The 1135748-nt window shown below is 38.1% G+C and overlaps 5 protein-coding genes, 5 long non-coding RNA genes and 1 pseudogene across 24 annotated transcripts; 5 read left to right on the top strand and 6 right to left on the bottom strand.

Annotated features, from left to right (window-relative positions):
• Positions 1-76932: 76932 nt before the first annotated feature.
• On the bottom strand, positions 76933-94971 carry LOC113603299 (uncharacterized). Its single transcript, XR_003424881.2, has 4 exons — positions 94916-94971; positions 93521-93679; positions 81349-81429; positions 76933-77248 (listed from the first exon to the last, which is right to left on the bottom strand). It is a non-coding gene; the product is annotated as an uncharacterized LOC113603299 (long non-coding RNA).
• A 37831-nt stretch (positions 94972-132802) lies between these two features.
• Positions 132803-149389, bottom strand: LOC128311210 (uncharacterized). Its single transcript, XR_008289350.1, has 3 exons — positions 149124-149389; positions 134251-134354; positions 132803-133788 (listed from the first exon to the last, which is right to left on the bottom strand). It is a non-coding gene; the product is annotated as an uncharacterized LOC128311210 (long non-coding RNA).
• A 6996-nt stretch (positions 149390-156385) lies between these two features.
• Positions 156386-169175, bottom strand: LOC106973460 (uncharacterized). 2 transcript variants are annotated; one of them, XR_001429993.3, is made up of 3 exons: positions 169100-169175; positions 160737-160833; positions 156386-159762 (listed from the first exon to the last, which is right to left on the bottom strand). It is a non-coding gene; the product is annotated as an uncharacterized LOC106973460 (long non-coding RNA). The 2 variants fall into 2 exon arrangements; XR_003424782.2 differs by having other exon boundaries at positions 156386-159759.
• A 26424-nt stretch (positions 169176-195599) lies between these two features.
• LOC106973457 (60S ribosomal protein L17-like) lies at positions 195600-196151 on the top strand (annotated as a pseudogene).
• Positions 196152-200028: 3877 nt separating this feature from the next.
• On the top strand, positions 200029-209765 carry LOC128311364 (uncharacterized). Its single transcript, XR_008289767.1, has 3 exons — positions 200029-200208; positions 203314-203441; positions 208952-209765. It is a non-coding gene; the product is annotated as an uncharacterized LOC128311364 (long non-coding RNA).
• Positions 209766-222661: 12896 nt separating this feature from the next.
• Positions 222662-254968, bottom strand: LOC128311209 (uncharacterized). 2 transcript variants are annotated; one of them, XR_008289349.1, is made up of 4 exons: positions 254718-254968; positions 242289-242371; positions 240630-240720; positions 222662-223104 (listed from the first exon to the last, which is right to left on the bottom strand). It is a non-coding gene; the product is annotated as an uncharacterized LOC128311209 (long non-coding RNA). The 2 variants fall into 2 exon arrangements; XR_008289348.1 differs by lacking the exon at positions 222662-223104 and having other exon boundaries at positions 239887-240720.
• Positions 254969-255208: 240 nt separating this feature from the next.
• PELI1 (pellino E3 ubiquitin protein ligase 1) lies at positions 255209-313980 on the top strand. Its single transcript, XM_027072350.2, has 7 exons — positions 255209-255348; positions 299868-300006; positions 302883-303012; positions 306009-306110; positions 310285-310482; positions 310579-310767; positions 311548-313980. The coding sequence occupies exons 2-7, from the start codon at positions 299936-299938 to the stop codon at positions 312112-312114; spliced, it is 1257 nt and encodes a 418-aa protein (XP_026928151.1). The 5' UTR covers positions 255209-255348; positions 299868-299935; the 3' UTR covers positions 312115-313980.
• Positions 313981-370206: 56226 nt separating this feature from the next.
• VPS54 (VPS54 subunit of GARP complex) lies at positions 370207-507147 on the top strand. 5 transcript variants are annotated; one of them, XM_015070546.3, is made up of 23 exons: positions 370207-370350; positions 388178-388333; positions 390073-390314; positions 398913-398991; positions 400930-400964; positions 403403-403534; positions 406827-407212; positions 417248-417374; positions 418264-418371; positions 420823-420878; positions 421868-421964; positions 425467-425807; positions 430961-431090; positions 432027-432208; positions 432901-433013; positions 436647-436710; positions 439264-439369; positions 440316-440403; positions 440954-441075; positions 441182-441262; positions 451067-451174; positions 453719-453813; positions 457675-459077. In XM_015070546.3, the coding sequence occupies exons 2-23, from the start codon at positions 388198-388200 to the stop codon at positions 457778-457780; spliced, it is 2934 nt and encodes a 977-aa protein (XP_014926032.1). In that variant the 5' UTR covers positions 370207-370350; positions 388178-388197; the 3' UTR covers positions 457781-459077. The 5 variants fall into 5 exon arrangements, 4 of the variants coding, with proteins under 4 accessions (XP_014926032.1, XP_026928153.1, XP_026928155.1 ...); XM_027072352.2 differs by lacking the exon at positions 370207-370350 and adding an exon at positions 371070-371209; XM_027072354.2 differs by lacking the exons at positions 370207-370350; positions 457675-459077 and adding an exon at positions 507108-507147 and having other exon boundaries at positions 386527-388333.
• Positions 459673-524199, bottom strand: UGP2 (UDP-glucose pyrophosphorylase 2). 3 transcript variants are annotated; one of them, XM_015070551.3, is made up of 11 exons: positions 523656-523774; positions 522690-522748; positions 507184-507311; positions 506257-506364; positions 471116-471301; positions 469820-469953; positions 467455-467752; positions 466107-466304; positions 465284-465526; positions 461636-461740; positions 459673-460123 (listed from the first exon to the last, which is right to left on the bottom strand). In XM_015070551.3, the coding sequence occupies exons 1-11, from the start codon at positions 523757-523759 to the stop codon at positions 460016-460018; spliced, it is 1671 nt and encodes a 556-aa protein (XP_014926037.2). In that variant the 5' UTR covers positions 523760-523774; the 3' UTR covers positions 459673-460015. The 3 variants fall into 3 exon arrangements, with proteins under 3 accessions (XP_014926037.2, XP_014926035.1, XP_014926034.1); XM_015070549.3 differs by lacking the exons at positions 522690-522748; positions 523656-523774 and adding an exon at positions 524032-524199; XM_015070548.3 differs by lacking the exons at positions 522690-522748; positions 523656-523774 and adding an exon at positions 523077-523421.
• A 69-nt stretch (positions 524200-524268) lies between these two features.
• Positions 524269-1131794, top strand: WDPCP (WD repeat containing planar cell polarity effector). 7 transcript variants are annotated; one of them, XM_053200664.1, is made up of 21 exons: positions 524269-525219; positions 625212-625377; positions 642613-642807; positions 651678-651739; positions 846523-846607; positions 850137-850184; positions 851030-851080; positions 852607-852677; positions 852974-853033; positions 880192-880306; positions 882554-882687; positions 886247-886438; positions 898052-898661; positions 910901-911089; positions 914324-914447; positions 952674-952737; positions 1000051-1000153; positions 1075623-1075782; positions 1099801-1099880; positions 1123106-1123134; positions 1131013-1131794. In XM_053200664.1, exons 3-21 carry the CDS (start codon positions 642783-642785, stop codon positions 1131061-1131063), a joined length of 2253 nt encoding a protein of 750 aa, XP_053056639.1. In that variant the 5' UTR covers positions 524269-525219; positions 625212-625377; positions 642613-642782; the 3' UTR covers positions 1131064-1131794. The 7 variants fall into 7 exon arrangements, with proteins under 7 accessions (XP_053056639.1, XP_053056642.1, XP_053056640.1 ...); XM_053200665.1 differs by lacking the exons at positions 524269-525219; positions 625212-625377 and adding an exon at positions 634454-636026; XM_053200667.1 differs by lacking the exons at positions 1099801-1099880; positions 1123106-1123134; positions 1131013-1131794 and adding an exon at positions 1089605-1092011.
• MDH1 (malate dehydrogenase 1) lies at positions 738839-759213 on the bottom strand. Its single transcript, XM_015070544.3, is given in 10 exon segments — positions 738839-739179; positions 739728-739817; positions 740362-740475; positions 740986-741162; positions 747276-747334; positions 747337-747397; positions 749545-749720; positions 752239-752335; positions 753176-753274; positions 759056-759213. Coding segments are annotated over 10 exon segments (1002 nt in total). The 5' UTR covers positions 759059-759213; the 3' UTR covers positions 738839-739053.
• Positions 1131795-1135748: the final 3954 nt, after the last annotated feature.

Below are 1135748 nucleotides of genomic sequence, written 5' to 3'. Positions count from 1 at the left end.
AAATAATGACACAATGCTAAAATAGAGCATCACCCAGGAACCTGGGAGAAGCCATATCTTTTAGTAAATTGTAACGCAGCTTCCTTCTTCACTGCTGAGCTTGTGTTTAGTCAGCATGGTCTTTTAGAAAATAAGTTGTGTGACGTCAACACTCCTTAAGATCACTTGCTGGGGTCTCATCGTATTTAGAATGAAACCCTAATTCCTTTCTGTGACTTTTAAGGCCTATAGGATCAAGCCCCATGTTCCCAACTTCACCTGGAGGCCAACATTCTCCCTCAGCTGCTCTTCAGCCCAAACTGGCCTCCTGGTGTTATCCCCCCGACAGCCAAGGACACTTATTCCTCAGGGTCTTTTCATTTGCTGTTCGTCTTCCGGGAATGTGCTTCCCTAGAAACTTTTCTGGCTTCTCATCCTGAAATTCTTAAATGTCACCTTCCATGAGAGGCCCTTCCTAATTTAGGCCCTTACCAGGGCTCCTTACGGTCTCCTCATCTTCTCCACGGTATTTACCTCCGTCTTTGGTTGTCCTGTTTATTACTTGGTGTGGCCTTTCCACACCAGAGGGTAAGGGCCTTGAGAGCAGGGTCCTTTCTTTCTTCTTCACGAAGTGAAGTGAATCTGGGTACAGCCACAATTCGCAGATGAAATACAACCTCAGAGCTGTTGAGGACTCCAGGGTCCCCAGGCCAGAGTCCACTCATTTCCCTCCTGTTACACAGCCTGAGAAGGATCTGCCCTGGGTTGTAAAGACGGCACTGAGCATTCTTCCCACCGCTGAGAAATCTTGATTCTAGAAGCCATATAGGGGCTATATATAAAGTCATGTTAGACATTGGGAAACGTTACTGAACCTAACTTTAAAACGTCAGAAAATACCCTTGTGAGCAATAACAAGTTGAGTTGGTAAGATCAAGCACAGAAAAGATAGTAGTGAAAAAAATATCCTAAAGCGTAAACATAGCAATACAATAGTTATACTAGCATCATTGTTTCCTCATCCCGAGTAGGGAGATTCTGTGGCTCTTTAAAATAACCTGATCGTGAACATTAATTGTAACATCTTCTCTAAGAGGGAGGAGCAGTGAAGGTACTGCCTTTCCAGATTCCTTATTTAATTTTATTCAACAAGCACTTACAGAGTGTTCACTGTGCTCCAGGTACCTGTGTAAATCCTTGGCAAATGCTGTCTCGGGTTGAGGTCTTTCGAAGCAATCGCTGAAACAGAGTTTAGGATGTGAGATGCTTATTAGGGATGGACACCTTTGAAGAGAAGGGGAGAACGCAGGAAGATGTCAAATTGCAATGCAGGCTCAACAAAGCCTCAGCTGGCCAACCTGGCAGGGAGCCTGAGGCAAGCGTTTCCTGTCAGTGTCCTGTGCCGGACTAGAAGGGGTGGCCTTTATATCCACCCCCTCCCCCCCTGCCCCTCAAATGTGGGCTCCCCTTGGAAGGGCATGGCCTCTGGCATGTCTGCCAGCTCAGACGAACTGAAGTCGTTGAGAGCTGGAATCTTCTTACCATCCTTTCTGTACCTGAACAGCAGGTCCTCCCTGGAAGGGGGATCTGGGCAGTGAGTGCACTTCTGTGTCTGTTCAAAGATGAACTCATTTAACCCACAGGACAACCCTATGGGGTAGGTCTTTTCATTATTCCCATTTAGCAGATGAGAATACTGAGGCATGGAGAGATTAGCTCACTTGCCAAATTAGGTCAGGTAGCAGAGCTGAGATTTGACCCAGGCAGTGTGGCCCTAGAATCAGAGCTCTTATCTACTCAGCTATGTTGTTTTAGCTACTCAGGGAGGGTTGAAGAGAGCCTAAAAATAGTAACAGCAGCAATATTGTTTGTTATTGGTCCTCTCTAAGGTCCTGGGTGCCTGCTCGTGTGTGTGTGTGTGTGTGTGTCTGTGTGTGTGTGCTGTGCGTGCGCGTAAGTACATGCCTGGTGCTGGTGAATTTATTAAAAACAACATCAAAAGGATGATAATTTTGTATTGCCTGCTACATTTGAATATTAAATCCTGCCTGTGAAAATCTAAGAATCAGGACTAGATGCTGAGGGGCAATGACTGGGCTTGAATTCCAGAACAAGACGACACGGGCTAGGCTTCTTAACGTTGGCCTGGAAGAAGGAAGGGCTTCTTTGGAGTTTAGGGCAAGAGAGTGAGTAGGTGGAAGAAAGGCTATAAAATGCAGGGCGAGGCCAGTCCTGTGCTTTGCCGGTCACGGGAGCGAGGTGTTAGCTAAAAGCGCCCGAAGGAAAAGCAGGTGGCACCACGGGAAGAGGGTAAAGGAAGGAGAGTGAGGTTCAGCAGCTGTGAGTGAGTGGGCCCTGGGCCCTTCGGAGGGTGTGTAAGGTAGTACGACACTGCCAAGGACCAGGAGGGCACCAGAGGAGGTAAGAGCCGGGGGCCTGGGCTGCTCCGCAGAGGGGAAGTGTGTGGACTTAACCAGAAGAGGAGAGAAAAGAGGAAATTCAGCAGAACATCTTTTCCATCACCATTTTTGACATTATACATACACATACCCTTTTAAAGATATTTTTAATTTTTTCATGTTTATTTATTTTGAGAGAGAGAAAAAGAGAGAGAGAGAGAGCACAAGCAGGGGAGCAGCAGAGAGAAAGAATCCCAAGCAGGCTCCACGCTGTCAGTGCAGAGCCCAATGTGGGGCTCACCCCCATGAACCGTGGGATCATGCCCTGAGCTGAAATCAAGGGTCGGGCACTCAACCTACTGTCCCCTCTTTTAAAGATACTTTTAAATCATTTCCAATATTATGGAATTAGACTTCTTACTTCTAAAGACCAGGCTTAGGCAAGGGAGATATCCAAAGATGATAAGTTTTATTTTGGATGAGGCAGAATACACACTTCCCCTCCCCGCCACGTGCAATTCTATTTCTGTCATTATCCTTAAGACTTTGGCTCCAGAAGATTCACTGGCTTCACATTCTTTTTACAGGAATTTGGTAAAATCCCCTCTTTGAGCCTAATAGTGAAATGCTGTTTGAAACCTCTCTACCTTTATTTGCGTATGAAATCCTGGTCCAAAAGGCTGGAACAAAATTTGGTAGTAAGTGCTCGTTGCATAACTAGTCAGCAGGAATAACATTCAACAATATGCCGTGTAAACTTCCCAGCAAACCAAATGTGTCCTCTGAGCCAGAGGGATTAAGGATTCTACTTGAGATCTGAATAAAGATCATTCTTGCTACTGAACTGTGTCACCATCATCGATCCTTATGTTAATGTGTTCTTTCCCTTCACACCTGCTCTGTCACCTTCTCTTATGGATATTTCAACAAGATTTACCCATTTCACAACACATGAAGCTATCTTAGAAACTTACCCTGTAGCTCACAGCATAACAATACTCTAAAGAATTCACACACTTGTGAATAAGGCAGGAATAAGTCTGGAGGGCCAGGAACCATTTGGGAATTTTTCATGCCCTCCATTTCTCTTGGATGATCCTGAACTGCCTTTCTGCAGTCACTTCTAGCTGGGTATAGTACATGGGACCCAGTGAAAATAAGCCCTCAACCAGGTAGTGCTCAAAAGGCGAGCTGTTTCAGGATTTGAGATGCCTATATTTTAATCCTTAGACACTACACTTGCAAGCTGCTTCTGCTTCTAGAACATTTGTCCCTTCCAAGAGCTGGATTTAGTATCAAAAAGTGAACTGTTTCATAGAATGCGACTCTTACAAGCAAAATTGGGATACGTTCTTATGAAAAATCTAAGCATTGGCTCACTTGGAGCTGAAATTGCTGGATCATAGGGTGTGCACATCTAACAGTTTTGTGGTTTCTGCTGGGTTTCTGTCCAACAATGGTTGCACCAACTGCATACGTTTTCGACTCCCCTGTGTGATGCGTCCCCATGCAGCTTCACCACCCTTAGGACAAATTCATTTCCCCTTCTGAAAAACAAAGACAAACGCAACATCCAGGTCACCAAAATTCAGTCTCCCAAAGATCTTGGCTAACAGATTTAAAATGAATTTGATGGAATCCGATACGGACCCTCGGCCCTGTGCTCCTCCCCGAGATGCAGGCCCCACACATACTCTTCAGCCTGGTGTTATCCTAGAGTTAACTGTACACTTCTTTCATGGGATGACATTCCAGCTGCAAAAAGACAGCAAGGTCAGTGAGGCCTGGAAGGGAAAGTGAGTGTGGCTCATAAAACTGAGAGGCACTTAAGATTTAACAAGATTAACAAGGACCTACTCGCCTGCGTCACGGTGGGGGGGTGGGGGGGGTGGGGGGGGGGAGGATGCCAGTTCAATTCTCTTGGCTTTGCTGTCACACGAGTGGAAAGCTCCTGAAAGCCTTCGTGAAACAGCAGTAAAGCTCTTGGGAAAATGTCTGTGTTTTTAATGGTATTTCTCTTGGACTTTTACGGAAGGAATGAGTCGTTCTTTTTCACTGTCCCAGTTATCTGCTGTTAACACTCTGTTGTCTGCCTTGCTGGGATGGTTATGTCCGAAGTTTGCTCAGGTTCTGACATTCAAGTCATTGAATACACAGTAAACTCACACTGGACTCTTCGGGAACAATTTCTAAAAAAAAAAAAAAAAAGCCTACAGTGGATTCAGCAACAGCAAGTTGTAGAAGACAATCCATCCCTTTTTCAGGCTGTGTGTAAATACATGGATTAGTGGAATTCACTAAAAAACTTGTCGCTCAAATGCCTACCAACCTTTTTTGTCACTGGGCAAAAGCAGTTTTTAGCTTTGATGACAATTGCAATTTTTCAGGACACATCATGGCTTCTGTTTTCTATTTTGAATGCCTTTTAGGCGCTTAAATTTCAGGTTGTGTCCATACAGAATCTTCAGTGCTCTCTGCCTGACGGTGCAGGCGGCCCGGTGCCTCCACTGAGTCAGACACTTCTGGCTGATTACTTAATTTCCAATCACCTCTTCTTCTTTGCAAGCAGAACCCATTTGGAGGTGACTGGCTCTTTGTCAGCTAAAAAGCTCAATTTCCCAGACTTCCTTGCTGTTTATGGTAGTCGTGTAATATAGTTCTTGCCAATGGGATTTAAATAAAAGCCTGATTGATGGGGCTTTCATAAATGCCCCTGTTTCCCCCTGTAAAGAGCTGGCCTGTGTCTTTTGTTCTTTCTTCTTCATCCTTGTTTCTTACTGGAACACGGACGTAACAAAGGTAGGAGCTACGTGCTAATGATGGCACAGCAGGAAGGTAGGAGAAATCAGTCCTTGATGGTGTCAAAACCTTTGGATGGCTAACCTTGGAGTGCTGCCTCCACAATTCTTATCCTAGAGAAATAAGCCATTTGTCTCAGCCACCGCAGTCAGGTTTCTGTTTCATGCATCTGAAGCACTGATACATGTTGCCTCATTTCCTTAGAGCAGGGTACTTACCTAAGGAGACCTGGCACTGAACAAGAGTGGCTCAAAGGGTCCCAGGACGTCCGTACATTTAGGGTTTAAGAAAGATCCGTTTTCAAACATCCTGAGGATTTGATCTGACAAAGAAAAAGAAAGAAAACTCTGAAATTCCCCTCCTAATGCTTGAGTTGTTTTCAGGGGTCGCTGTGACCCAAAAGGCAAGGAGATATTTGTCTGATGGTCTCAACTTTGCAGAGATTTAGTGGAAGAAGATAACTTCATGGAACCTGTCTGTGCAGCCCTGGGCATGCTTTCGTCTTAGGTTCTCCCTCCCAATAATGCAACAAGCTTCTCTAGTAAAGAAGAACAGCAAGAACAAAAGTTGGTTTCATACCCCGCAGCACCAGATTATCAAAACTTCCTTGGTGGGGGTGCCTGGGTGGCTCAGTTGGTTAAGAGGCCAACTCTTGATTTCGGCTCGGATCACGATCTCACGGTCGTGAGTTCAAGCCCCACATTGGGCTCTGCATTGTCTGCTTCAGATCCTCTCTCTCTCTCTCCCCCTCACCCCCCCCCCCCCACACACACTCTCTCTCTCCTCTCTCGAAAAATAAATAAATACGGGCGCCTGGGTGGCTCAGTTGGTTAAGTGTCTGACTTCAGCTCAGGTCATGATCTTGTGGTCCATGAGTTCAAGTCCTGCTTCAGGCTCTGTGTTGACAGCCCAGAGCCTGGAGATTGCTTTGGAATCTGTGTCTCCCTCCCCCACTTGTGCTCTGTCTCTCAGAAATAAATACATGTTAAAAAAAAAATTAAATAAATAAATAAATAACGTTAAAAAAAAACCTTCCTTGGTGTGCGTGCATCTGTGAATGTGCACGTGAACCCGTGAGCATGCGCATCATTGATACCATTCTTTAGCATCGATGAGGAACCTAGACTTCCTTTTCCTTCAGCTGAAGATCTAGTTTACGTTGTGTAAATGTACACTTTAGTTTGGTAAATCTAAATGAGCCTGTGGATTGACAGGACAAGAATCAGAGTGGTTGACTCCTGTTTGACTCTCAGAATAAAGCTCTTTCCACCTCAAGAGAGAAAGAACAAGAAGTGTTGGTGGAGTGGTGACTCGTTTGGTCTGAGTGGGTATTTCAGGCCGGTGTGTGACAAGGCTGGAAAGGCAGACCCGAAATCTGACTATGGGCTGCCTTGGGGCCAGGTTCTGGAGTTTGGAATTATTTAGGCTGGCCTTTCCCAGAGGCTTCCTTAGAACTCTAGAAAAATGAGATGTTTCATCAAAGGAGGATTCCACGGTCAGATAAATTTGGAAACTACACATTACATCACTCTGTCTTGAAAATTCACACTCTATAGCTGCGTATTATAATGCTGAGAAGCTTTGCATTTAAGGAGCTGGTTAAAATCAACCCTGGGTTCCTCTCTCCCCTCCTCCCCTCATAAATACTTGTCAGCAGGTGTCCACACTGGAAGGTGCTGCAGGGGCAGTGGGGGAGCCAATGGAAGTCTTTGAAAAGAGTAATGTAAGTAGCTGCTTTAGAAAGATTTCTGAAAGCAATGTACAGCCTGGATTAAAATTTGGAGAAGAGGGTGCTTGAAGAAAACACGAGAGGCAAGGAATCATTAGGTCAGGGGCTCCTCAACTTGGAATTATTTGGGGATTTAAAAAATTCTCAGACTCCATTGCACTTCTAGAGGTTCTGATCCGTAGGTGTGGGTTTTGGCATGGGTGTGTGCGTTGTGTGTGTGTGAGCGTGAGCATGTGTGATTCGGAAGCAAAAACTAGTATTGGAATTTATGAGTCCATATTAATTGTGAGGATTATGATAGTCCAGTTGAAAGTTAATGAGACTAGTATGTGGATAGAGGAAGGTGCAAAGGACACAATAAACAAAGCAAGGCAAGAATCTACATGTTTTGGCAAGTGATTGAATGTGCGAATGGTATATAACAGGATGGAAGTCAAAGATTTTCAGCCTGGATTATTGGGAAAGGTGATGCTATCACTAACAGCAGATAAAGGTTAGGGGGCCAGGTGGTATTCTGAGAAAAGAGGATGCTTGGACATGTTTAGGTTGAGATGCCTGACACATAGGAAGGTCTACCAGGCAGCTGGAAATGCAGGTTTCACATACAAGGGAATGAAGGGGTCTAGATCCGCAGACAGATCATAGTTACAACTCTGGGGGCAGCTCAGTGTTCCAAGGGATGAAGTGTAAAGAGGGGGAAAGTCAAGAATAGAGCCATGGGAATGCCTCCATTCCAGGCTTCTGCTCTCAGGATTCAGTAGGGATGGCTGGAGGAGCTGAACCAGGAACTGCATTAGAGATGTCAGAGAGGGGAAGCCTCTAGAAGGGTGCCTTGGTTCAGGGTCCTCTCCGTCCAGCCAGATCTTCTAGCAGACAGTGGTAGGCTATGGTGGTGGCTCCCAGCTCTACTTCTTATTTGCATCGTGTTCTTGAGCAAGTTTACATAACCTCTCAGCTCCCTGCTTCCTTGTGTGTAAAATGGAGACTATATTACTTTCATGTTTTGTGTTAAGTGCCTACTGTAGTATCACGTGGTATGGCATAAATGGTATACAATGCAGTGTATTACTGTATACATACTCTATTATATATATTTATTTCAGTGAAATATCCTTTGATGCCATTAAAAAATTAGTTGTATAGACAAAGTAAGTGAAAAAGAGCAATAACCAAACAGAATTCTAGATCATCTTAAAAATAAATTCTTTTTAGGGGCACCTGGGTGGCTCGGTCAGTTAAGCGTCTGACTTCTGCTCAGGTCACGATCTTGCGGTCCGTGAGTTGGAGCCCCGCGTCGGGCTCTGTGCTGACAGCTCAGAGCCTGGAGCCTGCTTCAGATTCTGTGTCTCCTCTGTCTGTGCCTCTGCCCTGCTCGTGCTCGGTCTCTCTCTGTCTCAAAAATAAATAAACGTTAAAAAAAATTTAAAAAAATAAATTCTTTTTATTTTAATCGTTGTATTTTAGTCTTTGTCGCATGCATAGGTAATTTTTACATAGCTACAATTTTGAACCATACTTTTGAACTTAGCATTATACCCTGGGATTTCCTCTCATGGTTACTTAATTTTTTTAATTATCATTTTATTTACTCAATCTTCCAATCAGTAGAATTTATTTCTAATGTTTTTTTTTTTAAATTTAAGCATTGATCTAATTAACCTAAGCATTAATATAGCCCTCTAATTTTCATAAATTATTTCCTTTTGGATGAACTATCAGCAGAAAAATTACTGCATTAAAGGGTTTGAACATTTTTTTTTGAAACATATTGCTGAACGGCATTCCAAGAGTTGTATTAATTAACACGGTTTCCAAAAGTTATACCTGTTAACAAAGGCTCACCATATCCTTGCCAGAACCGGTAATATCATTATTTTTTATGTTTTTGCCAGCATAGTGGGAACTGACCGGCAGAAAACAAAGTTCACTGTTGCTTAATTTGTGTTTTGATAATAGTTGAGGCTAAATATTGGATATTTCCCCTTATGCTTATTTTACTAATTTTATCTCCTGTGGCTGAGGAGTCCAGTTGATGCCAGTACAAAGGTAAACTTGTTGGTGACACATTTACTCACTTGTAAAAATGAAAGTCTTATGGAAGTCGCCCTCGGAGTTTTGAAAGAAAAGAAAGAATTGGGTAGGACATTTGTGTCAGTCAAGGTCTTAGCCTTGAATGCGGTGAGGAGTGTTTAATAAAGAGGATATTTACGAAGGTGTGGTAATGTTAAGGGAAGCTAACAAGGGTAGTCCAGTGCCCAGGGCTAGAAATAGTGGTACCATTTCTAAGCCCAAAGTGGTGAAGGGAGGGCCCAGGTAATGGATCCCAGAGAGATAGTTGTAGGAAAGGGCTGCCTGATAGAAGCTGGACTTTAGAGAGACACAGTCAATCCCTGGTGACCCAGCAGGGAGGGTACAGGTAATGAATATCCTGACCTAGATGATTTCTACTTACCCTCTGGTCTCCTGGGGTGCCTCTCATTGACCCAGCCCAAATGCCAGAGGGTGGTTAATGCAATCCATAAAGGTCAGTCTCCTGAAGCCCTAAGCAGGATGGAAAAGAGAGTTGAGTGGGTTTAGAAGGACAATGGAAAATATTCAGCACAGATATTCTGGCATTAAGATATTTTAGGGTCACCTGGATGGCTTAGTCAGTTATGCATCCAACTTCGGCTCAGGTCATGTTTGTGGGTTCAAGCCCTGCATTGGGCTCTGTGCTTGATAGCTCAGAGCCTGGAGCCCCCTTTGGATTCTGTGTCTCCCTCTCACTCTGCCCCTCCCCCACTCATGCTGTCTATCTCTTATAAATAAATAAACTTAAAAAAAATTAAAACAAGATATTTTTGAACGGCTGGTAATCTGAGCCTTCACAAATAAACGCAAGACTATGGATCTGAGGTCTCACTTAATTCAACTTGTAAATGTTGTTAAAAGCTACTTAATTTCCATAATTTAGCTATTAAATAAAAGAAACATAATGTTAATGCCATTACTGCATCTTTTTAAAAAAATATGGATAAGAGCATTTTTTTCCTCGCTTGAAGGAAGTCTTACTATGCCAGAATTTTAGAAGCAGGCAAGAAGGAAGAATTCCAAATCTCAAAGTCAGTAAGAAAGCAAAAAACAAGCAAAGGGGAAACTGTCTAGGAATGTTAAGAATGAAAGGGATTGTAGTGAGTCTATCGCAAACTTTCTGATCCAGAAGGTTGGCTGGGTCCTGGGCATTTGTATTTGTAACAAGGGGTCCGAATCATTCTGATATGGCCAGTGGACTGTCGCTTGGTACAACCCGACAACACAAGTTTTAGAAAGAGGATTCAAAATCTACCACCTCACAGACATTACTGGAATCAGTTGGAATGCAAATGGCAGGCTTGAAAATGATAAAGACAAGTCACTGGGAACAGGGACCCCCTTGCCTTAAAAGCCAGTGTTTGGAGCCATGGTTGCACATGACGGCCAATAACAATGGTGGTTCTGACACAAAGCACTTCCTACAGGCCAAGCCCGTGACAAGTGTTTAACACTCCTTGTCTCACTGAATCCTCTCAACAACCTCATGAGGTACTTCTAGTTTCTGCATTTTATAGATGGGGAAATTTAAGTTTATGAAAATTAACCATAAACCAGGACACTCACCACTGTCACTCCTTAGGCCCTGAGGTTCCTGACCTGTCCACCTTCTTCTCTCTACCTTTCAGAGTTTCAGTGTTTGTCTTATATTTAATATCCAGAGTTTTTAGGAGCACCAGTGGGAGGAATGGAGACAAGTATGTCTACTCCATCATCCTAGAGGCAAACGTACTTTAAAGAATATATTTTTAAATCAAAGTTTCATCATATTTCACTCAGGCACAATGACTATTCTCATGCCTCTTTGGTCATATACAAAAATATTTGTATGAAGTTATAATCACGGTTCATAGCATTATGATGGAGCGGTTGAGGACTTGGGCTTTGGAGGCCAACATACTGGGGCCTGAGTGTCAATTCCACAACTTACTAACTATGGGTTCTTGGATGAAGACCACACGGGGAGCCTGGACTTCTGCCTCCACCCAGCAGTAATGAGGAACCCATTGTCCTCCTTGCTGGGATGGTGTCACAGGAGGCCCAGTGAGGAGTCGGGACTTTTACTACCACCCAGGAGTCATGAAGCCACCCGCCAGTGTCAACAATGACCGTGTGAGGAGCTGGAACTCCCGCCCCCGCCCAGCAGTAATAAAGAATCCCCCCTCCATCTTCCTTGGCTGAGTGGGGCAACCTGGGCTTCTATCCCCACCTAGGAATAATGAGGTAGCATTTCTCTTTTTTACCTGCCAGAGCTGTGCCAGAAAAAGTCAGCTAACACAGGTATAAAAAAGATCCAGAGTCTCATAGCATAATTCAAACGTGTCTAAAGTTCAACGAAGAAAAAACCCTCATCATACCAAGAACCCGGAAGATTTCAAACCGAATGAAAAACGGCAGTCCATAGATGCCAACACTGAGAGGACAGTGATGCTAGAATTATCTGACAAAGATTTCAAGTAGGCCTGATGAAATCTTCAGGATCTTGGTCTACGCAGAAAGTTTTTAAACTTGTCACCAAAAGCACAGTTCGTAAGAGGAAACATTAATAAACGGGATTTCATCAAAGTTAAACATTTTTGTTCTGCGAAAGACGATGGTAAAGGATGAAAGGACAAATTACAGAGAGGGAGAAAATATTTGTAAAGCACATTATCTGAGAAAGGAATAGCGTCTAGAATATAGAAAGGACTCTTGAAACTCAACCATGAAAAACAGAGAATCCAATTAGAAAATGGGTAAAAGATGTGAAGATAGGGGCACCTGGGTAGCTCAGTCGGTTAAGCGTCCAACTTCAGCTCAGGCCATAATCTCATGATTTGTGGGTTCAAGCCCCATGTCAGGCTCTGTGCTGACAGCACAGAGCCTGGTGCCTGTCTCAGATTCTGTGTCTCCCTCTCTCTCTTCCCCTCCCTCATTCTCTCTCTCTCTCTCAAAAATAAATAAAACATTAAAAAAAAAAAAGACATGAAGATATATTTCACTGAAGAAGATATACAGACAGAAAATAAACACCTGAAAATCTGTTCAACATCACTAGCCATTAGGGAAAGGCAAATTACAACCACAGTGAGAAATCACAACATACCTATCAGAATGGCTAAAATAAAAAAAAATAGTGATACCACCAATGGCTGGCAAAGATGGGAACAAACAGGATCTTTCACACATTGTCAGTGGGAATGTCAAGGGGCACAGCCACTCTGGAGAACGACGTGATGGTTTCTTTAAAAAATAAAACATGCAACTATCATACAACCCAGCAACTGTACTCTTGGGCATTTATCCCAGAGAAATCAAGCCTTATGGTCACACAAAAACCTGTGCATGAATGCATAAAGCAGCTACCTTTTATGTAAATGCATCTTGAAGTCTCCTGAACTAATTTTTAAAAATCCAATTTATACCTTCTAGATAGAAATTCTGGAGTCACTACGTCTGCCTTTGTAGACTGAAAGAGAAAAAAATATATAGAAAACAAAACCAAGTGCTTGATTTGAAAACTCGATACGAAGCCTTCCAGGAATCATTGACCAGAACCTGGACACTACTGGACATAATTCAGAGTCCTGAAAAAATAAAATGTTTTAAAAGTTTAATGAATATTTATTGAGCATGTACTATATGTGAAGCATGAGATTTCTGCATTAAAATAACCTGTGTACCTAATAATTATCCACATCTCACACGTGAGCAAATGGAAGTGCGGAGAGGTTGAGATTAGATTCTACTAGAGATTCAGTTGTTATCTGATTTAATTCTTCCTGTTGGTCTTGGTAGAACTTTCCTTCAGACTGTGAGTTCGAGCCCCGCATCAGGCTCTGTGCTGACAGCTCAGGGCCTGGAGCCTGCTTCGGATTCTATGTCTCCCTCTCTCTCTGCCCCTCCCCTGCTCATGCTCTGTCTCTCTCTGTCTCAAAAATAAATGAAAAACATTAAAAAACGTGCAAAGAAAGGAGGTCTTGAAATATCAATCTTGGCGCTCTTCCTTCTCCCCCTGCATTCTGGGTCCTTTCTTTAATGGGCTTGTTATAGCCAGAATGCAAAGAGAATACCAATATTGAGGTTATCGTAAGCTTCCAAAATCAGGTTCTTGCAAATTAAAAGACAAGGCTCTGAGGGCCCTGGGGCACAGAGTTTGTGCCCTGGCAAAGACAGGAAAGAGGTGAGAGAGGAAAAGCCAGCTACACTGCAGGGAGCCTACTCAGGGGTCTCCTGTACTAGATGGGGAGAGAGCTGGGGGAACTTGCCAGAGGGCCCTCCTGCACAATTTGAGAATATCACTTGTCTGCTAGGCAGCGGAGCCATGCGACAGCTTATCTCTTGCTATTATAGGCTGAATTGTGTCCTCCTCAATTCACAGGCTGAAGCCCAGTACCTCAGAATGTGACTGTTTTTGGAGACAGGGCCTTTAGAGGTGATTAAGTGGGTGGGCCTGGATCCAATCTGACTGGTGTCCTTATAAGAAGAGGAAGTTTGGAGACACAAAAAGAGACACCAGGGATATGTGCACACAGAGGAAGGACCACGTGAGGACAGTGGGAAGGCAGCCACGTGCAAGCCCAGGAGAGAGGCCCCAGGAGAAACCATACCTGCTGGTACCTTCATCTTGGGCTTCTAGCCTCCAGAACTGTGAGACAATACATTTCTGTTGCTTAAGCCATCAAGTCTGTGGTATTTTGTCAGGCCAGCCCTAGCAGACTAAGGCACTTGCCATCTGGGGAGAATCTCCCATCAGCTATGGGAAAGACACTGTCCCACACACAGTAACTTTGCTGAGCTCCATTCATGCCACCTTGGCAGGCTCGCTCGACAACATCCCAGGGGACTGGTAAACCCCTTCACAACGGAGGGTCCTTGGCCTAGCAGGGGGGAGGATGGTGTGGGACGAAGACCCAGCCCAGGATCTTGGGTGAAGCTGGACTGTGGGGAAAACCCTCCTGGCACCAAGCGCAGAAGTTCCTCATGGTGTATCCCTGTAGATAACGATTAACCTGATTATGTAGCAGCCAGAGGCCCTGGGAGACAAGGGTGAGGGGAAATCGGTTTCTTTCTTTTATGGGCCCCAGGATCCAAAAGTTCTCTCGGTTGACTCGGTGAGGACGTGTCTTGTCTTCCGCAGAATCAGGGTGGCCTAGAGGGCCAGTTATGAAATGGTCAGTGTCCAGCATGGCTCCCGGACAGCAGCCATCCGCAGTGTGACCCATGGAGTCGCATTCCTGAGGAGTCCCAGAAAGTCTCGGGTAGAGGATCCAGTGGAAGGCTGGCCTCCTGGGGTCATTGGTTCAGGGGCTCAGGTGGTGTCTGTGGGGCACCGAAGGGAAGGGTGAATTCTGAGTGTGGGGAAGTGAGGGACATCTGGGTGACAAGAGGCTCTACTTGTGGCCTGCATTTTTCTCACTTTGCTCTGAGCCTCTGCTACCACAGCAATTTTATCCTTGCAGTTTTCTGATCTGGGTTTGGTGCACAAACTGAAAAACAAATGATGAGATTATAGATGTTGGAAAGAAAGGAAGCCCAGGGTTTTATGCATGGGTAACAAAAGGAAGCAACAAATTCCTTTTTTTTTTCCTTTTAAACTTAAGTCAAAACAACAGTTGCACAGACGAGGGTATGTGTGTGTGGGTGTGTGGGTGTGTGTGGGTGTGTGTGTGTACGTGTGCACGCACGCACCCGCGGCTAGGGCCAAAGTCTTCACCACCATGGATATTTTTAGAACTTGAGAAGAGGCACAGCGAGGGCTTCCCTAGCAAGATCTGACAGAAAGCTCCAGCCTGGGAATGAGAAGGGACTCTCCTACTTTCAGCTACACCCCAGCTTCTTTGCCTCACAAGTGGTGACATTGGATTAAGTGATTACAGAATATTGTAATGCTAGGATTTGTAATTTTACACATTTAGATTCGTGCAAGTATTTGAGTCAAACCCTCCCTATCGCCAGGTCCCTCTTCCTGAAGATTAGATGGCTGTATGTATGTGTGTGCATGTGTGTTATGCGTGTGGTGTGTGGGTGCCATGTGCATTGTTGTGTGTGGTGTGTGTGTTGCATGTATAGTCTGCATGGGTTTGGTGTGTCACGCATGATTTGCTCTCGCCTTCCAGAACAGCCTCCCACATTGCCCCCTTCATGCTGGATGTCTGGATCCTTCAGAAACCCCCTGTCCCACACCAGCCAAGCAAGCAAGAACACATGTGAGAAGCCCTTCGCACTGCAGTGCCTCTTGAGATAACAGCCAAACGGCTGGAATGACATGCTCTGTAGAGAACCGGGGACGTGGCAGGGCGATGGGGATTCACTCTGTATTTGGAAGCCAGATTCCTGATCCCAGACCTGAGAGGGCAAGACAGGATGGAGGCTGGACTATGTGTATGTCTTGCTGGCAGCTTGGTGTGTGTGTGTGTGTGTGTGTGTGTGTGTGTGTGTGTGTGTGTAGGACGTATCTTTTATAAAAATCTGTCTTCTCCAGCATCCCCCCATTTACATGTGCATTTGCAATTCGGACCCTGATTTTGAAAGCCGCCTCTTTCCTCTGCGTCTCTTCCTCTAGTTCTGTCTCGCATTCATTTCTCCCGCCCGCTCGCTTCCTCTTTTGCCCTCAGAGCAGTGCGTCAAGCTCTTTGTGGATAGTAGTTCAGACTTCTTAATCGGCTGCGCGGAGGGGGCCCCAGATGAAAGCGGGGAAGGTTAGAAGCTCCACAGCAGCCAGGCTACAGGGCCTCGGAGTCTTTGACCCTTTCGGCTTCCTGGTAACGGGAGGGCTTCCTCTTGATTCTGGGGGTGCCCAGAGCTGCCAGGGTCCAGCTTGCCTTCGTTCCAGTCACCTATCGCTGCTTAACAAATCACCCCAAATTAAGTGGCTTTAAACAACAGTCATTTGTTTCACTCAGGAATCTGTGATTTGGGCAGGGTCCCACTGCTCCCACTGCTCCCACATGGCACTTGCTGGGGCGGCTCAGAGGTGAAGGGTGACTCTGCAGTGGGGGGTTGGAGTCATCCGAAGCTCACTCACTCACATGTCTGGTGTTTCTTGCTGGCTGTTGGCTGGGACCTTAGCCGGACCGTCTACTGGAACACCTATATGTGGCTTTTCTATGTGACTGGGGTTCTCAGCATGGTGGCTGGGTTCCAAGAGTGAATGTCTGAGGCGACAAGACTGAGGTGCCTATTAGTTTTATGACTTAGTCTCAGAAGTCATTTAGCATCATTTCTGCCATAGTCTATTGACCGAGACCGTTACAAAGTCAAAGTCCAAGAGGGGGTGACATAGACCCCACTACTCAATGGAAGGAGGTTTCAATGTCCATTGTAAGAGCAGCGTGGGTACTGTGTATGTGTGTTCATGTGTGTATAGTGGACTCAGCACTATATTGTAGTAATGTTGTGTACATGTATTAAGTGTAATGAACACGCACTGTATCAGGGAAGCTGTGCTTGAAAATACAACCTGCCACATCTCTTTTCACTATCCCTTTCGTTGCCTCATACAGTCGTATTGGTTTAAATTCGTGGACAGAGGGGCACCTAGGTGACTTGGTCAGCACCTAGGTGACTGAAGCATCTGACTTCAGCTCAGGTCATGATCTCACGGTTCGTGGGTTCGAGCTCCGCGTCGAGCTCTGTGCTGACAGCCCAGAGCCCGGGGCCTGCTTCGGATTCTGTGTCTCCCTCTCTCTCTGCCCCTCCCCTATTCGCACTCTGTCTCTCTTTCTCTCGAAAATAAACAGACATTAAACTTTTTATAAAAAAATAAAATAATGTTTAAATTTGTGGGCGGAAATAGAATTTGCATTGAGAAGTGTGTTATCACATGGTTGCTAAAGATTACACTTTTGCTTGAATTGTGTGGGATGCAGAGTGTCCTCAAAATGGACCCCAGGGTTTCTGCTCCCTGGTGTACATGCCCTGAATAATCCCCTTGAGTGTGGGGGCCTGTGAATATGATGGGATTTTACTGGGATGATTAGGTTACGTGAGATGGCGAAGAGGAGGGGATTTTTCAGAGGCTATTAAGGTCCCTCAATAAAGCAAAAGGGAGATTACCCTGGATGGGCCTGGCACAATCAGGTGAATCCTTTAAAGGAAGATTTAAGCCTTCCCTAAAGAGATTCTCCTGCTGGCTTTGAAGAAGCAAGCTGCCATGTTTTGAGAAGGCTGCCTAGCTCCAATATGAGAGTGGCTGTTAGGAGCTAAAAGCAACCCTCAAACAACAGTCAGCAAGAAAACAGAGACCTCGATGCTACAACTGCAAGAAAATTCTGCCAACAACCTGAATGAACTTGGAAGAACTCCAGATGAAAACATGGCCCAGCTGATTTCAGCTTTGTGAGACCCTGAGCAGAGAACCTCACTACTCTGCACCTGGGTTCCTGACCAACAGAAACTGTGAGGTGATAAATGTGCGTTGTTGTAAGCTATCCAATTTGTGGAAATGGGTTATACAGCAATAGAAAATGAACACAAGTCATAACCAGGAGCTCCACTGGCAAGAAAACTTTGTTGAGTGGGTAACTGGAGAAATGCACGGCGGATCCTGTAGCGAGACTATGCCCGTGTTGAAGGCCCAGCTCAAATGTCACCTCCTTTAAGACCTTCATGGATTTCCTTCAGCCAGAAGTAATCTCTTGCATCTGAAATTCTATAGCTTTGTTTGTATCTCTTTTGTGGTACTTCTCATATTCTACTTGTATTTACCAGTGTGTATGTTTTGTCTCCCTGACTGGATTGTGAGGTCCTCTCTGGAAATGATGTCCTAGTCATTTTTGTGGCACCAAGGTACTTAGCATAATTCTATGCAACTAATGTTTATTGAGAGTTTATTAGGTAATTTACTCAATGATAGAACTTCAACTTTTATTTGTTGAGAGAGTTTGAGACTATATTTTGATACAAGGAATATCAGGAGATGGTCTTTGCTATTATTTTGTGGGCGTTAGTTTCAAATATCAAAACTAGCCAAGCATTCTCGTCCTCATTTGCAGTCAGTGGGAATGGGTCCGTCATTTGAGATTCTGAAATTAAGCCTATGAATGTTCATCCAATAGATTCTGGATTTCAGACTCGGAAACTGTCTGCCAAGACAGAATCACAGATCTACCCAAGTAATCTTTATTTGGATCCTACCAATGGAGAAAAGAATTTCCTGAGCCAGTAGGACAAGCTGCTGTTTAGCTTTCTACCTCTAGAATCAGGACTATTATGTTTATGAAGGCAGGCATGAAATGTCTTCTTGGAGCACTAAATACACATCTACTTAGAGAAACAAGTAGCCTACTCTTTTGAATTTAGTTTTGGGACACGGGACACGGAGGAAGCAGGAAGGCCAAAGAACATAAAATAGTCATAAAATGCTTTTAGGATGGCAAAAGTAGCCAGCAGCTCCAGCGGCTGGTTCGTCTGAACCCCAGGAGGCCCCTTGTGTCTCAGGGAACCCCACACAGGTTGTGCTTGAGGACCTGCACACTAGAGGAAATTGTTTTTGGCAAGCTTAATTATTAATAACAAAAAGAATTGCCATTAATAATCTTCCTTGTAGCTTTTATAAAAATAGAACTGTGGTGCCATGAGGGATTCTTCTGGGGCCAAGTTGTTAGTCAGGTCTGTGCTTATGATGTGCTTTAGGGGGTGCCGACTGATTAATCTGGGCTCAACAGCATCTTTCTAGGACTTCCAGATCTGGGCTTATAATAACTGTGAGTAGAAACACTACATTTATATTTCTCCTGAGAATTTGCAGAGTTTCATATACATTACCTCACTATACCTGGGAATAGGCAAAAGTTGTCCTCTTGTAATTTGGGCTCCTAGGAGCAGGTGAAGTTCAGGGACCATGATTGCTAAGGCCTCAGATGGCATCCACTTTGGAAATGAACAGTGTGTGTCCTGTTCTGGCTGCTAATTTCACGAGGCCCCAGACATCTGGAGCCAGCAGATCAGATCACTGCTAGTTAGCATCAAAGTGGTGTTGAAGGCCTGAGTCAGAAATTAATCACACTAGCTATTCTCTGGTTCACCCTGTGGTTATCCCCATGGTCAGTAATGAAACTGGATATGACAGCTCCAGATTTTACAGTTCATGTGGAGGAGGAATAAGCATTATTTTCCAAAAATCCTGGTATGGGATCTGGGATCTTTTTGCTGTTTGGATAATCTTTGGAGCTCACTGGGTATTTATCCTTGAAAATGGCTTGCAAGCCAAATGTGTTAGGGAAAAGGGCTGTAGTAGTAGTGTGTGTGTGTGTGTGTGTGTGTGTGTGTGTGTGTATCTACCACTTCCTTCTCCACTGTATTGGGAGAGGGAGTGGCTAAGAGGAAGGAGACAGTGTAGGGTTTGAGGAGTAAGGAGGTTGGGATAAGTAAGCTACGTCCATCCATCTCTGCCTTAGCTTTTCTTGGAGTGGTTTTTAAAAACTCAGATTTCTAGGGGCGCCTGGGTGGTTCGGTCCGTTAAGTGTCTGCCTTCAGCTCAGGTCGTGATCTCACAGTTCGTGAGTTACAGCTCTACGTCGGGCTCTGTGCTGAGGGCTCAGAGCCTGGAGCCTGCTTCAGATTCTGCGTCTCCCTCTTTCGCTGCCCCTCCCCCACTGACGCTCTGTCTCTCTGTCTCTGTCTCTCTCAAAAATAAACATTGAAAAAAAAATAAATAAAAATAAAAAAATTGTTTAAAAAAAACCCTCAGATTTCTAGATCCAGCTTTAATGAATCACAGTCGCTGAGGCCCAGAAACCTGCATTTCAACCAACCAGGTAATTTGGATGCACTGGGTAGTTTGCAAACTGCTGGGTTAACAAATAACAGACTGCAAGCAGCACGGTCAAAAGCACTGGACTGGAATCAGGGTCCTGAGTTTCCGTTCCACCTCTAGCTTACTGTGTGACCTGTAACAGTTGCTTTGTCTCTCTGCGTTCATTTCCTCACCTGTAAAATGGGTAGTAGACCCAAGTGCTAACATTCCATCCACATTATAATTCAAAGACTGTCCATGACACGATGTCTGGAGCCACTGGGGGATTCTGTGAAGATCTCTATGCAGGTGCGGGGAGGAAAGGCAGTGAGAGAGAGAGGCAGAGGTGTGAGAGGCAATTAGGGAGAGTTTCAGGCACATGGGCTCTTCAGGGCGGATCCTGGTTTTGTGATACTTATATGATGGGAAGTGTCCTCTTTAAGAAAAAGGATACAATTAGAATAAAAATTTAAGTACGGGGGTGCCTGGCTGGCTCCGTTGGTGGAGCATGTGACTCTTGATCTCAGGGTTGTAGGTTCCAGCCCGATGTTGGGTGTGGAGATTACTTAAAAGATAAAATCTTTAAAAAAATTAAGTATAAAAGTGAATTTTTATTCAGGGTAATAAAAGAAATCACTGTAAACTGCATATTTTATGAAAAAATACCATAAACATAGAATCCAGAAAAATAACAATACTTGTATTAGTTTGTGGCCTAATATACCCTTATCATATTTTTTTCCCTATACCTCTGGTCTGCATACACTTCGCTATTCTCTTCATGTGACAAAAAAAATTTTTGTATTCTCACTCTCTCTGGAGAGAATAGAAAGACAAGTTGGCCTTATCTCTAACGTGTTTGAAATTTGTTTTTCTCAGCTATTGAAGGCTTAGTAAAGTTTCTTCCAGTTTCACAACTCATTGGTAACATTGTGTGCGTTTTTTAGGACGGTACCAAGTCTGGGAAAACCTTAACTGAGTTTCTTTCATCTCAGAACTTTAAGGATTATAAGAATTTTTCTGTATACTAGCTTGGGCTTATACATTTTAATCCTTGTGTGTTTTCTCCCATTGCCTGATAGTTCTGGTGCTGGGTGTCACAGGTCCCATTCATGGCACAGCATCCCCCTGTATAATGGATCCATCTCTGCTCTGATGCTAAGACAGTGACCAGAGTTGATCATGGGAATCACAGGGCTGAGGTTCTTCCCCTGAGGGTTCTGAGTATTTCGAAAGGCTTGGGCACATACCTCTAGGGTGCAGTGCTGTGACCACGGCAGTGGTGAGGGTGGGGGGTTCATCTGTGTTTCTTCCCTCTCCTCTCAACTCCCACCTGGGAGTCAGGGAGGTTAGAGTCCTAACCATCCAGGTAGGATGCTGCTTTTCCCCAATTAGTTATCTTCACTGCCCCTGCCCCATGAAAATGGAAGCGTTCATCTTTAAGAGAAGTGGGGAGGGAAATCCTAAGATAAATCAGTACCTTGAAGAAAGGCTGAGAAACAGCAGCACTTCCTTGGCACCCACTTGGAGAGCACAGGCAAAACTAGACTATCAGCAGAAGACCCAGCAGAAAATAAGGCTGACACGTCATGTTAGGGGCAGAGCAGGCAGAAGACTCCAGCAAAGAAGAGAGGAAACTCTGCTTGATATCAGGGGGTGGGGTGGGACTGGGCAGTGAAGGTACCTGTCTAGGTGATTGACTTCAAGAGGCAGAAGGCAACTGGAAACCTTCCAGAATCCCCAAATATGTGAATAGTCAAGTATGGACTATACCCAGTGGAATGTGGACACAAAGACAGCAGAGAACAGTAAATTCCCCTTGTGAGTGGTTACTGCACAGTTGGCCAAGTTTGCTCGCACTAGCTAAGTGACATTCCGGAGCATCAAACTTCTAGAGGGAGATAGTCACAAGTGAGCCTCATCCAGAGGTCACCTGCATCATAGGCATTCTGGGTCATGAGGACTAGTCAAATACTCATCATTAAATTAATACCATGGGACTACTTTAAAATTATTAGTTCTTCCCAGAATTTTGCAAGTGGCTTCATTTTGTAACTAGAAAAGGAGCGTGTGTGTCGCGGGGAAGTTCCCATCAGCCAAGGGAAGGCTGAAGGAAGGTACTAGAATCCAAATTCTGGGAACCTCCACACACTCTCTGCTGGAGATTCAACTGGATGCAAGACTGGTAAAGAGATGGACAAGGGATCCTCCTTCAGAATTCCCTCTTTCCCTTGGTTTTCTTCTTCTTATTTTCTAAAATTTTCAAATCAAGAACATGACATATACAGTATAGTGTTTAAAGCACATTTGTCTGATGCATACAGCTGAATGAATTTTTGCATATATATACATCCAGGTAGCCAGAACAATACACAGAACATTTTCAGCATTCTAGAAAGTAACCCTTGCTCCTTCCTAGTTCATAATCCCTCCTTCACTGTAGAGGTAACCACTATTATGACTTCTATCACCATTGATTAATTTTTCTTATTGTTGAACTTGGAATCATTCAATATATTTTCTGTGTTAGTTTTCCATTGTGGCATAACAAATTACAATAAACTTATGGTTTAAAACAACACACGTTTATCATCTCACTTTATCTATGGTCAGGGGTCAGGGCACAGCTTAGCTGGATCCTACACTCGGGATCTGACAAGGCTGCAGTCAAGGTGTTGGCTGGGCTATGTTCTCATCTGGTGGCTTTGCTGGGGAAGGATCTATTTGCAGGCTCATCCAGGTTGTTGGCAGAATTCCCTTCTTTGTGATTGTATGACTGTTGGCGAAAAGCCACTCTCAGCTTTTAGAGAATATCTGTAGTTCCTTGCCACGTGGTCCTCTCACAGTTTCTCTCACAACATGACAGCTTACTTCATGAAAGTAAGGAGGAATATCTCTCTCTACAAAGACAGAGTCTCATGTGAAGTAACAAACCTACTGAAAAAAATTAAAGTAACAAATCATGGGAGTGATGTCTCATTACTGTGACATATACCATAACCTAAGCAAGGAAACAACTTCCCATCACTTTTGGCATATTCTTTTTGTTGAAAACAAGTCACAGTCTCTGTTTGCAATCAAAAGGAGGGGATTATATAAGGGTGTGACTTGTTGGGGGTCACTGTAGAATATGTCTGCCATATTCTATTTTGTGCCTGACTTCTTTGGTTCAACCTGATACCTATGAAATTCATCAATGTTGATGAGTGTATCCATTGTTCATTCTTTTTCATTTTGTGTAGTATTCCTTTATGTAAATAGACCAGAATTTACTTACCCATTCTCCTACTGATAGATATTTGGGATGTTTCTACTTTTAGGTTATTATGAATAATACTGTTTTAAATATTCTTGTACATGTTTCTAGGTGAACATATACATTTGTTTCTCTGGAGTATATAATTAAGCACACTTTGGTTTTTTTCCTGTAGTTTAATTCATTCAACATGTATTTACATGAAGCCCTCTTGCTGCAATTTTAAAGGTCATGACTTGGGCCTGAGCTGGACGATAAAAGACAGGTTGACTCTCATTGTGACAATTATGTTCACCTCCTCTCCCCACTTTGCCAGGGGTGGTGGTGATTGGATCCCTATTTTATGAATGCTTTCCTGATGATTCCTCTCCCCTCCACCTTTTCTTTCAGCAACCAATAAAACATAAAACAGCAACCACCCACCCTAAACTTAAGAGACTGCCTTGTGATTGCTAATCTGGTTTCAGTAGGATACAGGTTTCCACTTCTCAGGAACACCACTTTCTCAGTGCATGCTTTCAATATGCACCTCTCTGAGAGTCCTGGATAACCAGAGTAGCACGTGGAGCTCTCCAGGGCACTGGAGCCTGAGTCTGTAACCTTGGGAGGACTGCCAGAGGACCCTTTCCCCTTAAAGTGCAAAAGAAATGGAAAGATCCAGTCACATATGAAAGGCAAAGCCACATGATAAATAAAACTTAGAAGGACACAAAAAGAAAAACACTCCCGCTTTTCTTTATCGCTTCAGATTTCTTCCTCCCACTGGCCAGGAACAAGTAAACTCCATTTTACAGGTATCCAGAGCTAAAAATTGAACAGTATGTATCTGAATTCAAAATGATTCGAGGACTTATTCTACACAGCAGCTTTTGCATGGAAATGTTTGCATGGCATGACTGCACATCTAATCTTCCGGCTAGGAATTTCAAGTTCCGTTCAATTAATGTTGCTTCATCTCTCACACTCAATCCAAATAATTACAGATTTTATCGGGGCAATCCCACAATCATGTGTTGAGTTTATCTCTTGTTCTTTGCCTCCGTGACTCTGCTCCAAAGTCCTGCATCATTGCTTCCTGGATCCATAACAATGACTACCGATCAGTAACATTCATGATGTGTGGGGCTTTATTATGTCATTTATTTCATTTAATTTTATCTATTACATTGTTTAACTTCAGAACATTCCTGAGAAGTAGGTACTTTTCTCTCTAGTCCACCTATAAGGACAGGGAGGCTCAGGGAATTACACCTTGCCAGACCATGCAGCTTATAATAGCAGAGACAAGATTCAAACTGTTTGGAAATGTCAATGCCAAAGTCTGTGCCACTGTAATGGCTCTGGACAATTAAAGGGGTGTGCTCTGCTCCACTGATGAGATGGTTTAATGGTGGAGACCTGGAAGCAGTTTCAACAGGAAATTGCTCCTGCTTTTCCACCACTGCCAGAAAGGAAGGCTCAAGAACAATTATTCTAAAAACACAGCAGTCATTTTGGCAGAAGCCTTTGAAATTTAATGAACGCGTACCCAACAATATTGTGCAACAGATCAAATCGTTCAGTTCCTTATGGGTCCATTTTCCACATAATTTATTCTGGCATGATCACCATTCAGTTAGTGTTTACAGAGTACCTAGAATATGCCAGGCTCTCTTCCAGGTGCTAGAGAGAAAGCCATGAAAAGAAGACAAAGTCCCTGCCCTCACGAATCTTACATTCTAGTAGAAGAAATAAAAAACAGGCAGTAAGTAGATAACCTGGCAAAGGGGTGATGGTTAGACATGAGTGCCGTGAAGGGCGTTGATAGGTTGCTGTTGGCAAGAATAGTGGGAGGGAGGGACATTTAACCCGAGACATGAAGTATACGGAGGGGACAGACATGCTGCACGTAGCAGGAAGGAACTTTCAGGCAAGCACATCAGGTGTAGAAAGCTTCTGAGCTGTGACAAGGCTTGGATTGCCCCAGAAACAGAAAGAAGCTGGGTGTGATGGCAGTGTGGTGGCTGATGGGGAGAGGGACAGGAGACTGACGTGGTAGACTGGAGCCAGATCATGCAAGGCCAGGAGTTTGGGTTTTGTTCTAAGTGCAGTTGGAAGGCACTAAAGAGTTTGAGACAGAGGAGTCAAATGGTAAGATGTATGTTTTTAAAAATCCACTTAGGATTCTGTGTGGAAAACGAATTGGAGGGGGGCAAAGAGGGAAGTGGGGAGAGCAGTTATAAGACATCTGCATCTGCCCTTAGTCTTGTAGTGGTCCAAGTGTTATGGGCTGAATTCTGTTCCCCTGAAATTCATATGCTGAAATCTGAGTGCCCAGTACTTCAGAAGGGGCCTGTATTTGGAGACCGAGCCTTGAAAGAGGCAATTAAGGCTGAACGAGGTCATTAAGGTGAGTCCTAATCCAGTTTGACTGGTCTCCTTACAAGAAGAGGTTAGGACACAGACAAGCACACAGGTAAAGACCACGTGAAGACACAGGGAGAAGGTGGAATCTCCATGTCCAGTAGAGAGGCCTTTGAAGACACCAACCCTACTGACACGTTGATCTCAGACTTTTAACCCCCAGAACTGCCAGAACATCAATTTCTGTAAAGCGCTCAGGCCGTGGTCCTTTGTTACCGCAGCCCTAGCAAACGAACTCGTGAAATGAGAGCCGATGGGGCTCGGACCGGGAGGGGACAGTGGAGATGAAGAGGTGCAGTTGGGCTTACCGTATGCTTCTGAGGAAGAGCTGACGGATGAGTTAAACATGAAGAGTGAGAAGGAGGGAGGAATTAAGGGTAACCCCTATATCCCTGACTTACTGTAAGTCACCTCAAAAATTTTTTTGATGGTATGTAGAATATGTATGACTTTCCCTTCCTCACCACTCCTTTCCCCCTCTTGTGTGGGGTGTCGGGGACTATACTTCTGGGGTACTTTGGAGTGAGGGGAGCAAGGGCTGTCCTAGAGTCTCAGCTCAGCCTGTTTGGATTGAGCTCAGCAATGTCAGGACCCAGGCACGCCCCCCTCTGCAGTGTGACTACCAGAAGCCCTCAGCAACTGTTGATGGATAACTTGGCCCCACAGAGGTATCCACAGTTTCTGCCCGGGTGTGGAGATCTTCTCATGGGAAAGAGGAGGAAGGGGCCACAGGGGTAGGCATCATTTCTGCACAGCCTTCTAGTCGTCAAATCCAAGGGGCTGACAGCCTCTCACTGGACCCCCTCATCCCCAGCGTCTCCAGCCACCCTCTGTGCCATCCCTCACCCCAGGGGTGGAGGAGGAGGACATCTCCATGGGAGAGGTGTCACAAGCCCACCCCTGTCTCCTGTTCCCTTCTGAATTATCCTCCCTATAGCCTTGCCTACTGATGTTCAAAAGCATCATTTGGAAGAAAGGGGAAAAAGAATCTCAGCTGAATATTAACTGAGTTTTTCTCCTTATATTTCTACTAAGAAAACTGGAATTCTCCTGGGCAACGTTTGAGTTTCTGACTGGCTAGGAGAGAGGGAATAGAAGAAGAAAAGCACAGTAACTGATGTATCTAGGTTTATATGGGTGAAATATAAATACACATATGTATTTAAAGCGTGTACTTATTTAGATTATTTAGATAATTTCTTTTTTTAATGTTTATTTATTTATTTTGAGAGAGAGAAAGAGAGCAAGAAAGTGCATAGGGGAGGGGCAGAGAGAGAGAGAAAGAGAGAGAATCCCAAGCGGGCTTCGCACTGTTGATGCAAAGCATCACGAGGGGCTCAATCTCACAAACCGGGAGCTCATGGCCTGAGCCAAAATCAAGAGTTGGGTTCTTAACCGACTGAACCGCCCAGGCGCCCCTAGATTATTTAGTATTTTAACTGATTTCACTGTATATGCATCTATATGTTTTAACAATATGTATGTGTGTATATATAAATATATGTGTGGATATATGTGTGTGAGTATATCTCTCAGATCTGACCATGTCATGCCCAGCTTTTTAAAAACTTTCCATAGTTTCCTCTTGCTTAATTATAGGACAAAGTCCAAACTCTCCTTGGCACAGCCTCCATACCCTCTGGCCTCTCCACTCTCGGCCCCAGGCTCCCCTCCAATAGGCCACCTCCCTGCCCCCACACTCAGGCTTGACCCTGGGGACGTGCATTGGCCTTGCCATGAACCTTGCTCTTTCCTGCCTCTCAGCCTTTGCACACAGGCAGTTACTCTGACCACAGTACTCCTGGCGCATCAGGTGCCTGCCTTGAAATCTTCTATTCATTCATCTCCAGTGAGTTCCCCATCCCTTCTGAGCTGAGGCCTTTGAGATCCCAGTGCCAAGCACAGTGCATTGGATACTGAATGAGCTCTGGAGATCACACCACGGTACAGGAGTGCCTTTACTGAGCACTCAGCTCAGTGGTCCCCGCATGAAAGCATTTCTCAGGTGTGTGTTCCTCTCCCATCACAACCCTCAGAATGGGATGCCTGCCTTTCCTCCAAAAGTACATTTTCAGTGCCTTGCATGGGGCCTGGCAGACGGTTGCCAGCCAGTGTATTTTTGATGAATGAATGAAGGTGTATTTATAGGCCACTATTCGTGTGACAGATAAGCTGGAAGCAGAGAAACTGAAAGCAAAATGTTGGAGGCAATGCTCAAGAAACAGTAATCAGAAACAGTGATAAAGCCTCCCCACACAGATGACTAGTTCACTGTGGAACATGGAATTTGATCTGGAGACACACGGACACTACCACAGCTCTTGAGGAAGGCAGTGGTTGCATCTTTTTGGGTCCTCCCCTTCTGTCATCATGGGTGACCAGGGGGTATAATGGTGTCACAGCTCCTACAACAACCAGCACCAGGAAAGGAAGTCCGAGCCCTTCCCCCAGCCTGAGGTAGACCCTCTGACTGCCAGCTGCTCCCCAGACGTGAGCAGAGACATCTGCTGCTGCTGGGTCCAGCCCCCTCCCTGAAGCTTCAGACGGCCCACCTCCTTCCACACTTGTGTTGGGGAAAATCCAAAGCCATGTTTCCAATTTCCCACTCCCATTAGCTGTTATGCTCCTGGCTGGGTTTCTGGCCTTCCTGATTGCCAGATCTGGGCTTCAGGCCCGGTGAGCCCTGCATGCAACAGGGTCAGAGGATAGTGTCGTTCTTTGGCACTCAGCAGCCTTCTAATTACTCTTTTTATTGTCATATTTCCAATGACTTCCTATTCCTTCCTTTGCATTAAATTCCTAACGTGCATCAGTACATAAGATCCACAGGGGCACAGTACTGTGAACAGTAGCTGGTATGTAGCCGATACCTTGTTGAATAGCGAATGAATGAATCAAAGCATGAATGAACACCTTCTGCTCAAAGAGTAGTGTCCAAACTAAATGCCTGAAAGCTGTAGACACTCCTTTGGTTGTTTTTTCAACCGGCCATCTCCCTGTAATCTGCGCTGGTTTAAGTCTGGACTCAACTGAGGGACTGGGGCGAGATGAGCCTGTCTAATTCTCCTGGCCTCAGGATTCCTGGTCATAGAGGCAGGGGGAAGGTAATGAGAGGGGCTGAGGGAAGACGTGGCTGGAAGGCATTTGGGAGCCTCATTGCCCAGTCAAGTTTCCTCTGGCAGCTTCCCCCCACTGGCCTGGAGCCTGCGCCCGCCGGCCCTGCAGAAGGAGGTTGGCTTCGGTTACACTGCAGACTACAAAGCCAAGAATGGTGAATGGAGGGGGCTTGCTCCATGGGGGCCAGTGTGTGGGGGGCAGACGGGGGAAGGGCAAGGAGCCCAGGCTCCATGTGGCATCCGGTTTGAAACAACTCTGCTTAGAAACTGAGAGAACCTCTCCGGAAAATGGGAGGGCTCTGGCCAGCCTCCCGGGGCAGAGGAACAGCGAGTTCCTGTCAGCTTGGGACGGAAGTAGGAGATTTGTGGGAAGGGAGGAGGGACGAGGGCACTGAGGGAGTGGACACAACCCTGTGGCGTTTTTCCTGGTAAAAATCCTGCTCTCAAGTAAACACGTTTCTGAAAATCAGGAGAGTTTTTATTCTTGTGGCCGATGTGCACACAGCTGGCCTACTTCCCAAGTGCAGTTATTCCCAGGTGTGTGTGTGTGTGTGTGTGTGTGTGTGTTTTAAAGAAAGAACATTATATGCTATTCATGGTTCCTGCCTGGAAATGAATTAGAATAACAGAATGCGAAAATCAGCTCAATCTCTTGGTGTTTCTGAGGCAGGAACAGGCCTTCTAGGCTCTCTCTTCTAGGGCAGTGCTGGGAAACTCGTTTTTTCTCTTGGGAAGCTCCTTTCCAGCCCAGTAGAGCCCGAAGGCCAATAATGGCCTCCTCAGGGCTTTTTTCAGGCTGGAGTGGGTAAAGAATCTGGATGTGCAGAAAATCTGCCCTCGCTATTTCAGCAAGGTGAACTCAGGGAAGGAAGGCCCTGGGGCCGGGGGAGGGGGGGTGGACAGACCAAGGGGCCTTAAGGAGGAGGGGGAAGATAGTGACCATTTTTAATTGCAAAAAGATCTGAAATCAACATGATTTCTCCAAGACCCAAAATGGATAAACAAACCACAAGCCCGCACTAATCCATTCTCCTTTCCGGAAACTCAACCCACAGCTGTCCTGCCTCGGTGGGTCCCACAATAGCGTTGACTTCAAATCTAATCCACCTGGAAAACTGGGTCAGGGAGGGGGAGACAGAGGGAAGAAATGGATGCTTTTGAAACCCACCCCCTTCACAAGGCTCTCTGAGATAGTCTATGCGGTACAGGAACCCCGGATATTGCTCGGGGGAGGGTGAATTGGTACAACCACTTGGGAAGACTCTTGTTACATTGTACAGGGAAGTCCAAGAGGTACAAAAGCTACAACCCAGCACTTCCATTTCTAGTTACATGTCCTGGAGCAGCAGTTCTCAACCCTTTTGGTCTCAGGACCCCTTTACACTCTGAAATATTATTGAGGACGCCAAGGAACTTTGCTTAGCTGGGTTATACTGACCAATATTTACCATATTAGACATTCAACCTAAGAATTAAAAACAGCATTAACTCATTTAAAAGTAACAATAATAGACCCATGGCGCACCGACATAAAAAATATGTTTATGAAAAATAACTAGATTTTCCAAAACCAGACAACTTAGAGGGAAGAGTGGCATTGTTAAATAGTCTTGTAAATCTGATGCACTAGAAGGCAGTGGGATTCCCAGCTGTTTCTGCATCGGTGTGTTGCCGTATTGTTTGTCATGCAGCTGCTGGGAAATGCCACTATTCTCTTGTGTGAAAATGAGGCTAAAAAAGGCAAATTGCATCTTATTATCATGAAACCAGTGTTGACTTCACAGCCGCCCCTGCAAGCAGGTCTCAGAGGCTCTAGGCAGTAGTCTCCAGGCCACACTTTGAGAACTCATACTCCAGAGAAAATTCCATATTTCTATCCCCGCAGATGTGTACAAGCATATTCAGAGTGGCTATATTTCTTTTTTTTTTAATTATTTTTTAACGTTTATTTATTTTTGAGAAACAGAGAGGCAGAGCATGAGCAGGGGAGAGGCAGAGAGAGAGGGAGACACAGAATCCAAAGCAGGCTCCAGGTTCTGAGCTGTCAGCACAGAGCCTGATGTGGGTCTCGAACCACGAACTGTGAGATCATGACCTTAGCCAAAGTCAGGCACTTAACCAACTGAGCCACCCAGGTGCCCCTGAGTGGCAATGTTTCTAACAGCAAAGAAACCCAACTTAACCATTTATAAATAGCAGAATGGATAAGTTGTGGTATATTCATGGTACTGATAAATCTCACAAATCACACTTAAAAAAAAACCAAAATATGATTTCGTATTTATAGAGTTCAAAAACACATAAAAATATATCATTTAGGGGTATAAGTACGTGGCAAAACCTTAAAGAGCAAGGATGGTGGATGTCTCTGGATACCCTTGCCGAGGGACATGCGTGAAGTTTCAGAGATAGCGCTATTTCAGTCATGATGGGCTAGTTACGCTGCAGTAACACATAAGCTCTGAAATCTCACTGGTGTAAGTACAGGAAAGGTTCATGACGGGCCAGCTAAGGAGGCCTCCATTAATCCGTGGTCTCTGGTGAGTGTGGTCGGGGTAGGGGCCATGACAAATCATGCTCTTAAAGCCCATCCCAGAGTGCCACTTGTTGCTTCTTCTTACATTCTATTAGCCAGAGCAAGTCACATGGCCATGGGTAACCTGAAGAGCGTGGAGGAGGTACCATGTGATCATGTACCCAGGAGGGAAACTGAGACATTAGGGTCATTTGGTATTGTTCCATTTTGTAAGTTGAGTGGTGGGTTAATTATTATATACTACATATATTTATAGGTAAATAAATGCTTCTTATTAGATACTATATCTTATTCAAATAAATATGTAAGTGTATCATTTTTAGGCATAAAATATTGGAAAGAAAGAAAGAAAAGGGAGAAAAAAAGAATAGGCCCGTAATTGTGCTGAACAAATTTATGTATTTGGATTTAAAAAAACAAAAGAAAACAACGCGGGTGGGGGGCGCCTGGGTGGCTCAGCCGGTTAAGCATCCGACTTCAGTTCAGGTCATGATCTCACGGTTTGTGAGTTCAAGCCCTCCTCCCCCCCCCCCCCCCCCCCCAATCAGGCTCTGTGCTGACAGCTCAGAGCCTGGAGCCTGCTTCCCATTCTGTGTCTCCCTCTATCTCTGTCCCTGCCCTGCTCGCACTCTGTCTCTCTCTCTCAAAAATGAATAAACGTTAAAAAAAAAAACTTAAAAAAATGTGGGGGCTAAGAGAGGGGAGAGCAGAATGAAGAGCTTTTGAGATTCCTGGAGCAGTGGGGACTGTAAACTGGGAACCACAAAGACATTCTAAGGGGTTGCAGTGCAGATAATATTAAAGACATCCATTTCCAGGTGCTCACTTTCAGGTGTCCTCTTTACTAAAGCTGGTCTCCCTGTGAATGCTCCTGTATTTGGGCGGCTCTCCCTTCACCTTTCCTCTTTCGGAAGGTCTTCTTTTCCCATGTTTTGCAGAAAGAAGGACGTGGCCTGTCTCGTCATCTTGTCATTTGTAAAAATCTTGACTCTGATCAAAGAGACAAGTCAAAGTATTGGTTAAGGCTGAGTAAGTGAACTACTTTAATGACTGGACCACAAATCCTTTGGCAAATCAGGCATTATCCCATCATTTTAATAAAGGTGAAGGAGAAATTAATGAACATTTAATATATCAGATGATAAACCACTAACAACAATCTTGTCGTTATGTATGATTTTTGGCACACTCCTTAGAAAGAGTTCAGACAATCAAATAATACCACTACAATAAAACACCTCCAGTCTGAGCACATTTTCTTGGCATTTATATTTTTAAAAGTGAAAATTAAGGATAAGAATTGATGTGGAAACTGTTCTCATTCCAGAGAAAGTAGCATTCATTCATGGATACATAGGGGGAAAAAAAGCACTAACCATTTCATTAAGAAAGGTATTTCTAGGGGCACCTTGGTGGCTCAGTAGGTTCAGCGTCTGACTTCAGCTCCGGTCATGATCTCATAGTTCATGAGTTTGAGCCCCACGCTGGACTTTGTGCTGACAGCTCAGAGCCTGGAGCTTGCTTTATATTCTGTGTCTTCCTCTCTCTCTATCCCTCCCTCACTTGTGCTTGCTCTCTCTTTCTCTAAGGAATGGATAAATGAACTTACAAAAAAAAAAAAAAAAAGGCCTTTCTGGGATGCCTGGGTGGCTCAGTCGGTTAAGCACCTGACTTTGGCTTAGGTCATGATTTCATGGTTTGTGAGTTCAAGCCCTAGGCTGGGCTCTGTGCTGACAGCTTGGAGCCTGTTTCAGATTCTGTGTCTCTATCTCTCTCTGCCCCTCCCCTACTCACCTTTCTCTCTCTCTCAAAAATAAATAAACATTAAAAAAAGGGGGGGGATTTCCAATAAAAATTTACCTTTTTGGATAATAGTTATCTTACCTAAATGTTCAATAAACGGGCGATACACTTATGCTATTTTGATGAATTGTGTGTTACTACTAATTATAATGATGACTAACTCTGGGAGACAATCTTTTCACGTTATAGACCAGCATTGTTCAAGAGAACTTTCTGCAAAGATGGAAATGTTTTCTATTTGCTCTGTCCAGTGCAGTCCCATAAGTCACACATGGCTATTGAGCACCTGAAAAATGACTAGTGTGAATGACGAACTGAATTTTAAATTTTATTTAATTAAAAAACTTAAATAGTCACATGTGGCTAGTGGCCAAAGTATTAGATAGCATAGCGTTAGAGCTTTATGACTTCAGGAAAAGAAAAAATTTAATTTGCATTTATATATATTTTTAAGAGAAATGTGATAAGGTGGTTAATAAAAGCTTTCAATCATAAATGTATATTATATCAAGATAAAGTTCTATAGGGGAAGAGAAACGGAAATATAAATGCAAGGAGAAAAAGAAATAATGTAAAATTTCTGACCTAATGAAGAGCTCATTGGTGGTATTTTAAAAAGGATAATGGAGGATGTCAATTGCTGTAACATCTAAATTCTACTTAGGTACATTTAAATGAGTGACAATAGTTATTTCAAAATGTTTAAGCCGTTAACATGTTAAAATATTTCACATTTATAGTGGAATTTAATCTTTTGCAGATATTTAAACTAAAGATGAATATTTTTAGATACCAACACACAAATGTTTAAGGGGAGTGCATAAGGTTTCAAAATTCTGTAGAGGTATATGTAAGCAAAACACTTGAAGACCCCTGAACTAGAAGGCATTCATTGTTCCTTTCAACTCTTTGCCTTTCACAGATATGATCTAAGGGGTCACTCTTACGAGTGGGCACTGTAAACAGCATGGGAAAACATCTGAAGTTCACTTAGAAACAAGCGTTCTAACAGAAAACAAAAGCCGAACAAACAAGCCAAAATACACACTTCTCCCCATCTCTTTTACACACACACACACACGCACACACACACACACACACATTATCCCCACAGGAGACCCCTGCTCCTACACTGGTGATTCAGGTACGGGTGGTTCATGAACCCCTCTTGAGAAACATGAGTTCAGTTAGCAATGTGGGGTGGTCTGGCCCGAGTGACATCCCCAGAGGTGAGGGTGGCCTTCAAGAGGATTATTATTAAATGTCAAAAATTCTGTTTGAAGTGGTTTGCATTCCTGCAGCAGCCCTCGACAGAGTCTACCACACACACAAAGGTCTTGCATGAGTGTTTAGTTTGGTTTTGGTAGAAATCAAGGGAAGGGCCTGTGAGTTCCACATCCAAGTGCAGACCCAGGACAGCAGACACACAGATGGCAAAGTGACTCAGACGGAAGCAGAAAGAAAGCGGGAGCCAGAAGTGATGCTGGAAACGTGAATCCACTCTCGCCCTTCCCGCCACGAGAATACAAGCCTCTGGGGGCATTAGCCTTTCTATGGAAGTGGGCCTGAGGTTGGGGTTCAGGCTTCTGAGCCCAGCTTGGTTACCCTCATTCCAGCCAGGCCTCTCTGCAGTGGTGCTCAACCCCGGGTGTCAGGGATAGTTGAGCCCAGGGCCACCAAGAGGTCAGGCAGGTCTCCGAATGACCTCAAGTCACCACAGCCAGCAACCAACCTGATGCCAAAGGGAATGGCAAACTATTCCCGCACCCCCAGGGAGTGCTTCCCACAAAGGTGAGCACTGACAGACGGAGAGGGGTGCGTCATCCTGGCAAGCGGGTGGGGAGGGCAGGGTTAGTCATGTTGTGAGAACTGGGGTTCCAGACTGGCAGCTCTGAGTCACCCTCTGATTGGCGAGGGACAGGCCTCCCTTTCCTAAGGGTCTCTCCTCTCCGCAGGGCCCGGCCCAGGTCTGGCAGGTGGGCGGGGCCTGAGCTCAGCATGGGCCCTGGGACCGCCTCCCGGGAAGCAGTAAAAGACCCAGGCGGCCTTGGCACCATTTCAAAGGCTGGCTTCAGATGTTTATCAGCTGGATTTTGTTCATGGCCCGGGCGGAGGTTGTACAAGAATTTGGAAAATGCCAGGGAAGCTAAAACGGCTTGCTTTGAACAGGGCTCAGACCAGAGGCAGGGTACTTGCACACCACTTTGGCCTTAGTGAAAGAAAATGCAAACATTAGCCGGGAGCTGAAGAAAAACAAAAACAAAAAAACAGACACCACCTTGTAGGAAGATGGGGGAATGACTCCAAGAGACTCCAAGAGACAGGAGATGCAAAGAAAAGGCAGCCTCAGCACTTCATGTTTTCTTTGGGTGTTGAGGCATCTCTGAATGTCTCAGAGTCGGCTGGCACGTCATGTGGTGAATGCCCGGGGCAAGGGAGGTAAGCGCCAACAGAGGTGTTGAAGGCCACTGCAGGAGAGTCCTGGAGATCTTAACCTGGAATAAGGGAGAGGGGGGCACTCATGCATTTAGCAAACATTGAATCCCTGGGGGGAAAAAATCTATAAAAACCAATCATTCTCAGTTTTTATTTTAACGCAACTCACATGACCTTTTCCGGCATGACTCACCCCTGTGGCCAGTGCTCGATTTTGACACAACTGTCCGATTTGTGTGCAATCCCTGGCTCCCTGGCCCTCGTTCCATCTCTGCTTCTCCAGCTTAGGACCACAGGAAGAATGCGTGTAGAGTATTGTCATTATTGGGTAACCTTGAATTGCTCCAATTCATTAAAACAGTAAACTTTTGCAAAATTGATAATGAAATGAGGTTGCTTCTTTTTATTGGCTCCTTAGCTCGGCTTCAGCTTCATGCCCTCTATTGTAGGCATGACCTTCTCTCTTTCCCAGGGTCACTGTCCTGTGACAAGCCTAAGAAGTCCAGGTCCTGGATGATGATCTGAAACCCAAGTCAGTCTTGGTCTTTTGGGCCCCTTGAGCCCCCTGGGATGCATGTCTTCTGGCTGGGTGTCTCCTCCGTCATCGCCAGGGCTCCTGGTTGGCCACCAAAGCCAGAGGGGCCAGAGTCTAGACAACCAGCCAGCATGGTTGCTGCGGTTGCTGCCAGTTCATAATTCCACGACCCCATTTAAGCCCCAGAGCCTGTCCTGGTTGCTCCCACCCCCTCTACATTACTGAGGCTGGGACTCTTGTTGCCGATCCCAGAGCCAGCAGCCCCGGTGCAGGACCCACTTTAGAGTACAAGACAGACGATCCCCGGCCCCTTCAATGCTATGCTCAGTGAACACGGCTGCCCATCTGGAACCACAAGGAGCCTAGGACAGCATGTGGGGACAGGTTCCCATGTCCGCCTCAGCTGACCGAGGACCACAGCTCCCTTCTCCCTTTGCATTCCTATACCCTAAGCTCATACCCAGTTCCTAGCACTGAGTGAGTGATGTGTCTTTCAAGGGGGCAAACTTCTCTGGGCTTCCTCAGTAGCAAAGTCCTTGGAATCCATCTTGCAGCCACGAGGTTGTGACTCAGTTTTGGAGAACTGCTGAACTTGAAGGTGGGCCCTGAGCACACGTGTCTCCTCACACAGCCCCAAACCGAGCCAAGCTCTGAAACTACCCCCCCCCCCACCCATTCTTGTTCTTAGGGAACTGTGACATCACATGTTAGAATTTCCTTCCTTTGGCACGCCGAATAATATTCCATCATAAGGGGCACCTGGGTGGCTCAGTTGTTTAAGGGAGGACTGTTGGTTTCAACTCAGGTGATGATTTCATGGTTCATGGGTTCGAGCCCTATGTTGGGCTCTGTGCTGGCAGTGTGGAGCCTGCTCGGGACCCTCTCCCTCTCTCTGCTCCTCCCCCACTCACGCTGTCTCTGTTTCTCTCAAAATAAATAAAGAAACTTAAAAAAATAAGTATACACGCTTTATCCATTCTTCATTAAGGGACACTTTGGTTGTTTTTACCTTTTGGCTTTTCACACCCTCTTCATAACCATCTTGACCTACAAGTGACACGCGTCATTTCTAATTGCATTCCATAGGAGAACCCATCGCATAGCCCCACCTACATGCGAGCCTGGCCAGGAAATGTAATTCCTGGCTGGGCAGCCACTTCCCAGAAATAAGTCAGCCTATGGAAGGTAAGGCACAATTTGTTGGTGTCCCTGCTGCCCCCTTACCTTTGTACTTCCTGTAATAGCTTCTTACCATGGATCAGGGAAACCATGTCTTTTCTTTTTTTTTTTTTTCCCCAGTTTCAGTTCCTTACAGGACGAAGATTTTGAAGTCTAAATGCACTTTCAGTAGATAGTGATCGCCACCATTTGTGTCATTTTTTTTGTAGTTTTCCTTGTCCTTTTGGTATGGTGTAGTGCTTCGAGTTCTGACTCTGTCTTTGTCGCTTTCTCACTGGGTAATGTTTGTAAAGCCCTTAGCACTACAGTAGATTCAGTAAATAGTAATTATTAGTCTTCACAACAACAGGATGTTTATGCATTATCTCCCCATATGTATAGATGAGGGTATTGAGCCCCAGAGAGATTAAGTAACTTGTTCAAAGCTACCCAGATCAGAAATGAGGACCCCATCTCTCTGTCTACCCTCCTTTCCTGGGGAGCCATCATCAGGGGTTTGAAAAGCAACCTTGATGTCCTTCAAAGGATGCTTTGATCCCCCAACCAACACTCTGCTCCCCCGCACACCCTCCTTGCACTAGAGCTGCTGGATGATCTTCTCTAGGACCCAAGCCGAGTCCCACTGCAGAATGTGGTGAGAGAGGGAGAAGAGGTCTCATTGCTCAGGAGGCTGTCCCGTGCTCCTGGCCCCAAGGAGCTTTCCAGGACACATGCAGCACACACACAAAAATATCTTCCACTGCTGCTGCTGTGGCCTCTCTCCAACGACATTCACGGAGCCCCTCCTGTGTTCTAGGAGGTGTATGTAGAAATAAGAAATGACCCCTCCCCTCCAAAGAGTGCATCGTCCGACCAGCGAGACAGATATGAATACTCTCATGTTATGTGACGAGTGATGTAAAGTGATGTACAGAGTGCTATGGAAATTCGGAGGAGGAGTAATTAATTTTGCCTGACGTGTTGTGGCAATCTATAGCTAGGAGGTGACATCTGAGCTGGGTGTAGACAGGTAAGGGAGGATTGGGGGAATGTTATTTTAAATTGAAGGGACAACAAAGTCTCAATGGTGTGAAAGAGCATAGTGTGTTGAAGGATAAGGAGTAGGTAGAGTGAGGGCAAAGTGTGGGTAGAGACAGGGCAGAGAGAGGCTTGAGTAGGCTGGGTGGGGCCAGGGGTGAAGGGCCATGACTCCGCAGATGAGGCAAGGCGATTATTATTAACTGGGGGCTAATACAACCACAGCTATCTTATCCAAAGCTTCCTCTGGCTGCGGTAAACAATGGAAAACAAAACTGATTATCCATTGCATTCCAACCTCACTCATTCCCAGAGGGCAGGCTTACCCAAGCCATCCTGGGGTCATCCCCGATGCCGCATAACAGGGTCACCCTAGGCAAAGGCCGGAAAAGAGACCACTTGAGGATTTCCATGTTCCCGCAATGATACTTCTCCCCTAGGCTGTAGGTGATAAGGGACTCGTGACAGACTTTCTCTCTCCCTTTTGGATTATAGGGCCAGACTGAGCTGAACTCCAGGTTGGTTATCTGGAAGCCAGGGTCTCTATCTGACACCTGCAAAGGTAGAATTGAAGCCTGGGCCTGATGCCAGGACCACTGTGGCTTGTCCCATCTCCCACAGATAGTGTGAAGATTGAGGCAGAGGGAAACAGGGAAAGAAGTTGGGAGAGGTGATAGTGGAATGGTGTCAGAACCCAGTTTCCATCCACAACTGGTGGTCACTAGGAACCCAGTCATGCGAGAGCTGGCTTCCCAGGCCCCTGACATCAGAATGGGATTTCCAGACATGTTTTTCTAAGTCATTTACAAATGAGGCAGGAAGGAGGTGGGGGGGTGGTTCTAGGTTGACAGGGCATCATGGTGAGAAGTCAAAACCTGAAGGCAACACTGCCCTGCCCAGAAAGCCGAAGCCCCTTCTCTCACATAAGGCTGTGGGCCAGACGCACTTGCCCTCAGAAGGGTCTTGGAAGCTTGAGTCTTCGCCGTGTGCCCATGGGTAGGCCTGGGTTTGAGGCCCAGCTCCGCACTTCTGTGTGACTTTGGGAGGCATTACTCTTGCTAAGCTTCAGCTTTATTATCTGAAAAACGCCTCACAGGATGGCTGTTTCGAGTAAATAATAGCATTTATACTTTTTTTAATTTTAAAAAAACGTTTATTTATTTGTGAGACAGAAAAAGATAAGACAGAGTGCGAGTGGGGGAGGGGCAGAGAGAGAGGGAGACACAGCATCCGAGGCAGGCTCCAGGCTCTGAGCTGTCAGCACAGAGCCCGACGCGGGGCTTGTACCCACGAACCGCAGGATCATGACCTGAGCTGAAGTCGGATGCTCAACCGACTGAGCCACCCAGGTGCCCCTAAATAACAGCATTTAAATGTAGGTCTTCTTTTCTTAACTCTAGACACCTTTTGGATTTATAATATTGTGACTTATAAGTTCCAAAGGTCGGGAAGCCTGGGCCTTCATAGGCCACACTCTCTAAGCTTTGCCTGCCTAGAGCTCGGGGATGTGGAAAGGAGCTGACCTCCTGCTTTTCCGCCAGACCCTTTGATTTGATGAAGATGCCAGCAGAGGTGTGGAAAAGATCAAAACGGCGTTAAAGTTGATGCCTGAGTTTGGCAGAGCCGAACTCAAACATATCATTCAATATGTACTGATACATCTTTAGTAGCTACATGGGGTGTCATTCACTTGTGATACATGCTCCCGAGCAATGCTGAACAAAGTTTTGGAAATTGGATCATTTAAAAAGTTGTAAGGGAGTTTATGGTTTAGAAGGGCTATGCAGCAAATCCATTTTGTAAAGTAAGTAATTCTCTTGTACTATAAATTGCTTCCTGATCTAGATGTTGGGATTTCCGGTATACGACGTGTTCCCGGGTGTGCTGAGACGCACAGTGTGTGGTTGACATCAGAAGATGCCACCGATTAACTCCCCCAAACTGGCAAACCAGTCAGGAATGAGAACCTTTTATGGATCAGTTTATCCAGTAAATAAATATTTGCTGAGAAGCCGGCTGTGCCAATCCTGAAGGCACGGTGACGAAGGAGACATTTCCTGCCTCCAAGGACCTCCCAGTCTAGTGGCAAAGGCAGGCATATAGCTCATTATCATACTGTATACCAGGTGCCATGCATTGTGGAAACTGTGATTGATTCTGATCTCTTCATGTTGAACATCTAATCAAAATACTGGGTTGTCTGGTTTTCCCTCCTGCAAGCTGGCACTCAGTGGGAACCATGTCTAATATTATTAAAATTGCATAATACTATTTATGAACTAATCATAAATGACCCTGTCAGTTTGACACCAAAACCTGTTGGGGAAAAAATTCAGATTCTCTTATCAACAGATATCCCTATATTGGCATAGACTCGAATTTTTTATTTCATTTTCCTCTCTAATTTTGTGCTAGTCTTTGGAATGACTTTGTACAACAATATGCTGGATTCCTGAATTCCTCTGAGCCCTGCCAGGTCTGAGCTGTGGTGGTGTTCAGAGGGGAGGCAGCTGAAACACTCAAAAGTCAAGGCAGAGCTCATGATTGGGTTTTGTAAGCAACCGTGAGTCCAAGCTGCTGTCAACATATCTCAGCAGAACAGGATCCAGAATTTATTTTGAAGGAGTGAAGATGAGTAAGTGAAGAAATGACATTGGGAAGCCAAGGGTAGAAGGATCTTTGGATGAAAGTTATAGGGAAGTGGGTTTGGGATCATAGCAAGGAAGAGTTTATCACAGTTGGAGCCATCCAAGACCTGTGGAGACAGGGGGCTTCCTGCTGTTGACAGAAGCCAAGCAGAGGTGTGATGACAATCAGGGATTCCCAAACTGTGTAGGAAGTTGGATCAGATGAACTCAACAGCCCTTTGTGCTGAACTTAAGTCCTTGCTCACTTTCAGCTGATAGAATAACTCTGGGCCAGCAATACCATCTTTCCTGGGCTCCATTTTATCGTTGCTGAGTTGAAAAGAGGGAGCAGTTGTCAGATCCCTTGATGGCCACTGTCAGGAAATCCCAGACCTATAACCCTGAACCTCAAAGGTGAGTGAGCACAGTCTTGGGAGTTGAACCTCCAGATCCATCAACTCCATCTGATGACTTGGAAGTTCTTTCCATCCTCAACATCAGAGACCAGCAAGGCTGGTTTGTCTTGTTCTAATTATTATTTAGATGACTATTTGGCTCATTCCTGAGCAAGGCTTGAATCAAGTCAGACCTGTTAATTGAATCAGGGTTATATAATCACATCTGGGCATTTAAATGCAAACCAATTATTTCAGAGCCCAAGCATCTTACACAAAAGGAAGGAGCTCTAGTGTGTGGCAGGAATGTATGCTAATGCACAAAGCCTAACCCTTAAAGTGGAAGGTGGAGCATTCGTGGGCACTCCTGTTTCGATGAGGTTGTTGTAATAGTTATTGCTCTGGGCATATTCTGGGAAGATGCTGGAAACATCTCAAACAAGCATGACATTGATGTTACCCCAGTTCATCGAACCCACTACATTTGGGACATGTCTGCCTGTAGCATTTGGCTTGGTTTATAAATATATTATCGGAATCTGTAGGAAGCATTTGCAAGGAGGCGTCTCTTGGCCTTTCTGGTTATCAGCATTCCCTTGTCCTTTCCCTCGACAAAGATCTGCCCAATTAGTCATTTAGATTTTTCACTCTTTCTAGTTTCTAGTCTCAGCCCCAATGCCTCCATATCTTGCACTCCTCAAATATTTTTTTAAAAAAATTTTAATGTTTATTTATTCTTTAGAGAGAGAAAGGCAGAGCACGAGTTGGGGAGGGGCAGAGAGAGAAGGAGACACAGAATCTGAAGCAGGCTCCAGGCTCTGAGTTGTCAGCACAGAGCCTGATGCCGGGCTAGAACCCACCAACCGTGAGATGACCTGAGCCGAAGTCGGACACTTAACCGACTGAGCCACCCAGGCGCCCCATTGCACTCCTCAAATATTGACCCCTTCTACAAAGAAAGAGGAAAGCAAGGAGGAAGCAGTGGAAAAGTCATTGATGAGTTGTATGAGGACAAGCAACATAAAGCAATGCATCAAGAAAGAAGGTGTAAGACTCGAGTTTGAAGTGTTTGTCCCTAAACTTTCTAAGACTCACCCAGGCTAAATAGCCCCAGGGGATCCTCTAGCCCATAGGCTCCTCATATATTCTACCCTCCTCACTTGGAGAGTGATGGACCAAATGCCTAGTCTCTGTCCAGTGTTAAGAAGTGACCTGGCAAGCTTTGTTGAGATCACCCAGCCTTGAAACACAACCAGATGCTATCTCTGGAGATGACGTGCTCCTAGAGGAAGCACTTTCTGCTCTCGCACCTTGTCTTAGTCTCGGACACAAAATTGTCAGGCATGTCTGAAGACGGACATTCCAGAGAGAGCTTCATCTTCACCACCATCCTGGCTAGGAAACCCTCACAGACCTGGAGTTGCAAAAGTCAAGGAGGGATGAATCACTGGAGGTGGGGTCCTTGGGATAGTTTTCACTGCAAACACACGGCTGAAATGTGTCACAAGTGGACAGGCATGCCAGTGTGCCCTGTATATAGCCTCTGGCCAGAGGGCACTGTCTTCAACACGGCCAGAGGAAACAGCAAGTTGATTTTTTTCAAATAGGCTTCATTAGACCCACAGAGGACTAACCCTAGGCCTGACTTTGGATTACCCTTTTCTTGCCAGGAATTATATTAAATGATTTTATCTGGAACCGAAAGTCATGATGGATGTTGGCTTCTCAGTCTTGAGAGTTAGCTATCAAAAGCTCATTTTTATTCCAGGTCAGCCCTTCACCCCCTTCCTTCTGGGGCACCTGTGATACAGATAAGACCATGACATCTGGCAGGGCTGGTAGGAATGTTAAGTTGAGGCGGGAATGTGGGTGTTAGCATATCAAAGTAGATCTGAGAAAACATTCCAAACCAACTCTTCCACACTAGGAACTCAACCCCTAAGAAACAATCACGATAAGGGCAACTGTCCCACCTCACAGAGGGAAGTGCAAGGTAAAGGCCAGGCCTGCTGTGTGCCAGTACTCAGGGAAGAGGGTCCCACTCATTCACTTGGTGGACTTCCACAAATGCTACTCTGGAGACTAGAGCATGTGAAGGGGGGAAATAAAACACCATCCCTGTCCTGAGTTCTGGGATGGTGATTGTAAGGCCCCAAGATGCCTGTGGAGCTGAATGGTGGCCTACAAGGGCTTGACTGAAGGATAATGGTTTCAAGCCTAAGTTCATTTGCATTACTCACCCAGGGGACTCTGATTAGGAGCTATTTCCAGATGACATAGATCCCCAAGGGACACTTACCTCCTGCCTGTGACACCTCTAAGAGTGACTCTTGCCACACGACTATAGTGACATGTGAAGCTTTTCTCTGATGATGTCATTAAGAATTCTGAATGTCCCAGAAGGGAGAGACTATGATTGGGAATACACTTCCCAGTGTATACCACTTGTGATATCCCAGATCTGTGGGCAGAAAGAGAAACCTTTGACAGTTGAGTATACTAAAAAGAAAACGAAAAATGCTTTTCAAGTTATGGAATCTGGCTACTTTAAAGAATGTGGTGCTGTCAGTGTCTAAAACAGGAGGTGGCCAGACCCAGAGTCCAAAATGTCTAAGTGGCTGTTTGGCAGCAGATGTTTCAAGGCAGCTTAGAAGAGAATATTGGGACCAGGAGTCTGTAGTCACTTCCCCAGAAGTGCCCTCAGGTCTTGGGTTTCAGAAAAGATAATCACAATTCCTCCTTTTAGGGAAATTTAGTCTAGTTGCTTTTTCTGCCTGAGGCACTGTCCTCTGTCTCCTTATTTCCCAATTCTTTTTTTTTTTTTTAATGTCTATTTACTTTTGAGAGAGAGAGAGAATAAGCCATACAGAGAACGACAGATACCATATGTTTTCACTCTTATGTGGATCCTGAGAAACTTAACAGAAACCCATGGGGGAGGGGAAGGGAAAAAAAGAAAAAAAAAGAGGTTAGAGTGGGAGAGAGCCAAAGCATAAGAGACTCTTAAAAACTGAGAACAAACTGAGGGTTGATGGGGGGTGGGAGGGAGGGGAGGGTGGGTGATGGGTAATGAAGAGGGCATCTTTTGGGATGAGCACTGGGTGTTGTATGGAAACCAATTTGACAATTAATTTCATATATTAAAAAAAAAAGAGAGAGAGAGAGACAGAGCACGAATTGAGGAGGGGCAGAGACAGAGAGGGAGACACAGAATCCAAAGCAGGCTCCAGGCTCTGAGCTGTCAGCACGTAGCCTGATACCAGGCTTGAACTCACAAACCCCAAGATCATGATCTGAGCTGAAGTCAGACACTTAACCGACTGAGCCACCCAGGCGCCCCTTTATTTCCCAATTGTTTCCATCCTTCAAGACCCAGTTCAAATGCCACCTCCTTTCATAAGTCTTCCATGATTGACCTCGGTTGGAATTTACCTCTCCCTTCTCTCACTCCCACTGAACTTTATCTACACTTCTCTGATGTCCACTTTCCACTTTTTGTAAGGTAAATTACACCATTGGTTTTTTTTTATCAGTAAGTTTCAAAAGATTGCATTCCTACAGAGTATGTTCTTTGACCACAATGGAATTAAACTGAAAATTAATAAACTACTTAGATGATCCTAAATACTTGAAAGTTAAATAATACACTTCTAAATGACCAGGGGGATCCAATAAGAAATCTTAAGAGAAATCAGAAAATAGTCAAATTGAGGGGTGCCTGGGGGCTCAGTCAGGTAAGTGCCTGACTGTTGTTTTCTGGCCAGGTCATGATCTCACAGTCATGAGATTGAGCCCCTCATTGGGCTCCACACTGGGTGTGTGGAGCCTGTTTAAGATTCTCTCTCTCTCCCTCTCCTTCTACCATTACCCCCCCCCCCCAAATAAAACTTAAAAAAAGGAAAATAGTTAAATTGAACAATAATGAAAATTGAATATTACATTTCAAAATTTGTAGGGTGCAGGTAAAGCAGTGCTTCAAGTGAAGTTAATACCATTAATGTGATCATATTAGAAAAGAAGGAAGTTTTAACATTAATTATCCAAACTTCCACTTTAAGAAGGAGGAAAAAAAGAAAGTAAGGAAATTAAACCCAAAAAAAGTAAAAGGAAATAATAGCTATAATAATAATAACTAAAAACAGAAATCAATCAATACATTGGAAAACAAACTGGAGGGATTTTTAACAAAGTTGGCAATTGGTACTTTAAAAATTTTTCATAAAATTTATAACCCCTAGCAAGATTGCTCAATTAAAAAAAAAAAAAGAAAATGCAAATGCTCAATATATGGGATGGAAGAAGGGATATCACTAATAATCTTACAGGCATTATAATGACAATAGGGGAATGCTATGAACAACTTAATGCTAATAAAGTTGGTAACTTAGATGAATAAACAAATTCCTTGAAAAATACAATTTACTAAAATTGACTTGGGAATAAATAAAACATCTAAATCGCTTATATTTTATCAAGAAACTGAATTCACTATCAAAACTTTCTCACAAAGAAAGCTCTATACATAGATGATTTCATTGTGAATTTGATTCATTTAAGGGAAAAAAATAATACAAATCTTACATAAACTCTTTCAAAAAGGGAGAAGAAGGGAAAATTTCCCAGTTTCTTTTATGACATTAGCATAACCCTGATATCAAACTTGACAAAGATGTTTACAGAAACAAAAATGACAGGTCAATATATCTGTGAATATAGACACAAAAATCCTTACAAAATATTAGCAAATAGAGTTCAGCAATACATAAAAATCATACATTGTGACCAAGTGGAGTTAGAGTTTATTCTAAAAATATAAAGTTGGTTTAACATTTGAAAACAAATACATTTAATTCACAACGGTAATAGAATAAAGGAGAAAAACTATATAATCATTTCAGTAGAGGTAGAAAAAGCATATGACAAAATATGACACACATTCATGATTAAAAAAACAACACAGAAATTTAAAAATAGAAGGGAACTTTCTCAGTCTGATAAAGTGCATCTATGAAAAATCTATAGTTAACATCTTACACAATGCTGAAATATTAAATATTTCCCTCCTAAAATCAGGAAAAATGAAAGGTTGTCCATTTCTAGCACTTCTATTCAACTTATAAGTGGAGGTCTTAGCTGGTACAATAAGACAAGAACATAAATAAAATAATTGGAGTTTGGAAATAAAGAATAAACTGTAGTTGCAGATGACAGGATTGCTTATGTAGCTAAGCATAAAAGGTCAATATACAGAAATAAATTATATTTCTATATAATAGCAACCAACAGTTGGAAAATAATATTTAAAAATGTAAAATGAGAACTAATTTAATAAAAGATGTATAATAAGTTTATGTTAAAAGCTCTAAGAGAGTATTGACAGAAATTAGAGAGCTGCAAATTGAAAGATACATGTCATCGATTGGAAGGTGCAATATAGTTATAATTTAAAATTTACTCAAAATGACCTAAAAATTCAGTACGATTTCAATTACAATCCTAAGAGGCTTTTGTAGAAATTTACAGGTTGATCCTATAATTTATATGGAAATACAAAGGGCGTAGAATAGACAAAACAATTCTGGGAAGAAAAAAACCCCAAGCTGAAGCACTCACACTCCTTGATATCAGTACTTCTTTTTTTTAATTTTTTTTTCAACATTTATTTATTTTTTGGGACAGAGAGAGACAGAGCATGAACGGGGGAGGGGCAGAGAGAGAGGGAGACACAGAATCGGAAACAGGCTCCAGGCTCTGAGCCATCGCGGGGCTCGAACTCCCGGACCGCGAGATCGTGACCTGGCTGAAGTCGGACGCTTAACCCACTGCGCCACCCAGGCGCCCCTTGATATCAGTACTTCTGATGAAGCTGCTGTAATTGGGATAAGGTACTATTTGGGTAAGGATACACAAATACACATATCAATTGAACAGAATGGAGAGCACAAAAATACACCCATAAATCTATCGTTTATTGATTTGTGACAAAGGCATCATGAGCTTTCAATGGAGAAAGAATAATCTTTTTAACAAATGGTTCTGGAATAACTGGATAAACTAAACTAGATAAAACAAATCTCAATACTTACTCCATCATATCATACATAAAGTTTAATACAGGATAGAACATAGACCTGTTTGCAAAAGCTAAAATTCTAGAGCTTGAAAAGAAAACATAGAATATCTTCCTCAGATTAGGCAAAACTTTTTCTTCTTTTTTAAATGTTTCATTTATTTTTGAGAGAGAGAGAGAGAGAGAGAGAGAGAGAGAGAGAGAGAGAGACAGAGCATGAGTGGGGAGGGGGAAGAGAGACAGGGAGACAGAATCCAAAGCAGGCTCCAGGCTCCGAGCTGGAGCCCAAACTGAGACTCAAAATCACAAACCATGAGATCATGACCTGAGCTGAAGTGGGACACTTAACCGACTGAGACACCCAGGCTCCCCTATGCAAGACTTCTTAAGTCAGATATGGAAAGCAACAGTCAAAAAAGAAAAAATAAAGGTAAATTAGATTTCCACAAAGTTAAGTTCTCCTACTCATTGAAAGAAACTTGAGAAAATAAATAGGCAAGCTACGGAGTAGGAAAAATATTCACAATGCATGTATCTGACAAAAGACTTATATCCAGAATATAGAAAGAACTCTTACAAATAAAAACCAAGAAGATAACCTAATTTTTAAATGATGGGCAGAAGATTTGAACAGGCAACTCATGAAAGAAGATACACGAATGACAAATAAACATATGAAAAAGTGTTCAACATCATTAACCATCCTTAAAATCAAAATGTGGTACCATTTCAAACTTACTCAAATGACTCAAATTAAAAGCCCCAAATGTTGGTGAAGATGTGAAGCAACAGGATCTCTCTTATCTTGCTGGTTTAATACAGGATAGAACATAAGAATGTTACGTGGGAAGACCGTTAGATGATTTCTTATAAAATTAAATATAGGCCTACTGCTAGAGACGGTTTAAACCACATATTTATGGGTGTATTTCTGTATAGACCTTCCCCCTCCCCAGGGTCTTATGTTGGTTTTGGGAGATGGGGCATTTGGGGAGGTGATTAGATCAGGAAGGTGGAGTCCTTATGAATGGAATTGGTGCTCTTATGAAAGAGACCCCAGAGAGCTCCCTCACCCCTTTTGCCGTGTGAGCACACAGTGAGAAGACAGCCATCTTTGAACCAGGAACCAGGACCTTCCCAGACACCGAATCTGCTGATGCCTTGATTTTGGATTTCCCAGCCTCTAGAAATGTGAGAAATAAATTTCTGTTGCTTATAAGCCACTCAGTGTATGATACTCTGTTATAGCAGCCTAAACGGACTAGGACTCCTACCCTATGACCCAACAATTCCACTTGTGGGTATTTACCCAAAAGAAATGAAAACATATACCTTCCCAAAAGAATTCTATAAAGATGTCACAGAAACTTTATTCTTACAGCTCCCAAGCTGGAAGTAATCTTAATGCCTATCAACAGAATGGGTAAACAACTACGGGATATTCATACAATGAAATACTACTTGGCAGTTTCTCCCTCTTTACACGTATATACACACATTTACATTTACTTTGATTCCTAATTCTGTACATATGGAAAACTACGAGTTCACATTGATGCCTACAATTACAACCCAGCCACTGCAAAGTTCACTTTGCTCTCTTTCCGTATCTGTAACCCTCTTCTCTGACAGTGACGTCTACTATCCTTAATATAGATATAAACTGATCAGTCTTCCTGTATGTAATCTGTCTCTGGCTCTTCATCTGGATGCTCTCTTCACCACATACAGGCTCCGACACTGCATGTTACGCTGTCCCTCCATGTGGATGCCCTCCTTCCCCAACCAGGGCTTGAATGCACTGCTCTGGGCCACCAAGGACCCCCCCCCCCCCCCACACAAGGTGGACACCTACTTTGTCTTGCCCTCTCATGGCTTTAGACCAAATGGTTCAGGAAGGAAAAGGAAGCAACAAGTACAGAGGAAAAGGAAGAGTTGAATTTCATTCTTGCTTATTATTATTATTATTATTTTATAATTTAAGTTCATTTTTTTCGCATCTAAACTGTGTCCTGGGGAGCCTCAACTTTTGCAACTACGTGGGGGAGGGGAGGAAAACTACAGAATTTTCTTAGATAAAAGGGCAGTTCTCTCTAAGAGAAATTTGCTTATTCTGCTAAGGGCATTTATTAAAACAACTGCTAATTTTTATTTTTATTTTTATTTTTATTTTTATTTATTTATTTTTTTTAATTAAAAAATTTTTTTTTCAACGTTTATTTATTTTTGGGACAGAGAGAGACAGAGCATGAACGGGGGAGGGGCAGAGAGAGAGGGAGACACAGAATCGGAAACAGGCTCCAGGCTCTGGGCCATCAGCCCAGAGCCCGACGCGGGGCTCGAACTCCCGGACCGCGAGATCGTGACCTGGCTGAAGTTGGACGCTTAACCGACTGTGCCACCCAGGCGCCCCACAACTGCTAATTTTTAAAATAAGAATCATTTTTAAATTCTTCTCCGTGTCAGTAATATCAACAGTCTTTTCTGTGCCAAATGACAGGCACATATTTTCCCTGTTTTAGCAACTCTGAGCTAAGGTTGTCCTCATTTTACAAATGAGAAGTTTGAGTCTCTGAGGGATTAATGGAGCAGCTGGGACTTGAAAATACAATTTTTCTTTTCTAAAACTTGTATTTCCCACCATCCTGAATGCCTTTCCTACAATCCACCAAGCAAGCAAGGCACACAATTCACTATAACATGGTTGGGAAGAATTATTCTGGTAGTCTGAGGAACCCAGATGAGGGGGTTCTGTAGAAAGATCTAGCCGAGGCTTCCTGGAGAAAGGATCACCTGGTCACGCTCAGAACAGTCTAGCCAGACCAAAGAAGCAGGAACAGGGAATTCACACAGACCCAGAGGTGTGTAGGGCTCCTTTTGTAAAATAATAGGTTTCTATATGCCCGCTTTCCATGATTCCACTACATCATTATTAGATTTAATTATTTGCTTTCAACTTATTAGACACTTGATGTTTAATTTTTAAAACCTAGTGAACTGTTGAATTGTTAGGCTCACACCAGCCCTGGGGGAAGTGGGAGATAGTGGGCACTGAATTAGGAAAAACTTCACTATCAAGTTTATTATATAAGAGGCATAAAACCCCTCCTCAAACTTTCAAATGTTATGGACATATTTTATGATATGATTTTCTAGCATCTGTTAACAAGTCTCGGGGGGTACACAGAAGCTCCTTTACTGTTTTTACAATTTCCTGTGTCTAAAATTATTTCAAAATACAGAGTAACAAACAAAACACAACCAAGGTCAAGAACACTATAACAAATGTTTATTGTAGAACTGTACTTGAGTTCAGTATTACATTTCTTGCTAAAATCAACTCTATTACAAATATAGAAACCATTTAAATATTGGACTTAAAATACTTGTATATTGAGCTATATATCTATGAAATAACATTATTTTCTCCAAACGTGTTCTCTTTATTTCCCAGATTGAATCCTAGCTTTAAATGCTTCTTTTTCCCCAAACTGCTCTATCTGTAGAAGATAAAACCTGAAAATTTACCAATTTTATTTCTTATTTTTATTTCTTCTTGAAGCTAAGAAGGCAGGTCCAGTTGCAAGAGGCTCCAGCAGCATCCCACGTTTCCTTCTGAACTGGCCCCCCGAAGAGGCGAGTATAGTTTATTAGGGAATCACTATGATATGGTGTCAGCAGGCTCAAGGTTTCTGTGGTGTTGGGGGAGAGTGTCCAAGGATGAGAATAGGTCATGCATTTGTAGCTAAGGAGTTGGACTTCATACTCCAAGCAAAAGAGAGTCGCTAAGGTCTTTAACAGGGAGAAACACACTTTCTTTGCATTTAGGAAGGTACCACATTTTATCTAATCCTAGGTACCTGATCGTGAGACCCACCATTATTAGATGTGCCTCCTAGAAAGAAAACACACCCCAGATGGGGAAGGACACAGAGTAGGACACCAAAGGGCTCCCCTCTCAGTGGAAGGGTAAACAAGAAGTACATTGCAGGAAGGGCTACCCGGGAAGCCTGAATGCCTCAACCTTGGCACCAAGTGGAAGTCACAACAACAGTCTCCCCCGGGAGCTTGCACTGAGAATGGCACTCACGCAAGTTCTGAGGTCCGAAGTCATGCCACCAATGTGGCTAAGAAACGTGAAGCAGAAAATGTAAATGGATCTCAGCTGTGAGGGTGGAAGCAAGCACACCAGGACTTGTCAGGGGTGAGAAAATTGGCTTTGACTTGAGTCAAGGAAATAAGGTAACCAGCAGCAGTTTGGAGAGACAGCAGAAAGTGGGACTTCTTCCTTAGGGCCATTCTCATGCTGGGGACCCCAAGTCTGTATCTTGAGACTGGCTGCCGGACCCCTCGGTGCCTCCGATACTTCACAGCAAAGGAGCTCCCCTTCCCTGGATCGGCCCCACCTCCTGTAGTGAAACCAAGAGTTGTTCTAGATGCTTCCTTCTCCCTCACTCCTGGTCGTGGATTGGGAGGCTTGTGGCAGGGCCCCTAGTTTACTGGTACCTCACTCAGACACCCTTTGTAGCCCCAGAAATCTGACCTTGTTTGTACCTTCAAATGATAAGACCTCAGGACCTGACTCTCACCTCATCCCTAAGCAGCCCTGTGAGGCACGGTGTTATCAGCGCCATGGTGCGGCTGAGGGAAGTGAAGCTCAGAGAGATTAAGACACTTGCCCAAGCTCACACAGGTAGAAGCTGGGATTTGGACTCAGGTAGTTGTCTCTTGAGCCAGCACTCTGTACTGCTACACTCTACTCCTCACGCTCACAAAAGGAGAAGGAGGCTCCAAACATCGTAGGATGTCAAATAAGATTAGGTCATTCAGGAATGTCACAGGAACAGTGTGTAAAAAGGAGGGGTGCGGCAGGCACAAAGCAGATTGCAGTGGGCTGAGGAGGGACTGGCTTTGGGGAAGTAGAAAACCCTGCTGTAGACCTCCCTCATAAAGCATGGCAATTAAAAGGAGCTGGTGGTTGGATTTTTTTTTTTTTTTTTTTTTTTAGGTTGGGAGGGACTTGGGCCAGGTCTGGAAAAATCTGCAGAGGGAGAGAGGAATAGGATCAGGAGTGAGGGGGACAGCCTGGATGAGACAAGGGACACATCCTCTTAGTCTGAACGCAGGAACCCAGGACTGTTTGGAGATACCGCTAAATTTATGGGAGCAGGAGGTTGAGGGGCTCGTACCCTCTTTCCTTGGTGGAACAGGTAGTAAAGGCCATTAGCTGAGGGTGAAGGAAGTGGGTCCCTGAGGACAAGGGCACTTTGGTATGGCCACTGTGAGAAATGAGAAGGAAAGGGACAAAGAAAGGGATTCTTGAGCGATAGCCAGACCCCATATCCCCCAGGAATGTCCTCTAAGACTTTATCCCTATTGTGTATTTCCAACTGGTTCTGCAAAGCAGCCTCTGGACCCAACATGCTTGTCTACTTTGAACCCCTCTCATCCTCAGAGGAATGGTCCACAACTCACCTTTGGGACTAGCTTAGGGACATGCTTAGCTGGTGCCATGGCATTAGTGGAAAGCGGGTTTTGTCCCTTTCTCTGGGAGGGGCAATTAGAAGAGAGCATAGACCCTAGATTCCCCAATTGAATCCTGGCTCTAATATGCACTAGCTGTATGACTTTGAGTAAGTGACTCAACCATTCTGTGTTTTAGCTTCCTCATCTGTATAGTAGAGATAATAATAGTGCCTATTTTATAGGATCTTGGTGAGGATTCAGTGAATTTATATATATGAAACAGAACCATGTCAGGCACTTAATCAGTGCTCAAAAATATTAGCTATGATTGTGAGTGCTTATTCTGAACATACAATAAACTGCACAAATAAGGGATGAACTGTGTGATGTAGTTTTATACGGTAAACCCACCTGTGTAACCACCTCATAGATTGAGATGTAGGACGTTAGCTGAACCCCAGAAGCTGCCTTTATCCCCCCTCCCAGTCATCTCCCCCAAAGGTAACCACTATTCTAACATTCCATAGACTAGTTTTGCCTATAAGGGGATCTAACACCTTCCACCCGACTTTATGAAACTGAGCTACGCCCGTGTTGTTGGGTGTGGCAATGGCTTGTTCTTTCTTATTGCTGTCTAGTACTTCATCAAACAACTTTACCATTATTGGTTTACACACCCAAACCTCCATTCAAGTTATCCCTTTACTGGTCTGATGTGAAGAGATGAAAAGTACGAGCATAGAGGCAGAAAGAAGCGAGGACATTCATTGTTAGGAATTCACAGAGTTGTGCGGGGTGTTTGGAATATTCAGGGCCTTGAATTGGAGTTTGGGGAAAACTTCAACTCTCTGGGGTGCCCCTCGAAACCTCTTTTCTTCAATTAATCTTTATAGCAACTCCTCTAGGTGTGATTAGCCCCATTTTAAAGACGAGGAAACTGAGGCTGTGTGAATTAAGTGACTCTCCCAACAACTGCAAACAGTATGTAGAGATATGGCAACGTGTAATTTGAAGTGAAAAAAGTTGAATAAATTTGTAGATAAGCTTGATAATTATGGGTACAAAGACTAGATGGGATGGATATATAAAATATTATTTTAAATTCAGTTAAAGATGGTTGACTATAGAAACTTTAAAAATTCTTTCATTATTATATTGAGTTTTCAGTGAAACGGTGATTTGTTTTTTTTGGTTTTTTTTTTTTTGTTTTTTTTTTCAATATATGAAGTTTATTGTCAAATTGGTTTCCATACAACACCCAGTGCTCATCCCCAAAGGTGCTCTCCTCAATACCCATCACTCACCCTCCCCTCCCTCCCACCCCCAGCAACCCTCAGTTTGTTCTCAGTTTTTAAGGGTCTCTTATGCTTTGGCTCTCTCCCACTCTAACCTCTTTTTTTTTCTTTTTTTCCCTTCCCCTCCCCCATGGGTTTCTGTTAAGTTTCTCAGGATCCACATAAGAGTGAAAACATATGGTATCTGTCTTTCTCTGTAGTGAAACGGTGATTTGAAAAAACACTTTGTCTCCTTCTTTGTGCCTCCCAAACCACCATGCTCAAAACTTTCAGTCTGGCCTCCTTCACCTCACTCTCCTCGTCTCTTTCCCAGACTTCAAATCAGATTAGATTGCCTATCTAGTTTCTCCTGTGATCTTACATTCTTCAAATAAACACACACCCTGTTTTGTGAGATGAGACTCTTTTTGGAGTGTCAGCTTTTTACTTAGGAAGCCTCGCTCCAGTTTGGTAATTTTCTGCTTTACGCTCATAAAAACTACTGGGGCATTTATGGCTCTACATAAATAAAAACATCACCACTTTGTTGTCGTGGAGATGGGCCGCTCCCCACCTCCAACCCTGTGAGTCTGGTTTGTGCAGCCTGGTATACAGTCTTCAGAAAGCTCCGACCTTACACAGAGACAGAATGGGCCCCTTGGCATATCATAGCTGCGAGGCAGTAGCTTCTGAGGTGTGGACAGGCGGCTCGGCTGCTGGCAAACCTCTGTATCGCTACAGATATTGCCATTAAGACCTGAAATAATAGAGGCTTAACCAAGCAGAAGGTGATTTCTTTCTCCCCTAAGCAGTGCAGGACTGGTGGAGGGGCTCCATCCTAACAGGGGACCTAGGTTCCTTCTATTTTGTAGCCTTGCTAAATTTCAGTTATCGCTTTCATCTGCTTTCTCCACGATGGCTCCCCACCACACCCGCATCCTGCTTGGAAAGATGGGGGAAAGGGGTCCGGAGGGCATGCCCCTCCCTTCAACATCCTGACCAGGTGGCGCGTCCATCAACCCTGGCCCAGGAGGTACAGATGCATTGCAGGAATGTGGCCGCAGGGGCGCTCCAGGGCCAGACCACCCGGGTTTGAATCTTGGCTCTACCAGTCACTAGCTAGTTAGCCTTGAGCAATTTATTCATCCGCTCTACACCTCAGTTTTCTTATCTGTCAAATGGGGGTGACGGTGATACTAATACAACCCTCCCTCCAGCATTGTTAAAGCTTAAATGGACTATCACATGAAAATGTGGGCTTTACCGTTGTATCTAAGTTAAACGTACATAAATTATAGATACACTGATGTATTAATTGGGAAGCTTAAATGAGCCACTATGTGGAAAGTGCTGAGAATAGTGTCTGCCACACAATAGGTGCCATATATACGTATATATGTTATTTTATATATAATAGTATATATACTATGTCATAGTATAATTATTGTGGAAACTTTGATGTAACCTGAAGCGGTGGTGGTGGTGGTGATGGGGATGATATTACTACGGTAAGAGCTCACGAAGACAAGATCATAGCACACTGGGAAGTCCTCTATCGCTGATATGTGACCTTGCACTCCAGGGTTGAGCTCATTTGGAGGACCCAGGGCATCCTGGAGATGCCTACCAGTAATGGGTCCCACTTTGACTGCTGTAGATCCTGGCACAGAGCCAAACTGGGCTGATCGTGTCAATTCCCGGGCAATGTGACCTCCATCTGAGCCAAATGAAATCACTTCTGGGTAAGGAAGATGTCACCTACTCACTTTCCGGTGAGAGGCCAAAGACTCCTTAAAGCAGGAACAGTGGTCAGCCATCTCCACCTCAGTCACAAACGCAGATGAACGGGACCGGGGATTTCCGTCAAACTCTACGAGAGCTTCCATCCTGAAAAAAAAAAAAAAAAAAGGTTTTCTGTGTCTAGAGAGGGAAGGAGACAGGGTTGGAATGAAGCATTGTAATCCCTTCTCATAATAACAAGTGAATCAGCTCTGAAAGGCCTCCTGCCTCCAGAAGTTTTAACAGACAAAACGGTAAAATCCAGTTGCCCTTGACTAATTGTCTCATTTTACACTGCATTTCTATGTCCCATGTATCCCGAGGCCCTCGTGGACGCATGCCCTCGAACACTGACTTGGATTTACAACAGGGTTCAAGGCGACCGTGGCGGGTACTTCATATCCCATCTCAGATCTCTTGGCCCGTTCTTTGCTCTGGCTGCTGGGGCAACAAGCTGCGTGCAAATGTGCTGTGGCAGCACCCCGCTTCACCTACTCTTGCGTGTGTTTCTTCTACCCTAGGACTTCCTGCCACTGCTAAGGCAGGTGCCAGTGAGGGCGGCCTACCCTTGCTGACACACGCACACACCTGGGACTTGGAGGGGCTTAACGGTCCCGGGGCAATGCTGCCCAGTGAGAGATGGGACAGAGTGGATGAATTATCCCCTCTCCTGAGTCTCAGGTGGAAAACTCTCGGGGGCATTCACTATGGTTCCTCCGACGGTCCTCAGTGGGATCAAGCTGCCCACAGTGGTGACCGGCATCATCAAAGACCCTTGCATTGGCTTTCCCTCCTTCCTCATTTCGTCGCACAAGTTTCTGCACTCTGGCTCATTGGATTCACTCCCATAATAAACTACTTGCATAAAAGCCCTTGACTGGGGCTTTGTTTTTTTGGAGGAAACCCAAGTAGGACAGGCACACTGGAGGGCCCCTGGGAGAAGACTGGGGTGCAACATGACCTAAGATCTTCCCGCTCTTGCCCCCTGCTTTCCACAGCATGGTGGGACTGAGAGGGTCTCTGGGTGGGGTGCCAGAAAAGGGGAAGAGCAGACCCTGTTTTATGGCTATACATAGCATTCCAATGCTGAGGATTCCCAGATTTCTAAATCTGTCCCTTAGCTCTCCCAGGGTTCAGATTCATGTACCCAAGTTAAGTTGGCCAAGCCTGCCTCACCCCTCCACCTGTCTGTCTAATAGGTGGCTCAAATGTAGTATGACCCAACAACTAACTCCCCACCTCCCCTGCCCTTTCCCACTGCCCCTGCCTCCTTCCCATTGCTTGCTGATAGCACATCACTCACCTATTTGCTCCAAAAACCTAGGAATCACCCTTGGTTCCTCTTTTCTCCTCAACCTCTTTTCTACCTCCAATCTGTTAGCAAGGCTCTTGGGTTCTACTTTCTGAATATCATATTTCATCAATTTTAAGATGCACTCCCCCCCATTATGATAGCATCTATAAATGTGGAATGCACCTTGCAGTGGATGGCACACCACAGTTTAATTTATGGCATCTTCCTTCCTTAGTAAAATCTGGCCATGCTCATCGTCCTCCACTAACATTCTGGTCGAGCCCAGAGTCTCCTCCCTGAACACCTGCAGTGACCTCCAGACCAAGCCCCCTGCATCCACTCTGACTCCACTTCAGTCTGTTCGGCATGCAGCAACCAGAGAGATTTCTTAAAATCATAAATCAGTTCACCCACTCTCTTGTTCGAAAGGTTTCAACATCATAAGTATTATATGTGTATGAAACCCTCCATGACCAGGCTCCTTCCTCACCTGCCAGTGTTGCCTACCCTCTTACTTGCCACACGCCAGCCACTCCCTGGAACTTTGTTGCAGGTCCCAGAATGGATCTGGCGCTTTTCTCATCACAGGAGCTTTGCATGGCTGTTCCCTCTGCCTGGAAAACCCTTCTCACAGAACATTCTCTGGCTCACCTCCTCTTTATTCAAATGTCTTTGCTCAAATATCTCCCCCTCCCAGAGGCCTTTCCTATCCATCCTAGCTAAAACAGTAAATCACCCTACCCCACTTTCTTTGTTTGTAGCACTTATCTGAAATCATGTCGTTGGCTTTTTGCTTGCTCATCTCTGTCTCCCCTACTACGATGTAGACTCCGTAAGAGCAGGGAGCTTGCTTACTCCCGCCAGGTCCTGACATATATTAGGTGCCCGGGAGATACTTGTTGAATGAGTGGTGAGAAGTTTGGACAGCATCACCTGCAGAGGCAGCTAAACTGCTCACTGTTTCTGCAGCAAGAAGGAGCCATTGTGTTCGCCGCCCCTGCTGGGTGGGGGGGACACCAGAGATGCAGTCTGTTTCAGCTTAGCTCTGACTTATTTATTTATTCTTACCCTGCCTCATTCCACAAAGGATTAGGTATGGCTCATAGGAAATACACAGTGCATTAGTGAAACATAAATATAGAACAAAATTAGAGTGAGGGAGGGGTGCCTGTGGCTCAGTCGGTTAAGCGTTTGACTCTTGATTTCAGCTCAGGTTGTGATCTTGCGGTTTGCGAGTCCAAGCCCTGTGTCGGGCTCTGTACTGACAACACGAAGCCTACTTGGGATTCTCCCTCTCCCTCTCTCTCTGCCCCTTCCCCTTCCCTGCTCGCATGTGTGCTGTCTCTCTCTCTCTCTCTCTCAAATTAAATAAACTTAAAAAAATGGAGTGAGGGAAATCAGAACAGATGCTCCAGACAACAAGGCCTCCTACATGTCTGAGATATTTGAGTGGCAAATACAGCTGAGTTTCCTGGTGGCCAAGAGAAGAAGGTGCAGAACTTCCCAGGAAGCTAGGTGAGGACACAAAAGGAGAGAAGGACCATGGCTGATGGGAGAATGTAGGTGGCTTGCTGTGGCTCTCTTTAGAGGGGCTGGCTGGGTTCAGGGACCCTGTCTTATTTTCTCTTAGTTCAAATATTTAGGGGTGGAGAGGTAGACAGGGCCAGGAAGGAGGATTTGCTTAGAAACTCCAACTCTGAAGACAGCCTCATCTCCTACCTCTCTGGGCTGGGCCTCAGCAAACCCAGCTGATGGGCCAATTGAGAACCTCAGCCTTGTCCCTCCCCACCTCACCCTGCTCCCATGAGAGCTACATCACCCACATGCCACTTTCTGGATGAATGACAAGTTGGAGACACTCCAGACAGTTACATTTTGTCTTAACCCCTTTTATTTACAGGTCTGTCCTAAATTTGAGCTGAAGCTGAACTTCCCAGCTTGGCCTTCAGTTAGTTCACGGTTTTGGAATGTAGCAGACAGTCAGAGTCTAATTCATGTTGCAAACTTTATTACAGACGGGCCATTGTTCCAGGAGCAGAGTTACTCACCAGATGAGCTGAAGTGACATATCTGGACAGGTCTCTTTGTCAGCCAGTCGTCAGGCAGCTATGGCTACAGCTGTTTGCTGTTCCCACCTACCTTGGTTGGCTCTCCTTTAACATGAAGCTGAACCAAGGACAAGCAAGCCGAGGGAAGCCCAGCCCCTAAAAAGCTAAGCAACTCTTTCCTAGCAAGGTTAACACAGTGGTTTTGAACTCCACTTTAGCAGCTAATCCTAAGTGGACCCCTAGGGTGACCCCACGATGGCTCGGAACGCGGTTTGAAATCATAGGTGATAGGAACAACCCAAAGTTCATCCACAGGAGAATAAACTGTGCTCATCTATACAATGGATTAATAAAAGAATAAAAAGACTAAACTCAGCAATAAAAAAAATTAGCTATTAATAGACCTTGTACCATGGATGAATCTCAGAAACATAGTCAGTGAAAGAACTGGCCATAGAAGAGTAAAGAAAGTATGATTCCATTTATATGAAGTTCTAGAACATAAAAAGTCAATCCATGGTGATAGAAATCAGAACAGTGGTTGCCCATGGAGTTGGGTTTGACTGGCAGGGAATGAAAGAACTTTCTAGGGTAATGGAAGCAGTCTTGATCTTGATTGGAGTAGTGCTTACACAGCTGTACATATCTGATAAAACTTATCAGATGGTACGTTTGTGATCCATGCATGTCACCATGTGTAGGTTTTACCTCTAAAATTAAAATAATAATAAAATTAACAAGTGTTCATTGATCTTAGAAGTTAACCATGCCTTACTGTCAAATTAAAAGCAGGTTTGAAACATCTTCTGTGGTGTAATTACTTGTATATTTGAATATCCGTAGCAAGTAAGATTTTTTTTTAAACCACCTAACTGAACTTGTGGGTCCCCTAACTTGTGAGTGTGAAATGAGACCAAAATTTCAATCCCCCAGATGAGAGGCAATTGCTGGATGGCAGCTCTATGGCCCAATCACTTCTGCCCACTCCAAAGTGTCTTCTAAGGATTTCTGGAAGTCCTTACAAAGATACCACCCATGCACCTACAAACCAATCTGTCTGTGGCCACCACTGTGCAGAATCTATGGGATTTTTTTCTCTCTTCCAGCTACCTCTGGCTGTGGTCCCTACCCTCCCAGTCACGGTGCCCCCGGGCACAGAGCGCCTCCCGTCTCTTCCCAGAGGTGCTCTGTTTCGGGCAGACACAGGAAGAGTGTTTTCCTACCACCCTGAGATCCAGGCAAGTGGGGCCCCTGTCCCTCACACTCCCTCCACCCCTGCTTTGGACCACCTTTCTCAAAATTTGAGTTTCTGGGACCCTTGTCTAGCCTTGCTTCCGGGACAGAGGGCTGATGAGTGAATTGTAGGCGATTGCTCTGCAATACTACTAGGGTCTTTCCGACCAATGACATCGTGGTCTCCCAAGTGGGTCTTAAGTCTTGCGGGATAAGAGATGGACTGTTTTGCACTACTGGACCAATCTTCTGGCCCCATCCCTGGGTCTCTCGCTTATCCTCCTGCTGGTGGTGATGTTTGGAAGGCAGGGGCGCCTTCTTGTGAAAGAGATCACATTCTAGGAATCTGGTGGTTATGACCTAAGGAGTTTAAGAGAAGACAAAATCAGAAGATCTCCTCTGCTTTTGCTATAAAATTCCTATCAGTAAATTTAACATGACTAGAAAGCAAACTACTGTTCACATTTTCCTGCACACTCTGAGCAAGACTAATGTTTGTAGTCATTATCAAGGAAGCACAGAACCACCTTTGACAGAGTGACTGACAGTGGGTGATGTAGCCTCATGAGTAATGATATAGCCAGTATTAAATAACGGTATTAGGGAACTGCAGAGGTAGGAAGATCTATACTGTTTAAATACAGAGGGCTCCAAAGATCCATGGAACTGTAAAAACAACAACATTGCTACCTTTTTGGGTGCTTGGACTTTATGAAGAATCTTCAGGTGCACTGACGAAACAATAAACACATTCAGAAGTTCCTCTTTTCTACTCGTGATTCTAAATCTTTATGGATAAATGGCTACATCCAGTATAGACCTATGACTTTAGTAATATATTTAAAATTTTTTTTAATGTTTATTTATTTTCGACAGAGAAAGAGAGACAGAGCATGAGTGGGGCGGGGGGAAGGGGAGCAGAGAGAGAGGGAGACAGAATCCAAAGCAGGCTCCAGGCTCTGAGCTGTCAGCACAGAGCCTGATGTGGGGCTCGAACTCACAGGCCACGAGATCATGATCTGAGCCAAAGTTGGACGCTTAACCAACTGAGCCACCCAGGTGCCCCTTTAGTAATATATTTTAAAATCATACATGGGGTGCCTGGGTGGCTCAGTTGGTTAAGCATCCAACTTCTGCTCAGGTCATGATCTCACAGTTCATAGGTTCAAGACCTGTGTCAGGCTCTGTGCTGACAGCTCAGAGCCTGGAGCCTGCTTCGGATTCTGTGTCTCCCTCTCTTTATGCCCCTCCCTCACTCACGTTTTGTCTCTGTCTCTGTCTCTCTCTCTCAAAAAATAAACATTAAAAAATTTTTAAAAAATCAAATATAGACAGAGACTCCAAAAAATATTTGCCTGGGACCTCACACACCCTAATGGTGGCCCTGATATCTTCTCTTATTTGTGCCAACTTTGTTCCCTTGAGCTACTGACAGCCAGGTCACAAGTCTTTCATGAAACCATTCCCCTGAACTCCTGCAAGTGGTTCTCAGTACCAAAAAGCCCATTCTGGTGGTGATAGTCCCCAGACCAAGGAGTACTCATCCCCAAAGGTGAATAGAAGTGTCCACATCTAAAAGCTAAAAATTGCCTGGCATCTTTAAAATAATGGTCATTTTTTAGGCTCTCAGCTCCACTGCATACCCACCTTGCTTCTTTTCCTGTCATTCCAGTTTTAAAATCCTTAAGATCCAGGCTCAGCCTAGCCCTCTATGTATGACAGAGGGCTATGAAACAATTGTTTCAAACCTGATCACCATCTTGTAAGGTATGTCAACTCAGGCAAGCTTCTTCACGAAAGCTTTAATTCCCCCTTTAAATCATATGAGGATGCTTCTCTTTATTTTGTAGAAGCTGGTTTGAGAATGAAATGTGTTAACACTAAAGTACCTAACACAGTGCCTGACAGAGAATGCTGGATGTGCAATTCACATTAGTTCCCTTGTCTTTCTTCTCTTTAGCAACAGCAACTTGAATTGCTTCCCAGCAGCTGATGTTTCCCTATTTGGATCATGAAGAGCACACTTTTCCCTGGAGGTGTTTTTTATTTGCTGGGGCCTCTGGGTCAAGTTCTGAAACAGGTCCTGGGTGGCAGGATCAGGGGTGTAGCTAGGAGGGCCGAGGAGAACAAGCCCAGGCTGGTCACTTTTGCTGAAGCCTCCTGAGACAGAAGCAAAAAATTCACTGCTAATAAATATAGAAAGTGCAGGAGGCCCTGGGTGGCTCAGTCGGTGAAGCGTCTGACTCCTGGTTTCAGCTCAGGTCATGATCTCGTGGTTTCATGAGTTCCAGCCCCAGGTCAGGCTCTGTGCTGGCAGCTCGGATCCTGCTTGGGATTCTCCCTCTCTGCCCCCTCCTCCACTCATGCTTGCTCTCTCGCTGTCTCTCTTTCAAAATAAATAAATTAATTAATTAAAAAAATAAAGCAAAGCAAAGCTTATGAAACATTCAAACAACTACTAATGAAGGACCAAGGAAGAGAAAACCATTATGTTTGGGGGAGATAGACTTCTCTTGCAATATAGAGATTCTCTAGGCTCAATTTTCTCTCCATGATAGGACGGGACAGAAGGCAGAATGATTAGACTATTGTAATAATGACTGTCATTAGTTCAGCCCTTGAAGGTCTACAAAGCATTGTAACTGCACTTGTCCTGCAACTATGTGAATCAAGCACATCATGTATTATCTTCAGCCCCAAGGAAAACTCGAGCCCCGGTGTCAAAATGCCACTTTTTCTGCTGTACCTGGCATAAGTTCTTATTCCTTGGTTAGGAAGAATTGTTCCTTCCTCAGTTGTATGCCAAGTGCAAGAGGGTAAATAGATAAAACATCCCTGGAGCTATAAGCAAGAGAGAAGAGGCCCAGTAGGATAGGTCTAAAGAGACAAATGAGCGCTTTGACTTCTTCAGAAGCAAGCTGCTCTCATTCACCAAATAGCTATTGAAAACAAAGTTACAACTGTGGTGATGACAAAACACAGTGAGAAATCAGCTCTTTTTTTTTTTTTTTTTTTTTTTTTTTTTTTTTTTGTGGGCTGCTTCTAACTGGGTCACAGGAAAACCAGTGACTCTGCATTGCAAGGGGCCCTAGTGGTTCGTCACTCCAATCCCCCATATGATGGAGGATATCCCACATCACAATGGTCTAGCCACTGCTGGCTACTCCTGGACAAGGGGCCCTCGCTTGCCCATAAAACAGTCCTTCCCCGAGGGCCAGCTCCAGGCAAAGGCAGGGCCAGCCTAAGGTGTGGGGTACCGCTTTTAATTTTCCACCTGTTTTCTTACTCTTGTCCTTGATAGTAATGCAGAGGAAGTAAATTTTCCTTCCATGTGACAATTCCATAAGGTGACCATCATATTCATCTAATTTGTTTCTGTTTCTGTCCAAACATCTTCAATTTCTTCCACCATTCCTAATATGACATGATATTCACACTCCTCTGGATATGTTTTGGTTTGTCAGCATCCATCTATGGCAGACATTTTTCATTGGCTAACCTGGCAATTGTTTGTGATCCTTTCTCTTTGGCCCCCTCCAATGTAAAAGATGGAGAAACTAAGTGCTCACTTTCCCAAGCTTTCCTGTGACCAGGGATATTCATGTGACCCAGTTCCAGCCAATGACACAAAGCAGAAACCCAATGGAGGGCTAATGGGAAAGGTTTTGCTTTTTTAATTGATGTGATAGATGCTGGCACAGTCTCTTTATCCCTTCTTGCTCCCTTGAAAGTGGATGTGATGCCTGGAGTTAGGTTAGTCATCTTATGACCATGAGGGAGAGGTAAAACATATCTTAGAGACTCCAGGAATGAAATGTTTTTAAAGTTTATTTATTTATTTTGAGAGAGAGAGAGAGAGAGAGAGAGAGCAATTGGGGTAAGGCCAGAGAGAGAAGGAGAGAAAGAAACCCAAGCAGGCTCCGCACCATCAGCGCAGAGCCCGGCTCGGGGCTCAAACTCACGAACTGTGAGATCATGACTTGAGCTGAAACCGAGAGTCAGAGGCCTAACCGACTCTGCCACCCAGGTGCCCCAGGAATGAAATTTTCAAAGTATAGAATTCATGCCACCAACTGCCAACATCCAGGCATTCAGCTTCATGAGAAAAGTAAATCCTCATTTGTTTCGGACATTGTAAATCAAGTTTTACGTTATTTACAACTGAAAGCAATTATATCTGATACTCCTTAAAGTGTTGCATTCAGAACTAAGATGTTCCAGATTGGGTGACTGTAACAGTGTGTGTCTGAGCGACTGTCTACCTTGTACCACCTGAAGAGCAACATTTTGGCAGCCTCATATGGTTGGCTTGCATTCTTACTCGTAACAATAATAATTGGAACTACCATTTGTTGAGGAATTATTATTTGCCACATGTTATTCATTTGTTTAACAAATATTTATAAATGTGAGACACTGTACTTAGAATATAGTAGTAAATAAAACAGATAAATTCCTGCCCTTGCAGCCTAGTGGAATTATTCTTCATCTTAGCAACATTCAAGCTATATATATAGCCACTTTTGTACATATTGGGCTTGTGTCCAAATAAAACCCCCAACTGCTTTACATCTGAACTTCTGAGAAAATATTTGTCTCCGTCCTGAAGTTTATTAGAGGTGCAGTTTCATGGAATTAAACTTTTTTTTTTTAACTTTGGAAGTAATCTCAAATTTACAGAATAGTTGCAAGAACAGTATTGTTTTACCCTGAAACAATTGAGAATATATTCATAACACGCTACCCCACCACCCCCTGAATACTTTATTGTGTATATCCTGAAAACAAGGTTATTCTTTTCCATAACCACAACTGTTGAAATCAGTAAATGAAGACTGATATATTATTGCCATCTAATCATTACACAATGTTTGAGTTCTGCTGTGTCCCAGATAAGTTTTTTTTAATTTTTTTAATGTTTATTTTATTTGTTTTTGGCAGACAGAAAGAGAGACAGAGTGCAAGCAGGGGAGAGACAGAGAGAGAGGGAGACAGAATCAGAAGCAGGCTCCAGGCTCTGAGCTGTCAGCACAGAGCCTGACGTGGGGATCAAACCTACAAACCGTGAGATCATGACCTGAGCTGAAGTTGGATGCTTAACTGACTGAGCTACCCAGCCTCCCACCCCAGATATGTTCTCTACGGTGAAATGATTCAGGTAAAGATCACACATTGCACTTAATGGTCAAGTTTCTTGAGTCTCCTTCATTCTGGGATAATTCTTATAACTTTCCTTGATTTTCATGCCTTTGACACTTTTGAAGAACAGGCCATTTATTTTGTAGAATTTAACTTTGTCTCATGCTTCCACACAAACACACTCATGTTATGTCTCTTGAGTAGTCATGACAAAGCACCGACGCTGTGCTCTTGGCTTTGCATTTTATCAGGTGGCACACAATTTCAAGTTGGCCCCTTAGCTGGCGATGTTAACTCAGATCAATCGGGTAAAGTGAGGTCTGCCAGTTTCTCCGCTGCAAATTGTTATTTTTCCCTTTGTAATGAATACATATTTTATAGGAAAGTGCTTCCAGCATTTATTGTGCAAATACGCTGTTTTTCATCAGTTTATTCATTCACTTATTTATATCCCTGTGGACCCAAAGATCCCAATCTTTGGATAAGATTCCAATCTTATCAAATGGATTATAACTCATTACCATTATTATTATGGTGCTTAAATTATTCCAGACATGCCAAGTGGCAGCTTCCTAAAGCTGGCTTCTGTGTCTCTTTGACATTATTCGGCGAGCACTTCCTTGCTTTTTGATACAAGATGTTCCAGGCTTGTGTACTTTCTCCATTCTAGCCCTAGAATCAGCTATTTTTCCAAGAGTTAATTTCTCTTAGAGGAGAATGGTGTTTCCACACCAAGTCCTGAGTCTGTCTCAGCCTCCCCTTCCATCCCTCTAAGCTATGCTTAGGCCCCCAACATGACAGGAACAGGCACCCAGGGCACACGTACATTCAGTCACGCTGAACGAACGGGCCCGGGCCCTCCTGTGCACCTGGTGAAGCCTGGGTTTGCAGGGTGTGCCCCAACCTGTAGGATCAGACTAGCTCCAAATCCTCTATCCAGCCCCCATTCCCACCCCTTAGAGGGGCCCAAGGAGATCTGCCCAGTTGAGAGCTTCGGAGTTAATCTTGAGGGGCTCCGACAATGCAAGAACAAACTCTTACTTTGTGCTTCCTGTGAACAGCTGAGGAGAAAAGTTGCAGAGAGAACATTGGGAAGGACAGGTTCAGGGAGCGTCTGTGTGGGGTATACGTATGCCTCCACCACATCAGACAGACTGAAGTCGGCAAGGGCCGATGAGCACAGCAGGAGCTTTCCATGACCTCTGCTCAAGCTGCTCTCTGACTGGTCACCGCCTCCAGCCGGGGTGCTTAGTTCTAGCTCACAGCTCAGCAGAGAAAGACCCAACACAGGGAAATAAGTATCACACAGAAGAGCAAGGGGGAATTGGGGCCAAACCTGATCATCAGCTCCACCTGACATTTCTTAAGGCTGCAGCACAGGCAGGGGGCTCTTTTCAGGTTTGTCCCTGTTCACTTCCACAAGAGGAAGCCTCGTAAGAAGTGACCTTGCTGGACACTGTGGGAGGAAAAGAAGGAAGGCCAGGCTGAGTGGATGGGCCAACCGGCAGTGACACTTCCGTCCAGACTGACTGAGGCTGCTGTTCATTGCCAATGCAGAATTTATGAAGACACGTGGGTGTTACTTTCTCAATGGCAATGGTAGCCTGTAGGTCTCTGATTCCATTAGACCATCCCAGACAGAAGATGAAAAGCGAAAGACTGCCTTTGGGGACTGCAAAGATGAGAACACTTCTAGGCAGAAAAAGATCAGGGAAACAAGGTCGCCAGGTCAGAGGCTAGATGATAGGGAGTCTTTGCATGAATTAGGAAACTGTGCCCTTCGGGGTACATAGTCCAATGATCAAGGGGTGCTTTTGTGCAATGGAAAAAAGAAGGTATCTCGCACCAGAGTACACAGCGTGGCCGATAAAGTTCTGGTTGGGTTTCAGCCTCCACTCATCCCCTCACCAGGGCATATTTGTGCGGTATATGTAATCTACACAACCGTCCACAGTGGCCCTGAGGGCTGGTTGAGTTATTACTGAGAGAATCTGAATGTGCTGCCTTTCCTGAGTGGAGGCAAATATACCCCTAGGAACTCTGCCTTTGCTGCTGAAGATTTTCTCAGCCCACTTTGGCGCCTGGGGAGGCCGTGGGGAGAAGCATGGGTGTAAGTTCTGCCGAGGGAGGAGGAATTGTGTACTACCTCAGGACCTTCCCAGGCTGACAGAAGGAAGCACATTCCTGGTTCGTGATGGATAGACACCCGTGAGTGGGGAGTGAACTCCAGTGACGACCACGCCTGGCGCCACCCAGGGAGGAAGAACTGCCACAACTTCAGGAATGAGGAAGAAGGCAGGAGAGGGTATCCCTTTGGGGCCAGAAGAGAGACTCCTTTTCTGCAGAGGTGGAACAGCTGTTCCCCTGTGGCCAGGCTGCAGAGGGAGGGAGGCACCTGCATTCCCCAGGCGGCGCGTCACACTCTCTGAGCAGGTGTGGAGGGAGAGAGTTGAGATGACTCTTGGCGCATTGCTGTCAGGCAGGTCCCAAGGCCCTGCGGTGCTTCACTTTCTTTCTCTCAACCCCACCACTCTTCCTGTGACCTGAGCTGGTAGTTATCTTTGCTGCCAGGCTGCCAGCGAGGGCTTACTCAAGCAGGAAAAATCATGAGCCCTGGAGTCTGGCTTTACAGTGGGCCTCAAACCTGGTCACTTGCCTTGACCCAGCAGGCCCTGACTGAGGGCAACGCATGCATGAGGGAATAGAGGAGGGGTGTGTGTGTGTGTGTGTGTGTGTGTGTGTGTGTGTAGGAGGTAATGTCGAATCTCCTCCGAGGGTGTTCTATGCACTGTGTGTCTTCTCATTAGAGCATTCTTACATGAAACTCGGGGAACATGGCTCCTCGGGTGAGGTAACCCCTGTGGGAATCACCGCCTACTCTCACCTTAGTTCCGTCTCTGAAAGCAAGGGCCACTGTCAACCCAGACGTCACTGTGTACAACTGGGAATTCTGCAGGAGGGGTGAATGTCCCTGCCCTGCCCTCTACCTTTAGGGACTCTTTGACCCTAAATGTCCCCAGAGCCTCATGATTGGTGTGATGTCCAGTGAGCTCAAGTCAACTCAGTCTTCCCAGAGATGTTGGTGGACATCACAGTGACACTGTCTTCAGTCTGGCTCCCAAGAACAGAGCCTGATATGAGGTTTGTGCACACGCAATTATGAAGGCGTGAGAAATCCCAGGGAAGTGGGGAAGTACACAAGGCAGGGAAGGAGCCAAGCAAGGTGGTGACCTCCATGGACGTCTGGCACCAGCCTGGCTCCTGAGGAGCTCCAGAGTAGAAATTACACCTTAGCCTTTGTACACCTTGATGTGGGGCCGCTGAGCTTTCAGCCACCATCAGTCCTTGGCTACAGGTGACTTGGGGGGTTACACATTCCCAGGCTCTTCCTGCTCCTGGAGGGGAAGGTGGCTCCATCAGCACAAGGCCAGGCCTCTGAGGAAGCTGCAGGTGCAGGTTGTTCAGAGCCAAAGTACACACAGCCAGGAGCAGGGACCTGAGAGGATCTGGGTGGAACATCACCAGAGTATGTGGAGGCGAAGGGGTGACTAGCACCCAGTGGGGGCCAACACAGGCTGGGGTTCGGGTCAGAAGCCAAGGGCTCCCATGCTGTGGACATGGGTGGCCTATCAGAGTGGAGAGATGGGGTATGGTTTCTGGGATCACTGTAGATATCCCCTGAAAGTCCTTCAATGTTCCTTTTCGTGAAACCAATGGATTTTCACGGCAGAGTTCAAGGCTTTCTTTTCTAGAATTATCATATTTCTCCTTCCCACTCCACTCCCCCTTTCTCTTATTACCTGATTTTTTCATTCCTCCAAGTTCCTATATCATCTATAGTTGAATTCCTATATCACCTACTCTCTGAACTGCTCCGATTTTCTGACCATCCTTTAGGGGTAACTCAGGGTAGTGGTTATGAGCACAGGCTTTGGACTTGACTTGGATTTGATGCTCAGCTTAAACCTTTACCTACTTTGTGGCCTAGGGCAAGTTACTTAACTTCTCTGAGCTTCCTTTTCCTCTGTAAAATATCACAGTAGCAGTAGCTACTTCCGGTGCACTGTGAGGATTAAAATGGGTAATCCATGTGAAGTGCTTAGCAATGTATCTGGCACAGTCCATGCCCAATAAATGCCAGTTATTGTTTTGAAATGAATGTCATGATTCTTATATGCAGATGCAGTCTCCACACTATGCTGCAGTTCAGGACAGGCACCAGCTACAGTACCTATGGACTTAAGTAGGTGTTCATCTACGTGAGGGATTTATGCATAGAAAATTCTGGGCAAAAAGCATAAGAGACTCTTAAAAACTGAGAACAAACTGAGGGTTGATGGGGGGTGGGAGGGAGGGGAGGGTGGGTGATGGGTATTGAGGAGGGCACCTTTTGGGATGAGCACTGGGTGTTGTATGGAAACCAATTTGACAATAAATTTCATATATTGAAAAAAAAAAAGAAAATTCTGGGCAAGAAGACAATGGATTTGGGGCCCCATGATCAGTTTCACAGCAAAGCCCAGGATGTCCATGCTCCTCACACTGATGCTACTTCCCCAAATTCAGGGCAGATCACCTGCCAGGAAAGGTGTCTCCTGGCACTATCCCACCTTTTCCCTCCACCAGCACCGAGAGCCTGACGAAGGAGCCCCCTGCCAGCTCAGTAGGAAGAAACATGTACAAGACTACGTAGGAGAAAGTAGCGGAAATGAGGGCTGGAAATCACCCCACTGTGGGGAGTAGGAAGGGCAGTGACAGAAGCCCCCGCACATTCTGCTCTCCCCAGAACAGCCATGGACCTGAGTCCCCAGCTTGTAGAGAGCAGAGAGCAGGTGTGACCAGGTGTCTCCAGGCCAGGCTAGGCTGACTGGGATGTTACTCAGCCCTGGGTGTGGTCACTCCCCCTCCTCTGTGAGGCGGTCCTTTAGAGCCTTAGCAGTTCCTGCACTTGCTTCCCAGTTTCAATCCTTGCTTGGCCCTTTTTCCGTGGCCAAGGGGAATGGGGCTGCGCATGCACTGGGGGCGCTAGTCCACCAGCTGCTTCCTGTCCTGGGTGGGAAACAATGCTTCCCTTCATCCACAGCCACTTCCCAGGGAGGGATGGGTATTGCGTCTTGTTGGAAAGAAACAGAACCCAACCTGGAGAAAGGGATGATATAGGGGCTTATATACAAGGAGTTCAAGGTGGGCAGGGGGTGGAAATGTTGGTGGCGGGAGGCTGGTCTCCTTGAGGAGATTCCAGCCATTTTGAATAAGCATTACAGGGCCCGGGAAACTGGGATCTGCTGACAGGGGTAGGCACAGGAAAAATGAGACACGACTGCCTGTCAGATTGTTAAACTCAATGCTCAGTGTGAGGAGGTCTCTCTCTCTCTCTCCCTCTCTCTCTCTCTTTCTCTCTTTCTCTCTCTCTCACACACACACACAATCAGTGTTCAAGATGGAGGATGAAGGATGGCCACTAATGCATTCCTCTACCTTCCAAGTTCTCAGAAAACCAAATAACCCCCAGTCTCCTATGTCCACAGAGGCTAGCCTAACCTAGGCCACCTCATTCCAGATCTTTGTGCCAGAATAATGAAAAAACTCACCCTCTCAAGGCCTTCTAGGATCAGTAGGAAGTTAAAACTGTGGGGAAGACTGTGGGAGGTCGATGGGCCAGAACTTTTGCAGTTTCTCGGGCAACTTTAAATCTGAAGAAAACTAAGGGGCTCTCCCTTCAGAGAGATGTGCTTAAATCATGGTGATGCAATACTTTACGTACTATCTTATTTTATTTCTAAATTTATTTTTTTTACATTCTTTTAACGTTTATTCATTTTTGAGGGACAGAGCATGAGTGGGGGAGGGGCAGAGAGAGAGGGAGACACAGAATCTGAAGCAGGCTCCAGGCCCTGAGCTGTCAGCACAGAGCCCGATGCTGGGCCCGAACTCACGAACTGTGAGATCATGACCTCAGCTGAAGTTGGACATTTAACTGAGCCACCCAGGTGCCCCTATTTTTTTATTTGAGAGAGAGAGAGAGAGAGAGAGAGAGGGCATGAGTGTGAGCAGTGGAGGCGCAGAGGGAGGGAGAGAATCTTAGGCTCCACACTCAGCATGGAGCTGGACACGGGGCTCAATCCCATGGACCTGGGATCATGACCTGAGCTGAAATCAAGAGTTGGACACTCAGCTGACTGAGCCACCCAGGCACCCGTACTTTACATATAATGTTAGAAAGTCATGGATCACCCTCTCTAAGACCCTGGGTTAAGATACCCCATTTTGAAGGATTTAGTCACAAGGAATAGAGCTGCAAAAGAGCAGGGCATAAACAATGCTGGTACATCCAATACACCCGCAGTCCCAAGCTAAATGATGTCATCCTGAGACTCAGAGAATGACAGGTGACAGTGTCAAGTGAGTGTCACATCCCAAAGAGAAATCATCTGTCATGGAACACTTGCTTCCAAGGCCCTCAGGAGATTTCTCAGAACCACCCATTAGGTTCTAGACCTTCCAGCGCTTAGGGTACCACATTCCTGGGCCAGTGGGAGAGCAGGTTTGGAGTGGCTGGATGAAACATTCTGAGAAGACGGTCCCCAGCCATAGCAAATAGGAAGCAAACCTAGTGTGGTGTGTTTCCCCGCCCTGATGGAGGAGGCAGTAGAAGAACAATGAAAGCATGGAGAACAATGCCACAGAGAGTGCCATGCATGGGAACCTGGGAGACTCAAGTGTGGAATGTATTGTGATGCCAAGTGCACACCCAATGTGCACTGATGGTTCAGTCTCTGAAAGTGAATGCCAGGGCATGGGGACTGGCGGCAACCATCAACTTCACTCTCTTGGGATGTTCATCCATGCACTAAGTGAGCGTTTATTTATTGAGCTCCACTGTGCACTGGACATAGAGAAACAGATGCCATGACCCAGCCCCAGTCCTCCAAGAACCCACAGTTTATTGGGGAAAGAGATCATTACAGGAAGGGCCTTTCAATAAATATATACCTGCAGCTGTATAGAGCTGAAGTCCTGCTGGAAACCAGCTGTGGTGAAAAATTTTGTGAAGCTGGTGCCAGCGTCGCTGGCATTGACATTGAATGAGGAAATGCCACATAGGCAGGTAGTTCTATCTTAGGCTGGAGAGGTCTGGGTTGGTGAGAGAAATTTGGGAGTCAAAAGCAGAAAGAGGGCATTTCAACTCCTGGGCACTGGTGAGATGAGCCAGAGAGAGGGTGTAGACAGAAGAAAACAGAACCTGAGACCAAACCCTTGAGTAGAGCTCTCAACCTTGGCTGTGCATTAGAATCACCCGGGAAGCTTTGAAAACTATCAAGGACCAGGCCACACCCAGAACAAATAAATCAGAATCTCCAGGGAAAGTCTCAGTCATCAGCATTTTTTAAAGCTCCCCCAGTAAATCCAGTGTACAACAGTGTGAGCTATTGACCAGAGCTTCCCAGCCCATTATGTGTTCTTGCTCCAGAGAACTGTCCCCCAACCCTTGAGGGGAAGCTTCATGGTTGATAAGTTAGGACTTTAGGGGCCAGCCAGGATGGGAGATGGACTAGTGAGTACATGGACTTCAACAAAAAAGCTTTAAATGTTATTGTATGTTCATGTAACTCAGAGACATGCCCACAATGTCTCCAGACCTTGAACACAGGGAGGGATTATGGTTTCCCTTTTCTTCCATATAAGGTCTTGAACCAACTCTTCTGGGATTGATGGCACTGAGAATATCTTTCTTTCGCAGCAAACCCTCTCACCACCTGCATCAGAAAGGGTATGGCCTAGCCCTGTGGTCCCAGCAAGCTGATCACCACAGTTTATAGAACATTTCCCAACATTCTAGGAAATGTATGGGATATAGGCGTTTGTTGGTGTTGGACTCATAATTCAAAATAGCATAGAATCAATAGGGAAAGACAGACCACTAGAGATAATCCCAGGAAAAATGACACATAGCTGCCAATCAGGACACCATACACACTGCGAGTGGGAGTAGAATTCAAGGCGCCACACACACACACTCACACACACACACCTAAACCACACCTCATATATGCATGGATTTCATGAGTAGGCATCATCACCCAGGATGAAGACAAGGACAAATTACTTTAATTCTCAAATGCTCAGAAATGCATATTATCCCTTGTTTTGGATTGGTCAGACTTGGGACATCCAGGAGACATTGAATGAGGAAACGCCACATAGGCAGGTAGTTCTGTCTTAGGCTGGAGAGGTCTGGGTTGGTGAGAGAAATTTGGGAGTCAATAGCAGAAAGAGGGCATTTCAACTCCTGGGCACTGGTGAGATGAGCCAGAGAGAGGGTGTAGACAGAAGAAAACAGAATCTGAGACCAAACCCTTGAACTGCCCCAATGTTTAAAGTTGGATGGGGCAGACTAAGCAGATGTGGGCAGAGAGGAAGAAAACGATGAAAGAAGCTGACCCAGAAACCAAACTAGAGTCCAGGAGGAAGCAGTGGTCAGGTCGAAAGGATTAGGACAAAACCATGGCAGTCACTGGAGGTCTTGACAAGGGCCATTTCAGTGGCACCATGAAGACAGAGACCTTGGCAGTGGGCAGAGAAGTCATCCTACAAATTTGGGGGTGATGGGGACCGGAGATGTGGGGCTGTAGCTGGGGGACATGAAAGAAGGGGTTTTTCATGTTTATTTTTTATGCACATGGGAATGATTCAGAAGAGAAGGGAGGGATTAAGGCAGCAGAAAGGAGAAAGAGAGGTGATGCCAAGGATTGAAGTCCTTGGGAAGATGGGGAGATCATCCCACAGGAGAGAGGAACTGGCATTTGGCAAGACGAGAGATATCTAACATTTTACATGTGAAGCAAGGAAGTTAAAGTTTATTCAATTTAGCTGTGAGAGAAAATACTTCTTGCCTTCCTCCCCCCCCCGCCCCCCACTGCAACCGCCCCTGTGCAGGGGGTTTGTGTTAATGGGTGGGCCCTGGAGAAGTCCTCCTTTAACAGCAAGAATCCTGGCAGTGGAATGTAAGCCTGCCCGAGCTCATCAGAATTTCAAAAGGCTTATTTAGATGTACTGTATTATATCAGAACTGGCAGGGGTGAAGTGTGGGCTGTTTACTACTATCTAGGTCACATTTATTAAAATATAGAAATCTGAGCTGTCTTTAATCCATAAGATGAAAACAAATATTTCCAGACAGCAGCAAGAGTACAAAGGAACATTCCATCAGTGTGGCCTCAAAATCGTAGAGTTAAAAAAATACATACACAGCAAGTGTTGCAGTCAAATAGCCAAGGAAGCCAACGCAACACCACTCTGCTCTGTTTTTGTCTAACTTGATGACATAATGATCTAGTCTTTACCTACACTCACTACCAGAAGAACAGCCAGTCACCCTCTGGAATGTATGTGATGGGTATTGGTGAAAATTTGCTGTATAAAGTGTTCCTTGGACATAGTGCACATCTCCAGAAATGGACTACCAGTGGTGAAATTCATCTTCCAGAGAAAAAGTTATTTGGGATTTTAGAACCTTGTATCTCCTCTCAAAGACCGAGGAAGAGAAATCCAAGGCAACAGAAAAATATGCAGAGAAATATATCATTTGGTTGATTCTTGAGCGCCCTCAGTGAAGTAGGCGCAAGTACGTATTGCACGAATGAAGGGAGAGGCTTCCACGGGTTTGAGGAAAACACAGAAAGTGCTTGGGATCTTGCTTCATTTGTAGCCTTTCTTCAGAACCCAACCTGCAGCTTCCCCTTTCTTCCCATGATTTCCTTCAGCATTTTAGCATTTGATCCTTGCCCCCATTTCACAGGCTATCTTTCCAGAGCTCTCTAGACATTTCCAGTTCTCTGAACACTGGCTGCCACTCTTTTGCCGCTCCTCCGCACTGAAGGATCCTTATTCATTCTTAAATTTGCCCCCACAGCCATCATCACTTTCCAGAACGCATTCACACTAGTTGAACTGAACAACAAAAACAATGTGTCTTCTCTAGGTTAGGTAAGCAACCATGCTGCGCTAGGGTGGAACCACCAGCTCTGTTTGGTTTTTCTTTACTCTGTGGTCTCCATGCTCTCCCAGATTCAAGTGAGATAGAGGACCCAGGGGGAGCCATGGGGTCCAGTCTGCTTTCCTCGTCCACCTTGTAAGGACATCCTGGGGCACCTGGGAGATCATACACCACTCAAGTTTTCAACTAAGTTTCCAGGGCCTTGTGAAGGGCAGAAACGAGTAAGAAAGTCTGGGAGGGGCCCCTTGGCTGAACACCAGAAGGAGTGGGGAGCCTGCCAGCAAGCCCTAGAGGGGGAGTCAGTGGGAAACAACTTTATAGAGAAGAGTGATGAGTAGAGACGTGGCCAAGAGAGGCGTGAAGAGAAGACGCCTTTGACACATTATAAAATTAACGTGGCGCGGTGGTTCAGTCAGCAGTTCCCCCAGGTTGTACTGAGATCTCTCCTGGCCCAGCTTCTGCTCCTGCTCCAGCTCGGAACCCTGTGGGACCCTTGCTCCTAACAGGGCTCCTCCGTCCCCAGCCTCCAGTGAGCTCCTCAACCACAACCAAGAGAGCAAAGGAAATCAGTTGCCTTTGGAGCAACTGATACCGTAAGGGTACATGGCGACCACAGAAACAGAGCTGTGTTTGTGGTTTGGAATGTCGTTCCCATGGTGGGGACGCGTGTAATCCTGCGTACGCAGGAGTCTGCTTGTGGTTGAATGGGGGACAGATTATAAATTCTGGTATGTGTTTCGAAGAAACACCGATACCCTTTCCTTTGGGGATTATTATTAGACCGACGATGTCACAGGAGGAAAACCCCAACCATGCTGACAGCCTCAGAACTATTCCCCACTAGCTTGGCTCCGGGGTCTCCAGTAGCAGCAGCTCTAGGCGCTATGCCAGTCTGCAAGAGAGGCCCAGGTGCCCCTGCCTGTGGGCTCTGGCGTCACCCAAGTGCAACAATGGCTCCAAGTGGCCAGTGTCAACCACACGCAAGATAGGACAGCTCTGCCTAGCACTCTGCACCAGCTAGAGTCTCATCCAGAAAGAGTCAGGTGGGTCCCAGTCTAACCCATAAAACCCATTTTAACACTATTTTTTAAAAAGCCCTTAACTGCTAAGAAACTACTATATGTTATTGCCTGTTCACATGGAGGAAGGCAGAGAGTGTGGAACGAGGGTGGCAGACAGGCTTCTTAATGTTTACCTTTTTATATCCTTTTGAATTTTGGACCATGTGAGCATGTCATGTATTTTTTTTTTTAATAGTAACAAAAAGTGTCATTACCTCAGGAAGTTTCTTCTAGCCAAGAATTTCCAGTGGAGATTTTATCAGGCATGTGCTATGTGCCCTTGGCCTTTGATTCAAGGTGACCCCTTCCCAAAGGACAGGGACCCCTGCGTGACAAGCAATGAATGTGAGATAATGTCCTCCCCAGTTTCTGTAACTCATGGCCTCTGAGAAAGTTGTGAAATGAGAGAAGATGATTCCCTGCATCTCCAACCTCAAAGGGTGACCCAAGAGAGGTAGAAGGGTCTTTCCTAGACTGAGGGGAGGAGTAATCAGCAAAAACACCTGCCATGTGTGACACAGACATATCCCACTTTTAAGTGGAGACCATCTGATGTGGTTTATTTACCACCACAGCCATGCGGGGCCGTGTTGGAGTCTGAGGCAGAAGGAAAACTGTGGACCTCCATATGCATTTAAAAAAATTTTTTTAACATTTATTTATTTTTTAGAGAGAGAGAGACAGACCATAAGCAGGGGAGGGGCAGAGAGAGAGGGAGACACAGAATCCAAAGCAGATTCCAGGCTCCGAGCGGTGAGCACAGAGCCTGATGCGGGGGCTCGAACTCGCGAACTGAACCATGAGATCAGGACCTGAGCCGAAGTCAGCCGCTTAACCGACTGAGCCACCCAGGCGTCCCCTCCATATGCATTTTTAATGATGAATTTCTTCCTAGAACGTTAAAGTAGTTGAAAAACGATTGAAATATTGAAAGTGGGTGTATTAAAACTCACAATGTTATTTTAAGTTTAAATATCTGACTTATACCCAAGTGGAATTTACTATCATTGTAGTTCTCCTTAAATTAATTAAAAAGTATTTAAACTTGTCACTTAGTCAAGAGCAATCGTCAAACATGGCAATTCTCTCAAGTAAAAATGAGACAAGCAAAGAAGCATATTTGGAAAATACCCAAGTAGAGTTTGCCTCCACTAAAGCAGGGGCACACATTTTTCTTTTTGCCTCTTGCTCCAATATGACTCAACCTGTCATTTTTTATTTAAAATTTTTTTAAATTTAAAATTCCCATATTTTGTTCATCATGGATGTTTTGTGGTATTTTGAGAGCATAATTTTGGTTTTTAAAAAATATAGCATTAAAATATTATTTTCCTTGACTGCTGAATTTTTCAATGTCCCCTTAAATTTTATCCTGAAGGTCAGTACCTCACCCTAGCTCTCACCCAATTAACAACAGTGGCCCAAAGCTGACCTTTGCCCTATGGATTGCTTTCCAGATCACTGTTATCAGACTTGTATATTCATTCAGATCATACCCAACTCAACAGTCCTGTCCATGCCCATGGCTGAGGAGCCATTTTCCCTCAGAGAACTCGTTTCTGCATTACATCCTCATTATTCAAAGCCCTAAGCCCTGGAACCAGCTCCAGTAATTCTCTATTTTTCATGCATAAAGCTATTCAGAGAATCACCAGCAATTGCCCTTTAGCCTTTGGCTAGATGGAGTCTACAAATATAATTCTCTTAATCTCTTGCAAGGCCCTTAATCATTTGTAACACGTTCTGCCTGATCTAGTGTCCTGATGGAGCCACGTCCTGACGAAGTAGGGTAATAGGAAGGAACAGCGACCCAGTGATGCATGAACAACTAACACCCAACTCCTTCCAGTGGCTGGTCCCCATTCCTCTTCCGGACGCCACTGTGGGAGAAGGGGCATTCTAGTGACTCCTTTTCATTTCCCCAGCTGACACCCTGCCCCTGACCAGATGTCTGCCAGCTGGAAAGGAGGAGTGGGCAGTTGTTTCCTTTGTAAAGAGCTGCAGTATGAACACAATTTTCCACATGCTGACTCATAAGACTGTCAGTGCCCTGGACTCCAGTACACGGCTCCACTCCTTTGCTGGCTTAGGGGGTGGGGTGGGGAACTGACTTTGATCTAGCAATTTTAGTTACTCCTTGCCTTCTGTTTCCCACAAAAAGAGCACTTACTCCCTTCTGCAGGCAGAAGACAGACTCAGTGACCTCTCCCGGTCTCCTCCAACCACAGAATTCCATTAGGCTATTATTAGAATCATCTGGACAGAGCTGCAGTGTGACACGAGGCGTCTGGGTGGGCAGAACCAAATGAAAATGTTTACGGGTGTTCTGGCACACCAAACCACCTCTGGTTGTCTTTCTGGTGTCGCTCAACTTTATGAGGGCTATTTCTCTGAGCATTTCTTTCCGGTAAATGTTTCTGCTTATTTTCCTCAGTCTGTTCATTTCTTTCACCTTTCTCTCGTGTTTTCCATCTTAACTGGGCTCCACTTCCATGAAAGCAGGAAGCCTCATTCCTGCTGGTATCCACCACCATGCCTGGCATGTGGATTACAGCAGGAGGTGAGAATGTGGGATTTGCAATCAGGCAGACCCATTGGGATCTCAAGTCCTGTTCTACACTAGCTAGATGGGCAATTGGGCAGATTACCCAATTGGTCTTTGGGTAATTGATCTTTGGGGTCTTTGGGACCCCAGGGTCCTCTTCTATAAAATGGGATGATAATATGTGACTCGCAGAATGCTGTGAGGATTACAGCAGATCAAGGGTAGAGCACAGTGTTCAGGATTGAGCGAAGACAAAAATATTAGCTGTTGATCACACCAATGAGCCTTTGCATGATAAAAAAAATAGCTACACCAGAGACACATGAGTATGTTCCTACTGCACAAATTCAAAGAATACAGAAGTACACAGAGTGAAAAATAAAAGAGCCTTTTCAGTGACTGCCTCTCCCCCTCACCCTCCCTTCCTCTGTATTAATAATAGTTCTTTCTTTCTTTGTCTCTCTTCTTTTGGGGGAAGGAGGAGTTAACTATCTGATATGTAAATCTGTTCTTACTGTGAAGATCCAAATGTTCAGAAACATACAACCTCCCCAAATTTGAAGAAATTCCCCTTCATCACCTCTTTCACTCTTACTTCTGCCTCTGGAGGTAACCACTCTTGGTAGAGCTTTTTCTCATCTCTGTCCTGTAATTTATATATATGTAACACACACACACACACACACACACACACACACACACACACTTAGACTTTTTAAAAATATATACATCTTTCAAATATTTTTATATCACAGAATTCAACTATATTTGCTATCTTGAAACTGCTTTTTTCGTACTTACCCATATGTTCCCAACATCCTTCCATGTCAGCACACATAGATCCATTAAATTATTTTTAATGGAAATATAGTAGTCTGTAATAACATATTCACTCCAACTTACTTATTTCCTATTGATAGACATTTAGGTTATTTTAAATGTTTCATTGTCATATAAATAAATAAATACATTTAACCTCTGCAGGCTGAATACCAAGTAACATTTTCGCTGTCATCCATATTGGCAGCTGTCCCCAGTACAGCCTGGAGGAAGTCACCCCCTATGCTGTCAGGGAAGCACGGTCCTGGGTCTGGGCAAAGACCTCTACAAGACCCAAGGTCATTCAGATCCTCGCACCACCGCACCTAGAGCCATGCTGGTGGCTGCCGTCAAGGTCCAGTTCCTTGGGGGCCACATGAAAGGGCTGGAGCCCAGACAATCTAAGTGTCCCACAGTCAGAAATAGGAAAGGGCAAGATGCCTTAAGGAGGTTGCCTCCAACTGGGTTTGCCTCTTTGGAACACTGGCCAACGAATTATAAGTGATAGACAATTGGTACTTCTCCAGTATTTGAAGGTTTTAAATGTGAGCAAATGTAGATTTTAAGTATGAGTCATTGCCCAGGAGCCTACACACTACGAAACCAAAAAAGGAACATTACTTGAGTGAAATGCTGACATGACAGCAGATGGTAGAGCTGTGTGATCAGCATGTGCCTGCACGTCGCAGGTCTCCCATAAAGACCTGTTGAATGAATGGGGCTACGGGTGGAGGGAGGATGAGGCCATGAGAAGCCTTGAGTAAATAAAGATCTAGCCTGACCAAGAGGGCATTATGGGCACTAACATCTCAGGGTTCCCCCTCACCTCGGTTTCCTCGCCCCGAGAGTCCTGGGATCAGGGGACGACAGGCACAGGAGTTGTACTCAGAGTGATGTAGGTACTCCACATGCCAGGAGATGGCCGGGGCTCCTGGACGTAGCAGAGGTAGCCCAGGCTATTGGAGTTCTCCAGAATGCCAAGGATCATTAACATATTAAGAAAGCCATAAAGATGCGCCCAAAAAACCCCAGAGTACCAGTAGGAAGATGGCACACTTGAAAGGGTTTAACTAAAGAGACTTGAGTGAAGGGATCATTGATTGAAGTAGGTGAGGGTAAAAGAACCACGAAAGGTGATGAGGTACCCAGGGATTAACAACTGTGGGAAGCCAGTATTTGCCCTCAGCCTGAAGGAGGTGAGGGGAGGAAATGGTTTTACTGGAGCCGCCCTGCAGTAGAAGGGCAACCTCATGGGAACTATGGCCACAGAGGACCTCAGCCACTGTCAGGACCTCAGTCAATTAGTAGGAGGAAGGGGGTAATAAATATCTAAACACCCCTCTCTCTCCATCCCCAGATCCTCTGTAGACTGCACTGAATCCAAATGGCCAAACCTTCCTGGAAGCAGAGCGGGGCACAGAGGTTGGGAAATGGATCTGGGCAGGGGCTGAGGGTGAAGCAAACAGAAGAGATTCAACATGTCCAGTAAGTTTGGGTTTTCAGAGGCAGGAGCGAAAGGCAGGAGCCTGAGCTCAGGCGGGATCTGGCTAAGTCATCCTAAGCGAGTCCCATGAACCTGTGCCTACACGGCCAGCTCCCTTATGCCCGCTGGTTTGCATGGACTGACCTTGGCAAAGGAGCCAAACAAATCTCCAGGATCCAGGCACCAAAACCATCTCCAGGGATGGTTGACCACTTGCAATTCCATCTAGAAAAGTGAAAAAGTGCAGGTTACCTAAGAAGGTCTGGATTAATACCACTGGCACTTTCCTGCAAAGGGGTGAGGGTGATTTGGCAAAGTACCAAGGACCCAGAAACACGGTTGTAAAGAAATCAAAACCTCTGAATATAAACTTGGCCTTACTCTTTTGAAGTAGGGGCCCACGTTATTCTGACCATTGCAAATGATAGAGAGGGGTTTTGAGGTCATTAAAGAGAGAAGGAGGCCTTGCTTCTCCCCAAGATGAAAAGTTTGCCAAGCAGAGAGATGAAGCATGCCACCAACTCCAGGAAGACATTTTCTCAGGGAAATGGGGGGGGGCAAAATTTTATACATAACCCATCAAAGAGGATGGAATGATTGAGTATATCAAAGACTTATTATCAGCTAGCACACCAGCAATTCTCAAACTCACGCACTATCATGTCCATTCTTCATTGGTTGCCACCGAATTTTGATTAATACGTATGATTTGAGGTACCTGGGTGGCTCAGTTAGTTAAGCGTCCAACTGCAGCTCAGGTCATGATCTCACAGTTCGTGAGTTCAAGCCCCGCATCGGGCTCTGTGCTGACAGCTCAGAGCCTGGAGCCTGCTTTGGATTCTGTGTTTCCCTCTCTATCTCTCTGTCTCTCTACCCCTCCCCCCACTTGTGTTTTCTCTCTCAAAAATAAATAAATAAAACTTAAAAAATATGCGTACAATTCGTTTTTGCTAACATTTAGGATGTATCTTACTAAAGTGCTATCTGGAAGATAAAACATTTTGTCACAGAAACTTTCCAGTGTCGTGCTGAGTGCAATTCATTACAAGTAAGAGGAGTAAGGCATGACATAATAACAATGTAGCACCAAATGAAATTTGTGGATTTACTCAACCATGGGAGAACAACACAGGCCAGAATAACATAGTGGATAAAGGTTCAGGCTCTGGAGCCAGACTCCCTGGGTTCAAATTGTGGCTCTTACTAGTTCTGAGATCATAGGTGAATTTCCTCAGGTACAAAATAGGGGTAACACTACTCCCAGGTGCAGGATCCTGGAGGAGGCTCCCTAGCTCTTTGCAAGTCAGTCAGAGGCCCCCAAACACCATCATTCTCTCACAGACAGTCTGGCCGGTACCCAGGGTAATCATTTTCTTTCTCTCTCCTTGCTCCAAGGATCCCAGGGTTGAGGGACCTGAGAGAACCTGTCAGATTATGAGCCACTAGCCCAAGGGGGTACTGTTGCTTCCTGGAGGAGGCTCCCTAGCTCTTTGCAAGGATCCACCCCTGGAAAACCATCCTGCACTAGGTCTATGGTAGCCTCAGAGGCTTTTAAGCCAACCGCCAGCTGGGAAAAAATTTCAGGTAAGTACAAGTTTAGCAGATGAAATAACAGTAATAAGAGCCTATTGTGTATTGAATGTTTACTATGTATCAACGTAGCTCAAACACTTTACATTCTTACAGGAGGCTTCTCAGGTGGATACTCTTATTATCCCCATTTTACTAATGAGGAAACTGAGGCTTAAAGTGGTCAAGTGCTTCCTAAGTGGATAGAGTAGGAGTCTGACAACTGAGCTCATGCTGTCAACACTATTTATCCAGGTTTCCCAGAAACTCCTCAGGCTCTTTGGGTTTCCCCAGCTCTCCTCTTCCCATTCCGAAGCAGCCAAGCACATCTTGGTGGCTGGGGACTGAAGAGTATTTAAACAGGAGATCGCGTACGTCTGCTGCTGTGCTTGGCACATGGCAGGCACTTAACACGTGCAAGACTCTCACCAGCCCCTGCTGCTTGTCAACACCAGGGCTTCACTCTGGGTAACAGCTGAGATCCCATCCTTCACACATGTCTCTCTTCAACTGAACTCGTGGCTGTTGGTAAGAGGTGGGTGAAATAAATATTCACTTATCTTTTCATCCAACGATACTGACAGAACACTCACCCTGTGCCAGGCTCAGTACCAGACGCTGGAGCTAAAGACACGAACAAGACCCCTATCTTCTTGGAGCTGATGCCCTGGTCAGGGTGTGAGACTAACAAATGGTTCATTTTCATAGAGAATGATGGGGGTCAGCACCTGGGTTTGGGGGGTACAGGATAGAGCAGAGTCATCCAAGAAGGCTTCCTGGAGGCAGTGTGTGAGCTGAACTCTGATGGGGAAGTGAGGAAGAGGAGGAAATTCCAGGTAGAGGGAACAGCATGTGCAAGCGCAGTGATGAAATAAATAAGAATAAACAAGAAGGAAAAAGAATAAATAACAAGGAATAAATAAGAAGAATAAATAAGAAGAATAAACAACAAGGAAAAAAAAAAAAGCAACCATGAATGGCTAGACCAGTGGTTGTCAGCAGAGATGATTTTGCCCCCAGGGGACATTTGGCAACATCTGGAAACCTTTCTTTTTCTTTTTCTCCTTTCCTTTTTTTTTTTTTTTTTTCTTATCGTAACTGTGTATGTGTGTACTTCTGCTATTGGTATCTAATGGGTAGAGGCCAGGAATGCTGCTAACCATCTTACAAGGCAGGACAGCCCTCACAAAGAATAATATCTGGCAAATGTCAATAGTGCCAAGATTGAGAAACTCTGTACTAGATCAACAAATAAAAAAGCAGATTACAGCACTTGGTTGATTAGAAACTTCACAGTACTAGTGCATGAATAGACGGAGAGATCAGTGGAACAGTTTGGGAAGAATATAAATATGTATAGTATATGATAAAGGCAGCATCCCATATGCTATGACCTATATGCCATATGACTGTATGATAAATGGTGTTGATATTCCTGGACAGCCAGCCTGAAAAAGAATTAAGTTAGAGCCGTACCTCACACCATCTACTAGAATAAACTCCAACGTGTCAAACATTTACATGTAAACAAACAAAAAAACGTAGAAGTATCAAGAGAAAATGTGGGAGAATTCTTTTACAACCTTAGAGTGGGAAAATCCTTCCTAATTAAGACTCAAAACCCACAAGCTATAAAATAACAAACTGATACATTTAGCAAATAAAAGTAAAAAGCAATGTTTACAGCGTATGCATACCAAACAAACAAAGGAAACTTACATAAGCAAAGCGAAAAGCAAAGTGAAAACCAAACGAAAACCTGGAAAGAATGTGCGCAGTGCTGCAAAGGGCATATCCCCTTAAATTATAAAGATATGTAAACAAACCTCTAAAGAAAAGACCAATGAAAATGTGAGCAAAGGATATGAAAAGATAACTCACAGGAAAAAAAGAAATACAAACGGCTGTTAAACATATGCAAAGATATGCAACCTCTGTCATGGGGGGTGCACCCTCGGGCACCTGCTTGGCTCAGTTGGTTGAGCATCAGACTCTTGATGCTCAGGTCATGATCCCAGAGTTGTGGGATCCAGCCCTGTGTCAGACTCCATGCTGAGCGTGGAGCCTGCTTGGGATTCTCTCCTTCTCTCCCTCCGCCCCTCTCCCCAACTTATGCTCTCTTTCTCTAAAAAAAAGAAAGAAAGGAAGGAAGGAAGAAAGAAAAAAGAAAGGGAGAAAACTGCACATTAACAGTGCTGAGATGCCTTTTTTGGTTTTTATTAAACCCATTAGACTGGCAAAAACCTATGTGTGAAAATACACGGTTGGCTGTGAGGACAACATTGCCATACATTGCTGGTGGGAGTGTGAACTAGCACAGCCCCTGGAAGGGCAATTTAGCACAATTTACCGGAATAAGTGCATATGTCTTCTGACAAAGAAATCCCACTTTTCAGAGCTTTCCCTACAGGTAGATATATTTGCATGCATATGAAGTCACATGCAGACAATTATAAATCACAGCAAAAAATTTGAAATGATTTACATGCTCATAATAGAGAACCAGTTAAATAAATTAAGGGTCTACAAAAGGGCCTAAGTGGCTCTCGGACTGCTTTTGCAGGGCCTGCACCCAAGAACAGCTTTATTTTTAAATGGTTCAAAAAGCCGAAAGCAGGGGCGCCTGGGTGGCTCAGTCGGTTGGGCGTCCGACTTCGGCTCAGGTCATGATCTCACGGTTCGTGGGTTTGAGCCCCACGTCAGGCTCTGTGCTGACAGCTCAGAGCCTGGAGCCTGTTTCAGATTCTGTGTCTCCCTCTCTCTCTGACCCTCCCCCGGTCATGCTCTCTCTCTGTCTCAAAAATAAATAAACATTAAAAAAAAATTAAAAAAAAAAAAGCCGAAAGCAGAATTATTTTTTGTGACTCTTGAACACCACATAAAATTCTAATATCAGTGTTCTTTTGCTCTCCAAGAACTGAGTAGTATCCACAGAGACTGGACGGCCCACACAAGGTGGAAATGTTACTGTGTGGAATCTCCATGCAATCGAATACTGCAGAGATACAAAGACAATGGAGTATTGTTTTGGTCAAGTATTCCTATGGAGAGGTTGCTAGGATATTATTGTTGAATTTTTAAAAAGCAGATGTAGAAAGTGTGAATTGCCCGTTATCATTTGGGTAGAAAAGGAGAGGATGTAGTTGTATTTTATTGAATATGCAGAAAAACTATCTGATTGGAAATACAAGAAACGATTCAATAGTGCTTACCTGTGGGGGAGTGTGTGTGTGTGTGTGTGTGTGTGTGTGTGTGAACGTGTTGTCTAGTCAAAAAAGTAAATTAAAAATTATTTTAAAAACTACACTGCGCTAAAACACACCACTGTAAGTGGTCGGGCTTGGCTGGAACAGAGCTTGTGAGTGGCATCCGGAAGGCAGTGAGTCTGGAGACGTCTGTAAGGCCCGATGGAGTTTACGTTTTTGCAAACCTGGAGGAGAATGAGGAGCAACAGGATGTCTGTGCTCTTAAAAATACTATTCTGGAAACCAGAAAAGAGTGGGTGGAAGAAGCTTGGGCAGGTAGAGACAGAAGGGGTTGGAGAGTGGGGATCAGTGGTTGCCTCTGGGACAGGATCTGGGAGGCTAGAAGCAAGAGTGGAAGGGAGGCTTACCTATTGCTATGCATCCTTTTGTTGGATTTATGTGTGTTTTCACTTCCATTATTTCCTATAAAAGTACTACCATTTATTTTTAAAAGAAAAGACTTTCAGGGAAGGTGTGAGGAGGGCCTGAACTGTGGTAGTGGTTGGGGGGTGGGAGAAAGGACGTAAGTCAGGAGCCAGGTTTCCAGGACTCGGTGGCTCGGTGGAAGTGGGGGTGGTAGGCCTAGTACTTGGCTGCCACACCTGAGGGCCTGGGGAACAGAAGCGTGTGGGGAGGAAGACTGGAGTGTGAAAGATTCGCCTGCCCCTGGGTGACTTCTGACTTCCTGGGCCACAACACAAACCTCAGGTAGGCATAAACCATCACCTGGAAGCTCTGGGCCTTCAATTCCACTTTGACCCCAGCAAGACATCTCCAGCCCGGATGTGACCTACGGGAAAGCCCCTTCTTATGAAGATGATAAGATCCAGCCAAAGCCAGCAGGAGTGCTGACCCGGTCCCTTCCTCCCACCTCCTCCCAGTGCCTCCCTGACCCTCCCTCCTCATTGCTCCAAAGGGAAGTTCCACATAACCGAGCTCTGATATTGGGTTTCTGGACTCTTGCTAGGACTTCTCTGTGAGTACTTTACTTTCTATTTGTATATACCGTCCTTGCCCCAATGACATTGCACCATAAGCTCTTTGAGGCAAAGACTAAAGGTCTTTGTGACCTCGCAGAGGCACACCATTTCTTTTCTATATGGTAGGTGAGCACGAATGTTCTGATTGGCTGATGGATGGGGACTGCCCCATCATCTCAACAGCCCTGCCAATGCACCTGCCCTCTGACTCTGCAGAGCCCAGCTTCCCAGCGCAGGAAACTCTCCCAGGGCCAAGAGGTCAACTGTCTGCTCAGGCATTCATCTCTCTTCAGTGGTTCTCCACATTCAGCCCTTCTCTGCCCAGATAGTATCAGCCAAACGGAAACTCATCAGCCAAAGGCTGTATTTAAGCAAGTGTTCTGTTTGGACATCAAAGGAAACATAACAGTGAAAATGATAATAAACAATAATGATCATCATCATTTCCAAGAGACAACATCAGTGCCTACAGTTCCAATGAGGCTCTGGAGTGTCAGTCGCTTTATCTGCAAACCCAAAATGCACCTCACCTGCCTCTTCAGGTATAAAGAGAGCTCATAATGCTTAGAAAACTGGAAATCACTTTATAACTGCCACTTACCATTATTGTTCATAAGAGCTTTGGGATTGCAGCCATAAAAATTCCAATATGCTCTCAATATAAATGAGAGTTTATGCTCAGTACAATGGAATTAAACAGGTATTTAATGACAACCTCAGCCCAGATGTCTGGACAGAAAATAAACCACAGCTCAGCTCCTCTAGGCCACTGAGGCCTCAGGGAGTAGGGCCTGGAGTCAGGGTGAAAGTCGTTGGCTCTGCCCCTGGGGAAAGAGCAGAGGGGTGGCAGCTCTCACGAAGGAGCCTCAGGGATCTGCCTCTCCTCCACTCCCTTCTCCAAAGGGAGAAAACTCTTTTCTTTCCCACTTCTCTGGGCGGAGGGGAAGTTGAAAAGGGGTTACTTATTCCTAATGTTATTTATAGCTGAGCCAAAGACTGCTAGGTCTCCAGCATCAGGTCTGGGAACTGCCTTCTGCAGCCACACTGGGAGAGGGTCCCAGTTAGCAGCAAAGCCAGGGTCCATCTCCTGGTGGCGCTTTATGTTCGTAGTATAAACTGAAATAGCCCCCGGGTCTCTGGGAAGGAGAGGACCTCACTGCAGAAACATTTTGTCCGGAACGTGTGCGGTGTTAGAACTGCCTGGATAACGTGGGGTCCGGCGCCCTCTAGTGTTTGCTGCGGGGCGTGGAGGGCATCCTGCTCTTTTGATGAGGTTTTTGGGGGAAACTTTCTCTAAACAGGAGAGGGACTGAAATCAGGAAACACGTTCCCTGCGCACAGGGCTGTCCTCCTGCCCACGATGAGGGACTAGGGTTTCGGTAGGAGAAGCTGAAAAGCTACAATCCTAATGCGTCACAGTCGGGGGCGTTGAGTGAGGGCATGGGGGAGTCTTTCTGTTGGAAGGAAGCTGGGGTGACTCACAAGTAATATTTAGAGTCTTAGTCCCAAAAGATTGGCTTGGTTTTGTCTGCTTGAATATTTTTGCTCACACTAAGAAAAAAAACCACAAAAAACACTGGTGCTATTTTATGACTTTTATGCTTTTCAAACTAGTGTCTTAGCGCTTGCCCAGAGCTAGCATATGGACTATTTACAAAAGTGCTTGCAAGCTGTTTCATCACTGCATCCACTCCTGCTCCTTGCTATTGCCTTTGTGGACCAAGCAGTCCCCTTTTCTTATTGTCCTGTGTCCTAACTGCCTCAAACCCTCTGCTAATCAAAGTCACCATTCGCTAGTTGCTTTACACAGTTCATTTAAAATTCAGAGCAGCCCAGGGGCACCTGGATGGCTCAGACAGTTGAGTGTCTGACTCTTGATCTCAGCTTAGGTCAAGATCTCACAGTTCGTGGGTTTGAGCCCCGCGTCGGGCTCTGTGCTGACAGCATGGAGCCTGCTTGAGATTCTTTCTCCCTCTCTCTCTGCCCCTACCCCACTTGTGCTCTCACTCCCTCACTCTTCTGTCTCTCTCAAAAATAGATAAATAAACATTAAAAAAAAATTCAGAGCAGGCCACAGAGTGGATATTGGTATTCTCATTTTATACACGAGAAAACGGATTCATGGGGAGGTTCAGTGACATTTCGAGTGTTCCATCTGGGGGTACCCCACATTGCAGAGGAAGCTATATTATCCAGGAGGTCCTGGAGAAGATAAACATGCCTCTAGCTCAGAGGACACTTCCTACTCATGGACCAGTCCCTGTGACCCCAAGCCTTGGCCGGCCTGTTGGTGTAAACACCCTCCTTCCTCACAGCATCTGTCCTGCTCTCCCCACCCCAACACAAACACTTCCGCAGCCAATACTCCTCCACACTTGGAAACCACCCCAGAAGAATAATGAGAGCAAAGAGCAGGGATTTGGCAAATGTTCAGAATGCCAGGAGAATCATGGATTTGTCTCTCTCTGGGCTTTGGCCTCATCCAGTGGAAAACTGGGAAAATTCCCTGCTGGCTACTCCCTTCCCTTCCCTTCCCTTCCCTTCCCTTCCCTTCCCTTCCCTTCCCTTCCCTCTTGACCCCCTCCACCATTCTCCACCAAGTAGACATACCTCCAGAGCAAGGTTAAGTCAGGCCACTCTCTGGATTCCTCTGAAACAAAACTGTTGCTTAAATATACAGATTTAGAAATGAAGCTTAAATGGGGTAACACGCCGCAGTGGAATGCAGACCCCAAGCTCCACAAACAGAGTACACGTTCAAGGCTACTGGCAGCCCATGGGAAGTAGGTAATGGAAGGAGAACAGGATTAAGAGACCTGAATTTAAATCCTAGCTGAGTGACTTTGGGCAAGTCACTTAACCTCTCTGAGCTTCAGTCTCCTCATTTGCAGAATGAGCCCATTCTTCTCTGCGAGGCAATGGATGAGCACGTGCTTTGTAAAACCCTGCAGGGTAGAACGCACCACAGGAGGAGGGAAGAGCAGGCATTCGCAGGATTTAGGTAGGAGATTTTATTATTCACTTTCCCCTTTTCCTACCTTCCCCACTTAAAAAAAAAAAATGTCTGTTTCCTTCTACAAAATGGATATTCACTCACACACAGACACACATCCCCCCATGGTCCCTATGGGCTCCTCACTGTTTTAGAACTAAATGACCTTGGGAAAAAGCTTTTCCAATAAAGACCCAGGAGTCCCTGGGTCTTTCTTCAGGGGAGACGGGAAAAGCAGAACCCAGGAGGACCTGTGGCAGCATCCATTATTTGCAAGAGGGAGGCCTCAGAAGGCTATTTTCTCTGCTGCCCGCTAATAAAGATGGACGTGTGTGGCTGGTGCAGAGGGGAATCATCCACGACAAGCCAGAAGAGCCAGTGCATTCAAGGGGAGAGGGATACAACCGTCATAAGGAGCTGTTAGGGAGATGGAGGTTGAGTCTGGCGTTCTCTCCCTGGTGGCAAAGCCAGTTTGAAAACCTCTTGATTTCTTCACGGGCTCTATTTCTCATTTAAGATGCCTCCACCCGTTTGGCCAACTCTGTGCCTCTCCACCAGGGAGGAAATAGCTTCCTAAGAGAGGCTCAGGAGGAACAAAGGCCTCATTAGGATCAATCACTTATTCTGAGTGCCCATTCCCGAGAATCTCTATTGATGATCTCGGGTACAAATGAAGTGGTAATTAAGGATATAATGCAAATGATCTTCAGCTTAGTAACTCCCCTTGTAATTGAAATTTACTAAATTAAGTCTGAGGTTTTTGAAACTAGGTCTTAAAAAAAAAAATTCCCCAATTATCATTACCCCCCTCGCCTCCCTCCCACCCACCCCTCCATAATGTAATTAGTTTAAAATAAGATCCATGGTATGATGACGGTGTGCTGCCTACGGATATGTTAAAGCGGCGCTTGCTCTCTGAAATGCTGGTCTCCTACACGCACTCCCCGGGGAGCGAATGGGGCGAGGAGTCTTGCATCAGTCAGGCTCTGCTGTTGTCTAACATGGGACAGGGACACTGGACACAGGGCTGGTGGCACAGGCAATGCTACACAGGGAAAGATTCCCTGGTTTCTCTCTTCTGTTCCCTTCCTCTGCATTTCAGAGGGAGAAGTAAACAATTGTTCTGTGGGGGTAGGAGAGGAATTGGAATCTCTGGGATCCTGACAAGGCTCAGACAGTGGGAGACAGAAGGGTTAGGGGGCATCAGAAACCCATCTCTGTGTTCTTAAAGGTCAGGGAGCCAGAGTCAAACTAGAACAACACTGGGACTCCTCCGAATCCTGTTCTCTGCCACTTGATGCAACCATCACCAGCCTGAACTCATTTCTCCTGACCAGGTCCAGCAGGGGGCCAGGCCCACTAACCTCAGCCTGCCGGAAGGAACCCCCCCAGAAGCCAGGTGGTCAGAGACCGGGAACCCAGGAGGTGGTCCAGCGTCCCCATCCCATCCCCAGTTTGGTCCCTGGCCAAACCAGAAAGAGGGCTGAAGGTTGTCCTGAGGACATCTGGCCTTCCACAAGAGCACCTCGGCCGGTTTCACTTAATTCAGATGAAAAGATCTGTTTGTCTTTGAAATCATGCTCTAATTTCCTTGAGCAACGGCAGGACTGGTGTGCGAGATCAGGGGAGAAGCTGCCACAACCCCTCTTTCCTCTTCTCCCCTCCACCCCACCCTCCTGGCCCGCAGCCTTTGCAAACTGTGATGTACGCACAGAAACGCCTGGCGCTAACTGACCCTCACCCGGGGAAAGTCAAAGGCCGCACGGTCCATCTAAGAACTCGGAAAACAGCCGCTCTCAGCCCGGCAGCACAGACCTGAAAGAAAACGCCTTCTCCCCCTGACCCCACCCTTTCCATGTTGTGTGTGTGCCTGCTCTCCCTTCGTCAGTTCACATCACTCGTGTTGGAAACTTCAGGAAATGCCTAGCTAAACAACTTCTGATGGCAGAGACAAGTAGCAGAGTTGTATCTGGAGACCATGATAGGTGTACCTTCCATTAGTAAATCAGATTAAAAGGAAAAAAAAAAAGACAATAACAATCTTGTTTCCAGATAAGCTTGCACTTAAAACGCTGTTCTGAACTAATGTGGGTGTGTTTACTGTTCGATCCTGGTGCCCTGGGTGGGGCCTGGGACCTGGTAAGTGCTCAACTATTGGTTGAAGGAAGGAAGGAAGGAAGGGGGGTGAGGGAGGGAGGAAGGAATGGCTCTTGTTCAAAAACTTTCAGTAGCTTCTCAAAGGTACGGGAAAATGTCCTAACTCTAGAATCTGGTATATAGGATCCTGCAATCAGATGCCATGCCTGCTTTCAGAGGCTTTCTGCAGGCCTGCCTGCCCTCCACTAGTGATCGAAATCACCTGGAGAACTTGTTAACACACAGTCATCTGGGGCAGTCACTGCCAGAATTCCTGAATTAATAATAGGTCTGGGGCGGGGTGGAGAATTTGCCTTTCTAACAAGTTCCCAGGTGATATTGACTGCTGCCGGTTGAAAACCAGGCTTTGCCTGTTTCCACAAAGGGCATTGCTTACCCTGTACTCTACAGAGTCAAGGTCCAGCTCCAATGCTACCTTGCCAAAAAACTCAACATGCCAGCAAAACCGCACCTCCCCGCCCCCAGCCCTCATGCACCTCCGACTGGGGGCAGCTCCCTGTGGGTGCTTAGCTCTACCTCTCAGACCTTGTAGGTCTAAAGCTTCTGCTTACCTGGACCCACAGCTGCCTGATCTTCCATTGCACTCTTCCATGTTTTGGAATCCCACCCTGTAGGACCAGTGGAAACCCCACTCGGGTGGACATGGGACCATGTCTTCTACTCTATGCTCCCCAACTCAGCATTTACCCCCCCTCCCTCTCTGTGTGGAGCTCCTCAAAGGCAGGAGCTGGGCTGCTGTCTTTTCATGCACCTCGCAGGACCTTATCCAGTGCGGCCTTATGACCACAGTGAGCTGAAGATGAGCTGTTTGCCTGGTCACATTCAATTCCATTCACTGAGACCTTAATAGAAAACTTAAAGTACCTGGTGCTGCCCTGGGCCCTGGGGGGTTTGCCCTGGGATCAATGTCTATCTTCCAGTGCTCATCAGGCCCACTCCGCCTTCCTTGCAGCCACTAGCCTGGGTCGTGGCTGACCTACACAGACAGCTGGACGTCCTTCCTCGACTACACGACTGGAAAGTTCCTATCACTTGGAACATAGTTCCAAGTTTTCAACGTGGTGTCTTTGAGACTCGGAAGGGAAGTGTGACTTTCGGTGGTAAGCCACATGATGTAGCTCATCCTGGACACGTGAGAGGCAGATAAAAGGAAATGTTCTGCAGCCTGTTTAAATGTCGGTGACTAAGACACGGGGAATGCACTGAGAATATCCTCACTTCTCAGCTGTGGGCACCTGAAAGGGCAGTGCCCCACGCCACCGGCCTGTCATGTGACAGCTCCAGCTTCAGGTCCTCTCATCCTTGTGATTCCGGGCGTAAGTTACAGAAGCTCAACTCAGACTGCTTAAGCAAAAAGGGAACTTTGTGCTCACCTTTGCAGCGTGGCTCAGGGCAGCTCGTGGACCTGAAGAAGGAGCTCTAGGAACCCGGATGGAGAGACTGACGCTGGTCCCATAAGTGTCCCAGGACCCTCTCTTTGTCCGCCTGGCTCTCCTTTCTGCTCAGCTTCGCGTGTGGGCCCAAACCTCCTGCTGCAGGCGAGAGACAGGGTACTATGATCAGGCCAGTCTCCGTAACCACCAAGGCCATGTGGAATGGGAGGGAGACTGTTCCCTGAAGGAGATATAGGTGCCAGGCAGACCCAAACGAGACATCTGCTACAAACGGCTAGTAAATGTCAAGTCTTTATCATGTGCCAGGCGTCGTGCTAAGTGTTTTACATACATGAGCTCATTTGGTCCGTAAGCTGACTGTATGATGCAAGTCCAATATAAGATATTTGCCTGTCTTATAAATGAAAAGGCGTGACACAAATTATACTTAGGTCCTTTCTTCCCACTTCAGTGCTGGGTTTGGGGCACTCAGAAAATATTATTTGGATGCCAGAATACATTTTCTTTGGAAGTAAACATATGGCTTAGGAAGAAGGCCTGCAAACCATCAGTTAGCTCTGGTTGTCTCCCATATCAGTAACTATGAGGCTAAGATCATAAACGTTGTGTAGCCTCTTATAAATGTTGTTTTATGTTTCCAGTTGTTAATTTGGAATAATTAAGTTCTCTCTAGGAAGGTACCATCTCCCTGTGTGTCCACAGTGAAGGGAGCTAAGTCTCCTCAGGGGCTTCCTTCCCTGTTCCATTCAGCCAAGAATACACGTAGCTTTGGGATAGCATTTAAAAGGATAGACAATCCAATTAAGTCAGGATAAGTCATGGGGTTCTCCTTCCAGCCAGAGGATATCTGCCATCTGGAGATGTTTTCATGGGTCCTGGAGCTCCACCCAGAGAAGGACTCCCCGTCTCTGGCTTTATTTCTATGGCCAGCTCTTGCCTGTGTTTCCTCTAAGAAGAAACAGCTTTAAAAAACTTGCTCCCAACTTTGCCACTAAGAGAAAATGGATCATAACAGACCCTGATCACCCCCTGACTCAGTGGTCTCATGTCACCCCAGGGGTGTGGCTCCAGGCCTAAGGGAAGCCCCTCCAATGTTCCCCACAGACTGCACTTCATGCAGTCACAGACTCTACCTCCTCTGCTTACCATTATATCCCAACTCCCAGCATGGTGGGCAACACACGGTAGGTCTCCAATAAATGTATTTTGAATAAATGAATAATAATCTATTCTCAAGTGATGCCTCAGGTAACTACTGAAATCAGTTGGTGACGATGAGCCAGGGCCACTCTGCTGGGCACTGTAGTTATAAGCAGCAGAGACCATCATTTTTTAGGCCCCGAATAATGACCCAAGTTTGTCACAAACACCTACAATTTTTCTCCTTGCTCAGTCCTGAAGGTCCTACGTCTGGTTGTTATCGGTGTAAATCCAAACACTGTAAGAAAATGTTGTCATAATCCTTCTGTAATATTCCACAATGCATTCGTTCACTATAAGAGTTCTGACTAGAGACATCATATCTGAGGCAAAGAACATTCAACCGAAGTCAGGCAACCAGAGTTCACCAGCTCAATAGCCACTCGCAGAAGCCGGTCGTTCCTGAACACTTACTGTGTGTCTGGCACTTTGATGTATGATCTCATTTAATCTTCAAGAAAATCCTACGTAGATGGTGCTGTCACCATCTCCATTTCACTTATGAGGAAAGTAGGGTTTCTAGAGCATATGTCCCTCCTTCAGTGCCACATAGCCACGTGACAGCTAGTTACCTTAAAGCTCAAACCCATCTGTCTGACTTCAGTGCCAGTGCCCTGCTGCACTGTAAGTTACTTGACCTCCCAAGGCTCAGTTTTGTCTTCCTTCAAATGGTGATAAAAATCATCTCTTGGGGTGAACATTGCTATGTTGATGCATCCCAGAAACTGTAAAGCACCACTCACCCTTTAAATTAGCATTGCTATCGCTCCAATTCAAAGCAGAGTATTAGAAGCCAGCACTAGGCCGATAGATGCTTCCCCCCACCTCCCTTCGTCATCTTGCCAATGCTTCAGCCATCAGCAAACTTTCCCGAACACCTAATTTGTGCCACTCTCACGGAAATGAATAAGAGAGGGTCCTTGCCCTGGAGAGGTTCACAATCTTATGAGCATTTCCATGACTTAATGAGGCTCAAGGTTGGGTCTACACTTAGCCCAAGAGTCACCCTTGCCTGATGGTATCTTGTTCCTCTGGAAGTTCTTCTGTGAAGTTTGATCCTGATGGTCAGACCTGTGGGACGAGAGGTTAAGAAGTCAGGCAGGAAGTGGAAATAAAGACCACCCCAGCTTTGAGAGGCACACTCCAGGGAGGAAGGAAACTCTCCACTCTTGCAAAGGATGATCAAACAGAGTGGTTAATGGGCTCAAATAGCCCTTTACTTTCCTGGCCACATGACCTCTGGTAAATTACATAACCTGTATTTAAGGCTCAATTTTGTCACCTCCCTTCCTTAAAGGTGGGGGGGGGTAGGGATGATTTTTGATAACATGTGTAAAGAGTTGAGTTCAGGTCGTGGCACATAGCAAACATTAGCTCATGTACAGTCAAAGGTGGCAGGAGAGTCAATACTGGTCACAGTGTGAGGGGCACATGAGCAAATGTGAGGGGAAATGGTAGCCAGTGCCTGGAAGTAGGGAAGGAGGACAAGAGGAGCACCCACCCCACATCCCCCCCCCACCTCAGTGAATTAGAGGGGGCATTTGGAACCAAAGCCTCACTTATCCAAGTTAGCCAAGATTTAAAAGGACCAAAATACCAAATAATAAAAACTGAGTGCTTTTCCCAACACTGAAAACTATGTTTGCATGTAAAGGATATCAGCTTTTCGTTATGCTTTCAAATTCATCATCTCGTTAGATCCTCAAAACAACCCCATGAAGCATGCAAGAAGAAAATGCTCATGCCCTTTTTACAGATGGTGAAATTGAGACTCTGACGAAGTCTCTTGAGGTGAAGCCATTTGATTAAGGTCACACCCTTAGGAGTAGCGAAACGGAAATAGCACCTAGTGCTTGGTTCAGGGCTCAACATCATCTTTCCAGGGAAATCTTTGTGGAGAAAACGGAAAAAATACAGACGCCCATCTGGGTTACCTGGAGAAGCCTTAAAACTTCTAATTCTTGGGCACTCCTGAGACCTTGTAAGTAAGAATCGACGGGTGCAGGGTCGATTCCCAGGAAGCTCCCCTGGGGGGAGCCGAGGCAGTTAGGCTGGCATGGTGAACCGGCTTCTGGAAGCCAGTAGCAGAGACAGTAATGCTTGGCTTGTGGTTGGAAAAGGGTTTGAAGGCACGTGCCAGCCAGGACAAATGCCACAGCCCACCAGCTGGGGCTCCACCCATCAACCACACTGCCACTCCGCTTCCCCTACCTAACCCACCCTCCAACTGCAACCAGCCAGAGCTTGCTGCCACCCAACCTCATGTGGTCACAAGCCCACTTCGATCTTCCTGAACTTTCCCAGGCCATTAGCCTGGCCAACAGCATTATCTGCCATTCCCTGTTCCCTAGCCCCACATGCCTTCTTCAGAACTGCAGAGATTCTCTCTTACCACAGGGCTTTTGCACCTGTCCCTGCTGCCATCTGATGCCCGTGGCTCCCCATCCCACTGCCCCACCCCTTCCTCCACTGCCTCCTTCTGATCTCAGCATTATTTCTTCAGGGAAGTCTTTCTCAACTCCCAGTCGAGGGCAGAGTCCCTTTTTATATCTTCTCTTTCTTCGGTGGTCCTCATCACTGACTGTAATTGTGCACTGAAGGGTGTGGTTATTTTATTTAGGTCTATCTTCCCTCCACACCAGCACTGGGCTTCTGGAGACCGGGGGCCATGTCTCCATGTCTGCCCTGCTCATCAATATCTCCTCAGTACTTCGCGCTCCGTGAACATGTGTGGGATGATGTTGTAGGATATGTGTGACAGGAAAGGCCAGGAGCCTGCTGCCCCCATTCTAGATTCCCGGGAGGCAAGATGTTTTAAAAAGGCCAGTTTGAGGAAGCCATTTGAACATCAGTGCCCCTGTCAAAGTGCAAAGTCACTAGGTTTTATGGCCAAGTAACATGCACAGCTGACACTCTCTCTCAACTTTGTGCTGCTCATAACCCCGCCCCGACCGTGAGGGACCTCGCAGTCTTCTTGATCTCTGTTTTGTTTGAATTTTTATAAGGGGAATTATTTTTATAATCTGTAAAGGCCATAAAGAGAATATTTGAAGTCTGTAAGAACTGGGTAAGACTCTAAGGTGACATTAATTCTATCTCTAAAAATCATAATTTGGAAGGAAGTAGAATGTATTTAACATATGTTTTTTTATGGAAAGTATTTAAGGAAGCACTAGAAATTTAATTGAAGTTTTTCTGGGTATTCTGAAGTTAAGAAAAAGAGGTAATGTTATGATTCACATGTCCTCATTACCTTCACACACCTGATGACAGCAGTCAGGGTCGAAGGACCCTGTGGGTCCCACAGGACCAGCCAAGACGGTCTTTGGTTTCATTCAGGATGGAAATGTGAGCCAGCAGAAGGGGAAAGCAGAATTTATTGAAGATATATATAGATACAGATATAGATAGATATAGATATAGATAGATAGAGATAGAGATAGAGATAGAGGTAGAGATAGAGATAGAGATAGAGATAGAGATAGAGGAGATAACAGAGTGTCCCAGAGACTCAGAAAGGAAAGGAGGGAGTGGGGCACTCCTTTGCCTGGGATGTGGGGTTTTTATTGGCGATTGTGGTCTGGTGCACGTGTCCTCTCAGGCATCCAGGAACTGGTCAGAACAAGGACAGGGTCCTGGTGTCCTTCATAAGTCATCCCTTCCCTGAAGCCAGGGGTCTTGGTGTTGAGATATCTAGAACCAGTGGTCTGGATATCTAGCCAGGGGTCTGTCTGCCTGGCTAATTCCTTAGATATCATCTATTGTGCCAGAATCCTCAAAAGATATCATTACCTCTTTGTCCCTTACAAGGAGGACAGAAGCTGTTCTCATTACAAGGCATGCGTAGAGTGGGGCAGGAGTACTGGGTCCTGGCAAGAGTAGAAGCCAGAAAAGGAGCAAAGGAAAAAAATCAGCTTTTTTCCCGTGGGATCCTTTCAGTTTCCATGTCACCACAATGTGTTGTTAACTTTAAGGGGCCCAGCAGGGAATTTGTGAGGTGGACCACGAAGACACAAGTAAATTCTCAGAGAAAGGCAACTGCCTGCTGGTCTGATTGATGGCGCCTCCTGGGATAAGTAAATGGAGCCCAAATAGGAGGCTGGTCCTATGTGGTACCAGCTCTCTACCCCTCACCACTTCCTTCCCCGACTCCTGCTTCACCCTGGCCCCCCAGTACGGAAAGGAAGGCCAGTGATGGCGTAGGATTATTTGGCTTTTCACAGCACTGATGGCTTTTTAAAACCCAAAGACTTAGTGTGTATTTTGGTTTGGCTACTTCAGAGAACTGGTGTCTGAAATGACGGCACTAAGATTTCACTTACCTGAGACTGTGCCTCCCCTCCCCCTGCCAGCACCCTAGATTCTGGCTCACTTCTGGTTTCTCACTGGTGACAATCTCTTTGATTGCTTGGTTATTAGAAAAAGCATCAGAGAGCCGTTAAAGGATCTGTGCTTTCGGTTGGGCAGGAATAGAGCATTCACTAATAGCATAGGACTCACCGGTCCCAACTCAGTCAGGTGATTCTCAGCTCCTTCAGGCTGGGTGAATCCTGCCACATTCAGGTGATTTTTCTCCCTTTCCTTCTGATGGCCCATATCCAAAGGGATCCTACCTGTGAACCAGTAATTTGAGTAGTTTTAAGTGTTGGGGTGGGAGTGGGAGATGGAAGGAAAAAGTTGTAAGCACAACAAATTTTTGGAGAATCAGAGAAAACAGTACTTCCTGGATTCAAATAGGTGGCCTGGGAGACTGGCACGCAGATAACAAGAAATGAGGTGGGTCAGTTTATTCTTGGTTATACAAACACGGGCCCAACCCTTATTCTGAAGTGTATGTATCTATCACTTGATAAACATTCTGTTGGATGGATGGGTGGATGGGTGGATGGGTGGGTGGAAAAATGGATCATGAAGCTCTCCTGTCAGTGTTCATTCATTGTGGCAGACACTGTCAGTGCCTTGCCTGTATTCTTTCTGTTCTCACTTCCACATTCAAAGGGCTGCTTATTTCACATACCTGCCACTCTGTCTCTGTGAGCCTTTATCTGGCCGGGGGAGCATATGAGGCCAGTGAGCCAGAAAAGAAGAGTTAATGTCCTGGAAGCAGACCTCAGTCATGGTGGATGGGGACTTGGTGGGTAACTAGCTCATGTGCATATCACTGTGGGTGTGTCTACACAGTGGGATTAACCCCTAGTTGCCCTCGGTGATAACTGGTAACACACACTTTAGTGCCTTTCTTTGCCCTTCCACTGTTTCCTGGGATCATCTTCCAAATGAACTATTTGCCCTTGAGTCCGTGTTTTAGGTCATGCTTCTGGAGAACCAAACTAAGACACCCATCTCACTGACTGCTCTGTACGTGTGACCAAACTGTCCCCAGGTGTCACTTTTAACCGTCTGTGTCCTAAAAACAAGAATAAACTGGTTGTAAGAAAAGCACTCTTGAACCACACCTCGCTAGAATAGTATTGCAGCCTGTCCGAGTGCAAAATCACTAGGTCTGATTGCCCAGTACTGTGCACGGCTGATGGTCCCGGCCTTGGTGATGTCAGTAACCTTCAGCCTGAGCCAGAGGGCCTCCCACAGCCTTCTTTGTCAATGTTTGGTTTGAGTTTTTATGTGGTGCATTATTTAACCCACACCTAATTGGAATAGTAATAAACTCATTCTTGATTAATTCCCTCTGGAAAATCTTATCTTATTAAGTACTTAACAGAAGTTCAGCTTCATTACGGAAGCTGATCGGATCCTGTTATTTAATGACCAAAAGGAGAACGAATGTCAGACACACAGACCCGTTTTTCTGGTCAACCTCCTTTGACAACACAGTTTTCCTAACTTGAAGGCAGTCACGTTTGTTAAAAGAACAGCCCTTTTAGCTTTTCTCTGATAATGAAGTATCTAAATTCACTACAGATCCTCAGAATACCTACAACAGTGTCTAGCAACACTTTAAAATAATGGTTTCTCCACCCTAAGTGTGCATTGGAATCAGCCGGGAGCATTTATTTCCAAGGACCCCTGGGTGAAACAGGGTGCTGTCGAAAAAGGCCACCAGATGCTGAATAGAAGCGAGGCAAGATTTTATTCATGGCTGGGCCAAACCTGATCTCCTGATCTTAAGGAGAAAAGTGAAGAGAATGGCCCCGAACAAAGGTAGTAGTGAGCTTGTATGGATTTTAGCAAGTCAGAGTAGGTAACCAATTACAATTTACAGCATTTCATGGCAGCCAATTATATTGTGACCCACAGACGTTAGGTTTGATGGGAACCTATCAATTTAAAGGTCTTTGTCCTAAGAGGGTTTAAAATGACCAATCATAGTTAGACACCTAAGACTTTTTACATGTTGGTCTTGCCGAGGCTAGATCTTGGTAGAAGGGGTGGGGGAGCTTTTTGCAACCTAAGTTATCTATTTAGCAAGCAGGCGAGGTTACAGAAGCAAGATAGGGCGGTTAGTAATTTCCAATAACCCTAATAGGGGACTACATAAGCCTTTTATCTCAATTATTCATGAAAGGCGAGTTTAAGCCAAACTTATATACGATAAGCTTTCTGATATCTGATAAGTTGCCCTATTTCACTGGGTCCCACTCCAGACCAGTCAATGGCAGTGTCCAGGCAGCTGTAGTTTTAAAGTTCTCCAGCTGGTTCTAACGTGCAGCCAGGGGTGAGGATAAGGGCACTGACTTAAGGGCACAGAGCTTGTAAGAGGCCATGAACACCAGCTGCCCCAGGAGCTGCATTTCTGGACAAAGCAGGAAGAACTAAAAGTGTCATTGGTGGCAGCCCCAGGTGACCCAGCACATGCCATAATAATATGGTCACTGCACGTGTGGCCTGCTCCATGCTTTACTCCACCCTCCACTCACATGTCCCTCCTGCACTGGAGCCAAGAGGCCTCCAGAAACCCGTCACTAACCCATGCTCTAATGAGAAAACATCCACTACGAAATAACCTTTTGTTCCCAGAGCATAATAAAAAACTGTCTTCCCCAAGGAGATTTCAAATCAAGAATTTTATCTTCTTATTTGAAAGTTTGGGCAGTTGAGCCTCATGCATTTTCATTTCCCTCTCTTCCAATCTGAGTAATTTTTGTTCCTGGCTGAACCTCCAGATATTTTCTCAGCCTTGGTGGATGCGACTGCCTTTATCCCTGGGGTATAATTCTAGAGAAGGAGTTCCTAGAACTAAAAGGAGTCCCTTGTTTAGTTCCTAAGCAAGTCAAAATTGAAAAAGAAAAGAAAAGAAAGAAAATGGAACCCATAAGCTGTGACATCAGTTTATGACTGGCCTCTGTTAAGCCTGGCCCTTAACAACCTTGGGGCCCCAGAGGACTTTTGAAAGGCTGATAATGCTCTCTCATAAAGCTTTAAGAAACCACGTTGAGCATTTGGGACTCTAAGCCAAATGGTAACTTAATTAAGTAGGTCCATGAACTTTTAAGGATGTTTATATATTTTGGTGTGTACCTCCATTTTTCTGAAGTGACAGTCTCACATTCTCACGTGGGTATGTGACTCCACAAAGTTAGAATTAGCAACTTGGCGCCCAAACCCAGAGGTTTGACGTGAAAACTTATGTTGAAACTTCTACACACCCTGGGTCTCCTCCCTCACGCTGTTCTCTTACCTCTGACCTCTTCTTCTACCTCCAACCTTCACCATCTAGGGGCTCTGGAATGTCACCACATGCAAATTCCTGGTCTCAGGAGAGGGGATCTAAGACTACAGGGCTCCCAGATGCCAAGGGTCAAGGAGACCAAACTGTCCAATGCTCCGGGTCCAGCAGTTCTTCAGAATGATCTGGCACGAGCTTTCGGGTGGTCTACAGGGTCCCCAGGAATCACTGTCCAAGACTAACATACCTGCGGGCTAAGGACTGGGTCAGTGAGAGTGGATGACCTTGCTCTCTTCTGCAAGTTCATGTGATTATTTTCTTTCTGTGCATCCTTACAAAGGCATGACAAGGTGGTCATCTGTCACTCCAGGCTTCCCACTACATCGAAGCCGACACCAAATGAGCTGAGGGAGAAAGAATTGCAGCCTCCACCCTGGCATACATTTCGCTCCCCTCCCCCCCCTTGGAAAAGCCAAGCCTTCTCAGTAACTCTTCTGTGATGGGGGGGGGGTATTAATAATGTCTCCCCCCAAGGGAGGAAATACAGGTCTCTGTAACTAAGTTCCATAAAGGGGAGGAGGACTGTGAGTGTGCATGGAGGCTTGGAGGGGGCACAGGGAGAGGGAGCCAACCTCTACTGACTGCCTAGAATGTGCCAGGTGTGTGTTAGATCCCTCCCCCGTGATATTGCCTGCAGAGCATGCTCTAACAAGGGAGCACAGAGCCACACTGTAGGGTTGGAAAAGTCCCCAACCCCAAGGGACTTACTCCTGAAAGGGGCAGGCTAAATCTTTCTATTGCCTGTGACAATGACTGCCAATTGTGCCCCAGGATTTCACTCTTTCTTCTACAGCAGCACTGTCCAGTAGAATTTTCTGTGACAATGAAAATGTTCTGTATCCACACTGTCCAATACAGTCACCATGAGCCACATGTGGCTATTGAGCACTTGAAATGAGGCTTCATTGACTGAAGAACTGAATTTGGAATCTTATTTAGTTTTAATTCATTTAGATTTAAATAGCCACATGTGGCTAGTGGCTGCCAGTATTGAATAGTGAGTTCTAGAGTAGCCCCAAGTTTTAGCTGGGCATGTGGTCACTGAAATAAAGACTATGTTTCACAGCCTCTTTTGCAGGCATACGATTAAGTCTTGGGCAATAGATGTGGGGAAAGTGACACAGACAACGTCTAGGTTATGTCATAAAGGGAAGAGGCATGTCCCCTCACCCCCAGTGCCTTCTTGCTGGCCCAACAGGGATGTAGCTGTGCACCATCTGGAACCAAATGATGAAGACAACACCTCACGGGCAGCAGAGAAACAAGATAAAAGGGACCTGTGTCCCTGAGAATGACATCGGGTAGCAGTTCCCCAGTTCCAGCTCAGATATCTACATGTGAGAGCAACTAAAATTCTGTTTCATTTAAGTCACTGTCATTTTGGGTCTCAGACATGAAGCCACATATCCTATCCTAACCGGTATACTGCCCACCTCTCTCTCACAGAGACCATGGGGAACAAATGTCCTAGTTAGGCTTTTGATCATGTGGTTTCAAAGCTTCTGTCAGGTCTTTAAACAGCTTAAGGGCAGGCCCCCCAGAATAAGGGGCCTCTGCTTAGCAAAGCACTTTGGTGAGCTGGCAGGTCTGCAAAGGTAAGCCTATGTTTACCCAGGAGAAAGGGATAGAGAGTTAGAGGCCATGCATAAGAAAGAAGTTCGAGTTTGGAGGAAGACTGGCTTCTGGAGAGGGAGAGACGGCCCGGAGAGGGAACAAGGAGAGGCCTGAGAAAATCAAGAAGGGCCTATGGGATGACATGGCCAGCAGGGAATTTCCCAAGATGACGACAATTGATATCGTTCCTGTGCCGGGCTGTGACCTTCCAACTACCGCTGCACACCATGGCCTCCTGTTGACGGGGCTTTGGAGAAAATGAAGAAATTAGAACAGTGTCCAGCATGAGACAAGGCAGTGTGATCAGAGCAGTCCTAGGAGCCAAGAAGACACAGGGTTAGCTCGAGTGCGGTGGAAGCAAGAAATCTAAGAGGTGACCATGACCCAAATAAGCACCTTGAGCCTCCCCAGAGACGTTGTGAGAAGGAGCATGCTGGCTTCCAGCACTCTGCCGCTCTGCTTGAAAGTTAGAGAGAAGTGTCACCCCCATCAGTCTCTATAGCCTGCGACATCCAGGCAGCTGACACTTGGATTTGCACTTCCCTATGGCACCATCTTTCTCCTGGCCCACTCTCAAAGACCTGACAGCCAAGAGGGGAAGAGAAACAAATGTTTCCTTCATGCTTTCTCTGCGCTGGCCTGCATTAAAGGAGATCTGCTCCCCTTAAATCTAGAGTACACGGTCCTTAGGAGAAGTGAGAAAATCTGTCATTGATCAGAGGGCCAAGATGGAATAGTGAGCCAGGTGGTTGGAGACATAGGGAGCAGGAGCCTGGGAACTCTGGCTTTGAGATGGGCCAGGATCCATCTCTCAACTGGCTCCTGAGGCAGAGCGTGTAACACTTGCACAGAGGTGTTTGCCGTCATCACTGCTAATAGTAACACTTGTGTTCAACATCCGAGTATACTCTGTTTACACTTGCTTAAGTGGTGGAATTTTAGGAACTGCCCCTGGCACGATAGAAAGGGGTTGGCGTTTCTATGGAAACCCTCCTAAGTAGGATCCTACCACAGCTTTAGTCAGGTTAAGAAACACACTGAAGGTTGGGATCCAGTGAGGAAAGAACACTTGGGAGTAATAATCACTGATAACCGCTGAGTGCCTTCTATGTGCCAGTATTATGCTAGGCACACTCTGTTCATACATTCTTCACGGCAATTCTGCGATGCAGCTTTTTTTGCATGCTAGCAGATAGGGAAAGTGAGGCTAAGGAGATCAATAATTCGCACAAAGTCACAGAGCAAGTTAAGTGGTCTGGCAGGAATCTGAACCCAGGCCAGCTGCAGTTAGATCCACATCGCCACTGCCATGTTCTGTCTCTTTGTTCTGTAGGTGTTAACACTTGGGCCTTGGGTACACACAACCCTTCAGAACCATCCAGGGCCCTCCCATGAGCACAAAACCTCATGTAGAGGACTCTACCCTCGGGTGGTGAATATCCCAGCTTCAAGCTACACGGCTCTGAAGGTACCCCCTAGAAGTCTTTGTTTTTGCTAGTTACATACATCTCTTCATCCACTTAGTTACTAGTCACGTCATAAAAACCATGAAAGCAGAATGTTTCCGACGCCTTTCTGTTACTTGACACTTTTAGTAGCTTGGATTCCAGGCGAAGAATTTATTGTGGTTTGAACAATAAATGGTCATTTTCAACCCCAACTTTACTGAACAGTTAGCTCACTCATTTTGTTATTTATTGCCTGCCCAAATAAGGCAGATTTAGTTTCACTAAATCTTTGATTTAGTAGGAAAATTATATTTCATTTGAATACACATGTGTGGTAGTTCTACTGAGTTAAAACTTACTGAAGCTCATTTTGAAACATAGAGTATCTGAAGGTTGTATGCACAGTACATTTCTCTATGTCCTTTTTTATTTAGGTATAGTTGACTTAAATATTATATCAGCGTCAGGTATACAACATAATGATTTGATATTTGTGTATACAGTGAAATGATCACCGCAATAAATCTAGTCAACACCCATCACCACACACAGTTACAGTTTTTCTTCTTGTGATGAGACCTTTTCAGATCCACTCTCTTAGCAACTTTCAAGCAAAACAATATAGCTACGGTTGCCATGCTGTACATTACATAATTCCCATATTTTATAACTGGAAGTTTGTACTTTTTGACCCCCTTTACCTATTTTGCCCATCCCTCCCACCCGTGCCTCTGGCAACCACTTCTATGTCCTTTCTTCAGTTAATAAATACCTAGGGACCAGCTTAACTGCCAGCTTAACTCTTTTATTGCAAACCTATCCAAGTAAAATCGTATGTTCAATAATTCTGGAAGAAGACCAGTTCTTCCATTTTGAGGTAGTATCTTTTACCGTAGAGTTAAGAATTTGAAGTTTAGCTGATGTTGACTTGGCATGATCAGAAATACTTTTTTGTATTATGACGTTAGTGGGTTTTTTTTTAATGTTTTTATGTATTTTTGAGAGAGAGAGACAGAGGAGAGAGACAGCCCTAGTGGGGGAGGGGCAGAGAGACAGGTAGAGAGAGAATCCCAAGTAGGCTCCAGGCTCTGAGCCCAACATGGAGCTCGAACCCACAAGCCATGAGATCGTGACCTGAGCTGAAGTCAGACGCTTGACCAGCTGAGCCCCCCAGGTGCCCTGACATTAGTTCTTAAAGGGGAAGCTCCAGGATTATCATCCTGTTATATATAAAAAAAAAATCTGTATTTCAAATACAAAATGCATTTTCAGTTCTGTATTTTGGTATATATTGAACCCATATTACCCCATTGGTAGAAAGCAAGATGAGGGTTTTTAGATTTTCTGTTATATTAACAGTTACATCAAATGTGTAAAAGAGAAGATAGACTTGAGCAGCTTGTAACACCACTGAATCTGATTTTCATTTGGTCAGATTGACAGAGTGATTTGGGAGTTTAACCTCCTCCTAAAGAGGCTCATACATGAGAAGTGTGTCAGTTGTATTGAAAAGGGCCTCAAAAGAGCTTCTCCCTGCGGAATTCAGAACTTGAACAGCATTATCAGCTACTCTCAGCGCAGCTGGTGAAATCTGGCTTCTCAGATAAAACAGGATCCCAAGGAATGACATTTACAAAAGTGTGGGTCGAGCCAGTTTGGAGCAAGACTTCACACATTCACACTGTAGTCCTCACTGCTGGCAGAAACCAAATTGTGAACATTTTTAGCACGGAGAGCTGGCACTTGGCTCTGACCCCCGTGGTGAGGGCCCATAGAGAACGAGATAAAGGGTTGTACAGTTCGCTCCTCATAACCACGTCCTCTTGACATTGTGAATTTTTGCACGAAATTATCCAGAAGGCATTTCAAAATGCGCTTTACTTTGTAAATCATTCCTGTAAGTGAAAAATATATAGTGATCACTGGCGAGATTGGGGTTTCCTTTTCCAAAGTTCTTTGAGCCAACTTGTAGTTTCTTCCCACCCAGGGAAAAGCTGCTAGAACGCTTGGGGGGGGGGGGGAAGAAAAATTTGTTTGTTTTAAATGTGAGTCATGACAAACCTAGGGATTAGAAACTCAGAAAGAGGAAAACTTATCTGAGCAGGGAGAGTAGCCAAAGAATTCGGAGGAAAACTGGGGGTAAAAAAATCCTGTTGCTCCAAGACTTTTCAGACCAGTGTGCATCCGGTGGTGTTGAGACATCCCTTGCCCCCAACTACTCACCCCAATGGGCTACATGATGCCTCAAACACTCCCACCGGTCTTCTTTTAGGTGAAGGCACATCTCCACAAAGCAGAATAAAATGTTATCTGGAAGAGGGGATACATTAGTCCAGCGTGACTGATTTTCAAAGTGTCAGAGTCCCTAAGGGAGAGACGAAGGTTGGGTACGTTTGGAAACTGGGAACTGAGTGGAGAAGGGAAAGGGGATCAAAAGATAGGTTCAGAGTATAAGATGGGGCGGTGCCAAGCATGAAGGGGGCCCTGGTTTGCCAAGGGAACCATGGGGGCCTATGTTTTGGGAATAGGAGGTAGGAGAGAAGCAAAATAATAGCTGGCTGCCTGTCCAGTGAGCCCTCATCGACTATGACACGGGTACACATTTTTTTTTTTTAACCAGCTTTTCATAAACTGTAACGTGACACGGGCCTTCAGTCATCACAAAGCCTGCTAACCTAGCTGCACCACACAGCTGCATGACTCTTTCCACAAGTCTATGCACCTCTGGTTTCACTGGCTCGACCAATCTCAGCCGTTCTGGATTGTTCCCTCCCAAAGTGCTCTGCGTGCAGGAGCAGCATGGGTCCCTGAAATCCAGAGGCAGAGGTCTGATTACAGCCATCAGCCTGAACCTGCTCTCATGGACTTTTTCCCCATTGCTGCCCTTTAACAGCTAAATAAGCAGGTGGCATTTCCCCTTCTGCCCCACTCTGCCCTCTAAGAGGAGTAGTAGGAGGTGAAAGGGAAAAGGTCAGCATGTCTGAATATCCTCAGCCCACCCAGTAAGCCCTGGGATCATCAAGAACCACTGGGGTTCCCCTAGATAATTTTTCAGCATCCTTCCCTCATGCTCTGCTTTGCACATCACTCAACACGCCCTGCGTCATGGATAATTTACCAGCCTTTTTACCGGTTACATTACTTCACAGGGGGTGGAAGCTTCCAATTGGCCTGTAGCCCTCCAAAGCTTAAAAACAAGCCTATTTTCTACCATGTTGAGCTTTCAGGCTCTAGCCATCGCGTTAATATACCTGAGCCCCAAAGGACATCCTTAAAATAGGGGAGCTCCAGATAGCAGCCCTGACACATGGACCTGTTTCTCATCTAAATTAAAAATGTCCAAGTCTATTTTTTCCCCTCTTTCTGGGAAGCTGACCTAAACAAGTAAGGATGTGCTATAAATGTCTTTCAAGACTCAACTTGTAGGTTCTAATTATAATTAAGACAATAATAATATCACTTTGTATTTTCCCTGCGCCTTTCTTGCAAAGCGCCCGGAGCATTCCCAGCTACGTGAGGGCAGGTATTACAAGTTCGTTTGTGTCTACCTGCAGATTCTAATTATACCTTCTTTTGATTCTAGTTCCAAACTCCTCTTCCTTCCCAGAGCCCAAGGCGCAAGGGCGCATCACCCGGGCTAACTTTCCTGGGTGTCTGGCCTGCCCTCCACCCAGTGTTATCTGATGAAGCAGGCTTTCTCCTCTGATGTCTGACCTGGTGGCTGGGCCTGACCCTGGGGCGTTTTTAGAAGCGTGGCCGGCTCTTCCCAGTCCCTTCCTGCTGCTTGAGCCTCTCTCCATCACCGCCCTGGCTCCCCAGACTCCCCGGTGCCAGGGAGTGAGCTCGGCTTCCTGCCTCTGCCGCCAGGAAAGGGCCTTTCCTTTCATGGTGCAGGGATCCTAACCCTGCCCTGTGTGGGACTCGATGCCCTCGCTGGCCCAGCTTCAAGGCGGGAATGGGCTTGGGCTTGCTTATGTCCCCGCTACTTTGTGCCAGTGTGATTGGGGCCAGGTATCACACGGCAGCTTTGTTTTGTCTTCCGGGATCTCTTAGAACTTACAGTGTGGGCTTTTCCCCTGGCCGCGGAAGGAAACCCAGACAAAGCCGCTGACCTTTCTTGCCCCATTTAGCAAAACATAAAGAGTCCTATGGTCATTGAAGTCACAAAAGCAACCTCAGTTCAGAAATTAAAATGTCCAGTCTTATGTAATAATGAAAACTCTGAAGCAGGTTGAAAGCTGAGGCCTCTCCTGGCTCCAGGCTCAGGCCAACTATTGGGGGCGGGCAGTGGGGGGACCGATGTGATTGATTTTCTTTTCCCTCTTCTCCTCTCTTGATTCGTAGACTCCAGTTTCTGACACATTGTCTCCACCCTCACCCCCCACCGCAGGTCCCTCCCCCCCCACCACCACTGCTGGAGGAGAAGGGGGAACTGGGGAAGGGAACAGGAAAGTTCCAGGACTTGGCCAATATGACAGGACTTGGCCAATATGACAGCTCCGTTTTCTTCAGAGAACCCCCACCCCCTTACCAGAATCACTGGGTTCTCTCACCTGTGTGCCCTGGGACAGTGGTCAACCGGACAAGATCCCAGTGGTTGCTTATCCCTCCTTGGTTCCCTGAAATTCAGTGACGTCTCTGCTTCTCTAAGCTGAAGTCCTTTTACACCCTGCCCTCCAACCCTGCCATCAAGGTGGCTCCATGTTACTGCATTCTTTGTCCTGCACACACTCGCCCGGTCCTCTCCCCGGTTCTGCCAGCAAGGCCACCAGCCGGTCCATTTAGGTTTTCCAGGCTGATCTAAGCCACAGTGACCCCCAAACTGAAGGCAACGCACATTAAGTTCTCTATAAGCCCCTCTACTGTGAGGGGAAGGAGGCACATCCTGTTCATCCCACTTGTGTACAAGGATGTGGGGGCCCTCAGCTCAGCATACCATCAGCTTTCTCCAAGAATCCTTAATGAAAATCTTGCCTCTCAACTCTGTTTTTAGGTTGGATGTAGAGAGGGCATTATGAATAATCTCTTTGTACCTCATTTTGAACATGGTTTTTATTGTTCCTAGTTCTTTGGCTATAACCCAAAACTGTGGGAGAGGGACGCACAAGCAGAAATCCTAGCTGCTCTCCCTTTGGGACTTTAACATCACACGCTCCCAAGAGCCCTGATCGTTAGAATACAGATTTTCCCCCCACTTCCAAGTAGGAGCTTTTATGATGCCATAGTGTTGAGTCTCTGAAGAAAAATAGAATTAGGATTTCTCTGTGTGTGTGTTTCCCTGTGAAAATCTGAATAGCTATACCTTCCTGGCCTCCACCAAAATTAGACTTTTCCAACGAGGGCAAGAGAGCCATGGTATTTGAGTTCACATTATGAATGCATCTTGTGAGTACCTGGTACCCAGAAGGAGTTCATCCCACACAATCTCAATCTACTTCCCTAATTAAGACAACCACGGTACATTTTGGATTGCCTCCCCTTTCTATTAGTATCATCTGGGTGTCTAAAAGTACACTTTGAAGAAGCATCTAGACACTTTGGAAAATGATGGTCAGACAGAGTTTTACCTAATGTTTCACCTTATAAAGGCAACTGCTTGATAAAACACCTACTAAAATTCAGTACCAGAAAATATTTCTATCCACACTCAAACTTGTATGCTTTTTTAATTTGCCAATGAGAGCTACATAACTGGATGTATTTCTCACTCTGCTCTGCCTCCCAGGAAGCTCAGCACAAAAGTGAATGCTCCATTGCCCAAGCTAGTGTGTCTATCTTATTCCACTTTTAATTGTTTCCATTATTTCTCTCTCTCTTGAAAAGTTTTGCTATATTTTGGGGTATATTTTAACATCATAAACCACCTCCAATCCTTTTTTTTAAATGTCATCAGGATATAAATCCTAAATAAATATGAATAAAACTTGCATTTATTCATGCCTTCAAAAATATTTGTTGCTTACCTCCTACTTGCCCAGCCCTTTGCAAGTTTCTCCCCAAAGGTATCACTAGCTGCCTTCCCTCTCCTTGGGAGTTTAGTCACATTGTAGAGAGAGAAACAATGGTGAGCAAACCAATCTTCCCAGCCCCCCTCACAGAACTCACAGGGTACCAGGTTTACATGCAGGAAGAGGGGCACTAAGAACTCAGGGCACCGAAGAAGACCCTGAGAAGGAAAGTCAGGAGATGATGGGGTTATGGAAGCCAAGGGAAGTGAGCGTTACTGAAGAAAGAATCGTCCCCTGCTACAAGAAGACCAAGTAAGACAAGAAGTGAGGTGTGCTAATGACAAGAAGGTCATTAGCTACTCTTCCGAGAGCAGTTTCACTGGAATATTGGACGGGAGATGAAGAAGGAGAGACAGCAAGTGTAGACAACTCCTTCCAGAAGTTTGGCTGTGGCAGAGAGAAATGGGTTGCTGGAGGAGGATGTGATGGTTGTGCTAAGAGGGGACTCAAGGCTGCAAGGGGAGGCCACCTGGGTAACTTCAAATGATTATCTGAATTTCTGTTGAGTTCCAAATCTCCTTGTGCTTAGGGTGAATGCTAATCTCCCAGAAAAGAGAGGGGTCCCAGGATGGCTGGGCTACGAGACAAGGAGACAAGGAAGGATACAAGAACTTGAACTGATCAGTGATTGGTTTTCTTCTCTTAAATATCACTGTGGCTGTGGCTGCTATCTTCTCAGAGCACCCAGGATCCCAGGAGCACCTAAGGACTCTATTCTCGACTCCAATGTCTGGCGCACTTGGCTGCCAGTCCACAGCTGGCCTCCAGCCCAGCTTGACTTAAGAACACCAGAGTTTCCAAAATCTGCACGATCAATTCCTCCACATAGCAGAGGAAGAAGGTTGCCAACAAGCCCCACGAAGATGGGAAATACATTCACATTCTATTTTTCCAGCCCTGGGTTCAGGTCCTCTTTGGATCTCTGCTGGTTGCTTTTCTTGTTGACCCTGCATTAGCTTGATTCATCTTAAAGATGGTTTTAATGACTTATGAAAGCAATCTGCAGTGTTGTTTTAATGTTGGGCGTCTAAAAAAGGAGCCAGATAGCTTTAAGGCAAATAGAAGGGCCACATGAAGCTTTTCCAAATCTGCTTTCCCAATTGTTGAAGGAAAGTGGTAACTTTCTCCAAAACCATTGTGACTCAATATATAATTACACGATACTCTGCCTGCTCTTTCTTCTTTATCGTGCACTCAACTTGTATATCATGTAAACATTCAGTCAACTCTCTCCTATTTTATAATGAGATTTTTGTGTTGCCTGCATGTCTTTCTTTGTGTTGGCTTCTGGGAGGCTCACATTTGGGCTTTCTTTTCAGATACAGCAAACTTCTTGAACTTTTGGGTTGGCATATTTCTTTATCCACTTTCTTTGACTCTTTTTTTTTTTTTCAAATTTGCCCATATTTTATTTACTTCCTGTACATGAAGCATTTTTGGAAGCTGCTTCATATTTTTTTTTAAATGAGGTAGGGAATAAATAAGATCGATAACCAATTTTACAATCCTGTTTTATGAATCCAATCTGCTTTCAGCTTATTCTCATTTGTGGTGTAGGAGGGATTCTCCACCTATTTTCAAAGATAAACTCCTTGCCATCTCACCAAAGACTTCAGGTAGGGGTGTGTGTGTGTGTGTGTGTGTGTGTATGTGTGTATAACACGACACAGCTGAATGGTTGAGACTGTGAACTTTGGAGAAAGGCTGCCTGGGTTCAAATCCCAAATCCATTATTGACTAGCTGGGTGACTTAAGCAAGTTTTTTAATTCTGTGTGCTTCAGCTTTAATTATGAGAATAATGCTTACTTCCTTGTGTGATCGTAAGGATGAAATGCTAATACGATCATACACGGGAAGTGCTTAGAACAGGTGCTCAATTACCGTTAATGGTCATCGCTGTTGTGGGGCAGGCAGGTAATGCTGAAAATCGAGGCTCTCTACAGAGAGAGAAGAGGAGATGGTACCACTAGTTGTCCTCTCTCTTCTTGGGACATTATCCAGACTGTAGAGAAGAAAGACAGGGCTGGGCCTGCTGAGTGGCTTAGAAACACCCCCCCTGCCCAGCAGGCCCGTTTCCTGATGCAGACTCTCTCTTGACAAGGTCTCACCCTAATTTCCCTGCTTTATTGGTTGGACCAAAAAACTTCAGAGGGAGCTGTGTCTCTTCTTCAGTTTAATCCATCTCTCAAGCTTTTAATTCCAATGGCTTAGACTTTCAGTTTGGTTCTTTGTTATTATTAGTCAGGGAGTCCATTTTTATTTTTATAAAGCAACATGTGCTCATTGTTAAAGGAGACAAATATCCTATAAGGGAATCTTCTGTTCTCCTCCCCAGAGAAATCACTTTCAGCTCTATTAGTTGATTATTTGGGATTTACTGCTCTCTCTCTAAATAACATGATCGTATTGTTGTTTCTTGCCTGCTTATTAGTTTGGGCGACTGGCATTATATTGCAATCCTGCTATGGAAAATAAGGTCTGAGTTTGCTTCCAGTCATGCCTCCCCACATTCACCCAGTCTCCCCACATTCCATCCTTCCATAGGCTATTCTCTGATTTGATTAGATCACTACTCAGTGTTTAGATTGTTGTGATCACATAAACACCTTTGATTGCTGGGCCATGTAAGACTACTTTTCCTTTCCTGTAACAGTTTTGTTTCCCATGGAATCAATACTTGTTTTTCTCAACTGCTTATTTTTTTTATGAATTTATTGCTCATTTAATCCCAACCCTCTGATGGCTGTTTAAACCTTCTCTTAGCCTGTTCAAATATATCAGTATCTCATCAACCTTGTCTTTTTCTTATTAGGAAAATTAAGAGAGGTTCTTTATATATCCAAAATATTAATCTTTTGCTAGTTATGTTTGTTGCCATTATCTTCTCTCATTTTTTACTTTGTTTTTTCACTCTTTCAGTGGCATGTTATGATGAACCAAAGTTTTACTTTATTTTACATACTCAAGTTATAGTTTCTTTTATATTTTTGCACATTTCTTTGTGAAAATTTTCCTCATTCAGTGGTCATAAGAACATCCTACATTTTTTAATAAAATGTTTAAGTTTTGTCTTTTTAACACTTAAATATTTAATCTATATCGAATTGATTTCTGTGTGTGGTATGATGTAGGAGCTCAATTTCTCCACCCACCCCCCCCCATCTTTTTTTTAATGATTAACCAATTTTCCCAGCTCCATTAATTTTTTTTTTTTTTACTTTTTTAATGTTTATTCATTTTTGAGAGACAGAGAGAGACAGAGTGCAAGCAGGGGAGGGACAGAGAGAAAGGGAGACACAGTATCTTAAGCAGGCTCCAGGCTCTGCGCTATCAGCACAGAAGCTGACATGGGGCCTGAACCCATGAACTCTGAGATCATGACCTGAGACAAAGTCAGATGCTTAGCTGACTGAACCACCCAGGTGGCGACCACCAGCCCCCCACCCGCCGCCACCCCAGCTCCATTTTTGATTACCCCATTCCCTTCTTGGTTGATATATAATGCTTGCTGTATTATGAATCAAGTTTTTCTCATACAATGAATTCATTTCTAAGCTCTCTTCCATTCCATGGGAGTGGTCTCTTTGCCTACCACCCCCCACCCCCCCATCAAATCTCCCCTCCACCATGTCTTAATTGCTAGGATTTTACAGTAAACTCTGATATCTGGTAGGCAAGTTCTCTCCCTCCTTCTTCTACTTCTCCCTCTTCAGGATTTGGTCTCCTTTTTCTGGCCCTTTGCCTTTCCATATGCATTTTATAAGCAGTTGGGGTTTTTCTGCAGAATATCCACAAAATATTTCCAGTGATTGAAACTACAGATAAACTTGGGGCAAATTGATCTTCATGTTACTAGGTCTTCATACCCTTGAACATAACTTATTTTTCATTTGGAGGACTTTTATTTTATTTTTTTAAGATTATTTATTTTTGACAGAGAGAGAACACACATGTGCAAGCAGGGTAGGAACAGAGAGAGAGAGAGAGAGAGAGAGAGAGAGAGAGAGAGAGAGACAGAGGATCCAAAGGGGGTTCCGCCCTGACAGCGGAGAGCCCAATGTGGGGCTCAAACTCACAAACTATGAGATCATGACCCAAGCTGAAGTCCCATGCTTAACTGACTGAGCCACCCAGGCACCCCTCATTTGGGGGTCTTTTAAATCTCTTTCAATGAGCTCTTTTTCCTTTTTTACTATTTTTTTTAATCGAGGTATAGTGAACATACATTATAATAATTTCAAGTGTACAATATAGTGATTCAACAATTCTATACATGACTCAGGACTCATTATGGTAAGTATGCAACGAAATCATATTTTACATCAAGGCTGAGACAAGTTTTTTTTTCCTTAAGTTTATTTATTTTGAGAGAAAGAGGAGGGGGGAGGGGCAGAGATAGAGGAACAGAGAGAATCCCAAGTAGGCTTTTCACCGTCAGCGCAGAGACCAATGTGGTACTCAAACTCACAAACTGTGAGGTCATCATCTGAGCCGAAGTCAGACACTTAAACAAGTGAGCCACCCAGGCGCCCCAAGACCAAGACAAGTTTTTAACGTTAGGATCATAGCCTGGGTTTCTACATTCTGTAGATAATATGAGTTCAGATCTCACCTTATGCACAGTACAACTCCTATTCACCCCTGGCTTTGATTTTTCTTTTTGCTTCTGTAACTTGGCAATTTTCTTTTCTTGATTTATGCTAAGTCATATACTAAGAACATTTTGCTTATATTTTATCTAGAAGTTCTTAAGCGTTCAGAGTGAGTGAAGGACTTCCACTTGTGTGTTTATCATCTTTAGCTGAAGTCCTCCTGATAACCCTGTAAAACATCTCTCTTGGCTTCACAAATGAATCAGAGGTTGGAAAACCAGTGATAGAGAACACAGTGTAGCTTTCTGTCATCAGCCGTGTCTGTCTGGGCCCATTCCCATCCTTCTCCTTTTGGGCTTCCTAACTTATTTGGATTGTCAACAAAGGCACATCTACTTCCTCAACACTCTGATGACTTTTAAGAAGCACTCGATAATAGCAGAAATAAACCTATTAAGAGGTGACCACTAAGTTTGCAAATATTTATTAGTTATTTCTTTCATGGATGAAAAAATTAGAAACACATGTGGTAGCAGCCAATAACAAAGCTTTTCTGGACTGCAGACTACAGGTCTTCATCCTTTCCTCTCCTTTCCTCCTCGAAGTAAACAAAAACGCCCGTTAACCCCAGAGGCTATCAGACAAATGTCCATCGTGCTGACCTTGCTTGACGCCTTTCAGAAAAACTGCATACCCTTAGAAGTAATTTGCAGAGCCGTGATCTCTCAGCCAGCAACTACAACGTCAGTGTTCAGCAAGCTCCCGCTGAGTAAGAAAACAGAAGATTTAACCACACTAGTAGGAAAGTCAGATGTTTTACATATAGACCACGACATTGTGCTGCTGGCTGCCTTCTGCAGAAAGATCCCAGGCAAACATATTTCCTCTCTTGAGAGGATCAGACGCCTACAGAACCACTCTCTCCCCAGCACACAGTGTAGTCAAGCGAAAACAACTCACGGATGAGGTAGGAAATGTCTCTGACAGAGAAGGGTAAGTGGAGGGTATTTCACAGAGATTAGCAGTGAAGTTAAGCATGGTGCTGCCTTTTTTTTTTTTTTAACGTTTATTTATTTTTGAGAGAGAGAGAGAGAGAGAGAGAGAGAGACAGAGCATGAGCAGGGGAGGGGCAGAGAGAGAGGGAGACACAGAATCTGAAACAGGCTCCAGGCTCTGAGGCTGTCAGCACAGAGCCCGACACGGGGCCCGAGCTCTGGAACTGTGAGATCATAACCTGAGCTGAAGTCGGATGCTTATCCAACTGAGCCACCCCGGCACCCTTAGCATGGCGCTGTCTGGGAGGGAGCAGAAAACAAAGAGTAGACGGAGCTCTATTTCACAATGGGCCTGAGCTCATTTCTGCTCTGCGGCTGTAGGTCTCTGTTTGGCACCAGACTGAATGGGATTCTGAGTGTTCATGACTCTCAAAATGAAATATGACCAAAGAGTCCTAAATTCCTATGATAAGATGATATATACTGTTATTATTATTCAAAAATAATAATGATAATGCAGTAAAAGAGGAATTAAAAGAGAAATGGCCCCCCTTGGAAGATGATTACTTGGTGCCTGGAGAAGTAGAGGCTGAAGCAGCCCTGTCTGGCCCTCCTCCCTTCCAGGAAAAGAAGACGGTCCTTAAGCCTGACAACAGAATCATGGTTTGGACTCCAGGAGTCCAGGTAATGGAGTTTCCGCTTCTTTGCAGTCACCAGAGATACGTCTCGTTCTCAGAGGAAAATAGTGAGGTGGTAAACTGGAGGGCTGGGAAGGTGGGAGGACCTGGGTGCTAGGAACTGGGGTTCTAGCTCCTGTAAACACTGTGGACCTAAGCAAGGAGTGAAAGCAGTAGAGCGCCCCGCCCCCTGAGTGCTTGGACAATGAGCACATCAGCAACTGACCGGTGTGGGCCGGAGGCCAGAGAGCCTCCTTGAAAGTTCTGCTTTATGTAAGTTTCCTCAGACCTTCTCATATCTTGAGGGGAATATTTCCAGTAATGAATAAGATGTAGACGGTAAAGGCTCAGGGTAAGATGTCATCTGATTTAGAAAGTATTTGGGTAATTTTTTTTTTTTTTTTTGTACTCAAGTGTGGTGTTTACAAATACGTACCTGCCACAAAAGCCACTTTTTTCCTCAGCACTTGTATGCCAGGCATGGAGCTAAGGACTTACATGCTTAACTCTTATGAAAATCATTTCAATGTATGTATTACTGTTGCTGGAGACATAGCTTTGATGGGGACCAATGGCTGACATCCTATACCCTAGAGCAAGCATATTTTAAACCATCCAAACAGTGTTTGGATTTTGTTATGCAAGTAATGTAACATATGGAATGTAAGTCACATTTCTACTTGTTCCTTGAGTGTGCAAAAATTGCAAGCTTTCCATTGACATAAAACATAAAAATGAAAAACAATGCATACTGTCCTAACAGAGGCTGAAGAGGCATCAGCAGGGTCCTGGGTTTGGGAAAGACTGACTGACTCGAAGGAAGTGAACATTTAGAACCATAGGCAAAGGGCTGACCATGCAAGGGCAGCCCCCAACCAAAACAAAATACTTCAGGCCTGCTACCTCTAGGATTATCCCCACTTTACAGATGAGGAAAATGAGGCAAGAGTGTTTGAGCAGCTGCCTAAGGTCACACTCCTGATAATAAAAGAGACAGAAATTGAACTCAAAGTCATCTGATTTCAAAGTCTATGAAATTTTACAGTTTGAGTCAATCCTTCCCCTCTCTCCCCTTCCCTTGATGTTTTGAAGATTCTCCATCAGGGAAAGGACTGCATTTTTAAAAAAAATTATGTTTATTTATTTTTGGGGAGAGAGAGAGAGCGAGCGAGCCAGGGAGGGGCAGAGAGAGAGAGAGAGGGAGAGAGAAATCCCAAGCAGGCTCCCAGCCATCAGAACAGAGCCCGACTTGGGGCTTGAACTCACAAACTGTGAGATCATGACCTGAGCAGAAACCAAGAGTCACTCACTTAACTGACTGAGACACCCAGGTGCCCCAGGAGCGGCATTTGGACCTCCACAATGACATTCCAGATTTGAAGCAAGAGAAACAGCCCCAGAAGCGGCACTGATATCCCTAGTGTTTTCATTTCTTCTCTCTTTGGTCCTTTTTTAAGCACAGAGCACTCGAAGCAAGGTGGTGTTAGAGGCACACGGAGCCACATCGTTTCAGCTTATTGCTTCCAAAATGCATTTTCAGAGCCGCTTCCATTCCCCCTCGCCCCAACCAGCCAGACGTCCTCCCGCCCACCCACCATGTGCTGGCCATGTGCAGCCAAGCCGCCTGTCCCTAGCACCTCTGCGGGGTGGCAACAGCTCGGTCCTATCAGAGATTAGCTGCAGAAACCCCACTGTTCATCAGCACCCCTGCATCTAGAGCTAGAAATAGCCCAGCAGTTTCCATGTACCATAAAGAATAGAATAGGGATGGATGTGGGTAACTTTTTTTCAAGCCATTTGGTACTTGATTGTTTTTGTATTGGGCTGTGTACACGACTTCTTTCCAGAGTCAATAGAACCCATCCACATTTGGGGAAAGGAAGCCTTATACTGCCAGCCAATACAAAGACCTGGGCAGGCAGGTCAGCAGCCCCGTTTTCTGCTGTCCCTTCTCCCTTCATCTTCAGGGAAGCTGGGGGGCTTTTTCCTTTTTCTAACAGCTTTGGTCTTAAATGTCTTCTAAAAATCTCTTCTGCTGTTACTAGGAGACAGGCCTTATCACTCTGGGAACTGAATGTGCCAGGGCAGGATACAGGGATGTGGGCAGCTGAGGATGGCAATCAATGGTTTATAGAGTAAGGCCATCAGAGTGAGCAATACTCCTCCTCACTGACTTCTGATTGACTGCTAAGCGCAGGTTCCCTCCATCACTCCCTCTTTACTTCGTTGGTCTTCCTAAGAGCCTGAGGACTCCTCACTGGGAGAGAACCCCGGCTGCCTCTGGTCCTTAGGGCTCCTTTGGCACAGCCTTTTGCCCAGGTTCATATCCAGGGAAATGATCCTGGCTAGATTTCAGCCTCCATTTACTCCCTTAGTTGGATGCCCATGCACAGGGTACGACCTGCACAGCTGTGCATGGAGTCCCTTGTCCTTACTGCCCACCTCCTCCTGCCAGTGTAGAGATGGTCATTTCTCACATCCTCTTCTGCTTTTCAGAGTCAATTTGCTCAAGGTCAGTGAATCAGCTGCATTTTAGGTACTTTGTCCTGAGCAGTTTTAATCTGAGAGATACCAGGAAAGGAAGATTCCCTAGACTCCAAGGGTATATGTTATAGGGAGGATTCGTAGATACCAGGTTCTGTTAGCTTAGGCACCTGTCAGAATCTGCAATTTTCAAACACCGTGGGGCATTAGTCACCCAGCTTTCAAAATGTATTATTGCCTGGATCTTCTACAAAGAGATCCTTTTATGGGGCGGGATATAATAAGGGTTAAGTAAAAACAGAAGAAAGACAACTCTAAGCCTTGAACAAACTGAAAGCCCTTTGTTCATTATTTGTTCACCAAATATGTATTAAGTGCTTATTGTGTGCCAGGTGATGGGATATGAGAATGAACAAAAAGAGACACGAGACATTAAAAAATTGACATAGCAGGGGAGAGAGAGATTAAACAAAGAAACCCACAACAACATAATCACAAGCTGTAAAAGTTCTATGAATGAACAGTACTCACTGCCCTTTGAGGACATGGAGTATGTTTTATTTGTTCTGGTATCACCAATGCCTGTTACTCAGTAGGTGCTAAATAAATATTTGTAGAATCGATGGATGGATGGATGGATGGATGGATGAATAACTACATGAAAGAAAGAATAATTGCATAGCATAAGAACCACCTAAATGCACATCACTGAGATATTGTGAAGACGGAGAGCTGTTATTTCTGGGTGATTTTCTTACCTTGATTAAACTTGCATTGCAATCTCAGATTATCAAATCTCTCTGCAGATCAGCTAGCTATAAACTGGCATGGTCCAGAATCCCAGGCATGTAGCATCTCCTTACAGGAACTTGTTTGCTACTCCGAAATTCTTGGACTGAATGTGGGTTTCTGGAAACCAAGTAATGTAAATAGCCCTTCAGTAGGAAGAGGCAAAACCTGCAGGTACGGTGTGATTTCTACCACATTCTCTTTGTAGCTTTCTTTAGGTTTTCTTCCGGGTTTATGGCATTGTGGTCATCTCTGATGTTCTGATTTCCTACTTGCCTCAGTTGAGACTCTTTGGTTATAAGATACTGAAATACATTTAAAGAAACTAAAAAAGGGGGAATCATAAAGAAAGAGGGAAGAATCTCATAGGAACCAGTTTAGAAAGTAGAGCTAATCTCTCTATCCCTTTCCCTTTCCCTTCCTCTCCCTCTCTACCCCCTCCCATACCCCTCACCTAGAAACCATAATGCCCAACATCTCTTCTTTGCCCTGCTTATCTTCCCCATTTTCTCTGCAGACTGACTTTCTCTGCAAGGCTATTGTTAGGATTACACTGAATGTATGGATCAAGTTGGGAAGAAGTAACCTCTTGACAATATAATTTTCCTATCCATAAGTATGGAATATCTTCCCATTTATTTAGTTCTTTGATTTCATTTATCAGGTTTTGTATTCAGATCTTGTATGTATCTTGTTAGTATTTCATTGGGGGGGTGCTAATGTCAATGGCATTATGATTTTAATTTCAAATTCTACTTGTTTCTTGTGGGCATTTAGGAAGCAACTGGCTTTTGTACATAACCCTAATCCTTCAACATTGCCATAATCACTAATTCTGGGGACTTTTGGACAGTTCTTTTGTATTTTCTACATAGATGGTCATCCCAATCTGTATACCTTCTAATTAATTAATTAATTAATTAAGTCTTATTGTATTTGCAAGGCATTCCAGTACTATATTGAAAAGGAGACATGAGGTGTGCCTGGGTGGCTCAGTTGGTTAAACATCCAACTTCAGCTCAGGTCATGATCTCGTGGTCCATGGATTCAAGCCCCACATTGGGCTCTGTGCTGATGGCTCAGAGCCTGGAGCCTGCTTCGGATTCTGTGTCCCCCTCTCTCTGCCCCTCCCTTGGTCATGCTCTGTCTCTCTCTCAAAAATAAATAAACATTAATTTAAAAAAAAAAAAAGAAAAGGAGACGTGAGAGGGGACATCCTTGTACTTAATTTTAGTGGAGAATATTCGAGTTTCCTAGCATTAAGTATGATGTTAATTGTAAGTTTTTTATAGATAGTCTTTATCAAGTTTAAGAAGCTGTAGATTTTTTATGACACATCACTTTTTTTGTCCCTGTAATTGCAGTTGTTTCTTTCGGCATCTTTCCTTAGGCTGTTCTCCCTGGGTCAAGTGCAGAGAGGCCAGGTCTCATCAATTCTTGGCACTCAAAGGCCCACTGATGTGCTTTAGGAGCACACCCCACAGGTCAGAAGCTCTGGAGTTCCCTGCTGAGTCATGAAGTCCTTTGGGACCATCCCTTCTTCTTCACGGCTGCCAGTCACCTCCTCCCAGAACACCTTATTGTGAAGAGGGTCCATTGGGAAGGTCTCTTCTTGCTGTTGTCCTCTAGTGGCTGGACAAGATGGGGATGGCCTCCTGGAGCTAAGACAAAGGGAGACACTCCAACTGCTCAGGATGTGGGAGGCAACTGAATGGGGTTCGGGAGTTCCTCCCAGATCCCTAGACCCTGTGAAGAGCATATGGATTAGAAGATGCACAACTTGAATCTAAAGGATTTTTTTGAACAGTCTTCTGGATGTTGAGTCTGTGCCTGGTGAGCTAAAATAAACCATGCTACCTATGTCTTCCTCTAATAATCATAGATGTGCCCCCATTTCCCTAGGCAATGTTTGATCACTGTTTCCCACACCAGAATGTAAAGTTCCCCAAGGGTAGTGACTGTGTCTGTTTTGGTTCACATGGCAGTCTCTGCCCAGCCCAGTGCTTGGCACATTGGAGGCCCATGGTAAACACTTGGAAAAGGTCTATATACCTGACCAGGAAGATGGGAGGCTAAGTGGACAGCCAGCATTGGACGATGGGGGAAAGGCTGAAGATGAGAACGTGTGTAGAGCCAAAAGTCAAGTCAGGGCATGGGAGAATGTGGAATCGGGTCAGGACCAGAGAAGAGGGGCCAACACTTAGTAAAACATGGAGGAGACCCTAGGCAGTTCTGGGGAAGCAAAGAACAAATGCAGAGGGCCAGACAATGACAGCAATGAAAGTAGGACTAGCAGGCCGAGCGAGCAAGTTGGAGGGGTCAGCAACCCTGGGACTGCTGCCCAAAGCAGGTGTCTACTTGCCTGGGTGAGCAGGGCAGACTGCATTTAATGGTCAGAGGTTAAAGAGCAGGTAGAATGTGATTAAGCAGTGGTTTTCAATTCTGGCTGCACATTTGAATCACTGGGGGTAATTTTTTAAAATATAAAGGTACCAGGTTCCATGTCCAGAAATTCTGATTTTGTTTTCATCCTGAAGGCAAGGAGAGGCTACTGAAGGTTTTAAGGATATGTGTGTGTGGGTGTGTGTGTGTGTGTGCATGCACGCATGCATGTGTGTTGATGTTTATTTGGATAACAGATTGCAGAGACCGGTTAGCAGGGTATTGGGCATATGACTCAAGAATAGGTATTCTGCAAAAGTATCCCATGCATTTAAAATATGCAGTTGGGTTGGGGAACCACTGTTCTAAAACCATAGTCTTTAGTCTTGGCTGCACATTGTATTCATCTGGGGGGCTTTAAAAACTTTTGATGCCTAGACCTCACTCCCAGGGATTCTGATTTAATTCTGTGCAGAGAGATTTTTCAAAACGCCTTCAGATGTTTACAGTGTGTGACCAGGGTTGAAAACCACTGTGTCTCACTGTTGTGAGACTTGCCACTCAGTGTGGTCCAAAGACCAGCAGTATAGACATCATCTATGAACTTGTTGGAAATGCAGAATCTCAAGTTCTACCCCAGATCTACTGATTCAGAATCTGTACTGTAAACAGATTCTCTGAGTGATTAGCATGTATAGTAAAGTTTGAGAAGCATTGGTCTAGAGCAGTAATTCTCAAAGTGTGTTCCTTAGAGCAGCAACAGCATCACTTAGGAACTTATTAGAAATGCAAATTCATGGGCCACTGAATCAGAAACTCTGGGAGATGAAGTTTAGGATTTCGTTTTAACAGGCCATCCATTACGGTTTCAGAACAATAATTTTAAAGGGAGAAGGCAACAACTTCAGATTGCAAATCCACCAGGGAATCTGGCCAGCTGAGTATTTGAGAGATTTGGGGGTTAACTCACTTTTCTAACCTCTTTGTGCAGCTTTGGCTTTCAAAAGACTTGGAATAAATAAATAACAGTTTCTCCTCTGTGAGAGCCACCTTCCTCCCATCTTGGGACACATCCGGTTGGAGTGGTGGCTTGACATTTTTCTCACGATCTCTCTGATCCCCCTCTCAGGATCTCTGCCAGAGGCTACGCCGACTCCTGCCCAAAGGCTGACTTCCCAATGACTTTCATATTAAATTAAGAAAAGATGGGGCAGAGAAAGCAGCTGCGGGGCCTCAAAGGCACAACCCAAGAAGAACTAAGGAAACAAACACTATCTGCTCACAGGAAGTGAGTTTCCTCTTTATGGCCCAGGTGCACAGAGTGAGACCTGTGGCAGAGGGAGAGGTTACTGCAGTTGACCTAAGGAAGGAGAATTCTCCCTACAGGTGCATTTCTCTGGCTGCCCCCTCTGTGTAACAATGTGTAGCCATAGGTATGATTTGTCCCAAGGTATCCAGCTCTTCTCCTCCATCTTGTGACTAAGCCAGGCTTTGGTCAGGCAGCAAGCTGTAGAAAACATGCGTATTTTGGCACTGGAATAAGGAGCTAACATTTCACAATAATGGGATCAAGGGTGGGCCTTCCCTCTCTTTGTGGATTTTTAAGCAATGTGCAGAAGGTCTATAAATGTGCTTCAGGGACAGGCCAGAGGGCTGAGGCTTGAGTGTTCAATATAATACAAGAAGAAGTTTTGTGTCCTCATCATTTGCCTCCCCTAGTGGGAAGGGGAAGGGTCTTTTGGTGAGGCAAAGACATACTTTGCTAGTTTAAGAATGGGGTCAAATTGGGGCGCCTGGGTGGCTCAGTCATTTGGGTGTCTGACTTCAGCTCAGGTCATGAGCTTGCGGTTCATGAGTTTGTGCCCTGCATCGGTCTCTGTGCTGACAGCTCAGAGCCTGGAGCCTGCTTCGTACTCTATGTCTCCCTCTCTCTCTGTTCCACCCCGGCTGTCTCTCTCTCTTTCTCAAAAATAAAGATTAAGGGGCCCCTGGGTGGCTCAGTCGGTTAAGCATCTGACTTCGGCTCAGGTCATGATCTCGCGGTCTGTGAGTTCGAGCCCCGTGTCGGGCTCTGTGCTGACCGCTCAGAGCCTGGAGCCTGTTTCAGATTCTGTGTCTCCCTCTTTCTCTGACCCTCCCCCGTTCATGCTCTGTCTCTCTCTGTCTCAAAAATAAACAGACGTTAAAAAAAAATTTAAAAATAAAGATTAAAACTTTTTTTTTAAAGAATGGGGTCATATTAATAGGGGTTATATGTTTCTCTGATGGAAAGATTGAGATATTATTTTGAGGTTTAGTCTTGCTAGTTTTTTCCTCCCCTATTCCAAGAAGGTAGCTGGGCCCTTTGAGGTTCCTTCCAGGAGAAAAATTGTCCCAAACTTGGAAATAGGCAAGAGAGAGTAAGATTTAAGTGTTGTTTTAGGGCACTGCTGGACCTGTCTATTCACTAGGCCTATTTTACAACTCTGTAGGGATGAGGTGAACTTACAGATTTTTGTCGGGTAGAGATGCAAACAATTTCTGTCCCTCAGAACAGATAACCCTCAAAGTTATGGTGAATGGCCCTGCTGGACATTTTACCCCATTTTGTATGTGAACCAGCAATCTACGAAGCCGTGTATAAGATTCTCAAAAGCTGTTTGGAGCAGCTTCACATCCCGCCAGTTTCTTTGCAAAATGGGGCTGAATACAATCTTCTACATGTGCTCATTTTATATTTACACGAGAGGCACATTTCTTAACCTTTTGAGAATGTAACATTCTTTTAAGACTGGTTTATGTTACAGACACCTTCTCTTTCTGGCTTTTGTTTTTCAAAAGCCTAAGCTTCTTGGCAGGTTTATGCTAAGTGGGGAGGAAAAGAAGACAGAAACAGCAATACAGAGTCGGGGAGATTCCCCCCAAACTGGGCAGGTGATGGGCCCACAGGTTCTAAAGTTTATGTTGACCCCTGGCCTGCTCTCTCACAGAGTCCTGGGAAACTAGTAGGTTTCCCAGAGGGCGATGGTGACTAGGGCACCCAGGCATTGTGTTCTCAGCCTCTACAGTGATCAAGTACAGAGCATGGGCTCTGATTAAAGTTACTGGATCAAAGGGGCCACATGAGCTTCGTTAATGCTCTTGAAAAGGGACCGGTGTGAGTTAAAGGCCTGATGGTCTTTGAGGATCCTTATACCACCCTGGAGGGATTAAGATCTCCAATAATTACTGAGCTCAAATTTGGGAAATCTGAGACTTAGAATCAGATGTAAATAGAGCAAATTAATGTGACATTTGTCACATACCCTAGATAGTGGGATAAGATCCCTGCCTGCTACATTAGCAGGTGAAAGGTTTGTTTGTCTGACCTCTGTTCCAATTGGAGGTGCCTAAAAAGCCCCACACATCCTCCCACAATGGAGAGATGGGGCAGCTAAGTAAGGAGGTGTCCCTAGTTCCAGGGGAAGCTGATCAGCCTGTTGAAATCCATCACCAGTGCTCGAAAAATAATTCTCACCAACCTGGGGGGCAGTAGCTGGTCTGCTGTAAAGGTAGGATCAGTCCAACATGTGGTCAAAGTAATCACTCTAGGGTGATGTGAGAGAATATTTGGTAGAGTCCCCTGCCCCAAAATACCAACCTCAGCCCCTTAACTTTCTGAATCAAAGCTTCTTTCTGTCGAGCCTTCAGGTTTGCAGATCTCAATACACATATCCCTGGAAAAGATTTCTATTGAGTGTTTCTCAGGTGTGGTCAATGAAAATACCTAGGTCAGAATCAGCTGGGGGAACTTAATAAAAACGTGTATTCCCGCGTGCTGCTCGAGACCTGCTGAATCATGGGAAGGAGAAAGGGGGAAGCATACCTATATTTTCAACCAGTGTCCTAGGTGATTCTGATATCCTCTGAAATCTGACAACCTCTAGAACAGGGCTAAGAGGAAGGGCAACAACTTGGCAATAAGCGTGTGGGTCAGGGCTCACTATCTTGGGGTGTCAAGGGCAAAAGAAAGTGGCCTCCTGTGAATTATGGGACCCCTATGTGATATGAAGGGTTTGCGTTAGAAGCTTATGTATATTTTTCAGGAAAGAGTGGTCTTACCTCCTGTCAGGTCTCTCAAGCCTTGCTATTCAGAGTGTGGTCAGAGCAACAGAAGCAGAGCATCACCCTGGTGCTTTTAGAAATGCTGACTCCCGGGGCTCCTGGGTGGCTCAGTTGCTTAAGCGTCCCACTTTGGCCCAGGTCATGATCTTGCAGTTTGTGGGTTCAAGCCCCACGGTGGGCTCTGTGCTGACAGCTCAGAGCCTGGAGCCCTCTTCAGATTCTGTGTCTCCCTCTCTCTCTGCCCCTTCCCTGCTTGTGTTCTATCTCTCTCTCAAAAATAAAATAAACATTAAAAACAATTGTTTAAGGGGTGGCTGGGTGGCTCAGTCAGTTAAGCGACCAACTTTGGCTTAGTCATGATCTCACGGTCTGTGAGTTCGAGCCCTGTGTCAGACTCTGTGCTAACAGCTCGGAGCCTGGAGCCTGCTTCAGATTCTGTCTCCCTGTCTCTATGTCCTTCCCCCGCTCGTGCTCTGTCTCTGTCTCTCAAAAATAAACAAACACATTAAAAAAATTTTTTTTAGAAATGCTGACTCTCAGGCTCCACCCCAGATCCACCGACTCAGACTTTGCATTTTAACACAATCCCCTGGTAATTCTCTCCCACGTTAGGTTTGAAAAGCACTGCCCTAAGGCAGGTGGGGACGCTGGATTACTGTTCTTGTGTATTGTAGCAGACACCCTTTGGGGGCCTTGCGGCTCTGCTCCTGTGTGTGGTTCTGGGGCTGAGCCAGCCTGGGCCTCCCACCAAGCAGCCATCGCTGCCCCCTACCTCCTTGCTTCAGGCTCCCCACCACCAGGGTGAGGTCAGCAGGGGCGCTGCAGAGGCCCCCTGTGGCTTTCCTTCCCAGGCAGCTGGGAGCTGTGCCCATCTGCTCCTGCAGAAGGGCCAGGCGGCTGGAGGGACAGTCACCCTCAAGTGGCACAACTGAGAAGTAATAAGAGAAATGAGTTAAATCGCACCCCCCTCCGCCCCTTTGGCCATAGACTCTGTAGGTGAGGGAAACGAAGGGGGCTGGGTGATACCTCTCAGTCCCTTCCCTGCAGGCTCCCACTGAGCGTGCTCCTGACCTGGGTCTTGGCTGCCCTCCCGCTGCTCAGTGCTCACCCACACCGTCCTTCCTCTTCAACACCGCCTGCCAGGAGACTCGTTACTCCACTCCCAGCATGGAGCTGGCTGGCGGCCAGGGTCTGGCCGCCGACAGACTGCCTAACCACTTAGCCAGAACGACGGCCTCCTCTCCACGAGCAGCAGCTGCTATCTCCTCTCTGCCCTGCAGGCTGCAGAGGAGCCTCCCGGCTCGTCTGGATCCGGGCATGGCTGGGGGCCGCTCTGGCGGTGGGCTTCGGAGCCCCCTTGGCTCCATTCTCTGTGTGTCACCACTTCCCATATCTGCTCGTTCCCTTCCTCTGCCTTCCTTATTCCTCTCTAATTCCTTCTGATATTATTTCTCCCCACACCACCCCTCAGTCATGGTTGCCACCTACATTCAGACACGCTTCCCTACCTCACAGCTCTAACATCTCCTTTAACCCCAGGAGATGGGGCTACTGCCTTGCTTCTCTCTCCCCCAACAATACAACTCCTTGGAACAATTGTCTTCACATATTCTCTCCCATTCCTCCTTTCCATTTGTTCTCCTCACTGCAGCTTGCCTTCTACCCACACCGCTCCACCCAGACTGTTCTTACAAAGACCACACGCCCACCATGTTGTAAATCCAATAGTCATTGCAGGCTTTGCGTGCTTGACTTCTCAGCGGTCTTTGATACAGGGACACACCCTAGTTCCTGACACTCTTCCATCTTTCTTCTCTGTGGCAGCCCAGACTCTTTGTTTTCTTCCTATCTCCTTCTTGGCTGGTTTCGTCAGCTTCTTCCCTTCTGTGTGACCCGGAAATGTGGCAATTTATCTACACTCAGCTCTGGGCCCTCTTTTCTTTCCTACCTGCTTCTCTTCCTCAAATTTAGAGCCCAAAATGATTTCTTTATAGAAAAATAAAATCCTTTTTTTCTAGAGATTTTAATCATGGTCTGAGATTCATTCCTAAAGAACGAGCAAACATAAGTCTTTAATTTCAAACCATGATAAGAGCTTTAAAGAAAGCATTTAAATAGAGAGCGAGTCTAGTGGAGAGGCTGATTCACACTGATTTATACTGATTCGTGCCTCAGAGGAGGCACATCTGAGGAAGCGATGTTAAAGCTGAGAGCTGAAGGGTGAATGGGAGTTGGGCAGGTGTAGGATCAAGAGCAGACACAAAGGCAAACGAAACAAAACAAAAAGCAGCAAAGTCTAGCTGGTGACATTCATATTCCTATCTCCAACCCAGACGTGTTCTCTGTGCTCTGCACCATTCACACCTTCTGGAGATTTCCACTTGGTGGCCTCTCGAGTACCTCAAACTTATTATGTCCACAACAGAAGTTTGGATTCCTTTACATACACTTGTTTTCTCCCCAGATTTCCTTCCTTCAGTAAATGGCTTCATTTTCCACTCATTGCTCGAACAGAAACTTGAGAGTTCTATTGACCCCTCACTTTGCCTCACTCCCCAAATCCCCCCAATGGCCAGACCTGTTTATTCCACTACGAAAACATTTCAAGGATCCATCCACTCACTCTACTGCCCTCAGTCTGGTTTGAACCACCATCTTCTCTCACCTAGAAGACTGCAATAGGCTCTCAATTAGTCTGCCAACCTGCACACAGGCTATCCCTTCCCCATGCAGCAATGTGATCTTTAAAAATGGAGCAGTGCTTGCAATCCTTCAACACTTGCCAATTCACTTAAAATACGAATTCTCTGACATGCTCTGTGCAGTCCTACACAATCTGACCCCTGCCCATCTTAGCAACCTCATCTAGGGCTACCTTCCCCTCACTCACCATGCTCCACCCTCATAACCATCTTTCAATTCCCCAAAGCCATCCCATTCTTGTGTGTTGCTTGTCACAATCTAGATGACTAAGACATATTTTTCTCTAAACTATTGAGTTTCCATTCTATAAAGTGGTGGAAACTTATCTCAGCCAACTTGGAGTTTCTCTGGTGTTGTCTGACTTCCTAACATTTAGGTTGTGCCAGGTCGTTGTGTTGGTAAAGGCCCACTGGTCTTGAGCCACCTGTCTACAAGGGTGTCAACTGCTGAGACATCCTTTGTTCTCCTAATTGTAGGCCATGGAGACATGTAGGTCACTGCTGAAAGGAGTTCCTAGTCTTTTTGCCCCTTCACAGGTAGTAGTAGGCTCTCATTGTGACTTTCATGTCTCATTTGGGAGATAGGACTCTCTGCCTGGAGATAGTATAAGAACTCTCTTTGTGAAAGAACTATTTGTCCAGACTCATTGCATAGCCATTCTGTAGCCGGGGTCTTGCCTTCTCTTGACCCACACCCCCCCCCCACTGGATCTTCAGGACTGACAACATTTCTGGCCACTTCATGTCTCCTTCACCTACCCTTCCACATGCCTGGGGGATCTCTCCTAGTCCAGAGGAAACAGGCTTCCCTGAAACTCCACATCTCCCAAATATTTTAGTTCTAAATAAAGTCTTCTACAGTTCTCTAAGGGCTATTAGGTTTTTGGAAACCAAAGTCAGAAAGATTCATTTCTTTCTGTTAACATCTAAACTTAAAGCAATGGGCACTGAGTACCAAGCAGCTTGGCTTGAGGGATGGGAAAAAGGAGAAATAATAGGAAAATGAAACATTTATTAAAATTTCAGGCATATTATTTTACCCATTGTTTCCATGCCTACCTTTCCTGCTTTGTTAGGGCCCTCCAGAGAAACAGCACCATAGGAGAGAGATGGGGGGTGGAGGGTGTGGGAGAAAGAGAGAGAGAGGGGAGATTTTAAGGAATTGTCTCATACAATGGTGTGGTGGGAATTAGCATGAAATGAGCATGGCAGGATGAAGACCCAAGGGAGAGTTGATGTTATAGTCTTGAGTCCAAAGACAGAATTCCTTCCTTCCGGGGGTTCTCAGTCTTTTCACTCAAGACTTTCAACTGATTGGATGGGCAGGGTAGGGGAGAGATTGGCATTTGCTTTGCTAGTGGCTAAAACACATGCTTTTCTGCTCTGTGGGCAATTCTACAGCATCTTCACTCCATGGCGGGATAAGGGTATTGGAAAAGCCAGAAGCCCCCCAGCCCACCTGATTATGGTAGCCATTGTAGCTGTGGAATCCCCAGGAGGCCAGCCAGTCAGTTGTCCTGACCATGTTCCTAAAGCTCAGATGTCCAGTTGCACAGGGACACAGTTGTATCTTCCAGCTGTGTCTTTGGTGCCACAGTTTTATAAGTAAAACTCGCATCTTCAGATCCCTTCTATGTAAAGTGGAGTATTATTTGTATAGCAGTCAATATATAATCAAGAGATTAAGAGGTTGGTCAAGTAGGAGCTGAGGGCCAGTACTTTAACAATCTCTGGAAGCAAAAATGGGAATTAAAGAAGTAGTTAATAAGAGCTACTGGGATTCATTTACTAATCACATGAGTTTCTTCAAGGTCCACTCTGTTTTGAGTGCTTTAACTTAAATCCTAAGGAGCTACACTAATTCTGTTTATGTTATATGTTATGTACCCAAATAACAAGAATCAGTCAATTCTGATTTTAAATTTCACTCAGAGTCCCCCCTAACCTGCTTACCTGATAGTGAAATGTACTGATGAGACCAAACACCCTGATGTCTAGAACACAAGCAAGTATGGTAGGAATGAAAAGGTCATGAGTATTCCATGAGCTCTTAGAAAACAGAAGGTCTAGCCAGATGATGAGCAGCTTTATTACTCCTCCTCCAAGAAATGTTCAGCAGGCTACTACATTTTTTAAAGTATGTGTGTTGGGGGAGGGGATTGTTTGTTTGTTTTGTGTGTGTGTGTGTGTGTGTGTGTGTGTGTGTGTGTGTGTTCCTGAATGTTCCAGGGATTGGAAAAAATTGAACTAGACAGATTTTAAACATTCGCAGATTGATGGATTGATGTGGCTTCACTTTTGGCCACTTAGGAGCAGTGGGCTCATCTGTGTTCTGTCCCACTAAAAACTAAGCAAATTCCTTTCCCCCTCCACTTTCCCCTCCAGTATTTTGAAGACTATAGCTAGGTTCTGTGAGATAGTGTAGATCAGATATTGAGATCTGATAGTTATTTCCTAGATGTAGGTAGGTACTGAACTATTGAATTGTCCACTTTTTACGGTAAATGGCTCACACACTCTAAAGAACATTTTAATCATCAGTAGTATATTCCAAGTTACAAAAAACAACAGTAATAAATAACAAAAGACATAAAATCACTGCACATGTTCTGGGTAAGATAATTACAGAAATAGTCTGGAAAATAAAATATGACCAAAACGATATAATTTATATAAATGGTATTTTTCACATGTTCAAATGATGAGGCAAATAGCTGATAAATTAATTAGATCTTTAATATAGAATGGGGATTTTAATCTGTTTCCCTAAGTTTGTAGCAAGCACACTTATTCCTAGTTGATGTCTTCATATTCGCAAACAGAGAATGTATGATAATGTATCACATCACATTTATTCTGGCTCTGCTCTTAATAATGAGTATGATTAATTCTTTAACACCATTCTTTCTGGAAGTTCTAATATTGGAAAGAATGGTTTTCTGTCTCAAACCACTCAACAAGAGTTAATGAGGAAACTAAGAATGCTATGAGATGATATCTGTAATAACCAGTTTGGTGGTGACACCTACAAGGATCCCATTATCTGTAGGTAATAAATGCAGAACTGGGTAATAGTCTACTATTTGAACCTACTGGAAAATACTGTATTTTGGACATAAATGGCTTTCCCTACCCGCCTGCATCAATATATGAAAAATTGGGGAAAAGATTTTTTTTTCATGCCAGCAAATTGCATTTTCTAAAAACATCAGTTAAATTCCTGATTGTTAGAAAAGTACTGGCCCCAATTAAAATGCAATACCCATAGTTTTCAGTTTCCATCCACTTAGAGAAACAATGAATAATGAAAACCAATCTCAAAGGAACAAAGAAAACAATAATAAAGCCCCATTCAGCACTGAGCCGAGTCATCTGGAATTGGGTTGGGTTCGTTTTGGGTGGGCGGGTCTCTCAAATGTTGTCTCTCGTCTTTTTTTGGACTCCGTAACTCCACTGGAAACAGAGGAAAAGTGGTGATTCTCTGCACACAGGACAGATACCGGAAGGATCTGTAGCACCAAGTGTAGGTGAGCTACCGCTGCTGATCTTCCACCAAAACAGATGAAGTCTTATTTCCCAAGGCTCTTTCTTGAAAAAAAAAAAAAATTATGAAGTGTTGAGGTACAGAGAGCACCAACCAGATGCCAAATTCATGTAGCCAGTAAATCTGAGATTGGTAGAAAGTCCTGCTCTGTTCTCTCCCACATTTGCCCTGCCCCCATAAATGACTCACTCAGATCCACACTGGGCCCAGTCACAGAGGAGGCAGTCAGGGGCTAAAAGTGACTAAGCACTTTGGGAAATTAGCACTCTGGTTTGTCAAATGGTGGATCTGATTATATATTCACATCTTGGGACCCGCCTCATTGTGGCGCAGCCTCATCCAAAATCCCCCACACCCAGAGCTGGTGTAGAGCAGACACAAGAGCCTCCCCAGCTTGAAAAGGACTTTGAGAGACTAATTGTCTAAGGACATGAATGGTTACAGTCACAGGGCTCTCACACTGGAATGCAGTTTATGAAGAAGAGCATTATTATTCCAAAACCCACATTCTGCAGACGAAGTGGAACTTCTCCAACTGGTTGGTGAGCTCCTCCGTTGTTTACCTCTGGGCTTCGTTTCCAAGGGTAGCTTATTTCCCAGGCCTCACCGGCTACAGGAAGAGAAAGCAAGGGTCCCAAGTTACAAAGAGGTATTTGATTTCAGGCACCTCCTGGTTTCATAGGATGCCAATGTTCACCAGAGTTTAGGAGGCTACTTGGGTTGTTCCTGCCCAGGGTCTGAGCTTTCTGGCTCCATGGGGAGGCAAGTCTGCCCTGCAGGCCTCAGAAAGCATGGGTCTACCACTTTCAGATCTACTGCCCTGTCTGATGAACCAAGGACCAGTTTCAACCTAGACAAGGTGAGGTTTGATTCTCAAACCCTTTCTGGGACTCTGAACTCAACCCCTCCCACTCAGGGCAAGTTCTCCAACTCATAAAGGAGTTTGAGGGAAGTCTTTTCTTTTTCTTGCTCCTTTCCATGAGTGTCCTAATTCCAATATCCAGGACTTGGAGATAGGTCTTCTCCTTCAGATCCTCTTTGAAGTAAACCCTGGTGGTCTCTTAGATGTTTCAGATCCCTGAACCAGGCAGGCAGGTAGTTCTAGCTGCTGCCCTCACTGTAAACAGATATTTAGGTACCCTTTTCGTGACAATACAGTTAAATGCAGGCATCTTATTCAAACAGGAAATTTACGTTTTTCACATTCTTTAACAAGAGCTAAAGCAATAGAGCAGATTAGGAATTTGGACAATGTGAATGTTCTTCATACTTTTCCCAGTGTTGGCAACAATATTACTTTCTCCATCTTCTTCATCCCCAGGTTTGACAATAGCCTACCTTCCAGAGCCTGCCCTGGAGAGTAGTTGCTTCTTCACCTGGTAACAGCTCCGAAGGAACTAGAGCATGGCACAATGCTCACAGGATCAGCCTTTGGCATTAGAAACCCACTTTCTTTTTTTCTTTTCTTTTCTTTTTTTTTCTTTTCTTTTCTTTTTCCTTTCCTTTCCTTTCCTTTCCTTTCCTTTCCTTTCCTTTCCTTTCCTTTCCTTTCCTTTCCTTTCCTTTCCTTTCCTTTCTTTTCTCTTTTCCTTTCCTTTCCCTCTTTTTCCCTTTCCTTTTCTTCTCATTTTGAGAGAGGGAGAGAGGGAGAGAGAGAGAGCACATATGTGTGAACCAGGGAGAGGGGCAGAGGGAGAGTGAGGATCTTAAGCAGGCTCCACACTCAGCATGGAGCCCAATGGGGCTCAATCCCATGACCCTGGGATTGTGACCTGAGCCAAAATCAAGAGTTGGACGCTCAACCGACTGGGACACTCAGGAGGACTGAAATTCACTTTCAAATCTCCAGGCCATGCCATCATTTAAAGAGTAAGGCTTGAAGAAGACAAATCAAGGAGAAAAGAGAAGAACCAGGAAGGTCTGGGATCCAGAAAGCCAAGAACAGTGATTGGCTCTGTGTAAAGTGAATAGGTAAGACAGGTAGGTGGACAGGGTCATGAAGGAACGGGCTTTTTCCAGGAGTTTAGCTGTGAGGGAGCCGGACAGTGGCAGACTGGCAAGGGAGAGAGATTTTTTATTTTAAGAAGGGAGAAATATGACCACGTTTATAGGCTGTTGGGAAGGGTTCAGAAGAGGGGAGAAGAAAAAAAAAGGAGAGAATAAAAGGCCAAAAGAAATTGGATCCAGAGTCCCAGAAGAGGCTCTATGGAGGAGACAACCCAGCTTTTCCCTCGAAAGTGGAGGGGAGGGCTGGAAGGTGAATGTGATGGCAGAGGAGTCCGAAGTTCTGAGGGTAGGAGTTGAAGGAGTTCATAAAATAGAAGATGCTATGGGCTGAATGTTTGTGTTCTCTCAAAAGTCATATGTTGAAGCCTTAACCCCAAATGTGATGGTATTAGGAGGTAGGGCCTTTGGTGGGGGGGGTGGTAATTACATTCAGAGGAGTTCATGAAGGTGGAGCCCCTATGAGAGAATTAGTGTCCTCATAAGAACAGAGATCAGAACCGTCCCTCTCTCTACCATGGGAGGACGTGGCAAGAACACAGTTATTTGCGAACCAGGAAGAGGGCTCTCCCCAGACACTGAATTTGCAAACAATTGGTCTTAGACTTCCCAGTCTCCAGAACTGTGAGAAATAAATGTTTATTGTTTAAGCTACCTCATCTATAGTATTCTGTTATAGCAGCCTGAACTAAAACAGAAGATTTGGTCATTTTCTGAGAGAAGCATGGCCATGGTTGGGGAGAGGGCGTGGGGGCTGTGGTGGAGGTCCATACATATGTCATTACATATATCCATACACATATGCAATTAGATAGATACAGCAGAGGTAGAACAGGACTCTGTTGCTAAGGTGGAGTGGGGTTGAAGTTTTTTTGATAAGATGTTATCAAATAATGCTTCTAGAAGATTAATCTTCTTTTTCTGGAAGAAAATAGAAACACAACACTCAGAAGGCTGAGGTAATAGCCCAAATCAGGATGCATGTTGCAGTTTCCCTCCTGTGCCCATGATGGTCACTATTAATGGACAACCACTCTTTCCTGATAAACTCAAAATTCTTTTCAACATAGGACTCCAATAGCCTATACCAATTACTTGGAATTGGCCCAGGAGATGGAAACTGCTTTCGATTTAGGTCCAGATGAAAGGTAATAAGCCTGGGCTAGATTTTTAGCAGCAGGGATGAAGTGATGGTAAGTGAAGGAAGTGAAGTAAAGGATTAAGTGAGGCCCAGCCTCAATTCACTGGTTCACAGAGCCCAAAAGCAAAGGATGGCTCTAGGAATGACCCCAGAACTCAGAATCTCCTGGAAATACCCATAAGGCCAGTACCTACTGAAGTCCAGAGCTCACCAGGATGGGTTCTAGTCATCCCAGATGGAAATCCCAGGCCAGTTAGCCTTGGTTGGCTTCCAGAGGTGGAGAATGAGGCAAACCACAGATCTCATGACTGAGTGATGTTCTCCATGGGAATAGATGAGTGTTTCTGGCCCTGACCTGGTAGAAGCCTCATAGGAGGGTGTAGTTAATTCCCTCTAGTCATTCTGGGCCATAGTGTCCTAAAAGCTAGACCCAGCCTAGGCTAGAAGGAAACAGAAGCAGCCTTGGGTCCACCTCTGAGAAATACCTTTTCCTTATTCCTCTCTTCCTTTGGGTTGAGGGCTTCATCTGGCAGGAAGCCTCACTTCTTCCTCTCTGCTAGAAGTCCCTGGTTTTACACCTTTGTTTTCTTCAACTACTGCAAAACCTATCCTGGATTATACAATATGGGTAACGTGATGCCAGTGGCTGAGGCTACTGCCTCCCTTTCAAGCCCGTGGCAGTGATGGATCAGACATCCATGTTAAGAGGTAGTTGTATTAATCACTGACTTGCCACCACAACTTCCTTTCAACTGAAAGGAATTCATATCAAACAGAATAAGTCATCTATCTGCATCCCATCCTAGTCTCCACTTGTTTAGGGATTTGTGTTATTGTTACATAAAGAAATGGCTTTAATATGAAGGCCTTTGGGGTTAGTTTTTGCCATTTGTCTCTTGGTTCATGTTTGTTTCCCCTTAGGCACTTAACAGAAGAACCAAAAACTGGAGACAGGACAATCTCTGTGAGTTCAATGATCCAAAAGGGACTAGGATTTAACAGAAAGCTATAGATCTACGAAACCAAAGGCTTACTGAAAGAATTAACAAGGAAAGCATAACATTGAAATTGTGTGTGTGTGTGTGTGTGTGTGTGTGTGTGTGTGAAGGGTGACACCAGGGCAGAAGGAGAGAGGGTAAGAGAACAAAGTGTTCTTGCGTGGGCAGGTGGAGGTGTGACTTGAAATACCTATGACCAGACACACATGTGGCAGGTTTGAATCCTGAGAGTAACACATGCTCCCTGTCACCCATCACCCTGGCATTTCCTCAGGGCTGAGGTGTATTAGCATCTAGCCACCCACACTTTTTTTCCTGTGTTCTCTCCTAACATAATTAGTAAAAGATTAAGTTCTCCTGAGTAAGTGCCAGGACCTCTTTAGGTACCGTCTCTTTTGGCGAGGTCCACAAATAATGTTTCTGTCATTTCAGATAGCAGTAGGAATCTTGTAATTGATTTAAAAGCAAGACAACACTGAGGCACATGGGTGGCTCAGGCAGTTAAGCATCTGACTTCAGCTCAGGTCATGATCTCACGGTTTGTGAGTTCGAGCCCCCACGTTGGGCTCTGTGCTGATGGGCCATGAGCCTGGAGCCTGCTTTGGATTCTGTGTCTCCCTCTCTCTCTCTGTTCCTTCCCTGCTCATTCTCTCTCTCTCTCTCTCTCTCTCTCTCTCTCAAAAATGAATAAACGTTAAAAATTTTTTAAAAGAAACAAAAATAAAAAATAAAAAACAGGACAACACTCAAATTATATGTAAACATTACTAAAGCTGTAGGCCACATTCCAAATAAGGCTGTAATGGCTACTCTCATGGTTCCTGCCCTGCTCCCTCCTAGTTTAGCAGAGGGATCTTTCCTTAGCTAATAGGCATTAATTGAGCACCTACTGATGAATAGGAAGGATACATGGATTATGACAAGTTGACCTTAGTAAGTTTACAGACCATAGTTTACAGACTGGTTGGGGAGGCAACATTAACACACCCAGGGCAATAGGTACCTGCTCTCTATAGACTGAAGGTTTATGTCCCCCTAAAATTCATACGTTGAAACCTAATTCCTAATATGACAGCATTTGGAGGTGGGGCCTTTGGAAGGTGATTTGGTCATGAGGGTGGAACCCTCAAGAATAGGATTAGTGTCCTTATCAAGAGACCCCAGAGAGCTCCCCCACCCCTTCTACAATGTGAAGACACAGTGAGAAGATGGTCATCTAGGAAGTGGGCCCTGAGCAGACACTGGATCTGCCAACCCCTTGATCTTGGACTTCCAGCCTCCAGAACTATGAGAAATAAATTTCTGTTGTTTATAAGTCACCCAGTCTGTGGTATTGGTACAGCAGCCCAAATGTACTAAGACAGAAGTACACTACCTGTGACTCTGTGTGACCCTACCCACAACTCACAAGGGGCACACAAAACGTGCTAATAGGAAATCTGTGAGATCCAGAATAAGAAGAAACATTTTTCCAAGATGAGCTATGAATTGATTCTAAAAGCAAAGCAATGAATTGTTTTAGTTTTTAAAGTAACCTTGGAATTTTTAATCACAAAACGAGTAACTGTTTATTTTAGGATATAAGGCTTAAAAAAAATTTTCAACTCACCAACTATCCTGTGACTAAAATCCCATAACTGTTGGATTCACCCTGCACCCAAGGCCCCATCTTTTCCCCCTCCTCCCTTTCTATCACTCCAGTCTGATCTACTTCACACCTCTAAAGCATCTTCATTAGATTCTATTTCACAAAATGTTTCTACTGCTAAAGCAAGTTTAATGTTTATTTATTTTTGAGAGAGAGACAGAGAGAGAGACAGAGAGAACAAGTGAGGGAGGGGCAGAGAGAGAAGGAGATGCAGAATCTGAAGCAGGCTCTGGGCTCTGAGCTGTCAGCCCAGAGCCCGACAGGGGGCTCAAATCCACAAACTGCAAGATCATAACCTGAGCCGAAGTCGGACACTCAACTGACTTAGCCATCTAGGCTCCCCTGCTAAGGCAAGTTTAAAAAACTACTGCTAAACACCTGGGCCAAGTGACTCTCCCTGAGACCAGTTTTCTTTGCTTCACTCTTCTCATCAGCCACCAGTGGCGAGTCCTTGGCTTGACCATTCAGGGCCCTCTGCTTCTGGCTACAATCTATCTTTGCATCGTGTTTTCCCATCACCCCTTACAAGACCCTGTCTCTGGAATACAACATGTATGACACTATTCCCAAGTTTTTGCTCACATCTTTCCACAACACTGTGGGCCCAACTCTTCTGTTCAAATGTCTGAATTCAAATACCATGGCCTGAATTTGTCTAGCTTTATTGGCCTATGAATCACAGCAATAGTAGCTCCCTACATAGCTTGAGTGGTGCAAGACTCTGAGGTTCCTCAAAGTCACGCCTAGAAATTTCACTCCAGGCAGTGTGTGACTCACAACGTGCCACAGACAGGTTGTCCCTGCCATGTTCTTCCTTTTCTGCTCCAGCCACCCATATGCTCCACATTTATGCTTCCAGCTGAGACCACCACTCCTGTCCATGCCCTCCATGAATACCATAACGTCCTTTCTCCTGATGAACCCAAGGCTCAACACTCAAGGTGTCAGAACTATAGCCCCTGGAGTCCTCAAGTCACAGGTGCTAGGCCAGCCTCTATCTCCTGGACTCCAGGGGACACTGGTCTCAGCTGAGTGACTCGGATCCTTCCTGAAAGCAGCTCTTTGGGCATCTGCCCTCTTTCTACAAGCTCAGACCAGAGTCCTTCCCATTCTCCTGCCCCTGATCCTCCCCAGAAGCACTTTTGACAATTTACTCATGCAAATGGATGTCCAAAAGCTGTTTTCCCAGCTGGCTCATCAGAGGTGCTCAGAAATATTCTAATCTTGCTGGTGGAAAGAGTTTAGGTTCAAACCAGGAGTCTCACTGCATTTTCTTTAAGAACCTCAGACTCAGCACAAACCTTCATAAACTCCTTTCTATCTCAGCTAAATAAACTTACAGGCCTCTGTAACAACCATGGTTGTACAGTTAATTTGGTAATTAAATATCATGGATTTCCTTGTGACAACTCTCCTGTTCTTTCCTTAAGTTGGTGTTAAATATATTATTGTACTAGAAAAAAAATGTATTTTAAAGGAATACCTTGGGGCACGTGGGTGGCTCAGGTGGTTGAACTTCCGACTTCAGCTCAGGTCATGATCTCGTGGTTCATGGGTTTGAGCCCTGCATCGGGCTCTGTGCTGACAGATTCTGTGTCTCCATCTCTCTCTCTGCCCCTCCCCAACTCACTTTCTCTCTCAAAAGAAGTAAACCTTAAAAAAATTTTTTTAAAAAGGAATACCTTTGTGATTCTGAGGATACTGAGCAAAAAATGGAAAATCAAGAAAGATAGTCCCCTTGCCTATCAATTCTTAAGAACATAGGTATAGCTTAAATAATCAAAAAGTATCCGTGTTTCATGTTTATGTCTTACTTCATCATTGACATAAGGACCATGGTTTTGTATTTTGTAATCATGCTTTGTATTTGCAACCATGACTGATACTCAGTAGGCACTCAAATACTAGTTGGTTCTTTCATTTTAGAGAGGTTTAAGGTCATTATTTGTACCTTAAGAGAGCCGGGGGGCGGGGGGGAGACAAAGTAAGACAGGACAGAAGAAATTATACAAAATAAAAATTTCCAGAAGAGATAACCATGGAAGAAAGTTTACTTTAGCATTTTAATGATAGGTTAAAAGGTTCCTAAAGCAATCTCCCATCTTATAGGCATTGCTTTAAATGTACATATTGTGTATCTCATTCTCCCATTCCACAAGTATATTAAGGACCCACTGTGTATTAAACAGACTTGTAACAAGACAGACAACATCCCTGCCCTCCAGAAACCTCCAGTTTGGTGCAGAGAGGCAGAGACTGAAATAGATCATTTCAGTCTATGATAAGTACCATGAAAGTAATAGAATGGGGAGAAAAAGTATATCTCTGTTGGACTAAATGGTCAGGGAAGGCTTCTGAGGAAGTGATATTTGGGTTGAAGCCAACAGACACCAACTACATGCGGTCCCACAGGTTGTGCACTGCACATGAGCTCCATTTACATGGCCAGTAATGGTGCCCTTAGAGTTATGTGGTGCAGGAGTTCGGAACGTTCCAAGCATGTGTAAGTCAATTCACTTGTATAATTAATTTACTTTGCTCAAGTAGATTTGCATGTCCATCAACATGCACCTAGTCCATCTGGATACAGTGGCAATCGTGTGAACCATGTGGTGATTCAGACGAGTCAGGAAAATGACCGTCGGCAAATTGCAGGCTATAGTTGATCAGCTTATGACTATATGTTCTCCACTTCTGGAGACATGGGAGATGAGCCTAGAAACTGACAGACTTTAAGTGAGAAAAGCTTGAGATTATTTTTGGAACCAATCCACCGTCTACTCCTCTAGTCATAATGCCAGGAAAAGGAAACATGAGTAATTGCTGTCCAAGCCTAAAGCTGGTTTTCATGGTGAGAAATCCTCCTGCTTCAGAAATGATCAAATGTGGGGTTTTGAAAATAGCGTTTATAATTACAGACTATACTATTAAAGGCATGCCACTCAATTAACCATTTGCTGCATGGCATGGTGATATTCCATAATGATAAGTTAATGTATTCCATGCTTAATAAAAAACAAAAGAGACCGGCAGACTTCTAGTAAAGACAACTCTGTAACTCTGTGCTGGCCACAGATGTCCTGTTAAACTGTCCTGAAAAGCAAATGTATAAAAAGCCTTTAAGATCCCAAACTGGTTTAATGGGTTTCGCAGAAGGTGTTCAAAGGTAGCTTTCCCATCAATTTAGAAACGGAGGCTTAAATAGAGGTCATACATTGACCTCAGTTCATTCCAGAAGTGAGACATCCAGGAACTGACCCCTGTTCCCTGAATCTCTCAGCTGATTCTACTTCCTCTCTGAACTGTGCTAATCAGTGTTTGAATCTGTCCAAGTCAGTTCTGAAAAGGAAGTTCCAGTCACTCCTGCCCCCCCCCCCCCATAGTCTGGCATGTAGAGCCTGACAGGAGTCCAAGAGGGAGGGGAGCTGGCAGAAACACAGGGCAGGATGGGGCAGAAGTAGTGCTCCTGGGGAGGTGCTAAAAATAGAAAGTCCTGCCTAAACAGGGGAAGGAAAAATGCAGGCCAGGTTTCGCAGGTGGCATTATTCAGGGACTTCCAATTGTTGGGAGCAGGATGGAGGTACCCATCCACCAGTGCCAGGTGGAGCAAGGTTATTCTGGGATATCCGATTCAAAATAGGTGCAGAGATGGGTCAAGGTGCAAGACCTAAACAATGAGGGTTGAAGGACAGACCATAGGCTCCAGATAGCTACCTAGAGTGTGCTTTATGAATTCACTGTACATATGAATTGCCTGGAATCTGGCTAAAAATGCATATTCAGATTCAGTAGGTCTGGGGTTCTGCGTTTCTTTTTTTTTTTAAGTTTATTTATTTATTTTGAGAGAGAGAGAGAGAGAGAGAGAGTGTGTGAGCACAAATGGGGGAGGGGAAGAGAGAGAGGGAGAGAGAGAATCCCAAGCAGGCTCTGCACTGTCAGCACTGAGACCAACGTGGGACTTGAACTCAGGAACCATAAGATCACGACCTGAACTGAAATCAAGAGTAGGACACTCAACCAACTGAGTCATCCAGGTGCCCCAAAGGGTTCTGCATTTCTAATGACTCTCAGATGATACTGACGTAGCTGGTTCATGTACCACCTTTTAAATAGCGCGAGGCTAATGTGCTAGGCAAGATCCTTCCCCCTTCTTCCCTTAACTGTCATGAGGCCAAGAGAAATAGGGAAGCCTTGTACTCTAGATTAGGCAATAGCATCACTACTGCTCAGGAACAGTGCTGACATTAGCCCTTGGACTGGGAGCAGTCAAAGCCCTCTATTCATTTCAGGGGAGGGGCTAAGCAACTGGCTGCAGGATGAGGTTCAGAGCAGCAAGAAAGAACCTGAATCAGTGGATATAAGAAAACTAATTGGAAGCAAAGAGGGGTCATATCCGGCAAATCACAGGGAGAAGCTTAAATCTTTGTATTTTTTTTAACACCTCATTAAAGGGTCTCTCCTCACCCCCACTGCGGTCAGCGCTCTGACTCAAAGAGGTCCCTCTGCAGAGTGGAAGTTGGAGAACATCGAACAGACACTGACGCAGGCTGGAGGACGGGGTTTATGAGTTATTGCTCTCACACTAGCCTTCTAGGAAAATGCAAAGGGAAGATCTCCTCCTGGGACACTTTTCTGGGTTCTAAATTGGGCGCTGCAATGGTTAGTTTAATGTGTCGAGTTTGGCTGGACATTGCACCCAGCTGTTCAATTAAACTCTAGTGTAGGTGTTGCTGTATTTTGTAGGTGTGGTTAACATCTACAGTCAGCTGACTTTAAATAAAGGAAGTTATTCTTGATAATCTGGGTGGGCTTCATCCAATCACTTGAAAGGCCTTAAAAGCAAAACTGAAGTTTCCCCGAAGAAGCGGAGATTCCACCTGTTAAGTACAGTTCTGGCTTCTGCTAGAGAGTTTCCTGCCTGCTGGCCTGCCCTACAGATTCAGACTTGCCAGTCCCCACAGTCATGTACACCAATTCCTTGCAATAAATCTTGTTACATATACAGTCAGTCCTCATTATTCACAGATTCTATATTTGTGAATTTGCCTGTGTTGTAACCCCCAAATCAATACTGGCAGTGCTTCTGCAGTCATTCACAGATATGAGCAGAGTGACAAAAAATTTAAGTCGCCTAATGCATGTTCCTCAGCTGAGGTTGAATGAAGTGACTCTGCCTTCCTGTTTAGCTCCCGTACTGTAAACAAGTGTCCCTTCTGTGATCTATTCGGTGCCATGATTTTCACATTTTTGTGCTTCTTTTTGGTGATTTTGCTGTTGAAAATGGCCTCTAGCATAGTGTGAAAGTGCTGTCTAGTATTCTTAACACCAGAAGTCTGTGACGTGCCTTACAAGAATATGCACATATTAGATGAGCTTCATTTAGGTATGAGTTATAGCGTTGTTGGCTGCGAGTTCAGTGGTAATGAACTAACAATATGCATTGAATGAGATGCCTTTAAACTGAAACACAGATAAAACAAGGTTGTATCTTGATTGGTTGATGCAGTGCCGTGCCCAGGGGCTCACCGGGAACCTAACTCTGCATTTCCCCTGAGAGCAATGGCTCAGTATTTGCTAAATCAGTGTCTGTGGTGACTTACTGGAATATTACTGTGAATAACAAGAACAGACTGTTGGCAGAGGTGGGGGGGCAGGGGGTTCTGTCTCTGGAGGTATCTAATGGTGCAGATGTAGGACCGTCCTTTCCTGTGCTGGGCACAGATAGTGCGGATCTTCTGCCCTTTCTGCATTCAGATCCCTGACAAGATTCTGCAGAAGGAGGAGGAAAGAGGCCCACGTGTGAAACATCTAGTGAATGTTAACAGTCCCCTGTTAAAAGCAAAGTTTTTCTCTTACTCATTCATATTTAAGAACACAAAATATATGCAGGCCCTGTCATTTGGTATTACCCCGTCTCCCTGATACAGTAAGAAACAGGCTAGACTAGATGATAACTGGAATACAGTTCAGCATTTTTAATGTAATTTGGATGATGAGCCCCAAATTACTTTTCCAATGTAAACTAATCAAGTATATTCCAGTTTGATGTCTTTACCAAAAATAAACTTCTTCATGAATGTATAAAAAGATAATTAGACTGTCTCCAAGGCATTGGGTCAGTTCCCAAAGGCGGAGAGAAGCCAGTAAGTCTCAGGGTCAAATGAAGGCACCAATTCAGCAACCCCACTGCCCTTCCTCTCCCCACCTCAGTGGTCCATTTTAGTCTTCTCGGAGGCTGTGGTTATGATTCGATCTTGCCAGCTCCATGGCTGCAGGCTCTATTCCTAATTCTAAATTTGTCACCTTCCATGTTGTGCTGTCTGCCACAGGAGGGACTGGCAAAGAGGAGTCATGTCTTAGGTCCAATCCCACCTGGCTCCTGGAGCACCACCCAAGCTCACACCCTCTGTGACGTGGGTCAGCGTCTCCAGCTTTGCGGGTATCACGCACCTTCTCCTGTGTGCCCACCGGCACCTGAAAGAGGCTTACAAATGCTTACAAATCTCTTTTGACTTTAAGAACATGTCACAGCTAGGACTAAGCACCATTACATCAGCCACTATTGATCCTGAAATAAAATGCTCACTGGACAAAAAGAGTAAAAGTTTCTTTCATGCACAGCTCCAAGGAAATCAGAACACCATTCTCCTCTCAGACCATCCACAAATGCGTTTCAAGCATCAAAACGTGTTTAATGTAAACTGAAGAGGACAATGTAATGCAGTTAGAAATCTATTTGTATTCAGGGGCGCCTGGGTGGCGCAGTCGGTTAAGCGTCTGACTTCAGCGTCGGGCTCTGGGCTGATGGCTCAGAGCCTGGAGCCTGTTTCCGATTCTGTGTCTCCCTCTCTCTCTGCCCCTCCCCCGTTCATGCTCTGTCTCTCTCTGTCCCAAAAAATAAATAAATGTTTAAAAAAAAATTAAAAAAAAGAAAAGAAATCTATTTGTATTCAAAAGCATTACCCTTTTAATGTTTAGCAACCTCCATGACATGAATAGCATGCCCCGCCGTTAAATGGTAGAATGGGAGCTGCCTGGCCCTTTGCCTATTTAATTGATACACTAAATAAGAATGATATACTAACTAAAATTAAAATAACTGAAAAAATGTGTACCCCCCCATAAAAATTATAGAAATATATGTAGCAGACAAGCCGATTGAGTCAAATAATTTCAACTCAGAAAAAGAAAAAATGTCTAAATGTCTAAATAGGACTAACTCTTAGGACGTTTGGCTTATAAGATCCACCTCTCCGGTGGCTTTTTGTCCCACGTTTACACACCCTACTGGCCACCTCCCCCACATCAGGTGCCTGGTGCTCCCCTTGCTCTCTCAGCTGGTGGCCCCCTTTGAAAGGATTCAATTAAGTCAGGAGTCAGAAACTACAGCCCACAGGCCGAATGCAGCTCACTTCTTGTATTTGCAAATGAGATGTTATAGAAACCCAGCCATGCTCATTTTTTGTGCACCGTCTATGGCTGCGCTTACTCCGCAATGACAGGGGTGAGCAGTTGTGACACTTTATGGTGCACGGAGCCTAAAATATTTACTATCTGATCCTTTGTAGAAAAAGTTTGCTGGCTCCTGGATCAAGTCCTTCACATTAAGGTATAAGTAACTGTTTTATATGTTACTCTTCCGGTCGTGACTTGGATATTAGTAGGAGGTAACTTTTTAATCCAGAAGAACTGGTGGCTCATAATGGGATTTCAGTCATTAGCAACAAGATATTCCGGAGATGTTTGGGGGCGGACGAATTTCTTAAGCTCTGTTACTACCTGCTCCACCTACCCATCAACCCAGGTGTGGGTCCATCTAGTGACGATTTTGATGAAGTTGAGAGGGTTGTGATGGCACGGAGAAAGACCTGAAAGAGGGGTAGGTCCAAGAGGGGGTTGGGGATGCTGCCGATAGCATTCTGTGGAGTGGGAAACACACAGGCCAGGAGACCGACATTTGTCTCAGTCCGACTGAAATGTTTATCCTTACCATTTATAAATTAACAAAACAATTTTGAGATTCATTTAAAGGGAACCAGATTCCTGATGTTGCTTGTCCCCTGATCTTTTGTTTTCTTACTTTAACTTTACCAAAAAAAAAAAAAAAATGTTTCTGGCACATAGATTTTCTCTCTAAAGGTCCCATGAGCTGTGTCATTTATCGGTAGGGAAGTCTCCTCCAACAAAACAGCAACAGAAATCTCGTGGTACAGCCTTGCCCTCAGGACACAGGGGCTCAGCGCACACTAGCAATTATTAAGGAGACTTCACAAGACTTTGAAGTGGCCACTGCACAAGGTGCAAACAAGGACGTCTGGTTTCTCAACCTGAGGTGAATCAGAGACTAAGCGTGCATGGAGAGTACTGACCGTTCCTAATATTTGCATTTGTTCAGGATATTACAGGCCCCAAAATGTTCTCCAGAACATTCTCCTGTTTAATCCTCAGGACAATCCTTTAATGTAAAAAGTGTCATCCCCATTTTTACAGGTAAAGAAACGAAGGATCTGAAGGTTTAAATGATTCACCCTAGATCAAACAGCTTTCGGAAACGGTGTCAGACAAAATTTAGGACCAGAGGGTTGATTCTTTGAGCCCATGCAGGAGGGAGCCTGGGTCCTCATCAAATTCCGAGAGACCAGCACAGTTATTCATGGAACTCTTGAATGCCAAGGTTTTGTCTCTCTTTAGGTACGAGAGTAGTAAGCGGCCACCTAAAGATGCATAGGCTCCGTCAAGATGTGCCCATGAGCTACACACATTTAGTGCCAGAATGCCCCTGCTCATGGCTCCTGGACCCTCCTGGGATGGGACCACATACCGCTAACACTTTAAGGGGGCTTTTCACAGACTAGAAAAATGCAGACCAATTACACAAAGGTGTTCCTTCCCACAGCTGACCCAGCCCTGGCCCAGAGTTCAGCTTAGCAAGCTGAGCAGGCCAGATCCAGCCCCCGCTTCAGCCCTTCCCCCAGACAAGGCGTCATTGTCCAAGCACAGCTGGTACAACTGTCCTGTGCCTACCCTGTTCACAGACCTCTCTGCACTAGGAGGGGATCTTTCTCAAAAGAAAGAAAACCTTATTGAGAAGAACTGAATTCATACAGGACAATAGACACTACACAGTTTATCAAGAAGGTAACAGTCACAGTCTAAACTCGGTATGGTTTGGGTGGTGATGACAATCTTTCTGAGCTGGCAAATGGAGCTAGTCACCAGTCAGGTCAACCCCCTCTCATCTGATTCTCTCTTTTAGCCAAGCCTTTCTCTGTGTCCCACTCACACTCCTCTCCTCCATTAATTCAGGTGCTGCCACATCTAATGGGAACATCCATGAATTGGAGGAAACATACCTCTAGCAGGAGGGTGGAATTTTTCTTTGCAAGTGGGTGGGTGGCCATCCCCTTCAACATGTCTCTGTCACCCCATGACGGGCAATCCTGCTGAGATAGGTCACCTCCTTCAAGCCTACACATTACCAAGAAACCAAGCACCGTCAGAGCATGCTGGGTCTCTTCCCACTCCTCCTCTGTGTGTTTCAGGAGCCTGAATCCTCCCAATGGGCAAAGTCCATCTGAGCTCAGTCACCTTTTTTGCTCAAAGGTCAAAGGCAGCAAGAGCTCACAATCCTCTTTTGCATTGTGTTTTTATAGGATTTGAAGGAAAAAACGGACCCAAGATCAAAATGTTAGCTCCAACTAACCCTGGGAGAGAACAGTAAGGTCACCCCAGGATGCAGCTAGCAAGAAAGCAGGAGGAGAGTTGGCTGGGAGCATAGCTAATCCCAGCCGCTCCCTCTTCATGTGCCACAACCAAGTAGCATTAAGAGCAAGACTGTTAGACTCGTAGAAATGGACCCCCAACTGAAAGCTTCAGTTTACACTAAACACATTCCGTTTAAAGGGGCCCTGCCTTGCGTTTATTCAGTGTGCCAGAAGGGCACTGACAAGAAGGGACGTTGACATCATTTCCAGTCTTGTTTTGATAGTTACTGCCACCATGGTCCACATACAAAATTGTTGAGCAAGTGAGTTTGTTTCAACAACCTCCAGTCACATTTTCTACACCTTCCCTTTATTTGTATTTTTTAACTTTAGAAAAGTAAATCTTTATTATTTATTTATTTATTTATTTATTTATTAACGTTTATTTATTTTTTTGAGACAGGGAGAGACAGAGCATGAACGGGGGAGGGTCAGAGAGAGAGGGAGACACAGAATCTGAAGCAGGCTCCAGGCTCTGAGCTGTCAGCACAGAGCCCGACGCGGGGCTCGAACTCACAGAGTGCGAGATCGTGACCTGAGCCGAAGTCGGCCGCCCAACCGACTGAGCCACCCAGGCGCCCCTATTTATTTATTTTTAAAAATCTACATCCATGTTAGTTAGCATATAGTGCAACAATGATTTCAGGAGTAGATTCTTAATACCCCTTACACATTTAGCCCACCCCTCTCCCACAAACCCCCAGGAACCCTCTGTGTGTTCTCCATATTTAAGAGTCTCTTATGTTTTGTCCCCTTCCCTATTTTTATATGATTTTTGCTTCCCTTCCCTTATGTTCATCTCTTTTGTATCTTAAAGTCCTCCTATGAATGAAGTCATATATTTGTCTCTGACCGATTTCACTTAGCATAATATCCTCTAGTTCCATCCACATAGTTGCAAATGGAAAGATTTCATTCTTTTTTGATTGTCGAATAATACTCCATTGTATATATACACCACATCTTCTTTATCCATTCACCCATTGATGGACATTTGGGCTCCTTCCATACTTTGGCTATTGTTGATAGTGCTACTGTAAACATTGGGGTACATATTTCTCTTTGAAACAGCATACTTGGATAAATACCTAGTAGTACAATTGCTGGGTCATAAGGTAGTTCTATTTTTAATTTTTTGAGGAACCTCCATACTGTTTTCCAGAGTGGCTGCACCAGTTAGCATTCCCACCAGCAGGGCAAAAGAGATCCTCTTTCTCCACATCCTCGCCAACGTCTGTTTTGCCTGAGTTGTTAATGTTAGCCATTCTGACAGTGCACCTTCCTTTTAAAACTCTATTTTCTTCCATGTTCAGATTTGGGTTTGAGTCATTTTGTCATAGAGTTTGGGGTTTAATTACTATTTTCATCATGTAACACTATATGGTGCCTATAGTGGCCCTGGGTCCCTTACCGTCAACTTTTGACAAATAATGAGTTGTCTAAAGAACTTTGACCTTCTACTGTGTTTTCAGGAGAATATCCTGTTCTAAGTTAGATTGTGCTTTTGTATATACCTGTATCAAGTCAGCCAAAATTATATAGGTAATATGTAGGCAAAGTATGCTTTTTAGTGACATAAGAGTTTGTTCAAACAATTTATGAGAGCGTTGTGGTTTTTAAAAATGGTTATATAAAAAGCAGTATTTTGAAATTATGTACAAACAGAGTAGAGTCACCAACAGGAAAGAAAACTCTCTTCTGCTTCCTATGGTAAACAATACCAGCTGCCGTAATAGTTGTGCTAAGACTGTAGACCAGCCAGTAGTGTTCAAATAATCCAGCAGCGTACTGTGAATTGAAGATTATATTCGGAAACAACCATGACTAGAAAATAACTAACTGGCATGGAGTCGAAATGCAGAACAGAGAATGTTGACAGATTTGCTGCTTTATAAGAACCAAATTAAAACTGGAATTTATTGATAGGCTAGTGCACATCACAAAATATTAGGTAGGAAAAACAGATAAATGTGTGGTTCTGGAAAATAGTGACTCTAAGATGGTGTCTCGGTCAGTTTGGGCTGCTATCACAAAGTACATAGCCTGAGACACTTACAAACAATAGAATTTTGTTTCTCCTCGCAATTCTGAAGGTTGGAAGCCTGAGATCAAGGTGCTAGCATGGTCAAGTCCTGGTGAGGGTCCTCTCCTGGGTGGCAGACTGTCAACTTCCACTTGTATCCTGACACAGCCGTGAGCAGAGAGAGGAAACAAGCCTTCTCGTGACTCTTAGAGAAAGGCACTCATCTCATTCACGAGGGCTCCATCCAGATGACGTCATCGAATCCTAATTACCCCTAGAGGCCTCACTCCCTAATACCACCATTATGGTGGGAAGGGAGTAGAGTTTCCACATATGAATTATGGAAGGACACAAACATTCAGTCCATAGGAGGGGGACATCCAGGAATACGAAAATATGGCAAGGAAGTTTGGATCTCTTCATCCTTAGCATCTTGCTGTACGAACAGCAGATGCTCAGAAAATGTCTGTTAAGGTCAACCATGTTATTCTTTTCAGTAAGTTGTGTGGTTATACAACTACAAATTGAGTAATTTGTGTGATCTGGAGACATATCATATTTTGCTCTCAATTTCCTTCAAAGCGTGTTAAATATTCTTAGTCAATAGGCCTTTTCCAGAAAAATGGTTTTTTGCCACCAAAAGCCACCAATGGTACAACATTACTTAATTTTTACTATCACCAAGGAAGAGGTTTTTAATTTCCTACAATGGAAATACTAAGAAATAAAATGAAAAAATAAAAACCTCTTAAGACACTTTGTGGTATGGAGAGAGTTTCAAGAAATAGCCAAATAGGGTGAAGGTTGGGGGGAACCCTGCCCCAGCAATGACCCTAAGACTTACTTCCTGTAATTCATACACTTCACAGACTTTTCTCTTCTGCATGGACACCTGTAGGAGAGCCGCTTGTATGGGAGGCCTGCCGGGTTCCAGAAAAGTCTCGTGGCTGCTCCCCTACGGCTGGGTATCCGATGCTGACAGGTCTGTGTGCAAAACCTGTGAGCAAGCAATGGGGAGTCTGCTTTTCCGTTCACGCTGTCTGGGGGAAAAAGCTGACAGGTCTTGCTTCCTCTCTTCCTGTCTCTGTCTTCATGCTGATCTCTGTGTGCTTTTATAACCTCCTCAACTAAGGACTCATTCCACCTCCTCCCTAAAGAATAATGGAAAAGAATAACGAATTCAGACAATCTGTTAGTACCAATTCAGGTACTAATGAAGGCAGCCCCGGTAAATTGTGAGGTGATTACTCATGCCACAAAACCGTTTTAGAACCCAGAAAAATAAAACTGGAAAGGAGGCTTAGCAATCTTTTGCTGTGCTCATCCTCTACTTTTGTAGCGGGAGAAAACTGAGCCCACAGAGTGAAGATGACCAGGCCAATGACCTTCTCATTCCTAACTCATAATTTTCAGAAAGGAACGTTTGTTTGGCCACAGGAATTTCAAAGTTTTTGGACCAGTCAAAATAGATTTCATTTTAAAATATCTACCTCAGACACACATTCCTGGGAAAATACCTGTATCGAGTGAAAGACAATGGCTCGTGAAATGGAGTATAAATTTAAGTAGTACTACATTGATATATGCAGTCCTAAACCCTAGAATAATGGATCCCGTTCCCCATCCAGGTCACTTGGAATATGTCCGATTAACAACGTGTGCTCCGAATAAATACATATTATGAACAGAATCATCCAGACAGGCAGTTAATGAACATTCCTAGATTATGTAATGACACAAATACAATTTTAAAACCTAAGAGACAATGAACAAAGTCAAGGTCACCTCATTTTCTCTTGATAACCTTTGTAGACACACTCTCAGCTGCCTTCTTAATACTCTCCAGCATCATTTCTACAACTTGCCCTGGTGATTTTTCAATTAGCAGCCGTGTGAGCAACTGGTCGTGCACGCACACGCATATGCACACACAATGCTCCCAGGAACAAAAGCTGGCACAGGACATTAACTCAACTCAACAGGAAAGAAAATGCTTTTCTTTCCTTCCTTCTTTTTTTTTTTTTTTTTTTTTTTTTTAAACCTTGGTGCAGGCACCCTTCTTAGGGGCACGCTGTCAGTCTGGGCCTTTGTCTTGGCTGGCTCCTGATTTTTTAATGCATGCTGAAAACACCACTCCTACAAACTCCCTCCATGGAGGGCACTTTGGATGGCTGCCACTGGCTCTCACTGTATTAAGAAGCATGGATCCATTGCTATTATGGAACCTGAAGCAGAGCCAAGAAGAAGTCTCAAAGGGCCCTCTCCCGAGACAGATGTGAGCAGAATAAAAATGAGACACAAATGATAGCATGAAGCCTCCAGCACTCTTCGGGAGAAGCCAGCACTCTTCGGGGCTGTGGTGTAGGCCAGGAGGATGTTGTAGTTCTTGGGAGAGAAATGAAATTAAAACATGTTATTCTTTACATATTGAGTTCCTTCAGACCTATCATCAATAGGGTGGGTCTTTTTCTGTCTTTATTCCTCAGAGTGGGAATGGGAGTTCCTTAAGGCAAAGATACACATTCAAGACTGAGCAGGGCCGGGTTGAGAGATGGCTCCACCGCTTTCTAAGTGCCCATGGTCCCCATCCTGCTGATCAGATAACAGAGGAAGCAATTGAATATTCTTGTTTATACTAAAGTATTAGAGACTTAATGTGTTACTTCTCCCAGGGGTGTCTGCACACCAGAGGTCCTTGCTTCCCCGAGGCCCCAGGAGAGCAAACGATATTTAACCTAAAGGAATATACAGAACTAATGGTAGCATTCCAGGCACCAGAGCTTTTAAATTGCCCTACCCCGGAGACCATCTATTACTACAAGGATGGATCTAAATATCTGATGAGGTGACAAGAAGAAAAGGGAGTGTCATACAGAAATAAACCTGGAAGGGTAAGTCCTGATTCTGCTGTACTTTCTTTCTCCTTCCTCTACCAATCATTCTAGCCCTCATAACGATGGTTTCTGCAACCCATTGCCCTTGTGACTAAACTGGTTCCGAAGATTCAGCAAAGCATGTCACATGTTTTATTGGTAAAGATGAACTCAGTGCTGAGTGCAGTGCAAAATGAAATTAAGGGTCAAAAACAACGCTGCAGATCAAAAAGAATGAAATCTTGCCATTTGCAACTATGTGGATGGAACTAGAGGGTATTATGCTAAGAGAAGTTAGTCAGAGAAAGACAAGTATCATATGACTTCACTCATATGTGGAATTTAAGATACAAAACAGATGAACATAAAGGAAAGGAAGCATAAATAATATAAAAACAGGGAGGGGGACAAAATATAGGAGACTCTTAAATACAGAGAACAAACTGAGGGTTGCTGGAGGGGCTTTCGGTGGGGGGATGGGCTAAATGGGTCAGGGGCATTAAGGAAGACACTTGTTGGGATGAGACTGAGTATTATACATATGGGACGGATCACTGGAATCTACTCCTGAAATCATTATTGCACTACATGCCAACTAACTTGGATGTAAATTAAAAAATAAATTTAAAAAATCATACTAAAAACAAAATGAAACAAAGAACAATGCCTTGGAACTGAGTAAAATGGCAAAAAGTCAGGTGGAAATGTTACTCCACCCCAGAGCTGGCGCAAATAGCACCCAAAGCCTCAGGAATCACTAATGTTTTAATGGGAAAGGACACTTCGCTAATGATGCGTGATTGTGTTTGTTTGTTTGTTTTTTCCTTTTATTATGAGAGTAAGAAGAGAAGAAAACCCATTTGGTGGGCCAGGGCCAGAGGATTTGCCAGATATTTGCTGACCCACTGCATCTCAGTGTTTCTCCGTCATTCCTTCAAACTCTCGCATTATCGCCCTTTACTACACCCTCCAGCCACCAGCAAGACATAATCATACGGATTCTGCTTGAGCATCGGGCCAGGGGCAGGCAACCCAGGGCTTCATGGCCTAGAGGGGGACTTAAAAAACAATAATAAACCAACTAAAAAGCCAGTCTGCTTTCTATTATCACCATGGCAAGCAAATCTAAACAATGTCAGTAATACTCTGCTCTCCCCCAACCGAAAAAAGATCTTTTGTTGAGCTAGGTTCTAAACAATTGTAGCAGTTGCTGCTGGGTTTTAATAATATACATGTAAACTTCAATGTAGCACATTTTTTTATTGCTTCTCCTTTAGTAAACATCTTCTACATGGAACCTGATTCAGAGACCCAACTCCATGCATTTATTTTGAGGGTAAGTACATAATAGAGCTTGCTCTGGGCACAAGTCTCCCACCTCTCCTAGTACATATTCTGATGTTCAAACAATGGATTCAAGATAAATAACGATAGCATAGTAATTGTAAAGACAAACAGAACTTGAGTTATTTCAGTTGTCCTTCTATGTCACCGCTTGGAGTTTTTTACTGTTTAAATTTTCTGGGATTTATCGTGCATTGGGAGTTTTATGCATTTCTGCCAAACACCTCCTTATGTTTAAGACTTTTCCTATTGATTTAATATGTTGCTTCATATGAAAGAAGCCTTTCAAGATTAAAATTAAAATTAATAAAAAGCGTTCTTTGATCAAAGACAGATTGACACTTCATAAATATGGGAAGAAAAACAAGTTTGACAAAGTCGCTGACAAAGTTGCAGAAGTTACTGGCGAAAACAGAAACTACAAAATTACTATTCATCACTGTGAAAGACCAATAAATAGGTCTAAGTTTTCATCTCTTTCTTCAAAACAATACGTTAATGACATTGAAAGTATTACCCCCAGATTCTCTTCCTTTTATGGGATATTTATTTTTAATTTTTTAAATGACAGAATACATTTCATAAAAGAACATTTCTTTCCTGACCATTATTATTATTGGTTTCACTGTGCCATTACCGCTAAAAATAATTTTGTCCTATAGGAAGGGGGCTGTTAGAAATGATCTGCTCTGGGTGTCCAATATGAGCCCCACCACCCCAGTCTTTCACCTACTCTGTACTCGAGTACAGCCTCCTCCCCCACCCCACCCATCCCTCCAAACAGGACCTGTTAGTCAAGTATTAGAGAAAGGTAGATCTGATGCGCTTTATTTCTTTACTGTTTATTTATTTATTTAGAGAGGGGGGAGGGGCAGAGAGAGGGGGAGACAGAATCACAAGTAGGCTCCCCAGTGTCAGCGCAGTGCCGATTTGGGGCTCAGTCTCACGGATCATGACATCATGACCTGAGCTGAGATCAAGAGTCAGACCCTTAACTGACTGAGCTACCCAGGTGCCCCAGATCTGATGCACTTTAAATGGTTCATCCCTCCTCCCAAGTTCTTCTTCCATCTTTCTCCCACTTTTTCTTCTAGAGACTAGAGTTAGGTTACAAAATTAGAAGGGTTAAAACTAATTCTTCCACTCCCTTTTCCCATTAATTGAGGTTAGAGATGAGCAGAGGGCTGCCTCCCCGGGATCTGCCTACCCACCTGTGTGAGACAGGGGAGGGGGTGGGAGAGAGGAGGGCTCAGCTTCCACAAGCTTGCCTGGACTCTTGGAACCCTGTGTCAAGCCAGAAGTCAGTGGCTTTCCTCTCTAGAGGGAGTTTGATAACTCAAATCTTAGCACCCTCCTAACACCTCGAGAACACTTAGTCCTAAGATGCTGCATTTAATGAGCACGTTGCTCCCACCTTCCACCCCCAGACCACCAGCATCACCCCTAATCTCACAGAGAGAGGGCAGTTTACATTTCAGTCCATACACAACCGCCCCCCCCAACTCTGATGAGCCTGATGCCTCGAACTCTGAATAATCAACTCCAATCCAGAAGGAAAATATTTTCCACCCAAATTTAACACACAGGATCATCATCACCCTTCAATTCTCAGAAGGTCTCTACGTCTCCAACAGAGATTCATTATGTCTTTAAGTGTAGCGTTTCCTTCATGTTGGTAACAGGGAAAAGTTATGATATTTATTTTTCATTTTTCCTGACAGAATATAATGAATTCCACTGATGACCTATTTCTGAAATCCACCAATCAAAGGAAATTGTAAAGTTCACCATAGTAACAGCTCCGTGTCAGTCGCCTGAGTGAGAACCACACAGCATAGGAGGCCCCGGCCAATCACGGGGCAGAGTAATGTTACCATCTCATAGCAACCAAGAGATCTGCATGGCAACATCAGTTGCTATATGAAAGAAAAATTAGAAACAATATTCTGCTAGGGAGAAATAAAAGTATTAACTGTTAAGTCATACTTGAGTCACGGTTGGAGGACCTATCCTAAAATATCCATCTAAATATACTCCGATAATACCTGTCAGATCCAAGAGTCCATGTGCTAGGAACCCCTCGCCCACCACCGACTAGAGCCACTTGAGCATGAAAGAGAGGGGACTACCCATGGAACAGACCACTTCTGAATAGGAAGGGAAAGAGCACTTGAATACTAGCAGCAGTAGGCAGATTGGGAGGGTAAATCACACGTAAGTCATCACATTTAATCCATGAGAGAGGCAGGGCAGATACTAGTATTACCACTAAATTCTCCATTTCCTCCTCCCATCCCGAACCTGTTCCTCCCCCAGCCGCAACTATCTCAGCTAATGGCCACACAACTCTTCTAATTTCTCAGACCAAAAACCTCACAGGCCTCCTTGACTCTTCTCTTTTTCTCACACTCAATCCAGTTCATCAGCAAACCCTGTTAATGCCACTTTCAAGAAATGTCCAGAATCGAACCATCCTCCACCCCACGTCCACAGCCATACCCTGGTTCAAACCATCGTCTCTTCCTCCTAACCCATGTCCCTGCTTCCTGGCCTTGCCCACCTACATTCTGTTCTCAACGCAGCAGCCCGAACGACTCTTCCAAAACACAAGTCCTAGGCTGACAACCCTCTAGTGACTTCCCATCCTCTCTAAAGTAAAAACCCAGGGGCGCCTGGGTGGCTCAGTCAGCTAAGCGTCTGACTTCGGCTCAGGTCGTGATCTTGCAGTTCGTGGGTTCGAGCCCCTCATCGGGCTCTGTGCTGACAGCTCAGAGCCTGGAGCCTGCGTTGCCCCTCCCTGGCCCCCACTCTGTCTCTGTCACTCTCTCAAAAAGTAAATAAACATTAAAAAAAAAATACCTAAGTTCTCCCCACGGCCTACGAGGCTGAACACAGCTTAGCTCCCTCTTGTTCCCCTCTGCCCCCATCTGCTGCTATTGTCTGCTCTGCTCACCTGCTCCAGCCCTACTGGTCTCCTTGCTGTTCTTCCAGTGCACCAGGATCCCTCCTGCCTTAGGGCCTTTGAACTAGCGATTTCTTTATTTGGAACGTTCTCCCCACCCCAGATACCCTCATGGCTCACTGTCTCACTTCCTTCAAGTGTTCACCTCAGATGTCCCCTTCTCAGTGAATCCTTTTCTGACCTATTTTAAAATCTTTGTACCCACGCCATTAACCCCCAGCCCCTAACCCCCCCTTCCCTGGAAGTGGGCACTAGAACAGTGCCTGGCACTTAGTAAATACCTGATAAATGTCTGATTGTGAAGAAAAGAAGCACTGTTTTACGGATAAAGTAAACTCCGGAAACGAAATCAGTTCCTCAAAGCCTCACAGCCAGCACGTATTAAAGTTCAGACCTGAACTCAGATTTGCCAGAGACTCCCCAAACTGTGTTCTGCCTTCTCTACTGCGTTTTGATTTCCTTTTCCAGATCTGCTACCTCTTCTAATAAGTGCCGGGAGCCCATTAATTCCCTGGGACGGGAAGAGGGGCCACTCGGTTGATGGGGCATCTGTGGGCATGGCCGCAGCAGCGGTGGAGAGTGGGGGTAAGCTGGCCAAGAGCAAAAATGATGCACAAGGAACACTTCCCAGTGAATCAGGAAGTGTGGCTAAGGCCATGTCGACTGAACAATGATATGATACCCCACTGGCGATGACCTACCCCACCCCTTTACTTGGTACTCTTCAGCTATCCTATCTCTTTACCCACTCAGGTAAAAACAAGGATTTAAATGGAATTGTTAGTCTGTAAAATGTTTCAATTCTTGCTAGTTTGTACTCAAAGAGTCTCAGAGTTGTATTAAGTGTACATTGCATGACTGGTAGAAAAAACAAACAGAAAAATTCAATCACCAAATGATATGTGTTCTGGTCTACACAATAGTTTTAGGTTGTGTTTCTGTTTTTTTTTTTTGTTTGTTTGTTTGTTTTTTTGTTTTTTTTTTTAAAGAGAAGCCACCTAATTTAGTTATGGCATTATGTGGAATTTTGTGTTTTTGTTAAAACTATACTAAAAACTCATGGTCATGTGCCCACGTTTTCCACCCTGATTCTGATAGCAGGTGGTAAGTGGTGGAGGAGGAGATGGGAGAGACGATCCAGAAGCAGAGAAGGGAGAGAAATAAACCTAAGGCAGGAATATGTTGCTTCCAAGGCCGGGACTGGTGATCGAGAAATGCTGGTGTAGACACAGACATCGTCAACAATCTTGTTGGGCACCTGCTGAAGACAAAAAAAAAAAAAAAGTACAGCCCTTTCACCAGGAAACTAGAACATGAAAGACAAAATCAGGAATAATAGTAGCTATCCCTTCTTGAGCATGTGACAGCATGGCAGGCATTTTGCTACGTACTTTCATAAAGTTTTATATTTAAGCCTCTCAGCAGCTCTCAATAAGAGGAATTTCCCCTCCTCCCTCCTCCCACCATTATATAAAGTGACCTCAGAGAAACTAAATGATTTGCCCAAGGTCATACAACTAGAAAATGATAAGGCTGAACCATTTGCTTCCAAAATCTTCTTCTTTTTTTTTTTAAGTCTCCACACCCAGCATGGAGCCCAGCATGGTACTTGAACTCGCAACCCTGAGATCAAGACCCTGAAATCAAGACCTGAACTGAGATCAAGAATTGAACCCTTAACCAACTGAGCCACCGAGGCACTCCAACCAAAGTCTTTGTTCTTAACTATTACACTACACCTCCTCTCTTTAATAAGATTAGTTAATGTGATATAAATAAACATGGAAGACACAAGGCGACATAAGGAGGTGGACATAAGGAATCATTAAAAAAAAACAAAAACCAACCTTCCGTGAAACTACCCATCCTCCCAAGTATCTTTGTATGGAGAGCGAGGCAGGTGTGTGGATGTCCTGAGGGGGCCAGGCCTACAGTCCTGCTTCTCATCTCAAAGGCAATGCCATCCCTCCTCCATGTCATGCCATAAATTTATCTCAACATTGACAGAAAAGGAAATGCCAATGCTGTGCTCATAAAGGTTCATGTTGCTAAAGGTTGCAGAACACATATTGTTCTATAATCACTCCCTTGTTGACATAAAACTCACAAGTGAGATGTTTCATTACACTGAGAACCCAGGATGGTGAGCTCTCTCCACATAGTGAGGGCATCAAGGGTGGGCACCAAAAGCGAATGGAATTGGGGGCCCTGGAATGTTTCAGGGAGACTTCTGACCTGATGGGGAGGAAAGAGCAGGTGTGTGTTAAAGTGACGACCCCTCTTGGCTGCATTTTATTCCTTCCAGTATTTTTCCTTAGAAGCAAACTTCCACCTAAACAGAGAGAAATGAAAAACCCGTTACAGATTCCTGAATTTAAAAAATTTTTTAATGTTTATTTATTTCTGAGAGAGAGAAACAGAATGTGAGCAGGGGAGTGGCAGAGAGAGAGGGAGGCACAGAATCTGAAGCAGGCTCCAGCCTCCGAGCTGTCAGCACAGAGCCCAGTGTGGGCTCGAACCCACAAATGGTGAGATCATGACCTGAGCCAAAGTCAGACGCTTAACCAACTGAGCCACCCAGGCGCTCCCTGAATTTTTTTTTTTTTTTAAATCAAGCCTGACTTTACAGAAAACATGAAGCCAATATGCTATAGGGTCTGGCATTCTGCCATCGTCCTGGGAAATTTCTACCCAGACTAAACTTTCTGGCTATTTAGCCTGAGAAGTGGCTATTTCTCTGTATTTAAAGGTGGTTTAACTGCATTGCCTAATAATCAGGACCATCAGTTCATTTCTATATTTTTCAAGCAGTAACAGCTCTCACCTTTGCAGTGAAGCTACCCTTAACCATGGTAGACCTGAATGCCCTTAGCATTTATTATTTGGACCAAACATTAGGCACTGGCATATTTGCCATGGCATACTGTAGAAGATAGTATGATCTAGAGGAAAGGATCCTGGAATCGGCTCTGAGATTTGCTAATTGTGAGCTTTTCGGCAGATTATTTATCCTTTCCTCCCTTGAGTTCTGTCATCCGTAAAGTGAATTACAAGCATATTTAATTTATAGAAGTTTTGGGTGAGGAGTAAATATTGCGGCAGGGCCTAATATAGTGCCTGGACATAACAAGTTATTATTTTAAAAGTAAAATACATAAACAAATGGACCAAAAGATGCCCCAAATGGGAATGTTAACTTTCTAACTGGATCTCTTAATCCTTGCTGAACTATCCTAATTAATTATGCATGATTCTCTCCTGAGAACCAAAGTGCACACAATCCCATCTTCGAAAAGGAGACAACTTACCTCCCCAAATTTTGAGACAAGTCTGCTACATTTCCCTCAAAACCGAATGTCAGTTTTCTTGTCAACATACTCAAGGACAAAGCCTCTCAATCCACTGATATCAAATATTAGATTTAGGCTCAATGTTTCTCTTCTGACTGCTGCAACACTGACTGCCTCATTGCACCAAAACTATGGTTAAGGACAGCGTCATCTTTGACTCACTCATCTTTGACTCCACAGGTCTTCTGCTAACCTGTGAGTCCATAAAAACTACCTGTATAATGATGGTGTAGATTTCAGGCTATAAATCCTGTTTAAATGCAGATGGCCAAACTTGAAGTGGGTTGGAATAGTCTTTTGACAGATGAAACCCCAATTTCAAACGATATAAAACAGGCTGTATGCTAGCCCTTCTCCCTTCAGACCATCTGGGTAACGTATTTGGCACGGATATCAGGTGAGTTTGATGGATGCCCTCCAGCCTTCGGGAATAGGACAAGAGTCTTCCCTGGTGCTCATGGGAGTTTATTGTCAGGAACTTGGGATACAATGAAGCTGTTGGACCTGTCCTCTGACTATTGCTGGAAGGTACAGCTGAGCATAAACTGTGGCAATAGGGGTGAGGGCTGGGGCAGTGCTGACACAAAGGCCCAGCTCAGGCATTTGGCTATTTGGGTGGAGAGTGGAAGCCCTGTTGATTTGCTGGAGGAGTCAGTGAGCCCTGAGGGAAAAGAATGCAAAAGGGAACTTTGGAACTGAAGGGAGCCTGGGGATGGGAGTCAAAGCCCCAGATGCCTGAATTCTGCCCAGGGGCCCTGGCTGACTGGTGGTGTGGAAGGGTGCTTTCAGATAATACACAGGAGAATGCTAGCCAGATATCCTCTGAGCCAACTCAAGGGCTCCTGTCTCTTGTTCCCCAGAGGGAGGTCTCTTAGGAAATAGAATAAGTCTGTCTCTTCGGGATGCTAATGAAGGAATCGTGAGAAAGAACGCTCACCCTCAGAGCAGCAGATGAAGTCTGCAGACAGCAGAGCAGGAGTGGCCCCAGTGACCATGGCAAGAAAACTTGAATGGCTTCCAAGGAGAATCTACAAGACATACTACCGTCCTTCGGTGCAGGCAAAGGAGGACCATGCTTTGGAGGGCTCCACAGGACACAAACACAAAGAAGAAAATTTTAAAGAACACATGGCCGCTTTGTCGCTCAGGGTCTGGGTCTCCGCTGTGGTGCTCTGAGACCCTCCCCCTAAACATCTGCTTTCCTGACTGACTTTGTTCAGGCCCCAGGGACACATCTCCCCACATCTCTGGCCTGGCCTCCAAATGTCGTCGTTGATTGTGGCTTCTGCTGCTGTGGACTTCATAAAGGAGCACTGCTTCCAAGGGTGGGTGGGATTTGAGCAGCTAAAGCACTCAGCAGGCAAGAGAAGAGGACAATTGCCCCGTGTTTCTCCTCAGCACGAATGGGATAGATTATTGCCTAACAAGGTCCTGTTTTACAGTAGAGCCGCGAGACAATCGTCTCGCCTTTTTTTCGTGTTTCAATTTGTGGGTCAAAGAATGACACGTATTTTATAACTTGTTTTCTTGATTTAAAACATGTAAGTAACTCCATTGATGTTTTTGTCTGAGCCCCTTTAAATGTTAGGGGCCTGTTCTGTGAGTGAGCCAGGACCCCACCCCCAGAAGGAACAGGAGGGGAGTGCCCAAGGCAATGATTCTGCTGCACGGTGTGGGGGAGGGGGGTCATTACCTTTCCATCTACTACCCAGGGCTCCTGTGTCTTCTCCCAAAGGGTGTGGCCCCAAAAGGCCGGTGTTACCAAATACTGAAACCAAAATCATCCTATTTGGCAAACATTCTCCAATATTGACGTGGGTGCTGCCTCCACGGCTTGTGCAACAGATCAGCCAAGGCAGCACATTGAATAGCTGGCTTGTTTGACTAGCAGGAACATTTTTACATAGAACTTCCACTCTCCTCCCTTCCTAGGAATGAAGGAAAGAGAACCTCCAACTTCTGTCCCCGCCGACTTGCTGTTGCTATCCAGGGGAGGAATGGTGGATTTAGTTGGTCAGAGCCGGAATTTACTGAGCCACACTCTTATGGATGGTGGGGTGATTGGGTCTCATAATAGGAGAAACAGTCTCTGCCTCATAGAGTTCAGATTCTTCCTGCCTACCCCTGTGCTTCACTTCTCCATTTGGCAGGAAAACTAGAAAGGGGTTCTCGCAAAGGAAGGATAACCCTTTTCCTTCCCTCCCTGTTCAGCCCTGGCTGGGTGAGTGAGAGGAACTTTGACCTACGCAGCTGGCCCGGTTACTGGTTAGAATCTGTGCGGCAGGTCTAGTCCTGTGCTTGAAGGCACACGTGACTTCATGAGTCCCAAGGCAGAGATTCAGGGTCAGAGATGGGAGGTCACAGGTCCAAGTCATACTCCCTAACACATTTCTCCAGAACTCCTGTTTGTTGCAGGTGTATCAGACAAGGTAGGCGAAGTGGCTGTAACATCAGACCCACTACATGGGAGAGAATATGGAAGATCATCTCTCTGATGTTTCAGTCTAAGGTGACTGGGTCTCAGTTGGGAGACAGCTCTGCTCCACACAGTCTTCCCGGGCCCTGGGCTGACAGCATCTCTCCCATCTTCAACATGTGGCTTCCGAGGCTGCTCTGTTCTGGCCGTCCAGGAGGGGAAAGAGAGCAGTCCAGGGAGAGATTCCGCTTAAGCAAAGGAGGTGGAGGTTGCCCATATAGCTCGCTCGCATAGTCCATTGACGAGAGCTCAGTTGGAAAACCTGCCTATTCTACAGGAGGCCAACAAACGGGAGCACAGATGGAGGGAGACAGCTAGCATTCTCCACCTCAAAGGAGTTATTGAGCCTTGTAAAGAACATACAGGCTGCACTTTTACTTGGAGGGGGACACTCTTCAGGAACATGCTAAAATGTTAGTTTGTTGACTAGTCAACTAGTGGTTGACTGCTAAGTTACTCATAAAAATGTTCCAACCCAAACCATCTCTTACCTATAAACAGTTACAGAACTCTCATCATATATTTATTGAATTATTTGGGCAGATTCAAAGATTTGGGGATAAAAGTAAACACAGGTTCTTCTTATAGGCCTCATGTAGGCTGTCTTAGGATGAAAGACACCTTAAGACTCCCAAGTTAATACATCCTTATCAGTTTGATTGCCTATCTCTAAAAATAATCGATGATATTATGACCCATCCCTGGTAAAACATTGTGGCACCTTTTAATTAAGACACACGGCCTAAAGGATATATTGGCTCACTCAGGTTCTCCAAGCAATAATCCTAACTTCCAATATTGTTAACTTCTTTAGGTAAGATCATTAGAAAGTCATATACCTGGGACATAGAAGTTTAGTTGCTTCCCCACCCCCCCAAAAAAATTGCTGAATTTTTTTTAAGTTATGCACCTGAGATTTTTGAGGCACAATATTTTAAATGTCTACTTAGGATCATTTATTTTCTTTCATTAAACAGTAGTTGAATACTTTATCCTTTAAGTTACTCATTATTTCTTACATAAGCACTCATGCAGCAGACTCCTGAAATCCTGAGCTGGAAAATTTCATATCTTCAAATGAATATACTGCATCTTTTTTTTTTCTTAAAAGAACCATGCAATTTACCCCCTCCCCTGTTTTAGTTTCTAAGATTAACATTAAATTGAACAATCAGCTGTAATAGCTGGTTATATTCTGTTGCCTGAAATCTATGCCCTGGCTTGTTTTCTGCTTTCATAAACTTTTTTACTTTGGAATAATGGAATAATTTTAGATTTACAGAAAAGTTGTAAAATAGTGCAAATAGGTCCTATATACTCTTCATCCAGTTTCCCCTAATATTAACATCTTAATTAATCTTGGTACATTTGTCAAAACTAAGAAATTAACACTGGTGCAATATTATTAACTCAGCCACAGACTTTGTTTGGACATCACCAGTTCTTCCACTAATATCCTTTTTCTGCTGCAGGATACTCCACTGCATTTAGCCCAGCGTGCTTTAATTGAAAGATCGTGTCCTGGCTGAAAATCATTCCTAAGAAATGTAATGGCTAGGAACTAGAAAAACATTTTTTTATTTAAAATTTGCAAAAGATTTTTTTTTTCAAAAAAAAAAAGAGACATTAATTTATCCTTGGGGCAAACTATTCCTTTGTTTGGGGAAAAATACTCTGGGGTATTTAGTTACATAAGTATAAAACAAATACACTGTGTGTCTGTTGAAGCCTACGGAAAAGCCTTAACTTTACATATATTAGCTGGAGGTTTTCAACATAAACTAAGAGTTCTATTATGCAATTGAGTTGGGTTAAAGCTTTGTATGGGTATATGCTGGCTTTGTGCCTCTATGGGAGACAGCCATGAGTAGAGGATGGAGTTTTCCTAAAATGAGCAAACGTTCCCATTGCCAGTCATCCTGGGAGAAGACAGCCCTTGGGACAGAAAATGGGGACTTGGAAGGATGGCTTTATATCTCAGTTAGGAATGAGAAGGCTTCCTTCTCTCCTAGCCTTGGATTTTTTTTTTCAACGTTTATTTATTTTTGGGACAGAGAGAGACAGAGCATGAACGGGGCAGGGGCAGAGAGAGAGGGAGACACAGAATCGGAAACAGGCTCCAGGCTCTGAGCCATCAGCCCAGAGCCTGATGTGGGGCTCGAACTCACGGACTGCGATATCGTGACCTGGCTGAGGTCGGACGCTTAACCGACTGTGCCACCCAGGCGCCCCTCCTAGCCTTGGATTTCAAGTAGTGAAGACAAGCTCAAGGGATTCCCAGCGGCGGGGATGAGCCCGCCCTTGCCACATGGAGACAGGTTGAACACCACCAAGTCTCATGAGGCTGATTCGGGTCTGCTGGGCTCTAAGAGCAGCAATCATTGAGATATCCACCAATTTGTATCTCCCCTGTGCTACTCTTCTAAACAAGTCTTACCCCAAATTGTGGCTTAGTGCCAGCTGTGCTATGGGGAGTTAAAGGTCAGGCTGGGGATAGAGTGGCAAATAGGAAAACAGTAACCTCTCTCCCAATGCCTCAGGCAGCCTAGCTAGAGAAGAAGCTATAGGTTCCATATCTCTGAATACACATGAGTCCTCACCTTCAAGACCTCCAAGAAATACCTGGGCATATTTGATGAGCATATTTGATGGAAGTTAACTTCCTACAGTGTCAGGTAGAGGCTCAAAGTCATCATAAAGTGGGTATTAAATGTGACTTAATTTTATGGTTCTGGACTACTAAGGTCTATATGTATAGGTTATACTAGAGTTTCTGCTCTGGTTTACTTTAATTGCTTAAATTCATTCATTCATTCAATCATTCATACTTATAGAGTACCCACTGTGTGCCAGGCACAGTTCTAATCACTGAGAATGAAAGAGAAAAAAGAAAAAGATGAATCTGACTTCATGAAAAAGTCCCTACCCACATGGAGAAAAATACATTGCAAGGTACATTGTGTGCCTTCTAAATCCTAATGAGGATGTCAGAGAATTACAGATATTTTAATTTTTAAAGCTATGATTTAATTTAAATATGGTTTTGCTACATGATAAAGAACTCTGATTCAGTCTTAAAAACTTGAAGGATTTAGTAGATACGGTTCATCAGGAAGGTTTGGGGAGCACATCTCCATCCTAAAATAACTTTCTGAGAAGAGAAAGAACCCTCTTAAGACTTTTGGCTTCTCTGTACCCCAAGCCCAGTAGTAATCATTGAGATTTCCTCTTGGCTTATGGCCAAAATCTAAACACCATCTTGGCCACTAACATCTGAAAAAACAGAACAATAAAGTCTTTAGAAACAGAGAGTCTTTAGACATTTCTTTTGAAAACAGCGCTAGAATAGAGCTTCTAAATCTTCTAATTGCCCCTGCTGACGTAGTCTGTTATAAAAACACAATAGTGAATAGGCAAGGACCAGACGATTCCAAATTGTCAAACATCAGAGAGATACTACAAATCATCTCTCTTAAAAAATATGGCTGTCAAAGCCTATGATCCTGATTGCAAAGACATCTGTGACTAAATAATGCTGGTTATGGAAATTGCTGAAAAGTTATAAATAAAATGTTAAATAATACAGTACAGCTAATTCCCCAGGTGTTGTTTCTATTCTCAAGTAAGGATCTACATGAACCAAGTGACAGCATACAGCTTTCCTGTGGGTGTAAATCTCTAGAGATATTGTTCACTCACATTTGCTTATGTCCTTTTACTTGATCAGTTGCAATAACATTACTATTTCTTGCTTTGTTATTTCTTCTTTCCAATCCACATCAGTAGCTTGTTCTTATAAATAATTCAGCATCTATCTGGGCATTTGTTGGCAATATTCTCTTACATGATGTTATATAGGAAGAGGGAGAGCAGTAATGCTTAAATATGGGGAAATAATGTTTCTTTCAATCTTTCATGCTTACATGTTTCATTCTGTCACATCTTTTGCCTCTGAACTTACACTGAACTTTCTCTTCCAGCAAGTCTGGTTGCATGGATTCAAGGCTGCTGCAAAATTTGATATAACTGAAACTTGATAAGAAGTTTCAGTCCAATCAAGTGTACCTACAAAATAATCTACATACCTGTAATTCCTGGTGATCTTGCATCTACTTATATGTTCAAATAGGCTTTAAAGGAAGCACATCAGATTATCTGTCTGTATACACTAAGGGGCCAGCAGAACCTTTTATTGCCCCCCGTCCCAGCAAAACAACAGTGGTCAAATGTTACCCCAGTCTCAATTAATCCCACTTAATACCAAAATAATATATATGAAAGATTAAGAATATGGAGGAGCTTATGAACACAGAACTCTGAATTTAATTTAATTTTTTTCAAACAATTTGAGACAACACTGTTAAAATTTCCAGGACAAATTAGAGCCAGGTGTTCAAATTTGAGATTTGTAGTTGAAACCTTGCTGGCTTACTTCCCACAATACATCCTACATATCCCTGGAACTATTGGGAAGTTCACTATAATTGCAACAGACATTCATCTTCTGGTTTCTAAATAGAAGTAAAGAAGGCAAACTTTGAAAACAGAATGGAGTCCACTTTGGGGGAATTATATTTATACCTTTCTTGATTGACCAGGACTAAGAGCATACCTTTTGTAAATTATGAAAACCTATAGGAACCCGGGTCAAGTGTTGACTCCAGGCCCTCTGCACATGCTGTTCCCTCTACCCAGAACACTGTTTCCTTCCTGTCCACTCTAACTTCTAATCCAATTTCATTTCACCCTTAGCATCTTGGCTTCCCTGATACCTTAGAAGAAGTTGAGTGCCCCAGGACCGTCCTCTTCTTGTCTTCAGTGGCTGATTGATGTCTGCTTCTTTCAAAAAAACATAAAAAGTTGTAAGAAAGCAGAACCATATCTGCATTATTCTCCGCTGTCTAGCCATGTTCAAAGTAATTGTTCAAAATGTACTTGAATGGATATGTTAATGCATGTGAGTGAAAATAACAACTATCACTTCTATGTTTTTTACTAAGTGCCAGGCTCTGTGCTGAGTGTTTTATATGTGAGAATGAATAGATGGATGAATGACCATCAAAAATGAGCACTAATAACATTAGAATCATCTGAATGAATAGTCAATCCTGTCTTAAACAAGTTATGCATGAAACTTTTTGTTTACATAAAATGTAGAGGAAAGTTTCAAAGTCCAGTATTATATGATTTACATAACTTGCAAACCAGAGAGAAACCCAAGTTTTGTGGGTAAACTGTTAAGATCAAACCTTGGGGGAAAAAAAAAAACAGGATAAAACAAGAAGGTATTAACAGTAGCCAGAGAAAACAGGAGATAGGAGATAAGAAGCCTGGAGTAAAAGTACATTTACTCAGGTTCCCAGAGAGGTAGATTACCCAAAAAGGGTTGAAAACTAATGCTATATATTCTATTTGGTGAACTGTATTTTTCACTTAGTACATGTTGAGCATCTTATCATGTCATTAAATGCTCCTCTGCAATATTTTTTCAACTGGCTACAAGGATTCTATTAGGCATGTGCCATTATTTACTTATTCTCCTAATTCTGGACTACCTAAATGTTAGGTTACTTTGAGGTTTTTTTTCTTATCAACTCATAGCTAAATCTTTGCACATGTCCGAGTATTTGCTTAGAATAAATTTAATATATTGAATGGACAAAACTATAGATACCAGTATTTCCAATTCTATGGATTCACAGATATTTTACCCAGGCTGAGATCATATCCTTCCTTTAGTTCATAGAGCACAAAGCTGACAACTTCAAAAAAATTAACAACGTGTATAGCATTTTTATCTACTTGCATTGAGTTACTTTACCATTTCTTCATCTTGCCTCAATGAAAGCAGCAAAATGTTAATAACGTTAAATTGAAAGAAATTCTGAAGGTGCCATTTGGAGATGGCAGGACGTTGGTCCTATGGTGCATTCTTAACAGTGAATATTTAACATATTTGTCATGCTATTTCTTCTAATTCTGGGGAATTTTATTTTTTTAACAAAAAAATATCTTTAATGTTTATTCATTTTTGAGAGACAGAGAGAGACAGAGCGTAAGCAGGGGTGGGGCAGAGAGAGGGAGACAGAATCCGAAACAGGCTCCGGGCTCTGAGCTGTCAGCACAGAGCCCGACGCGGGGCTCAAACTCACGAACTGTGAGATCATGACCTGAACCGAAGTCAGATGCCTAACTGACTGAGCCACCCAGGCACCCCTAATTCTGGGAATTTGTAAATGTATGGATCTCTGTACTATGTTTTCAAGAAAAATCTCTAGTTTTCTAGATTAGTAAGATTTTTTAGAAATATTAACTGAATACTTTTGATTTCTTACCTTCTAAAGGCAAACCAGGCCATTGATGGCTTGTCTGGTCTGAAGAGTTTCTAAAATTAGTATGAAGCCAGTCCTACTGTGACATAATAATGAGTAGAATCACTGATTTCATAAATCATAAGGCTCAGGGTCTATGAGAAAGTCAGCTGGGCCGACATTCCTGGAAGAATGAAAGCTCCTCCAAAGTCAATGCTAGAAATAAAAGATGAGAAGCCATGATGTTTCTATTTAAAAGAAATCTTATTGTAGAGGCTATACTTCAGCAGTGGCCATTCTTCAAGTGCAACATCATCCTAGACAATAAAATGCTATAGGACACAATATAAAGCGGGGGAAAGTACAGCGCGGGAAAGAACTACTCGGTCTAGAATCGCTATTTGTGATATGGAGCCTTCTGTGATACCAGTTGTTACCTTGAAAAAACTTTTTTAAAAGAGTGATCCCAATCTCAGAAAACACTAATAGATCTTCAAACTGTAAAACCCTTCTTGCCGGCTTTAACCTTTCAAACCTACGTGTTGTCAGATGAGTAAATTTAGTGGATGAGATGTATTCGGATCCCTTATAATAGAGATCTGATAATTAAGATGAAGGAAAAGCCCAATAGATAAGAACTTGTCTCAAAAGTTTTATCCCATTTTCATATTTCTTATGAAATTTGGTTTCCAGAGATGATGCCCAAAGAAGTAGAACAGCACTTTCACGGGGTTTTTGTTGTTGTTGGTTGGTTGGTTTTGTGTTTTGTTTGCTTCGTTTTGCTTTTGCAAGTTCAGGTGTTTAACTGCTGTTTTTCTTCCAAAATGGTAGTTTTTTTCCCTTTAGTCCACTGCATCAAGTCACGGGATATCACATTTCTAACAACACGTTGCATAGGCCAAATGCTTTCTGAAATGGGCAGTACTCAAACGTCATGACATGAAGCATTAAGACCCATGCTGCCCTCTTCCTTGAAAGCTAAATTCCACTAATTATTTTCAGCAGTTTGCTCCTACCAACAAACATTCTTCTTAGCACACACTATTTATGCATCTTTAACTATGGTACAGATTCTTTGAAGACCTCTCCTTGTATCCCTAAGGTAACGAAGTATCTGAAACATTCACTGCATCAGTTAATGCCAAAATAGTAGAGAGTAAATCATCTCAGGTTTCCAACTAAAATAAAGACTCTTCCGTCTGGTAGGTCACCAAAAAAAAGTGAATGTACCCATCACCTCCAGAACTTCTCACAACAGAGTCCCAGAAAAGCGCCTTCCTACCAAAAGATCCAGTTGACAACATAAGATACCAGGTTCAATCGAATAAGGTAAAGTTTCAACCTTTGGATAGCTGGCTCCAGACGGGGTAAACTCCGTCCTACGTCTATTTATAGCATGCTGTTATCTCTTGGGTTGACGCAGAGACCAAGGAAAATCTGACCTGAGGATCTCATGAATGCTGTATCTCGGGCTCCTGGATACAACTGGCAGAGATCCCCAAAGACCGGAAAGTTCTATGGTTTACTATCATGACATCAATGTGGGTAGACCCAATGTTAGGTCAGATGCCATGTTTGAAATAAACAAGTGTGCTTTTCTGAAAGAAGAGTGCAGACTTGTATCAGTGATACCACACCCCGACTCAGAGAAATATGACCAGTTTAGTATAGCAGGAAGAGGTCATTTTCCAAACTGGTTGCATTCCAACAGAATCTCCTAAAGGTCAAGAAGGCACGCTATATTTCTCTGTAAACAAAACAGAGTGGGAAAGAATGATAAAACACTCAGGACGGAGTCTTGGCACACAGAGAAATTTTTTAAATATGTAGGTGGAGATCTAGGCATTCTTAGAGGTGAGGTAGAGTCTCACAGGGATGCAAAATGAAGGAAATGTTTAGAGCATCCACAGATCAGGAACACCATGCCTCCACCTGCTCTGCCCACTGCAGGCCCTCAATAAATGTTTATTGACTTGAATTAATAAGCTTCATAGTTCTAAAATGTAGGCCGAGGCCTAATTAGCTAGTCTATGCAAACCAGGAAAAAAACAAGTCATTCTTAATGTACCTCCATTCTATATTTGGAGAACAAGGGGCACGGAATGGTTAAGTTACATCCTCACATCACCTTATAAGTTAGAGGCAGAGCCAAGACAAGAGCCCAGATGCACAAACACCCACCAGCCACCCCTGAACTGGCCAAATACTAACAAGGCCAGTCGCTGAGGAGGCAGGAACTCCAAAACAAATGGACTTTGAGGTCTAGATTCAGAGAATTTTTAGCTCCCTCAACAGATGAAGGGACTTGAAATTAACTCATCAAACTCTCCCAGTGCCTGGCTCAGGAAATTGGGGCTTCCAAGTTCAGGTAAGAAGTTACGGAGGAAGAATTCTAAGATGGCCCGAGGAAGACTGACAAATAGTAAGGTCTCACCAAAAAGGTATGAGTTCTGGAGGCAGACAGTCCTGTTTGGCATCCAACTCTATCACTCACCAGCTGTGACCCGAAGCAATTTACTAACCTCTCCAAGACTCAGTTTCCTCTTCTATGAAACAAAAATTGTAATGGCCATCTTGGAGAGTTGATGTGGAAATTGGACGCTAGTACGAACACTAGTCCATTATAGGCACACAGAGACAAACCAACAAACAAAATGCCAGTTGAAAAGAACAATCCCACTAAGAACAGCAGAGCGTCGTACATTTAGAGGATGTGTGAAGGTTTCCACCAACCTGATGAAAGGAAATCTAAAATAGTTAATAAATACATGGACAGGGAGGCATTCAACCTGAAGATCACAAGGATAATTTTTTCCAGTATGAGAAAAATGCAACTCATTTGCTCCAGCAACTCATGAGCAGATGTCACTCTGGAATGATGCCCTTGACACAGGGCAGGCTGCCTTTCATTGTCTGTTCTCTCCCTTACTCTCCCAGTTATGGCTTTTAATATTTGATGTTCATCAGATACACCACATACTGCATGGTGGTATATCCATATACCATATAGATGTGTTTCTTTTTTAATTGAAATATAATTGACAGAATGTTACCTTATACATTGCCTTTTTAATACAGACTCACAAGATTGAGGGCAGATGTAAAACACACTTAAATTTGTTCAAAGACTTAAGAAAGAGTTTAATTACTTAACGTTGCATCCAATGGCAAGATCTGTGACAGAATTGGCTACTGAAAATGCATTTGGGGGGTTCTCACCTTCTAACCAAAACTTATATTAAATCAACATAGTGATATGCATTTGAAATTTTATTTGGCAATACAATGGTTTCTATTATCCATATCTCTGTATTAAAGGGAAACCATTCCTTTTTCACATGGAATTGATTTCAAAAGGAATTATATTTCTGAGAGAGAGATACTTACGAGATCTGTACCTGGGAGCCTCTGAGACTATAGATGTTAAATAGTATCAGTGTTGAAAGAACCTCAGTGGTCTGCTGAGAGCCTTGAAATATGTACCAATACACTTCTCTTGACCCAAGACTGCAGTCTAGGAGCCACTTAAAAATCTGTGGTAATGCAATGACCATTTAGAGTAACTTAAGAATCACCTCCAAAGGGCAATTACATTAAGAAAACAAAACAAAACAGGATGGTGAAGACAATTTGATTCCCATTAGAAAGTTAAAAATCCTGGCAACTTTCTTACTTCTTCAGGGTGATGTAAGTCAGAAAACTTCAGGTTAAGGAAAGCCAGGAATATACAATCCAGGGTAGGTTTTTAAATTAAATTTACCAATTTACTGTTTCCTTAAACACAATAGAAGCCAAAATTTTTATGGGGACATTACCCCAATAATAAAGCCAAGCAATTTCACCTTCTAAGACATCAAAACTCAACACTTTTGATTACACAGGACCCTATTTTCTTCAAAATTAAATTTCACATTAGTGAATTTTGATCAACAAACTAGTCTTAGTTTCCCAGATGTCCTGCTCCATTCCCAATGACCTGGAGGGGCACTGTGAAGTCAGGGAAGTTTATAAGGGCTCTGCTTTGTCTATCTCCCTCTAAATGTTGGGGTTTCATTAAGTTCCATCTTTCCATCTTCCACCATCTTCTCATCTTACTTTACAGACTCTCCTTGGGTGATCTTGTCCACTTCTCCCAACGTGCTGATGACTTTCAACTCTCTCCCTACCTCTAGCTCAGCTCTTTCTCCTGAGCTGCAGACTCATATCTCCAAACGCTTCCTGGACATCTCTGCCTGGATACCCCATTCTCAAATTCATCATGCACATCATGGAGCTCTTGTTCTCCATCAAATGTACCCCTCTTCCACCTTTCTCATTTTCCTTGCTGGTGCCAAGATCCGTCCAATCACATAGCCCAGAACCCCGAACACAGTGCTATATAAGCACAGGAGACACTTCAAGTATAGTAGCAAATTTACTACAGGGCAGGAAAGCAGGGAGGCATTCCAAGTGGCATATGTAATCATTGAGACACCAAAATGAGAAAGAGCATGGCATGTGTATTATTAGTCAGGATAGGATAGGCTCCGCTGAGATGGTAAATAAACACATAATCTGTGTGGCTTTTTGTTTTTCTCTTTAAAAAAAGATCTGATGGGGGCGCCTGGGTGGCTCAGTCAGTTAAGCGTCTGACTTCGGCTCAGGTCATGATTTCACCGTTCCTGCGTTCAAGCCCTGCATCGGGCTCTGTGTTGACAGCTCAGAGCCTGGAGCCTGCCTTGGATTCTATGTCTCCCTCTCTCTCTGTCCCTCCCCCACTTGCACTCTGTCTCTCTCTCAAAAATATATAAACATTAAACAAATTAAAAAAAAAAATACCTGATGCCAATTGGTAAGTTTTCTTGCAACATAAATCCAGGACTTAGTCTGCCTCCATCTTGCAACCCATTGTCTTAGATTTCTGCACTTTCTGGATTATAGACAGTAGAAAATGAGTATGAAGAGGTCAGACTCTCTCTTAGCTTCCTTGAACCAGAAGTGTCATATCCCTGCTGCTCACTTTTCTGTTGTCAAGTTTGATCATTGTCCCAATCCAACTACCAGAGAAACTGAGAAATATCTTCTCATCTGCCCAGGAAGATGAAATGAGGTAATGAACACCATTGTCTGCACGATAACGTGTTTAGGAATCTATAAAAAGAACAGTGGAGCACTTGGGTGGCTCAGTCGGCTAAGCCTCCGACTTTGTTTCAGGTCATAATCTCATAGTTTGTGGGTTCAAGCCCCACATTCGGCTCTGTGCTGACAGCTCAGAGCCTGGAGCCTGCTTCGGATTTTGTGTCTCTCTTTCTCTCTGCCCGCCCCCCCCCCCCGCCCCCCACTCGTGCTCTGTCTCTCTCTCTCCCTGTCTCAGAAATAAACATTAAAAAAAAAAAGAACAGCATATCTGGAAATCAATGGGGATGGCGAGGGGTGATATGTGTTGTGGGGAAAAGGTGGGTAGACAGTGCCAGCGAAGTCAACAAAACTATCTAGAAGGACTGAGTGTGGCCAAGAGTCTGAGTGCCATGCTGAGGATAATGGGATTTTGAAGGTGAGAACAGAGAATCCTGGAGCTCAAACTTCCCAAACTGAGGCACCTGAAGTAAAGGGCCAGCTTCTGCTCCCAGGCCAGCCTAACGTTCCTATTGCTTTAAGAATCAGTGGAGTCCAGACTAAGGTCTGGGATCCAGCCTGAAAACAAATAAATGAAAAAGCTCCTGGTGGTACTGTGACCACTTTCTCTGGATACTGTATGATTCTTCCTTAAGGGCTTGGTCCCCACACTTCCCCCTTGAGCATGCGGCACCCCAGCTCCCAAGCAGTTTCACCTCCCTGTTCTCCCTAGCCTGACTTTCTCTTTGACCTTGGTGGATGTGGATTCTTGCCCCCTTTGCTTCTGAGAAGGTTCCACCTCCAGCAGTATTTACCCCAGCTGACTTCCACTCTGTTTTAGACTCAGCTGTCTTCTGCCAGTTGAGAAGTCCAGTCAAAAGACAAAATAACAACAATAACACTTACTGTTTAATACATGCCTAGCACTGTTCAAGCATTTTATATACATAATCATATATATACACACGCACATACATGTAACCACCATACATTAATATATATTATATATGATTAATAAATTATATAATGTTATAACATATCATATATACATATGTCTGTAAATGCTATATGTATCTAGATAGATAGATCGATCGATAGATCATTGCATTCTCGAACCAAGGCCATGAGATAGGTGGTTTCACCTCTGTTATGCAGATGAAGAAACTGAGGCAAAAGAAGTTGACTTGCCACATTCACTGTAAGTTGGTCGAACTGGAATTTTAGTTCAGGATGCCAGGCTTTTAACCACTATGCTACACTACGAAGTAAAGGATGATGGAGAGGAAGGGAGATAGAAACAAGAGAGCTTGACGATCTTTAAAAAAAAAAAAAAAAAAAAAAAGTGAGGAGGAGTTGTGATTAGCCTGAGAAGCAGAAGAGTCTCGTGCCACCACAGGCTAGAAAGCCTACAACTAGTCACACAAGGGGTATTTGTCTGCTTGAAAAGGCACAAACTCCTGAAGAGGATAATGCCTGAATTTTTATCAATGGAATTTCACATGCGTGGCAGGTGGGAGGCAGGGAGAGTTGAGCCCCTCGAATTACAGCTCCTCGGCCCTGCCTCAGAGAAGTCCATTCGTCTTGGCAAAGCCCCTCCCACACACGCACAATGCGCGGTCTCTCGAGGCAGGACATCGTGTCAGCCCAGCGCACAAAATGAGAACTGTTTCCCTGAGTGCAGCTGGCGCGCCCTTTCAGCCGGTCCCAGCTGCCCGGAGCCGCGCCTGCAGCCGGGCCACGCCCCCAGATGAATATTCAAGACTGCCTTGTGCTCAGAGCCCGGGATTTCAAAGCCTCTAAAAGGATTAGAAGGACTGTGGGGGCTCCCTGATAGGGAGTTAGAAGGAAGGAGGGAGCTGGGCTTTGTCAGGACTTGCTTTTGAGAACTACAAAGAGCGCAAGGAAACTGAAGTCTTCGACTGCTAATCCAGGCGAGGTCAAATTTATAAAGGGAGCTTGGTGCTCCTCGTAGTTTATCAAATCTTTGAATGTCCCTCCACACCAACAACGCGCAACTACTGCTGTTTTGCAGACAAGCTCTGTTTCCAGCACTGGGAACCATGAAAACCAAGAGTAGAGTTTAGCTGTACTGAGCGCAATTTCAGAACTCTTATCCCGGTAAACTTCTCTGTTCACAGTATACCTCTCTCACAAAAGATCCTGGTGCGGTTATATTAATTTGTGCATTCTTATTATCTAATCTATGACTTCTAACTGGGTGTCAGTCTATGTCCTAGGCTAGAAACTTTTAATTAAACTTTTATGATATATATACTCTTAGATCTAGTTGGGACATAATTAGAGAATTAACCATACCTATTAATACTTATATTGGGCTCTATTATTTTTATTAATGGAGAAATTTCCCAGCACAGATCATCTGAGAGGGTGGATAGTACCCAAATGCATTTCATTGACTTATAATACAAGGTAGGCTTTGGGGGAAGTACATTCAGTCTTTTGTTGTTGTTGAGTCTTTAAGAGTTCACTTTAGAATTCACTTAACAGAAATCATTGGTAACTTTGTTGAGTGTGCATCTTTTCTATTAATCCCTCCATTAAGAGAGAGGTTCTGGAGCACCTGGGTGGCTCCGGTCATCATCTCAAGGCTGGTGGCTTCCAGCTCCACCTCCTGCTTTGTGCTGACAGTTCAGAGCCTGGAGCCTGCTTCAGATTCTGTGTCTCCCTCTCTCTCTGACCCTCCCCCACTCATGCTCTGTCTCTCTTTCCTTCAAAAATGAATAAACATTAAAGAAACAGTAAAAAAAGAGAGAGGTTCTGCTTCTTGCCTACAATTTGGAAATGGAAGAAATAACATTACCAAGAGAAAACAAAAGAATAAGAGGAAGGAATGTAGTGTGAAAGCATTCATTACTTTAAAGGAGGGCAGACTCCTCCTTCACCTCACTTCCATCCCAGAGAACTGAACACATGTGCAGGTGTAAGGGTACAACCACTGTGAGCAGCCATGAGACCTTACGAAAAGTAGGATAGGGAGCAGACAAAGGACACAAACAAACACTCCAGTAATCGTAGATTGTGAAAATTATAGACTGATAGACTTTCCATTAATCCCAGCAAAGTTCTAGATTGGAGACGTAAGCAGGCAGCTGGTGAGCACTTAAAAAGAAGACCGCTAGGGTCTACCAGGAACTGGTCAAGCCAAAGTTTATTTCCTTCTTATGTATTTTCTTAAAAGAAGTGCTCAACTAGTAGTACATCAAAATGCCAAAAACAAAGAACATCTTAAATTTTTTTTAATGTTTATTTATTTTTGACAGAAAGAGAGACAGAGCACAAGTGGGGGAGGGGCAGAGAGAGAGGGAGACACAGAATCCGAAGCAGGCTTCAGGCTCTGAGCTGTCAGCAGAGAGGCTGACGCGGGGCTCAAACTCACAGACTGCGAGGTCATGACCTGAGCCGAAGTCAGATGCTCAACCTACCAAGCCACCCACGTACCTCCAAAAACAATGAACACCTTGACCAAAGGACAGCCTATTTATCTCCCCCCACCTTTTTTTTTTTCAGGGTTCAAAATGATCAAACTGAGCATTTGGCAGCCAAAAGAGAATAAAGTCTAGAGCTGGAGAGAATTGGGTTTGATTCCAGGCTCTATAACTTACTAGTTGTGTGACATTGGGCGTCTCTGAGTCTCAGTTTTCACAACTGCAAAATGGGCATAGAATACTTACTTGACAGATATGAAAGAAAATACAAATAGAGTATGCAGCACAGGTACTCAGGAAAGGGCAGTTATAATTAAGATACAACTTAAAAATTCAAATATAAACTCAGGAAAGAGAAGGACTGAATTGAGTGATTCATATAAAAAGATTTTTTTAATTTACTGAAAGTTCAGAGTGAAATAACCAAGCAATGCGTTTCAAGTGCAGACAGAAGCTGATTAATACAAGTATCTGTAAACCCAAAAGAAGAGTCCCAATTAATTCCAGTTGGTCAGATCAGATCTTAAATTCTTTGTCCCTTTCCGAGTAGGATACTTAAAAGGTAGCAAGGAAACATTAAACAACATCTGGGATAGTGGGAGACCCAGAAACCACAATATCCGAAAAATAGTTGAAAGAAATGTGGTGTTTATCTAGGAGAAGCGATTGCATAATAGCTGTCTTCTGATATTTGAAGAGCTATGATGTGGAATAAGGTATAAACTTGGTCTGTACAACTCTAAATGGTGGAATTGAGACAGATGATTGGAAGTTGCAATGAACAGATTTTAGACTCAACATGTAAGCCGTTCAACAATGCAAGGAAGATTTTTGAAAAATAGCAAGGTCACAATTACTGAAAGTATTCCTGCATTGAGGAGAGGCCAGCTCTCAAAGACAGTGTAATAAGAGATTTTTGCACTGGAAAAGAGAATGGCCTGGTTTCAGATTGGAGTTAGTAATGCACTTTATATATGCCACCCCCCCCCCCCGCCCCCCCAGCCAAGGCAGACATGACTAATCAATGATAGCTCTTTTTCCTGCTGGACTAAACTCAGCCTGGTGATCCTTTTTGATGCACGCTCTAAGCCATCACCATCAACGGAGTTGACAGCCCATCCAACCCAGATGACCCCTTAGAGTCTCTAAGATCCAATAACTTAGAAACTCCCCCACATTATAACTATAAAATATGTCTGCAAATTAACCAGAAGGGGAGCCACAGTGAAGTACAAAAATATTTTCAGATATCTGTGTATGTATGTGTGTTTATGTCTGTCTATGTGCCTTTGTGTGTATATATATGTGGGATAGTACACAGATGACTACACAAAACAGGAATCATATGAAGTAAATGATTCATTATCCACAGGAGCCCTTAAATAGTGAATCAAAATTGAATCATGCCAACAGTTAACGACATTGCTTTATGAATACCCACCCATTTCTTGTACACAAAGTTTCAACCTTTTCTTACCCTATCCCACCTCCTCTGAAATTTCAAACTCATTTTGTAAGTTGTAACTTTTGGGACATTAAGGGCAAGTTGGTATAAAAAGGGAGAATTTGAAGGGTTGGCAGGATAGGGCTGGGGGTACTTAGTAAATCCTCAAGAAAAGGGGGGATTTTATGATTAAGCACATGTAACAGAAGAGGTCAATAAGAAACTAAATTAGAATGTCCAAAGTGATAGCGAACTCTGCCAATGGACAGTAGGGGCTAATGGGCAGCTGGAGCCTCTTGGAATGGGTAGTAGTAGAAGACAGGTGGGTGGTAGCTCATATTTTGGCTTCCCAGCTAGCAATTAAGAGGGACAAAGAACCCAGTCTAACTCCCAGGAGAGAGACAAAGGTGCAAAGACAATTCGTTAGAGAAAAGATTGTCTTTTCAACAGTGCTGGAATAATTGGGAATCTATACGCAAAAAATAAAATACCTTGGTCTAGACCTCTCACCCTATGCAAACATTCACCCGAAATGAATCACAGAACTAAATATAAAACTTCAAACTCTAAAATCCCATGAAGTTTTCTTTTTTAAAAACGACTAAGCTACTTAAATTTTAAAAGTGAGTCAGTTTAAAGAAAAATATAAGTAAATAAGAGTATATACAGATGAAATGCAGATACGCAAAAATCGCTAAGGTGGCCCTCTGGCCACTGCCCTTTGCCATTGCCTCCTAGGGCTGGGGCGGGAGTCATACTCCACCCAGGCGGGCTGGTGTTTGATACAGAACTCTAGTCTCTGTAGAAAAGGATGCATGCAACCAGGAAATTCTACTGGAAGCCCTGTCAGGTGGGCGTGGGAAAGTTATGTTGGAAGAGAGTGAGAGGAAGCTGCTGTCTGCAGCCCAGCGCCCCTCAACTCCCAGATCTCAAGTGTAGGAGACGGGAACGTGAATCCTAGATGCCACTAGTCAACACTTGTGTGGCTACTTTTCGGAACCCACTAGTTGAAGTGGGTTCAACTAGTCAAGCCAGACCGTGAAAAATAAAACTATCAGTACCTGCCACTAAGTGAGCTGAGGAAGGTAGGAGGAAGGTGTCTGATGTTCATCTCATGTGATAGATTCTTGGTCATTATTAAATTAAGACGCCAGTTACATCTTCACCAGGATCAAATTCCAGTATGTCAAGAACTATAAAACAGGTATGTAACAAATATTATAACACACCAACTGACTTTGTAAGAAAGTAACAAAATCTTCCCTTCTTCTTTACCCATACAATCCTTACAAAGGCGATGTATATTGTAAGGCTTAAAAGCATTAGCTGTGGTGTTAAGTTACCTGGGTTCGAATCCCAGCTCTGTCTTCTATTAGATGTGTGAGCTCAGCCTGATGTCTTAAGCTTTTGGAAACTTAGTTTCTTCTTCTGTAACATGGGATGATCAAAACCAAACCAAAGCAAAACAAAACAAAAAACACCTTCCCGGAGATCAGATGATAATGCATGCGAAGGTATTTATTTCACAGTACGCTTGGCACATAGTAAGCACACAGAGTTAGGGAGCTGAGAGGGAACTTAAAGATCATCTGAAACTCTTATCTGCTGTACCAGCAGCGCAAGGCCCAGAGACATGGGCAAACCTACCCAATATCCCACAGCTAAATTAGGGGTAGACCTGCTTTTCAAAAGTTGAAGTACTGTCAGTTTTTATTTCAGTTTCCTTTCTTCTCATGGTGACTAGGATCGTTTTCCTTATGCCTCTTTTTCTTATACCAGGCTTATAACAACTTGCACCATATTTTATTCTGATTTCCCATGGCTTCACTGTGACCCTACAGTCTTTTAGCACTCCTACATTGTGAAAACTGCACACCATCTGTCATCTGATGAGTGTGCAATGGTCCCTCAAGAGCTTAGTAAATGCCTTTTCTATGAAGCATCCTTCCGTTTTAAGCATAATGCAATGTTATAATTTAACTTTCAAGATCTACTCAGGATAGAAGGGATGATAAGACAGGTCCATACATAAACATTCTCCCTATGGGCAGCATGACTATAAATATACCAGGATGTGCCCTTCTTGAGCTAACAACAAATTACCTAATGATCTTCCACTTCCAGGCTTTTAAGAATCCTTCTCTCAGAAAGAAAAGATGCCGTGTTTGGTCTCTACGTCATCTCTTCGTATAATGGGCATAAGCTATTAACCCAAAAATATTTTCTAGTCACACAAACTAATGCAGGTGGAAATCTCCTTTGCCTTCCCATTTTCTCAAAGTCTATAGGGTAGAGTCATAAACTACTGCAGGTTTGACCAATAACAGCTCACCAGAAGGACAAGCTATTTGGAAATTAGGTCACATCTTAGGGCTTTCTGCCAGACTCACACACAGGAATAGTAACGTTATTGCCAGAAGTATCTTTGAACGCAAAGAACAATGACAGATAATGTTGTTCTGCTGGGAATTGCTGAATGGCTGGATTCTTACAGGGTCTCTTGGAGTAAAAGTTTCCTGACAAAATTAAAGGGGTTGTAGGGAATGCCTTCAACGTCCGCCTTTCCAAAATAGACTATTTCTCTACTCAATTTCTTACTATATTTTATATTCCCTGTGCCTAAAATGACTGGCATGGAGTAGGGGATTCAAATGCACAGAATGGAAGAATGATCTATTTTCTTTCTTTTTCTCTTTTACCTCCTTCCTGTATTGCTTCAGAGAAACACGTAAATAAAGATAAGCTTTACAAGTGAAGAGTTAAGCCTCTCCCTTTGGGTTCTGCTCATGGCATTTGTGGAACATTTGATCAGAGCTTCATATTATCAAGTGTCCTTGGAGTGCTCAGCACGTGACCCTTGTCACACCGCTTGCCCTTCCTACCTTGAAGAGGGATAAGTTTAAAGTCCTGCTTCAGGTCACCTGGGAGTGTGTTAGAACTGTAGAATCTCAGACCTCACCCCAGACTCCAACTCTGCATTTTAAGTGTCCCCAGGGAGACTTGTGCACACATTCAGGTTTGAAAAGCACTCATATGAAGCCTACCCGAATGATGGATCCTCCAAATACCAACTGCTTGCTAGTCTCTAGAAATGTATGGCCTCAGATTACATTTCAAGCAGATAATTGTTTCCAGAAAGGAAAAGGAGACAAGGATCCCATCAGACTTCCCGTACTTTGCAGACTGACAACAGTTCTCAGATGCATGGCAAGGGACAGAGCATCTGTTTCAGGGGACTGAAGCTCACAGTTGGCACAGGCAGACAAGTAACATTCACTTCTGTACATCTCAGCAAGACTTTGAAATTATCCAGGGCCTCTTGTCATTTTTCTTCTGTGTGTTACATAAAAACCGTTGCCAAAGCATTTCAAAACTTAAAGTTACAACTCATTGCTGAGTCGACTATTAAAAGAATAAAGATCTTGGGGTGGGGGGCACAAATTGCCATTCCAGAGGAAATCAATAGAAAATTTTAATCTGTCAGTGATTAATTATTGTATGTATCGATTTCCATGGCTTTTAGGGCTCTTAGCAGCAACAGGGGAGAGGCTAATCGTTCTGGAATGTGTGTGCACTTGGAGCATAGCCCTGGGGAATAGGGAGCTTGACCGTTAGCCGAGAGAGTGTTATAAACAAATTATAGGCAAAAATTCCTTTAATGTGACAGAATTCTCCATTTCAGCTACTCTTTAGCATTTGTAAGGCAGACAATACCAAGGACAGAACATTTAACAGCCATCTGCTTTGCATGCGGAATTGGACAGACCGATTCATATGCAGCATGGTACTTTAATCTTCATTTAAAACACTGCCAGCACTGTTGCTCCATGAAACCCTCTCCTTCGGTGCAAACTCCAAAAACATGCCTTGCCACTCTTCTGCTGTTAGGTTTTAAGAGACTGGCACATAACTGAGAAAGGATGAGAGAAAATACTGGAAACATCCATGATATGTGTTCTTTTGAAGATTGAATTTCACCTCCATATATTTGTTCATGAAGTTCCAACTGCCTACATGCTCCCCCCATCCATCTCCATTGGTTCAAGTCCTACGTGTATTCTTCACAGAGCTCCTCTGTGGAACTTTCTCAGAGCTTGCAAATCAGAGTTATCCTGCTTCCTCCATGTTCTCATGGCAAGTTATGTGATCTTCTAGTACACCATGGCACTCTTTCTGCCTTACGTTGTAGTTATTTGACATGCTTCATCTCTCCTAGCTTTGTCTCTCCTAGCTTTGTCTCTCCTAGCTTTCTCTCTGCCTAGTTCTTGAGAGCTACGTCTGATTAATCTCTGTGCCTTTTTATCCAGCACAGAGCTTGGCACATGGTATATGGTCCCTAAGTAGTTACTGACTTGAACAAATGAGGGTGTATTCAGTTCTCATTAGCCAGGATCCCATACATAGCCCAGTGAGACCACAGAGCAATCCATAAGGGAAGCAAATATTTGGGGCAAAGCAAAGAGACACCCCTAGAGCCTTAATTCTCTTTTGTCAACCAGTCAACAAATATTTAACTAGCACTTATTATGCACCTTGAAAGAGGAAATTATGAAACAAGGAAGAGGAGGTTACAATCAGGTTACAAAGACAAAATTTTCAGGACAAATAAAAGGCAAAAATATGAAGCAGGCCAAGTTTTGTCTATCATCTTTTCTAGACCTTCGGACCTCCTCCTTCTGATTTCCTACTGTCTTCAGCTTCTTGTCTCCTTTGCTGCATCCTTGTAAGCACATCTAGTGTAACCCTTATCACTCTATATTATAATTCAGTCGGGAAATTCGGGAAATTAAATTTGAACCCAGGCCATAGTTAGAGTTCAAATATGTCTATTTCCCAGCACGGACCCGAGAACAAGGCCTGAGTTCTTAGAAAACGGAGCTGAGAGAGCATTTGGAAAAGACTGTGATCACCTAGGACTTTGGAAGAGAAGGGGCTGAGATACCTCTGCATCAGCACCCAGAAAACAAATGTAGCACTCAGTGAAAGGGAGGGACATTCTCTCCATTTCTGCATGGATTGCAGACAACTGGACTGCAGTGAAACGTGGACTGGAGGACTCAGTGTATTTTGGCATTCATTCATTCAACGTTCACACATCGTAAGCTGCTAGTAAGTGTCTGGCTCTGTTCTAGGCCCAAAGACTACAACACTGAATAAAATGGACAAAGCCCTCTGCCCTCTTGGAGCTTATTCCTCTATGGCCACAGGGGTGTGTGGGTGGCTCAGTCAGTTAACCATCTGACTTCAGTTCAGGTCATGATCTCATGTTTCATGAGTTTAAGCCCCGCATTGGGCTCTGTGCTGACAGCTCAGAGCCTGGAGCCTGCTTCCGATTCTGTGTCTCCCTCTCTCTCTGCCCCTCCCCCACTCATATTCTGTCTCTCTCTGACTCTCAAAAAATGAACAAATGTTAAAAAAAAATTTTTTTTTAAACTACCACCACAAAGGAGGGGAAACTGGCTGAGCTTGAGAAGAAAATGTGGTCTTAGTCACTCTTCTGGCCCATTTTCCTCCTGTCCTTTAGTTCTACATTTGCTTACTGAGTTAAACTAGCCTCTTCCTTTCTGGAGCAGGTCAGTCTGGAAAACAATAAGAATTCTCTACTCTAAACTGTTCTAGAGACACTAGCTGCCAGTCAGGCTGCCTGCTACAGGGATTTATCCCCTGTTCAATTATTTTCTAGAATTTTTTAAAAATAATGTGAAAAACTTTAAACTAGTATAACAAGTACTATTGTTTTCCTCCACCATTAAATAAAAGTTTTGGGAAAGAAAAGAAAACAGGAAAGGGAAGGAAAGGAAAGGAAGGAAAACACCAGACACCTGGCATCCCTGAGGCTGGGAAGCGGTAGATATCGACAGGCAAGAGCTGAAATGGGAAACCATAAGTAGCCAGTGTGGGAGCCCATGTGAAAAGGTGGCAGGAGGCTAAGTTCCCACAAATGTAAGCGGGGCAAAGCCTGTAAAATCTGGGTTACTTCTCTTAGGAGAACCATATTTGTATTCATGGACTGATGAAGCCTGGACAACTTTGGGTTACATTATGACTTATTTACTTATTTCCTCCCCTTTTAAACTATAAGCAGATTGATAATAGGGACTCTATGTCACCAGCACCTAGAAGAGTGATGGGTGTGTATATTAGGCATAGCTCAGTGCGTAAGAATTATGTGAGAAAGGAAAGGGAAAAAGCAAATACTTAATGACTGCAAATATTTAAGAGGAATCTTTCTTTTTTTTCCCCCCCCCAAATGGCAGGAATCCAGAGCCAAGCCTGGTGACAATGTGATAAATCTCCATCAATATCAGATATTATAATAAGTGGAGAGATTGGAGGAATTCCAAAGATACTTTGAGAAATGGAGGCATTGTTGGAATATAACTTCCAGTTGCAACAGCATTTAACAAAATACTTTGGATGTCTGAGTAGTGGTATGTGTGCTAAAGTCTTTCTGATACTTTATAGTCACACTCATGTGTCAGGTGTTAGATTATGTGGCCTGCAGGAATTTAAAAAAGAGCTCATTATCACAGGAGGTTTTCATCCACTGAATTAAAAAAAATTTTTTAATGTTTATCTATTTTTGAGAGAGAGAGAGAGAGAGAGAGAGACAGAGCATGAGCGGGGTAGGTGCAGAGAGAGGGAGACACAGAATCTGAAGCAGCTGTCAGCACAGACCCTGACATTGGCCTCGAACCCTGGAGCAATGAGATCATGGCCTGAGCTGAAGTCGGGTGCTTAATCGACTGAGCCACCCAGGTACCCCCATCCACTCAATTTTTAAAAGAATCAGTATTACAATCTTGGCACTGACATACCGAACTTAAGAAATGGAGAAAGGAAGGAAGGAAGGAAGGAAGGAAGGAAGGAAGGAAGGAAGGAAGGAAGGAAGGAAAGAAAACTGATCAGCATCTCAACCAAAAGTGAGGTAAATGATTAAAGAAGTACCCCAAATGAAAATCTAAAAACAATGTGAGGTTGCTGTTGTTTACAAATAACAGAAATAAACTCTGGCTGGTTTAAGTAATAAAGAGGACTTGATAGAACAATAATGATGGAATGATATTCCAGCCAATTCACCCTAAGACAGCCATCTTATGTTTTTGTGATTGGTTGGTGTTCATGCTGCACTTTTTGTTAAATATTTTGGCCACCATCTCTGGACACTGGAGCTCCTCATAGACTCCAAGAGCAAGACACAGCCAGACCTCAGAAATGGACCAGAGCCTGTGTATCATAGATGGTAATTTTGGCAACAAGCAACAGAAAAGTCTGACTCAAACTGGCTTATAACAGTGGTTGGCAAATGACAACCTATATGTAGGTTGGACACCTGTCTTACTGGAACACACTCATGGCCATTCATATCTGTATTGTGTAGGGATGCTTTAGAGCTACAATGGCAAAGTGGATTAGTTGCAACAAAGACCTCATAGCCTGCAAATCTTAAAGTATTTACTATCTGGCCCTTTAAGAAAAAGTTTGGTGACCCATGGCTTCTATAATAAGTCATTTATTATCTAATATAATTGATTCAGTCCAAGTTGGGCTCAAAAACTCCATCAAAGTCTCCAGCTTTTTAGAATTCTTTTTACAGTCATCTTCAATATTGCCCTCATCCCAGGATGGTCACACTCATGGTGGCAAGAGAGCTGACAATATAATTGGGACTATGTACTTCCTTGTTCCTCTCAGCAGGAGAAAGAGTAACTTCCTCCTCGATATGGAATATAAATTTTTAATCAGATTGGGCCAATTCAGGATGCATGCCCATCACCGGATCAATACAAGTGCCAGGGGATTGCCATGCACATCTTATTTTAGACTAGTTTGTATCCCCCTCTAAGAAGGGATGAATCCAGAACAAGATCAGCATTGCTTAGAAAAGAGAAAATGGAGAGTGGATATTGGTAAGAAAGCAACAGTGCTGAAACCACGAAGCATTGACCAACTATGGGAAGCCTGGGAATCCTCTATCCTCTCCATCTCTAAATCTCTGCTTCCCTCTTTGACTCTGATTCATTGTTCTTTCTCATTAAGCCTGTTTTGTCTACTTCCCCCAACACATGATGGAAAGTCAAGCTGTTAACAGCTCAGATATTTATTATTATGGTCTTACAACTAACTGAAAGAGACTAATCTGTTTTTCTCTACCTTATTTTTTAATTCCTGGAGAAGGATTTTGATTGGCTCAAACTGGATCGGGGGAGCATCCTTCAATCAAAGGTGAGGTCATGTTCTAGAATTTGGAAATTCACTACTGCCATGTGGATGGTGGTAGAGAGAAGGTCAGTTCTGGAAAACAGTGTTGCAGTGATGAGGTGTCTGCATGTTCATTTTTGGGGGTCAGATTAAATAATACAATATTTTGTATTATAGGTGACTATGTACATGAGGATTGTTTTTCATTTTGAGAAAAGCAGACCCAAAAGAGCATTCATTTAAACAAGATAGTTTCTCTTTCTTTCATATCAAGCAAAGTAGGCAAATTGGTATGGCACTTCTGTCTACTCATCTTCTGTGTTGCCCTTGTCTTCAGTGTCCAGGATGGCATTTGGGACTTCTGTTAGTGTGTCCACTGTTGTAGCAGCAGGATGGAAGAAGGGACAGGGAAGGGGCAAGAGGTACACAACTATCATTTAAGGAAAGTTCCAGAAGTTGCTATATAATACTTTCACCTAGTCCTTTGCAACAGAAACTGGGAAACAGCACCCCCCCCCCATTTGCCTTTTTGTCTGGACAGCTAAACGCCCAGCCTAAAAATCAGGGGTTCTGTTACAACAGAAGAAAGGAGAACAGTGTCTGCAAAACAATCATTCATTTTTAGAATACACAGGTCTTTTAAGCTAAAGGGTTTACTTTTAACTCAGAAAGAAAAAAAAAAGTTATCATTAAGGAACATAAAGGAGAACCTAATAATACAACTCATGTCTTGTATTCCCATAATTGAAATTTAAATGCATTAAAGTAACACAGAAACACACAAAACACAGCCATTGTTTGCTTATGCCATGTTGGGCCTTCGAATAAAGATAGTGCTGTGTCCTAGTGAAGAACTATCTCCCAGACTATGACAACCTGTTCATGTCATTTTAGACAAAATTCTGTGGAATTATATAGCTGCTGTGGTATAAAATGAGACAGACTAGCATTCCTTAAATTCAGATTCAGACTTAGAAACATGAAATGTTGAAAAGCTATTATTTAAGCCCAAGAACTTCTCCTACTGGCTATCAAAATGGAAATGTGCAAAATGACCAGGTGTATTTACTCAACTAAAAAAAACCTGATCCCTGTTCTACTTGCTGCAGTGATGGCTTGGAAAGTTCCATCAAAGGATTTGTAACTTGCCTTTCAAATTATGATTGATGGGCTTAGCCTTTTCATAGCCAGTTCCCTATGGAAAGAAGATTCAAACAATATTCCCCATGCTACTGTGGTCAGTCCTTAATGGTGACTGCACGAGCTTGACTCCATCCATTTAGATTTAGAAAAAAATAGTAAATCTCAGGCCTCCTGCCTGTGAATGAATGGAAAGGAGAGAAAAGTATTTTTTAGCATCTGAAATGTTCCAACAAAACCGAGCCCTGCTACAGAGGGTGGGACAGTGTTTAGGGCAACACCCTTCCTGCAGTCATGGAGTACAAGGGCATGTATTCAAGTATTACTTGGTGACAAGAATAGAACATTATTCTGAGCAATAAAGTGTTATTCAAATTCTACCCAAGTACACAGATGCTGGAACACGGTAATTATTGTAAGAAAAAGTGTTTAATTTAGAAACTACCTAACCTTTTTGGTTTCTATTTTTTATGACATCTGTAATCTAAAGTAGCAGCAAACCTGTGTCTCTCAAGCTTTTACATCAAATTCTAAACCTGATTTGCAATTTTATTTTCGGACCAGCGATCCATTTATTAGCGCTCAGTCTGTTTCAGAGATTTAAAACCAGTCTGGGCCCAGGTAATCTGCAAAGGGTAGAGAAGGAAAACGAATGAGTGCTATTGTTTTCCAACAAGGCAGAAGAGTAACCATACCACCATTGGACTGTCGCATTCCCCCTGTGCTGCTCCTAGAGATCTGGACAGAAGAGAGAGTCGTAGAATAGCTGATGCTTGCCAAGTGTTGGAACTTTGGCCTCTCAATGTGAATCAACAAAATAATCCAGCCAGTGTTGGTTATATTTAATTAAGTCTTAGATCCTCTGCAAATCCACTTATTAATAAATTCATTGTTTTGGCAATAATTTTTCAAGCAGCTGTCTATACCCAACCCTGTGCTACACTATGGGTATACATGCAATGGTCAGAAAAGGTCTTCGTCTCAGAGGGCTCCCATCACCATCCAGTGACAGTGATGTTCATTTCAGTTATAGGAATAATCAGCATGTTTATGGGAAATGATTACAGAAAAAATTTACAAATGATTATAGCAATTAGATGGAATTACAAAGACATTTTAAATTGTCCAAACTTCCTATAATGTTATCCTAATCCTATAATTGTATTGTACTCTTCTAATGCTTTTAATAAAAAATACAACAGAAATTTCAAATGCTAGTGTTAAAAATTGAGTGATGAATTTTGATCTATGCAAACAAAGTTACCGTAAGTAATAGAACTGCCACTGTAAACCAGTTGCTTTTTTAAAACAAAAGTCAATTATGTAATCATCATAATAGATTCTATCATATGCATAACACAGTTATTACAGCAAATCCACTTAAGGCTTCCCTGGAGTAGGGAAAAGGGAATGAGTGAAAACCAGAGAATAAAATAGCTTATACTATTTTTGGCCCTCTGATGAAAAGGACAGTGAGATGAATGACCCTTTTTAACCTTTTTACCGAGCATGTTGCCATTTATTAAGCACCCATGATGTCATGGTTAAGGTTACCAGAAAACATTCTTGAGCAGCTTCATAAATTTTGTCATTAGCACATGCAGTCCACCCTATATTACCGAGAAAAGTACTTCTTGAAATACCTCAAAGAGGGAAGTATTCACATAAATACGTAACAGCTATGGTGGTCATCAGACCTGGACCAATGGTGTCAATAGTTTACCTACAAACCAACTTGCTGCCAGAATCCTACCCACTTTCAGCTGAGGATACAGGTTCCGTGAATTTGAGGGTCCTAACAGCACTACAAATACCATGAGGACTACCCAGACAGGACTATGAGTATTTCCTTCAAAGACAATACAAAATAAATATTGAGGAGTTGTTTTGACCAGGAAGCCTGACAAATTCCACCTTTCAACTAAATGCCCTTCTGATGTCTTCAGAGCAGAAAGACCTAGGTTACCTGAATATTTAAAAGGAGGCTTTACCACAAAAGAAGGGATGGAAGGACAAATGCTTATCAAGTTCTTCAAAAGCAACAGTTGAAGTGAACAAACTGCTGCGGATGCTTTTAATATGTGAGTTTACAAAGTCGTGTGCTCATTTCTGTCACCAGGAAGTAAGAGATAAAAGTCCCTTTCAAAATCATTGAATCAACACAGATGTGATCTTTATAGACTTTTCTCATTTCTGTCATTCCTGTTTCTGAAGATTTGAACTTTTATCCATTCAAAAATATTTATTGATTTCCTACCACGTGGCAGACAATGATCTGGTGCTTAGAAGAAATACATCAGAGAATGGGACAAACAGGGATCCCTGTCCTTATGAGGATTACATTCTAAGTAGGAAGCTGAAAATAAACCACAAACATGATAAGTAATTTCCAGAGACATTCGAAAGGATAAATGTTATGGACAAAAGGAAATATCAGACTAGGGTAAGAAGCTCAGGAGTGCTAGAGATGGAGAAGAAAGCCAAGTCCAATTTAAATAGGTGGCACAGTAGGTCCCACTGAGAACAGGACAACTGAGAAAACATGTGAAGGTGAGGAGTGGGCCATGTAGCTGTCTGGGGAAAGCATTTCAGGCTGAGGGAACAAACATGTCTGGGGGCTTGAGTAAGAGCAAGGAGATAAGTATGACTGGAGTAGAATGAGTGAAGGTGACATTAGCAGGAGTTGAGGTGGGAGCGGTGATGGGACAGCAGGCCATTGGGGGCACGTAGGCCTTTGTAAGGACTTCTGACTCCTCTGAATGAAACAGGACATCATTGTGAAGGCTTGAGCAGAGGAGGGACATGATCTGACTTGCATTTTTTAATATCTCTCTGACTTAATTCTTGCAGTGAGACTGTCATCTAGGGTCAAGGGTAGAAGGAGGGAGGCTGCTTAAGGAAGTGATTGCAATCATCCAAGAGAGAGGCGACAGTGGCTCAGACCAGGCAAGTAGCAGAGGAGGTGGTGAAAAGTGGTTGGGTTCCAGATATATTGTGAAGTAGGAGCCAACATGATTTGTAGTAATCAAGGATGACTCTGAAGTTTTTGGTTTGAACTAGTTGGGGATAGGGTTGCCATCATCTGAGGGGGTGGGGCAGGCTTTGAAAGCAAGAACAGAGTTCGAGTTTGGACTTACTAAGTTTTATACATCGAGGAAGCAATTGGATAAAGGTCTGGAGTTTAGGAGAGAAGTCAGAGCTGGGAATACACATTTGGCTGCTTTTGGATAATATTTAAGGCAATGAAACTGGGTGAGATCACCAAGCGAGAGAGCAAGGAAGAGAAGAGCCCAAGGAGAAAGCCCTGGGACCCTCCAAGATTATGAAGTTAGAAGAGGGACTAGCCAAGGAGACTGAGAAGAATGCCCAGTGAGGATGAGGAAAACCAAGAAAGGGTGTGTGCGGGAAGCCAAGTGAAGACACTGTTTCAGAGAAGAGGGAGTAGTCAGCTCTGTCAAATGCTCCTGACACACACCCAAGCTGTGGACAAGAACTAACCTATGGGAAATATAGGTCACTGGTATATTTGGAGAGAGCAGTTTCAATGGAGTATTCGTGGGAGAAACGCCTGTTTGGAGCGATTTAAGAGGTGATCAGAAGAGAAAAATTAGAGGCAGCAAATATAAATAACCCTTTAGAAAAATTGTGCTTAGAAGAGAACAAAGAAATGGGGCTATAGCCCCGGGTTTTCTTAATGTTTTCTTTGTGTGCTAATATGAAAAACTACACAAAAAACAAAAATTGTTGGCAAGGATGTGGAGAAAAAGGAACTCTTGCGCACTGTTAGTAGGAATGCAAACTGGTGCAGCCACTGTGGAAAACAGTGTGGAGGTTCCTCAAAAAATTAAAAAGAGGATTACCATATGATCCAGAAATTTACTACTGGGCATTTACCCAAAGAATGCGAAAACACTAATTCAAAATATGCACCCCTATGTTTATTATGGCATTATTTACAATAGCCAAGTTATGGAAGCAGCCCAAGTGTCCATCAATAGATGAATGGATAAAAAAAGAGGTGATATATATACATATATATACATATATATATATATACATATATATATATATACATATATATATACATATATATATACATATATATATATATATATATATATATATATATAATGGACTATTGCTTACCATAAAACAGAATGAAATCTTGACATTTGTAACACCATAGATGGATCTAGAGAGTATAATGCATATGTGGAATATAAGAAATGAAAAAATAACATGCAAAATTAAAAAAAGACAAACCAGAAGAACACTCTTTACTACAGAAAACAAACTGATGGTTACCAGCGGGAGTGGGTAAAATAGGTGAGCACCGAGTAATGCATAGAATTGTTGAATTGTTATATTGTACATCTGAAACTACTATAACACCGTGCATTAACACTGGAATTATCATTTTAAACACAAATAAATAACAATTAAAGACATGAAAAATTAATCATTGCCAAATGAAAGTCCTGATTTTTTTTTTTTTTTAAGCAGACAAATGTGTCCTAAACACAATTATTTCCTATGGAGTTATTTAACAAACTGTTAATACTGTGTTCTGTACAAGGTCATTTCAGAGATGAGAAAATCACCTCCACTATAAAAGATTCTTTATGCTAACTGATACATGTTTTGGTGTTTCTCACTCCCATCCTTCTCAAAATGCTACCATTCATCTCAGATGGAATACTGCAGTGAGGCGGGAGGACAGTTTCCTTTGCTACTTATACTTAGGACCCTGGGAAGGTCTCCTTGCAATGTGCCTTATTTCCAACAGTACCAGGGAAGGGGGAGTGAGTTGGTGTGAGGGCACCGTGGGTGTTGGGACGATGGGGGGGAGGGGAGAAATAGTATCTCTGAAGTCAGCTTTAACTCTGGTAACCAATTTTCACTGTAATATTGGTGTTTTGTTTTAATAACAAAGGCTAACTTCAAACCCAAAAAGCTCTGTATGTGCACACACATGTGTGCATGTGTGTGTGTGTGTGTGTGTGTGTGTGTGTTTTAAAGGTTTCCTTTCCTTTGGAGGGATGGAAACAGCAGGAATTCCTTGCTGTTCTGGTCTTTACCACATTCCAACGTTTGTCATTGTCTAAACCATATCATGATACCTAAGACACAGCCAATATTCTGAAACTCATTTTTATTATTCTTTTAAGATTAAAAAAAAAGTTTTAAGCTTATGTATTTATTTTAAGAGAGAGAGAGAAAGAGTACAAGTGGGGTAGGGGCAAAGAGAGAAGGAGAGAGAATTCCAAGCAGGCTCCGTGCTGTCAGCACAGAGCCTGACATGGGGCTTGAACTCCGAAACTGTGAGATCATGACCTGAGCCAAGATCAAGAGTCGGACACTTAACCAACTGAGCCACCCAGGCACTCCTGAAACTCATTTTTAAAAGCCTGATTTAATGTAAGGAGCTTTGAAAACATCTTCAAAAAGAGAAGATAATAGTGAATATTGCATCCATGATCATAGGTAAAGATCATCTCTGAGTAAAAGGAATATTTTTATCTTATATCTTTTCGCTAATGTGAATCATTTCAACTGAGCTAACTACATAAGTAGTTTCATTTTATAAGAATAAATGTTGGCTCTTCCCGTAAGCAGCCTGAGGTGATCTCTGAAAATGGTTTGCTATTCACTTGACCCGGAAACCCAACAAAATCATGCAAATCAAGAGGTTCAAATCCTCGTGTTCACTTTAAGAACACACGTGAAACTGCCCAGACCATCAAAGGTATGCATATCTGAAAAGCCACCAAGTATCTGAAAGATATCACTTTGCAGAAGCAGTGTGTGCCATTCCATTGCTACAATGGTGGGTTGGTAGATGTGCCCAGGCCAAACAGTGGCACTGGACACAGGGTCGGTGGCCCAAAAGAGTGCTGAATTTTCACTGCACATGCTTAAGAATGCAGAGAGTAATGCTGAACTTAAGGGTTTAGGTGTAGCTTCTCTGGTCATTGAGCACATCCAGGTGGACAAAACCCCCAAGATGTGGCATAGAACATACGGGGCTCATGGTGAGATTAACCCATACGTGAGCTCTCCCTGCCACATTGAGATGATCCTTACTGAAAAAGAGCAGATTGTTCCTAAACTGGAAGAGGAAGTTGCACAGAAGAAAAAGATGTTCCAGAAGAAACTGAAGCAACAAAAATGTATGGCCTGGGAGTAAATTCTGCATAAAATAAATGCAAATGAAAGTAAAAACAGACAAAAAAAAGAATAGATGTTGGAATAATATTTACTATATTAAGAGAAGACTTTCTAACGAATGGTAATTTTTCAAACTACCAATAACTACTAAGTTTCAGAATTACAGGTATCCTAAAATACTATGAGGATAGTGTTGCTATCATTGCTGTGCTAGCAACTCTCCAGTTGCACTACTGAGGGTGATGGAGAGCTCTAGCACCGGGGCCCACAGTGACTTTGATGACCTGTGAAGGGGCGACAAAGGAGTGGGCTCACCCTCATGAGACCACCAGTGCACTGCAGAGGCAGGCACAGCACAGGGTTTTATCTAGGAGACAGTGGCTCCCATGGTGCAGGGTTTGGAAGACAGAACAACGCAGCTGCTGTAAGGCAAGGAGGGCTCCATGCAGCAGAAGCTCCATGCATAAAGTGCTGCTGTGCTCAGGCCATGGTGACCTGTAAGCTGGAGAAGTTCCAGGACCAGCCAGCCTGGTGAACCCACATTACAACAACTAAGCCAGAGACTCATTGGATGTAGGGAGCAAGTATATGGACAGGCACATAAACCACATTACTTCCATGATCAAAAATGTAAAGGGATTTCCCCCTCTCATTCACTGAGGAATGAGAAATTTCACCTACAGGGCCACCAGAGATGGGAGCAGGAATCTATTGAAAAGAATGGAATGTTTTCTCTTTTAAGCAAAACTAAGAAATGATGAAATCAAGAATTGCAGCAAGTTTGAATCATATGTTATTTGCTACTGGATGCTTTGCTCCATTATGCATTTTAATCCATAGAATTGGAAACAGAAGAAAGTGGTGCTAAATTTTAGGGGAGGGCTAACACAAGATTTTTCCAGAGCCCAGATTTCATGCAATGAGAGCTTGTTTTGACACTATGGATCTCTCTTGTTACAGCAAGCCAGAGCCCTCTAGGTACCAGATTGCTCTTGATAGACAGGTAGCAATAGACTGGCAGCATCCTCTATCCTGCCTGTGGTCTGGTGCAGTTTGAAGAGGGGTAATTGTGTTTGTTGCCAACCTCTCATACACCAGCAGTACTACCGCCTCATTTCCCACTGGCCATGAAGCAACAGCCATGCGGTTATATCCAATATGAAGAGAAAAAATACTTGGGTGGTATTTTTCTTTTGCTTCGTTTTGTATTAATGTTCAAGGGCCTGGAATTGATTAAGATGTGGAAGTAAGAGAGGACTGGTCAAGAGGAGAGTTGGAGAGGCTCCTGATGGATGTGCCTTTCTTGCTACCAATGCACGGCTGTGCTTTTCTTGAGGTTCCTGCACATCGCATCTTCCAGCCTTGACCTCACATGATACCTGAGAGGTACGTGTCACACTGCTTTGAGAAGCAGAACTTCCCTCTCACCAGCTGCCATGATGGCCCCCTGAGCCTGTCTTCCTCCGCTATTCCACAGGAGAACGGTGGGAAGAACAGTGACACTTTGCCTTTGAAAGAAAAGGGGGATTTGAATTATAATATGTACCAGTGTCCAGGAATGTACAATGAAAGATGGATTCTTGGCTGCTTAATTAGGAAGAGTTGTAAAGTACTGGGTTTGGGAAGACCTGTTTTTTTTTCTCAAGCAAATAGAATTAAGGTCTAAACCTAAGTAAGCAGGCATTGCTTACTTAGCCCCCTGAAATTGCAGAGCCCCTGAAAAGGTGCTCTGGCAACAATAACGATAAGGAAGCTATGGATCCCTCAGTTCAAGGGAGGGGTAGCATCCCCTTTACCAAATACCACTTCCTGTCAGGCCAGGGGCCTCTGGGCCATGCCATCTTCCCTCTTCAGCACTGGCATCATGCTGATTAGGATCTTGTTCCCTTTCTACTACTTATTACTTACAGTAATAACATAGCCTGTATGTTTGACGTTTCAAGGCTATGCTATATTTGCCTAGTGATTAAAAAATAAATAAGGTTTACTACCTCCTCCCCTAATAAAGCCCCAACTAGGAATCAGTCCAGTATTTGAATCCCAGCCCCTCAGTTTACTAGCTAGGTGGTTTGGGCCAATTATTAACCAGCCAGGGCCATGGTTTTCTCACTGGTAAAATACATGGGAATCATTTTGCCTAACTTCATGGGTAAGGATCAAATCATTTAATGTAGATAAATCGCTCGGTAACTAGTAAACCCTCAACTGTTGGGGACTGTGAGAGTTCACTATTTGGATGAAGAGGATATGATTAGGAATCCTCCTCGAAAGATCTAGGAGAGGAGGGTCTGCAGCAAAGTGTGCAGTGGGTAAGGGGAGTCAATGCAGCAGGTGCATCTCCTGTCCTTGGGAACTCCTAGGAACGGCCACATCGGTCCCCATACTGCTCCCAACACCCTCACCTGTGCTAATAACTGCTCTGGTGGAACTGAAAGTACATGGGGAACTTTGCAAAGGTCAACTGTGGCTAACTGTGGCTAATTATCCATTCCTCTGAGAATCCCATACCACAAAAAGACACACACACACACACACACACACACACGTACCCATGCACGCATAGACACTGCTCTGGCTTCAGAGCAACAAAAATCAAGAAGGTAGGGCAGCTCTAGAACATTATTTCCCCTGGGCTAGAGCAAGGTCAGAGATACTCTGGGACCTATCTTCAGGGCAATTATTTCTAAGAACCTTGATAAATTGTACAAAGCTAGACTAGGAAGTAGCAACGTGAAAGCAGTGGTTAGAGAGAAGGGTTCTCTAAGAGAAAGAACTAATTAATTGGTTTGAGTGGAGCTTCTTTTATATATTGATTCCTACTACCTCCCTGATCAGCACCTCTTTCCAGATGATGAAAAAATGGTGAACATACAGCAAGAGGGCCTGGCAGATGCACAGAGCTAAGCTGACAACCATCAATACTGCCCCCTAAAATACGTGCACCCCTCGTTTTAGGGGAATTGCTTCTTCTTAGGGTCCTTCCCACTACTTTCCTGGTAATAGCACCTAAAAGGCTATGAAACAAATCCCAAATTTGGGTCAAATTTATAGCTGCAAGACTACAGCACGGGCTTTGGAGTCATACAAAACTGGAGATCTCTTAATAACAGCCCGAAAACTTGGCTAACTTACTTAACCTCGTAGAGCCTTGGTTTGCTCATCTGTTAAATGAGTTTTTTTTTTTAAATTTTTTAATGTTCATTTTATTTTTGAGAGACAGAGCACGAGCAGGGGAGGGGCAGAGACAGAGGGAGACACAAACTCTGAAACAGGCTCCAGGCTCTGAGATGTTGGCACAGAGCCCAACACAGGGCTTGAACTCATGAACTGTGAGATCCTGACCTGAGCCGAAGTCAGACGCTTAACCAACTGAGCCATCCAGGCGCCCCTAGATGAGTCTTAATAAGGTCTACTTCTCTGGGTTGTTGCCAGGATCAAATGAGAAGTGTATGTAAAGCCCCTAATAGGGTACATGATACACAGAAAGCATTGGAAAAGTGGAAGAGCATCATCATTAAGTAAAAGGTGTATTGATTCTTTAATGGTTTCTTTTAACATGGGAGTTTCTATCCATCCCAAATACAGGAGAGCTATTCTAATATTCTATTCTAACCAGTCATTAATGGAGTTTGTGATTATGCGGTCCAACCCCAGTGTTCCTGGAATGTTGAATGTAATCAGTCTGAAGCCCCCAGCAAGTTCCCTGGGCCTGGATCTTTAAATCCAATGTCACTGTGGCAAAGAGCTGGAGGAGGGGAGAACAACACCACTGTATCAGATACACGCTCCTTCCCTTTTTCCTAAAGCCTGTTTGTCCCTGTCTCTTGGTAACTCTTCAGTTCCCAGAGAGCAGAGACTCTTGGGAAACAGGAAGTAGCAAAAAGCCTGTGAGAAAATCCCCAGATGAAGATCAGCAATAATCTCTCCAGACAACAGTTTGGTCAGATGAGGGAAATTCCCCACCAGCCCTCAAAAACAGTCCCTCAAGAAAGCTTAGAGAAGGTTAATTTGGGAAATCCCCTCAGAGGCAACAGAACAGCAACGGAAATATACTTCTTCAGAGGAATCTAAACAGAGTAAGACAATTAGTTGGTGCCTGGGGAGCTCTCTGTGTAAAGCCACTCCGCTGCTCCTGCCCACCTTCCTCCTTTTCATCCTGATCCTTGAGGGTAGCCCCGAAGGTTCCCAGTTGCCAGGGCCGCTTGACGCCCACTCTTCCCCACACTGCCAAGCCAGGGGAACTAATACCACAATTCTTAGCCTCTTGACTTGAGCTGCTGCTAAGCCAGATTGACTTCCAGTTAGGACCTCCTGTACACCCTCCTTCTCTCTTTCCTCCTCCCCATGGTAGACTATCAAGCCACAGTTGTTATACTGCAAGTTTCCCATCAGGTTTTACTGACTTCTAATCTGAATGTGACCTTGAGGGTCATATTTTTTAGCTGCTGCTAAGCTCCAGCAGGCAGGGAAAAATCCTTCCCATAGGGAAGGGGGAAAAAAATCACATAAATCTTGTTCTATGAAGAGCCTAGAAGGGACTATCCACTGGTGAACTGTAGCACAGAAAGTGTATAAAGACTGTAGGAAAGGGGCCTGGGGAGTGGAGGTGGGGGAGACTGTTGGCTCTGTGGTTCTCTGATCTCCACATGCGACTGAGGCTCAAGTCAACCAGCTCTCCACAAATCATTCCCTTCTGATAGGGCTTCTATGTGGGTTTTTTTTTTGGGGGGGGGGGGAATGGGTGACTTGAAATGACCATTTTAGGAAGATGACAAAAATGAGATTTTAGTAAAAGAGAGAGGAAAGTAGTTTCCTTCGTGAAAGCTAAAATTTCCTTTACTGTATACTTATCCAAAATAGGTATCAAATTTTGGTAAAGAGGAGTTTTTAAAGGCAAAGTACTCTGAGTTTAACATCCTGTAACATATTGTGCTCTAACAGGATGTGTGCCCTTTTACAGAGTCAGGACCTATCACTGTGTGATTCACAATTACAGATTCCACTTTCAAATATTTTCTGACTCCTAGAAAACAACAAATCATTTTCCTGGTACCTTCGAGCAAACATGGTTCTTACTCACTTCAATTCATGAGGCTTTGTTAAGATTCTCTTTCCAAAAGTTATAAACATTCTCAGCCACCTACTTTTCCCCATGCTTGGAATAAGCCAGAAAACTCCTGGCTTTGGGTTTGCATGTTTCTATGCAATTTGAATAGTCTTTAAATTCATCCGGTATACACAAATAATTACAATAGTTACATTTAAATCACTATCAAAGTCTCCTACGCTGGCAAATTCTAGATAGATTATCCACAAACCCTCAATAGGTATTGTTCCATTTTTTTCATTTGGGAGCCTAGGAGATAGTCAACCCACAGTTCCTAACAAGACCAAGGAATATTTCTGATTTCAGGGGAAATTTCTCATCTGCTCTCAGCTCTACTGTAGTTATGAATGTGAAATCAATTAAATGATAATGCACATCAGCAAAAAAACAGTCCTTTCATGCAGGCACAGATGAAACAGAGTCCAACATGGGTCTGAGAGTAATAAATAAACTAATAAAAAAAAAAGGAAAGCAGGGAGAAACTTTGATGGAAATAAGCTGTTTGCCTTTGCCCTGGAAAGTTTATAGTGTTTTAAACAATTGTAAACATGTCAGTATACATGGATACCGTTTCCATAGCAGCATAGCAACAGTTAAGAGTTTCTCCAAACATACCCAAAAGGAAACTAAAAATAGCTTGTCTTCAATATCAAAATACATACATATACATATTCAGACAACAGTACACAAAATGATGTGTAATTAGATGTTCTGCAGATACCGACCTTTCACAAAAGCACATTGCAGGTAGCTTTGAAAAACAATGAGTTCAGTACCTTTAGAAGTGGGGTAGAGACCAAAGTGTCCAATGGAGGGAAAGGCAGATGCCAACTTGAATTCTAAGATCAGAGGCTCTTGACCCTAAATGCCTCCAACCATGGCTTTGCCTGCTCCACCTGACACATTCCTGGCTGCCAAGGGCCCTCGCATCCTATTCACCTCAAGTTCCTACCAAAATTGGAGTTGAGTGTACGATACATAGTATTACCTCTGTTTACCTCAGTGTTCTCTCTCTTCTTGAGTTTTCTAACTGGTTTTCTGTCCTCCTGCTGGAGATTGAACAGTACTTGCATTTTTTAAAAATAATGTAAAACCGAATGCCACACTTTCCCAGTGAACTTACTTCACCTGACACATGGTGACAGAAATAGTGATTCCAAAATGAAGACAGAGTGTCAGTACATTTTGGGAGCCTTCACTGTTATTGTTTTTATTTATATCCAAAAATTACAAGTATTTCAAAAACATCATGGGAAATAGTGGGAAATATTATTATAGGGTATATGTAATCTATCACCCAAACTTGGACACTTTTTAGAGCGAAAGGGGGTGCTATTTATAATTATTGGGGAAATAGGTGTAAACCAGGACTGACCAGGCCAGTCAAGATGAATAGTCACAGAAGCGTCTTTAGGGCAGGGATGATGTTCTGTTTACTTTTATATCTTCAGCACCTACTACAGTGCTTTATACCTAGAAAGAATTCAATAAATGCTTGTTAAATTAAGAAATTTTATGGGGTGCCTGGGTGGCTCAGTTGGTTAAGCATCTGACTTCAGTTCGGGTCGTGATCTCACAGTGGGTTCGAGCCCACGTCTGGCTCAGCAATAACAGCTTGGAGCCTGGATCCTGCTTCAGATTCTGTCTCCCTCGGTCTCTGCCCCTCCCCCGCTTATGTGTTTTCTCTCTCTCTCTTAAAATATACAAAGATACTTAAAAATGAAATTTTATAATTAGGTTATGTTTTTGTAAAACTTTTGGAAGTATTTACATGTAATACTGTAAAATATGAGCATATTTCTTTTTTTCAGTCCACAGTCCATGTGTTGGGGTTAAATAAAATCCCACAGAGCTCTACAGGGTGAATCTTACTTCATCATCTAATCTTCTCCTTGAAAGTAAAATGGATAAAAATGGAGAAGCAAAATATATCTATGAGTCATAAAGAAAATAATTCTATCAGTCTGGGGTGGTTTATGAAAGCACTAAAAATGGGTTGGAGTATGAATTCAGATAAGAAGCAATTTCATAATCTCTACAATGGTTATTATCCTGGTTTCATTTTCTCTGCCAGGAATGTTGGTCCCTGGGGAGAAATGCAGCTATTGGATGAGTGCACTCCAGCTGGGAAGAACGCTATTTATCTTTCATGATGAGGAGCTGAGAAGGGTACTAGCCATTGGCGAACTCCCAGGAGCGAAGGTGAGAGCCTCTTTACTTTCTGCCCAGATCTCCCAGGAGCACAGGGAATGTCTTACGCAAGTCACTTTCCCATTTGATGGACCGCCAGTTCTTGGTTTATAAGCTGCATCAAAGGATTACATTCAAGAGAAGCGCTTAGCAGTCCTCCTATGAAAAGCACTATAAATCTCCCTACCCCTCCGTGGAGAGGCAGCAGAGTTTGGGAGGTGGTGTGGCCTGTTTTTGGGATCTCAGGATCTAACTCTGCAGTCAGACCGTTTGTTTGGGTTTACAAGACAGATCACCCTACAGCATTTTGGGTAAACTTTCCAGGCCCCCATTTCTTCATCTCTTAAAGAAGGAAATAATAATTGTACCTACTTAAAGGGTTGTTTGTGAGGGTTAAATGATACTCATGTGAAACACCTAGACCATGAATATGAGTTATTACTCTTATCCAGCTCTATATTTCTTTGGGTGTCAGGCAAGAAAACTATTGGAAATAAATTTTTAATTAAAGGAAAAAATTATGCTTTCATGTTTCCAATCCAAATCAACCCAAATATGTACACCTAATGCCAGGAGGAAGCTGTTAGGCTGAGGCCACTGTAAACTAGGTCCACACCTTTCTCTCATCAACCTCCTCAGAATTTAATTGCTTGTCACTCTAACATCAAGGGAGCATTGCACTTATTATTATTACTCATTAAATTTCATTAAATCTGAGCCAGTTTGTAGGCTGGACTGTAACTAGCCCCTCCATTTCAGGGAGAGCTGAAAGCCTGTACCAAAAGAATAATATCTCTTTTTAAATATCTAACTTAGAGGCTAGGAAAGCTCTAGAGAAGTAAGGGGGTTTTTTGCAGAATTATGTAAGTCTTTATATTTAATGAATTTCTGGTGTCTGAACTGGGGGGAGGGGGTGGGAAATGGGCCCTTTATAAATATCAAATCATGTTGTTATCTACAGAAAGTGTGCCAGTTGGTTACATAGAGCCAAATTCTGTTCAGTTTGATAATTACTGAATTTGACATTCATAGAGGTTCTTATTTAATTCTGGGAATAAGAAATCTAAAAACTCATTAAATTATGAAATGTTCCAACCCCATTATCCTAAAATAATTACCCCATGGACTACACTGCCACAGGAAGTCATCGGGACCACTCCTGGAGTTTAGGAAGACCCAACAACAGGGATTCAATTCATATAAAAGTCACCACAGTGTGGTTTTAAAAAATGAAACACCTGATTTAGGGTTATAGTTAATAATCTTAAGGAAAGGGCTGCCTGAGTGGCTCAGTCGGTTAAGCGTCTGACGTTGGCTCAGGTCATGATCTTGCGGTTTGTGAGTTTGAGCCCCGCGTTGGGCTCTGTGCTGACAGCTCAGAGCCTGGAGCTTGCTTCAGATTCTGTGTCTCCCTGTCTCTCAGCCCCTCCCCTGCTCATGCTCTGTCTCTCAATAATAAATAAACATTAAAAATTTTTTAAAAATAATAATCCTAAGGAAAGATGTCACTCACACCCAACACAGAGTCTTCTGTTCAACAAATTCACAATGACATTCAAAGAGAAGAAAGGCAAAAGAAACCTGTTTAAGAATATTTGGGGGAAGGAGAAAAGGCCACAACATCTGTCTGTTTCTTTTGAGTAGTAATAGTAATAGTAATAATTCATTTCTCTAGTTATATTGCCATTTCTTCCTCAGTCCCATCAAGGGAAATCTAATTATTTCTCCCAAAATGGGAGTTTCTAATGAAACTTTTATTATTCAACACACTTAATAAACAATGAAGGTCTAAGCGGCACCTAGCTTTTCTGAGTCTTTAGAAATCCTGTCTTCTATCCTGCCTGAAATATTCCTGGGCTAATGAATGGAACAAGCATAGTGGAGGGAAAGTCCTTGGGACTGGGAGTCAGAGTTCTGTGACTTGTAGCTACAAACTTGGGCGAGTCATTTAGCAGTGAAATGTCGTTGGAGAACAGGACATTCACATGGTCTCAAAATATCACCCCACAAAGTAGTTCCTAATTACAAAGGGGGAAGATACCTACATAATAGAGAAATCTTTTAGACAACTCCTTAACCTAATGATCCAACGTCATCATCCGTAATGGACAAACTGATGTTATGTGACCTCATTCCATGCCCATAGCAGACATCATGAATGGTTCTCAGCGCAGTTTCCCATGAAGCCAGGGCACAGCCTCACAATCTCTCTCAAGATGGATGGCATCCTCCTAGAGAAGGAGTTTGACAATCTAACATGGTGCTGATGTCATCCCACTTTGGCCTGCAAGTAGCAAACACAGCAGAAAGTGGTGCCACTTCTACAGTAATGAGGGCCTCCAGGATATCTCCCTGGTGGCTCTGAGGTCCTCAGTAGAGGAAGGATTGAAGATCCTATAGGGCCTTGCAGGTAGTACAGTCAAGATGGCTTTAATGATTGAAGAGAAGAGAAATTCTATGTGTGTGTGTGTGTGTGCGTGTGTGTGTGTGTTTAAGCCAAAAGCAAAAAAAAAAAAAAACAAAAAGTGAGATACAATCTATTTGATATTACAGATTATTTGTGGCAACTAAATTTGCTGTGGGAAAAGTGGGCTCTGCCCAGTCCATTCAGGTTTCAAAACTGTCCTCCAAAATTAAAGCTTACTCATTTGAATATTTGTGATGGTGGCCAAGTGGACACCCTTTAATGCCGAATTCGTACTTAGATGTCACTTTTCCCATCTAACAAGCTGGTTTCTTCTCCAGCTCAGCTCCTTATCTGTTTCCTTTATACCATTTATCCCAACTGGCACTTATTTTTTTTTTATTTGTTTGTTAGCATGTTGTTATGGGGGTGGTTTTGGTTTATCTTTCCAATTCCGTCAGCTCCAACAGAGCAGGGACCATTTCTGTCTTGCACATCACTGAATCCTCAGCTTCTAACACAGCCTGGCACACAAAACAGTCACTGGATGTTTACTGAATAAATGAATCAACAGATGAATGAATAAATGAGTAGTTCTGATTTCTTTAATATTCCAAGTTATTTGGAGTTAAGTCTATAGAGGAGAAAAATAAGTCATCAGCCTTCTGTGACAGGGCTAAAAACTGAGGTGAAACCCTATACAGTCCTCTGTGGTTCACAGACTAACCCTGGTTCTATAGGCAACTCTAAAATAAAAAGTTCCAAAATGCTTTGGAGCAATAGTGTCTTTGCTAGAATAAGTATATGTCTCCCAATGTGACTCCTTGAAGGATAATACTAATTTGAATGTATAAATTGTGTCATTTTTTTTTAGTTATGTCTGTTTTTAAAGCAAGTTTTATTCATTGCCTCAGAGTCCTGCATGCCCCAAATATCTTACATAACACATGGAGAGGAATGTTCTCACTATAACCCTTACTTTAGAAAACTCTCTGGTTGTCAGCTGAAGCCCATGAACAAAGTGTTCTTTCAGTGCTGAGCAGGACCACAGCTGAATAGCAGATCAGATTAACCAATGCCACCATAGCTGTAATGACATCCTTAGAAACACGAGAGTCCTCACTGAAAGAACAAAGATCAATATTTAGTTTCTTATATTCCTTCTGGCCACTTTTATGGCCTCCTGTTCTGCCACCTCCCTCACCTCTAACTCCAGTTTGCTCTTCTTGGAAAATAAAAAGGTCGGACTGGAAATAATAGTAATACAAATGTAAAAGCACTTTCAACAAAACGTGAAGTTTGGATCACAATATTTGTGATTTGTTAACACCAAAGTTTGCCCTTTTTTTTCCTTAAATGAATTTTTTGCTGATCTATTTGCAAACCTTTAAGTATATTTTTAGTACAAACCAGATGGACTTTACTCTTTATTAACGATCAGAGGAAAGAAAGAAGCAAAAGTTATTACCTAATTATTTTATATCCACTTTATTCACTGAATCCTGCAATCCCAAGCTTTGCAATTAAACTCTTGGCCTCAAGCATTCCCAGATATAGACTTTACACACTGCTGCCAAAGTTCCAACTCACGCTAAATACACCAACCTCCTAACTTTCACACATTTAATTTAATTTTTTTTACATGGGCTGAAAACATTCTTTTATTGAAAAACTATAAAAACTGTATAATTATTATAAACACTTTTATTTATGTGACTTTACATAGTGTAATCCATGCAACAGTGCTTCAAACATATCTTTAAAAGAAGTAACACTGCACTTATTCATATCCAATACTACCATCCTTATAAACATCTGGCATGAGCTCTTAGATAGTGTTAATGTAATTTTTTAATCAAATGAAAAAGTTAAGACTAGTTTTGGAATAATAAAGTTAAGCTGTCCACCAAAATATTTGGGTTTGGAGCTGATGGTGTGGTTGGGAGTGTTGCTGGTGGCCAGTGTAATGTGATGTAATATCAGGTTCAGGGAGGAGCTAAGCCTGGTCCTGGTCACCATCCGTCCTTCCCATTTAGAGTGTATGAAATGGTCCTGAGAGTCAATTTCCAATGTGGGGAAGGAGTTTTCCCCCAACACCAGCAAACAATTCTCATATACCTGCTGGTATCTGAGAAATCCAATTCAATCCTGACATTATCTACCCAGAAATGGCATCAGACTTCACAGGTTAAGGGTTCAGTCCCACAAGACTACTCCTCCCCCCATCTCAGATTCTAGGTACAAGTCCAAGTTGTTACCTGTGCTTCTGACCAACTGGCTATAAATCAGATGTTCCCATGACCCTCTCCTTGGACTCAATTAGTTTGGTGGAGTAGCTCCCAAAATTCATAGAAACATTTTACTTACTAGATCACTGGCTTATTATAAAAGGACATAATTCAGGAACAGCCAAATGGAAGACATGTATAAGGCAAAGTATGGGAAAAGGGGGCGGGGCGTCCATGCCCTCTCCCCCTCTCCAGGAGCACTGTCCCAGCACCTCCATGTGTTCACCAGCCCGGAAGCTCTCTAAACCTGGTTCTTCTAGGTTTTTATGGAGGCTTCATTACATAAGCATTGATTAAATCACCAGCCATGGCGATTGATTTAACCTGCAGCCCCTTTTCCATCCCAGGAAGTCAGAGGGAACTGAAAGTTCTAACTCTCTAATCACATGGTTGGCTCCACTGGTAACCAGCCTCCATCCTTAGGTAGGGTCCAGTGGTCACATCATTAACATAACAAAAATCACCTTCGTTCTCATCACTGAGGAAATTCTACGGGTTTGGGGAACTGTGAGCTAGAAACCATGGACAAAGACCAAATATATATAAGAAATATATATTTGGTCACTCATATGACCAAATATATATTTCTCATAAATCACAATATTACATAACATCTATTAGCATTGCCAAGGGGCTCCCAAGTTAAGAAATAGCAAGACTATTGCCAGGGTAAAAAATGAAAGTCATCTCCCAAATGGAATGAATGACCAATATCACACAAACAATACCACAGCCAGAGGATGATGAGACAGGGCCAATCAGATTTTCAAAAGAGTTGGGTGGCATGTAGCACCAAGTGTGACAAGGCTTCCCATCCCGTATTCCTACAGCAGATGCGGTGGAGAGCATGGAGAATGGCACAGCTAATTATTACAACCTACTGCCTTCTGCAACTCCGTCAGACATCACCATGGACCTTTTTATTCCCTACGTTGTTAATAACCATTTTTATGCCTTCACTATTTTCCATTAACTTATTGTTTGTGGCAATAAATTCCCTGGTCATAATAACAAGATAAACAAATAAAAATGGCAGACATTTTTCTGACTGGAGCATATTTCATTTTTTTTTTCCTATGACAGAATTCACTTTTATGTTTTTAAATTACTTACTTCTGAGGACCCTAACCATCCTGTCAAGCAAGAGAGAGATGGGGAACCTTGCCTGAGGTGCCCAGGTATTAGCTGGTTGGACCTCTGGGTAGTGCTACCATTGTGGTTCTGTCACAAGTTTCCTCTCTACCTCTTCCCACAATGTCCTGTCCCCACACACCCACCCAGCATGCCTGTCTCTGAGGGCCTTTGATCCTCAAAGTGAGCCTCATATTTTTGTAGCCTCATATGAAGAGACCAGCCATGTGAAGGGTCTAGCCTCATGCAAAAATGAGAAGTTGAAATGTTCCTTTGTTTCCACCGTGTCTGCACTCTCTGGTATCCCTCTCCTCTGACATTCCATAAAGGAGGAGGAAAAGATAGAGGGGTTGTAGGAACATAGAAATCTTTGTGGGATCATCTCTTTCTTTGGGCTTCAACCTACATCTTCTGATATGCCAAGAACTTTCCATTGTCAGGAGGAGTCAGATAGTTCAGTGGAGTCAGAAGGTGGTCGGTCCACTGGCTTAATGATTTGTTACCCAATTTGTGTTTGAAAATTACTTTATTGGTTTGCTGTTTCACCTGGTTGTGAATTGTCAATTAATATTTAATAAAACTTTTAATTCCATTAGAGTATTTTGTGTTTAACCATTCTTTAAAACGATGATTTATGATATCTTGTTCACTGTTCCCCACTCTACAGTTTTCCACACACTCAGTTCTTCTAATTTCAGAGTATACTAGTTAGGGTAACACTAGTGCTATACTAGATAACTATCAAAATGTTAATGGGTTAGCACAATATATCTGGCAGCCTTTCCTAGGTTATTCTTCCATGACAAACAATCCCCATTATCAACAGCAAAGGCTTATTTTTTGCTCATGGTATATGTTGACTATGTGTTAGTTGCAGCTCTGCCCCATATGTCTTCTTCATCTGGAACCCAGACTGAAAGCTTCTACGTGAAGCTTGCTGTTCTCAGGGCGGGACAAAGAATAATGGTGGAGTCATGCCACAACTCTTGCGGTTTCTGCTCACATGTGGTCTATACCAATTCTGCTGACATTTCACTAGCCCGAGCAAGTTGTATGGCCAAGTCCAGTATCAGTGAGCAGGAAATACAATCTTCCTTCGGGGAGGCTCACCACCAAAGACCCCTGCTGTAGCTGTGCAGCAGCAGAATGATGGGAGCAATAGCACAATCTGTCAAACAATAGAATTTTGTTTCTCACTCACATAGCAGTTCAGTACAAGTGTTGCTGGTTTCCAGGCAGCTTTCCTCCTTGTGATCATTCAGACCCAGGCTATTTCCATCTTGTGGTTCCACCATCTGCAAGCAGCCAGCAGATGGGGAAGAAGGAATGGAAAGAAGCTCCCTCACTTTTTATTTTTTTATTTTTTTTAATGTTTATTTATTTTTGAGAGAGAGAGAGCACAAGCAGGGGAGGGACAGAGAGAGACACACACACACAGAATCTGAAGCAGACTCCAGGCTCTGAGCTGTCAGCACAGAGCCCGACGCAGGGCTTGAACTCACAGACCATGAGATCATGACCTGAGCCAAAGTCAGACACAACCAACTGAGCCATCTAGGCACCCCTCCACCCACTTTTAAAAAGCCTGGCCCTAGAAGAGACACATATCCCTTCTGTCACATTTATTGATGACCACCTGAATGCAAGGAGTCAGAGAAATGGGTCGTGGTGAAAAATGTAGCCTCTGCCTGAATGGCCACAACAACTCCACTAAGGGAAGGGAGAGGATGAATTTTTGGTGATCTCTTAACCATTTCTGCCACACAAAATTTCAGACTCCCTATCCTGGACGTGTTTAGGCTTTATTTCGAGGCCCACTTATGCTGAAATTGGAATGGCCAAAAAATATTCAGGACCTCATGGTTTGGTTTTATTTTCGTTGTTGTTGTTGTTATTAATATAGATCTTACTCAAATAACAAGGCATCCGCTACTTAGAAAATTACTGTGTTCCTTGTCTAAGATAGATGTTTACTCTATCATGTTCCAAAGACCAAGTATAGAACTTTATGTTTTGATAGTTTAGAAGGAAACCATTAGTAACGATTTTCACAGGTTGCCTTTTGTTCATTGCCAGTTTGGGGTAACACAACCCCCAACATAGTTGTGTTTGTCTCCAAAACCCTGAATTTGCACATGCAATAACTTGCCTACCCAAATGAAAAAAAAAATGGTTGGCCATTTAAAAGCACAGACTTGTGAGTAGGAAGAAGGACCTCACAAAATTGGGGATGCAAATATATAGACTAAAATTGAAAATTGGCCTCAATGACCACAAATAGCAAAAGTGGTTGCTTCTGCAGTCATCTGATAACCTCTTGATCACTAAATACCCCAACTAACTGCCATCCAATCCTTCTACTTCTGCCTTCTCTAAACCTAATGGTAGCCTAGACGCATAAGATATTGGCCCAGAGTTCTGTGCCACCATAGCCCAGGGTTCCCAGACAACCTTGTTTTTACTTCTTTCTTAGCACAGTCACATTCTATCTTGTACCTTAGTGATTTATATACAGCCCTTCTCTTTCCTTCTAGATAATAAGCTCCTTGAAAGCAGGATCCATGTCATGTTCATCTTCCTATTTCCCACAACACATAATCAGTACTTACTATGTATTTGTTAATGTGAATTAGGTCAAGTTACAGATGAATCTAGGCCCAAATCTGAAACTAAGGCCACATTCAGATGGTGCTTCCACTAATTTAGCTGCTGGACGCCCACGTTGCATTTGCTAGGTTGGGTGCCTTCAGGCTGCTAATTCCCTTCTCACATACCCTCCAATTCTATCTTTTCAACAAAAATGCTGATGTCACTGAATCTTGTTTCTTACAGCTTCACATGCTAGAAGAGGAACTTGAGAAAGCAAGGGAAATCTTTGTCCAGACTTCACCCTTAGGTTCCTTTTTTCCTTTCTTGGTTTCCATTTTGGTCATGTGACAAACACAGGCAAATGTTTTGGAGTTCTCACTATGAGGCTCCTGAAAATGTAGAGAAGCCTCCTAAAACTCTGAAGGCTTCTTTTGTGGTCTCTCCTTACCCTTACATTCAGAAGCCAGAAAGGTCATCCTGTTTCCTTTGACTTTTTAGAAAATTAGAATCTAAACCCAGACAGACCTTTCAGACTTCTCTACTGTGAGACTTTACACATCTCACTAGTATCTGTGAAGAAACCAGAATCCTACCTTACAACAAAGGAAGAGGAAGGAACCATAGGAAGTAGATATGACGTGATGGAAAGAACGACCTAAGCAGGAACGAGATGACTTTGGGTTTGATCTTTGGCTCTTTTCCTTTTCACCCTGCTGACCCTGGACAAACCAGGTCACCCCTCTGGATCTCACTCCTCAATATATAATGAGAAAGCTCATTAGGGCACCTCAACAGTCCTTTCTGGGCTAGGAAGTTGGAGTCACTCATTAGGCAGGCAATGGCCATTGTACTGGACCCAGCATCTTAGGCCACCAGGGGTGTGGTTTTCAATCCAAGCATCTGCCCTCTGATTTTCTGCATGTTAGCTGCCAACCCATCACCTGGGCCAGATATAAAATCTTATCTAATGAATTAAATGACATTTCTCCCATTTCCCATTTAGAAGAAGTACAGAAATCCACATCCCAACCCAATAAAAACAGATTTCTATTTTTTAAAAAAATGTGACTAGAAGAACAATACTTTCCCAGCACCACCACCTGATAATATATCTCCAGGTGTTTATTCTAGATGGGACGATAACAAGGCCTGAACTTCCTCTCTTCCGTGTAGAGCCCAGTAAAGTAGATAATGTTCCTAAGTAAAGAAAAAGCTTGAAAGCTGGTTTCTGAGCTCTAGTGGGAGCAGGGGGTTCTGTTGTTTGGCAAGATGTTCTAGTGAGCTTCTCATGGTAGGAGTTAGGGCATTATCTGGTGACAGGAAAAAGGAACTGAAAGTGTGTTCTGCATGAAAAATGTAAAATTCTATCTCCCTTGTGGGCACAGGGATTTGGGCATTTATGCTGTATTTAAAAGGGAAAAAAGTTGGGCAGGCGAGGGGGAGTCTTGCTCTTAATTTGAATTTAGTCTACTTAGTCTCAGAATTGTTGCTTTTTCTTCATGGGCACCTGCACACGTGTATGTGTTTGTGGTGTGTGTGTGTGTGTTGTGGGAAGGAGGAGAGTAAAGGAGAGATGTTCTTCTATTCACCCACCCAGAACAGAGCCTGCAGGAAGAATAGGAAAGTTTGCACATCCCAGCAGTGAAGAAACTGTAGAGAGGACCTTTCCTGGAGGGCTAGAGCCTGCTATTAACTGTCCTACTGAAGTTCCCACGGGGCTGTTCTTAACTAAATAACTCAGACCTTGGGAAATGGTGTTGTGGCACTGTTAGACTACCTCCTCAGACAAACAGAAGCATCTGGTACTCAGTTTAAATAGAATTTCCCCGGCGTGCCTGGGTGGCTCGGCTCAGGTCACGATCTCACAGTTTGTGGGTTTAAGCCCCGCATCAGGCTCTGTGCTGACCTCTTGCTCAGAGCCTGGAGCCTGCTTCGGATTCTGTGTTTCCTTCTCTCTCTGCCCCTCCCCTGCTCACGCTTTGTCTCACTCTGTTTCTCAAAAATAAATAAATGCAAAAAAAAATTTTTAAATAAATAAATAGAATTTTCCCCTTTGGCAGTTAGTTTCATCCCTGAGTCCAGTTGGCAGAGAACTAAGAAGGAAAACATAGGGTTCTAGATTTCTTAGGTGGCTTTACCATTCCTCTTTCCTGCTCACACTTTTTAGACCTGAGGGGTAGAAATGGGAAGGGGCTTTCTTAAAAAGAGAGTCAGGGAAAAGCTGGACTGGACATACGCACCAGAAAAATTGAAGAATGGGCCCCTCTCAGAAAGAAGAGACAAGAAGAGTCTTTGAAACACTAGAGCAAGGTTAAGAACTGAAGTGTGCCTACAAAGAAAATTTATGGACAGTTTAAATTGCTTTAATGATTTTACTTTGCTCTGCCAGAAGATGCGTTTTCAGCAGGGATGGTAACACCCCAAGGGGGTAAAATTGGTCTTTGGAGGATGAAAAAATTTTTGGATATTACAGTGGTTTGTAGCTCTCCAAAAGGCTGTGGTGAATAAACAGGTATACAGTGTATTATGGTGTTTAAATATCATGGGCAGGAATGAGGGATGGGGTGGGGTGTGAGTTGGAGAAAAAAAGGTCCAGAAGGTCTCCTTGGTGGGGGGTGCCTGGGTGGCTCAGTTGTTTAAGCATCCAACTTTGCCTCAAGTCATGATCTTGCAGTTTATGGGTTTGAGCCCTGCATGGGGCTTGCTGCTGTTATCACAGAGCCTGGAGCCTGCTTCGGATCTTCTGTCCCCCTCTCTCTCTGAGAGAGGGACATTAAAAAAAAATTTTTTTAAGTCTCCTTAAGGGGGTGATAATAAAAAAAATGCTAAGGAACAGAGTACTAGAACTCAGCTTCAGTTTCACATTACCCACTTCTGTTCATAATTCCCTCTAGTTACAGTAAAACCTTGGATTGTGAGTAACTTGTTCTATAAGTGTTCCACCAGATGAGCAAACATTTCTAATAAATTTTAACTTGATAAACGAGCGATGTCTTGCAATACGAGTAGTACGCGATGCCCAACGTCACACTGAGCCAATGGTTCTTGAAATTTGCTTTGATATACAAGTGCTTTGGATTACTAGCATGTTTCCAGAATGAATTATGCTTGCAAACCAAGGTTTTACTGTATTTCTATCTTTCCATTAAACACGCAAACCTCAGGGCACCTGGGTGGCTCAGTCAGTTAAGCATCCAACTTCGGCTCAGGTCATGATCTCATGGTTCATGGGATCGAGCCCCACGTTGGGCTCTGTGCTGACAGCTCAGAGCCTGGAGCCTGCTTCAGATTCTGTGTCTCCCTCTCTCCCTGCCCCTCCCCCACTCATGCTCCGTTTCTGTCTCAAAAATAAATAAATATTAAAAAAAATAAAAAACAAACACACAAACCTTGTATTAAAGGGGATGTGGGGAAGTTAAACCTTCTTCCCATGGGCTCCCAGCAGTGGCCACGAAGAGGAAGCAGCTAGAGGCCAGGGATCCCACTGGGGATATGCAGTGATGGAAGCAATGGCCCAAAGCAGAGAGAAAGGCTGGGGTGGGGAGGAGAGAATGCTAGGGCAAAATTCAGGAGCTGACAGAAGGCCAATTTCCTCTGTGGTTCTCAAAGTATGGTCCCAGAATGGGCAACATCAACAATCACTGGCAACTTGTTAGAAATGCAAATTCTCAGTCCCATTCTACACCCACTAATCAGAAACTCTGGGGGTGGAGCCCAGCCATCTGTTTTAACAAGCCCTCCAGGTGAGTCTAAAGTGAGTCAAATTTAAGAGGCACTGAGCTAGAAGCTGGTGACCCAAGGGAGTGGGGAGTCATCCTTTGGTGATAGAAGGAGATAGAAAGTAGGAGTTCAGTAAATGAAGATGTTCTACTTCCTAGTTTTTAGTCATCTTTTAAAAATTTCCTTTAGATCTGACTAATATAAACATTGCTCATTTTCACTGGCAAGGGAAACAACCCTGCAGTCCTATTTGCTGAGTATAAAATGAAGGGAAGTCCACACCATGCTGGCTAATTAAGGCCACGTAAGTAATCGAGGCAGGCAAGTCAAGCACAATAAACCTCAGACTCTGCTGGTTTTTTCTGTCACTTCACTGATCACCTAAACCAAATAATCCACAATCATTTCTTTGGTTTTTGCTCTGTAGACATTGACAAAATGCTCATAAAGTGTTCCTAATTTATAGCCGAAAGATTAAGTGATTTGCTCAAATCCTTACATGGGGAAGCTAAGTTGCCTATTCAGGATCACACCATCACTGATAGGCAAGATCCAGCCTCCAAGATTCTGATTCTAAACTTGCAAGTTCAAGTTTTTTTCTTTCCCTTTTAATTCTTTCCTTCTTTATTAACTATAGCAATTTAATGTATAACTTTAATTTGTTCCATTTATGAAGCATTCACATTATTTGTCCAGAAAACAAATTGCCTATTTAATAAGAGGTAAACTAAGGTTGAACTCAAACGGTTTGGTAACAACTCCACTTCAATTTAGCCAGTTCCGTTCCTTAGGCCACTGCCCATTGTATGAGCTTACAAAACTCTGCATTAAAACCCAGATTCCCAAGGATGCTTTTTTTCAGAGTTAATTTCTATCAGGGACCTACTAATCATAGACTGATTATAGAAGAAACCCTATAGAATAATGACCTTCCAGTCATTCAAGTATTAGTCCCTCCCTCAGGTTACACTATGGATTTTTTCTTCTTGACCCAAACCAGTTGAGTCTATAAAAATTTGTTTGGTTGATTAATGTTGAGGATATAATAATTATGCCTCTGCGTTATTCATGGTTTTCATTTAAAATGACCTTGTATCAAGCGTTTTGATTCCTGTGGTAAGAGATAGTGAAAAGTAACCTAAAAGGTTATTGGGTACCCCCTCGCTGTAGGATTTAAATTGACATTTACACCCCAGGATGTTTTTACATTTTTTCCCCCTTTCTCCTACTGGGCCAGGTGACGTGACACTTATACACTTATATTTCACAATAACTTATCCCCTGTGTTTCTCAAAGGCATGTCCTGGCCTAGATCACACATTGATTTTCAGATCTGTGTAGTTATTTGAAAGCTCACAGCATCTTTCTTCTTCCCATGAGCTTTTTAATCAGATCCTCTTGTACACTGGTACAGAGGTCTGCCTCAAGCCAGCACTCGCTCCCAAATCCCGGATGCAGACTGACCCAGGACCTAATGAGAATGTATTCCTGCAGGAGAAAAGGACTCTCTCAAGATGTGTACTGTCTCCTTTGTCAAGTTCTTCAATTGCCTTTTTTTTTTGAGCAAGTGAGACCGTGAGCCACTAAATGTCCTATTATGTTATCAAATTGGTGTAGACGTAAGGAAAGCCTATTGTTTCATTCTTTTTGTTATTTGTAACATTGAATTAGCCAAATAATTCAGGCTTAATGGCAGGTGTAATCCTTCTTAAGGACATTTCTTAAGGATCACCTCCCTTAAAGTTTACCTGATTTTATTCGAACTATGAAGGGATACCCAGGGGAACTTCTATATTCCCAGGGCACGAACTGTAGATAAACGAATGAAACCACATCATAAAAGCAAGCCTGAGCTGCAGATAACAAGACCTAATGTTTTTTGACCGTTTTGGGTTTTGGCCACGTGCAAACCTATATGTTTTCCATGTATTAATTTGCACTTCTTAACAACCTGATGACATAGGTACTCTCATCATCCCCACTTTACAAATGAGGATAGTGAAGCCCAGAAAGGTTAACTTACAACACGTCACACTCTGGCGGGTGGCCAAGCCGGTTCACAAGAGCTCCCCTTCCCTCGCTGTTACTGCACTGCCTCCCACTAGCCCTCCTTCCTACCCCCACCCCATGCATTTTATACTGTGGGGTTAGCCTGGAGCCCTGGTTGCCTTCAAGCTCCTTTGTCTCCCCAGATCCTGTGTTCCTGGTAGCCACATCCCTGCCCCTGGCTGGAGTCACACAGAAAGCCTCAACATCTGGCACACATTGGTCATGCCTCCTCCCTTTGGGGACTAATTTCATGCTGTGCTTAGTGATGCATACAAGAGCATTATCTCCTGCTGCAAGCAGCAGCCCCTAGGGTATAATGTACTCTGCCCTTGGCTAAACTTGGGGAAACCAAGGCACACTAACAGTGCAGGAGTAACTTAATTCCTCAAATGGTTTTCAGATGAGACAAGGACAAGATGGATATATTTGGACTTGTGTTCCAGTCTGGTGGCTCGTCTATCACACTGCCCCTCCCCTCAAGCCTTCCTCCCTCAAGGACCTCTTGGTGGGGTGTTGCCCAGCCCACACCCAAGCCAAAGCACACTGACGGAGCACTGCCAGGACACCGAGCACCATTTCTAGTAAACACAAGTGACCACTGCGACTTCCTCTTTCCCCTTATGTGAATACCCACGGATATAGGATATCTGACCTGTGTGTCCTACCTTGAGGACCCCACAGTATCAATTGTCATTAGCTTCCAAAGCCTACAGGATAAGAGAGAAAAGAGCCTGTCCACGAACAGTAAACATACTGTCCTCCTCTGCTCCGCACCCCACCAAATACTTGTGTCAAAAGCAACAGGAGGCAGCAATTGTTCTATTCAGCATGTGTCCACTTGAGACCATCTTGGGGTCTGCCTTATCGCTGCCAAAGCCGAATCCATGGAGAGTTTTAAGATGAGTCAATGCTAGAGCAGGTTTATCTTGGACCATATTGAGGCTATTATCCCAAACTTATTTGAGGATGTTTACTGTAATATTCAGGAGTTTGAGAGCCTGCTTAGGGGAAGCTTTAACTGTAAGAGGAAGCACAAAGCCAGGCTCCTGGTAGAGCTGAACTGTGGCATAAATAATTTCTCTTCATTCCACAGTCAACACAGATTGATGGTGTCTGCCAGGTGCCAGGCCCTGAGCATGCAGTGGTAAGTGCCACAAAGGTGCCTGTCCTGGTGAGACTTTACAATGGCTTCTTCTGGGAGATTCTTGGACACCAACTATTTACTTTCAAAAGACTCAGTGGGAATTATTTTAATTTAAGAAATACTCATGACAGCTGGTTCGGGGGCAACTTTTCCAAACATGCTGTAACAAAATTGGCAATTTTAGCTAAATCACACCCTGTTCTTCAGACACTTGACTCAGATTTTTCTTTACTATGGTAAATCTGTGTTCAGCATGTGGAAATTTGTAGGGACCAGCCACTCCAGCTCAACCTTAAAGACAGGTTTTCAGGCTAGACTGCACTTTCTAGAAGAACAAACCCTTTAAATATTTTTATTCAAAGAGGATAGTAACAACAACTTGCAATAGACAACCTGAATATTTTAATGGAAGCCCTAGGCTTTTGTACTGGGACAACCAATGGAACTAAAAAATTTAAGAAATGCCAGAACTTCTAATAAGAAGGAGAAGAAAACATATACCCTCTTAGAGATGTGCTAGTGTTTTCCCAAGACTTAATTAAGCACTGGACACTGCCTCAGATTCTGAGTGACTTACTATATTAGGTTTTTTACACCTCATCCTTCATGTTATCCAACAAATGCCTAATCCACGTTCATTATGTATCAAGCACTGTTCTAAACACTTTACTAATATTAACTTTTTAACTTAAGATCTTCCAAATTTTGTAAATTTTATATGTGTTTGATGCTGCTATTTCTTTTTCTTTTTTTTTTTTCCTGAGGGGGGGGGGTGGGGCAAAGAGAGAGATAGAATCTTAAACAGGCTCTACACCCAGCAGGAATCCTGATGCGAGGCTCGATCTCATGACCATGAGATCATGACCTGAGCCAAAATCAAGAGTGGGACATTTAACTGACTGAGCCACCCAGGCGCCCCTGATGCTACTATTTTTGTTGGTGTCTTCTGAAAGTTATGCTTTTAGGTGTATTTTCCTCTCACATCACTAAAATTAGTGTTATTGAAAAGCCTCTGTATATTCTACATGCCTTAAGTAAATGTATTAATTTTCTACAAGATCACTATTCTTATAAGCATTAAAATAAAAATGAATATGGTCTTATGTTCATTCTTCCATTATTAATGGAATGTTCCATCTTCTGCTTTCAAAAATTCCCAATTTTTCGAAGCTGCACATTTCTCCTGTTCTGTTATATATGATTACAGCGTTGATAAGTGATTGAAAGAAGATACATTTCCCTTAAAGTTTTAAGAAAAGCCCCATTCCATGAAAAATTTCCAAACAAAAATTAGTGAAAGAACGTTAGGTGGCACAATAATTACAAAGAATTCCTCTTTAGAGTCAAAAAGACCCAGGTTCAAGTCTCCAAACCCCAACTCCACCTCTTAATAGTTAGTGTGACCTTAAGCAAGTTACTTAATATTTTAGACCTCAGTTTCCTTACCCACAAAATGAAAATATCAACACTGTCCTCAATGTTACTCTGAGGATTAATTGGAACAATACTTGTATCCTGCTTAATCCAGTGCCATCATACAACAAGCTCTCAATAAGTGATTGCTAGTATTATTACCAACAGATAAGAGTGCCAGCTATATGACAGGCAGTGCTGGGAGGTTTCACATATCCTATCTCATTTAATCCTTCACAATCCTGTGAAGCAAGGACAAATTCTTCCAGTTTTATAGATTAGGAAGGTAAGGGTCAGAGAGGTTAAGTAATTTGTTCAAGGCAGGGCTGGGATTTGCAGTCAGGTCTACCTGACTCCAAAGTCCATTTTCTTCCACCACGGAAGATAATTGTCCTTTCCAAATTTCTTTTGCTATTTCCTGAAAAATGTGGATTGCCATTTTCAGTTTTACATTAATGCATAGCTATGTGAAACCACTTATTTTATCTACATTATCACAAATAACCAATATGTCTTCTACCCCATTCAGCTCCTTTATCATTCCACTCAAGATAAATATTTTGCCTAAAAGTTGTATTGGCATTTGGAAGACACTCAAGGTCTGTACTTAAGATCTATAAACAAAAGCCAGATGAAATCACAAAGTAAAGTGATGTCTGTTTCTCCAATTCCCGGTGCTGGATGTGGATCCATCTTGATCTGAATTTGAATTATAGTCATTGTAGCCCATCTTTTTACATTTCTTCTTTTTGAAGAAGAATGTTGAATGTTAGATGAATTAATCCCAAGTCTTTCCTTCAAGGGACTTGAAGTTCAATAAGAAAGGTAAGATGTACCAAAAGATCAGTAATTCCAGACGAGAAGTAAGAAGTCCTAAAAAAATAGAGATAAAAAGCTAGGGAGTCTCAAGGATGGCAGTTTCTTCCTCCTGGAAAGAGAAGGATCAAAGTTGGCTGTAGGGGGAAAGTGCCCTCCTCGATTAACAGCCCCATCCAGGTGCGAACTATTCATGAATTTGCTTCAAAATAATACAGAAAGGAGTGAGTAGATAGGCAAGCAGATGAAATAAGACCTGTGAGTTAATCTGTGGAAGCTCAGTGATGGGATACACAGAACTTCACCACCACTTCTGCATGTGTTTGAAATTCCACATTAGAAAAGGTTAAAAGTGGGGCGCCTGGGTGGCTCAGTAGGTTAAGCGTCTGACTTTGGCTCAGGTCATGATCTCACAGTTCGTGGGTTCGAGCCCCACATTCGGCTCTGTGCTGACAGCTCAGAGCCTGGAGACTGCTTCGGATTCTGTGCCTCCCTCTCACTCTGACCCTCCCCTGCTCACACTCTGTCTCTCTCTATCCCTCAAAATAAATAAACTTTAAAAAAGTTTTTTTAAAAAAGGTTAAAAGTATTCACCATATCATTTTCTTAGGTAATAAACTACATGTAAATGGCTACAAATGTATAATATAATGATTTGGGCCTGGAGGACTGACTGGACAGATAGGCCATTGATGATCAATGGTGAAAGAAGCAGAATTCTCCTCCCTAACCACTACTATTCCCCACCTCTCCTTTCACACACAGAAGACTGTGCAACAAGAATTCCTTCATGTAAAACTCTAGGTCAGAAAGAGTAAGCATAGGGTAATAACTCAGGGAATGCCCTGGTACCAATGCCTACCTCTGGAGAGAGAATGAATACATGTCCTAATGAAAATAGTCAGTGTGGGTTTTATAGAAAATCGAAAATCCAATCAGTGAAGCTCAGGGGCTCCACAATATCTGCAGACTTGAATTTTGAGGCAGTATTCCATCCCTCTGATCACTCATGAAGATCTTACATGTAGGCTCAGGGAGGGATATGTGTCAATATTTGTAGGCGAGATAAAAACATTCAATACTGCATTGACCCAAGAGTTCTTCATGGCTCTATATAGCACATGTCCCCAGAATGTTCCATAGGTGTGTTATGCAGGGATTTCTGTTAATTAAGTGCAATATAATTTTGATAGAGTCATGCCCCTAGCCTAATTCAGCTGCAGGCACATCAGGTAAACGGTGGGGGGTGGGGGGGGGGTGGGGGGAGGATAGAGCTCAGCCACCTGGCAGCATTCCGTAAAATTGGACAGATTTATTATAAAACATGGCACTGGGGGAAGTGGTAGATACAATCTTATACTCTTCTGAGGATGACAGAATGTATTTTTCTTGGCTATTCTGCCTGGATATTTTACCAGAATCACGATGTTTTGAAGAGGCTTTGCCACCCTGACTCCAAACCCCAAATTAAAATTACAGCAAGTAAAATTAGAGAGTGTCACATGCTACTTTAATTCTGTGCTGCCACACTTTAGTGGCTTCTCATTTAAGAGTACATAATTATTTTCAAATTATCATTTATCATTTCATGGTTAAATTAGATTATCAACTAGAACTTTTAGGGAGATTGGAATTCTACATGCAAACTAGATTCTTCTGATCACTATTTATGCTCCTTTTGGTTAACTTTATTTCCTGAACCCTCAGATCATGTATTTCACAGATAACCATCCTAGGGCACTGGGAAGTATTTTAATGGGAGAGATCAGTACTGTTTCATATGGCATATTTGCAAAAGACATAGTTTGTCTATATGAGAAACGTAATATTCAGTAGCGGTTTAGGTTTCCAAGGATATTAAAATATTTCTTTAAGGAAATGTAATTCACGTGACTTCTAACTTCTTTATTATACCCAGGTGTGTGCATGAGTGTTTTTGTGTGTGTTTTCTACACCTTATGTTAAGAGAAAAGTTCTTCAAAGTGTCTCTGACTTTATGCAAGGAGACAAAATGACTTGGAAACTCCCTGGATATCCTCTGACCAACGGTTGTACTTGCAATTTTGACGGCTTTAATGCTTCTGTAACACCAAGTTCCTGATATTCTTCTTCTTCTTCTTTCTAAAGAGAAACCGTGATTTTATTTACACATGTTGATATGATAATTTTCTAAATGTGTTTCTGCCAACCCCGCTTGATCTCTGTAGTGTCAACGATAAAATCTATCCCTTTCATAGGGCCAAGCAGCTTTCAGGTCCCAGGTCAGCGGTCACTTCCCTGGGGAAAATCAGAAGACTTTAAAGAGGTTGAAAAGCCTGGATTTCCTCAGAGAAATTGCCCACGTGGGATAATCTTACAACCTTCATGTTTTCCTAATTCCCACCAGCCGTGTGATTATTTGCTTGGTGTTCATCTATTCCATAAGACACTATAAACTCCATGAGGGTAGGGTTTGGGTTAGTTTTGCTCACCATTATGCTCCTAATGCCTGAAACAAATAAGGTGCTCAAACAATATTCATTGAATTAATGAATGTAAATAGATAGATAGATAGATAGATAGATGAATGAAGTAAAGAAATTGCTCAAAAAGACTTTATCCGTAACACTTTAGAATAGCACTGTCCATTAAATAGCCATTAGCTACACATACATTATTTAAATTTAACCTTAAATTAATTAAAGTTAATAAAGTTAAGAATCTTGTTCCTCAGTTGCACTAGCCACTCAATAGTCACACACTCAATAGTCACACACATCAACACCCAATAGTCACACACATCTAGTGGCTATTGGATAGCACAGATTATATTTGACAGTGCAGATTACAGAGCACTTCCATCACTGTAGAAAGTTCTATTGGACAGCACAGCTTAAGAAATTCTGAAATCCCAGTCAAAGGAGAGTATTATTCTTCCAGGCTCGATCAGCTCATTATTGTCACTGCTATTGTTAATACTAACTGGGTGACTTAAACCCCTTTCCTATAAAAATGTTCTCCATTTGATGATTGAGCAGAATCTTCATCTCTTTTTCTTCCAAATCATCAATAAATCATTTGGCTGCTTTGATTTATAAGAGTCCAAGCACCTGTAGTTCTATCTACGTTCCCGAGTATTCGAAAGAGTCCTTGAAACTGAGAAAACCTACTGTTCTAAAAGTGCATTTATGACACAGGCTGGGCCTCTGTGTGCTACACTGGGAATAAAAATGGGAAAGATATAATGTGTTCTAGAAGTCATCATTAGTGTACGAGGGATTTGGATTTGTATTAATTTATTTAATTATGTTAAGTGCATGATTGCGCACATTCTGAAATTGTAATTATGCATTAAATTTGTATAGCCTTCCAAATGAATAGCATTCAATATGTTTACTGAGTTTGTTTTTTTTTATTTCAACAATTAAGCATTTTTAAAAATATAAGACCATAGTTATAGTCATCTTATTCCATTCACTACAAGCAAATATTTTATCTCCGAGAGCAGAGACTAGAAAGCTGCCAGGGGGTAGGAGAACAAAACTGTGACATTGATACTTAATTAAAAGTAATAATTTGATTTAAATACTCATATAAGCAAAAGCATCTTTAGTGGTGATACAACTGCTAGAAAAAGGTAAGAGAGTGGTGAAGATGATATGATGCCCAGATTCAGGCACACAAACAGGAAACAGAACACACCAGGAGAAATATTCAGATTTCTAGGAAGCTTTTCGTCTCTTGTAATAAAAAAACAGGTTCTGGAGCACCTGGGTGGCTCAGTCGGTTTAGCAGCCGACTTCAGCTCAGGTCACAATCTTGGGGTTCATGAGTTCAAGCCCTGGGTCAGGCTCTGTGCTGACAGCTTGGAGCCTGGAACCTGCTTCAGATTCTGTGTCTCCCTCTCCCCCGACTCCTCCCCTACTCAAGCTCTGTCTCTCTCTCCCTTTCTCTGTCTCTCTCAAAAATAGATAAAAAAATATTTAAAATTTTTGAAAAAAAACAGGTTTGGTCTCCTGTTAGCAAGCTAGACTATATATAGTCCCATTTTTCTTCATATCTCTATAAAAAAGGTGTCCTCTAGTAAATACTATGGTTACCATAACTGCATCCATATTTTACATTATATATCAGAAACCTGTCCATCTATATCAGAAAATACCCAAACCAGCTTTGGAACCAGATACTTTTTACTGCACCATCATTATCACATCCCAGGTTTCAGGGACAGTTAATAAATGCAATGAATACTAGCACTATTTTTGACAGGCAACAACCCCAATGCCAAACATGCTTGTCAACATATCTAAAACACTATCATTTACCATATTCTGATAGCTTCAAATTTTCATTCCACAGGTGTTCCAAACCATAGGAAATCAAATATCACCCTGAGAGTACACTTTAAAACTTCAAGCCCTGCAAACTGAAAAGTACACAAATAACTTTTGTTTTTCCAAGTACCTTTTCAGGGACTGCACCTACCAAGTGCCTACCTACAAATAGCCTTGGATTTTCTACTTCGCTCTTAGCCTTTATGTCTCCGGATTTTTTGTTTACCAAATGCACATCACACTTGGCAAAGGCAAAATTGTATGGTTCCACCACTGGGCTTTTAAGCAACTGAGATGTTATTTCTTAGAAGGTAAACCTAGGGGTTGTCAGAATGCCATACAGCAAGTTTATCGATAAGGAACTTTAAAGAAAAAGTTCGAAGGTGAGAGGCCAGATGAGTAGAAAAAAGAATTGAGAGGATTCATGTCCCTCATCTCTGCTAATTTCCCTGTGGAAATCCAAGGCCAGCTAACCCCTTTGAAATCTGTCCTCTGAGAGACTGTTACTTTGCAGGAGTTAGACTCTCCATGCCTTCTACGTGGACTCTCCATGCCTTCTCCATGCCTTCTTCTGTAAGGGATATAATAATTGATGAGTGACATAAGGCTAGGTGACAGATAAGGAGGGATGAGTGGGAACTGTGATAAACCCCATCTGAAAACATTTAAAAATTTTAAAAAGTATTTAAAAGATAGCCCAAGCCCATTGAGTACAATCTGTGGAGTTGCAAATTTGAAGTTTCTGCTCCAGCTAAGGGTAGAAGCCAGAGTTACTGGCTGGTGTAATTTAAGGGACTTTGCATGCCAATAAAAGTCACAAGGCCATGCTTTTAAAAAGGCCAGAGAGTCCATTGAGAACAAGTTTTTCAAGGTTTAGGTTGTAAAATTATATCTAATTATCAACTAACTTTAACCTTTCTTCAACTTTTCTCTATCTCCCAAATCCCTCAGCCTTCTGTTGGCTTGATCACAAAGCTGCTTTGCCCAACACTGCCACATACTAACCAATCCTTTCTGACCACTGGTGTTGTCCGCATCATGGAGAGATTTAGAATTTGCTCCAGTTTTGTGTGAGATGATAACAACAAAAACGGACTTCTGAGATCCTTTGCAGGTTTTGAAGGTGCTGTGTGCCTGAAGATGATCCTCCTACAGGTGGTACTCCCACTTTTAATGGGAACAGAGTATTTAAAATGGTTGGGCTTACATTATACCGCTGCAAATAAACAGGTACCGTGTTCAAATCCTGCATGGTGTGGGCCAAGTAAATTATCTTTCTACTTCAATTTCCTCAACTTTTAATGTGAATGATGATGGTATCTAGCTCATAGGGTTGTCGTAAGCATCATATGTGTTGACACATATAAAGGTACAGTGCATGTTACCTAGTGAGTACTCAGTAAATAATATCTATTTTATCGTAACACTTCTCACGTCATTTACTAATGATCCTGATGATGATACAAAGCCAATGACAGTGAGAAATTTGGTAATAGTGCTTAGGTACAACTTGGATTCAACATAAGAGGAAATGGTTTGAAAACAAAGGAGAATTTATTGGGGGCTCACTAAGTGTCAGACACTGTGACAAGTGCTTTCTTTACATGTATTAGGTCTCATCTACTTTTTACAACATCTCCATAAGTTACGAACTGTTAATAACTGCATTTTGAAAATGACTCATAGGGTGATTTGTACTGCAAAAACCTAGTTAAATTAGACCTAGGTTCCCCAGAAGCTGCTTCCCTGTACGGTTCTCAGTTTGATTTGGCCAAAAGTGAAATTCACATTAGATTTGGAATGCAGAAATAAAGCAGCAGCCGTTGCTTAAGGTCATCATGGTTAGATGCAGCAGGGTCAGATGTAGAGCCGGTAGGTTCTCCTCCACTCCACATCCTGCTCTTCTGAGGACCTCTGGCCACGTTGATGAAACACAGATACCTGCATGCAAAGCTTCTGAGGCAACAGCTCCCCATGGATTTCTTCACAGCTCCCTATTCACAGGCCCATTCTGGCAGTTGGTCACGCCTGTCATCTCAGAGGGACTGGTGGGTGACCCCTCTGATCTTCCACCTCCCCCTTCAGACCTTCACTTCTGCAGTGCCTCTCACACTAGTGGTTCTGTTTCCCTAATCAAACCTTGACTGATATACAAGGTAGTAGCATTGGGGCAAGATTAACTAGCTCACCCAGGGTCACTCAGTGCATGATGGAGCTAGAACTGGAAGACTTAATTTGTTTCCAAAGCCCATGTTCTTAATAACCACTATGCATCATTGCCTTCAAGGAAGGAAAAGGAAGAGAAGAAAGAGGCTAGACTTGAAGATTATAAATGAGGAGGGAAAGAACAGAGGTAACATGGCTAGAAGGAAGCAGGGAGGAAATGATAAGAACTATGGTAAGCAATGGGGTGAGGGGAGGAAAGTGCAGAGGAAAAACAGATAAAAGGGGACAGGATAGTGGCATTCCCAGCTCTACTTGGTCTGCCAATACGTCCCCTTCAGCACAAAGGGGGAATTTTAAGCATAGCTAATATATGCTGGAGGATTGCAGAATGCTGGTGCTCAGCTGTGAAGGAAGCAAATGTCCTTGTGGTTTTATTCTTCTATTAGGAACTGAATCTAAAATTTCATAAAGGTTTTATTTTTAACAGAGGACCTAATAATTTCTCATGTTATTCACCCTTTTCTGTAGCCATTGCTAATTAATTTTTTACAACCTCACAAGAGTCATTGGTAAATATCAACTTGTAAGCCAGCAACCTTTGTTACAGACTCTGTCCCTGAGTTGAGAAATCAACTATTTTTATGCAACAGAACAATGATGAATAATTTAATTACAGATCATCATGTTCAACTGGGGTGATAATTTAACTATGTGATATTCAACATGAGGGATGTGGCAAACTCTGCACAGAATTCGAAAATAGAGGTGTGAAATACCATTTTCCCTTGTGACTACTTGGTTTACCCAAGATATTTACTATGTTTAATATTACAGCTGCCAAGGAGGCACAGAAATTAATTTAAAATCTTGTTGGGCTTTATTTTCTACTTTGAAGCAGCTAAGCCTTTAAAAATATCCTGTTCAGGGTACAGAAAGTGCTCTTTGAGTGTCCCGGTGTGCATAGAGGCGAGAGGACGTTATGCCTGACTTTGAGGACAAATCGTCTCATCCCCACCATCATCCCGCATGATTGCCCATGCATTGCTCCTGACTTGCATTTTAAGCATTGGTCAGCATGCTTTTGGCAAGATGGTGCCAGGAGAACAGGTTTTATGAGAGCACAGTGATAGAAGATGTGACAACCTTGCCCTAAAACCATCCCTTCTCTCCTTTGGACCTTGATATCATAGTCTCCAGTCAAAGGAACAGGCTATACAGGAACAAGGGGACGCCAGGCATGCTTTTACAACCAGTTGCTCTCTTCCTGCCCCAAAGTGAGCTTTAGAAGGGCAGGTTTGACTCAACATATTTTTTTAAATCCGGTTATTTAAAAAATTTTTTTAATGTTTTATTATTTATTTTTGAAAGAAAGACAGACTGTGAGCGGGGGAGGGGCAGAGAGAGACACACAGAATGCAAAGCAGTTCAGGCTCCGAGATGTCGGCACAGAGCCTGAAGCTGGGCTCAAACTCCCAAGCTGTGATATCATGACCTGAGCTGAAGTCGGACGCTTAACCGACCGAGCCACCCAGGCGCCCCTAAATCCAGTTATTTTAAAAGACTAATTCTCTCCTGAATTCATTTCACTGAATTTTGGTGAATTCTGCCTCTTAAGAGATTACCACAACCTCAGAATGGCATCAGAAGGCAAATTTCCATATGTTATTTATACAGTATGTATTATTATAAAAATTAATATAGTTAGTAATTATCTTTTAATTATCATTACACTAAATAATTGTTCGTTATTTGCTATTGCTGTGAAAAGAATGTGCAATGTTAGTCCACTGGAGCTTCTGAGGCAGGGCCTGGAAAACCACCTTAACCCTTTAAGCTCATCCCTTCAGCAGCCATCCCCACATATAACTAGGCACATGGAGTCCTATCACCTTCAGCCTTTGTCCTGTACCTTTTCGTATACCCCTCTCACACCTCTTTTCTCTACTAGTTTTCAGCCTTTCCAGATTTTAGCATCCTGGCTTACTCTCTTGTCTACAGCCTCAGGCATGATGCTGTTCACCACTTCCCTCGTGCTAACCTCTGCTTCTCCCTCTGTTCACAATTTGGATACCCAGTGATACCATGGGTTCCTACTCCTCCCCACAGACTCTCCCAGGTAGCAAGTTCCCGGTTGACCCAGCACCAAGGGGACCTGAACACAAAGGTAGAAAGCAGAGAGACGTGGTATTCCCTTAACTCTGGGGCAACTATTAACAGCTCACTCCAGTCCCCGGGTTATGACCCTGGGGGATAGTGTGGCCATTGTAGTGTCAACATTATACTTGCACTAAGGTTTCCTCTACCTGAACCCTGTAACACTGGCAGGGCAGTGGGGAGTGGTGGACAGAAAATATGAAGGGATTGCAAAGCAGGGAGGTGGACATTCAACAAACAAGTGTGTTTGCATTGCCTGGGCTTATGAGCAGTAAGGTGTTCTCATACCATGGAGACAGCACCCAAAAAAGAGCTCCACTACTCATTTATAGCCTTCAATTGGACTTTTTTTTTTTTTTTTTTTTTTTTTTTGCCTAAATCAAGGTGTCCTCTGCTTCCACAGTTGGTTTTGGTCAACTGACATCCTGAGCTTTGGCCTCATGTCCCTGGCAATAATTTGAGCCGTACCTCTTGAGTTAGGGTTAGATGGTGATCCTCTATTACAAATACTGATTTGCCTTCTCAGGAACACTTCAAACATGCTTTGTAGAATACATGTATTTTGTAGCCCAGCAATAGCAATAATCTCTACACGCACCCCTGTATGGGACTCTAGCCCTCAGCATAGCCCAGTTTGCTCCAGTCCCCAAGAAAGGAGTTTGAACAACTTTAGAGAAAGCATAGTAAGGGAGAGAGGGAAGGAGTTACTAACATTTATTAAGCCCTGTTACAAGCCAAGTATTCTCCTAGACATTTTGTTCATAGTATCATTTTTTTCATAGTATTTCATGATCCATTAAAAAGTAAATTCCATAAGATCAGAAAACTTTGCTGTTGTACCTCCAGTGCCCAGAACAATACCAGGCTGATAGAAAATGTTCAGGAAATATTTGTTGAGCATACATAGCACTCAGATTTTGGCTTCTAAATGCCATTCCCTAATAAAAGGAACCAGGACTCTTTGGAGAGATGGTTGATTTTAGAACTGGAGCAGGGAAAATACAAGATAAGCCCAGAGCATCTTACAGTCCCAGAAAACAAAGAAGTGCTAAAAAAAAAAAAAAAAAAAAAAAAAAAACCAGAACAAAACAAATAACAAATAACAAAAACAAAAGGATCAGAGTATGTCAAAGGGGGCACAGGAACCAACCTGAAAGTTTGGACAAAGCTGGAGCATCTTGAACAACAAAATAAATAACATGGCATTAGATTATTACCTAAAATATAAAATATACATTAGTCCATACTAATATAAACGAATGAATAAAATTAAGTAATTAATTAAGAAGAAGAAACAATTCTTCCTTACAAAAGAACTCCAAATATTGTGTATGGATATTGCCCTCCAGGAGGCAGAGCTTAATCCCCTACTCCACACTCCCATCTTGACTGGCTCCAACCTATGGCCAGCCTGGTTCCCAGAGTTCACCACTCTAGCTAGGCATTTACAGCTTATAATGACCTTGTCACAGTATGTGTCCCAAGTTAAGAGTATCTTAATAACTATTTGCCTGTTTAATATAACCAAGTCAAATTCTGCCTCTAATATATGCAATTTATATTAAAGCATTTGAGTATTTTGTACAGTTATCCAAGGGCTCAGAAAATATTTTCTTTTGTGTCTTAGGGTTTGAATAATAACTTACATTTATTGAAGTCATATGTGTGGGCATATATGTTCATTACTATAAGCCTGTAATTTATATTTCCACAAATAAGGAAATTGAGAGTCAGTGAGGTTAAATGACTTTCCCACACAACTAGTGAGTGGTAAAGCCAAAATTTAAATTTATTCTGATTCCTATGCCTACATCTTTCCCACTGTGCCATGCTGCTTAACCAAAAAAACTCTAAAAGTTCTATAGATACAGTATTCCATATGCAAAGCACTATGAAAACAGGTACAGCTAAAATTATGTCTCCCAATTTTGTTTCAGATTCTACATGTGTGCTGAGCTTATTGTTTCTTGCCTGACAATTTACTTTCTATACTTGCCTGACAGAGAAGGTAACAGATGTAGTGTGAGAGCAAAAGAAAAACAAAATGTGTCCTGATGCCAAAGTCAAAATTAACTCTAACAAGAGGGAAAAGTTGAAGGAAGAAATTTTCTTTCTCTCTCTCTTTTTTTTTTTTTTTTTTTTTTAGAGAAAGAAAGCATGAGCAGGGGAGGGGCAGAGAGAGAGGGAGAGAGAGAATCCCAAGTGCCTCCATGCCCAGTGCCTCCCAGCTTCACGCCCGTCACAGGGCTTCATCTCATGACCATGAGGTCCTGATCTGAGCCAAAATCAAGAGTCAATATGCTTAACCAGCTGACCCATCCAACTGAGCTTCCCGGAAATTTTCTTTTTGATAGAGTTTAGTATGGAACATCCATGCTTTGTAACATTTTACAAATCATGGAGGATTTTGGGACTCTACCTTATTTTTGTTTTTCATTGTTTCTTTAAAGGAAAGGGTTGCAAAATTTTAAAGAATATATAGTTTAATGCTTCTCAATTATTTGCTTACAGTGACTTTCTTTCCCTACCAGGTTCTATGATCGTGGAGACCACCATGTCTTAATCATCTTTTTAATCCCCACTGCCTAACAAAAAGTAGGGACTCTCAAAATAACGATTGAGTGAGTGAGTGAATGAATAAATGAATAAAAGAACAGCAAACAAATTATTATCAAGTCAAAAACAGTCCAAAGGAGGATGGGGCATTTATGGATGAAGCCTTTTCTCTCTCAACCAGAGAGTTCTTTCCAGTCCCCTATCAATCCTTTTGATAGGACAGATTTTCTTTCCTGAAAGCTACAGGGAACTTAAAAATATTCAAATTCAGTTAACACCCACAGAGAACCTGCTATGTGTCAAGACAGTTCACGTCCAATAGTCTATGTAAAACATCTAATAAGCCTGTAGCTATTATTATCCCCATTTTTCAGATGAGGATGCTTAGGCTCAAAAAAGTTAAATGCTTTTCCCAGGGTCTCACAACTAATCAGGGGCAGGATTGGAAGCTGAACCCGGTCCCAATTAAATTTCAGCACTCACTCCATTCCCCTGCCGTTTCTCCACAGTGAACCAACCCAATGCCACATTTTGGTAGAATTTATGGCACACCTTTTTCATAGCTTAACATCCCTGAAATAGAAATGCATTTCATAAATGATAGCCTTTTAAATTACTTGAAATGTGGTCATGGTTTCTCAAAAAATATTAAATTCACCATCCTTATCCTGTATCATTACCTCTGACTAAAAGTTAGTATTGGAGACTTCTGCTTGTAGTGTCAAAAGAAAGCTGAAAGAACCTAACTGCAATAATTTAAAGAGCTGTAGGAAGACAGATCTGATCAAAAAACTTTTCTGCATTATTTTTATTTTGTCACTTAACTATCAGAAATTCTTAGCTGACTTAATAGCAGTTTAATTGGCTAACGTCCTCTTAACCTCAACTGAGATCCCCTCAGAGGCCATGAGGGTTTTGATTGGGAGTGGAGTGGAGGCCAGTGAGGGAGTTAACACCATTTGAGAGGGTAGTGGAATGCTGTGGGAAGATAAGAAGGTTCCTCCAGGGAACATGAAACAAAAGGGTCAGGTTAAGGAGTGAAGTTTAAAATGAAACATTTTCAGAAGGCGAATACACTCCAAATAGAGACAACCATACATTAATAAGAATATTTGTAAGAAACTGGTAGGTGGGGTGCCTGGGCGGCTCAGTACTTAAGGATCTGACTTTTGGTTTTGACTCAGGTCATCATCTCCCGGTTCGTGAGTTGGATCCCCACACTGGGCTCCACGCTGCTGGTGCAGAGCCTGCTTGGGACTCTCTCTCTCTCCCTCTCTCTCTGTCCCTCCCCTGCTCTCTTTCTTTCTCAAAATAAATAAATGAACTTAAAAAAAGAAAAAAAAGAAACTATAGCAGGTAAATGGTGGTGTTAAGAGCAAAGGGAAACTCTTACTTCACATTTTTTAATAAGTTAACCAAATGCTCAGGGTGAAGTGAAATAGTTCCTAATTTTTATTTTGACGTCAAAACCGATTTTAGATCACTGATTATTACACTGCTCTAAAACAACTGTTGCCTTTTGTGCCTATTATCAACCAAAAAAACACTCTCAAAATTGAACATGTAGTTCTTGATCAAAGATATCTAAGAAGACAGAAATTTCCTGCATTTGACCTAGGGTCATTGGGTCTACTTTTTCTGTCTCATCTAGAAAGACTTGTCAGCTCAACAAAAATTTTGTCCTGACCCAGAAGTCACAGGTCAAATTTTCAGGTCAAGATCAAGGCATTTGTGCAACCAGTTCAATGCCCTGTGGGCACAGCAATGGAGTAACATCCTCTCACTGACCTGAAGGGTCTGTATCCTAGTTTACTGGGCAAGACAAAATGGTGCCTACCATGTCTACAGCACCTATCTAACAGGACTCCAACCCACAGTTTCTGCTGGTGGGTAGGGAGGAGAAGAGACCTCAAGCTTTTCTTTAAGCATGGGTGGCCATGTTTTGTATCTCATGACCCAACCTCGTGGTTGTTGCTAACTGGACCAGGGGAGGCATTTCTAATTCAAGGAAAGCCTATTTGTAGACTACCTAGCAGCCTATGTAGTCTGGATTGAGAGCACTTTCTGATGGCGGTCTAACCTGGGACAATCGAGTTCTATCTCTTTGAAAGATAAATGATTCGGGGATGCAGAGATGCAATGATACAGAGAAAGACAACTGACAGTTGGAAGTGGGAGAAGACAGACACAGAAAAGAACATATTGAAAGGGAAAATCTAAGTTACTTTAGTGGTAGAATAGTAGAGTAGATGTAGGCAAAAAGCATCATGAACAACCTTCCAGTTCTATTTTCTGAGACAGCTGGCTGTAGTTCTTTTTCCTGAGATGTTTTGTTTATTCATATTTATCCTGAGTTCTCCTGAACCCCAGTGCATTGGTCAGAAATGGTTAAGTTTTATCTAAATGGTTAAGGTAACACATAACATGAATACCTCAGCAGTTTAACACAGTGAAAGGTTATTTCACTTTTTGCAGAACTTGCTCTGGATGTAAAAGACTGTTCAGGGCACATGTTCTTCAGAATTCCAGATTTCTAGCTGAGACCTGACCACTGACTCAAATACTTCTCCCTACATGTGATGTAGCACTTCTATTCCCAGTAATTGGCTGGAGGTTATCACATCGTCCAGTTAATGACAAGGAAACTGTGAAATATGATTTTCCAAGTACTGGGAAAAAGAAAACTGGAAATACGAGTGAATCAGGTACCTAAATATGGGATACCTTGCTACCATACCTTTAACCTTTACTTGGCACTTTATGTTAATCATTTTAGCCCTTCCTATGCTTCACTGAAACCCATTAGGTAGTGTTACGTTCATGTCATTTAACTCACCTTTGACTCACTGTCAGACACACCTAGCCATAGCTCTCTTGTCACTAGCACATTTGATGTCTCACAATAAATGTAACAAAACTTGTAGCAAGCAGGCACTTGCATCCTCGAGTAGATGCTTTTAGATGCTTTCAGTAGATGCTTTTTTCCCTTCTAAAATAAGAACAGTAGCAGACTGATGGATTTTTGCCATGTGCCAGAGAAGGCAGGGGAGTCAGGTGAGAAGATAATGAGAGCTACTGAGACCATCTACTACTGTAGATGACCAAACTACTGTAATTTATTTCTTTGTAAATTATTATAGAAAGAATAAGTTCAATCTAAAAAGTAGAAAAGGGGGGGGTGGCTAAAATTTACTGAGTATCTACTACATGCCATCACTTCATACAGACATTACCTAATTTATTTACCACCAAGCATCTATGGGCTAGATATTACTATTGTCCAGTTGATAAAATTGAGACATGAAGAGGTTACACAATTTGCTCAAAGTCACACAGCTATGATGACTGAGAATTCAATCCAGACTTCTAAATCCAGATCTCCAAATCCATGCTTCTCACTATTTTATGAAGCACAGGCAGCAGCAAACCTCAAATACATCTTGGAAGAGAAAATCCAGATTTTCTGGGGCTTTTCCTAAAGGAAATAGATTTCAGGAAGGATTGAGTTGATTTTAGAAAAGCCCTCAAGGCATTTGAAGATGGTGATCTCAGGCATTCATTTATTCATTTAATAAATGAGGATAAAAAGGAAATGAGGATAAAAAGACAAGATCTACAATCACTGTTCTCAAGTTGCTCACTATACTTAGGCATAGCCCCACAAGTAAACAGACAGTTATGATGATATAGTGGAATAAGAGTTATGATAGAAATAAGCAAGTGATATTGAGGGTCCTACTCGGTGTTGCTTCTTAGTTCTCTGTGAAACAGACTCTAAGATGGAAATTTGTGCACAGAAGGCTTGATTTCTGGATCAAGACCTATAAGGGAAATGAAAGAAACTGAACTGGACAGAAGAAGTTGGACTGTGGTGCAGTCACAACAAAGTCCTCGGCCTTTTCATGGGATGATTATAGGGCTAGGGTGGCCTGCAGTGCTGTCCCAATTGGAGCAGTGGGACCAAGGCTTTATACTTCTGTTTCAACTAGTCATTGCATATGGGCTGCCCTTAGGAAGGAGGCCCTGACCTTAAGCAAGTGCCTCTCTTCAACCAAGGTCAATCTTCAAAATGAAACTTAGCTGAGATCTGTTACCAACAGATCTCAACAGTTAGGGGAGTGAATGTTCCAGTCTTAAGGCGGTAGAGGAATCCAAGCAGCACACCCCTCGATCCACCACACCCACTTTCAGGGAAGGTTTTCTGGAGAGGATGGCCCTGGAGCTGAGTCCTAAAGGACAAGTAAAAGTTAGCCAGGAGTGCAGCATGTATGAAGATTGGGCAGCCTGAGGAGAATACATTCGGGACAGTTTATCATGCCTAAACAAGTAATGCATAAGGGAAAGTAGTGAGTGCTGAGGTTTAGATGTAGAGGCCAGATCCTGCAGAGCACAGCATGCGATGTAAAGAGTTTGAACTTCTCCCTAAAGGCAGTGGGAAGGCATTCAAAACTTTTATTCAGGGGGTGATATAATCAGATTGGCTTTGTGGGAAAATCATTCTGACAACAGGTGGAGAATATATTATATGGGGATGAAACTGAAGCAAGGGAAGCAGATTCATTAGGAAGCTGGTGAACACTGAGAAAGGTAGAATAACATAACATAACAGAAGAATCAATTCGACCATGAAGGATGAAAAAAGGTTTTCCTCTGCCCAGGTGATGAACTTAAATTGAACCATCAGTGCTCTCTTCAAGTTTAAAAGTCAACATCTATTTCATTTGGCTGTTTTGAGCTGCTAATAGTGGCCACATACATCATTTATAGATTAAATTGGTAAATCATATAATATAGTGTACTGTATACAATGAACAGACACAATGATAATACTGATATATGTAAGTTTTTATTTTCCAATTACATATTGAGTGTTTTATTCAGTAAAGGGCAAAAACACTTATGAATGGAGCTCACTAAAATATCAAAAAAGAGTATTGTCTAAATTTTAAGGAAGAGTATTATTGTCTGAAAGTTACAATCTTAAGTATTTCCCTGTTTAATTAAATTTGAAAATACTGTATGTTTTCATAGTATGTTATTTTAAATACCTATAAGAAAAATATAGTCAAGTCACGGGTTCCCTTGAGTCATAAGGAAAAAAATAGTAAAGTAAAAGCAACTTATTTTCTCCAGTCAAAAAAAAAAAAAAAGAGGGGTCTCTTTAGAAGCACCTCATTTAATGCATATATTTTTAGTCTGTCTAAATGGCCTATGCAAATTATTATCATACACATCAGAAATAATTCTCAAACATTGCACTGTATTTGTTTCTGTCTAGACATAAATGTTTATAAATTACAAAGATAAGAATCTTTGATATATCTATTCATGAACATACACATACACTCACAAATACTTGTGGAAGATCTGGCTATTGGCCATGATCATGTGAATTTGCATCATTTCTTAGTATTATAAAGACACAGCACCAGGAAATAAAATACAAACAGAAATGCTCTCTCATTTCCAGTCCTCTGACATGAAATGAGTTTTGGGCTTTCTGTGGCAGCTTTTACATCTAATCTATATGAATATGTAGATGATTATAAGAGATCTCCTACTTGGTACATGTGTATGAACTTGTCATTAAAAAATACTTTTGGGGTCATCAGACGAATCGGTAATAATGACACTAATATACAGCTTTCTGGGAGACTATATGCATTAATCTCAGAAAAAGCAAATTTTAAATCTTTATTTGATAAGTAAGAAGTATGTCATAACTATCACAAAAGATATGTAACATAAGTATGACGCAAAAACAAGTATGTCTCAGAAGCCACCAGTATCACGCCCGTTGTGTGTGCCTGGGCATTAGAATATTGAGGATACAACACATTAAAAATGAGAGATCATATTGTCCCCTGAGGTCTGGAACATGTGAACCAATTAAAAGTTGTAAACAGAAAAAGGAAAGGAAATTAAAAGATTGGTCTTTTCTGAGATGTCACGCAGTTGGAGATAAGGTTCCCTTTCAACATTTTCTTTTAATAGGCAAGGGATAAGTACATCCTGTCTTTACACTGCTGGTGCTAGAATGCTTCCTTTCCTTTAAAGGGGAAGAAAACAGGACATTGTGTTCTTTCAGTGAGTCTACTATCCGAGCCTCCTCTAGGTGTGCAAAGTACTATTCTAGGCCAACTGCTCAGTTGTTGCTTCGACAAGGCCTGTCATACTGATTCAGTATTTAAATGACTGCTTAGGAAATAAAATAAGAGTAAGTGTTTTTAAAAGGAGAAATATATTCTCCTACATGGTTGAAATGCTGTCCTAATAATAAACGGACTCTTTCCAACTTACAGACTAATCAGTATATATGTGCTCTTTGCAACCTTAAACTGGAAGAAAGAATTTTCAGAGTGTCTCTGGAATAAGTAAGCTTCATAAATAGATGTCTCCGTGTTGTTATAAACTTATATCAAATTTCACAAAATTTCTGAAGCCCATTAGAAGACCTAGTCACAATTAGTTACACTTTATTAATTAAATGCTCTAAGTCTTTAATGAGTGTGGGACCCACTTGTAGAAAATCTCTGAAGTTCCTAAGTATCCTTTAGAAACAAAGTCAAAGGAAGATTTTCCTTAAAATATTAGGCCATTACTCTCCAGGGTGTCCAAACACTTTGAAACAAAAATCAAAATGAATGGTCTAATGTGGTTTTTAAATGGATTATTAAAATTGGATCTGTCTTAGAAAATCTTAAAAAAAAGCAGTTATAGTACACATACTCCATCCACCATGTATTTGCCTAGGAAGAAAATATTTTCCTTCCTCTTATACTTTAAATTACATCCATTTCTTTGATTTTTCTAATTCCCCACAATTAACAAAGGGGCTTAAAACTAACTTTATGCATAATTATGTTTTTGTCATTGATGTAAAGCACCACTTCTGAGTGAATACATATATAGGTCTAAATTAAGTAATTATCTCCCACACAAAGTTTTCCTGTAACCCAAGTAAAATGCTAAAGCTATTCAGTAACAAATGGTATTTTTTGTTTTTTGAATGTTGTCTACGATCATTAACCAATTGAAAGTTTCTTAATACCTATTTTTAAATTATTAAAAATTTTCATTAAAAACACATCAAACACCTAAACAGAACATGGAGCTTTAAAACAACATGCAAGTCAACAAAAGTAATGTGCAGTAGATGAAAACATTATTTTCTTATATTTCTGGGAATCCTCTTCATAATTTTCTTTTCAAATGTTCCCATGAATAGGTTGGGGAGGGAAATTTTTTAATTAGCATTTGAATTATCTTAAAGGTGCTAGATAAGCATTGTTGGCTCATTTTTTAAAAGGTAGTAATCAAATGTATTACTTTCAAATTACATTTAATGTAGTAGCTCTTCTGCCTTTTTGTAGCACAGAGGGCACAGTATGGATCATGATTATCATTATGAGACCAATCATCAATATAGCACTACAGATGGGGAAAGTATAGGAAATAGAGTTCAACACTACATGTAAGACAGACCATAAATATTGATCTTTAAAGTAAACCCTTGGTTTACTTGGTGCTGACTACCTGAATTTTAAGTTCAGAGGTCTTTGAAGAACGTGTGATATCCTTTTTGTCTCACAGAAGTATAGAATGCGGAGAAATCCAATTATTTTACTTTTCTAATAGCTTGAATTTCTAATAAATGATAATTTCTTATTACTTGTAGAAACATATTTTAGATACTGTATGATTCAGTATTAACACATAATCTAAGTTGGTATGAAAGTGTTGGCACTGTTTTTATTGGGCCCTATGATACAAAATTTTCTTAACCTTTATTTTAATATGTCTATTTGTACTGTTTCCCAAAATAGGAAACTTGGTTTGTCTGTTATCATTAGAAAAAAGGTATTCCACATAGGAGAATTTTCCAGATACTTGAAGCTCATCCCTTTAAATGCACAAGTTTTACTTTAACCGTATCTATTTTTAGACTTTTCAAAATATGCTATACTTTCCCCTGTGTTCTTTAACAGAGAGTAATTAACATAATGCCACTGGTTCTTGATTATTAAGGTCTTAATTGTACATATTTTATTGTACCATTTTTATATTCAACTACTTTATGTATTCAACAAAGCCCTCACAGGCTGGTATAGCATTCAGGGCTCTTCCCTTTTATACAGGATGGTAGACTAAATGTTTCTGTAGGTTCCTGTTTCTGGGGGTTTGTTATAGTAGTGAGGTATGGGAGAAAGAAATTAACCTTTCATGTCAGACAACAGACCTGGTTTACTATTTACTAATTATGTAATTTGGGGAAAATTTATTTAACGATTCACAACCTCAATTCTTCATCTAAAAAGTGCTGCTTCCAAGTTGCAGAATGGTTGCAAAGAGGGAATTAAATAGTAACTGTACAGAGTCTGGTGCTCCCACCCCCCACCCGCTGCCTTGTTGTGCTGTTCCCAACAGTTCTTGCTCCTGCCAGCTCATTCCTCTTACTGTTCCCCATCCCTTGTAGATCTTGACATCAGGAGCTTCCCCGGACCTGTTCATCACTGTATTCATAGTCCCGGATGTCTGCCATCAATACCTGAAAGTGTGGTTTCTGGTAAAACACTTGTACTGCATTTGAATCCTAACCCTCCTGGTTTCTACTTGTGATCTTGGGCAACTTTGTCACCTGTCTCCATCTCGGTTTCCTTGTCTGTGAAATGAAGGGAAATTAAATTAAATTAGCTATTTATGTAACCATCCCTCACACAGTCAACACACAATAAATGTTAGAGTCTATAATAACTGGAGTTTAAAAAAACAGTATATTGCTTCTAATTTTCTGTGGCTGGGGGAATGAAATATCAAGTGTAATATTAGAAATTTTCTACTAATAAAGTTTGTGAGCTTTAGTATACAACTTTTTAAACATTTTTTTCCTTCTTTTCCTTTTTTTCTTTCTTTTCTCCTCCTCCTCCTCCTCGTCCTTCTTTTTTTTTCTTCTTCTTCTTTTTAGCAGCTCAGAAGCTTTACGTTTGGGTTAATAGGTCCTATTTTGATTGCTGGATAAATGATCTCAAGATAACTGAGATTTTCACCATATAGGACTATGATATAACCTATCTTTTTATTTCTCTTTTTCCTGCTGTGTCATTTGATTCCATTTTCTCTCTTCCATTTATAAAGATAGATTTAAAGTTTCTTCTAAGCTAACCAGTTTGTCCATGTTCTCATGTAGAAATGTTTGCCTTTTATTCATGTGTGACCAGCCGTATTAATAGCCAAGGCCATAACTCAACATGTCATCAATAAAAATTCACAGCAATTATAGTTCCAAATCTTAACATCTAACTTATTTCGAAATGGAATGTTTACATTATGTATGCCATTTCTTTGTGTTAAGTATCACACTCTTAGCTCAGTCTACTCCTCCAGTTGAATAATCTGTTGGAATTTGGAATTGAAGAGAAAAAGATGAAGGTAGAGAGCTATAGTTGAGGAGTGAATAGTGACAAATTGCTTTGGGTAGCAAAATAATCTCTTGAGTGTTATTATATGGTTCTAATTCAATGAAATTTAGAAACTGAATAAACAAAAGCTCAAACTGAACCTGCAATTATGAAATTTACTTTTTTGTTTCATATCAACCCTACTACTTTATATGTATAGGATAGAGTTCTTACTAGATTCCTTTTTATTCTTTTCAATAATTCAAGTCACTTCTGAGTGGCAGAGCTTTCATGAATTCTAGTTTTCTAGAAGATAAGAATTACTTCTCACTATTTCCCTAAGTATCATTAAGTCTGGTCAGCCAGAAACTAAAATGTAGGTGTCTGTCATAGTAATGATAAACTTTATATGATCCAAGTTGCTTTCTTTAAAAGTATATAATACTAATGGGCTTTTACAGTACCATTTCCCCCTCTACATCAAGGATTCCCACCCCCCCGCCCCGCCCTGCCACTTCCTAGAGATGGTCTTTGAAGTTCTTAAAGCCGGAGAGTAACTAGTGAGAGCGGGCAAAACGTCCAATAAGCAAAGGGAGACCCAGGCTAGTGACCCATGATTTAGGGCATGCCATTTATGAGAGCATCATAGGAGAGAAAATTACAGGAGAGTTTTATGGGAATCCTGGTTGGGGTTAAGAAGGAGGCTAGAGTCTCTCACCATAGGGATATAAGTGTTGTGGTCAAGCACTAGAATGTCTCTGTGATTTGACTCCAAGAAGTATCTTCGGCCTGATATCTGACCTAGAAAGAAATTTTAAGGGTGAGTCTGAAGCAAAAATCTAGTGGTATATTTTCTGTTGTCACCTCTCAAGAGAATAGCACTAGGGATAATGGGTGGGAAAATAATTGTTTTGGTATATTTGGATAATTTGGCCTTTATCCTATGTGTCACCTCTAGTACCTCCGATAATGTTCTTTACATCAGCATTTGCTTAATGTGCAGAGAGTCAAATGTATGACTATGATTTACAGAGGTCTTTCAGAGCGGAAAATCTTTCTCAATATGTAAATCATCAGGCATTCAGTTTTATTATTCTGACTTGATGTCACTCAGTTAATTAATCAGACTCTTTACAAATTTTTCTCTAAGATTCAAAATAGAATGAGACATTTTCTTTATCCATATTCTGGAGTCACTTGGTCTATTGTTGCTATGGTTTACTGTACACATACCCTCAAGTCCAAGTCAGAACTATTTTCCTTTTCATTAGTGAGGCAGACTTTTCTGTTTCTATTACTTCTCATCTCCCAGGTCTATTGATTCTTCTCATCACCAGACATCCTCCTTAGGTAGTATGTCTGTCACTCCCCATTCACTGAAACATCTTAGAACTATATTTTTTGCATTTATTATGTACTAAGTCCTTAGTCTTTTCCTTCTTTCAAGCCAGATTTTAGGATAGTTTTTTTAGACACTTTTGTATTTATCTTTCTAGACCTCGTGCCATTTCTGCCTCTCCATATGATATTATTTTCCTCCCCTAAGCAAGAGTAAAAATGTTAGCAAACCCAATTTTACCTACATCTTCACTCACAATGAGTTATGGTTACTCTTAAATCTACACATATTTTGAGGAAGGATACCTCCAGCAAACCCAGCTCTCATGGAATATAGTCCCGCTGATCTTGGTAGAAAGAGGGAGTTCATTCTTCTTTTTAGTTGCCCAATTTCTGGGGATTGAAAAGAGATGAGAACCTGTTTTATGTATAGAGTTGAACTTCATTATTCATGGAGTACGTATTTGTGAATTTGCCTACACACTAAAATTAAAATCAACGTTCATAGTGCTCTTGCAGGTCATTTATGCACATGTAAAGCAGCCAAAAATTTGAGCCACCTGACACCCGCATACCTAGCAGAGGCTGAACCAGGCAGTGCTCTGCCGTCTTGTTTCAACTCTCACGCTTTAAACAAGTGTCCTTTTTGTGGTCCATTTAGCACTACGTTTTTCAAATTTTTGTGTGTTTTTTTGGCGGGGGGGGGGGGGCGCCGGGTTTGGTGATTTCATTGTTCAAAATGGCTCACAAACAGTGCTGAGGTGCTGTCCAGTGTTTTTAAGTACAGAAGGGCTGTGACATTGCCCTCAGAGAAAATATGTGTTAGATAAGCTTCATTCAGGCATGAATTATAGTATTGTTAACTGTGAGTGCAATATTAATGAATCAACAACATATATTAAATAAGGTGTCTTTAAACAGAAGTACACATAAAATAAGGTTATCTATTGCTCAATTGACTAAAATACCGTGACCAGATACCCACAGGAACTTAATCCCATATTTCCTCTAGGAGGCATGGTTCAGTATTCACTAATTTGGTGTTTGCAGCAACTTTAAAGATCATAACGAGAACAAATAATGAAATTCAACTGTGCGTGTGTGTATGTATATTTCTATGTATCAAAATTATTGAAACCAGCTAATACCTCATTAAATGGCATATTATAGTTTAGAATAAGTCCCTGACTTATTATTATTATTATTATGCTTCTAGATCTATCAATTTACAGAAGATTCAAGGACAGAGGAATACGTAAAACATATGTGGATGCAATGACAGAATCCAGACTAAATATTCTACTGGACAAATTGACCTGGATTCTTCAACAACAACCAACCCCCTATACACACACACACACACACACACACACACACACACACACACACAAACTTAGACCTTAAAAGAGATTTAAGCACAGTTTTATGAAAGAATGTTCATAGCAGCGTTATTCTCAATAAGAAAAACTTTCATTAACTAAATGTCCACTAACAGAAGAAAGGATAAACCTATTACAGTAGTGATAGCAATTATAAGAAGCAGACTGAATGAATCTCACAGACATTATACTGAGAAGAAGCTGGATATAAAACAGGATAAAGTCTAGAACAGACACAAACCTAAGGTTAAAAAAAAATCAACATAGAAGTTGCCTGTGAAGGGGTAAGAGGCACAAGGGGACCATCTAGGGAGATGTAAATGACTACATGATGATAGGGATGTGGGTTACATTTGGTATATCCATTTGTCAAAACTGTACGGCTAAGATTTGTATATTTAAATATATGTACATTTTAACTCAAAAACTTAAAAAATAATGGAATGGAAATTGGAGACTGGGTGGAGGTATAGATGATACAAGAATGACAAACTGCTGATCACAGTCAAAGCTGGGTGTTGAGTACATATATTATACTGCTTACTTTGAGTATGTTTGAAAATTTCTATAATACAAAGCTTTTTTTAAAAAGAGAGACTTAAGGGGTGTCTGGGTGGCTCAGTCAGTTGAGTGTCTGACTTCGGCTCAGGTCATGATCTCATGGTTTGGGGCTTTGGGCCCTCTTCGGGTTCTCTCCTGACAGCTCAGAGCCTGGAGCCTGCTTCAGATTCTGTGTCTCCCCCTCTCTCTCTGCCCCTCCCCTTCTTGTGCCCTCTCTCTCTCTCTCTCTCTTTCCCCTCTCAAAAACAAATAAACGTTTTTTTTAAGTTTTTTAAAACAAATAAATAAAGGAGAGACTTAAGAGATAATAACAACCAATGGCATTTTTGGATCTCAAGTCTTAAAAACTGGATATTTGAGGTTATTAAAGAAATATTCAGAGGGATACTTTTAGGTGTGATGATTGTGCTATAGTTTTGTTTTTAAAATAAAGATACCCAGTTTTTATTTTAAAAAAACTTAAAAAAAATTTTTTTGACAGAGAGAGAGAAACAGAGGGACAGAGACAGAGTGCAAACGGGGTAGGTGCAGAGAGGGAGAGAGAATCCAAAGCAGGCTCCAGGCTCTGAGCTGTCAGCACAGAGCCCAATGCTGGGCTCGAACTCACAGACTGTGAGATCATGACCTGAGCCAAAGTCGGATGCTTAACTGACTGAGCCACCCAACTGCCCCAAAGATACCTGGTTTTTAAGAGAAACGTATGGATATACAGATAAAATTATATGGCACCTGGGATTTGTTTTGAAATAAATCAGTGGGTGTGGTGGAGGTAGAGACAAAACAAGGTTGTCCAGGGGTTGAAAATTCTTGAAGCTGGATGATGGGTACATGGGGTTTGTTAGACTATTCTCTGTGTATTTTGAAATTTTCTATAATAAAAAGTTTTTAAATAATGCATTAAAAACATACTCCCATAAATTGAAAAACTCCAGGCTGCTAAGTCTAGTCAAATGGATGAAACTGCGCTTTGCTAACGTGCAGTGCTGATTTTATCTGAGAAGAGACAGGCTGGGGGCAGGAGACCAGGCTGGTAACACTAGAAGGGGGCGTGTGGTGACTCAGGTTGGGAGGCTGGGAGTTTTGTACAGTGACACAGTGGGGTGGGGTTGTGAAGAAACTGATCTCTGAGAGGTTACTGTGGAGGCAGGACAAGCAGGAGACACAGATGCTTAAGGCAGGTTGTGAAACTGAATAGGGAAATTATTTGAGAAAATATTGAAGCAGTACCAGTTCAGGAGACCTAGTTGTGAGGACTCAATCCTGAAAAAGGCAGAACTAGGAAAATTCTATTGGCAGAGTCCAGGAGTCCTACATTCAGGTCATGAACTTGCCAACTTTAAATATGTTTGTTTACCCTAAACCCCCTCCACGACCTACTGTGGCTCCCCAGTATTCCCTAACCTTGCAACCAGAGTGTCTATACTACCACTCCAGAGATGGTAATGCTGAACAGTCAGTATATTTCTTTTTTTTAACTTAGACACTAGTGAAATAGTATTTTAGAAAGTCAGATATGTTTTTAAAGGTATTGCTAAAAGATTTTAGAAACCATTCTCAATTAAGAAAATAAATTAAAAAAAGAAACCATTCTCAAAAACAAATGAAAAATAGGCTCCTACAACATGGCAGGCTGAGCTAATTGGAGCCACATTTTCTGATACAAATAAATAGGCATCCTGGGTAAATACAACAACATAGCTGAGCTTGAGACAAATCAAGAGAAATCCTTACTGCCAGAGTGGGGGAAAATGTTGTGTCACGGGAAGGGGACTCAAAGTCAGAGACTTAAATATAGGCCTTAAGGGCCTGGGGCCAGGGCTTTAATGCCCATGTAGGGACAGGAGATGTGCACTTACACTGCAGTGCAGAGGTTAGAACTGGGGCCCCTGCTAACACCAGGACGTTCAAATAGCTGAAAGCCAATGTCCAAGCTTAAGGCAGTCAGGCAGGCAGGAGGAAATTCCTCCTTATTTGTGGAAGGGCCAGCCTATTTATTCTATTCGGTTTTTAAACTGATTGGATGAGGCCTCATCCCACTCGCGTTAGGGAACAAGATCTGCTTTACTCAGTCTAGTGATTCAAATGTTAGTATCATCCAAAAACATCCTCACAGACACACCCAGAAAAATGTTTAACCAAATATCTGGCCCAGTCAAGTTGACACATAAAATTACCAGTCATGAGTACTTATCTCACAGTTGTGTCAAAGATTAAATGAGATAACAGGAGATAGCAGGATGCTTGGTACAACCAAGATCTTAATAATGCGATAAATGTTAACTATTGTTATCATTATTACTCTACTCACTCCCCCTGGGGGATCTTATCCACTCTCGGGTTCAGTGATGGGATGGATGAATCCTCAATATTTAACTCATGCCTACTGGATATCATCACATTCACTTCAAGCTCAGTTGTCCAAAATGAAATCCATTGTTCTCCACAAAGTTGCTTCTTCTCTTGTGTTCACTGTATTAATGATTAACCCCAAAGTATAATGTCCAGTTACACACCCAGAAACCTCAAAATTATCTTCCTCTCCTCTTTCTCTGATGTCCCACATCCGATCAGCAGTTAAGTCCTGTTCATTCGACCTCCTGGATGTCTTTGGCCTCTGCTCTCTTTTTCCGTTTCCCACAGCTACTTAGTTTGTCCATCACCTCTCACCTGAATTATTACATATTCTTTTAACTGGTCACCCTGCTCAAACACAAATGTGATTTCTATCACTCCTCTGTTAAAATTCTTTCAGCAATTTCTCATTACCAAACTCCTTGGCATGGCATTCAAGGGCTTCTGTGATCTGATCCCAGAAAATTTACCCAACCTCATGATTCAGGGCGCCCACATCACATTCTATGATCTGGCCTGAATTCCTTGTAGTTCTCCAAGTGGGCTTGGAGAGCCCATGTTATTTCATGTTCCAATCTTTTCTTATAGTGCGAGCTCTACTAAAATGTCTTTGGTCACCTGGTGAGTACCTACTCATTTTTCAGGACTCAGCTCAACCACTATCTCCTCTTTGAGGTGTTTTCTGATTGTATTCTCGTGTAAAATTGATTATTCTCTTGTCTATATACCCACTGTTCCCTAAACATACTTCTAGAAAAGTGATTATAAAATTTCGTTGTACTTATCTATTCACTTGCCTATAAGCTTTTTGAGGGTTGCAAACATGACTAATCTTTACATACATAGCTTGCCACTATATGAATATTCAGAGAAAGAATTAATGCATGAAATTTGAGGTATAAAAATACAATTATTCCACAAGCAGATAAATCAATAGGGGTGGAAACACAATCTGAATCTTCTCTCCATGAGTTTTCCACTTCTCGCATTATTTAGTAATTTTTTTTAAGTTCCAGAATAACTGCTTGCATACATGTTGGTTAGCCTAATACTGAGAGTGTACAGACTGCATTCTTCAGTATGTAAGCATACTGCTTTAAAACATTAAAATTTTAACTAGCTTGTCTTTGACATTTTCCAAATATATCTAAAATGTCAGAGCCAGCATTTGGGGCCTACAAATCTTTTGAGTGAAAGCCCAGGCCTTCGAATTGTGTGCCATTCACAGGTTTAAAATAGGAACATGTTCCATGTTGACTGTGAGCTATTTGGGGACTTTGAGGACATTAAAAAGAGAATAATTTTATTTTAGGGAGGGTTATTGAAAGATAGCAGTTCTAAGAGATAAACTACATAATATACGAATATTGAAATGCAAGCTCCTCTGCCCGCCCCCCCCCCACCCCCAACGTTATTACTTTCAAATCCGAGAGTTTCAACAAGACTTGAGTTTGCAGTTTGGGTCTTCCTGATTCCAAAGGGAAGTCTGCCTGCATTTTTAGTAAAAAAACAACTTTCAACACACATGGACTAATAGGATATAATTACTTGTCAGTACAAAATGTGAGAAATTGGGAGAAAATATGAAAAGATATGTTCAATTGCTACAGATGAAACATTTGCAATAAAAGGAGAAAAATAAGCTTGCAACAGTTTCTTCAAGTCATAAGAAAAGATTGGTGTATCCAATTCCCTCTGCATCATTTACTAGCAAATTAGATAAATTGCATGATATTTCGGAGAAAGGTATCAATGTTGTGATTTTTTCCTTATATTCATATTCTAAGTGCCATTTTTATGTGTGTTTGGAAGGAGAGTAGAAACATAGTTTTAGTTGATTCTTACATAGTCAGATGGTGGATAAAAACGTTGGAATTTACTCAGCAAATTCCTAAGATCAAATTTTTTTTTTAGCATTGAAGGGATCTAACAAAACCTAAGTTACTAGTCCCCCAGCATTCACTTTCTTACTGAAATGACTAGGTATTTGAATATACCAAATTTGAAAATGCAGGTAAGCAACAAAAGGAGAGTTGCTTTGGTCAAAGAAATGTAGGTATTAGATATGTAGACTGAGGAGATGGTAATTGAAGGTGTGCTTGTTTTCTGTGACCAAAGTTTCACGAATTCAAAGGACTGCAGATTTTGAAGCACTATAAAAAAATATACGGTGAACACAATTTCAAAAAGAGATTCATGGATTTTCATGTATAAATGAATGCCACTTTGATTTGTACAAACCCCACAGTATGCCTAAATTGTGGTATCTTAACCTTATTATGGTGGGTATTTCAAAGTAATATATATTGACTGAGCCTTTACTATATTCCAAGGACTTTACATGTATTTTCTCTTTCAAGAAAAACTGATTGAACTAACAGCAAGTGATGATCATACAAAAGATAAACTCTTCCTGGAATTTTAGTGACAAGTACATAAAATCCAGAATTATGTTGATGTTGCTGGCAATAAAACCAAATTTTGAGCAGTATGTGGGTCTGCCTGATTCTGGGGAATATACTTTATTTCATGAAACAACTATAAGCATGTACATGACATAGAATACAAAATAACAACGCCTATAGGGTACCTGGGTGGCTCAGTCATCCAACTCTTGATTTCAGCCCAGGTCATGATCTCATGGTTTCATCAGTTCAAGCCCCGCATTGGGCTCTGCACACTGACTGTACCCAGCCTGCTTGGGATTCCCCCTCTCTCCTTTCTTTGCTCCTCCCCTGCTCAGCCTCTCTGTCTCTCTAAATAAACTTTAAAAACACCTATAAATAAGATAGAAGTTTATTTCTCTCTCACTTAAAAGAGGTCAAGAAAGGGGCACCTCTCAATCGGTTCCGACTCTTGTTCGGCTCAGGTCATGATCTCACCAGTTCGTGAGATTGAGCCCCGTGTCAGGCTCTGTGCTGAAAGCAGGGAGCCTGCTTAGGATTCTCTCTCTTCCTCTCTCTCTCTCTCTGTCCCTCCTCCGCACTCTCTCTCTCAAAATAAATAAACTTAAAAGGAAAAAAAACGAGGTCAAGAGATAGTCCAGTGTGTCAACTCCATGGTCATTAAGGACATAGATTTCATCTTTCTGTTTCTCCATTCAAGCATACTTTTTTAGGATTTCATTTATCTCCATTGTTGACTTATTAGCTATACATGTTTGTTTTCTTTCTGATGGGTGCTCTAAGATTTAAAATGTACATTTTTTAATTACAATGTACCTTCAAATAATAGTACATTTCACATATAATGTAAATTCTAACAATATAATTCTATTTTCCCCTTCCATCCTTTGAACTACTATTGTCAAGCATTTTACTTCTACATATGCTATGAACCCTATAAAACACTGTTATATATTTTAAGTAGTCAATTATCATTTTTAAAAATTTTTTAAAGGGGGGTAAAGCCTTTTATGTTTACTCGTATATTTACCATTTCCAGAACTCTTCATTCTTTAGTATAAAATCCAAGCTTCCATATGTGTTTTGTTTTTTTGTTTTAATGCTGAAGAAGTTGCTTTAGCATTTTTTGTAGTGCAGTTCTGCTGGCAACATTCTCTCAGGTTTTGTGTTCTTTAGCTTTCATTGAAAAACATTTTTTTGAAATGTTTATTTACTTTTGAGAGAGAGAGAGCAGGGAAGGGGTAGAGAGAGAGGGAGACACAGAATCTGAAGCAGGCTCCAGGCTCTGAGCTGTCAGCACAGAGCCCAACGTGGGGCTCGAACCCATGGACCACGAGATCATGACCTGAGCTGAAGTCGGACGCTTACCCTACTGAGCCACCCAGGCACCCCTTAGCTTTCATTTTTGAAAGATTTTTTCTCTAAATATAGGATGCTATATGACAGACTTTCTTTCAGCACTTTTTAAAATGCCTTTCATTGTCTTCTGACTTGCATAGTCTCTGATTACAAGTTTATTGATTTTTGTCTTTGTTTCTCTATATATAATGTACCTTTCTTCCCAATGGCTGCGTTTAATATTTTCTTCTTATCACTAGTCTTCAACGATGTAATGATGATGTCTTTTGCAGTGGTTTTGTGAGTGTGTATAAATGTGTGTGTTTACCCTGCTTAGGGCTCATTGAACTTTTTGAGTCTCTGGGTTTGTAATTTTTATAAAAATTTTAGCTATATTACTTCAAATAATTTTTCTGTCACCCCTTCTCACCCTTCTCTCATCTGGAACTCTAGTTGCACAAAAATTAGAATTGTTGGTATTATCCTGCAGATCACTGAGAATCTTTTTTTCTTGTTTTTGTTCTTGTTTTTTTCTTGGTTTGCTTTTTACCTTGGCTGGATTCTACTGCTATGTCTTCAAGTTTACTAATCCTTTCATCTGAGTGTCTAATCATTTGAGTGTTAATCCCATCCAGTGAAATTTTTATGCCCATAGAAATCCCATTTTTTAAAATATCTTTAATTTCTCTCTTTCAGCATATGGAGCATATTTATAATAACTTTTAATGTTGTTGATGGCTAATTCTACCAACTGTGTAATATCTGGCTTTGTTTGTGTCAATTGACTTTTATCCTGGTTACAGATTACATTTTTTTACTTTTTTGTATGTCCTAGTTCTCTTGCTAGCTCCCAGGCATTTTCAAGATCTTCCTTTTTACTCCTTAAGTGTTGATGCTCCCCAGGGTGCTATTACTGATTCCTCCTTTTCTGCTGTATATACTCCCTGTGGGCAATTTCATCTATTCTCATAATTTCAACTACCATCTATATGATGGTATATTCCAGTTATATCTTCTACTGTCCAGATCTCTCTTTAGAGCACTAGAGTCATACATATATAACTGCCTACTCCACTTCTCCACAGAGATGTCCAGAGTTGTCTCAAACTCAACATATCCAGAGTGAATTAATCAAATTCCCCCTCAAAAGCTGTTCAATCTCCTGCATTCCCTAACTCAGTGAATGGCATCACTAGCTCAGAAATCTGAGTCATCTTTCTCCTTCCTTGTCATACATATTGTTGTGCTCCCCCCCTCCCCGTCAGCCTCCGTTCTACTTTTACTGGGCAATCACTTTAGTTTTCTTTGGGAGAGCCATACCTCCTCATCACAACTTTGGGGGAAACTGACTCCTTTGGATCTAGGGGCAGAGCATTTGTCTTTATCCTAAGATGATTAGCCTTATGCCATCCCCTGACCATACATAGAGACATGAACCAATTCTTGAGGCTTTTGAGAAAGGTGTAAGATGTTTTCTCTCCTTTCTAAAAGAGTTTTCAAAAATCACTCCTTTTTCTTCTTTTCATATACCTGGATAGTGAAACTTAAAACCACAGGAATTTCTGGTCACTATCTCCTATGGTCAAAATAAAGCTAATACTGGGGCACCTGCATGGCTCAGTCAGTTAAGTGCCCGACTTCATCTCAGGTCATGAGCTCAACAGTTTGTGAGTTTGAGCCCCGCATCGGGCGCTGTGCTGACAGCTCAGAGCCTGGAGCCTGCTTTGGATTCTGTGTCTCCCTCTCTCTCTGCCCCTTCCCCACTCCTGCTTTGATAAAAAATATAAATAAAGCTAATATTAAGGATGGAAAAGCAACAAAACAAGAGAGAAACATGTCCTTAGTGGCATCATTTAACTGCTGAATCATTCAGCTCCATAGCCCACCTTTTCACTGGGCTTTCTATCTAGACAGGTAATATTGGTTTATTGGTTAACCCAGTTAGAGTGAGTTTTTGCTGCTTGCAACCAAAAGCATCATAATTGATAACTCTCCTTCACCCTTCACCCCCAAACACAGGCAATTGCTCACTAGGTTCTATTAATTCTATCTCTTAAATAGTGTCTGATTATCCTGAGTTCTGTCTCTTGAGACTGAAAATGTCTTAGTTCAGGCTCTCATCTTTTTTTAAATGCATAAAATTCATTTCTAAAATACATAGCTTAATCAACATTTCATCTGCTTACAGTCCTGGCATGAGTTTCCATTGCTTCCAGAAAAGAGTTCACATTCCTTAGCATATTGTATAAGATTCTTCATGATCTAAGCTGTCTCCCTTACCTTTTCTGTGTCTCCTCTCACCACTCCCTCAACCCTATTCTACCAGCAATGCCGAACTCTTTGCTGAACCAAAACACTGTTTGGTCTCGTGCCTCTAGTGCTTTGCTCTTGTTGCCCTCCACCTCCACTCCTAAATGCTCCCACCCATTTCTCTCTTCCCCTTCCTCTACCAAAACACACAAACATACTAACTGGTAGTCATCTTCAAGTTCAAATGTTCTTGGAAGCATCTCCCGACCTTGCTTGAGTCTGGGGCAGCTGTGTATCAAAGCACCTGATGTGCTTTCCTGTTATGGTATTTGTCACAATGAGTCCATTTATTTACCTGTCTCCTCTCTGCACAGCAAGCACTTTGAAAACAAGGAATGTTTCCTTCACATTCTTGTATCTCCATTTCTGAGAATAAAGTGCCTGGGATGGAGTATACTCAGTAAATGTTTTTTGTTGCTGTTGTTTTTAAATTTTTTTGTAACGTTTATTTATCATTGAGAGACAGAGCAGGGGAAGGGCCAAGAGACAGAGAGACACAGAATCCAACGCAGGCACCAGGCTCTGAGCTGTCAGCACAGAGCCCGACACGGCGCTCGAACCCACAAACCGTGAGATCATGACCTGAGCCGAAGTCGGACGCTTAACCGACTGAGCCACCAGGCGCCCCAACTCAGTAAATGTTTTTTAAATGAGTACTTATGTGGTCTACAAACACAAGGATTTCTGATCTTGAGATTCTATTTGCAAACCTCAATTTTTCTTCCTCTACATGTGTTTCTGATTTATAAACATTAATTTTTCTCTTCCAGGGTATGGGTTTCTAGACAGGCAGAGAAGGAAACCAAAAGAGTTTAGGACAGGTTGCCTGTAGTTCTTCTGAGATCCAGTAACTGTGTACTGCCTTTCATCACCCTCCTCCACCACCTATTCACACCTGGGTGCCCTGTATGGGTGTAGACTTAGCTGACCAGCCCAACAGCATAATCAGACCTTGGTTCAGACTTTTGTTACTGCCAAATGAAAGTTTGCCAATATATGTAAAAAGTGAACCATTTTCAACTTCCCGTATCTTTTGAATTTATGAATATTTCTTAAAAGTCATAGGCCTCAAAATAATCCAATCTGGATTATTTTACACCAAGCAAGTGAAATCTGAACTTTTACCTTTGCTGGCCTTAAAGTTTGATGTGACTAATTAGGTGAAAACATTATGGGATTCTGACAGTGGATGTTCTTAACAGTTATCACTTAATTGTTCAGTTACTGGAAGCAACTACATCTCTACAAGTCTTAGGTAAAAAACAAACTTGAATTTAAGGCAGAGAGGACTCGTTTGAGGGAAGGGAGGGAAATGGGTATTTGTGACAGAAAATCAGGCAGGAGGGAAGACCGAAATATCGACAGGAAGTCAGACTTCAGTAGGCACTTGTGAGTGGTGAGGTTAGAAGTTGGGGGTGGAGCGAAGTAGGAAGGACTAGCTGAGGGCGGGGTCCCTAACAGCACCTTAAGACAAGAAGGCCCTTGTTCAGCCAGCAGCAGCAAAGAACACGTTCTCTTCCTCAGTGTGTCGGTGACCATAGTAACAGCAGGGGGCTGAGCCTCTCCCCGAGCATGCGCAGTGCAGTGAGAGCCGGGACGCTTCCTCAACCACGATGTATCCCTTTTTTCTTCAGTCGGAGAACTACAACTCCCAAGAGACCACTCGGCGCCGCGTTACCGCCTCCCGCTGTGGCCCTGCCTTGTCTCCTCCCTCCCGCCCCGCCCTCCTGCTAGTCCCCTCCCCTCCCTCCGAGTGTGTGTCAGTGACCCAGAGCGGTGTGAGGCGGAGGGACCGTCGGGGGGCGCCGCCGCGGCCGCCGCCTCCACCAGCAGCACCAGCGGCGCCGCGCGTTCGGTTTTGCCTCAAGCCCTTCGGAAGCGCACCACAAAGCGGGCTCCGTGCCTCTCCCTCCGCCCGCGGCTCCTCAGCGCTCGGCTCCGCGGCCAACTTCCCTCGCGGGGCTTGGCCGGCTCGTGTAGAAGGCGGCGGCAGAACGCTGGGCTGTCTGCTCGCGCTCCTCGCGTACGCACACCTCTCACCCCCTCGCTCCGGGTCTCGGGGCCGTGCTGGATTGCGGCCACCAGTAATTGTCCGGTGAGTGCGGCCGCGGCGGGCCACGGAAGGGCTGGTGGCGAGGCCAACGAGGGGTGCGGGCAAGGCGGGCGCGCAACTTCCTCGGCGGTTGCCGGGGGCGGCCGGCAGGCTCTCCCCGCCCGCTTGCGCGCCCCCGCGCTCGAGGCGGCCGGGAACGGAGTTTGCGGCTCCCGCATCCCGCGCCCTCGCAGGAGGAAGCGCCTTTGTCAGGAGCCGGCCCAGCGCGCCCTCCCCCTCCACCTCGGAGCCCCGCGTGCGGCGGCCAAGTCCGAGGGCCGCCTGCTGCGGGAGGGGAGCTCCGCGGGGGCGGGAAGGAAGAGGGAAATGAAAGAGAAACAAAGGGGGCGGTGGGCTTTTCTTTTGTTTGTGCGAATCTGCTAACTTCTTTCTCCTTCCTTACATAACACAGACTTCCAAGTTAGTCATTCTTTTTATTGTGATTATTGTCATCTTCTCTGCGTGTCTCTCGAATTTCCTTTCATCTCTGGATCTCAGAGCGTTTAAAAACACTAATTAATTACACCTTCGTGGTCCCCACGAAACGAGTTAATACGCCCGTATTCCTAAGTGGGTAAACTGAGGTCCGGAAGAGCTCTCTAATTGATGGATACTCTTCATCTTCCACCGCGCCTGGTGTCTGAGGACCTGAAAGCATTTATGAGTAAGAACTCGTTCTCCGATGCCCCGTGGAAAAGTTATAGATGCTCATTTTAGTTAAAGGTTAACTGAAGTCTAAAAGAAGTCTGGGTAATTGTTAGGTAGTTCAAACAATAATTCTTGCATAGTGTTTGAATCTTAAAACCTCAAAGGACTCTTGAAAAATGCTTTGAGTGTGGAAAATACTGTAAATCATAAACCCACCCCACCATCTACTTTTATTTTTGTATATGCAGGTCTTTCATGAGGCAAGAGTGCAGTGATGGGGGAGCAGGAGGACAGAGGGTTTTTCTTTTTTTTTTTTTTTTAATGTGAATTTGACAGATTTTAATCACTACACACGAGGAGATGTATCTTGGTTTTAACAGCATCAACAGCCTTCCCATCGTTTAATCATCAAACAGTATGTTAACAAATAATTGAGTGAGCATTTTACCCATAAGGTACTCGATGTGCAAAGAACTGAAGCTCTAAGTGTATGAAAAGGTCATCTGTTTGTTTTGGTTCAAAGCTGTGTACTTTTCCTTCTCTGCAAAAATGTTATTTTGTTTTCATAGCAGCTGATCTTTTGTTTCAGAACTGGCTTTGTCTTTTTCTACTTTGAATATGTATTATAACTGAGGAGAGATGTAAGGTGTTTGTTTTTTAATTTGAATTGTAGTGTGAATTTAAATTTTTGAATTGTGGAGAAGGTTTAGTTTCTTCAGTTCTTCTGCTTGAGCTTATGATGTTTTCTTTAAAACAGGAAATGTTTTCTCAAAGTGATCAAATTTACATCGCGAAACATTGTCTTTATTGTACAAATAGATCATATGAATTCCTTTTGTTTTTTTTATTCACACCAACAGCCTCTTCTGGAAGAGAATGCTTAATTCTGAAGACGAGTTTATTTTTGGTAGTTGAACCAAACTGGATGGTACCAAAAATTTAAGTGAAGCATCATTTCTACTATTTATTTCTTGAGACGAATAATGATCAGAACTGTAGTGAATACTTTTACCTATTACTGTTGAATTTAATTTTTTGATACAGTTGCCCCCAGATTTTAGATCCTGGTGGTTCCATCAGAAAAAGAAAGTGAGACGTTTGTTTTTTTGATTTTTCTCCCAAATCCTCTAACCTGTCCCCATCCTGTGGGATGTTTAAAGAGATCTTCAGTTTAAAGCAAACGATTGGAAGTAGAACAGTTAAATGTACGGAAAGTTGCATGTAGTGGAGTGGTTTTAATGCCTCATCTAATAAATTGACACTTTAAAGAGAAAACGTTCACTCGGGTTTTCATTAATGTTTTAGAGGTGCTGTAATGCAATAATAGTAGTACTTATTGACTTGAAAAAAAGCTAGAAATTGTGCCTTAGTGACAGATTTGGGGGGAAGGGGAAGAATCTGTGCTCTCTTTAAAATTGTCATTTCAGTGACCTTGCAGTTGGTTACGATGAACTTTTTTCTGTAGCTTTTACAAACCAAATTTACCAGAGGCGTTTGTACTTTAAAGGAAGCTACTAACAGGACCTCTTGGCTCAATCAGTGGAGTCCAAAGGCAGAAGTTAGTGTCGACTGGCCAAGGCTGGCACTGCGGGTTTCCTGATATCTTTGGGACCCCTTAAAGAAATGGCAGAAAAGTACAGGGTAGGGAACTGAGTCTGGTACTGCCAGATACTAAACAGGCACGTTTCAAGGGGAAGCCTCCGTACATTGCTCTTTGACGTCGTTTCAGCTTCTTTTCAGGTTGTCGTAATGTCACTTGTATGTTCAGAGTCTTGTCATTTAGAATGTGCCACATTAATACTGTCCGGTGGGTCAGATGATAAGGACTTTCTATGCCATTTCTGCTTTGTGAACAACTGGTTGCACACAGAAACTTCTGGAGCTAATAAAGATTTTAAGCCCAAACTTAGAATTGAAAACTATCTTTTTTTTTCTTTTTAATGTCTATTTATTTATTTTTGAGAGAGAGAGAGAGAGCACATGCAGGGGAGAGGCAGAGAGAGAATCCGAAGCAGGCTCTGTGCCCCAGCACAGAGCCCAAAGCTGGGCTCAAACCCATGAACCGAGAGATCGTGACCTGAGCCAAAATCAGGAGTCAGATGGTTAACTTACTGAGCCACCCAGGTGCCCTGAAAACTATCTTTCTAACATTTCTCACACACATACATCTTGCCATTGCACATCAGTATAAAGCTATCCTAGTATTTATGAAATCAGAAAGGCTTGTATGGATTATTTTATTACATATATTTTAGCTATGCAGTGTATATTAAAATTTTAAAACGTCAGGTATATGATGGCATTAAGATGGTTGGTTCCAGGACTTTCTTTGGAAAAAATCATGTTATTCCAAAAGTTACATTTATGTCTTTTCATTGAAGAGAATAAAACAAATTTAAAAGCCAGTTGAAAGAAGGAAGAAGAAAATCAACAGAAAAAACCTATTGAAGATGTTTTTAAAAAGTACAATATAAAAGATTCCTGGCATTATATAAGGGACAAAATTCTAGCTAAAGTCTATAAACAGTGAATTCCACTTAGCAGTTTCTGTTTATAGATTTCTAGCCATCTTTTCCAGATTTCCTCTAAATATGTTACACAAGGAAAGTAAATAGAAATCATTCTTTCAAGGGATTTGGGTTGTTGGAAATTTTTGTTTTACACATGTGGTAGTGGGGGAGGAGGCGGTCATTGTTTTTCTTTAAGTTTAGCCTCTGCCAGAGAAGATTTTCCCCACGCTAATGTATGGAAATCTCAGAACAAGAAATATTGGTCACTGAAAGAACTAGATATAATTTCAAGTTATGCCACTAGCTTTTTCTTACATTATCTTGAAAGACCACTTCTTTTTCTTTCCAGAGGTTGAAAATAATTGTTTAACATGTTACCCTTAGTAGGTCCTACATAATTTTTGTTGTTATTGCTGCATTACTTTGCAAGTAATAAAGAGAAAGTACAAGATTTCTTAAGTGAGGGGTGCCTGAGTGGCTCAGTCGGTTAAGCATCCGACTTCAGCTCGTGATCTCATAGTTCCTGAGTTTGAACCCCATGTTGGGTTCTGTGCTGACAGCTCAGAGCCTGGAACCTGCTTTGGATTCTGTGTCTCCCTCTCTCTACCCCTCTCTACAAAGCTCACGCTTTGTCTCTGTCTCTGCAAAATAAATAAACATTGAAAAAAAAAAGATTTCTTGAGTGAACATCGGGGAATTTCTGATTTTTTTTTCTTCTTAAATAGAAATAAGTAATCGAAACATGAACATATGATTGGAGCCTTTCAATTACCATAGCTTCCTTCAGAAATAAAGTTGAGGAAAAGGGATTTGTTAGGTAATTTAAGAGAAATGAATTGTAAGTAAGTCTAAGAAGATGTGATTATTTTTTCAGAACGTATACATGATGTTTTAGAATTTTTTTTGCCACAATAAACTGTTTCAGAGAAGTAGAATTTTACATAGTACTACTTGCATTACCTCTGTAAGACTTTTATACACCTCAAAATACCATTTACAGAAAAATAGAATATGTTGTTGTTGCCTGTAAATGAGAAAATTCTGACATTTGTTATTCCCCAGTTAATCTTGACCATTCCTGTAGTTTTAAAAAAAAGTTCCAAATTCAATACACATGTAATCTACTTCCTTTTCAAAGAGTTTATTACTGATTTTTCTTCTATAATGAACCTCTTGGGATGTTGCTAATTCTAAAAATATGTATTACCCCTAGTTTCCCACCATCTTCTGCAGTTTCTTTTTGTATCATTTTTTGGCTACGATATGCTTTCTCCCCTAAATTGTCTAAAATAAGCTAAGAAATGTTTACACATACTTGACAAGAAATACAGTCATTTATTATGCTAAACTTCAGCTAAATTTCAACATACAGGGGCCATTGAATCTGTTTTGGAGATGGAAGTACACTTATTTTGAAAGGAGGGAGGTAAAGCAGGGACAGCAAATAGATTTCACCTTGGGTACCAAATCTGATTGCTTGGTGGTGGCTCCCTGGACTATATTTAGAAAACTGGGAGTCCTAGTTCAGACTCAACAGGAAAGAGTGCTGTGATTAGCAGTTTCTGCTATTGGGTGGGTAGTGGACTTTTGGCATGAACGCCAAATATTCATTCAGTAAGTATTTATTGGTTGTCTTTTATGGGTCAGGCACTGGTCTAGATGCTGATACCATTCACGCAAATTAAAATTAAAAGCTCTGAGACACAGGCAATAAAATAAATAAAAAATTTCATGTTTTAAGGATAAATGAACTCATTTCCTCAAGAAATAAATGAGAAATAAGAAATGGAGAGGAAGCTCTAAGATTAAAAGAGACTTCAGAGACATATCCACTAAATGCAGTATATGGACCTTAGTTAGATCCTTCTTTGAGCAAGCGAACTGTAAAAGGTATTTATGAAAAATAGGGGAAGTTTGGACATTGAATATTTGATTAAAAGGAATTGTTAATTTTTGTAGGTGTGATAATGTATTCTGGGTTTTAAACAAGCAGCCTTAACTTTTAGGGATCTAGTGTATTTATTAATTAAAATATCATGTCTGGATTTTTGCTCCAAAATAATTTGGAAGGGAGAGGAGCATTGATGAAACAAGATTGGCCATGTATTGAGAGTTGTTGAAGGTAGATGATGGATACCTGAGATTTCTCATATTCTCTCTACTTTTGTGTATGTTTGAAAATTTCTGTAATGAACAGTGTTACACACACACACACACACACACACACACACACACGGGAGAAGATAGAGAAGGGGAAAAGGGACCAGGTGGGATGTGAGTATGGGATGGGAGGAGCATGGCAGAACACACCTCATTGAGAAAGACCTGAGGTAGGTGAGGGGGAGTAAGCCTTGCAGATAATCCTGGAGCAGGGCGGAGGCACAGAAAAGGGCATGTACCTTGGCCCTGAGGTAGAGGATCTTGACTGTGCAAGAAACTACAGGACGACCAGTGTGGCTGGGTTAGAATGAGAGAGTAGCCGGAGATAGGGTCAGAAAGGTAAAGGGAGGGGCCAGGAGACCAGATTGTGTGGGGCCTGGTTAATTATCTATCCTTGCTTTAAAGTAAGGACATTTATTTTATACTTATCTAAAATATGTCTACTTTAGTCACCCTGGGAGCTATCTATACACTTACTTCAATGATACTAGCATTACTCAAAATATTTTTGGAACTACTTTTTTTTATTTTGGTAATTGCCTTTTAAGCCAGTTTAAGAGCCACACATGAAAATAGCTCAGTACTATATATTTGCCCCGTGTTTTTAGGGGAAAAGGAGGTATAAGGACATGATATTTCATTTATCAGATATGACTCAGAGAGGACAGAAAGAAAGAAAGACAGAAAGAAAATAAGAAATAACTTCAGGCTATTTCTAAAATTCAGATCCTCTTTAAGAAGGCAATTATGGTTTCTTAAAAATCAGGGCTACCCATAGACTGAAAAGGAGTTTCAATAATGTTGTGGACAATTGTAGCATCATTTGGAATAAGGATCTAACCTCTGAGAGTGACTGATATGGAAGAGACTATTACACTCATTTAGATATTTGTGTTTTGTCTGGTGCATTGAAACACATACGTATACATACACACAAGACTATACATACTTCTTAATAATTAACCACTCAAAACAGTCACTGCAGATAAGTTTCTGTGTCAGGCATTTAAGACTGAAGAGATGGCATTTATAATGTAATGAAGTTGTGTAACTTTCTTGTTGCTATGGCATACACTAGGAGAATTGAAAGACCAGCACACATTTAGTGTTAGAGATTAATCTGGCTCTCAAGTCTTATATTTATGCTTCATTTCTCAAATTAATAGTTGCTTCCAGAACATAATGATTTCCCATAAAGAACTGTATTTAAATCTTGATTGTTACAGAAAAATTGAACCCATCCTTCAAACGTTTGAAAGACTCCCTCAAAAAAACCCTGCATGAATATGGACTTTAAAAATCTTCTACTGATAGGACAGTATACATGTAGGGATTTCTAGTTTTGAATGATTTGACACTAAATGATTTAAAATGATAAATGATTTTCATTTTTTCTAGGAATAAGTTTTCCAACCTGAGAAACTAAACTTATTTCAATGATTTTTACTTTATGGATAACATTGAACAATAAAGAAAACCATTTTTTTTTAGTTAACTATGCATAATAGGAGGGTACAATATTTTCTTCTGTATCTTTAACCAATAATATATAGGATTTAATGGGATTAAGTAGAATTTGAGAATTTTTTAATATATAATAAATTCCAGGGGTGACTGGCTGGCTCAGTCAGTAGAGCATGCAGCTCTCGATCTCAAGGCTGTGAGTTTGAGCCCCACATTGGTGTAGAGATTACTTGAAAAAAAAATGTTTTCATAAAATAAAATAAATTGCATAAAGTGACCACTAAGAATATAAGTACATAACAGTATAAGTAATACTTTAACAAAACTCCCTATTTTGAACATTTTTCAGAAAATTCTTTAATTTCTATTTATTTGGGTTTTTTTTAATTTTTTTTTTTAACATTTATTTATTTTTGAGACGGAGCATGAACGGGGGAGGGTCACAGAGAGGGAGACACAGAATCTGAAACAGGCTCCAGGCTCTGAGATGTCAGCACAGAGCCCGACGCGGGGCTTGAACTCACAGACCACGAAATCATGACCTGAGCCAAAGTCGGCCGCTTAACCGACTGAGCCACCCAGGCACCCCAGAAAATTCTTTAATTTCTTTAACTCACTCATTGGTCCTCTTGGTGTGTATATACATATAGGTAGATAGCCAGAACGTTTCTTCATATACTGTATATTACTACTAAGATTGAGATGGTAGGCTAGATTATTTAATGTGTTTTTTTTGGTTTGTTTACTTATTTATTTTGAGAGAGCAAGCATGAGTAGGGCAGGGGCAGAGAGAAAGAACCCCAAGGAGGCTCCACGCCATCAGCACAGAGCCGGATGCGGGGCTTGATCTCACAAATGGTGAGATCATGATCTGAGCTGAAACCAAGATTTGATCGCTTAACTGATGGAGCCACCCAGGCACCCCTGTTTAATATAGTTTAAACACTAGCCTGTTAGCATGAACACAGAGCCCATGTTTAATTCTTGGGCTTTCCATTAATTCTGAAGGTATTTCCAAGCTATCTTTGATTCATCTGTAAAATACAATAAAATAATAATAGTTTTTTCATGAAGGACTTTGAAATTCTGTGATGGGACCATACTGATGTGTGGCTCATTTTAGAAATAGCTTTCAGTCTGTTGATTTGTTGGTAGGATTATGAGTCAGTGTTTCATTTCCATTTTTGTGAAATAAATAACTTATGATGGACAAGGAAGAGAAAGGGGGAGGGGAAGGGAAGGAAGGAAAGAAAAAATCGTCTCTCACAAAATAGTAAACGTGACCATGGATAATTCTTGTAACTTGGATCTACTTAATAGATAAAATGTATAAATTAAGTAGAGAATAGTAATAATAATATAGCTTCCATTTCAAGAAAAAAAGTTGCTTTGTAAAAGGTACGTCTTAAATTTCATGGTGGCTTAAACTTTGTGACCATGATAAAGCCTATACTTATTTTGGGAAATAATAATAATGATGAATTGATAATATTAATAATGATGATGATGCTAATTAACAGTAAGGAAGAATTATTTGAAAATTCAGTCTATTACTTAAGCTCTGTAGATTTTTGCAGCATCAGCTTCCAGGGTTTTTTCAACTTGTGCTTTGCAAGATACGTGTATTCCATATTTCTGCCTCTCTCACTTCACCTCTCTCTTACTTTCATCTCTTCCTCACTTTGTCAGTGGCTTTGTTTATCTTTCTTTACTTGCTTTAGTGCCCATTGTTCTTCTGTCATGTTTTCTACACGTCTGCCATTTTTATACTTAAAAGTGGGCTTGGAATGAATTCAGGGTCTTCACAAATATAAAAGGAGTACTTTTATATACTTCAAAAGGAGTAACAAATATAACATTCATGACAAATATAACACTCATCCTCTTTTTGTCTTACCTATTTAGCTTCTTTTTAACTTTCCTTTGTCCCTTTTTGTGTGTGGGTGTGTTACAGTGGAGAGATGGTATATTCCATCAGCGAGGCACTAATAGATAACTGTGTGACACAGAGGATATAGCACTTTTTGAAATGAATAATGTAGGAAACAGTAGTAAAGTCATTGGTTTGAGAGCTTCATGAGTTAATTCTGCATTCATCCAGAACCTATACCTAAACTAGCAAAATTTGATAGAATTATTAGCCTAGTGGAATTTCAAGTGCTGTTTTCAGCTCTTGGTATATGTTGTCTTTTCCAAAAACCTCAATCAGGGATTTCATCATCATTGTAATAATAGTTAATCATAAATGGCTTTGGAGAAAACTGTCTGAACTTAAGTTAAGATGCTTTTTGACAGTTAAGAGGAAAAGATAGAAAAATCAGTAATGTGGTAAACAAGTTAATAACTTCCCTGTCCTTTCGTGGAATGAATTATAAGGTGATTGGCCCTAATTTGTTGCCAGTTTTAAATGCTCATTGTAGTTTCAACATATCAGTTGGCTTAATCTTTAGAAGGCACCATTAACTTTATTTTTTTAACAATAAGTGAAAACAATTGGAGGTGCTTTGCTGGTTCCTCAAAACCTTAGTGTTGGATTCCTGGTTCTTGGCAGATAATATCCACAGTACCTCATGTTCTTCTGGGTTATGTCAAGTTTAATGAGCTACATGTACTGGAAGCACTAAAAGCTGATTTTCTTTAATTTTAGAATACAGTTAACATAATGGATTTTCCTTTGAATTGTTTCTCACTACTATTCTTTAAATTTACCAAAGGACCAAAACTTCCAAATTACAAAACTAGTTAAGTTTATCATTCATGAGAAAATGTGTTGATGTGGGTTTCTTTTATAAAGTAGTGGTTGCTTCTGATTAGAAACCACAGTCATATAGACAAGCTTCATGTATCTGAAAGCTTTTTAAATATACTTAACTGCTTTACTGTAATTTTCATTAAAGTGGGATGATTCAGCCTTGAACTAAGTTTTTTCAGTTCACCAAAGGAGCAGTGAATTTTGAGTTAGTGTCTTAAACTCTTCATCCTAGAGCATATCTGTTACTTCAGTGACACCAGGCCTTTTTTATAATTCATCACTGATACTTAGTAAACAAAAAGAAAAGCACATTTTGCTAAAGCTTCTTGGTTATGTCTCTTTTAGAAATTGTATGCCAGTTAATTTGCATGTAGTTCAGCACTTAAAGACCAGTCTTTAAAGTCTTCAGCCAGGATTTGCCTCCTGAAGCTCTTTAAAATGGCTTCCAAAAAAGGATTTGCTAGATGTCAGAACTGAGTAGGATGTTAATGATTCAATATGCCCCCTCATTCTCCTCCTACTTCTTAAATTGAAAGCTCCTTCATAGCATCTAGGTGCCCTGAGTCATCATGGCTAAACTCTAAAGAAAAAGTGTCACATGGAAAAACTCACCATGAAGTAAAATTGTCAGAAAACAATCTGAGTCAGAGATCCTTCATTGATCACAGTGATACAACCTAGAGCTTGTGGACTTCATTTAAATCTCTGAATGTACTTGCATGTAAGTCTTTGTTACAGGACTTGAAATTATGAGGACTTGTTTGTTCTCAGTTAATTTTTAATTGGTTTGATTTTTCCTATTATATTTAAAGGACTTTATATTGAATAAATGTATCAGAGAGGAACAGCAGGAGGATTCAGGATAAAAACCACTATATCAGAAGCTAAGAGACTTAGAGTTCTGGTCCGTTTATTTAGTATGCATCTCATATATTTCATTTAACCTCTCTGGGCTTTAGTTTCCTCATCTTTACAAGGTCAGCAGCTTGCCCTATGATTGCCCTCTTTGGAGCCAGTCCATGGTAGATACAGCTAATAGCTGACCCCATCCCAGCTTCATACTCCCTTTTTGGTGCTGCACTGCCAGCAACTGTATAGTTGGCATTCTAGATGAAGTCTGTCACCTCAACCTTATAAAGTCCCTTCCATTTCCATGATTCCATGAGTTTAAATGACTTGCCAATAGACATTCTGTCTCTTTCTGAGTCTTTACTGTTTTTTCACATTGAACATTCAGAATTGAAACTTACTCTGTGAATTAAGAATTCTGTGTAGTCAGAGATGGCATGTTTATGTTTTGTGTAATTCCATAGGCTGAATGTTTGCGTCCCCCCAAAATTCGCGTGTTGAAACCTAATCCCTAATATGATGGTATTTGGAGGTAGGACCTTCGGGGAAGGGATTAGGTCATGAGAACAGAGCCCTCATGAATGAGATTAGTGACCGTAAGATTCCAGTGAGATCCCTCACTCCTCCTGTAAGTGTGAGGACACAGTGAAAAGATGACCATCTAGGAAGCAAGCCCTCACCTGACACCGAATCTGCCAGTGTTGATCTGGGACTTCTCAGTCTCCAGGACTGTGAGGAATAAATCTCTGTTGTTTATAAACCATCCAATCTGTAGTATCCTGTTCAAACAGCCCCAGTGGGCTAAGACATTGTGATGTTAAAAACAAACACTGGAGAAAATTCATGGGAACACTTAAAATCCCTAGTGGAGTGGAAACATTCAGAGTGGTTAGTGATGGCTTGATTTAAACTCCTTTCAACTCCTAAATGTTTCTATGGCAAAGCTTCAGGTTAGTGAGGTTCAAAGTGATGGGTCTGTTTGAAGGGCACATAGTGAAGCAGAATGAATGCTAGACTGAGAGGAAAGTGTTCTAGCTCTGCAAACTTAGAAGTTTGACACTAACCTGGTTAGTGTCTTCATGTAATGGTTTCAGACCATTCCTTCTCAAACATTAATGCATTACGCAGATTATCTGGGGGTCATATTGAGATACATATTCTGATTCTCTAAGTCTGGATGAGCCTTTGAAATTCTGTGTTTTTAACAGGCTCCCAAGTGTGTTAACTGCTGTGTACCGTGGAACATGTTTTATAAACGTGTTATGATGGTTTGAGGTTCTTCTGCCCGGGTCTTCAAATCTTAACTCCACTTCTTTTTCTCTGACTCTTTCACATGATATTTCATTAAACCTGTTTTTGAAGCCTCATTTTTCTAGGCTTATTCCCTATTTTCTTAGTTTGATAGTTCGTTTAGGTTTGCTTTTTCTCTCTTCCCAGAACCAACTTCATAGGTGGTCATTCAAGTTAGAGGTAAGGTAGTATATTAAAAAGAGGCTTTGATTTAAAGAAAACTGGATTTAAGTCCTACCACTGATTAGCAGCTTTGCTGCCTTGGACAGTTGACTTAGTTTACTTAATCTCTCAAAGCTTTGAATGCCTTCTTACAGAGTTGTTGAAAGGAATAGAAATAATATATAAAGCCCTCAGCACAATGTCAAGTGTGATGTAGGTGATAAAAAATTGGAAGCTGTTTTTATTCTTACTAGCATCTTGATTTGTAGAAGTGGAAAAACAGAAGAAAAGATCTGTCCCCAACCCAGGACCTCCCCACTGTGTGCCACATTTAAATTTTCAACTGCCTGCTAGACATATTAATCCAAATTCTTCAAACTTGCCATTGTCAAAAAGATCTCTTTATTATTTTTTCCGCTATCTGTTCTGCCTCATTCAGTCCTGATGGAACTTAATGTTTCACTCTCCACATGCCCAAGCCAGGAACTTGTCAGTTCTGCCTTGGTGTCTCAGGTACTGCTTTTCTCTATCCTCATTTCCACATTCCCTTTGCCTGGGTTCTTTATCCTCTTTCACCTGGGCTCTTTGTATCTGATCTTGTTGATTCTAGACTCCTTGTGTTTTTCACATCCTCCATAGTGCTTTCAAAGTTACTTTCCTAAAAATTCTTTTTTTTTAATTTTTACAACCAGTATTTCTTAAATGCTTAACTATGTAGAAGGCTGTTGCAGGCATTGAGTGTATGGTAAGAGAACAGAATGAGACAGCTCCTGACGAAAGTCACAGACTAGGAAGGGCAATAGATATTAAAAACAAGTAAATATATAAGTAAATACAGAACAGAGTGCTAAGAGAGAATGACAGAAGGGGACCTGTGTTATATTGTATATTGGGTGGTCAGAGAATGCTTTCTAAGGAATTAACATTTAAGCTTTTATCTCCAGAATGAGGAGTCAGCTAGGTAAAGAGCAGGACAGTGCTGTTCCAGGCTGAGGGTACAGCATGTGTAAAGACCTCGAGTAGGTTTTTAAAAGTGAAATGATAGGACATGGTGATAGACAGTATATGGAAGATGAGGGAGAAGGAGTTATTAAGGACTTCCAGGTTTCTGGTAAGAGCAATTACTGGGTTAATAGTGGTGCCATTTACTGAAATAAATTAGGGATAGGATAGGTGAGAGCAGGGGGTAGAATCATGAGTCTAGTTTGTCAAGTTTGAGAGTCAGAAAAAAACAAATATAATTATGTCAGTCTATTCTGGTTCTCCATTTCCTAAAAATCTAGTCCAAATTCTATCTTACAAAGTCCTTAAATAGTTGACCCTTATCTACCTCTAGCTTCTCCCTCACTTCCCTTTATTACTGTGCATAAGCCATAATGAAATTCTCATTGTTCTCAAAACAGTTTTGAACCTTTACATATGTTACTGCCTGAAATAAACCTCTCTGGCTGAGGCCTTTTTGCCCTTCAAATCCTATCTTGAATATTACTCTTCTATAGAATTTTCTCCAACTTTTCCATGTTTAGGTTAGGGTCTTGGGCCTTTTTACTGCCATTTGGTTAACATTTGGTAATACATCTTTTATAGCATTGATCACATTGTATTAGAATTTCTCTTTTGACATACCTGGACACATTTCATTAAACCATGAGCTGTGTGGATCCAGAGATCTAAGCTTGTTGTTTTTGTGTCCCTGGGATCTAGTGCATAGCAGCTGCTCAAAAAGTGAATGACTGGATATTGTTCTTATATAAAGCAGTCTAATCCTACCCCTAAACTAGGATGAGTATTCTTTGTTTCCATGAGGCCCTGAGACTACTTTTACCATATTACATCGATGTTAAATTGTTTTACATCATTTCTTAAGGACAAAAACTGAGTCTTGGTTTTCCTTGTTTACATGGTGCCCATTACTGTGCTTAACATGCAGGAAAATTCCAGTAGGCTATAGTTTCATATTGTGGAATATTTCATCAATACAGCTTTCCTTGGATGGGCATTATGGGAGCTGGAGGTAGGAAGAAGGGAGACTCAATGTAATGATCAACATATCTCAAATGTTAGTTTGCTGTTCCTGATAAAAAGATATATAACTGTATTTAATAAAATCCTGTTATTCTTTTGAAATACCTCTGGAGGTCACTTACTCTCTTCATATTGCTAAATTTAGTGATACTTTCTTCAGTATTTAGTTACTTGACCTCTCAGCAACATTTGACATTGTTGATTGCTTCCTACTTTTTGAAGCATTCTTCTTCACTTCCAGGACATCATACACCATACACCAGTACCTTGATGCTGTTGCTTTTTAAAATCGCTTTCAGGAACTGCTGCTATTCTTTCAGATTCCTAAATTTTTGAACTCCTCAGTACTTCTCTAGACTTTCTTCTCAAACTCTGTACTCATTCCTAGGTAATTTCATCTGTATGTTGAAGATTTCCAGGTTTGTATTTCCAGCCCAAGCTCCAGACTTGTATATATAATTGCTTCTTACTCTCCATGGATATCTGAAAGTTACCTCAGATTGCCATGCTCAAAGTCACTTACAGAAGCCTCAAGAGTACCTGGCTACAAAAGTTCTTGAAGAGTTATTTACTACCCTTCATAGAAATTAATTTCCACTGTTGTCTGCCTCACCCCAGTTCTCTTTTGCAGAAGGTAGTTTCTATACTAAAGTAAATATTTTAAAGTAATTGACAATATAAATATTCAAGTAAATAGAAATTAACTGTCAAAAAACTATAACAATAAATCTTTATTGAGCTGTTGCTATGTGCTAGACACTTACTTTTGAAAACAACCCTTTGAGGTGGGTGATGGTATGTTATTGAAAGGTAATAGACTATAATGCTTATTTGTAAGTATCGACTCTTAACCAAGACTTCTCAAGTTCCCATTCCAGATGCCAGCCTTACCACTTAATTAGCTGTATGACCTCTGGTAACTCACTGATCTGGGCCTCAGTTTCCTCATCTATAAAACAGATGATATTATTCATCTCCCAAGAACGTTATTAGGAGTTAAAGAATAAATATATATAGCTCTTTCAAAAATACCTGGCACCTATTACGATAAGCACTGTGTACATGTTAATGTATTACTTATTATCTTAGGTTTACAGGTGAGGAAATTGAGCCTCAGTAGGGTTGGCCCAAGACTTACAGCTATTAAATGACAGTACCAGGAGTCACATAGACAGTCTGACTCCAGAACTCCATTAACCACTCTGTTGTACTTCATCTCAACTAATAATAATCTGTCTCATCCTCTTGCACACAGACTTCATATTAATGGTCTCATTGTGACCATGAGAGTATCGTAATTCATTCTAGCACTCATACCTGGTGTTTAAAATGTAAAAGATCTAAAATATGCATGTAAAAGCTCACTTTAATATGATATGAGAAACACAAGGATATGCATTTTAATTCCGTTTTATTCCACATGCATTGTTTCTTTTTCTCTTGTTAGCAGTTAAGTCACAAATCCCTAGGAAGTAGGAGTACTAATTTTATATTATTCTTAAGTGTCTTTAGTTGTTGTGAATTACTTACTCTGTTAAATCTTGTTCTGCTAAATATTTTCAGGATAACTTGGGAGCTCAAAAACATGTCATATTTCATAGTATGCTTAAAATCAATAATTTTTGTGATTATGATCACCTCTTTTGAAATTATGTAGTTATTTGCCTATTTTTAAAAGACATTTCAATTTCCCAAGGAAGTTTTCCTTTTAATTTTATCAGCTGCTTTTTGAATAGGAACTTCAATTTTAGTATTTTGAGGTCTTTGTATTAGGTTCTGTATGTAGTTGAATCTGCTTAATTTTGTAAGGTTTAGTCCCTGACTCTCATTTAGGCCTTTAGTAAAAAGTGCATCTGGTTATTATTTACAGTTTCTATAGATGATTTACTCCCCCACTTCTCCATTGCTTATAATTTTTCCATTGTTGGTTTTTTATTATTTCTTTGTGGCAAAAAAAAAAAAAATTCCTTTGTGTTAAGACAATATAAAGGCAGAAGATAAAAAGTCTTTTGTAGCCTTTGAACTTAGCAAGGAGAGGGGGTTTTGAGAAGGAGAGTAGACTGAACCAAAATCATTTATGAGGAAGAGTCTGTTTTACCTTGTTTTTGGAACTGAATTCTATGACCTACTGTCTTTTACTCTTGAGGGAAACAAACACACGAAAAATAGTTGTTATATCAGTTAAGACTCTATTGAGACAGAAAACTCCACTCAAACTGGCTTAAGAGGGGAAAAGGTTTACTGGTTTGTGTAAACTGGACCAGGATAGGTATGGCTTCAAGAATGACTCCACCCAAGGATTTAATAATGTCAACACTCAAGTTCTGTGCTTTTCTTGGCACTGCTTCCTCCCTGTTGGCTTTATTCTGGAGCCCTACCTGAGCAAAAGATAACTTTAATCCCTTCAGCCCCTAAATCCTTAAGGTGTCCTCTGTATCTGGAAAGAGGGACCATCTTTTTCCTAGAAGCCCCAGCAAAAGTCTCATTGCATTTTACTGGCTCAGACTGGCCCACTCCCCTAGTGGCCATGGGAATGTGAAGCTTGGCTTGTCTGGGAATAAGCCATATGCCCAGCCATCGAGTTTGAGGGCACAATCAACACCACCAGATACACATAAACTGTAATTTCCAGAAAGGAAATGAAGATACCGTTATATTATAGGAAGCATGAATGTATGCTGAGCAGCAGAAAATAGATGTCCTTAACTCTGGTTTGTATCTTTTCCATTTTAAGAGCTAGGGCTCATCTAAGGAAGACCAATTTGATTTTTTTTTTTAATTTAATATTTAGTGCTAATTTGGAATTTATATGCTTTCACTTCCAAATTATTGTTTTAAAGCAATATATAAATGGTAATTGCTAAGACTTTTCACCTTTGAAGAACTTTAAATTTTTTAAATGTGGTCCTACTTTAACAAATACCATGCTATTAATTTTCCTATTAGCTGTAATAATCAAATTTGCTGATAACTAGTTCTTGTGATATACAACAGTGTCTTTATAGATTCTGTGTTTTTCTAGGTTAATACTTTAATGCCTTGAGCACACTGGGTTTTGAGAACAAGAAGTTCATAAAGAACCTCCCCTAGATACTCAGGGCCTTGGGGGAGAGGAGAAGCAGTAAGGGGTGATGAGGGACACTAACAAAGGCTTTATGTATTCATTACTGGAACTGATTTTAGTCTGAAAATGGAAACTCAGTTATTACTGAAAAGGAAAATTAAATAACTATTGTACTTTTACTCCTTTTTAACACCAAAAATATGAAATGAAGTGGAAAATTATATTTAGATTTCAGTCTCTAATATAATCATTTAGAGAGCTCCTTAGCTCCTTCCTTTTTTTTTTTTCCCTCCTTCCATGTCTTTCTTATGTCACGTTAATATGTGTGAATGAGTACAAACATCCCCATAAGGCCTTACCATTCTATAGTATTTAGGAAATTTTAGGGTTTTTTCTTTTAGATTTCTTAACACTATAGAAATATTTATTCTTTACTCACCAAATTAAAATGAAGAGTTCACAATATCTAACTTAAACATATATTTAAATTTTCTTTTCCTTTATTATTAAGTTCTACAAAATGAGCAAAACAGTTTTTCCCTTAGAGGAATTTTCAGCTCAAATAGGAGATAGTACAAGATCGTACCTACTATAATCTAAAGCTGGATATGAGGATAAGTGTTTAGAGGGTAAGGAAGGACCTCCTGATTGGAAAAGGCATACCAAATGGATCTTGAAACATCGTAATTTTTTACAAGTAAATAGTGATAAACATTAAAACAACTATTGTTTACTGAGCATTGTTTCTTTTTTTTTTGTCAAAAAAAGTTATATATCATTTTAAATCTAGAGAAAAGCTGGAAGAATTTGAATTATGGTGGATCCTAAAGATATATGGTTTAAAACTTAAAAATCAAAAGTAATGGAACTTATTGGGACATACCAAATGGGAAGTTTTCTATTTCAGCCACCACAATAACACTTTGTAGTATAAATAAAAGTTGATAATTTCTAACATAAATTACATTGTTTCTCAAGAGGTAATCAATGATAAGAATAAAAACTTAGTAGTATATACATTACCTTAGAAGGTGCTAGATTAATCTTCTAATATTAGTCATTAAAGAAATTCCTGTGATTGTGTATGGATCAGCAATATTAGCGATTGTAGTCTGTACTCTACATCTGCTAGAATCAGCAATGTATTTATTTGCTTAGTTCTTATGTATATATTAATGTGTTTTACAAATATAAGATTGTTCATTTAGAGTGGACTTTCCAAAATACAGTGTGACTTTAAATGAGTGGTCTTGGGAAATTTGTAAATACTCTGAGTATTTACTGCAGAACATTTTCATAATCACAAAAAAGAATAATATATTTCATAAGTTATTAAGAAGTTATGTCCTTTTTTGAAGTACTAAGAAGAGATTAGACAGAACCTATCTGAATATGATTTTAATTGCAGTTTATTGAGTTACATGTCAAAGAGCTCAAATTAGTTTAAGTAAATAAGATTTAAATTTATGGTATTCTGAGCCTAGTACTTTTTCGTTGAATGTCAAAGGTATGTTAAAGTTTCTACATTTATGTTTCTCTGAAAAAGATTGTTCTGACAGTAGTTTTAAGCCATTTTCACAATTTATTGCTGTCTAAAAATTTCCCTTGAGTTCACATTTTGTTCTGAATGTCTTGGTTTCTTTCCTCCACCTACACACAGTGTAGAAGGCAAGTGAAGCAGAAGTTGCAAAGTAACAGTGAATTTAAGAACCTTGGCTTTTTTTCAAAACAAAATAAACCTTTATCATAAGATTGCTTTTTATTGATACCACAAAAGAGGTAGGGAGGCTTTTGGCAAGTGTTCAGTAAATGTGTGAATGACCAAATTGATTTAGCTGGAATGAATAGGAAGCTTTGCCATTTGTCCTTATAAATATTTGGGCTCAGTAAACACAGTGATAAACCAAATACTTTATGGTCAAAGGTTAAGGAAAAAAACAGTCCACCAAACTTACTGATCCAAATATCAGCAATTTTATGTCTGAGTCAGGGCCTTCAAAGAGAAAGAACAATATGTTAATTACAATCTTGTTTATTTCTATTATGAAAAATAATTATGTTAACTTATGTAAAGTCCAATTGTTTGACAAATGTTGATATGTGAAAATATTAATGGAGATCCTTGCTGAGAATTGTAAGCTTTATGAAATTCAAAGATATGTGTAGAATTTAAACATACTATCATATATTCTACAATAAATCTCCAATAAAAGCAGGAGTCATTATTAGCACCAATAATTAGAGATGACAATAGAAGCAAATTAAGAATTTTTTTAAAAATTCATTATGGTTTGTCACATTAGTTCAGTTCAGTCTGTAACTTTTAAAAATGTAAAATTTTAGGAAATTTTTGAGGTCTTATAAAAATGTTTTCCCTTCATTGAGAGGAAAAGAAGAAAGAAATGTTGATGGCAATTAAAATGTATGCAGTACTTTTAAAAAGTACATTTGCAAATCTGATCTTTTAGTTTTAAAAGCATAGAAGTGTATCATGTATAATTTTATTTGCCTCTTGGCTTATATTTGCTTATCTAAAGCTTGTATTTGCTTACATGATTTAAAAAAAGGATATCAGAAAAATTCTAAAGGGGAAAAAAGTGTTTCTCCTAATTTTAATAGCTCCTTTAAGAAAGAAATATTTCTCATTTAATCTTTGTATCTGCAACTCCTAGCACTGTACCTGATACTTGTAGGCATCCTGTAAATGTTTACTGAACTAACCTCAATTTTAGGAATTTCATAATAGGACAGTATTATCTTTCTGGGCTGTAAAACTGTACTTCTCCCCTCCCCACACACCCACTTTTGTATCTCAATTTTGGTACAAATAGGTTCTCAGTTTTGAGCGTGAAGAAAACTGGTTGATAGTTTCATCTCCCCAATCTTAGCCTGAGCTGAAATTACCCAAAAGGGAACTTGACTTAACAGCATACCATCTTTTCAGGTATCTAGAGTCTAGAATATAGTTTCTAAATGATATGAATGGGAAGAGTCTGTTTTTATCTGAGATGATTGATGGGAAATTTTCCTATCTAGTGGTCAGCCCTAACAAATGTTGTTAAAGGGTAGCTAAATTCTAACTTTCAAATGTTAACTGAAGCAAAAGCCTAGATTTTACTTTCCAGGTACAGGTATTTTCCAATTTCAGGTACAGCAATCCTTTGACAACAAGGAATAAAACTAGGATTAGCAAAATTGCAGTTGTTGGAGGGGCTCATTGGAAATACAGTTTGAGAAAAAGTTAAAAAAGCATTAAATGAATATTTGGCACAGCATTGTTCCAGATGACATCCACTTCCAATTCAAGCCATGTTAACCAATGTTAAAAACCTGACTCACTTAACATTGTTTAGGAAACATTGCTGTGATGTCATAATCTACCAAATCATAGTCTCGCAACAAGTATATAATGAAACATGCCTCTGAAAAGTTTTCAGGTCAACTCTTAATGGCATGGAATTTAATAGGTTTTATGCTTTCATTCTCCCTTGTGTTGTTTTTTTAATAAGCATCAGCAAATGGGATATTAACAACCTGGGCTTTTGCAAATTAATATGTTTTAAGGGAATGTTTTTTTCTGGTCTTGGTAGTCTGTCCATTGTTGAAAAAATATAAGGTAAAGAGATTTTCTCTATTGTGAGGTAATAAAGGGGAATCGATAAGCGCTGACATGCTTTTTGTTTGCCCTGAACTGAGTTTTTGTAAGTGAAGTTTCATATTTTGGTGTACAAATATTGAAAGTCCTATTGGTGAGGAATTTTTTTGGTTTTCTTCCAGCCTGCCTCAACCCAGCTTCTCATTCCTATAGGTAAACTCAGACTTAGTCAAGATTGTCCTGGTTCTCAGTACCCAAAAGTATAGAGACCATGTCCAACATCAGAGATTTCTTTTGATGAATTTTGACCTGGCTGGTTTCAAATGGTTTGATAAACATCTTCCAGCTGCATATACAGTTTTTTATTCCTTTTACAAACTTGCATTGCAGAAACATCTATGTAACTCATCTCACTCTGAGAGCCCACATTACTGGCCTGTTCTTGATCCATTCGCTCTGAGAAACAATAAAGATATAAACCCATCCCTCTTAGTGACCTGAATGGTCTCCTGCCTTCCTTAGGAAAAGAGCCTTCCCTCTGGGAGAAGTTGGACAATAACGTGCACAAATGCTGAGGGACCCCACACCAGCCTCCTATATTCATCAGTATATATTTTACAATTTCCTAAATAGTAAACAATTGCCAAGACATGTGAGCAGAATCAGTAACTAGAAAAAAAAGTCCAGGCTGCCTGTACCTTTACATACATTACTTCATCCATTTTGTCTTCATGCCTATGCATCTTCAGATTCACTTCTTTTGTATTGGTTTAATCTGTTCTGAAGGATGACTGTTTCTTTGAGATGACTTTCCAAGAATCCCCAAAGTGAATTTTATGTATGATACTACAGCCTAAATTTTGGTCAGTCTGTCCCAAAATTCCACCCAAATTTGACATAATTTGACATAACACAAGTGTTTTTATCGTAAACATTATTGGCAATTTCTGGCCCTGGTTTGATTGATTGATTGACCTTTGCTGTGTAGAATGGTGGAAAGGACAAGGGTTTAAATTCAGATCATAACTTTTGCTACGCAGTTTCAAAATGACCTTGAGTAAATTATTTAGCCTGATTTCCTCATCTGTTAGAAGACAGTTGTAAAGATTGAGTTTAACACTTAACAAAGTTCTTAATACCTGCTACCCAGTAGATGACACACTTGTTTTCTTCCCCTCTCTGAAACCTTGTGTAAAGACTTTTGATTAACTCCAGGTCCTTAAGGTCCACTGTTATCAGGCACTTCTTTGCCTTTCAGCTGCATCCCATTCAATTATTAGATAGACATTTATTCAGTGTTTGCTGATAGTGCCTGAGCTTACAGAGACATGCTCCTTGATTTCCACAGACTTACTGTTTATCTGTCTCCTAACCAATCACTTCCCTCCAGGGAACCTTTTTACTTACCCTTTCTTGAGCACACAATCCAGTTTTTACTCCCTGCCTTTTTTGTCTTGATGCATGTGTTTGTTCCACCTGAACTGCTATTTCTCTGCTTATCAAAAACCCCCTTCTGTGAAGATTTTCCTGGATCCTCTTCCACCAAAGTGGTAATACTTTTCTTTGCAGTCTTTCAGTACCTCTGGTGTTTTGCTTTAATATAGTATCTGTCCTGTTCTGATTTAGGTTGGGCTGACTATAAATAAACAAGTGGTGGTGTAGGGAATTACACCTTTTGCATTCATTTGAATACTCCCCGACCTTCTGGCATTATAGTGAATGTTCACTGATAATTTGTTGAATTAGTAATTGCATTACTAGTTACTCTAGATGCACAAAATTAAAGGTAAGGAGATCACAGCCCTCAGTTTGAAAACTGCTCAAACATCCAAGTTAATTAAACCACAAGGGACACCTACAGTTGTTATTTTTAGTAGAAAAAAAAATCATTAATAAGCATTTAATGGAAAATACCAACCTAGCATACTGGAAGAGGGATAGCTCTTGAAATCTTGTCTTGTAGAGATTGCATCATCTGATAACCTAGAAATAATAGTTTTTAAACTATTTTTAGCTATTTAACCAAACAGGATTGTAAGGTATTATATGTAGCTAATATTTCCTTTTATAATCAAGTAAATGTAAGTAAAGTGTATTCCTGAGTTGTGTGAGCCATACTAGTAAATTATGGAACATGAGGAGTGGGGAATGGGAACCCCGGATGGATAGCCTGTTAGTCAAAAGTAAAGATAGCCTGGGATTTGTGACTGGCATTGGAAGTGGGATGGTCTTTTGGGATTGAGCCCTTTAACATGTGGGATCTGAGTTAACTCCAGGTAGATGTTGTCAGTTGAATTGAATTGTTGGACACCCACTTGGTGCCAGAGAATTAATGAATTGATTGGTGTTAGAGGAAACACTGTGCTCAGTTGCATTCACTGAACGTGATGTAAAATATCAGCAAAACGTGAACCAAAAAAACTTGTGTCTACAATTAAAGCTAGATTAAAATAATATGAGGTTAGAAATTCCAAGGCTAATTGTGAATTTTGTGGTCTCTGGCACAAAAAGCATTTGGTTTGGAAAAGTCTTAATTAAGCTCTGTTTGTGAAAACTTGTAGAATGTTCAAATGATTACTTTCCTCAGTTTCTCTGGTTCAACAAGTAGTAGGAGTTAAAATATTTGGAATTTTTTAACTTATGCAAGTTCTAAAGTTGCATAAGTTCTTCTGATCTTTTATTCTTTAAAAGATCAGTATTTGAATTCCAGATGAATGCCAGCATTCAGTGATCTCAAGGCTGTGTCAGAGTTGGGTTTTTTTAATGTGGTAATATTTTATTTATTTGTTATTTACTAATGACAGCTTTATTTGAGATGTATCATACAGTTTACCCACATCATCATGATCAATTTTAGAACATTTTCATCACCTGAAAAAGACACCCCTTAGCCTTTAGCCATCACTCCCCAAACCCCAATTCCCTGCCCTTACCCTATTCAGCCACTAATTTTACTTTCTTTCTGTGGATTTGCCTATTCTGGTCATTTCACGTAAATGGAATCATACAATACGTAGTCCTTTGTGAGTGGCTTCTTTCATTTAACGTGTTTTCTTAAAAAAAAAAAATTTTTTTTTACATTTATTTATTTTTGAGAGACACAGAGAGACAGAGAACAAGTGGGGGAGGGGCAGAGAGAGAAGGAGACACAGAATCTGAAGCAGGCTCCAGGCTCTGAGTTGTCAGCACAGAGCCCGATGAGGGACTCGAACTCAAGCTCAAAACTCAAAAACCGTGAGATCATGATCTGAGCCAAAGTCTGATGCTTAACCAACTGAGCCACCCAGGTGCCCAATCATTTTAACATGTTTTCAAAGTTCGTTCATGTTGTAGCATTTATCAGTACTGTCAAAAGTTCATTAAAAAAACAAGTAAAATCAATGAATCACTTAAGTAGAAATTAGTAAGAGTTTATTGCGCATACACCAAAAAGACAGTTTGTAAACTGGGAGCATTCAAACCAAAACATGAAATGAGGCTCAGATACTTGCAATATTGGAATTTTCTTAAAAAGAATTGGTAACTGGTCACCCCTTATCAATTTGGGGGAACTATTTTGTTTATGATTTTTAGAAGTGACACAGGTCAAGTTAACTTCACCTGTCTTGCATAATAAGCTAAATTAAACTTTGCTTGTATGACTGCTCAGGGAGTTTTCAATACTGGTCACCATTTGTGTTTTATTTTAATAGCTCTTTATTCATTTTTATTGCCAGATATTCTATTGTATGAACGTACCACATTTTGTTTATTCATTTATCAGTTGATGGACATTGGGTTGTTCCACTTTTTGACCATATGTATAATGCTGTTGTGAAGATTCGTGCACAAGTCTGTGTATGGACATATGTTTTCATTTCTCTTGGATATACACCTAGGAGTAGAATTCCTGGGTCATATGATAACTTAATGTGTAATCTTTTAAGGAACTGCCAGACTGTTTTCCAAAGTGACTGCACCATTTTACTTTCCTACCAGCAGTGATTGAGAGTTCCAACTCTTCCACATCCAGTACTTACTATTGGTCTTTTACTGTGTCATCCTTGTGGCTGTGAAGTGGTATCTCATTGTGGTTTTGATTTACATTTCCCTAATGGCTCGTGAGTTGAGCATTTTTTCATGTACTTACTGCTCATTTGTTCATCGTTTTTAGAGAAATGTCTATTCAGATCCTTTACCAGTTTTTAATTGGCTTTATATTTTTATCATTTAATTGCAAGAGTTCTTTATATATCTGTATCTAGATATAGATATATCTGTGTGAGAAAGTGATTTGCAAGGATTTTTTTCCCATTCTGTGGGTTATCTATGGCAGTACTTTTGACATCTAGGTTTCTTTGGTTTAAGGAGACTTCCAGGTTAGCAAAAGCCTACAAAGTGGGAGAGTGAGCAGACAATTCAGGGAGGCATAGCATCTCTGTGAGCAAAGAGAAATCTCCATCATCAAATTTTATTTATGTATTTTTCAGGTTTCTTTTTATGATATAAAGTATAACAACCAATACAGCAAATAGAGCTAAAGGTGAATCTTTAGCTATCTCATGTGATAATATTTGCACAATACAAAGTATGAGTTACTTGTTGGCTGACTGCTCTTTATTTAGTACTTGCAGTATTGCCTCTAAAACTAATGAACCAGACTAACATAGAAGTCAAAATATCTGTTAGCTTGCTCCACTCCTTAGCCCTCCAACCTCATCAAATAACCTACCCTCTATAACCTATAGATTTTTCTCATCTGTAAAATGAGGAAACTGAACAGAAAAATGGGCAAGTTGAACAGAATATTCTTTAAGGTTCTTTCCAGCTTTAGAATGTGACTATATGGTGCAGTAATACCTGTGACTTTCTTCTTCTTCCTTCCCTCCCTTGTTGAAAAATCTTAGGCCCCAGTATATCTTTTCCTGGAAAGGAATGGAGTTAGATGAATTTGGCAAGTAAAAAAACAGGCACAGGTAGATACTCGGTATAGACATGATAGAATAGCCAGTGCCATCTGGGTGGGTTTGCTTATGGATTAGAAGAACATGGCCTGTGCATCATCAGTGAGGCAGAACTAAAGGATGAAATAATTTACACACCTGCTGTGGGTGTGGCTAGAGGTGAAGGGACCATGAGGAATGAGTCCTTGATTGTATCCGTGGAAGTTTTCAGAGATCACATTAGAGAAGAAGCAAGCTTTCAGAGGTTAGTTGTGTCCAAAGGTGAAATCAAAAGCTAGGCTATAACTAATAAGAAGAAAAATAGGACCATAAGAAAAGAAACATCTGGAAGGGCCTATAAATCATGAGGTAAGTGTACTTTTGTTTCAGTCTTTTTCTGGAATGATATTTATTTATTTATTTGAGAGAGAAAGAGTGTGTGTGTGTGTGTGTGTGTGTGTGTGTGTGTGTGTGTGTAAGCAGAGGAGAGAAAGAGAGAGTAGACACAAAATCTGAAGCAGGCTCCAGGCTCTGAACTGTCAGCACAGAGCCTGACATGGGGCTCAAACCCATGAACGGTGAGATCACGACCTGAGCCAAAGTTGGACGCCCAACTGACTGAGCCACCCAGGTGCCCCTCTGGAATGATTTTTATAAGTTTATCATTGGTCTCCAAGCTCAACTGAGATATTGGCCAAAAGTTCAGACATTGTAGATGGAGACAAGGAAATTTAAGACAGCTGTAAGCCAAGCTAGATATGGAAGAAGAGTAGGAGAAAGATCACCAAGATTCAAGTCCATTTGCCAGTGTTTGGGAACTTTGAGTCCCACCAGCCAAGAAGAGTACTTAAAGTTTTCTTGTATTTGACTGGTCTACATGATATTATTAATCAGACATTATTGTAAATAAAGCACATGTGAAAAGCAAAAAGTAGAATTCAGATTGGGAAAGAAAAACTTGGAGATTTAATTTTTGCCCTTCTCTCCTTTATGAATATGGGTCTTTGTTTCATTATAAAAATAATTCACCATACTCACTTAGAAAATATGGATGTTTTGCCTTTAATGTCTTCTTAGAGTTCTTTAAGAAAACTATATTCCCTCAGGAAACTATTTGGTACAAACACAGAGTTTGAAATATATAAGGAACTTTCATAGTCTTAATGCTTTAATTTTAATCATTAAGGTAGTTCATGATGATAGCATATGAGCTATTGATATCTCAGTTACCTTAGTTGTTGAGCAAGAAACACTCCCAAAATTAAGAGAGTTGATATGTTGGTCTAAAGACTGGCAAGTCCTCAGGTTTTGTTGTAGAATCCAGTTTAAGGCATAGTCTGTCACAACTGCATTCTATTTAGTATGACTATTGGACCTGTAATGTCCGGCTTCTTGAGCAGTTTCATCAGCCCAGAGTCACATGACAAGGCAGGGTCAACAAATAGCAAAATCTTAGAATGTGTCCAGATCATTTTTACAGATATGCTTCCTGGACTGGACATGCATCTACACTGGTTAAACAAAAGCACGATACTAGAGCAGATTTACTTCACGGTAACCTTAAAGGCCTGCTGCCAGCAGAATGGGCAAAAGAAACATGATGTAGACTTACTGAAGAACAGCTTCAGGGCATGTGACACAGGGAATGCTGGGAAGCAACAGAAGTAAACTTGCAGCTATAAGATAGAGGGAGGTTTAGTTTGTGCCAAGGCATTAGGTGACAAGGTATTATTAGACATAGGCCAGCCAAAAGCATTTATTTTTGTGTAACAGAATATCAACCCCTAGACTCGATTTGGACAACAGTTTAATGAGTGGAGAGTATAGATCGCATAGGCAGCCTATTGAACAGGTATAAACCAGCATTTATTCTTATGACTTAATTAGCATGCTTTAAAAAAATCTTAAATGTAATTAAGCACAAAGCACATTCACCTTTGTGTTGAGGAATAGACGAGTTCCATGTACAACCCTTCATAAGAAAACATTTCTTTTCCTAAGAGGAATGGGGCAATTTGGAGTAACAAGAAGTTAACTCTTCAAATGAAGTTTACAAGTAGGATGGTAAAAGAGCTCTGAAGTCTGTACTGAACGGTGTGTCCAGTAGCTATTTGATGAAGCTTAAACAGTCCCAGCTCACCTCTGGGTATTGCTATTGATTCTCCATGTTCATGAGCACCAAATGAATCTAATTTATTTTAAAATACAAAATTAGATATAAAAAAACATGGTCAGTTGAAAATGTGATCAGATGTTCACCTGTTCTGATGCCTGGGATAATGTAGTCTTTTGTAACAAGACAAAAAGAGTCTGATTCATTAGAGAGTGCTAAACAGACACTGTTTCTTTATATATGAATTGTGTCGATTCTTCTGTTTTTTAATGGAATGTTTCTTAACAGATTGAGTATTATACCAAATCTGGTAAAAATAGACTATTACACTATTGTGAAAGGGTAGTTTGGTATCTTAGTTATACTTCTGACATTTTTAGAGCATTTATGTAGTTAATTCAGTCAGCCTTTTAAGAAATAGAATATTTCCTTTTCAGGTACCTTATTCCATAACTTGAAATTAAGCCTGTGTTAAAAACTGTTCTATGCTTCCCTCTTACTTCCGTTTCTTCCCATTTGGGCCACAGACTTCCTTAGGGAGGAGGTGAGGGAGAAGTGAATTCTCACTTGAGCCAATAGAATTTAGAGTTATATAGTGTTTACCTATTTTGCGTAACACAGGCCCACCCACACACATTATGAAGTGCTTAAGTGAAAGAACACTGAGCAGGCTGCTATTCAATGTGTGATTCCAAGTGTAATTGGGAGATGCTTTAATACTATCTGGATTTTATCTTCTGCTGAGTGGGTTGTTTAGCTTGTGGTGATAGCGATGGAATGAAGAGGTAGGTATTCTGTAGCTTAATATTAAGTGTCACGTCAGTGCTTCAGGTTTTAGGTAAGGTTGTAGTTGTAAGGAATGATTTGAATCATAATCAGATTGCTTATGTTTGATTTTTTCACATTCAGCTTTAAAAGTATGTTATATATGAATTACATTTCCTTCTGTCTTAGGGAAAAGGTTGAATAAATCTCAAGCTCCAAGGCTTTTGTGTCATTAGAGAGGCTTTACAAATGTTAATCTCACCTCCCATCAGTCCTACAGAAAAATAACTGCAGGTGTTTATTGCCCATTGACTGTTGGTCAACAGAAACCTGAAAACTCTTCATTTGTAATATTTTTCCAATCCAAGTATATAGTTTTTTACATGCTTTAGAACTTAATGTTGTCCATTGTTTTCTTTTGAATTATTAAATTTGAGAATTATGTTGCTCTCTGAAGAAAATTAGTTGGAAACCAGAATGATGGTGCTGTTATTGTACTTTGGTTAGCTGTTGACAGCTTATTCAGAATCTTGTCTTTTGACCATAAATCTCCTCTTGAGATCCTCTCAAAGAGATGTAGGCCTTTGAGATAACTACAATTTACTATTTAGACATTCTTACAAGGTAAGGAAAAATTGTAAAGATTTTTTAATATTGAGAGTCTTGCTTTTAAGGATTTTAAGTAATGTTTCTACCTTGAATGTTTTGTTGTTCCTCCTCTGATATGATAGGAAGAGATTTAATAATTTTAGATCTGATGATTGATGAGAGGGGGTGCTTTCTGCTATAAAATGAACAATCATAAGTTCCCCAGTATTCTTTTCGGAAGCATTGTGTTTTCATTTAAAAAAATGGTTATAATTGAGATTTTGTTTCTTTTTATAGGAAATTTATTAACAACGGAACCTGTTTGCTAGAATACTGACATGCTGCCCAGTAATGTGTGTTCATTTTTTATCAAATTTTCTAATTTGTTAGTACAAGTTTTTCTCTTGTACATGTATAAAATCGAAGTCAGTAACAAGAGAAAACTTGCAAATTAGGAAAAATTGATCATGATAATTTTACATAATTGGGGTATTTGTAATGTGATAATATAACATTAATCAGTGTGGAGAGAGGAAATTTGTAGAAATACCTCAGCTATATGTATGTATCATTTTCCTAATGAAAAGAGTTAAATAGGAATGCCACACTTAGTGATTTAAAGTATTCACTCTGCTAAAAAATAGATGTTCTTAGCCTCCCACACACAATGTCTCTAAATTACTGCTATAAAAATTTATGGGGAAAACATGATTTGGTCAGAGAACGATCAGCTGCTAGTTCTGAGAATTTTTCATGAGCCAGAAAGAAAACTAAAACTTACAAAATGAAACTTTTTTTGTTAGTGAGATTAATAATAGTTGTCATCCTTTAATAAAGATCTTTTTCTGACTCTTAAATACTGAGAACAAACGGAGGGTTGATGGGGGGTGGGGGAAAGGGGAAAGTGGGTGATGGGCATTGAGGAGGGCACTGGGTGAACACTGGGTGTTGTATGGAAACCAATTTGACAATAAATTATATTTAATATAAAAAAATTAAAAAATAATGATCTCTTTCTATAGGTAGTTGACCTTAATGTTAAAACAATATTGGAGATGATTTGTAATTTGAATTTTCAACTACACTTTTCTTTTTCCAGTCCTTTTGAGTAGAACTTACAATGGAATTAGGAAACTATTAAAAGTTGAAATTAACTTCCCTATACGAGCAGGTAATATGTATACAAAATCCAACTGGACTTAGATGTACTATTTTTACCCTATTAAAAACCAAACATTTATACAACATTCAACCTTGAAACTAATTGCGATGATTTTTGAGGACTTCGTCTATATTTCAGGGCCTGTTAACTATATTAGAAGTAGTAGAAAACTAGAACTTTCATAATGTCAAACTTACTTACAAAGAATAGATTGTAAACATTTGTTTAGATACTAAGAAATAAAGATAAATCTCTGAGAAAAATCTAAAGTGATGAAGCAGTATCACCATAAATTAACGAAGTATTAATAAGATCTACTTTGTATGCCTAACTAAATACATACTAGGTATTTTAGCAAATACTTACATTTTTTTTTTACTCTCACAGTTTTAATAATTTTAAGAGACCCAAAAGTCTATGACTTAAGTATACAGTGAGTGAACTGAGCAGATGGCCCAACATCCAAATCTCAAAGCAGCTTTGTTGTTCTTACTCAGTCCTAGTGACAAATTCTATGAAGTATGGAGAATATTGTCACCATTTTATTGGTAGAGAAAATGACGTGCTACAGAATAGCAGAATCATGTGCTACAGAATAGTAGATTTGAGAATTCATGAAGGACCTGGATCTAGCCCTCATGACTGTTCAGGGCCAGAGTTCTCAGGGTTCACCCTAGGCAGTCACAGCTTAGACCTTCACAAGTGTCTCCGCTAGTTTGAAGAAAACACTATCATAATGAAGTAATTAGTGAATAAGTCAGGAAAGTCCTTGACTTTGTAGCTTTTCAAGATTTTGTTTTAATGAAATATATCAGAATTATAGGTTGATGCTGCTTCTTCCTAACTCTTGCTCCCTTCTATTCCTTTTCATAAATTCTTTAAGACCAGGATTCATGTGTATAGGTGGACAGAACTCAAATTCAAATACTGTTAAAAGATGTCAGTTACATGTAAATGTCCATACATTAACTAAATTTACATGTATAACTGATTTAATCCCCAGAACAACCTTATGAGGAAGGAACTATTAATAAACCTTCACTTTATAGATAAGAAAATTAAATGTAATACATGAATTCAGGAACTATGGTATTATTGCATATACAAAGTGTTTTTTTTTTTAATTTTCTATTTATTTATTTATTTATTTATTTATTTTAATTTTTTTTTAACGTTTATTTATTTTTGAGACAGAGAGAGACAGAGCATGAATGGGGGAGGGTCAGAGAGAGAGGGAGACACAGAATCTGAAACAGGCTCCAGGCTCTGAGCTGTCAGCACAGAGCCCGACGCGGGGCTCGAACTCACAGACCGTGAGATCATGACCTGAGCCGAAGTCGGACGCTTAACCGACCAAGCCACCCAGGCGCCCCTACAAAGTGTTTTCTTTAAAGCATATAAAAAAGATTTTTTTTAATGTTTATTTATTATTGAGAGAGGGACAGAGTGCGAGCAGGGGAAGGACAGAGAGAGAGGGAGGGAGATACAGAATCCAAAGCAGGCTCCAGGCTCTGAGCTGTCAGCACAGAGCTTGATGCAGGGCTTGAACTCATGAACTATGAGATCATGGCCTGAGCCAAAGTTGGATGCTTAACCGACTGAGCCACCCAGGCACCCCTCTTTAAAGCATTTTTTTAAGTGTTTATTTTTGAGAGAGAGAGTGCAAGTGAGAGAGCGCCAGTGGGGGAAGGGCAAAGAGAAAGAGAGACAGGATCTGAAGTGGGCTCTGTGCTGTCAGCACAAAGCCTGACATGGGACTTGAACTCACAAACCATGAGATTGTGACCTGAGCTGAAGTCGGATGCTAAGCTGACCAAGCCACCAAGGGCCCCCAAAATGTTTTCTAATAAAGCCACCTACAACATTAATAGTAAAGTTGCCCTTATGTGCATAGCTTTTTTTTAAAGAAAAATCCATGAAATATCGTCCTGCAAAATTCTGGTGAGTGTGGGGATGGGTCATTTTGGTTCTGGTATCACTCAGTCCGTCGAGTGGCCACACTTGTATAGTAACAACTTTCTTGAGCAAGGGGGCTGTGGATGGGCAGTTTCATATCAGAGAAAGAACTTGAGACCTGGGAGGCGCTATGACTTGACAGGACCAGCACACAGCTTAGATACACTGCACCTTTAGGTTGGGAGAAGGCTGAAAGGAGGCAAAGTTTGAATCTTGAATTCGTCTTTTAATGCCTTTTACTAAATTAAAGGGCTATTTTGTGCGTTCTATTTTTGTGTCTTTTTTACTTTTTATTTTGAAGTAACTTTAGCCTTACTGAAAAATTGGAAAAATACTTCAAGTTTACATACACCCTTTACTCAGCTTCCTCCAATGTAAACAGTGTATGTATGTAACCAGATTGTATTTATCAAAACCAGGAAATTTACACTGATACAATACTATTAACTAAACTATAGCCCATATTCAAATTTAACCAGTTTTCCACCAATATCCTTTTTCTGTTCCCAGATCCAGTTCATGATCCCATGTCCGAGATAGTTATTGCATCTCCTTAACCTTTTCCAGCCTGGGAGTTTCTCAGTCTTTGTCTTTTATGACTTTGGCACTTTGAGTGAGTACTGATAGTTATTTTGTGGAAGTACTGTCTGTCAATTTGGGTTGGCCTGATGTTTTCTGGTAATTAGATTAAGGTTATACATTTTTTTGGCAACATACCATGGAAAGAAGTGATGTGTCCTTGGTGCATCATAATCAAGGGATACATGATCTCAAAATGTCTTATTATGGATAATGTTATCCTTGATCACTTGGTTAAAATGGAGTCTGTCAGGTTTTCCCCACTATGAAGTTTCTGTTTTCTCCTGTATAAGTAATAAATGTCTTAGGGGAGATATTTTGAGACCACTGTTGTTGGTTTTTTTTAAATGGATACAACTTGGTCAGCATTTCAAGAAAAATAAAGACTAGAGGAACCCAGAAATATCTAGGAGTAGTTTAACTGTCCAAAATAATTATTACTTAATACTCTTTTTGGAAGAGCCCACAACCTACAGAAGATTAATATGGTTTACTCCTAAAGATTAAAAAGATGACTGTGGAGGGGCACCTGGGTGGCTCAGTCGGTTAAGTGTCCCAGCTTCAGCTCAGGTCATGATCTCGCCATCCGTGAGTTTGGGCCCCGCGTCGGGCTCTGTGCTGACAGCTCAGAGCCTGGAGCCTGTTTCAGATTCTGTGTCTCCCTCTCCCCCTCCCCCACTCAGGCTCTGTCTCTGAAAAATGAATAAACCTTAAAAAAAAAAAAAAAAAGATGACCATGGACTCATTGTTGCATTTTTTAATGGTTGGGAAAGTGGTTGGGAAAAATCCACTTTATTCATTTTTTTGCCATGTTTAAATTTTACCCACGGGACTTTTAAATACAGCTTTAAACAATTGATTGAATTACTGAGAAAATTAAAATGGCTGGTCAGTATTGTAGTTTATTTCCATGTTAGGACAGTAGAATTAATGTAAGCTTTGTTTAATATTTTATAGTAGGAAGAGTTGGGGGGTTTTCTTGTGTGCTGTTTGGTTTCCCATTGCAGTTCTCTCCCGTGTACCCACCACCCACGTATAGTTTTAAACTCAGTTATTTCAGCAGTTCCAGAGAACTAGCTAGAGTTTGAGTTGTAACAACCTTAGTTTTCTTATCTATAAAATAAGGGTTGTAATAGTTCCTACCTCATAAGTTTGTTCTGAGGATTAAATCAGTTAATACATGTAAAGTGCTTAGGACAGTGCTTGGCACAGGGACAGAACCCAGTAAGTGTTAGCCACTATGAAAAAAAAAAAAAAGGTAGCATAAGCATGAGTTGACTGCCAGTGTTGGGTGCTGACTTTAGAAAATGATTGAATTTTCCATGAGTATACTTTTATCCGATGTTTTTGTTCCAAATAGCTATCAAATCCCACTGAATTTGCTGTTTTCTGCAGACTTTTGTTCAGGACTTTAGTGGTTAAACCTAGGGGAATTTCTAGTCTTGCTTTCTGAGAAGCATATTATCATTTTTGGAACTTTGGTAATCTGAAAGGGTCGCATACAGGCCAAGTATGGGCAGGACCAGTACAAATGTTTGAGACCTTAGTTGTGTCTTTTTAAAATACGTTTCTACGTATAGGAGATTAAGTGATCATCGAGGTCAGCCAGTCAGGAATACTGCCTTGCAGTTTTTTCTTGCTTGTCCCTTTTTAGGGAGTACATGAAGGCGCTTGCCTATAAGCTATCTTGACACTTCTAATACATGTTTTTCTTCCTGGTGGTACCAGGGATTTGCTCTGGTGTAATACCCTGCTTTTCACCTGAGGTTACTTTCTCCCTTTTCCTTTTTTAAACAACCATACAAAGTCCATTTCATTTACTGAAGTTTTTATTGTTCATTGCTACCAGGAAACAGGATTGACAAATTAAGTGAGCAGTAAGGAAGTGACAAAGTTATTCAACAGTCTCAAAAAACACTAGTTATAGTTGCATAGTTGTTACTAGTCTATACTGGAGTGTAATTTGTTTAGTTTATCTTACCCAGCTATACTTTCTAGTCTCTCTCCTAAATGGTCCCATAATAGCGCCTTTTATTCTTATGTAGGAATTAGCCCCCACCTCCCAATCTTGGGTGGGATTTGATTGGTGGTGTCAGAAAACCCAGATAACTTATAGGAGCCACAGTCTCTCCATTTATAAAATGGGGACAAATGATTATACTTGACATAGGTGTGATAGAAATTAAATGAGTTAATGTGTGTTGTATTAACATACGGGTTTCAGTTCTAGCTTTGCCAGATATTACCTGTTTGACCTTGAACCCAGTCATTGGCCTTTCTGACTGACACACTCAGTTCCCTTATCTGGCAAATGGAGTTAATAAGACTTTGCTACCTAATTCACAGGGCTATTGTGAGGGTCAAGTAAAATAATCTTATGTGAAAGCACTTTGCTAATTAACATTCTGTGCCAGTGCAAGATAGACTTTAATCCAAGGTTGATTCACATTGACACCCCTTTTGATTTAAAAAGATTTCCCCATGCTTTCCAAAGCTTGCTTTTAATTTCTCTAGATATGGTTCCCCTAGGTCAGAAAGATAATTGCTTATCTGGCCTTCACAGATTAGCCTTTCTCTAAATGTCAGACTACCCAGCACTGGCCTCTAAAACTACTTCTGTGGCCACCCCAACTTCAGTCCCTTTCCTTCAACTACTTGAGAGAGGTTGCTACAATATTAAAATATTTTAAATACACAGAAATATTAATAATTAATCATCAAGGTAAGATGATAGTTCTTTAGTTTTCACTTCCAGCCACTCTTATCGACCCTAATAAAATACTGAAACTGCAGCTACCTTCTAAGCCATTGCCTTCACTAACACAAGGCTTGGTAATAATCCTTTAAGACATCAATATGATGATGTAAGAAAGCAAATATTTATTAAATATCTTACTTTGTGCCAAGCACTATGCCAAAATAGGGGAAATCCCCCTCCTAAAACAAATTGTCCTCCTCAATTTGAGATTCGAACAGTGGTTCTCATAGGGTGAGGGGGTGGGAAGGAGAGTAAGAGGTGGGGGGAGGGTAGGAAGGTGGGACATTTTTGATCATTGCAACTAGGAATGCTACTGGCATGTAGAGGGTGTAAAGGCCAGGTATTACAGAACCTCCTGTGGTGAACAGGCCAGCCACCCACAATGTCAAAATATCAGTAGTGCCAAGGTTGGGAAACCCTAGTTTAGAGGAGCAAATACTGTCTGTGGGAAAGATGTTAACTGCTTTCCCATCAGGATGAAAATAATGTTATCCCTGTAGGTGGTAGAATATCAGCATGTCATTTGGCTGTCCTAACAGGGAAGACTTGGGTGTTTGCACATGGGGTGCCCTGTATCTTGGGAAGCAGAACATGGGCTTTACTTCCTCCATTGCTGTATTAAAAGTAAAAAGTCACTGACAGGCAGTAGTAACCTCATACTCCATTGTTTCTTTTTTCTTTCCTTTTATGGATGAATGCTGTTTATTAATCCTGCCGATTGTAAAAGAAGGAAGAAGATGATTAGAGTTTCACTCATCAAGAAACTGCTATAAATTCACCTCCCTTCAATCATCAGCTTAATTGGTTTCATAAAATGGCTCCATCACAAATATACCAAAACAGTTCTGTTTGAGTTATCCTTTTGAAATCAACCAAAGGGGAACTCTAGTGTAGCAGAGAATCTGTTTCATTAGAGACAATATACGCAATCCACATTATGTTTTTCACCATAAAGAAGCATTTCATGTTTTAAAACATTTTCCTTTTTTTTTTTTTCTCAGCCGTCTTTATGCCTACTCATTTCCCCTTCAAAATAGAAGTGTTCAGAAGATTATGTAAACATCTACCTAAGATTGGTTTTGTTTTTTGCTTAGTGTTTGTTTTGCTTTGTATTTTTTCAGGGCAGGAATTTTGTGTTTGTGTTTAGTAGGTAGTAAGCAAAAGTCTGTGTGCAATGTAGATAATAAAAGAAAAAATGTGTAATGTTGAGAAGGCAACCTGAACAAAAAAGATTGATTTCCCAGTTTTCCTTCTTTTTTTTTTCTTTCTTTTTTCTTTTTTTTTTTTTTAATATATGAAATTTATTGTCAAATTGGTTTCCATACAACACCCAGTGTTCATCCCAAAAGGTGCCCTCCTCAATACCCATCACCCACCCTCTCCTCCCTCCCACCCCCCATCAACCCTCAGTTTGTTCTCAGTTTTTAACAGTCTCTTATGCTTTGGTTCTCTGCCACTCTAACCTCTTTTTTTTTTTTTCCTTCCCCTCCCCCATGGGTTCCTGTTAAGTTTCTCAGGATCCACATAAGAGTGAAACCATATGGTATCTGTCTTTCTCTGTATGGCTTATTTCACTTAGCATCACACTCTCCAGTTCCATCCACGTTGCTACAAAAGGCCATATTTCGTTTTTTCTCATTGCCACGTAGTATTCCATTGTGTATATAAACCACAATTTCTTTATCCATTCATCAGTTGATGGGCATTTAGGCTCTTTCCATAATTTGGCTATTGTTGAGAGTGCTGCTATGAACATTGGGGTACAAGTGCCCCTATGCATCAGTACTCCTGTATCCCTTGGATAAATTCCTAGCAGTGCTATTGCTGGGTCATAGGGTAGGTCTATTTTTAATTTTCTGAGGAACCTCCACACTGCTTTCCAGAGCGGCTGCACCAATTTGCATTCCCACCAACAGTGCAAGAGGGTTCCCGTTTCTCCACATCCTCTCCAGCATCTATAGTCTCCTGATTTGTTCATTTTGGCCACTCTGACTGGCGTGAGGTGATACCTGAGTGTGGTTTTGATTTGTATTTCCCTGATAAGGAGCGACGCTGAACATCTTTTCATGTGCCTGTTGGCCATCCGGATGTCTTCTTTAGAGAAGTGTCTATTCATGTTTTCTGCCCATTTCTTCACTGGGTTATTTGTTTTTCGGGTGTGGAGTTTGGTGAGCTCTTTATAGATTTTGGATACTAGCCCTTTGTCTGATATGTCATTTGCAAATATCTTTTCCCATTCCGTTGGTTGCCTTTTAGTTTTGTTGGTTGTTTCCTTTGCTGTGCAGAAGCTTTTTATCTTCATAAGGTCCCAGTAATTCACTTTTGCTTTTAATTCCCTTGTCTTTGGGGATGTGTCGAGTAAGAGATTGCTACGGCTGAGGTCAGAGAGGTCTTTTCCTGCTTTCTCCTCTAAGGTTTTGATGGTTTCCTGTCTCACATTGAGGTCCTTTATCCATTTTGAGTTTATTTTTGTGAATGGTGTGAGAAAGTGGTCTAGTTTCAACCTTCTGCATGTTGCTGTCCAGTTCCCCCAGCACCATTTGTTAAAGAGACTTTTTTCCATTGGATGTTCTTTCCTGCTTTGTCAAAGATGAGTTGGCCATACGTTTGTGGGTCTAGTTCTGGGGTTTCTATTCTATTCCATTGGTCTCTGTGTCTGTTTTTGTGCCACCCAGTTTTCCTTCTTTAAGTGAAACTGACAATTATATATTATAGAAAGTGATTCCTTTGGGAAGAGTTGATATTAAAACAATTGTAGTTCACTGGCTTGTAAATAACAAATGATTAGAATGTTTTATTAGTCAAAGTAATGAGACTATTTCTAAGAAATGTATATTTTATTGCTTATTTTTTTTAATGTTTTCTCAACCTATGCAGAAAATAACACTGAGGCCCCTGGGTGGCTCAGTTGGTTAAGCATCTGACTCTTGGTTTCGCCCTAGGTCATGATCTCATGGTTCATGAGTTCAAGCCCCATGTCAGGCTCTGTGCTGCCAGAGCAGAGCCTGCTTGGGATTCTCTCCCTCCCTCCCTCCCTCCCTCTTTCTGGCCCTCCCCTGCTTGTGCTTTCTCTCTGGAAGGAAGGAAGGAAGGAAGGAAGGAAGGAAGGAAGGAAGGAAGGAAGGAAGGGAGGGAGGGAGGGAAAGGGAGGGAGGAAGGAAGGAAGAAAAGAAAGGAGTTGAAAAAAGAGGGAAGGAAGAAAGGAAGGAAGGGAGGAAGAAAAGAAAGGAGATGAAAAAAGAGGGAAGGAAGAAAGGGAGGAAGGAAGAAAAGAAAGAAGAGGAGGGGGAAAAAAGAAAAGGAGGGAAGGAAGAAAGAATACTATTCTAGAATAGGTTTCTTTAAAAAAATTTGTTGAACTTGGGAAGGTCCCTGCTGATGAGAACATGCTCGCTTTTTAAGGATCAAGCGGAGGTTTAAAATAATAGGTATTATAGAAAACAGTTTTACTATTTTAGCAAGATTTTTTTCTGTCATTTTTTTCCAGTCTCAGAATTAAGGGCATTATTTAGTATTATTTTTGTTAGATCATCACATTAGGATAGAACTGAATATATGTGGTCAGACCAACTAACTTAATTGAATATCAACAGGTGGAGCCAGTAATTGAGTCATTAGAATTTATACATTTACTCATTTCATGTTCTCAAGTGATTGAATTTAGGAATTAATTTTGAAGAATTCCATATCTTATTTAGATTTTAAATACAGAGAATATACAAAGAGAATGAGTACAATATCACTGTCTAGCAACTGGATTTTGTTAAAGATTCTGAACTATTGTGAAAATCATGACTCTTCAGAACCTAATATAAAGATTCTAACAACTTCTTTCCAACAGTCACCTATCAACATGTTTTAGAATTGTAATTGAAGGTTCCTGGAGAAGTAGCTATCATGGCATATGTTATTCATAGTTTAAGAATGCCAGTTTATATAGCATTGACCATTTAAATTTAAGAAAACTGTTTTATCTTGGGTCATTTAAGTGTATGAACAATACTACTAAAGTGTTTTATTATAGGTTTCAGATTATTAGATACAGAAATAGAAGCCACGTTTTAGTGTGTTCCTGTGATTGAAACTTTGATATCACTGATAAAATGTCCCCAAATCAGGCCTTCTAATGTATCTAAGCAGACTAAGAATAAGTATAATTGGAAATCTATTGTTTTTCTTGGCTAATTAGGCCAAGGGCTCCAGGAAGTATAGAATGGTGGATGTATGCTAGCCCTACTCTAGTTATTTGTCAAAACTAAAAATTGTTCCTTTTGCTGTAGAGGCAATGGGGCCAAATCTATGTAGTCCTATATGTACGTTACTTATAAATTCTTATGTTAGAAGATGGTCTCATATTTTTTTACAGCTCCAAAATTCTCTTCATTCTCCTTTAGTCCCATCATTTTTAGAGATGAGGAAACATTGCTTTGTTCAAAGAGAGCTAGAACTAGAACATAGGCTAATACTTGCTAACCATGCTACGTGCTAGGGTCAGCCAAATATGGGCATTCATTTCTATCACTTCCAGATTTCAGATCACTGTACTTACTAATACTATATAATACCATGTAAATTGCTTACCTCTTGAAAGTTTATTTTAAAAGGAACATTTTACTACTATAAATGGAAGATTATCACTTCCTAAAAATACAAAGTAACTCTAAAAAGGAGTCCAAATCAAGACGAAGCTATGCTATTAAAATTTAATTTAAACTTTAAATTTAATTCTTATTATTACATTTTTAATTCTTGCTGTTCTTGGTCAGAAATGTGTCAAAACAGTGTTTTCCTGTTTGATGGCAGTACCTTAATTGTCTAATAAGAAAGGCACAGTTAAAGCTTCTAATTAAGCTTTGCTTAGCGTTTTGTTATAATAGGATGCTTCTTTATGGGGGAAATAAGAAGGTATGAATTCTTGTTCATATTAAAGTATGATTTAACACAGATCAGAAGGTCTTGTTAGATGGAACCAAAATTGTTCTTTAGTTAATTTGAATTAATTCGTTTTAAAACTCTTAAATTTTTACACTGAAGATTTTAGTTAGCTTTATATTGTTTATTTTTCCAAATGAGAGATATGATCAGAATAGTTTATTTTACTGAAATAAAACATTTCTCTGGGGAGAAATTCATCTGGGGAGATGCAAGGAGTTTATAGTGTATCTGAATGGAGGAGATGTATGTTTTATTTAAATAGTTCTTAAGCATGGGGGTACCTGGTTGGGTCAGTTTGTTGCACGTCCTCCTCGGCTCAGGCCATGATCTCACGGTTCGTGGGTTCAAGGCCTGAGTCAGGTTCTGCACTAACTGCTCAAAGCCTGGAGCCTGCTTCAGATTCTATGTCTTCCTCTCTCTCTCTGCCCCTCCCCTCTTTGTCTCTCAAAAATAAATAAACATTTTAAAAAAGAAATAGTTCTTAAGCATGTTTTATTTCTTTAAAATAATTTAGTGTTTTTCAAATTTACTAATAAAAATTAGTGTGTTTATCTGAATTGTTGGTCTAAATGTGTATTTCAGTTACAAGAGATAAAAGAGGGTGAAAATGGCTAAGCCTTTTCCTTTTGCTTGTTCTCATTCATTGGGCTACAAATGTTGTTGTCTGTGTTGTCTTCTCTCTGAAAGTGCTGCTATAGAAGCTGTATTTCACTGTACTGTAGAAAGGCATTTTTTTTTCATGAGTTTCCTATGAAAACTGTTGGTGGATGTAAAAAACCAGGAGACTTTCATGGGTTAGCTAGTAAGAGTTTTGTTGTAAAACCTTTGTAACAGGTCTAACAAGAAGACCATAAAGAGAATAGATGTAGGAATACCTGATCCCATTAAACTGCTGATAAAGTAGACAGGCTAGTATTATGAGGATTGTTTATAGTAGCAGTTTTTGTGGCTTATCAGAAGTGTTAGTGTTGTTTTCCATATGTGTGTCAAATTTATATTTTTTAATAAGGCTTTTTTTCTCTTTCTTTTCTTTCTTTCTTTTTTTTTTTTAAATATATGAAATTTATTGTCAAATTGGTTTCCATACAACACCCAGTGTCTTTTTTTTTTTTTTAAAGAGTGAGAGCACTTGTGAGCCAGGGAGAGGGGTGGGAGGTGAGGGGAGAGAATCTTAAGGAGGTTCCATGCTTAGCACAGAGCCTGATGTAGGGTCTCAATCCCATGACCCTGAGCTGAAATCAGGAGTCAGATGATCACCTGATTGACTCACCCAGATGCCCCTTAAATTAAGCTTTTTAATTTGAGGTCATTGCAGATTCCTATGCAGCCAGAAGAAATAATACAGAGATTTTGTATACCCTTTACACAATTTTCCCCAATGGTAATATCTTGCAAAACTATAGTAAAATATCACAACCAGAATATTGACACTGGTAAAGATACAGAACATGTCCATTCACCACAGGGGTCCTTCCTATTGTCCTTTTGTAGCCACACCTACTTCCCTTTTACTCCCACCCCGTCCTTAACTCCTAGCAAGAATTTATCTGTTAACCATTTCTATAGTTCTGTCATGTCAAGAATGTTACATAAATAAAATCATTTGTGTAACCCATTGAGGTTGGCTTTTTTTTACTCAGTATCATTCTCTAGAGATTCATCCATGTTATTTCATATACCAGTAGTTTGTTCCTTTTTATTGCTGGGTACTATTTGACAGCATAGATGTATGACAGTTTAATCATTCACTCAGTAAAGAATATCTGGATTGGTCCCAGGTTTTGGCTATTATGAATAAGGTTGCTATAAAGATTCATGTACAGGTTTTGTAACATAAGTCTTCATTTCTCTAGGATAAATGTCCAGGTGTGCCATATATAATTGTCTTAAATATTTCCTTTACATACATTTAGAACCACATCAGATGGTGTTAATTTTTGCTATAACTTTCAGACATAATGTAGAAATTCAAGGAAAGGAAAGCGTATTGTATTTACCCATACTTTTACTTACCATGTTGTTTCTTCTTTTCTGATGTTCTAAGGTTCTTCTCTTTTATCATTTCTCTTCTTAGAGAATTTACTCTAGCCATTCTATTAGATTAGATCTGTTGGTGACAAATTTTCCCTCACCTGAGACTGTCTTGATTTCTCCTCCATTTTTGCTGGGTATAAGATTCTGAGTTGACAGTTGTTTTAGCACCTGAAAAAAATAAGCTACTTTCTTATGGCTTCCATAGTTTCTGGTAAGAAATCCACTGTCATTCTAATTGCTCTTCCCCCCTCCCCCTCACCCCCTAAGTAAGATGTAATTTCTCTTTCTTTCTGATTGCTTTCAAGATTTTCTTTGCCTTTAGTTTCAGAAGTTTAATTATGATGTATCTTGGAGTAGATTTTTTCAGGTTTATGCTGTGTGAGATTTGTTTAGCTTCTTGAATATGTGTTCCTCCTTCCAAATTTGTTAAGTTTTTGGCCATTATATTTTTGAATACTTTTTTTAGCTCCATTCTTTCTCCTCTCTTTCTGGGTTCCAGTGATACAGACATTAGATCTTTTGCTGTGGTCCCACAAATCTATGAGGCTCTGCTCTTCCTTTTTTCTTTCTTTCTTTCTTTCTTTCTTTCTTTCTTTCTTTCTTTCTTTCTTTCTCTCTTTTCTTCTCCTTTCTTCTCTCTTCTTTCTTATTCTTCGCCTATTTTCTCTCTTAAGATTAGGTAATTTCTATCTTCTGGTTCACTGATTCTTTATTATGTCCCTTCTATTCTGCTGGTGAGCCCATACGAAAAAGTGAGCTTTTAAATCTTGTTTGTTTGGTTTTTTTGGTCAAGACTTTCTATTTTTTGTCCCATGTATGTTTGTGATTGCTTACTAAACCATTTTTATCATAGTTGGTTTAAAATCTTTGTCAGGTAATTCTGACATCTCTGTCATCTCAGCTTTGATATTTATTGATTATTCTTTTTGCATTGTCTTAAAAACCTTTCTAGTTCTTACTATGATGAATGGTTTTCTGTTGAAACCTAGACGTTTTGTCATTATGTTCTGAGACTCTGGATGTTATTTAAATCTGCTTCCACTGTCTTTTTCCGACACTGCTTTGGCAGGGGAATAGGGACTGCCTCCTTATTACTTCCAGGTAGACCTAGAACTCCAGGTCCCATACTCAGCCTTCATTGACACCCAAGGGAAGGAGATCCTTGTTACTGTCAGATGAGGGTGGAAGTCCAGGCTCCCCATATGGTCTCCACTGACATAGCTAGAGTAGGGGTGAGGACATGTTACCAACCAGGAGGGTGGAAGTCCTGACTCCCTACTTGGCTGCCCTTACAAATACCTTGGTTGTCAGGGGCAAGGGACTCTTCATTATGGCCTTCTGAGGTGGAAGTCAAGGCTCCCCATTTGGCTCTTGCTTGTGTGGGCAATGGTAGGGCCAGTGATTTCTGTGGTGGTTGGCTGCAGTAGACTAGCTATTGTCAAAAGTTACCTGTCTTGCTAAGGCTGCCCCTTTCTCCTTCCTTTAACTAGAGTGAACAAGCTTTGGAGGTGGCTTTTTTTTGTCTCTGCCAATTGACATTTCCAGATTGCTGGATTCTCTTCAGCTCTAAGTCTGGGATATATTAAGCAAAAAGAAAACCCAGAGAACTCAGCATTTTGTCGTTCCTTGTGCCCCAAGGTCCCTAGCTGGTCACCTTCTCTACTTTTCAGAGTCTTCCTATATTTTATATATAATATCCAGAGTTTTTAGTTGTAGTTAGTGCAAATAATAGGGAAAAATACTCCTACTCTATCTTCCTAGAAGTGGAAATTTCCAAGTTTACATTTTTAAACTATTTAAACAGTTGGACCAAATATATAACCACTCTTCGGAAAAATGTCACACACCTTCTATATAATGTGATATATTTTGCATAATATTGTACTCACAAGGACTGCTAGAAAATAACATCTTTATTTTAATTTTTTTTTAATGTTTACTTATTTTTGAAAGAGGCAGAGTGTGAGCAGAGGAGGGACAGAGAGAGAGACAGACAGACAGAATCTGAAGCAGGCTTCAAGCTCTGAGCTGTCAGCATAGAGTCCCATAAGGGACTTGAACCCATGAACCGTGAGATCATGATCTGAGCCAAAGTTGGATGCTTACCCAGCTGAGCCACCCAGGTGTCCCAACATCTTTATTTTAACTGAAATTCATTGTTCATATTATTAATGAAAACTTTTCCCTCTAGGAGATAATGCTAAAGGTGTCCAAGGCTCCTGACCAGTGAACAAAGATTTGAGAAAGACAGCCAAGCTCATGTTTTCTCCTGATCAAGAAAATCATCCATCCAAAGCACCAGTAAAATATGGTGAACTCATTGTCTTAGGGTAAGTTTTCCCCATCTGATGACACATAAAACTGAATAATAGGTAGTAATTTTGGCATCTAAATCAAACCTTTTTAGAATGTATTTCCTACCTATTTCCAAAAACAATTTAGAGCTACAAGGTAATATTATCTCAAAATAATGTTGATAATATTAAATCAAGAAACTCTTTCAATTCTCATTTTTATGCCATCTCTTATAAGTGCTCTAATATGCATAAATTTTGCCTCACCCTCACCCCCAGAAAGCACAAATCCTCTTAAGATAAAATAATGTATTTATCTAAAGTCATATAGTCATTACATTTGTCTTCCCTATCCTATCTTTTAGAAAAGTTTGCCTCAGCTGACTTTACCAAAATCCCTTCCCCCCTTGAGGTCATTTCACATAGGTTAGCATTTATTTGTTACTTTATACCTCTGAGGAAGTTGTTGCTTTGGGCTTATGGCCCTGTGCTGCTTATGATAGGGTTGTATAGACATAATGATACGATGACTTTGAAGGCCCGGATCTCACTACTTATTTGCTTCCTAAGTATTCTCATCCATTTACATAAACACAGTCTAAAGATTGAGGAACAAATGATTCCATTATTTCAATTTATTCAGTCTAAACTTGCATTAATCAAAACAGAGACACAATACTAGTCTACTAGCTAGAAATCTCAGAAACTAGAAATTGCAAAATTTACTTTCCCTTTCTCTTCTGTCTAGAAAACAGCTCTCTGTACATCACAACATGCTTTAGAATCAGGTTGGTACAAGTTCTTGTTTAAGCGAGAATGTGTCCATTGTTTCAGATGAGAGAGTAAAAGAAACTAGACAGATCATATGGAGTTAATGACCTTGACTGGAAGTCAGGAATGCTACATTCCAGTACCTATTCCAACATTGCTATTATATATGACCTTGGGCAAGTTACTTAACCATTCTAGGCGTTAGGTTGCTCTTCGGTAAAATGACAGACAAGATCATCTAAGACCCTTTGAGACCTAAAAATAAAAACAACTTAAAAGATTAGAAACTTATGTAGTAACTACAATGTTATAATTTCAAATCACATAGATCTTAATGTATTAATAACAAACAGTTTTTAAGTACCAAAAAATATTCCAAATTAAATTCTTCTGCCAGGAAATTTGAGTCCTTTGAAGACTAGAATTGATTTTTTTTTTTTTTTTTTAATGTGCATAAACACAAGCAGTAGAGGGGCAGAGTGAGAGGGAGAGAGAAAATCCCAGGCAGCGATTCAACTCCCAGGAGTTGGATACTCAACTGACTGAGCCACCCAGGCATCCCTGAAGACTAGAATTTAAAATTGAGTATATGGTTTAAACTGCCTTTCTTAGCCCAGCAGTTTCTCATTTAACCCTCAGTTAGTGGTTGTCTCTGCATTGGCACTCTTGGTATCTTAAAATACAAATAATACTTTTCAGCCCCCTAGGAGAAATAAAGCTGGATATGGTTGTCAGTTTGGTGTTGTCACTACTTAGAAAAGAGCTTTGAGCGATGGTAACTCAATGAGGGAGGGGAGCATATTCCCAGAAGAGAAACAAGTCATGCAACTTGGCAGACAGAAGGGTCAGGTACCCACAGTGGGTCTGGTGGCAACACACATCCTGGAATGAGTAGTGTATTAACTAAGGGGCACTGCTCTGAACTCTGATTAGCAAGGACTTTCTCCAATAGAAATCAGTGTGTTTAGTTTTGTGTAAAGAGTTAGTATAATTTCTGTATGTGGCAGTGTAAGTTTCTTCCTCTTCCTTCTCAGCCACTAATGTAGGCCATTTTGCAATTATATTCTCCTTCAACCTCAAAACTGGCCCTAGTCCCTGCCTCATTTTCCCTCAGATTGACCAACTATATATGAGAGACTAGCAAACCAAAGATTTTGTCAGAGGGCATGGGACAGTGAATGAGGAGATTATTATTAAGGCACTGTTTGTGCCATAATGAAGCAATAAAGAATGAAAAAAGCATGACAAACACCTGGATTCAAATCCTAGTTTTTCCATTATCACTTGTGTGACCTTCAGAAAATGGCTTAATTTCTCTGAGCCTCTAAGGAATCTTATTCCTCTGAGGAATAACTTAATTCCTAACCTGTAAAGGTTGAGTGATGCCAATCTCAAGAGTTTCTATGAGGATAGATTAAATGAGATGTTATGTGGTAAAGAACACAATAGTGCCTAATACATAGTAAACACCCAGTGTTTTGGTGTGAACTTCTTTCCTATTCAGTCCTCACTTACTTGCTTATTTTCAAGACATATATATGTTATCATGGAGAAATGATTACGAGATCTGAACAACAAAAGTATATTTAATCACTACTTATCAGGCATCTCCTTTGGACAGGTTTTGCCAATGTGTATGTGAATGTGTATGTGTGCATTCAAGTCACTGAGACTTATCAAACAAATCTAAAAACTCTCAAAAGTTAAGCTATTTAAATGACAATTAAAGGAGATTCTGTTTTAGACAATTCATACTGGACTTTTTTAAAGATTATATTAGCACATGCAAACATTTACCTTTAAAAGATACAGAATGAGTCCTAAGGAATCAGATATGCCATTAATCAGCTCTTGATTATCTTGAATAAAAGAGGGAAGAAAAATACATATAACTTAAGACTATTTATAATCCAAAAAATACTTCTTTGTGACTTGGAATGTAACCAAAATCTCATTTTGTTTCATACTCGTAGACAGCTGGTCTGGGGATCAGCAGTGACTAAATGGAATTTGAGATACTTACAGTGTGCTAATAAATGATTAATTGGGGATTGATTCTTATTGTAAGGCAAAAGTAAAGCATTTAATTTAAAATTGTGTGGTTCTTAAAATAGATCACCTAGACTTTTTCCCTCCACCAGGTATAATGGATCTCTCCCAAACGGCGATAGAGGAAGAAGGAAAAGTAGGTTTGCTTTGTTTAAAAGACCTAAGGCAAATGGGGTGAAGCCCAGCACTGTGCATATTGCTTGTACTCCTCAGGCTGCAAAGGTAAAAAACAAACAAACACAGATTAAAATAAATCTGTTAACTTGGAGAAATTGAAAGACATGTACATGTTGTTTATATTCTCTAGCATTCACTTCACATTCTGTACCAGAAGTTTCCTTTTGTTTGGATGGGAGAAGACTCTTTGGAGACATAATATTTGGAGGGCTGCCGTATGGAAGGGCATCAGACTTTTTTTTTTTAAGTGACACACCAGGATCAGTGGGTGGAAATTAGAAGGAAACATTCCCTTTTCTTATTTAAAAAAAAAAAAAAAAAAAAAAAAAAAAAAAGTAGGTTTGGGCCAGGGCTTCCACTATTACCAAAGGAGGTCTTGCCTGGGCTGGGCAAGGAATGTAGTATATAATAAGCATACTCAGGTTCTAGAAGCATAGTTTGGATGAGGTGATTTTTCTAAAGTAAGGGTCTTTATCAGAGATTCTGTGTACGCTCATATGTTTTGTTTGCTCATTTTATGACCCTCATAGCTTTTTTTTGCTTTTTTTTTTTTTATTTTTTTATTTTTAGCACTAGCAGGACAAAGGGGCAGAGGTCAGGGGTGGGAGAGAGAGAGAAAATCTTAAGCAAGCTCCATGTTCAGAGTGGAGCCTGATGCGGGGCTTGATCCCATGACCCTGGTGACCATGGTGACCATGATTTCGTGACCTCAGCCAAAATCAAGAGTCTCCTGACACACCCAGGTGCCTCTGACCATCATAGCTTTTAATATAGTGCCTTGAACAAAGTAGACCTCAGTAATTATTAAAATGAATCAAAGCTGTAAAAGCAAATACCCAGCTGTATCTACAGTTTAACTTCTCAGTCTCCTCACATATTTAATGCTCTTAGCTCCTTTTTCTTTCCTTATCCAAATCTCCAGAACTGGGCCCTCATTTCAGAACACTTGGGCTTTTCCTGGAGTGATAGACAATTAGGGGGAATTTCAAATCTTTACATTTCTATGAATTCTACTTCCAATTTTGTAACACAAACTGTATTTGATATCGTGTTGAATGAATAAAAATTACAAAGTGTTTCTGAGCTTCTGGAAATACCTGTGTTTTTAGCTAAGCAGCCCCAGGATGTGCATCAATATTATACCATCTGAGGCATATCTTTGTCAGCGAAATAAATGAGAGAGAAATTGACATGTGATGACTTGTTTTAGGTCATAACTCCAGTCCTGAAGTTAATTGGATTTGTTTGTGTCCAGTGTAGTGTCTAGAACAGTCCTCTTGCCTTGACGAGGCCTTCTCTATTACTGTTTGAGACCCAGTAAATGAAGAAAAGGGACCATTTCTTTTAAGTGTCTCTTTTTGCAGAGAAGGGATGTGCTAAGCAGGTAGTGAAAGTGAACGGCTAATTGATCCAACCTGAGGAACTTTATTCCAGAATTGCCTCTGCAGGAGTGCTATTGCATTTTGGGTGTGCCATTTCTATGCAGGATTGTCCTGTATATTGCAGGACATTTAATATTCTTGTCCCAACCACTAATGCCATTTAAGCCTTCAAATCATTGTGACAGCCAAAATATGTACCTACATATTTCCAAGTGCCCCTTACACAGCTAATACTATCTGTGGTTGAGAACCACTATCATAGGGAAAATATTTCTGATCCCACTTTTAAAATACCCTATTCTGGCAGTCATCTAGGATATGATTAAACCCTACTTTTCAGTCCAGTGAGAACTTGACATAGTTCTTATTCTTAATCTAAGAGTAGGTTTGATAGCTAAAAAAAAGCCAGGGATTACAGTCTCAATGTACACAAAACCCTGTGTTTTCAAATCTCTTTAGCCATTAAGAATTCACTTCTAAGGTTCTGGGCAACTATTTGATTGAAAAATCATTGGTTTGTGCTGAATTAAAGTAATTCTAGGTTTTAAAGCCTGTAAAACGATTATATAATGTTTATTTTTAAAATGTTAACAACGTGCATGGGAATGGATCTACATTGCATTTAATGAGGTTGGATACCTCTGTGAAGAGAGGAGAGTAAGAAGAACATGTAAGCAGCATTGATATTACCTGTTGAATTTAATTTCTTTTAAGAAATCAGAAGTAAAAGTGGCATTATTATGCTTTGATAGAGCTGGGTAGTTGGTACCCAGGTGTTTTGTTTATTCTCTTTAAATATTTGAAAATTTCACAATCTTAATTAATTTTAAAACTACTGTTTTAGGGCTTTATCTATTACAGATTACCTACAAATTGAAACCAAGTAAAGATTTATGATACCAAAGTTCTAGTTAAGAAACATTTTTAAATTTAGCTTCTTTGCTGTGTATAATCATTCTTTTCTGTTTTCCTTTTATGCAGTCTGTTTCCACTTCCTTTGTGTAGGTTTTCCCCCTTTCTGATATTATCTTCAACTCATATACATAGAAAACACCTGAAAAGAAAACCAAAAAGTTCTTTTTAGCAATGTTTTTAGTTTGGGATAAGTCAGAAGTACAGTCGTAAGCATTATGTCCATTTCCTTTGGTAATGTTTAATCATTCTATGAATTTTTCCATATTTGGCCCAGCGTATGGCAAATATTTGTCATCTATAGAGCCACGGAATGGTTAAAACCAGTTAACTCTGCTTGTGGTAACTTAATATAACTCTTTGAGTTACTTTAACAATAATTTTCTTCATTATCTTGAAAAATACTGTATTTTCTCCTTATTAGAACAGTATTCAGTACTGTTTTCAGTTTCTACATGGGACTTGATTTTGATTATTTTATCATTTAAAATATTTGGAAGGGAGATCCATATTTTATAGTGTTTTTATACAATGAAATTATGTTCTTACTCTATAACATCTTCAGATTATTTTTACACCCCACTCGACCCAAGAAGCTACTGTCACAGCTGAGGTTATGGAAGAGTTATTTTCTCCCTTAAATTTTAGGAGAAAATATGTCAAGTATGTAATACATTACTTTTCTTTTTAAAATTTGATTTGATTACCCTACCAGCTAATTTTTGCTATTAATCTTTTCTTTCTTAGGCAATAAGCAACAAGGACCAGCACAGCATATCGTATACCTTATCTCGGGCCCAGACAGTAGTGGTTGAATATACTCATGACAGCAACACTGATATGTTTCAGGTATTATGACATCTGAATTTTTTTTTTCCTTAAAACAAAAAAGTTAAAAACCTATTGTCAGTGACTTTTCCTGTGTTCAGATTAATGATTAGTATATTTTAACCACGTAGTTCATTAAAATATATTTTGATTTCTAAATCTCATATATAGAAGTCAGCATAGCATGGTTAAGAAATGAGCTCTGAAGTCAGAATTCCTAATAAACATTACTTAGCCACTCTATGCCTCAGTTTCCTACTATGAAGTGCAGATAATAGAGCTTCCCTCATAATGACATTTAGGAGGCTTAAATGTGTTAGTACATGTGAAGTGCTCAAAGCTCTGCCAGGTGGCTGGTAAACACTTAGCTATTAATAATAGTAGTTATAATAATAGTTCAGTTAGCTATTATGCCAAAAAAGGAACCAAGAAATAATCTGCACATATTTATGACCTTTTTTGCCACTATTTCCCACTTTCCTCTCAAGGCAACAAAATGTATGGGCAGTCTGTAACTGTCCATATCATGTATGTGTCAGGCTTGTTTTCCAGCACATATTTGCTCCAAGCTACTACTGATGCAGTAAAAGGTTTTTTTCTCTCATTTTTGTACCAGTCCAGTGCTGATTGGTACATTGGTAAACTTGATATATGATAGAACAGTCAAACCGAAAGATGAAAACTAAAATCATGGTCTTCTCCTTTATTTGGTTTTGTAAAGCCCTGGGTTTTTTGGAAACAAATAGGACATTACTAGTACCTGATAATGTTGCTCTTATAATTACTGCCCCAGTGACTTTGCAGTTTTTCTTTATTTACAAGATTGAATGTGGAAAGGCCTGGGATGTCTTTAATTATAACCAGTAACAAAATATTTCTCTGAAGTCACTCACTGCCCTTCTTATAGAATACTGAATTTTCTAGAATAGTGTCTCTGTAGTTAATATTAGAATATGGTTGTATGTTTATGTCTTTCTTGCTTTTCCCAAAAAAATTTAAAATAAATAACACCCTTAATGAAGTTGAAGGTTGGGATCTTAATGAGAACAAGCTTTAGGATGATTTCCACATTTTTTTTCACTGATAGCCAGTTAAAATGAATGTGCCTAATTAACTTTTTTAAGAATCAAGATGCTCTCTAGATGTTTGACCCCAGAATTTTAGTTTTAGATAGTACCTTACATTTATTTGTTTATCCCTTATTTTTTGTCAATAAAGTTACTGAAATCTTGTGAATTCAATGTTACAAAGTTAGGTGGGGGCAAAATTGGGATTAAACCAGGCATTCTGAATTATGGAACAGTGTCTTTACCATCTTATGAAGGTCCTTAAATAAGTTGCGCCATTTTTGGTTTTCTCCTTTTCAAAAAGGAATGGAGAGTTTTTCCCAATATAATAGACATGATGCTCCTTCTACAAGCATTATGTGTATGGAAAATCCAAACATTTCTATATCAAAAAAATGGAGATACATCAGAAACCACCCTGATAAATTAGCCAGTCTTTGAGAAACTGGTTGTATACACATTCTAGGATTGCTTCCAAACTGAACAAGATAATTTATTGTTCAATTCATTAGCTATACAAACTCCAACTCTGCATTGGTGGACACTGAAGTTAAATAAAGGAGACATTACAAGTTGATTGTATTCATAGCCTACACTGGTAGTCTAAATGTGAAGCTTCTGATTGGATTGAAGAAGGGTGAGGGAAAGACTTTAATAGTAGTGCCTTTTTATCCCGGCGGTTTTTTTTTTTTCATTGTTTGTTTATTTTCAAGAGAGAGACAGAGAGACAGCATGAGCAAGGGAGGGGCAGAGGGAGAGAGGGAGACACAGAATCCAAAGCAGGCTTCAGGCTCTGAACTGTCAGCACAGAGCTCGATGTGGGGCTTGAACCCACAAACCGTGAGATCATGACCTAGGCTGAAGTCAGACACTTAACCAACTGAGCCACCCAGGTGCCCCCCTCCTTTTTTTTTTAGTCAAGTTGAGCAGGATTTTGCCAGTCCAGCCAGTAGAAAGGCATTCTGACAAAAGAGAAGGCAAAGTACACAGTGTGGTAGATTGACAAGTAAGCTGGTTGTAGCTAGAATATACTTTTTGTGTGAATAGCAATGATACGAAATTAAACTGGATTGGTGGGAAGCAAATTGTGAGGTCAGTTTCTAATTATTATAGAAATAAGAAACTAAGAAGTTTGGATAGCCTGTAAGAGACCATTGGGGTTTTTAATGAGAGTGGGAGATAATAACATGATAGGGATCTATGTTTTTAAAGCTCATAGTAGCAGTTCAAAAGAGAAAGAATTACAAAATTTATCTTAACACACAAAAATTATATTTTGGAATCTGATCATGATCACAGAGGTTTCTTCTCTTCATAAATTCATGAGATTTCTTCCTTCTTTACCAATATTGCTTTGTTGTCTTAAATATCCTCCAAGTCCCAGATCAAATATCAACTCTTCTGGAATAATCTCTCCTCCCAAATAAGTGCCATTTCTGAATTTCTTGATTCTAAATATCAATCCTCAATCTATTTCCTGGCCTACATCTTTTGGATCTAAAAGAGCCTTGGGGCGCCTGGGTGGCTCAGTTGGTTGAGCATCCGACTTTGGCTCAGGTCATGATCTTGTGGTTCGTGAGTTCGAGCCCCGCGTAGGGCTGTGTGCTGACAGCTCAGAGCCTGGAGCCTACTCCGCATTCTGTGTCTCCCTCTCTCTCTGCCCCTCCCCCATTCATGCTCTGTCTCTCTCTGTCTCAAAAATAAGTAAAACATTAAAAAAAAATTGTTTTAATAAAAAACATAAAAGACAAAAAACATAAAACATAAAACACAAAAAAATATTTTTGGAAATATTTTTAGTTTCAAAAGTCAGAGACCATTTTCTTTGGCTATTATTATCTTAAAAAGCAGGAAAAGGGACATCCAGTCTTACATTTGTTAACCAACCAATTTCTTTCAAAAACTATCCAAACTAATGACTTACAATTGATGATAGGACAAAAACAGTAAAAGTATTTTATCCAAAGGTGTGTAGGTATGAGGAATTCTTGAGGCTCAACTATGCAAAGAATGACTGAAGTGTCATCTTTGTGGAGGGTCAGTGTTTTTTCTCAGTATCCAGTTTCCTCAGTTTTAGATACTACTTTGTAACAAACCCGTGAATGAACTGATCATTTTTAAATGTTTACTTTAAAACCCTGTGACACTTGTCAGTTCTGTCATCTGTTCCACTGATTTCCTTTTCAACTTTCATCTTTCAAAATGAAAATTAATTTCTTTACTAGCTGGTACTTCTAAAGATGTTTTAATTTGCTGACCCGCCCACCAGAACTCTCCTTAGCTGGGAACCTTATCTTTCAGAAATATGGCCAAGAACCAGGAAGAAAATAAAAAAGGACGTCTGGCATATAAAATAAAGGCCACACAGGCCATGGGCTGAAATTCCTTTTCTTTGCTCTGTGGAGACTCTTTTAAGATCTTACCAAGAACCTTTTGAAATACTGTTCTTTGAGGTTTAGTTTTTTTGATTTCTCAACCAGTAGCAGAAAAATAGTTAACTGTTAGAGGAGAGCATGCTGCTAGAGATGAGTATGCCCAACAGTAAGAAATGATAGCTGACAAGCTGGCAAAAAACACAAGAATATCTGTAAAGTATACATAAGACCTCAAAGCAAACCTGTGTAAGCTCTTAACATTACCATAAGGATCAGCATTCTTGTACACCTTTATAGTACCTGAAGACATCACTGCATTTCAGTTTAATTTAAATGGTATTTATGCTTTAATGTCCTTGAGTCATCATAGAAGATTTACTTGTATGTTCACTACATTCTGGTAAAGAAGGTAGAGTAATACATGGTAGGCATATTTCCATCCAAAGGGGTTAAAATTAAAATTTGCAGCCATCTAAAATCTCAGCCATCCGAAGCTCTGCATTCCCTGAGGGTTTCATATATTCTGGGTGGTAAGTTCCCACTTAATTCTTTCTGTGCTCTAAATGATTATTACATCAGAACAAGTTTGACAGATTAGTTTTTTACGGTGTAGATGCTCTCAGAGTTCAGTATAAGTTTATTAAGCTTTAGAAATTCTAGAAGTTTAATGATTTCATCTTACTGCACCTTTCTTGAATGGATTTTCCACTGTATTCCTTTCAATAGGTTTATAGATATTTCTTTTTCCCTTAGATTGGTCGGTCAACTGAAAGTCCAATTGATTTTGTAGTAACTGACACAGTTCCCGGAAGCCAAAGTAATTCTGATACACAGTCCGTGCAAAGCACTATATCAAGGTTTGCCTGTAGAATCATATGTGAACGGAATCCCCCCTTTACAGCACGGATTTATGCTGCAGGATTTGACTCATCAAAAAACATCTTCCTTGGGGTAAAAAGCTGTTTTCCTAAATGATGTGTTATTTTATAACCACTTCTGTTTCCAATTTACAAATAAATGGAAGTTCACTATTCTTACTGCTACTAGGAGAAGGCTGCCAAATGGAAGACATCAGATGGGCAGATGGATGGTTTGACCACTAATGGCGTTCTTGTTATGCATCCACGCAATGGGTTCACAGAAGACTCCAAGCCTGGAATATGGAGAGAAATATCAGTGTGTGGAAATGTGTTCAGCCTGCGGGAAACCAGATCAGCTCAGCAGAGAGGAAAAATGGTAAGTATTGAGATGTAGTTTCTTACCTAGGTACAGTAAACTGTACCTAAGGTGAGTTAGACTGAATGTATTACGTATTTACAAAAACTCTTTTTTCTTTTTTTAAGTTTATTTATTTTGAGAGAGAGAGAGCATGAGCAGGGGAGGGGCAGAGAGAAGGAGAGAGAGAATCCTAAGCAGGCTCCATGTTGTCAGTGCAGAGCCCGACACAGGCCTTGACTCTACAAATTTTGAGATCATGACCTAAGCCGAAATCAAGAGTCAGATGCTTAACCAACTAAGCCACCCAAGGGCCCCTCCAGAAACTCTTAAATCTCTTGCTGACACAAGTCTGACTATAAAACACGGACTACTAAATATTATACTAGAGGATAATATCTGAATGTTTTAATCAAGACACTTGAAAAATTTATTCTTCATATCATGTTAATATGTTTTAAAACCTAAGCTTTCCTAAGTTAAATAGCACTGTGATTTTCTATTTGTATCTATATCTCTTCGATCATGACATATATTGGAAATATTAGACTTACTGATGAGCCACGTGTTTTAATCATCTATCGTCTTTACCATAAGGCTGAAAAGAAATCTGTTCCTGCTCAATATTTTACCTTTGGTTTTCAAACTTACATTTTTCATGACTACCATTAGAGTTTCTTCTATTTAGTAACAGTCATAGGAAATCTCAATTCTTGAGTAAGGAGCATGTAAGACCAAAACTTTCACGTGAAAATTGAAAACACAGTGGTGAATGTGTTTTTTGATTCTTGTTTCCTCTAGGTGGAAATTGAAACCAATCAATTACAAGATGGCTCGTTAATTGACCTCTGCGGTGCAACATTGCTGTGGCGTACTGCAGAAGGCCTTTCCCACACTCCTACAGTGAAGCATTTAGAAGCTTTAAGACAGGAAATCAATGCAGCACGACCTCAGTGCCCTGTCGGGTTCAACACACTAGCATTTCCTAGTATGAAGAGGAAAGATGTTGTTGATGAAAAACAACCATGGGTATATCTAAACTGCGGCCATGTGCATGGCTATCATAACTGGGGAAACAAAGAAGAACGTGATGGAAAAGATCGTGAATGTCCCATGTGTAGGTCTGTTGGTCCCTATGTCCCTCTGTGGCTTGGATGTGAAGCTGGATTTTATGTGGACGCCGGCCCTCCAACCCATGCGTTCAGCCCATGCGGGCATGTGTGTTCAGAAAAGACAACTGCCTATTGGTCCCAGATCCCACTTCCTCATGGTACTCATACTTTTCACGCAGCCTGCCCCTTTTGTGCACATCAGTTGGCTGGTGAACAAGGCTACATCAGACTTATTTTCCAAGGACCTCTAGACTAACAGACAGTTGTCCTCCAGGACTACATTATAAATTTATAAGCTAAGTGAGTTGGGTTTTCCAACCTGTTGTCCATGTCACAGTTTCTCTGCTCTGGTCATTTGCATTAAGATGAAGAATTTTTTTAAACATTTATAATAAATAGCAACAATTTCTGATCAAAAAATCTGGGAAACTCAAGAAAAGAATTTCTGAAAGTACCAGACTTCTGAATTCTGAGTTTTGAAAATCTATTTTGAGGATAAAAAGACATAGTCTAATTTGTTGCCTTCCTTTTAGTGTTTTTGAATCACCCATCCTCAGTGTTGAAAAATTGTTTTATATAACTGAGGGTACTGTTGGTTCAAACTATGTTAGTTTACAGTTTGTTGCAAACATTGTAAAATACAGCAACGTGTATATTAACTTTTTTCTATTTATCTTTATTATAGAAAATATCCTAGAATGTTCTTGATAGAGTAGCATGGTAACGATGGTGTCACACTCTTGGTGTGAATGGTAGTTTAGCGAGTATAGCTCAAGGATTTGCAAGCTTAGAAAGAAGGACAAGAGAGCCTCTCCCCACCCCCCTTCTAAATATGGAATTTGGTAAATTAGAATACTTTGTAAAACCAAATTCATATTAATTACTATTGTATAAGAGCTGTTTGTTTTTAACCACGTTGAATATAATCAGGAAAGTTCTTTTTCTTAATGTTTCTCTCAAGTGTAGTATATAACGAAAACTTAATGCTAAGAAACATTTTATATGCTCCGTTGAATATGCAATTTAATCTAGATTATCTATTTTTCTCCCATGATAACTAATCTGTTTTTAGTACCAGCAACATTTGGCAAGTTTATTTTTTAGATATAAACTGTGGTTCATCTGTTCACTGTTTCTAGAAAAAAATCATTCTCATGAGAAAAAGCATAAATTAACAAGGAAGAGAGTGACTTGATATGCTTTTAGAAAAAGAAATGCTTAACTAATTGATTATTCTGTATGTGGTCTTACCCAGGCATTAAGAAATCTAGAAAGAGATAAAGGGTTGAATGACAACAGTGCCCCCTTTTTTTTAACCTAGCAGACCAGCCTTAACTGTGTGGGCTTTGAATTCTAAGGAGAGTTGCCACCGTGTGACTCGAGGAAATGTTTGGTTGGCAGATGAGCACCAGTGACAGCCGAGTAGAGGAACATACTTGCACGGTATGTTTATTCTCTAATTCCAATGAGTTCTTTGCTTCAAGAAGCAAGAAAATGTTTCTTCACTCCCTCCCCTCCCCTTTTCATAATGTACCACAAGGGACGCATAGACAGTTGCACTACATCAAACCCTTTGTGACCTTGTAGAAATCAGTACACTTTTAGATTAGACAGGATCTTTTTTTTTTTTTTAATCTTCTGATTTGTGTTCCTTTAGTTTGAAAGTTGTGTAATACTTAATTGACTCTAGCAAATTTTTGTATGTGGTAGTATAGCTTTAATTTATCATAACTATTACTATGCTGTTCTGAATTTTCTTTTAGTTTAAAAAAAAAAAAAACCTGTTGCTTAGAAGCCATGAACTATTTTTACTTTAATTGAACTTGTCAGAATTTCCTTGTTTTTAAAAATGATCATTTGGGTTCACTCAGGAAATGCATGTCAGGAAACTTGTATTATAAGTTTACTAGTTGTGATGTATCAGTAACTGCTGTTATCCCCTTTTCAAAGAAATATAATTGATTTTGAAGTTTTCCACATAGTCACATGCTTTGTGACTAATGCAAGGAAATCAAGTCCTGTGTTGTATTTGTTCTAGTCATTTCTATTCAGGCTATATATTGTAGCTAATTTTTATTTGCAATTAATTTATTCAAACTAAGTAAATACTTTTCAAAATAGATACTTGAATTTGTCTCTGTGAGTTCATTATTGCATAGCCGAGAATGGGAAACCAGACACAAAAACTTGTGGACAAATCTACCTCTCCCCCACTTCAAAAATACTCACTTTAAATAGGTGAAGAATTTGCATTTAATGTAACACTTTAAATCGCTGGTCCTCTTGGGAAAGCATCTCTTACTTATTAATAAAGGAACTTTGTGTAGTGGTTGAATAATTGAGGCTTTAGTTAAGTCCTGCTGAGAGTTGGCTCTTTGCAAGTTGAATACTAGACTGTTTACACAGTGCCTCGATGTCCATGAAAGGTCCACGTTCTTCTCAAAGTGCCTGAATTTTCTCCTCCCAACTATGAAAAGTCTGATTCATTTTCTATCAAATTTAAGTTTTGAAAACTCAGGCTATTTAAATCATTAGGTGTTTTTCTGTTCAAGCATTTTGAATATTGGTTCCATCATTCTGCCTATATCTAATGAAACACTTTTACTTACTCAGTTGTATTAAGGGAATGTCAGTATTCTGGCCAAGGAGAAAAAGTTGCATTTAGGTCTCCCAAAGGTAATCTTTATGGCTTAACTCTTTTATGAAAGTGATCTAATTATCTAAATACTTCCTTAATTTGTATAGGGAATTTCCCTTCATCTAACATTTTAGGGTCATGAAGCAAGAAAGAGTAAATATCCAGAAGGAGGAGTCTTTTACCAGGCTATCTTCCTGAAGCTGTAATTGCTTACTTCCATCATTTAAAAAACATGCTGACACATGCAAAATAGTATAGGGGTAAATAATCATGTAAATAAATCTATAATTACATCTAACATGAATACTGCTACTCTACTCTTGCCTCAGGATACCTCAAGAACCATGTGTGATGCATGACCTTCTGACATATAGACTGAGCAAGTGAGTGAGGGCACCAATGAAAATCCATCCATTATTTCTTTAAATTCATAAGATAAATATAATTTTAACACTTTGGCCCCTCATTGTGATGGATCATTTTGTGGTATCCCACCTTAGAGACCACTGGCTAAAAGATGGGTGATCCATTCTTTTGTGTTTATGTTCTAAGCATTAACCCGGTAGCAAATGAGATTATCAAAATACTGCTTACTGAACTGCATTATTCTTTCTGTCTCTTACTCCCACTTTCAGAAGTAAGTATGCTTTTAGTCCATGCCCTCAAGTTTTATCCACGAATTCTTGCAACAGATATTTGAATATCTACTATGCACCAAGCCTTGTTCTAAACTTTGGGTGATTTAACAAGAAAAAAATCCCTGCCTTCACGGAGCTCATATTTTAGTGGGGAAGATAGAAATGAGTAAGAAAAATAGAAGATACAGCATGATAGATAGTGAAGAGTGTTGAAGGGACAAATAAAGCAGGGAAGGGACATACAAAATGTTTTATGTGATGTGTGTGGAATGTTTGCAGTATTAAGTAGGAAGGCAAGGGAAAGCCACATCTAGGAGATTATTTGGGCAGAAGAAGTAGCAATTGCAAAAATCTTGAAGTAAAAGTGTGCTTGGAATATTTCTGTAATAGCAAAACACCAGTGTAGCTATATAGTGTGAAAGGCCAAAAAGGAAAAGTGATAGAGATAAGTGGGGTGTGGGGATGAAACTAGATCATGAGGGGCCTCCTGAGGCTTGGCTTTTATTCTCAGTGAGACGGGGGCAATAGGATTTTGAGCAAGGAAGTGACATGATCTGACTTCTATTTTAATAGATGCAAATAGACCAAAGTGATAGTGGGGAGACCAGTTAGACCATCACAGTAACCCTGGAAGGAAATGATGGTGGCATGGATCAAAGTGGTGGCAATGGGGCTGGTTTGAAAAGTGGACAGAATCAGTATATTTTGAAGGCAGAGCTGACAATATTTGCTGGCAGATCAAACATGGGTTGTAAAAGAAGAGGAGTCAATGACTCGGCTCATCTAGCCTGAGCAACTAGAAGAATAGAATTACTGTTTGCAGTGGAGATTATGAAAATAAAAGTTTGGGGGGAGGGTGTATTGCTTGTGGGATCAGGAACTTAGCCTTGGACGGGCGTTAGATGGAGACTCCCTGTTAGACAAGTTATTTGCCAAAGGTAAACTGTCTCTGCTTTTTTAAGGTGCTGTCAAAGTTCTTAAACCATCATGATCAATGTTCTCCATATACACTGTGCTACCTTAGAAACAAAAAAGTATTTCTCCTGATTAATGGCAAACTTCCTTTCACTGAAATAGAGAGTCGGGACACCTCTCATGGTTCTCTTTGTTTCAGCTGCCTTCTGAGGAAATGAAGTTCTGTTTTCAACAACAGTAACTTCCTTTAGCCAATGTATTCTAATACAGTTTTTCTCCCTTCTCATTCATGTACATCTTTTTCCTTAGGTCTTGCCTTAAAAAAAAAAAAAAGTCTTATTTTATTGAATCTTAATATGTTGCTGCTTCAAATTCTTTCTGACCGTGGCAAAGCACAAGTTGTGTTTGGTTTTTTTAAATCTTTTTAATATGCAGGTGTTGATGGAAAACAAAGAATTCTTGAACCTCTCTCTAAGTCCAGCTTCCCTTAAAGAAATATGCCTGTATTTGATAATACTGTCAGCAGAAAATGGAGTAAATAAGATAAGAGTTTTCCTAGTAAGTGTTGTAAAGCATCACATCCAAATCCAAACATTCTCTTAAATGATATGATGCGAATGCTGGTGTCTTCAGGCTGACATTAGATTGTAAATTCAGCTATGTATGTTAAACCACAGCGTAAAATAAATTCCTCACAGCTAACATTTGAGTATTTGTTATGTGTCAAGCTTTGTTCTAAATACACAGTTTTAAGTATATTAATTAAAGCTCAAAACAGCCTGTGAGGTAGGAACTCTTGTCTCCTTTTCACAACAAAAACCAGGCACAGCATTATCTAGGAACTTGCCCGAGGTTCATATGGCTCATGAGTGCAAGAGTTGGAATTTGAACCTTGGAAGTCTTGCTCCATACCTGTGTATGCAACTACCATATTTGCTCCTTCCCCCTTTTTCACTGAGTGGGATCTGAACTCTATGTCTTGCACAGTTTTTAAAAAATGATTTAAGGTAGCAAACGAAAATTGTAACTAGGAAGATTAAATATCAGCAAACTTTTTTAAAAGAATAACAACAAAAAAGGTTTGGTATTATAACAAAATAAGATAGAACCAGAAGTGGCATGAATAGATTTAATGAAGACCTATAAACTTGCTAAATGTGAGCCACAAATCAGTTTAGCACAAAGGTGTTCGCAGGTTAAACATGATTAGTTATAAGATCCATGCAGCTGCCTGGAAGGTAGCAACAAATTCACTGATGCAGAAACTCATGATCATTTCTAGTCCTGCAACCAGAAAAATTCACATCCAGGATGTAGTAGCATCACTTCATATAGGTGGATTCATGAAGTATTTGTCTTTTTGTGACTGGCTTGTTCCACTTAACATAATGTCCTCAAGGTTCATCCATATTAATGCCTATTGCAAAATTTCCTTTTTTAAGGCTGCATTGTATTCCAGAGTATGTATATACTATTTTTTCTTTATTAATTCACCTGTCGGGCATTTGGATTGTTTCCATGCCTTGGTTCCGAGGGGATAGTGCCACAGTGAACACAAGAGTGCTAATTATTTGTTCAAGACCCTCATTTCAATTCTCTTGGGTAACTACCCAGAAATGAATGGGATGGCTGGATAATATGGTAGTTATATTTTTAATTTCTTGAGGAATTAAAAAAATTATTTTTTGTTTTCGTAGGGGCTGCAACATTTTGCATTCCCACAAGTACTGTGCAAGGGTTCCAATTGCTCTACATCCTTGCCAACACTTTGTTGTCTTTTGTATTTTGAAAATAGTCAACCTGACATGTGAAATGACATCTCATTGTGGTTTTGATTTGCATTCCCTGATGATTAGTGACATTGAGCATTTTTCATATACTTGTTGGCCATTTGTATATCTTCAGAGAACTAGATATTCGAGTCCTTAGCCCATTTTTTAATTGAGTTACTAGGGTGTTTTACTATTGAGTTCTAAGAGTTTCTTATATATTTTGGAAATTAAGTCCTTATCAGATATGGTTTGCAAATAAACTCTCTTATTCCACAGGTTGTCTTTTCGTTTTGTTGTTTACTTTGCTGTGCAAAAGCTTTTGAGTCCCACTTGTTTATTTTTGCTTTTGTTGCCTGTGCTTTTGGTGTCCTGTCTGCTGCTTCCCCACGTTAACACACTGAAGGAATTCTTTCCCAAGCGGATGAGCTATCATGGCCTGTCAGAAACTATTTCTTAGGTAATTGTAGGAAACTGTTAGAACTCTGAACCATTAAGCTACCAAAACACTCTGTAAGTAGGAGCATTAACAAAAGCAGTCAAAAGAATGAAGTTTGCGAAGCTACTTGATCAGAAAATGTGTCGTTATTGGCTGAAAAGATAAAAATGGAAGACATGGAGACATTGCAAAAAGTGACAATAAGTAGGTGACTTGGCAACAAGAAGAAGCCCATAGATGATGCCAGAAGAGAACAAAAAAAGATTCTCCTGAAGAAAAGAGAAGGAATATCGACCATAGCCTCAAAGCATGTCATCCAGACTTGAAAGCCTATCATCGGTCCAAAAGGCACAAAAAGCAATCCAAGATTGAAAGGGAAAACTAAGGTCTGTCTGCCTTGGAATTTCCTGAAGTTCTACTGTATCTTATTACTGTGTAGCTGTTATTAAAAATATAGAATATGAAACTAGAAGAGATCTTGGCAATCAAGTTACAGTTGAGAAACCAAAGCCTAATCAGACAAAGTGGCTACCGACTAATAAATCTGGTACTAGAACTTCTGTTTCCTATGTCCATCCTAACACAGGAACTTGAGTCACCAAGATTTGGTTAAATTCCCAAGTTTTGTTTGTTGAAGCAGAGACAACTATGTTGCATTTTCATTGTTTTTATTTTTAAATAAAAGGTGCCAATAGAGTCAAAAACATCAACTCTTCTTGTGATATAAACAGTGATTCCCAATTTTAGAGGATAGTCTGTTTCAGAAATCTTTCAACTAGAAGGCTGCCTGCTTTGTAAATGAAACACAAGAATAGGAAGTGAAAACCAAAGCCTTGTGCAGTACTTTCACTAATAGCCCCTTAGTACTCTACTTGAATCATTCAGCCAACATGAGTGTTCACTCAAATGACAAGGCTCTTATTTTACTTTTTCTGTTTATTGTGAAGTAAGCACAATTGTTTTGCATACCACACCTCTGCAAGAATGCAACACATTCAGATACTCCTCGCTTTCAATTGGCTTGTCACATGACCTTTGGAAAAGGAGTTATTTGAAATGGTGATTGTAATGTTTCATTAAAATGTTAAAATTACTATATTGCCAGGCAACTCAAGATCTTTTTTTTATCCATGATATAATCGAATAATAATAGCAACCCAAACCCTAAGTGTCCATAAAGTTGTCCAAAGCCTGACTTCAGGAGGGACAGATCCCTACGTGGAGAGACAGTAGTTGAATTGGGCTAGCTGTACAAGGAATAAAGAAGGAATTTCCCACAAAATGACTATCCAAGGTCTACAGTAGGTAAGAGCTCCCAAAGCTGGGCTGGGCTGGGCTGGGCTCAGGTGCACGTGCAGAGTATAGTGGGAGGAATTTCCCACTGTGGGTCTTGGTAACATGTTAGGATCCCTAAAGTAATTATTTCCAAAGTTGAGTGTAAACAGGGATTGGGGATAGGTAGGGAATGATAGGAGTGCCCGGGTGCCCAGTCGGTTAAGCATCTGGCTCTTGGTCTCAGCTCAGGTCATGATTTTACAGTTTGTGGGATCAAGCCCCACATAGGGGTCTGTGCTGTCAGCGCAGAGCCCATTTGGGATTCTCTCTCTCTGCCCCTCCCCTACTCACCATCTCTTGAAATGAATTTTTTAAAAAAGGATAGGGGATGACAGAATTTGTTGTGCCCCCCCGCAAACCATAATTATCCATACGTCCAGGTGTGGAAATTACAGGAAGGAATCATAACATCAAAAGATTGGCAGTTTCTTAGAGCTCTCTCTGTCTCTGTCTCTGTCTCTCTCTCTCTCTCTCTCTCTCACACACACACACACACACACACACACCCCAAACAGCCGCTTCCAATTTTAGAATATAGCTTCTCAAGGTGACTTTTTCAAAGGACCAGTGTTCACCTGAGTGTGTAAATTCTAACACACTCGTTAGTGTAATTTCTATATTAGCCACACTGCGTGAAGGCACATGTTGATTTTACTCAGAACTCAGCGACAGCAGGAATCCCTGAACGAAGTGTTGGTATCCAGTCACAGAGGTAACGAATAGAACTATGAAATGAAGCCGTGATGTGATGCTATGAAAGTCAAAGATACTGCTCTGGAGACGTGGCCTTTTGCAGAGAAGCACTAAAAGAACGTTTACCACTTTGGCATGTGCTATTGGAGTTTAAAAGTTTGAGAGTTTACAACCCAGAGTTTGTTTAAAAGTGCTTTCATGGTTTCATTATTACTACTGACTTCAAATATGGCCATATTTATTTACCAAAGTGTTTTAATTCCTTTAGAAATACAAAAAGACCATTGAAAATATCTGGGTGGGATTTCACAAACACAAGGAATTCTTCAGACAAGGCTTGAGTCCAAACCTTAATCCAGTCTGGCCTCAGATACTAGTCCTTAGATGTTTTTTATCAGAGCAGGTAACAATGAGCAGTTATTCACTGTAAATAAACTAGAGACTCAGTGAGGGGAGTTCGAAAATACTGAGATAAGAAGTCCCCCTTTGGAGAGGATCCAATTATACTGAATTTCCTGTAATTTTGTAACATGCTTTTATGTTTAACTCCTTTGCTCTATTGCAGTTAGGAATCTCATTACCTGCTAACCCATGGGAATAAGATAATCCAACTCTTTGGCATCAATAAACTAATACTCATTCTACCTCGCCTTAGTCCCATAGGACTTTGGTGCTGGTCCTTTGTGTGGAATTAGACTTGTCAGAGCAGATGGCCCCAGATTAGTAGATGTATGGCCTCTTCATTTGGAGAGCTCAGAAGCCTCTTCGGAATGTAACAAAACCAAAGAATCTTAAAGAAGTTATAAAATTATCTTCAGTTTAAGTGTTTTTGTTTGTTTTTTTTTAATCAGTGGCTGATGAAAAGGATATTCTAAGTTATTCATAGCTGAAATGCTTCTGAAAGGGTCTGGTTTGAGGGGCAGAGTTCAGGGCAGTGATGCAACTTGAGAAATCCCCTAACAGGTTCCAAGAAGCCACCCCTATGAGCCTGTATCAGAATTTAGTTCTATGTTGATTTGTGACAACAGCATGAACATGCTTTTGATCTGCATGGGCTTATTATGCTGGGAATTTGAATAGTGGATCTTAACCTTTTTATGTATTTCTTCGTTTTGATGGATTAAGCCTGCTTACCCGTGAAATATACTACAAAATGGGAGAGACACGAATGAAAGAATTGATACAACATGTAGTAGTTTGAATTTTTACTCTGAGAATATTACATTAACTTTATGATAATATACCATTATCATTGTTCATAACAGCTGACACTTTGATGAGCTACCAGTTAATCTTCTGGATTCCAAAATAAATACCCTTGGTCTGATTCACAAGTATACCTGTAACCACCAGGATCCACTAGAGATGATTTACATGGCAACAAGTGAGAACACTTCCAGGAAATCTAGTTAGTGACTTTGCTTTTTTTTTACAGTTTCTCCTTATGTGGAAAGGTGATAGAAGTCTTTATTTGGAGAACTAGGTATGATGAAACAAAATGGACTCTTATGCACTGACATCAACTTCCCGGCTGGCAAAAACACAGTGACTTTTAAGACCCTCCTTCATTTGCTTCAATTTGCATGGCTTATTTCCAGCTAACACAGCATTTCTAAAATGCCAGCATTTATTTTTTGTTTTGTGGTGTCGTGTCTAAGCCAACTCAACTGATCTGGATGCCACTGAGGTAATGAATGCCATGTTTTCCGGGAATTCCAGGAGATCAGTTCTCTAAATGAATTGGAGATAGTGGATTTGGCTTATTAATAATTCTAAAATTTGATCCCTTTCTGGACCAAATATCTTCTCATGGAGAAAAGCCATTTTATGACCAGCAAACTTGTATCAGGGGCTAATATATACAGATCTTCCTCGACTTACAATGGAGTTGCATTCCAATAAACCCCTTTTAAGTTGGAAATGCATTTAATACACCTAGCCTGCTGAACATCATAGCTTAGCCTAGACTACCTTAAATGTGCTCAGAACACTTACATTAGTCTACAGTTGGGCAGAATCATCTAACAAAGCCTATTGTATAATAAAGTATCCAATATCTCACATAATTTATTGAGTACTGTACTGAGCGTGAAAAACAGATGGTTGTATGGGTACAGAATGACTGTAAGTGTATCGGTGGTTTACCCTCCTGATCGCATGGCTGACTAGGAACTGTGGCTTGATGCCGCTACCCGGCATCGCGAGAGAGGATCGAACTGCCTATCACTAGCCTGGGAAAAGATCCAAACTTAAAATTTAAAGTACAGTTTCTACTGAATGTGTGTCGCTTTCGACCTATCATAAAATCAAAATGTTAAGTCAGACCATTTTAAGTTAGGGGCCATCGGGAATAACTGAATCAGAGTATAAGTAGTGCAATGCATCATGATCAATATGATTACAAAAACAGCTCAGGGCGAAATTCTTTTTAGTGTCTTAAGTCTTAATGTGGCTTGGACTTGGATGACCTAGACTGAAACTATTTCTCTGACTTCATTCTGCTTCTTTTTTTTTTTTTTAAGTTTATTTATTTTTGACAGAGAAAGAGAGTGACAGAGCATGAGTGGGGGGAAGAGCAGAGAAAGGGAGACACAGAATCTGAAGCAGGGTCCAGGCTCCGAGCTATCAGCACAGAGCCCAATGTGGGGGTCAAACTCACCGACCAAGAGATCATGACCCGAGCCAAAGTCAGACGCCTTCTTAAAGGCTAGGGGGCCTTTAGTAATAGAATAAAGGCTCCCTCTTGAAAGGAGGTCTATAAGAAAGTAAAATACTCACAGGAGAAAAAAGTTTGATCCCTCATAAAACCTAAGATTGTGACAAATAAGAGGATGCCTTGCATATAGTCAGCATTCAGTTAAATATTCTTTGAATGTTTGAACAGAAGTGGACCCTTCATCCTTCATGAATGATAAAGAGCTATTTTTAATTTTCCAGCAACCTTGAGGTCACAAGATAGGAGAGAGGAACTCCACTCCTGAACAGAGTAGGAAAGTAATAAGGATCTTTGCTGACAGTTCTGATACACCTTTTCTCTCTCCTCATCCTGTGGGACTCCTGGGGAAGCCTCAGAGAAGGAAGCCTGTTGACAACTTAATTGGAAAGCAAGAGCAGATCTTAATTTGATCTTTTTCTCTGCATAAGCATCACAATTTAAAGAGCTTTGTTAAACTTTAGTGATTAAGGAAAAAAAACATTAAATAATGTCTGAAAAGAGAGATTCTTTCTTTTCACTCACCATGAGAATTGTTTCATTGAATATCTCTTAATTGCCTGACTAGTCAGACGTGTTTAGCCACTGGGAAAGGGAAACATGTATTGAATACCAAATGCCTACTTTGGGTTCGTGTATTCACTAAAAATATATTGAGCATCTAGTAAGTGAGAAACACTGGGATACAAAGATAAGTGAAAAGACATGGTCCTTACCCTCACAATGTTGAAAATCTAGTTAAAGGAAATGGGTAAATAAGCAATTGCAATATGATGTGTAAGTGCTATGACAGAAATAAAGGTGTCAATCTTTGTGATTGGTAGAGAGCAGCACATAGGAGGAGCACTGAACCAAACTTGGGAGGTCAAAGAAGACTCTCTAGATGAAAGTGATATCAATCAGGGACCTGAAAGGAGGGAAGGGTAGTCAAGGATGAGGGAGAGTGGCAGGTTAGGGCAGCAGGAGTAGGATTCCCAGCAGAGGGAACAGCTCTGCTTGTGCAGAGGCTCAGCACCAATACAGAGTAGCAGATATTTTGAGGAACTGAAGTTGAATGTGGCTGAGTGGAAAATAAGAGGAGGGGAACAGCAAGAGAAGAGGCCAAAGACACAGGCTGGAGCCATATCAGACAGCTTTTGTAAGAAAAACCGAGGTGTTGGACTTTATCCTAATGGCCACTGGGAATCAGGGAATGCCAAGATCAGATCTGCACTTTTGAAACATCACTCAGCCATACCGTGGAGAATGGGTGTGCAAGACTGGAGGCAGAGTGAAAGTTTTAGAATAGCCGATGTGAGAGATGGTGAGGAACTACGTGAGGGAAGTAGCTGTGAGAATGGAGAGAAGTGGATGGATCTGAAACATATTTAAGAGTAAACTTGGCAAGACTTTATGATTGATTAAAGAGGACCCATGACTATCTTGGGCAACAAGATGGATGGTCGTTCATTTACCATATTGGAATAACAGAAGAGCAGGTTTAGGGATGGGGGATGAATGTAGTTTCAGATCCCTATAAGAGATCCATGATGCTATTCTGTTGGTTGTTGAATGCAGGACTCTGAAGCCCCAAAATGAGATCCACCTTGGAGATAGTAATGAAGATTTGGGGATCACCAGCCTGAGTCCTATAAGTGAATGAAACTTCCTAGGAAGCTATGACCTGGACAGAAAGATTAACCTTTAAGGGGTAGGGTAAAAGTAAGGAAACACATAACAAAGACTGAGAAAGAGATGTCAGAGGAAAAAAAGACAAAGCCAGAAGAAATGAATGATATGGAAGGCAAGAGAATGCATTAAGGAGAAGTGTCCACAGAGTCACATTACTAAGGAGCAAAGTAAGTAGGGGACTGAGAAATAACCATTGGATTTGGCCATAAGGAAGGTGTTGGTGACCTTGAAAACAGCATTTTCATGGAGTGGTGGGAGCAGAAACCATGCCCTGGAGGTTTGAGAAGATCCTGAGGGGTGAAGAAGTGGAGACCTAGTAAAGTCAAGTAGTTTGGCTAAGGAGGGAAGGAGTTGGGAAGGGAGAGAGAAAGGAGAGATGTGAAGGAAGGGAGTAGAAGGGGAAGAGAGAGGGAAGATGAGAAAACTGGACAGGGATATAAGGTTGAAGGGAAGTTTTTGTATGTTTATTTTGCAGATGAGAACTACTTGAGGTACTTGAAAACTGAAAGGAAGGAGCCAGTGGAATAGGGGAGGAAGATGATGGAGAGAGGGTAGTTCCTGAGTGGGATGGAAGAGATTGGATCCCTAGCACAGGGGAGGAATTAGCCTTCAGAAGCTAATTTCATTGTAACTGGAGGAAAGGGGGAGGGGGAATGGGCATAGATATGAGTAATCTTGGAGGGGGAGGATTGAGGGGGGAAGTTCCTATCTAATGGTTTTTTGTATTTTCTCTCTGAAATAAGCAGAGGTCAACTCTTCATTTCAAGCAATTGAAAGGGATATGGAAGAAGGAAGAGAGAAAAGTTCGAGGAGCATGAAGGAGGTTTGAAGTGGCTACTGGAAAGAATTGGAGACACCGCTAAGCAGCACTGAGGGCCCAGGTGAGGTTGGAGAATGTACTAGATATAGGCGGTGATCTGCTTAGTCATGTAATTTGACCACCAGCATTTAGAGCCCCCAGTATTGGTATGGGGAGGAAGTTAGAATGATCCAACTTTGCTATATTATATTTGGTTGCAAGAAAAGTCCAAATAACAGTAAATGTGAAAAAGGTTGATTGCTCTCTTATGTAAACTCCAAGTAGAATAGGGCCAAGGTGTCAAGAATCAAGAGTCTTTCTAGCTCCTTGTTTACTGTCCTCAGGATTTGTCTTCCACATCCTGGTCTAGCAGTTTCCCCAACCCCATCATTTTTGTTCACATTCTATTCAGCAGAAGGAAGGAAGGATCAGGAGAAGACCATGTGCTATTAATACTTAAATCCATTGACCATAGAACATGGAACATCTAGTGCAAGGAATGCTGGCAAGTAGTCTTTTTTTGTGTTTTTTTAACCTGTTTTTTTAAGTTTATTTATTTATTTTGAGACACAGAGAGAGTGCCAGTGGGAGAGGATCAGGAAGAGAGAGAGAGAGAGAGAGAGAGAGAGAATCCCAAGCAGGCTCTGTACTGTCAGAGCAGAGCCTGACACAGGGCTCAAACTCACAAACTGCAAGATCGTGACCTGAGCCAAAGTTGGATGCTTAACAACTGAGCACCCAGGCATCCCAATGGCAAATAGTCTTTATTATGGATGGCTCTGTGCCCAGTTTATATTTTAAATTAAAAGCTTGAGCCCAGACCATAGGAGATACTAATAGAGTTTATCAAGGTAGGTACAATAGAATGGGGGTAGGAAGTCAGTGGCACCCCTAGTTGTAACATTTCCAAACATAACATTTCCAATACTGTTCACAGTTGAGAACCACTGGTCTAAATTAATCATGGAGATCCCAGCTCCCTTGCCACTGTGATTGGCTCAGGGGTGGACAGTTTAGTATAATCTAGAGCTGACTGAATTGGCACATGACAATTCACACACATTGTCACCACGATTGGCTCATGCTGTTCCAATTAATACAAAGTCAGGATTGTTATTTGATGGTTAGAGACTTACTCCCTTTCAGTCCCCCCACCCTCCCCCAAAGGGACATAATGAGGAGGTATGTGGGCCCAATTGCTGCTAACATTCTGCCTGTAACCAGTAGGGGACCCAGTGGAGGAGAAAGAAGGAAATAGAGTCCTTGGGAACTGAACTGCAACCAACCCCAAGTCCCCTGAATTTTGAGGTACTGATGAATTTTCAGGTACTTGAGCCAATAAATGCCCTTAATGTTTAAACCAGTTAGACTTAAGGTGCCTGTTACTTGCAAATTAAAACATTAATAAGAGAGAAAAGCAGAGGAAGATTGGGTCAAGGGAGTAAAAGTACAGGAAGGATGTAAATGAGAGGAAGGGATATGACAGATGAATGGAGGGGTTTATGTTTTGGGTAAAAACCAAGAAAAATGGGGAGAAGAGGTATGCAGAGTCTAGTTAGATGCAAGATTTTTCAAAAATGAGCCTCTGTTCTCTTGGACTGGGGTTTGGGAGTAATCAGAACAGTTCTAGCATTGTGTTAGGATAGCCCAATGAGGTCTGCATTAACTCCACTGTATGGAAGAAGAAAATCGAGACTTACCCAAGAAACCAAAGCTGGCAGAGGTAACTCCTGGAGAGTTTGACTCCAGAGCCCAAGTTCTTTGCATCATTTCTCCATTGCTCTTTGATGCCAAAGGGGTAGAAATGTCCAGAATGGGACAAATACCCCTCCTCAACCCTTTCCATGCCTCATTCCAGGATGACAGGCAAGACTGGGTCAGTAGGATTGTGTTCCCCTTTATTAGTGATGGCCTACCTCCAGGATGTATGGTGTGTGTTTGGGGTACAAAGCAAAGATGGCATAGGCTAGCTGGAGAGGTAAGGTGGACAGCTTACAAAACCAACAGCAGTGCAAGTGAACAGAGAAGATTCCTGGCAAGATAAAAAATATTAAATGTTAATTGTCAAGCATTCACTGTCAGATTCTGTGCATCTGCATTTTTTTTAAGTTTATATTTAAGTAATCTCAGGGCGCCTGGGTGACTCGGTCTGTTAAGGGTCTAACTCTTGGTTTCAGCTTGGGTCATGGTCTTGGGGTTTGTGTGTTTGAGCCCCATGTCGGGCTCTGTGCTGACAGCGTGGAGCCTGCTGGAGATATCTCTCTCCCTCTCTGCCCCTCCCCGTTCACTCTCTCTGTCTCTCTTGAAATAAATAAATAAACTTAAAAAAAATTTTTTTAAAGTAATCTCTGCACTCAACACAGGGCTCTAACTCACAACCCAGAGATCAAGAGTCGCATGCTCTTCCAACTGTGCCAGTCAGGCTCCCCTGCATTTTTTTTCATTTCAGAAACTTCTCTTTATCCCACTTTAATTTATTTTTTGAAAGTCAGTGCTTATGCCTTGTAAAAATGCAAAAGGTATAAAAGGTCTACAGTAAAAAATGTGTCTTTCTCCCTTCTCTGTCCCCCGTTACCTTTCCTGGAGGCAACCGATGTTGATAGTCAACCCCTGCCTTCTTTCCTTTTTCCCCCATCTACCCATTATAGGCTGAGGTATATCAAGCTGAGTTTGCTTCTTCAGTAAAGATACAAACTTTCCTAATGTAGCAATCTTGAAATGTATGCACTAAAAATCAGATACCCCAACAAAACAAAACACTGTATTGTCTATAATGACTTCTTGCTGAAAAGCCCCCATTCCTGGTATAGGTGGAAAGCACTTGCTGTTGCCAGTTAAGGATATCTCAGTTTCTTTATGTTTAAAACAGCCCCCGTTGGAAAACCACTCAGTCTTTCAGGGTTTGTGCTTCATCTGAGGGTTCTCTTTTCCCCTCCCCAGGTAGAATGGAGGCCGCAGGAAATGTGCAGGGAAAGTCTGTCTGCCAGTATCCAGGCCTTCCTGGCTTCCTTTGGTGAGGAAATTTTTCTCTCCAGGCTTTAAGCCTACATTGATTCTAGCTACTGACAGCCACAGTCCCCGCCACAGCCCTCAGGGGTAAATACGCTTGCACCTTCTTGGTCCAAAGCCAGGCCTCCTCAAGCCCATTCATCCTGTTAGCCTTCGTCACTCTTTCCTACAGAAAACACAACAGGCCACTAGGACCTGGAAGCACTATCTCAAGGCCTTTTGTTGCTTAACCATAGCATTTTCACTTCTGTGCAGTTGGCCACGTTCCAAATGGAAAGCAGGGTACATACTCTTCTGCTTGAGGACCCCCACTCGCCTGGGCAATACTGTGCTTTTACCCTCTGAATCATCCAACTTCCTGCCTGCTGCTTAAATTTGATTTTCTTCTCATGGGAAAATATCTCTGACATCATATCCTGTGTTCTTCCTGGAACTATCTATGATCTGTTCAGGGGCACTCCTCCAAGCTCTCATTGGTTATGCAATTATATATTTCTTTCTTTCAACACAGTCTGGCTTTTGCTAATCAAAAGCACTTGATTTCAAACTATTGCCTTACTACAAATTTTTTTAAAAATTCTACTTTGAAACCCAAAGCTAAATGATGAGTTACCCATTCTTGGCTGTTGGTTTTTTGTTTTGTTTTGTTTTGTTTTTTTGTTTTTTCTCCCTGTGACTCAATGCATGCCATTGATTCAATGGGTGGGGAAGTCATGGGGACAAGGGTTTACTGGGAAGCCAACATACATTGGTTGGATATCTCACAAACGCTATTTCCATTACATCAGCACAAGGTTTCCGGTGCTGGTCGAAGCGAGACCAACGTCAGTGTGGTAAATGCTACTAAGTTTGCATTTTGTGAAATGAGTACACCCACTTCAGCGTCCTGTGAGTGAACGTGACCAAAACTGAACTACTGATTCCACCACTGTCCACCCAGTTATGCATGGGCAAACCTGAATCATCAGGGTCCTCTCTTCTCCACACCCCACATTTCATCCACCTGATATTCAGGGCCAATAAAGGGAAGGGGAGACTTTCTAATTTTCACAAGAACACTGTATGGGCCAGCATGTCCTCTTTGCTGAAAGCCTAGGCCAAGCTGCCAGCATCTGCCATTGTCTCCTCCCTGCCCTTGTCTGCCCGCTTCTATGTTTGACCTCCTACACAGTCCATTCTCCACAAAGCAGCAGACTTATCTTTTTAAACTATAAATTAGCTTATGTCACTTGCCACCTTCCCTGCTTTAAATCCTCCAGTAGTTTCCCTTCAGTCTTTGACCTGGCTGTGCCTCCCTCTTCAGCCCCATCTCCTCATGCCTTTCCAAGCCGTCCCTCTTACTCTGCTCCAGCCACACTGTCCATCTCTCTGCCCTCAAACACACCAGGTTCATTTCTACCCCAGATCCTTTGCACTCACTATTTATTTGCTAGCAGATCTTCTCCCTTGATGGCCCCACTGCTGCCCCCTTCTCAGCCTTTAGGTCTCAACCTAGATGTCACCAAGTAACTACATCACAGCTCAGGTCCCATCTGTCATATTACCCTATTTTATCTTCTTCACAGCACTTAGTGTGGAAATTATATGTTTATTACCTATCTCCCCCTCACTTGGAATGCAACCATCATGGACAGGGACTTAGTTTGCCTTCTTTAGCACTGTTATTTTGTTCAATAAATAGTGCCTGGCACATAGTGAACACTCAGTAAATATTTGTGGACTGAAACCAACTAATTTCAATCAGATGGGAAAAGAAGGAAGACAATACTTCAACTCCACAAGCACTAGTAGATACCTTTTATTAGTTTACCATTTGGAAGAAATCATCCAGGGGCACCTGGGTGGCTCAGTCGGTTAAGCATCTGACTTAGGATCAGGTCATGATCTCGCGATTCGTGGGTTTGAGCCTCGCATCAGGCTCTCCACTGACAGTGCAGAGCCTACTTGGGATTCTCTCTTTCCCTCTCTCTCTGCCCCTGTCCTGCTCTATCTCTCCCTCTCAAAATAAACAAACTTAAAAGAGAAACAAGAAAACTAGAAGAAATCATCCAATTCTATTAGTTTCTTTGCAAGGGAATCATAAGATTAATGTGGCTTTCTAGTGAGAAACTTGGCTGCAAGACAGAACTGGCATCTATATTTATGCCACAGAAACGCAGCTTTTCCAAATAATCAAGTCAGATCAAAGTATAAATTGTCAGCCTTATTTGCCAGGTACAAAATTTGAATGATTGCATGTGTGTTAGTGTGTGCTTAACCTGCTGTGGGCTGCCTGCTATTTTAGGGTCCCCTGATTGCTAAAAGTTGTTTACTTGATTTCTTTCATTTTAAGTATGGCTGAAGAGGCCGGGCTGATCAGAGGCAAGATGTAGAAAGACAGGCAACATGAATGATTTTTCTGGCACACTATGAAACAATTACCAACAATCTTTAGGTATTCCTTGTACTTGCAAAACTGAAAACTAGGCTCTCCTTGATATATGCTGCGAATTTTGAAAAACTGATATACTGGAACGTCTTGAACAGCTGCAAAGAACCTGAAGCAGGGACTTCAAAATTCTGCTCTAGTTGACATGTGTTAGAACAAAGACGGAAGAAAATTAGGTCTCATCTTGGTCAGAGTGGATGAAGTCAAACATCCTTCTCTCACCCTAATGTTACAGAGTCTGAAATTTCTACCTGTAGGGCTTCTGTTTTTATCCTGGAGTTCTCTTTCAAAATACATATATTCCTGGAAATACAGTAGACTGATTCATGAAGTTATTGACACTAATTAGATCCATGTTCCTTTCCCTGGGAGAGATTACCAGTAAGAGAGTCTAAAAGAAATAGGAAGACAGGCATGGGAGGAGACTGAAGCACCAAGTCTGGCTTTTCTGAACATAGAATGGACCCAATGCAGTATAGTAGTTGTTGAACTACTCTGGATGATAATATTGTGGGGCAAGTTATCTAAGAGTGAGTTTTATGATGTGAGTTAATCTGAGAAAATGGGTTTTTTAGACTTTGGGTGTTGCTATGCAATGTGAATTTTGATGGATTTTTTTCCAGTTAGGGTCCCAGCAGGAAACAGATGGCACACTTAAATTAGGATAATTTGACAAGAGTTTCTTTTCAAAGAGACTACTTACAAAGGACTGCTGGGGTATAATGAAAATCAAAGGGATAGTCTAGGAAGTGGAAGTTAGAATCTGCAGAGCGATTGACAGCCTTTGGCCCTAAGAGAGTGATTTTCAGAACTTGGAAAGGGAGAGTTATTTGGAACAGACCACAGTAAGAGGAACAATGACCTTGATGCAGCCAACTAGAGGTAAACCCATTGGGTTGAGCCCTATGGATGAACACTTTGACCTTTCTCTTCTCCCTTCCTCTGGTCTTCTGCCAGAGTTCCCCATTGGCCAAACCCAACTGGAAGCTAAAGGGAAAGGGAATATTCATATGGGCCAGCCTCCCTGGGCAGAGAGGAAGGTAGAGAGTGGGTCTCAGGAGCAAATGGAAGATATCCAGCATGATGATGCTTCCATTCACTTGACAAGAGGTTCTGAAAAAGAGCCATCCAACATCTCTCCCCTTTCCCACTGCAAACTTTCAGAGTGAAGCTGCCATGGAGAGGAAAGGATGTGTCTTTGAAATCAGTTTTGATTAACATCTTAGATTTATCTAATTTCTGCATGGAGACTGTGTATATAACTGAAGTTGATAGTCCATGACATCAGAGTGACCAGAAATCTAAGAGCCTACCAGAATTTTCATCCTAGAGCAGAGAAAGATGACCTCACTCTACCTTTCAACCACCACCCGACTTTATATACATGTAAAGTAACAGTGGGGACAAAAATAAATAAGGTTGCATTTTGGTTAGGTTAGAGAATTGTGCTTATTCAACGTACCACTCACATAATCTTTACCAACTTTTTTACTTTATAGGTCTTGAAACTGCATTCCAGAGAGCTTGATTCACATGCCCCAGTTCAGCAAGCCATTTCACACTGAAATCCAAACTGGAGGTATGACTTGAGACATCCAAAGGATATTCAGCTATAGGCTTACACAGGCAGTTAGCACTGGGGCAAATTTCAAACAAGGTCAAAGATGTTGGTTAGCTATCTTTGCTATCTTTTGGCTGCAAGTAGCGACGTCTAACTGGCTAGGCCAGGCTTCCTTGTTACAATGATTTGTGCCTCTGCTCTGAGGTTTAGACCTTCGTTTTGTGATTCAGAAACTCAATTTCATCTTTTCACTTAAGAATAATCTGGCTCTGATGAATTGATGTATTTGCCAACCTCGCAACAGATTTAAGTCAAAACGTTCATTGAATTACCCTAAGAAATATTATTGTCAAAAAGACAAGACTGGTGTCAGCAGATCAATATTCCATGGCTGAATTATTTGGAGAAAGAAAATAGACACATCAGACATTCATTTTTATTCTGAAGAAAATAAAGTGTAAATCCCACTGATTGTGGGTCAAAAGCACAAACTCACATGTAAACGACAATGTATAATTTAATAAGTTGCTTTATGGATGATATGCCCTGCATTTTTACAAATTCCTGAGTGGTTTTGATGTGTATATACCTCCACATAGTAAAACCCTGGCATCATAAAACTTTAATTAGCCAGAACTTAATTAGAACACTTAACCTAAAAGAAATTCTTTTGGGGGCACCTGGCTGGCTTGGTTGATACAGCATATGACTCTTGACCTTGAGGTCGTGAGTTTGAGCCCAGTTTGGAGGTAGAGATTACTTAATAAATGAAAGCTTTTTTAAAAAAGAATTTCTTTTGATACATGTTCTAGTTAACTATTTCTTCTCGGCCCCAAATCCATCTTTCACTGCCCTACTTTGTGATGCTGCAGCTGAACCCTGTAAACATTTCTCCTTTGTAGCTGGCATGATGCTATGTCAGTGAAGAGCATTGGAGGGCCACTGCAGGGGGAAAGTGCTTTTCTTCCTTGTTCTGGCATGGTTTTCCTTCTCCTGCAGTGCATGGCAGCCATGGATGCCAGAATTCCAGCTGCGTCCAGCCTCCCAGCAGGTCTCACAGGCACCCTAGTAGGTGATTTCTTGCTTCCCCATCCAACTTCTAACACCTAGGTGAACCTCTCTAACATCGTGTAGGTGAGCGCTATACCCTCTCCAGTGAGGTCAGCATCCCAGTCTTGCGGGAGAAAGGGCTCTTCCCAATATGTTCCTTCCTTAGATATGCAGCCTTAGCCCTGAAGCAGGCATCTTCTGTGGGAGGGGCCTGATAAGTGGTGCTGGGGGGTTGGTGTGAAATAATGTCAGGTATTACAATGGTGTGTGTGGCCCTCCTAAGGACCACAGAACATAAAAACATATACAGTGTATCTGCAGTAGTGAAATTTAATGGAGGGGAGGTACAAAGGAAAAAATGGTCTAAAAAAATCTCCTCAGGGGAGGAATAATGAAAAAAAAAATTAACATTGCCCTAGAAGCAGCAGTGGCTCCCATACCCACTATTACTATATTCTTTACTCTTCTTTACTCCCTGGTAGTTAATCCCATTTTTAGTTGATATAATTTATATTAAACTTTCCCTGTTAAGTTATTGTATGATTTCTGTCATCTAACTGGACTGTGATACAGTGCACTTGACTTCAAAAAAAAAAGGCAAATAATAATGGAAAATATGCTAAAATCAGAGTTAAAAAAATTTTTAAGACATTTTCAAGAACCTGTAGAGATTAATCTGCAGCTATTCATATCTTGTACGGTAGGAATATATGTTCAGGATGATGATCTTGGGACCATAATAGAGGCTGAATGACCAAAGAGACTCTGTTAGTCTAAACTTAGTGAAGCAAAAGACTGATAAAAACTAGGGTTGAGGCAATAGCATTTAAGTAGTACGATACATACTATCGTACTGACCACGTTTCTCACTTGTAACTATTTTATTAAGTGTCAAACTCTGTGATGATGATGATGATGATGATGATGATAGCCAACATTCACTGGGTACTTATTTTGTACCAGCACTGTTCTAAGCTCTGCCACTCCGACAAGAAGTTTGAGAATGGATAGGAAAAATCCCAGAGAAAGGAGGCCAGTTAGGAGACTACTACAGAAGTCCAGGCATGAGGTGATGGTGGCTGGGACAAGGGAGACAGAGGGCATGCGGTTGACTCACTGATGTCCAGAGCAGAAAGGACTGTCTAGCCAGTTCAGCCACCAAACAGTCCACACCAGAGTAATCATTCAGTTAACCACCAGAGAAGCAGGACTTGGGATGGAAAAAGAATCTTTTCTTTCTTTGTTAAGCTCCTATCATGTGGCCAGCACTGTGTTACCCAATATAAGGGGTACTGTATAATAATAACACATTCTTCAGTACTTTGTGACCTCATAGAAAGCTATAAAATGATAATGCTAATAGAAGAACATGTAGAGTATACTTGAGACTTTGGGATGGGGAAGAACTTTGTAAATCAGACCAAAAGAAGCACAAGCCATAACACAAAATTTTGGCAGATTTGACCACACCAAAATGAAGGATTTCTGTTCAATGAAGGCTATTATAGGCAAACTTATGCAGACAGAGGACAAATGGAAAGAAAATATTTAGAAGATATTTCAAATCAATAAAAAATTGAAACCTAGCACATATATGATATCACTCATATGTGGAATTTAAGAAAACAAATGAGCAAAAAAAGAGAGGGAGAGGCAAACTAAGAAACAGACTCTTAACTATGGAGAACAAACTGATGGTTACCAGAGGGGAGGTTGGTGGGGAAATAGGTGATGGGGATTAAGGAGTACAGTTATTGTGATGAGCACAGGGTGAAGATGCATGGAAGTGTTGAATCACTATATTGTACAACTGAAACTGATATAACACTGTATATTAACCAACTGGAATTTAAATAAAAACTTTTTAATAACTAGCATCTGTAAGGAGTTCCAGGAAATCAAATAAAGCACCCACTAGAAACTATTAAAGAGGTGCCTGCATGGCTCAGTTGGTTGAGTGTCAGACTCTTGGTTTCAGCTCAGGTCATGATCCCACGGTTCATGGGTTCATGCCCCATGTTGGGCTCTGTGCGGACAGTGTGGAGCCTGCTTAGGATTCTCTCTCTCTCCCTCTCCCTCTGCCCCTTCCCTCCTCACGCATTCTCTCTCTCTCAAAATAAATAAACTTTCAAAAAAAAAGAAACTTAAAAAAAAATACTCAGTGACACTTGTTAAAGACGGTGAGGCAGACTTTATTCAGAACCACTGCTATGGGGTTTTACGGTAGAGGGGATTGGGGTCAACTCAGAATACAACATGGGCAAGTCGGGGGTGGGAGGGGTCGGTGAATGGAAAATTACTAGGAGGAAACATCAGGGGTAAGAAGGCATCTGGCTAAATCCATCTCGTAGGATTCTTGCTGAAGGCAGGCCAGGGTGACCAGACATCACCTGGGGGCAGAGGAGGATGAGGAACCTGATCAGATATCAAGGATGATCAGATATCGGGGGGAGGGTGGTGGTGGTTCTTGCTAAAACTAGATTTTACAAGGAAGTGTACATATCCCTCAGAGAAGGTTTAGGAGACTGAGAAGTTTGGTCAAGCAAAGAATTTTGTCAAAACATCAACAGAGCATATGAATAGCCAGTTCTCAGAAGTGGAAAGCCAAATGACTAAGAAGGGTTGAAGAGAAGTTCAGTGTCACATGTAAACAGAGAAATGCATATTAAGACTAATTACTGGGGCCTCCTGAGTGGTTTAGTCAGTTAAGCATCTGACTCATGATTTCCACTCAGGTCATGATCTCACGGGTTCGTGAGATCAGGCCTTGAGTCAGGCATTGACAGTGCGTAGCCTGCTTGGGATTCTCTCTCCCTTTCCTTCTGCCCGGCTCGCATGCTCTTTCTCTCAAAAGAAAAGAAAAGAAAAGAAAAGAAAAGAGAAAAGAAAAGAAAAGGCTAATTACTCACACCTGATAGATTTGTAAAATTAAAAGGTGGCAATGAATTGGCAGTCTTAGCAAAGACGTGGGGAAGCAAGAATCCTCATGTGCTGCTGGCATGACTCATTAGATCCGAGATTCTGTGTGCACATGTACTCTCTCACACACATACACATGCAGTGGATGACTCAGGAATCCTTCTTCACACGGTTCGCAAGGAGACGTGTATGAAGGTGTTTATCACAGGTTGTTTGTGGTACTGGAGGCAGTCTGGGGATCTATCACTAGAAGAATGGATATGGTAAAAGTATTGGACACATACTATGGAACCTTATGCAGCAGTTCAAAGAAATAAGCTAGATGTGCATAAAGGAACATGAAGAGACTTGAAAACAGCATTGTGTTTTCACAATAAACAGTAAGAGCCATCAAACAATACAGATTGAAAACACATACGTTCATGAAACAACATGATAAAATTCAACTCGGGGATACATGGATATCCAGGCACATGTTAAATACATTAGAGTGGCTGCTGACACTGGAGATGAAGTGGGGAAATGAAAAAAATAAAATAAGAAAGGGGCACCTAGGTGGCTCAGTCAGATAAGCATTCGACTCTTGATTTTGGCTCAGGTCATCATCTCACAGTTTGTGGGTTTGAACCCCGCCTCAGGCTCTGCACCGACAGTGTGGACCTGCTTGGGATTCTCTCTCACCTTCTCTCTCCGCCCCTCCCTCACACACACACTCTCTCTCTCTCTCTCAAAATTAATACAAAATCTTAAAAAATAAAATAAAATAATAAAATAAAACAAGAAAAAGCCTCACATGGATGGTTGTGTACCATGAACTGCAGAGGGCGATTAACTCAAAATTTTGCACTTAAAGTCCAAAAGGAAAAAAAAAAAAGAAGGACCTAAATCCTACATTTCTTGAAGTTTTTTCATTCCACAAATGAGACGTGATGTTTGCTTTTTTAGGTAATGCATGTAAACAGCTATGTGAGTAGCTCGTCCATCTATCCAGTCCTTCCAGGTCTCAGGGGACATTTGAGCAAAGCACACATCCATGAAAAGCCAGTGGGTGAGAATGGTGTGGAGGATACACCTGTAAACTGAATTCTATAAACCAAAGCCTAAATGCAGCTTTATTTATGAAACTAAAAATACAGTGTGAGACCCATAATAAACATGTTGTAGGATCAGATCAGTGACCCTAGCTTGGTTATTTTCATTCAGCAAATAGAAAAATTATTTGAGATATTATTTAACTCTGAAAAACAGAATAGAAGAGACAAGTAGCTTCAAGACATCTGCAAAAGCAATTCAGTTGGCAAAGGTAGATTATTTGGCCCCAGGAAGCACTGTAAAATGCATATACATACATATATGTGTGTGTATATATAAACGTTTTAAGTGAATAGATCTCAGGATTCTGTTTGCTTCAAAATCCCTTCAGTCAAACAGGAAACACGAAGGAGCCTGGTTTGATTCCAGGGCTCATCCTTTTTAAGCTGTCAGATCTGTCCTGAAGGCAATGACAGCCAACAAGCCAAGTATTTCCCTGTTTCTGAGAAGGACTGCATACACCACCTACAGAATGAATCTATTGACCTTTTTCAGTTTATTCTTTCTCATTTTCAACTGTCTCCCTAGACAGCTGATTGCTGGGAATTCACATGCCTTTTGGTTTTTGTTAGCTTTAAAAGTGTAGCCACCTATCTTAAATTACACTCTAAAGTTAGCAGGGTCTGCTTGCCAACGGATGCCTGAGAGATGGGGAAGTGAGGGAAAGAGGGGTGAATTCTTTATTCTTGGGTGCTACATCATCACTTGATCCTGCCTCTGAGTTATCGTTTGTACTTAAAAATCCCTTTATTTGCCATTAGAGGGAATAATTCTATAAAATGTATTCAATCAGGACACTTAGACACTTGAAAACATTTTTGGCTACCATTTCATTTGGCTATCGTTACACAGTGGACTCACCTGCAGGTTTAACTAAGAGCATATCAAGATAGCCTTTAGCAGCACACCAAGTGTAATTAAAGAAAATTAACTTTAAAATGTGTATACATGTGAAAGAATATAACTTTTTTAAAGTATATGAAGATCTACCACTAAAGTAAAATTATCACAGATTCTTAGAACTTTGTAGAAGAAAGGAACCTTAGCAATTAATGACCTCTTCTCAGCCTCTTTATTTATTTAATTTCTGACTCCATTGCAACATACTCAGTAACAATGGTTTGATGTAAGGAGTCTCACCTGGGAAGGACAAACATCTGTACCATAGCTTAAAAAGATTCCCTTTCTCATTCTTTCTTCACACCAAGCTCATTCATTTTTAGAGACCATTTAGTGCTAATGGATGATAAAAGTGATAGTGTGATTTATGGACTTTGTTTTTGTTTTTTTAAATGATTTATTTGTTTTATTTTAGAGAGACTGAGTGAAGGAGAGGAGTAGAGGGAGAGAGAGAATCTTAAGCAGGCTCCACACTCAGTGTGGACCCCAATGCGGGTTGATCCCACAACACTGGGATGGTGATCTGAGCTGAAATCAAGAATCAGACGCTCAGCCGATTGAACCACCCAGATGCCCCAAGACTTCTCTTGTTTTATTGACCAGACTATTGCTTCATCTTGATCTGAATGACAGAAGGCAGCCATCTGCAGGGCCATGGAATACAAAACGAATCCCCATCTGCAGAGAAATTGTGAGTACCTGTACATTGTTGAGTATCCTTTTCAATCCTATAATTAAATCCCACACTTCCTCTGCTATTATTATTTAGCATTCAATTAAAAGGTTTTTATTGCCTATTAGTATTAAAGTATTTGCAATATTATCAAAAGTCTAATGGGGCACCTGGCTAGCTCAGTCGGCAGAGCATGTGACTCTTGATCTCAGGGTTATAAGTTAGAGCCCCACGTTGAGTGGAGAGATTACTTAAAAAAAAAAAAAAAAGAAAAGCCTAAAATACTGTTAATCAATTAACAATTTTTACAATATGGTATCTGACTTTGATTTTTCAAAAGCTACTATCTGGGCTTTTGGTTTTTAAATTTTTTTTAAATATTTATTTTTGAGAGAGAGAGAGAGCAGGGGAGTGACAGAGAGAGATACACACACAGAATCTGAAGCAGGCTCGAGACTCTGAGCTGTCAGCACAGAGCTCGACATGGGGCTCAGACTGACGAAGAGATCATGACCGTGAGATCATGACCTCTTAACATACTGAGCCACACAGACTCAACATACTGAGCCACACAGGCGCCCTGTAATTTTCTTTTTCTTTTTTTTTTTAATTTTTTTTAACGTTTATTTATTTTTGAGACAGAGAGAGACAGAGCATGAACGGGGGAGGGGCAGAGAGAGAGGGAGACAGAATCGGAAACAGACTCCAGGCTCTGAGCCATCAGCCCAGAGCCCAACGCGGGGCTCGAACTCACGGACCGTGAGATCGTGACCTGAGCTGAAGTCGGACGCTTAACCGACTGAACCACCCAGGTGCCCCTTCTTTTTCTTTTTAAAAAAAGAATGTTTTAAAAAAATGTTTAGTTATTTATTTTGAGAGAGAGATATCGAGCAGGGGAGGGACAGAGAGAGAGGCAGAGAATCCCAAGCAGGCTCCACAGTCAGTGCAGAGCCCAACCAGGGGCTCAACAAGGGGCTCAAACTCACAAATGGTAAGATCATGACCTGAGCCAAAATCAAGAGTTGGATGCTTAACCGACTGAACCACCCAGGCACCCCTGGTTTTTGAAATTTTATCACACATATTCATGTAGAAAAGTTGCAAAATACAGCTGAACAAAAAGAGACAACAATTTTTCATAATCTCATCACCTATAGAAAATAGCATTTTCCCGTATATACTGCTCATATTCATTTTTGTCTTAAATAAGAATACTTTATTTTAAAATTTTTACCCAAATAGACTTGTTTCTACAAAGGTGAGCTTCTGAGAAACCAGCTTCCTTTGTGCAGACAGCAGATTCCGCACTAGAGGGAAGGAAGTGGCTCATATCCTGGCTAACAAGGGATCATTGTTTCTCTATCAGAACTGGCATAAAGCCTTCTTCAGCCAGAAAGACAATTATGTGACAGAATCCAAGAGTTGGGCCTGCCTTAGGAGAAAATGGCTTAAAGACAAATTTTACTCACATATGGAGTTTGTTTGGTATTGTCCATGCCTTCTTTCTAATTATTAAAAGCCAGAAAAACTTGAGTTTAAGTCCCAGCTATTCCTTACAAGCCAGGTAATGGTAGATAAGTTATGAAGCCCCTTTGCCACAGTTTCTTCATCTGTTAAACAGGGACAGTAATAGTACCTACCTCACTGGGTTCTTGTAAAGACCAATGAGCTTACAGAGGTCTTACTGCCTGACCTGCTGTGAGGTTTCAACAAATGTCGACGGCATTATTGTTGTAGTTGTGGATTGCCATGAGGATTATATGAAATACTCTATTTGAAATTCCTGCCACACTTAGGAATTATTATTACAATCCTTAGTATTGCATGGAGGACTTGTTTTTAACCACCCACATTTCTTTGGGCAGCACCCTGGTTTTTTACTATACTCTGGTGCTATTCAATAGAACTTTCTATGATCACAGAAATGCTCCATAATCTGTGCTGTCCATTATAGCAGCCATTAGCCAAATGTAGCCATTGAGCTCTTGAAATGTGGCTAGTGCAACTGAGGGTTGAATTTTTAGTTTTAATTTTATTTAACTTTAATTTAAATAGCCACCCTAGCCTCCTGTTTCTCTCTGTTCCTACTCCTGTCTAATCACTTCAATTGCCTTTAGGCACAAAGCAAATCCATCTGTAGGGACTCTAGTGAATGTCTCCACAGTCATATTAAATTTTGAATAACGTCATTTTCTACATAGTGTGTTCTTGATAAATGATAAATTATACTCCCACCATTAATAATGTAAAAACAAACTGGATATGTTCCCAATGTCAAGCTTCTCCACTAAGTCTGGCTTTCCACAGCGTTTTGTAAACTTGCATGAGAAGAATTTAATAATCTTTTCAAAAAACATTTGGCAGCTTAGTTTAAAAGGCTGCTTTATCAAGCCTCATGTTGAGCATAGAACTTACTTTAAAATGAATGAATGAATGAGTGAATGAATGAATAGCTGCTTTACAGATCTGGAATGAAAAGGGAGTACTTCTCCCTCACAGTACACAACAGGGTAATTCTTGATCTGCTCTGATTCTGTGTTGTTGTGTCAATTCTGTACTTTCCTGTGGACTTTTGCTCATAGTCACCTCTGAGCCTCAGGCTGACACCCTTCACCCACCACACCTGTTTGGTGTTGAGTCAAAACTTGACTAGGCTCCCTGAGAGCAGCCACTGAGTAACTCAGAGCCAATGGCTCACCCAGAGGTGAGTCCATAACTCATGTTCCAGGTTTCGGGGTCCCTGCTTCTCTTCCCTGTTATAAGGCCAATCTTAACTTCAGGTTCTAGATAAATGACCTGACCCTTATATCAAAAAAAAAGCTATAAAACCAAAACCAGTTTTGGTTAGGTAAGCCTGGCTCTTCCCTCTCCTGGGGAAAGGCTGCCACCTGCTGTAATACATCAGCATTGGGCTTTTCCAAGGTCACTGAACAACTACTTCCTCTATTCAAATGAATGTATGCACAACCACACCTGCCTTCCCCTCCGGTGTGTCAAGAGTGTAAAGAGGAGGGCAAACCATTAGGCATTCCAAAACTGAAGGGCAACAAAGCAAACTCATCCATATGAATGGTGCCCAGAAGGAATTGGCATCTCTCTCTGAATATGAGAGCGTTCATTCTTCACCACTCAGCAACACTATTTTTTCAAGTTAGCTCATAGCAACCTTCATAAAATCTCTGTTGTTAAGAGGCTTATTATTTCCTCGATCCTTCCAGTTCTATGTATCTTTATCTATTCTTCACAGCCCTAGAAAGTCTTTGGTAGGAGAAAGGATGAGAAGAGAATAAAAATTGATAGTTTATAGGGCAGTATCCCTGAGCCTTGTACTCTGACTTTCTTCAAAAACCCTAAAACTCAATGAAATACTCTGTAGTCATGACAGCTGCTGCTGCTATACATGACATGGCTGAATCTTAGAAGCATAGTGTTAAGTGAAGTAAGCCAGACACCAAACAATAGAATAGATATTTATTATTTATTTGTATATAAATATATATCTATTTGTATGTAAATAAATATATATTTATATTATATATTTATATATATAAAGTTTGCAATGTAATTTTATGTATATAAAGTTCAAAAACAGACAGTTAAATGAAGCTGATATTGGTTAACTATGGGGGTGGGGTAGTAGTGGGATTTAGGACATACTACCCAGAAATGTGGCATCTTGGCGTAATGAATATTTTAAAAGCTGAAAGAATTCGAGAAAAAGAGCAGGAAGGTCACTCTGACCTCCCCCTCATCACTCCCCCTTCTCCACTGAAACAGGTCATAAAACTCATGTGACAAGGGCCCTCCCTATACCTGGAGGAAAGATTCATCCTTATCTAGGAAGACAAGGAGATGCCAAGAAGAATTCTAAGAAATAGGCCTTGCTAAGTTTCTCCGAGTTCACTGTAATTACCTCATACTCCTTAACCTATCATAGTCCTCCATAACTGTCCAGTCTTCAGCAAACCCAGCATAAAAATACATAGCTCTGTTTCCTTGGGTCTTTACTTCCTTATGAAGGCTTCAATAAGTCATGTAAAACTTCTATTAAATAAATTTTTATGTTTTTCTCCTGTTAATCTGTCCTTATAAGTTTTTTTTTTTTAATGTTTATTCATTTTTGAGAGACAGAGTGTGAGCGGGGGAGAGGCAGAAAGAGAGGCAGACACAGAATCAAAGCAGGCTCCAGGCTCTGAGCTGTCAGCACAGAGCCTGACATGGGGCTCTAACTCACAAACCATGAGATCATGCCCTGAGCCCAAGTCAGATGCTTAACAGACTGAGCCACCCAGGCGCCCTTGTCTTTGTAAGTTTAATTTTCAGACCCAGTCAGGTACCCTAAGAGGGTAGAGGAAAACCTTTTCTTCACCTTCAGCAGTAATCTGGAAAGAACATAAAGGGACTCCTGGAGTATTTGTAATGTTCTATTTTTTGACATGAGATATAGTTACATGTTTTCATTTTGTGAAAATTAGTTGAGCAATGAATTTTAAGGCATGTATGATACACATCAATAAAAAAATCCTTACTTGTTAAACTAAAGTATTCATGAGTAAAATAATATGATACCTGAGATTTTTTTTTCCTTAGAAAACTTTAGAAAAATAACTGGGTATGGGATAGATGAAACAAAAATATAGAATTTTTTAAAAAAATTTTTTTACATTTATTTATTTTTGAGAAACAGAGTAAGACAAAGCGTGAGTAGGGGAGGGGCAGAGAGAGAGGAGACACAGAATCTGAAGCAGGCTTCAGGCTCTGAGCTGTCAGCGCAGAGCCTGATGCAGGGCTCAAACCCATGAACTGTGAGATCATGACCTGAGCCGAAGTTGGATGCTCAACTGACTGAGCCACCAGGTGCCCCAAAAATACAGAATTTAATAATTTGTTAAGCTGTAGGATAGACACATGAAAGTACATTATTCTATTTTCTCTCCTTTTGTGTATTTGAATGTTTTTATAATAAAAAGGTTTTAAAAATCATGGGTGAAATTTGAATCTTACTGTAGAGAGCAACATAAAACCCAAAGTCATAAATGGGAAAAAACGATGAGGCTTCCACATCCATTCCAGCCCCTTCCTTCCATTGTAAAGGCTGTAAAATAAAATGCTGGCTTTGCTAGCCCCCTGGCATTGAGCCCCTATGTGACCTAATGCTAGTAACCGAGGTGCAGGCAGAAATCATACATTATAGCTACATAAATAAATAATACAAAAATAAATAATACAAAAAGATACAGTGAGGTATCTTTTTTCACCTGTTGGATTGATAAAGATCAAAGAGATTGTTAATACAAAATGTTGACAGTTTGAGAACACAGTAGTTGTTTTTCACTATTGGTGGAAATCTAAGTTTATATAAAATATTATGAAAGGGTAATTCGGAAATATCTATCAAAATTCTCCTGAAAGCAAAAGCAACATTTAAGTGGTAAGAGTGGGCATGGATTTGTCATGATGACCATCGGATGTTATATGGAAGTGTTGAATCACTATTTTGAAACTAATATAACACTGTATGTTAACTAACTGGAATTAAAATAAAAACCGAAACTAAAAAAAAATTTTTTTAAGTGGGCAGAGAGGGGTGCCTGCGTGGCTCAGTTGGTTAAGCTTCCGACCTTTGATTTCAGCTCAGGTCATGATCTCAAAGTTCATGAGATCAAGCTCCATGTCGTGATGACAGCATGAAGCCTGCTTGGGATCCTCTTTCTCTCTCTCTCTCTCTCTCTCTCTCTCTGCCCCTCCCCCTGCTCATATGCACACATGTGTGCATCCTCCCTCTCTCTCTCTCTCTCTCTCTCTCTCAAAATAAATAAATAAACTTAAAAAGAGTGGGCATGGAAAGGAGGCAACAGTTATAAGAGTCTATGTAGAATCAAAGTTAGTTAATTATATGACTGACTAACTATGGAGAAAAGGCTCCAAAATTACTAAGGACAGTAACAGAAATAGGGAGTCAGGAGGAGACACTTGTGTGGTAGAGGAGATAAACTTTCTTTTTCTCCTACCTACTGGCAAAGATTTTTTTTAAATTTTTTTATGTTTGTTTATTTTTGAAAGAGAGAGAGACAAAGTGCAAGTAGGGTAGGGGCAGAGAGAGAGGGAGACACAGAATCCGAAGCAGGCTCCAGGCTCTGAGCTGTCAGCACAGAGCCTGACATGGGGCTCGAACTCACGAACTGCGAGATCATGACCTGAGCCAAAGTTGGACGCGTAACTGACTGAGCCACCCAGGTGCCCTGAAGATTTTCAAAAATAACTTAGTTTGGCAAAGTTGTAGAGAAATGGATACTTGTCATATGGTGTCCATATAAGTGATTACAACTTCTGGAAGACAATTTTACAGTATATAGCAAAAACCTAAAAAATGTTAGGCTTATTAAGCCATCAATTCCAATTCTACCTGAAGAATGTATGTAAACATTTCTTACTTAATTTTTTCCCATCAAAGTCCTATATGGACATGCTACTAAAAAAATTAATTATTTTAAAAGACATATAAGGATGCAGTGGGACCTCTGCTCCATCTCGTATCCATGCTGCTCTTGAGAGGCTACCACTTTCAACCTCTAGCTACTTTATCTATCATTTACCTCTTTGTGTTTAAATAATTTGTTAGTTCAGCTATTTCTTCTTTCCTTACTTCTTTTTTTTTGGGGGGGGGATACTTGATGCACAATGTTTCTTTAGTTTCAGATGTATAACATAGTGATCCAACAAGTTTATACATTATGCTGTGCTCACAAGTGTCCCTACTATCTGTCACCATACAACACTATTACAGTATCATTGATATATTCCTTATGCTGTGGCTTTTATTCCTTTTACTTTTTCATTCCATAACTGGGAGCCTGTATCTCCTATTCCCCTTCGCCCATTTTGTCTGACCCCCTCCACACCTCTCCTTTGGTAACCATGAGTTTGTTCTCCGTATTTATAGGTCTGATTCTGCTTTTGTTTGTTTATGTGTTTGTTGGTTGTTTTAGATTCCACTTGAGTGAAGCCACATGGTATTTGTTTTTCTCATATGACCTATTTCACTTAACATAATACCCTCTAGGTCCATCCATGTTGTTTCAAACGGCACAATCTCATCCTTTCTTAAGGCTACATAATGTTCCATTGTGTGTATGTATGTGTATATATATACACCATATCTCCCTTATCTGTTCATCTATTCAATGGACACTTAGGTTGCTCCCATATGTTGGCTATTGTAAATACTGCTACAATAAATATAGGGGTGAATATATCTTTTCAAGTTAGTGTTTTTATTTCCTTCAGGTAAATGCCCAATAGTGGAATTATTGGATCATATAGTATTTCTAGTTTTATGTTTTGAGGAAACTATACAGTTTTCCACAGAGGCTGTACCTATTTACATTCCCACCTGTAGTGCCTGAGGATTCCTTTTTGTCTATATCTCTATATCTCTCTATATCTCTATCTCTATATCCTATATCTCTATATCCTCTCTATATCTGTATCTATAGATATAGATACATATCTATATCTATATCTATATATATAGATATATATCTATATCTCTATATTCTCTATATCCTCTCTGTATCCTTTTTCTCTATATCCTCACCAACACTTGTTTTTTCTTGTGTTTTTTATTTTAGTCATTCTGATAGGTGTGAGGTGATATATCTCATTGTGGTTTTGATTTGTGTTTCCCTAATGACTAGTGATGTTGAACATCTTTTCATGTGTCTGTTGGCCATCTGTATGTCTTCTTTGGAAAAATTTCTGTTCAAGTCCTCTGCCCACTTTTTAATTGTATTTCTTATTGTTGTTGTTGTTGTTGTTGTTGTTTTGGTGTTGAGTTGTATAAGTTCTTTATATATTTTGGATATTAACCCCTTATTGGATATGTCACTTGCAAATATCTTCTCCCATTCAGAAGTTTACCTTTTGTTTTGTTGATGGTTTCCTTTGCTGTGCAAAAGCTTTTTATTTTGATGTAGTCCCAATGGTTTATTTTTGGTTTTGTTTCCCTTGCCTTAGGAGACATGTCTAGTAAAATGTTGCTATGGCTAATGTCAGAGAAATTACTGCTGTTTTTTCCTAGGATTTTTATGGTTTCAGATCTCTCGTTTAGGTCTTTACTGTTCAGATATTTTTTGATTTATCAACTGAAAACATCCTGTTATGATAGTTGAGGATTTAGCTCTTTCCCACCTCCTCCCACTATGGTTTTATCATAATCTTTAAATGTCACATAGCAAAACTTTTTGGCAAAATCATCTTAAGGTAAAAATGTGATTAATTCAGTAGTCAATATTTACATAATTATGAATATAAAGACTTCCAAGTGTCAAATGGCTAGCAATATATTTTTTCAAACCTACAGACACAAAACCAGGAAACCATTTATTGGTTCTTTTTTTTTTTTCTCAAAAAAAAAATCCCTGTCCTCTTTTTTTTTTTTATTTTATTAAAGTATAGCTAATGCACAATGTTACATCAGGTTACAGCAGAGTGATTTGACAAGTCTATGCTATGCTCACCACAAGTGTGATGATGCTCACCATCTGTCCCTCTCTCCCCTTGATCTATCTAATCAGCACTGGCTGTGCCCTTGGCTTTGAGGCTCCAGGACTTCATCTCTCATCCTCTAGCTCAGCTCTCCCATTTTCTGCACTCTGTCATCTTTCTCAGCTGACTCTTATATCTCTTAAAGGTCTTTATTCCTCCTTCACTCTGTATTAGCGGTTGGATATAAAATTCTTAGCAAAACACAATTTCACTTCAGAATGTTGAAGATAGTATTCCATCATGTTTCTAGAATGGAATGATGCTGTTGAGAAGCTTAAAGTTATTGTTTCTTCTTCTTTTTTTTAATGGTTTGTTTCCCCTTCATTTTGATGCGATCATTTTCCCCCCTTTAGAAGCTTTAATGATCCTTAATCTCAGTGCTCTGATATTTCATCATCATGTCCTTGTAATGGGTCTTTTTCATTCATTGGGCTGGATATTTCAACCTAGAGATTCATGTTCTTCAGATCAGATCAGTTTTCTTGGATTTTGTCTGTAATTTTTTCCTCCTTCACTTTTGTTCTATACTCTCTGGAACTCTGGATGAAAAATGGAATTTCTGCTTGATGTTTGTTAAGTTTCTTACATTTTTCTCTTATTTTCCATCTCTTTGTCTTCTTGTTTGACTTTCTGGGAGGTATCTTCAGTGTTCTCCTAAACTTCTTTTGGATTTTTTTATTTCAGTGGTTATATTTTTAATTTTCTTTTCTTTCTTTCTTTCTTTTTTTCTTTTTTTAGGTAATCTCTATGCCCAATACAGGGCTTGAACTCACAACCCCAAGGTCAAGAGGTGCACTCTCTACCCACTGAGCCAGCCAGGTGTCCTTATATTTTTCATTTTCAAATTCTTTTTTAAAAAGGGTTTTTTTCTTCTACGTCTCACATCATGTCTGTTTCCTCTGAGTTCTTTTTTGTTTGTTTGTTACCTCTGACATTGTGGAGTTTTCTTAATTTTCTGGTGATTCTTGGGTCTCTGTTCTTTTTGTGCCTGAGAAAAATCAACTAAGAAAGTAAATTGAAAGCCCTTGCCAGGACGAGGAGGCAGGTCGAATGGTGGGCTTCTGTTGGCTGATCATTTGGTACACTAGCCTTTTTACTGATTACCAAATGTCAGTATGTGAAAATATTTTTTTCTGAGGGTATTTAGTTTCTCCATTAAAGAATTCTCCATTCTCCTGTCTTAAACATTTTGTGAGCAAAGTATAGAAATGGACTTGAGTAACATTGACGTTAGTACTACATACCGAATTTGTTTGTATATTTAGGTTGGTGCAACCAAGGAAATTCAGGTTACATGTGTGTAACATGTATACCCACATTAAATAAATCATCTGGAAATACATATACCAAAAATTTAAAATCGTTATCTCTGAGTGTGGGTTCATAAGTGATTTTCATTTTCTTCTTTCTACAAAATTAATATGTAATTTTTAAGATTATTTAAGTTAAACTAAATCATAAGAAACAAGCCAAGTTTTAATGTTTATTTATTTTTAAGAGAGAGAGACAGAGCACAAACAAAGGAGGGGCAAAGAGAGAGAAGGAGACACAGAATCCGAAGCAGGCTCCAGGCTCTGAGCTGTCTGCACAGAGCCCAACGCAGGGCCCGAACCCACGAACTGTGAGATCATGACCTGAGCTGAAGTCAGATGCTTTACCAACTGAGCCACCAGGCACCCCAAACAAGCCAATTTTTTAAATGGACAAAACATTTCAACAGATATTTTACCAAAGAAGATATATAGATAGCAAATAAGTACATGCAAAGATACACAATATCTTTGGTCATTAGGGAAATACAAATTAAAACTACAGTGAAATACCACTACGCACTCACTAGAATGGCTTTTGAAAACTAAACTTATAGCAGGGGCATCTGGTTGGTTCAGTCAGTAGAGTATACAACTCTTGATCTCAGGGTCGTGAGTTTGAGCCCCATGTTGGGTATAGAGTTTATTTAAAAATAAATAGATGCTCGTGAGTGGCTCAGTTGGTTAAGCGACCAACTCTTGATTTTGACTCAGGTCATGATTTCACAGTTCATGAGTTCAAGCCCTATGGTGGGCTCTGTGCTGACAGCGTGGAGCCTGCTTGGGATTCTCTCTCTCTCTCTGCCCCTCCCCCACTCATGCTCTCTTTCTCTCTCACTCTCAAAATAAATAAATAAACATAAATAAAAATAAAAACAAAGCTTACATTACCTAGTGCTGGTTAGGATGCTAGTTAGAGCAGTTCTTTTTTTTTTTTAATGTTTATTTTTGAGAGAGAAAGAGACAGAGTGCGAGTGGGGGAGGGGCAGAGAGAGGGAGATACAGAATCTGAAGCAGGTTTCAGGCTCTGAGCTGTCAGCGCAGAGCCTGACACGGGGCTCGAACCCATGAACTATAAGATCATGACCTGAGCCAAAGCCGGATGCTTAACTGACTGAGCCACCTAGGTGCCCCTAGAGCAATTCTTATACATTATAAATGGGGATGCAAATGCAGCAACTTTGGAATGCAGTTTGGCAGTTTTTATGAAGTTACACACTTAACATATGACCACCATAATCCCACTCCTAGCTAGATATTTATCCAAGATAAATAAAAGTATATGTTCACACAAAAATCTGTTCGTGAGTATTTATAACAGGTTTATTCACAATAGCCCAAACCTGGAAACAACCCAAATCTCCTTCAACTGTAATACTTCTATACCATGAATGAAACTCAGCAATCAAAACAAGTGAACTATTGATACCTCAACAATATGGATGAATCTCAAATGCATTATGCTAAGTGAAAGATGCCAGACTCAAAAGGCTTTATATTTTCTGATTCCCGTTAGATGACATTCTGGAAAAGGCAAAACTATAGGAACAGAGAACAGATTGGTGGTTACCAAGGATTTGGGGCAAGGGGATTGAATAACAAAGGGACAGCATGAGGGAATTTTCTGAATGATGGCACTGTTCTGTCTCTTGATTATGTGACTCTCTGCTTTTGTCAAAATTTATAATGCTATGCATCGAAAGAGTGACTTTTATTGTGTGTAAATAAATATTTTAAATATATCAAACTATCCCTTTGTGTTGACACCAAAACAAAATAAATAAGGAGGAGTTAAGTATTTCAAAAGGATCCTGTACATGCTTCCACTAAATAGCAAGACTCCTCTGGCATTAAAATATAATTAAATGTATAGGGGCACCTAGGTGGCTCAGTTGATTAAGCATCCAACTTTGTCTCAAGTCATGATCTAGTGGTTTGTGAGTTTAAGCCCCACATCCTGCTTGCTACTGTCAGCTTCAGATCCTCTGCTCCTCTCTCTCTGCCTCTCTCCTGCTCTAAATACATACATACATATATAACAACATATATACATTAAAAAATAAAATATAATTAAATTTATAAAATTAATTCATATGAAGATTTTAGAACATATCTATAGTATGTTGTCTGAATATTAGCAATTCTTAGCCCATGAAGCCGTAAGAATTGCATCTTTTGCCTTTGAAAAGATAAGACGTTGGTCAAAGAGAATCTGGATAAGACACAGTTACATCAATGCAACTCCATCCCTACTATCTCATTCATTAAATATATGTTTATATGGGGCACCTGGGTGGCTCGATCAGTTAAGTGTTCTACTTCAGCTCAGGTCACGATCTTATGGTTCGTGAGTTCAAGCCCGGCATCATGCTCTGTGCTGACAGCTCAGAGCCTGGAGCCTGTTTCAGATTCTGTGTCTCCCTCTCTCTCTGCCCCTCCCCTACTCATGCTCTGTCTCTCTCTCTCTCAAAAAATAAATAAACATTAAAAAATTAAAAACACATGTTTATAATTATTTACAAATATTTGTTGGTTGCTTACTAATAAGGAAGAGATGATAATGTAGAAAATACAGAGACAAATCATAAGTCTTATGCTTAAGGTCCAGTAGGGGAAACAAACCACGTAATGTATACCTATATTACAAAGCAGAAAATGACTAGTGTGGCATGAAGTGTGGAAGAGGGATAAAGGGTAGAGGTTTGTTTTTTCTTAGTAGTGAGGTCAGAGATCACTTCTGGAGTTTGTATATATAGAGCTGGGGGTGGGGAGTGTTAGAAAGGGCCCAGGGAAGGTAAATCATAGAATGGAGAAAAACAAAACAAAATTAAAAGAAACCCAGAGATTTTTTTTTTTACAAATATGAGAAATAGCTGTGAACACACCAGCTATCATCCTTATCATTGTCATCATCATCTAAACAGATTTGTCATATTGACTGTTTTGCTCACCACACTAATTTGCTGCCAACCTTATTTATTATAATAGCTATTCTTGTATTCTTCGAGTGGAATTTTCAGTGTTAGCTGCAAGTTCCTGTGTTCTAATCACTGGAAACTTGGTTTTGTTGAGTTTGTCATTAAATGTTAATAAGTATGATTACTCAGTTTAAAATAATACATCTTACTTCAGCCTTTTTCTCCATTCCTGCCTTTGCCATTGCAAATGATACCCCATAAAAATGCTGCATGAAATCATTTATTTCTCTGGTATTTCCGTTATTATTAAACTTCATTTTAAATTATGTTGTTCCTGTCTCTTTCAACCAGATTAAAAGGATGAACAGATCAATTTTCACATGCCCTCTGTAACTGGAATTTTTAGTACTTCAATCATGTCCCTTTATATTCTTTTCACTTTTGCAGGCTAAGTAATCACATTGTGTCAGTTGCTGCAGTGAAACTTGAAACCTGATCAGTGAAGAAGCTTGCAATTTAACAGAAAACAAGGCATACCAGGATCTTCTGCTCCAGATATACTTTGAGGATTCTAGTCTCTTTTTTAAAAATGCCCTGACATTCCTGGTTAGTTTAGTTGTTACAATTCTTGCCCTAAACAAGTTTGTAAAGTTGTTGTTTTTTAAGGAATATTATACTTAATTCCTAGGCAACTCACTGTATAGTCTTATAACACTGCTTAACCATACATAATTTGTGGAAAATGACATGTGCTGGGTAAATGACTTTTCTGGCTAAGCCCTTTTATCTTTCTCTTTGCATGACTCAGAATTTTGAGTTGCTTCATTTCTAGAAATGATGCCGTTATTGAGAGGAAGACACATGCTGCTAGTTGCTCTTTTGAACACACCCTTGACAATGTTTTGGTATTGTTGTCATTTGTCTCTTTTTACTAAGGACAAATAAGGACAAGTCCGTCCCCCCCCCCTGCCCCCCGCCCCTTGCCCTGTGTGTGTGTGTGTGTGTGTGTGTGTGTGATTGGAAATGGCAGTTAATGCCAGTTAATTGGGTCTGGTTAATTTGAGGTTTCACTGTTAGCAGACCAAATTATCTCAGCTCTAGAAACACCTGAAATAAATTCCCTTATTTTTCTTCTCATAGTCACTAGTCCTTCTAAACTAAATATTATTCACAAAGCTATATCTTTCAACTCTTTGTGAAACCATGCCATTAACAGCTATCAAAAGCCTCTTCTATACTTCAGTTTGCCAACTCAATAGCTGGTGGTTCTGAATGCGTTAAGTCCCCTTGAATGTCAAGAGAGAACACAGGCTATGGGATATGAGGAGGACATGGGATATGAGGGCACATTTGATAGTGATTTGCACAGTCATAAGCCCTAGACAGTAAGGAAAGTGGGTGGCATACCAAAAAGGCACCAGTATCAGCATTAATTCCTCAAAATTCTTTTAAGTTTACCATGCACAAGCCACGGAGAAGACAAACCGTCATGTAGTAGTCTACTATGGAAACTAAGAGGTCCACTAATAGGGGTGCCTATCTGGCTCAGTCAGAAGAGCTGTGACTCTTGATCTTGGGGTTGTGGGTTCAAGCCCCACATTTGGTGTAAAGATTACCTAAAAAAATATTAAAAAAAAAAAAAGAAGAGGTCCACTAATAGCTTGAATGGGAGCTAGTATGTCATAAATACCATGTTCATGGTTCAGGAAATAAATGATTATGACATTTAATAAAAGAGATGACATCTGAGTTGATTTTTGAAGAAGGGATAAGATTTGAATAGGTGAAGGAAAACCAAGTCTGTTCAGGGGTAGTAAGGAAAGATGCATGAGGTGAATAATGACACAAAGGCTTAGACAGGCAGGTAGGATCAAATTAGGGAAAACTTTTGCAAGTCACAGTTTGAACCTCATTCCAAATAAATGAACGTTTTCAACCAAGTCATTGGCCAAGAGCCCAGACTTTGGCATTAGATAGATTGAAGCCCAAATCCTGATTCCACTTACTTTGTGTGATCTTGAGCAAGTCACTTACCCTACCTCTCCAAGCAGCAGGTTAATAATCTCTATCTCACAAGGCTGTTATCAGGATTAAATGCAATTAAAACATGAAACACTCATTCATTCAGAAAATATTTATTGACCCTCCACCATGTATGTCCCAGGCAATGAGCTTTGTACTGGTGATACAGAGATAATGGCCAAAACCCTGTCCTCAAGGAACTCATGAGGCAATGGAAAAGACAGGTAAATAAACAGAAAATTACAATACAGTGTAAGTGAGCAAAATTAGAGGAACTAAGTAACTCAGATCAGAGAAGAGGATGGTAAAGAAAGCTTACAGGGGAAGCCGTCCCTTAGGCACCTGAAAGTAGCCTCTTAGAGGTGAACTGAAATACAAGTCATTTTGCAAGGTCTGATTATTTTTATTAATCTTGACATTACATGGTAGTTTCTATCAAAAACAAACAAAACTCTAAATGGATTTTTGTTATTTTTTGTTTAGTTGGTTGTTTTGGGCTTATTTCTTTTCTTCTTTTTGTTAATTTAATTTAATTTAATTTAATTTAATTTTAATCCCAGTATAATGAACATACGGTGCTATATTAATTTCAGGTATACAATATGGTGATTCAACGATTCCATACATTACCCAGTGCTCATCACAAGTGAACTCCTTAGTCCCTATCACCTATTCTATCCATCCCCCCTCCACCTCCCCTCTGGTAACCATCAGTTTGTTCTCTATAGCTAAAGGTCTGTTTCTTGGTTTGTCTCTCTCTTTCTCTTTATTTCCTTTGCTCATTTTGTTTGTTTCTTAAATTCCACCTATGAGTGAAATAATTTGGTATTTGTCTTTCTCTGACTGGCTTATTTCACTTAGCATTATACTCTGTGGTTCCATCCCTGTTGTTGCAAATGGCAGGATTTCATTCTCTTTTATGGCTGAATAATATCCCATTGTATATACATACCACATCTCCTTTATCCATTTATCTGTTGGTGGATACTTGGGCTGCTTCCATAATTTGGTTTTTATAAATAATATTGCTATAAACATAGGATATTTACCCCAAAAAATACAAAACCAGTGATTTAAAGGGATATTTTTGGGGCTTATTACCACAGAAAAGTGGTAAGGGAGAGTACCCTATTTCTCAGCTAACAAAAGGTAAGAACAGAGTCCATTTGAATCACATTAGCAGTGCAAGAAACAAGCCTGAAGCATGTGTGATAAAATTAAAGAGATTAAGGGGAAGTTGACCTAAAACAAAGTAGCAAATCTGGGCTTTCACTTTTAGGAGACCCATTGTGGAAATTTGCTGGGTTTTCAGCCTATATTTATTTCCTCTTCTGAAATGGTGCCCCCGTGTTGTTTTTTTGTTTTGTTTTGTTTTGTTTGTTTTGTTTGTTTTTTTTTTTCTGGGGAACCACATCTTTCCTCATTCTTATTTTATGTGTTCTGGTTAAATGGACTCCATTTCATTCTGGCTTCAGGATTGGCTATGATTCAGGTCCAGCCAGTTAGAGCCTCACACTGGTCACGGTGTTTGAATCAGAGCCAAAGGGAGGCAATCTGGGACTTTTGCTGAGCTAGTAAAAATGTGCCTTGGCTTCTACCGGTTTGAAGGTTGTAGACTGGGAGTTGCCGGCAGTCATCTTCCTATCACTGCTCACCACTCGAAGCCTGAGACTGAAGCCAGATGACATTAGAGAGCAGAGATCCTCACAGTAGAGTATAAAGTCCATGAGGGCAAGAAGCTTGGCTTTATTTTTAAATCTTTTTCATTGATACATCACTCACATGGGGAGCAGGGAGGCACAAAACAAATGTTTGAGTAAAAAATTCTTGTAAAGTGAATACACGTATTTACTCCTCCCAATCACTACCCCTCTCTCCTCTTGACCAATAGCACCATAGATCTGAGTTTTTGGATTTTATATAAATGGAATTATATAGTATACATTCTTGAGTGGCTTCTGTCACTCAACTTTATTGTAAATGTCTTTGCTGAACATACATATACACACCTTTTTTTTTTAACACATGCATTTCTATTGGATATACTTCTAAGAGTAGAATTGCTAGGTTACAGAGTGCACATATGTTTCACTCTAGAAGATATTGCCAAACTATATTCCACGGTAATTGCAACAACTTACTCTTCTACCCTTATATGTACCTGTTGCTCCATATCCTAGGCATCGTTTGGTATTTTCAGTCTTTTAAATGTGAATGTGTAGTATATCATATTGCGTTTTTCTAACCAATGAGGTTGAATACATATTCTTATGGCTATTTGGATATCCTTTTTTGTGAAATGTCTGTTCATCTGGCCATTTTTCTATTGAGTTTAGTGTCTTTTTTAATTTGTAGGAAGTTAAAAATTTTTTTTATATTTAGTTACTACACCTATACCATACTATATTATACTGGAGTCTTATAATAAAACCTGGTAACTGGTAGAGTATGTGCTCCTACCGTGTTCTTTATAAAAGTGTCTATTTTTGGCCTTTTGCATTTCCACATATATTTAAATTTTTTTAATGTTTATTTATTTTTTGAGAGACAGAGAGACAGAGCATGAGTTGGGGAGGGGCAGAGAGAGGGAGACACAGAATCCAAAGCAGGCTCCAGGCTCTGAGCTATCAGCACAGAGCCCAATGAGGAGCTGGAACTCATAAACTGGAAGATCATAACCTGACCCGAAGTCAGATGCTTAACCAACTGAGCCACCCAGGAGCCCCTCCATGTACATTTTAGAATCAGTTTACTATTTTCTGCAAATGCACCTGTTGGGATTTTCACTGGGATTGCGTTGAATCTATAAGTTGATTTGGAGAGATTGACATACTTTACAACACTGAAACTTCTAATCCATGAGCAATGTACAAATTTCCATTTATTTATCTTTAATTTCTCTCAATAAATTTCTCTATTTTTCTGTGCAGGGGTTGGTCTTGCATACTTTCATTAGATTTATTCCTCGGTATTTGGTATTTTTGGGCAATTGTAAATGGTAATATATTTTTTTAATTTTCTGCTTGTTACTCATATATAGAAAAACTATAGAATTTTTGTATAATGACTATATATATTGGTTTTCTATGGCTGCATAAGAAAGTACCATAACTTTCAAAATATCTTAGAACACAAATTTATTATCTTACAGTTTCCACGAAGCAGTAGTCGAAATGCTAGTTAGCTAGATCTTCTGCTCAGAATCTCATTAGGCTAAAATCAAGGTGTCTACAGGGCCTATGATCTCATTGGAGGCTGAGGGTCCTCTTCCAAGCTCCCTGATTATTGTTGTGAGGTTCCTCTTTCATGCTGGCTGTCATCTAGCAGCCACTCTGACTCTGGGAGGCCACTGCAATTTCCTGTCATGTAGCCCTCTCTCTCTGAAAAATGGCATTTTTGTTTCTTTAAAGCAGGAGACCAGTTGTTTTGTATCAAGTATCTCTGATTTATGACATCTTTGACCTCTAAACTCTTTTAAAAGTACTTACCTGACTATGTAGGGTCATTAGGATGATCTCCCTTTTAATGAATTCAGGTTCAACTGATCTTAATTATATCTGCAAAATTCCTTCACCATTGCCATATACCATAACGTAATCATGCAAGTGAAATCTTATCATATTCACAAGTCCACCCACACTTAAAGGGAGGGGATTACATAGGGCATGTACATCAGGGGACAGGAATCTTGGGGGATGCCTTAGAATTCTACCTACCACATTTTGTATCCAGCAGCCTTACTGGTTAATTAATTCTACTAATATATGTTAGTACACAGTTATATTATCTAAACATTATAACGGTTTTATTTCTTCCCAATTTTTATATTGTTAAAATTTCTTCTTCTTAACTTACTGCACTGGCTAGAACCTCCAGTACAATGCTAAAAAGAAGTAATGAAAGTGGACTTGCTCATATTTTATATCATTATTATTTCCAGCCGCTTAAAATAGAGTATGAGGCATGGTAGCTTTTCAATAAATATTCTTAAATGAATAAATGGATGACAGCAAAGCTGGTTGTGGGGGCGGGGGAGAAGAATTGGTTCTTACTTGATCATTTGAGCCTTTAAATCTCATCATGTCCTAAGTCATCCTTAACCACAGAGTTTTTAATGACATGATGGCAATAAATGGCAATAAATTACTCCCTCCTCTTTTTATTGTTGCCCAAGCCAGACTTTTTGGTCAAGTTCAACCAAAATTTTAATTTATATCAGATCTCTCAGGGAGCCTGTGTGGCTCAGTCGGTTAAGCGTCTGACTTCAGCTCAGGTCACGATCTCCCGGTTTGTGAGTTTGAGCCCTGCATTTGGCTCTGTGCTGACAGCTCAGAGCCTGGAGCCTGTTTCAGATTCTGTGTCTCCCTCTCTCTCTGCCCCTCCCCCACTCATGCTCTGTCTCTCTTTATATTTAGATCTTTATATTAGATCTTTTGATCCATAGAATAACATGAACAAACAAATATTTGGGAGAAAAACAATGATAATGCTCGGAGAAGTTAATTATTATTATTTTTTTGAAGAGCACTTATGGAAAGTCAAACATGTTCATGTATCTACCATATTAAGAAAGTCCTCCCGGGGTGTCTGGGTGGCTTAGTCAGTCGAGCATCTGACTCTTGATTTTGGCTCAGGTCATGGAATCGAGCCCCAACATTGGGCTCCATGCTGAGCATGGATCCTGCTTGAGAGTCTCTCTCTCCTCTCTCTCAAACAAAATAAAAATTAAAAGAAAATCCTCTCTCACATCCACTTCTACCTACCACCTCATCTACCCCCACCTTTTTTTTTTTTAACAACTAAGCTTCTAGCAACGGTTTATTCATCTTTTATTTTTCTCCATATAACAGTCCTCAACTCATCACAATCTGCTTCCAATTCCACCATCTACCAAATTTATCTTGCTAGGATTAGTAGTTACCTTCATGCTGCTAAATCTAATGAACAGCACACATCTTGTTTGCCATAGTTGACCATTCCTAGCTTTAAAAAAAAATACTTTTCTGTGACCTTATAGTCTCCTGGCTTTCTTCTTATTTCTCTGGCTCCTTTTTCTAGTTTCCCTTGGTTACTTTTCCTTCTCTCAGAATCTAATCTATTAACCAGAGAAATATGATGACTACTTGGAATCAAACCAGCACTCACTGACACACATTAGTGAGCTAGTTTAATTATAAAGACAAAGCCATTTACAGAAACATTTTGTTTCCTCACTGATGCTGGTATATGCTTATTGTACGGATTTGTGGCCAGTTGCAGGCCCCTTTTCTTTCCATTCTCTTCCCTTCCTTTCCTTTCTCTTTTCTTCTTCTGTCTTTATACTTTCAGGAATCTCATATACATCCATCCTTTCAGTTATTAACTACATGTTGACAGCTTCTGAATTTATATCCTCGGGCCTCCCTTCTGAGGTTCCAGACTCATCTATATGTCTCCTTGATATTTCCAGGTAGCTATTACATAGACATCCCAAGTTGGACATGTCAATTACTGAGCTTATGGTGCCAAATCTTTTTATCTTCCAAGGTCTCCTAACTCATTAAATGGTTCCACCACCCTCCCTGTTGCTAATGTTAGGAACCAAAAATCATCCCTAATATCCACCTATTCTTAGCCCCTTTGTCCAACCAATCACCAAGTACTTTCAATTCTGTTTCCTGGGATACTGCTCAAATCTGTCTACTGTTCTTTGTCTTCAGCACTACTACCTTCACCTAACACCTGGACCTCTTGGACACTGTCTTAGTCAGCTCGGGCTGCTATAGCACAATCCATAGACTGGGTAGCTCAAAAAACAGACATTTATCTTGCAGTGAGGGAATCTGAGAAGTGCAAGATCAAGCTGTCAGCAGATTCAGTTCCTAATAAGAGCCTTCTTCCTGGCTTACAGACAGCTGCCTTCTTGCTGTGTCTTCACATGGTAGAGAGAGAGTGACCTCTTTCTTCCTCTTATAAGAACATTAATCTCATCATGGGGGTTTCACCCTCATGATCCCATCCAAACCTAATTACTGCCTAAAGGTTCCACTTCCAAATACCATCACACTTGGGATTAAGGTTTCAACCTACGAATTGGGGGCAGAGGATACAAATATTCAGTCCATTAGAGATACAGTCCAACTGCTCATGCCACCTTCTCTTGGTTACCTCCAGAAACTCATTCTCCACCCAGTGATCAAACTGATCTTTTAAATCTATACTTGTGTCATCTCCTTGCTCAAAGCCCTATCATAGCTTGCAATAAAATTCAAACTCCAAAATGACCAATAACTCCCTCTATGATCTGACTTTGTTCTACTTTTGTCTCATTGCATACCAGCCATATTGGCCTTTTCTCTGTTGCCTAGCTCCTTCATGCCTACTTTCTTCTGGCCATTTCCACCACGTGGGACTCTTCATGACCACTATTCCCTTTTGCTGGCCAACTCCTATTCATTTTTCAGTTTAAATCCTGCTTCCTTGGGCAAGGATTCTCTGTTCACCTAATATTAAATTACATTCACCTTTACAAGCTCTCATAAGCTTCATTTACCTTTCCATGACACGTATTCCAACTCTTGTTGAACAATTCCTGTAATTATTTGCTTAATGTCTCTCTTCTGTAGTCCCTCTCCACCCCAACCCAGATTGTCAGTGCTATGAGAACATGAACTGAATCAGTCTTACTTAAGGCTAGCATCTAGGACCCAGAAACATCCTTGATAAAAATTCACTGAGTGTGAATGGTTGTCTACTTGAGAATGAGGATGAGTGCAGGAGTTTAGGTAGTATTGGTATAGAAACATTTTTCGTACCTCTTCATTATAATAAAAAATTTAGTTTTTAAAATTTTATTTTAGAGAGAGAGAGGGAGAGAGAGAGGGAGTGGGGGTAGGGCAGAAGGAAAGAGAGAATCTCAGGCAGGCTCCATGCTCAGTGTGGGGCTTGATCCCACAATACTAGGATCATGACTTGAGCCTAAATCAAGAGTTGGACGCTTAATCAACTGAGCCACCCAGGTGCCCCCATAATAAGAAACTGAGAATCAGAATCAGAATATTGGGCCTACCATTAAAAGTAATTATGATTTTGACAAAAATTAACCTCATTCTGGGGACAAGTAGTGAGTAACTGAGGTAGCCTTTAACTTACTAGGGCAAAACACAGGCAGCACAGGCAGGCAGTAAGGAATCAACCAGAGAGGAGAGCAATTTCCCTCTGGATGCCATTAACCAGGGAGATATGCTGACCACCTGGAATCAAACCAGCACTCAATGGCATGCATCAGTGAGCAAGTTTAATCATAAAGACAAAGACATTTATACAAGCTTTTCGGTGGCTCACTGGTTTGATATACGCTTGTTGTAGGGCTCTATGGAAAAAAAACCTATCAGTAGTCTGACTTTCAATTTGTAATAGACACAAAAATACTTATGTTTTGCAAATGTGTCCTTTATGCTCACTTTACCATTTCTTTTGCTGTGTAGACTGAACTGCAAAGTAAAGTTAATATAAACTTAGAAGAATGGAAATAGGCTTTTGCATATTTATAAGGGAGGAAAATACAAAAATAAGCTATACATTGTCTAAAATACTGCATTCTTGCAAGCAAATATGGGAACTGTCTCTTGGGGTTGGGAACTAATAATGAATACTTAAAATAATAAATTAATCTACATTGATTATTTCCTAAGTTATTAAATACTTATCACCAGGCAAAACCTTTTATACAAGATGCTTTTTTTTTTCCTTACAAGTAATAAGAACCTTCATATTCCATACATTAGAAAAAGCCTTAACTTTTCTTTGGAGGAGAAAGAGAATCTGATATGTTTTGGATTCAAATAATAAGTAATTTCACTTAATGTAAATTTTCACTTTTATGGTACTTTGTTGCTGTGCCATTCCCATGAAACAGTGTGGGACAAAGAGCATGAGACTAGAAGTCTCTGAACCTGGCTTCTGATTTGAATTTGCTACTATTTGAATTCTATTTTGCTACTACTAAACCATGATCTCTTTCAGCCCTTTGGATCTTCATTTCCTCGTCTGTCAAGTGAGAGGCCTCTTCAATTCCAAAAATCCTTTATTTCAACTATGTTTTCTTTCTTTGAGTGTATTTTTTTTTAAGTTTTATTTATTTTGAGAGAGACAGAGTGGGTGCATGTGTGCATGAGCCTGTGAGTGGAGGAGGAGGAGGAGGAGGAGGAGGAGGAGGAGGAGGAGAGAGAAAATCCCAAGCAGGCTCCTCGCTGTCAGGGCGCAGAGCCCGATGCAGGGCTCAAACTCAGGAACCATGTGATCATGACCTAAGCTGAAGTCAGAGGTTTAACTGACTGAGCCACCCAGGCACCCAAAGTTTGTTTTTGTTTCATATAGAAACTTAAAAGCATGGAAGGGAAAATTACTTTTCTAAACCTAGAGTTAGATTTTTGGAAATAAGATTTCCAGATTGAAATCAGATTCTGATTGAGAACTTTTTATTAACATTCAGGAATTCATAGAAGAGAATAGGTGAGAAAACATATATATTTTATTTCCTGATAGAATGGAAACCAGAATGACCAGACAGTGGCATGGGAATGCAATGGCTGTTTTAATATATTTTGGTATTGAAGAAACTCCATTATATAATTGCAATACATTGTTATGTTAATCTTTTACTTTGGATTATATTGTGAAATTGTCCTGGTTTCATAATACTCGTTTTTTTTCCTCTGTCTGTTTATTTTGCTTGTAAAATATCTCCTTACTGTTTTTTTTCCTTTCTATTTAAAAATATTACATAGTGGTGTAATAATGTATATTCCTATTGCTTAAGGGGTTCCTTCTGTGATGGCTGGTGTTGAGACACAAACCCATTTAATGGAGAAAGTGGTTCTTGAGGAAACCTTTGAGAGGCCAAGTATGGCTTCTGTTTCTCTAGAAATGTATGGCTTTTTTTTTTTAATGTTTACTTATTTTTGAGAAAGAGGGCGAGTGTGAGCAGGGAAGGGGCGGAGAGAGAGAAAGACAGAGGATCCAAAGCAGGCTCCATGATGACAGTAGACAGCCAGATGTGGGGCTCCAACTCACAGACCGTGAGATCAAGACCTGAGCTCAAGTTAGCTTAACCTCCTGAGCTACCCAGGTGCCCCTGGAAATGTATAGCTTTAAAATGGCCTGTAATATTACCAGAAAGTTTTTAGGTAGAATTTCTCCTTTTCCTAGAGAAATTTTAAATAAATGGTTTTTTCCCTAATAAATGTTTAACCATCTGTCCTTATAGTTCTACTTCATTATATAATTGCATATTTTAAAAATAGTTTCATATAGTTATTACTTAAAGTACTCCAATTATAAAATAAGCTAAGACCATCATCTTTATAAATCTAACAAATTAATGTGGCTTACAAAAATCTTGAGTCCTATAACATATTGGTGGCAAATTGTTTTCAAGACATTAGACTAATTGGTTACTGATTCTGCTTAGTGTATAGAAAAAGTGGTTTATGTGTATAAGTACTAGTCTGTCTTCATCTTTTATTCATTATGTCAACAAGTGTTTATTGAATTCTCATCTTGCACCAGGCACTGTACCAGGTGTTGGGGGGTAATGTGGTAAAAACAAAAAAAAAACAAAAAAAAAAAAAAACAAAAAAAAAAAAACCAAACAGACAAAACTCTCTGCCCTCATGGAGCTTACATGCCTGTGGGGGAAAGACAGACAATAAATAAATAAAATGTGTGTGTGGGGGGGTATTAGACGATAATAAAGACTAAGGTGAAGAATAAGGCAGAAAAGTATATTGGGCAGGGTGTTGCAATGAGAAATATGGGTGTCATGGAATGTCTTCTTGAGAAGGTAAAATCTGAATAAAGGCCTGAAGGACGTGAGAGAGTTAGGTATTTGGACATTTGGGGGAGAAAAGCATTCCAGGCAGAGGAAAGAGCAAGTGCAAATGCTGTGAGCCAGGAGCATGCCTGCCATGTCCCAGAAGGAGCCCAATACGACTAGAAGAGAATAAGATTATGGGGAGAGCAGGAGGAGATAAAGTCAGAGAGGAAAGACTGGGATGACATCATCTATGACCTTGTAAGGACTTTATCTTTTACTATGAATGAGACAGAACCACTGGAGAGTTTCAAGCAGAAGAATGATATGATCTGACTTATGTTTTAGGAGGATCAAGCTCACTATTATGTTGAGAATAGATTGGTAGGGGCCAAAGGCTAGGAGACCTTGGGCATGATCCAGGCAGGTGGGATCATTGCATTAAACACTACAGAACTCCAAGAAACACCATTCACACTGCGGTCTCTGAATGGTGCTTCCTATAACGAGTGGTGTATAGTGTAGTTAGGGGCCCTGTAGGCAAGATGGCTTGGACCAGGATGGATGCAATGTGAGTGGAAAAAAAATGTTCAGTCAAGATGTATTTTGAAGGTAGAACTAATAAGATTTGCTGACATAGTAGATATGGGATATGAAAGACTCAAGTGTGATTTCAAGGTCATCCATTAATTTCATGAATTATTCATATTCATTATGCCAAATACCATTTACTAAGGGGAAGTAATTCACATTTCTTTTTTAATTCAGCAAGCATTTGTTGAAAACCTACTACATAGTATATCATCCCAGATTCTGCAGGAATATTTTTTAAGGTACAATTGCAGCAACAACAGAAAATCCTGCTCTGGAAATATTGTAACTTAGTTTGTTAGACAAGGCCTCTATAGTTAAAAGAACCAAATAAAACAATGGAGGAACCAATACTGTATACAGCAACATAAGAAAAAATATGACCATGGGATTAATAAAATGGTATGTGTATATGTGTGTATGTCTATGTGTGTGTGTATGTGTGTGTGTGTGTATATATACATATAACTACATATAACTATATGTAACTACATATAACCGTAACTATGACTATAGCTGTATACACACACACACACACACACACACACACACACACACAATTCGCCTCTAGGGAAACGGCCCAATTTGAAAATAATTTTACATTTGTCAGGATATGCCCATTTCTGATTGCTATACTCCTCTAATCTATTCAACAACGTTCACTATTTTCTGATAGTAACATGGCTCATGTGTTTCCTATTCAAAATGCTGGACTAGATATGCTGTGTAGTTGACTCCTGTTGCAGGAGGAAGTATATAAAAGGCTTCATGTGTAAGATAGGAATTACCTGTTTCATGTGCTCTTCTCTTGCTGATGTCTCTTGCTGTTGCATTGCTCATAGTTCGATTGAAAATTCACAATCTTACCTTGGCCCCTAGTTCCTATTTGTCCAATTTCTGACTTGCACATTTTCTTACCTTCTCACCACTAATCTTATTTGTGGCCCTTTGGCTTATGAGGATTTTTTAGATCTTGTGGTTTCTTGTGCCTCACCTCCTCCACCTCTTTCAAAGCCATGTATGGCCATGTTTCCTGTTCTGTGGTTTTCCTAAAAATAATGAGATAGTGAAAATTATAATAATGAGTATGATAGTTAACATTTTTAATATTGATTATGAGCTACACACTAAGCTATACTATTCAAGTACACTTAAATGTAATCCTCACAACACATCTATAATGTGGGTACTATCATTATCCCCTTAAGGAACTGAGCTTTAGAGAACTTAACATGCCTGAGGTTACTCATCTGGAAGTGGCAGAGCTAGGAGGCAAACCCAGAACCTATGAATACTATTATGCTACAATATGTCCTTTTGTACCATATGCATATTAAACATACAGAAGGAGAGAAAAGCCAATCCCAACAAAGTTCTCTATGTCTAATAATTATCTTTGTAATGTTATGGATTTATCATTTAAAAACTTTGCCCAGTTCAAGTTGGAGATAACATTTGTAATATAGTCCTATTTTAAAAGGCATTGATACTAGAGTTGGTTTTACATGGCCCTAGACCTAGGCGCGCGCGCACACACACACACACACACACATGCTGGACACAAGCCAAAAAAGTAGTCGTTGAAAGTAGAAATGCCAATGGGACTCAAAATAAAAAAGAGAGGAGGGAAAAGGAAGAAGGGTAACAGTAGTTATTGAGCATTTCATGTTATCAGTTATTGCATTAAAATGCTTATTTAATCCTTACAACAACTCTGCTATTACCCTCATTTTACATGGGAGAAAAAAGGTGAAGAGGTTATTACTCCTATTTGGCAGATGAAGAAATAAAGGACTAGAAACTGAGATCAAAATCATAGCTGAAGTGTCAAAGCTGAGTTTAAAACCCAGAGTTAGCTGAATTCCAAAGCCTATGGAAATAATTACTACAGGTGGAAGATAGATTCTAGGGTAACCAGCATGATTTCTACCTCCTGGTACTTACATCTTTGTGTAATGCCCTCTCCCTGCGTGTGGGTAAGCCTTGTGACTTGCTTCTAAACAACAGAATGTGGCAAAGATGATAGAATATCACTTTCTTGCTAGCAAACCCATTTTAGAGAGTATAGAGACACTCTTCACTGCTTTGATGAAGTAAGCAGCCATATTGTGAAAATATACATGACAATGAACTGCAGGTGGAGCTGAAGACAGCCTCCAGCCAGCAAGAAACTAGGGCTCTCAGTCCTACAACTGCAAGAAAAGGAATTCTGCTAACAATCTGAATGACCTTGAAAGCAGATTGTTCCCCAGTCAAGCTTCCAGATGAGAACATAGCCTGACTCATGCTTTAATTGAAGACTTATGAAGCAGAAGACCAAGCTAAGCTGTACTCAAACTACTGACTCACAAAAAATGTAATATAAAAAATATGTGTTATTGTAAACTGCTAAGTTTTGCTAATTTTTACACAGTAATAGAAAACTAATACACCACACTACCTTGGTTTTCTCTGTGCTTGCAGCACAGTAAATTCTTAGTAAATGGTAGTTGCTATTATTATGATAATCAAAATGGAAATTTGGAGTATCAGAGTCAAAGAAAAATGTAACAGGAAAATATAACAAAGTTAATTGTTACCAATGTAATTATGCAACTGATTTAGGAGATACAAATGATGGTATGTCAAAAACTTGTATATTACTCCCAACAATTATTGAATGTATTCTTATCACATGAAATATAAAATTTCTAGTGGTGCTTATATCCATGCATAGTTTTAATGTCTTACACCATACTCAAAGTAAATTGGGAAGTTTCCTACATTAAGATAGTCCTACTAGATATGAAGACATAGTACAACCTAGTTTAAGATTCCAGTTATATTGTTATAAATTGTGATTTTTAAACATCTAACATTTAAAAAATGTTTATTTATTTTGGGAGAGAGAGAGAGAGCACATAAGTGAGGAAGGGGCAGAGAGGGAATCTGAAGCAGGCTCCAGTCTCTGAGCTGTCAGCACAGAGCCCAACACAGGGCTCAAACCCACGCACGAACTGTGAGATCATGTTGGACTCAAACCCACCAACCGTGAGATCATGACCTGAGCTGAAGTCGGTTGCTCAACCAACTGAGCCACCCAGGTGCCCCTAAACATTATAACATTTTTAAATATTTGAATATGATAGAGAAAATAATTCAGGGCATTCGATCAAAAACCTAAACCATAATGAAACAAACTACTATCAGCATAATACTTTCAGTTCATGAGTGCATGTGGATTTTGCTTACCAAGGATAAAATATACTAAACATATGATGTAATTATACATATTTAACTATAGAGTAGGTTAGAGGACTGGAATGGGTTTCTATTTGATAGATTTAAGGTTTGCCATTGTGGGGAATAAAGAGAGGCTAGTGCTCATATCTAACTAAAATGCAAAATGATTTTTCTGATTGTTCCTTCTACCAATGCCCTCTTTCCCTTCTGTATTTATATTGGCATGTGAATGTATAGTTTCTGTCAAACATGTCATTAAAAATGGTGTTCACTGATTGAATAGACATGTTAACCTCACTACTGCTACACACACAAATATGCACTGAACATATAGTTAACATAAACATAAGCCTTTTATAGGTGTTACAGCAATCGAAAATTTTCTCACTCTCCCTTTAATGCGAATATATGACCCTAATGAACATAATAACTATTCATAAACCTTTTTAAGAAAATTTTTTAAAATTTAAAATTTTAATTTTTTTTTTCAACGTTTATTTATTTTTGGGACAGAGAGAGACAGAGCATGAACGGGGGAGGGGCAGAGAGAGAGGGAGACACAGAATCGGAAACAGGCTCCAGGCTCTGAGCCATTGCGGGGCTCGAACTCACGGACCGCGAGATCGTGACCTGGCTGAAGTCGGACGCTTAACCGACTGCGCCACCCAGGCGCCCCTAAAATTTTATTTTAGAAAGAGAAAGAGAAAAATCTTGCAAGTGGGGGAGGGGGCAGAGGGAAAGAGGCAAAGGGAGAGAGAGAGAATCTTAAGCAGACTTCACACTCAGTGTAGAGCCAAACACGGGGCTGGATCCCACAACCCTGGGATCATGACCTGAGCCGAAATCAAGTCTGCTGCTCAACTGACTGAAGTACCCAGGAGCCTCCATAATTCTTAATGGGTTTAATAAACACTGTGCTAAATATAGTGTTAGTAATACAGCAGCTAAATCTTTCTTCATCTTTTGAGGGCAATCATGATTTCTATCAGTTTTTCTTAATTTTCTGTCATCTGTGTTTTCTGGAAATGAACACTAATAATGTGTCTGTACACATTTATTATTATTTTTTTGTTTATTTTTTTAGCATTTATTTATTCTTGAGAGAGAGAGAGAGAGAGAGAGAGAGAGAGAGCATATGCAGGGGAGGGGCAGAGAGAGAGGGAGACACAGACTCCAAAGCAGACTCCAGGCTTGGAGCTGTCAGCACAGAGCCAGACATGGGGCTCAGACTCAGAGACCTTGAGATCATGACCTGAGGTGAAGTTGGATGCTTAACCGACTGAGCCACCCAGGCGCCCCTATACACATTTATGTGATTTGGCTTTTCTAATAATTGATTCAATGAAATCAATCATTTATAATGAATTGATTCAGTGAAATCATTTATTATGAATTGATTCAAGAGACAAGTGAATATATTAATTTGAAATTTATCTAACTTTAAATTACTGGTCCAGTTAACAGGTTATTTTCTTTTTGTTTTCTTTTGTTTTTGGCAAAGTTTATCATCAGCATTTACTTTTCTGTTTAGATTCATGATTATGAATTGTTCTGTGGCAAGGTAAAAGTCTTGTTAGATCCCTAAAAGAACTTAAGGACAATACTCAATGTGTATTTTCTTCCTATGGCATGTTATCTACAGATGGATAATGAGGAAAGCAAACCAGTTTGTCTTGTTCCAGTGTCTGGGAGACAACTCACGATTATTATTTAATCCAAGTGCCATCATGAGCAGTTTGGAATCTTTTTTGGAACAAAGTGGAGTATAATCGCAAATATTTTTTAAAAGGCCAAACTGCCAGGTTTAAGGCAGCTTTTGAACTGTTGTTGACTTCCTGAAACAGGTTCAAAATATGGGAAATTGCTAAATCTATTTCTTAGTGTAATCTATGAATCGACTCTAGATTTAAACTGAAATTATTTTCCTCTCTGGCATTGGATGAAATTTGGTGAAGCTTTCCTTAATATTTAATAATAAAAACTCATCTGGTTTTATAGGAGATTGGGGATTTAGAAGGATTTATTACTTTCTAGTTAAACTTATTTCACATTGGGGATTGATTTCTTACTCTCTTTACAAAATTGTAGAGAACTGAATTTAGAAAAACATAAGGTAAGAATTTCCTCTTAACTATTTTTGTTGCATCCTTCTCTTTTTTCCTGTCTCCCCCAACTTTATCTATTTAGTGGGTTAAATATTTCACAAAGTTATTTTTGCAGTTTTCAAAGTGACTTCTTGGAAACGAAACTTGCATCGACTTTTTTCAATCCCCAACTGTAAGAGCTACATTTTCACTTTTCATTTGTTAAAACAGACTGTCTTATAAATGCCTGAAACTTTGGTAGATATTTTTAGGCAAGCAATAGTTTCAAACTGGAAAGAAATCCTCCTAACACTAAGACATAAACACAAATGACTGAGAGCCCTTTTTTCTCTTTTTAAAAATATTCTAAAGCATTTCCTTTCTTGCTGATTTTTTTTTTTTTTGATTAAAATTGCAAGTCCTCAGATACCAGGTTGAATTGCATTATTGTTAAGAATCACAGTGAGAAGGTATTAACACACACGCACTTCCAGTATCTCAAAGAACAGAAATAACCGGTTTAAATGCCAGAGTAGTGTGATAGATGTCTGGTAGGAAGGCCAGGAACTAGGGGAAAACTTAGAGAAGTACGCGGTGGGGGAGGCATCAATGGAGAGACAGTGCGCTGTTTTCAGAGCACAGCGTGTTGTGGCGGAGAGGATGACCTTTAACCTTTAAAGGACATTTATTTGGGAAACTCTGAACAGCGTTCACTTTGAGGGGGCGAAAGGAGAGGTGGAATGTTGTGGCAGTATCTACTTTAGTAGGTCCAGGGTGGTTTAGGGATGTTTGGAGTCGGTTGGTCCGGGGGTTGGGCGAGGGCCATGTTGAGGGAACGCGGGCCAGTCCCAGGGAAGGCGGAAGCCGGCACCTGGATGCTCCGGAGAACAACTCGGGTGGGGGAAGGGTCGTGGAGAAAAGTAGAGTTCAGCGTTGGTTTCTGTCTTCGCGTGTAGGACGATCAGAAGAGGCGCAGAAGAGCCGCGCGGGGTGTTTCCCGCTCCGGGGGAACGCCGGCTGCACCCACGGCGCCCGCGCCGTGGCCCCTCTCCCGAGGCGGCGAGCGCTCCCCCCGGCCCGGGCCGCGGCCCTCCCGCCCCGGCGGAGGCGCGCGGTGGATTGTGGGCTGGGGGCTGCGGCGGCCTCGCGGCGGCCTCCGGCGCTGTCTCCGGGACCTAGCCCGGCCGAGCCGGGCCGGCGGGGTGAGGGGAAGCAGTGGAGCAGGGAGCAGAAGCGCTAGGGGTAGTGGTCGCGGCGCGGCGGCGGTGGCGGCGGCGGCGGCTCCTCTGGAGGCCGGGGATGTGGGAGAGGCGGTGGCAGCAGCGGCGGAGGCGGCGCTGCGGACCCGGGGGAAACTGCTGGCTGACAGGACACCCGGGAGAGACGTGAGGGAGCCGCCGCTGCCGCCTCTCACCCGCGAGCGGAGCTGGGCTCGGGAGGGCGGCCCTGTGCTCCCCCGGCCGACGGGCCTGCCGGCGCGGGGCGGGGGCGGGAGGCCGGGCTCCGGCCCGGCGGGGCTCCGGGCGGCGGCGGCCGCGGAGCAGCCTCGGCGCGACGTGGAGGGCTGGAGGCGGCGGCGATGCACTAGGCCTCGCTCTGGGGCGGCTGCCCGGGACCCGCAGGTAGGTGTCGGGCCGGCCCCACTTGATCCCCCCGGCGCTTCGCGGCCCACCCTCACCCCGACCTCCTGTGGAGAGAGGGCCTGAGACCCCACCCCTTGTGTCACCTCCCCGGCCCGAAGCGGACGGAGTTTCGGTCACAACTGACGGGCGCTGAAGCTTCCATTCTCTTCTCCGCCACCACCTCCTCTTCCTTTTCGCTCCCGCTCTGGGATCGGGGCGGTAGCTGCTCTCCCCACTTCAGTCGGCGGCCGCAAACGCCGCTGTCCCCCCTCTCGCCCCTGTCTGGGATCCGGGCTTTGGAACTTCCATCACCCTCCTTAGATGCTGCCCCGAAACTTTCCCTTTCTTTTCCCAGTAGGGCCTTTCAGCCTCCTTTTGAGCCTACTGGAATAATTTAAATATTAAAAAATTGTTTTTCTTCCTGGGGAAGGCTATCCCCCTTCCCCCATTAACTCGGTGTTTTGCAGTTTGGCGATTTAGCTCGCAGTAGTTTGTTCAGTAATTAATTTTCTTCAGTTCTGCTTCTTAACATCTGTGCATTGATACAAAAGCAGGCCTCCCCTGCCCTCCCATCGTTGACAAGGGAACTTTTGGCTGTACATTATAATTAACTACTTGGTCTGTCCATGTGTTGTGAGTTCAGGACGATATTTTTAGAATTTTGACTGACCTGGGGTTGCAAGTTTTGTTTTGTGTTAACTCGCCTTTAACCAGCTTTATTTTTTGTCCTTTATTGAGTGAGGCCCTCCTTACTTTCGAATAATTAAATTGTTTGCACTATTTGTTTTTTTGTTTTTAATTGGCTCTATTTCTGATTTGTCAAACCCCAGGGCGATCAATAGTAAATGATTACAAGGCAGATGATATCATGATATAGTATGCTGAGGAATGCGTTATTGTGGTTAACTTAAACTGCAGATTTTGATGGACATTCGAGTTGACTTTTATAAATCTGATAGTTCTAATTGGAAAAGTACTTTGAGAGCCTTGATGATTTCTAAGCAGTTTTGATGGAACAGATGGAATGATTGGGATTTGACTATATTTGTATTGCAGTCAGAGTCTGATTTCCTAGAAATGAGTATTACTTGATGGTTCATAGTGGTCATCATTGCTCATGATAGGTTTTGGTAAGAATGATCAATATGTGCAAATTTTGGGTGGTTGATAGTTGTGGTTTGGGGGATTAAATGTTTGCAGTTTTATTGTGATTTGGCTATTTTAAAATTATAATCTGGTAACTTAAGAATTACTACACTATGAGGACAGACCTTACAGTTGGAGGATCATTTTTAAAAGAAGTGAAAAATGTATTGATTTTCTTTGTAAAGAACGTATCACAGAACTGTAAAGACTTCACATTTTGTTGATGATATTTATATATTTTGTTTTTGTTACTTAGCATTTGGCTTTCTGAAATGTTTTCATTGTTTTTAAATTATCCAAAGTTTACTAAAAAAGATCAAATTTTCATGTTTTTCTGGAAAAGTTAAAATTTATTTCTGGGTAGGTATTAAGTTTTTATGTCAGAATTAAAATCAAATGTAACTCATGAAATGGCAAACTTCGCAGAATTTGTTCTTAATCACGTTCCTTTTTCTATCCATAAAAGTTGATTAAAATTCCTTTTTCCTGCTTCTAGCCTTTTACATCTTTGAGTAACACTCATTTAAAGGATGAAATTAAATGATTTATAGTATATTTACAGAGTTGTGAAACCATCATCATAATAAATTTTAGAACATTTTCATCACCCCAGAAAGAAACCTGGTCATTAACAATACTCCCCATTCCTCCTACCCCACCCCCAGACCTAGGCAACCACTAATCTTTCCATCTCAATATTTGCCTATTGTGATTCATTCATATAAGTAGGTTTTTGAAGTTTTTCTCTGAAAATCAACTTACATGTCTAAAATATTTTGAGTCTGAGAATAAGCAGCTGATCACTGGTGTTAATAACTGATGTTCTAAACAACTATTTGGTTGTATTCAGCATGAAGTATGGAGAAAGAAAAAAGCATAAATGGATTTTAGTGATCTGGTCAGCTGGGAGTCACGTAGAAGTTAAAGGAGTATTTTTGCCATTGAAGATTAGGATATCAGGGTTAGGAAAAAAACTTAAATGTCATCAGCTTGCTTCCTACTTGTTTCACAAATAGATGGCAGGAACCATATGAGGAAATCTGAAGAGTGGAAGCTTGAATCTCTAAGATTGTGGCTAAAGAACCACAGTGTGGCCATGTAAAGCAAGAAATGAGGATTTGCTAGTTAGAATTGTTTACGTTCTTTTATGTATGCATGTATTTGACATTTCACTAGCATTTACTCATTTTGGGATGGAGGGTTGTCAGGAGACTAATGCATCTGCAGAGATGAAATCCCTCTTACAAAATCCTCTAAAAATGCTTTAACCTAATGGAGGATGGCATATACTATAAGGTATCTTCTTGTACTTTTACCATCTTATTTTTAAAAAATTCTATTTTAAAAACAAAATTAATTAAAAATAAATTAAGATTGGGGTGCCTAGGTGGTTCAGTCGGTTGAGCATCTGACTCTTGATTTCCACTTGGGTCTTGATCCCAGGATGGTGGAGTCAAGCCTCACTTGCCCTCAGTTGGGGATTCTCTCCCTCTGCCTCCTTCCTCTGCTGTCTTGCTCACATGTGCTCTCTCTCTCTTGCTCTTTCTCAAAAACAAATTAAGATTAACAAGCCTGGTTGGAGGCCTTCTTTTTCAAAGACCTGGGGCCCTAACATCTAAACTAATGGTTCTCAAAAGAGGGTAAATTTACCCTCCAAGGGACATTTGGCAGTGTCTGGAAATGTTTTTCATTGTCACAACCGAAGGTGTGGTGCCATTGGCATATAGCCAGGAATGTTGCTGAATTTATAAATGCACAGGATACATCCTATGTTATCCTGCACACCCCTCTCCCCCAACAAAGAACAAAGAATAGCCACCCAAATGTCAGTAATGTTTTAAACCTGTGGTTTGTATTTTTCTGGCTAGTGTTCTCAACTCCTGCCAGGTGGGAAAATAACTCTCACTGGGTATATTAGATTAGCCCTTTAGGTCCTCAAGCAACTCTCTCTTTGCAGTTGAGGGCATATGAGGGAAAAATAAAAGGACATCTAACTATGACACAGTGCAGATATTCTTTAGTAAAAATTAGTAATTAGAAATAATTAGAATTAGATATTCTACAGTAAAAAATTTTTTACTGGAAATGGCAGATTTGTTTTACTGCAGATCTGAACTATTATGTTTTGAATTGTTCGTTACTGGTGCATAAGTTTTTGAGGGGTAGATTGGGCCCAGGTTGTGGAGTTTTTGAATGTGATAAACTTGATATATACCACTATCAAAGAATACATAAGGAGAGTGACCTATCGTATCTGAATTTTAGAAACATGATTCTAAAATTGAGTGAGGTTAGAACCAAAGAAGCTTTTGCTAGGAGATTCTCACAGCAGTCTAATCTGCAAATAAAATCCTGAACTAGATTACTCGCAATTAGAATGGAGAGCAAGGGATGGATGTGTGATGAATTTTGGAGGTAGAATCCATAGGACAGTCCACACTGGTATAGAAATTAAAGAATGTAGAGAGGTCAGGGAGTCAAGTTGGCTGTAGGGTTTCTAGTTTAGGAAACATAGATTATTGTGCCATTAACGGAGCTAGAGAAGGAATAAACTTTTGGCAGGTGGTGGCAGATAAAGATGGCATAAATAATAAATTTAAGTTTTGGCTATATTGAATTTTAGGTATCTTTGAGACTTGTAGGTGAAGATGCCTAGTAGGCAGTTAGAAATGTGGGTGTGGGACACTGAAAAGAGCTTATAACTGGAGAAAGATCTGAAATCTGTCTAGTTTTCTCTATCTCCACTACCATTATCGGAGTTCAGGCTATGGGCATCTCTCAGTGAGATTAAGCAAGTTTCCTATCTGGACTCTTCTAGTCTTAGTCTTCTCCATTGCATTCTCTGTGCTATAATCAGTGATTTTTCTGAAGGGAAAATCTGATTATATCATTTCTCATCATAAATTATTTCTGTGACTATTTTATCCTCATTATAAAATCCATATTCCTTATTCTTTTAATAGATTTGTAATTTCATTTAAGTTATTTTCCCAACTTACCTCTCTAGCCTTGTGACTCTCCCCTATTCCCTCCTCCCTCTGAATATATAATTTTCTCAGACATGTTGAATTATTTCCCGTTTCTGGCAGAAGGCTTCTTTTCCTGTCCAAGCCTTTGCAACATACTATTCCCTATTCCTGGAGTATTCTCTTTTTCTCATACTTCCTCCCCTCCGTTTATTTGGTCACTTCTACTTATCTTCACTTCTTTGTAAACTTTCATTGATTCATTATTTTTTATTATTACTGAAAAATTTTAAACCTGCAGAAAAGTCAAGAATAGTGAACACCTACACACACATAAACACTCGCCGCCCCCCCCCAATTTCTTTTGCCAAGTCTGAAAGTAGGCTGTAGATTTCATTACATTTCACCCCTAAATACTTAAGCATGCATCTCCCAATTACAGGGACATTCCCCTATATGATCACAATGCTGTTATGATACCTAAAAGTATCAACACTCAACAAGCTTATTAAACATACAGTCCATACCTAAATTTCTCCCATTTGTCCCAAAATTTTTTATAGCTGTTTTTTTCTCTACACTATTACAAGATTCAGTTAAGGTTCATGTATTGCATTTGGCTGGTATGTCTCTTTAGTCTCCTCCAATCCAGACTAGGCCCAGTGCCTCCCTCTTCTTTTTTGGTTTATCCTTTGAAAAATAGAGGCATTTGTGCTCGAGTTTATTCCATATTCTGAATTACTCTGTTTCTTCATGATTAGATTCTGATCAGATATTTCTGGCAAGAATACCACACAGATGATAGGTATTCCTACCACTTTATCACATCAGGAGGCACATAATGGTAGTCTGTCCCCCTGTTGGTGATTCCAGCTTTGATCATTTGGTAAGGGTAGGAACTGACAGATCTCTCTATTATTTTTTTAATAAATAACTGATAGGGTGATACTTCATGGCTATGTAAATATCCTTTTCCTAACATCCTTTTAAACCAATGGTTTTATCATCCATTAATGATCCTTCCTTGAGTCAGTCATTGCATTTGAGGATTACAAATGGTGATTTTTCTATTTCTCTTATTCTGTCTGCATTTATTACTTTTATTGGCTTTTGAGGGCAGTGAGGTCAGATTTGATGAAGACTGAATATAGGCAATTGAATTTAGAAATCAGGTCATTCCTCACCATTTCCAGAGCAGTGAGTGGTAAAGATGGAAGATTGTGCAGGAGGTAGACCCAAGAGAGAATAGAGGTTTGCCAGTGAAGGGGAGGCAAGAAGTAGCTCAAGGAGATAGAGCTGAGGGAAAAAACTTTAATTTAGCTCTTGAACTTTTTTTTTTTTTTTTTTTGATGGGCTGATGAGATAGGAGAGTCGGAATAATTAATACAACAGGGCTGGGATGAAGTGGGAAGAGGTGAAATCAAGAACAGTTGGTTGGAGAATTAACTCTGGACAAGAGTACACACCTGTATTGTCTATCAGAAGTTAGGAGTTGTGAGAATTAGGTACATTTGAATGTGGAGGGTAGAAGTCCTATCTGAGGCTTTTTTTTTTTTTTTTTTGGTATGAAGTAAAAAGAAAATTACTTTTTAAGCATGAGATACATGCAGGTAGGTAAACTAGGGGATATGAAGAGAGTGATGAAAGTTTTTTATAAATACTGTGGGGATTGGGGAAGATCAGTGTTTCAGTATAAATAAGTGAAAGGACTACTGAGCAGGGTCATATCTGAGATTGGAGTTTATACATTTATAATCTGCATGTTTTATCTAAATTTTCTCCACTGTTTTGCAGCCAGGAACAAAGCAAAGATAGATTGAAGATGGATGAGGGAGGAGAGAATTAAACCTGCAAGGGACACTGTTGAAGTAATTGACAGGGGATAAATCCAAGTCATTTTTGTTCCTTTTAAGAATATATTAATATATAATTTCTTCTAACAGATATTTTTAAGGTAGGGTAAATTATACAGATTTTATTTTCAATCTACTCTTCTTGTGTAGACATTTTAATATGTCTTATGGTTTACACATTTAAGATATATGCATTACCCAGTAACTTTAAATTAGTGATTTTAGAATTTATTTGCTAATCTTTGGCTGAGACACCAAGAACAGAATACCAACATTTTAATCTGATTCACTTTGACAAAAATTTCACTAGTAATATAGTCATATCAATGGCCCAAAGGAGTAAAATAAGGCATCTAAGTTATATTTGGTTCCCACTGAATTTTTTACATGCTAGAGGCAGATTTTATCATAGTACAGTTTTATCATTCAATTTCGGCCTGTGATGCTTAGTTAGTTTCAGTGGCTGCCCTATTATGTTTTTTGGTGAATGTGCGAGGGAAAAAAGACATTGCTTTCATTTTGAGTAACATCTAGACTTAAAAAATATATATAGTGTTTTGAGGATATTTATGATTTTTATTCCAGATAAGGATGTCATACATGAAATATCACTTATTTTTAAATATTTAAATTTAATATTACAAATAGTTATAGTTTTTATCGTTGTAGCCATGATTATCTCTTATTGTTCCTTCTTGTCACTAGGTTGAAAGTAAATGAGGAACATAAGGAAGCACATGTATTCAGTTTCCTCCAAGACACGGCCTTATAAATGTCAAATGGGAATATAAGGAAAAAGCAGATTAGTGCAACTTTGTTCTTATTTTCTGGGTTCACTTTAGCTTCTTCCATGCTCCTTTAATACCCAAAATGAATAGACAAGTACTTATTTATGAGGGAGCCTTAATTTGTTAATTATTTCTTGAAAGCCCACATCTTTCCGTTTAAATTTTAGCTTTATTGTTGAGATCGTTGTGGTTAAAAAATTTTAAGTACTTTAAAAAACTATGATTAAACTAGATTTGGTCAGGTGACGAATCGTATACTTAAATAGTGTAGAAGTATATTGTCATTTGTGTCTAGGTTGTATGAAAGAAGACTATCTATAACATTTACCAGAAATTGGCTCCTAAAATTCCAAAAGCGTTGTGGAAAATATTTCTTAGAATGTGAGATATTTGAGATATTTTAGATTACTATGATTTAAAAAATAGTCTGTACTGATTTCTGTCATTGATCTTTGGTAGGACATTACAGTATTTTTTTTTTTCCTTGTTTGTGTCAGTACATCTAAATTTAGGGAAATCAAGTTTGCTTTTAGAAAAAATAGGATTGAGTATAGATTTTTTTTCTTTTTTTACTAAACTCAAACCCAAAATTGTATCACAAAATACTACCTCTGTCCAGCTCCAGTGTAAAAAAACTTCCCACTATATCTTCTCAAATTACAAATAGACATTTTATAAACGTTCATTAATAAGTTCATTTATTACTTAGAATTCACAACACATTTCTTGTTGAAAGTGTTGAACTGATGGCCTATAGTAGATTATGTATCCCAAGTTGCAGCTCCAGAATTATCCCTTTGCTAAGAAAAATATAGTGAATTATACGATGAAAATGTGTCTTTTTCCTTGAGGAATTGTTTTCTAGTAGTGCCAGTTTTATAAAGTTCTTTGAACCTAAAACTGCTGTAAAAAGTCAAGCCTTTAAAAAAATGTTATCACAAACAGATGTTAACTATTGCTATCATTTTTAATATAAGATGGATATAAATATTTGTTAGTGTAAGTAATTTTTATTGGATCAATATTGATAGATAAGATAAGGAAAAAAAGAAGAAAGTACTGGGTGCATGAAATAGATGAGAGGCAGTAGTGAAAGAATTTAGGTTTTGTTTGTTTTGTTTTTGGAGAAGCAGTATGGTTTAGAGATAGAGGCATGGAATTTAGAATCGGATCTGAGTGCAAATCCCATATTCACAATTAACTAGCTAAATGGACTGAAACCAATTATTATTGAACCTGTTTCTTCATCCACATAATGGGTATTCATTCATTCACTGATTCATTTCAGACGTGTTTTTCTAGCAAGCAGTTATGGACTATACAGTGTCTAGTCAAATAGTAGTGATAATAATTCTTTCTTTCCATTGCTTCCCTTTCCCTTCTTTCATTGATAACTAGTGGGGGGAGTGAGGCATTCCAGGTTTGCCCAAGTCCCAGCTGATTCTGCTCCTCCCACCTTTGCTTAAGGGCATTAGGTAGAGGAGTAGGATGTAGTGCAATTTTTCTGGATCAGCTTGCTCATTTTCTGTTGCCTGACAAAGTCCTGCCTTTCTCAAGGTGGGGCATAGTGTAAAGTGCCTCATAGTCCCTGGGAGTGATTTTTGTCTCTGCCTTCACCGCCACACCCCAAATCCCTGTGTTTATCTAACTCTTCTTTCTCCCTCCATCTTCTTGGCCCTAGTACCTTTTCCTGTTCCTTTTTAATCTCACCCTTCAGTTGGTTTCTTGCTGTTTGCCTACATATATGCTCAGGTCTCCGGGACCTAAAAAAATGTGCCCCAACCACTGTCCTAATATTATTCTAATACTGTATCCTTTCTTTCTAAAATTTTTTTAATGTTTATTTACTTTTGAGAGAGAGAGAGAGAGAGAGACAGAGCTTGAGTGGGGGAGGGGCAGAGAGAGAGAGGGAGACAGAATCTGAAGCAGGCTCCAGGCTCTGAGATGTCAGTACAGAGCCCCATGTGGGGCTCAAATCCACGAACTGTGAGAGCATCACCTGAGCCCAAGTCGGTCGCTCAAGCTCAACTGACTGAGCCACCCAGGCACCCCTAATTCAGTATCCTTTCTGAAGTTAGTAACCTTGACCTCTCTCTCTGCATCATGTTCACACTACTGTTCACACTTTGCTATTGGACACTTCTCCCTTGTTTCTGTAAGGATGGTATTTCTGATTGCTTTCTTCCTTTCCTGATAAATGTATTTGGTCTACCCCTTTCTACCCATTTCTCTGAGCTCTCATTAGCCATCTTTTTTTTTTTTTTTTTTGTATTTGTGATATTACTTTCCTATGACTAGAAGTATTTTCTCTTACTCCTGTAATGTAATTGAACTGGAGACAGCAATGGAAAATTCATGGAGGCAGGGTTCTGTACACTACATGAAAGAATTTTCTTCCTAAAGCAATCATAATTATTTTACAGTAATAATCTGCTTTTGAAGTAGTCGCTTCTCCACTATTGAAGGTTTTCAAGTGAAGGCAAGACCCCATGTAGAAAAGATTCCTATATTAGGTAAAAGTTGAGCTAGATGGTCTTTCAAAGTTCCCTCCAACTCAGAGATTGTAATTTTTATCTCATCCACTCTACTCCCATAGATTCAACTTTGACCTTTATTCAGATGTCTTCTAAATCATTATTTCTAGCCTCTCTGCCTTCTCTCCCTCATCGTTCCTCTCTTGCACAGTTTTTGTCATCAAACTTGTTGCTTCTGTTCTAGGCCACACCTTTTCTAGTTTCAACATCATTTTCCAATATTATTTTTTTCTCTCTTTTTACTAGCATAGCTTTGAGGATCACTGTTCTATTGTTTAGTTTAGTTTAGTTATTGTTTACTTTTCTGATAGTAAATTATATCTGCTCATATTATTTTGCTGCCTCCTCTCCCCCCCCCCAAACTAGGGACACTCAAGCAAAGGACACCAATAGAGGAGGCTCAGGGTCCTAAAGTTTAAATTGATTATAAAACTTTGTATGACACAGTCCAAATATTAATACTTAAGATGTTTGTAATAATAAATAGTAGTAAAGTTGTTTATTGAATGTCTACTGTGTGCCAAGTATTGTGCCATGAGCTTACATAGGTTATGTAAATTATATTCCATTTAAATTTTATAACATTGCTATGTGGAAGATACTGTTGTTGTTCCATTTTAAAAATGAGAAAACTAAGGTCACACAACTAATAAGTGATAGATACCTAACTCACTTTATGGCCAGTTTTCTTAAGTATATTATATATACTATGTTTCAAGAATGTAGAGAATCTAGAATAAAATTTTAGAAAGTCACATAATGTATGCAAAGAAGAGAATGTATTTTTGATTTTGTATGTTTTTAGATTGTTGAAATGAATATGAACTTATATGAGACATTGTTAGCGGCTTATTTGTGCTTATTACTTCTTTATCCATGATATTGTTCATTCATTCATTGAATATTCATGCATTTTACTGATTGCCTAGACTCTGCTGAGTGTGGCATAGGAAGGTGAATGAAACAAGTAAGTTTTCAGTATAGTGGGGGAGACAAAATTAACAGGTAAATAATCGGTTATAATTGGAGCAAGTACTAAAAAGATCACGCTATAATGCTAGTGATCGAGAATAATGGAGTGTGTGTGTGTGTGTTTGGATGGGGGAAGAGAAGGGAGAGGATGTGCTTAGATACAGTGGTCAGGAAAGGTTTGTTATAATAACCACTGTTTTGTTGTATACCTTTTTATACATTATGTGTATGTAGAGAGAGTTATGTAAAGTTTTTATATCAAATGTGATTATATATTCTGTTTTGTAATCTCATAATTAAGTCTCTTGAAACAATAGCCATTGTTTTTTAATTTCCCCTCCTGTTCCACTCCAGCTTCTGCAGTCTGGCTTCTGTGCCCACTGTTGAACTTGACATTGTTTCTGATGTAACTGGTCACTGCCTAATTGCCAAATCTAAATGATGGTTTTTCCCCCCTTATTTATTTGTGAATTCTCAATTGATATTTCTCCCACCTTCTTGGATGTTCCTTCTTTATCACAAGCTTTCCTTTATATCTTTCTTTCTTCGGAAATGTTCAAGTCCTCTTAGGTTCTGTACTTGGCCCTCCTTACTGATATCTTATAGAGTGATGGATTTAACACCAGTGTCTTTAAGTCTGTAATGACTCACTAGTCTTGTGGATCAAGTCCAAAATCCTTTGTAAGGTTTCACCCAGCCTAAGGATTCTTCATTTTTTTAATAGAAGGAAAAAAGGAATGAACCTTTATTAATACTTATTGTAAGAATTGATATTAGCACCTTCAGTCAGTTCATATGTTCATTTATCTTATGATCATCTTTATTTTAACTCAGTGGTTATCACTTGGGGTGATTTTGTTTTCTCCCTTCTTTTCTCCACCTCAGCATATTTGGCTTTGTGTAGACACGTTTTTGGTTGTCATAACTGTATATGTGGCAGGGGAGGGTACTATTGGCATCAAGTGAATAGAGGCCAAGAATACATCTGAAGATCCTAAAATGCATAGACGGAAAACACCCAATAACAAAGAATTACTCAGCTCAAAATGTCAGTAGTGCCATGGTCAAAAGAAACCTGCTTTAACTGGATTTTAAGTGTTTCCTTTAATTATGAATGTAGATAACCCTTCATAGGGATATTAGCACTGCCTGTAACTTTGTCACTAGTAGAAATTTCAAATATTTTCATGTCACATTAATGTGTTGCAGATACCTTGAAATATTTAAGCTCAATTATTGCTTAGAAATTAAGATAGATTTGCATTAAGTGAGAAGCAAAAAATTACTGTATTACATTTTAAAAAGTTTATCTCAGTATAGTTGTCCATTGTAATCTAATGTATTTTATGCATTATAAACTAAATTATTCTGGGAAGGTGTCTGTAGACTTCACCAGACTGCCAAGGAATCCATAGGATAGAAAAGCTTAACTCCTGGTGCAGAGGCTTAAATATTTTTGGTGAGAATGCTTCAGAGGTGATGATGTTTATTTTATATTGTCATTTCATGACTCATAATATTAAGTTGTCATACTATTGTCAATGATGCCAAGTTTGATGACTTAGTTAAGGTAGTGACAACCAGATTTTAAAGATACATTTTCCCCTTTGCATTGCTTAGTAATCTGTGGGGTAATACTTTGGCACAAGATGAGTGTTCTGAATGTGAACAACCTTTCACCTAGTAGCTTTAGCATACATCGATGATTATTGCCTGAATTGGTTTATACCTTAGGGTTACAACTAATTCAGTTCCTCCTTCTACATTTATTACTGGCTTTGTTCTGTAAAGAAGAGATTTCCTTTCCTCATCCCACTCCACCCACTTTTCCTCATGTCTTTTTCTTCCCCTAAGTATCACTGTATATTCATTAATTTTTATTTAGCCAATATGTTACACTCAAGTAAGTTTCTTTTCCTTTTTTTTTTTTTTTGGAGTGCTCAAATTGTCCCGCAAGTGGCATTTGAGCACCCTTTTTACTTGGTCCTTTGTCCTTTTGACAGATCCTTCTGGTCTTTGAGCATTTACTTGCTTTCTGACGCAAGAGTTCTCAGGATCAACTTTTTTTTTTTTCCCCTGTGCTCCAGGTCTGAACTCAGATATTTCTTCAGTGAACCGTGGTTTCTTTGTGAAGATGGTATAGTTTTCACTTATTACTTGAAAGTAGAGCATACCTGTGAAATCTTTTGTAAAACTGAAATAGTGTAAAGCAGAGAAACACTTACCATTAATTTTTATGGGAAAATGTTTGAACGTTCCCAGACCCCAAAAATGACATGTTTTAGGCTTCTCCTATTTCTTAAGACACGTATTACCAATGGTTGCCTAGAATAAATTGAGAAAAAGCACAGATACTAAGATACACGGTTCAAAGCTACGGTAGCTTGTTTGTGAGGTGCTGAGTGTAATTTCAGGGAGGTAGTTTGGCAGTGCTACACTTGCTGCTTTGGGTGTGTCCTGCCTCTGTGATGGCTTGCTGCAAACGCTGAATGCGGTTTTTGCCTCTCACCTTTTTAAAGAAAAGCAAAAATCCTCTTTGGATTTCTTTTGGTTAGTGAAAACAGGTGCTAATGTAGGTCTTTAGTAAAAGCAGACTGGCATAATGCAAACTTTGGAAAAACAGTGTGTACCTACATTTAGAAACCAGTCCGAGCCCTTTGTATGCTCTGTGCTTCTGGAGTGACATTGTTTTAGGAACTTTTAATAGAAGCTTTTAACCTAACTTGTAACATAAAAAGATACTTTGAGCTATAAAAGAAAGACAATCACATGTTTCTTTTTTTTTTTTTAATATGAAATTTATTGTCAAATTGGTTTCCATACTACACCCAATGCTCGTCGCAACAGGTGCCCTCCTCAATGCCCATCACCCACTTTCCCCTCCTCCCACCCCCCCATCAACCCTCAGTTTATTCTCAGTTTTTAAGAGTCTTTTCTGGTTTGCCTCCTTCCCTCTCTGTAACTTTTTTTTTCCCCTTCCTCTCCCCCATGGTCTTCTGTTAAGTTTCTCAGGATCCACATAAGAGTGAAAATATATGGTATCTGTCTTTCTCTCTATGACTTGTTTCACTTAGCATAACACTCTCCAGTTCCATCCACATTGCTACAAAAGGCCATATTTTATTCTTTCTCATTGCCACGTAGTATTCCATTGTGTGTATAAACCACAACTTCTTTATCCATTCATCAGTTGATGGACATTTAGGCTCTTTCCATAATTTGGGTATTATTGAAAGTGCTGCTGTAAACATTGGGGTACAAGTGCCCCTATGCATCAGCGCTCCTGTACACATGTTTCTGATCTTACTCATCCTTACAAATTCTTTTGTAATGAATGAGACTGTTTCTTTCCTTATCAACTCATACCCATGCTCTTATCTATTCACTTAAGGATTATCAGTAGCTGTCTAACTAACATCTCTCTTCTGATCTGTTCTACATATTACCCATTTAATCCATCGCTAAAGTATTTATTATATATCTATCTGTGGGCCAGGAATTGTGTTAGGCACATAGAATACACAGGAAAATGGAAACATCAAGAGGTTCATAGTCTAATGGAGAAGGCCTATATAAAGACCAAATTTTCAGTATGGTTGTTGCAAAAATAGAAATACATAAAGGGTGACTTAAGTGTGAGAAACCAAAGAAGGCTTCAAGAGAATATAATAGTTGAGTATGGTATTGATATAATTATGAAAAGATGATTGTGTAAAGAATGGTGGAGTGATTTACAGATTCTCATTGTAGGTGACCGCTGATTAAATGCCAAATTTGTTTCTAGATGTAAAGTGGAAGTATTAGAAATCAGAGGTTACCTGCATTTAGTGCATAGAGCTTTCTTTTTCTCTGTATTCTGTGTTTTTTGTTATTGTTTTTGCTAGTTTTTTTTTTTTTTTTTTTCTGGATAGACAAACTATTCTTAGGTTACACTGAAACTTTCTTACTAGGATGCCTCATCATTTCTGTTCTTTAGCTTTTCAATGAAAGATTATTTTTTTTTGCTGAAGTTGTTTGGTTTAGAGGCCACAGGGATTTGGTGTATTTGTTTATGCATCCATGCCTTATGAATAAATCCACAATATTTTATTACTAGTGATTGCACATACTAAGTATCTGCATCATACTTATGTGGCCATTAATACAACGTTTGGTTCTTACTGTGGGGAAATCTTAATAAACTCAGGATGATTGAAAGAAATGGAGAGACAAATGGTTTGAAATTGGGACTCCCCTATATAGGCAGTCCCCTAATTTTACATACTCTCTTTATAGTTAGAGATGTTCCCCCATTTCATAAGAAGAATTAGAAGTGTAGGAAAACAAACAAACAAAACCTACATATGTGTCCCAGTTCAGAATCTTTAAAGAGTAAATAAGGCACCACTCCCCCACCACCTCAGATACTGAAATAACTTATAGGAGTCTAGAAATTTTTTCTAGACTAGTTTAGTCTCCATCTCCTCAAGTATTTCTGGCTTCCTGAGATGGCGCTTAGGATTTCTTTTTGCTGTTAAAACAACATGATGGTAAATAGTATAAATTGAAATAGTAGTGTGCTATCAATCAGTATTTGATTTATCTGACACCAAGCAATGGGCAATCAATATAAATACATTTTCCATATATTTGTAGCTTACCTCTACAAATGTCAAAATGTCTTTAATTTAGCCATTTTATTTGATGAAATTAATAAAGTTAAATAGACTTTATGTTAAATTTGGAATTATCCTTACTAAATACTTGATATACAGGATTATGTATTCTATACTTTCCTATCCTTTAGATTATCTTTTCTCTCTCAAATATATGATGTTTTATATATATATATATACATATGTATACGTGTATATATGTATACATATATATATATGTATATATATAAAACCATACACTTAATGTGTATGGATATATATGTAACAGGCCAGTGATCCCTTTCAAACCAAGACCCTGATTAATTCATCTGGCCATGTTCTGTGTGTGTGTGTGTGTGTGTGTGTGTGTGTATTTAAGTATGATTTATTTTTCAGTACTTCCCAATACAAGCATTTCACTCTAGCCATGTCAGTTTCCACATAGTCTTAATGATTATTCCATGTCCCTTAACCTTTGTTCATGTTATTGTTTGCTTTCTGTTCAGGGACCCTAAGGAAGTTATTTATCTTTGTGCATTTTCTTAACAGTTTGTTTCTTACGGTCTTAGTGGTGTAATTGGATTTGTTTCTTTTGCATTAGGAGGACTGTGACAGATAATCAAAGAAGTCTGGGGGGCGCCTGGGTGGCTCAGTCAGTTGAGCGTCCAACTTTGGCTCAGGTCATGATCTCACGGTTCGTGAGTTCGGGCCCCGCATCGGGCTCTCTCTGTGCTGACAGCTCAGAGCCTGGAGCCTGCTTCCAGTTCTGTGTCTCCCTCTCTCTCTGCCCCTCCCCCCCACACGCTTTGTCTCTCTCTGTCTCTCAAAAATAAAGAAAACTAATAAAAAATAAAAAAAACCCAAAGAAGTCTAGGAAATGTCAGTTTTAGCTTTCCACTAAACTAGGGGAGAGTTAGAGTAGATTAATTTTTTGTCACCATTCTCAGCTTTGTCTCTGCTCTTTATTTCTTACCCTTAGTATATTCACCAGATTTCCTGAGTAGGCTTTTTTTTTTTTTTTTTTTTTTTTGTTAAAACCCATGTGTCTTTGTAAACCCCCTAGTCTTTCTGAGCCTTGCTATACTTATCTCCAGTATGAGGGAACTTAGACTAGATGATCTCTCTAAGTTCCCTTTCAGCTGTAAACTTCTGTTTATGTTCATTTATTTATTCCTTCATTGAAAAATGTTTATTGAATACCTGTTATTTGATATGTATACTCTGCACTATAAGATTATCTACTCTCCAGTAATAAAATAATACATGTTCTTCAGTATCCAGGTTATGTACTGCTTCATTTGTAAAGTTTTACCTGAAACTGTAGCCTACGTTATGTTGTCTTGCCCCACAAATTCTTTTAGGACCTAGTGAACAATGTAGACATAGGTTAACCTGTGTTTTGCTTAGTGTTTTGATTGTTGTCATTACTTAATGTAATTGCAGACACCTTGGAGAGTAATACTTCTTTTATAATTGATAACGGTTGTCGGTTGTCACTTAGTCGTAATAATCATGACGGTAACTAACATTTATAAACACTAACTTGAGACGAACGTTGTTTTAAATGCTTTATATATACATCCATTCCTTTTACTCTTACAAAATGTTTGTGAAATGGGAGCTCGTTTCATGTCCATTTTTACAAATGAGGTAAGGTACACAAAGGTTAAGTAAATTTCCTTGAGGTTATACTGCTGGTAAGTGAAGAATTTCTGCAGTCAGACTTCAAAAACCCATTTGCTTATAATGCGTAATTACTGTATGCTTGCTGAATGAATGGATGTTTTCATCTTTAATATATAATTGGTTACAGCTTTGGTATCTATTTTGCACTTTGGATAAAAGACTGAAGATATTTCACTTCCGGGAGGATACTTTTCAAACAAGGACAAATTACTTTCTTAGTAACTAATTATGAGTGATACAGTTAATAGTATTCAAATTGTATACTTATACCTTGAGGGATTTTTGGATAATGTATCCTTTTCAGAGAAAGTGTGAGACATGCATAATACTTGCAGATGAATTTTGATTTGTGTTAAGTATCTTGATTATTACTTGTTACTTATTTTCAGTTGAGTGGTGATTTTATGCAATGGCTTCAAGCCACAGTTCTTCACCAGTGCCTCAAGGAAGCAGCAGAGATGTTTTCTTTAAAAAAGAGGTAGATCCAACAAAACACATTCGACCTGTGCAGTCACTGCCAGATGTATGTCCCAAGGAGCCCACAGGTAAGGCCTTTTTCTGTTCGTTGGTTTGAAGATTTTTCCTGAGGGTTTGTATTCTCTTTAAATGAGTAGTCAGATTCTGTATACAGTTGACCCTTGAACAACATGGGGTTTGAACTACAGGAGTCCACTTATATGTAGCTTTTTTTTTTTTTTTTTTTATAAATACAGTACAGTACTATAACTATATTTTCTCCTTATGGATTTCTTAGTAATATTTTCTTTCCTCTAGCTTACTTTATTTGTAAGGATATAGTATATAATATATATAACATACAGAATATGTTAATTGACTATGTTATCTGTAGGGCTTCCAGTCAACAGTAGGCTATTAGTAAAGTTTGGCAGAGTTGAAGTTAGATGTGGATTTTTGACTACATGGGGAGGGGAGTGGTCTGTACCCCTAATCCTTCCATTGTTCAAAGGTCAGCTATACTTAAAAGAATAAATTTTATAGTGTTAAAACTAAAGAGATAGATAATTTGGAAGTTGATTGGAAAATTGGAATATAGTTCTTTTCATGCATTTCCATAGAAGAAATTACTTGCATAAACGGAAAAAAAAGTTTTGAAAATGGAAGCTAGAGATTTGAAGCTTTTTAGTTAAGCATAGTATAGTCAATTCTTATTATTTGTGGATTCTGTGTTTGTAAGTTTGCCTGATCCCTGAAATTTATTTGTAACCCTAAAATCAATACTTGTGGCACTTTTGTCATTATTTGCAGCCATTTGCAGAGGAATGAAAAATTTGAATTGCCTGATGCACATGTACCTACCTAAGGTTGAACAAGGCAACACTTTGCCTTCTTGTCTTAGCTCTCATGCTATAAACAAGTATCTTTTTTTGTGGTCTAAACAGTGCCACATTTTTTGCATTTTTGAGCTTTTTATTGGTGCTTTTGCTGTTTAAAAATGGTTACCAGATGTAGGGCTGAAGTGCTTTCTAGTGTTTCTAAGCACAAAAAGACTGCAATGTATGCACTAATGAAGAAAATTCATTCAGGTATGAATTACAGTGGTGTGAGCCATGAGTTCAGTGTTAATGAATGAACAATATATATTAAATAAGGTGTCTTTAAACAGAAACACAGAAGAAGATTATTTATTGATTGGTTGATGAAAATTTTGTGAACAGAGGCTTGGAGGTACCTACCCCTCTATTTCCCCTAGGAATAGTGGTTCTGTATTTGCTAATTGTTACCATGACTTTATAGAACAAAACTACCATGAATAACAAGAATTGGCTATATATTTTTGTTTCCTCTATGATTAATGCCACAGCAGCATTTCTGGCATCTAATCATAAGCCAAACAAAGGATATTAGAACCAGGTGTGTCTGCCATAATACAACAGAAAAGAGGTAAACCTGTGAAAAATATGGAGTATTAAAGGATAGAATATATATAATAAAAAGGTAGAAGAGTTTTGATGTTGAAAAAAGAGAAATTGTACATTAAGGAAAGGAACTAATGAAAGACTTTCTTTATGATCCACCCCGTGATGCAAATACAACTCTCAAATTTTGCGTATTCTTTATCTTTTACATGCTTTTCCTTCCCTTGGCAATTGATGCTGAAAGCTGAAGTTTATTTAATCAGATTGATTTTCATTAAAACGTTTGTTATAAAAGAGAGATTTTGGTGCCTTGGCATAGAGCAGAAACTAAGCAATTTTTATTTTTCTAGGATGTACTTTCAAATGTAGAACTTAGTTTACAGAGTTTTCTTGTTTACTTTTTGCAGGTGATTCAAATAGTTTATGTGTTACCCCATCTCTAGTTACAGATCAACATAGATGGACTATATATCATTCCAAAGTAAACCTCCCAGCAGCATTAAATGATCCTAGATTAGCAAAAAGAGAATCTGACTTCTTCACAAAAACATGGGGATTGGACTTTGTGGACACTGAAGTCATACCTTCATTCTACCTCCCACAGATCAGCAAGGAACATTTTACAGTGTATCAACAGGAAATCTCTCAGGTAATATCTAATCTTGAAGTCAGGTCAAAAGGGATAGAAAGATCTTTAGTTTGATTTATTATAGATTTTTGACCAAATAATCTTTGATGAGCTTACAGTATTCTTTTCTGTCTATATTCATTCTACTGTCCTGGGTTGTATTTAATTCTTTGCTTAGATATATGTAAATATATTTCTCTTACTGGAGTGATTTTTCACACTTATACTTTTCTAATAGTGCTAAGATTCAACATGCAACCCACCCTGCCTCCCAAGGAGAAAATTGTTCTGTTAGGCCAGTAAAACCCAGATGATTTGTGAAGTTTAAGAAATGAGCAGAATAGAACTGTTTCTTTGTTTCTTATTTACCACAAAGAATTTAATAGAGCATGCTAGCTCTGGCAGGTAGTCTTGATACCTTTAGACATAATATATTGCTCTACATTCAGTTCTGAGCGAGTGGTCCTAAGTTTGAGATGGCTTGTTATTCATTTTTAGTGAGTATTTTCAATATAATTTTGGTTACCATTTTAGTTTTTTAAGAAACTCACTTTTAAAATGGAACAGGGGATATTAAAACTTCTTTCTTTACTGAAATATAATTGCCATATAACATTATAATAGTTTCAAGTGTACAACATAATGATTTGATATTTATATATATTGCAAAATGGTCACCACAAGTCCAGTTAACCTCTGTCACCATACATAGTTACAAAGTTTTTTTTTTTTTCGTGATGAGGATTTAAAAAATCTTTCCTAGGAACTTTCAAATATGCAATACAGTGTTATTAACTATAGTGATCACGTTTTATATTACATGTAGAAGAGGGGATATTTATATTTTTATAATATCCCTTTTTATACTTTTTTCATTAGCAAGCCTAATTTGCATTTAGCTGACTTCATTTCACTTGATTACTTTGTTCCTTTTATGATTTGGAAATAGGCTAAATATGATTACATTATTGGCATTAGTACTATACAGTATCTGGTTAATTTTTAGTACTACCTACTATTTTTGTACAGCACCTGTAAATATTAGTTACTTTTATATAATGTATATTCACATATGCTGTCTAGAGTTTTTGTGTTCCTCTTTTTTTTTTTTTTAAAAGTAGGCTCCATGCCTACCTAGTGTGGAGTGCAACATGGGGCTTGAACTCATGACCCTGAGATCAAGACCTGGGCTGAGACAAGAGTCTGATGCTTAGTCAACTGAGCCACCCAGGTGCCCCAAGTTTTTGTGTTGTTTTCAACAATCATAGCTGTCTGGATGTTGTTAAGTGGATGAGCTTTAATATGCCTTCTTTTTGATGGTTTGTAATCTCATGCCCCATAACCTACCATTTGGCTTCTCTATTTATCCATTTATTGATCAAATATTTATTAAATGCCTTCCATGTGCCAGGCACTGTTCTAAACACTAGGGATATAACAGAGACCAAAACACACTATTTCTCTCCATTAAAAAGCTTACATTTCTAACAAGGATTATGAACAATAAACCCTTAAGCAACCACTAAAATAACAAAGTATTATAGCTAATAAGCCAACAGAAGAGATAACATGAAATGAAAAAAATTCTCAATGCAAACAAAGGCAGAAAAAGGGTAAAAAGGGAGCAAAGAATGGATGAGAAAAAAGAAAAACTTAAAGATGATAGACCTAAACCTAACCCTGTCAATAATCATATTAAATGTAAATGTTTAAGCACCCTGATTACAAGTCAGAGGCTGAGAGATTGGATGAAAGAGCGAGACCCAACTGTATGCTGCCTATAAGAAGTGTACTTTAAATACAGAGACACAGAACATTTGAAAAGTAAAACGATGGAAAAAGATATACCATGCTAACACCAGTCAAAAGAAAGCTGGAATGGCTGTATTAATACCAACCAAAGCAGATTTCCAAGCAAAGACTATCCTAGGGGTAGCGATTATTTTATAATGATAAAAGTGTTAAGTTAATCAAGAGGATATATTTCTAAACATTTAGTCTGTAAAAACAGAGCTTCAAAATATATGAAACAAAAAGTAGGAATTTTATGGGGGAAATGGATGAATTCGCAATTCTGGTTTTTATGGGGGAAATGGATGAATTGACAGTTCTGGTTGGGGATTTTAATACTTGTCTCTCAATAACAAGTGCTCAATGACAGCACTGTCAATCAACCTGAATTGACTTTGAAAGAACACATTGAAACAACATTTCACCCAACACAGAAGAATACATTTTCTTCTGAAGTGTTCCTGGAACATTTATCAACATAATCTGAACCATAAAACAAATGTTAATACATTTAAAAGTCTTCAAGTCATACAAAGTATATTCTTTGACCACAATAGAATTAAATTAGAAATTATTGACAGAAAAGTGTGTGGAAAATCCACAAATACTTGGAAACCAAAATTAACACTTCTAAATAAAAATGTGGGTTGAAGAGGAAAAGGAAATTAGAACCATTGATCCTTGAACAACTTGGTTTGAACCATGCAGATCCACTTATATGCAGATTTTTTTGATAAGTACAGTCACAGTACTGTAAATGTATTTTCCTTATGATTTTCTTTTTTTAAAAACAAACTTTTTTTTTTTTTAATGTTTATCTTTGAGAGAGAGAGAGACAGAGACAGCATGAGCCAGGGGAGGGACAGAGAAAGAGGGAGACAAGAATCCAAAGCAGGCTCTAGGCTCTGAGCTGCCAGCACAGAGCCCGACCCAGGGCTCAAACTCAGGAACCACAAGATCATGACCTTAGCCAAAATTGGATGCCCCACTGACTGAGCCACTCAGGCGCCCCTTCCTTATGATTTTCTTAATAACTTTTTTTTCTAGATTATTTTAAGAAATAATATGTAATGTGTAATATACAAAATATGTGTTAATTGACTTTTTGTTACTGTTAAGGCTTCTGGTCCACAGTAGTTGGTAGTTAAGTGTTTGGAGAGTTAAAAGTTATACTTGGATTTTTGATTATTGGACATTGGTGTCCCTAGCCCCTACGTTGTTCCAAAGGCAGCTCTTGTTTGAACTGAGTGGAAATAAAAACACAACATATCAGAATTTGTGGCATGCTACTCTGGCGGTACTTAGGGAACAATTTATAGCAGTAGATGCATATATTAGACAAGAAGAATAGTCTCAAATTAGTGACCTCAACTTCCACCTTAAAAAGCTACCACAAGAACAAATTTAAACCAAAATAAGCAGAAGAAAGAAAGAAACATCAAAGTCAAAATCAGTGAACTAGAAAGTAGAGAAACAGTAGAGAAAAATCAGTGAAACCCTAAGCTGATTCTTTGAGAAGATCGATAAAATTGGCAGACCGGGGCGCCTGGGTGGCTCAGTCGGTTTAGTGTCCGACTTCAGCTCAGGTCACGATCTCGCAGTTTGAGAGTTCGAGCCCTGCGTCAGGCTCTGGTCTGACAGCTCAGACAGAGCCTGGAGCCTGTTTCAAATTCTGTGTCTCCCTCTCTCTGCCCCTCCCCTGCTCACACTCTGTCTCTCTCTGTCTCTCAAAAATGAATAAATGTTAAAAAAAAAAAACTTAAAAAAAATTGGCAGACCTATAAGCAATGCTGATCCAGGAAGAAAAAACATAATCACCAATAACAAGAATGAGAGTGATGACATCACTACAGATTCTACAGTGGTTACAAGACTAATTTGAACAATTTTATGCCAATAAACTTAACAAGTTAGAGTAACTGACATATTTGTTGAATGACACAAATGACCAAATCTCACTCAAGAAGAAATAGGTAACATGAATAGCCTTATACTTATTAAAGAAATTGATGTTAAATACCTTTTCAAGAAGCAAACTCAAGCACTCATGGCTTCACTGTTGATTTCTACCAAATATTTAAGGAAAAAAACAATACCATGTCTACACATATTCTTTCATATTTTGGTGAAGATATGAAGGATAGGGTGAGTATTAGGATGAGGCTGGCAAGGTGCCTGAGATGTAAAATATGAAGGGGCATGAGAATCTAAGAGTAGGTACCTCTTTAAATATTGTACCCTAGGCTCCTTGCTTGCCTCACCCTATTGCCAGCCCTGGTGGAGTAACTCTCACATACTGTTGGTGGGAATTTAGAGTGGTACAAACCCTTTTGGAAAACAGTTTAGCCATTTCTTAAAAAGTTAAAAATACTTCTGGTTCAGCTTAGAAGGAGCTTGGAAGCTTCTACTCCTGTTCTCACAAGAAAAAATCTGAAAAAACTGAAAATCAACAACTTAGAGGCTTTTTGAAGGTAACAGCCCAGGGGCGCAAACTCACTAAAAGACAAAGGCCTAATCACAGAACTCTGGAATGCTTCCCTTCCTCCCACATCTTCCCACCATATCAATAGGGCACCTGTATAATAAGGGAATACAACTAAAAGACTTAATATTGTCTTAATAATGTCTCAGACTTAATATTTAAGAAATCTGTAAAGGCAGCAAGGGAGGGGCACCTGGGTGGCTCAGGTTGTTAAGTGTCCAACTCTCAGGTCATGATCTCATGATTTGTGAGTTCGAGCCCCGTGTCAAGCTCTGTGCTGACAGCACGAACCTGCTTGGGATTCTCTCTCTGCTCCTCCCCATTTGCTCTCTCTCTGTCTCAAAGTAAATAAATAAACATTAAACAACAACAACAAAAAAAGACAGCAAGGGAGACAAAAACAAGGACACCAGAGGAAATTTTAGCCTCTAACATCTGCAGCTACAGCAAACGGTAAATACAGCCTCATTCCTAGCCAGATAAACATAAATCTCACACAAAATGCCTGTTTACCTCAGTTCCTTTTATCCAGTACATCATATCTGGCATTCAAGAGAGAATTATAGTATACACTAAAGATAAGAAGAAGAAAACTCCACAGTTTAAAGAGCAAGTACTAGAATGAGACTCAGATGGCAACAATGTTGGAATTCTCAGACTGGGAATTTAAAACAACTATGGTTAATATACTAAGACCTTAATGGAAAAGGTAGATAACATGTAAGAATAGATGGGTAATGTAAGCAGAGAGATGCAAACAATAAGAATCAAAAGGAAATTCTAGAAATAGAAAACAGCAGAAATGAAGAATGCCTTTGATGGATTCATCACTAGACATGAAATGTCAGAGAAAAGAATCAGTGAGCTTAAGGAAAAGTTGATAGAAATGTATCAAAATGTGTGGGTTAGTGAAAGCATTGCTTAGAGGGAAATTTAATAGTTTGAATACGTATATTAGTGAAGAAAAAAATCTAAAATTAATAATCTAAGCTTTTACCACAGGAGACAAAAAGAACAAATGATATTCAAAGTTAGCAGAAGGTGAATCACTGTGTTTGTACCTGAAACTAATGACATCATGTGTCAAGTATCTTACAATAAAACAAAACAAGAAAAGAAATAATAAAAATTAGACCAGAAATCAGTGAAATTGAAAAATGGAAATCAACAGAATCAATAAAACTGAAAGCTGTTTCTTTGAGAAGATCAATAAACTTGATAATTGTCTGGCCAAGTTAATTAAAAAAAAAGACATAAATTATTAGTACTAGAAATGAAAGAGGTCATATCACTAGTGATCTCATGGACATTAAAAAGATAGTAAAATAATATTATGAACAAACTGTATGCCCACAAATTCTGTCTGAATAAATCTATACTTATTAAAGAAATTGAATCAATAATAATTTTTCAAAATAGAAAACGCCAGGGCCAGATGAGTTCACTGGTGAATTGTACCAACCATTAAAGCAAGAAGTTATACCAGTTCTTTATGATCTATTCCAGGAAATGGAAGCAAAGGGGATACTTTCTAACTTATTTATGCAGCATTAACCTAATATTGAAATTAGACAAAAACATTATGAAAAAGGAAAACTACAGACCACTGTCTCTCATGAACATAGTTGCAAAAGTCCTTAACAAAATATTGGAAAATCAAACCCAACAACATATAGAAAGAATTCTATACCATAACTAAGTGGGATTTATTCCAGATATGTAAGGTTGATCCAATATTCAAAAAGCGATTAGTGTAATCCATAAATTAACAGGCTGAAGAAGAAAAGTCGTATGTTCATATCAATAGATACAGAGAAAACATTTGATAAAACTCAGTACCCATTCATGATAAAAATGCAGCAAACTGGGAATATAGGGGAACTTTTTATTTTTTTTTTTTAATTTTTTTAATGTTTATTTTTGAGAGAGAGACAGCACGAGCAGGGGAGAGCAGGGAGAGAGGGAGACACAGAATCCAAAGCAGGCTCCAGGCTGTGAGCTGTCAGCACAGAGTCTGATGTGGGGTTCAAACTCATCAACTGTGAGATCATGGCCTGAGCCAGTCAGACGCTTAACTGACTGAGCCACCCAGGTGCCCCAAGGGAAACAAATTCAACTTGATAGTATCTACAAAAACCCTACAACTAATAGTGAGAAACTAGATGCTTTCCTACTTAAGATCAGGAACAAGCTAAGGATGTCTGTTCTCACCACTCCTTTTGACATCATACTGGAAACTCTACACAATGAGACAAGAAAAGGAAATAAAAGGTATATACACTGGGAATGAAGAAATAAAACTGTCTTTATTCACAGATATCATGATTGTCTATGTAGAAAATCCCAAAGAGTCAGTAAAGAAACTCCTGGAACTAATAAGCGATTATACCAAAGTTGCAGGATACAAGGTTAATATTACAAAAGTAAATTGCTTTCTTATATGCTACTGATGGACAATTAGAATTTGAAATTAGCACAGCACCATTTACATTAGCACCAAAGAAAATGAAATACTTAGGTATAAATCTAACAGAATATGATCTATATGAGGATAATTACAAAACTGATGAAAGGAATCAGTGAAGATCTAAATAGAGATTCCATTTACGTGGATAGGAAGACTCAGTATTGTCAAAATGTTCTTCCCAACTTGGCCTATAGATTCAACGCAATCTCAGTTAAAATTCCAGCAATTTATTTTGTAGATACCAAGAAACAAATTCCAAAGTTTATAAAGAAAGGGAAAAGAGAATAGCTAACAAAGTATTGAAGAACCAAGTTGGAAGACTGACACTAATTGACTTCACGACTTACCGTGAAGATATAGTAATATAGACAGTGTAGTATTTGTGAAAGAATAGATATACAGACCAAAGGAACAGAAGAGAGCTCAGAAATAGACCTACACGAATATAGTCAACTGATTTTTGATAGAGGTGCAAAGGCAGTTCCATAGTCTTTTGAATAAATGGTACTGGAACACCTAGATATCCACATGCAAAAGATAAATAAATAAATAAAAAGAATCTAGACACAGACTACCCACACCTTTCACAGAAATTAGCACAAAATGGATCATAGACCTAAATGTAAAATGCAAAACTGTAAAACTAGAAGATTACATAGGAGAAAAATACATGACTTTGAGTTTGGTGATGATTTTTTAGATAATGGCATCAAAAGTACAATCCATGAAAGAAAAAATTGACAAGTTGGACTTAGTTAAAATTTAAAACTTCCACTCTGTGCAAGACCATTAAAAGAAAGAATACAAGCTAGACACTGGGAGAAAATATTTTCAAAACACATATATGATAAAGGATCGGTATCCAAAATGTACAAATAACTCTTAAAACTCAACAATAAGAAACAACCCAACTGAAAAATGGGAAAAGGACTTGAATGAACATTTCTCCAAAGAAGATGTACAAATGACCAATAAGCATGTGAAAAGATAGTCAATATCACTAATAATCACGTTTTAAGTGATAAGTTTTATGTATATTTTGCCACAATAAAAAAAATGGGTGAAAGATCTGAACAGGCATCTCATAAAAGAATACATATAGATGTCAAATAAGCACATGAAAAGATGCTCATATGTCATTAGGGAATTGCAAATTAAAATAACAATGAGATGCCACTACACATCTATCAGAATTTGAAATTGAAATCTATGAGAACTGAAATCTATCAGAAATTGAAACACTGATAGCACCAAATGCTGGCAAGAATATAGGCTAATAGGAACTCTTATTCGTTGTGGGTAGGACTGCAAAATGTATAACCATGTTTGAAGACAATCCTGTAGTTTCTGCCACAGTTGCTATCAGAGCTCTGAACACTACCAGCTCAGTATTTTTTCCTTACCCATACTCCACTTCCCTATGTGTACTATTTATGGTGTCTCTGAAAAGATAGAATTGTTAGTGATCATCTAATCTAAATTAAAGTCAGTGAGGTTACTTTTTCTTTGAGTCACAAAGGGTTAACTGATAACTATCTTTCTATCTTAGGTATATAGGTTTTCACATTTCCTTCCTTGTTTTAAAAAGTTATTCTCAATTGATTTCTGTTATGTAAATAAGGATCTTTCATTTGTACCCCCACTTCATTCCAAATTTATGGAGGTTTTACTATAATTATATAAAATGGGATGGGTATAAATAAGCATATAGGTGTTCAAAGAGTTCATATTTGGTTTATTAAGCATACTTATTTAAGTTCAAGAGGTTAGTGATTTCATATTAAAATTTGTACAACTAATTTGGTATATTCTTTTGTGAAATATTTTGATGCTTTCATATTGCTACATAGCATTTATTTTGTTATTTGTCTTTTTATAGAAAGAGAAGACTCATGAGAGATGCAAGAATATTTGTCCTCCTAAAGATACTTTTGACAGGACTCTCTTACATACTCATGGTATGAATATGTGCTATTTGTAGAAAATATATAGATGAATATGTGGTATTTGTAGCACAGTGTAAATATCAACAAACAAAATCTTAATTTGGGGATCTTTTATTTCTAGTGAAATTTTTATAGCCTGTGATCATAATCTTTTTCAAAAGTTTTTGAGAAAGAAAAATCATGGGGCTCATAGTGTTATCCTTCACTTCAACAAATATTTATTTAACATCTGGGTGCTTGGTACTTTGCTTGTTGCTTAATAATAGTTGAATAAGAAAGAACACTTGTCCTCAAGAAGCTGAAAGTCTCCTGAGTAAGGTTGCAATACTGTATATCAAGCAGTAAGTTCAGTGTGGTAAGATTGTATAGAGCTCCTGATTTGTTAATCCTTAGAAAACTTCCTAGAGTTGATGATTGCCTGTGTTTTAAAGTAGCTGTTAAGAAAGATTTATGTGGAGAAAAGTCCTTCTAGGAAGAGGGAACAGTAAAAGCAAAGCAGTAGAGTCAAGAGAGAACAGAGCATCTTCAAGAAACTACAAGAGTTGGGTATATTGGCTCTTCTGGGAGCAAGATATGAGGCTGAAGAAGTGGGCAGCAGAGTTGGCCCTAATATGAAGTGCCTTATATGCCATGTTAAGGAATTTTTCTTTTCTAAAAGCAGTACAGAGCCACAAAATATTTTTAACCAGACATGATCAGATTTATGATTATACATTTCACTGTGAAAGTAGTTGTAGAAGATAAATTTAAGGAAGATGGTAAAATTGGAGACAAAGAGATAGTAAAAGGCTATTGAAGTAATACAAGTGAGAAATCATGTGGCCCCAAAAGCAGTCAAAATGAAGATGGAAAAGAATTTAGGCATTTGAGAGATAAGTTAGAGATCAAAGCACAGGTTTTGGTCATCAGTTAGTTGTTGGTAATGATAGATCAGTTTGCACACTGAGAAGTTTCTTTGGATTTTGCAATTTAGGAGATCTTAAGGAGGACATTCAGACTTAAAGTGATAGTTACAGAAAACACAATACTATATGTTAAGGAGTGAGTACAAGAGAAAGAAATGGAGACAACCAATGTGGGTATGACTTTAGGGTTTGAGATACAGGATATTGGCTATCTAGAACAGAGTGGATGAATGTTTTTGCATGGTCAACACTAGATGAGGTGGGAGAGGCATTTGCATAACCCTGAGAGTGAGTGCTTTCTTAATTTTTGTACTGGAGGTCCTCCCTTGCCTCAGCCTACTCCAGGCCCTGGGTTTTAGCTTTATCTTTATTTGTTTGTTTTAATGGGAGAAAGCTGAGCATGTTTGTATGCAGACAGGAAGAGCTATTAGAAGGCAACAGGTTGAAGATACAGAAAGAGGCAGGGTAATTGAGGACGAAGCAAGCTCATGAAAGAGGCAGGAAGGCATGGAGTTCAACCCAGAAAGGTTACTTTTGAAAGGGTATGTCCTCTGAGATCTAGTTGGTGAGATGAAGGTAAAGTAGGTTCCTTTGCAGGTTTGTTGTTGATACAAACTAAATGTCTAAGAAGAAAATTAATATGGTGTTAAAATCTTTGATCATAAGTTCTGGATGGGATGGTGGGTATTTTGAACAATAAAAACAGTATTCCTATATTAGTATTGAATTCATTTTTTAACTGTATGCCAAACTTAATTTCACCAAAACTTAATAAGATATCAATAAGCTTTCTGTGTCCATTTAAAAAAGACTTGAAATATATTTAGTTGTTTTATTGATACCATGCAATTGATTAAAATTATTTGAAACCTAGGATTTATTCAGTGTTTTGTCTACTACTAGGCATACAGGAAGTACCTGATAGATGTTTGTTGAGGGAATTTAAGTGGTTATATAGTGGCATAGTACAGAATCTAGTCAAAATGTATTTTATGGAATAAAGTGAAAACAAGTTTAAAAAATCATATTTTCCCCTTTTTCATAGATAAATCCAGGACAGATCTGGAGCAAGTACCTAAGGTAACAAAGCTTTAATAAATGAGAATACTGCTTTTTAATATCTTTAACTTTTTATAATCTTAAATATCTTTAATTTTGCCTTATAAGAAGCTTTCATTTGACTTTCTCACACTTTAACCACTTTGCGTCTTCTGGGACTTTGTGCATCATTTTTCTTCTCTCTTGTACTTCATCAGTTTCTTCTTCGTTGCTGAAACTTACAAATATAATGAAGTCTCTCCATTCTAAAAAAGAATTTTATTGATCTTACTGCCCCTTCACATTATTAGGAGATCTTTCCTTTGTGTGAAAAATTTTGTAGAGGTATGTAGTAGATGTCCCCCTGTTCCCCCAGGGGAAAGAGGCCATTGCATTAATCAGATTCTCCAAGAGGTCTGTGATAACTGCTCTTTAGGGTGAGAAGACAGAGAAAGACAAGACAGAAGCAAAAAGAAGAGGGCAGTCATTTCTACAGTTCTTTGATTCCTACAAAATAAAATTCAAACTCTGTCATTTAAGACCTTTAATTATTCATTTCCATCATAATCACTCTCTTAACTTTTGCTTACTAATCTTTACACATTCTTTATTTCAGCCAAACTTTTTTGCTGGCTCTGTGCTTTACTTGTACTGTTCCTTTAGCTGGAAGACTTTTCCCTCAACTCCTCATATCTGATCCTTTCTTTACATTCTCTTGCTTAAATGGCAACCTTACATAAATACATATCTTTCCAACTGAAGATAATTGGCCCCTTTGCTGAATTTCCATAGCATTTTATGTAGACCTGTGCCTTCCTTTTTAAGGCATTTGTCACTTTTTATAAGATATTTATGTGTGTATTTTATCACATCTAGTGGACTGAAGATCCTTAAGATTAAGACCTATGTAATAATTTATCTTTGTTTCCCCTTTTGTGCCTAGCATAAGAGTTAGATTATCAGTAAATATTTATTGAATTAATAAGTACTTTAAAATATACTAAAGCGGGACTAGAAAATACACTCACGTCCCTAGTTAGATTTTCCCTATCCCTTTATACTAGTTTTTGGATATAGGTAAAATCAATCAGTAAAAATAAAATATAGAAATTAATTAGGTAAGTAGTTAAGTTAAACTGTGTTTCAGGCCTTATGCTAGGTAGTAGAGATACAAAGATTAATTAGCTGTAAATCCAGGAGCATATGGTCTCCAGGGGGCAATACACATATTAAATAAATAATTTTTGTAAAGTATGAGATACATAAGTATATGTGGTATATGTACTTGTGTTCAAAGATGGGGTAATTGATGTGTTCAGAGATCGAGTAAGCATACGGAGATAAATTTGTCCTTTTGTTTGGGTTGTATTCTCTAGGAAATAGGAAAGAGCATTCTAGGCTGAAAGCGCATACAAAGATAACAGCACGAGGGTATGGACGATAGTTGAGCATTACTACAATGTAACTTCTAAGTAGTGGGAGTGGCAAGATACAAATCAGTGAGGGGGTTAAAAAAAAAAAAAAACGAAAGGCTTTTGATGCCCTTCTAAAAAGTTTGGTCCTGAGGTCATGGGAATCCATTGAAAGATTAAAACAGAAATTAATTCAGTTATACTTGTATTTTAAAAGTATATCTGATGGGGTGCCTGGGTGGCTCAGTCGGTTAAGCATCCAACCTCTGCTCAGGTCATGGTCTAGTGGTTTGTGAGTTTGAGCCCTGTGTCAGGCTCTATGCTGACAGCGCAGAGCCTGTTTCAGATCCTCTCTCTTTCTTTCCCTCTCTCAAAAATATATAAACATTAAAAAGTATATCTGACATTAGTAGAGGGGATAGATTGAGGAAGCATATCATTAAGTAGACATGTCTGTAATCCAGAGGTAATGAGGGGCTGCACTGATGAGATGCTATAGACTTAGAAGAGAGAGAGGATTCAAGTATTATTTAGAAAATATAGTGGGTAGGACTTAGTGCCCAGATGAATGCAGTATGTAAAGGAAAAAGAGTAGTCTTTTCATAAAATTGAATTTGTTTTGGTTTTAAAATTCAGTATATATCTAATCTACAAAGTAATTTTGAAAACATTTTAAGCAGGAGAAAATAGAAATATAGAGAAATTGACATTTGGGATTTTTTTAAAAACTGCTATCAGTGGGGGAAATAATATAGAAATTTTTGGATAAAGAGGATATCTCCCTTTGGTATAATCTTAGTGGTACTATATTAGTGAATTTGATCACATAATAATGGAATGATTATCTCCATTGGTAAAGACAAAAAACATTTTTCTGTCTTTTATGAGTATTTTAAACTTGATGAAACTATACATGTTTATACAGATTCTTGTGTAAATCAGCATATCACTTGCTTTTCTGTTTATGCTTGAGATCCAAGTTTATTATTAATGGTCTTATGATGTTTGAAGGGATAATGGATGTAAAAGAAATGTTTATCTAATCGAGGAAAATACATTTTTTAATAGATTTTTATGAAACCAGATTTTGCCTTGGACGATTCCTTAACTTTTAATTCAGTTTTACCATGGTCTCATTTTAATACTGCTGGTGGAAAAGGAAATCGTGATGCAGCTTCCTCAAAGTTGCTACAAGAAAAGGTAATTTCTTTTTTACTTTTCCCATGTAGAAAACTTTATTATAGTTAAGTAGTACCTTTTGTGTGGGTTCAGATTTAGTTATTTAGTAAGGGCTAATTTAATTTCATTTTTATTGTTACTGCCTTCAAATTTTAACTGATAAAAGTAAAAACATTTGATTCAATGGAAAACAAGTTGTACTGGTGAAAAAGGAAAAGCTAATTGTTTGAGTGCTTCTTATCCAAAATAGCAGTTGCTAGAATTTAGGTTGGAAGGATGTATTAGACAACACAATTAATTGCTTTACATTTATCTCCAAAAATACATTGGCAAATTTTATATTCTTTATGATTTAAGGCATGGAAAATCAACTTTTGCAAAGGTGCTGTTTTTCCTTATTTATACATAGAAAGGATGATTATTTCGAAGCAAAAGTATAGTTAAAAAATATAGTATTTTTAGCTTTGCAAAGCCTGATCTTTTACATGTTAGTAGTCAGCAGTTTTTAAAAATTTTTATAGTGTTCTCTAAGGGAGAAATCAGCATCTTGAAAGTCATTTAAAATGTAGAATTTTAAACACATCTTAACTCCTATATCAAGAATCTTTTAAAACTTGAATAGGAAGTAAAGGTCTTTGATTCCTATTCTTTCCCAGCATTCAGTTTAGAGCATTTCTAAAACTGGTTCTTAAACTGAGAAGAAAGCATTTTGTTTCAGGTTAGTGACATCTCTTGGCAGTCTGGAAACTTGTCTCAGGACTACTATTCAATAAATGAGGTCCAGTAACTGAAGAGGAAACTAGTTTGGGGAGAAGAGGAGAAGACATGTAAGGGAAAAAAAAAATGAAGTAATTTTTCCTTTGGCAACATTTTCACATATAAAGGTTTTCCTTGAGTAGGAACAAATTCATAAATCCGATGAAAATGATGGGTTTATGGACACAGGCTCATTCTCAGACTGCTTTTTTTCACATTCCTGTATATGCCCTGCTAGACTAGTCACCTTAAAAGAGAAAACAACAAAAGCCAATGAAAATCTCTTCCTAAATACTAATACTTCCTAAATACTTTTAGGAAGACTAAAAATTGTTCCCTTTATAGAATTTTAATAGGAAATGAATTATGAAAATATTATGCTGTTGAAAAGAATAGATCAATGGAATATTGATAACTTGCAGAAATCTTTGAAATTCAAATGAAAGAATTTTCTCATGGTAAATGTATAAAGTGACTAAAGTAAGGGAATTTTATTTTTTGGTAAGTTGCAGAATTAAGATCATTATATTTACATTTGGGCTTCATCTTATTCTACTCTTGTCTTAGAAAAGGAGTGGAAGAAAGGATCCCAAGAGAACACTTTCAAACTCACTTTACGATTGACAAACAGCTGTTTATATCTTGCTATGTTTTAAGAGAGGGAATGCTACAACCAGGGTTAGATAATTTGTATTTTATTGTAATGCTACCCAAAGTGCTGGTTTGTGATGAAACCTAGTGGTTTGCACTAGAATGTAAATCATTGCGGTGCTTCCTTTATTAAGAAAGTCTTTCTATGAAAAAACAGTTCAGTAGACTTAGTGATATAGTTGATTTACTTTCCAGCAAATTTCCTTATTTTATCATGGACCTCTTAAATAGTTCACAGACTGGCAGCAGCATATAAACCGAATTCTGAGTAGCACTCTCCTAAAGGAGTTACTCATTCTCCATTTACTATTCTGAAAATTGAGTCTACTTTAGCTTGCAATGTACCCAAGTACCTTTGTCCCCATATTGCTTTTTAGGTAAATAAGTGCACAGACGTGTTGAAGATGAAAAGAACAACAGTAAAAGGGTATAAACTGAAGAGATTTAAACTATGGAAAATTTTCTTGTTTGTAACCTATTATATATTATGATAGATTACTGAAGGAGCTTTGTTGAAGATATGTGTGATCTTGCATGGTTTTAAGGAAACAATCTTGGTGACCAAATAATCTCTTCTAATTTTATGAGTCCTACATGTTGAAAGCCCATTAACCCTTTAGCACTGTGAATTCTCGTGAGATGTTGAGAGAGAATGCCTAGAGCTTGAGCTATAGGTTGAAGAATCTAAAAGTTAAAAAGTGGGAGAGAAGTAGAAGATAATGTAGCATATGCATATGCAATTAGAAAGGAAGAAAAGACAACTCAAGTGTTAGAAGCCCATATTTGAAATTAGAAAGTATTTTTAAATATATGTTACTCTAGGAATTAATCTTGGTTGTGTTGCAAATAAAATGTGAATTCATTTAAGGCATATTTTAAAAGGAAAATATATTGGCAATAAACTGAGTTTTACAAATTGATAAAAGAATAATCTTTTAAAATATTTTTAATGTTTATTTATTTCTGAGAGTGGGACAGACAGAGCATGAGCAGGGGAGGAGCAGAGAGGGAGGGAGACACAGAATCCGAAGCAGGCTCCAGGCTCTGAGCTGTCAGCACAGAGCCACATGCAGGGCTTGAACTTGTGAACTGCGAGATTATGACCTGAGCCGAAGTCGGACACCCAACTGACTGAGCCACCCAAGCGCCCCAAGAATAATTTTTGAAATGTAAGATAAGCAGCCTTGAAAAAAATGTCCCAGTGAATTCTACTACTTTCCATAATTTGTGACTGGATCATGAATTCTTTAGTATTTTGCAGAAGTGTGGTATAATAGAAAGAGCTTCAGTTTTTGAGTCAGGCCTGGATTCAAATTTTAGTTTTTCCACTTACTAACCACATGACTTTATTCAAATTATTTAATGTCTCTGAGCCTCAGTTTCCTCATCTGTAAAAATAAGAATACAAATAATACTTGTACTCTAAGATTGTTAGAACTAGAAAATTATGTGTATAAAATACCAGTGCCCGGTATATAGAAGGAGGAGGTCAATAAACAGTAACTATAATAAGCTTTTAGTCAGATAAGTGATGTGTGATGGTGTGACGGTTAAGGAGATCATTCTGTCTCAGATCTTAGAACTTCTAAAACTAGATAATGATCTCTGATGACTCTTACTTTCTAGAAAGTAGTTGGTATTTGGAGGGCAGTAATAGCAGGAGCAGAGGAAGAAGGTAAATCAGCTTCTTCTACTCTTTTGTCTTAAATTTATTAATATTTGGGCTGTTACCTTTTATCTCCCTTCTGTTCTGTTATGCTCAATATTAAGAATTCCATAATCAAATAGTTCACACAATGGGATTTAAAATGCATATAGAAATCTTGTATCATTTTCAGAAAGTATGTGGATAGTCAAAGAAGGTATACTTATAATACTCTTATGATTTTTTTTCTTCCCTCTTAAGCTGAGCCATTATCTGGATATTGTGGAAGTAAACATTGCTCACCAGATCTCTCTACGTTCAGAAGCATTTTTTCATGCTATGACCTCTCAACACGAATTGCAGGACTACCTCAAGAAAACTTCCCAGGCTGTAAAAATGCTTCGAGATAAAATTGCACAGATTGATAAAGTAATGTGTGAAGGATCACTACACATTTTAAGACTGGCACTTACCAGAAATAATTGTGTTAAAGTGTACAATAAACTCAAGTTAATGGCCACTGTACACCAAACTCAGCCTACAGTACAGGTGTTGTTATCCACTTCTGAATTTGTTGGAGCATTGGACTTAATAGCAACAACACAAGAGGTTCTACAGCAGGAACTTCAGGGCATTCACAGCTTCCGGTATGTCCTTTAAATAAGCTATTGGAAATAATGTTAAAAATTTAAAAATTTTAAAGCTGAGGAAGTGTGAATGTATTTAGTTACATGAATAGTTTTTCTTCTAGACTGATCTGTTTAGTAATGTTATCATTGTGCTGTTTTAGTCTTAGCAAATCATAAGGACTAATATTTACAGAAACATTTGGATGGAGAAACAAAATTAAATTTTCTGGTAGAGGATGCCAGTCAATGAAAGGCCAGTCACAGCTTTGAAAATAACATTTTGAAAATGTTAAAATAGTTTTGTGTGAAGGTAGTAAATCAAGGTGAAGAAGGAATACCAGTGTATCTCAGAATAAGTTCATTTTATGGTCCCTGGCTGGCTCAGTTGGTGGACCATGTGGCTCTTGATCTGGGGGTTTAGCCCCACATTGGGTGTAGAAATTACTTAAAATCTTTGGTATGGTCCTGGGTGTTTGTGAGTTAAGATGGTGGAGTAGTAGAGGGACCCTATGCTTGCCTTGTCCCTCAAGCACAGCTAGATAAATACTATATCATTCTGAACACTCAAGGAATTGATCTGAAGACTGAGAGAACAAACTGCACATCTGGAGAGAAAAACAGGCACATCGTGGAAGGTAGGAGCTGTGGAGAGATGACTCGGGGGAGAAAAGAACTGTAGGTGCTGTGGAGGAGAGGGAGCCCTGGTCACAGAGACAGTGAGAGAAAGCAGTGCACAAGGTTGCACAAGAAAGTCTTCCCCAAAACCCTTGACTGGGAGGAGGTGAGGGGGTGATTATTGTAAGTGCATACAAGCATGAAGCTCAAAATCTGAAGTTTTAGAATTCTGCACCATTGTTCGGGTCATGCCTGGCAGACTTAGGGGTGCTCCTGTGGGAAAGGAGGGCAGAGGCCCCGGAGTGGACAGAATGGTCTGAGGATCTCCTGGGTCTCACTAGGAGAAACAGTTCCCCTTCTTGGAGTGTATTTGGGAGAGGTGGTACTGCCTCTCAGGGGACAAAAGAGATGGCAGACACCATTGAGCCACTTCATTAATTAGCATTGCAGTAGAGGCACCTGCTGAAGGCAGCTAGCCAAGAAACCAGCTTTTGGCTGTGTTTTACCATGAATTCCAAGCCCCCTGTGTGGGCATGTGACTGCTTTTCTGGAACAAACTGGCACCAACTATAGCGTGGCGAGACCCTTTTCCAGAGGATCAGCATAGATTTGTGCTGCGCTGGGTCCCTAAAATTTGGAGTTTCTGAAACCCAGCTGCATGCCTGAGATAAAGCACAGGAGGTCTGTGCCACCAGACAGGCAGATGGCTTGGGCACCAGATGAAAGCAGAGTTCTGACAGAAGCCTGGGACATAAGAGAGGAGATTGTTTGCTCTTCTGTGAAGCCTTCCTGAACAGCAGCAGATGCGAACTCCCCTTTTTGGGGATGAGAGAGTGGGGTGACCCATTTCCCCCCCTGCCCATCGGCACAGAGAAACTTCAATGAGCAACACACTGCCCCCAGTGGAGGCTGGAGCTGCTTACACCAGGCCCCACCCCACTGTGCCCTGTGGGTGCATTTTTACTATACCAAGTTGGCCTGATAACCAGCACAACAGGCTCCTTCCCCCAAAGACCAACACAAATCCTCCACACGTATCAATTCTTCTGAACTTGATAGATAGAGTGTGGCAAAGTTTCAGCTCTAGTGGAAATAGGATCAGGCTTATTTTAACAAGCAGACCAAAGCACACCTAGTTAAAATGCCACACACTGGACAAGGTCCCAACACTCCCCAATGCAGGCAAGGAGAAACACTGCAAAGAACTGACCTGAGGGAAAGAGCAGCCACTCACTGCAGAGTGCACACTCTGAAATACTTTCTGACGTGCCAGGCCCTGAACAGTATAGGACCTCTTCTTAATACAGCCATTACACTCAGCAGGACATATAAGTCTTTCCTAACACATACACAAAAACAGTGGCTTAGTCAAAATGACAAGATGGAGGAATTTGCCCCAAAAGAAACAAGAAGAGGTCATGGCCAGGGATTTACTCAAAACAAATATAAGTAATATGCCTGAATTAGAATTTAAAACAACAATCATAAGGATACTAGCTGAGCTTGAGAAAAGCATAGAAGACATTAGAGAAGCCCTTACTGCAGAGATAAAAGAGCTAAAAACTAGTCAGGCTGAAATAAAAAATGCTATAACAAAGATGCAAAACAGACTGGATGTAATGAAGTAAGGATAGATGAAGCAGAGGAATGAATCTGATATAGAAGCTATGGAAAATAATGAAGCTGAAGAGAAGAAAGAAAAGTATTGGATCATGAATGTAGACTTAGGGAACTCAGCAACTCCATAACGTGTAATAACATTTGTATCATAGGAGTTCCAGAAGAAGAGAGGGGAAAGGGGGCAGAAGGTTTATTTGAGCAAATTATAGCTTCCAACTTCCCTAATCTGGGGAAGGAGCCAGACATCCAAATCCAGGAGGTACAGATAACTCTCATCAAATATAACAAAAGCCAGCCAACACCAAGACATCATAGTGAAATTTTTTTAAATATAGAGGTAAGGAAAGAATGCTGAAAAGAGCAAGGGAAAAGAAATCCCTAACCTACAAGAGAAGGCAAATCAGGTTTGCAGCAGATGTCTCCACAGAAACCTGCAGGCCAGAATGGAGTGGCAGGATATCATCAGCATGTGCAATGGGAAAAATCTGCAGCCAAGAATACTTTATCCAATAAGGTTGTCATTCAGAATAGAAGGGGAGATAAAGAGTTTCCCAGATAAACAAAACCTAAAGGAGTTTGTGAACACTAAATCAGCTCTTCAAGAAATGTTACAGGGGACCCTTTGAGTGGGAAAGAAAGATCAAAAGCAACAAAGAACAGAAAGGAATAGAGAAAATCTCCATAATCAGCAACTTTATTGGTAATACAATGGCACCAAATTTTTATCTATCAGTAATTACTCTGAATGTAAATGGACTAAGTGCTCCAATCAAAAGACATAGGGTATCAGAATGGATTGAATAAATAAATGAATAAATAAATAAATAAGGCCCATCTATATGCTGCTTAAAAGATTCATTTTGGTCCTAAAGACACGTGCAGATTGAAAGTGAGGGATGGAGAAACATTTATCATGCAAATGGATGTCAAAAGTAAGCTGGAGTAGCAATACTTATATAAGACGAGCTAGATTTTAAACCAAGGACAAGATGAAGAAGATCACTGTATCATAATAAAGGAGTCTGTCCATCAAGAAGATCTAACAATCATAAATATTTATGCCCCCAACTTGGTAGCACCCAAATATATAAATCAATGAATAACGTAAAGAAACTCATTGATAACAATACAACAATAGTAAGGAACTTTAACACTCCACTTATAGCAATGGATAGATCATCTAAGCAGAGAATCACCGAGGAGACAAGGGCTTTGAATGACACACTGAGCCAGAAGGACTTAACAGATGTGTTCAGAGCATTTCATCCTACAGCAGCAGAATACACATTCTTTTTGAGTGCCCGTGGAACATTCTCCCAAATAGATCACATACTGCGGTCACACATCAGGCCTCCACAAAGTATGAAAAAACAGATCATACCATGCATATTTTCAGATCACAACACCATGAAACTTGAAGTCAACCACAAGAAGAAATTTGGAAAGACCACAAATACATGGTTAAAGAACCTCCTATTAAAGAATGAGTGGGTTAACCAGGAAATTAAACAAATTAAAAAAAAATGCATGGAAGCAAATGAAAATGAAAACATGACAGTCCAAAACTTTTGGGATGCAGCAAATGTGGTCACAGGAGGGAAGTATATCGTAATACAGGCCTATCTCAAGAAGCAAGAAAAGTCTCAAATATACAACCTGAGCTTACACTTAGAAAAGGAACAGCAGGGGCGCCTGGGTGGCTCACTCGGTTGCGTGGCCGACTTCGGCTCAGGTCATGATCTCGCGGTCCGTGGGTTTGAGCCCCACGTCAGGCTCTGTGCTGACAGCTGTGCTGACAACTCAGAGCCTGGAGCCTGTTTCGGATTCTGTGTCTCCCTCTCTCTGACCCTCCCCCGTTCATGCTCTGTCTCTCTCTGTCTCAAAAATAAATAAACGTTTAAAAAAAAAAAAACCTGAAGCCTCAAAAGAGAAGGAACAGCAAATAAAGCCTAAAGCCAGCAGAAGGGGAATAATAAAGATTAGAGTAGAAATAAATGATATGGAAACAAACAAACCAAAAAGGCACAGTAGAACAGATCAATGAAACTAAGAGCTGGTTCTTTGAAAGAATTAATAACATTGATGAACCTCTAGTCAGACTTACCAAAAAGAAAAGAGTAAGAACTCAGATAAATAAAATCACGAATGAAAGAGGAGAGATCACAGCCAACACCAAAGAAATACAAACAACTATAAGAGGATATGATGAAAAATTATATGCCAACAAACTGGGCAATCTGGAAGAAATGGATAGATTCCTGGAAATATGCAAACTACCAAAAGCGAAACAGGAAGAAGTAGAAAATTTGAACAGACCCATAACCAGCAAAGAAATTGAATCAGTAATCAAAAATTTCCCAACAAACAGAAGTCCAGGGCCATATGGCTTCATAGGGGAATTCTACCAAACATTTAAAAAAGAGTTAATACCTATTCGTCTCAAACTGTTCCAAAAACTAGAAATGGAAGGAAAAGTTCCAAATTCATTGTATGAGGCCAACATTACCTTGATTCCCAAACCAGATAAAAAACCCCACTAAAAAGGAGAATTGGAGGCCACTATCCCTGAGGAACATGGATGCAGAAATTCTCAACAAGACACTTGCAAATTGAATCCAACAGTACATTAAAAGAATCATTCACCACTATCAACTGGGATTCATTCCTGGGTTCAGTATTCACAAATCAATCAATATGATGCACCACATTAATAAAAGAAAGGATAAGAGCCATATGATCTTCTCAATAGATGGAGAAAAAGCACTTGACAAAATACAGCATCCATTCTTGATAAAAAATCTTCAACAAAGAAGGATAGAAGGAATGTACTTCATCATCATAAAGGCCAAAACGAAAGACACACATCTAATATCATCCTCAATAGGTAAAAATTGAGAGCTTTTCCTCTACAGTCGGGAACAAGACGGGGGCGTCCAGGCTCAACATGATTATTTAACAGAGTACTGGAAGTCCTAGCCTCAGCAATCAGACAACAAAAAGAAATAAAATACATTCAAATTGTCAAGGAAGAAGTCAAACTTTCATTGTTCACAGACAACATGATACTCCATGTAGAAAATCGAAAAGACTCCACCAAAAAATTATTGGAACTGATACATGAATTCAGCTAAGTCATAGGATATAAAATCAACATACAGAAATCTGTTGTATTTTTATACACCAGTAATGAAGCAGCAGAAAGAGAAATCGAGGAATCAATCCCATTTACAATTGCACCAAAAACCGTAAGATACCTAGGAATACAGAGGTAAAAAGATCTGCACTCTGAAAATTATAGAACATTTATGAAAGGAATTGAAGAGAACACAAAGAAATGGAAAAAACATTCCATGTTCATGTATTAGAAGAACAAATATTGTTAAAATGTCCTTATTACTCAAAGCAGTCTACACAATTAATGTAATCTCTATAAAAATACCACCAGTAGTTTTCATAGAGCTGGAACAAACAATCCAAAAATTTGGAACCAGAAAAGAGCTGGAATAGCCAAAGCAATCTTGAAAAAGCAAAGTAAAGCTGGAGGCATCACAATTCCAAACTTCAAGTTCTATTACAAAGCTGTCATGATCAAGACAGTATGATACTAGCACAAAAACAGGCACAAGGGTCAATAGAACAGAATAGAAAACTCAGTAATGGACCTACAACTATATGGTCAACTAATCTTCGACAAAGCAGGAAAGAATGGCCAATGGAAAAAAAGCCTCTTCAACAAATGGTGTTGGAGAAACTGGACAATAACATGTAAAAGAATGAAACTGGACCACTTTCTTATATCGTACACAAAATGAATTCAGAATAGACGAAGCACCTAAATGTGAGACAGGAAACCATCAAAATCCTAGAAGAGAACACATGCAGTAACCTCTCAGACTTCAGTTGTAGCAACTTCTTACTGGAATCATCTCCTGAGGCAAGGGAAACAAAAGCAAAAATAAACGATAGGGACACATCAAAATAAAAGTCTGCACAGTGAAGGAAGCAATCAACAAAACTAAAAGGCAGCCTTTGGAATAGGAGAAGATATTTGTAAGTGACATATGTGATAAAAGGTTTGTATCCAAAATGTATAAAGAGTTAATCAAACATCCCCCAAACAAATAATCCAGTGAAGACATGGGCAGAAGACATGAATAGACACTTTTCCAAAGAAGACATCCAGATGGCTAACAGACAAATGAAAAGATGCTCAATATCGCTCATCATCAGGGGAATACAAATCAAAACCACATTGAGATACTACCTCATACAGGTCAGAGTGGCTAAAATTAACTCAGGAAACAACAGATGTTTGTGAAGATGTGGAGAAAGGGAAACCTCTTGCACTGTTGGTGGAAATGCAGACTGGTACAGCCACTCTGGAAAACAGTATGGAGATTCCTCAAAAAGTTAAACATTGAACTATATTATGATTCAACATCTCATGGGTTACCTATAATGATATTATGATTCTGTACTTCCTTATTCATTTTTTACTCAGAATGTTTCTGTAAAGTGATATTTCTCCATAATTATTTGGTAAATCTGAAGGACAGCTCTTATAAGGAGAGGCAGAATAAATTCTAGATTCCTTTATTTTTTTCATTTAGCTGTTTTAAAAGTAACAAATTGAAAATCTTGTATCTTCCAAAGTTAACTGATGATTTAAAAATATTTTTGTAAGCATGTGGATTTGTATATATTTAAGATTTTTGCTGTTTTTATTTTTGTCAGTGTTCATAATGTTCTGTCTTTTGTAGAAATCTCCTCAGGTTCATTCTTATGGCCTTTTACATAATTCCATGAGCTTTTGCTTAATAATTTTCTTACTTTGTGTTATGATTAGATGTTCATATCATACATTTTTTTCCCCCAGACTTATAATCCACTATATTTCTAGTGGAAATAAGAAACTAGTTTCTTTCAGTAGGAAATGGTATTGAGAAATTATGCTCTGGATACCAGAGATATTCCTTGCTACTGGATTGGTCATTATCTCTAGACCTTTGTAGTGGACAGAGCTAGAAAATAGATTTTTCTTTTTAAAGAAAAAGTAGGAGTTCATATTGATAGTCCTAATTTAAATTCAGGACCATAAAGATTTTACTTTTTTAATCTTATATATGTAAGTCCTTTAAAACAGGCTGAAGGTGAAAACTGTGGCTCTCGATGACACTAACATAATTACTCATTTATTTTATCCCACAGTCTACATAGAATGCTCTCAGAACTAACAGTATTATTACTACAAACATGGAGGATTTCTTTCTCTTCTTTAAGCTATATCCTGGTGGGATGAATAGGTACATTACGTTTTAAAGTCACTTGAAATAATTCTTCTTTGTGTACATTTGCTGCTAACTTGATGTGTATTTAAATACATTTGTTTCATTGCTTTTGATATTTAAGGATTGAATTTATTAAATGTAATCTTGTACTATAACTATGTTAAGTAGTTATGTGGTTCTGAGTCAAATCTCTGAAACAAATGATATTCAGAAAAATTTAATTTCTATCTTGTTCCTTCCTTCCTACCTACCCTATAAGTCACCCTTTTACAATGTTTTAGTTTGTATTTATCCATCATCCATCCAGCCATCTCTGTCTTTGTTTTTCATCTTAGATAAGCATTAGTAAATTGTATATACTTTTCTCCACCTTGCTGTTTTAACCTTACAGTATACCCTGGAGATCACTCTACAGTGTGTATTCTCAATGGGAGGCTATCACCTTAAGGGGGCAAGAGTTGGTTCTTGAGGGTGAAAGAAAAACTTGGATATTATAATGACTTGTGACCCTCCAGGGGGCCAAGGTATATAAACAGATATACAGTATATATGTGATATTAGTGTGTGGGGGTTGGTGGTGGTGATTAGGAATAAAAAGGTCTAAAAGGACTTCTTGGGGCAATACTGAAAAAGAGAAGACTGAGAAACTGTAACAGTATATAGTATATTACTTGGTATTCCTCAATTATTTTAAAAGTGTATAGTGTCTATTATGATATAGTCAACTAGCCCTCTGTTTTTCAGCATTTGAGTAGTTTGTATTCCTTTGCAGTTACGGACAGTGCTGCAATGAACGTATATGTTCTTTTGTATTTTTAAGAGTGTATCTTTGAGACAGATACTGAGAAGTGAGATTCCCAGGTCAAAGGTTAAATGCCTATGTAATTTGCTAGACATTGCCAAACTTCCTTATGGCAGTGTTTTAGTTTGTACTAGTGAATATGTTCTAAGTTAGCTTATTGTGAGACACTGGTGTCATTTATGAGAATCTTACTATCTTCTAATTGGCTCTGAGAAATATAATTTTCATATTACAAAATGCAAATATATACATTATTTCACCGTTGGATTTTTTTCAAAATTATCACTACACTGCTTACCATATGTTGTTTAGATGAGAAAAATGGATCTATCTAAAAGGTCACATAGTTTATTTTATTTATTTAAAATTTTTTTAATGTTTATTTTTGAGAGAGAGAGAGAAAGAGCACATATGGGGGAGGGGCAGAGAGAGAGGGAAACACAGAATCCGAAGCAGGCTCCAGGCTCTGAGCTGTCAGCACAGAGCCCTACATGGGCTAGAACTCAGGAACCATGAGATGATGACCTGAGCCATAGTTGGATGCTTAACCACCTGAACCACCCAGGCGCCCCAAAGGTCACATAGTTTATACTAGTTTTTAAAAAATGTGCTGTATCTGGTCTTAGTAAAGATAGTTGCTGACATTAGTTTTTCAAGTAAATGGTGAGTATATGTATTTTTAAATGTTTGTTTTTTATTCAATAACAAATGTCTAAATTTAAGGTAAATTTTAAATTTAGACATTTAAATATACATATTTTGAAATTATACCAAAAATAGAGCTTAAATTTTTTTATATAATATATAAACAGATTTCTCGTTGGCCCATTTCACTTAATTTTTGAAATACTTTGGCCAACTACATCACCTAGTTTTCTTTAATCCATTGTTTTTATGAAGCTTTTAGTTTGTATAGTAAAGATCTCTTTGTATGTGAAGGTAGTGATCCTTAGTTCCCTGGTGAGCAGACTACATGCATCAATCTTGTCATTTGGTTGCTGCATGCTTTCTTTAGGGAATTGGTTCCAAATCCTGTTTGCAGTATTTGCCTTCACCATCCCCACAACTGCTCATCTGATTAGAGTCCTTCTCACTCTTATCCTATGTAGGATCTATAAATATTAGAGGTAGATTAAAAAGGAACATTATATTTTATGAGAAAAAGTTCCATGGATATACTGTTTCTTAGCAGTTTTGTATTTTCAGTTTTGTGTTCTGACTTTCAGTATAATGACCTGGGGGAGATTGCACAGTAACTCAGACTATTCATAACAGAGATTGAATTGAGTCAGTCTGTCCATGTGATCCGTTAGGTATTTATATCTTCCTGACAGGGCTGTAGTAGGCACTTGTATTTGTATTTGTGGAATAAATGAATGGCTGGGGAGCTACTGGCATTGCCATGCAGTAAATGGTTAATTAGGAAAGGACTTAGAATAGCTGAATATTTTGTCTGTGAAAAGCGGACAAAAAAAGCAGTCATGAAATTTCTAGAACTGTGTGTCCTACAACACATTTAAGTGTTTGGAGGTTAAACATGTAAAAAGAAAAAGAATATGGGAGATGATGTGAAACTGTTGCAGTTATTTTTGTTAAAGGATTTCATTTTATGTTACATTGTTGCACAAAATACTGCTGCTAGAAAAGTTTTGCCTACTAGTTTCCTTGACTGTGGAGCAAATTTGGGTTTTTAAAGAATATACGTCACATTTTCCTCTTCCTTTGTAGGCATTTGGGATCACAACTTTGTGAATTGGAAAAACTGATAGATAAAATGATGATTGCAGAGTTTTCTACTTATTCTCATAGTGACTTAAACAGACCACTGGATGATGACTGTCAAATTTTAGAAGAGGTACGTGTCTTAAACTGTGGATGAAATTGGTGTCATTGCTTAGTGTTAATTCCTAATAGTATTAGTTTAGAACACATTCTTCTCAGATTATAATGAGCAAAAAAAAACTTCAAGCTCAGTCAGACCTCTGTGAAGTCCTTCCCTAACTATGTGATTTTAGCAAGCACCATAATTGTTCATTATCCTATGAAGTTAGAGAATAAAGTAACTTTATAGCTTAATTAGAAATTGGATTTAAAATGAGGTCTTATATATATCTTATAAACCAAGCTTAAAATATAGATATAGGATGAATTAACATATATCCATGTGTATGCATGTACTGGAGTATGTTTGTTATAAAAGTGATCATTATTATATAGTAACTTATCAGTCATTAACAGTCACTGAACCCCTGTTATGAACATGTTTTATGCATATGCTTATACATAAGATCCAGGCTTCACTTATCTGCTGACTGTTCAATGCTGATTACCACCAAGAACTAGGAAAGGATCCAGAAGCCCTGATAGCAGCCTAAGTAAAGAGATTTTTGTATGTGTTAGCAGTTAATTCCCCACAAATAGTCCAGGTCATCAGGATTTGAGAAGGATACTTTCTACCTACTTGTTGAAACTATGCTAAAATGTACTCATATTGTTTTGTCCCCAAGACAGCTTCATTTGATCCACTGTAGTGCATTAGGATTTATCTGTTTTTAAAACTATGACTCCAATAATCTGATGACAAGATAGCTGTAGAAGGGGTTTTTGGGGGCTTCTAGAAAATACCATGTGCAGGATAGAGATCTGAGGATCAAATAATGAAACGCTTGATGTTGAATATTTCTACTTCTGAGTGACATTATTCTATATTTAAATTGTGAAATTCCATACTTTTATTTTAATAGGAAAGACTTGTATCTCTTGTATTTGGACTTTTAAAACAAAGAAAACTTAATTTTTTAGAAATCTATAGTGAAGAAATGATTATTACAGCAAAGAATATCATTAAACAGGTAAATATACATTTTTATTTGATATATTTTGGTCTAGAATCTTTTTTTTAAATTTTTTTAATGTTTATTTTTCGAGAGTGAGAAAGCATGAGTGGGGGAGGGGCAGAGAGCAAAGGAGACAGAATCCGAAGCAGGCTCCAGACTGTCAGTGCAGAGCCCTATCTGGGGTTTGAACTCATGAATTGCAAGACCATGAAGTCAAGAGTCAATGCTTAACTGACTGAGCCACCCAGGTGCCCCTAGAATCTTTTTATCAAATTTATTTTTACATGATCTAGTAATAATATATATGCAGTATAATAGTAACATTTTCTCATTTATTTAAAAACTTTGAATATAGAAAAATAGAAGAAAAAATAGACCTACTAGCCAAAAGATTATCACTTTAAGAATATTTCTAAGTGTAGGGGCATCTGGGTCGCTCAGTCGGTTGAACATCTGACTCTTGATTTCGGCTCATGTCGTGTGATCCCAGGACAATGAGATCAAGCCCCAGGGTCATGGAATCAAGCCCCACATTGGGATCTGTGCTGAGCGTGGAACATGCTTAAGATTTTCTCTCTCTCCCTCATGCCCCTCCCCCCAGCTTGTGTGTGTGTGTTTGTGTGTGTGTGTGTGTGTGTGTTCTCTCTCTCTCTTAAAAAAAAAAGTATTTTTAAGTGTAATTCTAAGTGTAAATTGTTACTGATGTTTTTCATTGTTGCTATCATACTGTATATATGATTGTGAATTGTACATATATTTCAGAATCATAACATAAGCATTTTCTCTTATAAGCCTTCAGACACATCATTTTTGATGGTTGTATAAAATCCTATCCACATTTTATTAGTTATGCCTTTCCTCTGTGTTGAATATTTACATTTTTTCAGTTCGGTACTGTAGAACACTGTGACACACATATTTGGTGTAAAGTTTTGTTGGGTTTTTCCATAGTTAAGACTAACTATTTTCTTATAGCTGATTTCTAGATGTGGAATTATTGGTCAGAGAGTGAAAAGTATTTTTAAAGCTATTTGATAGAGTTGAATTGCTTTCTAAAAAGATTTTACCAAATACATTCTCACCTGCAGTAGGTAAATGTTTATTTCCTCTTATCCTTATCTTTAAGAAATTATTATTGTAAACTAAAACCTTTTTCAGTCTCATCTTTGTTTTGCTGTTTTACTCTGGTAAATATTAAACATTAAACTTCAGTTTTTCTAAATATGAGAAACAATAATTTTAAATGTACTTATTAGGCTTAATGATCATCATCAGGTTGAATGTACATTTCTGAGTTTTTAATGTTTAAATAAAACAAGCAAAAAAAGATTAGTAATCATACCACCTTTTTTACTTCTTTTGAATACTAAAACACTATATTTTAAAATTGTTATGACCACTTTCAAAAATTGTTGGCAATAGCTACTAGCACTAAATGTACACATACATTGTAACTCAGCAATTCTACTGCCAGGTATTTATCAGCAGAAATGCATATATAAATTTACCAAAACAGCATAATATTTCATGGCAGCACTATTTGTAATAAAAACTGGAAAAACCCAAATTTTTCTTTTTTTTTTCTTTGAAAAACCCAAATTCTGTCATCAGTAAAAAAAAAAAAAAAAAAAAATGATCGAGTTGTGGTATATTTGTATGAATACTGTACAGCAATGAGAATGAATAAATCACATGGAACAAATGGATGAATATCACATATATAATGTGGAGCCAAATAAACCAGACACAAAGGAGTCACAAAGGAGACACACTTTTGTAATTAATCTATGATATTAGAATTAATCTGTGGTATTAAAAATCAACATAGTATCTTTTCGGAGAAAGTAGTGACTAGAAGGGAAGCAAGAGAGGTGTTTACTGGCAGTGTTTAATTTCATGATCCGAGTTTTCATTACACAAGTGTACTCCATTTGTAAAAATAGATTTGAACATAATTTGTGTAGTTTTATATATGTATGTGATACTTCTAAACAAATTTTATGAAACTGCTGTGTTGTAATTCCCAGGATTCTCCTGAAGTCTAAGCATTTTTTTAACTTAATCTGTTACATATATTGCAAGAAAACATAACCTCCAAAGTGAACTTTTTTTTGGAATTTTAATATGGGGCTTATACCTTATTCCTAAGAATTATGGTTCTGGGTGTTGTTTTGTTTGTTTGGTGTGTGGTTTTGAATAGTTTTAAATAGTAAGGGATTTTAGTTAATATAACAGTTCAAGCATATCCTGGATTAATTATTTAATAGGGTAAGGATATAATGCTACAGTGTTTTATACACCTTGACATGTGTATAAAAGACACAAGAGACGTCTGGTAAAATGATCGTAGTCATTGAGGTCATTTTTTTTTTTTTTTCTGTGGAAGCCATTTTTAATATGTAAATGAACCATGAGGTACTTAGAATTCTAAAGATGTTAATTGAATTTTTTCCTTAAAATTTGCAGTGTGTGATTAATAAAGTTTCACAAATAGAAGAAATTGACACAGATGTTATTGTGAAGTAAGTATAAATATTACGTTGGGAGTTATCAGTTAGGGAAAAGATGACACATTAGAATAATCTGAGGAGGATTTAATTAAGGAATTATTTACTAAGGTATGGGTAGAGTGTAGAAAAATCACAAGTGACAGTGCAGTACCTTTAAGGGACAAGAGATGAGAACAGTAGGATTCAGGAGAAGGCCACTTAGTAGTAGGAAAAAAAAAGGCCTGTAGTAGTTGAAGTGATCTGCAGTGCTGGAGGCAGTCTTCCTGAGACAACCTCTCAGGGAGGGAGGTGGAGCTATCAGTACCTTTCTTCCTTCCAGTGGTTTATAAGGGCTCCTCCTTGGCCACGCCTAGCAGGTCAGCATCCCAGGGCAAGAGGCTACAACGTAGGTATGGAGGAGAGAAATTGAAGATGGTCCATTTCAGAGGAATCACAGTGTTATGTTTAAATTATTTAGCTATCTGATTAAAACCCAGCTTCTAATTGACTTTGAGGACTTTGAGTACATGATTTTGAATTGCCTCATGCCTGTAATTTTTTGTTTTCGCCCTTTAAATTCCTATTTTTTTTCATTTTGAGATTGGTGATAAATATTTTATAACTGAATTTCTAGTTCATATAGATATCTAAACTCTATTTATTAAGTGGCCCAAGATATGAATACCAATATGAATCACTGTGAAATTTTTCCAGGCCAATTTCATAGAATAAGGATTGAGGGGTTTTAATTTCTACACTATTACCTAGTGAAAACTCTGTTTCAGAATTAGTTGAAGCAACCGTAACAATGCAGGAATCACTAGTAGTTGGAAAAATTAAGTTACTGGTATTCTGTTAAAAGCTCTATGGACCTGGAGAGTCAGTTATTTTAAATTTTATTCCCTAGGAAATTTTCTCAAATAGAAAAATTCCTGTATTGCAAATATAGAAGTATCTTTTGAGAATAAACTCCTAAGTGCCCAAAGACAAATATTTTTTTCTTTGAATTTTTTTTTTTCTAGGCTTGCAGATCAGATGAGAATGTTGAATTTTCCTCAGTGGTTTGATCTGCTGAAGGACATTTTCTCTAAGTTTACAATTTTCCTACAAAGAGTTAAGGTAAGTTTATGTGATTTTCAGTTTATCCAGAATATCACTAAAATTAAGTCCACTTTCTAGATATATACATATAGAATCAGATTAGAAAAACATAATTTCTTTGTTTTTTGTAATTTTTTTACTGTTTGTTTATTTTGACAGGGGGTGGGGAAGGGGCAGAGAGAGGGAATCCCAAGCAGGCTCCATGCTGTCAGCACACAGCCCAATGCAGAGCTCAGTCTCATGAACTGTGGTATCATGACCTGAGCCAAAATCAAGAATGAGCCATTGAACTGACTGACCACCCAGGCACCCCTGTTTTTGTAATTTCTCTAAAGAGCCTTGGTTTCAAATAAGATTTGAAGTGCTTCAGAGTATTTTGATACTCTATAATTTAGGATAAGTTTTGTATTAAAAAATATAGTGCTTACTTGGCATTAAATATTATAAAATAATACTTCCTCTTATGATTTTGTGATTTTTGAATCTCTCTAGATTATCTATAGGCACAATATGTGAAACACTCAAAAATCTGTTCTAAACCACTAATGTTTTCTAGAAATCTTTAATCCTGATATAATGGTATTTTTTAAAAAAATTTTTTAATGTTTATTTATTTTTGAGAGAGAGAGAGAGAGACAGTGTGTGAGCAGGGGAGGGGCAGAGAGAGAGGGAGACACAGAATCTGAAGCAGGCTCCAGGCTCTGAGCTGTCAGCACAGATCCTGACGCAGGGCTTGAACTCACGAACTGTGAGATCATGACCTGAGCCAAAGTCAGGCTTAACCGACTGAGCCACCCAGCCGCCCCAACAGCATTTTTTAACATATAATTCATATTTAAATTGCTCTACTAATGTCCTTTATTTTGCAGGCTTTTATTTTACTTTTTAATCTGAGGTCCGATCAAGGATTATGCATTTACATTTAATTATTCTGTCTCTTCAGTATAATCACTTAATTTTAAACCAGTCAATATAAGGAAAAGAACATATGCCACAGAGCATTTTTCAGAAGAAAAGATGTCACAGACTAATGCATTGTAGTTAGAATCACTAACATGTCACAGCTGTGTTTTAATAAGACAATGCTTAGGAATTACTGAATGTAACAGGTTGTGAAATTTGCTATTCTTTGAATTATCAGATGTCAGTATTGTGTTACATGTGCTAGTTAACATCCCTGGCATCTCCTTAGTATTCTGTTAAATGGCCTGGGGGACTTTGGTACTTAATCTGTGACATGACTTTATCAACATTGGAGTGATGCTAAGTCATGTGTATAACCTTTCTGAGTGGGAAAAGTTTTTAAAAATGTGATTCACTGTACTTTAGGCTCCTACCAAAATGTTGGTCCCACTCATTTGTAGTGATGATAGCAAACCTATAGATGTGGATTGCTCAAATAACTAAGCCACGTTTTCACTTTTTCTCATATTCCCGCCATGACTTCATCACACATACTTCTATTATTGTATGTCTGGATGTATATAACTCTTACACTGCAGATTGTAGAATTGACCAACTTTTTGCCAGTATTCTTTTTTATTTAAGTATAATTAATATACAGTGTTCTGGGGGCGCCTGGGTGGTTCAGTTGGTTAAGCGTCCGACTTTGGCTTAGGTCATGATTGATGTCACAGTTTGTGAGTTCGAGCCCTGCATCAGGCTCTGTGTTGACAGCTCAGAGCCTGGAGCCTGTTTTGGATTCTGTGTCTACCTCTTTTTCTGCCCTTTCCCCACTAGTGCTCTCTCTCTCTCTCAAAAATAAATGAATATTAAAAAATTAAAATACACTGTTCTATTAGTTTCCAGTGTATAATATAATGATTCAGCAGTTCTATAAATTACTCAGTGCTCATTACAATAAGTGTACTCTTAATCCCCTTCACCTATTTCACCCTTCTTCCCACCTCTCTCCTGTTTGGCAACCACCAGTTGTCTATATGTATGAGTCTGTTTTTTTCTCTTTTTTTCTGTTTGTTTTGTTTTTTATATTCCATATATGAATGAAATCGTATGGTATTTGTCTTTCTCTGACTTACTTCATTTAGCATTATACCCTCTAGATTCTTCCATGTTGTTGCAGATGGCAAGATTTCATTCTTTTTTTATGGTTGAGTAATGTTCCGTTGTATATATATATACCACATCTTTATCCATTCATCTATGGATGAACACTTGGGTTGCTTTCATATCTTTTGCCAGTAATTTTTTTATAGCTATTTCACTTTTAGGTTCTCTATCAGTTAAACTAAGTCAAATCTTTATTTGATATATATACAATATGGGAACAGTGATTTATCATAGTTGTAGTTTCTCATTTTCACATTTAGACCCCTTAAGCTAATACTTCTTTAAAACATCTTTGAAGATGATATATAACGTATAAATATGGTACTTTTTTCTTTGAAAAAAGTTTGTGATTCTGTAAGGGTATAATTTCATTGAAAAATAATGTTAATTACAAGCTGTTCATTTTTAATTGAGAATTTTCAAATAACTGCAAATTGGAAAGAACCCAGATATCTAACAGTAGAGGGAAGGGTAAAGTAAATTATGCCTGGTATATTCATTACCATGGAATATCATGCATCTGAGGATTTTTAATGTTGAAGAAAATGTGTAGATTATAACATTAAGTGAAGGGACAGTATAGGCCTGTTTATATAGTATGTGATCAGCTATGTTAAAAAGATTTATTATCTCTTCATCTTCATACAATAAAGAGACAGTTTGTCTTTTTGGTGGTTATCTTTTGGCAGTATAATTTAAATTCATTATTAATTTCTTTGTTTTTCCTAAATATTTCTACAAAGAGAGGTATTACTTTTATAATCAGAAAAGGTTGTTTTGGCTTTTACTAGTGTTTACCACATTATAGGAATAAACTATTTGAAGTTCATAATTTAATTTACCAGTACACAAAGGCTCCAGTTTCTTCATATTCTAACACTTGTTTTTCTTGTTTTGTTTTTTGTTTTTGTTTTTTGATAGTAGCCATTTGAATGGGTGTGAGGTGGTATCTCATTTTGGTTTTGATTTGTATTTTTCTAATGATTAGTGATGTTGAGCATCCTTTCATATGCTCATTGGCCATTAGTATGTCTTCTTTGGAGAAATACTTTCTTTGCTCATTTTTTAATCAGATTTTTTTGTTGAGTTGTAAGAGTTCTTTATATATTGTGGCTATTTAACCCCTTACTAGATATATGGTAGGCAAGTTATGTTTAGTGTAACCTATTTAAGATACTTAGAATATATGCAATGTACTCTCAGGAGATTGCTACTTAAATCAATGAAAATACAGAACTCCATTCTTAAGCTTTAGGGAACCCATTTCTCTTGAGTAGTTCTTTTTCACAAAGTCACCTTTACTGTGATAAAAGATTGGTGTAATTATGACATGCATGACCTTGACACTCATTTATAAGATTTTAAAAAGTACATATGCAGAATTCACTTTTGGGGACTTTAGATACATGTTATTTTAAATCCTTTAAAAATATATCCTGTTTTCTTATAGGCAACGTTAAATATCATTCACAGCGTTGTTCTCTCAGTTCTTGACAAAAACCGAAGGACCAGGGAATTGGAAGAGATTTCACAACAGAAGAATGCTGCAAAAGACAATTCACTGGACACAGAAGTGGCTTATTTAATCCATGAAGGCTTGTTTATAAGTGATGCATTCAATGAGGGTGAATTAACACCTATAGCAATCGACACTACCTCTCAAAGAAATGCATCTCCAAATAGTGAGCCCTGCAGCAGTGATTCGGTATCCGAACCAGAATGTACTACTGATTCTTCATCCAGCAAAGAGCAGACATCATCATCTGCTACTCCAGGAGGTGTGGATATGATGTGAGTATGCTGACTGCTGCCAACTTTATAAGATTTTGAGTAAGACTGATTTTTTCAATTTATTGAAAAACCATATGAACTTTGGTCTTGGAATTTAACAAAAATAAATTAATTTTACAAAACACATATCTTTTTGAAAATGTAATGTAAGGAGGTGAGCATTGGAAGTAATTGAAAATTACAGAATTTTAAGGCTGGAAAGGGACCATTTAATTAAATGCCCTTATTTCAGAGCATTTATTTGACTTATTTAAAGTCACTAGTGGCAGAACTTGTCCTGAAAATCAGGTCAGCATTACCTTGTTTATTTTTCTTTCTTTTCCTATAACACCTTTGTATTTTGTATATAGTGAAGATCTGTTTGATTTAGTTTTTCAAAGGCATGAATTTCCAGGCGGATCATACCATTTTTTCAAACATGACTTTTTAAAACTTACTTTGAAATAATTTCAGATTTACAGAAAAGTTGCCAGAATTGTACGAAAAAGTCATTTGTTGACAGTTTACCACATTGCCTTCTTTCTCCCTTTCTTCCTTTTTCTCTTTCTTGCTCCCTTCTTCTCTCTTTGTCTCTCATGATAATATTTTTTTCTGAATCATTTGGCAAAAGGTTGCAGACATGATGTCCCATTATTTCCGTATTCTTAAGGGTATATTTCCTAAAATACAAGAATACTCTCTTAAATAACTACAGTTAACCAATTATAATGAAGAAAACATTGATACATTATTACCTTGCAATCCATACATCCCATTCACAGTTCACCAGTTGTCCCAATAACCTCTTGTGTGGAAAAAACAAAACAAGGCCAATAAAATCTTTCTGACCCAAGAACATAGTATGGATTTAATTATTGTTAAGAATAATAACTCAGCATGTACTTTTATTGTTATACAAGTCAGCCTATGGCCAAGGAATTTATGTAGGTTGCAGTTACAGCATAAAGTCAACTGTAATACCTTCCTCCTCACCAAAAAGAAAACCCTGAACTACATATTAATAAAAATATTTTTTCTCTGTTCAGGCTAACATTTCACATTTACTGGTTAGGGTGCAGTCTAAAACTTACAAGGGGTGTACAAATCCTATAGCTCAAACAGCGTAGAATTTTGTTTCTGTCATGTAACAGTTCAGAGATGAGAGGTCCACAGTGGAGAAGGCAGCTCTCCTGTCCTCATTTTCCAGCTTTCATCTGTAAAGAGGCTGCTTCAGCTTTTATCATCAAATCCGCATCCTTAGCAGCAGGATGGAAAGGACAAAGGGTGGTACCCTGCTTAATTTTTTGTTTTGTTTTAACTTTTTACTTGGAGTATAATGCACATATAGGCCAATATATCAATTGTACGTGTTCACCTCCATGATTGTAAAGTGAGTACACTGGTGTAATCACCACCCAAATTAAGAAATAGAACATTACCAGCTCTCTGGAAACCTTCCTTGCAACTGTGTTTTCACTCTTTCCCAAGGAAGACCACAAAAACTGTTGGTTTTTCTGGTTTTTAAACTATATAAATGGAACCATAAATGGAATCATGTTCTTTTGTCTCAAATTTCTTTCCCTCAAAATTCTATTTGTGCTATTCTTCTAAGTTGTTGCATGTAGCAGTAATTTTATTTGTGTACAGTATTCCCCTTTCTGACTACACCATTATGTATTCTACTGTAAATGAAATTTGTGTTATTTCCATTTTGATTGTTGTCAACATTCTTCTAGGTGTCTTTTGTATATGTGTTATAAGCATAATATATACCTAAGAATGATTGAGGTATATGAATGGTCAGTTTAGCTAATAAGAGTTTCCCATAGTGATTGTACTCTTTTATAGTCCCATCAGCAATGTGAAAGAGTTCCTGTTTTTCTACATCTTCATTCAGTCTTGGGTGTTGTCAGTCTTTTACATGTTAGCCATTCTGGTGGGTATGTTGCAGGTATATTAGTTTTACTTTTTATTTCACTGATCATTGGTAAGAGATCACTTTTCATATATTCATTGACTATTTGATGTTCTCTTTTGTGAAGCGCCTATTCAAGTTCTTTGCCCACTTCTCTGCTGGGCTGTGTTCATTTCTTACTGATTTATGGGAGTTCTTTATGTAGTCTCAGCACAAGCCTTTGTAAGGTAACTGCAGTGCAGATATGGGCACAAAAGAAGAAATAATTTCCCAGGCAGGAAATGGGAAAAGAAAAATAATGGAAAGAATTAGACAGTTTTATGGTTTTTTTAAACATTTATTTTAAATTGTGGTGAAAAACACATAACAAAATATACCATCTTAACCATTTCTAAATGCACAGTCTACTAGTAGTAAGTATATTTATATTGTTGTGCACCCAATCTCCAAGACCTTTTTCATCTTGCAAAACTAAAACTCTATACCCATTTAGCAACAACTCCCCATTTCTTCCTCTACCTGTCCCCTAGAAGCCACCCTTCTACTTTTGGTCTTCGTGAGTTCAACTAATTTAGGTACGTCATATAAGTGGAATTATACAGTATTTGTCCTTTTGTTATTGGCTCAATTCACTTAGTATACTGTCTTCAAAGTTCATCCATGTTGTAGTATGTGTGAGAATTTCCTTCCTTTTTAAGGCCAAATAATATTCCATTGTATGTATACATCACATGTTTTTATCCATTCATCTGTTGGTGTACTTTTGGATTACTTCCATCTTTTGGCTATTGTGAATAGTGCTACTGTGAACATGGGTATGCAAATCTCTTTGAGATCCTGCTTTTAGTTCTTTTCTGTATGTACCCAAAAGCAGAAATGCTACATCATCTTTATAAAGTTTTTTTTTTTTTTTTCCTGTGAATGTGAAAGAGATCCAATTAAACTTAAAAAATTAAAATTCTTTTTAGGGGCACCTGGGTGGCTCAGTCAGTTAAGCATCTGACTTTTGAATTTGGCTCAGGTCATGATCTCACGGTTGGTGAGTTTGAGCCCTGTGTTGGGCTGTGCTTTGACAGCTTGGAGCCTGCTTGGGATTCTGTTTCTTTTTCTCTCTCTGTCCTTCCCTGCCTGCTCGCTCGCTCTCTCTCTCTCTCTCTCTCTCTAAATAAATAAATAGACTTAAAAAAAATTCTTTGTAAAAAGCAACATTACAAATAACTAAATTAAATGATTTTCTTAAAATACCAAACTTCCCATCTTTTTGGATGGTCACCCTACTTAAAGATATGAGAGTTGTTTTTATCTGCTATTTTTTGTTTAAAAAAAAATTATTTTTTAATGTTTATTTACTTTTGAGAGAGAAAGAGACAGAGCATGAGTGGGGAAGGGGCAGAGAGAGGGAGACACAGAATCCCAAGCAGGCTTCAGGCTCTGACCTGTCAGCACAGAGCCTGACGCGGAGCTCGAACCCACGAACCATGAGATTGTGACCTGAGCCGAAGTCAGACGCTCAACTGACTGAGCCACCCAGGCACCCCTGTTTTTTTTAATCTTTGTGAATTGCTAGCATATTGCCAAGAGTTTCATGTTCTTAATCTTTCTATTACATGGGGGCAAATTTTAAACATCCTTCACAAAATGCAATTTTATTTCAGTAGTAAATTTGAACTGTATTTAAAAAAAATTTTTTTAATGTTTATTTATTTTTGAGAGAGAGAGTGTGAACAGGGAGGAGCAGAGAGAGAAGGAGACACAGAATCTGAGGAAGGATTCAGGCTCTGAGCTGTCAGTACAGAGCCCCACATGGGGCTGAAACCCACAAACTGTGAGATCATGACCTGAACCCAAGTCGGACACTCAACAGACTGAGCCACCCAGGCGCCTTGTAAATTTGACCTTTAAAATTTAAGCAAACAATTTTGTGGGAGTTGGTATTGAAATAGCATTGGACTATTTATATAGAAGTAAATGTTGGAGTGGAGGAAGCTTAGCAGATTAGAAATGGAATTAGACTGATTCTAGGTTCTAGTCCTTTAACCTGTGACCTTGGGTAGGTCATTTAAACTTTCAAAGATTCAGTGTCCTCATCCTTAAAGTAGATATTTATCTACCTGTCTTGGGAGTGTGAGAACCAAATGAGTTGCTTTTTCTAAGAGTAAGAATATTAATCCTTTATTTTATTTTTTAATTTTAATTTTATTTTTTATTTATTGTGAGAGAGAGTGAGCATGAGTTGGGGAGGAGCAGAGGGAGACAGGGAGAGAGAACCCTAAGTAGGTTCTGCTGCTGTCAGTGTGGAGCCTAAGGCATGCTTCAGTCTCATGAACCATGAGATCATGACCGGAGTTGAAATCAAGAGTCAAATGTTAACTGACTTAGTCAGCCAGGTGTTCCTCCCTCTATTACTTTAAAGCATCGGTAAATAAATTTAATGATATTATAATTTTGAAGGATAGCAGGCAATAACTTCCCTTAATACCTTAACCCAGTTAGGGTAGTGGTTTGCCTCAAATTAACATACATCAGATTCTCTTTGTAAGACCTTTGAAAATTATTTTAATTCTATTGAAAGGGAGAGAAATGATGCAAAGGCACTTAAACTTGGTTCATAATAGCACTGCATTGAATTGTTGGTATGGAATCAGTGGTCTTTATACATGCCTCAAGAAAAACAAATGTTTAAAAACAGGAAGTCTTCTCAAAACTGGAAAAAATACATTTCGTCTTATACATATTTCTGTTTGTCAGTTCTTTGAGGACAGCAACCTGTTGTGTCCTCTCTAGTACAGTGCTCAGGAAATATTAGTTCAGTTGAACTGAATATTAACTATCATTCATAATTATAAGTAAAAAAAAAAAAGTGCCTATTTTTCATGAAATAATCTTCCTTCTTCATCCTTCCAGTGTGTCATTTTAAGCACCCTGTGTACAGCCTGCCAAAGCTACCACCTTGTACCTAACTAGAATTTTTTATTTTTGCTGTAGTTTTTGCAGAATTTTCACTTGGAGTCTGAAATAAGTATGGAACATGCTACAGCAGAGAGAGAAAATATTTCTATATAAGATTAGGGTAAAATATTTGTATTATCCAAGCTTATTTAAGTAATGATTCACCACACACAAAAAAAGCATTTGATACGTTACAGAATTCTTCCTCAAATGCAAATTTTATAGCTTTTTGTTTTTTATTGATATGCTACCTGTGGAGACAGTGTACTCACAATTTCCCCTGACTTGATCTCTTTTTTATCATTTTCAGGGTCAATGAAGACATGAAATTAACTGATTTAGAGCTAGAAAAACTGGCAAATAATATCCAGGAGTTATTGTATAGTGCCTCAGATATATGCCATGATCGAGCCGTCAAGTTTCTCATGTCAAGAGCAAAGGTTAATTGTTTGATAAAGCTTTAGATATTTTATATATAGTATAATTATTTTGAAGATCTAGAATCATATCCTTGCTTGTGTCCCTATGTTCCCCATAATGCATATTATGTATTTATATATATATACACACACACACACATATACATATATACGTATGTATATATATATTTATTTTTTTGAGAGAGAGAGAGAGAGTGAGCACAAGCATGAGCAGGGGAGGGACAGAGGGAGAGGGAGAGAGAATCTTAAGCAGGTTCCATACCCAGTGCAGAGCCTGACAGTGGGACTCGATCTCATGACTGTGAGATCATGATCTGAGCCAAAAATCAAGAGTCGGATGGTTAACTGAGCCACCTAGGTGCCCCATCATATTATATTTTAAATACTTAATAAAGTTAATGGTACTGGTATGGCCTGTTAGGGAGATGTTGAAATGTAAAATAATCCAAATGAAAGAAATAGGAAAATCTATTATTCTTTGAAAAAAATTATTAAAAGACTTAATTTTGAAATATGATACCTTAATTAATTTGACGTTAATATGCTATTTTATATGTATGTATATATATATGTATATATATACACCCACACACACCATATATGTGTGTATAACTGGCCAATATGTTAATAAAATTAGTTGAATTCCAATATTGTGAAAATTTTATAGTATGACCTGAATTTATTTGAGCTACTGTATTATAAAGGAATCAGAGTAAAATTTGGATATTTTAAGTTTTTAATGTTCAATTTCTGGGACTGAGGTATTGAGAAATTTCATTAAAAATAATGTTAAGATAATATTCATGAATTAATATATAATGTATTGTTAAAATAATTAATAGTAACATATCAAACTAAGTTTGTTTTATAGCTTGTTCGTATTTGATGTTATTCCTAATTCTCTGTCATGATTTTTGTGTTATCTTTAAAATTTAGGATGGTTTTCTTGAGAAGCTAAATTCCACGGAATTCATAACACTTTCTAGATTAATGGAAACATTCATTTTAGATACTGAACACATCTGTGGAAGAAAAAGCATGTCATTACTTGGAGCACTTCAGAGCCAAGCTAATAAATTTGTAAACAGGTTTCATGAAGAGAGAAAAACTAAGCTGAGGTATCATTACCATGTTCATTCTGCTTTTCAGTTTTTTCCCTTTCCTTTACAAAACATGATTATATTTAATTGATTGGTTAACCAAAACCCCTAAAAAACCTATTTTCCACTAAAGGCAGACTGTGGAATTAAAATCCCATTTCTCAGCTTTCCAAAGTGGAATTAGAATGTTTATTTACTTGTCACAAAGATCCTCAATAGATTGGCTTTTCTTTTCCCACTCAGTGGTGAAGTTAATTATGTTTCATTACTCTTCTTGGATAGGCTAAGAGATATAAAAAGAAATATTTTCTGAAAGTACTCATTATGAATGATTTCAGTTTATTAAGGTATACATTTATTTTAAAAAATCTTAGTACTAACAACAGCTAGTGGCCATTACTGTTTAAAAGTCAATGCCTTGTTTACATGAGATCTACTTGAATTTAACTAAGATACGTATAGTGTCTTTATTATTACTAAAAGATATGAGAACAAAAGTCTTACATACACACTCAACTCTTTTCTTTTTAACCAAAGAAGATCGTGTTGAAATATCAGCACAGAGCCTGACACAGGGCTCAATCTCACAAAACGTGAGATCATGACCTGAGCTAAAATCAAGAGTCGGATGCTCATTCGACTGAGTCAACCAAGTGCCTTGTTGAAATATTGTTAAAGTTTATCTTCCTTTTTTCTCCCCCTTTGAATAGCCTCCTCTTAGACAATGAGCGCTGGAAGCAAGCTGATGTTCCTGCAGAATTTCAGGATCTTGTTGATTCTATATCAGATGGAAAGATTGCTTTACCTGAAAAAAAGTCAGGGGGTATGTGTATTCTTTCACATGCTGTCTTCCAGTTTTACACTGTTTATTCATTTTATAGGAATGCTTAACATTTCTTTAATTGACACTGCCTCAATTGACTGGAAAAGTTATGTATGATAATTTGTAATAATAATTTCAGATATTTATTGATTGCTAACCATATGCCAGACCCTGGGCCAGGTGCTTTTACATGTATTATTCTAGTATATCCCCATAACAACCTTTGATGAAGATGCTATTGTTACCTTGTTTAACAGCAAGGAGGCATAAGGCTTCCAGGGGTTAAAGAATTCTGTACAAATGATGAGCTGAGATTTGAAACCTGCCTTATAATAATTTCATAGCTATGTTCTTAACCACTGTACTGTATTGTTTAAAGACACGTATTCATTCACTGAATACTAATAAGCTTCTACTCTGTGTTAGATATTGAGACCGAGATAACAGTTATAATTCTACTTTCAAAGGGCTAAGTCTAGGGGCACCTGGGTGGCTCAGTCTGTTAAGCATCTGATTCTTGATCTCAGCTCAGGTCTTAATCTTGTTGTTGTGAATTAAAGCCCCACATTAGGCTCTGTGCTGGGCCTGAAGCCTACTTAAAAAATAAAAATAAAAGGGCTGAGTCTAATAAAAAAAATGTGGATTAGCAATCACAATTAATGCAGTAGTGATATGATAGAGAAAACCAAAATGTAAAAAACTGTAGAAAAAGAAAACTATGCAGGAAACTCAGAAGGAAAGGCTAGAGAAGTAGGAAGAAATCCAGAAGAACATAGAAGTAAAAAAATTAGAGTTTCAAGAAGAGAATTTTCATTGGTATCAAATGCCTGTTGGGTTTCATCTAAAAGAAATACAATAGCTGGAAGATACTTTTGTATGCCAGTTAAAGTAGAGCTGTCCCGTGATAATAATGTATGTAAACTTAAGTACAACTTATCCTATAACACCATATTTAAAATTGTGAGACTATCAAATATTTTTTTTCTAATTTAAAAAAAAATTTTAAGTAGATTCCATACGCAACATGGGGCTTGAATTTACTACCCTGAGATGAAGATTACATGCTCTACTGACTGAGCCGTCCAGGCTCCCCAGTTGTTGAATATTTTTAATGTTTGTTTATTTTTGAGAGAGGGAGAGACAGCACGAGCAGGGGAGGGACAGAGAGAGGGAGACACAGAATCCAAAGCGGGCTCCAGGCTCTGAGCTGTCAGCACACAGCCTGATAAGGGACGGCTCGAACCCACAGACTGCGAGATCATGACCTGAGCTGAAGTCAGACGCTTAACTGACTGAGCCACTCAGGCACCCCCCAATTGTTGAATATTTTAAATGGAGGAGGCAGATGCATTTTCAAATTTTATGCATTTCATGAAATTTTAATATTTTTACATAGAAATATTTTTAAATTGTGTATTTCACATTTGCACCAAATGTGACTGCACTACAAGAGAAAGACTGAGTAAAATACAGATAGTGACCACTAGTTTGACATGGAGGAGGTCATTTGCAATTTTAGTAATTCAGTAGAGTGACAGAATCAGACTGTAGTTCAGTGCTAAGTAATTTGAAAGGTGAGGACCTGTAAACAAATGTAGCCTCCTTTTTCGACAGATTTGTTTGTGAAGGGCAAGTGCATGATGAAGTAGCACTAGAAACCTAGGAGAATAATTAGATTATTATTTTAATCCACTTAGGGAGTTGAGAGAAGAGTTTTAAGGTAGGAGAAGCTGAATTATATTTTTGTGCTTAACAGAAAGAGAAAGAATGTTAAAGATAAGAGTGGAAGAGTGGTGCAGAGTGATTGTAAGGCAGGGCCTCTGGAATTAAATCCAGAGTTGAGAAAGGCTATCTCTTCTCACACTGTGACAGGAGAGGAGGGGTTAAGGACATGTGTAAAATAGAGTAGTTCATATAGAGCAGAGAGAAGAATTGAATGAATTAACTAGATTTCTGTTTGCCTAGTGACCATTTTTTAGTAGGTAACAGTGTTGGGTGGCGGTCATAATCTTAATTGATTTTAAGATATTAGCAAAGCAAAAGTATTCAGGTAGCAAAGATTGAAAGAAAAACACCGATTATTCTAAATCACGATTTAAAATTATAAGATTTATCTCTCATTTATTCTTTCAAGCTATATTTGATGACTTACCACTTTGTGAGTTGCTGTGCTAGATGACAATGACGGTTTTTGTCCTGAACAGCTCAAAGTTTTACAATCCATTCTCATGCAAGCATAACAATTTTTTAACTAAAATGATATAGAGTGATTGAATTAACCATGTGTCTTTTTTTTTACCCCCAAAGTGAACTGTTTATTTTTACTTTCTCTTTGGAGGATACTAACGATAAGAGGTTTCTTTTATAACTCTATTTCTGTCCCAGACTTTTATTTTTTCCTCTGAGTGAGAAAGTACATGCTATTAGAAGTCCATCACCATTTTACTTGTTCTTACCAAGTTAAGGATCCTTGGTTATTATTCATTCATTGACCACCATTCATTAATGAGTTACTAGCTACTTGTCTAGGCATTGGGGAAATGAAAGTTAATGGATAGCAATTAATATTAATTGAATGCTTACCTAAGGCTAGACAGTTTGTTCTCGGCACGTTGCGTTCTTATTTATAGGCCCGTGAACTAGATACTGTTAGTATTCCCACTTAACAAATATGGAAAGTGAGGCGCAAAGAAATTAGGCAACTTGCCTAAGGTTACAGAGCTAGGAAGTGGTAGAGCTGAGTTCCAGATACAGGCAGACTGACTTTAGGGCCCTTTCTTTTCACTACTATGCTCTGCCGTTTTCTCTGTAATGTAGAGAATTGGTTAAGACACAGTCCCTATCTTCAAAAATTTAATCTGGTATACAGATTAGAAATTTGAAATTGTGTCACACTGAATTTCTTTCCTTGAAGGAAATGAGGAAGTAGATATTTAATGTCAAGTCAAAGGGACTTGAGGCTTGGGGAAGCATAATAATGGGCCCATGATAATCTAAATAATTTGGCTGATTAAGAACAATAATCCAGTCTACTCTACTTTTCACTTCAACATGCTGAGTTTTGTTTTATAACGGTAAGAAATACCACATGCTGAAAATAATTTCTGGACTGAAGTCTTGAAAATTATATCTCTCTATTGAGTATAGGAATTAGTTTATAATCTAAGAATTATAATATAGACAACCAGTTGAAATTCTAGTTCTGCCTTTCCAAACTATTATTTTTTTTTTACTCACTGATCATCTACCAGAGGGCAGACCTAGGATCGGCAGTTTGTAGTCATGATCTCTGTTGTTAACAAAAACACTGATAGTTTCCGTTATCCATGTTTAATGGATACAGACGTTGACACTGAAAGAAGTTAACTAATTGGCACAAGTTCTTGCATCCCGTGATTGGCAGTACTGGAACTCAAATCCATATTTCTCTGATTCCAAACCCAATATACTTTATTCCGTGCCAAATTGCTTCCTAAGAAGTAGACATTTGTTTTTGAATATAAGATAGTTTCCAGCCCTACCAGCCCTAAATTGGAACTATCTTCTTCATTTTTTCCTAGTTTAAATTTTTACTTTAATAATTTGTTTAGTCTTGTTCCTATGTCTCTCTTTGTTATATGCTTTACTCTCTAGTTACGGAAGAAAGAAAACCAGCTGAAGTTCTCATTGTAGAGGGACAACAATATGCTGTCGTTGGGTGAGTGACACATTTTTCTTTATTAGTTGAGTCAGTTATTTAAAACATAGGTCTTCTAGTTCCCCCTTGATGTGAATTGGAAATTTTAGATTAATAATTTTATTTATTAATTTTTTAACATGTTTTTTTTCATTTACTTATTTTGAGACAGAGAATGTTTGCAAGTTGGGGAGGGACAGAGAGGGGGAGAGACAGAGAATCCCAAGCAGGCTCTGTGCTCTCAGCACAGAGCCTCACGTGAGGCTTGAATCTAGAAACTGTGAGATCATGACCTGAGCCAAAATGAAGAGTTAGATGCTCAACCACCTGAGCCACCCATGTGCCCCATAGATTAACAATTTTAAATTTTAAAAATAATTTAAAGGATATTTTATGGATTCCTCTCCATTTTCTATATTTTGTAGTATTCTATATCTTAAATTAGGGACTACACTGCTGGCTTTACAAGAAATGGGTTGATAAATTTTTTCGTATAATAAGAAATGTGGAGGTATACAACCCAAGGGTGGAATACTGGCTTTATGGTGTTATTAATATTTCAGGCTCTTTCTGTCTTCTTTTTCTGAAGCTTTTTTAGTGTTATAGCATATAATTGAAGTTGTGCAGGCTTTGGAGTCACATTGTTTAGGTTTGAATCCCAGAAGCTCTCTTAACTCTTTGTGACATTGGGCAGGTTACTCTGTGTGCCTCAGTTCTCTTATTTGTAAATCAAAACGTGAAAATAGTACTAAGAACTATTACAGAATTAAACATATAACTCATATAAGGCATTTGGCATAGTTCTAGCACCTAATAAGTTGATAGTTGTTATCACTTATTTCTGTTATCATTTGTCATTAGGTCTTTTTTTACCAATGACAGTATTTCAAATGCCAGTTAACTAAGGAAAATATAAATTCCAGTTTTGTTTGTCTAGTACTACATGCCATTTTTTAAATGGGTAGTTAAAATAATATCTTAATATTCTTTAATAGCACTTCATAATTTAAGTATTTTCACGCAACAATCTTTTTAATCTCTACAACCACATTGTGAAATAAACACTTCAGGGATTATTGTTTCCTTTCTACAGTTAAGAGAATTGATCCTCAGAAGTTTAAGTGGTTGATATAAAATGACCCAAATGGAGTCAGGATTAGAGTCAAGGTCTAGCTCCCAAGATCAAGACCAAGATTCTTTTTCCCTTTTGTTTCTTATCACTGTATAAATCTTTTCTGAAATACACACCCCCTCCAGGAGGAATGATTGATCTTTTCCTTGAGACTCCATGTGCCTCTAAAATAGCACTTTTCTCAGTATATTAAAATTATTTATGTATATATCTCCCTGGTTAGTTTTGAGTTCCTTAAAGATGGTGATGTCTTACCATTTATATTTTACTTTGTACCCAATAAATAATCAAAAAGTATGTATTGAATTGATGCATTTTCTCAGTCTGTATTATCCAGAAATCTGACACTATACCCTTCGCGAATGAAAGCTTCCCTTTTTTTCCTCCTCTGGAGTTCTTTTCTGCTTCCAGTAGGGCAAAGATTTTTTCAACCTTATAATCTTATCCCTTCAATCTAATTATGATTTCTCTCCTTAATTACCCATTATCTTGTTATTCTTGCTTGATGGCATTGGTCACCTCTGGCTTTCTGGCTCTTTAGGCAAAGAGACTGCTCCCCAAAATTGAACTCCCTGGCTAAAGGGAAAATATTTTATCTTCTGAGAGAAGACTACAAAAGATAAATAGTGAACCCCTGCCCAGTAAAGCAGATACTGGAAATATGCATGGAGAATAATATGGAGAATAATTAAGCTGTTATAAAGGCTAGACTCCTTCTTGAATCACTACTTCCTGGTATCCTTCAGACTTTCATAAAACATTATTTTATATGGATCACTCATTTCTAAGCCTCTCATTGAACTTAGATGTCCTATAATGAATGGCTCTATTTACCTTAACCTCAATCTTATTTAAGCTCCTAGTAGTGTCTCTCTTTAATCTATGACATGCCCAGCTAATGAGCTGGTAACTTTCTCATCTTTGGAAAACCTTTTGTGACTTACCGATAAACTTCTTAGGAGATACCATTGTTCTTAGAAGCCACAGTTTCTCTTTCATCTCACTAAGAAAGTCATGATTAGGTGCCTGTCATTAATTCAGCACTTAGGATTGAGTACCTACTATTATTATGATTATTCAGAAATCCTGGGTAAGACTTTTGTCAGTGTTTCTGAATTGGCCAAGGAATGGGATATCTGCCTTATTGAAGAGACTTAATAGGAATGTGACATAAGAGAGTGATGTGCCAAAGCACAAAACTTAAGGAAGTACTCATTCTCAGTGTCATGCAAGTGCTGGCCCTGCAATTGTGTGACCCTGAAAATGAGTTCCTCAATTTTGCACCCTAGAAATCTCTCTTGCCTCACCTCAATCCCTCTCTGCTGCGCTTATATGTAAAACACATAATTTCAGTTACGAAGATCAGTATTGATTTTTATGTGCTGAATCATTTTAACTCTCTTGTCTTGACTGCGTGTTGGGTCATCTTTCTTTTCTTATAGAACTGTATTGCTGTTGATAAGAATTATCCTTGAATATTGCCAGTGTGTGGATAATATCCCATCTGTTACTACTGACATGCTTACTCGTCTGTCAGATTTATTGAAGGTGTGTATGATTTCACTGTGATGGAAAAATAGTTGGAAGAAGTAATTCATTAGAGTATGACTAATCTTCAAATTCTGAGACATTTCAAGGTTAAGTTTTCTTTAAGACATTAATTTTGTACATTTGATTGTGGTTGAATCACAACATGTTACTGGAAGAAGGCCACCTACTTCCTTCTCACTTCGCATTTAGTGATTCCTCATTATACCCATAGAGTTGTTAATGACATTGGAGACAGGAGATGATTTGTTCGTTAGGTGCTGAACATGACTGAGGCCACTTAGGTCAAAAAACCTGGACTGGTTTCAAATGTGCATGGAAGGAATTCACTGAACTTTACAAAATTCATCTCACTAAGGTTAGAGATTTTTCTTAAATCATTCTTTCAGAACCATTGATGTAAAATGAAAATGTGGTGATAATCTTATTCAGCCATTTCATTTTAACAGATTTTTTTAACTGCTAGCATAAAGAAAAGGCTTCTTTTCAAATGTCTAATCAGTTAATTCTTCCCCCAAATTGAGTTGTCATATTTTAGTCCAGAAAGATTTTGTTACCCTTTTGAAAATAGGACCCTCCGATAAGAATGCAGAAACTGAGCTAGTTTTTTTTTTAATTGAAGTATAATTAACATATAGTGTTATGTTAGTTTCAGTGAAACTGAGCTAGTTTTATGAATGCAGACTAAAGAATTTCTGAACAATTTATTTTTAGAATTTTACTTTTTTCCTACCGGACAATAAATATTATCATTTAGGAACACCCCTCGCCTCTTTTTTGTCATTACGTAAATAGATCCTAGTTGCTCCTACTAGAAAATTCATTTGGTCCTTGAATGAGAGGAAAGAGGAATGTAGCTTTAGAACTGTAAATAAACACATTGCCAGCATATACAGAACAGTTTTTGATAAATTGTCGGGCTTTTTCTTTCTCCTTCCTTTGTTAGTACTTCAATTCAAGAAGTTGCCAGTTAGTTCTTGGAGCTGGTGCACTGCAAGTTGTTGGATTAAAAACAATAACTACAAAAAATTTGGGTATGGATTCTTGTTTTTAAGTCACATGTTGAGATTTTACGATGATGTTGCTATACTCATTGTGTTTTTAGTACACCTGATGTTTTTATGACTCTAATTTAAAGACTCTAAAGTTATTTCACTGTTCGATGTATTACCATGATTGAAAAATTGGCTTCTGGGGAAATGTTATGAGGAATTTCCACTCTAACGAGTATAAGTTATTTGGAAGTTGCACCACTATAGAAAATGTTAAGATGTAATGTGTATGAGGTGCTTTGAGGTGAAAGATATCTGAATGTCACAAGAGAATCCGTTTTCCCATTAGCTTCCTCATGTCAGTAATACTAACAACTTGAGGTCATTGGGAAAAGCAGCATGTTTACTACATTATTCAGTACCAAATTATTTAAGTGAAATAATGTTGCTTTCTGCCACTGTGTTCTTCATTTATGAAATAAACTGGGGTCTGTATGAAATTGACATTTTAAAATTTATTTTGATATATAATTAAAGTAAACTAATTCTCTTTTTTGTTTCTCCGTGATGTATCCACTGCCTGGATCTTCAGCTCTATCTTCACGTTGTTTGCAATTAATTGTGCACTACATTCCTGTGATCCGGGCTCATTTTGAAGCTCGACTACAGCCTAAGCAGTATAGCATGCTTAGGCATTTTGATCATATCACTAAGGTACTTTTCATTGTATTTTCTACTGAAGTTTCGTAAATTTAATTCCTTAATTGGTAAATATTTTTTAGATGTGTTCCAGGGACTTTAATATTCTGTCTCATTACAGGACTACCATGACCACATCGCTGAAATATCAGCTAAGCTTGTAGCGATAATGGATAGCTTATTTGACAAGCTGTTATCCAAGGTAATGATTTATGGAAACTATTAGGCAATGTTTAAAGGCATTGTGCCTTTTCACAGTTGTCTAGCCAATCAAATTCCTCAGGGTTTAGAAAAACTCAGTAAATTGTTCAGATTGCCCAACAGTGGATAGTTATCTCCTAGGGGGTTGGGAGGGGACAGGAGGGAGATTATTTTAAGAATGATAGAAACTCTCTACAGAAGTGATTTTATGTTAGCTACATTGACAAATATGTAGCTTCTTCAAACTAGATTTTAGTCTGAAAGCCTTCCAGAGATAGAATTGGGAGAACAAAGTTCAAAATAGAGAAAAAAGTAAATACGTTATTTGTGGGAAGGTATATTCTTTATTTTCCAGACTGAAATGGCAAAGTCTGAGGTGCTGAATTATTTCCCTCATAGATAATCAATTTCAATATCTGTTTCTTGTTTGCTTCCCATTCCTAATAGATCATTAAAAGAAGTATTGGTTTCCAGTGAATCCTTTATTACACTGGAGAGTATTTCCAGAAAAATGTTACTTAATCAGCCCTAGTCACTTTTGCTCTATCCTTCACTGTTTTCTTTTCCTAAGTTCCTTAACACCTGTCTTAGCGACAAAGCAGAAATTTCATAACTTGAAATTTTGAAGGTTTATTTAGTTTATATGTTTTGCCCAAGAGTATGTTTAGGGTAATCATCAAACGAGGCACTTTGGTATGCTTTTCTGCTATTTGCATTCTTCAGGATTCTGAGATGGCAGGAGCAGCAGGCACATGAAAATCATAAAAGTGCAAGATAAAATGGCATCCATTCACAGATACAGACGTACTCGCACCTTTGAAGGTGACAGTGGGGAAAGAGTGCTTGGAAAATAAGATTGCATTTGTTTAATAGTTCTCAAATGCTTTGGTTGTAAGACACCTCTTTACACTCTTAAAAATAATCAACGACCTCAAACAGCTTTTATGCAAATTGTACCAATCAGTAAATACCATATTAGACGTTGAAACTAAGAAAAATTTAAAACACAAGAATACACAAACACGCATTCCATTGGCCATCAGAATGATGACATTGTTACAACTCCTCTAAAAATCCCTACTCTGCAATCATGAGAGAATGAGAGTGAAAAAGTTAGTAACATTTTAGTATTATTATGAAAATGGATTTTAGTCCACAGTTTCCTAGAAAGAATATCTGACTCCCAGGCGTCCCCAGACTGCACTTTGAGAATGTCTGAGGTGGCTGATAGATAACCTAGATGTTTTATGCTTTTAAGAAGCTTAAAGAATTTATAGTCATGTGCAAACATACCTGTATTATGTCCTACCTGTTAAATTAGTTTCTAGTTTTGTATGGAGAAGAAATATTGTTTAGGAATTCTCTGATTTTCTTTATGGTTGCCAAGTAGTAACTAAATTCAAAAGCAGTTCTGTTTCACCAGTTTTGCTTTTTGATACTTGGCGTTCTTCTGTCTACCAAAAGTCAATAAATAACAATGTGACTACTCTCAAGAAGTTTACCATCTGTTACCAGAGAGGAGGTGGGCAGGGGATGGGTTAATAGGTGATGGGTATTAAGGAGGGCACTTGTGATGAGCCCTGGGTGTTGTATGTAAGTGACGAATCACTAAATTCTACACCTGAAACTAATATTATGCAGTATGGTAACTAAATGGAATTTAAATAAAAACCTGGAGGAAAAATAATTTTTAACAAAAAGTTTACCATCTAACAAGGCAGAGGACTGCAAACACCTAACAATGTTAAATAGTGGAATTAGGAATAAGCTGTGGAATATAATGAAGCAAACCCAAAAAAGTGCCAGTACTCTTAAAACCTTGACTTTATTCTATCATTTTGGTCATACAGAGTTTTGTTTGTTTTTTTGTTTTGTTTGTTTTTACCAAGAACTGGGACTGTGGCTAGACATTTTCCTGTGGCAATTAGTTTTATTCATTTTTTAATTTTTAATTTTTTGATAAAAAATAATTATTTAATGAGCTTTGCAAATATTTATCACCTATATTTAATAGTCATATCTTGCTTTTTTTGCTAAAATAAATGTGAGGCATTACGATACTTCATCCCTACATAGTATGTATTTCTAAAACCAAAGGACCCTTTGTTAAATATTCATGCTACCATATCATACCTAACAAAATTAGCAATAATTCCTTAATATCATCTAATATTTATTCTTATCTAAAATTTATCAGTTGTCTCAAAATGTCTTTTTTCAATAACTTGTTTGAACAGAGGCTTCTCTACATAGTCTACACAGTACATTTAGCTACTATGTTTCCTACGTCTTTTATAAAGTTTAAATATCCTGCTCCCTATTATTTTTAATGTTAAGAATGTGCCTAGACTTTTGCAACTTAGTATTTTCACTACTATATTTCCTACTAACTACTTCTCCCATTACCTTGACCTGTTACATTCTCTCTGTACTAACATGTGTCTCTGTCCTTCCCTGCTGTATTTGCTTCATGTGTTGCCCAGGAGTTTAGCTCTGTTTTTAATTCATACTGAAATACCAGACAATGTTTGAGTTGGGTTAGCCTCTTAATTTTAGCTTTTTATTTTCTTATCTGAAAATTTTATTTGGAGAAAGAAGGATAACACAGTAATATAGGCTCTAAGAAGCTAATAAGTAGTGGTACCATTGCTTGGGTAGAATGAATCATTAATATGTAATTGTACTACTGACTAAACTAATGTCCCAGCCTTCACTTAGTCATTCATTCAGGAAGTTAAATTGTGTTAAGTAACCAGGATACATAAGGGTTAGGAAGTCTTCAGCATTGTCCCTCAAATAGTAAAATATCCAATAGGAAAAGTATATTGATAATTTTAACAGGAAATAGAATATGTAAAGTGCCACAAGTAAGGAATCGACTTTGTGCTATTGAAGCTTTTAATGCTTTGGAGGAGATGGTTGCCAGCTGAGGAGGGAGATCTGGGAAAGCTTTAGGGATGTGGCATGCATGTAAGTTTTGCTCGTAAAGATAGGCATGGTTAGGGCAAATGAAGTTGAGGTAAAGAGATACTCTGAGGTAACAGCATGTAGGTAAGAATCATAAGGAGGAAGTTTAGTGTCAGGGTTTTGGAGTCAGGTAGACCTAAGTTCAAATTCAATGTTTGTCACATATTTGCCATTGAAGCACCTTGGAAAAATTATTAATTTCCTTGACTTCAGTTTCTGTCTTTAAATTGGGAAAATAATAGAGCCTCAAAAGGTTATAGTGAGGATTAATGAGATAATATACATGGGGTGCTTTTCTTTTATCATGTGTCTGACTATAGCAAGTTTCCAGTAAATGTTGAATGCTACTGCTTTTGCTGTTGTTGTTAATAACAACAAAGTTAAGTTATTCTATTTAGCCGATGAATCAGGGTGAGTGAACTGATTGTTAGGTGAACTGAGATATGTTAGGAAGATAGTGAAGAGTTTTGACTACCAGTGGAAAGCTAAACAGTTTAAGTCAGGTTTATGGGGATATAACACGTTCAATAAAATTCACCCTTTTTCTTAAAAAAAAAAAAAATTTTTTTTTTTTATTTGAGAGACACAGAGTGTGTGGGAGAGGCACAGAAAGAGACAGAGAGAGAGAGAGAGAGAGAGAGAGAGAGAGAGAGAGAATCTTAAGCAGGCTCCATGCTCAGCACAGAGCCCAATACAGGGCTCCCTCCCACTACCCTGGGGTCATGACCTGAGCTGAAATCAAGAATAAGACGCTCAACCAACTAAGCCACCCAAGCACCCCTAAAATTCACCCTAAGTATATGATGACTTTAATAATAGAACTACCACAATCAAGATATTGACCAGTTCCATCACTGTTAAACATTGTCTCCAGCAGTCAGTTCTCTTCCCACATCCCAAAACCTTGACACCACTGATCTGATGTTCATCTGTATAGTTTTGCTTTTTCCAAAATGTCCTATAAATGGAATTATACAGAATGTGGCTGTTGTCCCAGCCTCCTTTCATTTAACATAATGCTTTTGAAATTTATAGCATATGTTAGTAGTTTGTTCCTTTTTATTATAGAGTAGTATCAATTGTACGGATGCATCACTTTGTTTTTTCATCCATTTATCAGTGAATAGACCTTTGAGTTGTCTCCAGTCTTTGCCTGTTACAATAATGCTGCTATAAACATTCATGTGCACATCTTTATGTGGGCATGTATTCTATTTCTTTTGTGTAAATACAAAACTTTTGTACATAAATGCAAAACTTTATAATATCTTTACAAAAAACTGCCAAATTGTTTTCTGAAGTGATTGTACCATTTTGTCTTCCTACTTTTGATATATCAGAGTTCGGGGTGCTCTTCATCTTCACCCGCACTTTATATTGTCTGTATGGGTTTTTTTGTTTTTGTTTTGTTTAACTTTTTTAATGTTTATTTTTTGGAGAGTTTTTAAGTATTTTCTCCCAGTCTATCGCTTATCTTTTCATTTTCTTGACAGTGTCATACAAAAGCAGTTTTAAATTCTCATGAATTCCAGTTTATCATTTCTTTCTTTTATTGTTCATGCTTGTGTCCTATCCTAAGAAGTTTTTGTATAACCCAAGTTACATAGATAATTTCCAGTGTTTTCTTATATCTGTGATCCATTTCTAGTTGATTTTTGTATGTAGTGCAAAGTATGAGTCAGTGTTCATTTTTCTGGATAGTTCCAGCACCTTTTGTTAAAGGCTATCCTTTCTCCATTGGCATCTTTGTTGAAAATCAATTGGCTATTTTTGTGTGGGTCTTTTTTTGAACTGTCCAATCTGTTCCTTTGATCTGTAAGTCCATCTTACACCAATACCACACTGTCTTAACTACTGTAGCGTTACTAGAAGTCTTGGAATCAGGTAATGTAAGTCCTGGGATGTGAAGCCTTCTCAGTGGCCCCACCCCTCCTCCAGTGGTAACCAATTTGGTTTATGATCCTAGGCTTAAAGGTATTTTCTGTTTCTGTTCCTCACACAGTGGCCCTGGGGATGAAAGAATTTGGTGCCCTTTCTCAGTGACTTAAGGCTTTTGCTTGGTATAAGAGGAGGGTGCAGGGAATTCGTCGGCATTGGTTCCTTTTCTCTAGTGGCAGCCATTCGCCTCCTGCTTGTCTGTGCTGCTACTGAGAGTGACTCTGTGGTCTTCTGCTCTGATCTCAGTGTTGCTTCTGAGTACCTTCCGGAGACCCATAGAGAAGAACCTGTGAATGAGTGCACACTCTCCTTGTAGCTAGAGTTCTCATTTATTGTAAACATGTACTAGTTCATATTTGGCCTTTGGGATTTTGTTAAAATGTTAGTTGTTTTCTTTCTTTTTTGCTTCTGTGGTAGTCACCTCTTCTTCCTATGCTCTGCCATAATGAGACATTTCGTGTGTCCCATCTCCTCAGAAGGGCTTGTGACTCTTTGGAATTCGTTCCCGTGGTTCTGGGGACCTTTGTTCTCTGATGGGTTGAAGAAAAGTTATGATTTTGTAAATTATTATGGTTTTTCTTGTGGTTAGGGTAGTAGAACATTGTCTTACAGCTTTCTAAATTTTAAACAGAAGTAGAACCCCAAGGTTTTTAAACTAACAAATCACCTGATTAGAATTGCACTTCAGAAGGACTTATCAGATAGTATGTAGAATGGATTTGAGGTGATATGAAATGTCTTCTGTTTGGAATAGTTTCACGTAATTGTTATCATTTGAAGACTCAGCAGCCCAGGTGTGCTGCTCCGGAAGCCACCTCCACTATTGCCTAAATGTCCTTCATCCGTGTTCCTGTAGCATGCAATGTCCACTTTCTGGAACACCAACCAGCTTTTAGGCAGCTCCCCAAAGCTCCCTGTCTCTGATTCATCTTTGTACACTCCAACTATTGTAGTATCTGACACATTCATTCCAGCATATGTATTCTCATATGTAGGTCCATATACTCATATACATACATATGTACATATATACATACATATATGTACATATACATACACATCTAAGAAAATACTTATCCAGAAGTTACTGTGTACCAAGCAGCTTTATTTAATGTTTGTTGACCTTATAATTGGACTCATTAAAATGCTAGTATATTTTTTCAGATAAGTATTGAAGACCTCACCTAGGGCAATGTTTCTCAACTGAGACAGTTTTGTTCCCAGAGGATATTCAGAAGTGTTGGGATATTTTTGGTTGTCAGAGTTTGGGGAGTGGGCTGATACTGGTACTGAACATCCTATAATACACAGGACAGCCCTTGCAACAATGAATGATGTAGCCAAAATGTTAGTAGTGTAGAGGCTGAGAAACTCTGACCTAGAGTATTAATGTGCAAAATACTCTGAAAGTACATTTGATGGCACTTAGTCACCAATTCAATACAAGGAACCAAGGAGAAGGAGGAATAAAAACTGAGTTGGAGATTTCCAGGCTGTGTGAGCAGGAGGATTGTAATAACAGCAATAGTAATTGAAACAGGAAAGAGGCAGGTTTGGGAAAGCTTATAGTAAACTCAGTTATGGTATGGAACATTTAGGAAATGTGTGACTTAATAAAGTGGTTCTGGATTAGAGATAAATTAGAAGCTGTTAGATTGAATGACATTGATAGGAGAGAAAGAAGGGAAAATGAGGGGGCTTAACACGGAAGAAGCTTTGCACTTAGGAGATAGGAGACATCTTTTTCCTCCAGGAGGGGAGGAAGGAACCAGGAAAACATTGTGTCACACAAGGACTGTGTTTCAAGCGTGAAGGTATGTGAATACTGCAGAGTAGTGAGGAAGCAGAAGTAGAAAAGTTACTAAATTTGGAAGTTCAGATGTCTTTAGTGATTTTGGCAGAAAGAAATTTCAGAAGATTGTTAATAGTGGAAGAAGGTGGTTTGGGTGGTGGCAAGAATCAAATTTTAAGGGTTGAGAATAAAGAATATGGTATCAAGTTTCAGTGACTGAAGAAATATGATGGTGAAGGTTAGATGGAAAGAATAGTATCTTTAGGGCGGCGCCTGGTTGCTCAGTTGGTTAAGCATCCGACTTTGGTTCAGGTCATGATCTCGCGGTCCATGAGTTCGAGCCCTGCTTCAACCTCGTGTTTCGTGGGTTCGAGGCTCGCATTGGGCTCTGTGCTGACAGCTCAGAGCCTGGAGCCTGTTTTAGATTCTGTCTGTCTGTCTCTCTCTCTCTCTCTCTCTCTCACCCTCCCCTGTTCATGCTCTGTCTCTGTCTCAAAAATAAACATTTTTTTAAAAATTTTAAAAAAAAGAATGGTATCTTTAGGGAAAGCAAGGTTCATCTTTAGGTGTGAAGGAAGGTTTTGGGGGTGTACTAGGTTCCCAGAGCTGCCAAAACAAATTACCACAGACCAAGTGGCTTAAAACCACAGAAATTTATTCTTTCATAATTCTAAAAGCTAGAAGTCCTATATCAAAGTGTTGTCGGCCATGCTTCCTCTGAAGGTTCTAGCAAAGAGTCTTTCCCTGCCTCTTTCTAGTTTCTGGTGCCTGCTGTCATTCTCTGTTGGCATTCTTTGGCTTATAGATGCACCATTTCAATCTCTACCTCTGTCTTCATGTGGCCATTTTCCTTCTGTGTGTCTTTCTAAATTTCCTTAATTTTTTTTATTAAAAATTTTTTAATGTTTGTTTATTTTGAGAGAGAGAGAGAGACAGACCGTGAACAGGTGAGGGGCAGAGAGAGAGGGAGACAGGGGCAGAGAGAGAGACAATCTGAAGCAGGCTCCAAGCTCTGAGCAGTCAGCACAGAGCTCTACGTGGGGCTTGAACTCACAAACCGTGAGAACATGACCTGAGCCGAAGTAGGACTCTTAACCAATTGAGTCGCCCAAGTGCCTCTCCTTTCTTTTATAAGGACATCAGTCAGTGGATTTAGTGCCCACTCTAATCCAGTATGACCTTATAAAGTTCAGAGTAAACATGAATTTGGGCAGATACTATTCAGTACAGGGTGGTAGTAAAATAAGGGGATGTTACCATCACGAGGTAACTACTTCATAACTACTAGGATGCCTAAATAAAAGGACAGTAACAAGTGTTGGTGAGGATATGGAGATATTGGAACCCTCATACACTGCTGGGTAGGGTTTTAAAAAAAATTTGGCATTTTCTAAGAAGATTAGATATAAAGTTACCATATGACTCAGTAATTCCACTTCTAGGTATACACCTAAAAGAATTGAAAACATTTGTCCACACAAAAACCAGTACATGAATGTTCATAGCATCATTACTGATAGCCAAAAAGTAGAAAGAAACCAAATGTCCATCAATAGATGATTGGATAAACTGTGGTATATTCATTCAATAGAATGTCATGCAGCCATTTAAAAGATGAAGTATTGATGCATGTCAACAACATGGATGAATCTTGAAAGCATTATGCTAAGTGAAAAAAGCTAGTCACAAAAAGCCATGTGTTATAGGAGTACATTTATAGAGATTAGTGCTTGTCAGGAGCAACCTCAGGGAGGGAGGAATGGGAGTGACTGTGAAAGGTTACGGGTTTCTTTTGGGGTGAGGAGAATGTTCGGAAGTTAGTGGTAATGGTTTTATAACTATGAGTTTACTAAAAACCAGTTAATTGTACACTTGAAAAGGGTGAATTTTATTGTGTGTGAATTATATCGTTATTATTAATAAAAACAATAGAAGATAAGGGGATTTTTATATTTCCAGGCTGAAGAAAGGTAAACCATTAGGTTAGTCACAACTTTGCTGATCTTGGTCCAGTCATGTGGTGACTTCTGCATGGTTCTTTTAAGAGCAATATATTGGAACTTATCATTTTAATAACTATGTAAGATTAGTACATTATTTAGCCCAGATTTGTCTTATAAATAAAAATAGTATATAATTTAAGCTGTGAATTATAAGATATGGGCCAAAGATGGCTGTTTGAATGATACCAGTATATTGTTCCAAATGTAAGAATAGTTAAAATGAATTTACCTAAGTTTAAATTTTCAGTATAGGTCATTGCTGAAAAAGTCTTCCTTTACCATCTTTAAAGTAAATATGATTACTTTATTGGCTTACCTATAAAAGAAAAAGAAAATGTTGATACCAGAGTCCTATTGGTTTCGGATATGATCATGTTGACACATTCTTAAAATCATCTTTAAAAAATAATCTCTTAATTTGGAAGGCCTACTTTATTTTTTTTTTTTAATTTTTTTTAACGTTTATTTATTTTTGAGACAGAGAGAGACAGAGCATGAACAGGGGAGGGGCAGAGAGAAAGGGAGACACAGAATCCGAAGCAGGCCATCAGCCCAGAGCCCGACGCGGGGCTCGAACTCACGGACCGTGAGATCATGACCTAAGCTGAAGTCGGACGCTTAACCGACTGAGCCACCCAGGAGCCCCCAGAAGGCCTACTTTAAAGATTCACGTCATTGTATATTGAGCCAGATTGGTAGCTAACATTTTTTGAGCACTTTGTATTAAGCACTGTTTTGTGTTCTTATGAGTCACCTTTTTAAGTCCTCACAGAAAGCCCTTTGAGATAGAAATGAAGTAACTTGCCCAGCATTAGCTAACCATCTAAAGAGCTAGGATTTGAACCCAAGCAGTCTATCTTAAGAAGGGAAGCAGCCTGTGTTCTTAGCCACTAAATTATTATGGCTTTCTTAGATTAGATTAGGATAGTTAATGAAAAGTTCTTGAGATATGCATGAGTAGCACAGATCACGGTTGAGGTGTAAGTTTCAACTATACCAGAGTTAGACATGTAACATGGGCCAAAAACCTATGTTTTAGGAAACACTGGAGACAATTAACAATCCAGAGGACATGAACATAATTCTCATTGTTTTTCTCTGCCAGTATGAGGTGAAAGCTCCCGTTCCTTCTGCCTGTTTCAGGAATATTTGTAAGCAAATGGCAAAAATGCATGAAGCTATATTTGATCTTCTTCCAGAAGAACAAACACAAGTGAGTAGTAATTCCTAAAACTACTTTTTTTATACATAACATATGCATACAGAATTGGAGTGTTTTTTATATACTTTTGGTACAGTTAAGCCTAGTTCATTTTTCCGATATGATTATTTTTTCAGCTGTTATATTAACCTGTGAAATGTGGATATAAATGTCTGATTTCAAAGTGCCTCTAGCTCTAACAGGCCAGAGCAATAATTGCTCTGCTATATGGTCAGCAATTATAAAAAGCAGATATTTTGTCCATTGAGTATAGAGATCCCAGATTCTACTTACGTCATTCATTATAGTATCAGTTTGAAAATCAGAGTTGGCATTTATCAATAGTAAAGTATGTTGCTGTTATTATAATCCAAATGGGATAGTGAAGGAATTAGTGATAGAATTAATGAGAGGACACATGAAATAACTCAGTCAGTATACCTTATTTTTGTTAGATCAACATAAATGATCTTAGTATGCATAAACCAGGAAAATAGTAAAATTTGGCACCTCTCACCTATGAAATATCCACTCCTTGTCCCTACTGTCTTCCCCTACAAAAGTGTTATCAGAGTTTTCTCCATTGTTCACCTACACTTCTACCCCATCCCCTCTACTTGCTTTGTTTCCCTCTCCTGATACTTTAAAGATTCCAGTATTTTTTCCCCAATCTTTTATTTTTTAATGTATATTTATTTTTGAGAGAGAGTGTGAGTGAGCTGGGGAGAGACAGAGAAAGAGGAGGACAGAGGATCCCAAGCAGGCTTTGCACTGATAGCAGTGAGCCTGATACGGGGCTTGAACCCACAAACCATGAGATCATGACCTGAGCTGAAGTCAGATGCTTAACTGACTGAGCCACCCAGGCGCCCCTCCAGTCTTCTTTACCCACCTTAGCTTGTTCCCTCTATACGAGGCTATCTCATTTGAGCCCAGTTGTAGAATGATACAGTGTTGGAATACAAGTTTAGTTGTATGACTAATGAGCTTAACTTTCACTGGAATTTTTGCTCTTCAAACAAGTTTCTTATTTGAGTTTGCCTCTAATTGGTTGAGTATATAGAAATGGTATCTGGGAGCAAATTAGGGTCTTTTGCCTATTCTTTCTCCTGGTGGTTTCCTTTCCCATACCACCTCAGACTTCCATCTGACAGTACCTGTTTTTCTGCATGCTTCCCTAGGTTTTCATTAATCATTCCAAAGTCATGATTAAATATCATCCAACTCCTTTGAGGCCCACTGAGGATTGAGGAGGAGCCATAAGATATGGAGCACCCACTTGGGTCTCTCTTTTTTTTTCCTTATTTCTTCCTAGCCAAGCCATCCTTCTCATTCCAAGTATAAGATCTCACCTCTGACATTCTCACTTTTTGGATTTGTCAATCTGAGTTCTAATTATGGCCAGGTCAAGGAGCTGGGCATATAGGTATTTCATATATATACTTTTTAATCTGCATCATAATTTAAAGGGAACTCTTATCAAAGCTGGGCAAGAATTAGATTTTTATGTCAGTATTGTCACATGAATACCAGTAATTCCACAAAATTCCATAGGTGCCTTTATATATATTTCCTCCCATAGAAAACATGTTACTCCACAAAATCATTTTTTTTAAAAAATTTTTTTTTAACATTTATTTATTTTTGAGACAGAGAGAGACAGAGCATGAACGGGGGGAGGGTCAGAGAGAGAGGGAGACACAGAATCTGAAACAGGCTCCAGGCTCTGAGCGGTCAGCACAGAGCCCGACGCGGGGCTCGAACTCACGGACCGCAAGATCATGACCTGAGCCGAAGTCGGACGCCCAACCGACTGAGCCACCCAGGCGCCCCCACAAAATCATTTCCAAAGATTAACTGTATATAATTTCAGGTCAGGTATTTCCCACAGAAGTATTGGGCCATTGAATCAAAACTCTGCATGCAGGAGCAGTAAAATACTTTGAAGTAATTTTATCAGTTTAGAAGGATGAAAGTATCTTTGCCTCTACCATTGTGACTTTGTTGTTTTGTCTTGAAGTTCCTATTTAATATACTGCAGAATTCTCCATTTCTTTATACCTGGCTTGGTTGATCCCAGTTATATATCCCAGAGGACTTCAAAGGAGCAGAAAGGCAGTGATAAATCATATCACTAAAAGAAGTACTGCTGATAAGAAGAAAAAGAGGTTTTATCCAAGTATAGAGAAAACTGTACTAAAATAGCAACTACATACCTTCAGAGTAGCATCTTAAAAGTATATCCAAAGCAAAGATTTTAAAAAAATATTTTCTCCTGGGTGGCTCAGTTGGTTAAGCGTCCAGCTCTTGATTTCAGCTGAGGTCGTGATCTCGAGTTTCAGGAGTTCGAGCCCCATGTCGGGCGCTGCACTGATAGTACCGAGCCTGCTTGGGATTCTCTCTCCCCCTCTCTGCCCCTCGTCTGCTCGTGCTCTCTCTCAAAATAAATAAATAAGTATATTTTTTCCAAATAATATTGATTTGATACTGATGACTCAGATGCTTATGTCTTCTATTTCAAAAGAGCTTTAAGAAACCATATTACTTCTTTTCCAGATGTTATTTTTAAGAATTAATGCAAGTTATAAACTCCACTTGAAAAAACAGTTATCTCATTTAAATGTGATAAATGATGGAGGACCTCAAAATGGGTATGTTTTCAACATATTTTTACTACATGCTCCAGTATTGGATTGCCTGATTGGTTTTTATTCATTATGTTGTCCTTTTCCATTATAATCTTGCCAGATCTGCACCATGGTAAAATCAGCAACTTTTTCAAAACTCTGTGGAGAGGACATCTATATCAACTTGTCTATCTACATTAAAGTATTTTATAAGTGGTCAATTACTTATATGTCTGTTTTGAGGTAGTGTGGGTCAGTAGCACATCCTTATGCAGTAGTCTCCCTGTATCCAGACAGGACTCAAAGTCCTACTTTGTAGCTGTGTGACCATGAGAAGGTCCATTTAACTTCTGCCTTATTTATAAAATGAGGATAAAATCTTCTGTAACTTTCATAAGGTTACAAAAAAATGTGTGTGTATGTACATTTTTATTGTAAGCTTTTGAACAAATTATATGTACTATCAGTGAAATATTTTAGTTATACAAAACAATTTAGAATCAGAAAACTTGGGTTAAGTTCTGCCACTTACTAGTTGTGTGATGTTAGGTAAATCACTTTTATTTTTGCACTTTTATTTTCTTGGATTTGAAAATAGGGATGATGGTAAAAAGTACCATCACAAAATTTTTGTGAAGAACATAAAGATATGGGGAAAAATTATATAAAATACAAAAGCACTGATCATGAAGCTACATCCTAGTATGATTTTCTCAGTGTGTTACCTGTTCTGTGGATTTTAGGAATAAAACATTAAGTTTTGGGCTTCAGTTTCAAACTTATAGGAACAAATGAAAAAATGCATTTTGTAGTCAGAAATTGGCCCTGTCCAACAAAACAAGTACACTGAATTGATTTTGCAAAAAATATTTGGGAGCTTCATAATACTGAATGTGTTGGCCACGCTGAGTTAGTTTTATGCAACAATCTGATTCTCTCCCTTAATTATTACCTGGTTCTTCTTTTTCTTTTTTTTTTTTTAGAATTGTTATTTTCAAAAGTTTCAGAGCCACAGAAAAGTTCAAGGACAGTTTAATGAATACCAAATATGTCTCAGAGACTATTTTTAAAAAACTAGTACTTTTAAGCCTACTCGACCCATAGCCTTCTATTTTTATTCCCATAGCTAAGTCTGGGTTGGTTCGTTCATGGGTTTTTCTGACCAGTAGTTCTGAAGCATTGAAGCTAACTCATTACCTATTATTTTCTCTGTTAATATAGCTATTTGGGGGTCTTACCAACCTAGAGATCTTCACTGTCATACACTTTTAAAGACACTAATTCTGTGTAAGTCAGTTCATGTCTTGTGAGTGATTCCTTGAAAGATAGAATTCCCTGAAAATTGACCTCTAGACTCTAGCAAAAGACATAATAAACTACCTGCTTATAAGTAATTTTTGTTCCTGGAATGGCTTTAAAAATGTACTTTTTTTTTTCAAGATGAAATTCACATAAAATTAACCATTTTGCAGTTAACAATTCAGTAGCAGTTAGTGCATTCACAAGTGTGTTCTAGTTCCTGTTGTCTAGTTGTCCCGTCAGATAATAAAATAAGATCAAAGCTTAAAAAAAAAACCCAAGAAGAAACCCTGTACCCATTAAGCAGTTACTTGCTACCTTCCTTCTCCCCAGTCCTGTTTTTTAAATGGAATTTTTTTAATTTCAGACATTTTAAAAATACAGACCTAAAGAAAATATTTGTATTGCTGCTACTTAATCATTAACATTTATCATTTCGCTTGGAAAAATGTTCATAATGTTTTTAAAAAAATGGCATTTCAAATGAAATTGAAGTATTCCTGGCTCCCATCTCCAGTCCCATTCTCTTTCCCCAACCTTAGTCAATATTTCTAATAAATTTGGCCTACATTTTTAAGTCCTTCTCCTTATCTCTAGATCTTAAAAAAAATATGTAGCACTGTTTTATAAACTTACATGGTATATTGTACATGTGCTGCTTACTTTATTCCACTCAGCATTGTTACTGGTTTATCTATTTGATAGGAGTTGTCCATTTTTTGACATTTCTCCCACTTGAATCAACTATATTTAATGCAGCCATTTCCCCAAGAGAGATTTCTAAGTTATTACTTTTTTCCATTACAACTATGCCACAGTGAAGATCTATATGCATGTCTAGTGAGTGGTGTAATCATTTCTTTAGAGTATATCCACAAGTTAATACCAGCATATGTACATTTTCACTCGGCTAGGTTTTGCCAGAATATTCTTCAAAGTAACTGCACCATGTTGTCAACATTTGCTATTAGATTTTTTTAATAATTGCAGGTGGTATCTTGTTTTGATTTGCATTTCCTAATGTTTGTCATCTTTTCATATATTCATTAGTCACTGAAGTGTTCTCATTTCACTTTTCCTGTTCATTTTCTTTGTCCATTTTTCTCTTGGGCATTATCTTTTTCTTGTCGATTTTAGATTTTTGCATATGCTCTCAAGCTAATCTTTTGTTGGTTATGTGTTTGCCAATATTTCCTTTTATGTTAAACAATAATTTTCAACTTTGATAGGATTATGGAAATATTTTTAAATGGAGATTTATGTTAATTTTAGGTTTAGTTTTGAATGTGGGGGACCTTGCCTTAGAAAGGTTTTCTGTTTTGAGCTGTTGCTGTTAGTTTCAGTGCACTTACCATATCACAAGTATAATTTCAAATCTTTTTAAAGCATCTTAATTAGATGAGTTTTAAATGAAAAATATGGTCCTTGTTAAATTCTGCCATGTGATGAAAGGTCAAACATTAAGCACGTTAAGTCCAAAAGCATTTATAAATTAGACTGTAGTACAAACATTAAGGGTGCTTCTAACACCTCTGTCCCCATGTAGTCCAGCGATCCAGAACTTACGTGTTCATTAAAATACTAAAGCTGGATTTCTTCTTCTCTTTTACAAACTACTAAATTAAGGTCTCCTATTCTTCCATGGGCCATATTTGTCAAAATATACATCTACTCAGACCAGTCCCTGTTTTACATGCATGGAGCTTTGATATGTATCTGAGTGTTATTTCCTGGAATGTTCTCTCAAGTGTAGACATTAATGTGACAGCTCAATGCTCAAAAGTGTTAACACTTTCTTTTCTCATCTCGTGTTGCTATATATCAGTATCTAGTTTTATATGTAGTAATATATATGCATGGATCCCAGCCTTCATTAGCTTCTTTGGATGTTACTCAGGAAACCTTGTCTTTCACCTGATTTCATTAGTCATATATATGTACAGTTGATCCTTGAACTATGCAGGAGTTAGGGGCACCAAACTACTCACAAGTAGAAAACCCACATGTAGCTTTTGATTCCCCAGAAACTGAAGTACCAGTACCCACTGTTGACCGGAAGCTTTACTGTTAATATCAACAGCTGACTGACACATACTTTGTATGTTATATACTATATTCTTATAATAAAGTAAGCTGGAGAAAATGTTTTGAAAATCATAAGAGAAAGTACATTTAGTGCTCTACTATGTCAAAAAAAATCTAATTAGATCCACGCAGTTCAAAGCTGTGTTGTTCAAGGGTCAACTGTATAGTCTAGTGACAACTGATTACAAAAAAAATCTTAACCTATTATTTTTCTATTTTGTTTCATGCTTTTTAAAGATAAATCTATTTTTTATTGGGCAGAATTATGAAACCAATTTCAACCTGCACTGGTTTATTCCTTTCCAAGATATTTATTGTTGAAATAGAGCGCTCTAACTATATGATGGCAGGAATCTTGCTAAGAGAAATATATTGACATTTGGTCCCTAGGAAATCTGAATTTTAATAGTCTAGCAGCTAGGAATAAGACTGACTCTGTGAGCATTGCTACTTTATCGTAGAGTGTGTGAGATTAAAAATAGTTTTCTCTCCAATGTTTAGGTTGGTCACAGCAGATGTAGCTTTTTACACTGGAAATCTTCAAGCCTTAAAAGGCCTTAAAGATTTGGACCTAAATATGTCCGAGATCTGGGAACAGAAGAGGTGATGACATACTGGAAAACTGGGTAGCTCATCTGACCATGGGATGTGTATGTTTGTGAAGAAAATATGGATGCCTGTGATTCAAGAACTGAACCTGGAACCCAGAGTGAACGGGATAGGGGAAGGGGGAAAGGAAAGTATCAGTGTTGGGAAACTGGGATTCAGTGGGATCTACAAGGAATGCCATTTTTATGCTTCCTTCAGTGAGGAGTAACTGATCAGGTGTCTATAACATTTTTCATTCTCTCTGGAAACAGACTCAGGTTTCTTTGGACCAAATCCAAAAGAACACATAGCTGTAACACAGCTGTAGTTGACTAGAATGCTCTGTATACTTTATATTAAAAAATGCTTTGCATTTCTTCCAGTGCAATGAAATTCATATGGTGTCCCACCTTATTTAATGATGGTACAATTTAAAATATTAAAATCTTAGTCAACCTCTGTAGAAAGTTTTCTCTATGAAAGTAAAGCTGTTTGAAAAATTATTTTTTTACACAGATCTTTCTATGAAAAATAAACATCTTTTGATTGCTTGGATTTAGGAACTCAATTTTTGTTTTAGTGACCAATGTCAAGTTTCAGGCCTCGTGTGTCACGTATTTAATCTTTCTACCACCACTGTATGTCATCTGAGTAAAGCCTTCCAGAATAGTCTAAATACTTGAAAGTCTGATCACAGTAATAATTAAAGAAAAAGATATTGACATTTATTTATGCAACTACTAATTTAAATACTTTTCAGAAGGGGTATGTGAAAGGCTGCAGTTTAATAGCTGTATTTTTATACAAGTATCTATGAAGGGTTGGTTTGTGGGTTTTTTTGCCTTTTTATTTCTAGTAAATGGTTAGAATACATTTTCATATATTCTGCGTATTTATGAGTTCTCATTTTAACATTTAGATAACAGATGAAGTATGGCCCCCTTGGGTTTTTGTTTTTAAGTTACTTTCGACATGTATATGAACAAAGACCAGGGAGAAATGGAACTTTTAAAATATAGGCTGCTGTTCTGCGGCCAGAAATAAGGTGATGAGTAACTTATTTAAAGATTTTATAATACCTACCTTCAAAATTAGAATCAGCAGCACTCCACAAATGAAAGTGCCTGTGCCTCACCTCACACCGGGAGTCTTGCCTAACCCCGTCAGAGTGCCTAATCTTGTTGTGATTATGTACAATGAAATAATAGTCTTATTTTGTGCTCTTCCATTTCCTAAAAGGAAAGCCTGTTTTCTTTATCATTACTAAGGTATGTCATTGGTTCTTAAACTGTCTAAAATAAAGCTGTAAAAAATTACCAGACTTTATAAGGCAACTTTTTTTTTTAATACTGTACAAGTAAATTTTAAATTACAAGCAGCCTACTTAAAAACAAGAATGGAAAAATTAGAAAATGTAATTAATCCTTAGAGAAAAGCCACAAATTCAACTACCAGCAGAGCTGATTTGGAAGGTTATTCATGAATATTTTCAGTGACAACAAGAAAGCTTCAAGGAAAGCGAACTTGTTATAAAGTTCTACCTCCACCCCACCATACTGGAGAACAAGTATGTAAGTGAAAAACCCTACCTCTACCCACCCCATCCCTTCACCTGGGAAAAGAAACATTACTTTGTGTTCATAAGTGGAGAGTCTGTGGAAAGCATGGCAGGCATCCCAGCTTTAGAACTAGATGAAAGGTATGGAATACCTTCAGGTTTAATTCCTATGGAAAGAATGATGTGGTTAAGATTCTTAGAAATGCAAAAACTAGATGTGTCAGGTAGCTGGCCAGTGAATACTTAAATATTTCAAGACTAAATCTTCCAAACGAAATAGCAACTTTCGCAAGAGTCAACTGTTTTTCTTCATTTCATAAAGTGAGCATTGAAAGTATACATGTACACATGGATTGCCTCACAGCTTTATTTTTTAAATCACAAGCAATTCAAAGTGACCATCATTGAGGCCTCTGTTCAAAGATGTTCCAGCAGAGCTGCCCCAGTTTTAAGATTAAACAATATTGCACTTTAAGATGAACTTTCAGGATCCTCATTAAAGAAAAGTATTGCTTCCAACTGTGCTTTTCTTGGACTAAAAGCATATTGCAAACTCTACTTTAAAAATTAACACTGCAGGGTACAGTAGCATAGTAAAGTACCTGCCAATTTTAGAATCCTAGAGAACATTTCATCGTTAAGAAACTGTTAGCCCATAATTAGTATGAAGTGTACACAGTATTTTTTTTTTTCATTTCAGTGGTCCAAGATCCGAAGGTTCCCAGATACAATCTTGTTCTCTAATACTGCTCCAGGTGGGATGTCAATTCGGTCACCATGATTTGCAATGATGATAACTGTTCCCTATGTGACAGGGAAAATCAAACAGAAGAGAGTGTACTTGAAACCAGCCGAAATGCAACTGATTTCCTTACAATCACCGAATTTATGCAGAATTCCATTTACAATGGAACAGTTGTATTTCTAAGCAATATTAACCATGAAAAAATATGTTAAGGAAAATTGTATAATGTGTCCCTCTAACAATCCTGGCAGTAGTTCCAGATGCCCTGCCTCTGTATCAGAGGTGGTACCAGGAGTGAGAAGTGGACCCAGTGCCACAGCATAACTGGCCCTTTCGAAGAACCACTTGCAATGTCACCAGCATTACCTACCTTCATAAAGATACTGAGGTGCTTGGTTTATATTTACATATAGGTTTGGATTTGTTTTGTTGTTAAAACCAGTTTACTAATTTATTTTTCATGTCTTAGGGGAGGCTGTTTAGATGAGGCAGTCTCAGCAATAAAGTTCCATGTACATATATGTATATATACACACGTATGTATGTCTGTATAGTTGACCCTGGAACAACATGTGTTTGTGCAAGTCCATTTACATGCATTTTTTTGATTCAGTACTATAAATGTCTTTTCCTTATGATTTCCTTAACATTTTCTTTTCTCTAGCTTGCTTTGTTATAAGAATACAGTACATAATAAAAACACCTACTAAAATATGTGTTAATCAACTATTATCAGTAAGGCTTCCACTCAGTAATAGACTATTAGTCTAGGGGAATCAAAAGTTAGATGGGGATTTTCAGCTGCATGGGGCTCAGCACCCCAAATCCCCCATGTTGTTCAGGGGTCAACTGTATATACATCTAGACACACACATATATATATACATACACATATATCCTTATGTTTTTTTCAAGATCTTCATTTAAGTAGTTTTACTAAGAATGCCACATGTAATGTAGGCATAGGATTTTTAAAAAAATAATTAGGAAAAAGCTGTGGTATCTTTGGTTCTGCGCTTTAATATTTATACCCATAGTCCTTCCTATTTCTTAAGCTTGAAGAATACTCAAAGTACCCAAGTACTATGGTGTAGTATCTTTACTATCAGTAAGATCTGTATCTTTAGACTGATGACAACAGATTACCTTAACAGGAATAGATTATGTTCAGTATAACTGAAGTTGCCATTTTTTCTCCTTTCATTAAGATTCAGATTTGGTGAGCTAATGCTAATTTAACAGTGATTCTATTTTAAAGACTCCAATTTTCAGTAAAATAGTACCAGTTAAATTACTTCATGGTATTTGTTTTCCATTTGAATGCTATATTCCATAAAGTTCATATATACAACAATTATGATTGTATTTTAACTATGTTGTATTTCTACGGAAGATAGTATTAATACTAAATATTGTGGTAAGCTATTTCATTTTTTAAATGTATTTATGTCTTATAAACAAACATCTGGTATAGACTAAGAAGTATTCCTTAAAATAAAGGTAAATTTAGGACTAGAAAATTAAACTTGTTTTGTAAAGCTAGCAGAACGAAAAATTTCATCTTAACACACCTTTAGTGAAACATGCTTGCCAAATGTCACATCTCCTGAAACTGTGAGGTGATCCAATTCAAGCATATCTGGTATACTTTCAAATCTCCTTAGATAATCCTGAACCTGAAAGAAAAGAGAAGGAAGAAGAAATTGTTTCAAAAATGGGTTAACAGAAAAAGCAGGTATTCAATTTACAAGTTAGTTTAACTGAACTGTGAAAACATTATTTATGGCCAAGCTCAGACCCTCTATGGGAAGAACCAATTTATTAAGCACTTTCTATATGCTAGATCCTGTGCAGGAGAGACCAGGAGATATGAACAACATCCTTACAATCAAGCAATTTATAACACCACTGAGCAGATCAGACAATAAATTAAAAGATAGGGGTGCCTGGGTGGCTCAGTTGGTTGAGCAGCGAGTGACTCTTGACTTTGACTCGGGTCATGATCTCATGGTTCTTGAGTTCAAGCCCCATGTTGGGTTCTGCACTGACAGGCTCTGAGATTCCTAATCTCTCTCTCTGTCCCCTCCCCCCCCATAAACAAACATTAAATACATACACACATACATACATAAAAAGGTATCCAGGGTGCCTAGATGGCTCAGTCAGTTAAGCATCTGACTTTGGCTCAGGTCATGATCTCATGGCTTGTGGGTTTGAGCCCCGTATTGGGCTCTATGCGACAGCTAAGAGCCTGCTTCGGATTCTGTATCTCCCTATCTGTTCCTCCCCCATTTGTTCTCGCTCGCTCTCTCAAAAATGAATGAATTAATCAAAACATAACCAACATGATAAGAGCCCAGTGAGTAATTCAAATAATCTGGAGTTTAGCTGGAAAGAGAAAGAGAGATCATCACTGTTTGAAGCAACCTAGACTGGAGCTGGGCTTTATGAGATGGGTAGGATTCAGAAGAAATGGAGTATTTCATGAACAGCAGCACAAATTATCATTATAAATGATCATTATCTTTACCGCCTCTTGTTTCCTTAGATTTATAGGCACTAGAAATTGTCTGTCTTATATGGCCTCATTTCCTGTTTTGCTAAGAAAATTAGAAGCAACCTGAAAAGTTTCACTGGCTTCTACTACCACTCAGTTGCTCCCTAGCCCATTACTCTGTCCCTCCTGTTACTGGGGTGGGACTCTTTACTCCAACTTAAGGCCAGTCCTTCTTATGGCCTAATTCAAGGGTATTATCCAGTGATTATTTCTCCTTCAATGTTTTCTCCCTCTGACTGCATCAATTCTGATCAATGTATAAATGTGCCATAAATTCTCCCACCTTTAAAAAGCAAACACAATATCTCAAATCATATATCCCTTTCTATCTATGACTGCTTTTTATTGTTGCTTTTCTGTAAAACCAATTTCTTGAATTAGTTGTCCAAATTCATCTAATTTCTCTTCTATTAAATCCATTCCAGTCAGGCTCCAGAACCTCTATATTGATAAATGTGGTGGTGAATTCTCCTTGATCTTACTGGAACCATTCATCTTACTTGAATCAGCAGCAACACCTGACACAGGTGATCTTTCTTTCTTCTTTCTTTCAACATTTTCTTAATTTGGCTTTCAGGACATACACATTCATGGTTTTCCATGCAGTTCCTCACCTGTAACTCGTCAGTCACCTTTACTGCTTCCTTCACCTCATCCCCATCCTCTAAGCCTTGACTACCTTAGGGCTCAGTTCTTGGGACACCTCCTCCTAGGTGATCCCTATCTCATGGCCTTAAATACCAGCTGTACATGAAGGACATGTACCTATATCTTCTAGATCTCTCCTCTGATCTAAAAAGAACCTAATAAATTTGAAGGTCTAATAAACTCAGTATCTCCAAAACTCAACTCCCCATCTTGCTTTCCCTACATCTGTTCCCCTAAACCTACTTCCCCCATTTCTGTAAGTGGCTGGCAATTCCATGCTTCCAATTGCACAAGCTAAAAACCTTGGCGTCTTTCCTAATCTTTTCTCTTACACTCCCCATCTAGTCCAACAGCAAATTCTGTAGCTACAACTTTCAAAATATCTCAGAATGTCAACTATTTCCACTGCCATCACCCTGGTCAAAGCCACCATTTCCTCTTGCCAGGATTCCTGCAATAGCCTGTTCCCTGGTTTCCCTGATTCCACTCTTGCTCACCAGATCAGTCACTTCACCCCTCAGCTCACAACTCTGATGGTTTTTCATCCACCAGAAGAAAAGAAAAAAAAAAAAGCCACCTACATTCCCAGTATTCAATGACAAGGTTCTACATATTGGGCTTGTTCCCTCTTTGACCAACTCCTCCCCCCATCTCTCATTTGCTCTGCCCCAGGCAGACTGTGTTCTGTCCCTAAAACACATTCATCCTCTGAGTAGCCATTAACCACTCAGCCCATATTCTCAAATTAGAGCAGCTCAAGTTCTTATCTCCTGCAGGGTATGGAAGAGGCTAGAAAGAGTGAGGGGAAAGTGAAGGCAGGGTGAGGCTGGGTAGAAAAATGGCTGACAATACCCTTTCAGAATGTGGGAAAATGGTGAGTATTTGTACCACCAGGATTTTCCCAGCTCAGCCAGGCTGATGAGAGGCACCCAAAACAGGGACTGATGCTATCCTGGGAAATGCAGCACAGCCACAAGACCCAGAATCATCTGCCATCAATATATGAGGCAGTACATACCTCCACACCAGGTGGCACTTAAACCACAACCAGGACTAGAACAGGCCTGGAGGGCATAACAGGACTCCAGGCCAGCCACAAAGGCTCACCCTGTCACCTTCATTAACCTCACAATATTTTATGTGATGAAATTTTTTTAAATATTAATTTATGAGAGAGAAACAGAAAGGCAGCAAGAGCAGGGGAAAGAGGGAGAGGTAGAGAAGCCCAAGCAGGCCCCTCACTGTCAGCGCAGAGCCCTATATGGGGCTCAATCCAACAAACCATGAGATCACGACCCAAGCTGAAACCAAGAGTCAGAGACTTAAGTGACTGAGCCACCCGGGAACCTACATGATGAAATTTTTTGAATTCCATTTATCATGTTAGGGTGGGGTTTTACTATACTTGCTATTGCCCTTGCCTGGAATGCTTTTCACCCCAGATACTTGCATGATATACTTCATTTCTCAGTGAGACCGTCTCTCTGGCCACCCAGTATAAAATTATACCAACACCACCCACCCACACATTTCCTACTCCTGCTTTATTCTCCTTCATACTATTTCCCATCACTTGACATATATACATTTATTTGCTTATTATCATTCTTACCTCACCAGAATATTCACGAAGGCAAGGATTTTAGTCCATTTTATTTGCTGCTAAATATCCAGCACTTAGATCACTGCCCAGCACATGGTAGGGGCTCAATATTTGTTAAACAATTAACATTCTCCCACTGATGAAAACAGTAAATGGTTTTACAGGAGACATAAAGTAAAATGTCCCAAAATGTAAACATTCTTTTCTACTCTATAGCAATAATCAGATTTCAAAAGTGAATTACATGTTTATCTTCAACAGCTGATTCCTTTTAAAAGACATCAAAGACAGAGGACTATAATAGGTTAGCAGCTGAGACTAATTAGACCCCAATTCATATGTGTACCATTTTTATACTTACACATTTAAGAAATACAAATGCACATGTATATCGTATCTATCATTACGTACCTTTGTAAAAGAACTGCCTAATTTAACCAAGGGTACTGTAGGAAATTCCCTCTTTTCACTCATTGTCAAAGATCCTGCATTAAGGCTATAGAGGTTTGACATCACAAGCAAGAGATCTGATGTGGTTTTGACAGGTAGAAAACGGCTCCTAGGAACATTAATACCTAGAGAGTTCTCAAAACTTTTAATGGCAGCCCCTACTGCAGTTTCTAACTGAATGACATTCAGGCCTCCATCCAAAGTCTGTAAGAAAAAAAAAGGAGTCAGGGGGAGAGGAGAAACAGGTTTTAGCAACTTTGTTTCGTGGAGGCTAGTTAATATTTGGGGAGTGGTTTCAGAGACCCATTGAAGGAAACAAGGATTTTGAGAACTGATATTTAGCAAACACATACCATATGCCAGGTGCTTATACATATGTGGTCTTTTTTTGGCGTCATAACTCCTCTCTTTATTAATATTTCCATTTTACAATAAGGAACCAAATGTTCACAGAAAACTCATGCAAGGTGCCTGTCTGTGGCCAAAAGACCTTTAAGTGTCAGAGCAACAAGTAAGACCGAGGTCGGTTGCTCTATTTTTGGGCCCTGTGCTCTTGCTGCTACCACAGCCCCAGGTGAAGTGAGGGTACCAGGGCTTGGTACACTAAAGAGATGGATGGGTGTAGACTCGGAAGGACAGGGCCAGAAACTGGAGAGACTGACTAGGCAAAAAGGAGGAACCAATGAATAGGTGGACCAGACAGAGTGGGGGCAGCAGGTCTGCGTGCAGCCCACCTATTATGATCTTAGGAACCAGGGAGACCAGGGCTGCACCTGTGGCTTACCTTTGGATTCACGATGATTTCCATATCAATAGCATTTTGCTCTTGCAGTCTTTTAACTGCCGCAAGAGAGATCCACAGGTTGTTTGTGTTAAATATTTTGAATTTTGATACAGACTTGAACTCATCAACATGTGCTTTTGGCACTTGAGCGATTTCCACCAGTCTCAGTTTGCCTTCATACTGAGTGAGGGTCCCACCCTAGAAAGGCAGACAGGAGTGTGTGAGTGCCTCCACATCTCTCCCAGTCACAGCCATACCACACTATTTTCTAGTCTGTGAAAGGACATTGATGATAAAGTCCCCCAGAAATCAAACGCTTTCGCACTGATTCTATCTGTAATACGCAGCAACATACATATTATAGTAGTGAACCAAAAAAAATATTCAGGTTGTGTGTCATTTTATACTGTGTACCCACCCTCTCATCCATAATAAAAGCCGTGGGAGTGTATCGAGCCTTCCTCACTTTTCGAAGGCCTGCTACTGGAACGGCCATTCCTCTTCTTCCCAAACCACAGTCCATCACTAAACAACTAGTCCTACCACCTCAGACCCTGCTCTGACTGGCTGCAGGATCAGCGGAGAAGAGGGAAGACAGGCACAACTGGATGAGAAGTGACCCCCAGAGTGGCCTCCGCTTAGAGATGTTCTTAAAGTCATGACGTGACAGCAGTGTAGGGAGAGGGGAACGTTCACTCACCTATCAGGGGGCATTTGCAAGAAGCATAGAACCCAGCCCAGGAAGTGACCATTTGAGTATTTACACACTGTCTACTTCTCTTACTCCCTGTGGCTAAGTAGTAAAACCTTGTGTACCATTTCATCAAATGCCAAGTGTCATCACCACTAAACATGCAAAATTATAAAAAAAATTTGTGCCAAACAACTGCATTTTTTTCCAATTACAGAGACATTACAGTGATAAAAAAATATATTGAAGTGCATAAGTAAAAACAGAAGTAGTAAATTTTCACTAAAGGAACAATGAAATAAATACACTTAAGCACCAAACTAGAAGAATATTAAAGGTATGAACAAACATTGAAACTGTTTTCACTTAGGATTCAGATTTATCCTACAAATATATGTGAAACTGTTTTCAGTTAGAATCATCCCTATAGATTACTCAACAATACTGTTAACTCTTGATTTATATCCACACAGTTATGTCAGGTGAAACTTAGAGTGCTCTATAGTATACTATCTCACTCTACCTTACAGTGATGTTATCAAGTGGATACATGTGTTTTGCTTCACACAAAAAATTCTGCAAATAAAAATAGCTTGAGCTACATAACCTGTGAAATGTGAGATATGAATCCCCAAACTGCTTCCTCTCAGTATTTACCTTTACATCTGCACGTGTTTTATTTGTGACTTCCATGACAAATTCACAGGGTTTCCCATTGGGTGGGTTCATTAGATGATTAAGAATATAAAGATCCACAGTGGCACCCAGATTATCTATGTTGGACACAAAAATATACTCTTTGCCTTCTCCTATAAGGGTGTCAAGCAAACCAGAGTTGTAGAAACTGGCGTAAATATCACCGTGACCTGGAGGGTACCAAGCTTCTGTATTTTCCCCTGAGTACGAGACATCCTTTGCTACAGGCAGTAAAGATTCCTTATTAATCCTCGGGTACCTTTAAAAAAAAAAAAGTCTTTTTCAATATCAATTCGGAGAATATTCCAGACCTTCAAGTAAAACAGTGCATTTAAAGTTAAATAAAACTGGGGCACCTAAGTGGCTCAGTTAGTTAAGCATCCAACTTGGTTTCAACTCCGGTCATTATCTCAAGGTTTGTGGGTTCGAGCCATGCATCGGGGTCCGGAGTTCTCTCTCCCTCTCTCTCTGCTCCTCCCCCTACCCCATGTGTGCACACGTGTGCATGTTCTCTCTCAAAAATAAAACTTTCATGGGGCGCCTGGGTGGCGCAGTCGGTTAAGCGTCCGACTTCAGCCAGGTCACGATCTCACGGTCCGTGAGTTCGAGCCCCGCGTCGGGCTCTGGGCTGATGGCTCAGAGCCTGGAGCCTGTTTCCGATTCTGTGTCTCCCTCTCTCTCTGCCCCTCCCCCGTTCATGCTCTGTCTCTCTCTGTCCCAAAAATAAACGTTGAAAAAAAAAAAATTAAAAAAAATAAATAAATAAAACTTTCAAAACACCCACAAAGTTAAATAAAACTTTTCAGTCTATTAAAAGTAATGAGGTAAGTCCATTTAAGAAAATCTCTTTTAAAAAATCTCTTATCTGTGTTCAATAATCAATTAACTTCATCATAATATTTGCTGCAAAAAAATTTCCATCATCATACAAATGGGAGGACACTGCATATTCTTAAGATACTAATATATTTTGTAACTCTTAAAGAGTCATAGATTAGAGTACTCTAATTTAATGAATTTACATGAAGTCAATTTCTCAAACTTACTTGGCCTATCTGGGAGATCTATCTGGTAGAATCTGTCCATTCTTACAAAGACATCTATTCAGGGGCGGTGCTGTTTCTTTCCCAGAAAAGTCAACAGCAGATTAGTGCTCAAGGACATGTGCTTCCTACCACTAGTGAGAACATGTACCGGGGCTGGCAGTGGGGGAAGGGGGGACAGAGGAGCTAGCACTGTAACAGACCAAGGACCAACCAGAAAACAGAGGAAGAGCACCTGCAACATAGAAAATGTCCATGAAAAAGTAGATTAAAAACAAAAACAACTGATGATACAATTTTAGAAATACCCATTCTGTACAAGTTCACATAGCCCCATATCCATCCTTAACTTTTCCCAGTTGCCTGGGCTTTATCAAAATTCATCATCTGAATTCCTTTCTATGGGCACACCTTGGAGATACTGCAGTTTTTGTTCCAGACCACAGCAATAAGACAAATGCCGCGATAAAGCGAGTCAAAATTTTTTTGGCTATCCAGTGCATGTAAAAGTTATGTTTACACTATACTATAGTAAATGTGCAGTCGTAGCATTATGTCTTAAAAAAACAACGTACATACCATAATTAAAAAGACACTTCATTGCTAAAAAATGATAACAATGCTGTGGGCTTTCAGCAAGTCATAATGACTGATCACAGGTCACAACAAATATAAGAAAAAATCTGAAATATTGTGAGAATACCAAAATGTGTGACACAGACACAAAGTGACCTAAATGCAGCTGGAAAAGTGGCACCAATACCAACAGACTTACTTGTTCAATGCAAGGTCACCACAAACCTTCAACTTGTGAAAAACTACAGTATCTGCAAAGCACAACAAAGTGGAAGGCAATCTAACAAGGTGTGACTGTGCTTCCCTTCCCCAGAGATTTTTTCCAGAAGTTATTAAATTCCCCCCAAGCCTATTCAGGATGTTGAATAAATGTCTTCTCATATGAAAGAAAGTTATCAACACGGTAGACTATAAAAGATTTTCATAGACCCATGAAATATGCTCTCAGAAAGCCAAGACCTAGGCCAGCCTCAAATATTCTGAACATGGAACAAGCAGGTTCTCTCTTAAGAATTAAGGTTATAGAATCGCAGAGTGACTGTATCACCTATCTATGAACAAGTGTTCAGCCTCTAAAGGCACTAAGCATTTGCAAACACGAGTTTGTGGCACTGCACATCTTGATGTTGCTCTGTTTCAACAAGAAAGTCTGTTTCCCAGGAATAACATCCCTCAAACTTATTTTTTTTAAACTTATCTTATCGTACCTGCTTTGATTAAAAGTGTAGATTTTCACACGACAATGATTGTACTTCTGTAGTATTTTTTTTGTATCTTCATCCGTGTTAAAAGAGTTCATTAGAACAAGAGGAACATCTGTATTGTAGGTTTTGTTCAAATGCTAGGGAGGAAAATAACAGATTACTCGGATTTACTTTACTTTCACTTAAAAGTGTAAAACCCTTAATGTTTAATCACAAAGTATCCAAAACATTACCTATATGCAGCCAAATATAAATATTTAGCATAAGCCAGACATTTTGCTAAATAGTTCACCATGTACTTGCTCATTAAATCACAATCCTATGAAACAGAAACTCTTGTCTGTGTTATGTGGATGGCTAAACTGAGGCCCAGAGAGGCAGAGTCCAATTCTGGAGTTGTGTGCCCAGCCAGTGCCCTGTGGCCTTACTGGATAGGCAAATGCTGACTACGCATTTATTTACTCTGTCCAGAGCACAGTGGGGATGAAAGTACAAATCTTACAAAGACACAGCTCCCTACTCTCAGGATTCACGTTAAGAACTGTGAATCACTCCCCAACTGAAATCTTTTCAATCTCTAGGAAAAGTTAAGGGGCAACACAGAATGAGAAGAAAACAGGTTCTCAGAAGTCAGACTACCATCTCGGGCAAGTAAATCAACTTCTCTGTGCCTTGGCTTCCTCATCTGTAAAATGGGGATGAGAATAAAGAGTACTTAGCTGTTGAGTCAATTCATGAAAAGAGCTCAGAGTGATACTTAGTTTACAGTACATGCTAGATAAACGTGAGCTGCTGCTACTGCTAGTCTTGTAGTTGCCAGCGTCGTATTAGACACTAGAGATAAGAGATTCTTTTTTGCAAAACACAGGCCACTGCCTCTGAAGAATTTAAGGTCTGTGATTAACAACTTTATCGTAAGAGACACGGTTCTTAGCATCCACGGCACCCAACCAGATCTGAAAATTCTTCCTGGCCTCCCAAAAGGGGTTAATAAAGCCAGATCATCCCAGCTGGGAGGAAGGCTGCCACTAGAAAGAAATTTGGCAGAGGAGTGGGGGAGATCAAAGGAGACTCCAAAAAGATCCAGAATTGCAACAACCACAAGGGCTATTTAAGATCAAAAGCTTTTACATCACCCTAAGGATTTACCCTTGGGATCACCAAACCTTTTTATGTACTAATAAAAAAACTAAAGATAGCAAATTCCTTGCTATCCACATCTGTTATTTCATAAGATAACATTTATAATAACCTAAAACTGACTTTAGTAGTTCATGAGAAAGGCTGAATGTTACTCACTTCAATTTGCTGAACGGTCAGATCCAAAAAGGTATTCTCATTCCTCACACCAATCAGACTTTTCGGACCTTTGCAGCCCATGCTGGTTCCCAAACCACCATTGAGTTTCACCACTACCAGCTTATTTAGTACAGAAGATATATTATCAGGTAAACCTCTGGCCTTTATCTTTTCATAGGGCTGAATCTGAAATTGAAAAAATAGAATTCAAATAGGTTTTTTTTTAATGTTTATTCATTTTTGAGCTAGAGAGAGACAGAGCATGAGCAGGGGTGGGGCAGAGAGAGAGGGAGACACAGAATCCAAAGCAGCTCCATGCTGCGGTCAGCACAGAGCCTGACATGGGGCTCAAACTCACAAACCGTGAGATTATGACCATAGCCAAAGTCGGATGCTTAACTGAGCCACCTAGGCACTCCTAAAATTCAAATTGTTTTATGAGAGGTTAAATCCAGTCAATCTCAGGGTTATTTCCATGTTTCCTTAAAGAGTTTGCTTTCTTCACAGAAAGTTTCGACTGCATTTCCTTTAATGTCACAAGTCCTTCTGGTACAAAATCAAGTACTTACTTGCAACTTCTCTTGCACAAAGAGTAGTTCGGTGGCTCATTTACATTGTGATGGAGTACAAGAAGGGGGAAAAGTTACAGTCTACAAATATTTGCCTGGCTGGTGAGGTAAGTCTCTTGAACTGCCTTCAAAAACTCAGAATTACTAATTTGCTTCAATATAGTAAATGGGATACACAAAACTCACCAAATCTTCAAACATTTCTGGTACAGAATGGATCTACTTCAATTCTGGAGAAGTACATATGTGATCACACATTATCCCTTCTCCCAAAGGAGGCAAAAACAAAAACCAAAATGTTCCTTGCAATTCTCCTCCATTCAACAGTTAAGTCTGCCCTTCAGAGAAAGGTGGTGTAGGGTTTTTGTCATACTTCTAAGTTAGAATTTAACTGTCAGGCATCATTTTATAGAGCTTGTATTGGAAAATTCAATGTGTTCTCTCTGCTCCAATAAATACTCTGATGGGGTGGGAAAGGCAAGAGCTGGGGCTGGAGAGCATCTCCTTGTCTGTTTCTGGGAGCACAGAGCATTACTCTTCAACTTCTCCCTCCTAGAACAAGAACAACCACACAGTGGTAGACCAAATTCTTTTCTTCAAGGCAGAGGCACAGCCAAGTCTAAATATGTTATAGTAAGAATAAAGTTTTTACAAAGGTCATAGAATATTCTCTAACCAGTTGCAGGACTTTGTTATTCTTCTTTATTGGAATACATCATCAAATGTACTCTTCAGTTACATACATCATCATGGTGTGGGACAGTTAACACTTGAGGGGCCTGAAGAAATAAAACCATAAAGTGCTCACTTACTATGAGTTGAGCTATTTTTGTTTTGCTACCTGTAGAGCGTGTGTGGGTGGGTGGTAGATGAAGTCTATAATTGGGAAAGGAGTTCATGGGTTCACATTCCAGTGATTAGGTTGTGGAGGCAAAAATCCCTTTATACTTGGTCAAACATACATATGTGTCCTATGTCGATTCCTGACCACACAATTTCTGTTAGCAGCTCTTTCCACACAAACTAGTCTGGGACTCTTATTTCCTCTACCTTGCAAGACACTCTGCTAACTGCTAACTGCAGACAAATGCACTTTTGCTTGGTGTAAATAGTGAGAAACATGAAACACTCTTCTCCAAGACTCTCTGCTGGTTACCACCCCAGTTATCACTAGTGCCACTAAGTAGTCTTCTGCAGTCATTCATATTTAAAAGGGCTGGTGACAGAGAAAGACCAAAGGAGAAGACAGGCTTGTGGGCACCATGGCCTTCAGTGGATGCTACCCCAATACTAGGATGCTAACCACCAAGGAAAAGAAGGGTAGGGAAGCAGGAAAGAACACGGACTATACTGGTTGCTTCCCTGGCAGTACCTGGTCCAGTTGAGGACAACACATGGATGAAAACAACTTGGATACCCAACACACACACACACACACACACACACACACACACACACACACACCCCAGGGCCCAAATAGCTGACATTCCTTGAAGGATGTTTTGACTCCACTGCCATGAACATTGTTTCTTCAGCATGTCAGAGAAACTGGTAATATTGTTTGGGAGAAAAAGCCCAATTTAAGTGCTATACTACTAGAAAAATAAGAGGAGATGACAAAGCTGGAACTTGTCACCCTAATAAAACATGGCAGTTTGTAATCCTTTCAAAAGCCCAGCTGTTGAAATCAACCAGTCAGTGAAAGGAATGCCACTGTGATATATAATGCCTTCAAACAGTCTATTATTAGGTTAGGAGAATTTCTTGGGCACATTACATTTACTCAAAGAGTTACAAAATGGAACCCAAGCCAATTAGTTTCCAATTATCTTTTAAAAGCCAAGAATTTCCATTCAGCAGTTACTTTTGACTTCCCAAAAAAGACTTATTTACGGAGGTCTCAAAAGGGTGTGAAAATCAATTTAACTAAAACTCCCTAGTTCATGCATTCATTTTAAATAAAATTATCAGTTCAGAAATATTTTTACCTATTTAATGCTTCCTTTAATATATTTTTAAAAAATACATAAAAGCAATTTTTTTCTACATATGGTAGACAGGCCTACATTTTCCAATTTCACCTAAAAAATTTTCATTATGAAACAGCATACATACAAGTTCATAAAATATATACAGTTGAAAGTCAAAGAACCTGAATAAATAAGATTATTACCACAACTTATAAGTCTCCTTGAGTTTGTCCCTGATCATATTCCTCTTCCACCCCTAGTGGTAACCACCATCTTGACTTTTACTTTATTTTTACCACCTATGTATGTATCCATAGTGATAATATTTTACTTAATTTCATCTCTAAACTTTCGACTTGCTGGTTTAATTCATTGTTATACTTAAGAATAATTCACATTAATGCCTAAAGCTATAGTATATTCAGTTTTCACTGCCATATGGTACTCATTTTATATATCCATTAAAAGAATCCATTAAAAGAATGGTTGTCACTATTCACAGATGATATGATTCTATATAGAGAAAATCCAAAGACCCTACAAGTAAGTTACTAGAATAATGTGAGCATAGCAACATTGAAGATACATGATCAAGATTTTAAAAAACAACTGTTTTTAGAGCCCTGTACTCTGCTGGTGAGAATGTAAAAAGGTGTCCAGCTGATAAGAAAAAAAGTATTGTGGCTCCTAAAAAAACTTTAAATAGGGGCGCCTGGGTGGTGCAGTCGGTTAAGCGTCTGACTTCGGCCACGTCACGATCTCGCGGTCCGTGAGTTCGAGCCCCGCGTCAGGCTCTGGGCTGATGGCTCAGAGCCTGGAGCCTGTTTCCGATTCTGTGTCTCCCTCTCTCTCTGCCCCTCCCCCGTTCATGCTCTGTCTCTCTCTGTCCCAAAAATAAATAAACGTTGAAAAAAAAATTAAAAAACAACAACAACAACAAACTTTAAATAGAATACCATATGATCTACCAAATCCACTTTTGGGTATACACTCCAAAGAATTGAAAGCAAGTTCTCAAAGAGATGTTTGCACACTTTCCTTCATTATTCACGATAGCCAAAAAGTGGAAGCAACTCAAATGTCCATCAACAGATGAATGGATAAAACAAAATATGGCACATACACGCAATGGAATAGCATTCGGCTTTAACATAGTACAATATGAACGAAGTATTAGGTTAAAGTGAAATAAGCCAGTCATAAAAAACAAATACCTGTATGATTCAACTTATATGGGGCACCTAGAGTAGTCAGACTCCTATAGACAGAAAGTAGAAGGGTGGTTACCAAGGACTGGGGAAGGGAGGAATGGGGGAGTTGTTTAATGGGAACAGTTTTAGTTTTGCAAGATCAAAGATTCTGGAGGTTGGTTGCATAACAATGTGAACGTACTAATGAATTTTATGTTTAGAAATGTTTAAAAATGATTGAAAGAAGATTAACTGTCTCTATATATATGAAGAATTAGAAAACAGGATTAAAAATAGCAAATATTTAGGAATAAATCTAACAAAAGATATGCAAGACTTCTCTACACTGAACACTATAAAACATTTCTGAGAAAAATTAAAAGACTTAAATAAATTCAAGGATGTATTTATCATGTTTATAAACTCGTAGACTTACAAATGTAAAGATGCCAATTCTTCCCAAACTGATCACTGCAATCCTAACCAAAATCACAACAGTTTTTTTGTGTGTGTGGAAACTGACAAGCCTATTTAAAAGTGTATGAAAATGCCCTATGACCCAGCAATAACACTGTTAGGAATTTACCCAAGGGATACAGGAGTGCTGATGCATAGGGACACTTGTACCCCAATGTTTATAGCAGCACTCTCAACAATAGCCAAATTATGGAAAGAGCCTAAATGCCCATCAACTGATGAATGGATAAAGAAATTGTGGTTTATATACACAATGGAATACTATGTGGCAATGAGAAAGAATGAAATATGGCCTTTTGTAGCAACGTGGACAGAACTAGAGTGTTATGCTAAATGAAATAAGTCATACAGAGAAAGACAGATACCATATGTTTTCACTCTTATGTGGATCCTGAGAAACTTAACAGAAGTCCATGGGGGAGGGGAAGAAAAAAAAAAGAGGTTAGAGAGGGAGAGAGCCAAAGCATAAGAGACTCTTAAAAACTGAGAAAAAACTGAAGGTTGATGGGGGATGGGAGGGAGTGAAGGGTGGGTGATGGGTATCGAGGAGGGCACCTTTTGGGATGAGCACTGGGTGTTGTATGGAAACCAATTTGACAATAAATTTCATATTAAAAAAAGTGTATGAAAATACAAAGGGCAACGAATAGACAAGACACTCTGAAAGAAAACCATCAAGTTGGGAGAACCAACTTTGTGACAGTCTTTTCTAATTGTAGTAGCATAAAATTTGCCAACCTAGCCATTTTAAGTGTATAGTTCAACAGTATTAAGTATATTCACGCTGTTGAGCAACCAATCTCCAGAATTATTTTTGACTTGCGAAACTGGAACTATACTCATTACAAAACATGTCCCCATTCCCTCCTCCACCCAGCTCCTGGCAACCACCCTTCTGTCTTCTGCCTCTAGGAGTCTGACTACTCTAGAAACCTCATACAAGTGGAATGATGCAGTGTTTGTTTGTGACGAACTTATTTCACTTTGCCTAACATCCTCAAGATTCATTTAGCATTCTTTCTTAAAGGTGGCTTGTATGTTTGAGGATATTCCAAATTATTGGAGATTTTCCCAGAAAAAGCTCATATTTAAAGTTTCTTTGTGTGTATGAAACATATCTGGGAAAAGGAGGGCTGGTATGAAGGACTGGAATACAGGTACAGCTTGGCAAATCTATGATAAACTGAGTACTATAAAACTTATGTGTAAGTTATAAAACTTAATATTTACAGATATTAAAAATGGAATAGAATACAAGTTCTGAAGTCTCAGTTTAGTAATCAGACAATGGGTTCTTTTTATTTGAGTTTAGCAAATACACCCTAACTTTGAATTAAAAAAAATTAAAGGATGAAAAGAAAATTACAAGCATAACCACAGTTCTAAAAGTAAAAACCGAAGAAAATGCTGTGCTTCAGATACACGTGAGAACAATGCAGAATGGCAGGATGTGGATTTCAAACATCATTCAATACCTGTGTTCTGAATTTCCTCTTATCTCTAAAGGATAGGCAGCCTGTCATTTCAAGGGAAAAACCACAGAAATACAAACAATATAAAAAGATTTCTTCATATTTAAGTATATTATAATCAAAACATTAACAGGATGTCACTTTTTTCACTGTCACTCTCTAGACATAGTGTCCACTAGAACTTTATGCAACTATGGAAGTGTCTTATTTGTAATGGCCACGTGTGGCTATTGAGCATTTGAAATGTGGCTAATGCAACTAAGGAACTGAAGTTTTCATTTAATATTAATGTAAATCAACACACACGGCTAATGGTATGTGCAATTCTATATGGTCTATTTAAAAAAAAAAATCAACCAAGGAATCAGAATTATGTTTTTCATTTTAATATAACTGCTCAGATCTTTTTTTTGTTCACTATAACCTTTTTCCACTTCAATACCACTGACATCACAAGACACTCGACTCAACACATAAAAAGATGAGCTAAAACCTAATTCTTCCTTGTCTTCAGTAATCAACATTCCATTTCTACAATGCACAATAGTGAGCTTTTTACTAAGGATAAACCGATACTCAACTTCAGCATTAGAATCTGACCAAATTATCTGTATTCAGTCTCAGCTTAATCCTCTCGAAGGCTGAATGCCAACTCCCACAGCTACATACCAATTCAGGAGTCCCAGAACCTGTGATGATGTAGGTATTATCATATTTTACTGTTACTGCAACCTCAGCAATTCAAACAAGGCATACCATTAGAATTAGTTGTCAATATCTGACTAATCTGCTTCAAATTGAGGTAAACATTGGGGTGAGATGTAACTTGGGGTGAGAAATTTCAGGTAACAATGTTCTAACCAATCTAATATAAATGATTACTACAAGAGTAAAAATGTTACATTCTACAAGCTATTCATGTTATATACAATGTTTGCAAATATTTCGGTTAAATTTAAATTGGGAAACTGACAATAAACATAAAAATTGAGTACGTAGGGTATCTTTAGGAAGAATATAATTTCCATTATGAACTGACAAATGTTTGTACAGATATACATAGTAATACCAAGTGAATAATGTAAATTGGATATCTTAATTTTAACCTTTAAAGAAATGCTTGGTATACTAACATGAATAGCATTAAAGTGAGCTTTAGGAACCATGTTTAATTTTTAGCTATTTAATTTCCTTTAGGTCATGAATCTTTAGGAAAAAACACTAACAGGAATTTTTCACTTCCTGTGAAGATGAATTAAAAACCAAAATGTCAACCTTATGCCTAAAGTTTCACCAAGAGAAGAAACAAACGTCCAAAATCATGCATATTCAAGATAAATCATCTTTGACCCACACACCATAAAAAATACAAAGTCCATGAAAAGTATTTAGAGAAAAAGTACATTCTGTTCACACCAATAAAACTTTGAAACATGGAGTTAGGACATTTGGCTCTCAGCCAAAAGATGTATCAGGTATACTTGTAGTTTTAATTCAAATACCCCCAAGATTGGTATCTTAAGAACTTGAGTTTAATTTTTAATTTTTTTAATGTTTGTTTATTTTTGAGAGAGAGACAGAACGCAAGCAGGGGAGGGGCAGAAAGAGAGAGGAAGACATAGAATCTGAAGCCGCTCCAGGCTCTGAACTGTCAGCACAGAGCCCGACACGGGGCTTGAACCCATGAACCATGAGATCATAACCTGAGCTGAAATTGAATGCTCAACCGACTGAGCCACCCAAGCACCCCTAAAAATTTTTTAGGATTTATTTATTGTGAGAGAGAGAGAGCAGGGGAGGGGCAGAAAGAGGGGGGGAAAGAGAGAATCCCAAGCAGGCTCTGCCCTGTCAGCACAGAGCCTGACGTGGGACTCAATTTCATGAACTGTGAGATCATGACCTGAGTCAAAATTAAGAGTTGGATGCCTAACCGACTGAGCCACCAAGGTGTCCCAAGAACTTGAGTTTAACTTTTAAATGTAATTCTGAATTATTTTTCAAATGTTTGGGATGAAATAAAATGATCTGATTCAAGCATAACATTGAGTTCCAAAACCGAGTTAATAAAGACTTTTGGGTACAAGCCCAGGCAACTACCAGTTGAGTGGACAGAACTCTGTGAAATGCCATATTTAAAACCCTCCACCCTAAGCTGAGTGGACAAGGAGTCACCTTATCTGTACAAATGTCAAGGAACCAGGGTTCTTTATATGGTGCTTTCAGTAATACTCACTCATCTTGCTATATCTAATCTTTAAAGCAGCTAATTAAAAAAAAAAAAAAAAAAAAAAAAAAAAAAAAAAGGCTTCACTGAGGAACTTGACTGTTAACATGAAAAAGGACTGACCAGAACTATGGTGGGGAGGGGAGGAAGAGCCACAAGGTGCGAAGTAACAGTTGTGACCAGGAGAGAGATGTCCAAAATGGGCAGGTTGGTGCTGCTGGAAGCCTTCCCTGGACATTTTTCACTTACGTTTCATGACTTATAACCCACCCCACCCCCCAACAGAAACAGACACAGACACACACATATGCAAAGAAAGGTACCAATCATTTGATTCCAGGAAGCCAGGACACTTTCTGTCTAAAGTTTATTACAGGTTAAATTAGGCGGTAAGCTTTCCATCACATAAGCCACCTTATGTGAGAACACAAGTTCTCTCTGTTGCTGATGCTGTCCACACCCTCACCAGGGACCTCACCAAGCAATCCCACAGAGCTCAGTTTAGTTCCACAAACTAAGGGGATCTGTGTTAGAGAGTTGCTTGGCAACAGCTGAAGTGACACCAGACACACCTAAGTCACAGAGACATTTTTAGACTTGCCCTTCACTTTCCTTTTCTCAGCTGCCTCAGGAGAATGCACAAAGACATCTACTCATGCAAAGAAGGATGGGATTTGGAGACAACAGGGGGTACCACGCACTGCCGGACACGGCCTCGATATTACTCTGACTCAATCACTTTAGTCAACCACTAGCGCGATCTTTATGTCCTCAATCCTGATCATCCTGTTTCTCCTTCTCCAAAACATGAAGAGAAGTCAGTGTTGTAAGAAGACCTCGACCACAAATAAATACACAATAGGGCAACCACTACATGTGAAGTGGGGCAAACTCCATGAGGCTCCCTGCAAGATGCACACAGAAGGCTAGGCCACTCATGTTCCCTCCTCCTGGGAGAAAAGAACTGTTCGAATACCCAACTTCCTCTGGCAGTGAACAAAACAAAGTAGTTGGCAATGTACTAAAGAACATGATTTAAACAAGATTCTGCCCTCTAGAGTGTCAATCTAGTTTCTCTGCAGAAACTTAAAGATTTTTAAGAAGACCTTTTAAAAACTATCTACCATGATCTGTACCTTGCCAAGTCTGTTCACAACTTAGTTTCCAGTTAGAAGAAAAGCTGAATTCATCACACAGTCATGGACACACTGTTCCCATTAGCAATAGTATAACCCAGTTCTTGGTAGCATATTTGTGCTATTCCTGGAGACAGTGCCAAATACTCAAAACAAGCTAACAGTACCTGCCCTGTTATGGTTCACAAGGGTCTGATTATTGCAATCTGAAAGATCTTTTTTTCAACAAAAGCAAGTTTGCCTGAAAGAAAATGAACTATGTAAACAGTAAAACAAGTTTGAAACGACACTCCATATGTGCAGGAAGTATTCCAAGAACATAAGCTTATTCACAAAACCCTTACTGCATGGTCTGTGTGCCAAGTTCAGTGCCAGGCACTTTCACATACTGTCTCTCCATTTCACATTTCTAAAGGTAATGACTAAGTTCAGGGTCATTTGAAAGCTCCTACACATTAATGACATACCTAGATCAGAGATTTTTTTTTTTTTTCCACTAAGCCCCTCAGCCACCAAGATGAGCTCAACGTCTATTTCACAGGCCAAAAAAAAAAAAAAAAAAAAAAAAATCATCATTTATGGGAACACTCTCAACTTTCCACCACCAGATGCTCAGAACCTTCCTGCATCTCCATCCTTGTGTCTTTCCCCCATCCTTCTGGTCACAGGAGGAGCTGTCCTCCACCCTAAGGCAATCTCTCCACCAGTGCCCATCTCAAAAATCCATTTCATCAATCACCCAGTCTCATTGGCAGCCTCCCCCTCTTGATTCCTTTCCATCAACATGAACACATTCAACATTTGCCATCTAAAAACCAAGAAAGAAAATAGGAGTGCATACACTCACTTTCCTTTTCTACACCTACATCCCTCTTCTTAGAGGCAGGGCTTCTGGAAAAAGTTGCTATGCTCACCTCTGCTTCCTCACCTCCCGTTCATTCACTCATTCACTGCAATTCGGTCTTCTCTACGGTTCAGCAAACTGCTCTTAACGTCATCCATATCCTCCTAACTGTGAAATCCTATCAGTGACATCGATTTTTCTCTTGCATGCTCAGCCACATTCGATATAACTTAACATTCATTCTATCTTGAAATGCTCTAGTCTCCTTGGCTTCTGAACCCCCACATTCTATTTTCCTCCTCTTTCTGCCTGTTCCTTTTTAAGCCCATTTTAGGTAGACCTCCTCTTCCAGGCAATCTGCTCTAATCCATGGCTTCATTCATTCACTCTTGTCTCTACGGTACCAAGACAAACACAGCTGCTCAGCCAGAAGACTGTTCCCATTTGATCAATGACCAAGACTTCAGTCTCATGGAATTGTCTCTGCTTCCAGTCGGCATTTTGCTCACCTCTCACCTGTTTTACTACAATGGTCCCTATGGTCTCCTACCTGCCTCCAAGCCACCTCACCTCACAGGTGGCAATCTTTTAGAAAAGAACATTTGAACAGGTTTTTCTCATTACATCATTGGCAAAATAAAGCACTGACATGCATGGAAGAGGTTATTAGCTGCCTACCTCAACACCATTTTTTCCCTTCCACTTTAAAACTCTGACTTTCAGCTGGGCATACCACCATCCCAAGAAAGATTACATTTCCCGGCTTCCCTTGCAATTATTTGTGCCAAGGTTGTGATTAAGTGGAAGGGGAAGATTTCCAGGAAGTCTCTGTAAAAGGGAACGGGCCTTGCCCTTCTTCCTCCTTCCTGCTGTTTGGAATGGAGACATGATGACTGGAGTTGATTCAAGCAGCCATCTGGGTCGCTGAGGAGACAGGCCAAGGATGGCAGAGTAGCAGACAGAGAGAAGCCCAGGTTCCTGATGACCACCATGCTGCCATACTAGCTTTGGATTGCCTCTCTCTAGATTTGTTATTCTGAGTTTCACTATTAAATGTAGCTGAATCTAATCCTAACTGGAAGACATGGTTGGCAAAGGTGTTTGATGATTTGGCCCTTTTATCCTTGCACTTTCTCCTCTCCTATTCTCCCTGGCACACTGTACTCCAGGAACATGGAGGAGGGGGCTCTCTAATGTGCCCTATCTCTTGCTTGTAGGCCCTTGCACTTTCCCCCTCATGCAACTTCATTAATTGCCTTTTCTTCACCTTCCACATCTCAGTTCAGACCAGCAACTCTCAGACTTTATGAGCTATCAGGCATGGGGTCTCTTTCAGAAAAACGCAAATACTAGCCTCTGCAAAAACAAAACTTTTTGCATATCAATTTACTAAGTTACTGTGGAAATTTCATTCACTGAATATAAAAATAATCTTTATAGGAGATGCTATTTCCTATGAAAGTTATTATGCATATAAAGCAAAAAATAAACCCTCTCCCCAAACTGAATTTCAATGAGAAGGCTTCTGTTTAGCTTGAATAAGAAGTTTGATACTGTGATAGTTTGAGGTTACATACATCCCTCTTTAACTGCCATTCTGACTTTTCTTTTTTATGATCCCAAGTACTGAAAACCTCAACTCTCTCCAAGGAAAGTTCTCACAACCTGCTGTCAGTTGAATATAGGCTTGTGATAGGAACACCTGAATTCCTCAAGGCAGAAAGCTCAATGGCTCATATATTTCCTTTGTCTTCGAAAGTCAGTAAGTTCATCTTGGTGAAGACTGCATCATCCATGCAGGATCACGCCATCTTCGATACAAATCTCAGAGATGTAGAAGAGGATGAGTGACAGTGACATGTAGTGCTCACTCTCCTCTGTAGCAGCAGGACGAGAAGTGCTCTTTGGCATCACAGATAGTACCTGTGCACAGAGCACTAGGACTTCTCTTTCAGCACAAGTTTTGCTTAGCTTCTTGGAAACCTGATCATTTTAAAAAGGTTTTAGGATTCATACTAATTCTCGTGTGAGGGCACCAGAAGACACATAATGTATGAAAACCAGTAGATAGCTGCCCTGAGAAATGTGTGAAATTGCAAGGACATGATGTAGCTGCTGTTTCCTCCATGACTGAATCAAATCCTTCTAATAAACTATAACAATTCCAGCACGAATGGTAGCATCTGACAAAAAAACTGCTGCAGAACTAAATGAGGCAGTATAGTACAGTAGCTGAGGGCACAGGCTTTAATGTCAGAATGCTGGGGTCTGAATCTTAGACTCCACTGTTTATTATGGCAAGTAGTTTAGCTCCTCTAAACTTTTTTCATCTACTTCATTGATCTGTTATGAGGATAAATGAGATAATGCATGTCAAGTGCCAAGCAGAGTGTATGGCCCACAGTATAAGCACAAATGCTGTTGGCTGGTATAATCACTGCACAGGGACCCAGACACACGCTGCACTCCCACTCCACATTTTAACATTTCTGAGACAAGGATGCAGCATATAATCGATGGGATCTTACAATCAATTGGTTGCACTATTTTTCTTTCTTAGTGGTACACAAAAGGTGCAACTTACAGCCAATGGCACAAATTTGATAAAATATGGTATTGAATTTCTCTTTCTGCTCCAAGTCACAAACCAGCTTAATGATCTCCCAGATATAGGTTTCACCCAAAGTCTCTCTCCAGTGATGCGTAATTTAAGAATAGTTGAAGACAGGGGTCAAAAACTACAGCCCTTGAGACAATCAGGTCTCCCACTTGTTTTCATAAATTGTTACCAGAACACAGCCACTCTCATTAGTTTCCATATCTATGGCTGCTTTCATTCAACCACAGCTGAGCTGAGTAATCATGACAGAGAATGCAAAGCCTACAAAGCCTAAAATACTTATAATCTGGCCCTTTACAGAAAGGATCTGCCAAAACCTGGTTTAAGACAAGTCTTCTAAGGTGGAAAAAATACAGTTTTTGATAATATTTCTGCCTTGTTAAACTTTGCTTTCCCTAAAATGGTTCCATACTGCCTGACAACTTCTCAGGATGGTTAGAGCAGGATCTCCTTTAGGCTATGTTGGCTCTGTGCTTCCACTGGCAAGAACATCACCATGTAACAATCCCCCCGGCTTTTGTATCTATTTGTCCTGGAAAGCAAAAGCAATCATTGGTAAGAGAATGCAGGCAATTTTCAAAATAACAGAAAGAAAATCCAAGATTAAAAAAGTCTTTTACCACTTACATGAAGTAGTAGAGACAGAAAACAAAATAATGGTTGCCACGGATTGGGGGAAGGAGAGAATGGGGATATTGTTTAATTGGTAGAGTTTCAGTTTTACAAGATGAAAAAGCCGTGGAGATTGGTTGCACAACAATGTGAATATATTTAACACTACTGAAGCGAACACTTAGAAATAATCAAGATAAATGGTACATTTTATGTGTACTTTATAATTACAAGCATTAAAAAAATTTAAGTGTTTTGTATGGGTGTATATGGGCGGGCACACATGTATGCCCCATCAAGGTGTCTAAGGACCACATAGCAAAAATATCACTTCCTTTAAAAGCCTTTTATGACCCTCACATTCCTAGGAGTGAATCTGGTGCAACCCCCACTTCTGGCTTCAGCTACTACCAACTTCTGTCATAGCAATTATTACACTGTCTCCAAACTGTCTATTCAGTGCTCCATACGTGTTCCGTGACTGTAAACTCCATGAGGATAGGAACTGCCATGTGGTTCTCCCTCTACCGTATCTGTCACCTTTAACTGTCAGGCTCACTGGTGGCATTCACATATTTGTTGAATAAATGAGTAAATGAGTGGAGCAAATAGAGATTAATATTAATAAATTAAATGAAGTTAACTTATTAATTAATCAAATCTATTAATAAATGAAATCTGTTCTCTAGAATTTTTTTGTCTTCTTAAACTCTAAGTTTAAAACAAAACTGGTTTCATCATTAATTAGAAACCAGATTACAAACACCCATCACTTTAATTCAAGAAAAAAGTACTGGGATCAGCACACATTACGTAGAAGTTTGATAAAGAAAACCTAAATCTAAGACTTTGTATAAAAAATGCTTATAGCCCATATTAATGTATAAAACAATCCCTGTGATTAAGCAAACAGGATGAACAATCACATAATAGACATTCTGGGGAAGTACATTCTCTAAGAAAGTTCTTTTGTCTTCTTCTGCTTATAAATTATAACAAGGAAAACAAATCAAGGACACAATTTAATTTTGCTGGCTATTGGGAATATTAACTCCTACATCTTTGGGGTTTTAAAAAATTATTTTTATTTATTCTAAAGTAAATATTAACTAAAACTGTGGAAAAGAAAACACAAAGGCAATTTTTCCAGTGGTAGAGGGAATCAGCTCTCCTATTCATACACTGAATCCTCATGTCCAGAGGCAAAAAATTTTAAGAGGAGGTATGCAAACAGGTCTTTTCAAAGATCCAAGTCAGAAATCTTGGCACTGGCACTGTTTTCTAAACAATTACTCTCATCAGCACTGACCCAATAACTCATGCTCAGTATCCTTCACTACAATCTGCTACCTCAGTTACTAATGTCAGCCTTAGTAAAAATCTCAGCAAGAACTATTATCAGAAGCAAGAATCATAAAAATCACTTATCTTCACCTTTAAGTCTCATGTTGCCCAAACTTAAATACCATGACCCTTTGTTATATAAAGGTGAGAATCATAGCAGTCCAAAGTCTAATAACCAATTACTATAAATAAAAGGATAGTTCTATATTAAATATTCCAAGCAACATTACAAATAGCCAATGGAAAACTTAAACCTAATAAATAAAAATTTTAAGATATTTTTCATCTTAACCAGCAAATATATTTTACATCAATAATACTCAATGTTTTAATAACTAGTGAAACTGACAATAGGTGATCTTTACTTAATGTTAATTCAAAGAGGCCTTTCCTATCTCTGCCTACCCTACCTAAAATATTACTTCTAGTGCTCATTCTTTGTGCCCTTTCCCTTTATTTTTCTTCATATCACTTATCACTACTGGAAATTACATTATATATCTTTTATTGTCTATTCCCCCACTAGACTGTAAACTAGAAACTAAATGAGGATAGGGCTCTGTCAGTATGGTCCTTTTATAAACAGTTTATGTTCCAAAAATTGCTGTTGAACCAATAAATTAATATGAATGGGAGCAAACTGGTATACTCTTTCTGGAAAGCAATTTGAAATATGTAACATGAAACTTTAACTTTTTATAGTAAGAAACTTTAAAAAGTTCATATCCTCTGGGGAAAAAAAAGCACCATTTCTCATTATTCTTATAAATAATTCAGAGATGCAAAGATTTAGGTATAAATATATTCATCACAAGATTTTTATACTAGAGAAAGTTAGCATCAACCTACATGTCCAACTATATGAAAATCTCCAGAAATAACACAAACTGATACAATTGTACAAAGTCCCAACCCTCACGCTCCTGTCAACTGTTCCTACTAATATATTTCCTTTAAGTGATGAGTTGGAGTCATTATTTCCATAAAAAAAAATAAGAAAATACATTTGATTTCCAAAGTGGAAAAAGCCACGCTTAAGTGGATAGATGGTTAAAGAACTAATCCTACAATGGTCATCAGCCATCCTTCCTAGTATTTCACCTAAGCTTTGACAATCCAATGCCAGTAACATTGTGCAAAACCTCCCCAGCTCACTAAATTTTACATCCCACAATGAACACACACACCCTTTTAGGTACCTACAGTTTCACACAGTATGAGAATGGGCATATGATTCTTTTAATAGCTCTGATAGTTCTCTGAGATAAGGCCGACCCCTCACATATATCTTGAGTTTAGTAGATAAAAAGTCTATAAACATGGATGGAGTTGCTGGTTACACACAATTCCACATATACCCTAGGGCTTTCACTATGTAGATCTTCAATAAAACTCATCAAGTAGAATGGTACAGCTAATTATCTTCATTATGAAGGGCATTATATGTTGTTTATTCTCACTGGCTTGACAGACTACACACCTCCTCCAATCCTCAAGATTAAAGAAGAAAGTTATAGAATTTTAAAAAGGAGTACTATCTGTAATCTTAATACGATTCTGTTGTTTCTACTGTATCCAGGATAACACCTGATATCTAGAGACTGGGATTTAAAACTCTGGAGTGTGTGTTCTTGACTTCACTGCCATTACTGCTAAACTGGGGGTAAAAAAAAGGTAAATACACTGAGAGAATAAAGTCAGTATACACATATAGGTGGATTTGTAATGGTGGAATATATTAGTGATTAACACTGAGCATGAGGTAACTGCTCAGCTACTTGTTGACTTACCATATGAATGAGAACATTATAGCCCAAGATGATGAGATTAGATATTTTAACTATAAGTTTGCTCAATTACACATCATCAATATATAGAAACTAAACTGCAAGAAGGTCAGTAAGCCCTAATAAAAGTAGCTAAAAACAAAAAATAGCAAAAATTAAAAGTAACCATTACAGTGATGGTGACCAAGAACTTTAAGTAGTCTGAATTTCCTATGTAACTTGGAGTTTAGGATATACGAAGTTAAAGGACAGCTACCCTTCACTTCCCTCCTAAAAATAGATTCCAACTAGACGGCCATAAGGCTAAGGACCTCCTATCTCCTGTATTTTCCATCATCTTCTTAGCACAGCCAAAATGATCCCTCCTGACAATTCATTGAGGACATGGTCCCTATTTGCATTCTACCTTCATCTCCCACTCATTTCCATTCTTACTCTCCAGCAGTGCTAAAAAAAACTGCGGTTCTTAGAGCACTTGCCCCTCTCTTGTGCCTTTACACACTTAGTTGTCTTAAACCTGAAATATCTACCTGACTTTTTGGGCAAACTCTTACTTACTCACACTTCAAGTCTCAGTTCTAATGTCACCTTTTCATCCGTTACCTTGCTTAGGATTTCCCAACTGCTCCCCAGCTCCTTTTCCTGCTATACTTGGTACAAATACCTGAAATCCATTTATTTAAAACATTCTGGAGAGGTTTAAAACTTTTTTTAATTTAAAAAATAAGTTCAAACATAGAATCATGAAAAAATTTTAAATACATAAACTATTATCAACTTTTCACAAAAAATGTACATTCATTCATAAAGATATTTTCCTTAGGTATGGTATAGATCTGTTGACCAGAGTTATTCATCTTATGTAAACCACACCAAAAATATATCATCTATGATTTCCAATTTCAGTTCTTCAAAGTGGACCAAGAACTTAGTCATCGTGAAACAATCTGCATGCAGAGGGATCGTTCTACATTTATGCAATTTTCTTAATCTTTCATACTTGTCTCACCCACACCCAATTTAACAATTGCTTTTTTCCCCAAAACATTCAATTCAATTTTAAGTAACTACTTTAAACCCATTTCATTGGTTTACACCAAATTTAATTACATTATGCCTTTACAACAAATTTAATTGGTATGAACAGGTTTGGGAATAAACACAATTAACTTTTAGTGAATAAGCTATTCTGCTAGTGAGAAAAGAACTTAAAATAAAGGATAGACCCAAGTATTCAAAGAAAATGGAGAACCTCAGGTAATCTCTCTAGTTGATTAGGTAGAAACTGGTTAGTGAAGTGTCTTCAGAACTATCCTCAAAGCCATTATCCCATTGTACTACAAACATCTTTGTGCAAACATCTCCCCACTAAACCAAAAATTCAAAACTAGTTTGTTAACGCATGCCTGTGTTGTTGACTCCCTTAGCCCTGAAGGCAGTTGGGCAGAGCCTAAGGCAGCAAAAGTGCCCCCCTCCCAGCTAAAGGGAGTTAAAGAGCTGTACAAAGTTGTCAGCTCTTTAAAAGAAGTGACTGTCTTTATTTTTTCATTCCTAATAGTTAAAATAGTACACGTTTGATAAATTTGTATAATAAAAGTAATGAGTAAAGGAGACATTCACAGCCTCACATAGGGACTATAGGTAAACCAGACAAAGACTTCAGCCAGGGAGATGTGACTGCTAAGGGTAAGCCCGGGCCAGGAAAAGGAGCAATGGGAAATTAGTCTTTACATGTAGACATTCATATTTTCTCTCTCCCATTAGAATGAAGTTCAATGAGTGTTAGGCCCTTGTCTATCTTGTTCACTTATATCCCAGTGCCTAGATAAATGCCCACCACACAGTAGCTCTTCAAAAAGTATTTGTTAACTGTGTAGCTGGGAGAACCTCAGAAAGAAATGAAGGTATTTTAAGCTCCAAGGAAAGGAGTGGAACCTACTCAACAGTTCTACTCAAGGAATGGTGATTGCTCTGTAACCTATCACAGTGGTTAAGAGTCTGGGCTCAGACAGACCTGGACCTAAATTCTGGTTCTGTCAACTTATTCATTAACTAAATAAAGTTGTGTGGACAACTCAATCCTTCTTATTCTCAGAGCCTTCCATTGTGAGACAAAGATAATGGGCTCCCAGAGTTATCTGAGAATCAAGTAAAGAGCTGAGAACAATGTTTGGCACATTAGTGCCAAATAAATGTTTGCATTGTTGCTATTATCTCTCTTGTTGATAAGCACATAAAGTACGGCACATTCTGTGCTCTAAAGATAAAGACTTCTGTGCTCTAGAGATTAAGTATTTCTTGAAGAGCTACATTACTGTTACTAAAGTATACTAAAGAACCAGGTCACTGTTACTAAAGTATACTAAAGAACCAGGTCGTTGGCTACCTGGTTCATATCAGGGTTCTTCCTCTTAGGCAAGTTACTAACTCTGAAGTTCTGTTTCCTCTTTTGTAAAATGAACATAATAGTGGCCTGTCTTCCAGGTCCATTGTGAATATTAAAGGAGATTACAAACAAAGGATTCAGTACATGTTACTTATAAGCCCCCCCAACATTGACAACAAATATTAACTATATAGAGCTTTGCATATATAGGTTTTTATGAATTTTTTAAAAATGAAAAATGCTTAAAGCTTTGACTCATTAAAAAACAAAAACTATTGGGTTGGTGTTTGTTTCATGCTCTTTTGAAATAGCAGAATACTTTCCAATCTCCTGAAGGCTTTAGGACTATGTACAATGAAGACACTTATCTTAAACAAGCCCACCTATAAATAGATATTTTTGTTTAATGGTTTACTTCCACCATTTTCCATATTTAGTCTAGTCATAGACTAGACCTCTGGCATTTCCATGTTTCTTCTCAGCTATCTTTTATTTATTTTCCGTTTTAAGCTTGGGATAAAAATTCCATCAGCACTTTCAGCAATTATTTTGTGCTTCTTTTGACTCAGCAGGAAATTTAAAAATAGGATATAGGTAACAAAACAAGCCTGGATAGCTATATAATGTTTCTAGTTAAAAACTGTTTCTTTCCAACTTTTCTATAAATCAAACTTTTAAAATTAAGTTATTTAAAAACACGTATTATAAATTACTTCTCACTAATTCAATTTGTATGTATTTATCTACTTATAGTATTGTTTGTTACTTATGATACTTTTGCCTCTTAGGTAGTCTCATACCTAATGACCGCCCATTAAAAACTGCAGCAACTTCCAAAACGCTGTAAGAGATGTAAAGTTGTAATACTCTCATTACAACTGTGTACTTTAAACCCAGTAAACTAAAGAAGAAATGACAGTAACAAGAAACAACCAAAAACAGGGTAGTTTCAGAAAGCAAGTGATCCCATGAAGTAGGAGATAACTATGAAGAGAAAGTGGCAACTAAAAGTTACCGTAATCTACAATTTTTTATAAAAAGTCTAGGAAGTTCCAAGACTTTTGTGTATTTTTTAATTGCAAAAGGCAAAACTAATACATATAGGCAGAGGGAGCTAAGATGGTGGCATAGCAGGAGGACCCTAGGCTTGCCTCATCCCTCGAACACAGCTAGATAACTATCCAATCATTCCGAACACCCAAGAAATCAACCTGAGGACTGATAGAACAAACTGCACAACTAGAGGGAAAGAAAAGACCACATCAAGGAATGTAGTAAGCATGGAGACATGGTTTGCGGGGGGAAACACACTGTGGATGCTGCAGAGATGATGGAGCCCTGGTGGCAGAGAAAGGTGAGAGAGAGTACAACACACAGGGAAATGCACAAGGAGAACACTACCCCAAAGCCACTGGCTGGGAAAATAAGAGGGGCTGATTTGTGTGAGTTTTGCAACCAGCAGGACTCAAAGACTGGAGTTTTGGAGGTCTATGGGCTTGGCTGGAATAGAGGGACCTGAGGGAACTGCTCTACTCCTTCAGAAAAGGCAGGCAAGCAACGCAGGCAGACTGCATGATCTGAGGATCACCTAGCTCACAGGGGGGGGAGACTGTTGACTGTTCTTGGAACGCATCTGTGAGAAGTGGCATTGCCTCTCTGGGCACAAAGGAAACGGCCAGTGCCATTTCCCTCCCCTGCCCTTCAGCATAGGCACAGAGACATCTGGCAAGGGTGGCTAACCCAGACACTGGCTGTTTAGGCTGCTTTGCTCCAAATCCCACGCTCCTGCACTCTGGCATGGTTGCCTGTCTGGGTCGCACCTGCATTAGTCCCAGCTCGGCGAGATCCTTTCCCAGAGGACTAACACAGGTCCCGGCCACACCAGGTCCCTAAAGTGTGGAGTTTTAAAGTCAACAGGCTTGGCCACAGTAGATCCCAAAGTGCAGAGTGATGCTCTAGGCAGGCAAGCAACCCAGAGACAGACACTATGAAAACAGCAATCTGCAAAATGCCTAGGATCCATGAGGAGGAATTATTCAATTATTTGCTCTTCTTGGAGGGCTTCCCTGAAAGCAAGCATGGACTCCCCTCTCCACAGACAAAGGAGCAAGCTAGCACCATCTCCCTTCCCTGCCCTTAGCATACACCAGCTTCAGTTAATAGCACAGTGTCAACACTGGCTGCCTAACCTGCTTACACTAGGTTCCTACCCCCTGAGCTCTGCCAGTACTGATTTTCTCAGGCAGGTATGCCTAAGGACCAGTGAAGCAGGCCCCTTCCCCAGAAGACCAGCACAAACCCCCCACCCACACCACATCTATTGACCAGAGTTCCACAAAGCTTCAGTTCTAGTGGAAATAGCATCAGGTCTCATTTAACAAGCAGACCAGAGCATACCTAGTTAAAACTTGCCACGCTCTGGCCAAGGTTCAAATGCTGTCCACTGCAGACAAGAAAAGCCTCTGTAGACAACTGACCTGAGGGATAGAGCAGCCAAAACACAGCAGCAGAGTGCATGCAACACACACCAAAGACACTTCCTGAGGCACCAGACCCTGGACATTATATGACCTCTTCTTCATAAAGCCAATACTCACAGAAGCAGGAAACATAAGACTTTCTAACATACAGAAGAAGACAGACACCTAGACAAAATGCCAAGATGGAGAAATTCATCCCAAAGAAAGAACAAGATAAGGTCACAGCCAGAGATCTAATTGAAACAGATAAGTAACATGCCCAATGGAGAATTTAAAGCAACAATCATAAAGATACTTGCTGGGCTTGAGAAGAGCATGGAAGAAATCAGGGAGACCCTTACTTCAGAGATAAAGAGCCAAAAAAAAAAAAAATCAGGGAGAAATGAAAAATGCAATAACTGAGAGTTGAAACTGGATGTAATGACCACAGGATGGAAGAAGCAGAAGAATGGATAAGTAATACAGAAGACAAAATTATAGGAAATAATGAAGCTGAACAAGAGAGAGAAAGAAAAATGATCATGAGAGTTAACTTAGGAAACTCAGTGACTCCATCAAATGCAATAATATTCGTATCATAGGATTCCTAGAAGAAGAGAGAGCAAAGGGGGCAGAAGGTTTATTTGAGGAAGTAATAGGCAAACACTTCCCTTTTCTGGGGAAGGAAACAGATCTCCAAATTCAGGAGGCACAGAGAACTCCCATCAAACAACACCAACATTTATTGTAGTTAAATTTGCAAAACACAGTGATAAAGAAAAAATGCTAAAAACAGCAAGACAAAGGGAGTCCCTAACTTACGATACAAGAAAGTTAGCAGCATAAAGTTAGCAGCAGATCTTTCCACAGACACTTGGCAAGCTAGAAGGGAGTGGCATGATATATTCAATGTGCTGAATGGGAAAAATCTGTAGCCAAGAATACTCTATCCAGCAAGGCTGTCATTCAGAATAGGAGATAAAGAGTTTCCCAGACAAAAACTAAAGGAGTTTGTGACCACTAATCCAGCCTTGCATAAAATATTAAAGGAGACTCTTTGAGTGGGAAGGAAAGACCAAAAGTGACAAAGATTAAAAACAAACAGAAAAAATATCCAGAAATAATGTAAAATAAGTAATAAAGTGGCAATAAATACGTATATATCAATAATTACCCTGAATGTAAATGAGCTAAATCCTCACAATCAAAAGACACAGAATGTCAGAATGGATAAGAAAAACAAAACAAAACCCATTAATATGTTGCCTATAAGAAATTCATTGTAGACCTAAAGACACCTGCAGATTGAAAATGAGGGGATGGAGGGGCATCTGGGTGGCTCAGTTGTTTGAGTTGGTTGAGCGTCCAACTCTTGATTTCAGCTCAGGTCGTGATCCCAGGGTTGTGGAATCAAGCCCTGCATTGGGCTCCATGCTGAGCATGGAGCCTGTTTAAGATTCTCTCTCTCCCTCTGACCCTCTCCCCTGCTCATGTGCACTCTCTCACTAAAATAAAAAATAAAATAAATAAAGTAAGGGGATGGAGAAACATTTATCATGCAAATGAAGGTTGAAAGAAAGCCAGAGTAGCCATACTTATATCAGACAAACTAGATTTTAAAACAAAGACTGTAACAAAAGATGAAGAAGGGCACTATATCATAATAAAGAGACCTATCCTGCAAGAAGATTTAGCAATTGTAAATATTTATGCCCCCAAGTTAAGAGCACCCAAATATATAACACAATTAATAACAAACATAAAGGAACTCATTGATAATAATACAATAATAGTAGGGGACTTTAACATCCCATATACATCAATGCACAGATAAGCTAAAAAGAAAAACAACAAGGAACCAATGGCTTCCCTGCCCCCACAATGTTTATTTTTGAGAGAGAGAGAGAGAGAGCGCGCGCGCACGTGCATGAGTGGGCAAGGGGCACAGAGAGAGAGAGAGTGAGCAAGTACATGAGTGGGCAAGGGGCACAGAGAGAGAGAGAGAGAGAGAGACAGAATCTGGAGCAGACTCCAGGCTCTGAGCTGTCAGCACAGAGCCCGATGCGGGGCTCAAACCCACAAACTGCGAGATCATGGCCTGAGCTGATGTCAGACACTTAACTGACTGGGCCACCCGGGCACACCGGAACCAATGGCTTTGAATGACACACTGTACCAGATGGACTTAACAGTTATATTCAGAACATTTTATCCTAAAGCAGAATACACATTCTTTTCAAGTACACATGGGGCATTCTCCAGAACACATCATATACTAGGTCACAAATCAGGTCTCCACAAGTATGAAAAGACTGAGACCATACCATGCATCTTTTCTGACTACAACACTATGAAGCTTGAAGTCAACAACAAGAAAATTTTGGAAAGACCACAAATACATGGAGGTTAAAGAACATCCTACTAAACAATGAATGGGTTAACTAGGAAATGGAAGAAATTTAAAAAAATACATGGAGGGGCGCCTGGGTGGCTCAGTTGGCTGAGCGTCTGACTTCGGCTCAGGTCATGATCTCACGGTCTGTGAGTTCGAGCCCCATGTCGGGTTCTGTGCTGACAGCTCAGAGCCTGGAGCCTGCTTCAGATTCTGTGTCTCCCTCTCTCTCTGCCCCTCCCCCGCTCATGCTCTGTCTCTCTCTGTCAAAAATAAACAAACATTAAAAAAAAATTTTTTTTAAATTAAAAAAAAAATACATGGAAACAAATGACAATGAAAACAAAGGTCCAAAACCTTTGAGATATGGCAAAAGAGAGAAAAATACAGCAATACAGGCCTACCTCAAGAAGCAACAAAGTCTCAAATAAACAACCTAACCTGGGGTGCCTGGGTGGCTCAGTTGGTTTAGCATACGACTTCGGCTCAGGTCATGATTTGAGCCCTGTGTCGGACTTTGCACTGATAGCACGGAGCCTAGAGCCTGCTTTGAGTTCTGTCTCTCCCTCTTTCCCTGCCCCTCCCTACTCACACTCTGTCTCTCTCTCTCTCTCTCTCAAAAATGATTAAACATTAAAAAAAAAAATTAACAACCTCAACTAGGCCTAACTGAGCTAGAAAAAGGAAAACCTAAAGCCAGCAGGAGAAGGGACCAAAGAACAGAGTAGAAATAAATGATATAGAAACTAAAAACAACTACAAAACAGAATAAATCAATGAAACTAAGAGCTGGTTCTTTTAAAGAATAAAATTGATAAATCCCTTAGCCAGACATACAAAAAAGAAAATAGAAAGGACACATATAAATAAAATCACAAGTGAGAGAGGAGAAATAATAAACAACACCAGAAATACAAAGATTTAGAAGAGAATATTATGAAAAATTATACACCAACAAATCGGACAATCTGGAAAGAATCAATAAATTCCTAGAAACATATGAAGTAGAAAGAAATAGAAAACTTGAACAGACTGATGACCAGCAAAGAAATGCAATCAGTAATCAAAATCTTCCAACAAATAAAAGTTCAGGGCCAGAGGGCTTCACAGAGGAATTCTATCAAACATTTAAAGAAGAGTTAATACCTGTTCTTCTCAAACTATTCCAAAAAATAGAAAAGGAAACAAAACTTCCAAACTTATTCTATGAGGCTAGCATTAACCCTGATTCTAAAACCAAAGACTCCTCTATAAAAAAGAACTATAAGCCAGTGTTCCTGATGAACATGGATGCAAAAATTCTGAACCAAATATTAGCAAATCAAATCCAACAGTATGTTGAAGAATCATTCACCACAATGAAGTGTGATTTATTCCTGGGCTGCAAGGGTATCAATATCATAAATCAACATGATACATCACATTAATAAAAGAAAGGTTAAAAACCCTATGATCCTCTCAATGGATCCAGAAAAAGCATTTGACAAAGTACAACATCCATTCATGATAAAAACCCTCAGTGAAGTAGTTTTAGAGGGAACATACCTCAACATAATAAAGATCATATAAAAAAACCCACAGCTAATACCATTGTCAATAAGGAAAAACTGAGAGCTTTTCCTCTATGGTCAGGAACAAGGCAGGGATGTCCACTATCACCACTGTTATTTAACAAAGTACCAGGAATCCTAGCTTCAGCAATCAGACAACAAGAAGAAATTAAAAGCAACCAAATCAGCAAGGAGGAAGCCAAACTTTCATTATTTGCAGATGACATGATACTCTAGGCAGAAAACCCAAAGACTTCACCAAAAAATTGCCAGAACCAATACAGGAATTCAGTAAAGTTTCAGGATGCAAAAATCAATGTATAGAATCTGTTGCATTTCTATACACCCAAAATGAAGCAGCAGAAAGAGAAATCAAGGAATTGATCCCATTTACAATTGCACCAAAAACCACAAGATACCTATGAATAAACCTAACAAAAGAGGTAAAAAACCTGCACTATGAAAACTATAAAACACTGATGAAAGAAATTGAAGAGGGCACAAAGAAATGGAAAAACAGTCCATATTTATGGATTGAAAAAACAAATATTGTTAAAATGTCCATACTACCCAAAGCAATCTATACATTTAATGCAATTCCTATCAAAATACCACCAACATTTTTCACACAGCTAGAACAAACAATCCTAAAATTTGTATGGAACTACAAAAGACCCCAAATAGCCAAAGCAATCTGGAAAAACAAAGGCAAAGCTGGAGGCATCACAATCCCAAACTTCAAGTTATATTACAAAGCTGTCAGGATCAAGACAATATGTTACCAGCACAAAAACAGACATATAGATCAATAGAACAGAGTAGAAAACCCAGAAATGAACCCACAACTATATGGTCAACTGATCTTCAGCAAAGCAGGAAAGAAGAGCCAATGGAAAAAAGACAGTCTTCTTCAACAAATGGTGTTGGGGAAACTGGACAATAACATCCAAAAGAATGAAACTGGGCCACTTTCTTATATCATACACAAAAATAAATTCAAAATGGATGAAAGACCTAAATGTGAGACAGGAAACCATCAAAATCATACAGGAAAACACAGGCAGTAGCACCTTTCCTCAGTCTTAGCAAATTCCCTTCCCTGAGGCAAGGAAAACAAAAACAAAAATAAACTATCAGGATATCATTAAGATAAAAATCTGCACAAAGAAGTGAACAATCAACAAAAATAAAAGGCAATCTTTGGAATGAGAGAAGATACTTGTAAATGACATGTGATAAAGCATGAGCATCCAAAATATATTAAGAACTTATCATACTCAACACCCAAAAAACCAAATAATTCAGTTAAAAAATGAGCAGAAGACATGAATGGACATTATTCCAAAGAAGACATAAAGATGGCTAACACACATGAAGAGATGCTCAACACCACTCATCATCAAAATTACAATGAAGTATCACCTCACACAAGTCAGAATGGCTAAAATTAACAACAAAGGAAACAACACGTGTTGTGGAGGATGTGGAGAAAGGGGAACCCTTTTGCACTGTTGGTGGGAATGCAACCTAGTGCAGCCACTCTGGAAAATATTATGAAGGTTCCTCAAAAGGTTAAAAATAGAACTACCTTACAACCCAGCAATTGCATACTGGATATTTACCCAAAGGATACAAAAATACTGATTTAAATGGATATATGCACCCCAATGATTATGGCATTATCAACAACTGCCAAATTATGGAAAGAGTCCAAATGCCCGTTGATGAATAAACGAGGTGGTGTATATACTTACAATGGAATATTCTCAGCCATCAAAAAGAATGAAATCTTACCATTTGCAACAATGTGCGTGGAGCTACAGAGTATTGTGCTAAGCAAAATAAGTCAGAGACAAATACAATATGATTTCACTCATATATGGAATTTAAGAAACAAAACAGATGAACATGGATAAAAAAAACCCCAAAGAGGCAAACCAGAAAACTGAGGGTTACTGGAGGAGAGATAGGCAGTGGGATGGGTTAAATGGGTCATGGGTATTAAAGAGGGCACTTCTGATGAGCACTGGGTGTTGCATGTATGTGATGAATCACTAAATTCTAAACCAGAAACTAACAGTACACTACAGGTTAACTAACTGGAGTTTAAATAAAAACTTGGGGAACAAAAGTAATATATACAGATAGTAAAAGAAAGTAAAAGAAAAATTCAAACACTACAAACAGGTATGTATTCATCACTCGTTTATAGAAGTTGGCTGAAGTAATAAAAGCAGTAGTTAACCTTGTGGGTCATTTGGCCCATATCCTGATCAGCTAAAGTGGTAGCTTTCAAAGAACTTTCCATTTTAGCATGGATTAGAAAAGAGAAAGGTAGATGACCTTTGTTGAAAAGGAGTTGGGAAAAAGCTGGAGTTGGAAAAAAGTTCTAATAGAAGAGATAAGAGGTCCAAAATCCAACCTAACCTGCTTATGTGACCGAACTGCTCATTACTAAAATCAAACTTGTATATTCCCTATAAGCCAACCCTCCTATAGTATGTGGACAAAAATTCTTTCAAAATAACCGTGATAATCCCAAATTCCCTAAAAAATGAAACTGAAGCTTCTTGACGTCATTCTGTTTATGCTGTGTATTAGCTTTAAACTCTGCAGTACTAAATAGCCAGTGATTAAAGAAGTATAGAGTGCACTTCATTATGTAATTCACATCGTTGAAGCAGCCCTGGAAGAATGAAGGTGGGAAAGAGGGAAAAGGCCAGAGGCTATAAAAAGAAATCTTTATAGAAGATTAGACCACAGGTGTGAGTGGGTGGATAAAGGCTAAGAGAAAGGCTAGCTGAGGGTGGAGCGAGGCCCACCTCTTCCTTGAGAGAAGTCTGAATGAAGGAAAAAATAATATTTTAGAAAGATACGTATTTGTTCAGCCTGTGTATTTAAGGGAAAAGGTAAAGTGGGAACCAGAGCCCTGCAAGGGTTTAAGAAGAAACATATTTTAAAGTGGCACAATGGACCTTCTGGGGATGATGGAAAAGTTCTAATTCTTGATTTTGGTGGTAGTTACATGACTGGATGCATTTGCCAAAACTCATAACACGGAACAAGGGTATCATTTATTATATGTTAATTACCTCAATAAACCTGACATTCAAAGATAAAAGCCATTAACAGCTAAAATGCTGATTAATCTTATAAGGTTTGTTAATCAAAATTACAAAAAAAATAAACAAAACAGAATAAGCACCTAATTTTAATCTATTTGGGTTATGTTTTACAATGTTGAAAACTCTAAACAAATTGTTTGAGGTACTTGGTGAAGCATGGTTTTTAAAATCTGTTCCAATTTCCCACCATTAAGGTCTCTCTTAAATAGAAACTGCAGTTTCTGACATCTCGGCCAGTGAGCAGGTGCCAAAATGGCAGGTAGAGACTCAGCTCTAGACTTGGAAAAGTAGCCTTATCCACCATATGCTTCACAACCAGCAAACAAGCTACATGCTATAAGCCTATTATTTTTATACTACCACTATTTTCAAAGCCTTTTTTTCTCTTTATTTTTCCTCCCATATTCAGAGAAGTCTTGTCTCAAATTCACTCCAGGAGATCACCTTAACACCACGATGTCTTTCCTAAACCCCCATGGGAGTTAGATGCTTCCACAGCATCCTATGGACTGCTTATTGCAGTCTTCCGTAGTTAGCCATTTCTGGGTCCATCTCCTCCACAAACTTGAGGCCAAAATGCCGGAGGGAAGAATACTTATTTTTGTAGCCCCAACCAGTGACTGGCAGAGAGGAGGCCAATAAGAGTTTCTTGAATGAGATTCAAGAGAGTAGTTCCGCATTAAAAAAGGAGAGAGAGAAAGAGAAAGAGAACCTTTCATTAACCTTTACAGGTAATGAACTTCTTTGAGAATCTGATGAAAGGAAATCTAACCTGAAAAATGTATATTTATACACAGTTTTACTTGTAGTTTCAAGAAATATATGAAGGGCCTACAATCCCTAAAAGACCTCCCAGGTTGAGATGCCTGGTATAGACCTTCCAGTCTCATCTTGACTACACAATGGGACAAGCACAGAGTCTGCTGTTCACATCTCATCTAAAATAAGGAAAAGGAATTAGAGTTGACCCTTAAACAATGTGAGAGGTTGGAGCAACAACCCCCCACGCAGTCAAAATCTACATATTAACTTCTGACTCTCCCAAAACTTAACTACTAATAGCCTAGTCTTAAATGGAAGCCTTACCAATAATGTAAACAGTAGATTAACATATATTTTGTATATGTAATATATACTGTATTCTATCAAGAAAGTAAGTCAGAGAAAAGAAAACCATAAGGAAGAGAAAATATATTTACAGTATTATAAAAAAACCTCATGTATATCTGGATCCACACAGTTCAAACTCATGTTGTTCAAGGGTCAACTGTAGTAAAATATCCCCAAGGAATTACAGGGCAGAAAGGATCATAGGTATGTTTGAGCCATCCATCTCGTTTTATATAAAAATTCTCCCAGAACCAATCTTGTAGGTTCAGGGCTGTCACATAGTAAATAAGCGTAAATTCCCTTATAGTTACACCACAGTTGAAGATGTAAGATAGGAGAACCTCGCAGATCTATTTTTCTTATCTGATTATAAGACATAAAATGTCTACATAAAAGATAAATTTGGAGATTGTAATAAATAAAATTATCCATATTAGGTCTTGAAAAGCATGAGCCACGGTCCAAAAAGAATCTCTGTGGATAGGGATTGGGCAGGGGGCAACGGCATGTTCAAGGAGTGCTACTACCATCTATACCTATGTTATGATTTTCCCAAGGAACTCAGGTCTGTGGGAGTGGATTGCCCTCTGCTCTAGACACAAGGGTAGTAGTTAGAGACCCTGGTCCAACACTATTACCTCAAGTCTCTCAAAGCCAATCATGGAACTGACATTAAAGTGGCCACATATTTACCATTACTATTTCTGTAGAGAAACAAATTAAGTAACCAAAATGGAATTAAGGATCACAGGCCCAAGATCAGCCTCCTTAGTCCCATCCCCTTCCGGAAATAAAGGGCCCTGTATATAAAGGCATGTGAAGGAAGACAGTTCTGGGAAAAAATTAAAGACTGTTAATTTCATCGTGGAATCAAAAGGTAGAGAATTAGAGCTTTGGCAATATTTGTTAAATTAGTATAAATATATTTGCTTAGATTAGTAGTTCTATATATTATCATTTTAAAACTTTACATCAAGGAAAAGATGAGACTCTTTGGTAGCCAGCCAGCTATATCCTCACAGCCAGTTTCTTAAATGCTTTTTTATTTACTTATTTTGAGAGAGAGAGAGAGAGAGAGAGGGAGAGAGAGAGAGAGAGGGGAAGCCAATAAGAGTTTCTTTATGAGATTCAAGCATGAGTGAGCATGAGTGAGCATGAGTGGAGGGAGGGAGAGAGAAGAGAAAGAATCCCAAGCAGGCTCTGTGCTGTCAGCACGAGCCCCATGCAGGGAGCCCCATGAAGGGATCACTCTCAGGAACACCATGAAATCACAATCTGAGCCAAAATCAAGAGTTAGATGCTTAACCAACTGAACCACCCAGGCGTTCTGGCTTTTGTGTAGCACGTTTACATTCAAGATCTTTTTTATCTATGTACACACCCAAAACAAATCTCTAATGGCTATACCATTAGCTGACTGAAGTTGGAAATTTTTCACCCAACAGGGGATGCTCAAAGCAAACCATCCTGTGTCACATCATGTCAAATCCTTGACCAAACTGCCTCTAGTGAGTCTTTCAAAAAAAAATATGTGCAAACATTAGTTGCACAATAGACTATGATTCATCTTAAAAAAAAAAAACAACTGTATTTTTACTCTGCACACATACACTAACTTTCTCAGAATGCCTTACCATTTAAACACACACATTTTAGGGGCGCCTGGGTGGCTCAGTCGGTTAAGCGTCCGCCTTTGGCTCAGGTCACGATCTCACGGTCCGTGAGTTCAAGCCCCGCATCGGGCTCTGGGATGATGGCCCAGAGCCTGGAGACTGCTTCCGATTCTGTGTCTCCCTCTCTCTCTGCCCCTCCCCCGTTCATGCTCTGTCTCTGTCTCAAAAATAAATAAACGTTAAAAAAAAAAAATTAAAAAAAAATACACACATTTTAATGTTTTGTACTGACTAAGAAAAACTCTCCATTATTTTATGGGGCAAAACAAAAAATCTGAAGCTAAAATATCACATTATATGATATTCTTCATGCCAATTCTCTGCATTAAAAAAAAAAAAAAAAGAGTTGACCCTATATAAATCTTCCCCATTCACAAATACATACTCACCCTGTGGGGAACATAGAGACAAGAACAAAGACAATCAAATCAAGACCTTGGTTCCTCTAAATGAAAAAGCCTTTTTTAGAGAACATTTTCACATAAATGAGAATGCACCTTAAACAGGTTTTAAGTTAGAGCTCAAAACAATGTGTCAGCTACAGTACTACCTTCTTGAGCAGACTCTGTATCTCCTTGTTTCTTTTATCTAATTCCCATCCCTCTACATCCAAAATATAAACTTAAACATTAAGTTTGTTCAGGAACAAGTCACTAACAGCCTCTCTAGAAAAGAATGAAATGGTCAAATGAAGTTGTACATGCTGACTGGTCCTTCCTTGCTCTAATCCAAAACATGTACTTTAATACAGTTTTTTAAAATTTATTAACGTAGCTAAATATCAAGACATACCTCGATTACAACATTTATGTAGTTAACTTTCACAAAATTGGAACATAGCATTATCCATACCATAACTCCATAAATTGAGTTTTTTTGTTTTAGCCAGAATTCAATAAAATATGGACTCAATAGGCTTTTCGAACAACATGCATATGCAGAACAAACTCATGGTTACCAGAGGGGAGGGGGGATTGGCAAATTGGGGGAAAGGGAATGGGAAATACAGTCTTCCAGATATAGAGTAAGTTACAGGAATAAAAGGTATGTACAGCACAGGGAATATATGCAATGCTATTGTAATAGTGCTGTATGGGGACAGATGGTAACACTTGTAGTGAGCAAAGCATAATGTATAAAATTATCAAGAATCATTATATTATACACCTGAAACTAATGTAACATTATGTGTCAACTACACTTAGACAGCAACAAATTTTTTTACAAATGTATATGCTTACTGACAGAGGACAGAGTTAAGATGAAGTATTCAACACAAGAGTAAAACATAAAATTTCAATGCCTATAAGTATATCCTTCAATCTAGTATTTATACAAATATTTTTATTTAAAAAGTAATCATCTGAATGAAAAAGGCATTTAAATTCAGTTTTCTGAGGGCCAAAGAAGAAAAAAGTATATTAAAATGGGGTCAGCAAAATTTTTCCATAAAGGGCCAAGAAGGAAATATGTTAGGTTGGGTAGGCTACATGGTCTCAGTTCTAACTATTCAACTCTGCCATTGTCTCATGACAGTAGCTACAGGCTGTGTTCCAATAAAACTTTATTTATAAAACAGGGTGGCCAACTGGTAGTCTGCCAACTCCTATACAAAAACAGATATTCTATCATGACAATGTTTATGTGCACAGCTTTGATGCAAGGCTGATGTGAGACATGTTACTCTAAATGACTATTCTCCCACAATAATTTCTTTTTGGTTAGGAGGCTAAAGTATCACCTGCATTTAAAAAACAGAAACCAGAGATGCCTGCGTGCTCAGTTGGTTAAGTGTTCCACTCTTGATTTCAGCTCAGGCCATGATCTCAGTTTGTGGGATCGAGCCCCACATCAGGCTCCAGGCCAACAGCACAGAGCCTTCTTGGGATTCTCTCTCCCCCCCATTCTCTGCCTCTCCCCCACTCCTTCCCCCCTCCAATAAATAAACTTAAAAAAAAATCTAAAAAACAAAAACCTATGTGTGCTAAAAAAAGTTATGATTTGAGAGAAAAACTGATCTCTGTATAATCTCTATGACAAGATACAGAAAATCTACAGGAAAGGGGGGAGGGAGGAAGGGAGCTGGAAGAATGTAGAGAAGCAAGGTAAACAATATTGTCCCATAATCTGTATTCTCATAATTATTTGCAAAAGTTGTTAACATTCAGAGTGTAACATTTGTGGCCTCAAGAAGCTCAGGACATAAAAGAACAAACTTATCTTTTGCCTCTGTACTCTGAAACCTTCAACATTAAGGGCAGATGGGATTATAACCATATATTTTAAAAGATGCTCAAAACCTAGGCTTCAACATTTTTAATGAAGACTTACACTTTTATAAACAGAAAAGACTTCACAAAATAAAATTCTATCCAGAATTCTATTTTTTGTATTCTTTTTCTGTATCAACTCTGCATTCCTATCAGTAACTATGGCTTACTATGGGCACACAGCCTCTTAAAAGTATTTGTCAGAACCTTGTTGGGGATGGTAGTTCTGAACTGGAAAAATCCTTAGATGGTTCTGATTCCTCCCTCCCTTCCTTCCCCACCCTGCAATCCATATTCCAAGAAACCCTTCTTTATAGCACAATCGTCTCTCAAAATACACAAAGGCAGATTTCTCACTGACAAAGCAGAATCCTGAACCTTAAAATATACTAAAAGTAATGAATCTGTGTGCCTTCCTACACGGTAGGCTCTATCATCAAAAGGTTAAGTTTGTGTAGAAAAAAAAAAGTCCATGTATGCAAGCAAGAATTAACTACACCTTTATGCCCAGGTCCAGGTCCATGATTAATTAGAAAAATGAATTTACTTCAATAAGGAATAAACTTCTAGGCAAAATTATAGTTACTTAAACTTTAACAAGTTTAAGAACTGAAAAGCATGTTCCACATTCTGGAAATAAAAGCACTCCTAACCAGGAACTATATTTAAGATTTTCTCAAGAAAAAATCCAAGGGACTCCATTAGCTTAAGTCACCGTAGATGGTATATAAATGTATGTGTCCAGTTATGTTCCCATAAAACTTTACAAACATAGTCAGTATAGAACTTTGCCTTCAGGCAGAACTTTGCCAAAACCCTGCTCGAAACAGCCTTGTTTTAAAACCAGTATTAATTAGATACTAGAAGACTGCAGAATTCAAGAGCTAAACTATCTACATACAATTGCTCTGCTCTATCAAGTTTCTTCTACCTGACATGAAAAGTGCTACAAACAGTGAGATGTCAAAACTGCTGACAGGAAAGGGAAGAAAGGTCAATATGTTAACAAAACCTATTTCCTAGACAATCAACTGCATGTAGATCATTCATTCAACAAACATTTGTTTAAGACACATGGTTCCCTGGCCTTCAAGGTCTCTCAGGAAGACAACACATGCATACAAACAACTACTACTCATGCCAGCTAAGTGCTACATGATGGTAGAAGTAACTACTAGTATCTGAAAAATGCTTCATGGTTTAACATGTTTCCATATATGCTTCTTAATGAAGCCTCATAGCCCTGTAAAGTATATAAGTCACTTGGTATTGTTCTCATTTTACATAAACCTCCTAAGTAGTAAAACTAGGATTTGTACCTGTGACACTACTGCACTACACTTCTTCAGAGCAGCTTTATGCTAGGGGTCGATGACAGAGGTGGAGGCATTTGGACTGAGCCTCAAAGAATGAGCAGGATTTTGACAGGTGAAGAGACCAAAGTATTCCAAAGAAATGATATACACAGAAGTCTAGAAGCAGGGATATACAACATGTGAAAAACAGGCAAGGGAAATATGGCTAAAGATGGGTTGAAAGCATGAGGAGAGCTTTAAGTATGTGATTTAGCATCTGTACAAGACACTATAGGCTATCAGAAATCGGATGGTTTGGGAGAGAGAAAGAAGAAAAGAACATAAATGAAGCTCTTACTATGTGTTTGGTACTTTGCAAAAGAATTGCCTCATATGCAGGGATTTTTAAGTTATGAGGCAGTGTTATAGGGAGATGAGACTTTCCTAAATCCTCTGCAGGACTGAAAAGATGGGACTAACAGAGGGGAAAGCAGTAGGCTACCTCTGTAGTTTTGGCATGAGGAACAGAGAATGTAAAGTGATGGTTCTTACAGGTCCCCCACAGTACCTCACCCCCAAATTTAAACCCAGGTCTTGAATTACCTTAAATTTTCCTACATTTTATCTAAAACTTACCGAATCTTCTGGAGGTCTCTGGATTTTCCCCCAATCCACAGAAGGTCCCTTTTCTTGCAAAAATCGATGGAATAGCTTCCGAAATCCATCAAGGTCTTTTTTAGTGTGCTATGAAAATAGAAGTTCTTGTTACAATGAGCAGAATGCTTAATTTTAATATAGATATGTATTATACACTTAAAACACCTTTCAATTAAATTATTACACTATTAGAACATGGAGTACAGCAGAGACTTTTTTATGCCCCCAACTTAAAAGTGAAGGGGAAGAAAAGCTAATAGGAACCACACTTAAAGGAATACAAGCAAATAATCCCCAAATCTTCCAGCAGTTATCATGTAAACAACACCATTTGGTCCATGGGAATTTCAATTGGTTCTCTACATTTATTTGCCAGTACTTTTTTTCTACTTCTTTTAAGTGAAAATTCACTTTCACTGAAAGAAAAAGTAACAAAACACAGTTAACCTCAAAACATTAAGTACGAACTGAAATTTGAAAATGAAAAGGATGATCTATTGATTTATAAACAGAAAAGTAAAAATACCTGTCTACACTGGGAAATCTCTACACAGCTGACAAACTAGCATGGTTCTATTAGAACTGGCTCTCTGGAAAAAGGCATGCAGGTTGTATGGTTGATAATTCTAACTGAGTACTGTTACCCATTTTTTTACCCAACGATACTAGAACACACAAAAAATAATTTTTTGTTCTGATTCTTTAGACTTTAGAAACTTCCTAGAATTAAAAAAAAAGACAATGGTTTAACAATGGGAAAATGCTGAAAATCCTTAATTGTTAAGCAATCCTACTTTTTTTAATGCTATTATATTTTGTGCTTATTTCAGGCTGGATGATCAACAGCAGCAATAACAACTCAGCATTGTAGACGGATGGAAGCAAGAAACACTGCAGAGTCCTTACCTCAAACTCATGTGATGGCGCTGTGGTAAGTATTTTTTCCAGTTCCTTCTTCACAGATAATTCTAGCTCTTGTCGAATGACTTCTTGGAACTGAGAAGCACCATCCTGAGACATGGCTTTGCTAAGATCTTAAAAATATAAAATCGCCAACAGAAAAAAAATCAGACAGCCATTCAAATAGCTGGTAAGCTATAACTGATTTATTTCTAGTTTATCAGAACATGAAAAGGTTCACTCCTTTAGTCCCATTATCCTCTCGAAGGATATCAGTAGTGTCAACTAATTACAGCTATATAATCACATGGCCTCAAATTTGTTACATCTACCTGCATTACTAGTGTATCTGAGACACTAATAAATGCTTTTGGGAAGATGGGGCAGGTGGGAATAAAAGGATTAATCTTCATTTGGGCATTTAGTTCTATCTCTACTAATGTTTCCCTCTTAGCCATCAAAGCTGGAGAAAAATGAGAGGTGGAATAATGTTAATAAAGGTATGTTTTATGGTACATGCTCTTATGGAACTGCTGCCAGATAAAAGAACGGAAAGGGCTTAGCAATTTCACAGAAACGAACAAACAAAAACAAAAACAAAAACCGTTCCCTTCCAGGCCAGATGAAAAAAAATTAAGGAATTCTTTCCATTTTAGAAGTGAAGCCCTCCAGTTTCACATTCCTTATTAAAGAAAAACCCGTTGAGAGATACTGGCAATTCCCAGGTGCCTGTATGTGTCTGGCATCAAAATTTTCACTTAAAAGGAGAACACAGGGCTCCCTGCCCACTTATTGCCCTCAGTTTTAGCCTAGACTCTTCAGTGCTTATCTGTGTCAGACGATACTATCAGGGCTTTTGGCATAGATGGTCATCTCTGGCCACAGACGGATCTCACTACAGGTGACTCACTAAAGGTAACAGAAATGCCTGATGGACGTAAACAAGTAAAAACAGAAAAATACGCAACAAGAAAACATCCCAAGCCTAAGCACCTTGGGAGAAATATGCCAACACAAGTTGTTTTACATGCTCAGCTACCTAATTATCTTGTCTTTTACTTATGAAATAAGGAACAGTCAGACTACTGTTCACATCACCTTTTCTCTTCAATATGCAACTCAAACTTATTTTATAAATGTAGTTTTGAAGCTTATGTTCAAACATTTTGTTTGATAACTAGTTCTACAAATGGTGATTAATTTACCAGAATCATTTCAGTGAAACTAAAAATACTCACACACACCATAAATTCTTTTATTTGTTATCTGGGCAGAAGAAAACATTTATTCACACAGAATTAAAGCCAACATAACCAAAAAGATACTTGTGAGAGCAGAAGTTAGTAAATTATGTAACTCCTGAAGCAATTTATTTAATGTAGACAGCTTCTCCTCCTAAGTATCTACAAATGTTAACAAATGAGATATTTAACATTGCTCTTCAAAAACCTTTTAAAATACATTTCCTGTAATATTAAAATCCAAGGGAGGGGAAAAACAAGGAAATTAGGTGAGAACACACAATCTAATCCTAAAATAGCTGTTTTCTAACTGTGCCTTTTTTTTTTTTGAGAGAGAGAGAGAGAGAGAGAGAATGAGCAGGGGAGCGGCAGTGAGAGAGGGAGACAGAGAATCCCAAGCAGGCTCCCTGCTGTCAGTGCAGAGCCCCCGACGCCCATGAACTGCAAGATCATGACCTGAGTCAAAATCAAGAAGTCAGACGCTTAACCAAACGAGCCACCCCGGCACTCCTAACTGTGCTCTTTTCCTAGGCATAAACCACAACACAACTAAGTTTATGGACTCCAGTAAAACTTTAAAGTGACCCAAATAGTGGTTCATAAATAACTTCTTTGTGAGCTAAGAAACACACATGTGTGTTTCATAAACAACCTAAATGTATGTTTCCACTAGTAAGTAGCAACTTGATTATCATCTGTTCACAACTCCTAACAATGGATGAGTAGGTTTACATAACTATGATAGGTAACTAAAAAACTCCTGTAGAACATTTTAAACTAGAGTTAGTGTGACATCAACTATACACATTCACCTCTTGGTTGACTTAATTGCAATTTAAAATTTATCACAGGTTAAGTATCCCCCAACCCTGCTGCCCCAGCAGTTAAATGAGTTATCCAAGGTTACAGAACCAGCTAATTGCTGGAGCTCAGAAGCAGTATACCTGGGGTATCTCTCCCACAATCTTTAAGCCAACTCCTATGTTAATGTTTAAGAAATAATTTGCAAGAAAATTCTACTAAACATAAGCATAAAACCTCTAAATTAAGGAACACATGAATTCTTTGATTCTGTGTCACTGATGGATTAAAATAGATCAAGAAATTTATAAGGATTTTTAAAATAAGGGTTTTTTGTTGGACTCAAAGACAGCTAACAACAGCCTTGCTGCTTTGTTGCTGAAGTTATATCCTGAAAGCCAGTATTCAGTCACATTCCTAAAAAATTAGTGATGGAAACATTTAACCTATATTCTACGCAAATGCCAAAATGAGATAATTATAAGTGTAACCGTAAAGTTCAAAAATAATTATTAATAGCTGTTTGAGATTTGTCTACATGAGAACAGGAAAACCAAACAAAACACCAAACAAAAAACCCCACCAAACTTTGGAGACTCCCTCTACAGAACAACAGCCTATCAATCTACATGATTTAAGGCCAAAACACACAGAACCCAAGTCACTATCCTCCCTATGAAGCCAAGGTAAGAAAGGTTGGCTGAAAGACATTTAATAGTACATGTGATCTTTGCCAGGTGCAGCAGGTCCAAACTTAAGATAGGATTCAAAAAAAAAAAAACCCAGATTCAAACTCAAATTGTAACAAATGTCTGTAAGAGTTATTCCTCCCTATTCTTCCATTTCTTTGATATAGCACCAAACACAAAGAACAATTGGTATTCCCTCCAGTCACTCTACAGATATGAACAGCTTACACAACAAAAGAATATTCTAAGGAGCCTATCACCTCTTCCACCCTGTTTCACTGCTGTTTCCAACACCATCCTCTGGGCAGTGCTACTACTGAAGTTTTGTTTTTTAGTGACTAAAGAATAAAGAAGGACTTGGGAATGCAAGCTGGTGCAGCCACTCTGGAAAACAGTATGGAGGTTCCTCAAAAAACTAAAAATAGAACTACCCTACGACCCACTAATTGCACTACTAGGCATTTACCCACAGGATACAGGTGTGCTATTTCAAAGGGACACATGCACCCCCATGTTTATAGCAGCACTATCAACAATAGCCAAAGTATAGAAAGAGCCCAAATGTCCATCAATGGATGAATGGATAAAGAAGATGTGGTATATATACAATGGAGTATTACTCGGCAATCAAAAAGAATGAAATCTTGCCATTTGCAACTACGTGGATAGAACTGGAGGGTATGATGCTAAGTGAAATTAGTCAGAGAAAGACAAAAATCATATGACTTCACTCATATGAGGACTTCAAGAGACAAAACAGATGAATATAAGGGAAGGGAAACAAAAATAATATAAAAACAGGGATGGGGACAAAACAGAAGAGACTCATAAATAGGGAGAACAAACTGAGGGTTACTGGAGGGGTTGTGGGAGGGGGGAAGGGCTAAATGGTAAGGGGCACTAAAGAATCTACTCCTGAAATCACTGTTGCACTATATGCTAATTTGGATGTAAATTAAAAAATAATAATAGGGGCGCCTGGGTGGCTCAGTCGGGTAAGCGTCTGACTTCGGCTCAGGTCGTGATCTCATGGTTCAGGGGTTCGAGCCCCGTGTCAGGCTCTGTGCTGACAGCTCAGAACCTGGAGCTGCTTCAGATTCTGTGTCTCCCTCTCTCTCTGCCCCTCCCCTTCTTGCACTCTGTCTCTCTCAAAAATAAATAAACATTAAAATAAATAAATAAATTTTAAAAAATAGAAAAAGAATAAAGAAGGACTTTTAAGGATTAAAGAATATGCAAGAATAAGGACGCATGCTTAATCAAGAAGAGTATTTACCTTAAAGACATGACACAGATCGGGAGACACATAGCTAGAAACCATTTCTCTTTGCAGTGACTTCCTTATCTATCCTGAATTTTTTAAGAAAGGTCTGGAATTTGGGGTAGGAAAAGAAGTACAGACCTTAAAAGCTTTCTTGGACTTAACATTCTCAGGTTACACTTCCAGCAATGATAGTTGTATTTCTAATTAAAAGTCAATTAAAGAATCCCCTGAATAATGCAAGATTTCTAACCTCCCAAATGTTTTATCCCTCCTTACTTTCTAGCAATAGAAAATGGATCATCCTCAACGTTAGAGAGTGGATTAGGAATCAAACATTTCATTACGTTGGTGATAACTCAAAACATTTTTAGAGAGTAGAGGGAGAATTTAATCTACCTCAACATTTTACAGATGAGGAAACTGTGGCTGAAATAGTTAAATGAGTTATCCAAGGTTACAGAACCAGCTAATGGTGGAGGTCAGAAGCAAAGCCCCATCCCACCACAATGAGGCAGAACATCCTGCTCATTTTTTCCTCCTACTCTGACTCTCTTTAATCCCTGGCACAAAATTCATAAGTACTCTCCTCCAAAAGCATTTCTATCAGAATGTCTTCTTATACCCAGTGGAACTGACAGGAAACTCATCTCCACATGGGCTTACTAGAATGGCAGTAACTATTTTTTTTAAGAAGTTTTCCTGCCACCTCAATTTCCTAATTCTTCCTTGTTCACAAGAATTAAAATTTCAACATCATGGACTTTCCCCTATCCAACTGGAGGAAAAAAAAAAAAAAGGAGTGGGGGAAGAGGAAAGCAATAGAATCAAGAGGTAGGAGACATTCAATCTAACATTTGTTTTCATTTAATTCAGGTATTTCATTTCATCCATTTCATCAACTAAGAGGTATACATAATACCCTTCCCTGACATCCTGATACTGGCACAAACAAAACAACTTCACGTTCTAAAGGAGAAAGCTAGCTTCACAATGCACAGGCCACGGAAAGGGTATAGAAAGAATACCAAGAGCAACAAAGAGGTTAGGAGCTCTCCCCAGGCCACCTCCCACCCACTACTCATTAGCTCTATCAGTCCCAACCTTCCTTGGAAACTCATATTGAGAGGAACCCAAAGTCAGAGAATTAGAGAGCTCACTTCATCTTTAACCTGGAAATGGCTTGCAATCCAAGTATAGTAGTTCCCCCTCATCTATGGGGGCTGTGTTCCAAGACTCCCAGTGGATGACCTAAAACCACAGATAATACCAAACTCTATATTTACTATGTTTTTTCTTATACATACATAGCTATGATAAAATTTAATTTACAAATTAGGCACAATAGGAGATTAACAATAAAAAGGTAACTATAGTATAATAGTTATGAGAATGCGGTCTCAAAATATTGTAATGTACTCAGCCTTCTTGTGATGCTGTGAGAAAATAAAATGCCTAAATGATGAGATGAAGCGAGGTGAACGATGTAGGTAGGCACTGTGATATAGCATTAGACTACGGCAGGCATGTCTCATTTTATTGCACTTTGCTCTTCTTGCACTTTGCAGATATTGCATTCGTTTTTGTTCTTCTCTTCCCCCAAAGCTGAAGGTCTGTGGTAACCCTGAATTGAGCAAGTATATCAGCACCATTTTTACAGCAGCATTTACTCACTTTGTGTCTCTGTGTCACATTTTGGTAATCTTGCAATATTTCAAATTTTTTCATTATTGTTATATTTGTTATGGTGATCCGTGACCAGTGATTATGACTCGCTGAAAGCTTAGATGATGATTAGCATTTTTTAGCAATAAAAAATTTTTAATTAAGGTACATACACTTAGATATAATGCTATTGCATGCTTAATAGCTTATAGTATAACTTTTAAATGTGCTAGGAAACAAACAAAAAAAAAACCTCATTTGACTCCCTTTATTGCAATATTTGCTTAATACTGTGGTCTAGAACCAAACCTGAAATATCCCTGGGATATGGCAGTATTGACCTTCTGACAATATGTCAGGAGGAGGAACATCTGCTTCTAGACCTCAGTTGACTGCATGTGAGTGAAACGGTGGATAATGGGGGCTACTGTCAGTATAGAACTCCCAAGAATGTATTGGCAACTGTAAATATAACCATGGATGAAACTAAAGACATATATTGACTAGATTTATGACCAATTAAAGCTAATCATCCTCTTTTGGGCTCTCATTGCAGTCCTTAAACTCAGTTATTTGTGAGTATTCCTCCTAGAAAATCTTTTCTTGTTTGAATTCCATTACTCAATATTACTCTATATCTTTTCCACCTCTGTGACCAGGCCTCAGTTTCCCTAACTGGCTCTTTCTTCTCCTACTCCCTGGGTTTCCTTAAGATTCTGTCCCCAGACCACTTTTCCCTTCAATAGTACCCTTACCAGTATCCCAGTATCCTTATTGATAACTCCCAAATATGTGCCTCGTATCCTCATCTTTTTTCCTGAGCTCCAGACTCACCTTCCCTACAGCCTTCTAGACCTTTCCCACCTGGATACCAGGGCTGGATACCTCACACTGAACATATCCAAATTGTCTAAACTAAACTCACCTCCCTGCCCCCCAATATATGAACATTGTCCCACTCAGTCCTAGATGACCTAGAAACCTCACTCACAGAAGGCTCTTCCCTCCTTTCCCCTCACGTTACACCCAATCCAATACTATACACTTCAGTTGCCACAATTCTCTTTCATCGCTTTCCATTCCCACTGCTGCTACCTTAATTTTCCTCTCATTTTCAATCTCCTGGTCATGACAACAACAGTTTTCAAACCAGTCTGCCCATTTGTCACTTTAATCTGGTGGTACCAGGCAGAATGGATTGGTCTCCCTAAGCTGCAACCCCAATCATATCACTTCTCTTCTTCATTGATGAGATTTGCATTTGATGGGAAATAAATACAAATTCCTTAGCCAGACATGTTTTAATAGCCAAGCTGAAGTAACTTTTTGAGTAGACAAAGCAAATGAAAGTGCTAGAGCAGAACATCTAAAGGTTGCAATTTCTTAATTCATTTGTGATATCTCAATAGAGCTTCTAAAACTTTAATGTGTACACAAATTACCTGAAGGGCTTGTTAAAACAGATTCCTGGGCAAGCTCCTGGGATCCTGACTCTGGGAGTAGGTATGGTGTAGGAAGAATATGTATTTCTAATAAGTGAATGCTACCTGTATTGCTTTGAGTAGCTCTGATATAGATTATACTCCATTTTTCTTAACACATTTGTAGCAGCCATACACATCATTCTTCTCTCCACACTCATGCTGTTCTGTCACCTATTGTCTGCCCCAAGGCCAGGTGCTTCAGAGACAGCACGGGGCCCAGACTGGTCTAAAGCCTTCCCAGAGATTGGTTTAAGCATGAAACATAATATGATTCTGACCAGTGAGCCATAGGGTATAGTTTGCCAAAAGACTTAAGAGAAAGGTGCTCTTCACTGAAAAAAGAGACACCTGGAAAGAAATAGAAACTTTTCCTCCCCTGTACATATGTGTCCACCACTTACCTCCTGTTTCTTCTGCCATTTAGTGACCTTAAGGGAAGCTGACCCAAGAATGAGAAAGATAGGCTTAAGAAAGCAGAGGAGAGGGGAGCCTGGGTGGCTGAGTTGGCTAACTGTCCGACTCTCGGTTTCAGATGAGGTCATGATCTCAGTTTCATGGATTTCAGCTTGCATCAGGATCTGAGCTTGTGGCACAAAGCCTGATTGGGATTCTCTCTCTCCCTCTCTCTACCCCTGCCCCACCTGCACTATCCCTGTCTCTCTCAAAGAAAATAAAATAAAAAACTTAAAATATTAAAAAAAGCAAGCAAGCAAGCAGAGAAGGAAGGAAAGACTGATGCAGTCTCTATACTCAATTAGCCAACTCTGGAACATGCTACTTCAGAATTTATGTGATAGAAGTCCCTCATTTTTTTAAGACAAAAGTTGGTATTTTCTGCTCCATGAAATTAACAGCAAACTAATTATTATAAGATTGTTCCAAAACATACATCTCAAGTGTCATTCAACATATTTAGAGGAAGGTAGGCAAAAATGAGGAAGAAAAAATTAGAAATTAGTGGCTCAGCATGAATTCCCAAATCATAAAAATCATCATAACCTCCAGGAAACCTCCCTGATATTTAACCCCGCCCCCCAAAGGTTTAAACTCTGCAAATGAGTAGCTTCTGCTATTTTGGGGGTGGCATTCTGTGTTCTTGGTGGTAGCTTCTGAATATTCAAAAAGGCCTTCCTTTCAATAATTCCTTTAATGTGGAGGTTTTAATCACTCCTACCTCTGTATTATATCAAACACTCCTTAAATTTTGATTCTTTGCTTAGATGCCTGTCTGCAACACTTTAAGGGCACTAGCCATATTATGTTATTAAAAACATTTTTTCCCAACACCTGACTCAGCACCTGACACAGCGCAGGCACCTGACAATGTGTAAATAGAGATCAAAACTTATATTCTCATATTAGTGAACCTGAGCAACCACTAATATATATCATTTGTCAGAGTTCAGTTTAAATGTAATCTCCTCCTAGAAATCTTTCTAAACTAAGCATGGTTACCCACTACATGCTCACATGGTAGATTCTTCTACCTCTCCTTTATACCATCGTGCTTTTTAAAATTTATTCAATGTCTACCTTACCCAACAGGTTATAATCTCTGTAAGAATGTACCATGTCTATTTTGTTCAGGCTGTATTCCATGCTGTTAGTTCAGAGCCCAAGGCAGGGCTCGATCCCACAAATCATGAGGTCATGACCTGGGGCGAAATCAAGAGTCCAACACTTAAGTGACTGAGCCACCTAGACTCCCCTTCACTAACTTTAGAGATTAAATAAAATTGGGCAATATATATATTTAGATTTAGCTTAATGTAGGAAAAATATAACCCATGTCATTCAATCATAAGAAAACTCAATTAGTTGACTTTGCATGATCTTTTAGTATTAAAGTCAATGTTGATTATTTCAGATTGCAAACTATAGGACTATTTACATTTACATAGATTTTTAAATGACCCAGTTCTATATACATATGATGCTTAATAAATGCTTTTTGATAAAAAATAAAAGGTACCAGTCTTCTGAGAACTGTTCTAGCACTGAGTATGCAGATCTACTTGCTAATCAAGATTTTTGCTAATCATGCACTGCCTACTTAAAAAATTATTTGTAACTATTAGAATTTACACATAAACCAGATTTCTCATTAATAATTGACATTAACTCTGCCCTCATACAAGAGTAGCTCTTAAAATCTTAAGGGAAAAAAATAAAATAGCATTTCCAAAAAACAGAACTTTCAGAAGAGATGTGTCAACTAGTTAAATAATATCACCTTGCATTAAGTTGAACAGATATAAGAAGGCCATGTCAAGGGGCCTAGAACACTAATTTGCTGAGTGGAGGAAAAAGAAATACAACATCAAATCCTCATCATCAATCCTCATCATCAAGCACAAAAAATGATTTGGCAGGCCGGTCCTGTAATTTGATAGATGTGTATTTAGTTAAAACTTCTAAGCTTGTTAAAGCTTTAAGGTCAGTGAGTCCTATTCCCTTATCTTTGAGATGAAACAGGGCCTCAGAGATGCTGAGTTGCCTAAGGACACAGTAGCACTGCCAAGCTGGAATTCAAACCCTGGAGCCCTGCTTCTCCTTCCTGGAGGAAGGTCTTCCCTTTCTTGGTTACAGTGCATTTACTTGGTTTGTCATCTCCAGGTGGAAGCCTGAATTAAAACATGCAAAAATCCAACTATGTCTATAACGTGAGGTTATTGGGGGGGTTAAAATTATATAACAGAATAAGCATCCTTTTATGCTCTTCACCTTTTCCCTCTATACTGTTTGTTTTCTGGGCAATGAAAAATCGAAGTTTTTTATGCACTCTCTAAATATTTTATTATGAGGCCAAGCATTTTATCATTGGCATAAGTGAATCTAAAACAGTACATAGGACTGTGTTATTCCATTTTCCTGCACTCTTTGGAAGTTTCAAAATTCTAGGAAGGGTTTAAACATAAATGAAACATCACATCATCCTTTGCCAGGACAGCAACTAGAGGAAAGCAAACTCAAAACACCTTGTCTGCAGGCTTTTGTGGCCGAGGAGCAATGGAGCTACTATTAAAGGAAATATCCCCTAGAATAGTATTTTTTACTTTGGTGACTAATAATTTCAAAGTGGACTAAGCATAATGTGACTATTTTATGTACAAGAATACAATGAATATTTTTTAAAAGATACAAGTGAAATCACAGAAAAACAGGGAACTCTCTTGATTTACACAGGAAAAATTAACAAGTATCTAGAAATATTTTGGAAAACGAAATATTTTTTTGTTCATGTAAGTTAACTAAGACAACATAGCCAATTTCTCCACGGTTCTCAAAAACAACCCTTAATTGTCAAAATGGTTTGGGGCACAATCAATTTCATTTGGCAATGACTGAGAGAAATAAACAATGGGACTGTTGGCAGAGAAAAAAACCTAAGCCTTAAACAATTACTTTGCAACAAACTAAAGGGGATGCCTGCATCACCAACGGAAAACTGGGAAACAGCTTTCAAATGGAGTATTATCCCCTTTCCCCCACTTAAAGCCCAATTAAACACATAGCTTAATTTTCTTTTGATAGCTCAGCAAGCCAACTTTCAAAGAATTCAGTAAGTTATTCATAGAAAGATACATGCCTGGTAGAAGAATTTTAGAGATCTGAGACACATGGTTTTAATTAATTGTCATTTTGCCTGTAACAATCCATCAAATCACCCAAGATGAAGATGTCCACAATTCAAACACTATTTACACCAAGTTCAAAATTTGATAGTTTATAAAATATAGGTTGTGTCAAAAGGACACCAGTCTTTAGAAAAAGTCAAGCTTCTAAAGAGATTCCAAGCAATCAAAATGGTGGTAAGTGAATCATAATACTTCCTCATTCACTAAATCCCAAACCCTCAGAGGCTCTCCGCCCCCAAATTTTATTCTAATAATTCTGGGATTTTCTCCATTGGCATAAATTCTGGATATCAAGAAAAATCACATTATGGAAAGTTAGTACAGTCAACTCTTAATTACTTGTTTTTTTATAGATAATCCACAGTGTAACTTTGAGATATTTGTTTATATTAACTTTTTAAAAATGGATATATCTGACTTTCTGAGAACTCCTAATACCTGCACTTAGGCATAAAAGTTCCAAATACAATTTGGTGGAAAATAAAAAACTACAGTATATTATTTCTTTTATCGGGAACATTTTCATTATTGGGCCAACTAATGTTATTAAGTATCCTATTATTAAGTCTCCCATTATTTTAAAGTTACTACAATTCATAAAATTACAACTTTCTATGAAAAAAAAAATCACACACACAGAGAAGGGTCTCTATGAAGCAATATTACAAGAAAACACCTACTATCCAAAATTAACATTTTAGAGTAATTTCCTTTTAAAGTTATTTTTCAATTTATCTTCAGAATATTAAGATGGCACTTCTGAGAAGTGTACCAGTTAATATTTCTTATTTCTCTAACGTTCCCTATCAATTTCTTTTTTCAGTAGGCTTTCACAAATTAAAACCATCCATCTTACTGGAAGAAAGACCCAGTTATCAAGAACAAAGGGAATTTAACCACAGAGATTACAAAGTCCGTGGTGGAAAACAAAGTTTTCGTCAGCTCAACTCTTTATTCTGAGTTTCTTTTAATTTTCCACTTGGAACTGTGATTCTGAATGTAACTAAGTCCCCCCTCTCTCTAGCAACATAATGAATCCTAAGCCGTATCTTTAAAAAATGAGGAGTGGTCTTTAGTCACTACTTTGTCCCCTCTACTACTGCCTCAAATCCATGTCACAATCCCCTTGGGCTAAAAACATCCTAGTCCTCTAAATAATCAGCAATAAGCTAAATTTAGTTTGAGGATTTGAGAAGAAACAGGCCAAGGCCCAACCTCCACATCCAGGCCCCACACTGCATCTCATCCGTATATTCATCTGAGACCCCTCCAGTTAAAATTAGCTCAGCTAATCCTCCCTGGCTAGCTGCCATCTACCAAGCAGGAATCATAAAAATAAAGTCATAAAGAGAGAATTCCAACAAATGGGAAAGTCGATAGGCCTCAAATGTTTTTTAAGTGACACACAGATACTAAAATGGCTTCCCCTGAAATATAAGAAAGCACCTCAATTTATGAATACTAAAGGACATTTTTATATAATTTAGATAATGGCCTATAAAAACAGTTCAAAAAAGTTCCTTTAATATTACAGTATAAGCACATAACATGTCCTTAGCAAGCTAGATAACAATAGTTCCTGAACCATTTATAAATTCCAAATCATGTAGAGAGATTATCCTGTAACTCTCAGAACTTTTAAAAAAGCTAAATCCCAAATGACACTTACTGACAAACCTGGCAAAAAGTCACAGCTGCTGAGGACCCCTAGCACCTCCAACTATTATGCAGAGTCCCTTCTCAACACCGCTAGTACTCACATTTATTTAGAGTAACTGGGGGCCCTGCAACAACCCCTGGGGTGGAGAAAACCAGCAAATGGGAAGTAATTTTCAGGCAGGCAGAAGGTGACCTGAGGGCAGAACACAACAGCTAGGGAATTAGGGCTTATCTTCAGGAGAGTCTTTCTATAAGAAAGATACTTAAGTGCCAGAGGAACACAGACTTGAGAGATGGCCAAATAAAGTTGAACCTTCTTTCAGCCAAGGAGTGTATACTGAAAATACTCTTGCCTAAGCATTTTCATTAACTGAACATTTCTACCTAATGACAGGTCAAAGTGCTTGAGAATGGAGATGCCCAGCCTTCCGGCAAAGCACATTGCCTCGATCTGGGAGAAGAAATTCAAGCCAAGTATAGAAACCCCAAGTCCTGACCAGGCATTCAAAAACCCGTGTACACAACACGCAGTTATAATACCTAGATGTTCTGAATTTCAAGTGCCCACTATAAGGGATACACATGTAAATGCTCAAAATATTTTTGTTGACTCTACTGAAACAAAAACTGTCATCAACTATGTATTTATATCACAATTCGAACTTCTCCTCTCCCACTCCTGCACTTTTTTTTTTTAAATAGATCAACTCCCAAGTCTTGGGGACCTAAACACCAAACTTAGAATAGGAAAATAAAGAACAGTGATACCTGCTTTGTCTCTATTTATTGCTGTTGATGACATAAGGTTGTATTTATGGTGGTGATGCTATCTGAATGGCCACCATCATTTCAAGAAAGAAAAGCAAAACTCACTGGCCATCTATTTTATGACTAGGACCTTCATATAATTCATCTCATTTCGGGTTCTCAATAACCCTGTGGCAAAGTATTAATACCCAATGTTTATATAAGTAGAAACTGAGCCTCAGAAAAGTTATGTATCTAAGATCACCTGTCAGGAGAATTCAAACCTAAATCTAAACCCTTCTATCTTTCACAACATTTATGTAATCTAAGTGGTGTTATTAAAAAAAAACTGTAACTGAAAATAAAAAATGTATACAATCCTACTAAAAAGTACATGGAAAATGCTGAGTTTCTCATGTCATCCATGACAAATTCTTTTAGAGCATCCATCACTTCAAGACACTATTTCCCATAGGGATATAATATTATCTTTGCCCACAGGGAACTGACAGTCTAGTTAGAGAAAAAAGCCATCTGGGTAGGTTTTTAATGTAAGAGGCAACAAAAAGTACTGGAAATGACAAGGGTTTTAGAAACATTTATATAGTAATTTGAATGCTTACTAGTTGTGAACTTTGGACAGGCTCCTTAAATTTCCTCAGCTGTAAGGTCATAATTAAAATCTACCTCTTAGGAGCTCTTGTGAAGCTTAAATGAGACAACAGGTGAAAACAGTTAGGAGCCCAATAATTCTATCTCTCTCCTATGTCACAAGCTAAGTGTCAATGAGTGGAAATATCAATAAGTGATATAGCAAAGATCAATTTGATCTGGTACAAAAAAATTCAAAGACAAAAATCCCAGTCCTTACACTTGAAAACTTATCTGTGGAGACAGCTGAGTTAATAGCCAATTAGGTTTATCATTTGTAACAGCAGCAAAGTTAATTAAACACATAGAGTGTTTATACTTAAAGTACAAAATTTAAACAATAATGAATGGAACACAATCATGTTAAAATGGGGGGGGGGGGAGAGGTATCATTTTCTGGTGCCAAACTGCTAATTTAAAGGGAAAACTACCATTTAAACCAAAAGTGGATGGCAACTAAATGCAATGTTGGGTTGAATCATGGAACAGTAGCCTGACTCTTCAGTCAACACTGATGTACCAATGGTAATTCCTTAGTTTTGACAAATGTGTTACTTTCCATAAATCTAAAAGTATCCCAAGATAAAAAGCAGATGACAAGGGAAAGGAATATACATAGCAACAATTAGGTATTGCCACTTGATTTTGGGTTTCCTGAAGATAGTTAGCCATGAATAGCAAAGGCTTTGAAATCAGTCAACACACACCATCCCAGCAAGCTACTCTAAGCATAACTACTAGGAATACCTGAAGTGTAATACTCTTAACGTTTAAAGAAAAGTGACTTGTCCACTTTTTCCTAGCATACTCTTGCAAAAAGCAGCTTTCTGGTAATTTTGCTGTTGCTGTTACAAAATCAGCAAATTAAGTTACCTCTGTTTTTGCATTCTTGACTAAGACATTTATTCAATCAGAATATAAACAGCCTCTCTCACCACATACATAAATTTGAAAGTCTAATAACAAGTGACATTTCTGAGCTTAGTGCTAAAGGCAAGCATAACTGTCTCATCTGCTTCCATAAATAAGGCAGACAGTCAAATACTCTTAATCTATTATACAAAACTCAAAGAAGAGTTAATAAAATGATATAAAAGTTACTAGGGCATTTTTATTCCCAGAGTCAAATAATGGCCGTAACTGACAATTTGCTTTTTAAAGCTCATCCACTGGGAGTCACATTAAGTTGTTGTGAACTTTCACTACCTGTGTGTTCAGCAAGACAGCTGAAGCTTTTAAACTCTGGAGTATGCAAGAAAAGAATTTACTTGCATACCAGAATGCAAATCCTATGCTAAAAACTAGCGACACGTTTAAGGGATCACCAATTTCAATGTGTACAAACTACACACAAACACACACACATTCAAACATACAAGCAATGTTAATTAACACTTAGTTCAGAGGCATTCACTAACCCTTTTAAAATACGCATGGAGAATTTAAAGGGCAATTTTCAAATTTCAAGGAAACCTTAATAATCTTTCCAAATTTCAAAGAAGGAAAAAATAAACAGCAATGCAGCAAAGTCATTTCTCCTGCTGAAATGACCTCCAGCTTCTATGAGCTACTCCCGGTTTCGCAATAACTGAATCTGAGACTCCAACCACGTACACACAAAACGGAGCAGAAGCAGAGAACACTAAAGCTTCCCCAACAGTCCTGGCAAAACCCACCTCCGTTCCCTCGGTCCTCACGGTTCCCCTTCCCTTCCGCGCACACATCTTTACCTTGACTTCCACCAGGAAAAGAGAACAGGGTTAATCAGCAACCAAAATCCTGTTTTATCATCAGTTAACAGACACTAACCTGGAGAGCCAGAGTGCTACTAACCTGATTTCAGGGAGGCAGAACTAAACCCAGCAGAGCACAGGGGTATAAATTATACGAATCCGAAATGCCAAGCCAGCAGCTCAATGCAGCTCAAATGTCAATTTAAGGAAAAGGCTTTTGCAAACAGTATCTCAAATGAACATTTACACTTCCAAACCACCCACCAACCTCCCGACTGCCAGGACCCAAATTCGGCTGAAGCAACCCGGGAGACAAAAAGAGTGTCTTACCTTGTACATATCTCGACATTTTAGGGATTTATTAAAATACTGTGATGTGTATATATTAATTTCTAGAGGAGTTACGCTATAGGGCAGGTATCTCTTCCTCCCCTGCTTTAACAACCGACGTGTTCTTTCTCCCCTTCCTATGTTTAGCCACTTAAGAGAGTATTCAAAGCTATTAAAACTGCCTTAAAAAAAAAAAAAAACAGGAAAACCTCCCCCACTTCCAAAGAGAAGAAACTTAGTGAGACTGAGTCTACTTAGAACTCCTGTCTACACTGCGCTCCTGACACAAACCAGGGCCAGCTGGAGACTCCCGGAAAAGGTAAAATCACACGAACTTAAATTTCATCAATGAAAGAGGAGGATCTACAACGGCTATTTCACCGCCCCCCGGGTCCCCACGCCCTCCCGGGTTGGACGACAGCAGACACTGGCCGGCCGCACCCCCCGATCCCCTCCCCCTCGCTGCCGTCCAGCCTCCGGCCGGTTCCCCAGGAAACCCCGGTCAACAGCAGCCCGCGCCCCGGCGGGGTCGGAGAGGCGGGCAAGGCCGGCAAAGAGGGGCAACGCAACCGTTTTTACCAGCCCATAAACACCCTGGGACTAGGAGGCGGTAAGAATTCCGCGCGCCCGCCGGCGGGCTGGGGCCTCCAGCTCGCCCCCTTCCAGCAGCGAGGCGAAACCATGTCGTGGCTTTTTCTCGGGAGGGGCCGAAGACCACATCGCCCCTCCCCCCACAGCAAACACTAAGGAGCCTTCCGTGAGGAGAGAACCCGCAGGCAGCCGCGAGCCCAAGGGACTAGAACGCGGGAGGGCCCCGAACCCAAAATTCGGCCTCCGGGGCAACACAGCGGGTGGGGCAGAGGAGCTCTACACATATCCCTGAGGGACGCACACCCGCCCAAAGGGTCGTGGAAAGCCCGTCCCCGCCTCTCTCCAAACCACCACCGAGACCCACCTTCCTCCTCTTCCTTTAGCAGCTGGGAAATTGGGGGCGTTTATGGCGCCCCGGGAAGAAGACTCGCAGGCTGAGAGAATGTCACCTCTGAGACACCCTTCTCTCTCCCCCTCTTCCCTCACACATGCACAACTTGAACTCCTCGCCAGCGGTTGCAGCCCAGCTGCTGACCCCCTGCGCCCACCAGGCTGCGGGCTTCTGACACCCCAAGCCCCCACTTTCTCCCAAACACCTCCCCTCCCCCTCCCCCTCCATTTGGAGCAGCCCCCCTCAATGCGGAAATGTCCCCGCCGCGCAGACAGACAGGAACAACCGCCAGTCAGGAGCCGAGGCGGATGCAGGGCCTAGCCAATGAGACGCGCGGAGGTGGCAGGAGGCGGGGCGTCTGAGGCTGAGGGGACACCCCCCTCCCCCCCCACCGGGAGGTGGGCGCAAACAGGACCCTGGGATCCGCTTGTAAAAGCAGCACCTGCTGCGGCGGGGCAAGGGGTGTTTCACCAGTAAAACTCCCCGGCTTCTACGGATACTTTAGCAAGGGCGAGAACCTGAAGTACGAGTGGTTATTTTTGCAGTCCATAAAAATGTTCCGGTTTACGAGGGATTGAAGATAGCTAAACAGCGGATAGAGCCAGAACGCTCCACGGCTACTACCTGAGAGAGCCTTTCTCAGTAGATACAAACTCTCCTCCCTACATCTGGTCTGGGGAGGGTGAAGGTGCGTTCAGGAGTAAGCAGTGGGAAGTGTGGAGTCCACCAACAGAAGGAGGGATTTAGGGTGTGGGAAAAAAGTGCCAGGTGAAGGCTCTGCCACCAGAACCAGCACGGCCAGTCCCTATTCCTGTAGAGAGTTATGCTGTGATAGACATTTACTTTAATGACCAAAGTGGCAATGGCTTGCTACCCCTCGAGATGCTTACCTTTACTATTCTTGAAGTCCACAAGGAAAGAGGATGTTGCAAGAACCTTGGCAGTGGCGTGTGAACTGCGAGAGGGCCAGCCCAGCGCCCGCTAAATCACACCTGATATTGCCAACACCTGTAAAACTCAGTGGGTGTATCTCAGACTTCACTTTGTGACTCAGTCAAACTATGTCAGGACAGATGAATTGTCAGCACTCTCTTAGAGGCCTGCAATAAACCAAGTAATTCTAGAAGAGTTTGAGGCTTTGGACAACCCTAATCAACCAAGGTAAAGTGAGAATTTTTTAATGATTCACCTGTAAACAAATTTTTTTAGTGCCACATATTCGTATGGAAATGTTATTAGACAGGTAACAGAGAAAAGGCCAGTGATTAATTTGTCATGCTAGACAGCAACAATCCTTGGTGATATATTTATTATGTGAAATCCAAAAAGATTGACCTCTCAGCTATAAAAGTAATTTCCCCAAATAAAAACCAAAGAAGTGTCTAAAACCCAGGTATCTACATTTTAATAATGGCATTTGGAGACAGGATCTTAATCAGAATCTCCACATTCTTTGTGTGAGGTAGAGAAATTATAGCAGCAGTAAATAAGAGTATTAATTAATCAGTGTTGACACCAAAATAAGATGCCACCAAAACATTTGGGCCCCATAGGTTTGCTTAGCCTGCAAAAGATAAAGGGCAATGAAGAGTCTTTATACAAGATATATTGTAAGAAAGATGATCAGTTATTCTCTACCTTTACAGAAGGTTAAGGAAGAGAAAATGAGTTTTAATTGCAGCAAGAGCATTTGGTAATACCTAAGAGTGACATCTTGATTTATGAATAATTAAATATTCAGACATCATACCAAAGGATATTGTACATTTGCTGCCTCAAGAGATCTCCAAAAAGTAACTACCTGTCTTCAACAGTTAAGTTCACAACCACCCAAAGTCTGACTCTTAGAGAAGTAGTACTCTAGTAGCTATATTCCCATATATTATTTACAAATAGTGCCCTGTAAAATGGAATTTCTTTAGAGAGTCATTTAAATTTAAGTTTTGAGCCCCCAAACATTTTGTAAAAGAGCCTCCCACTTCTTCAGAGCCACTAGAAACAACCTCACTTGGCAGATCACGTGGGGATGGGGAGAAAGATCATGGCCACGGAGCAGCTTCAAGTCTTCTTAGAAGGCAATTGCCTATCTCTCTGTATATTTATACATTTTAGTACCTGAAAAATCACTTTCTCTGGTGTGTGTGTGTGTGTGTGTGTGTGTGTATGTGTTTATGTGTGTGTGTGTGTGTGTGTATGTATGTATTTAATCCTTTTTCTCATAATACACTACTGTGAACTTCCCTTCAAGGTACATGATGTTGGTATATCTATCGTTGGATATCTGTAACATGGATAGATAGATTTACAGATTAAACCTTTGCAGAAACTTTGGGGGACCTAAAGGAGGATGAAGAGTGTGTATTTAGGGGTAAGTTAGAATTAGATGCCTTTTTAGATTTAGTTCTTGGCAAATGTCTGGTACATAGCAAGTACTCAGTAAGCGTATACTGAATGACCAGTTTAGTGCCACAAGTAAATAAGATTTTAAAATTTAATTTGTACTTAGAGGTAAGGAATTTTTAATTTTTAGTTTGTCTACCTAGAATGTGAACTTGGGCCAGAATATAAGAAAAATAGCAAATGCAATGTCTTGATGACTTTACAGTAAGCTTTGCTAACTCCCAACATGAGCATTATCCAATAAGAGGTGGTTTAGAAATTGCTAAAGTATGAAATAAGTGTACAGATCAGCAATGTGTGTGGTCTTTTATTTTTTTCTTGTCTATCCTACATCTATCCCCTAAACACAATACAATAAAGCAGAGCAGTTTTGGAGAACATGTCAGAGACATAAAAATTTCTGTGTCATGCCCAAAGTGTTTAGCCAAGAAACCAGACAGCAATTATACACTAGACTGTTGCCCACATTCAATATTGGCTCCCATCTGTACCTATCTAAATTCTTGGCCACCCACATAAAAAAAGGAAAAAGGGGGCTACTGTTGGCCAGAAATTGCCAGTTACTGACTAGATCTAACAATAGGGCATTTCACTTGAGTTGAAAGGTAACCAAACAGGGTTAACTAGAAAAAGATATCAAATAATATCTGTGAGACAAACTACTAATGAATGAGTAGTCTAAAAAATGAATAGTGTTTCCAATTACTTGAGGAAGAGAAAGACTTCATTCTTTCCTGTTGCCAACACCCTGTTGTTAATGAATCAGGAAGTTTGCTGAAACAAGTGGTGAATTTAAATTATGACATATCCTTCCATTTGTTCATAGTATGATTTTTAAATTAAATTTGAAGGTTATTTAACTTTTACATCCCAAAAGTAGCAATGATTTCAAATAACTAAGATCCTTTAAAAAAAAAAAGAGTTGTCTCACATTACAGATAATTATCTAAGATTGATAAGAGTTGATAAATCTTCTAAGTAGTTTTAAAAGTCATTAGGCTCAGAAGAATGCAGTTGAACTGCAACATGCATTATCTTGTTCACATTTATCAATAATTCCCCTCTAGATTCACCTTTGAAAGTTGCATAGAGGGCAAGTCCTTAATATGTGTCTCCTGTTTCTCCTTTTCTGCGTGTTGCCCAAAGGAGAGTGTTGCTGAGAAATGGTGATGCCCGTGAAGTTTTTGTATTTCACTCATGTGCCAAACTGTATCTCCAGATTCCACCTTGATGATAGAAGCAGAGGAGTCATTTCCTTTAATGAGTAGCCTAGGAATAACCATTAAAAAAACATCCTGTGTTCTCTCAGGGTTTTTAATAAACATAGATCATTATGTAATCATGATTTGAAAATATAAAAAGACTCCCTAAGAAATAAAACATCTCTTCTAAATTCATAAGATAAACATTCTTGCTTTTCTGTGGTGATATATGTATAGATGATGAGACTACTTACTGACTTTGAAATCCTCATGGAGAAGAGCTGTGAAATAGAAAACTATTTAGTTTAATCCTATTTTTTCCTCCATATTTCTTTCAGCCATATTAAAGATTCCCTGTTGTGCATCCCATCAAATGTCTTTTGATGGTTTTCCAAACATCTCTGCCTCTGGTCTAGCTTATTAAATTTCCTGCCAGTGCCACCACTGGGAAGGAAAGGATAAAGAACTTCTGTTCCCTAACTTAGTCTCTAGGAATTTATTTTAAGCATTTCACACCCACCACTCTAAGTATTAAAGAGAAGATCCTCAGGACTGTTCTTTGGATGAGGCCTAAATAATTGGGTAATGATATGTCATTAAATGGGTAATATGATTAGGGAATAAAAAGTAACAGTGTTTTTCCCTCTCTATAGTGGAAAGGAGGAATGTCATAGTTAGAGAAAGACCACAGAAAAAATGTGGTATATTAATGTTAAGTTCTGGTACCATTTTTAATTGAACTTAAAAAAAATCCAATAATGATGCACATCTTTAAAAAAAAATCTAGTACCAAAATGTCCATAATGAGTAGCAACAGATAGCTAGCTATCTCTCCTTACTCCAACATTGCACCCCAGAGGCAACCATTTTTTTTTTCTGACAGTTCTATAATTGTTCTGACAATTCTATATACCTGATAGTTATTTCTAAGTGTTTATATTGCTTTTGTTGTTGTTGTTGTTTTTATTTTCTAGATTTTAGGCATTATGTGTTTGACTTCCTTTTATTACAAATACAGGCTTTGTTCACTTAAAACCCTGGCCTTGTTTTCTCCATTGTATTAGTTTCCTGAACTTTGTAGAGCTATATTTCCCAACCTTTTCTGCATCACAGCACAGAAAGAAAATGATAATATTTGCGTGGCATCCTGGGATAACCTAGAGTGTGTGGGGATCTATATTGGACTTGGTGATAAGTTAATTGCTTTTTAAATAATAAAAACATGAGAATAAAAATAAATGCAAAGTAATAGGGGCATTATTAGATACTGAACTTGTAGAAAACTCTGAGCAAAAATCTTTTCAAATTTTTGAATGAGATAATTGAACTTGTCTGTGTGAACATAACCTTTTGAATCAGGTTTTATTCTTGAAAAAGCTACACATAGTTTCTGATCAAGACTTTCAAATTATAATCTCTTCGCATTCTTGACAGTTACTATAGTAGACTGAATAATGGCCCTCAAAGATAACCAGTTTTTAATTCCTGGGACCTGTGAATGTAACCCTGTATGGTAACAGGGATTTCAATAGTGTGACTGCATTCATGATTTTCAGATCGAGAGATTATCCTGGATTATTTGGTTGGGCCCTAAATGTAATCACTAGTGTCCTTATAAAATGTAAGCAGAAGGGGGTGCCTGGCTGTAGAGCATGTGACTTGATCTCAGGATCAAGCTCATGAATTTGAGCCCCACATTGGGGGTAGAGATCACATAAAAAAATAAAATAAGTATAATAAAAAAATAATAAGATGTAAGCAGAGGGAGATTTGAAGACAGGGGAGAAAAGGCAACGTGATTCAAGGCCATGAGCTAAGCAATGAAGACAGCCTGCAGAAGCTGGGAAAAGCAAGGAAATGATTTCCCCCTAGAGCCTCCAGAAGTAGTTTGGCCTTGCTGACACCTTGATGTTAGCCCAGAGAAACCCATTTCAGATTCCAGACTTCCAGAACTATAAGAGAATAAGTATATATATGTTATAAAGCATCCAGTTTATGCTCACTTGTTTCAGCAGCCATAGGAAATGAATACAGTCACCATTCATGAGGAATGTTGCACAGATTTAAAAACTTATAAACCATTCTTTAGAAGCCATTAAAAAATGTGTAATGGTTGAAATCATATTCAAGGAATCTAACAACTCTTTTTATTGATAAACACAATGATGAAATTTAATGTGATAAGGCAAATGGATTTTTAATTCAACTAGACTTTTTTCTAGTAAATATTTATGGAGAATGATGAAGATTTAATTTGTAAAACACACGTTGTTGGATCAGTAAGACAAAAACTAGTTTGGATGCCATTAAAAGGGTATATCAGCTGCAAACAGCCAGAAGCACCTGATGTCTGTGAAGTCAGAGTTTCAGAGCCACCAAAGTTGCACCATCCAGGAGCTCAGTGCTGGCTGCTATGTGCTGAACACAGCCAAGGAGGTATTCTGCCATCTGGACATCTACTTCAGCAGCCAGCTGTTGAGCTGCTATTCCCTTTAAGTGGCCAGTGGAACTACTGAATGTTTTTCATCATCTACTCCACCTGTAGAGACTCTGTTCCTCTTGAGCCACCCACTGATAAAGGCTGCTAGCAGCTGGAGGCAACCATCCCTGGGGGTCCCAACTGCCTACCCCAGGCCTTAAAGGCTCAATGTCATGCTTCACAGCTGTAAGGCATTCAAAGCATTGAATTAGAAAATTCTGGTCTATATTATCTCTCCCACCACTTCTGGGCAGCACACCAAGAAAATGAGAATTTGGAGCACAGACCAGTGCTGGGAGAGACAGGCCGTTCTCAAATATCAGTGACTTTCAGCCAGAGTTTTACATAGAAAACATTAGAGGTTTGTAAACCCACTGAAGTCCTGGCTTTGTGTGGATTTGTACAGTAACAAAACTGAGATTATTGGAATAATATAAATAAATTTATTGGAGACTACTGTCTGGATTTGGAGCATCACAGATAGATTCAGAAACTGTAAGCTGTTTGATACCTTTCTAACACAGATCAGCATGGGATGGAGACCAGATAAAGCCACAAATGGAGTACCAGGATAATGAAAGAAAATAAGGATCCCAGGGCACCTGGGTGGCTCAGTCAGTTAAGCACCTGGCTTCAGCTCAGGTCATGATCTCACGGTTCCTGAGTCTGAGCCCTGTGTCTGGCTCTGTGCTGACAGCTCAGAGTCTGGAGCCTGCTTTGGATTCTGTGTCTCCCTCTCTCTCTGCCCCTCCTCTGCTCATGTTCTGTCTCTGTCTCTCTCTCAAAAATGAGTAAAACATTAAAATAAGTAAATCAATGAGGATCCAGATAGACCAAAACTTTTTTAAAGCCATGTTAGCTTGAGAATTTTACCAGTTTCCTAATGAGGAATAAAACAATGCTAAAATTAGCTGAAAGTGTGTGTGTGTGTGTATGCATATATATATATATATATATATATATATATATATATATATGCACATATATATGTGTGTGTGTGCATTTGTATATATTACATATGTCTGTATATTTATTTGTAAAAAAATAATTTGAGGCCAAGATGTATATGTTCCTGATTAAGTTCATTGCTTAGTAAGCTGGATATAGTATAGTTCATTCTATAGTGGTAATTCAGTTTAGTCATTCTCATCTAATCCTTTTTGTTGTTTTTACATAGTCATATTAAAGAACCCCTTCAGGTATTATTTTTAAAAAGGCTTTTTCTCAACCTGGTACACCCAAATGATAACAGCCTGGGGTCCAGAGAGATTTAGGAAATAAGCAGAATTGCTTGTTGTTTAGGTAGGTGTACTAGATTAAGTGTCTTACACTTACATGATCAACCCTAAAGCTGTACACACTGAAGTCCCTGCAGAAGAGTCCATACAAAATATGTACCATCATTTAAAGTTTTTGTTTGTTTATTTTAATTTATTGGTATTTTTTCCATTTCAGGTACTCATATGTCAGTACCATAACATACTGGTTTCTAGGGAGGCAGAAGTGTATATTGGAAAAAAACAGATTTTGGAAAATAGTCTGTTTTTATCTTGAGTACTGCCACTTAGAACCTGAAAAGCTTGGATAAATTACTTGGTTAGCTCTATGATACTTAGTTTTATCATTTAAAAATGAGAATAACAACTAATAACCTGTCTTGCCTCTTACAGACTTATAAAGATCATTTCACTCAGTGTTGGCACAGAGTATGAGTGATGGTAATGATTTCAATTAATGATTTCCTGTCTTGCCTTGCCATAACATTAATCTCAAGTTATTATTACTTGATTGTTATTACATGTTAAATATCTATATTCCCTCCATAGATCGTAAGCTCTTTGTGAGCAAGAAGCTTATCTGTCTTGTATCTCCAGAGCATATCACAGTGCTTGGTACTCAAAAGAAATTTGTTGAATGAATTATCAAGTGAAATATTTATGAATGAACTCCCATTATTTCCTTAGGAATCATGTTTTAGATGGCAAACGGTCAACTTATAAATTTACTTTTAGAACACTAAAGGGAGCATTTCAAACAAATTCTGTTTTGGAGTACCTGCATGACTCAGTTAGTTCAGCGTCCAACTCTTGATTTCATCTCAGGTCGTGATCATGCATGGTTCATGAGATCTAGCTCTGCATTGGGCTCCGCACTAACAGTGTGGAGCGTGCTTGGGATCCTCTCTCTCCCTCTCTCTCTCTCTCTCTGCCCCTCCCTCAGTTTCTTTCAAAATAAATAAAAAATAAACATAAAAAAACAAATTTTGTTATGATAGAGTGTTGGCAAATATGGCCATCCTCTGTCCCACTCCTTTGCAATGTGACTTTGTCACTCCTCCCATTAAGACTCCCATTTGGAGTCTTTTCCTCCCAAGACGCCTTGAGTCTGGGTTGGCCCAGTGATTTGTTTTGACCAATAGAATGAAGCTGAAGTAATATTGTGTGACATCCAAGCCTTAGCCCCAAGAAGCTTTTCAACTTTTAGTCTCCCCTTTGGAATACTGCCCTGAGACCACTGTATGAAGAAGCCAGTTCTAACCTACTGGAAAGTGGCAGGTCACATGTAGTAGAATTTTTCCAGTTGTAGTAGAATTTTGCCAGTTTAGGCCCCCTAGACCAACCAGCAGCAACTGGTGAAATTGGTAATGAGGCAAACTGGTCACATAAGTGACTGAGATAGGACCATAGAAGAATCAGTAGCCCAGCTGAGCCAAATGCAATACTGTATATTGTTACACGGTACAGATGACTGATAGACCCATTAATGTAGAGTCAAAGAAAAATCAAACCACACTCATTTACTCTTTGTTTACCCCACAACTGCCTTTAATATACACACACTGGGATTTTATTTTTCAGCCCACTCATTTCTCACCTCTAAACTGTATTCTCCAAACCCTTCTGAGGAAGAGATTTCTTTTTTAAAAAAAAATTTTTTTAATGTTTATTTATTTTTGAGAGACAGAGAGACAGAACATTAGTCGGGGAGGGGCAGAAAGAGAGGAAGACACGGAATCTGAAGCAGGCTCCACGCTCTGAGCAGTCAGCACAGAGCTTGATTTAGGGCTTCAATCTATGAACTGTGAGATCATGACCTGAGCTGAAGTCAGATGCTTAACTGACTGAGCCACCCAGGTGCCCCGGAAGAGATTTCTTCTAATCACTTTCCTGGTTTAATCAATATCCCTAAACTTATAGATCTGCTTTTCAGATAGAGCTTTTGAGATTCCTTAAATTTTTTTCTTTCATTTTAAAAATTTATTTTAGGGAGAAAGAAAGCACAAGTGGGAGAGACGGGTAGAAGGAGAGAGAGAGAAAATCTTAAGCAGGCTCCATGCTTAGCACGAGCCCCAGTGTGGAGCTCAGTCCCATGACCTTGGGATCATGACCTGAGCCAAAATCAAGAGCCCAGACGCTCAACCAACTGAACCACCCAGGCACCCCTGAGATTCTTTAAGTGGAATAAGATAGGTTTTGAGTTTAAAATATATTTTAAACATAATTTAAAACATATTGTTTTAAAGATACATTAGATACTTTCAAGTTTCCAAGGATATTTCTTGCATTGCTTTAATGATAAAAATGAAGATACAACTCATGCCACTAACAGGGGAATAGTTAAATTATGATAACTACATTTGGTAGTATATATATTGACATGGGAAGATATTCTTTATATTCTAAGTGAGTAAAAACAACCAGGCTAAAAAATATATATATTAGGCCAGTTTTTACAAACTTTTGTAGAAAAAAAAAAGTTTGCTTGTTATCTAAGACTAGATAAAAATACACCAAAATGTTAATGGTTACGTCTGGGTGGTAAGACCATGGGTGAATTTTCTTTTCTTTCTTTTTAAAATTATGTTATGTACTATTCTACTATGAATAGGTATTTGTACAATAAAAATAAAAGTCATGTTTAAAGCATAGATCAACCTAACAACAAAGAAAACCCATATTCCAGCACCAATATTCATCAACCTAGTCCCTCATTCATGAATATGGAAAATCAAGAATTACTAAATATTTGAAGAAAACCAACTGCACCAAAGATAGGGACAATGATAAAACAAACCTAAATATGAAAGACATGAAGATTGATTCAGAGAATTAAAAAAACTATAATAAAATAAGCTATAGAAAAATAACAATCAGAGTACAAGAGATAATGCTTGGGAATTAAAAATGTGATTACTGCGATTAAATGATTTGACAGAAGGAATGAAAGGTAAAGTTCAAGGAATTCTTGGATCATACGGCAAAGAGACAAAAAGGAAATATAAGAAAAATTATGATATGTCGTGTATCAATCTGGAAATTTCAGCATCCACCCATGTTCATTCTATTAAACTGTTGAAATGAGTGTCACAAACATAAAACTTTTCTTTTTTCTTAAACACTTTCTTCAGTCATGACCTGTCAAATTGCCCTTTCCTGCCTCTTGACAACACTGCTTACTTTCAGCTTTCAGGTCTCTAGTATTTCAGTTCCAATTTCATATCCCATTTAAATCTCATCTCCCCATTCCCCAATCATTTTGTCTCAGGCTTTACCTGTTGCTCCAGGAACCTGTGGTGGAGAGGGAAGTATGTCTGCATTTTCACTCTTCCCTCTCCTTAAAAAACACCCAACAGTTGAGGTTGGTGTTGGTGTCCCCTTCTTTCGAGAAGTAATTTCCAGTCTTCATACCTCACTTGGTTTAGAAAGTAGGAAACACACTCCCCTGCTCCCCTTGAAAAAGATGCTGCCCTCTTGCCTACAACAAGGCTGACAGTTTCTTTTTTCACTATCCCTCCTCAATCATCTAGTCATAGACATGGGATAGATGGGGAAGGGTGATTAGGGTGCTGGTTGGAAGTAGCAAAGCTCTAACTGCTGAGCCTTTCTCTTTAAAATGAGAGATACTTAACACCTCTTGGTACTCAGCTTGACATATCAGCAACTCTAGGGCAATGGAATAAATCCCACTCAAATCCTATGGTGTGTCAAAAAGAGGTTCCAGGGAACAGAGAACAGAAAAATTGAAAGGGTAGAAATAAATAAATAGTAAAAGAAAATGTGAAGAGAAACAAGTTTTTAGATGAAATGTGTTCATGAAAAACTAAACTGGATGACCCACACCATTTTCTTTTTCACCTTCTTAAGAATTTTCAGAGCATGGTTTCATTCACTTACTCATTCAACAAACGTTCATTGAACACTACCAAAAACCAGACACTGGTGGGCCGTAGGTTTCTAATAGTGAACTTAACAGGGAAATTTACTAAGTGGGAGTGATAGACTGTAAACAAATAAATAAAATAATAAATAATTGCAGACTGAATGAAAAGCTATGAATGAAATTGAGAATAACAGCATCAATATGGTAAGGTGGTCAAGAAAAACCTCTCTGAGAGAGAGCAGTAAGACTACTGTCTCTGGGGGCTGAATTCCAAACTACACTATGCCTTTTCCTAGTTTACATAGAATCCATGTGTGGGTTAACATGGAAGCCCTGAGCATTTAAGCTAAAATCTGAAGGATAAAAAAATCAACCACATAAAGACCTGTGAAGAATGTATGCCACATAGTACAGCAAGTGTGGCAACTCTGAGATAGAAGGAACATTGTGCATTCTAGGAGATAACAGGAGGCTGGAGTGAGGAAATAGGGAGTAGAAAATGGCAAGAGACAGGAAATGAGTTTGGAGAAGTAGGAAGGAATCAGATGTGTAGAGCTGGCTGTATAGGTTTTGGATTTATCCTAAATGCAATGAAAAGCAATTCACTCATTTAAAGCAGGGAATTGACACGGTCTAATTTACATTTTTAAAAGAGTTTGGAGATATATTTTGAAGGTGGAAGTAACAGGAATTTGTGACGGATTCATTGAGGAGGGAGGAGTCATAAGGAGTAAATGAACAGGAAGGGTCAAGGAGCACAGTTTACACAGGACCATTCATTGAGGTGGTAAAGGCTGAGGGAGATCTAGATTTAGAGAGAGAGCCATTTTGGTCATGTTAAGTTTGAAATGCCTGGGAGACATACAAGAAACATTTTAAGTAGATATTTAAAGATGTGAATCTGGAGCTCAGAAAGGAAGACTAGCCTACTGATAGAAATTTAGGAATTGTCAGCAGATAGTTTTTAAAGCCATGAGAATGGATAATATCATGTAGGGAGAAGGCATAGAGAATAAAACAGAGGATACAGGAACTCTGGCACTTAGCGGTCATATAGAAAAAGGAAAAACATGTGAAGGAGAATGTGCAAGAGGAGTCAGTTATTCAAGAAAACCAGGATAGTGTGTGGTGTCAAGTCCAGAGATGAGAGTATCAGAAAAAGTCCATAATAAGAGCTCTGTTAAACTGAGGACAGAAAAGAGAGTCAGCTGAGTAGAGATTGTCAATTACCTTTACAAGAGTAGTAGAGTGATAGAGAGATTGAAGTAGACTGAAGTTTTGCCATTTATCTTTTCAGCAACAGTTGTTTAGAGAGAGAGCATGAGCAGGGGAGGGAGCAGAGGGAAAGAGAGAGGGGGGAGAGAGAGAGGGAGAGAGAGAGAGAGAGAGAGAGAGAGAGAGAGAGAGAGAGAGAAAGAGAAAGAATCCTAAGCAGGCTTCATGCTCAGTGTGAAGGGGTCAATCTCACAACCCTGGGATCATGACCTGAGCCAGAATCAAGTGTTGGACCCTTAACCCACTTAAGCCACCCAGGTGGCCCTAGCAACACTGCTTTTTAAAAGACAGTAGACAATACCTTCAAACTTTTGAGAGAAAATTATTCTGAACTTAGAATTCTATTAACAAAACAAACATTCAAGAAGAAGGACAAATTAGAGTCCTTTCACTTTTTGGTAGGGGATGGGGGGAGGGGCCCCTATGCATCTTTTCAGGGAAAAGAGAAATGCCTAAGGAAATGTCCCAGCAAAATGAAAAGAGGACTCAAGACAGAAACACAGGAACTTAGTAATAGGATATTTCAGGAGCACAAATTTTTGGGCTTCAGTGCAATCAATAATAGAACAGAAAGTTCTCTCAGAAGAATGTCTTTAAGAAAAAAAAGTAGATTAACCTTATGAAATAGTATGATTAAAAACATTAATAATCTTAATGATAGGGTGACATTTGCTTCTCCTGTCATCAACACCAAAGAAAGACAACTGGAATCTTTAGTAAAGGCAAAAAATTGTGTAAGCCATGGTCCCCAAAATATGACATTATTATGAGCAATCAGTGGACACATTAAAAAAGAGAATCCATTCGACATTAGCTTTAGAACATTCTCCTTCAATTAGTGTAGATTTAGTAACATGGTTTCTGATTCCCTTTTTATTCATACTACTTGATTCAGCAGTGAATAAGGTTTTTAAAATTGTAATGCTAAAAAAGAAACTCTTCATTTTTCAAATTAACTTTAAGATAAAATGTGAAATACTTGATTATTCTAACAAAGTAAATATAAATACTGACAATGTAAAAGTAGTGATAGAAGTAATGGAAGTTAGTAAGTGGAGGGAAGTGAAAGGATGTAATATATATTAATGTTACATAATAGAAGAGTGTCAAGAGACACTTTCTTAAATGGGTGGATCAAGAAATAGAGGTTTGAGTATATTCTTTAAAGCAATAAAGTAACAAGTAGAACTTAATGAAAATTCCAAAGAGGAGACAAAGGAATAAAAATGAGGAGTAATATAATGGAGGTAAATTCTTATTGTTAATTATCAGTGTGGAATCAATGAAAAAAATGTCAGGAGCTAAACCAAAAAGTGGCAGTATGTATTTATTGTTTTCAATTATGGAGACAACTATCAAATACTAACAACAGTTTGATATAGCTACCTTTAGGGCACTGCTTTTCAAATTGTGGGAGTGAAATCACTTTAGTGAGTTACAACCTACATTCGAAAAAGAAGAAGAAAAAAGGAAATATTAAGTTGCATTACACTAGTAAGGGTAAGTAAAATTGATGAAACTTTTCTCAGCATTGTGTGTGTATGTGTCTTTGTGTAAAATGTATTTGCTACTTGGGTCCTGGTCAACAAAGTACTCTAGGAAGTAGAACTGCTCTGTGGACAATGACTGCATTTTTATCTTTCATTTTTCCACTCATTTGTTTGAATTTTTTTAACTCATGCATGTATTATTTTTTTCATAATAATTTAAAATATGTATCTTGGATTTTGGGGTTTTTTTCTTTGTTATACATAAAAAAATATAAGCTCATAGGTTTCCATAAGACAACGTGGTTTATTTCCTAACAAAAGAAAATATTAGGCAATTTTTTGAGAAGCAAAATGATAGGCAATCTTCCATTACTTAAGAAAGGAAAAGTTAACAATACATTTTGAAGATTGCTTACGGCTCAAGGGAGAGAAGTCTGGGGCAGGGGCAAGAGTTTAAGGTGTTAGGAGTCTAGGCAATGGATTAAGTAAGACAAAGCAAGAGAAATCAAAATTTTAAAAAAGTTAATGTTTATTTTATTTTTGAGAGATGGAGACAGAGCATAGATGGGGAGGGGCAGAGAGAGAGGGAGACAGAATCTGAAGGAGGCTCCAGGCTCTGAGCTGTCCGTGTAGAGCCCAACATGAGGCTCAAACCCATGAACTGTGAAATCATGACCTGAGCCGAAGTTGGAAACCACTGACTGAGCCGCCCAGGTGCCCCTAAAATATTGTCACAACATAAGCCAATGCTAAAGATGATCTTAAATCAACTAATTATTTTATTGGTTCTATATAATAGTGTTTTATCAGACAGTGAACACTGTAATTGCTTGCATTTCTATGGTGGCTTTCAATTTTCCTCAGTTTGCCCTTAAAGCAAATATGAGACAGTTTTTGAGTACCTGCTTACCCAGACCCTTCCTTTTCTACGTTTATTTATTTTTGGGACAGAGAGAGACAGAGCATGAACGGGGGAGGGGCAGAGAGAGAGGGAGACACAGAATCAGAAACAGGCTCCAGGCTCTGAGCCATCAGCCCAGAGCCTGACACGGGGCTCGAACTCACAGACCGCGAGATCGTGACCTGGCTGAAGTCAGACGCTTAACCGACTGCGCCACCCAGGCGCCCCGACCCTTCCTTTTCTAAAAGCTTCTATTCCATTGGGAATAGAAATTCTATTCTGTGGCCTTGGGCACCATGTGACCTGCTACCTAGCTGCGTATACTTAGTTGGACCAAAGAGAGACTACTGACCCAGCCTGTACTAGTCAGATTTTATCTCCTAGGAATTTGGAATTAGAACTCAGAAATGCTGATCATTTTGTGTTGGTTACTTGGGGGAGTAAGAATATCATTCTGGGGCAGCCATATTTGGCCCATCTGAATAGATACACAGAAAAGAACTTGTCTGCCTAAAAAGGAAAGACTAAAGCATGGAAGAGAGGCTACTAATTTATTAAATAAACAAATACTAAGTATCTACTGTTCCAGGTACTGTTCTAGATACTAGGGATATAGCAGGGAATAAAACTGAGTCTCTGCCCTTGCTAGTATATGTTCTTGGGGGAAGAAAATATTTAAAAATAAATATTTAATATATATTTAATAAAACATGAAGTAGTAATAAATTCTATGAAGAAAAATTAAGGAGGGGTGTGTCTGGGTGGCTCAGTCTGTTAAGCATCAGACTTCAGCTGAGGTCATGGTCTTACATTTCGTGAGTTTGAGCCCCACATCAGGCTATCTGCTGTCAGCATGGAGCCCACTTTGGATCCTCTGTCCACCTCTCTCTTCCCCTCCTCTGCTGTCTCTCTCTCAAAAATAAATATAAACATTAAAAAGAAAAGAAAAAAGAAAAAAAGAAAAGAAAGAGAAAAATGAAGGATGGCAAGAGATAGAAAGTTTGAAGTTGGAATCAGGAAATAATTTGAGCAGACTTGGACCAATTGGGGAAGCAAGCCAAAAATATATCTGGAGGAATTGCTTTCCAAGCTGCAGTTCTAGAACATGCAAAAACTTTGAGTTGGGAACATTCTTAGGAAACTTAAGAGACACAGTGGCAAGAAGAAAGAATAAATAAATCTGCACCTAGATAAAGAGGAGATCTTAAAAACTTCCAGAGAGAAAAGATAGATTACCTATTATATAGATGGGTTCAAGATGGTGTCTGTATATTGGCCCCTATATGTTGTTTACTTATTCATAGCAGGCTAGGACCATTAGATCAAAGCCTGCCAGTGCCAACCCAAATTCTTAGACATGGACTTTAAGTGTAGCCTAAATAAGCAGATCTCTAGTCACTTAGATCCTGCCTGCTAGGCATACCCTATGAAACTGAACACATCATCTTCTAGCCACAGATAACACAAACTCTGTTGCTATAAAAGAACTCAAACTGTATTGCTCTTCAGAGCTCTCTGACCCAGAGATTCCCCACCTTGCTACTGAGTGACAAATCCTAGACACATAAGCCCCTTCTCTGATTCCCCTCTTCTTGGGAGTTCCAGTGTCTTTTTACCTTTCTGAGTGGTAGCCCCATGCAGCTATCTCTGGATAGTCTCTTGCTGTGAGTGACTTCCCTTTCCTGCAGTCCTGTCCAAGTGCCACCCTATAAACTTTATTGTGCAGGATTACCATCTCACGTTCTTGTCTTTTCCTTGATATGTCCTGAAATCCTTGAGTTTACCACACCAATAAGCAAAATTAGATTGAAAGTCACTTCTCAATTGCAACAATATGAATCAAAAGACAATGTAATAATATATTCCAAGTACTAAGAGCAAACATTTGGCAGCCTAAAATTTTATACCAAGCTAAACTATAATTTGTTTAGTTATTAGTTTTCAGATATTAAGAACTAAAGGATATAATGAATAATTTAAAAATTGTACCACAAAGAACAAATGAGATACAAAAAAAGAGAAAAAGAATAGCAATGGGAGCAGGTAATGCATGGGAAAATCTTTAGTATTAATTACATAAAACAATGATAATAATAATGACTCATGAGGGAATACAAAAACAAGATGCAGCTTAAATACAATGGTAATAACACAAACAAAGGAATAAAGTAATCATAAGAAAATTATGCTCTATGCTGGTCTTTGTTTTATTCAAGATCAAGCAAGGTAGGTACACTTATCAACTTTAGACTTTAGTGTTTATATTAAGGATATCACTAAGAATATATGTAGGATGTATTACTCCAAAATACAATCCACAGAGGTAAAGACAAGGAAAATGTATTTAATGCAGTAGACATAAGCAAAAACAAAATAGATTTTTTTTTAGTTTTTAATTAATTAATTAATTATTTTTTAAATTTACATCCAAGTTAGCATATAGTGCCACAGTGATTTCAGGAGTAGATACCTTAATGCTCCTTATCCATTTAGCCCTTTCCCCCTCCAACAACCCCTCCAGCAACCTTCTGTTTGTTCTCTATATTTAGGAGTCTCTTATGTTTTGTCCCCCTCCCTGTTTTTATATTATTTTTGCTTCCCTTTCCTTATGTTCAGCTGTTTTGTATCTTAAAGTCCTCATATGAGTGAAGTCATATGATACTTGTCTTTCTCTGACTAATTTCACTTAGCATAATGCCTTCTAGTTCCATCCACGTAGTTGCAAATGGCAAGATTTCATTCTTTTTGATAGCTGAGTAATACTCCATTATATATATATATATATATATATATATATATATATATATATATATACACACATATATATATATATGTATATATATGTATAAATATATATACATATCTCCATTCATCCATCGATGAACATTTGGGCTCTTTCCATACTTTGGCTATTATTGATAGTGCTGTTATAAACATTAGAGTGCATGTGCTCCTTCAAAACGGCACACCTGTATCCCTTGAATAAATACCTAGCAGTGCAATTACTGGTTCATAGGGTAGTTCTATTTTTAATTAAAAAAAAGATTTTAAAATGTAAAACTAAAAGACAATTGTTTTAACTTTAAAAGAGAAAATAAGCATGAAATAAGATAGTAGAAATAAATCCAAATGTATTAGTTAGCATAATAAACACCAATTGGACTAAGCACACAAGTTGAAAAATAAATTATTAGATTAGATTATTAGATTAAAATAAACACATAAAATGCACCTGAATGGAATTTACAGGAAACACACCTAACGTGAGGACACAGAAATATTTAGGTAGGTAAAAGAACTTCTACAGTAGGTCAACAGAAAAAAAAGTTGAGGGTTGGAAGGAAATAAATAAAACTACCATTATTTGCAGATAATATGATTGTCTACATAGAAAAATCCAAAAGATTCTACCAACAAATCATTAGACTTAATCAGATAATCTGCCAAAGTGTCTGATACAAGATTAATATACAAAATTTAAATGCATTTTATATACAACCAGGAAAAAACATTTTAAGAGATATTTTTTGCAATAGCACACACTAAAAAATGGAACATCCTTTGGATATTAGGCAAGACCTTATAGAGAAAATTAAAAAACTTTAATGAAAAATACATTGAGAAATATAAACATGTTGTTGGATAGAAAGGCTCAATATTATAAATAAGGCAAGTTTCCAAAAATTAATCTACTTTTCAAATTAATTTCAGTTGAAATCTTAGCTCAATTTTTTAAATGACAAGTTTGATAGAATTTTATGTAGAAAATCAAAGGCTCATGAATAGGCAAGACATTCCTCAAGAAGAAGAGGGGAAGATTTGTTCTATTACATACAAGACTTCTAATAAATTTATATTAAGTAAAACATTTTGACAGTGGCCCAGCAACAAAAACTTGATTAGTGGAACTAGAGTATAGAAACTGATATTTATATCTAGATATATCTAGATGTGTTTCTAGTTCTAGTATATAAATATCAGTTTCTATAGATCCAGATCTAGATATATATCAACTTTATCTATGCCAGATGGGTATTTTTTAAATTTTTTTAAAATTGTTAATGTTTTTATTTATTTTTGAGAGAGAGAGAGAGAGCAGGGAGGTGCAGAGAGAGAGGGAGACAACAGAATCTGAAGCAGGCTCCAAGCTCCAAGCTGTCAGCACAGAGCCTGACATGGGGCTCAAACTCCCACTCAACCTATTGAGCCACCCAGCCACCACATATGCCAGATGAGTATTATAGGTCACTGGAAAAGGATAAACTTCAATAAATGGCAGTAGCCTTTGAGCTGCCTATCTTCAGTTTTCTTGATAAATGAGATAATAAATATCTACATTGTTTACTCTTAGGTTTTTCTGTTAGTTGCAGCTCAAAGAATTCATAACTGATATAGTTACTAGCATTCTTGGCCAAAGACGTGATTAAAATGATCTAATCAGAGTGGATCCTGGGACTTGTGAAGGAACAACAGGGAAGAAACTATGACTCTTTTACTAAACTTGAATCTGAATGAATGTGTGCCTGAGGTTTTTGGAGAGTACCACATGGTACCTGAGAGTGAAGGCAGAATAGAGGATTAAGAGATATTGAATGTGGATGATAGTTAACACTTTAACTGAGACCTACCTTCTGCTATCTACCCATGGAATTTTCAAATATGTAAGCCAATAAATTCCTTTTTTATTTGTTTTAGCCATTTACAGTTGAATTTTCTGTCTTATGGAACCCAAATGATCTCACTGGAAATGGTAAACTACACTCACTTTCTGCAAGAGCTCATGATAGAAACCATGTTCAGACATTGAATTTTTAAAAATGTTGATGGCTATAAAGACAGATATAACTAATAAAACCAATGTGCACCATAGATGAAACATCAAAAGCAGTACACTGGTTTGATTGAAACATTTGAGCCATAGTAATATTTACATCATTTGAAAATCCCAAGAAAAACAAAAGAGCCACCGTGTTTTGTTCAATGAAACCAAAGCTGAAGGGTTGAGAAGGAGACCATGATGTAAGGTCAGAAGGAGAGCTTATTTTGTTAACCAAGTAATAAAGGGGCAAGGGATTGTAGAAAATAAACTCTTGCCTTATCCTCTAGGTTTATGGAAGCAATTTTTACAAATGTGCTGTATAAACTGCTTTTAAAATTCTGGTATTTTGTTCACTGGGAGTCTTGCTAGGATGGCTTACAAAGAAAAGAGATTTAAGAAAATCTGAAAAGTCATAAAGCGTAAGAGATTAAACTTGTGGTTTAGAAAATCTTTCAAAATGAGACCTAAAACTCAAATAAATACCAAATCGATTTATGACAAAGAAAATGGTCTACAGAAGTAGTTCTCAAAATTAATGTTAGCATTGGAACCTTTTTCTACATGAAATCTTACAGAAAATTATAATATGTAATGTAGACAATGTATTTATTAATGTAGATTTACTTTTTTAAGTTGAATTGTGTAACATTTGCTTCTTAAAGAAGAGAGGAAGGATGCTAGTGTGATGAGCACACTAAAATTTTAAAATCAAGAGTCATAGATAACAGTTCCACTCATAATTATTAGCATTTGATTTATTTCTCTATTCATTTTAGTTATGCAGGAGTTAGATAAAATATTTGCAAATAGTAATTACAGGATACTTCTCAATTAAACACAGAAGGCTGAGAAAGGAATAGTAGATTTAAATTTTTTTATTTCAAGGTGAAGCCGCTAAACATGTCTGTTAGTAGAATTAATTATCACAAATATGGAGGTTTAGAGAAGAAGAAATTAAAAGTTACAAATGTATTACTTAAAATACTTATACTAGGATACAGTATTATGATGCCCTGCCTACTTGTTAGTGTGTTGTTTTGTTGCATAATTGGCTATTTTGCCTCAACAGAGAATTTGCCAAACTCATGCATTTGAATTTTTAACCGGCTTTTCGTTGAGCATGATGCATGTGTGTTGTGGATTTGTGTTCATTTGTATAATTTTATGTCAGTAAATGTGCTGACATGTCTTGATTTTTAAAAAGAGAAAGAATGGAAGACTGTAACTTTACATTTAATCCACATCTGTAAGAAGTTTAAGTGAGCACACAAACATATTGATGAAGAAATCACAAGGACTGTTCACAAAAATTCCAGTTATTTTCCTGGATATTGATAGGACTACTCTTCCCTGACCACCTTGATGTTAGTTATGGCCATGTGCCTTGCTTTGCCTAGTGACATATGAGCAATAGTATCATGTATCATTTCTGGGCAGATGTATTAAGAGCAAGTGCCACTGCACAATTCTTCATGTTTCCTTTCCCCTGCCACAGTGTTCAAAGAAGCACACTACTGAGATGGGGTCTCCATCAACTTGAATTCCTAAGTGATGATGAACAGAACCCCTGTTCTGCTAACCTACACTGGACATGTGTAAAATCAAACACTATGGATAAGCTGAGGAAGCCAATTAGCAGAAAGAAGAGAGTAGGACAGACCTGCAGAAAGAATGTGAGCTGCCATGAGAGAAAAGTAAGAGGGAGCAGCTGATCCTTAGAATCTTTGGTTCCAGGTGCTTTCCAGGTCCTGTGGGTTTCTAACACTACACATTATCCTCTGGAGTTTAAATAGGACTCCTGATACTTAAATAACAATAACAAAAAAACTAAATAAAATGTGTATTTCCACTTAGCAAGGTGTTCCCCTAATGTATATGTTGAATCAAAAGGTATGGGCATTTTATTTTTCTTAAGTTTATTTATTTTGAGAGAGAGAGATAGAGTGCACGCAAGTGGGGAGAGGGAGAGAGAGAGAGAATCCTAGGCAGGGTCTGCACCGTCAGTGCAGAACTTGGCCCAGGGCTCAAATTCATGAACCATGAATGAGATCATGACCTGGGCTGAAGTCAGGTGCTTAACAGACTGAGCCACCCAGGTGCCCCTCACCATTTTAATATAAATTGCCAAATGTCACCCACTAGCAGCACAGAAAGTGCTCCTTTCATAATACAGTGCTTTTAACAACACTGGTAATGCACATTAAAAAATAAAACAAAGTGGGAATAAAAGCTGCTAATAGGTGGGGTGCCTGGGTGCCTCAGTTCGTTAAGCGTCAGACTCTTGGTTTTGGCTCAGGTCATGATCTCACCGATGGTGAGTTCAAGCCCCACATTGGTCTCCACGCTGGCAGTGTGGACCCTGCTTGGGATTCTCTCCCTCTTTCTGTCCCTCCCCTGCTCACACACGCATGCTCACTTTCTCAAAATAAACTTAAAAAAATACTAATATCAGATTGGCAAAGAGGGAGTATAAATTAAAAATAAACTTTACTGGAGTGCCCTCGTGGCTTAGTCAGTTAAGCGTCTGACTCTTGATTTCAGCTCAGGTCATGATCTTGCAGTTTGTGAGTTCAGACCTCATGGGGGCTCTGCACTGGCATTGATGAGCCTGCTTGGGATTCTCTCTCTCCCCATCTCTCACTCTCTCTACCCACTCCCCCACTTACACTGCCTCTCTCTCTCTCTCTCTCAAAATAAATAAACTTTAAAAATTTTTACTAATAGGCAAAAAAAAAAATGAAAGTTAAGTGTATTAATCAGAATTCATTTTTATTTAAGGCTGACTTTTTACCAAAATTTTCTAAGTCATTTACCACTTCTTTTGTAATTTAAAAATTTTACCTATCTTGCCAATTATTTATTAGGATCTTTAAAAAAATTATTTTTTAAGTTTATTTATTTATTTTGAAAGAGAGAGAGAATGAGCTGGGGAGGGGCAGAGCAAGCAGGGGACAAAGGACCTGAAGCAGCAGAGAGCGTGATGCAGGGCTCAAATTCATGAACTGTGAAATCATGACCTGAGCCGAAGTCGATGCTTAGCCAGCTCAGCCACCCAGGCGCCCTTCGTTTGTTGGGATCTTCAAGTTTTTTTTTTATGGGGGCACCTGGGTGGCTCAGTCGGTTAAGTGTCTGACTTCGGCTCAGGTCATGATCTCACGGTTTGTGAGTTCCAGCCCCACGTTGGGCTCTGTGCTAAAAGCTCACACAGAGCCTGGAGCCTGCTTCGGATTCTGTCTCTGTCTCTCTGCCCCTTCCCTACTCGCTCTCTGCCTCTTTCTCAAATATAAAACATAAGAAAAGAATTTTTTTACAAAGTTTTTTTTATGGATGTATGTGAACTTTTGTATTGTAATATTTACCACAAATATTTTCCCAGTCTGGTTTCAGCTTTCAGATTTTTATTATCTTGGTATTTTATGTCAATTTTTAACTGTTAGGTAGTAAAACATATTTTTCTTTACTAAGTCCATAATTTTATTAAGATTAAAAGTTTTTACCCAATCAGAGGTTATTAAATATTCATTCCTCATTTTTCCCTTTAGTCTCTTTTTCTCACCTATATGATTCTCATTCACATTGTGCAAAACTCATCAATTGAAGCAAACTATAAATACAAAAGTAAATTATTAAATGAACACATGATTATTTTCTCTTTTAATAAGATTTTTTAACCTATAGTTATTAATCTGTTTAGATTTTATCCTGCTGAATAGCATAAAATTAAGATTTAATTGATTTATTTTCCAAAATGGCTAACCAATTATCTTGGCATTTTATTGAATAATCCTTTTCTCCCCCACTAATTTATTGTGCTCCTTTAACTTCATTTTTGATCAAATATGATGAAGTTTGAATTTCAACTTATCCACTCTACATTTCACGTTTATCTGTTTCTTTGTTCCAGGGTGCCTTTTGAAAGAGTCAATTGAGTGTAAAAACATTTGATTATCAAAATCCCTCTTAATTTTTGCTGATGTGCTTAGGGGGAAAAATGTCATGATGTCTGTGGAGTCTACCACTTAATTCTGATTGGTTCTGGAAAGAGAGCAACAAAATAAACACAGCAAAATGTTAATCTGGTGAATCTAGTGGTCATTTAAACAGTCTTATTAACTTTTATATAAGTTTGAAAAGGTCTTGTTAGGGTGAAACTTTCTTGACATTTTTCTTTAGTGAAATTTTAAAAATTGAGGTGTAATTTACCTACAGTAAAATAGATTTGAAACTTTACAGAATAAAAATGGGGGGAATAGAGGGATATTCAAGATGGCATCAATGAACACTTATGTTGTTTCCATATATAGGCTGTTGTAAATAATGCTTCAGTGAACATGGGGTACATGTATCTTTTTGAATTAGTGTTTTTGTACTTTTTGGATAAATACCCAGAAGTGGATTTATATTATAGTTCTATATTTTAAATTATTAATATTTGTATTTTAGTTACTATACAGTGAAATATTAGTTTCAGAAGTAGAATTCAGTGATTCATCACTTACATACAACACCCAAGCTCATCACAATAAGTGCACTGCTTAATACTTGTCACCCATCTACCCCATCTGCCACCCACCTCCCTCCATCAACCCTCAGTTTGTTTTCTATTGTTAAAAGTCTCTTATAGTTTGTTTTCCTTTCTTCTCTTCCCCCCCCCCTTTTGATGTGGTAGTTCTATTTTTAATATTTTGAGGAATCTCTATATCATTTTTCTATAGTGGCTGCACCGATTTACATTCCCTCCCAACAGTGTACAAAGGTTCTCTTCCTCCATTCCTCTCCAACACTTATTTCTTGTCTTTTTGATAATAGCCATTCTGACAGGTGTGAAGTGATAACTCATTCTGGTTTCGATTTGCATTTTCCTGATGATTAGTGATGTTAAACATCTTTTCATATGTCTGTTGGCCATCTACATGTCTTCTTTGGAAAAATGTCTATTCAGATCCTCTGCCCATTTTGTAATCAGGTTGTTTGTTTTTTGTTGTTGAGTTGTCTTATGAGTTCTTTATATATTTTAGATATTAACCCCTTATTGGATATATGGTTTGCAAATGTTTTCTTCCATTTGTAGCTTGTGCATTTTTTTATTGTTTCCTCTGCTGTGCAGAAACTTTTTAGTTTGATATAGTGCCATTTATTTATTTATTTTTGTTTCCCTTGCATTTGGAGTCAGATTTTAAACATTGCTAACATAAAACATTTTTAACATAAACATTTTTAAACATAAAAAACATTGCTAACACCAATATCAAGGAGATTACTGCCTATGTTTTCTTCTGAGAATTATATAGTTTCAGGTCTTACATCTGAGTCTTTAAAAGTCTATTTTGAGTTAATTTTTGTGTATGACGTAAGTGATCTAGTTTCAGTATTTTGCATGTGGTTGTCCAATTTTCCCCAAACCACTTATTGAAGAGATTGTCCTTTCCCCATTGTATATAATTGGCTCCAATTTATCCATTTAGATCTGTTAATATTTACTTTATATTTGTGCTTCTTTGTTGGGCACATAAATATTTACAAATGTTATATCCCCTATTTGGATTGACCGCTTTATCACTATAAAATGCCCTTCTTTATCTTTTATTACACTCTGTTTTGTTTTAAAGTCTATTTTGTCTAAGTATCACTATAGCAGCTTTCTTTTTGCTCCCATTTGCGTGGACTATCTTTTTCCATCCCTTCACTTTCAGTCTGGCATGTCCTTAGATTTGACATGAGTCTCTTGTTTTTTGACCCATTGAGGCCCTCTGTGTCTTTCAATTGGAAAAATTAGTCTATTTACATTTAAAATAATTATTAACAGGTATGTATCTGATTGACATTTTGTTGATTGTTTTCTGGCTGCTTTTGTAGTTCCTCTCTGTCCTTTTCTCTTGTTCTTGTCCCATGGAGTTAATTGATTTTCTTTAATGTTACATTTAGTTTGCTTTCTCATTGTCATTTGTGTGTGCACTGTAGATATTTGCTTTGTGATTACCATGAGAGTCATATATAACAGCCTATGTGTATAATAGTATTTTAAATTGGTAGCATCTTAAGTTTGAGCATATTTTTAAAACTCTACATTTTTACTTCCCCACCAAATGTGTTGTTTTTGACGTCATATTTTTATTTACATCTTTTTCCTTTTTGTATCCCTTAACTAATTATTATAACTAATCTTACTACTTTTGTCTTTTAACCTCCATACTAGCATTATTAATGGTTAATCTACTACCTTCATTGTATATTAGTTTGTACCAGCAAGATTTGTATTTTCATAGTTTTCTTATTACTTGTTAGTGCCTTTTTTTCCCCAGCTTAAAGAAGAACCTTTAATATTTCCTATAAGGCCAGTTTAACAGTGATGAACAACTTTTGTTTTTGTCTGTCTCAAAACTCTTTATGTCTTCTTCAATTTTAAATGATAACCTTGCTAAGAAAAGTATCCTTGGTTGGAAATTTTTTCCTTTCAGCACTTTGAACATATAATGTCACTCCCTTCAGACCTGCAAAGTTTCTGCTGAAAATCAGCTTGTAGTTTTATGGGGTTTCCCTTGTATGTAACAAGTTGTTTTTCTCTTGATACTTTTAATATTCTCTCTCTAACTTTCGACATTTTAATTATAATGTGTCTTGGTATAGATCTGTTTGAGTTCATGTTATTTGGAATTCTGTGTTTTCTGAAGCTGGATATCTGTTTTCTTCCATTTAGGGAGGTATTCAGCTATTATTTTTTCAAATAACTTTTCTTCTCTCCCCTCTCTCACTCTTCTCCTTCTTAACCCTTGTAATGCAAATGTTATTCTGCTTGATGTTGTCCCACAGGTACCTTAAGCTAGATTCACTTTAAAAACTTCTTTTCTTGGGGTATCTGAGTGGTTCAGTCAGTTAAATGTCTGACTCTTGGTTTCAGCTGAGGTCATGATCTCATGGTCTGTGGGTTTGAGCCCCGTATAGGACTCTGTGCTATGATTCTCTCTCTCTCTCTCTCTCTCTCTCTCTCTCTCTGTCTCTCTGTCTCTGCCCCACCCCTGTTCTTTCTCTCTCTCTCTCAAAATAAATAAACTTAAAAAAATTTTTTTTAATTAAAAAATTTTTTTTAGCTGTTCTGATTAGGTGATTTCCATTACCCTGTCTTCCAGATCACTGATCTGTTTTTTACTTTGTCTAGTCTGCTTTGAAACCATTTAGTATATTTTTCAGTTTAGGTATTGTATTCTTCAGCTCTTTGACTCCTGTTTGGTACTTTATTATGAATTCTATCTTTTTGATGAAATTCTCACTATGTTCATCCATTCTTCTCCCAAGTTCAGTAAGCATCTTTATAACCATTACTTTGATCTCTTTATCAGGTAGTTTACTTATCTGTTTCATTAAGGTCTTTTTCTCAGGTTTTGTCATGCTTTCTTGTTTGGGACATATTCCTCTCCTCATTTTGCTTCACTCTCTGTGTTTCTCTCTATTAGATGAAATAGCTAATAGAAGGAGTCTATGTCTTGAAGGAGTGGCCTTGTGTACCAGTGAACTTTATTGCTCAACATGGCTGTAGCTTTTGGTTGATCTTGTAATTGTCTAAATAGCCTGATTTTATCATTATAGGTCCCAGTTGCTGAGGGTTTGCCAAGACCCATCAGTGTTCCAAAGGGAGGGGTCTTAGAAAATGCCTCGTTTCAGGCTAACTGTAAGCTAGATCCTCGCACAATAGCTTTTAAGGTATGTAAGGTATGTAAGTCTTGTGGTTCCACAATTGTAAACCCTGCTAACTTCCAGACTAGATATAAAGGAGTCCCCTGGGTGACAGTTGTAAAAATCGTGGTTTTCAATGTGTATATAAGATCCTTTGTGGGAGGTATCAGTGGCTTCGTGGCAAAGCCAAAGGATGGCAATAATATGATGTCTTCCTGCCCATGTTCCCAGGATGAATCTCTGTAGCCTCTGGATATATGACAAATCTGAAGCTTTCCCCTCAGGCTGAAGATCCAGGAGAAGAAAATAGGCCTTTTTCACCTGAAGACTGAAGGTATATTTCAGTCTTCTTGTGCAGTGCTCTGGGGATAATAGCCTGCTCTGCCAAGGGTGGTCTCTTTAATTTTTCACAACTGTGGAGCCTAGAAATTTGATCTCCAGGCCACCAGAGTTAGGTACTCAAGGGGCATCCCTTGATGTGCCTGCCAAGTATAGCAGGGCAGGCCATGGCTATAGCACAAGTGGGATGCTTGAACCACCAGGCCAGGGTATGGCATAGCAGCCCGCAGCTGTGGCTATGGGGCAGGATCTTCCATCAGAGATAGCAGGCCAGAGAGGGGGTTTGAAAATGGTGCCCACCAGCACTAGCACCCAGATAGGGAGAATGCAAAAATGGCACCTGCCAGCACTTCAGTCTCTGGAGAAAATCCCAACAGGTTCCTGCCTCTCTGGCAGATGCTTTAAGATTAACAAATGAGTCCCTTTTCATATGTCTAGGCACTTTGCAAACTGTTGCTCTTGTGCTGGGTCCCAGGGTAAATGGGTCTGTGTGCATACATTTTAAGAGTAGGTTTTCCATTTCCTGTAGCCCTATGGTTCTTCAGGAAGTGAGCCCTCTTGGTTTTCAAGGCCAGATGCTTTGGGTACCTTCTTTCTGGTGAAGTTCCTAAAAGTTGGGACTGTTGGGAACAAGACTTTTACTCCTCAGGGACAAGCTCTGTATTAAGATATCCCTCCCAACTATGGGTCTCTATAACTGGGATTTCTTGCAAGACTACATCTCTGCCTCTCCTACCTGTATTGATGTGGCCTTTTTATCCTTTGTTGTGGAGGTGCTCTTCAGCAGGAATCCAGGTCCTTATGGGAAATTGTGCCATATGGAGCTATAGATTTATTTATTTGTGGAAGGAGGTGAGTTCAGGATACTTCTATGGTGCCATCTTGAATATCCCTCTATTTTTCCCCACTTTTATTTTGTAAAGTTTCAAATCTATTTTACTGTATGTAAATTATACCTAAATTTTGTTAATTTCATTAAAGAGACTACTATATAATTACATTTATGTCTAAAAAACAAGACAGTGCCTGGTTGGCTCAGTTGGTAGAGCATGTGATTCTTGATCTAAGTCATGAGTTTGAGCCCCACATTGGGTACAGAGTTTACTTTAAAAAAAAACAGGCATGCTTGGGTGGCTCAGTCAATTAAGCATCTGACTTCGGCTCAAGTCATGATCTTGGGGTTCATGAGTTCAAACCCTGTATTGAGTGAGCTCGAGCCCCACTTTAGGTGAGCTTGAGCCCTGCTTCAGGTGAGCACAAGCCCAGCTTCAAGTGAACTCAAGCTCCGCTTCAGGTGAGCCCCACTTCTTTCTCTCTCCCTGTCTGTCTCTCCCTGCCCGTCCTGGGATTCTGTCTCTCTCTCTGCCCCTCACTCACTTGCACTCTCTCTCTCTCTCTCTCTCTCTCTCTCTATCTCTCTCACACACACACACAAATTCATAGATACAAGGCAGGAAGGGGGGTTGTGGGGCAGGGAAGATGGGTGAAAGAACTCTATAGTATGGTGATGCATGGTAACTGGACTCATGATGGTAATCACTTTGTAGTGTATGCAAATAACAATTATAATGTTGTATACCTAAAACAAATACCAATTTTACTTAAAAAAAAAGAAAGAAAAGAAAAGAAGAAAAAGGGGAAAATAAAAGCAATACATTTTAAATGAGGTTTGTTTGTGATTTGGTTCCATGTTTAAGACAAAAAAAGCAGTGTCCAAGTTTTTCTGATGAATATTTTTATGCTATCTTTCAAATCTTTTAAAAGATTTATTAAATTTAGTGGGGGGTTTTTAATACACTCCATAAGTTAATGATAACAAAAGCTGATATGACTGAGTACTTTCCTCCATAACTCATTTTGAGAACCTGTATGAAATAAAAGCTCTTTTAAATTAATGATCTCTTCAAGGAATTGGTCCCATTTACAATTGCACCAAAAACCATAACATACATATGAATAAAACTAACCAAAGAGGTAAATACTTGTACTCTGAAAACTGCAACACTGATGAAAGGAATTAAAGATGGCACAAAGAAATGGAAAAACATTCCATGCTCATGGATTGGAAAAATGACTATCGTTAAATGTCTATACTATCCAAAGCAATCTACACATTTAATGCAATCCCTAACAAAATACCACCAACATTTTTCACAGAGCTAGAACAAACGATCCTAAAATTTGTATGGAACCACAAAAGACCCCAAATAGCCACAGCAATCTGGAAAAAGAAAAGCAAAGCTGGAGGCATCACAATTCCAAACTTCAAGTTATATTACAAAGCTGTCATGATCAAGACGGTATGTTACCAGCACAAAACAGACACATAGATCAATAGAACAGAGTAGAAAACCCAGAAATGAACCCACAACCATATGGTCAACTAATCTTCGACAAACAGGAAAGAATAGCCAATGGAAAAAAGACAGTCTCTTCAACAAATGGTGTTGGGGAAACTGGACAATAACATCTAAAAGAATAAAACTGGGCCACTTTCTTATATCATACACAAAAATAAATTCAAAGTGGATGAAAGACCTAAATATGAGACAGGAAACCATCAAAATCCTGGAGGAGAACACAGGCAGTAACCTCTTTAACCTTGGTCTTAGCAACTTCTTACTGGAGTTGTCTCCTGAAGCAAAGGAAAAAAAAACAAAACAAAACAAAAATAAACTATTGGGACATCATCAAGATAAAAATCTCCTGCACAGTGAAGGAAACAATAAATAAAGCTAAAAGGCAACCGTTGGCATGGGAGAAGATATTTGCAAATGACATATATGATAAAGGATTAGTATCCAAAATATCTTAAGAACTCATTAAAGACACCCAAAAAACAAATAACCCAGTTAAAAAATGGGCAGAAGACATGAATAGACATTATTACAAAGAAGACATACAGGTGGCTAAAAGACACATGAAAAGATGTTCAATATCCCTCATCATCTAGTCAGAATGGCTAAAATTAATAACAAAGGAAACAACAGGTGTTGTTGAGGATGTGCAGGACGGGAACCCTCCTGCACTGTTGGTGGCAATGCAAACTGATGCAGCCATTCTGGAAAACAGCATGGAGGTTCCTCAAAAAATTAAAAATAGAACTACCCTATGATCCAGCAATTGCACTACTAGGTATTTACTGAAAGGATACAAAAATACTGATTCAAAGGGATACACACACCCTTATATTTATAGCAATATATCATTATCAATATCCAAATTATGGAAAGAGCCCAAATGCCCATTGACTGATGAATGGAAAAAGAAGAGGTGATACACACACACACACACACACACTGGAATATTACTCAACCATCAAAAAGAATGAAATCTTGCCATTTGCAATGAGGTACATGGAGCTAGACAGTATTATGCTAAGCGAAATACGTCAGTCCAAGATAAACAAATACCATATGATTTCGCTCCTATGTGGAATTTAAGAAACAAAACAGATGAACATGGGGGGAGAAAAACCAGAGAAGCAACCCAGGAAACAGACTCTCAACAATAGAGAATAAATTAAGGATTACTTGAGGGGAAGTGGGGAGGGGGAAGGATTAAATGTGGTGGATATTAAGGAGTGTACTTGTTTTAAGAGCACTAGGTGTTGTATGTAAGTGACGAATCACTAAATTCTAGACCTGAAAGTAATATTACACTGTATGTTAATTAACTAGAATTTAAATAACAACTTGAAAAAAGTAATAAATTTATATTTGATTTCTTCAATCCATGAGTTTTATGTTTTCTTTTTTTTATTTTTTAAAATATTTATTTTTGAGAGAGAGAGAGAAAATGTGAGCAGGGGAGGGGCAGAGAGAGGGAGACACAGAATCTGATGCAGGCTCCAGGCTCTGAGCTGTCAGCACAGAGTTGGACATGTGGTTTGAACTCAAAAACCACAAGATCATGACCTGAGGTGAAGTCCAACGCTTAACCGATTGAGCCAACCCAGGTGCCCCAAGGTTTATGTTTTCAATAGTTAACTGAAATAAGATTTAGTGTGTGCACACTGAAACTCTGTATGTTTTAAAATAAATTTCCAAAGCTGAATTTTAGTATGAGGACTTTATAAACTCAAATTTATTTGAGGTATGTAATAATACATAAGTGTTTTGTTAGCTTTTTTTATTACTGTTTATAATATAAAATTATTATCCTAATCAATTTTTTTAAAAGTTTTTAAATTTTATTTATTTTGAGAGAGAGAGAGAGAGAGCATGGGAGGGGCAGAGAGAGAGATAGATAGAATCCCAAGCACTGCACTGGCAGTGCAAAGCCAAATGCAGAGTTTGAACCCAGAAACTGTGAGATCATGACCTGAGCGGAAGCCAAGAGTCAGACGCTTAACCAACTGAGCCACCCAGGAGCCCCAATCCTAATCACTTTTGCATCCTATGTGGATTAACATCATTTATATATAACTATTAAAATTATCTCTCGCAGTTTTCCTTTTAGAGATCAAATTGATTGATTAATGAACCCAAAGTCTCTTTTCTACTTCCTTTAATAAAATATTTAATTGTTCCACAGTATATCCCAGCAATCATACTTTCTCTGCCCTCACACAAAGATGGCTTAGATTTTTATTTTATGTTAGTTAAGCTGCTGGAAGAGATTTTACTGACCACCAAGGAAATCCTTACTCCTTAACTTCAAACTTAATGTGGGAAGTGGGAGTTGTGTGGCAGTGGGGGGAAGAGTATGTGTGGTTTTTTCTGAAATCCTTATGTTTTCAATTTTGCACTCATTTTTATGGTGTAGGTCTTTGGATAGGGCCTTGGTTGTAGGTCATTTTCAGCAACTGTTGCACTTGTATAATACAATAACTTAAAAATAATTTAAGGCTACTATCAACTTAAACATTTGGAAACACAATAAACAGAGTTCTGCCTCCTGAGGGCTGTTGTGACCAAATCCTAATATGACTTTTTGTTAAGGTAGTTCATTATGTCCACTCTCTGTACTGTTGACCCTAAAGTTGTTGCCAAAACACAAATCAAATCTTGTAACTCTGCTGCTTACAAAACTTCCATGGCTTCCAGCCACCTACAGGTAAAATCAAAACTCCTTAGAACAGAGGAAGAACCTTTCACCATCTAGCCCCACTTAACTTTTCTACCCTCATTTTCATCCCTCTTAAAATGAACACAGGAGCTATAGCCACACAGATCTGCTTGTCAGTCTCAACAAATTTTTTTTATGTCAGTGGTCTTGTACTTGTTTTGTTATTTCCCTTTAGAATGTCCTGCCCTTCTCTCCCCAGCTCCCCACCCCAATTCTTCTTATCTTTCAAAAGCCAACTCAAAGTTCATTTCTTCAGTGACAATAAGTTCAGACTTCTGGTAGTCATTTCTTCCTCTAGGGATTTGACAATCATAATCCAGTGTGGGAGAGTGACAAGGAAACAAATAAACACATGGTCAAAAGACTATTAACTCCTTAAGGACAAGGACTGCATCATTTATTCACCTGTGTGTCCCCTGAACCTACCAGTCACAATAAATCAATGTTGAATTGCATTTAAGTGAATCATATGGAATGAGTCTAATAATTGCATTAACTATGTAGATTTTTCTAAAGTTTTAGGTTCATAATTTGATCTTAAAAAAACAAACCACGAAATAGTTGCTAAAGTTTTACAAATAAATATATTCTTATGATTTTTAATAAATTTTAGTTAAACATACAGGTGTTTTCGTCGTTTTCTACTTTAAGCGAGGTCTATATAATTCATAGAACTCATGTAAATGTCTCAGGGTAATTTGACAGTGTGTAAGCATAGAAATAATATTGGAATGGGTAGCTGAGATATAAATATTAAAGTATAGGAATGTGCCAAAAAGAAACTCTTGCCTGAAAAGAATACATGTTTTTTGCAGTGAGCAAAACCCTCACATATTTAATAAATCATTGCAAAATCTGCCCCTCCCTCTCCCACCAGGGGAGGCAAAGTCAAAGTTCAGACTGTGCTGTGTTTAGAAACTTTGGAACCATGTGTTTAAAGAATGAGAGAGGTTTGTCAAGACTTTCTGCCAAAGTGCATCACAAGCTTAACATGTGTTTACTGCCTGCTCTCAAAAATTAGTCTCCATGAGCCAACGGACTGCTAGCATTTGGGTTACCCTCTAGCTAGTTAAGCCTCAAACTGGATCATATCTCCATTTCCCAAAGGAAGTTTTGGAAACTTTGTGCTATGTCCTCTGTCTCTCATATAACTTGTTAGCTCTGTTTAATAAAATTCCTCAGTTTTAACCTTAGAGTCATGACATTAAAATTTATAAATATGAAAATGCTGATATTAAGATGTTCCTAAGCTAATCACCTTCTTGATAAAATTGCTCTTCCCACGTACTCTGTTCTGATGCAGCCATTTTTGCAAACACCTACCTCAAAAAAGTTGAAGTCGTAACAATAACAGCTAATGTTTATTGAGCATTCTTAATGTCTCAGACAGTGCTCGCTTCGGCAGCACATATACTTGATGTCTCAGACACTATGCTTTTTTACAGAGGCCCTTATTGATTATCTGTGTCTCTGGGGCTGCCTGTAGGAGAGGGTAGGTTCTATGAGGTCTATAATTTGGGAGGGCCAACTCCCTTCAAGAAAAAGGAGCCTGCATGTGTACATAGTCACTCTTCTTCTAAGTGCCTAAGAGTAGAGTGTTTCTCTCTCTATACTTGGAGAGCCAGGGGCAAAGAAGCTCTCTCCTCTCCGTTTCAGTGATAGGGGTCCCAATTTGCCAGCTTGTCTGCTTTGGACTAGAAATCAAGATTTGAATGCTCAACCAGCTGAGCCACCCAGAAGTCCCTTGTAGACTTTTCTTAAGCACTGCACAATAGACCCTTGGAATCACTTCATCTAAGTTCTCTCAGCCCTGGCCCCATCCACTTCCAATTCTCTCTTTCATTTCTCTGTAATCAACTGTTAAGTTCTATAAAGGAGACAAACTTTTATCTTCACCTTCTTAGGGTTCTGTTTAGCTGGGCCTGAGAATTAAATTGACACAAGACAGATCAGCAGGAGAAAAGCATACCAACTTATTTAATACAAGTTTTACATGACATGGGAGACTTCTTCAGGAAAGAAGACCCAAACAAGTGGCAAAACCTACTCACTTTTATATTTGGTTGAATGAAGAGAGGCAATTATGGAAAATGACTAAACTATATGGGGAGGCTAAAGGAAGAGAAGAATGGTTTTCATAAGGTTTGTTTGTATAGCATTCTCTTGCTCTTAACTTCTTGTCCTTGATGATAATGTTATGTTTCCTCTGGTGTAGGGAGAGTATCTTTCATATAGGAATTTCATTTCCTGCTTTCAAGAAAAAGAAGGAAAGTCAATGTTTTTATTTTATTTTCTGTTGTTCAGGTGCCTTTAATTCAAAATGTTAATATGCCAGAGTGGCATAACTCCTTCACTTCCTAGTATGCCTCACAGGTGAGGCCATATAAGTTAACACATATATGGATAATACACCATGACTCTGGAGAGTGTAGTACTGAAACATCATGGCAAAAAATGACAAGCGAAAGAAAAATGAACTCATGTGCTAAGTAACAACCCTAAGATTTTAGCTCACAGTCTCACCAAGGTGCCTAGGGTGAAGACATTTCAAGTGTCTTCACAAACACTGCTAATTTATACCATGGATTACAATGAGAATTACAGAATGTAAGACAAAAAAGGGCTTCCGTAGCTACAGGCATAGTTATAGACTATAATTTTAGTACAAGGGTTGGCAAACTTTTTCTGTAAAGGGCTAGACAGTGAATATGTTCAGCTTTGCAGGCCATACGGTCTCTGTCACCACTACTCAACTCTGACTTTGTAGGATGAAAGCAGCCCTAGACAATATGTGAACAATTGGGCCTGGCCGTGTTCCAATAAAATTGTATTGACAGAAGCTCAAATTTGACCCATAGGCTATCATTTGCTAACCCCTGCCTTAGTGTGTAATTTCAGTCCTCATTGTTATTTGTTGGGGTTTTTTTTCTTCTCAGTATGTTTTATTAAGATCTAATTTACATTGAATAAAATTTAGTAGTTGTTAAGTGTACTTGTTGATGAGTTTTTGACAAATATATTCACCTATGTAATCATTATCCTAATCAAGATATAGAACATTTCTGTTCCCCCAGAAAGTGCCTTCATGCCTCTTTCCAGTCAGTCCCCACCTCCATCCCCAAGGTTCACCATTCCTCTGATTTCTATTCCCATGGATTAATTTTGCCCATTCTTGAACCTCATGTGAATAAAATTATACAGTGTCTTTATGTCTGACTAGAAGGCTTCTTTCATCCAATTGTTTGGTGAGGTTCATCCATGTTGTTGAGGGTATCAGTGGTTCTTTTTTATTGCTGAGCACTGTTCCATTGTATGAACACACATGTTAATTCGTTTCCTAGGACTGTCTTAAGAAATTGCCACAAATTTCATAGCTTAGAATAATAGAAATGTATTCTTTCAGCTCTGGAGGTCACAAGCCCCAAATCGAGGTGTTGGTAGGGCCATGCTCCATCTGAAAATCCTGGGGGATAATCCTTCCTTGCTTTTTCCTGCTCTGGTGGCTTCTGGTGTTCCTTGGCTTGTGGCTGCATCTTATCTCTGCCTCTGTCTTCTCATGGCCTTTTCCTCTGTGTTTCCATGCCTTTCTTCTTTTCTGTCTCTTTATGGACTGTGCCACTGGATTTAGTGTCCACCCTAATTGAGGATAATCTCATCTTAAGATCCTTAATTGTATCTGCACAGATCCTTTTTTTCCAAATAAGGTCATGTTATAGGTTCCAAGTGGACATATTTTTCTGGGAGCCACTATTCAACCCACCACAGTATATCACACTTTTATTTATCCAGTGAACTAATAATAGACATTTGAATTCTTTTTCTTTCTTTCTTTCTTTCTTTCTTTCTTTCTTTCTTTCTTTCTTTCTTTTCTGTTGTTGTTGTTGTTGTTGTTGTTGTTGTTGTTGTTATGGGGTTTTGTGGCTATTATGAATAAAGCTGCTATGAATATTCTTATATAAGGCTTTTGTTTTCAGCTTCACTGATTTTGAATTCCAGTTCTAATTATCTTACCATAAGATGCGATTGATTTTCTTTTTAATGATAATTACCCATAATAACATTAGTTCTGTCAGGAATTTCTGTAAGAATTGGACAACCTATATATATTTGACTTTGAAATGTTGTATAAATAAAAGCATAATACTGCCAAGAGACAAGACATGGAATTCTAATAAGTAACTTCATTTTTGTTTCTCAAAACATTATCAAGAAACAAGCAAGTTTCATATCAGGAAACATTGACTTGAACTCTTAAAATAACCCCAATATGTGATTATAGTAAAAAACAAAAACAAAGATAGCTTGACTCCATTCTGTCAGTTCTTTTGTTTTGTCATGATACTTTGCATAGGTGCTTACAGCTGTCACCTAAGCTAAACTTGATACATTTATCTCATTATGGGCATGGTTAATATGCACCATTCCACTGGTATGGGATTTAAATGCAGCTCCTTAATAAACAAACGAATAAAGCCATTCATCTGGGCTGCTCTCCCACCCTTAGATTCTAATAGTCCCAACCTTAATAGAACTACTGGGACGTGGTTGAGAGGCTTTCTGCCTGTGTGGCTGGTTGCCACTCTACAGCAAAAGCTTCTTGGAGGGGAGGGACTCTCTCTCATTCATCTGTGTATCATCTAACTCCAGGCCCAGCTCAATGCTTTCTTAACCTTATAAGTGTTTCCTTAGTAGATAGTGCCTGTGAATAAAAAATAGAAGGAAGATGCTGATAGCTCTACTCTTCATAGTAGAATAATTCCACTAATGCAGAGCAGTTCCTGTTAATGAAACTTCTTGGAAATAGTTTTAGTAAATGATTCCTTTTCTTTTTTAATCTATTGGAAAGTCTCTAGGATTATTATTAATTACACTGGTAGTTTTTTATTGAATATTTGCTCCATTTATTCAGCAATTCTAGGAACTGGTGATTGGTCACACTATGCATTTATAAAAGGAATTTAAAACACTACTCAGGCTCTGACGACACTTGGCGAGGGTAGCAGGGAAAAGCATAGAGTTTTGATTTTACTTTTTAAAAAGACATTTTAAAAAACAATCCTGGGGCGCCTGGGTGGCTCAGTGGGTTGAGCGTCTGACTTCAGCTCAGGTCACGATCTCGCGGTCTGTGAGTTCGAGCCCCGCGTTGGGCTCTGGGCTGCCGGCTCAGAGCCCTGGAGCCTGCTTCGGATTCTGTCTCCCTCTCTCTCTGCCCCTCCCCCATTCATGCTCTGTCTCTCTCTGTCTCAAAAATAAATAAACGTTAAAAAAAAATTAAAAAAAAATCCTATAAAATGGCTTGAAGTTTCTATAATAGGAACATAATTGTGTAATGTGTTCTTTTATTTCCACCTCAGTCTTTTGCAATGTCTGTAAATCAAAAATCTTACTTAACTGTTTTTGAAAAGTGCAGATACAGCCTCATTATTTTGGAATATAAGTTTTGGAAACATTTGGGGGGATAAATTTGAAATTTTCACTAATACTAATTTTCCATTTTTTATTGTGCCCTGTCTCTTTAATTTTAGTTTCAATAGGCCTATCTCTGCAATCATAGTTGACAAACTACTCTGTTGAAATCATAACTTCTTCATTTTTTGACAAAGTTATCCCCATGATAAGGTTTAACATCCTGAGAGACAGTGAAGACTATGACAACACAGTAAATGGTAGATAGTGTGACTTATGATACACACTTTTAAAAGAAACACAAGTGCTACTTTCAAAATGACAATTTCAAAATCAATTAGGCATTTTAAAGCTATTTCATATGTAGCATTATTTGCCAGATTATATTATTATCCAGACTTTTTTAACCTCCTTTATTAGGCTGGTAGTATTTTCAGTATAAATAACAGAATAACAGATTAATCTTTTTTTTTTTCATTTGGTGGCTCTGTGTATTTTTTTAAAATTGAGGTAAAACTTACAATGAAATATACAGATCTTAAGGGTGCAGCTCATTGAGTTTTGACCAATGGATCCATGCATCTTTTTTTTTTAATATAATTATTGTCACATTGGCTAACATACAGGGTATAAACTGTGCTCTTGGTTTTTGGGGTAGATTCCCTTGGTTCATCACTTACATACAACACCCAGTGCTCATCCCAACAAGTGCCCTCCTCAATGCCCATCACCCATTTTTCCCTCTCCCTCACCCCTCCCCCCGCATCCATCCTCAGTTTGTTCTCTGTATTTAAGAGTCTCTTATGGTTTGCCTCCCTCCCTCTCTGTTTGTAACTGGTTTTTTCCCCTTCCCTTCCCCCATGGACTTCTGTTAAGTTTCTCAAGATCCACATATGAGTGAAAACATATGATATCTGTCCTTCTCTGGCTGACTTATTTCACTCAGCATAATACCTTCCAGTTCCATCCACATTTCTGCAAATGGCATGATTTCATTCTTTCTTATTGCCAAGTAGTATTCCATTGTATATATAAACCACATCTTCTTTATCCATTCATCAGTTGATGGACATGATACGGGAGCCTTTCCATGATTTGGCTATTGTTGAGAACACTGCTATAAACATTGGGGTACATGTGCCCCTATGAGTCAGCACTCCTGTATCCTTTGGATAAATTCCTAACAGTGATATTGCCGGGTTGTAGGGTAGTTCTATTTTTAATTTTTTGAGGAACCTCCACACTGTTTTCCAGAGTGGCTGCACCAGTTTGCATTCCCACCAACAGTGCAAGAGGGTTCCTGTTTCTCCACATCCTTGCCAACATCTGTAATTTCCTGAGTTGTTCATTTTAACCACTCTGACCGGTGTGAGGTGGTATCTCAGTGTGGTTTTGATTTGTATTTCCTGATGATGAGTGATGTTGTGCATCTTTTCATGTGTCTGTTGGCCATCTGGATGTCTTCTTTTGAAAAGTGTCTATTCATGTCTTCTGCCCATTTCTTCACTGGATTACTTATTTTTTGGCTGTTGAGATTCTAAGTTCTTTATAGATTTTGGATACTAACCCTTTATCCAATATGTCATTTGCAAATATCTTTTCCCATTCTGTCAGTTGCCTTTTAGTTTTGTTAATTGTTTCCTTTGCAGTGCAGAAGCTTTTTATCTACTACAAAGCTGTAATCATCAAGACAGTATGGTATTGGCACAGAAACAGACACATAAACCAATGGAATAGAATAGAGAACCCAGAATTGGACCCATAAATGCATGGCCAACTAATCTTTGACAAAGCAGGAAAGAGTATCCAATGGAAAGAAGACAGTCTCTTTAGCAAATGGTGTTGGGAGAACTGGACAGCAACATGCAGAAGAATGAAACTAGACCACTTTCTTACACCATACACAAAAATGAACTCCAAATGGATGAAAGATCTAAATGTGAGATAGGAAATCATCAAAACCCTAGAGGAGAAAGCAGACAACAACCTCTTTGACCTCAGCTGCAGCAATTTCTTGCTCAACACATCTCCAAAGGCAAGGGAATTAAAAGCAAAAATGAACTATTGGGACCTCTTCAAGACAGACTAATAGATATTAAGCAAGAGGGATTTATTTATCTAACATAAGAATTGATCCAGAGTTAGATGCTTGCTGACATTGGTTTAGCAGCTTAATACAAGGGTTTAGATTGGTATCTTTGTGATTCCCTCTGCTTTGTCTCTTGTAGTCGCAAGATGGACGCAAGAGCTCCAAGCATCATAACCATTTTCAAAGGAAGAATACAAGGGACAATACTGAACAGAGCTTTCTACTCAACTCTTTTTTATCAGGAAAGATGTATTTTTCTCAAATCATCTATTCACTAGTTTTCCCCTTGCATTTTAATGACTAGTGGTATCATAGGACTATCCTTAGCTGTAAAGGATGCTGGGAGGATGAGTGTCTACTTCCACCTCCATAATTAGAGGGAGGCAAGGGAGATGTGATTGAGAAAAACTTTAGGGTAACCAATGACATCTTGTATAAACTGTGTGTGCGGTAACCATTTTCTGATGAATTAACAAGTGATCACAATATTCAACAGAGCTAGAGTTCAGGTATACACCTACCCTTTTATTATTTTTTCTATTAAATTTACATTTTATTTTCCTCATTTGTTCAGAACATTAGAAGAGGGTTTTAAGTGTACTACTTACCAGCAAACATTTGTTAAATATGTGGAATACACCAGTATTTGCTTTGCTCTATGATGGAAAGATAATTAGCAATGACTAATTCTAAGCATTCATCCATTTACTCAAGAGATATTTATTGAGTGCCTAGTATGTGCCACACACTATTCTGGAGTTATAAGATATATCTAAAAAAAGGGGGGGGGCATACCCTTGATAAAACCTACATTCTAACAAAGCATATTGACATTTTAATTGGATTTTGAGAGGTGAGTTGGATTTTCATAAATAAGCATAATTGGGAAATGCATTTCATTCAAAAAGAACAACATGAACAAAGATGTGGAAATGTTAAAATGCCTGTCCTGTTTGGGGAGGACATGTATATTGTAGAATATACATGGTGAGGACTGAAAAGGCAGGTTATTGTCAAGTTTTGAAGAGTTATATCCAGGAAAATGTGAGTTTTTGCCAGATAAAAACTAATATCTCTCAAAGTTAGTACCAAAACTACTAGATATTGTCACTTGGAGGTTCTATAGACACCTTGGATTTATCATGTCCCAAATGGACTCATTACATTTCTCTTGAAATGTACTCCTATTTTCCTAAATTTGTTTTGGCTGTCACCATTTCTCATCTGGGCTGTCGCTCTTATGTTCTACCTGTAGTAGTCTCCTTTAATTCATTATTTTGGCAGCTCTAGTAAGTGATATCCCTAAAACTTTTATAACCCAGATGTCAGATGAAGGCCATAGATTGTACAATATCTTAAATTTGGTGAAGGGGGAGACAGGGTAAGGGGATTGTTACATTTGTATTAGTTTTCTATTGTTGTGTAAGAAATCACCACAAATTTTAGGGGACTTAAGACACACATTTATTATTTCACAGTCAGAAGCCTGGCACAGGTTAGCTGGGTCCTCTGCTTAGGGTCTCACAAGACTACAAAGTGTTGACGGGACTATATTCTCATCTGGAGGCTTGACTGGGAAAGAGTCTGCTTCGAAGCTCACTCAGGTTGTTGGCAGAATTCATTTGTTTGTAGTCGTTCGACTCAGAACTCCACTTCTTTCTGCTATTGGCACTGGAGGCTGCACTCAGCTTCTAGAGACATAGTCCCTCACCATGTGGACTTTCCCAACATGTCTGCTGACTTTATTAAACCAGCAGAGTCAGCTAGCAAGACAGAGCAATGTGATCATGGGAGTGACAGCCCATCACCTTTGCTATATTCCATTTATTATAAGCAAGTTACAGGTTCTACCCACACTCAAAGGGATGTAAACACCAGAGATGCAAACACCAAGAAGCAAAGATCATGGGGAGCCACCTTAGAGTCTATCTGTCAACACACTTTCATAGTCTTCTCTATCCTCAGGATCTGCTCAGTGAGTACTGTTTAAAGGAATGGTCTTGGAAGTGAAGTTTAGTTACTATCAAAACAAACAAACAAAAAGCCAACCACTCAAAGTATTTGTGAGTTAGTACTTTGTGGAACACATAGGACCACTGCCTTTGGATATTTTTCTGGCTTCTCTTGCTTCTGTTCCATTTCCCTAAGGCTGTTTTAAGGAATTCCTTCTCCCTCTAGAAGCTTCTCTAGCTTTCCACTCATTAATGTGTACAACCAAATCTCTTCAGGGGCTCAGCAGAACAAATTTAATCCATGCTCTTTGGAAGCCACGAGGGATTAAAATAGAAAAACTTTTTTGTTGTTGTTGTTTCCTGTTACATCCAGATCTGATCCTGTTCTTCCTTTGCTTAAAAAGTCCTTTAATGTTTTTCTCTTGCTGCACAAGAGGCATAAGAAATATGGAATACTTTGGAATATCCAAGTATAACAAGTCAGACCCTCCCTGATCTGGCTCTTGCGTGGTTTCTGGCCATTCCCCACTTTGCACTCTGGGGCCAATATTTTAGGGAACTATTTTGCAGGCTCATTCATGATTCAGGAACTTGATTCACACTGTTCTTTCTCCTTGCAATGTCAGCCTATTTGTTCCCCTTCTGTCCAATTCCTTCCCCTAAATATCTATTCCATTGTTATTTCCTCTTTGAAGTTTTTTCTAACTCTCTTTCTTTTGTACTCCTAGTACCTGGTACGAACTGATATTTTTAATGTTTAACACTCCCATAATTTTTTTTACATGCCTGTATTTATTTTTTACCAAAACTGTTAACTTCTTGAAGAGTTTGTTTTATGGAAAGAGAAATACAGATCAACACAGGAGGGGAGAGATGATGGCTGGAGTACATGTTTGAAGGTAATTAACATATAAGATAGAATTTGAAATCATGAAAGTGAATCAGATCATCCAGAAGAGAATAGAAGAGGACAGATCAAGGCAGTGGAGAACCTCTAATTAGGATGCTTAATGAATTGTGAAGCTAATCTTATATTTTCAGTTTCTCCTGGTCTTTTGGTGCTATTTTATATATTGCTTTCTTTTTTAATTAGTTTTTCTCTTTACTAGATTGATTAGCCAAATATTGTAGAATGGTTTGAAGTCTCACCAAAGTCTAAATAAAGTATACTATAGATGAAAAATTTCAGTTAAAGAAAAAATATTTCAGGGTGCCTGGGTGGCTCGGTCAGTTGAGTGTCTGACTTTTGATTTCAGCTCAGATCATGATCTCACTGTTCACGAGTTTGAGCCTACATTGAGTTGCCTGGGATTCTCTCTCTCTCTTTCTCTCTCTTTCCCTGTTTCTCTGCCCTTTCCCTGCTCATATTCTCTCTCAAAATAAATAAATAAACTTAAATATATATATATATTTCTTATGAAGGAATTAAAGTTTTTAAAACCTGAGATAAAATATCCTATTTTTAATAATTTGAGCAACTCGAATGATTTCTCAGTATCCTGCCAGTTTCATTTCTGTAAATTCCTGTTCTAAATAGCATTTCTTTTTTTTTTAATTTTTTAAATGTTTACTTATTTTTGAAAGAGAGAAAGACAGAGTGTGAGTGGGGGAGGAGCTGAGAGGGAGACATAGACTCCAAAGCAGGCTCCAGGCTCTGAGCTGTCAGCACCGAGCCTGACACAGGGCTGGAACTCATGAGCCGTGAGATCATGACCTGAGCCGAAGTCAGATGCTCAACCAACTAAGCCACCCAGGTGCCCCTAAATAGCATTTCTGTTAAAGACCATAACATGTAAGTTCACAGCCTTGTGACATCAGGTATTAAGGTTGAGAGATAAAAGCCCAATTTCTTCAGATTTCATATAATAACCCTTTTTAATAATTTGACAAATACATTGAACACCTATTATATGAATCTGTTATTTGCTGTCTTTGTTGGCTTGATTCCTTTTGACAGATGCTTTCTATATATTTGTGAACTTCATCGATCCAGTGTAATATCATTTTCTGAGGTTTCAGTTTTTATTTTAAAAGTCCTATCATTTAGGGGCACCTCGGTGGCTCAGTCAGTTGAGTGTCCGACTTTGGCTCAGGTCATGATCTCACAGTTCGTGAGTTTGAGCTCCACATCGGGCTCTGTGCTGACAGCTCAGAGCCTGGAGCCTGCTTCGGATTCTGTGTCTCCCTCTCTCTGCCCCATACCCACTCATGCTCTGTCTCTCTCTATCTTAAAAATAAATAAATAAAAACTAAAAGTCCTATCATTTAGAATTAAAATTGCAAGCAAAACTCATCCTAGTTTTAATCTTAAAGTTCTTTCATATAAAGTGGTTCTACTGCCAGTATTTCATACTTCAAAATAGGTTTGCTGTTAAAATTATTCATAATATAACATGTAAGATAAATTGTTATGATAAAACTTTGAGAGGAAAAATCCCTATGGTGGTTTAAAATTTATTAATTTTTTTTGCTAATATATTTGGGAGAGGTTAGAAAAACTCTTTTAAACGTTATTAAGAGTAGACTAGGGGTGGCTGGGTGGCTCAGTTGATTAAGTGTCCAACTCTTGATCTCAGCTCGGGTCTTCACCTCAGGGTTTAAGCCCTGCACTGGGCTCCACACTGGGCATGAAGCCTACTTTAAAAAAAAAAAAAGAGTAGACTAGAGTTCTGTATTAATAATGTACAGTACACTCTTATTAGACTATTCTCAAATCATTTTGAAATGAAATGGAGAATTTTATTCACCAGACTTTCTATGGCTTTGCCCCTCATAATGCTGGGAAGTGATATGCTTTCCCCCTACTCTTATTTCAGAAGGATTTCCCCCAGATTAACACTCTGGCTTCATACCCCACCTGATTAGTGGCTGATAGCCATGAATCCACAGATTATAACTGAGTGGGTTTTTGCGGTGGGGTAGAGTATGTCAGGGAATATTAGCAAGTTCATTTGGCTTTCAGCCTTAACCCTCATACCCCAAACAGCCCTCTCAGTAATAAAGATGGTATTTTGATCTTTAACTGCCTTACTCCAAATAAGGATTGGAATCACTAAAATGCTTTCCAGTTCTGAAATTCAGTGATCCTAAATGGGATTATGTGGGTGTACTCACTGAATATATCGGTTCCCAGCAGAAAGCAATTTTGTCGAAAGTACATTTAATTGTTGATTGGAATTGTTGGTCCTGACACTTTCCTTTCTATAAGAGAGAATAAAACTGCATAAATTTGATATGACATGGTTAGCTTTCCTTTTGCTCCTGTTTCCATCCAGAGACACTCTGGGTTGGACTCTACATGTGCTCTTGTCATATATGACAAGGCAGTAAAATGGGTTAGAGGATGAGACCTGTTCCACCATGACTCTGAAGAATTCTGCTGAGTCATTTTAGCTGCTTACCAACATCGTTTTTGCAAAGGCGGGGTCTGGCTACCTTGTAGTTAGAAGGAAAAGGGCACATACATGGAGTTGGGGCAAGAGGATCTGACTTGTTCTCCAGAACATTTCTATGCCATCAAAATCCTGGAATAGGAACTGAGTAGGATGCTTCTCCTTAATGTGCTTAGAAAAATATGGTACCAGCCTTGCACTGGGTATGAAAGGGAGAATTGAGCCAGATAAAATTTTATAGTTAGTCACAATCAAATACCAAGTGCAGTATCATCTAGGATAAACCTGTTTTTGAATGAAAACTCCCCTCAAAGGCAGCTATTTCAATTCAATGCTGATTTTTCTCACTCTGTCACATGTAATTTTCTGGTGATAAGAGATGTGAGGATAGATGATTGAAAGAACAATGTGAAATCAAATATAAAAGCATGGCATTTAATTGTTAGTGTTGTTAAAGTACACATCTAAAACTAATCACTGAAATGATGTGTATTTGTATGCAATAATTTAAAGTCCCAAAGGATGTCTGAAAATGCCTTACCTGTACTTGACACTGGATTTAGTATGTGGTGAATGAAGACAAGGGAGAGGTCAAGCCTGAGCTGTAACCTCCTCACTAATATTAAAAGGTGAGCTAATAGGAAGTAACTTTTTTTTCTTATTGTCTGCTAAGACTGAATGTTTCCGCCCCACCAAAATTCAGATGTTGAAACCTAATCCCCAGTGTGATGGTATTTCTTTGAGGGATGATTATGTTATGAAGGTGGAGCTCTCATAAATGAGATTAGTACCCTTGTAAAAGAGACATCAGAGAGCTTCCTCACTACTTGCATCATGCGTAGACACAGGGAAAAGATGGCTGTCTATGAACCAAGAAGCAGAATCTCACCAGACACTGGATCTGCTAGTGCCTTGATCAGGAACTTCTCAGACTCCAAAACTGTGAGAAATAAATTTCTCTTGTTTATAAGCTCAATCTATGGTATTTTATTATGATAGCCATAATGGATTAAGATACTATCTTTTTTATAAACATAATGAAACATAACAAAATACTGTATGTTTGAATAGTAATTTCCATATTAAGAGCTTTTAAAAAGTATTTTTAAAAAGAAAAATAATTTTAAATACCCAGAAAAATAAAGAGGTAGGGGCTATAGCAGATGGTAAGTATTGGCAAGTTATATAACTCACTATTCAGAGTTACTTAAGCAAAGAGCCAAATTTTTCAACTTTTGGTATGTTAGTTTTATATTACTCAACAATATAGTATGAAAAGATGATACTTTTCTGGTTTACACTATACCAATTCTGCCAAAAAGAAATATCATTCTATTTTTAGCATATATTCCATATGTTTATTGCTTGCAATAAATGTGCAGATTTATTGCAGGCAATAAATCTGATGACCAAATTTATTATTTTTTTCAGTTTTAAATCAGAAACTCTTTTTCCTTATGTGTTTGAAATTGATAGGCCACATTCACAGCATTGTCTCCTGTCTGGGTTGGTGTCTCTGCCAAGGAATAAATGTCAGAGTGAAAATGTCAGAATCTCATGAGACATAGTTCCATTTAGTAGCTTAATGATAAATTTTTATTGGTGATTAATGATAAACATCACCAGTTTGAAAAACAAATGCTGCTTGGCAGGCATAGCCTCTTCTGACCCCTTTTTTGAAGTGTCTATGTTGCTCCATATATAGATTTCAAGGCGTGGGCCTTTGAAATGTCAGGGTCTCTGGAAATGTTATAAAAGATCTAACTACCAAAAGAGAACCTTGAGCTTTTTGTGTTATGACCATGTGAAAAGGGTTCACTTCCTGGACAGGTGCAAGCATGAAACCTAGTGTTTCAGTGGTTAGTTTGGGTAGAATGCTCTGTGCTTAAAGTAAGTCACTGAATCTCAGCAAGCCCCAGCTATCTCATTTGTAACTTGATAATATTTGAGGTTACTTCCAAATCTAAGGGTCTGGTGTTTCTAAGATACTACCAGACCTCTATGTTTGACTTGCCTTCATATTCAGTTTCTGTTCTTGAAGTCAACAGCAATATTGTTGAGCTATTGTTGAGATATTGTTGAGCTTTCCTAATTAATTTACTCATAGGCTAGATTTCCTGGCCATTTCAGTTCACTTTCACCAAAGTTGCTCTTCAGAAATGAAATTGATTTACATAAATAAGAAAAAAATTCCAGAAAAAGAAAATTGTTATTTATGTTGGCAGCCTCTAAAGTATGAAAGATTCTTAGTATGGATGTTAATTAAGCAAAGGTAAGAAGCACATATTTGCTCACTTCTAAAACATTTCACATCATAGATGGATGTGGGAACACTGATGACCTACCAGAATTCAAAATAAATCATTCTAAGGTTGATGTCATTTCAACTGAGAAGTGTAACATTCTAGGGATGTTAAATGTAGTATTATTACCTTACTTAGAAGACAGATACCTTAGATTTCAGTTCAATAACTAATAATGAAAGATGCAATCTAATCACAAGCCAAAATAAAGATATTTGTTCTTGCTTAATTCCCCTAACAAGATATTTCTTCTGGAAAAAAGGAAATATTTGGTCATTAAAGTGGCATTTTTAACATTTATCTCTCTTTTTTATAAAGAAGCTTAATTTTATATGAATGGCTCAAAAACGGTGTACTCACCTAACATCAAATATGTTACTTTTAATTCTATTTCTTAAAAAAAACTCAGTTTTTTGTAAGAATTATCGTATGGCTCCCTGAAAAATATCCTATGGCTCCCTGAAAATTATAATATTGAGACAAACTTAGAAGAATTCAAGATAAATAGCTTTCAAATAAAATTTAAAACCTTAATGTGCTATGACCACTTATTTCTTGGGTAACAGTTGCACATTTTTTTTGTTTTTTCTGGAAAAGCTTATGAAATCAGTTGGACTATAAGAATTTTATAGCTCACCATGGTTTGGCCCAAGGCATGTTGGCAGGGAGAGGGGACTGGCTGTTAAGTTTCAGTAGAAAGAGGAGTCTGGTGTTTCCTTGGCAAAGTAAATGTAAATCTAATTTCTGACTCCGAGCAGGGGAGAGAAATAGAATAGTGACCAGTAATAGCTCTATGAAATTTGCTCCTTTCCTTTAAAGCCCAGTACAAAAGTTATCACTTTCTTTTTTTTTTTTTAATTTTTTCTTAATTTTTTATTTATTTTTGAGACAGGGAGAGACAGAGCATGAACAGGGGAGGGTCAGAGAGAGGGAGACACAGAATCTGAAACAGGCTCCAGGCTCTGAGCTGTCAGCACAGAGCCCAACGTGGGGCTCAAACTCACGGACTGCAAGATCATGACCCGAGCTGAAGTCAGCTGCCCAACCGACTGAGCCACCAGGCACCCCAAAGTTATCACTTTCTACAGAGAAAGCCTTCCAAGGCTATCCCTTCCTAATGCTAGCTTTCTTTCATCACTTATATTTTCTTTCTCTACACCTTACTTTGTAGGCATAATTATATCTTTTTTGTTATCTAAGTATTCTGTTAGACTATCTAAGTGAAGATAAAGGCCATATTTTTCATATTACTTTAAGGTTTTTTTTTTAAAGTAATCTCTAGACCCAACAAGGGGTTCAAACTCATGACCCCAAGATCAAGTGTTGCAAGGCTCTTCTGACTGACTCAGCCAGGTGCCCCTTCATATTTTAGCCACCCTTCTTCCTTTATAATCTCCACATCCTGGGAACTTTACTGATAGTCTTGAGCAACTCTTAAAATTTGTTCATTGTAAATCTTTTAAATAAAACTTCACCAGTTAATTATAGAAGCCAATCTGAATTGTCAAATATTTTAAGATTAATGCAACTTCAGTCCTCTCATAAGCATAACATTTACTTATCATGAACATTTATAACAGAAATCTGCTTTAGTGTACACATAGAATGACCTACAATTGGTATATGACTTACTGAATTATAGTTTCTTCTAAAGTATTTGAGAATAACTTATCTTAGTTTAAATGTAACTACACAGTCAGCTATTTTATTGAGCTCTTTGAGAACAGGGAGTAAGTACATATATATATGTATGTATATATATATATATATATATATATATATATATATACACACACACACACATATAAGTACATATATATGTATACATATATACTTTTTTTAAGTTTTTATTTAAATTCTAGTTAGTTAACATACAGTGTAATATTAGTTTCAGTTGTACAATTTAGTGATTAAACACTTCCATACAAACACTCGGTGCTCATCATAAGTTCAAGAAAGTAAGTACTTTATTCATCTCTGTGAATCTAACATTTAACAAGTCTTGAGACAGAGTAGTTGTTAAATAAATGCTTTTCAAATAAAATGCATAAATTAATAAATTGCATTATAATGTTGGATAGGCTATTTTCTTTTATTATTATTATTTATTTTTTTGCTTAATCTGTTAAGAAAGAAAAACATCTTCTAGTTCCTCGAAGAAATGGCACAGACACTAACTGTATTAGTTTGCTAGGGCTGCTGTAACAAAGTACTATAAACTGAATGGCTTAAATAGCAGATGTGTATTGTCTCACGGTTCTGGAGGCTAAAAGTCTGGGGACCAAAGTGTTGACAGAACTGCTTCCTTCTGAAGCCTGTGAGGGAATAATATGCTCCAGGCCTCTCTCTTTGGCTTCTAGATGTCTATCTTCTTCATGTCTCTTCACATTATTTACCTCCTGTGCATATCCGCGTCCAAATTTCCTCTTCTTATAAGTACACCTGTCATATTGGAGTAGGATTTACCCTAATGACTTCATTTTAACTTGATGACCTCTGTAAAGATCCTATCTCTAAATCAGGTCACATTCTAAGAGAGTAGGGGGTTAGAACTTCAGCATATGAATTTAGCAAGGGGGACACAAATCAAAGACTAAAGTCTGAATTAATATCTGCATGGTACAACTGAATAAATGTATTCATGCTCCAAAAAGTACACTTGAATATAGTGTCTAGGTTAGTGTCCAGGCTCTACCTTCAATGAACTGCCTCTAGGGAAGTTTGCATTATGAAATATTAATCAGTTGAAAATAGCACTCAAAGGGTGAAACAGAGATAGTGAGGATGCTTTGAACAGCAAGTAAAAGACATATTCAATTTAGATAGACTTAGGCAACAAAGATATTTATTATTACAAATAACAAGAAATTTTGAGGTAAGAGACAATGAAACTGTTTAATTCAGTGTCTGAACACCCTGTTTCTTTCCATTGTTTTCCTCTGCTAAGTATGTCAGTTTCATACTTAGTATAAAGCTCTCCTCTGGTTACCAGATGGCTGCAGCAGGTCCATGCATCATAACCTGACATGATAAGGTTCAGAGAGAAGGTATGATTTTCTTGTGTCTCTTGTAAAAAGTAGAGAAATCTTTGCCAGAAGTGTTCTAGCAAATTTCTCAATGTTGCATTTCTCAGCACACCTTTGTCTAAAAGAGTTACCAGCAGGGGAATAAGAGAATCATGATTGGCCTAGACTAGTCTTAGGAATGGACATGAGACCAGTCTCTCCTGATGTACATGAACACATAGAAGGGAGAGGGTACCTAAACAAAAGTAGGGCTCTTACAGTAAGAAGAGGAAACTGATGTGCCATAAACAACCAGCAGTATTACATACAATAAGTCAAGTTTCATACCTCCCTCTTCCCACACATACAGTTTTAAAAATGTCCAAACCTACATGAGACACATTCATTATCTCCCCAATGGGAGACAACCCAGAGTCTCACTCAGTAACCATATCCAGCTCCAAGGCCAAGAGCTCTCTGCCAGGTCTACATGGCTCCTTGGGAACCAGGGATTCATTGCTTAAACATACATTTTCCATTCCAAACATTTTCAATATACAACAATGGAAAAAGAATTGGATAAGTACAATTAAAACTTTCATTTGAGAAGGAGAGAATGGGAAACAGCACTCAGTGGACATTGGTCTATAGCCTATATCATGTCCTGTTAGAAAGAAGAGAGAGTCCTGCCTTCCCTGGTAGTGATGAGTTCCTTAGTCAGACAATCTGGTAGCCTCTGATTCTTGTTTTCTAGGAGAATCCATTGTCCTCCATGGCCCTTAATTCTGTCCTTTGGGAACATCTTCCTTGTTCATTATCTTCTATGGCCACTTTTGAGACAGATAGTGGAGAGTTTAGCACTTATTATTGGTGTGAGTTTGGGAGACTGGGAATGCCTTAGGGATTGAACTATCACAGGATTGTTCATTGTTGTGGACTGGCCAGGCTTAGAATTTCTTTGTCAGCCAATTCTCTTAAAAACTTAGTGACTCCTTGTGCCCCATATCTTATTGGCATGTCTCATTGGCCTAGATACACAGTTATGTGCCTATTCCTAAACCAGCCTGTTTTTAAAGGAATACCATATGCTGACTGGTATAAGCATTGGTTCCTACTCTACTTAATTATAGGCAAGAGGGATCAGATTTTACTGATTGAGTCAGATTTATCAGGTCCTGCCTCAGTTGCCCAAGTCAGTTCCTTAAACCATATGACTGATGCACAATATCAGGAGGTGGGATGTTGAAGAGATGACCTCAGTGTCTACTGCACAGTGGAAACCAACATTAAGGGATAAAAGATAAATGTTGAAATGCAAACATGAAACAGGACAATTCAGAGCCAGACTTTTACTGGAGTGTGCCTTTTTGGTATGATCTGGCCAGCATGGCCCCATGTGAAATAGAAGCTTCAACAACTAATATCTCACATTTTTTTACTTAATATTCCTTTTATATGTATGATTCAGCAGATGCCCTTAATTATACTTCTGTTGCCTTAAGTTATTTTACAATCATTTCTCAAAAATTAAATTTCCTGCCAGCATCCTGAAAATGGAAATGTCGCACATTCATATAACTATGAAAGTACTGAGTATTTTACAAATTTGAGAATTTTAAGAATTTAAAATTTTAAATTGTCAATAACATTTATAGAGTTTGGTGTAGATATAGCGCTACACTAATCCTTGGAAAACTAAGTATTTCACATTAAATAGAATCTCCATTTATAAAGTCATTTTCAGTCAGACCTATGACTATTAGGGCCCCAGGGTGTTAAAACCATAGATTTGGGAGCATGTATAGGGATCCTAGAATTTCATTTTAATCATCTTTGAAGATGTGTAATTTTGTTTTTAAAAAACTCAAGATGCTCACAGTAAAAGACATTTTACTTAAAAATTTTTTTTTGTCCTGGGGCACCTGGATGGCTCAGTTGGTTAAGCAGTCAATTTGGCTCAGGTCGTGATCTCACAGTTTGTGAGTTCAAGCCTCGCATCAGGCTCTGCACATACAGTACAGAGCCTGCTTAGGATTCTCTCTCTCCCTCTGTCTCTGTCCCTCCCCCATTCTCTCTCTCAAAATAAATAAACTAAAAAAAAAGGTTTTTAAATAAACAAATAAATAAATAAATTTTTCTATTGTCCTAAGACCTTCAGAAACATTTTGGCATGACATTTATGTTACAAAATTAAGAAGAGAGGGACATCCTTCTTGAGTAGCACGTAGGCTTTTCCAGTGGTGGTTCTACTTTTGTTTTCAGTGTTATTCAGATCTTTGGAGTGCTTTTTCTAAAATGTAAATCTGATCACCTTGCTCCTCTGCTTTAAACCCATCAGCAGCCACTCACAGCTCTTAGGTCTGATCCTAAACTCCTTAGCCAAGCCACAAAGACCATCAGGAGAGACCCCTACTCACCTTTTCATTTCCCTCACTGCGTCACCCTACTCCCCATTTGTATTCCAACCACACTGATGATCTATTTACAGTTTCCCAAATCCACCAAACTTTTTCAGGCTTCTGCCAGGGGCACCTTCCATCCCCTTTTCCTCTTAATCAACTCTTCTTTAGGATGCTCTTCCAGAATCATCTCTTCCATTTTAGATGTCTGTCCTACGAATATCATATCACCCTGAGCTGACATCTGTCATTGTACTATCCACAACAAATTGTGTTGAAGATTTCTATTTACTTATGCTTTGTCCCCACTAAAGGGACCTGTATCTGGTTTTTTTTGCCACATTTCGTTGCATAAATAATTGACTGTAAGGCAGTTTTGCCATAAAAGATAAATCACAAAAAATAAGAGAGACATTTGTTAAAAAGAACATAATGAAACTTTTAAAATGAGTGACAAAATTATGGGGTGCCTGGGTGGCTCAGTGGGTTAAGTGTCTGGCTCTTGATTTCAGCTCAGCTCATGATTTCATGGTTTGAGAGATTAAGGCCTGCAATGGGTTCTGTGCTGACAGTGTGGAGCCTGCTTGGGATTCTCTCTTTCCCTCACTCTCCTAGTTCTCCACTTACTCACAAGCATGCACTCTCTCTCTCACAGAGTAAATGAGCATTTAAAAAATAAAAGCGAGTAACAAAATTAACGACCTTATTGCAAAATACAAAATATTGAAATATGTTCCAAATGTCTAGTGTAGATTCATGACAATACTGCAAAAGTAACTGAGTTTATTTTGTAGATTGTACCTAAGCAAAATCTTCAGATTCACAATATTATACCTTTTTTTGTTTTTCTTTCTTTTTTTTTTTTTTTGGAGGTGGGGGGCTTGTTGCTTTGTCTCTTTGCTTGCAACTGCACTTGTGTGTGTGTGTGTGTGTGTGTGTGTGTGTGTGTGTGTGTTTTGGCTCACATTTCTTCATTCATTAAGACAGGTGTCAGTTTCCAAATACTGGGATGCATATTTGTAACTTTGTATTGCTTTATGAAAACTTTCTACACTGTTTGTTTGTTCTTGATATATTGTCACCTGTCCATTGACAAAAGTTCCAAAGTTCTATAGGAAAAATGTGATTTCAAAACTTTGTCACTGTATAGACCATTATGAGAGCTAAGGTATATATAATATAAAATTGGGAGTACTGCCTCAATGGAGAAATGAAATCAGGGTGTCAACCAGTTGATGTAACCAACAAACAGTCAAACTGAACTGTCAACCAGTTACTTTTTTATCTTTTAAGGCAAAATTGCTTTTACAGCCCATTATTTATACAGCCAACATGTTTGTGGTGAAAATACTTGCAGCAAATATGTGTATGGTGGAGATGCTGATGGTGCAAATACCTGGAACCTAGAAGGCCATGTCGTCTTCTCCCTGGTACTTCCCTCCAGAGCTTAGTAAAATACTTGGCAACTAGTCACTTAATAAACATTTGTTGGATGAATTGATTTCATTTTTTTCTTATATTTCCTAGTAATCACAATAGCTATCATTTATTAAGCAGCTTTTACATGCACACATTATAGTAAATGGTTTACATTATTTATCTTATTTAAATTTCACATTTGTCATGTGGGTAGGAATCACTATCCTCATTTTTATAGATGAGGAAATAGGCTTAGAGAAGCTCAGTGACTTACCTAAAATTAAATAACAAGCTGAGATCAACCCCATATCTGTCAGGTTCCAAATCTTTGTGTTTTTTAATTCCACACAACACACCATGGAGAGTCTCCCTAATACCTGAAGTGGGAAGGTGCCAGTTTCAGTGTTATTCCAGGCAAATGTTCAGGCAGTAAGCAATGCTCTAAGATAAGCAGGTACCATTTCCATGGTTTAGGGTTATCCTTATCTTCAGAGAAGAATCCCAGTCAGAAGCTGAAGGAAATAGGATTCAATACTTTAGGACTCAAATCAAGAGAGAGATCTGCTGCCCAGCCAAGAGGACTGGGGTCCAATATAAAGCTCCCTCCTATAAAGGAACTGCAATACTAAGGCAGGAATTGAGCCATGATATGTGGGAGTAAATGATGAATCCCAGTGACATTCAGGATTGGCACAGCCATCTCCCTGGTAGCAGGCAATGAGTCAAGAGAAAAAACTGTGCCAAGCAGCTTCCTAGGTGAGGAATTCACATCAAGCAATTGCTAAATCAGTGTTCAGGAAGAGAAAGCTGCTTTCTTTGTCCTAACTGAATGCTTCCTGAATTAAAAAAAAAAAGAAAAGAAAAAAGAAAACGTCCTAATTACAGTCTGTATTGACACCTTCTTTTATCCTGCAGTATGTGTACAGGAAAACTAAAGAATGTATACTAAAAAAACAAAACAAAACAAAACAACTCCCCAAAACTAATTATTTCTTATTTCCACTAAAAAAATGTTTCTCCTTACTAAAAGGGCTTCTTTTTATTAAAAGTAGTCTAAAAGATTCATGTTATCTTCCTTTTGTTGTTAAGTTTTATGTATATGCTCTCTTTTGATGACTTATTTCAAAAGCTTTGTACATAGGTAGGGCCTTCATTTACATTATCATCAGTCAGGTCGTGCTGGATTCCAAGTCTTTGCACTCCTCTTCTTCCCTCAGCAAAGGCTTCTTGGTCTTAACCTTGAGCTCAGCTTACCTTGTTGTCTAATCTAGACCTTGAGGACAGACATTTATGAGGCTGTCTCCTAATGCTGTGGGATTCAGCATCAAGTTATCTTTCTTGCTAGCCCAGCTCTGATTACTTGCCCAAGTTCTGATTACAAGTCTCTGTCTTACCCTCCAAGACCCACTTGTGCATCAGTTTGGTTAACTGAGTTTCTGGCTTGCTTCCCTGTGGCCTGTATCTGACTTTGTATTTTCAACAACCAGAATCCTGTTTTGTTATTATCAATTTCTACTGTCACTCCTCATGGTCTGTCCCTGAACACCAGGCAGGTGACTGAAGTTCTGTTACTGCTGATGGGCCTCTCTGATGCTGACTTTCTGCCTTCTTGGGCATTCAAACTGCTTTCCTCTGGGTTCTCTATTTCCTCCCTTTTGGTACTCCGAGTGTCAAAATTCAGAACAACTTTCCCTCAGCACCTCAAGAGAGGACTGCCTACCCCCACCTCTCCCACCAAGCTGCACCTGGTCTGGTGGGGGAGGTCTAATCCCAGGTGCTGGCACCTCAGAAGCAGCTCCATCAGGAAGAATTTAGCCTAACCATGTATCTAGATTTTGCTTTGTCTTTGGTTAATAGAGCTTCCTAGACTTCTGGCATTTGATGCAAATGAAGCACTCCAGAAATTTTGAGGTTAAGCATTGTTTTAGAATGGGAATATTGTCAAGTAGGAACATGAATATCAATATCGGGTCACAGTATGCATTTTACTCAAGAAAGGTATTTTAACTTGAGACTGTGTGAAAGACTTCAGTCGTTTCCAAACATTGATATCTTGGGACCTGATGTAATTCCACTTACATATGGTTCACATTATTCCATTTAAAGGGAAGGAAGAGTAACCATTTTCTCCAAATGGGAAACATAATTCAAAGGAATAAATTTCCAAACACATGAAACTTAATTTGCATATTCTTTGGAGGTAGGAAGAATTTATTTTAATTAATTTCAACACCCTTCAAGAATGAAAGCACAAGGGAAAATATTGTTTCTTGACCATGAAACAATATGACAGGCTCCAGCCTAATTTTCTTTGCCTCTTACATTTTGGCTTCTCACTCAGCGGGTTCAGGATCTCTACTGTCAGGTGTGGTACCACCACAGTTCCCAAACTTGGTCAAGCTTGGAAGCTGGATTGCTAAACAACCTTAGCATTGGCTGGTCCATCCTTCACAAGCTGTGTATCATGTCACTACCTTCAGGGTGATAGCAATTCCTATATATTCTTTCAAAAAACATCTAATGTGGCAGTTCTGAGCCAGGCACTAGGTAGAAGCAGATCCATGTTTTATGTGACCTAAGCTTATATAATTTGAGGGCCCCCTTTAAGAAAAAGAATACTAAGTGTGCCTGGGTGGCTCAGCTGGTTAAGTGTTCAACTTCAGCTCAAGTCATGATCTCGCGGTTCGAAAGTTTGAGTCCCACGTCAGGCTCTGTAGTAACAGCTCAGAGCCTGGAGCCTGCTTTGGATTCTGTGTCTCCCTCTCTTTCTCTGCCCCTCTCCCTCTTGCACTCTCTCTCTCTTTCTCTCAAAAATTAATAAATGTTAAAAAAAAAGAAAAGAAAAAAATACTAAATTACGTATCAAAAACAGGTATGAAAATAGAGAAAAGAAATCATGACAAATTTAAGCTTCTAAAAGCTGGTAAATACCACTAAGATTACAAAAATCTAGAAAAATAATATACTGTAGAATCTTTATTAATTTATTGCCTGACAAACCTCTGTAATACTTCTCTCCTGTTTTTTCATTTGCATACTCTTTGGTAGTTTCTTCATACAATAATAATTTTGTAAATTTTTTTCTATAGAAATGATGGAGAGTCCTCTAGCATGGTTAATCAAAAATAAAATTTTAAATTGTTAGCAATGTCACATAAATTTTTAGGATTTGGGGGAACTTCTATCAAGATTCATTCATATGTAAGCAGTAAGATTTGAGGCATTTCAAATCTTCTTGTACAGAGGCTAATCTTAATATTCTGAATTGTCATTGATGTGCCCATTGTAGTGGTATCTTTGAGTTTTATGTTATCTTTATTGATTCAGTATTTTATATCAAATCAGCAGGCAATTTAAATTTTTATTGGTGTTCATGTGATAATACTTTGAGATGCATGAAACACTATGTAGTGTTTAAGTGTGCACTTACTGTTTGTAATACGGTAGTATTACAGTATTACAGTAAGTGTGCACTTACTGTTTGTAATACTGCTACAGGTTTGTTCCCCATGAACACAGGGATAATGAGAAATTCTGTTTCACCTGATTCTCATTAAAATGGGAAAAAGTGTATAGTGCCTTTATAATTATACAAGTGACATTGTTAAGTGCATTCTATATGGAAGAGAACTTCCATTAAATATTGATGAGAATTAAATCTTCCACTTGGAATTATGTACATCTAATGACTAGAAGAATTTTCCCCAGGCTAACTCCTGGTTCCATACATTTCAAACTTAGTTTCTCCTTCACTGCTCATATACTTCCGTGCCGGCTACTATAGCACATGTTCACATCATGTTTCAACCTCTGGCTACTTTGCATTAGGGTCTTGACACACTTGATATCATGGTTGAGTTAGGGGTATTCCTGGGAGCCATTTCTACATTGAGATGATCAGCAAAAACTTAACTACCACAAACCACATGAACATTCCCACTAAACCCAAATTAGGTGTATCTCCAACTCAACTTTCCCTTAGCCATCTCTATTTGCAGTTACTCCAATACTACACCATGACTGAAAGTGTGAGAAGCTCTAGTGGGAATATTCTCACTTTGATTGTGATTACAGTTAGAATATATTACTTTTGCAAATATTACAGTAGCATTTGACATGGGAACACATTGCTGGGTCCCTCCTAGGCTCATAAAAATGAAGGGTCCTAAAGCTTAAACTTCATTAGCTTCACAGGATTTACTTCTGTCAATAAAGAAGAAACTAAAACAGACCCAGTCTCTGCCCCAGGACTGGCCCCTGTTCTGGGGGAATGAGATGCAAGAGATAATATAGACAAGGAATTAGGTTTCCATATTCTGTGATTTATTCTTGCATCCGTCCTAGTATTAGACACAGTATCTCCATGCCAATTGCTGGAATCCTGTATCATACACCCAGATTGGCATTCCCTTCCCACCACACCCCCTCTCCCCTACCTTTGCCCCATGCTGTTTGTTTTTATTTTGTTGGTTGTTGTTGTTTTGTCTTTGTCTTTATTTCCCTATTTGTTGTGGTGGTTATTATATGAGAATCTATTTTTAAGTTCTGAGTGGTCAGAATTACAGGCACACTCCTTAGATGTGTGTGATACTGAAGTTTGCAGTGCCAGGAGCCAAAGGCAATATGATTGCACAGAAAGAAAGGAGATTGGAAAATGTGAAAGTAACCAAGGCAGATAGAACTTGTATGCATCTGTATGCATCTAGTCATCATTTTTGAAACCCATTTGCAGAATTGGTATAACAAAAAGTGATAACAAAGAGAAAGCAAGATTTTTTTTTTTAATCAGTTGCATAACTGAACAACTGAGCTATGGTAGTTTCTATTTTGTTTTGTTTGTAAAAATAGAAATGTCCTTTAAATAATATGATGATTATAAGGAATAATGGTACACGTGAATAAAATAAGACTGTATCTGTATTTAGCATTAGGAAGAAAGGAAGTCCTTAAGAGAGTTCTAAGAGAAGCCTTAGAGATGTACTCCAAGTTGTGGCTGCAAACAATTTTCACAGGCCTCCCACTACTGCTCAGTCTGCTAAGCATTGAACCATATGTTTCTCTCAAGTGTAAAAATATGAAGTTGGACAACTTACTAAGACGAATTCTCCTGTTTCCCATTACATCTGTTGATCAGACTCCTTACTGGAAAGTGCATTGGCTAATGTCCTGCGAGTCATACCCATCAATGACATAGCGCTCATTTTTGTTTTTTATAATACTTGATTTACTGGAACATCATGGTCTGGAAAATTATACCGCTTGTTTGCACTGTGTGTTGAAGGACTGTGTAATTATTCTGGTTATAAAATGTTGGCAGCATACATCTACAAACTGCTAGATATCATGAGTTCTATCTAAAGTTAAAAGAGAAAGAGATAATTTGATATTGGACCCTGATTTTACTAATCACATTGACTTAGTACCTCGGTTCCATAGGTTAGCAGTTACTTATATTTGGTATCATCTTAATTGATAGAGATTGGATTATGACCAGTCCTCAACTTTAGCTCCTACTTTTAGGTAATGCTGCTCTGATGTATGCTTGTTATAAATATTTCTTTTATAATAGTCTGTTCTGGGGTGTCTGGGTGGCTGAGTCGGTAAAGAATCTGAATTTGGCTCAGCTCATGATCTCACAGTTCATGGGTTTGAGCCACACATCCGGCTCTGTGCTGACAGCTCAGAGCCTGGAGCCTGCTTTGGATTCTGTGTCTCCCCCTCTCTCTCTCTGCCCCTACCCCACTTGTACTCTGTCTCTCTCTTTCTCAAGAATAAATATACATTAAAGAAATAAAATAAAATAAAATAAAATAAAATAAAATAAAATAAAATAAAAATCTGTTCTGGAACAGCCAATGAAAATAAGTCACATAGGGGTGCCTGGGTGGCTTAGTCGGTTAAGCGTCCTACTTCAGCTCAGGTCACGATCTCGCCGTCTGTGAGTTCGAGCCCCACGTTGGGCTCTGGGCTGATGGCTCAGAGCCTGGAGCCTGCTTCGGATTCTGTGTCTCCCTCTCTCTCTGCCCCTCCCCCATTCATGCTCTGTCTCTCTCTGTCTCAAGAATAAATAAACGTTAAAAAAAAAAAAAGAAAAGAAGTCACATATTTGATTCTTCAAAACTTCAGTGCCCTTAATGAATAGACGAGGTGTTATTTTTAAGTAAGTCAAAATTACTTTGGCCTAAGATCAAAACAAACTCTCTCCAATGAATGCCTATTTCATCTTTTTTCATCCAGTAGTTTTACCAATAGGTATAGGTAGAAGACCTCCTCAGTATGTTTTTGTATTCCATTTGCTTAAACACATTTTTCTTGTGGTGTAGGAATCCAGGTAACCCTGGGCAAAATTACCTAGAAGATGATGTTTGTCTTAGATGCCTGCTTTTTCTTTCCTGAAGTCACCCGTGCCCTTAGGGCCCCATCTCACGTACTCTATCCTAAATTTTTCCTTTGGGTTCCTAGCACCACATTCTGTAAGGTCATGGGTACCATAATTTCTTTCGCTAATTTAAACTTACCTGTTATGGGGCAACTGGATGGTTAAGTCAATTGAGTGTCTAACTCTTGATTTTGACTCAGGTCATGATCCCAGGGTCATGGGATCGAGCCCTACATCCGGCTCCACACTCAGCGCTTAAGATTCTCTCTCTCTTCCTCTGCTCCTCTTCCCTGCTCATGTGCTCTCTGTCTCTTTCTCTCTCTCAAATTAAAAAAGAAAAAATAAATAAAAATAAACTTACTTGTGCTGTGTTTATTTTCCTTAGGATCCCAGGATACACTAGTTCATGAAATTAAAAAAAAAAAAAAAAGAAGAAGTCAAGGCAGATGTACTCATAGGAGAGCACTAAGATAATCTTGGATCAGGGATCTACTAGAAATGATACCACTTCCTCATCTATATTGTCTTGATTGTTCATTCTCTTGGTATATATTTACCGAGCACCTAGCATATGCCAGAAACTGTTCTAGGCACTTGAAATATATCAAGTACCAAAAGATAAAATTCCATGTGCTTCAGGTGCTCACATTTGTACAATTTTAGTATCTCTTGAGAGTATGAATCATTCTTTTTCATATTGTAAGTCATTACATCAGTGCATGCAATTTAAATTTCTTTTGAGACCTTTCCCTCTGATCATGCTTTATGTCATGTCTGTATTACTTGATGAAACACAATCTTGTGCCTTAGCTGTGGTTATTTAAGTAACCAGTCAGTGACTTGCTTCTCACCATATTAAAAACAAAGTGAGAGGCTGATAAGTTAAGATTCAGCATTTTCGTGGAGGTGAGGATGCAAGTCAGGATCTAATGAGGCTGTAATCAACATACACATTAGGCACCAGCAGTATCATAAGCAAATTCTAGGCATTAAAAATTCTCCAAGATTTCTGAAGGTTTGCATTAAAATGCAAATGATTATTTAGGTCTCTTCAAAACTTCATAAAGGCACCCTCCTTAAGACATTCCATAATGGGACTGACTTTTTTTATTCAAATATTTACTTTCTGCTTAATTGACTATTGCATAGAGAAACAAAATGATATAGGGACATGAAAATTTAAACTAAGGAATTCGTGGTAAACACATACCCCTTTTTAAGAAGTTTTGGTGGGGGGTTGGTGCCTGGGTGGCTCAGTCCGTTAAGCTTCCAACTCTTGATTTCAGCCCAGGTCATGATTTCACTGTGAGATGGAGGCCCAGGTTGGACTCTGTGCTGACAGCACAGAGCCTGCTTGGGATTCTCAGTCTCCCTCTCTCTCTGCCTCTCCCCCACATTGTGCTCGTACATGCGTGCACATATTTGCTCTCTTAAAATAAATAAATATGAAAAAAAATTAAAATTTATCTGAAGCTAAGCGGTCAATGTAATTAATCTTGTTTTCAAAACATGAAGCTGTGCTACCAATGTGTACTCTGATTTTACTAATAAAAAATGTATATATGTTACCATGATTATTCTATCTTGATGTATTCTTTTTTAAAAAAATGTCTTGCTACAGAATCATATAAATCCTAGTGTTAAACAATTCAAGTTTCTCCAGATGGCCTAAATCAGAACTTGTAAGGTTCAAATTAGGGGACAGAAAATGAATCTAAGATTCTAGTGGTTCCTTTGCTTCATTTAAGTGGAAGAGTGTATGCATCCAGAAGATGCCTAATTTTAAGCCAAAAAAAAAAAAAAAAAGGACAATGGAGGAATATGCTAAACCTTTTCTAAAACATAGCACTCTAGGAAAATAAATTATTTGCAGCAGAGTTGCATTAAGAACTTTATAAATATTAAAACAGAATAGTAAATGTATATAATGTAATATTTATGGATTTTTAATTTGTAAGCGCCAGTTTAGTATCCTTTCAAAATACTGACTAAAAAAAAAATGACATTCTGCCCTATTTCAATAATGAATGGGCTCAGCTCTGTACACCCAAGAGAGGGAGAATCAATGAGCGTGAACTCATGCTTAGTAGCCAGCTTAGGTGTGCACAAAAGAAGCAGAGGGGAAAAAGGGAGGAAGAAGGAAATAACTCCTCTAGTATGAGAAAGAACCTAGGAAGGAAAAAGGAGATATTTTTTCCTCTGTACCTAAGGAACACATTTTCACCAGTGTTGACTGGGAGGAATAAGAATGTATTTAAATATTCTTTTCACAGATGGGAAAAAAATCAATTCGATGAAGTTGAAGAGCAAATCTGGTGGAAAATAGATTTTTAAGAAATATTTTTAAATGCTTGAAGGAGAGAATTTCATTTATTTAACAGTAATTACCACCTATGGAACCCTTATAACCTAATAAGCTCAGCCAGATTCTTTATCTACATTGTCTCATTTAATCTTTACAACTTTGAGAGGCAGCATAACTGTGTTCATGGTTTATATGAAGAAAATGAAACTTTCAGAAATTAAGAAATCCACTTGAAACATCAGTCTTCATGATGGTTTGCGTATTTTAAAGACTGTGTCCTGAATACAACATTGGTTCCTTGTATGATTTCAATGCTGAGGCTTGAATTTGAGCACTATAATACAATTGCATATATAGTTTATGATTTTCAGTTTATAAGAATACAATTATCTGAAAACATTTCAGTTTGCTGACATTTGTTTTGTATAATTGGGCCTAAATTTTGAGCTGTTACTTCACTGTCTTTCCTTATTGCAGCAAAATCTTTGTCAGGGCTTTCCTCCAGAAGCTGCATTTTTTTTTTTCAATAGAGATTTTTTTTTCAAAAGTTCAGATTTTAAAAAATCCTCTTTGAAGAGTTGTCTTTCATGTATTTGCCACTTACAGTTTCCAGTTTATATGATTAGTATTATAGAAAGGATCAGAACTTTTTTGAACCCATATTTTCTTATGCCCAAATTCTGTTATCAAATGCGGGCACATTTCATTATTTTCAAAAGGAATTTCCTATGCCAGCCAATCTAAGACAATGTTGTTTAGTCTCGGGCCAAAGTTTTTCTTTGGGATTTCTCTGTCTTGCTTTGAATGCCCCTTCTAACTGTTTCACAGATCCTTTCTAGGATCTTCTTATTGACCCCTGGATGCTTGGGTGATGATCTACTCTGCCTTGATTGGTCTTCACTTCAGTTCATTCACTCACCAAATATTTATTGACCATAGACTTTGTCTCCAGTTCAGTGCCAGATGCTAGATATACAATTATGAAGCAAAAGACATAGTGATTGCCCCCCTGGAGATAGAGAAGAAGGGAGTGAGGTGCTAATCCAACAAACAGAAGCTGCACAAATAAAAGCAACACTACAAATGTGAAATGGTGCTGGGGATTTAGTGCTAGGATTTGGCCCAGTCAGGGAAGTCAGGCCAGACTTTGTATAAGGAAGTGACACTCAGCTGTAGTTTGAAGGATGAATGAACATGAGGAAGAGGTAAAGGAAGAGCTTTCTGGGTTAACTACTCAATTCTCTCTGCATGTACACATGTGCACACACACACACATGCCGGTAGATTGACTGCTTTGGGGTAGGTGCTAATGGGGGTCAAACTATGCTGCCTCAAAGTATGTCACTTTTGTATAAAGATTATTTTAAGCTGAAGACATATTAGACTCAACAGATGTAGAAGAAAAGCCTCAGAACTTCCCTTATCTGACTACAAGCAGCAATTTCTGGGAAATAAGGCTACTGTAAATTCCTCTTCAGAGTGGATCTGTTCTCAAAAGGAAGAATGTGAATAAAACCTATCTCAAATATTTTCTCCAAGGGAGTTTTATGACCTTGTAGAAGCTGGAAAGACCATCCATACCTATAATGACAAACATTGTCACCAACTCTTTATCTCCTGTTTTATTTTCTCATGAAAACTCATTTATCTTTCAAAAAAAGTAATTTGCTTTTCCCTACCTGTCTTTCTCCCCTTCCTCTTCACCTATAAGATGGTATGTAAGCCCTAAATTTTATCCTACTCTTTGAGTTCCTCATCACAGATTTTTCCTATCTGTATGCACATTATACAAATAAATAAGTTGTTTTTTCCTACTGTTAATCTATTGTCACTTTAAATTGCAGACTCACAGTCAATGGGCATGAGAAGGTAGAGAAAGAGTTTTCTCCTTCCCTGCAGTACCCAGAGAGCATTTGTTCCAGAGAGCTATAGCTGGGGTACAGACAGCAGAATCCTGGGGTCTACCTGGAGTATCTCAGCAGGATATGGGGAAGTGGCAATGTCACTTACTGGAACTATGGTTCCAGTTATAAATGAACTAACAGTTCACGTCAGGGACATGCTACTGCCTCCAAGAAGCTTACCTAGTTCCTCCAAGCAGAGTGATTGCTCCAGCCTCTGTTCCCTGCTTGTATCTTGTAACTGCTTCTGCTATTACACTTACCCCACAGATTATTTTGTTCCTATTGTTTACATGTCTGTCTGCCTCCCAAGAAGGCTGTGTTTCTTGAAGATAGAGACTATGTCTTACTTACTTTTTCCTAGACTACAGTGCTTAGAGTGAGCACTCATTTTAATAATGCTAAAGGAATGAAAGGTAGTACCACTGGAATACCTCTCAAAAGTGAATGATATAAAGAATAAGACAGTTTTGAGGTACCTGAGTGACTCAGTCATTTGAGCATCTGACTCCTGATTTTGGTGCAGGTCATGATCCCAGCATCGTGGGATCAAGTTCTGCATTGGGCTCTGCACTGACGATAGAGCCTGCTTGGGATTCTTTCTCTCTTCCTCTTTCTCTCCCTCTGCCCCTTGCCCCCACTCATGCTCGCTCTCTCTCTCTCTAAAAAAAAAAGAAAAAAAAAGGAAAAGACAGTTTTTACTTCTACCAGGGAAAGTTAAATGTACCCTTTCCTTGGACCTTGTGCTTATCTTCTCCTTACCTTTCACCCCTTGGACATGCCTGGGACTAATTGGCATGGCTATACCTGGGCATGATACTATCAGTAGTAACATCCTACTAAATGGAACATCTTGGGTAAGATGGGAGAAGAGATAGGCAAGCCTTTGGCTAATGTTTATAAAGTATCTTGCAGAGTGCCTGGCATATAATAGACACTTACATGTAACTCCCTATCCCTTCCTTCTCTACCTCTTCACAAGTCACCCCACATCTATCTCATCCCAATATTTCTGGGTACATATATTTAGTATATGCAATGTATGCTGCATAGAAAGGCATGTGTGGTGATGAATATGTGCTGGTCATGGAAAGCCTATGCTCAGCAAATACCTACATGGCACTTTAGGGCCAGCCCAAGTCCTGGCATTTAGAGTGGGGTTGCGTATGGAAGTGCTGTAGGAAAAAAACAGAAGGATCATATAGTGCTCTTCAGGGAGGTAGCCTGAAGAAATAATACAGGGGGAAATAGCACTAATTAAGCTGACTGGCTCAAAGAGCAAGCAATACACTTTTCTCAAACTAATTCTATAACAGACCTGATTCTCCAATTTTTCAATGTTGGCTTTATTCCAACTGTGTGTAGAGATCCCATCCATTTTTGAAGTGGTTTTCTTTGTGGAGAGACGAATATGACTATTTGGCCAGGTTTTCAGATCCCACATGTTGTTTGGTTTTTGTTTTGTTTTATTTTTCTCTCTCTCTTTTTTTAGAGCCTAAAAAGGCTCCATTACACCTACATATGTATTTATTTTCTTTATCACTTCCATTCTGCCTGAAGTCAGTTAGAATAATAGATGTTGTTTTACAAGCTGGACATATATGATCCATCAGAGCTAGGAAATAAGTAAAGATGTGTTGTCTCGAGAAGGCTGTTATTGTCAAGCAGCAGGTGTTTTGAATTAGACCTTGTGGGCTGATTAAAACACTATGATTCTCCTCCTGAAGTTGCATTCGATTTGTTATATTTGAGCCCCTACTTCTGATTAGGCCAAGTATGTCCTTGGGAGTTCTGTGCTTAGAAGGAAAAACATGTAACAGGAAAAATATCTTCTCTATAATTGAGGATAATAATGTTCAGCCTGGCTCACCAGCAGGGTATCCTTCTGTTAAAGAGCAGAATAATCCTTCTATCTCTTCTTTCCAGATTGTATTCTGGCAGCCCTAGTCTCCCATGACCCACAAGAGAATCCTTTCCACTAGCATTTCTGTGGCAATTGGAAGATTCTCCCAGGGTAGAGTAAGAGACACAGCATTCTTTTATGAAACAGAAGTGTGTCGAGCCAGGCTTCCTATTAACCAGCTGCTATACCCAAGATTGGAAAGGTCATTGACTGCCAGTCACTCTTTGACACAACACAGTTGTGACTTATGCAAGACAGAAGCAAACAGCTGTGCATAGCTGAAAACCTGAGTACATGGGCATGAAGCTGGAAGTAAGAATAAAAGAAAATATCCCCTAGATTGTTTGGTGCCTAGAAAACAGCTATTGGAGGTAGTTAGGGGAAAGATTGTGAGCAACTTGAGGGCAGGAACTCTGTGTTATTTTTCTTTGTAAACCTAGAACCTTAAGAAAATTGTGAGTTATTTACAAAATATGTCAAAGATTAGGACAACATCTTGATTCTAAGAACTAGTTCTTGGAATATTTTTGGAAAAAGAAACGAAAGGGTAATTAGGACATATAGATTTTATTTATCATGAAGTTGGACTAAGCTTTAAAGTCCCATGCTCACACATGGATTAGAAGTTGAAGCTGAATGGTTTTTTTCAACAGTGTTTTCTGTCCATCTGAGAACGTGATTTGAAAGACTCTTATAAAGCTGCCTCCCATTTTTCCACTCAAGAATGGAAAGCATTTACCATTTATTCCTCACAGGTACTTAATCAACATCAAGCCCTAGTGTCTGCTCTAAGGAAATACACACTTAGAAAATTGATCATGGTTTATTCTCAGGTGGGAGGTCCACCACAACAGCAACAAGCGGCCTCTGAGGCTCCTGCAAAATCAGAATATGCCAGGACAACCATATGCTTTACATCTCAGAAATTTTATTTTGGCTCCTTCCCAATTTGAAGAATATAATTACCTAACCCTCTTAAATCCTACCTTTTTCTGTGGGAATGGGAATAAACATCTATTCTAATACCTATTATTCCCTGACTCTCATCCAAAAACCTGTATGTTGTCTGTTTGTTGGTTAGTTGGTTTGTTGGTTTGTTTTCAAAAGTATATTTTATGGCTGGACGCTATAACAATTCATCCTACCATAAAGTGGACATTTACACAATGGGTTACACATTTTGGAAAACCGTTATAGTATTTTCATAGTGTCTATAGGTCTTCCAAATATTTGAGAGGATGCCTGCTTGATCCTAGTGATTAATTTAAATGTATTTTGTCACTTAGTCCTGAACCTGCTTATGAATTATTGTTATGTATCCTAATAGTCTCTCTCTATTCCTCAAAATATAGGTTCAGTTCAGTTAGATCTTTTGCAAACCTTCACTGAGATTTACTGTATGTCCAACATCAGGGTTCAAAGAAGGAAAAGACACATTCCCCTTCCTTGGTGTGATGTGTCTCAACTGGAAGAAAGAGGGATGTGTCAGAACTTCCTGGGTAACCAGAGGGAGGGAGAAATATGTATGAGCTGAAAAAAACATATTCAATATTACAATGTCATATCATAACAAAAATATATTATTTCATAACATGAATGACAGAAAGTAAGGCTTGAATAATAATTTGGGACTGGTAGTAATATGCAGAAGATGCAAGGAATCTCAGGGTTGAGGATTGCTTTGAGGGTTAAGATCCTAATATTTATCAAAAGAAAATGTAGATCTTTTTAAGAGCTGAGAAATGCTGCTCAGGATAGTCGCAGAACCTAATATGTAAAGAAAATACAGAATCTCTGCACTGTAAATGCGGTGTGTTTATACAAAGAGTAACCGGAGCACCAAGGGACACAGGGACTAAGGCTGGGTGGGGGCAATTAGGAGGATATCACAGAGGTGGGGACATTTTAGCTGGCTCTTGAAGAATGGGCAGAAACTCAACAGATGGAGAAGGAAGATGTGGGCAGAGTTGAAGGAAAAAGCGTAGAAAGTTTGCAAAATCATCGAATGGCATACTAGGAGTTCACTTTTTATTCTGAAAACCAGTGGCTCTGCATCTTAGCTCCTCATCAAAATCATTTGTATAGTTTTAAAAGAATTTTATTGAGGTACAATTGCATATAATGTAATTGTACCTATTGGGGTGTATAATTTGATAAATTTTGACAAATGTATACACCCATGAAATCATCTTCACAGTCAAGATAATGAACATCTTTTTCACCCTAGAAGTTTCTTAAGTAATTCCTCCTTTTTCCCATTCTTTTCCCCCAATCTCTAGGCACCACTGACCTGCTTTCTATCACTATAGATTAGTTTGTATTCACTGGATTTTTATGTAAATGGAATCATTTGTATACATGCTCTTTTTTTTTTGTCTGGCTTCTTTCACTCAGCATAATCATTTTGAGATTCATTTATGTTGTGTGTGTATCAGTAGTTTATTCCTTTTATTACTGAGTGATATTCCATAGTATGGATATACCATAATCTGTCTATTCATTCACCTGTTGATGGACAGTTAGGTTATTTTCAGTTTTGGATTTTACAAATAAAACTTCTATGCACATTCAGCTACAACTCTTTGTATGGATATATGCCTTCATTATGGTAGATATATGTTTAACTTTTTAAGAAACTTCCAAATTGTTTTCCCACATGGCTATAGCATTTTACACTCTCATCATCAGTGTATGAGAGTTCTGGTTGCTTCACATCATAATACTTGGTATGATCAGTTTTTACATTTTAGCCTAATAGATATGGTTTTAACTTGCATTGTGGCTATAATTTGCATTTATCTAATGACTAATGGTGTTCAGTATCTTTTCATGTGCTTATTTACTATCTGTATATTTTCTTTGATGAAATGGTTATTCAGATCTGTTCACATTTGTGTTGGGTTATATTCTTATTGCTGAGTTTTGAGAGTTCTTTTTGTATTCTGGTTACAAGTATCTTATCTGATGTGTGATTTGCAAATATTTTCTCTCTGTGACTTACCTTTTCATTCTCTTATCAGAAGTTTTCAAAAAGTTCTTAATTTGATGAAGTCCAATTGATTAATTATTTCTTTTATGGAGCAACCTGTATAGTTTTGTGTTTATATTTTAATACTGATTTGTGGGCCTCTTTCCTCAAGATCCTCGTGCAGTAATTCTGGAAAGAGGCTTGGGCATCTGAGTATTTATGAAACTTCAAAGATGATTTTGGTGTGCAGCTGTGACAATTCTGCATAAAACAAGAGAGGTAGCAGGATGTGGTATTTGTTTATTTGAATGCTTATGTAGTTATTTACTTTAGTTATTTCATTATTTATTTTAGTTATTTAGTTATTTCCTTCTATTTCATCTTGTTGCAGAAAGACTTTAAGATAGTTTACAAGGATCCAAGATAATATAACTTAAAAGTTGATAGAAAAAAAGAAAAATAAGGTGGGACATAAACTGGAGCCACTAATGACAGTGAAAATGCATGCTATAATGATCTGCATATTGCCTCTAACTTTTCCTGCAATTCAGTGTGTATAAGATCAAACAAACCAATTGCTTAAGAGATATATTAGTACATATCAAAAAGGCTAGACATGAATTTCTCCCATGGAACCTTATAAAGAGGAAGGAACAGTTTCCTTGACAATGGCAAGTTTCAAGGGGCAGTTTGTTATAGTAGTTCAGTATAGGTTGATCACATTACAATTAGGTGGCATTCAGTAAAAGCCTATCTTTCAGGGGACCGTTACAACAAAGAATAGGTATCCAGCTCTCTGATGATCTAAATCCTATGCAAGACTATGCTTTAGACTACTTGGACTATAAAAAAGGGTGAATTATTTTTATTTCTTTCAGGCACTGATTCATGGTTTCTCTTAGAAAAGTTTTTGATAAATATTGTTTGAGGGCTCAGAAGATGAGCTCAAGATTATACTCCCTGCTTCTCTGTGCTGCTTGTTGAATATAGACCTATATGGGAAGGGAGCCAGTTGAGTGGGGATTAGCATCTCTTTGTAAAGGTTGTTACTTAAGAGAGCTATCTCATGTCTGTCATATCTAGAGACTCAAAAGCAGGGCCTAGAATCCATTGGAGGTTTTAATGCATGGGACTGATGTGACTTGTATTTTAGAAAGATGATATCAGTAACAGTATGGGAAATGGGCATTGAAATAGACAGAGAACCTAGGAAGGAGGAGATTATTGGAATAGTCTATACACAAAATAAAAAGGGACCTGCTCTGAGACAATGGTAGTGAAAACTGAGAGATGGGGATCTCTCAAAGGAGAAAATGATTTCAGAAGTAGAAGCAACAGATGGAGGGATGGTTTGCTATGGGGGTTGAGAGAGAAGAAGGAAATGAAGATGAGTTGCAGATTCTAGACTGGCTAACTAGGAAAAGGAAGGTACCACTAACTGCAAATGAGAACAGAGGAGGAAGAATGGGTTTGCTGGAAAAGATCATGAGTTTGGCTTTTGACATTTGGGAGTTGTGTGTTTGAATTATCTGAGTAGAAATAACAGTAGAATGTTAAAAATCTGGAGCTCAGAAGAGGGGTGGCTGGAGATAGAGATTTGAGGACATCAACACAAGGAGGTGGTGGTTGAAATTTGGGGAAAAGAAATTACCTGGGGAGATTTTGTAGTGGGGGAAGAGAAGAGGTTAGAATACTGAGAATAGGGAATTTAGTGGTAAGACATTTTCTAAAATATTCTGTAATCAAGATGAAAGAAAAAAAGGTTTTCTGTGTGGCTATTCCTTCATTTTACACTTGCTCCGTGATGATGACCTGGCACCATTGATTCTCAGATTGATTTTGAACAATTTTGTGTCATAAAAATGTTTGTTATTGGATTTTGTGGCCCTTGAAAGTTATTTCTATAATATTTTTGCCCTATGTAACTTCTGACCTACCATCTCTTGGACTTTACTGATCTCATCTAAAATTATGTCTAGTTTATTTTGTACTTAGCCACAACTTACTTTCATGACAGTAGGAGGTCTTTTTAATTTGAGATTCAGTTTTTTTCCAGGCTTCTAATATGATGTTTTATATAGTTCCTAGAATATACAGTGACTTATTACATTTATAATATTCTATAGAATTATTTTCCAAATATGCTCACATTTTAATCAAAGTTTCCAATGCTAAAACAAAATGTTTTTTTTCTTATGTAATAATGTTGAGCTAAATCATATAATTATATTATGATTACTCTTTTAGCAGTTTGATTTATCTTAAAAATATTTTTGCATTGGCCCTGAAGTTTTTCTAAGCCTCCTTATTCAATAGTACATCTTTTGACTGTGCAGGTAAAAAATAAATCTTTTCATCAACATCTTGTACAAACATCTTTATAAATTATTTTATTGAAGTATAATATATATACAGAATACAATATATATGTTCAGAAAAGTACAAAATTTATAGGTACTCAGCTTGATGAATTTTTACACAATGAACATATCCATGTCATCTCCATTTATACCAAGAAATAAAGCACTACTAGACCTCAGAAATCTCCTTAAACCCTAGTCATATTTTCTGCTTTCTAAATCATAATTATTCTTCTGACTTCTAACCCAATAAATTAGTTTTGCCTGTTTCTGAGGGTCATACAGACATTATTGTACAACACATACTTCTTGTGTCTGACTTCTTTCATTCAACATAATGCTTTTGAGGTTGGCCATGCCATTGCATTTATCATTGGTTTGTTTCTCTTTGTTGTTGTTTAGTATTCCATTGTATGAATATATCTCAACTTACTTTTCCATTATATTGTTGATGGGCATATGGACTGCTTCCAGTTTCTGATTTGTAAAGAATTCTCCTATAAACATTTGTGGGTATAGTGCATATATTTACACTTTTTATTGGATACATATGCAAGAGTGAAATTATATAAGTACAATGCTAATGTTTTCTCTGAAGAATCTTTGGATCTTACACATATACAATTGTATTATCCGTGAACAATGGTAGTTTTATCATTTTCCTTTCATTCCAATGCTTATATATCCCTATTATATGTTTTTCTTAACATTGTACTGGTGAAGCCTTACAGAAAAATAATGAATAAGTGGTGACAGTGGACATTCTTGTCTCATTTCTAATCTCAGGAGAAAAGCTTTAAATATCTCGAATTAAGTTTGATGTTTTCTGTAGGTATTTTGTAAACTTTTTGTCAGGTTAATGAAGTTCCTTTCTATACCTAATTTGTTGAGAGTGCATTGTTGTATTATTTTTGTATCATGAATAATTGAATTTTTAAAATTTTTGATGGTTTTTCTGCATTATTGAACTCAGCATTTAAGATATCCTTAATTCCATTAATGTCATAAATGAATTACATTTATTGATTTTCAAATATTAAGCCAACATTGCATTCCTGGAATAAAATCAACTTGATTGTGATTTATTAACCTATTATGCATGGCTGGATTAAATATACTAATATTTTGTTGAAGATTTTTGCATCTGTCATGAAAGAGATTGGCCTGTGATGTTCCTTTCTTGTGTTGTCCCTGTGAGGTTTTGGTACCAGGTTATGTTGGTCTCATTAAGCAAGTTGGCAAGTTTTCCCTTTTGGTCTATTCTCTCAAAGAGTTAATTAAGAGTGGTGTTATTTCTTCCTTAATTGTTTGGTAAAATTCACTGGCAAAATTATCTGGGCCTAGAGTTTTTTTTTTTTTTTGAACGTTTATTTATTATTGAAAGACCGAGAGAGACTGAGCATGAGCAGGGGAGGGGCAGAGAGAGGGAGACACAGAATCTGAAGCAGGCTCCAGGCTCCGAGCTGTCAGTACCAAGCCCGACGCAGGGCTCGAACTCACAAACCGCAAGATCATGACCTGAGCTGAAGTCAGACGCTTAACCGAATGAGCCACCCAGGCACCCCTGGGCCTAGAGGTTTTGAGTATACCAGAGGAAGGTTTTAAATTACAAGGTTTTAAATTAAATGTTTAAATAAATATACAATTATTTAAATTTTCTACTTCCTTTTGTCAGTTTCAGTTTGTTTTTCTAGGAATTTGTCAATTCATTAAAATTTCAAATGAATTAGCGTAAATGTGTTTATAATATCTTTTTACTTTTTAATATCTATACCTCCTTTTTATTTTTGATATTAGAGGTTCATGACTTCTTTTTTATTTTTCCCTTGATCAACCTCACCAGTGGTAAATCAATTTTTTTAGTCCAGTGGGTTTCAGGATCCTTTCGAGTCTTAAAAATCATTGAGGACTTGGGGCACCTGGGTGGCTCAGTCGGTTAAACGTCTGACTCTTGATTTCCTCTCAGGTCATGATCTCACAGTTCGTGACATGGAGCCCCTCATCAAGCCCCACATTGGGCTCCATGCTGACAGCACAGAGCCTGCTTGGGATTCTCTCTCTCTCCCTTTCTCAGTCCCTTCCCCACTCGTGTGCTTGCTCTCTCTCTTCCTCTCTCTCTCTCTCTCTCTCAAAATAAGTAAATAAACTTTAAAAAAAATCATTGAGGGCCTAAAAGAACTTTTGTTTGTGTTAGCTGTATGTATCAACACTACCATATTAGGCATTTAAATTATGATCATTTAAAATTATTAATTAACTAATTTAAAACCTATTACATTTTAACAAAATAACATAGTTTTATAAAAATACCACTATTTTAATGAAAATAGCAATATTTTTCAAAACAAAAAGTTAAGTGATAAGAATAACATTGTTTTACACTTCAAATCTTTTTTAATATCATACTTAATAGGAGACAGCTGGATTCTCTTATCCACCTTTGCTTTCAATCTGCTCCAATATTTTGTGTCATGTTGCCACTGGAAAACTTTACTGTATAATTGTGGGAGAATAAGGATAAAAAAGAAAAATAACACACTATTATTATTATTATTGTTATTATTATTATTATTATTATCATTATTAAAATAATTTTGGCCTCATGGACCTTTTGAACTCGGGCATCCAAAGATCCTCAGACTACATTTTAAGAACCTCTGTATTAATCTTCATAAACAACTAACTTTGGTTGTGATTCTCACCATTATAACTTTGTTTCCTGTTTTATTACAACTTGTAAAGTTCTGCTTTTTATTATTTCCTTCCTTCTATCAGGTTTAGCAAAATGATATTGCTGTTTTTACAGGTAAAAAGTAATTGAATACAGCTAATTTCATATGATTCACTGTAACACTTCCTTTAGATTTAAGTTAATATTCTTTTTCCACCTTCTCAAATGATTTTTAACTTTCTTTTCTCTGAGTACCACAAAAGTTGAATCTCAGTTTCAATATACCGTATTTCCATAATATGAAACAAAATATTTCAGTTCAAAGTAGTTTCCCATTTTTTGGGTGTGTGGTTACTTCTTGGACTCATAGGTTATTTAGAAATGTATTACTTAATTTCCACTTAGCAATTTTCTAATTATCTTTTTATTATTGATCTCTAGCTTAATTCCACTGTAATCAGAGAATATGTATAGGGCTTTAATCATCTGAAAATATTTTAGACCATGGCTCAAAATATGGTCAATCATGGTTAACATTCCATGTGACCTTGAAAACAATATTTTTAAATCTGTCAATCACTTTAGCTGCTACTTTACCTCCATATAAACTTTACAGCACTGTATTATTATCCTGCTCATGTTATCACCACAGTAGACTCATTCCACAGAAGATTCATGGTTCTAAGCTTCCTTGTCCCAGTGACATTTCTATTGCCCCTCCCACATAATGCTATATGCTCCTGTGTGTTCTTATCCCTCACACAGAACTAGTTACCTATCTGCAGTGTATTCATTTTTTTCCCCAGCTCTGAATATGAGTTATAACAAAGTCTGCACCTGTGGCCCAACTATGTAATGCAACCATTCATGAAAATTTCATTAAAATTATCAACGAAGTACTTCATAGAATTGGAAACTCAGAGTAGTTAGCTAAGCCATTTTTCCAAGAATTCTGCTAATGCTGAAAAGCCTCTGCAGCTTTTCTGTTAGTACATAGTAGGTGCCTGGTGAATGCTGAATGAATGGATCCCACCAAATAGTTATCCAGTCTATAGGACTATAAGGCTCTCCTCTCTTAGGAAACCCATTGTTTCTGAGGACATTATTGGCTGTTAGAAAGCACCTCCATGGGCTGAAATGATGTCTGACCCCCTGAAGTTTCTGTCTGTTAGATCAGAAAGAATCTAATTTCTCCTCTGTATGATAGTACTTCAAACCCATGTCTCCTTGAAAGTTTTCCTTTAAGCTCAGCATCATTGGTTCTTTCATTCCTTGTGTTATTCAATATGGTTCATTCCCTTTGGGAGGATTAGGCAGGCAGAACCCCACCAAGAGAGGTTCCGGGTCTCAGTGTCCAGCACCCTGGCTGCACATAAAATCACCCAGGGAATTTCTTAAAAAATAACAGTATCCATGTCCCATCCCCACAGGTTATGATTCAGTTAGTCAGAAGTAGCCAGGCATAAATATTTTTTAAAAAACACCCAAGTGGGGGCGCCTGGGTGGCTTGGTCGGTTAAGCGTCCGACTTCGGCTCAGGTCATGATCTCACGGTCCGTGAGTTCGAGCCTTGTGTCGGGCTCTATGCTGACAGCTCAGAGCCTGGATCCTGTTTCAGATTCTGTGTCTCCCTCTCTCTCTGCCCCTCCCCTGTTCATGCTCTGTCTCTCTCTGTCTCAAAAATAAATAAACATTAAAAAAAAATTAAAAAAAAGAAAAAAAAGAAAAAACACCCAAGTGATTGAAAACTTGATTTTTTAAGATGTTATTTCTTGCCACGTTGATCTATAGATTCAGTGCAACCTCCATCAAGATCTCAGCACACTTTTTGTAGAAATTGACAAGTTGATTCTAAAATTCCTGTGGAAATGAAGAGAATCTAGAATAATTAAAACAATTAAGGAAAAAAATTAAGTTGGAGGATTAATACTACATGATTCCAAGACTGAAAGATATTGGTGTCGAAATAATCAAGTAGTTCAATGGAACAGAATAGGTCTAGACCAGAAATAGGTCTACACATATACAGCTCAACAAAGGTACAAAACAAGGCAATTCAGTGAAGAAAGTATAGTGTTTTTTTTTGTTTTTTTGAACAAATCGTGCTGAAACAATGTAACATTTATATGAAAAACAAAAAACTTCGTATCTCTCACCATATAAAAAAATTAAAATGATGGATCATGGAACTAAATATAAAACTTAAAAACTATAAAACATCTATAAGAAAAAATAATATGATGACTTTGGGGCAGGCAAGGATTCTTTAAAATATTTTTTATTTTTTTTATGTTCATTTATTTTTGAGAGAGAGAGAGACAGAGAGACAGAGAGACAGAGAGACAGAGTGTGAGCAAGGGAGGGGCCAAGAGAGAGGAAGACACAGAATCTGAAGCAGGCTCCAGGCTCTGAGCTGTCAGCACAAAGCCAGACGCAGGGCTTGAACTCTTGGACAACAAGATCATGACCTGAGCCGAAGTTGGACACTTAACTGACTCAGTCACCCAGGCACCCCTAGGATTCTTTAGATGCCACACCAAAAGGATTATACATTAAGAAAAATTATTAAATTGGATTTCATCAAAATTAATGACGTTTGCTCTTTGAAAGACACTATGGAGAGAATGAAAAGACAAGCCACAGAATAAAGGAAAATATTTGCACCTCACATATCAGATAAAAGACTTGTATCCAGAACTAATAAAGAACTCCTGAAAGTCAGTAATACACACACACCCACACACATATACACACTCACATAAAAATATGGACAAAAGATATGAAAAGACATTTTACTAAAGCAGATAATTCAGTTGGCAAATGAGCACATGAAAAGATGCTCAACATCATTAATCATAAAGGAAATGCTAATTAAAACCATATACCCACTACAATGTTTAAAATACAAAAGATTAACCATACCAAATGTTGGAGAGGATATGGAACAATTGGAACTTTCATACATTGCTGCTGGGAATGTAAAATGTTACAGCAATTTTTGAAAGTAGTTTGGCAGCTTCTTAAAATATTAAGTCATATATCTTCCTAGGTATTTATGCTCATTTCCTAGGTATTAACCCATGATAAATGCAAACATACATCCACACAAAGGCTTGAACACAAATGTTCATAGCAGCTTTGTTTGTAATAACTAAAAATCAGAAACAACCCAAATGCCCATCAACAGGTGAATGGTTATATGTGTGTGTGTGTGTGTGTGTGTGTGTGTGTGTGTGTGTGTGTATACAATGCAGCTTACTTACCAGTAGAATAGAATGAACTACTGATACACACAACATGAATGAATTTGAAATAACTAAGTTGAATGGAAAAAGCCAGACAGAAAGAATATATACTTTGTAATTCCATTTGTATAAAATTCTAGAGAACACGAACTGATCTATAGTGATAGGAAAAAGATCAGTGCTTGCTTGGAGATGGGATAGAGGTAGAACAAAGGGACATGAGAAAACTTTTAAAGGTAATCCATATGTCCATTATATTGATTGTGGTGATGATTTTATAGGTGTAATAACTTGTTAAATATGTTAAAACTTATCATATTGACACTTTAAACATATGCAGCTTATTGTATGCCAATTAGAACTCAGTTAAAGCTTTTTTTTTTTTAACGTTTATTTATTTTTGAGATAGAGAGAGACAGAGCATGAGCAGGGGAGGGGTAGAGAGAGAGGGAGACACAGAATCCAAAACAGGCTCCAGGCTCTGAGCTGTCAGCACAGAGCCCGACGCAGGGCTTGAACCCACGGACCGTGAGATCATGACCTGAGCCGAAGTCGGATGCTTAACCGACCGAGCCACCCAGGCACCCCACTTTTTTTCTTTTTTAAAGTAACATTCTTACCTTGGAATACAGAAGTGCAACAGAGTAAAATAACAACTGTACTTAATCTCACTGTCGAAAAGTTAATATTTGGGCGTATTTACTTCCAGCCTATATTCTTTATAAATAACTTTTAAAAACATATCTGAAATAAAACTGTATCTGTGTTTTTCTTTTAATCCCCCTGATGCGTAGGGATGAAAATCACTGCTTTTGCTTCTGGTTCCTCATGTCTTTGTGAACAGAGGATGCTAATCTTTTGGGTTGGCTGGGTTCCACTTTGGCAGAACTGCCTGCCCTGTGCTCAGCCTCCACTCATTCATTACAAAGGTATTTACTGATTCCCTACCACACAGTAGGCACTGTGCCAGGTGCTGAGATACTGTTCTAAACAAGGATGACTTTCCTGGCCTCCTGGAGCAAAGAACGGCTGGAGGTGCTGTCCCCACCTGTAGTAGCTCCACCCAAATATCTGCTAGGAAACCTGGCCCTGATATAACTGAGAGCTTCTTGACTCTGCAGGTCGCTCGTTCCTGGTGAAGGTTTTCTTTTAGGGAAAGCACAAACTTGGCCACATCCTTCCAAGTACACAGGAATTACTGTTGTAAGGGTTTTTGTTTTGTTTGTTTGTTTTTAATGCAGATGTATAAATACATGTGCCCCTGAATTGAGCTGAAAGTGTTAACCAGGTAGTAGTACATTGATCCTGCCAGGATCACATGCCTTACTTTTTGGCTCCTGGTAGGAGACTTGATCTAGATTCTAGAATAATCTGGAATTTCCTGAAGGGATTAAATCTACATCTTTGGGATAATGTTACATGGGAGCCTGAGACATGTGACATGGGTGAATTAATGGCCTAGTGCATTTAACTGGAGGATAAAAAGGAAATCTGCCCAGTCCTTTCCCCAAACCCTTCAAGGCCCTGGTTTAGCTCACATCCCACAGCCTTACAACCGGTAGAGACTGTCTGTCCTACCTGGTGATGGCTGTGCTTGCTAGCAGGACACTCGCTTGGCAAATGTGGAAAAGTAGCCAAGTAAGCTGCATTCTCCTGCTTCTTTCTCCTGCCCCTGTGCTAGTACTCACTGAAGCTCCTCCCACCTCAAAAAAATGTTTACACACCCTTCCCAACTCCAGGTTTCAGCTAAAATGTTTCCTCAGGGAAGCCTTCCTCATCCTTCCAGATTTTTCGGTAACACACTGCCATTGCCTACTGAACTATTCCTTGTTAGCCTTCATAATAATCAGTGTTGAGCCTGGGTGGCTCAGTAGTTTACATGTCGTACTCTTGATTTTGGCTTAGGTCATGATCTCACAGTTGGTGAGTCTGAGCCTGGTGTTGGGCTCTGTGCTGACAGCATGTGGAACCTGTTTGGGATTCTGGTGTCTCCTTCTCTCTTGGACCCTCCCCCGCTCACACACGCACTTGCTCTCTTTCAAAATAAATAAATAAACTTTAAAAATGGTTATAATAATTAATATTTATGTATTCCTATTAAATATTTACCTCTAGATTATAAACTTCTTGGGGACAAGTACTGTCATCTGTCTTGCTTATCATAATTCAACATAATTTGTTGAATGGATGAGCTGCCCTAGTCTAGTCCAGGACTCCTCCTTTTTAGCTAAGCAGTTCTTTCCATTTCCAATTTTTTACTCACCATGTCCTCCACCCTACTCCACCCCCATATGAGCCCCAAGAGACTCTGGGCTAGGAGAAGAATCTGAATTACACATATAACACTGGAATCAGAAAAACCATGCCCTTTTGGTGATTCAACCTTTGCTTCTGGCCCAAGCTCTTCCTCCAGGTTCTTCATTTAGGATGGATTTTCTAAGAAGACTCTTGGTCTTTGCTCTAAACACATGAACCCCTTCCCAGCACACATTAATAGAGCCAGTGCTGTGAATAGGCAATTCTTGGAGGCTGTTAGTGTAGTATTTATGGCTTTTTTCACTTTCCAACCCATTTATAAACTTTGAATTCACATTTGACCTTTTCTAACCACTTACCACATCTCCTGATTGCCTGGTTATTTATAATTTGAATTGTTTAAATCTGAAGACCTTAGATATTCTTCAAAACTCAGTTGACATTTTGGTCTTCTAGAGTCACCCAGGGAGTTTTCTCAAAAGCTGTAAGGTCTGCATGGAGATATAACTGCTGCCCCTCTGGAGGGCAGACCATACCACATATTCAGAATCAGAGATCAGGAGGGCATTACTCTTGGGATCACATACTAGCCCCAGCCTGGCCCAACAAACCCTATTATTAAATTACTATTTTTATACTTTTTGGAGAAAAATAATTCTATCTATGACAGAATAGATAGGATTAGTACTTAGTACAATGAGCCAAAGATTAAATAATTCTCAGGTTGACCGCTTAATGGGTATGGGATTTCCTTTTGGAATGATGAAAATTTTTAGAACTGGATAGAAGTGATGGTTGCACAGCATTGTGAGTGTACAAAATGTACACAATGTCATTGAATTGTATACTTTAAAATGGTTAATTTTATGTAATGTGAATTTTACTTCGGTTAAAAAATTAACAGTAATTCTCAAGGAACATAGAATTTTTCGCATAATAATCTAGGAATTTCAGTTGGTCATCACTGCAGTCATAAAATTTTTGGACATGTGGCCATCTGTCCTCCTTCCCCTAACCCCGTATCATTTGAAGCCAGCTGGATTTAATCTACTACTTAAAGATTCCATTTTAAAAAACAACTTCTAGCAGCAAATTGTTGGCACAGAGGAGTAGCTAGAGGACAACAAAATAACTCCTAATTTCTGAATATATCCTTTATATTCAGATATTTTTCTTTATAAGGATATTTTTCTACACAACTTCATTAATTAAAATACTTTTTTGCTGTTACATCTCAGAATATATGAGGTGGATTTTGGTTTCATGAAGTTTTTGTCATGTTAAATTAATAATAAATGTATTTTAGATGAATTTCACAAGTTATGGTATTGTCAGTACAAAAATGAAGTCATGTATTCAGTCAACAAATACTTTTTGAGTATCTTTTATGTGTCAGTCAGGTTATTAGGTGCTAAGAATACCGAGATGAATAAGGTATCCCCTACTAAAAAATTTGTGGTCTAATAATCACATCATCCATCCTCCTCTGCAGCCTCCTTATCCCCCCTTAGTCACAATTCCCTTGTGGTCTCCAAAGATTCTGACTTTTACACAAACCTTTGCTCTCTGCCCAGACACTTGGACGTACTGGCCTGGTTTGGGGCTGATTGCCTTGATTTGGTCCACAGTGTCCCCACTCAAGGCAACTTTCAGCATCTCAATCCTGCCCTGAACCTTGGCCACATAGAGGTGGCAGTCTTGCAATGGTCCTGAAGAACCTAGGCTAAGACTTGTACTAATATTCCTATTTGTTAGATGCATGTATTTTTTTTAATGTTTATTTAGTTTTTGAGAGACAGAGAGAGACACAGCATGAACAGGGGAGGGGCAGAGAGAGAGGGAGACACAGAATCTGAAGTAGGCTCCAGGCTCCACACTGTCAGGACAGAGCCCCACATGGGGCTCAAACCCACAAACTGCGAGATCATGACTTGAGCCAAAGTCAGACGCTCAACCAACAGAGCCACCCAGGCACCCCTAGATGCATTTATGTTTTGCAAGGTTAGTGTTATTGCTCATGGGGCACCTGGGTGGCTCTGTTGGTTGAGCATCCAACTTTGGCTCAGTCATGATCTCATGGTTTGTGGGTTTGAGCCCCATGTCAGGCTCTGCACTGACAGCATGGAGTCTGCTTAGGATTCTCTCTCTCCTTCTCTCTCTGCCCCTCCACTGCTGTTCTCTCTCTCTCTCTCTCTCTCTCTCTCTCTCTCTCTCTCTCTCAAAATAAATAAACTTTAAAAAGATTTTTTTAAAGAATTATCTAGTCCATGACCTAAATCAGTGCATAGAAAACCTTTCTCCAAGGGAGATTCACAAAGAAGAAGTAGGATATTTGATCTTAAGTTCTTTTTCTAGGTAATGAGTATGCAGACAAATTCTATTTTCTCTATTGCGTATGTATCTTGGGTTTCACTAATGGACATTAGTAAATTTTTGGACTATTTTTAAAATGTCAGTTACTTAAAATAAATTGAAAACATTTGTTAAAGCCAATATTAGAAGGTTGCCTTTTCAAACAACCTATCAGAATTTCAGAGGCTTTGCCTGTGAGATGGTGTTGGCAAGAACAATTTCATGAAATCAGAAAAAAAAGATTTAAACATTATGTTGGCATGGACACACATAGTTGGAAACTTGATAAGATCAACTTTGGTTGTTTTTATTTTAGTTACTTATCTCTTGAATATTTTCTCCTCCTGCTTCATTTTCCCAATTGTAGCAGAAACTCCCAGATGTGCATCTAAGTACTGTTCCACCCACTTCTTCCACTATAAAAAAAGATACATGTCTGGCCAGCTATACAACATGTTCTTGCTCCTTCTGCTATTAGATACAGTCATGTGATTAAGTTCCTTGAGTGAAATTTGAGTAGTCTTGGCCTGTAAAAACCTCCCCCCCCCACATGCTTCTCCAGGATGGTATCCTGCCTCCAAGATGACTTCCAGTGATTTCTGACTCCCGGTATTTATGTCCCTGTGTAATCTCCTCCTTCACCGAATATAGCTGACCTATATAACTAATAGGTTATTGCAGAATAACAAAATGTGATTTCCAAGTCTAGGTCATAAAAGATACAGTAATTTTCATCTTGCCCTCTTTTTTTTAAAGTAATCTCTGTGCCCAATATGGGGTTCAAACTCATGTCCCTGAGATCAAGAGTCACAGCACCACCCACTGAGCCAGACAGGCAATCCTCATCTTGCCCCCTTGGACCACTTTCTCTGAATGAAGCTAGCCAGTATGTCATGAGGACATTTAAACAACCCTATGGAGAGGTCTATGTAGCAAGAAACTGAGGCCGCCTGGCCACAACCAGCTTTAACTGAACCACATTAGAGACAAATACTTCAGCCCTAGTTGAGCCTTCTTATGACTGTAGCTACAACAGACATCTGACTGCAAACTGTGGCTCAAAGACAGTGAACTAGAACTATTTGGCTGAGCCACTTCCAAATTTGTGACCCACAGAAACTATGAGATCATAAATATTAAATTGTAGTTTTAAAAGGTGCTAAGTTTGTTTTGCAGCAATAGATAACTGATGCATCCCGTCAGCGGAATGGCAAAGCTCACAAGCTTGGAAACCACATGTTGAAGAGTTCAGAGCTATAATCAGCTCAGGTTCCTGAATCAGCATGTAGAGGACAGTCTTCTTCTCTAGTTTCTCCACTCCCCACAATAACCTTGACTGTAGAGACAGAAATAAACTTATTTAGAGCAATTAAATTTGGGGGTCTAAATTTTACAGTGCTTCAGCATGTCCTAACTAACACATCAACTTTATGTTCTATTTCTTTCTTTAAGTGTTTTGTATATATGAGGATATTATTCTGCTGAGCAAGGATTACTCTTGGAATAGTTCTTTAAACACTATCAAAAACATTTCATTGGTTAAAAATCATATGATTAAATATTGAAAGTTCTTTTCTCACCTGCAAATCCTATTTTATTTGCCTAGCCTTCGAATAGTTACAGTTAATACTATGATAACCGTGCCCAGTTCCCCTTTACATGCTTGAAGCACTCCCAGTTCCTTTGAGTGTGACTAGTAACGGCTTACACGTAAGGCCAACGGGAGCCAACTCAGGAAATTATGCCCTCTCTATAGATGATCCACAACCTATGGCCAAATAAAATGATGTCATAAAAGTCCAGCCCTGTTGCCACAAGGAATGATAGGTTTATGGTGTCGTTTATATCCAGAACTCTCCCCTTTGTAGATTGGGCTAAGGCTGGACTTTATGTAATACCAGATCCTTACTTGGCAACTCTTTTGCTTCCCTATCATGTTCTTCTCTCTCCCTTACAAATTTTTCTCCAAAGAGTGCCTTCTCAATAAGACACATGCACCCAAATCTGTATCTCAAATTCTGCTTTTAGAGAATCTAATATAAGACTACCTATTTTCATGAAACTAGACAGGAAAGGTGAGATCTTCTCAGTTATTTATAAGACTGATATATTTGATTCATGAGAAAAGAAGATGTATTCTTAGTCCAAAACTTTGAAAAATACTTTTAAAAAGAAAAACAATAGAGAAAATTAAAAAAGCCAAAACTGATAATCTGAAGATATCAACAAAATTGAAAAGTTCTAAGATGAAGAAAAAAATACAACATAAATCACCAATATCAGAATAAAAGAGAGATTATTATTACAAATCCTACAGACATTAAAAGGATAGTAAGATAATATTATGAAAAATGTATACCAAAACTCTGAAAACTTAGATAAAATGGGTAAATTTCTTGAAAAATGCAATTTACCAAAGTCAACAACAGATTAAACAGAAGATGCTAATAGTCCTATACCTATTAAAGAAATTAAATATATTGTCAAAAACTTCCCAAAACAGAAAAAACTCTCAACACAGATGGTTTCATTGGAGAATTCTACCAAACAATTATGGAAGAAAAAAACACTAATCTTATAAAAGCTCTTTCTTACAGAAAATAAAGAAGAGGCAAGACTTTCCTACTTTATAAGATCATCATAATCCTAATCCTAAAACCTGGCAAAGATATTACAAGAAAAGAAAATTATCTACCAATATCACACATGAATACAGACCTAAAAAATCCCTGAAGGGGCGTCTGGGTGGCTCAATTGGTTAAGCATCCAACTTCAGCTCAGGTCACGATCTCCCGGTTCACAAGTTCAAGCTCCATGTCGGGCTCTGTGCTGACAGATCAGAGCCTAGAGACTGCTTCAGATTCTCTATCTCCCTCTCTTTCTTCACCCACTCACACTGTCTCTCTTTCCCTGTCTCAAAAATAAATAAACATAAAAAAAATTTTTTTAAACCTTGAAAATGTATTAATTGAACCCAACAATACCTAATAGGACTAATATACCATGACCAAGAAAGGTAGAGCCTGAGAATGCAAGGTTGGTTTAACACTCAAAAATCAATCGGTATAACCACATTAATGGAGAAAAAACACCTTTAGATCATCTTCTCAAATACAGAAAATGCATTTTGTCAAAATTTATCACCCATTTATAAAAACACTTGTAGTAAACTAGGAATAGGAAGGATCTTTCTCAATTTCATAAAAGGCAGCTATAAAAACTTACAGCTAATATCACACAACAGTCATACATTGAATGATGTCCCCCTATAATTGGGACAAGGAGTAGAAGCCCACTTTCTCAACTTCTATTCAACATTGTAATAACGGTGCCAGCTACTCCAATAAGGCAAGAAAAATACAAATAATAAAGAAGAAAGAAATAACAAGAATTATACCTTTCATCTATTCTGTGTATCCTAGCAAACTAGTGTTTATAAACATGTTGTTTAGCAACATAATAATAATAGCAAAGGTAAGATACCAGAGAGATTATAGGATTGGAATACATTAAACATTTAACATAGTCAATTCATGTAATATGGCAAGCTAGGCACCTGGTTTGTCTTTCTTTAAGAAAACAAAAAAAATTCTAGATTATATATTTTAAAATATTTAAAATCTCAATGTACTATACGAAAGTAAGGAATTCTCAGATCAGGGACTAAAAGAGGCAAGAAACCCAGAGAAGTAAGTGTAGCATTTTAGCCATTTTTCTTTCTCAAGGCATTGCCTAAATTGCATGAATTTGAACTTATCATGGACTCATAGAACCCACAAAGAAGGGGACAGAGACCATGGCCCTCCAAAGGTAGTAGTTTAATAGAAGCTCCTTCCTAATCAATAAAGCTAAGACATCAAAGTTCTAAACACTCGGTATCAGCATGTTTATACCCCTTTCCTGTCCTTGGGATCTACAGAGAAAATAGTTTTCACTCTTAGCATTGAGCAGAGAAGAAAAAAATGTCACCCAGGAGTTGTAATCACAAGACAGTTCTTGCAAAGGTTTGTAGCACAAATTCATAGGAACCGTGTGCTACCAAAACCTTAAGCTAAGAATTTAAATCACAGTATTCTAGATTTGTAGTGCCATCCTATGACTGGTCAGCATCATATATAAATTCAGTCTGGCACATCCCACCACAGTCTCAGACTTCGAAGAGTTCCAAGAAGTAAAACCCCAAGTAAAATGAACAGCTCATGGGAGAAAAAAAAAACAAAACTGAGAAAACACACAAGTAAAAAAGATACCATGAGTGATATACAGCAGAAACAAATATTGCCAAGAATATGTTCACATATATTTCAGACACAAACTATAAAATTAAAATGTTTACAATGCTTAAAGAAGTAAAAGATAAACTTCACGGTGTGTTCCAGGAATAAAACATTACCAAAACATATCCAGCAATGGGTAGAAAAGATAATATATTATGACCAAGCGAGGTTTATCCTAATACCAGTAAATTAGTTAATATAATTCACCACATTAATAGGTTAAAGGAGAAAATTTATATGATCATCTCAATGATTGCAGAAAAGGTGTTTGATAAAATCTGACATTCATTTATAATAAAAACTCCTAGCTAACTAGAAATAGAAGAGGCTTTTTCAGCCCAGTTTAAAAATAAATAAAACTTAAGAAAACATTACATTTAATGGTTAGTTATTAAAATATTTTCTCTAAGATTGGGAACAAGATAAGAATGCCCACTTCTATTTAACATCATACTGCCGACTTCTATTTAGCATTGTACTAGTCATTGAAGAAAAAAAAAAAGAACAAAGTATAAGAAGAATAAGGATTGGAAAGAGGGAGAATATTATCATTGTTCTCAAATGATGTTGTAGGTAAAAAATTCAAAATACGCCACCAATAAAGTTTTTCCAGCTTTACTGACATATAACTGGTAACTAATAACTTTTTAATGAATGTGGATTTAATAAGAGTTTCCAGATACCAACTCGATATACAAAAATTATCACATTTCTGTATAGCAGCACCATGTACTAAATGTATCTCTGTGTATATACATACATATATATACATATATATATATACATATATGTATATATATACATATATACATATATACCACATCTATATTTTTAAAACCATGAATATCTAGGAATTAACCTAACATCAAAACTTTTAAGAAAAAACAGACTAGAAGATTCTATATTGTAAAGATATCTGTTGTCTCCAATTTGATCTATAGAATCAATGCAATCTCAATAAAATCTCCAATAGATTTTTTAAAAGTGGAACTTCATAGTCATGTTCTAAAATTTATATGGAGATACAAAGGACCTGAAATATCCAAGTAACTCTTGAAGAAGATGAATAAATTTAGGGGACTTGCCCTATGGACTTCAAGACATAAAGCATTTGTTCTTATACTATATTAAGATAGTATAGTATTGGTGCTGCATAGAGAAATAGGTCAATGGAACAGAATTAAAGCTCAGAAATAAACACTGGCATATATAGATAATAATATATGACAGAAGAGTATTGCAGATAGTGGGAAAGGATGGATTTTTCAATAAATAATACTGGATAAAGATATTCATATGGGAAAATATTACATTGGCTCTCTATCCCACACAATAATCAAAATAAATTTCTGGGAGAAATAAAGACCAAAAAGTCAGAGGTAAAGTTAAAGGCATTGAAAGATAATATAGGAAAATATCTTCATGGCAACAGAATACAGAAGTATTTCTTTTTTTTTTTAATTTTTTATGTTTATTTTTTTTGAGAGAGAGAGACACAAGCGCGAGCAGAGGAGGGGCAGAGAGAGAGGGAGACCCAGAATCCGGAGCAGGCTCCAGGCTCTGAGCTGTCGGCACAGAGCCCGACACGGGGCTTGAACCCACAAGCCATGAGATATGACCTGAGCCGAAGTCAGATGCCCAACCAACTGAGCTACCCAGGTGCCCCCGGAAGTATTTCTTACACAAAGAACAAAAAATTGAACAGAGAGGGAAATGTAAACTACATCAAAATTGAGAAGTTCTGATCATCAAAACACATCTTAAACAGAATGCAAAGACAAGCTATAAGCTAGAAGATATTTAAGATCTGTTATTTAGCATATATAAGAGCTGCTACAAATCAGTAAGAAAACAACAAAATATTCAGCATCTAAATGGGCAAGAGCCTTGACCAAACATTTCACAAAAGAAGAAACCTGAATGCCCCATAAACTCATGAAAACATGTCCAACCTAATCAATTGTCAAGAAAATGCAAATGCAACGAGACACCATTTTTTGCCCATCAGAGTGACAAAATTTAAAAATAGTGCCATATGTTGATGAGCATTTGTATTAATGGGAACTCAGCTGTGCTGGTAAGAGTATTAATGAATGTAAAAACTGAAAAATAGTTTGGTGCTACCTCATAAAGAAGCACCAGGCTTCTTATAAAAGGCACCAGGCTGGAGACTCAGGAAAGAATTACAGTTAAAGTCCAAAGTCAGTCTATTGGCAAACCAGAAAGAGCCAATGTTTCAAATAAAGTGGAAAGACAGTCTGCTGACAGAATCCCCTCTTGTTCAGGGGAGGTCAGCCTTTTGCTTTATTCAGCCTTTGCTTTATTTATTTGCTTTATTGAATCAGATCTGGAGGCCACTCTATTTTACTCAGAGTCCACCAATTTAAATTTAAATCTCATCCAAAAATACCCACACAGAAACATCCAAATTTCTAGGCACCATGGTTCAGCCAAGTTAAAAATAACCATCCCAGCCCCAAACTAGAAAAGAAAAAAATCTAAGTGTCTCATCAGCAGTAGACTGGATAAATAAATTGTGGCTTATACATATAATAAGTACTAAATTACTACTGTGGTTAGCACAGTTCTAAATTGCTCCCCCTCCAACATGGTCTCTACCCCTGCTGTTATGCCCTGTATAATCTCTCCTTGAATGCAGGTAGTACCTATGACTTGTTTCTAACAAATAGAATATGAGAAAAGTCACAGGGCGTTACTCTCTTTATTAGGTTATGTTATAGGCAAAGGTGATGGGATATCACCCCCATGGTTTTGTGTGTGTATGTGGTATATGTGTCTCCATATTTACATATGCATATTTATGTACACACACACACACACACACACACACACACATGTCTATGTATATATATTTAAGCAGACTCTTCTCTCCTGCTGGCCTCCAAGAAGCAAGCTACCATGATTTTTAAAGCTTCAAGAGTGAATTCCGCCAATAATCCAAATGAGCTTGGAAGCAGATCCTTCCCCCTGTTAAGCCTCCAGAGGAGAATGCAGCCTGGCTGGCAACTTGACAACAGCCTAGTGAGACCCTAAGCAGAGGACCTAGTTAAGTCACACCTGGACTGTTGACCCTGTGGAACCTGTGAGATAATAAATGTGTGGTGTTTTAGGCCACTAAAATTTGTTAATTTGGTAATTTGTAGTTTGATAATTTGTTAACAGCATATAAAAATTTGCAGCTATACAGAAATGAAAATCAACTACAGCTATATGTATCAATATAGATGAATCTTCTAAGGTTGAACAAAAGAAGTCATAAAAATACAGATGGTAGGTTCCGTTTGCATTATGTATGAAAGCAGATAAAACCCAACCAATATGTAATTTAGGGAAGCATACATAAAGAATAAAGTTATAAAGAAAAGCAAAGGAAGAAAATCACAAAAGATGGGAGGATAGATTACTTCTGCAATAGAGCACAGGATGCACCCAGAGCTCTAAGATATTAGCAACATTGTATTTCATAACCAGAACTCAAATATTAAAAATAATTTAATTTATAGAATATACAAAATACAGTCCTATATTTATGGTTAGCCCCCCACCCCAACCCTCCAGCTCAATTCCCCTCCTTATGGTGGAGTGATTTGAGGTCAGACAAACCTAAATTCAATTCTTAATTCTGTTCCTTCCTTACTATGTGATCTTGATTTAGAGCTATATGATCAATATCTAGTCTCCAGACTTTCCAGATGAAAGGGCTGTAATAAAATAACAGTTGAAAAAACATTACCTTGTTTAATGAAAAAAAAAATACAAAATCAACAATTTTGAGTTCTAACATACACATAAATACTATGGTTATATTTTTTAATTAAAAAATGATAGGGGTGCCTGGGTGGCTCAGTCGGTTAAACTTCCAACTTTGGCTCAGGTCATGATCTCACAGTTCACAAGTTCGAGCCCAGCGTTGGGCTCTGTGCTGACAGCTCAGAGCCTGGAACCTGCTTTGGATTCTGTGTCTCCCTCTTTCTCTGCCCCTCCCCTGCTCATGCTCTGTGTGTGTGTGTGTGTGTGTGTGTGTGTGTGTGTGTGTGTGTGTCTTTCTCTCTCAAAAGTAAACATTTAAAAAAGTTATAGTAATCAACCAACTTTGCAGAGAGAGTGGTACTTACATGCTGGTAGCATTGCAAATTGACAGTCTTTTGGGAGAGTAGGTTTAACCATATGTGAAATGTGAAATGATATATTAAAGTATTGTCATTCTTCATATTACAAAACTGTAATCATCAAGACAGTATGGTACTGGCACAAAAACAGACACTCAGATCAATGGAACAGAACAGAGAACCCAGAAATGGACACACAAACATATGGCCAACTAATCTTTGACAAAGCAGGAAAGAATATCCAACGGAATAAAGATAGTCTCTTCAGCAAGTGGTGCTGGGAAAACTGAACAGCAACATGCAGAAAAATGAACCTGGACCACTTTCTTACACCACACACAAAAATAAACTCAAAATGGATGAAAGACCTAAATGTAAGATAGGAAGCCATCAAAATCCTCAAGGAGAAAGCAGGCAAAAACCTCTTTGATCTTATGCAGCAACTTCTTACTCAATACGTCTTTGGAGGCAAGGGAAACAAAAGCAAAAATGAACTATTGGGACCTTATTCTGCACAGCGAAGGAAACAATCAGCAAAACTGTAAGACAACTGACAGAATGGGAGAAGATATTTGCAAATGACATATCAGATAAAGGGTTAGCATCCAAAATCTATAAAGAACTTATCAAACTCAACACCCAAAAAACAAATAATCAAGTGAAGAAATGGGCAAAAGACATGAATGGACACTTCTCCGAAGAAGACATCCAGATGGCCAGCCAACTGCCACATGAAAAAATACTCTACATCCCTCATCATCAGGGAAATACAAATCAAAACCACAATGAGATACCACCTCATACCTGTCAGAATGGCTAACATTAACAACTCAGGCAACAACAGATATTGGTGGGGATGTGGAGAGACAGGATCTCTTTTGCACTGCTGGTGGGAATGCAAACTGGTGCAGCCATTCTGGAAAACAGTATGGAGGTTCCTCAAAAAATTAAAAATAGAACTACCCTATGACCCAGCAGTTATACTACTAGGTATTTATCCAAGCGATACAGGTATGCTGTTTTGAAGGAGCACATGCACTCCAATGTTTATAGCAGCACTAACAACAACAGCCAAAGTATGGAAAGAACTTTATATATACCACATTTTCTTGATATATATATCAAGATATATATATTTATATATGGAGTATTGATATATATATATGGAGTATTACTCAGTAATCAAAAAGAATGAAATCTTGCCATTTGCAACTACATGGATGGAACTGGAGGGTATGATGCTAAGTGAAATGAGTCAGTCAGAGAAGGACAACTATCATATGACTTCACTCATATGAGGAATTTAAGATATAAAACAGGTGAACATAAGGGAAAGGAAGCAAAAATAATAAAAAAACATGGAGGAGGAGAAAACATAAAAGGTTGTTAAATATAGAGAACAAACAGGGTTGCTGGAGGGGTTGTGAGGGGGGGATTGGCTAAATGGGTAAGGGGCATTAAGGAATCTACTCCTGAAATCATTGTTGCACCATATGCTAACTAACTTGGAGGTAAATTAAACAATAAATAAATTTTAAAAAATAGGTCAGAAAAAAATAAAGTATTGTCATTCTTTGACTCAGGATTTCTACTTTGGGGAATTTAAGGTTATTTAAGAAAATAAAAAGTCAGAATCAAAGCCAATGTGTGCAATAATGTTTAAACTTTTGATGTTTGTTTATTTATTTATTTTGAAGCAGCAAAAGAGAGAGAGAGAGTGAGCATATGTGAGCGCAAGCCGGGGAAGGGCAGAGAGAATGGGAGAGAATCACTAGCAGACTTTGTGCTGTCAGCACAGAGCCTGATGTGGGGCCGGATCCCATGAACTGTGAGATCGTGACCTGAGTCAAAACCAAGTGTCAGACGCTTAACCTACAGAGCCACCCACATGCCCCATGTGCAATAATTTTTAAGGCAGAAATATTTATGAAAACAAAACTTGAAACAATTAACGCTTTTTTTTTGTAAATTACCAAAGTAGAGTACATCGGCAATAAAAATAATGTGATAAATATATGCCTTGTATTGGTATATGGATATATTAAATAACATCAAATGAACAATGAGAACTAAACATGCATTCATATGCTATCTGTATGATTAAAAATATCTGCAGAAGCATTGAAAACATCAGAGATAGTTAAAACAATTTAAATAATTGTGTTAGGTTTATGAGAATGTTCAATGAAGTGACTATGATTTTTAAAATAAGCGGGTATATTTAACTGGAGGCATATATTTAATGATGGAATTTCAGGCAGTATTATAGACAGATGGTGAAACTATTTGTGCAGGATGTGGGGGTGGTTTGAGGATAGGGGGACCTAAAATCTCACCACATGGAAAGTTTCTATAATCAGAGGGTTTTCTCTGGGTTGTTTAGCCTGTGGAGCCAAAAGGGGAGAATCATGCAGAAGATTTCTCAAGGGAGAAAAAAACTGGAAGAACCATACTTAGAAAAATGTGATTGTAAATTAATTTCTCTTTAGAACGCAGGCTGCTTTGTTTTAGTTTCTTTGTTGTTGTTGTTGTTTCTCTAAAGCAATTACAACTTAATGATTTACTTCAATATATGAGAGACTTCAGGGTGGGTCTGAATCCTGTGTGCCTCCGTCTGACTAATTTGTTTCAACATGGAAAGAAGTCTGAATAGTGTAACAATTAATGAATATAATCATTCATAGAATGGTATCCAATTGCTTTGATGGCAGCAATTCTAAGGTGGTTTAGTTCTGAGTCTTAGTAATTTTAGTAAATTGAGTATTTTAGTAAATTAAAACCAAAAAAAAGAATGAAGAACCATTCCCAACCACAGGCCAGCATAAAAGAAAGCCCAGGAGCAGGAGGAGAGGTTCCACATGGCTACTGAGCTTTCAGATTAGAGCACAAATTAGAAATGATGAAGAAGTCTATTTCATCTTAATCAATAGAGTATAGGTGTTCTGCCTAGAGACAAAGTGAATGCACATAAAAGCGTTATGTGTCCAAGAGCACAATGACTTCAGCATATCACATCTCTATCTCCATTTCTCCAGTTACAGAATAAAACCCTCTATATAGAATAAAACCCACCATCCCTGCCATTCATCCATCTGGAACATATTGTGACTATAGATTGGAGAAATCAATGATTTTTTTCAGAGCATGATATACAGTTGTCCCTGCTATCAACTGGCTTATTACACTTTAATCAAGACTACCTCTGTTTTTTGCATTAAGTTATCTGATTTCTACCCAAGGATTTTTTTAGAGAGATAGTTAAATCACAAAGAGTGATAAGCAGTGAATGAATTTTAAGTTAATTTTCCATGATAGTAAAATTGTAAGAAATATAGGAAGGTTACATAGACTGTTTTTACCTTTAAGCAGCTCATGATTGAAGGAAGGAAGGAAGGAAGGAAGGAAGGAAGGAAGGAAGGAAGGAAGGAAGGAAGGAAGAAAGGAAGGAAGGAAGAAAGGAAGAAAAAGCTTTTGGTATCACAAGGGCTACGATGTAATCTCCCTAATAAGATCACTTGATAACAAGTTGCTCAACTGTGTACATGACCTTTCAAATAGAGCTCCCTCTTAATTCCGTGAACTGTCATGCAAGTATTCATAACTTGGGATTACATTTCATATACATTATTTGAGAAGTCTACACAATACTAACAAAATGATTTTCTTAAAATCCTATTCTCTCGTTTCCAGGTATATCATGATATATTAAGGAAAAAAGCACCTGTGATATCAACAAATTGCTTTAGAATCTAAAGTTTAGATAATGTCACAAACTATTCAAAGAAATTAGTAAGTCTTTCCCACAGCTGTTCTTCCACTTCCCCTGGCAGCATCAGGTGGCAAGGACAGGCAGTAACCAAATCCATTTAGCGTTAGGCGTGACTCTGAAAGAACTTTGAGGACCTTACTGAAGTAGTTGGGTCTGATGTTCTGAGAAATGATGAAATAGGGGAGCCATGTAACAGGCTGCACATAACCATCTCCCACCAAGCTTCATTTAGCATATAGCTTGAAATTTTGTTGGATAACAACTTGCAGGCAGGGAGAACAATTGAGGAGAAAAAGTACTGGAGTTGGACAGATGGAGATGCAAATTCTAGGCCCTCTCAATATCAACCCCTCTTAGCCTGGCTACTCCTCTGTAACAGGAAAACTACAAACAACATCAATTCCATAGGGTCATTTGAATATTAAAAGAATGTAAACAAACTACTTAGCATAAAAATAAAAGCTCAAGAAGTGTTAGTTCTCTTCCCCCATTCACCTGGGTCACCTTGGCCTTTCTTATTAAATTTTCAGTTTATTTTCAATTACAGCATTCTTAGATTCTTTAGAATCTAGTCAATGAGATGCAATTGATAACATTGTGTTCTGTGTTGTTAATGCAAGTACTGAGTATAGTTTCCCTGGTGCCACTTGGTAATTATCCAGACATTCTACAAGGTCAAGGTCTATGGCATTGTGCAGAGCATACAATAAACAATCCATCAGCATTTTTGTGTCACTTTGTATGGGTCTTCTTTGTTAGTTACCACTGCTCTGGAATTTTGTGTTGATAATCTAAAGATAATCTCATTAGCATTTTGTGGATAAAAGCTTCATCACAATAAGAGTCTGCATAAAATAAACTGAACAAAACTAGACTTTTAGTGCAAACTACTGAAGTTTCTTTATTGAGAGGATTTGGATCAGGCAGGTCACCATAAGCTCTGATGTGACAGTACCATAATGGTCCTTTGGACCTATTCCATAATGGAGTAGGAAGGCCAGACCTGTTTAACCAAATACTGGGTGCTCCCTGTAATGCTCAGTGGGCATCATGTGCAAGTTATATGGCACTTTAATGGAGGACCACTAAAATGACAAATTGGAATAAAGACATTGAAATAGCAACTTTCATCCCTCTTTTTCTCCCTCCCTTCCTTCCATCCTTTCCTGCCTTCTTTGCTATTCTTTCCCTTTTTTATTTATTTACATTTTATCTTTATACAGGCTGCTGACAAAAACATACATTACACATATGTTACACACATGTTACTACAAGATGAACTATTAGAGACTGGGGAGACTAATACTGCTGCACATGCAATCAAGACATTCCTCTAGGTGTAGCCAAGAGTTAGAGATCAGGACTCAGACAAGCCCAAGCACTCATTAATACAATCTCTAAAATATGCCTGACATGTGATGAAAATTCTATCTATAGTTATTCTACCTTAGTTAGCTTGCTTTTCTTTTGTTAAAATGAACTCTTATAATTTTTTATTAATCACCAGATGATGTATGATCCAATTATAATACATCATTTATCTTTCTGTTTATCTAAACTTTCATCTGTATAGAGGCATAGAGAGATGTCTGGAATAATATTCACTTAAGGTTAACAATGGTTATTTCTGAATGGTAAGAAGTATTTTTTTTAAGTTTTTTTTTTAATTTACTTTGAGAGAGAGAGATAGAGAGCAAGTTGGGGAGGGGCAGAGAGAGAAGAAAAGACAGAATCCCAAGTAGGCTCTGCACTGTCTGTGCAGAGCCCGAAGCGGGGCTCCAACTCACAAACCGTGAGATCATGACCTGAACTTAAACCAAGTGTTGGATGCTCAACTGACCCAGCCACCCAGGCACCCCAAAAGTATTTTTTGCTTTATTTTTTGTGCTTTTCTTAATTGCTTGAATTTTTTAAATGAGTATATATCTTTTTAAAAAAATATTGAAGTTGTTATTCTTTAATAAAATCATACAAAATAATGATTTTCCACTTATCTAGCTCTTGTTAAAAGTGACAAATATGAAATGAGAAGTTATACTGGTAAGCCCTTAAATATTATGAGAAAAATTGTGTAAATATTATAATTACCCAGGTGAACCAACAAAATTTAAGATGCAATGTATCAGTGGGTTGAGTGACAGATTCTTGATTTCTGTTTGGGTCGTGATCTCCTGGTTGTGAAATTCAGTCCTGCATTGAGCTCCGAACTGAGTATGGAGCCTGCTTAAGATTCTTTCTCTCCCTCTTTCTTGCCCCCAACCTACTTGCTCACGCACGCTCTCTTTCTCAAAATAAGTAAGTAAATACACTTAAAGGGCACCTGGGTGGCTCAGTCAGTTAAATGACTGACTTCAGCTCAGGTCATGATCTCACAGTTCACCAGTTCAGGCCCCACATTGAGGTCTGTGCTGACAGCTCAGTCTGGAGTCAGCTTGGGGTTCTGTGTCTCCCTCACTCTCTTCCCCTCCCCCGCTCATGCTCACACGTGCACTCTCTCTCTCTCTCTCTCTTTCTCTCTCTTAAAAATAAATAAACATTAAAAAAAGTTATCACTGGGGCACCTGGGTGGCGCAGTCGGTTAAGCGTCCGACTTCAGCCAGGTCACGATCTCACGGTCTGTGAGTTCAAGCCCCGCGTTGGGCTCTGGGCTGATGGCTCAGAGCCTGGAGCCTGTTTGCGATTCTGTGTCTCCCTCTCTCTCTGCCCCTCCCCTGTTCATGCTCTGTCTCTCTCTGTCCCAAAAATAAATAAATGTTGAAAAAAAAAATTTTTTTTAAAAAGTTATCACTAAATAAACTTTTAAAAAAAGATGCAATGTATCAAAGCCAGAAATCACCCAAATTAGGCAAACAAAATAAATAAACAGTACAGTGAAATACAAATAAACCTTGATTCTGCTAAGGCCATTTCCAGTGTAATTTAAAAATTAAATAAAAAATTTGCTATCAAAGATTCTAGAAAGAAAACCAGCCTGTGGGCATGGTGGAGAGAAACAGAGAGTCCCACAGGACTGAGACCTTTTCTCTAGTCCTTGATGGCATCCCAAAAGGTGTCCCTATTAAGTGTTTTCTCTCAGTGGTTGTTTGTTTATTGTTCTTTTTTAATTTACTTATTTTGAGAGAGAGAGAGAGAGAGAGAAGGTGCACCCTCTGGGGAGGGGCAGAGAGAGGGAGAGAGAATCCCAAATAGTCTCCATGGTGTCATCACAGAGACTGAAGTAGGCCTTGATCCCATGAACCTCAAGATCATGACCTGAGCCAAAATCAAGAGTCAGGTGCTTTAACCAACTGAGCTATCCAGGTGCCCCTTTGTCTCATTCTCTTTGAAGGATCAGCTTATAGCAAAGTAAGAGGGGTTGCATAATATGAGAAACCCGTTACTGATCATTAGAGTTGACCTTTGGCCAGAAAATGCCAACTTCCTTCCCTGTGGAAAGACAGCATCCAGAAATCTCTGACTTCTTAGATTGAGATCTTGAACTTCTAGAAATTGGGTTCGAAGAAAAGCATCACCTGCTGGAAAGGTTACTACAAACAGCTGCCAGTCACCAAATGAGGAGTACTGTGGGTTACACATTTATATTATGGCTGCAAACATAGAGAATAACCAGATCTTCCCATAAAGAATATACTTTGTGGCTTAAAAACAAACAGTAGATAATACATGACAAGAGGGAAATCCACTTAGATAGCAAATTCACTAACTTAAGGTATCTATTTACAAATTGGTTCTGAAGCACAATCATTTATTAAAGAAAGATTTATTCCTCAATTCCCTGAAAGTGATAGAAGCTGTACAGTGAACTCAAGATGTATGCAAATCAAATGAAAACACCAATGACTTAAATCCAGGCAAGCCTATTGTTCTTTTAAATGACTAGTGAAATTCAGAGTGTTGGTGAGAATGTGGAGAAATTTGAACTTTCATATGTTTCTAGTGGAACTATGAATTGTAAAAACACTTGAGTAATCTGTTTGGCAGTATCTTTTAAAGCTAAATATGCACATGCCCTATGACCCAGCCATTCTACTCCTAGGTATATATTCAACAAAAATGCACAGATATGTGCAGCAAAAGACATATATGAGAATGTTTGTAGCAGCACTTTTTTGTAATAGCCTCAAAATGTAAATGACCCAAATGCTGATCAATGGTAAAATGGGTATAGTATTGTATAATGGAATACTGTACAGCAATGAGAATAAACAAATTACAACTGTATACAACGATGTGCACAAATCTCATGAACATAATGTGGATCAGCCAGACACATGCAGGCCATTGGATAAATTATAAAAACAGGCAAAATGAAACTATGATGTCTGAAATTAGGAAAGTGGTTACCCTCAGGGTTAAAATTATGAAAAGGAGCATGAAAGAGTTTCTGGGAGCTGGTAATGCTTTATTTATTGCCCTAGGTGCTGGTTAGATACATGAGTTCAGTTTGTGAAAACTCATTGAACTGCACACTTACAATGTATGTACCTTTCTGTTTATCTGTTATACTTCAGTAAGTTAAAAAAGTAAAACGTATATGTTTATTCTTTATGACTTGTTTAAATTGTCCTCACTTATTACTATGCCAGACTAATGACTATGATCATTATTTGATATTCAGACAACATTTGGTTTTTAACAAAGGTACAGGTTAAAAATATAAATACATATATGCTTGAAAAATAGCCATTTATATCTAAAAGTGACATGATAAAACAAATAGACAAAACTAAATTGCTTTGTCATTTGTCATAAGCATTTTCCACTTCTGGATTGAGCCGATCTCAAGCAAATCTATATGCATGGGGGAGGAGGTGGTGGTAATCTCAAGAACAATCAACTGTCAATAGTAGCCATCATAGTAATAATAATAATAATAGTAATAATAATAGACCCTGAGTAAAAACAAAACAAAACCAAAAACATTTACTGAACATTTTGTTGTGAGATTGTAGATACACCAAGTATTATAAATGAAACAATGTGGGTAATACAATCATGTCTGTGAGTCGGGCTGTAAAGAGGTTTTCATCGGAAATATTAAGATTCACAGAGCTTTCAAACCCAAGGGCCAGGCAGGTAATGCAAATGAGTAAAGCAGGCCAGATGAAATACAGTGGTATTTGGTGGTGAGGTCTGGAAAAACTATAGAACGGCAACCCCTAACCGAGAACCAGAGTAGGTTCAGACCAGACACATCAGGAACTAGTATTGGGCCCCACCCCAGATCTACTGAGTCAGAAACTGTGGGGGTGGAGCCCAGTAATATGAGTTTTAACAAGCTTGATTCTGATCCATGTTCCTGTATGAGAACCACCAATCTAGATGTATTCTCTTTCTCTCTCTCTCTTTTTTTTTAAATATGTGGACTTAAAAAAAAAAATCTTCTGGCCAGATTTGACCATAGGCTACCAATTTATAGCTCCTGATGAGAATCAAATGAATTTGTATAACTCTATCAGTTCTGTATTTCCCTTTTCTAAGATAAAGACAGATGGTATGTTGAAATTAAGTTTTATTCTCCCCAGGACTGAGACCTATCTAGGCATACCTAAGGTCTGATTGTGATAGGTCTTCTGGAATTCTATTTATAAGACAAGTCAGGTTGCTCCAGGAACTAATCCCAAGTGGAAGAAAGAACCAAGGTACAGAGGTTGCATTAAGGGCAAACAGATGAGATTGAACATGTCTGTGTACAACATGGTGTCTTCCACTTAGATTGTTTGTAGCCCAGCCTGGTGGACTCCATTCTTTCAACAAATAGCTGTTGAACATCTACCTAATCTGTCCCTGAGCCCTGTGACTCCAGGGTGGCTGTAATATAAGACCTAGTAAAGGCTAAAGGAACTATTTTTTGCTCATCTTCTTAGGACACGAGGACGGCAGCAGTGTTGGCACCAGGACCCTCAACACTTCTGATGCCCTGAAAGTTGGACCCCTTGCACATGTCAGCAGCTGCAACAATGGTGGTGGTACCTTTGGTGGGCAGTGATGACACGGCTTGGAGGACTGGCAGCAGCTAGCTGCTTGTATCAGGTAAGGAGAATTGTGAACACAGTTTGGCAGCTGAGAGAACTGTTCTTGGAGCACCCAGGTACACATCCCTGAGCACCTTGACCTAGTGGAGGTAGAGGATATCCCCCCAGCAGAGACAGGGAAATAAGATTTTTGTAGCTGTGGTTGTTACTATGTGTAACATAAATTACACATAGGAAAACATGGAATCCTTAAGGGAACCTATGACTTTTTGTTTTTCTGTCTTGGCAACATTTAAAGAACTACATGTTGCTTCTTGTGATAAAGTTAAGGTAATGTGCCTGCAGTGAACATGGTAGACACAAGTATCAGATTTTGAACATTTGGTTTCCTTTTTTAAAATAAAAAGCAGGAAGATTATTATAGGCTTTGGGACATGAGGTTTAAAAAAATCACAGCACACATTCCTATTTTTTTCCCCTGTCTCAAAACATCCCTATAAAATGAAACAACATTGCTGATGAGCTATTCTTTGGCACCAGTGGCCAGCTTATTGCAAAGGAAAAAGGACTTTGGAAGCAGCCACTCCTTTCCTGCCAGAATTTTGAAAGATTGATGCCCTTTTCTTTCATTTCTGTAATGCTTATAGCCTGCAGATTTTCCATTACTTTCTGAAATCCCAAATTGAAGTTTATTAAAAACATATTTGTTATTCTACTCTCTCTCTCTCTCTCTCTCTCTCTCTCTCTCTCTCTCTCACACACACACACACACACACACACACACACACACACACACACACACACATTTGGGAGTTTGGAGACCACAAGTGTTGGTAAGACCTAAGGAATTTCCCCTGAGTTAACCAGAATTTTCCAAAAAGGGTCAAGCAGTTGCTACACTGCATTTAACTTGGTGTTTTATGATACCTAATGAGCAAGGCATTTGGTATGTCAGTATTCCAACGAGATAGCAATACCTTGCAGATTTTTAATTTTCTAGTAGAGCCATACTTTCCCCCCCTTGCTTTCTATTTATTTGAAACCAACTTGTTAAGCCCAAGCAAACTAAAAGAGTCACTTTAGCTTGATACTTCAGTTCTAACCAACCCAGAGCATCTACAGTAGATCAGGAGATGTGACCCTTAACCAGCCATGTCTCCCCAGACAAGTCAGTTTCTATGATGGGGCTCAATTTAACTATTGATCAAATTGGAGGTAGGCAAATGGGATGGAGTTCTATGATCAGCGCAGAGTTCTGTAGGTAGAATTCTGCATTCCTTAACCTGTAGATTAAGAGAACTCTCCCTGCAGAATCCTAATGATGGATCAAGTATCTGAAAGGAAGTTTTGCTGTGAGAGGACTCTCAGACGCTATTGATATTACAGATTTCTTCTTTATAAAGAGCTGGAGTAATTTACTGTGTACCTTTGGGTACAAGTGACCGATATTGTTACCAGTCAATCGAAGGCTTGTTTCTGTATTAACTTTACAGAATTTAGTTTCCTGGAATACAAATTGCTAACAGGAATATGAAACATTTATTCAATTCCGTTCATGATGCTTCTTTCCTTGATGCTCCTCCTTCTGGCTCCTACCCTTCCCTTCCCTTCCCTTTTTTACATGATTTTATATGTGGGTTAACTGATTATTCCCAAGTACAGTTTTTCTCACATTACTTTCCTACTCAAAAACCTTAATAGGTCTCTGTTCACCACCGTATAAAAGAAACTCAAGGTAGCCAAAGTCCTTCCTTTACCATCTGACTCAACCTAGCTTCCCAACCCAGTGGCCCATTACTCCATTTACCACAGACTTTCAAGCTTCTTGCTCTTTCTTTACATGTCCACAAATGTTCTGGCCCTGTGCCTTTGTCCCTGTGGCTCTTGCTTCTCGTTTCCACCTGTTCATATTCTACCTATTCTTAACATTTAAGGCCAAGATCCTGCTCCCAGCTTTTCTTGGTCTCTTTCAGCTGCAGACAACCTCTTTTTTTCTGAACTCCTATGGCAACTTATCTGCATCTCTTTCATAACGGTTATCACTTTGTACTCTATATTATAGATATTTATGTTCATATCTTATCTTTCTCACTAGATAATCAGTTTCATGAAGTCAGAGAATATCGGTTCCATATTTATACTCCTCAAGGTACCTGGCACATAGTGGTTTTTCCACAAAGGGTTGTTCAATGAATAAATAGTATCAGAGATACCATGGAAATTTGAACTTATCCAAACTCCTTCAACCCAGTTAAAACCACTCATGGGGCATTTTTTAAATTATGAATTTCTCCACTTATTTGTTATCTCTCTCTTCATCTCATAATTTCTCAGCTTGTCTGGTTTCAGTGAGAAAAAATAGGAAAAAAAGAAAAATGAGAAAGGTATAATAACTTAAACTACAGATGTAGCAAGTAATATCCCGTTCCCTTCCTTCAAGCGGTGCTGCAGTCAGCTTCCAAAAGTGGTTTAGGTTCACATGATTTGTGTACTGTGATGTTCAAATGTTTGTTAAAGCTGATGCAACTCTATGAGAAAGATCAACACTAACTCTGTGGATGGTACATACAAGTTTTAATCCAGTGCGGTGAAGAATTTACTTAAAGACTGCTACATGTGGGCCATCAAGAAAAGTCATGACCTTGGTTTTGGGGGACAGAGGGGCAAGGAGTAGCCACTCAATGGAAAATCTGCACCCAAGTGGAAACAGTCAGATGACCAGTCACAAGACAGTGCTCATAATACGTATAGACACACATATGTTAAAGTGGCTATATATTTATATAAATATACATATCTACAAAATATATAACGTAACATATATAAACCACGTTATTCACATCTGTACTTTCTTTGTATGATGTTTGCCAATTTTTAGACAGTTTTGTATCTTGAAATTAATCTTCAGAACTCCACACCACATACTTGAAATATACCTATGTGCATGTAAAAATAATTACCAAATATCAACAAACTTGAAAAAGTAGTAATAATTGGAAATGCCCCATCCACTGATGAATGGTTGAAATGTGGCATACCTATACAATGGAATACTATTCAGTCATAAACAGGTCTGGTAAATGCTACGACATGAATGAACCTTGAAAACATTATGTTTAGTGAAAGAAGCCAGGCACCAAAACCACATATTGTATGATTCCATTTATATGAAATCTCCAGAACAGGCAAATCCATGGAGACAGAAGGTAGCTTATTGGCTGCCAGCGGCTGGAGGAAGAGGAAATGAGAGTGACGGCTGATGGCTATGGGGTTTATATTTTGAAGTGATGAAAATGTTTGGAATTAGAGTCGTGATGGTTGCCTAACTTTGTGAATATACTAAAAACCACTAAATTGTACACTTTTAAAAGGGGTGACTAGTATGTGAATTATATCTCAGTGTTGAAAAATACCAGTTGAAGATTGCTCAACAAGGAGGTTTTCCAGAGGTTTTGTCTAGCCAGCATTCAAGAGGAGAAAGATGGTAGTCACTGAGAAGCACAGTCTTCAGCATACTTGCTCTCAGGGGTCATAGGTTTTATGGTAACTGAGCAAGAGATCTGCTAAATGCTTCTTCCCTATTCCTCTGGACTGAAGATGAATGCCCACAGCTATTACATTAGAGTGAAATAAAACCTTTTATTTGTATATTGGCTTATAATTTCTCAAGCACATTTACCCTCATTAGCTCATTTATTCCTCATGTTTTATTTCTAACTGTACTTATGTTTTACACTTATTTAAAATTGTTCATTCCATTTCTTGTAAGTGCTGTGGATTTCTCTTGGTATTTCTCTGACTCTGTTTGCTTTACTCTACTCTTTCTAATATCTTTTACCCAAATATGACCAATTCTTCTGACTTTTTGTATATACATAGTTCTTTATGTTTCTGTTCTGTTTTCTGAGTCTTTATTTTTAAGATGTTGACTTTTTTCTTCATCTATCTCCTTTTTCTGAATAAGACCCATATATTTTTTCTTTAAAACTATAATCTACTTCTTCCTTTCCCCTAATCTTTGCTAAGTGACTCCAAAAATATTTAGTTATAGCCCATGCAGTGGTAGTTGCTGTCCCTATTCTGAACATTTTTATTGTAGAACCATTGTTTGTTAAATGTTTTGTAAGATATTTCTGTTTTATATTATATTTAATATAAACTGTATTTATTATACTTATTCTTTTATTACCTGTAGGCTTTGAAAGATTATTTTAATACTCATTATTAAATGATATATAAATGGTATATAAATACCATTATTTATTCTTTTATAAATATACATTTCCTTTAATAGTCCTTTGATAATTTCCTATCATACTTTTTAGATCCTCAGTCCTTACATTCCACTGATGATCCTTCCTTATATCTTCTGGAAAGATATTTCACTTACAATTCACCTTTCTTTAGCAGAATTTGCTCTTTCCTCTCAGATGGGTGAAATTTGAAGCACGATCTCCAATTGTTGCATTTTTTTCCCTTTCAGAGTGTGTACCCATTCTATACTTTACATTTTCGGTGTTATTGCACTCCCCTTTATGTCCCACTTTTATTTTGTGGGTTTCCATACCTTTTTATCTTGTTCATTTTTTATATATTTTAAATGCTCTGTTTTTCCCTCCAAATGATGCCATTATAGCGATAAATTGCATAACAATAGATTCTCTTCATATATTCTCAAGTTTCTTGGAATTGGCTTGCACTTTCTTGTGACAGGATCTATACACCATAAAAACAAAAACGTGAAGCCTTAATTACCTCCCTTCTTTCCTCATTTTTTCCTGGAGAGTGGGGATTTGGTTCACAGGCCCATGTAACATCCCCACCTATTTCTGCAGTTTACCTGCACTTTAATGCTGTCCATAGTCTTAACGAAAAAATCACCACTGGTCCATGCATAAGACTCTGCTTTAAACCAAGCAAGCAGTCTTCCTGTGACCTTCTTCTGATATCTTAACCCTTCTCTCTCTAGTCCCTTTTCTTTCACTTACCTATACCATAGGATTACATGTCTGAATTCTTCATTAGACTGCAAGCTTGTCTGAAGACAAAAGTTAGATCATATTCATTTCTGCTGCCTTCCATATCCGGGCTCAGCAGCACTAACAGCACAGCCAAACAGGAGGTAGCAGCCATGCTCTGGGGCTGTGAGCTAAACCAATAGAAGTGGACTTAGACCTTCAAACCCCAGAAAGAGGGGACACATGACTGTGAATTGTTGCTTAGTATGATTTGCTAAGTGGGAGAAAGCCCAAGAAGAAGTGAACCTCATGGGGATTCTGCCCCAGCAACCCCAGAGGACCAGAAGAAGAAGCCCATCACCATCGCCCCACTTCAGGCCTCTGTCCTAGCCATGGTTATCATGATAGGATCTGAGCTGGCTCTCAAGCTGGCTCTAGATCTGTGTTGCTGAGTGGCCAGGAATGTTACAACATTTCAGGTCTATCCTAGGAAGATGAGGGGAAGAAGAAGAAAGAAGATGATGTCAATGTAGATGTGTTCCTGGAGGAGGAGGCCCCTGTCAAACAATTCAAGAGGCTGGTACCCCAGAAACAGATAAGCATTGCTAAGAAAAAAAAGAAAAAGTAGAAAAAGCAGAGAAAGAGTAAGACCTAGTCTTTTCTTTTCTTTTTTTTTAAAGTTCTTATTTATGTATTCCTCTTTGTGATCTTTATTTTTTAATAGCATTTTTTTCATTGCACATAATGGAATAGGGAACCTAAATATTGTGCAGAAATTTGTTATAAATGCTGTATCACTTTAATCAGGGGTAAGGGATAGGAGGGAAAGCCTTCAACAGTAGATAAAAGTTACTACACGTGTTTAGGAAAATAGAAATTGGAGTTGTGCAACATTTCTGATTTGTTTTTAGCATGAAAGTGAAATAACTTTCTGTATTATCAGGAGGTATCAAGGTTCAGGGAAATTGGTCTGGCCATGCCACTAACTGAGTGACCTTGGACAGGCCACTTCTCTTAGCTGGGTCGATTTATTCACCTAGAAAATACAAGCACTGAATCTACTCTTCACGTTTTTTTTTTAACTCAAGAACTGATTTTCACAGAACAATTCCACTTCCCAAGAATTAAAAAAATATCATTTTGTATAGTATATTATGAAGTGGTTTTAGGTTAAAAAATTTTAGATTAGTATTTTAATAAAAATATATTAAGATAATTTAAATAAAACTGCCAATATGTAACCAGAATCCTGTATTTCCCTTTGTGAAAGTGTTGGATTAGAAAACACTGAGCCATATTAGCTCCATGTCAACATTTTATTTAGATGTTTGTTTGTTTGTTTTGTAGGGAATATCATGAGTTTGGATAATATGGAGTGGATATTTTTAGGATATAATTAAGTCTCGTTCAAAAGCCAGGCTTTTTATTCATATATTATGTGGATTAAGGATTTTTTTTTTTGGTATAAATATATAATTCGTGGTCCTGGTTCTAAATAGAGATTGGATGAATAAATGGAAAGTTTATTGTGTCTTCAAAGTATTTTTCATTTGTGGTCATGAGACTGTATATTGAAATTTTCCTTGATGCTTGCTGGAAGGCATGCCTTTGGAATTCAGAAATAAACTGTCCTGAGTGACACATGAGTGGGTCATTGAGTGGAAGAATGCCAGGGCTGAAGTGAGAAAGCCTACATTCAAGTCTTGACACCCTACTCACTAGTGGAGTAACTGGGTAAATCATTTGACCCTGAGCTTCAGTTTCCTCCTCATCTGCAAAATGAGGGTGATTATATACCTAATTTCTAGGGTTGTTGTATGACTTAAATAAAATAAAGTATAATGCATTACTTTGAAAAAGTAATGAGTGTTATCATGGGGCATGAGGTGAGTGAAGTGCTCAGGGCTCAACATCTAAGGCGGCACTCACTCTCAGGGATGACCCTGTACTTGCCCCTTCCTGAGAATGTTGAGGCCTAGCCCTCAGTCTGCCCTAGTCCAGGCACTGGTATTTGGCCAAGCACAGCTCCTGTGACTAGGAGTCATATGGCTCCACATGTGGGTCTGGTTTCTGAAAGACTATTTTGCTGTTGTTTACATACACTTAAGATAGTTTAAGAGCAGCCTTTCCTTCTTCCCAAAGGCATAAGGCTGCTGCTTAGATAAAACAATTCTCTTTCATTCTTCTTCCTTTTTTCTATTCCCTTATTTGCTATGTGTATATCTGTGCATAGTTAGATGTTACAAGATACATTCATTTTATCTTCCGGTATTCTTCTAGAATTCTTTTGTTTCACTACAATGGATTACTAAATAATACTATGTCTACCTTATTGTTTTCCGAAATTTATATTCCTAAGGCGGGGGGAGGGGGGGTCTTTTAACTTCAGCTTCTTTAAATTGCTTGCTTTCAAGGTAGAAGCAATTTGCTTGTCAAGTATAAAGATATTATAAGAATATCATAAAAAATTCCAGAGGTGAATGGGTGGGAAAACAGTTCTTCTAGGCTCAGAGCCAGAATCCTAGACACACAAACGAATTGCTCTCTGCACGCATTTTTCAAGAGCGGTTCACATGCCCACGTGCGTCTGGCTGAGGTGGACTTTTCAGAATAACTGGTTAGTAACAAACCTCTCTTTGAGTTCTTTAAACAAGAGAGGCTAGTGTTCCTGGTTAGTTCAAGAGCTTTCTAAAATTGCTCCTAGCAATTTAAATTTTAAGTTTTAAATTTTGAAACTTACTGTCCACTTTTCCACTGGAGTTCCCTCAAGCCACTCTTAAATTTTGCCCCATAATGTCATACACTTGTCTTTTAAATCTTTGCACATACCCAAATATCATTAATGATGTTTTGAAATGAAATCTGTCACAGAAGAATTATTATTTTTTTTAATGTATGAAAATATAGTCAGGGTCAATGATTAGTAAGATCTGTAGAGGCAGGAGAAATGGCAACTAGATTCCCCAGGAAATGTGCCCCACAGTGAAAGTGTTGACAAGGTTCTTTCAAAGTGTGCATTTTTGCCCTTTAGTAGTTAAGAAGGAGAAGAAAAAAAAGGAGTAAGACCATTTTTTAAGTCTATTAGTTTAATGGAAAGTTAGAACATAGATGAAATATGGTACTTGTAGCCCATTATTTTTCCTTTTGTGAAATGTAAATATATTAATGATGAAGAATTTCAGTTTAGCAATAAACAATGACATCAAACCAAATGCATTATTCAGGTGTTTTTCCTTTGTTACTCGGCAGTATGTACTTTGGGGGGTTCTTATTTATCTTTCACAGAACTTTCCCAAATTGGGCAGAGCCTAACAAAGCATGTGCTAGATGTGTGGGTTGTCAGTTAAAGGTAAAGGGATTTCATGGGGTGCCTGGGTGGCTCAGTAGGTTAGGTGTCTGACTTCAGCTCAGGTCATGATCTCAGGGTTGGCGGGTTCCAGCCCCACATCGGGCTCTGTGCTGACAGCTCGGAGCCTGGAGCCTGCTTTGGATTCTGTGTCTCCCTCTCTCTCTGTCTCTCCCTTGGCTCGCGCTCTGTCTCGCTGTCTCTCAAAAATAAATAAAAATGTTTAAAAAAATTAAAAAAAAAAAGATAAAGGGATTTCAAACTGAAATCTAAGCAGCAAATCTACTGAAATGCCACACAAATTTAACAACTGTTTAAAACAGACATTGTCCTGGATGTTGAGATTATGGGAGGGTTTTTTTTCCCTTTTTTACGTTTTTGAACTTTGCCAAATTTTCTCAGTGAGTACAATACTTTTATAATAATAGTAATGAAAGAGTAGGGGGAAAATAGGAATGTTTTCTATAATGGTTTGCAATCCATGTTTCCTCAGCTTTGGTGGAGGTGTGAGAGATCTCCGTGGTTAATCAGACCAGAATGGGTGGGGCCAGAGGGCACAGTCGCCCACAGTGTGGCTCACTAGCAGATCAAATTGGGGTAGGGGGAGGGTATGGTAAACTTGGGTACAGTCCAGACCAGCATTAATATGCATTCACTCATCCATAATTTAACAGCTATTTAAAGAATGCCAACTACATGGAAAGCACTGTGTGAGAAGCTAGGCAACCAATGATGAACTCCAGCACGGAGCTTCTGTTCTAGAATTCTTCAATTAGTGTTATGATAAGGGATACAAAGATGTAACAAGATTCTGAGAGAGTTTATGCTAGCAGAACCTGACCAGAACTAGGGTAAGGGGGATGGTGGATGTGAGGAAGTGATACATAATTTACAGTTCTGAAGGGTAAGCAGGAATCTGCCAAGTGTGAAGGGTGGGGAAAAGGAAACATTCTAGGGAGTGGTTTTCAGAGAGGCCCAGAAACATGAAAAAGCATATCAACATCAAGAAACTGAGCAGCCATTGTAGCTGGAGCCAAAGGAGCAAGGTGTTACTAGATGTCAGGGTTTGTTTTCTTTTAAAAGAACAGTCTGGTGGCCCTGTGGAGTCTGAACTAGAAAGGGCAAGAGGAGGCTTGCCCTGGAGGAGGCTATTACAGTGGTCCTGGTGAGAAATAATGGTGGCCTGGGCGATGGTTGTGGTGTCAGGCTTGGGGCATAATAGAAATAGACAAATTCCAGAGAGATAATACAGGAGGCAGAATTGACAAGAACTGCTGCTTGTTGGTTAGAGGAAACAGAAGGTTGTCAAGAATGACTCCCAAATTGCTCATTTTAAAAACTAGATAGATGGTGATGTTACTTACTGAACTACAGGACACGAAGATAAAGTTTAGTAGGGAAGAACATGAGTTTTGTTTGGGCCATAGTGAATTTTAAGGTACCTCTGAGACACCTCAGTGGAGATAGTGAGATATGAAGATGTGGAGATCACAGGAGAGGTTTCTGCAGAAAACAGTGGCCAGAGTTTCAGGCAACATTCATTGTCAGGTGAAATCTTCTTAATTCCAGGGAGATCCAGCCAGTTAGGTGCTATGTGCAGCTACCAGGAAGTCCTTAGCCCCTCAGAGAGATGTGGCTAGGAGCACATTTACAAAGTGCCACATACTTTGCCATGTGTACTCCTCTAAGGAAGGTATATTTTCATAGTTTGTGAATGAGGAAACTGAAGCTAACAGGAGTTAAGTCATCTGCCCAAGTCTGTTCAGCTAATAAGTAGTGAAGTGGGGCATCCTAGTCTGAGTTTTAACCAGAAACAGCTGGCAAACTTGAAAGACGATAATTCAAGGAGGGATTGTCTGTTTCACAATGCACAGCGAAATGAGGATACAGAGTAGGGGACCATGAGGAATAGTACAATAAACTGGGACTAGTACTTGATTAAAGCATCAAGAGGAGAGACTAGCTTCCAGAGAGCAGCAAGGAGAAAGTAGTGTGCGTACAAGCTGCTTTGAAAGGAGTAGTGGTTGTCAATGGAGGGACACAGCTGAAGACAATCTCACTCAGTTCTCTCTCTTCCGCTTGTCTTCTGTTTAGGCTCCCACTGGCCAAACCCAGAAGGCAGAAATCTGGGTGCGCCAGGGTAGAGGGTGGAGAGTGTGATCGAGAGGGAGCAAATAAAATAGCAAGCATGGTGGGACTTCCATCCGGGTTTTTTCTGACTCCAAAACCCATGCTGTTACCGTTTGGAGCTCCCAAATGTTGATTAGAAAGGGTTGCTCTGATGTGGTGGAGGACACATGGAAACCTGAGCAGAAGCCCAGCCAGGCTTGCAAGTACTGGACACCAGGTGAGAGAGGAAAGCTGAAGTTTGCTGAGGAGGTCTGCCCCGGCTGTCAGATACCTGTAAGCTGACCACCTCTGACCCCATCTGCTTAGTGCAGGATGCCTCCTCTTATAAGACCGCCTCTGAAGTAGGCCAATAGTGAACATTCATTTTACAGATTTGCCAACAGTTAAATCAAGGAATTGAGTAGCAGCTCAATGTATGCACTCATGCCAGTTTTCCTTGATTCATGTATCTGAATCAAGATATGAATTATAAAAGCATGATCATCAATGTAGATTCCCCCCTATATAAAGAATTCTGTTAAAGAACTGTTTGCTTCAGGGATGCCTGGGTGGCTCAGTCGGCTAAGCATCCCACTCTTAGTTTCAGCTCAGGTTATGATCTCACAGGTTCATGAATTGGAGCCCCAAACTGAGCTCTGCGTTGATAGTGCGGAACCTGCTTGGGATTCTCTGTCTCCTTCTCTCCCTGCCCCTCCCCAGCTCATGACTAGTGCTGTCTCTGTCTCTCTCAAAATAAAAAACTTAAAAAAAAAAAAAAAAGAATTGTTTGCATCAGGGTGGCTCAGTTAAGCATGGGACCCTTCATCTTGGCTCAGGTCATGATCTCACGATTGGTGAGATCCAGCCCCACCCTCAGTCTCCATGATGATGGGGCAGAGCCTGCTTAGGATTCTTTCTCTCCCTCTTTCTGTCCCTCCCCCACTCAGGCTCTCTCTCTCTCTCAAAATAAATAAACTTAAAAAAAAAAAAAAACTGTTTGCTTCAGGGCTTTCTGTTCAGTTGTCCTTATTATCACTTAAAATATCAAATGAGATATTACTTTGTTATTGACATTTCAGGCTCTATGTTAATGACTTTCAGGTATGGCAGCATACTCAGTTAACTGTTTCAGACTAAGGGGAATTAGGCTTAAAAATGTATACAGTAATTTAGATGTCCCATTCTTGACATTCATTTTAGTGGGTTGTGTTAATATTTAGTTTCTTGTTTGGATTATTTTATTTGTCCACTGTATGGTTTCTGTTTAACTGCTCTGTAAATTACTACCATCCCTAGCAGAAATTCTCGATGAACAGTACAACATGCACATTTAGAGGTCACAGGAATGTTGTTTATGTTCAAGAGCTCAGCTTTTATTTTTTCAGAAGTCACCTCAACTTAGGGGTCAATGGAAAGAGACACAATGGAATCATGATATTGTTTTCTATGTAGGAAAAACTAAATGAGGAAAGTTAAGTGGAAATTTGGCATACCATAGAGTAAGCCGTGGTAGCTATTTCATTTGGGTTAAAATCCTACACACTACAAAATTAGCTAGGGAATCTGCCTTGAGAATGGACTAAAAAGAAATTGAGGATAACATAATCCATTTAGCATTTTTTTAACTAGGTTTTTTTAAAGTAATGGTACAAATAGTATAAAAGATTCAGAATACCAAAAAAAGAAAAAAGGGAAAAAAGGAAATTACCTTCCCATCCCATAGGCAACCACTATTAGTAGTTTCTTAGGTATCTAGGTATTTTCTGTGCATATATAAGTAGAGACATGATTTTATGCAAATATCGGTAGAATAGGGATAATGCTTTACACTTTGTAATTTTCACTTGGAAATACATCTTGAAGATCATTTTGTATCCACACATATAAATCTTTTAAGGCTGATTTCTAATTGAATTGCATTATGTTCTATGTAATATCAATTATTTAGCATTTGACCCTCTTGTGATACAGTATGGTAACTTTTATAAATATTGCATTGCAAATATGCTCAGAAAGAATTTATACTTGCTGCCTGTTGGGAGCAAATGTTCTCTGTCTCTCTTTACACCCACACATACCACATCTGTAAAATGAAGCTTGTTAATTGTACAAATGTACATCTGACTAATTCTAGGTCACTTGGTCTATCAGTTTATGATAGGGTTATGTGAAAATTTCTCACTGTGATTGTTGTGCAAAATTATTCTCCATTTGCCCTATGGTCTATAGATGCTCATAAAGAAAGATGTGCAAGTGTGAAATGACAAATTAGAAAAAAAATCCATTCTTAGCCTTCTGTCCCATTCCCTTTCCCTCTCATTTCTGATTAGGTTTGGCATACCTCCTTGCCCCAGCGTAAGGATCGGAACTCATTTTGGGCAGCCCCTCCAGCACAAGTCTTGCTCCCATTGAGCCCCAGTAATACTGTTCCCTCAAGTCCTTGGGGGAGTCATGGCTTCCCACTGTTGCTGGTTCTTTGGTCCTCACCATTCCTTCTTGTTCTTTCAATCCTTTAACTCCTTGTTTAACACCTCATCCCATCTTCATTATCATTATAGAGAATTTTAATTCTACCTTTTTGGTGGATGGGAGATGGATTAAATGGGTGATGGGTATTAAGGAGGGCACTTGTTGTGTTGAGCACAACTCAAGAGAATATCTAAATATGCACACCCCCTGCCATGGTGATGGAAAGCAGGTATTTGCGAGAGCCTCCATGACTTCTTTTTATCTTGAAGTTCTTTTCACCAAAAACAACTTGTTCTGAGTGCTTGGGATTTATATTATCCAATGAAGACTTTGGATTTCACATATGCTTTGAGATAAACCTCTCTTGTTTCTTTCTTGTTCAAGTTCTGCATTTCATTTTTCTTGTTTATCTTTTGCTCTTCCAGCAATGATGTTCTTTTTTTTTCCCCTTCAAAATGAACCAATTACAATTTTCCACTTGAAAATAAATTGCATCATACTTTTATTCCCTGTTTTCCAGGTCATTTGTTTTTCCAAGTGACTCAGATCTTGCTAAGAATTTTGTTAGCGGCTCCCAAGTATGATGCATTGTAATTCTCCTTGAAGGTGAAAAGTGAAAAGTATAGGAGCAAGTCTAGCCTTTGGCCTGAGGCTTTTACCTAGAATCCTAAAAACTGAGCTTACGTGTGATTTTGCCTGATCTACATGCTGACCTTTTCCCTCACCAAAAGGTATCCAAAGACTTCCTATTTCAACCACTACCATAATCTCTGTGCCATGAAGACTCATAAAAGCAGTAAACATGGGGCACCTGGGTGGCTCAGTCGGTTAAGAATTTGACTCTTGATCTTGGCTTAGGTCATGATCTCAAAGTTTGTGAATTCAAGCCCTGTGTCAGGCACAAGAGCCTGCTTGGGATTCTGTCTGTCCCTCTCTCTTATCCCTCCCCCCCGCCTGCCTCTCTCACTCTCTCAAAGTAAATAAACTTAAAAAAAAATAAAATAAAAGCAATAAATGCATGTGAAAATTACTTATTTGAATATTTCAGTTGATGGTCTTGCTTTGTGTTATTGCTTTATAAGTCAACAGTAAGTCTTTATAAGACATCTTATAACTAAGGAAGTGTGGAGATGCTAGTTTGATCAAAACATCAAATTACTACCAGAATGAGATTATAACCTATGTTAAGTAGAACAATTCTGTGAAAATTATCAGAACTGTATTTATTTTTTTAACTGGGCCTCCAAATTTGGGCAGTCTACCTCATTTCAATAGACTGAGTACTAGATTGGCAACAAAGTACTCCTAAATTCGAACTTCAGTTCTACTGCTGATTGGCTGTATGGGGTAAGTAAACCATTTGTTGTTTCTTTGCCTTTGGCCTTGTAAAATATAAAAGTAGAAAAAAATTAGGGTGCCTGGGTTAGGTGTCCAACTTCGGCTCAGGTCATGGTTTTGGGCTCCGCATCAGGCTCTGTGCTGACATCTTGGAGCCTGGAGCCTGCTTCAGATTCTGTGTCTCCCTCTCTCTTTGCCCCTCCCATACTTGTGTTCATTCTCTCTCTCTCTCTCTCTCTCTCTCTCTCTCTCTCTCTCAAAAATAAGTAAATAAATATATAAAATAAATAAATAAATAAAATTAGAAAAAGATTTAAGTCATGGCAGTTGAGTCCTTAATATTTAATTTGAGGAATTACTTGGCTCCAGGGCCACTTTTTAATTTCTAATCAAGCACTCATAGAGCAGAGCATCAATAGCTTCTCTTTACTGCCTGGCCTGTCTCTTCTCAGCCCCACACTGCACACCCAACCTCTCCCAAACAAGGGCTTTTGTAGCCCATAGAACAATGGCGACTATCTTTGGAAATAAGTGTGTGAATAACTCAAATATATTCTGTTATTTTTGCACATTTATTCAGATAGCTTTTATGCTTCTTTTCTAAAGTTAGGTTGCCCAATCATTTAGATGATTTCAGAGGATAATAAAGAGCTTTAAAGTAGTGATAAGAATGCCACAAAAATGAACAAGAACTAAGATCCTTTGACTCAGAGAATGGGAAATTTATCTGAGGTAGGAATGAGCTTATTGCTGTCAGCTTCCACTGTTTGAAAGTTATTTTATAGAGGATAATGTCTTTGTTCCTTATCCCCACTAAGATTAAGGCAACAAGAAAGTATTACTCAGCCATAAAAATGAATGAGATCTTGCCATTTGCAACAACATGGATAGACCTGAAGGGTATGATGCTAAGTGAAATAAGAGGAAGACAAATACCGTATGATATCATTTATATATTGAATCGTAAAAAAACAAAAAAAACAGAAACAGACCCCTAAATACAGAGAACAGACTGGTGGTTGTGGGGGTGGGGGATGGGAGATAGGCAAAGTATGTGAAGGGCAATGGGAGGTACAGGATTCCAGTTGTGGAATGAGTAAGTCACAGGGATGAAAGGTACAGCATAGGGAATATAGTCAATGGTATTTCGATAGCATTCTATGGTGACAGATGGTGGCTACACTTGTGGTGAGCACAACATAACTTACAGACTTGTCAAATCACTATATTGTACACCTGAAATTAATATAACATTGTGTGTCAACTATACTTCAATTAAAAAAAGGAAAGAAAAAAGACAAGAAAGTAATCATGAAGGAATTACATTAGATACCAGTAGAGAGGTCTATTAAGATACCAGACAGGTATCTTCTCTGAAGAAACAAAACAAAACAAAACAAAAGATCCTGACCCATTACAGCTATCCCAGAGTCAGGGAAGTGAAGTGTCTCTTTATACCTCATCACATTCATCAGCTTCCTAGGGTCTTAAATGCCTCCTTAAGGAACTTTGTAGCTTCTTTTAGCATCTTAGTTTAGTCTCTTTTCATTCTTGCAGCAAGAACATATTAATGCTGAATAGGAGCCCCTCAGTACATGTAGGCTTCTGCCCTCTTTCCTCTGGGAAGGGAGGACAAATGATCACCATCCCATGTGACATCCCTCAGTACTCAATTCCTATACCACTTTTTTTTTTTCCTAGCCCTCACTGGGTTTATCTTCCAAAGACTTAATTATTGTTATCTCTTTGATTTTATGATGAATGGCAATTCTGACACCCTCTGACCCTGAGAAGTAGATAATTCTTGCCTTTATCTTTGCACTAAGAATTTAAACGCAATGGAATATATGGGCAAAAATAGGTCATTTCTCTTTTGCACATCACCAATTGCAAGATTTCTTTTCATGAAAACCAGTGTATCAATTTTCTATTGAAATACATTTTGTAAAGCATGAAAAAAATTTAATCTTGTGCTCTCTAGCTGTCAGAGAGATGAATGGCTCTTCTATTTCAAAACGGCTGCCAGGGATCATTTCTCTCCTTGGTGAACTGTCAGGCTTCTCTTTATGAATCTGGTACATTATAGGTGGCTAAAGTAGCTTGTCATTGTCAGGAACTGATGCAAACAGTTGTTTCTCTACCTATGGTGTATAACCTGTTTCCTAGGACTGAAGGATATTGAGTTACAATGTACTTAATGCAGAGAACTGAATACACTGTGTTTTACGTTTAAAAATTATTTTTATTAAGATCAAATTCACATAACATAAAATTAGCCGTTGTATTTTTATTTACTTATTTTGAGAGAGAGAGAGAGAGAGAATGAGCAGGGGAGGGGCAGAGAGAAGGAGAGAGAATCCCAAGCATTTCCCACACTGTCAGCACAGAGCCCAATGTGGGGCTCAAACTCACAAATTGTGAGATCATGACCTGAGCCATAATCAAGAATCAGATGCTTAACCCACTGAGCCACCCAGGCACCCCACATAAAATTAGCCATTTTGAAGCGACCAATTCGTTGGCATTTAGTACATTCACAATATTATGCAATCTATATCAGGATCCAAAATATTTTTATTACTCCATAAAGAAATCCCATACCCAACTACCTACAGATTTTGCCAACCACAGTCTGCTTTCTGACTCTGTAAATTCACCTTTTCTGGATACGTCATTTAAATGGACTTTTACAATATGTGACCTTTTGTATCTGGCTTCTCTCACTTAGCACAATGTTTTCAAGGTTCATCCACACTGTTACATGTACCCAGTACTTCATTCCTTTTTTTATGACTGAATATTGCATTGTTTACTATAATGTGTTTATCAGTTCATCCATTGATGGATTGTTTCTACCTTGTGGCTATTGTGAATACCTCTACTATGAACATTCATATACAAGTATTTGCCTGAGTACCTGTTTTCAATTCTTTTGCATGTATACTGAGGAGTGGAATTGCTAGGTCATATGGTAATTCTGTTTAACTGTTTGAGGAGCTGCCAAACTGTTTTCCTACATTTATCTCTGAAAGAGAAAACCCACAGCATTAATGAAATGAACCTGTTTTAGCAGGGAGAGCACAGCCCTCTGAACTTCTGAGAATTCTCTGAAGAATTGAAGTGCACATAGTCATTGGCAGTGGAGTTTGTGTTAGCTGACTCACCTCTGTGCCTAGACAGACAACACCAAAATACACACCGAACAACAGTAAGCACCATCTGCATAAAATATCAGAGAAAGAAATGTTAAATCAGCCCCCAAATCCAGGTAAGCTTTTGCCAGTTGTTTCTTTCAGATGCTTCAATCGTTGCAGACCTATTGCCCCTTGGCCACATTGCTACTATAACAAACCTCAAACCCAATTAAGAGAATTGCTTTAAATGAAGAAGCCAATTCTGAGGAGGTTTATTCTTAGAAAACTTTGAAAAAATAGTCTAAGGTTGCCAGGAGCCAGGTTTAGCCGCTTCCTTCCTGTCAGCATAAAGATCCACACTTTGAATATTTGACTAATTTTAGCATATTAATTACCATTTAATTATCACATAGGAAGACATCCCCAAAACCTACTTGGTTGTGGAAAAATTGGGGTAAAGACTAATCTAGTTTGCCTGTTGTGGAAATAGACGGGCCTTTTAAAAGTTCATCCCTATGTTCAGTTTTCTGAATGTCCCATAGGCATTCCTTTTGTGATATTGATATTGAAGATGTAGGGGAGCACAAAATGATAACAGCCCACACCCATCTTACAGTGCCAATATAAAAGGCGGCGTTAGGATATCTAACCTCATGACACAGACACAGTTTACCATCCCATGCTTAATCAAGCTGGTCATGGTGTGCAGTGGAATTGCAGCCATGACAGAATTAAGATGGAATAAACTAGAAACAAAAACACTACTCTTTCTTGGAGGTTTTGTTCAAGTTACTAGAGTTGAGACAATGAGCACCCAAAAAATGAGCTCATCCACTGTGGATCTTGCCATGTTGTAATTCAGAATTACTCCTTGGAATCCTAAAGCTATTACAGTCTGAGGGGCATGGTTGCCAGAGAATGAATCCTCAGAAAACCCTGGGCAGTCCGAGTCAGAAGAGCTGCTCCTTGGCTGCTAATCCACTATGTCTATAATAGTTCAGCCTGATCACTGACATTACGCAGCCTGAGTCACATGCTCTTGGAGATTACGTCAACTCTAACTAAAAAGGTCAGAAGGGGACAGGGAGGCAGGGCAGTTTGGGGTTGTGCAGATGCACTCTTTGGTCAGATGGCAAAGGAACATATTAGGGAGAACAGGCTTTGTGGGGTCTCCTTTCCTCACACAGAAGAAGCCCTCTGTCAGGAAGGCTCACAATTTCCTTAAAGTAATGAGTATGCCTATGAAGAAGCAAACTGTCCCTAAAGTAGAATTGTTGAACCCAGTCATGCATAACTGGTGGTAGCAGGCAGGAGACAGCCTGACACTTCAGGCCTCAATAATATTCAGATTTTGGCTCATAGAAGAATTTGTGTTAAAATTTTACATTAGTTAAATCCCTAAAGATTGATTAACATTTTCCAAGGACAAGAGAAATCATTTTTTGTATGAGAGTCCATATTCATTTCTCCGCAATTTATCTTCTTGAGCTATTACAAAATTCTTAACATATTAAGCTACTCTTGATATTTTTTTTAAACAATCTCAAGAAATGCATTTGATCCTGGGTAATAACTCACAGCAATATTTTTGGGTGATTCCTGGGTGCACTGCTTAGTAAACTGAGTCCAGGCTGCACATTATATTAGAGATCATCAGGTGACGTCCTTTCAGCTGGCACACAGGGCCCTTCCTGCCAGAGTGGAGGGCAAGTTCTTGGTAAACGTGCAAGGCTCATACGACTAACGAGAGTTGGTTTGGCCCTTAGTGAGATCTGAAGTCCCATTAAACCAAAATAGGAATCAGGGTGTCACTTCAACCTTGTGAAAGCTCCAAGAACTATTCCTATCTTCAGTACAGAGAAAATGAATTACAGAACCCCAATGAAAACAAAAACCCATAAGTGTTGCCATAGCCACCTCATCCTACATTCTGATCCCAGCAGAATTACCAGAGGAATTTTGTGGAAGGGAAGTTGTGTTTCTTCAGTGTTGATTTCAAAATGTCAGAGAGAGATTTCAGCTTCCATTAGTAAACTCCTATCAAGCCACTAGACATAGAAGCTATTTCTGTAACTCATGTATTCCTAGCTTCCCAGTGTATGACTACAATGGAAATTATCCTTCCATTTTATACCAAAATTATGACAACCTTCTATCCTACCAGCCCATTTGCTAGGAAGTCACCTCTCTCAAAGTGCTTTCAATTATATCTGAAACCTTATTTTTACTCCTTATTTATAAAACTCTAAAATAGAGCTTTCCTATACATCCCCTCTGGCCTTCTCAGTACACTGCTTTGACTTTCAGGAAAGTTTGGCTGTCATGGGCTCAGTTCTCCCCAGTGTTGTCCCCCTCTCAGCTTCAGGAAAGAGAAAATATTTTCCTTTGGGCCAAAGGGAGCATCTTGATCGTGCCTCCTGCTTTTTGGTGTGGCCAAAAGCAGATACAATGCCTTTCCAGCCTAGGAGTTCCTCAAACTCTGATTATTTCTCTCTCTGAGCTGCTGTTGTCCGCTGCCATTCCTGACAAGCACAGAAACTTGTTTTTGCTGCAGCCTTGGGGAGAGCTCACTGCCAGCATTAGCCTGCTCGAAGCTTCTCCATACCTCAAAGTCCAGGACCAAATAGATGTCTGATTCAGAGAGTCATGGAAGTCCTTCCTTCCACAGTCCATGGCTTCAATTTATTTCCTACATGGGGATTATCCAGTTCCCAGGATGATTTATAGTGGGCACATTCATTTTCTAAAAAGAAAAACCTACTTCCACCCAACCATTGAGTCCAACAGGTGCCCCTTGACCCAATAATACAGAGTACTATAATATTGGCCTTTATCACAAAGTCAGGTGTAGTCTCTTGTACTATTTCTTAGGTACAGAGATCTCTACGTGCATTTATGCATCAGTGAGGGTTCAGCATAGGTCTGGAAATGGACGGCTACTTCATGAAGGTAATTGAAGGAGGTTAGTAAAGGCACTATTCACAAGGTATGAGTAGGGTTTACAGAAATCAACAGGGGTTAATGCAGTATCTGGGGGTTAACAACAATGGGGGGGTTGTTGCTGCCCATACATCTGAAGTGAGAAAGGAAGAGTGTGTTTCCTAAAACCCAGAAGGAATATGGAGAGAGCTATCTGACCAGAGTGGTAGCCCTGAACACCCTGGTAGAGAGAGAGCAAGGGAGATGGGGAGTAAATAACCTCACTCTTCTCTGTCTTCCAGAGTCCTTCTCGGTGCCTATCACTACCACCCCATTCACTAAACCCAGTGCTAGCCAGAAGGCAAGGAGGTTGGTTGCTGTGGTCCATAAAGGTCAGCTTCCCAGCACCAGAGCAGGGCAGAGAAGGATAAAAATTAGATTTAAAGAGGCAAAAGAAGCAAAACTACCTATTGTGAAACTCAAGTGCTTTAATTTTTTTCTCTAAGTTTATTTCTTAAAAGTTGTAAGATCTGTTCTAACATTAGTGTGAGGGTTCTATTAATAGATTCACCTGATGTTTACCTCTTGATTTTAAAAGCTTTAACCAAAACAAACAAACAAAATAAATAAATAAAATAAAAATTAAAAAATGAAAGCTTTAACCATATGCCCCCTAAGTCATTGCTATCCAAAACCTAAGTTGCCTGGTCATTTTTGTTGATCTCTACTCAGCAGGAGCCCTTTCTCTTCAAATATTTTATTACTTCTCTGTCCTTCTGAATCTCTCTCGTGATTTCCTTAAGGTGCAGCAGCTAAAGCTTCATACCTGATTCTAGAAGCATGCAAACTCAGATAATAATAGGAAATATACTAAATAAGGAGAACTTGAAGAACAGTAAAACTAAAATAAAATTTAGAGAAATAGAAATTATAGCAGTATTGGAAATTAGAACAATTTAGAGGTGGTTAGGAATTAGTAGATATTAACACGAAATAGACCATAAAACCGAAATTCATAGCAGGCGTTGGGGTACAAGTTTCCATAAGCTTTAATATATTTTTGATGACTTGATATTGATCCTATTTTAGGGGGAGTATTTTGCATAGCGTAATCAAATAGCTCTCGTGACTAGATAGGACTCTAGCCTCCAAATGCAATTCCAAATGTGATAATACCAACAAAGCCTGAAAGGGGTGGGAATGAGGATGAAGATGGAAGAGAAAAAGGCAGGTAAATCTTCCATTCTGTGTGAGAATGAGCACCTGTTAATTTTTGTTAATATAAAACTGTAAGCTTAGATATGTAAGGATCATCATTAACCATATAAAGATGGAAATCAGAACTTTCAAAACACTGGAAAGGGCAGAAAAAGAATAACAAAACTCTACCATCTAGCAAAAATCATGAAAGGAAAAAATATGCAACAAGAAAACATGAGTTGGAAACATAAAATATGATGGGCCTACCACATTCTTCCTCATCACCCATCTGGAATTTTTCTTTGACTCCTCTCTCACTTACCATGTCAGTGTGACTGACTCACTTGATCTTTCCTTGGAAAAATCTCTTGTGTCTGATCACTTCAATTCTCATGCCCACACCTCTCATATCCTTGTCCTGTACTAATGCTAATGTTCAAGCATAACATATCCTACCTTAGCCTCACCGCAGCAATTAGCGCAATCTACATAAAACATAATATCACACCCCTACTCAGGGCTCCCCATCTACCCTTCTTACCTGATTTTCAACGCCTTCTATGATATGACCCATCTGTGTTTCATCAATTCTAAGACCTATTCTTAAAATATATTAAAACATCTCTGAAATCAGAGTGCATCTTATAATGAATGGCAATCTTGGCATCTTAGATTCAATGAAATACAGTTATTTTCTCAGTTCTTGGCTTGCTATGGGACACCTCTGTTCTAGAAAACAGGACCTCTCACTTTGCTGTGCTATGACTCATTCTGTCAAATGAGTGGCAGAAACCTCAAGCTTCTTAACCAGTTGGTTAAGCTCCAAATTTTTGTTCAGGGATTTCCCTCTGTCAGGGTATCCCTCTCCCTGGCCTCCTTTCCTATATGGGCCCATCTTTCAGACCGAGCTCAAAGGCAGCTCAAAGAGTGCTTTGTTCACTACCTCAGCTGGAAGCAACCTTCCCTTGGAATCCTCCCAGTTCCTTCTTTGTAACTCTAGCAACTCTTATCACATGGTTCCTTTTAGTTTACATACTTGGATACATATTTGGTCTGTACACAGGACTCCTAGAGTCCTGCAAATTGCTTGTGAAGGCAGCTAAAATTGTGACATTCTGTGAAAGAACATAAATTTGCTTCACTAATGCAATCCAGGATATTCAGTTTCTTTAAAATCTGTGAAGTACTGCCATTCCAGAACTCAAGAAGAGCCTTGTTTTGAACTGCCCTCTACAGGTAGTATATCATCAGCGAGCCAGAGAGAGGCCTAAGACCATGGATCAGCAACACATGCTGGAAGACACTCAGATGGGATGGAGAGCTGCTAGGAGTGGCTGCCCAACTGGCAGGACTCACTGGCCCTATTCCTGGCAGTAGCCTTTGGAAAGGTCAAGCTCTGAAAAATCATGTTGCTTAGAGATTGTCAGTCCTCTCCACTCTTTATCCTCACATGAGCTGTGATGTGGATCCAAGATGTGGCCAGGTGGAGGACTCTTGGTTTTTCAGTTTACCCTTCCCTCCAGAAATCCAGACTGGACTGGAAGTCCAAGAACTCTGTTACCTCAATAGGCACCTACAGGGAGACACTGAACATAACCCAGCCCTGTCTGAGGGTATAGCCTGGGAAAGAGAGCTAATGTTCGCACCATCATCTGCAACAGATTCTTCTCCATCACAGCTAATTTTGAACTCTCTGAAGTTATGTAAATACATCTTTGTTGTAATATATTACAAGCCTTTCTCTAAGAAAACTTTCGTGGCCTCAAGATGATAAAAATCTGCTCAAATGCCCTCTTGCTACTGACGTGCCATTCTGTGGCTAAATTTAAAATGACTTGTGAAATTTCCTGCTGAGTTCTGCTTCCTAAGACTAGTGCCATTTTCTAAAAGGCCTCCCAGTTAACCAGCTTTCCATGGGTAACCTCTTGGCCTCAGTCTCGACCAACAGAGGGGGTTGGTTAGAGAAGCTTGAGGTTTCCGCCAGCTTCTACATTCTGACATCTGTTCAGTACTCTACGTAGCTCATTTCCCCTGCACTGGGTGTTTGCATGAATGAGTATGAAACTCACTTTTCTGAAACAAAATGGTTGGCATGTTCCTTGAAAGCTTTCTATAAGATGTTATTACTTTCCAATGGCTTCACACCAGAAGGCCTCACATAAAAGTCACAATTGTCGATCTGATTTCACCAAAAGAAATCATTTTAAGAATTTTTTTACTCATTGAAAGAGTCATTATTATAGAAAATGTAGACAATATAGAATGTTAAAAAAAAAGAGGTAAAAATTGCTTCAACTCTGACATTGTTAACACTATGGCATGTATCCTTATAAGTTTTCCTTGCATATATAGTTATGATTTTTTCAAAAATATTTGATATAGAATTGAAATCACACTTTGCAAACTTTTTTTTAAGCTTGTTCTTATCCTTTAATGATAAATGATTAACATTTTCCTTTGTCATTATGCAACAGTTAACTGTGTGGACTCTGGAGGTAGCCTGTCTGAATTTGAATCCTGGCCCTGTTGTCACTTACTATTGTGTGACCCTTGGGCATGTCATTTAAGTGCAATATGTACTTCAGATTCCTCATTGGTAAATGGGGACAATAATATTTACTTCACAGAGTTGTTGTGAATATTTAAGTGAGTTAGCATTTGCCGAGAACTTAGAACAGTGCCTGACAGGTAGTACGGGCTTTATAAGGCTAGCTACAACTACTATGACTACTACTACAATTTTGCTACAACATCATTTTAAAGACTGGATAGGATTGCATTTTGGGGGATATAGCATAATGTATTTAGTCAAAGTCCATTGCTGGGTAGAGTGTTCTACTTTTTGTTATTTTGAGCAATACTGCAAACAGACATCTTTCTTCCACTGCATTTGTAACAGGACAGACTATACATCAAGCAGGGAAGGAGTATAGATAGTGACGAGAAATGGAAGTACTATCTTTTACTTTCTTGGTTTTGAGCTTGGTTGGAGAGGCAGATGTCACCAGTATTTCACTTTTGCCTGGAAGACTGCTGCTGAGAAACTACTCAGACTTTATGGCTCCACCCAGTCAAATAGCGGATTGTCCTTCCCACATTGAATCACTAGTAAGCATATCCTTAGATTCTGATAGAAGGGTCCTTAGCCAGCCATGTCATATACTTTTAGTTCCTCATGCAACAGCTGTCATAGAATTTCTCAGCCCTGGGGGTTCAGCTCCAAGGAAGCCTTGGAGGACACTCACTGAACTCAGTGAGCCCCTGGAGCCTCCCTCTCTTCTAGGCTGGTGCATGAGATCCTGTTAGAGATGCTTCTGCTCTCGTTTAGAGTTTGATTCCTGTGGCCTTTCTCCCAACACTACTGGGGACAAGTGGAAGGGGCCTTTTTCTGAATCCTGATCCCCTGCCCTTTCTAATGGGAGTGGTTATGGTGCATTCTGATAAAATAGGAATAGTATCCTCTCTACAGGTTGAGAGAATTATAGACTTAGAGGTATTACATAGCTTCATGGAACAACCTTATGCAACAAAGCTATGCCAGTGCAGATGAACACTGGCAACAGGCAGCTCCTCCTAAGAGGACAATGACTCATAAGATCATCTTCAAGAAACTGCACAGGGAGGCATGTCAAATGCCTGCTTATTACTATCTCTCTGTTAAATGTTATCACCAAAAAAACCACCTACTTGGAGCTCAGCTTCTCCTAAAAGTTTATAACATACCATATTCCAAAAGACTCACAACTTCTTGATTTCTGCCTTTATTATCTCCTGGGTTCTCTGAAGGTATTATCTCCTAGCTTCCCTGGAAAGTTCTACCCACCTGCTACTCCCATGGGTTCTGGAGAAATACACTACGTTGAGAATTCACTTAATACATGGAGACAGGAGAGCTCTCCCATAACCTCAACCATCTCCAATCAACTGGGTATTTAACCTGGAGCCAGAGGTCTATGTCTCTTCCAGTAGGTAGACACTTTCTTAGAATACAAGGATGAGGACACTGATGCTAAATAGAAATAGTGGCAAAAATGGGTAAAATTAGTCTATACTTTTAGAAGTCAGAAATCTGGTCAGGAAAGTAGGGGGAAAGAGGGCAAGGGAGACTTCTAGGAGGCTGGTAACATAGTCTGATAACATAATTTGGACCTGGGTGCTGATTACATGGATGTGTTCATTTTGTGCAAATTTAATGAACTGTACGCTTGAGATAAGTGTGCTTTTTGTGTGTGCGTTGTATTTCAATAAAAAAATTTCACCTGGGTAGTTCAGTTGGCTAAGCATCTAACTCTTGATTTTGGCTCAGGTTGTGATCTCAGGGTTCATGAGTTTGAGCCTGGTGTCGGCTCCACAATGACAGGGCAGAGCCAGCTTGGGATTCTCTCTCTCTCTCTTTCAAAATAAATAAATAAACTTAAAAAAATTTCAGTAGAGGATATCCATAAACTGGATTAAATATAGAATATTCATCTCTTAGGACTAGTGATTCTTTCCTATGACTACTAGATTTAGCAGATAAAAATACAGGATGCCTCACTAAACTTCAATTTCAGACAGACAACAAATAATTTTTTAGCACAAGTACGTCCCATGCAATATTTGAGATATGTTTATACTAAAAAAGTATTCATTGCCTATGTGAAATTCAAATATAGCTAATCACCCTGTATTTTATCTGGCAACCCTAATCTTAAATCATCTAAGTATGTTTTATCTTTGATGTAATGAGCAAGTGAGAAAAGGATATATATTAAGGATATGTAGTCTTAGATGGAAATATTGAAATGTATAAATAAATTATAGGAGACAGAAATGAGAAAATAAGTGCTCTAGTTTTTCACTTACTCCATTCCTCCTTCAATTAATACCCCTCTTCTGTTTTCAGGTCCTCATTCCCACTTTCGTGTCAATGAAGAGAACAGAAATAAGATAAGCCAGAGAAATAAGGTAGTGCCAAAATCATTCACACTTCCATTTACTGAGTTTGAATTTGCAACTCTGTTGGTGTTTCTGAACATTCAGTCCTGATTTGTCTATGTTCTTGTTTCTTACTTTTTATTGAACTGCTTCCCCTCTATTTTCTCTTTTTCAGAACTCTGTAACCTCTGCCCCGTTGGAAGTTGAACCCTTCCCAATATAAGCAGTGTTTTTCCTGCCTTTTCTTATCTTTAGGTTTCATAGGCTAAACCTGAAAAATCTATTTGTTATTGATCTCAGAAAGGTCATTTTTCCCTTTTCTCTCTCCAGAAACGTTAACTAATATGTAGCTGGTACATTTCAACTATGGTTCTCACACAGTTGATAGATTTAAACCAAGTTTTCAGAATTCCATCTCCCCTTTCTTTCCTATACTTCCCACTCTTAAGGGTGAAGAAATTCCAGCACAAATTATTTAGTACAACTAGGCTGTGTCAGTAAATGGAATCAAGTCTCAAAGGTTTTGTGCTTTGATATATTTTCAATACATAGAAATGGTGGCAATAAAATGAAATTATTTTCTGCATCCACAAAGGCTTCCAAGTCATGATTCTGTAATACCAAGAGTGTTAGCACTTATTTGGAGTAAAATTCTTAAGTCAGAAATGATTGTAATATCCTTTCATTTAAGCAATAACTACATCTCCTAAAATACTTGAGGGGAGGTAGAAAGGGGGAAGATGAAAGTTGCATCCACATCAAGGACAGATGATATTGTGTTTCAACAGCCCACTTTTGAAACCGTTGTTCTAAATGCTGGCCAATTCTTTCAAAAGTTAGTGGTTTTCTGCAATGTTGCCAACTAATGTGTATTTCTTTTTTTTTTTTAATGTTTATTTATTTTTGAGAGAGACAGAGACAGAATGCAAGTGGGTTAGCGGCAGAGAGAGAAGGAGACACAGAATCCAAAGCAGGCTCCAGGCTCTGAGCTGTCAGCACAGAGCCCAACGTGGGGCTCAAACTCACAAGCTGTGAGATCATGACCTGAGCCAAAGTCGGACGCTCAACTGACTGAACCACCCAGGCGCCCCACTAATGTGTATTTCTGATTGAACCACTTCACTCATCATCGATCCAGTCATTTCTAAATGACACCAGGGAACACTTTTCACTGATTTTCATACAATTGATTGAAATAACTGGTTATCCTGTTGTCATGGAGACTGTGTGTGTGTGTGTGTGTGTGTGTGTGTGTATTACTCCTGTGTTAATGAGTATTACTGTTATCAATTACCTTTGCTGAGAGAGTGGGGGAGATAGGAGGAGGGCAGAATGATGAAACCCATTATATGCAGAGAATTTAAAAATACACAGAGATAAATTAGTATGAAAGTATCATAAACACACAAAAAAAGCACTAATTTTTATGGAACAGTATTAGCATAGATACATAAATCAAGTAGCTCTGGACTTTTCAGGACACTTTGTAAGCATTACTGAAAAGGCCCATTAATCAATAAATGACTTAAACAATTGTGGAATCCTTAATAGCTCTAATAGTTCCCGTGCAAATGCAATAATGACATTTAGCACCTAAATAAGTTGCAGGAATGTGCTGGGTTACCACTTACTTACTAACTACTTGCTTTTTTTGTCCCTAACATTTCTATAACATTCAAAAGTCTCCAAAATCTGTCCCCACTTACTTTTCCAACCTTATCTCCTACAACTCCTTGAATTATTTCCGATCAGGTCTCTTTATTAGCTTCTAGATCAGTGTCTCTATACCCAGGAGGCTGCCAGAATATCACCTTACTCACTTCCTCCCTGCCCACCCAAATCATCTTTCACTGTCCAGGTCCAGCTCAAAACCCACCTCTCATTAAATTAATTGCCTTCTCTAGCTCACAGCCATCTTTCCTTTTGCCTGGCTATATTATTAAATTATTGTCTATACCACTAATATATTTTTTTACATACTAGCTTATACCATCTTCTGCAGTATTTTCTTAGAGTTATTTAATATGCATAAGTATATGAACATACTTTTGTAAACTATAAAGACCCATACCATTGTATATATATTATTGTCTTCATTACTAGTTTATAGCCTTCCTGAGATGGAGATTGCACATACATTTTCACATGACATCTAGGAGAGCAGGTCATACTCCATGGCCCCTCAGTAAATATTTTCTGATGAATAAATGCATGGAAAGCCACTGCTTTTGGAGTGGAGATAAACTACCAAAGTTTGCATTTGCCCCTTGTTAACTGTCTGAATTTGAACTATTTAATCTCTGTGCTTCAATTTCCTTATCCATATAATAGGGATAATAAAGATATTTACTTCATAGAGTTGCTTTGAGAATTAAATGAATTTATACATGTAAAGTGCCTAAAATAGCTTGTGTAGCACATAGCAAGTACTCGATGAATATCAGCTTTCTAATGAATGAACGAAACAGAATGGATTATAATGAAAATCTAGAGAAAACAGTGGCTACTTTTGTTATTCCTCAATCTATGATTATAAAATTATACATAGTATATAACAATGTTAAGAGAAATTAGTATATCTCTAAGATATAAGCCATGATGATTTATTTCTGGAGAGAGTTTTCAGAATGAAGTTTGTACTCTATATGATTGACCTTTTTTTTTTTTTATAATTTCCACGGTGGTTAACATACAGTGTTGTAATAGTTTCAGGTGTACAATATAGTGATTAAACAATTCCATATATTTCTCAGAACTCATCATAAGTGCACTCTTAATCCCCTTACCTGTTTCACCCACCCCGTCACCTACCTCCCCTCTGGTAATGCTCTGTTCTCTACAGTTTGGAGTCTGTTTCTTGTCTCTTTTTTTTTCCCCGTTGTTCATTTGTTTTGTCTCTTAAATTCTACATATTAGTGAAATTATATGGTATTTGTCTTTCTCTGACTGGCTTATTTTTCTTAGCATTATACTCTGTAGCTCCATCCATGTTGTTGCAAATGGCAAGATTTCATTCTTTTTTTATGGGTGAGCAATATTCCAGTGTGTGTGTGTGTGTATGTGTGTGTGTGTGTGTGTGTGTGTGTGTGTGTGTGTGTATACCACATCTTCTTTATCCATTCATCTATTGATGGACACTTGGGCTGCCTCCATAGTTTAGCTATTGTAAATAATGCTGCAATAAACATAGGGGTGCATATATCCCTTCAAATTAGTGTTTTTGTATTCTTTGGGTAAATATGGAGAAGTGTGATTTCTGGATTATAGGGTAGTTCTGTTTTAATTTTTTGAGGAACCTCCATACTGTTTTCCACAGTGGCTGCACTAGTTTTCATTCCCACCAACACTCCACAAGGATTCTTTCTTCTCCACATGCTTGCCAACACTTGTTGTTTCTTGTGTTGTTGATTTCAGTCATTCTGACAGGTGTAAGGTGATAGCTTATTGTAGTTTTGATGATGAGTGATGTTGAGCATCTTTTCACGTGTCTGTTAGCCACCTGGATGTTGTCTTTGGAGAAATTTCTGTTCATGTCTTCTGCCTATTTTTAACTGTATTATTTGTAATTTTTTAGTGTTACATAAATTCTTTCATATTTTGGACACTAACATTTTGTCAGATATGTCATTTGCAAATATCTTATCCCATTCAGTAGATTGTCTTTTAGTTTTGTTGCTTGTTTCCTTTGCCGTATAGAGGCTTTTTATTTTGATGTGGTCCCAATAGTTTATTTTTGCTTTTGTTTCCTTTGCCTCAGGAGACATATCTAGAAAGATGTTCTTATGGCCAATGTCATAGAAATTGCTGCCTATGTTCTCTTCTAGGATAGTTATGGTTGCAGATATCACATTCAGGTCTTTAATCCATTTTGAGTTTATTTTTGTGTATAGTGTAATAAAGTGATCCAGTTTCGTTCTTTTTTGCATGTATCTGTCCAGTTTTCACATTTCTAGGCCTTCTATTGTGTTCTATTGATGTGTGTGTCTACTTTTGTCCCCAAACCATACTGTTTTGATTACTAAAGCATCATAATATAACTTTAAGTCTGGAATTATGATACCTCCAGTTTTGTTTTTCTTTTTTCAAGATTGGTTTGGCTATTTGGAGTCAGTTTTGGTTCCATACAAACTATAGGTTTGTTCTAGTTCTGTGAGAGATGCTATTAGTATTTTGATAGGGAATGTATTAAATCTGTAGATTGCTCTGTAGTATGGACATTTGAAAAATATTGGGTCTTCCAATCTATGAACATGGATTGTCTTTCCATTTCTTGTCATCTTTAATTTCTTTCATCAATGTGTTATACTTTTTATAGTACAGAACTTCCACCTCTTTGGTTAAGTTTATTCCTAGGTATTTAATTATTTTTAGTGTAATTATAAGTGGAATTATTTTCTTAATTTCACTTTCTGCTACTTCATTATTAGTGTATAGAAATGCAACAGATTTTTGTACATTGATTTTTGTATCCTGCCATCTCGTTGAATTCATTTATCAATTCTAGCAGTTTTTTGGTGGAGTCTTTAGCGTTTTCTATATACAGTATCATGTCATCTGCAAAGAGTGAAAGATTTACTTACTCCTTACCAATTTGGGTGCTTTTTATTTCTTTTTATTATCTGATTGTTGTGGCTAGGACTTCCATACTATGTTGAATAAAAGTGGTGAGAGTGGACATCTTAGTCTTCTTCCTGACCTTAGGGGAAAAGCTCTGTATTTCCCCATTGAGTATGATGTTTGCTGTGGGTTTTTTATATAAGGTTATTATTATGTTAAAGTGTATTCCCTCTAAACCTACTTTGTTGAGAGGTTTTATCATGAATGGATGTTGTACTTTGTCAAATGCTTTTGCTACAACTTATCAAATGATCATATGGGTTTTATCCTTTCTCTTATTGATATGATGTATCACATTGATTGATTTGTGAATATTGAACCACACTTGAATCCCAGGATAAACCCCATTTGGTTGTGGTGAATGATTTTTTAATGTATTGTTAGAATGAGTTTACTAATATTTCGTTGTGGATTTTTGCATCTATGTTCATCAGAGATACTGACCTATGGTTTCTTTTTTTTGTAATGTATCTGGTTTTGGTGTCAGGGTAATACAAGCCTTACAGAATGAATTTGGAAGCTTTCCTTCCTCTTCTATTTTTTTGTTTTACTTTTTTTTAAGTTTATTTATTTATTTTGAGAGAGAGAGAGCATGAGCAGGGGAGCGGCAGAGAGGGAAAGAGAGAATCCTAAGCATATGCAGGGCTCAAACCCACAAACTGTGAGATCATGACCTGAGCCGAAATCAAGAATCAGACACCCAACCAACTGATCCTCTTCTTCTCCAGGTGCCCTCTTCTTCTATTTTTAGAAATAGTTTGAGAAGAATAGGTATTAACTCTTCTTTAAATGTTTGGTAGAATTCACCTATGATGCCATCTGGCCCTGGACTTTTTTTGGTTAGGAGTTTTCTTTTTACTGATTCAATTTCATTGCTGTTATTAGGTCTGTTCAAATTTTCTACTTCTGGCTTCAGTTTTTGGTAGGGTATATGTTTTAAGGAATTGATACATTTCTTCCGAGTTGCGTAGTTTTTTGACATAAAAGTTTTCTTAATATTCTTTCATAATCCTTTGTATTTCTGTGGTGGCAGTTGTTATTTCTCCACTTTTGTTTCTTATTTTGTTTATTTGAGTCCTCTCTCTCCCCTCTCTCTCTCCCCCCTTTTTTTGGAAAGGTTTACCAATTTTGTTGATCTTTAACAACCAGCTGTTCATTGATCTGTTCTATTGGTTTTCAGTTTTTGAATCACTTATTTCTGCTGTAATCTTCATCATTTCCTTCCTTCTACTGGTCTGAGGTTTTGTTTTCTTCTCTTTCTAGCTTCTTTAGGTATAAGTTTAGGTTGTTTATTTAAGATTTTTCCAGCTTCTTGAGTTAGGCCTGTTTTGCTATAAACTTCCCTTTTAGAGCCATTTTGGCTGCATTCCAAAGATTTGGGACCATTGTGGTTTCCTTTGTCTTCCTGTGTTTTTATGTTTCCTCTTTGATTTCTTGATTGATCCATTCATGTTATTTAACCTCCATGTATTTGTGCTCTTTCCATATTTTTTCTTGCAGATGATTTCTAGTTTTATTGTGTTGTGGTTGGAAAAGCTGCTTGGTATACCTTCAATCTTTTTTAATTTGTTGAGACTATTTCTGTGACCTAATATATGATCTACTCTGGAGAATGTTCCATGTTCACTTGAAAAGAATGTGTATTCTGCTGTTTTAGGATGGAATGTTCTGTGTAGGTCTATTAAATCCATCTGTTCCAGTGTATCATTTAAAACCATTGTCTTCTTGTTGGTTTTCTGTTTAGATGATCTATCCACTGATGTAAGTGGGGTGTTAAATTCCCCTACTATTATTGTATTACTTTCATTAGTTCTCTTATATTTGTTATTAACTATTTTGTTTTTGTGTGCTCCCATGTTGGATACACAATTTTTACAATTGTTAGGTCTTCTTGTTGGGTTGTCCTCTTACCTTAACGATTCTATAGTGTCCTTCTTTGTGTCTTGTTACAGTCTTTGTTTTAAACTCTATTTTGCCTGATATAAGTATTGCTACTCTGGCTTTTTCATATCCATTTGCGTGATAAATATTTTCCATCCCCTCACTTTCAATGTGCATGTGTCTTAGGTCTGAAATGAGTCTCTTATAGGCAGCTTATAGATGGGTCCTGGTTTTTTATACATTCTGACACCCTATGTCTTTTTATTGGATATTTAGTCCATTTACATTCAAAGTAATTATTGATAAGTATGTATTTATTGCCATTTTGTTGTTTTGTGGTTGTTTTGTAAATATTCTGTTCCTTTCTTCCCTTCCTCTCTTCTCTCACCATGGGTTGGCTTTCGTTAGGGATGTACTTGGATTCTTTTCTCTTTAATTTTGCATATCTGTTACTTTTTTTTTTTTTTAGTTTATTCATTTACTTTGAAAGAGAGAGTGACCGAGACAGAGATGGAGACAGCACAGGGGAGGGGCAGAGAAAGGGAGAGACAGAATCCCAACCATGTTCTGCCCCACAAGCACAGAGCCTGATGTGGGGCTCAAACTCACTAACCATGAGATCATGACCCGAGCTGAGATCAAGAGTTAGCCACTTAAATAACTGAGCCACCCAGGCACCCCATTGTTACTATTTTTTGATTTGCAGCTACCATTAGGTTTGCATATAACACCTTCTGTATATAGCAGTCTATATGAAGTTGATGATCACTTAAGTTTGAACCCATTCTTTACTCCTCTGCTCCCTACATTTTAGGTATATGGTGTCATACTCTATACCCTTTTATTTTGTGAGTTCCTTAACTGAGTTTTACAGATATAATTTTTTTTTTACTGTTTTTATGCTTCCTGCTTTTTTTACTCTTACTTATGGTCTTTCCTTGCCACTCAAAGAGTTCTCTTTAATGTTTCTTGTAGGGCTGGTGTAGTGGTAATGAACTCCTCTAGCTTTTGTTTCTCTGAGAAATTCTTTATCTTTCTTTCTATTCTGAATGATAGCCTTGCTGGATAGAGTATTCTTGGCTACAGACTTTTCCTTCCAGCACTTTAAATATATCATGCCACTTCCTTCTGGCCTACAAAATTTTTGCTGAAGAATCCACTAATAGCCATATGGGGTTTCCCTTGTGTGTAACTGCCTTCTCTTGCTGCTTTTAAAATTCTCTATCACTACTTTTTGCCATTTTAATTACTGTGTGTCTTGGTGTGAACCTCCTTGAGTTGATTTTGTTTGGGGATCTCTGTGCCTCCTGGATCTGGATATCTGTTTCCTTTCCCAGATTAGGGAAGTTTTTAGCTATTCTTTCAAATACATTTTCTTCCCCCTTTTCTCGCTCTTCTTTTTCTGGGATCCCTATAATGAGAGTGTTATTGTGCTTAATGGAGTTGCTGAGTTCCCTAAGTCTATTTTCATTTTGTATAATTTTGTTGTCCCATACCTGCTCAGCTTACTCGGTCCTCCATTGTTAATTCATTCCTCTGCTTCCTCTAGCCTGCTACTTATTCCAGTGTATTTTAAATTTCACTTTCTGTGTTCTTTATCTCTGATTGGTTCATGTTTATTGGTTCTATCTCTTTGTTAAGTGTCTCACTAATATCCTTCACTCTTTTCTCAAATCCATTACTTTAAATTCTCTATCAGGCATATTACTTACATCTGTTTTGCTTAGAAACCTTGCTGTGGTTTTATCCTATTCTTTCATTTGGGGTATATTCCTCTATCTCTTCATTTTGTCTAACTCTCTCAGTGTTAGGAAAGTCAACTACATCTCCTGCTCTTGAAAATAATGGGTGGGGCACCATGCTTTTAACAAAGTGGTGCTGATCCTTTGCCAGATGTATGTGCGTCTGTGGAGACCAGGGCTGGCCAGCCTAATCTGCAAAGCATGCCCGGGCAGGGCATGCAGTTTTAACAAGATGCATGCTCTGTGGGAGGTGATTGGCCACTGCTGGTAACAAGGCCCTGCAGGGCACACAGCAGGGAGAAGCAGAGTTGGCAAGGTTTGTACCAGTCTTCTGGGTGGAGGGGAACTGCAGCAACAGGACTGAGACAGGTGTGGCTGGAGGAGTGGGGCATAGTGTAAGCAAGTTAGGTAATGAATGCTGTTGTAGTGCTGGTTCCTGAAGGTGGCTGTGTGTTTATGCTGTAAGGGAGGGAAATGGTGCCTGCCAGTTCCTTTGTCCTGGAGGGATCTCCCAGAGAAATCTGTCTCTCTCGGAAATGCTCTGGGATTAGTAAATAACTCTGCCTCCTATATGCACCAGGCATTTTTCAAACTGCTGCCTCTATGTTGTATCTGCATGAACTATTTGTTGTGCTGTCTCTTTAAGGACAGGGATTCAGTTTCCTATCACCCTCCAGGCTCTCTCAGAGCATTTGTAAAATTCCAGGCTTTAAGTCCTTCTGGTTGTAGGAACTCACTAACTTCAGTCTCTGTAGTTTTCAGAGCTGAACGATATGGGAATTTGTCTTCCCCATGCCAGCTCTCCAGTGTGAGAATCTGTTTCCCTCCCCTGTCCAGGCCTGGGGCTCCCTCCCATGGATGGCCTGTGTGTCTATTAGCTACCCACCACATCTCTGCCCTTCTTACCCACTTCAATGTGGCCTCTTACATTTAGTTGTGGAGTTTGTTCTGCCAAGTTTCAGGTAATTTTCTGGATTATTTACACCTATATGAGTGTTATCTAGTTGGTGAGACGAAGTGAGCTTAGGGTCCTCCTACTCTGCCATCTTCCCCCTTACTTTGTATTTTTTTTTCAATAAAAAATCATATAAGGCTTATGTAAAAGAGATTTTAGTAGACTCATTTTTCTAGATACCACATTACTTTTAGATCTGAATAAATAATATTGATGAATATCCCTGACCTTAGTTTGTATTATTTAGAAGATGGTACTTAAAGTGGCAATTATTTCTAGATGATTTTTTCTTCATATCTATGTTGAACTGCTTTTGTGTACATATATGGGTAAATTTTGAAGTAGAAATTGACAATAACAACTTCATGATGAACTTCTTAAAATATTTGTTTCCGAAATATTATCAAAACATTTAACTTGCCAAAGTTAATTTAGCAAGTTAAATATTTGTTTATACCATTCAAATTGTTATGATTAGAAAACATTTCTCTCTGTTAGAGACAGTGTAAAAAAGATTTCCAGCTGTACGGATTTACACATAGATCAATCTTAAATCATTTCAAGTGATTTTTATTGCTCTGTGGAGCCATCTGCTGGTCAGTGGTGTTTTATATATGTAAATATAAAACTGTATACTTAAGTTTTTTTTCCCCGAATGGATAAAATCAAGTTGTAATTAGATCAGGTACTTCCCATGAGGTATAGCTAGGATTTGTGACCCAAACAAAACCCATAAAGAATATTCTTCCAGATATAAATAAGGAGAGCAATTTGGCAACAGGATAATGGAGAAAATAATCACATTTAGAAAATGAGTAAATTCTATATTTTGTGGAATTATTTCATTCACTCAACAAGTTTTTGTAAACTTCTTCCTGCTAATAAGATAGAAAAATACATGTACATATATACATACACACATGTATATACATTGTAGTATCTAATTTTTGAAAACCTGTATAGATCAATACCTTTCTACTTATTAAATTAATAACAAAGTAAACCAAAATGTTATATTTATTCTTATTTTGTATGGAAACTATATTTTTATCACTCTTAATTAGATGATTACAGTTTTAACTTGTTTTAGTTCATCATCACTGTTACTATTTATTTGTTGCTTAAGTGTTCACAACCTATTCAGGGGAAGTTCCTTTGTATAGTTTGTTTTGTCTTCTAAACACTTCTATCCTTGCATCCTTGATTTCTGGCAACAAATTATTGTTTCAAATGCAACATAATTTTTCCTGCCCCCAAATTATGGAATCAACTATCCTGTAAGAATCCTGGTTCATTTTAATGGAGACTAACATTAGAGAGTAAAATTGGGGTGCTAAGAGTGCTCATAAGGGATTTGGTTGTGGGCAAAAATGGTATTGTTGATGTTGGTATTGCTTATGACAGAGCTAGGTAAATAAATACATATATTTTAAGGTTATGCATGTACATTGTTTTTTGCCCAATTTGTTATACATTATGTTTCTACTTTTTTAATGTGTGTTTTTTACCTCCATTACATTCCCCTATGTAATTTAACTTGCCATCTTTGATAGATATTTATATTCTTTTTTTAAAAAGTTTATGTATGTATTTATTTTGAGAGAATGAATATGACTGTGGGAGGGGCAGAGAGAGAGGGAGACAGAGAATCTCAAGCAGGCTCCGCACTGTCAATGCAGAGCCCAATATGCGGCTTAATCCCACAAACCATGAGATCAGGACCTGAACTGAGATCAGGAGTCGGACGCTTAACCAACTGAGCCACCCAGGCACCCTGATTTTGATATTTTGCCTTCAACAATTCTGCAGTGGGATCATTACAGATAAATTTTACACCTATCCATGATTCTTACCTTAGAACAATCTGCTTGACATTTTTAGTGTGTATTGCCAAAATACAGAGGGCCTAGGTTGTTCCTGAGAGAGAGTTACTGGGATGGTGTGAAAGAGCACAGAGCCAGGAGTTAAACAGGGGCCAAATACCCAATTCTACTTAAATCACTTGACCTCATTGTGTCTCAGTTTCCTCATTTGTAAATTAATGATAACAACCTTTGCTGCTGAGTTTAACAGTTTTAAATATGCTTTTATAATAAATTCCTCTCTACTCCACAGGAAACTGTTTTGCAAGTTAATTAAAATAACTGATTGTGAGTACTTTGAACAATGCAGAACAGGCTGTACAAACGGAAGGGACAGATGGTCTAACTCTTGACCATCCTTTATTCATGTTTCCACTCAGTCAAAGCTGCCTAATTCCTATTCATGCCCCCATCCTTGACCTCTTTAAACACTTACCTTATAATGATATTTTTTAACTTTTATTCTTGCTTCTGTATAGTATGGTAGGCTGATAACATTAACCTGACTCCTTGGCAAGGAAGTTTAAATACAACCTGAAAATTTCTAGAGGTCTTTGTTTTGTCTGACACCAAATAGCTGAGTTAATAACTTTGAATAAGCCAAGAAGTAACCGAAAATAATGGGAAAATGTTGAGTCAGCCTTACTTTTTTTTTTTAATGTTTATTTATTTTTGAGAGAGACAGAGTGCGAACCAGGGAGGAACAGAGAGAGAAGGAGACACAGAATCTGAAGCAGGCTCCAGGTTCTCAACTGTTAGCACAGAGCCCAACGTGGGGCTCAAACTTGTGAACCAGGAGATCATGACCTGAGCCAAAGTCGGATGCTTAACCAACTGAGCCTTGCAGGCACCCCCTTACCTTTACTTTCTTTCTTTCTTTTTTCTTTCTTTCTTTCTTTCTTTCTTTCTTTCTTTCTTTCTTTCTTTCAATGCTCATTTATTTTATTACAAGCACAGTAAAGTCATGTTTTTCTCAGATTGAAAGAATCCAAGGACCAAATGTGGTGTCTTTGATGTCAAAGCCTGTGCTAAGTGGACTCTCTAGCAGGATGAGTATAGTTTTCATTGCTTCATTTCCCATAAATAACTCCTGTGGATGTTCTCATACCAGGGTTAGGTAAAGCCATCATATGGCTTCTAGTAAGTGTCTGTGACATGTTTAATCTGTGTTCTTAATGTTTCATATTGTAGTCTCACATTTAGAATCCATATTCCCATGGGGCGCCTGGGTGGTTCAGTCGATTAAGCGTCTGACCCAGGGTCAGGTCATGATCTCGTGGTTCATGGGTTTGAGCCCCATGTCAGGCTCTGTGCTGACCACGCAGAGCCTGGATCCTGCTTTGGATTCTGTGTCTCCCCCCCCTCTCTCTCTGCCCCTCCCCAGCTTGTGCTCTGTCTCTTTCTCTCTCAAAAATAGACATTAAAAAAATAGAATCCATATTCCCTAAGATCATGGCTTTTCCTGGCTGATTACTGCTTCTTGGTTATTCTCACTTGGAACTTGTCTATGATAAGTTTCACATCATTCTGTTCTTCTTCATATCTGATTTTTCTTTCCATTCTTTGGTGCTCTTTATTGGTCTGGGTCTCTGTCTTATTGCTCCTCTACTATTTGTTTCATAGGCATTTCTCTATAGTTCTTCAGTCTTACATATCACTTAACCATATTTACATTTAAAAAACACTTTTAAACCTTTAAGCATCTATTTTAAAAACATGTAAAAGTCACCAAGTAAGTAAATGAATACTCAGAAACAAATGCAGTTTTTATAAACACTTTTATGAGCTGTATTAATTTGAAAATAAGTGTTGTGTAATTTGCTAAACTTAATTTTAAGAATATGAAATGTATCAGTTCTTCAAGATATATGTAATTCCTCTAAAGAATCACTGCATGTCATCAGTTTATAAATTAATACCCACAGTGATTCCTTTATCCTTGTGCATTTGTCAGTGGGAATGAACCCATAAAATCCTATCTGAGCCTCAGTATTTTTTCCATCTATAAAATGTGAATATTAATTGGACCTACCTCATCAGTTTGTTCTGAAGATTAAATAAGATCTGGGTGGTGTAATGTAAGTGACGAATCACTGGAATCTACTCCTGAGGCCAAGACTATACTGTATGTTAGCTAACTTGAGAATAAGTTAAAAAAAAGATCATGCATATGAAATACTTAGCACTGGGGCGCCTGGGTGGCTCATTTCAGTTAAGCATCCGACTTCAGCTCAGGTCATGATCTTTGGTTGACAAGTTCAAGCCCCAGGTTGGGCTGTGTGCTGACAGAGGCTGGAGTGCAGAGCACACAGAGCCTTTGTGCAGAGCCTGGATCCTGCTTCGGATTCTGTGTCTTCTTTCTCTTCTGTCCCTCCCCCACTCATGCTCTGTCTCTGTCTCTCTTTGTCTCTCTCTCTCAAAAATAAATAACCATTAAAAATTTTTTTAAAGAAAAAAAATAGCACTATGCTCAAAAATGATTGTGCTCAGTTGGCTCTTATTACATAAGATATTTTTACTCCTGTTTGGAATAAAAATTGAGGAAAAAATCAGCCTTTGACTACCACAAACACTCTTTGATAACTGCTTCTGATAAGGGCTAACTTTGTGACAGACATGCTGGTGATGGTGACAGAAGCAGAACTCACAGCCTTTCTAGAGCCATGTGTTGCTGTCTGTCTTGTTGTTAAGCTGACTCTCTTCTCTCTTGTACTCCTCAGTCAAAAGATCAAAAATGTGGTTGAGGAAAGAGAAAACAGAAAACATTGACATTCTTATCATTCTGACAGGTGTGAGGTGGCAGCTCATTGTGATTTTGATTTGCATTTCTCTGAAAATTAGTGATGTTAAGCAACTTTTCATATTCTTGTTGGCCACCTGTATGCCTTCTTTGAAAAAATATCCGGTCAAGTCCTCTGCCCGTTTTTAATCATATTTTTTTGTGTGTTTTTTGCTATTGATTTGTATGAGTTGCTTATATATTTTGGATATTGACTCCCTATCAAATATATGGTTTGCAAATGTTTTTTTCCTATTTTGTAGCTTGCCTTTTCATTTTGTTAGTGGTTTCTTTTGCTGTGCAGAAGCCATTTAGTTTGATGTAGTCCCACTTGCTGCTTTTTGCTTTTGTTGCTTGTACTTCTGCTGTCATATCCAAAAAATTATTGCGAAGATCCATGTCAAGGAGCTTTTCCCCTATGTTTTCTTCTAGGAGTTATACAGTTTATGGTCTTATGTTTAAGTCATTAATCCAATTTGAGTTCATTTTTGTGAATGGTGTAACATAGGGATCTACTTTCATTCTTTTGTTTGTGAATAACCAGTTTTCTCAACACCGTTTATTGAAGAACAATCTTTTCCCCATTGAGTATTCTTAGATTATCTGTCATGTATTAGTTGACCATATATACATGGGTGTGTTTGTACACTCTGAATTCTTTTCATTGGTCTATGACTGTTTTTATGCTAGTACCATTCTGCTTTGATTATTATACCTCTGTAATATAATTTGAAAGCAGGAAGTATGAAGTTTCTAGCTTGTCTTTCTCAGCTATTCATGGTCCTTTGAGATTCCAAACAAACTTTTCTATTTCCATGAAAACTGCCTTAGAATTTTGATGGGAATTGCATTGAATCTATAGATGGTTTGGGATAGTAAGGCCGTTTTAACAATATTCACATTTCTCACGCATAAACATACAATATCTATTTATTTGTGTCTTCCTCAACTTCTTTCATTAACATCTTAAAGTTTTCAGTGTACAGATCTTTTACCACCTTAAATTTGTATCCAAGTATTTTGTTGGTTTTGAAACTACTGTAAGTGGGATGGTTTTCATTATTTCTTTTTTGGATAGTTCATTGTTACTGTATAGAAGTGCAACTGATTTTTTGAATGTTGATTTAATGTTCTTAAGCTATACTAAAGTTTTTAAATTCCTTTTTTTTAAGTTTATTTATTTATTTTGAGAGAGAGAGAGAGATTGAGCAAGAATGAGCAGACGAGGAGCAGAGAGTGAGGGAGAGTGAGAGAATCCAAAGGAAGTTCTCTGCTGTCAGTGTGGAGCCCAACATGACACTTGAACTCATGAACCATGAGATGAAGACCTGAGCTGAAACCAAGAGTCAGACACTTAACTGACTAAGCCACCCAGGTGCCCCTAAATTTTTAAAATTCTAACAGTTTTTTGTGCGGTCTTTAGGATTTTCTATGTACAAGACCATAGCAGAAACCACCTTACTTCTACCTTTCCAATTTAAAAGCTTTTTATTTATTTTTCTTGCTTAATCTGTCTGGCCAGGACTTCTAGCACTATATAGAATAGGAGTGGGCACTCTTGCCTTATTCCTGATCTTAGAAGTAAACTTTTCAACCTGTGACCACCGGATATGATATTAGCTATGGATTTGTAATATATGGTCTTTGTTATGTGGAGGTATGTTCCTTCTATACCCAGTCTGTTGAGAGTTTTTATTATAAAATAATGTTGAATTTTCTCAAATGCTTTTTATGCACCTGTTGAGATGATTGTGTTATTATCTTTCATTTTATTGATGTGGTATGTCACATTCATTGATTTGCATATGTTGAATCATTTTTGGTCCCAAGGAAAAATCCCACTTGGTCATGGTGTGCAATCATTTTAATGTGTTCTTAAATTTGGTTTGCTAACATTTTTTTTCCAACTATATTCATCAAAGATATTAGCCTGTACTTTTCTTGTAGTATCCTTATCTGGCTTTGGTATCTGGCTAATCCTGGCCTAATAAAATAAATATGGGAGTGTTCCTCCTGTTCAATTTTTTTGTAAGAGTTTGAGAAAAATTGGTAATAATTCTTTAAATGTTTGGGAAACTTCACCTGTGAAACCATCTGGAGATGGACTTTTCTTTGTTGGGAGGTTTTAAATTTTGGGAGTTTTTTTTGCTTTAGTTTCTTTCTTTTTTTAAGTTCAAGTATAATTAAACATACAGTGTTGTGTTAGTTTCAAGTGTAGAATACAATGATTCAACAATTCTATATATTACTCAGCATTCATCATAATAAGTGTGCTCTTAGTCTTGTTCATCTATTTATCTATTTCTTCCATATCCCCACCTACCTCCTCTCTGGAAACCACCAGTTTGTTCTCTATATTTAAGAGTCTGGGGTTTGTTTTTGTTTTTGTTTTTTGTTGTTTTTTGTTTTTGTTTTCTTCTTTGTTTTGTTTGTTAAATTTTTTATATGAGTGAAATCGTATGGTATTTGTCTTTCTCTGACTTATTTTACTTAGTATGATATCCTCTAGATCCATCCATATTGTTGCAAATGGCAAGATTTCATTCTTTTTTATGGCTGAGTAGTATTCAGTTGTGTGTGTGTGTGTGTGTGTGTGTGTGTGTGTGTGTGTACACCCCACATCTTCTTTATCCATTCATCTATCAATAGACACTGGATTGCTTCCATAATTTGGCTATTATAAATAATGCTGCAATAAACATAAGAGTAAATACATCCCTTCAAATTAGTGTTTTTATATTGTTTGGATAAATGCCCAGTAGTGCGGTTTCTGGATCATAGAGTAGTTCTTTTTTTAATTTTTTGAGGAACCTCCATACTGTCTTCCAGAGTGGCTACACTAGTTTGCATTCTTACCAACAGTGCAAGAGGATTCCTTTTCTCCACATCCTCACCAATACTTGTTTCTTGTGGGTGGGGGGGGGGGGGCGGGGAGGGGCAGGGGGTGGTATTTTAGCCATTCTGACTGGTGTGAGGTGATATCTCATTGTGGTTTTGATTTGCATTTCACTGATGATGAGTGATATTGAGCATCTTTTGTTGGCCATCTGTATGTCTTCTTTGGAAAAATGTCTATTTATGTCCTTTGGCCATTTTTAAATTGGATTATTTGGTTTTTGTGTATTGAGTTGTATAAACTCCTTATATATTTTGGATATAAACCCTTATCAGATGTATCATTTCCAAACATTCTCTCCCATTCACTGGGTTACCTTTTTGTTTGGTTGATGGTTTCCTTTGCTGTGCAGAAACTTTTATTTGATGTAGTCTCAATAGTTTAATTTTGCTTTTGTTTCCCTTGCCAAAGGAGACATATCTACAAAAAGGTTGCTATAGCTGATATCAAAGAGATAACTGCCTTGTTTTCTTCTAGGAATTTAATGCTTTCAGATATCACATTCAGGTTATTTTAATTTTATCTTTATATATGGTATAAAAAAGTGGTCTGGTTTCATTCTTTTGCAAGTAACTGTCCATCTTTTACAACACTATTTGTTGAAGAGATTGTCTTTTTTCCATTGCATATTCTTGCCTCTTTTGTTGATAATTAGTTGATCATATAATCATGGACTTATATTTATACTCTCCTGTGTCGTGGACCTATGTGTCTTTTTCTTTTATGCCAATACTATACTATTTTGATTCCTGAAGCTTTGTAGTGTATCTTGAAATCTGGGATTGTGATACATTCAGTTTTGTTCTTATTTTCCAAGATTGCTTTGGGTATTCAGGGTCTTTTGTGGTTCCATACAGATTTTAGGATTATTTGTTCTACTACTGTGAAAAATGCTGTTGATATTTTGATAGGGATTGCATTAAATCTGTAGATTGCTTTCAGTAATATGGACATTTTTTAAATATTGGGTTTTTCAGTTCAGACCATGGAATATCTTTCCATTTGTTTGTGTCATCTTCAATTTCTTTCATCATTGTTTTATCTTAGAGTACAGGTCTTTCACCTTCTTGGTTAAGTTTATTCCTAGGGATTTTATTATTTTTGGTGCAACTATCAAATTCATTTTCTTAATTACCTCATTATTGGTGTATAGATATGCAGTGGATTTCCATGTATCAATTTTGTATCCTGTGACTTTACTGCATTCATTTATCAGTTCTAGCAATTTATTGGTGGAGTCCGTAGGATTTCCTACATATAGTATCACGTTGTCTGCAAATAGTGAAAAATGTACTTCTTCCTTACCAATTTGGATGCCTTTTATTTCTTTCTGTTGTCTGATTTCTGTGGCCAGGAATTCCAGACTGTGTTGAATGAAAGTGGTGGGAATGGGGAACCTGAGTGGCTCAGTCAATTGAGTGTCTGACTCTTGATTTCAGCTCAGGTCATGATCCCATGGTTGTGGGATTGAGCACTGCATCAGGCTCTATGCTCAATGTGGGGATTCTCTCTCTCTCTCTCTCTCCCTCCCCCTCTCCCTCTTCCCTACTCACACTCCCTCTCTCTCAAAACAAAATAAATCTTAAAGAAAAAAAAGTGTTGAGCATTGGTGTTCATGTCTTGTTCCTGATCTTATGGGAAAATCTCTCAGTTTTTCCCCATTGATTATTATATTAACTGTGGATTTTTTCATATAAGGTTATTATTATATTGAAGTGTGTTCCCTCTAAACCTACTTTGTTAAAGGTTTTTTTTTAAGTTCATTTACTTTGAGAGAAAGGGAGCAATAGAGAGGGTAGAGGGAGAGAGAAAGGGAGAGAGAATCCCAAGCAGGTTCCACGCTGTCAACACAGAGCCCAATGTAGGGTTTAATCCCACAAAACATGAGATTATGATCTAAGCCAAGATCAAGAGTCAGACACCTAACTGACTAAGCCCCAAGCGCTCTAAGGATTTTTTTTTATCATGAATGAATTTCGTACTTTGTCAAATGATTTTTCTGCGTCTAATCAAATGATCATATGGTTTTTATCCTTTTGTTGTTGTTGATGTGATATATCACATTGACTGATTTGTGAATATTGACCCACCCTTGCATCCTGGGAATAAAGCCCACTTGATTGTGGTAAATGATTTTTTTTAATGTATTGTTGGAATCAGTTTGCTTATATTTTGTTGAGAATTTTGTGTTGATGTTTGTCAGAGGTATTGACCTACAGTTTTTTGTGGTGTGTTTATTCAGTTTTAGTATCAGGGTAATGCAAGCTTCATAGAATGAATTTGCAAGCTTCATTTCCTCTTCTATTATTTGGAATAGTTTGAGAAGAACAGGTATTCACTCTTCTTTAAATGTTGGGTGGAATTCACCTGTGAAGCCATCTGGCCCTGGACTTTTTTTTTTTGTTGGGAGTTTTTTGTTACTGTTTCAATTTCATTGCTAGTAATGGGTCAATTCAAATATTGTGTATCTTGATTCAGTTTTGGAATATTATGTTTCAAGGAATTTACATATTTCTTCTAGGTTGTGCATTTTGTTGAAATATAATTTTTGATAATATTATCTTACAATATTTTGTATTTCTGTGGTGTGGTTATTATTGCTCCACTTTCATTTCTACTTTTGTTTATTTGAGTCCCCTGTCTTTTTTTTTTTAATGAGTCTGGATCAATTTTATTGATCTTTTCCAAGAACCAGCTCCTGGTTTCATTGATCTATTCTATAGGGTGTTTTTTGTTTGTTTGTTTTGTTTTTTAGTTTCTGCATCATTTATTTCTTTTTAAAAAAATTTATATCCAAGTTAGTTAGCATACAGTGCAACAATGATTTCAGGAGTAGATTCCTTAGTGCCCCTTACCCATTTAGCCCATCCCCCCTCTCACAACCCCTCCAGTAACCCTCTGTTCTCCATATTTAAGAGTCTCTTATATTTTGTCCTCCTCCCTGTTTTTATATTATTTTTGCTTCCCTTCCCTTGTGTTCATCTGTTCTGTGTCTTAAAGTCCTTCTGTGAATGAAGTCATAAGATATTTGTCTTTTCTGACCAATTTTGCTTAGCATAATACCCTCTAGTTCCATCCACGTAGTTGCAAATGGCAAGATTTCATTCTTTTTGATCGCTGAGTAATACTCCACTCTATGTATGTGTGTATATATATATATACCACATTTTCTTGATCCATTCATCCGTTGATAGACATTTGGGCTCTTTCCATACTTTGGCTGTTGTTGTTAGTGGTGCTATAAGCATTGGGGTGCATGTGCCCCTTCAAAACAGCATACCTGTATCGCTTGGATAAATACCTAGTAGTATAACTGCTGGGTCATAGGGTAGTTCTATTTTTAATTTTTTGAGGAACCTCCATACTGTTTTCCAGAATGGCTGCACCAGTTTGCATTCCCACCAACAGTGCAAAAGAGATCCTGTCTCTCCACATCCTCGCCAATATCTCTTGTTGCCTGAGTTGTTAATGTTAGCCATTCTGACAGGTATGAGGTGATATCTCATTGTGGTTTTGATTTGTATTTCCCTGATGATGAGGGATGTTGAGCATCTTTTCATGTGTCGGTTGGCCATCTGGATGTCTTCTTTGGAGAAGTGTCCATTCATGTCTTTTGCCCATTTCTTCACTGGATTATTTGTTCATTGGGTGTTGAATTTGATAAGTTCTTTATAGTTTTTGGATACTAACCCTTAATCTGATATATCGTTTGCAAATATCTTCTCCCATTCCATTGGTTGCCTTTTAGTTTTGTTGTTTCCTTCTCTGTGCAGAAGCTTTTTATTTTGGTGAGGTCCCAGTGGTTCATTTTTGCTTTTGTTTCCCTTGCCTCCAGAGATGTGTTGAGTAAGAAGTTGCTGTGGCCAAGGTCAAGGAAGTTTTTGCCTGCTTTCTCCTCAAGGATTTTGATGGTTTCCAGTTTTACATTTAGATCTTTCATCCATTTTGAGTTTATTTTTGTGTATGGTGTAAGAAAGTGGTCCAGCTTCATTTTTCTGCATGTTGCTGTCCAGTTTTCCCAGCACCACTTGCTGAAGAGACTGTCTTTATTCCATTGGATGTTCTTTGCTGCTTTGTCAAAGATTAGTTGGCCATATGTTTGCGCGTCCATTTCTGGGTTCTCTGTTCTGTTCCATTGATCTGAGTGTCTGTTTTTGTACCAATACCATACTGTCTTGATGATTACAGCTTTGTAATACAGCTTGAAGTCCGGGATTGTGATGCCTCCTGCTTTGGTTTTCTTTTTTCAAGATTGCTTTGGCTATTCGGGGCCTTTCTGGTTTCATACAAATTTTAGGACTGTTTGTTCTAGCTCTGTGAAGAATGTTGGTGTTATTTTGATAGGGATTGCACTGAATATGTAGATTACTTTGGATAGTATTGACATTTTAACATAATTATTCTTCCTATCCAGGAGCATGGAATATTTTTCCATTTTTTGATGTCTTCTTCAATTTCGTTCATAAGCTTTCTATACTTTTCAGCATATAGATTTTTCACCTCTTTGGTTAGATTTATTCCTAGGTATTTTTATGGTTTTTGATACAATTGTAAATGGGATCAATTCCTTGATTTCTTTCTGTTGCTTCACTGTTGGTGTATAAGAATGCAACTGATTTCTGTGCATTGATTTTATATCCTGACACTTTGCTGAATTCATGGATCACTTCTAGCAGTTTTTTGGTGGAATCTTTTGGGTTTTCCATATAGGGTATCATGTCATCTGTGAAGAGTGAAAGTTTGACTTCCAACTGGCCAATTTGGATGCCTTTTATTTCTTTGTGTTGTCTGATTGCTGAGGCTAAGACTTGCAATACTATATTGAATAACAGTGGTGAGAGTGGACATCCCTGTCTGGTTCCTGACCTTAGTTGGAAAGCTCTCAGTTTTTCTGCATTGAGGATGATATTAGCGCTGGGTCTGTCATATATGGCTTTTATGATCTTGAGGTATGCTCCTTCTAGCCCTACTGTCTTGAAGGTTTTGATCAATAAGGATGCTATATTTTGTCAAATGCTTTCTTTCTTTTTTTTTTTAATGTTTATTCATTCTTGTGACAGGGAGACAGCGTGAGTGGGGGAGGGGCAGAGAGAGAGGGAGACACAGAATCTGAAACAGGCTCCAGGCTCCAAGCTGTCAGCACAGAGCCCAACGCGGGGCTTGAACTCACAAACCGTGAGATCATGACCTGAGCCAAAGTCAGATGCTTAACTGACTGAGCCACCCAGGTGCCCCATCAAATGCTTTCTATGCATCTATTGAAAGAATCATGTGGTTCTTATCCTTTCTTTTATTGATGTGATGAATTACATTGATTGTTTGGTGGATATTGAACCAGCAATGCATCCCAGGTATAAATCCCACTTGGTCATGGTGAATAATTTTTTTAATGTATTGTTGGATCCAGTTGGCTAATATCTTGTTGAGGATTTTTGCATCCATGTTCATCAAGGAAATTGGCCTATAGTTCTCCTTTTTAGTGAGCTCTTTGTCTAGTTTTGGAACCAAGGTAATGCTGGCTTCATAGAAAGAGTTTGGAAGTTTTCCTTCCATTTCTATTCTTTGGAACAGCTTCAAGAGAATAGGTGTTAACTCTTCCTTAAATGTTTGGTAGAATTCTCCTGAAAAGTCATCTGGCCCTGGACTCTTGTTTTCTTGGGAGATTTTTTGATTACTAATTGGATTTCTTTACTGGCTATGGGTCTGTTCAAATTTTCTATTTCTTCCTGTTTCAGTTTTGGTACTATATATGTTTCTAGGAATTTGTCCATTTCTTCCAGATTGCCCATTTTATTGGCATATAATTGCTCATAATATTCTCTTATTATTGTTTTTATTTCTGCTGTGTTGGTTGTGATCTCTCCTCTTTCATTCTTGATTTTATTTATTTGGGTCCTTTCCTTTTTCTTTTTGATCAAACTGGCCAGTGGTTTCATTGATCTGTTCTACTGTTGGTTTTTTTGTTTGTTTTGTTTTTTTGGGTTTTTTGGTTTTGATAGCATTGATTTCTGCTCTAATCTTTATTATTTCCTGTCTTCTGCTGTTTTTGGGTTTTATTTGCTGTTCTTTTTCCAGCTCTTTAAGGTGTAAGGTTAGGTTGTGTAGCTGAGACCTTTCTTCCTTCTTTAGGAAGGCATGGATTGCTATGTACTTTCCTCTTATGACTGCCTTTGCTGTGTCCCAGTGGTTTTGGGCTGTGGTGTTATCATTTTCATTGGCTTCCACATATTTATTAATTTCCTCTTTAACTTCTTGGTTAGCCCATTCATTTTTTAGTAGGATGGTCTTTAGTCTCCAGGTATTTCTTACCTTTCCAAATTTTTTCTTGTGGTTGTTTTCTACTTTCATAGCATTGTGGTCTGACAATATGCACGGTATGATCTCTATCTTTTTGTACTTGTTGAGGGCTGATTTGTGTCCCAGTATGTGGTCTATTCTGGAGAACGTTCCATGTGTACTGGAGAAGAATGTATATTCTGCTGCTTTAGGATGAAATGTTCTGAATATATCTGTTAAGTCCATCTGGTCCAGTGTGTCATTCAAAGCCATTGCTTCCTTGTTGATTTTCTGATCAGATGATCTGTCCATTGTTGTAAGTGGTGTGTTGAAGTCCCCTATCAATGAGTCTTTATGTTTGTGATTAATTGATTTATATATTTGGGCGCTGCACATTTGGAGCATAAATGTTTACAATGGTTAGGTCTTCTTGGTGGATATACCCCTTAATTATGATATAATGTCCTTCTTCATCTCTTGTTACAATCTTTATTTTAAAGTCTAGATTGTCTGATATAAGTATGGCTACTCTGGCTTTCTTTTGGCAATCATTAGTATGATAGACGGTTCTCCATTTCTTACTTTCAATCTGAAGGTGTCTTTAGGTCTAAAGTGGATCTCTTGTAAACAGCATATAGACGGATCTTGTTTTCTTATTCATTCTGTTACACTATGTCTTTTGATTGGAGCATTTAGTCCATTGACATTTAGAGTGAGTACTGAAAGACATGAATTTATTGCCATTATGTTTCTTGTAGAGTTGGAGTTTCTGGTGGTGTTCCCTGGTCCTTTCTAGTCTTTGTTGCTTATGGTCTTTATTTATTTTTCATCTTTTGTCCCCTCAGAGAGTGCCCCTTAAAATTTCTTGCAGGGCTGGTTTAGTGGTCACAAACTCCTATAATTTTTGTTTGTCTGGGAAACTTTTAATCTCTCCTTCTATTTTGAATGACAGCTTTGCTGGATAAAGAATTCTTGGCTGCATATTTTTCTGATTCAGCACATTGAATATATCCTGCCACTCCTTTCTGGACTGTCAAATTTCTGTGGATAGGTCTGCTGCAAACCTACCCTGTCTTCCCTTGTAAGTTAAGGACTTTTTTCCTTTGCTGCTTTCATGATTCTTTCCTTGCCTATTTTGTGAATTTGACTATGATATGCCTTGTTGATGGTTGTTTTTTGTTGAATCCTTTCGGAGTCCTCTGTGCTTCCTGGATTTTGATGTCTTGTCTTTCCCCAGGTTAGGAAAGTTTTCTGCTATGATTTCCTCACATAACCCTTCTACCCCTTTTTCTCTCTCTTCATCTTCTGGGACCCCTGTGATTCTGATATTGTTCCTTTTTAATGACTCACTGATTTCTCTAATTCTTAAATCGTGCTCTTTTGCCTTAGTCTGCCACTTTTTTTCTGCTTCATTATTCTCCATAAATTTGTCTTCTATATTGCTGATTCACTGCTCTGCCTCATGCATCCTTGCCGCTGTAGCATTCATTCAAGATTGCAGCTCAGTTTTAACATTTTTTATTTCATCCTGACTAGCTTTTACTTCTTTCTCTGCAGAAAGGGATTCTAATCTATTTTCCATCCCAGCTAGTATTCTTATCGTGATTCTAAATTCTGGTTCAGACATCTTGCTTGTATCTGTGTTGGTAAATCCATGGCTGTTATTCCTTCCTGCTCTTTGTTTTGTGGTGAATTCCTTCATTTCTTCATCTTGAAGGAAGAAAAGGAATTAATGAGTTAAAAAAATTAAAGGTAAAAAATTGAAAACAACACAAACACACAAATTAATTAAATGATGCTAGATCCTAGGTGTGTTTTAGTTTGGGTGTTGAAAGGGGCTTGATAGATTAGAGAAAAACGGTAGGGATAGATTAGAGAAAATGTTTGAAAATTTGAAAAAATGAATAGAATGAAATAGAATAAAATGAGATGATGGAAGTAAAATAGAATTTGAAAAATTTACAAAAAAAGTAAAAAATATAGAAGGAAAAAATTAAAAATATTTTTAATAAAAATTGAAAATAAAAACAAATTTTTTTCTCTTTCTGTATTCAAGAAAAAGAAAAGAAATGAAAAAGAAAAAAAAGAAAATTGAATAGATGGACCAGCGAACAGACTGAAATACGACTGAAATTACATTGTTTTCCCCTAGAAGTCAAACTATGAAACACTTTATAGTCTGTAAAGTAAGCAAGCAGAGAGACTTGTATTCCTGAAGAACAAGGTTGGCCCAGTTGGATGGGGCTTAGTGTAATGGTTCCATTCTCCACTCGATGCCACTGCTTAGCTTACTGGGGTGGATTGTTGTGGCACTTGTAGATGTGTGAGAGGGGTGAAAATGGTGTCACCCAGCTACCCAGTCTCTAGTATCAGAATTCTGTTCTCCTGGATCAGCAAATGCAGACCCATCCTTTATCTCTGGCTTCTGTCCACTCCCTGCTTTTCTGCTCTTTGTGACCAAGTCATCAGGTTGTCAGGCGCCACCTCCCTCCTGAGTTTTATCTCAAATTCAGCTTTTTTTCCTGACCCCTAACTTCTGAGGGACTGCAGCTTTGACCCATTCTGCCCCTCTGTGGGAGGGCCTCACCGAGCAATGGTCAGGTGCCAACTGCATCCAGGAACTTTCACGGGACCATGCTGCTGCCAATGCCCAGAGACTGCGGCTGGGTGCCAGCCCATCCCAGAAAAAGCTCATGCAATCATGAAGCAGCAACATTTCAGGGATTATGGAAAATCACAACACACATCTGGCACCAGGCTTCACCCTTAACAACCTTGTTGCAGCACCAGCAAATATGGTTGTTTTCCAGGATGCACTGGGGCCTTTGCCTGGGGGGGCAGCACACAGCCTCTACCAAATGTCCTCCCAGCATGGGAACCACCTCCCCCTGTGTGGCCTGAGGACCCCCGGACCTCACTCTTCTCCTGGGGATTCGCCCTTCTCACCAGAGCACCACCAAGTATCAAGCTGCAGAGTTTCTGACTCTGCACTCCCCCTGTTTATAGAGTCTTAATGGAATTTAAACCCTCTCCTTTCTCCTTTCTCCCTTCTTCCTTTTTAGTTCAGTCCCTGTGGCTATTTCCACTTTTCCACTTTCTCTCCAGCTGCTTTTGGGGGTGCTTTTCCTGTAATCTCTCCTTTCTCCATCCTCTTTCTGGAAGCAAAAACAGCTCCCTGCCCTCCGCGACTTCTCTTTCCCCAGTTCACCTCTCCACACTTCGTACCTGCTGAGTTCTGTGGTTCACGTTGTGCAAATTGTTGTGTTAATCCTCAAATCAGTTTTCTCTGTGTGCAGGATGCTTTAGTGTTGATTTGGTTGTATTTCATGGACGTGAGACACAAAACAAACTTCCGTGCTATTCCACCATCTTGGCTCCTGTATCATTTATTTCTGCTCTAATTTTTATTTCCTTCCTTCAGCTGGTTTGAGGTTTTGTTCTTCTTTTTCTAGCTCCTTTAGGTGTAAGTTTAGGTTGTTTATTTAAGATGTGTCCTGTTTCTTGAGTTAGACCTGTTTTGCTATAAACTTCCTTCTTAGAACTGCTTTTGCTGCATCCAAAGATTTTGAACCATTGTGTTTTCATTTGTCTCCATGTATTTTTTCATTTCTTCTTTGATTTCTTGGTTGACCCATTCACTGTTTAGTAGCATGTTATTTAACCTGCATGTATATGTGCTCTTTCTAGATTTTTTCTTGTGGTTAATTTTCAGTTTCATATCATTGTGGTTGGAAAACATGCATGGTATAACTTTGATCTTTTTGAATTTGTTGTGACTTGTTTTGTGGCCTAATATGTGATCTATACTCGAGAATGTTCCATGTGCACTTTAAAGGAATGTGTATTCTGCTGTTTTAGTATGGAATGTTCTGAATATATCTGCTAGATCCATCTGGTCCAATGTGTTATTCAAAGCCACTGTTTCCTTGTTGATTTTTTTTGTGGATGTTCTATCCATTTGTAAGTGGGGTGTTAAAGTTCCATACTATTGTTATATTACTGTTGAGCACTTCCTTTGTTTGTTATTGCTGTTTTTTTGTATATCGGTGCTTCCAAGTTGGATGCGTAAATATTTACAATTATTGCATATTCTTGTTGAACTGTTTCCTTTATGATTGTATATCCTTCTTTGTCCCATATTACAGTCTTTCTTTTAAAGTCTATTTTGTCTGATATAGGTATTGTTACCCCAGCTTTCTTTTCACTTCTATTTATGTGGTAAATGCTTTTCCATCCCTTCAACTTCAATCTGCATCTATCTTTAGGTCTGAAATTAGTCTTTTGTAGGTAGCATATAGATGGGTCTTGCTTTTTATCCATTCAGTTGGCCTATGTCTTTGGATTGGAGCATTTAGTCCATTTACATTCAAAGTAATTATTGATAAGTATGTACTTATTTCCATTTTGTTACTTGTTCTATGGTTGTTTTTGTAGTTCTCTGTCCCTTTCTTCTCTTACTCTCTTCTGTCATGATTTGCTGGATTTCTTTAATGATATTCTTGGATTCTTTCTCTTTTTTTTTTTTGCATATCTATTACTGGTTTTAGATTTGTGGTCAACATTATGTTTGTGTATATAACACCTTACACATGTAGCCATCTATATTAAGTTGATGATCAAATAAGTTTGAACCCATTCTTCCCCAGAAGTGAGATCCTCCACTCTTTTCTCAAGTCCATAAATGGTCTTTATGGCCATTACTTTATGACCATTACTTTAAATTATCTATCAAGTATGTTGCTTATCTGTTTCATTTAGCTCTCTTGCTATGATTTTTTCCTGTTCTTTCATTTGGGACATATTCCTCTATCTCCTCATTTTGTCTAACTCTCTATGTCTACTTCCATGTGTTAGGAAAGTCAGTTTTGTCTCATGATTGAAAGTAGTGGCCTTATGAAGAAGAGGTCCCTTTTCTTAGTAGTGCCCTGTAGTGCAGTGCCCCTGTTCACCAGAACCTGGCACTTCAGGAGCATATCTATGTGTGTTGTGTGCACCCTACTATTGTGGTTGAGCTGCATTTACCTACAGTCAAGTTGGCTGTAATGGCCCTCTTCATCTGTTGTGGGCAAGGTGTGGTCTCTGTGCTAGTAAGGGTCCAGTCTAGGCCATCTTGGGCTTGTAGTTGGATCAGACCAGATGCCTGGCCTCAGCCCATTTACCCAAACTGCTATTGCATTGAATTGCAGGATTCTCTCCCTGTGATGTGCCCTGATAGGCTTTCGTTGGTGGACCAGGCCTGCAGTTAGACCAAGATATCTGCCCCTAGTCTGTTTGTTGGGGTTGCAGTGACCCTAAACTATAGGACACTGTAGTGTGTGCTATAGTTGGTTGTTTGTACCGCCCTTTGTGAGGTCTCTGTTGGTGTGCAGAGTTGGCAGTCAGATCAGTTGTCTGTCCCTAGCCCACCACTGGGGCCACAGTCAAACTTGGGTGTGTGGTTATCTTCCCTCTCCCCAGGGCAAGAGTTACTTTGGGGTGGTGATGGACCCTGTCAGGGCTGCCTGCATAATGAGACAGATCAGGCATCCCTCTGCAGGGACTCCTGCTGAGTGGAGCAGGTTGGAAGGGCAAGTTCACAGGAGAATGTGGGGATAGAGCACGGTGTTAGCAAACTAGGTAGTGAGTGCCTGCAGTGTCCATGTATCTGGGCTATGGGGCAAGGGAGGAAAATGGCATCCTCCAGCATCTTTTGTTCTTGAAGACATCTCCTAAAGATCACTGGCCCTCCAGCACACATTGTGAGATTAGTAAATAATTATCTTTCCCACATACTTTTCAAACTACTGCCTCTATTCTGTATCTCAGTGGGATTGTTTGTTATGCTGTCTCTTTAAAGGGAGGACTCAGGGGGCGCCTGGATGGCTCAGTCGGTTAAGTGTTGGACTTTGGCTCATGGTCTCACAGTTCGTGAGTTTGAGCCCTGCATCAGGTCTGTGCTGACAACTCAGAGCCTGGAGCCTGTTTCAGATTCTGTGTCTCCCTATCTATCTCTCTCTTTTTGCCCCTTCCCTGCTTGTACTCTGTCACTTTCTCCTCAAAAATGAGTGAACATTAAAAAATAATAAACAAACAAACAAATAAAAGGAGGACTCAGTTTTCTACCACCCTCTAACTCTCATGGAGCTGAAGCCACTGATTTTTGAGTGAGTTAAGTGATTTTGATTTTGAGTTAAGCCACTTAACTCTGAAGCTCTCAGAGTTAAGCCCCACTGATTGTAAAAACTTGTGAGGTTAGACCCCTCTGGATTTCAAAGCCAAATGTTATGGGGACTTGTCTACCCAGTGCAGGTCCCCAGTGTCTCGGGTGTCCCTTCTCTGTGCTTGAGGTGTCCCTCTGATTTGTTTTTAGTCTTGCAGATTAGTTTGGTACCCAACCAGGATTCTACCCTTCATATCAATTTTTATGTGGTCTCCTCTCTATAATTAACTATGAAGAGTCTCTTCTGCCAGTCTTTGGTTTATTTTCTGGGTTAGTTACATTGATGTACCTGTTATCTACGTGTATCCATAGGATGAGGTGAGCTTAGGATCCTCCTATTCTGCCATCTTTCCAGGCTCCTGTTGGGAGTTGTTTTTATTACTCTTTGAATTGTCTAATTTTTTATTGGTCTGTTCAGGCTTTCTGTTTCTTCTTCATTCACTCTTGGTAGATTGTATGTTTCTAGGAATTTATCCCATTTTTTTCTGGGTTGTCCCAATTTGTTGGTATATAATTGTTCTTAATAGTCTTTTATGATTCTTTGTATTTCTGTGGTATCATTTGTAGTATCTCTTCTTTCAGGTCTAAGTTTATTTGAGTGCTTTCTTTTCTTGGTAAGTTAGGCCAAAGGTTTGTCAATTTTTATTATCTTTTCAAAAAACCAACTTAGTATCATTGATTTTTTCTATTGTTTTTCTTTTCTTTATTTCTTTTATTTCTGCTCTTTTCTCTGCTCTCTTCTTCCTTCTGTTAACTTTGAGCTTTGTTTGTTTGTTTTTTCTAATTCCCTGAGGTATAAAGTTGGGTTTTTTCTTTTAGATTTTTCTTGTTTCTTAATATAGGCATTTATCACTCTAAAATTCCCTTTTAGAACTGCTTTTGCTGCACCCGATAATTTTTGTTTGTTATATTTTCCATTTTCATTTGTCTCAAGATTTTTAAAAATTTCTCTTTTGATTTATTCTTTGACCCAATGGTTGCTTAGTAGCATGTTGTTTAATCTCCACATTTTTGTGACTTTTCCAGTTTTCTTGTGTTGATTTCTAGTTTTATACCACTGCGGTTAGAAGAGATGCTTGATATAATTTCAGCCTTCTTAAATTTACTAATATTTCTTTTGTGGCCTAGTATATAATTTATCCTGGACAATGTTCTATGTGCCCTTGAGAAGAACATGTATTCTGGATAAAATGTACTGTAAATGTTCGTAAGTCTGTCTGGTCTAATGTGTTTAGTCCAATGTTTCCTTATTTTCTATCTGGATGGCTCTATCCATTGATGAAAGTAAGGTTTTGAAGTCTATTATTATTGTATTGCTGTCTGTTTCTTTCTTTAGATCTGTTAATGTTTGCTCTATATATTTAAGTGCTTCTATGCTGAGTGCATAAATATTTACAAATGTTGTATCCCTATATTAAATTGACCCCTTCACCATTATATAATGACCTTCTTTAAAGTGTGCAAAAAAGGTGAAGACTGGCAGATTGGCATTTCTGCTTGCTCCCTTTGCACTGAACCCTGGGGTGATAGCCATAAGATGTGTCTATCAAGGGATGTATCCTCTGGGTGGCATTTAGAAAAGCCAGGGTGCCAAACATGTACACAAGCTCCTTTCACAGAGACACCAGCAACATGGGGTGAGTCACAGGGAGAGCATGAAGTTGGCAACTGCTAGCTTCCCTAGTTTCTGGAGAGGATTGTAGTCACCCCCTAGATGTGTATTAAATAAAAAGTCTGACCTTTAGGCCACAGCTTTTAAGATAAGCAGATAGGCCTCTTGCATGCAGACTGGGCATTTCATTCTACTACCTCTGTACGGTACACTGGGGGGATCCAATGGTTGTTCAGAAGTGTGTTGTTTAGTTTCCACATATCCCTAGACCTCCTCACTTTGCTCTTATTGCTGATTCTTCTTGATCTTGATACTCTCATAACATTGTGGTCATAGAAGATAGTTAGTATGATATCAGCCTTCTTAAATTTGCCAAGATGCGTTTTGTGGCCTATCATATCATCTATCTTGGCAAATGTTCCATGTGCACTTGAGAAGAATGTGTGTTCTGCTGCTGTTGGATACAATGTTTTGTATATGTCTATGAAGTCTGTTCTAAAGTGTGGTTCCATCCCAATGTTTTCTTGTTGGTTTTCTGCCTGGATGATCTATCCATTGCTGATAGTAGGGTACATTGACATCTCCTACAATTACTGTATTGTTGTCTACTTCTCTCTTAAGATCTGTTACTAATTGCTTAATATATTCCGGTGCTTGGGTGTTGAAAGTGTATATATTTACAATCGTTGCATTGACACTTTTATCATTATATAATGACTTTCTTTGTCTCTTGTTACCTTTTTTGGCTTGAAGTCTACTTTGTCTGATATAAGTATTGCTATGCCTGCCTTCTTTTCACTTTTTTGTGCTTGGAATATCATCTTCTGTCCTTTCACTTTGAGCCTATGTGTGCCTATAGAGCTGAAATGAGTCTCCTGTAGGCAGCATATAGTTGAGTCTTTTTTTTTTTTAATCCATCCAGCCACTCTGTGCTTTATAATTGGTGAGTCCAATCCATTTACTTTTAGGGTAATTATTGATTGATATTAAAGATTTACTATCGCCATTTTATCTTTTGCCTTCTGGTTATTTTGTCTCTTCATCATTTCTTTTCCCTTCTGTTTCTGTTTACCTTTGTAAGTTGGTGATTTTCCATTGTGATTTGCTCAGTCTCCGCTTCTATTTTTATGTTTTGTGTCTCTGCTCTAGATCTTTGCTTTGTGGTTACCATGAGGTATACATAGTAACATGTCATAGATAAAGTAATGTGTTTTTCTGCTGATTGCATTTGATCTTCATTCAGCTATAAAGTTTCCATCTCTTTACTCTTCCCCCTTTATATTTTTGATGTCACAAATGATATTTTTTTTTACAAATGATATCTTTTTATGCTGTGATTTCATTACCAAATTGTAGTAACCGTAGTTATTTTTTCAGAATCTTTCCCTTTAATCTTTATGTATTATTAAGAGTTTAATATGCCTTTCTAAAAAAATAGCATTATAGTATTCTAATTCTGACTGTTTGTCACCTTAATCAGACTTATGTGTACTTTTGTTTTTTCATTTCAGTTTCAAGAGCTCCTTTCAATATTTCTTGTAAGGTAGGTCTAGTGGTGGTGGACTCTCTCAGTTCTTGTTTGTCTGGGAAAGCCTTCATTTCTCCTTCATCTGAAGAATAACTTTTCTGGGTAGAATATTCTTGGCTGGCAGTTTTTATCTTTCATCATTTTGAATATGTGATTCCATGGATCTCGCTCTCCCTCTCCTCTCTCTCTCTCTCTCTCTCTCTCTCTCTCCCCCTCGAGAGGAATAATAACCAACCTTTGTAGGTTATTCGGTTATTCTCTTTTTTCCTCCTGGCTGCCTTTAAAACTCTTTATCATTGACTTTTGACAGTTTTAATATAATGTGCCTTGGAGAATGTCTTTTTGCATTGGGCTAGTAAGGTGTTCTTTTAGCTTCATGGACGTGTATATCCAGTTCCTTTTTCAGGTTTGGGAGCCTCTAAGCTATTATTTCTTTAAATACACTCTCTACTCCTTTCTCTCTCTCCTCCTTCTGGGATACCCATTATTCTTGTGTTGGCTTTTCTTTTTTTTTTTTTTAATTTTTTTTAACGTTTATTTATTTTTGAGACAGAGAGAGACAGAGCATGAATGGGGGAGGGGCAGAGAGAGAAGGAGACACAGAATCTGAAACAGGCTCCAGGCGCTGCGCTGTCAGCACAGAGCCCAACGCAGGGCTCGAACTCACAGACTGCGAGATCACGAGCTGAGCCGAAGTCGGACGCTCAACCGACTGAGCCACCCAGGCACCCCTGTGTTGGCTTTTCTAATCGAGTCAGATAGCTCTTGTGATATTTCCTCACTGTTTTAAAATCTTAATCCACTCTCCTCTTCCACCTGAATCATTTCTATATTCTATTCTCAAGCTTACTAATTCTCTCTTCCATATGATCTGCTGTATTTCCATTGCATTCTAATATATTCTTCATCTCATTTATTGAGTTCCTTAGTTCCAGAATTTGTTTGGTCCTTTTTTAGAATTTTAATCTCTCTGGCAAAGCATTCCTTCTATTCTTTAATTTTATTCCTGAGATTATTGCATTGCCTTTCTGAGTTTTCTTGCAGCTTGTTGAATGTGTTCATAATAACCATTTAACATGTTAAGGCTGTTAATGGCCATAACAGCCATTCTTTTTCAGCTATATCACAGTATCTCATGTCTTTGAGTTCAGTTGCTGAAAAATGGTCATTTTCTTTTTGTGATACCATGTTACTGTGATTTTTCATGGTGTTTAATGAGAAGTGCCTCTGCCCCCACATTTGTTCTGTACCTTTCTCATTTCAAGCAAGGTATTGCTTACTTTCATTTTAACAGTTCCAACAGGCTGGTAGTTAGGAACTTTCCTTATATTTTCCGGAAGGTGGTGCTATAGCACAAGTTTTTTGTTTCTCTTATTGGAGCTGACTGACCACTAGGGTTGGGAGCCAGTACATTAAAAATAAAAAGAAAAGAAAAGGGTAGCAGTGGTGGGACAGGAGATGTATACTTAGCACTTGGGGCTTTGGGTGCCCACAGCCCTGTGTGGGGATCCTCAAGTTGGGGGTAGGGGGGTGTCCCAGAGATACATGGGTAGTCCTCTTGCCTTCTGGGGCAGACAGCAGAAGATAATTTCCTTCAGGTTTTTTTTTTTTTTTTTTGCCTACTTCTCTTTCTTTTCCCTCCCCCCAGTCACTGCCATTTCTCCTCAGAGAGAACAACTCCAGCATCAGCACCCACGTGACCAGGCAGACACACACACACACACACACACACACCCACTCACCATCTTTGCCTTCCACCTCCTGTGTCAGAAAGGTTGTGCTGGCTTGTTGCCAAAGGGTGGCACCTTCTCTGCCATCATCACTTCTGCTGCTATAAGCTCTACTGCCACTTCCCTTGCTTGTTCCACTGCCTTTTCCACAGTCTAATCCACCCACTTTGAGGTGCATAAATGGATGAATCTCTCAGGTGGTATGCTGTATACAGGTACTTTTTTCAGTTATGGCTATCCAATTAGTTGCAAATCAACGGGGAGGGGAAAGAGGAACAACTCACCCTAACATGGTACTGATGTCACTCTCCCTTTCTGAGTAACTTTAGAATAATTATTTTGAAGTCTTTGTCAGGCAATTCATGGATCTCCATTTCTTTGGGGTCACTTACTAGAAGTTTACTGTGTTTCTTTCTTTGGTAATCACTCTTTGTGATCTCTGCAGCCTTGTGTAGGTGTCTGTGTATTTGAAGAAGCAGTCACCTCTTCCAGAATTTATGGACTGACTTTGGTTAGAAAGGACTTTTACTTGTGGGTGGGGACATCCTGGAGCATGCTGTGATTCTAGATTTAGTGGTGCCAGGTGCCAAGTACAATGACATATGGTGGCTTTGGATCTGGGGAGGTATGATGGCTCTTTGGCTTAGGCTGCTGGGGTCCACAGTATTGTGTGGTTCTTGGCTACTGCTGTGAGGGGCCTAGAGTGCCTGCAAGGTCTGTCGGGGTCCTCATTAGCACCTCCAGGTCCTGTGGTTAGGGGGCCAGGGCAGGTAGTGCTAGTGGCTGGAGCTTCTGGTGTGTGCACACATTCAGCTACAGGAGGCAACTGTAGGTGCTTGTACAGTGGCAGCAGCCTGTTGCAGACACACATAGTGATGGGGGGCCAGGCCGACAGAGAAGGCCAGGGCCAACTGTAGGCACATTGACAACTGTGAGAGCCCTGGCTATTCGTGTACACTACTGCGGTTGTTGGTCTTACCATGGGCACACAGCATTGGAGACTGGTGTTGGGAGTCAGACTGTAGGCATGGAGATGCACAGCTGGATGAGCTAGTTGCAGATGAGCCCCATGGTACAAGCCAGTGACAGGAAACAGGTTCAGTGTGCACTTCTGTGCCTGCAAGATCTTGCCTTGTGTGTGCGTGCATCAGTGGAGGCTGATGACAGAGGTCAGGCCATCAGCCTGCAAGTGCACAGCTGGAGGGGCTAGTTCTGAGTGTGCACACACTGATGGTGCACAGCTGCAGGGCCTACACTGGTGTCTTGCACTGATGCAGCTGTAGAAGACTGAGCTGGCTGCTGTTGTGGGTGCTGGGCTCTAGCAAGTGTTGGAGGTGAGGAGGAAGCTGGGAGGGACTTAGCTGATGACTGTGACATGAATACCTGTGGGGGAAAATTTGGTAAAATCTGGAAGGAGTCCATGGTGGCTATGCTGGCCATTGGTTTCTTCAGTGGTGCAAGGCTGCTGGAGTCCTCTGCTGAGAGTTTATTAAGATCTGCAGTTGCTCATGGGGTGCCTGGGTGGCTCAGTCAGTTAAGCATTTGACTCTTGATCTCAGCTCAGGTTTGATCTCAAGGTCATGAGTTCAATCCCCACATTGGGCTCCTCACTGGTGTGGGGCTTACTTGAAACAAAAAGGTGGAGGGGGCTAGAACTGCAGTTGTTCCTGTTGCATGGCTGATACTGGTAGCCTTTGCTTTTCCTCTATGTTCCTATAGGGAAAAACTGAAGTGGGTCCTTCATTTCACCAAAAAGCTGGAGAAACTGATTGTTCACTCCACTCTCCCTCTCCCAGCAAGGGGGACTGTTTCTAGCTGGGGAGCTCCCTCCTGGTGCTGAGTAATGACAGCCCTGGGGGATGGGATGATGAAACAGGCAAAATGAAGCTATTTTCCTGTTTTATGCTCTTATTCACCCATTTTCTGCTCCACTGTGTTGCTAACATTTCTTTCTTTTTAAAAAAATGTTTTTTACATTTATTTATTTTTTGAGAGACATAGAGAGACAGAGCACAAGTTGGGGAGGGACAGAGAGAGAAGGAGACACAGAATCCGAAGCAGGAAGCAGGGTCCAGGCTCGGAACTGTCAGCACAGAGCCTGATGCAGGGCTCAAACTCGCAAACCGTGAGATCATGACCTGAGCCAAAGTTGGACGCCCAACCAACTGAGCCACCCAGGCACCCCTGTGTTGCTAACATTTTTTAAGTGCACGCCAGATCTTTCCCAGAGCTGTTTTTGTTCATGAATAGCTGTCAAACTGTTGAACTTTGTTGGGGAAGGGGGGTGTGGAAGCTAGGATCTCCTATACCACCATTGTGGTGACATCATCCAGGCCTTACTTTTAGAAATGCTTCTCAGTGGATGAAGATCTATTCTGTTGAAGAACATTTTATAAGGAAAAATAAACTGGTTGCTCAGAATACTCCTGATACTTAAAAAAAAAAAGTTTGCACCCCCAACACACACCCTATTAAGAATGCTGGCCACTTTCTACAAAGTCCTGCAAGAGAGACAACCTGGCCCAGGAATAGCCAGTCTGGAAAAAGAGATGGAGGATAACATAGCTTTGCTTGGAGAAGTGCTCTGCCTGCTACTTACACTCTAAATTACCTGTAACTCCTGCATTTTGGATCTTTATAGAGGTTAAAAAGATAATTTCCATTACTGATGGAGAAGGTTATCTAAGGGCAAGAAAAGAACAGCCTCGGCAAGAGACAATATTAGGGCTCCAGGCCTTTCTCATACATTTTCCCTTAGAAGTTCTCCACCACAGAGAAGAGGAGAGGGAGGACCACCAGAAAAATAAGTGATTAAAGCTGGTGTCTCCCCACAGGAGGCTATTGATTGAAAGTGCCCTAAGGCAGTAGCCATAATTAGCTTAGAGCTAAAGGGAAGAACAGAGCACACAGGCCTACAGGTTAAAAAAAAATCTTCAGACTTAAATCCCATATCAAAATAATTCTTTGACTATGGTTATTCACACATGGGATCGACAAAAAGCATCCTAAGGAAGTTCATGGAAGCTTCAAAGAAATGCCAGGCCTGGCTGGCCAAAAGCCAGTGACTGACTCTTCAGCCCCAAAGGCAATCCTGGGACTCCTGTATCCACATCAACAGGGAGTGGGCTGCATAATCTGTGTAGGAATGGAATTTTTTCTAATAACCAAATAAGATGTGACCATTGAGGATAGAGGGAAGACTTTCCCAGAGGACAGAACAAGCCTGGCAAACAGATGGTTCAACCATGAGCTGATTCCACTATTCTTATAGAAATTCGTCACCATTCCTCACCACACAGTGGGATTCTGTGTGTGCCATGAACCACCGACAGTTTCAGGTTTCATGTTTGTACTGTGGTTCTCCTGCTACTTCTCCACACGTTATGTAGACTGGGAATGTGGAAGGTAGATTATCCATGGCTCCTTGGGGGAGCTGCATGCGAACCTGACAAAGAGAGATAAAAATGACTCAAACTGAATGCAAGAACTGGATGCAATCTAGGGGGAAGGAATGACCCCTCCAAAGGAAGTATATACTTGATGAAAAGGTAAGTATGGGTATTGGAAACCTAGAGAGATGAACTGTAGCAGATTGTATTAGCCAGGTTCAACTGCAGAAAACAAACTAGCTATTTTAAGTAAAAGTACTTAATACATGGCATTAGAAACTTAAAAAATTTTAGGTAGAGATGAAGGATTAAGTTCCAGGCCAGACCTTCAATAATAATTCCCAGAACAGCTTTGCAGAACTAGCTACTAGTAGAGATGTTGTTTCTGCCACCAGCAGGAGACCATCATTGGAACTATTGGCTTCAGGAGCACATGCCCGGGATCATCTACCATCACCTGCTACCACCACCACCACTGCTAACTTCTGAGCTACGCTCTACAGCAGGTCCATCACTACCAACGAAGCTAGCAAGTGGCCACTAACATACTGACACAGAAGAAGCCAGTGCTTTGCTGCCTGACTATGCTTTCTAGCAGAAAGGATCAAAAGAAGCAACAGAATGGTTTTTACCTCACTCACTTCTACCTCCCAAATCGTGCATAAGTGCATCTGATTAGCAAAAGCTAAATAATACAGGATCCCATTTGGGAAAAGTTGTTTGTAGCTTTCTAGTCTCTGCAGTACAAGATGATACATTAAAAGGTGGTGGGGTGAATATTTAGAGAGCCAATTGACCTTATCCACCATACAGGTACTATATATAGGTTGGCTTGCTTCACGTTAATTCCCAGCCCCCTTCCCTTTTGCTTTCCTCTACGATAGAGGCTGGAAAGATAAATGCTCTATCATTTCCCAGTCTCTCCTGTAACTGGAGGTGCCCTTGTGAAACAGTTCTGGCCAATAAGATGTAGGCAGAAGTTTGCTAAGCAGATTCTGGAAAGCATTGCTTTCCCCCTAAAGAGAAACAAAACAGCTGATGAAGCTTTTTTTTTTCTTCCCATTTCTTCCTTCCTAAAATGGGAATGTGATGCCTGGAGTTATGGCTATTAACAGAGAAAACTAACAGGGGCGCCTGGGTGGCTCAGTTGGTTGGGCATCCGACTTCAGCTCAGGTCATGATCTCACAGTCTGTGAGTTCGAGCCCTGTGTCGGGCTCTGTGCTGACAGCTCAGAGCCTGGAGCCTGCTTCAGATTCTGTGTCTCCCTCTCTCTCTGCCCCTCCCCTGCTCATGCTCTCTCTCTCTCTCTCTGTCTCAAAAATAAATAAAAACATTTGAAAAATTAAAAAAAAACAGTGAAAACTAACAAACTAAGGATAGAGCAGAGACAGAAAAAGTCTGAGTCTTTGATTACATCGAGCAGCTACAAAGGCCATGGATTATCTACCTTAAATTCTTGTTATATGAGAAAAATAAACCCCTATTTGCTTAAGCTACAGTTAGGTTTTTAAACACTTGCAGCAAAACATTCCTATATGATAAACACTTTCCTGTCATAGAATGGTTATGAAAATGACGTGACACACTTTATGTATGTATCTTTCTTCACTGTATATATGCCGCCTACCTGGAGTTAAAGCCCAGATGGAAAGAGTGTGATAGAAACCCAGCCAAGGGATTCTTAGAGTAGAACTCTTAGAGTAGCCCCAAGTTCAGGGAGTTTGGCCAGGATTCTAAGAAACTCACTGCCTGGGTGGTAAAAGGCCATGCTGGGGCAAGTGTGTAGGCAGATGAGCCTAAGAGGCACTTGACAGAGTCTCATACTCCAGGGTGGTTCCGGAAGACATAAAAAGTTCCTGAGCTCCCAATGGAGGTGAAAAAGTGATAAGAGCCAGAGGAGACAAAAAAGGTTGGGTTGGAATTCAAAAGGACCCCCAAGACCAGGGCAGGTGAGAACCAGGTATATTCTTATGTTAACAAAGCTTGGCATAAAAAACAAGATGCCCTTGCCCCATGCCAAGTTGATGAATTCTCAGGGTAAATTAGATCACACACACACACACACACACACACACACACACACACACACCTGGCAAGGAGTTGAGTAGCCTCAGATCTTAGAGTTGAGTGAATATTTACTACATTTTAGGCCAGACTGACTGAGTCAAAATGAACAGGCAGGACTGAACATTCTCTACCATCAAGAAAAATAAAAGTCCAAAAACTAAATTGAAATCAGTTATAGCACCTTGATCTATAAATTTTAAAGTACTGTAATATTCTTTACAATACATTTTTAGATCATGTAAGGAAATGCCCCTCTGTAGCTTTTCTTTTTCAGAAATTATTTGAGGGGCACCTGGATCTCAGTTGGTTAAGTGTCTGACTCTTGATCTTGGCTCAGGTCCTGATCTCACAGTTCATGAGTTCACATTGGGCTCTCTGCTTGTCAGCACAGAGCCTGCTTGGGATTCTCTGTCTCCCTCTCTCTCTCTCTGCCCCTTCCCTGCATATGCTCACTTGCTTGCTCTCTCTTTCTCTCTCTCAAAACTGAATAAATAAACTTAAAATATATAAATTATTTGACTCTTCTCCCTTTTTCATTGCATCTGTTAAACTCTGAATTACTTTGTCAAATCTCCCAAAGCCCTTGGGAAGTTTTGATTACTATATATAAGTCTATATTGTAATCAAGGGAAAAAGTAAGACAAAAAATGTGATGTTATAGTTGAAGCCAAAGAAAAAAGAAAATGTATAAAGTTAATCCAGTTATTCTTTTTATCCATGAGGGTAAAACATTTGTTTCTCAGTTACTGGATTCAAACCAGTGGGGACCTGGGACTCTGAGGTGAGTTTGCTTTCTGGAAACCTGTGCTGACATAAGGAATAGGGCAGGGCTGATCTGAAATTTTGGGGACATGAAACAAATACAGAAGTAAGAATATTCAGGGAACAAGTCAGACCTGGGAACCCATAAAGCAGAACCAGCCTCACATCCAGCAGAAACTGAGTAGAAAGACAAAATGCATTGCAACTGAAATTAGAAATGAAATCAATTCAGGAGGGCAATTAGAGGGCAATTGTCCCTGGCCTCCTTTTGATCACCTCCCTTACTCTGCAGCTCAAAGCCCAGTTCTATTTTCACCCTGAGCCAACCAGTGTCCTTAGCATCCTGTATCTCTTCTTCTACCTTTTATTTCCTAACCCCCCCTTCACCATTAAGCAGCCAATTTTTGTGGAATTATACTGATTATAAACTGAGGACATCTTGGGGCACCTGAGTGGCTCAGTCGGTCAAGTGTCTAACTTCAGCTTGGGTCATGATCTCACAGTTTGTGAGTTCAAGCCCCACGTTGAGCTCTCTGCTGTCAGGGCAGAGCCTACTTCAGGTCCTCTGTTCCCCTCTCTCTCTCCTCCCCCACTCATGCTCTCTGTCTCTGTCTCTGTCCCTCTCCCATGCTCAAGCTCTGTGTCTCTCTTTGTCTCTCTCAAAAATAAATAAACTTAAAAAAAGCTGAGGACATCTGGTTATATACCCACAAAGAATTGAAAAACAGGTATTTGGACAAAAACTTGTACACAAATATTCATATTAGCATTACTCGTAATAGCCAAATGTAGAAACAACCCAAAAGTCCATCAACTGAGAAATGAATAAGCAAAATGTGGAATATAGTCAAATCTCATTATTCAAGGTAATTATGTTCTATAAAGTCACCATGAACACTGAATTAGTGAATATTGAATTCTTGCTGCTAGAGGAAGTATAGGGTTAAGTTTCTGCAAGCCTCTGGTCACAACATTTGCATCAACTGTTCAGTGCATAACCTTGTCTTAGATGTGTTTCTGTTTAAAGACATTTTAATATATATTGTTCATTCATTAACATCAAGCTTGGCAAACAGCACCATAATTCATTCCTAAATGAAGCTTATCTGATACACTTATTTCCTCCATAATGCACATCACAGCCTTCTTGCACTTAGAAACACTAACTAGACAGCCCTACATTTGGGGCCTTTTTAAGGAGTTAAAATCACCAAGAAAAAGCACAAAAATGCAAAAAGCATGGAGCTAAATGGGCTGTGAAAAAAGACACTTGTGTGTAAGAGCTAAAACAAGAAAGCAGAATGTCACTTTGTTCCACAGCAGCTGGGAACATACATGTCAGGTGACTCAAAATTTCCAGCACTCTGCACGTATGCATGTCTATGGATGACCACAAGAGCACCGTGCGTATGGGGATCACAAATAAATTTTAGCAAGCAGGAAAATTTGCAAATATGGACTCTAGAAATAAAGAGAATTAACTGAATATATAATCAAATATTATTCAGCCATAAAAAGTACTGAAGTACCATTACATGCAGCAAGAAAACATTTTGTTACATGAAAGAAGCCAGACATAAAAGACCACATACTGTATGATTCCATTTATATGAAATATCCAGAATAAGTAAATCCATAAAGACAGAAATCATATTAGAGGTTAGCCTTGGGCTGGGGAAAGAGTTGGAAATGTAACTGAGTGCTTAGTGGGTGCGAGGTTTTTTTTGGAGTGATGAAATTGTTCTGGAACTAGGTGAGTGGTGATGGTTGCACAACACTGAGAATGTACTAAATGTCACTGAATTGTATAGGTTAAAGTAGTAGATTTTATGTTATGTTTATTTACCACAACTTTAAAAATTGGAAAACCAGACTCTCAAGGAAGTAAAATAAGCCTTCTTGTTTAGAAGGCTGTGTGTTTGGTAGACTTCTTTAAACAAGTGAAAATACTATGGTTTGCCTGTTTTCTATGCCAAATATCACTATGCTAGCATCTTCAAATATATGTTCATTATTCACATGCTCTAATTAGAAAAATTTTTTAAACATTTATTTATTATTGAGAGACAGAGCTTGAGCATGGGAGGGGCAGAGAGAAAGGGAGACACAGAATCTAAAGCAAGCTCCCAACTCTGAGCATTAACACAGAGCCCAACATAGGGCTCGAACTCACAAACCACGAGATCATGACCTGAGCCGAAGTTGGACGCTTAACTGACTGAGCCACCCAGGTGCCCTTTCACATGCTTTAATTTATATAGAAATTATAAGCTCATTAAAATAATTATTTTCAGAAAAACAAAACAAAACTGAGAGCATAACCTTCTAATGAACTCAGTTTTTTCTTTGTGGGTCCAAGATAAGCTGCACTAGTATTGAGCTTTTCATGGATTTAATGATAAAGTCTAGAATCTGCCAGATTGGCTGGACAATCATGGTTCCCAACATATTACTGCAAATAGGCTTCTTCCTTAGATGGGCCTATTCAAGGTCAAGACCGCCAGGAAGAAATGGGCAGTGATTACTCCATGTCTTGCTTGGTTGGACCCAGTCTACATTATAGACGTAGAGATTGAATAAGTTGATGCTGCAGTTGACTCCTTTCTAATAGAATTTGATTAGTAAAACCAAGCCTTTTGCCTGGAAAAACAGATGTTCCACTTTCCTACAGATATAGACTAAGGGAATACCCACAGACAAAGCCAGAACTGCTCCATTCAAGCATGAGAATCCTGAACTTGAAGCTTTTACATCACATCCAGAGAATAGTGAAGATTGTCTAAGTATAATTGAACAAATGTTGGTTTTAAGGCATTGCATTATAGATGGTGAGTAGGAGAACAAGGATTTCCTGTTTCTGCTAGTGCTTGGAGATTATGTTAGTCTGGGAAGCAGGTGCCAAACTGGGATTAAATATGTGAGGATTTTATTAGGAGGGACCATCTGTGAAATAAAATGAGGAGGAAGCCTGATAAGGCTGAAAGAGCCATCAGTTCATGAAGCAAGTCTGATTGACCCCAGGAAGAGAGTGGGAAGAAAAGATGGATGAAAGTGTCATAGATTGCCATAGTCCCAGAAAGGTTCGGCAAGACTGTTTGGGGAGTTCCTAAGCCAAAGTAATCATCAGAAGATTCCTGTGTCTCCTGGAAGTGGGCTGACCTTAGTATCCCTGCTATAGTCTGTCATTGACTACGAGCAGCCTATGGGAAGCATGGCCTTGGAACAAATGTGATGATGGATTTCAAAGCGCAGAAGCTCTCCATCAGTTACATTCCCGGTAGCTGATGGACTAGTCAGCACATCTTCATGCCAGCCACGGAAGTGGGGAGAGGGCCATGCCAGCAGAAGAGGATCCTAACTGCCCTCCTGGTTACTCTGAGGACTACTTTAGTCTGTCTAAAAATCTCAAAGCTGGGCCTGAATGGGGATGGATTTAAGAGTCCCACTGTGAAGTAGTCTTCACCTCTTTCACTCCCTTCTCTGCACAAAACTTTATGCATGTATTAGTCAATTAATCATGCCTGTTAATTAGTTCCTCAAGAGCAAATGTTATCATTTTAGCCTTTCTTTCCCCTCTCCCCTGTTCTCTAGTCCTCTTTTTTCTGCTTCTTACACAACTCTTCTTCTCATTTCACACTTTTGCCTTAGATGTGCCCACATTACCCAAGGTAATAAGAGGTTGCTGACCCTTGTTATTTACAATGTTAACTTGGTCCAAAGGTGAGTGTGATTAATAACATCAGGTACCATTTCTGACCAGATCCCAGATTTTGACGTAGGTTGATAAAGGGCAGATAGGAACATGGTCTCCAGCAGCTGGCTCTTATCACTTATGTTCTCCATCTAACTTTCTCTTCTATTCCCTGGTTTTACACCATCTCCCCTCTGTCCTTCCCCCAACACACACTTACCCCTGGGCACTCACATTCCTGTAATTTTCCTGCTGCATTGTGATTTTGCTGCCTCTGTAGCTTCTCCCATGAAACTAGACCTGGTGTTCAAGGGGGCAGTAGAGAAAAACAACAACAACAACAACAACAACAACAACAACAACAGAAACCGCCTTCCCTAGTATACTCAGTCCTAGCACTCACAGCTCCCTACACTAGATCCCAAGATCCCACCTTCCCTAGTTCCTACCTATACAAGGTCCATGTTAAAGTCTCCATGTTGGGCAGGCACTGGTTGGGAGAAAGATGGAAAGAGGCCATGTGGCAAGAACCAAGGCAAGTTGGGTGCATTGGGTATTTAGCAACACCAGGTCTGCAGTAGATCTGAGGGAGAAGACTGGTAACATAAAAGTTTGGCATTGTGAAAAAGCTTTCTAGTGGTCAAGAATCATAAAATTGTATCAAGTTAGGGTCTTTAAAAAACTATGTTTCTGTGGGTGGTAACAATGTGCCTGCCATATGGAACTGCTCACTTAACCACATTTATAGATTGTGTTCTCAGCAACTGAGTATCAGAAAAATGGTAACCTTAGAGTATCAGACTTTAGTACACATTTGTTATTTTTATCAATGATACCTAACAATTATCATCACGTCATTAATTCGTTTACTTCATGCAGTCCTCATAGTAATCCTAAGAGGTAGGTACCATTAACATTCCCTTCTTATAGTTGAGGAATATGAAGCTTAGAGAAGATAGAAGCTTCCCTGAGTTCATACAGCTGGTAGGTAGAGGACCAGGATTCAAACCAGGGGCTTCAAGTACTGTCAGCAAGCTGCGCACTGGACAACTCCTGGAATAACTATTCAGAGACCATGCACTGGAGTCGTGCAGTGCAGGAGTCTCTTGCCAGATTTCATATTTTTATATCCTGGAGTTCCAAAGGGAAGGGGTAGAGTTCAGAGAAGCCAGTATCACATCTTTCCCCCTAATATTTCCCTGGATGTGGCTGTTGGGACACTGTTACCTTACTTCATACCAGAAAAGAACAAATGTGTTGCCATCTTATGCACTCTGGAGAGGTTTATCTAACAACTGCCAAGTTTCGAGCTTTTTAGATCACTGGGATCTGCCTGAAATGATGCTGGCAGCAGTTTCAAATGCCTGTGCTTCCCCCCGTGGGAAAGGAGACTTATAGAGAGCAATTAGTGTCCTTAAAATTACACTAGCACTAATTTGTGGGATATACAACAAAATCAGATGTATATCTAACTCTTGCCTATTAGCATCTCCCACAAAATAAAGATATAAGCCTAGAAATAAGACAGGAGTGTATACAAAGGGGAAGGAAGGAAGGGAGGAAAGAGCCCAAACCCTGCAGTTTGCCTGGAAAGGTTGTGGGGGTTGTAGGATGTATGATAAACAAATCTTCCACCCATCCCCACCCCATCTGTGGGTTGACAGCAGGGGAGGGAAGCACAGATACCTTGATCTTGAGTCCTGCTGATGAATGTGTGTTTACATTAGATATAAGAAGTGTATATCAATTTCCTTTTAAAAAAAAAGTTTTTTTATCAATTCCCTAAAAGTGCAGATCTGGATTTTCTTCTGAGGTAGACAGTTCTCTTGGGGTACAGGTGGGAAACTATACATGATTTTATAGTTGTGCTAAAGCCAAATCCAGAAAAAAAAAAAAACCAGAACAGTGTGAGTTAAAACTTTTCTGCTGGTTGTTGTACAAAAGGATTGGTTCCTTTGGGTGGAGAAATTATTTTTGTGTTAAATCTTCTTAGATTTTTGTAGTTTTCCTAGGGACATTGAAAGTGGAATATTGGGGGTAGGGAATGGTGGGAGAGGGGATGCAGGAGACAGTGAGAGACCACCCCAGAGTCCCAGGGACTGTTGATCAGGAACAGCTAGCAACTCCCTACAAAGATGTGGGTTGGCTCACAGGTTCTAGGAAGAGATGGCCATCTGACATCTCACTTTGTGTCCCTTTCTGCCCCACAATGGCAACCTATCTGTTGCCTCTCTTTCCACCAAAACACTTTAAAAAGTTTTTGTTAATCATTTCAATTTAATTGCAGACTCGGATGAGCTCTAGCTGCTTTGGGGAATCCCAGGCTTTAGAACAAACAGAACCAGAGAGAGGGTGCAGCATCCTGGAGAAACAGTAATCATGTAGAGAAAAGCAGGGATTAGGACAGAGTCCAGAGAGAATGAACACCCTCCTGGGAAGCCTAAGAAACCTGCAAGAAAGGATGGATTTCTAGCTCTGCAGCATGGGGCTTCAGTTACTTTGCTTGAATATTGAAGGAAGGAAGCCTGGAGAACTTGAAGACATCTTGATTTCAGTAGCTGGAATCCAGAGGGGGCAGCTGAAATAATATTGGCTGAAGCTCTTCTCCCTGGGTTATGAAGGGGTCTTTTCCTTATACATTTCCCCATATCTCCTCATCTCCACCCTACCCTGCAAAAGACATCCAAGGAGGAAAAATAGGTTTAATGCAGCTCTAGAAAAAATACAAAACAGAAGAAGAGAAGAAGAAAATAGGGGGGAAACACCAGAAAGTTTCTGAACTGCTTTTGGATGTACATTATCTATCTAACCCTTAAAAAGTGGGAGGTGGGGAGCGAGGGGCAGGGAAGCGACCAAACCTGCAAGCAATCAGCTGTTATTGTTAAAATGTTAAAACATTTCAGTGTTCCTTCTACTGTGCCAGAAGTCACTGGATTATTTGTTCAGGGTTTTCCAGGCACTTTGTTTGCAATGCGAAGTGCTTGCTTATCCCCAAGACCTCTGCCAGCTTTGTCCTGCCCTAGAGAACAAGCAATTGCCAGCCTTACCCATGGTGAATAAATGTGTGCAAATGTCACTGCTCAAATTCTGAGCTACAACAATGTCAATGAGAGACCACCCCCTCAAAAAACCAGAAAGGTAAGTTTGCTCAGGAGCCCACACATTTTAACAGCCCTGTTGAGGTGTAATCAACAAACAATAAACTGCACATACTTTAAGTCTACAATTGTTAAGTTTTAACAGATGTATGCACCCCTGAAATCACTTCCACAATCAAGATAGGGGCCATCATTTTAATAAATATGTATGGATGTTTCCTGGAGATGGTTTCTTTTTGAGTCAAATATCTCTTCAAATGAAATAAACTTACTAAAATGTTTTAACAAAAAGCATCTGTATTGCAACTATCTAAGCCCCCTTTTTTTGTGGTCTGTTGGGCTCTATCAGTGGGAAATTTGACAAGATCCCAGTGTTGACTTCCTTGGTTCTCCAGCAAAATATGTCTGTGGAACGTGGAGAGTGTAGACATGTTTGTGTCGGGTAGGAGTCACAGTAAGTTTCCAACATGCTCAGCGTGGGCTCTTACAATGTTAAGCAGATGAAAGCAGTGGAATAGAAGAAACGGGAGGAAGTGGAAAATGCCCAGTGCTGAGCAACTTGGCTGCAGCAGAAACTTCAAAAGGCCCAGGCAGCCAGGTGGTCACACTCTGGGAGAATCAGGCATTAGCACACAGGGCTAAACTATTTTCATCCTGAAGGCGGGAACACAAAATTCAGTCCCGTGGGATCATGCAAGAAATGAATTCACTGAAACAGCAGGGAAGTTTGAAAAGGAATAAAGCACTCCTTTCAAACTGGAGTTTTAAACATACATAGGAAACCAATTCCATGTTTTCAGTCATACACATCTTTGCTTTCAGAGCTTCCCTATTTCTGAAATACAGCTACTGACCCTAGCAAAGAGAAATGAAAACACAGCAGGCATGGAAATCAGCCTTCTAAATCCTAACTCCTTCCTGCTGTACAGCTCAAAAACTCTATTTGAATTTGCAGTTATTTGAGGCTTTTGCATTTTAGAGGAGTATCTCTAGACACAGGAAAGAAAGGAGTTTCATTTTCAAGGAACGAAAATATTTGAAGTGTTCTGTTACTCATTTGAATAGCATTAACATTCAGGAGGGATATACGTAAAGGTCCTTAGTACCTAAAATTACGTCTTCATTTTGGAACACAGAAGCCTAAGTGTAAATTTCCTACCCTGAATTTCTTAGAGTGACAATCACTATGGCAACACCACCACATGTTATGCAGATGTCTACCCCAAGCCAGTTGACTTCAAATTACAATTTTTAAAGATGTGGCTGGACATATGGGAAATAACACCACCAAACTGTAAAATGACCAATCAGATCAGTGGGTGCGTGATAAAGGCTACATAGGGGTCTGTCCCTCTGTATAGAAAGGGCTATACCTTTCCTATCACAACAAACTTACATAGAGAACTGTCTGTGTGTATTTCCTCTGCATCCTCTGCTAAGCCCCTCTCCCATAGATTCATAATCTATGTCTGCCAGTGTTCATGTACTAAATTGTTCTCACCCGGTCACGTTACCTCTCAGTTGCCAAATCCAATAATTTGTAGACTTCATCCTTCTTGAACTTTCAGCAGCATTTATACAGTTTATCACTGTTATGAGTTGAATTGTGTCCCTCTCCCCAAATTCATATGTTGAAATTTTAACCCCAGTATCTTACCATGTGATCTTATTTTGAGGTGGGGTCATTGTGAATATAATTAGTTTAAAACGAGATCATACTGGAGAAGGGTGAGCTCCTAATTCAAGATGACTGCTGTTGTTATAGGGAGGGGAAATTTGGAAACAGACATACAAAGAGAGACGACTGTATGAACAGACACAGTGAGAATGCTCTGTGAAGGCAGAGATTGGGGTGGTAAGCCAAGGAATACCAAAGATTGCCAGCAAAGTACTAGAAGCTCTAAGAGAGGCATGGAATGATTCTTCCTTGCAGCCCCAGAAGGAACCAACACTGCCAACACCTTCATCTCAACCTTCTAACCTCCAGAAGTGTAAGACGATAAATTTCTGTTGTTTAAGCTACCCAGTTTATGATACTTTTTATTACAAGCAGCCCTAGGAAGCCACTACGACCATCATTCCTTGAAATCTTCTTATGCCAGGTTTCTGATAGAGCACTTTGCTTGAAGTCCCTCCAGCTCTCTGATCATTTATTTCTTCTCAACCCATTTTACTTCCTCTATCTACTCCCTAAATGTCTGTGTCTCCTAGAATTCCATTTTTGTCCTCTTCATGGAGAGGTAGTCTAGTGTAGTAGTAGTCGTATGTAAGTTCTGGAGTCAGCTCTCCTTGCTAGGTGACCTTGGGCATGTATTTGATCACCCACTCTACCTGCAAACCAGTACTTCCTAGTGAGAGAGTTGTTCTAAGGAGGAAACTTTTGTATATATAAAATGCTAAAGATGTAAGTATTCTATGAATATTTGCTAGAGTCATTATCTTTTCTCATTCCACATCTTCTCTTTCATAATCTCAGTACTGCTCTTGTAGTGGATGTTTCTTATTCCTTTTGGCCACACTGCACAATTAACCTTCTTCCCGCTTTAAGAAATCCTGCCTCCTCTATAGGCCATATGGAGAGTCACATTCCTAGCCTCTCTTGCACCTAGGACATAGGCATTTCAATTATACCCACACCGACTAAGTTGGGAGCTAGTGAAGGAAGAAGGAGCCTCTCATGGAGCCCTTCTGGCAAAAGTGGAAACAGCACCTCCAGGATCCAGAGGTGGTTGTGGCAGAGGTTGATGATAGTGTCTATTGCCACATGTTGGCAGTGTTGGTGGTACCAAGCTACAGAGGCGGGGCCCAGCCCTATAATGTGATTTGGAAATTGTTTCTCATCGTAAGTCTCTAAGCCTGGTTTCTCATCCTTCTGGAGATTTTGTGAACTACCTATTGTCTCTAATAAATTACTTCCCTGCTTAAACTAACCAGGGTTGGTTTCTATTGTTTGTAACCAAGAACCTTGATAGATACAACTGTGGTTGCAGTGACCACATATACTGATCATTTCCAAAGCTAAATCTTCAGCCTCTACTTCTCACTTGGAATTCTGTCTGCACCTCCCCATCTGTATATTCTAGAAATGACCTTGAGACTAATATGTGCTTACCAAATGTAATAATTTAATGATCTCAAATTTCTGGAAACCTTATTTTCTCACTTAATGGGATTACCCATTAGTGACCCTCAGTACAGCTTAGGTGTGGGGTGGGTGTTAGTATAGGGACAAATGCCCTGCCAACTTCCCAAACTAGGGAGGGGAAAAGATTTATACTGAAAATATGAAAAGAAAACAAACAGCAAATACATGAAGTCAACATCAATTAACAAATTAAAACATTCCATGGGCATCTGGCTGGCTCAGTTGGTAAAGTATGAGACTCTTGATCTTGGGGTTATGAGTTTGTGCCCCATGTTGGGTGTAGAGTTTACTTAAAAAAAAAAGAGTACACCTGAAACTAATACTACACTGTGTGTTAAGTAACTGGAATTTAAATTAAAACTAAAACAAAAAAAAAAGAAAAAAAAAGATAAGAAAAAGGAACATGAAAAATGAAAAAAAAAAACTCCACACTCCAGTTCTAGTTGTTCCATAAAAGTTACAAATATTTTTTTTTATCAGAATGTATGGTAAAAGCCCATAATTATAACATTCAGTTAATCTGTAGCCCCCCTCCAACTGTCTTAGTCACACAACAACCAAATTAAAAATCTGAATCACTCTGAATTTTTTTTTTAAAGTTTATTTACTTATTTTTGAGAAAGAGAAAGCACACATGCAAGCATGGTGGAGGGCAGAGAGAGAGAGAGAAAATCCGAAGCAGGTTCCATGCTGTCAGTACAGCCCCACACGCAGGGCTCAATCTCACAAACCCTGAGATCATGACCTGAGTCAAAATTAAGAGTCAGACTCTTAACTGACTGAGCCACCCAGGTGCCCCCGAATCACTCTGGACTCTAACCAAGTCTTATATATCGCACCTTCAAAGTCTTAAAACCACCCACGTTCACCCCTTAGTCCTTTCTCCATTTCTTTTGGTTTTTCTGTTGGTTTAGTCATCTCTCATTGGTAATATGCAGTTGCCACCTTATGGGAGATTCTATTTCTTCTTGTTGCATATCCCTCAATCTGGGCCAGGCTGGGAGCCGACCTACACCAGCATTCACTATTGCTCTTTTCTCTTACTTTCCCTTCCACGGTTCTATATTTAGTCCTAAGATAGGGAAGAAGAATATTGTGTAACTTATGTATATTGTGTAACTTGTTTTATAAGATCATGTAGTTTCCAAATATTTGTTTCAAGTCTGGACCAGAACTTATGAAGAACTTGGCATCTTTGCTCTCTAATTCCTCTAAGATAAAATCCCCTCCCCTCAAATAGCAATCCCTTGTGTAGCAGCCAAGGTTGGGAGAGGGAGGGAGACAGAGCACAGGGGATGTAACATTTAATCGTTAAAAACATTATCTCACTACGTGTAAGATGCTCTCCAGAATCTCTCATCTGCAGAAATTATATGTGTGAAAGAATTCCAAGAAAGTAGCCAACAGATTATTGAGGATATGACCAAATGGAAGTGTGTATGATATGGAATTGTCAGTAGGGTGTTCACCTTAGGGTATACAGTGGCCAGTGAGCCCTTGGTCTCTCAACAACAGTGGCATCTGTGGGGAAAGATTTTAGAGCCATTTGGAGTAGAGTTATTTGTTTTTGGACTCCTGAAGGAAGGTAACATGTATTAGGATCTACCGTTGGGATGCAATTCTCCATGAATATTTTCACATTTCTGCACTACCTAGGCCTTCTGAACAAAGAGCACCACCAAACTTCATTAAAGGGTGATTTAATGGCAACATACCATGTGAAATTAGAGAGAGAGTATTGCTCTGGAGAGGCTTAGAGATTTATTTTCACTGGAGCCATTTGCCCCTCTCCCCTGGAAACATTTGCTTACCTTCCAGAGTAAAGATAAGGTATGTATCTATTCATCTCTTGATAGAAGAATGGGCAGATGTGCCAGAAGTCTTGTATAAGCCCCAAGTCTAATAACTTTGGGGACTCTTCTGTGGTGCAACCCTGTTGCACATGCACTGTAGCACAGACTCTTACCATGTTGTCCCGTGGGGCTTGGCACTTGGAGAACCAGTGCCAGAGTGCTCTGTGAGTGATAAAACTATTCTCCAAATCCAGAGATCTCATGTTTCCTTTCATAATATGAATGAATACACACACGTGTGTGCAGGTTCATGCGTGTATGTATATACATACGGACCATATGGCAAACCTAGCACTATCTAATTAAATCCTCAAAAAACCCTAAAGTTGTTTGAATTATTACTATCTCTTCACAGATGAGAAAACTAAAGTTCAGTGAAGTAAGTATTTTCCTAAGGTCACTCTGATGCCTGGCAGAGCTGGGTTTCAAATCCAGCTATTTAACACTAAAGTATGTACTCTTTATATTCCAGTACTTTCTATTCTGCTACTGGCTTGTGCCACAGAGGACAAGTCATTTTTCCGGTTCCCCATATTTAATGTGAAAGGTTTAGAAAATGACCACTAAGCTCCATTACAATTCCATCATTTTAGGCTTCTGTACTCCCCCTCCCTCCCTGACTTGTTTTCAAGTTCTTCCTATAGGCATCCTCCTCTCTTGCCTACTCTTCTGGATCCTACTCTGGATCCCTATGCACAACACATACACCCTTATCTTTAAATCTTTGTCTAGGTATTTTTTTCCAGCTGGTAGCTCTCCTTACCAACTTCCATTTGCCAAGGTCCTATTGATCTATCAAGGCACTGAGAATCATTAACAGAGCCTTGGTGACAGCTCTCCCACGGCACACACTGTCTGCAATATTCATTTGCCCTGTATTGTATTTGGCTTCTATTACTTCACCTACATTTTATTTGTTTCACAGATACTTAAAAACACAACAACAGTGTATAGTTCTTTATTTTCATGGCCTCTTGCATTTGAATAAGTACTGAGGTTGACAACAGAAATTTGTAACAGAAAATGTGTGTGTTAAAGATGATTCAAGCAATACATGTGACAAGTGATAACAGAAATATCCTTTTCTCTTGTTTAAATATCAATACGTTACAGGCACTAAGTATGTCCATTCTGTCATTATTTCAACAAGCATGTATTAAGTAAGTCCTACTCTTTGCCATGCATTGTTCTTGGTGCCAGGAAAACAGTCATGAACAAACGTATGTGGTCGTGGCCTTCGTAAAGCTTATAGTCAATTTGAGGAGGTAGGGAGGATAGACATTAACCGAGTATTTATGGTGGTAGGCAGGTTTCTAAGATGACCCTAACAATTCCTGCCTCCTGTATCCAGGCCCTTGTGTAATTCCCTCCCCTCGTGTGTAGGCTGAATTTAGCAACTTACTGGTAGTGCTACGAAACGAATACAGCAAAAGTGGTGGGATATCATGTTTAGATTACCAAAGACTGAATTCCATCTTGATAACTCTCTTAGTGGCTCTCTCTTGTCCTCTTCTACCATGTTGGGAGATTTCCCTATGGAAAGGCCCAAGTGGCAAGAGCCAACTGCCCATCAAGAATTGAGGCCTCAGGGCACCTGAGTGACTCAGTTGGTTAAGCGCCCAACTTTGGCTTGGGTCATGTTCTCACAGCTCGTGAATTTGAGCCCCATAGCAGCCTCTGTGTCATCACAAAGCCTGATTCGGATCCTCTCTTTCTCTCTCTGCCACTCCCCCACTAGCACACATGTGCGCTCTCTCAATAATAAATAAATATTAAAAAAAAAAGAATTGTAGCTTCAATTTAGCAGTGGATGAGGAAGTAAATCCTGACAATAAACTAGTTGAATAAGCTTGGAAGTAAATCTTCCTTAGTTGAGTCTTCAAATGAGATGACCTGCCCAGCTGACACCTTACAGCCTTGTGAGAGACCCTGAAGCAGAAGACTTAGCTAAGCTGTGCCCCAAGAACCCCTAGAAACTGACTCATGGAAACTGAGATAATAAATGTGTGTTTGTTTTGTCTTAATCCACTTGGTTTTGAGATTTCTTGTATACATTCACACAAATGAATATATAACTACAAATGATAAGTGCTATGAATTAAAAGAATGGAATGAGAGATTATAATAGTGTTTCCTAATTTAAATTTAGATTTAGATTTCCTCCACTAAATGGAATTGAATTTTATCAAATGGATGTAGTTTAATAGTCCATTTTAGTAATGCCAAAGAAAACATTTGCAATAATTGTACTTGAATATATTCTTCTGTGAAGAGTTCTCATTAAGCTCAACTACTAAACTTAAAAAAATGATACTGTGTTACTAAGGTATTATTCAGACCTCAATGTAGGTTAATAAAGGGCAGGTGGGGGTGTCTGGGTGGCTCAGATGGTTGAACGTCTGACTTTGGCTCAGGTCATGATCTCACAGTTCATGGGTTCGAGCCCGGCGTCAGGCTCTGTGCTGACAGCTCAGAGCCTGGAGCCTGCTTCAAATTCTGTGTCTTCCTCTCTCTCTGCCCCTCCCCTGCTTATGCTCTGTCTCTGTATCAAAAATAAATAAACATTAAAAAATATATGTTTTTAAAAAGGCAGATGGGACATGGTTTCTAGCAACTGCAGGCTCTCATCACTTCTTTCCTTCATCTCATTTTCTCCATCTTATGTTCCCTTCACACACTCACTCTTGGGTGCTCACCTTCCCATAATCCTTCTGCTGTTTGTATTGTGGCCAGAGTTGCATTTTTTTAATTGTAGGTGAAATTACTTTATTCATTTTTTTAACAGGAGAAAATCAAATTTAATTATGTACATATGGCGGCTCCATAAAATTAGGAGGCCCCCAGTCAATCAGGCAGTTGAAGCTTACATGCCATTCAGAGCTAAGGGGAAGGGGTTACAGGTCTGGGACTGCAAAGGAGAGGAAGACAATTCACAGGAAGATGAAAAAGAGTAAATGTTCGGTAAACAATGTTTTCAGGGCCTGAGTTACATTTTTACAGATTATTAAAATGGTTGGATTATTAAAATGGAGTAATTTTCTCTATTCTTCAGAATAAGAGAGAAGTTGAGGTCCTAGACTCCAAGTAGATGATGAGGAAATGAGGAAGTGAGCTGGTCCATTGACACTATGGAAGCTCAAGTGTCCATAGTGAGTGGTATTTTGTATATTAGATTCCCGTGGCTGCTGTAACAAATTACCACAAACTGGATGACTTAAAATGACAGAAATTTATTTTCTCATGGTTCTGTAGGCCAGAAGTCCAAAATCAAAATGTCCTCTTTCCCAAGGCTCTAGAGGATAATCTACACCTTGTGTCTTTCAGCTTCTAGGGGCTGCAGGGATTTCTTGGCTTGTGGCCGCAACACTCCAACCTCTTTCTCCATGGTTATGTTGCCTCCTCTTCTTTTCTGTGTGCTTTTCTTCCTGTGTTTTTCAGTCTAATCTCCATTTCTCTCATAAGAGTACATGTGATTTATTTTAGGGCCCATCTAGATAATCCAGGATAAACTCTTCTTCTCATAATCCTTAACTTAAAATCACATCTGTAAAAATCCTTTTTTTTAAAATAGGGTAGCATTCACAGGTTCCAGGGATTAGGGCCTGTGTTTTTGGAGGCCACCATGCAGCCCGTTATATCTAGCTTAAATTTTTTTTCTCATGAACATTGTAATTTTTTTCTGTTGTCCTGAACTTTTCAGTTATGTGTGGTCAGACCTAGGCTTGTTTTGGCAAAGACACTCATCCACTTGAGAAGAAGTTGTCAGCAGTTGCCCCCTGAATGCTAAATAGTAAGGAGGCCTGAAGAGAGAAAAAGTGGGCCAGAGTGAGCTAGCTAGCTGAAGTGATCACAACAACAACAACAACAACAACAACAAAATAAAACAAAAAGCAAAAACCATTTACACTTGTGGAAAAATGTCAACATTTCCCAGGGATTCCCAGAAACACTCAGATCAGAGAACCCAACAAACCACTGGACTTCCTGCCATTACATAGGATGGGGAGAGATGCAAATTATTGTTATTTGGGTATTTAAAGAAAGTTTAGATCACCCTTGACTTTGGGTACTACTAAGTTACATGTATTTCCATAGTGTTTTGATTTTATAATAAACAAGGATATGCATTTTTTTTAAGTTTTTAAATTTATTTTGAGAGAGAGCAGAGCAGGGGAGGGGCAAAGAGGAGGAGAAAGATAGAATCCCAAGCAGGATCTGCACTGCCAGCACAGAACCCTTCACAGGGCTTTAACTCATGAACTGTGAGATCATGACCTGAGCTGAAACCAAGAGCCAGATGCTTAACCAACTGAGCCACCCAGATGCCCCAAGGTATGCATTATGTTTAACAAATATTTATTTATTTGGGTGTAGGGAGGGGCAGAGACAGACAAGGAAGAGAATTCCAAGCTAGCTCCACACTGTCAGAACAGAGCCTGTTGAACTCATGAACTCTGAGATCATGACCCAAGCCAAAATCAGGAGTTGGACGCTCAACCCGAATAAGCCACCTGGGCACCCCAGGTTACACATTATTTTTAAAGGCTTCTTTTGATTGAAATACTTAATTCAATCAAAATACTAAATTCTGTTTTAAATGGTTTTCTCTTTCATATTCTCTGCTGTTCATTCTAGGCAGCTACTTTCTCTCACTACTGGATCCAAATGATCTTTCTGCATAGTCAGTACATAGGGCTGATTACCCCATTACAGAAATGGAGTAGAAAAGTACATGGCTGCAAAACAGCTGACATGCCCCAGGAAGGACTTTCGTGAACCACCCACTGTGTCTTTTTCTAAGAATGTATTTTAACTTTGGACAGATAGTATTCAGGGCAGAGATCATCTGGATCTTGGACACTCTCCTTGCACTATTTCAGGGCAACTCTATCCAAGCCATTTAAAACACATATTGGGCTTGTTAGTTTGTTTTAAAGACCAAGTCAAAATCAAAGTTAAAATGTGAAGTAATTGCTCTATTCAGGTCAATGGAGATATAGAATACTACTCAGGCCCATATTTATATTATTTCTGATAGTACTTTTTAAGTTTTTGTCTTCTAACTCCATCATCTGTCATTTCTGGGTCTGTTTCTATCAACTGATTTTTCTCTGGGCTATGGGTTTTTTTCCTGAGTCATTGAATGTCTAGTAATTTTTTTTGGATGTTGGACTTATATTTCACATTACTGAGTGCTGAGTATTGTTTCATTCCTGTAAAGATTGTTTGACTTCATTCTGACAGGAAATTGTTTGTAGACTGGCTTTTCCAGGCTTGCTTTGAAGATTTTCTTAGGATATGTCTAGAGTAACCTAACTATAGATCAAGGTTAGCCCCACTATTAAGGCTTGACGTATCTGGAATCTTTACTAAACTCCCCACGTATTTAGCAAGGTCTTTCCCCTCAGGCTGGTGGGAACCTGATTCAGTCTCCATTCTGTGTGAGCTTTGGGAACTATTTGGCTTACAGTTTCCCAGTAATTGTTCTTTCCCAATTCTTTGCCCAGCCCCAGGGAGTTTCACCCTTTGTATGTAAGACTGATAAACAGCCAAAGTCTCAAAAGAACCTCTATGCAGATTTCTGCATCTGTTTCTGTGCAAAACTCCCTCCTCTCCACTATTCAGGATTCTTGTCTCCTTAACTCAGCAAGACCACCAGACTCTGGGTTCCCCTTCCTGAGCCACTGCCAAGAATTTGCTTCCAAAAAGAAAGGGAAATTACAGAGTTCATCTTATTTTATTCCCTTCTCTTAAACATCATAGTACTCTGTTGCCTATTATCCAATATCTGAAAAGGTTTTTCCAATTTTTTGTCAAATTATCTAAGTTAAAAAAATTGTTTAATGTTTATTCATTTTTGAGAGACAGACAGAGACAGAGCACAAGTTGATGAGAGGCAGAAAGAGAGGGAAACAGAATCCAAAGCAGGATCCAGGCTCTGGGCTGTCAGCACAGAGCCCGATGTGAGATTCAAACTCATGAACCGTGAGATCATGACCTGAGACGAAGTCAGATGCTCAACAGACTAAGCCACCTAGCCACCCCTATCTAGTTTTTTTTTAATGGGGGACAAGGAGGAGTGAAGTTCTGTAGTAGTTACCCATTTTAAAAAGTGTTTATTTATTTTTGAGAGAGAGAGAAAGACAGCACACATGAGCAACCATGAGTGGGGGAGGGGCAGAAAGAGAGGGAGACACAGCCTTAAGCTGAAGCAGGCTTAAGGCTTCAAGCTGTCAGCACAGAGCCCAACGCAGGGCTCAACCCCACGAACCATGAGATCATGACCTGAGCTGAAGTCAGACGCTTAACCAACTGAGCCACCCAGGTGCCCCAGTAGTTACCCTTTTAAGGGCCACAGTCTTACATTCAAATTCTCTTGTCAGGGATTGTATCTACCTATATACCCTACATTTTGGCTGAGAAACAAATGAGTCCAAGATCTATAACCCATATTGAATCAGACTTAAGTTCTCTTAAAAGGTGCTATGAGCAGTTTAGCTTATATTAAGTTTGACAAGGTTTATCTTCAGAGTCAATTGCCTTTATGTTTCTGAATCCTTTCATTCTCAACTTCCTGCAGTCTATCCTTTTTATCAAAACCTTTTTCTCAGAAAGTCTATAACATTTAATAGTGATTAAGCCTTAACTGAAGGGAATGAAGCTCCAGTGCTGATACATTTCAGCAGATGGTAGAGACTTTGAGGCAGGCAGGAGAGCCATCTGGTGGGATCCTTCTACAGAGTTGCCTAATTTGTAAACCCAGAGACAGTCCTGGTTTTAAACAAATCAATTCCTTATTTCTCTCAAATAAAAACACACCTTTTCTTGAATTGATATCTACTTCCATGGAGGGCTTTACTGCTTCTCAGTAAGAGTTCGAATCCTTGAATTTCATGATTCGTGAATTGCATAAATCTTGTGACCCATCTTCACCCAGAAGGTATGCCATACGAGTTGTTGGATGCCATGTACAAAGCTCCAAAGTTAACTACACTGTGTGTGTATGTGTGTGTGAGTATGTGCGGGTGTGTGTGTGTGTGTGTGTGTGTGTGAGAGAGAGAGAGAGAGAGAGAGAGAGAGAGTGTGTGTGTGTGTGGCAGAGGAACTTCCACTGAGCTAATGCCAGAACTTCATAGAAGCAACTCTGCAAATGTCATACCAGTGTCCATGTGTGGAACCATCAGGGACATTTGCACAATTCAGTATTGCATTATCTGAACAAATACTCCTTAGAATTGCAGCATTTAACTCACTGATTGAGCCAGATTATGGGCTTAAATGATCTCTTTTTCTGTGTGGAGCTAAGGGTTAAATTAGGCAGTTTATACTCATGAAGAAAGTTGTTATATATTCAGCAACACATGGCCAGATAATAAGCTTTTGAAAATCAGCCTGATTTATGTCCTGTGCCCATTTAAATCTTAATCCATTCTTCAGGTTCAGCTCAAATACCACTTCCTACAGGAAGCTGTGATGATTAGTTTTACATGTCAACTTGGCTAGGTTATAGTTCTGAGTTATTTAATCAAATACTAGTCTAGATGTTGCCTTGGAGGTAGTTTATAGGAATAACATCTACAATCATTGACTGTAAGTAAAAATAATGTAGGTAGGCTTAATCTAATCAGTGAAGGTCTTAAGAGTAAAAATTAAAGTTTGTAGGAGAAGAGATTTTGCCTCAAGCCTGTAGCATTAACTCCTGTCTGAGTTGCCAGCCTGCCAGCCTGCCCTAGGGAATTTAGATTTGCCAGCCTCCACATTGCATGAGCCAATGCCTTAAAAGAAGTCTCTGAATGCATATATTTATAATATGTATTATATGTGTACAGCATATATATATATATATATATATATATATATATATATATAATAGATTCTGTTACTCTGGAAAACCTGACTGAAACAGAAGACTTCTATGACATCTCTAGTCCAAAATGACTTTTTCTTCCTCTGACTTAGCACTCATCATACCTTTATACACATTACTTTTATTTTCATAATCTCATGTCTTCTCTCTCCAAATACATTAATGGTATGTATTTATAACATATCTAGGACAGACAAAGTGGCTATAATTAAGACTCAAAAGTACAGTGGCTTTAAAAAAAAAAAAAGAACTTTTGTCTCTTTCAGCATTTAGTAGGGTGAAAGGTCCAGGGCGATAAGTAGCTGTGGTCAGAAAGCAACCGAGGATCCGTATTGTTGTTCTATCACGTCCACGAATGTTGTCTTTGTCTGATGATAGTCCCAAGTTTATCTCTTTGTATTTGAAGAAAATTTCCAAAGCCCTGTAAGTCTTAAGTCCACTGGGTTACTACCAGGTCCCCACATTCCAGCTTTTAGCACACTTGTCAAGACATTTGGCAAGATATTCGAAAAGTGTTTATGTTGCCTCACTTCCTCACCAACAAAACTACAGTTGTAATCATTTATCTTCCCACTGTGGAATTTGGCGATCCCACTTCATTGCACCTCTCAATGCATGGAAACTATTGAAGGGAACCTGTTCCTTTCTTTCAAACTCCTCGCCATGGAGACTCTGGCAGCTGGTCAATTGCTAAGAAAATTGATGGTTACCAAGAAGGATCTTCATGAATCCCTCAGACTGGTTAAGGAATAGCTCAAAAGTAAAAGCATCAATTCAAGATTTTTCTCAGTTCAGTCACTTCCCTCTAATTGTTACTTACAGCTGCATTAGTTGTACTGGGATGCTTCTCCCTACATTCCAGTTGTTCCCCCAAAGCGAAATAAGACGAATATATAGGTCATATAAAGACAAGGGGAGTAACTATGGCTAACTCCAGTACTAAATTCACTGGCAAGGTGTTAAGTCCTAAAGGGAGTAATAGTGGGAACCATATCCTGGCTTCAAAATGCTTTCCAATGGGATAAAGCTATTTGCTAAGGTAGAGGTTCTCAAAGTGTGACCCTTGGACCAGTAGCATAAGCCTCACTGAGGAATTTGTTAGAAATGCAAATTCTTGGGCCCCAGCACAGACCTGCTGAATCATAAATTTGGGGAATGGGGCCAGCAATCTGTATTTTAATAAGCTCTCCAGATGACTGACTCAAACAAAAGATTGAGAAATATTGTACTGAACAGATCTGGGAAGACTCCATCCCATTCTACCTTGAGCAAAGGTAACACACAAATTGGATACCCTAATACCTCAGTCCAGACCCATAGAAGAAGCCACAGCCCTTGCTGATGTCTTAGCTCTACATATCCACATCTCTGGGAGTCTCTCTGGATCACACCTACTAGTTTCCCTCCCTTACTGCCCTTGTTTCTCATTCCTGAGCCCTGCATAGCCCCTTTGCCCAAGACTTGGTTTGGGCCTCTCTGACCAAACCCTCTCTATCCGTTGCCTTGTCTGGTTTGCTTTGTTTGTTTTGGTGTCTGAACCAACTTCTGCCCTGGATTCTGTCTCTTTCCCCTTTGCTCTAAGCTGTGCAGCTACTGGTCAGCTCTGCTCTACTACAGACCTTACTCTTTTTGGGAGAGAGAGACAGAATGCCAGATTAACTATTTCCTTTTTAAAAAAAAATCAAGTTACTATGCTGGCTAATTAGGGGAATGATTTCTATGAATGATGAAATTTAAGAAGGGCAAATGTATTTCTGTGGAAAATAGGCAGTTCCTCACAAAATTTAAGAGTTAATATATGACCCAGCAATTCTGCTCCCAGATATATACCTGATAGATTGAAAACATATTCACATAAAGACTTGTTTACAAATGTTCATAGCTTAATTCACGATAGGTAAAAGGTAGAAAAAACCTAAATGTTAATCAATTGATGCATGAATAAATAAAATGTGGCATATGCACACAATGGAATATTATTGAGCCGTAAAAAGGAATAAATTACTATTGCATGTAATAGCACAGATAGACCTTGAAAACATTTTGCTAAGTGAAAGAAGCCAGACATAAAAGATCACAGGTTATGTGATTCTGTTTATATGAGATCTCCAGAATAGGGAAATATACAGATACAGAAAGATTAGTGGTTAACAAGTGATGGGGAAAAGGGAGAATAGGGACTAACTGGTAACAGGTATGGGGTTTCTTTTTTGGGGTAGTGGAAATATTCTAGGATTAGTGATGATTGATGTACAACATGGTAAACATACTGTCATGTACATTATTAACATGGATAATTTTATGTTACATGAACTTGTATCTCAGTTTTTAAAAATACTATAAGGAAAATAAAAGTTAAGCGTTAAATGTTGTATTTGAGGCTCAAATAGCATTTGGACCCTATCAATTGCTGAACAGAAGTGCATATGAAAATGGCTTGGGAATTCTAGTTGGCTGTAGCCTAAATGAGATGACTTTGCAATCTGCTGAGAAAGCTAATGTGATCTTTGATGGCAATTAGAGAAGACTAGTGTTCCAATTAAGATGTAAGGTAATCATTCTTCCTGCTGTGTTCATTGGAGTGGACTGTTTCCAGGGTCTTGGGTTCAGTTCTCAGCATTTAAGAGTGCTAACAAAATTCAAGAATAAAGAGGGATGTTTTGAGGCATCTGGCTGGCTTGGTCAGTAGAACATGTGACTCTCAATCTCAGGGTTGTGAGTTCAAGCCTCACGTTGGGTGTAGAGACTACTTAAAAAAAAAAAAGATGTCCTTATTGATGCAACAAAGTGGATGAATCTCAGAAGCATCATGCTAATAAAAAGACACATCAAAGACTACATACTGTTTGATTCATTTTTTATGACATCCTAGAAAAGACAAAACTATAGGAACAAAAGTCATGTTGTTGTAGGTTATTAGGAGACAGGATTGACTGAAAGAGGCACAACATTTTGGGGAGATGTAAATACCTTGATTGTGATAGTAATTAACATGACTACATTTATCAAACTCATTGAAATACCCACTTTAACAGGGTGAATTTTACTGTATGTAAATTATATTTCTTTTTTTTCAATATATGAAATTAATTGTCAAATTGGTTTCCATACAACACCCAGTGCTCATCCCAAAAGGTGCCCTCCTCAATACCCATCACCCACCCTCCCCTCCCTCCCACCCCCATCAACCCTCAGTTTGTTCTCAGTTTTTAAGAGTCTCTTATGCTTTGGCTCTCTCCCACTCTAACCTCTTTTTTTTTTCCTTCCCCTCCCCCATGGGTTTCTCTTAAGTTTCTCAGGATCCACATAAGGGTGAAAACATATGGTATCTGTCTTTCTCTGTATGGCTTATTTCACTTAGCATCACACTCTCCAGTTCCATCCACGTTGCTACAAAGGGCCATATTTCATTCTTTCTCATTGCCACGTAGTACTCCATTGTGTCTATAAACCACAATTTCTTTATCCATTCATCAGTTGATGGACATTTAGGCTCTTTCCATAATTTGGCTATTGTTGAGAGTGCTGCTATAAACATTGGGGTACAAGTGCCCCTATGCATCAGTACTCCTGTATCCCTTGGGTAAATTCCTAGCAGTGCTACTGCTGGGTCATAGGGTAGGTCTATTTTTAATTTTTTGAGGAACCTCCACACTTTTTTCCAGAGTGGCTGCACCAAATTGCATTCCCACCAACAGTGCAAGAGGGTTCCCGTTTCTCCACATCCTCTCCAGCATCTATAGTCTCCTGATTTGTTCATTTCAGCCACTCTGACTGGCATGAGGTGATATCTGAGTGTGGTTTTGATTTGTATTTCCCTGATAAGGAGCGACGTTGAGCATCTTTTCATGTGCCTGTTGGCCATCCGGATGTCTTCTTTAGAGAAATGTCTATTCATATTTTCTGCCCATTTCTTCACTGGGTTATTTGTTTTTCGGGTGTGGAGTTTGGTGAGCTCTTTATAGATTTTGGATACTAACCCTTTGTCTGATATGTCATTTGCAAATATCTTTTCCCATTCCGTTGGTTGCTTTTAGTTTTGTTGGTTGTTTCCTTTGCTGTGCAGAGGCTTTTTATCTTCATAAGGTCCGAGTTGTTCATTTTTGCTTTTAATTCCCTTGCCTTTGGGGATGTGTCAAGTAAGAAATTGCTACGACTGAGGTCAGAGAGGTCTTTTCCTGCTTTCTCCTCTAGGGTTTTGATGGTTTCCTGTCTCACATTCAGGTCCTTTATCCATTTTGAGTTTATTTTTTGTGAATGGTGTGAGAAAGTGGTCTAGTTCCAATCTTCTGCATGTTGCTGTCCAGTTCTCCCAGCACCATTTGTTAAAGAGACTGTCTTTTTTCCATTGGATGTTCTTTCCTGCTTTGTCAAAATTAGTTGGCCATACATTTGTGGGTCTAGTTCTGGGGTTTCTATGCTATTCCATTGGTCTATGTGTCTGTTTTTGTGCCAATACCATGCTGTCTTGATGATTACAGCTTTGTAGTAGAGGCTAAAGTCTGGGATTGTGATGCCTCCTGCTTTGGTCTTCTTCAAAATTACTTTGGCTATTCGGGGCCTTTTGTGGTTCCATACAAATTTTAGGATTGCTTGTTCTAGCTTTGAGAAGAATGCTGGTGCAATTTTGATTGAGATTGCATTAAATGTGTAGATAGCTTTGGGTAGTATTGACATTTTGACAATATTTATTCTTCCAATCCATGAGCATGGCATGTTTTTCCATTTCTTTATATCTTCTTCAATTTCCTTCATAAGCTTTCTATAGTTTTCAGCATACAGATCTTTTACATCTTTGGTTAGATTTATCTCTAGGTATTTTATGCTTCTTGGTGCAATTGTGAATGGGATCAGTTTCTTTATTTGTCTTTCTGTTGCTTCATTATTAGTGTATAAGAATGCAACTGATTTCTATACATTGATTTTGTATCCTGCGACTTTGCTGAATTCATGTATCAGTTCTAGCAGACTTTTGGTGGAGTCTATCGGATTTTCCATGTATAATATCATGTCATCTGCAAAAAGTGAAAGCTTGACATCATCTTTGCCAATTTTGATGCCTTTGATTTCCTTTTGTTATCTGATTGCTGATGCTAGAACTTCCAACACTATGTTAAACAACAGCGGTGAGAGTGGGCATCCCTGTCGTGTTCCTGATCTCAGGGGAAAAACTCTCAGTTTTTCCCCATTGAGGATGATGTTAGCTGTGGGCTTTTCATAAATGGTTTTTATGATGTTTAAGTATGTTCCTTCTATCCCGACTTTCTCAAGGGCTTTTATTAAGAAAGGTTGCTGGATTTTGTCAAATGCCTTTTCTGCATCAATTGACAGGATCATATGGTTCTTATCTTTTCTTTTACTAATGTGATGTATCACGTTGATTGATCTGCGAATGTTGAACCAGCTCTGCATCCCAGGAATGAATCCCACTTGATCATGGTGAATAATTCTTTTTATAAGCTGTTGAATTCGATTTCCTAGTATCTTATTGAGAATTTTTGCATCCATATTCATCAGGGATATTGGCCTGTAATTCTCTTTTTTTTATTGGGTCTCTGGTTTAGGAATGAAAGTAATACTGGCTTCATAGAATGAGTCTGGAAGTTTTCCTTCCTTTTCTATTTTTTGGAATAGCTTGAGAAGGATAGGTATTATCTCTGCTTTAAACGTCTGGTAGAATTCCCCTGGGAAGCCATCTGGTCCTGGACTCTTATTTGTTGGGAGATTTTTGATAACTGATTCAATTTCTTCACTGGTTATGGGTCTTTTCAAGCTTTCTATTTCCTCCTGATTGAGTTTTGGAAGAGTGTGGGTGTTTAGGAATTTGTCCATTTCTTCCAGGTTGTCCAGTTTGTTGGCATATAATTTTTCATAGTATTCCCTGATAATTGCTTGTATCTCTGAGGGATAGGTTGTAATAATTCTATTTTCATTCATGATTTTATCTATTTGGGTCATCTCCCTTTTCTTTTTGAGAAGCCTGGCTAGAGGTTTATCAATTTTGTTTATTTTTTCAAGAAACCTTGGTTTCGTTGATCTGCTCTACAGTTTTTTTTAGATTCTATATTGTTTATTTCTGCTCTGATCTTTATTATTTCTCTTCTTCTGCTGGGTTTAGGCTGTCTTTGCTGTTCTGCTTCTATTTCCTTTAGGTGTGCTGTTAGATTTTGTATTTGGGATTTTTCTTGTTTCTTGAGATAGGCCTGGATTGCAATGTATTTTCCTCTCAGGACTGCCTTCACTGCATCCCAAAGCGTTTGGATTGTTGTATTTTCATTTTCGTTTGTTTCCATATATTTTTTAATTTCTTCTCTAATTGCCTGGTTGACCCACTCATTCTTTAGTAGGGTGTTCTTTAACCTCCATGCTTTTGGAGGTTTTCCAGACTTTTTCCTGTGGTTGATTTCAAGCTTCATAACATTGTGGTTTGAAAGTATGCATGGTATGATCTCAATTCTTGTATACTTATGAAGGGCTGTTTGTGACCCAGTATCTATCATGGAGAATGTTCCACGTGCACTCGAGAAGAAAGTATATTCTGTTGCTTTGGGATGCAGAGTTCTAAATATATCTGTCAAGTCCATCTGATCCAATGTATTATTCAGGGCCCTTGTTTCTTTATTGACCGTGTGTCTAGATGATCTATCCATTTCTGTAAGTGGGGTGTTAAAGTCCCCTGCAATTGCCACATTCTTATCAATAAGTTTGCTTGTGTTTGTGAGTAATTGTTTTATATATTTGGGGGCTCCCGTATTCGGTGCATAGACATTTATAACTGTTACTCTTCCTGATGGATAGACCCTGTAATTATTATATAATGCCTTTCATCTCTTGTTACAGCCTTTAATTTAAAGTCTAGTTTGTCTGATATAAGTATGGCTACTCCAGCTTTCTTTTGACTTCCAGTAGCATGATAAATAGTTCTCCACCCCATCACTCTCAATCTGAAGGTGTCCTCAGGTCTAAACTGAGTCTCTTGTAGACAGCAAATAGATGGGTCTTGTTTTTTATCCATTCTGATACCCTATGTCTTTTGGTTGGCACATTTAGTCTATTTACGTTCAGTGCTATTATAGAAAGATATGGGTTTAGAGTCATTGTGATGTCTGTAGGTTTCATGCTTGTAGCGATGTCTTTGGTACTTTGTTTCACAGGATCCCCCTTAGGATCTCTTGTAGGGCTGGTTTAGTGGTGACGAATTCCTTTAGTTTTTGTTTGTTTGGGAAGACCTTTATCTCTTCTTCTATTCTAAATGACAGACTTGCTGGATAAAGGATTCTCGGCTGCATATTTTTTTGTTCATCACATTGAAGATCTCCTACCATTCCTTTCTGGCCTGCTAAGTTTCAGTAGAGGGATCAGTCACGAGTCTTATAGGTTTCCCTTTATATGTCAGAGCGTGTTTATCCCTAGCTGCTTTCAGAATTTTCTCTTGATCCTTGTATTTTGCCAGTTTCACTATGGTATGTCGTGCAGAAGATCGATTCAAGTTACGTCTGAAGGGAGTTCTCTGTGCCTCTTGGATTTCAATGCCTTTTTCCTTACCCAGATCAGGGAAGTTCTCAGCTATGATTTCTTCAAGTACACCTTCAGCACCTTTCCCTCTCTCTTCCTCCTCTGGAATACCAATTATGCGTAGATTATTTTTCTTTAGTGAATCACTTAGTTCTCTAATTTTTCCCTCAAACTCCTGGATTTTTTCATCTCTCTTTTTCTCAGCTTCCTCTTTTTCCATAATTTTATCTTCTAGTTCACCTATTCTCTCCTCTGCCTCTTCAATCCAAGCCGTGGTTGTTTCCATTTTGTTTTGCAGCTTGTTTATAGCATTTTTAAAAATTTTTTTTTAATGTTTATTTATTTTGGGGACAGAGAGAGACAGAGCATGAATGGGGGAGGGGCAGAGAGAGATGGAGACACAGAATCGGAAGCAGGCTCCAGGCTCTGAGCTGTCAGCCCAGAGCCCGACGCGGGGCTGGAACTCACCGACCGCGAGATCGTGACCTGAGCTGAAGTCGGACGCTTAACCGACTGAGCCACCTAGGCGCCCCTCGTTTATAGCATTTTTTAGCTCCTCCTGACTGTTCCTTAGTCCCTTGATCTCTGTAGCAATAGATTCTCTGCTGTCCTCTATACTGTTTTCAAGCCCAGCGATCAATTTTATGACTGTTATTCTAAATTCACTTTCTGTTATATTGTTTAAATCCTTTTTGATCAGTTCGTTAGCCGTTGTTATTTCCTGGAGATTCTTTTGAGGGGAATTCTTCCGTTGCGTCATTTTGGATAGTCCCTGGAGTGGTGCAGACCTGCAGGGCACTTCCCCTGTGCTGTGGTGTATAACTGGAGTTGGTGGGCGGGCCGCAGTCGGACCTGATGTCTGCCCCCAGCCCACCACTGGGGCCACAGTCAGACTGGTGTGTACCTTCTCTTCCCCTCTCATAGGGGCAGGATTCACTGTGGGGTGGTGTGGCCCCTGTCTGGGGTACTGGCACACTGCCAGGCTTGTGGTGCTGGGGATCTGGCATATTAGCTGGGGTGGATCGGCAAGGTGCACAGGGGCGGGAGGGGTAGGCTCAGCTCACTTATCCTTCGGTGATCCTCTTCGGCAGGGACCCTGTGGCACTGGGAGAGAGTCAGACCCGCTGCTGGAGGGATGGATCCGCAGAAGCACAGCTTTGGGTGTTTGCGCGGTGCAAGCAAGTTCCCTGGCAGGAACTGGTTCCCTTTGGGATTTTAGCTGGGGATGGGCGAGGGAGATGGCGCTGGCAAGCGCCTTTGTTTCCCTCCAAGCTGAGCTCGGTCGTCCAGGGCTCAACAAATCTCCCTCCCGTTGTCTTCCAGCCTTCCCACTCTCTGAGCAGAGCTGTTAACTTATAACCTTCCAGATGTTAAGTCCCGCTTGCTGTCAGAACACACTCCATCCGGCCCCTCCACTTTTGCAAGCCAGACTCGGGGTCTCTGCTTGGCCCGTGGGCTGCCCCTCCACCCAGGCTCCCTCCTGCCAGTCCGTGTAGCGCGCACCGCCTCTCCGCCCTTCCTGCCCTCTTCCGTGGGCCTCTTGTCTGCTCCAGAGAATCCGTTCTGCTAGTCTTCTGGCAGTTTTCTGGGTTATTTAGGCAGGTGTGGGTGGAATCTAAGTGATCAGCAGGACGCGGTGAGTCCAGCGTCCTCCTATGCCGCCATCTTCCCTCCCTCAGTCTGTAAATTATATGTCAATAAGAAAAGAAGAACTGAAAAATTTAATTTTAGGGTGGCCAACTTAGTCTGCATGTGACCAGTACTTTCTCAGTTTTAGCACTGAATGTTCCACATCCTGGGAAAACCCTCGGTGCTGAATATATCGGGATTAGTGAGGCCAGGATAGTGAGGGAACTTGAAACCTTATCTAATGAGAGAAACAAGGGGTGAAGAGTTGGCCCATAGAAAAGCCCTAGATCCAATGACATCTTATAGGGAGGTGGATTTGAGCTGAAAATTGAAGAGCATTCCTACCATGATACTCTCCCATAGTAGGATGGGCTGAATTGACCAGCAGTGGGTCCATTCAAGCAGCTACCTAGGGATCACCTGTGGGGGAGGTTGCTGGAAGGAATCCATGCATCACCAAGAAGCTGGGCTATCTCGGTGATTTTTAAATGGTACTGTACACACCAGTGTCAGGCTGCTTGTTAATGGCCTTTTGAAAATAGCCAAGAAAGTTGTTAAAAATACAGATTCTTGTGGCACCTCGGTGGCTCATTTGGTTAAGTGTCCAACTCTTGATTTCAGCTCAGGTCATGATCTCCAGTTCATGGGTTTGATCTGTGTGGGGGGCTCTGTGCTAACAGTGCGGATCCTGCGTGGAATTCTCTCTCTCTCCCTTTCTCTCTCTCTCTCTCTGCCCCTCCCTCGCTTGTGTGCATTCTCTCTCTCTCTCTCAAAATAAATAAATAAGCTTAAAGAAAAACAAATACAGATTGTTGGGTCTCATTCCTGGGATCCTGATTGGTCAGTTTACAGATGGGGCCCAACAGAGAGAACAGACATCCTTGCCTTATCCCTGATCCTAAAGGAAAAGTGTATTAGTTTGCTGGGGTTGCCATAACAAAATACTACAGAATGGCTTAAACAACAGAATTTTATTTTCTCAGGTTTTGGAGGCTAGAAGTCCAAGATCAAAGTAAGCAGATTTGGTTTCTTTTGAGGCCTGTCTTTGGCTTGCACATGGCTAGCCTGGCCTCTTGCTGTCTCTTCACACACACACTCTGATATCTGTCTCCTGTGGTGTTCTAATCTCCTCTGCTTGTGAGGATACCTAACAGCCTCATTTTAATTTAATTAACTCCTTAAAGGCTCTGTCTCCAAATACAGTCAAGTTCTGAAGTATTGGGCATTATGACTTCAACATATGCATTGGGGGGGACACAATTCAGCCTATAACAGGAAGCATTGTTTCACCATTGAGTATGTTAGTTGTAGATTTTTTTTGTATTTGCCCTTTATCAAATTAAGGAAGTTTCCCTTTATTTCTGTTTTCCCTGAGAATTTTAAATCATGAATTAAGTGCTGAATTTTGTCAAATGTTTTTTCTGTATCAATCAATATGATTATGTTGTTTTTCTTCTTTAGCTTGTTGATATGATAGAGCACACTGATTGATTTTCAAATACTGAATCACCCTTGTATCCCTGGAATAAACTCCACTTGGTCATATTTGGTTTAAATATTGCTTAATGCAATTTTTTAATATTTTGTGAAGTATTCATGAAGGATGTTGGTCTGTAGTTCCCTTTCGTTCCCTTTCCCTTCCCTTCCCTCCCCACTCCTTTCCTTTTTCTTTTTTTTTTTTCTTTTTGTCTTTGTCTAGTTTTGCTATCAGAGCAATACCAGCTTCATAAAATGAATTCAGAAGTGTTTCCCACCTCCTCTAAGTTTTGGAAGAGATTGTATAGAATTGGTATTAATTCTTTTAAATGTTCTTTAGAGTTCTTTAGTAAAACTATCTAGGTTTGGAGATTTCTATTTTGGAAGCTTTTTTTTTTTTTAATTTTAGAGAGTGAGCATGTCAGTGGGGGAAAGGGGCAGAGAGAGAGAGAGAGAGAGAGAATCCCAAGCTTGATCCCATGACCCTTTGATCATGACTGGAGCCAAAATCAAGAGTTAGACACTCAGCCAACAGAGACACAAAGGCACCACTATTTTAGAAGCTTTTAACTTATGAATTCTATTTCCTTAATCATTATAGAGTGATTCAAATTACCTGTTTTGTATTGGATGAGTTGTGGTAGTTTATATTTTTCAAGGAATTAGTTCATTTCACCTAAGTTGTCAAATTTCTGAATGTAGAGTTTTTTTTATAGTATTCACTTATTATTCTTTTAACATCTGCAGAGTCTATCATAATATCCTTGCTTTATTACTGATATTAGTGATTTGTGACTTCTGTTTTTTTCTTTGTCAATCATGCTAAAGGTTTGTCAATTTCACTGAGCATCTCACAGAACCAGTTCTTTGTTTCATTGATTTTCTCTATTTTACTCTTTTCAATTTCACTAATTTATACTCTTATGTTTACTATGTTCTTCTTTCTACTTATTTTCTCTTCTTTTTCTAGGTTCGTAAGGTGGGAATTAAGATAATTGATTTGAAACTTTTTCTCTTTTCTAATGTATGCACTTAGAGCTATACATTTTCCTCTCAGCAGTGCTTCAGTTGTGCACAACAATTTTTGATATGTTGTATTTTCATTTAATTTTGTTTCCAAGTGTTTGGAGATTTTCATTATTTTGTAATTATTGACTTCTAATTCGATTCCAACATGATCAGAGAGCATACTCTGTATGATTTCAATTTTTCTAAATTTGGTTAGTTTCACTATAGTTCATTCAGAATACATTTATCTTGGAAATATTCAGGGAAACTTGAAAAGAATGTGTTTTCTGCTGAGTTGGGTGGAGTGTTCTATAAATATCAGTTAGATACTCTTGTTTGATGTTGTTGAGTTCTTCTGTATCCTGCTAACTACCCCTGGTTTGTTATGATTAATATTTGCATGATATATCTTTTTCAATTTTTTTTTGCTTTGTTTTTTACTTTTAAACTGTTTCTATCATTATATTTGAAGTGAGTTTTTTTTAGACAGTAATAGTTGGCTTCTGTTTTTAAATTTTTTTGATTTTTTGATGTTTTAGATTTATTTTTAAGTAATCTTTACACCCAAAATGGGGCTTGAAACTCACAACCCTGAGTTGAAGATCACATGCTTTACCGAATGAGCCAACCAGGCACCCTAGGTCCTGTTTTTTAATCCTTGCTGTCATCCTCTGTCTTTTAATTGGTGAATCTAGATCCTACTCGTTTAGTCTAATTTAATAAAGTATGGCTTAAGTCTGCCATCTTATTTTTGTTTTCTGTTTGTTCTGTTTTCTTTTTCCTGACTTCCTGTGGATTACATGAATGTTTTCCTCTCTAAGAGGTATTTTAATTTTGAATTTTTTTTAGTGTATCTCTTTGTTATAGTTTTTAGAGTTTGCTACAGTTATATATATATTATATAACTTATGCTGAGACTTCTTATTTTTCATTTATTTCAAGCATGGTCATAATTGCTCACTGAAGCATTTTTATAATGGCTATCTTAAAATACTTATCAGATAATCCTAACATTTTTGTCATCTTGGTGTTGGCATCTATGGTTGTATTTTTTCATTCAATTTGAGATCTTTCTGATTCATGATATAAGTGATTTTCAGTTGAAATCTGGACATTTTGAGTATTATGTTACGATATCTTAAATCTTACTCTAGATCTTACTTAAATCTTTTTCTTTTAACTGATTTTTAATGATATCACTCTGGCAGAGGAAGAGGGTGGTGGGGTACCACCTCATTATTGCCAGCTGGGGGTAGACATCTAGATCTCTTCCTCAGACTATGTTGATGTGCAGCCAGAGTGTGGGAGAGGCTCCTCAATACTGTTGGGTGAAGATAGGAATTTCAACTCTGCACTCAGCCTCCATTTATGTTTCCCTGGCTGGGAGAGGTAAGAGTGCCTTATTATTGCTTCCCATGTGGCTTTTATTGGCACCAAGAGGGGACTGGCCTTCTTATTAGTGACACAAGTCCTTATCCTCAAGTAGCCCTTCTCTGACACCACCATAAAATGAAGGTAGAGGAAGGGTGCCTCATTATTGCTTGCTGGGGTAGAAATCCAGACTCCCCATGTAATTTCCACCGATATCATAGAGATGGCCTCAAACTGCCCATCCCTGTAGGGATGAAAGTCCTGGAATCCTGCTCAGCCTCTTTTGATACTATTCCAGGGGTGTGGCTATGGTGACTCTTTACAGCATGGCCTGAGTAGAACTCTAGGATCTCTACCTGGCATTACTGGTGTGGGTTAGTGGGTCCACAGTTCTTTTTTGTAGCATTTGGCTGGAATAGAGCAGTTATTGTCTGGATGATTTTTCTCTTGTTATGCTGCCTCTTTCCTTCTCTTTTGGTTAAAGAGAGCAGGCTTACATAGGATCTTTCTTTTGTCTGCACCTGTTGACATCCAGGTTGTGGACTTCTGGGATATATAAGGCAAAAAGAAAACCTTGGGAACTCACCACCATGTTGTTTCTTGATATCCCAAAGTTCTTGGCAAGTCTGCCTTCTTCTCTCAACTTTTCAGAGCCTTCTTATGTTTATTTATATATAATGTCCAGTATTTTAAGTTATAGTTAGAGGGAGGCATAGAGAAAATAATATTAACTCCACTTTTCTAGAAACAGAAGTCCCGAGAAGTCCTGGAGGCTCATAGCTGAGTCCAAGTGTGGGACCACTGGACTAGGTAATGGTGAGGCCTGTGCCAGCTCTGAGGTGCAATGTTCTACAATCTGGTCCTGGATTTGGGCCCATTAGAAGAGACCTTGCCGGCCATTATATGTTCTCCAATTTACCCAATTGATTGTTAAACCGATTGCCATATGATGTGCCTTTCTTCCAGACTGCCATGATTTTCTTTTAAAAAGGTGGGCTGCTGTTGCAAATGGCAGTTATCAACCTCCTTAATCCACATACCAAGGTGTTAAATTGGGAGTTGCTCCTCTGTATGAAGAAACACTGAATTCCCCTAAACCAGATGAAGTCTAAACTTACAGCTCTGAATTCCCTAACAGAACAGAAGCTTAGCAGTATTTTTTTGAATCTTAGACTGAAATCTTTCTCCCTATTTTAACATCCCATCTTAGTTTTTTCACAGTTGACATTTATGCCTTTTAAATAGATATTTAAAGATGAGCTTGGTTGTTGTTTCTGTTAATAAAGTCATAAATAGAACTGTCAGAAGTAGTGTTCACTATCAAAATTTGGGGTTTAATATCAATATGTATATTTAGGAGAGGAAGATTCTTCGCTACTCTTAGGTTCTCTGGCTGGGTTTGAGCAGCAAACTGACAACAGGCAGATTAATAGGAGAAAAGGCATACATTTTTATTTGATTGCACGTGCTGCAGAGGGGAGGGAGCTGTGATTGTGGAAGAGGACAGGAGAGAGAGGAGCACACAGGGGAATGCACAAGAAGAATGTTTCCCCAAAGCCATTGGCTTGGATAATGAGAGGGGCTGAATTTCACGAGCTCTTGCAACCAATGAGGCTTAAAGCCTGGAGTTTTAAAGGTCAGCGGGGCTTGGCTGGAATAGAGCCCTGAGGGCACTACCCTATTCCTGGAAAGAAGGAAGGCAAACAACCCAGGGTTGACAGCATGGAAACAGTGATCTGAAGAACATCTGAAGCACACAGTAGGGAGATTAGTCACTCCTCCTGGAGAGTGTCCCTGAGAGACAGTGTTCAGGAAGCTGGCAAAGGAGCTGGGAACAAAGGAGCTGGCAGGCACAATTTCCCTCTCTTGCCTCTCAGCATAAACACAGAGCCACCTGCAGGAAGCAGTGCAGCACTGACACTGGCTGCCTAACTTGCTTACACTAAGGCCCACCCCCCTGTGCTCTGGTGGGACTGCACCTCTCAGTCAAACTTGACTCAGTCCCAGTGTAGCAGTCCCCTCCCTAGTAGGCCAGCACTAACCCCTGCCTACACCATGTCTTCCAACCAGAGAGTTCTGCAGGACCTCACTTCCGGTGGAAGTGGACCAGAGCACACCTAGTTAAAATTCACCACATTCAGGCTAGCGACCAAAGAGTGCCCACAGAAGGCAAGGAAATCTCTGCAGATGACTGGCCTGAAGGATAGAGCAGCTAAAACATAACAGTAGAGTGCATGCAGCACATACTGGAGACACTCCCTGAAGTGCCAGACACTACATGACCTCTTCTTCATAAGGCCATCACTTTCAGGGGTTGGAGATATAACTGTACTTTCTAACACAAAGAAGAAGGCAGAAACTTAGAGAAACAAGCAGAAACAAGACAAAGGAATTCATCCCAAATGAAAGAACAAGATAAGGCCACAGCTAGGGATGTAAGTGATACAGATATAAGTGACATGCCTGGTGGATAATTTAAAGCAACAATCATAAGGACACTGGCTGGGCTTGAAAAAAGACTAAAAGACATCACCGAGACCCTTACCACAGAGATAAAAGAGTTAAAAAAAAATCAGTCAGAGATGAAGAATGCAATAAACAAGATTGGAAAACAGGCTTAATGTTAATGAACAGCAGGCTGGAAGAAGTAGAGAAACAAATTAGTGACCAGGGAGACACAATAATGAAAAATAATGAAGCTGAACAAAAGAGAGAAAGAAGAAGAATGCAACACAAGGATAGACTTAGGGAACTCAGTGACTCCACCAAACGTAATAATATTCATTGTATAGGAGTCTCAGAAGAGAGAGAAAAGGGGACAGATAATTTATGTAAAGAGATAATAGCAGAAAACTTCCCTAACCTGGGGAAGGAAACAGACATCCAGATCCAGGATACACAGAGAACTCCCATCAAACTCAATAAAAGCAGGCCAACACCAAGACACATGGTAATTAAATTTGCAAAATAAAGTGATAAAGGAAAACTTAAAAGCAGTAAAGTTAGGGGCACCTGGGTGGCTCAGTTGGTTGAGCGTCCGTCTTCGGTTCAGGTCATGATCCTGTAGTTTGTGGGTTTGACCCCCACATCGGACTTTGTGGTGACAGCTCAGAGCCTGGAGTCTGCTTTGGATTTTGTGTGTCTCTCTCTCTGCCCTCCCTTGCTCACACTCTGTGTCTTTGTCTCTCAAAAATGAACATTAAATTTTTTTTTTAAAAAAGCAGTAATATTTTTAAAAAGTCCTTAACTCACAAGGCAAAACCCATAAGCTAGTTGGAGATTTCTCAAAAGAAATGTGGCAAGCCAGAAGGGAGTGGCATGATATATTCAATGTGAATATATTCATGATATATTCAATGGGAAAAATCTGCAGCCAAGAATACTCTATCCAGCAAGGCTATCATTCAGAATATAAGGAGAGATAAAAAATTTCCCAGACAAAAACTAAAGGAGTTCATGACCACTAAACCAGTCCTGCAAGAAATATTAAAGGGAACTCTTTGAGTGGGAAGGAAAAACCAAAAGTAACAAAGACTAGGAAGAAACAGAGAAAATCTCCAAAAACAAATAATATAATGGTACACACCTATCAATAATTACTCTGAAAGTAAATGGATTTTCAGTAAATCACAAGACATAGGATGCCAGAATGGATAAAACAAAACCCAAGACCCATCTATATGCTACCTATAAGAGACTCATTTTAAAGACATCTGCAGATTGAAGGTGAGGAGGTAGAGAAACATTTACCATGCAAATGGATGTCAAAAGAAAGTCAGAGTAGCACTGTTTATATTGGACAAACTAGACTTTAAAACAAAGACTCTAACAAGAGATGAAGAAGGGGATTATATAATCATAAAGGGGATAATCCAACAAGAAGATATAACAATTATAAATATTTATGCATCCAAAATGGGAGTACCCAAAATGCGAGCACCCAAATGTATAAAACAGTAACAAACATAAAGGAACTGATTGATAATAACACAATAATAGTAGGGGACTTTAACATCACACTAACATCAATGAACAGATCATCTAAACAGAACATCAACAAAGAAACAATGGCTTGAAAGATACACTGGACCAGATAGACTTAACATATATATTCAGAACATTCCATCCTAAAGCAGTAGCATATATATTCATTTCAAGTGCACATGGAACATTCTCCAGAATATATTACATATTTGGTCACAAAACAAGTCACAAGAAATTAAAAAACTGAAATAGAAAACTTGAACAGAGGTGCCTGGATGTTGCAGTCAGTTAAGCATCCGACTCTTGATCTCAGAGTCATAAGTTCAAGCCCTACATTGGGCTCCATGCTGGGGGTGGAGGCTATTTAAAAAAGAAAAGAAAAGAACACTTGAACAGACTGATAATTAGCAAAGAAATGGAATCAGTAATCAAAAAACTCCCAACAAACAAAAGTTCAGGCCCAGAAGTTTCACAGGTAAATACTACGAGACATCTGAAGAAGAGTTAATACCTATTCTTCTCAAACTCTTCCAAGAAATAGAAAAAGGAAGGAAAACTTTCAAAACTTCCAAATTCATTCTATGGGGCCAGAATTACCCTGATACCAAAACCAGATAAACACTCTACTAAAAAAGAGAATTACAGGTCAATATCCTTGATGATCATGGATGAAGAGGTTCTCAATAAAATACTACCAAACTGAATCCAACAATACATTAAAAAAATCATTCACCATGATCAAGTGGGATTTATTCCTGGAAAGCAAGGGTGGTTCAATATTTTGAAATTAATCAATTTGATACCCTAATAAATTTGGTATCAAATTAATAAAAGAGAGGATAAGAACCATGTGATCATTTCAATAGATGCAGAAAAAGCATTTGACAAAGTACAACATCCATTCATGATAGAAACCCTCAACAAGGTAGGTTTACACGGAACATATGTCATCATAATAATGGCTACCTATGAAAAACCTACAGCTAATACCCTCAAATGGGGAAGAACTGACAGCTTTCCCTCTATGGTCAGGAACAAGACAGGGATGTCCACTCTCACCACTGTTATTTAACATAGTATTGGAAGTCCTAGCCACAGCGATCAGACAATAAAAAGAAATAAAAGGCATTTAAATCAACAAGGAAGTAGTAAAAGTTTCACTATTTGCATATGACATGATATTCCATGTAGAAAAACACAAATGACTCCACCAAAAACTGTTAAAACTGATACACAAATTCAGTAAAGTTGCAGGATATAAAATCAATATACAGAAATCCGTTGCATTTCTATACACCAATAATGAAGTAGCAGAAAGAGAAATTAAGGAATCAATCCCATGTACAATGCACCAAAAACCATAACTAGGAATAAACCTAACCGAAGAAGTGAAGACTTGTACTCTGAAAACTATAAAACACTGATGAAAGAAATTGAAGATGACACAAAGAAATGGAAAGACATTCCATGCTCATAGATTGGAAGAACATTTATTGTTAAAATGGCTATAGTGCCCAAAGCAATCTACACATTTAATACAATCCCTACCAATAGCATTTTTCATAGAGCTAGAACAAACAATCCTAAAATTTTTATGGAACCCAAAAGACCCCAAATAGTGAAAGCAAACTTGAAAAGCTGGAGGCATCACAATTCCAGATTATATTACAAAGCTATAGTGATCAAAACAGTATGATACTGGCAGAAAAGTAGACACATAGTTCAAGAGAACAGAATAGGAAACCCAGAAGTGAACCCACAACTATAAGGTCAATTAAACTTCAATGAAACAGGAAAGAATAGGCAAAGAGAAAAAGACAGTTTCTTCAACAAATGGTGTTGGGAAAACTAGACAGCCACATGCAAAAGAATGAAACTGGACCACTTTCTTTTATCATACACAAAAATAAATTCAAAATGGATGTGATACCTGTATATGAGTTAACATAGGATGTTATATTAGTTTTGGGAGTACAATATAGTGATTTAGCAGTTCCATATATTATTCAGTGCTCATCAAATAAGTGTACTCTTAATTCCCTTCACCTATTTCACCCATTCCCCTACCCACCTTCCCTCTAGTAACCATCTGTTTGTTCTCTAGTTAAGAATCTGTTTCTTGGTTTGTCTCTTTCTTTGTTTGCACATATGAGTGAAATTATATAGTATTAATCTTTCTCTGAGTGGCTTATTTCACTTAGTATAATACTCTCTAGCTCCATCCTTTTTGCAAATGGCAAGATTTCATTCTTTTATGGCAAGGTAGTATTCCATTGTGTGTGTGTGTGTATATATATACACATATATGCATATATACATATATATGCATATATACATATATTCATATATATGTGTGTGTGTGTGTGTATATATATATATATATATATATATATATATATGCATGCCACATTTTCTTTATCCATTCATCAGTTGGTGGGCACTTGGGCGGCTTCCATAATTTGGCTATTGTAAATAATGCTGCAATAGACATAGGGGTGCATGTATCCCTTTGAATTAGTGTTTTTGTATTTTGGGGGTAAATACCCAGTAGTACAATTGATCATAGGTTAGTTCTATTTCTAATTTTTTGAGGAACCTCCATATTGTCTTCCATAGTGGCTGTACTAGTTTGCATTCCCACCAACAGTACATGAAGGTTCCCCTTCTCCCTATCCTCACCAATACCGTTGTTTCTTGTGTTGTTGATTTTAGCCATTCTGACAGGTGTGAGGTAATATCTCATCGTAGTTTTGATTTGCATTTCCCTGATGGTGAGTGATGTTGAGCATCTTTTCATGTGTCTGCTGGCCATCTGAATGTCTTCTTTGCAGAGATGTCTGTTCGTGTCTTCTGCCCAATTTTTAGTTGTATTATTTGTGTTGTTTGGTGTTGAGTTATATTAGTTCTTTATATATATTGAGTGCTAACCCTTTTTCAGAAAAATCATTTGCAAATAACTTCTCCCATTCAATAGGTTGTCTTTTATTTATTTTTGGTTGTTGTTTTCTTTGTTGTTGTTGTTATTGTTGTTGTGCAGAGGTGTTTTTATTTTGATGAGGTCCCAGTAGTTTATTTTTGCTCTTGTTTTCCTGACCTCGGGAGATAGATCTGGAGAGAAATTGCTACAGCCAATGTCAAAGAAGTTACTGCCTGTGTTCTCTTCTAGGATTTTTATGGTTTCAGGTCTCACATTTAGGTCTTTAGTCCATTTTGAATTTATTTTTGTGTATGGTTTAAGAAAGTGGTCCAGTAGCCGCCCAGTTTTCCCAACACCATTTGTTAAAGAGATAAATGCTTCTTGGATATTATGACTATCATGACTCTATAAATGACAGTATTGAGCAAAATTAAGAATGAATGAGCTTTTGGTTTTGAACTAAAGGTTTTCTGCTAGGAATCTTTTTTTTTTTTTTTGGGAAAATCAAAATAATCTGAGACTAAAGTTTTAGAAAACAAAATGAGTTAATCATGAAATCATGATCAAAGCAGGGAAATTATCTTTTCATGGAAATAGTCACCAAATGTGTCATTTATCTAATTTTTCATGTGCTTATATTTATTTTTTATTTTTTATGTGCTCATATTTAAATTGAAAATAATTATTAATAGTCCATTAGGTATGAAGCATGGTGTTAGGCTGTTAGAGAATATAAAATATAGATCTTCATGTGCTTACAATCTAGTGAAACAGCACCTAGATGCTTGGAAAAGTAAATTATGATAGCAGTTTAGGTTCAAAGAGAGATGATATAAACCAGCATATGATAAGTGGCCAAATGAGTTAATTATACTGAAAATCTCTATGGGAGTTTTGAGGAAGAAGAGTCTCTTCAGATTGGAGTTTTCAGAGGCAGTGATAATTGAACAAAGTCCTGAAGGATATGAGGGATGTGGATAGATGGAGGTGATAGAGGATGGGCATTTCAAGCCTTGAAATTCCCTGTTACTCTTTTTAAAGGAAGTGGGGTGATATTTGTGGATAATCTGAGTTACCCATGACCCAGCATACTGATGTCAGTTTAAAACCCTTCTCTGCCCTTCATTCTTTTTTCTTGTTCCCTAACTGGTCAGCAGATTGACATGGACTGGAGAAAGAGGCAGTGGTCAAGAAATGAAAGAGGGTCAGAGAATAAAGTAAATCCTCCTGGGAAACCTGCTAGTGGTTGTGTTTAATTTTACATCTTAACATGGATCAGTGCTGAAATAGATCTTCCTCACAACATACAATTTATGGCCAATTTAAAACCAAATGATTATCCCTCTTCTATCAAGAGTAACACATTTTAAGGGCTGTGGTCCTTATGCTTCCAAAAGTGAACCAAGGGCATGCAGAATTGTGTCAACCAGAGCCCAAGGGTATTTAAAGAGAAATTGCTCCAGCATGCCAGGTGATCAGCATCTAAAGGATGAAGATGGGAGATAATCTCTTATCATTTGACAATTTCAGTAAATAGAGTCAGAAAAAAAAATAGGTTTGACACCTGGGCAATTAAATTCTTAATAATAAGTTAGTGATTACACTCAACTGTGCTGGATGTGTTGCAGGAACACAATGAAGTCCATTTCTACCTAAGTTGCAGATTGTGCCCCCCCTTAAGCTATTAAGTTCAAAGATGCAGGCATTCCCCCCCCACCCCCCCGAAAATAAAGCATGCTCCCCGCCTTCCCAGTTCTCTATTCCATGCTGGCTGAGTTTTCATTCTAAGCACTTGCTTGAGCATTTTGGAGAATCTTCTTCTCAACAGGACGTTGGTATCTGAGCAGAAAAGAAAATTGTTTCTATTTCCAACTCAAAGGTGGTTGTATTTACATAAGCTCCTCTTTCATTTAAATCTGTCTTAATCCTCAAGCATTTAGTAGTTGAAATGCAAAATGCATTTTTTTTTAAATAAATGAAACAACCATAAGGGAAAACAAACAGTACAGAGGAAGAATTTTAACAAATCACCTTTCTTTTTTGTTTCCATGTTGCCTAGCCTAAAAGCCATGGGGTTTCAAGATATTTGTTTGTATTTTCCTAGTAAAAGGTTGGAATGAAATTTGTATGTATGTACAAATTTTGTGTGTATGTACAAAATGTATGTATGTACATATGAAATGAAGGTATGAGGTCATGATTTCATCTGAAAGTACAATGTAATCATTTTATTCTTAATTTCAATCCACCTTTAAATTTAAAGGTAAATCTGCAAAAAATTTGAGTTTGATAGCCGAGTTGAAAGGCAGCTGGTCTACCTTATCACTCCAACAGTTATATTAAAAATAGTTAACTATTAGCTCTTGGGATTGCAAGAGCATGGCCAAAGTAGATTTTCTTCCCCTAGAGTAATGTGCAAGAATTTATTCTGTGTCATGAATGGCTTAGTTGAGAGTTCTTAAAAATTTCTTCCCTGGTGAGGTGCTAATTGTGAGAGCTCAGCTCTGAGCTAAATGACCTGTCAGCAGAGCAGAGACATGGCAAAAGCTCCTGGTTTGCATTCATTTCTAAACTTGTTTTTTTCCATTTAAACAAGCTATACTTTCACTTTTGGCTATGTTGGAGAAAGGCATTTTGTTTTTTACAAACAAAAAAATACTTAGACTTTAAAAATCCCTTAAAAAAATAAATGCAAAGGTATTTTACTAATCCCAAAGGTTTCCGTTTTAAAATCCTTCTACAGATTGTAATTTTATTTAGCTCTTTTCACATTATCACTACAATCCTTATTTGCATATATTTTTTTCTTTATAATAATTTTTTTCTTTTATGCATAGGATGCTGTGTTTACGTAATTCTACAATACTTGCAGTGTAATACTAGAGGAAGGTAGTAGAGTAATATGGCCTCTTTCCAGTCATGCTAGGCAAAACTGTCCACTAATCAACATCATTGGCAACATTAGTGGCCAATAAAGGCACTGGAATCTTAAAATTATTTTTCTTTGAGATTTCTTATTATAAGCTATATAGGATATATAAAGGACTCAAATTTGCATGGTAGTCTTTCTTTCTCATGTTAAAAAGAAATCAAACCTATACAATTTTCTAGTAGATTAGTCTGGTACCTCAGCAATGGAGCAAGTGATTTCCTTCTATCACTAAGCACAGTGTACGTAGTGAAGAGAAATAACATTTATTTGCCCCCTACTGAGTGTCAACAACCAATATGAACATTATCTAATTTAATCCTGTGTGGTAGGTATTACTAATCTTATGAAAACTCAGGATGGCTAATACTGTCAATACAACTCACAAAAGTACCAGTCACCAATTAGGTGACATTAATAGGAAAATACCTCAAAGCTTACATTGTATTTCTGCTGAGTCAGTAACCCTCATAGTAACCAATCAATATTCAGAAACCAAAACATGGCTAGGTTTCATGTTTTGTTGAGGTTGTTTAAAAGCCATCATGGGTTCTTATTCCGGTTTCCTCCTTCCAACCTATTTCTGCTGTCTTTTGGTTTTCATAGTGAAATTCTTAAGTTTATATACTAAAAGGGTAACTTCTAATAGACTTTGTCCCTGGCCAACATTCCTTGAGAAACATTATGGCTGGCTTAATCAAGGTCTTGTTAAAAAAAAAAAGAGTTTAGAAGAAAACCAGTTAGAATGTACTATTATTAAATATGTAACTATAGGACCCAGAAGCTATTGCTTTTAAAATAAATCAGACACAGAGCACCTGGGTAGCTTACCTGGTTAAGCGTCTGACACCTGATTTTGGCTTAGGTCATGATCTCATGGTTTGTGGGTTGGAGCCCAATGTCGACAGCGTGGTGCCTGCTTGGGATTCTCTCTTCAGTTCTCTCTGCCCCTCCCCCACTTGTGCATGTGCGCTCTCTCTCTCAAAATAAATAAACTTTACAATAAATCAGATTCAACAGTGTTAAAAAAAATCCACCATGCTTTCAAGAATTTATCCCACATATATACTTGAATGTGAAGTAACCTATTTACAAAAATAATGCAGCATCTTTACAGTAGTAAAAAACTGCAAAGAATCTAGAAGTTCATCAAAAGGTGAATGACTACATTAACATTGATATATTCATTTAATGGAATACTACACAGCTGTTCAAATGAATGAGGCAGCTCTTATCTATGTAGCTCTAAAATATATTATTGAGGGAAAAAAACCAAAGCACAGAATAGTGTATTTAGTATAATTTATGAACAGAAAAGGGAAAGATAAATGTATACCCACATATATACTTGGATTATGCATTGAATATTTCTGTACTTTAGATAAGGAGACAAAAATGGGCTTTAGGTGGGTAGGAGATAAGTGAGTACAGTTTGTTTTCACTATATAGCTCTTCGCTCAAAAAAAAAAATCTCAAAATAAATCTATGTGTTTGTATTTTTTTCTTCCTGGAATATTAAAAACAAAAAACAACAACAGAAAAACACCCTCTTTTCAAGAGCGTTTAGGGGCACCTGGGTGGCTCAGTTGGTTGAGCGTCCGACTTCGGCTCAGGTCATCATCTCGCAGTGTGTGAGTTCGAGCCCCACGTCGGGCTCTGTGCTGACAGCTCAGAGCTGGAGCCTCCTTCAGATTCTGTGTCTCCCCCTCTTTCTGCCCCTTCTCTGCTCATGCTCTGTCTCTCTCTGTCTCAAAGATAAATAAAAACATTTTTAAAAAATTTAAAAAAAAAGAGTGTTTATGTGTGAGAGAAGTAAGGGGCTTTTGGTTTTCATTTAATGTCATTTCACTAATTTTCTGACAAGTATCTATTACTTTTATATGAAATATGATTTAACTGGTAGCAGGATAGAGTTTTTGCACCTGCCCTTCTTTATGCTTTCATTCAATTAAACAAAAAAAAAAGCCAAAACCTTTTATTTTTTTGAAAAAGCTGTTGCTGGCCATCCTTCTCTGTTGTTTAGAAAACATTACCAGGGTCATGCTCTGCAGAGACCAATTCTCTCCTAAGGTTTATTTTATTCAGATTGTGTCTTTCCTGGAAAGTTTTTGAATCCAGCTTTATTGGTTTAAAATGTAAGGTCTTTTGCCCTGTAATTCCACCCATGTGTCATTTCCTCAAGTTCTAGTAAAATACTCTGAAAGGCCTGAGCCTTTCACAAGTTATCACACACTTCTTAAGGGCACAATTTCCTGGGCCTGGACTGTTCATTAAGAGGAGACAAAAAAGTGCTTTATTCTCTTAGTCAGGGTGACAGAGGTGAATAGCATAAAGAAATGGCATACAGAGGTGATCAGCTTCAAATTGTGACTATTCAAACACAAAGCCATGCTTCAAAAGTACAGAAGCACTTTTGCTTGTGAGAAGTGAGAAATTGGTGAGAAATTATTGCTATAAGTAATCTACCAGATCTCTCCAAAGCCTTATGACCACTTCATTTGTTTACGTGACCCCTGATTTTAAGGAGTTGTTGAGGTTAATTTACGGAATCAATAGGCCAGTTTATCCAAAATGGATGACAAAATAGAGGTGAACACATTATTGAATTAATTTAATTTTAGGTCTTTCAGTTCTATCATGTGTTCTAGCTCTTAGAACTTTTATACATTCTTTCTTCATATGACATTTAAAAAAATGCATTAAATTTTGTCTTCATGCCCAATTAATTTACTTATTACAAACAAATTTTTTTTTAATGTTTATTTTTGAGAGGCAGAGCACAAGTGGGAGAAAGAGAGGGACACATAATCCAAAGCAAGCTCTGAGCTGTCAGCAGAGCTGGACATGGGGCTTGAGCTCACAAACTGTGAGATCATGCCTTGAGCCAAAGTCAGGTGCTTAACTGACAGAGCCACCCAGGTGCCCCTTTACTTACTTACCTTTGAAGTAAGCTCCATGCCTAGTGTGGAGCCCAACACAGGGCTTAAACTCAGGAGCCTGAGATCAAGGCCTGAGCTGAGATCAAGAGTCGGATGCTTAACCAACTGAGCCACCCAGGTGCCCCTTAATTGCACTTCTAAAGACAAGTGTGCCTTGTTTGTTTTCCTTTCTGGCTTATGTATCAAATGGAGTGAAGGTAAAGATAAAAGAAGCCAAAAGGGAGGAGCAAGATTATGTTCCTTCCTCCTGGAGACCTGCTGGTCTCCCTCTACTACCCTTTCTCAGCAGTTTTTAACTCAAGGAGCAGCTGGTAAAGAAATATTTGCAGAGTTCCAGATCCAGTGTCATAAGCAGAGTATAGAAGGGTGTGTTTGGAACTGAGAATAACTTAATACCTGGTATACATTCACACTTCTTATATATAAAATTAAAATAATTCATATGAAATTTTTATGCATCTGATTAATAAGTTCTTTTTAAAAAATGTTTATTTATTTATAGACAGACAGAATCCCAAGCAGGCTCCACATGGCCAGTGCAGAGCCCAATGTGGGGCTCAGACTCACAAATCATGGGATCATGACCTGAGCCGAAATCAAAAGTTGGGACACTTAACCAACTAAGCCACCACCCAGGAGCCCGTAATTGGTAACAGTTCTAAAAGCACTTTGCACTTGCTTTTTTTTCTCTTTTCTATATATAAAATACAAGATGATACAGTTTTATTTAATAGATCCAACTAGGTATTTGAGCACCCATGAAGAACACTAGATTAGGCCCTGAGAGATTTATATTATCTATTATGTACAATGAATTAAGTATAAGAATGGAAAGTGAGGTCTCTGGTCCTTATGAATTTTGGAAAAAAAGACTAATTTTTTTGAATAGCACTGTTTCTAGTAAGAAGCTTAGACTGAGGACATTCCCACTAGCATACATTTCTGTGGCATTTAGCAGTTACGAAATGTAAATTATTCCTTATCTGCTATAAGGTAATACATCAAGGGAAGATTTATTACCTTTTCATTCCATCACGAAAATGATTGTTCTAATTTCACCCAATGGCATTAAACTGTTAACACTATTTTTGCAACCTATTTAACAGATAATGTTAAAATCAAATTATCTACAGTGCATGAACTAACCTTTAAGATTTAAAATATGTAAGTGTTTAATAGTCTAATGTAGGGATGTTTAAAAATATATTCTACAGTAGACTGATTCATTATCACAAGACGGATTTTCCTATCCTGTTTATGAGAAGAGAATTATGCTTTATTTTGTAACATTTTCCATCTTTACTGCTTTTGTCTGGTTAAAAAAGAAATCACAGTACTAAACTGGGACACATGCAAGTTTGTTTTCTGAACAGAAATGAAATGTTAGCTGGAAATTAGAGTCTGAGTCGTCTTCATTTGAATATATATTTTATTTAGAATGCAGCACTAACAGCATGATGGTAAACTGTCACAAATTTATACCAAGAAGCACACAATCTTTCAAATGTGTTGTTTTTCCGCAAGTAATTTAAGTATAGCATTATTGTTATTTGGTTACGAGAGTCAAAGACGACATTTAGATTCTTCAGCTCTGGAGCTTTTAGTAACATCAAAATGATTGTCTAGTCAGGCAGAAGAGAGAAATTCAAAAGCAGTTTCTTTTTCTTCTGCCAGTTCCTTTGCAGTTAGATCCATCTTCTCACGAGAGAACTCATTAATAGTGAGACCTTCAACAACCTTCCAGGTCTTGTTCTGTTTGAAAATAATTGCAATTGCAAATAAAAGATTTACAATTAAATGAGAACTGATCTTCCAGCAAGCAACAACTCAGATTGAACTTTACGCTACAGGAGTAACCGGTTTTAAAGTCTGATTCTAAAGAAGCAAATCAAAATCCAGATCTTAACTAACATATAATTTTGGTAAAAATTCAACACTTGGATTTAAAACTCATTGAATCTAGAAAAAAAAATCTTTAAATGAGGATTTAATTAGCAAACGTTAAAAAAAAAAACTAATGACTTTCATATGGTCATAATAAAAATAAGATACTATTGGTAGGTATCCAATATTAGAGGCATAATAACAAAGTACATCTAGTGACAAGAGGTGAATCTTGCTTTCCAGATTAATTTCAATCTTTTAGTACCCTGACATTGTGCTTCATACAATTTTAAAGTTGAGAAAAATGTCTAACTTAGTAAAAGAACAACTTTCTAGACTAACATACCAATATTAATAAAAATATGTAACTACTCTCCCAGAAGGGAACAGAGGGAAATAACCCTAAAATACGATACCTTGATTGTAACGGGGAATGAGTACAGCAGATCATCAGGAATACCATAGGGGTTGCCATCAGAGATAATGCCCATGGACACAAATTCTCCCTAAAAACAATAATCAACGTTGTATATTCTCATGGTGCTTAGGAATTAGTTCACACAAGCAAATGAACATGAATTAACAAAACTAAACCAGGTAATGCTTTCTTACTATGTGCCTGACTTCAATACTGTATAAGGAAGCATCACCAGGCACTTCCATGACAGGTTAACTTCCATGTGTTATTATCTCATTCCACTCCTCCAATCCTTGTGAGAAGCAGGCCAGAGAAACTGAATTCTCATTTTCTAAATGAGGAAGCTATGGCCTTAATATAGGTTTTAGGAAAAAAGTCACAGTCGCCAGGTGTGCTAGGTGTTTTCCATATATCATCTCATCTAACCCTTAACAACCCTGTGAGAAATGCCATGTAAAAGATAATCAAATGGTTCACAAAGTTTAAGTAACTTTCCCAAGATTTTTCAGCCAGTAGGCAGCTGAGCTGGGATATAAACCTAACCTTCCTGACTGCAAGGTTATTTCTTTTCACAGCACAACATCAGAGGCCAAAAATGAAAGAGCGGCCTGTACAGATCACGGAGTCCTCACCTCTGGGGTTCCAAACCAGATGTCTCTGACATGGTCACAGATGGCTTTTGCAGCAGACATTGCGCTGGACAGCTTTCGAGCCTTGATGACAGCAGCACCACGCTGCTGCACAGTCTGGTTGGGGACAGGCAGAGACAGTATTACTTGATTATGACAGCAGAGTTTTTATCAATTCTGAGCTAATCCTGGGATGAAAGACTGCAATCATAGTTTAATGTCTTCCCCTCCAAAATCATTCAACTACCTGGTGTGGGCTTTACCAATCTATCTGAATTATAAGCACCAGTCTTTCTGAAAAAAGGAAACTACAAATCCACACAGAGTTTACTACATTCCATATAAAGAAATGGATCTCGTTATAAAGATGAACTGGATGACTGGAGGGAACTTTAGTTTTTTCTCATTTTAGCAATCTTGACTGCCACACAACAGATCAGATCTGACTGGATCAAGATTGGCTGTGTATGACCTGCAAAGAAAGTATGTAGTCACCAGAGCAACTGTGAAAGGCCTGCTCTCCTTGAGAACCACTCCACCCCCATCCCTTGGAGAGACACTCAGGTCAGCAATGTGGTGTGTTTCTCAAGAGTTCTTTATGTAGGGCTGTTAAGAGATTTTTCTTACTGTGATGAATTCTCCTTTGAGCCAGCTGTCATCTTTCAGAGCATCGTAAACACCAACTTCCTTTCCATGCAGTTTCACCTTGGCATGGCTGACATCTGGATACTGAGTTGAGGAATGGTTTCCCCAGATAATGACATTCTTTACATCATCAGAAGTCACACCAAGTTTAAGAGCAATCTAGTGAAATAGAAAACAAACACATTACTTAGACAAATGCTTTTTATTTCAAATTGTGCCTGACAAACCCTTAAAATAAAAAGCCTCTGAAACTTCAAGAAAACACACGTTATATTGATTTGCAAAATAATATAGTATTAATTATTATTATAATAATTTACTGCTTGGTTATTTCCTAAAGCTCAACTGTATAAACAAAATGTGAACCCAAAAGATTACAAAGTAGACTATTTGAGAGCAAAGAGCACCTCAGTTTGTGCCTGACTTATCAGTATAGTGGGTTTATCAAATATAAAACACCAGCAAGAGATTAATATGGTTTGAATATATAAATGTGACCTTTGCTTTGTTGTTAATACTTACTTAGAGATGTCTCCTCAGCACTTCTGAGAATCAGGTTAGAATATGGGATTTTCTCCACATTTAGGGGAAATTTTTATTATATATCATAAAAATGAATTAGCTAAATTTCAAATAATCCTATGAAATTTTGGAGTAGGAAGGGATTCAGATTACCAAAAGTATGACTGTCCTCAGTTTATAGAACAGGGAACCAAAGGAAAGACTCTAAATGTCTCTAAAATGATACCAGAACTAACAATTTCTCATTGTAGGTTCAAAAAGCACTTTAGGGGACATCTCGCTGGCTCAGTTGGGGGAGCATGCGACTCTTGATCTTGGGGTCATGAGTAGGCGCTCCATGCTGAATGTAGAAATTACTTAAAAAAAACCAAAAAACTTAAAAAAAAAAGGACTCTAGGAGCCTGCATGCCTTATAGTCACATGACTATCAATTATACTATGTAGCCACACAAAGGGTTAGAAAGTTATGTTTGGGGTGCCTGGGTGGCTCAATCAGTTAGCATCCAACCTCAGCTCAGATCATGATCTCACAGTTCATGGATTCAAGCCCCACGTTGGGCTCTGCACTGACAGTGCAGAGCCTGCTTGGGATTCTCTCTCTCCTTCTCTCTCTGCCCGTCCCTGGCTTGCACTTTCTCTCTCTCAAAATAAATAAATAAATAAATAAATAAACAAACAAACTTGGAAAAAAAAAGTTATGTTTTGAAAGATTTAAATAAACAAAATCAGTTCACTTATTTTGTTATTGCCTGATAAGATAATTTGCAAAAAGAAATTATGGTTAGTTACATGTATAATTTGTTCTTAATTAAGACAGCAGAATTATGATGGACCAGAAGGGAATGTTTTGGGAAAAAATTTTTAAGAACTGAATGTGTTAGGGTAACACTGTGGGTGATTTCTCTTTCTTTCATATTACCAGTTGAATGGGAGAGAAAAAGAGCTGTGCCAGAGTTCACAGCTTTTGCATACATCAATAAAAGCACTCCATCCAAAGGATATATACTCTGATAATTTAAGAAGATTTAAAAACAATAAGGATAGCCCCAAATTGGAAACAACCCCAAAGTCCTTCAAGAATGGTTAGAAATGGTGGTCCTTCCATATAATGAAATAAATGGGAATAACTGCACAAATAATAAAAAGGAGTAAACTATTGATACAGGCAACAACTTGGATGGGTCTTAAAGGCATTAAACAGTATAAAAAAGTACAGGGATTCTCTGTACTATTTTTGTAACTTCTTAGTCTATATTCCAAAATAAAGAGTAAAAAGCAATAGACCAACCAACCGACCGACCAACCAACCAACCAACCAACCAACCAACCAAAAAGGACACTAATGGACAAGGCTAATACCTAAAATGCTTGCAATGACTTGATTCATCTTTACCCTAATTTATTCCAGCAAATAAAAATCAAATTGTGTTCACTTTCACTATAACCCTTAAAATTGAGACTTGTTTCTTAAATCCTACAATAGTTAGGGACGCGTGGATGGCTCAGTCGGTTGGGTGTCTGATTTTGGCTCAGGTTGTGATCTCTCATGGCTCAGGCTTTGCACTGACAGTGCTGAGCCTGCTTTGGACTGTCTCCCTTCCTCCCTGTCCCTCCCCCACTAGTGCTCTGTGTCTCAAAAATAAACATTAAAAAAATTAAATCCTACAGTAATTGGAGGATTTTTTTTTAATATGAAATTTATTGTCAAATTGGTTTCCATACAACACCCAGTGCTCATCCCAACGGGTACCCACCTCAATGCCCATCACCCACTTTCCCCTCCCTACCACCCCCCATCAACTCTGAATTTATTCTCAGTTTTTAAGAGTCTCTTATGGTTTGCCTCCCTCCCTCTCTGTAACTTTTTTTTCCCCCTTCTCCTCCCCCATGGTCTTAAGTTTCTCAGGATCCACATAAGAGTGAAAACATATGGTATCTGTCTTTCTCTGTATGACTTATTTCACTTAGCATAACACTTTCCAGTTCCATCCACGTTGCTACAAAAGGCCATGTTTCATTCTTTCTCATTGCCAAGTAGTATTCCATTGTGTATATAAACCACAATCTCTTTATCCATTCATTAGTTGATGGACATTGAGGCTCTTTCCATAGTTTGGCTATTGTTGAAAGTGCTGCTATAAACACTGGGGTACAAGTGCCCCTATGCATCAGTACTCCTGTATCCCTTGGGTAAATTCCTAGCAGTGCTATTGCTGGGTCCTAGGGTAGATCTATTTTTAATTTTTTGAGGAACTTCCACACTGTCTTCCAGAGTGGCTGTACCAGTTTGCATTCCCATAATCGGATGATTTTTAAAAATTAACTTACAATTTTGTTTCTGACATTTAAATCACTTCTCATCTAAACCCTGCTTCATCTAGAGTTCTGCAAGTATTAGGACTATTAAAGCACATCAGTCTTCACAAAGTAGTTGGATAGCTTGTTTCTAGAGAATCCAGCTACTGATCTGCTTAGTGGTCGAGGTAGAGTGGTATGAGGTACAATGAGTACCATTTTCTGTGCTATGACCTTCCTGGACCTGGGAAGAATTGCTCTTACTTGTATTTAGTAGTTATCATAGAGAAAAGGGAAAATTTACCCAGGGCAAGCAACCTAAGATGTCTGTTACCAAGAACTAAGAACCTATACCTTTGCTGAATGCCAGCCTTAACTGCTCCAGGGTACGGTGAAGACAAACTGCTTCCAGGCCTCTCCTCCCTCCAGGAAGCTCCTTCCTTCTTTTGTCCTTTGCCTACTTCCTCTTTTTTTTTTTTTTTTTTATTTACTGAGTTAATCCATTTCTGTCTGGACAGCAAAGGCCAATACTTTTCAGATGTAGTTTCTAAATTTCATTCGTGTCAGAGCAAGTCTAAATTCACGTGTATCCAGGATTGCACTTCCTTGCTCCATTACATGCTGTCATGTCTGCCATGTAGACCTGTTAAACAGTTTTGGACTGATTCTCCAGCCCCAGTAAATTTCTTCCCCCTGGTACCAGCTAACTAGTTGTACTGGCAAATTACCCTGTCAGCATACATATGCAGCTCTGGTTTGCAAATACACAGGGGAATTCTGCAGGTGTTAGACAGTCACTAGGTATCTAGGCCCTGATTTCCAAAATGAACTACGTTAAGACTAGCAACATTCATGTATGAAATAGTCTTTGCATTTGTTATTTTTCTCACTGGATTAACAACTTCTATGGGAGGAAGAAACTGCTTTTTCAAAAACTTCCTACAAGCTCTCACTGTGCCAGACTGACATGCTGGAACATGTGCCAAAAGTTAAAGTCTAACAAGACTGCTTTTTTTCTCTTTCCTCATTAGACTTTTGCCCCTACAGGGAAAAGGGTTTCAGGCACTGGGACAAAGTGTCACTTAATAGTACCTCTGTAAGCAGAATTTTCCAGTGTCCTCCTCCACCAAGGCCTCAGTTCAAACAGCAGAAAACCAAGTTTGTCAGGGTCCTTACCTTTTTCCCTGTTGCATGTAGGTAACCATCTTGCAATCCAGAGCCAAGAAATTCAACAATGTTTCGTAGTACCCAAATGTCTCCACTCATTCAAACTAACTCCCGTTCCTTCCACCCACCAGATTCTAGCTAAAAAGTAAGGAAAAAGACAGCTCACAGCCTAAAGCCTCACAGGAAATATTTGCAATTTAAGCTTGTTATCGGATGGCCTTCTAAATTAATTGAATATTCAAGGAGATGTATATGAGGTATGGCTCTTCTCAACTTTTGGTTATATCCTTCTTACTACTACTAACTACAAATCATTAATAGTAAGAGCAACCCACTTTTATTTAGTTTTACTATGTGACAGGTACCATGATAAGGGCTTAATGTAGATCTTATTTAATCCACATAGCTTCCCTCTGAGATAGACAGAATTATTATCGCATTTCATACCTTAAATATACTTTCTCAAGGTCACAGAACTAGTAAGAGTGGACTTAGGTCACCTGACCCTGCTACATAAGAACACACCTAGGGGTTTGGACTCAGATGAATCTAGGTGGCAGGATCCCTGACCTCTCTGGGCTTCAGGTTTCTTATCTGTAAAATACAGATAATAACATACCTCATATGGTTATTAGAAGAATTAAATGATAAATTACATGTAGACCATTCCGCTTAGGGTAGAAGCTTAACAAGTATCAATTCTTTTCTTCCTTACTAGGTACTCCAAAGCTGAAAGTTGATCAATTCTCAGTTTAAAGCAGTGGTTTTTCAACTTAGACCTCACACCATCTTTTGACAAAAACTTTTCTTGAAACTAAAATTGTTTTTTAAAAAAATGTTTATTTATTCATTTTGAGAGAGACAGAGAGAGAATGAACGAGGGTGGGGCAGAGAAAGAGAGAGAGAGAGAGAGAGAGAGAGAGAATGAATCCCAAGCAGGTTCTGTGCTGTCAGCACAGACCTGACATGGGACTTGATCTCATCATGAACCATGAGATCATGACTTGAACTGAAATCAAGAGCTGGACGCTTAACTGACTGAGCCACTCAGATGCCCCAACAAAGTTGCGTTCTTTAGAAGAAACAGCGGGGAGCCTATGTGGCTCAGTCAGTTGAGTGTCCAACTCTTGATTTTGGCTAAGGTCATCATGATCCCAGGGTCATGGGAATGAGCCTTGTATTGAGCTCTGTGCTGAGTGTGGAGCCTGCTCAAGATTTCTCCCTCCCTCTCCCTTTGCCCCTCTCCCCCACTCATGCTAACATAAAATAATTTCTAAAAATGAAGAAAAAGGACTAAATTCATACACTACCTAACAGTGATGACCTGTTTATGAGGAGGCATGGTCAGAAAAGTGTTAAGGAAAAGGAAAGAGATTATGTCCAAGAACCCTGCACTTTGTCATGGCTTTTGAAGGGTTCCAGGATTGTCTAGACCCAATAAAGCCTAGGAGACCAGTACAGATAATTGGCCGTGGCTTCTCATTTTTTTAAAAGGCTACTGTTATTACCCTGGTCACTGACTCCTTGGCACATTTATCTAAGACTCCAAGGGGTAAGGGCACTTGAGAACAATTAAAATTTAGTTGCTAAGAAGTGGTAATTAAGAAGTTTTATGGAAACAATGTAGAATATCAAGAAGACATAAAAATAAAATTAGATATAAAATTAAAAAATCTGAATCTGACTGCTTAGCTATAGGGAAAAAGGAAACAATCACATAAAACACAAAAAACTGAAATCTTTCTTTCTATAATGTTCTATATATCTCACAAAAATCAACTATGCATTGTCATGTTAATTATCTATACTAATGACTGATTTTTTAACTACTACAGTAAGAGAACATTAGGAACAGCATTTTAAATATAGTTAGCAAATGAAATATAGTGAAGAAAATTTTTTTAAGTTTATTTATTCTGAAAGAGAGAACAAGAGAGCATTGAAAGGGCAGAGAGAAAGGGAGAGCGAGAGATCACAAGCAGGCTCTGCGCTCTTAGCGCAGAGCTTGATGCGGGGCTCGAGCTCACGAACTGTGAGATCATGACCCGAGCTGAAACCAAGAGTCAGACACTTAGCCGACTGAGCCACCCAGGCACCCCTATAGTTGAGAAAATTAAGTATGAAGCTCAGCCTCCTTAAGAGACTAGATTTAAAGACTCCCTAATAAATGAGAAAAGCTTCCTACTAAACAAAAACAATAAAATAAAGTAAGTTTCAGCTACTTTAAAAGTGAGAGAAAAAGGTTTTAAAGTTGAACATTCGTAAGATTTTAAAAGGTGTTTTCCTACCTGAGCTTTAGCTCGGTTGTGATCCAAACGAGTCAAGCAACTGAAGTTCTCCTTGGGATGGACGGTGCCGACTTGCAGGCAGTCAGGCAGTTGGTATTGGCTGGGTTTCCCACCACAATAACCTAGGAGGCATAGCACCGTTATAGACCACATACTGATTAACTAAACTATCTTAGAATAGGACTGACGAATGTGTAACATGTAGTCTTTGTGTCAAGTTTGTGTGAACAAAATAGGCAAAGTTACCACTGCAGTTTCTACTGTATTTCCACCCCATTGTTAGTGTTTGGTACAATTACTCAAAACGTGTCTTTAAGAAAGCTACCAGTATGTACACAAGTTGCTGTCCAAGTGACAGTGTCCAAGACCTGAGGTCCATGTCTTTCTATTTTGTTTTGTGCCAAAACAGAGACAAATCATTTATCTAATTGCCACACACACACACACACACACACACACACAAAACCCTAAGTAATCCAAGGCCCTAAGACATCAATTCATTCATAAAATTTTCCTTTTTTTTTTTCCTTCCTTCCATAAAATTTCCTTCCATAAAAGTAATCCAAGAAAGAAATTCTACTTGAGCAGTTCACTTTAGGACAATGATCTGTCTTTATTAATTGAGAGTATTTTCAATCTTGCCTAATCTTAAGAATTAACTGGGATTTGCTAAATTACAGATTACCAAATCCTACCCATCCATACCTACTGAGAAGGGAGAAGAATCCTTAGAAGAAAGCACTTTAGGCTACTTTTTTTTTTTTTATTTGGGGAGGTACAGGATACACTGCATTATAATACAGTATAGGAAAATATACAGAAATATCCACCATGGACTTTTTCATTCAAGTTTTTAAAATCTTGGGGCGCCTGGGTGGCTCAGTCGGTTAAGTGGCCGACTTTGGCTCGGGTCATGATCTCACGGTCCGTGAGTTCGAGCCCCGCATCGGGCTCTGTGCTGACAGCTTGGAGCCTGGAGCCTGTTTCGGATTCTGTGTCTCCCTCTCACTCTGCTCCTCCCCTGTTCATACTCTGTCTCTCTCTGTCTCAAAAATACATAAACGTTAAAAAAAAAAATTAAAATCTTTAATAAAATTATATACTTACCAGGAAATAATGCAAACTTACCGAAAAGCTGCAAGGATAGTACAGAGACTACCTCCCACATCCTTTTTACCCAGATTCCCCAACTTGCTCCATCTCTCTCCTCTCTCTCTCTCTACACACACACACATACACTATATCCTTAGTCTTTTTTTTTTCTTTTTTTTGGCCCATTTGAGAGCAAGCTGAAGACATGATACCCCAATGCCCCTAAGTACTCCAGTGTCACTGTGTATTTCCCTAAAAAGGACACTTTTGGCTGAGGGGTTAATTACTGTGGAAGCAGTACCACAACTCCAAGCAGCCTGGAGCAGTCCAAACAACGTTGTAATTTTTTGAGACCTATGGATTTCTCCTCAACTTATTTCTACTGTTTTCTATTAATGACTATAGAAAATAAAAGTAAGCTATTTGAAATGAATTCTACAGAAAGCAAAAATTCAGATATATGTATATTATTATAATAGAACATTGTAATTGGCAACTTTAAAAATCTTAAACATTTTCTCTTACTTTTGTTTAAAGTCAGGATAGGGGGAAAAAAAAAGTCAAGACAGGGAAGAATAACTATCAAAATCAATAAAACCTCTAATCAGTAAGCCTTTTAGCTATGACAACTAAGTTCTAGTTAACTGATATTTAATTGGTAAAAGAGGTCTTATTATAATAATAAGGCAAATTTAGAAATAAAGTACCTTGAACACAAAGAGAAAAGGAAGTTACACCAATTCCATTCCTCAAGAGACAAGCATATCAAAATTCCTCTGAATTGAGAAAATCTGAGCATTTTAGAAGACACACCTCTCACTGCTGAGAATGCAACTTACAGCCATCTCTCTCTACAATCACAAATCCAAATTCTGAACAAATATTTCCACACAGCTAAAAGGCACCAGAAAGTTCTGTGCCTTCTCTAGAAGTCTCTAAATTAATACTGAATTTCCATATTACAGTAATGAGCAAACTATATTTGAAAATCTCTAAATAAAAATTTCTACATTATAGGGAAAAAAAGTTTTATCAAGCAAAATTCTCTATTTACTGACCACAGCACAGAACTGGGGGGGCGGGGGGGGGGGAGGCAAATAATTTTGCCTCCACTTAAATGCTGAAACAAATTTTAAATGCTGATAATGAAAACCCCCATAAAATACTATATGGTCACCTTAACTGACTTCTTGGCATATTTCTCCAAGGCTGCACCCTGGCATTTGAAGATTTTCACATTTGCTTTCAGTAAATCTTTCCTCTCCATGCCATCCCTTCTTGGCATGGAGCCCACAAGAATGGCCACATCCAGGTCTTTGAAGGCAACATCTTCTTTATCTGTTGCGATGACATCTGTGAACATGGCAATAAATATGGAGAGCTACTGAAACACCAAAGTCTGAGGTCTTCTTTTTCACATTGCATCTACCCAGTACTTCTTTCTCTTTGTAGCAAATGTTAACATTTATATATCATAATGTTTAAAGTTTTAGGGGCCTAAGAAGGGAAAGACAATACAGTCAACAAACAGAACATCAGCAGAAATGTAAATTACATTTATTTTGCTTTTCCTATTTCAGTAATTGTTTCAAATCCAAAAACTCTATAGCTGTTTGTTCTATAATCAAAGATTGTACAAGGTATAATAATAACTTTCAAAGCAACATTTGTTATTCATACTACCACAGCATGAAAGAGAAACTAATTTATCTATTTTTACGTTGTAATTACTTTAAGGTCTAAGATCTGAATCACACATTCAAAATAATGTTTATTGAGGAGTTTTGTGCCAGGAATAACACTATGAATTTTATTTTATTGAATTTAACTTTAATATTTGATACATGAAGACAAAGAGGTTTAAAGAGATTAATTAGCTGCCATCAAAAAGCAGTGAAGCTATAATTCCAGCCTGGGTTGGTCCAGAGGTCAACCACTATTCTACTATGTTAGTCCAATAAACATCCACCACTTGTTTTTTGATTAAAGAACATATATCATCACTCTCCTTTGTTGATAGTATCAAAAAGGCCACGACTAGTGCTACAGACTAAATGTTTTTGTCCCCCACAAAATTCGTATGTTGAGACCGAATCCCCAATGTGATAGTATTAAAAGGTGGGGGTCTTGTGGGAGATGATTAGGTTAGAAGGGTACAGCTGTTATGAATGAGATTAGTGTCCTTATAAAAGAAGCCTCAGAGAGCTCCTTCACCCCTTCCATTTTGCGAGGACACAGGAAGACAGTGGTCTATGAACCAGGAATTGGCTTCTCACCAGAATGTGACCATGCTGGTACCTTAATCTTGGATTTCCTAACCTCCAGAACTCTGAGAATTATTTTTGTTTGTAAGCCACTCAGTCTATGGTATTTTTGTTATAGTAGCCCAGATGGACTAAGACAACCAGGATTCAGCATTGTCACTGGTAAATTTTTACGGTGGTCAACTTGTGTCACAGTAAGGGTGCTGTAAAGCCCCCAACAGGTATACAAAGAAACATTACTTAGTCAGGGGGAATCTTCTTCTGTGACATGTATCCTTATTTGCAGAACTTTCCCTCTCTGTTCACAGCTGATCGGGGACAAGCTATTAACTAGACCCATTAGACAGAGCAGAGGAACTCAGCAGAGAAAGGAATAAAAATGCAACAATGCAATAAAGTTGATTTGGAAAAAGAGGGTGAGTTGTGTGTCAACTATACTTCAATTTAAAAAAAGAAAAGAAAAGAAAAGAAAAGAAAAGAAAAGAAAAGAAAAGAAAAGAAAAGAAAAGAGAGCCAGAAGAATAGCTTGCACTCTTATACAATATGCACCCACATGATTTAGGCAGCAGAGTACTCCTTCTAGTAAATGTCTATTGAACAGACATATGAATTCTGAGCATGGTTTCTCTTGAGTGTGCATATATTTTGTTCTGTGTGAACTTATAGGAGAATATTAATTAATCCTTACTAAAAGAAAAAGATCATAAAGTATATGTAAAGAAAAATATTCAAATTAGTTTACAACTTGACCTAACATTTTAATGAAACGTTTGTGAAATTTGATGAAAAGACTTCTGTCTTACATTTGTGCAACAGTTCAATGATTCTCAAAGGCTCTTAGCAGAACTCTCATGGGCTTTCAAACTATGCAGCATACGATTAGGACAATTTATGCTACATCTCAATCTGATAACGGCTGTGGGTTGAGACTCTACGTGAGGGACTAACCAATTTCCAGCCTCACGGCAATATGGCTTTGGAAGACATCACTTAGAGTTCAAAAGTTCTCCATTAAAGGCGCTATTACTTGTTAAATAGATTTTAAATAACAACATAATGTAAACAATCTCAGGTGTATAACTCTTGTGTGATATTATGCTTAGTTAGGTAAATCATATATAAGCACCTTGGAAAAAAGGCATAGTTTTTAACCGACACGAGTTATTTCTTGCTTTTACCCTTATTTATTCTTGATATACATCTTACCAAGTAGTTGTAGCTCAAAATACAAAAACACTTTTATATAAAAAAATTTTTTTTTAATCTTTATTTATTTTTGAGAGAGAGAGAGAGAGAGAGAGAGAGAGAGAGAGAGAGAGATAGACAGACAGGGCGTGAACAGGGGAGGGGCAGAGTGAGAGGGAAACACAGAATCTGAAGTAGGCTCCAGGCTCTGAGCTGTCAGTACAGAGCCCGACGCGGGGCTCGAACTCACAAGCCGCGAGATCATGACCTGAGCCAAAGTCGGACGCTCAACTGACTGAGCCACCCAGGCGCCCCCGAAAACACTTTTATGAAAGAGTTTCTAATTGAGAGGCTGGTTAAAAATCTCTTTTTTGAATGACATAGAATACTGTAATATCCTTTTCTCCTCCACCCCAACTCACCTTTCAGGAGGGGAAGGGCACAGTCTTGCAGTTCCATTAGGACACCATCTAGGACACCCATCATGGGAGTGATATCCAACAGCACAAGAATTATAGGCTGCCAAATAAATAGCCAACGACAGCATCTGTCAGTGTAGCTTATGTCACTCAGTCACAAAAAAGTCCTCCTGCAGAGTTTTTGCTTATTTGGTGTCTGTATGTGTATAATTCCCATTATTAGTTAGAATTATTTTAGGAGGTCAGGTTATCATCCCACTTTCAGAAAAAGGAATGCTAGAAAACCAGCAACAGTGTGCTAATAGACAAAGTAAAAGGAATCACCACTATTGAATTTTAAAGGAGTATACAGGGAAGAAATACCAAATTGAAGTGACATGCCACAACTCACTCTTATGGTTCATAGCTGTATATCTGATTTTAGTTCATGAAAAGCTAAGTATAGTGTCTGGCATGAAGGAAGAACTTGATATCCATGGGTGAAGAGAAATAATAGATGAATACTTTAGAAACGGACTTTAGTGTAACCAGACCTGCTGGAATAGGGAGTGCCTGCTTTAAACTGGAACACAGATTTGCCTGTCCAACTATTTTGTGTCTAAAGACCACTGGCGAACAAGGAAGTCCTAATTCAGTAGCTTTCTCTCCCACATGACTCTACTAGTTACTGTTACTAGTAAAAACCTTCCACTGACTGACTAATACCTGCTGGCTGTACCCAGTCAACAAAATACAGTATGTGGAATAGTTCTGATCTACAAAGCATTTTCAATGCCTGGAAGAGCACATATTAGTAAGATACCACTTACATTCATAGCAGTGTGCCTACTACATTTATTGGGATAACCCATTCCTTCATCATTTAAACATTTCTTTGAAACTAAATACAGGGTTTATTGACAATGTTCTAATTTTGATTTGAGGTATGTAGAAGACCTACCTGGTCTTTACCAAAGACAGATCCATTTCCAATACTGTACAGCAGTGAATATGCAATTTGACCAGCTGCTCCAGTCACAAGAACTCTGATTGGTTCAGACTGTAATGAAAGAGACTCATTAATTAACATCTTATTTACAGATGCTGTTGTATCCTAAAGATGTTCAGGATGTTCTCTGTAACAAGACAACCACATACTTTAAAAGTTACTGTAAAATTAAAAAATTTTTTTAACATTTACTCATTTTTGAAATGCACAGAGAGACAGAGTGCGAATGGGGGAGGGGCAGAGAGAGAGGGAGACACAGAATCTGAAGCAGGCTCCAGGCTCCAAGCTGTCAGCACAGAGCCTGATGCGGGGCTCGAGTTCATGACCGTGAGACCGTGACCTGAGCTGAAGTCGGCCGCCCAACCGACTGAGCCTCCCAGGTGCCCCAAAAGTTACTGTGAAATTTTAAAGTTTCTTACCATTTGGCTTAGTAGAGGACTAACTTATTTCAGACTTGTCCAGTAAATATAGCATGCCCAAATCTGGAACATGTGTCCGTCCTTTGGCTGCGTTATTTCTGTGGTGTTATTTACCTCTGTAAACCTGGATTTACTTACAAAATCGTATCTATCTTTTTAAGGCTATTTTGCCACTGAAATAGGCCTAAGGATGTTGAGGTGCCTTATATGGTGATATAAACTCTCGTAGTCACTAGAGCCTTATGCAGATCTCCCCAATCCCACCTGCTCAATAGAACCCTCACACCAGGAAGAGGAGTAATAGTGGCTAAAGTTTTCTATTTACAATGAATCAGAAAATTTTAATGAAACTACTAATCATGATTCAACTTAACTACTTGAAGGAGGAAAATTAAGCCTTTATTTTTTATGTAAGGAGAAAGAAAAACAAGAAAATGACATCTTGATTATAATAAATTTTAGTATTAAATAACAACAAAATAATACAGTGACAGTTGACAACCCGATTCCAAGGGAAAATTAATTTTAAAAGAGAAGTACAGAGAGAATAGTTATAACAGAAGTTGCCTTATAGACCTTAACAGATCCTGAACAAAACACAGACATATGGACAAAAATAATAACTAATATTCAAAATGATGATCCAGAGTCACTAAAAAAAAAAAAAAAAAAAAAAAAAAAAGCTCAGAGAATTAAAAAGATAGAAATATTTCTTTTAAAAAGAGTTAAACAAAAATGAAACAAAAATGTTTGGAACTTAGTGGATACATTTACTTAGATGGAAACATTTAATCAAGGTGAACTGTTCCTTTCCTTGACAATGCTGGGTAAATGGACTTCTTCTGTGTCACCCATATTGTTACCCGCAGGAGAGAAGTGGCCCACTGAAACGAATGGTGAAAGAAGCCTGTGATTTCTTTATATTTAGAATTCTCTCTTCCAGGTGAGTCATGTCTTTGGGATAGAAGGAGACTATGTCCGATGACCTTCCAACCCTAACCTCTGAAGGTCAGCAGCACTTAGCAATTTGGTACCCATAGAAATCAAAGGAAAAAATTCTCAAAGAAGTACCAACTGTTGTAGAGAAACAAGTCTGTACATAGCAGACAATGTATGCTTTCTTCCCAAAGATGTGACCAGAGTATGAGTAGAAAAAAGGAGAAAACTATGGAGAGTAACTATGAAGGTTATTCCTTGACCTTCTAGGTCTCTTCCCCATCCTCTTCACCAACTTTTCCCCTAGGCCTTCCCTACCCCTAAAAAGACAAAATACGGTAATTCCCCAAATAAACCAATTTTATTACAATACATACTTCTGTTTCCAAAGAGACTTTAGGTTTATAAAGAATACTAAAACTAATTGTATATGGTTATTTTTTATCATATGGCCTTTACATATTAATTGTCATTTTCTCCTCTTCCCTTGAAGTAGAGTGGGTGAGGAAAGGGGAATAGAGGAAGAAATTATTCCCCCTTTCTCTTTAGAATGCAATCTTCTTTTTTTTTAATTTCTTAACATTTATTTATTTTTGAGAGACAGAGAGAGGCAGAGCATGAGCAGGGGAGGGAGAGGGAGAGGGAGATTCAGAATCCGAAGCAGGCTCCAGGCTCTGAGCTGTTTGTCAGCACAGAGCCCCACGTGGGGCTTGAACTCATCATGACCTGCGAGACCATGACCTGAGCTGAAGTCAGAAGTCCAACTGACTGAGCTACCCAGACGCCCCTCTTCTTTTTTTTTTTTTAAATGTTTATTATTTTTGAGAGAGAAAGAGAGAGAGAGAGTGGGGGAGGGGCAGAGAGGGAGACACAGAATCTGAAGCAGGCTCCAAGCTGTCAGCACAAGAGCCTGACATGGGGCTTGAACTCACAAACTGAGATCATGACCTGAGTGGAAGTCAGAAGCCACCCAGGCGTGCAATCTACTTAAGGCCAGGGGCTTTGTTTTTATTTTATTTTATTCTATTTTATTTACTTTGTATTCCAACTGCCTACAACAATGCCTGGCATGTAGCTGGAGCTCAAATACTTGCTGAAGGAATAGCTGGGTCTTGTAAAATGACTACTGAAAACCTGGAAATGTAAAAGAATTGTTTGGAAGCAAACCTAACATGCTTTAAAAATTTGTTTAAGATATTTTATTCGTATATACTCGCATTGAGAAGGTTGGAAACTTACTGACCACAATAAAGCCAGCTATAGTTGGCAAAATTATGTCACTAGTTCTAATGATAGGGTCTTATAAATCAACTGATAAACTGTTATCTCACTTCATTCATTAAACAATACACTAATGAATCTTTATTATGTACTTGGTACTACTTTAGGCCAGAGAATTCATTATTGAACCATGTGCAGGAAACAAGAGGATAACCCAGTTTTCTAAAATAAGGGCTAGAAAGGTGGCAGCGTGTAATACAGAGATAGCCTCTAGAGCCAGAGGTTCTGGTTTTAAATCCTGACTTTACTACTCATTCGCTGTATGTTTTCGGCAAGTTACTTAACCTCTCTGTATTCAGTTTCCGCACAGTAAAATGTAGATAATGACAGCACTACCTAACAAATAAGGTAGTTATAAAGGATTGAGGGAATTAACAGAAAAGCATTAAGAACAGTATGTAGCAAATACTATAATTATAGGTCTCTGTCACCATAAAATTTTCCTCTAAGGACTATTATACCCTGTGTTTTTCTACTTACATGTCTGTTACTCTCTACTGGACTGTGAACCACCACCCCCTTGCAGTGAGAGAGGTCCACCTTTGACTCAAATTTGCACGCCCAATAGTGTCCAACAAATATTTGTTGAATGAATGAAAGTGCAGGGTTAAGAAACATATAAACACATGCTACTTCAGTGTAAAGCAAGCCAGGATAAGAAATGAAGGGGAAAGTGAGTATCACTATCTGTAAAGCTTACAGGTAGATGGTTAGAACACAGTAATGTAGTCAATCTTAGGCATTAATTTTAGCTGCTAATAAAGTGTTCCCAGGACCACAGTCCTTAGGGAAGGGGTTGTGGCCAACTAGTGAACAACTACTAATTCCATCTCAGCAGTTTCCTTCTATGTCCATGAGCAAATTATTTCCACAGATAGGTAATTCTGTCTTGTTAAGAGGATAGGAAGCCTAGTCAAGTGTCTGAATGTTTGATTTTGAAATGGGAAAGGATGTGTTTATTTGGTTCTTTTTGCTCTTTGCAACACTGCATTTGAAAAGCAGGAGGGTGGGAGATTCCTGCTGACTTTCCACAACGTTACAGTGTGAAGACAGGTTACTATTCTTTGCTTAGACATCTGGGCAGTCAGCCAAGATCCAAAGAAGGAATGTCTTTGCTCTTGGCAGGGCTCTAATGACCTTCCTGCAGATTCAGACGCTTGTGCATGTCTCAGTTGTCAAGCTTGAATAGAAGTGCTCCTTCTGTTATTCTACAGAAAAACCCATGTATTCGTTTTTTTCTTTCTAATTTACATCTATTTCTGTAATATAAAAGACAAACTATCATTTAGATTCCTTCATACAGTTAATTCTTGCTGTCACTCCCAATTCCCACTTAAAAAAAAAAATTGCTTTGAACAGCTTGCAAAAGATGGCCCCTTTTAAACTCAATGATTGTTCACATCCTCTCCTGAGGAGGAAAGAAGACTGAGTCACGTGAGACTGCTGTCAGTTTCAGGAAACCGACAGGAATATTTTTTCTTATGGACATCTCTGTGTTCTCTGGTGCCCAGGTGACCTTCTGGGGGTGAGGCCTGGTTTTATCTACTGCGTAGCAAAACAACCTAAGAAATGGGGGCCCAGGATTCTCTCTGTGACTTTGGGAAAATCATTTAACCTCATCAGGCTACTTTTATTTTATTTATTTATTTTGAGAGAGAGACCGGGGCGAGGGGCGGGATAAGGAGGTTGGTGGTGGTGGTGGAGCGAGAATCCTAAATAGGCTCTGCCACTGTTAGCGTGCAATCACCAGGCTACCTTTTAAAATTAGATTAAATAATCTCCAAATTCCCTTCCAATCCTAGAATTCCAATATTCTGAATTGCAGGGAATAAAGCTATCAGGTAATATAAATGCTGATAAAATACTTCAGTTTGTATCTGCAGTATAAACTTGTATCTGCCTCCAGAACCTCAGCTACTGAAAATAAATTTTCAAAATAACTTGGTAATTGTACGGCACAATATGGTAAAGTGAAAAAAGCTGTAAGACCCTTGGGAGCAAACCGGTGTATGACCTTGAGCAAATAATTCTTTGGGTTTCATTGAACACAATTTTAAGATTTGAAGTAGGGCAGATTTATCAAGATGAATTTAAAAGGTCCTATCCAGTTCTAAAATTATAAAGTCTCATGTTCTCTAAGTACCCTGCATTCTTGCTAAGATTATTAGGTCAGAGACCAAACCATCGTTTAAATGACTAATTATAAGTAAGAAACCGAGATTTAAGAGTTAGTAGCTACTAAGAATTAGTAGCTGTCACCACTGGCCCCTTATAAAGGTAGAGGAGGTAGTAATCCCCTTACCTTGAAAATATGGCTTATCGGGTTCAGGAAAAATTCCAATTCATTTAAATACAGCGGAAATAATGGAGGAAGAACAACTTCAACTATAAATACAAGTACTGAAGAAATTTCTGTCTGATGTCAAATGTCACCTTCAAACAGCATGCAGATTATTTCTACGTCAGAGTTGCCTCACCTCCCCCTCCCCCCGCCTTGCAGCAGAGACAAAATATGGTGATCTAGGTACCCAGACCTTCACAAGATGGTTACATTGTGTAATATTAAAAGTAGTGGCTCTAGAATTCGTAACACACAGATCAGTGCTAGTGATGCCGCCACTGCACCACTTCCTGGTTTTACAAAAGATCAATGAACAGGTTTTAAATAACATTTTGTGAAATTAGATATGGCGGAAACACAGCTCTTGAAAACGTCGATTGTAATCTGGAGCACCTGGTAAGCACTATCTTTAACCAAGGGCTCTCTGCTTTCAAGGGCTTTGTGAGAAAAGCCTTTAAAAAACACTATGGGCTCAAGGAAGAAAAAGAGGTTAAGATCCAACACCCCTCCTCCCATATCATCCTTATCAAGCCCTATAATTGTGCTTTGGAGAAAACCCGCAGCTTCGTATTTTACATCCCCGCCATGCAGCAGGACTGAGATCGCGACTCTCCAGTGATGAACTTCTCTGGAGTCCTTGTAAGAGCCCCTAGGTGGAAATCAACCCCGTCCCAATTACTGGGTCACTGCGAAAGCCCCCAAAAGAGGATTCGAGGCTTTACTAAAGCCCTCCAAGGACAGTGCTTTGCACGGCTGTCCCCTCCCTCCCTCTCCCAACAAGTCCTTCAAGTGCAAGAAACCCCACACAAGGGCGCGAAGGTCGAAGGTAAGCAGGATGCAGGGGCCCACACTCACCATGATTAGGAACTGCGCGAACAATTTCAGCACCTGCAAAACGAGCCTCCGCGAATCCGGTCACCTCTACCGCAGAACGGACTTACGGAGGGCGAGCGATGTGAGAAAGAAAAGCTCCCAACCGCAGCGCCCTCTGGGAACTGTAGTTTATGCTGCCCAGATTCTGGCGCACTCTCCAACTCATTTCCTTCAACTGTTGAACTACACTTCCCGAGGTCAGAGGTCCCACTCACTCCCTTCTCCCTGCGCTCTTCGCGGATTGCAAAGTAGTCCCTGAGGGCCGGCAGCTGTGATTGGAAGACAGCGATGAGCAGAAGATTTGTGCTTAAGGGAAAGGACCTGCCTGATGGCGCCCAGCAATTGGTGGGAGGGGAGGCATGTGGAACTTGAGGGAGGAGATACAGATCTGTTAGCTACATCCCCCGTACGTACGCATCTGAGGCTTATCTTATTCCCAAGGGTAAATGTGTGAAGCAAAGAGACCTTCCGCTGCGTAAATCGGATTGACCCGGAAACAAAATGTTTTTAAAAACTATTTGCACCCTGGAGGGGCGGGCGGAATTGACGTGTCGCGAAGACTGGAAGGCTTCGCAGGTTGCTAAGCGACGAGGCGGGAGAGCGCTAGCACGCACGGGCCGCTGGGGAGTACTTGGGGGGATTGTGGCTGCCGCAGCTCCGAAACGCTGGAGACAGAGCTAGCGTGCCGTGGCCAGCACGGTCTGCTTCCTTACTTGCCAGGGGACGCTCCTCTGTGGTCGTGTCGGGTGACGAGGTGAGCAGTTTGTGGGGATGCTCCTTTGAGGTGGCCAGGGGCCGCACGTCTGCCCTACTCCAGAGGCTGGTGAGCCAGGGCCCGAGGGCTAGAGGTTTTCTGTTAACCTGAGGGTCCAGAATGCCGGGTAGGCGCCGGCCTGCTTTGCTTTTATCTACCCGGGCGCTTGCCTACTGGGCAGTGCCCGCGAGCTCGCCGGTGCCTCAGCGCTGAGTGTTAGGGCAGCAGAGTTCTGGAGGGCGTAGTGTCCTGAAGTTCGCGCCCCCTCCCCTGTGTATGATACAGCTCTTTTAAAGTTAAATAAAAAGTAGTGCTTGTCTTGTGGGATGTGAGCCCTTCCTCTCCTGGAGTTCACAGTTCACGGATCTTTTTCTCTAAGTCCTTGTGAATGTCGACTTTTGCCTATTTTTTGAAAACTGGCCTCTGTATAAGCCATCTTGACCTTTGAATTACGCCAAACCTGAATTTCTAAGGGACATGTAGTACTTGAATGGGAGACACTAGTTGTTTCAGGCAGTGTCTCGGCTGGTGTACAACTGGGATGTTTTGATTTAAAATTAATGCTGCCCAAGAGAATTGTTGTGCTCCCTGAAACCTTGTTTGATGTGGCTAGGGAAAGGAAGATGTGGTGCTCTGGAATGACGTATATGTAAAGAAAATGAATGCAGTATCTATATTAGATAACATTGCTCTAACTTCTAGTTTTTCTCTATCACTGGTGATTGAATGCCAAGTGGTATCTTTCAGTTTTACTCTCTTCATTTTGGAGGGTTTGCTATTGAAGGAAAGAACTATAGCATTTTACTTTCCAGTTTGCTTTATCAGTATTACTTATCATAACTGAATGGTTCTCTTTTCTTTGAATCACTTTATTCACTTGTTATTCATATAACATACTTTCCTGGTTTTCCTTTTATGTCACTGGTTGTCTCTTCTTAGGTTTCTTTGCATGTTCTTTTTTGCCTTTGACTTCTTAAAATTGCAGTGCCTTTGCTCTTCTATCTACAGTTAATCCCTAAGTGATCTACGTCCTGAGTTGCATGGTTACAAATGTCAAATGCGTCGTTACTTCTGTGTCAAAAGATTCCCAAATTGGTGTTTTGTCCTGAATTCCAGATTCTATGTTGAACTGCTTACTCGTTATTTCCACTTGATTTCCTAATCATGTCACTATTTTCCACTATTTTACAGTGTAAAATAGTGCTATTTTACAGCATCATTTTCACTATTTTACAGTGTTTTCTACTGAGCAATTGTATATGGAGGTTAAAACACCAAGCCCTTTGATATAGATAAAATGACCTTGGATTTCTCTAGTTCTAAGATGTTGGTTGTGAATTGGATTATGAGATTTCAAATGGTAGAGTAGTAAAGAGCTGGGATTGGTTAGATGAAAACTGGTGTGGGGCGCTTGGGTGGCTCAGTCGGTGAAGTGTCCAACTTCTTCTCAGGTCATGATCTCATGGTTTGTGGGTTCGGGCCCCACATCAGGCTCTGCACTGATGGTGTAAGCTTGCTTAGGATTCTCTCTCTCCCTCTGTCTCTGCCCCTTCCCCCCTTGTGCTCACTCAAAATAAACAAACTTAAAAAAAAAATTGGCCAGGAAAATGTAGGGCAAGGGTTTTAGGATGTGGCACCCTATTAAGCTCTGAGAATTCAGAGATTAATATGATACAATTGCTGCCTTTTTGGAGCCCCCATAATAGCAGGGAATACAATTATGTAAATGACAACGTGGTGTGGCCTAGTTAGTGATAAAGAGTTAGCAACTGTGGGGTGCCAGGACTTCACAAAGGAGGTGCTACCTGAATGAAGGCAAATGGATGTTTTTGCCAGGCAGCTAAGATAAGAGGTAGAACCACATTTACTGTTTTATAGGTAGGGTTTTGGTTTGGTGGTAAGAGAGCTGCTTTAAGTTCCTGATTTTTTTTTTTTTAACCGAGGCTCCAGAAATGTGTTACCCAAGACTATAGCTGTGAATCACGCAGCTATTAAATTTAAATTAGTTAAAATTAAATATAAAATTAAAAGTCCAGTTCCTTAGTCACACTAGTTAGATTTCAAGTGTCCAAAAGCCACTTGGGACAGAATATTGAACATTTTCATGATCACAGGAAGTTCTTTTGCACAGCTGTTGGAAGTTAGTGGAAGCAAGGCATCACCCAGAACAGGAACAGCTGCAACATATCTTTGTGGGGTGTTTCTTTTGCCCCTGAGTGTAGAATGGAGTGCATAGCTGTCTGTGCTACTGACTGCACAGGAAGTGTACTGTCAGAGGCAAGAAACTCAATTCTGGTCTTAACCATCGCCTTTCTATTTTGGAAGAACTTCAACAGTCTTGGTGTGTGTCTGTTTGAAAGAATGTTTCCAAACACTGCATTGTCCTGGAGCTTGAAGGGACTTAGCAAGCCCACAGAAGGGGTTGAGAAAGCATTGTCATTGTCTTGATGATACCAAACAACATCTGCCTGCTGCTCTTTACTATTTTAGAATGCCTGTGTTCCTGCCACATTCTGAGTAGATGGAAGAGTACCTCCCACATATGGAAGTGTGAAATAGATTGGCAGGTTCAGACCCCACCAATAATGGGGGTTAGGAGAGAAAGGAGCCCAGTTGGGATATCTTTATACTTTAATGTGTACAACAAGTGCATGTTCATACATGCTTTTAATGAATTGTCATATGTTTTGTTTGGATATATTTGTTTTCTAGGACTTAGGTCTTTTATGAGTTTTTCCTATTACATGTCCAGCTGGTTTTATAATTTTTTATATTTTCAGATTGGGTTAAACAAACATGCTTTTCGTAAATCAAATTTTACAATACTTGTGAAATTTCTAAGGAAGGAGAAAGAAGAGAGACATCACTGGACAGTGGCTTGAGGGTGCTTTAAATGTATGGGTAGGTGGAGAAAATATTGGGAATTCATTTTATTTGTTCAACTGTACTCATCACCCAGTTTAACAAAGAATATTACCAATCCCTTCCCAGAGATCATGTGCTGACACACATGCACATATACTTACTCTTGAGTATATAGGTATATTTTGTAGTTATAAAAAGGAAGTTTTTTTATTAAAAAAAATCAACTAATGCCTTTTCTTTTTGAAGTTTATGTATATATTTTGATAGAGAGAGCGTGTGTGAATTGGGGAGGGGCAGAAGGAGAGGGAGAGAGAGAGAGAGAGAGAGAGAGAGAGTCGCAGGCAGGCTCCACATTGTCAGTGCAGAGCCTGATGCGGGGCTTGAACTCATGAACCATGAGATTATGACTTGAGCTAAATAAAGTTGGATGCTTAACTGATTGAGCCACTCAGGTGCCCCAAATAATGCTTTTTCTTATCCCCTACTAACTAGAGATTATGAAATCGTGTCTTATGTTACTGCTAATAGCTTTACATGTAAAAAAAAAAAATGTAAGCACAGACATATCTACATTTTGTCATAAATATGTCCAAAGACATATACTTATGCCTATGTTTGAAGAAATTAAGACATACAAAAAGACTGCAATGGATCAGTTTATGACTCATAAGAGATAGGAAAGAGTGGAAAGAGCTAGGCTTTGGACAGTATGTTGAAGTATGGGCAGAGCAGGGACAGGAGAGTAGGCCAAAAAGAAAACAATTGAATGTGAAGAGTTAACATATTGAAGTGAAGGTTAAATGGGAGGAAAAAATAACGTATTAATTTGCATTTTATGTCTTTTTTTAAAAGTTTTTTTTAATGTTTGTTTATTTTTGAGAGAGAGAGAGAGAGAGCGCGAGCCAGAATGTGAGTGGGGGTGGGGCAGAAAGAGTGAGACAGGATCTGAAGCAGACTCCAGGCTCTAAGCTGTCAGCACAGAGCCTGACTTGGGGCTCGAACTGACAGACTGTGAGATCATGACCTGAACTAAAGTCATATGCTTAACCGACTGAGCCAGCTGGGTGCCCCTTATGTCTTTACTTGTACTTTAGCCAGTCTTCTTGCTGTTGCTAAAACATGTCCTTTGGAGCTGAGAGGTAGTAAATTGCTAACTGATGCACCCCTATACCCACACCTAATTTCTACAATTGTTAAGTGTTTTTTTTTATATTTACTTTATCATGTTTCTATATATCTCTTCATGTGAAGTCTTTTTTGATTCCTCAGTCTGATCACTCTTTGTTTTAAATTTTGAATTTAAAAATTATCTGCAAAACTAATCAATGGTGGGGAAAAAATTCACCAACAGTGGTTCCCTCTAAGTGGGAGTTGGGGTGGAGATTGACAGCAAATGGGCAAGAAGGAACTTTTTAGGTGACAGTAATTTGCTATATCTTGATGAGGGTGTGGATTAGAGAGGCGTAGACATTTGCAAAAATCTGCAAGTGAAACATTTAAGATTTGAACATTTCATATTTGTAAATTTTCTCTTAAAAACTGTAAAAATTATTAAGCTCTAGCTAATGAGAGTTATGCTGAAATATTTAGGGATGAAACATACTTATGTCTGCAGCTTTCTTTGAAATGCATCAGGGATGCCTGGCTGGCTCAGCCTGTGGAGCATGTGACTCTTGATCTCAGGGTTGTGAGTTCAAGCCCCACATTGGGCATAAAGATTACTTGAAAATAAAACCTTTTAAAAAATTTAAAAAAATATAAGATGGATTGATGGATATATAGGGGGATGAATAGTTATGTCCATACAAAGTTATAATATAGATAAAGCAAATATAGTTACAGGAAATTCTGTATAATAAAATGTTAATTTTAGAATTTAGGTGGTAGTCACTGTGCAATGCTCTCAACTTTTCTGTATTAGACTGATGCTTTCTCTGAGTTTAGAGACTCTTATACATCAATGTATGCCTCATAGAGCACAACATGATATCTTCCTCAAAATCGGTATAAGAGAAATATCTTCAAAATTGCTATTGTGGAATCTTGAAGACTAACAATCTTGGCTTAATGAACCCAATCAGTTTCAAACTTTTCTAGCCAAGCAGAAATTTTGTAAATGCAAATTATGTTGGAGAATGATTAGAAGTTGTTGTAGAGTACTGAGCATATCTGAAATTTCACAGATGTTATTTGACACTTTAATAAAAATTTATATATTACCAATTTTTGGTAAATAGCTTATTCACTTGTATACCAACTCATTTAGCTAAATTATCAGGCTTAACCTATAGGCAGAATTAAGAACAGTTTCTTTTTTTTTTTTAATTTTTTTTTTAACGTTTATTTATTTTTGAGACAGAGAGAGACAGAGTATGAACAGGGGAGGGGCAGAGAGAGAGGGAGACACAGAATCTGAAACAGGCTCCAGGCTCTGAGCTGTCAGCCCAGATCCTGACGCGGGGCTCGAACTCACGGACCGTGAGATCATGACGTGAGCCGAAGTCAGACGCTCAACCTACCAAGCCACCCAGGCGCCCCTTAAGAACAGTTTCAATTATAAAATATACATGTAGCAAAATTATTTTTTTATTTCAGTATGATGTATTTATTGTCTAATATGCTTGGTTTGCCTGTGGAATATAGTTGGCTCCATCTAAATGAAACTACTGAGATCTGTAGATGGAGGCCCAGAAAATGGGCATGTATTATTCTTACTGGTTTATGTTACACGATGCTTATTTTAAGATAGGAAGTTGTAAACTGTCCCCAAAAGATGGAATTGACTGGGTAAGGCTGGCTGTCCATAGCCTTGTTTCTAAATCTAAGACCTCTGTTTCCTTTTTACATTTCAGTGCCTTAATTCCCAAGTCTGGTTTTGTAATACCCTCTTATATTTGGCGAAGTTCAATTTTAAAGAATTGTGGTACATAGGAATTTAGTTATAGTTCAATTTAATATATAACCCCTAGAAATGAATCAAGTTTTTATGACTTGCAGCTGAGATTTTTCATGTTATGTCTTAGTTGGTCTGTCCAGTTCATATAAAAAGGACTCAAAATTAAGGGAGGTGTTATTTTTTTATAGGCCCCCATAAATTTAATCATACTGTTTTACATTTTACAAAAATCAGATAGTGAATATGTATATTACATATGTATCATCCTGAAGTAGAGTATTATCCTCAGTTTAAGAAACTCAATTTCAAAAGTTGTGAATTTGTTCAGATTCTTCTAGCCATATCTAGAAAAGGTCTTCTTACATTAAGAAAGCAAACTACATATCCCCTCATACATTTAAAAATTAACATCTAAAATGTGTGATGTTTATACAATTAGAAAAATTGTAATTTCCAATGTATTATGAATATTGAATTAAAAAAAAAAACAACTGTTTGATCATTCTTTAAAAAACATGCAGCGGGTGGGTACCTGAGTGGCTCAGTGGGTTGAGTGTCTGCCTTTTGATTTTGGCTCAGGTCATGATCTCATGCTTTGTGAGATCAAGCCTCTTGCCTGGGATTCTCTCTCTCTCCCTTTCTCTCTACCCCTCCCTTGCTCTCTCTCCCTCTCTCTCAAAATAAATAAACTTAAAAAAGTTGAGTGTAGTGGAATGTAAATATCTTCCTACCATTGTCCTTTTAAAAAAATAGGTAAATATGTCTTCTTTGACAGTCAAAAGTTGAGGTTTCTATACATTGCTAATCTCAAACTTCCAATTTTATCTTACTTTAATGTAGTTTAATGCTAAAAAAGTCTTTTATGAGCGTGTTATCATAGTTTTTTATGACAAAAATATGAATATAAATTGAATCTAAATTTTTAAAAATTTATCACTTATGGCTGTTGGTATAATAAACTTGTCATCACAGTTCTTAATCGCATACAGTGTATCAAAACAAATGTTGCAAATTTAGATACTTATTAAAAATTAAAAGTATAAATTTAATGGGTGTATCTCAATGGATGGGACTTTTTCTCCCCTGATTAGTTTATATATATGTGGATGATTATTACTTGTGTTTAGAATGAGATTGGATTCAGTTTCAAATTTATTACCGTTTTCCAGAGTTATAGTTGTAAGTGCTTAGAAACCTTACTCACATAAATAAGAAGATGAGAATTCTTAGAACTCCTTCTATGTCGTTTGCAAAACAAAGTCACGTAGAGGCCTGTAATCAGAAATTGTTTTCAGTGATCTAACTCATTTGGGCCTTTTCTTCAATTTGTCTGAAAACAGAAAATTGAAAACTACCTGACTTTCAAAAATATTTATTACTTATTCAGAGCTTTACTAAAATTTGCCTAATGTTATACAGTCCCTCTTTGATTTAGAGTTACCTTGATTAATTCAATATGCTCTGAAAGTGTTAGGAAAAATTGAAATAGAATTTTATTAACACCTTCCCCAAACAATATTTGTAATTAAATGCTTTCATCTTACCATATTCCTTAAATATGTTTTTGTCAAAGCCTTGAGGTGGTTTATTTGCTCATTGAATTTTCAGTTTTGGATAAAATATTGCCGTATAATCTAATTGTTGAAACCCAGTCAAATAAGATTGACTTACTTTTAATAAAAGTATGACTTCATTTTGAATTAAATTAATGCCCATTAATACCAATTTTGAAAAATACTATAGAAACCACTGAGAAATAAATCGTGGCATGCCTTTGGAAGAGATTATTAAACCAATAAAGTCAAAGTTAAAATGATGCAGAGATGAAATATGGTTTAAAATAACTGATTAGAGTGATGATAATGCTGTTCCTAATTGTTTAATTTATAATAAAGTGACATAAAGTAGATCTAAAAATATAAATTATTTATGAATTGAGGAATATGATAAATGGTGTCATATTCCTTCGGCATATGGGTATCAAACTCAAAGCTTTTGAGCTGCAGGGAACTTAAGAATCATATATACAAGTTAGAAGTAAATATGTAAATTTTGATAGACTTTTTATACCTTAACCAATCATTTCACAGTCAAACTTTGCCTAATCTCATGATTTCTATTCTTGATTTATAGTGAATTTTCGAAGGGAGAGTTTTCATAACCAGAAATCTCATGCAGTCCTATAGCAGAATAGGACATCTTCATACTCCAAGGAGGCCACAGACATGTGTGCCCCCCTCCCCCCTTCCAGTTCAGATACATACAATCACAGTCAACTGGTGGTTCATGGCCTTGTTCTCTTTATAGTTCCTTGTTAGATTAACGAACACATTAGCACTGATTAGTTCATAAGTTACCTTTCACAGGTAATGCAGTATGTTACAAGAGAGGATTTTTGTTCTGGTGGGCATATTAGCATATTTCCAATTATACTAATAATAAGGTTGTCTTCTCTGCCTTCTTAGAGAATCAACTCTGGTAATAATTAATGTCAAGTAGTACAAATGTCATTGCAATTCATTGTGAGTTTGAATCTCCAGGTGGTTTCTGAATCATTCGCTTTTGTTAAGGCAACAAACAATAGAGCATTAATCTATTATGCTGGATTTGGAGATGTTTTTAACATTTTTTTCCAGTTCAGCATTATTTAGGTAATGTTTAATTAAAATTACAGAAAATATTTAAAATACCATTGTAACAACATCCAACAGAGCTATTGAAGGAGTATTAAGTTTCAAATCCCTAAAATTTAATGTTGGCTCTTGATACTCTAGGTATTTTGGAGCTTACAAGATTTTACACTTACACAGTAAGAAATTAACCTCATTAATTTTACTTATAGCATATATAAAATTGGTATGATTCCGGTTAAAAATCATTCATTTTGATGTTTTCTTTAATGAACAATAATTAAAGCTCTTTATGTAACAATTTTGTTATAATCTGATTGTGTTTCATTGAAACCAGCAAAGTAATTTTTAGAGAGAAATCTTAAGGTGCCTTTGCTGTTTTAAGTATCCGCACATTTAGAAATATGTGTTTTGCATAGCATCCATGTAATTGATAAAGAGCCATTGTAGATTATAGTGTGATTAAAAACAGGATCTCTTAAAAAGCAAGATTAAGACTTGTAAAATAAATCAGGGATTAAATTATTATAAAGGGGTTTTTTTTTTTTTTACTATGGTAAAATATGTATAAGATTTACCATCTTAGCTATTTTTAAGTATACAGTTCAGTGGTATTACATATCTTCATAATTTTTAGCAACCATCATTATCCATCCCCATAATATTTTTCATGTGTTTTTAGTTTTTTAATTTTTATTTCTGAGAGAGAGCATGCACAAGAGGGGAAGAGGGGCAGAGGGAGAGAGAGAGAAAGAGTGAGAGAGAGGGAGAGAGAGAGAATCTTCAGCAGGTTTCATGCTCAGCATGGAGCCTGATGTGGGGCTTGATTCCATGACCCTGGGATCATGACCTGAGCTGAAATCGAGTCTGATGCTCAGCCAACTGAGCTACCCAAGTGCCCTACACTTTCATCTTGTAAAGCTGAAACTCTATACCTATTAAACAATAACTCTTCCATTTCTCCCTGTACCCAGCCCATGGCAACCACCATTACAATTTCTGTCTTTATAATCTTGAGTACTCCAAGCACCCCACATAAGTGGAATCATATAGCACACTAAAACCTTGGTTTGCGAGCATAATTCATTCTGGAAACTTTGTTCTGGAAACGTGTTTGTAATCAAAGCACTTGTATATCAAAGCAAATTTCCCCATAAGAAATAATGGAAACTCAAATGATTTGTTATACAATCCAAAAATATTCATATAAAAATGATTACAATACTGTAATATAATACAAAATAATAAAGGAAATACAAAATATAAAGAAAAATAAATTAACCTGCACTTACCTTTGAAAACCTTAATGGCTAGTGTGCAGGAGACAGGAGAGAGGGAGGTTATTGTGTAGGATGACTTTGACTATCAGATACGGAATCATTGCTATCTACTGGATCAATGGAATCTTTTTCTGCATGGGGGCCATTATATATGCTTGCATGGATGTTGACTACAGTACGGTATTAATAAACTCTTGTCATATACTGTAATGTAACTGGCAATAAAGTAGCAGAGGAAATGGTCTATATCTGCAGGCAGCCTGACCTAGAATGAAGCAAAACATTCCTAAGGTTACTCTTTTGTGGAAAAGCAAAGGACTGGCCAAAGGTGCTCTGAAGTGATAAAAAATATACTAGTGGTGGTGTGGGCACCTTCCAATGTTCTGAAAAACCACTGATTTCTGCCAAACGCCGTGGTCTGAGAGTGAGCATGGGAGATGACCATCCACAATCCCTCAGCAAGAGAGCGAAAAGAACCATTGGCTCAGTTGATCGTGTGACATTCAGCGTCATATATTACCTATATTGCAAGACATTACTCGTTTTCAAGTTAAAATTTATCAGAAATGTTTGCTGTTCTTGCGGAACACTTGCAGGACAAGTTACAATCCAAGTTTTTACTGTAATTGTCTTTTGTTACTGTTTTTTTTTTCACTTAGTATAATATCCTCAAGGTTCATCCATGTTGTAACATATTGCAGAATTTTCTTCTTTTTAAAGGCTAGCTAATATACCACTGTATGTGTATGTCACATTGTGCTTATCCATTCATCAGTTGATGGACCCTTGGTTTGCTTCCATATTTTAGCTACAGTGAATAATGTTGCTATAAACATGGGTATACAAATACCTTTTTGAGATTCTGCTTTCAGTTCTTTTAGATAAATACTCAAATGGAATTGCTGGATCTTATGGTAACTCTGTTCGTAATTTTTCAAGAAACCATCGTATTGCTTTGCGTTAACAGCTGTTCCATTTTACATTCCTACCAGCATTGCATGAGGGTTCTGATTTCTCCACATCCTTCCCAAAATATATTTTCTGTTTTTTTTTTTTTGATAGTAGCCATCCTAATGAGTATGAGATTATACCTTATTGTGGTTTTGATTTGCATTTCCCTAATGATTAGTGATTTGAGCATCTTTACATGTGTTTATAGACCATATATCTTCTTTGGAGAAATGTCTACTAAAGTTTTTGCCCATTTTTAAATTGGATTTTGTTTTTAAAATTTAATTTTTTAAAGTAATCTTTATACGCATTGTGGGGCTTGAACTCACAACCCCAAGATCCAGTCATATGCTCTACTGATATAGCTAACCAGGTGCCTGTTTGTTTTTGTTTTTGTTGAGTTTTAGAATTTATAGATTCTGGATAGTAATCTCTTACCAGACATATGATTTGCAAATATTTTCTCACATTGTGTGGGTTGACATTTACTCTATGGATAGGCTCTTTTTTTTTTTTTAGTATTTTTTTAATAAACTTTTTCAGATAATTGTGGGTATTCATCATTAATACTATGTTAAAACCACACACATGGTAATTTCTCAAAGGTTATTTGCAAAATGGAACCTGAAACAATTATCATTGAATATTTCCTATTTGATTACATTAAAAATCTATGTGCTTTTCTTGTACATTGAATGGGTCAATGTGTGACTTTTTAATTTAAATATTTATTTATTTTGAGAAAGAGCGAGGGAGATTGCGAGAGAGCATGAGTGGGGGAGGGGCAGACAGAGAGGGAGAGAGAGAATCCCAAGCAGGCTCTGTGCTGTAAGCCTGGAGCCTGACGTGGGACTCAGTCCCATGGACCATGAGTTCGTGACCTGGCTGAAATCAAGAATTGGACATTTAAGCAACTGAGCCGCCAGGCACCCTCAATGCGTGACTTTTTAAGTAATTGTTTCATTAAGGATAGTGGTTTTTGATGTCCAAGATTTTAAAATTTTCATGTAGTCCAGTTTGTCTATTTTTTTCTTTTGTTACTTGGGCCTTTGGCATCCTATCCAAGAAATCATCACCAAATCTAATGTCATAAAGCTTTTGTCGTATGTATGATTTTAAGAATTTTATTGTCTTAGCTCTTACACTTAGGTCCTTGATCCATTTTCAGTTAATATTTGTATATGAGGTTAGGTAAGGGTCCAGCTTTATTTTTTTGCCTGTGCATATCCAGGTTTGTTGAAAAGACTCCTTACTGAGTGGTCTTAGCACCCTTGTCAAAAGTCATTTGACCATATATGTAAGAGTTTATTTCTGGACTTTCTATTCTATTCCATTGATCTATATATCTACGTAGTAGTCTATATATGCCGATACTATAATTACTGTAGCTTTGTAGTAAGTTTTGAAATGAAGAAGTATGAGCCCTCTAGTTTTTTTCTCTTCCTCTCTTTTTTCAATTGTTTTGGCTCTTTGCAGTCCTAGAGGTTCCATATGAATTTTAAGGTGAGTTTTACCATTTCTGCACAATATGTCATTGGGATTGCATTGAATCTGTAGACTGCTTTGGGTCGTGTTGACATTTTAACTAAATTAAAGTCTTCCAGTCCATAAACATGGGATGTATTCCCATTTATTTATGTTGTCTTTAATTGCTTTTTTTTTAATGTTTATTTTTGAGAGAGAGAGAGATTGTGTGCAGGTGCATTCAGGGGAGGGGCAGAGAGAGAGAGAGACAGAGGGTCTGTAGTGGGCTCTGCTCTGACTGCAGAGTTCCTGATGTGGAGCTAGAACCCACGAACTGCAGGGTCATGATCTGAGTCCAAGTTAGATGCTTAACCTGCTGAGCTATCCAGGTACCCCTTGTCTTTAATTTCTTTCAGCAGTGTTTCCTAGTTTTCATTGAACAAGTCTTTCACCTTCCTGATTAAGTTAATTCCTAAGTATTTTGTTCTTTTTGATGCTGTTGTAAATGGAATTTATTTTATAATTTCTTTTTCAGATTGTTCATTGTTGGCATACAGAAATGCAACTAGTGTTTGTTGGCTTTATGTCCTGCTACTTTATTAGTTCTGAGAGCTGTTTTGTGGATAGGGTTTTCTAAATATAAAATCATTATTTGCAAGCAGGTCATATGACTTCTTCCTTTCTCATTTGTATGCCTTTTTTTCCCCTTGCCTAATTGCTTTAAGTAGAACCTCCAGTACTGTGTTGAATAGAAATGGTGAAAGGTAGGCATGTTGCCTTGTTTCCAATCTTAGAGGAAAAGCTCTAAGATCTAAGTTTTTAAGTCTTTCACCATTAAGTATGATGTTTGCTGTGGGTTTTTCATATGTGGCTTTTATTATGTTGAGGAAGTTTCCTTTTATTTCTAATTTGTTAAGTGTTGTTACCATAAAAGGATGTTGAATTTTGTAAAATGTTATTTCTCCATCAATTGAGATGATCATGTGCTTTTTTTCCTTCATGTTGATGTGTGTATTATATTGATTGATTTTCATATGTTGAACCATCCTTACATTAATCCCACTTGGTCATGGAGTTACCTTTTTAATATGCTGCTGAATCCTGTTTGCTAGTATTTTGTTGAGGATTTTTACACCATTGTTCATAAGAAATACTGATCTATAATTTTCTCACAGTGTCTTTGTTTGGCTTTGGTATCAGTATTATGCTGGTCTTTTAGAATGAGTTAGAAAGTGTTAGCTTTTCTTCAATTTTTGGGAAAGTTTGAGAAGAATTGATTCATTTCTTTTTAAATGTTTGGTAGAATTCACCTGAGACAGCTAAGCAGCAGGATTTTTCTTTACTGGGAGATTTTTATTACTGATTCAATCTCCTTAAGAGTTATAGGTCTATTCAGATTTTCTTCATGATTTAATCTTGGTAGGCTTTGTGTTTCTATGAATTTGTTCATTTTATCTACATTATCCAATTTTTTGGCATACAGTTGTTCATAGTAGTTTCTTGTAATACTTTTAATTTCTGTAGAATCAGTAGTAATGTCCTCCCTTCCATTCTGATTTTGAGTAAGTTGAATCTTCTCTCCTTTTTTTCTTGGTCCATCTAGCTAAAAGTATGTTAATTTGGTCAATCTATTCAAAGAATCAACTTTTTGTTTCATTGATTTTCTCTATTGCCTTTCTATTCTTTATTCATTTATCTCTAATCTTTATTATTTCCTTCCTTTTGTGGGCTTTGGGTTTAGTTTTGTTCTCCTTTTTCTGGTTTCTTAAGTTGTAAACTTAGATTGTTAATTTTTAAAATCTTGTTTAATCTTTTTTTTTTTTTTTTTTTTTTTTTTTTTTAACGTAAGCATGTATAGCTCTAATTTCCCCCTTAGCACTGCTTTGGTACATTCCATAATTTTTGGTATTTGGTGTTTTTATTTATTTCTAAGGATTTTCTAATTTCTATTGTGATTTCTTTTTTTTTAATTTTAATGTTCGTTTTTGAGAGAGAGAGACAGAGAGTGCGTGGGGGAGGGGCAGAGAGCGGGAGACACAGAATCCAAAGCAGGCTTCAGGCTCTGAGCCTGATGCAGGGCTCAAACCCACAAACTGTGAGATCATGACCTGAGCCGAAGTCGGATGTTTAACCGACTGAGCCACCCAGGCGCCCCTTGTGATTTCTTTTTTGAAATATTAGTTGTTTAAAAGTATATTAATTTCCATAATTTTGTGAATATTCTAGTTTGATTTTTGTTTTTGATTTCTAACTTCATTTTGTTGTGGCCAGAGAACATAGTTTGTATGATATCTTTTTAAACATATTGAAACTTAATCTGTGGCATAGTATATGTTGTATCCTGGAAAATGTCCCACATGCACTGGAGAAGGATGTGTGTGCCATTGTTTTTGGGTGGAGTGTTCTGTAATATGTCTGTTAGATTTAGTTTGGTTTATTGTATTAAGTGGTCTGCCCAGTGCAGTGGTTCTATCCATTGTTTGTGAGTTGAGTATTGTATTTCTCCCTTATTAAACTCTGTCAGTTTTTGCTTCATATATTTTGAATGTCATTAAATGTATAAATATTTGTAATGTTACATTTTTTTGCTATATTGAAGCTTTTATTAATAATATACAATGTCCTTCTTTGTCTCTTACCTTTTTGGATTTAAAGTCTGTTTTGCGTGATTTAATATAGCCACCCTGCTCTCTCTTGGTTGCTGTTTGCATAGAATCTTTTTTTCATTCTTTCACTTTCTGTCACTTGTTTGTGTCTTTGGGTCTTAAGTGGGTCTCCTGAAGACAGCATACAATTGGGACATATATTTTTATTCATTCTTTTATTCTCTGTCTTTTCTTTGGAAAGTTTAATACACTTACACATGAAGTAGTAACTGATAAAGAGGGACTTTTGTCCCTCTGTATGTCTTCAGTATTTTTGTCCCTCACTTCCTGAATTGTTCTTTTATGTTTAGTTGATTTTTTTTTTTTGGTAGGGAAATGTTAAATTCCTTTTTCATTTTCTTTTGTGTATATTGTATAGTTAATTTCTTTGTGATTACCATGGGGAATGTATTTCACATCCCAAAGTCATAACACTGTAATTTGAATTTATAACTAGCTTAACTCTAGTAACATAAAAGAACTTTACAGTTCTAGCTCCATCCTTTTGGTTGTTGATGTCACATTGTGTGATCTCAAATATAAACAATTCTTGTAAATGCATTAGTATCCTAAATTATATAGAAAACAAGGTTTGGAGTTACAAACCTAAGTTATAGTAATAATAGCTTTTATACTAATTCAGTATTTTTTTCCCTTTTAAATGTATTAGTCATTTAAATCATGCAGAAAACAAAAAGTGCAGTTACAGACCATTGTTACATATACCAGCTTTTATAATTGTTCAAGTATTTACCTTTATGGATATCTTTTTTCCCCCATATGGCTTTAAATTACCGTCTAGTGTCTTCTCATTTCACTTGCAGGATTCCCTTGAACCTTTATGCATGGCTGGTCTAGTGGTCATGAATACCCTCAATTTTGTTTGGGAATATCTTAATTTCTCTTTCACTTTTGAAGGACAGTTTTGCCAGATATTGGATTCTTGGTTGTCAATTTTTTTTTCGTTAGCACTTTGAATATATTTGCCCACTATGTTCTAGCCTCCAAAGTTTCTGGTGAGAAATCTGTATGTAATCTTATGGAGGATTCCTTGGATGTGATGACTCGCTCTCTTTTGCTTTCAAGATTCTCTGTCTTTTCAAAGTTTGATTATAATGTATGTCTGTGTGGGTCTTTGAATTCATCTTACTTGGAGTTTGTTGAACTTCCTGGAAGTGTATTTCATGTCTTTTTTCAAATTTGGGAAGTTTTTGGCTATTATTTCTTCAATTATTCTCTTTCCTTTTTTTCTCCTTATCTTCTGCTTCTGGGATTCTTATGATGCATATGTTGGATTGATTGATGGTATCCCATTGGTCCTTTAGGCTCTGTTCACTTTTCTTCAATTTTTTTTTCTTTTTGTTTCTGAGGCCTCAGTAATTTCTATTGTTCTATTTTCAAGTTCACTGATTCTTTTTTCTTTATATTCAGGTCAGCCTTTGAATCTATCTAGTGGATTTTTCATTGCAGTTACTGTACTTTTCAGGTCCATAACTTAATTTTGGTTTGTTTTAGGTTTTCTATGTCTTTTTTTTTGGTATTTCCATTTTGTTCCCCCCGCCCTTTTTTTTTTAAACTTTCTCTACATCTTTCTTTGGTTCTTTGGGCATATTTAAGACCATTGTTTTGAAGTTTTTTGTGTAGTATATTTGCCAGTAGGTCTTTCAGGGACAGTTTCTCTTAGTTGTTTCTATTGAATGGGCTATACTTTCCTGTTTCTTTGTATGGCTTGTGATTTCTTGTTTAATACTAGACATTTGCAACTAATAATGTGGTAACTCTGGAAATTGAATTCTCTGCTTTTCCCAGAGTTTGCTGTTGTTGTTTAAAATGTAGGCTGTTTCTGTACTGAGGATCAGACTGAGGTATAGACTTAATGTCTGCTCAGGTCTTTTCTGAGCCTTTCTCTGGGCATTCATGGTCACTTTCTAATTTTCCTTGTATATGTAGTAATTTTGATGTTCTATTCTTAAATGTCTGGCTCCCAAAAGAGTTTGAAAAAGCAGAAAAATGAAGAGGGGGGAAAATGGGCATTGGTCTTTTAAATCCTTTGGAAATCACTTCAGCATTGGGGAAGGGGCTTGCAACAATGAAGGGAGGTGCAACAAGAATGGGTGTCTGCTTCTTTGTACTTTTGTGAGAAGAAGCAGTAATCAGTTATCAGTTTTTGGAGGACAGAATTGTTGTTGTTGTTGTTGTTGTTGTTGTTGTTGTTGTTGTTGTTTTAACTCCACCTGTCTCCAGGAAGCTGTGTACAAGCTGCTCCAGGAGCACATGTACAGCTGGCTGCCACATGGCTAAGACTAGAGGATTGGGTAGCTGCTACTGTGCAGAAAAGTTGAGATGGACTGAAGCTAACAAAACTGCCCATTCAGATCTTCTGAAAGTTGCAAACTTGTATCTGACTCCAAACATCCAAAACAGTTACATGAGACAGATTCTGCCAGTGTAATTGTTGCGGAAGTAGGGAGATAGTTCTGGTGTTTCCTACTCCACCATCTTCCCAGAATCCTCTCCGCATACTTTTAAATTGAAGGATTATACTGATCTAAATAGTTACTAGTTGACTAATAGTTACTAGTTAAAGTTTGGATTGTATTCTTTTTTTTTAAATGCAAGAATAATATTAACTATCTTGGAAATTATTTGGTTTAGGTGACATGCAAAACATTTTTTGCAAATACTCTCAAATAGCTTCTACAGTGAATACAGAGTATTTTAAAAATTATTATTACATTCACTTCAGTGGGTCTTAAACATAGTAATTCCAAAATCAAATTTAGTCATGAAAGAAAAAAAAGTTCTTGTAATTTAATTTAAAGTTGTAGTCACAATTGGAAATGCTTTATTACTAATTTTTAAAAAATATTTTATACACACATAATTTATATACATCCCAGCATATTTAACTATAAAATATTTGACTAGATTTTCAGGAATGGTGAAGTACAGGGTATCTTAACAGGATGAAAGTTATAGTCATGTGATTATCATATAACCAAGTTGCTATGAGAAGTCAAGAGGTAGAATTGACTGGAATCAGTTGCTAGAACCTCCTCTTGTAACTTCATGTAAAACAAGGTAAAATATTATCCATCCACTTTTTGATAAGTGGTTGTTTCCAGGACTATGAGATTTTTTCTTTTAAGTAGATGGAAGGGAATTTATTTGTTTTAACAATACTGCCTAGCTATGTGATCTTGAACAAGTTTCTTGGTCTCTATAAGCCTCAGTTTATCAATGAAGAGGGGATCATAGCACAAGAATGACCATAAAACCTGGAAACATCATGTAGCAACTCCTATAGCTATTCCTTTTGATCTGGAGATGTATAGGAATGTTCATAAGCAGTTTCTAAGAGCAAAACTCTAAGCGCTCATTTGTCCATCAGTAGGAGAATGGATGAATATATTGAAAATGAATGGACCATAACTATATACACCAATATGGATGGATATCAAAAATGCAATGTCGAGTGAAAAAAGCAAATCACATGATATATAGAGTATGATCCTATTTTTATGAAATTTAAAAATATGTAAAAATCCTATTTAGGGTTTCATACACATCTAGTAAAGCCATATAGAATAGCAGAGGAATGATTAATTCAGAAGTGAGTTCTTTGGTGGAGAGTACAAGAGGGTGCAGTAAGGTCTTTATTTTTTTTTAATTAAACATTTTTTTTTTTTACTGTTTATTTATTTTAGAGACAGAGCACAAGTGGGGTTGGGGCAGAGAGAGAAGGAGACAGAATCCTAAACAAGCTCCAGGCTCTGAGCTGTCAGCACAGAGCCCATCACAGGGCTCGAACCCATGAACTATGAGGTCATAACCTGGGCTGAAGTCGGAAACTCAACTGACTGAGCCACCCAGGCACCCCATAAGGTCTTTAAATATTGGTAATCTTCTGCTTCTTAAGATGTGTGGGTACATGGGAATTTAATTTATGCATTTGTATGTTTTTAATATATATTTATTACTATTTAAAATATATCTCTGATCACACTTGTTTGATATTTTATAAAAAAAATACATAGCGCTTAGAGTTTTATTTTTTATCATGGAATAGCACCTTTGAAAAAGATTTATGTCTCGGGGCGCCTGGGTGGTGCAGTCGGTTAAGCGTCCGACTTCAGCCAGGTCACGATCTCGTGGTCCGTGAGTTCGAGCCCCGCGTCAGGCTCTGGGCTGATAGCTCAGAGCCTGGAGCCTGTTTCCGATTCTGCGTCTCCCTCTCTCTCTGCCCCTCCCCCGTTCATGCTCTGTCTCTCTCTGTCCCAAAAATAAATAAACGTTGAAAAAAAAAATTAAAAAAAAAGATTTATGTCTCTCATTAATTTTCTATCCTAATAGAAAAATTTACATTTTTGTAAATCCCATTTAAGTTTTCAAGGTTACATTTATTTTTTTCTAAATTTTTTAATGTTTATTTTTGAGAGAGAAAGACAGAGCATGGGTCGGGGAGGGGCAGAGAGCAAGGGAGACACAGAATCTGAAGCAGGCTCCAGGCTTTGAGCTGTCAGCTCGCAGCCCAATGCAGGGCTCAAACTCATGAACCGTGAGATCATGACTTGATCTGAAGTTGGGTGCATAACCAACTGCACCACCCAGGTGTTCCCCGCAAGGTTAGACATAAATTTATCATCTTGCCATTTGTTTTCTGTTTGTTCCATGTGTTTGTTCTTTCTTTCCTCCTTTTCTTCCTTCTTTTTGATTTGTTGAAATTTTTTTATAATTCAATTTTATCTCTTTTGTTGGCTTATTAGTTGTAACAGTTTTCTTAATTTCATGATGGCTTTGGGGTTAATAGCATACATCGTTTTCTCATGTCTGTCTTCAAGTGGTATTATAGCACTTCACAAGAACATTCAATAAGTTACTTGGATTTTTTCCTTCCTTCCTTTTGTGTGATAGTTGTTATATATTTTATTTCTGCTTAAGTTTGAGCCACATACTACATTGTTATTTTTGTTTAAATGGTCAATTACCTTTTAAGGAGATTTAAATAATGAGAAAAAAATATCTAATATTTACTCATGTAACTGTTTTTAGTACTTTCATTGTATACATCCATATTTCTTCTATGGTGTAATTTTTTTTTCTGCCTAAGGAATTTTCTTTTTAAAATATTTATTATAGGGGAGCCTGTGTGATTCCGTCAGTTGAGCATCCGACTTCGGCTCAGGTCATGATCTCGTGGTCTGTGAGTTCGAGCCCCGCGTCGGGCTCTGTGCTGACAGCTCAGAGCCTGGAGCCTGCTTCGGATTCTGTGGCTCCGTCTCTCTCTGCCCCTCCCCCGCTCATGCTCTGTCTGTCTCTCTGTCAAAAATAAATAAACATTACAAAATTTTTAAATATTTATTATAGCAGAGACTGGACGGTGAAAAATGTTCTTAGTTTTATATGTATGAAAAAGTCTTTATCTTTTATTTTGAAAGATATTTTCATTGTGTATAAAATTCTAGGTTGACAATTTTTTCTTTTAGTGCTTGAGAGATGGTGGTCCACTACCTTTTTCATTTGCCTTATTTTTGATGTCATTTGATGTCATCTGCTGTCATTCTTATCTTTCTTTTTGTATGTAAATATTTTATTTTTTATCAGTGGTTTTGAATGATATAACGATATGCCTTGGTTTAGTTTTTTTCATGTTTCTTGTGCTTGGGTTATTTGAGATTCTTGGATTTATGAATTTACAGTTTTTAACAAATTTGAGAAAATTTGGTTATTATTCCTTCAAATATTTTTTTCTGTCTATCCCCTATTCTGCCAGTGTTTTGAGGATGCAACTTATATGTATAATAGGCTGATTGAACTAGTTCCATTGTTCACTGATGTTCTGTTCAGTGTTTAAGTTTTTTTTTCTAGTTTCATTTTGTAAAGTTTTTATTGCTGTGTCTTCAAGGTCACTAATTTTTTTTTTTTTTTTGCCACATGTATTCTGTTAATTCCATCTGTTGTACTTTTCACCTCACATATTGTAGTTTTAATTTTTTAAAAAAATATTTTTAGAGAGAGAGTGAACATGAGCAGGGGAGGGGCAGAGGGAAAGAGAATCCTCTATTTTTTTTTTTTAAATGTTTATTTTGAGAGAGTGAGAGAGAGCATAAGTGGGGAGGGGTATGGGGAGAGGGAGAGAGAGAATCCCAAGCAGGCTCTGCACTGTCAGCATGGAGCCCGATGTGGGGCTCTCACTGACAAACTGTGAGATGATTTCTGAGCTGAAATCAATAGTTGGAAGCTTAACTAACTGAGCTGCCCAGGCACCACATGGGAGAGAGAATCCAGCAGGCTCCACTCTGTGTGTGGAGATCTCACAATTGTGAGATCATGATCTGAGCCAAAATCAAGAGAGGGATGCTTAAATGATTGAGCCACCCAGGTGCCCCATAATTTTCATCTTTATAAGTGTGATTTAAAAATTTTTTTTAATGTTTATTTTTTTTTTGAGAGAGAGAGAGAGCGTGGGGGAGGGGCAGAGAGAGAGGGAGACACAGAATTTGAAGCAGGCTCCGGGCACAGAGCCCGATGTGGGGCTGAAACCCACCGACTGCATGATCATGACCTGAGCCAAAGTTGGATGCTTAACTGACTGAGCCACCCAGGCACCCTGATTTGGATCTTTTTTATATTTTTCATGTCTGCTAAATTTTTAGAACATATGAAATACATTTTAATAATGATTTTAATGTTCTAGTTTCTTCATTATAATTGTCAGAGTTGAGTTAGTTTTGACTGATTTTTCTTCTTATTTTGGATCATATTTAAAATTTTTTTTAAATGTTTGTTTTGAGAGAGAGAGAGAGAGAGAGAATGGGGGAGGGAAAGTGAAAGAGGGAGACACAGAATTCGAAGTAGGCTCCAGGCTCTGAGTTGTCAGCACAGAGCCCTACACGGGGCTCCAACTTATGAACCATGAGATCATGACCTGGGACGAAGTCCGACGCTTAACTGACTGAGTCACCCAGGCGCCCCTTGAATCATATGTTTATGTTTCTTTGGATGCCTGGTAACTTTGTATTGAATGCCAAATGTTATGAATGTTATATTTTTGGGTGTTGGGTATTTTTATTTTTCTATACATAATTTTGAACTTTTTTCTGGGATGCAGTTAAATATTGGGAAACAGTTCAATTCTTCAAGACTTACTTTTAAGATTTATTAGGACTGAGTAGTATTCAGCCTAGGGCTAATAATTTTTCATTCCTGGGGTAAGACCTTTCTGGATACTCTACGCAATTACTATAAATCACAAAGTTTTTCTGTCAGGCTGGTAGGATAGGTACTATTCCTAGCCTCATATGAATGTCAAGCACTATTATCTTTAATTATTTCTGGCCTTTCTTTCCCCTGGTCTTGTGAACTTTTCTCATATGCATATACTGTCAGTACTCATCTGAATTCTCAAGAGGAACTGTCTGAAGGTCTCTGGAGTTCTCTCTCTGTGTGGCTGTTTCTCCTCTAGAGAATTGTAACCATTGTGTTCTCTCTAGTCATTCAGCACTGTCTCCTTAACCCAAGTTGTTTCCTGAACTCTTCCTGATTTTCCCCATTCTGTATCATACCTTCTCTCTCTTAACACAGCTTCATATGCCTACCAGTTTTGTTTTTAGTTCCTACTTTCTTTTTGGTAAATAAGAACTCCTTTTTCTTGCAAGTTCAGCAATTTTTTTTTTTTTTTTTTTCCTTCTTAATGGGCCAGGCATTGTGCTGGTTTTCCCCATGTCTGCCTTGTTCCTGCTGGGAGCATTTGGAAATGGTGAGTGCTTTTCCCAGGAGTTTTGGCCTCACCTACAACCCAACAGCTGGTCTCTGGTACAGCCAAGAGAGCTCCTTGGAAGCCAGTGTGCCAATAGGAGGCCTTAGCAACCTTAGGCACTGGGATGGGTTGGGTTATTTTCTAAGTGGAAGAACATTCTACTCCTCTTGTTTAACTTTTCCTTGCAATCTAAAATGGAGAAATCATTCTCCAAACTGACTCAAGTGAGAATAAAAGATACCCTTTGTTAGGCAGCCTAACAGTACCCACATAAGTCAGTGTTTAGATAAGAACAGGCCCCTCAAAGGTAATGGAACCATACTTTGGGCCTTAATTGATTTTTATGTTTGTTCTGCTTCTTTTAATTTTTTGTGGAAAAGTGATTTGTAGTGCAAAGTGGCTTTCCATGTTATATAGGTACTATATTGTGTAATAATGTTCTTATGAAAAGGTCATTTTTGCTTGTTTTAGCTTTTTAAATTTCGAATCCAGCCCATGTTTACTTTCATTTTTCATTTTATTTTTTGTTTTTACAGTTTTTGTTCCTCTTATTTCTCCTGCTTTACCAACCCCCATCATCTGCCAGAGAAATGGGAGGAGATAGGGGCACTTGGTTTATTCTTTTCTTTCTTTCTTTTTTTTTTTTTTCAATATCTGAAACCAATTGGCTGGATATCTTCAGAAAAAATCACCTTTTCCCTGGTGAGTTTGTTATATAAGGTGGAGTCTCATTAGTTATAATTCTGACCCCTAAGAAACTGGGTTATGTTTATTCCTAAGGATTAAGGCCATCTTGACCTGGTTACCCCTTTAGTGATAAGTATGCTCTTTTTTTTTTTTCCCCACACAAACCCACAGGAGTTCTTTTATTTGTTTTAATAAATGCCAACTAAAATCATATTATTTTCAAGCCATTCAAATGTAAAACTAACCTTTTCTTCCACAGTGTCTTAGGTATGCAAATTTAAAGACTGCATTAAGAAATAAAACAATAGAAAAGAAACCCCCAAAAGGAGAACCAACTAAAATATAAGAACAATATGACACAAGTATACCACAATATATGGTATAAATCTCCATAATAACAGTCTTCCAGAAATAGTGGCTGAGATGATTGTAAAACATAAGTTTAAACAATACAATGCTGCTCATAAGTCTTGTATGTATATGTATATGGGTGGCCAGAAGTAATGGTGGCAATAGCAGAAGCTAGAATCTCCTGGGGAGAAGCCTCACTATTTGCCTGCCAGTCTAAAGTTGGGGGGAAACAGATACGTTTTGGGCACAGTCCGTCAGGAGAGAAGGTGTTATGGAACCAGGCTGGAACGCTGGTGGAAAAACCAAGCGGCACTTGGAGATCTTGGTGGATCAGAGATTTATTTAACACCGGCGGGCTCAGAGGAGACCGTTTCTCCAAAGATCTGAGCTCCGAATAAAGGGGGGGAAGGGTAATTTATAGTTGTCAACTTCCATATCTGTGGCAGGTTTTCACGTGCGTGGCAAACAGGGCAAGAATAACACGGAAGAGGGGTCTTCAAACTAGAGACCAGGGCTTGTTTTAGTCCCCTTGGCTATCTTATGGTGTAAAACTTTTTTTCCCAACATTCCCCCCTTTGATGCCTTTTAAAAAATCTTTTATTAGGCATCACTTTTTAGCCCTAGGGGTTGATACCCTCAGAGGGCTAAGATACGTGCTGCAGTTTGGCGAGCAACAGTGTTTTCAATAAAACGTACCAGGGTATTTAGTATACAGGGGCCAATGGTCACAAGTAAAATTATGGAAAGGAGGGGCCCTGCCAGGGCAAGGAGACAAGTGTGCTCTTTAATCCCCATCTCCTATTTTACCCATCCCCCCCCCCCCCCCCCGCACACCTGCACCCCGCCCGCAATCATCAGTCTATTCTTTATAGTTAAGAATCTGTTTCTTGGTTTGTCTCTCTCTCTTTGTCTCCTTTGCTTGTTGTTGTTGTTGTTTTTTATCTTAAATTCTACATATAAGTGAGATCATGTGGTATTTGTCTTCCTCTGAATTTATCTCATTTAGCATTATACTCTCTAACTCTATTCATGTTTTTGCATTGTCATTTTATTTTATAGTTGAGTAATATTCCATATGTGTGTGTGTGTGTGTGTGTGTGTGTGTGTATGTATGTATGTATACACACACACACACATACATACACCACCCCTTTATCCACGCATCTATTGATGGACACTTGGGCTGTTTCCATAGTTTGGCTATTGTAAATAATGCTGAGATAAACATAGGGGTGCACGTATTCCTTTGAACTTGTGGTTTTGTATTCTTTGGGTAAATACCCAGTAGTGCTGTTGCTGGATCATAGGGTAGTTACGTTTTTAACTTTTTGAGGAACCTCCCTACAATTTTCCATAATGGCTGCACCAGTTTGCACTCCTACCAACAGTGCACAAAGGGTTCCTATTTCTCCACATCCTCTCTAATACCTGTTGTTTCTTGTGTTGTTGATTTTAGCAATTCTGACAGGTGTGAGGTAATATCTCATGGTAGTTTTGATTTGAATTTCCCTGATGATAAGTGATGTTGAGTATCTTTTCATGTGCTTGTTGGCCCATCTGTATGTCTTCTTTGAGAAATATCTCTTCATGTCTTCTGCCCATTTTTTAATTGGATTATTTGTTTTTTAGGTGTTGAGTTGTATTGGTTCTTTGTGTATTTTGGATACCAACCTTTCATCAGATATGTCATTTGCAAATATTTTCTCCATTCAATTGGTTGTCTTTTTTAGTTTTGATTGTTTCCTTCACTGTACATTCTATTTGGTAAACAAGAACTCCTTTTCTTATAGGCTCAGCTATTTTTAAAAGTCTTTTTATTTTGAAATAATTTGAATTTATTGAAGATTTGTAAGAATAATACAAGATCTTCTCAGACCTCTCATCCAGGTTTACCAATTAACATCCTGTCACATTTGCTTTATTACACTGCTTATCCCTCTCTTTCTTTACTTTGCCTCCAAATGTTATTTTTTTCTGATCCATTTGATAGTAAGTTGTAGACATCATGCACTTTTATGCTCCTATATTCTTCAGTGAATATTTTTTCTTTCTTTTCTTTTCTCTTCTTTTTTTTCTTTTGTGAGAAAGAGAGAGGGCAAGCATATGCAATTAGGGGAGGGGAAGAGAGAGAGAAAGAGAGAATCCCAAGCAGACTCTATGCTTGGTGTGGAGCCTAATATGGGGCCCTATCGCATTACCTTGGTGTCATGACCTGAGCTGAAATCAAGAGTTGGATGCTCAATCAACTGAGCCACCCAGGCCCCACTTGAGTGAATATTTTCTAAGAACAGGGATATTCTTTCCTATAACCACCATACAATTAGGAGATTAAGAAAATTTTTAAGTAATCTCTAAATTTTTAAGTAATCTCTAAATTTTTAAGTAATCTCCATACCCATCATGGGGCTTGAACTTACAACCCTGAGATCAAGAGTTGCATGCAAGCCAGGCGCCCCAGCACTTTTTCTTTAGTACAAAATCATGCATTGCATTTAGGTGTTGTGTCTCTTTCATTTCCTACAATTGGAACAGTTCATTAATTCTCTTTGTCTTTCATGACATTGACTTTTTTTAAAACCTTATTTATTTATTTTGGAAGAGAGTGAGTGGGGGAGGGGTATAGAGAGAGGGAGACAGAGAATTCCAAGCAGGATCCGTGCTGTCAGCACAGGGCCTGACACGGGGTTTGATCTAATGAACTGTGAGATCATAACCTGAGCCGAGATCAAGAGTCAGATGCTTCACTAATTGAGCCACCCAGGTGTCACGACATTGATGTTTTTGAAGAGTATAAGCCAATAAGTTAGTTATTTTGTAGAACGTCCCTCAGTTTAGGTTAGTTTGAAATTTCTCTTAATTAAATTCAGGTTATGTATTTTTTCCAGGAATACTGCATAAGTGATGTTGTGGCCTTATGAGGATATTACATAAGTTTGTCTTATTGTTTGTGATGCTAATTATAGTAGTTTGATTAAGGTATTGTTCATCAGATTTTCCACTGTAAAATTACATGTTTTCCCTTTGTAATTAATAAGTAATCTGTGGGGACATACTTTGTATATTAAAATCCTGTTTCTCATCAAAATTTAACCAGTAGCTTTAGCTCTTGTTGATGATTATTTCCTGAATCTGTTATTAGTATGATGGTAAAATGCTTTTCAAAGTTTGTAATTTCTTCAACATATATTAGATGCCATTATACTATAAATTTAAGATTTCCCTTATTTATATATTTATCTATCTATCTCTCATCTGCTCTTATTACCAACACTTCTGATACCAAATGTTTGTGTTTTCTATACCAATTACCCAGTTCTCTGTGGACACCAACTGAGTGTCCTACAATTCAGTTCAATTCTGACACCACCTGGAGTTACCAAGACCTTTCAAGTTAAGGGGTCAGTCACACAAGCCTGTGCCTCCTTCAGAGAAGTCCAGACCTGCCATAATTCTTACCAACTGGCTATAAATCACAGGTTTCATGACCCCTCCTTGGGTTCAGTAATTTGCTGGAATGGCTCATAGAACTCAGAAAGATGGTTTATTTGCTATTACTGATTTATTTTAAAGAATACAACTCAGGAACAGACAAATGGAAAACATGTATTGGGCAAGGTATGAGGCAAGAGGTGTGGAACTTTCATGCCTTCTCTGGGCATGTCACCCTTCCAGCACCTGGATGTATTAAAAAACTTGGAAGTTCTCTGAACCCTGTAGTTATTATAGAGGTTTAATTATGTAGGGATGCTTGGTAAAATCACTGGCCACTGTTGATTAACTCATTCCCTAGCCTCTCTCGCCTCGTTGGGGATCCTGATGTGGGGCTGAAAGTTTGAACCCTTTAATCATGCCTTGGTCTTTCTGGTGACCAGCACCCATCCTGAAGCTATCTTAGGAGTACCTCAGCCAAGAATCATTACTATACCAAAGGCACTCTTATCACTCAGGAAACTCCAAGAGTTTTAGAAGCTCTTTTGCTAGGGAACCTGTGATGAAACCAAGTATTTATTATATCACAGTATCACTCTCATTATCTATGTGATCTACATAATTAGTGTAGGTTTGTGGATTCTTCTTCAGTGGATTAAGTTAATACCTCAAGGGTTTATTTTTCTTTAAGTAAATGATAATGACTTTTTTCTAACTTGGCATGATTTAGTAAGAGAAAATGAGCTAAAATCAAAGCCAAAAAGGTCTTTTATTTAGCACTCTTGGTTTTTTAGGAACAGAGATTATCTCAGATGCTTTGTAATTTTGAAGCTATACTGTAAGGATACGCATAATAAGAAGAAAAGGACAAATCACAGCAATTTGGCAAGACCCCTGCATAACCCAGGCAAAGTCAAGCTGAGATTTTATGACCACTCTCTCTTTTTCCAAACAGAAATAAATTGGACGATTATGTGAGCGTCATGGAGGATAGAACTGATAAGTCATTTTAGAATCTCAGAAGGTTATGGATTCTTGATTATATAACTGTTCGTCTACCTTTAGGAGTTCACAGATTCACCAATAACCTGACTTCTTAAATCTTTTTGCTTTTCTTGCTACTCTTAACTGTCTGGTATATCCATATCGCTGAGAAAAAGAGGGGCGGGGGAGGGGAGAAGAGCAGAGGCATGAAAAGTTATCACCATTGTTGCTTGGGCAGAGATTCCCCTACCAGAACCATCAGAGTTTGCTTACCAATCTTCAAACTATATCAGGTGCCCATTCCCAGCCCATTCAGGTTTATGTATAGAGTCATGATTTTCAGAGCACATTCCTTTTCATAGGAATATCTGGTGGTTAGCTCCCCTTGTAGTAGGGTTGTTGGAGAGGGCATTTTCCCTAAGTGGCTTCTATGGATATAGTTTGCAATATGTATCTGTATCTTGGTTCTTCATCCTGCCAGAACACAACCTTTCTCTGTCTGTAAGCAATATAAGCTAAGTGATTTACTTTCTGAGTTCTTTTCAGAACATTGTGATATTTCAATTTATTGTCAACAATAATAATGCTACAAATTGGTGTAAAATTGGGACAAGGATTTTCAATAATCTAATACCTTGTATTATTCACTAAATGTATCATTAAAGTATGGCTGTTAATTAATGTGCCTGATTAATTTCACCTGATTAAGAGGTATAAATATAACTGTATATTTCCTTATACTTTTGTGCTGTGATAGCATCATCATTTAGTATTTTCCTTAAAAAGAGCTATTCAGCACTTTCTTTTTTTTTTCTTTTTTAATTTAACAGAGCATTTTTTAATTTTAACAGAGCATGTGTGGGGGAGGGGCAGAGAGAGACAGAGAGAGACAGGATCTGAAGCAGGCTCCAGGCTCTGAGCTGTCAGCACAGAGCCTGACGTGGGGCTTGAACTCCAGAACAATGAGATCATGACCTGAGCTGAAGTCAGACGCTTAACCAAAACTGAGCCACCCCAGGCACCCCTATTCAGCACTATGAATATTGTCCTTAACATTTTCCAGAAACCCAAATAGACTTCCCACATTGTATAATTTGCTTTTGAAAATTTCCTGCATTGAATTTCACTTGTTCATGTGTTCTTTATTTAATATGATTAAAATATTAATAACTAATTGTTTAAAGTGGAGTATTTCAGTTAATTCCATGTATAATTAAAAAATTTAAATACATTAACATTTTACAATATAGTCTGTGATTGGGATTAGGACTGTTTGTGTTTGCTATTCAAATAGTATAATAATATTTGATATTTGGATAAAATGCTATTTTTCATATCAAGTATATTTGTTTAAAATTTTAGAGGGGCTATGCTAGGGTGCTTGAAAATTTGTATTTAACATAAAATTATTTGATTATTTTCAGATATTAAAAATACAGAACAGTTTTGGGACTCTCACAGGCTTATCTGTTAGATTTTTCAGGTTTGCATCCTTTAATATTTGTCTTTTTGTCATACAAAGAATATTTGATCTCTAGGTCTTGCTCAAAATGGGATGGGGGGGTGAGATGAGATACCCTTTCAATTCTTTTCTAGAGAACAAAAAACTATCCAATTTTTTTTAAGTGGACTCGCCCAAATGATTAACTTTATTTCACAAGAGGAAACACATCTTGATTTTAAAGTACAATACGTTCCTTGTATATTGTGTGAATTGTTAGATGTGTTGACATTTTAAAAAACTGTCTCACGGAACCAACTATTTACAACAAGCCCAGGCCAGCCAGAACTACTTTGGGAAGGGCATATAGACTTACTGAAGTTGAAACTACTACAAGGCAAGATTATTCTAGAGACATGAAGTCTGGGTTTTGGCTTTGGGAAATAGCACTTTGGAAGTTACTCTCTAGGTAGGATTAAATATAAAAGTTTGAAATGTGTATCTAAAATGAATGAAGTTACCATACTGAATAGATTGCCAAGGGATTTTAAAAAAACATTTTGGTTACTGTTATTTCAAATGCGTTAAGAATGTTTGAAACTGAATTGTGGAACTACCTTATAATGAAGGCTTTAAAAGTACATGATCTTTCCTGGCTGTGAAAATCTGATTTTATTATTATCATAAGTTGATTATAAGAAAGCTATTAATTTGTGATATTTAACCTATGTCTAATTGAAAAGAGAAAAGTATTTAATTATGTACCTGTAAAAAGAAAATAAGCTCTCAATGCCAAATTATGATTCATGCTTCTCATTGTAATAAACAGTGAGGTGAAAAATTACAATACAGGAGTCGAGTATTCATAGTTATTTTCTGAATTCCAGTTCTAAGTGATGGAAATGATAATTTAATATTAGCACAGTTCTAAGTTTTTATATTGTCTATAGGATATATATGCACATATACATATGTACACAAACTGTATGTTGTATGCTATATATGGTAGTATTAGTCTATATATACTGTATACTATATATTTATAGAGTACATTTAAAAGGTAATTTATAATATACAGTATGTACACTATAAGGTATGTTTATGTGTTTACAGTGTATAGATATGTAATGTGTGTGTGTATATATGCATATATATATGGAGAGAGAGAGAGGTAGATAGACATACTGTCTATAGTGGAGAACAGTGCATTTCTAGCATTTCTAGGTTATTTCTATTGTGTCATATGTAGAAATAATTATATCAGTAATTATAAGTCTTTTTAGTTACAGCAGTCATCTTCTAAGCAGAACTTCCTTTGCCATATTTTTTAAGGTTGTGCTATATAGAATTACTGGTGGCAGTTGTGTATGTTTGTTTTCTCATTTTAGCCCTCCACTAAGCAGACTGTTGTCAAAGGATATATTATTTTTATTAACATTTTTTTATTGTTTATTTATTTTTTGAGAGTGAGAGAGACAGAGTGTGAGTGAGGGAGGGTAGAGAGAGAGGGAAACAGAATCCAAAGCAGGCTCCTGGCTCTGAGCTGTCAGCACAGAGCCCGATGAGGGGCTTGAACCCACGAACCACGAGATCATGACCTGAGCCAAAGAAGCCCGTCGCTTAACTGACTCAGCCACCCAGGTGCCCCTTTTATTTTTTTTAAAGTAGGCTCCACTCCCAACATGGGACTTGAACTCAGGACCTTGAGATTAAGTGTTGCAGGGTCTACTGACTGAGACAGCAGGGTGCCCCGTCAAAGGATACAATTTAAAAGAGAATGTGATCATGACTTTTATGAAAATATAAAATGAACATATGTCAAAGATTACATGTAACTCATTAATTATTAATATGATATTGTTGTCAGGTCTAAGTACCACATGTTTATTATCAAATAAGGGCTAGTGAAATGAATGTACAAGTGAATGCAGAACAGATAAAACTGATCAATATCCATGGGACAATCATCAGGACCAATTTGCATTTCAATGGGTGGGAAATATTTGTATTATCCATTTCTATAAGTTAATTTCTCTTTCTACAGAGTTATGAAAGAGTCTAGTCAATGACAAATGCCTGAGCTAGTCAAGACACCCATTAAATTTCAGTCTTTCACAATTTTTTCTTATTGAATACTGTTCAATACTGTTCAATACTGTTTTCATCTCTGGTAATTTCTATTAACTTGATTTTAGTAGTTGCAATAGAGAAATTGTTTCATATCCACCTATTTATTTCAGTTTAGTATTCTGTGAGGGCAGGCACTCAAAAATGCATTTATCTCTAAATCAATAAAGTGATGCTCTGGGTGTAAATGCAAAAGTTGAATGGTTAAAACCCGTGTCCTGCTTCAAAAAGTAGAAGAAAATAGGGTTTTTATAAATCTAACATTATTTTAATTGTAATAAAGGAGTCAGTTATTTGAAGGAGTCCAGCAATGAATACTTTTAAAAGCAAGAATTCTCTTCTAATGGCATTAATTCCTCCTTGCCTTATTTGTTTTATAAATTAAAGCTCTGTATATCACATTTTAAATTGGGTATAACTTTAACTCCAAAATAATTAGAAGCACCGAACCATGAATGAAGCAAGTATGGCATGTTATACTTACAAAATCCTCATATTGTATGATTTTGCTCTGATGTTTGCTCCCTTGCCAGTCATTATATTTTCCAGTTTATAATTAATAATAATACATTAGAACGAACTTAGAGTTACATACCCTTCTCATTTTGAGGAATACCAAACATGGTGAGGTAAGCTCCATCTATATATATCCCTGGCAGTTAGGCTGTGAGCCAGTCAGATAGTCCTGCTCAGGATATTGACTCTTAAGGGAGTGATGGATGTTTAATTAGATTAGATGCTGCAGCGGCAGAGTACTTTCAGTAGTATGAATGTGGAGAGGGGGGATGAGTATTCAGTGGGTTCTCAGGGCTATGGGGCGGGTTTGTGGTTTAGGATTTTCGTGTTACCTTGCCTTCTTTGATTTTCTCTGGAGTCTGAGTCTCTGGGCTTCCAGTGATTGTGTGATCTACCTGATCTACCTGATTTTCTTGCAATAAGTTTCTTTTCTGCTAAAGTTAACTGTATAGTTGGTTTCTGTTGTTTATTAAGCAAACAAAAACCAAAACAAAACCCTAGTAGAAGAAACAACCAAGTACATGATTATGTTTCTAGTTATATGATCATTATCATAGTAGAAGAAACAACCAAGTACATGATTATGTTTCTAGTTATATGATCATTATCAAGTTTACATAGGACAAAGTTACTATTCTATGTGGGAAAAATAGAAACAATTCTGAAATAATTGGGTTGCTGAATTATAACCTAAGAGACCACATGAGTCAATTTATAAAATAATAGTGATAACTATAAATATATCATTTTGAAGTATTGTAATCTATCTTTTGCCTTAGAGTCACATGTCCAAGAATATCCTTTGAATATTTAAAACTTTTCTGGCATCTTAAAATATTAGCTGCTTCTAGTAATAGTGGAGTAGCTCGTATTGAACTAATCCTCCTGCAGAAAACCATTATAAATTCTGGACAAAATACAAAAACCCCACAACTCTGAAGGCACTGGAGAGTGACCATAAGCAGGCAGAATTGGAGGGGGGAGTCAACACTTGGAAGGAGAATAACACTGCATAAACAAAAATGAGATTTTATTGCCAACAGACCTGCATTACAAGAAATGCTGAAGGGAGTTCTTCAGGCTGAAGTGAAATGATACCAGAAGGAAACTTGGATTTTCCAGAGGAATAGAGAGCACCAAATATGGGAAGTATGTGGGTAAATGTATTTATTATTCCCCAGTTCTTTTAAAACACATGTGACTGTTCAAAGTAAAAGTTTTAGCATTGTATTATGAGGTTTATGGCATATGTAAATGTAATACCTACAGTGATTATAGCATAATGTTGAGGAAGGGAAATTGCAAGCCTCTTGCATTTTCATGCAGTGGTACAATATTAACTCTCAGACTGAAAGGTTAAGGATGTATGTTGCTATCTTTAGAGCAACCACTAAAAAATAATGCAGAGGGATTGCTAAAATATGAGGTTAGCAGTTTTTAATATGCTGGCATGCAGCTGCATTCAGATTTTAAAAAAGAATGACAAATGTATTTAAGTGATTAGATCTCAAACATAAGATAAAATTTTTAAATGGCAGAGTGGAAAATACTAGCAGCCTGTAAAAAGTACTGAAATAATGCCGAAACTCTCTGGTAGATAATAATTATTAAAATTTATTGAGAGCTATGTATCAGCATTGTGTTAAGCTCTTTACATACATTATCACATTTATTCATTACAACAACCTTAATAGGGTTAATAAGGAAATTGAGGCATGGTATGGTATTAAATAATTTACTCATGGTATCATAGCTAGTAAGTGGCAGAGGCAAAATTTGAACCCGGGATACCTGACTTTAGAGCTTGTGCTCCTAGCTACTATATTATATTTCCTCAGAAAATGAAACCTGCATTAAGCTTTATTACCACCATATTGCAGATAAAGTAGAGTATATGAATAAAACTAAATTAAAGGTGGGTTGCCTATGTGGCTCAGTCGGTCAAGCATTGGACTTCCGCTTAGGTCATGATCTCATGGTTCGTGAGCTTGAGCCCTGGTCAGGTGAGCCCTGCTTCTCTCTCCCTCTCTCTCCTTCCCTTTCTGCCCCGTGTGGGCTTCTCTCTCTCTTCCTTTCTGTCCCTTGCTCACTTGTGCCCTCTCTCTCATTCCAAAAAAATAAAAAAACAAAAAAACCCCCAAAAAACCTAAATTAAAGGTAAAGTATTTGTTAAAAATATGAAATATGAGAAACCTTCAATTCCTATTTCTAATATTCTTGGCATTTTCTTTTCCTCATACATAATATATATATTTCACTTTCTCCTGTGTTAACTTGATAATGATCATCTACCTGGGTGTATCTCCCTGGTTAATCTCTTGGGCAGATAATTCCTATCCCAAATTCCCTGCCCTTTGGCTTTATTTTGTCCCTTGGCCCTTCCTTTATTTTTGTGGCCCCTCTTTCAATATATCTGACTGGAAAGCAAGAGCTTACAGCCTGAACGAGGAAAAATGAGGGAAACATTGGTAATTGATAGGAAAACATAGGTGTTTCATTGGTGACTCATGGGGAAGAGAGAAAAATCAGGCTACTGTTTGGTGGGGAAGGACATAAACTTATATTGAATGCCCTCTGTGTATCAGTTTCATAAAAAAGTTCCACATTGTGTCTTCTGCCATTTCTGTATTGCAATGCATGATATAGCTATGTTTTCAAACTTTTTTTGTTAAATAGCAAAGAATTTTTTTTTCCAAGTTAAAATTTTCATTTTATTGCAATATGTAAAACAAAAGTGGTATTTTATTTATGCAGCTGTTTTAGTAAGTTCACATTTGTAATATTTGTATCAAGTCAGTGAGATTAATCATGTTTTGCTAAAAGCAAAATTTGTAGATAATTATGATCTTGGCGTCATCACCCAGTTATTTCTGTGGTTTGTGTCTGTTGCTGAACATTGAGATAAGTGGTAAAAAATGGTCCTACTAAGAGAGGGGCATGGAGTCACTCTGCCACATCCCCACCCCTTTTCTTGTGTTACCTTGAGTGATCATTACTATGTATAGACACTTGAGGTTTAAGGCATGTGAGAGAGTCTGAAGGGTCTTTTTGAACTACTCATTAGGGATACTTCCACTCTGAAGGACCACTGACTAAACTGAAAATATGCTTGCTAGCCACATCAACCAGGATATAGCAAATACCATGAAGGTAGAGAGTTTTGGGGTTATTAGTCATCACAGATAGTGGTAGTTTTTTTAAAACTACCTTTTTGCTTTTTTATGTCAGTGATATCTCAGTGCATTTATGCCTCATCCATGTGAATTAGCAAATGTTTGTAATCAAGAAATTGGGTATAAGGGGGTGCCTGGGTGGCTCAGTCGGTTAAGCGGCCGACTTCGGCTCAGGTCATGATCTCACGGTCAGTGAGTTCAAGCCCCACGTCGGGCTCTGTGCTGACAGCTCAGAGCCTGGAGCCTGTGTCAGATTCTGTGTCTCCCCCTCTCTGACCCTCCCCCGTTCATGCTCTGTCTCTCTCTGTCTCAAAAATAAATAAACGTTAAAAAAAAATTTTTTTTAAAAAAAGGAATTGGGTATAAGGCCCTAACATCAAAGATAAAGAAGGAAGAAAGCTGAGTGGTATTCATTATCTGATAGGACAACACTTAAAATCTTGGGGCTTCCTTGGGCTTCTCTCTGTCCAGCTGGATCTTTGCATAGATGACATAGTATAGCTCTATCTAGATATATGTGAAACAATTCATAACATATATGAGGCATAAAGGAAAAAATGTGTAATACAAGTGTACCTCCCCTTGTCTTCATTTAAGAACTAGAATATTACCGGGGCTTCTCAACCACGTATAGGTCCCTTCCCAATTCCATTCCCGTTCTTCCTCATCAGAGATAACCATCCTGAGTTTTGAGTTATTCTCTGGCTTTTCTTCATAGATTTCTCATTTATATCCTAAGTAGTGTAGTGTTTAATTTTGATCATTTTTACATTTTGTGTAAATGAAACAATGTATGTTTTTCTTAAACTTGCTCCTTTGCTCAACATAGTTGAGAATCAATCATGTTGTTGTCTGCTATATACTTTATTCATTCTCTATATTAGTGACCTTTAGGTTGTTTTTAATTTTTAACTATTTCAGACATTGCTACCATATACATTTTTGTACACGTCTCCCAGTACACATGAGAAGCTGTTATTGAATTTTTAAAGCTCTTTGGAGAAGGGCTGTCTTCAGGAATCTACTTAGTAATTTCCATAGTCAGAGATTTCTTCCTGTTTTCTAATTTAAACTAGTTTTTTTTTTAATGTTTATTTAACATTAAATAAGAGAACGAGTGGGGGAGGGACAGAGAGAGAGGGAGGAGACACAGAATCTAAAGTAGGTTGTCAGCACAAAGCATGATGTGGGGTTCGAACCCACAAACTGAGATCATGACCTGAGCCGAAGTCAGATTTTTAACTGACTGAGCCCCTAAACTAGTTATGTTATAGTTTAACTTGTTACCTTATATTCTAGAAAGCATAGTGGTTGAACCACATTGCCCAGTTTCAAAACTCCCAACTCTCTCATGTCTGTGTAATTTTGTGCAAGTTATTTTATCCCTTCTGGCCTCAGCTCCTCATCTGAAAACTACGTCATATGGTTATTGTAAGGATCAATGAATTAATCTATGTAATCTATGTTACGTTTACCTGAAACATGGTAAACATTCAATAAGTGTTAGCTATCATTATTCTACCTGTAATGGAAATGGAAAAAGCTGTCATTTATCTTTTATGAGAGACCTGTTTATACACTTAAATTTAGTACTTCCAGCTCTTTTTGAAAGCCTACTTATGAATAAAAATTTACTTAGTCCAAAATTTAAACACTTACTAGATGTGTGACACTGTGCAAGTCACTGGGCATACAATCAGCTGCTAAAGTGATGTGATCTCTGCCCTTAAGAAACTTGAGTTTAGTAGGGTTAGAGACATAAAGCAAATGCACAAGTATAGAATTTCAACTTGTTATTAGTGTTCTGAAGGGAAAGAATATGGGCGATGAACGTGATAAAAACAAGAGAATGTCTCCTTGAGATGGAGGGACTGAGGAGAGCCCCTTTTAGCAACTGATATTTAAGCACAATAAAAGCAAAATAACTAGAGGAGCATTCCCTACAGGGGTCATCGTGTGCCGGGACTCTCACATGGAAAAGAGCCTGGCGTGCTGGGGGCCTAAGAGAATCCAGAGAGTCTGAAGTTTAGCAAGGCAGGAACCGTGAAATTGGAGAAATTAGAAGAGATACAGGCAAGGCCTTGCAGGCCAAGTGAAGGACAACAAATGGGAATTGGGATGGATTTGAGAATGGAGAGGGGCAGGACCCATTTACATCTTAAAGGATCTACCTGTAGTAGAGAGAAGGTATAAAATACAGATTCGTTGGGGAGGCTGTAATCAGTTGTAGAGGTGGCAGATGATGATGACAGTGGAGATGGAGAGAATTAGACATTCAGAAATATTTAAAACACAGAGTAGATGAGCCTGGGTGGTGGTTGTATTTGTAACCATGGGTGGTGAGAGAGAGGGAGGTGTTAAAAGTAGCTCAGGTTTTTGATTGATCAACCTTCTTTGTTAACTTTTGAATTGTATTTGTATTTTTTTTACTCAACACGCTCAGATTTGCAACTTTTCTCTTTAGTTGTATAATCTGTAATAGAATTTAATGCTTTTTAAAAATAGACGCTTGGGACACATGGCTGACTTAGATGAGTGGGTGACTCTTGATCTTGGAATCGTGAGTCTGAGCCCCATCTTTGGGATTACTTAAATGAATAAGTAAATAAAGACTTTAAAAAAAAGGACTAAAATCTTTAAAAAAAATTAGATATGTAACTAATGTGGGATTCTTTGTTTTATATACTGATTTCCTGCTTGCTTTTTAGGTTACCTAACAATATAATATAATTAATTTTCTTAAATTTTGAGACTTGACAGTGAGCAAGACACTAATGAGACTAAGTGAGTTATTCAGAAGTAAAGTCAATTTAGGCACAATACTTAAACCACTGATACCCTGTTTTCTTCAGTGGCTTCTAGATGTCTTACTATAATTCATCTTACAGGGTTTGAATATTTCTTTGTCTTCCAGCACATTTTTTATTGGTTCTGACCAATGGTCATCGATATATTTGTTCAAACCCTTATTGAACTTAATTGTATTTTAGTCATGTACTCATAACAAGTTCATAGGTTTGTGCTCATTAAAAAAATACTTTTTTGGGGAGATCTTAAAACAGTCTCCTACAGGCTTTGAGTGATGCAGGCTTTTGGTTTTTCTAAATTGAAGTATGGTTGACTTACAATGTAATATTAGTTGTAGGCGTAACAGCATAGTGATTGGACAAGTCCGTATGTTATGCCATGCTCCCCACAAGTGCCGCTACCATCTGTTACCATACACCGCTATTACAATACCATTGACTATATTTCCTGTGCTGTTTGTCTTTTTCAACTGAAGGTTGAAGTGTTTAATTCTAATATTTTAGAATTTGATAATCATTCCATACTCAGCCTGTTCATGGCCTTCAAGCCTTAGGATAAATCCTATTTCATTTTACTTTTGTCATTCTAGAAAGAAGTAGTCTTATCTTTTTGGTCTTTTTAGTATAAATATACTATACTCTTGATTGTTTTAGCTGCTCTTTAAGAGACCTTAACTAGGTCTGTTATTTCCTTTTTGGTTTATTGGGTATTTGATAGTTGCTTCAGCCAGTCATCTGTCATGGCTGAACGTATTTAGCTAATACTGGCCCTACAATCAGTTTTGAAAGACAACCTTTATTATTTCTCTTCGGATAATTCTTATTCATTGATAACACTTACACATGAAGTTATATAACCAATTTGTCACCACCTAATAGGCATATGTTATATGAAACTTGAGAGACTTTCTAAACTTTGTTTTGTTCCTTGATCAGACTATTAAAAAAAAATATGTTGCTGGGGCACCTGGCTGGCTCAGTCAGTACCCCAGTTGAAAAGCATTCAGCTCTTGATCTTGGGGTCATGAGTTTGAGTCCTAATTTGGGTATAGAGATTACTTAAAAATGAAAACAAAAACAAAAACACATTGCCTAGTAATCTTATTTTTAAAAAATTATCTTAATTTTTCCCTTTTACTTTTTTAGAGTTAAAAGTTAGATTCATGGGTATAAAGTTTTTAGCATCACTGAATCTGGTGTCCGGCTATCTTCAACATTCTCTGTCCCAATGGAATTTTTTAATCCTTAGCCACTTCTCCAAGTTGTTTTTTTTCTTTTTAAGTGGATTTTTCTCAATGACAAGTGTTAATTAATTCAGTTCTTTTAGCTTTGGAGGATGCTTTTCATCGAAACTTTTATATTTAAAAACCATCAGTTAAGTCATCTTTAATTAGGCTATTGCTTGTTTACACTTGGTTGTCTACCCAAACAAGTATTATATTTCTTGTTTGTTTTCCAGGTTTTTTTTTTTCTGAAAAAGAAAATTTTTGATTTTATGTAACTTAGGAGTGCCCCAGAAGTCTTAGTGCTTCAGAAGCATAACTTCTGCAGACTTAACAACATATCATTTGAAAGTTTAATTATTTGAATTTCTTTTATACTCATGTTTTTATGAATTTTGAATAGCAAAATTTTAATTTTTTTTTGTTTCAATCCTTTTAATTGAAGATGGTAAACATTGAAGAGAAAGTTAACTATGCTTTGGTTGGCTGAAATCAAGTTCGTGATGACAGTAAGAATATTCACTTCCTATTATAAGGAGACTCCCCACAAACATTAGCAACTAAATGAAAAACTCAAGGACATTGGGCATAGTTTATAACAAGCCTAGATCTGGGAGATGCCAGCAAGGCAGGGACTGTGGCTAAGATTGAGACTGTGTTGGCATAGAGTGCCCAAAACATGTACTACACATCTGCTGAACCAAATATTCTAAAAACCTCAGTCTGCAGAATTCTAACAGTGAAGCTCCAAAGCATGCCTACATGTTCAAATACTACAAAAGAGATTACCATGCTAAGTTAGACTTCTGACAACTAATGAAGTGAAAAATTGAAAATTCTAATTATATTCTTGACAAGTTGGCCTTGTCTGATGAAAGCACATTTCTACCTAAATGGCAAGATTGTCTTTCACAGGTTATCGTCTGTGTTTGGTCTATGGAAAAGTCTCAGAAAGTCTGGCAACATGAGAATCCTCAAAAGTTAACATTTGGTGTGCTGTTAGGAAGTTTTGCATTATTGGTCCTTCCTTTAAAAAAATTTAGTTTATTTTTCAGAGTGAGTGAGTAGTGGAGGGGAAGAGAGAGAGAATCCCAAACAGGCTCTGTGCTCTCAGCAGGGAGCCCAATGCAGGGCCACACTCACAAACCGTGAGATTCATGACCTGAGCCGAAATTCTGAGTCAGATGCTTGACCGAATGAGCCACCCAGGTGCCCCACCCTCCCTTTTTTATTGAGATAAAATTCACAGACCGTACAAGTCACTTTTTTAGTGTACAATTCAGTGATCATCACTATTATCTAATTCAGAACATTTTTGTCACCTGCAAAAGAAATCCCATATGCATTAGCTGTCACTCCTCATCTTTCCTTCCATCCTGCCCCTGGCATCTAATCTCCTTTCTGTCTCTATGGATTTGTCCACTCTATATGTTTCATAGAAATGGAATTATACAATATATGGCCTTTGTGTCTTTTGACTCTTTTTTGAAGAATCTATAGTCAATGGTGAATCTTACTTGCAGTGTGTTAGAATTTTTAAAATTCTACATTGTGATGGTTATTCTATTAAATAATACCATTTTTCAGTGAGACAAAATACCTGTTATTATGCTTTGCATATATGACAGTTTCTGCATGACACTTTCTCAAACTTGTGAATATCTTCTTGCTTACTGTCTTCTGTTACCTGTTTTATCTCCACTAGGCTTTTTTTTTTTTTCTCGTGAGGTCATTTCAAAACTATTGTACAATCATCAAAACCTTATTCTTTGGATGATTTTAAGACTAGAAATACAGGGACTCCTGGGTGACTCGGTTAGGTGTCTGTCCCTTGGTATCAGCTCAGGTCATGATCTCTCAGTATGTGGATTGATCCTTGCATGGAGCTTTATCCTGATAGTGTGGAGTCTGCTTGGGATTCTCTCTCTCCCTCTCTCTCTCTGCCCCATCCTCCCCCGCTTGCTTGCATGCATATACTCTCTCTCAAAGCAAATAAATAAATATATATTTTTTAAAAGACTGGAATTCAAATACAGTTCTTTCAGTCAATGAACCAGCAGTAGGCTACATGTGTATGTATATGTGCGTATTTGTGTATGTACCTGCAAAGATCTCTTAGCTCTGACCCCTGAGAGGGTCTAGAAGCACTAACAGTTTAGTAGCAATGAACACACTTGTGCCCAGACCTTGGTTTCTAGATGTTATTCTCCACTAAAAGGAAGCAAGGCTTCTTAGGGAAATGGCTTGTTGAGCCAGAAAGCAATGAAGTGTTGAAAGAGTGATAAAACCATGTGTATCAAAAGCACACTGATATAAGTAAATGAATAAATAATTAATGGGATTGAATGAAAGGCACTACCTTATAGTAGAACACCCAACTAATCTTGATAAGTGTTGGAATTGGAAAATCGCCTTTGGCAGCCCTCATGGCAATAATAAGGCAAATTTACTAATGGATACTATAGTGAGTGAAAATTTGATGAAAAGCAAGATATTTGCATAGTTTCAAAATACCTCCCCATAAAATACTACTAATTACTTTCAAAAGAACGCATTTCTAACTTTACTGAGGCAAGTATCATCTTAACCAACTGACAGAATTTAGTAACCCAGGAATGGGATGAGTCAACATTGTATATGCCACCTGATAATGAACCCGGAAGAACATAGTCTCACTTCTGTGATACTCTTGCCAAAAATACATACACTACATCTAATTATGATAAGGAAACATAAGAAAAATCCAAATCGAGGAACATTCTATAAAGTAAGCAGCATTTATACTTCAGAAATGTCAGGTCATGAAAGAGAAGGAAAAACTGAAGAAGTGTTCCAAATTGAAGGCATCCAGAGAGACATGACAATGAAATGCAAAATATGATCTGAACTGGATCCTGGATATTAACGGAACAATTGGTGAAATTTGAATTGGGTCTCCGGTTTAAATTGTAAAATTGTGTTGAAATTTTTTGACTTTGGTGATTGTATTGTGGCTCTGTAGGACAGTGTCCTTGATTAGAGGGAATATACATTGAAGTATTAAGGGGTATTGGGACATAATGTTGCAATTTAATTTCAAATGGTTCAGGAAAAAATTTGTGTGTATATAAGCGAATGTAAGTTTAATGAGGTAAGGCGTTAACAATTGGGGAAGCTGGATCAAGGATGTATAGTAGTTCTTTGTACTGTTTTGCAACTTTTCCATTAGTTTTAAGTTATTTCACAGCACATTTTTAAAGAAATGTCCTCCTCAAAAGTTGAGTATCCCTATAACCCAATTTGCATTGAATGCTCTGCTTACCAAGAAAAAAGTTTTTTTTTTAATATTAAAATGATTAGATGCAAAGGTGAGTTTGAGTATTTATACAAGATAGATGAATGGATAATTGTGCCTTATATATAACAAGGTTGACATGGGACTTTTGATTTTTTTTATCTTAAAAAAAAACCTTAGCCTCCAAAATGCATAAATCATTTCTAAACAGAGATGCATTAAGGAAGAATAGCAATCTAGAGGACAAAACACCCCAGGCATTTATCCCCTGACCTTACCACATGACAGACCTTGAAAGAGCTTCAAAGCTATAAAAATAACTGGCTCTGACATGTACCAAGATGGGGGGAAATACTTTCCACAACTTTGAAATAAATGCTTAGTCTTTAAAGAGAACAAAAGAAAATGTGATATCACATTTCATAAATAGAATTTAACAGTTGAAGAGTTCACATTATTCATTTGTGATTTTGTTGTTACTTGGGAAAAGCTGATAAAGTTAAATCAAACTTATTTTTATATCCTTTCCCTCACCACTTACTGCCCCCCCATGGTAGTGTGTAGTGAAACTGAAAGCTTTGAAAATATTCATTTCCCCCCCCGCCCCCATTCATTCATTTTCCCCTAAGTGTCAGTGAAGTCTGTTGGATGCTTTCCTTTCACTGCCATTAGGCCTAGACAGGTCAAATTTCATTTTATACCCATTAGTTGGCATTCGTGTTCTTCTGTAGTTTAGTGGTAACCTATCTTTTTTACTTTTCTTAACTTTTCTACCCTGTAGAAATCATCTTCAGACACACTGGTATTTATTTTACCCTGTAAAAAATTTTTTGGTTCTAATTACATGTGATTCTCTCACCTCTGTTCTTTTCTGAATGTTTGCTACTCATCTATCAAAACACCTTGTGGGATCCATTTCTTCTGGGAAGCTGTTTCTAGTCATCTTGGTGCATGGTGATTTCTCTGTATTAAGAAATCTTACAGCTTATTTGTTAAAGCCTTTTCTTTGACATTATATCTCTGAATCTTCTGCATTTTTGTTTTATTGTTTGTGTCTGTATCCTTTGTCTTCTCAACTAATTTATAAACTCCAAAAGAGGAGATACTATCTTTGTATCTCATAATCTTTGTGACAGTGCCTAGCTGTCTTTTTGGTTGAATTACTTTTTAATGTATACAGTTATCCATTAAGTGCTCATTACCTAATACGGATTTAAATCCATTATTTTTTTGTTAAAATTTGTTTAAATGTTTATTTTTGAGACACAGAGTGTGAACAGGGGGAGGGACAGAGAGAGAGGGAGACACAGAATCTGAAGCAGACTCTAGGCTTAGCTGTCAGCACAGAGCCCGATGCGGGGCTTGAACCCACAAATTGTGAGATCATGACTTGAGCTAAAGTTGGACTCTTAACTGACTGAGCCACCCAGGTGCCTCTGAATTCTTTAAAATTGGCATGGAATCATTTAAAATTAAATAATGGGATTATTTAATGGAATATTTAAAATTCATGCTTCATGGAATTATTTAAAATTAAAATAATTTTTAAAAATGAATTGGAGTAGGTGTACTTTTTTCTCTTGGAATAACTGGAAAAAATAGCATGAAAGAATGAATAGAGTGGCATCTGGGTGGCTAAGTCAGTTAAGTGTCTGGCTTCCGCTCAGGTCATGATCTCCCGGTTTGTACGTTCTAGCCCTGGATGGGGCTCTGTGCTGACAGCTCAGAGCCTGGAGCCTGCCTCCCTGTCCCTCCTCTGCTTGCACTTTCTGTCTTCTCTCAAAATAAATAAATAAACATTAAAAAAAAAGAATGAATAGAGAAAATTTATCTTTTATAAAGAAAGTTACTATCTCTTAACATTCTCCTTGATTTAAGAATGCCCAGATACTCACTTGTTAAATATGACACCAGTGAAAGAAATGTTTACAATTTTCTTTGGGGGAATATAATACAGCACTGACCTTTTAAATATAGAATATAAATGGTTTTTTCTTTAAAGTGTTTATTTGAGAGAGCCAGCACAAGAAGGGAAGGGCCAGAGAGAAGGAGACAGAATCCCAAACAGACTCCGTGCTGCCAGCGCAGAGCCCGATGTGGGACTCAAACTCCCAAACTGTGAGATCATGATCTGAGCTGAGATCAAGAGTAGGACTCTTAACTGACTGAACCATCCAGCTGCCCCTAAAATGTTGTTTTAAAGAAAGCAAAAAATTACTCATGGTTAGGTGTTTACTAGGATAAGAAGAGTTAAGAAAGAATATGTTGGAGATAGGTAAAGAAGGGCACCTAGAAATCGAGATTATTTAAAAATGTTCATTGTCCTTTTCATTTGGGTTCCTTTGATTTGAACAGGTAATTCACATGTATGTAGTTGGTTTTAGGGCACCAAAAAATTATGCCAGCATTTTTCTTTTAATATATTTTTAATACATTTGGGACTTCATTGCTTTAATGTTATCTAAGATCACTGTGGCCAACATTCATTGCCATTATAGTAGTTGTATTTTTGACCAGACAGATGTTTAAAATATCTAAAGCTTTCAATAGAAGAAACTTCTTTTTTCTCTTTTGACTACTACTTTTCAGAAATAATTAATAAGCATCTATAAACTTACACTGGGGGAGCAGAGGCAGGGGGGAAGCAATGACTTTGGTAGCAACCCACTTCTTAATGTTGTATTGCTAAGGTTCATTCATACCATTGCATGTCACTATGGTTCATTTGTTTTAACTGCTGTATAATACTCTGTTTTAATGTTCCATGGCTTATTCATTTATTCTCCTGGTGATAGACATTTGGGTTTCCAGGTTTTGATATTCTGAAAACATGTACATTCTTATACATTTCTTGTACATGTTTTGGGGAATACATTCCTATAAGTAGGAATGCTGGGCCATATGGGATATGATTTTTCAGTTTTAGGAGATAATGTCCAACCTATTTTCCAAGGTGTTAATTTCTTCCAGTTGGCTTCTGAGTCCTTTGACACAATCTCCATAGTCTTTGAGAGCTTCCTTGTATTCAAATATAAGATATTTGAGGCTCATCTTGTAGATTTTCTGTTCTAGATCTGGAACCAGCCTTTCTCCAAGGAGCCCTGATTCTTTTCGAAATATATGTAGAAGACACAATCTGGGCTGGAGGAGTGCAAATTATTGGATTGTTGTGTTTTTTTTCCTAGGCCTTCTTAGTGGATATAGAAAATATCTATTTTTTGGGGAAAAATACATTATGAGTTCATACTGATATTCTGACTCATTCAGTAAGATAGGATTTTTACTTCTTTCATTTTATTTATTGTATCTTTTCTCATGCTGAAAGTTTTGATTCTAAATGATAATTAGCATAATTACTTAAACTTATTCTAAAACAGGGTTTTAGTATAGCGATCTCATTACTTATCAGTATGATTATCAAAAACAGTAATTTCTTGGTATTTCTCTCTTCTCTGTCCTTTAGGATATTCCATTAGGGATAAATAGCCAATTGCTGTGTTTTAAAATCACTTAAAGTAGTTCTTGGTGTGTTTGAATTTCATTTCTTTTTTACTGTTACTTTATCTAAAAAGTTTTGAGTCTTTTGATTCCAGTATAGTTAACATTCTATGTTATATTAGTTTCAGGTGTATAATGTAGTGATTCAGCAATCTTACACATTACTTAGTGCTTATCATGGTAAGTGAACTCTTTAATTCCTATCGCCTATTTCACCCATCTCCCCACCAGCCTCCCTCTGATAACCATGTTTGTTCTCTGTAGTTAAGAGTCTGTTGCTTGGTTAGTGTCTCTCTTTTTTTTTCCCCCTTTGCTCATTTGTTTTGTTTCTCAAATTTTACATACGAGTGAAATCATGGTGTTTGCCTTTCTCACTTGCTTACTTAGCATTATACTTTCTAGCTCCATCCATGCCATTGCAAATGGCAAGATTGCATTCTTTTTTATGGCTCTGTGTGTGTGTGTGCGCGCGCGCGCGTGCACACATGTATATATGTATACACCACATCTTCTTTGTTCAGCCATCTGTTGATGGCCACTAGAGCTGCTTTTTAGGTTCATAGTTACTATCTGATTTTGGGATTCTTATTCATCTTTCCTATTTCATGTTTCTTTTCCTCTCTTGCCTTCTTTTGCATTGATTGATAAAAAAACAGTTTTTAAAGCAGTTTGAGGTTTGTAGCAAAATTGAACAGAAAGTACATAAAGTTCTCATATACCCACTGCCCCTCACCACCCACACAGAGAGACATATCCTAGACCAGAATGGTACATTGGTTGCAACTGATGAACCTACACTGACATAGCATTTCCCAAAGTTCATAGTTTACATTAGGATTCATTTGTGGTGCTGTGTGTTCTGTGAATTTTGATAAATGTATATATAGTATAATGATGCTTAATCCACTATGCAGAATTATTTCACTGCCCTAAAAGTCTCCAGTGCCCTTCCTATTCATGCATCTCTTCCCCCAACCCCTGGCAATCACTAATATTTTTTATTATCTCTATAGTTTCACCTTTTCAAGAATGCCATGTAGTTGGAATCATATAGTATGTAGCCTTTTCAGATTGGCTTCTTTCATTTAGTAATAGGCATCTAAGTTTCCTTTATGTCACCTCATGACTTGATAGCACATTTCTTTTTAGTGCTTGCTGAATAATATTCCATTGCCTGGTTGTACCACAGTTTAACCATTCATCTACTGAAGGACATCCTGGATCCTTCCAAGTTTTGGCAATTTTGAATAAAGTTGCTATAAACATCTGTGTGCAGGTTTTTGTGTGGACAAGGGTTTTCATTTCTTTTGGGTAAAATACCAAGGAGTGTGATTCCTGGATCATAGTAATGGTATATTTTGTTTTGTAAGAAACTGACAAACCGTCTTCCAATGTGGCTGAATTCCAACCAGCAGTGATTGAGAATTCTTACCATTTCACGTTATTACCTGTATTTTTAAAAATCATTTCATGTTCCCTTTCTACTAGTTTGGAAATTATATACTTAATTATTTTCTTTTAGTGGGTACCCTAAAAATTACATATATTGTACTTTTCAAGATCTAAGGACAATTAGTACCTCATTTTCTTATCAGATAATAAAACAACCTCAGAACTTTTTAATTAGTTTTGCCTGCCTGCTGACTTATATGTTATTGCTGATTTATATTTTAATTCTTTTCATTTGAAATCTCAAAAGAAATTATTATTACAAGTTTAATACTTGTGTTTTCTCACTTTTCTTTGTTCCTGAGATGGGCATCTCAGATACCCATCCAGTAGGATTATTTTCCTTCTGCCTAAGGTATATTCATAGAGTTGTCTTTTTCAAAGTTTGCTGGTACCAGACCTTTAGCGTTTCTGTGTCTGAAAATGTCTTTATTTTGCCCCAATTCCTGAAAGATATTATTACTGACTATAGATTTCTGTGATCACAGTTTAGTTTCTTTCGTTCAGAACATGGTTTCTCACATGGCTGTTGATGTCAGCTGCCAGTCTAATTGTTGCTTCTTTTAAGTCAATTTTATCTAACTGCTTTTAAGATCTTGGCTTTGTCTTTGGCCATCTGTACTTTCACTGTGATGTATCTGGACATGAATTTTTTTCTTTTTAAATCCAGCTTTGGATTTGTTGAGCTTTTTGAATCTGTAGATTATTGTTTTTCATCATTGCTAGAAATTTGTTAGTATTTCTTCAAATTTTGCCTTTGCCCCAATCTCTCCTCTTGTTCTTGAGCAATAATCAGACATACCAAATAAATTTCTTACTTTGTAGTCTAGGTTTCTTACACCATTCTATTTTAAACTCTCAAACTGATTCCTTCATGTTTTCCAGCTCTTTATACTGCTGTTAATTTTTTCCCTTGAGTGTTTAATTTCAATTATTATGTTTTTTATTTCTTAGAGTTTTATTTTTCTCTAAAATCTGTTACTTTTTTAAATAGTATAACCTGTGCCTAATAATTCAAACATATTATCTCTTTGAATTTGTTTCTGCTTTCTGTTGCCTTTGCTGATTCTTGTTCATGATGCATTATATCATTCTATATTTGACAAATTAATTTTGTGAAGTCTTTGAGGTTTGGAATGAAAGTGTGTCTCTTCATTCCTCCAAGAGGAATTGTGTTTGTTTCTACTGTAGAAACCACTTACTGGTCTGGGACCACTTTGGGCTAAATTCAAAACTTAATAAAGTTGTTTGGATACCCAGGTCAAGAGAATTTGGACTGCATTTCTCGTGATTACTGAACTCAGGCTGCTGTTTCTTAGGAACAGGATCCTTTGGCTCCCCTACAGTGCCAAGGCAACTAACTGTCTTTGAAGTCCTGTAGCAATAAGAAGGATTGGGTGGATTTACTTTTGCTTTGCTTTTACGTTGAGAATGTAGCATTTAAGGGTTCATGCTTTATGGTGAGGATGCTTGTCTCTTAGATTCCCTACCTGGATAGAAGGCCTATATTCTGCCTTCTTTTCTCTTGAATTAAAAGTTACATTACTCTTTTTCTCTGAGCTCATGTTTAAGGCTCTAAGTTATCTAGTACAACATAGCTTATGCATAAAATATATATATATATATATATATATATATACACACACACACATATATATATATATTTTAGCATTCACTACTTTCATTTTATTGTGCAGGAGGAAGGAACAAATACCACCCTCATCTCCTCTTTTTGCTACCCTAATTATAGTCTAAGTCTCTCACAAGCATCCATTGTAATCTTTTCGCTTTGCTGAACATAGTATCCTACAACATTTCAGTAGTTAAAGTGCCATGGGGTTCTAGGTTAGGCTTAGGATCTTGAAAGCCATGGCTCTCAGAATCTTGGGAGACTTTATTATGAGTTGGCCTTTAGGATCATGGGATCTCTGGACCAGTATGGCAAAGGGGAAGTTTTTAGTAAGTTTTTATTTAAGTTAGAAAAAATGTTTGAACTGTCGTCACATTTCACAGTACTTTTGCATTTGAGTCCCTCATATTACTATAGAGTCCAGTTCTCATGACAGTGAGAGTATGTCAGAAGCAGCTAGAGGAGGTGGAAGAGCAAACCTTTGCAGACCAGTGTCTCATTTTTTTGCCATGGAGGTGTCATATTCTTAAGTACTTTCAGTCTCTAGGGATTACAGGGTGTTCCATAAGCCCTTGAATGTTTTAAGGTAGATCTGAGCTCTGCTTGATATTGTGGCCAAGGATGTCACTTGGATCATTTCTATGTTCAGATTTAGACAAATAAACTACATAGGTCATATCCTTTAACTAGCAAAGATGAAAAATGAAATGTCCAAAGACAAAAGAAAGGGTAGACTTAAGAGATAAGAAAGTGCATGGTGATAGAGGCCTAGTGCTGGAGGACAAAAGGCAATAGACACTATCAAAGAAGATTTGATTGCATACTTCTGCTGTTTAAGTGGGGAACCTAGACTAGTTTTCAATTTGGATTGAAGTCCATTTTCATGTCTCTGTCTCCCTCTTCTTCCCTACCCCCCACCCCGTATCCCTATTCCTCTCCCCCCCCCTGTTTCTCTCTCTCTCTTTCTCTCTCTCTCTCTCTCACATACACACACACGCACACGCACACACACACACACACACACACACACACACACACACACATTTTAACACACTTTAACACTAACTACTATTCTAAGCCAAAGTGTATTTGGCTCTCTCCTGGCTTTCAACACTGGAGGTTGGCAAGTTGGAGGACTGGTATACTTACCAGCCAGGGAATTCTGTAATCTACAACCGTGGCACCCTGCTGCTAGAAAAGAAATAGGTTTGACTCTCCAAGTATAAATAATAGATTTAATATCTTTGGTAGGGCCTAAGAGTACCTTTGTTCCACCTGGGTTTCCCTTTCTCTCCCTCCAACTTTAGAAATTCTTGGTTTTAACTATAAAAGGGCAATGTTGATTATAGTAATTCATGGGAACAGTTTATCATCTATGCTTGATTACCATGTAGAACAGTAAAGATGACTTTTAATCAGTATGTACATTATTAAATAAGTATGAGGTTAATATTGTAAATTTATTATAACTATGGTATTTTATCATTCATGGATGCACATTTAAAAAATTTTTGCTCAATAGTATAACAGGAACATTACTTTTTAAAAAATCTAATAATTATTTACTGAGGAAATAAATTATTTAAATTATTTCCTCAGTAAATGCCTATAGTAGTATAAATATAGTAGTATGTCTTCCCTATACACAATTAAATACTCTTTAGAATGTGACTTTGGGTGGAGAACAGGAACAAGAGGCTGCCCTGTTGTCCTCAGGAAGCCAAAGAAGTAGAAGACAGAGAAGGTATGTCATTGCTTTGACCATGAAGAGACCACGCACCGTCTCATTTATCTCTGTTAATTTTGGCATTGAAGCACATTCTAGATTTAAAATGTGATTCTTTTCGAGATAATATGTCATCAGTTTGAACACATTTGAAGTACATTATTTTCAGAATTGGGAGACGACCTCAGAGCACGTTTAGATTATTTAAATCACAATTAAAATCTAAAATTTTAATACATCTCAAATTTCAAACTTTTACAAGTCAGACAAAGATAACAAGTTAAAGTTTGGATTGTTGATGTAGAGTGGTGGCGTGGTGTCTTGATGGTTATAGTGGTAGTGGTAGTTTTTGTTTCAAATACTGAGAAAGCTTTACTAAATTTGTAGATTTATTGCCTAGTGAACACTAGGTGGTGCAATTGTGCAGGGACCATATAATGAAGTATGTGAAAGGCTTTTTTGTTTGTGTTCTTGGAAGGCAGGAGGATGAAATTAAAATTCTGGTTTGAGGAAACTCTTTGGAAATAAGAATTCTCAAAATATTAAAATGCATGGATGAATCTTGCTCTTTCATTAATTGTTCTGGGATTCAAATGGAGTCTGTCTTTCGATTTGGATCATACAGCCTCAAAGTATTTGTGTATTATTTATATTGCATTTTAAGCTCAACTAACTACAGAAAGGAAAACAACCCCACACAAAACAAAAAAGAAAACTGATACAATTTTGTTTTCTATAAATTTTTCAATATTGAATTGCTCTATTTCTACAATTAAACAGGCTCACCCTCTACTATTTCAAATTTAAAATTCCATAAGAGTTGAGCAATTATATGTATATTGTATTTCATCTTGTCAAATGATTGTTGATCAGTTAAAACTTGGAAAGTAGCTTTTCTCTTGGCATGTTTTATCTTTTTTTATCCACTAAAAACAAACAAACAAACAAACAAGCCTTGCATTCCTATGTAAGTTCAGATCATTAAATTAGTAAATTGAAGATTTAGTTTCTGAAATGAAAAATAACTTGTTGATTTACTTGTGTATTAAAAATAAGAAAATATTTCCATACAGATAATTATTTAAAGCTTTAAGTTCTAATTCTGATTTTTTGTTTGTTTGCTTGTTTCCTTTTAAGTTCTTTTCCAGTTTGAGATATAGTACTTTTTGTTCTTCAAAAAAGTCATTTATGTCTTCCACCAATTTAATGAATAATGTTATTTCAGTTACATTCATATTTAAATGTATTTCAATATTTTAGAAACAAAAAATGAAACTATCTTATCATTTTGAAATATTCACTGATAATCATAGAAAAATCAGAATCAATTTAGGTACTTCAGTAAGCTGTCATAACTGATAGAATTACACAAACCCTATGTGTATTTTTACATGTTATTTTTTTCTAATTGAATCATATATGCTTTACCAGATGCAGACTTATACAAAACTGATTTTAAGTTTCACTTAATGTACCAAAACAACTTTATTTTAAAACTTACTTTCCATGTACTATACAAAGATTATAACATTTTTAGAAATTTAGATTTATGTTTTATGAATTATTTTTCTCACTAACATTATAATACTTCTCTTCAAGACTACCACCTTTAGTATTTTTCTCTTGAATCTTTGGTATTTCTATTTTGAGGTAATAATATTTCATTATGAATAAAGTTATTTTCTTTCTATTTGTGAAATAGGTATATGTGTTCACAGACAGACACATACATATATCAGACTCCAAGTAGCAGGGCCATTGCTCATGGCTTATTTGATGGTATATACTTTTATTTTAAATTTATTTTCACAGTCCCCTTTGAAACTTTTGGAATGTAACATGTAATCAATATTTTCTTTAAAAAATACAGGTTAATATCTGAGTCATGTAACCAGTTTTAGATAAAATGTTATGGAAACAATATGTGGAATTGAAAAATCACTGTAAAAACTTTTTTTTTATGTTTAATTATTGTTGAGAAAGAGAGAGAGAGAGAAGGAGCACGAAAGGGGGAGGGACAGAGAGAGAGGGAGACACAGAATCCGAAGCAGGCTCCAGGCTCTGAGTTGTCAGCACATAGCTGGAAACGGGGCTTGAACCCACAAACCGTGAGATCATGACTTGAGCCGAAGTCGGACGCTCAACCGACCGAGCTATGCAGGTGCCCTGAAAAAAAACACTACTTTTATGGTAGTTGGCAGCTTTTATAAAATGACTTGCTGGTCTTGCAGGTGTATCCATTATCACAATTGTCACTATTTAATGGTACCCATGTTAGCTATATTAGCCAGGGGGCTGAAGAGCCATGAAAATGGGAGTAACCTCTGACCTCAGAAATCGTTCTTTTAAAATGAGGACTGAAACATTGGTGATGGGATATTTGAATTGCTCTTGCAGCTGCAGTGTTTGTTCTGTGAATACTTAATTTAGTTTAGAGCTATACGTTTTCTTCCAAATCTGTCAGTCTTTTAAAAGCATCAAATTCACTTCAGGAAGAAAAAAAAAATTCTTCCTTCCCAAGACTGTATTATTGAATGCAGTATTCAGGCTTCAAACAGTTTCATTTAGGTAATACATATAGTTTTACGAATGGGAATCCTCACATTTGACACGCTCTGTTAAATATATAGCTCGTTCAGACCCCGGTCAGGATATTGCTGCAGGCACTTATTTTGGATAATCCTTTTAATGCCTATAACTTAACTTCTTAGCTATGTAAAAGATTGGTAGAGTGTAGAGATATAAATGTACGTGTGTATGTGTGTATGTGTAGTGTATATATATTACTGATGTGTAAATATGTGTGTATATGTATATTATGTGAGTCTTTAAAAGTTTTGTAAAGAATTTTGATGTTGTGTTATATATGTACATATTTAGATATTTGAAAGAAATTGTGAAAAATTTATGTTTGATGTGTAGGAAGTTACACATAGAATACTCATTTGGGTAATGGGATTGCTATGGCTAATTCTCACATGCTGACCAAAAATTTAACTCAAAGAGATTTGACCGTAATATTTAAAAAAAAAAAAGTTGTGGTCTCATTGCTTTGAAATTCTTAATTAGTCTAACTTTTACAAGACTCCTCTACCCTTACTTTAAACATTTTAATAATGTATTTGTTGATCAGAGAAGAAAGGGGGGAGGGAGAAGAGGGCAGAAACTAACCATTTGCTGTTTTAATACATACTGAGGCAAAATCTAAATATTTGTTACATATTTTAATATTTGCTATATATTTAATAATGTTAAATGATTTTGAAAAATCAAGAAAGAATATGGTAAAAATAATATGAAAGTAATCTGAAGTAAGTTTTAAACATTATACAATTAAGAATTATGTGAAATAAAGAACTATAATTATTACTTACTTTATTACATGCTGTATTGAATTATAAGTTCTGATAGTGAGAACTGTTTGGTGCAGTTTTGGAAAATGATAAACATTACTGAAATCCATTTGAGTTTAAATGCTTATTAAATCAAAATGGGACCAACTGAAAACTGAAATGTAGAATTTAATCATGTTTGAATTAGGAACATAGTTATAGTTCAACTTGCTGCTCTTCTTCATTTTGTATTTAACATAAGCAATCACATATAGAGACATAATTGTTTTTATATCTAACATAAAACACAATCTTACATGCTTTTTGGCCTGTCATTAGCATTTCCTTATATTGAAGGGTTAGAGGTGCCTCTTGCAAGTATCATGTCCATTCCTTAGCCAACCGTAAGATGAGGCTTTGATACCAACAATCTCCTTTCTCTACTCTTGAACAGAGTACATATTCTCTGCTCCAAAAGTGAACGTTTTATGTAACGCATTTCCTGAATTCTGTACCTTCTTTTAATTCATTAATTTGTTTGTACTAGCTGTTAATAATCTAACTTTATAGGAAGTTAACCTATTTATAAAAGAAAAACAATTATTTTGATGTTTTAGCATGTTCACAGAGGTCAAATAAATATTTATCTCTTATTCATAAAAATAATGAGTAAAGTAAATACTATTTCTTAATATAGGACTTGTTTCTGTACTGAATAAAATTGTGAAGGGCGCCTGGGTGGCTCAGTTGGTTAAGCGTTTGACTTTGGCTCAGGTCATGATCTCATGGTTCATGGGTTCGAGCCCGTGTTGGCTCTGGGCAGACAGCCAGAGCCTGGAGCCTGCTTCAGATTCTGTGTATCCCTCTCTCTCTCCCTCCCCCACTTGTGCTTTCTTTCTCTCTCAAATATAAATAAACATTAAAAAAAAGTTTAAAAACATTGTGTAGATCATCTTGAAACCACCTTGAATAGTGATACAGGGAATAATTTCTATATAGATTTTTGAAATTTAGTTGTTTTTAAATGTAATTGGTTTTTTTTGGGAATATATTTCCATTTATGTCATCTTCAATTTTTTTCATTAATATCTTATAGTTTTCAAAATACAGATTTTTAATCTTCTGATTAAATTTATTCCCAAGTTTAAAGAGCCTAAATGTCCATCAACTGATGAATGGATAAAGAAATTGTGGTTTATAGACACAATGGAGTACTACGTGGCAATGAGAAAGAACGAAATATGGCCCTTTGTAGCAACGTGGATGGAACTGGAGGGTGTGATGCTAAGTGAAATAAGCCATACAGAGAAAGACAGATACCATATGTTTTCACTCTTATGTGGATCCTGAGAAACTTAACAGAAACCCATGGGGGAGGGGAAGGAAAAAAAAAAAAAAAGAGGTTAGAGTGGGAGAGAGCCAAAGCATAAGAGACTCTTAAAAACTGAGAACAAACTGAGGGTTGATGGGGGGTGGGAGGGAGGGGAGGGTGGGTGATGGGTATTGAGGAGGGCACCTTTTGGGATGAGCACTGGGTGCTGTATGGAAACCAATTTGACAATAAATTTCATATATTGAAAAAAAATAAAAATTTATTCCCAAGTTTATTTATTCTTATTGTGTTTTTTCTTTCTCTTTCTTTTTATTTTATTTTATGTTTTTGAATTAATTTATTTTTTCAATATATGAAATTTATTGTCAAATTGGTTTCCATACAGCACCCAGTGCTCATCCCAAAAGGTGCCCTCCTCAATACCCATCACCCACCCTCCCCTCCCTCCCACCCCCCATCAACCCTCAGTTTGTTCTCAGTTTTTAAGAGTCTCTTATGCTTTGGCTCTCTCCCACTCTAACCTCTTTTTTTTTTTTTTTCCTTCCCCTCCCCCATGGGTTTCTGTTAAGTTTCTCAGGATCCACATAAGAGTGAAAACATATGGTATCTGTCTTTCTCTGTATGGCTTATTTCACTTAGCATCACACCCTCCAGTTCCATCCACATTGCTACAAAGGGCCATATTTCGTTCTTTCTCATTGCCACGTAGTACTCCATTGTGTCTATAAACCACAATTTCTTTATCCATTCATCAGTTGATGGACATTTAGGCTCTTTCAATAATTTGGCTATTGTTGAGAGTGCTGCTATAAACATTGGGGTACAAGTGCCCCTATGCATCAGTACTCCTGTATCCCTTGGGTAAATTCCTAGCAGTGCTACTGCTGGGTCATAGGGTAGGTCTATTTTTAATTTTTTGAGGAACCTCCACACTGTTTTCCAGAGTGGCTGCACCAATTTGCATTCCCACCAACAGTGCAAGAGGGTTCCCGTTTCTCCACATCCTCTCCAGCATCTATAGTCTCCTGATTTGTTCATTTTGACCACTCTGACTGGCGTGAGGTGATATTTGAGTGTGGTTAAAATAATACTTACTATAAAGCTACTGGAACATAACCTTTTAATAAAATGCCTTGTTTCTATTTAGAATACCAATAAAATGAAGTTATTAGACTATTTAAGAAATAGGGAATACAAACCATGTCCTGAATCACTCAAGAAGTGATTTGTTAGCTATTATTTACCTATCTGTTCATCTATCAATAATGACATTATTTACTAAAATTATTGGTTAAATTATCTGATTGCCTATAGATAATAGTTCAGCTATTAGAAACATACTACTAAAAATTAGTTTGATAATACTTGGAGTAATCAAAGTATTAACAGAGTTAATTTTTAACCATCATTTGTAGAGAAGACCTTATTCAGCATATTTGGTTTATTCTAACTATACGTTACAGAAGTTTTGGTAGTGTGAAAGAATTTTACCTGCTTTCACCTTGCAATATCTGTACAGTTTTTACTTTAAGTGAAAAGAAGGGATTTAGGCATCAAAAAATTAGCCAGATGGCAATGAGATAATATAGTTTTCTATGTAAGTGTAAATTGTGGGATGTCTTAGAGGAAAATACAAAAATTAAAAAAATTAATAATTGCATATATTTGGCAAAAGTTTCACCTCTTGTCAAATGGTATTTTTGCTAAAAATAGTTTTCCTTTAAATATTTTAGTAATGGGATGTTGAAACAATATTTTTTTTAGCAGTTTATTAAAGTTCTGGGGGAGTTGGATTCAGTAATTGCAAAGAGGAAAATTGAGAAAAACCTGAGAAATAGACACCAGCCTATGAATTCTAATGACTAAACCTATATTATTTTGAACATATCTACACTAACCATACAGTTATCTTGCATCTTACCTCATATGGTATCTCAGAATAAAATAAAAGTGACTGATTTCCATGAATAACACATTGGGCAGTGAAATTCTATCAGGCTAGTTTCATCTTTTCTGCTAGCTTTCCTACTTTAAAAACTGTAAACCCTTAATAAATTGTTGTAATCTTGTTAGTTTGGAAAATACATGTCAAAATAATACATGCTTTAAAAATACTTTCCTTGAATGAGACATGAATGAATGCTTTTAAAGGAGGTGTTGAAACTAGTGATTTTGATGATTGATACTAAGCTATAAAGAAAATACACGGGATAATATAGTATATTTAAAGCAGACTTATGTCAGTAATATATGCAAAATTGTTGAGGTATTGAAATCTTCATAACTGGACAATCTTGCTTGAAATCTTCATAACTGGACAATCTTGCTTGAATGAATTTCTCTCCCTTTGAGTTCCCAAAGCAATTTGTCAAAAGCAAATTTAAAATTTTTAAGGGTTGGTTTAAAATATTTTAAGGTAAAAAATCTAAACTCAAGTAGATTATAGTGAGCTAATTCTATAGGATAGTCACATTTCTCAATGTTTCTTATTTTTCTGCCCCAGTATATTAATGAATCAGTTCATATGTAGTGAGTCAGATTTTAATTGATTAATTATTTTGAGTATAGTTGACACACAGTGCTACATTAGTTTCAGGTGTACAACATAGTGATTCCATAAGTTTATGCTATCTGTGTATACCACAGTGTAGCTACTATCTGTCACCGTACAACACTATTACAATATCTTTGATTATATTCCTTATGCTGATTCTTTTATTCCTGTAACTTAATTTTTCCATAACTGGAAACCTGTATCTCCCACTCTTCTTCACCCATTTTACCTATCCCTCCTACCCTCTCCCCTCTGGCAACCATCAGTTCGTTTTCTGTTATTTATTTATTTATTTATTTATTTATTTATTTATTTATTTATTTGATTCCACATAGGAGTGAAATCATATGGTATTTGACTTTTTCATATGACTTATTTCACTTAGCATAATACCCTCTTGGTCTGTCTGTGTTGTTGCTAGTGGCACAATCTCATCTTTTTTTATGGCTGTTCATGTAATACACACATCATCTTCCTTATCGATTTGTCTATTGATGGACACTTGGATTGCTTCCATAATTCCGTAGGCTACTATAAATAATGCTGCAATAAACATAGGGGTACATATACCTTTCCAAATTAGTATTTTGAGGGGGTTTTTTGGTAAATACCCAGTAGTGGAATTATTGGATCATATGGTATTTCTATTTTTAATTTTTTTAGGAACTTCCATACTGTTTTCCAAGGTGGCTCTACCAATTTACATTCCTGCCAACAGTGTAAGAGAGTTCCTTTTTCTCCACATCCACATCAACACTTGTTAGTTTCTGTCTTTTTGATAACAGCCATTCTTTAATAAAAAACTTTTTTTTAGGGGCACCTGGGTGGCTCAGTCGGTTGAGCGACTGACTTGGGCTCAGGTCATGATCTCATGGTTTGTGAGTTTGAGCCCTGCATCAGGCTCTGTGCTGACAGCTCAGAGCCTGGAGCCTGCTTCTGATTCTGTGTCTCCCTCTCTCTCTGCCCCTCCCCCAGTCATGCTTTGTCTCTCTCTGTCTCAGAAATAAATAAACATTAAAAAAAAATTTAAAAACTTAAAAAAAATTTTTTTTAATTTATTTATTTTGAGAGAGAGAGACCCCATGAGCAGAGGAGAGGCAGAGGGAGAGGAGGAGAGAATTCCAAGTAGGGTCTGCGCTAACAGCACAATGTGGGGCTTGATCTCACAAACTGTGAAACCATGACCTGAGCCGAAATTTAGATTAATACACGTAAGGGACTGAGCCACCCAGGTGCCCAGATAGTAGCCGTTAAGACAGGTGCTAGGTGATATCTCATTGTGGTTTTGATTTACATCTTCCTAATGATTCGTGATGTTGAGCATCTCTTCACTTGTTGGCCATCTGTGTGTCTTTTTTGGAAAACTGTTCAGTCCTCTGCCCATTTTTAATCAGATAGTTGGATATTTTTTTGGTGTTGAGTTGTGTGAGTTCTTTATATATTTTGGATATAAACCCTATATTGGATACATCATTTGCAAATATCTTCTCCTGTTCAGGAGTTTGCCTTTTTTGTTGTTGGTTTCCTTCACTGTACAAAAAGCTTTTTAGACATGCCTAGAAAAATGTTACTATGGCTGATGTCAGAGACATTTATGGTTTCAGGTCTCAGACCTGGGTCGTTTTAATCCACTTTGAGTTTATTTTTGTATATGATATAAGAAAGTGGTCCAATTTCTTTCTTTTGTATGTAGCTGTCCACTTTTCCCAGCACCATTTGTTGAAGAGACTGTCTTTTCTCCATTGTATATTTTTGTCTTCTTGGTCATAGCTTAATTGGCCATAAAAGTGTGAGTTTATATCTGAGCTGTCTGCTCTGTTCCATGGATCTATGTGTCTGTTTTTGTGCCAGTACCATACTGTTTTGATTGCTACTGCTTTGTAGTATATCTTGAAATCTGGAATCAGTACCTCCAGCTTTGTTCTTATTTCTCAAAATTGTTTTGGCTATTCAGGGTCTTTTTTGGTTCCATACAAATTTTAGGATTGTTTGTTCCAGTTCTGTGAAAAATGCTGTTGGTATTTCGATAGGGATTGCATTGATTCTGTAGATTGGCTTGGGTAATATGGATATTTTAACAGTATTGGTTTTTCAGTTCATGATATGGAATATCTTTCCATTTGCTTGGGCGGTCTTCAGTTTCTTTCATCAGTGTGTTGTTTTCAGAGTGCAGGTCTTTCACTTCTTTGGTTAAGTTCTGAGGTATTTTTTTCTTTTTGGTGCAACTGTAAATGGAATTGTTTTTTTAATTTCTCTTTCTGCTACTTTGTTATTATTTGTAAAACTGCTACCAACTTCTGGATATTAATTTTGTATCCTGCAACTTTACTGAACTTATGTATTACTTCCAGTAGTTCTTTTGGTGAAGTCTTTAGAATTTTCTACGTAGAGTATCATGTTATCTGCAAATAGTGTTGGTTTGCCTTCTTTACCAATATGGGTACCTCTTAGAGTCCATTTTTATTTTAACATCTTATTTGGGAGTCTAATTTTATAATTTCACATATACTTTAAATAATATTGCTAACAACAATTTGTAAATACTTGGTCATATATAATTGAGGGATTGATTATATTTTACTTGATTAAAGTCAGGAGTCTGGACTGTGTGACTCTTGGGGACTGTGTGACCCTTTCCTAGCATTTTGAGTCATACTTTTTAAAAAATAAATTTATTTTTGAGAGAAAGAGAGAAAGGGAGGGGCAGAGAGTGAGGGAGAGAGAGAATCCCAAGCAGGCTCTGCACTATCAGTGCAGAGCCAAATGAGGGGCTCGATCTCACGAACTGTAAGATCATGACCTGAGCTAAAGTCAAGAGTTAGACACTTAACCGACTGAGCCACTCAAGTGCCCCTTGAGCCATACTTTTGAAAGTAGATCATGTTCTTATTTTGACCTTTGTGAAATTTTAAAAATTCTTGGTTTTTTTGAGCATAGTATATGGTGTTTGAAAATTTATCAGACTCAGATTTTGTCATTGGGGGACATATGTTCTTATTTAGCAGAGATAAAACATTCTTTCATTCATTTGACAACAAATATTTATAAAACATCTCATATGTTCCATAAGAGTAACTAAGTTATCAGGGCTCAAGTTGATTTCAGTCTTGTGTGGAACACAGACAAGTAAATAGGTAATTAAAATCTAAGTATGTAAGTTGATGAGTACTATGATTGGGGAACATACAGGATACACTGAAAGTACCTGTGGTGGAATTAGGTTTGTCCATCTAACCAAACCTTAGTGGGGCCTGGTGTTGGGGAAAGTTTCCTGGAGAAGGTTTTGGCTAACCTGAGGCTTAGCATGTATAAGGGTTAACCAGGTGAAGTGTTGGAAGGGGAAGGGAAGTAGGGATGGTTAAGTGCATTTCACACAAAGTATGTGCAGAGGCACAGAGGAGTTAGAAAACATGGCATGACTCATGTGATCAGAGATGAAGGTGGTGGCATGAACAAGGAGTATTTCATGTGTGGTCTTGTGTATTTTGGAATTTCAACCTTGGTGCTGTGGGAAGCTGTTAAGGTTTTTCAGAGAAATGACACAATTCTTGTTGCTGTTTGGAAAGATTGTGCTAGCAGCAGGATGGAGAATGGGTTGGAAGAAGTTAGATTAGAGACGAAGATACACAATGAGGACTTTCTGAGTAATTGGTTGAGATAAAAAGTCATAAGCTATTTTGGTGCAGTAGAGATGGAAAGAACTAGATGAATTTATGAAATTTTAACTGGTAACAGCAACAGTGTTGGTGATAGGATGTGGAGGTTTGTGGAAGAAATAGTAGTAAAGGTGACACTCAAGTTTCTAACCCAGGTAACTAGGTACATAGTGCATCCATTCAATGTGATTGGAATAATGGAAGGAATCAGAAAGGGAAGAATATGAATTCAGTTTTATAAATGGTAAACTTCCAAACTAATGTGAAAGAGTGTGTGGAGATGGCTAGTAGAAGTTGGATATATAAACTAGCTGCTCAGGAGAGAAATGAGGACTAGTGACTAAGAGTCATCAGCATATAGGTAGTAATTGGAGTAGATGGGGTGTTTTACAGGAAGGATATAAAGAGATGAGATCTCAGAGGATTCTGAAAAGAGGACCCTAAGGGATCCAATATTTCAGAGATGGACAGAGGAAGAACCAGTGAAAAATATTAGAAAGTAGCAGGTAGAGAGAGGTAGGATGAAAATGAGGAGAGTGCAGTGTCATTGAAACCAATGGATGAGAGTGATTAAAAGGATATCAGGCAGAGTAGAAACATAATGGTAGAAAATGCACAATATATGGGAAATTCAGATGCAGTGCTGTGTAATTTCAGATGAAGGAAAGATTCTGTCTTTGCTTCAGGGATGTTTCATGGAGGAGGTTGCATCTGAAAATCACATTTAAGGAAGCTCCTGAATGGTGGGAAATAATATTCCAGGTAAAGGGGCAACATAGTAAAAGGTAGGAAAGTATAAAGCTATAGAACTAACAATTTGTATGTCAGCTAGTGAGAGTTCTAGGGTTCATGTTAGAGATAGGACTAGATGGGTAGTAGGGGAAAATGATAATGAAGGCCTTGCTTGACATGCTGTATGTTTTTGGCAATAGGAAGACATAGGAGGATTTTAACTAGAATGATTTCATTCTTTTAAAGGCTGAATAATACTAATATTTCTTTGTATAGATATACCACATCTTGTTTATCCGCTTACAGCAACATATTCTTTAAGGATATGCATATAGGTAGTAGTCTATTTTGAAAAAGGAAAGTAACCCAAAATTCAGGATGTTAGTCACTTCTGGAGGAGGGAATGGGAGAGATGTGACTGGGAGGGGACAGGAGGGTTTTAAGGTACTGGTAGTGTCCTGTTTCTTAAGCTGTATGGTGGATACAAGATATTCATTGTATTTATTAAATAGTACTTTTATATTTTATACTTTGTATGATATATTTCACAATTTAAAAAAAATTCATATGATCATGCCATTAATGTAATTTTCAGTGTTTTATAAATAAAAGAATGATAAATGATTTGTTTTTTGATGAGATTAATCTACCAGGTTAGATTGGGACAAAGACCGGTTCTTCAGAGAGATTATTGAAATAGTCCAGGAAAAGGAGCACAGGGCCAGAATCCAATTAAACTATAGCACTGGAGAGAATAGGAAATTAGTATAAAACAAGCAAAAAACCCCAACAACAGTATTTGAACTGGTGGAAGGGACAGGGTGAAGTGGAGGCGTTCACTTCCAGTTTGCTTCCTTTCCTTTTTCTCATAGTGACTTTATCTAAAATCGCTTGTGTTAAGCCTCCCCCTATTCACCTTGCCTTAACTCAACAGAAGACCTCTTTCCATTCTTCATTGGGAAAAAATAAGTTATTAAGCTTTAATGTGTCACTTTTTTTGGTCCCTACTTCATATCAAGAAACATGAGGAGGGGAGCCTGGGTGGCTCAGTTGCGTAAGCCTCCGACTTCTTGATTTCAGCCGGGTTCGTGATCTTAGGATTGTGAGATCAAACTCGGTGTGGGGCTCTGTGCTGAGTGTGGAGCCTGCTTAAGATTCTCTCTTCCTGTCTTTCTGCCCCTCCCCTGCTCACACGTGTGCATGCTTGTGTGTGCATGCACTTACTCGGAAAAGAAAAAAAAAAAAGGAAAAAAGAAGCATGAAGAGTCTGACATTTTACCTTACTTGCACACTAGTAAGTTTGCCTGCTACAGTTTTATGGATGCTGGTAGAAAACATAAGATGCCTGGGTCAGAGGTGAAAGACAGTTTTCATTCACAGCAATCGAGGGGTTGAAGTACTAGCATTCTTTGCACTGGTTCCCTGAACCCTAGTTCCCTGAAGAGTGCCAGCTGACACCTACACATGCAGTGGGCTGCATTATGAAAGAGGAACCGTGAGCTTAGGGAACCTAAATCTTTTATAATTGGAAGTAAGCATGCCTGCCCTTTGCTTCATAAGAAACATTAACTCTATTTTCCAGGGTTGTTTGCTATCCTTGAAAAGATAGTGTAGAAAAAAAGGGCACTCAGTGCCTTTTTTTGCAGAAACCTGAGATACCTATACAGAATTATCTTCCAGTATCTCAAAACGTCTTAATCTTCATCCTCTTTCATTCCTATCTATCTCAGAAATAAGTCATTTTTTTTTCATGGCTAACACTTCAACTTTGATTTTCATGCTCTTTTCTTTGGACTTCTGAGATCTTGTGTCATGGCTAAGTCTTCTCAAATCTTCATTTACCAAATATTTATTATGATACAGTATGGATGTTACAAAGTAGCTTTATGTAGCACTTATGCTAGTGGAGGTACTGAGACAAACAAGCAAAGAAATAATAAGATAATCTTAGAATAAGATAAGCCCAATAAAGTTAAAATTAAAAAGAATGGTGTGACAGAAACTGAGATGGTCCTGTTTTATATGGTCATCATTGGAGAAGACTTTTAGGAAGAATTGATATGCACAGAGATCTGAATTACGAGAAGAATCAGATTTCTACATAAAAGAACAGCACAAAAGCTCTGAAGTAGGAATAAGATTAATATTTTTTGAGAAACAAAAAGAAAGCCCATGTTTCTGGATTGTAGTGAGCTAAGGAGGACAGTGCTAAATGATGAATTTAGAGAAGTAGGTCATGACAAGAGGTTTGAATTTTATTCTATCTATAGCCTTTGTTACTCCACTATATCTTTCTTTTAAATTTATAGATATTCTAGGGCCTTTTCCTGTTCTAAATCACTTTTTGAATAGATGCCACTACTTCCCTTTCTTTTCCAAATTCTTTCAAACCGGAAGAATTAAAAGATAAATTTTCAGCACTGTTGGATGACAGGAAATGGTGCCATCAGAAATTGTGAGGAATTCCTGAGAGACAGAAAGCAGAAGGCTGGAAAATGACAGCCCAAAATGGCACAGAAAACAACTGTGCATGAAAGTAGAGCATCAAAACTTTCAAGTTCTTGGTAGTAGGAGTAATTATTTAAAGGTATGTGCCTTAAATAGAAGAAAGTATTTCTCTTTGCCCAGTTCTTTCTCCTCAAATCATGCAGATACTCATGTCTACTTCTCCCTTCTTTCCTCTCTCTCTCCCTCTCTCTCTCCCTCTCTGACACATGCACACACACATACACATAGACATGCATATACATATGCACACATACATACACATAGTAGCAATAGCAGGCAGCAGTTGCATTGGCCCATTTCTGAAATTTCAAAACCATACATTAGGTAAACTACTTATCTGGGAAAGGCTCCCAATGTGGCTGTAGGGACATGAGAAAAGAGTAGAACAGGAAGTACCTTGGGAGGATTTACCTATGTTACAGATGTAGATGGAGGAAAAATAAAAGATAGCCCTGCCCAGGAGGGAAATATGTTAGAGTTTTCCACAACCAGAGTAAAACTCTTGTTTTTGTCACTTGGAGCCTCCTCAGCTTGCCTCTGTATGCTAGTCTACACATCTTAATATGACTCTGGCCATTATATTACCAGCAGTCAGCCTTCCTGTACAGGAGAGAGACCAGATTGGCGGAACACCTATATGGCCAGCTGTGTATACTCATCAAATGAAATTTTTGTTTATAAATACGAATGGATGGCCAAGGATCATCAGAGACTGATAAAAGAACCAACAGCAGGGAAAAGAAGAGCCAAGATGAACAGACCACTGATTTGGATGAAACGTTTAATTCAAAGAAGAGCATATAAAATATATTCAAATAAATAACTTCTGAGAGATTCCAGAAGATAATGGAACAAGAATAGACCACTATTCAAAAGAAGCAATGAGACAATGATCTCATTGTCTCTGAGATATATATATATATATATATGTATGTATGTATGTATGTATATATATATATATACACACACGCACCACATACCACTGACCATTGAACAATGTGGGGGGCTAAGGGTGCCAACTCCATGCACAGTCTAAAATCTAAATACAACTTTAGACTCCCCCAAAACTTAATTACGAATAGCCTATTGTTGACTGGAGGCCTTACTGATAATATGAAGTTGATTAACACATATTTTGTATGTGATATATATTATATACTATACTCTTAACAGTAAAGTAAGCTAGAGAAAAGAAAATGTATTAAGCATATCATAAGGAAGAGAAAATATCTTCATAGCACTGTAGTGTGTTTATTGACAAAAATCTGGTATAAGTGGGCCTGTGCAGTTCAAACCTGTGTTGTCCAAGAGTGTATCTTCTGGGGTTCCTGGGTGGCTCAGTCGGTTAAGCATCCAGCTTTGGCTCGGGTCATGATCTCACAGCTCCTGAGTCTGAGTCCTGCATTGGGCTTTGTGCTGACAGTTCAGAACCTGCAGCCTGCTTTGGATTCTGTGTCTCCATCTCTCTCTGCCCCATCCCTGCTCATGCTCTGTATCTCTCTAAGATAAATAAACATTAAAAAAAAAAAAGTATATCTTCTGTATATGAGAAGAGTAAAACAAGGTAATAAATCTTACAGACTGAAATAGTAATCTGGAAGATAAGGTCAAATAAAATTCTCAGTAAGAGTTAAAAGACAAAATGTGGGAGAGAAGTTAAGCCAGGGAAGGTCAATCCAAGCAATGCGATACAACTAGAAATTGAGAAATAAAGGTTGTCCCCCTACTTGTAGCCATTTGGCCTTAGAGAACTGTTGGTATTAGTGGTGGGAAGGGGTATTAGGGATGGACCCTTGGACCTTGCTTCTACCAGAGCATCTCTACTTTTACAAGTTTTAGATATTGGAGTTGAGTGTAATATTTTATTGAAGGAAAAAGTGGTCTACCAGGAAAAAAAAGTTTGAAAATTATTGACACGTGGGATGAAGTTCAGATTTGCTGCATTTAATTGAAAGGTCTACACTTTTATCCCGACTTGTCTTTCTAGGGAGAGTGAAGGAAGATTACATAGTAGAAGTAGAGGCCACTCACATAGGCATATATAAGCCAGTGTAAGGATTTTAAGACATGCAAGGAAAAGCTTTTGAAGAGCTTCATACAAATGAATAAAATGGCCTAATTTGTATATTTAAAAATATTTTATATTAACTATTATTACATATTATACATTATATATTAAAATTATAAAAATATTTTTATATTTCTATGGGAAATGAATTATGAAGGTTCAAATGTTGAAATGGGAGACTGGTCAGAAGGCATGAAATAAATGCTCCATACAAGAAAAGATGGTGTTCTAAGCTAGAGAGGTAATAATGGAGATAGAAAGAAGTAGCAAGATTAGGATATGTTTTAGAAGAAGCTGAGTCAAGAAGGGAAAAGAGAACATAGGGGTGGTGACTGATAGAAAGACTTGCAAGGGCGGAGTTTTTGTTTGTTTTTCTTTTTTCCTTTTTTCCTTTCTTCCTTTCTTCCTTTCTCCATGCTCTGTCTTGTCCTCCCCCCTCTCTCTTTTAGTAAGACATTGAGCTTTCTTTGTAGCCATAGAGTATTACATGTTGGGGAAGGGAAATGAGTTGGTGGTAAGACTGGAAAGGTTACCCACATTCAAAATGAATTGCTCATATATTTAATCTAATAAAAGAATGTCAGAACTTAAACATTTGTTATCCTCATAGTTTGTGTGCATCATATATTCGAGAGTGGCTTCAATGGGCAGTTCTGGTGCTAGAACTCTCAAGAGATTGCAGTGATCTGATGGCTGGCCTGGAGCTGGTGGATATAAGGCCCAGGAGGCTCAAGCGTGTGGTTGCCAAGGGAGTGCTGGTCGTTGTGGAGGGGCCAGCTCTCCCTCTCCCAAAGTGGTCTTCATAGGCTGTTTGAATGTCATCACAACATGGTTCTGGCTATGCCCTCTCACTCTGGCCTGGAGGGTGACAGTCATCTGCAAAGGAAGGTACTGAGCCTCATGGACAGCTGTAGCAGCTGGAAAATGGGGCGGAGCAGTCACAACTTCTTTAAAAATGGTCTTGGGGTGCCTGGGTGGCTCAGTCAGTTAAGTATCCAACTTCTGCTCAGGTCATGATCTCATGGTTCATGAGTTAGAACCCCGCATCAGGCTCTGTTCTGACAGCTCAGAGCCTGGAGCCTGCTTCAGACTTTGTGCCTCCCTCTCTGTTTGCCCCTCCCCTGCTCATACTCTGTCTCTCAAAAATACATAAAACATTAAAAAAAATTTTAAGTGGTCTTAAATACCCTACCTACAGTGAAAGAAGCATGTAGTGACAAAATGATGAGTTTGGTTTAGATTTGTGTTAAAATACACCTCCGTCACTTTTCTATTTTATAAAACAGGAAAATACTACCTCATAGGGTTGTTGTAAAGTCTAAATGAGAAAAATGCGTACAAAGCACTCACCATATAGTGGGAACTCTCTAATTAGCTGAGAACTTCTTTCTTCTTGATCAAACATAAAATGAATAACTTTAAAACCTTTGAGATTTTTCAAACTTGCTGAGTTTAAAAACAAGTAAATGCAACTTCTAAAGGCAAATTACATTTGCCTTATTATTAGCATAATCAGAGATTTATATGTAGAAGGCTAATAACACCCAACACAAATGTAGTTTTCAGGAGTTGACCATTGCTTTATAAGAGTGTTAAACCTATTACTGAGTATCTTTAAGTTAAAGCACTTTTCTGAGTATGCCACATATTGAATAATTTGTAACAAAGTCATACCATAAACTGACGTTTGAATAAATCATGTCCAAACATTAATTTAATAAATTAGGTACTTTACGTAAGTGTACATTGGAATGTCAATGGAAGGGAATATGTAGTTAAACCAGTGTTCGTGCCAAATCCGCCATGCACTGATCTGTATTAAGCTATAAATTTAAAAAATATTTTGTAATTAAAATATGTATACCACCCAATTTTTCTTTATTAGAAAATAACTGACATATAATATTTACTAACTACTGAAAAAATAGCAAACCCTGCTTTGAATACCTAGACACCTTCTCATTGGTTGGCACCATCTGTGACAAATTCTGAACTGTACTGTTTACAGACACACAGCTGCAGCCTGAGTTGGCACCAAAACCAAGTATTGACGCTGTGCTCTTTGCAGCCCTGGCCCCGTCTAATTCCTCTAGGAAGGAGGATATGGGAGAAGAGGTTGCAAACACAAGAGTGATGAGAATAATTGATAGTTTACGTCTCTTCCATCTTAAACAAACAAACAAACAACCCTCCCTCTGTCCTGAGACTCCTTTAGCTACCACCCTCTCTCACCATCCACATTTATGGCTTCAACTACTTAATTGGCTCCCTAACATTTTTATTCTAGATCTTGCTCCCAAGCTCCGTATCTGTAGTTGGGTATTTAATGTCTACCTAATGCTTCAATAAGTTAGCTTGACAATCTACAGAATATGCATCTCCTAAAAAAATAAATGCTAACTGTGGGTAGCTCTGCAGTTTCACACCTATTTTTAAATGCCATAACATCGTGGAATGTTGCAAAGTCAAAGTGGTGAATTATCTCAGGAAAATACTAATTTTATTTCTAATAGAAAGTATTCTTTCATGGAGAGTGCCTGTTGAAGTAGTATGATTAGCTGCTACTACAGTGGTTAAATAGACCATCAATTGAGGGAGAATAAAGGATGCCCACCAAGACATTAAAGGCATTGTTAGCATAGGAGTGAGTGAGACAGCAGGATTGAAGCATTTACTCAATGTTCACTGCTATTTCTGTCTTCAGATGTGTTCTGAATAAACTTGGGACGAGGTGGGAAACTTTTTCTTTAAATCAAAATGGCACACATACATAGTATAAGGAGAGTTCTGTAAGGCTTATCAATAACCACGGCATTTCTGATCCTCAGCACCAACCAGAGGCAAGCACTTTCAGTTCTTTAGTTATTTCTTCTGGTGTTTACCTCTGTATTTGTAAACAACATGCATTGCTTATTTCTTCATTTTGAAAATTTTACTTTTTAGCCTATTAAATTGTCACTTTGGAAGAGAACTTAACCCCTGCCTTAGCACTTATGCCCTCCCATACAAACTTCTCTCTCTTCCAGCACAGGTATACCACAGTTTTTGGTTAATCTGAATTGTATGTCTCCAGTATTCTAACTGTATGTAATAAAAGTTTAGCAGTGTAACATACAAAGATTACATTTTTCTTCTTGTATAATTGTGTTTTCTATGCAGTTAATAATTGCATTACTTTTACAATTTGCTTATTTTTTATAGACCTATTATTTTCTCATCCCAACTTTCCCAGCAAAAGTATAAATCTTCTTTCTGTAGATTTGTGTGCATCAGGTAGTCTGTTACTGTCAATTTTTTTTTCTTGGCAATATTCTTCATGGAGCTTGCTCTCTTCCTTTATTGTGCATGAGATACAGTTTTATCCTTGTATGATTTCCATTTATTGCTATTCTGGAAATCCTTTTTCCTTGTTCTTGTGTTGGATCCTTTATTTCCTGGATCCCATATCGTCCTCTTTCATGGTTAATTGTATCCTTTGGTGGGACACATTTTTCAGTAATTTCCTTTTAAAAATGCATGATAATTTTTGAGACCTTGCCTCTTTGAACATCTTTAATCTCACACTGAAGTGATAGTTTGGCTACATATAGAATTATAGGTAGGAAATAATTTTCCTTGAGAAATTGAAAGCAGTACTTCCTTGACTTCTAACTCCCATTGCTGGTGTTGAGAAGTCTGATGCCTTGATCCTTTTTAAGTGACCTGTTTTTGTCATGGTTTATTTTTTTCTTCTCTGGAAACCTAAGATTTTTGTTTATCTCCAGTGTTTTGATTTCATAATGATATGCCTAGGGGGTGACTCTTTTGTAAACCATTGTGTTGGGTACTTGAAAATTTCTTTCAACCTAGAAACTCATGTACTTCAGTTCTGGGAAATTTTCTTGTATTTTTTCTTTGATAATTTCTTCCCTTCCTTCCATTGTCTCTATTTTCTTCCTTAGTCATATGTGTGATTTAGGATTAATCTGACTGATTCTCCAGATTTCTTCTCTCTCTCTCTCTCTCTCTCTCTCTCTCTCTCTCTCTCTGTGTGTGTGTGTGTGAGTATGCATTTCTTTTTACTTTCTGGGAGATTTCCTCAACATTCATTTGAGTTATTTATTTTGGCTGTCTTATTTTTATTTCCTCCCTTTCCTCCTTCTTTTCAGAGTAGCTCTCTTATTCTTCAGTAATGTTTTGTTTCTTAAGTAGTTGCTCTGAAACCACCTCTAAAGAGTCATTTTACAGTTTTTTTCTATGATAGGGAGGGATAGTCCAGCTGTGCTGGCAGAGAATAGCACCTAGAAGTCTTAAGTATTCTTTACATAGAATTTCAAACAGTTCCCTTGTTTTCAATCCTAAGCATTCCTTCAAAAGTACTTGGTGCTTCTAGTTTCTGAGACTCTTTTTAGAGTTCTAGTGCATGAACTCTTTGGCTCTTAGCCATCCACCCTACATGTATTCTTGGCTTTACACTTTTTTGAGTCTATTGTCAGTTACCTCTTATCCATCAGCTTTTTACTCTCCAAAATTTTGTTGATAACTATTTTGTTGCCCTATTTCTCATTCTCCTTGCCTTGTGAGTTTTCTTTCTGTTGTGTACTGTCATTTTATATGTGCTGAACCCCCTATCTTTATTGGGATGGTCCTCTATGTAGGATTTTTGTGTATGTTGCCAACTTTGAGCTGGTTGTGCTACCAAAAAAAAAAATCAATCAAGCATTGATATAGGCAATGTTTCCTTCATTCTAATTTACCATTGATTATAAAGTGCTACTGATTTAATGTTGAATTCTGATTAAAAAAAAAGCAACACTGTGTTAAATGTATACATTGATTATCATATACATAAAGTTTCAATGTGAAGCATACAGTAGCTTTATGTGACCCAGTCCTATGCTAGGTATTCATTTTCTCTAAAGAGGCCTCTGGTTCTGAAAATAGATTTATAATTTCAATTTTTGTGGCTGAGATTGTGTTAGACGTTAGAATTGATAACTCTTTTCTCTGTACTTTCTTCCTTGGATATGATTCTACTTTATTTTCCATACTCTGATGTAATTGTATTCATTGTTTTTCTCTTCCCATCCCCCCATCCTCCACTAAGTTACCACCTCCTCACATGTAAGTTCTTGGTTTTTTTCCCACCTTTATATCCTGAATGCCTAGCACAATGTCTGGCCCAATTTGGGACATGGTAGATGCTTTGCAAATGTAGATTGACCCAAACTAAAATAATTAGAAGATGAAATGATACTTAGTGAAACACTAAAATAATCAGAGTATTTTTTCTTTTCTATTGAAATCGGGGTCTGTTTTACAGATATGAATATTGAGGAAAAGGAAACTGACATTTATTGAACAATGGTCATTTGCCACATATTTTCAAATATGTTATTCTATTTACTGCTCGATAAGACAGTCCAGTCTGAAAAGCATGGGAAACATTTTTTTTTTTTTTAATCCATGATTTGTTTGGGCTTTAAGGTAAAACATGATTGTAATCTAGAATCTTCCTTGTTTTATTCTGATTTTTAAATATTAGTTAATAATTTTCTACTCATTAGGAAATTATTAACATTTTAAGCTGTGATGATGTGTGCCTGTATTAAATGTATTAAGGTGAAACTGATCCCTTCTCAGGGGGAACTTGGTGGTTATTCACAGTCTTCATTTCAGTAAGAAAAGGCTGTTCTTTCCTGAGTTACCTTCTTTGGTTTTCCATTCAAGTACTGAAACAAAATACCAAAAGTATTATGTAAGTAATTATGCTGTGACAAGCCATTAGTAAAGGTGAAAATGACCAATCAGGAATAAAGAGTATGAAGGAAGATGCAATCACAATATAGAAGGATTCACTGCAAAATTCTTATGAACCGGGAGCTTTTAGGGCTTGTTTACATTTCATTAAGAACTTGTCATAGAGATTGAGGAGCTTGTGAATTTAGTGAGAACCACCACCCAATAAGGGGAGTCAAAATAGAAATAAACCTCTGATATAATGCAATAACTTAAAAAGAAGACCTTAATTCATTTAACATTCAGCTGTAAAACATTAATAATTCATGTTAGAGCTTAGTTTTGTATTATCTGTGAAGTTTGTTAAGTAAATAGTGTGAAGATTCTTTAGTGTCTAAGAAATACCAGTTTTAATCAGATGTTTTAGATACATCATTTTACTTAAAAACTGCTAATATACTAATTAAAAATAATCCTTAAATAGTCATTCACATAACTTCCTCCAAGGGTTTTCCAAGCAAAATAAATTAAATTTGGCCAGAAAATAGGTTTCATCTGTATCTTTCACCATGGATTAATTACATCAGTCTAAACTGACACCTGTCTTAGGTGCTTAAGCAGAAGCTTAACTAAAAGGCTCTATTTAGCATAGCATTTAGGCAGAGGGAGGTAGAGTAGAAAGAGCACTGCACAGATAATCTGTGGACATGAATTCTAGCCCTAACTGTTCCTATAACAAACTGACTGAACTTGTGCAAATTACTTTACCTCCTTAGACCTATTTTCATATCTAAATTAAGAGATTTCTAGTCTATCAGAGTTGATTTGGGTTGGGGGAGGGCAGGCAAAAAGACTCCTTGGAGAAACTGCTATTCCTTGCCCAGAAAAATACTTTTATGCCCATGCACACCATATGTACGCAGGCAAATACATGCACAATTTAGTACACAATTCCAGAGGGTTACTGTGAGGATTAGATGAAATAATGAATATAAAATGCATTAAGTAGGTATTTAAAAATGTTATACCCCCTATTCTTCCCCACACTGGGAGTGTTCTTCAGCTTTTAAGTTTTGATAATAGCCATAGAAAAAGGTTTTTCAAGTCTCTTTGGGGGAAAAAAGATTTTAAAGTATACAACTATCAAATTGCATGAGATATTCCACTTTTATAAGAAGCCGTTTCTTTCAACAGTTACTAGGGTTTGTTTTTTAGAGGAGGGGGTGGCAATCTGTCATCAAAGTGTTGACAAGTGAAATCTGACAAGGTTGAGGTGATAGCTGGAGGCCACTTCAAAAATTTTCACTGTCTTTTCTATTTGAAGAGAAAGGATCTCTATCTTTTTTTCCATTCTTGCTCACTTTGCAACACTCTTTGATTTATATGCTTTTGAAAACAGTAAATCTAAATTGACAAATTATTTCACCAGTTAGCATTGGTTTAGATAAGAGCATTTCAGTGTTCTCTTGTCTTTAACTCAGCTCTTTAGGAATTATTCCTGAAATTCAGTTTACTCTGTCTTCAAAGTCCCATTTCTTTCTATCCATGTATAGCATATGCAATTGTAATCTAGAATTAATTATCACGATTGTATTGCCAACATTTCTGTTTCTTTGTCTTTTTATTGTTGTGACTGAAATACATCCTAACAAGAATTAAGTCCATATTTTTGTAGATTAGAAAGGTGGGTACATATATAAGAGGAGATGGTAGGCAAAGATTATTTTATTGTTGTTGTTATTATTTGCTTATGCAAGCATCCCCCCCCCCCCCCCACCAAATTCCTGATATAAGCCATAGCAATTATTTTGTAAGGTCACTGAAAGAATGCACTTCAACTGGATACAAGTCTCTTTGGAATAATGGAAATTGTGTGCAGTAAAATATTGAAAATGAACATCAGCAAACAAGATGTTTGTATTAACAGGAACTAGAAAATGGCTATGCAAAGGTCAACACTGATCTTTAAATATTAGTGAAATTTAATTTGTTGCATGTAATGAGTAGAAAAAGAGGAAACAGACCACAATAAAGAAGCCATTGATAAATTGTCTAAATGTCAAAACTGCTTACAGTATGAAAAATGTTAAACTGACAAAATCTATTTAAATGAATTAAACAATTTAAACAATGCCCGAGGGGAATATTTTCCAAATTTAAGTATAACAGGAGCTTTATAAAGATTTTTGCCACAGTTTATTTTGGGAACTTGAAGGGACTCCCACTTTTCTTTCTAGGCAAAGAATCTCCTCTAACCTCTTTTATTTATTAAGAGTGATGCACACTTTTCCTGGAACATAAGAATCTGTTGTCTTTTGCTTCATCTAGAAATAGCATCATCTAACCAACTGTGAGCGGCTGTGAAGAACCACTTCTTCACTAGCTGAATGGAGTTCAGAGAGCTTTCTGTTAGGTTATGCTCAATTTTCAAAAAAATGTGAATTCTGTATTCTCTTATTTTCTTCATGTATAAAGTTGATGAAAAAATTTCAAGGGCTAAATATGTCCAATGTATACAATGAAGGATTAATGTTATTAATACACAGAGAATGAGATAAAGAACTCATTGGAAAGATGGACAAAGATAGAAACAAGTAGTTTATAGAAGAAATAAAATTATTTAAAAATACGTGAAAAGGTGTTTGATCTCTTTAGTAAGTGGAAAAATGAAACTGAAAACTACAGGAATCCAGTTTTCACATACCAGATTGGCAAAAATGTAAAAGTTAGATAATTCTCCATGTTATTGAGGATATAGGGAAAAAGATAGTAATGTTATTGGTAGAAATGTAAATTGGCAGAGTCATCTCGGAGGCCAGTTTGGCATCACCTCTCAAAATGTAAGGTGTGCATGTATGTTTTCATGGGATTGTAAGGCAAAAAGTAGAAACAGAATGTACATTGAGGAAATGGTTAAGTAAATTACGATCACTATCCAATGAAACATCTTACATCCATCTTACATTGTATTAAAAAATAGTGAGGGATGTACTTCTGGATCTGGATGAAACATTAAGTTGTCTTCCTTCTCTGTCAGGTGTACAGTTTTTAAACTATTAGTGACCTTTCAAGTCTTCTGAAAACAGCGTGGCAGTATGTGCGTGGTCCATAGCACAGAACAAGCAGCATCTAATAACAGTTTCCATTGTAGAATGTTTTCAGATACTTGAATAAATCCAATCTTTAGTTGAGGAAAGTAACCCAGACAATGAAGTCAGTCTGTGTATGTAGATAGAGAATATCCATGCTGTGGTGTTCAGGTGAAAAAAGGAAATGGTATGTATCATAAAATCTTGTCTTTACAAAAACACAAAGGAAGTAAGTATGGGTATGGACACACTGTAAGCATAGCAAGAAAATCTGGAAGGCCACATGCCATACTGTGCAGTGGCTCCTTTCACAGTGGAGAGGGCAGCTGGGAGGGGAACATACTCATTTTAACATCAAATATTTCCATATTTGTATTTTTAAAAACAATAAGCATGCATTACTATTATAAATTTAAAATGGGTTTAAAAGTTTCTCTATTTTTTGTATACTTTTAGGTTGTATAGGTTGTTTTAGAAATAAGGACTTTTTTTCATTTTTTTAAAGTCTATTGATTTATTAAAAAAATTTTTTTTAATGTTTATTTTTAAGAGAGAGGGAGACAATGTGAGTGGGGGAGGGTCAGAGACAGAGGGAGACACAGAATCTGAAGCAGGGTCCAGGCTCTGAGCTGTCAGCACAGAGCCCAACACGGGTCTCGAACCCATGAAACATGAGATCATGACTTGAGCCAAAGTCAGATGCTTAACTGACTGAGCCACCCAGGCACCTCTAAAGTTTACTTAGAAGGGATGGAGAGAGAAGAAGAGAGAATCTCAACCAGGCTCCACAGTGACAGCTTGGAGCCTGACCAGGGTTTGATTTCACAAACTATGAGATCAAGACCTGAGCCAAAATCAAGAGTCTGACATAACCAACTGAGCTACCCAGGTGCCCCAGAGACAGTGTTTTCAATACACTGCTTTGTGCTTTTTTATTTTGCTTTTACCATATAATTTCTTGGTGTTATTTGTTAAATCTAAAATTTCATAAGTTTGAGTATTACCTTTTAGCATTTATTGAATACTTGCAATGGCTGCTCATTAGCAAATAAATATGTCCTGAATATTTATACTTAATATTTAGGTTAAAAAAGTGTTCTAGACTTCTGAGTTCATCAAATCTTTATATCCTATGGAATAACACTTATGATACAATCTAGAAAAGATCTAGATACAGAAAAATAATTTAATAATAATAATTGAAGGTAAATGTCACTGAGGGAGCTAGAACATTTATGTGATAACTGCTGTTTGAATGAAATTAAAGGATAAAATTTTCAGTATTAATAGGCAATTAGTTATGCAATACCAACTAGTAATGCTCAGTGCTTTTCATCTTCAAAGCAGTATACAACATTAATTAATCCTTACAAATGTTGCAAATGTAGGTCAGTATCATTATCCTTATTTTTGTAAGTAGGGAAATTGAGGCAGAGAAGTTAAATGGTTTGGGGTAAGTCTGTCATAGCTAGATTAGAAATGAGGCATTTTGGCTCACAGCCCAGCATTCAGAGCAGTAGAACCACACCTTCCTTAGAAGACTTAATCTCTCTGCCCTTGATAAAACATTACTTCTCATTAAACTATATTGAGGTCATTTCTACGTTGAAATTCAGAAACAAGTTTGACCACTATATAGCCACTTAAAATAAAACACATATACCATTTTTTCTTCTCTTGTTTTCTTGACATGTTTGTTTGTTACTTCCTTCTTCCTTCCTTTCTTTCTTAATATTTATTTGTTTTTGAGAGAGCGACAGAGTGCGAGCAAGGGAGAGGCAGAGAGAGAGAGAGAGAGAGAGAGAGAGAGAGAGAGAGAGAGAGAGAGAGGCACAGAATCCAAAGCATGCTCCAAGCTCTGAGCTGTCAGCACAGAGCCTGACATGGGGCTCAAACGCACAAACCAAGAGATCATGACCTAAGTCAAAGTTGGATGCCCAACTGACTGAGCCAGCCAGATGCCCCTCTTTTCCTTCCTTCCTTCCTTCCTTCCTTCCTTCCTTCCTTCCTTCCTTCCTTCCTTCCTTCCTTCTTTCTTTCCTTTCCTTCCTTCCTTCCTTCCTTCCTTCCTTCCTTCCTTCCTTCCTTCCTTCCTTCCTTCTTTGACACTATACTGTCTTAATTTCTTTTTCATTATCTTCTTGTTGGGGAATTACCAAAATATCTATCCTTGGCTTTATTTTTGTTTTGGGATCTTACTCAGTGATTTTTAACTTTCTATTTATATAATCCCAAGATAGTTTTTGTACAGTCCAGGCCCCTTTTCTGTATTTATAGCTATCAGTTAGACACAACCATATCTACTTTTATACCTTGAATTCCCACTGTGTCAAAAGTTCAGCTTACCTACATTGGCAAAACATGCTTCTTTTCTAGACTAACCTGTTTCTGTGTATTTTTTAATTCAAAATCTGCTCTTGAAACTAGAATAAACCAAGTGGGAACAGGTCTGTGTAAGGGGTTCTTGAAAACTGGGTGTAACTAAGAAAACTGATGTTTGTGAGTCCTTCACAGAGTGAAGACGCTGAATCACAGTCTAAGGAAGAGGGAGAGCCTGAGTTAGAAACTGAGGGGCAAGGGAAAAGTACTCAGGAAATTGAGTAGCCAGCCAAGTCAGTGGCTGGGCAGATTGAGGTGTGTGGATTGAGTAGTTGAGGTACTCAAGGGGAGAATGTACTGGCTCCCTTTTACCTGGCACATGATGATAGAGACATACCTGCTCAGTGGAAGCATGTTCAAGGCAAGGGCCACTCTCTGTGCAGTAACCAGATTCCTATTCATTGGGGGTTATTCCAGATTCTTCCTTCTTTCTCGCTTCTACAATTCATTAGTCCCCATAGGATATTGACTCTTTCTTCAACACATCAGTTGAATCTGTTTTTTTTTTCTTTTAAGCTACTTTCCAACTGCCATCATCCCAAATCAAGTTCTTGTTACTGAATATTGGTGTTATTTCTTTTTCTATGTAGCTTTTCTAACAGGTTACTTGTATCCTCTTCCTCCACTCCGTCAGTATTACCACCTATACAATAAATCTTCCAACAACAATTCTGATCTGTTGATTACTTTTTCTAGAATACCAGATCAGAAACTTGTCACTATTCCTCATTAGCTACCTAGCAGATGTGAAGTCCTGATGGCGACTACCTTAGTGTGGCCCTGATTTATCTCTTCTATTTGTGCACCAAACCAATTGCTTATTATTTCTCAAATAAGCCTTGCAACTTAAATTTTTGTATACTGTTCTCTCATTTTTATTTCTCTCCCTCTGTCAAATCTGACAATCCTCAGGGTAGCTGGGTGGCTCAGTTGGTTAAGCATCCAACTTCCCCTCAGGTCATGATCTCATGGTTCATGGGTTTGAGCCCCGTGTCAGGCTCTGTGCTGATGGTGCGGAGCCTGCTTGGAATTCATTCTCTCTCCCTCTCTCTTAGCCCCTGCCCCCCTCTCAAAATAAATAAATAAACACACAAAAAAACTAACAATCCTCAATGCCCTTCTACTTTATTATCAAACTAGAGCACCTACTGAACACCCTTTGTTGCTAGATTAGCACTTACCATAAACTTCATGTTGTTTTTGTGGTTATTTTATCTGCTACATGGATACTATTTGATAGTAGAGATTCTACTTTGTAAATCTTCGTATATCGGACTCACAGTAAAATGCCATACACCTAAAGTGCTCAAAATATTGGTGACATTTAATTAATATAATTAATATCATAGGACTCTCTGAGGTACCAATGGTCTGGTGTTCCTAATGCTCTAGTCTTCTGTTGCAGTAGGTTCAATCCAAGCTAGAGGTCTCTATTTTGAGACCACTCTGCCCTTTTACACAAATGTTTTCGTTGCTTAATTGTTTGGTTTAGTGTTAAATATTTCAAAATATTATTTTGAATCTTAATTTCTGGTAATGTGACATTGATTATTTATGTTTATGCATATGCTTAACAGGTATTATTAATGATTCTATGTTGATGCTTGACAAGAGATTACGGGGGAATATGCTGTGTTTCGTGTAATTTGAAAATTGCCCAATGATACAGTTAACCAGTGGTTTATCTTAAATTTATGCTTTTTTAGTTGTCTTCATTTTTGTACATTTTGAATTGGTGAATAGATATTCCTCAGAAAGACTGTTGGTAATAAATAGCAAGTATACACTCTAAATTTATGCCCAACAAAGATTCCCTTAGGCTCTCTGAGGTATTGTGCTGATAACACATTTATTTTAAATGTCTCGTTGGCGCCAGGTATCATTTATCTTTGTTAAACTAGAACAGTGTCTTCTATTTGTTAATTCTTTCCTTTCCCATCATGTTTTACATTAGGGGTTTATTTGCCCTGAAGCTTCCTGTTCTTCCCAAACCAGTCAAAATAGCTGACTTCAGAAACCAGGAAGACAAGTATTTTGCAGATTTATTTAGTGGCAAGTAATCTGTACCTCTAAAACATAGTTTTTCTTTTTCAAAAGAAAAATTATCAAAAGTAAAGCAAGTTGCAGTGTTTTAACACAGCTGTTTTTATTTTGCATGTTACTTTCTTAAAATTGAGTCTATATGGTAACAATTTTCTTAAGGCAAATAAATATTGATTTATTACAATGTAACCAGTTTTGAAGGGAAGGCTTTAAACTTTTTAAAAATGGAAGTAAAAAGTAAGAAGGCTCTCTAGGATCCTCTCACCATTTTGTCCTCAAAATTTGGTGTCATAGGGGTACGTTTGTGGCTCAGTTGGTTAAGTGTTTGACTCTTGATTTTGGCTCAGGTCATTATCTCATGGTTTGTGAGATTGAGCCCCACATCGGGCTCTGAACTGTCAGAGCAGTGCCTGCTTGGGATTCTCTCCCTTTTTCTCTGCTCCTCCCCTGCTCGCTTGTGTGCACTATGAATGAATGAATGAATGAATGAATGAATGAATGAATGAATGAATCTATTTGGACTGTCATAGATTCTGCCTCTACAGCAGAACAATCATCTAGATTTAGGTCAAGATTAATTTAAATCATGCTGCTTATTCTCTCATGGAGATCGCAGGTTTAGGTTCAGGATGGGCTTCTGGGGCATCTGGGACGGTCATCAACTACCTTACAGAATTTAAGTAGAAAACTGTAGAAATTTAAGTTATTTTAACATAAAAATTATGGGCATTTTGTTGTTGTAGAGGTTTTTCCTTTTTCTTTTCATTTGGATTATTATTTGCTGTATTTTTTACTAAATCATTTTTTTTCACATAACCCTTTAAATGGCTACTTTTGTTCTAGCTCTAAATTGTGCATTGGATTTTACTCCAAGCAATGGACAAGGGCACTGAATAGGGACAGCATTTCTCAGCTAACTTTTTAAGGCACTCCCTATTTCTCTCCCTTTTTAATCTCTGCTCACACCCCAATCCCACAATGCAGAATCCATCATTCTTCTGAAATTCTTTTCTTACCCTCCTTTAAAACAACTATTTATGCACTAATACAGTATTTGAATAATACAAGCTTAGTCTTGACTACTTCCTCCAGGCAATTTTTCAAATGAGGAAATTACCAGCATTCCTTTTAACTGGTGACATTCTTGAGTAAGATGCAAGACGTTTAAAGGTCTGTATCTTTTAAAGAACCTGCACAGTGTAAAGATGGCAAGACATCTTGAGGGCTAAGAAGGATAATGACTTGGTCCCCTCTCACTGTGCCCATGTAGTTATTGTAGATTTTTATAAACTTATTTTATTTACTCCATTAGTTCTTTTTAGTCTTATATGGTCTTATCAGCAGATATTTAAAGTTCAGGGGAAAAGAAGGATGAATAACCCATATTTGACTATCTTTGGCCTACCTGCTAGGGTATGACTCCTGCAAAGCCTCCTTAATTGTATGTATTTTGGGGAGTCTGCAGGGGTTGTCACATGTGCTCATAAACAAGTACAATCATTTACTAATGGGCATTGGTTATTTTCTTCTCACTTGCCTCACCCAACTATTTGTTAGGCTTACTCCATCACCTGATTATTGCTGTTTCTCCAGGTGGTATGGATTACTCCTTGGCCACCATGTCTGCTTTTGCTGGGGTGGATCCCATTTTGTCTGGATCCCACACTTTTGTTGACTATGTTTATCCAAATGGCTGCCAGGCCTGCTTACTTTCTGCTGGGTGTCATCCCCTACAGCTAGCTGGGTATCATCCTCTACAGCTATTACCCTAAACGAAATGTTCCACAAAGGGGTCCTTTGTTTGTTTGTTTTTATTTATTTATTTATTTATTTATTTATTTATTTATTACAATTTTTTTTTTTTTTGAGAGAGCTTGTGTGTGTATACACATGTGCATGCTTATGAGCAGGGAAGGGACTGAGGGAGAGGAAGGGGGGGGAGAGAGAGAGAGAATGAATGAATGAATGAATGAATGAATCTTAAGCAGGTTCCACACCCAGTGTGGAGCCCAATGCAGGGCTAGATCTCACGACTGTGAGATCACGACCTGAGCTAAAATCAAGAGTCAGTTGCTTAACCTACTGAGTCATCCAGGTGCCCCCATAGGGGTCCTTTATAAAGCAGAATGCCCCTCTCTTCCTTTGTCCTGTATTTTTTAGTGGGAAATAATATCAATACAAATTGATAATATTTATGTATCAGAGCATTTTGAGAACTAGGGCATCTTTCTCAGTGTTCCCACTCCATTGGGACTAGACATGAATCTTTGGTACTGACCTACCTGGAAGACCTGGAAGTCCAGATCATAGGCTCAAACCCATACGATTCTCAGAACTTCTCCTTATGTCCAAATACAAAGGGTCACAGGCTTTGTTTGCACTTGACATTTGAAGCTCTCCATGGACCTCATTTTGCTTGTTCTCCCCCAAACTCTGTAATTTCTGAGTACTATAGGAGTTTCAAACTTAGTAAAAATGTGGACAGTGGATCTATTGGTTTTCAAGTTAAAAGCATTCCTGCTTCTTAGAAATGGCCAATGTGAATTACAAGGAAAAGTATTCTTTTCTCTCCATTTCTGCTATTAAGGAAAAGTTTTGACAAATTCTTTATTACTGAATTGACTTAAATTGGAAAAAAAACAGAGTTTCAAGTGAGTCTTCTTTTGATATATAAGTAAAGGTGTGGCCTTTTTGGCTTTAGCTGTAAAACTTTATATTTAATTTACATAATAAAACTTTTTTATGTATCTAATAACAGCTAAATTTCAGCCTTGTCTTTGTCTACATTGTCATAAATCCTAATTATTGGTGTCTGAATAGACACTAAATTGAAGAATGTGAATTTTTATTTTCTAGTGTAGTCTAAAAGTTGTGACCTTTGATACTTAATATCAGAAGAAATATGCTCCTGTTTCATCACATCCATTCTTCTCTGTTCCCAGTGAAATATTAACCCATTTGCATGTCCTAATCCAAATACTTTCTCTTGTGTAGAAACTTCTCTACAGATACATGTTTTTCTTTCATAAAACCCCTATTGTACTCTGTACTTAGGAGTACAGAGTTTTATTCATTTATTCATTTCATTCATTTCACCTTGTGAAATTACTGTCTAAGGTCAGAGATTGTATGTAACATACTCCTTGTGTTTTTTTCATATAAATTTGCATAGTGCTAGACATACAGAGTAATAGCAGTAGCAGCAGCAACAATGGCAACAATAAATTAATTAATTGAATAAAAGTGCCCTTGAGATAGTCCCTGAGGTAGGTACTTTATTATGGCCATTATATATCTTGGGGAACTTAGAGAAGCTATGTCAGTTTTCCAAGTTAGCTAGTAAACTGAGAAGTTAGAATAAGAAACCAGGCAGTTAGGGTCTAGAATATACTCATTAAGCTTTCTAAATGCAAGTAAATATTTATTTAATTTATTAGCTGTTTCTTTAAACCAATATTCTAGACCTCACCCATCCAAATGAGAAGGGTGCAGTTTACATATTCTAAAACAGTAAGTATTTTGGTTTTTAAAAAAGTATATCATAAAGTAATCCTGAAATGAGCCTCATAAAACTAACTGAAAACAATTACAAAGAATATGGCTTTGGAAATATTTTAAGTAATAGTAGCCTCACTAGAGTCACTCCCAAGGAGACAACTCTGCAAGATAAAGTTCAGTTGAATTGAAAAAGTTGTAATTAGCTTAATACCACTTTTTCTGTACTGCCTGCTGATAAGGAACTTCATCCTCTTTCATAGCTCTTCTACCCCATACCTACATACAGTGGCAGCCAGCTTCTGGTGACAGCTGGGCAGCTCTGGGGATTGAAGGGTCCTTTGTTCTATCTCTAACCTTTTTAAGGCACTTCAGTACACAGAAGAGAGTGAACTCAGATCAGTCCAAACATTTCTATTATTTTTATAGTCTGTTTCCTTGTTACCCTTTGCAATTGCATTTTTCTATCACTTTCTTTTTCTTTTTTTTTAAAGTTTATGTTTTGAGATAGAGAGTGCGAGCAGGGGAGGGGCAGAGAGAGAGAGAGAGAGAGAGAGAAGAGAAGAGAATCCCAAGCAGGCTTCGCGCTCTCAGCTTGCGGCTCCATCTCACGAACCTCGAGATCATGACCTGAGCCGAAACCAAGAGTTGGATGCTTAACCGACTGAGCCACCCAGGAGCGCCTTCTGTCACTTTCTACCATGCATTTTAATCTACTGCCATGCCTGGGATATGCCATCCTTGTACTCAACACTACTACCTATTCTCCCTCCCACCCTTCTAGATAGCCCAATACTATAGAGTGCTCTGGTTTCAAGCACAGATTCTGGAGCCAGTCTGCGTCTATTCAAAGTCTGCCTCAGCTAACTGCTGGCTATGTGACTTCTCAGTCCCTCAGTTTCTTCATTATAGGAGTAATAATTGTACTACTTCAAAGGGTGGCTCTGAGGCTTAAATAAGTTTATATATATATATAATGTTTAGAACAATGCTTTTCATGAGGTGTTTAGCGAGTATTGCCTGTTGCTATCATCATCATTTTCTTTATTATCATTTAACTGGTGAAATCCTATGCATCTTTGATGCTCTGCTGACATTTCACAACTTCTCTGTAGCTTTTTCAGAGCCCCACTGTTCCAGGCAGGCTTGGCCCTTATTTTATGCTGCCATTGTTCACTCTGCTGTTTCAATATTGGCACACTGCATCTTGTTATCTGAACATGCATCTATTCCTTGATTATTAATACATTGAGGTCAAATGTAAAGGTAAAGGAAGGATGAAAGAAGTTTCTACTATGTCTAAAATTATTTGGGGTTATCACCCTTATGAATAATAAGGGAAATGTTTTTAGTCACTCCTAATGTTAAAGAAGCTGGGAGCTTTTTCCTGTGTCTACAAAAGTCATAAATATTTTTCAGGCTTTCTTTGTTATTCAGAATTTTATTGGAAAGAGCAATTCTTTTGTGATCTCTGTAAAGAAGATACCAATAGTTTATGTATTTCTAATACATAGTGAACTATCCACATAGTATAGTACTGTATGTATTTCTAAGCAAACATTTGGAAGTTAAATAAATTTTTTTCAAATACTTGTAAAATGTTGACTTTTTTACTCATTCATATTGGTCTTCCTCCAATTAGTCCAATTAATGGGGTTCTCCTTCATGAAAAAGTATCAGTAATAACCATCACTAGCTCTTGATATTAAAAATGGGAGAAATACTTCATGTACTCTTGTTATCTTGTTTTTTTTTTTTTTTCTAATAGAGTAGAATGCTGTATCTGGGTCTACAATGAGATGCAGATTAACAAACTAATCTGAACATTCACTACTGTGGTTTCACACATTTACCTTTAAGTAAATATTTTTTGTAATAGTAACTATATACCATTTACTTTGCAAATTCCACTTTATTATTATTTTTTTAACATTTATTCAGTTTTGAGAGACAGAGCATGAGTGGGGGAGGGGCAGAGAATGAGACACAGAATCTGAAGCAGGCTACAGGCTCTGAGCTGTCAGCACAGAGCCTGATGAGGGGCTCAAACTCACAGACGGCGAGATCATGACCTGAGCCTGAAGTCCGACGCTTAACTGATTGAGCCAACCAAGTGCCCTACAAATTCCACTCTTAATTAGCTTGTTTGTATGTGGGAGATGATAAATATTTGCTTTGTATATTAAAAATATAATACAAAATGTGTTTATATGTAATAATTACCTAACAGATGTTTGCTTTTTTTTTAAATAAATATTTTATTTATTTTTAAATTCTTAAAATTTTAAAATTTTATTTAAATCCAATTTAGTTAACATATAATAATGCAATAATGATTTCAGGAGTAGAAGTTAGTGATTCATCACTTAACATACAACACCCAGTGCTCATCACAGCAAGTGCCCTCATTAATGCCCATCACCCATTTAGCCCATCCCCCCATGCAAAGCCCTCTAGTAACCCTGTTTATTTTCTGTATTTAAGAGTCTCTTATGGTTTGCCTTCCTCTGTTTTTATATTATTTTTGCTTCCCTTCCCCTGTGTTCATCTGTTTTGTTTCTTAAATCCCACATATGAATGAAATCATATGATATTTATCTTTCTCTGACTTATTTCACTTAGCATAATACACTAGTTCCCAGATGTTTCCTTTTCTTAAAAATGTTCTTAAAATGCTTAAATATGAAATAATTCTAAATATACTCAGAGCCTTAAAAATCAAGTTACTGAAGATTCAAACATATATTTTCATGTTATCACATTTCTCAATGAGATGACATACTACATTTAGGAAGAGTGTATTTTTTTTTCCTAGAGTTTATTTCTTGATGGTTAACCAAGGGTACATTAAAATATGTTTATTCTAATGGGCCATATCTCAAATATCAGTAGTGTCAGATGATTCTATTATTTTTCTAAGAGATCTTGGTTTTATTGACAATGGAAGATAATTGGCATTTCTTTTTAATTATTTTTTAAACAGGACGGAGATTTCTTCTGCCTTCAGATGTCTTTCTGCTTGACTGAACTGCACCTGTGGTCTTTGAAGAATACCTTACACATTGGGGGTAAATGATCTCTGGATTAATTTCAGTCATTTTCAAATATAAGTTACAATGTTATAAGTAAGTACTAGCAAAGATTAGAGTTTAGATTCTTCTGCTGGAGTTGCATTATTTTTTTTATACTTAATGAAAAGTTGGCTAATGAAAAAAATAATTATTTTTAGTTACTCTGAATAAGTTATTTTTTCAATTTGAGTTAGATTTTCTGTTGTGAAAATTATATTGGTCTAATATTTGTTTCCGTTTAGGAGATATACATTGTTCAATTTTTTCCTGGGATTGTTCCTAATGACTGACTTATATTCATAAATATTTGTAGGCTAACTAATGGTAAATGTATTTCTATTTGATATTAAGATAACATTTCAGGAGTGCCTAGGTGGCTCAGTTGGTTAAGCATCCAACTCTGATCTCAGCTCAGGTGTTGATCTCAAGGTCATGAGTTCAAGCCCCATGTTGGGCTCTGCACTGGGCGTGAATCCTACTTAAAAAAAAAAAAAAGGTAATATTTCAAACATGCAGCTAAGGTGTACAATTAATTATATTCATGGTCTTTGGATTTCTTTTCTCCATACTCCCAGCACTGAGCCCGACATGGGGCCTGATGTGGGCTCGATCCCACAAACCCGTGAGACCATGACCTGATCCAAAATCAAGAGTCTGACACTTAACTGACTGAGCCACCCAGGTGCCCCAAAAGAGAAGATTTTTTAAAAGATATTTCCTAACAATACATACTTTATCCCATAATACTAATAAGCATTGTTAAAACACACATTACTCCTGTCTTTCATCCTTAAAATTTTTATTTATTTTTTAACTTTTGTGACCTTAACAGTTTTGAAGATTTTATGTCAATTATTTTATAAGAGGCCCCTGTATTTGGATATGTTTGAAGTTTTTTTTTTTTTACAAATCTGAAGTTTCAGATTATATATGTTTGATGTGAATATCCCAGAAGAGGTGTTGTATTTTCAGCACATCCTAATTGGGTGGTGTACAATTTCAATTTGTGTCTTTATTGATAATGTTTATGATCATTAAGATTGTGTCTGGTAGTATTCTCCACTGCAAAGTTACTTTTCCTTTGGAGTTAATTAGTATTTCATAGGGAGATATTTTGAGATTATGTAAATGTATTGTTTCTTATTAAACTTTAAGTATATTTATTATTTATCTTATCCCTGTGGACTCAGGTTTCCTATTCAATGGTTTTAATCCATTACTATCATTATTTATTTTGATATTTAAATTGTTTCTGATGTGGCCAGTGGGACCCCACTCAAGCTGAGTCTATGTCTTTGTGACAGGTCCCTATCAGTATTTAAGCATTTCCATTCTTTCTGGCACAACAGAAAGATTCCCTAGCGTGCTGGAATCAGTTACTTCTCTAAGTAGCTTGGTTCCTTTTAGAGGGAAGTGGTATCTAGAAGTCAACGGTACTTTAGGTATGCTTATTGCTATTGGAGTATCATTTTTACTAGGCTCTCAGTGGGCAGAGCCTAGGGTATGTATGTATGTACATATATTTACATCTATATTCATTTTTGTATCTATCTCTATTGAAAATCAATTCTAATCTACCAGCAGAGGGTTCATTCTAATTTTCTCCCTTTCTATATTTGTATTTCTCTTCTCTGACAGTGAGAAACCTGGGACTCCCATATCTTTTCTTACTTAATCACCCTGTATGCACTCAGTCTTCTATCTCAGTGGGCATTCCCTCCCCTATGTGGATGCCCTTCTCATTTCACATTGGTTCTGACATACCATGTTGGGCTCTTCCCATATGTGGATGTCTTCCTCACCTAGACACCCACATTTGGCCATTGCCCCATGTGAATGTCCTTCGGTGAAAAGGACACTTGTGGTTCTGATACACTGTCAGCCTGACATTCTGCATGGACGCCTTCCTCATCCAGCTTAGGCTCTGATTGGGTTTTGACAGCCTACTCTGGGTCAGATACAGAATTCAGGGTTCTTGGGTGCCTGGCTATCTCAGAAGAGCATGTAGCCCTTGATCTCCAGGTCATGAGCTGGAGCCACATATTGGCTATAGAGATTACTTAAATAAATTTTTTTTAAAAAGCTTAAAAAAATAAAAAGAATTCAAGGGCCTTTATGGTCTTCATAGTTCTGTTCTAGAGTTATAAATATTTGGCTGCATCTAGTGATGGAATATTATATGAGGACACATTGCCCATGTAAATAATGCTTATGGTTCTTAGATTTTAAAAAAGCCTACCTTTTTATTGAAAGTCTACCTTTTTATATATATTGAAAAGTATAAAGATCATAAGGGTATATTTTGAACTATCAAAAAATGAACATGCCCATAAAATCACTCAAGAAATAAAATATTATCAGTATCTTAGGAGCCCTACTTATAACCTTTCCCAGTCACCCCTTATTAAATATTTTTAATCTAAATAATAGAAGTAAACTTCATTCTTTAAAATTATATGTCTCTGTGCGCATGGCTGGCTCAGTCAAAAGAGCAGTCTCTTGACCTCCGGGTTGTAAGTTCGAGCCCCATGTTGGGTGTAGAGATTACTTAAAAATAAAATCTTAAAAAAAAATTATGTGTTCCAATTAGTGGCATGGTAAATAGAATAGAGCTTTAATAAGTACACAGGATTGAATATTTTTAACAACTCTATTTAAAAAATTGGCTATAGCTGTAATACCTCTTTTGAAAGTTTCATTTAGTTTGAGAAAGTTTGGAGCAGTCAGTCACTAGGGGGCAGCCTGTACTGCTTCCACTTCTTCGGAAACAGTTGCATTCTTTTGTTAGTAACTAGAATTATTTTGCATGGAGGGAAACAAATGTTAATTCAAAGGAAAAATATTTCACTATTCACATATAGGAACAAAATGGACACAGTTATTTTGTTTTCCTGTAATTCAGTTGCAAAGACAGAGTCCTTGGTTAAATCACTCTAGGAAGCCTTGCTTTGCTTTTTAGTCCCAGGAGAACATCTGAATTTGAATGCATTTGGAAGGTTTTTTGAATGTAAACAAGCTTCAGGTAACTTACCCATGCTTTCCTCTAATTTTCTTTTTCTCCTGCAAATTTCCCCCAAGCACTGTACTAGATTCAAGCTAAACTGGAGAAAAGCAAGCAACAACTCAGAATCCAACAGGGCATTTCCATCCACTAATTACATATGGCGTTGCTTAGTGGGAGTTCCTTTTGGTAGCACCCTGTGAAAAATATCAGAGGAAGTGTGAAAGAGAAAAGTTGGTCTTATTTGATTTCAGTTTTTTACTGCTCCTTTCCTCATGCCCTTCCAGTTTTGTGTAAATCTTTTCTAATTAGATTGATAAACCTTCCAGTTCCCACATATCCCTGGAATAGATGAACGCATATACTTTTGATCTATTTATTTCTAGTAACATAAAAAGATGGTTTATGCCCTCCTTCCTGCCTACCCACTCCCAACCCCAATCCTGACATATATATAGCATGGTTTGGCTTCTTATTTCCCAGAACTTTTTATCACAAACTAATGTTATTTCTTCTTTTCTATAGATAGAGACATAGGGATCTACCAGTATTATGACAAGAAAGACCCAGCAGGTAAAGTATGTATTCTATACAACTAATTTTTATAAATGAAATATTTTAAACTGTAAAATACTGGCCATTAAAAAAAACTCTTTTTTGAGCATTAGGTAAATTCTAAAATTAAAAAAAAGTCATTTTAGTCCTTTAGAAAAATGTTGAGGTTGATATCTGTTCTGTATAAAATAAAGCAATATTGAGAAAATGCTGTAGAAGGACATGAAAATGTTCATTTTACTGCCGATCCGACTGATAACTGGACAGTCTATTCACGTTTATTTATCAGTGTCCCAGTAGAGGGCATTGTTAATGCGTGGGTCCCACTGGTGCTGGCCTCCCGGATCCTCACCTGATATCTGAAATAGGCATTTCTGAGTGAATGATCAATTTTCTTTATCTGATTAATCCTGTTAATCCCAGAAGTTTCATGATGGGCCAAAAGGTCCTTCTAGCTAGTTACTTCCTGTTTTGGTCTCTGTTGAAGTGGTGCTGGGGTGGGCATCCTGTCTGCTTAGCTTGGTGGTTAATAGGCTAGCTTCATGGTTCTGATGGCAGACTGAAGCGGCTCCTATTCTGGACTCGTTGCAGTTCTCTTCCCTATCTGATGAGATTGTGAGCTCAGGATGTTGGCCCACCTGTTGTGCGATGTAAGCCTTTGCACTACAAATGTAAGAAATACCTCTATGCAATGAAAACATCCACATTATGGCATTGTTTCACCTGCCTCTTAAAAATTTAACATAACTCATTAATCTCAACAACGTGCATAATATACATGATATATGTGCATTTCAAAACACAAAGTATTAAAATCAAAATACCTTCCATTTTTATTTTCTTCCTTCTCTCTTCTGCCACAGTATCAGTGACAGAGCATGGTGACTTAGAAGAAAAGCACAAGCTGGCAGAATGTAAGCTTACTTTATATTTTTTTGTAATTATTATAAAACTGGAGTTTTAATATCCCTGAAGATTCAGTCTTAAAAATTTTTTTAAGCTTTCTGTACAAGTAGGAAATGTTACTCCCTCCAAATTTCTTTAATTGTAAATTCCCATTGTTGAGGTATATAAACATGAGAGTTATATTTCTTAGGCACTTCTAATTCAGACCTTTGAAATCTCTGTCTAGTTTTGAACAAGATCTATGCTTGTGTGAACATAAACTTTCTTAATGAACCATATTTATATCATTTATTATATTTAAAGTAAGTATATCATATTTAAATTCTGATAATGTTTTATTATACATACCATGCCTAAATGATTAATACATATTACCCATTTTAAGAAAATAAAATTTGTAAAAAAGAACGAAAATTTGTAATGATTAATATTAGCATTTTATTCTTTCTAGCCTTATCTGTTCTCAGGTATATAAATACATTATATATGTAATTTGGCTACAATGAAATATGGTTTTGATGAGTGAAATTAAATATAATTTAAGTTTTATATATAATACAGGTAGAGCTGAAAATCCTACTTGTTCCCTTGTTTTAAATGGTCGAGCTGACATTTAATTTTTTAAATGCTGTATTAGTAGCTGCAACATCAATTTAAAACTTTGTACATATGCTCTATACATCATGCATTATGTTTATAGAATGAAATTAATTTTCTGAAATAAGATACATAGTAATTCTGTAAAATTTAAATGACTATACTATATACACTACATATTATAGGAGGATGCATACAGAACATATGCACATATATATAACTTTTATTTAGAATTATTATTTAGGAGAACTCAAAGATGAATTTATTTTCCTGATGAAACAGATATCATTGTAATGATTTAACATGTTATTCTTTTAAGTAAACTATTTTTAGTTTGTCTTAAGCTAACATTGAGTTTCTACTAAAGAATAATTTTCTTTTAATTAAATGCATTTAAAACAAAAAAAGGCTTATCATTATTGAATTGTGGTATAGCTTTTAAAGAGGATCATTTTAAATAAAAATGTTAATAGGTGATGTTTACTTTAAAATTTATATTCTGTGCATCATATTTTGTTTTATATTTCTTTCCTTAGTATATTCATTCACTCATAGGAATTTTTAGGTTTGAGAAGGCTACTTGAAATTTCTTTTGGATTGAACTTTTAATTATTCATGTGAAAAAGTTACTTCTCTGGCAAAGAGTTGGTCATTTACAATTAGGTACTAGATTCACAGGACAAGGAAACTTTCCCAGGGATTCTCTGAGCCACTTTGGTTGTCATCATAAAATTATGATCACCGAGATTGTTTTGTGGTAAAAATCCTGTTCCTATGACAAAGCTTTTGAAAAGACTGTTATTTGATGATGGAAATGAAGCCCACTTCCTCTCAATTAAGGAGGTGTTTTATTTTAATCCTCCCAAGGCACACTGCTCAGCAGTGTTTCCTTTTTAAATCATGTTTAACTAACTGTAGTACATGTTTCATTTGCCAGCACGAGATTATCCATGGACACTCAAAAATAGACGCCCAGAAAAACTTCGAGACTCACTCAAGGAGTTGGAGGTATCTTTCCAAAAGTTTCAAAAATGGCAACAAACAAATCTATTTTAAAACATCTTTCAACAGCTTTAATTTTCATAAAGGATCAACTCTCCTAGTGATGATAGCTTTGCTTTTGTCTAGTGAGGAGTTCCAAAACAGTTGCATCTTTGTGTGGCATGCTGATCTTTTTTTTGTTTTGTTTTGTTTTGTTTTGGACTTTTGCTTTTTTGGGTTTTTTTGGCTTGCGAATCAGAAACACTTTAACTGATAACAGTGTGTATAGCCAACTACATTGTCTCTTTTTCTGTTTCCTTCAGGAGCTGATGCAAAGCAGTCACTGTGTGCTGAGCAAATGGAAGAACAAATATGTCTGTCAGGTAAAATGGTTTGACATGATTTTGCAGTGTTTAACCAGTGGAGCTGAAAACTATGCAGTAATTGGTATTCTTGTGTTATGATAGGTAATGGACAAAACCTTTTTAAGAGGGGATATTTCATAGTTTGAATTCTAGTCATTCTAGAACTAACATTAGACAGATTGACACAGGCCACCAGGCTGCCTCATTAGTCAGTATAGTTTTACTGACACTATAAATGCTAATAAAAATCTTTTTGGATGGTATATTTTGTTTGGATTTGTCTGAATGTTATATTAGATGTTTACTGGCATAGATTTAATCATATTTTTGAATGAAGATAAAACCATAGGGCAGAAGGTTTTTTGGCCTATCACTCTAGCACGTATTTGTGAGTACGATGCTTATGGAAGTCAACAAGTGGACTGGAGTTAGACCTAACATAACAAGACATTTGCTCTTATTTTTTGAACCCTCTAAGTTGTGCTGTTTAATATCATAGCTACCAGTTACTGTGGCTATTTAAAAATAAATTGAGGGGCGCCTGGGTGGCTCGGTTGGTTAAGCGTCTGACTTTGGCTCAGGTCATGATCTCATGGTCATTGAGTTCGAGCCCCGCGTCGGGCTCTGTGCTGACAGCTCAGAGCCTGGAGCCTGTTTCAGATTCTGTGTCTCCCTCTCTCTCTGCCCCTCCCCTGTTCATGCTCTGTCTCTGTCTCAAAATTAAATAAATGTTAAAAAAAAAAAAATTAAAAAAAATAAATAAATAAAAATAAATTGAAACTAATTAGAATTAAATTAAAGTTGCACTACCCATATTTTAAGTGCTCAGTAGCCGCATATATCATATGGACAATATAGATACAGAACATTTCCATTACAGAAAGTTCTGTTAGCACAGTTTGGGCCTAGACAACAGGAGCTACATCTTGAATGGGTCTAGATTCAGGACATAATAATTAGTTGACCTTGGATCACAAAATAATGGACAAATTCCTCAACTTTGTTTATACACTTAAGAAATACTAGTTGCCTAGAAAAATTAGACTTGTTTATGATTAAAAGAATCATTAAGTTATATTCTACTCATACATGTAATTGAAGTTACATGAGTACTACTACTAATTATAACTTTTATGGAATTGAATATTCTGTATGGATTTAAATACTGACTTGTTTATAATGTGATTTATTTTAGGTCTGACTACTCTTGTTTGACGTTTAGGCCCATGGCTGTATCCATAAATCTACAACATTGAATTTATGGTTATTAGGAACATATCTTAACTGAATATTTGAATATGGGCTATCATTTCAGTGGAGTCTAGTTTTTCCTCATTTTTTGTTTAAACTAGTCTACTTTTATTCATGAAGGTAACTATTTAGTTACCTCCTCAAATGGCATGAATTATTATTTTCCAGAGCATGTTTGCTAGGCTGAATTAATATTATTAGAAGCATAATGCTTTTTAAATTTGATTTAGGAATGTATTCAAAGGGTGAAATTACGTAAAAACTCATAATTTGTTTTCACTAAACTTTTAATCAGACTTTAAGACTTGAATACAAAATATGCTCCAGAAAGTTTTAAACTTAATACAACTCAAATTGTGCTTCTCAATGCCATTACTCACCTTAAAAGCAGGCTCAAAATTATTTGACTGGAGGGCAAGCCTACTACCTGTAGTAAGAGGTGTGTCTTGTGGCCTCACCCTTACCATCGCATAGGGTAAGTTGGAACATGTCAGGCATCTTAAAATATGCAGTGAGGCATCCCAATAGGCAATCCTTTTTAAATAGACGTTACTGCATTTTAATTTTTAGGCAACTTTGTGTGTTTTGTATATAGGTGGAATCAGGAGAAGGACATCCCTCACTATTGAATTAATTCAATGCAGAAAAGGAATTTTCATGATAGAATATATATAAACTTTTGTAATTTACATCAAACTGACAATAGTGGTTTCTTAGGCTGTTGTACCAATGAGTCACTTTTAATATTTCCAATGGAATTTATCCTTCTTTATGTTCTGTCATATTTTGTGGTTTATTTGTGTGATTGATAAGTTAAAATAGTCCTTTTAATACCAGCACATTCTTGATATGATGATCTATTTTAGTAAGAAAACTTGACCTCCACCCTGCCCACTAGTCCAGATTGGTCCCCACATCTTTAGGGCCTTTGAGAGACCTCCTAACATTATCTGTCCTCTTCCTCAGTTTCTAAACAAGACTGTGAGCTAAGTCTTCTAAAAATATGTGTATGTGTGTTATCCTAAAGATCTCTTATATTACAGTAAGTTAAAAATTTTGTGTTCAAGCTAAATTTTTAAAAGGATCCCCTTAACCTTTTATTAGTTGCAAAATAAGTGCTCCCCAAGCTACTCTAGGGTCCTCCTTTTTGTGTATTATCCAGTGTGGCGGCTCTAAAGACAACATGTGCTTAAATTTCTATTAGTAGTTTTCTCCATATATTTAGCCCTAAGATGGCAACAGTTGACCACGACATATTCTTAAAGAAGGGATGAAAAAACTCCCTCAATACCTTGGTGTTAATAAAGTTGAACTCTCAGTCTTTGACTGTGGCCACACCTCAACTGATATAAAATTTTTACCCCCCAAAATGGCAAATTTAAGACTTATAGAATTTATCTTGGTTTTCTTCTTTTTAAGGGATCCTTATTTCTTCAGAAGGTCCAATTGTTTGGAAATTAGCAAGGCAACTACAGAAACATAAAGTATTTCAGAGGATACAGTTTGAGCTTGGATTTTCCCCTCTATTGAATAATGAGATTTTATAGTTGTCATAAAAACCAACACTTAGTTCATGTTGTTGATCCAGTGACCTGTAAATTGTACCATTTAAAAATAATTCCCTCCACTTGCAAATTCAAATCGGTTTATAAATCAAGACTTACCTATATATATGTTTGTAGGAAAATTGTTTTTTAAAGTTGGTTTTTCAAACTAGGCCTATTCCTAGTTTGAAATGCATTTAAAAGTATGAGATGTAATTTATAGTTTTAGTTTTACTGGCTATCAAAATATTTCTCTCTCTTTTTTGGGGGGCTGTCTTCTAAAATCATTTTATTTTAAGAAAGTGTTTAATAATTTCCAGCTTTGAATTTTTCTTTTTTTAAAAAAAAATTTAATGTTTATTTTAGAGAGAGACAGAGACAGAGCATGAGTCGGGCAGGGGCAGAGGGAGAGAGGGAGACAGAGAATCCAAAGCAGGCTCTAGGCCCTGGGCTGTCAGCACAGAGCCCAACACGGGCCTCAAACTCACGAACCGTGAGATCATGACCTCAGCCGAAGTCAGACACTTAACTGTCTGAGCCACCCAAGTGCCCCTCCCTCCAGCTTTGAATTTCTTAAACTATTTTACAAACTGTTCATTTTACAAATATTTTACAAAGGGAATGATAGTTTCAGCATTGAGTGACTATTAAATTGTGTACCACTATGGTGGAATTTTTCAATTCGTTAAATTATTGTGAGTCAAGTCACATTCATATTTGCAGGTTATTGCATAATTATTTAAAAGCAGTGTTATTAAGATAGATGTAAACTCACACATGTTGATTTTGGATTAAATTATTTGAATCGTGTATGTACAATCAACTACAAAAATATACAATATAGTCAGCTCTACCCTGATTTCTTTCTATAGCAGTTCTGCATTTCCAGGTACAATTTTAAAATGCCAAGAAAAGATAATTTTCTTTTTTTAGTTCTTGTAATGAATTACTTGCCATGCTATGTAAAAACACAAATTATTTTCTAAACCTATCACAGATAGATTGTGAGTTTATGGAACTCATTTTATCATAATTTTCTCAGTTATATAATTGATAGCATCATTACCTGATCTTTCCTTTCATCCGATTGTATGAAAATCAGTTTGGTTTTCTCATAAAATAACAGTTGGCAAACCATGATGACTTTAAATTACAACTATTAGAAACAGCATATTACTTATATAAAACTTATCACACAATATTTATTGACTGCCACCATTATGGGATGCACTAAGGAAGTGTAAGATGTGGGCTGAGTCCTCAGTATAACCTAGTCAAGGAATATAGACACATGAAATCACTAAGACACTGATGAGTGCTAAGTTGTAGGATACCAAGTAAAAAGATAGTAAAGTTTAGAGGAAAGTAAAGGTTAGTAAAAAGATAGTAAGAGTTTAGAGAGAAGGCATAGACATTAGCCTGGGAGTGAGATGTAGGATAAAACAGGAAAATTAGAGGCAGTCTGTATAAAGAACAAATGAGATGGGATAATTATTTTCTGGAAGCACCATGCCAAGGGGTTTCTGGACTTGAAGATGCTAAGCACAATACTCAGTAGAAGTGAGGTGGCTAGACTGAGAATAAGGGGATTAAGTGAGAGTCTATATCTGGAATGATGACATCTTCCTCAGCTCTTTCCCCTCTCTAGCAGCTAGGTATATGTCTGTGTGTAACCCGTTTAACGGATCCTTCTCTGAAAAAAATATATTTTCCTTCCCTCCCTCCCCTCCCTGCTGGCCCAGAGCAAAGGATACAAGTAACAAATTTGGTAGTTTCCTTTGAAAAGGTAGGTGTGCCAACCAATCTCCTTACAGTGGAGTTATAAGTTAATAAACCTGCCAATGCATAACAAGCTCCCAATAAATTTTTAAAGAGATTTACTTTTAAATATAACCAGAGAGCTACAGATTATGATGCTTTTGAGGGAATTCTCCATCTGTAAATCTAAGATCTAGGAGTCTGAGTCTAAAACAAACAAAAGATAAAGAATCAGGGACAATGCAATAAACAGAAGTAAATTTGGGGATTTAAAATTAATCCCCACAGAGATGTAAGAGGAGATGTTGCATCTTTGAAACAAGAATAGGAAGCTATTTTTCAGAAAGGGATATTTGGGAAAAGGGGAAGGAGCTCTTGGGAACTAAAAATATGACAGCAGGGGCACCTGGGTGGCCTGGTCGGTTGAGTGTCTGACTCTTGATGTCAGCTCAAGTCATGATCTCACAGTTTGTGAGATGGAGCCCTGCGTCAGGCAGTGTAGAGCTTGTTTGGGATTCTCCCTCTTTACCTCTCTCTCTGCCCTTCCTCTGCTTGCATGCACTCTCTCAAAATAAACATTAATTAAACAATATGACAGCATAAATAGAAAAAAATACTAGAAGGATTGAAAGATTAAGTTGAAATGTCTCTCTAGCACAGACCACAATGACAAAAGGACATTTTGGTGAACAGTAGACAATAGAAGATAAGGAAATTAGAGTATTAGGCCGGAAGGTTTAATATGTAAATAATTAACAGGAAACAGAAGGGAAGAAACAAAAAAATGATACAAGAAAAATTCCAAGAACTGGAAGCTGCTTATTTCCAGTGTGAAAGAACTCAGTGACTGAAAAAAGATCAATATTAGAGGCCTATTTTGTGAATTTTAGAAAACCAAAGACCAAAAAGCTTTCAGAGGAGAAAAGAAAATAAGATACGTACAGAGGAATGGGAATCAGACTTCCCAACAACAACACAAAGACAAAACAGTGGGATGATGCTTTCAAAATTGTGAAGGGAAGAGATTTTTAGCCTAGAGTTCTATGTGTAGAATTCTAAATTGTCTTTCAAGCAGGGACATTTTCAGACTTGTTAGCTCTCAAAAAAATTTACCTACCGGGTACTTTTCTCAGGAAGTTATTGGAAGGTGTGCTATTCTAAAGCAACAGAACAAACCAAGAAACAAGACTTCTTAGGAAACAGAAGATCTTACATAAGAAAGAAGTGAAGAGAGGGTCCCTGGGTGGCTCAGTCAGTTTAGCAGCCGATTCTTGATTTCGGCTCAGGTCATGATCTCATGGTTCATGGGTTCGAGCCCCACATAGGGCTCTGCGCTGACAGTGTGGGGCCTGCTGGAGTTCTCTCTCTCCCCCTTCTCTCTGCGCCTACCCCACTTGCATTCTCTCTCGAAATAAATAAATAAATAAACCTAAAAAAGAAAAAAAAAAAAAGAAGTGAAGAGTAATCTTTAGAATGATAACTGTGCCTTAGACCTAGAGAGCAACTATTCCAAATTGGGGCAGGGGACAGAAGGTTCTACTAGGAATCTTGGAATGAGGGAAGAAAAGGAACTGATAAATCTCATATCTGATCTGATATAAAATTTTAAAGAATAATGGATGAGATAAAAGATACAAGAGAATTAAATCTTGATTCATGATAATAAGCAATCAATAGGTAGTGACTAAATAAAGAAATAACATATGGAAGACATTGCTAATTGCTTGCCTAATATCTATTTTTCTTTATGAACAGACATTGTTATTCCCAGTGGCAATGTGACCAGTTTAAAGTACTCAGTTACCCTGTTCCCCATGAAGTTGGAGGTGGCCATATGAAGTAGCTCTGGCCAAAGTAAGCAGAGGTCACCAGTAGGATCTACATGAAAGCTTATTAAAGGGGCCAGACTCAATCGTGAGGTGCCTTTTCAGCTTCTGTTCTTGGATTTCTTCTAGTCTGGATCTGAGATATGCCTGAGGGGCAGGGGTCTGCTTTTGACCATTTTTTTTTTTTTCACTCAAGTCATTATATATATATAATGTATCTACCATATGTATCTACCATATGCCCAATAGTATTCTCAGTGCTGGGGATACCAGTGAACAAAACAGACAAAAATGACCAATATTTCTGTTTTCCTGCAGTTTACATTTCCAGTAGGGAAATAGTCATGAAAATATTAATAAGTACAATATAGAGTATGTAAGAAAGTGAAAACTGTTAAGGAAAAATAATGCAAGAAAGATAGGAGATATGTGTGGGGGATGGTAGTGCATGATGGGCCTGATATTTGGTGACCAAGAAAGGCCTCACTGCAATATTATGTGATTAAGACATGCAGGAGTAAGCAATGGAAGACAGCTGGAGATGTTTCCAGGTCGAGGGAATAGCAGCCTGAGATGGGAGTATACCTGGCATGTTTAAAGACCAGCAAAAGGTCAAGGTGACTAGAATGGAACGAGCAAGGAGAAGAGTAGTAGGAATTGAGAGGCAATTAGACACTAGTTATATAGAACCTTCTAGGCCTTTGTTAGGACTTAACTTTTCCTCTAAGTGAGATGGGAAACCCTTGAAGGATTTTTGCGCAGAGGAAGAACCTGATCTAATTCACTTTTCAGCTGGATCACTCTGGATATTATGAAGGGAACAAATTGAGGGGAGTGAAGGTAGAATCAGGGAGATGAATTAGAAGTCTGTTGTCATAGTCCAGGTAAATTATGGTGGCTTGGACTGGATGATAGTGATTGTGATGTGAGAAGTGGCCAGATTCTGGGTATACTTTGAGTTTTGAGCCATCAGAATTTGCTAATGGATCAAATATGGGAGATAGAAGAATGGAGTTGCCATTTACTGAGGTGAAGGAGATTCCAAAGAGACATTTTTGAGGGAAATATCAGGAGCTCAGTTTTGGACATCAGTGTTTGAAAGGCCATTAGATATTCAAGTGGGGAAGTCCAGTAGTTAATTATAGTAGTCTGTAGTTTAGAGAAAAATCTGGGCTGGAGAGAGAAAATTGGGAGGCAGCCACCAGATGGTATTAAAGCCAAGAGATTGGTAAAGATCTCCAGGGGAGTGAGTGTACATAGAGAACTAGAGGAGGCCAAAGGGCTGAGTTCTGGAATCCTCCAGCATTTGGGGATTGGAGATAGAAAAAGGGAAAGATGGATCAAGGAGACTAAAAGGAGTAGACAGAGCACATTGAAGGGAGTGTGGTATCCTGGAAACTAGGTTCCAAGAAGAAAGTGAAGTGTTACTATTATATAAGAAACCAGTAACAAGATGCCTCAGAGGGACCATTGGATGGAGTAGCATGGAGGTCATCAGTGACTCGCATAAGAGCAGTTTCAGTAGATGATGTGGGCAGGAGCCTGACTGGAATATACTTAAGAGAAAATGGGAGGGGAGAAATTAGGAATTAACAATGTAAGAAGGGGTATGTTACAAAGGAAAAAGGAGAAATGGGGCAGGAGCTTGAGGGAGAAGTGTAATCAAAAGAGGTTGTTATTTCTTTTTTCAGATAGGACAAATAACCTCTGTTTCTGTTGGTATGCTAATGGAAGTGATCCAATAAAGGGAAGAATTGACTCAGGGAAAGGGGAGAATTGATTGCTGGAATAATGTTGACAAAAAGCCACTTAATAAAGGGGGAGAGATAGAAAGTAGGTGCCTGGTACCTGATGACATCATGGACCTGCCTTATCAGCCATGGACTGCCTAACTGCAGATTTCTGGTTCTATGAGGAAAAACTAATCCATTCCGTTAAGTGATGATTTTTTTTTTTTTTTTTTTTGGTTTTTGTTACATGCATCTGAATGCGAGTCTAAGTGACAAAACTTGTTTAGAAATGTGGGCATAGGACCAGAAGGAGCTACTATAAGAGTTAAAAATGGTCCCATTTGCAAATGGGATGAGAGGCTCTGGTGGGATTAGGCAGTAAACAGTTTTTGGTTTTTGTTTTTATTTTAGAGAGAGCATGCGAATGGGGGGAGAGGGGCAGAGGGAGAGAGAGAGAATGAGAATCCTAAGCAGGCTCATGCTCAGTGCACAGATGACGCAGCGCTCTATCCCACGACCCTGGGATCATGACCTGAGCTGAAATCCAGTCAGATGCTCAATTGACTGAGTCACCCAGGTGCCCCAGTAAACGCTTGTTTTAATTCCAGGTGTTCCTCGACATTTTAATAATTTATACATGTATTTCTTTAATTTAAATCTTTTAAAAGCATACCCATAGTGCTTCTGAGAAGCAGATGTCAAGCTATACTAAGAGGGCGCCTGGCTGGCTCAGTCAGTAGAATCAGTAGAACATGTGACTCTTGATCTCGGGGTTATGAGTTTGAGCCCCACATTGGGCATAGAGATCACTTAAAAAATAATTAAAGATTAAAAGAAGATGTACTAGGAATGCAAGAGGTTTATGGGGGAGATGTGAAAGATAAAGGAGGAAGGGAGAAAAGTAGGTGGGAAGAATCTGTTGACTGGGATGCTGATCTGAACCCTGTGAAAGGAGAAGGAGTGAGAGAAGAATGGGTATAAAGAGCCTCAGGCTACAGCATGGTCCTGAGAAAGTTTCAGCCAAGCTAAATGGGGAGTCCGTGAGCCAGAGTTCCTCATTAGAGGAGTCCCTTGTAGAACTAGCACCCAACCATGCTCAGACACTGGCTAGTAGCCACCTAGGCCAAGTGTAGCTTTTGTCAGTCAACTCTGACTCGAGTTTACAGCCTCCGTTCCTCCTGAAGGAGCCCTGAGGGCTGTATATCCAAGGCCATCAAACCCACAAAGATTTATGTTAAAAATAAGAACATATGTCTGGATATTTGCACATATAGAACACTATACCTGCGTGTTAATGTCCAGCTAGTCAGTTTAATATCATGCCTTAATAATTCTTTCTTAGGCAAAAAATTAATTCTTTTCCAGGAAAAACAGAAAGAAAACTTACTTTGTATCTTGACTCCCTCAATGCAAAGTTTGATGACCTGCAATAATTCATAGATACAGTAATTATTTACTCTTAAAAATATAGTAAGGTATGAATGAACCCAGTTTTAGAACATGGTTATGATACAAAGAAAATTTTGATCTTAATAATAATGTATCTTTGTATCATCAATGAACATTTTTTTCTGTTATTTTCATAAATAGTTCTTTCTTCTCTTTTATTAATTGTTTTCATTTTAAAACATTGCTTTAAAGAAACTTGTAGTTTCCCTGCCTCCACCCTTGGCATTCATGTCTAACAATGTTTTGGAAGCTTCAGGGTATTTTGCCCCAAAGGAAACTAGGTCAGGACTATGAATTTCCTCATATATTCAGTTATAGTTAATAATAAATATATGTAATGCTAAACAAATTCCAAAATCTGAATTATCTGTCTCTTGTTGATTTTCATATTTAACAAAATAGAAACAAACACATGCCAAACATTTATCTACTTTTTAAAGGGAAAATAAAATTTTACTTCCATTGCTAGCACATGAGAAGCCATTTACTGCATTATATTTGAATGCTTATACTGAGATTTTATATAAAAACTTAAAATATGTTTCAAATTTAGAACTTTAGATGCACAAGTTGGAATGTACCAGTTAGAAAAGTACGTGTATAAACCAAGCATCTAAGGTTGGGTTTCAGAACATGGCAACTGGACATTCATGATATTTGAGAATATTAATGTTATATATATGACAGTGTAGCTGATAGAGAAAATGCATCAAATGCCTTTGCCAAGTTGTAATTTATACCTCTTAACTTAAAAATAAAGTTAAAGGGGCACCTGGGTGGCTTTGTCAGTTAAGCCTCCGACTTTGGCCCAGGTCATGATCTCGTGGTTCATAGGTTTGAGCCCCGTGTCAGGCTCTGTGCCAGCAGCTCGGAGCCTGGAGCCTGCTTTGGATTCTGTCTCTCTCTCTCTCTCTCTGTCCCTCCCCTAGCTTGTGCTCTGTCTCTCTCTCTAAAAATGAATAAAAATTAAAAAAAAAAATTAAAAAAAAGTAAAGTAAAACTATTAGGTTAGCACAAATACTGCTTAAATGACAATGAAATGAAAAGCAGTTATAGCTATGCCTCTTATAAAATAGTGTTACATATAAAATATTCACAGTAGCTCTTCACAGGGAAGTACCTACCATTTGGTGGTCACCTTGATCTAAGTAGAAGCCTAGGTTGAACTGTGAGATCAAAGTTGTCACTGCGTGCTAAGTAAACAAATGTCCTTATATCTGTACTCATCCTTCTGCCATAATAGAGGAACAGTCCCTACTCCTCTTGAAGGCCCAGCCTCTCTGCTTCTATGACTTTGACAGCAGTCATAGCTCTCAGACTGCACTGAGGCATCCTAGGGACTGCAGTGAATTCACAGGAGTCCTGCAGGATATTTAAGAATTTCACAGAAAACACAAGACTTCTGTCAGACACTATACAAACAAGTAGCTCCAGGTAGTGCAGGGTCTCAACATGAGATTGCGCCACATTCCTTTTAGGATGTCCTAGCTATATGAAGGCAGCTTTTCAGGACTTGCTGTGATAAAAAGCACGTACCACACAACAGTTCACATAGAACAGGAGCGAGTGTGAGGGTTTCCAATCTGATTTCAAGGTTTGAGAAGTTGTGTAGTGCCCAACTTCTGTTAGTGTACACATCCTATTAGTAATTGTGGTTATTAGGAATTAATTGTTTTGTTTCAATCTCTGTATATTATGTTTTCAAATGGCTACTAAGTTTTTGGGACATAAATACTTAAGTTGTTTGAATCGCTTTATTAAATGGAATTGCTGGTATTTCTTTTGGCCTAGGGGTACCATATGACTACTGAGACACATAGGGTGCCATGAACTGAGAAAGTTTGGGAGCCTCTGGCCTAGATTTTGGATCCCATGCCATCTGGCCTTCTTAGGACCCACATGATTGTCATTTCGCTCATATGTAGCATAGTGATGGAAAGCACAAACCGCTTCATTCTTCTTGGCATCAAATCTTGGCTTTACTAGCTGTGTGACTTTGGGAAGTTACTTTACCTCTCTGTGCCAGAGTTTATTTAACTATAAAATGAAGATTAAAAACTCCTACGTTTATTATAAGAATTAAGTGAGTTTATATATATATATATATAATATATATATATATACACACACATGTATATATATATGTATACACACACACACACATATATATGTGTGTGTGTGTGTATACATACATATATATACATATGTGTGTGTATATATATATATATAAACTCTCTCTCTCTATATATATACAAACTCCATATATATATATATATATATATATATATACACACATATATATATATATAATGCTTGGTTTCTGGCACAGACCTGATTTTTAGTTTTTATTTAATTTTTTAAATTTTTTTAAAAGTTTATTTATTTTGAGAGAAAGAGAGAGGCATGTGCACAGCTGGGGAGGGGCAGAGAGAGAGGGAGAAAGATTCCCAAGCAGACTTCGTGCTGTTAGAACAGCACAGAGCCCAATGTGGGGCTCAATCTCATGAACGTGAGATCATGACCTGAGCCAAAATCAAGAGTCAGATGCTTAACCAACTGAGCCACCCAGGTGCCCCAGACCTAAATTTAAACTTACTATCAACTGGATCTTTGGAATCAACTTAAAATTTTTTTCATTAAAAAATATTTTTATTATGGTAAAACATAAAATTTTCCATCTTAATCATGTTTAAGTGTACAATTCAGTGGTGTTAAATATACTCATACTGTTATGAAACAGATCTCCAGAAGTTTTTCATTTTGCAAAACTAAAACTCTGCATCCCTTAAACAACAAATCCCCTTTCCCCCTCCTCCCAGCCCTTGGCAACCACCATTCTACTGTCTGCTTCTTTGAGTTGGATTAATTTAGATATCTCATATAAGTAGAATCATGCAGTATTTGTCTTTCTGTGACTGGCTTATTTCACTTAGCATAAAATCCTCATGGTTCATCCATTTTGTGGCATGTGACAGAAATTCCTTCCTTTTTAAGGTTGAATAATATTTCACTATATATGTATATACCACATTTTATTTATTCTTCCATTGATGGACATTTGGATTCCTTCCTTCTCTTAACTCTTGTGAATAATGCTGTTATGAATACAAATACAAATACAAATATGTACAAATACTTCTTCAAGACCCTGATTTCAATTCTTTTGGATATATACCCACAAGTGGGATTGCTGAATCAGACAGTTCTATTTTTAATTTTTTGAGGAAACCCCATACTGATTTCCATAGTGATGGTACCATTTTACAATCCTAGCAATGGTGCATAGGGTTCCAATTTTTCCAAGCCTTACCAACACTTTTTTTTTTTTTTTTTTTTGATAGTTGCCATCCTAATGGGTGTGAGGTGATATCCCATCATGGTTTTGATTTGCATTTCTCTAATGATTAGTGATGCTGATATGCTTTTTGGCCATTTGTATGGTTTCCTTTTTGAGAAATGTCTTTTCAGGTTGTTTCCCTGTTTTTTAAGGGTTATATGATTTTTGTTGTTGTTGTTGATTTATGGGAGTTTTAAAGAATGTATTCTGTAAATTAATCCCTTACCAGATATATGATTTGCAAATATTTTTTCCCATTGTGCAGATTGCCTTTTTATTCCATTGATTATGTACTTTGATGCACTAAAGTATTAAGGTTTGATAAGTCCCATTTGTCTGTTTTTGCTTTTGTTGTCTATGCTTTTGATGTCCTATTCAAGAAATCATTGTCAAATCCAAGGTCTTAGAGCTGTTTCCCTATGGTTTCTTCCAGGAATTTTATACTTTTGTGTCTACATGTAGATCTTTGATCCATTTTGGTATTTTTGTGTATGGTGTAGCTTAAGAGTCCACCTTCATTCTTTTGCATGTGGATATCCAGTTTTTCCCCACACCATTTGTTGAAGTAACTTTCCCCTTGAGTGGTCTTGGCATTCTTGTTGAAGATCACTTTAACCATATTTGTGAGGCTTTGTATTTGAGCTCTTTGTTCTGTTTCATTGGTCTATAGATCTGTCTGTATGCCAGAATCACACTGTTTTGATTATTGTGGCTTTATAATATGTTTTGAAATCAAGTAATATGAGTCCTTTAATTTTGTTCTTTTTCAGTATTGCTTTAGCTATTTGGGATTCCCGTGATTCCCAAACAGCTTTTAAATAAGTACAACTTTTGGAGCACCTGGGTGGCTCAGTCGGTTAAGCATCCGACTTCATCTCGGGTCATGATCTCGCGGTTTGTGAGTTTGAGCCCCGCATCAGGCTCTGTGCTGATAGCTTGGAGCCTGGAGCCTGCTTCGGATTCTGTGTCTCCCTCTCTCTTTCTGCCCCTCCCCTGCTCATGCTCTGTCTCTCTCTGTCTCTCAAAACTAAATAAATCTTAAAAAAAAATTAAATAAGTGCAACTCTTTTCTTTTAAAACAAATAAACACAAGTCTTAATCATCTCTGGTCTTATCCTTTTCATTCAAAATCAGATTTCTCAAAAGAATTGTCTCTATTTGTGATCTCCCTTTCCTCTCAGTGCTCACCCAGCATTCAACCAACTCCTATTTTGCTTTTGTCCTGATTATTATGCTGAAAAACTTTCCGCTAAGGTTGCAAAAATCTCTGCATTACTAACTGCAGTAGACTTTTTTTAGAAAGCATCATCTGAAATACACAAGAGGACTTAACACTACTGACCACTCCTTTGTTCTTGAAATACTTTTTTCTGTTCTCCTGACACTTTGTTCTTCCAATTTTCTTTCTGCCTCTGTGGCATTCTTCTCTGTCTTCTTTATAGGCCCATGCTCCTTTCCTGTCTCCTTGAAATGTTGGAATTCCTCAAGGCCCAATTCTAAGCCCTTTCTCCTCTTCTCTCAACTCCTAGATAATCAAATTTATATCCATAGCTTCAGTGGCTTCTTTATAGAGCTCAGACCTTTCCCCTTTGCCCCAAATCCATAAATCTAGCTGCCTATTTGATGTCTCCCCTTGAGTACATCAAAGATATTTCAAACAGTATCTTTTTAAAATTTTTATTTATTTATTTATTTATTTATTTATTTATTTATTTATTTATTTAGTAAACTCTACCCCCAATATGGGGCTTGAACACACAACTCCAAAATCAAGAGTTACATGTTCTACTGACTGAGCCAGCCAGGCAGCCCCAAACACAGTATCTTTAAAATGGAACCCCGAGCCCTTTATCTATTCTTCTTTTGCCATTCTACTATCAGTGAATGGCTCTGCCTTCCATCCACTTTTAGAAACCAGAATGCTGGAAGTCAGCTGTTTATCTTCGATATTATCCTCTTCATTTTATTTTATTTTATTTTATTTTATTATATTTTATTATTTTCTGAGAGAAAGAGAGAGAGAGCATGAGCATGGGAGAGGGGCAGAAGGAGAGATAGAGACAGAGACTCTTAAGCAGGCCCCACACTCAGCACTGAGCTGAAACCCTGGCATCATGACCCAGGCTGAAATCAAGAATCCGATGTTCAACTGAGTGAGCTACACAGGCACTCCTCAAATGATTGTCTTCTTTACCTGACTCCTCCCACCACACACACATGTCTAATTAAACTCTTATTCTTATTGATTTTATCTCCTACATCTCTCTCACATCTGCCGGACGCTGTCCATCCCTTTGCTCATAACTTTAGTCAAAGCTACCTTACTTTACCTCTCTTCTAGACTGCTTAAACACTTCCTAAGTGTTCTGTCTGCTTCCATGTTTGCTCCCCATCAGTCTTCTCCACACTTTAGCCAAAATGATTTTTAAAAGCAAACCAGTAACTCTCATGCTTAAAACCCTTCTACAACTCTGGAGAATAGATAGGAAACTGAAAACTGATTAACTAGGGCAGGGGTAGGGGAGTATGGGTGGGAAGGTACAGAGAAAGGAACAAGACTTTTAATTATCTCTGTATAATTTGTTGTTGTTTTCTTTTGGAACTACATGAATATATTATTCATTTCTAAAATTAAATCAATAAATGGAATTTTAAAAATTACTGCATCACACCACTCTTGAAGGCTAAACTGAACTGTTTCCAATCTACTTACCTTTTTTACCTCATCCCCTACTATATTCTCTTTTAAAGTCTCAGTGTCCTAACAAAACAAAATGAAAACATCTCAGTGCCTCAGCCATACCCAGCTTCTGTCAGTCCCTCATGCTCTACATGCTATCTCTTTCTTCAGGGCCTTTGCACAAATTGTTCCTAGCTCTGCCTAAAATGCCCTTTGCTACTGAGATGGCACTTCTTCCATCTCAGACCACCAGTTATCACTTCCTTAAGGAAACCTTCCTTGACAAGCTCTGTCCCCCATTATGTGCTTTTACAGGACCAGGTACTTCTTGACACTCATTGTGGTTCCAGTTCTACCTTTATTGTGTGACCATCTAACTATTATCTGCCTCATTGTTTTGACTAAAAGTTCCAAGTGGGGGCAGGGACTGTGCCTGGTATGTTAAGTTAGAGCACAGTTATCAATTATTTGGGAGAAGTTCTAAAACTTGACTGCTCAGTTTTTGTGATTTTTATTTTCAAGGATTTTTGTGGTTTTATATTTCTTTTTTTTTTTTTCAACGTTTATTTATTTTTGGGACAGAGAGAGACAGAGCATGAACGGGGGAGGGGCAGAGAGAGAGGGAGACACAGAATCAGAAACAGGCTCCAGGCTCTGAGCCATCAGCCCAGAGCCCGACGCGGGGCTCGAACTCACGGACCGCGAGATCGTGACCTGGCTGAAGTCGGACGCTTAACCAACTGCGCCACCCAGGCGCCCCGGTTTTATATTTCTAACTCAGCCAAAAAGTAGAAGTAGTAACAATTTAACAATACGAATCCTAAGAAATCTCTCTTATGCTTAAACCCAGAATAATTACTCCAAAATTTTAAATTAGTAAGGTATCTGACAACATATTAAGGGTGAATGTGTGTATGTGTGTGTTTAAATTAACTCGGGAAGTGCTGTTGCCGGTCTTCATGAGGTTGACTTATACACAAAATTTTCAAGCTTTTCTGGAACATTTTCAAAGATTCGTATTTTACAGACTCTGCTTTGGGAAATGCTCTTTTAGATTTATGCTATATTCGTATTTTATTACAGGGAAGGAAAAGGAGAAGGTGTCAAGGGCAGCTGTTGAGTATGGTCCTAGTAAAAGAGAATAGACAAGGAGTTAGATTAGAAACGGTAGATTTTAGAGAAATTGAAGAAAATCGGCAGAATATTGGTGAATTTGAGATCTGTTCAGTGAAGGTGAGCAATTAAAAATGGTAAATTCAAACTAAGGGAACTGAAAAAATATTTAGTGGTGACCTTTATTCCCACTTTTAATGTTTTAAAATTTAAAATAATTAGGGGTGCCTTGCTGGCTCAGTTGGTAGAGCCTGCAGCTCTTGATCTCAGGGTCATAAGTCCAGGCCCCATGTTGGGCATGGAGCCTACTTAGAAAAATAAATTAATAAATGAATAAAAAACAAGTAAAATTTAAAATAATTAAAATGGCTCCTTATCACTGTAAAATGGCATACAATAAAAATAGATGTATAATACAAATTAAAAGTACCTCCCCAACCCCAAACTCATTCCCCTCTCCATGGTAATCAGTTTGCAGTTTGGTTTATGTCCTTCTGTGTTTACAAACACTCATCTGTGTATATGTATGCATATGCATGTTTTTAAAATAGGTGGAATTACTCTGTAGATATTGTTCTGTAACTTGCTTCACGTGTATAACCTGTCAGCGATCTACATCTATCTCCTTGTTTTTAGTAGGTGCATAATAATCCATAATTTGGATCTACCATACTTTACAGTGATAATCTTTTTAGTAAGTAAAAAAATTGGATATGGATGAACAATTTAATAAGGTAACATGATAAGAACAAAGAGTGTTTTAAATTTTTTTTAATAAGTGAAATTGCTGAGGAGAGGGACTCAGTCCAGTTTTCTATTTGATCCTTTTAGTAAGGATCCATATTGTAGTTCATTTCCAGTATGATTTTTAAAAAAATTTTTATAATGCTTATTTATTTTTGAAGGTGGGGGAGGGGCAGCGAGAGAGACACAGAATCCGAAGCAGGCTCCAGGCTCTGTCATGTCAGCACAGAGCCTGACGTAGGGCTCAAACTCATGAACTGTGAGATCATGACCTGGGCCGAAGTCAGACACTCAACCGATGGAGCCACCCAGGCGCCCCTCAGTATGAATTAAATTCAGACTTCTTAGAAACACGTTTTCTGGCATAAAAGTATCTCTTTAAAACCATAAATAAATAAATTTATTTGTGGCCAGATATTTTAAGAGCTGCTTCTTTGTTTTTGAAAAGTTTTATAGAAAAATACCAAAGACATATAAAAACTTAAAAATTCATCCGTAATCCCAATTTTTAACAAATCTATAAGGCTAGAAGATAAAATTCATGCCTCCAGCTCCTAATTTCACCTCTTTGAGGTACCTAGTGTCAACAGTTTGGGGCATATTCTTTCTGACATTTTCTTGTATTTATGCAGATAATTTCCAAATACGTATATATACACATACCACACTGCTTTTTTCTAATAAAATGGGCTCTTGCTATTCATGTAGTTCTGTAAGTTTTAAAAATTCTGCCCTCCCCACTTCAACAATGTATCGTAGACTTGGGCAGAAAACTTATGATTAATTAAACTTACCTATCTTCTATGTTATCTCCATTCGTTTTCTTTTACTAACAACATTCACAATAACCAGACTCAGAAGCAACTGATTTATTAACTGCATGGCAGTTTATTAATTTATAGTGTCAGAAATATCTGTTATCATAGATTTTGTTCATTTGCTTGGGGCATTCCCACCTGATGGATGAATTACTCAAGAGACTAAATTATAGATAAGAAAGCTGATTGGTGAGCTGAGAATTAGAACAAAAGCAAGGAGGTGTTCTTACAGGATATTTCTATCTAGCTATGGTAGCTCTCTGACTTGCCCTGTGGCTCTTTCTATCTTGACAGCTGGCATGAGTCATCACTCATTGCCTTGAACATGGTTAGAAACATACAGAACAGGCTTCCTCCAGGCTCCTGATATGAACTGTGCACTGCTCACTGCTCCATTTAAGATATCTGACCAGGTCTTCATTCATCGCCCTTTCTTTATGTGTGGAAAGTGTTGATTAGAATTTGAAGATCCTCCTGATCTGCTTGGTGGAGGTAGGGAAAAACACCTTTGCCTCCACAGCAACTCATTTATGAGAACTTTCTTCAGGTGAGCCCCTGTGGAAGTGACTCACATAAACATCTTGTGACAACTACAGTGCTTCCACACATTGATTGCCAAATGTCCCCTGATAACCAAAATCACCCCTAGCTGAGAACCTCTGGTATAGAGGGAGGCTGGTTTGGAGTAGAAAGAGCTAGAGAGGAAAACCAGATGGGATATTACATGGAAGTCAACTGAGAAGTGAGGCTTAAGGATGTTAGTTCCTCAGTGGTGTGAGAAAAAAACATTGGATTTGTCCTATGTCTTGGTCTCTACTTTCTTACTAATTATGAGACCTTTCATTAGTTGCTTAACCCTCCTGATTGTGAATTAATATGAAGATTAACCTTGTTACTATTATTTTTTAACTTGTGTTCTTTTTATGTGCCAGAGTTGTACTGGCATTTTACATGCATTAGAATGTATCCAAAAGTACTCTGTAAATTATAACATTTTGTACAAAAGTAGCGTGCTATCTGGTATGTCTTCCTATTCACTTCTTACCACTGCTTTTATCCCTTTTGACCTTTAAAACTACTGGCAAATAGGGTATTTACCTTTGTACCCTTTGTGTGTGTGTGTGTGTGTGTGTGTGTGTGTGTGTGTGTGTGTGTGTGTATTTCACCATGATTATATTTTCTAGGAATGATCACTTTTATGTAATTATTATATATAAATATAAAAGAGGTGGATTGAAAATTACATTAGAGATTAAAATAGCATTGCTGGGGTGCTGGGTGGCTCATTCGGTTAAGTGTCTGACTCTTGATCTGGCTCAGGTCATGATCTCATGGTTTGTGGGAACAAGCCCCATGTTGGGCTCTGTGCCTACAGCGCAGAGCCAACTTGGGATTCTCTCTCTCCCTCTCTCTGTCCCCCACCCCCCTCCCCAAATAAATAAACTTAAAAAAAAAAGTAACATTACTTGTAATAAGTAAGAAAATGAGATTTCTTATGATTGAAATAGGCTTAAGCAAATTTCTAGGCATGTATCTATTTCGTATATTGAATTACACCACACAAATCATTGGGAAACCCCTTTGTTAACACTCTGTATCCAGAAAAATACCTGTTTATTTCTTGTACTTTTGTTTCTTCTTCTTAACTCAATTTCCTTTGATGAGTCAATTAGATTTTTTTGTTCTTGTCTTAACTGCATTCACTTTTGTTTCTCTACTTTAACAGTTTAGTCAGGTATGGTTTCCCTCTATACTCAAATGTTTGCTGAATGAAGGAATAAATTACAGAAGACATGTTATCCTTCTTCCAGCACGTTATCTCTTAAAATGATCAGCGACTCTACACTCCAATTTAGAGTTCCCCGATGCAAAATTGTTTGACTATTTATAGCTCTCAGAGTTTCTCCAGAATTTATCCCATGGATTGGATTAGGGGCAGGATTGAGTGAGGTGTCGACGTGATGTCAGTTTACTGGACCGCTAGGGGAGGGGCTTTACAATGCTTTAAATATTTGCTTCAGCCCTAGAATTCACTCCAGTGGTCCTAATACTTTGTTGCCTCTCTGGATTGTAGTATTCAGCACCTGCTGTCTCCCACATGTCTGCTAATGATTATGAAAATCAATCTTTGCTGCCTGTTCATGACTTAATTTTCAGATTGTGAATTAAACCTGTCACTCATTGTTGATTTTTTAGTACTCACCTGGCCTACTTTACTTTTCATTTTCTCCTCAGATGTGATAATAATCACATGGATTTGGGATGGGGGGAAGTTTTCTTAACCAATGAGAACTTTGAAATCAATGGACTTGTTTGTGATCACTATTACAAAATAGCTCATTCACAATACTATATCAGTTCTTTAGTACTAGAGACCAAGTGTGCTGCTTTTCTCTTCTCTGGCATATTAAACTCTATCTTTTAGGAAGCAGCCATCTATCCTAACCAAAACCTGCACTTCTTGCTGAGATGAGGTCTTCTACTTTATTTTATATATATATTCTACTAACATGTGTCTTCCTTACTCACTGTTGTATCCCTGTTTATATACTTGGATTATATAGGAGATGCATATTTTGACCTGGTGAATGGAATAAAACTCAGGTTCTTGTGGTTGTTTATGTTTTGTTTTGATTAATGGTATCATCTGATATAATTTTCTCTTTCCCTTTTCTTTTCATTTCCACTTAAGTACTGAATCTAAGGTTAGAAGAAATCATTTGAAGAGCCATCTAAAGATTATAGGAATCATTTCCCAGTTTCTTAAAGAGAAAAGCTCTTTGGTATGAGCTTATTAAAGAAAATGAGAAGGAGAAATGATAAAAGGCAATGGAAAGAAACATGGACTGAGCAGAAATAATAAGGAAGATACTTCCTGTCTGGGAGGGTGTCTGAGAAAAGGACAAGTTTCATTTCCTGTTTTGCCTTAGTCATGTTGTACACAAAGAACAACATTAAAATTGGAACAATTTTGGGAAATCTCATTGGCCTTCTCATTGATTCATCATGTAGATCTATTCCCAAGCTCAGATCTATCTGCTTGATAGTGGTTTCCCTGTACTGCTGTCCTCTTTTTCATTTTCTGAGCTGTCAGAAATCTGCAACTCCTTGTAGTGGGATAGGACAGTATCTTAGTGTCCCTTTTCCGTCTTGTCCTGCCAAATCTTACAAAGGCCATTTTCATTTTGGGGAGTTAAAAACAACCTTTTAGGGAAACAGGTGGAAACACTTTCCTGTCTGAACTGGAATATTCGTTTCTTGAACTTGAGACTATTTTTTCCTACTTCTGGTTATCTCCGTTACTCTACCCAGGAGTATCTTTGGCACCAGTACTTGGAAACTTTATGCTTTCCCACAGGTTGTTTTATAAAAATGCATTAATTAGCTTATTAATTTATCTATACTTTCTTATTTCAGAATCTGGTGTCAGAGATACCTCTAGGCCACAAGACATTTAGAGATAGGTAATGATGGACACACCTTGATCCTAATGAGTACCCAAACTAGGTTTCAGTAAGAGGGCTAATCTGATCTTTTAACAACTCTAAAGATTGGAATGTCCCAAACCTCAGACCTTGGGCTTCTTTCTCTATCAACTTTTATTGATTGATTGATTAAACAACAGATTTTTTTTTCCTTCTCACAGTTCTGGAGACTAGCATTCCAAGATCAAGGTGTTGCCAGGGTTGGTAAGGGTTTCTGGTAAGGCCTCTCTTCCTGCAGCTGTCTTCTTACTGTGTTGTCATATGGCCTTTCCTCTATGTGTGCACATGGAGAGAGAGAACTCTCTATTGTTACTTCTTCTTCTTATGAAGATACCAGAAGTTGTGGATTGGGGTGCCACCCATATGACCTCTCTACTCCTTTTTTTAATTTAAAAAAAATTTTTAAATTTTTTAATTGTTTAAAATTTACATCCAAATCAGTTAGCATATAGTGCGATGATGATTTCAGGAGTAGAATCCAGTGATTTGTCCCCTACATATAACACCCAGTGCGCATCCCAATGCATGTCCTCCTTAATGCCTCTTGCCCATTTAGCCCATCTCCCCACCCACAACCCCTCCAGCAACCCTCAGTATGTTCTCTATATTTAAGAGTCTCTTATGTTTTGTCCCCCTCCCTGTTTTTATATTATTTTTGCTTCCCTTCCCTTAGGTTCATCGGTTTTGTGTCTTAGATTCCACCGTATGAGTGAAGTCATATGATATTTGTCTTTCTCTAACTGACTAATTTCACTTAGCACTCTAGTTCCTCTACTCATTTTTTAAGAAGAGCTTGTCCAGTTCCATGACTTTTAATACTACCTAAATGACTAAATGACTCCCAAATATATATCTCCAGCCCCCACTTCACCTTAAACTTCAGACTCATTTCTAATTGTCTACTCAATATCTCTACTTTTATGTCCATAGACACCATAAACTAACATGTCCAAAACCAATTTCTTGATACCCTCTGAATAGCGTCTCCTTGGGTGTTCCGTAACTCATTAAATCCAGTTTCTCAGTCCCCACATTTTTTAGTTTTTCTCTTGTATGTCACACCCAGTCCCTAAGCAATTCCTAGTTGATCCCCTTTAAAATATATCTCAAATCTGTCCACATATCATTTCTTGTAGCATTGCCATTTTAGCCCAGCCATCATCTTCTCTCTCTTGCAGTAGTTTCCTAAGGTCTCCTTGCTTATACTCTTGCCCAGCCAGACCCCTCTTTAAAACATAAGTTAGGGGCACCTAGGTGGCTCAGATGGTTAGGTTTCTGACTCTTGATTCAGCTCAGGTCATGATTTCAGGTCTTTGGATTCCCTCTCCACCTCCCTTTCTGCTCCCCTGCCCCCTGTCAAAAATAAATACATAAGCTGTAAAAACAAAACAAAACATAAATTAGACCATAATTCTCTGCTGCTTAAAACCGAGTGATTTCTCATCAACCTAACCTGGCCCAACTACCTCTCTAATTTTATCCTCTGTGAATATCACTGTCACTCACTTCCCTCTAGCTTCTCTGGCCTAGCTTTCTTCAGTCATCCTAGGCATATTCTGACCTTAGAGTTTTTGCATTTGCTGTTCTCTGCCTCAGACTCCTTTTCTCCAAATAATCTTGTGTCTTGTTCAATCACTTCATTTGTGTCTGTACTCAAATGTCATCTCGTCAGGTCTTTTTCTTAATTAGTCATTCTGCTCAAAACAGCATTCTTCTAAAATCCCCATCCTTACTGTGCTTTATTTTTCTCTGTAATTCTTGCTGCTATTTGACATTATATCAAAATGTTTTGCCTATTTCCTGTGTCCACACTAGAACGCAACTCCCTTAGGGGAGGTAGGGAAAAGGTTTTGTCTGTTATATGCACTGCTGTATCTTCAGTATCTAGAACAGGGCCTAGCTCATACAAAATACTAATACAGATTTGTGAAATGAATGAATGAATGAATGAATGAATTAATAAGTAGGCTGTGCCAGTCCTTGGAAGGAAAGATTCTGAAGGAATGCTGAAATTCACTGGGCAGGATTTGCAGTTCCCAAATCACTGCTCCTATCTCCGTGTGTTGTGTACTGTAGCATATGCACGCTTTCTTCCTGTACCTGGACATTTCCCCTCTGAATCCTTTCCAGCCTAAATTCCTTCTTTTACCTACTCTCACAGGTTGTACTTTACGTCTCCGTCCCACTAAATGGTCATATAGAATTAGTTTTATAAGATAGCAGATGCTCATACATAGAAATAGCAACTACCGTTAGGAGATGAGGGCCAGTTCACGATAATGTTGCTGAGAGCAGAAAATAAGGAACAAGAAATTTGAGAGACTTGGGCAAATTAAATTCCAGACTTCTGGAGGAAGTTGCAAATATCTTGGACACAATATCTTTATGAAACCATAGCAAATGGGAAAGGTGACAAAAGATTGTACTGGTGATAACTCACCTGGAGTCTAGTGTACCATGTCTAGTATTGAGTCCAATCTGGGCACAAGATTTTCAGAAAGACAAAAGAATGTGCTCAGAGATTGCAAATAGTATAGTGAGCACACATCATATGAGTACTGGCTGAATAGCAGTAACAGTAGTAATTGCAGGGGCTCCTGGGTGGCTCAGTTGGTTAAGCATCTGACTCTTGCTATAGGCTCAGGTCATGATCTCACTGTTTTGCAATAGGGATTCTCTCTCTCCCTCTCTCTCTGCCCCTCCCCTGCTCATGCTCTCTTCCCTCCCCCCCCCCCGCCCCGTCTCGAAATAAATAAACTTAAAAAAATAGTAATAGTAATTGCAAACATTAATATGTGCCGGGCATTATTCTAAATACTACTTGTAAAAAGTTACTTAATGCTCTTCCTATGAAGTAGATATTACCTTTTCAGATGAGGTAATGAAGTTACAGAGAGGTTAAGCAACTCCCACAAGGTCACACAGCTAGTAAGAGGTAGAGCTAGTGCTGATTTCATTCTGATTTTGGTGTCCATGCTTAACACTATGCTACTCTCTTTTAGTATTTGAAAGTGTGCTATTGAAGAAAAACTTGGATTACTGTAGGAGTTCTTAGAAGGCATTATTAGCCTTTACCTCAAGGGTCACCACCTTTTTCTCAGTCTCCCCAGTCTCCCCAGTCTCCCCTGTATATACTCTTATAATAGGACCAGTAATAGCACTTTATTACATTTGTTATATCTCTACCTCTATTAACCTATATTTCATCTATTTTGAGGATTATATTTTATTAACTTTTGAGCCACTAAATTCAGTTTAGTGCTTGGCATATAATCAACATTCAGGTTTGTTGAATGAAAAAAATGACCGAGTGATCTCTGAATCGATTAGAACTGTCCAGTGGTAAGATAATGAGCTCCTGATCACTGGAAGTATTCAAGAATAGGCTGATGCTTGAAGGAATGCTGCAGAAGGAAAAGGAACTTATGGAAGTGGAAGATTAGACTAAGTTTCTTTTTAACTATGAATAATCAGATCCTATAATGAGTTAATTATGTTTTTTTTCTCCAAACATTTAATTAGCACTTACTCTGTGCCTGGCATTGTTTAAGCATTGAAGGTACAAAGATACAAGTGGCCTAGCTAGTACCCACAAGGAGCTAGTAGTCAGTGAATAATTAAGAAAAGAGATGCTCAAGAGTATAGGTTAAGGTTTTGGTAGATAAAAATACATTTAAAACGGCAGATTTTAGAGATGTTTTGAACAAATGAGGAAGGGAGAGAAAAAAGCTGTTACATAGGGGAGAACTGGAAATGAAAGATGACCCTAAAATTACCTGCTTGAGAAGGGAGAATTTAGAAATAAAGACCACATGCTTTGTTGTTATTGGGGAATTCCCCAAAGGGAAATATCAGTGTTTGCCATCAAGGGATATTGCAGAGCTGGATGTAATTCAGTAGAGATTAATTAATTTGTGAATATTTTGAAATTCTTGGAACAAATGTTCTTCTCTTATTAGTCTCCCAAATGAATAAATATGATTACATCTTCCTTGTCCTCTGCACCCTATAGGGGCATTGATGTTAAATGGACAGTCTATTCAGTCACGGGGGACCCTTCAGTTTCTTTTCTTATTCCTGTGCCTGGAATCTGTTAGGCAATGGGGAAGTAGTCGTCTTTCTTTATAATAACCTGGTCCCTCGTGCTGCTCATCTTTCACACATGTCTAAATATGTCTTGACACAGAAACATCCTTTCTAGCTGGGACATGATATCTAGGTAGGTGGGGAATTCCCCTGTTTTGTTTAAAATCATAGTTGTCTTTGAGTTTGGCTAGCATGTTCATGATTAGTTTACTGACAATTGGTTTTTTTCTTCTTATACCATATGCTATTCCATGATTCATCTGCTTTGAGTCTGTTGCCTTGAAGGTGAAACAATTTCTTCCAATGTTGATATTTCATAATCTCATAGATAACAAGCATACGCATATGCATAGTCCTTTCAGAAGTTTTAAACATTTGGAGATGAATGAATTATGTTGCCACCATTGGAAAGGAGCAATATAAAATCATAATGGTAATATCCAGTCATCTCTTGTTGGGGGGTTGGGTGAACCCTGATATTGATAAAGCCTGAGTACTTTACTGTGTTTATCTCTTCTTGAGAAATTGTTTGTGGTATGTATTATTTATTTATGAATTTTAAAGTTTAACATTTTAATTGCCTTGATTTACATGTATTTTAATATTTTATTTTATTTTATTTATTTTTTTTAACGTTTATTTATTTTTGAGACAGAGAGAGACAAAGCATGAACGGGGGAGGGTCAGAGAGAGGGAGACACAGAATCTGAAACAGGCTCCAGGCTCTGAGCTGTCAGCACAGAGCCCGACACAGGGCTCGAACTCACGGACCGCGATATCATGACCTGGGCCGAAGTTGGCCACTTAACCGACTGAGCCACCCAGGCGCCCCATGTATTTTAATATTTTAAACTGACAAGATCTTTATTTGTAGAAGTGGGGTTTAAAGTCCAAATAAATTGTAACATACACTGTTTGTATTGTAATGGTTGCATTTTTTCTACATTTAATGTCTAGGAACAACTATTTGGAAATCGTCTTTTAATTTCAGATATAAATAGTAATCTTTCAAAATACTAATAGAACACATTATATTTCTGAATGCAGTGCAAAGCATTTATCTCTCCATGAGTATTTTCTAAATGTTTAGATGATTAGACTTCTAATAAACATGAACTAAACTCAGTTTCTGCACATAGCTTTGACCAATGCACTTCTTGTGTTGTATCATTTAGCCACCTTTTCCTATTTACTCAGAATGGCAGTAATTGTTTTCGATGAAAAAAAACTCTTTATAATTTCATGGTTTAAATGCTGTGTAAATGTCTGTATAATTTATACATTTGAAGAGAGATTTTTGAAAGACTAATGCTCAGTGTATCTTCCTCCCACGCTTCCTCTTTACCGGGTTTTAGCTCCTCTTTGGTTCAGGTGTGCTGGTGTCCCTAAGCCTCTCTGGGCCTCAGCTGGAGAAAGTAGTGATTGACAGAAGCCTGGTGGGGAAGCTCATCTCAGACTCCATCAGTGATGGTAATTACCCCCATGTGCAAGTCAATTGCCTACATTAACAGTGGGGCAGGAGAAATAGTATGTCAACAGGTACACTAATTATTACCACTGGGGACTTGCAAACACAAGTAATCGCTTATAATAGCAGAGTTACAACCCCTGGGACAAATACAAGTTTTGACTAATATTTAATACCAAAGTTTTTGTCAAGTGTTAGGCTCATATTCTGTGTATTTTTCAGTTTTTCCTTTAAAAATGTGAATGTATTTTCAAAATAGGGTATTTTTTTTTTTGGTGTGTGTTTTCAAAATTAGCCCCCTATTGTTGACATTTCAAATATTTTTCATTTTCAAATGAATTTTGAAAAAAATAACCCAAATGTGTCAACACAATCACCAGTAAAAAAAAAAAAAAAAGTCTGTAATTTGGCTCGTAGGAAGATTCTTGTTACCAAAGTCTATGAATACTAACTTTTGAGAGAATTTGGGCAGTATTTCTAAATATCAAAAACCAATGCCAAATATACAAAGCTGGATTCTTTTAAGTATAACACAACCAGTATGTAATTGCCACAAAGCACATAAAAAAAATTTTTAAGCCAATAATTGAAAACGTAGGATACTGACATTTATTGAGCCCTGAAAGGCTACTTATTAATTAAACCTACTTATTAATTAAAAAACAACTTCATATGGTATAATTATCTCCATTTTATAGATAAGGAAATTGAAGCTAAGATACTAAGGAACATGCCCATGAATGAGATACTAAGGAACAGCCTGAAAATAACCAAACTGAGATTTGAACCCAGGTTCTAGCTACAGAGCCCATTTTCTTTCTGCTATACTTAGTGCTGACTCCTGAGGTTTTAAGCTTATATTCTTTTATTGAAGGTAAAAAGGTTTAAGAAACAGGTTGCATTATCATTAGAAATTGAAAATTGTCAGTATCTTGAATTGAATAATCAGAACAAAGTGTGCACCAGTGAAAAGGACAGAGGTGAGAACACAGAAACCTTCCTTCTGCTATGTGCTCTCACTAGCTACCACTGAATGACTTAGACACAATTTTATCATCTTAGAGGACAGCACTCGGCAGGATGGCTGTAATTAGCAACATTCCTGATAGTAATAAGCTGGGGGTAGGATTGTAAGTGTGCCATTTCCTCTTCCTTACAGGAACATGGTGCCAAGGAAGCTTCCGATGGAAGAAGTTCCATTTTCATGTCTAATAATTGACCCCTTTGTTGACACTACGAATAAAATAGTGGCTGTGATGATTTTGTCATGTTGATGCTCCTCTATAAGAAATAAAAGACTTCCAACACTATTCATGTCTCTGAGATATCTTTTTTTACTTGTTTCTTTTATTTACACCCCAAATAATACACTCTCATGAGACCATGATAACAATGTGATTTCTTGGCAGTTCTCCAGATTCTCCTGTAATTGTGTAGATATACTGTTGGTTGCTGCTTGCACAGCCAGGGGTGTGGAAGTGAAGAAAAATATTATGAAACATTGTATAATTTCATTATGCTAGGAACAATATAAAGTATTTCTCAAATTCCTATTATATGTTTTTATCAATAGTTTTTAATATTAGTAGCCCTTTATATAACTCATGAATATTAATTGTCTACCTACTAGTGTGCATAGAAATAAAGCTGTAGAAATATTTTTGCTAATCTTCATTATTAGATATTAACTTACATAATGTGCATATTGAGTATAATATGCTTTGTTTTGTTCAGCTTGTATACCCTCAAAAAGAAAGTTCATTGATGAAAAATTTAAAATAAAAAAATACATAAGATTGGTGGAGAACACTGATCTATATCCCCTAAAAAAAATCAGTTTGTTCTCGGATGGTTTATATCATATAAATGCAGGATTAAAGGCTAAGCACAAAAAAATGTTTTCATCTTAGATTCAGTATGGAATAGTCTTTATTTTATGCTTTTCTAGCCCTAGTTCCAAATATATCTCATTTGGTAGTTGTCCCCAAACATCAGTATATCATAAAATGGCCTCAGGATAAAAGGAAAAGTATCAAATCCATGCATCACTAGTTTGATGATTATTGTTTATTCATAGTATCTTTAATATACTTGTAAAATAATGATATTTGGGAGACTAGTTATTTCAGTTGGTATTTATATTCTGAAAGTAGCTTTTTGTAATATTTCAGTGGAAAAAATTACTTCATTCTCATTTTATTGTAACTTAGTATTTTACAGTATTTTATCAAATCTTTTTTTTTCCTTAGCTCTTCTTACAGACAACTTTATCATCTTATCATTTTTGGCACAAAACAAACTATGTTTTATTCAGTTTACCAAGAAGATGGGTTCTCCTGATGTAAACAAAAGACTGGAAAAACTCTCAGCCTTGGATTATAAGGTAGAGATTTCAATTTATAGTCATTTTATTAATTATTAAGGTATGCTAGAGTATCACATGGGCTGATACTGTGTTCAGTATTTTTGAACAGTTCTAGATTTCTGGAAAACCAGAATTAATTATATGATTAGGGTTGATTTATTAAAAATAGTGGCTCTCCTACCTTTTCTGTTTTAATCTCATTATAAGGGTCTAATAATGACATGTTTGGTACTTATGGAAATCATAGACACGTAAGAGAGACAAATTACACATTTGAAAATGTTTTTCTTCCTAAGGGTAGTATATACAGCATTCTCATTTTTCCCTAAGCCCTCATATCATCTTTCTAGGCAAGGATAGCTACTTTGGCTTCCATTTCACAAGAAAAGAAAGAAGAAAGAAGGCACTTTCAAAGGTTAATAGAAAAGTGTAATAAACAAGGGGAGGAAAAATACCCAGCCCCCCTACCTCCCACCCAGCTATAACTGGAGAAGAATGCAAAACGAATTCTCCTTCATATGTTAGTATCTCTCCCTTCACTAACTCCAGGTAATTTGTTTCCTTGTATCAGGGACTTTACATCTGTTAAGGAAGGATTTTTATTTTAAATGATGTGTTTAATATAAGTTTTGCCACATTACATTTTAACTGCTTGGAAGGCATACTCTCTGCTAGGATGAGTATCTAATACATTTTCCAGGCTGTTTCAGTTCAAGGCCTCTTTTCAGCAATGACTTGTGTTTGCAAGATTGATCCAGCCTCTGTGACGTGGATTTGAGACAGTTCACTGTTCACTGGGAACAGAACTGATATAAAGCTTCCTTAAAAAAGATGCACACTTATGCCATACCCAGAGTATCTGTCCGTAATAACGGCAAAGATTTTTAGAAGTCAGCTTTATGGCTTGAAACTTTGTGTGTGTGTGTGTTTGAAAAAGTAGTATTTAAGCTAACCTTTTGCCCTTTGGGATTATTTCTTATTGTGATTGAGATGATAGTGGTATGGGGAGGATTTAGTTTTATTTGGTGGAAACCTCTATTATAAAAAATTTTTTTTGACAGATAAAATATATTAAATGAGTTTTTCATTGTGGTAATAAACTAATTTGGTCATATTTGCCAATCTTGTGGAGCTTCTGTAGCATTTAATACTGATTTTCTTTACTTGGAAAATCAGTGGTACTCATGTATTCTATTTTGGTTAGTAAAAAAACTGGTATTAGCACTCTTACTGGGATGCTATTTTCCAGGTTGGCTAATTGTAAATTTATTTGAAATTTGTTTATTTACTAATACTGGTCTTTAAAATGTACCAATATGGAGTGAGTAAATAAATAAATAAATAAATAAATAAATAAATAAATAAAATGCTCCAATGTGCATTAACTCAAACTATTTAAAATGTTTTCAATGCTATTGCGTAAAATTTTTTATGACTAGTTCCCCATCTTAGATGTGATGGATAGCTTAGTACAGTCTTCTCAGCTGAAGGATCGTAGCTACCCATTAATGGGATCAGAGAGAAACTGCCAGGATGTCATCTTTTCTTATGAAGAGATGTGGAAAATAGACCTGGTATATGGACTCTTGCACCTTAAGTAAGGGAATTACTTGTTTGTTTGTTCTTTATGCCTTTGGATTTGAGAATAACATGGGCACTCCATGTCTATGCATTGGACTATGCATGCAGGGAAGTAACCTGCTTCCCTTTGGAAGAGCCCATGGATTTCACTTTCTGGTTCAATGTTTAATATGTATATATATTTAATACTTAGTAAAAACTGCCATTTGTCTTTTGGAAGAATAATTTAAGAAACTTGTTCACTTTACTTGCCCTATTGACCATCATGATAGAAAACTGATGCCATTAAAACTCACAGGAAACAGAAAATTTCAGATAACATACATGATGTGCACTATGAGGACTGAAAGTGCCAGTTTCTTGTTTTAACTCTATTTTTTCATCTAGAAATTCCTAAATAATGTGTGACATGGCAATAGGATGTCAAAATATTGTATGTATATTTGTAAGGACCTAGCTATCCCATTGTGGTATTCCTCTCAAATAAGAAGATAAGTAGTCAAAATAATAATATTGAGAGCATAAATATAAGAATTTGCACTTCAAAGCATAAGGTACATCTGTGTTGTCTGTCATTGCCCATTTGGATTTTAAAACAAAGAAATAGTGTATTTATAATCCTATTTTTCTTTACAGCTGTACCATAATTCTTTCAGATTGAAATAATTTTGGCAAAGAAAATTGCAGGGTAAATATCCTGAATCTACTGACCTTTAGCAAGTTTTCCAGGCTACATTTAAAAAATCCAATTCAATTTATTTAACAGTGAAGGGACAGTGCAAGGAGTTAAATGTTTACCATGAGAGAACAACACTGGTAATTACTTTGATTTCAGTTCCTTTTGATGTGCATTCAGAGGATGAAGAGGTCAATAATATTATGGCCATGCAAATAGAAAAGGGTTCCTTTTGACCATATTAAAAAAAATAGCAGAGGATTATTAAAGCATTAACCTTGATTTTAATGGCCTTGGTTGAGTGGTGAGATCACAATTTGGATGAGCCTGATTATTTACTAAATACAATACATAAATGCAACGGGTTCTTAACACCCATTGCACTCTGGCATTATCGCATTACTGCCATCCTTTGTTGCCTTGCAGACAGGAATATGAAAGCAATCTGTCATGTAGTGAGACTGGCTCCAGAAGCATTTCTCTGATAAGAAGACCCCCTGCCCTTTGCTAGTGTCTGGTCCAGTAGGCTTAGCCATGCGCTTAATCCCCAGAAAGTGGTTCGATTATTGCTGACCAGCAATGGCAAGATAGTTTTTTTTTTTTTCTTCCAAGCTATCAACCTTCCATTAATTCCTTAAGCAGAAATACGGTGCAATCTATATTTCCTTGGCATGTGTCACCCAGATGGTGCCGTGCTTATGTTTTCAAATAACCATGTTCCAAAATAACATAGTTTGAATAATAAATTCTACAAATCCTTCCTAAGAAAGAGAAGCATAATTCTCAGAAGCTGCATAAACTTTTACGCATGATGCTGTGGCTTATCCCTTTATGCAGAATATATGTGTATATGTCTCATATATTCTTTAAAGTGATATTTGCATCAAGTTGTTTTTCCTTTTATTGTTGTCAGTCATTGTTAACATGTTATGTCTTAAACAGTAGTCAGATACTCTTGGTCAGCAGTACTGAACTTGTCATTTAATATAGCTGGTCTTAAATCCTATGTGTAGGTCGATGCTGTCAAGCAGCCATGACTGTACATTTTGGTATTGATTGGGATTGCTACAGCCAATTCCTCCCTAACTCACATTTCTCCTTTCCCTTTCCTCTGCTAAAAATGGGGAGAATTTTGAACATATGTCTTTTTTATATATGTGTCAAAAGAATTTGGTAAATTCTGACACCTCCTTAAGCACATGTTTAACATGCATATTTACTTGCATTTATCTACATTTACAGATGCTTTAATTTTTGTAATACATCGAGGATTTTGCATTAAAAAATGATTCTTATGTGCTTTTTTTTCTTAATCATTAGATTTCCTATTCTGAGATACCGGGCCCAGTAAACAGGACAGCAGACCGTCATCTAGCCATCAATTGTGTTCAAGATACAGTTGTTTGCTGGTGGCCGCTGGTCAGTGATGATGCCTGGCCTTGGGCCCCCATTTCTCCTGAGAAGGACAGAGCCAATCTGCTGCTCCTAGGTTATGCTCAAGGAAGACTGGAGGTAAATCTAAAGCAAACATATACATTTTATTGAAGAACAAATAAAATAGGATTATTAGTTTTTTTGATTCTGAAATAAAGATGAATACTTTTTTTAATGTATAATTTATTTTTCTAAATACTGAAAAAAGGAAAGTACATATAAAGTGGGATCCTTTAAAGTATCCTATCTGCAAGATAGACAGTTCCAGGGCTGGCCTGAGTCTCACATTGATTAAGAACACAGGCTTCTGGGTTCAAATCCTAGCTCTGCCACTACCTAGCCCTTTGTCCTTGGGCAACTAATTAACCTGTGTGCACCATGGTTTTGTTATCTGAAAAATAGAGTTAACGAAGAAAAATAAGTTATGACATGCATTTAGAGCAGTATCTACATATGGTAAACTCAAACGCTGATCATTGTGTGATTCTTATTAATATCATTATTAGTACTATCATTACGGCTTGCCTGTAATTTCTTGCTTGCCAAAGTTATGTTATCAATCACCTTCTTTAAACTTCAGTTAATGAATCAGTAAACATTAGTCAGATGCCTATTTGGTAGAAGACTGTGGAGCCAAACCATGGCTAAGGCAAGAATTTATCAGGAGGGCTGTAGAACTATGGCCTCATCTGGTATCCTGCCTCAGACAGGAGCACCAAAAGGGTTAATCTAGGAGGCGAGGACAGTATTCTACCCTGTCTATTCCTGACAGTGGTTCTATCATCATTCATTATTGTGAACCTACAGGTAATTTCAACTTGTACCAGTACTTTGAGTATGGAATTTGTTTTTCTTTTTTATAACTTAACAAAAGCAACCCTCCCTTATTCTTTTTTAAGTTTTTGCCTGAGTAGAACATAGACAGTTCAACTTACAGATGATTTGACTTACGATTCTTGACTTCACCAGGATGTGAAAGCAATTCACATTTAGTAGAAACCATACTTGGAATTTTGAATTTTGATCTTTTCTCAGTGTAGTGATAGGTGATAGGATCCTCTCTCATAATGCTGGACAGTGGCAGACAGCGCAGCTCCCAGCCAGCCATGCAATCACAGCCACATACCCTTACGACCATTCTGTATCCATAAAACCATTCTGTTTTTTGCTTTCTGCACAGTATTCAGTAAATTACATGAGACACTCAATACTTTATTATAAAATAGGCTGTGTGTTAGATGATTTTGCCCAATTGTAGCCTAATGTGAATGTTCTGAGCATGTCTAAGTAGTTGAGGCTAAGCTGTGAGGTCCAGTAGGTTAGGTGTATTAAGTGTATTTTCAACTAAGGGTATTTTCAACTAAGGGTATTTTCAACTAAGGATATTTTCAGCATATGATTGGTTTATTGGGACGTGAATCCATCCTAAGGCAAGGAATAACTGTAGTATACGTCTATTTTTTCTCTAAATTTATTATCATTTAGACTTTATGAAGTATTTCTCGGAGTTAGTATTCTGAGATACAGTGAACAAGTCCAGGTTTTTTCTGTCCCTACCTACTTTTTCTGGTGTTATAAACTTCCAGGCTATCTTTTAAGACTGTAGAGTCCTTTCTAATTAATTAATTCACCTTTTTCTGGAACTTTTCCAGTTTTGTTATAGTAACTAAAACTATTTATAATGCTTTAGGTGTGGATTTTGTGAGGCTAAGGAAGTGCTTTGTTCCTATTCATTGGCTTTTCATGCCTTCTGTTTTATTGATCTTGGGTTCAGAAGCTAATTGAGTAAAAGAGTTCATCAAAATGACTGTAATAAAGCTAATTAGAATTCTAAATGTTCTGCCTTAGAATAAAGGTAAAAATAATTTAGTTAAACTTTACACAAATTACCTGTATGTGAAATGAATGTACTACATGAAATTAGGAGTGCTTAAAGGGTATACATATGTTTTATATACCTCATCTCCTGGTGTCATCTAGATGATGTACTTTGGAGTTAGACAAACTTGGTTTACCTGTTGGTCAGACAATATACATACTAACTGTCTGACATTAATCAAGCTTACTGCCTCTAAGCTTCTGCCTGCTTTTAGCTAGTTTTGTATTCTTTGGCCTTGGATAGATAACCTGTCCTCTCAGACTTTAGTTGTCTGTTTTTAAAATGATAGATTTCAACCAGATAGATCACCTCTTTAGGTCTGTAATAGCTCTAAAAAGTGCTCATCTGGATTCTGCACAGGTCTGATTTAGCCATTGCTTGCTAAAATGCCTTTAGCATAACTAACAGCCTCAGCATTGAAAAGCCCACATTGACTGGCCCTGACCTACCTTTCCAATGTTACTTCCTTATGCAAACCTGTGTTCTAGCCAAGTGGTTTGTTTACTCACTGCCTTTATTTTTCACGTCCTGCCTATACACATTACACAAGGAAGAAAGGCCCTTCCTTCTGTTTCTACATCATTTGACAACTATTGAGCATGACCCTGAAGTAAACACTGTATTTCATTACAGGGAATATGAATGCATAAAATAACCCTGCCTGCAGGGATCTTAGTGTCCACCAATGAGAGACAAATATGAAAACATGTAGGTGCACTAAGGCATTAAATGATGCTGTGGATAGAGTATGTGTATGCTATATAGTAGTAGCCAGTACAGAATGATTGATTCTACTTAGATAGTAAGGAAGAAACATTAAAGGGGCTTTACAATTTGCTCAAAAATGAGATTGGTAAGCTATTTTACTTTCTTTTACTATCCTTTCTAAGTTCCATATGAAGGTTGTACTAGACCTATGGAATGATTTGGCTAGCTTTTTCTTTTTCTCGTCTTTGAAACAGTACCAAAAGGAATTATCTGATGTTTGAGTGTTTGGTAAAACTCACACATGAAATTTGCCTGGGTGTGGTGTTTTAAAGGAAGGGTTGCTTATTTTTCAGGAATTCTGTTTTTTCCTTAATTTGTATTTCTGGAAAATTATCCATTTTATGTAACTTTTTAAATAGATTTTTATAAAGTTGTACATGATACTTACACATGATTTTTTTGTTCAAATTTTTATTTAAATTCTAGTTAGTTAACATACAGTGTAGTATTAGTTTCAGGAGTAGAATTCAGTGTTCATCACTTACATACAACACCCAGTGCTCATCATAACAAGTGCCCTCCTTTAATACCCATCAGCCATCTAGCCCATCCCCCACCCACCTCCAGCCATCAAGCCTCAGTTTGTTCTCTGAGAGTCTCTCATGGTTTGTTTCCCTTTGTTTTTCTTTTCCCCAGCTCTTATATGTTCATGTTTTGTTTCTTAAATTCCACATACGAGTGAAATCATGTGGTATTTGTCTTTCTCTGACTGACTTATTTTGCATAGCATAATACACTATTGCTCCATCCACGTTGCAAATGACAAGATTTCATTCTTTTTGATGGTTGAGTAGCATTCCATTGTATATATACACACACACACACACACACATATATATATGTATATATACTCAGCATACATATATATATATATGCACACATACATACATACATACATACCACATCTTCTTTATCCATTCATCAGTCAGCGGACATTTGCCTCTTGCCGTAGCTTGGCTATTGTTGATAATGCTGCTGTAAACATTGGGGTGCATGTGCCCCTTTGAATCTGTATTTCTGTATTCTTTGGGTAAATACCTAGTAGTGCACTTGCTAGATTGTAGGGTAGTTCTATTTTTAACTTTTTGAGGAACCTCCATGCTGTTTTCCAAAGTGGCTGTACCAGTTTGCCTTCCCACCAACAGTGCAAGAGAGTTCCCCTTTCTCTGCATCCTCACCAACACCTTTTGCTTCTTGTGTTGATAATTTTAGCCATTCTGACTGGTGTGAGGTGGTATCTCATTGTGGATTTGATTTATATTTCCTTGATGTTGAATGATGTTGAGCATCTTTTCATGTGTCTGTTAGCCATCTGTGTGTCTTTGGAAAGTGTCTGTTCATGTCTTCTGCCCATTTCTTCACTGGATTATTTGTTTTTTGAGTGTTGAGTATGATAAGTTCTTTATAGATTTTGGATACTAACCCTTTATCAGATAAGTCATTTGCAAATATCTTCTCCCATTCTATAGTCTGCCTTTTAGTTTTGTTGATTGTTTCCTTCACTGTGCTGAAGCTTTTTATTTTGATGAAGTCCCAATAGTTCATTTTTGCTTTTGTCTCCCTTGCTCCTGGTGATGTATTTGTATGTGATTTTTAGCTATTCATCAATGATTGCATAGTTAATGCCCCCCTTTTCACTCCTACTATATATTAAGATACATAATTCCTTTTTCTTTTTTTAAGCAAGAGTAGCTTTTTCTTGGATTTGGCCTTTTCAGTCTATCGAAGTTAGACTCTTGGAAAAATTTGCAAAGATTTCTTTTTCAGGGAGTGCTTGGGTAGCTCAATCAGTTGAGCACCCGACTTCAGCTCAGGTCATGATCTCATGGTTTGTGAGTTCGAGCCCCGCCTTGGGCTTGCTGCTGTCAGTGGAAGCCTGCTTCAGAGAGAGCTTGTGTTCTCTCTCTCAAAAATAAGTAAACCCTTAAATTTTTTTGCTAATGTTTATTAGAGAGAGAGAGACAGAGTGCAAGCAGGGGAGGGGCAGAAAGAGAGGGGGACACAGAGTCTGAAGCAGGCTCCAGGCTCTGAGCTGTCAGCACAGAGCCCAGCGCAGGGCTCAAACTCATGAATGGTGAGATCATGACCTGAGCCAAAGTCGTATGCTCAATGAACTGAGCCACCCAGGAGCCCGCAAAATAAGTAAATCTTTTAAAAAAGTTAGTAAAGAAAAAAGATTTCTTTTTCAGACCCTCGTGTGAACTTCCATATGCAAAAGACATATGCATATGTCTTTGGACGAAATCTCTAAAGAAATAATTATTTCTTTTTTTCCCATTGAGGACATAATTTTTAACTATGAATTAATTGTAGCACATTTTTTAGACTATCATGAACAAAAACCACTAGTCGATAAAAGCGGTATTCAGACATATGTCTTTAAATTTTTTTCACTGGTCACCAATAGACTTCTTGAACCAATCATCAGAATAAAAGATACAATATACTTTTTTTTAAATTTTTAAATATTTTGTACTATGCTTTTTATTTATTTATTTTTTAATATGAAATTTATTGTCAAATTGGTTTCCATACAACACCCAGTGCTCATCCCAACAGGTGCCCTCCTCAATACCCATCACCCACCCTACCCTTCCTCTCACCCCCATCAACCCTCAGTTTATCAGTTCCGTAAAATTCAAACTAAAAAAGTAGCAACCTCATAGAAAGGAAATTTAGTCATTGCATCTGTTAAAAAATAGAATTTTTAGGGGTGCCTGGGTGGCTCAGTCAGTTAAGCATTGACTTTGGGTCAGGTCATGATCTCACAGTTTATGGGTTCACACCCCGCATCCAGCTCTGTGTTGTCAGCTCAGAGCCTGCCTCGGACTCTGTGTCTCTCTCTGTCCTTATCCTGCTCTCTCTCTCTCTCTCTCTCTCTCTCTCTCTCTCTCTCTCTCTCTCAAAAATAAATGAATAAACAGTAAAAAAAATAGAATTTTTAAAAAGCATTTCCCATCTAAGTTCAATCAGAAAATATAATAATAAGCTTTTAGTTGGAAAGTGGCAAGATCCTAGAGTCGTGGTTCCCAGCCTTGGCAACACATTACAATCACCTGCAGAGCTTTTACAAAGGAGCCCACCCAGACTAGTTATATCTGAACCTCCTGAGAGGGAGGAGGCACCAGTATTCTTTAACAGGTTCCCTAGGTGATTCTCATGTGCGTCCAAGTTAAGAGTCACTGCTTTACAGCAAACTAAAAAAAAAAAAAAAACACACAAAAAAACAAAAAAAAACCCATCATTTTTGCATAACAGACCATGGAAAGGATAAAGCCCACATACTGAACCAAATGAGAGTTTTAACAGTAGATTCTAAGTAGAAAATTGGCTTACCAAGCAGCTAAAAAAAAAAAGAAAACAAAGGAAACATAGAACTAAGCTCTCTGTGACTGAATTATCTGTCTTTCGGAGGAGGAACATTTTTTAATTATTTTATGGATATTAGAAAACTCCTGGTCTAATTTCACACCGCAGAGCTCTAAACAACAGCACATATCTTAATTAGAAGCAGAGAGCAGAGAGAGTTATGTAGTCTAGGAAAAAAAATTTCTTTGAAAAATATACAATAGATAGTGCTCAGAGAAAGAAATTTTTATCAGTAAATTCATTTTAAAACAGCTTTTAATGGTGTGTGTGTGGATTATCATATATAACATGGTAATCATTTTTATTTAAATTCCACATACTCTTTATGTATTCCTTTTTAGAAAGTTATTATAGTCATCACAGAACTATTTAATTCATTCACTTTGTCAAAAATGTGATGACTACACAACTAATTCTTCCCTTACCTTTGTATTTGAGCAGGTATTTTAACTTTTCAGCTATATGGATTAGGTAATACTTTCTGAGTATGATGGTAATTTCAAGCTGTATTACTCAGAAGGGGTCACTGAATTTGTTTACCAATTTAATCAAAACCACCTAAGCAGAGCTATTAAACCTTAAAACCTGTAGTCAGGGATAGGGAAATATAACCTCACGAAGATAACCTTTTTCCCATAAAGCTTAAAACTATTTTTGCAGTGATTAAGAGGAGCAGCAACTAATGAAAAAGTAAAAATGAGATGAACTTTCAATATGGCATAATTTGATTAAAAAAAATTCAGAAAGTGTTATAAATGCATTCAACTGAAAAGCCAGAATATTTGAGAAACGTCTCTTCCAAAGAAATGTATGTACTGTGTTAGCTTTCAACTACGTAACAAAGATTTTATTTTCTAGGGATGGTAGCTTTTAAAAAAAATCTCTTTATTGTAAAAAAAAAACATGCATAAAGAAAACCACATGAACTAAATGTATAGTTTAATGAGCTATTACAAAGGAAATACCCCTGGAACCACACTCAAGTCAAGAAGTAGAACTTTGCCAGGTGCCCAGAAGTACTATGAATGTACTATCATGATTTCAACCCTTCCTGTTCCCCAAAAGTAACCTCTGTCATGACTTTTAATCACTTTCTTATATACCCATATAGTTTTTATCACCCTAATACATCTCCTAAAACTTTAGTTTAGTATTATCCATTTAAAACACTTCAGGGTGCCTCAGTCGGTTGAGCGTCTTTGGCTCAGGTCATTATCTCGCCATTTGTGAGTTCAAGCCCTGCATTGGGCTCGCTGCTGTCAGCACAGAGCCTGCTTTGGATCCTCTATCCCCCTCTCTCTCTGCCCCTCCCCCCCCCTCAAAAATAAATACACATAAAAAATTTTTTTAAAAACCACTTTAATGTTTCTCTTTTAGTATACAAATCCCCCTCTCCATTGCTTTCTTTTCCTTAAAATTTATCTTTTGAAACTGCAGTGTCTCATAGTGTAGATTTTGTTGTTTGCATAATCATGTGGTTCAACATGTTTCTCTGTCTTTTGAAAATTCTGCAAGTTAGTCAGTTTTGGCAAGACTGTGGGGCGGTGTGTTCTTTTCATCAGAAGGCACGTAACGTCAGGTTCTCTCTTGGTTGTCTCTCTTCTTTGATGTTAGCAGCTACTAATTCTCAGTGCCTAGATCCATTAATTCATTAGGTTGCAAATGATGATATTCTAATTACTAGTTTTTCATTTATTGGGATACTTTTATAGATACTTCTACTCATTTCCTATTTGTTTTCCTAGTGGTTGAATTCATGTATTATAATCAGGATAAATGTCTGTTTCTTTTCTTTTATTTACTAGTTTTCAAGATAATGAGTTGGTTCCTTATCACTCCCTGAAGAAAACCAATTAGTTTTGTTTTTTAAGTAGCATTGATAATTTATGAATTTAAATATATTTGATTTGATGGGTTTTATAAATTGTAGTCATTATCCTATTGAAAGCTCAAATTTGTCTCATATTTGGAGCCTCTACAAGTTGGTTCCTCTTTTTGTCATGACCTCAGTAGTCTTGGGTAGCTTCCCTGCTATTTGCTATGACAGTATGTTTCATGCTTATCTTAAACATTTCCTGCCTCAGATCTGGAATTTGCCATTTCTTTAATAAGCTCTGGTTTCTTTTCATGGAAAATGGTATTGTAAGCCCAAGTTTGGGAGCTAGGGATAATGTGTTGTTATTGGATTGGGCATTATTTCTAGGTATCTTTAGTAGGATGAGCTACATATTTTATATATATATATATATATATATATATATATATATAGGTGTGTGTGTGTATATATATGTATATATATATATATATATATATTCAGAGTGAGTTCACATTGTTACTTCTAACTCAAATTCAGGATACAGGGTTTTAAATTTAACCTCTTCTATATTACATCTGTGTCTCCTCTTTTTCATACAAAAATCCTAGTTTTCAGGGACATGGGAGATGAATTATAATACCTCACAATTACTTGCTTACTTTAATGTCACAGTATACACTTAACAGTCTGAGAATAATCCTACTAATACTACCACTACTAATATAAATTACTGAGAATATTCAGAAACTTTTTGCCTATGTTTTTATCAATTCTTTCCTTTGCATTTTTAAATAGTTGTACTTTATTTACATTATTGGAGCATAAAGTCATTACATACAATGCTCTCTCGAATTCTCATCTAGTCATCCATAGGTTTTTGGTTTTGCTATTTAGTTGAACTGTTTCTTTCATGTAGGGATTTAGAGAGATTCAAAAACTATAGTGCCACCATCACCACTTTGCCAGAATCAGGGATGCTATATTCATGGTCATAATAAACACTTAGTTTTTTTTTTAAGTAAGCTCTCCACCCAACATGAGGCTTGAGCTCATGACCCTGAGATCAAGAGTCGAATCCTCTACCCACTAAGCCAGCCAGGTGTCCCGATAAACACTTAGTTTGAACCAGCCCTCTATAGCTAAACATGAAACATGACAATCTTGAGCCTGTCTCCAGCTCACTATAATTGCTTTTCTGCTTTCTGTGCTTTCTTAATTTTAAAATATCTTCCGGAGAGGGCATCAGTTATATTAACTATTTAATGCTTTTCCTACTCTAAACTGTTCCTTTTTTGATGACTTTTGGAACAGCTCTGTCTACCTTTTTCAAATTTAGCCTTTTTAAGAATAAAAATGAAATAATCTCAGTGTGCATTTTTCAACAAGTTTCAGCCTTAAAGCTGACTGATTCAAACTTGACTGAAACAATTCATTTTAGGAATGAAACTACCAGCTTGTTTATCCTTGAAATTAGAAATTCCAAGACCTTTAGGATTCTTCTTTACCTTTTCTGTTCTTTCTTGGCTTGAAGTTTTAAACTCTTATCATTTCTTTCTTTATTACACAGTTTTCTTTAAAAAAACAAAAAGCAAACGGGGTGCCCAGGTGGCTAAGTTGGTTACGTGGCCAACTTCATCTCAGGTCATGATCTCACAGTCCTGAATTAGAGCCGCACACCGGGCTCTGTGCTGACAGCTCAGAGCCTGGAGCCTGTTTCGGATTTTGTGTCTCCCTCCCTGTCTCTGCCCCTCCTTCACTTGTGTGCGCGCTCTCTCTCTCTCTCTCAAAAATAAATAAACATTAAAAAACAAACAAACAAAACAGAAAGCAAACAACAAAAAAATAAAACATTGAATCATGGTCATCTATTCTTAGGTCTGCTGTCACAGTTTTTCTTAACTGACCCATTGGAACATAGCATAATCTGTGGTTTAGCTAACACACTGTCTGTTTCTGTGCTTTTCTTCTTTGTACTTTCCTATTACTTTAGAATTAAAGCAGAGATCTTTTTTCTAAAGATCTCCAGACTTTAAGCAGGCCACCACACACTATAAAAGTCTTTAAGGGCACCTGAGTGGCTTAGTCGGTTGAGCATCCAACTTCGGCTCAGGTAATGATCTCACAGCTCATGAGTTCGAGCGCCATGTCAGGCTCTGTGCTGATAGCTCGGAGCCTGGAGCCTGCTTCAGATTCTGTGTCTCCTCTCTCTGCCCCTCCCCCGCTCATTCTCTGTCTCTGTCTCTCTCAACAATAAATAAACATTAAAAAAAATTTTTTTAGGTGTTTATTTTTTCATCCCTTAATTATCAACACTGTTCTTCTGCATCTCATTCTTTGCCTGCTCACTATGCCTTTGTTAAAACTTTTCACCGTGTCCTTTACCACAGCCATTCCCATTTGAATTCTACTGACTAGTTCCTGAAACCTCTGGCATGTATTTTTTAAGAATCTTTAAAGAGTTATTAGATTTCAGAATTCACCTAATCTGAGGAGTGCCTGAAGATAGGATTAAGACCAAGAACTCAATGTTGCTAAGACAGTAAATCTTAAAGTACTTATCACAAGAAAAAAAGTTTATAACTGTGTATGATGATGGATGTTTATGAGACTTCCTATAATGATCATTTTCAATATATACAAACATTGAATCATTTTGTTGTACACCTGAAAGTAATATAATATATATCAATTATACCTCAATAAAAAGAAAAAAAGAAAGACCAAGAACTCAGTGAAAGAAGGGAATTCTTGATCATGAAGTTTGTAGAGGATAACATTGAACAAGCCTTATGGAAGATGATAGAAGACATCAAATTAATCTTGTTAGCTTACATGAGTCTCATCAGCCAGGGTCCTCTGTTTTTGGATTATTTTCTCTCCTTTGTGCTTTTTTTTTCAGAGCATTGTCATTTAATGTTTCTCCCTTAACTATACACTGTACTTTATCTTAACATTATATCTTGACCTGATCATCTCCTGACTAAGTTCATTTGGGGAGGAAAAACCAGCTGCATAAATATGAGAGATGTCTTAGTATATGCAAGTTTGGATTAAGAAGTCTGTATTTTTTCTTGGTATTTTGCAATGACTACCTAATTGCATTTGGTGTTTTCAACTTCCTATTTGCAAATGATCTGCTAACAGAGCACCTTATAGCTAGAAAATGTATTGACAAATTTTCCTTTCAGATAGCTCTTCAGTCAGTAGGGTATATTTTAATAACTTTATTTTTTTAAAGTTTTTATTTATTTTGAGTGAGAGAGTGTGCGTACATGCAAGTGCGAGCAGGGGAGGGGCAGAGAGAATCCTAAGCAGGCTCAGCACTGTCAACACAGAGCCTGATGTGGGGCTTGAACCCACAAACTATGAGATAATGACCTGAGCTGAAACCAAGAGCTGGACATTTAATTGACTGAGCCACCCAGGTGCTCCTAACAAAAAAGAAAAAAAGAAAAAGAAATAAACTCTTGGTGTTTAAAAGAAATAAATAAGTCCTTTATTCATTGTTTTAAAAATTAAACTGATATTTTTAGATATTCTACTACCATACTATTTTAGTAAAAGCCCACCTTATTAGTTTTTATATATTGAACATTAAGTTATTTACAGACTTTCAAAAACAAAGTGTTAAAGTTAAAATGTTACAATTTCTGCAGCTGTGTTATATATGTGCTATATATATTTATGTGTTCTATGAGAGATGCACAAATATATATGCACATACATATTTAAGTGTTGCTGATGTTTAAGGTGATAATTGATGGTCTTCAATGGGATGCTGGATTAATATGCAGTCATATGTGTGACAGCTGAAGAAAAACCAAGGTCTGTGTGAACATACTTGATACTTTTCTCACAGGTTCTGAGCTGTGTCCGCACAGAATGGGATCCGCTGGATGTTCGCTTTGGCAATAAACAGCCTTATCAGGTGTTGACAGTGGAGCACTCCATCAGTGTAGACAAAGAGCCCATGGCTGACAGCTGCATCTATGAATGTGTTCGGAATAAAATCCAGTGTGTGTCAATAACCAGAATACCACTAAGATCGAAGGCCATTAGCTGCTGCAGGAATGTTACTGAAGACAAACTGATTCTGGGCTGTGAAGATTCTTCAGTAATTCTTTATGAAGCTCACCGTAGAGTAACTCTCTTAGCCCAGGCTAAACTTTTGCCTTCATTAATAAGCTGCCACCCAAGTGGCGCCATTCTACTAGTTGGCAGCAACCAAGGGGAGCTGCAAATTTTTGATATGGCTCTATCCCCTATTAACATCCAGCTCTTGGCTGAAGACCGCTCACCCAGGGAGACTCTGCAGTTCAATAAATTCTTTGACATTTCCAGCAGTCTTGTTCAAATGCAGTGGATAGCTCCTCAGGTGGTTTCTCAGAAGCCTAAAAGTGGGGACATCTATGATCTCCTCTTCCTCAGGTTTGACAGAGGACCTTTGGGTGCACTTTTGTTTAAACTTGGTAAGTCAAGGAAGTTGGTGAGTAAGTAAAATGTTTATGATGATAACATTATGATTAAGAGAATAAAACCATTCTAGAAATGTAGGTTTTCTATGTCTTCCCATAAATAGGCTTGCCTTTCAGACATTTCATGTAGTTGTGTTTTTTTTTTCCAAGTAATCTCTATGCTCAACGTGGGACTCAAACTCACAACCTTGAGATCAAGAGTCACATGCTCCACCAACTGAGCCAGCCAGGTGCCCTCATATGGTTTAAGAAAGCTTTGTGGATGATTTTCTAAGTGTTAGGGAACATTAGATAGTGAAGAATTTGGAAATTGCACTAATTGTCCATTGTGATGAATGAAAAGCTTAAACTTCCACATTTGATACCTTCCAAAATAAATGCATATGTGAATATTCTAAAACTATTTACTATGTCCATTAAAAATTTTTGTGTTGAAGGAATGTGATGATAATTTTTCTATTAAAATGATTTGATTTGATTGATTTTATGTTTACTCATTTTTGAGAGAGAGTGTGAGTAGGGGAGGGACACAGAGAGAGGGAGACAAGAAACTGGAGCAGGCTCCAGGCTCAGAGCTGTTGGCACAGAGCCCGATGCAGGGCTCGAACTCCCGAGCTGGGAGATCATGACCTACGCTGTAGTCTAACGCTTAACCGACTGAGCCACCCAGATGCCCCTATTAAAATTATTTTATATAATATGTATGTATTGCTTCTCAGATTGGAGTGTATAAGGCTTAAAAAATAGATTTAGGTTTAAAAAATAGATTTTAATTAATGCATTTTATCGCAACTTGAAAACATAGAAAAGTCAATACATTTTTAAACTCTATGCATGGTTTGGCTCTGTGATACAGAGTTAAGTTTTTATTTTTAAAAAAAATATTTATTTATTTATTTTGAGAGAGAGAGAGAGGGAGACAGAGAATACCAAGCAGGCTCTGTGCTGACAGAGCTGTTCATGAGATTGATGCGGTGCTCAATCTCATGAACATCAAGATCATGACCTGAGCTGAAATCAAGAGTCAGACGCTTAAGTGACTGAGCTAGCCAGGTGCTCCCAAAGTTAAGTTTTTAAAGAGACTGTAGTGTTTGTTAAGTATATGTCAGTTTATTATTTTTTAATGGATCTACTTGCCTCTGAAATTGAACTGATGAAATAAATGTACTTAAAAATGACTTGATTAACTTGAAAGGTATAATGGATATAATGTGAGGTCTGTGTTCTTTCCACATAATAAAAATGCATCTAAATTTATATATAATGTTAATGTTGTCCAAGAAAAAATGTTTAGAATCTCATTTATTATAAAATAATCCAGTTCTTTGCCCAACTACATGTTTAACAGTTGTATGTCTCCATACACAACGCTCATTAAAGTGGATGTTAGATGTTTTGCATGTCTGTTAAAACACACACACACACACACACATGCATGCACACACACACACACACACATACACACACACACACTCTCTAAATTACCCAGTTACCTGTCAAACAGAAGGCTGTCTGCCCACATATACCTAGCTTTTCTTCAGCCCTCCCTTGTGGGCCTACTCACAACAGCTTTGCAAAAAGCACAGCTTTCTCTTCCTATCTCTAGCACATTTGCCTTCTTACTAAAGTAAACAGGCTCTCAGTGTAGGGATTTAGAGGGCTTCCTGCTAATTGCCAGCTTGTAAACTTAATTGGACTGTCTCCCTGGGCACTGTTCCTAAATCAATTAGGCAATGAGTTGGCTGTCACATCTTTTTCCCAAGAAGGTCTCTTGGAAGAGAATTATCCAATAGAAGTCAAGCATTCAAATGAAAAGGTGATAACTTCTGCAACTGACATTTATCATTAAAATTTTATTTTCAATATGACTTAAGTTTTATGGGATAGGGAAATTTTGCAGACTTACAGACTCTTTAAAAGATCTAGATATGGAGTTTCCCAGAATTTTAAAAAACACATTATAAGATTAATATTTATTACAGATTATTAATTTTTCTAGGAAGAGTAGATTCCTTGAAACAGTAGATTCCAACTAACAGATCTTTTTTTTTTTTTTTAAAGAAAACCCTGTTTAAAGAACAGATTTTTCTTAGGTTCTGCTACTAAATACATCCAAAAATTTTAATATACTTCTTGAATTAACACAGTGCTGATTCTGGGCATCCATGTGGAATTTTCATGTATAATTCAAGTTACTGCATATATAAACAGGTAGTTGCATGTGCAGTTTCCCCACTAGGGAGCATTTACGAGATTTTTTCATAAGCTTGTTATGCAAGCCTTTGGAAAATTTGACATGCAAGGTGTAGCTTACAATTTAAGAAGCTGACATAGATCATAGTTTAAAATAGAATGCTGTCATATGTAAACGTGGCAGTGGCTGGTGCCAATATGCTAAGATTTTTGGAGTTTGACTTTTAGAATAGGTCAGTGTAATGTTGAAGGAAAACTTTGTTCCAAGACTAGAGCTTCCATTCTAAATCCTTATAATCATCATGCAAATGTGTTGGGGATTAAAAGGCCATCACTACTGTTAGAAGAATTTGAAGGGCATGCCTTCCTCAGGAGGGAGCTAGAAGTATCATCCTCCCACGCGGAAGCCAAGAAGTACTGTCTCATATAAAGCAAAATATAATCAGATTTCTTTGCTTGGCAGTCATTGTCCCATATTTCCACATATGTAGACTGAGATTAATTTTTAAAAGACAGGTCCCTAATTATATTACAGAGATATTAAAGCTTTTCCATTCTCATCAGTACCTTTTTCAACTTCCACTGCTCTCTTTAAACTCACATGATCATCTATCTCTCTGCCCTCTGAAAAGAGAATCTTCCCTTTTAATTGATACTTCATTAAGTTTATCTGCTTCTTACCACCTACCCACCCAACCTAACCAACCTCTTATCTACATGAACATAAATCTTTCCTTCTCAATTCAATGGAAAAGGAGACCTTCCTCTTGTCCAAGACTAGTTCCACCACCACTTCCACTCTGGATCCCACTACATTCTTTTTGATACCTTTACTTTGTCAGCTTTCCCACTCCCCCCAAAAATCTTACTATACCCCAAGACACAGGCCCAAGCCCCACCATAAAACAAACAACAGACAAACATCTCTTCCTTAACATTGTTTCTCTTCTGTTATTAGTCAGATGATCACCTTCGTTCATAGTCAGATTCACCAAAATAATAGTGAACATTGACTTTTTCTGCTTCTTCACTCCCCATTCACTCCTCACAGTACCAAGTTCTGGCTTGGGTCTTTAGTTTTCTGGAACTGCTCTTGCAAAGGTCACCAGGGACTTCCTACTTGATACATACATTTCTGTTACGTCACTTGATGACTTTTCAGCACTTAATTGTTGCTTACCACTTCTGTCACAGAATTCTCATTGTACTTGCCTTCCATGACCCCAGATAACACCTTTTCTTCGTGTTTGTGTTCTCCTTCTGCCTATTCATGAATATGTTGAGGCTCCGTAAGGTTCCATTTTTAGCTCTCCTCCTGTTTTATGTAGATTGGGAGTTTATTTCTTTCTCCCCAAACCTGTTTCTTCTATATTCTTCATTTTGGTGGATGGTACTATTATTCAGATGGAATCCCAAGTCAGAAATCATCCTAGAATCTTCCCTCACCCCTAATGCCATATGCAATCAGTGGCCAAGTCCCATCAGTTCTACCTTCTAAATACTGTCAAAAACATCTCTGTACAGCCTTGCTGTCATGACCTTAACCTGGACCTTCCCTGTTTTCAAGCAGCGATCAAGTAGTAGCTCTCTGTAATCTTCTGCCTTCCAATCTTCTCATAATCCCCTGAACTGCCACCAGAGTAATCTAACTGCAGATTTGGTCATGGATTCTCTAGCTTGAAATCCTTCAGGGGTTGATAAGCCCTTGTCTGCCTCTCAGGCTTCATCTCCCCAGCTGTTTTTGCACTACTGTAGTTTCCCATTTGGGGCATGTGCTTTCTCTCACATTCCCTCCTTCCTATGGTGATTTTGATAGTATTCCATGTACCTGGAGTGCCCTTGCAATGCTCTCCCAGAGCCTGCAAAGTTAGGAAAAGGTTAAATATTCAAGTGATAATATTAGGCAAGAAATAATTAAAGCTAACATCTGCCCTCTCATAGGATTTTGAAAATCAAAGGCAAAGTGTGTGTGTGTGTGTGTGCGCGCGCGCGTGTGGGTGTATCATTCTGTCTAGAAAATTAGTAGGATGATTTTTCTCTTAGTATTTTTATAAGAAATAGGTTTTCTTCAAAAGTTCTGTTTTGATTACTTTTTTAGTATTGTAAGTAATACACCTTTTATTATTTAGGGCATTTTTAGGAGGTTTTTCTGTTATTTGTGGCTGAAATAAATTTAAAACAACAGTCAATATTTCCAATTGTGATTACAGATTTTCTTTATTTTTTTTTTAATATTATTTATTTTTGAGAGGGCACAAGCAGGGGAGGGGCAGAAAGAGAAGGGGACAGAAGATCTGAATCAGACTTTGCACTGACAGCAGCGAATCCAATGTGGGGCTTGAACTCATGAACTGTGAGATCATGACCTGAGCCGAAGTCAGACACTCAACCAACTGAGCCACCCAGGTGCCCTACAGAGTTTTCTTTAATCACAAAAGATAGCTATTAAATCCTGAAACAATATTTTTATGTACCTACTTTCATCTGAGGGTCCAGGTTCTAAAAGTTACTAAAACTCCAGGCAAATAAGGCCCTTGGCTTAAAAATAAAATGTAAAATGATTTTATCGCAGAACACCTATTAGCCCCTGAAGGAGAAGTTAGAATTGTCATCTAGAAGGGGATCAAAAAAGGCTTTAATCTGAATATTTAGCTCATATACATATTTATACGTATATATGTCATAATATAGGCATAATCACTATATTATTTATTTATTTATTTATTTAAATCCAAGTTAGTTAACATATCATGTAATAATGATTTTAGGAGTAGAATTTAGTGATTCATCACTTACATATAACACCCAATGCTCATCCCAACAAGTGCCATCCTTAATGCCCACCACCCATTTAGCCCGTACCCCTACCAGCACCCCTCAGTTTGTTCCAAAAGAGTTACTTTTAGCGAGCTTTTAAAATACTAAACTTTACCCAGGTGGTAATTGTGGGTAATTTATTGCTGGAAAGAAATGTCAGATAATTTCTTAGATGCCTAGTAATCTTAAACTTGGATCTCAAATCATTTGAAATAGACTGTTACTCCAGACAGCATTCTGCTAAACTAGAGTGATGATGGATTTTTAAATCAAGTTTATTGGAGTATAATTTACATAAAATAAAGTGTACCCATTCCAAATGTGCAGTTTAATGAGTTTTGACAAATCTATGTATCCTCATGATTACCACCACAATCAAAACAGAATATTTCCATCACCAAAAAATTCTCTCAAACCTCTTTGCAGTCTATTTCCCTGAAGGCCAAAAGAGCACTGACCTGCTTTCTCTCATTACTGATTAGATTTGCTTTTTCTAAATTTCATAGAAAAGGACTCATAAAATAGGTACTTTTTTAGTGTTTTTCTACGTGAAAACATTTATCTGTTTATCTGTGAGATAAACAGCATTTATCTGTGAGAATCTTCCATATTGGTATGTACATCTTCAGATTTTCCTTTACATTACTGAGTAGTATCCCATTATGTAGATAAACCACAATTTGTATATTGCTCCACCTCTTGATGGACATCTGGATTGTTTCCAGATTTAAGCTAATATCACTAAAAATACTATGTATTTTCATGTACAAGTCTTTATATTGACATATATGTATATATTTTGTTTAATGCTTATTTATTTTTGAGAGAGAGAGAGAGACAGAGCGTGAACAGGGGAGGAGCAGAGAGAGAGGGAGACACAGAATCTGAAGCAGGCTCCAGACTCTGAGCTGTCAGCACAGAGCCCAGCGCAGGGCTGGAACTCACAAACTGCGAGATCACCTCCTGAGCCACAGTCAGACACTTCACTGACTGAGCCACCCAGGCGCCCGTATATTGACATATATTCTAATTTCTCTTGGGAAAAATCTAGGAGTAGAATGCCTAGGCCATAGGCTCAGGATATGTTTAACTGAAGAAGAAACTATTTTGAAGTTCTGGTTGCTCTGTGTTCTACCACTTAGCCTTAATGGTCTTTTTAATTTTGGCCATTCTAATGGGTGTGTAATGGTGTTAATTTTCATTTCCCTGATGACTATTGGAGCTTAGTATCTTTTTATGTGCTTATTTGCCATATATCTTCTCTGATAAAGTATATATTCAAATCTTTTGCCCAAATTTAATTGGATTGTTTATTATTGAGTTGTAAGAGTTTTTATATATTCTGAATAAAAATCTTTTGTGAGACACTAGTATTATGAATGTTTTTCTTCCAGCTCATAGTTTTACCTTTTCATTTATTTAACAACGTGTTTCGGGTAGCAGAAGTTTTTAATTTGAATGAAATTCAGTTCTTAAATTATTTTATGACTTGTGTTTTTTATGTACCATCTTAAGAAGTGTTTGTCTAACCCTGTTTCCTCCTAGACTTTTTAGCTCTTACAATTAGGTTTCTGGTCTGTTCCAAGTTAAAATTTTGCATATACTATGAGGCATAGATTAAAATTAATTTAAAAAAATTAACGTTTTTTCATTCTTGAGAGACAGAGCATGAGTGGGGGAGGGGCAAAGGGAAAGCAGGAGACATAGAATCCAAGCAGGCTCCAGGCTCTGAGCTGTCAGCACAGAGCCTGATGCGGGGCTCGAACCATGAATTGTGAGATCATGACCTGAGCTGAAGTCGGACGCTTAACCAACTGAGCCACCCAGGCGCCCCTGATTTTTAAAAAAATTTTAGCCAACCAGGGGCCCCTGAAATTAGTTTTTAAATATGAATATTCATTTGTCCCAGAATCAATTGTTGGAAAGACTATCCTTTCTCCGTTGAACTGCCTTGACCATATATGTATGTGTTTATGAATAGATTCTATTCTCTTCCACTGATCTATATGTCTATATGGGAGTACCACACTGTCTTAATTACTGTGGTTTTATGGTAAGTCATAAAATCAATTACTGTTAGTTCTCCAACTTTGTTCTTCTTTTTCTAAATTGTTTTTGGCTACTCTAGATCCTTTGATTTCTATATAAATTTTAAAACAAACTTGTCCGTTTTACAAAAGTACTTGAGATTTTGATTGGGATTATGTTGAATCTGTAGTTCAATTTGAGGTGGAATGACAGTTTAACAATATTGAGTCTATCAATCTTTGAACACAGTATCTCTCTCCATTTATTTAAATCTTTTAAAACTTCTCTCAGCAGTGATTTTTGGGCACCTGGGTGTCTCAGTTGGTTAAGCATCTGACTTTTGATTTTGGCTCAGGTCATGATCTTGCAGTTCCTGGTATCAAGCCCCAACTCGGGCTCTGCGCTCAGTGCAGAGCCTGCTTGGGATTCTCTCTCTCTCCCTCTCTCTCTGTCCCTCTCCTACTTGCATTTTCTCTCTCTCCCTCCACCTCTAAATAAATAAATAAATAAATAAATAAATAAAGTTTATTAAAAAATTAAAAACAATAAAATTTCTCTCAGCAGTGTTTTTTGATTTTAAGTGTAAAGATCTTATGCATACTTTGTTCATATTTTTGGGTGCTACTACAAATAGTATTTTTAATTACAATTTTAATTGTTCATTGGGATTATATGGAAATAAAATTTTAAAATCTTGACCATGTACCCTGTTAAACTCATTTCCAGTTGTAATAATGTTTTTGTAGATTCTTTAGGACTTTCTGTGATGACTATGACAATGGCATTTAAAAACAGTTTTACATATTCTTATTCAGCCTGTATGCCTTTTATTTTGGTTCCTTATTACATCAGCTGGAATCTCCAGTACAGTATTAAGTGAGGTGGCAAGGGAGGACAGCCTTGCTTTGTTTCAGATCTTAGATGGAAAGCATTTAGTCTTTTCACTATTAGTATTAATGTTATTAGGTTGAGGAAGTCCCCTTCCTTCCATTCCTAATTGGCTAAGATATATTATCTTGAGTAGATATTGAATTTTTTCAAGTTTTTTTTTTTTTTTTTTTTTTTTGCATCTGTTGAAATTACTATGTTTTTTCTGGTCATATGGTGAATTATATTGATTAGTTTCCAGATGTTTTAGCAGCTTGCATTTGTGGGATAAATCTCTCTTGTTCATGATCTATGATCTTTTTAATATATTGCTAGACTTGCTAATACTTTGTTAAGGATTTTTGTATCTGTTTATGGGAGATATTGGTCTGTAGTTTTCTCTGTCTTTTCCTGTACTGTCTCTGTCATTTTTTACATCACTGTAATTAATGCTAACATGATGAAATAAGTTGTCAAGTGCTCTCTCTTCTTGTATATTGAGTTGTGTAGAGTTAATATTATTTCTTCTTCTGATATTTGGGAGAATTCACCAATGAAGGCATCTGGACATGAAGGGTGTGTGTGTGTGTGTGTGTGTGTGCATGTGCATGTGTGTGTGTGTACATGCATGTATGTACATGTGTGTTGAAAGATTCTTTAACTATGAATTCAAGTTTAAATAATACAGAGTCATTCAAGTTATCTATTCCTTCTTGCAAGAGCTTTGATAGTTTGAGTCCTTCAAGGTATCCATCTCATTTACATTATGTTTATTTGTATAAAGTTATTCATATTACTATTTTTTAATGTGTGTAGTTCTGTAGTCTTTATTCTTGATATTGGTAAGTTATGTCTGCTTTCTTTTTTTATGAATTTAGGTCAAGATTGGTCAGTTTTACTGATCATTTCAAAGAACTAGCTGTTGATTTCATTGGTTTTCTCTATTCTTTATTTACTAGTTCTTATTTTTATCATTTCCATCCTTCTATTTACTTTAGGTGTAATTTACTCTACTTTCCCTAGGTTCTTAATGTGGGAAGCTGGGATTGTTGATTTTAGACCTTCCTTCTTTTCTAATTAAAACACTTAAAGCTAGAAATTTCCCTCTAAGTACTGCTATAGCTACATCTCACAAGTTTTGATGTTATATTTTTATCTTATTTATTTATATTTTCCTTTCTAAATCTCAGAGAGGGAGAGAGAGAGAATCCCAAACAGGCTTCCCACTGTCAGTGCAGAGCCCGATGCAGGGATTGAACTCATGAATCATAAAATCATGACCTGAACTGATGTCGGATGCTTAATCAACTGAGCCGCCCAGGCACTCCTTTTTGTTTTTATTCATTTCAAAATATTTCCTAATTTACTTTGTGGTTTCTTCTTTAAATCATAGTTTATTTAAAAGAATGTTGATTAATTTCTAAATATTTGGAGATTTTCCAGGTATCTTTCTGTATTGATATCCAATTTAATTCTGTTGTGGTCAGAAGAACCTACTCTGTATGATTTCAAAACAGTTAAATTTATTGAGGTTTGTTTTAGCCCCCTGAATATGATCCATCTTGGTTGATATTCTATTTACATTTAAAAAGAATGTATTTTGCTGTTAAGTGAAGTGTTTTATAAATGTCAGGTCAAATTCACTGATAATGTTTTTCAAGTATTTTCTATTTTTGCTGATTTTGTTTATGTGTTCTCTCAACTAGTGAGTGAGGAAATTCCAATTATAATTGTGGCTTTCACTTTTTCTCCTTTTAGTTCTATCAATTTTTGCTTTATTATTTCAGAACTCTATTATTAGTAATATTTAAGATTGTTACGGTTCTTCATTAATTTCCAACTCTTTATTATGAAGGTACAGAATTTTAGTTTCATTCATTTTTATCTAAGCATTTTTAAAAGTCTTGCTGTTGTCTTCTGGCTTGCATAATTTCAGAAACAAAGTTTGCAGTTTTTCATACCTTTGTGCCTGTGTCTTTTTTCTTTGGCTACTTTTTAAGATTTTCCCTTCATCCTCTTTTGAACATGATTATGATTATATGTTAGTGTTTTTTCTCAGGAAATAAGTTTCTTCTCTTTCTAGAGGTATTGCTTAGGGTACGAGCAGAATCAACAGATTTCAGATATTTTTGGTTTCTTATAAAGTTCCTACACATTGATATCTACTGCCAAGGAACCACCCTGATTTATGAGAGTTTACAGTGCCTGACTGCAAGCTTGTGAAGGCTTTTGGATAGTACCATTAATGATTCTACCAACACAGAAAGAATAGTGAGGTTTTATTGCTTGGTATGGTTAGGGCAATTCCCCAGATTCCCTATCAAGTTGAGTCCTGTTACATATAGCACAAATTCTTATTTTGATGTGACTTGAAGTTAGTATGAAGAATTTTGGCATCTTTTGCATGAACTAATGTATTTTTTAAAATCCTAAAACCTGTAACTATTCCAGTTAAATGATGTTGATGATGATAGTAATAAAAAGAAGAATTGCAGTAATATTTTATATACTTTACAGCTTATAAATAATTTTACATACATTTTCTCATTTGGTTTTATGATTATTTGTACTGAGAAACTTTTATGGACTCACTCAAATCAATAAACATTGCTACTTTTGAAGAAAAAGTATTTTATAGCCAACCATTTTTAAAAGATTAAAAAAAAACCCCACCCTGCTTAAAAGCCATAATACTTACTGTCATTTAATTACACAGAAATTGTTAGTTTCAAATGAAATCAAGGATGTATAAAAGATGATAAAATTAGAATAGAATGCCCCACCTTTGTTTTGTGGTCTTGCTTCTCTTACATTAGAAGTGGATTTTCTTTGGGGTGCCTGGGTGGCTCATTTGGTTACACTTCCGACTTTGGCTCAGGTCATGATCTCACAGTTCGTGAGTTCAAGCCTCATGTTGGACCCTGTGCTGACAGCTCAGAGCCTAGAGCCTGCCTCAGATTCTGTGTCTTCCTCTCTCAGCCCCTCCCCTGCCCACACTTTGTTTCTCTCTCTCAAAAATAAATAAGCATTAAAAATTTTTTTTTAATAAAAAAAAGTGGATTTCTTTCATTTTTTTATTTAAAAAAATTTTTTAATGTTTATTTAAAAAAATTTTTTTTAATGTTTATTTATACTTGATACAGAGAGAGACAGAACATGAACGGGAGAGGGTCAGAGAGAGAGGGAGACACAGAATCTGAAGCAGGCTCCAGGCTCTGTGCTGTCAGCACAGAGCCCAACGCGGGGCTCCAACTCACAGACCGTGAGATCATGACCTGAGCCAAAGTCGACTGAGCCACCCAGGAGTCCCGATTTCTTTCATTTTAAAAGGATAAACTAATGTACTTATATTGTGCCAAGATATTTTATAGTAAATATTAGCTGTGAAGGGCATCACTGGCAGGATTAACACTGATCATTTCTTCAGTAGAGAAGAATAGTCTTTACTTTTTTAAATTTTTTTAAAGTTTTTATTCATTTATTTTGAGAGAGACAGAGACAGCATGAGTGAGGGAAGGGCAGCTAGAGGAGAGAGAGAATCCCAAGTAGGCTCTGCACTGCCAGCAGAGAGCCTGACGTGGGGCTCAAACCCATGAAGCCGTGAGATCATGACGTGAGCTGAAACCAAGAGTTGGACGCTTAACCAACTGAGCCACCCAGGTGCCCCAAAAAGAATAGTCTTTAAATGCCAATTTAAACTAAATTCGTATGTGGTATCTATGAAAAAACTATCAATTGAGAGCACCCATTAATAAAAACAGACTTCAAAGCATATATATAGTCATATTTGTCATGGCTATTTGTACTTATCCCCACCCACACCAAAGTATGTGGGGCTGAAGAGTAAAGGCAACTTAGAACTAATAGAGCTAGTCAGTAAGAATTGTGTTCACATCAAAAGCCTGTCTGTAAATGTATATAACAGAGGCCTAAACAACTGGTGCGAAAAATAGGGTTAGCTATTGTGGTCTACCTAAAAGTGAATAAACAAGAGAAGAATCTTTAGGTAGACCACAAAAGCTAACCCTATTTTCCCCATCTGTTGTTTAGGCCTCTGCTGTATATGTTTAAAGATAGGCTTTTGATGTGAACATAGTTTGATTATGTGGAGTATAAATTAATTAATATATGCTGAATGACAGGCATAAGATAGATGGAGTTGGTAGCTGGTAGCCACAAAATCATATTATTCTTGCCCCCCTAAATCCCACATTTCTAGCACTTATGCAGGAAATGATTATTTTTCCTTTATGGAAATGTTAACTCTATGTTTGTTAATCTACTTGTTATTTTCAAAAGAATCACTTGGTTTTACTTTTTTGTGACAGGTATCTTCACACAAGGACAGCTGGGCCTGATAGACATCATATTCCAATACATTCACTGTGATGAGATATATGAGGCGATAAATATCCTGAGCAGTATGAACTGGGACACTCTGGGCCACCAGTGCTTTATCAGCATGAGTGCCATTGTAAACCATCTTCTTAGACAAAAGCTCACTCCAGAGAGAGAAGGTCAGACATGGAATATATTTAATAAATGGATTTTGTATATATATGAAGTACATTTTATTGAGTCCACTATGTTTTGAGGATTTTTTTGAATTGTATTATCAGAGATTAAAAGACAAATGTTAATGCCCTATTAAAACTGACAAGATCAGATATCAAATAATTATCCATATGGTACTTAGCGTGTAGTATTTGTCAACATAAAGAAGAACTTTTTTGTGTATACCTGTGTTGGAACTCACAATGCAGTCATTGTACATTTCAGTCTAAGTTCATGTGTGTAATATGCTCAGATCTTAAACTTTAATTGAGAATTCCATGTACTCTGTAGGGGCTGGTAGACAGAGGGCCCCAAATAAAGGTCCTTATTCTTCCTTCATTTTAGACATCAGTATTTTTCTCTCATACTCCAAGTCTTTTGTCTAGATGGTAGTCCTTACCACTGATTTGTGTGTGTGCTGTGTGTGTGTGTGTGTGTGTGTGTGAGAGAGAGAGAGAGAGAGAGAGAGAGAGAGAGAGAATGAGAGAATTGTGGCGCAGGCTGCTAGTCCTTGTTTTCATTTTAACTGGTATTTCCGATACCTCTCTGACTACTTGGATTCCTCTGCTTTCCTTCAGTAAGTAATTATGCCCATAGGATCTCAGATAAGACATTGTTTTTTAAGTGAGCTCTGTGCACAGCATGGAGCTTGAACTCACCACCCCAAGATCAAGAGTTGCCTGCTCTACTGACTTGAGCCAGCCAGGTGCCCCTCAGATAAGACACTTTTTAAAAAAAGAGAAAAATAATGTGCACATACAGTAATGAAATTCATTTTTGTATTTTCCAATTATCCAGTGTATGTTATTTTTATTATGAGTTATTAATATAAAATGTACCTAAACATTCTTGCACTTGTGTCTTTATTTCAAATCTTTGCAAGAAGCATTGACATTAATGATGGGAAGTCCTGGACAATGAAAAATGTCCCTAGGTAATTTACAAGGTAGAGAAAGCAGGAAATATGTCAAAAGGTCTTCACTGGAGAGCTTTTTCCCTACTATTTTCTTTGAATGTTTATAGATTTTCTTCTTCCATTTCATTATGTTTCCAAAGTAACCAAATTGTGTACATAAAATTCTGTACCTAACCTTCATTTTAGTAATTTTAAAGAACAGGTTCCTTCAGGAAGTTCACATCATGGGACTTGGCGCAACTTTTAGGAGGCCCACAATAAATATTTATTTAATGTTAATTGAATGTGCTCTTTGGAGGTAGTCTAACTCATCTCTGGAGGGTCCAGTATTTCTACAGTGAGAAAATGCCTAGCACAATGCTTGGCCTACCATAGGTATTTAATGAATATTAGTTAAAAATAAAAAGAAGAGTATAACTTTAAATTAGGTTACTAGATATTACTGTAATATTTCTGCCTACAGAGTTATCTCAAGTACTTATTTCTTAGTATTGGTACACTCTCAGAGATTAGGTACATAGTAGGGGGTTAAAAAGCAGAATATGTAAGGAAAGCCTGTTATAGTATACACAATATGTGTAAGAGATGCTAAATTTACAGTTGAAGAATTGTAGAGAAGATAAAAATATTGACTGTCACTCAACGACACTGAGAAATTGCTAGCACCTTGGTGAATTTGTGTTGTAAGATTCCAGTGTTGTAAGAAAGGTTATTAGGGAATTCACAAATGGGCATTATCAGATTCTTGCTTTAATAAAGGATATTTTCAAGGCACCGTGTTGGGAAGATAGGGAAATGAAAAGCTTGTATGATACTAGGCTATTAAAATAAAAGACTTGCATGATGCTGGATTATCAGAATATGCACATTTTAAGTAGGTATATGCATTTCCCCCCAAGTAACTGCAAAATACATTTCTAAAACATTCAGAATTCTTCTCTGTTGAGATTTATTCTGTCCGAATCTAACAAACTTGACATGGTAATTTGTTTTCCTTTTATTAGTGGAACCCAGTGAGTTCTTTCATTTGTGCTGTGTTGTGGTTATCTTTGAGATCTTCATTTCTGCCTTAAACATCAAGCTGGGCTATCTAATGAATCTGTAACTGTGCTGGGAGTTATGAGTGTTCCATATAGGTTTGAACATTGCAGAAGTACGAAACATGCTGTCAAGAAAACAAGCAATGGCAAGAGGCTCTGGCTTGTTTTCACAATAGCATTGCTGTATTCAATTTTAATCTAAATTGACTGCTGCTTTGAAAGAAAATACCTCTGAAGTTCATCTTACTTTACTGTCTAGATTTGAGATTAAAAAAAAGAAATTACTAACAGCTTAGCCAAGTCCATAGCAATTACTCTGATGAGGTATTTAATACTTTCAAACCCAAATATACCTAAAACTAGAGTTTTGCCAAATAAGGAATTTTTTATTCACTCTAGCACTTAGTGGCATAAAAATCAATGGAGTTTTACTGTAAGCTGAAGTTTTCTCATACAGTGCTCACCATTATTGTAATTATATAACTTCCAGGTGTTTGGGGGAGAAAACACAACCCCAAAGGCATGGCTTGGTAAAATTATGAAGTAGGCAAAATGTGCCTTTTTCTCCCAGTCTCTAGCCCTCTGGTTTATCAAAACTTGCTCTCCAATCCTTTTTCCCTAGGAAGGTGTCAGTTGACCAAGAGCAGATTAGCATGACATCCCTCCCAGGGGTGTTAGCTTTCACACTTGGACAAAACCAACAATCTTGTTTATTAGAATGAGATTTAGGGAAGGTATGGGGACTTTCACTGTTTCTTTAAAATTGTCTTAGAAGGATGTTATTACTTCAGTAGGGCTGTATTTATTTTTAAATGTTTATTTAAAACATTCCTAATACTTCTTTCAATCCCCAGTGCAAAAAGGTTAGTTTTCTCCTTTTAGGTAAAGTGTAAATGTTCAGCACACTGTGAGTTGATTCTACTGGAAATACTAGTTCAAACTGTGTTACTTTGATGAGTCACTGTTTTAATTACCCATTTGTGGTGAGAGGTTGGTTCATTATGGATTTCTTCAGTTTTGACAGCTTTTTGTTGCTCAGAGTCATTGTCAGCTTTGCCTCAAGTGAAAGTTTATACACAGGTTTGTTTTTGTACCAGCTGTCATATTTTAATTTCATCTTTCCTGCAACAAGCTCATATTTCATCCAAGTTTGCAAAACCTGACTGACTGCAAACATGAGTATTCTGTTGTAATTGAAGGAGTTTCACTTGTTTCAGTGCTGCTATGTTTGAATTCCACAGCACAGCTTGAGGCAAGCCTTGGAACCTTCTATGCTCCAACAAGACCACTTCTGGATACAACTATATTGGAATACAGAGATGAAATCAGCAAATATGCAAGAAGATTCTTCCATCACTTGCTCAGGTGAACAATATCTTGGGATTGATTAATGTCAGACTACCTATTTAAGGAACCATCTTCTTTAATTAGAATATTCCATAATGTGGCTGTTTTCTAATAGTCCATTTCCTAAGAGAAAAAACAGATCTTCTCTTGATACTCTTTAATATGTTCTTGTTTTCCTTTTAATGAATATATTTGAATATTGTTTAGGGCTTTTACACATCATCAGAATGCTTGAATATAACTTCCCCTTTAATATGAAAGCAAACAATACTAACTATGTAAAGCCAATTTTATTTGTAAAGTCAATTTTATTTATTTTATTTTTATTTTTATTTTTTTGAGAGAGGGGGGGAGGGAGAGGGAGAGAGAGCAACTCACAACTGTGAGATCATGACCTGAGCCAAAATCAAGAGTTGGATGCTTAACCGACTGAGCCACCCAGGTGCCCTAGTAATGTTCCATTTTTTAAGATGAGAGGGATATGCATCAGGGTCCATCAAAAACTATTATTCTTTTAATTAAATATATGTGTTGTATACTTTTATATATCATGTATTTTATAACAGGAAGTAAGAGAATTACCAACTTCATGTACCAAAGGTAAGTATTACATCGAGTTGAATTTTGAGTTTTAATTTCATTTATAATCTGTCATAGTTCTTTTTAACTCTTTCAAACAATTTCATGTATTATCTCTCCTTTTTTCTCAGAACATACCCTGTAAGAGGGTATCATTATTTGACAAATAAATAAACTATTAAGTGGTACTTTGGTCTCTACCTAACAGTGAAGCCTTTGGAAAACAGTCTTAAAAGTTGAGAAATGTTGATATATTGCATGAATTATGATCTGTAATTGAATCTTGCCTTTTTATCTGAATGATTTTAGCATATTTCAAGAGACTCTTCATCCTGAATGAAGCTGTTTTCTATGTGTGAACAAATGCCAAAAATACTAGGGCGGATGTCACATTTATTTGGACTTCTTTGCTTTGTTCTATATTTTGTTTTCCTTGTTTCTGAATTTACCTCCTGTCTAAAGAGCCCAAAAAAGGTTATTCCTAGAATTAAATGTTTTTCCTTGGGGTATATCAGGATTTTCTCATTTCCTTTTTTGCATGCTTTGCTACTATTTCAGTTATCATGAGTGTTTATTAGTTCTTTTGATAGTAGGCTATATATGACATTATGAAAAAAGCATACATTTAGAAGAAATTAAATGAAATAGTTTAAATTGGAATTATTCTTTTTTTTAATCTGCTGTGAAGTTCTCCTGTTTAGAGAAGAGGAACAGGCTAAATACTTCTTTGTATTTGTGAAGTGCTAGAATTGCATTACTGCCCGTACCTTGTCTAGCCAGTATATTAATACTCTAAAAAGTGTTATTAGATAATGGAATAAGTCCTAAACAGTAAAGACCATCATAAAGAATTTCAAGTTAAAGATGAAGAAAAGAAGCACCATGCAGAATAGGGATGTACCTAAGGTCACTCATTGGTAAAGCTGACTGAGACTGCCTGAGTCCAGATTGGGCTCTTTTGATAAAGAAGAATAAAATATTACATTGATTTTAATTTCATACAGCATATAACGCATGAGGTCATAGTATGCATGTATGAGGACAGTAATCCATTTTGGTTATTAAAATAACTATTTTTGATACAATTTTGTTTTTATCTTGACATTAGAGGAAGTACACGGATCTTTTTGTCATTAGCAAGTATGAAAACTTATCTTGACAGTCTTCCTCCAAATGCAAATGAATCTAAACTTTAAAACTGATTTCTCATGTCCTTTCTTGACACCTTTTTGTATGTGTTCCAAGTGATAAATTTTCATCAAGAAATGTTCCCTGTAAATGTAAATCATGGCTTTTAACATTGAAGATAGAAAGCAGTAGAGGTACAATATTGATAAAACAGCTAAATAAAATGTTTACTATAGTAAAATTTTAAATAGATGATGCAGTCTATTTCATAAAATCATTAAGTTGTAAGACGCTTACCTATAGAAGTTGTCTAGAAAAAACTTCAGTGTGTTTTCCTTTATTCCCATACTCACTCTCTTGACACCAGATAGGTGGGAGTTTTTTTCCCCCACACTGACCAATCTCTGACACCTGCAGGGTGTTCTAGAATTCAATTCAATTCTGACAGTAACCAGAGTTAACACAGACCACACATGTAAAGTTATCAATCCTACAGGAGTGCCCTTATTTCAGCTGCCATCTGCAAGTAATAAGTCCCCAGGTTACCCACAGCTTCTGTCCAATTTGGCTACAAATTGGAGTTTCCTGCTACCCCCTTCTCAGATTTGATAATTTGCTAGAGCAGCTCACAGAACTCAGAAGAGTAGTTTACTTACTATTGCCAGTATTTTAAAGGATGTTTTATTTATTTATATTAGTTGAAAAATTTTTTGAACATTTATTTATTTTTCAGAGAGAGAGAGAGAGAGTGAGTGAGCGAGCATGAGCAGGGGAGGGGAAGAGAGAGGGAGACACAGAATCTGAAACAGGCTCCAGGCTCTGAGCTGTGAGCACAGAGCCTGACGTGGGGCTCAAACTCATGAACCGTAAGATCATGACCTGAGCAGAAGTCAGATGCTTAGCCTACTGAGTCACCCAGGCACCCCCTTAAAGGATGTTTTAAAGGATACAGGTGAACAGCCAGATGAAGAGATGCATAGGGCAAGTTATAGGAGAAGGGACATGAAGCCTCCATTCCCTCTCCAGGAGTGCCACCCTCCCAGCACTTCCACTTGTTCACCAAGTTTGGAACCTTTTCGAACCCGTTCCTTTTGGATATTTTATGCAGGCTTCATTATGTAGGCATGATTGATTAAATAATTGGCCATTGGTAATAACTCAACCTCCAAAACCTCTCTCCAGCCCCAGGTCTGGGGATAGGGCTGAAATTTCCAATGCTCTAATCATGCGCTTGGTTCCACTGACAACAAGCCCCCATGCTAGGGGCTTTCGCAAAGTCTCCTCTGTAATGTAAACTCAGATGTGGTTGAAAGGGGCTTGTTACAAATAATAAAAGACTTTCTTTTAGGAAATTCTAAGGATTTTAGGAATGGGATAAAACCAAATATATATTTCTTACTATAAGTCATAATATCACAGAATGCAAATGCAACTGCCTAAGCTAAGTTCAGAAGATGATTGTTCACCTGTCTTCATGAAATAGAATAGTCCTCCAGAACTACTGAATAGGAAGGTATTCACAAGTAAGAACTTTTTATTATAAACAAATAGAAACTATAATAGGAACTCCTAGATATTGATGAAATAAAAGGGCAAATATTTCAAGTGAATGTGCCACATATGAAACTTATTTTACTAACATGGAAACATATTATAAAGGATTAAAAATTAATTGATTCTACTTGTTTATTTCCCCTCTTAACTATAAGACTACTGTTTTCTGACTCCTGTGGAACAATGTGATTGTGGCACAGAGATAGCGTCATGCTTTTCAATTATTAGAAAATGGTAAGCAAGTAAGTTGGAAAAGGGAACTTTATTGCCTAGAAATAAAAATAAGATGTTTGTGGGGCACCTGGGTGGCTCATCAGTCAGCAAAGTGTCCGATTTCAGCTCAGGTTATAATCTTACGGGTCGTGAGTTCGAGCCTCGAGTCAGGCTCTGTGCTGACAGCTAGAGCCTGGAGCCTGCTTCAGATTCTGTGTCTTCTTTTCTCTCTGCCCCTCTCCCACTTGTGCTCTGTCTCTCTCTCAAAAATAAACATTTAAAAATTTTTTAAAAATACAATGTTTATGAAATATTTCAGGCAGAGTTTAGTGATACCTGTATTTTCCTTTTCACTGCAACAAAAAGTAAGAGGAACTGATGGAAAGAAAGGGAGATGGATAGATATGTAATAAAACAATATTGTAAAATGATGATAGAATCTAGGTGATAAATATATTCATTCAACTTTCCTGGATGTTTGAAAATTTTTACAATAAGGTGTTGGAGGGAAATATATATTATGTTGGGGTCAATATTTATACTTAGAGTTCAGGTAAAAAAGGGTAGTGTTTTGGAAATTATTCTTAGCTTTCAAAATGGTTCTTAGCTTATGCAATACATATATATGATAGGCACAAAAATTATTCTGTGACTAAAGTTGTTAACCAGCTTGGTTTCTAAATGGCTTTTTTGGTTACACTTTTCACTAATGCAGCATACACAGTAAAGTAAGTAAAACCATTATATGAAATCAATTCAAAGAATATGAATACTAAAATAGTTACCTAAGAATATTTAGGAAATAACACAGAATTATTTGCAGAGAAAAACTTCCTGGTCAGATCATCTAAACATGCTGGATAATATATTTAAAATATTTGCTTAAAGCGTGGCAGGAAACTAAGGGAAACACTCAGGTAGAAATGGCAAGGATGCTTGATTCCACTAGAGTAAGCAAACTCAAAGTTTGCCTTGAGGGCATGTGCTGGCACCTGGCAGTGAGGAGCTTGGTTTAGGAAGGCTTGTATATTCAGAGTGTAGGAGACAAAGCCTAGGGCTCAAGCAGAATGGGGAGATGGGATCTGAGATCTCCACATCAATCTATGACCATTGGAGGGTAGCATCTTCTTTGAACTATAAGGAAGGAAGGTATGAAAGGCAAGAAGGAATGGTGGGCAAAATATAATACTAAACTTGTAGGAACATAAAAATCAATAGTATAAAACATAAACACTAACATCTAATTCAAGGGATTAAAAATTAAGATAAAATTCTGGGCAATAACAGTATATAAATCAGAAGATGAGTGAAGAAGTTAAAGTATTCTAAAGTCTTTATGCTTTTCAAGAAGAAGATAGAGATACTACTAATACTAGGTTTTATTTATTTTGTTTAATTTATTTGTTTTTAATCTTCATTTATTTTGAGAGAGAGAGAGAGAGCGCGCGAGCAGGGAAAGAACAGAGAGAGAAGGAGACACAGATTCCGAAGCAGGTTCCAGGCTCTGAGCTGCCAGCACAGAGCATGATGCGGGACTTGAACCCATGAACTGTGAGATCATGACCAAGCCAAAGTCGGATGCTTAACCAACTGAGCCACCCGGGTGCCCCAATACTAGATTTTATTAAGTAAAATATACATGGTAGAATTTCTGGGGCAATCACTAAAAAAATGCAAACATTATATAATTTTCAAACAAACAGAGTGAATATGTTGGATGAGAACAAATTCATCACAAAAAAAGGCAAGAATTGGGGGAGGGTGCAGCACACAGGGGGACAAAACATTAAAAAAAAGATGGAAAACAGAAAACACAAAATGACGTAGTAGAAATTAATTTAAAAATCAATAATCATTGTCAATGATTTCATTTGCAAAGAGAGAGAGAGACAGAGTGCAAGTGGAGGAGGGGCAGAGAGAGAGGTAGACACAGAATCTGAAGCAGACTCCAGGCTCTGAGTTGTCCTCACAAGCCTGAACTGCAGGGCTCAAACTCACAAACCAGGAGATCATGACCTGAGCCGAAGTTGAATGCTTAACTGACTGAGCCACCCAGGCACCCCTAGGTTCATTTTTATTACTGAATATTCTTTTATCTTCTCATGACATATACTATTAGAATACATCACATTTTATTTATCTATCCTAATGTTCAGGGACATTTCTGTTGTGTTTAGGGCTACTATAAAATATGTTGCTCTTCATGTACATGTCCTTGGTGGATATGTATGGATCTTTGTAAATTTATTGACCATTTGGAATTTTTTTTTTTTTTGTAAATCGTCTATCCATTCCATTGGAATTTTTACCTTTTTTATGGATTTTTAAGCAAACTTTGGATATTATTGATAATCTTTCATTTGTTGCAAATATCTTTTCCCATATTGCCATTCGTGTTTCAGTCTATTACATGCATGTTGTTGTTGTTGTTGTTCCTAAAGGAGTTTGATAAGGTTAATTAATATATGACTATTCTGCATTATGGTTTCCTAATTCTTAGAACTTCTCTCCCCAGCATTATAAAAATACTTACCTTCTTTTTTCTTGTTTTTTTTGGCCTTTTTTAAAAATTTAAATTCAAGTTAGATAACATATAGTGTAGTCTTGGCTTCAGGAGTAGAACCCAGTGATTCATCTCTTACATATGACACCCAGTGCTCTTCCTGAAAAGTGCCCTCCTTAATGCCCTTCATCCATTTAACATTTAACCCATCCCCCCCACACCCTCTCCAGCAACCCTCAGTTTGTTCTCTGTATTTAAGAGTCTCTTATGGTTGGGGCGCCTGGGTGGCTCGGTTGGTTAGACAGCTGACTTTGGCTCAGGTCATGATCTCATGGTTTGTGGGTTCGAGCCCCATGTCGGGCTCTGTGCTGACAGCTCAGAGCCTGGAGACTGCTTCACATTCTGTGTCTCCTTCTCTCTGCCCCTCCCCCACTCATGCGTGTGCTCGCTCTCTCTCAAAAATAAATAAACATTAAAAAAAAAAGAGTCTCTTAGGGTTTGCCTCCCTCTCTCTTTTTATCTTACTCTTCCTTCACTTCCCCTGTGTTAATCTGTTGAGTTTCTCAAATTCACATCATGATATGTCTTTCTCTGACTGACTTATTTCGCTTAGAAAAATATACACTCTAGTTCTATCCACGTTGTTGGAAATGGCAAGATTACATTCTCTTTAACTTCTGAGTAGTATTCCATTGTAGATATTTGCCACATCTTTTTTATCCATTCATCAGTTGATGGACATTTGGGCTCTTTCCATAATTTGGCTATTGTTGACAGTGCTGTTTAAACATTGGGGTGCGTGTGCCCCTTCACATCAGCATTTTTGTATCCTTTGGATAAATATGTAGTATTGCAATTGCTGGGTTGTAGGGTAGTTCTATTTTCAATTTTTAAAAAATTTTTTTGTTTATTTATTTTTGAGAGTGAGAGACAGAGCATGAGTGGGGAAGGGGCAGAGAGAGAGGGAGACACAGCATCTGAAGCAGGCTCCAAGCTCTAAGCTGTCAGCACAGAGCCCAACGCGGGGCTCGAACCCACAAACTGTGAGATCATGACCTGAACCGAAGTCGGGCGCTTAACCAACTGAGTTACCCAGGTGCCCCTATTTTTAATTTTTTGAGGAACCTCCATACTGTTTTCCAGAGTGGCTGTACCAGTTTGCTTTCCCACCAACAGTGTGAAAGGGTTCCCCTTTCTCCACATCCTTGCCAACATCTCGTTTCCTGAGTTGTTAATTTTAGCCATTCTGACAGGTGTGAGGTGGTATCTCATTGTGGTTTTGAGTAGTATTTCCCTAATAATGAGTGATGTTGAGCATATGTATGTTAGCCATCTGGATGTCTTTTTTGGAAAAGTGTCTATTCGTGTCTTCTGTCCATTTCTTCACTGAATTATTTGTGTTTTAGGTGTTGAGTTTGATAAGTTCTTTATAGATTTTGGATACTAACCCTTTATCAGATATGTCATTTGCAAATATCTTCTCCCATTCTGTCAGTTGCCTTTTAGTTTTGTTGATTGTTTCATTTGATATGTGGAAGCTTTTTATCTTGACGAGGTCACATTTGCTTTCATTTCCCTTCCTTCCAGAGACATGTCAAGTAAGAAGTTGCTGTGGCCAACGTCAAAGAGGTTGCTGCCTGTTTTCTCCTGTAGGATTTTGATAGTTTCCTGTCTCACATTTAGGTCTTTCAACCATTTTGAATTTGTTTCTGTGTATGGTGTAAGAGAGTGGTCCAGTTTCATTCTTCTGCATGTTGCTGTCCAGTTTTCTCAGCACCATATGCTGAAGAGACTCATTTTTTTTTTCCATTGGATACTCTTTCCTGCTTTGTCAAAGATTAGTTGGCCATATATTTATGGGTCCAATTCTGGGTTCTCTGTTCTGTTCCATTGATCCGTGTGTCTGTTTTTGTGCCAGTATGATACTGTCTTGATGATTAAAGCTTTGTAATACAGCTTGAGTCTGGAATTGTGATACCTTCAGCTTTGGTTTTCTTTTCAGCATTACTTTGGTTATTCGGGGTCTTTTGTGGTTGCATACAACCTCTGTTTTTTTTAATCACCTTTATGACTTTATATTCTACATTTTATTCTTTAATACTGAAAATAATTTTGGCATAAGAAATAACACATAGATCCAACTTTATTTTCTCTCTTCTCTCTGGGCATTTGTCCTAAGATCCATTTTCTCATGACTTGTGAACTTACTGTATTCCATACTAACAATTACAGAATAACTTTAGGCAGCAGTCACAAAGTCATGCTCATCCACTAGAGTCTATATATGCATGCATACATGTGCGCGTGCGTGCACACACACACACACGTACATACATGCACACATGCACACACACACATTTTAAGAATTTGAGTCAGCATTTAAAAATTGACATTGCAGGGGCACCTGGCTGGCTGTGTTGGAAGAGCATGTGACTCTTGTTGGGGTCATGAGTTCCAGCCCCACATTGAGGGTAAAGTTTACTTAATTAAAAAAAATTGACATTGCATTGAAACCTAATTTATGATTTCTCTTAAAAAAAAAACCTCACTGGATTATTTGTTAATAGTGAACCTGCATTTTTCAGACAATAATCAGAGCAGAATGGCACATGTCCCATCCATAATGGATTTACATCCTCCCTTTTGTCACAGATTCCCACCAGTTCTTCTTGCTTGTTACATTTGGCCTATTAAATATATATCTATTGCCTGCCTGTTTTATCAGCATTTAATTTATGGGCTCTATTTCCAATAATCTATCCCCATGCCCTCTCCATACCATTTCATTTACTATAACTTTGTGTACAATATGAAGCACTCTTCAAAATGTCTCTGAATTATAATAAGTTTTTAAAATTTCAGATGAACTCTAGGGTTCTTTGTTACTTTGTAAAAAAAAGGAAATCTCATGAGGATTTTGATTAGAATAGTTATGAATATATGGATTAATTTTAGGAAGAATCAACATTTTTGTAATACTGAATTCTTCTGCTCAATAACAGGTTTCTCTCTATTGATTCAAGTTTTCCTTTACATCCCTAGATATATTTTTATATGTGCATATTTCATGTTGACTCCTCTATATTTTATTGTAGTTTTTTCCTATTTGGGGGTAAGATATTTTTTTAATTCAACTTCTAATTTATGATTGTTGGTATATCAGAAACTACTGATGTTTGTATACTAATTTTTTAGTGGATTACCTTTTTGAACATTTAAAAATTATTTCTAATAATTATTCAGTTGATTTTTTTGTCCAAAGTGGACAAGCATGTTGTGTATAAATAATTATCATTTCCCCTTTCCCATATTTATACTGCTCATTCTTGTGTAGTAAATAATAGTGGCAGTAGGACACTCTTAAATGTGACTTCAACAACAAAGTTGCTGTTCTTTTATAATTTAGGATGATGCTGTCAGTTATTTTGTGATGTATACTTTTTAAAAAATTTTATTAAGGTTTTTATTTTAATTCCAGAATAGTTAGCATACAGTGTTACAGTAGTTTCAGGTGTACAATACAGTGATTCAACAATTCTATACATTACTCAGTGCTCATTATACATGTACTCTTTAATCCCTATCACCTATTTCACCCATCCCCCACAAATACCTCCCCTCTGGTAACCATCAGTTCTCCATAATAATTAAGAGTATGTTTCTTGTTTCGCCTCTCTCTTTCTGTGTGTGTGTGTGTGTGTGTGTGTGTGTGTGTGTATTGTTTCTTACATTCCACATACGAGTAAAATCATATGGTATTTGTCTTTTTCTAATGGACTCATTTCACTTAGCGTTATACTCTCTAGATCCATCCATGTGGTTGCATTTGCCCAGATTTCATTCGTTTTTATGGCTGAATAATATTCCATTATATAAATATATATACCACACCACATCATCTTTATCCATTCATCTATTGATGGACACTTGGACTGCTTGCATAGTTTGGCTATTGTAAATAAGGCTGCAATAAATATAGTGGTGCATATATCCTTTTGAATTAGTGTTTTGTAATCTTTGGGTAAATACTCAGTAGTGAAATGCATTAGTTTGCCTTTCTACCAACCGTGCACAGAGTTCTAATTTCTCTACTACCTCGCCAACACTTGTTATTTTCTGTTGTTTGATAGTAACCCTCCTAACAGATGTGAGGTAGTATTGCATTGCAGTTTTGATTTACATTTCCCTCATGATTAGTGATGTTGAACATCTTCATGTGCTTATTGGCCATTTGTATATCTGGAGAAATTTGTATTCAAGTCCTTTGCCCATTTTTGCATTGGGTAGTTTGTATTTTTATTAAGTTTTAAAAATTCTCCATATATTTTGGATATTAATCCCTTATCACATGTATAATTTGCAAACATTTTTCCCATTCTGTAGGTTTCCTTTTTACTCTGTGAATGGTGTCTTTTGGTGTACAACATGTTTAAATTTACCTAAAGTCCAGTTTGTCTATTTTTTTCTTTTGTTACCTGCACATTTGGTGTCATATCCAAGAAATCATTGTCAGATTAAATGCTGTGAAGCTTTCATCTTATGTTTTGTTCTGAGAGTTTTATTGTCTCATATTTAGGTTCTTGATCCATCTTTGGTTAATTTTTATATACGCTTACTGGGTGAGGGTCCAACTTTATTCTTTTGCATGTGGCTATCCAGTTTTCTAAACACCATTTGTTGAAAAGAATGTGCCTTCCCCATTGAATAGTCTTGGCCCCCTTCTCAAACAGTGTTTCATTATAGGGATCTCCTGGCTGGCTGGCTTAGTCAGTAAAGTGTGTGACTCAATCTCAGGGTTGTGAGTTCATCCACCTGTGGGGCATGGAGTTTACGTAAAAAAAAAAAAAATAACATAAATAATTTCATTATATATGTGAGGGTTTATTTCTAGGCTCTGTATTCTATTCCGTTGGTCTATATATCTGTCTGTATGCCAATACCATACCAATGCTTCACCATTTGTGATTACTTTGCAGTAAGTGGAAATCAAGAATCATAAATCTTCCAATTTGCTCTTATTTTTCAGAATTGTTTTGGCTATTCAAAGTCTCTTGAGATTTTATGTGAATTTTAGGATGAGTTTTTCTATTTTTACAAATAACATCATTGGGATTTTTGTAGGGATTTCATTGGATCTGTAGATTGCTTTGGGTGGTATCAACATTTTAACAATATTAAGTCTTTTAATCCATGTACATGGGATGTGTTTCCATTTATTTATGTTTCCTTTAATGTTTTTTTTTAATTTTCATTGGCTAAGTCTTTTACCTCCTTGGTGGAGTGAATTCCTAAGAATTTTATTCTTTTTGATGCTACTGTAAAAGGAATTAATTTTGTTATTGTCTTTTCACATTGTTCATTGTTGGTGTGTAGAAATGCAACTGATTTTTGCATGTTGACTTTGTATCCTGTTACTTTGCTGAATTCATATATTCTAACAGCTTTTTTTGTGGAATCTTTAGGGTTTTCCACATATACAATGATATCATCAGCAAAGAGATAATTTTATTTCTTCCTTTCCAATTTTTATGCTTATTTTTTCCTTTTTTTTTTTCTTTAATTGCTCTAGCTCGAATTTCCATACTGTGTTGAATGTAAGTGGCAAGAGTGAGCATCTTTGCCTTCTTCCTGAACTTAAAAGAAAAGCTTTCTTTTACCATATAGTATGATGTCTAGTGTGGGCTTTTCATATAGGGCTTTTACTAGGTTGAGGAAGTCCCTTCTATTTATATTTTGTTGAGCATTTTTATCCTGAAAGGGTGTTGAATTTTATCATGTGCTTTTTCTGAATCAATTCAGATGATCATGAATTGATCATGATTCATTCCGAGATGATCATGTACTTTTTCCCCTTCATCTTGTTAATGTGCAAAATACGTTCATTGATTTTTGTATGTTGAACCATTTTTACATTCCAGGAAATCCCACTTTGTCCATTAAAGAATGTGTAATTCTTTAATATAATACTAAATTCTGTTTGTTTAGTATTTTGTTGAAGTTTTTGTGTCAGTATTCATATGGTATATTGGTCTGTAGTTTTCTTATACTGCCTTTGGCTTTGGTATCAAGGTTATGCTAGCCTTGTAAAATGAGTTAGGAAATGGTTCCTCCTCTTAATTTTTTTGGAAAAGTTTGAGAAAAATGGTTATAGGTATTGTTTAATGTATGGTATAATTCACCTGTAAAGCTATCAGGTCCAGAACTTTTCTCTGTTGGGAGATTTTTAAGTCCTAATTTAATCTCCTTACTAATTATAAATCTGTTCAGATTATGTTCCTTCGTGTATTAGTCTTGATAGTTTTTGTCTTCCTAGAAGTTTGTGCATTTCATGTAGGTCATTCCATATTTTGATGTACATTGTTCATAGTAGTCTTTTATAATACTCTCTATTTTTGTAGAATCAGTAGTAATGTTCTTACTTTCATTTCTGATTTTAGTAATCTGAGTCTTCTCAGTTTTTTTAGTCCATCTAGCTAAAGGTTTGTTTATTTTGTTGATCTTTTTGAAGAACCAACTTTTGTTTCATTGCTTTTCTCTATTGTTTTTCTATTCTCCATTCATTTATTTCCACTCTAATCTTTATTATTTCCTTCCTTCTGCTAGTTTTGGGCTTAGTTGTTTGTTTATTTGTTTTTTTCTAGAACATTTCTTAAAATGTAAATTAAACATTAACATTTCTTGGGGCACCTGAGTAGCTCAGTCAGTTAAGCATCTGACTTCGGTTCAGGTCATGATCTCACGGTCTGTGGGTTCAAGTCCTGCCTGAGGCTCTGTGCTGACAGCTCAGAGCCTGGAGCCTGCATTAATTTCTTTGTTCCCCCTCTCCCTCTGCCCCTCCCCTGCTCATGCTCTGTCCTCGTTCTGTCTCTCAAAAAAAATAAATGTTAAAAAAAATAAACATTAACATTTCTTAAAATGTTGATTTTAGATCTTTCTTGTTTTTTAATGTAAGTGCTTATAACTATAAATTTCCCCCTTAGTGCTGTGTCTCATAGGTTTGGTGTGTTACCCTAAAGTCATTCATCCGTAAGTGTTCTCTCATTTCCCTTGTGATTTCTTCTCTGATGCATTGGTTGCTTAAAAGTGTATTGTTTAATTTCTACAATTTTCTGAATTTCCCAGTTTTACTTATGTGGTATATTTCTAACTTCATCCAGTTGTGGTAAGACAAAAAATTGTTTGAAATCTATTGAGACTTAATTTGTACCAACATATGGTACATCCTGGAAAATGTCCCATGTGCACCTGAGAAAATTGTGTATATTGGATAGAGTTCTGTATAGGTTAGATTTAGTTGGTGTATTGTGTTATGTCCTCTATTTCCTTATGTATCTTTTGTCTGGTTATTCTATCCATTATTGTGAGTAAGATCTTGTAGTCTCCAACTGTTGTAAACTGCCTATTTCTGACTTCAATTCTGTGGGGTTTTGCTTCATATACTTTGATAATCTGTCTTTAGGTTCATAAATGTTCATAATAGTTTTATCACCTTGCTGTGGTAAACTTTCTATTAATATATAATGTCCTTCTTTATCTCTTATAACCTTTTTTTTTTAATTTTTTTTTAAACGTTTATTTATTTTTGGGACAGAGAGAGACAGAGCATGAACGGGGGAGGGGCAGAGAGAGAGGGAGACACAGAATCGGAAACAGGCTCCAGGCTCTGAGCCATCGCGGGGCTCGAACTCACGGACCGCGAGATCGTGACCTGGCTGAAGTCGGACCCTTAACCGACTGCGCCACCCAGGCGCCCCTCTTATAACCTTTTTTGATTTAAGGTCTGTTTTGTCTATGGGGCACTTGGGTAGCTCAGTTGGCTTGAGCATCCAACTCTTGATTTTGGCTCCAGTCATGATCCCACAGTTCCTAAGATTGAACCCCACTTCAGGCTTGGGATTCTCTCTCACTCTCTCCTCCTGCCCCTCCCCTGCTCCCTCTCTCTTTCTCTTTCAAAATAAATAAACTTAAAAAAATAAAGTCTATTTTGTCTAATATTAGTTTAGCCACTCCTATTCTCTTTTAGTTACTATTTGCATGAAATATCTTTTTCCATCTTTTCACTTTCAATTTGTTTGTGTCTTGGAGTCTCAAATGAGTCTCTTATAAACAGCATTTGGTTGGGTCATGTGTTTTTGTCCATTCTGCCAGTCTTTGTCTTTGGGTGGAGAATTTATTTCATTTACATTTAGAGTGATTACTCATAAGGAGGGACTTACTTTTATCATTGTGCTATTTGTTTTCTCTATGTGCTATAGTGCTTTTGTCCCTCATTTCCTTCATTACTATCTTCTTTTGTGTTTAGTTCATTTTTTTGTAGTGAAATGTGTAAATTCCTTTCTCATTTCCTTTTGTGTATATTGTATACCTGTTTTCTTTGTGGTCATCATGGGGATAACATTTAAACATCCTAAAGTTATAACACTCTAACTTAAACTTATACTAGTTTAATTTCAGTAGCTTACAAAAAGTCAGCTTTACAGCTCTGTCCCCAATTCTTTCAGTTGTTGATTGCGGAGAATTACAGTAGTCTCCCCTTATCCATGGGGGATATGTTCCAAGACCACTAGCTGATGCCTGAAACTACAGATAGTACTGAATTGTATATATACTGTTTTTTCCTATACATAAATACCTGTGATAAAGTTTAATCTATAAATCAGGCAACAATAACAAGATTAACAACAATAACTACTAATAAAATAGAACAATTATGACAAGCTGTAATAAAAGTTATCTGAATGGAGTCTCTGTTTCTCAAAATATCATATTGTATTGTATCACCTTTCTTGTAATAATTTGAGATAATGAAATACCTACCTGATGAGATGAAATGAGGTGAATGATGCAGGCATTGTGATGTAGCATTAGGCTACTAGTGACCTTCTGACAATATGTAAGAAAGAAGATCACTGGCTTCTGGATCACAGTTGACCATGGGTACCTGAAACTGTGGAAAGCAGAACCACAGGAGGTTCAGGGGGACTGCTGTACATCTTTATACATTGTATGCCCCCAAACATACACTAACAATCCTTTTAAGTGTCTCCTAAACTTTACAGAAAACAAGACTTGGAATTACAAACCAGAGTTACAATAAAGCTAGCTTTTACATTAATACTTGTTTTTTAAATGTATCATATAGAAAAAAAAAAAGTACAGTTATAAATCAGTATTACAATAATACTGGTTTTTATAATTTCCCATGTATTTACTTTTATTGAGATCTTTATTTCTCCAAATGGCTTCATGTTACTATCTTGTGTTCTTTTATTTCACTTGCAGGATCCCCCTGAGCATTTGTTCCAGGACAGGTCTAGTGGTCACACTCCCACAGCTTTTGTTTATCTGGGAATGTCTTAATTTCTCCCTCACTTTGAAGGATAATTTTGTCAGATATAGGATTCTTGGTTGATAGATTTTTGTTTCCTTTTAGCACTATGAATGTATCTTTCCACTGTTTTCTGGCCTCCAAAGTTTTTGATGAGAAATCTACCTATAATCTTATTGAGAATCCCTTGTATATGTGATTAATTTATTTTTTGCTGCTTTCAGGATTCACTCTTTATCTTTTGAAAGTTGTATTATAATGTGTATCTGTATGGGTCTCTTTGAGTTAATCTTACTTGGAGTTCATTGAGCTTCTTGGATGTTTATATTCATGTCTTTCATCAATTTGGGAAGTTTTCAGCTGTTATTTCCTCAAATATTCTCTCTATCCCTTTCTATCTTCTTCTGGGACTCCTATGATGCATATGTTTGTCTGTTTAATGGTGTGCCACAGGTCCCTTGGGCTCTTTTCACTTTTCTTCCATCTTTTCTCTTTCTGTTCCTGACCCTTGATAATGTCCATTGTTCTCTTTTCAAGTTTACTGATTTTTTCCTCTGCCTGCTTAACTCTGCTTCATATCCATCTGGTGAAGTTTTCATTTTGGTTACTGTACTTTTCAGCTTCAGAATTTCCTTATCATTTCTTTTTTGATTCTCCTTCTGTTGAGATTTCCATTTCATTCACACATTGTTTTCTTGACTTTCTGCATGTCTTCAGTTCTTTGAGCGTCTTTAAGACAGTTGTTTTAAAGTCTTTGTCTAGTATATCTGCCATTAGGTTTTTCCTTGGTCAGTTTCTGTTGATTTATTTTTTCTTTGAAAGGACCATACTTTCCTGTTTCTTTGTATGCCTTATGATTTTTTTTGTTGTTGAATGCTGGACATTTGAATATAATAATGTAGTAACTCTGGAAATCAGATTCTCTTCCTTACCCAAGGTTTACTGTTTTTTGTAATGGTTATTGTTTTTTTTTTTATCATTTTAGGTGTTTCTGTGCCAAGATCAGCTTTAAGTATAAACTTAATGTCTTCTCAGGTCTTTTCTGAGCTTTTCCCTGGCTATGCAGCGTCATTTTCTAATTTTACTATATATGCAGTGGCTTCTGAATCTCCTAGTCTTTAATGGGTGACTCTCAAAAGAGAAGAAAGCAAAAGATGAAGAAGGGGAAAGAGGACCCTTAAAATCCCCTGAAATTCATTTCAGCCAGAGGGGAAAGGGCTTGTAACAATGCCCGGGGGGAGGGGGGGAGAGACACAACAAAGGTGGCTCCCTGGCTTCTTTGTACTTATGTGTTCAGAAACACCAATTAACGATCAAAACACAGTTACCCAGTATTTGGAGGACAGGATCCTTTCCCCCATCCTAGCTCCCACAGTTATGAAAGTTGCTCCAGGAACACATGCAGAGATGCTTGCCATATGGTTGGGGTTGGGGGATTAGTAACTGCTACTGTGGTAAGACCTGGAATTGACCAAAATTAGCCTCAACTTACCTTCAAAGTCTTTCCCTGGAAGTTGCAAGCCTTCAGTAGATTCCAGAATTCCAAAATAGTTACATCAGGCAGATTTTGACAGGGCAGTTTTTGTCTAGGTGGGCTGACAGATATCTGGTGCTTCCTATTCCACCGTCTTCCTAGAATCTTCCCTGTTAGTGTGTTTTTAAATCATGTTAGCTGAACATTTGTCTCTTCCTAAGCTACTAAGAGTCTGAAAAATATTTTGTATCTTATTGAATGCCTTTTGGAGATCTTCAGATAGGATTATATGCCCCTTTATAAAGATAGCCTATTTTATTTATTTATTTTGAGAGAGAGACAGAATGTGTGAGTGGAGGAGGGGCAGAGAGAGAGGAAGACAGAGGATCCCAAGCAGGCTCCATGCTGTCAGCGCAGAGCTGGACATGGAGCTTAAATTCAGTAACCGTGAAATCGTGACCTACTCTGAAATTAAGAGTCAGACACTTAACCTACTGAGCCACCCAGGTGACTTTTGTTGACACTTTTATTGACAGATCCCTAATAATAAACCATCCTTATATTATTAGAATGTAATACTCTGATCGTAACTATTGAAGCAGATGTAAATAGTAAAACTTGACCTAAAATTGAATATTTATAATAAGTTGATTATTTCAAAATAAGGGCATACCAATTTTGCTGATGCACATGAGCCTCAACTTGATTTCTCTTCTGAGCAGTAATTACGTGAAATCATCATTCTTGCAATGACATTTGAAACTTGGGCTTATCCCTAGAATTATAAGAGAAAAAATCTTGATAATGAAGAGATAGAATAGAATCATAAAATATATTCAATCCAAAAGAATGTCAGAAAAAAAGACAATTGAAAAAAAAATAGTAATGTGGAAGATTTAAACCCAAAACTTATCAATAATCATATTATATGTAAATGGTCTAAACACTCCAGTTAAAAAAAGAGAAACCACACCAGAAAGAACAGATAACTACTGGAAATCAGGACATACTTGAGATAATCACAGTGAATGTAGATGAAAAGGCAAAGGAATTAAAGCTATTAGAAATATGTATTAGATATAGAAGATAGATAATTAAACAGTAGGATAATGAGAAAAGATGATGTACTCAAATATATAATACAAGAAAAAAGTCCCTGAAATGAAAAAAAAATCAAGCAGTGCAATCTAAGAATATTGTACCTAGTTGAAATTTCTGTCAAGATTAGACATAATAGGCAAATAAATCAAACAGTAAAGACCTCAATATAACACCTCTGAACCTTTTGTGGAAAAAATGCTTAATAATGAGCATAAATAAAAGTCTTCTCAAAAATGGAGAATCTAACAGAAAAACAAAGAAGTCTGGTAGTAAGCAGTCGTTTTGTGAGTAACTAATACTAAACAAGTATAGAAATTATAATTAGAAAAGTAATAGAATATTATCTTGGATAATATAAAAAAACAGAACTGTATTAAGAATTGGAAGTTGGAGGAAGGGGAGATGGAGAAAATATGAGTCATTATCTTTCAAAACAGAGTCAGTAAATCCTGTTTAAAAGGAATATAAATTCTTTTAAAAACCTGAATATTTTTAATATCTTAACTTTAAAGGGATCTTTTAGGAAATAGCCTGTGTTTAGGAAATAAATAATTGAAGGTTATTTCTACAAAACTACTTTTCTTCTTTAAAGCAAAATTAAATTTTTTCTCTTAACTAACAAATAGGATGTATAACATAAAAGCCTTTATACAGAAAAGAATTTCTTGGTATCTCTCCATCTATTTTATATACCTATACAAAGATACCCGGATGATGTGTACATAATGTGAACAATGGAAATTTATGGGTATTTATTGCATATTTTGAGAGAGAGAGAGAATGTGTGAATGGAGGAGGGGCAGAGAGAGAGGAAGACAGAGGATCCCAAGCAGGCTCCATGCTGTCAGCTCAGAGCTGGACATGGAGCTTAAACTCAGTAACCGTGAGAAATTTATGGGTATTTATTGCAATGTGGGAGTGACTTATACTTTGATATTTGTTCTTTTGTGTTGTTTGAACCTCTTTTTATGAATATGTACCCATTTTAAAAAGAAAAGGGTGATTATTTTGTGCATAGTAGAACACATGTAATTAAAAAGTGGAAGTATATACGGTTAACCTTTGAACAACCTGGTTTTGAACTGCATGGGTCCACTTATACTTGGATTTTTTTCATTCTGCTATAGAATTAAAAATGTATTTTCTCTTGCTTATGATTTTTTTCCTTATGATCTTCTTAATAACATTTTCTTTTCTCTAGCTTATTTAATTGTAAGAATACAATATATAACATACAAAATAGGGGTTAGTTGATAGTTTATATTATCGGTAAAGCTTCCAGCCAGTAATAGGTTATTAGTAATTAAGCTTTTGGGGAGTCTAAAGTTATACATGGATTTTCAACTGCACAAGGAGTAAGGCCCCCACCCCATGCACTGTTCAAGCATCAACTGTTTGAATCTAGATTAGTTAACAATGATAATTATGTTTTTCTTTATACTTCCCTATACATTTTTTCATTTCTAATTTTTAAGCTTTTGGTTATAAATTAAGAACAATACTAAAATTGTACCCCAAGTCATAATTTTAGGGACTTGTATGTTACAGGAAAACTGAAGCAGAAAGTATGCCTAAGAGTAGCCTAGTTTGTAAATAAAGCATTCATGCAAGCACAGTGGTTGAGAAAATTAATTTGTGGAAACAAAATTTTTGTGTTAATATCAAGTAAATAAACTAAACTCTGAAGGGTCCAGCTCATTTTTCAAATGTATACGAACATCTCAGAGATTGCACACATTCAGCCTGTCTCCTAGACTACATTAGAGAAGCAGAGCTAAGCAGACCAGGGTAATTAGCTTAGTTCATTTTCCTGATGGTACTGTATCCTACTCATAGTCACGGGACTGCAGTATTAATAAATATAGCACTGATGACCAAGATAAGAATAACACATTTTCTTTAGAATATTATTTTTCTTTCTATTTTCAGGCCTTTCTGCTTTCTTACCTCTCTCTCCCTTCAACTACCTCTCCCTACTCACACACACAACTGACAGAAAAATGGGATTCTGTTGACCTTACCTGTATATGCATGTGAGAATACCTCATTGAAAAAGAAAAAAATAAAACCTCCCTCCCAAATTTTCAAGTGAATTTTCCATCCCTAGAGATGCTGTGAATCTTGGAGCTTTGCTGCCTCATCCCCTCTCTCTTTGACAAGTATAGCTTTGTTAGTGTTGCCCTCACTGTTATTCTCTGTTCCCACTCTTCTCACTTGCACTATCTGCAAAAGAATGAAAGATTAGGCTGGTGCTTGGACAGGTCATGTGATCCCAACATACAACTGAGTAGGAGGAGTTTTCTACCCTACATGGTGACACATGTGCTTGGTGTAGTATGAACTATACTCACATGGTTTAGTTTCAAACCACTTTTTTTTTTAAATTTATTTAATTATTTTGAGAAAATGCAAGTCGGGGAGGAGCAGAGAGAGAAGGAAAGAGAGAATCTCAACCAGACTCCATGCTTGGTATGGAACCCTATATGGACCTCGATCTTACAACTGTGAGATCGGGACCTGAGCCAATATCAAGAGTCTGATGCTTAACTGATTGAGCCACCTAGGCGCCCCCAAACTACTTCTTTATTTTCGCTTTCTGTGGAATCTTCTCCAAATTTTTCTTTAGTTTTTGAAAAACCATTTATTCACTCAACAAATATGTATTTACTGTGTGTCATCTACTATGCCAAAAGTGCATATAGCTCAGAGCTCTATCTGCAACCCCATGCTTAATATAATTTATCATCAGTGGTAAACGATCAGTTTCAGGATATTCAAATTTATACATTTATTACCTCACTAGCTATTTTGCCCACAATATTACATTATAAGTATTAATTGCTTTATATTAAATATAATTTATGCAAATATATTCTGTGCAATATATTTGCACACTATGCACATCTTTGTGACATTTCCTTTTCTAGTCCTTCTCCATCTTACCCCTTTTGTGTAGTTTATTTCCTTTTCAGTGACTTAAATATAGTTACTCTTCAAGAACTTTGATCTTCGCTGACTACATGCCTACTTGATTGAAGTCACTATGGATTTTGACCTTGTCTCTCTCAGTGCTACATCTATTCCCTTCCTTTCCTCCATTTAGTCCTGCCATGAAAACACTCTATGGAGACCAGCAGGAGAGATGGAAGAGAGAGATACACTTAAATGATTTACTAAGTTCCTGTTCCCATAGTTAAAACTGTTGAGATATCACATGCGGACAATTGACACATATCATTAGAATGTAGTTCATTCTTAGAGCTGTGATATTGCATTCCTTAAACTGACTGTGTGTGTAGTCATCCTGATAGGTTTGTTCAATAAAACATGGCTTTCCTATTAAGTTTAAATGATCACTACAGTGAAAGACCTACAGCTGGAATGGAAGAAAAGCTGCAGAGAATTACTGAAACAAAGGATGGGATTTGGCAGACTGGGGCTGGAGCAAAAGAAGTGTGAAACAACAGGTGCCATGGGTTATCAGCATTTTTAATTAACATCTGTTTTTAGCCTGAAGCACTTTGCTGAGAATTCTCCACCAGTGCCTGTATTCAGAGATAAACACGGACTATTGAGAAGCAGCTAAGTAGTAAAGAGGTTAGTGAAACATAAAGGTTTTCCTTGAGAGGGAGGTTACTCATTGGAGATAGACGTCTAAGGGAAACCCCTATCAAAACGGTATGTTTTTATATCATTTATTTTGATACTTAATGTGTTTAGGAAGTCACAGTGAAGTATGAAAAGCCACAGTCCGTAATAATAAAAGTGTTCACTTCTGCTCATACCTGGGCTTGGAATTCAGAAGCAGTTCTAGGGGGTTTTTGCTTTATCTGCATTGTTTGAATTTTGAAAACGAGACAATATTTATGTATTACATTCATAATTGTAATAAAAGAATAAAAACAAAAATAAACAATCTGTGGCATAAGATACTGTGGCAATTTCAGAACTTTTCATGTTGGGAAAAAATGGAAAGAATTTAGAAAATAAAAACAAAGTCAGTAAGGGATTGGGCAAGGGAGTAAAAGTAGTTTCTTTTTTCCTTTTAAGTAGTTTTCTTGATTAGCTTTTGTTAGATGTAAAAATGTTCACTAATGTCCTCTAACAGTTGAAACTCTAACCATAAAGTAAAACCAGTACATAAGTAACAGCAAGACACCGACTTGTATTGTTTGGCTTTTAGTCTAATGCAAAGCTCAGGTTTGGTTTGGTTTGCATTGTTTGTGGAAAGAAAATTTCTTAGAAATATTTTAATGGCTACTACTTTTTGACATATTTCCTATATAAAGATGCTAATTCAACTCTCCTACAAAATGTTATTCCGTTAAGTATAATTTTAAAAATCATGAATTTACCTATCAAGGGGCATTTCCGTTATTTCCAGGTTGGGGCTATTACAAATACAGCTTCCATGAACATTCACGTACAGATTTTTGTGTAGATGTGAATTTCCACTCCCCTGTGATAAATGCCCAGGAGTATGCTTGCAAAGTCGTATGCAAAGTTGGGTGTGTTTAGTTCTATAGGAAGCTGCCATACTGTTTTCAGAGTGGCCATATCATTTTGCATTCCTGTCAACAACATATGAAATATCTAGGTTCTCATCCTTGCCAATACTGTCACTGTTTTTCGTTTTAACTGTTATAATGGATGTGCAGTGATAATTCATTGTTGTTTTCATTTGCATTTTCCTGATGGTTAATGATATGGAGGATCTTTTCGTGTATTAATTTTCCATCTGTATATGCTCTGGTGAAGTATCTCTTCATGTCCTTTGTCTATTTTCTATTGGGACTTTTTGAAAATATATATTTTTTAATGTTAATCGATATTCTTTGGAAATGCAAGTTTGTATTTTGTAAGCATGAGGGAAATCTTGTAAGACTGAGGACATCGTGGCTGTTTAAATGTAGATGCAGGAGCCAGAATGACGTGGTTGGATTATGCTAAGGTTCAAACATCGGGGGTATGATATTAAGATATGAATATAAAAAGTGAGAAAGAAGGAGAGGAATGAGGGGAAAGGAAAAGAAAATGGAAAGGGGAAGGAAGGGAGAGGAAATATAGAGAGAATATAGTGGAAGGAAGGAAGAGATAGGGATAGAAAGAGATAATAGGAAGCATGAAGAAAGGGGATAAGTAAGAGAGGAAGGAGGAAAATGAAATGTATTAAAGCTAAGTACATCCTAGCAACAAGGGCTTTCTTAGGGGGTTACAATGTATTGGCAAGACTAAAGAGAAGTAGAGACTGAGGCAGACCATACAGAAGTTTGGGGGATGAATGTAATGAGTTCTCACCTGCAAAGTGGAGAATTTGCCTTCCTTTATTTACACCTAAGCTAATTGTGATAGAGTTAAAAGAGAACTGGAATCAAGGGATGTGATTTTTTTTAATGCCAGTTTAACCAAAGACTAAAGAGATTTTTGATAAGGTTTTTATCTGTAAAATGGAAATCAAATCACCTGCCTCTGCTAACTCTTGGGAGTGTTGTACCCAATAAAACAATTACTAGCAAACACTTTTACATCTGCAAATTTTTCCACAAATAAAAACTATAATTGCTTATTTTAAAAAACTTTGGGGAAATAGGAGCAGGACTGAAATGTTAAATGAATGCAAATATAACCATGATTTTGAAAAAAAGAAGTACTTTACTAATTCTCCAAATCTTTTTAAACTAAGTAAAGATATTTAGCATTTTTCATGTTTTCAAAATGTATTTTATTACTTTACCAAGTTGCAGGCTAAAGAGCAGGTGGGGTAGAAAACTCTAAAAAAGTGTACATATTGGCCATGTGCATTTGTGTAAGTAAAGAGAGCATCATAGGTGGTTACAACTTGCCTTACTGTGCCCCCCCAATGCCTGTGAATTGCCAGGAGACTTCCAAAGACTTAGGTAAATCTGTACAAAAAGCAGGAGTCCAATTTAGGGCCGAAACGGAACAAGAAGGCAGGTGGAATTATACCCATTGCACCACAATCCCTGCTCTTTGTCATGCCCTATACACTATGCTCTGCAGAGAGAGAGAGGATTAGATCTCAGAGCAGCTAAACTGTAGCACTGAGCTACTCACACCGTAAGCCTTAAAGTGCACCAACGAGGGACTGACAGGGAGATGGCTCAGGGACAGCTGTTAGAGAAATAGTGTGTGTGTAAGAGAAGCACACAGTGTTATGGGGAGGGAATCCTCTATTCCACAAATTTTCCCATTTTGGCCTTTTGGGAAAGAGTGACCTGTCCTCTGAGTGATCTGGGAAAGCCTACAATTCAAATGGCCCTGCTATTGTTATGAAGAGGGGAGTGCCACTGTGAGAGAGCAACCACAGGGCACATGGGTGGTCTAGGTGGTCACAGTTTTTATGAGCCTCCGTCTTGCCAAATGTACTTTTTTCCTTCAAAGGATGAAAATAAGACTGTTTATTCCTAAGCCAAATGACTTCAAATGTGTCATTTAATGTAGGTTTATGTACCTTTTATATAGAAGATAAAAGGAAAGAAACCAACTTAGAGTTTTCTTTCCAGAGGCTTCTAACTACCATTCAGTATTGATTAACTAAAAGTACTAGTAATAATTTCATTTGTTGCATAGCTTATTTTGTACTATAACAGTAAATTAGAAATAGTTTATCTTTGAAAATTATAGAGAGGCAGGACTAGAAAACACTCGTAGCTTATTTGACACGAAACAAGATAGAGGGAAATTTTAGGTGTCTTTCAGGAGGACTAACAAAATTATTATAGGAAAGTTTTAGTACTTAATACTTAAAAGTGGTAAATACAATTAAACTGAGATAGAAGTTATTTTACCTTTAAATTTGTACCCTACACAAAAACTATCAGTTATGATTTTAGTAAAGCATGACAGACTTCTGACAAGTTCATGGTTCTAGAATAAATCAGGAACTTTGAGCTAGATTGTTACTTCTGTCCATACTTCACAGATAAAATTTAACATGCACAACCAACCAATGCATGCAAATTTTTAATAGATTTATTAATCACAGATTTTTACTCCTATACTCAACATACAGGCATACAGCTAATTATGCAGCAGGAGACTGGAGGCAAATTCATTTGAACTTTCCACGAAGTGACTCAGAAACATCTCTCAATACTTTTTAAATAAAGTTTATTTATTTATTTTGAGAGAGAGAGAGCACACGAGTTGGGGGGGGCGGCATGGGGCAGAGAGAGAGGGAGAGAGAGAGAGAGAGAGAAGAGAAGAGAGAATCCCAAGCAGGCTCCACACTGTCAGCATTGAGCCCAGTGCAGGGCTCAAACTACCAAACTGTGAGATCATGACCTGAGCTAAAATCAAGAGTCAGACACTTAAACAACAGAGCTACCCAGGAGCTCCTCAGTACATCTCCCTCTCGGCATATTTTACAGGGCCACTATTTAACTGGTATTTCATAAACTCAGCTATTATGTAAAGTCTTGATGTTCTTAGTACCAAAATTTGTTGACATTTTTGTTCTCAAATCCTGACTGAACAGTTCTCTCTAGAGGAGTATCTTTAGTTAAGCAGTACTGTTATTCTCCTTTATCAGGCCCTATCTTTCACATATATTATTTTTAAAATATATTTGCTGTCATTGATATGGTTTGTGTTTTATTTTAAATTGATTTGTTATCATAGGAACATTCTTCAATACAGTATTTTTTTTTACATTTCATAATGTCAGTAGTCATACTGCAACACACTACTATCATCAGTATCCATATGAAAGCAATGAATGACTTCCGCCATTATGTTTATGGTGATAGAATCAATCCGTTTCCAGCTTATTCATCATAGCTGACAGAAGAATGTCTCAGATATAATATCTTTAACAAATATGATAACACAAACAATTTGACTATTTGCTACACACCGTCTCAATAATCTCAACAGCAGTTATGAACAGCCCTCTGCAAAGTTTGGAGGAGGGTACACTAGGTAGGAATGCTCCCTTAAGTCTTAATTGCTAAGCTCTAGCACTTAGAGACTGAGGTTTTAGATAGTTGTGGAGGTCACACTCGATTGCTTTTGAAAAGCCCAAGCACTAGAGTCAAACAGAACTAAGTGTGAATCCCAGCTTAATAATTTACACAGTAATGCACAAACTCTTATTTCCATTTTACAAATGAGGAGTTTACTAACCTTAAACATCTTTGTCAGAATTATAAATAATAAATATGAAATGACTAGCATGTATTAAATAAGTACTTAATAGATGTGATAGCTACTATCATTGTTTATGTTTATTTCTCCTACTAGAGTGTGAGTTCCTTAAGGTCAAGAATTAATGTCATTAGGTTTTCTAACCCTTTGTGTTAACACAGGAACTTGGGCATTGGAGGTATTTCGTAAGCACCCTATAAAAGCAAATGTATTTATAGGGGACAATATAGCTGATGATAACTTTTGAATGATACTAGTTTAAAAGCTTGTAGGGTTCAAGATGATGGAATTTTGGGTCCCTAATATGCTGTAAACCAAAAAAGGGAGCTGGCTCATCTCTTTATAGAGCCAAAGGTGGAAGTCATTTGGTCATTCCTCTTTAATGAATGCAACATGGCATTTCTTAACTGAGAGACCTTATCTAAAGAAGAAGGACCTATAAGCCTATAGCACATAGTTCATTCTTTCCTAGTGTATTAGAGCAGCACTATATTAGAGGGTGGAAGTTTTGGAGCCAGATTACTATACAAGTAGCTGTAGGACCTTGAGCAAGTTTAAAGTTGCCAGATTTATTTAGCAAATAAAAATAAAGAACACCCAGTTAAATGTGAATTTCAGGTAATAAAGAATTATCTAGTGTAAGTATGTCCCAGATATCATATGGGATATACTTAACACTAAAGAATTATTCATTATCTAAAATTCAAATTTAACTGGGTTTTCTGTCCTTTTTTTTTCTTTTCCTTTTTTTTTTAAATTTTTTTTTAACGTTTTTATTTATTTTTGAGACAGAGAGAGACAGAGCATGAACGGGGGAGGGGCAGAGAGAGAAGGAGACACAGAATCCGAAGCAGGCTCCAGGCCCTGAGCCATCAGCCCAGAGCCCGACGCGGGGCTCGAACTCACGGACCGCGAGATCGTGACCTGGCTGAAGTCGGACGCTTAACGGACTGCGCCACCCAGGCGCCCCTCCTTTTTTTTTTTTAGGTAGGTTTCAAGCCCAACGTGGGGTTTGAACTGATGACCCTGATATTACGAGTCTGCATACTCTAGGGGCGCCTCAGTGGCTCAGTCAGCCAAGCTTCCAGCTCTTGATTTCGGCTCAGGTCACAATCTCAACAATTGTGAGTTTGAGCCCCACATCGGGCTCTGCACTGGCAGTGTGGAGGCTGCTTGGGATTCTCTCTCCCTCTCTTGGCACCTCTCTTTCTCATCTCATGCCCTCTCTCTATCTCTCTCTCTCTCTCCATATATATATATATATATATATATATATATATATATATATATATGAGATATATATATTAATAAAAAAAAGAGTGTGCATACTCTACTGACTGAGCCAGCCAGGTGCCCCAGATGTTCTGTATTTTATACGACAACTTTTACTTAACCTCTTTGTGCTTGAGTTTTCTCCTTGTTAAATAAAAGATAAGAATAGTACCAAATTGATAGGGTTGTTGTGAAGATTACATGAGTTAATACATAGAAAGTACTTAAAATAGTAACTAGTACAGAGAAGATCTCAATAAATAAATAAGATCTATTGTTGTTACCATGGGTGTTGTTGATGGGGTTATAATATTTACTGAAGATACTATTTCTGAGACCTTCTGCTGTCAGCTGTGATGATAACTGGTAATAGACTGACCTGTCACCAGAGACAGCTATTAAACTGGACATTAAAATTTGTTTTTAGAAGTTAAGTGATTGACAGTGCAGGATTCTGGTCCCTGAGAGTGAAGAATAAATAAGGTCAATCTTATGATCTCCTGGTTTTCCGACAGGGCTACTTTCTACATCAGAGAGCAAGGAGGGGGAACCCAAGCAGAATATGGCAGGCAGTTTGTTGAATTGGTCAGAGTTCAGGGAATATGAGACAATTGGAATTTGTGGGTTTGTGTACTAGAGAGGCAGGTGCTGTGTAGAGAAAGAGCTCCAGAAATCTGCGTAAGAGTCAACTTAGGTGAACCCTAAGCTGTACATGCATAGAGTGAGACTCCACAAAGCTGGACAAAGGACAATGACAGGACAGGTCCGTGTCTCCCAGGAATGGACATGCCTAAGAATCCCTGCTTCATCATTCATTGGCTAGGTATAGCTTCTGGGGAATGTAGCCTCAGTGTAGATGCAGTGATAAATTTCAGACCACAGTATCTGAAGCTGTTGGTCTATTTTGTACCCTGAAGTCAGAGATCTCAGATGTGCCTTCTCATGAATACCACTGTACAGATCTATTTTTCCACGTAAGTTCAGAGAACAGCTATTCCATGGAAACAGGAGACAAAAAGGGAAGTTAGTAAGATTAACTGTATCCATTGTCACTGAGTTTCATCTCATGGCTGCAAATAGTATTCATCCTCTCTCTCATCCACCATCCACTTTATTGCTTTTTGCACTACTTGGCATTGCCAGGCATTTCCACTTCATTGAGTTTTGGCCATTTTTTTTTTCCAGGCTTTTAAGAGCCATTCCAGCGGCAATTTATCCCACCCCATGGAGTCCTTGATAGGATGTTAAATTCTGTATCCTGAAGGAGTGTTCCCCACAGTAATGAATTTTTATTTATCCTGTCTTCCATTCCAACTCCCCTTTTCTTACTGGCACATGCTAGCTAAATCTTGTAATTATTTAAGTGTATGGTCTCATAGTTTATCAGATCTAGCATGTTCCTAGCTGTATTGTGCTGAGATTTAACCCCAGTTATCAGCCTGGAAGCCAGGCAACGGCACAGGCACTTCCTAAGGGGAGGGAATATTTGTTGGTTTGAGAGGAGGGGTCTCTACAGAATCTTCTAGCACAATTGGAAGTGCTGGAAGATGTACCCATCCCAGATATCAGGATCCCAGGTGTTCTTAACAGGGCATTGACTAGTAAAGTAAACTTGCCTTGGTAGTACATCCAAATGTCTCTAGAACTCTTTGACTCTAGCGATTAGGTCTCCCCCATGTCAACTGTATCTGCTTTTCAAATGCAGAGGATAAGGACTTCTGTAAACTACCAAAGTGGCTATTAACTGAAAAGAGCACTCAGGGAAAAAAAAAAAAAAAGAAGGAAAGAAAAGAGCATTCAGTCTCTCATTATGCTTCCTCATGATGTAAGTACAACTTAGTAGTAATCAGTCTGTTCCACTGTCTGCTTAGTAAGTATTGCCCATCCACAGCCTCCACCACCCACCAAAGCATACTTCTGAGCAATTCTAAGGAAAGTTCTAAGGCTATCAGAAGTCATCAAGCCAGTGTTGCCCATTTGAAGAATCCCGTGTCACCCAGGAACAGGACTGCCTTACTGTCTCAACTGCCCTCAGCCACTGCCCAGGAGCAGCTTGTGGAAAGTGTAGCCTTAACAGGAAAACACAATGATAGATTTCAAAATGCAGCAGCTGGGGCTGTCAGTCAGTTGTACTCCCTGCAGTAGGAGATCTGAGAGAGAGATTCTCATGAGTGCCACATTGAGGTTTATAAATAGAAGTGGGAGAGATGACATGAAAACAGAGATTAGGGAGCTCCAAGAATCAGTCCTTCCACTGAAGCAATCATTAAACAACAAAACTGACAGAATTAACTTTAACTTTATAATCTAATTTTTAAAACTCAAAACAATAGTGCCTAATAAAGACAAAGAATGCTAAATATAGGTAAGAAAGAATTACTGCATTTTTGTTTACCTATCTACCATCCCCCATACCCCTCTATGACAGTGGCCTTGAGGACAGTGGTTGGCATTCCTAGTATTACCTAGCTGGTGCAGAGGGCCATGATGGACCTTGTTCTCAAAAACTGTGGTTATGCATTTTGCATTTTGACCAGTGTGTGGTTTCCAGAGGGACCAGTGCAGAAGCTTGGTTTCATTTGCCTCTGTCAGGCTATGACAGCATCTCTGGCAAAAGCATTTGCATATGTCAAAAGCATTTAAAGACATATAATATGCATAGCTGACTCAGGCAAGAGAGGGAGACTGGGAAGAGCAGCAGATTGACCAGCAGACCTGGGAAAGAGAAGGCTAAGAAGAAGATATTTTAGAATAAGTTCCTTGAAGGGCTACTACATATACTAGTGCATCACAGGTGCAACACAAATGCCCAAAGCTGGATGCATGCTCAGAAAGACCTGAGAGAACCCCAGTTATAAACCTCAGGAAGACCTTCAGCCCTGCATAAGAAAGAAGGTAAGGCTAAGACAGAATTATATGTAGGTAATTTGGCTAAGCAATAAAGGAGTATCCTAACTCTGAGCCAATCTACAAAGACTGGGAGAGTTGTTTGGTGCTTCACAATTTGAAAAAAAATCTATCAGGTCATCTGTCAGGATTTTAAAAAATATCTGGCTGCTGAGATAATGAAACAGAGATGTCAGTGATCACACATGAGGAGGAATATAGGCCTTGCAAAAATAGTTTGGGAATGTCAGTAAACAAATGGAGTAGTGCCCTCAACAGTACAGTAAAACCTAGAGAGGGAAAGAATCTGATTTCCAGAGTTATCACATCATGATACTCAAAATGTCTAATTTCAAAAAAAAAAAAAAGTTTTCAAAGGCATACAAAGAAGCAGGGAACTATGGCCCATTCACAAGGAAAAAAAGTTGGCAGCATCCCAGAGGAAACCTAGGCACTGGGATGACTAGACAAAGACTTTATTTATATTAACTATCTTAAATAAGCTCAAAAAGCTAAAGGAAACCATGGACAATGAACAAAAAGAAACAAGAAGGATAATGCCTTACCAGATAGAGAATATAATAAAGAGATTGAAATTGTAAAAAGGAATCCAATAGAATATCTTGAGCTATAGAGTATAATAGTTGAAATGAGAAATTCACTAGATTGATTCAACAGATTTGAGCAGGCAGAAGAAAGAATCATTGAATGTTAAAATAGGACAATTTAAATTATCAAGCTAGAGGAGCAGATATAAAAACAGAATGAGGAAAATAAAAACAACTTGAGAGACCTGTGGGATGCCATTAAGCATATGCATTATGGGAGTCTTAGAAGAAAATTTTGACTAATGGCATGAATCTACATATCCAAGAAACAAGATGAAATTCAAGTAGAATCAACTCAACAAGATCCACATTAAACACATTACAGTCAAAATTCAAAAACCAAGAAGAGAATCTTGAAGGTGGAAAGCAGAAAGCAACTTACAAACAGGATCTGTAGTAAGATTAACAGCTTATTTCTCATTAGAAACCATGGAGGTCAGAAAGTGGTGGGATGACATTTAAAATGTACACAGAAAAAAACTATAAACCCAAAAATCCTACACTTGATCTTAGAAGAAAAACTTTTTTTTAATACCATTGAGTATAATGTTAGCTGTGGGTTTTTCATTTATGTTTCTCTAACATCAGGAACCAGACAAGGATGTCCACTTTCACCACTTTTATTCAACATTGTACTGGAAGTCCTAGCTGTAGCAATCAGATAAGAAAATGAAATAAAAAGTATAAAATGAAATACAATGGGTAAGGAAGAACTAAAACTTTGACTATTTGCAGATGACATGACACTATATATAGAAAACCCTAAAGACCACCAAATAACCACTAGAACTGATAAATGAATTCAGTAAAGTCACAGGGCACAAAATTAACAGACAGAAATCTGTTGCATTTCTATACACTAATAATGAAGTAGCAGAAAGGGAAATTAAGAAAACAATCCCATTTACATTTGCACCATAAAGAATGAATACCTAGGAATAAACTTAACCAAGGAGATGAAAGCCATGTACTCTGAAAACTATAAAACACAGATGAAAGAAACTGAAGATGGCCCAAACAAAAGGGAAGATATTTTATGCACATGGAGTAGAAGAACCAATATTGTTAAAATGTCCATAGTACCAAAACCAGTGTACACATTCAGTGCAGTCTGTATCAAAATTCCAGTGGCATTGTTCACAGAAGTAGAGCAGATAATCCTTAAATTTGTATGGAACCACAAAAAAACCTGAATAGCCAAAACAATTTTGAGAAAGAAGAACAAAGCTGGAGGTATCACAATCCAGATTTCAAGATATACTACAAAGCTTTAGTAACAAAAGAATATGATATTGGCACAAAAATGGGCATATAGATCCATGGAAAAGAATAGACATCCCAGAAATAAACTCATGCTTATGTGATCAGTTAATCTACAACAGAGGAGACAAGAATATACAATGTGGAAAAGACTGTTCCTTCAACAAATGGTGCTGGGAAAACTGGACCACTTTCTTAACACCATGCACAAAAATAAACTCAAAGTGGATTAAAGACCTAAATGTTAGACCTGAAACCATAAAACATTTTTGTACATATGTCTCCTCAGGCAAAGGAAACAAAAGCAAAATTAAACTATTGGGACTACACCAAAATAAAAAAGGTTTTGCACAGTGAAGGAAAACATCAACAGAACAAAAGGACCACCTAATGAATGAGAGACAATATTCGCAAATGGTATATCTGATAAGGGGTTAATGTCCAAAATTTGTGAGGAACTTACACAACTCAACAACAAAAATCCCCCAAATAATCTGAATAAAATGGGCAGAAGAATTGAATAGGTGCTTTTCCAAAGAGGGCATACAGATGGCTAACAGACATATGAAAAGATACTCAACACCACTAATTATCAGAATTGCAAATCAAGACTATAGTGAGGTATTATTGCCTTAAACCTGTCAGAATGGTTAGAATTAAAAAGACAAGGAGTAATAAATGCTGGTGAGGATGTGGAAGAAAAAGAACCCTGTGTGCTGTGTGGTGCAGCACGATGGATAACAGTATGGAGGTTCCTCAAGAATTTTAAAATAGAATTACAATATGATTCAGTAATGCCACCATTGGGTATTTATCCAAAGAAAATGAAAACATTAATTCAAAAAGATGTATGCACCCCTATGTTTATTGCAATATTATCTACAATGATGAAGATATGGAAGCAAACCAAGTGTCCATCAATAGATGAATGGATAAAGGAGATGTGATATATATGTTATATATATCATAGAATATTACTCAGCCATAAAAAAAAAAGAATGTGATCGTGCCATTTGTGACAACATAGATATACTTAGAGAGTATAATGCCAAGTGAAATAAGTCAGTGAAATATGATTTCACTCATGTGGAATTTAAGAAACAAGACAAATTAACAGAAAAAAGAGACAAAAAGTACAGAGAAAACACTGGTGGTTGCCAGAGGGTTGTGGAGATGGGTGAAATAGATTAAGGGGATTAAGAGTATACTTTTCATGATGAGCATTGAGTAATGTATGAAATTGTGGAATCATCATATTGTAAACTTGAAACTAATATAACACTGTATGTTAATAATACTTCAGTGTGTGTGTGTATATATATGTATATATTGAAAAGATATTATATTATATTATATTATATTATATTATATTATATTATATTATAATTCTACCACTGGCAAAGTTTTATAAACTGAAAGCATAAAAATATTGCTAAAAGAAATTAAAGAAGACTTAAATAAGTGTGGACATCCCATATATGTGGATTGGAAGACTTCCTCTTGTTAAGATGGCAGCACTTATCCAAAGTAGTCCAAAGATTCAAAATTCCAGTGCCTTTTTTTTTTCAGAAATAGAAAAAGCCAGTTCACAAATTTATATGAAATTGCAAAGGGGCCCAAACAGCCCAAACAATCTTAAAAAAGAACAACAGTAGGGAGCACACACTTCCTGATTTCAAAACTTACTACAACTGTTTTTTACTAAATTGATAAAGTAATTCAATGTAGTCTAGATGGTCTTTTCCAAATATGATACGACATAAACTGGTGATCCATATAGGGGGGAAAATGAGTCTTGTCCTCTACCTTTTGCCAACACAAACATACTTGAAGTGGATCACAGCCCTGAATATAAAAGGTGAAATTATACAACCATCAACATGGCAGAATAAGTTTTTTACCATTTACTCCTCAGCACACCAATTTAGACAATCACCCATGAATAAGAGTGCCTTTGTGGAAGTTTGGGAGTCCAGCAGAGATGTTCCAGCACACCTCTGGAGCAAAAAGGGGGGAAAAATCTGAGATTGGATCCATTGAATAGTGTAGGAGGAGCAGTTTCACTTTACTTGTGTCATCCCTTTCCCAGGGTGGCACAGCTCAGTGCCAAGAGAGACCTCGGCCCATGATTTCTCCCATGGCTAAAAGTGAGAGCATGTTGAGTAAGTGCCTGGCTTCCCAAGCTGTGCAGGATGCTGTCAGAGACTTACTTCTTTCTCATCCTATCCAGAATACTCAAGTGTGCTGCATATCTAGGGGGTGGAGAACAGCTGGAAAAACAGTAGTCACTGCTCTTAGAGGGCATCAAAGGGATACAGATGCTACTAACTGACTGACAGACTAGACTGACTGACAGACTATTATCAAGAAGCCTACCCACGAACTGATGAGGACACCTTGCCTATGGATCCGCACAACTGGCAACAGGTACCCCAAATGCTCCATGTGTGCCCCCACACTCCATGGCCAGCATCCTATGCATGAGTCCAGGGTGGCAAGAGGAGACTTTGGAAATGGCTACTAATCACACACAGATAGCCTGACTGTAGGACTAAGAGAAAGCACACAAACTTGGGCATAAGGAGTGCCCTAGGAAAGCAAATAGCAGGTTCTCAGCATCTGGCCTAGGGTTGCAGAATAGAGAGAAGGCATACATCTTAAGAATTCCTCCCCAAGAGAGAATAAGAAGTGTGGAGCAGGTTTATCCATAGAAAAAGTTTGAGAACGGCTCAGAATCCCTACAGGGCTAATATTCCTGAAACTAGTTGGTAAGACTGAATTAGGTGACTACTCTTTAAATGAGAGAACAGCAACATAAGACTTGAAGAAGCATGAAATATCAAGGAAACATGACACCACCAGAGAAACACGATATTTTTTTAATAAATATCCCCAAAGAAATGAAGATCTGTGGTATACCCAATAATTAAACATTTTAAGGAAACTCAACGAGCTACAAGAAAACAAAGACAATAAGATAAGGAAAACAATGAACAAAATGAGAACTTTACAGAGACAAAAATCATTTAAAAAAAAACATTCTGGAGGTGAAGAATACAATGGATAAAATGAAACGAAGTAGAGAGCATCAACAGCAGATGGAATTGATCCAGTGAAAGAATCTTTGAGGTAGAAGACAAGTCTTTTGAAATTACCCAAAGGAGAGCAAAGAAAAAAGAATGAAAAATAGTAAAGGAAGCATGTATGAACTATAGCATACCATAAGAAAAAATAATCTGTGAAATTATTTTCCATCATACTAGCTTGTTTTCTTGTGCATTTGGTGATTTTTGATCACGAGCTCATACTTGTTTTATTTTAATTTATGATAAGCCTGGGGATTTCTATAAAAAATGCTTTAATCTAGGAGTGCCTGGCTGTCTCAGTTGTTGGAGCATGTGACTGTCAGTCTTAGGGTTGTGTCTTTGAGCCCCACATTGGGTGTAGAGTCTACTTAAAGAAAAAGCTTTAAGCAAGACATGAATTTTTTTTTTATTCTTTATGCCAAAGTTAGGGACACTAATATCCTGGGAACATTTTAGCCCTTGGCTTAATCAGAAGTCTTGGGCTTAGCACTGTTACCTTGACACTTGTTCAGAGCTCAGTCTCTTGAGTGTGATGGCCCTTAGGGTAGTTCTGCCTCTCCCTCTCCCCCAGTATTTGCTCTCTCTCTGCTCAGGGATCTTTACTCTAGTTTTAATGAAGGGATTTCATTTGGTTGGCTATATTTTGATTGAGACTATGGTACTCTTAGAGAGATTTTCTTATTTTTTTTAGAGTTCTGTGATGTACTTTAATGTATATTTTGTATATACATTAAAGTATATAAAGTACATTGATGTACTTTAATGTATATTTTATAGGCAGTCTAGTTGGGAGTTGCCTTTGGTCCCTTTCTGGTTGACCATTCTGCCCAATTCCAAAGCCAATCCTTCATTTGATCATAGTGCTCATCATTATCTCTCACCTAGAAAGAACAATACATCCTATCTTGTCCCTCTTAATTTCACTTTCTCCAATTTTAATTTATCATATATATGGTTGCCAAATTGATGTATTGATGGATATGTTAGACACTTTAAATTTAAAGTACCTGGAAATAAAAGTTTGGAGCTCAGGAAAGAAAGGGAACCTAGGGATTCATGAGTTATTGATGTAATTATCAATGTCATGAAGTGGGTAAGGTTACTGGGGAGACTAGAGTAGTTAGTATAAATAAGAGGACCATAGAACACCAACTTTATGGAGTAGGCATAGAACAAACTGGGAAAGGAGACTAAGAAAATGAAATGTCAGAAATGAGAAAACAAGGAATGGCATCTCCAAATGCAAGGAAAAAGGGAGTTTCAAGGAGGGGAAATTTGTGGGGTCAGATGTGGCCAAAAGGGCACACAAGATGAGAACTTATCTTACATTTCATCATTAGAAGCTGGAAGATTACTATTGACAGAAAAGTTTCAGTGTAGTGGGATCAAATGTAAAATAGCAGTGAATGTATGAACAAGTTGTACAGTTTGCTACAGTCCTCTGTTTCTCATTACATCCCACCTCCACTGAATACACAAGGAATCAGTAAAGTGCCTGGAACAAAAGAAATACAACTGCCTTCCGATCTTCCATAGTTAAAGGGATTCAGGCAAATACTGGAGAGGTTAGTAAGAAGGGTGAAGGAGGAGATTGGCAATAAGAGTCATTAATTTTTTGTTAGGACTTAAATTATTTGAGCTATTTTACTGATAAAATTTATGTAATCTGTTAATATTCCATATTTCTGATGTGTTGCAATTGAAATCTTTATATTTTATACTGTCATATTTCACAATATAAAATAGAGAACAGAGTACAACCTGGTTATTTACCTGCTTGTTTCTGGAGTCAGAAATTCTCACAATTATATCTATGTAAATCTCAGCATTCAAACCAAAAAAAAAAAAAAAAAGACCTTTCCTTCTAAAACTCTGTGCAAAGTATGTGATCATAACATGCTTTGCTTTCAGGAGCTTCAACTTTCCTGTGAAGGTAATTAATTTAAACTGTAGTTTTCATATATCTTGGGCTAAAATTAAACTTTCACTAAAAAGAATTATCAGGGGCACCTGCGTGGCTCACTCGGTTAAGCGCCCAACTTCGATTCAGGTCATGATATCACAGTTCATGGGTTCGAGCCTCGTGTCAGGCTCTGTGCTGACAGCTCAGTGCCTGGAGCCTGCTTTAAATTCTGTGTCTTCATCTCTCTCTGCCCCTACCCCGCTTGTGCTCTCTCACTCTCTCTCTCTCTCAAAAATGAATAAACATTATAAAAAAATAATTATCAAAGTTATACTTTAGGAAAAGTGTATATTGTGTAAAAAGAGTAGAAAAGTCATGTTTGAAGTATTTAGAAAATACTTAAGAATACTTAGAAGAGGGGCGCCTAGGTGGCTCAATCAATCAGTAAAGCATCCAAGTTTGGCTCAGGTTATGATCTCACGGTTTGTGGGTTTGAGCTCTGAGTCAGGCTCTCTGCTGTCAGTGTGGAGTCCACTTCAGATCTTCTGTCTCCTCTGTATGCCCCTCCCCAGCTTCCTCCCTCCCTCCCTCCCTCTCTCTCTCTGTCTCTCTGTCTCTGTCTCAAAAATAAATAAGCATTAAAAAAACATACTTAGAAAATATGTTAAAATATTTAGAAACCATTTCTACTGTCATTTTCGAACAACCTAGGGTGTATATTTTCCAAAACTCACAAATATGACTTTTGTAATAATACAGCGTATGGCTTCTCAACTTTTACCTATGAAACACAAAAGTATGATTATTCGGTTTGGTAATTACTGTTATCTTGCTATAGTCTACATATTCCCATACTTTTCTCTTACAAAACACGATAAAGTTAAAAATTATGAGAGACTTTTTCCTAAGCAATTATTTCCCTACATTCAACAGCACCTTCTCTGGGTTATGCTTATCCTTGCAAATTGCATTGAAGGCCTCTGCAGGCTTTGACTAAGGCCCTTCTAAGTGCAATAACATTTCACATACAGAAAATCCCAGCAGGCAAATTCCCTACTGTTTGAAAATATTTTTCCCATCAGAAGAACAAAAAACAGTAACACATAAATACATTAAACAAGCAGCTCTCTTCTTTTATGGTTTTGTTCATAACTAACATATACATTTCTTTTCTTCATTATAGGTACCAGAGATTTGAAAAGGCATTTCTGTTAGCTGTTGACATTGGTGCTCGTGACCTGTTTATGGTGAGTCATTCCCAGAGATGATTTTGTGCCTTCAGTTCTAAGGCTGAGTAAGTTGTCAGCTTTTGTGACCATTAAAAAGGATTAGTGTCATTTGTGCCTTAGACACATGGTGAGAAAGCATTATTCCTTCTTGGCTTGCAGCTTTGCCTTCATGAAACTGGTCAATAGCCATCTAGTCTCTTTTGACTCGTTGACATTTTCTTTGCTGGGGCCCAAAGGATTTTTTATGTTTTCTAAGAATTTATAATTCTTGAACTTTTCTCCTCGTGTACCTTGATGTGAGGGGATGACACCTTTCTATGTAATAAGCGTGTCCTTTTAATCCATTCTCTAAAGTACAGCTACAGAAGCCAGGACATAGGGCAAAGTATGTGCCATAGATTTTGAATGTGCTCAAGTTTGTCCCTTAGATTTTAGTGTAAAGTAACAAATTATGAATGTTCTCACTTATATTTTTAAAGTAACCACAGTGCAAAACACATCCAAGAAGTTATAAATTCATATACACTTTAGTCCTCCCATTTATTAGCTAACAGCCAGTTTCTTACAGATCCTTGTGCTCTGTATCAGGTTCTTCCAAGATCTTTTACCACAATGTCACAGTGAGGTCAGATGAGGTGGTGTTCCTTTCCCGGTTTCCTAGCATATTCTGCTCCACAGAAAATTCATTGTTGTCAAGGAAACCAATAAAGTAAAAGCTTCTTGAAAATGAAACAAAAAAAATTCTGGAAGGCTCTTTTACCTGAATCTTCTGCACAATGAAAACATTTCTGTAGTTTAAGCTTTGATGCTTTAGGTATTAAAATGGCTTCATGACATTAGATCACTTGTCTTTGGAATGAGTTTGTTGTTTAAATTCTAACTTTGCATCATTCAGTTAAATTGTGCTTTCATTGATCGTGAAGAAATCACTAATTCAAAAAGTTATTATTTATCATCTGTATTTTGTTTTGTCAAATTGAATAGACATATTCATATATTGAGAGAAGGTTTTATTTGGCCAATATCTCTACATGTAGACATCACAGTGTCAGAAATAACAACACTTTTTAGATTTTTTGACCCCACTATCTATCTCTACTTTCTCACCTTTACCAGAATTCACCTCAGTAAAGGTAGATTTTCTTCATATTTCTTTATTCATAAGGTTGTTTTTGAGTCTTAGTGGGGATAATGTATTGAAAGTACTTTGTAAACTGGTAAGTAATATACAGATATTATGTGTTATTATTGTTGAGACAGAGCAACTATTGTTATTACATAGCCATGTAAAATATAATGAATACCTGAAACAGGGCTTGAATTATATGAATGTAAAAGAGAGGATATTTTGTAAGCAAAAGCAATATGATTCAGCAAGACCTTAGATTAAAATAAAATATTTTGGTTATAAGAATAAATAATACTATAATAGAAAGTAAACAATACAATAAAGAGAATAAAACTAAAAAACCAATGGACATCCTTTAAAATACCTCTCTGTGTGGGGCGCCTGGGTGGCGCAGTCGGTTAAGCGTCCGACTTCAGCTCAGGTCACGATCTCGCGGTCCGTGAGTTCGAGCCCCGCGTCAGGCTCTGGGCTGATGGCTCAGAGCCTGGAGCCTGTTTCCGATTCTGTGTCTCCCTCTCTCTCTGCCCCTCCCCCGTTCATGCTCTGTCTCTCTCTGTCCCAAAAATAAATAAACGTTGAAAAAAAATTTTTAAAAATTAAAAAAAAATACCTCTCTGTGAATATATTCATTCCCTATACTTTTTGTTTATAACTTGATTTTTTTCTTTCAACAATATGACATAGTTTTCCATATCAGTAAACATAAGTGTATGTCATTTCTTTAATGTTTACGTTGTATTCCATTTTATATGTGATAACTGGCATAAAAACAGGCACACAGACCAATGGAACAGAATAAAGAGCCCAGAAATGATCCCATGCATATATGGTCAACTAGTCTTTGACCAAGAATACACAATGGGGACAAGTTAGTTTTTTCTTTCTTTTTTTTTTTTCTTTCTTTAATATAATTTATTGTCAAATTGGCTACCATACAGTGTGTAAAGTGTGCTCTTGGTTTTTGGAGTAGACTCCCATGGTTCATTGCTTACACACAACACACAGCGCTCATCCCAACAAGTGCCCTCCTCAATGCCCATCACCCACTTTCCCCTCTCCCCTACCCCTCCATCCACCCTCAGTTTGTTCTCTGTATTTAAGAGTCTCTTATGGTTTGCCTCCCTCCTCTCTGTTTGTAACTATTTTTTCCCCTTCCCTTCCCCTATGGTCTTCTATTAAGTTTCTCAAGATCCACATATGAGTAAAAACATACGATATCTGTTCTTCTCTGACTTGTATCACTCAGCATAATACCTTCCAGTTCTATTCACCTTGCTGCAAATGGCATGATTTCATTCTTTCTCATTGCCAAGTAGTATTCCATTGTATATATAAACCACATCTTTTTATCTATTTATCAGTTGATGGGCATTTAGGCTCTTTCCATAATTTGGCTATTATTGAAAGTGCTGCTATAAACATTGGGGTACATGTGCCCCTATGAATCAGCATCCCTGATTCCTGTATCCCTTGGATAAATTCAATAAGTGGTGGTAGGAAAATTGGATATCCGCATGCAAAATAATGAACCTGGACTCCTATCTTACATGCCTCAGAAAAACTAAAAATGAATTGAAGACTTAAATGTAAGACCTATAACCATAAAGTCCTAGAAGAAAACATTGAGAAAAAGCTCCTTGACATTGGTCTTGGCAGTGTGGAGTTTTTATTTTTTGTGGGTTTTTTTGTTTGTTTATTTGTTTTTGTTGTTGTTTTTTGATAAAAGACAATAAAAGCATAGGCCACAAAAGCTAAAATTAGTGACACTATGTCAAACCAAAAAGTTTCTGCACAGCAAAAGAAATAGTCAAAAAAAACCCAAAAAGGCAATCTACAAATGGGAGAAAATATTTGTAAATCATATATTTGATAAGGGGTTAATATCCAAAATATATTACAACTTCTACAACTCAATAGCAAAAAAATCAAACAATTGAATTAAAACATGAGCAAAGGACCTGAAAAGACATTTTTCCAAAGAGGACATACAGATGGCCAACAGGTACATGAAAAGGTACTCAACATCACTAATCATCAGGGAAATGCAAATCAAAACCACATTGAGATAATACCTCACACCTGTTAGGATGTCTTTTATCAAAAAAGAGATTACAAAAGTTGGCAGAGATGTGGAGGAAAGGGAACGCTTGTTCACTGTTGGTGTGAGTGTAAACTGGTGCAGCCACTATGGAAAACAATATGGAGGCTCCTTAAAAAATTAAAAATAAAACTGCCACATAACCCAGAAATCCCACTTCTGGGTAGATGCCCAAAGGAAACAAAACCAGTATCTCGAAGAAGTATCTGTACCCATGTGTACAGCAGCATTATTCAGATAGCCAAGATGTGGAAATAACCTAAGTGTCCATTGACAGATGAAGGAAATCTTGCCATTTGCTATACCATTGACCAACCTGGAGGGCTTAATGCTAAGGAAAATAAGAGAAAGACAAATACTGTCTGGTGTCAGTTATATATGGAATCTTAAAAAGTAAATAAAAACTGGTTTCATAGAAATAGAGAGTAAAGTGGTGGTTGCTAGGGGCTGGTTAGTGCTCTTTGTGCCTTGTTTTAAAAATCTTAAAGGTCTTGAAATTTTCAAGGTCTTGAAAATTCTTCTTTTTTCTAAAGATTTTGTTTTTAAGTAATTTCTATACCCAATATGGGCTTGAACTCACACCCCCCAGATCAAGAGTTGCATGCTCTGCTGACTGAGCCAGCCAAGCACCTCCAAAATTCTCCTTTTTATCTTCCAGAATTTGTATTATTTTAATGTTAACATTTAAACCTACAATCCACCTCTATTGATTTTTTTAGAGGATATGGCGCAAAATTAACTTCTGTCATATGTATATCCAGTTGACCTGTGACCATTGATTGACAAAATTGTACTTTGATGCTTTACAGGGTCACCTTTGTCATAAATGAGGTTCCCACAGAAATGCATATCAAAACCATAATGAGATATAACCTCACACCAGTCAGAATGGTTAGTATCAAAGAGACAGGAAATAACAAGTGGTGGCAAGGATGTGGAGAATGTTGGTGGGAATGTAAATTGTTCACTATAGATAACAGTATGCACATTTCTCAAAAAAATAAAAATGGAAATACCATATAATCCAGTAATTCTGCTACTGGGTATTTACCCAAAGACAATGAAAACACTGTTTGGAAAAGACACACGCACCCCTGTTTATTGCAACATTATCTACAATACCCAAGGTGTGGAAGCAACCCAAATGCCCATCCATAGATGAATGGATAAAGATGTTATATATGTTATATATATAACATATATATATATATAGATGTTATATATATATATGTTATATATATAAAGATGTTTTATATATATATATATATATAATGGAATAATAGCCATAAAAAAGAATGAAATCTTGCCATTTGTGACAACATGGATGGACCTAGAGGATATTATGCTACGTGAAATAAGTCAGACAGAAAAAAACAAACACTGTGTATTTTCACCTATATGTGGAAGCTACAAGTAAAAACAAATGAACAAATAAACACCAAAAGAAACAGAAACAGGCTCATAAATACAGAGAACAAACTGGTGGTTGTCAAAATAGAGGGGTATAGGGGGATGGGTGAAATAGGTGAAGGGGATTAAGAACTAAAAATTTTTAGTTATAAAATAAGTTAGGGAGATGAAAAGTGCAGCATAGGGAATATAGTAGATAATGTAATAAATTGGTATGTTGACAGATGGCAACTACACTTATTGTATGTAGTAAGCATTACATAATGTATAGATTTGTAGAACCACTATGTTGTACACCAGCAAATAATAGAATACTGCATGTCAACTATAATTCAATCAGAATAAGCCAATCAAGTGTCCTATATGTGTAGATATATTACTAGATTCTGTCCTTGCTCCAATACTAAACTTCTTTAATTACTTTATAAGTATTTATATCCAATAATGTAAGTCTTCCAAGTTTGTTTAAATGTGTTGTTCTTACTCTAACCTGTGATAGATATTAAGTCATGGATTTTTTTAGCTACTGTATCCTAATGTATGCATTCAAGGGTATAATCTCCATTCAACGATGGCCTTGATTGCAATCTGACAATTTTATGTGTCTGTTTTTCGTTATCATTCAGCTCAAAGTATTTCTAAACATTTCTGTTATGAATTCTTTGTCCTAGGTTTCTTACATTTCCTAATTTCAAATAATAAAACATTTTCTAGACAGACAGACACACACACACACACACACACACACACACACACACACACCTTAACCTATTCTGTATTACATCAACCCTTTGAAATTAGTTGAAATTCCCTTATGGCCCATTATATGGTCAATGGTAAAATTTGCATGTGCACTGAAAAAAAATGTGTAGCCTATAGTTTACAGTTGTTGAATGCAGTGTTCTATATAAAATCAAGTGTGTTAATCATGTTTTTCAGTTCTTTTAAGACCTGTTGTATTTTCTTGATATATTGAGCCTTTAACATTATGAAACATTCTTCTATTTTCTAGTAATGCTTCTTGCCTTAAAACCTACTTCATCTCAAAGTATACCTACACCAGTTTTATTTTGGTTTGTATTTGCTTCAAATCTTTTATATCCATGTTTCTTTATATTTTGAGTTGCATCTCTTATAAGCAATAAATAGTTGTATATTTTTAATCAGGGGTCACCTTTGTCTTTTAATTAGATTATTTAATTGGATTGTAAATAATATAATTGTGTTTGTCCTACCCACTTTCTTTTCTGTTTCTCCCACCTATTCTATGTCCTTTTACCTAACCATCCTTGCCCTTTTTTATGTTAACTCTATTATTCCATTTTTTCCCTTCTATTAGCTTATTAATTGCATTTTTCCTCTAATTTTTTATTTTGATTCCTATCCTTATGGTGAATCTTTCTGTCTTTCTGTTCTTGTTTGGGGGTCATTTGGTTTTAACTCTCTGCCTTTTTTTTTTTTTTTTTTGAGAAACCATAGCATTTTTAAAATGTAGTGATAATTTGAGGCTGTGTATGATGTTGTTTTCCTTCTTGAAAGAATTTACTTTTGCTTCTAGAAGTTAGTTAGGGTAAAGGTTAAAAGATACCTTACTCCATTCTGGGATTGAGTTTGTTTGAACATGAGTTTCAGTCTAAGAGCCAATTTATTTCTACTTTATACTGAACATCAAGAGTGTAGCCCTTCAGGAGTCCCAGTTAGAAGCCTTGTCTGTTCAGCAGACCCTGAAGTATAACTTAGTAGCCTTAGCCCATTGACTCTACCTAATGTTCAATGTGGTTTCTCAACTTCTCAAACACTACTTTCTGTTAAGTTTCTCACCTTCTTGGCCACCAATTACATATTGGCAAATACTTTGAAAAGCAAAAGCTGCACCAAATGTCAGGCTTACCTCTCTGGGTTTTGCTTCTGTCTAGAATCTTGGCCCTTCAAATACTCACTGTCTTGTTCTCCAATGTCTTCAAACAGAATTTTAAAAATTATTTTACCCAGCTGTTTTAGTTGTTCTCAGCAAGACTATTAGTCTGATATGTTCTCATCTGGGATAACTGGAATGAGAAGTTCTGCAGTATGTTTTTGGAAGGTGAGTGAAGTGTTAAGCTTGGCACTAGCTGCTTTCCAATTCTGGATAACCCCCTTGCAGTGCGCTGTTATGTTTGAACTATTAATCGCTAAGAGCCTTAAATGTCACAAATTCTGCTTTAAAGCATGACATATCATCAATTTTATGCCCCAAATGGAACAAATGAAATTATATAAGATGTTGTTTATACTAGGGTTTATTGTTTAATTGTAGTAAAAGCACTAAAAAGAAAAACCTAAGTTTTTAAAATTCTAACTTATGTTCAAAAAAGTAAAAAAAATAATTTTCAGTTCAAGTTGAAGAATTATAGAAATCTTATAAGATTAATAATGCAGATCTTTCCTTTTGCTAATGAAGATATTTGTGTATGCCAGCTTAAATTTATAGTCTGTCTTGCTTGAAGGCATACCAAGTGCTTTATCAGTAACAAAATCATTACATCTCACAAAGTTAAAGGAGTTAACTTTTCTTGATCACCTGCAAAGGTGTTATACCAGATAATGCCTTATATAATGGTATAATATATTATGTCAATATGTTATATAAAACATACATTATACCACTTTATAAATTATCTTATTTAATTCTCATAATAATCCTAGACAATAGAATTATTATACCTATGTTACAGTTGCTAAAAGTAATTATAAGGACAACTGAGAATTGTGATTCAAACTAAGGTGTATTTGACTCTAAAGTTCATGCTGTTTCCATTTATACCAAACTACTTATACAAACTAAAAATTTAGAAGTTCCCCAAAGCTCAGTGATTTATGACTTGATGACTCCCTATTACTAACTTCAAAAAGCTATTCTTTTCCTTTTATTCTTTACCAAAGTTCAAAAGTTATCAGTAACACTGTTTATTGCAGAATGGCATCTGTCTATCCTGAATGATACACAGAACCCAGTTTATTTGGAATATCATTCATCTAAATTAAGAGCTCTTAGTGTGTAATAAAAGGAAGTGCACAGTGAATATAGAAAGGACCACAGAAAAATAGCACCAATTGCCTATTTCCCTATTTTCTCATTCATGTATCCAGGAAAAAAAAAACTCACACATTTAGTGATAGTTTTCTTAGAGAGGAATGTGGTATATGCCAGACATGATATTGGTAGATCTTCCAGGACTATGAGTCTGCTCTTTGAGAACCCATTTGCATCTTGGGAGACACAAAGAATTGTATCTTAGACTGTCATTTGAACTGGATAGGTGTAATACTTTTTGAAGTGTCCATTCCCAATTTCTTGTCTTTTAAAAACCATTAGCTTCTAGGGGCACTTGGGTGACTCAGACAGTTAGGCATCCAACTTCGGCTCAGGTCATGATCTCAACAGTCTGTGAGTTCAAGCCCCAAGTGGGGCTCTGTGCTGACAGCTTGGAGTCTGGAGCCTGCTTTGGAGCTCCTTCTCTCTTCCCCTCCCCTGCTCATTCTCTATCTGTCTCTCAAAGGTAAGTAATTTAAAAATATTTAAAAAAAAAAACAAAACACTAGCTTCTCATTGATCCCTATAGTTCAAGGTTGTTTCCTACCAAAACCCAAGCAAAAGGGAATAATTATATAGTCAATATTGGCAGAACTGTTTTAAAATATTACTGGTAAGAGAAGAGGATCTTCCACTTCCAGCTACTGGACAAACTGGTTTCAGACTTGTGCTCCCACTGTAAACTACTATAAAACTACATGAAATATGAGACAACAGTTTTTAGGCATTGGACAATAAGTAAGCCCTGCAGGACTTTGATTCTTAAAAGAGGAGGGATATACAGATGGCCCTCTATATAATTTCCAGAACAGAGACCAGTGATGTCTCTCAGATGAAGAGCCAGGGATAAGAGTTCAGAATTCAGAGATGATAAATGATATAGAATTTATGGGGCAGGATACCAGAATGGGAAAATCTATGTGAAGAGTGGGGACCCAGAAGTCTACAAGGTGGTTACTTGGGTCCTTGATGGAAGGCTAAGCAGCAAGTATATATAAGGCCTACCAAAGAGTCACTGCTGTGAGACTGAGAGCTAAACGGAGAGCCTTCGTAATGGTGAGAGGTGCTGGAATTCTGGCTCAAAGTGAAGCAACCTCACTGGGCATTTTTATGAAACTCTAGAAATGCTATGCTTGAAGATGAAGAACTTATTCCAGGACTGTGTACAAAACCAGATCTGCCTTTAAAAATCACAAAACCTAACTTGACAGAATCAAAAGAATTCACCATTAATTTGATACCCTGCTAGTACAAAAATCAACATCCTTTAAAGAAAGCATTACCCAAACTACTTATAATATGATTTACAGCACACAATAACACATCATTAGGTGGTTAAAGAAGCAGGAAAATGTGATGTATAAATAATGAAGAGAAAAAGGAGCTAATGGTAACAGACCTGAGAGGACCCAGATGTTGAAAGGGGCAGAAAAAACTTTGGAGCAGCTGTTATAAATATGTTTAAGTATTTTAAAGGAAGAGATGAATATAATGATTGAATATATATGGATTCTCAAGAGAGACAAGGAAACTATTTTTTAAAGGGGGCAAAAGAAATTCTAGAACTGAAAAATGTGAAACCTGAAATGAAAAACTCCCTGGGTAGGCTTAGCAAAAGATTGGACAGTAAAATAAAGGATCCATAGAAAGACATCAAGACAGATAAATGGAAATCAGCCAGTATTAATAAAAAGAAGGAAAAATACAAAAATTAATAAAGGCTGAGTAACTTGTGAAACCCAAATCCGGTGGTCTAAAATACATGTCATTGCTGGAAAATATTAGTCTATGGATCGAAGCTCAGTGAACTCCAAATAAACAAAGCAATACTCAGGCACACTACATCCTGGCATAGCATACCCAAACTACTGAAAATCAGTGATTAAGATAAAAATCTTTTAAAAAACTCAACAACAACAAAAAAAGACTTAGAAGGACCAACTAATATGAATTATAGCTTACTTCTCATCAGAAAAAATAATGCCAAAAGATAATGTAGCAACATCTTCAATGAACTGAAAAAATAACACAATACAAAATTTTATATCCAGTGAAAATTACCTTAAAATGTTGGTAAAATAAAGACACTTTTGAATAAATGAAAACTGAGACAACTCAGCACCAACTCAGGAGACCTGCAGTACAAGCAAAGGTAAAGGAAGTTCTTCTGGCACAGCAAATATAATATCAGATGGAAACATGGATCTACATAAAAGAATGAAGAGCTCTGACAATGGTAAATATGGATTAGTTGTAAAAGTATTTTTTCCTCATGTAAAAATTTCTTTAAAAGATAATTGTCCAAAGCAAAATAATAATGCATTGTGGTATTTGTAACATGTAGATGTGAAATGAATGACAGTAACATCATATCATGACAGGTGATAAAATGGAATCATACCATTGTAAGGTTTATACCTTTTGCCTGAAGTGGTACAATATTAATTCTAAGTAAACTGTGCTAAGTTAACACTAGCTTAACACTTATACTGTGCTAAGTATATTGTAGTGCCTGGAGGATTTTCTCAAAAATTTAAATAGATATGCAGCTTTAAAGAAAGTCAATAGAGGAAATTAAAAACAAACAAACAAACAAAACCTTTAAAAATAGTCAACCCCAAAGAGGGCAGGACAGGAAGGAAAATAGAAAACAAACAGCAAGATGGTATACTTAAACCTAAACATTTATAATCATATTGAATTCAAATTAATAAGATACTCCAGTTAAAATACAGATTGAATTTTTTTTAAGTCTAACTTTGTAAGACAGGATAAAAAACAAAACCTGATTATATTCCGAATAAGAGAACACTTCAGTTACTATGACACAAATACATTTAAAAAGATGTAACACTCTAACATCAAGTACCAAAGTAGACTTCAGAACAAAAGAAGTATTAGAAAACCTAAAGAGACATATTCCTGATGATGAAAGTTCAACAGAAAGACATCATTCTAAATGTTTATATACAAAATAAGTGAGTTTCAAATATATGAAGAAGCCTGGGTGGCTCAGTTGGTTAAGTGTCTGACTTCGGCTCAGGTCATGGTCTCCTGGTTCAGGAGTTCCAGCCCTGCATTTGGCTGTCTGCTGTCAGCACAGAGCCCGCTTGGAATCCTCTGTCCCCCTCTCTGTCTTTTCCTCCCCTACTCGTGTGCATGCATGCTCTCTCTCTCAAAATAAATATTCAAATATATGAAGCAAAAGATAACAACCAAAAAAGAAAAGTAGACAAATTTAGTAATTCATAGGACAAGTAGTACATAAATGCATAAGGATACAGAATATATGAACCTATCCACCAACTTGACCTGACATTTTTTGAACCTATATTCAACAACTTTAGAATGTACTTTCCTTTTAAAGCACATGAAATAGTCACTAAACATAGATTATATGCTGGTATATAAAAGAAAGCACAGTACACTTTAGAAGAGTGAAATACGACACCAAAGGAATTAAATTACAATTCAATAACTTTCATATTCTCAACAAAGCTCCCACTATTTGCACATTAAACAGTACTTCTCTAAATGTCTCATGGGTCAAAGAAGAAATATGAGAATTTAGGAAATAATTTTTTGAATTGAATTTTATCAAAATATGTGGGATGATTATAAGTTGTATAAAATAAATTGCCATGAGTCTATACTGATACAATAAGTACAAAAGTGAATAAATACAACTAATAAATGTAAAAGGAATGACAGAATGAGAAAAATCACAATTTGGAAGACATCATATTAATAATAGAGTAAGGCAAGAATAATTAATGGATGCTATAACCGTGAGAGAAAGTTTCCTGAGATACAGGGTATTTGTATTGTCTCAAAAAAATATTTCTTCACAAAGTATGTGTTATTTACAAAAGGAAAAAATAACTTCACAGTGGAGAAGGCTGGTAGATACCATGTTAATAAGTGATCAAAATGGTATTATCAGTAATGGAAGAAATCAAAATAAACTACCACATATACTCAATAAGAACACAACAGCCTTTCTGTGGTATTTCTGCAAAAAAAAGTATATAACTGGCATCTAATCCTGAGGAAACATCAGGTGAACTCAAATTGAGGGACATTATAATAAGTAACCTATACTATTGAAAAAAAATGCCAAGTTCATATGAATGAAAAGAAGACTGAAGAACTAATTTATACTGAAGGAATCTAAAGAGACCTAACAAATTCATTAAGAAATTGATCTTTGTTATATGAAGAACGTTACTGGAACAGTTGGTGCAATTTCAGTGATTAAGCTGGAATAATGTTATCAATGCTAACCTTATGATTTTGATGATTTGATTGTGTAGGTAGGAGAATGTCCTCAGTAGGAAATAAACATTAAAGTGTTCAAGAGTGTATTGGCAACTTCATCTCAAATGATTCAGAAAGAAAAATCTTCGTACTGTATTTGAAACTTTTCTGTAACTGAAATTGCTGAAAATTTTTTTAAAGAGCAAAAAATTGTACTGTCATGGCTCTAGACTTTTTGTCCATGTTGTTTCTAGGTAGAAGCTGTGCAGTTTGGGAGTCTGTTTTTGTTGGTCACAGAAATGCTGCTTTTAATTTTGTGTCTTTGGGATCTTATTCTGCTTTTGAGAAATCAGGTAACCTCTCCAACCTAATTATTACTGTGGCATAAAACTACTCATTTGCCACCCAAGATTGCTTCTCTGGTCCCATGTTGGATGGCATGAAGATGAGTTTGCCTTCTGAACATTCTCATGTTGGCATCCCTAATTACCTTGGCCATTGGCACAGGACCAGTTGGAATGTCAAGTGTGTGCCATTTGATAATGCTATAAAAAGACCTATAGCTGCTGCTCTCCAGCCATCTGTGCCTTCCCTTGGCATGACACTATTGGGTAGTTTGTCTTTCATTGGCATGATTTCTGTAGTGTGGCTTACATCTGCCACTCCTAGGCACTTGCTTGGTGATCAAGTTGACATAAAATTGCTACTTTGGCACTGTTTTTATATAGAGAAGTTTTATACCTGCTAACTTCTGAAACAAGAATTACCATTTATTACATACAATATAATTGTAGTTTTAAATATTAGCACTATAGATGTCTCTGGCTTCTCTTGACTCAAACTTATCTATTTGGACTTCCAATTTCAAATTTTCCTAGTCAGAAGTCTTCACTCTTAAAAATTAACTTCTAAATGAAACATACCTCTTCTGTTTTAAGACACTGGATTGAATGCATATACATCAACCTCTCCCTCCTGTGCCAAATCTCTAGAAATCATGGGATATGTGTGTGTCTGTGTTTAAAATTTGTAACTGGAATTCAAAACAAGAATACATGGGGCGCCTGGGTAGCTCAGTCAGTTGAGTGACTGACTTTGGCTCAGGTCATGATCTCACGGTTTGCGAGTTCGAGCCCCGCGTCGGGCTCTGTGCTGACAGCTCGGAGCCCGGAGCCTGCTTCTGATTCTGTCTCCCTTTCTCTCTGCCCCTCCCCCACTCATGCTCTGTCTCTCTCTGTCTCAGAAATAAATAAACATTAAAAAAAAATTAAAAAAAAAAAGAATACATGATGGACCAGAAGCTGTAAGGAACCTACTGAAAACTGTAGAACAGATAAAATCAGATTGAAAAAGAAAGCAGAAACTTAAATGGCCAGAGGAGAAGACTGCTCCCCGAGTTGGAAAAAGCACCCAAAGTTCTCCATGCCCTTTGGAAGGAGATACTAGGAATGGGAAAAATTCTCCTGGGGTAGCAAGAGTGAATAATCAGGGGTGCAGGAGGGTGCCTGAGCAGAGAAAAATCAAAATAAATAGATATTAATTACCCCAGCTATTGTTAGAAATGTAATTTGTAATGTTAAGAATTTAAGAATATACACAAGAAAAATAGGAATAGATGGTGTTATGGACTAAATTGTGTCCCCATGCCTTCCGAAATTCATATATTGAAGCTCTAACCCCCAATGTGACTATTTGGAGACAGGTTAAAGTTGTAACCCTAATGCAGTATGACGGTGTCTATCAAAAGAGGCAGAGTCACTGGAGATGGATGTGCACAGAGGAAAGGCCATGAGAGTTTACAGCAAGACGGTGGCTATCTGCGAGCCAAGGACAGTGGCCTCAGGAGAACCCAACCTGTCAACACCTTGATCCTGGAATTTTAGCCTCCAGAATTGTGAGAAGATACATTGCTGTTTTTGAAAGCACCCACCGCATGGTATTTTGTTATGGTAGCCCTGTCAGAGTGATATAAACAGCGTAACTTCAGTACCAGTAAATAGGAAAAGTACAAGAAAGAAAATGATAAATTATTAAAAAGCAAATAGGAAATAATCAAAAGGTAATCACTAAATAGTATAGTAATAGTAAATAGAAAATACAAAATAAGCTGTTAAGAATGTCTAATCAGTAGTTATAAGGTGAGTGAATTAAATTCACCTATTGAAAATCAGAGACTGTAAGATTGGATTTTTTAAATATTCAGATACAGGTTGCATATAAAAAACGCCTCCAAACCTGAAATAACTTGGGAAAGTTCAAATGGAAAAAGATACACAAATAAATGCTGCCCAAACCAAGTACCAGACAAAATATCTGTGCTTTAAAAAACTGAATAGGGGAAAGAAAAGTGAGGTACATTAAAAATATGTCCTGAAATCCTTTGATATTTCTCTTTTCAAAAGCTGGTTCCTTACCCTCTCATCCCCTCTCATCTCACTTAAGTTATAACTTCTGAAACTAAGTAGTGTAATGTGTTGTGGCTTCCTTTTTGATCCCTTTGTCTCTGAACACTTGCTCTGCAGGAAGTCAGTTGCCACGTCAGTAGGGTATTCAGGCAACCCTATTAAGAGGTCTATGCAGTGAGGTACTGATGTATCTTGTGAACAGCCTCCAGCCAAAATCCATGTCAATGAGCCACCTAGAAGTAGGTCCTTCATCCCCAAACTTTCAGATGACTGCAGCTCTGGTCAGCATCTTGACTGCAAACTCACGAGAGACCCTGAGTCAGAATCACAGTTAAGTTGTCCTATATTCCTGACCCTCAGAAATTGTGAATTACTGTTTATTGTTTTAAGCTGCTAATTTTGGGGGGTTTGTTATGCAGCAATAGATAACTAATACAAAGGGATCCTTCATAATTATATAGTTGATAAGAGAAGTAATGCATCAAGTAGATATAGCACTATGCATTTAAGTACAGGGCTCCAGATTATTTTTTTAAAGAAAAATCTTCAAGGGAAAAATGCAAAATCCAGAAATTGCAGGATATTAACACATACTTCTCAGAAAACAATATACAATGAAGGAAATAAACAGTGAGGATCTTGAGGACTTGAATAACATTAATTAGAAAATTTGAGCTAATGATATATTTAATAAACAGAATACACATTATAAACTGACAAAATCAATCACAAGTGATCATATCAAACCCTCCAAGCTTATCTCAGCAAATGCCATCTCTAAATGCATATTTCTAAATGCTCTCTTAGAGACCATATTCAAAAATCATAATATATATGTAATAAAGGTTAAATAGACCACAAAAAGATTGTGCTGCTACAATATAACATGTCACTCAAATTTTGACAGCATCCTTCTTTTTCTTTATTTTTAAAAATCATTTTATGTTTTTTTAAATTTTTTAAGTTTATTTATTTATTTTGAGAGAGACAGAGACAGTGTGAATAGGGGAGGGGCAGAGAGAGAGGGAGGGAGGGAGGGGGGGAGAGAGAGAGAGAGAGAGAGAGAGAGAGAGAGAGAGAGAGAGAGAGAGAGAGAGAGAGAATATCCCAAGCAGCCTATGCACCATCAGTGCAGAGTCCGATGTGGGGCTTAGACTCATGAAATTGAAATCATGACCTGAGCTGAAACCGAGCATGAGACACTTAACCGACTGAGCCACCCAGGTGCCCCTCTTTTTATTTTAACTGAAGTGTAATTAACATAGGGTGTTTTATTAGTTTCAACAATTCTATGCATTATTCTCTGCTCATCAGGATAGGTGTACTTTTAATCCCCTTTATCTATTTCACCTCCTCCTCCCCCTCCCCAGCAATTACCAGTTTGTTCTCTGTGTTTTCTTTCTTTTTTCCCTGTTTATTTTGTTTTTTAAAGTCCACGTGAGTGAAATCATTTGGTATTTGTCTTTCAACGTCTGCCTTATTTCACTTAATATTATACCCTCTAGCTGTATCCATGTTGTCGCAAATGGCAAGATTTCATTTTTTATGGCTCCATTACATATATATGTATATATATGTATATATGTATGTGTGTGTGTGTATATATATATATATATATATACACACACACACACACACACATACATACCACATCTTCTTTATCCATTTATTCACACTTGGGTTGTTCCTGTATCTTGGCTATTGTAAATAATGCAGTAAATATAGGGGTGCATAAATCTTTTTGAATTAGTGCTTTCTTTTTCTTTGGTTTAAAACCTGGTGGCAGAATTACTGGATCACATGGTAATTCTTTTTCAACTTTTTGAGGAACCTCCAAACTGTTTTCCATAGTCCCTGCACCAATTTGCACTCTTACCCGCACTGCAGAAAGGTTCCTTTTCTTCCACATCCTCACCAATACTTGTTATTTCTTTTTTTTTTTTAGAGTACATAATTTATTTAAATTCAACTTAGTTAACATACAGTGTATTAGTGGTTTCAGGAGTACAACCCAGTGATTTATCATTTACAAACAACACCCAGTGCTTATCCCAACAAGTGCCCTCCTTAGTGTGCATCACCCATTTAACCACACCTTCACCCGCCTCCCCTCCAGTGACCTTCAGTTTGTTTTCTGTATTTGTCTTTTCTAGTTTGCCTCCCTCTCCATTTTTATCTTATTTTTCCTTCCCTTCCCCATGTTCATCTGCTTTGTTTCTTAAATTCCATATATGAGTGAAATCATATGATATTTGTCTTTCTCTGACAGACTTATTTCGCTTAGCATAATACACTCTAGTTCCATCCACATGGTTGCAAATGATAGGATTTCATTCTTTTTGATTGCTAATATTCCTCTGTGTGTGTGTGTGTGTGTGTGTGTGTGTGTGTGTGTGTAAAATATATATACACATACACCACATTTTTTTTTAGCCATTCATCAGTCAATGGACATTTGGGCTCTTTGCATAATTTGGCTCTTGTTGATAGCAATGCTAATAAACATTGGGATGTATGTGCCCCTTCAAATCAGCATTTTTGTATCCTTTTAAATACCTATTAGTAAAATTTCGGGGCCATAGAGTAGTTCTATTTTTAATTTTTTGAGGAACCTCCATATTATTCTCCAGGGTGGATGGAACAGTTTGCATTCCCACCAACAGCGTAAAAGGGTTCCTCTTTCTCCACATCCTCACCAACGTCTGTTGTTTCCTGAGTTGTTAATTTTAGCCATTTTAACAGGTGTGAGGTGGTATTTCATTGTGCTTTTGATTTGTATTTCTCTGATGATGAGTGATGTTGAGGATGTTTTAAGGTGCCCATTACCATCTGGATGTCTTCTTTACAAAAGTGTCCAGTCATGTCTTCTGCACATTTCTTAATGGGATTATTTGTTTTTGGGTGTTGAGTTTGGTAAGTTCTTTAAAGATTTTGGATACTAACTCTTTATCTGATATGTCATTTTCAAATATCTTTTCCCATTTCATCAGTTGTCTTTTAGTTTTGTTGATTGTTTCCTTCGCTGTGCAGTTTTGTATTTTGATGAGGTCCCAATAGTTCATTTTTTGCTTTTGTTTCCCTTGCCCCCCAGAGACTGTTTAGTAAGAAGTTGCTGTGGCCAAGGTCAAAGAGTTTGCTGCCTGTTTTCTCCTGTAGGGTTTTAATGGTTTCCTGTCTCACATTTAGGTCTTTCATCCATTTTGAATTTATTTCTCTGAAAGGTGTAAGAAAGTGGTCCACTTTCATTCTTGTGAATGTCACTGTCTAGTTTTCTCAGCACCATTTGCTGAAGAGACTTTTTCCATTGGATACTCTTTCCTGCTTAGTCAAGGATTAATTGGCTGTATATTTGTTTTGTGGGTCCATTTCTGGGTTCTCTCTTCTGTTCCATTGATCTGTGTGTCTGTTTTTGTGCCAATACCATACTGTGTTGATGATTACAGCTTTGTAATACAGCTTGAAATCCGGAATTGTGATGCCTGCAGCTTTGGTTTCCTTTTTCAAGATTGCTTTGGTTATTCATGGTCTTTTCTGGTTCCATACAAATTTTAGGATTGTTTGTTCTAGCTTTGTGAAGAATGCTGGTATTATTTTGATAGGGATTGCATTGAATGTGTAGATTGCTTGGGGTAGTAATAACACTTCAACAGTATTTGTTCTTCCTATCCAGGAGAATGGAATGTTTTTCCATTTTTTGTGTCTTCTTCAATTTCTTTCATAAGCATTTTATACTTGTCAGCCTACAGATCTTTTACCTTTTTGGTTAGGTTTATTCCTAGGTATCATGTTTTTGGGGGGCAATTATAAATGGGATTGATTCCTTGATTTCCCTTTCTGCTGCTTCATTATTGGTGTATAGAAGTGCAACTGATTTCTGTACATTGGTATTATATCCTGAGACTTTGCTGAATTCACATACCAGTTCTAGCAGTTTTTCAGTGGTGTCTTTTGTGTTTTCCATGTAGAGTATCATGAAGTCTGTGAAGAGTGAAAGTTTGACTTCTTCTTTGCCAATTTTGATGTCTTTTTTTCTTTTTGTTGTCTTATTGCTGAGGCTAGGAGTTTCAGTACTATGTAGACAAGAGTGGTGATAGTGGACATCCCGACTGTGTCCCTGGCCTTAGGGGGAAAGCTCTCAGCTTTTCCCCACTGAGGATGATATTAGCTGTGGGTCTTTTATATATTGCCATTACAATGTTGAGGAATGTTCCTTCTATTGCTAGTTTCTTGAGGGTTTTTATCTAGAAAGGATACTATATTTTGTTAATTGCTTTTACTGCATCGAGAGGACCATATGGTTCTTATCCTTTCTTTTATTAGTGTGGTGTATCAAGTTAATTTATGAATATTGAACCAGCTCTGTAGCCCAGGAATAAATCCCATGTAATCATAATGAGTAATTCCTTTAGTGTACTGTTGAATTCGATTTACTAGTATCTTCTTTAAAATTTTTACATCCAGATTCATCAGGAATATTGGCCTGTACTTCTCCTTTTTAGTGAGGTCTTTGTATGGTTTTGGAATCAAAGAAAGCTGTCCTTCCATTTCTATTTTCTGGAACGGTTTGAGAAAAATAGGTATTAATTCTTTAAGTTTCTGATAGAATTCTCTGGGAAGCCATCTGGCCCAGGACTCTTGTTTGTTGGGATATATTTGGTGGAAACTGATTCCGTTTCTTTGCTGATTATGGGCGTGTTCAAATTTTCTATTTCTTGCTACTTGTGTTTTGGTAATGTGTAAGTTTCTAAGAATTTTTCCATTTCTACCAGATTGCCCAGTTTGTTGGCATATAAGTACTTCTTTTTGATTGTATTTCTGTGTGTTGGTTGTGACTTCTCCTCTTTCATTCATGATCTTATCTATTTTGGTCCTCTCTCTTTTCTTTTGGAAAGTCTGGCTAGGAGTTTATCAATTTTGTTTATTCTTTCAAAGAATCAGCATTTAGTTTCATTGATTTATTTTTTTTGAATTCTATATCATTTATTTCTGCTCTAATCTTTATTATTTCCCTTCTTGGGCTGGCATTAGGCTTTATTTGCTACTCCTTTTCTAGCGGCTTTAGGGGTAGGTTTAGGATGTATATTTGGGACCTTTCTTACTTCTTGAGATAGGCATGAGTTGCAGTATGCTTTCCTGTTAGGACTGCCTTTGCTGCATCTCAAAGGATTTGGACTGTTATGTTTTCCTTTTCATTTGCTTCCATGTATTTTTTTTCCTTGCTTTAATTTCCTGGTTAAGCTATTTGTCCTTTAGTAGGATGTTCTTTAACCTCCATGCATTTGAGGGCTTTACAAATTTTTTCTAGTGGTTGATTTTAAATTTCATAGCATTGTGACCTGAAAATATGCATGATCTTGATCTTTTTCTACCTGTCGAGGGCTTATTTGTGACCCAGTATGTGGTCTATTCAGGAGAATGCTCCATGTTCACTCAAGAAGAATGTGTATTCTGCTGCTTTAGGATGAAATGTTCTTAATATATCTGTTAAGTCCATCTGGTCCAGTGTGTCATTCAAAGCCATTGTTTCCAGAGATGCCTGGGTGGCTTGGTTGGTTGAACATCCAACTCCTAGTTTTGGCTCAGGTCATGATCTCACACTTCATGAGTTCAAGCCCCGCATTGGGTTCTGTGCACAGTGCAGAGCCTGCTTAGGATTCCGTTTGTCTCTTTCTCTGCCTCTCCCCTGCTTGCTCTCTAATTCTCTCTCTCAAAAATAAATAAATGAACATTTTTTAAAGCCATTGATTTCTTGTTGATTTTCTGCGTAGATTATCTGTCCATTGTTGTAAGTGGGGTATTAAAGTTCCCTATTATGGAATTGTTATCAATGTGTTTATGTTTGTGAATGATTTATTTATTTGGGTGTTATCGAGTTTGGGGCATAAATATTTACAATTGTTAGGTCTTCTTGATGGATAGACCCCTCAATTATGATATAATGCCCTTCCTCATCTCTTGTTAGAGTCTCTGTTTTAAAATTTAGTTTGTCTGATTGATCTATGGCTACTCCGGCTTTCTTTTGACTTCCATTAGTATGATAGACGGTCCTCCATCCCCTGACTTTCAATCTGCAGGTGTCATTAGGTCTAAAATGAGGCTCTTGTAGGCAACGTATACATGGATCTTATTTTTTTTATCCATTCTGATACCCTGTGTCTTTTGGTTGGAGCATTTAGTCCATTTACACTCAGAGCGATTACTGAAAGATATGAACTCAGTGCCATTGTGTTACCTGTAGAGTTGGTGTTTCTGGTGATGTTCTCTGGACCTTTGTAGTCTTTGTTCCTTTGGGTTTTTTTTTTTTTCCCCTCCACTCAGAGATTCCCCCTTAAAATTTCTTGTAGGGTTGGTTTAGTGGTCATGAACTCCTTTAGTTTTTGTTTTTCTGGGAAACACTTTATCTCTCCTTCTATTCTGAATGACAGCCTTGCTAGATAAAGGATTCTTGGCTGCATATTTTTCCTATTCATCACATTGAGTATTTCCTGTCACTCTTCTGGCCTGCCAAGTTTCAGTGGACACGTTTGCTGCTAACCTTAATGTCTGCCCTTGTAGGTTAAGGGCCTTTTGTCCCTAGCTACTTTCAGAATTTTCTTGTTATATTTGTTTTTTTGCAAGTTTCACAACAATATGTCGTGGTGTCCCATTTTTTGATTTTGAGGGGTGTTCTTTGTGCCTCTTGGACTTTAATGCCTGTTTCCTTCCCCATATTAAGGAAGTTTTCAGCTATAACTTGTTCAAATAAACCTTCTGCCCCTTTTTTCTGTGCTTCTTCTGGGATTCCTATGATACAGATACTGTTTCATTTTATGGAATCACTTCATTCTCTCTGTCTTCCCTTATGATCTAGTAATTTCCTTTCCCTCTTTTTTCAGTGTCATTATTTTCCATACTTTTATATTCTATTTCACCTAATCTCTCCTCTGCTTTTTCAATCCTGTCACTTTTTCCAGTTTGTTTCCCATCTCAGTTATAGCATTTTAAAATTCATCTGAACTATTTCTTAGGTCTTGGATCTCTGCAGAAAGTGTTTCTCTGGTGTCTTCTATGCTTTTTTCAAGCCCAGCTAGTAGTCTTATGACTGTTGTTCTAAATTCTTGTTCAGATAAATTGCTTATATCTGTTCTGAGCAAGGTCCTGGCTGTGATTTATTCTTGACCATTCTTTTGGAGAGAATTCCTCTGTCTTGTAATTTTGGCTAAGCTTCTGTCTTTTGCATGTCTTAAAAGCTTGTTATGTTTCCTCCACCTGCAAGTACTGCTGTATAAAAAAGGAGTCATACACTGTCCAGGGCCTGGCACTCCAGGAACTGTTTCTGGTGTGTGCTGTGTGCACTCTGCTGTTGGATTTTGACTGCTCTTTTCCCTCTTGTCAGTCATTTGGAGAGCCCTACCATGCTTGCAGTGGTGGAATGTTTGATCCCCTAACTAGATGTGCTTTGATGTGTTTGAAGTAACCCTGGAAAAAATAAGCAGTGGGGAGAGCCTCATCCCAATAAAAGGAAAGGGAACAAAAAACCCCAAACAGAATCAGAATACTATAAGACTGATTCCAAAGAAAAAGGAAGAAAAAAAGGGGAAGGGGAAAGCAGAAGAAGATAAGAGGGAAAAAGAAAAGAATTAAAAAGCCAGATCCAAAAAAAGAGAAAAGGAAATGAAAAAATAAACCCCTTCTACAAACAAGGAACTAAGAGCCTGATTCCCAAAATTAAAATAGAAGAAGGAAGAAAAAGAAAAAAGAGCTGTCTGTTGGTACATGGTGGGGATGGGGGGGTACTGGCTGTGCTGTTCTGGAGGAGAGGCAGGCTATGTTGGCTCAGAGTCAGTCTTACCCCAGTAAATAAGCAGTTGACAGGGACAGAGGGGCAAGGTTTGGGGTAAGAGGGCCCTGCCTCCAACTGGGGGCTGGTGTGTTGCTCTCTGAAGTCCTACCAGATTGGTGTTGGCCGGGGGGTCGGGGGGGGGGGGATGCTACTACCTCAATCTCTTGTCCCCGGACCAGGGATCTCAACCCCTGCTGTTCAGGCAGCCCTCACAGTATAGCAAGGGCTATATAGTATAGCAGCTATACAGTATAGCAAGGGCAGTCATCTTGCACTGCGCCACAACTCTTTGGTGTTATTTGGCATGCAGCTGGGATTCAAAACCCAAAGTCTTAAAGGACCTGGCACCACGTGGAAATGCTTCCCTTGTCCAGAGTAGAGCCTTTCTACCCTGCTGTTGAAAGGCCTTTGGCTGGTCCCTGCAGGGTCTTTTATACTGGGGAGGCAATAAGCCCTTTTCCAGAAGTACTCCAGGAAGGGGACTGTTCTCTCCCAGTGCATCCTGGAGATCTCTACACCTTGCTATGCACTCTGGGCCAGCGCCCTCCTCCCCAGAATCACACTCCACAGCTCTGCTCTGGAAAGTCGCACACATTCAAAACCTCACAGTTTGAACTCAAAAAGCTGTTTGCAAAACAAACAAACAAAAACAAAACTTGGACACGGAGTACTTCTCACTCCCCAGTCCATGGTCCAGAGAGGTTTTCCTCATGTGGTAACTCAATGCTGCACTAACTCAACCCCTCTCTCTTTCCCTCCATTTTGTCTCTTCACAAAAAGGTTCCTTCTCCTGTGTGGTACTGCCATTTTTCTCTCCTCCAATTCACATCCACCCACCTTGCACCTACCAAGATGTCTCCCTCCAACTATTAAGATCCTTCTGCCACTCTGCAGATTGATTTCCTGGGTGTTCCAAGTAATCTGGCCTCAAAACAGCTGTGTTTGAGGGACAAGGAAAGCCCTGGGTCCCCCTACTTCTCCACCATCTTAATTCCTCCTCCAGCCCTTATAAGTGTTTTCCCACCTTCTCTCTGTTCTTTCTGGGAACCAATTACATTTATGTTATACTACTTAATATTATTCACTGGCCACTAAAGCTCTGCTCATTATTTTCAGTATTTATTCCCTCTCTGTATTTAAATTACTCTGCTTGAACTTGTCCTCTGGCTCCATTCATTTTCTTTTCAGTCTTTTTTTCTCTGTGTGCTTAATGTTGGATTGTTTTCATTGTTTAAGTTCACTGATCTTTTATTATTTATTATTTTTTAAATTTTTATTTAATTTATTTTTTTAATTTATATCCAAGTAAATTAGTATATAGTGTAACATATACTATTTGATTTCAGGAGTAGATTCCTTAATGCCCCTTACCCATTTAGCCCATCCACCCTCCCACAACCCCTCCAGTAACTCTCTGTTTGTACTCCATATTTAAGAGTCCCTTATGTTTTTGTCCAACTCCCTATTTTTATATTGTTTTTGCTTCACTTCCCTTATGTTCATCTGTTTTGTATCTTAAAGTCCTCATATGAGTGAAGTCATATGATATTTATCTTTTCTAATTTCCCTTAGCATAATACCCTCTTGTTTTATCCACATAGTTGCAAATGGCAAGATTTCATTCTTTTTGATTGCCCAGTAATACTCCATTGTATATATATACCACTTCTTCTTTATCCATTCATCTGTCAATGGAATGGCTCTTTCCATACTTTGGCTATTGTTGATAGTGCTGCTATAAACATTGGGGTGCATGTGCTCCTTCAAAACAGCATACCTCTATCCCTTGGATAAATACCTAGTAGTACAACTGCTGGGTTGTAGAGTAGTTCAATTTTTAATTTTTTGAGGAACCTCCATACTGTTTTCCAGATTGGCTGCACCAGTTTGCATTCCCACCAGCAGTGCAAAAGAGATCCCCTTTCTCCTCATCCTCACCAACATCTATTGTTGCCTGAGTTGTTAATGTTAGCCATTCTGACAGGTGTGAGGGGGTATCTCATTGTGGTTTTGATTTGTATTTCCCTGATGATGAGGGATGTTCAGCATTTTTTCATCTGGTGTTTGGCCATCTGGATGTCTTCTTTGGAGAAGTGTCCATTCACATCTTTTGCCCATTTCTTCACTGGATTTTTTGTTTATTGGGTGTTGAGTTTGATAAGTTCTTTATAGATTTTGGATACTAACCCTTTATCTGATATGTCATTTACAAATATCTTCTCCCATTCTCTTGGTTGCCTTTTTGTTTTGCTGATTGTTTCCTTCACTGTGCAGAAGATTTTTATTTTGATGAGGTCCTGATAGTTCATTTTTGCTTTTGTTTCCCTTGCCTCCAGAGACATGTTCCATAAGAAGTTGCTGTGGCCAAGGTCAGAGAGGTTTTTGCCTGCTTTATCCTCGAGGATTTTGATGGCTTCCTCTATTACATTTAGGTCTTTCATCCATTTTGAGTTTATTTTTGTGTATGGTGTAAGAAAGTGGTCCAGGTTCATTTTTCTGCATGTTGCTGTTCAGTTTTCCCAGTACCACTTGTTGAAGAGACTGTCTTTATTCCATTGGATGTTCTTTCATGCCTTGTCAAAGATTAGTTGGCCATAGGTTTGTGGGTCCATTTCTGGGTTCTGTATTCTGTTCCATTGATCTGAGTGTCTGTTCTTGTGCCAGTACCATACTGTCTTGATGATTACAACGTTGTAATACAGCTTGAAGTCCAGGATTGTGATGCCTCCTGCTTTGGTTTTCTTTTTCAGGATTGCTTTGGCTATGTGGGGTCTTTTCTGATTCTATACAAATTTTAGGATTGTTTGTTCTAGCTCTGTGACGAATGCTGGTGTTATTTTGATAGGGATTGCATTGAATGTGTAGATTGCTTTGGGTAGTATTGACATTTTAACATTTGTTCTTCCTATCCAGAAGCATGGAATATTTTTCCATGTTTGTGTCTTCTTCAGTTTCTTTCATCAGCTTTCTATAGTTTGCAGTGTATAGATTTTTCACCTCTTTGGTTACATTTATTCCTAGGTATTTTATGGTTTTTGGTGCGGTTGTAAATGGGATTGATTCATTGATTTCTCTTTATGTTGCTTCACAATTGGGTGTATAGGAATGCAACCAATTTCTGTGTGTTGATTTTATATCCTGCCACTTTGCTGAATTCATGGATAAGTTCTAGCAGTTTTTTGGTGGAATCTTTTGGGTTTTTCATGTAGAGTATCATGTCATCTATGAAGAGTGAAAGTTTGACCTCCTCTTGGCTGATTTGGATGCCTTTTATTTCTTTGTGTTGTCTGATTGCTGAGGCTAAGATTTCCAATACTATGTTGAATAACAGTGGCGAGAGTGGACATCCTTGTCTTGTTCCTGACCTTAGTGGGAAAGCTCTGTTTTTCCCCATTGAGGATCATATTAATATTGGGTCTTTCATACACAGCTTTTATAATCTCGAGGTATGATCCTTCTATTCCTTCTTTCTTAAGGGTTTTTAATCAAGAAAGGATGCTATATTTTGTCAAATGCTTTCTCTGCATCTATTGAGAGGATCATATGGTTCTTGTCCTTTCTTTTATTGATGTGATGAGTCACATTGATTATTTGGTGGATATTGAACCATCCTAGCATCCCAGGTATAAATCCCACTTGGTCGTAGTAAATAATTTGTTTAATGTATTGTTGGATCCGGTTGGCTAATACCTTGTTGAGGATTTTTGCATCCATGTTCATCAAGGAAATTGGTCTATAGTTCTCCTTTTTTTGTGAGATCTTTGTCTGGTTTTGGAACCAAGGTAATGCTGGCTTCATAGAAAGAGTTTGGAAGTTTTCCTTTCATTTCTATTTTTTTGGAACAGCTCCAAGAGAATAGGTGTTAACTCTTCCTTAAATGTTTGGTACAATTCCTCTGGAAGTTCATCTGGCCTTGGACTCTTGTTTTTTGGGAGATTTTTTTTATTACTAATTCAATTTCTTTACTGGTTATGGGTCTGTTCAAATTTTCTATTTCTTCCTGTTTCCGTTTTGGTAGTGTATATGTTTCTAGGAATTTGTCCATTTCTTTCAGATTGCCCATTTTATTGGCATATAATTGCTTATAATATTCTCTTATTATTTTTATTTCTACTGTGTTGGTTGTGATCTCTCCTCTTTCATTCTTGATTTTGTTTATTTGAGTCCTTTTCTTTTATCTTTTTGATCAAACTGGCTAGTGGTTTATTAATTTTGTTAATCCTTTCAAAGAACCAGCTTCTGGTTTCATTGATCTTTCTACTGTTGGTTTTTTGTTTTTGGTTTTTGGTTTTTTGGGTTTTTTTTTTTTTTTTTTGTTTCAATAGCATTGATTTCTGCTCTAATCTTTATAATTTCCTGTCTTGTGTTGGTTTGGGGATTAATTTGCTGTTCTTTTTCCAGCTCTTTAAGGTGTAAGGTTAGGTTATGTGTCTGAGACCTTTCTCCCTTCTTCAGGAAGGCCTGGATTGCTATATACTTTCCTCTTATGACCACCTTTGCTGCATCCCAGAGGTTTTGGGGTGCGGTGTTGTCATTTTCACTGGCTTCCATGTACTTTTTAATTTCCTCTTTAACTTCTTGGTTAGCCCATTCATTCTTTAGTAGGATGATCTTTAGTCTCCAGGTATTTCTTACCTTTCCAAATTTTTTCTTGTGGTTGTTTTCTAGTTTCATAGCATTGTGGTCTGACAATATGCATGGTATGATCTCTATCTTTTCGTACTTGTTGAGGGCTGATTTGTGTCCCAGTATGTGGTCTATTCTGGAGAACATTCCATGTGTACTGGAGAAGAATGTATATTCTGCTGCTTTAGGATGACATGTTCTGAATATATATGTTAGGTCCATCTGGTCCAGTGTGTCATTCAAAGCCATTGTTTCCTTGTTGATTTTCTGATCAGACGATTTGTCCATTGCTTTAAGTGGGGTGTTGAAGTCCCCTACTATGATGGTATTATTATCAATGAGTCTTTATGTTTGTGATTAATTGATTTATATATTTGGGCACTGCACATTTGGAGCATAAATGTTTACAACGGTTAGGTCTTCTTGGTGGATAGACCCCTTAATTATGATATAATGTCCTTCTTCATCTCTTGTTACAGTCTTTATTTTAAAGTCTAGATTGTCTAAGTATGGCTACTCTGGCTTTCTTTTGGCGACCATTAGCATGTTAGACAGTTCTCCATCCCCTTACTTTCAATCTGAAGGTGTCTTTAGGTCTAAAGTGGGTCTCTTGTAAACAGCATATAGACAGATCTTGTTTACTTATTCATTCTGTTACCCTATGTCTTTTGTTTGGAGCATTTAGTCCATTGACGTTTAGAGTGAGTACTGAAAGATAAGAGTTTATTGCCATTATGTTTCTTGTAGAGTTGGAGCTTCTGGTGGTGTTCTTTGGTCCTTTCTAGTCTTTGTTGCTTTTGGTCTTTTTTTTTTCCCCATCTTTTCTCCCCTCAGAGAGTCCCCTTTCAAATTTCTTGCAGGGCTGGTTTAGTGGTCACAAACTTCCTTAATTTTTGTTTGGGAAACTTTTAATCTCTCCTTCTATCTTGAATGACAGCCTTGCCGCATAAAGAATTCTTGGCTGCATATTTTTCCAATTTAGCACATTGAATATATCCTACCACTCCTTTCTGTCCTGTCACGTTTCTGTGGATACGTCTGCTGCAAACCTGATCTGTCTTCCCTTGTAGGTAAAGGACTTTTTTTCCCTTACTGCTTTCATGATTCTTTCCTTGCCTGAGTATTTTGTGAATTTGACTATGATATGCCTTGTTGATGGTTTGTTTTTGTTGAATCTTATCAGAGTCCTCTGTGCTTCCTGGATTTTGATGTCTGTGTCTTTCTCCAGGTTAGGAAAGTTTTCTGCTATGATTTCCTCACATAACCCTCTACCCCTTTTTCTCTCTCTTCTTCTGGGACCCTTATGATTCTGATGTTGTTCCTTTTTAATGACTCACTGATTTCTCTAATTCTTAAATCGTGCTCTTTTGCCTTAGTCTCTCTCTTTTTTTTTGCTTCATTATTCTCCATAAGTTTGTCCTCTATGTCGCTGATTCACTGCTCTGCCTCACCATTCTTGTCTCTGTGGCATCCATTCAAGATTGCATCTCACTGATAGCATTTTTTATTTCATTCTGACTAGCTTTTACTTCTTTTATCTGTAAAGAAAGGGATTCTAATCTATTTTTGACCTCAGCTAGTATTCTTATCGTGATTCTAAATCTGGTTCAGACATCTTGCTTGTATCTGTGTTAAGCCCCTGTGTTGTCTTTCTTTTGTGGTGAATTCCTTCATTACATCATTTTGAAGGAATAAAATGAAATGATGGAAGTAAATTATAATTGAAACATTTACAAAAAAAGTAAAAAATATAGTAGAAAAAAATATTTTAATAAAAGTAAATTTCTTCTTTCCCTATTCAAGAAAGAAAAGAAACGAAAAAGAAAAAAAGAGAAAATTGAATAGATGGACCAGTGAACAGACTGAAATACGATTGAAATTATATCATTTTACCCTAGAAGTCAAACTGTGAAGCACTTTAGTCTGTAAACTAAGCAGGTGGAGAGATTTGTTGTGTTCCTAAAGAGCAAGGTTGGCCCAGTTGAGCGAGGCTTAGTGTAACGGATCCGTTCTCCACTAGATGGTATTGCCTAGCTTACTGTGGTAGATTGTTGTGGCACTTGTAGGTGTGTGTGTGCATGTGCGGGAGGGGTAAAAATGGCATCACCCAGCTGCCCAGTCTCTAGTATTGGAAGTCTGCTCTCCCAGACCAGCAATCATGCACCTATCCTTTGTCTCCAACTTCTGTCCACTCCCTGCTTTTACGCTGTCACCAAGCTGTCAGGTTGCCAGGCGGCATCTCCCTCCTGAGTTTTATCTCAGATGCAGCTGTGTTTCCCGACCCCTCACTTCTGAGGGACTGTGGCTTTGACCCGCTCAGATCCCCTGGGGGAGGGTCTCACTGAGCAATGGCTGGGTGCTGGCCACACCCAGAAACATTCGCGGAACTGTGCTGCTGCCGATGCCCAGAGATTGCGGCTGGGTGCCAGCCCAGCCCAGAAAAAGTTCACACAACCGTGTAGCAGCAGCATTTCAGGGATTATGGGAAATCACAACACACACCTGGCACCAAGCTTCACCCTAACGACCTTATTCCAGCACCAGCGAATGTGGTTGTTCTCTGGGGTCTGCTGGGACCGGGTGACCACACAACTTCTACCAAATGTCCTTACAGCATTGGAACTGCTTCTCCCCATGTGGCCCGAGGACCTCCCAGACCCCACTCTGCTCCTGGGGATTCACCCTTCCCACCAGAACACTGCCAGGTATTGAGCTGAAGACTTTCAGACTCTGTGCTCCCCGCCCTGTTTGTAGAATTTTAATGGAATTTAAACGCTCTCCTTTCTCCCTTTTTAGTTCAGTCCCTGTGGCTGTTTCCACTTTTCCACTTTCGGGGGGGTGCTTTTCCTGTGCTCTCCCATCTCCATCCTCTCTCCACAAGCAAAAACAGCTCCCTGCCTTCTGTGGCTTCTCTCCCCCATTTCATATCTCTGTGCTGTGCACCTGCTGGGTTCTGTGGTGTAGGTTGTGCAGATTGTTGTGTTGATCCTCAAATCAGTTTTCTAGGTGTGCAGGATGGTTTAGTGTTGATCTGGCTGTATTTCATGGACTCGAGACCCAAAAAAACCTTCCATGCTGTTACGCCATCTTGGCTCCTCTCACCACCGATCTTTTATTCTTTAGTGTCTGATTTGTTTACTCCTTTCCAGTGAACTTTTCATTTTAGATACCATATTTTAAATTTCTAGTTCCATTTGGTTTTTAAAATATCATTTAATCTTTCTTTGTGTTTTCCCTTAAATGTATGTGTCTCTCAGTAAATGTGTGCATATGTATATGTCTGTTTTAAAGTTATTTTTGCTAATTCCATTATCTCTACCATTTCTATGTCCACTCCAAGTGACCGATTTTTCTCTTTGTTAGGGTCACATTTTCTTAGTATTTCTCATATCTAGTATATCGTCATTAGTAGCTGGAGTTCATGAATTTTGTTGCTGAGTGTGGAAATTTGTTCTCTTCCTTTAAAGAATGTACAGATGGTGGGGCACCTGGATAGCTCAGTTGGTTAAGCGTCTGACTTCAGCTCACGTCATGATATCTCACCATTCGTGAGTTTGAGCCCTGCGTTGGGCTCTGTGCTGGCAGCTCAGAGCCTGGAGCCTGCTTCAGATTCTGTGTTTCCCTCTCTCTCAGCCCCTCCTCCCTCAAGCTCTTTCTCTCTCAAAAATAAACATTAAAAAAAATGTACAGATGGTAATATTTTTGCACCATCTTTAGTCATAGAAATCCCTTTAGGTTGATTTCTGAGTACTATTAAGGTGACCCCAGTAATACTGATATCTTCCTTTCCTTCTTGTATGATAAGGTGCCCCCAGTCTCCTATCAATGATATCTCTGAATTCTTCTTATTTCTTTTAGTAGCAAATGGTTACTAGAGTTAAGACTGTTGCTAATGTACCTTTTTCTATGAGTTTGGCATTGTTTTCTAGAGGAGAGAGCTAGAACAAAAGTAGTCAAAATATTCTTTTATAAAGGGCTACACAGTAAGTATTTTGGCCTTGCAGGTCACATAGTCTCTGTCATTATTCAATTCTGCCATTGTAGCTTGAAAGAAGACATCAGCAATACATAAACAAATGAGTATGGCTGTTTTAATAAGACTTAATTTTCAAAAATTGGTTGTAGGTTGGATTTGGTTCACAGGCTCTACTTTGCTGACCTCTGTTATACAACATTTCTAGAAAACGGTTTTAGAATATTTCTATAAATATGATTCCCACTAGTATAATTATGAAAACATTCTAAGATTTCATTGCAATTCCTTTGTTTTTAGAGATATGCCATAAGAGATAAATGTCTGTATTTTAAACTGATTTGAAAATACTTTTTTCGTGTAATTATGCCACCAAATTGATGTCTTAAGTTCATTAACTTAATTTTGATTGTGAAATTTCAGGAATAATTTAAAAGTTTCATTTTATCTTATAATTATGTAAAAATGATTCTAAGTTAGATTTTAAAAAATGGTACATTCAGTGAAGTCTAACTTCACTCTCTGTTTTCTTCACATTGTTCCTTTCATTCCTCTTTAGGTTGTCATTATGGTTTATCCATCTTTTATGGAAAATACATAATACCATATATGCATATATGTTCATCTAAACCCCTGTTTTACTATTTTAGTAGCACACTAAACACATTGTTTGGCAACTTGATTTTTTCTTAACTCCATGTATCTTGGCAGTGACTCCCTAGCAGTATAAAGATCAAAAGACTTTTTCAAATTATGATAATTATACAGGCATCCTTTGGAGATACTGTAGGTTCAAATCCAGACCACAGCAATATAGTGAGTCAAATGAATTTTTTGGCTTCTCAGTGTATTTCTACTTATATTTATACTATACTGTAGTCTATTAAGTATGTAATAAAATACAGTACAATAAAAGAAAATATGCATACCTTAATTTAAAAATACGTTATTGCTAAAAATTGCTAACCATCATCTAAGCTTTCAGTGAGTTGTAATACTTTTGCTGGTGGAGAGTCTTGTCTTGATGTTGATGGCAGCTAGGCGATCAGGTGGTAGTTTCTGAAAGTTAGAGTGGCTGTGGAAATTTCTTAAAATAAGACAGCAATAGTTTGCTGCATCAATGGACTCTTCCTTTCACAATTTCTCTTTCTCATGTAATGCTGTTTGATAACATTTTACCCACAGTAGACCTTCTTCCAAAATTGGAATTAATCCTCTCAAATCTTGCTGCTGCTTTATTGACTAAGTTTATGTAATACTTTAAATCCTACTTTGCATTTCAACAGTTTTCCCAGCATCTTCACTAGGAGTAGATTTCATCTTAAGAAACCACTTTTTTTGCTCATCCATAAGAAGCAGCTCTTCATCGGTTCAAATTTTGTCATGAGACTGCAGCAATTCAGTCACAACTGAGATTCCACTTCTAATTCTAGTCCTCTTGTTACTTTCATCTGTTATTTCCTCCACTGGTCTTGAACCCCTCAAAGTCATACATGAGGGTTGGAATCAACTTCTTCCAAACGCCTATTCATGTTGGTACTTTGACCTCTTTCCATGAATTGCGAATGATCTTTTTTGAATTTTTTTTTAACGTTTTATTTATTTTTGAGACAGGGAGAGACAGAGCATGAACAGGGGAGGGTCAGAGAGAAGGAGACACAAAATCCAAAACAGGCTCCAGGCTCTGAGCTGTCAGCACAGAGCCCAACGCAGGGCTCGAACTCACGGACTGCGAGACCATGACCCGAGCCGAAGTCAGCCGCCCAACCGATTAAGGCACCCAGGCGCCCCAGAATTGCAAATGATCTTAACGGCATCTAGAATGGTGAATGATTTCCGGGAAGTTTTCAATTTACTTAGCCCAGATCCATCAGAGGAATCACTATATATGACAGCTATGAAATGTATTTCTTTAATAATAAAACTTGAAAGATGAAATTGCTCCTTTCTCCATGGGCTGCAGAATGGATGTTGTGTTAGCAGGCATGAAAACAATATGAATCTCGTTGTATATCTCCATCAGACCTCTTGGATGACCAGGTGCATTGTCAACAAGCAGTAATATTTTGAGGGGAATCATTTTTTTACTAAGCAGTAGGTCTCAACAGTGGGCTTAAAATAATCAGTAAAGCATATTGTAAACAAATGTGCTTTCATCCAGGTTTTGTCCTTCCATTTCTAGAATACAGTCAGAGTAAATTAACATTAATTCTTAAGGGCTGCTAGGATTTTTGGAATGCAAATGAGCACCGCTTTCAACTTACAGTCACCAGCTGCATTAACCCGGAACAAGATAGTCAGCTTCTCCTTTGAAGCCAGTATTGACATCTGTAGATAAGAAAGTCCTCGATGGCATCTGCTTCCAATAGAAGGCTATTTCTTCTACATTGAAAATCTGTTGTTTAATATAGCCACCTTCATTAATGATCTTAGCTAGAACTTTTAGATAACTTGCTGCAGCTTCTACATCAGCACTTGCTACTTCACCTTAAACTTTTATGTTATGGAGATGGATTCTTGAATCTCATGAATCAACTCTGCTAGTTTCACACTTTACTTCTGTAGCTTCCTTACCTCTCTGAGCCTTAAAAGAATTGAAGAGATTTAGGGCTTTACTCTAGATTAGGTTTTGGCTTAAGGAAATTCTGACTGGTTTGATCTTCTATCCAGACCACTAAAACTTTTTCCATATCAGCAACAAATCTGTTTTGCTTTCTTGTCATTTAGGAGTTCACTGGAGTGGTACTCTTCGTTTCCTTCAAGAACTTTTCCTTTGCATTCACAACTTAACTGTTTGGTGCAGAGGCCTAGCTTTCAGCCTGTCCTGGCTTTTGATGTGCCTTCCTCACTTAGCTTAATCATTTCTAGCCTTTGATGCAAAGTGAGAGATATGCAGGTCTTCCTTTTACTTGAACTACTTAGAGGTCATTGGAGGGCTATTAATTGGCCTAATTTCAAAGTTTTTTTGTCTCAGGGAATAGGGAGGCACAAGGAGATGGAAAGAAATGGGGAAATAGTGGAGCAGTCAGAACACACACATTAGTTAAGTTCACCATCTTATATGGGCATGGTTTATGGTGCCCCAAAACAATCATAATAGTAGCATCAAAGATCACTGATCACAGATCACCATAACAAATTCAATAACAATGACAAAGCTTGAAATATTTTGAGAATTACTAAACTATGACAGTGACACAAAGTGAGCAAATACCATTGGAAAAAATGGTGCCAATAGACTTACTTAATGCAAGATTACCACAAAACCTCCACTTTTGGGGGAAAAAAAGCAGTATTTATAATGTGCAATAAAGTGAAATGCAATAATACAAGTTATGCCTATATATACATTAGTGCAAGAAACATGAAAACCTAGTGAGCATGAATAATTTTTTGAAAAATATAAATAGCTAAAAATAACATACTAAACAAATGAATTAAAATCATCCAGTAGCCACAAGAAAAAATTCATACAAGTCAAAAATATAACTCCTGAAAGGAAGCAGAAAGTTTTATTTATGAGTTCTGTGAAAACCTCAAAAACATGCAATTTCCAACAAGTTTTTATAACATAAAAATATGTGCTCCGATAATTAAATTTGGTAAAAAAATAAATAAATCACTTCCACATGTTTTCATATTTAAAATGATTATTCATTGCTCTGATTTATATAAGAAAGATGATTTACATAGACATTAAGAGTTGATTACTAAAATTTATGTGCATGTAACTATTTGATACATTATTACCTTCAAAGTTAATTTTCCTCAAATCTACAAAATAGAGAAATTCAATTAGCACATTATCAGAAACAAGTATTTTCTTCCTGATTTTTAAAACTTATTGATCAAATTTTCTGATCTGAAATTATAAAATAATAGGTAAAAGAAATAAGTAACAGAAAAAGAATTATGTCAGCATTTTACTTTAATTGAAATACAGCAACATAAATTTGAATTCTGAAAGCAATTTTGGACAAGGTAAACTTGAATATCTATAATTAGAATTTAAATTTCATTTATCAATTGGTTTGAACTAACTTAAATGTTCCAGCTAGAACATGGTATTCTTTTTTTTTCTTTAATTTTTTTTAATGTTTATTTTTAAGAGAGAGAGAGAGAGAGAGACAGAGTGTGAGCAGGCAGATGAGGAGAGAGGAGGAGACAGAATCCAAAGCAGGCTCCAGGCTCTGAGTTGTCAGCACAGAGCCTAACACAGGGCTCAAACTCACGAATGGTGAGAGATCATGACCTGAGCCGAAGTCAGATGCTGAGCCACCCGGGCACCCCTAGAACATGGTATTCTTAAATATGCATAAGCTGTTGCATGTCTTTATAGTGCTTTTTTATTTCATACAAACTTATCAGTCCCTGGAAACATTATAAAAATTAGAAAAGATTATAACATAATATGTTATAAAAGTTAACTGTTAATGACTGATCCAAAGTATGATTTAAAGATGAAAATCTATTCAAGATTGCTTTTTAGTTTTAAATAATTTATTGTAAATTTGCATATTAATTCCAGTAGTACATTCAAAAGTCATCTGTGAAAGGTGGTAAGAACCCAGTAGCAGCAAGTTTTTTTATTTTTGATCCTAGATAACACAGACAGGATATGTGTAAATATTTAAACCTGGATCATGGCCAAAGACTATCAGTGTTTGTCATCTTTTGTGCAGTGGAAGCCAATTTCACTTAATAGTGCTAAATGATGATACTAATTTAAGTCAATTTGGCAAATGTAAAATTATAAAATTGTTACTGAGAATGACAAAAACTAAGTGGTTTATTCTTCTGAATATTTTTCTGAAAACTTCCTTCCACGTTAGTAACACTTTAATAAAAGAACTATCCACCAACTAGGTAACCTGGTTGGGTGGTAGTAAAAGTTGGGATTTCTCAATAGGGTACTTTTCAAATCTATTGCCATCTATGTTGTCCATTTAGACTTGTTAATTTTAATCTTATACAATAAATCTCTAAAAACAGACCAATAAAACAAAAAATGACTATACAACTTCCAATGTCTCCTATGCCTTGTGCCTCTCAGACACATGATTCTAAACTAAGCATGTGGTAACACAGTCCACTAGTATGTGAGAACCTTGATGGCTGTACATCAGGGGTGAATCCATGTTTTATAGAGCTTGAAGTTTGTATAATTTGAGGAGTACTTCTTAAGAAAAAATTTAAAATTTCAAATACAAAATTAGGTACTGGAAAGGCATGTGCAAATAAGAAGTATTGAAGCTTAAGCTTCATTAATTTTGTGGTAAATTCTCCTCTGTATATGGTGCATAATAGATATTCCATTATTATTTATGGAATGATTTTTTTATTAATTGTAATTGAATTTGAACTCAGGGTGAGTGGAAGGGCATGGCAACCCTGGTAGTGGCCTCTTGAAATGTCTTAATATGTGATTTAACTGTACATTAGCCTTAGTCTCAACCAACTTTACTGTATATCCATTATTCATGTATGTACTGGTCTAGTCAGATGTAAGACATGGAAATGGAATATAAAGCCAAGTGGCTTTTATTTTCTTGACTCATTTAGAACATAACCATTTTCCAGAGATATATGAACACACTAAGATGTATGTATCCAACATTTAAATTCCAACACTAAAACTATCCATAAGTTAAAAAATAAGTGAAGCTAGAGGATAAATTGGCAAGTGATATAGATACTAGATATGTCTTGCATCAGACCCTAAAGAGTTTTGTATTAGACCCTAAAGATGCATCAACTATGTCAACTGAGGAGCATGGAGTTAAAGGGATATATTCTCTACTACATTTAGCTAAAGACTATACTCAGACATGTGAATGGCAGGGAAGCTCACAAGTGTATCAGCAAGTAAATAAACTGTTTCTAAATAGAAAGATTAAAGAATGAAAACCTTCATGGTAGAGATACAGTAACAACTTAGGAACTGTTGAGGGTTACCCTCCTCAAATTAATGACCTCATTCTTTAAAACAATTAAAAAATAAAGAGGAAAAATCATAGAATTAAGGAAAACTGAGAGAGTGAGACAGAGAAAATGATCCAGAAATAATTTGTGGGCCACAGATCTTATAGCCAACACTTACATCACTGCTAAACATAAAGTACTGAACTTAGTAACTCACTAAGAAAACCATATTTATATGGGTATATATATTTGGTTTCTTTCTCTTTGGTTTATATGCCTGTGTAATAGTGCTGTAGAGCCTTACTGTTAGAGTAAGTCTTTCATATTTTTGACGATTTGCTTTGACATAAGAATTTTAAGATCAACCTGTCAAGTTCCATTAAAACCTCTGAAGTGATTTTATTGTATTCCACTGGATTTTATAAATTATATGGGGTCAGAATTGATCTTTGTCTCGTATGGTCTTTTTCAGACATAAGTAGGTGTGTCTATATTTTAATCAGGTGCTCACTTATGTTGCCCAGTAATATTTGGTAATTTCTTCTCAAATTTATTGCATATATTTTGCTTATTTTCAGTGAAGAATCACAAATTTTTCCAGAGAAGAGAAAATAGAAAACAAGCCACCTAACTTATTTTGTAAGGCTAATATAACCTTGGTAGCAGTCTGGGCTTATTAGCTGTCAGGCTCAAGTAAAGTCATTGACTTTTCTTAAGGACATAGATGTAAACGTCTTAAATATTAGCAAATCAACTACAGTAGTGTATATTTTTAAGTTATTACAAATTCCTTCACTGAATAATATGGACCCATTATGAAAATATTATGCCACTCTTGAATTAAAAGAAAAAAACCCACGTAATTATTTCACTTGATGTACACTAAAGTAGCTTCCACTTTTTCATTGTTAAAAGTAATGTTGTTATTGTCAATCTTTGTACATACATTGTCACATTATTTTCTTAGGAGTTTACAAAAGTGTATATATAGGTAAATTTTTTATTCTAATATATTGTTAAGATACAGAATAAATAATTTTTTCTGGAAAGATCCATATAGCAAATATTATAGGCTTGTGGACCAAGAAGCAAAATTAAGGTTATTATATAAGTACTTATATATAGCAAGGAAAAAACAAACAAAGCATAAATCTTTACTGACTAAATTAGAAATATAATAATTAAGTAGTTTTGCTGATACAAGTCAACAAATGTAAATAATGGAATTCTTTTTTATGGGGATAACATTGTACTTAAATTAGGGTTGAAAGCTGGTGTTCCTCATTAAAAAAAAATCTGCAAATGTTCATCTGTAAATACTGAGCTATGATGAGTTTGTATGTATTTCACTTTTGCAAATTTCTTTCCTCATAGATAGGTACTGCCACATGTTAATATCATTAACCCATAGTCATATGGTTTTAATTGAGCATATTCACCAATTCAAAGATATTTTTAGAATTCCATTAACTAAAAGACAGAATGCCGTTTAGCATGTCATTTTATTACAAATTAGTCACATTAAATTAGTTATAAAATTATAAAAGTTAATTTGTAATAAAATTAATTTGTAATAAACTTGCAATTAAAATTAATTTATTATGAAATTAATTTGTAATAAAATGACATGCTAAACAGCATTCTATATTGGGACCTCATCAAGATAAATAGCTTCTGCACAGTGAAGGAAACAATCAACAAAACTAAAAGCAACTGATTGGGAAAAGATATTTGCAAATGACATATCAGATAAAGAGTTAGTATCCAAAATCTATAAAGAACTTACCAAACTCAACACCCAAAAAAACAAATAATCCAGTGAAGAAATGAGCAAAAGACATGAACAGGCACTTTTTCCAAAGAAGATATCTAGATGACTACAGACACATGAAAAGATGCTCAACATCCCTCATCATCAGGGAAATACAAATCAAAAGCACAGTGAGATACCACCTCACACCTGTCAGAATGGCTAAAATGAACAACTCAGAAAACAACAGATATTGGCGAGGATGCAGAGAAAGGGGAATCCTTTTGCACTATTGAGAATGCAAACTGATGCAGCCAGTCTGGAAAACAGTATGGAGGTTCCTCAAAAAATTAAAAATAGAACTACCCTATAACCAGAAATTGCATTGCTAGATATTCATCCACAGTATACAAAAATGCTCATTCAAAGGGGCACATGTACCCCAGTGTTTATAGCAGCACTATCAACAATACCCAAATTATGGAAAGAACCCAAATGTCCACCAAATGATGAATGGACAAAGAAGATGTGTGTGTGTGTGTCTGTGTGTGTATACAATATATATATAATGTGTGTGTACATATATATGTATAATGTATATAATACATATATACATACATACACACACACCCACAATGGAATATTAATGGACAAACAAAAAGAATGAAATGTTGCCACTTGCAACAACATGGACGGAACTAGAGTGTATTATGCTAAGTGAAGTAACTCAGTCGGAGAAAGACAGGCATCATGATTTCACTCGTGGAATTTAAGAAACAAAAAAGATGAACATAGGGGAAGGGAAGGAAAAATAAGATAAAAAGAGAGAGGGAGGCAAACCATAAGAGACTCTTAAATACAGAGAAGAAACTGAGGGTTGCTGGAGGGGTGTTGAGTGGGGGGATAGGCTAAATGGGTGATGGGCATGAAGGAGGGCACTTGTTGGGATGAGCACTGGGTGTTATACCTAAGTGATGAATCACTTAATTCTCCTGAAATCATTATTACAATATATGTTAACTACCTTGGATTTAAGTAAAATTTAAAAATTAAAAAATAAAATAAAATGTAGAAAAATACTGAAAAAGACTGCTGTGGATTAAAATCAGAAAATATATTGCTACGGGAATGTGTGTAGAATGGAGATTTCCTTTATTTCTTCACAATTCAGGGAATGTATAACACAGCCTGACACTACTTGCAAGTCAAAAAATGGTAGTTATCATTGAAATTACTCTATCATAGTATAAGTTTCACACCGAAGTTCTATTTTACCTTGTAGTTTTAGGTTGAAATATTTTTAAGTCTGCAGCATACACTAATTCCAAAGCCATTTAGAGTTAAATAAGAGTAGTTGAGCACAGTTCTTCCAACCATTTAAAAATGTAAATACCATTTTTAATTCAAGGACTATACAAAAGGCAAGCTATATTTGGCCTCTAGGCCATACTATATGGATGCCTGCTCTATAAAGTCTTATATTCCCAGTAAATAAGTTCCTGGTTCCCCCAAACTTTGCAACCAGTCAATATTCCTTTTCATAATTTAATTCCAATGTAGTTAACATATAGTATTAGTTTCAGGTGTACAATATAGTGATTCATTAATTGTATATATTACAGGTGCACATCATGACAAGTGTACTCTTAATCCCCTTCACATCTTTCACCCATCCCCCCCCCCCCAGACCACCCCTCTGGTAACCATCAGTTTGTTTTCTATAGTTAAGTGTCTGTTTCTTGGTTTGTCTCTTTTTTTCTTTGCTCATTTGTTTTGTTTCTTAAATTCCAAATGTAAGTGAAATCATAGGATATTTCTTTCTCTGTCTTATTTCACTTACCATTACACTCTATAGTTCCATTCGTGTCATTGCAAATGGCAAGATTTCATTGTTTTTTGCCATTGAATAATATTCTGTTATATATATGTACCACATCTTTATCTGTTTATCAGTTGATAGACACTTGGGCTCCTTCCATATCTTAGCTATTGTAAATAATGCTGCAATAAACATAGAGGTGTATGTATCCCTTTGAATTAGTGTTTTTTGCATTCTTTGGGTAAATACCCAGTAGTAGTGTGAGATCATAGGGTAGGTATATTTTTACCTTTTTGAGGAAACTCCATACTGTTTTCCACAGTGGTTCCACTAGTTTGCATTCCCACCAACAGTGCAAGAGGGTTCCTTTTTCTCCACATCTTCACCAAAACATGTTGTTTTTTATGTTGTTGATTTTAGCCATCCTGACTGGTGTGAGGTCATTGTGGTTTTGATATGCATTTCCCTGATGATGATTGGTGTTGAGCATCTTTTCCTGTGTCTGTTGGCCATCTGGACGTCTTTTTTGGAGAAATGTCTGTTTATATGTTCTGCCCAATTTGAAAGTGGATTATTTGTGTTTTCTGGTGTTGAGTTGCAAAAGTTCTTTATATATTTTGGACACTAACCTGTATCAGATATGTTATTTGTAAATATCTTCTCCCATTCAGTAGGTTGTCTTTTAGTTTTGTTGATTGTTTCCTTTTCTGTGCAAAAAGCTTTTTATTTCAATGTAGTCCCAATGGTTCATTTTTGCCTTTCTCTTGCCTCAGGAGACATACCTAGAAAAATGTTGTTATTGCCCATGTCTGAGAAATCACTGCCTGTGCTCTCTTCTAGGATTGTGTGTGTGTGTGTGTGTGTGTGTGTGTGTGTTTTGAGGTCTCACATTTCAGGTTTTTAATACCTTTAACTTTATTTTAGCGTATCCAGTTTCATTCTGTTGCATGTAGCAGTCCAGTTTTCCGAGCACCACTTATTGAAGAGACTGTCTTCTTCTAATTGCATATTCTTGCTTCCTTTGTTGAAGACCATATAAACTTGGGTTTATTTCTGGGCTCTCTATTCCATGCACCTATGTGTCTGTTTTTGTGCCGGTACCATATTGTTTTGATTCCTACAGCTTTGTAATATATCCTCAAATCTGGGATTGTAATACCTCCAATTTTGTTCTTTGACAGTTTTGCTTTGACAATTCAGGGTTATCTTCTGTGGTTCCATACCAATTTTAGGATTTGTTCTGGTTCTGTGAAAGATGATGTTGGTATTTTTATCAGGATTGTAAAAAATCTGTAGACCGCTTTGAGTAGTATGGATATTTTAACAATATTGGTTCTTCCACTCCATGAGCATAAAATCTTTCCATTTGTTTGTGCTGTCTTCAGTTTCTTTCATCAGTGTTTTGTACTTTTAAGAGTATGCGTCTTTCACTTGCTTGGTTAAGTTTACCTTTAGGTATTCTTTTTGCTGCAATTGTAAATAGGATTTTTTTTCTTAATTTCTTCTTCAGCTACTACATTATTAGTGTATAAAAATGTATTAGATTTTGCTTTATCAAATGAATTATCAAAATGTGTATTGATTTTGTGTCCTGTGACCTTACTGATTTCATTTATCATTTCTAGTACTTTTTTTTGGTAGAGTCTTTAAGGTTTTCTATGTATAGTATCATGTTATCTGCAAATAGTGTCAGTTTTACTTCTTCCTTACCAATTTGGATGCCTTTTATTCCTTTTTCTTCTCTGATTGCTGCAGCAAGGACTTCCAGTGCTATTAAATAAAAGTGGTGAGGGTCGACTTGGTGAGGGGGAAAGCTCTTAGTTTTTCCACCATTGAATATGATGCTAGCTGTGGGTTTTTCCATATATGACCTTTATTATGTTCCCCCAAACCTACTTTGTTGAGGAGTTTTATCATGAATGGATGTTATACTTTGTCAAATGCTTTTTCTGCATCCATTGATTATGTAGTTTGTATCCTCTCTTGTTGATGTGATATATCACACTGATTGATTTGCAAATATTGAACCACAATTGCAGTCCAGGAATAAATCTCATTTGATTAAAGTGAATGATTTTTTAATGTATTGTTGGATTCAGTTTGGTGATATTTTGTTGAGGATTTTTGCATCCGTGTATCAGAGATACTGGCCTATAGTTCTCTTTTTTTTTTTTTTTTGTAGTGTCTTTTTCTGGTTTTGGTATCAGGGTAATGGCAGTCTCATAAATGAATTTGGAAGCTTTCCTTCCTCTTCTCTTTTTGGAATAGTTTGAGAATATGTATTAACTTTTCTTTAAATATTTGGTAGAATTCACCTGCTAGGTGTCTGGTCCTGGACTTCTTTTTGCTGGGTGTCCTCTGATTACTGATTCTATTTCATTACTGGTAATTAGTATTTTCAAATTTTATGTTTCTTCCTGATTCAATTCAATTTCTAGGAATCTATCCATTTCTTCTAGATTGTCCAACCTGTTGGCATATAATTTTTCATAATCTCTTATAATTCTGTTTCTTTGGTGTTCATTATTATTTCTCTTCTTTCATTTATGATTTTATTTATTTGAGTTCTCTCTCTCTCTCTCTCTCTCTCTCTCTCTCTCTTTGATGAGTCTGGCCAAAGGGTTATCAGTTTTTTAAAAATCTTTTCAGAGAACCAGCTCATGGTTTCATTGATCCTTTTTTTTTGTTTGTTTGTTTTTAGTTTCTATTTCATTGATTTCTGCTCTCATCTGTATTATTTCCTTCCTTCTGCTGGTTTGCAGTTTTGTTTGTTCTTTTTTATGGCTCTGTTAGGTGTAAGTTTAGGTTGTTTATTTGAGATTTTTCTTGCTTCTTGATTAAGCCTGTATTGCTATAAACTTCCCTTTTAGAACAGCTTTTGCTTCATCCCAAAGATTTTGGAATATTGTACTTTCATTTCATTTGTCTCCCTGTGATTTTTGATCTCCTCTTTGATATTTTTGTTGACCCATTCATTGTTCAATAGCATTAAATAATCCAATAAATAGCATGTTATTTAACCTCCATCTATTTATGTTCTTTCAGATGTTTTTCTTGTGTTTGATTTCTAGTTTCATAGCATTGTGGTCAGAAAAGATGCATCGTATGACTGATCATTTTGAGTTTGTTTAGACTTGTTTTGTGGCCTAACATACTCCATTCTGAACATTGTTCCATCTGCGCTTGAAATGAGTGTGTATTCTTGTATTATAGGATGGAATGTTCTGGGTAGATCTCTTAGATCTCTCTGGTCCAATGTGTCATTGAAAGCCACTGTTTCCTTGTTGATTTTTTGTGTGGATGATCTATCCATTGATGTAAGTGGGTTGTTAAAGTCCTCTATTATTATTGTATTACTATTGATCACTTTCCTTGTTTGTTATTAGCTGCTTTATGTATTTGGGGCTGCGATGTTGGGTGTATAAATATTTGCAATTATTTTATCTTCTTTTTGGATTATTCCTTTTATGATTATATAGTCCTTTTTTTCCTTTATTACAGTCTTTGGTCTAAAGCCCACTTTGCCTTGTGTAAATATTGCTACCCCAGCTTTCTTTTCACATCCTTTTGCATAAGTGCTTTTCTATCCTGGCACTTCCAATCTGCATGTGTCTTTAGGTCTGAAATGAGTCCCTTCTGTGTCGCATATAATGGGCCTTGCCTTTTTTATCCATTCCATCAACTCATGTCTTTTGATTGAAGCATTTAGTCCATTTACATTCAAAGTAATTATTGATAAGTATGCATTTTGTTACTTGTCTTATGGTTGTTTTTGTAGTTCTCTGTTCCTTTGTTCTCTTGCTCTCTTCCGTCACGGTTTGCTGGCTTTCTTAGTGATATGCTTGGACTCCTGTCTATTTATTTTGTGCATATTTATTACCAGTGTTTGATTTGTGGTTACCATTAGGTTTATATATAACATCTTATGTATATAGCAGTCTATCTTCAGTTGATAGTCCCTTAAGTTTGAACCCATTCTAAAAGCACTAAATTTTTTATCTTTTTCCAGCCCCATTTTATGAATATCATTTCCTACTTTACACCTTTTTATTCTGTGAGGCTCTTGACCAATTTTTATAGATACATTTAATCTTACTGCTTTTTTGCTTCCTACTTTTCTTACTCTTGCTTATGGTCTTTCCATTCAGAGTCCCTTTAACATTTATCATAGGACTGGTTTAGTAGTGACGAATTCCTTTAATTTTTGTTTGGGAAATTCTCTCCTATTTTTTTAAAAATTTTTTAATGTTTATTTATTTTTGAGAGAGAGAGATAGCATGAGCAGAGGAGTGGCAGACACAGAGGGAGACACTGAATCTGAAGCAGGCTCCAGGCTCTGAGCTGTCAGCACAGAGCCCAGCGCGGAACTCGAATTCACAAACTGCGAGATCATGACCTCAGCCAAAGTCAGACACTTAACCGACTGAACCACTCAGGCACCCCAAATTCTCTCCTTCTGAGTGATTATTATGTTGGATAGAGTATTCTTGGCTGCAGGTTTTTTTCTTAGAACTCTGAATATATCATCCATTCTGACCTACAAAGTTTCTGCTGAAGAATTCAGTCATATAGAATTTCCCTCATATGTAACTGTTTTCTTTTGCTGCTTTTAAAATTTCTTTTTTGCTGCTTTTTGCCATTTTAATTACTATGTGTCTTGGTGTGGACCTCTTTGGGTTAATTTTGTTGAGGGATCTCTGTGCCTCCTGCATCTGGATTTCTGTTTCCTTTCCCAGATTTGTGGAGTTTCTTGCTATTATTTATTCAAATAAATTTTCTGCCTCCTTTTCTTTCTCCTCAGGGATCACTATAATGCAAATGTTATTATGTTTGATGGTGTTCCTGACAGGCTCCTTAGTCTGTTTTCTTTCTTTTTTAAATTTTATTTATTTTGAGAAGCAGAGAGAGACAGAGACAGAGAACGTGTATGTGAGTGGAGGAGGGCAGAGAGAGAGGGAGAGAGAGAGAATCCCAAGCTGTCAGCCTGGAGCCTGGTAGCACCTGGCTAGATTTGTGGCACAGCTTTGGATGGGCTCCTGCCAAGGGCATACTGGAGAAGGAAATTCTGCAGTAGAGTATGGGGGCAGGGCACATGGTGCCAGCATGGCCCTTGCCATCTGCTGAGGGAGAGGACCTGCAGCCACCTGGGAAAACTTGCCAAGACTGGCAGGGTTGGGGGTGAGGGGTGCAAATCTGCAGAAGTGCACTGGGGCAGGGTGCACTGTTAGTAAGCTAGGTGGAATGTGTTGGTGCTGTGCTGGCTTCTGAAGGGTGTCCATGTATTTAGGCTCGGGAGCAGGGGAGAGAAATGGTGCCCAGCAGCTCTTTTGTTCTTGGAGAAGTTTCCCAAAGATCCCTGCCCCTCCAGCACATGCTCTGAGATTAGTAAATGAATCTATTTCCCTGTATACCTCAGGCATTTTTCAAACTGCTGCTTCTATGCTGTTATCTCAGTGGGTCTGTTTGTAGAGCAGGAACTCAGTTCCCTGTTGTCCTCCCTGCTCTCCCAGAACTAAGCCCACAGATTTTTTAAAGTTCTAGGTGTTAAGCCCCACTGACTTTCAAGCTAGGCCCCTTTAGTTTTCAAAAGCAAATGTTATGGAGATTTGTCTTCTCAGCATGAGTCCCCTGTGCCTGGGGTGCCTGGTGTGGAGATCTGCTCCACTCTCCTCTCAATGCCTGCAGCATTCCTCCCTCCTATGGATAGTCCCTTGGGTTCCTTTGGCTCCTGACAACATCTCCATCTTTCCTGCCCTCTTTGATGTGGCTTCTTCTCTGCATTTACCTGTGGAGAGTCTGTTCTGTTAGTCTTTGGGTCTGACATTTTCTGAGCTATTGACACTGATGTGGGTGTTACCCAGTTGTATCCATGGGCGAGGTGAGTTTATGATTTTCCTACTCTGCCATCACCTCCAGAAGATGGTTATGGTTACTCTGCAACCAGTAAATATTCTTAACTTTTAAAAATGTAAACAATTTGAAATTATATCTTTTCTACTTACATTTATTTGAATATTAATAAAGTGAAGCATCTTTTCATGATTATAGGCCATTTATATTTCTTCATTAACTGTTCATATTCTTTTTACACTTTTATTGCAATAAAATTTCCATTCCAGCCATCTTTTTGCACATCAAAAATAGTTCAAAATCCTTTTTAGTGGCTATATCTACTTTAGTATTATTTTATACTGCTTTCTCCCACACATCCAAGACTCCTTCCATATTCAAAGACATTTCATTGCCTAACAGAACTGTGTTTTTGAAGTTTCTCTACATATATGCACCAGATATTAACTGGTACATTTTCTCTATTTTCCCTCCTAGCATAACTCTTATTTGTCCTTCAAGACTCAGATCAAGGATCAGTGCATCCTCTTGACTCCACAGCAAATATCTGTGGAAATACCTGTTATAAAACCTATCACATGTTATATAACTAACTGTTGTTCACAATGGTCTGTCTCCCTACTGGGCTCACAGCTTCCAGATACATGAAATTGTAATTGATCTCTGTATTCTAGAATAGTGCCTGACACTTAGTAGGCACTGATTATCTGCTGACTGCCTGAGTTCAAGATAATTATTATATTAGTAATGTTAACAAAGTTGTATGTGTCAGACACATAAATGTCAGAAATTTTTGTAGTAGTATTTCTTATAAAATGTTTAGCATTTTATATGATGTACAACAGAATTTTGTAGAAGCCATCTCCAATATTAAAATCTCACCAAAGAACATAGCAATAAAAGTTTTCATTTCCTGATAAAACTGAGTATGTCAAACATTTAGTTTAAAAACTTACCTTTTTCCCTGGAGACTTAAAACAATTTATTTAAATAACTGCTATTAGGTATAGTTATAATCTACAATTCAGGAAAATTTGCTTATACTGGGAAAGAAAACTGAGAATTAAAACGCAAAAAAATATTTATCAGCCATGTCTGTTTTGTAATTTGAACAGTAAGCTCTTTTGTTCAAAGTCTTCTTTGTAAGTTGACCAAGATTCATTTGGATTAATCCTTTATTTTGCTTTATTTCCAAAGGACATCCATTACTTTGCACTAGATAAGGGTGAATTGGCACTGGCTGAAGTGGCAAGAAAAAGAGCTAGTGACATTGATGCAGAATCAATAACCTCTGGAGTTGGTAAGAATTAATGCTGTTTTTTTTAAGTGCTTTTTGTTTCAATCAATACTTGTTCAGTATCATTTATATTTATGTTTGTAGGGCACGGTTGGTTAATTTGAATTACTTTCTTTGTAAAGAAAGAAACTTTAAAAAAGAATTAAGCCTGGGTAAATAGTACACTATAGATATATAAGTTGGAACTGTGTTGACATAAAAATTAATAATCACTGATTAATCATCACTTGGCAAAAAGTCAGAAGTACACTGTTCTTCTCATAAGATTTTTGAGGAAGAGTTTATTACCATCAGTGCTGTTATTAATATTATTAGCCAATACAGAAAGTTCTATAATCCTTTATTTGTACACATAAACATGTCAGATATATTTTGAGATATCAAAAGAATTGTCCTATACAAAGTATTTCACATGGGATTTTAGGTTTAATGGATGACTTGTTTTAATTTAGAAGCCACTAAAGTCATTTTATAGTATAGTCTTCCAAAGAAGACAAATCAGAAGCCTAAACTTAATCTAAAGGTCCATTCAAAACTTTTAATACAGAAAAATGATAGTTTTTAAAATTATTCTAATACCAACATAAGCTTCCTTTCCGACACTCAGTAATGTGTCTCAATGTGGAAGTATTGACCTGTGGACATCCCAATTCCTATTCTTCCTGGTATTTACTATTCCTAGATTAGGCAAAGGACCCTGAGAATTGTAACATAGTTCATTTCTTTGTGGAATTCCTATGAAACAAGTAAGTTTTAATATATCTCCACTTTGTAAATTGCTTCAAATTATTACAACAAGACTCTCCATTGATTGATCATCTTTGTTTTTATAATGCTGTTTGCAGCTAAAAGGAGTAATTCTATTGCTTCTAACAGTGGAGGCCACTTTTGCATTTTAGAGATATTTAAAGTTACTAAGCCTGAAAAGGAATGTGAAAAAATTATCCAAAATTTCAGGAAAAAAAAAAAAAGAAACTCCACTAGTCACCAAAATGCTTCCTATGCTCTCTGTATTCTTTGATTAGACTGCTGTGGCCAGCTGAAACTTCATAGCCAAAGAGCTTGGTTGATGTTGTTCCCTTTTTGAGCCCTGCCTCATTTCTAGCAAATATCTCTTCATTGAAACCCTGTTCCTCCCCACTTCTCAGCCTTTTTTTCAGGCCTCACCTTTTGACCTCTATTACTCTCCCTTGACAAAGATACCATTCAGTAACAATAGTTAACTATCAAGAGGTGAACTTCTCAGATTGTTCTGCTCCACTTTTATTCTAGAAAACTGGGGTGACTCCCACTCACAATTCCAAAAGGAATTAGGAAAGCATCTCTAATTTCTTTATTGTAGTTTTTTTCTAATTTTTCCATACAGCCCACATCATGCTGGGGAAAGCTAATTTTCTCTCAGATTCCTTCAATTTAATTCAACTATGCTCCCTCAAACTTTTCTGAAAGCAGAAAATAATTAAGTTTTTGGCTTGCAAAAGTGTTCTTTGATGCAAGCAAGGGGGTAAATTATGTAAAATATCAAGAATATTTAAGTATAAGTAGTTCAGTCTGCATGGAAGAGTCTGTAAAAAATTATCACATGTAGTAGCTGTCAACATAAGTAAAAGAGTTGCCAAAGGAGAAGTTGAATAATAATCTCAACAATTTGAAAATTTTTTATTTAAATTTTTTATTCCAGTATAACATGCATACAGAAAAGCACACAAATCATAAATATAGCACTCAATGAATTTTCACAAGGTAAACATCCTGGGGTACCTGGGGGCTCAGGTCATGATCTTGCAATTCCTGGGTTTCAGCTCCATGTCAGGCTCTGTGCTGACAGCTCAGAGCCTAGAGCCTGCTTCGAATTCTGTGTCTCCCCCTCTCTCTATGCCTCCCCCACTCATACTCTGTCTCTTTCTCTCTCAAAAATAAATAAACATTAAAAAAAAAAAAAACCAACAAAGTAAACACATCCTTGTGACCATTATCCAGACCAAGTAACATACATTACCAAGACCACACAAGCTGTCTCCTATCCATTTTTAGATACTACAGTCCAGCCCAACTATCTTTACTATGACACTATATATTAGCTTTACCTTTCTTTCAAATTTTAAATAAGTGGAATATATATTATTTTTTTGTATTTGGGTTCTTTTATTCAACTTTGTGAGGATCTTTTGTATATAATTTTAATTCTTTCATTCTTATTGCTATATAATAGTATTCCAATATATGAACATGTACAAGTTTATTCATTCTATGCCAGGTATTTGAGTTCTTTCAAGTTTGGAGTTTATTGTGAATAGTGTTGCTGTGAACATACTTGTGTTTGTCTTTTAACAGATATATCCACAGGGTGTGTGCTTTAAAGTGGATTTGTTGGAACACAGGCTATATTCATATGCTCAGCTTTAGTAGTATAGGTGAGGAAAATGTAAGCCTCTGTCCTTCAAGGTTTTTCCAGTTGGATTGAAAATCACATTTTCATAAGACTGATTAATAGAAACTCAAACAAATTTAAATAGTATATATACTTCCTGTATACACGGAAGAGACCCAGGAAAACTGAGTAACTCACCAAAATAGCTGAAGCCATCACCTTAAATACCATCTCCATCTAAAAACAAAAGATGATGTTGTGTGTACAGGGTCAGTACATAACGGGAGGTTACCAGAAAAAGCATGATAAAAAAAAAAAGGCTGAAGTTGTCATGCAGATTTAATAAGTTCATGCCTTCTCCACTGATAAATGTCTAGACATTTAAGAGTCCTCCCCTTCTTCCTAATACTGAGGGAGATACCCTTTATACATGTAAATGTCTCCTAAGGAAGGGAAACTTGGGTTTCAGAGATTTTCTTGTGTCTACAGTTTCTTTAAGAATAACTAGGTTAGGGGCGCCTGGGTGGCTCAGTCAGTTGAGCATCCGACTTCGGCTTAGGTCATGATCTCGCAGCTTGTGAGTTTGAGCCCCACGTCGGGCTCTGTGCTGACAGCTCAGAGCCTGGAGCCTGCTTCTGATTCTGTGTCTCCCTGTCTCACTGCCCCTCCCCCACTCACACTCTGTCTCTCTCTCCTTCAAAAATGAATAAACATTAAAAAAAAATAAAAAAAAAAAACTAGGTTAGAATAATCAATATGTGAAAGATGCATATCTTTTTTTAAAAATATATATATATGTATGTGTGTGTGTGTATTTTATATATATAAAGTTTTTATTTAAATTCCAGTTAACATACAGTGTAATATTAGTTTTAGGTGTACAATATAGTGATTCAGCACTTCCGTACATCACCCAGTGCTCATCACAGCAAGGGCACTCTTTAATCCCCATCACCTGTTTAGCCCATCCTTCCACCCATCTCTCTGGTAACCATCAGTTCTCTATATTTAAGAGCTGGTTTCTTGGTTTGCCTCTCTCTTTTTTTTTCCTTTTGCTTGTTTGTTTTATTTCTTAAATTCTACATATGAGTGAAATCATATGCTATTTGTCTTTTTCTGACTGATTTATTTTGCTTAGCATAATACTCTAGCTCTATCCACGTCTTTGCAAATGGCAAGTTTTCATTCTTTTTTGTGGCTGAGTAATATTCCGTTTTATATGTATATAACACCATACAACACTATTACAGTACCACTGATTATATTCTCTATATTGTACCTTTCATCCCATGACTTATTCAATCTGTAACTGGAAGCCTGTACCTCCCACTGCCCCTTTAGTCCTCCCCCATCACACCCCCTCTGGCAACCCTAAGTTTCTTTTCAATAATTATGGGCCTGTTTCTGCTTTTTGTTTGTTTTTTAGGTTGCATATATGAGTGAAATCATATGGTATTTATCTTCCTATGTCTGGCTTATTTTACTAAGCATAATATCCTCTAGGTCCATCCATGCTGTCTCAAATGGCAAGATCTCACTCTTTTTTATGGCTAATATTCCATTGTGTGTGTGTATGCCACATTATCTTTGTCCATTCATCTACAAATGCACACTGTGTTATTTCCCTATCTTGACTACTGTAAATAATGCTGCAATACACGGGTACATATATTTTTTCAGATTAGTGTTTTCATTTTCTTTGGTAAATACCAAGTCGTGGAATTACTGGATTGTATGGTATTTTTAATTTTTTGAGAAACATCCATAGTTTTCCACAGTGGCTACAACAATTTACAATCTCACCAAGAGTGCATGAAGGTTCCTTTATCTCTACATCATTGCCAACATGTATTTCGTGTTATTTTGATTCAAGCCATTCTGACAGGTATTTGGTGATATCTCATTGTGGTTTTGATTGCATATTCCTCCTGACTAGTAATGTTCAGGTCCATTTTATGTACCTGTTGGCCATCTGTTTGTCTTCTTTAGAAAAATGTCTATTCATGTAGGTACTCTTCCCACTTTTTAATTGGATTGATTCATGGGGTTTTTTTGGTGGTGGGTTGTATACATTCTTAATATATTTTGACTATTAATTCCTTATTAGATGGATCATTGCAAATATCTAATCTCATTCAGTAGGTTGCTTTTTGTTTTGTGGATGATTTCCTTTGCTGTGCAGTAGCTTTTTATTTTGGTGTAGTCCGAACAGTCTGTTTTTGCTTTTGTTTCCCTTGCCTGAGGAGACAGGTCAAGAAAGATATTGCTAAGGCTGACAGTCAAAGAAATGACTACCAGTGTTTTCTTCTAAGAGTTTTATGGTTTTAGGTTTAACATTTTGGTTTTTAATTCAGTTCAAGCTTATTTTTTTTGGTATGGTGTAAGGAGTCCAGTTTCATTCTGTTGCATATAGCTGTCCTGTTTTCCTAGCACTGTTTGTTGAAGAGACTGTCTTTTCTCCATTGTATACTGTTGCCTCTTTTGTTGGAGATTAATTGACCATATATGTGTGAGTTTATTTCTAAACTGTCTATTCTGTGTCATGGATTGTATATCTCTTTTTGTGTCAGTACTATACTGTTTTGATTCTTACAGCTTTGTAGTAGATCTTGAAATCTGGGATTGTGATACTTCTAGCTTTGTTCTTTCTCAAGATTGCTTTGCTACTTGGGACGTTTTGTGGCTCCATACCAATTGTGGATTATTTGTTCTAGTTCTGTGCAAAAAAGCTGTTGATATTGATAGGGATTGCATTGAATCTGTAGATTGCTTTGGGTATAAGGGACATTGAACAATATTGGTTCTTCCAATCCATGAGCATGGAGTATCTCCATTTTTTGTGTCACCTTCAGTTTCATTCAATGTTTTATAGTTTTCAGAGTACAGATCTTTTATCTCCTTGCTTAAGTTTCTTTACAGGTACAGTATTTTTTTTAGCGTCATTTTTTTAAAGTATCACTTTCTGCTACTTATTAGTATATAGAAATGGATCTGATTTCTGTGTATGAACTTTATGTCCTGCAACTTTACTGAATTCATTTATCATTTCTAGTAGTTTTTTTGGTGGAGTCTTTAGAGTTTTGTAATATCATCTGTAAATGGTGACATTTTACCTTCTTCCTTACCAATTTGGATACCTTTTATTTCTTTTTCTTGTCTGACTACTGTGTCTATGACCAGTAGTGTGTTCAATAAAGTGGAGAGAGTGGACATCCTAGTCTCATTTGTGATCTTAGAGGAAAAGCTTTTCCTTTCACCATTATGTTGTTAGCTGTGGGTTTTCTTCCATATATGGTGTTTATTATGTTGTGGTATATTCCCTGTAAGCCTACAGTGTTGAGAGTTTTTATAAGAAACATGTTGACTTTTGTCAAATTCTTTTTTTTTACATCTGTTGAGATGATCATGATTTTTATCCTTCATTTTAGATTTTCTGATGCTTCCTTATTGAGCTCGGAAAACTGTATGTTTCTAGGGATTTATCCATTTCTTCTAGGTTGTCCAATTTGTTGGCATATAATTTTTCATTGTAGTCTCCTAATAATCTTTTGTATTTCTGTAGTATCTTGTTACATCTCATCTTTGATTTCTCAATTTATTTATTTGGATCCTCTCTTTTTCTTTTCCTGATTAGTGTGGCTAAAAGTTTATCAATTTTGTTGCTCTTTTCAAAGAACCAGCTCTGGGTTTCATTGATCTTTCCTATTGTTTTTTTTTTTTTTTTTTTTAAGTCTCTACTTCATATATTTCTGATCTGATCTCTATTATTTCCTTCCTTCTACTCATTTTAGGTTTTGTTCTTCTTTTTCTAGTTCCTTCTAGTTGTAAGTTACCCTGAGATTTTTCTCATTTCTTGATGTCTCTCAGTATCAGTATAAATTTCCCTCTTAAAACTGTTTTCATTGCATCTCAGTGGTTTTGAGCCATTTGTGTTTTCATTTTCACATTTATTTCCATGTATTTATTTCCTCTTTGATTTTTTTTTATTAACCAGTTGTTTGGAACATGTGTTGTTCAGCTTCTGCATGTTGGTGTTTTTCCAGTTTTTTTCCTGATTGATTTCTAGTTTCATACTGTTGTGGTCAGAAGAGATACATATATCAACCTTCTATATATTTATTGAGATTTATTTTGTGGCCTAAATTGTAATCTATCAGAAAATGTTCTGGGATAGGTTACACTTGAAAAGAATGTGTATTCTGTTGGTTTTGAGTGGAATGTTCTGTATATATCTGTTAAGTCCATATAGGCTAATTTGTTTTCTATTTTTTTTTTAATCTTTACTTATTTTTGAGAGAGAGAGAGAGCGTGAGTGGGGGAGAAACAGAGTGGGAGACACAGAATCTGAAGCAAGGTCCAGGCTCTGAGCTGTCAGCACAGACCCCGATGTGGAGCTTGAACCCACAAACCACGAGTTCATGACCTTAGTCAAAGTTGGACACCACCCAGGTACCCCCGGTCTAATTTGTTTTTTAAAGACACCTTTTTTTTCTTTATTTTCTTTTACAAGTTTTTAAGTTCCAACTAGTTAACATTACAGTACAATATTAGTTTCAGGTGTAGAATTGAGTGATTCATCACTTATATACAACACCCAGTGCTTATCACAACTGCCCTCCTTAATACCCATTGCCTGTTTAACCTCCCACCTCCCCTCCAGTAACCATCGGTTTTTTTCTCTGACTCTGACTCAAGACTCTGTTTCTTGGTTTGCCTCTTTCCCCTCTACCCACGTTCATTTGTTTTGTTTATTAAATTCCACATATGAGTGCACATAATTGTGCTATTTATCTCTGACTTATTTCACTTAGCATAATGCTCTCTAGCTCCATACACATCATTGCAATTGGCAAGATTTCATTATTTTTTATGGCTGAATAATATTTTATTGTATTACATATACCACCTCTTATTTATCCATTCATTAGACATTTGGGTTCTTTCCCTAATTTGAGTATTGTTATAATGCTGCTATAAACATTGGGTTACATGGACCCCTTCAAATTAGTATTTTTGTATCCCCTAGGTAAATACTTAGTAGTGAAATTGCTGGATTGTAGGGTAGTTCTATTTAACTTCTTGAGGAACCTCCATGCTGTTTTCCAGAGTGGCTGTACCAGTTTGCATTCCCACCAACAAAGACACTGTTTTCTTATCAATATTCTGTGTGTATGTTCTATCCTTGGATGTGAGATATTAAATTTTCTTATATTGTGTATTACTGTCATCATCTCCCATTATGCCACTTAAATGTTTCCTTTATGTAGTTAGGTCCTCCAATGTTGGATGCATACATAGGTACAATTGTTATATCCTCTGGCTAGATTGATCCCTTTATCATTATGAACTACCCTGCTTTGTTTCATGATGCAATCTTTTTTTGAAGACTATTTTGTCTGATATAAGTATTGCTACCCTGGCTTTTTTTTTTCTTCTCCCATTTACGTGGTATATGTTTTTCCATCTTTGTATTTTCAGTCCATATGTGTATTTCAGTCTCAAGTGGGTCTCTTTTAGGCAGCCTCTGAGCCCTGTTGTTTGTTGTTGTTTTTTAATCCATTCCACAAGCCTGTGTCTTTTGATTTGAGCATTTAGACCATTTGCATTTATAGTAATTATTGATAGGTATGTACTTACTGCCATTTTGTTAATAATTTTCTGGTTGTTTTTGTAGTTCTTCTTTATTTCTCTCTTCCTCTTCTTTCTTTTTGTGACTGATAGCTCTCTTTAGTGTAATGCTTGTCATTCTTTGTTTCTTGAGTCTTTAATATAGGTATGAGTTTGTGGTTACCATGAGGCTCACCCTATGCGTATGGCAGTCTATATTAAGTTCATGGTAACTTAAGTTCAAACACATTCTCAAAGCACTATTTTATTGCCCCCTTCTATGTTTTAAGTATATGTTATTAGATATTAAAAGTTTTTAATTCATATCTTTCTTATAATTATGGCCTTTTATTTGCCACTTAAAGAAGTCTATTTAACATTTCCTGTAAGGCTGGTTTAGTGGTCATGAACTTTTTAAAACTTTTGTTTGTCTGGAAAATTCTCCCCAATTCTGAATGATACCTTGTTGTATAGAGTATTGTCAGTTTCAGGTTTTTCCCTTCCAGCACTTGGACTATATGATGCCACTTCCTTCTGACCTGCAAAGTTTCTGCTGAAAAATCAGCTGTCAGCCTTATGGAGTCCATTGTATATAATGGTTTCCTTTTCTCTTGCTTCCTTTAAAATTCTCTAATCTTTGACATTTTAAATGTTATATGTTGTGGTGTGGACCTCCTTGGGTTCATGTTGTTTGGAACTGTCTGTGCTTTCTGAACCTGGATGTCAGTTTCCTTCTCCAGGTTAGAGAAGTTTTCATCTATTTCTTCAAATAAGTTTTCTACCCCTTTCTTTGTCTCTGTTCTCCTTCTGGGACCCCTATACTGTGAATCTTTGTTCACTTGATATTATCTAAGAGATCCCTTAACCTATTCTTATTTACTAAAATTCTTTTATTCTTTATACTGCTCAGATTCGGTGCTTTCCATTACTCTGTCTTCCAGATCACTGAACCATTCTTCTGCATCCACAAAACCATTGATTCCCTCTAGTATATTTTTCATTTCAGTTATTGTATTCAGCTCTGATTGGTTCTTTCTCATATTTTCTATCTCTTGTTGCAGATCTCACTCAGTTCTTCCATGCTGCTCTTCAGTAGAGTGAACATCTTTATGATCATTACTTTAAGTTCTTTATTGAGCTTATTGCTTGCTGCTTATAATTTTTTTTTCTGAAGTTTTTGTCTTGGTCTTTCATTTGGGGCATATTTTTCTGTCTCCTCATTTTTGCCGACTTTCTGTAACTGTTTCTGTGTATTATGCTGAACAGCTGCTTCTTTTAAACTTAAAGGAATGGTCTTGTGTATGGTTGTACTCTGGGTAGGCTGTGTGTGCCTGGTAACTTTGGTTCACCAAAGGAATTCTGGTTTTAAGTATTTATTGAATGTAACTGACATTAGTTTCAGATGTACAACATAGTTATTCAACAATTACATACATTATGGAATGATAAGCATGGTAAGTGTAGTTACTCTGTCACCATGCAAACTTATTACAATATTAGTCACTATATTTCCTATATGCTTTTCATCCCTCTAACTTGTTTTACAACTGGAAGTTTGTAGTTCTTAATCTCCTTCACTTATCTTGATTGTCTCCCAATTTCTTGTGGCAACTACCAATTTCTTGTCAGTTTCTTTTGTTTGTTCAATAGGTTTGTTTTTTAGATTCCACATAAAAGTGAAATTATGTGGTATTTGTCTTTCTCTGTCTGACTTCACTTAGCATAATACCCTCTACGTACATTCATGTTTTCTCAAATGACAAGATATCATTCTTTTTTAGGGTTGTTGTATTCCTGTGTGTATGTGTGTGTGTATACACATACACATACACACAGTATATTTATTCATTCATCTATTGATGAACACTTGAATTTCTTCCATATCTTGGCTATTGTAAAAATGCTGCAAAAAAACAGAGGCCTCTTACTCTTTTAGAGTTACTGTTTTTACTTTCTTCATTTAAATACTCAGGTATGTAATTACTGGGTTGTATGCTATTTCCATTTTTAATTTTTTGATGAACCTCCATAGTGTTTCTCATAGTGGCTATACCAATTTACATCCCCACTTTACATGACTGTTCTCTTATCCACATCCTAACAAATACTTTTGTCTTTTTGATACTAGCCATTCTGTTTTGAAGTGATATCTCATTGTGGTTTTGCTTTTTATTCCCCTTATGATTAGTGATGGTGGGCATCTTTTCATGTGTCTGTTGTTCATCATTATGTCTTCTTTGGAAAAATGTCTATTCTCAGGTCCTTTACCCATGTTTAATAAGATTATTTGATTTTGGGGGGGGTGGGTCATATGAGTTCTCTATATATTTTGGGTGTTAACCCTTTACTAGATACATCATTTACAAATAACTTCTCCTATTCAGTAGATTTTCTTATGTTTGTTGATGGTTTCCTACCCTGTACAAAAGCTTTTTAGTTGGATATCATCCCAGTTTTTTATTTTTGCTTTTGTGAGAAAAAATATTCTGAAAAATACTTCTAGGGCTGATGCCAAAGACCTTACTAGCTAGGTTTTCTTTGGGCAGCTTTATGGTTTCAGGTGTCACATTTAGGTCTTTCATCCATTTTGAGTTAATTTTTGTGTATGATGGGATAAACTGGCCCAGTTTCCTAGCAACATTTATCGAAGAGATTATCTTTTCCTCATTATATATTCCTGCCTCTGTTGCCAAAGATTAATTGACCATATAAGTGAGAGTTTATTTCTGGACTCTCCATTCTGTTCCATGGATCCATGTGTCTGTTTTTTGTGCCATTGCCATACTGTTTTGATTACTGTAGCTTTACAGTAATTTGAAGTGTGGGATTGTGATACTTCTAGCTTTGATCTTCCTCAAGATTACTTTGGCTACTTGGGGTCTTTTGTGGTTCTGTACATATTTTAAGATTATTTGTTCTAGTTCTGTGAAAAATATTATTAGTATTTTGATGAGGATTTCACTGGGTATTATGGACATTTTAACAATACTGGTTCTTCCAATCCATGAATATGGTATATTTTTCCATTAATTTGTGTCATCTTCAATTTCTTTTGTCAGTGTTTTGTAATTTTCAGAATGCAGGTCTTTCACATCTTTGGTTAAGTTTACTTGTAGGTATTTTATTCTTTTTGCTGAAATTGTAAATGGGTTTGCTTTCTTTTAATTTTAGAGAGAGAGAGAGTGGGGGAAGAGGGAGAGAGAGAGAATCTTAAGCAGGCTCTACACTCAGTGCAGAGCCCAACGCAGGGCTTGATCCCACAACCCTGGGATCATGAACTGAACCAAAATTAAGAGTTAGATGCTTGGGGCACCTGGGTGGCTCAGTAAGTTAAGCTTCCAACTTTGGCTTAGGCCATGATCTCATGGTCTTTGAGTTCAAGCCCCACATTGGGCCCTGTCCTGACAGCTCAGAACCTGGAGTCTGCTTCAGATTCTGCGTCTCCCTCTCTCTCTGCACCTCCCCTGCTTGTGTTCTGTGTCTCTCAAAAATAAACATTAAAAAAGTTTTGTTTTTGTTTTTTTTTTTTAAGGTGTCACATGCTTAACTGATTGAGCCACCCAGGTGCCCCTGGGATTGTTTTCTTAATTTCTCTTTCTGATAGCTCTTTATTAGTGTATAGAAATACAGTAGATTTCTGTATATTGATTTTGTAGCCCTGGACTTTCCTACATTCATTCATTCTAATACATTTTTGGTGGAGTTTTTAGGATTTTCTATATAGTATCAGCTGTAAATACTAAGTTTTACTTCTTTCTTACCAATTCAGGTATCTTTTATTTCTCTCTTGTCTAATTGCTGTGGCTACAAATTCCAGGATTATGTTGAATAAAGGGAAAATGGATATCCTGGTCTTCCTCCTGATAATAGAGGTAAAGCTTTCAGCATTTCACTATTGAGTATGAGTTAGCTGTGGGTTTTTCATATATGGGCTTTGTTTTGTTGAGGTTGTTTTTCTATACCCACTTTGTTAAGTTTTTACCATGAGTGGATGTTGTATTCTGTCAGATGCTTTTTCTGCATCTTTTGGAATGATCATATGATTTTTTATCTTTCATTTTGTTAATCTGGTTTATGACATTGGTTGATTTATGATAGTTGAACCACTCATGCATCCCTGGAATAAATACTACTTGATAATGCAAATGATCCTTTTAATGTTTTCAAATTTAGCTTGCTAATATTGGTTGAAGATGTTTGCATTGATGTTCATCAAGGAGTCAGTCTGAAATTTTCTTTTTGTTTGTAGTGTCTTTGTTTAGTTTTGGTATTAGAGTGATGCTGGCCTTATATGATGAATTTAGCAGTTTTCCTTCCTCTCTCTGTTTTTGAAAAGTTCAAGAAGAGTAGATATTAATTCTTCTTTATTTGGTATAATTCACTGTGAAGCTATCTGGTTCCGGACTTTTGTTTGTTGGGAGTTTTTTCATTACTGATTCATTTCCATCACTAGTAATCAGTCTCAGATTTACTGTTTGTTCCTGTGTGAGTTTTGGAAGATTATATGTTTCTAGGAATTTATCTATTTCTCCTAGGTTGTCCAATTTGGTAGCATATAATTTTTCATAACATGCTCTTAAAATCCTTTATCTTGGTTTCAGTTGTTACAGCTCCTCCTTCATTTCTGATTTGAGTCCTCTTTTGTTCTTGATGAATCTGGCTGAAGGTATTTTTTTTTTTATAATTTTTTTTTTAACGTTTATTTATTTTTGAGACAGAGAGAGACAGAGCATGAACAGGGGAGGGGCAGAGAGAGAGGGAGACACAGAATCGGAAGCAGGCTCCAGGCTCTGAGCTCTGAGCTGTCAGCACAGAGCCCGACGCGGGGCTCGAACTCACGGACCGTGAGATCATGACCTGAGCCAAAGTCGGACGCTTAACTGACCGAGCCACCCAGGCGCCCCTGGCTAAAGGTATTTTGTTGATCTTTTCAAATAATCAGTTCCTGGTTTCATTGATGTTTCCTATTGTTTTTTTAGTGTGTATTTCGCTTACTTCTTCTCTAATCTTTATTATTTCCTTCTTTCTACTAGCTTTAGACTTTGTTCTTTTCCTAACTCTTTTAGGGGTAAGGTTAGGTTGTCTGAAATTTTTGTTTCTTGTGGTAGGTCCATATCCATATATAGTTCCCTCTCTTAGAACAGCTTTTGCTTCATCCCAAAGATTTTGAACTGTGGTGTTTTCATTTTCATTTGTTTTCATGCGTTTTTTTCATTTCCTTTTTTGTTGTTGACCAATTGTTTGTTTTGTAGCATATTGTTTAACCTCCACATATTTGTGTTTTTTCCAGTTTTTTTTTTCTTGATTGGTTTCTAGTTTCACAGTGTTGTGGTCAGAAAAGATGCATATAATATCAATCTTCTCTTTATTGAGACTTGTTTTGTGGCCTAACTTGTGATCTATCCTGGAAAATGTTCCACGTGCCCTTGAAAAGCATATATATTCTGTTGTTGGATGGAATATTCTATTAGGTCCACCTGGTCTAATGTGTCATTCAATGTTTCCTTGTTGATTTTCAGTCTGGGTGATCTATCCTTTACATGGGGTATTAAAGTCCCTTATATTATTGTATTAGTGTCAATATTTTCCATTTTATTTGTTAATATTCCCTTTATGTACTCCAATGTTGAATGCATAGATATGTACAATTGTTATATCCTCTTGTTGGATTGATCCCTTTATCATTTGAAGTGTCCTCCTTTGTCTTTTGCTGAAGTTTTATAAGAGTCTAATTTTTCTGATGTAAGTATTGCTACTTTGTTTCTGCTTCCATTTGCATGGTACAGGTTTTCTATCCCTTCACTTTCAGTCTGTGTCATTAGGTTTAAAGTGAGTGTCTTTAGGCGGCACATAGATAGGTCTTGTGTTTGTTTTTTTTAAATCTGTTTAGTCACCCTTTGTCTTTTGATTGGAGTGTTCAGTCCATTTACACTTAGAGGAATTACTATTAGGAATGTACTTATTGCCATTTTGTTATTTGCCTTCTGGTTGTTTTTGTAGTTCTCTGTTTCTTCTTGTTCTCTTCTGATTCCATGGCTTTCTTTAGTGTTACTCTAGGTTTTACTTTTGGGTATTACAGGTTTATGATATATCGTTACCATTAAGTTCATATTTAACATTTTGTATATAGCAGCCTACATTGAGTTGATGTTCGTGTAAGTCCAAACACATTCTAAAGCACTAAATTTTTACTCCCCACTGCATTTTTTATTTATTTTGAGAGAGAGCATGTGCAAGTGGGGAAAGGGTGGGGAGAAAGAATCCCAAGTGGGCTCTGTGCTGACAGCTTGCAGGGTGTGATGCCACAAACCATGAGATCAAGACCTGAGCCAAAACCATGAGTTGGACATTTAACCGATTAAGCCACCCAGGCACCCCGTATTTTACATTTTGTGTGTGTATGTCCCTTGACTGGTTTTTGTAGATATAACTGATGTTACCGCTTTTGTGTTTTAACTTCCATCCTGGTTTTATAGTGGTTCTACTACTTTTACTACGTGTTTACTTTTACCCATGAATTTCTTTCTTTTACAACTTTATTTCTAGGTATGTCCTTTTCTTTCCACTCAAAGAATTCCCTTTAACATTTCTTTTAAGTCTGATTTTCTGTGTTTGTTTTTGTGTATTGGAAAATCAGATACATTTTCCTGGTCTTGAAAGTAGAAGAGGTCTTGTGGTGCTTTATCCAGTGCAATCCCACTGGTCACCAGACCGAGGCACTCCAGGGAGGTCTGCTCCGTGGGGCCTCATGCACCCTACTGTTGTGACTGAGCCGTGTTTGCCTTCAGACCAGTCTGACCTCTGTGCTGTTGAGACGCATATCTGAGGCCACTGTGGGCTTGTAGGTGGGTAGGGTCAGCAGTCAGGCTCGCTGTGTGTAATTAGCTACTGCACAGCTGCAAGCACACAGACTGGCAGGACTTGCTTTCTGCATGGCCAACTGAGAGACTTTTGTTGGTAGGCAAGGTGAGCAGTCAGACCAGATATCTGCAGTTAGCCTTTGTGCCACAGTTGCAGGTGCACCAAGCAGCGGGACTTTCTCCCTACACAGTCAGCTAAAAGGATCGGCTGTTAGAACTGCTGGCACCCTGGTGTGTGGGGTTATCTTACGGTCTCACAGGGCAGGTGTCACTTTGCAGTAATACTGGTCCCTGCTGGGGCTACTTGCAGGATGTGGCAGGGCAGGAGCCACTTTGGAGGGATTCCTGTTGAGGCTGGCAGGTCCCATGTGGAATACGAGGGAGGGCACATGGTGCTAGCAAGGTAGGTGGAGAGGGTTATCACTGGTTCCCACAAGTGTCCACCCATCTGGGGGAGGGGGAAGAGAAATGACACCTGCCAGTACTTTCACTCCTGGAGAAATATTCTGAAGAGTCCTTCCCTTTCAGTGTATGTTCTGAGATTAGTAAGTAAATCTTTGTGTATACTTCAGGCACTTTTCAAACTGCTGCTCTTGTGCTTTGTCTCTGGCCAACTTACTATGCTCACTCTTTAAGGGTGGAGACTCAGTTTCCTGTTATCCTTCAGCTTTCCCAGAGTTAAGCCCACTGATTTTTAAAGCACCCAGAGTTAAGCTGCCCTGATTTTTAAAAGCTCCCAAAGTTAAGCCTCACTGGTTTTCAAAGCCAGATGTTAAGGGGACTTGTCTTCCCAGTGCTTCATTGCCTGGTGTGGGGTCTGATCCTCTTGCTTGTCCCTGCTTTTGGTGTTCCTTCTGTTTGTGTTTAGTCTTGCTGGGAGTTTGGTTCCTAACAGTGTCTCTGCCCCTCCTACTCTTTGAGTGTGGTTTCCTCTCTACCATTAACCGTGGAACGTCTGTCCTGCCAATCTGCAGGTTGTTTTCAGAGTTAGTTGCTCAAATGTAGCTGTTATCTCAGTGTCCAAGGGATGAGGTGAGCTCATGATCCTCCTACCCCACCAACTTCTTTCAACCTCAGCCTTACAGGTATTTTAAGCAAAATTGCACTAACCTAATATTGATATCTTTACAGTATTGAATATTGCAGCCATGATATTTGTCAATGATACCTGGTAATTTCTTAGTTGTCTTGAACTTCTTTTGTTATATTTATTCCTATAACCTTATTTTATGTTATGTTTTTTAGTTGATTTTCACCTTCAATGAGATAACATTGTAGAAGTTCAAGGTGTATATGCTTCTGATACACATAGACTGCAATAAGATTACCATTTCTTTTTTTGTGATGAGACTTTTCTCTTTTAGCATTTTTAAATATAATACTGTTAACCATAATCACAATGCTGTGTATTAGATTCCCCAGAATATATTTATAAGTGGAATTTTGTACCCTTTGATCAAGATTAATTCTCCTTCCCTCACCCCTTGGCTACTACTACTCTAGTTCTGTAAATTAAGGTTTTTTAAGATTCCACATATAAGTGGTACAGTATTTGTCTTCCTCTGTCTGCTGACCTATTTCACTTAACAACATAATGCTTTCAAGGTTCATCCATGTGGTTGCAAATGGCAGGATTTCCTTCTCATGGCTCAATTTATACATATATATCAGCTTCTATATATGTATATATACACACGCACATATACATAACACATCTGTTTTATCCACTCATCCACTGATGGACAGTTAGGTTGTTTGCCTGTCTTGGTTACTGTAGTGCTGTAATAAACATGGGAGTGAAGACATCTTTTCCATTTCCTTTGTATATATACCAAAAAGTATGATTGCCGGATGATAGCGTAGTTCAGTTTTCAGTATTGAATGTCCGTATGGTTTTCCACAGTACCTGCACTGACTTACACCAGGTTTCCCTTTTCTCCACATCATCACCAACACTTATTATCTCTTCTCTTTTTGATGATAGCCATTTTAACAGGTGTGAAGTGATATCTCATTGTGGTTTTGATTTGCATTTCCCTGGTGATTAATGATGTTGAGCACACTTTCATGACCTTGTTGGCCATTTGTAGGTCTGCTTCTGCCAATATTTTATTCAGATTGGTGGTTTTTGTTGTTGCTGTTAAGTTGTATGATGAATTCTTTGTATATTTATTTTGGATATTAACCCCTTACAAATACATAGTTTGTAAATAATTGGCTTTTCATTTTTGGACTATTTCTTTTGTTGTGCAGAAGCTCTTTACACTTTGACATAGTTCAACTTATTTTTGCTTTTGTTGCTTACACTGTGGGTGTCATTCCAAAAAAAAAAAAAATCATTGCCAGGATCCATGTCAAGAAGCTTTACCCTGTGTTTTCATCTAGGAGTTTTGGTCATAAGGCTACCCCGATGGATGTGAAGTCTAGGAAGCATCTTCAGTGTGTATGTGAAACACATGCACCCAGTAAAACACCTGTGACTATAAAAGTAATAGCCACTTGAGGGGACAGCTAGCACTTATGTGTTATAATGAGATTTGTTTAACAGTATTTAGAAGAAGAAAACAGCAAAATGGGGAACCATCTTCCTCTACATGATCCACATATTCACAGAAATGGAAATAATTTAAAAACCCTGTTCAAAGGCAATTTGCAGCTGCACTTAATGTACCTGGCTACATATCTGCATATACAGAAATTCTTCCAAATGTATTATCTTTACAAATACACATCTCATATATGGTCTTTCATATCTCTGCTATAAAAAGGCTATAGTTTATAAATTGCCATCTCCTTTTAAAATATATTTTAAACATCTGATATAAAGCTTATTTGTGCTTAATGGAGAACTTTAGAGAATGCAATATTAAATATGTAGTATAAAAATGATAAAGAATACTCATTATCACCCAGAAAAAACTGATATTACTCTATTTCTTCTTTTTACTAAGCACAAATTCAAATCATTTATCTTCCTTTTTGTTACCCAATGGTATCTTGTGACTGTGTTCCTATATCATTAAAAATCATTTCAAATTTTAAATTTCTTTTTTTTGAGAGAGAGAGAGACCGAGCACAGTGGGGGAGGGGCAGGGAGAGAGAGAGGGAGACACAGAATCCAAAGCAGGCTCCAGGTTCTGAGATGTCAACACAGAGCCTGATGAGGGGCTTGAACTCATAAACTGCAAGTTCATGACCTGAGCCACCCAGGCCCCTCAAAAGCCTGATTTTAATAAGTTATCTTCTTTTTAAATGTCTTTCTTACTTTACTATAAAATCATAGTACCACTATAAAAACTGTATAAAAATAAAACTTTGCTCTTATACTTAAAATATCTCATTTATATAAAAAGCCTCTAAAACTAAGCTACAAAAGAAGTTTTAAATTCTACAATTTAAAATTGGATTTAACTGTTTACCTACACTGCTTGAGAGGCCACATTTATTACTTGTTTGACTTATGAGATACATTCATGCCAACCTACTTTGGGCTCCAATTCACCTATCTTCTCTTTATTGTGTCATGATGTCAGGTTTGATCTGTACCTTCCTACCTCTAGGCATCTTTGCCTAAAGCCATAATCCTAAACCCTTCATAATTATAAGCACATCAAAGACTAACTGCTTTGCTTAGCTGCAGAGTTCTATACAAGACTGTTACTTGTACAACTTAAAAGAGATTTATAGTTTTCAGTGAAGTTCCTTAGAATGCATGTGTACCCAACCTTTGTTGCTTTCTTTGTGGCAAGTCTCAAATGCTGTCAGTTGCAAATTGTGACATATTAAATAATACCAATTCTTAATTACCTTAAGTATAGATTTTCTCTAAATTAGTATTTATTTTCAGGTCAGACCTTCCCATCGTTTAAACAGTTAACATTTTTGAATACTATTCAACTATATTATGAAAAAAGATGTCATCTTTTCAGAACTTACCTAGTCATAAACTGACACTTAGCAAAAGATATTAATAGTCTTTTCCTGTGGAGAAAGGTGAAAATATTACACTATTTGGGCTTTAACCCTACTTTTTCTCCTTTTCAGAAACGAGTCAATGTCTCAAACATTCTTCTCTGTTTTACTTTTCAGAATAGTAAGTTATGCTGATCTAGGATAGAATGATTGCCAATTAAATTTTCTGTAAATAAATAATGCAGAATTTTACCTGAGGATTGTTATGTAATATTAAGAGTAACTAATGAAACCATAAAGTTAGGAATAAATAGAATATTTGCTAACTTGGCTAGTGTGGAGTACAACAAAAGTGTCTTCTATCAAGAATCCCAAAAAGAGAATGGACAAATAGATTCATGTAGTTATGTGCTACAGACTTGAAGAATACCAAGGTGGTAGTCAGGAAAGTTTAGTTTTGGCTAAACTAGTCAAGACTAACCATTTGATATTTTAAAAGTCACTTTTGTGTTTTAGTTGGTTCATGTATAAAATGAGAGGAAATCATTTGAATATTCTCTTAGGGGAATTACCTTATTCAAAAGGTAATTTTGAATTAAATCCTCTTGTATAGGGCTTTTGCTACAAAGTAACATCGAGGTGCCAAAGAAGAGGAGCTAATATAGGAATGGAATAATTTCTCAATAAGCAATGATTTCACATATATTAGCTAACAAAAATCATAAAATTATTAATTTACTTTTGAGCTGAATTTGGACCTCGTATGCATATTTTACATGTATAAAATTACATAATGTGTCAGAATTTATATCAATTCTGAAGGGTCATCTTCCTGTACCCTTACCATGTCCCCCAGGAAACCACTATTCACAAAACAATCTTTGTTTTGCAGTTGGTCTATAAAGTTGGTGAGTTAAGAACATACATCTGCTTTATCAAAATTAAGTAGTATCTTTACCTCCTTTTAACCATTTTACAGTCTACACAATGGCTTCATATTAGCATATATCTATATTCTTAAGAGAATCAGGGAAGAATCAGACTTTTTATAGTCAGTTCCCAAAGGCTTAAAAGAAAAAAAAAAAAAAAAACCTATAGTCTCATATCTAATCATCCTTATAGTTTGCTATGGGGTAGAATTTAGTTTAACAGCCCCTACCATGAACATACATACACACCTTTCAAGAAATGTAGGTGTCAGGAATTCGTAAAGTATTCTAATGATGCATTAGTGCTGGTTTCTATGGCCTTGCAAGTGCCGATAGAGCTGGGAAGGGATATACACTCAAAGTTCAGCTACATGTTAATAGCTCGAAAATGGACACAGGGGTATTTACATCACAGAAATAAGCAAATTGGGTTTTTTGCTTTTGTTTTGATTTTTAATCATTTAATAGAGTATCACTGAGGTGATCTCAGGTTATGGTTCATGAAAGCAAAATCTCCACATATCACAGATCTCGAACTATTCCTGATTTTATAACTACCAGAACTGAGTAAAATTTTTAACATTCACATATCCCTCTCCAACTTCCTATAATTTGACTGCAAGGGTAAAAGAGGGAGTAAACTCCATATCATGTATAATTTGTTGCCTGTCTTTGAACCTGTGTAACAGTGTTGTCCAATAGAAATAGAATGCAAGCTACATACAGAACTTTAAATTTTCTACTACAACTTCAAGTCCATCTCAAATCAGATGTTCAGTTATCACTGGAAACACTTTATCTGCATTTAGATTGCATTAAATGTACTTGTGAAGTCGTTTCAGGTACCCAAGTTGGTCCACACATTTTTTTTTTTTTTTACAATTACTAAACTATCAGCTTCTAACCTTAAATTAGTTAAAAATAAATAAAGTTTAAGTTACTTCCTCAGTCATACTAGCCATGTTTCAACAGTTCAACAGCCACACACACTAGTGGTTACCAGACTGGACAGTGCAACTCTGTACTTCAGAAGTTTCCCAGAGGCTTGGGCCTTATTCTGTGCCAGCTTACAAGTATGGAATCAAATGAATTATTTCACTTTTTAAAAGTGCCTCAATTTTCTGAGACAGTAACAACCTTACTAAAATAAAGTATTACTAGTTATAACTGATAATAGAAGTTCTAATGATTGCTATAATCATGAATTCACTCCCATGGTACAGTAGCTGCAGTTTTTGTCATGTCCTATTACTTAGCAACTAACCCATCAAATAGTAGCTGCATTTTGAAGGAGAGTTTAACCTTGTTGGGTGTTAGTAGCAATAAATGCTGAGCATTTATAGAGTGTTTTCCTTCTTTAAAGGGCTTTAAAAATTATAATTAAGCTAATAATAATATATCATTTTTGTTAGAAGTGAATTCCTGATGCCAAAGAACTTTCTGCTCAACAAAAACTTTCAATATATTTGTCATACACTCTATACTACATAAATTCAAGTGTTAATATCTTATTCCTGAGTGATGAACAGGACAAAATATTCATGTTAAGTAACTTTTCTGATCCTGAGTACCATAATAAACCAATCCCAACAGAGAAAAATGGAACTTCTATAATGTTCATCACTTGTGTGTTATCTCCAAAACTAACAAACGTCAAGTACAGCTTTCTTGATTATACAGATTTTTAAATCCCATTTTTATGGTACTTAACCTCTAAACTGCCATCAGAACCATGGTAATACCATTCATTTTTACAAGCTTTATGGTTGTCAAAGTGCTTACCTGCATCATTTTATTATCTCAACAACCTAAAAGATAAACAGGGCAGGTGTTGTTAGGCCTATTCTGGGGACAAAAGGCTAAGTGACTTGCTCAAAGTTTCACGGTGATCAGTGCAAGAGCTAGAGCCAGAATCCAGGTCTTAGGATGTTATCCATAATTTAGCAAAAGCTTATTAGGTGTTAGAGAATATGTTGAACATGGGGCATTACCTCATTTAGTGGTCACCACAGTCTCGTAACGTATCTATCTTACAAAGAAAGGATGCAGAAAGATGTTACACATAGGTCTTTTTCCTCAAAGCATATGTTCTTAACTTCTCTACCACACTGAATCTAACAGTGGAGTATTATCAGGGTAAGATAAAAAAGGGAGCGATCTTCATTAAAAACAAAAATACTACTTTTGCTAGCACATGCTATTTTCCAGGTAGAGTGCTAAGCTCTGCAATCACTGTTGTATTTCATATTTACAACAACCATAAAATATTACTTTTTTCATTTATAAATGAGGACACAAAGACTCAAAGTTTAAGAGGTAGAATTGTTTTAAATTTTTTTAAATGCTATTTATTTTTTAAGAGGCAGAATTTAAAACCATTCCTGTTTGACTCCAAATCTCATATTCTGAACGACTTTGCCATTCTGCTTTTTTACTTCAGGTCTGCTGCAACTTCCCTTATTCCTTACTGCCTAACATTGCTTGTTACTTATTTTTTGAGTTGTTTTGGTTTTGGGGCCTTAAAAAAGGATAGCAAAACAAAGCTTTCTCTGTCATCTTTGGCTACCATATTATTACTAACAGTGCCAAAAGTGAGTCCTTACACCTTTTCATAACATAGTGCGGAAAAATCTCTTTGAGCACTAGCTCATGCAATCCCTATTATACCTTTGAAACTGAACTCCTTTACCTTAGACTTTGAGCTATTTCAATAGTTCCTCTACTTACTAAATGGTAAACTGACATTCCTCCAAAACTAAAAGAAACTGACTTGTTCGTTTAGATTTGATTGAACGCTATGTAACAAAATATGAGATAGAGGACTAAGAACTCTTTAATAACTTTGCTTAATGTAGCCAGATAATTTACATGAATGGAAACTGTTGTGTTTTAAGAGTAATTACTTTCCTCAGTCAGAAAAATTCTTTCTTCCTCTGTTACCTAAATATCCAATACTTCATGTTGCCTTAGCAATCAGAAATAAGTGCTTAGGGTAACATACCATTTGTTATGAAAAATGTCATGAAGATCTAAACACCACAAATACTTCCAGGGTAAATTTTCTGTTAAATTCAATTAGTTCTTTTTTCATTACTTTCTGGCTAAATTCCATGTGTACTAGATAGTTACCATGTTCCCGGTAAACTGTCTCTAAGAAGGAAGTAAAACAAGTTTGAGCACATACATGCATATGCAAAAGAAAAGACAAAATGTGAAAGAGAAACATGTTGTTTCTAGTAAAACTCCTTCCTGAATTAGAATTAGGTGCACTCAAATGTATGCACTAGAATAATGTACAGAGATGACTAGTAAATTGTTTTTATAAAATTTATCATTTTTTCTAAGCTAATAATCTAGATATTTGGAACACAATCATTTAAGCAGAAGAAATAGCTGGCAAATATTTTCATGTCAGGTGGTATGCATGCTAAACTTTTAAACTTTCTTCTGTTTATTCAATGTAAGGTAACTTGATGTGACAGGGTTTGACATATCACAGGGATGACTCAGGTCAGGAATTTCAAGAAATTTTGAAAACAAAATCTTTACAAAGTATTTAAATAAATAGTACTTTAAAGATTTATAGAGTATGATGGATAATAGGAAAAAAGACTATAAAGATTTGACTTCAAATGCTTAAATGCTTATGAAAGTCTTTTACTTAGAAAAAGGGAAATATGTGGTCATCAAAGTAGGAGAGGAATCACGATGGTCCTTTACTGTTAGAGTACTTGACAGCAGATCTATTTATTTAGTGTTTACACATCTATTTGTTGACCAAACAATTCCAATGATAAATGTGTTTCTATCACCTACTTTTCCTTTTTGTCTAAAGCCTTTGCAGTTAGATACCATTATCAACTTCTGTCTCAAAGCATGGGGTTTCAACATACATGGTTAGATCACAATATTTGCTTCTATAGGGCAAATTAATTTTGTTTCTGTCAAAGGAAAATGAGTGTGTACTTTTTGAAGTAGACATTAAAGATAACATATATTTGGAGATGTGTACATTCTGGAAGTGTTCAACTCAGTGAACATACTCATATAACTATAATCCAGGTAATTAAACTGAACTTTAACAGCACCCCCAAAAGGCCTCCTTGTCCCCCCTCTCATACCTCGAAAGGATGAACACTCCTGACTTCCAATACTATAAATCAGTTTTACCTAATCTTGTAAGGGAACCCTGCATCCTTATGGTACTGCAGTAATATACAGAGATGAGTATTAGGGACTTTTCTGGGGATGGTTGACATCTGACTTATTTAACAGTGTTTGTGAAATGAACCCATATTTTATGTTGTTTTATTGTATACTACAAATATATGCCACAATTGACTTATTTTGTCATCAAATGTGAAAGAGCATTTGAGTTGTTTCCAGTTTGGGGTTCTTACAAATATTCTTCTACATGTCGTTTGCAAATACACCAATTTATTTCTGCATACATTCAGAGTAGCTGAAGCAGTTTACATTTTTATTATCAGTACATGGGAATTCTAGTTCATTCCCTTCCTTCCCAATACTTGCTATCCCCTGCCACCATTTTACATATTCTGGAAGGTGTATAGTGGTATTACACTATAGATTTAATTTGTATTTCCCTGATGACTGGTGAAGTTGAACATCTTTTTATATGTTTACTGGAAATGTGGATATATGTGCTGTGAAGTGCGCTTCAAGATTAATGAACATTGTTCTATTATCATCATTTTTGTCTTTTTTGAGAGAGAGGTTGCGAGTGAGGGGCAGAGAGAGGGTGAATGAAGGAGAGGGAGGGAAGAGAGGGAAGCAGGGCTGGAGTTCACAAACCATGAGATCATGACCTGAGCCAGTCAGATGCTTAACACCAGAGCCACCCAGGTACCCTCATCCTTTTTCTTATGATTTTTCATGAGTTCTTTAATCTGATACAAACCCATGGTTAGATATAAATACTGTAGATATTTTGTAATACTCTTGGGTTGTCTTGTTTGTTTTTTTAATATTGTCTTTTTTAAATGGTATATTGGCCCTTTTATTTACCCATCCAGCATATATTAAGCATATTGTTGTGCCAGGGATATGCCTAATTTCATATTATCTTTTGAGAATGGAAGTTTTTAGTATTAAGTACTCCAATTTATATACTACAAAGTACCTGTTTTTCCCATCATGTTCATTATGTTTTGTGCCCTGTTTAAGAATGTCTTAATGAAGAGATTTCTTATGTTTTCTCTAAGATCTTTACCTTTAATATTTAGATCTGTAATCCACCTAGAATTGATTTTTGTATACACCATGAGGCAGGGTTTTAGAAATTTATGTTTTAACTACATAGCTGTCCAAATGACACAGCACCGTTTATTTAAAAGATTATCCTTTCTCTACTGCATGTCATCTTTATCATTCAGGTGACATCATATCTATTTTCACCATGTAAAAGGTCTGGAATTCTAGTAATCTAAGTCTTCTAGCTTTGTTGTTCAGAACTGCCTTGACCATTTGTTGGTCCCTTGCATTTCCATTTTATAATCAGTCGTCAATTTACACAAAAAAATATGGTTAGGACTTTAATTGGGTTTGCTTTGGAATTTAAAAAATCAATTTATAGAGAACTGGTATCTTTGGAATATTCAACCTTCCACATGCTATATATTCTATTTATGTAAGTCTTCAATTTTACTTAATATTTCATAATTTCCCATGTGGAATTCTTAGCATGTCTTTCTTTGAATTTATTTCTAAGTATTTAGGATATTTATGCTCTTGTAAATAGAATATTTTTGAGTTTCATTTTATGTAGACTTACAAATCTTAATAAAGTATACTTAACATACAATGTTAATTTAGTTTCAAGCATACAACATAGTAATGTGAAAAGTGTATACATTATACTGAGCTCACCCTAAGAGTAGATACCATCCGTCACCATACAAGATGATTACAGACTTTATTCTGTGCTATACCTTTCATCCCCATGACTTACTCATTCCATAACTGGAAGCCTGTATCTTCCCATTTTGCCCATGCCCCCATCCCTATCCCCTATAGCAACCAACAGTTCTGTATTTATGAGTCTGTTTCTGCTTTTTGCTGTTTAAGAGAGTGAAGTGATTTTTTTTTTTCTCAGTCTCACATATTTCATTTACCATAATACCCTCTAGGTCTGTCCATGTTGTTGGAAAAGGCAAGATCTCATTCTTTTCTAGGGCCAATAGTCTACTGTATGTATGTATGTCTGTGTGTGTGTGTGTGTACACATACACACACACCACATCCTTATCCATTCATCTATTGATGGGTACTGTGGTTGTTTCCACATCTTGGTTATTGTCAGTAATGCTGCAATAAACACAGAGGTGCATTTATCTTTTTAAATTAGTGTTTTCATTTTAAGTAAATACCCATTAGAGTTACTAGATTGTACAACATTTCTATTTTTAATTTTTTGAAGACTCTCCATACTGTTTTCCACAGTGGCTGCACCAATTTACATTCCCATCAACAGTGCAGGAGGTGTCCTTTTTCTCTACATCTTTGCCAATATTTGTTATTTCTTGTCTTTATGATAGTCATTCTAACAAGATGATACCTCACTGTAATTTTGATTTGCATTTCCCTGATGATAAGCAATGTTGAGCATCTTTTTGTGTGCTTTGGAATGTCTTTTTATGTCTTTGGAAAAATGTCTATTAAGGTCTTTTGTCCATTTTTTAATCAAATTATTTTTTTCCTTTTTTGGTGTTAGGTTGTATATATATATAACTTCTTTATATATTCGGAATATTAACCCCTTTTCAAATACATCTTTGCAAATATCTTCTTTCAATGACTAGGTTGCTTCACTAAGCAGTAGCTTTTGGTGTAGTTCCATTAGTTTGTTTTTGTTTTTGTTTCCCTTGCCTAAGGAGACATACCTAGAAAAATGTTGCTGCGGACTATGTCATTGAAATTACTGCCTATGCTCTCTTCTGGGATTTTTATGGTTTCAGGTCTCACATTTACGTCCTTAATCCATTTCATTTTGTGTATGATGTAAGAAAGTGGTGGAACTTTCATTCTTCTATATCTAGCTATCCAGTTTTCCTAACCCCATTTGTTGAAGAGACTGTCTTCTCCGTTATATATTCTTGCCTCCTTTAAGATTGACCATATAAGCATGGATTTCTGGGCTCTCTATTCTGTTTTGTGGACCTGTGTGTCTGTTTTTTTGCTAGTACCATACTGTTTTGATTCCTACAGCTTTGTAGTAAATCTTGAAATCTGGGATTGTGACACCTCCAAGCTTTGTTTTTCTTTCTCAAGATTGCTTTGGCTATTGGGGATCTTTTGTGGTTCCATACAGATTTTAGGATTATTTGTTCTAGTTCTGTGAAAAATGCCATCATAATTTTGATAGGGATTACACTGAATCTATAGATTGCTGTGGGTATTATGAACATTTTAACAATATTTGTTCTTCCAGTCCATGAGCATGGATTATCTTTCATCAATGTTTTATAGCTTTCAGAGTACAGGTCTTTCACCTCCTTGGTTAAATTTATTCCTTATCTATATTATTGTTTTACTGTTTTTGGTGCAAGTGTAAATGGAATGGTTTTCTTAATTTCTCTACAACTTTGTTATTAGTGTATAGAAATGCAACTGATTTATTAATTTTGTGTCCTGCAACTTTACTGAATTCATTTATTATATATGTATTCAATTGAATCATTCAATTGAATTTTTTGGTGGAGTCTTTAGAGTTTTCTATGTATGGTATCATGTCATCTGCAAACAGTGAAAGTTTTACTTCTTCCTTATAAATTTGGATGCCTTTGCATCTTTTTTTTAGTCTGACTGCTTTAGCTAGGACTTCCAGTACTATGTTGAATAAAAGACAAGAGTAGACATTCTAGTCTTGTTTGTGATCTACGAGGAAAAGCTCTCTGTTTTTTACCATTGAGTATGATGTTAGCTGTTAGTTTTTCATATATGGCCCTTATTAAATTGAGGTATGTTCCCTCTAAACCCACACTGTGAAAGTTTTTATCATGAAGGGTGCTTTTTTGAATCTACTGAGATAATCATATGATTTTTATCATTTGTTAATGTGGTATATAATATTGATTGATTTGCAAATATTGAACCATCCTTGCATCCCTGGAATAAATCTCATTTGATCTTGGTGAATGATCCTTTTAATGTATTGTTGAATATGGTTTCCTGATATTTTGTTGAGGATTTTTGCATTTATGTCCATCAGGGATACTGGCCTATAATTTTCTTTTTTGTAGTGTCTTTGGTTTTGGAATCAAGGTAATGATGGTCTCACAGAATATATTTGAAAATTTACCTTCCTCTTTAATTTCTTTTTAGAGTAGATTGAGGAGAATAGGCATTAACTCTTCTTCAAATGTCTGGCATAATTCCCTGTGAATCCTTGATTTTGTTTGTTGGGCCTTTTTTTTTTTATTATTACCAGTTCAATTTGGTTACTAATGACCAGTCTATTCAGATAATTCTATTTCTTCCAGATTTAGAAATTGTATGTTTCTCAGAATTTATCCATTTCTTCTAGGTTGTTCAATTTGTTGGTATGTAATTTTTGTAGTAGTATAGGCTTTTCTTTTAAATTAGTGCATGTTATTTATATACTTACATATATACATATATGTATGTATGTATACATATATATACATATATATACATATATACGTATATATATATACATATATGTGTGTGTATATATATATATATGTATATATGTATATATATATATATATATATAAAAAGTGGTGGCTGGAGAAGATCCATAGACCATAAGGACCATTGAAAGAAATAAAGGGTGACTCCTGAGAAAGAGGTTGCAAGAATATAATGAATCTCAGTTTCAGGAATCCTTACAATAACTTCTTTATTTCCTGAGGTTACCTCCAAGGCTCTGTTTCTTGAAACTGATTAAAAAATATATATATATATATGTACATATATATATATACACACACTAACCAAATCTTAGCCGTTCTTGTCAAACAAAGCTCCATACGACCATCTCTGAATTTCTTTCTATTGTCTATCCTGTTCGCTATTTTTCAGGGTTTGATCTTATCTCCTGGTTTTACTGGTAATGTTTTATTAAATTCTACAACTTAAATCCAGAAAATTATAGAGGCTCCAGTAATGTTATATTCTTCTTGAAAGGATTCTCCTGCTAAGCAGAAGGATGATTACCTTAATCCAATCAGAGACTGAGCGAAATTGAGCCTTGCTCATAGTTTTGGTAAAACTTAGTCTACCTCTGACCTTCTCCTATTCCTTCTACATATGTGTCTGTGTGTATACATACATACGTATATACAAACATGTAATAATGTTCTATGTATTATATATTATATAATACAAAAGTATTTACAATTTAACAGATAAACTTTTTTAAGTCTAGATTTCTGTTTGTTCTCAGAATACTGGTGTGCTACAAACTCTTTCATCCTGAGAACAAAATTTAATGTTTTTTCTTTAGATTCTCTTTTATCTTTCAAGTAATTTTAAAAATAACATGTTGTGCTCGCTTCGGCAGCACATATACTAAAAATAACATGTTAAACTTAGGGCCAGTGACTTTTTTGATGTGATAAAACAAAATTAACCATTTTACCTATTTTAAGGTATACAATTCACTGATTTTTAGCAGATGTGTCACTGATATTTTGTGGAAGATTATAATTATCCTTAGATGGCACCATGATTTGTAAATAATGGAGCTATTGTATTTTTACACACTTTAAAAAAAATTCATTTTTTCACATGATCATCTAACTGGCCACTTAAACTATCAAGGTTGTAAAAAAGAAAAAGGAACTCCCAGATAGCCAAAACATATCAAAAAGCCCATGTAGTAAACTAGATTTCATGTATATTATTCATGCAGAACTTATATCTTACAAGACTGAGAAGCTTAGAGGCTTGTTTTTTCTAATTGTAGCAGAAAAGGCTCATGGCAGACATAACAAGTGGAAGCCTATGTGAGAAAAGAGAGAAAAAAATAGAAAAATATTTTTAAAATCACAGCAATTTAACTCTGTATGTTAACTATACTGGAGTTAAAAAACAATTACAGCAATCTGTGGCATATTTAGTAATTTCCAAGGATGTAATTATGCTCAAACACATCTATTGTCCAAATTGATCTATAGTTAAATACAATCCCAATGAAAACCTTAAATATACCAACAAATTGGACAACCTGGAAGAAACAGATGGACAGAATCATTAAGTAATAGAATATCTGAAGAGAACTGCTGGGAAGAATATTGGGAATCAGTAATCAAAATCCTTCCAGCAAACATAAGCCCAGGACCAGATAAGCTTCACTGATGAATTCTACCAGCATTTATTAGTCCAGAAAATAAAAGAACAGGAAACACTCTGAAACTCCTTTTACAAGGCCAGCATTACCCTGATACCAAAACCAGACACGAACACTACAAGAAAAGAAAATTACAGGCCAGTATCTTTGATGAACATAGATGCAGACATCCTCAACAAAATGTTAGCAAACTGATTTCAACAATATGTTGAATAGGATCAACATATTTTAGCAATATGTTAAAAGAATCATATACCTTCACCAAGTGGAATTTATTCCAGGGATGAAAACATGATTCAACAACTGCAGATCAGTCAACAGGACACCAAACAAAATAAAGGGTAAAAATCATATCATCATCTGAATAGATGCAGAAAGAGCATTTGACAAAATTCAACATCGATTTATGATAAAACTCTCAACAAAATAAGTACAGTGGGAGCATATCTCAGCATAATAAAGGCCGTGTATAACAAATTGACAAATAACCTCATACTCAATGGGGAAAGCTGCAGCCTTTCCCTCTAAGATCAAAAACAAGAATGTCTACTCTCATCACTTTGATTCAATATACTATTAAAGATCCTAGCCAGAGCAATTAGGCAAGAAAAGAAATAAGAGTCATTCAAATCAGAAAGGAAGAAGCAAAACAGTCTATTTGCAGATGACATGCTATTAAGTATAGAAAACCCTCAAGACTCTACTAAATTTAATTATTAGTTTTAACAGTTTTTTGGTAAAGTTGCAGGATATAAAATTTATATACAAAATACCTTGTGCTTTAAAAAAAATGTTTGAGAGAGAGCACATAAGCAGGGGAGGAGCAGAGACACAGAGAGAGAATCCCATGCAAGCTCCGTGCTGTCAGTGCAGAGCCTGATTTGGGGTTCCATCTTATGAAAAGAGTCAGATGTTTGGGCCATGCAGGCATCCCTCTTGCACTTCTATACAGTAATACTGAACTGTGAGAAATAAATGAAGAAAACAAAACCATTTATAAGAATATCAGAAAGAATAAACTGTTGAGAAGTAAATTTAATCACAGAGCTGAAAGACCTATTACATTGAAAATGGTAAGACACTGAAGAAACTGAAGATGACACAAATAAATGGAAATATAAACCATGCTCATGGACTAGAAGAATTAATGTTGTTAAATGTCCATACTACCTAAAACAAATTACAGATTCAGTGTAATCCCTTTCAAAATTCCAATGACATTTTTCATAGAACCAGAACAAATAAGCCTTAAAATTTGTATGGAACCAAAAAGACCCCAAATAGCCAAAGCAATCAAGAAAGAACAGGGGAGGAGTTAAGATGTTGGAGAAGTAGGGAGACCCTGGGCTTTCCTTGTCCATCAAACAGCTGTATTAAGGTCAGATCACTTGGAACACTCAGAAAATAGATTTGTGGAGTGGCAGAAGGATCTCCATAGTAGGAGGGAGACAGCATGGCAGGTGCAAGGCATGGGACTGTTTTTTAGGGATAGAGTATAAAGAGCTCTAGTCTGGGGTGGGGGAGAAGGGGGCTGGATCCACATAAAGCCTCATCCTTTAAGACTTTGGGTTTTGAATCCCAGACACATGCCAAAGAAAAAACACAAGAGGGTTGTGGCACAGGGAAAACTGACTGCCCTTGATATTCTGTGAGGGCTGCCTAAACACTGTGGGCTGTGAGATCCCCTGTCCAGAGAAGAGATATTGGGGTGGTGCCATTTCCCCCACAACCAACATGGTGGGACTTCGAAGAACAGCACAGTGGCTCCCAGTGGAGGCAGGACCCATTTACACCAAACCCTGCACCCCTGTGACAGGCAATTGCTTATTTACTCGTGCAAGACTGATCCTGAGCCAATGCAGCAAGCCTCTCCTCCAGAAGACCAGCATGGGCATCACCCCACATACACCAAGTGTACTGAAAATCGAGTGCTTCAGAATGACACCAAAAGTTCTGGCTTACTTCAAACAAAAAAATTAAAGCACGCCTAGTTAAAGGTACAAATGCTCCCCACTGCAAGCAAGGAGGAACTCTGCAGAGTACTTACCAGTGGGAAAGAATAGCCAAAACACAATAGCAGAGTGCACACAGCATACATCAGAAACACTTCCTGAATTGCCAGGCCCTGGACAGTATATGACCCCTTATTAATATGGCAGTACTCTCAGGTGCAGGAAGCAACAAGCTTTTAAAACACATGAAAGACAAAAACTTAGCCAAAATGACAAAATTCTCCCCAAATGTAAGGTCAAAAACAAATTGCAGCCAGTGACTTGCTCAACAAAGATAAGCAATTTATCTGAACAAGAATTTAGAACAACAGTCATAAGACCTACTAGCCTGTGCTTTGAAAAAAGCACAGATAAACCCTTGCTTCAGAGATCAAAGACCTAAAAACTAGTCAGGCTGAAATAAAAAAATGCTATAACTGAGATGCAAAACTGACTGGATACAGTCACAACAAGGATTGAAGAAGCAGAGGAGAAAATAGGTGAAACTGAAGAAAAAAGTATAATGGGAAAGGAAATTATTAGATCATGAGGGGAGAATTACAGAACTTAGTGATTCCATAAAGTGAAACAATAGCTGTATCATAGGAGTCCCAGAAGAAGAGTGGGAAAAGGGGGCAGAAGATTTATTGAAAAAATTATAGCTAAGAACTTCATTAATCTAGAGAAGGAAATAAGCATTAAAGTCCAAGAGGCACAGAGAACACCCCTCAAAATCAACAATAATAGGCCAATACCACAGCATATCATAGTGAAACTTGCAAAATACAAAGATAAAGAGAGAATTCTGAAAACAGCTTAGGGACAACAGGTCCTAAATCTACAAGGCAGACATATAAGGTTAGTAGCAGACCTGTCCACTCAAACTTGACAGGCCAGAAGAGAGTGGCAGGAAATATTCAATGTTCTGAATAGGAAAAATATGCAGCCAAGAATCCTTTACCCAGCAAGACTGTCATTCAGAATAGGAGGAGAGAGAGAGTTTCCCAGAAAAACAAAAACTAAAGGAGTTTGTGAGCACTAAGCCAGCCCTGCAAGAAATTTTAAGGGGGGCTTTCTGAGTGGAGGAAAAAGAGAAGACCAAAGCAAGAAAGACTACAAAGGACCAGAGACCATCACCAGAAACACCAACTTTACAGGTAACACAATGGCACTAAATTCGTATCTTTCAATAATCACTCTGAATGCTCCAATCAAAAGACCTAGGGTGTCAGAATGTATAAAAAACAAGATCCATCTATATGCAGCCTACAAGAGACTCATTTTAGACCTAAAACCACCTGCAAATTTAAAGTGAGGGGATGAAGAACCATCCATTGTGCTAATGGATGTCAAAAAAAGCTGGAGTAGCCATACTACTTTCAGACAAACTAGGTTTTAAAACAAAGATTATAACAAGATATGAAGAAGGGCGTTGTATCATAATTATATTGATGGATAGACCCCTTATCTAACAGTTGTAAATATATATGTCCCCAACTTGGAAACACCCAAATATATAAATCAATTAATCACAAACATAAAGAAACTCATTGATGATAATACCATATTGGTAGGGGACTTTAACCCCACTTAAAGCAATGGACAGATCATCTAAGCAGAAAATCAAGAAGGAAACCAAGGCTTTGAATGACACATTGCACCAGATGGACTTGACAGATATATTCAGAATATTTCATCCTAAAGCAGCAGAATATACATTCTTCTCAAATGCACATTCTCCAAAATAGATCACATACTGGGTCACAAATCACCCCTCAACAGGTAGAAAATACCAAGATCTTACCATGGGTATTTTCAGATCACGATACTATGAAACTTGAAATCAACCACAAGAAAAAATTTGTAAAGTCCTCAAATACATGGAGGTTAAAGAACATCCTACTAAAGAATGAATGGCTTAACCAGGAATTAAAAAAGAAATTAAAAATACAAGGAAGCAAATTAAAATGAAAATGAAAACATGGTAGTCCAAACCCTGAGGAAAGTGCATTGCAATCCAGGCCTATGGCAAGAAGCAATAAAGGTCCCGAATATACAGCCTAAAACTACCACCTAAAGGAACTAGAAAAGGAGCAGCTAATAAAGCCTCATATCAGCACAAGAAGGGAAATAATAGAAGACTAGGGCAGAAATAAATGATACAGAAACAAACAAACAGTAGAACAGAACAATGAAAGTAAAAGCTGGTTCTTTTGAAGAGTAAACAAAATTGATAAACCCCTAGGCCAGACTTATCAAAAAGAAAAGAGAGAGGACCCAAATAGATAAGATCATGACTAAAAGAGTAGAGATCACAATCAACACCACAGAAACACAATTATTAGAGAATACTATGAAAAATTATATGCCAACAAATTGGACAATCTAGAAGAAATGGACAAATTCCTAGAAACTCACATATTACCAAAACTGAAACAGGAAGAAATAGAAAATTTGAACAGGCCCATAATCAGCAAAGACATTTATCAAAAACCTCCCAACAAACAAGCATCTCAGACCAGATGACTTCCCAGAAGAATTCTACCATTTAAAGAAGAGTTAATACCTATTCTTTTCAAACTGTTCCCCAAGATAGAAATGGAAGGAGAGCTTGCAAACTCATTCTATGAAGCCAGCATTACTTTCATTCTAAAAGCATATGAAGACCCCCTCTATAAAGGAGAAATACAGGCCAATATCCCTGATGAACCTGGATTAAAAATTCTCAACAAGATACAAGCAAATTGAATTCAACAGTATGTTAAAAGAATTATTCACCGGAATCAAGTGGGATTTTATTCTTGGGCTGCAGGGATGGTTCAGGATTTGCAAATCAATCAGTGTGATACATCACATTAATGAAAGAAAGAATATGAACCTTATGATCCTCTCAACAGATGCAGAAAAAGCATTTGGCAAAATATAGCACCCTTTCTTGATTAAAAAAAAACACAACAAAGTAGTAACAGAAGAAACATGCTTCAACATTTTATAGACCATATGAAAGATCCACAGCTAATATCATACTCAATGGGGAAAAACTGAGAGCTTTCCCCCTAAGGTCAGGAACATGACAGGATCCATTCTCACCCACTGTTGTTCAACATAGTACCAGAACCCTTAGTCTCAGCAATCACACAACAAAAAGTAATAAAAGGCATCCAGGTCAGCAGTGAAGAAGTCAAACTTTCCCTCTTCGCAGAGGACATGATACTCTACATGGAAAGCTTGAAAGTCTCCACCAAAAACTGTTAGACCTGATATATGAATTCAGCAAAGTCACAGAATATAAAAATTAATGCAAAGAAATTGGTTGCCTTTCTATACACCAATAATGAAGCAGCAGAAAGAGAAATCAAGGAATTGATCCCATTTACAATTGCACCAAAAACCATTCAAACAAAGATCTAGGAATAAACCTAAACAAAGAGGTAAAAGGTCTGTACGCTGAAAATTATAGAAAGCTTATGAAGAAATTGAAGACGACACACAGAAATGAAAAAATATTACATGTTCATGGACTAGAAAAACAAACATTGTTCAAATGTCTATACCACCCAGAGCAATGTACACATTTAATGCAATCCCTATCAAAATACCACCAGCATTTTTCTACCAAACTTTTTAAAATTATATTTTAAGTCTGTATTATCCATGGAAATGCTTTATTTTTTTAAGTTTATTTGTTTATTGAGAGAGAGCACACACACTTGCACATGAATGGGGGAAGGGCAGAAAGGGGAGGGAGAAAGAGAATCTCAAATAGGCTCAGCAATGTCAGAGCAGAGCCCATCACAGGGCTGGATCCCACAATCTGTGAGATCACCTGAGCTGAAATCTGAGCGTCAGACACTTAACTGAGCCATCTAGGTGCCCCTCTACCAAACTTTTAAAGAAGAATTACCACCAATCCGACTACATCTCAGGTCATGATCTTGCAGTTCATGAGTTCAAGCTCTGCATCAGGCTCACTCTTATCGGCACAGAGCCCACTTCAGATCCTCTTATCCCACCCCCGCCCCTCCCTTGCTCATGCTCCCTCTCAAAAATACACATTAAAAAGAAAAAAAAAAAAGTCGAGGAATCCTGAAAAACCTCCTAGAACTAGCAAATGACCTCAGCAGGTTGCAGGACAAGAGATAAAATTTTAAAATTCAGCTCTATTTCCATAGATAGCAATGAACACACAGACACCAAAATTTAAAATCCAGTGCCATATATAGTTGCTCAGAACAATAAAATACTTAGCTGACAAACACATGCAAGACTCCTCTGCTGAAAACTACAACACAATGATGAAAAAAATGAAATATCTAAATCAATGTAGAGACATACCATGTTCATAAATGGGAAGACACAACACAGGAAAAATGTCAGTTCTCCCCCTATTGATATACAGGTTTACCCCAACTCCTATCACAGTCACAGCGAGTTTAATGGCAGATATAGGCAAGATCATTATAAAATTTATATTGTAGGGTGCCTGGGTGGCTCTGTCGGTTGAGTGTCCAGCTCTTGATCTCTGTTCAGGTCATGATCTCATGGTTCATGAGTTCGAGCCCTGCATTAGGCTTTGTGCTGATGGTGTGGAGCCTGCATGGGAGTCTATCTCTCCCTCCCCCTCTGCCCCTCCCCTACTCTCTCTCTCTCTGGAAATAAATCAACTTTAAACATAAAATAAATTTATATAGAAGAGTTAAAATAATTTTGAGAAAGAAAAACATATAGAGGGAAGTAGTAGTCTATCAATTTTCAAGATGACTTACATAGCTACAGTAAACAAGCCTGCAGTATTGATATAGGGATAGACACATAAAGAAAGAGAATAGAAGACCCAGAAATAGACCCATACAAATATGCTGAAATGACTTTTGATAAGGGTGCAAAACCAATTCATTGGAGGAGGGATACCTTTTGAACAACTGCCTTTTTTTTTTTGGCCTTATGACTATAAGGTCAAAAAAAAAAGCCTTAACCTAAACCTTACAGCTTATAAAAAATGGGTCATATGCAAAAAGAAAAATTGGAGACCTAGGGCTTGGTAAAGATTGTTAGACATGGCACCAAAAAAAATCCATTAAAGAAAAAATTGAGAAACTGGACCTACTCAAAAGCTTTTGCTCTATGAAAAACCCTCTCAAGAGAATGACAAGCAATAGATTGGAAGAATATATATGCAATATATTTGCAAACCACATTACCTGACAGAAGGCTCATACCTAGCATATATAAAGAAATCTCAAAACTCAAAAGTAAAAAATAATGCAATTAAAAATTCAGCAAAACACATGAGGAGACATTTCACTTCAGAGAATACATGATAGCAAATAAGCGTGTGAAAACATATACAACATAATTATCACTTCAGGAAATGTACACAAAAGCCATAATGAGACATAATAAAACACCTATTAGAACAACTAAAATTAAAAACTGTGGCAATACAAAATGCTGGCAATGGTGCAGATAAACTAGATCTCATACCTTGTTCATGACAATGTGAAATGATATTACTATTCTGGAAAATAGTTGGACAGTTTCTAATAAAACTGAACATATGCTCACCAATGATCCAGTAACTGTCCACACAAAAGCCTATACACAATTGTTCACAGCAATTTTATTTGCAATAGTCAAAAACTGGAAACTAATATAGTGAATGATCAAACTGTGGCACTTAACAATCCATGAAATCCCACTAAACAATACAAAGGAGTCAACTATTTTTTTTAACTTTATTTTGAGAGAGAGAAAGCGCAAATGGGGGAGGGGCAAAAAGAGAGGGAGAATCATGAGCAGGCTCTGCAAGATCAGTAGAGAGCCTGATGCAGGCTTGAACCCATGAGACTTTGAGAAAATGACCCGAGTCAAAATCAAGACTCAACTGACTAAGCCACCCAGGTGCCCCAAGGAGTCAACTACTGATACATGGAACAACTAGGATAGACCTCAAAGATGTTAGGTTTAATGAGAAAATTCCAATCTCAAAAGGTCTCATTTTGTATGATTCTATGTGTGTAATATTCTCAAAATAACAATTATAGAAATGGAGAATAGATTAGTGGTTGCCAGTGATTACATATTGGGCAGAGGAAGAAGGATGGCAGAGAAATGTCATGTGAATCTTTACAGTGATGAAATAGTTTTGTATCTTGATTATAGTGGTGCTTATACAAATCTACAGGTGATAAAATGACAGAACTTTACACATACATTGTACTAATGTCAGTTTCCTGGCTTTGATATGATAATTATGTAAGATGTAATCATCAAGGGAAACTGGGTAAAATATACAAGAACCTCTGTGTATTATCTTTGCAAACTTCTTGTCTGTTATTACTTAAAAATAAAAGGCTTTGGGTTTTTTTTGTTGTTTTCTTTTTTCAAAAGAAAGAAAGCAGGTAATGACTCTTAAGATCCAAACTTAATAATAAAGAATTAAATGGGGCACCTGGGTGACTCAGTCAGTTAAACATTCCACTCTTGATTTTGGCTCAGGTCATGATCTCACAGTTGTGAGACTGAGCCCCCTGGTTGGGGCTCCATGATGGGCATGGAGGCTGCTTAAGATTCTGTCTTCCCGAAAAAAAAAAAAAAAGTGGTTAGAGTGGGAGAGAGCCAAAGCATAAGAGACTCTTAAAAACTGAGAACAAACTGAGGGTTGATGGGGGGTGGGAGGGAGGGGAGGGTGGGTGATGGGTATTGAGGAGGGCACCTTTGGGGATGAGCACTGGGTGCTGTATGGAAACCAATTTGACAATAAATTTCATATATTGGAAAAAAAAAAAGATTCTGTCTTCCCACTCCCTCCCTTCCCCAGCTTGTGCATACACATTCTCTAATAATTAGTTAATTAATTTTAAAAATAAAAATAAAAAATAAGTAATCCCTTCTTTTTAGCTGTGCTACTTAGGTCAATGTACAACCTTTGAATAGTACTTAAAACAATTTTTTTTTCAGCTTTTCTAGGTCAATTTTGGAATAAGTAGTTTCTTTTCTTGAACTAAGTTATGGAGCCTGGGGTATGGAAAATAATTTTTTTAAGTACCTTATTATTCCTATTTGGCTAATGATTTAGATTTTAGTCTTTTTGTTATTCAATTTCTCATGTTACTAAAATCAATTTTGATAGGAACTAATTTTGCATCTGTTTGGGAATTAACAAAAGATGAAACACAGCCAAATGATTATCTTTCCTCTAATACACAAAATATACCAGAAGAATCATGGGTAGCATTCCAAAGAAGTTCTGTGACAATGCACAGTAAAGCAGTATCGGGCATTCGTAACAAATCAATCTGTTGCACCCTCATTGGCAGCTCACAAAGGCACAATATAAGCACCCACTCCATCAGTGTATCTAGTCATGTCCCTATGAAATATGAAAAAATTAATGTCCCATTCTATATTCCCCATGTTACTACTTTTTTTTTTTTTTAAGACAGAGCTAGTGCTTGGAGGCAGCAAGAAAGATATCAGGAAAATGATTTTTTTTTTGCCTTGCTCTTAACACTTAATGTATTATTATTGTGTATTGTTATTATTAAACTTCATTACATGACCATATCTCTCAAAAATTAATATACACCAAAAAATCAATATTTTGTGCCTTAATTTTCCTATCTACCATGGGGGAGGAAGAGGTATTGGTATCCTACATAAGAGTAGAAATAATCAGAGAAAAAAAATCATAGCATAATTATCTTAGAGTAGGAATTTTTTTCTCAAATTAAAAAAATAAACATTTCAGCTTAACTTTTTAAAGAAAATTCTATTTTTAAAGCCTGTAACTTACTGCTGTCAAAACATACCATATATCCACTAAAAATGTTTCTCATTTGTAGATTTTGGTAATATTCTGGTCATTACATGACAGGCCCCCCACTGTGGTCCCATTAGCACAGTTCTCTGGGCAAGTACAGGCAGTTCAGATTTAGCTATTAATAGAAGTCTAGAGGGTAGAATAAAAGAATCTCCCCTATGCATTCCTTTGACTATTTATAAGGCATTTTTGAAACAAAGGGTTCTTTTTTTTCAAAGGAAAAATCAATTTTAATACTATTAAGTAACACAAAATGTTATAGAAGATCTAGATGTAAGGGGACTTATTTGAAAACTGAACTATTTGAGAGGATGTAAAAAGTGTTCTGAGTTGTGGTATCTTTAAAGTTTTTTATCTTCTAATTTTAGTCTTATTCTTTCCATTTAAAAATATTTGTTCTGAAATCTTGAAAGTCCTTTCTTGAGAAGGCAGGAAAGCCAGAGTTATGAATTAATTCACTTAAAAATTGTTTTAAAGCTCCTGGAAAAATGGCAGGCTATACTCATTCATTTTGCTGTCTCCCAATACAATAAGGACGAAGAGAAGTAAAGGGTGGGTAACTGACCTATGAAAGAACCTAGTATGGGGAAGGCTGAGAACTAAGCCAAATTCTACAAATCCAAAGGGTAGAAGCTACTTTGAATTTTTCAGCAGCAGCACTGGAAGCAGTTCAACAGTGGATCAATACCTTCAAACTTCACAAGAAAAATTACTCACTAGAACTCTCAAATTATAAGGGAGAGTCCTCAAGATGCTAAAAGAAATGGCACTAACAGGTAACTATGAAATCAGGGTAGAAAGAGGGGATAAAAAGAAAGAAAAAGTTTGATCTTCATTCCACAAGGAGGACCAACTTTGTCCGCCCAGCAGAAAAGTAGAGGCTTATTTTCTAGGGGTGTATTCTCTAAAGAGTGTCAAGATCCAACTCCAAGATGAGTACCATGCCACAAACGGGGATTAAGTGATGGTATCCAAACAAAAATGCTAAGATCCCTGGTCTTCTTTTTTTACTTATCTACTGCTAGCCAATGTTTCAGGAGTCAACTTCTAGGCAAGAGATTTCAAAATTGCTCAGACTAATAGTAAAGATCTGTAACATCTACAAAGGTATTAACATCCTGGGCTCCCCAGCAAATGCTCCCCAACACCAAAATCATCCTATGTAAAGCTAGTCTTCAATTTAACAGAATTCACTCAGAGTTTGTCCAATGACTCCCTAGAATGGGGCTCTTATTTATAAATGCAATAGGAAAGCAGAAAATAGACTATTATTGTTCAGTTTCTCTCTTCCAAGGAACCTTCATGTAACTGTAGTTATATTGTCTTTTCTTTACATAGCCAGTTTTGTGAGTGCTACTCAGATTTTCAAAATTATACCATATGCTGTCTAGTGATAGTCATAAAGCATGGTAGTAAAATGTTCTGTGATAAGATCTCTGGGCTAATGGAGAATCTAGATCTTTACTGATTATCTATTTGTCTCTCAGAAATTACCCAGTCACAAATGCCTTGCACAATTTAGTCAAAATGATCCAACATTCAGGTATGAATAGAATTCATTAGCATTATCAATGGAAGGTGGGTTGTTTCCCTTAAATAGGAATTCCTAATTTTAAGATTTAAGGTTTCCTACATTTAGACTATTTATATTTATTTATTACTGATATGGTCATTTTTTATTTTCTTTAATGAGATACTAAAATAGTTGAAGAATGTATCCATTTTATATTGTCTGTATAGAAAACTGGTTTGTCGGGGCCACTTCCTCATTTTTCTTAGGCTTACAGGTTAGATCAGCTGTTCTTCACCTTGCTAGATCTTTTCCTCTTTTTGAAAAAAACAAATTGCCAAAATCAAACTCATAGATGATGAACATGTGTGTGTGTGTGTGTGTGTGTGTACGTAATTTTAATAAAACAACACATTTATAATTTTTAAAAATATAAAACTTTGTGACACTTCTAGAATAAAAGGCATAATGAAATATTAAATTGCTTATATCTGTGCTTAGGATCACTGTAAATGTAACAACTACAAATGCAGACTGTGTTGTATTTATGACTCAAATACTGAAAGCTTCACCTCTAGGTTGGGCCTTAAACATAGTCAACAAACCAAGAAACAGAGGACTTAGCCTGTCACAAGAACTGTAAGTGAAAGACTTAGTGCTTAGCATGGCAAACAATGTAGTTATTATCCAAGCCAGATGTTTCTGTTCGTACATTCCTGATCTATGGCTATGATACATGAGGTCTTCCGTTTTTTCTAATGTCTTGTTAAAAAAAAAGGAAGGGGGTGGGGCATGAGGAACTCCTATTGTGCCAACACAATCTGAAATCTGCATTTTAAAGAAGTTGTACTTACAGGAGAGAAGTGTAAGTAGAAAAGCCTTTCAGAAACTCTTCAACTAAAAGTAATTTGTGATGTCCTTAAGCCCATGCAGTGCTTGAGCCAGATACGAAAGTTTGATCTTTTATACTAGGAGTAATCCTATATCTGTCTGTCTCTATATCTAGATGTATGAAATTTTAATTTTTATTCTTAGCTTTCAACATTATATGAATCTCTGTCTAGGCAAAGCTGAATTGCCTGCAAGAATATCACCACTGGACCAGCCTCTAAGGGTGCACCTCTGGAGAGCCCAGAGGGGACCCTCCTGGACAATATTCTAACTATGGGAAAGGATCTAACCCAGAGTGGGACAACTCATACCCCCTCCTCAAAGATACTTAAACTTTTCTGGGATTCACAGGTTATTTCACACCCTATTTGTCTAACCTTATTGCTCTGTTCAATGAACTTTCTCAAAAAAGTGTTAAGACTTTGCCTGAGTTCTAACTGTAAATTCTCCACATAGTTTTAATTAACAAAGACAATTAGGAGCAAACAACAAGTGGACACCTACACATAGCAATTACTAACCTAATCAAGAACACTTTAGAGATGAGCCCCTAAAGATAAGGGATATAGGCCAGAAGATGGGGAAGTTACACAGCAGTATACATGGTTCTATGTATCCAAAAGAAAAACTCAAACATAAGCTCTGCACTGGACAGTTACTATGGCCAGTAAATAATAATTTATTATATTCACTTATAGAATATCATTTCATAGTAAATCTGACTTCCATGCCTGCTTTTCACCTTTCTAAAAAAATATCTGAGTATACATTGACATAAAATGTACATTCATTTCACCTGTATAACACAGTGAATCTACAAGTTTATACATTATGCTGTGCTAACCCCAAGTGTAGCTACCAACTGTCACTACACAACACCATTATAATATCCTTGACTATATTCCTTATTTTGTTTCTTATATTCCCATTACTTACTCATTCCGTAAATGGAAGTCTATGTCTCCCATTCCCTTTCACTCATTTTGCTCATCTTGCCACTCCTTCCCCTCTGGCAACGTCAGTCTGTTCTCTGTATTTATAGGTCTGATTTTGCTTTTGGTTTATTTATTCATTTTTATTTATTCGTTTATTCCACACGTGAGTTAAATCATGTGGTATTTGCCTTTTACTGACTTTATTTCACTTAGCATAACATCCTCTAGGTCCATCAGTGCTGTCATAAGTGGCATGATCTCATCCTTTTTGATGACTGTGTATGTTCCATTGTATATATTTGTGTGTGCGTATCTTCTTTATCCATTCATCTGTCAATGGATATTTAGACTGCTTCAAAATCTTGGCTATGGAAAATAATGCTACATCAAAATAAAAAGCTTTTGCATAGTTAAGGAAACCATCAGGAAAACAATAAGGCAACCTAATGAATAGGATATTTGCAAATAATATCTCTAAAAAGAGATGAATATCCAAAATACATAATGAATTTATATAACACCAAAAAAGACAATCTGATTTAAAAAATAGGCAGAGAATCTGAACATTTTTCCAAAGAAAACATACAGATGGCCAACAGACAAATGTTCAATATCACTCGTCGTCAGACATGAGAATCAAAACCACAATGACAAACACCTCACACCTATCAGAATGGCTAAAATAAAAAAGACAAGAAACAACAAGTATTGATGAGGATGTGGAGAAAAAGGAACACTTGGGCACTATTGGTGAAGATGTAAATTAGTACAGCCACTGTAGAAAACCATACTGAGGCTCCTCAAATAATTAAAAGCAGAAATACTACATGATCGAATAATTCCACTACTGGGTATTTACCCAAAGAAAACAAGAAAACTAATTCAAAAGATACTAGCCTGTTTTGTTTTTCCTGCACCACTGGGTAATTTCACAAACCCTCACCAATCACTAGTTTAAGAACTTCACACTAAGAAATCTAAAAAGACTTAGGGAAAACCTTCTAATGTACCAAGAAATAGATAACAGTCATCAGAAGACATAAAGTTAAAGACACCATTTTACTGCAGAACACGTCCATACTCTCCATTTTGGCTAAAACTTTCCTTGAGCCTTTCAGAGTCCTAGCTATAACCAACTAACCTCACATTCAGCTTAGATTTGTACATGTTCAGTCCAGTTCACCTACTCTTCTGCTGTTCCCTGTGTCTCTCAAGTTACTTTATTGCCCCATGATCCAACCACAGAAGGTATACAAGAAATAACAAACTCCCTTCAACCTCCTATCCAGCTTCAAAATCTGCTATAATAGGAACCAATTTTCTAAAACAAGAAAGTTCTAAAATCCATGTAAAATTTTTATTGGCTTAAACTCTGCTTCTACCACTCAAATCTATACCTTAGAGTTAAATTTTTGTACCAGATTACCACACAAAAGATAAAATACATATAAAATACAGATAATACATAAATAAATCAGAAAAAATTACTGAAGATGTCATGTTCAGGGCAGTGTGGAAAGGGGATATAGTCAGCATAGCCATAGGTTTTGTGTCTGGTGTTGTTTGGTTTGTTTTTACTGTATCTTAATTTGCATAAAATATGCATTAAACCACTTACGATAATATACATTTATATTTAAGTCATCTATATTAACTTCCAGATATGTAAAAGTTACTATGTAAGAAATGTTGGAAACAAGGCAAAATAAGTACTTTAAAACCAAAGTTTTAACAACCTGTTCAATTATAATGTATTATAAGACTAATGAAAATTGTATCAGTTGCAAGGAAATTTTACTCTTTTAGATGGAATATAAGGCTCTGCTTGAGAACTTTAACCTTAATCTGGAACTTTCAAACACTAATATGGTTGTATGGCCTTTTAAAAGCTTTTGGGTACAGGAATGATAAAATGTGGTTTTAGTTATTGGCATGCCTGTGCAACAAAGCATTTGGGAAATGTGATTGACAGGCGAGGAGTGTGTATAAAAGAAACCTATGCTTATGTCTGCTTCAGTGACTTTATGAGCCACACCCTACTTACAAATTGTAAACTGTCATTCAAAGTAGCATAGTGATGTTTTAAACAAGTTGGGTTATAATACTCCTACTTCTTTTGTCTTAATGCCTAAAGGTAAATTCAGAAACTGCTATGTTTTGGCTCATAAAAGGATCCATCTGGAAAATAATAATAATAATAATAATAATAATAATAATAATAATAACAACAACAACAATAAACCCAAATAGAAAAGAGTAATGCAAAGATTTGTCACACTATGCATATATATAAGTTGTATATTTAAACATGAGCTAATTCACCTTTCATTATAGTTCAACTATTTCAGACTGGGGACAGAAAAAATAATTTTATTAATTATTTTCAGGTTTTGAACCAGTATTTTAAAATACTATTAATATGTACTGAATTAAAATTGTTATTAACATCAATAGCTTCAATCGAGACCCTTTTTTTTATAAAGAGCTATGGTGAAAAAAAATGTGTTTTAAAGCATAGTGTATTTTATTAGAAATGCCTAATTTTACATTAAAATATTAAAATAGGTGCAGAAGAAATATATATTCACATTATGAGTTTTCTAATAACTACAATTTTGAACTGAAATAATGGATGAAAATAAGTATTACAGTGAACTGGCTTCTTACTAAATATATTCTAAAAATTTATTACTAAATATCAGATAATTTAGTCTTAACTAATCTTTTTTTTTTTTTAACATTTATTTTTGAGACAGAGAGAGAGCATGAACGGGGGAGGGTCAGAGAGAGGGAGACACAGAATCTGAAACAGGCTCCAGGCTCTGAGCTGTCAGCACAGAGCCTGATACGGGGCTCGAACTCACAGACAGCGAGATCATGACCTGAGCCAAAGTCGGCCGCTCAACTGACTGAGCCACCCAGGCGCCCCTAGTCTTAACTAATCTTAATGAAATATAAAATATTGGGGTACCTGGGTGTCTCAGTCGGTCAAGCATCCAACTTCAACTCAGGTCACGATCTCGTGGTTCATGAGTTCGAACTATATGTCTGCGCTAACAGCACAGAGTTTACTTTGAGTCCTCTGTCTCCCCCTCTCTGCCCCTGCCCCACTCATAAATGCTTCTTTCTCAAAAATAAACATTTAAAAAAATTTTTAAATAAAATATGAACCATTAAAAAAACTCATATTGTACACAGTAAAGTCAATGAAAATCCCTCATAACCCCTCCTTCCCTGACCAAAAACTTTACCTGCAACAAAATAACTTTTGTGTTCTAAATTTCAACAAGGTTAATAATTCAAATGTCTAGCTTTTAGATAAGTATTAAAGGTTGTAATCCTTTACTGTGTATTACCAAATTGAATTCTGGTCAGTCCTCAAACTATAAGGTAAAAGACCTTTGAGTGTGATTGCTCAGTAACTTAGTATTCAATAGTGACACTTCTAATTTTTCATATCTGAATGGATATGAAGGATATGTCAATGGATGGAGGCAACCTTGAGGGATATTAGGTAGTCTAGTCTTTGTCTGGGGATTCAACTGTAGGATTACTGAGTTTTTCTTTTTGAGGTGGACCAAACCACACAACTATGTCTCAGGAAGGCTATTTATCTGACAAGTAAGAAAAGATAAACACCTGTAAGTTGATGTTTAAAGCCCAAACTAGTTTTGAAGTAACAAGAAAGGGAAAGCTAACAGTTCAAATTTCAGTCACTTTTCATCTAAAGCCATCAATGTGTGCACTGGTCCATTAATTATCTGGCCCAGCACAAAATGATATGATAGTCTTCCCTTTTACTCTATGATGACAGCTGTGCGGGAAGATTTTAATTAGGGAGAAAGAAAGTTATTTCAAATACTTTATTTGTTTGTCCTACTTAAATCATCAATGAAAATGACCAAGTTTAATTGAAGACAAACCAATTGTTTTGTTGATTACTCTGATAGAACCAAAATAAAATTGAAGAGATAATCTAAAACCTAGGATTCTAATGGACCCAGCTTTTCCAGGTTAATGAGACATTCTGTCTCATTTTGTTCTGTAAAGGGCCACATGGTAAATATTTTAGACTTTAGGGGACATAGTTTCTGTCACAACTACTCAGCTCTGCCATTGGGCAAAAGCAGCCATAGATAATAGAATATGTAAATGAATGATCAAGGCTAAGTTCCAGTGAAATTTTACTGTGGGCACTGAAATATAAATTTCACACAATGTTCACTTGTCACAAAACATTATTCTTCTTTTGGCTTTATTTCCACTATTACAAATATAAAAATCACTCCTACCTTATAGGTTGCAGAAAAACAGGCATCAGGCTAGAGTTAGCCTGGTCATAGTTTAGTAACCCTCATTTTAATAGATTATTTTTGTTCTTGTTTTACAGACTTATTTCTGTGTATTAGCTGTGTCACTGAGATTTTTTTAAAAACCTTCTTTAAAGTAAATATTAGCAGGGTGCCTGGGTGGCTCGGTCAGTTAAACATCCAGCTCTTGATTTCAACACAGTTCATGATTTCACAGTTGAGATGGAGCCCTGGGTGGGGCTCTGCATTGACAGCACAGAGCCTGTTTAGGATTTTCTCTCTCTCTCTCTCCCTCCCTCCCTCCCTCCCTCTCTCTCTCTCAGTTGATTGGGCATCTGAATCTTGATTTTGGCTCAGGTCATGATCCCAGGGTCGTGGGATCAAGCCTTGTGTTGGGCTCCATGCTGAGAGTGAAGCCTGCTTAAGATTTTCTCTCCTCTGCCCCTCTCCCACTTGCATTCTCTCTTTCCCTAAAATAAATTAATTAATTAAAATAAAATAAATAAAATCTTACCATTTGCAATAACATGGTATTGTCTAAATACCATTGTATTTAGAAGGTATTATGCTAAATGAATTGTCAGAGAAAGACACATACCATATGACTTCACTTACATGTGGAATCTAAAAAAACAAACAAACAAATGAACAAACAAACCAAAGGAGAAACAGACCCATAAACACAGAGAAAATACTGGTGGTTGCCGTAAGGGAGGAGAATGAAGGAATGGGGTTAAGAGGAGTGGGAGATTATAGGCTTTCCGTTATGGAATGAATAAAAGTCTTGGGGATGAGAGGTACAGCATAGGGAATATAGTCATTGATATTGTAATAGTGCTATATGGTGACACATGGTAGCTATCCTTGTGGTGAGCAGAGCATAATCTATAGACCAATGAAATCAATATTTGGTATACCTGAAACTAATGTAATGTTCTGTGTTGAGTATAATTTTTTTAAAAAATTAAATCTTGCCATTTGCAATAACATGGATGGAGATGGAGCCAGAGAGTATGATGCTAAGTGAAATAGGTCAGTCAGAGAAAGACAAAGACCATATGATTTCATTCATGTGGAATTTAAGAAATAAAACAAATGAACAAAGGAAGAAAAAGAGAGAAAGAGACAAACCAAGAAACAGACTCTTAACTATAGAGAACAAACTGATGGTTACCAGAGAGTAGGTGGGGGGTGGAGTTGGTGAAATAGGTGATGGGGATAAAAGAGTACACTTATCATGATGAGCACTGAGTAATGTACAGAATTGCTGAATGGCAATACTATACACCTGAAACTAATATAACACTATATATTAACTAAACTGGAATTAAAATTAAAAACTTAATAAAATGTTTTTAAAAGCTAAATGATGAATAATCAGTCACAAAAGGACAAATCCTATATGATTCTACTCATATGAAATATTGAAAATAGTCTAAGTAAAAAGGTGGTTGCTAAGTGGGGGGATTGGTGTTTAATGGGTATCGAGTTTCAGTTTTGCTAAGTGTAAAGGTAGGTTCTAGAGAATGTTGCAGAACAACGTGAATACACTTATCATTACTGAACTATATAGTTAAACATTGTTGAGATGGTAAATCTTACATATTTTTTACCACAGTAAAAAAACTGACAGTTATAAGGGAGGACATAACACAGTTTAGCTATCAAAAAATGTGGGGAGAATGAGAAGAGTACAATAAAAGTAAACTAAATACAATGACTGCCTTATAGATACTGGCTGAACGTAAGAGATAACTTCAAATCTGACATTGGAGAAGAAGGACAGAAAGAAAAGTGGGCTTATAGCTAATTCCAGTATTGCTCACAGTAGGGAACCAACAGACAGTACTCCCCATAAAAATGATAAGTGTCAAGGGTACTATGTAAAGGTACACATATAGGGGCACCAGGCTGGCTCAGTTAAGTGTCTAACTCTTGATTTCGGCTCAGGTCATGATCTCACATTTCATGAGATCAAGCCCCATGCTGAGAGTGCAGAGACTAGGGATTTTCTCTCTCCCTCTCTCTCTGCCCCTTCCCCACTCATGCACTCTCTCTCTCGCTCTTAAAATAAATAAAAACTTTAAAAAAAGGTACAGATATAAATGTAATTATTGGGAAAAAAAAACAAACCTTGCTAAATATTAAAAGTTTATACACACACATTAAATAAGGCAGATAACATAGTCTCTGTGTGTGTGTACAATGAAACCTGACAAATGTGAGGCCAGACATAAAGATCTTAATAAATGTAAATGAATTAAACTCCTTTATAAAAAGACAAAGTTCAGATTAGCTAACAAAGCAAAATCCAATACTATGCTGCATGCAAGATGGATATACAGCCTTACTCTCTTAGAGAGAGAGGAAGGGATAGATGCAGGGAGAGGAGTAAAGAGAGATTAATTCAGAAAGTTTACAAATAGGGGTGCCTGGGTGTCTCAGTCGGTTAAGCATCCAACCTCGGCTCAGGTCATGATCTTGTGGTTCGTGGATTCAAGCTCTGCATTGGGCTCAATGCTGACAGCTCACAGCCTGGAGCCTGCTTTGGATTCTGTGTCTCCCTCTCTCTCTGCCCCTCGCCCCCCCCCCCTCTAAAAGAAACATTAAAAAAATTTTAATGAAAATTAAAGAAAGTTTAAAATAATAGGACAAAGATGAGGATAAATGCAAATTAAAAGAAATGGGAGGTCACACTTTGAGAACTGATAAGGTAGAATTCAGACCAAAAGGAGAAACAAAGAAGGACACTTCATAATGCTAAAAGATGCAATTCACAATAATGATATAACAGTTACAAAAATTCCAAACAACACAGTGACAGTTATCATTAAGCAAAAATTATACAAAGTGCAAGGAGAATATACTCTCAATTTAAGAAAGATCAAGTGGACAAAATATTAGAGGATATAAAACACCTAAACATAATCAGTGAGTTAGTTCTTTTAGATCTATAATAAATTCTGAATTCTGATAATAGAGGATTACCTTTTGGTAGATGCTCATGGAAACATTGAGGAAAATTAGCCGTATCTTAGGCTACATAGAAGGGAAACTTCAATAAGCCTGTTAATCGGAAAAAAAATAGAAATAAAAGGAAAGTGTACTCTGACCTTGCTGAAAGAATAAAATGAGAATGCTAGGGAAAATGGCAGCGTAGGAGGACACTGGGCTCACCTCCTCCTGCTGATCGTTTAGATTCCACCCACATCTGCCTGAATAACCCAGAAAACCACCAGAAGACTAGCAGAACGGACTTTACGGAGCCAAGTGTAGACAAAAGGCCCACGGAATTGGGTAGGAAGGGCAGAGATGCAGTGCACGCTACACGGACTGGTGGGAGGGAGCCGGGGTGGTGGAGGGGCAGCCCACCCAGCAAGGCAGAACCCCTGAAGTCTAGCTTGCAAAAGCGGAGGGGCCGGACTCCCTGAGTTCTGACAGCCAGTGGGACTTAATATCTGGAATGTTAAAAGTCAACAGCTCTGCTCTTGGAGAGCGGGAAGGGTGAGAGGATGCCAGGAGGGAGAGTTGTTGCGCCCCGGAAGACAGAGCTTAGCACGGTAGGGGAATAAAGGCGCTGGGAAGCACCACTTCCCTCTCTCATCCCCCACCCAAAATTCCAAAGGTAACCAGTTCCTGTCACCGAACTTGCTTGCACTGCACAAACGCCCAATGATGTGCTTCTGTGGATCCATCCCTCCAACAGGCCTGCCTCCCTCCCGGTGCTGCAGGACCCTGCTGCAGGGGACCACAGCCGGCAAAGCAAGCTAAGCCTGCCCTTTCTGCCCCTGTGCACCTTGTGGATCCACCCTGGCTAATACGCCCTTGGCCAGATCCCATTGAAGCAGCACTACAAGCCTGGCAGTGTGCATGTAGCCCAGGCAGGGGCCACACCACTCCACAGTGAGTCCTGCCCCTGGGAGAGGGGAAGATAAGGTACACAGCAGTCTGACTGTGGCCCCAGGGGTGGGCTGGGGGCAGACATCGGGTCTGACTGTGGCCCCTCCCACCAACACAAGTTACTCTGGACAGCACAGGGGAAGTGCCTTGCAGTTTGGAGCCATGGCAGGCACTACCCAAAATGACGAAACGTAAGAATTCTCCTCAAAAGAAATTCCAGGAAGTAGCGACAGCTAACGAATTGATCAAAACTGATTTAAGCAATATAATGAAACAAGAATTTAGAATAATAGTCATAAAATTAATCGCTGGGCTTGAAAAAGCCTAGAGGACAGCAGAGAATCTATGGCTACAGAGATCAAGGGACTAAGAAATAGTCATGAGGAACTAAAAAAATGCTATAAATAAGGTACAAAATAAAATGGAGGTGACCATAGCACAGATTGAAGAGGCAGAGGAGAAAATAGGTGAATTGGAAGATAAAATTATGGAAAAAAAGGAAGCTGAGAAAAAGAGAGATATAAAATTCCAGGAGTATGAGGGGAGAATTAGAGAACTAAGTGATGCAATCAAACGGAACAATATCCATATCATAGGAATTCCAGAAGAAGAGAGAGAGAAAGGGGCAGAAGGTGTACTTGAACAAATCATAGCTGAGAACTTCCCTGATCTGGGAAAGGAAAAAGGCATCGAAATTGAAGAGGCACAGAGAACTCCCTTCAGACATAATTTGAATTGATCTTCTGCACAACATATCATAGTGAAACTGGCAAAATACAAGGACAATGAGAAAATTCTGAAAGCAGCTAGGGATAAACAGGCTCTAACTTACAAAGGTAGACACATAAGAGTAGTAGCAGACCTATGTACTGAAACTTGGCAGGCCAGAAAGGAATGGCAGGAAATCTTCAATGTGATGAACAGAAAAAATATGCAACCAATAATCCTTTATCCAGCAAGTCTGTCATTCGGCCAGAAAGGAATGGCAGAAAATCTTCAATGTGATGAACAGAAAAAATATGCAACCAATAATCCTTTATCCAGCAAGTCTGTCATTCAGAATAGAAGGAGAGATAAAGGTTTTCCCAAACAAAAACTGAAGGAATTCATCACCACTAAACCAGCCCTACAAAACATCCTAAGGGGGATTCTGTGAGTGAAATGTTGCAGGACCACAAAGTACCAGAGACATCACTACAAGCATGAAACCTACAGACAACACAATGACTCTAAACCCATATATTTCAATAATAACACAGAATGTAAATGGACTAAATGCTCCAACCAAAAGACATAGGGTATCAGAATGGATTAAAAAAAAAAAAAAAAAAACCAGGACCCATCTATTTGCTGTCTACAAGAAACTCATTTTAGACCTGAGGACACCTTCAGATTGAAAGTGAAGGGATGGAGAACTATCTGTCATGCTACTGGAAGTCAAAAGAAAGCTGGAGTAGCCATGCTTATATCAGACTAGACTTTAAAGTAAAGGCTGTAACACGAGATGAAGAAGGGCATTATATAATAATTACAGGGTCTATCCATCAGGAGGAGCTAACAATTATAAATGTCTATGTGCCGAATTGGGAGCCCCCAAATATATAAAACAATTAATCACAAACATAAGCAACCTTATTGATAAAAAGGTGGTAATTGCAGGGGACTTTAATACCCCACTTACAACAATGGATAGATCATCTAGACATAGGATCAATAAAGAAACAAGGGCTATGAATGCTACATTGGATCAGATGGCCTTGACAGATATATTTAGAACTCTGCATCCCAAAGGAACAGAATATACTTTCTTCTCGAGTGCACATGGAACATTCTCCAAGATAGATCACATACTGGGTCACACAACAGCCCTTCATAGGTATAAAAGAATTGAGATCATACCATACATACTTTCAGACCACAATGCTGTGAAGCTTGAAATTAACCACAGGGGAAAAGTCTGGAAAACCTCCAAAAGCATGGAGGTTAAAGAACACCCTACTAATGAATGAATGGATCAATGAGGCAATTAGAGAAGAAATTACAAAACATATGGAAACAAATGAAAATGAAAATACAACAATCCAAATGCTTTGGGATGCAGCAAAGGCAGTCCTGAGAGGAAAATACATTGCAATCCAGGCCTGTCTCAAGAAACAAGATAAATACAAAATCTAACAGCACACCTAAAGGAAATAGAAGCAGAACAGCAAAGATACCCCAAACCCAGCAGAAGAAGAGAAATAATAAAGATCAGAGCAGAAATAAACAATATAGAATCTAAAAAAACTGTAGAGCAGATCAATGAAACCAAGAGTTGGTTTTTTGAAAAAGTAAACAAAATTGATAAATCTCTAGCCAGGCTTCGCAAAAAGAAAATGGAGATGACCCAAATAGATAAAATCGTGAATGAAAATGGAACAATTACAACCAATCCCTCAGAAATACAAGCAATTATCAGAATACTATGAAAAGTTATATGCCAACCAGAGAGAATGTTATGCTAAGAGAAATAAGTCATATAGAGAAAGACAGATACCATATGTTCTCACTCTTATGTGGATCCTGAGAAACTTAAGACCATGGGGGAGGGGAAGGGGGAAAAAAAGAAAAAGGTAGAGAGGGAGGGAGCCAAACCATAAGAGACTCTTAAAAACTGAGAATAAACTGAGGGTTGATGGGGGGTGGGAGGGAGGGGAAAGTGGGTGATGGACATTGAGGAGGGCACCTGTTGGGATGAGCACTGGGTGTTGTATAGAAACCAATTTGACAATAAATTTTATATTTAAAAAAAGAATAAAATGAGAAATGATGAATAAAATAAAAATTATTTATTTCAGGCCTGTAGGGGTACCTGGCTGGCTTAGTCAATAGAGCACATGACTCTTGATCACGGGGTCAGGAGTTCAAGCCCCATGATAGGTACAGAGATTACTAAAAAAAAAAAAAATTAAAAGGCCTATTACTGGGGTGCCTGGGTGGTTCAGTCAGTTAAGCATCTGACTTTGGCTCAGGTCATGACCTCACATTTCATGAGTTCGAGCTCCACATCAGGCCCTCTGCTATCAGCACAGAGCCCACTTTGGATCCTCTGTCCTCCTCTCTCTCTGCCCCTCCCATGCTTGCATGTGCACACTCTCTGTCTCAAAAATAAGCATTTAGAAAAATAAAAAATATAAGGCCTGTTACTTAGAAACTTAAAAACATATTGAATATTCTTAGATCAATATTATATATCAAAATCTTTGAGTTATCAGAGGAATATTTATACTATTTAAGAGTCATATTAAAAAATGAAATTCAAAGACTCATTAGCTTAAAAGCTAAGCAACATTACTACAAAGCAAATCCTCCATGCTTCAAAAAAAAACTGGGGGGGAAACGCCTGAATAAAAGTGAAAGCAGAAATTAATACTAGAATTTCTAACATTTAATTTCTAGAAATTGAAGCTAGAAAACAGAAAATGAACAAAATCAATCCAAAATATGGTCATCTGAAAAAAAACATCAATGTAGACAAATCACTAGGCTAACCTTTTTCAAAGGGAAAAGGAAGGAAACAGAAATACACAAAATTAGACATGGTAAATGGGGAATGATGACCAAAACAGAAAAAATTTAAAGTATCAAAGAAGATTATTTTATTTAAATATGAAAATAAATTTGAAGACTTAGTTGGAAAGGATAATTTCCAAGAATACTACAATTTACCAGACTAGCAGTAAGTCTTAGATGAAATGTTACATTAGAACAAAACAGACGAAGTAAAATGCTCTCCCACCCACACTAAAATATCTTGCTCAGGTAGGAAAATTTTACAAAACATATAAAAATCAGATTACCTCAATGGCTGTTAAACTTTTCTAGACCAGGAAGAAAATTTCAAATTCAAAATTCCATGTTCTGAGGAAAGTAAGCCATTAATTTTGTACTCATCAAAGTACAAAAGTAGTCACTTCAGACTACTGTGACTTAAAAAACAGCATTATAGCAGTTCCTAAATGAAACATTACTAAATGGAATCCAATAGCGCATTTTAAAAACCATGACCAAGTGTGGTTTATTCCTATTTTCAAGAATGGTTTTAAATTAGGAAATCCATTAATTCATTATATTCATGGAACTAAGATGTAAAATCTTATGACCACTTCCAGAAACAACAGACAAGACATGTGACACATTCAGTTCTCCCTAAGTTAACTTATAAATTTAATACTAAGTTTATAAAAATACCATCAGACATTTTTCCTCCTGATATTAAATAGTCAGTTGTAAAATTCTTTGGAAAGATGAGTAAGCAATAAAAGCCAGGAAAATCTTATAAAAGAAGAATGAAAGGGAGCTGGTCCCACAGACATTTAAGCATACTATAAAGACTCTGTATAAAGTATTATATTGGTATCCCAATGGTACACAGTAGACTATCCATATGAAGTTTAGTATATGATGAGAGCAATTCAAATCAGTGAGGAAATGATGAACTTCATCTTTTAAGGAGTGGTATCTATTTGACAGTAAGGAAATGGAAAACCATCTATCATGTTTATGGATGTCAAAAGAAAGCCAGAGTAGCCATACTTATATGAGACAAAGTAGACTTTAAAACAAATATTGTAACAAGAGATGGAGAAAGGCACTATATCATAACTAAGGGGGTCTAGCCACCAAGAATAACTAAATGTAAATATTTATGCCTCCAACTTGGGATCACCCAAATATATACATCGATTAATCACAAACATAAAAAATTCATTGATAATAAAACCATAAGAGTAGGGGACTTCAACACCCCACTTATAGCAATAGACAGATAATCTAAGCAGAAAATCAACAAGGAAACAATGGCTTTGAATGACACACTGGAGATGGGCTTGACAGATATATTCAGAACATTTCATCCTAAAGCAGAATACACATTCTTCTCAAAGACACATGGAACATTCTCCAGAAGAGATCACATACTGGGTCACAAGTCAGCCTTCAACAAGTACATAAAGATCAATATCATACCTTGCAAATTTTTAGACCACAACACTATGAAACTTGAAATCAACCACAGAAAAAATTTGGAAAGACCATGAATACTTGGAGATTAAAGAACACCCCACTAAATAATGAATGGGTTAACCAAGAAATTAAAGAGGAAATTAAAAATACATAGAAGCCAATGAAAATGAAAACACAAGGGGTACCTGGGTGGCTCAGTTGATTGAGCATCCAACTTTGGCTCAGGTCATGATCTTGTGGTTCTGAGTTCAAGCCCCACATCAGGCTCACTGCTGTCAGCCTGTCAGTGCAGAGCCTGCTTTAGATCTTCTGTCCCTCTCTCTCTGCCCCTTCCCCACTTGCACTCTCCCCAAAATAAGTAAATATTTAAAAAAAAAAAGGAAAGAAAAGAAAATGAAAACACAGCAGTGTAAAAGCTGTGGGATGTAGGGAAAGCAGTCATTACAGGGAAGAATATAGCAATCCAGGCGTTCCTAAAGAAGGAAGAAAGGTCTCAAATATACAACCTAAACTTACACCTAAAAGAGCTAGAAAAAGATAGCAAATAGAGCCCAAAACCAGCAGAAGGAGGTAAATAATAAAGATTAGAGGAGAAATCAATGATATTGAATTTTTTAAAAAATGTAGAACAGATCAATGAAACCAGGAACGGGTTCTTCCAAAGAATTAACAAAATTGATAAACCCCTCGTCAGATCTATCAGAAAAAAAAATCGAAAGGAAAAATAAAACCACATATTGAAAGAGGACACACAACCAACACTGCAGAAATACAAACAATAGTAAGAGAATGTTATGAGCAATTATATGCTACCAAATTGGGCAATCTGGAAGAAATGGACAAATTCCTAGAAACATATAAACTACCAAAACAGACAGGAAGAAACAAAATTTGAACAGACCCATAACCAGTAAATAAATTGAATCAGTTATCAAAACTCTCCCAACAAAAAAGAATCCAGGGCTGGAAAGATTTCCAGGGGAATTCTACCAAACATTTAAAGAAGAGTAAATACATATTTTTTTGAAGCTGTTCCAAAAAACAGAAATGGAAAGAAAACTTCCAAACTCATTCAATGAGGCCAGTATTACAGTGATTCCAAAACCAGACAAATACTAACCAGGAAAACAATAGACCAATTTCCCTGGTGAACATGGATGCAAAAATTCTCAACAAGATACTAGCAGACAAGATCCCACAATACATTAAAAGAATTATTCACTATTAGCAAGTGGGATTTAAGCCTGGGCTGAAGGGCTGGCTCAATATCTGCAAATCAATCAATGTGATACATCGCATTAACAAAAGAAAGGATAAGAACCATATGATCTTCACAAGAGATGGAGAAAAAGCAATTGACAAAATATAGTATCCTTTCTTGACAAAAACCCTCAAGAAAATAGGGATAGAAGGAGCATACCTCAAGATCATAAAGGCCATTTATGAAAGACCCACCACTAATACCATCCTCAATGGGGAAAAACTGAGAGCTTCCCCATAAGGTCAGGAATACGACAGGGATGTCCACTCTCACCATGTCGTTCAACACAGTTTTGGAAGTCCTAGCCTCAGCAATCAAACAAAAAGAAATAAAAGGCTTCCAAATCAATCAAGAAGTCAAACTTTCACTCTTCACAGACGACATGATACTCTACATGGAAAACCTCAAAGACTCCACTAAAAAATTGCTAGAACTGATAGCTAAATTCAGCAAAGTCGCAGGATATAAAATAAATGTACAGAAATCATTTGCATTTCTGTACACCAATAATGAAGCAGCAGCAAGAGAAACCAAGGAATCGATCCCATTTACAACTACACTGAAAACCATAAAATACCTAGGACTAAACCCAACCAAAGAGGTAAAAGATCTGTATGCTGGAAACTATAGAAAACTTAAGAAAGAAATGGAAGAAGATACAAGGAAATGGAAAAACATACCATGCTCATGGATTCAAAGAATAAATATTGTTGAAATCTCAATACTACCCAAAAAAATGTACATATTCAATGCAATCCCTATCAAAATAACACCAGCTTTCTTCACAGAGCTAAAACAAACGATTCTAAAATTTGTACAGAACCAGAAAAAAACCCGAATAGCCAAAGCAATCCTGAAAAAGAAAGCCAAAGCTGGAGGCATCACAATTCTGGACTTCAAGCTGAATTACAAACTGTAATCATCAAGACAGTATGGTACTGGAACAAAAACAGACACACAGATCAATGCAACAGACTAGAAAACCCAGAAGTGGACGCACAAATGTATGGCCAAATAATCTTCAACAAAGTAGGAAAGAGTGTCCAATAGAAAACAGTATCATCAGCAAATAGTGTTGGGAAAACTGGACATTCTTCATGTACCTTGACTGCTTTCTTACACAATATACAAAATAAAGTCAAAATGAATGAAAGACCTAAATGTGAGACAGGAGAACATCAAAATCTTAGAGGAGAAAAGAAGCAGTAACCTCTTTGACCTCAGCCACAGCAACTTACTAGACATGTCTCTGGAGGCAAGGGAAACAAAAGCAAACATGAGTTACTGGGAACTCATCAAGATAAAAAGCTTCTGGACAGTGAAGGAAACAATCAACAAAACTAAAAGGCAGCCAATGAGATGGGAGAAGATATGTGCAAAAGACACATTGATAAAGGGTCAATATCCAAAGTCTATAAAGACCTTAATCAAACTGAACACCCAAAAAACAAATAATCCAGTAAAGAAATGGACAAAAGACATGAACAGACACTTCGAAAGAAGACACATAGATGACTAACAGACACATGAAAAGATGCTCAACATCATTCATCATCAAGGAAATACAAATCAAAACCACATTGAGACACCACCTCATACCTGAAACAATGGCTAAAATTAACAACTCAGGAAAGGTTAGCTAGGATGTAGAGAAAGGGGAACACTTTTGCACTATTGGTGAGAATGCAAACTGGTACAGTTTGGAGGTTCCTCAAAAAATTAAAAATAGAACTACCCTAAAACCCAGCAATTGTACTACTAGCTATTTATCCAAAGGATACAAAAATGCTTATTTGAAGGGGCACATGCACCCCAATGTTTCTAGGAGCACTGACAACAGCCAAATTATGGAAAGACCCCAAATGCCCACTGACTGATGAGTGGATAAAGAATATGTGGTATATATGTAACAATTAAATATTACTCAGTAACCAAAAAGAATAAAATCTTGCTATTTGCAACAATGTGGATGGAACACATATTATACTAAGTGAAATATAAGTCACTCAGAAAGAAATATCATATGATTTCACATATGTGAAACTTAGGAAACAAAACAGATGAATATACAAGAAGGGAAGGAAAAATAAAAAGAGACAGGGAGGCAAACCATTAGAGACTCTTAAATATAGAGAACAAATCGAGGATGGGTGTTGGGTGGGGGGATGGGCTAAATGGGTGATGGGCATTAAGGAGTGCACTTGTTGGGATGAGCACTGGGTGTTATATTTAACTGATGAATCACTAAATTCTACTCCTGGAACCACTGCTATACTATATGTTAACTAGCCTGGACTTAAACAGATTTTTTTTTGAAAAAATTTGGATTTACTCTTCACACCATAGTAAATTCCAGAAGGATGAAGGATTTAAATCTAAACCATGTAGGGGCACCTGAGTGGCTCAGTGGGTTGAGTGTCTCACTTTAACTCAGGTCATGGTCTTGCAGTTTGTGAGTTCAAGCCCCATGTTGGGCTTGCTACTGTCAGCTCAGAGCCCACTTTGAATCCTCTGTCCCCTTCTCCCTGCCCCTCCCCTGATTGTGCTCTCTCAAAAATAAACATTAAAATTTTCTTTTAAAAAATCTAAATCAGAAGAAAAAAAAAAGAGTGAAGTCCAATATAAGCTGGGTATTAGGAATTAGGGAAACTTTCTAAAAATTAGTGGTAGGCAAAACGGATCTTCCAAAGATGTGTGAATATGCTATGCAAATGGCAAAAGGGACTTCGCAAACATTACACTAGAATTTTAGATGGACAATTTTGTGAATATATTTCATAATTTTTAGAAACATGTATGTATTTCTTTAGTATAATCTTTTAATAAAGAATAAAATGTTCGTTAACCAAAAAAATGTAATTATAGTTGCCAAAAGATTATTCTGTATTATCCAGTTGGGTGCACTATATCAAATGAGCCAGAGATCTTTCTCTGGCTGGAGTAAAAATATTGTGGCAGTAGAGGAGGAAAGAAAGTTTTGAAGTGTGAAAGAGATTTGATCTTCTATTGCTGGAGGAATCCTCATGGAAAGCTTGAAAGGGACTGTTCCTCCTCTAAGGAGCAAAGAATAGTCCTAACCCATAGCAAGAAAAGAGTGGGAGACTTTAGTGCCATAACGTCAAGGAACTGAAGTCCATCAACAACCTGACTGAGCCTGCATCAAAATCTTCCCCATGAACCTCTAGACACCAGCCCAGCCCAGCTGACAACTTGATTTAAATCTTGTCAGGCCCTGAGCGAGAGGTTCAGGCAAGCTGCACTATATGTAGACTTCCAAACTACAGAACAGTAAAATAGATGGGTGTTGATTTAAGGTGCTAAGTCTGTGGTAACTTGTTATAGGAACAACAGAAAATCAACACACAAACCTTCAAAATCCAGAAGTAAAAAGGGAAAGGTGATAAAAGTAATAACTTAAAATTAATATATTTTATAGGGAAAAACACATTAAGCAAATTTTTAAGATGACTAACAAAAATATTCACAACTTCCGTGAATAAAAATTTAATATCTCTAATATATTAAGAGCTTATAAAATACAGTAAAACAAAAGATGCACATTCCTGAAGAAAAATGGGTTAGGAACAGCGTGCACAGCAAATTAAAATCACCCTGAGATATTTTCCACCTGTTAGATTCTAAGTCTGACAGTATATGCCATTGACAAGGTTGTAGGAATGAATACATACACTGCCAGTGGGAATGCAAAATAATAAAAGTCCTATAAAAGAGAATTTGGCAATATCTAATAAATGTATGAAGTAACTTTGATCCAGAAATCTCACTTCTAGAAATCTAATCAAAGACACCCATACACAAACATGTATACACGGAAAGATGAATGCACAAAGCTATTCATTATAACACTGTTTATGATAACCCCTCCCCTCCCCCCAAAAAAGACTGGATATAATCTAAATATTCATTAAAAGAAGAATAGCTCAATACATTATGGCACATCCAAATAAAGGAGAAATGTACAACTCTACACACAACAGACTGATGTTCAGAATCTACTAAGAATAAAGAACAAAGTGAACAAAGAATATGATACCATTTATCTCAGTGTATTTTTGTTTAAATATCTACAATAGTTATTATAGAAAAAAGGGTACAGGTGTAGAATTGAACCATTAATTTTACATAATTATATGGAGCTTTTTAAAAAATAATCGTAAAAATGAAACAAAACTAACTAGGTATCCAATTACTGCCATAATAATGCAAGAATTATTCTAAGTTACTTTTAAAATTCAGTGTTTGTAACTACACATATGAATAGATATAAAAATGGTCTTTCAAAACAATCTTCAGCTGTTTTACAATCATAATCAGTGGCACTATTATTAAGAATCCAAGAGTCAGACATGTGGTGTGGGATACAGCAAATGAACATTTATGATGATGATTAAGAACTAGGGTTTTCGACATAGGAGAATGGTGATATTAGTAATGCTGATGAAAAAAACATCTCTGTAGACCAGAAATTGAATTAATAATCTCAGTATTAACTAATGATGTAGTTTCTATTTGAAAAAAAATAATAATAAAAACCAAACCAAACATCAAACAAAATGACACAAATAAATGGGAAGATGCTCCATGCTTATAAATTGGAAAAAACAATATTGTTAAAATGTCCATACTACCCAAAGCAATCTACAGATTCAATGTAGTCCCTATCAAATATCAACATTTTCACAGAACTATAACAAATAATTCTCAAATTTGTATGGAACCACAAAAGGCCTCAAATAGCCACAGCAATCTTGAGAAAAAAAGAATAAAGCTGTAAGTATCACAATCCCAGATTTCAAGGGATACTACAAAGCTGTAAGAATCAAAACAGTATGGTACTGGCACAAAAACAGGCACACAGATCCATGGAACAGAATAGAGTCCAGAAATAAACCCACACTTTTATGGTCAATTAATCTACAACAAAGGAGACAAGAATATACAATGGGGAAAAGACAGCAAATAGTGCTGGGAAAACTGGATAGCTACATACAAAAGAATGAAACTGGGCCACTTACTTAAGCCATACATTAAAAACAAAAACAACAACAACAAAAACTCAAAATAGATGAAAGTTCTAAATGTGACACCTGAAACCACAAAACTCTGAGAAGACTATATAGGCAGTAATAACTTTGACATGGGAAGGGAAACCAAAGCAAAATTAAACTATTGGGACTACACCAAAATGAAAAGCTTCTGCACAATGCAAGAAACCATCAACAAAATAACCTACTGAATGGGAGAAGGTATTTACAAGTGACATATCCAATAAGGGGTTAATATCAAATATATACAAAGAAGTTATATAACTTTACACCCCCCACAAATAATACAATTAAAATATAGGCAGAGGACCTGAATTGATATTTTTCCAAAGAAGTCATACAGATGGCCAATGGATACACGGAGATACTCAACATCACTAATCATCAAATGAAAACCACAAAGACATATGTATCACCTTATACCTGTCAGAATGTCTAAAATCAAAAAGAAAGTAACATATTGGCAAGGATATAGAGAAAAAGGAACCCTTGTGCATTGCTGATGGGAATGCAAATTGGTATAGCCACTGTGGAAAACAGTATGGAGATTCCTCAAAAAATTAAAAGTAGAAATAGCATACAATCCAGTACTTCTACTTAAAATGAAAACACTAATTCAGAAAGATATGTGTACTCCTGTTTTTATTACAGCATTATTTATAACATCCAAGCTACAGAAACAATCCAGGTGTCTATGATGAATGGATAAAGAAGATGTGTGTGTGTACACACACACACACACACACACACACACACACACACGAATATTAGTCATAAGAAAGAATGAACTTCTGCCTGGATGGACACAGATGGAGCTAGAGAGCATTATGCTAAGTGAAACAAGTCAGTCTGAGAAAGGCAAATACCATGTGATTTCACTCATGTGGAATTTAAGAAACGAACAAAGAAGAAAAAGAGACAAGAAAACAGACTCTTAAACACAGAGTACAAACTGGTGGTTTCCAGAGAAGTGGATGGGTGGAATGGGTAAAATAAAGTGGATTAAGAGTACATCTACCCTGGGGCACCTGGGTAGCTCAGTCAGTTAAGCATCTGACTTCAGCTCAGGTCATGATCTCATAGTTCATGAGTTGGAGCCTTGCATTGGGCTTTGTGCTGACAGCTCAGAGCCTGGAGCCTACTTCAGATTCTGTGTATCCCTCTCTCTCTCTCCCTTCCCCACTCACACTCTGTCTCTGTCTTTCTCTCTCTCTCAAAAATAAACATTAAAAATTTTCAAATTTTAAAAAGAGTACATTTACCTTGATAAGCACTGAGTAATGCATAAAATTATTTCATGATTATACTGTACACCTGAAACTAATATGTATTAATTATACTTCAATAAAAATTAATAAAAAGGGGAAGTATTTATTTTTAAAGAGATACAATATAAAATATTTCAAATAAAATGATCTGTCTAGGATTTGCTTCAATTATTATTCCAGGGGTAGAGTATTGAATGGTAGAGGATTGAGAAGAAATAAGATTGACCATAACTGGTAATTACTGAAGCTGGATGATGGAGAATTAGCTAAGGGATCATTATTCTGTTCTCTCTGGTTTCAGACATGTTGAAATTCCATAACAAGATGACTGTGGGGTGTGTTTATGTTTAAATAACAAGCTGGCATAAATAAAAGTACTCTTGTAAATATCTTTGTACACATTATGCTAGTGTTTATAGAGGATAATTTCAAAGTATAGTATATTGAGTCCAAAAGGAAATATTTTTATGGACACCGCCAAATTTCCCTTCAAGTATTGATTTACTAACAATATACAATCAACAATATACAAGATACCCATTTCTAAAATCCTCACCAACAATCTGAGAAATTAGATGACCTACTCAAGACCAGATGGCACAACCTAGAATAAAACTCAGATAAAGGTCAGTAATTATCATATTGCCTGAGTCAGTAGTTCATTAATTTGAACAGTTTTTAAATCTGTAGTTGAGTTCAAAAAAGGAGATAGGAGCTAAGAGAACTTATTGCTGTCATACACTGGTCTTCTGAAATAAATGGCACTATTTCCTTGGTTATCTTATACACGGTTCTTTAAATCTCTCTCTTCTTTTGTTGGCTATGTGCCTTCAAAGGAGATGTCCGTTCCAGTCTAAAATCTCCCAAAGGTTTTCAGGGTAAAACACATTTCAAGATGTGCAATACATGGAAGAGTGAAAATCTTATATGATATTGTTTGTTAAACTGACAGCTCTACTTAACAGAAGCCATTAAAATATTTACAAAGTAGCAGCTGCTCTAGTAAAAAAATACAGCTTTTTGGAGGCATGAAAATAAACAAGTTGATAAGTACAAGGTAAGCCGTTTGACAGCTTCTTTGTGTGCACTGCACAATATACAGAAAATTCTGATATTTACAGAGCAATTATAATACAAAGCCTTTTAAGTTAAAAGGACATAGAGCAAGTAAGAACTGTTTACAAGAATTCTTCATACTGATCTTTTAAACAATTTAGAAAGCCCCCAGACATAATTCTTTAAGAAGTGCTAGGTTTTTGGTGTTTTTTCTTTTAAATAAGCTTTATTTTTAGAAGATAATTATATACATGTCTCCATCTATAAACTGAATTTAGCATATGGACTACCAGTTTAAAATCTTTGTTATAGGAAAACAAAACAAAATTCTAGGTAATTCCTGCTTCTGGCAGACAGTTAAGATTACCCAATTCACTGACTCTTAGCCCAAACCCATATTCACTCTGCCTACTGAACACAAACGTATCACTATAAAGTAATAGATCACTAAGGATATAACCTCTCCATACTCTGTCCTCTGGCTCCATCCCAAACAAAATTCTGCCGCTTGGTAGTTTGTCAGTTTAAGACTTTATCCTTTATTTACTAGGTGGAGCCAAACTACTAGTCATGCCTATAACATTCCCTGAAATTTAGTAAGCTCATTATTATATTTTTAAGTAAAACCACACTAATATAGCTATAATCTAAGACCATCTGCCTTATAGTAGTTAAGAATAAATACTGTTAAAACAATCCTTTTTTTTTTAAATTTTTTAAATGTTTATTTATTTTTGGGAGAGAGAGAGCGTGCGCGAGTGAGCATGAATGGGGGAGGGGCAGAGAGAGGGAGACAGAGAACTCGAAGCAGGCTCCAGGCTCTGAGCTCTCAGCACACAGCCTGATGCAGGGCTCTAACCCACGAACTGCAAGATCATGACCAGAGTTGAAGTTGGGTGCTTAACCGACTGAGCCACCCAGGTGCCCCAAAAGCGATCCTTTTTTTTTTTTAATGGTTCTCTCCTGCTGACATTTCCCCCAACTGCAACAATAATCATTTGTTGCTACTGTTGATTTTACTTTCATTTTATATTCAAGAAAGCACAATTGAAGCATACCTACCCTGTTATCAAACTGTAATCTCATCAAGGACAGCCTTTATGTCTTCTTCATGTTTATATCCCCTACTCAGTAGAGCAACCTACATGGAGCCGACTCTCAATGAAAGTTTGCTTATACAAATAACCAAAGCCTATTTTCACATTTGAAAACAGAACCACCTCAGAACTCCATTTATTGTCAGAGATCCATACAGTCTCATTTCAGCCTTATTAGTAAGCAAAGAGTAAAAATGTTATGGCACATGTAATGGTATTCTACAAAATAAGTTTGCTTATGATACAAGTACTTTCTACAAACATTTTCATCCTTAAGATAATACTAACAGATCTCCAAGCAGAATTTATTACTTCAAATTATTGGAAGGAGATAATCCAAGCCATATGTATTTTGTAATGGACAAGAAAAGAAAATTGGTAACAGGGTAATTGGGAATAGGACTCAATGTGAAAATAAATAGTCTTCTTTGCCTACATGAAAGCTATTTAGTTATTACCTGTTATAGTTTTAGGCACTATGGAAACTAGTGACTTCACTGTGGAAGGAGCAACTTCAGCAAAATGGTGGACTAGGAAGCTTCAGACCCTTGTTCTCCCATAAAGACACCAACCTAACAGCTATGAGGAATAAAATACCTTTGTGAGAACTCTAGAAAATAGTGAGGGGCCATAGCACCCACACCAATGCATAAACAAGAAAAGGGGTGGTTCAGAAGGAGTAAAAGAACTCATTGCATTTTGCTCACCATACACACCATTCCTCACCTCAGTAGGGTGGTACAATAGGAAGAATATCACCCAGTAACCAACCCCTTCCTTGAGACAGAAGAAATAGAGTGGAACTTAAGTACAGTATTCTGGCTTCTCTGGGAAGCGTACAAGGAACTGACTTCTGTGTTGCCTGGCTTGAGATGTTAGTAAGAATGACAGCAGCATAGTTTAGATATCAGATTGGAGGCCAGTGAAAACAGAAGTGAGTGCCTTGGTGCACTGAATATCAGAGGCTCTCAAGTCATGCAGGCAGGCACTAGGCAGAGCAAGAGAATAAGGGCAGAAGAATTCAATAGAAAATGAAATCTGAGAACAAATGGGAAATCAAGACACACACACACACACACACACACACACACACACACACAACCCCAAAGAACACACATCAGGAAAGGTCTGAGAGGCCTCAGAATCTCTAGCCAGTCTGTTTGGTGAAGGTCTTCCCCTGAACAAAATCAGTCCATAAACACTGGGAGGGATTGCTGTTTTTTCATTGACAAAAATCTCAACAAAACACCATAAAACATACAAAGAAACGGGGAAACATGGCCTGATCAAGACATTAAAATTAAGCCCTAGAAATTGAACATAAAGAAACGTAGATCTATAAAGTTCCTAAGAACTTAAAGTAATGGTTATAAGGATGATCAGTGACCTTAAAGAAAACATAGACAACTACACAAATCAGGAAAACAATGCATAAACAAAATGAGAATATCTGCAAAGAGATAGAAACTTTAAAAAAAAATTCTGAAACTGAAAAATACAATAACAGAACTGAAAAATTCACCAAAACAGTTCAAAAACAGACTTGATTAGGCAGAAGAAAGAACTGGCAAACTTAAACACAGATCATTTGAAATCATTGAGTCAGAGGAACAAAAAGAAAACAGAATGAAGAAAAAGTGAAGAGAGCCTAAGAGACTTATGGGTCACCATCAGAGTCCTAAAAATGTGTTATAGCAGTCGTAGAAGGAAAAGATAAAGGACAGAGAACTTACATGAGAAAACATTGCGAAGTGGCTGAAAACTTCCCAATCTAAGGAATGAAATGAAGACACAAACTGTAGATCAATGAACTCCAACTAACATAAACACAAGTAGACCTAAATTATAACAAAACTGTTCAAAGTCAAAGAGAATCTTGAAAACAGCAAGAGAAAAATGATTTGTCAAGTACAGATTATCAGATTTCTCAGCAGAAACCTTGCTGATCAGAAGAAACGGGATGATATACTAGAGTGCTAATGACAGAAAAAAACTGTCAAACAAGATTATTGTGTCCTATAAAACTGTGCTGAAAAACTGAAGAAGAAATTAAGATCTTCCCAGATAAATAAAAGCTGAAGGAATTTAGTACTACTAGACCTGCTATACAAAAAAAAAAAAAAAATACTAGGGACTCCTGCAAATTAAACCAAAAAGTGCTAGAGGCAACATGAAGTCCTATTCAAGTATAAAGTTACCCAGTAAAGGTAAAAATACAAATATAGAATCCTGTATTACTGTAAGTTTGTTACATAAATCCACTTTTAATTCTTGTACAGAGTATAAAAGACAAAAACCCTAAAAAAACTATAAATCTATGTTAATAGGTATACAATATATAAAGATATAATTTGTAACAATAACAAATGGGGGAACAGAACCATAAGGGGGTAAGGTTTTGTATGTGATTAAAGTTATCAGTTTAAAATAGATTTTTTAACTTTTAAGATACTTTATATAATTAAAATTATATCCAAAAGAAAAACTATAGAATACACACAAAAGCAAATGAGAAGGAATTACAACATATCAATACAAAGAAAAAGTCAAACACACACAAAAAAAAAAACAGTAAGAGAAATAAAGGACAAAAAAACTGTAAGACATCAAAAAACAAGTAACAAAATGACAATGGTAAGTCCTTCTGGGTCAATTAGTTTAAATGTAAATTGATTACACTCCTCAATCAAAAAACACAGATTGAGTGGATTAAACAAACAAGATCCAATAATATATTTCATACAAGAGACTCACTTTATATTTATAGGCTGAAAATGAAAGCATGGAAAAATATATTCTGTGAAAATAATAACAAGAGCAAAGCTATCTGTACTAATAGCAGCCATAAAGACTTCAAGTCAAAAACTATCACAAGAGACAAAAAAGTATATCATATAATGAGAAGGAGCACAACTCACAAGGAGGATCTAACAATTATAAGTATTTATTTAGCAAACACAGCAGCTCTTAAATATATGAAGCAAACACTGACAAAATTGAAAGGAGAAAGAGAGTAACAAAACAACAGTAGGAGACTTCAGCACCGTTCTATCAGTAATAGAAGAACAACCAGAAGATCAAAAGGACATAGAGGGCTTGAACCACACTATACACTAACTGGACCTAACAGACATCTATACAACACTCACACAACAGTGTAAAATACATTATTCTCAAGTGCACATGGAGCATTCTGCCAGACAGACCTCAAGTCAGGCAACAACAACAACAACAAAAAAACAAAAAACCAAAGAACAAAAAAACAAAAATCCAAGTCTTAACAATGTAAAGACTGAAATCTTAGAAAATATCTCTTGCAAACACAATGGAATAAAACTAGAAATCAACAGAAGGAGAACTTAAAATTCTGTACAGATATGTGTATTAGGCTTCTCCAGGGAACAAATAGAATGTATAACAAGATACATGAGGGGATTTATTGTAGGAATTGGCTCACATGATTATAAAAATTGAGAAGTTCCATGGTACACCATCTGCAAGCTTTAGAACCAAGAAACCTGGTGGTGTATTTCAGTCCAAGTGTAAAGGCCTGAGAATCAGAAGCACCAATGGTTTAACTCCCAGTCTGAGGCCAAAGGCTTGAGAACAGGGATGGGGGATGGGCAGCAACACTGGTACAAGTCCCAGAGTTGAAAAAGCCCAATGAATGAGGAATTCCAACATCAGAAGGAAGGAGAAGATAGATGTCGCAGTTCAAGAAGACAGAGATACAATTCACCCTTTCTCTGCCTTTTTGTTCTATTTGGGCCTTCAACAGATTTGATGATACCTACCTAGTAGACTTCTTTATTTAGTCTACTGATTCACATGCTAATTGCTTCCTGAACTCATTCACAGACATACCCAAAAATAATGTTTTACTGGCTATCTGGGCATCACTTAACCCAGTCAAGTTGACACATAAGATTCACCATCACAACATGGATATTAACACCCTTGTAAATAAACGATGGCTCAAAGAAGTCACAAGGGAAATTAGAAAATACCTTGAGACAAATGAAAATGAAAACACAATATACCCAAATTTTGGGGATGCAGCAAAAGCAGTGCTAAGAGAAAAGTTGTATCAGTAATATTTACATTAAGAAAGAAGAAAGATGTCAGATCAACAACCTAAATTTATACCTCAGGAACTAGAGAAAGAAGAACTAAGCCCCAAGTTAGCCAAAGGAAGGAAATAACAAACATCAAAGTTGAAATAAATGGAGGCCAGAAAAATAGAAAAGATCAAGGAAACTAAAAGCTTTTTTAAAAAACTTCAACAAAAATTGAGGAATCATTGGCTAGATTAAGAACAAAAATTGAGGAATCATTGGCTAGATTAAGAACAAAAAGAGAAAACTCAAAAATAAATATCAGAAGGAGGGCTATTACAACCAATACCACAGAAGTAAAAAGGATTCTAAAACTACTATGAACAACTACATGCCAACAAATTGTAAAACCTAGAAGAAATGGATAAATCCTAGAAATGGATAAATCAAAAAGAAAAGTCCAGTGACAGCTTCACTGGAAAGTCCACTACACATTCAAAGAAGACCACCAGTCCTCTTCAAACTTTTACAAAAAAACTGAAGAGGAAACAACAGCCCATACTCATTTTATGAAGCCATCATTATTCTATGTAGGAGTGCTGACAATACTAATTCCATCTTTGACCCTACCATCTTGTTCATATTCATTTGATGACCTCTCTTTTGGGGTTTTGTGTTCCAGGCCCCTTGGAGATTAATATACATGCCTTAGGCTGCCAAGGCTAGGATGAGGTGGAAGGCATGTTTTAGCCTCCTGTGAATCTGTTAGCCATAACACAGCCTTTCCCCCTCATGATGCACAGGTGGTGCCACAAGATCTAATAAAAGGTTAGCTGTCATTTAGGTACATGCAAACCCTTTGAGGTACATGTTAACCCTCTGATCTCATTACACTATCCTTCTTTGTGTCCCCTAGCTCTAATAAAATCTGTGGACAAAGGTCTGGATTTTCTGGAGAATAACTATGTAGTTGCCATGGATCTCCCCCACCTGATTGCCCCATCAATAAGTTACCATGAAAAAAACTGTGTATACTGTATGGAATCACCACCTTCATATTCCTGTCTCAAAGTGCTTTCTCAATTTGGGGGATACTTTAATGTCCCTCCCTGACTTTCTAGCACCCTAATAACCAAAGCCAGGCAAAAACATTAAATAACAGAATATACCAATATTTCTGATGAATGCTGATGCAAATTCTTAACAAAATACTACTAAACCAAATTCAGCAGCGTATTTAAAACATTATACTCCAACTAATTTATTTCTGGAATGCAAGGACAGTTCAACCTACAAAAGTAAATTAATGTAATATACCACAATAACAGAATGAAGGACTGAAATACCCTCTCATAATAAAAGCTCAATAAACTAAATAGAAAAGGAAAGTATCTTGACATTAAAAAGACTCATATTAAAATTATTAAAAGCCCACCACTAATATCATAGTTAAAAGTGAAAAGTTGAAAGCTTTTCCTCTACAATCATGAACAAGATAAGGATGGTCTCTTTCTCTATTTCTTTTCAATATGGTGCTGGAAATCCCAGCCAGAGCAATTAGGAAATAAAATAAATAGGGGTGGCTCAATTAGTTAAGTGTTTGACTTCAACTCATGTCATGATCTCACAGTTTGTGAGTTCAAGCCCCACACCAGGCTCTCTGCTGTCAGTGCAGATCTGGCTTTGGATCCTCTGTCTCCCTCTCTCTCTCTGCTCCTCCCCTGCTCACACATACTTGCACACAAGCTCACTCTCTCTCTCCCCAGAATAAAGAAACCTTTAAAAAATAAAATAAATAGAAGCATCCAAATCAGAAAAAGACCCTTAACTATAAAGAACTGTAGGCTACCGGAGGGAATTGGTGGGGAGGGATGGGTAACATAGGTGATGGGGATTAAGGAGTGCACTTGATGTGATAAGCCCCAGGTGTTGTATGAAAGTGTTGAATCGCTGTATTGTACACCTGAAACTATATTATACTGTATATTAACTAACTGGGATTTAAATAAAAACTTTTAATTTTTAAAAAATGAACAATTTATAAAGAAAAATTTTAAAAACAAATCCAATCAAGAAAAATTAAATTCTTAGGAATAAACCTAAGGAGGTGAAACACCTATACACTGAAAAGAAGAAAACACTACTGAAAGAAAATGAAGAAGACAGTAAAAAGTGAAAAAGCATTCCTTGTTCATGAGTTGTTAGATTTACTGTTAAAATGTCCTTAGATCCCAAAGGAATCTAAAGATTCAGTACAATCCTTCTCAAAATCCCAATGACATATTTTGCAGAAACAGAAAAACCTATCCTAAAATTCATATGGAATCTCAATGGACCCTAAAGAACCGAAATAATCTTGAGAAAGAATAAAGCTGAAGGACTCACAGTTCCTCATGTCAAAACTTACTACAAAGCTACTGTAACCAAAACAATAAATAGTACTGGCATAACAGCAGACATATAGACTGATGGAATAAAAGAGATCCCAGAAATAAACCCTTACATATATGGTCAAGTGATTTTCAACAAGGGTACCCAGTCCAGTGCAGGAAAGGACAGTCTTTTCAACAAATGGTGCTTGGAAAACTAGATATCCATATTAAAAAGAAATGAAGTTGGGGAGCACCTGGGTGGTTCAGTAAGTTAAGTGTCCAATTCCTGATTTTGGCTCAAGTCACAATCTCACAGTTAATGGACTGAGCCCCGTGTGGGGCTCTGTGCTGACAGCATGGAGCCTGTTTGGGATTCTCCCTCTCCCTTTCTCTCTGTCCCTTTCCTGCTCATGCTTTCTCTCTCTCTCTCAAAATAAATGAATAAACATTGTAAAAAAAATGAATTTGGAACCTTAACTTTCACCATCTATGAAAATTAACTCAAAATGGACCAAAGGCCTAATTGTAAGACCTAAACTACCCAACTTACAGAGATAAAACAAAGAGAAAGCTTCATGACATTGGATTTGGCAGTGGTTTCCTGGATAGGATACCAAAGTAGGCAACAAAAATAAACTGGACTGCATCAAAATTTAAAACTTTTATTCATCAAAGGACACTATCAACAGAATGAAAAGGGCAACCCATAGGAGAGAATATTTGAAAATCATATATTCTATTTAGTAGTATATATGTAGTAAGGGTTTAATATCCAGAAAGATAAAGTACTCCTAAAACTCAACAACAAAATCAAACAATCTGATTCAAAAATGGACAAAGGGACTTGAATAGATATTTCTCCAACAAAGAAAATCAAATGGCCAATAGGCACATGAAAATATGTTCGACATCACTGATAATTATGGACACAAAAGCAAAACTATAATGAGATATAGTTATAGGTGAGTTATATGTGAGCACCTCACACCCATTAGGATGGCTATAATAAAAAAAAGAAAGGAAAATAACAAGTGTTGGCAAAACTGGAAAAATTGTGGAGTGCTCTTGGTGGGATTGTAAAATGTTGCCACCACAACAAAAAAACATGGCAGTTCATTAAAAATTTTTTAAAAATATACCTTACCTATGATCCAGGAACTCCACTTATAGGTACATATCCAAAGGAATTGTAATCAGAGTATCAAAAAGATATCTGCACACCCATCTTCATAGAAGAATTATTCACAGTAGCCAAAAGCTGGAAGCAACCCAAATCTCCAAGGACGATCAAATGTATAAACCAAATGTGGTTCTGTGTACACACACACATGCACAGTGGGATATTATTCAGCCTTAAAAAGGAAGGAAATCCTGGGGATGCCTGAATGGCTCAGTGAGTTAAGTGTCCAACTATTGATTTCTGTTCAGGTAATCATCTCATGGTCGTGAAATTGAGCCTGGCACATGGGGGTCTAGGCTGGAAATGGAGCCTGCTTAAGATTCTGTCTCTCTCCCCACCCTTCCCCCCTTCAAAAAAAATTTTTTTAATTGTTAAGAAAGGAAGGAAATCCTACCACATGGATGAGCCATGAGGACATTATGCTAAGGAGAATATGCCAGTCACATAAATACAAATACTGTATGATACCACTTAAATGAAGTACTAAAGTAGTCAGATTTATAGAAACAAAAAGTAAAATGGTGGTTACCAGGGCCTAGAAGAAGGGAAATAGGAAATAAATAGGGAGTTTTTTAATGGGTGTACAGTGTCAGTTTTGAAAGCAGAAAATATTTTGGAGATCTGTTACACAATGAGGTGAATATACTTAATACTACTGAACTGCACACTTAAAAAATGGTTACCATGGTTGGAACACCTGGGTGGCTTAGTTGGTTAAGCATCCAACCCTTGATTTCAGCTCAGGTCATGGTTTCATGAGTCTGAACCCCACGTCGGGCTCTGTGCACTGACAGTGTGGAGTCAGCTTAGGATTCTCTGTCTCCTTCTCTCTCTGCCCCTCCCTGCTCTGTCTCTCTCTCAAAAAAAAAAAAGGAAGGAAGGAAGGAAGGAAGGAAGGAAGGAAGGAAGGAAGGAAGGAAGGAAGGAAGGAAGGAAGGAAGGAGAGAGAGAGAGAGAGAGAGAGAGAGAGAAAGAAAGAAAGAAAGAAAGAAAGAAAGAAAGAAAGAAAGAAAGAAAGAAAGAAAAGAAAAGAAAAGAAAAGAAAAGAAAAGAAAAGAAAAGAAAAGAAAAGAAAAGAAAAGAAAAGAAAAAAACAAAATATACATATGCACAGGGTGCAGTCCTAAGAGTTTTTGGCTTTTAATCAGATTTATGTTTTTCAGATATATTTTTCACAACTTCATCATGTTTCACAATTTTTCTAAACAATGCCCTGTCAAAGTTGCCAATATTAAAGTTTGCTTTCTTCATCTGTATGATGTGGGAATAACAAACTCTCTGTACACTTTAAAATTGTAATTAAGGATAAATATTAGAAAAGAAAGATACTTTCCTTTATTGCTTTCAAATTATGTTCAACGTATGGAGTGTAAAATAATTCACCTCTCACAACTTTCCAATATAATAAAATATTCCAGTAATTTGTTCACAACAAAAATATTTGATTAATAAAATGCTGGCTAAAAACACTATGAGTGAAGTTACAAGTGAATTTTTAAAATCTAAACTCAGAAACATTAATTACTCAGTTATCAAATTCCCCTGGGTTGAACTAAGTGTAAGAATGACAGAAGTCATAGGGGGACTATGACTACAAGATTTCCACTGTGCATTATATAGTTAATTGACAAATTTTTAAGTTTCGTTGGGCTATGTGAAAGATTTTCCTGTAAGCATACTTATGAAGGAGTTATCAGAAATTTTATTGGATTTTAACTTATATCTTGATCATTTTTTAACAGAACTCCTGGGGCCTTTGGACAGAGGAGATACGCTAAATGAAGCTTTTGTTGGCCTATCTTTAGCTCCTCAAGGAGAAGACACATTTCCAGATGACCTCCCTCCCTTTTGTTCAGTCCATAAACATATTCAACAAAGAACACGGAATGTCTCTTCTAACAGGTAAGATATGTTGAACTGAGTAAAGTGCTCCACAAAGTATTTAGTATTAAACAATTTAAATATTCCCTTTTTAAATGCAAACTAATAGTTAAGCAAGGAGATTTCAAAATATCAAAGAAAAAAATGTGCATTTTCTCATGGCAACGACTTCATAGTAGTTTGTTCATGCAACAGCATTTATGATGTAATTGAGTGTAAACAGAGTATTGTTAGAATGAATGTTATTGCAAACCAACATGAACATGAAATTACTATAAGATACTAAATTCTAGTCTTACTCTGTTGTTAAATGTTAGGATTGTGAGATTATTAGATTAAAATATTAATTTTTAGTATATTCAGTTTGTATTATAATTTATATGATCATACTTATGAAGGTTACCATTAGTTTTTGCAATCTGATAATTGATAACTCATATGTATGTAGCTGATTATATTGGGTTATTGAGAAAATAAAGGATAAATGTGAAGTAAATATACTAGACAAAGTATTATTATTTATAATGGTAGCTGTGTTAATTATGAAAATGCTTTGAAGCAAATGTCAGCAAACTTTTTGTGTAAAGCACCAGATATTAGGCTTTGTGGATCATACAGATTTTATCACAACACTCAACTATGCCATCTTAGTATGAAAGCAGCCATAGATAATACATAAATAAATGAGAGTGGCTGTGTTACAGTAAAACTTTATTTACAAAAATAGGCAGTGGGCAGGATTTGGCCCCTATTCGGTAGCTTACATACCTGCTCGTAAGGATCCCAACTATATGCAATTACTGTGAAGAGGCCATATTTTTCATATATATCATATTTCAATATATTCCATATTTCCTATCAATTATACATGCATACGTAAAACATCCTTGAGAAAAATGCCTCAAACTACATAGTTTGGTTAATAGTAAATAAAGGAGAATTTCCAGGTATGGCAAAGTTTAGAGGTGAATAAATCCTATCCCCAGGAAACAGTTTTAAAACTGGACAAAAACTACGATTTCAGGGCTCTGAAATCAAAAACGGCAAACAACAATTTGATAAGCATTTATTTATGAAATAATGCTGAACTTCTAGTAATGAAGGGGAAATCTGATGTTCTGGGGCTGCTCCCATCCTTTCACCACTCCCAAGCTAGTTCAGCCTTGTAGTTAGTTCTAGGGTAGTACCGGCTGTGAAAAACCAGCTAGTTGACATGATGTGGAGCTTTTGAATGGAAAAACCCTTGTCCAGCACTATTATCGATAAAAATAACAAACTAACTGTCAGCAAAAGTAACAAATTTGATAGGAAATGAACAGGGAAAGCCACAGTTCTACTAGCCTGCTTAGGTCAAGTGACAGAATGGGAGACTAGCCAAAAATTTAACCAGAAGATCCTGGAATAAGACCGTCTAATTAAGCTCTTTACACATTCCTGATAGAGTTGTATGGCCTCTTAATTTTTTTGGCTCCCTTTTATATTGCAGGATCCTAAATTTTCCCCTTTTGCTTCTTTCTTCCTTCACACCCAACTGCCATAAGATGCTTCTCCCTTTCTACCTTTTTCACCCACTCATCACCCCACCCCAGAAGCTGTGCATTTAAAAAAAACTATCCCTTCAAGTTGCATGGTGTAGTTCATGCTAAGAACACCAGGAATTCGAGATCATGCACTAGCATTTGGTGTTTTTTCCATTTTATTTACAATTGTTTGGAAGTTCTCTGTCAAGTCATGCTGAAGCTGTGGCTTTCATGCAGTTTGTTTCTTCCTTATTATGTTCTATACTGTTTATAGAGGAAGTACTGAGAGGTGGAAAGGAAAGCAGCCATTATTATCTTCAACTACCTGGCAGTCCTACTTCTTTATTTACTTTTTTAAAAACAATGTTACTGGCGTATAATTTACATGTACCACAAAATTCACTCCTTGTAAGTATACAATTCAAATATGTTTGCCGAATGTATAAAGTTGTGCAACTACCACTACAGTGTAGTTTTAGAACATTTCCACTGCCACAAAGTTCCCTTATGCCAATAATTTACAGTCCATTCCCACTCCTACCTCCAGCCTGAGCCAGTCATGTGTCTGCTTCCTGCCTCTAGAGGAATTTCATATAAATGATATCATACAATCTGGAAACTTCATATAAATTAATTCATACAATATGTTGTCTTTTTTTGTGTCAGCCTTCCTTCACTTAGCATTATGGTTTCTGAGGTTCATACATGTTGTAGTGTCTAGTTTATTCCTTTTTAATTTCTGAATAGTATTCCGTTGTATGGATATACCATATTTTGTTTATCCACCCACCAGCTGCTGGATATTTTAATTACTTGTAGCCTTCGGCTACATGAATAATGTTGATATAAATATTCACATAAGTCTTCGAGGGAACATACGTTTTCATTTCTCTTGGGTAGATATCTAGGAGTGGAACTGATAGATCATGCTCTCAGTTTATATTTATCTTGTTAGTTTTTAGAAACTACCAAATTGTTTTTCCAAAGTGACTAACATTTTACATACCCGTCAGCAACATACAAGGGTTTCAGTTTCTCCATATCCTCAACTGTGGTTGGTATTGTCAGTCTTTTTTATTATAACCATTCTACCGGGTATAGTGTCTTATTATGATTTTAATTTGCATTTTCCTAATGACTAGTGATGTTGAGCATTTTTATGTGATTATTAGCCATTAGCTTATCTTTGGTGAAATATTTATGCAAAATGTTGTCCATTTTTTAAATAAGTTCTCTTATTATTGAATTTTAAGACCTCTTTATATATTCCTCAATTTGAAGTCCTTTATCACATAATATGATTTGCAAATATTTTCTCCCAGTCTATGGCTTGCCCTCTCATTTTCCTAACAGTGTCTTTTGAAGTGCAAAAGTTTCAAATTTTGGTAAAGCACAATTTAGTTTTTCTTTTATCGATTGTACTTTTATATATAAGAAATCTTTTTCTAAACGAAAATCACAAAAATTTTCTCTTAAGTTTTCTCCTGGAAGTTTTATAATTTTAGCTTTACACTCAAGTCCATTTTGAGTTAATTTTTATGTCTCATATAAGGGTTAAAGTTCATTATTTTGTATATGAAAATCTAATTGCCTTTACTCCTTTGTCAAAATCAATTGACCATACGTGTGAAGATTTATTTCTGGATTTGCCATTCTGTTCCATTGGTCTATGTATCTACCCCACAAAAACAAGTGTCAGACTTAGCTATACAAAGGGCTCCAATGAACCAGAATCTCACAAAATACATTCCAATACCGCAAAAATAAACAGGAACAAGATGAAGAGTTCTATAGAGTTGTACTGCAAAGAAGCAGAAAAATGTAGACCAACATATATCAGTTGAGAAAAATTCTCTCCCCTAAAACAGGCATGAAGTACAAGAAAACTGTACAACACTTCAAGCACTCTGGAAACCCACTGTGAATTAGATGAAAACTAAGAGGAGAGGCAGGGAAGAGGAAGCTCAGTGCATTCAAGAAACAAAAGGAAGCAAAATATCTTAGAAATGAAAAATAAATTACAAGGCATTCCAATGGGAATAAATTCAAATTAAAATTTAATAAAAGGCACTGAAAATGACAGAAAAAATCCTCAAGAAAATAGGAATTGAGGGATATATTCTTGATATATATAACTTAGTCCTAATACTAGTATCTTATTTAATGGGAAATCACTGAGGGCATTTCCACTAAAATCAGAAACAAGACAAGAATACCCACTATCTCTGCTACTGTTCGACACTGTACTAGGGGTACATTACAGTTAGCCATTACAATTAGATAAATCAACTAGATCAAAGGTTGGCAAACTATGGCTCAGTGGCCAAATCCAAATCTGCTGTTTTTGTAAATAAAGTTTTATTAGAACACATCCACACCCATTTATTTATTGTTTATGGGTTGGTAGTTGAGACTGTATGTCCTCAAAGCCTAGGTAATTTACTATCTTATACTTTGAAGTTTGCCAATCCTTGAAGTAGAGAATAAAAAGTGGTAAGGAGGGGTGCCTTGTTAGCTCAGTCGGTTGAGTGTCCTACTTCAGCTCAGTCATTATTTCCTGGTTCGTGGGTTCAAGCCCTGCCATCAGGCTCTGCACTGACAGTATGGAGCCTGCTTGGGATTCTCTCTCTCTTCCTCTCTCTGCCCCTTCTCTGCACTTGCTCACTCCCTAAACAAACAAACTTTAAAAAAAATTGGTAAGTAAATAAAACTATCTCCATTTTCAGTGATATGACAATATAACAGAAGGCTACTAGGGAATCAATGATAAAATCAAATATTTTAAAAATACAGTAAGGTAGAAAGATATAAAACTAATGTACAAGAACCACTAGCCTTCATATACACAAACAGTAATGAGTTAGAGATGGTAATGGTAGAGGAAAACCCCATGTATTTTATCAACAAAGATTAAATACTGAGGAATAAACTGAACAAAAAATATGCAAATTCCGTATGATAGAAATCTTACAACACTGTGAAAGACATAAAAATGGCCTTGAACAAACGGGAAGATATCCCTCTTCTTGAATAGGATGACTCAACATCATAAAGATGTCAGTTCCCCCTAAATTAATGTATTATATTAAACTACCTACATTTAATGTAATCCCAATAAAAAGACCAACATACTTTTTTATTGAGTTAGACAAGGTGATATTAAAGTTCACATAGAAAATTAAAACAAAGAAGAAACTATGGGAGGGGAGCTAGTCCTACCAGATAGTAAAACATCCTAATTATAAAGCCTTATAATACTATAATACTTACAGTTTTATTCTTATGTGATTATTAGATTAGTATCTGCTTCCTCATTAACCTATAAACTCCATGAAGGGGAAAACCACCATGACTCTTAGATATTATCATTTCACTAAGCCCTGCCATAATGCCTAGTGTATAGTTGGCACTGCAGGCCTACTGCACTCTTGGCGTTCTCAAGCATGTAGGGGAGGAAGAGGAATGCTATAGATAAGAAACAAACAAAAATACATAACTAAAGGTCATTCAGTTAATGGTAAGTACTAGGAAAAAATACAAAGAACTGGTGAGTAGAGAAGGTACTATTTGAGTTAAGGGCTGAATGATAGGAGTCATCTATGTGAAGATGCAGTAAATTGACAGAAGATTCCAGGGAGAGGAAAGTACCCATACAAAGGCCCTAGTATAGTAACAAGATTGGGAGGTTTGCATAACAGAGAGCCAATACAGCTAAATTGTAAAGGAGTATGGAACATGATAAATTACTAGAGCCTCGTTAAGCCATATTAGTGTGTATGATCTTTGTTTTAATTACAGTGAGAAGCCAATATAGGATATTAAAGTATGTAGTGGGCAGAATGGACTCCCAAAGATGTCCACATCCTAACCCCCAGAATCTGTAAATATGTTACATCATGTTGTAAAGGGGAATTAAGGAAACAGATGGAATTAAGGTTGTTAATCATCTGACTTAAACATACAAAGATTTGGGGCGCCTGGGTGGCTCAGTTGGTGAAACGTCCAACTTCAACTCGGGTCATGATCTTGCTGTTCCTTGGGCCCCATCGGTGCTGACAGTTCAGAGCCTGGAGCCTGTTTCAGATTCTGTATCTACCTTTTTCTCTCTGACCCTCCCCCTCTTACCCTCTGTCTGTCTGTCTGTCTCTCTCTCTCTCTCTCTCTCTCAAAAATAAGTAAACAATTAAAAATTTTTTTTAAATAAGAAGATTACCTCAGATATCAGGCCTAATGTAATCCTTAAATCTGGAAGAGGGTCCTTAAATGTGGTTGAGAGAGGCAGAAGAATCAGAGTCTAAGTGATTCACTATGAGATGGACTCAACCTACCATTGCTTTGAAAATGGAGAAAAGGAGCCGTGAGCCCAGGAATGCAGGCTGGCCTCTAGAAGCTCAAAAATGCAAGAAAACAGATTATTCTGTAGCACTTCCAGAAAAGGAATGCATGCTGTTTAAGCCACTAAATTGTTAAAAAATCAAGGAAAAATTAATACAAAGTGTTAGGATGTGTTCTGCAGTTTTAATAGGTCATTTTGAATGACGAGGCTGACTTGATAGGGAAAGCTGCCTTGGCATCAGTGACAATTTTGATGTGATGTCTGATTTCATACTTCAACATACGGATGCTGGGGTTCAGGGCTAAATGTGAATTTCAGAACTACATTGGGGAAGTTTACCCAAAGATACTTAAAGTTTTTGTCTATAGGAGTTCAGTAATGTATCAAGCTCTGTAAGAAAGAGAAGCAGAGAGAAGAGAATGGCAGCATGGCCCACAACATGGGTCTACTCACCAGGGGTTAAGAGTGTACCTACTTTTGCTCACTATTGTATCCAGAGCCTCCAACCCAGCACTAGGCACAAAGTTAGGATTCAACAAATATTCCATCCATGAATGGTTGACTGAACCATAAAATATTAGCCTTCTTTATAAAATGTCCTCTTAATTTTAAGTCCTTCCCATTAATTATTTACATTTTTCATAGGCCTATATGACTGAATAAATTATTTTTTTATTCTTAATATACCTATTTAAATTCAAGTTAACATACAGTTTAGTACTGGTTTCAGGAGTAGAACCCAATGATTCATCACTTACATACAACACCCAGTGCTCATCCCAACAAGTGCCCTCCTTAATGCTCATCACTCATTTAGCCCATCTGCCCACCTACCTCCCCTCTAGCAACCCCATTTGTTCTCTGTATTTAAGAGTTTCTTATGGTTTGCCTCCCTTCTGTTTTTATCTTATTTTTCCTTCCCTTCCCCTATGTTCATCTATTGTGTTTCTTAAACTTCACATGAGTGAATTCATATATTTATATTTCTGAGTGACTTATTTTGCTTAGCATAATACATTCTAGTTCCATCCATGTTGTTGCAAATGGCAAGATTTCATTCTTTTTCATCACCTAGTAGTATTCTGGTGTGTGTGTGTTTGTGTGTGTGTGTGTGTGTGTGTGTGTGTGTGTGTATAAAATCAGTCGATGGACATTTAGGCTCTTTCCATATTTGACTATTGTTGATATATCGCACTGCTATAAACATTGGGGTGCATGTGCCCCACTGAATCAGCATTTTTGTATCCTTTGGATAAATACCTAGTAGTGCAATTGCTGAGTCATAAGGTACTTCTATTTTTTATTTTTTGAGGAAACTCCATACAGTTTTCCAGAGTGACTGCACCAGTTTGCATTCCCATCAGCAGTGCAAAAGAGTTTCCCTTTCTCTGAATCCTCACCAACATCTGTTGTTTCCTGAGTTAAGTTTACTATTCTGACAGGTGTGAGGTGCTATCTCATTGTGTCTTTGATTTGTATTTCCCTGATGATGACTGATGTTGAGCATCTTTTTCATGTGTCTGTTAGCCATCTGGGTGTCTTCTTTCTAAAAGTGTTTGATGAACATAAGGGAAGGTAAGCAAAACTAACATAAAAACAGGGAGAGGGACAAAACATAAGAGACTCCTAAATATAGAGAACAAACAGGGTTGCTGGAGGGGTGGGGGGTGGCGGATGGGCTAAATGGGCAAGGGGCTTTAAGGAGGACACTTGTTGGGATGAGCACTGGGTGTTATACATAGGGGATCAATAACTGGATTCTACTCCTGAAATCATTATTGCACTATGTTCCTAAGTTGGATATATATTTTAAAAAATAAAATAAATTTTAAAAAAAGACAAGTGTCTGTTCACGTCTCTTGCTCATTTCTTCACTGGATTATTTGTTACTGGGGTGTTGAGTTTGGTAACTTCTTTACAGATTTTGGATACTAACCCTTTATCTGATATGCCATTTGCAAATATCTTCTCCCATTGTCAGTTGCCTTTCAGTTTTGTTGATTGTTTCCTTCACTGTGCAGATACCTAGTAATAAACCTAACCAAAGAGGTAAAAGACCTGTACACTGAAAACTACAGAAACCTTATGAAAAAAAATGAAGACACAAAGAAATGGAAAAAACATTCATCCTCATGGACTGGAAGAACAAATATTGTTAAAATGTCTATACTGACCAAAGCAGTCTACACATATACCACCAGCATTCCTCAAAGAGCTAGAACAGACAATCCTAAAGTTTGTATAACCACGAAAGACCCCAAATGGCCAAAGTAATCTTAAAAAAGAAAACCAGGAGCACCCAGGTGGCTCAGTTGGTTAAGCAGCCGATTTCATTCATATCATGATCTCACTGTTCTTGAGTTCAAGCCCCATGTCGGGCTCTATGCTGACAGCTCCGAGCCTGGAGCCTGATTTGAATTCTGTGTCTCCCTCTCTCACTGCTCTTTCCCCACATACACTCTGTCTCTGTCTCTGTCTCAAAAATATAAACATTGGGGCGCCTGGGTGGCTTGGTCAGTTAAGCGTCCGACTTCGGCTCAGGTCATGATCTCACAGTCCGTGAGTTCGAGCCCCGCGACGGGCTCTGTGCTGACCGCTCAGACAGAGCCTGGAGCCTGTTTCAGATTCTGTGTCTCCCTCTCTCTCTGCCCCTCCCCTGTTCATTCTCTGTCTCTCTCTGTCTCAAAAATAAATAAACGTTTAAAAAAAATTTTTTTTAATATATAAGCATTAAAAAAATTAGGAAAAAAAAGCTGAAGGCATCACAGTTTGGACTTCAAGCTGTATTACAAAGCTGTAATCATCAAGACAGTATGGTACTGGCACAAAAACAGACACATAAATCAATGAACAGAATACAGAACCCAGAAATGGACCAACAAATGTATGACCAAATAATTTTCAACAAAGCAGGAAAGAGTACCCAGTGGAAAAAAGACAGTCTCTTCAGCAAATGGTGCTGGGAGAACTGGACAGCAACATGCAAAAGAATGAACCTGGGGAGCACCTGGTTGGCTCAGTCGGTTGAGTGTCTGGTTTCGGCTCAGGTCATGACCTCACAGTTTGTGGGTTCGAGCCCCACAATGGGCTCTGTGCTCACAGCTTAGAGCCTGGAGCCTGCTTCAAATTCTGTGTGTCCCTCTCTCTTTGCTCCTCCCCCCTCATGCTCTGTCTCTCTCTCCTTCAAAAATAAATAAAAACATTTTTAAAAATTTAAAAAAAAAAAAGAATGAACCTGGACCACTTTCTTACACCATACACAAAAATAAATTCAAAATGGATGAAAGACCTAAAAGACAGGAAACCATCAAAGTCCTATAGGAGAAAATATGCAACAACCTCTTTGACCTTAGCCATAGCAATTTCTTACTAGCTATGTCTTAGGAGGCAAGGGAAACAAAAGCAAAAATGAACCATTGAGACCTCATCAAGATAAAAAGCTTCTGCACAGCGAAGGAAACAATCAACAAAACAATAAAAATTTTAATTTCTGTGTAGGCTATGGCAAAATTAATAAATGGAATTCATTTGAACTAAATATAATACAGAAACCAACTGAAAACTGGTTTTGAATAGACTGTACTGTGCTTGAGTTTATAAACAAACTTACTTGAATGTAAACTGTATGAGGGTAAAGATGTCTTTTTTTAATTCTTCATTGCTGGATCCTACAGGACTTAGAAAATTGTCTGTAATATAACGGATGCTTAATAAATATTTACTGAATAAATAAGATAATTATTTTTATAATACAAGAATATACAGGATATTAAGAATACATTACTAGTAATACATGTGTTAAGTAGACACTTTAGACACCCAAAAGAATCAGGCACTTCCATATTAATAGCAGTTACAACATCTAGGATATAAATGAGTGTTTTTAAAAATCACCATTATGTGAATTGACTGAGACTTTATAGGTCGCCAACATTATTATTTAAATAGTTGGTTTCCATATTTTATGTGGTTAAAATAAACATTATTTAAATGGTTATTTTTTCATATTTTTTGACCTGGCAATTAAAAAAAATGTTAAACAACTCAAAGAAAAAACAGTTTAGAATGAAAAAGGGTAATGAGAAGGACAATGGTAAATAATTGATCCTAGGACTAAATATTTTACTTTAGGTTTGGTACTGCCCTAAACTATTTATTATATTTTAAATTATTCCATTTCTCTAATTGCTTCAATCTTTCCCTCTGTATTAGATTGTCTCCTTCAAGGTCTAAAATTCTTTACTGTACATAAACCTTGCGTTTGTAACAAATCTACTTTGATATTTACTATCATAAATGAATAGTAATATTGTTTAGTTTTCTATTTATTATATCTGAATTCATACCTAAGAAACTCCAAATAAAATACAAATCTTGCTAAAAGTTTTAAATATTGGCTTGGTTTTATTAGATTTGTTTCTAAGCAAATTTCCCTTAAGTTAGAACAAACAAACAAAAAAACCCCATCTATCCATAATCCTTATGTGTGCCTATAAACAATATAACTGATGAAAATTTTCAGTGTTTACAAAACAAAGAAAATTGTCAACAGAATGCCTGGCGGTAGACTTACCAGCAAAAAAAAAAAAAAAAAAAAAAAAAAAAAATTTACAGCCTATAATTCATGAAGATTGGCTCAAAACAAACTGTCCCTGCCAACAGAAAATCTGACAATTATTCTGTTGTCTAATTTGGCTCAGCTTAAGTTGACCTTGTTTATTCATCTCAGTCTTTTAATTCTTGTTAACTTGGCATAAGAAGAGAACATATGGCATATGTCTAGGAAGTCCATTTCTGCATCTTAAACCAAAATAAATGTAGAATATACTGAGCATTTCCAGTGTGTTCAGCTATTAAGGTAACTTAATGTATATTACACAGAACTGATTAAGTTCGTATTATCCCCACTAGATGTTTTATGTTTGCTGCCTATAAAGCTGAAAACTAAGTACAGACATCTTTTTCTAAGCTTCAGTATACGACTAAACCTGGACAATTTCAAACATATTTCCAAAGACGACCATCAATTATAAACTCTTCTAAAACATAAAATTAAAGGGTATCAGCAATTTGACAATGTAAAGATGTTTACAGGCTTTCACTTAATCTCTAGCTATGTTTAAGAAAGCTGATCAAGAGAATGTGACAAAGATAGAATAAAAGCTGTAGAAGAAAAAGAACATTTCCATTTTCTCTCCAGTCTAATCTGGTCTCCAGTGAATTTTCTTATTTTCATTTTCTGACCCACTAAAGCTTATTGTTAAAGAGAAATTTCATTTTATTGTGGCTTTAATGTGTCTCAAAAAAAGCTATGACGAAATGAGGTGCTTTACAGATTCATGGCTCTATTACAGAATCGTAATTCTCCAGTACCGGAAAAAGAAAAGCAAACACCTTGAAAATCCAAAGTTCCAAAATTTACGTATTTTAAGGGGTATTATTTTGGTTTAGAATGTATTCTTTTTATTAACTAAGTGAAATGAAAAACATGAAAGTATAATTTCATGTACAAAACCATATTAGTATTAATATATTTTGAAGCTCTTAACCTTTGTTAGTGTTCTTCACAGTACTTCTTGCATAGTACTTTTCTTCCACAAAGCTCACAACATTCAAACTTCATGACTTGCATTCAAAATACCATAAAATTTCAACTACAGGGGCATCCTTATTACCCAGATATTCATTACCTGAAATCCTATAGTTATGTGTTTACAAAGAGCAACAACAGTCTTCATAATGTGAAATATCTAAGAATGAACTAACTACTTATAAACTCAGTCCCCACTCAAATATTTCTCCACAGTGAATACTAGCATTTATTTCTACATATTAAGTGCAAGGTCATCGGCAGTTTCACAGATTATCAGCTGTGCAAACACCTACCACAGTAATACAAAGACATTTCAAAACAACCGAAAATTTTGCACAAAGGAGTATTTCATGAGTTCAATGAAAGACATTGGAGGAATGTTCAGATCCCATGCAAAAACCATTGGTAAATGAGGAAATGGCACTTAGGCCAATTAAGTTAAAAAGAGAAATTCCATAAGGGTAATGAAATTAAAAGAATTGAAAAAGAAAACTAGTTTATTATCAAAGTATTAATAGAAACCACAGGAAAATGAATGGCCTTCTTTATGAAGATGTGTACTGCAAAAGTCAAATGTGAAGTTAAAGATGCCATTTAATGCTTCTAGAGGATCTAGTCAAAAAAACTAGGACCACTCCCCGCCTGCCCAGTCAAACTGACTTACTCTTTGTTCCTTCTAAGAATTTGTGCCTAGTTTGAAATTACAACCTACATGTTATTTTTTTTAATTTTTTAATTTAATTTTTTAAATTTACATCCAAATTAGTTAGCATATAGTGCAACAATGATTTCAAGAGTAGATTCCTTAATGTCCCTTACCCATTTAGCCCATGCCCCCTCCCATACCCTCTCCAGTAACCTTCTGTTTGTTCTCCCTATTTATGAGTCCTTTCTGTTTTGTCCCCCTCCCTGTTTTTATATTATTTTTGTTTCCCTTCCCTTATGTTCATCTGTTTTGTCTCTTAAAGTCCTCATATGAGTGAAGTCATATGATTTTTGTCTTTTTCTGACTAATTTCACTTAGCATAATACCCTCCAGTTCCATCCATGTAGTTGCAGATGGCAAGATTTCATTCTTTTTGATTGCCGAGTAATACTCCATTGTGGATATATACCACATCTTCTTTATCTATTCATCCATCGATGGACATTTGGGCTCTTTCCATACTTTGGCTATTGTTGATTGTGCTACTATAAACATGGGGGCACATGTGTCCCTTCGAAACAGCACACCTGTATCCCTTGGATAAATGCCTAGTAGTGCAACTGCTGGGTCGTTGGGTAGTTCTATTTTTAGTTTTTTGAGGAACTTCCATACTGTTTTCCAGAGTGGCTGCACCAGCTTGCATTCCCAATAATATACATGTTATTAACATAAACTTATCTCTATGTTTTACCTTTTATTTTTTAGTCATATTGTACTATCACTATTTACAATGATTTTCAATCCCAGTTTAAAGGCTCCCTTTATTTATATATTTAGTTTTCCCTGGAAAGCTGTTATCCTCAGACACGGACCTCATGCAGCTTAAAATATTTAAATATATGGTTTCAAAATAATGCAATGTATGCCACTGAGGATAAAGGAGAAATATCTATGTGCCTTTAGTTGTTCTTCACTATTCTTTTGGGTTCCTTTTTTCTGCCGTATTTGTTGAATCTAGGTTCACATACCTTACACTATCAACAAAGAGAAATGAAAAAAGTTAGGAAACTGAAACTTTTAAGGAGAGAATTATGAAAGCATAAAATAACCTAAGGAAGATGATTCCATTTATATACACAGAAAAATAAATAAATAAATAAAACAAAAGATGCTTTGGTTTTGCTATTTTATGTACAACTGAAAACAGGTGTCCTGAATTGCATTCTGAAGATATGGAAGATCCTAGGAAAATCGTCTAAATGGGGTCTGAAACACCCTGACACCACCATGTAATACCTTTTCTTTATAGGCCAAGCTACTGGTCTGTTACCTGTTGTGCAAGATATACCAAGTTTTGCATATCCCTTCACAGAGACAAACTACATATCTGGAATATGGGAGAAGAACATCAGTTATCTATAAATCCCCTATATTTAGAAATTTTAATTATTTTACTCTTCTTATATATATTCCTATAAACAAATTTAGGGAAATTGTTGCTTTGTGTCCCAAATAACAAAAAATAACAGAGGATACTCTGTGCTATTACCATACAACAGGAAGTATATAATGTCTTTTAGTGATGTTAAGATTAATCAGTGGAATTCTCCATTACAGATGATCCCTGACTTAAGAGGGTTCATCTTATGATTTTTTGACTTTATGATGGTGCAGAAGTGATACACACTCAATAGAAACCATACTTCAAATTTTGAATTTTTTTTAACGTTTCTTTATTTTTGAGACAGAGAGAGACAGAGCATGAACAGGGGAGGAGCAGAGAGAGAGGAAGACACAGAATCTGAAACATGCTCCAGGCTCTGAGCTGTCAGCACAGAGCCCGACATGGGGTTCGAACTCACGGACCGTGAGATCATGACCTGAGCCCAAGTCGGACGATCAACCGACCAAGCCACCCAGGCGCCCCTGAATTTTGATCTTTTCGTGAGTTAGTGATACGTGGTACTGTGTGTGATGCTGGGCAGTGGCAGCCAGCCACAGCTCCCAGTTAGCCACATGATTAAGAGGGTAATCAATTGACACATTTATCACCATTTTGTACCCATACAGCCATTATTCAGTATTCAACAAATTACATGAGATATTCAACACTTTATTATAAAATAGGCTTTGTGTTAGATCATCTTGCCCAACTGTAGGCTAATATAAGTATTCTGAACATGTTTAAGGTAGGCTAGGCTAAGCTATGATATTTGGTAGGTTAGGTGTATTAAATCCAACATCCACTTAAGGTATTTTCAACTTACAATGGGTTTATCAGGATGTAACCCCATCAAAAGTTGAGGAAGATCTGTATAAAGTTCCCCATCAACCTTTCTCCTAATGTTTTGGAATTTACTCATGAAAGCTGCCCAGATGACTGTTTAATTAGGAGTAGTGAAATGGTGATTTTTTTTTTAACACTGGCATTCCTTCTGCAGTTATAAGCTGGAATTCTTCTATACAGGGAAAAAAAAAAAAGATTCCTTACTAGTTATTTGATTACCCTGAAAGGCTAAGTAAATGCTTGATAATTCCCTATATTTACCAGTTTCCAGAGCCATAGTAAATTAAGCCATCAACCTGCAATGGGGACCACTAATTTGGCAAGGGTGGGAGGGGGGAAAGGTCAAGTGCATTTTTAAATGGTGTTTAATGTGTTAGAGTCCATTGTGGTTGTGAAAAGTTCAGAAATAACAGTAAAACCAATGAATCACCAAAGTAGTAAATAGTAAGTTTACTGTGCACACACCAGAAACAAAGTTTCAAACCAAAGGCAGTAAAACCAAAACATCAGGGGTATATTATTATAGAGCAGCTTATATAGTAAGAAAGCGGTGACACTTTATTCTTCACAGTGATTAGTTATAATATTAAAATTTTCTTAAATGCTAGGAAATTGGTGAGTGGTTACTTTACGCCAACCCTGGGAAACAGTTCAAGTTTTAGGATCTCCACAGGCAAAAGCAAGAAATGACCCAGGTCAAGTTAGTCTTATAAAATAAGCTAAATTAAGCTTTTTTGATATGGTGAGACTGATTTTGTCTGTTGAGGGAATTTTCTTTTTTTTTTTTTTAATGTTTATTTATTTTTAAGAGAGAGAGAGAGGAAGAGGGAGAGAGAGAGGGAGAGGGGAGAGAATGAGCAGGGGAGAGGCAGAGAGAGAGGAAGAAACAGAATCCAAAGCAGGCTCCATGCACTGAGCTGTCAAGCCCAGAGCTCGACATAGGACTCGAACTCACGAACCGTGAGATCATGACCTGAGCCAAAGTCAGACACTTAAACGACTGAGCCACCCAAGGGCCCCTCTTTTTTTTTTTTTAATGTTTATTTATTTTTGGGGAGAGGGAAAGAGCGTGAGCTGGGGATGGGCAGAGAGAGGTAGACACAGAACCTGAAGCAGGGTCCAAGATCTGAGCTATCAGCACAGAGCCCTACATGGGGCTCAGACTCACAAACCGTGAGATCATGACCTAAGCTGAAGTCAGATGCTCAATAGACTGAGCCACCCAGGCATCCCAATTGAGAGAATTTTCAAGACTGGTCTCCATTTGTTTTGTATTTTAATATGGTAAATATTCTTTTTGATGGTCAGGTTTTATGCATCCAATTAAGTTTTTCAGAAAGTAATCTTGGCAACTGTATCAAAAGCTTTTAAATATCATGACTTAAAATTTCATTTTTTGTTATATATATGTGTGTGTCCATCACACTGCTGGCATAAAATGAATAATCTTAAATGCCTATTTGGAAAATTACTGAGTAAATTACAGTATATCCAAATATTAGAATACTATGTAAGCCATTAAAAATCATAATTATCAGATTCTGGTCCCAGATGGAGTGAGCATACTATTCCTGGTCTCTCCCACTGAATGCAACTAAAAATCCTAGAAAGAATATACAGATTAGCTATTTGAAGACTCTGGAAAGTAAATAGTGGCAGACAGCTTGAGGAGGAAGACCAGAATCTGAACTACCTCAACCAATGGTAAGTTTACCAGTATTTTTTCCTTCATTTTGCCACCACTTGGGCCTGGAGGCAGTAACAGTCAAGGAAGTCGGTGGCAGCATGTAGTTACTGATGCCACTGCTTCATAGAGGAGAAAAGTACCAACAGAGATTACAGATAGGAAGGACCTCAAGAAAGTGACCCAATTAAATTGTTTCTAAATTCCAGGTTTATACCCCAAGATGTGCATGTGTAGATCTGATCCTAACTAGCATATAATAGACTTTGAGATCTAAACTAACAGATAAAACATCACCCAAGTCACAGATTCATTACTGGGTGATACACACATGAACAGATCTAAATAGTATTGCAAAGACTCTGAAAATTGAACTGACATTGGAACCACAGCTCACAGAGGTACACTAGAACTTGATGACTAAAGCTAACAAGATCAGTTGCCTGCTAGGACAGAAATATCAACATTTATCATGGGATTTCAAATAAGAACAAGTCTTGCCAGTATTCAAAATATCTAGGACCCAAAATTACTTGGCATAAAAAGAACCAGGAAAACCCCCACTCACATGAGAAAAAATAGTCAATAGACAGTAATATGGAGATGATACACTGGAATTATCTGATAAAACTTTAAGCAGTTATTACAAAAATGCTCCAACAATCATAAAAGCTGTTGGAAATGAAAAATACAAAGTCTCAAAAAGAAATAGGAAACAGGAAAAACACATAACTCAACAATAAAGTAACCAATTTTTTTAAAGCTCACTGATGGCTTCAATAATAGCAGGATTGAGATGAAAAAGGAGTGAATTGCAAGACAAATCAATAGAAAATATCCAATGAACAACAAAAAGAAAAAATACTGAAAAAATAATAATAAAGAGAGCCTAAGGGACCTCTGAGACAATGCCAAGTCTAACATTTATAACATCAGAGTTCTGGGGTGCCTGGGTGGCTCAGTCGGTTAAGCGTCTGACTCTTGATTTTGGCTCAGGTCATGATCCCAGGGTCATGGGATCAAGCACCAAGTCAAACTCTGCACTGAGCATGGAATCTGCTAGGGATTCATTCTCTCTCTCTCTCTCTCTCTCTCTCTCTCTGCCCCTCTCCCCTGCTTGCATTCTCTAAAATAATTTTTTTTAAAGAAAAATAAAAAAAAAGAGTGCCATGCTGAAAAATAGTTTATAGCAGTGCTATCAACAATAGCCAGATTATGGAAAGAGCCGAAAATGTCCATCAACTGATGAATGGATAAAGAAGATGTGGTATATACATACGGAATATTACTCAGTGATCAAAAAGAATGAGATCTTGCCATTTGCAACAACGTAATGGAACTAGACTGTATTATGCTAAGTGAAGTCAGTCAGAGAAAGACAAATATATGATTTCACTCATAGAATGTAAGAAACAAAACATATGAGTGGCAGGATGGGATAAATAGGTGATAGGTAGGGGTGTCTGGGTAGCTCAGATGGCTAAATGTCCAACTCTTGGTTTCAGCTCAGGTCATGATCTCATGGTTTTGTGAGTGCAATCCCCACATTGGGCTCTTGTGCTGGCAGCACAGAGCTTGCTTGGGATTCTCTCTCTCTCTCTCTCTCTCTCTCTCTCTGCCCCTCCCCAACTTGTGTTGTCTCTGTTTCTCTCAAAATAAATAAACTTAAAAAAGAAAGAGGGGTGCCTGGGTGGCTCAGTCAGTTGGGCATCCGACTTCAGCTCAGGTCATGATCTCATGGCTTGTGAGTTCGAGCCCCCCATCAGGCTCTGTGCTGACAGCTCAGAGCCTGGAGCCTCCTTCAGATTCTGTGTCCCTCTCTTGTTCTGCCCCTTCCCCACTTGTACACTCTCTCTCTCTCTCAAGAATAAAACATTTTTAAAAACTTTTTTAAAGAGAGAGAAAAAAGAAATCTTCCAAAGATTCAATCAATCAATCAATCAATCAATAGCTGATGGGCATTAAGGAGCACACTTTTTGAGATGAGCACTGGGTGTTATATATAAGTGAAGTATCACTGGGTTTTACTCCTGAAACCAATACTACAGTGTATGTTAACTTGAATTTAAATAAATAAATAAATTATGTACTCTAAAAAAAATAAACAAACTACCCAAACCAAAACAGGAAAAAAACAGAAAACCTGAACAGACCCATAACCAGCAAAGAAATTAAATCAGTAATCAAAAATCTCCCAATAAACAAAAGGCCAAGGCCAGATGGCTTCACAGGTAAATTCCACCAGACATTTAAAGAGGATGTGGAGAAAAGGGAACCCTCTTGCACTGTTGGTGGGAATGCAAACTGGTGCAGCCGCTCTGGAAAACAGTGTGGAGGTTCCTCAAAAAATTAAAAATAGATCTACACTATGACCCAGCAATAGCACTGCTAGGAATTTACCCAAGGGATACAGGAGTGCTGATGCATAGGGGCACTTGCACCCCAATGTTTATAGCAGCACTTTCAACAATAGCCAAATTATGGAAAGAGCCTCAATGTCCATCACCTGATGAATGGATAAAGAAATTGTGGTTTATATATACAATGGAATACTACTTGGCAATGAGAAAGAATGAAACATGCTTTTGTAGCAATGTGGATGGAACTGGAGAGCGTTATGCTAAGTGAAATAAGTCATACAGAGAAAGACAGATACCATATGTTCTCACTCTTATGTGGATCCTGAGAAACTTAAGACCATGGGGGAGGGGAAGGGAAAGAAAAAAGTTAGAGAGGGAGGGAGCCAAACCATAAGAAACTCTTAAAAACTGAGAATAAACTGAGGGTTGATGGGGAATGGGAGGGAGGGGAAAGTGGGTGATGGGCACTGAGGAGGGCACCTTTTGGAATGAGCACTGGGTGTTGTATGGACACCAATTTGACAATAAATTTCCTATTAAAAAAAATAATGAGGAGGTTAATTCCTATTCTTCTCAAACTATTCCAAAAAATACAAATAGAAGAAAAACTTGAAAATTCATTCTATGATGCCAGCATTACCCTGATACCAAAACCAGACAAGACTTCACTAAAAAAGAATACAGGCCAATATCCCTGATGAACATGGATGCAGAAATTCTCAATAAAATACTAGAATCAAATGAAAACAGTACATTAAAAAAATCATTCATCATAATCAAGTGGGATTTATTCCGGGGCTACAAGTGTAGTTCACTACACCACATTAATAAAAATAAAGGATAAGAATCATACAGTCCTTTCAACAGATGCAGAAAAGGCATTTGACAAAGTACAACATCTATACATGATAAGAAAAAAACAAAAACAATAAACAAAAAACCTCAGCAAAGTATGGTTAGAGGGAACTACCTCAACATCATAAAGGCCATATATGAAAAACTCACAGCTAATATCATCCTCAATGGGGAAAAAATGAGAGCTTTTCCCTTACACAGTCAGGAACAAGGCAAGGATGTCTATTCTCACAGTTACTTTTTAACATAGTACTGGAAGTCCTAGCCTCAGCAATAAGACAACAAAATAAATAAAAGGCATCCAAATTAGAAAGGAAGAAGTCAAACTTTAACTGTCTGCAGATGACATGATACTGTATATGGTAAACCCAAGAGACTCGGCCAAAAAAATTGCTATAAGTGGTACATGAATTCTGTGAAGTCACAGGACACAGAATCAATGTACAGAAATCTGTTGCGTTTCTAGATACTATAATGAAGCAGCAGAAAGAGAAAACAAGGAACCAATCCCACTTACACTTGTACCAAAACCTACAAGATACCTAGGAATAAACCTAACCAAAGAGGTAAAAGATCTGGACTCTGAAAACTGTAAAACACTAATGAAAGAAACTGAAGATGACATAGAAATGGGAAAACATTCCACACTCATGAATTGGAAGAACAAATATTGTTAAAATGTCTCTATTACCCAAAGCAATCTACAGTTTTAATGCCATCCCTGTCACAATACCAACAGCATTTTTCACAGAACTAGAACAAACAATCCTAAAATTTATATGGCACCACAAAAGAACCCAAAATAGCCAAAGCACTCTTGAAAAAGAAAAGCCAAGATGGAGGCATCACAAATTTCAGATTTCACGTTATATTACAAAGCTGTAGTGATCAAGACAGTGTGGTATGGTACTGGCAACAAAAACAGACTGGCACAAAACAGGACAGAATAGACACCCCAGAAATGAACTCACCACTATATGGTCAAGGTCAATTAATCTTCAACAAAGCAGGAAAGAATATCCAATGGAAAAAAGAGAGTCTCTTCAACAAATGGTTTAGGGAAAACTGGACAAGAACATCCAGGAAAATGAAACTGGACTGCTTTCTTACACCATACAGAAAAATAAATTCAAAATGGATGAGAAACCTAAATGTCAGACAGGTAACCATTAAAATCCTACAGAAGAACACAGCCAATAACCTCTTGACACTGGCCATAGCAACTTCCTACTAGATAGGTCTTCTGAGGCAAGGAAAAAAAGCAAAAATAAACTACTGGGACTTTATGAAAATAAAATGTTATGCACAGCAAAGGAAACAATCAACAAAACTAAAAGGCAACCTATGGAATGGGAAAAGGTATTTGCAAATGACATACTTGATAAAAAGTTAATATCCAACATTTATAAAGAACTTACAAAATTCAACGCCCAAAGAACAATCCAGTTTAAGAAATGGGCAGAAGACATGAACAGGCATGTTTCCAAAGAGGATATACAGATGGCTGACACACGAAAAGGTACTCAACATCACTCATCTTCAGAGAAATACAAATCAAAACCACACATACCTCACACCTGTCCAAATGGCTAAAATGAACAACTCATCAAACAACAGATGCTGGTGGGGATGTGGAGAAGGGGAACCTTCCGCACTGTTGGGAATGCAAACTGGTACATCCACTCTGGAAAACAGTATGGAGGTTCCTCAGAAAGTTAAAAATAGAACTGCCATATGATCCAGCAATTGTACTATTAGGTATTTACCCAAAGGATAAAAACATACTAACTCAAAGGGATACATACACCCCGATGTTTCTGGCAGCATTATCAACAATAACCAAATTATGGAAAGAGCCCAAATGTCCTTCACCTGATGAAGAAGTAGTGGCATATATATACAATAGAATATTACTCAGCTATAAATGAGAATGAAATCTGGCCATTTGCAACCATGTGAATAAAGCTAGAGAGTACTATGCTAAGCAAAACAAATCAGAGAAAGACAAATACCATATGATTTTACTCTTATGTGGATTTAAGCAACAAAACAAATGAACACGGGGAAAAAAAGAGAGGCAAACCAATAAACAGACTCTTAACTAGAGAGAACAAATTGATGGTTACTAGGTGGACAAAGGGATGGATTAAAGAGGTGATGTGTATTAAGGAGGGCACTTGTGATGAGCATTGGTGTCGTATATAAGTGATGAATCACTAAATTCTGTACCCGAAACAAATATTGCACTATATTTTTACTAGCTGGAATTTAAATAAAACTTGGGGGAAAAAGTAAAGGTTTTGTAGAATTCAAATGTGAAGCCATCTGTTCCTGGACTTTGTTTTGAGAGAGTTTTAAAGTATGGTTCAAATACTGCTTACACTAATCAAAGAAGACCACAATAAATGGAGACACATACCATGTTTATGGACTGAAAAACTCAATATGGTACACATACCAGTTGTCTTCTGATTGATCTAAAGTTTTAAAACAATTCTAATCAAAATCCCAGAAAGATTCTGTGTAGATATGGACAAGCTGATTCTAAAACTTATATAAAAGGACAAAGAAATTAGAATACTGAAAACAATTTTGAAGAAGAGAAATAATGTTGGAAAAATCATGCATGATCTTAAGACTTTTTCTAAAGCAAGAACTAGCAAACACTTTCTATAAAGGGTCATTTAGTAAATGTTTTAGGTTTTGCAAATCATACAATCCCTGTCACAGCTACTTAAGTCTGCTGTTAAAATAAAACAGCAGCCATTGATATTATGGAAATAAATGGGTGTGGGTGTGTTCCAATAAAACTTTATCTACAAAAATGGGCATCACTTTAATTTCCCATGGACTATGGTTTGCCATGCCCTTCTCTAAATCTATACTAATCAAAAAATCGTGGTATTAGCAAAAGGACAGATTGACAGAATAAAACTGAACAGAGAATCCAGAAATAAACCTATGCAATATGCCCCATTGATTTCTGACAGACGTACAAATGCAATTCAGTGGAGTAAGAATACTCTTCAATACACGGTATTACAACAACTGGACATCTTATGTATAAAAGCAATGAGCCCCAAAGTAAACCTCACACCTTATTAAAAAATTAACCCTAAATGTATCATACATTGAAATATAAAATGTAAAACTATAACACTTTTAAAAGAAAACATTTAAGTAAATCTTCATGATCTGGTATTAGTCTAAGAATTCTCAGAACTGACACTAAAAGTACAATCCATAAAAAAACAAATTTGACAAGCTAGACTTCATCAACTTTTGCTCTTCAAAGGATACTGTTAAGAACATGAAATGACAAGCTAGCAAAATTAGTGGTTCCTAGGCTTACTAATAGAGGTGAAAGTGTGACTGTTAGGTATGAGGGAGTTTTTTTTTCACATGCTGAAACTATTTTTATTCTGATTGTGATAGCAGTAACACAAATCTATACATCTGTTAAATTCATAGAATCTACATCTTTCTTTTAAAGATTTTTAAGTCATCTCTACATCCAATGTGGGGCTCAAACTCATGACCCTAAGACCAAGAGTCCCATGCTCTGGGGTGCCTGGGTGGCTTAATCAGTTAAGCTCTGACTCTTGATCTTCGCTCAGGTCATGATCTCATGGTCTGTGAGTTCCAGCCCTACAATGGGCTCTGTGCTGACTGTGCAGAGCCTGATTGGGATTCTTCTCTCCCTCTGTCTGCCACTCCCCCTTTCAAATAAATAAACTTTAAAAAGAAAAAAACAAAAAGAGTCACATGCTCTTCTGACTGAGCCAGCCAGGTGCCCCTAAAATCTACATCTTTTTTTTTTTAATGTTTATTTTATTTTTTTGAGAGAGAGAGAGAGACAGAGCTCAAGCAGGGGAGGAGCAGGGAGAGAGGGAGACACAGAATCTGAAGCAGGCTCCAGGCTCTGAGCTGTCAGCACAGAGCCCCAGGCGGGGCTTGAACTCACAAACCATGAGATTATGACCTGAGCTAAAGTCAGATGCTCAACCGACTGAGCCACCCAGCACCCCTAAAATCTACATCTTTAAAAGTCCATTTAAAAAAAAATAGTCCATAATTTACATACAAAATGTAACAAAAACCGTATGAGAGCTATATAAAATTTTATAAGATAGTGTTATCTCAGCTTTGTTTAAAAAGATGCTTGGGGCACCTGGGTGGCTCAGTTGGTTGGGTGTCCGACTTCGACTCAGGTCATGATCTCATGGCTTGTGAGTTTGAGCCCTACGTCGGGCTCTGTGCCGGCAGCTCAGAGCCTGGAGCCTGTTTTGGATTCTCCCTCTCTCTGCCTCTTCCCCAGCTCGCACGCTCTCTCTTTCTCTCTCAAAAATGAATAAACATTAAAAAAAATTTTTTTTAAAGATGCTTGCATATAGAAGCTAATTATCCAGATGAGAACTCTGGAAATCTGAATTATGTTATTGTTTTTTTCCTTTGTGTGTTTTTTTTCTGTAGTAATAAGTTACTTTTAAAATCAGGAAAATAAAATGTACTTAATAGGAAATTTTTACCATCCATTCTAATCCTGTAATACCCCAGTAGAATGTCACATTTTGTTTCCACTACTTCTTTTGAAAATTGTGTATGTAAAATATTTTATTTGTATCTTAAACTTGAATTTAATTGCTCTTCAAAAATGTCCTGTAAATTATTTAATGATGGGAAAATTGAAAAAATTCTATGACATGTTAACCCTATAATTTTCTTTTTAATTCTTTTTCCAATTAAAAAAAACAACAGACAAGTACTTGACAGAAGAAATGAACTTGAAAAAGACACCTGTGCTGAATCTTTGATGACTAAGACCTGTAATGAAGAAGGTAATGGTATCCAAGTTACTCAAAGTATTTAAAGCATAACAGAATAACAATATTATGGCTGGCAAGAGCTTCCAGTAAATGAATAAAACTAAGAAATCCCTGAGCATTTCTAGTTGGTGTGTTATAAGACAGTTCTTGGTAAATATAGTGTAAAATACTAAGTCAGCTTATTTTAACAAAGGCTTAATTATAATGAGTATACAAATAAATTTGGGGATCTTCTTAAAATGTTGGTTCTCATTGAATAGGTCTTGAATAGAGCCCATGATTCTGACCTTCCAACAAGCTGCCAGTGATGTGTATACTTCTGGCTTAGAGATTACAATTTGATAAGACAGATTCTGAAGGTCACTGAGAAAAATGTCTTCATTCTTACCTAATTTAGTAAGAAAGAAATGTACACAGTAAGTTAGACTACAAGTGCTACCCCAAATAAGCATGAGGAGGTAATAGAGCAATCACTTCTAGCCAAGATATTCAGCTGAGCAGATGGCCTTCAAAGAATTTCAACATGTAGAAGAAACTGTGTGAGCATTTATAGAAAAAGAAAGTACAAATAACACATAGTTGACTGTGTGTGAAGAGACAAAAGTAGTTAATATTTGAATGTTCACACTATGGTCCCTTTTCACTATCCCCTAAAGATGAATCTTAGTTTGGCCTATTTATTTTCTTACCTTTCTCCCTGAAAATGGGTCATTTCTGCTTAACTAAAGTCTTTGAAACTTTGAAATGCCGAAGTTGGAACAAAAAAAGGATATGGAGAAGGACAAGAGAGGCATGTGGAGTTAAGAGACTTTTTATGACGTTTTTGGGGTTTTTCTTCCTACATAGCCCAGAGAAAGAAGTGCATAAGAGCAACTTCTGAGGCAAGTGGACAGGAAGGAAAAAGAACTTTTAAGAAGTATCGTATAGTGCCAGGCATATAGCACTTACTTTACGCTGTTGTTTTATAAACTGAGGTCTACCAAGGATATGCCATAAGGCCTATGTATGGTCCCAACCCCAACCCAAAATACTATTACTTCAATTCTTTTGTTGTCCTCATCTAGAAAATAAAAGTTTCAATGGAATGGTTCTCATGAAGGATGAACAGTTGAATAAACAATTTAGAGCTATGTTTTTGGCATTAGTAGTTTAAAGATACATGATTCTATGTAGGAAAGAAATGGCATTTTCCAATTTTGTTTCTTTTGAATTTGAAGAAAAATGTGGAGTTTATAGTATTCAACAAGGCCAGCAGCTAGTTGATGGTTACTAGCAAGATGGCAAAATAGGTCTCCAGCCCTCATTCCCCCCTCCCCATAAACACCAATTTGGCAACTATCCACAAACATAAGTACCATTGTGGGGGCTTCAAAATCCAGGAAGAAAGTTGCAAGAGCACAATGGAGCCCAAGACAGAGGACTCTTTGAGAAAGCATACCTCTGCCCCAGGACCTGACCACAGACCTAGGAGCAGCTCTATCACCCCATATACATGGATCTACACTAGCAGGCCTGGCAGGAATGTCATGTGCCTGTAACCCCACTAATAGGCCCACTGACTACAGACCCAACTGCAAACCTAGAAGCAACCCCATATTCAGTTCCAACTGCTCAACTGTGATCCCACAGCCAGTCTGGTCCACCTAGGGACCTGGGAAGAGACATGCCAATCTATGTCCCAAGTAATAGGCAGGCTAACTGTGGACTCAGAAGTAGCCTTTCCACCTGGGCAAGCAGCACAAGCTATGCCTGATGATGCCCCCAATGATAAATCAGCCAACCAGTAACCTAACTGTAGACCAGGAAGTAGCTCCATGACCTGGCCCTGGTTCTGCTCCACTGCAATCCTGGAGGCAGGCTTGTCTATCTGGGGACCTGCAGGAGTAGGTCTTTACCTGCCAAAAACACTCTGTAAAGAATGGAAGAGGTCCCTGCTCCTTTAGTTGCACAGACACCAGTGCAAGGCTATAAAGTCACAAAGAAGTGGGCACAGTACCACCAAAGGAAACAAAAGTTCTAGTAACCAGTGCCAAAGAAATGGAAATCCACACACTGCTTGACAAAGAATTCCAAATAAAATCATCTTTACAAAGCTCAATGTAGATAGATGGATAGGTAGGTAGGTAGATAGGTAGGTAGGTAGGTAGGTAGGTAGGTAGATAGATAGATAGATAGATAGATAGATAGATAGGGGGCCCAGTGAGGGGCACCTTGGTGGCTCTGTCAGTTAAGCCTCTGACTCTTGATTTCAGCTCAGGTCATGATCTCACAGTTCATGAGATTGAGGCCTGCATCGGGCTCTGCACTGACAGTGTGGAGCCTGCTTGGATTCTCTCTCTCCCTCTCTCTCTGCCCCAACCCCACTCGCTTCCTCTCTCAAAATAAATAAAAATTTAAAAGGAAAAAAGTTCAATGAGCTAAAAGAGAACACAGATAACTAAAGAAAATTAGGAAAACAATACATGAACAAAATGATGAAGCTCAAAAACAAACAAACAAAAACCAACCTATTAAAAAAAAAAAACAGAAATCTGGAGCTGAAGAATATAATGATAAAACTAAAAATTCCATTAACTTCAACAGCAGAATCAATTAAGCAGGAAAAACCCCAACAAACTCAAAGACAAGTCATTTGAAATTCCAAATTTAAAAGAACAAAAAAGAAAAGAATGAGGGGTGCCTGGGTGGCTCATTCAGTTAAGCGTCTAACTTCAGCTCAGGTCATGATCTCATGGTTCATGAGTTCGATCCCCACATCAGGCGCTCTGTTGTTGGTATGCAGCCCACTTCAGAACCTCTGTGCCCCCCCCCACCCCTCTCCCACTCCCACTCTCTCTCAAAAATAAACATAAAAATACAAGTGAAAAAGTGAAGAAACCCTATGGGACTTAATATGATACCCCAAAAGAACGAATACTCACACTATAGGTGTCCCAGAAGGAGAGAGAGAGAGAGAGAGAGACCAAAAAGTTAAAGAAACAGTGGTTGAAACATCTCAAATATAAGCAGGAAAATGAACATCCAAATTTGTGAAGCCCAAAAGTTCCCAAAGAGGTTCAAGTAAATTGTCTAAAGTAAAAAGAAAACATTTTCACAGCAGCAAAAGAAAATGACTTGTCACACCAAGGGACTATAACAAGGAATAGCACCTAAGACTATCAGTGGATTTCTCCACAGAAACTGTGTAAGTCAAAAGAGAGAGGGATGAAGGGTGCCTGGGTGGCTCAGTCGGTTAAGTGTACAACTTCAGCTCAGGTGATGATCTCACGGTGAGTTCAGCCATGTCAGGCTCTGTGCTGATAGCTTGGAGCCTGGATCCTGCTTCAGATTCTGTGTTTCCCTCTTTCTCTGCCCCTCTCCTACTCACACTCTTTCTCTCTCTCTCTCAAAAATAAATATACATTAAAACTTTTTCTAAAAAAAAGGGGGGGGCAGGATGATATATTCAAAGCACTGAAACAAAAAAAAGTACAAACCAAGAATACTTTACCTGACAAAACTGTATTTGAAGAATAAAGGAGAGAGTCTCCCATACAAACAAAACCTGAGGGAGTATATTATGCTAGATGTGCCTTACAATAAAAACTAAAGGGAGTTCAGTTTGAAACAAACAAAAAAAAGTAAACAATAACATAAAAGCATATGAACTGTCACTGTTAAAGGATATACTTTAATAGTGGCATGTAAATCACTTTTAACACTAGTATACAAAAATTAAGACCAACGTACTAAGAATAACTATCACCACTAAAATGGAACACAACATAGAAAGAAGTAAAATCTAGAATCAACTCAAAGTTTATGTGAGAGAAGTGTACACATTCTGCACATAAGTAAAATTAAGTTGTTATTAGCTTAAAACAGACTGCCTTAACTAGAAAATGTTTGATGTGAGCCCAGTGGTAACTACAAAAACAAAAGGCACAATAGATACACCAAAGATAAAGAGAGAAGAATCAAAGCATACTGCTGCTGCTGCTGCAATCATCAAATAAAGAAAGACAAGTTGAAGAAGAAACAAAATCACTACAAAACAGAAAACAGTTAATGAAATAGTTATATTAAGTCTTTTCCTATCACAGTAATTACTTTAAATGTAAATGGATTAAATTCCTCAATCAAAAGATAGTATGGCTGAATGGATTAAAAAATTTAAAAAGACTCAACTATATGCTGTCTACAAGAGACTCACTTTAGATTTAAAAATACACATAGCCTGAAAGTACCAGGGTGGCTAAAGGTAACCAAAAGAGAGGAGTCATTACAGTAGACAAAAGAGACTTTAACTGATAAACTATCATGAGACAAAGGACATTACATAACAATAAAAAAGTCAATTTACCAGGAAGATTTAACCATTATAAATAAACATGCGCGCAACATCAACTATATACCTGTCAATACATATTAACGTATAAAGCAAACATTTACAGATATGAAAAGAGAGGTAGACAGTAATAAAATAGTAGTATAGTTCAATACCCACCTCTTTATAATGGATAGATCTACACACACAAAAATTCAGTAACACAGCAGAACTGAATGACACTATAGACAAAATGGAAACTGAACATATATAGAACACTCCACCCCAAAACAAAATACTCATTCTTCTCAAGTGCACATGAAACATTCTCCATGATAGATCACATACTAGTTCACAAAACAGGTCTTAACAAATTTAAAAAGACCGGAATCATTTAAAATATCTTTTCTGATCACAATGGAATGAAATTAGAAAGTAATAATATTTTTGTGTATGGTATAAGAAAGTGGTCCAGTTTCATTCTTCTCCATGTCACCATCCAGTTTTCCCAACACCATTTGAAGAGACAGTCTTTTTTTCCATTGGATACTCTTTCCTGCTTTGTCGAAGATGAGTTGACTGTATAGCTGTGGGTCCATTTCTGGGTTTTCTATTTTGTTCCATTGTTTCCATCTGTTCTATTCTGTTCTCTTGTTTCCATCTGTTTTTGTGCCAGTACCATACTGTCTTAATCACTACTGCTTTGTAATATAGCTTGAAATCCAGAATCACAATGCCTCCGGTTTTTTCTTTTTCAAGACTGCTTTGGCTATCCTGGGTCTTTGTGGTTCCATACAAATTTCAGGATTGTTTTTTCTAACTCTGTGAAGAATGTTGGTGGTATTTGGTAGGGATTGCATTTAATGTGTAGATTGCACTGAGTAGTGTAGACATTTTAACAAAGTTTGTTCTTCCAATCCATGATCATGGATTGCTTTTCCATTTCGTTTTGTCCTCTTTAATTTCTTTCATAAATCTATATTTTCAGAGTACAGACCTTTTATCTCTTTAGTAAGGTTTATTCCAAGGCATCTTACTGTTTTTGGTGCATTGTTAATGGGATTGATTCCTTGATTTCTCTTTCCGCTGCTTCATTATTGGTGATAGAAATGCAACAGATTTCTGCATGTTGATTTTATATCCTGTGACTTTGCTGAATTTATGTATTAGCAATTTTTTGGTGGAGTCTTTGGTTTTCTACATAGAGTATCATGTCACCTGCAAATAGTGGAAGTATGACTTCTTTTTTGCCAATTTGTATGCCCTTTATTTCTTTTTGTTGCCTGATTGCTGAGGCTAAGACTTCCAGTACTATGTTAAATAGTAATGGTGAGGGTGGACATCCTTGTCTTGTTCCTGACTATAGGGGAAAGGCTTGAGCTTAGCATAATACATTCTAGGTCCATTCTTCAGGTTTTCCCCATTGAGGATGATATGAGTTGTGGGTCTTTCATATATGGCCTTTATGATGTTGAGGTGTATTCCAGTGATCCCCACTTTGTTGACAGTTTTTATTAAGAATGGATGCTGGGGGCACCTGGGTGGCTCACTCAGTTAAGCATCTGACTTCAGCTAAGGTCATGATCTCACCATTCGTGGGTTCAAGCCCCATATCGAGGTCTATGCTGAGAGCTCAGAGCCTGGAGCCTGCTTCAGACTCTGTGTCTCCTTCTCCCTCTGCCCATCCCCCACTCATGCTCTGTCTCTCTCTCTCTCTCTCAAAAATAAACATTTAAAAAACTTTTTAAAAAAAGAATAGATGCTGTATTTTTGTCAAATGCTTTTTCTGCATCTATTGACAGGATCATATGGTTCTTATCCTTTCTTTTATTAATGTGGTGTATCACATTAATTGATTTGTGAATACCAAACCAGCCCTGCAGCCCAGAAATAAATCCCATTTGATCATAGTAATTCTTTTAATGTATCCAGGTTCATCAGGGATATTATATTGGCCAATAATTCTCATTTTTAGTGGAGTCTTAGTCTGGCTTCATAGAATGAGTTTGGAAGATTTCTATTTCTGTTTTTTGGTACAGTTTGAGAAGAATAGGTATTAACTCTTCTTTAAATATATGGTAGAGGGGCGCCTGGGTGGCTCAGTCGGTTAAGCGGCCGACTTCAGCTCAGGTCATGATCTCGCGGTCAGTGAGTTCGAGCCCCGCATCGGCTCTGTGCTGACAGCTCAGAGCCTGGAGCCTGTTTCAGATTCTGTGTCTCCCTCTCTCTGACCCTCCCCCGTTCATGCTCTGTCTCTCTCTGTCTCAAAAATAAATAAACGTTAAAAAAAAAATTTTTAGGAAAAAAAAAATAAATATATGGTAGAATTCCCCCTGGTAAGCTATCTGGCCCAGGACTCTTGTTTGTTGGAAGATTTTTGATTACTGATTCTTACACCATACAAAAAAATAAATTCAAAATAGATGAAAGACCTAAATGTGAGACAGGAAAATACCAAAATCCTAGAGGAGAAAAGCAGCAGCAACCTCTTTCACCTCAGCCATAGCAACTTCTTACTAGACATATCTCCAGAGGCAAGGGAAACAAAAGCAAACATGAACTACTGGGACCTCACCAAGATAAAAAGCTTCTGGATAGTGAAGGAAACAACAAAACTTAAAGGCAACCAGTGAGATTGGGGGAAGATATTTGCGAATGACACATCATATAAAGGGTTCATAACTAAAAATCTATAAAGACTTTATCAAACTCAATACCCCAAAACCAAATAATCCAGTGAAGAAATGGGCAAAAGACATAAACAGACACTCTTCCAAAGAAGACATCCAGATGGCTAACAGACATATGAAAAGATGCTTAACATCTCATCATTAGGGAAATCCAAATCAAAAACACAATGAGATATCACCTCACACCTGTCAGAATGGCTAAAATTAACAACACAAGAAACAACAGGTGTTAGCAAGGATGTGGAGAATGGGGAATCCTCTTGCACCACTAGTGGAAAGGCAAATTGGTGCAGCCACTCTGGAGAACAGTATGGTTTCCTCAAAAACCTAAACATAGAACTAACCTGCAATCCAGTAGTGACACTATTATGTATTTACCCAAAGGATACAAAAATACAGATTTGAAGGGGTGTATGCACCCCAGTGTTTATAACAGCATTAGCAACAATAGCCAAACAATAGAAAGAGTCCAAATGTCCACTGACTGATGATTGGAAAAAGAAAATATTTTTGTGTATATATATATGTATACATACATATATATATATGTATACATACATATATATATATGTATACATACATATATATGTATGTATACATATGTATGTGTAGTGGAATATCACTCAGCCATGAAAAAGAACAAAATCTTGCCATTTTCAGTGACATGGACAGAGCCAGAATGTAGTATGCTAAGTGAAATAAGTCAATCAGAAAAAGACACATACCATATGATTTCACTCATATGTGGAATTTAAGAAACAAAACAGATGAACATATAGGAAGGGAGAGAAGAAGAAAGGGAAGCAAACCACACAAGACTCTTAATGATATAGAACAAACTAAGGGTGATGGAGGGAGGTGGATGAGGGTTGAGCTAGATAGGTGATGGATATGAAGGAAAGTTCTTGTTGTGGTGAAAACTGGGTGTTTTAAGTAAGTGATGAATCACTTAATTCTACTCCTGAAGCCAATATTGTACTATATATTAACAAACTAAAATTTAAATTAAAAAAAAAAGAAAAAGAAAAAGAATAATAAAAAGAAAATGAGAAAATTCACAAATACTCAAAACTTTAAAAGCATACTCAAACATTTATTGGGTCACATATGAAATCAAAAGGGAAATAAGAAAATATCTCTAAAGAAAGAAAAATGGACACAGAATATATCCAAACATATTGGAGGCAGCAAAAACAGTATTAACAAGCAAGGCTATAGCAGTAAGCTTTTTTTTTAAATGTAGAATAAACAACATAACTTTATACCTCAAGGAACTAGACAACAACAAGCTAATCATGAAGTTGGCAGAAGGAAGAAGTAATAGAGATTAGAACTGAAATAGAGAATAGGAATACATTTTTAAAAAATCAATTAAATTAAGAATTCTTTTGGGAAAATATAAAGTCAACACACCTTTAGGTAGACTAAGAAATAAAGAGAGAAGAATCAAGTAATAACAGAAACAAAAGAGGAGACATTACAACTGATCCCCCAGATATAAAAAGGATCGTAAGGAACTATTATCAAAATTATACACGTAACTTGAAAAACCTACATGAAATAGCAAAATTCCTACAAACATACTACCTACCAAGACTGAATCAAGAAGAAACAGAAAGCCTGAACAGACCAATAGCAAAGAAAAGTAAAGGAGTAATTAAAAACCTTCCAACAGGGGCGCCTGGGTGGCGCAGTCGGTTAAGCGTCCGACTTCAGCCAGGTCACGATCTCGCGGTCCGTGAGTTCAAGCCCCGCGTCAGGCTCTGGGCTGATGGCTCAGAGCCTGGAGCCTGTTTCCGATTCTGTGTCTCCCTCTCTCTCTGCCCCTCCCCCATTCATGCTCTATCTCTCTCTGTCCCAAAAATAAATAAACGTTGGAAAAAAAATAATAATAATAAAAACCTTCCAACAAAGAAAAGTCCAGGACCAGATGGATTCACAGGTGAATCCTACCAATCATCAAAAAAATTAATACCAGTCCTCTCCAAACACTTCCAAAAAGTCAAAGAAGAGGGAACACTTCCACCTATTCTATGAGACCAACACCACCGTGATACCAAAGACTGACAAAGACACCAGAAGAGAAGAAAACTACAAGTCAAACATCTCTGACAAACATAGTTGCAAGAATCCCCAACAAAATACTAGCAAACTTAGTTCAAGAGCACATTAAAAGAATCATATCCTTGGAATGCAAGGATGGTTCAACATAGAAAAATCAGTAAATGTGACATGCCACATTTAACAGAACAAAGGATAAAATTAACATAATCATCTCAGTACACGCAGGAAAAGCATTTGACAAAATTCATCTCCTTCTCATGGTAAGAAAGAAAAAACTCTCAACGAATCAAGTACTAAAACAAATGCACCTCAACACAATAAAGGCCATTTATGAAAAGGCCACAGGTAACATCGTACTCAACAGCGAAAAGCTGAAAGCATCACATTTAACTTCTAAAACAAGGATGTCCACTTCCCCCCTCTCCAATTCAACATAGTACTTAAAGTATAAGGCAGAACAATTAAAAACAAAAAGTAAACAAAGGCACCCAAATTGCAAAGGAAGAAGTGAAACTACCTGTTTGCAAATGACATAATCTTAAATGTAGAAAACCTTAAAGACTCCACAAAAAACAGAGTACATGGATTCAGTAACAACACAGGATACAAAACCAACATACAAAAATCAACTACATTTCTATATATTAACCACCTACCAAAAAGGAAATTTAAAAAACAGTTCCATTTACAATAATATTTTTTAAAAAAGAAATACTCAAGTATAAATTTAACCAAGGAGTAAAACCCTTATACACGTAAAACTACAAAACACTGACTTAAGAAATTTAAAAAGGAGGCACCTGGGTGGCTCAGTCAGTTAAGCATCCAACTTTAGCTCAGGTCATGATCTTGCAGTTCATAAGTTCGAGCCCCATGTAGGGCTCTGTGCTGACAGCTCAAAGCCTGGAGCTTCCTTCAGATTCTGTGTCTCCCTCTCTCTGCCCCTCCCCCACCCACACTCTATCTCCTTCTCTCAAAAATAAACATTTTTTAAAGAAATAAATTTAAAAAGAAATAAATGGGGTGCCTGGGTGGCTCAGTCAGTTAAGCATCTGATTCTTGATTTCTGCTCAGGTCATGATTTCACAGTCCTGGGATGGAGCATCATGTCAGGCTCCATGCTGGGCGTGGAGCTTGCTTGAGATTCTTTTCCCCTCTCCCTCTGCCCCTCTCCTGCTCACACAATCTCTCTCTCTCTCTCTCTCTCTCTCTCTCTCTCTCTCTCTCTCTCTCTCTCCCAAAACAAAAACAAAACAAATACATAGAAGGACATCTCATGTTTATGTACTAGAAGACTCAGTATTGTTAAAAAGCTCATATTTCCTGGTGCACCTGAGTGGCTCCATCAGTTAAGCATCCTACTTTGGTTCAGGTCATTATCTCACATTTCATGGGTTCAAGCACCCATTAAGCACCCATCAGGCTCTGTGCTGACATCTTGGAGCCTGGAACCTGTCTCAGATTCTGTGTCTCACTGTCTCTCCTCCCCTCCCCTGCTTGTGCTCTGTGTCTCTGTCTCTTTCTCTCTCCCCCACCTCTCTCAAAAATAAACATTTAAAAATTTTGTTTAAAAAAAGCTCATCCTGGGGTGCCTGGGTGGCTCAGTCAGTTGAGTGTCTGACTTCGGCTCAGGTCATGATCTCACAGTTCGTGAGTTTGAGCTCCATGTCAGGTTCTGTGCTGACAGCTCAGAGCCTGGGGCCTGCTTCGGATTCTGTGCCTCCCTCTCTCTCCGCCCCTCCTCCTGTCTCTCTCTCTCTCTCTCTCCCCCTCAAAATAAACATTTAAAAAAAAAAAAAGCTCATACTTTCCAAAGCAGTTTGTACATTCAATGCAATCTTTATCAAAACCCCAATGGCATTCTTCTGTTTTTGAAGACAATACTAAAATTTTTTTGGAACTACAGAAAACCCCAAATAGCTCAAAAATTTTTGATCAAGAATAAAGCTGGAGGTATCATACTGCCCAATTCAAACATATTACAAATTTATAATAATCTAAACAGTATGGTATGGGCAGAAAAACAGAAATATAAATTAATGAAACAGAATAGAGCATCAGAACTAAGTCCATGCATATAAGAATCAACTGATCTTCAGTAAGGGTGCCACGAATACACACGTGGAAAAGACCATTTCTTCCATAAATGCTGGGAGAAAAATTAGAAATTTACATGTAAATAAATGAAACTGGACCCTTATCTCACTCCATTTTGAATAATCAACTCAAAATGGATTAAAGACCTGAATTCAAAACCTGAACAATAAAGTCTTAGAAGAAAATCTAGGGTAAAAGCTACCAGACATTGGACTAGCCAATGATTTCTTGGATAGGACACCAAAAGCACAGGCAACAAAAGCAAAAATAGACAAATGAGATTAAATCAAACTAAAAAACTTCTTTACAAAAACGAAGTCCTCAACAAAATAAAAAGGCAACCCACAGAATGGGAGAAAATATATACAGGCCAAATATTAAATAAGGGTAAGTTAATACCCAAAATTTATAAATAATTACAATTCTCGGTATACAGAGGAATATTATTCAGCCTTAAAAAAGGAAATCCTGCCATTTGCCACAACATGGATGTGCCTAAAGGACATGATGCTAAGTAAACTAAGCCAGACACAGACAAATCTTGGGGCTCCTGGGTGGCTCAGTCGGTTAACTTCAGCTTCAACTTTAACTTCAGCTCAGGTCATGATTTCATGGTTTATGAGTTCAAGGTCTATGCTGGGCTCTGCACCAACAATAGGGAGTCTGCTTGGGATTCTCTCTCTCTCCCTTTCTCTCCGCCCCTCCTGTACTTGTGCTTTCTCTCTCAAAATAAAATTTAAAAACTTAAAAAAAAAAAAAGCAAGACATGATCTCAATTATATGTGGAGTCCAAAATAGTCAAATACATAGAAGCAGAGAGTAGAATGGTGGTTTCCAGGGGCTGTGGAGAGGAGGAAATGGGAATCTGTTGGTCAAAGAGTACAAAATTTAATATATGCAAAACGTTCTGGAGATCTACTGTATGTGACCTGTAATGTTTAATACCGTATTTTAAAATTTTCTGAGAGAGTAGGTATTATGATAAGTGCTCTTACCACAAAGGAAAAAAGGAAAAACAACAAAGGGGGTATGGGAGGAAACCTTTGGAAGTGATAGATAAGTTTATGGCAATTATAGTAATGATGGTTTCACAGGTGTATACGTATCTCCAAACCCATCAAGTTGTATACGTTTAAACATCTACAGCTTTTTGTATCACTGCGGTTAATATAGTTTCCTTCATGATATTAAAAAATGTAATTGAAGGGGCACCTAGGTGGTTCAGTCATTTAAGCATCTGACTTTGGGTCAGGTCATGATCTCATGGTTCCTGGGTTCAAGGCCAGCGTCAGGCTCTGTGCTAACAGCTCAGAGCCTGGAGCCTGCTTTGGATTCTGTCTCCCTCTCTCTCTGCCCCTCCCCTGCTTGCACTCTTTCTCTCTCTCAAAAATGAACAAACATTAAAAAAATAAAAAAAGAGAAATGTAATTGAAGAACTTGAGTTATTTTGGAACAACCAATATCTGGATGTGGGATTCTGTCATTTTGACAGTGACAGTCATTGTACTTGCCTCGTTCCAGGTTGCCTATATCTCCTGGAAATGAACTGTGCACTTGTTTGGCATTCCAGTTTTTGCAGCTGCCACCTAGGGGGATACCCCTTGATCACCTAGCTCTGGTGGCCAGCAAGGCTTACATTCAAAAGGACTGTAACAAATGGAGAAAGAGTTCTTAACCAGCTACCCTAGGGCACAGCAGAAAGGCAGCAGACTGAAATGCCTGGTCTTTCTGTGAAAGAGGTGTATAAGATACCTTCTAGGCTGCACCCTGAGGGACAGGATTCTAATTTAATACACATCTAAGAGCCAACTGTAATCCTCTCCAGAGATCTCAGAGGGTGGGAACTATCTTCCTGCTCTCCCTCTGCCCTACTCCAGGTCACTGGTGTTTCTGAGAAAGGAGATTGTATACTTGGTTGGTGCTTCGACTTTTGTCTGCTGCCGAGAGGACAGGTTCCTTGATATCCTAACTCTTGGTGACCAGTGGGACCTGCATTCACAGGCTACCACTTCAGAGGGAATGACAAAAACACTCCCAGTCTTCCCATGAAAGAGTCGTATCTGCATACTTTAAAAGCTACTGCCGGAGGGTTTGTTTCCAATCAGCCTGAATCTATGAGCCAACCAAGATCTTCCCCTTTTGGACTCTGACAGGTATTGGCAAACCCTCAACTATTGACAGCCACTAAGAATAAAGTAGGCTGCTTGGCGAAGCACAAAGGTTTGAGAGACTTGGGTTGAAAGATGAAAATCATTCCTATGAGGTACTGCTTCAAAACAGGGAATGGTAGCTGTTTTATCTAATGCATAGAAACTAACACAGAGAGTCAAGAAAATGAAGAAAGAGAAATAGGTTCCGTATGAAAGAGCAAGATGAAACCTCAGAAAAACATTTTCATGAAACAAGTAAGTGATTTACCTGATTAAAAGTTCAAAATGACAGTCATAAAGATGCTTACCAATCTTGCCAGAAAAATGTATGAACAAAGTTTATGAACAAATTTTAACAAAGAGAAAATATAGGAAAGTGTCAAATAAAAGTCACAGAGCTGATAGATACAATAACAGAATTGAAAAATACAACACAGAGATTCAACATCAAAACAGATGAATGAGAAGAAAGTAGCAGTGAATTCAAGGACAGGTCAGCAGAACTCATCTAAATAGCAGCAGGAAGAAAAAAAAAGTGCAGATAATTTAAGGGGTTTATGAGAGAGCATCAAGTGTACCAACATTCATATTATAGGAGTTCCAGAATGAGAAGAGACAGAGAGAAGGGGTAGAGAACTTAAAGACATAATAGCTAAAAACTTCCCTACTCTTGGAGACCCACTCTAAAACACATTATAATTGTCTAAAGTTAAAGATAAGGAGGGAATCTTTTTTTTTTTTTTTTTTTTTTTTTTTTTTTTTTTGGTAATTGGTCCAGCCTCGCATCTGTGGTTTTTTTTTTAATTCCAGTAAGTTAATGTTCAGTGTTATATTCATTTCAGGTGTGCAATATAGTGATTCAACAATTCTGTATATTTGTCAGTACTCATCAAGATAAGTGTATTCTTAATTCCCTTCACCTATTTCACCCCCGCCCCTACCGACCTCCCCTCTGGTAACCACCAGTTTGTTCTTCATATTTAAAGTCTGGTTTTTGGTTTGTCTTTTTTTTTTCCTTTGTTTGTTCATCTGTTTCTTCAATTTCACATGAGTGAAATCATATGCTATTTGTCTTTCTATGACTTATTTCACTTAGCATATACTCCCTAGATCCACCCATGTTGTTGCAAATGCCAAGATTTCATTGTTTTTATGGATTAATATTCCATTGTGTGTGTGTATTAATATTCCATTGTGTGTATATATATATATATACACACACATACACCACTTCTTTATCCATTCATCCATAGATAGGACACTTGGGCTGCTTCTATAATTTGGCTATTGTAAATAATGCTATAACAGGGGGTACATCTATCTTTATAAACTAGTGGTTTTTTATTCTTTGGGTAAATTCCCAGTAGTGGAATTACTGGATCATATGGTAGTTATGTTTTTAATGTTTTAATTTTTTTTAAAGTTCATTTATTTTGAGACAGAGAGAAGGTAAGCAGGGGAGGAGCAGAGAGAGAGAAAGAGAAAGAGAGAGAGAGAATCCCAAGGAGCTCTGCAAGACCAGCACAGAGCCAACTTGGGGCTTGAACTCACGAAACTGTGAGATCAAGACCTGTGCTGAAGTCAACAGATACTTAACTGACTGAGCCACCCAGGTGGCTCTGTTTTTAATTTTTTTAGGAAACTCCATACTGTTTTCCACAATGGCTGCACTAGTTTGCATGCCCACCAACAGTGCACAAGAGTTCTTCTCCATATCCTTGCCAACACTTGTTTTTTCTTGTCTTTTTTATTTTAGCCATTTTGACAGGTGTGAGGTAATATCTCATTATGGTTTTGATTTGCATTTCCCTGATGATGAATGATGTTGAACATCTTTTCATGTGTCTGTTGGCCATCTGAATGCTTTCTTTGGGGAAATATCTGTTTATGTCGTCTGCCCATTTTTTAAATTGGATTTTTTTTTTTTTTGGTGTTGAGTTGTATCAGTTCTTTATATGTTTTAGATACTAACCCTTTTTCAGATATGTCATTTGCAAATACCTTTTTCCATTCAGTAGGTTGTTTTTTATAGTTTTGTTGATTGTTTCCTTTGCTGTGCAGAAGCTTTTTATTTTGATGTAATCCAAATAGTTTATTTTTGCTTTTGTTTCCCTTCCCTCAGGACACATGTCTAGGAAAATGTTGCTATGGCCATTGTCAGAGAAATTATAAGCAGTGCTCTCTCCTAGGATTTTTATGGTTTCAGGTCTCACATTTAAGTTCTTAATCTATTTGGGGTTTATTTTTGTGTATGGTGTAAGAAAGTGGTCCAATTCCATTCTTTTCGGATTGCTGTCCAATCTTCCCAGCACCATTTGTTGAGTCTTTTTCCCGTTGCATATTCTGCCTCCTTTGTTGAAGATTAATTGAACATGTAATTGTAGGTTTATTTCTGGGTTTTCCATTCTATTCCATTGATCTATATGTGTCTGTTTTTGTGCCAGTACTATACTGTCTTGATCACTATAGCTTTGTAGTATAATATGAAGTCTCTAATTGTGATGCCTCTAGTTTTGCTTTTCTTTTTCAAGACTGCTTTGGCTATGCGGGGTCATTTGTAGTTCCATACAAATTTTAGGATTATTTGTTCCGTGAAAAATGCTGCTAGTATTTTGATAGGGATTGTATTAAATCTGTAGATTTCTTTGGGTATTTTAACAATATTTGTTCTTAAAACAAGGAGAGAATCTTAAAAGCATCAAGAGAAAAACAATTAGTTAAATGCAAGTGAAATCCCATAAGAAAATCAAGATTTTTGAGTGGAAACTTAGCAGGCCAGAGGGAGTAGGCACAATATATTCAAAATACTGATAGAAAAAGACTGCCAACAAGACTGTCTAGCAAAGATGTCCTTAAGATTTGGGGTGGGGGTGTGTGAATGAGTTTTCCAGACAAGCAAAAGCTTAAGGAGTTTATTACCCCTAGACCTGACTTACAAGAAATGTTAAAAGGACTTCCTTAAGCTTAAACATAAGGCACTAATTAACAATAGGAAAACATAGGAAAGTATAAATCTCAGTAGTCAAGGTAAATATAGCAAATATCAGAAATAATCTTATATTGTAAACGTGGTTGGTTAACTACTCATAAATCTAGTATGATGCTTAAAAGACAAAAGTAGTAAAAATACCTGTAACTACAATAATTTGTAAGTTAATATTGAAAACTAAAAGATTTAAATTGTGACATCAAAACAAAATGTGGAAGAGGGAGAAAAGATGTCAGGTTTAGAATACATCTGAACTTAAGCTATTAACTTAAAATAGACCATCTTTATTTATTTCTATGTGATGTGAGATATATGTAAGCCTCATGGTAACCACAAAGCAATAACCTATAGATACACAAAAGATAGGAGATGTATAAGCCTATTACTACAGAAAATTATCAAATCACAAAAGAAAAAAGAAAGAAAAATATAAAGGAATAAATTTTAAGAACAGCCAGAAAACAATTAACAAAATGCCAATAACTACCTATTCACCAATAAATTGCTTTAAATGAAAATGAGCTAGCTTCTCCAATAAAAAGCCAGAGAGTGGGGTAGCTGGATGGCTCAGTCAGCTGAGCATCCAACTCTTGATTTTGGCTTAGGTCACGATATCACAGTTTTGTGGGTTTGAGCCCCGGGCTGGGCTCTGCACTGACAGTGAGGAGCCTACTTGAGATTCTCCCTCTCTCTTTTCCCTCTCCCACTCATGCTCTCTCTGAAAATAAATAAATAAACTTAAAAAAAAAGACACAGACTGGCTGAATGAATAATAGAAGATGCATTTATATGCTGCCTACAAGAGACTCACTTCAGATGTAAAGACAGGCAAACTGAAAGTAAAGAGTGGAAAAAATATACTCCATGCAAATGAAAAGCAAAAGAAAGCTGGGGTAGGTATACTTACAGCAGACAAAATACACTTTAAGACAGACTATAATAAGAGACAAACAAGTTCATAAAATAATGATAAAAGGACCAACCAAACAAGAGGATATAACATTTGTAAATATTTATTCACCCAATGAAGAAGCACCTAAATACATAAAGCAAACTTTGATCAATATCAAGGGAGAAACAGACATCAATTAAAAAACAGTAGGGGACTTAAATTCCCCCACTTTCATCAATTAGATCATCAAAACAGAAAATCTATTCAAGGGGCACCTGGGTGGCTCAGTTGGTTAAGCATCTAACTCTTGATTTCAGCTCAAGTCATGATCTCATGGTTCATGGAATTGAGCCCTGTGTTGGACTCTGTGCTGACAGTGTGGAACTTGCTTGGGAGTCTCTGTCTCTCCCTCTCTCTCTGCCCCTCCTCGATTCACACACTCATGCTCTCTCTTTCTCAAAGTAAATAAACATTACAAAAAGAAAATATTAAAAAGCATTTTACTTAAATGACATGTTAGACTAGGTGGACTTAACACACACAGAACCCTCTATCCAAGCAACAGAATACATAGTCTTCTTAATCTCACATGGAACATTATCTAGGAAGAATCATATGTTACACCACACAAGTCTTCAAAAATTTAAGAGAACTCAATCATATCAAGCATCTTTTCTCACCACAGTAGTATGAAACTAAAAATCAGTTACAAGAAGGAAAGTGGAAAATTTATAAATATGTGAAGATTGAACAACATTGTACCAAACAGTCCATGCATCAAAGAAGAAACCAAAAGAAAAAGCAAATTCCTTGACAAATTTGAAAATGGAAATACAACATATCAAAACTTATGGGATGCATCAAAAGCAGCTGTAAGAGGGAAGTTAAAAATGACAAATGCCTTCACTAAGAAACAAGAGGTCAAATAAACAACCTAACTTTACACTTCAAGAAACTAGAAAAAAAGAACTAAACCCAAAGTTAGCAGAAAGAAATAGCAACAAAAAGAGCAGAAATAAATGAAATGTGACCAAAAAAAAAAAAAAAAAAAAAAGCAGAAATGAAACTGGCTTCCCAGAAATTTTTACAAAGGATAGGAGACTACCATGAACAATTAGAATTCAACAAATTGGAAAATCTGAAGAAATGGATAAAACTCTAGGAGCATACAGCCTATCAACGTGAATCATGAAGATAGAGAAAAGTAAATTAAATCTCTTATCAAAAATCTCCCCCAAAAGAAAATTCCAGGACCAGATGGTTTCACTGATGAATTCTACCCATTTAAGTAAGAGTAACAATCCTTCTGAAACTCTTCCCAAAAAAAGTAAAGCAGAGATTTTCAAACTCATTTTACAAGGCCAGAATTACCCTAATACCAAAAGTAGCAATGACACCATACAAAAGAAAACAATAGGCTAGTATCTCTGATGAACAGATGCAGAAAACCTCAACAAAATATTAGCAAACCAAATTCAACAATAACACTAAAAGGATCATACACCATGATCAAGTGCAGTTTATTCCAGGGATGCAAGGACTGGTTCGACATTTGTAAATCTATCAATGTCATACACCACATTAACAAAATGAAGGATAAAAATCCTATGATTTTCTCAATATATACAGAAAAATCATCTGATGTATTTCAACATCCATATATGATTTTAAAAAATCTTGGGGCGCCTGGGTGGCGCAGTCGGTTAAGCGTCCGACTTCAGCCAGGTCACGATCTTGCGATCCGTGAGTTCGAGCCCCGCGTCAGGCTCTGGGCTGATGGCTCGGAGCCTGGAGCCTGTTTCTGATTCTGTGTCTCCCTCTCTCTCTGCCCCTCCCCCGTTCATGCTCTGTCTCTCTCTGTCCCGAAAATAAATTTAAAAAATTTAAAAAAAAAAAACGTTGAAAAAATCTCAAAAAGTGGTTATAGAGGGAACATATCTCAACATAATGAAGGCCATATATGACAAGCCCACAGCTAACATTTTACCCAATGGTGAAAGCTGAAAACTCTTCCTCTGAGATCAAGAACAAGACAAGAATGCCCATTCTTATCATTTTATTCAATGCAGTATTGAAAGTCATAGCCAGAGTACTTAAGGCAAGAAAAAATAATTAACAGCTATCCAAATTGGAAAGGAAGAACTAAAACTCTATTTGCAGATGACTGGTTATAGAAAACCCAGATTCCATCAAAAAGCTGCTAGAATAAACAAATTCAGTAAAGTTGCAGGTTAAAAAAAAAACAACATACAAAAATCTGTTGTGTTTCTATGTAATAATATTGAACTGTCATAAAAAGACATAAAACAATCTGGTTTACAACTACATCAAAAAGTATGAAATACCTAGGAATAAATTTAACCAAGGAAGTGAGAAACATGCCCAGTGAAAACCATAAGGAATTGATGAAAGATTGAAGACGTCACAAATAAATTGAAAGAGAAACCATGATCAGATTGGAAGAATATTGTTAAAATGTCCATACTACTGATTTAATGCAAAGGAATCTACTGATTTAATGCAATTCCTTTCAAAATTCTAATGGATCTTTCCACAAAAAAAGAATAAACAATCCTAAAATTTGTAGGGAAGTACATAAGATCCCAATAGCCAAAGCAATTTTGAGAAAGAAGAATCAAGTGGGACTTGAAGTCACACGTCCTGATTTCAAACTATATTACAAAGCCACAGTAATCATACAGTATGATACTGGCATAAAAAAATAAGACACATAGATCACTGGAAAAGAACCGAGAGCCCAGAATTAAACCCAAGCATATAGGGCCAATTAATTTACAATACAAGAGATAAGAATGTACAAAAGGGAAAAGATAATCTTTTCAGTAAATGGTACTGGAAAAACTGTTACAGCTACATACAAAAGAATGAAACCATACCACTACCCTACATGCACAAAATAGCCTAAAATGGATTAAAGACTTGAATATGAAACCCAAAATAGGAAAACTCCTTAAGAAAATATAGGCAGTAAGAGCCTTGATTTTAATCTTGGAGACAATTTTTTGGATCTGACACTAAAAGGAAAGGCAACAAAAGCAAAAATAAACAAGTGGGACTAACATCCAACTGAAAAGTTTTGCACAGCAAAGGACCATCAACAAAATGAAAGACAACCTACTGAATAGGAGAAAATATTTGCAAATCATATATCTGATAAGGGGTTAATATCCAAAATATATAAAGAATTTGACAACTCAACAGCAAACAAACAATCCAATTAAAAAATGGGCACAGGATCTGAGGTGGTGATCCCAGGGTCATGAGATCAAGCCTTGCATCATGCTTCACACTGAGTGTGGAGACTGCTTGAGATTCTCTCCCCCTCTTTCACTGCCCCTCCAGAGTTCTCATGCACATGCTCTCTTTCTCTCTCTCAAAAAAAACAAAAACCGGGGGTGGGCGACAAAGGATCTAAATAGACATTTTTCTAAAGATGACATATGGATATCCAATAGGTACATGAAAAGGTGCTCAACATCAGTAATCATCAAAGAAATACAAATCAAAACCTCAGTGAGGTATCTCCTCACCCCTGTGAGAACAGTTATTAGCAAAAAGAAATAACAAGAGTTGGCAAGGATGTGGAGAAAAGGGAACCCTTGTGCACTGTTGGTAGGAATGTACATTATAGAAAACAATATGGAGATTCTTCAAAAAAAATAATAAAATAAAATAGAACTACCATTTGATCAAGCAATTCAACTTCTTTGTATTTGTCCAAAGCAAACAAAAATACTAACTTACAACAGTATCTACATTCTCATGTTCATTAGCATTATTCACAATAGCCAAGTCATGGAAACAACCTTTCAGTGTCCATCAGTGATTGAATATGATATAAATACACAATGGGATACTTTTCAGCCATAAAAGTCAAGGAAAGCCTGTTTTTTCTGACAACATGGATGGACCTTGGGGGCATTATACTAAGTGAAATAAGTCAGAGAAAGACAGGTATCATATGATCTCACTCATGCATGGAATCTTAAAAAACAAATACAAAAAACAACCCAACTCCGATATACAGAAAAGAGTTTGGTGTTTACCAGAGATGGGGGTGGTGGGAAAAATGGGTAAAGGTTATCAAAAGGTAGAAACTTTCGTATATAAAATAAGTCATGGTTATATAATGTACAGCATAATGACTATAATCAATAATACTGTATCAGGGGCACCTCAGCATCCCGTTGACTGAGCATCCCACTCTTGGTTTCAGCTTATTTTGGGTCATGATCCCAGGATCATGGCATCAGGCTCTGTGCTAGGTGTGGAGCCTGCTTGGGATTCTCTCTCTCTCCATTTGCCCCTCTCCCCTGCTCATGCACGCTCTCTAAAATAACATTTTAAAAACTAATAATAATGCTGTATTATATTTCTGAAGGGTGATTAGAGAATAAATATTAAAATTTTTCATCACAAGAAAAAATTCTAATGGCTATAGATGTTAACTAAGCATACTGTGGTGATCATTTCACAATAAATCAAATCATGTTGTATACCTAAAACTAACATAGTGTTATATGTCAATTATATCAACTTTTTAAGTGTAATATCAAAATTTTAAAAATAAAAATTCAAATTTTATTAAACATACATAGAATTATCCTGTCAAACTGTCATAAATGTTTACAATTGCTTCTTTTTTCCAAGCACAAATAATAAACAGTTAACAGACCAGCAAAAAATAGTTTGATGATCAGCTATTAGTCTTCATCCCATACTTTGAGTACCACTGTTCAAAGAGTAACTCGCCATTAAATTTAGGGAGAAAGCTCATATAATAAATTTGTGATGAAATAACACAAACACTGGATGTGTTTAAGTCAGAAAGATCTAAAGTGTTTTGCAATTTTTGAACTATATAGCTAAGCAAAACATCCCATTCTGTACACAAATATCCCAAAATAGCAAGTAATTTTGAGTTAGTGACAGACAAGTAACATGTATTTTTATAGAAATATAATCATCGGGGAGCCTTGGTGGCTCAGTGGGTTAAGCGTCTGACTCTTGATTTTGGCTCAGGTAAGCCCCGAGTCAGGCTCTATGCTGACAGCACTGGCCTGCTCGGGATTCTCTCTCTCTCCCTCCCACACTTATGCACTCTCTCTCTCCCTCAAAAATGACTAAATTTTTTTTAAAAAAAGGAAATATAATCATTATCAAGGCATTTCTTGTTGCCAGGACTACAAGGAGAAATAAGATGCTGCTGACAAGCTTTTAAAAACATAATATACTTGGGAAGCCAGTCTAAATAAATAAAGGAAATAAATAATAATATGTAACATAAGCATAGTGCCAAATGAGTGGTATATGCATACATGCACTAAGGGCTAGTACAGAAACATAACTGGTACCTATAAACACCCCCCAATTATACACAATTACTTGTTTCAAGGATGAGAATATATAAATTAATGTCTATCTAATACCATGAATAATGGGAAATTAGACTGTAGCACTATGACATGTGTTTTCTTTCAGTCTAGTGGAATATAAATTTAAGTAAGGATGTCTCTTTTAAAAGCATCATTTAGATATACTAAGCCAGGACCTAGCAGGTATATCACTGCTATGAGAGCAAATAACCCATAAGCAAATACAGTATTCTTTTCCCTTGAGGGGAAAAAAGGGGGGGGGGGCTTATAAAACTCAACTGAGTTTTCTAGGTAACCACCACTAATCAACTAGAATTGGCACTTAGATGAAACTTGCCAAGAAAGTTTTAAGGTATCATTTTAAGAACAGAAGGAACAATGTAGATATAGTCTACTCATTTGATTTCACTGCAGCTCTTAGCCCCAAAGGTATGTATGAGAATCACTGGTAGTTTCATACTATTTTGAGGTTTGGCTATTGCTGTCTCTTGAGTTTTCGGTATTTCAATTTGTTTAAATTAGGATTTAAAATAGTCCTAATTAAAATATTTCTCTTGCTACTAAGGATATATTAAGAAGTTCTGTTAACAATTTTCAGTAAGGCTCTTTATTAGATGTCAAATAATTAATGTTGCAATATTTTATTTTTAAAGGAGAAAGGAGAGAAGACTACATAGAACAGGTAAAATGCTTTCTCTTACTGTTTATCATTAGAAAATTAAATTCCAAGAGAAAATCATACTATGTGTGATTATATTGAACTCAGAAAAAGATGCCCACTGGTATATATTAATGGGAAAATATTTTTCTAGAGAACTATTCAGTTTTGTAGTATTTCAGGGCTGTAATTATTATTAAAATAGTTATTTTTGAAAAATAAAATTATGCATAATGGAACATGTACAATGAAATTATATACATGGAATTTGCTTCAAAATAATCCAGTGGGAAGAAAGGAGGTATATACATGAATTGAACTCACCATGAGTTGATAATTGATGCAGGTGGGTGATGAGTAAAATAGCAGTTTACATATATTATTCTCTCTACTCTGGTTTATGTTTGAAACTATCCAAAATTAAAAGTTAAAAATAAAAGAAAGGTTTATAATAATAACAAGGTTATCAAATTCATTTTTATTATATTTATGTATAATTTTCATAAGTAATGCATGTCGGGTCTCTCTCCATATTCTGCCATTAAAATATCTAAATTCATTTTGAGGAAATATCAATGGTTTATTATACCAATTTCAAAAAGGTTAGGTCTAAGTCAGAGAAAGTCTCATAATTTTATTAAAAAGTTCTCAGCAGATTGCCATAGTAACTGATTATGAGACTTGAATCTGAATAATCGTTCTACAATTACTAGCATTATACTTTGGAAAATCATTTCATCTATGTATGCCTGAACTTCTTCATCTATAGAACAGATAATTCCACATACCCCACGGGATTTTTATGAAGGAGTATTGTGACTATGTATGTGGTAGGACTTTGTTAATTATATGGAACTATACTAATGATAGTAATTATTAAACCATTGTTTCAATCTACTTCTTTATAGATATATTTATAATGAAAATAATTTTAGTTCTTGATTTGCTTAGAGAAAAATATTCCATGTTACAGTTGAATACACATTCATATAATCTGCTCTTAATTCGCTAAAGCTTAAAGAAACTTAACTATAAATTTTGTATATTTTTAAATAGATTATTTTTAAGAACACTTGTTAAAGAAAAAAAAAACTGCATCCCGTCAAAACTTTATACACATCCACTTGAATACATAAGTGCACAGGACATCCAATCAAGAAACTGATTTCCCAAGGACTTTTCTGGAAGGGTTGTTATACAGAATGAGAGGACTATCAGTTTGTGTACTGAAGTATAGAATGGTTATCATAACTTAATTATTAGGCCACAAGTCTTTAAATTCAAATATTAATACAATTTAAGTTCAGATTAGCACCAATCATATACACGTCATGTTCAACCTTCTAGTTTCTTGTTTAGAAACTTGTTTAGGAAGATACAGATAAAATTCAGATTATAAGAGCCTATCATTATTGCTTACAAAGGTATTTCTCATTCAAAATTTTCATATACTGCATTTTAAATTAGGATTTTATGTGTTTCTTTGTATAATTTTCTTTTAGTAATTTTTTTCAGCATATTTCTCTATCACCTATTTATTTAAGTTTAACCAATTGGATATATTCAACAAGAACTAAGTTTTTAACAATAAAACAAAAAAAAAAAGAAAGCAAAAAATAAAATAAAATAATGCTAGTATTTCTCAACTGCTTATTATATTACTGGCACTGGTCTCAATGCTTTAAATATTTTAATTCAGTTAATTCTCACAACAACTCTATGAGTTAAAAATTACTATTAGTGCCATTTTATAGACAAGGAAACAGACACAGATATTAAGTAACTTCCCCACAGTTTATAAAGTATACTGCTGGAATTCAAACCCAAACAATCCTCTTCTAGAACAGAGTTTCTTGAACTCAGAGGTACTGACATTTGGGCCAGATAATTCTTTGTTTTGGAGAGCTGTCCTGTGCACTTCAATTCTAAGAAAATTCTTTGGGTAGAATCTGCTGGGTGATATATAGAGAACTCCAGATGTAAAGTTCTCTGATGCTTTGAATTAGCTGGCTGTCAAAACATTTGTTACTAGAGTAGCTACATTTTTCTCAAATAGTATACATTACTGCCTGCTTATGGCCCTCTCAAGAAAAAGTTTGTTCTTCAGATCCCTGTTTACCTTCTCTTTTGAGAAAAATATGAAAAGGGAATTATGTTCCATGTCTTAACTTGATGTAACTACCATCTGAAGAACAATTTATGTTAGTCTTTCTGAAAACAAATAAAAAAACAACACTCTGACAGTTTTTCCCTGCAATAAGAAGGCAATTCCACAAATGCTTAACTCCTTCTCACTTTTAAAATTTATAGACAGTCTTCAGAGTTACCCTACTAATCTCAGATGTCCTGAAATTTGGGAGATGTTCTCTAATAGATGTGGTACACTCTAAGAAGATTTTTACCCACTTTCTCCAGAACTATTTTGAAATACACATTTAAACAGATCTTAACTGAGCTACAGTTAAGAGTCAATCACAGCAAAGAAAAAACAAATTAGGAAAGTCATGAGTGATTAAAATGGCAAATTTTATGGTATGTATATTTCACCTCACAATTAAAAAGAAATAAATAAAACTACTAGAAGTCTAGCTGGCTCTTGGGAAGATTTTGGGAAGGATTTGTACTGGCAAATGCTGAGGAAAAGAATTTGATTTCTCCATTAAACTTTAATCAATTTGGAAGAGGATAACTTGGGCTTGCATGTCAGAATACATTTCTAGGTATGGAGCATATCTCTTGTTTCCCACTGACTTCAGTCATAAACAAATAGGTAATAAATTGTACAGTCATATAGCTATATTGTTTTACCTGTACTACTCACTGGCATACTGTCTGGAAAAAATCTTAGACTTGGAAATGCCAGAAACTCATTTTTTTAATGTGGAATTACAACAGATATACCAATCTGCTGTTTATATTGCTCTTTTTGTGTTCTTCTATCATCCAACAAGGTGGATTCCAACCAGAAAGAGCAGTATGAATAGAAGAAAGTATATTTGTGTGTCTCTGTTGTCAATATGTAAATATTAGGGATATATATACACACACATATATTATATTTACATATACATTTATATGTAATATAAACCTATATACCTACATATATTCATATACTTACATATAAATTTATATGTAATATATGTTTTTACATATAAAACATATACATACATATATACACATATATTTACATGTATATGGAAATATATTTACATACTGACAATTATCCATGTTAACAAGGAACACCTTATATAACTGAAGTTTAAGTAGTTAATTTGTACAAGTGTGATAAAAGTAGCAATTTTTGGTTGTCACTTCTATCATAAAGCTTTTTTTTTTAATTTATTTATTTTGGGGACAGAGAGAGACAGAGCATGAATGGGGGAGGGTCAGAGAGAGAAGGAGACACAGAATCCGAAACAGGCTCCAGGCTCCAAGCTGTCAGCACAGAGCCCGACGCGAGGCTCGAACTCACGGACCGCGAGGTCATGACCTGCGCCGAAGTCGGACGCTCAACCGACTGAGCCACCCAGGGGCCCCTCATAAAGCTTATTAATCTACTTGATGGATAACAACATTTTCATATATTTGTTAAGATGGGAAAGGTGCTAAACTCGTCTCATACTTATTTCTGTCCTCCAAAGGATAATTTTTGAAAAATATTTTTAAATATACAAACCTATTACCCAAAGAGGAGAGTTAGATAAACCATTAGGTAGTAAACAAAAGGGTCAGCACAGCCATAAAAAGTAGTCATTCTTCATAGATAGGAACCAATTTATCTTAGTATTTCTGACCTGTCTACTTTCTGAAAGATTTGGAGCTGAGTTCACAAAATTATTTTATATACAATATCAAAAATGAAATTAGATAAAGCAAAAATCAATTAAAATTTGCAAAGTAAGAGATGTTGCTGAATATCTGGGCTGTTACATACAAACTAAAAAGGAGTTTGGCTCTCAATTTGGGGAGGCTAAGGTAAAAAGGGGAAATAGGTTTACTTTACTTGGGGAGGCATCATGGTATAATAGAAAGAATGTAGGATTTATAGGCAAACTATCTCAGTTCCACTTTTGTTCCACTACTTCCTCACTGCTACAGCCTATTTATACCTATTTCTTAAACTGTAAAATTGGAACAGTTATATTTAACAACATCATAGGACTGCTATGTCAAATTAGGTAATGTGAAAGCATTTTGTAATTCCAAAACACCATTCATTATTATTGTCTTTACTGACTTAATTGTTTAAAGTATGCAAACAGTAAATGCAACTAAATTGAAACGTTTTTCTAGCACTGGATTCATACTCAAGAATGCCTGGAGACCCCTGAGCCTGCTTGGGATTCTCTCGCTCCCTCTCTCTGCCCCTCCCCTGCCCTCTCTCTCTTGTAAACAAAGAAAGCAAGCTTGTGTTAAAAACTAAACATTCCTCAAGTAGAGTTCTGAAAAAGAAATCCTATTCACAAAGAAGTTTTCATTAGAAATCTTCTATGAAAGCTGGAATTATACTGAATCACAACTCGGTGAAGGCTATTCTGTGGAAAGGTGAGAGGACATGTTCCTAGCACCTTCCTTTCTGATGACTGACTTAACACAGAGAAGGCTAGACAATGAGATAGTTAGCTTATCTATTAACCTCTCTCACACACGTACCAGAAATCTCAAGCCAGCCTTTGGCAACTGCTAGCTTTTAGTCAACTTAAGATTTCATTTTCTAGAAAGAATATCAAGCAACAAAACTCTGGAATGCTGATTAAAAGTAAATCCGTGTATGATACCAAATATGCAAAAAGCAGAGTTAACAGTCTATAGTGAAACCGGAGTAACTGGACCACTTGCTCAAGAAAGCATCTCCTGTCACACAGGGGTGGGCTACTGGCATGCCTGTAGAAAAAAGCCTTAAATGACAGAGTAAGGCAATCTTAAGAGTTCATCATAAAGTAGCCTGTGGAACACATGTTCCTTGTTACTACATAAAAAAAGCTGTAGTGGAAAAAGCACCTCAGAGAAATAAAAACGAAATTCTAATCCCAGGTCTGCCACTAAATGAGTAATTATGGATAAAACACTTAACCCATGTGAGCCTTGGTCTCCTCATCTGTAAAATGAAAGGACCGCCAATTAGGAAACTTTCTTCTCTCTCTAAAATAGAACACTTCTGGGATTTAACTATTGTTGAAACAAACAAGAAACATGAGACCATTAGGGGAAACCTAATGTAAAATAATGAGATGATCACTTAGTATTATATAGATATAGAGATATAGATATAGATATCTGTATTAATTGAGGAAGAAGTCAAAATCCAGTTTGTAACAAAGCAAAGCACAACTTGTCTACACAATTTGATTATCAAAGTCTATGTACATTTAAAAGAAAGTGACCTGGTATCACCCCACATTAGGTAACAGTAATAGGGTGTGGTTTAGAAAATGCACCTAACCATACGTTGAAATCACATGAGGGTCTGGGAAAACTCTTTTGTTGCTGTAAATTATTACAAGAATTAACATGTAGCCATTCAATCAAGGGTGAGCACAGTTTCAGCACTTAATAAAATGAAGATTAGCCTCCATCAAAACCACAACTTTCTATTACCAAACAAAATCACCTCCTCCCAAACTAGGAAATAAAGAAAGCTAAAGTACCAATTCTAGTGTTTATCCAGAGGCCTAAAATTTCATAAGCTTTGGTCCAATAACTCTATCTCTGCAACTCCATACCAAAGAAATAATCCTAAACACAGAAATAAAACTCATGCCTAGTAATATCTTTTAAAAATTTTCTATCACTGAGTTACTTACTTAAAAAAAGAGGAAACTGGGAACAACACACATTTTAACCAAAAAAAAAAAAAAAAAAAAAAGGAATAGTTGAGTAAAGCTACAGTATTTAATGGAATAAAATTAAAAACAAAGGCTGGAAGCAATGAAAAGTGTTCAAACTGAGGCAAAACCCTCCAAAATATATAGAATTGTATATATGATTTCAGCTGTGTTTAAAAAAAAAACAAATATAACATGGAAAAAAAGAGACTGGAAGCAAATACATGTTAAACCACAGTTTTATATGACTAGTAGGACTATGGGTAAATGTTTATACTTTTCTGTGTTCCAAATTCTATTTAATGAATTGACTTTATTTCAAATAATAACTGTATACAAAATACATTATTTCATTAATCATCAAAATAGTCCTCCAAGTTGAATAAGGACAAGTCAATGTTATTTAGCATGGAACACATTATCATGGAAATCCTGAAATGCCCTCAAGTAAGTCTTTTACAAATAGGATGAATTTTATGAAGTTTTTTTATTTTTTTTTAAGTCCTGGGAGATTCTTAAGAAGTTAATTCTAAGGTTCCTACTTTTGAGAATTCTTTTTTTTTTGAGAATGTAATTCTTAACATAACACACTATATATATATATATATATATATATATATATATATATATATATTCTTGATATATATATGTTCTTGATATATATCTTCTTTTTATATATATATATACACACTACATATATACACACTATATATATATATTCTTGATATATATATATATGTTCTGATATATATATATGTTCTTGATATATATGTTCTATACATACATATATGTGTGTGTGTGTATGTGTATATATATATATATATCTATCAAGAATATGGCTGAACCAGATGATACATCGAGTATACAAAATCTGGCCTTTGATAACAGTTATAACCGGATATTAGAGAAATAATTTACCTAGGATTTCTGCCAGTTAGTCAACAAGACCAAAAGCTAAATCCAAGTTTCTTGATGACCATTCTAGTGGTGGAGAAAACAGACTTTGGGATAGTAGCTTATAAGCCAAGAATTGGAACTTATGCTTTTTAAAAAGCTGGTACTTTCAATGTTTTTTGTTTTTAAATTGAAAGCTACCTAAGTCTCCTGAACTTGCCAGCACACACACATAAGCCTCCAGGAATGTTAAATTTGTCATTCTTCTTGTTACCTGTTTTTGCAGGTTGGTATGTTTTTTTATTTTGTATTATCAGGATTCATAGGCACATACATACATACATGCTTCCCTTACGTGTCAACCCCACACCTGTTTTCTTCTAGATAGGACAAATTTCTGAAAGGCTTCTCACTAAAAAGAACTTTAAAGATATAAGTAAGGAATAATTTTAAATTCTTAAAGAGTAATGTCTGCAATTATGACATGTTAGCTTAAGTACTAACCACCATCCCTACTCTCTTTACTTTTCCCCTTTACCATTTCAACTTTAAGTAGGTTATCTCCAAATTTCAAAAATGTCAAAATGTCAAAAATGTTTTTCAAATAATGTCATTCACCTTTGGTGTCATGTTTAAACATTCTCCAATTTCAGAATCCTATGATAAAATTTTTTGTTTATCTCTACTTAATGGGGTAGGTGGGAAGGTGAGAAAGAAAGTAAAAAATGGGAAATGGATGAAGTTCTTGTATCTCTTTGCAGCTTCATAAAATTTTATGAAGGGCTTAGAAACACCAAAATTAAGAAATAGACTTGGGGAACAGATAGTATTATAAAATCAAAAAGGTAGAATAAAAAAATGAGGACTCATAATTTGCAACTTTTTATTGCAGGAGCCTTTACATGCTTCCAAATTTCAACTAACATTTTTCCTTCTTTACCTTTTTATGCTTTGTATATTATTAATCTTTACTGCCTTTTATGAACACCGTATCAAAATTTTAACAGTAAGCTGAATACATGGTTCTCTTATTTACATATATACAGTGCGTTTAACTATTTTATTTTGCTTCAATGTTTTCTAATATTTATATTAAAAATATTAAAATATAAATATTAAGTCAATTATTGTTTAATCTCTACCATAAACATGATTTTAATTGTTTTTATTTGTTTACTTTCAGGAATTTGGAGATGGTGGTTCTCTCAGAATGGTTCACTTTGGTTTGATATAAACAATGAGAAACTATTTTACTTAAATAAAACATCACATTTCTCACATCTAAAATCTTTCATGGCCTGATACAGAGTAAAATCTCCCTATACAGATTAAAAAGAGAAAAGACAATATGAATTAGTTAAGTGTTTTAAATTGAGAGTATTCTCAAGCTACATTTTATTAGTTTCAAAAACATGTAACTTACCAGCAGTGATCCTAAGTAAAAGTCCTTAACTTATTTTCAATAATTTAAAATTTTTGAAGTTTCTTAAATTATATATTATTGGGTATAAAAAGTAAAATATTTAAACTTGGTTCTCCCAAGTATTTTAAACATTTACTCTTGTGAACTTGTTTACATTACTAATTTGCATTATGAATAAGATATTTACTAAGCAAAACTCCCAGACCCATTGCTGGGAGGCAGTTTTCTATGGGTCTCTTGAATTATGGCTATGAGGCAAAGAATGCCCCTTGGAGCCAGATACCATCTCCCTCTAGAGCATAGACCAGACATGCTTACTGCCCATTTGAAAAGTTCTGTTTTGGGGGCATCTGGGTGACTTAGTGGGTTGGGCCTCCAACTCTTGATTTCGGCACAGGTCATGATCTCAAAATTCATGGGTTTGAGCCCTGTATGGGCCTCTGTTCTGACCGTGCAGAACCTGCTTGGGATTCTTTCTCCCTCTCTCTCTGTTCCTCACCTGCTCTCTCAAAAATAAATAAATAAGCTTTTTTTTAAAAAAAGTTTTGTTTTGTTTTGTTTTTAAAGATTCTATTTTTAAGTAATCTGTACCTCTCAATTTGGGGCTCAAAGAAGACCAAGAGTCACATGCTCCACCGACCAAGCCAGGCAGTCTCCCTGACCATGTGAAAGAATTAAAGTTCCCTAAACTCAGAGTTCCTAGCTTTTACACAGCCCACCTAGTGTGCAGTGGTCATCTGACCTTCTTGACATCACCTCATGGGAATGGGCTTAGGAATCAATGCCCTCCCCCTGCCCACCAAAACTTGACACTATAGCTGTTATTACTATGAGTAATAAACTGTCTTTTATTTCTGAGTCTTGAGCCTCATGTCTTCTACCAGCATGCCACTGTTACTTGGTAATTTGTTACAAGTAGGGTAAAAATCTCAAGCCCTTCACAGTTCTTGACACCCATTCATTAGGCAAATAGCATGTATTTTAGAAGAGTAAATGTCTATAATAATCAACATTTTTTTCAAATGTTGTACATGAGGTAAATTATTTATTTCAATCTTAGAAGTTAATTAGATTGAAGGCTTTTACACTTCAGATTTTTCTCCCTACTTCCTATTCATATGCACCTCTACCAGATGGTATGATGAAGAAAGTAAAACTCAAATTAGATTTTTCAGTTTGCTACTCCTCTGGAAAAGGTTTAGTAATACATAGTATATGAGCCATACTAAAAAGAGATGTAGAGTTACCAGCAAATTTTAATTTTACTATTCTGATCTTTACCATAATAATCAAAAGTTAGCTAATGTTTTTAAGAAAAAATTATATTGAGAAATATATGGTTTTGTCAAGACTGCAACATTTTCTCCAGATTTTCTAGGAAATAGCCATTAACCGAAAATACAAACCACATTTCCTGATCTACCATATCCTTTTGTTCATTTCACCACTGTCTCTACAACGATGTGAGAGACTGGTAGAAGAGTTCAGTTTTATTTCTAAGTTCTAGGCGAGTAGACATAGTATATGCTAAATAGATATAGTCTATGCTAAAACTAAAAATTTTTAATGAGACATTAAGGGGCACCTGGGTGGCTCAGTCAGTCAAGTCAGTTAAGCTTTTTGACTATTCTTCAAAATTCACAGATCTCAAATAATATCCACAATAATGCACAACTATGACATTTTGCCTTTTACTAAAATAAATTGTGTTTGCAATACTCCTATCTAAATGGTTTTGGAAAAGCTTCATTACGCTGTATTTGGCAGTGATTTCTTGGATATGACACCAAAAGTACAGACAACAAAAGTAAAGGTAAACTGAGTGACATCACTATTTAAAACTTTGTGCCTCAAAAGATACCATAGTCGGAGTGAAAAAAAACCCATGGAATGGAAGAAAATGTTTGAAAATCATAGATATGGTAAGAACTCCAACAACAAAAAACTAAATAATCCTATTAAAAAATTGGCAAAGAACTTGAATACAGTTCTCCAAATGTAATATACAAATCACACGAAAAGATACTTATTATCAATAATTAAGGAAATGCAAATCAAAACCACAATGAGATACTATTTCACCACATTAGAATGGCTATAACTAAAAAAAAAAAAAAAAGATAAAAGAAAACAAGTGTCAGCAAGGATATAGAAAACTGGAACCCTTGCAAATTCTTGATTATAAGATAAAATGGTGCACCTGCTACAGAAAACATACAGTAGTTCCTCAAAATTAAAAACAAAATCGCCATCCAGCAATTCTACTTCTGAAGTATACCCAAAAGAATATAAAGTAGGAACTCTAATGTTTATACACCCATGTTCATAGCAGTGTTATTCACAATAGCCAAAAGATGGAAATAAGTGAAGTGTCCAACAAAGTATGAATAAATGAACAAAACGTGGTAGATACATATAATGGAATGTTCAGTCTTAAACGCAATGCTGACATATGCCATAGCATGGATGAATCTTGAAGACATCACGCTAAGTGAAATATGCCAGTGACAAAAAGACAAATGCTATGGGATTTACTTACGTGAGGTATCTGGAGTAGTCCGATTCATAGAAGCAGAAAGTAAAATAGTGGTTGCCACAGGTTGGGGGGTGGGGAAATCAAGAAGTGTTTAACAGGTATATAGTTTCAGTTTTGCAAGACAAAAAAAATTCTGAAGACTGGTCACACAATGATGTGAATATACTTAACACTACTGAACTGTACACTTAAAACTGGCTAAGATGATAAATTTTATGTTTATATGTATTTTATCAAAAATTTTAAAATATGTGTGTAACATATGATTTTACCTTATTATACGACCTGGAAGCCTCTGAAAAAAAGTACATGGAGATCAATTATCTCCTTAAAATAAATAAAAACCTAATTTCAGAAGTAACAAGTTTTCTAAATCTTAATAATTTAGATGTATAATCCTAGTTAAATAACACCAATTTGCTTTTTTTAAAAAGTAATGGGGATTAAAACACAATTCTTATAAAAACAGATTTTATTATTTTTTTTAACTTGTTTTATTTTTTATTTTTTTAAATTTACATCCAAATTAGTTAGCAGATCGTGCAACAATGATTTCAGGAGTAGATTCCTTAATGCCCCTTACCCACTTAGCCCACCCCCCCCACAACCCCTCCAGCAACCCTCAGTTTATTCTCCATATTTATGAGTCTCTTATGCTTTATCCCCCTCCCTGTTTTAATATTATTTTTGTTTCCCTTCCCTTATGTTCATCTGTTTTGTCTCTTAAAGTCCTCATATGAGTGAGGTCATATGATTTTTGTCTTTCTCTGACTAATTTCACTTAACATAATACCCTCCAGTTCCATCCACGTAGTTGCAAATGGCAAGATTTCATTCTTTTTGAATGCCAAGTAATACTCCATTGTGGATATATACCACTTCTTCTTTATCCATTCATCCATTGATGGGCATTTGGGCTTTTCCCATACTTTGGCTATTGTTGATAGTGCTGCTATAAACATTGTTATAAGCATGCTATAAGCTTATATATGTTATAAGCATGTTATAACATTGCTATAAGCATGTGTCCCTTCGGAACAGCACACCTGTATCCCTTGGATAAATACCTAGGAGTGCAATTGCTGGGTCATAGGGCACTTCTATTTTTAGTCTTTTGAGGAACCTCCATACTGTTTTCCAGAGTGGTTGCACCAGCTTGCATTCCCACCAGCAATGCAAAAGAGATCCTCTTTCTCTGCATCCTCGCCAACATGTGATGTTGCCTGAGTTAAAAACAGATTTTCGAGGGTTTGGAAAGACATTGAAGTAGGACAATCCTGCACTCACTTCCTCCCATGCACACATGAAGGCTGAAACTACTTAGTGTGCAACTCACTCTGAAAATGACCTGAAAACAGACCAGCTCTTCCACAGCTAAAGATGTAAAGAAAAAGACACATCAAGAAGAGTATGAAGGCCAGAGATGTGGTTGGGAATTAAAACCCCGGTGCAGTGACCCATTGGCAAGTGAAATATCAAAAACATAGAGGTCCTTCCTGAGGAGCAAGGGGATCAAGCCCCACATTAGACATTCACCAGCTTGGGGATCTGTGATGGGAAGACAAGCCTCCATGATGTTTGGCTCTTAAAATCAGCAGGACTTAACTCCAGGAGCTTTGAAAATTAGCAGAGCTTGGCATAAAAACAGACACTCAGATCAATGGAACAGAATAGAGAACCTAGAAATGCACCCACAAACATATGGCCAACTAATCTTTGACAAAGCAGGAAAGAATATCCAATGGAATAAAGACAGTCTCTTCAGTAAGTGGTGCTGGGAAAACTGGACAGCGACATGCAGAAAAATGAACCTGGACCACTTTCTTACACCATACATAAAAATAAACTCAAAATGGATGAAAGACCTAAATGTAAGAGAGGAAGCCATCAAAATCCTTGAGGATAAAGCAGGCAAAAGCCTCTTTGACCTTGGCCGCAGCAACTTCTCACTTGACACATC

Source organism: Acinonyx jubatus, chromosome A3 (assembly GCF_027475565.1).
Source record: "Acinonyx jubatus isolate Ajub_Pintada_27869175 chromosome A3, VMU_Ajub_asm_v1.0, whole genome shotgun sequence".
In the NCBI taxonomy this organism is placed as follows: Eukaryota; Metazoa; Chordata; class Mammalia; order Carnivora; family Felidae; genus Acinonyx; species Acinonyx jubatus.
This window is presented reverse-complemented; position numbering and strand designations above follow the sequence as displayed.

Bases quoted from the DNA above. Each gene is read 5' to 3' on its own strand.
- WDPCP (XM_053200664.1), top strand. From the start codon at position 642,783: ATGTTAAATCAGCCCCCAAATCCAG. The intron at 898,662-910,900 runs GTAAGTCAAGGA...TTTTTGTGACAG, and splicing joins TGCACTTTTGTTTAAACTTG to GTATCTTCACACAAGGACAG. The intron at 1,123,135-1,131,012 runs GTAAAATGCTTT...GTTTACTTTCAG, and splicing joins GAGAAGACTACATAGAACAG to GAATTTGGAGATGGTGGTTC.
- VPS54 (XM_015070546.3), top strand. From the start codon at position 388,198: ATGGCTTCAAGCCACAGTTCTTCACCAGTGCCTCAAGGAAGCAGCAGA. The intron at 417,375-418,263 runs GTACGTGTCTTA...TTATTTTAATAG, and splicing joins ACTGTCAAATTTTAGAAGAG to GAAAGACTTGTATCTCTTGT. The intron at 425,808-430,960 runs GTGAGTATGCTG...TATCATTTTCAG, and splicing joins CCAGGAGGTGTGGATATGAT to GGTCAATGAAGACATGAAAT.
- PELI1 (XM_027072350.2), top strand. From the start codon at position 299,936: ATGTTTTCTCCTGATCAAGAAAATCATCCATCCAAAGCACCAGTAAAA. The intron at 300,007-302,882 runs GTAAGTTTTCCC...TCCCTCCACCAG, and splicing joins GGTGAACTCATTGTCTTAGG to GTATAATGGATCTCTCCCAA. The intron at 310,483-310,578 runs GTAAAAAGCTGT...TACTGCTACTAG, and splicing joins CAAAAAACATCTTCCTTGGG to GAGAAGGCTGCCAAATGGAA.
- UGP2 (XM_015070551.3), bottom strand. From the start codon at position 523,759: ATGGTTTCGCCTCGCTGCTGGAAGGGGGCGAGCTGGAGGCCCCAGCCC. The intron at 471,302-506,256 runs GTAAGTTTTAGA...TTTCAATTTCAG, and splicing joins AGAGACCTCCAGAAGATTCG to ATTCAGCCCTATGAAAAGAT. The intron at 461,741-465,283 runs GTACGTAATGAT...CTTTTCTTTCAG, and splicing joins TAGGCAGTTCTTTTACAAAG to GTTCAGGATTATCTAAGGAG.